General features: G+C 35.9%; 1 protein-coding gene and 1 pseudogene across 14 annotated transcripts; both read right to left on the bottom strand.

Moving 5' to 3' along the window:
- Positions 1-197,884: 197,884 nt before the first annotated feature.
- Positions 197,885-965,012, bottom strand: PCDH15 (protocadherin related 15). 14 transcript variants are annotated; one of them, XM_065919983.1, is made up of 37 exons: positions 964,922-965,012; positions 812,920-812,985; positions 673,721-673,881; positions 665,030-665,185; positions 641,349-641,468; positions 629,820-629,930; positions 610,461-610,631; positions 547,548-547,656; positions 545,167-545,279; positions 533,685-533,891; positions 521,819-521,953; positions 520,207-520,356; positions 505,135-505,328; positions 491,607-491,739; positions 468,276-468,355; positions 459,558-459,651; positions 452,323-452,455; positions 413,253-413,554; positions 408,615-408,839; positions 396,155-396,271; positions 369,828-369,968; positions 367,850-367,962; positions 332,328-332,437; positions 329,949-330,089; positions 295,362-295,489; positions 259,632-259,847; positions 248,313-248,401; positions 234,962-235,138; positions 224,456-224,674; positions 222,236-222,244; positions 220,775-220,927; positions 213,482-213,547; positions 211,142-211,160; positions 209,480-209,518; positions 203,233-203,303; positions 202,272-202,380; positions 197,885-198,616 (listed from the first exon to the last, which is right to left on the bottom strand). In XM_065919983.1, the coding sequence occupies exons 1-37, from the start codon at positions 965,010-965,012 to the stop codon at positions 198,065-198,067; spliced, it is 5,220 nt and encodes a 1,739-aa protein (XP_065776055.1). In that variant the 3' UTR covers positions 197,885-198,064. The 14 variants fall into 14 exon arrangements, with proteins under 14 accessions (XP_065776055.1, XP_065776056.1, XP_065776059.1 ...); XM_065919984.1 differs by lacking the exon at positions 213,482-213,547; XM_065919981.1 differs by lacking the exons at positions 197,885-198,616; positions 203,233-203,303; positions 209,480-209,518; positions 211,142-211,160; positions 213,482-213,547 and adding exons at positions 200,071-200,925; positions 218,552-218,557; positions 525,576-525,596; positions 813,505-813,519.
- Positions 275,165-278,484, bottom strand: LOC136159024 (quinone oxidoreductase-like; annotated as a pseudogene).
- Positions 965,013-1,153,433: the final 188,421 nt, after the last annotated feature.

Genomic DNA, 1,153,433 nt, shown 5'->3' with positions numbered 1-1,153,433 from the left:
CATTTTTGAGATTGTATCCAAGTACTGCATTTCAGACTCTTTTGTTGACTATGATGGCTGCTCCATTTCTTCTAAGGAATTCTTGTCCACAGTAGTAGATATAATGATCATCTGAATTAAATCTCCCATTCTGGTCCATTTAAGTTCACTGATTCCTTAAATGTTGATGTTCACTCCTGCCACCTCCTGTTTGACCGCTTCCAATTTGCCTTGATTCATGGACCTAACATTCCAGATTTCTATGCAATGTTGCTCTTTACAGCACTGGAGTTTACTTCCATCACCAGTCACATCCACAACTGGGTGTTGTTGTTGCTTTGACTCCATCTCTTTATTCTTTCTGGAGTTATTTCTCCACTGATCTCCAGTGGCATATTGGGCACCCACCGACCTTGGGAGTTCATCTTTCAGTGTCCTATTTTTTTTCCTTTTCATACTGTTCATGGGGTTTTCAAAGCAGGAATACTGAAGTGGATTGCCATTCCCTTTTCCAGTAGACCACATTTTATCAGAACTCTCCACCATGACTCGTACATCTTGGGTGACTCTATATGGCATGGCTCATAGTTACACTGAGTTAGACAAGGCTGTGGTCCATGTGATCAGTTTGGTTAGTTTTTGGTGATTTTGGTGTTCATTTTATCTGCTCTCTGATCGATAGGGATAAGAGACTTTGAGAAATAGCTTGGACCTATATTTGTCCCTGAGTTAAAAAAAAAAAATCAATTGAAAAGGTTGGTATGTACTGATAGGATAAAATTACAAAATCCCCTACAGGTAAACAAGAAGAAAGAGACAAAGTAATCACAAAGTTTCCAAGAGTTGTCTTGAGAACCCAATCCAATCTTTGCATGTAGAGTGTAGCAAACATATTTCTCAAATATCTCCTTTGTCCTAAAATTCCTGCCTAAATCAATTGAATATAAAATGGAATCTGATGATCAGAAATCTATGTAGAATTATAGAAAAGTTACAAAGATACTCTCTTGTCTTTTCTTGAAGTAACTCGGTCGTGTCCGACTCTTTGGGACCCCATGGACTGTAGCCTACCAGGCTCCTCCATCCATGGGATTCTCCAGACAAGAATACCGGAGTGGGTTGCCATTTCCTTCTTCAGGGGACCTTCCCGACCCAGGGATCGAACCCTGGTCTCCCGCATTGCAGGCAGACACTCTAAACTCTGGGCCACCAGGGAAGCTCCTACAAAGATACAACAGGGTTCCCATTTATTCTACACAGAATTTATCATGTAGCCTTATCTAGATCATGTAAATATTATCTATTATTTTCTTTTCAAAGTAATTTCCCACCTATTATTTTATTGCATTCTCACATCAATTCTGCTAATCTGATAATAGAACAATTATCATTTCTATCTTATCTACAAAGAGTCTGAGGTTGAACTATTAAAGAATAGTCTAACATCACTAAAATATGAAAAGATATGAATCTAAATTAAAACCTATGGATTTTCAGTTAAATACTCATAACATTCCCCTGTTTCTGAGGTATTGTAATTATGCTGTTTATTTTTCATATTTGTCCTTGCCCAAAAATATATGTTTTTCCATGAGGTCACTTGGAATTAAATTCCTGATGCAGTAATGAAAGGCTCTTAACTTTCAGTTAATTTTTTTAATAACAATAATGCACTCAAAATCTAGTAAATCATTGGATAAGTTTGAGGCGTAATGTGATGGGATGTGAGACTTCTGCTTTTATACTCTTCTATTTTATGTCTTTCAGTGTATTCTTATTTTTCAAATTTCTTCTTTGCAATATAAAATTGAATATATTTTCACATAATGTTTACTATCCTTTATTTACAAAATATCCTCACATAACATTTCATTTTTACTTCCAACCACCAACTGTAGGAGATGATTTTGATCACTTCACATAGCTTGCAGTGCTCATAAAGAAATTCCTTTCTAGCCTAATTAATGCTTCTATAGTTTTCATTTTTGTGATTTATTTTAAATCAGTCTTGGTTTTTATAAATAAAAATCACTCCTTTTAGTATATCTGCAATATTATCTCCCTTCTCAGTTCACTTACTCTTTTCATTTATTCCTTTCACTTACTCCTTTGTTTTCCATCTAAAATGACTTGTACTTACTTATCACATAGAAATTTTTTAAAAAATAAATAAAGCTTTGTGTGAATGACAGGGAATGGAGCATTACAAGTATATATATGTTTGAAATTTTATTCAAGTATCAAGACTAGATAAACTTGTACTATGGTATAATTTCCTTCTTAAAGGTTAACTTTAGGAAAAATTTACTTCTGTTTGCAATTTCTCACAGAAATCCTTTTGCCCATCACTGCTTTGAGCACTCTGGTTCAACGTCCAGTTTTATTATCCCAGTTCTGTTTGTGCAGTGTGTAGTGTAAAAGCCTCCATCAATAGACATTATAAGAAAGAAATTTACATTAATCAGTAGGCAGTTAAGATCAAACTAAGTTGGATCATCTAACACTTTTATTTAATAATAAAGAGTCCTTGCATGTCCTTTCCAATGGAATTGCAATTTAAACTTGTGCAATGATTTTGTTGATTCTCATAAAATAGCTTTAGACTGGGATTTTAAAAATGTTTTACAAATACTGATCCTTTTAACACTTCAACCGATAAGGGTTATGAATAGTAGTTTCTAAGAGGGACTCAGAGGTCATCCATTGGTACTGTAAATTGCCAGAACATAGAGCCAACATAAGAAATATATTTTCTGTGCTTGTCACTCTCTAGTACTCACTTTAATCATGGGATGTAAGATATTCAATAAATGCAAGCCACAAGTCTGTGATTCTAAGTAAAAAACAACTTTGAGAAATCAAAATTTCACAAAAGAAAAGTAGGTAACATAAACAGATAAGTAATGAATTATCCTCTCAAAGATACAGGAGTGCACTGTTGTGGATTATGTTGAAAAATGTTTACTTTGTAGAACACTTAACCAATCATTTAACCAAAAAAAATGTCTTCAGAATTCACAATTATTTTTACACTGTTTTATACTATTGTGTAATTATCATAAAAATTAGGTGAGTTAATTTCATTACTACTTCAAAGAAAGTTATTCAAAGACATGAAATATCTTCCCCAGTTTCTCTGTTAATCAGTAGTGGATCTAAGAATAAAATTCAGATCTGTTGATGCCAAGATATGGACTCATTAACACCTATAATTCTGGCTTTCTATGGGAATATCTATCCTTTATTAGTTTTTTGTTTGTTTGTTTTTACAAATCCCAAGCACACAATAAATTTATGTTTTCTATGCTCTCAAAATTGATAGTTTTAAGAGACAAAAGGAATCACAACTCCACTGTCAGAAACATTCCAGAATACAAAATTTAACGTGTATGATAGAATAGTACTGAATCATATATGTAGACATTCTCCCACAATATTATATAATCAGTTCAGTTCAGTTCAGTCACTCAGTCGTGTCCAACTCCTTGCGATCCCAAGAATCGCAGCATGCCAGGCCTCCCTGTCCATCACCAACTCCCAGAGTTTACTCAAACTCATGTCCATCTAGTCGGTTATGCCATCCAACCATCTCATCCTGTGTCGTCCTCTTCTCTTCCTGCCCCCAATACCTCCAAGCATCAGGGTCTTTTCCAATGAGTCAACTCTTTGCATGAGGTGGTCAAAGTATTGGAATTTCAGCTTCAGCATCAGTCCTTCCAATGAACACTCAGGACTGATCTCCTTTAGGATGGACTGGTTGGATCTCCTTGCAGTCCAAGGTTCTCTCAAGTCTTCTTTGAACAAAACAGTTCAAAAGCATCAATTTTGGGGGGCTCAGTTTTCTTCACAGTCCAACTCTCACATCCATACATGACCACTGGAAAAACCATAGCCTAGATGGACCTTTGTTGGCAAAGTAATGTCTCTGCTTTTTAATATGCTATCTAGGTTGGTCATAACTTTCTTTCCAAGGAGTAAGAATCTATTCATTTCATGACTGCAGTCACCATCTGCAGTGATTTTGGAGGCCCCCCCCCAAAAAAAATAATAAAATAAAGTCTGACACTGTTTCCACTGTCTCCCCATCTATTTCCATGAGGTGATGGGACCAGATGCTGTGATCTCAGTTTTCTGAATGTTGAGCTTTAAGCCAACTTTTTCACTCTCCTCTTTCACATTCATCAAGAGACTTTTTAGTTCCTCTTCACTTTCTGCCATAATGGTGGTGTCATCTGCATATCTGAGGTTATTAGTATTTCTCCCAGCAATCTTGATTCCAGCTTGTGCTTCTTCCAACCCAGCGTTTCTCAAGGTGGCTCTACTCAAATCTTTTCTCATTTTTCTGGCCAAAGTAGCTACACAAGGCAAGTTATTCTCAATGTGATGACAGAAGAACAAGAGAGCCAGCATATGTCCATATGTCCAGCATATGTCCATCTATGCTGAAATCACATCCACTAACCTTTCATTGACCAAATCATGTCCGATAGCCAAACCCAGCCTCAATAGAATATAGAAGCAGGCTATGTTCACAGTAAGAGGGAGAGGTAAACTAATGTTTACTAATAAATATTCAAACTATCTTGGTCACTAAGCCAGTTATACAAACTATTTGAAATTATGTAATTTGACTTTGTTGTTCAAATCAAGCACATGTAACACTGAAAAGGGTTGTTTTATGAAAACTTGCAATGTTTTGAGCTTACTCAATAAAGACAAATAGAAAAAAAAAATCTGTTCACTGAACTATGGCTGATTTTGTTGCAAAATATTAGAGGGTGGAGACAAGGAAACAAAGTTCTAGATGATATTTTCCCTCAGATTGCTTTGCAATAATCTTTTGTTTCTTACTGCATTAAAAAAATAATTTGTAAATGATGAGTGACACTAATTAATGTAAAATCATGTAGCATTCCAACTGGGGACTTAGTCCTAGAATGACTTTAGCAGTACATCAAATAGTATTTTTGTATTTGTGTATATCTGTATTTGTTTAAATTTAAAATAAAATATGTATTTATGTATTGAGATTTGTGATTTTCTAGATTAACTTTTTAGTTAACTGAAAAATTATCACCCTTGATCATATCAGAGATAAAAACCTTCTGGTACTAAAAAGGGAGATTTAATTATTCAAAGGAAAAAATAGACTTTAGCATAAGTTTACACCTTTAGCTAAGTACCAAATTTTCAGAAACTCACTTGACCCCTCTGCCCTTAAGAACAAGATGATTAAATTAAAATAGCAGTTGTAAGTGAATAGAATCTCCAATGAGATCTGTACCACTTTGATCTCTTTATTACTCTGGAAGCATTAGCAAAACAGCCTTTTCTAAATGTCTTCTTTCACTAGATAACCTTATAGTCAGTATGCTCAAACAAAGGTGCTGTTAAAAGGAACCTGGTGAGCTGCAGTTCATTGGGCCCCAAACATTTGGACACAACTGAGTCACTAACACACACACACACACACACACACACACACACACACACACACACACACACACACACACACACACACCCTGACTCAAGAAATCTTCACTTACAACTGAAGCTTAAGACAAGATTATCAGCTGTTTGAATCTCTTTTGCTTATTTGTCCTGAGTTCACTAAGAAACAAGTCTCAGCCCTGGGAAAGCTACTCCAAGAAGAGTATGCATGGTTTATGTTTCAAAGTAAATTTAAAATTAAAAAATTAATTATTCCAGATGTATATTCTTGACTTTATTTATTTATTTATTTTAACATTTTCCCATAGAACATATTCTGCAAGTCTTCTATTTTGATTTTCTCTATACTAAATAACTGAGGGCTTCCCTGGTGGCTCAGATGGTAAAGTGTCTGCCTGCAATGCAGGAGACCCGGGTTCAATCCCTGGGTTGGAAAGATCCCCTGGAGAAGGAAATGACAACCCACTCCAGTGCTCTTGCCTGGAAAATTCCATGGACGGAGGAGTCTGGTAGGCTACAGTCCATGGGCTTGCAAAGAGTCAGACATGACTGACTGACTTCACTTATGCAACAGACAAGCTTGGTTAGGGTCACTTTCTGCATGTTTTCAATGGCTTCTTGCTCTTTTTTAAAGAATGTGACTGCCACAGTTTTCTTTGTGTGGCTAACCTACTTTAGTAGAACTGATTCTTTTGAACAAAAATTGCAGTCTCTTTTCACAAGTTTTCATTCCATTATTTAATATTGAATTAAATATATGGTCTCTGCTTTTTCCCAAGTAACTTGTGTTTTCCTAGGAGACCAAGAATTATGCATCAATTCATTTCAGATTTGTCAGTTACTCTTCTTTGCTGATAGATAATATAATTGCATTGTTGGTGAATAACTTCTTATACATTGTCAGCTTCATCATTTTGAATGCAATCACACTCTCCATCTAGAAATTTTCTATTCCATTTTCCTGACATTGCTGATGAAATGCTTTGTAAACATACAAGCTTTACCACTGAAATAGATGTTCTTTTATAAAGAAAGCTTTTCATAGATCCAGATATCATGATGGAATTGAATATTTATGTTTACAAGTCTACTGTCTTATGTTGTCATAAAACCTGGGATGAGGAAAGGATATTTACAATAGAAAACATTTATTAACTGATTCATATACACATATATGTTCTTTATCCTAAAATGAGTCTTTCCTAATGATTCCAAGTAACTACCACAATACAAAGGAGGACTGGGGGGAGCGGAGGGGAACGCTGAAAAGTCTTTGATAGGATACCCTTTACTCTCTTACTGTAGTAAAGTTTTACTACCTTATTATTTCCAAGAACTGGTGAGGCATTTAAAATGGACCAGAAAAGAATGGTATTCATCATTTTGCCCTATGGGAAATCACTTTTATTTACTTTTTTTATAAGATATTTCTCAGATGTCAACATGTGCAACTAAAATTATTCTAAAAATTGATGGCAATTCTGATTTGAAGCTGAATTTCTTAGAAAATTGTGGGTGAAATTGGGCACTGAAATAGAGCAGTCCTTATAGTTTGAATTTTCTAAACTTACTGATCACTGGTTTTTCTTCCACATGCCCAAGTAGATGGGGTAACCACTAACAAAAATAGCCAGGCAGTTATGTAAAATATTTAGTTTGACCAAAAATCAATTGAGTAAATTTTATTATACAAACAAATGGCTCATGGGCATTATATTCAAAATTAGAATTATCCTAGCCTTTGAGTAAGAATACCCACAATATTTGAGTGTGTTAAATAATAAATGAGTCATGATTGTTGCAAGAGTTCTTTCTTTAAATGTTGAAAGTAAGCAAACTTTACGTCGAACAAATTAAAAATTCTAATAAATAATGGAAAGGGAGTGTGCAACAGTGGAACACCAACCCATGGGCCAGACATCAACCAGATTCTGTTACAAACTGGCTGTATGAACTTTAGCAAGTGCTTTCTTCTTTGATTTTTCCATGGGGAATAAGATCTTAAAAGAGTTAAACTACTAGGTCTCTTTTGAATATAAGAGCTTAGGAGTCTACTTGACAGGAAATATACTCAAGCATTCTTTCCGGGGGCGGGGAGGAAAGCCCTTCTTAAAAAAAAAAAAAATAATAAGCACTTTAGAAAAATAGCTGCTCAACATTTTCTTTCTTTTTTTTTTTTTTGTGAAAAATTTCAAAAAAAAAAAAGACTCCTTTTTTAATATTTAAAAAAATTTAACCAACTATATATATATATATATGCGTGTGTGTGTACTAAGTTGCTTCAGTTGTGTCTGACTCTGCAACCCTTTGGACTGTAGCCCACCAGGTTCTTCTGTCCATGGGATTCTCCAGGCAAGAATACTGGAGTGTGTTGCCATGCCTTTCTCCAGGGGAGTTTTCCCAACCCAGGGATCAAACCCATGTTTCATATATCTCCTGTATTGGCAACTGGGTTCTTTACCACTAGAGCCACCTGGGAAGCCCCAGCAAAATATATGTTACATGCTAAAAAAAGGGGATTTTTAAAAATTCATTTGAATCAGTTCTAATGAGATGGATGAAACTGGAGCCCATTATACAGAGTGAGGTAAGCCAGAAAGATAAAGAACATTACAGCATACTAACACATATATATGGAATTTAGAAAGATGGTAATGATAACCCTATATGCAAAACAGAAAAAGAGACACAGAAGTACAGAACAGACTTTTGAACTCTGTGGGAGAAGGTGAGGGTGGGATGTTTCGAAAGAACAGCATGTATATTATCTATGGTGAAACAGATCACCAGCCAAGGTGGGATGCATGAGTCAAGTGCGCGGGCCTGGTGCACTGGGAAGACCCAGAGGAGTCGGGTGGAGAGGGAGGTGGGAGGGGGGATCGGGATGGGGAATACGTGTAACTCTATGGCTGATTCATGTCAATGTATGACAATACCCACTGAAATGTTGTGAAGTAAGTAGCCTCCAACTAATAAAAAAAATTAAAGTATAGAAGACTACTAATTATCCCACGTATTAATCTTGGAGTTCAACTGTTTGGTTCTGTAAAATGGTATTGGCCCATGAATATTAGCTGCAGCTGCCACTTGACAGCAGGGGATGCTCTAATACTGTGGTACTTTATGTCTGTTGCCTATGGATTTAGAAAACACGTTCTTTTTTCTCCTTTTCATTTTTTAATTTGGTTGTGAAAATTAATATTTAAATGTGATAAGGCTTCAGATAGGATAATTATCAAAAAGAACATACTGGTTCAGAGTGCCATAATAATATTTTGTCAACCATCATTATAGTGAAACGTCAGTCATCTTCACTAAGGTCATCTTTGGAAAAATATGATATTCAAAACTTCCATGAACTATAGGAAAATAAGATATATATATGAACATCTGTGTATATATGTTCAATTTAAAGATGAATACATGAATTTTTCCACATGTTCATATCTTTTAAAGAGGTCACATAAGCAAATTTACTCTCCAGTTCAGTTCAGTTCAGTTGCGCAGTCCTGTCCAATTCTTTGCGACTATAGCATGCCAGGCCTCCCTGTCCGTCACCAACTCCCAGAGCTTGCTCAAACTCATGTCCATTGAGTCGGTGATGCCATCCAACCATCTCATCTTCTGTCCCCTACTTCTCCTCCCGCCTTCAATCTTTCCTAGCATCAGGGTCTTTTCCAATGAGTCAGTTTAAATCAGGTGGCCAAAGTATTGGAGCTTCAGCTTCAGCATCAGTCATTCCAATGAATATTCAGGACTGATTCCTTTAGGATGGACTGATTGGATCTCCTTGCTGTCCAAGGGACTCTCAAGAGTCAATCATACATGACTATTGGAAAAACCATAGGTTTGACTAGATGAACCTTTGTTGGCAAAGTAATGTCTTGCTTTCTTTTTTTTTTTTTAATTATTTTTTATTGAGGGATAATTGTTTTACAGAATTTTGCTGTTTCCTTTCAAACCTCAACATGAATCAGCCATAGGTATACATATATCTCCTTCCTTTTTAAACTCTTTCCCATCTCCCTCCCCATCCAACCCCTCTAAGTTGATACAGAACCTCTGTTTCAGTTTCCTGAGTCATACAGAAAATTCTTATTGGCTATCTATTTTACATGTGGTAATGTAAGATTCCTTGTTACTCTTGCTATACATTTCAGCCTCTCTTCCCCTCTCCCAATGTCCAAAATTCTATTCTCTATGTCTGTTTCTCTACTGTTGCCCTGTAAATAAATTATTCAGTACCATTTTTCTAGATTCTGTATATATGTTTGAGAATACAGCATTTATTTTTTCTCTTTCTGACTCACTTCACTCTATAGGTTTTAGGTTCATCAACCTGTCTCTGCTTTTTAATATGATGTCTAGGTTGGTCACAGCTTTTCTTCCAAGGAGCAAGTGTCTTTTAATTTCATGGCTGCAGTCATCATCTGAAGTGATTTTGGAGCCCCCCCCAAAACAAAGTCTGTCACTGTTTCCACTGTTTCCCCATCTATTTGTGATGAGGTGATGGGACCTGATGCCATGATCTTAGTTTTCTGAATGTTGAGCTTAAAGACAACTTTTTCACTCTCTTCTTTCACTTTCATCAAGAGGCTCTTTAGTTTTTCTTCTGTTTCTACCATAAGCGTGGTGTCATCTGCATATCTGAGGCTATTGACATTTCTCCCAGCAATCTTGATTCCAGCTTGTGCTTCATCCAGCCCAGCATTTCTCATGATGTACTCTGCATATAAGTTAAATAAGCAGGGTGACAATATACAGCCTTGACATACTCCTTTCCCAATTTGGAACCAGTCTGTTGCTCCATGTCCAGTTCTAACTGTTGTGTTCTGACCTGCATACAGATTTCTCAGGAGGCAGGTCAGGTGGTCTGGTATTCCCATTTTTGAATTTTCCACAGTTTGTTGTGATCCACATAGTCAAAGGTTTTGGCATAGTCAATAAAGCAGAAGTAGATGTTTTTCTGGAACTCTCTTGCTTTTTTGATGATCCAATGGATGTTGGAATTTGATCTCTGGCTCCTCTGCCTTTTCTAAATCCAAATTCTCTAATTAGATTATATTTTTCTGGAATACTTTTCATCATGTCTTAGCTTAATTCCACATACTGTATGTGCTCTGTGCTTAGTGACTTAGTCATTTCAGACTCTTTGTGACCCCATGGACTGTAACCTGCCAGGCTCTTCTGTCCATGGAATTCTTTAGGCAAGTATATTGGAGTGGGTTGCTATGCCTTCCTCCAGGGGATCTTCCCAGTCCAGGTATCGAAGACAGGTCTCCAGCATTGCAGGCAGATTCTTTACAATCAAGGCACCAGAGAAGCCCAATTTCACATAGAATTTGTCTAGTTTGTCTAATATTATTAAGTGGGAATATTTTTTTCCTTGGATATGATCTTCTGAAGTTGAACACAGAGAGATTAAATGTGAGTATCTCCATGAGCTATATATATCCAGATATACCACAGATTATTCTGTTATTAGGGATCAAGATGAATAGAAAGATGGCAAGATATTAATTTCTTTTACTTTTAAACAAAAACTTGTATATGAAAAAATAGCATGACCATTAAAACTGAAACAGAAAAAATAATTTTTGAAGTTCCCATTATCATTCTCCTTACATTAATTCCTATAGATATTAATCTTTTGTAGCATAGCAGGTCCTATTTGGCCAGCAACTTTGCCTATCCCTTATATAAATGATTGCTTCTCAAAAGTTAATATGAGTTGTTCATGTGCAATGTTATTATTGGGATCATATTAAAACACAGAATTTGATTCAGTAGTTCTGGAATGAAACTTTCACAATTGGATTTATACAAATCCTCAGGGGCAGTTACTGCTGCTGCATCATAGACATGCTTTGATATAATAGGAAGATACACCATATCTAAGCTTGGACAATATAAATAGCCTAAGCCCCAAATCTCCACACCTCCTTATTATTTTTCTGCAGCTGAAAATGGCCATTGAAGCCACATGTTTTAAGATCAGTTCAGTTCAGTTGCTCAGTAGTGTCTGCCTCTTTGAGACCCAATGGACAGAAGCATGCCAGGCTTCCCTGTCCATCACCAACTCCTGGAGCTTGCTCAAATTCATGTCCATTGAGTCAGCGATGCCATCCAGCCATCTCATCCTCTGTCATCCTCTTCTCCTGTCTTCAATCTTTCCCAGCATCAGGTTTTTGTTTTTCCAATGAGTCAGTTCTTTGAATCAGGTGACCAAAGTATTGGAGCTTCAGCTTCAGTAGCAGTCCTTCCAATGAATATTCAGGACTGATTTCCTTTAGGATCGACTGGTTTGATCTCCATGCAGGAGTATATCAAGGCCGTATGTTGTCATCCTGTTTACTTAATTTATATACTGATTATATCATGAGAAATGTCAGGCTGGATGAATTACAAGTTGGAATCAAGATTCCTGGGAGAAATATCAATAACCTTGGATATTCAGATGACACCACCTTTACAGCAGAATGCAAAGAGGAACTGAAGAGCTGCTTGAAGAAGATGAAGGAGTAGAGTGAAAAAGCCAGCTTAGAATCCAATATTTAAAAAAATAAGATCATGGCATCTGGTCCCATCACTTCATGGCAAATGGAAGGGGAAAAGGTGGAAGCAGTGATAGATTTCCTCTTCTTGGTGTCTAAGATCACTGTGGATGGCAACTGCAGGCTTGAAATTAGAAAACAATTGCTACTTGACAGAAAAGTTATGACAAACCTAGACAGTGTGTTAAAAATCAAAGACCTCACATTGCCAAAGAAATGTCCATATAGTTAAGGCTATGATCTTTGCAGTAGTCATGTACAGGTGTAACAACTGGACCATAAAGAAGGCAGAGCATTGAAGAATTGTTGTTTTTGAACTGTAGTGTTGGAGAAGACTCTTGAGAGTTCCTTGGACTGCAAGGATATCAAACCAGTCAACCCTAAATGAAATCAACCCTGAATACTCTTTGGAAGGACTGATGCTGAAGTTGAAGCTCCAATACTTTGGCCACCTGATGTGAAGAGCTGACTCATTAGAAAAGACCCTGGTGCCGGGAAAACTTGAAGGTAGAAGAAGAGGGCAACAGAAGTTCAGATGGTTGGATGCCATCAATGACTCAATGGACATGAACTTGGGCAAACTTCAGGAGTAGGTAAGGGACAGGGAAGCCTGGCATGCTGCAGTCCATGGGGTCTTGGAGTCAGGCACAACTTGGTGACTGAACAACAACAACAATATTAATCATGCTGAACATATTTTCATGTATTTTTTTTTTTTGGCCGTCTTCTATGGAGAAATATCTATTTAGGTCTTCACCCATTCTTTGATTTGGCTTTTTTCTTTTTTCTCTTGATATTGAGCTTCTTGAATATCTTGGAGACTAAACCTTTGTTAACATAGGCATTGCTTTGCTGACAAAGGTTCATATAGTCAAAGATGGATATGAGACTAGGACTATAAAGAAGGCTGAGCACTGAAGAATTGATGCTTTCAAATTGTGCTGCTGGAGAAGACTCTTGAAAGTCCCTTGGATAGCAAGGAGATGAAACCAGTCAATCCTAAAGGATATCGACTCTGAATATTCATTGGAAGGATTGATGCTGAAGTTCCAATACTTTGGCCATATGATGCAAAGAGTTGACTCATCAAAAAAACCCTGATGTTGGTAAAGATGGAAGACAAAAGGAGAAAGTACAAAGGCAAAAGGACAGCAGAGGGATCAGACCGTTATATAGCATCACTGACTCAAAGGGCATGGATTTGAGCAAACTCCAGGAAATAGTGAAGGACGGGGGAGCATGGTATGCTGCAGTCCATGGGGTTGCAGAGAATTGGACATGACTTAGTGACTGAACAACAGCAATGCCTCATTGGTCACTTTTTTTGCAAATATTTTCTCCCAAGCACATTTTAATATTATCCAAGAAATTTACCAATCTGTCAAGTAATTTACCTTTTTAATTGCAAATTTTTCTACTGGGTATTTTGTATTGATTATGTATTGAAACAAACTCATTGTTCATCATTGACTTTAGCCCTTTAGGTGTTATATATTTCCTTTCATCACCACTTCTGACAATATTTTTTCATATGTTTCTTTATTAGAAGACTTATTTATTTATTTTATTTTTTGGCTGTAGTGTTCACTGCACACAGGCTTTCTCTAGTTGTGGCAAGCAGGGGCTACTTTTCATTGTGGTCTTATTGTAGTGGCTTCTCTTGTGGAGCACAGGCTCTAGGCACAGGGCTTCAGTCATCGCACCAGTAGACCCAGTAATTGCAGCTTGTGGGCTCTAGAGCTGCATCTCACTAATTGTAGAGTATGGAGTTATTTGGTCCACTCCCTGCAGGATCTTCCTGGACCAGGGATAGAACCGGTGTTCCCTTGCATTGCAAGGTGGATTCTTAAACACTGGACAACCAGGGAAGCCCTCTCATACAGTTTCTAAAAAATAGTCTCCTTTGTTTTATCTACAGAAGATAATTTAGGCTCCATGATTTGATTTTCAAATAAGCACTGAAATTGAACATTGCATTATTGTGTCAAAAAAATCCGAAATACCTCTATTCCTTTCCCTAGTATAAAATTGAATAAATAGTAATGCAACAAACATGATTCATTAAAATTTGAACCAATGTAATATATCATGAACAATACTTAGAAAAATTCAGTAGCCCTTTCAGTCGGACACCCACACACATTTTCCTAAATACCAATTCTTGTTCATTTGCCTTGCCTTGAATGTAGGATTTCATTTAAATAAGGGTTTGCAGCAAAGGATTGCTTTTTTCTCTTTCTGTGAAGTTTCAGTGCAGTCATCTCTAAGAATAGCCTGGATGCTGATGATTTTCTGAGTGTGATTTTCTGAATCCCTCATGTTAGGCTTAAGCTTCCTTATCCTTGTTCTGTGCCTAAAGGGAAGAGGGGACATCTGGCCATCACCTTCCACATAATTAGCCTTCATATTAGAAGATTAGAAGATTGTGCCTTTGCCTTCTGCTTATGTTGAGTCATTAAAGTCCAATTCTGTTTCTTCTTAACATTAAATTTTAAAAAATGAGCAAAAAGCAAATTCTTCTTATGGTGGCTTGATATTTATAATAGTGGGAATAAGTTGTTAAGAATTAGGAAAGATCAAATCACAAGGGATTTTTTAAAGCTAACCATAAATTCAAAAGCAAGATATGAATTTCAGCCTCTGCCAAAAAGGCTTAGATTTATATATAACTGAAATTCCAAATAAAAAGAAATGTAAACTAAATTGGATTTGCAATATCTAAATTTTCTATAGGAGATAGATATAAATATTGTCTTTCCAAACCTCTCTATTATACAAACACCATATTTATTTCAAACCTCTCTGTGTTATGTGTGGCTGAGATCCAAAGTTAGAAATTATCAAGAAAACAATTTATGAAGAAAGTCAGATTATCTGGAATTTGCAAAAATTAGAAGCAGAAATAGCCTTCAGTGTACCAAGAAGTTAAAGGAGCATTATACTCCTTTAAGTCTAATGTTCTAAGTCAATTAAGCCAGTTTGACATATTAAAAAAAGAAAAGAAAACACTAAAAATCAAAATGAAACAACAAAAATAATATATTTCAGTGAAGTACTGCTCCAAATCTATGCCACTTAGCTCATGGCCTGTAAAATATTTGATAATAAAACTTGTTTGGTGAAAGGTTTGCTTAGAGAGAAAGTATACTCTACTAATAAGCTTGCTCTAGTCATCTTGGGATCTCTGGGAAATGAATTCTGAGATGAAGATTAGCATGCTAAAGATCTATTATCAATTTTTTACGATTAACATCTGCAGAAAGGAAATGAAGGAAAGAGTGGGCAGAGGATGAAGTAAAGCAGTGAGAATGTATCTGTGGGAAGTCTGAACTAATGCTACGAATGGATAATTGTTAAGATGAAATAAGCCTTCAAAGCTGTTCCAAATTGGGAAAAGACTCAAGCATTTGTATGCCCACATGGATCAATTACTGGATGCAGGCTGACACTTGAAGGGGGAATGAATTCAGTAAATTCCAAAAGGGGATGATGGCCAAGTTTCTATAAATAAAAAGCAAGTAATCTCTCTGAGAATAATAAGTAACCACAGTAATCCATCATTCAGATACACAACCTAATAATATTTTATTCTGAAACTTTCTTATTGATGTGTAATTTTTTTTTCAACAGGATTACCTGGATAATCTGACCTGCATTTTTCAACTAGATTTCCTTTTTTTATTTCTTTCAAAATTTATTCTGCTTCTTCACCCCAAGTATTTTGAAGTGATATCACTGAAGATAAATAGAGTAGAGATTTTTTTTTTAACCACCCTAGATTTACCTAGAAAATGCAGGGGTTCCAGACCAAGAGCTGGAAGGGTCCCTAGCATGAACTGGAACAGGCTTTCTCTGACTTTCCCAGCAGTTCTGGGATAACTTTTCATTATCTTCAAACTGAGTCTCAGGTTATCAGTAGCTGATCTTCTGGATTATCTAGACAATTTACAAATTATGCTGAGCTTGTTGACCTGTTCCTTAACAGTCATCTTTAAGGTGATTTAAATTTTTGAAGTTTCAATGTCTTTACCTAGAAAATGGAAGTAATTATGATTTTCTTACAAGATTGAATTTTAAAGTAAGTAACACATATGGAACATTCAGTAGTGTCTATTATTAACATAAATTAAATAATTATTAGCTATTTTATAAGGTGAGTTGAGTGAGAAACATGAGAGCAACAGATAATGATAGCTAGTATTTTTAAGGCCAAATATCAAATGTAATTTACATTTGACAGTCTGCATTTGGTATATTTCTTTCTTTAGCTCACTTGGATGGGAACCAATCCCATGACCTTTTTTAAGATCAAAGATGATGACAAACTGCTTTTAAAAAATGTAGAAGCTTTGTAACAATACCAAGAGCCAGCTATTATTATTCTCATTGTACACATATAAGACACATGGAAATAATTCCCTAACACTTACACTACTTCCTGATGGCAGACTAAGGGTTCAACCCAAGAAGTTTGACATCAGAGTGAAAGTGTTTAAGCACAATATCATTTTATCTCTACAATAGTAAATTCTCATTCCTTAGGAGTGGTGATTGACACTAGTCACTTGCTTGACACAAAAACTTAAAATTAGGCTAAAAAGATAGTGTTCAAGTAAACAAAAAGGGTATCATGAACTGATAATTATTTTTTTAATTTAATTAATTATTTGGTTAATTTATTCATTTTGGCTATGCTGAATCTCCTTTGGTGCACCAGGGCTTTCTCTTTTTGCAGGGACTATTCTCTTGTTGAGGGGCATGGGTTTCACATTGAAGTGGCTTCTCTTGTTGCAGAGCACAGGCTCTAGGGTGCGTGGGCTTCAGTAGTTGCGGCACGAGGCCTTAGTTGCCCTGAGACATATAAGATCTTCCCAGACCAGGATCAAACCCTTGTCCCCTTCGTTGGCAGGCAGATTCTTAATCACTGGACTGCCAGCGAAGTACTTGATAATTTCTAATATGGGAAAAAAGTATGGCTACAAGTACTGATTTGCCATAATTTAATGTTAGTCAGCAGCATGAAAGAAAAGTGAAGTCGCTCAGTAGTGTTCGACCCTTTGTGGCCACATGGACTGTAGCCTACCAGGCTCCTGCGTCTATGGGATTTTCCAGGCAAAGAGTACAGGAGTGGGTTGCCATTTCAAGCCACTTTATAATGAAGAAAATTGCCTCAGAAGGCATTCATACGATTGGGATTCATATTAAAATTCTAATTCTAGCATGATTTGTGCCAATCTTTTATCATCTAAGAAATGAACTGAAAGTCGCTCAGTTGTGTCCAAATCTTCATAACTCCATGGACTGTAGTCTGCCAGGTTCCACTGTCTATGGAACTCTCCAGGCGAGATTACTAGAGTGGGTAGCTGTTTCCTTCTCCAAGGGATCTTCCAAACCCAGGGATCGAATCCAGGTCTCCCACATTGCAGGCAGATTCTTTACCATCTGAGCCACCAGGGAAGCCCAAGAATACTGAAGTGGGTAGCCTATCCCTTCTCCAGGGGATCTTCCCAACCCAGGAATTGAACTGGGGTCCTGCATTGCAGGTGGATTCTTTTCAAGCTGAGCTACCAGGGAATATCTTTATCATCTAAGATACACTATAAAAAAATAAAAAAGAAAATCAACAAAGATAACTCTGAAATATGTGGACCAAAGAAAGGAAGATTCCTGAAGTCAATTCTTGTAAAGACATCTCAAAGGAAAGCAGGAGAGTAATTAAATACATTCCAGGCTCATCTGTCCCTGGAGTTCTTCATGCCAGAATACTGGAGTGGGTATCCTTCCCTTTCTTCAGGGATCTTCCCAACCTAGGGATTGAACCCAGGTCTCCGGCATTGCAGGCAGATTCTTTACCATCTGAGTCACCAGGGAAGCCTGAATACATGTATAACTGACTTGTAAAAAAATAAATAGTTCTCTATTGTGCTATTCCCATAATAATAGTTGAACTAGAGGTTAAAAGTTACATAGACATTGATTTCAACTTGACATAAGATATTTCCTAAGGAAAGAACTGTTTTTTTTTTTTCTTTTAGTTTCACACTTTGTTGGAAATGTAATCTTATGTTACAATTTCATAAACAAATGATATAAATGGCAAGCAGTGACTACCCAGAAGGTCTCTGAGGAAATGGTTCAAGAACATTAAACTAGTTGTAACACGACTTGAAGCTGCATTCAACTTGAGTCTCTTTGTGGAATAGTAATGATAATGATGATCAACCCATGGAATAATGCCTTTTTAGGAGTCATAAACAGAATAATTTTAATATAACAGAATAGGATTGAAAAATAAATTATACATTTTAAGGCAAAGTTTTGATTTGGGAAAATGTTTACTTTATTTGCATTTTTACATATGTGCAAATAGATAATGGTAGTTATATGTTTCTTTATAACAAATTATCCTCCAAAATAGTGACTTAAAATAAAATAGATGACCCACTCACAGTGAGTCACTCAGTCAGGAGTTTGGGAATGGTTTATGTGGTAGATTCAGTGCAGATTCCTTCATGAGGTTCGATCAGGATGATGGTCAGTGGCTTCCCTGGTGGCTTAATGGTAAAGAATCTGCCTGACAGTGCAGGAGACATGGTTTCCATCCCTGGTCCAGGAAGGTCCCATACGCTGGGGAACAAGCAGGCTTGTGCACCACAGCTATTGAGTCTGTGCTGTCGGGCCCAGGAACTGCATCTACTGAAGCCCTTGCTCTTAGAGCCTGTGATACTCAAAAAGAGAGATCGCCACAATGAGAAGCCCACACACTGCAACAGAGAGTAGCCCCTGCTCATCACAACTAGAGAAAAGCCTGTGCAGCAACAAAGGCCAGCACAGCCAATAAATATTTTTTTAAAAAAGATAATGGCCAGAGTTGGAGCCATTTGATGGCTTGACACTGACCAGATGATCTATTTCCAGGATGGCACACTCAAGCAGTTTTCACAGGAAGTTTTAGTTCCTTCTGACATAACAGCTGATCCTCCAGAGCTTGATGATCAAAAGAAAAAGCAAGATGGAATCCTTGATGTCATTTGTGAGTCACCTTTGACTGCACACTCCATCAATTAACATCATTTCCTTTCAGTTAGAAAAGTCATCCCTATTTAATGTGGAAAAGAACTATGAATGGTGAAAATGCCAGGAGTTAGTGATTCTGTTTCAAGCTTCATTGGAAACTTAATGTTGTGTCATAATTTCATTAATGAAAGAAATGTGTATCTTCTTGGAGACTGGCTACCACAGATTATTACAAGATAAAATGTTTTCCTTACTATAAGTCACAATCAAAATCAGTTTGAAAACATAAAATGGGCAGCCTTTAAGTGGAAAGATTTCAGTTGGAAAATCAACTATTCTTTCCCCATTTAATTTAATTTTTGAGCCTGATTTTTTTTATTTGAAAAATGAGAATAAAAGATTTTTCATTCTTTTTCTGAGTTGATGATGATACTGTTAATCAAGATTGTGAATAAATGTCTCATCATGGACTTAAATTTGTTTGTTCCATATAGTTACTAGAATATTACTAGTACTATAAATCTTTAAGAACAACTATCATGGAAGACATTTTGATTTCATTATAGTGATGAAGAGTCAATAAAATAAACTCTAACTTTAAGGATTGACATGTGAAAACTAATGCTGTTTTTCAAGATACATATTTCCTCTATTTTCTTCTTCATCTTACTATGCTTCTTATATTCTTTATATATCTGATGTTATGTCCCAAATTAAAAAAAAAAATCTGTTACTGAATTTGAACATATACTTTACATGGGTTCTGATTAACACAATGCCATCGATAGGTAAAGAGCTATTTACTTTTGCTCAGGTCATTGGTAAAATGGTGTCATCATATAAACATTTAATGCACTAAAATCTAACTATTGTTTATGGTAAGAAGCATTAAAATATAAAAAGAGAAGAGCAGGACAATCATAAAGAATTTACATTGTGTGCATAATTCACAATTATGCCTGCTGTTCTCATCAATGAACCCCTAAGTTAGCATCTACTATACTGTTTATAATGCAATTTAGATTTCCAGAGTATATAGCAAGAGTATATGACTTGACCTTACTCTGTCCCTAGGAAAGATAGATCAGTCTTTAATTGGTGTTTGAAATTCTCCAGGAAGAAATCCACTCTAATGAAAGACTACAGCAGCATCAAAGGGGTCTTTGATCAAGAGAAGATATGTCAGAAATTATTTTCTTTTGGTGAAATGAGTGATGATCAAGAAGATATGGCTGTCTAGAAAGAAGGTATAGTCCATAAGGCCTTTGCATGGATTGCTTCTTCTTCTTGGAATGCTCATCATGACTAAATCCATCACTTCAAATCTTGACTCAAAGATTTTCTCAACATGGTCACCTTTGATCACTGTTTTGAATTCTACTACCTTGTCTCCATGACAGTCTTGGTGCTCCTTACCCAGTTCCATTTTCTTCTCTTTCCCATTTTATTGCCTTTTTTTATTATCTGAATTTTTCCTGTAAGTGTCATAAGCACATAGCACTGTTTTTCTTTTTAATGCTGAACACCACTTTCTATAACACTGCCCTCAGTGGGAGGTTGATAAATATTTCTTGAATAAATGAATAAATAAGTACTACTTACTTTTGTTCTTCTCCCTTTAGTATTTATCTGTTTATATCTAATATATAAGTTGTCTATAATTTGTGGAGTTTTTTTTTTCCATCTGAAAGTTACCTTGTATTATCATTTTTATTATGAAATCTTGCTGATTTACAAATATGTCTGAATTGATGGAAACCAAATATTCAGTCTTTTATAAAACAGTAATTCTCAACTTCAGTGTGATAAGGAAAAGCAGTCTGCTGACAGTGCAGAATTTCAGTACATATCCCACACATTCTCATTTCATAAGTCTAGGAAGGAGTAAAAAACTCAACACAATAAATGAGCAAAGCAGATGCTTTTTGATACAAGTGGTAATCTGACAACAGTTTGAGAAATACTTAGGTCTGCCCATAAATTGAATATGATAAATGCTGCCTTTGAATGATAAGCATCCTGTAGATTTTTAACGAATAGAGTATAATGCATTTGCAGTTTGTTTTATATAGGGTGGATCAAAATGGTAAAATTTAAAAAAATTCTTTGTTTTCTGGTGCTTTTATTGATGCCTCACATTGATTTATGTTAAATGCTATGTGGTAATTAACAGAAGATTTCTAGTTCAGCTAGAAAAATTTCCCTGTCTTGACTGATTTTCATCTCTAAGTAAAATTTAAGATCTACTTTTATGAGCAAACCCTGTAGTTACTCCCAAATATTTTAGTTTAGACATGGTAATTAAAATGCAGTTATTTACTTTCCAGAGAATTCCAACGATTGCCACAATTTAAACATATTCATTTTAAGACTATTTTAGCTATATTACCAATTCAGACTTCTATCTCAATTTATATAACTGCTTGCAAAGTTATTATGTTTTATTTTTTAGGCCAAATTCCTCTTTATTTGCAGCAATAATTATTATAACCACTCTTGACAGCAAGATACAGATGAACTTCTCTGTTGCAAAAGATAATTTGCCATTCTTAGCAAAAATTAAATCTATACACCTGCCTGAAATTCAATAATGTATACTAAAAATAAATTTCCATAAAAAGACAAAATAAATAGCAAAACATGCCATAAAAGCAAGTCAGGGTGATAGAAGTAAGATATGGAGCAAATCACTTTCTATTTTTTACATCAAAATCACTATTAACTTTTTGACTGTTTCTTTAATAAGTCTTCCCTGGTGGCTCAGACCGTAGTCTCCCTGCAGTGTGGGAAACTGGGGTTCAATTCCTGGATCAAGATGATCCCTTGGAGAAGGAAATGGCAAACCACTCCAGTATTCTTGCCTGGAAAATTCCATGAATAGAGGAGTCTGGTAGGTTATAGTCCATGGGCCGCACAGAGTCGGACAAGATTGAGTGACTTCACTTCCCCTTTCTTTAATAAGGCTTCTTAAAAACATGAACACTATTGAATTCAAGGATTTCAAAGTGAAAAACAAAGGATGTATTTCTCCAAATTGCATAAAAAATGGGTGTGAACTGACTTTTCTAGATCTACGCATGAAGATATTTTCTTCAAAGTAAAAGAAAGAGCTGAAAAAAGTCCTTCTTAAATGAAAGACAGAAAAAAGTTCACTTCGACTGAGATATTGCAAATTGTTGCAAATTATGAATTATTCAGATTATCTCAAAAATATCCCATTTAACTCTGTGTTTAATCCAGCTTTGTATGAGACATTCTGAGGTTTCTGTCAGCCCCAGGTTTGATTCCTTTATCTCTCAGTGGAAGGGCCACAACATTAGTTTGTAATTTAATTTCATAAACATTTACTGAACACGTACACAGAAAATATGTACTTATTACTACAGGAAAGAATGAAAATGCAGATAAAAGAAAACACCCTCCAGTAACAGTGGCTATCAAGCTAAGTGATAGAACTAGAATCAAAAATGGTTTTGCAAGCTGTTGATTCCACGGTTAATTGTTATTATATAAAGTTTTAGTAGACCAAAACTCTTTTATAATGAAAATTAGCTGAGCAGACAAAGACTCCAAAAAATCCAGGGGTTTTTTTTTTGTTTGTTTTTTGTTTTCCCAGCCCATCAGAGAACTGAGGACATAACATCACCATCACACACTACTGTTTTTATCCCCTACTATTTGTAAAGTTTTGTGTTGAGAATCTGACACATGTTGCCGCGGATGTTCCTCACTGTTTGGTCTCCACTCCTTTTCAAAATGTTTCCTGTATGGAAGGGGTTGAATGCCTGGAAACCAAATGCTCTAATGAGAAAGGACTACTGAGACATTTGGAAGACAAAAGAGAGAAAGAAGTTATCTTTCTCTTTCTACAAGCCATGGGATATATGATAGAGTTTGGCAGATACAGAGTTTTAGAGTAGTCTCATGATTTTCGTGGGTTACAGTCACCTCTGACCATTGATATTCCCTCATCTTTAAGGCCAACTTGAGAGCTGGAGATGACTTTGCCTGAATTTTGTTCTTCCAGCTTTTGTAAGAGTTTGTGAGCACTTTATTTTTGTATAAAATTCCTTCATTCATGATTCCTAGAAGATACATCTTTTCCATTCCCTACTTTGACACTGAGTCTTATAAGCTTTTTCCTCCATACTGAGGTTAGGTGTATTTAAGTCATGCTCAGATGTAATCGTGTATGTACATGTGTGCATATATATATACATATTTTTTCTAGAGATCCACAACATAAGGGTTATCTCTAACTCAAAGAAAACATAGTTAAATGGGAATGTTGATAGTAAACATTCAAGTGACCATTAATATAGATAAAATACCTTGAAAAATGTAGTAAGTCAAAATAGAGAATGCGATTCATATTGACATCTTTATATTTAGGATATAATATAACAAGATTTGGTTTTATTTGACTAGTCTATAGAGAATTTTAGAAAGCAAGAAAGTATTTTTGAAGATAGTAAAATAAATAGATTTATCTTTAGATTAAATAAAAACAATTCTCAATAGTAAGTGTGTAGAATTTTACTGGCCTTTAAATATTATAATTTCTTTTTTTTTTTTATTGGTTCTGCCAACAAAATGCTCCAATGATGATGCTAATTACAAAGTAATTAGTAAATGAGTAAAATGATAGAGGATAATTATAGAGTATAGCATATGCACGTATCCTACACCAGAATATGATCCATTAGCTTTAGATACCCAACTTAAACTTAAATACCTACAATGTTCTTTGGATGGGCCTGCTGTTGTTTATTTATTGAACATGAATATGTACAACAGATAATATTGTCTGTAACCATAAGGAACTCAAAGATTATTTGCAACATTGCCATTTTCTTATTCTAGGATCTGACTCAGAAAAACTCAAAGAAGCACATTCCCTTAGATGCTGTAGTAGTTAGGACACAAATTATTTGACAACTTGGTCATGTAGCTTCCATAACATGAATAGGCTCTGTTTCAGCACATACCCAGGGATGTATAGCTCCATAAACTAAGAAATTGCAGTAATATAAGAACTTGTTTTGTAAATGGGGCAGTTTAGCAAAGCATTTAACAATAATTTTGCTGGAGATTGCAGTAAAAGAAACAAGATGTCCCCATATTAGGCCTGCAATACTTTTTCTTGTAAACATTTAAAATGAAGTAATCAAAGGATCATTTGTTCTTTATGTCTACCATTTCACCATTTGAGGCTTTGTACACTAAATTTTAGCAGCAATTATTATGTTTCAGAAAACAACTACCTTTTATTTATTGTAATGTATTTTTAAGGGAAGAACAGAGGATGATTTATCTACTGTAAATACAACAATTTTGAGATTATTTGTTGGCTGGGAAATCAGGTTAAAGCCACTAATCTGAGGTGTGCACAACAAATCAAATCTTCATCTTTAATGCAAAAGATTTTTCAGCAGGTGTATTAGAATCTATGAATATAGCTTTATTTGGGGAGGCTATATAACATCCTTTTTACATGAAAAATAGTGTGTGTTACAATGATGCCCAAACCCCAGATATTTGCAAACATGTCTTTTATTAATTGTCCACAGAATGGCATGCCCCACTTTATGAGTCTGGACTTTCTACTCAACCATGGAAATCTGGATCCCCATTCAGAAACAACTTCAGTTTCTGAGTTAAATATATCATTTGCAATCATTTTGAAGGCAAGGGTACAAAGCATATATGTATGAGTATAATTATTATAATTTCTAAATAACTCTGTTTATATGAGGTACAGGATACAAATTGTATTAAGTAGCTAAATCTATAAGATTTTAAAATTTAAAATGATCTTCATATGTGATGAATGCTTTCTTCTTATTTTCTGTAACGACAAACTTTAGAGTTGAAATTCTAAGGTATGTATTTATGTATATACACTCAAAGATTCTAAGTCATACCCCTATTCCAGGTAAACTCTCATAAAGACTATGCCCAGGTGGAGGCAGGTCACTGAAATCAGAGGTGGAGGGAGGGATGGAGATCCAGATTTCATGGTTGAGTAGAAAGTCCAGACTCATAAAGTGGGACATGCCATTCTGTGGACAATTAATAAAAGACATGTGTGCATAGATCTGGAGTTTGGGTACCATTGTAACACACAATATTTTTCATGTAAAAAGGATGTTATATAGCCTCCCCAGTTTCCAAATCCAAGGTAGATGTTCTACTGGACCTGACACTAACCAATATTTTGCAACACAGATTCATGTATTTCATTAAGAAGTAAAAAGTATAGAGTAGCACATCAGTGATGGTGGGGAAAAGAAATATGAAGTCCCCTTAGCTTAGAGTTCCTTTCTTTGAAAATATGTGACAAACATACTTTCTAGGATATTGCCTTTGAAGCAGAACCACAGTTCTGTTCATTTTCAATTTCAGTTCACTTATCTCAATATGTCTCTCCAAGTTGGCAACTGGTGTCTCTCTCCAGAAAGAGTTCTTTCTAAAATATTAAGAGTAATTAAGTAACCATGAACTATCTTTTTGAAACAGAAAAGTTTTATGAGACTTTAACTTTTTTGTGTGTTTTGTCCTCTAGTTCTTAAATTCTGTACTATATTTTAACTTCTGATATGTTCTGCTTTTTCTCTCCAAGTTCTTTTCTGGAAGCTGTTTTTGTAGAGCAGCTATGGTTTTCTGAAGGTGATGGTAGTTAAGCTTCCTACTTATGTTACAGGGTTGAACAGATGACATTCTTGAATTTTTTTGTCCTTGGGGTAGTTTCAGATAGGACTCTTTTTCCTCTGAAAGTTTAATAATACCCTACATAAAACTTGTGATATTTCCATTGACTTCCATCTTTCAATTATTTTTACACTATTTTCTTATCCCAAATATTTTCTTTGATTCCAAATTGACTTGGGGGTTTTGCTCTAGAATTTTTTTTTAAGCCTCTCTTGTTGCTGCTAGCATTTGCTTAAGCTTAGACACTTGTGTTTAAAAAAAAAAAAAAAAAGATATCACTTTGCTGACAAAGACATAGTCAAAGCTATAGTTTTTCCAATAGTCATGTGCAGATGTGTGAGTTGGACCTTTAAGATGGTTGAGCACAGAAGAATTGATGTTTTTGAAATGTGGTGCTGGAGAAGACTTGAGAGTCCCTTGGACTGCAAGGACATCAAAGCAGTCGATCTTAAAAGAAATAAATCCTAAAAGCTTATTGGAAGGACTGATGCTAAAATAGAAGCTCCAACACTTTGGCCACCTGATGTGAAGAGCTGACTTATTGGAAAAGACCCTGATGGTGAGAAAGAATGAAGGCAAAAGGAGAAGGGGGTGGCAGATTATAAGATGGTTACATAGCATCACTAACTCAACGGACACGAATTTGAGCAGACTCTGGAAGATAGTGAAAGACAGGAAGCATGGCAGCTGCAGTCCATTTGGTTGCAAAGAGTAGGACACAATTTAGCAACTGAACAACAGTAAGACAGTTCCTTAAGAGTGAGTGGTTTTGATCTGGCTTCTCCAAAAGCTGTCCTTACTCTTTGATCATCTATTCATAATCTAAAGTTAAACCATAAGTTTCTTTAATTTTTTGAGACATCTTGAAAAAATTTCTCCATTTATTCTCCATGCAGGTGATAAATTCTTATTACCAGGAGAGATTCCAATAAGAACAACAACAAAATAGTAATAATTACATCTCTGAGGAAATTCTGAAAAAACAGGATTCTGGTGCTCGGGGTTATATTTTATACTGATCATATATTTTGTTATATATTTTATTATATACTCTTAATTAAAAAGAATTGTATTTTAACATGTTATGAGGCTTTAATTTGTCATGGAGATTGAACCTGTGTCTTCTGCAATAGAAGCACAGAGTCCTAAACACTGGGCCATCAGGGAAGTCCCCTAAAAAATTATTTTTGAAGAACAGCTTTAGTCATGAGTATATTTAGGATATATTAACTCATTTAGTTAGCAGGAGATTGTGAGGTAAAATACAGGATACCCAGCTAAATGTGAATTTCTGATTATAAAGTGAACAGTTTTTAGGATAAATGTGTCTCACTAAACTTTTGAAACATATAGAAAATAAAGAAAACAAACACCCACATTAAGTACACTGGAGATTAAAGAAAATCCAATAAAGAACAAAGTTTTTCAGGAAGTATTTCGTTTTGCAATTTCAAGAAGCCCAAAATTTATATATTTCTGGAAAATGTTTTTCTTTAATAGATTAGACATAGGATAGAAGATAAAAAAGCTCTTTGAAACACTTCTTAGCTAATCTTAACATTAATGAGATTACCACCACACATAAATCAAATAAGAAAGAATAAAATTCTCAAAATCTGGAAGACAGCATCACTAAGTAAGAAAAATCACAAGCAGCCAAAACTTGTTACAAATCATTTTACAATATCTAGAAACAAATGACAGTATCTGAAACATATTGGCAGTGTCCCATACAGCTGGAGATATAGTCAAGGCAGTCTTTCATGTATTTTAACTGATTTATAAAAAGCTCTTCCCATTAGTTTCTAGCTCTTTAGATTACTCTCTATTTCCTAACTTCTATGCTACTAAAATGAAAGATTCTGAATATTAATTTGTTCTGAGGAAAAACAGTAAATCCTTAATAGCTTATGAACTCTATTTCTAGTTAGGTGCTATAGAACCTGAATTAAGTGAGTTCAAGTGTCACTGGCACACTCTATTCTTCTGTAAAATATCTGGGGTCCTGTTCATCCTGTATCTCTTAAATTGAGGCTTTAGCGTTCATGGGGATAGGAGATAACTTTCCAAGGTATCCAAAAAGCCATAGAACAAATGTATAGAAACTTATTAAAATACAGAATGAAATAAAAGACGGTCAGTACACCAGATCTTGATGTGTCGATTTATATGAATATTGAAGAATCTCAGGAACACCTTATGGCAAAAAATCAGACCTAAATTGAAGAAAGTAGGGAAAACCACTAGGCTATTCAGGTGTGACCTAAATAAAATTCCTTATGATTATACAATGGAAGTGACAAATATTTTCAAGGGATTAGATTTGATAGACAGAGTGCCTGAAGAGCTATGGACGGAGGTTTGTGACATTGTACAGGAGGCAGTGATCAAGAGCATCCCCAAGGAAAAGAAATGCAAAGAAGCAAAATGGTTGTCTAAGGCGGCCCTACAAATAGCTGTGAAAAGAAGAGAAGTGAAAGGCAAAGGAGAAAAGAAAAGAAATCCCCATTTTAATGCAGAGTTCCAAAGAATAGCAAGGAGAGATCAGAAAGCCTTCCTCAGTGATCAATGCAAAGAAATAGAGGAAAACAATAGAATGGGAAAGATTAGAGATTACTTCAAAAAAATGAGAGACACCAATTGAACATTTCATGCAAAGGTGGGCTCGATAAAGGACAGAAATGGTATGGACATAAAAGAAGTTGAAGCTATTAAGAAGAGATGGCAGGAATACATGGAAGAACTATACAAAAAAGATCATAATGTCCTGGATAACCACGATGATAACCAAAATTCTTAAAGAGATGGAAATATCAGATCACAATATCTACTTCCTGAGAAATCTGTATGCAGGTCAAGAAGCAACAGTTAGAACTGGACATGGAAAAACAGAATGATTCTAGATTGGGAAAGGAGTACATTAAGGCTGTATATTGTCACTCTGCTTACTTAACCTATACACAGAGTACATCATGAAAAATGCTGAGCTGGATGAAGCACAAGCTGGAATCAAGACTGCTTGGAGAAATATCAATAACCTCAGATATGCAGATGACATCACTTTTATGGCAGAAAGTGAAGAAGAGCTAAAGAGCCTCTTGACGAAGGTGAAAGAGGAGAATGAAAACCTGGCTACAAACTCAAGATTCAGAAAATGAAGATCACAGCATCTGGTCCCATCAGTTCAGTTCAGTAGCTCAGTCGTGTCCAACTCTTTGTGATGCCATGGACTGCAGCACATCAGGCCTCCCTGTCCATCACCAATTCCTGGAGTTTCCTGAAATTCATGTCCATTGAGTTGGTGATGCCATCCAACTCTGTCATCCCCTTCTCCTCCCACCTTCAATCTTTCCCAGCATCAGAGTATTTTCAAATGGGTCAGTTCTTTGCATCAGGTAGCTAAAGTATTGAAGTATTGCTTTTTAATATGCTGATCCCATCACTTCATTGCAAATAGATGGGGAAACAATGGAAATCAGTGACAGATTTTATTTTCCCAGGTTCCAGAATCACTGCAGATGGTGACTACAGGCTTGAAATTAAAAGACGCTTGCTCTTTTGAAGAAAAGCTATGACCAACCTAGACAGCATATTAAAAAGCAGAAACATTACTTTGCCAACAAAGGTCCGTCTAGTCAAGGCTATGTTTTTTCCAGTAGTCATATATGGATGTGAGAGTTGGGCCATAAAGAAAGCTGAATACTGAAGAATTGATGCTTTTGAACTGTACTATTGGAGAGGACTCTAGTGAGTCCCTTGGGCTGCAGGGAGATCAAACCAGTCAAACCTAAAGGCGGTCAATCCTGAGTGTTCACTGGAAGGACTGATGCTGAAGTTGAATCTCCCAGTACTTTGTCCCTTGATGCCAAGAATTGACTCATTGGAAAAGACCCTGATGCTGGGAAATTTTGAAGGCAGGGGGAGAAGGGGACGACAGGGGGTGAGATGGTTGGATGGCATCACCGACTCGATGGACATAAGTTTGAGCAAACTCCAGGAGTTGGGGATGGACAGGAAAGCCTGGTGTGTTGCAGTCCATGGGCTCATGAAGAGTCAGAAAGGAATGAACAACTAAAAAACAACAAGAGTAGTCTTTATCACTCCAAGAAACAGTTAGAAAATACTGTAATAGTATAATGTAATATTTCCCTTGTGGCATTTACTATAGTTGATTGTCATTGCTTTTTTAATTATATTTCTTTATCAATATTCTGAGCAAGAAAACAGAGTCTGTCTACCATGACTGACTTATACTTATCATGCCTTGTTCAATAAATATTTTCTCAAAAAATGAGCAAATGAATAAACATGAAGACTACTGATAGTCTGGTAAAACAATCAGAATGTTGTTACACTAATGAAAAACAATATCTGATTATTTAACTAGTGACGCATTTAACAAACATTATAAAGACATGAACTGGAAGTCACTAGGTTTTTAGTATCATATGTGTGTGACTTTAACAGGATGGCCTATAACTGAAGTCTTTAATGATTGTTGCAAGTTATTGCTAATACTGTAAGGCTCTCAATAGTTTGGTTTATATTTTTAAGTTTTCATCACTCTCTGAGTTTCCTCAAATCAAAAGAACCGATTCTAGAAATGCTTTTTTAAAAAGAGCTCTTATGAACTCTAACATATTTGACATTTTATGAACCCTTTTGAGAATTAATTACTGGATTCTAAAAAATGGTCATTTACATGGCATTTTGCTTTCAGAATATTAATACGTTACCTTATTCTGTATCATGTAATAGACATAGATTGCTAATTTCTTTTTTTATTTTATTTTATTTTTATTTTTTTGTTAATTTTAAAAAGTGAGATCAATCTTGAACTGAGGACATTTTAAATAATTATGGAACCAAACACCTTATCTTTATACCTTGACCCTATTAGCAAACCACTGGTCAAAGTAAGTCATTTTCCCAGTTAACTGACTATCAAAGTTATAAGAGAAAGAAGCCTTGTACTGTGTCTATAAGGACATTCTAATAAAAATTACAAATTATGTCTGCATGATTAGAATAAAGATGCTAATGATGATTATGATTTAATAGCAAAAACAATCATCTGGCACCAGACAAAGCACTGTACTCGATAGCTGGCCTACGTTGAAATTCAGATCATAAACCTTTATATCTACATTCAGGACAAGTTTTTTGAAACACTTTAACAAGACTTCATTTTTATATTTCCCAGAACTACTCCTCTGACTGACAAAAGAATGTTCTTGGGAAACAAATTTTCTATAATTTCAAATTCTTTAACTTATGGAATTACTAATAGGTACTTTATAACTATCATATATGTATGAGTTAAACTTGTTATATACATTCATATGCTGACATGTGGCACAGTATATGACATGTAAACAATGAATTCTATAAGTTTTTGCCATGGTGCAGTATCATCAAACTTCTTAAATTCACTACTTCTTCTCTTTACATTTGCTATTTTTAATTTAATTTGTCAAATAAGTATAGCATGCTGTGATTCTGTAAATTAACAAAGCAAATAAGCTATTATAAAGTTACCTAGCTGGAAGGGAACACAGTTTTTCTAGCTCCTTGACTGAGTGCCTCTAAGAGCAAAAGAGAATAAATTAGTATTTATCCTGAGTTCCTGAAGACAGAAGCTAAAACAGCTATGGGTGAAATCTCATTAAATACACATACTTTAACAAATTGTACATATGTAGCATTTACTGTAAGATCTATTGAAAAGTTTCAGACTGATCAAGAAAGATGAAATATCTAATAAACAAAAAAATTGTTTGAAGCACATAATTAATTTTATATTTTTAAAAACCAACATGTAATAACAACATTCAGCATATATTTAGAGGAGATACTGAATTCTTCTTGGGGTAAAAGTAAAGAAGGAGGGACTCTTGTACATGGATTCAGAATGAGGATTACTTTCTTTTATCCAGATATTTAATTCTGTATCCAATATTTAATATGTTCACTAGGTAAAGCAGAAACTGTGTAAGATAAAAAAATGCAGGCTCGCCATACTGGAAGACAATTTAGTTCACATCTCTTCTTAAACAAGCATACCCTTCAGTTCACGCAGGACTTCATATTTGTGGATTCTGAATCCATGTATTCCATTCACTGTGAATTAAAAACATTCAGAAAAAAAAATACACAAAGTTCAAAAAGAAAATCTGAATTTCTGCATGCCGGCAACTATTTATATTGTAATAGGTATTGCAGGTAATCTAGAGATGACAAAGTATATAGGACTTTATAGCAACATGGATGACCCTAGAGACTGTCATATTAGGTGAAGTGAGTCAGAGAAGGAAAAACATTGTATTGTATTGATTTTATATGCAATCTAAAAAATGTTACAAATGACCTTGTTTACAAACAGAATAAGACTTACAGATATACAAAACAACTTTATAGTTACGAGGCAGGTAAAGGGAAAGGGATAAACTGGGAGACTGAGATTAACATATGCACAGTAATACATATAATGAGAGAGTGTTCAGTTCAATTCAGTTCAGTTGGTCAGTTGTGTGCAACTCTTTGTGACACCATGGATTGCGGCACGTTAGGCCTCCCTGTCCATCACCAATTCCTGAAGTTTCCTCAAACTCATGTCCATTGAGTCAGTGATGCCATTCAACCATCTCATCCTCTGTCATCCCCTTCTCCTCCCACCTTCAATCATAACCAGCATCAAGGTCTTTTCCAATGAGTCAGTGCTTCGCATCAGGTGGCCAAAGTATTGGGGTTTCAGCTACAGCATCAGTCCTTCCAATGAATATTCAGGACTGATTTTCTTTAGGATGGACTGGTTGGATCTCCTTGCAGACCAAGGGACTCTCAAGAGTCTTCTCCAATACCACAGAGCAAAAGCATCAATTCTTCAGTGCTCAGCTTTCTTTATAATCCAACTCTCAAATCCATCCATGACTACTGGAAAAATCATAGCTTTGACTAGACAGACCTTTGTTGGCAAAGTAATGTCTCTGCTTTTTAAAATGCTGTCTAGTTTGGTCATACCATTTCTTCAAAGGAGCAAGCCTTTTTTAATTTCATGGCTGCAGTCACCATCTGCAGTGATTTTGGAGCCTCCCCCAAATAAAGTCTGCCACTATTACCACGGTTTCTCCATCTATTTGCCATGAAGTGATGGGACCGGATGCCTTGATCTTAGTTTTCTGAATGTTGAGTTTTAAGCCAATGTTTTCACTCTCCTCTTTCACTTGCATCAGGAGACTCTTTAGTTCTCTTCACTTTCTGCCATAAGGGTGGTGTTGCCTGCATATCTGAGGTTATTGATATTTCTCCCGGCAACCTTGATTCCAGCTTGTGCTTCTTCTAGCCCAGCATTTCTTGTGATGTACTCTACATATAAGTTAAATAAGCAGGGTGACAATATACAGCCTCAACATACTCCTTTTCTTATTTGGATCCAATCAGTTGTTCCATGTCCAGTTCTAACTGTTTCTTCCTGACCTTCATACAGATTTCTCAAGAGGCAGGTGAGATGGTCTGATATTCCCATCCCTTTTAGAATTTTCCACAGTATTTTGTGGTCCACACAGTCAAAGGCTTTGGCATAGTCAATAAAGCAAAAGTAGATATTTTTTTTCTGGAACTCTTTTGCTTTTTTGATGATCCAACAGATGTTAGAAATTTGATATCTGGTTCCTCTGCCTTTTCTAAATTCTGCTTGAACATCTTGAGCTTCATGGTTCACATACTGTTGAAGCCTGGCTTGGAGAATTTTGAGCATTACTTTACTAGCGTGTGAGATGAGTGCAAGCTTGTGGTAGTTTGAGCATTCTTTGGCATTCCCTTTCTTTGGGATTGGAATGAAAACTGACATTTTCCAGTCCTGTGGCCACTGCTGAGTTTTCCAAATTTGCTGACATGCTGAGTGCAGCACTTTCACAGTATCATTTTTTTTGGATTTTAAATAGCTCAACTGGAATTCTGTCACCTCCACTAGCTTTGTTCATGGTGATGTTTCCTAAGGCCCATTTGACTTTGCATTCCAAGATGTCTGGCTCTAAGTGAGTAATCATATCATCATGATTATCTGGGTCATGAAGATCTTTTTTGTACAGTTCTTCTGTATATTGTTGCTACCTCTTAATATCTTCTGCTTCTGTTAGGTCCATACCATTTCTGTCCTTTATTGTGCCCATCTTTACATGAAATGTTCCCTTGGTATCTCTAATTTTCTTGAAAAGATCTCTAGTCTTTCCCATTCTATTGTTTTCCTCTATTTCTTTGCACTGATCACTGAGGAAGGCTTTCTGATCTCTCCTTGCTATTCTTTGGAACTCTGCATGCAAATGGTATATCTTTTCTTTTCTCCTTTGCTCTTCACTTGTCTTCTTTTCTCAGTTATTTGTAAGCCCTCCTCAGACAATCATTTTCCCTTTATGCATTTTTTTTCCTTTGGGATTTTCTTGATTTCTGCCTCCTGTACAATGTCACAAACCTCCGACCATAGTTCTTCAGGCACTCTATCAGATCTAATCCCTTGAATCTATTTGTCACTTCAACTGTATAATTGTAAGGAATTTGATTTAAGTCATACTGACTGGTCTAGTGGTTTTCCCTACTTTCTTCAATTTAAGTCTGAATTTGGCAATAAGGAGTTCATGATCTGAGTCACAGTCCACTCCTGGTCTTGCTTTTGCTGACTGTATAGAGCTTCTCCATCTTTGGCTGTAAAGAATAGAATCAATGTGATTTCAGTATTGTCCATTTGGTGATGTCCATGTGTAGAGTCTTTTCTTTTGTTGTTGGACGAGGATGTTTGTTATGACCAGTGTGTTCTCTTGGCAAAACTCTATTAGCCTTTCTTTTGTTTCATCCTGTATTCCAAGGCCAAATTTGCCTGTTACTCCAGGTATTTCTTGACTTCCTACTTTTTCATTCCAGTCCCTTATAATGAAAAGGACATCTTTTTGGAGTGTTAGTTCTAGAAGGTCTTGTAGGTCTTCATGGAACCATTTAACTTCAGCTTCTTCAGCATTACTGGTCGGGGCATAGACTTGGATTACTGTGGTATTTAATGGTTTGCCTTGAAAAGGAACAGAGATCATTCTGTCATTTTTGAGATTGGATCCAAGTACTGTATTTCAGACTCTTTCAATGACTATGATGGCTACTCCATTTCTTCCAAGGGACTTTTGCCCACAGTAGTAGACATAATTGTCATCTGAGTTAAATTCACATATTCCAGTCCATTTTAGTTCGCTGATTCCCAAAATGTTGGTGTTCACTCTTGCCATCTCCTGTTTGACCACTTCCAATTTGCCTTGATTCATGGGCATAACATTCCAGGTTCCTATGCAATATTGCTCTTACAGCATGTTATTTACTTCTATCACCAGTCCCATCCACAGCTGGGTGTTGTTTTGCTTTCCATTCCATTTTTTCATTCTTTCTGGACTTATTTCTTCACTGATCTCCAGTAGCATATTGGGCACCTACCAACCTGGGAAGTTCATCTTTCAGTGTCCTATCTTTTTTTTTTCTTTTCATACTGTCCATGGTGTTCTCAAGGCAAGAATACTGAAGTGGTTTGCCATTCCCTTTACCAGTGGACCACGTTTTGTCAGAACTCTCCACCATGACCCATCCACTTTAGATGGTCCTACACAGCATGGCTCATAGTTTCATTGAGTTAGACAAGGCTGTGGTCCATGTGATCAGATTGGTTAGTTTTTTGTGACTGTGGTTTTCAGTCTGTCTGCCCTCTGATGGAGGAGGATAAGAGGCTTATGGAAGCTTCCTGATGGGAGAGACTGACTGAGGGGGAAACTGGGTCTTCTTCAGATAGGAGGGGCCATGCTCAGTAAATCTTTAATCCAACTTTCTCTTGATGGGAGGGGCTGTGTTCCCTCCATGTTGTTTGCCCTGAGACCAAACTATGGTGGAGGTAGTGAAAGTAATGGCAACTTCCTTCAAAAGGTCCCATGCATGAACTGCTGCACTCAGTACCCCCAAGCCTGCAGCAGACTACCGCCGACCCATGCCTCTGCCGGACACTCCCGGACACTCCTGGGCAAGGCTGGGTCAGTCTCTTGTGGGGTCACTGCTCCTTTCTTCTGGGTCCTGATGCACACGTGGTTCTGTTTGTGCCCTCCAAGAGTCTGTTTCCTCAGTCCTGTGTAAGTTCTGGCAGCTCTGTGGTGGAGTTAATGGGAAACTCCTCCAAGAGGGCTTGTGCCACACCCAGGTCTGCTGCACCCAGAGCCCCTGCCTCTGCGGCAGTCCACTGCTGACCCGTACCTCCTCAGGAGACACTCAAGCACAGTTCTTTCTCAGTCTCTGTGATGTCTCTGGGTCCTGGTTCACACAAGGTTTGTTTGAGCCATCTGAGTGTCTCTGGTGGGTATGGAATTTGATTCTAAGTGTGATTTTACTCCTCCTACCATCTTGCTGGGGCTTCTGCTTTGCCCTTGGACATGGGGTATCTCCTCAAAGTCACTCCAGTGCCTACCGTCTTGCTGGAGCTTCTCTGTCCTTGGACTGGGGTATCTCCTCACAGCTGCTCCAGCGCCATTCCACCACCACTCCAGTGTTAGCCACTTGAAAGTGTTAGTCACATCCAACTCTCTGTGATGCCTGGAGTGTACAGCTCACTAGGCCCCTCTGTCCATGGAATTCTCCAGGCAAGAATATTAGTGTGGGTAGTCATCCAGTTCTTCAGGTCATCTTCCTGATCCAGGGGTCGAACCCGGGTCTTTTGCATTGCTGGCAGATTTTTCAATTGTTGTTCAGTTGTTCAGTCATGCCTGACTCTTTTTGACCTCATGGACTGCAGCATGCCAGGTTTCTCTGTCTTTTATCATCTCCCAGAGCTTGCTCAAACTCATGTTCATTGAATCAGTGATGCCATCCAACCATCTCATCCTCTGTCATCCCCTTCTCCTCCTGCCTTCAAAATTTCCTAGCATCAGGATCTTTTCCAATGAGTCAGTTCTTGGCATCAGGTGGCCAATGTAGTTGGAGATTCACCTTCAGCATCAGTCCTTCCAATGAATATTCAGGATTGATCTCCGTTAGGATTGACAGGTTTGATCTCCCTGCAGTCCAAGGGACTCTCAGGAGTCTTCTCCAACACCACAGCTCAAAAGCATCAATTCTTCAGTACTCAGCTTTCTTTATGGTCCAACTCTCACATCCATACATGATTACTGGAAAAACCATAGTCTTGACTAGATGGACCTTTGTTGGCAAAGTAATGTCTCTGCTTTTTAATATGTTGTCTAGGTTGGTAACAGCTTTTCTTCCAAGGAGCAAGTGTCTTTTAATTTCAAGGCTGCAGTCATCATCTGCAGTGATTCTAGAGCCTGGGAAAACAAAATCTGTCAGTGGTTCCATTGTTTCCCCATCTATTGCAATGAAGTGATGGGACGAGATTCTATGATCTTCATTTTTTGAATGTTGAGTTTTAAGTCATATTTTCATCCTTCTATTTCACTAGGAATATATCAGTCTTTCCAATGAATATTCACAGTTCAAAAGCATCAGTTCTCCATCGCTCAGGCTTTTTTAGAACTATGTAAGAGAAATTATATTTTATTTGATACTTAAATGGTGTTGGACCAAGGGATAGGCTAGAAGAGGAAAATATTTCGGGTTAAGGAATAGAAATGTGTCAATAACATCTATTATTTGATAATTATTTGTTTATGCTAGTTTTATTTTATACTCAGTAAAATGCTGCTACTGCTGCTGCTAAGTTGCTTCAGTCATTCCCGACTCTGTGCAACCCCATAGACAGCAGTCCACCAGGCTCCCCCATCCTTGGGATTCTCCAGGCAAGAACACTGGAGTGGGTTGCCATTTCCTTCTCCAATGCAAGAAAGTGAAAAGTGAAAGTGAAGTTGCTCAGTTGTGTCCAACTCTTAGAGACCCCATGGACTGCAGCCCACCAGGCTCCTCCATCCATGGGATTTCACAGGCAAGAGTACTGGAGTGGGGTGCCATTGCCTTCTCCCTCAGTAAAATAGGAGAGGTTTAATTATTTTTCTAGTCATGCTTCAAATATATTTAAGCAATTTCCAGATAATATCAGGAATGTGGGTTAGAAGAGAGGTGTTTAATATCTAGAAGAAAACTATGTATATATTTATCTATCACCTATTGAGAGAGAGACAAAAAGAACAAGAGAGAGAAGGGTGGTAAATATTAACTCTACAAGATACAACAGAAAGCAAAATGAAAGAAACAGGTCTCTTAGGTGTAAGTTTGCATCAAGGTGAATCAAGGATGTTCTCTTTCCTATGGAATTTTGATCTGAGAATTCTGAAAAAAGACAGTTCTAGAGGAGAAAACCGGGCTGTTTCCTAGAAGACAGTCAAAAGACCTTCAGTGTTTATTATTTTTGTTTGTTTTGAGTAAAGTTTTCTGGTTTATTTTTGTCTATTAATTTTAAACAAAGATTTAATTAGAACTCATTAAAAGACATGTCAAAATCACACCTGAAAGATGATGATTTTATGCACTTTTTAAAAAAGATAAAGTGAACAACCCATGGAACATTGAGATAAATTTTGCATTTGCTGTAAGATGAATGGAAAAGAAGGATATTACATTTCATTGAATGTGTTTGCATATTTTATTCATATGGTTTCCCTGATTCTTTTTCTTCTCTCTGATTAGGGAATAACAAATTCTAAATATTAGATGTTTCTGTTCATCTTTGAATCTTTTAAATCAAATGTACTGCTCTGATTTATTTTATGCATGCAATTTTGGCTAAAGAAAACCAAGAGTATCTTTGCCTCTACTTTACAATTTATAGATTCAGTAGATGAAATCATTGAAATCAAAATTACTTTGATAAATTTTTTTATTGTAGGGAAAAATACCATCTTAAACTTCCTTAGAATTTAATTTCCATTTTCAATGCCTCTGGAGATCATTTTCAAAGCAACGGGAATTTCAAAGTAATTCACATTCGGGTTATCATTCCTTCCAACCTCAGTCTTTAGTGATGTATTATTTTCAGTATCAAAATGACTGATTTGTCATTTATTTATTTAATAATTTAAAGAGTGTGGTGTGTATGTGTGCCTTTGCCCATATGTTTACCTGGAATGCAAACGCACAATCTGAATCATATTCATGGAATGATAAAACATGGATAAACAGAAAGTAGCTTTGGGGTAGGGGTGCATCTTGACAGCAACGAATCAAAGAATCTAAATATTGAAAGGGCCCTTCAGCTATCATCTGGACCTGTTTCTTAACTCCAAACAGTTGAATACTCCAAACAACTAAAGTAGGTGGCTGTCGATTGCACTTATAATAATGGAGTCATCACAAAAAGTACTTGTTTCCACAACTCTAGGGAATCTGGTATTTTAATCTTCATCATGAATCCTGTTACTGAAGAGAGTAGTTTTGTGTGTACCCTGATTTTCAGACAGCATCTCTGCATACTATCAAATATATTCAGCAGAGCTATACATTTTATTAATAGCTTTATATCATTGTGTGCTCAGTCACTCAATCATTTCTGACTCTTTGTGACCCCATAGACTGCAGCCCGACAGACTCATCTGTTCATGTAATTTTCCAGGCAAGAATAGTAGAATGGGTTGCCTTTTCCTCCTCCAGGGGATCTGCCTGACCCAGGGATCAAACCCTCGGTCTCTTGCACCTCCTGCATTGGCAGGATTCTTAAACAGCAGAGCAACCTGGAAAGCCTTTTTATATCATTAGTGTCTGGCAGTGGTGCTAGTGGTAAAGAACGCCCCTGGCATGGCAATCCACTCCAGTATTCTTGCCTGAAGAATCCCATGAACAGAAGAGCCTGCGTGGACTACAATCCATAGGATCACAGTCAGACACGACAGAAAATGACTCAGCATTTGCATGCCTGGCACATAAGCAGCACACAGTTTTATTTTGTTTTGTTTTGTTTTTAATGTTGACAGGATCCACTTAATTTTAAAAATAATAGTTGGTGATGTACAAATGCATGGGAACTGTGAGGGAATTATCCCTGGTTTTTCATGTAATTTATAGGTTAACAGATTATCTAGCCCAGAAGTTCTTCTATAAATCAAGGAATAAAGAAAAAAATCACACCTTCTACTGGTGTAACAGAGAACAAACCTGACTCCATATTGTATTTATTCGTTTAGCTCCACCCATTGTGCTCTGTGCTTAGTCATGCTGGCTCTGAACCTTTGTAAAAGAGTGTTGCTTAGAACCTGCATTATACTTAGTAGCCCTTTCTAAGGCTTGGACCTTTAAAGATATAACTCTTTCCATTCATTCAGACATAAAAATCTCAGGACAGAGAATAATGTTTATCTTGGAGGTTTCCAGAAATGTCCCGACCAGATATAGTTGGATAGGAGTAAGAACAAAGGATTATCACATCCCTTCTGGGGTCTGGTCAGCACCAAGAAATTTGCAACAACCAGCTACAACTCCTCTCCTTTGAGTATAAAAGAAGTCTGAATTCCACATAACTTGGAGAAAATGGTAGTCTACCATCTTCATTTGCTGGCTTTCCTAATATAGGCACAATTTCTTACCCCAGCACCTCTCGATTTATTAGCCCATCATTCAAGGAACAGTAGAAACTTGAATTCTGTAACAATGGCATTAATTTCTTTGTAAAATACTTCAGGGCTTTGTTTAGTTTTCATTTTAATGACTGTTTAAAGGATGAAAAAACAACCTGAGAAACTGGCTGCTGAGAAATAAAAGCTTGAACTGCCTGTCTTTGGCCACTTATCAGGTACAAATGGCATTTTCAGTACCCTTTTCTCCTTTGTCTTTGGCTGCTGAGATACCTTGTAAAGGGAAGAATCACAAAGACAATTCAGTGAAATCACAGAACACAGAAAAGGCCAAAGATACACAGTTTAGTTTTATCTTTCAGGGGCCATATGAGGCCATAAAATTCTAACACCTAATTCCTGTAAGAACGCTTGTAAAAAGAAGAGAAAATAGTACATCATAAATCCAGCCCTCTGCCATTGACCGCAGCAAAAGAGAATCTGGTACAATTTAATTTGTTTTAGTTACAAGGTTAAGAATGTAATCTTGTGACAAACAGTTCTCTAATCAGGATTAAGCTTCAGTGTACTTCAGATAATAAGCTTTATGATAGAAAATTACAGAGGAATTTTCTCAACTAACCTTCATTCCACTATACTTATTTCTTTTAAGTATCTGCCAAGTTTTTAAAGAATGCCTAATATGTAATGCATTGAAATTCAGAAACTTAACATTTCTAATTATATGAGAGGCCATTATAGATATAATGACTATCATTTTATATATAACTATTCATTTATAACAGTGTTTTCCTAGTGGGCTTAGACAGTAATGAATCTGTCTACAATGCAGGAGACCCTGGTTCAAACCTTGGGCCAGGAAAATCCCTGGAAAAAAGGGGTGGCTATCCACTTCAGTATTCTTGCCTGAAGAATTCCATGGACAGAAGAACCTGGTGGGTTACAGTCCATGGGGTTGAAAAAGTTGGACATGACTAAGTGATTGACACTTTAAATCTGTTTATAATATACCTACCAATTTGAAAGTAGGTTTTTTTTTTCCCCTAATCAAGCTCACTTTTTGGGTCTTTGCAATTGCAAATGCTTTGAGAGAGAATGTATCAGTATATGCAAACATTTTGAATTATCTTTACTGTTAAATCAGAATTGGCTGAAACATTTGCTCTTGTAGATTTGTCTGTTTTCCTATTTTTGCTTCTAGTCTGAAAAGAACTCCAGTAAAATTTTCAGAAAAGTCATTTTTTTTCTTCCAAAGTTTTGAAATCCCTTGAGGTTCTTCCCATTTCAATTCATACAACTTACTTTATCTCAAAAGGGAATCTCATTGTAATTTGATCCATTTCCATGACTTTATTCGCCATTTATATCTCTCAAATATTTAGCCCCAGCTTGCATTACAGGCTTTCATTATGAAAAACAAAACAAACCTCATTATCTTATACCTGCATAATTCAATTTTCATGTATTCCATATCCGTGAAAGGCACTGTCCCCCACTCAGTTGAACCAGGAGAAGAGGACTAGAGCCATTCTTGATACATTTCTCTTCCTAACTTCCCTATCCAATTACTGACTTTTGTGGCACATACTTTGTAAACATTTGTTGATCAGTGTACTCCTTTCCACCACCATCACCTCTACCATCCATTTAGTCTGCCATTATCTTCCTGAAGAAATTACTGCAATGGACTCTTAATTGATCTCCTTGTACAATTCAGTTTCCATGCATAAATGGAGAATTATTTGTTCAAATATGAAAATGCTCAAATCATCAACATTTGCCATCTCTCCATCTCTCTCTTCCTCTCTCTCTTACACACACACATCAATATTTCAAGAAACAGATCTTCCTTAGGCTTTGAATTTTTCTCCCTGTTGCCTTTATCTTCTTTGCTAATTCCATCTACTAACTTCCCCCTGCCCCATGTCTTTCCCTTTGACCCCAATTCTGGGCTTACACCTCTCATTATTCATCTCCTGGCATCTTCTTAGTGCCTTGCTATTTCCCTTCCATAATACTGAAGTGAAAGTGAAAGCAATAGTTGATCAGTCGTGTTCGATTCTTTGCGACCGCTAGGCTTTTCTGTCCATGGGATTCTCCTGGCAAGAACACTGGAATGGGCTGCCATTTCCTTCTCCAGGGGATCTTCCCGGCCCATGGATTGAGTCCCAGTCTCCTGCATTACAGGCAGGTTCTTTACTATCTGAGCCTCCAGGGAAGCCCCCATGAGCAGGTTCTATTGTGATTGTGTGATTGCTTGCCTATATTCCTAAATACAATTCATTCGAGGGCAAAGATCATCTCCATCTACTTCACTAGAATATACTCAATGACTAGCACACAGTATTTAATACCTTATGACTTATTAGGTGCTCAATTAATAGCATTAGAATACATAAGTGAGTGGACAAATGAAAAGGATTACATTCAAAATAGCATTTGATTTTAATACAGGATAAAATAGTTTTGCCCTTCACTTTTAGATGTGGGATCTCATTTTAATTAAATTTCTAAGAATATGAGTTGGTCACTTCTTTATTTATAGAGCAGTTTAAAATTTCCAGAGAAATTGACCAAAAAGTTCACAGAGTTTCCATATACCTTCTCAGCCTCCTCACAGTTTCCCCTATTAGGAAAAATATTACATCAGTGTGGTATCTTTGCTGTAATTAATGAATCAATATTTATACATTATTATTAGCTAAAGTTAATAGCTTACATTAGAGTATATTCTGTGCTGTGCAGTTCTATGCATTTTGACAAGTATATAATGCCAGTATCCACTATTACATTATCAAACAGTTTCACCTCTCGAAAAACCTCCTGTGCTTCATTTATTTAGTCTTCCTTCCCTCCCTCTCCCTGAGCCCTTTGCCACCAGTTGTCTTTTTACCATTCCCTTAGCTTTTTCATTTACATAATTTTATTCAAGTCTTTAGTTTCAAAAAACTTTTGTATGCTAAAAATCATAGTTTTGAAACACAAAATGTAGCCCATTTCTTCCATGGAATAATATACAATACAATACATAGCATTTTCAGATTGACTTATGTCCCTTTGCAATATGCATTTATGATCCCGATCCTTAGATGTCTTTTCAAGGCCTGATAACTTATTGTTTTTAATGGTTGAATATTATTCCATTATATGTATGTAGGTCTGTTAGCTTATTCATTTGTATATTGAGGGGCATCTTTGTCGTTTCTAGATTTTAGTAATAATGAATAATACTGCTATAAATTGTGTGCAGATTTTTCTGTGGACGTAAGTTTGCAATTCACTTGATCAAATGCCAGGGAGTGCAATTCTGGATATTAAAGAAGTGTGTTTAATTTTGCAAGTAACTGTCACAAACTGTCTTAAAAAAGTGGTTGTACAATTTTGCATTCCTATCTGCAATGAATAATAATTCCTGCTGCTCCACATTCTCTTCAGCATTTGGTGTTGCTAAAGTTCTGTTTTAGCTATCCTGGTAGCTCAACCGGTAGCAAATCCACCTATAATATAGGATACCCCAGTTCGATTCCTGGGTCAGAAAGATCCCCTGGAGAAGGGATAAGCTACCCACTCTAGTATTCTTGGGCTTCCCTGGTGGCTCAGATGGTAAAGAATTTGCTTACAATGTAGGAGACCAAGGTTCAATCCCTGGGTTGAAAGATCCCCTGGAGGAGGGCATGGCAACCAACTCCAATATTCATGTCTGGAGAATCCCATGGACAGAGGAGCCTGGTGGACTATAGTCCATGGGGTTGCAAAGAGTCGGAAAGGACTGAGCAACTTTCACTTCATTTTTCTCAAAGATGTGTTGTAGTATCTTGTTTTTGCTTTAATTTGAAATTCCTTAATGGCATATGATATTAAGCACCTCTTCATATGCTCATTTGCCATCTTCTCTCTTCTTTGGTGAGGTGTCTATACAGATCTTTTGCCAAGTTTTAAATCAAAATTGTTTGTTGTTGAGCTGTAAGAGTCATTTGTGCATTTTGGATACAAGTCCTTTATCACATTCATGTTTTACAAAGACTTTCTCCCGATATTTGGCTTGTATTATCATCCTGTAAATAATGTATTTCACAGAAGAAAAGCTTTTAATTTTAGTGAAATTTAACTTATTTATTTCTTCTTTCATGTATCGAATCTTTGGTGCTGTATCTAGAAAGTCATTACCAAACCTAAAGTCACCTAGATTTTTAATCCTCTGTTATCTTCTAGGAATTGCAAAGGTTCACATTTTACATTTAGACCATGATCCATTTTGTTTTCATTTTGTGAAAGGTGTAAGATCTGAGTCTAGATTTCTTGAATGTGAATGTCAGTTCTTTCAGCACATTTTGTTAGAAAGACTATCCTTTCTCTATTGAATTCCTTTTGCTCCTTTGATAAAGATCAGTTGATTATATTTGTGTGAGTATATTTCTGGCTCTTCACTCTGTTCCACTGATATACTCTTTCTTTTCTTTCACCGATACCATATTGTCTTGATTACTGAAACTGCATGGTAAATCTTGAAGTTGGGTAGTGTCAGTCTTACAACTTTATTCTTCAAAATTGTGTTGGCTGTTCTGGATCTTTTGCCTTCTAAAGAGTAGAGTCATTTGTTACTATCCACAAAATAGCATGCTTGAATTCTGATTAGAATTGTGCTGAATCTATAGATCAGGTTGTAAAGGACTGACATCTTCCCAAGAAGTTGACTGATATCATGAATACAATCCCTCAATAGATTTCGGCCTTGCCTTCCCTTTGAGGAATAAAGTCATGTGTAAAGGAACTATAATATCTAGACAGAAAGTATTTTTAAAGATTTAATAGATTTGAATCTTTAGAACAATTTTAGATTTGTAGAGTAATTGGGATATAATATAGAGAGTTTTGAATAGTGAAATATAGATTTTAATATAATGATAAAAGGAATATGCCATTTGCTGAATACATATAATTATATGAGATCAATTGCTCTGTACTTGATTCAACCATTTTAAAGTGCTTTTTGACCTTTCAAATTATAATTGTGATGTCAATTATACTTAGCAGGGAACTTCATATCCTTCACCTATATACATTTTGTTAATTAGTAATGTTATTCATTTTGAGTTTTTAAAATAAAATTAAAGACAGACATCTAACCAGATTGCATACAAAAGACTTTCAATACTGATTTGTTGTAGAGCATATGCTGTAAGAGAGAAAAGATCAAATGGGAATGATCTAGGGGGGCCTTAGCCTGCAGCAACTTGAAATAATGCTTCAGTTCCTGGCCAGAGATTGAGGTCGATTTGTAGCAATGGGAGCACTGAATCCTAACCACTAGACTGGTGGTCAGTGACAAAGCCCTGAATCTTTGGCTTTGTAGAAAAACAATTCCTACAATGGTGGAAAATAGTAAAACAAGAATTTATTAGGAGGAAAAATAGTACAGTACATGTGTATAGAAATAGCTAGACTCGGAGAGAGAATCATGCTCTCATAGTACTTTGAATTACTTTTATGGGGCATTTCATCTGGGTTTGCTTTGACTAATCATCTTGCTTTGCTTGGCTCTCAGTCCATATTTGGTATGTCTCAGGGTCCTCCCATGTGTGCATGCCCATCTTTTAGCCAAGATGGATTCTAGCAAAGAGGCCTATGGGTAGTTACATCACTACTTATAAGGTGAGGCTTCCTTTTTTGACCCCCTAAGCAGACTTTCCTCTCATGTATAGTCAGGGCGGTCTTCTTAACTTCAAGAATGAGGAATATATGGCCTTTTATCTCTTATTTGAGCAGGGCACAGCCTCCTCCATTATCCTGCTATTATGGAGTTTCTTTCCAGAGGGAAGAAACTGTTCAGCCTAGGGCTCATGTATCTCCAGCTTCAGGAACATTCTCTTCTAATGAGGGATCTTTACAGTTAAAGATTCTTCTTTATAAAGAAGTCTATAAAATTTACAGCCTCCTAGGCATGAAAGTTATGATTTTTCCAGTAGTCATGTGAGGGTGTGAGAGTTGGACCATAAAGAAGGCTGAGTACCAAAGAATTAATGCTTTTGAATTGTGGTGCTGGACAAGACTCTTGAGAGCCCCGTGGACAGCAAGGAAATCAAATTAGTTAATCCTAAAGGAAATCAGACCTGAATATTCATTAGAAGGACTGATGCTGAAGCTGAAGCTCCAATACTTTGGCCACCTGATGCAAAGAGCCGACTCATTGGAAAAGACCCTGATGCTGGGAAAGAATGAAGGCCAAAGGAGAATGGGGTGGCAGAGGATTAGTGGGTTATATAGCATTACCGACTCAATGTGGGGGGGGGGGGTGGATTTCCCTGATAGCTCAGTTGGTAAAGAATTTGCCTGCAGTGCAGGAGACTCCAGTTTGATTTCTGAGTCTGGAAGATCCACTGGAAAAGGGATAGCTTACCCACTCCAGTATTCTTGGGTTTCCCTTGTGGCTCAGCTGACAAAGAATCTACCTGCAATGTGGGAAGCCTGGTTTTGATACCAGTGTTGCAAAGATCCTCTGGAGAAGAGAGTGCTACCCACTCCAGTATTCTGATCTGGAGAATTCCATGTATTGTATAATCCATGGGATCGCAAAGAGTTGGACACAACTGAGCGACTTTCACTTTCACTGATTCAATGGACATGAATTTGAGCAAATTCTGGAAAATAGTGAAGAACAGAGGAGCATGGTGTGCTACTGTCCAGGGGGTTGCAAAGAGTCAGACATGAATAACTGAACAATACCACCAAGATATAAAAATTTTTCTTCTAATATAGCCATGTCTACTTTTTATTTCCTAAAAATAATGCTGCCACTGGATGTGACTTACTTTTGCTATAAATCCTTTCCATGTTACATCCTACTCTAGGATCTCATCTTACCATGTTCTAGATTAATGTGACAAAACATATTTTTAAATATTAATTGATTTTTTCCTTGCATTGTGTGTGACTTTTGGACCCTTGCAGGGTTTTTTGTTTGTTTGTCTGTGTGTTTGTTTTGGCCCCAATGTGCAGCATGTGGGATCTTAGAACCCTGACTGGGGCCTGAAGTCCCTGAATTGGAAGAGTGAAGTCTTAACCACTGGGCCTCCAGGGAAGTTCCAAGACCCTTGGGTTTTGATTCAACACCTTTTCACCAATACCTACTCAGTTGTCAGCATTACTAATCTAAATATTTTACCTCTAGGGAAGGATATGAAAAAGAGCCCTCGCCCCCCAAAAATGTTTCAAGTTCTTTACATTTTCAAAGCTAGGTTCTACTGAAGAATGTAAGGATTCAGATCAAAGACAATAGATTTGGAAGTAGGGGAATGTTGGCAGATTATAGTTCTTCTCATTCCTGAGGCTAGAAAAGAGAAAAGAATTCCCTGAGGTGCAGGTAGATTGCTGGATGATGGGTCCCTTTTTCTCAGGCTAAATTCCAGAGGAAGAGGAAAAAAAAATCATTCAAAGAAAAAAACAGGCACAGTTAAGAATTTTAACGAAGTTATGGCTGGTTATTAGTGCTGCTTGCACTTGCTGCTAAGTCGCTTCAGTCGTGTCCGACTCTGTGCGACCCCATAGACAGCAGCCCACCAGGCTCCTCTCTCCCTGGGATTCTCCAGGCAAGAACACTGGAGTGGGTTGCCATTTCCTTCTCCAGTGCATGCCTGAATGCTAAGTCACTTCAGTTGTGTCTAACTCTGTGTGACCCCATGGATAGCTGCCCACCAGGCTTCTCTGTCCACAGGATTCTCCAGGCAAGAATACTGGAGTGAGTTGCCATTTCCTTCTCCCGTTTGCACTTGGGGAGAGTCCAAAGAAGTGAAGAACTGGGCTTTAGAAAGAGACCCTTTGTAGCTTGGTCCAAATCACTTATTTATTTCTAGAATAAATCATGAGCTCCTAGGATTGACACAGAATTGGGAAGAGTGGAACAGATTTAAAAGAGGCTGTAGAGGGGATATTTGATGTCAGTCTGAAAGGACTAATGCTTGGAGACTACTCTAGATAATATGCATGAAGGTGACAATATGAAGAGACATCTTTAAAGATCCTTCGGTTCCCATCATTCCCTCATGGCGTGTATACTGTGAGCCCCCTTTGGACGTTAGTTACAAACCTTGGAAATGGATGAGAATACAAACTTAAAGTGATGTGTTCATTCATTCACTCATTCATTCTACTTTAGTGAAATAAAATTTATAAAAATGTAAAATAATTACTGTGGAAATAAAATGAATTAAATGATTAAACGTAAAAGCAGTTACCTTCCAAACACACCCTATTGCTTGGCTGTATTCTTATCAACAGTTGGCATGATATTGTTCTTGACATTTTTGTAAACTGCTATGCTTTCTTTGTCCCTTCTCAGATACACTGCAACTTGATTACCTTATTCTATGTGTGACCGCCCATGCTTTTCTTTAACTTTGTGCTCCCTGACTACCCAATTGTGTTACAAATCAATTGGGCATGCTCCTAACTTTTCATTTGGAACACTGATCCAGAGAAATCAACCAACCTTATAAAAAAAAAAAAATAATAAAAACTTCAGTGAATGCAAGGGCCTAAGTGAACACAGAATGTATTATTTCAATTATGCTATTAATGAGTGCTTTCAGAAACAGACAAAGCATACAAATGCGTGTGGTTAAACATAAAGATGGAATGCTATCTAGCAGATGTGGGTTTGGAGAAGAATATATTACGTTATCATACATATTAATCTAATCATACGCACTCAGGTTGGCGTAGTCTTGCATGGTCTGGCCTAGGCTTCCTCTTTAGACCAAAGCAAATATGACTGTACTCTCTGGACCCTAGGAATACTAACCTTTTTCCTTTTACCTCAACCACACGAGTTAGTTTCTGCTTATACATTTTACATAAATGTTTTTTCCTGATACTAATGTTGCTCCCCAGATCTTCAAAAAGATGTCTCCCTCCTGTCTTTTGATCTGAGCTGTTATGACACTTTCTTAGGGATATTTCACACTTTTGGTATACCTCACATCAGTTAGGGCTTCCTAGATGGCATTACTGGTAAAGTATCTGCCTGCTAATGCAGGAGATGTAAGAGACACAGGTTCAATCCTTGGTTTGGGAAGATCCCCTGGAGGAGGACACGGCAATCCACTCCAGTTTTTTTGCCTGGAGAATTCCATGGACAGAGGAACCTGGCAGGCTATAGTCCATGGGGCTGCAGAGTCGGACATGATTAAAGCGACTTAGCATGCACACGCACACAGAAATTATCTGTGCGGCCTTTATAATCCTATTCTGATCTGACAGATAATCCCTTAACTCTGATCTTTTGATTTTCATAGCACTTATAAGCTTCTGTAATTTATTCATATGCTATGTAATTATTTCTAGAATGCAAGCTCTATAAGATAGATATTTTTATCTGCTTTTTTCAGTGATCTAACAGGGATTCAAATATTTCTTGAACTTTAATAAATGACTTGTTATGCTTTGTTATTGTTAATCTATTTATTAGTTTTTAATATGCATCCCACCATTAGAATTTACGGTCTATAAGGAGATCTATGTTTCCCACCATAAATTTTAACCCTATGGGACTTTGTCTGCCTTCTTCACCACATAGATCCAATGTTTATTTCACACCTAACACACATAGTAAGTATTCAATAAATATTTGTGAAATAAAGAGCTTAATTTTTGCTTTAGGGAGCAATTATTATTTCAATTCAATTTCAGAATTTGTAATAAGGCAACCTCATAAATATTCACAATATATCTGAGAAATTAAAAATTCATTTTGTTAGCTGTTTCTCAAATTTATTTATATTTAATAACTAGAGATTTAAATACTTCAGTAGGATATATTTATTAATATAATCACAAAACAAAAATTATCTAAGATTATCAAAACAAAGCTCTTAAATAGGATCCATGAATTTTAAGAAAATATTTTAGAATAACTCATAAATGCTTAGGAGAAGGATTGGCATTTAAATTGTTTCAGTTATCTGTATAATTCAATTACATGGAAAAGCAAATTTACTAATGATCCTACTTAATTAGTATATTACTGTCAATAATTTCCTGGATTTCTGTGCTCTGTCTTAAAAAAAGGGCATAGAATAATCTACTTTTACTAAAATTCTTCTGACATTTTAACAGTTGACCTAATCTTCTATTATGTTTTTATTGAAATAATAATGTTAAAGTAGATATACCTCATATTGACTCATTCCTTTTCTATTTTGTAGTAGTTCAAGAAGTATAGCTTTGTAATGTACCATTAAAATGTACTCCTGTTGCTTTAAGCAACAACCAATCAGAAAATAGAGAAGAAGACTAACTTCACATTGAAGGAGGATGCTGTTTTCCCAAAAAGGAGCCATGTAAACATTGCCTCAAGGTGACAACCACAAGGACCACAGAATCAAGAATTCTCCCTCTTGCCTCAGGGAAACTTTTCATTTATTTCTTGATATCATAAACTCTGACAGTTCTCTAGTGAGGAAAATGCCCAGTTGCAATAGTAATTGAAGGACTTCTCTGCTGGTCCAGTGCTTAAGACTTCACCCTCCATTGCAGGGAGTACAGGTTTGATCCCTAGTCTGGGAACTGAGATCTCACATACCTCGCCACTAAAAAACTAAAATATAAAATAGAAGCAATATTATAAAAAATTCAATATAAACTTTAAAAATAGTTCATACCAAAAAAAATCTTAAAAAAAAAAAAGAGAAATAGTAATTGACTTTCATTTATGCTTCTTAAGGACTCACTGTGTATGTGCCATCCCAGTAATGAAAAAATTACACTGTTTGATTTCAGGGTAAAATTGTTATTAAAGAAATCAAACTTGCCTATGCTTTACCTTCTGGGACAATATGAACACTGCATTTCATTTTTCTAAGTCTACTTACTATAAGTTTCATTGATAAAGCGTTTAGCATTCAATTTAGTAGTTTGTTTTCTGTATACATTATATATTACTTTGGCCACTTAATGGGAAGAACTGACTCATTGGAAAAGATCTTGATGCTGGGAAAGACTGAAGGCAAAAGAAGAAGGTGGCAGAGGGTGAGATGGTTAGGTAGCATCCCCGGCTCAATGGACATGAGTTTGAGAAAATCCCAGGAGATAGTGAAGGACAGGAAAGCCTGGCATGCTGCGGCCCACGGGGTCGCAAAGAGTCAATTAGTGACTGAACAACACGGAATGTGTGTGCTCAGTGGCTCAGTTGTGTCCAACTCTTTTTGACCCCATGGAGGGGGGTAGCCCACCAGACTCTGTCCATGGAGTTTTCCAGGCAAGAATACTGGAGTGGTTGTCACTTCCTACTCCAGGTGATCTTTCTGACCGAGGGATCGAACCAGAGTCTCTTGAGTCTTCTGCATTGGCAGATGGATTCTTTACCACTGGCGCCACCTGGGAAGTCCCATGTGTATGCATATGTACATGTAATCTATATATGTTTTGATAGATATATTCATTAAGTTCTGACTACATCTAAAGTAATTTAACATACGGTCTCTAAGCTCCAGTGATAAAGTATCCCCTGCCCACTAAGCTTATCCACTGAGGCTTTCTAAAGAATGTATTTTGTGGCAAGAGTAGAGGTCATTTATCTCATGTCAAACCAAGGCCACTTTTTATGGCTTTGCCATGGCTGCTTATGTCCTATTTGGGTTGTTGGTGTAGAATGTTTTCTTCCTTATCTCAGGCTAGCGTTCAGCCCATTCAGGGACGCTGCAAATCAGAGACTGTCTTTGGGAAGCATATTGTGAGTTTTACCTCAAACCTCTCTCCTTCTCTGACAGACATGCAAAACAGGGTCCAAGACACTGAGTTCATAAAACTACTGCATACTGTCTCGGGACAATTGAACCCCTCTGGTATCTAAGCTTTCGAGCTGAGTTTATTTGGTCATAGATTTTATCCCTGGTAGCTCAGCTGGTAATCTGCCTGCAATTCAGGAGACCTTAGTTTGATTCCTGGCTTGGGAAGATCCCCTGGAGAAGGGAATGGCTACCCACTCCAGTGTTCTTGCCTGGAGAATCCCATGGACAGAGGAGTCAGGCAGCCACAGTCCACGGGGTTGCAAAGAGTCAGACACGACTGAGCGACGTTCACTTTCCTGTTTACTGTGGGATTTTATTTCTTTTCTTAAGGCAATATTTTTTCCTCTTCTATATTCCGAATTCCCTTAGGGCTCCACTAAGTCCTGGTGCCTTACCTCTGACTTGATACTTTAAATCTATGCGCCAATGAAAAGCATGTTATAACAAGGCAGAGTTCTATAGCTTTTAAATAACAATTTAATGATATCATTTTTAATATAAAGATGAATTTGCTTTAAGGAAGCTCTCTAATGATTAAATCACCTAAAGTCAAATACTCCTTGTCATGATTTTCTGAAATAGTTTTTTTTTTTTTTTAAATTATGTGTGATTGTGGGAATATATATCATTCTGCAAAGTGATAATTTAATGCTGACATGAATAATAATGCTGACTGAAACTCCTAATTTTTACTCTTGTTGGCTTATTCTAAATGTTTTCAGCTTCAACTATTTTAAATGAAATGATGTCTTGTTGACACCATCTAGTAAGAAGTAGAATAGCACTCAAACCTGGTCTTTGTGATTTTATAATTAGCATGGTTTCTCTGAGCACACAGCACCTTCTTCTGTGACAGCATAAACTTGGAAGCAGAATTTGTTCCCTCACACCCTATGGTTTCTATCAGAGCTAGGAACTTAGAACTTTGCTTCTCTCTAAGATAGTCAACATTTACCAAGAACAAACTGTTATACCAAACAATGTAATTGAACACACTGCATTAGTATTTCAGTTAAGTTTAACTATTTATTGCTTTTGGGTGTACACATGCTGATTGAGTTTATACAACTTCTGAGTGATTGAACAAGGGTTTGAATTCAGGTAGTTTTATTCTAGATTTTTCATCCTTGTCCACTCTGCTTTTGTTTGGAGTATTGTAAGTACTGCATCAAGCAATACTTAACACGTGCAGGCGTGCTAAGTCACTTCAGTCATGTCTGATTCTTTGTGACTCTATGGGCCATATCTCACCAGTCTTCTCTGTCCATGGGATTCTACAGGCAAGAATATTGGAGTGGGTTGCCATGCCTGTCTCCAGAAGCTCTTCCCAACCCAGGGATCAAAGCCATATCTCTTATGTCTCCTGCATTGGTAGTCAGGTTCTATACCACTAGCGCCACCTGAGAAGCCCATATAGAGTCCCATACATTAAGATAAATTATTATCCAAAATGAGTGTCTTGATAGAAATTCACTGGTAATTTGGCCATCAATATTTCAATATCCTTTTTCTCTTCTAATTTTCTCCCCTTTGTGACTGATATAAGTGATACATTAACAGTGCCAATTCCTAGTCAATTAGACTCTAGTAAAAGATATTTAGTTTATCATAATCACTCTTCCTTTTATAATCTAGTTGCCCTTAACCAGATCTTGTCCTAACCCTCAACCTTAAATGATAAACTGCATCTCCCAATGTCATTTGATGTCTTGTTCCCACTATTTACAGTCCTAACTGGGTACTCGTGGTCTTTATAAAATTGATGTGAAAGTGAAAGTCGCTCAGTCTTGTCCAACTCTTTGTGACTCCATGGACTGTAGGCTGCCAGGCTCCTCTGTCTGTGGAATTCTCCAGACCAGAATACTGGAGTGGGTAGCCATTCCCTTCTCCAGGGGATTTTCCAAACCCAGGGAAGGAACCTAGGTCTCCTGCATTTCAGGTAGATTCTTTACTGTCTTAGCAAATAGGGAAGTCCAAGATTGATGTGAGATATTTTAAATAACAGACGTACACATGTGTAGCTAATTATTTTAAGAGGGTAGAAAAGAATGTTTGTGGACTTTGCAGAACCATGCCATAAATGGAGGTTCCTCTGTCATTGCTACAGATAGATTAAAAATGCTTAAGCTGTTGATTCTTTTGTTGAGTGACTGCCTGCACAATGTTTGACAAGAGGTCCTTAATAAGTGCATCTTTTGTAGGAAGTTTGTTCTTATTTACTTCTGTTTGTTTCCTAAAACCAGTAAGGGAAAGCTGAAAAAAAGTCTCCAAAAACTGAAAAAGACATATATTTACATACGAAAGAGTGAACACATTCTTTTTATTTACCAGTTAACAATATTCATTCAACTTCTTTTTTCCCCTTCTGCTTCATAATATGTCAGTAGCTTCTTAATCAATTCAGTTAGCTTTAGCTTTCCCTGAATATACTGGTCATACCCTGCAATGTCTAACAGTATGATGAAATGATTAGTAATCAGCACTTATTATATTACTGAATGCAATTTGAAAGCAAAACAGAAATACACAGGAAACCATATATTTATTTATATATAGAACTTAAAAATTGCTAACTTATACTCTTACAAATGAGAGTAAGAGGCCAGGTTTTCAGATCCTGCTGGTTTCCATCAAATTAATGAGCAGCCTCTAAAAGATTGCTGTGTTTCTTGAAATGTACATGTTTCTTTTTGCTATTTGAAAATAAATGTATAATATTGTGTTATAAATTGACATCCATCATTGATGAACCATTTAGGCACTCTGAAGTAACATAGTATAATATTTTATTTTGCCTTTGATGGAGTTGTTTCTCCATTAAAGTAAGCAAACTTATATGCGACATTTTGCAAACTCAGTAAAGATTTAAGGGAGTATTTTGCTACAATATTTGTTTTGTATTTTTGATTGTAAATGGATCCTTAATACACTAGAATTAACAATTCATCAGGGCAATCATATTAGATTTTTAATTATTTAATAAATGTATTATTTAATAAGCTTATCCTTAACAGAAAAAAATGTGAAAGGCAACCAGTATTAACTCTGGAACATTTATCAGGCTAAATATGTGAAGTGCCTCTGCATACATATTCTTGTAGCTGAGAAGGAAATTATGAAAATTTAGGAGGAAAATACTGTGCATTTAATGTATGCTTCTGCTCAACACAGGACACATCAAAAATTAAGTTCCTCATGAATCTGATGCTGCAATAATGATAATTTAGATATGCACACAGTACAAGATAAAAGTGAAGTAACACACTGGTAATACATTGCATCAGATTTTGGCACTGAGGAACATAAAACTGATAATCAAATTACCTCATACTGGAGAGGGAAAAGACAAGAGCAATGCTATCATTCTTTATGGTTGATGAAGCCTAGAGAGTTGTGTTGACATATGCAAGATCATATAGCAAGTGGCAGACCCTGGAATAGATCCATACTCTTATAACTCTTGGTCTCTTGATGCCATTCCAGCCCAGTGGAAATTGGTCAATTAAGCTGACCTCCCTGCATTAACTTTAGGGCACAAGACAATTAAAGAGCTAAGACTATAGTATGTACTTTTTCAACACTTTCTAACAAAAGGCTTTGCTTTAAAATAGATTATTTTTTCCAGTTATAACAAGAATAAAATACTCATTTAATCTTGAACCATGCTGATATTTGGCCCTATAACTTATTTGCTATGGAATTAAAGGGGATCAAGAAAAATAGTTTCTTGATCAAATAAGAGATTATCTTACCATTCACTGATAGACTCAAGCAGAAGTGTTTTTTCTTAGCATAATGTATACATGTGCTAGGTTTACTAGAATTACCTGTCCTGGAAAAATTATACAATCAGTTTTAAAAATCATTTGTCCATGATGTCAGTGCAGTTGAGTGTGTTAAGAATATGGGCAAGGAAGTCAGGCAGACCTGAATATAATCTTAGCACCACCTCTATTTAACGTAACACTTAAAGTCAATTTTTTTCAGATTTCATTCTTCATCATTAAAGTGGGGATCACTAATTCTACTTCCTGACTTGTGAGAATTCAAATGAAACTCTTTTATATATCACCCTCAGAACACTACCTTAGTAAATGGTAACAATTTTAGCATATTATATTGACACTGTCATTATTACTATAATTACATTTCTAAAACATAAGGTAAGACAGTATGCATGTTCATCCATGCTCCATCGTTTAGTTATGTTTGACTTTTTGCAACCCTATGGACTGTAGCCCGCCAAGCTCCTCTGTTCATGTGATTTTCCAGGCAAGAATACTGGAGCGGGTTGCCATGCCCTATTCCAAGGGGTAGTCCTGACCCAGGGAACAAACCCACGCCTTCAGCACTGCAGATGGACTCTTTACTGCTTGAGCCACTGGGGAAGCCTTCTCTCCCCATTAGGGAATCAAACCCTGGTCTCCCTCATGACAGGGGTGGATACCTACCACTATACTAATGATGAATCTTTTTAAATTTATCCCCAAACTCCAAATTGACAGAGCTGTACAGAATTTTAGGGATATTTATATACCTTGATTCTCACATGATATTTGTTCCTCTGTCTGGGAATAACACACTACCTTACCTGCATCCTGAGAAACCTGTATGCAGATCAAGAAGCAATAATCAGAACCAGACATGGATCAGTGGACTGTTCCAAATAGAGAAAGGAGTATGTCAAGGCTGTATTGCCACCCTGCTTATTTAACTTATATGCAGAGGCAGACAGTCAGTTCAGTTACTCAGTCATGCCCAACTCTTTGCAACCCCATTGACTGCGGCATGCCAGGCCTCCCTGTCCATCACCAACTCCCAGAGTTTATTCAAACTCAAGTCCATAGAGTTGGTAATGCCATCCAACCACCTCATCCTCTGTTGCCCCCTTCTTCTCTAACCTTCAATCTTTCCCAGCATCAGGGTCTTTTCAAATGAGTCTGCTCTTCACATCAAGTGGCCAAAGTATTGTAATTTCAGCTTCAATATCAGCCCTTCCAATGAATATTCAGGACTGATCTCCTTCAGGATGGACTGGTTGGATCTCCTAGCAGTCCAAGAGACTCAAGAGTTTTCTCCAACACCACAGTTCAAAAGCATCAATTCTTTTGCACTCAGCTTCCTTTATAGTCCAGCTCTCACATCCATACATGACTACTGGAAATACCATAGCCTTGACTAGATGGACCTTTGTTGACAAAGTAATGGTTCTGCTTTTTAATATGTTGTCTAGGTTCATCATAACTTTTCTTCCAAGGAGCAAGCATCTTTTAATTTCATGGCTGCAATCACCATTTGCAGTGATCTTGGAGCCCCAAAAAATAAAGTCTGTCACTGTTTTCACTGTTTCTCCATTTGCTATGAAGTGATGGGATCATCACTTTGCCATGATCTTTGTTTTCTGAATGCTGAGCTATAAGCCAACTTTTTCACTCTCCTCTTTCACTTTCATCAAGAGGCTCTTTAGTTCTTCTTCACTTTCTGCCATCAGGGTGGTGTCATCTGCATATTTGAGGTTATTGATATTTCTCCTGGCAATCTTGATTTCAGCTTGTGCTTCATCCAGCCCAGTGTTTCTCATGATGTGCTTTGCATATAAGTTAAATAAGCAGGGTGACAACATACAACCTTGATGTACGCCTTTTCTTATTTGGAACCAGTCCGTTGTTCCATGTCCAGTTCTAATTGTTCCTTCCTGAACTGCATACAGATTTCTCAAGAGGCAGGTTAGGTGGTCTGGTATTCCCATCTCTTGAAGAATTTTCCACAGTGCAGAGTACATCGTGCAAAATGCCAGACTGGATGAAGCACAAGCTGGAATCAAGATTACTGGGAGAAATATCGATAACCTCAGATAAGCAGATGACACCACCCTAAAGACATAAAGTGAAGAGAATGTAAAGAGATTTTTGATGAAGGTGAAAGAGGAGATTGAAAAAGTTGAGTTAAAACTCAGTATTCAAAAAAACTAAGATCATGGCATCAGGTCTCATTACTTCATGGCAAATAGATGGGGAAACAATGGAAACAGTGAAAGACTATTGTCTTGGACTCCAAAATCACTGCAGATAGTGACTGTAGCCATGAAATTAAAAAACACTTGCTCCTTGGAAGAAAAGTTATGACCAACCTAGACAGAATGTTAAAAAGCAGAGACATTACTTTGCTGACAAAGGTCCCTATAGTTAAAGCTGTGGTTTTTCCAGTGGTCATAAACAGATGTTAGAGTTGGACCGTAAAGGAGTCTGAGTGCTGAAGAAATTGATGCTTTCAAATTGTCGTGCTAGAGAAGACTCTTGAGAGTCCCTTGGACTCCAAGGAGATCAAACCAGTCAATCCTAAAGTTAATCAATCCTGAATATTCATTGGAAGGACTGATGCTGAAGCTGAAGCCCCAATACTTTGGCCACCTAATGTAAAGATCCAACTCATTAGAAAAGCCCCCGATGTTGGGAAAGATTGAAGGTAGGAGGAGAAGGCGATGACAGAGGATGAGATGTCTGGATGGCATCATTGACTCAGTGGACATGAGTTTGAGCAAGCTCCAGGAGAGGGTGAAGGACTGGGCAGCCTGGCGTGCTGCAGTCCATGGGGTTGCAAAGAGTCTGACTTGACTGAGTGACTGAACAACAACAAAATCAAGCCAAGATGCTTAATAAAAAAAAAAAAAATCCATATCAAAGACTATAACTTCAAAAATGACGGTTTCCTCTCATCCTGATTCCAGTGGAAAAAATGTCAGTGAGAAGTATTTTGCATATGCATTTCTGAAGTTTATTTATTTATTTTGAAGTTTATTTTTCTAATGTGTACACTGTAACTTGAAAAACAGAAATGGGGTCAAGCCACGTGCATTTCAACTGCTTGCCTGGCGTATGATTATTTAATTATGTTTAAACCTTATTTATATATATATATTTCTTTTCTCATGTATGAGTGTATATATTTGTGTGGTTTTTTACTGATTGAAAGTTTTTGTTTTTTATTTATATAATCATTATTATTTATGCATTTATATTTTGTTTCTGTTATGAAAGAATGCTACAGTAAAGAGCTTTATAAAATTTTGAGATTCCCTATTATTCAGGGTAAGTTCTTAGAACTATATTTTTTTATGTCAAATAATTGGGTCCCCTAGTAAATGAATGTGTCTAGCTTTCACTTATCACTTACTTTCAGAATCTGTGAGAGTTATCAACCGATTTAATCATTGGCATTCAAGTAGGGAGATGAAAAATGACATTTAATCATTGCTATACTTTGAATTAGTTTAATTATTACTGAGTTTTGCAGGGGAAACTACTTTTAATTCTAGCAGATTGTGTGTAAGGATCCTGTGTAACCTAATGCATACAATCTTACCATGATGTCAGAAGAAGAGCATTTCATGCTCATCTGGTACTGCGACTTTTAAAATTGATAATGTCATATTTAACTTCCCATATCTACAAAATTTTTGAGTGATTGGTGAATTTATCAGACTATATTAAAGAAATGTAAAAGTCACTAAATTTCCATTGAAAGATCCTGACAAAATCTTGATGTCACCCCAACAATTTGAAATCTAATTAAAAATAAGTTACATCTCCTCTAAAAAAACAAAGGATACAATTGAGTGCATTGAGAATGAATACAATCAGTATGAAATGCTATAGGTATATTAAAAACATAGCACTCCCAGGATGATCAAAGACAACTTGATTAGTACTTGAAGAATGAACTTTAAAATTTTCTCAAGTTCTGGCTAAAAATTCTCCCTCTTCTGTTCCCAAGACTCATATAAGGTTTATATATTTGCAATACAGGGATTATGAAAAGAAGTGTGGGAAAATCACTCATTTTTTTTACCTTATTTTCCTTCCTAAAATTGTGGGTGAAAATTTTTGCCTGACTCTTCTATGAGATTGTATGTAATGAATACAATTGTCTTCAGGAGAACTATTTACATTCAAAATGTTGCTAATATGATAAGCACTAGTATAGTCTAAACAGCAGAACTTTATTGGTGTCTCTGTAGAAGCACAGTTGTTTTATTAAAATGCTGCTGTATCATAACATTTTGTATCTTGTCTGATTTTATCTTTAATAACTAAATCTGGAATTCTGTCAAAGTTAACTTGATGTAAAGAATAAATAAACATATAGAATGGCATTACATGAAAAACAATTTCATTAGTCTGTATTAAAAGAAATCTTAAAGATTGTGCATGGGTTGACATGAAATTTTAATAATGCAATAAAAATTTCAAGCAACAGTATATGAACCATATGACGCATTTTAGATTTATTATGGCATGACTAATTATGATAAAAAACCTAGAGTTAATGAAATTTCTCTATGCCTTACTATGATAAATATTTATTGTAATAGTCACTAAAGCATTAACTTAAATTATTTTTAAATTTACTTAAGAAAACATTTCGTTATAAAGATCATGAGCTTATTGCTTATTTTTTAGATTTGTTTTAGTATCATCTAAAACACAGTACACTCTTACAGAAACATTTTTGGTTAATAATTTTAAAGCATAAAACATAGGATAAACATATTAAATGCACAATGGTATCCCCAGGAAATAATATTGACTATGTAAACAAAGGCAGCAGTACAGCTGATAAAAATACTTCAGTAAACCCAGCAGTGACTGTTGACACTATAATATAAATAGTTTATAATCTGTTGTTAAGATGCTGCAGGAAAAATAACGATACACCCATGCTGACTCAATGTGCTGAAAGCATAGATTTCCATCCAACAGAACAAGAGGCTAGAGTCTGAACGTCAGAAAGAATGAATTAAATAAAATAAGGAATGTTACTCTTAGAAGTGAGACAGTCCTGATCTACCGTCAAAACGGACACTGACATACTCCCTGATAATGTCAGCAGACAGCAGAAGGGTCAGCTTCCTCGATTACAGTCTAAATAAGATGATTTCAAAAGTAAAATTGGAAGATAGCAATAATTTACTTTAGAAACTATAGTTTCTATATATATGAGAGAAACTATTCTCAATTGCCGTGCACAGTAATTATATTGTATTAGAAGTGAGTTTTACAGGCTTAAAGATAGCATATGTGAAGTTTAAACATTTTAAGATACTCTTACCACTGCATTTTCCCTTTGTGTACTGACTCATATTTTCCTGTTGGATACTTTTGTGCTTTTGTGTGTGTGTGTGTGTGTGTGTGTGTGTGTGTGTGTGTGTGTGTGTGTGTGTGCGCGCGCGCGCGCTATGTTAAATGTATGTTAGGTTATAGAAGTTGCCGTTTACTAGATAAATCTTTTGTGTCATGCTTTTACATCCTATGCCATACTATCTGAGCAGGATATGAATGGTAAAAAAATAAACTGAGGCATATTAAAAAGATTGAGTAAAGACTGATTTGAACAAGGGAAGGCCACATGGCAAGCGGTTAGAAATGCTCCACTGATAGGAGCTGGGAGACACTTCTATAGAAAAAAGGCAGGAGGAAAGTAAGGAAAATATTAATTGTCTATAGCTTAAGCCAAAGTGGCTCTTTGTAATTGGTGATCTTTAGGTTTCAATTGCATAAACTTGAAGCAGTTACAAACCTAGATTTTTATTTGCATGCCTAGGCTACCACAGCAACTAGCAAGGATTAGAATTCCAGGCTTTGTCTGTGGGTTCAATGTGCAGAGACAAGAATCTGTGAGCTGAAAACGTTTGTTTTACAAAAACTGGTTTCCACAGTGGGATAGACATAATTAGGCAGATGAGTATATCTATTCAAAAATTATCCCCACTTTTCACTTGAAACATCAATATCAAACTAAATTTTAAAAACTTTTTGTGTGTATGTCTGTTCATGTACACACATACAGTATTTTAAGGGGATAGATTTTTGTTGTTGTTTTAACCCAGTTTATTAATCTGTAGGGAAATCTACCCAAGGAGAATACATTTGAACTCTGTGTATGAGAAAGTTCACCAGATTGGGAGAAAAGAACAATGTTTTCTATGAATACCTCTAAGGCATGTCACAATTTTGCATCCCACTTATTGAGGGAATAAAGATTATCACTAAACTTTACCATCCATCTGTCACTACCCCTTGGAACAGACTGGTTAAAGTTTGGGCCGTGTGAAATTGCTACACATCGATCTGTCTGTGAATTTATGTGTGAAGAATTGAAAAAAATAAGAGAGCTTATTATGGACTATGATGTGGTTGACATGATTTCTAGGGCTGTTTCAGCCATAGGGATAATCATGAAAAAGAAATTAGTTTATCTAGCAAGATACAAAAGTTGAAGGAAGCAGGAACAAAATGTATAATTGTTTACAAGATAGTTCACAGAGTCTACTATAATATGAAATTTTGATAGCGTTAAATCCTTGAAAAGCTATTGTATTACCTGAATAAACTAAGGTATCTCATTGTTGTTGTTCAGTTGCTCGGTCGTGTCTGACTCTGCTACTCCATGGACTGAAGCACGCTAGGTTTCCCTGTCCTTCACTATCTCCTGGAGTTGGCTCAAACTCATGCCCATTGAATTGATGATGCTATGCAACCATCTCATCCTCTGTCATCCCCTTCTCCTGCTCTCAGTCTTTCCCAGCATCAGGCTGTTTTCCAACTAAGATATATTTAGTGCTACTTAATGCACCTAGGCGGAGAAGGCGATGGCACCCCACTCCAGTACTCTTGCCTGGAAAATCCCATTGACGGAGGGGCCTGGTAGGCTTCAGTCCATGGGGTTGCACAGAGCCGGATATGACCGAAGTGGCTTAGCAGTAGCAATAGCAGCGCACCTAAGGAGGAAAGTTATCACACGGCATCAGAAAAGATATATTAAGTTTCTTGTGTTATAATCAATGTGCTAATAATATAAAATAGATATAGAGTGTTAAAAGCAAGCAAACAAGCAAACAAAGTGTTCTTAAAACACACACATACAGTCTGTGAAGTCTGAATCCAGTCTTGGATTCCCTCCCAGGTGGAGGAGTAGGACTTCATTCAGACCTCTGACACACCATGGGAGAAATAGAAAGTTACGGTCCAACCCACATATTTTAGACAAACCTGTCACTGGAAAAACTGCCATGAAGAAAACTCTAGGTATACTTTAACCACCTATCTTCCTTTTCCTGTTTCATTCCTCAAAGCCCTGTTCTTCTGTCTTCTCCTACCTCTTCTAATATCCGCAGTACGTTTCTGATCATATTCTCTGTTTCTTTCTCTCCCTCTAGATAAGTAAATCGTTCAGTGGAGCTCTCCCTATTACTGGGTGAGGCTTTTGCAAAACCACAAGTGGAAGAAACTTCAGGGTAGCTCACAGACATAATATTTCCCTGGGAAAGATATGGATATCTTAATGGAATATAACACATGAGTGTAATTTATACCATGAAGTACAGTTTTCTTTAGGAAAATTTAAATATTCTTGTCTAAAACTAATATTTTTAAAATGTTATATATTTGAAATAAATGGTCAAGGTAAATGAAAAATAAGTACATCTAGATGTAAATATAGTATTGTTTTAAAATATCTTTTTAAAAATTTGTATTGAAGTATAGTTGACTTACAATGTTGTATTAATTTCTGCTCTAAAAAAAATGTGATTCAGTTCTACATATATATATTCCTTTTTATATTCTTCTCTATTATGGTTTACCAGAGGAAAGTTCCCTGTGCTATACAGTAGGACCTTACTCTTTATCCATTCTATCTATACTAGCTTGCATCTGCTAATCCCAAACTCCCAATCTTTCCCTCCCCGACCTGCTACTCCATGGCAACCACAAGTCTCTTCTCTGACCTTGAGTCTGTTTCTGTTTTGCAGATAAGTTCCTTTGTTCAAATACAATATTGTTTTTATATGACTGACATGACTAAATTTATAAAAGGAAAACTATATTAAGATAAAGCATTTGTAGGAATTATAATAGAGAAAATATCACTATCCTTTATTTTTATCTCAAATTAAATAATCAAAATACTAACACATTGCATAGGTATATGATATAAAATGGGCTTCCCAGGTGGCACAGTGGTAAGGAATCTCCTGCCAATGCAGGAGATGCACGAGACTTGAGTTTGATCCATAGGTCAGGAAGATTCTTTAGAGTAGGAAATGGCAACCCATTCCACTATTCTTGTCTGTAGAATCCCATGGATAAGGAGCCTGGTGAGCTATAGTCCATGGGTGTCACAAAAAGTTGGACATGGCATGCAGGACATAAAATAACTGTTTCATAAGAACAGATACAGCTATTATCAAATACAGTAAAATATATTTAGCAACCAGAAATAAAATAAAGCAAAACAATATAAAAGAAAAATAAAGTTCTGATTAAACAAATTAAAATGTATGATAATACTATCTGCTTCCCAGTTTTCACAGAAAATTTTATACTCATATATAACTGTTGGTATATAAATAGTGATAATCTCCAGACTACTGTCTGGAAATATGCTTTAAGAACCGGGAAACTATTCTTTTTGATTATTTGGTTAAAGATGTGAACACATTATAAGGGGGAAATCTTATAAAAAATGTTTATTGCACTATTATTTAAAATTAGAAAAATGCCTTGAACTCTAATAATAAAGAATAGACATTAAGGTGATAGGATTCCTTGCAGCCTTTCAACTGCTAAATTTGTTAGCAACATAACAAGCCAGCCTCCTCAATTATCTCCTCCTTTCTCCAGTAACTAATGAAATCTTTGAAAGTCTGGGAGGCATGAATTTTAACAACAAACAAGACAGCAGAAAATTTTCAAAATAGTTTTCCATTTTATTCACACTTCTACTCCTTCAATTTTCTCTAATATTCAGCAGGCCTACTTTGTTTCACCTTGATCTTCCTTTCCTCTCGCAATTTATCACTGTTCTTTTCTTCTGCTCTAGCCCACACACTTTTTTTTTTTTTTTTGGAAGATAAATGCTTTACAATGTCAAGTTAGTTTCAGCTGCACAGCAGAGTAAATCAGCTAATCAGCTATATGTATACATATATCCCCTCTTTTTTTGAATTTCTTCCTATTTAGATTATCACAGAGCTTTAGTGAAGGTCGCTTAGTCGTGTCCGACTCTTTGCAATCCCATGGACTATATAGTCCATGGAATTTTCCAGGTCAGAATACTGGAGTGGGTAGCCTTTCCCTTCTCCAGGGGATCTTCCCAACCCAGGGATTGAACCCAGGTCTCCAGCATTGCAGGCGGATTCTTTACCAGCTGAGCCACAAGGGAAGCCCTAACAGAGCATTAGGTAGATGCTTTAGAGTAGGTTCTCGTTAGTTATCTATTTTATACATATAGCATATATATGGCAATCTCAATCCATCCCACCTCGCCTTCCCCTCTTGGTATTGTATGTTTGTTCTCTGTTTGTGTCTCTATTTCTACTTTGCAAATAAGTTCATCTATACCATTTTTCTAGATTCCCCATATGTATATTAATATAAAATATTTTTCTGTTTCTGATCACACTTCTTTAATAAAACTATTCTCCTATAAATTATTCAATCAGAACCTCACAAGCCTATCCATACAGACACAGAAAGGAGTGGGAGGTCTCAGAATTTATCTTTGAATATTTTCATTCCCATCACATAATTGTGGATAAACTTCATCTAAACCTGAAAACAAAGGTAACAAAACAGAAGTATGCTATGGTCTTATTTTACAAAGAAATAGGTTAAAAGTACTATTTTACTTCTAATATTAAAACTAAACTCATTCTTATATGTAAAGGGAAGTAGATATTACATGTAACTTTTCATAGATTGCCAGGATGTTTTGGTTTTAAAACATTAACAATAATAAGTTGAATATTTTGTGTATTTTACAGTAAAAAAAATCTAAGCTTATGGAATTAATTTGTTACAAATGGTTTTGGAAAATTAGTAGTTTGTGAAAAATATAAATTTAACTTTACTGCTAATAACATAGAAATAAATTTAGAATATATAAAACAAAAGAACTATTTTAAAACTGGAAGAAAAATAGTACAGTTAATAGTTTAGGTAGAGGAAAACTTCCTAAACAAGAAAAGGACTATTACCATTGATGAGTATATTAGGCCAGTAAGATAACAAGTTTAAGGATAATTATTAAAGCTAATAGATGAAAATTTTCTTTGGACCAATATCACTGGTAATGCTTTAATATGCTACATATGTAAAAATTCTCTCAGATTAATAGGAAACATCCTAATATCCCATGCACATAAAGAGAGTTTTTAGAAAGATTTCTGTGTGATTGTTTGTTCTCATGATATAAAAAATGGCTAAAGATACTTTTCCAGTTGTCTCTTATAGTTCATGAATATAATAAATAGATGACTATAAATCAATAATGAATAATGGATATTTTATATGTTCTTGAGATATTAAAAGTGAGTTTTTATGCAACAGCTTTAATGACTTGCAGTTTAAATAGTATTCCTAAACAGAAAATTTTACTGGAAGGTAGTATTTGAATATACAGTGTTAACTGTTAAGAGAAATATGGATCAAGAACAAAAATATTGTCCTTTAGACACTTTTTTTCCTAAAATAAGTTCTCATAGACTCACTTCTAGTTTAAATTTTAAGATTTGACTCTTTTCTTCTCATATAAACACAAGGAATGATGTACTTTAACTCAACTCTACCCAAAGTAAACCGCCAATTACATCATATGTAATAATCTTTAACAATCTTTATAAATCCCCTCTACTTGCTGTGTGTAATTTAGGTTTATCAGGTTATTAAAAATAATCTGCTAGTGAATTTATCTCTTTCTTACCCCATACTATTTTAATTAACACATTACTTGTTTATAAGCATATTCACATTCTAAGCTGATCTGCTGTTCTCTCACATGCCTGCACCTAATTCCTGAAAAAGGAGCCATTTGAAAAGTATTCACAGGGTGAACTGTATTCTGCCTGTCAAAAAAAGGAACTTAGAAATTTATAAAGAACAGCATAGCCTAGGAAAAGATCAAGGACTAAGATGCCTATACAGGCGTCTCTGCTTTGGTCTGATCATCCTACTCTGTTTACACATAGATAGTACTATGTCATTGAAAGCTTTCCTGAATGGTCTAACCAATTTCCCATTCAAAATCAACTGCTGAACCAAAAAAGTTTAATTTGTATTAGGACAAGAAGGTAAAGGAGAATGAGGACTCACACTCAAGTGATTTAGATACTTATTAGGAAAGAATCAGAATTATATTAAATTTAATAATGTCTGATATGTAAAAAATATTAGTAGAAAAATGTGAAAATAATTATTTTTTCAACACAGGAGAGAAGTAGGTAGGGTTGACTTTTCAGGCAAATGATTCAAATGTTCTTATATAAATACTAATAAGGGGCTCAGGGAGCAAAGTTGCAAGAACAATACCAAAAAGTAGTATAAAGTGTTTATATTCAATGAAAAGCTTAATTAATAACAGATAAAAATAGAACTATTATAGGATCCAGCAATTCTAATCCTGGGTATTTATCTGGAAAAAAAAAATTCAAAAGGATACATGCACCCTGATGTTCATCAGAGTCTTCTTTCACTTTCATTAAGAGGCTGTTTAGTTCCTCTTCACTTTTTGCATAAGGGTGGTGTCATCTGCATATTTGAGGTTATTGATATTTCTCCCAGAAATCTTGATTCCAGCTTGTGCTTCATCCAGCCCAGCATTTCTCATGATGTACTCTGCATATAAGTTAAATAAGCACGGTGACCATAGAGTAGCATCATTTACAATAGCTAAGATATGAAAGCAACCTAAATGCCTATTGACAGATGAATGGGTAAAGAAGAAGTGGTACATACTTATCTGCAATACCTCAGAGATATTACAGATCAGTTCCAGGTCAACACTATAAAGCAAATATAGCAATAAAGCAAGCCAAACTTTTTTTGTTTGTTTGTTTTCCCACTGCATATATGTTATGTTTACAGTATACTCTAGTCTATTATGTGTGCAATAGCATTATGTGTTAAAAATGTATAAACCTTTATTTAAGAAATGCTTTATTGCTAAATAATGTTAATCATCATATGAGCCTTCAGTTCAGTTCAGTTCAGTTCAGTTTAGTCACTCAGTCTTGTCCAACTCTTTGCAACCCCATGAACTGCAGCATGACAGGCCTCCCTGTTCATCACCAGCTCCTGGTGTTTACACAAACTCATATCCACAGAGTCAGTGATGCCATCCAACCATCTTGTCCCCTGTCCTCCCCTTCTCCTTCCACCTCAATCTTTCCCAGCATCAGGGTCTTTTCCAATGAGTCAGCTCTTCGAATCATGTGGCCAAAGTATTGGAGTTTCAGCTTCAACATCAGTCCTTCCAATGTACACCCATGGTTGATCTCCTTCAGGCTGGACTGGTTCAATCTCCTTGTAGTCCAAGGGACTCTCAAGAGTCTTCTCCAACACCACAGTTCAAAAGCATCAATTCTTCAGTGCTCAGCTTTCTTTATAATCCAACTCTCACATCCGTACATGACTACTGGAAAAATCAAGGCTTTGACTAGACGGACTTTAGTTGGCAAGGTAATGTCTCTGCTTTTGAATATGTTGTCTAGATTGGTCATAACTTTTCTTCCACGAGTAAGTGCCTTTTAATTTCATGACTGCAATCACTGTCTGCAGTGATTTTGGAACCCAAAAAAGTAAAGTCTGTCACTGTTTCCACTGTTTCCGCATCTTTTGGTCATGAAGTGATGGGACCAGATGCCATGATCTTAGTTTTCTGAATGTTAAGTTTGAAGCCAACTTTTTCACTCTCCTCTTTCACTTTCATCAAGAGGCTCTTTAGTTCTTCTTTGCTTTCTGTCATAAGGGTGGTATCATCTGCATATTTGAGGTTACTTATATTTCTCCCGGCAGTCTTGATTCTAGCTTGTGCTTCATCTAGCCCAGCGTTTCTCATGATGTAATTTGAATATAAGTTAAATAACCAGAGTGACTTAGGCAAGTTTAATCTTTTTGCTGGTGGAATGTTTTGCCTCTATGTTGATAGCTATTGACTTACCACAGTCATGGTTGCTGAAGGCGGGGGTGGCTGTAGAAATGTATTAAAATAAGAAAGCAATAAAGTTTGCTGTACTGATTGACTCCTTCTTTTAGGAATGATTTATCTGTAGCAAGCAGTGCTCTTTGATAACATCTTACCACAGTAGAATGTCTTTGAAAATTAGAGTCAATCCTCTCAAAACCTGACACTAATTTATCAACTAATTTTATGTAGTATTCTAAATCCTTTGTTGTCATTTCAACAGTATCACAGCACTTTACCAGAAGTAGGTTCTATCTCAAGAGATCACTTTCTTTGTTCATCCATAACAAGCAGCTCCTCATCCCTTAAAGTTTTAGGATGAGATTTTAGCAAATCAGTCACATCTTCATGCTTCACTTCTATTTCAGATTCTTTCATTAATTTCCACCACATCTGCAGTTACTTCCTCCATTTGAGTCATCCATGAGTGTCAGATCAAGTTCTTCTAAACTCCTCTTAACATCAGTAGTTTAACTTCTTCCATAAATCATTGGTATTCTTCATGGCATCTGGAATGGGAAATTCTTTCCACAAGGTTTTCAATTTACTTTGTTCAGACCCATCAGAGAAATCACTATTGTGGGCAGCAATAGTTTTGCAGTGCCATTCTTAAATAATAGACTTAAAAATGGAAACTACTTGATCCATGGGCTACACAATGGATGCTGTTTCATCAGGCATGAAAACAACAGCAATCTTGTTGTACACCTCCATCAGAACTTCAGTGAACAGGTATACTGTCATTAAACAGTAATATTTTGAAAGGGATTTTTTTTTTTCCTGAGCAGTGATTGTAAATAGGTTGAAATTTTCAGTAAGTCATATTGTCAACATATGGATTGTCCCCAAGGCTTCATTGTTCCATTGACACATTATAGGCAGAGTAAATTAGCATAATTATTAACAGCCCTGGGATTTTCCAAATGACAAATGAGCATTGATTTCAACTAAATGTCACCAGCTGTACTAGTCTATAATTAGAGAGTCAGTCTGTCCTTTGAAAGTTTGAAGCCAGGCATTGACTTGTTTCTAGCTATGAAAGTTCTGGGTGGCATCTTCTTCCAAAATAAAGCTATTTCATCTGAATTGAAAATCTGTTGCTTATTGAAGCCACCTTCATTAATTTTCTTTGCTAGATCTTCTGGATAACTTTCTGCAGCTTCTATATCCACTCTTGCTGCTTCATGTTACACATCTTATTATTCATGTGCTCATTGGAGGAACACTTTCCATTTCCTTCAAGAACTGTTTCTTTTGCATATATAACTCAGTAAGCTTAATTATGTCTGGCTTTTGATTGAAATTGAGAGACAGAGACTCTTCCTTTCACTTGAACATTTAGAGATTGTTGCAAAGTTATTAATTGGCCTAATTACAGTATCGTTGTGTCTTAGGGAATAGAGACGTCTGAGGAGAGAGACAAAGACAGGGGAATGGCTGGTCAGTAGAGCAGTGAGAAAACTCAAATTTATCAATTAAATTTGCCATTTGTATATGAATGTGGTTGGTGGTGTCCCCAAACAATTACAATAATAGCATCAAAGATACAGATCACAGATCACCATAACAATATAATAACGAAAAAATTGGAAATATTGCAAGAATTACCAAAATGTAACATAAAGACATGAAGTGAGCAAGTGCTATTGGAAAAATGGTGCCTATACACTTGATTGATGCAGATTTGCCATAAACTTTAAATTTCTTAAAAAAAAAAAAGTGCAATATCTGAGAAGCACAATAAAGTGAAGCATAGTAACTGAATCATGCCTGTAATAATTTTAATAAAAAGAAATAAGTTTCTACCATCATCTATTGTGTCAGTAAGTAATGATACAGTACATACAAAATTTTAATTATAATACTATACACTACTGTGTATTATGGAGCAAAGGCAGAAGGAGCAATAAAGGAAGGAGTAGATTAAACAGTAAGGAACAAGGAAAGCTTCAGAGAGAAAGTAATACCTGATACTTTGTATATGGCATATAGATGACCACAAACTATTCAACTCATCTTATCTGTCAACATGATAGGAATTACCTCACTATGAAAATCAGCAAATCACCACTACATTAATGCGGTGCAATGTGCTTGGTATAGTGAAGGATACACTAAAGACTGAACCAGGAGAACTTGTCTCCCAGTTATGCTTGATTACAACTGTAGCGCTTGAAAAAACATTTGAATAAAAATGAAGGTGTTATCCTGAGGGATTCTGTCTGCTTGACTATTCCTGATTATTCAAAAAGGAAAGAGCTCCTATCCTAACATATGTAAATATATTATAGGGTAAGAAACTGGGCTTACCCATGTTAGCCTTCTGCCTTTATATTTCTCAGAATATCTATTTTCCATAATTTTACCATGTAATTCAGACTTTTATATTTTCATCTGGAGTCGTAGTGGCATTCATATGATATTAAAGACACATCAGATGCTTTCTCTCTAAAGCACATGTTTCTTGTTCAGCCCTTTTGCTGAAATTGTGAAGCTACCTCCAAGCAATCCAGAGTAATTGGGCATTTAATTTGTCATTTTCTGGAACATTGGTTTTCAAAACCAAGGCTTTTCCAATTAAATTCAGTGGCATTTTTACCCAAAGAATTTTTCTAAGGGATTGGTTTCCTGCCCTGGATCTGTGTTTTGAACCAGGCAGTTGAAATTTATTATAGATCCAAGACACTTACTCCACGTGTAATTCAGGCCTCTCAGGTACTTTCTCCACGTAGAGTTGTGATTCTGTGTCATTCATCAATTCACATCATGCCTTCTCTCATAGAGAATAGTAGTCTGAAAAGAATCTCAAAATGTCAGTGTAGTAGGAAGAAAGTATATACACACACACACACACATATATATATAGCACAAATCAAAAGAAATGGTGAATATCTTTTTAAAAGGCCCTCTTTTAGACCTTTTCTTATCAAAGATAAAATTCTGTGCATTTTAAAAATTTTGATTATTGAGTGTACATAAGCTTGATGATTAAGCTAAAAGACTAAGTTATGTTCTGGTAGAGTTTAATTCTATTTTGTATGTGTGTGCTTGGTCACTCAGTATGTCTGACTCTTTAACCCTTTGGACTATTGCCCAACAGTCTCCTCTGTTCATGGGATTTTTAGCTTTTGTTTAAATCATTTAATAATGAAGTTCAGATTTAGGACTGCATTATTCTGGGTATTGCCTTTCTTTGGGATTGGAATGAAAACTGACCTTTTCCACTCCTGTGGCCACTGCTGAGTTTTCCAAATTTGCTGGCATATTGAGTGCAGCACTTTCACAGCATCATCTTTCGGGATTTAAAATAGCTCAACTGGAATTCCATCACCTCCACTAGCTTTGTTTGTAGTGATGCTCTCTAAGGCCCACTTGACTTCATATTCTAGGATGTCTGGCTCTAGGTGAGTGGTCACACCATCTTAATTATCTGGGTTGTGAAGATCTTTTTTGTACAGTTCTGTGTATTTTTGCCATTGCTTCTTAATATCTTCTGCTTCTGTAAGGTCCATACCATTTCTGTCCTTAATCAAATCCATTTTTGCATGAAATATTCCCTTACTATCTCTAATTTTCATGAAGAGATCTCTAGTCTTTCCCATTCTGTTGTTTTCCTCTATTTCTTTCCATTGATCACTGAGGAAGACTTTCTTATCTCTCCTAGGTATTCTTTGGAAATCTGCATTCAAATGGGACTATCTTTCCTTTTCTCTTTTGCTTTTCGCTTCTCGTCTTTTCACAGCTATTTGTAAGGCCTCCTCAGACAACCATTTTCCCTTTTTTCATTTCTTTTCCATGGGGATGGTCTTGATCCCTGTCTCCTGTACAATGTCATGAACCTCCGTCCATAGTTCATCAGGTACTCTGTCTATCAGATCTCATCCCTTAAATCTATTTCTCACTTCCACTGTGTAGTCACATACAAGTAAAGTAATGCTCAAAATTCCCCAAGCCAGCCTTTAGCAATACGTGACCATGAACTTCCAGATGTTCAAGCTGTTTTCAGGAAAGGCAGAGGAACCAGAGATCAAATTGCCAACATCTGCTGGATCATCGAAAAAGCAAGAGAGTCCCAGAAAAACATCTATTTCTGCTTTATTGACTATGCCAAAGTCTTCGACTGTGTGGATCACAATAAACTGTGGAAAATTCTGAAAGAGATGGGAATACCAGACCACCTGACCTGCCTCTTGAGAAACCTATATGCAGGTCAGGAAGCAACAGTTAGAACAGGACATGGAACAACAGACTGGTTCCAAATAGGAAAAGCAGTACATCAAGGCTGTATATTTTCACCCTGCTTATTTAACTTATATGCAGAGTACATCATGAGAAACCCTTGGCTGGAGGAAGCACAAGCTGGAATCAAGATTGCCAGGAGAAATATCAATAACTTCAGATATGCATATGACACCACCATTATGGCAGAAAGTGAAGATGAACTAAAAAGCCTCTTGATGAAAGTGAAAGAGGAGAGTGAAAAGTTGACTTAAAGCTCAACATTCAGAAAACTAAGATCATGGCATCTGGTCCCATCACTTCATGGCAAGTAGATGGGGAAACAGTGGAAACAGTGTCAGACTTTATTTTGGGGGGTTCCAAAATCACTGCAGATGGTGGTAGCAGCCAAGACATTAAAAGACGCTTACTCCCTGGAAGGAAAGTTATGACCAACCTAGACAGCATATTAAAAAGCAGAGACATTACTTTGCCAACAAAGGTCTGTCTAGTCAAGGCTATGGTTTTTCCAGTGGTCATGTATGGATGTGAGACTTGGACTGTGAAGAAAGCTGAGAGCCGAAAAATCGATGCTTTTGAACTGTGGTGTTGGAGAAGACTCTTGAGAGTCCCTTGGACTGCAAGGAGATCAAACCAGTTCATCCTAAAGGAGATCAGTCCTGGGTGTTCATTGGAAGGACTGATGCTGAAGCTGAAACTCCAATACTTTGGCCAGCTCATGCAAAGAGTTGACTCATTGGAAAAGACCCTGATGCTGGGAGGGATTGGAGGTGGGAGGAGAAGGGGATGACAGAGGATGAGATGGCTGGATGGCATCACCGACTCGATGGACATGAGTTTGAGTAAACCCTTCAAGTTGATTTTGGTCAGGGAGGCCTGGCGTGCTGCGATTCTTAGGGTCTCAAGGAGTTGGACACGACTGAGTGACTAAACTGAACTGAACTGAACTATTCTGGGTATATAGAGGACAATTACGGTATCCATTTAAGAAGTTATTTAATTTGATTATAATATATATTTTAACAGATTATAAGATATATTTAAATATATATTATATAATTATTATATATATTATAAGATATATTTGTTGATATGAAGATCTTTCTAGTTGCACAGGGAGTTTTTTCTAATGTCCTCTTATAATTTCAAAATCCACTCAGATCTCACTCTTTCTACACACACATAAACCTCACAATGTCTCAACATTTCACAAGGATGAAAAAAATGTGTATTAAAAAGATGACAGATAAATATAAGGAATCTAAGATATAAACTAAGAAATATAAAAAAAATCATAAATGTAAATTGTGAAGCAGAAGTCCCTTCATCTGTGTAATAATAGGTCAAACATTACATCGTTTTTATAGTTAAAGGGCATAGTTCATAGAATGGTCTCTTCTACTCTAAACTCCTCTATTACAATAACTTTCCAGCTCTGATATTAAATGAAACAATGAATTATGAAGGGTTTTGTGTTATGCTCTAGTTCTCTTCCTCCTTTCAATACTTACCAAATGGCATTTGGAATAAAATATTTTCCAAATATTTTATGTGATTTGTTTTGTATTTGCTATGTGTTTACCTCAGCATTGGTTATATCAGGCAAAGGAGTAAGATCGTAAAGGCACTGGTTGTATTTTTAACAGATGAGAGGTAAATGATTAAAGGTTCCTAAAATATTCTGTAAAAAGAAATTTTGAAAATTAATTTATGATAGAATATTGACACATGATATAAACAGATAATTCACAAAATAAAAGCTATACACCATTCTGTATATGTACCACATCTTCCTTATCCATCTATTGATGGATGTCTAGATTGCTTCCATGTCCTGGTTATTGTAAACAGTGGAGCAATAAACGTTGGGTACAGGTGTCTTTTTGAGTTATGGTTTTCTCAGGGTATATTCCTAGCAGTGGGTTACTGAGTAAGTCAGAAAGAGAAAAACAAGCATTGTGTATTAACATATATATGTGGAATCTAGAAAAATGGTTCTGATGAACCTATTTGCAGGCCAGGAATAAAGGCTTAGATGTAGAGAGGGAGGACTTGTGGATGTAGAGGGGGAAGGGGAGAGGGGTACAAATGCAGAGAGTATCACTGACTGTGTACCCTACCACGTGTAAAATAGCTAGCAGGAAGCTGTTGAGTAGCCCAGCGAACTCATCTCCCTGCTCTGTGAATAACCTAGATGGATGGGGAACAGGAGGGTGGAAAGGAGGCTCTCGAGGGAGGGGGATGTATACATATGGTTGATTCATGAGGTTGTACAACTGAAACTAACAGAGCGTTGTAAAGCAATTATATTCCAATAAAAAAGCTACATAAAAATATGGCAAAAATATGAAAGTTCATGAAATAAGGCATACATCATGTTGCTGGTGGAATAAAAATTAAATCTTCCAATGGCAATTTTTGGTAATATTCATTGAAATTCTTTGTAATAGTCACATATCTTGACCTGTCAATTCTAGTCTTAGGAAATAACTTAAGAAAATAACCAGAGAGGTACTCGGGGATTTATTTACAAAACTGAACACTACCACATTATTTATAATGGAGAAAGATTTCAAAACAATATTTATACAGTTAAAATATTAGTGTGCATTTATCCAGGGGAATAGTATGCTAAAATGGAGGCTAATGTTTTAAAATAAATATCCATCTGTGTCTGTGTCTTCATCTATCTATCTATCTATATTTAATGATGGAAGTGAAAGTCACTCGGTTGTGCCTGACTCTTTGTGACCAAAAGGACTGTACAGTCCACGGAAATCTTGAGGCCAGAAAATTGGAGTAGGTAGCTGTTCTCTTCTCCATGGGATCTTCCCGACTCAGGCATTGAACCCAGGTCTCCTGCATTATAGGTGGATTTTATGCCAGCTGAGCTACCAGGGAAGATATTGAATGCTATTATGTTAAACAAAAGGAAAGATAAATAACTGCATATGGAGTAGGAACTCAATTGTATAAACATAGAAAAAAGGTAAAATTAATTGTGTCAGCTGAGTTTTCCCAACTCCCTGCATAGAAAGTAAGTGCTAGAGAATGGGCTGTAGATTTGATTTCTTTTTGATAATTCAGTTCAGTTCAGTTCACTCACTCAGTCATGTCTGACTATTTGCAGCCCCATGGACTGCAGCATACCAGACTTCCTGGTACATCACCAACTCCTGGAGTTTACTCAAACTCATGTCCATTGAGTCAGTGATGCCATGCAACCATCTCATCCCCTGTCTTCCCCTTCTCCTCCCACCCTCAGTCTTTCCCATCATCAGGATATTTTCAAATGAGTCAGCTCTTCGAATCAGCTGGCCAAATATTGGAGTTTCAGCTTCGGCATCAGCCCTTCCAATGAATATTCAGCAATGATTTCCTTTAGGATGGACAGGTTCGACGTCCTTGCAGTCCAAGGAACCCTCAACAGTCTTCTCCAACACCACAGTTCAAATGCATCAATTATTCGGTGCTCAGCTTTCTTCATAGTCCAGCTATCACATTCATACATGACTGCTGGAAAACCATAGCTTTGACTAGATGGATCTTTTTTGGCAAAGTAATGTCTCTGCTTTTTAATATGCTGTCTAGGCTGGTCATACTTTCCTGCCAAGGAGTAAGTGTCTTCTAATTTCCAGGCTACAGTCACCATCTACAGTGATTTTGGACTCCCCAAAAATAAAGTCTGCCACTGTTTCCATTGTTTCTCCATCTACTTGTCATGAAGTGATGGAACAAGAGGCCATAATCTTAGTTTTCTGAATGTTGAGCTTTAAGCCAACTTTTTCACTCTCTTTCACTTTCATCAAGAGGATCTTTAGTTCTTCTTCATTTCTGCCATAAGGGTGGTGTCATCTACATTTCTGAGGTTACTGATGCTTCTCCCAGCAATCTTGATTCCAGCTTCTGCTTCATCCAGCCCAGTGTTTCTCATGATGTACTCTGCATATAAGTTAAATAAGCAGGGTGACAATACGCAGCCTTGACGTACTACTTTTCCTATTTTAAACCAGTCTGTTGTTCCAAGTCCAGTTCTAACTGTTGCTTCCTTACTTGTGTACAAATTTCTTTTTTTTTTTTTTAATTTTATTTTATTAGTTGGAGGCTAATTACTTCACATTTCAGTGGGTTTTGTCATACATTGACATGAATCAGCCATAGAGTTACATGTATTCCCCATCCCGATCCCCCCTCCCACCTCCCTCTCCACCCGACTCCTCTGGGTCCTCCCAGTGCACCAGGCCCGAGCACTTGACTCATGCATCTCACCTGGGCTAGTGATCTGTTTCACCATAGATAATATACATGCTGTTCTTTCAAAACAAATTTCTTAAGAGGCAGGTCAGGTGATCTGGTATTCCCATGGCTTGAAGAATTTTCCACAGTTTGCTGGGATCCACACAGTCAAAGGCTTTGGCAAAGTCAATAAACAGAAGTAAGTGTTTTTCTGGTACTCTTTTGCTTTTTTAATGATCCAACAGTTGTTGGCAATTTGATCTCTGGTTCCTCTGCCTTTTCTAAATCCAGTTTGTACATTTGGAAGTTCACAGTTCACATATTGTTGAAGCCTGCCTTGGAGAATTTTGAGCATTACTTTACTAGCATGTGAGATGAGTGCAATCATGTGGTAGTTTGAGCATTCTTTTGCATTGCCTTTCTTTGGGATTGTAATGAAAACTGACCTTTTCCACTCCTGTGGCCCCTGCCGAGTTTTCCAAATTTGCTGGCATATTGAGTGCAGCACTTTCACAGCATCATCTTTCAGGATTTGAAATACCTCAGTTGGAATTCCATCACCTTCACTAGCTTTGTTTGTAGTGATGCTTCCTAAGGCCCACTTGACTTCACATTCCTGTATGTCTGACTCTAGGTGAGTGATCATACCACGTCATTATCTGGGTCATGAAGATCTTTTTTGTATAGTTCTTCTGTGTGTTCTTGCCACCTCCTCTTAATATCTTCTCCTTCTGTTAGATGCATACCATTTCTGTCCTTTATTGTGCCCATCTTTGCATGAAATGTTCCCTTGGTATCTGTAATTTTCTTGAAGAGATCTCTAGTCTTTCCTTTCTATAGTTTTCCTCTATTTCTTTGCATTAATCCCTGAGGAAGGCTTTCTTATCTCTCCTGGCTATTCTTTGGAACTCTGCATTCAGATGGAAATATCTTTCCTTTTCTCCTTTGCTTTGTGCTTCTCTTCTATTCACAGCTTTCTTTAAGGCCTCCTCAGATAGCCATTTTGCTTTTTTGCATTTATTTTTCTTGGGGATTGTCTTGCTCCCTGTCTCCTATATAATGTCACAAACCTCCATCCATAGTTCATCAGGCACTCTATCAGATCTAATCCCCTGAATCTATTTCTCACTTCCACTGTATAACCATAAGGGATTTGATTTAGGTCATACTTGAATGGTCTAGTGATTTTCCCTACTTTCTTCAATTTAAGTCTGAATTTGGCAATAAGGAGTTTATGTTCTGAGCCACTGTCAGCTCCCAGACTTGTTTTTGCTGACTGTATTGAGATTCTCCATCTCTGGCTGCAAAAAATATCATCAATCTGCTTTTGTTATTTACTACCTGGTGATGTCCATGTGTAGTCTTCTCTTTTGTTGTTGGAAGAGGGTATTTGCTATGACCAGTGCGTTCTCTTGATAAAACTGTCTGAGTTTTTGCCCTGCTTCATCCTATACTCCTACACCAAATTTGCCTGTTACTATGAATAATTTAAAAGTAACTGTATTGGTGTTTTTCTTTCTGACTTATTTCTCTCACTAATGCCTATATATATATGTATGGAATTTAGAAAGATGGTAATGATGACCCCATATGTGAGACAGCAAAAAAGACACAGATGTATAGAACAGTCTTTTGGACTCTGTGGGACTAGGCAAGGGTGGAATGATTTGCGAGAATAGCATTGAAACATGTATATTATCATATGTGAAACAGATCACCAGTCCAGGATCGATGCATGAGACAGGGAGCTCAGGGCTGAGGCACTGGGATGACCCTGAGGGATGGGATGGGGAGGGATATGGGAGGGGCTTCAGGATGGGGAACGCATGTGCACCCATGGCTGATTCATGTCAGTGTATGGCAAAAACCACTACAATATTGTAAAGTAATTAACTTCCAATGAAAATAAATAAATTAATTTAAAAAATTAAAATAACACATTTTCAATTACTACATGCTCTGCCATTTTTCCTTAGATAGCTGCTTTGCTTTTCTAGCTAACTTCATATTTCTTATGTGCTGGAGAGAATGATAAAATTGACACGTTTTTAGGGGATCCGCTCTCTGCTAATGTTCAGCGTGTCTCTAAGTAATCTATACAAGCACTCTTATCTTTTGTTAATAAAATGCCCTAAGAACCATCTGACCCAATCCCAACTCAACAGACTTTGAGAATTGCATGAAATAATGGAACTGAAAAGAACAGCTATACAAACACTAATTTAATTTTTTGTTGTTGTTGGAGCATAATTATTTTAGCTGAAACTCCAATACTTTGGCCACCTCATGCGAAGAGCTGACTCATTGGAAAAGACTCTGATGCTGGGAGGGATTGGGGGCAGGAGGAGAAGGGGACGACAGAGGATGAGATGGCTGGATGGCATCACCGACTCGATGGACATATGTTTGAGCAAACTCTGGGAGTTTGTGATGGACAGGGAGGCCTGGCGTGCTGTGATTCATGGGGTCGCAAAGAGTCGGACAGGACTGAGTGACTGAACTGAACTGATAATTATTTTATAACATATCATTAATTTTTGATGTACAACAAAGTGAATCAGCTATATGTGTACATATATGCCATCCCTATTGAACCCCCTCCCCATTCCAGCCCCATTCCAGTGAAGACCCCACTTATGTCTTCAGAGAGCAGTTGGCTGAGCTCCCTCTGCTAACTGCAAGTTCCCACTAGCTATCTGTATTACATATGGTACTGTATATATGTCAATCGTAATTTCCGAATTTGTCTACCCCCTACTGTGTCCACATGGACTTTCCAGGTGGCTCAGTGGTAAATAATCCTCCTGCTAGTTCAGGAAATTTGGGTTCAATCCCTGGGAGGGGAAGATCCCCTGGAGAAGGAAATGGCAACCCACTTCAGTATTCTTGCCTGGGAAATTTCATGACTAGAAGAGCCTGGCGGGCTATAGTCCATGTGGTAGCAAGAGTCAGACACAACCTAGTGATTAAACAACAACTTCCCCCATGGTGACCATATGTCCAAACTCTATGTCTGCATCTCTATTCTTGCTCTGGAAAGAGTTTCATCTGTGCCATTTTCATAGATTCCACATAATTTTTTTAATATGTGATTTGTTTTTCTCCTTCTGACTTACTCCTTTCTGTACGACAGACTCTAGATTCATTAACATCCTTGCGCAGATGACCAAATTTTGTTACTTTATTTTTTATATTATTTGTCTCTCTCCTCTTTATATATCTCCATTGTTCACTTCATAATGCCAAAGTTGTAACCAAGAAAGATTAAATTAGAGAAACTAATACTTCCATTTCTCCTCTTCTGGAAAGAAGGGAAAAAATCAAAACTTACTTTTGAACTTACAACCTGCTGGAGAAAAAGAAAATCCCTCCACTTTTCCTCCTTCAATTTCTTATCTAAACTCCAGTATTAAGGAAGTAGATTGGAAGATCATTTATTTAGAATACAATATCTGTCATTGGCCCAGGTGCAAGAGAGGGTTTGTAAACATTTGCATATTGATGTGTGTTCCTAACTTTGAAGAAAATTTATCAAGTGTCAAAACTTATTCAATAAAATAACCATTTTGTATCAAGTAAAAGATACATAATCAGCAGGTAATGCTTATTGGCAAATTTGGACTTTGAAGTGCTTCTTCTCTAATATAGTTTTATTTTGTATTTTCTAAAAAAGCATACTGAACTGTATTTTCCTAAAACTGAATTGTTTGCTCGTCCTCTGAGACATGTTTCACAGATCCATAGCTTCACAAACAATTCAGATTGACTTTGCTTCTTTATTTTTTTACTACTCTAAAAACTAGAATAATATTTTATTTTGTTACTCCAGACACTGAGCTCAATAAAGCCTATAAAAACAAAGCACTTTATTTATCCCCCCAAATTTGCCATTTTAAAAAGTACTTTTAGAAAAGTCTGTAGATCCCTTTACGAGAAAAACATTTTTCAACATTACAAGGGTAATTATTTAGTAGTGAGATAAATGTCTAATATTTATTTTCCTTACTTAGTTTGCCTGGTTATCTATTTTAATTACATTAATAGCTTCTTCCAAGTCTCAAATTTTTCTTTTTCCCTTTTAAGAAAATGTTTGCAGCTAAAATAAATACACTGACCAGGAAGTCTCAAACCAATTAACTGCCCGTCTTAAGGAAATCAGCTTAGTTTTCACAGCTGAAACAACAGTAGAAACGATATTATGATGAAACAAAATGTAAACGGACAGATAGTACTATTTTAGTTCTTTTTCATGGTTTCTTGTGAGAATTGAGCACAGCAAGACTGTATTTAATTAGACTAAAAGGTAGCATAGCCCAGTGGGTTATATATGCATTAACTGAATCAAATATTACTCTTATCTTTATCTAAATTTGTTTTAATTCTAAGATTTTGCATATTCATCAAAATGTGTTGTGTCACAGAAAATATTGCAGTCTTGACACTTCATTATTGACAAGATAAAGCAGACTCTCAGAATATGTTGCACCATGTCTAAAGAAAAGGCACATATTAAGCTTAAATTTCAGTTTTAATTATAAAGGTTGGTTACCTACAGCCTGATTCACTATATAATTGTCACACTCTCAATTCATTCCTCTTATGAGAATCCAATTCAATGTTATTTCTTCTTTCCAGAGTTCTAAAACCACACGATTTATAATTATCCATATATCTATATTTTATCTGTGGTATTTAAATGTGAAAGAACATTTCTCTTTATATTTAAATATGTATTACAGGTTTAGCTGAGGTTTTCACATAAACTACATGAAGCATTTGTTTGACTACCCACTGTATATCAAGTGATGAATTCATGGTCCCCATTCTCTATCTAGTAAATTCTTGTGGACATAAGTAAAGCTGGATTATCTAGCTAAGTGACAGCTTAATTCTACCTTTAATTTCCTCAACTGAAGGCTTTGTGCTAAAAGAGGTGGTAAAACCTTGGATAACCCTAATCTTTGCATGCAATTCACAAATATTAAGGACCATAACGATAAACAAATATTCTTGATTTTTATCTTTTATTTGTCTTCCTTATTGTGTTAAACCACTGAACTGAGATCGACATACTTTTCCAAGATCACACTGAATCTCCGGTCTCTTGAGCTTCCTTGAGCATGCCTGCATGCTAAATTGCTTCAGTTGTGGCTGTCTCTGTACGACGCTATGGCATGTAGCCTGCTAGGTTCCTCTGTCCATGGGATTCTCCAGGCAAAGATACTGAAGTGGGTTGTCATTTCCTCTTCCAGGGGATCTTCCTGACCCAGGGATCCAACAAACATGTCCTACATTGGCTGGTGGGTTCTTTACCACTAGCACCACCTGGAAGTCCAAGAGCCTCCTTTGAGAACTGTGTCCTGTGTCCATAAAAGGGGGACTCCTCTTATCAAAGGTCTTAATCAAATTACTTACATTTACAAACAGTTCCCCCCCCCCCAATAAATTTAATAGAGGATATCTTACCTTGGGAGGTGGACAGGGCAGCCCACTCCAATATTCTTGCCTGGAGAATCCCATGGACAGAGGAACCTGGCAGGGTGCAGTTCACAGGGTCACAAAGAGTCAGCCATGACTCAAGTGACTGAGCATCTTGCTTTGGTGTATAAACCACCCATTATTTTTATTTAAAAATGTGTCACTTAAAAACTGAGAGGATTGTTGTAAGTCAGAGGCTCTACCAGGTAATTTTTTTGTATGCATTAAAGATTCATTTTTTTGAATTTAAAATCTGATGTCAGTTTGGTATATCTTTTAAGGTTTTACATATTAAATATTAGATCCACTTAATTGACAATATTGTATCAGTGGCAGAGTCAAAATCTACTTCATTCCATGAAAAAAAAGAATCTGTGTAATGTGTACTTTGTTTTGTTTCAATCTATTATACTCATAGTAGCTGTGGTTGTGGTAGCAGTGTTTTTTTTAATCTAATGGATATGTTGTCTCTTTGATGTAACAGTAAATCAGCCAGTTGTCAAAGTCCCTTACAGATTTTGATTTTATACTTTTGCTTCAATTACAATTGATTTCTGTACTGTAAATGGCAATTTTATGCTTTATCATATAGAAAATGGGTGACTGCAACATAGGGAAGACACTGAGGCAAACACTCAATCACAGTGGTGATGGTTGTAGAAATCTATCCTCTTGAATTGTCTATGCCGGATAATTCTCTTTTGAAGTATGCTCTTAATTCACCTCCTGATAAACCAAGAATAGGTTTTTCCTGTGGAAGTGGTTGTACTATGAAAGTATATGTACTACTTATTGCTATGGTCAGCAAACACATTGGCATGACTTTTGAACTCAATAGGTATTTTTGGGTTGTGAGGCTATGGCCTTAGAAAATCTGATTTTAGCAGACTACAGGACATTTATATATATATATATAAAACAGAAATACACTGTGATCTAGCCAGCTATGACATGTTCTCTCCACAATCAGTCACAGTTTGTGCCTTCGCATACAGTCTTGCAATGTCTTTCACAGGATTGGTTTTGTCCAAAAAAAAAAAAAAAAAAAAAAAAGGCATGTTTTCACAGAAGCTTTTCCCCTAGTCCTGAACTGCTATATATTTCTAACATACATGTCATAAAATTAATAGATATAAGTATACAATATATAAGAGCTTCCCACTCAGTCTCCTACTTGAATTGAATTAAGTATTTTCTTTTTATTTGTAATAACTACTGTGTCTTAGAATGAGTATATTAAGGCTTCTTCTGTGATTTCACTCTTCTGTCATAGAAGATAAAAATCAGAATCCCTGAGGTACAGGATCCATAGAAGTTAAGTTGAGTGTATTAAAATAAGATATTATAGGCTTGTAATCCATAGACCTTTTATAAATATGTCTTTAGAAGAATCTTCTCAGTTGATTTTCTTTTTTTTTTTTTTCCCAGTGGGTTTTGTCATACATTGACATGAATCAGCCATAGAGTTACACGTATTCCCCATCCCGATCCCCCCTCCCACCTCCCTCTCCACCCAATTCCTCTGGGTCCTCCCAGTGCACCAGGCCTGAGCACTTGTCTCATGCACCCCACCTGGGCTGGTGATCTGTTTCACCATAGATAATATACATGCTCACCATAGATAATATACATGCTGTTCTTTTGAAACATCCCACCCTCACCTTCTCCCACAGAGTTCAAAAGTCTGTTCTGATTTTCTGACATGCAACCTCTCTGAGAAACATAATACCATTGCACTTTTTAATAAAATTCCATAAATTGCCGACAGTCCAGTCCTCAAACAAGGAGATCAAACTGATACATCCCTGTATCAAAATGTTTTATGAAAAAATAAAACAAATGAATGTATGTAGCAAAAATTTCTATAAACTTGATAAACACATAGAGGATCTTGAGTGGAAAGCATGACCGTATAGTAAATATCTAAGAATATTTTTCAGAAGTATTTCCATTCTGACTCTTACCATGAATCCATAATATCTGAATTAAATTAAGTGTTAGCATCACTATTTAGTTCAAAAGGCAACACTGAATCCAGCTTCCAGCTGGGCAGGCTGAGGCACACCTTCCCAATTACTCTTCCATCCAGCACCTATAAGAGTTAATGGTAGCTAAATAATTTCCTTTAGGAAATATCCATTTGTGGATATCTTTAAACATTTTCTTTCTGCTGTGGATTTTAAGGCTCAGTTCTTGACAATGTTGTTCATTCGCTCATTTGTATCTGACTCTGCAACACCATGGACTGAAACACGCCAGTCTTGCCTGTCCTTCACTATCTCACAGAGTTGGCACCAACTCATGTCCATTGAATAAATGATGCCAATAAAAATCCCCCCAAAAGTTTATAAACTCAAAGTGAATTCTACATGTAAGGTTGTGAGGATGATTTTTGAGTCTCTAGTTGAAATATTTTATAGAAAACAAAAAATAGCCATAAGCATAGTCCCTATTTTGTATTCCCTTCAAAATGAAAATGACATTTTAAAAGCCTTTAAACTGTAGTCTGGAAAGAAAGGAGATTAAAAAAACGTTAAGGGCCCTTTTTTAAAAAGTTGAGTAAACAACATATGCAATTCCTTTGTAAGGAAATGTTACTAATTAAAATCCAAACCACTTTATTAGTATACACACCTGCAATTGCACAAAAGATCCATTTCTTACCTAAAAGCTTAATTCTGGAAGAAAGCTGAATCCCCAGTTCTTCTCCCTAAAGAATGTCCACTTTAAACTACTAGCTTAGTTTTGCCAATGTTGATCACTGATTTCCTGAGTAATCATATGGAGCACCAAAGTGAAAATATTGCTTTAATCATGGGAGTTGTCCCTGTAGATCTGTAGATGTTGTTGTACTGAATGGAAGAGGAACAAAATGGAAGAGAATAAAAAATCATATTCAAAACTCTATTATCCTTTATTCATTTATTGCAAAATTCAGACTTAAATTGAAGAAGGTAGGGGAAACCACTAGACCATTCAGGTATGACCTAAATCAAATCCCTTATGATTACACAGTGGAAGTGACAAATAGATTCAAAGGATTAGATCTGATAGAGCGCCTGCAGAACTATGGACAGAGGTCCCTGACATTGTAAGGAGGCAGTTTTCAAGACCATTCCCAAGACAAAGAAATGCAAAAGTAAAAACGGTTATCTGAGGAGGTCTTACAAATAGCTAGAAAAGACACAAAAGGCAGAGGAGAAAAGGAAAGATATGCCTATTTGAATGCAGAATTCAAAGAATAGCAAGGAGAAATCAGAAAGCCTTCCTCAGTGATCAATGCAAAGAAATAAAGGAGAACAATAGAATAGGAAAGACTAGATATCTCTTCAAGAAAATTAGAGATACCAAGGGAAAATTTCATGCAAAGATGATCACAATAAAGGACAGAAATGGTATGAAGCTAACAGATGCAGAAGATATTAAGAAGAGGTGGCAAGAATACACAAAAGAACTATACAAAAAAGATCTTCATGACCCAAATAACCACTATTGTATGATCACTTACCTAGAGCCAGACATCGTGGAGTGCAAAGTCAAGTGGGTTTCAGGAAGCATCCCAACAAACAAAGCTAGTGGAGTTGATAGAATTCCAGCTGAGCTATTTCAAATCCTAAAAGATGATGCTGTGAAAGTGCTGCACTCAATATGCCAGCAAATTTGAAAAACTCAGCAGTGGCCACAGGAGTGGAAAAAGTCAGTTTTCATTCCAATCCCAAAAAGGGAATGCCAAAGAATGTTGAAACTACAATTGCCACATTTCACACTCTAGCAAAGTAATATTCAAAATTCTCCAAGCCAGGATTCAACAGTACATGAACTGAGAACTTCCAGATGTTCAAGATGAATTTAGAAAAGACAGAGGAACCAGAGACCAAATTGTAGCATTTGTTGCATCATAGGAAAAGAAAGAGAGTTCCAGAAAAACATCTTTTTTTTTTCTTTTTTCCTGCATTGACTATGCTAAAGCCTTTGACTGTGTGGATCACAATAAACTGGAAAATTCTTAAAGAGATGGGATACCAGACTACCTTACCTGTCTCTTGAGAAGCATGTGTGCAGGTCAAGAAGCAACAGTTACAACTAGACATGGAACAATAGACTGGTTCCAAATAGGGAAAGGAGTAGGACAAACCTGTATATTGTCACCCTGCTTATTTAACTTATATGCAGAGTATACCATGACAAACGCTGGACTGGATGAAGTACAAGCTGTAATCAAGGTTGCTAGGAGAAAGATCAATAACCTCAGATATGCAGATGACACCACCCTTATGGCATAAAGTGAAGAAGAACTAAAGAGTCTCTTGATGAAAGTGAAAAAGGAGAGTGAAAAAGCAGGCTTAAAACTCAACATACAAAAAACAAAGATCATGGCTTCTGGTCCCATCACTTCATGACCGATAGATGGGGAAACAATGGAAACAATGTCAGACTTTATTTTCTTGGGCTCCAAAATCCCTGCAGATGGTGACTGCCACCATGAAATTAAAAGGAACATGTTCCTTGGAAGAAAAGCTATGACCAACTTAGACAGCATATTAAACAGCAGGGACATTACTTTGCCAACAAAGGTCCGTCTAGTCAAAGCTATGGTTTTTGCGGTAATTGTGTATGGATTTGAGAGTTGAACTATAAAGAAAACTGAGCACCAGAGAATTGATTCTTATGAACTGTAGTGTTGGAGAAGACTCTTGAGAGTCCCTTGGACAGCAAGGAGATCAAACCAGTCAATCTTAAAGAAATCAGTCCTGAATATTCTTTGGAAGGACTGATGCTGTAGCTGAAGCTTCAGTACTTTGGCCACCTGATATGAAGAACTGACTCGTTGGAAAAGACCCTGAAGCTGGGAAAGACTGAAGGCGAGAGGAGAAGGGGATGACAGAGGATGAGATGTTTGGATAGTATCACCAATTCAATGGAAATGAGTTTGAGCAAGCTCCAGGGGTTGGTGATGGACAGGGATGACTGGCATGCTGTAGTCCATGGGGTCACAAATAGTCAGACCCTACCTAACAACTGAACTGAACTCTTATTCTTGGTCTCAAGTCACAGAATTTTTCTTAAAGACCTCAAAGTACAGATTTAGTATTTTAATCAATGTAGGAACAGATGTTCCTACAATGTAGGAACAAAATCTCTTTCTTTTTGTTTGGAAGAGTAGTCTCTTGGCATTTTTAAAATTATATATTTTAAAGTTCACTTCTTTCTTGCAATCGTTATCATGTTAAATTAGGTATTTTTCCCACATTTGCCCAATATTTGCTTTAACTACCGGTATTCAAAAAACTGATACTTGCTCTCACTTAGTAACAGCAGTAATAACAACACAAACCCCCAAAAAGGTTAAAACCAACAGAACATTTATTCTATATCAAGCACCAGGCACAATAATTTGTTAATTGTCTGTGTGCATATTTTTTTTATTTTTGTAATATGATCATATTTGTTTTATTTCATTCATATAAATGTCAAAAACTCACAAAAGCATTTTTCAATTTATAGCCAGTTACTGGCATCTGTGCTATTAATAATCTATTCCCTTCCATGATATATAACTAGAATGCATATTGGATTTTTTATTGTATACTAAACTACAAATAAAATAAATGTTGCCTATAATTTCACTGCCAATATATCTCTTGCTCACTTAGCCATAATACTAAGTTATTTTATATGGTTAAACATCTCAAACTGAATGAAAAGTGAATGCCTCTCTCCCTGGTTCCTTAAGGTAGATAATCAAAATTCTGCTGTATCTTCCCATACTTAAATATATATATATATATATATAATTTTGAGTTTTTAAAATGTGATCATCTCTTTTTTAAATCAGCAAATAAAAATATGTGTCATTCATTTAATAATTGAGTAGTATTATGTAATTTTCATGGAATGCTATTTAAGTAGTTGCTTGCTGATGGGTACTTTGTCTCCAGGTTTTATTATCACAGTGGCCACATGTGTGAATGACTGTGCAGTAGGTTCCATTGCAATGCTCAATAAACTGAAGGAAAAGAAGATACAGAACATTTAGGTGGATTGCTAGGATCACTGGTTGCCTAGCGGAGTGAAAATCCAAATTAAGACAGTCAGACTGCAGATCTGGGCTCTGACTCCTGCATAGATTTCTAATAGGCAGAGGCACCTCTTCTAGTTGCTTCAATGTCAGGTGTTTCAAGATAAGCTCTGAGTTGAATAAGTTTCACTTTTTTCTAAATAAAAGTATATCTAATACATGCTTGTTTATAACTCAAGAAATAATACATATGTCTATCTACTTAGAGTGAAAAAACTGGATTTCTGTAATTTTACGCTGAAAAGTGAGATTCCAGATCAGGTACATGTTTTAGCAGAGACATTAGTGAGTTTTTGGAAATCCAAATGGTGGTAAAGACCTAAGAATTCACAGTTTAATGGATCTTTAAAATTGAATAGGAACACTTGAAGGAGGAGAAATCCAAGGGAAGAGGGGGCAAGCGATGTGAAAGGAACCTGGAGTCTATGGAAAAATATAATCAGTGAGCTATTCCTAATAGTGCATAATGTGACAACAGAAAATCTTTGTAAATGTGAGACGCCTCATGTTCATTTTACGTTGTCTTGTTTGGTACTGAGCATGAGCAAGATATCCTGGGAAGGAGGCTGGATTCCATATGCTGGCAAAGAGGAGAAGTATGGACACTATGGGAAAAGTAAATGGTACAAGGGAAATGAGTTTCCAAGCTGGGAACTTGTGTCAGGAGTGGTAATAAAAGTAACTACCCCCCACCCCCACCCCTATAGTCCTCTGCTAGAACTTGAAGAATTCTTATAGGCAATGTGAGATTTCCTATAGAACCTGAAAAAGGAAACTCTTGAAAATGTGTTTGGTTACCTATCAGCAGGTTGGAACCTCTTCCTGACACTGGAATTGCAAAATGATTTAAGGAGTCTAAGGAAAAGAGGTCTAGAGAAGAGACTGAGAAATATAATTAAAAAGGAGGGGCATTTGGAGAGAACAGAACAGGAGGTTCCATTTCAATTTCCTTTATTAATATTTTCAGAACTATGAAAAATTTGCATAAATAGTACAAAAAATTCTTGGACACCCTTGATCCAGATTCACCAAATGTTAACACTGAATTATAGCTTTAACTATAGGTATTTTTTCATCCGACTTTCTCTATCACTCTCATGATATCTAGCTATCTATTGATATATTTTTGATATATTTGATGTTTTTGTGGAAATATACTTTTCCTGAAGTGTTGAAGAGTAATTTGTAGATGGGATACTCCTTAACCTCCAAAAAACATCTGTATTTCCTAATGGTAAGAAACTATTTTACATAATTGCACCACAACCACCAACTCTTGATTCAATAACATTATCTAATTCTGTGGATGACAAATTTATTTTGTTAAGGGTCAGATAATAATTATTTTAAGGCTTGCAGACCATAGACCTTTTTCTCAACTATTAAACTCTGCTTTGGTAGATTAAAATTAGCTGGAGAAAATAATGTAAATGAAAGGAAGGGCATGACTGTGTTCAGTATAAATTCATTTTCCAAAACTGGTGGTAGGATGTCTTGGCTCATGGGTCCTGATTTTCTGATCTCTAATCTAATACACAGACCATATTCAGATATGCCTAATTGTCAATAGAGCGGCACTTACAGGAAAATAAAATTGTTTTATCCTTGCAAGCCCTAGAATTGGAATTGGCCATTTCTCTCAAGGATACTTTGTTCCTTTTAGGATATTAATATTTAGAAATCAAGATTTGTGAACAGGTTTTGCCATTGCTGCTGAGTTTTCATTGCTTCTAGCCCTTCTCAATGGGCATATCTGGGATATTTAACACTTATATATGAATGTATATACCCACATGCATATAATTCCCAAGAGTTCACACTGACACTAATGATAATCGAACTTGACAGGTTTTATTCAGTCCTTCCTTCTCCTTTCATATTATATTTCTCTGCTAAGTGAAACCTGGCTTTCATGATCCATGATGTATTTACTTATTTGCTCAATCCCCGGAATATAAAAAACTTGTTTTAAGATTGCTAACATACACTTTAAAAAAAAATAAAAGAACTACCAGTCAAAGCTTAACATTTGAAGATTTATTTATTTATGGCATGCTGGATCTTTGTTTCTGCACACGGGCCTTCTTTAGTTGGGGCAAGTGGGGGCTACTGTTCACTGCAGTGTGTGTGCTTCACATTACAGTGATTTCTCTTCTTGCAGAGCACAGGCTCTAGGTATATGGACTTCAGTTGTTGTGGCTTCTGAGTTCAGTAGTTGCAGGTCTCAAACTCTAGAGCATGGGCTCAGTAATTGTGATTCACACAATCTTGGCTGTCCAGCAGCATGTGAGATCTTCCCAGACCAGGGATCAAATCTGTGTCCCCTGCATTGGCAGGCAGATTCCTTACCACTCAGCTACCAGGGAAGACCTAAAGTTTAATATTTGATTAAAAGTATTTTTGTCTTTACCCTGCCAGCTTAGTTCAAAAATGAACTTGAAAGTTACCTGGGATAGATCTTCCCTCACACTGTCACTTTGGTGAATGGTTACATTCATTTGTTTCCATTGATATTCACTTTTGAATGTCCTGCTATATTTGTCGATTTTATTTACTTCTTTTAATGTATGTGAAATATTAGCATAATTCCAAAAATCAGTACAGTACCAGAAAGTAGAGTCTTCATCTCCTCTCTTCTATCCTTTCTACCATATTCTCATCCATGCTCTGTAGCTGACCAGTCTCATTATTCACTGATTTTATTCTTTTTTCATTTATTTTGTTCAAGTGAGCAAATACCTGTATATTTTTATTTTTAATTTCCTTTTTTTGCAATAAAGATAAAACAATTGAGATGATTTATGGTATTTTGATTCCTTCATTTAACAGGATAGCATGGAAATTATTTCACATAAGTTCATAGCTCTCTACATCATGCTTTCTAACTGCTGCTTAGGACTTTATTGTGAATGTATCAATTTATTTCCTTAGAAATGAGCATTTAGTTTCTACTATTTTAAAATTACACCCAGTTCCCAAATGAACAGCCTTCCACATATGTATTTTCATAGTGTCACAAGTTTAGCTTTAGGGGAAATTCCTAGAAGTGGGAGAATGGGGTCAAAAGACAAACATATATTGCACTTTATTTTTCTAGACAAAGATCTTTTTGTTTTTGTTTTCTTCCTTTTCAGTAGATATGGTACCAAATCCTCTTCTGCTTAATGTTCAGTACTGGACACATAATAAGACCATTATGCATATTTGCTAATAAATAAAGTTCTGCCAGGTATAGGACATTTGTTGAGACATAAAACTACTTTGCCTAAAATAGTGGGAAGATGAATTTAGTGTTGAGTGAAGCTCTGAAGGAGAAATAGAGTGTAGGCATCACAGAAACCTGCCAATAGAGACAGAATTTTGGAAGTGACTGGGCCACCTGCAACAGAGGCAGTTAAATAGCCTCTGAGTGGAAACTGAAAATGAGGCTTGGAGAAATCATTGCTTTCAGGCCTGGTGGCCTCCTTATGAGCAACATCAGCAACATAGGTTTTCAGATACAAAATATTCTACACAAAATCAGGTACTGAACTTAAATTCTCTGCAGAAATTGAACTTGGGCTTCAGAAAACACAATAGCCTGTACCCAGCTTTTAAAAAAATTTATTACAAGCTTTACTCTTTCATCACTTTTCATTGCTTAATTCAGATTCAGAAAAATGTGAATAATGCATAAACTCAGACACTTCCTCCATTATGGTAACATCACAGTGCTGAAGCCACTGCTTATTTCAGCAACTACATTTTGCTAAGAAATATCTTTCAGACTTTGCACCATTTCTCTTCAATAAGGTGTTTGCTGCCTTTTAAGTCCAATCATTAAGTGAAATCATTAGTAGTGAAATCACTTGTTTTATTTTCAAATATTTAAATTTTTCAATCAATCTCTATTAATTCTATGATTTTTCTTAATGTTTTTTATAAAAATTGTATTACAAGTGCTATTATTTATCCTAACTTTTTCATTTATAAATATTTGTTAAGCACTCATTGTATGGTATCTGCTTTAATTGCAGTATTTAAAATCCTCTTAAAATCCCTGACAAAGTTGTTATTACCTTCATTTTTGCAGATATAGAAATTGAGGCTCAGAGATGTTTAGTAGCTACTCGTAACAACAGAGTAAAAAGATGAATGGACAGGAGTTTCAATCTGACAGTATAGCCCACATTTGATTTCAACGTGTGTGTGTTTCAAATCGTCTCCGGTCACATGATACTGCTGGACTCACAGTGAGTTTAACTAAGCCAAACTGTGACAGAATAATATTAGGTTAAAACAACTTTTAAGCATCGTCTCCCTGTGGCCCTTATGGAAATTAAATAACAGTTGCATATAAGAGGTAAAAGAACCTCTGCATGCTGTTCACTATTAGAAGGTAGATTTAGAATATTAACAAATTAATTTCTGTGTGTATCATTTTTAAAATAGTCTCCATTTTATAAAACCTTACAGCTGTTGAGTCATAGCAGATACCAAGTACTGAGCTATGCGATAAAAACAATTTATGTCACTTCAGTTCAGTTCAGTCTCCCAGTCGTGTCCGACTCCTTGCGACACCATGCATCGCAGCATGCCAGGCCTCCCTGTCCATCACCAACTCCCGGAGTTTACCCAAACCCATGTCCATCGAGTCGGTGGTGCCATCCAGCCATTTCATCCTCTGTCGTCCCTTTCACCTCCAGCTGCCAATCCCTCCCAGCATCAGGGTCTTTTCCAATGAGTCAACTCTTCGCATGAGGTGGCCAAAGTATTGGAGTTTCAGCTTCAGCACCAGTCCTTCCAATGAACACCCAGGACTGATCTCCTTTAGGATGAACTGGTTGGATCTCCTTGCAGTCCAAGGGACTCTCAAAAGTCTTCTCCAACACCACAGTTCAAAAGCATCAATTCTTCGGCTCTCAGCTTTCTTCACAGTCCAACTCTCACATCCATACGTGACCACTGGAAAAACCATAGCCTTGACTAGATGAACCTTTGTTGGCAAAGTAATGTCTCTGCTTTTTAATATGCTATCTAGGTTGGTCATAACTTTCCTTCCAAGGAGTAGGTGTCTTTTAATTTCATGGCTGCAGTTATGTCACTTAGCCCTGATCAATCACCAAAGTCCACATGTATACATTTTGCTGCCTATTTGACAGTAACACTTAGATGCCACGTGGTTACTTCCAACTGCACTTATCCCTCATTTCAGAAAATCTGCTTATATCTACTCTTCTCCATCTCAGAACTGGGAACTAATGTTGCTTGACATCTCAAGTCAGTATCCTAAGGGTTAGATTTAAACATATCCTTTCCCCTATCTTCTACATCCAGTTTATTGTTCAGTTCAGTTCAGTCAGTCAGTCGTGTCCGACTCTTTGCGACCCCATGAATCGCAACATGCCAGGCCTCCCTGTCCATCACCAACTCCCAGAGCTTACTCAAACTCTAGTCCATCCAGTCAGTGATGCCATCCAGCCATCTCATCCTCTGTCATCCCCTTCTCCTCCTGCCCCCAATCCCTCCCAGCATCAGGGTCTTTTCCAATGAGTCAGTTCTTCATATAATGTGGCCAAAGTACTGGAGTTTCAACATCAGTCTTTCCAGTGAACACCCAGGACTGATCTCCTTTAGGATGGACTGGTTAGATCTCCTTGAAGTCCAAGGGACTCTCAGAGTCTTCTCCAACACCATAGTTCTTTTTTTTTTTCCATGTATTTTTATTAGTTGGAGGCTAATTACTTTACAATATTATAGTGGTTTTTGCCATACATTGACTTGAATCAGCTATGGATTTACATGTGTTCCCCTTTCCGATCCCCCTTCTCACCTCCCTCCCCATCCCATCCCTCTGGGTCTTCCCAGTGCACCAGCCGTGAGCACTTGTCTCATGCATCCAACCTGGGCTGGTGATCTGTTTCATCCTTGACAGTATACTTGTTTCAATGCTGTTCTCTCAGAACATCCCACCCTCACCTCCTCCCAGAGTCTAAAAGTCTGTTCTGTACATCTGTGTCTCTTTCTCTGTTTTGCATAAAAGGTTATCATTACCATCTTTTTTTTTTTCTTTTTTCTTTTATTTATTTATTTATTAAAAAAAATTTTTTTTTATTAGTTGGAGGCTAATTACTTCACAACATTTCAGTGGGCTTTGTCATACATTGACATGAATCAGCCATACAGTTACACGTATTCCCCATCCCGATCCCCCCTCCCACCTCCCTCTCCACCCGGCTCCTCTGGGTCTTCCCAGCCCACCAGGCCCGAGCACTTGTCTCATGCATCCCACCTGGGCTGGTGATCTGCTTCACCATAGATAATATACATGCTGTTCTTTCGAAACATCCCACCCTCACCTTCTCCCACAGAGTTCAAAAGTCTGTTCTGTACTTCTGTGTCTCTTTTTCTTTTTTGCATATAGGGTTATCGTTACCATCTTTCTAAATTCCATATATATGTGTTAGTATGCTGTAATGTTCTTTATCTTGCTGGCTTACCTCACCCTGTATAATGGGCTCCAGTTTCATCCATCTCATTAGAATTGATTCAAATGAATTCTTTTTAATGGCTGAGTAATATTCCATGGTGTATATGTACCACAGCTTCCTTATCCATTCATCTGCTGATGGGCATCTAGGTTGCTTCCATGTCCTGGCTATTATAAACAGTGCTGCGATAAACATTGGGGTGCATGTGTCTCTTTCAGATCTGGTTTCCTTGCTTCTCCAACACCATAGTTCAAAAGAATCAATTTTTTGGCGCTCAGGTTTCTTCACAGTCCAACTCTCACATCCATACATGACCACTGGAAAAACCATAGCCTTGAGTAGACAGACCTTTGTTGGCAAAGTAATGTCTCTGCTTTTTAATATACTGTCTAGGTTGGTCATAACTTTCCTTCCAAGGAGTAAGAGTCTTTCAATTTCATGGCTGCAGTCACCATCTGCAGTGATTTTGGAGCCCAAAAAAATAAAGTCTGACACTGTTTCCACTGTCTCCCCATCTATTTCCCATGAGGTGATGGGACCAGATGCCATGATCTTAGTTTTCTGAATGTTAAGCTTTAAGCCAACTTTTTCACTCTCCTCTTTCACTTTCATCAAGAGGCTTTTCAGTTCCTCTTCACTCTCTGCCATAAGGGTGGTGTCATCTGCATATCTGAGGTTATTGATATTTCTCCCGGCAATCTTAATTCCAGCTTTTGCTTCTTCCAGCCCGGCTTTTCTCATGATGTACTCTGCATAGAAGTTAAATAAGCAGGGTGACAATATACAGCCTTGACGTACTCCTTTTCCTATTTGAAACCAGTCTTTTGTTCCATGTCCAGTTCTAGCTGTTGCTTCCTGACCTGCATACAGGTTTCTCAAGGGGCAGGTCAGGTGATCTGGTATTCCCATCTCTTTCAGAATTTTCCACAGTTTATTGTGACCCACACAGTCGAAGGCTTTGGCGTAGTCAATAAAGCAGAAATATATGTTTTTCTGGAACTCTCTTGCTTTTTCGATGATCCAGAGGATATTGGCAATTTTATCTTTGGTTCCTCTGCCTTTTCTAAATCCAGCTTGAACATCTGGAAGTTCTTGGTTCACATATTGCTGAAGCCTGACTTGGAGAATTTTGAGCATTACTTTCCTAGCGTGTGAGATGAGTGCAATTGTTTGGTAGTCTGAGCATTCTTTGGGCTTGCCTTTCTTAGGGACTGAAATGAAAACTGACCTTTCCCAGTCTTGTGGCCACTGCTGAGTTTTCCAAATTTGCTTGCATATTGAGTGCAGCACTTTCATAGCATCATCTTTCAGGATTTGAAATAGCTCAACTGGAATTCCATCACCTCCACTAGCTTTGTTCGTAGTGATGCTTCCTAAGGCCCACTTGACTTCACATTCCTGTATGTCTGGCTCTAGGTGAGTGATCACACCATCGTTATTATCTGGGTTGTGAAGATCTTTTTTTGTACAGTTCTTCTGTGTATTCTTGCCACTTCTTCTTAATATCTTCTGCTTCTGTTAGGTCCATACCATTTCTGTCCTTTATTGAACCCATCTTTGCCTGAAATGTTCCCTTGGTATCTCTAATTTTCTTGAAGAGATCTCTAGTATTTCCCATTCTGTTGTTTTCCTCTATTTCTTTGCATTGATTGCTGAGGAAGGCTTTCTTATCTCTCCTGGGTATTCTTTGGAACTCTGCATTCAAATGGGAATATCTTTCCTTTTCCCCTTTGTTTTTCACTTCTCTTCTTTTCACAGCTATTTGTAAGGCCTCCTCAGACAACCATTTTGCCTTTTTGCATTTCTTTTCCATGGGGAAGGTCTTGATCCCTGTCTCCTGCACAATGTCACGCACCTCCATCCATAGTTCATCAGGCTCTCTGTCTATCAAATCTAGTCCCTCAAATCTATTTCTCTTCCACTGTATAGTCATAAGGGATTTGATTTAGGCCATACCTGAATGGTCTAGTGGTTTTTCCTACTTTCTTCAGTTTAAGTCTTATTTTGGCAATAAGGAGTTCATGATCTGACCCACAGTCAGCTCCCAGTCTTGTTTTTGCTGACTGTATAGAGCTTCTCCATCTATGGCTGCAGAGAATATAATCAATCTGATTTTGGTGTTGACCATCTGGTGATGTCCATGTGTAGAGTCTTCTCTTGTGTTGTTGGAAGAGGGTGTTTGCTAGTTTATTGTTAAGTCCTGTCAATTCAAATCTCCAGATATCTTTTAAATTCAATTACTTTTCTCTATATTCATTACTAACACACTAATCCATATAAAATCACTTACCTTACATACTGCTTTTCATCACCACCAGTTTCTCTGCCTCCAATCTTGCCTCCTTCTTCTCAAAGTAGTGTGAGCAGTCTTTTGGAAACATCTATCAGATCATATCCATTTCTTGGTTGACTATCTTCCTATTTCTCCTAAATTTAAACCACAGTCTTTAAGAAAATCCCTGCCTAAATTTTTCAAACCTGTTTTTTCCATAAATGTTTGCTTTGCTCAGATCCCTCTACCCATAATATTCATCTTTCAATTCCTTAAATATTCCAAGATTTTTCTCAGCATGAGGACTTTTAATTTGCTGATCTTTAGACTAGGAAACACTCCCACCTCCCTGCAAGTTTTTCACACAGAAGAAACTTTCTTGTTCATTTAAATGTCACTTTCTCAGAGGGCCTTTAATGATGACCTTGAATAAAATGACTCCCTTCGTTTTTAACATGTCAAGTCATAGTACATATAATAGGTATTAATAGCTGTTTAGTGAGTGAATAAATGGAAACTCAGAATTTTAATATGAGATGTAAGTTATTTAACCTCATTTGGAGGGGGCTAAGAAAAATCAAGGTTCATAACCTTACAGAAAATTTCTGAAGCTCATTAATCTAATGAGTGACAGTGTTTTGATTCAGACACAGGTCTGGTTGATTTCAGAGTCTAAGCTCTAATCATCTTAATCATATGTTCTGCTTAAAATTATCCTTTCCCTATAACAGAGAGAGTGGTATTTTTCATACCCCTTGAGTTGGGTTTTCACTTGGCCTGTAAATCAGTTTGGGAAGTAAAGACATTACGCTGACGTAGCTTAATAAGTTCCAATGATTTGAATTTGTTACTTTGAGCAGCAGCTAGAGTCTAGAGTGAGATGTGATGTCACAACCTCCCTTCTAGCTGAGTAGAAAGTTCTGGAATGGCCAATTTATTTTTCAGGTCATTACTAGTCTGAGCATTCTAGACCTGCAGGTAACTCTGATAGATTTGCTTGTCACAATAAAGGGTCATTCTCTTACAGTAGCACGTATTAGGAGGGAAGTGTTTACCACTAAATCTCTAGGGAAACAATCTTTAGAGGACAACCAATCTATCATTTCAGGTTATAATAAATCTTATAACAACATGAAATACCATAGAATTTGCCTAGTTATGGGACTGCATTTCTCCCTACTCCTACCAATGTTAGAATGTTTTGTCAACAAGGGCTCCATACAGAATGTCTATTAAAATGGTTACAAGTTCCAGGATCATCAGAACACTTTATAGCAAATCCAGAGAAATAATTTTTCTATTATAAGATATCCATTTGATTAATTTTCCCATATCTATCTTTAGATATTTATTGGATAGTGTTCTTGGAAATTTCAAGAAGTTTCTGTACATCTATCTATATAAATATGCAACAAAAGTAAATAAGACATTTTAGTAAATTTTTTTCCAGTTCCACTAATATTCACTAGTTCAAAAAGGAGGAATTCACAGAGACAGTTTAGGAGTCCTGGATTTATTTTCCATTCTGTTGGTACAGTTTTCTAATCTTGGATAAGCAATGACTAATGTAGGGATTGAATATGTGAGTTATACAGTGGTGGATGAGAACATGACTCTCTTTTATTGTAATATGCATTTAATGTTCTTTTTCCAGTCATGGTAATGACTCTTCTAAATTAGAAAAGTTTCCTGACTACTGTGGTCTCTTTTGTATGCATACTTTACTTAAACTTATAGTAAAACATGCTCAACTGAATGATAATGGCCTTTTTACTGGTATGTGTCATCCAGCAGATGCTTAGTTCATTAAGGAAGAAATGTGTCTTAGTCACTATTTATTTCAGCTGGCTTCCCTTGTAATATCTGGCACCAGCTCTGCAATCATTTGTAAATGAAAGGACGAACACTTTCTCACCTCTTCCAATTCTGATATGAATATACATTTGGAAGTCAGCAACCATTAATGGATTCAGGTTTTAAGTAACCAAGTAAAAAGAGTTATTGTTTAAAATTAACTGGGCTGACATAATCTCATTGATACTGAGTCTAAATCATAGGAATTATTTTATTAGATGCATGCTAGGTAGTGAACTATAACCTGCCAGGCTTCTCCATCCGTGGAATTTCCCAGGCAAGAATAATGGAATGGGTTGTCATTTCCTTCTCAAGGGGATCTTTCCAACCCAGGGATCAAACCTGCATCTCCTGCTTTGCAGGCTGAGTCTTTACTGCTTAGCCACTGGGAAACCAAATATGCCATACTTATGTTAAAGACTGAATGTAGAATCAAAGGGAACCAATGAAGTGAAGAGATCCAGGTTCTAACTATAGTCATAATCCTATTTTACCCAGTAAAAGAGAGTGTCAGATCAGATTTTATTAGGGCAATGCAAGGTATTTTCTCGCCATTTAAAGTAGAGTTCTCTGGAATACAATTTTTTAAATGAAGAAACTGTGTGCTTACTTCATTAAATCAGCCAGACTTAGAAAAGTATGATATGAAAATAAACATACTGTTTGAGTTTTTAAAGTTGGTTCCTTCAAAAACCAAATCTAGGAGAGCTGAAGTCTGCAACACAAGCAATGTCCCTTCATTTCACAAGGTAATGACTTTACAGAAAACTGAAGGGTGAAACTTGATAACTCAAAAGTGTTTCAAAATCATATCTGTAAGAGAAAGAACCTCTCATTTCTATAGGAAATAAAAGTCACAGTATTGAAATGACTAAGTTATTCACTAGCAAAAAGACACTGACAATTTCTCTTTTTACACTTCTGAAAACAAAAATAACAAAATATGCATTGAAGAGTCCTTATTATATTACATTGCTTTAGAAAAAGTATACATTTTTGAGATTTATGTATAAAAGAATGCTGTCAAAGCCTAATGTGTTTTACAACTGGGGAATGGAAATCAGAGCATAGCTAGTGAGTCTGAGAAGCAACCCTGTGTAGCTGAAAAATGTGAGTGGTTAGAGTTGACTTCTGAGCTCACATATTGATGCGTTTCATAGCTCATCAGCAGCATCCTGTTTCAGAGATAGGGAAACAAATATATGTGTGAAGCGTCTCCCTCCCAAACTCTCATCTCATTGTTGAAAGTGTCTTGTGTAGTTGATGGATCTGGCTGGCTTTCTGCAGGCTGCTGACCTGACAGGAAGTTGCTGGGAGGAACTAAGAAGGGATCTGCGTTACTTTCCAACTAGCCTCCGTCTCCAAGTCATGCTAATGTTGCTGAGTTTAGTTGAATAGGACACAACTCTTCTTCCCAACGCCTTGGTTAAGATTTTCTGCATATTACCTCATAATAAAGGGAGGTCTTTTACTTTTTCCCATATTCAGATGAGGAAACTATAGTACTGAAATGTCAATTATCCAAAAGTCTAACCACTGACAGACCCATCATTCAAACTCTGGCCCCAGAATCTGTGTGTGAAAAAACACAACTCCATGACAGTAAGACTCTTTTTATGGTTATAAAACTCAGTAGAGAAAATCTATATTGAATCCATCATTGACTTCAGAAGGTTTTTATGCTGACAAAACTCTGTAAGGACATGTAAGAAAATCTAGAGTTCTTCTCATTTTCTATTCACTTGAGCCAAATGAAGGAGCAAAACAAATAGGTAAGCTGAAAGGCATTAGGTGAACAAAACTACAACGAATAAACTCTTCATGCCTTGCCTTTCTTTTTTATTTTTCCCCTTTCTTACATAAACCAGGGTCTGCCATTAGATAACATCATTTATGTTCTGTAAGACAATCTATCTTTTGAGGGTAGGTTTTTAATTGGAGTAGAGCTGTGAATTAAATACACATTGAGAAGAGCTGGGAAAAGTTGTTAATGAAAAAAGTGTTTCTGTCCTGCAGTGTCCAAAATGAAAGTCTTTAAGGATACCTTAAGCAATATCCAACTCATCCTTAATAATGACACTGTGTAGGACTTCCTAGCTCTAAAAATAATTTCCCTTTAGTTACTTTTCCAGAACTACAAGGCACAAAGTTATTGTCACTTTAAATACATCAACTCTTCTCAGTATTTCTGTCAAGGCTTATTTAAGTGCTTTTTCTCTATTTTTTATTAAATGCCTTCACCTATTGGTAATAGCATCATTGTGTTGTTTATTTGAATTACTTTTATTTGAGCTGATTAATACCCCTGATACAACACCACACACACACAAAAACACACATACACACAGACTTCCCTTGTTCAATCCTTTAATTTTTCACATAAGCTTATTCCTAGCTTTTATATGTGTTGAAATTAATGGCTTTTGAAAACATTAATTATCAGTAATATCTTTTTCTGTAATAAGGTTTTTTATTACCTTAGTTTATCTATTCATAACTCTTCCATTTTAGTGCAAATAAATAGGCAATTAGGTCCAGAACTAAGTAGTGTACTTTACTGTAAATATTTTTCCTATTCTAAATTTGCATTGATGTTTTCTTTCATTTCATATTTTTTATCATTGCAGTTTGTGACCCTCTCTTTAACCTATTGACTTTTAGGGCAAGGAAAACACTGTCTTTCTTTCTGTACTCCATCATGGCTGGAAGCAAGAGCCCTTTCTATATTCCTTCTGAATATATATGGGGCTATGAAAAATCCTGGCTTTTCTCAGAGCCAGACATATATGAGGCTCTGTCTGTTCTGACAGACTTTATGTTTCAAATTACCATACTAGGTAAATTCTAACTGCAGAATATCACATAATCATATAATATCAAAATCATTCTGAAACACTGCTACAAGATGGAGTCAATGTGTAACTAGGGCTTAACTTAATTCAGTCATCAGTGGATAGTGTCCTCACTCTTCAGGCTCTGGATCCAGCAACCTACAATTTCTCTAGACTCTCCACACACATACAAACCATAAACATAATTTTCTCAGTCCTGGTTCTATGAGCTTACCTTCACTTCTACTCAATAGTTTATATTAAAGACAAATAAGTGAGAAGGATGATTATGTAGTATCAATATCGTAGAATTTCATAGACAGAGGAGCCTGGTGGGGTATACTACTAGTATCCATGGGATCATACTACTGAGTGATTAATACTTTCACTTTTCAATATTATAAACTGTTTTAGTCCAAAGGCTTTGAACTTAAATTGCCTGCCTCTGACTAACTTGTGACCTTAACCTACCTAGGTCTCTTCTTCAACTTGCAAAATAGGGATAATAATGTTAACTAATTAATAGTGTGTCTGTGATGATTATAATGAATACTAAATCTGAAAAATCTTAGTTCAGTGTCAGATAGGAAGTAAATATCTGTAGATATTATGCATAGCTTTATAGTTTTCCCCTTTAAAAATGTAATTATATAATATAAGCTCTAATATAGTTTTGATTTCTTATATTCTTTCATATACTCATTATGGGGAAAACACAATCATGAATAGCAGTGGAAAATCTCTGGTTTAGACAGTTTTATACATTTTAAAGGTTATACCTACATGATAGGAGGTCTTTTTATTTATTTAAAGTTATATCTTTGATCTTTAACATTTTTGTTAGGCTATTGGAACTGAATTGCAGAAACATTTGATTTATCTAGCTGGGTTTTTTAAGTGACTGATTATTTGTCTATTTAACTATTTACCATAATTATTTAAATGGTTGAATCAATTAATTCAGTCAATCAAACAGTTTACAGTTCCTAAGAGACAAGGAGTCAAGTGTCCGATTCTCAGATTTGACACTAACTGGCTATATGACTTTAGGTGAATTGTTTTTTTCAGTTTATTCTTTATTAGTAAATGAGATCATCTTGTTAGGTGTTCACTAGCTTAAATGAACTGATGGAAGCCTGACAGTTTTTATTATCAAGTCAGAATAAATAATTCAAAAAATTGCAGATCTGAAGGGATATTAACTTATCTAGTCCAAAGACACTAAATTGGACTGCCTATAGAGCCATGTAGGTAATTAAGGTGAAGAAAGAATAACAACTCAAACAAGATGATAAAAATGTGATTAATAATAAACATTGGAAATGTAGGAGAGAAGGCTTTTATCTTTTGCTTACAAAAGATAGAAACAGGATGTCTATCTAAAGTGGATAGTAACTCCTTGCTTCTCATTTCTTATTGCCACAAATAAAACAGCCCGATTTTGCCGGATTTTCTGATGTTCAAATGTCAAAAGATATTCCAAGAGGTGTCAGAGATCAAGATTTTCACATGAAACATTCTGAATTTTATATGTAAGCAACAAATTTGTTTCTTTTTAAATAATAGCTATAGCCAAACAAATAGACCATGGGACTGCAGTTTAGCCTAAGAAACACCCAATTGCCACTTTTCCATTCACTGCTTGAATTCCTCCAGAGCATAACAAAGAAGTGATTATTAAGTTTATGTCTGTACAGTCGACTTTGTATAATGGTCAAATATTACTACATTTGGGAAGGGTTTTTTTTTTATGTATTAAAAAACTAATAATACTTTTTTGGCTATGTCACATGGCATGTGGGATCTTAGTTCACTGACAAGGAATTGAACCCATGCCTCCTGTGTGGAGACTTAACCACTAGACTGCCAGTCCAATTTGGCCAGTTTTGAAAGAAAGTTATTTTATTGTGTTGCTTTTGCTTAAAAAAAAAAAAAAAAAAAAAGTAACCTCAGTACCTGTTATCTTTTTCTTCTTTTAAAACCATGATAAGAAATCTAATTCTGCCTATTCTTCTGTTGAAAAAAATTATCCCATTCCTGTCCCCTCAGTAACACCTAAGTTTTTCTGATTGAAACTGCAGAGTTGATAGACTTTCTCTGCCTAATCCCTCTAGTCCAGATGTGGTTCATCAGCATAGTATAGGGGGTTTACGTTTTTACCATATTGCAAATGAAATGCAAATGAAAATTTCTTTGTTCCTGGAATTACTTTGCTATTTAAATTAATTGTTAAAACTATTAACATTACTCTCATTTATGTTTTCTGAATTTCCTTCTTAACTTATGCTGCATAACCTTAAAATGAGATGTTTTTAGGCATCTACATTCAGTAAAACTTGTCAGGGTTTAAGCCCAAATAATGTATTCCCCCAAAGTTGGATAGTTGTTTAGTCATTGTTTATATTTTTATGATATTTTGCATTTAATTAGTGGTTTTGGTCATAGTTTTAAAAGGCTACAAGATTATTTTAAAAATTGAAAACAGTTTTTTACAAAACTATTTTCTGACTTTCCTTTAAAAATCAAAACCAATCATTGCAACTAGAAGAACTACACTTTTAGCTCATTAGAAGTTTGACATGTTTCCTGTTTATCTTAAGAAGTAGCAATAGAGTTTGTGAAATCCCATGTATGGAATTTGGGGTAATATTGAGTATTGTCACCCTCCTTATTTAACTTATATGCAGAGTACATCATGAAAAATGCCAGGCTGGATGAAGCACAAGCTGGAATCAAGATTGCCCAGAGAAAAATCAATAACCTCAGATAGCAGGTGACACCACCCTTATGGCCGAAAGCAAAGAAGAACTGAAGAGCCTCTTGATGAAGGTGAGGAGGAGAGTGAAAAGTTGGCTTGCAACTCAACATTCAGAAAACTAAGATCATGACATCTGGTCCCATCACTTCATGGCAAATAGACAAGGAAACAATGGAAACAGTGAGAGATTTTATTTTCTTGAGATCCAAAACCACTGCAGATGAAATTAAAAGACTCCAGCCACAAAATTAAAAGACACTTGCTCCTTGAAGAAAAGATATGACCAACCTAGACAGCATATTAAAAAGCAGAGACATTAGTTTGCCAACAAAGATTTGTCTAGTCAAAGCTATGGTTTTTCCAATGGTCATGTATGAATGTGAGAGTTGGACTATAAAGAAAGCTGAGAATCAAAGAATTGATGCTTTTGAATTGTGGTGTTGGAAAAAACTTTTGAGAGTCCTTTGGGCTGCAAGGAAATCCAACCAGTCAATCCTAAAGGAAATGAGCCCTGAATATTCATTGGAAGGACTGATGCTGAAGCTGAAACTCCAATACTTTGGCCACCTGATGTGAAGAACTGACTCCTTGGGAAAGACCCTGATTCTGGGAAAGATTGAAGGCAGGAGGAGAAGGGGACAACAGAGGATGAGATGGCTGGATGGTATCAGCAACTTGATGTACATGAGTCTGAGCAAGCCCCGGGATATGGTGAAGGACAGGGAAGCATAGGGAAGCATGAGGAAGCATGTGGTCCGTGGAGTCGCAGAGTTGGACACAACTGAGCTACTAAACTGAACTGGAGTGGCATATAGGAGTCAATGTCTCTTCCTGCTCTAAAGTGATTCCAATTTATGTACAAGAAAAGTACTTGATGATCAACTTTGTAACAGCTAATTACATCATTGTCTAGGTTCATCAATGTTCTCTTCCCAGTGGACTTTTATCTCACTCGAATGGTTTTATGTTTCTTCCTTATGTTCTGTATATTATTCCTTTGGGGAAATAATCTAGGAATCTCTAAGATCAATCTAGGCTTTCATTTTCTGATTTACTAACAAACCATTATATAAGAGACTATCACCCTGCAGAGGACAAAAGGGCTCTTTAATTTTAAGGTGGTGAGGTGATGTTACTCTGACTGAGTCATGCAATGTGACATTTTGAGTCCATAACAATGCATTATCCATATCTTCCCAACATTTCTTTCTAGTCTAGTCTAGTCTAGTGAAAGTTGCTCAGTCATATCCAACTCTTTGCAACCCCATGGACTACACAGTCCATGGAATTCTCCAGGCCAGGATACTGGAGTGGGTAATCTTTCCCTTCTCCAGGGGAGGGGATCTTCCCAACCCAGGGATCAAATCCAGGTCTCCTGCATTGCAGGCAGATTCTTTACCAGCTGAGCCACAAGGGAAGCCCAAGAAAGCTGGAGTGTGTGGTAAGTGCCTAATGAGGTCATTCAGAGACACATAGTTTTAGCCACAACTCTGAGAGCTATTTGTTACTCTTCAACCTCACATGGAAAAGTTTTCCTCATATGCTTCTGGAGGAAATATGTGGTATGCTGATGGTTATGCAAGTGATTTTTAATAGATTTGCTTAAATCCTATCATGTTGGCAGGGGGAGAGGCAATGAGACAGGGACACACATTTGAGGACCCCCTCCCTGAATTCCCAGATACCTGAGTTTGTACATTTTCCTCTACTATCCCTAAGAAGAACACATGTGTGATGGGAGTGTCCTTTTACCATCAAAGGAACCCCAAAGTTCAGTGGATCAGTACCTCAACTCTGTAGCTATTTACTTTTCCTTTAGTAATTTTCCATTTGAACTAGTACTGAAATCCAGTCCTTCAGGGTCTCTGTGTTTTCCTCATCACTCAGCACCTAAATATCTCAACTCATTTTCTTGTCTTTCTACCAAATTCTTGCTAAGTCACAGCTTGCAATTAACTTCTTTGTTCCTTTTCTTACTCTTTCTTCTGTCCTAACAAACATTTCAGGAGAAAGTTGACTCCTTTGGCTGACTAGCTTTACTCAAATATGTGAGGGAAATGGGGAGATGTTGGTCAGAGTTGAAGAGTTAGATAGAAGAATATAACCCTGGGGGTGAATAAGTTCTGGGATCTAATATACAGCATGGGGACTATATCTGTGTATTTGTTGTGATGGCGGGTGCTCAGTCGCTCAGTCGTGTCTGACCCTTTGTGGCCCCATGAACTGTAGCCCTCCAGGCTCCTCTGTCCATGAAATTTTCTGGGCAAGAATAGTGGAGTGAATTGCCATTTCCTTCTCCAAGGGATCTTCTGGGACCAGGGATCAAACCATTGTCTCTTGCCTCTCCTGCATTGGCAGGTGGATTCTTTACCACTGCCAAATCTACTCCCTCACTAACGTCCAGTTCTTTGCAATCCCATGGACTGTAGCCCATCAGTTTCCTCTGCCTATAGGACTTACCAGGCAAGAATGCTGGAGTGGGTTGCCATTTCCTCCTCTAGGGAATCTTCCCACCTAGGGATTGAACCCGTATCTCATGCATTGGCAGACAGATTCTTTATCACTGAGCTACCTGGGAAACCTCAACTATGTTTAATAAAAGTGTATTATATATTTGAAATTTGCTGAGAGAGTTAGACTTTAAGCATTCTCTCACATGCACATGCAAATGTGTGATCTTTCAATCTGTGAAAGATATTTGTGTTTATATATATGTGATTTTCTCATTCCTCTGGAACAGTATTCCCCGGTTATTTTGGAAGGTGCTGGGTCTAGTATTGATCATTGTTCCCAAATTCCCCAGTGGCTCAGATAGTAAAGAATCTTCCTGCAACGCAGGAGACCCAGGTTCAATCCCTGGGTCAGGAAGGGATGGTGCCCTGGAGAAGGAAATGGCTACCCACTCCAGTATTCTTGCCTGGAAAATTCCATGGAGAGAGGGTCCTGGCAGGCTACAGTCCAAGGGGTAGCAGAGAGCCAGACATGACTGAGTGACTAACAATAGTCTTTTTTCTAAAGTTTGTCACATTTCTCTTATTGTTTTGATTCATTCTGAGCCACAATTTATCTGTACTCTCCTGAATAGAATAAAATATATTTAAAAATCTGTGGCAAGTCTTTTGTTTACCCACAACTCTAGCTATTATAATAGTTAATTTTTTCAACAATAGACTCCTCTCAATATTTCTGTAAGTTCATTGGTGCACCCCATTACTCTTTATTCTTTTAGCACCTGTGCTTTTGCCTTACTGCCAATTTCTGGTATCTGTCTCTCTGACCAGCCCTTTGGATACGTGCTTCCTAATGGACTAACATCTATTTGGGGCATTGTTGTTTGGTAAAGTGGAATACTAACAGAATGGATGCTAATGGCATAGAACCTTGTCTTGCAAGCCCAGTTGGACTTGGGCAAGGCAAACTCAAACATCTTTCTTGATACCCCTAAATCTTAGTTTCCTTATCTGAAAAATTGAAATACATTTAATATATTAAGGTGTTTTGTTAGTTTTCTAATTTGAGTTAGCAATTTAAAACAACACAAACCCATTATCTCACAGTTTCTGTTTTCAGAAATGTGGGAAAAAGTTAATTGCCCACATAATATATGTGAGCTTATATTCAAAGGCTCACCAGACTAAAATCAAGAAGTTGACCAGGGCTACAGTTTAACCTGAGGCTTGCAGTCCTCTTCCAAGATAAATGGTTGTTAGCAGAGTTCTGATTTTGTGTGGTGGTTAAGACTGAGATCCTCACTTTATTGCCTTCTTGCTATTAATCAGGAGTCTGTCTTCACTCCCAAATTCCACCCACCACTCCCTCTACAACATGGCATTTTGTTCCTTCAAGGTCAGCAGAATAATCTATCATGCTTTGAATGCCTCTAGTTTCATTTAATGTCTCATCTAATTGGGCCAGGTCCACTTTGAATAGTCTCCCTTTTGATTAATTTAGAGTCAACTAGCTGGGAATATTAACTATGTGCGCAAAATCCCTCCTGCTATATAAAGTAATATAACCATGAGGGTTATATGGCATCCTATTACAAGTCCTGCTCATACTTAAGGGAGGGAATTACTCAGAGCATGGATAGACATCAGGGGATGGGGATCTTGGAGACCATCATAAAATTCTGCCTTCTAAGCAGACATTTAACTCATGATATTACTGTGAGAATTAAACTATGATGCATAGAAGTACTTGATATTGTGCCTGAATTTAAACTCTCACTATCAGAGTGATATCATCAGCTAATCATCATGAATCCTGATTCTTTTCCCAATATGACCTATGGGAAATCAGTACCCAACTCATTTTTCCAAATGTAGAAAACTTATTCTAGCTTGGTTTAAACATCCTGGGCTTCAGTAGTCAAAAGCATACTAAACAAATTACTGATTTTTGAGTTCTATGGTTTAGATTTTGATAGCATCTAACCTGTGTCATTAATAACAATTGATCTCTACATGTTCCTAAAATTTAAATAAAGCCAAATTTCTGTTATATATTCTACTGAAACAATAACCTGCTAAACAAATACAGCTTTATAATATTGATTACCACTTGGGCAACTGAAATTGATATCTGGAAAAGAAATAAGAAACTGTCTAAAAGTGTGGAACTTTGAGGAGGAGTAGGGCAAACTGGAAGATGGAAGAAGCAGGGAAGAGGCAGATAAAACTGATTTGCTAATGATTACTCTAAATGCTTCCTCTCTTTATTTGCCGAATAACCACTCCCTTGAATTATTTTTACTTAAAGATTAATGCAAACCTTAGTGGCTTGTGTTCCTCACTTCTATTTGTAGAAATACATGAAAATATTCTGGGTTTTAAGTGAAAATCATCTTGCCTCTTGTTATTCATATCAGGGCAGTGGTGAGTCACAACTGAATGCTTGGTGGGCCACCTTTTGGCCCCTCTAATGCTTTTTATTAATTAATTGCTACTTTAAAAACAACTAATATTATGTTCACTCTTCAAACAGTAAGTCCTGGGATCCAAAGAAAGGCCTGTAGTGGCTTCATTAGTCACATTCTGTCCTTGACAGTCTTCAAAAGGAAATTCCCAAAGAGAAAACAGGTATCTATCATACAATATTTACCCCATGCACCTAGTAACTTGCACTTTTCATGGTTGGTGATATAAATGACATGCTGAGCTTAAGCTAGTGAATTTCCATTTCAAACAGCACAGTAACATCTTTTTTAGTTGTATTAAGTTCTGAGCAGGTGGTGTTTTCTTTTTTCTTTTTTATTTTATTTTATTTTTTTTTTAATTTTATTTTATTAGTTGGAGGCCATTTACTTCACAACATTTCAGTGGATTTTGTCATACATTAACACGAATCAGCCATATAGTTACACGTATTCCCCATCCCGATCCCCCCTCCCACCTCCCTCTCCACCCGACTCCTCTGGGTCTTCCCAGTGCACCAGGCCCGAGCACTCGTCTCATGCATCTCACCCGGGCTGGTGATCTGTTTCACCATAGATAATATACATGCTGTTCTCTCGAAACATCCCACCCTCACCTTCTCCCACAGAGTTCAAAAGTCTGTTCTGTACTTCTGTGTCTCTTTTTCTGTTTTGCATATTGGGTTATCATTACCATCTTTCTAAATCCCATATATATGTGTTAGTGTTTTCTAATCATTTGTGCTCAGTTCATCTGCTGTCATGAGCAAGAGGGATTGGAGATGTGGGCTGTAGCTTGTGTGGTAAAATGATGATGAATAGATCAAGGTTGTGGATACTTTGATCAGGGAAACATTTAATTTGAGATCCATGGAAACAGAAGTGTGTGAGGTGGGGCTGGGCCCTGTCCTTGTCAAGAAGGAGTAATTCAACATCATCTAGCAATCCTCTGGCTTGGTTCCTGTCACTATTGAGAAATGATGAATTAGAGCAGAGAATCAGGAGCAGAAGTGGCAAGACATTGTCTCCGATTAGTAGAAAAAGTGTTTCTACAGCAATCGGAAATTAAACTGTCAAAACCGGGCTGAATGTTTGTCCTTTATGCTCTCAAAGCATCACATTTCAACCATTATCATAACCTTTATTTTCCTTATACTGATGATCTCTTCAACTATTTGTCTCCCTCATAAACTAGATCTTTGAAGGCCATAGTACTTCCATTTTGTTTTTCAGTTGCCTCGTCCAATACTTGAGGGCAGATGGGTAGTCAACAAATATGTGCTTTTAAATAGAATATACTCAAACACTGAGAGATTTTGAAGATATCTTTCAAATCTTATGATCCAAATCCTTTGACAGTAGCATTCTCAATCATTTCAATAACTGTTAATGTCTGACTTTACACTGACCAAGTCAATAAACTTGTAACATGTTCAATTACATCAAACTCCAATTTGATGTACATTAAATTAATAACAGAGCTGAGCAACTTTTCTTGGGACAGGTTTACAATTTTAGGTCTAAATTTGAGATTTGATGTACAACTGTGTTAGCAGTTGGAATGAGACATTAAGAGAATTAGATTTCAACTGGGAAGCCATTCAGGATGCAACAAGGGGGTCATTTGTATAACAGCAGTTTCCTGTAATGAAATTATTATTTACCAGCAACCTGTGGGATGTGTAAGTCACAATAAGTAGAGTTAATTGAAACCATGAGACCATGTTTTATTCAGAGTAATTTCTATCCTTTCATTTGTAAAGTGTAAATGAATGGATAGAGAGAAAAATAGACTTGGAAGGGAGAAAAACACAGTCTTTCCCATCGCTAGATAATAAGATGCTGGTATACAGGCCACCATATAGTTAATATAGAGGTACTTTCTGTGGTTTTTTTACCTTATCTGCAAAATAAGCATATAATAATCTTTAAAGTTTAAGAACTTTAGACTTCTTAAAGTTCAATGATTTGTTTGCATGGTTACTGTAGAGGGCATTAAATGATGCTAATGTTAACAGGGGTATTTAAGGATGTCATTTTCTAAAAGCAATTGTAACATCGAAAAAAGAACTTTGGGTATAATTCTCTACATGTTATTTTGTAAGATAAATCACTTAGGTACCTGTGTATGTAGCATTCTCTGTGTTTTTAATAGTTGGAAAAGAGTTTATGGGAGGTTATGAAAGCAAATGTTGCTTTTAATGACATGAAAAGTTATTTTGTTAACAGAAAGAGATGAAAAAAGAATTAATACATGTGTACCATTAGGTATAAATAAATACAGCTCAAAGATTGAGAGGATCTAAAGTTAAAGAACTTGTAATTCAAATGGAATCAGAAATTTCTTGAGAACCAAATTATTTTTAAGAATTTCAGAAAGGCAGAACCACATAGGAGGGAAGTGGGGTTTCAGAAATAAAGGCATTATGAAAAACAGGGGTAGCATGATAAATGGAGGTCAGTGAGACACTAGCAGAAGCCCACGGGTCACAGGAAAGAATTAAGGTGAAAATGAGATTAATGAACTGTAGCTGCTGAGGAGAACTTCACAGTAGCTATGCTACCCATAGGAAAGATGCTTTCTATTCTCAGGCAGGTAAGTGAAATACTAAAGGACTCCCCTTAAAATATAATAATAATGGCTAACATTTATTAATTGTTTACCATAAAATGCATGTCTTTACTCTTCATGACCAACAAATGAGGCAAGTACTATCATTATTTTCATTTTACAGAAGAAAAAATATATCAACAAAGAGCAATTCCATAGCTTCTCAAAAGACAGGGGTAATAAATGATTCAGTGGAGATACAAATCCAAACAGCCTGATCTGACACCCCTTAATAATCCCCATGCCACAGAGCTGCTCAAGGGTTAGTCTAGAAGCCAGCATAAAATGATAAGAATGGTCAAACCTCATTACAATGAAATCAACTTAAAGTTCAAGGCAATTAAATCTCCCCCATGAAGGAAGCAGCCTTTGAAGGGAAACAAACAAATCAAACAAAAAAATCTTTACCCTGCATGTACCACCATCTTCTCTACTAAATTGCTGCTACTTTTTCTCATGGTGGAGAAATATCCATTCATCCTCAGGAGCTACTAAATTGAAAATATAATATGGTTCAAGTCAAGAAAAAATTCAGGGTGCAAGTGCCAGTGTAAATTTTTCTCAATATAGTAGCATCAATTCTTTCTTCAGACATAGACATATGTAACCAGAAAGTAGAAGTGGCAATGAAGTATCACTGAGGAAGGGTAATCTCTAGAAGAAAACTTGGACATGGGTACAAAAGAGAACAAAAATTTAAATGGGGACAACTTTTCTGAGATGGAAGGTATTTCTTTTTCTTTCTTTTTTTCTTAACTCTCTGAAGTATAAATGAAAAAATAATAAGGGGTCTGTCTTCATCTGTATTTTTAGGAAGAAAATAAAATTATTTAATTACCAATTCCCCTCTAGGCCACACAAAACATTTAATTTCAAAGGAATAAGCATATAATTTGCCTGGTATATTTAGTCATGAGTTTCTCCCTGTATGAAAACCAATAAAACTTTAAAATGCTGTGTTCTTATTTTTATATTTAGAATTTTGCATTGAACTTTGATTTTAATGACTTTTAAAATAATCTGTCACTTGCTGTTTCCTCTTTTATGATATAATTCCCTGATAAAGGTTCTATTTTCCTCTGATTCTCAAATTGTAATGCAATTTTTTCAATTTTTTTTTTTTTTTTTTTTTGAGAATTAGCACCATCGACCCCTATAAGTATCATTGGTCAAGGGGAATTTATTTGGCCCAGAATCATCTTTAAAGTAAATCCCCTTGCCCCCTACCCTCACCAAAAATAATGTCTATCTGAAGAAGGGGTTCCAACTATAAGACTATGTGCTTTATTTTTGGTAGGAGTGGAGAGAGAAGAGGTGAAGAGCCAGAGCCAGACATGTATGGAGATGGATCCTTATGAGAGCATATTGTTCAATGTAAAAGCACCAAAGAGTTATACAAATACCCCATTAGAGGCTTAGCATTTTAATTACTGTTAGTCAGTTAGTGTTGTTTAAAAAAAATCAGTGACAACAGAGAGAAGATTGAGATAGCAGGAAGTTACATGAAGAAGCTCTTCCTTCAGCTGGACTTCCAATGCATTAGAAAACTCTTGAAAAACTTGGGAGAAGAGGTATTCCAAAACCACATCACCCTCTGCCTTATACAAATACAAGCTGGATGTACACACCCACTGACCACTGAATGTTCTAAGTTGTCCATAAGCTTTCTTAAACCTTCTCTCGATTGAAAGGGGAAAGGAAATAAGAAAAGTAAAATCAAATTTCTGTTCTCTTAAAACTTACATTCTAGTACTGAGACATGTAATACAAGTACATAAAAATAAATCAATAATATAATCTCAAATAGTTAAATATACAAAGAAAATTAAAATTTACAATAGGGTAAAAACTTGTGGGGTTTAAATATTTAAGAAAGATCTTTCGGAAAAGAGAACTTTGTAATGAGTCTGAGTAAGAAAACAGTTATCTTTGCAGAGCCTCTAGTTAGAGATCTTCCCATAAAAAATGACTGCAAGGGCAAAAGTCCTGAGGCAGGAATGAGTTTAGCTCATTCAAAATAGAACCAGAAAGAAGTTAGTATTCTGCTGAGTTAATCAAGGAAGAAAATATTAGGATATTAAAACAGAAAGGTAAGTTGATGTTATTCTAAGTGCTATGGGAAGACTTTGGGACAAAGAAAGAGAAGTATGACTGACTTGAATTCTTTGGATATCCTCTAAATTCCCAACATACTTCTGAGTGGCTTGAGTGATTTCTTTGCTCTAGGGATAAGATAGATTTCATGTCTTCATTGCACGGATATTTTATATAAAAGGGAATAGGTAGATTATAGAGAGCCTACAAGTAAAAGCAGAAAGATAGGTGGTTACTCTAGGAGTTGATGGCTTGACTTGGATTAGGATGGAAGATGTGGAGACTGAGAAGAGGGCCAGCCGACGATCTGTTTTAGAAGCATTGTTTAATATAGGGCTTCCCTCACAACTCAGTTGGTAAAGAATCTGCCTGTAATGCAGGAGACTTGCGTTTGATTCCTGGGTTGGGAAAATCCCCTGGAGGGGAAAATGGCAACCCACTCCAGTTTTCTTGTCTAGAAAATCCCACGGGCAGAGGAGCCTGGCAGGCTAGAGTCCACAGGGTCACAAGAGTCAGACACGACTTAGTGATTAAACCACCACCATTACCAAGTTTAATATAGATACAGAAGGCTGAAAGAAAGTGTAGAATCAAGGATAATATAATACCTCCTTTTGAGCATCAGGAAGAATGTTGATGCCCTTAGGTAGAACAGCAAAGATTGGGGAAGAAAGAGGATGAATATGAGGGGGAACGTGGTGGATAGGTATAATTGGTTCAGTTTGTTACATGTTACACTTCAGGTAAATATAATGCATTTAAGTACAAGTATAACAATGCATATTATGGATCATTAAAGCATTGGGATATCAATTTTGGGGATGTAACTGGGATTTTTTAGATGACTAGAGTAGAAAATGAAAGATTTTATCACATGTAAGAGAGAATAATTTTGTGTTTTTGTTTCGATTATGAATTCATATATATATGTACAACAGATCACAATGTAAAATGTGTTTCTTACCTTGGATCACAGTCAAAGAAAGTTTGAAAACTCCTGATCTGGGAAGAATTTAACATAATGAAGGTAAAAAAAGCCAAGCATAAAGTTCTAAGGCCCCTTGTCACTGAAAGTAGAAGTCAGCTGCAAATAAAGTAGGATGAAAACCAAGAGTCTGTAGTTCAGTTTCTGACATGCTGCATGTAAATAGGCTGAAGCTAAACAAGACCACCTAATATGAGCAAAATCACCATGCATGCACTAGTTTATTCTCACCTTACAGATAAAGATAACTTCTCAGATCCGTGGATTTATGCTAAGTCACTTCAGTCGTGTCTGAGTCTTTACAATCCTGTGGACTGTAGTCTGCCAGGTTCCTCTGTCCGTGGAATTCTCCAGGCAAGAATACTGGAGTGGGTTGTCATGACCTTCTCCAGGCAATCTTCTCAACCCAGCGATCAAACCCACATCTCTTATGTCTACCTGTCTACCTTCATTGGCAGGTGAGTTCTTTACCTCTAGTTCCACCTCAGATCCAAAAAAGAAGATTAAAAAATAGACTTTCATATTAAAATCCTCATTTATGCTTCATGCTTTTCTGTACTATGGCATCACTATGTGACTTTAGACCTTCTTGGGGGACATATATTTACAGTTTAAGAAAGAATCCCAAAGATAACTTTTATATAAAATATTGTAGTGTCAAGGACACATGCATTTATTAAGCATAAAAATATAGGTTAATTCGTAAAGAAATGTTTATTCTTTGAGCAGATGGAATGTTTCCACAACACAGAAGCACACTGGAGAATTTAGAGGGTACCTAGAAAGTGTCAGAATGCCAAGAACACATTATCTAGCTACCTATGGAACTTGTACAGTAATGGTGCTCATGGTTACTGTACAGTTTTTTACAAGTTCCTCTGGTTTTGATATTATTATGTGGGTGGAGGACTTGGGTTTGTTATCATATCCTAGCTACTATAGATGACAGAGACTGAGCTACTCAGCTTTCACTTTTGCTTTTGGATCAGAGGCAACCATATGCCATTTTTCAATGATGAAGTTTTCCAGTTCAGTGGAAGTGATTCTCTGAATTTATTTAAACTTCATGATATTTAAAAAGTAAAGAAATATAGTCAGTTTGAACTGTGGCCCATGTTAGAAAACAATGAATGCATAATCAATTTAATCGAAGATTGTCTCCAAACTTCTAAGACATTTCTTAATAAGCTATGGTTATTTCATGAGAACTTTCTCTAGTGCTCAGTTGATGAATTAGTGCTAAATAGATAAGTCAGATTCTAAATCAAATCTCTAGAATGAGATAGTATTCTGGCTAGTTTGCCATCCATCTGAATCATTCATCCAGTTAATGCCCAAATTATCAATTACCGTTCTTGTCGGAACAGGTTAATTCAACTTTAGCTTCTAGTTTAAACTTAAATGCTGGAACTTTCATCCAAAAACTTCAATTCAGCCACAGTTTTAACCTAATAATTCAACTTTGCAACAGTAAGTAATCTGAACAAAAAATACAATATCATATCAAGGAAATCATGGAAGAAATACCAGCTATCATGCTATTCCCTTCTCAATCTTTACTCAACCTTTAAACACATTGAAATATGAAGTAATTCTTTAATTTAAATCTATGTGTTTTTTTTACATGTGGTTAGTCCTATGCCTAGCACAGAAAAAAAAATCATTCAGTAAAACATTGCTGAATATGTGAGTAAATGAACAAATGAATGACTAAAAAAGTAAATTCTATGTTATCCATATACAATGATGTACTTCATAGGATTATAAAGTTTAAATGAAGACAGTTAATAATAAATTTGATCCCACTTCTGTAGATCCCAGACTCTTAAATCTGTGAAATGAGGGTAAGGTGGTGCATGCTTCACAATGCTTTTGCAATGATAATCACATTAAATGATTTTTATCTTTTGTTCTGTGTATCCGTATATCCATTTTTATTATTAAGCTTCTACACATGTGAGGAAACTTGCTAGCTATTTTTAAATACTTCATCATGTTCACTTCAGGGTGTCATAGCCTACTGAGACTTGTCTGAAATCATAGAGCTGGTGAGAAGTGTAGCTGGAACTCAAACTCAGGACTTGGATTCCCATGCCTAGGATTCTCTCAGGTCTACCATGTCACCATCCCACAGAGTTCAGTTAATCATATAGCTTCTTTTATGACTGCAAAAGGCATATTCAATAGCAATTTGAAAAGAAAGTATGGCAGATTGGGAATGCTTTCATTTATTAAACAAATATTGCATGTGTTACGTAAAATGCACTATAGATGTTGAGGATAAAACAGCAAAGAAAATAATATTTCTAGTCTTAAGGATATTTCATTCAAGAGTAATGTCCCTTTATATCTTTATGCTGCTGCTGCTGCTACTGTTACTAAGTCGCCTCAGTCGTGTTCGACTCTGTGCGACCACATAGACGGCAGCCCACCAGGCTCCCCCATCCCTGGGATTCTCCAGGCAAGAACACTGGAGTGGGTTGCCATTCCCTTCTCCGATGCATGAAAGTGAAAAGCGAAGGTGAAGTCGCTCAGTCGTGTCTGACTCTTCGAGACCCATGGACTGCAGCCTACCAGGCTGCTCCGTCCATGGGATTTTCCAGGCAAGAGTATTGGAGTGGGTTGCCATTGCCTTCTCTGATATCTTTAGGCTAGTTTCATGTGTATTTATGCAGGCTAATGGAACAGGTTCTACTTTAAGTAGGATTGTCAGGTGAGATCTCTTTGCGAATGTGGTGATCCACCACAGAGTTGGAAACCAGAAAGAAGCTAGTAGAACAATGCCTGCTCAGAGGGAATAACTAGATTGAGGAAAACATAGTTGACATACTTGAGAGCCAACAGCAGGTCCTTATCCCTGAAACACCTTGAGCAAATAGAAGACCGAAGAAACTGAAGCACCAGAGCCAAACCACACTGAACCTTGTACACCAACGTGAGGATCCGGGATTGTGTCAAATATAAAGAAAAATATTCAGGAGGTTGGAGAGAGACATGACATCCCCTCACACTCTCCTCTCTCTTCTGAACAACCTCAGGTATAACTTTCTCCCCAAAAGATGGGCCCTGCCTCTGAGTGAATCAAGAGAGAGAGACCCTAAAATCAACTCAAAGTGCATTTAGAACAACAATTAAACAACACCTTCTCTTGACTTGTATCTAATTATAGGAAGCCAGGAAAATCGATCTTCTCACCAAGCAGTATAGGATCCAACAGTGAATGGGACAGCATCCACAAGGCCTGGGAGATGTGGTGAGACGGCAAAATCTCACAAAACTCTGAAAGAGGATCCTCTCATTTTCAATCCACCAAGGCGCTTCCCTCCAGAGTTACTGGCTTTATCAAGCTTAGTAAGCACCAGTTTTCTCTCTCTCATCTATTTCTTTTATTATTCTTTGGATGTTTGCAGAATTTGTAATGTTCTTTATTATTTCTGATACTGGTGTTTCTGCAATTTGGTTGTTTTCTCAGTTGGTCTTACTAGAGGATTATCAAGTTTACTGATCTTTCCAAATAATCAATTTATGATGCCAATTTTTCCTTTTATTTCTATTATATTAATTTATGATCTTATCTATATAATTTATTTGTTATTTTAATGTGCTACAGTTTATAATTTTTGAGATGTGTACTTAGATTATGGATTTTAATCCTTTTTGAATATATTTGTATAAACCAAAATTTTCTTAAAGTATAGGTTTCCATACATTTAATTTTGTCATTTTAATTATAATTCAATTTAAAATGTAATATAATTGTTATTTAAATAATTATTTATTTTTTAAAGTGTATTAGATTTTCTAGATAAGGTTTTCTAGAATTACTTATAAAAATATGGGATTTTCTTCCTTATTACTGGTATTGTTTATTAATTGCACTTTGGAGGAAGAACGTACTCAGTTTTATCTCTATAACTTAAGATTTATTAACCTGTTCTTTATGTCCCAAATTATAATCAGTTCTTAAAATGTACCATGTGTCTAGAAAATAACACTTGCTCTGAAGTTAATTGGTTGAGATGTTCTATGTATATCAATTAGAGGCTGTTTGTTAAATTTCAGTTCAAAACTTCTCTATGTTTATAGACTTTTTGCCTATTTGAGGTATAGTTACTAAGTGAAATCCTTTATTCCAATCGTGACTTTGCTTTATTTCTCCTAACCCCATCAATTTCTTGCCTTATATATCAAGACCCACCTATGTATGTACTCACATAAAAGAAGTTAAATTTTACTGGTGGATATTTTTATCAATGTCAAGTAATGGTTTTGTTGGAAATTATACTTTGACATTATTGTTTCAGTTTTTCTTAGTGTTTTCGTGATATATCTGCTCAGTTTTTGCTGTCAGCGTCTCTATATCACTATGTATTTGGTCTTTTGTAGTCAAGACATGCATGACTTTTAAAGAGTCCAGACTGACAATCTCTGTCTTTTATTTGGAAATGTTAGTCTACTTAATATAATCATTGATGAATTTATGTTTAATATTTCTTTTACTATTTATTTTTCTTTTTCTGTCCTATGTTGTTCCTCTTTTCTTGAAAATTAATGATTGTTTTTATTATTTCTTTCCCCTCTCTGTTTGCCAGTGAATCCCATTGTTGTTGTTTTGCTCTTTACACTAGGTTTCCTTAGAACCTTTACCATTTAACCAGGAAATTCAGTGATTATAGACAACCTTAACTTTTTTCAAACTGCCAAATTATATATTATAGATATCATGTGTACGTTTGTGTAGATCCTACTACATATATTTATGTTTAAATACATATTTCACTCTTATTGTATATAGCCATTGTTTGTATGCTCAATATTATTGTTTCATAGAGTTAATTTATTCATTAGAATCCATTGACATACTCATCTTTTCAATTAATTTTTTTGTAGTTATGTAAGATCATTTCATTTTTGCCAAAACACCTTTCAATATTTCTTTAATGATACTCTCAGTGATTATTGGTTTTTGTTTGTCTTCATTACTTGACTTTTATTTTGATAAATTATTTCAGTATGTATAGAATTCTTGGTTGTCGTTTCCCCCAAGGCCACCCTCACTAGATTGCAAAGTCACTGGAAATAATCAGCAGATTAAGCACATAGTTTCCTCATGGCAAGATTTATCACAGTGACCTAGTAAGCCCATGTACCTAGGTAATAAAAGAATGATGAAGACAGAGTGTAGAGAAACCCATGTGCAAGTTTCCTTATGCTCTATCCATCCTGAGGATTAACGCAGAGCACACTCTTTCCCTTACAAACAGCAATGTGTGTATGATGCATCGGCCTAGGGAAGCTGATAGGAACTTAGTACCCATGGTTTTTATTAGGACTGGTTACATTGGCATGTGCTGCCTTGAACATACTAATTCCAGGCTCCCAGAAGGAAAGCAGGTGTTCAACATAAGCCATATTTTTTTCATTAAAAATTTAGGCAGAGTAAAACCATTCTTTTCAGTTAACTGCTTATGAGGAACATCCTAAAAGCCACATTTCAAAATGCCACCCAAGGGCAAATGTTAGAGGGAAGCCTTTCTATACATAGTTGTCTCAGGCCTCATATGTTAACTTTTTTCTGAACAGTGGGCAATTATTTTTAATAATTTTCATATATGATTCTTTTTTCTGCCTTCCATCATTACTGTTTATGTGAGTTATTAGTATCAGTGATCTTTTGAACATAATATGCTTTTTATTTACATTTAAGTTTTATCTCTAAGATCGATTATAATATACTTAGATTGGGTTCCTCTACATTCTCTTTTTGTGCTTTTTTTAAGTGCAGTACTTCAAATCTGTTTCTGGATATCTTCCATCAATTCTGAAAAATTTGTATGCATGACTCTTTATATATATTTTCTCCTTTTAATTTTCCTCTGTCTCTGGGGTTCTAATTACTTATATCTTTGATCTTTATGCCATATCTCACCCTATCATTAAGTGCCAAGGTAAAGAAACATCAGTGTAAACAAGTCACTATTCCTCTGTTAACCCCTCAGAACTGAAAAGTGAAAGTGAAAGTCACTCAGTCATGTCTGACTCTTTGCAACCCACTGGACTGTAGTCTATGGAATTCTCCAGCCCAGAATACTGGAGTGGGTAGACTTTCCCTTCTCCAGGGATTTTCCCAACCCAGGGATCAAACCCAGGTCTCCCACATTGCAGGCAGTCTTAACCAGCTGAGCTACAAGGGAAGCCCAATAACCCCTCAAGGCATTACCAATCTCTTAAAGATTATCTTAAAGATTATCTTAAAGTGATTATCTTAAAGATAATCACTCTCCTGATGCTTGCATGTGTGTGTGTGTGTGTGTGTGTGTGTGTGTGTGTGTGTGTGTGCTCGGTCACTCTGTGTCTGGCTCTTTGTGACCCCATGAACTGCTGCTACATCCATGGGATTGTCCAGGCAAGAATACTTGAGGTTGTTGCCATTTTCTATTCCAGACTATCTTCCCAACCCAGAGATTGAGCACAGGTCTCTCATGTCTCCTGCATTGGCAAGAAGATCTTTACACTGTGCCATCTGGGAAGCACTCTCCTGATTCTTCAGTTCAGTTCAGTCGCTTAGTCGAGGCCGACTCTTTGCAACCCCATGGACTGCATGCAGCACACCAGGCTCTCCTGTCCATCACTGACTCACAGAGCTTACTCAAACTCATGTCCATCAAGTTGGTGTTGCCATCCAATCGTCTCATTCTCTGTCCTCCCCTTCTCCTTCTGCCTTCAATCTTTCCCAGCATCAGGGTCTTTTCTGATGAGTCAGTTCTTTGCATCAGATGGCCGAAGTATTCGAGCTTCAGCTTCAGCACCAATCCTTCCAAAGAATGTTCAGGATTGATTTCATTTTGGATTGACTGTTTGGATCTCTTTGCAGTCCAAGGGAATCTCAAGAGTCTTCTCCAACAGCACACAGTTCAAAAGCATCAATTCTTCAGTGCTCAGCTTTCTTTATAGTCCAGCTTTCACATCCATACATGACTACTGGGAAAAAAACCATAGCTGTGACTAGATGGATCTTTGTTGGTAAAGTAATGTCTCTGCTTTTTAATATGCTGTCTAGGTTGGTCATGCCTCCTAAGCCCCACTTGACTTCGCATTCCAGGATGTCTGGCTCTAGGTGAGTGATCACACCATCATGGTTATCTGGGTCATCTTTTTTCTCTAGTTCTTCTGTGTTTCTTGCCACCTCTTCTTAATATTTTTTGCTTCTGCTAGGTCCATACCATTTCTGTCCTTTATTGTGCCTATTTTTGCATGAAATGTTCCCTTGGTATCTCTAATTTTCTTGAAGAGATCTCTAGTCTTTCCCATTCTATTGCTTTCCTCTATTTCTTTGCATTAAACACTGAGGAAGGCTTTCTAAACTCTCCTTGCTATTCTTTGGAACTCTGCATTCAAATGTGTTTATCTTTTCTTTTATCCTTTGTCTTTCTTTTCTCCTCTTTTCACAGCTCTTTATAAGACCTCCTCAGACAACCATTTTGCCTTTTTGCATTTCTTTATGTTGGGGTTGGTCTTGATTCCTGCCTCCTATAAAATGCCATGAACCTCTGTCCATAGTTTTTAAGGTACTCGGTCTATAAGATCTAATCCCTTAAATCTATTTGTCACTTCCACTGTATAATTGTTTACACTGACTGATGTTTACATTGACTTAATTATATAGTTTGCTATTGATAATTCTTTTAAAGTACTCAAATTGTGTTAACATAAATTAGCTTTTTTATGTTGAAATTAATGTCAAAATAGCCACACTAACAATGAAAATAATACTAATTTAATTCTTCCTTTTAAATGAGTAAAAAGAGGAATAATTTCTCTTCCCATATCCTGTTAGTTTATCCTATATTCACCTCTTTCTTGAATATACTCTATACCTATCAGCTAAATGGAATAGTATTTACAGCACTTATCAAATAATATGATTGACTCTTCAGTGTTAAGGAGTGTCACAACTTACTTCAAATTTTATCATCCTGGCACAACTTATTCTGTCAATTCCTTGATTAAAGACTTTTGACAGCTCCTCACAGGCTTCCTAGGTAGCTCAGATGGTAAACATTTGCCTGTGATGCAGGAGACCTGGGTTTGATTCCTGGGTCAGAAAGATCCCCTGGAGAAGGGAATGGCACCCCACTCCAGTATTCTTGCCTGGAGAATCCCATGGACAGAGAAGCCTAGCATGCTACAGTTCATGTGCTCGCAAAGAGTCAGACACAGTTGAGTGACTAACATACACACACTACTTTTAAAGTTCAAATTTCTTATACTGTACACACAAGACTAGTTTATGACTCTCCCAAAAATAATCCAGCCTTTTTTCTTGATGCCCAAATTCTCTGCTTCTGTATCTTGCAACCAGAGCTCAGGTTTATTGAAAGACGCTAAATCTTTTAACTGTAGTCTTACACTTTGGCAATGTAGCCACTAAATTGTGTCCTACTCTTGAGACCCCGTGGACTGTAGCCTGCAAGGCTCTTCTGTCCATGGAATTCTCCAGGCAAGAATACTGGAGTGGGTTGCCTTTCCCTTCTCTAGGGGATCTTCCTGACCTAGGAATTGAGCCCGGATCTCCTGAATTGAAGGCAAATTCTTTTTCTTTTTTTCTTTTATTTTCCTCTCTTTTTTTTTTTTTTTTTTTCTTATTTTCCATTTATTTTTATTAGTTGGAGGCTAATTATTTTACAATATTGTAGTGGTTTTTGTCATACACTGACATGAATCAGCCATGGATTTACACGTATTCCCCATCCCAATCCCCCCTCCCACCTCCCTCTCCACCCAATCCCTCTGGGTCTTCCCAGTGCACCAGGCCCAAGCACTTGTCTCATGCATCCAACCTGGGCTGGTGATCTGTTTCAGCCTAGACAACATACATGTTTTGATGCTGTTCTCTCAGAACATCCCACCCTTGCCTTCTCCCACAGAGTCCCAAAAGTATGTTCTGTATATCTGTGTCTCTTTTTCTGTTTTGCATATAGGGTTATCATTACCATATATATGTAAATTTCTAAATTCCATATATATGTGTTAGTATACTGTAATGGTGTTTATCTTTCTGGCTTACTTCACTCTGTATAATGAGCTCCAGTTTCATCCATCTCATTAGAACTGATTCAAATGAATTCTTTTTAATGGCTGAGTAATATTCCATGGTCTATATGTACCACAGCATCCTTATCCATTTGTCTGCTGATGGGCATCTAGGTTGCTTCCATGTCCTGGCTATTATAAACAGTGCTGCGATGAACATTGGGGTGCACGTGTCTCTTTCAGATCTGGTTTCCTCGGTGTGTATGCCCAGAAGTGGGATTGCTGGGTCATATGGTAGTTCTTACACTTTCTAACACCATACACAAAAATAAACTCAAAATGGATTTATGATCTAAATGTAAGGCCAGAAACTATAAAACTCCTAGAGGAGAACATAGGCAAAATACTCGCTGACATAAATCACAGCAAGATCCTCTATGACCCACCTCCCAGAATATTGGAAATAAAAGCAAAAATAAACAAATGGGACCTAATGAAACTTAAAAGTTTTTGCACAACAAAGGAAACTATAAGCAAGGTGAAAAGACAGCCCTCAGATTGGGAGAAAATAATAGCAAATGAAGCAACAGACTTAATCTCAAAAATATACAAGCAACTCCTGAAGCTCAATTCCAGAAAAATAAATGACCCAATCAAAAAATGGGCCAAAGAACTAAACAGACATTTCTCCAAAGAAGACATACAGATGGCTAACAAACACATGAAAAGATGCTCAACATCACTCATTATCAGAGAAATGCAAATCAAAACCACAATGAGGCACCATTACACCCCAGTAAGGATGGCTGCTATCCAAAAGTCTACAAGCAATAAATGCTGGAGAGGGTGTGGAGAAAAGGGAACCCTCTTACACTGTTGGTGGGAATGCAAACTAGTACAGCCACTATGGAGAACAGTGTGGAGATTTCTTAAAAAACTGAAGGCAGATTCTTTACTGACTGAGCTATGAGGGAAGCCCTAGTCTTACACTCTGCATCTAGTTATTTGATTAGATTGAATATTCTTTTTTGTTTTTATTTTGGTCATTTGCCAAGATATAATACTAAAATATTACAATAAAATTATGATTTAACTCTTTGAAAAGGAATATTATTTCTACCACATGTGAAAATGAAATATTTCTGAGTAGTCATTCTTTTATGTCTATATTGATATCTCTATTTTGATTAAAATGATATCTGCATCATATTAAGTACTCAATAAAGAAAAGCTTTTGTTATTTAAAATAGCTATTTTATTATTAGTGAAATTTACTTATAATCATAGAGCAAATTCTATTTAATTAATGAGTTCCTAGATCACCTCATCAAATGAGACTATAAGACTCTAGGCTAGAATTGTCTTAATAATTTTATTTAGAAACTTTAAATTATTTAATTGCTTTTTAATTTACCCTAATAACTTTTAAATTTTACCTTCTCCATGATTATCTTTGATGTATCTATTTGAGATAATAATCTCGGGAAGTTCATTGAATTTTTTTCTCAATTCATATGGTCAATGAGTCTGATTCCTACATTAACTTGTTATCCTCTGAGTTTTATACATAAAAGTAAATATTGGCAGAAGTCATTCTTTAATGATGTCTCAGAAAAAGAGAAAAAGGGCTGTGAATGGAGGGTTGTTAGTTACACTACTTCTTTCATTTATTCTTATCTAGTCACAGAATCCATGTAAGATCTTATTGAATACAGTGTAAATAAAATCAAAATTTGTTTTTGAATGGAAGAGTCAACCAACATTTGCAATAATATGTTAATGTCTTTTTATGGAAATAGGAAGAGGAATCTACGAGAACTGAGAAGATACATTAATGAAGTTTGATTTTGGAATATGTTTCTTTTCTTTTCTTTCATTACATTTATACCAAATTACAATAATCACAAAGAATGAATTAAAGATTCTAATGCAACTGCAGATTCTGTTGATTAAATAGGCTAATCATGCAGAAATTTAAGGTCGTGAAAGTGTAATTATATTTAAACCATATTAGTATCATTAGTATAATTAAATTCAAATTTTTATAGAAATTGTAAATACTTGATAATTCCAATTCCCCTTACCAACTGCATTAGTTGAAATTTTATTCTTTATGAGACATATCTATAAATTTGCATCCCAGAAGAAATAATTCTATGTGTATTTGAGAACAAATCCATTTTACAAGAGGTAAATAGCAAACTTCATGCTGGTGACTGATTGTTTTTAATTTGTTATGATGCCTCATGATTAAATCAGAAAGAGATGAGACTTTAGCTCACTTTTGCAGTGTATAGGGAAAAGATTCATAGCTATTGCTAAAATATGCCATCCATTGTAGTCAGGAAGAATAGTAAGGCCAAATTTTTGTCGATGAAACAAACTGACAGCTTTTTATGTATTTGTGTATGAATATACATTTATGTATTTATGAATACACGTTTATCATTTTAGGAAACTTTTAAACTTATTGGCATGGGAAAAGTGAACAATATTATTTATTTCAGATACAAATAAAGAAGAAAAAGATATGGAATATTTTTTGCGCTCCAAAATCACTGCAGCCATGAAATTAAAAGACACTTACTACTTACTCCTTGGAAGGAAAGTTATGACCAAACTAGATAGCATATTAAAAAACAGAGACATTACTTTGCCAACAAAGGTCAATCTGGTCAAGGCCATGGTTTTTCCAGTGGTCATGTATGGATGTGAGAGTTGGACTGTGAAGAAAGTTGAGCGTTGAAAAACTGATGCTTTTGAACTGTGGTGTTGGAGAAGACTCTTGAGAGTCCCTTGGACTACAAGGAGATCCAACCAGTCCATCCTAAAGGAGATCAGTCCTGGGTGTTCATTGGAAGGACTGATGCTGAAGCTGAAACTCCAGTACTTTGGCCACCCCATGCAAAGAGTTGACTCATTGGAAAAGACCCTGATGCTTGGAGGGATTGGGGGCAGGAGAAGGAGGAGACAACAGAGGATGAGCTGGCTGGATGGCATCACCGACTCGATGGGCATGAATTTGAGTAAACTCCTGGAGTTGGTGATGGACAGGGAGGCCTGGCGTGCTGCAATTCATGGGGTCGCAATGAGTCGGACACAACTGAGCAACTGAACTGAAATGAACTAAAGTATTAAAGCCAGAAGATATAACCTTAAAGGGACACTTACTCAGAGGTAATTAGTTACAAACAACAAACTACCTGAAAAAGTTCTTTTCATGGCATAAGATTTTATAGTTGAACTAGGTAGAAACATAGAAATTAGATTGAAATTAACATGATAAACTAAATCAAAGTTTAAAAAGAAATGAAACAGCAGAACAGTGAAATACAAAGGAAGATGTGAACCATAAGGTGTTGCAAATACTAATAATATGATTTATTCTCTTCTACTCAGAAACTTCTCCTTCCATTTCTTTTTCTGTTCTTTCCTTACTCTCTTTTTACCAACGGCAGTTGTTTTTGGTTTTTTTTTTTAAGAAACTTGGTGAAAATTCTCTGTTTAGTCTGAATACTTTCTTAAAATTATTCAGACTTGTGGTTAGCAAGTCAGATGGGTAGATAAATTATTCATGCTTAATTTGTCAAATGGTACACTTCTGTTTTGCCTCTCTTTATATTTACCATTTTTCACTTACTGCATTTGTGTTCTCAGAATGAAATAGTCTATGAAAGTGAAAGTTGGCTTATAATTGAACACTACATTTCTGATAATTTTTAGTTGGAAAATATTACTTTAACAGAACATTTCAAATAAAAATAAGCCTGAGAATTTTCCCTAAAACCTACAGTCGATAAATGTTTATATCTCTATGGTTTGGAGAGTATGTGTCATAATTATTATAAAGTAGATAGTCATGTGAAGTTATGCAATCATAGCCATTAAGACTTTACTGTCAACATCTCTATTGTCAAATAGTTGCAAGATCTTTTAGTAAAATAAGCAAACAGCCAATCAAAGAAATAAATTTATTTCAATAAAAACTTTAGCTAATGTACTAGGGTGCTTCAAGGAAACAAAACTAACACATGTACACCTTTTTGTGATAAATACAAAGTCGTGCTATAACTGAGACTGAAAGAGGAAGGAAGTTTTTATGGTTTCCATATAAACAGAAAAGCCAGTTGCTAGGGGGTACACTCAATTCCCTTCACTAGGCTCATTGAATTTGTGTTGACCCTAAAGGAAGAGGTTAGGACAGACACTGATGGGCCAATCTCTTGAAAGTTTTCATAAAATTATAGTACCAAAATCATTAGTTCCAGGATTAGAGGACAAAACAGGACATAAGCTTGGGGACAGCACCATCCCTCAGCAGCTCTGGTTTGAGGGCTTTTGGAATACCAGGAGGCAACACCACTGGCCTGGGTGGTATTGTTCAGTTCTGAAACACCATCAAGAGTATTGGTTACAGTGAGCCTGCCTTAAGCAGCACTCAGCCTTAGAAAAGCTACCAGATGGAAGTGAATCTAGAAGAGAAAAACAAACTAAAAATGAGGAAGGTGTCTTCTTGAAAGAAAGGGGGAAAAAATTATGTTTTGCCACTAATATAGCCATGTGAAATTCATCTCATCACCCTTTTCTGGGTCTGAAACTGCTGTCTCTAAAAGTGCCATCTCATTGAGCATTGGCTAGTGCTACAGAAATCTTGAAGCTTATGTACAAAATTTTTTTTCAATTTTGTGTCATTTGTGCTTGGGGCACGCTGGTCACCCCACTGGCTCTGAGAGGACATTATGGTCTGTGGGTTGGCTGTGTGCTGTATCTTATAAAGTTTCTTTCCCTACTCAATTCCCACCTTTTGATGAGGTTTCAGTGAGGGCTGTTACATCTGCATCCCATAGCTTAATTGGCTTAAAATGTATTCTCTTTGGTGTGGTTTTTTTGGGGGCTGATTAGGAGAAAGAAAAAACAACAGTGTAACTATTTTGACACTGAAAATTGATAAATGTCTTTTTGAAAAAAAGAACCAGTCTCTCAAAAAAAAAAAAAAAAAAAAACAACCAAGGAAGATACTGTATGATAATAGAAAAGTGAGCATGTAAGAGGTATGCCTGGAGAACTGTGAACAATATTTGGAGGCTTTGGTGAGAGAAGACCATTTGGAAGGGCTGGCGGTCCCTTAAACTTCATTTAAATGTATAGGTCTCTGAGGCTGAATACATGCTGGATAAGTCTTTGATAACCATTTATGGCACAAAAGCTGTTTAAAATGCGGAAGTGAAAGTCTTTACAACATTTAGCAAAGACAGAGTGCAAATTCCCTTGCAGATGCTAGAGCTATCAATTCTTATTTACTGAATTGTGAGGCTTCAGTAATATAATATGGTTGCTTTTTTCATTGTTGGCCATAAACTGAATTAACAAATCCTGGTGGAAAAATCCATCATTGTGAAATTATAATTATTCTTATTAACATATAACTTGCTTGCATATTAAGCAATTAAATATTGATCCAGGTTAAAAAATGGATCATATTCTTTTATTAAGAACAAAATGCATTTAATATTTCTCTTCCTAGAAAAATGTGTATATAGCCATGCCAATTAGTGAGCGGGTAGGAGGAGACTACAAATTTTTCTTTCTAAGCTTTGTTTTGTCTCTTTGATTGGCATGATGCAGTAAGTACATTTCTGAAGATAAATGTTCTAGAAAGGCTCTGGCATCTGTGCCAGAATGTTTAGGACAGCACCAGTTTTTCTGCCTCCACCTCCAATTAAAAAAGAAAGAAACAAAAAAATCAAAACAGAATCACAGGATACAGCTGCAATAACAACAAGGGGAGAAAGGAAAATTGAATTAATCTTGATACAATCATACCATTAATTACTATAGAGTTGACAAAAAAGGTTGTAAAATATGCAACTCTGAAAACTAAGGGTATATTTTATTTGGTTCCAAAGTAAAAAATAAAATTCCAGAGATATACCAGTTGTATGATGCTTCCTAAATAAAACCCATATGTTTATATATATATAAAGTTTATATATATATATATATATATATATAAAGTTTATATATATATATATATATATAAAGTTTTTATATATATATATATATATATATAAAGTTTTTATATATATAAATAAAATGTATTTAAGCTTGGGGAAAGCTGTGGATTGTATAGCCCAGGGTAACATCAATTACACTAGAAAGTGACAGACATAAATGAACTTGCTGCACAAAATTTAAAGTTTAATAGCTATTTTCAAAATTTTATTTTATTAACTTTTTGTCTCTTTCTAGCCAATTTGTATGATTCATTGTTAGTTATTTTGTTAATCAGGATTCTTAATTTTAAGCAATGCAAGCTGAGTAGAAATGGATTTTATAAAGTATTGGATTGTTCACTGGGTTATTGAGAGAGCTGAAGAATCTCATTTGGAAAAAAAAATAAAAAACTCCACATCATGATGTATAGTTGTTACCAGTAATGAAGCGTAGGTGATCACAGAATAAAACTAGCTTCTCTGTTTAATTTCCAAATGTTTGGTGACAAATTTTAATTACCAGAATGTTTAATGTGTAAGTGAATTTGATTTTCCTCTTCCTTCTTACAAAGCCCTTGTTTTCTGTATTAATAAAAATGTGTCTTTTCTATTAGTTCCCCACTGTCACCAAAACCTGTTAAAATTTGATTGAAATTTCACTGTGGAAAGTTAATATCTTTATATTCTTAAGTTTTCCACTTCAGCAGTTTGGCATCTCTCCATTTATTGTGAATATCTTCACATATTTATAGAATTTATGAACTTGCCCCATAATTATATTTGTGTATTTAAGTTGATTCCTGGGTATTTTAAAGTTTTTGTTGCTCTTGTGAAGTATAATATTTTCCGTTACATGTTTTTAATTAATTTTTGATGGTTTAGAGGAATTTCCTTGATTTATTGATTTTGCTTTTTACAATGTTGTGGAAATTTTCAAAAAGTTCTACTAAGTTTTTGGTTTTTGAGTGTACTCTGTCATCTTGGAATAATTATACCATTATATCCTCCTTTCCAAATGTCAAATATCATTACCATTTTTTTCTTATCATTTGTTTTTTTTTTCTTTTTCTTTTGACCATCTCTTATATAATTATTAAACAATAGTAGAGAGAATGGGTGTTCTTGGTTTGTTCTCTGTCTTAAATAAACTGTTTCTAAATATTCTTTCCATTGAATATGCTGTGTACTATTCCTTTTATTAGCTAATCTTCACATATTATGTAAATGCTCTTAAATTTTTGTTTCTCTAAAGTTTTTTGAAAGTAAACATGAAATTTTAGGCAGTATCTTTCTTAACTTATTACACTGAATTCAAATTAAGTGTGAAATTTTAAGCAGTGCTTTTCTGAATTATTTCACTTACATTGTAATACTTCTTTAGTCAAATAATTGAGTGCATCATAATAATAAACTTTCAGATACTAACCAGTCTTACATTTGAGTGATGTGAAAAGCTGTATGTGTGTGTGTGTGTAAATATATGTACGTAAAATGCACATTTAGAGTTGACTGTGTATGGTTTTAAGAGTTTTGTCTATAAAAATAAAATTAACCTGAACATTTATTTATTCTCCTATATTTATCTAGATTGATATAAAGGTTATAATAACCTTGAGAAATATATAATTGGAATTTCAGTATTCTCATATTTTTCCAGAATCTTTGTTCCCCATGATTTTCAAATTATGATTTTACATATATCTGGATGCTTCACAAGTCATGCCAAGAATCTAATATTCAATAGGGAAGCTTGGTTTCTTATTTAATAACAACATATACTTTTTAAAAATGTTTTAGGCCAGTTATTTATTACTGACCTTTTATTTTATTTATTTTTTGGCTGCACCACACAGCATGAGGGATCTTAGCTTCCCAGCCAGGGCTCAAACTCAGGTCCATGGCAATGAGAGCACAGAGTCTAAGGAAGTCCTGACAATGAGTAATTTTAACTTAGGACAGAGAATTAGAATCTCTTTCAAAAGTACAAGGTAGTTTATAGGAAAGAGAAGCACTTGTGCTTCAAAATGTGATTGAAATTTTAGACTGCCCAGTCCAGTGATGTATATTTGAAATTTGAAAACCAGACCAAATAAAATATATTTCACAATGTGAGAAATAAAGGGCTACTTCATGATAGTTAACAGGGTTTGTTCCACTCTAGGCAAAAATTTAACTTTGTCATTATCTTTCAATGCTTCATTCATGGCAGATAGTGTCATATATGAACAAATGTAAACTTCCACATGTTGTTCAGTCAGTCATGTAAGTATCAACATAAGTTTCTGTGATATAGGGTCCTCTTACTGCCCAATTGCAATGACATAAAGATGTAAGATAGAAGTGAAGCTGCAATTTAAATATTATGTAACAGGTAAGAAAATTGCTTACCTGCTTTTATCAAAATAATTGAATCACTCACAATAAGTGTTTGGAGCTGCATTTTAAGAAATAGAAGCTAAAAATATAGTGTTCTCACTTCTAATTATCGCAACTCTCCTCCTCGTGTTGACATCTTGAAACTAGTTTGTTTCAATTATTTTTTCCACTAATAACTAAGGAGGATTAGGTAAGTATTATAACCTAAGTAATACTAGGGCTTGGAAAGACAAATGTTATTAAGCAACACACCTCAGTTTCAATTGAGGTTTTTAACCATTTTTCTATTTGAGTACGATGGGTCTCTCTCTGTCTCACAGAGAAATACTTGATCTAGTGTTCAGAGAATTAGTTCTTTGGATCCAAGTTACACTGTTAAGATCAATGTTATAAAATGTTAAAGAAACAGATAAAAAATGGGCAGTTGAAGGTTTTCTGCATCAGCAATGTTACTGAACAAAAAAAAACTCTCAAAGGTAATAATTCTCAAACTTTCATAGTCCAAACTATGTCTGCTAATTTTTTGGCAAACTAAAATAATCTCAAAGGATTCCCTGGGTTTAGAAAATGTCAAAGTAATGAGAATTTAAATGAGACAGCCCAGTAATTTGCAATTAAACTATACAACAGTTATAATTTTAAGACTATAAGCTCCAAAATGCTATCAAGTAGCTTTATGAATTATAGAAAGTAAAAGAGGATAGAATACTACATAGGAGCTGAAGCTGATTATTTCTTATCTTGGTCTCTTTGTTAGACACAGGCAGCATATACTCGTTATAATATTTAATGAGTAATGCTGAGCTGTCGTAATCCCAGCTTCTATCTTTTCACAAAGCTGTTCATCTTATTATAAATTTAAATTCAATAGGTGTTCAACTGTGGGACCCAAGATGAATCAGTGCTGTGCATGTTAACTGAAGCTTACAGTGGGAGATTTAGCCTGTAGATTAACTGTGGTTACAAGGAAACTTTAAGGAAAAGAGACTTTTCACCTCTACAGCATACATTAGCACATTTTGGATAGCAACATGCCTTCGGAGGGGTGATGTAACATGATATTTTATAATTTTTTTAACTACATGTGATTGAAAATTCAAGGGTTTCCTATCCCTTACAGAGAAAATGTAAATATGCCACAAGTATGGCATAGGAAAAAAAAAATGAGTATGAACTTCACAGTCAATTCATTGTGTGTGTGTGTGTGTGTGTGTGTTTAGCTGCTAAATTGTGTCCAACTCTTGGGATCCCAAGGACTGTAGCCCATCAGGCTCCTCTGTCCATGGGATTTCCCAGGCAAGATTTCTGGAGTGGGTTACCATTTCCTACTCCAGGGGCTCTTCATTGGATCAAGGATTGAACCCATGTCTCCTGCATTGCAGGCAGAATCTTCACCACAGAGCCATAAGGGAAGCCCCAATGAGGCATAGTTTCCTTCTTTTACTTCTTTTTCCTCTCTTTTGTGCATATTATTTTCTTAAGTTTTTTTTTTAAATTTTTTTTTAATCTTTGGCTGTGCTGGATCTTCATTGATATGTGCAGGCTTTCTCTAATGGCAGTGAGCCAGGACTACTCTCTAGTTGCAGTTCATGGGCTTCTCATTGCAGTGTCTTGCTGTGGAGCGTTGGCTCCAGGGCTCACAAATTTCCATAGTTGTAGCATGTGGGCTTAGTTGCCCTATGGCATGTGGGGTCTTCCTGGACCGGGGATGGAACCCACGTATCCTACATTACAAGGCAGATTATTAACCCCTGGATCAACAGGAAAGCCCTGTATTTATTCTGTGGAACCCACAGTTTAGCAAGTATTTGTTGAGCATGTTCTGTGTGCCAGGTTGTAGGTGAGGCATTTGTATTTTCGGGCAATAGTTGAAGATCTATGAATAGATAACTACTCTGAGTCTCTCATTCTTAAAAAAAAAAAAAAAGGAATAATAGTTAATTAAGCCTGATATGCCAAAATGCCATAGCCTGGGTGGTTTATAAATAACGGAAATTCATTTCTAAGAGTTCTGGAGCTGGAAAGTCCAAGGTCAAGATGCAGATACATTCATTGCCTGCTGCTGCTGCTGCTAAGTCGCTTCAGTTGTGTCCAACTCTGTGCAACTCCATAGACAGCAGCCCACCAGACTCCCCAGTCCCTGGAATTTGTTGCCTAGTGAGAGGCAAAGTTCTTATTCAGAGACTACTGCCTTTTCCTTGCTTCACATGACAGAAAAGATGAATCTCTATGATGTCTCTCTTTTTACTTGGAGTATAGTTATTTTACAGTGCTATGTCAGATTCTGCTGTACCTCAATGTGAATCAGTTATAAATATACATATATCCTCTCTTTTTTGAATTTCTTTCCCATTTACATCACCACAGAGAATTAAATAGAGTTCCCTGTATTATACAGGAGGTTCTTATTAGTTACATTTATTGAACACATAGTAGTATATACATGTCAAACCCAATTCATCCCAATTCATCACCCCATTCCCACTTTGCCACTCGGTATGCATATGTTTGTTCTCTACATTTGTGCCTCAATTTCTGCTTTATAAATAAGATCATCTTTCCATTCTTTTAGATTCCATGTGTTACTATGTGATATTTTGTTTTTCTCTTTCTGACTTACTTCACTCTGTATGATAGTCTCTAGGTTCACCTACATCTCTGCAAATGACACAGTTGTGTTCCTTTTTATGGCTAAGTAATATTTCATTGTATATATGAACCACATCGTCTTTATTCTTTCCTCCATTGATAGACATTTAGATTGCTTCAGGGTCGCAAAGAGTCGGACACGACTGAGCAACTCACACAACACAACACAATGTAGTAAATAGTGCTGCAATGAACATTGGGATGCATGTACCTTTTTGAATTACGGTTTTCTCTGAGTGTATGCCCAGAATTGAGATTGTGGGGTCATATGGTAGCTTGATTTTTTGTTTTTTGAGAAACTTCCATACTGTTCTCCATAGTGTCTTATCGATTTACATCCCCACCAACAGTGTAAGAGGGTTCCTTTTCTCCACACCCTCTCTAGTGTGTTTGTAGATTTTATGATGATGGCCAATCTAACCTGTGTGAGCTGGTACTTCACTGTAGTTTTGATTTGCATTTCTCTAATAATTAGCGATGTTGAGCCTCTTTTCATGTGTTTTTGGCCAGCTGTATGTCTTCTTTGAGAAATGTCTATTTAGGTCTTCCACCCATTCTTTGATTGAAGTTTTCTTTTTAATATTGAGCTGTATGAGCTTTTGAATATTTTGGAGATTAATCCCTTGTCAGTTGCTTCATTTGAAACTATCTTCTCCCATTCTGAGGGTTGTCTTTTTGTCTTGTTTATGGTTTTCTTTGTTGCACAAGAGTTTTTAAGTTTAATTAGGCCCAAATTGTTTATTTTTGTTTTTATTTTCATTACTCTAGGAGGTGGTCAAAAACATCTTGCTGCAGTTTATGTCAGAGAGTGTTCTGCCTATGTGTTCCTCTAAGAATTATATAGTGTCTGGACTTAGATTTAGGTCTTTAATCCAATTTGAGTGTTTTTGTGCCTGTGTTGTGTGCTGTTCCTTTGTTGCTCAGTCGTGTCCAACTCTTTGCAACCCCACGGACTGTAGCCTGCCAGGCTCCTCTGTCCATGGGGATTTTCCAGGCAAGAATACTGGAGTGGGTTGCCATGCCTTCTTTCAGGGGAATTTTCCTGACCCAGGAATCGAAATGGGGTCTCCAGTATTGCAGGCAGATTCTTTACCAGCTGAGCTACCAGGAAAGACCATATTTTTGTATCTGGTGTTAGGGAATTTTTCTCATTTCATTCTATTATATGCAACTGTCCAGTTGTCCCAGCACTTCTTACTGAAGAGATTGTCTTTTCGCCACTGTATATTCTTGCCTTCTTTGTCATAGATTAGGTGACCATATCTGGGATCTCTTTTATAAGGGCTCTAATCCCATTCATGGGGACTCCACCCTCGTGATCTAATCACCTCCCCAAAGCCCTACTGCTAAATAATATCCCATAGGGATTAGGGTTGCAACATATGAATTTGGTGAGGGGATACAAACATTCAATCTATAGCAGATAATGTTATCAACTTCTTCAAGTTTTGCAAAGAATAAGTGAAATTGTGGCTGTGTTGATATAACATGGTGGCCACTGAATAAATAGTGGCCATTACTCTTGTACCTTAAAAATTATAGCTTTAAATCATTTTATTGTAGTATCTCCATTGTTTTTGCTTCCAGTAACTTTATAATTTTACTCAATTTTCTGTAGGTGTTTATGGGAAAAAAAATGCACAACCAAAAAGTTGAGAATTATGTTTTATTCATCAGACATACTGAGGACTTAAGCCGCAGATACAGCCTCTCAGATATCTCTAAGGAACTGTCAAAGAGATAAGGGGGGAGAAAAGATATATCGGTGGCTTCCCTGGTAGCTTAGCGGTAAAGTAGTGAAAGTGTTAGTCACTCAGTCGTGTCCAACTCTTTGTGACCCCATGGACTGTAGTCCGTCAGACTCCTCTGTCCATGGAAATCTCCAGGCAAGAATATTTGAATCGGTTGCCATTTCCTTCTCCAGGAAATCTTCCCAACACAGGAATCAAACCTGGATCTCCTGAACTGTAGACAGATTCTTTACCATCTGAGTCAACAGGGAAGCCCAGTGGTAAAGAACCCACTTGGCAATTAAGGAGACACAGGAGACACAGGCCCAATCCCTGGGTCAGGAAGTTCTTCTGGAGTGGGAAAAGGCAACCCACTCCAGGGCTCTTGCCTGGAAAATTCCATGGAGAGAGGAGCTGTCGGGCTATAGTCCATGGGGTCACAGAGTCAGACACGACTGAGTGACTACTGAGAAAGCACAAGGATATGTAGGATTTTTGCTAAAAAAAAAAAAGAAAAGAAAAAAGACATAACAAGTAGTAGAACATGAAAAGATTACTGCTAATTATTTGAAAAACTCAGAGATCTCAAGTTAATGAATTTAGTGCTAGTCTATTAATGGGAAGATGCAAGAGTCTGGGCTTATTGAAATTATTCTTTTCATATGCACCATAACTATCTAGGGCCGGTTTTCTATTTTTCTCCAAGTCCTTCAGTGTGCACATTCCTCAGAGTTAGGGAGGGAACTGTAGTGGCTGATGGCTTTATGTCCACAATGTCTATTTTTATTTTTTAACTGAAATGACAGGTGACATCCTTTGTCTACATAGGCATGCTTTTTGAAAGTAATTTGGCTCTAAATCTTTTGTAAATTTGAAAAAAGGAGAGAAGATTAATATGAATGTTTTCTCAGTTACTTGATGTGAACCAAAAAAATATATATATATATGGAAGGCTGTACATAAGAAAAGAGTTTGTTTGGCATCTGAGAATTGCAATTTGGGAGACAAAGATTCAGGTAGAACTGAATGAGTGATGCGGAAGAAAAAGAGTCAGGAAGTTCTAAAGGCAAAATAGTGAGGCTGTGCTGTGACACAAAAAAAGGGAATATTGTTCCTAAGAGATAGGCTGTCACCAGTTATTTAGAGTAAGGGTCCAATAAGTAGATGGGCTGTCATGAGTAATTTTAGACCAAGGGTTAGGAGAAGGGTCTGATAAGTATCTTGAATTTCTGAAACATGGGCAGGTGTTATAGGTACCTACATTAAGACAGTAAATGGTCAAAAATTTGGATTCTATCTAGGCTGAGATATATATAAGTCATACTAGCTCAGTGGCCTCCCAGCTCCATTATAGGTTGCTCTCTTAGCAATACCAACTCCATTTTTATTTTCCTTTCACACTGAGATGAAATTGTCATCATTTTTTTCTATCTTCTTACCTTAATTGTACCCTTCAAGTTTATGAGTTAGTTATATTGGATAATCAAATTATCTTTTATTGAAATTCCATGGGATACTTATTCTTTTAACTTTGATGTTTTGTATATAATGTATGTTTCTTTTATGTAAAAATAGGAAAAAACCTTAGAGACTTATGTTTTTCTTAAGAAGAGTTAACTCAGGAAAAAAAAAAAGTATCATTTACACATATATATGGAATCTAGAAAAATGGTACAGATGAACCTATTTGCAAGGCAGGAATAGAGACACAGATGTAGTGAATGAACTTGTGGACATAGCTGGGGAAGGAGAGGGTGGGACGAATTGAGAGAGTAGCATTGACAAATACATGCTACCATGTGTAAAATAGATAGCTAGTGGGAAGTTGCTCTATAACATAGGGAGCCCAGCTGGTGCTCTGTGATGTCCTAGAAGGGTGGGATAGGGGGTAGGGGTGGGAGGGAGGCTTAAAAAGGAGGGTGCATATACATACATACATACATATATACATATATATACATCAGTTCAGTTCAGTCGCTCAGTTGTGTGCAACTCTTTGTGATGCCATGGACAGCAGCATGCCAGGCTTCCCTGCCCATCACCTCTCCCAGAGTTTACTCAAACTCATGTCCATTGAGCTAATGATGCCATCCAACCGTCTCATCCTCTGTCCTCACCTTCTCCTCCTGCCCTCAATCTTTCCCAGCATCAGGGTCATTTCAAATGAGTCCGCTCTTTGCATGAGATGGCCAAAGTATTGGAGTGTCAGCTTCAACATCAGTCCTTCCAATGAATATTCAGGACTCATTTCCCCTGGGATGGACTGGTTGGATCTCCTTGCAGTCCAAGGGACTCTCAAGAGTCTTCTCCAACACCACAGTTCAAAAGCATCAATTCTTTGGCACTCAGCTTTCTTCACAGTCCAACTCTCACATCCATACATGACCACTGGAAAAACCATAGCCTTGACTAGATGGACCTTTGTTGGCAAGGTAATAATGTCTCTGCTTTCTAATATGCTGTCTAGGTTGGACATAACTTTTCATCCAAGGAGTGAGCATCTTTTAATTTCATGGCTGCAGTCAGCCATCTGCAGTGATTTTGGAGCCCCCCAAAATAGTTTGCCACTGTTTCCACTGTTTCCCCATCTATTTGCCAGGAAGTGATGGGGCCAGATGCCATGATCTTAGTTTTCTGAATATTGAGCTTTAAGGTAACTTTTTCACTCTCCTCTTTCACTTTATATATGACTGACTAGCTTTGTTTTACAGAGGAAACCAATGCAATATTGTAAAGTAATCATCCTCCAGTTAAAAATAAAAAGAGGAATTGAGAATGGGCTGAAGAAATAATATTTTCTATTATCGTTATTTTAAGTGGGAAAAAGCTTGGTCTCAATAGATTTACTTTTCTCATGTTAATATCAAAATTTAGGTAAACTTAAGTATGTGTGTATATTTTAATAGCAAGAAACATAGATACATTTTATTGACTATAATGAGTAATATATTTGTATTTCTGGGTAGACTCTGGAAGCAGCTATATTGACTTTAGTAATTTTGAGTAATTAAGGAGTTGATTTCTAATGTCAGTTAAAAATTTCTAGTGAATAGGACATGCAATTTTAAAATTTTTCTATCTATCCAAAGGACTTATATATTGTCTATGAAGGATTGAAGCTATACTCCAAACTCAAGCAATGAAATTTAATTTTTAAGAGACTTTTTAAAAATTTATTTAAAATACATAAAGAAGAGTTCACTGAGTGAAATTGGGAGCTGAGTATTCCAGAGCTCAGCTGATTTACATCATCACATCATTTCATTCTGGCCATTGACTTCCATTCATAACCTGCAAGCAGTTTGTAAACAACTGTTTTGGATTACTAAAATGACAATAGCAACTTGGAAAGGAACCTGCACATTTTTAGAACTTCCTCTGAAATATGTTTGCATTGCTGAGATACAGAGCCCATTCACTTATAGCTGACTGGACTGTCAGTGGATACCTGTCTCAACTGGAAGCAATTCATTTACTGGTCAGCAAACAATAAATAAATTGTTTTTCATTTCATACATGAAGGGGGATTTAACACATGAAGTTCATGTTGATAATGAGCACTATACCAGTAATGTCATTAGTATTAGTGCTGGTAAAATTACTGAACCATGTCCAAACAGAGGGTGCTAAGAGGATTTAAAGAAGTGTGAAATAAAAACTCTGCCCTTAAATGAGAAAAAAGAAGAAACCAGTTGTGTGTAAAACAACATTGTTTTTTAAATTTGATCATAATGGCTCTGTATTTGTCTCTGGATTTGCCTGAAAAAGTAGTATTCACCCTGGACCAAAACAAGAGCAAGAGCAGCTAAGAAGTGTTTTATTATTATTATTATACTATTTAACATTAAAAAATCTCCTAGAGGTACTCAAATTAGCTGTCTACATTACTTAGCAATGTATAGATTGATGGCTTTCCTTTCATTCAACTGGCTATAAAGCCTGACTTGAATATGTGACCCATTGGGGTATTAAAGGTCCTGCTGGAAAACTTTTGCCTGCTCACTGAAAACAAAATTCCTTGCACATAACTTGCTGTTTCACGATTCAGAGACAAACTGCATCTTGTGTGACCAAAACCTTAGTTAAGTCTCTCCTAGAAAGAAGGCCCTTGACCACTGATGTTTGCCTGTCTTTTCTTTGTCCTGCACTGTCATATCATTTATCTTTATTAAAGTCTCACATGAATATGTTCCATAAAGTCTGTGAATCTTTTTAATTATCTGAACCTATGTATGCATTGGATGCCTCCTTGGATCACAATAGATCCCTGGTTCTAGGGCAGTTTCATTGCCTGTCCTTGTCTTCCATTTCCAAATAACAAATTCACACATAACATAATGTGAGTAGATTGCCATTGTTGAAGCCAAAACCTTTACTAAAGCAAAAATCATTTAAAAAAAAAAAAGGTGCTATTGAATAGAGCCATAATATGCATTGCCCAGTAGAGTTACAAAGATTGGACAGTTACAAATTTTGTTATTTACCCTCTGGATGATTTTAAGATCTACAGACAGTACCTGTAGGGGAAATGGAGCTGTGATCACGGCATTGGAATCCAACTCAGTGTGAGTTCTGCTCAGGTGAAAAGATATTAAATCAGAGCTGAGGGGTAGACTGCCGAGTTTTTGACTATAAAGCTAGAGGCAGAAATAGCATTCATGCTTACCACAGTGCAGAGTCTTTTCTTTCTTTTAAATGAAACCTTGGCTTTGCTAATACTAAGCCTGATATTGAAAATATCAGATCTTGTTATGTGTAAGCTATCCCACTAAATGAAAGAATACTATTGTTTGTATATGATCTTCCTGAATGATAATGAAGGTTTTAAGAAAATCCTTGAGGAAGCAAGAGCTATTTCCACAGCTGTTAAGAGCCCCCCTTGCTCTGACAGTGACACCAGCAGAAGCAGATACAAGAGTTATTATGTGCTTATGTGTCTGCCTTCTGTGATCATGTCTTTTATGAAAATATTTTGCATTTTTGACTAATTCAGGTAGATTCGTGGAACGTTTGTGAGTGACTAGAAACTGACTTAAAATTCACAAAATTGCTGCAATGGGACAAAAGCTTCAGAAAGTATTATTTGAAAATTCTGTCTCATTAGATACCCTACCTCTTATCTTTCTAGCCCTTCTCTATGCCTTCCGTTATTTCCTGTAGCACACTGATGTTATTTAAACAGTGGCGGAATTAAAGGAAACCAAAAGGAACAAGAAAATTGTTTTAATAAAGTACATATTTGTGTGCCTGTGTGTTTTATTGTTGTTTTGAAATACCTTTATTCATCAGCTATTTCCAGGCCTGAAAAGGTTTCTAAATCTCCATGAGGAGACATATTTTGTTTTCTTTTCAAGCTATTGAGTTGTGATGTCTAAGGGGTAGTTTTGGCAGCCATCAATTGCCATTTTGGGATGGACCACATGAACCTCTGAGTGCTCTCCTCTGCCAACACTGAGAATCCCACAGGTATCTTGTCAGTCAGACCCCTTGCCTCTCTCTGTCAGGGCACCAGACTCCCTCTCCAGAGTTTGTGAGAACAAAATAAACCTCATCTATGGAACTTGTACTTTTGTGAATGTCATCTAAATGTAGTCGAATGTTCTGTGACTTTCCTGTCAAAGATTAGCTGATTTTATAAGCTAATTAAGTCTATAGATCTAAAATCATAATACACTCTTGGGAAAGAGAAAAGAAAGTATCATGAGAGTTTTGTGCATCCTCCCAGGTAAAATATATTTTCATATTTGCAACTTTACATGATGTTTCCAGGGTTTAAGTTTAATCCATTTTATGATTATTATGATGAACTATTCAGGGCAGTAAGAAAGAAAATGATGTAGGAATAAAGGAGATTACCTTTAGGTAATTTCTTTACAAGTGCCTAGATCACTACTGTTTTACAAACTTTAACATTAGGAGAGATCTAGCTGATCTGTTTCCAAAATATTAGAATTTAAAAATAAAGGATTGTATGAGTAATTTACCCAATGAATGAAGGTGATGAGAACTGAAAAAAATTTGTTAAATAATAGGTCTCTATTGTTTCTGTTGAAAATCAGCTCTCATTCTTATGGTTTTTACTTCTTTTCTCCATGAATACTTTTAAGATACTATCTTTGCCTTTGGATTTCAGCAATTTGACTCTGAAATGCCTAGGTTTAGTTTCTTTTTGAAATCATTATATTTAGATTCTATCGTGGTACTTGAGTTAGTAAGTTGACATTTTTAATCAAATTTGAAAAAAAATTATGACAATTTTGTTTTCAAAATTTTTTGGTTAATTATTTTTTTCCTCATTTCCTGAACACTAAATTTACATATGTTAGACCATATGATACTTTTCATTTTTAAAAATCTTTGCTGTCTGTAGGTTTCAGTGTGAATATTTTCTATTGTCATGCCTTAAAGTGGACTAATCTTTGTGTGCAGTACAATTTGCTCTTTAGATTATCACATGAGTTTTTATATCATGATTGTATTTTTCAGCCTAGTTTTACCATTTCCATTTGTTTTTCTGAATTTTGCTTTACTTCCTAATCCTTCATGTATATTCATCCATCATATCTATATTTTCCTACATGTTCTTAAACATATTTTTAAAGTTATTATATAGTTAATTTATGCTAACTTCAAAAAGTTTCTGTTTTTTTATTCTTTTATCTCAATTATGGTTCACATTCATGCTTATTTAAATGTGTAGTTATTTTTATTGTGTATATTGAACATTGTGGTGACAAACTTCGCAATCTGTTCTTTTTAGGAAATATGTTGAGTTTTTTTAGTAGTAGGCAGTGAAATTATTGTAGGACAACCACAAAGCTAGAGGCTTTGTCTCTGACTTTAGGGGGTTAATATTTAAACATATCCTTAAATTCTTTGATACTTCTTGCATTTTTAATTGTGATTCATGACTTCTCCCTTTTTGACTTGTTTGTATTGAAAAGATATCAGACTTGATTCTGGTTCACTTCTGAGGCTAGATCAGTAGCAATGATGGAGTTTCTCACTTGTTTGTTGGGATACTCTCATTTGCTTCCTCTTTGGAAAATTAGGTTTGGTAGGTCATAAAGAGGTCAGTTTCATCTCTTTCATTAGAATACTTGAAATCTGCAGCCCTCAATTTAGTAATCCAACAGCCCTGAGGCACTCTATGCTCTTAGAAAGCCCGGGTCACATCAAGAGGTCACAGTCAATGCTCCAGCCAAAGCCCCAGATTAGGTCCAGTAATGCTAGCATCAATCTCTAGACATGAGTAATTGCATGAATTCAACTACTTCCAACTCCTAGATTCCAAATCACTTTCTTGTAAATACAGGTCATATTCTATTTTTTTCTGTCAGATCACATCTTTTCTTTTAGAATTTTTTTCACAGAATCTATTGCTCAAAGTTACTGCGACTGAGACTATCTTTTATAGAATAAAGTTTAGTAAGTTTGATTATTTTGTACTTAAGGCTAGTGTTAGGTTCAGAAAGTAAATGAGGTTTTCAAAGTGCTAACACATTCATGAGTCACTGACTCAATGAATGTTAATATTGATTAACTATAGATTGGTTTATATGTAGTCAGTCTCTGTGTAATGTGACTACATGCTCTCTCATTTGCTTTTCCATTCTAGTTACCATCTGTCCTGTTACTGGGTTTCTTCTTGGAGTACTATATATAAGCCAGAATTAGGAGAAAAATATAGTATTATAAGATAATTTAAATAATTTAAAATTTAAAGAACACATATTTTGTAAAGAATTGCCTTTGCAATAAAAGAAATAACCTGATGGTCATGGGAGCTCATTGCCTCTTTTCTGGAGCAGTCAACATAAGCTGGTTTTGCTAGACTAACCAGGTCACAGAAAACAGAAGAGGGAGAGATGTTTTCTTCAATAATATAACTAAAATTTCTACGAAATACACCTGGTTATGTAACGAAGCTTCTGCAGTGTTGCTTCCCGGGCTAGGAACTCCCTTTAGTTATTTAGAAAGCCTGGTGCTCATATACTTAGATGATAAATACATAGTAGTGTGGGGATGCGTTTCTCTCTGCTGGAGTAAGAGTACTCCAAGCTTGTATGTTCAGACTTAGAGCCAAAGGAATAACTACAGAGGCTCAAGGAAAGCTGTGCTTTTAGAAACATCTTTGTTTATACATTGTTTTAATAAATTTATCATATGTCAGTAATGCATCTTGCCCCATGCACATCGCACAGCATTGTACTTGAAAGATGATCATATTTTACAAAAATCTGTTTTAATGAACAGTTTTCAGACATACTCTGAGAGTTTTTGTCTTCTTAAAAAAAAACAATAAAAACTGTATGAAATTGCCTTATAACTGAAATAATTTGCACTTCATTTTGTCTTTCCTGAAAGATGTAACTGGAAAATGCCTACAAACTGATGCTAGACTTTATATCACTGGCTCACAAACCAATTGTGGTAAGTACCACCTTGACTATTAAAACAAATTCATTTCCACTTATTTGGTTGTCTTATTTTTGAATCTGGGACATCTCTATTCAGTTCCGGAAGGAAAGTCACTCAAGTGAATTAAATTTGAAATGAAAATAATACACAATGTCATTTTCTGAAATATTTACCATGTCTTCTGACATTTAATGAATAATATATGCTAACAAAACATTTATCTACTTGGGAATCCCTGAAAGACTTGGCTGTGGAATACAAATCCTGGCTCTGATTCTTGATCTGCCACTTTTTATCTATATGATTGTTGGCAACTCATGTAGTAACTTTCAGAGCTTACAGTGTTTTGTTTTGTTTTTTTTCATTCTGTTAAATGTGTGTAGGTGAGACCTACCCCACGGGTAGTTCTAAGAGGTATATGAAATTATACGTAATTTACTAGTAGCATGATGGGGCTTCCCAGGTGGTGCTAGTGTTAAAGAACCCATCTGCCAACGCAGGTTGGATGTTAGAGACTTAAGTTCGATCCCTGGGTTTCGAAGATCCCCTGGAGGAGGGCATGGCAACCCACTCCAGTATTCTTACCTGGAGAATCCAAGGACAGAGGAGCCTGGTGGGCTACAGTCCATGGGGTTGCAAAGAGTCAGATATAACTAGCATGCTGTAAATGCTCAAAGTTAATTTTTAAATTATTATGGATAACTGCTAGAACAAAATTATGATTAGGTTTGTGGTCTCAAAAACTGTCTATACAGAAGATATAAGAAGTTGTATTTGATGTAGAAAGAATAGTTGGCTAGTTACCAATGAGTCTTCAGCTTTCATACCCCACTTTACTGTATAACTCTGCATAACTTAAAAGATCAGTTAAGACTGGCACTCACTCACTCTGCTGATAGGGTAATAAGACAAAAAAAAAAAAAAAAAGAAGTAAAAGAACTTCAAATGATGCAATTAAACATAATCTTTTTGTCATCCTTCTAACCAAGGCTGTCAGGAAAGAAAGCCTTAAAAACAATGGAAGTCACTTTGAAATAAATACTTCATAATACTTGTGAAATCATATATGAAGGAAACATCCCCAAGATGTAAGACTATCAAAGCTTAAATGTCCTTTCACTTTTTAAAACTTTTCCAGATTGTTATTTTTTGGGTAATATTTAGCCAGTGATTTATTAAAAATTAAATAGAGACTCCCCTGGTGGTCGAGCGGTTGGGAACCCACCTGCCAATGCAGAGGATATGGGTTCAATGCCCGGTCTGGAAAGATCCCACATGCTGTGGGGCAATAAAGCCTGCGCACCACATTCCTGAGCCCGTGCTCCAGAGCCTGTGACAAGCCACAACTACTAAAAGGAAAATTTAATGTGGTATCTGTACCAAAGTAAGAACCAAGCAAGCACAGAGAAGAAAAAGGCTTCTATAAAAGAAAGTCAAGGTGAACGAGAACATTGAGAAGGTTTCTGAATTCTGTCAAAGCCTTGTTTCTTCCTTTTTTTCATGTCAAATCAGTGTTGACTCTAGATCATTATTACATATGCACATTGTCTAACTGTCATACTTCTGGGCATCATTTTCTGAAATAATCATAGCCTGGGAAGAGGTAGGAGCTCTAATGAACACCTTATGAAGGTCAGCCTAAATTCACATCCACTAAGATGACTGTTGTTACTTGGATTACCCTCCTTTTTACTTCAGTTGAAAGAAGAGTGTAAGCAACAAAAATAATAAAAGATGTCTTATTGTTACAGGGCCACAATCTCTTATTTCAAATTGTTGGACAAAATGTGATTGAAGATCTAATAGTTTCAGATTTTAGAAAAAATATTATGTATAACACATTGTTGTTCTTCAGTCACTAAGTTGTGTCTGACTCTTTGTATCCTCTTGGACTGCAGAACACTAGGCTTCTCTGTCTTTCACTATCTCCTAGAGTTTGCTAAACTTCACGTCCGTTGAGTCAGTGATGCTATCTAACCATTTTATAAACGTAATGTATAGTATATTGCATATATTACATAAGTATAATATATAGCAAGTTTAATGCTGAAGCTAAGCCTGAACTCCATAACTAAATGAATATTTCCATATAATGTGTAGGGATATTTACAAAATAAAAAAATGTATATATGCATATTCTTCTCAGACACCACCTACCTAAATGTATATATATGTATGGATATATATATATATATATATATCTGATTTTGATGTTAAACATACCCTTCCAAACTATTAGTTTTCAAAAATTTCTGAATTTCACATGTTGAGACAGATATTTTAGTTTCACAATATAATTGTATTAGTATTATAATTATCATTGAATCTTCAAATAATTTAGTGAGTTAGTTATTATTATTCCCCTTTTATAGATGTAGGGATAAACCTCTGAGAGTTTATAAAACTTGCTTGTGGTCTATTGCTAATAAATTGTGTGGGAGAAAAAGTAAAAATGAGCTGGAAATCATAGCAATAAAAGTCAAATCTAAACACCAGCATGAAATTAGCCATTGGCTAAACGCATCATTCTCTTATAGGGACATTTCTGAAAGCATTTATTGTCTTGATTGGATGGTTTCAGAACCACTAAATTTCCACACTTGTTGGTTTCCAACACCTTCCTTTTTTGTAAAGGTTGTATTAACTTTTCTAAAATTCACTGCTTATAAATGTTATCCTTGAACAACTGCAAGATCCTTCTACCTTAAAGAAACAATGATCTTCACAGTATGTGCACTGTTCAAACCAGACTAGATCAACAAATATCATTAAAGTACATCAACATCTCCATTTTCTGTCTTCATATTATACTCTTTCCTACTTGAACCAATAAACAAAACCTAAATTAACTCCCTCAAATATCACCCTCTTCAAAATGTGATGATCCTCCAGGGTTCAGTATTTTAGTAAATGGTACTGCCGTTCTTCCTATTCCTCAGTCTAAAAACTCAGACATCAATCTTTAAAAGGTCATCTTCTAGTGATTTTTAAGACAGTAAGAAATTTGAAGTTTACGCTGATTTAAATGGGTCATTGAAGAGTTTTGAAAAAGAAGGTGTTATTACTTCTTTTTTAAACAAAATAACTTAATGACTTAAAAAAAAGACTTAGTGACTAAAAAACATATATATAAAACATATGGTGGTGGTTTAGTTGCTAAGTCATGTCCAACTCTTTGCGGCCCCATGAACTGAAGCCTGCCAGGCTTCTCTGTCCAAGAAATTTTCCAGGCAAGAATACTGGAGTGGATTGCCATTTCCTTCTCCTGGGGATCTTCCCCACCCAGGGATCAAACCCTGGTCTCCTGCGTTGAAGGAGGATTCTTGACTGACTGATCTCCAGGGAAGCCCATGTTCTAGTGCTTGATTGTGTCTCCAATCAATAGCATATGGTGATGTTCTGAGACTTAGAAGTTTAGGTCCTGTGAAGGCTACAAGATTCTGCTGAATCTCTTTCGATGGTCCTTCTTTGAACCAAGCTTCCATATTGTGAGAAAAGGCTATTAAATAGGTTATTGGAGGCCAGAGCTGTGGCCAGCCTTAATTGAAAGCCATGTGGCTGAGCTATCACAGAAGTCTAGCCCAACCAGTCATTCAGATGACTTTAGCTCCAGTAAAATATCTGACAGTGATTACACTTGTGACCCAAGCAAGATGTACCAAGTTACATTCAGTTAACCCAGAGAATGAGGGGAGATAATAATAAAGTTCGGTTGTTGAATTGTTTAGTGTTTTGTTAAACAACAATAGATAATAAGAAAAATATCCTTCACAGAGATTGAAATTGCTGGGCATTTTTCTTTCTTCATATTTATCTAGATAGTGTGATTGAATAATTACTTGTATATTCTCCTTACCTGTGTACAGACTTTTATAAATTCCATTAGTCACATTGCAAGGAGGGATTTAGTCTTCTACTGTGCAAACATATACTTCTTTTGAAAGATCTAGGCTTGCTCTCAACCTTAGTTTTTTTGAGCCATGGACCACCTACCTAGAGAAATTCCATGAGTCAAAGTTAGAGATGATAGGACACTACATGGCTTGAATCTGAAGATTCTCAAAGGCTCTTGCTAAATATATGGGCTTTTTCAATGTGAAAACCCACTTGTTACAAGTGTTATATAACTTTATGTTAAGGTTAAGAGATATGGTCCTAGAGACTGGACCTGAGATGGGTTTCATGTCAGTAAAATTAGGAAAAGCTAAACTATACAAGCATGTTTCAGAGACTTGAGACTAGAAGCCATATTGGGACATCAGCAGGAATGGAGGATCAAGAACTTTCAAAATGATACTGCTGCATGAAAACAATGAGAACACTGGAGGGGGGGGGGGGGAAATGTTCAAAATTAGCTTTTGAAATACTCGGGAAATAACCAAAAGCTTGTAACAATCAGAGATATCCTTGTTCAAGAAAAATATCCTGAATCTTGGTAAAAACATTATATTTCCATTCTCTCATCCCACCTCTGAAATAACCTTAAAAACCAACAAACAGCTCCTCAATCAGGGTGAAAAACAGGAGCCTAGCAGCCACTGGAAATAACAGAACAAGTCTGGAGTTCCCTAAAAAGCATCATTTTCAGAGAATTGTCATCATTTGGCCTGTCTGGCATTTACCTGAAAATCTTCCTCATGGTGGGCTGCTGTCCTTGGGGTCACACAGAGTCAAACACAACTGAAGCGATTTAGCATGCATGCATGAGTTGGAGAAGGAAATGGCAACCCACTCCAGTATTCTTGCCTGGAGAATCCCAGGGAGGGAGGAGCCTGGTGGGCTGCCGTCTATGTGGTCGCACAGAGTTGGACACGACTGAAGCGACTTAGCAGCAGCAGCAGCAGCAGCAGCAGAAGGCATTTACTAGAAAATCTTCCTCATAAGGCTTGTCTGTATTTGACCTAATTGAGAGATTAGTTACTGCATGCATCTTTGCTCTGAGTGTGTTTGTCTTAAAAAAAAAAAAAAAAAATGAGAGAGAGAGAGAGAGAGAAGCAGCAATCTCTTAATATTGCAACTGGCTGTAGCAGTTGGGTCTAACAAAAAACTGCCATAAGATATAAAAGGAAAACTCTGGGATTCAGATGCCCATTGAGAGTTTTGAAAAGTTCTAGTACATTCCAGCAAATCTAGAAGCCACACACATGGATAGGATTGTGCCTACATCCAAAACTATTTATATTCCCAAGAAAGAAGACATTCTAAACTTTCACTTCTGGTTGACCTTGAGGCTCTATACAAGCAGAAAGTGGCAACTGAAACAGAGTTGTAAACTACCTGTCTGAACATTGTACATGTACCAAAACATATGCACAGTCCCACAGCAAAGAATGTGGGATTTATTGATGTCAGTTATTTAGGGCAAAAGCCTAGGAATTAGACTTTGTCAAGATTCAAATTGTCTGCTGTTAAGAGCCTGGAAAATAAGTCACAGGCTAGGAGAAAATATTTGCAGATTACATATATGAGAAAGAATTTGCATCTGGAATATATAAGGAAAATTCAAAACTCAATAAGAAAAAAAATGGACAAAAATGTTGAATGCTTTACCAAAGAAGATATATGGATGGCAAGTAAGTGACTGATGAATAAACAAACAGTTATACATTCATGTAGTGGCATGTTGCTGCTGCTAAGTTGCTTCAGTCGTGTCCGACTCTGTGTGACCCCACAGACGGCAGCCCACCAGGCTCTCCCGTCCCTGGGGTTCTCCAGGCAAGAACACTGGAGTGGGTTGCCATTTCCTTCTCCAATGTAGTGGCATACATCTAAGCAAAAAATGAAATGAACTATCATTGTTACATGCTACAACATGAGTAAAGCTCAAACATGTTGTGCTGTGATGTAGAGTCAGAGTTTATGTATTGTAGAATTACATTTATAGGATGTTATTGCAAAGGTAAATAAAATAAAATAAAATACTGTAACGGAAAACAGGTTAAGCCGTTGCTGCCAAGGGTTGGACATAGAGGGAAATTGACTATAAAGATCCATGAGGGAGTTTTGAAGGGTGCTGCAACCAGTTTTTTGTTGTTGTTGTTATGCATTTGTCAAAACTCTCTGACCTATAAAATAAAAGGGTGTATTTTTACTGTATTTAAATTATACCATAATAAAAAATGGAGGAAGAAAATCCACTGTCCTCTGCATTTGAATAATTTCTATACAACATCTTTGGTATAGTGGAAGACAGATTGAATATTATTGAATTCAGTGTTTGTTCCATAATATTGAAAGATATTATTTTATTATAGTATATAAATTCAAAAAATTCTAATAAACTTTTTAGTGAACAGTGGATGCATCCCACAGATATAGAACTTTTAATAGGTGGTTTCATGCATTCCGTGATGAAACATTTGTTTTTCTGAAAGGCAGTACTTTCCAAAGCCAGTCAAATTAAATAGAATATTACACATTTGAGTTATTATCAGTGAATGAGAATACCTATGTTTTCCACAGCAGAGACAATGGTTGTTTATTAGATAATTTTGAAGTTTATCTCTTCTGCTACTTTTGGAATGCTTTATAATGATTTTTTAAGTAGTTCTATATTTTTCTAACTGCTCAGAGCTTAGTGTTTAATGATTTTTCAACCCACGTAGATCATTTTTCAAGTTCAAGAGCCATAGACATGGATATGCATAATTTTTACAGTTGAACTATTTAGTTCAATGTAAAAACTGTTTGTACTTTTCTTATACTGGGATCATTGAAATGGAAGCCCTTTCATCTCATGACTTTAGCAATAAGGAAAATCCTGTCCTTCAACTAGAAAGCTATGCACTGACTAATTCTTGTCATTTACCTGGAAATAAGACAGTATTGTTTTATGGTGCCTTTTCTTCTGTTTCATTTATCTATTCCTATTCCCCCCCAACTTATTTAATTTGTGGCTTAACAATAGCACTCGATTCCTGGATGAGTGTGTGGCAACCTACTCCAGTATTCTCGCCTGGAGAATTCCATGGACAGAGGAGCCTGGCAGGCTACAGTCCATGGGGTTGCAACGAGTTGGACACGACTGAAGCAGCTTGGCATGCACACAATAGCACTAGATTAAGAGATCACTTGGGGTCTTCCCAGGTGGCGCTGATGGTAAAAAACATCCTGCCAATGCAGGAGATGCAAGAAACTCAGGTTTGATCCCTGGTTGAGAAAGATCCCCTGGAGAAGGGCATGGCAACCCACTCCAGTATTCTTACCTGGAGAATCCCATGGACTAAGGAACCTAGCGGCTACATCCATAAGGTCAGGAAGAGTCGGACACAACTGAAGCGACTTAGCACATGCACCAGAGATCACCTGATTGTGTTTGTGTGTGCTACCACTTGACAGTGTGGCCCCGGTCTGTCAGTTTCTTTCGTCTATCCATGGCATCATGTAAACAAACAAACAAAAAAAATCACTTTATTTATAGGATTTTACTTAATTCTCACAAAACTTAATTGAAAATGTACTTTTATTGTCCACAATTTAACAAAATGGAAAATGAAACAGATATTGAGGACTGTCCAAATTCAGGCAGGTTGCAAATGATTACAGAGGTAAGCTTTACATTTTGCTTAATTTAAAAGAAATGCAAACACAAAATTATATTACTTTCTCTTTGATCAGTGAAAATTAGAAATGTCAAGTGGATCTCATACTAAGCAATCTTATCATACAGGCACATTCACAAGCAAATACGCATGGCAGAGAGAAGGAACTTTGGGGTGGTAGTCGGGAAGATCCCCTGGAGAAGGGAATGGAAACCCACTCTAGTATTCTTACCTGGGAAATTCCATAGACAGAGGAACATGGCAGGCTGCAGTCCATGAGGTTGCAAACGTGTGGAACATGACTTGGACTAAACAACAACAACAACATATTAACACTGTACACTGGCTGATTTCCACTCTCTGTGTCCCCTGTGTTTAAAGGATGGCATTTATTAAAGAGTTGTTCCATTTTGGGGGCTTCAACTTTTCTAAGCTAGTTTAACTATTTTTATTTTTTAAATCAGGTATTCTTGAACTTAATAAAAATAGAGTAAAACCACAGGGTTTTCAACTTGGTTGAAAATGTCCATAATGAACTCATATGATTCAGTGCTATGTAAACATGAAGTACAACTTGGATTATCAAATTAAAGCAATGTTTTTATATTTCAAATACTGCTTTGCAAAACTACTTACAAATCATCTGAAATTATTATATCATGAGGTAAAGAAATTATTTTAATTTCCCCAGAAGTAACTGTGCAGTTGTTCCTCCATATCCATTGAACATCTGGAGATTCAACCAATCACAGGTTACAAATATTTGGAATAAATTTCCAGAAATTTCCAAAAAAGCAAAACTTGAATTTTGCACTTACATTTTGCATTTAAATGGATCTGGCATTACTAATATATACACAAAAAAGTTTTTCAGACAGATAATTGAACTCATTTTTCTCAAAAAATTTAGAGTTTTTATTACAGAGAATGCAGAGCTTAAGTTATTATTTTAAGTTATTATTTTAAGTTATTATTTTAAGTTATTGCTGTTTGTTAAATTAGTTTTTTGTAAACTAATTATAAATTTATTATATTATTATTTTTTATAAACAGACAGCATTTTTTCAATTATTGAGAGAAGGACTTAGTCATTTCAAATGTTTTTTTATCTTTGCTAGTTCCTTAATAACTAGGGAAATAAATATTTAAGGCATGGATTAGCCATTAGAAAACTGGCAATTGGAACACTGGCATAGTATTCAGATATATCCTTATAATATTTTATAAAATGTGTAACACAGATTTAATGCAATTTAACTAAATTCTCATTAACTTTTACTGATAGTTTAATGCTGAGCTCTAATACAATAGAAAAACTCATGATAAATATACTAATTAAAATGTCATTTTCAAGGGTAGGTAATATTTTATTCTACTTCATTTTTCTATGCCAGATTTATTTTTTAGTCCTCAACAGTGAAGAAACCAAAGGCACAATGGTCAATATCATCATGTTCATAATCTATTTTTATCTACATTCTCAAGCTTAATTACTTTTGTCTCAGAATCACATTACCAAAGTATGTAGGTTATGAGAGGAAGCTCTTGGTCTTCGCATCTCGACTCTGAATCTTCCTGCCACATAAAATTTTTTAATAAAATGAGCTTGTGGTAAGTTCTTGTATAGGAAAAAATTGAAAATATCCTCCAATACTCTGAATTCTAACAAGCCAATTCGCTGAAAATGATGTTGTGGTTCTAATATTTAATTAACCAAGAAATTGGTTGTTTACATTTTAAAAATGGCATACATCTACATTCATTATACAAAGCACACGGTATATTTTCAGGTATGTTTATGTTATAATTCTTCTGTTACTATTTAACTCATTCAAGTCTGGTTGCATGTTGCCACTGTTGATTGCATTCCCATTCTCCTACCCAATCAGCCCCACAAGGACATTTTGAATTTTAAGTTGCTGGAACACAGGTGGGAAATCAGTTTAAAAGAAGAGATGGTATTCTGTTCCAGAAAATCCTGTTAAGCAAATGAATCTGCAGCTAGGATCTTTGATGTTCACATCTAAAGCCAACTGTGTGTTTTAAGCCAGCCTTTTAAAATAAGCATACTGTCTCTGCAGAACTAATTAATAACCCATTAATGTTAACTACATTTGCCAGGTTAATTTTCATTTAGAACAAAATTGCAGGAAAAGTTCAAATGTGATAAATATTCTGTCATTTGAAGAGTCACTTGTAAAACAAAGAGATAACTATAAGAATTTTGTGATGTTAATAACTTTTTCCAAGGCTTGGAGTCAACCTTGAGAATCTGACACTTTCTTGAGAAAATTGCTTACATAGGATTTGGTTCCAGTCTGCTCAATTTATCTTTTGTTTAAAAGGAGTGATTTTATTTACCTGATCTCTACTCCATAAATACTATTACTGGAGTTTAATCAATGTTTTAATATTTAAATTGTAAAATTTGCTAAATTTTTACACACATGTAAAACTTTTATAATAATGAATATAGTTGTCACACCCAAATCTGCTCCTTTATAATCTCTGCCTTTCACACTACCATGCTTCATTCCATCCCTGAATACTTATAGATTTCTTTGTGTTCTTAAAAACTATGTACTCTTTGGTCTTTTTTTTTTTTAATTTTTTTTATTAGTTGGAGGCTAATTACTTCACAACATTTCAGTGGGTTTTGTCATACATTGACATGAATCAGCCATAGTGTCACACATATTCCCCATCCCGATCCCCCCTCCCACCTCCATCTCCACCCGATTCCTCTGGGTCCTCCCAGTGCACCAGGCCCGAGCACTTGTCTCATGCATCCCACCTGGGCTGGTGATCTGTTTCACTATAGATAATATACATGCTGTTCTTTCGAAACATCCCACCCTCAGCTTCTCCCACAGAGTTCAAAAGTCTGTTCTGTACATCTGTGTCTCTTTTTCTGTTTTGCATATAGGGTTATCGCTACCATCTTTCTAAATTCCATATATATGTGTTAGTATGCTGTAATGTTCTTTATCTTTCTGGCTTACTTCACTCTGTATAATGGGCTCCAGTTTCATCCATCTCATTAGAACTGATTCAAATGAATTCTTTTCAATGGCTGAGTAATATTCCATGGTGTATATATACCACAGCTTCCTTATCCATTCATCTGCTGATGGGCATCCAGGTTGCTTCCATGTCCTGGCTATAATAAACAGTGCTGCAATGAACATTGGGGTGCACGTGTCTCTTTCAGATCTGGTTTCCTCGGTGTGTATGCCCAGAAGTGGGATTGCTGGGTCATATGGCAGTTCTATTTCCAGTTTTTTAAGAAATCTCCACACTGTTTTCCATAGTGGCTGTACTAGTTTGCATTCCCACCAACAGTGTAAGAGGGTTCCCTTTTCTCCACACCCTCTCCAGCATTTAAGAAAGAAGAATGGAACTGGAGGAAACAACCTGCCTGACTCCAGACTCTACTACAAAGCCACAGTCATCAAGACAGTATGGTACTGGCACAAAGACAGAAATATAGATCAATGGAACAGAATAGAAAGCCCAGAGATAAATCCACGAACCTACGGACACCTTATCTTTGACAAAAGAGGCAAGGATATACAATGGAAAAAAGACAACCTCTTTAACAAGTGGTGCTGGGAAAACTGGTCAACCACTTGTAAAGAATGAAACTCGAACACTTTCTAACACCATACACAAAAATAAACTCAAAATGGATTAAAGATCTAAATGTAAGACCAGAAACTATAAAACTCTTAGAGGAGAACATAGGCAAAACACTCTCCGACATAAATCTCAGCAAGATCCTCTATGACCCACCTCCCAGAATATTGGAAGTAAAAGCAAAACTAAACAAATGGAACCTAATGAAACTTAAAAACTTCTGCACTACAAAGGAAACTATAAGTAAGGTGAAAAGACAACACTCAGATTGGGAGAAAATAATAGCAAATGAAGAAACAGATAAAGGATTAATCTCAAAAATATACAAGCAACTCCTGAAGCTCAATTCCAGAAAAATAAACGACCCAATCAAAAAATGGGCCAAAGAACTAAACAGACATTTCTCCAAAGAAGACATACAGATGGCTAACAAACACATGAAAAGATGCTCAACATCACTCATTATTAGAGAAATGCAAATCAAAACCACAATGAGGTACCATTTCACGCCAGTCAGGATGGCTGCTATCCAAAAGTCTCTTTGGTCTTTTTATTGACTTAGCATAATCATTTTGAGAATCATAGATATTATGCTGTGTATCAATATTTTATTCTTTGTATTGCTAAGTAGTATTCAATTGTATAAATACAACAGTTAATTCATCTATTCACCTGATAGTGAATATTCAAGTTGTTTTTTGGTTTTGGCTATTACAGATGCAGTTGCTATGAATACTGGTGTAAAGACTTTTATGAACACGTGCTTTCAGATATCTGGGTAAACACTTCGAAGTGAAATGGCTGAAACATATGGTAAGTGTATGTTACTTTTTTCAAACAAATGCAAAATTTTCACCCAAAGTGTTTGTGTCATTTTACATTCCCACGAGAACTTGATGACAGTCCCAGTTGCTCCACATCCTAATTAATACCAGGTGTAGTAAAACTTAGCCTTTTTAAAATGTGTCGGTAGTATGCATTTGTGGTTTTAATATACATTTTTCTTAAGACTAACGGCATCAAGCATCTTGTCATGTGCTTATTTGTCATCATTATCTCTTTGTTGCTAAAGTGTGCTGCTTTTGTGAATATTTTTAAATTTCTATATCTGGTTGTTTATTGCTAGTATATACAAATAAAATTAGTTTCATAAATTAATATAATATCCTACAACCTTGCTAAACTCATATTAGTTCAAGTAGCTTTTTTTTTTATTCTCTCCAAAACATCATATTAAGGGAACATACTTTGTGATTTATTACTGATGATATTGTCTTTGTAGGATTTTTTTTTCTGTAAAGTTATCTTTCTATCTCTATTTCCACTATGTACACTTTGGTAGTGGTAAAGAGCCTGTCTGCCGATGCAGGAGACATAAGAGACATGGTTCAATCCCTGGATGGGGAAGATCCCCTGGAGGAGGGCATGGCAACCCACTCCAGTATTCTTGCCTGGAGAATCCCATGAACCAAGAAGCCTGGCAGGCTACAGTCCATAGCATTGCAGAGTCAGACATGACTGAAGTGACTTAGCACACGTGCCCGCACTCTTTGAAAAGAAGTCATAGGCACAGCTTACACTTAAGAAATGGGGATTATGAGCAAGATGGCAGAAGTTTTCCATCTTTGTCTCCCCATGCATGCATCCTAAGTCACTTCAGTCATGTTCAACTCTTCACAACCCTATGGACCATAGCCTGCCAGGTGCCTCTGTCCATGGGATTCTTCAGGCAAGAATACTGCAGTGGGTTGGTTGCCATGCCCTCCTCCAGGGGATTTTCCCAACCCAGGGATCCAACGACATCTCTTATGTATCCTGCATTGGCAGGTGGGTTCCTGACCACTAGTGCCACCTGGGAAGTCCCTCATTTCCACATAGTAACAACAGTTTTGACAAACACACGCAGACAAGAACACCTTTGTGGGAGTATAGAAGTACATCAGAGAGGTTCCAGCAGACCACTAGAGAAAAAAATATATATATATGTGTGTGCGTGTATATATATATATATATATATATATATATATATATATATATGATATTCAAGAAGGTAAGAAGAACAATTTCACTCTAACTACACATGGAGAGTAATGACAGAGGCAATGCTTGAACAAAGAGCTTCTGGCCTGTGCACCAGGGCTTCCTCTTGGACATCTCCAGGTGTCATTATATCTAAAAAAGTACAACTGAATTTTCAGTCATTTTCAATTTCTTGAACTGCTTATTTCAACAGCAAAGGTTTCAATAATCAGAAAATTTTATATAGTTGACCTGATGATTACATATAGTTGTACTTGCATTACGTGATTAACTTTAATGAAGACTTGTGGTAGAAGAAGGTGTTCTTATTTAGACTGGGCTACTCCTTACTGATAGTAATTATAACAACAACAACATCAACAACAACTAGCATTATGCTATTTTTATCTGCCCATGCTTTAATTCTTTTGGTAAGATCACCTCTATTTTGCTTTGAGAATCCATCCTTTTGCCCTCACATGCCTTGGCTTGTGAAAATACATAATTGAAACCCATTACTAGAAACATTAACTAATACAGTTTGTTCTTAGAACAACCCTATGGTTCATTTTCTGTCTATTTTGCTAAAGGAAGTTTATAGAGAGTTGAAACACTTTGCCCTGGTATCTTGCACCTAGTAACTGGTGGAGCAGATATGAAACTTGGGTAGTCAGAATAAAAATTGTCCCAGACAAGTTAAACAGCCAAGGGAGACTTGTTCAAAACCACTCCAATATGAGCAAGAGACTGAACTTCACCGAAGCAACAAGCAGGAGGGTTTTAAGCACTGAAAAGTGGAAAAGTACTGAAGATGTTGGGAAGACTCGGAAGGGGTTGATTATAAGGATGTATTGAGCACATTGCGTTTGCGAATTAGGCCATCGGGGCTTGTTAATTGTTATTTATTGATGTTAGGCTCCTACCCTCTTATGGAAACTGGAAGATAGGAGTATTTTCTCCTTCAGTGCTGACATTTCAAAGAAACAAGTCCTCAGGTTCTTGAGAAAGACATATCCTGGGTTGTAAAACTGGAGAAAAGCTGGGAGAATATTTACATATATTCTGAATAATCTGAGAAAGAATTTACAATTGCAAGATTTCTAAATAATTAATAAATGTCCTATAAAAAGGGAGTCAGGGGTCTATAGTCCAAAAAAAAAGTGTATCTAAGATGCAGGCACATTGAGGAGAATATTATGGAATGCAGGTCAAGGTTTACTGCACACTGAAGCCCATTCTGTTAACCACATTACTTTTTATCATTTTCAATGGTCCTCTGCTTGTGTTAGGAAAACAAATCTCTGCTCTGTTTGAAAGTAAGTTAGAAGAAGTAGTGTCCTCAGGACATATGTGAAGTTGAGTCAGGTAGATTGCTTCTCAAAAGTATGGAAAATCTTTTGCCTCGAATTCAGAGGAGATGACCTCTTTAAACACTTTTTATAGAAGAAAGATTGTTCACTTTTATTTTTAAGTAATAAATCATCCTATCTTTAAAAATATAAAAAAAGCTTTGTGTTATTTTAAGGATAAGATATAAAAATATTTAAAAAACATAGAAAAAAAATAAACAAAACCCTTGGAGACAGCATTGACAGCTATTCTAAAGGACTGTTAATTGAGGGAATCCTCATACCCTCAGAGGACTAGTTTTCAAATTTGGCCGCACATTGGACTCACTGGGGAACTTTAAAAAGTACCAATGTCTTGGTGCCATATGCAGAGATCGTTATGCAGAGATTGTTGTTTAATTGATTTAGTGTGAAGCCTGGGAATGGAATTTTAAAATCTCCCTATGTGATTCTAATGTGCAGTCAAAGTTGAGAACCACAGTCTGAGAGGGATAACCTCTAGAATCCTAGAAAAATTGTACTTGGAGCATTTTCTCTTGCATAAAAACATTTGGCAAAACCAATTTATCCCTGAAAAGTATTGTAAATTGTACTTTTTTCCTATTCCTCTGTGGTCCCAGCACTCATCTAATGAAGCAATTTAGCCCAACCAGCAAGCAATGTGTTTGACCCAACCTTATAATAATTCAAGTGGGGATCATATGACCTAGTTTTAGTTATTACATAACTTTTTATAACGCACATGTAGTAGGATCAACCCATGTAGTAGACATGGGTTTCGGTGGACTTCCAGGAATTGGTGATGGACAGGGAGGCCCGGCATGCTGTGGTTTATGGGTTCGCAAAGAGTCGGACAGGACTGAGCGGCTGAACTGAACTGTAGTGGGAGATTTTGCTACAGTTTGGTCCATGATGATTATTAATAAGATAACATATTTATTTTTCTCTGTATAAACAACTGATCTGTTATAGACAGAAATAAAATATCATCCAATAATTCAGAAAATTAGGTTCCAACTTTATATCTACTTTTCACTAAATAAAACTTTAGAAGATGATATTTCCTCATCTTAAATTTCTTAGAACCATAGCAAAATGAATATTTTCAAAGACCACTCTGTAGTATATTACATTTCGAGAACAAACTGATTTTCAACTAGTTCATGGTTAATTAATAGCATTTAATTGGAGATTTCTAATGCATGCAAGTACAGAGGAGTAGATTTCATGACATTAACTTAAGGCATTTTCCCCAAGGACTCAATTAAATATCAGCCAATGAAAAAAAGTTAATCGTATTTCAAGTATTTCTTTTTGTGATCATATTTTATATACTTAATATTTCAAAATCAATCAACTTTTCTTTTGAAGGAGACTAGATTTGCATTTTAAGTGAGAGTCAAACCAATTTCCCCAACGGATTGTCCTCTCAGTTTTTTCAGAACACTTTTTTCAGGGCTCAGCAGAAATCAAACTTGGGTGAAAAACTCCCAATTCCAGCTCAGCATCAACCTGCAAGTGCTCTTGTTGTTTGCCTCACCTTTTCAAATGGGATTATAAGCTTCTGTTTCTGGATGATGTCTTGATAGTTTTATTAACTACACTGTGCATAGAAGTAGGCACAGAAAAAAACATTTAAAAAAATCTTTTTTGATGAATTTTGCATATCTCCCTTACCAGACTAATAGATCTACTTCTCATATCATACTGCATTAGACATTCAGGGTCTAATTCTCACCCATCCTCCCCTTCGGAGTCTTATCTAATAAAATATACATTCAAAAAAACTGAAAAGGCATAGATAGGATACATAGTTGCTCAAATCTCAACATAGATTTTTTTTTTTTTTCCTGAAAAAGAGCTAACAAGTAGAACATGGTTTAGGCTTGAGTCCAAATTAAATTTGTATTTCTTCTGACCTTTATGGAAGATCAATTTGTACAAAAACTGCCTCGATTGCTTCCATTTAGGCAGGGAAGCTGAGAGGGAGTTAGGAAAGTAGGAAGGAGTAAGAGAAAGAGAAAGAGATGGAGAAGGAGAGGCAGAGAAAAATGCCGGAAATCTAGCTGCTGACAAGAACCAGAGGAGAATCTGAACATTGGGCAGATCAAAGACCAAGCCGCATTTTCTGCCACTGAGGTGTGATATCCTAGAGGACCATAAAGTAAGCAGCAACAGATGGCAGAATGTTACCAATCTAATTGGCTTTTCCTTTTTCCTTGTGCTTAAGAAGCAAACTAAAAGTGTTCAGTCATCTGCTCTCATCCAAAGGGCATGTGCGTGTATGCCCAGTCATATTTGACTCTTTGGACTATAGCCCACCAGGTTCCTCTGCCCATGCAATTTTCCCAGCAAGAATACTGAGTGGGCTGCCACTTCCCACTGCAGGGGATCTTCGAAACCCAGGGATCAAAATGGCATCTCCTGTGTCTCCAACATTAGCAACCGGATTCTTTTACCACTGAGCTACCCCTGGGAAGCCCTGAAAGGACATACAGAGGCCCATTAAATAAAACATATTTGTCCTTTTGGAATTATTATATGATAAGAAAAATACATAAGTTTCCAAAGAACCAGTTTGCTAATTGCTTACGAAAAAAGACATATTAAAGTAATTATTTGAAATACAAATAACAAACGCTTATATGTCAAGCTTACAAGGGTAAGATTATACTCAAATATGATGTGGATTAATTGAATTTTCTACAGTTAAATTTTCTACATAGTAAAAGTAATAAGGTTATTATAAATTAGGAAATGGAAAAATGGAGAAGACTTTATAAGCAATCTGATGTAGGGAAATTAAAGTTATTTTTTAAAACCAGCTCACACTCTAAAGTGACAGTCTGTTCTCAGTATAGTCCTTAAAATAAAATGTTACAAGTTACCAAGAAAGTAACTAAGCCAAAGAAAAGAAATAAAGAATTAGGGAAACATCATCTCACCAAGACTTCAATATGCCAAGTAGTAAATCTGACAGTGATCTTTCTTAAAACCCCCAAAATTTTAATTCAATACTATTAAGTATCCAGGTTAATTGTCTTATCCCTGAATATATTAAAAGTTAATAATAAGACATTTATCTTATCATGTCAGTGGTTTTCTAAAAATATTGATTTCATTGGAAATTTTACCTCTCAGTTTAGAGACCAAGCCTTTTGTGAAATAGTCCTTGAACCACCAAATCCTGTTTCATTTCTCTTCCTATGCTTCCAATCTTAGTTATTTGATTGAATGCTCCGCATTATTAGGCTTCTTCAGGAATGCCATGCTCATCATTGCATTCTTAATAGCTAGCATAATACCTGCTACAAAATATGTTTTAATCACTAAAATATAAATGGATTGCTCCACATCTATATGTTCCAAATGCTATACATCACATTTCTCCTTTTTTTCACCTACAAGTAAATAAATAACTCAAAAAATAGTGTAAATAATCAATATCAAGTTGGATAAAGAAGAGAGTAGGGCCTTTCTTTGTGGCTCAGGGGTTAAGATTCAGTGCAGATGGTGTAGGTTCAATCCCTGATTGAAGAACTGAGATCCCATATGCCACCACAGTGTAGTCAAAAGAAAAATAAAGCTCTGTTTCTTGATGAAACTGAAAAAAAATTAAAATTTAAAAAGAAATTAGATATTAAACATTTAATTAAAGATATAAAACTTTTGTTAACTTGAGTTTCCTAGAACAACTTCTGTCTGAACAAAGCTAGATGTATTAATAATAATCTTTTAATTATTGTTTTATTTTTAATAATAATAGCAATTACTATCTGGAGAAGGCAATGGCACCCCACTGCAGTACTCTTGCCCAGAAAATTCCATGGACTGAGGAGCTGGTAGACTGCAGTTCATGGGGTCGCGAAGAGTTGGAGACTGAGCAACTTCACTTTCACTTTTCACTTTCATGCATTGGAGAAGGAAACGGCAACACACTCCAGTGTTCTTGCCTGGAGAGTTCCAGGAACCAGAGAGCCTGGTGGGCTGCCATCTCTGGGGTCGCACAGAATTGGACATGACTGAAATGACTTAGCAGCAGCAGCAGCAGCAATTATTATCCTCAGGAATAAAATTAAGCTAGAATAAAACTTCATTATTTAGGTCAGTGTACATGAATTTCCAAAAAACTATTTTCAAAATTTAGGCTTATTTTAACGTAAAATCATTTTTAAAATAATTGTAACTCATTTCATAAACCAGAGGAAAAGATAATGTTTAGCCTAGGTGTTCCTGAGAACAAATCCAAGACAAAAGTTTATTCTTGAGAAATTATTAATAATTTGGGAATTTGAGGCCAAGAAGCAAGAGTGAGATTAGGGCAGTGAAATAGCCAATATAAGACTGTGTTTCTAAGTTGCCCATAGTGATAGTTAATTTGTTGCTTGATCACCAAGATCTTTGTAAATGGCTTATAAAATGTTCCTCAGAAATAGTTGTTCAAGGAAGAAAGGACATAGGTTTATCAATTGATTACTGTTCTCCATTGGTCTGATGTTGTCCTAGGGGCGTTAACTGTCTAACAATTCCAGCTTTTTCATGAGTGAAGGCTAAGCACATTCCCAGGATTCAGACTGGCTGGAACATCATAAAAGCCTCTGGTCAAAAAACACTGTACCTGCTCCAGACTAGTCAAGCCTAGTGAGCTAGTTGCCATAGCTACGAGTGGACTAAGAGGTGAAACCACAGAGATTTAAAGTGACACAAAAGGAATAATCAATGCTAGTAGCTGGCTTCTAATTCAAGTCTTATTTTTGTTTACTTTCTTTGTTTTCTGTCTCTACTGAATTTTCTGAACTCTGAAAATGATTTTCATTTTCTTTTATGTTTCTTGCTTGACCCTACATCAAACAATCTTTCCTATCTTGCTTCTTCTATGACTTTTTATATTTTGCTTTATTATTGTCATGGCTATGATTATATCATTTCCCATTCATAAACATCTCTTGAAGGTCTTTGTTGTTTAGTTGCTAAGTCACATCTAACTCTTTTGAGAGTCCATGGACTTGGACTATAGCCTGCCAGGTTCCTCCGTCCATGGGACTTCCCAAGCAATAATACTGTATTGGGTTGTCATTTCCTTCTCAAAGGGATCTTCCACACCCAGGGATCAAACCTGCATTTCCTTCATTCCTGGCTGATATTTTATCAACCCCCTTGGGAAGTTCGTCTTGAAAGTTGCCTTTGTGCAATTAGAAATATATGTATACTAGCAGAGTTAAAGACATACACACAAACCAAGAGAACAAAATGGAATATAATGTAATCACTTCAAAAGTATGTCCAAACAAATATGACACAACTTGAAAAGTGCTTTTATGCTAATGTATAGATCATAAATAATTCTAGCTCATTGATGAAAATGATTATTCATCCTATAACCTTCAATGGAAGAGGGTTTTTTTTTCCTAATCTTTTTGAACAGAAATATTGAAAGAAAATTACCTGAAGCTGATATATCAGTTATTTTGGTATTACCCACTTAATTGTAGTGCATTTAATAGTAGCCCTCAAAAAGACATGTCCAAGTCCTACCCCTATTACCTGCGAATGTAACCTCATTTGGGATAAGAGTTTTCAGGTATAATCAAGTTAAGGATCTCAAAAAGAGCTCATTGTGGATTAGTCAGGTGAGCCCTGAATTCAATGTGTCCCTACAAGCAAAGGAGAAGACACTATAGAAGAGGAGAAATACAGGGGAAAGGTATGTGAAGCTGGAGGTAGAGACTGACATTGTGCAACTATAAGCTACGGAACATCAGAGATTGCAGGCAGTCGCCAGAGGCTAGGATGGTAGAGGAGAGTATGGAGTATTGAATAACGTGGAGTATGGAGTAGTAGCATGGAGTATGCTCCTCAGAGCCCCCGGGAGGAATTACCTTACTGACACATTGATTTCAGACTGCCAGTTTCCACAGCTGGATGATAATAAATTTCTGTTGTTTTAAGCCACTCAGATTGCAGAAATTTGTCACAGGAATTCAATAGATTAATGGAGAGAAAATGGGTCACAAGTGTTCCAAAAATAATTACAATTTGCTATTAAATACATTAACAAATCCCCTTTAAAGTGAATTACCCTAGGTGCATCTTCAAAATAAAATTTGATTTGGCCAGTATAGAAATTTATGAGGATTTTTAATACAGTTTGACCGATGGCAAAATTGATTCCTGAAATGGCAAGAATGGAGATAACTTAAATAATATTCCACCTTACTGAATATATAAATTATTTTATTATCATAAATATATTTAGCTCTATTATAATATTTACTTTTGGTGATTAATATGTCTGAGATTAAATGTGGCATTCATCAACAGAAAAGATTTTGGTGTGGTTCTCAAAGTTTGACTTTAGAATCAGGAGTCCAGATTCAAATCTTCTCTTTGTCACCCATGTAAGGATGGAGGAAATTGCCTAAGTTCTTCATCCTCAGAAAGTAAACCTACTCCCTACGTCACAAGGTATGTCTTAAGGAGAAATTGGATAAACAGTATCAAATGCTTATGCTAAAGCCAAATGCATGACACATGCTGAGTAAATAGTAAGAATGGAAGTGTGGTTTGGCACTTTCTTTTTGGGTACTAGGGAACCAGAAGTAGGAGAAAAGATTATCGTTATTTTATTCAGGAAAAGAAGTTCAGTTCAATTCAGTCACTCAGTCATGTCCAAGTGGCCCCATTGGACTGCAGCATGCCAGGTTTTCCTGTCCATCACCAACTCACGGAGCTTACTCAAACTCGTCCATCAAATTGGTGATGCCATCTAACCATCTCATCCTCTGTCATCCCCTTCTCCTCCTGCCTTCAATCTTTTCCAGCATCAGGGTCTTTTCAAATGAGTCAGTTCTTCACATCAGGTAGCCAAAGTATTGGAGTTTCAGCTTCAGCATCAGTCCTCCCAGTGAATATTCAGGACTGATTTCCTTTAGGATGGACTGGTTGGATCTCCTTGCAGTCCAAGGGACTCTTAAGAGTCTTCTCCAACACTACAGTTCAAAATTATCAATTCTTCAGCGCCCAGCTTTCTTTATAGTCCAACTCTCACATCCATACATGACTACTGGAAAAATCATAGCTTTGACTAGATGGACTTCTGTTGGCAAAAATGCCTCTGTTTTTTAATATTCTGTATAGGTTGGACTAGAAAAAGAAAAAGAAATTTAATGTAAAAGAAAAAGAAACAATGTAAAATCAGATCATGCATTCCATCTCATTATGGATTTGATCTGTATTTCTCTAGGGAAATTGAGCATCTTTTCAGGTGCGTATTGGTCATTTTTATACCTTATTTAAATGTCTTTAAATGTCTATTCAAGTATTTTGCTCATTTTGTTTTGTTTTTGCTGTTGTTGAGTTGCACCCACAGATGATTCTGATGGAAGGCAAAGTGGATTGAGAAGATGAGCCCTTCATGGAGTGTTAAGGGTCCTCTGTGAGGTGGCCCTGACCACCTTCTGTCTCAATTTCTGCTTTTCCCAGCAAGAATAATCTAGCTATGTGTTTCCATCTTCTGGCCTTTGTTTCTACAATTCCAACAACTTGGACAGTTGAAGCAGAAAGAATTTTTCATGTCTTCTTAAGAACCACCCTCTTCTGTATCCTAAAGAGAGGATTCTGGTGTCTTTGTAGGTCAGAGTGTACCTTGCATTTCTGGTCGCACTGGTGGCACGTGATTGAGGATTGCCTGATCTTAGTGCTCTTGTCACTTCTGTATCAGGGTTGGCTCAAGTGATGGACATGAAATCCAAGCCATTCTGTATACTATTAAAGAAGCTCCTCTATCCGTTTGGCTTGGTTGGCTTCTTTCTTGACAATGTAGGCTATTTGAAAGAAGAGGGGGAAAAAAAGTTAGCACATAAATATAAGACAAGTTAAGACAAGGGAAGTGAAGAGAGAATGCTAGGAACATAGAGGATGATACTATTGTTTGGGTCTCTGAATCCAGCCACACTTGAAACTCAATTCCCCCACTGGATATTCCAGGTACTTAAGCCAAAACGGTCCCTTTTGCCAACACTGGCCAGAATTCCATCTTTATCACTGGAAACAGAGAAATTTCTCACTAATGCAAACTGCCCTTCACAGTTCTTGTATCTGTCCCTCCATGCATCAGCCCACTCACACTTAAGCCTTTTGCCCCATCCAACACAAAATTGATCTCTTTTCTTTCATGCCTGGCCCAAAGGACTCTTTCCTCTAGGGATCTCCAGTAGTCAGGGAGTAGGGAGATGACTTGCTGAGTGTTTTGATGCCCAAGCGCCTGCTTGCCCTGTCCCTTAAGACTGTATTATACACTGCCTGTCTATACCGTGTGTAACAGCGTGAGTCTCTATGAGAAAATAATCCTTGTGGTGGATGGGGTGGGCTTGACAGGGAGATACCCAGCATCTACACCTCCCTCCCACACCTTGGGGTGGTGTCCAGGCAGAAACTCAGCCCCAGCTAAGGAACACCAGGCCTGCAGAGACTTACAGAGGGAGGGAGTGCAAAGGTAAGGAATGGCAGAAAACATGACTTGGAGTTTCGTTGCAGGTTTTGAGAGTGTGGCTTTTTCCTTTTGGAGCTGTGCTCTCCCTAGAGCATTTCCTAGCCCCACCCCGGGAAATGGAAGCTGCCCACACTCCCCACTAACCCCCGCAGTGTTGGAAAGAGCCAGGCTGTCCCCATAAGGGAGCCACTGGCCTTTGTATTTCCATCCTGCCTGGTGTCTGGTGATGAGCTGGTATCACAGGATGTGCTCAGGTACAACTTGCTCATGGACAATTTTTCTTTAGAATTTTTATTTGAAAAATGAAGTATTTCTTTACCCTAGGCACAAGCTTTTATGTGCTACAAATTAATATATCCATCAATCGTATGGAGCCTGTATTGTTTTTGCTGGTGCCGTTTGGAAGTCTTGTTTTGCGCTTGCACTATTAATTCAGGGAAGTTCGGGTCCATTTCTCCAGTAGTGCTTCTACAGTCCTGCTTCTGCCTCTTGAATTACTCTCAGCATCTAGAGTACAGCCTGTGAGAAATGCTCGAAAGGCGTGAAACTGATGATAATGGCTAACATTTACAGAGGGCCTATAGTATGAATCGGGTACTAGTTTAAGTACTTTACAAGTGTTATTTCATTAAGAGTTGATATTGAGGCAGAACCCAATTTTGTGAGCTACAGTCATGTGTGGACTGTAACCTGCTCACCTAGTGCTCATCATTCCCTCAGAAAATACAGTGAGCTGCCTCTAGGAGCCTGTGGGTCTATTCCCAATTTTGTTTATTCCAGTTTCACTTGTTATAATAAGGATGCAATCTAATTAAATATGATGCAAGCTGATATGAAAGGATATGAAGGAAATAAGAATGAATCATTGTTTCTACAATATGTGAATCAAATGCTTTAGAAACTCTTGATAAAAGTGATGGGGGCTTCCCAGTTGGCATGAGTGGTAAAGAATTCGCCTGTCAATGCAGAAGACATTAGAAATGCAGGTTCTATCCCTGGGTCAGGAAGACCCCCCTGGAGGAGGGCATGGCAACCCACTCCAGTATTCTTGCCTGGGAAATCCCATGGACAGAGAAGCCTGGTGTGCTACAGTCCACAGGGTCGCAAAGAGTTGGAGATGACTGAAGCGACAGCATGCACAATAAAAGTGAGTCATTTTAATAAGCACAGCTATAGCTTTGTGTTATAGGATGAAGTCAGGGAACCTGATTCCTCCAGCTCCATTTTTTCTTTCTCAAGATCGCTTTGGCTACATGGAGTCTTTTGTGTTTCCATATAAATTGTACAATTTTTTGTTCTAATTCTGTGAAAAACGTCATTGGTAATTTGATAGGGATTACATTGAATCTATAGACTGCTTTGGGTAGTATAGCCATTTTCACAATATTGATTCATCCAATCCAAGAACATGGTATATCTCTCCATCTATGTTGTCTTTGATCTCTTTCATAAGTATTTTAGAGTTTTCTGGGCACAGATCTTTTGCCTCTTTAGGTAGGTTTGCACCTAGGTTTTTTATTCTTTTTGTTGCAATGGTAAATGGGATTGTTTCCCTAATCTCTCTTTCTAATCTTTAAACATTGCTTTCAAATTAGATGTGGGGAAAGCAGCTACCAAGGTCAAGAAAAACTTTCCATGGGATTTTGCTGAAAATGTGAGGACAATTTTAGCCCTTGAAATTGGCTTCTGGAGTGTTGGCCCTGTTTTGAATTCATTTTTGATTACTTACCACAGGGCAATTCTTGAGGCCAAGGGTCATTTGCAACCCCTCCGGCTTGTGGATATTAAATAGGTAGAGGAGATGGTTTTAAGCTTGTCGTTATGAGAAATGGCCACCGGGCAGCAGCATTTCTTCATTCCCCACTCTGGTCACTCCCAGAACTACAGCCTTAGAGAAAGTTGTGATTTGGGGTGGTAAATTAGAGTGAATAATAGCCTGAGCAAACACCCAGGCACTTGTATCTCATTCCATCTTCTCCCTTACCCTGCACCCCCACCCCCAGAGATTACAAGTCCTACAAAAGTGCCACACTAAATTCAAGATGTGTCACCATCCTAAATCACAGAGGACTGAATGCAATAGAATAGGTATTCCTGTTTTTCTTTCCTTTTTAATATAATTTTTCTAATGTAATGTAGTTCATATACATTGTTGTGTCTGTTTTCATTCTGCAGCAACTTGATTCACTCATACATATACCTGTACTTGTCTTATTCTTCAGATTCTATTCCCACATAGTTTGTTACAGATGTGCAGTAGAGTTCTCTGTGCTTATCCACTAGATTCTTATTGATTGTCTGTTCAATGAAATCTGTGGTTCTGTGTTCATCCCAACCTTCTAATTTCTTCTCTTCCCATCCTCAACTTTCTATTTTGGGAGCTAATTTATTTTCAAAGTCTGTGTGTCTGTTTTTGTTTGGCAATTAGTTCATTTGTATGAGTTTTCGAGTCCATTTGTAAGTGATAACACATGACATTTGTCTTCCTCTGTGTCACTATTTGAATTTAGTGTGGTGTTGCTGCAACACCATGTTTCTGCAAATGACGTAATTTTCTTCTGATTTCTGGCTGAGTCATAGTCCACTGAATATATGTAGCACATCTTTTATCTCTGTTCATCTGTGGATGGACAGTTCCATTGTTTCCATGCTTTGGCTATTATACACACTGCCCCAGTGACTACTGGGATACAAATGTCTTTTTGAAGGATAGTTTTCTTCAGATATATACCCAACCAGGAGTGGGATTGCTAGATCTTGATGTGGTTCTATGTTTCCTTTTTGAAGGAACTTCCCTACTGTTGTCCATAGTGGATGTTAGCATTCCCACCAGAGCATAGTAGGGTTCTTTTTCCTTTAAGCTCTCTTTATTATTTATTGTATGTAGTTTTGGATAACTGGTGCCAAGGGATACCTGGTCATCAATGTCATTTCTTTTTGATTTGCATTTCTCTAATCATTGGGCTTCCCTTGTGGTTCAGTGGTAAAGAATCCACCTGCCAATGCAGGAGATGTGGGTTCAATCCCTGGTCCAGGAACATCCCCTGGAGATGGAAATGGCAACCCACTCCAGTATTCTTGCCTGGGAAATCTGATGGACAGAGGAGCCTGGCAGACCAAAGTCCATGGGGTGCCAAAGAGTTGGACTCGACTGAGTGACTAAACAACAATAAGGCAACTATGAAAGTCAAAAAAAATCCAGTTGTGGATTTCCTTATGGTTACCCTGCCCTTAAGTTGCTTGTTTTCCAGGGTCTCCTGGTCTTAGCTTCACTCTAAGAGAAACCAAGTTGAAAATCAAAATCAAGAATATGCATTATAAATATGACTTATGCAAAAACACTGGTACAGAATTCCACCCAGTGGCTCACTCTCAAATGAAGGCCTGAAACCTACATCAAAGTGTGTTTACTAAGTGTGCTTTCAGCTAGAAGCTCTAGAGGATTCCCCGGTGGTCCAGTGGTTAGGACTCTGTGCTTCCATTGCAGGGGGCATGGGTTTGATCCGTTGTTAGGCAGTAAGATCCTGCAAGCCGTGAGGCACAGCCAAAAGGAAATATAAGAAGCTGTAAATTGTAAGACTTCACTGTTCCCCACATTAACTGCCTCTTTCAATTAATCCACCCATAGGCAGCCAGAAGGTTTCAGCCCTAGTTCTGTGCAAATTGAAGAGAGGCCAGGTGTCCAACTTTGTCTTTCTTAGGAAGGTTCCTGAGGAATTCTCTTGTTTAGTTTCTGTTCCCTTGTCAGGGACAGGGTGTTTCCTGCCCTTCCAGCCCCTCAAGGTGTTCAGGGCTGTCGGGCAACTTGTCACTTGCAGGCTCAGGTCATAGGAGTATCCCCCATCCACCTCCATCCTGTCCGCGGATGACTCCAGCTGACTCTTGCCACTCCCTTCCCTCTCAGAGCCTCTGCTCATACCCATCTGCCTTGCAGGCACTTATTCAAATCTCTATGCCCTGCTCTTGCACCTTATTTGAGACCTTTGTCAACCTAGAGGAGGGAACGGCTCCCAGGAAGTGTTGGAAGGGAGAAAAGTTAGCAGAAAACACTCATATTAAAAGCCAGGATTTGGATGGGTGGATAAACAAATGTGGTCTATTCGTTGTGAATACTGTCAGTGTGAATACTGACTTGTGGTCACCTCTTTATTGTGACTTGATAACAGTTCATAATGCAATATGGCCTGAGGAATAAGGGTTTCCTTTCTGGTTAGTGCTTATTTTATTTGTTTCCTGCTTGAGAAGCCTTCCTAATCTGAGGTCTCAACCCCATTTTACATAGGAATGGACAGTGGTTCAGATACTTAGGTAACTTGGTGCCCAGTTTCCAACCCAGTATGTGCCTCCTGATGATTTTTTGTTTGCTTTGGCTGTGCTGCCTGTGGGTTCCTTTTAAAGGCATCTTTTAGAATGTTTTCTTTCTTTATCTATTTTGTTCTGTACTGGGTTTTTGTTGTTGCACAAGCTTTCTCTAGTTACAGCAAGTGAGGGGCTACATTCTCTTCATGGTACCCAGGCTTCTCATTGCAGTGATTTTTCTTGTTGTAGAACATGGGCTCTAGAGTGCTCAGTAGTTGTGGCAATGTGTCCCCAGCAGTTGTGGCTCCTGGGCTCTAGAACGCAGGTTCACTAGTTGTAGCCAAAGAACCTAGTTTTTTCTGGTACATGTGGGATCTTCCCAGAACAGGAATGGAACCTGTGTCTTCTGCATCAGCAGTCAGAGTCTTTACCACTGAGCCACCAGGAGAGTCCCCTCCAGAGGATTTGTCTACATAAGCCAGGCCTCCCAGGGCCAGAGTGAGCCCAGATGATGTCTGCCTCTTCCCAATCCAGTCAGGAACAGGCTGGGCTCTGATGGCCCCTTAAATCCCCCTGGGCTCTGATTGTTGTGGTTATTTTATAACTAAGTCATGTCTGACTCTTTGTAGTCCCTTAAACTAAAGCACACTAGGCTTCCCTGCCCTTTACTATCTCCCAGAGTTTGCTCAAACTCATGTCCATTGAGTTGGTGATGGCATCCAACTATCTCATCCTCTGTTGTCCCCTTCTCCCTGCTCTCAATCTTTCTCAGCATCAGAGTCTTCTTCAAAGAGTCAGTTCTTCCAATCAGGTGGGTATAGTATTGGAGTTTCAGCTTCAGCATCAATCCTTCCAATGAATATTCAGAGTTGATTTCCTTTAGAATGGACTGGTTGGATCTCTTTGCAGTCCAAGGGACTCTCAAGAGCCTTCTCCAGCACCATAGTTCAAAAGCATCAATTCTTTGGCACTCAGCCTTCTTTAAGGTCCAGTTCTCACATCTGACCACTGGAAAAACCATAGCTTAGACTATACAGACCTTTGTTGGCAAAGTGATGTATGCTTTTTAATATGCTGTCTAGGTTTGTCAGAGCTTTTCTTCCAAGGAGCAAGTGCCTTTTAATTTCATGCCTGCAGTCATCATCTTCAGTGATTTTGGAGCCCCCCAAAATGAAGCCTGTCACTCTTTCCACTTTATACCCATTGATTTGCTATGAAGTGATGAGACCAGATGCCATGATCTTAGTTTTCTGAATGTTGAGCTTTAAGCCAGCTTTTTCATCTCCTCTTTCACCCTCACCAAGAGGCTCTTCAGTTCCTCTTCCCTTTCTGCCACTAATGTGGTATCATCTGCATATCTGAGATTGTCGATATTTCTCCTGGCAATCTTGATTCCAGCTAGTGCTTCATCTAGCCTGGCATTTCACATGATGTACTCTGCATATAAGTTAAATAAACAGGGTGACAATATACAGCCTTGACATACTCCTTTCCCAATTTTGAATCAGTGTGTTGTTCCATGTCCAGTTCTAACTATTGCTTCTTGACCTACATACAGGTTTCTCAGGAAGTAGATAAGGTGGTCGGGTATTCCCATCTCTTGAAGAATTTTCTACAGTTCGTTGTGATCCACAATGATCCACTGTGATCCACAGTTCGAAGACTTTAGCATAGTCAATGAAGCAGACAGATTTTTTTTTTAAATTCCTTTGCTTTTTCTATGATCCAGTGGATGTTGGCAACTTGATCTCCAGTTCTTCTACCTTTTCTAAATCCAGTTTGCACATCTGGAATTTCTCAGTTCACGTACTATTGAAGCCTAGCTTGGAGAATTTTGAGCATTACCTTGTTAGCATGTGAAATGAGTGCAATTGTACGGTAGTTTGAACATTCTTTGTCATTGCCCTTCTTTGAGATTGAAATGTAAACTGACCTTTTCCAGTCCCATGGCCACTGATAAATTTTTCAAATGTGCTGGCATATAGGGTGCAGCACTTTAACAACATCATCTTTCAGGATTAGAAATAGCTCAATTGGAGTTCCATCACCTCCACTAGCTCTGTTCATAGTGATACTTCCTAAGGCTCGCTTGACTTCACACTCTAGGATGTCTGGCTCTAGCTGAGTGACCACACCATCATGATCATCCAGGTCATTAAGTCTTTTTTTGTACAGTTCTTCTGTGTCTTCTTGCCACCTCTTCTTAATCTCTTCTGCTTCTTTTAGGTCCTTGCCATTTCTGTCCTTTATTGTGCCCATCTTTGCATGATATATTCCCTTACCATCTCTCATTTTCTTGAAGATATTTCTAGTATTTTCCATTCTAATATTTTCCTCTGTCTTTGTATTGTTCACTTAAGAAGGCTTTCTTATCTCTCCTTGCTATTCTCTGGAACTCTGCATTCATTTGAGTATGAATTTGAGTATTTCTCTCTCATTTGCCTTTGGATTCTCTTCTTTTCTCACCTATTTGTAGGGCCTCCTCAGACAATCACTTTGCCTTCTTGCATTTCTTTTTCTTGGGGATGGTTGATAACAACCCTCAAATACAATCATCAATGCCCCCTTTGGCCTTGGAATTTTATTTTTCTGTCTAACATGCTGCCCAGAATAAGACTGGCTGGTATGACTTGCGTCTGACTTGTGCTCTGGACATTAAGTCTCCAGGACACATCTGTGACGTGATTGTTTTGTGGCACCTTCTTGGGCAGATCTCTCTGGAGCTGTAGTCACTGGTCAGGGCCTTCTGGAAAATGTGGATTCATCAGAGAGGGTATTTAGCATGATTCTGGCTTTGATTACAATGATAATGGTGATGATGACTCTATTTAATTGCTGTTTGGATTCCACTTGAATTGAGAGGAAGAGCAAGGATGTGGATGCGATGGGAAAAAATAAGCAGTTGGAGGGCACTTCCTCCTCTTTCCTGGGGTCTCTATTTCCTGTCTCTTGAGGACAGAGAGTAAACCCAGTGGATTTGGTTAAAGGACTTGGTTTCCTTCTCGGGTTCAGGAAGATCCCCTGGAGAAGGGAATGGCTACCCACTCCAATACTCTTGCCTGGAGAATTCCATGGACAGAGGAGCCTGGTGGGTAGAAAAAAAAGTCAGACATGACTCAGTGACTAAACAACAACAAAAATACTTACAAGGTGCAAGTCCAAGTGATATTGGCCAGGCCCAAGTGTGCCCTGACATAGTGCTAGGATGGCCCGGCCCTGAGGGATGGCCCCCAGGGAAACAACAGGAGGGTTACAGAGAACAAATACGGAGGTGGCTCCACCCCCAGCTTTTCCCCTGGTGGCTGGACCCTCCCACTGGCAGACACGGACCCATGGCTCAGGGATGAAGGGAACGTGTCCCCACACTGGATGCACCACAGGCTCATAGATGACTTCCAGCAGAGATGGCTGGCCTTTTCACAGGTGCCAGTGGCTGAGTCCAGGCCTGTTCTTCTGGTCTCCTCTAAGGGAAGTCAAGATCTCAGCAGGGACTTGCCCTGGATGTGACCATGGGCAGGTTTACTTGCCCTAGGGAGCTGGCTGGGAGGCTCTGTAGGGATAGAGCTTGAGAGGACCTGGATCTGAACACACAGAACAAACCTCAGACAAAACCAAAACCACTTTTTGCAGTGGGAGTAGTGCTGGGGGCATAGGAGTCCTGCTTCCTACCCTCATGCTTGCCCCCTCTGAGGAAGACTTGTGGGGCGCCAAAACCTTCTCCCATTACTGCATCACCCATGCAGATTCATGGTCTCTTCCACCCACTCTGGCATCGTCACCATCAACAATAACAATAAACATAACAAAAGTGCTTCTCAAGTGCCAGTCGCTGTTCTAAGTGCTCTTCTCATCCCTGGAAACTAAATGTGGAAACTAAAGCACAGAGAGTTTAAGAAACTTGTCCTAGATCACACACCAGTGAGGAGTAGAATCGGGGATCAGACTGAGGCTGCCTGGCTCACTGCACTGTTCAGCTCTTCAGTACTATAAATGACAAACCCTCACACACCTGCTCTCCTAAGGAAACTCACAGGTACCAGCAACTGGGTCTGGGGGCAGAGCTGTGGCTCCAAACATTAACCTGGGATTGCATCCCAGCACCAGGGCTTTCCAGTCGAGCAACTCTGGCTAATGACTCGTTTCTCTTAGCCTCAGTTACTTTATCTGTAAAATGGGGGTATAACCCTTACTTCACAGGGGCCTGTGGGGATTAAAGGAGATCTCACCCATGAACATGCACAGCACTATAGACCTCTGGCTATGGTGGACACCTAGGAAATATGGGCTCCTGGCCCTGGTCCTCTTCCTTTTTGTGTGTCCTCTAGCTCTCCTGGGTGCAGGGCCAGCATTTAGAAACCAGAGATGAGTCTATGCATCCTGCCATACAAGACTCTTACAATGCACACAGTGTCTAAGACCCTATTGCTCAAGGCTGGTGCTCCATGGATGGCCTCTAAAAAACTGTGAGACTATAGGGAAAAACCACGCTTTCCTAGCACTTTCCTGACCATTGGAGGCATCTTTGGTTTAGCTGCCTGATGCCCTGCTCTCAATTTCATTCTTCCATCAGATGGCCCTTGGGGACTAGCCTGTCTGTAAGCCCAGGGCACATGTCCCCATTCAGTCATTAGATTCTCCTTCCAGGTTCACCTCTGAATCTCAAAAAGGCTCATCTGGGGACTTACTTATCTTCTTGACCTCCCTATTCAATGGGAAAGTCAGCCAACTAGCCAAAGCTAGAGGGAAATATTTATTAATACCATAAAAATTTAATGCTGATTTAGATTTCATTTTTATTTTTTGACACCACTTAAATAGATTGGGAGTTGGGAGAAATACAAGTGTATAGCTCATTGCACTGTGAATATCACTGATGGCTCTGTTCCTGCTCCAGATAATGGATGGTATTAGAAAATGCTTGGCACGGCCATTTACTTCACAAGGCTGCCCTCTTCCTTCCCCCATCTTCTTTTCTTCTATGTTTCCACAATGCTGTGTGCTCCTCTCCTAACACTCCCTGCCTTGATTCCTTGAGAGTGGGCTCCTGGCTGACTTTCTTGACCAGTTTATTCTCCCACCCATCACCACTTCACATTTCTCCTCTCTCTCCTAGCCTTCGACATCTCTCTGGCTCCCTCACACTAGTAAATGACATCTCTTTACACCACATAGTCACAAGGTGGTTGTTGCATCTCCAGTATCGCATCTCCTTTTCAGGCAAAAAGAGGAGGAAGGAGGGAGAGGCAAAGGAGCACAGGTGGGCTCTCTTCGGCAAAGCTTTGACCTTTTGTTTAGAAAGGGTTCCTCGCTCTGGAATTTTTGTTACCATTCAGGTCCTTGGACTCTTTAATCCCTAGAAATGCTAAGAGGCCAAATGAAGCATTCAGACAAGGCTTTCTTGGGACATGTGCTGTAGCACAAGGGAACAAAAGCAAATTCTCTTGTTGTTTGATGAAGGGGATGCGCAAACTGGTTCCTTAAATCCTATGAGTGTGGGGTATATCAGTGGGTTGGGCCAGAGGGGTGGTTTAAGTGGTCTGTTCACTGCCTTGGTGGTGCAATATGTAGGGATCATGTGTGGGACCCTGCTTTTGCTCTCAGCACCTCAGAAATGATAGTTGGTTTGTGGCCTTTTTGTGTCTTGTTCATAATTGCTCCAGCTGCACATGCATGCAGCTATATTAATCTCTTACAATGTCTTCGTATTTTGTTGTGGGAGTAAAGCCTCCCAAGTTCCAGCCTGTCTCATTTTCACTTACATTTCATTGACCAGACCTGGGTCACCTGTACCTGAGAAGATAAGCACTTTAGGAGGGCATGTATATACCCGCTCCCAAACCAGGTCACCTAGACCTGACCTACCTGGAAACCACTCCCCAGTCCAAAGAGCCTGAGCTGGGTGTCTGGGAGTACAGCCACTAGTCGGCCACAGCTGCCGGTGGGAACTGTTGAATCTCCAACCACTGGTGTCAGATCACTCTTCTGCACAATGAAATGTGCAACCTTTTGACAATACAGTGAGCACACTGGGAGCCAGATCCTGGGTTCTAAATCCTGCTCCCACACAGAGGACTGGAGGCTCTTTGGGAGACAGGTTGGTCCTAGGTTTGGGTCAGGGTCAGCATGAGGTGGGCCTGGGACATCTTGTGCCGGAAAGATGGATGTACTCAAAGATTTATTGAGCAATTGAAACATCAAAAAGCATAATGACTGTAATAGAGCACAAAGAACAGTATATGTGGCCCATTTTGATTATCAAAAATAGAAAATAGAAAGACAAGGAATAAAAAAAGGAAGTAAGTAAGGAAGAAAAAAGAAAGAAAAAAAAAAGAAACAGAGAGAGAAGCACATGTCCCACCATTTGAGGCAAGCATGACACCTTATAGATGTATCTGTTCATTCCAGGGGTCTCCCAGGTGGCACTACTGGTAAAGAAATAGCCTGATATGCAGGAGACTTGAGAGATGCAGTTCAGTCTCTGGGTTGGGACGATTTCCCTGGAAGAGGGCATGGCCACCCACTCCAGTATTTTTGCCTGGAAAATTCCATGGACAGAGGAGCCTGGCAATCTACAGTTCTTGCAGTCACAAAGATTTGGACATGACTGATGCGTTCATTCCAGGGGGTAAGGGAAGCTCTTTCTCAGAGAAGAACATCAGAGCAGAAAGAAAGAGAGAATCAGGTCGATGACCTGCACTTGTCAGTTATTGATTTAGGCCAGGATCATTGGTGGAGGCTAACACCATTCAGTGGGAGGCTCATGGGGACAGGGAAGCATCACCCTGCAGATGACATGGGAGTTGAAAAAGCACAAAAGCCCTTCAGGGAGAGATCTAGTTCTCTTTGCACCCCAGACTTTCATATCCCTCCCTTGCTTCTCAGGAGTGGAGGACAGTGAATCTAGTCACCCACGTGGCCTGAGGGGTAGGATTAGTCCGTGTTGATGGAGACTGGATCCCTGAGAAATGCCTTCTGACAGAGGTGTTTCCCTCGAGAGCTGCGGGCAGCACCCTAGGTGTCTGTCTCTGAATCTGAGGGGGGACCTTGGCTCGACCTCTGGACCTCTTGGTCCCCTCTCCAGGGAAAACATCCCTGTCAACTCTGAACAGCATATGAATGGTTTCCCAGCCCTTCTTTTTCTTGAGTGAGGTCTGAGATAATCCAAACACTGCTCAGCTGCTGAGGGTTCTGGGAAATTTGTCACTGCCCCCAGAAGGTTTTCTGATGGCCGTTGGGAATAAGAATGCCCACATCCTGGTGCTAAGTGGCAAAAACAAGTTGCATCAATACATGTACTAAAAAAACACTCACACACACAGGTACACACACACACACACACACACACTCCACTTGGGTGCTAAAGCATATGTGTGTCAAGCATAGAGGAATAGGAAGGCTCTAGCCCACTCTGCTACCACTCCTGGGGAGGTGGGAGGGGCCGGTGATGGTGATATTATCTTTGTGTGCCTGGCTTGGTCTGTCCTCCTATGGGACTTGTCCAGTTAGAAACATAAAAAGGGAAGTCTGGTCTGTTGTGTGTGTTGGGAGGGGAGGCACGTGGAGAGGCCAGGGTGTCTGATGGCTCTGTCCTAATCAGGCCCCATCTCAGGAAGCTGTGCAGGTGCAGGGAGGGATTGCCTCCCTTCCACACCAAACACTGCAAATGTAGTGACCTGGTTTACACAGCACATCCCGCGTTTGTGTTCCTTGATGCCCAGCAATCCTTGGAGCAGGCGGGCTTGTGACTCTTAGCTCATTTTACAGAGGAGAAAACAGACTGACAGTATTAGGTGCTGGCAGGGACATGGAGGAACTGGAACGCCCATAGATGAGTGGAAATATAAGACAGTAAACTATTTTAGAGAAATTTGACCATTTCTTATCCACACTGCCTGGTGTCAGCCAAGGCATCTCTCTCCAAATGCCCAGGCTTTGGTCTTTGTCCCTACAATCATTGCCCATAGGCACTGTTTGGGAGACCATGGCCCTGGGGTTCAGAAGAATGAGAGTGACAGTGACCTCCTCCTGAAAGATGTAGTTGGTAGTGATGAACTGTTTTTGGTAAAGGGACCAGGTCTGCATGTTCTGTGAGTATGTGAGATGCAGGGCTGTTTGGGGCTACTGGAAGAGAAAGGGCAGGTGACAACATGGAAACCCTCAGAACCCTGCCAGGGCAATGGGGACAGTGTCCCGTGGACGGTGGGAAGGAGCTGAGTTCCATTTGGCAACCTGGGATTGTCTGTGATACCCAGAAGACCTCATTCCAACCTCATGTTGATCTCTAACAATGGGGGCCTGGACATCAGGATCCAGACTGGAAAGCATTTTCATCAAATTCTGAAAGACTAGATTATAAGAAATATGATAGTTGACACTGATTTAAAAAGCATTTATTTATTTACTTTATTTGAGCGTGTTGGGTCTCAGTTGTGGCACATGGGGTCGTGGTTGTGTTCTGTGGGATCTTTTGTTTTGGCACACAGACTCTCTGGTTGCAACACATAGGCTCCAAAATGCATGACTCAGCAGTTGTGGCTCATGATTCCTGCTGCTCCAGGACATGTGGGATCTTAGTTCCCCGACCAGGGTTCGAACTCATGCCTTCTACACTGCAAGGTGGATCCTCAACCACTGGACTACCAGGGAACTCCCTAATAGTTGGTACTTAACGAGCACTTGCTGTTTGCTTGGCAATGATTGAAAGTTTTACCTGTATTTCCCAATTCATCTTTACTATTTTACCTGTTCAGAGAATTCTGAATTCTTCCTTTTCTAGGCCCCTGTGGTGGTTGCCCACCAGAAAGATAGGTTAGGGAGCATGTCTGGGCTGCAGTCCAGGCAACCCTTATAGATTCCTTTGACCACTTTTAACCCAAATGGCAGCATAGTATACATAACGATTTGTACTTTCTTTTTTTTCCATTACCATGTTAATACTATGGAGATTATTTTTTGTGCATATAGAGCTGCCTCTTTAATTTTCATGGTCACATTGCATTTCACTGTAGCAGTCAGCACTTTTGTTGCACAGTTCCAGGAAGTACCTTCCAGGAAGTACCACAGTATTCCATGTGGCTCTGGATAGACACTCAATAATTTATTCAATCAGTTCACTATTGATGGATGTTTAGCTTGGGTAGCCAGTTCAGGCTGCCATAACAAAATGCCAGATATTGGAGATGTTAAATGACAGATATGTACATTCTCACAGTTCTGGATGCTAGAAGTTCAAGATCAAGTTGCCCTTGGGTTGGTTTCTTGTGAGAGCTCTCTCCTGACTTGCCTTCTGGCCAAATTAGTCAAAATTGGGTTTTGGCATTCCAACAACTCTTTTGTTACTGATCAGGAGTTCTAGAGATCCTTAGTCAATAGAAATTTATAAGAGGCCAGACAAAAATTCAGGCAAGGCTTTATTGGAACCCATGCTGCAGTGTGAAGGAGCAAAAGCAAATAACAGGTTCCCCGGCTTGTTCTCTAAAAGGGTGATAAATGACTCCTTATATAGGGTGAGGGTAAGGGCGGGTGCAGGGGTCGGGCTGGAGGGATGGCTTAGGTGGTGTGCCAACCCCCGTGGTGGTGCTTTGTGAATGGTGCATGCACAGCACCCTGCTTTTGCTCCTGACTCCTCAGAAAGTGGAAGTTGGGCTTTTGGTCTTTTTGTATCTTGTTTGATTTGCCCCAACTGCTTGGGCATGTGCAGAGCTAGTTTTAGTCCCTTACAGTTTCTTTGTATTTTGTTGCAGAGGATCTCAAGTCCCAGGTTCCAGCCTGTCTCACTTTCTTCACCTGTTCTTCCATTTGCGGGTGCATTTTCTCTCTTTACCTGGAGGAGAGAATGGCAGTATTCTTGCCTGAAGAATCCCATGGGCAGAAGAGCCTGGTGAACTACAGTCTATAGGGTTGCAAAGAATGGGACATGACTGAATTGACATAGCATGCACACACACACACACACACACACCACACATTCTCTCTTTAAGCGACCATCACTTATGTGCCCAAGTCAACATGTTTTCACACTTAGTATTTGATCTTCTGTTACCCTTATCCAAATTCCTACCATACTACTGGGCATCAGAAGGAAATCAGTTTGATTAAAAAATCAGTACTGAGTTACCAAAAGCTCTGCCTTAATGTACTGATGTGCAATTCTAACATGAATAACAGATTACCCAAATGAGATTATATGGTCATACCTGTGAAGATCTTCAGGCATAGAAAATATTTTGAAAACTATAAAGACATTTATTTATTCAGATCCTTTAATCTTGACTGACTATAAGACTTGCTCTCTATTCCAGCTTTTTCATGCTATTTGTCTCTGAGAACCTCTGGCTCTTCTTCCTGTGCTGAACCCACTCCAACCCTTTTAGATGGATGGTGTGAAGAAACATGAGTTGCTAAAGTGGTCCACAAGGAAAGCATACAGAAAAAGGTAGCTTTCATTTCTCTGTTTCACATTGTTGAGTGAGTGTTCATTATTTTTTCTTGTGATGTCTGAGCAGCACTTAATATTGGAGGACAGACTTTTACTCCCATCGTACATTTAATAACTCTGCTTAGACAGGATTTTTCTTTAAGAATCAAAATGCATATTAGTGTGCTGTGCTTCTTGTTCAGAGGTCTTATAAAAATTATTTATTTTAGGTGAAATATATTTTAGAACAACTTAAGATGGAATAATAGTTAACCACTAAATCACATCTTGAAATAAAGGAGTCTATTTCACCTACAAAATTATAAAGCTACTTTGTAAACTCATATCAAGTGAATGAAAATGTTATCTGAAAATTACAAAAGTCCCTATCAAAACACTTTCCTAAATTTCGCAGAGAATTTCTTATTAGCTCAGTCATTCTTTCTGCAAAACATTTTCAGATCTTACTCTGTTTACAAAGTGAATATGACATAGTTCATTCCCTAAAAAAGCTTTCAGTCTGATAGCAGAAAATAGTACATAAAGGAATAATTATAAAATAAGAGTACATAGAGTCTGAGAGATTCCTTTTAAGTTTTATTTTATGTATTAATGTTTGTATTTATCTAGCTGGGGCTGCGCTGGGTCTTCATTGCTATGTTCAGACTTTCTCTGGTTGTGGTAAATAGGGGCTTCTCTCTAGTTGTGGGGCACGGGCTTCTCATTGTGGCAGCTTCTCTTGTGGCAGACCTCAGGCTCTAGAGTGTGGGCTCAGAGGCTGTGGTACATGGACCCAGTTGACCATGGCATGTGGAGTCTTCTCAGACCAGGGATTGAACTTGTGTCCCCTGCACCGGCAGATGAAGTCTTAACCTCTGGACCACCAGGGAAATCCTAAAAGACTCTAAAGGGAATACAAGTCTGTTTCTCTGAGAAAGCTTTCTATTAGATATGACACTATGAAGAACCAGTAGAAAGTTGCTAAAAGGACATTTTCATATACGGTAGAAACAGAAGCAAGCGCACTCATCAAACCTCCCATACAATATAATACATTATTGAGATGATTAGACCTATATAAAAATGCAAGCAAGGAGAGCATGGTAGGAATGAGACTTGCATCAACACTTGAAACTAGTGACTATAAGAACCTTCCAGAAATTTTGTTTAACGTCTTCAAGACTGAATGAGGAAATGTCTCAGGATGGCTGCCTGCAGAGAGGTATCTACATAGAAACAACTGTAAACAACAAAAGTATGCAATATAGATGCCTACCCCAGAGCACAAATGATAAGGTTGTGTTTCCTAAATTCTTTCTCTCTATACCAAGGGTTAGCAAAAGACTTTTTTGAAAGAGGGTTAAGGAGGGAACTATAATAATTATATTGAAGAAAAACTTCTCCTTATATATTGAAAATACCTGCATATAATAGAACAATAAATATTTACTGTGAGTCTTCTGATTTGCTGATGATTTTAGCCTCACTATCCAATTTGAAACCAAAAAGATTCAGATCAGCTTGTTGTTCAATCCCCAGGAGATATATAAGCTCTAAGCTTGTCAGAGGGTCAGTAACTGTTTCCTTGCCTGAGTTTGTTCCTGCCAGTTTGTGTGTGAATGCATAGTCTAACATTGTGAATCCCAGTTGTCACAAAACAATTTGCAAAATTGTTTCATCAAAGATTTGTATGTTGATTTCCTTAATCCCTCCTGACAGTGTGTGAAAAGATACATCTAGCAAATCTCATAATGGGTATAAATGTCTAAATGCAAAAAAGTTAACAGGCAAAAACAGTGCTTATTTACATTTCATGGAGTCAGCCTGAGCAAACCTAGCCTCTTTAAAGTAGGCTGTCCTTTTCACAGCCAGTCTAGGTGAAATTAGGTAAATCTCTGGACCAGAATATCCACAGTAATAGAGGTACTTTGGCTGACACACACGTTAATTAAATGGCACTGATATTGTCACCTTGCTTATTTAACTTCCATGCAGAGTACATTATGAGAAACACTGGGCTGGAAGAAGCACAAGCTGGAATCAAGATTGCTAGGAGAAATATAAGTAACCTCAGATATGCAAATGACACCACCCTTATGGCAGAAAGTGAAGAGGAACTAAAAAGCCTCTTGATGAAAGTGAAAGAGGAGAGGGAAAAAGTTGGCTTACAGCTCAGCTTTCAGAAAACTAAGATCATGGCATCTGGTTCCATCACTTCATGGGAAAAAGATGGGGAAACAGTGGAAACAGTGGCTGACTTTATTTTTGGGGGCTCCAAAATCACTGCAGATGGTGATTGCAGCCATGAAATTAAAAGATGCTTACTCTTTCGAAGGAAAATTATGACCAACCTAGATAGCATATTAAAGAGCAGAGACATTACTTTGCCAACAAAGGTCCATCTAGTCAAGGTCATGTATGGATGTGAGAGTTGGACGGTGAAGAAAGCTGAGCACCAAAGAATTGATGCTTTTGAACTGTGGTGTTGGAGAAGACTCTTGAGAGTCCCTTGGACTGCGAGGAGATCCAACCAGTCCATCCTAAAGGAGATCAGTCCTGGGTGTTCATTGGGGGGACTGATGCTGAAGCTGCAACTCCAATACTTTGGCCACCTGATGTGAAGAGTTGACTCATTGGGAAAGACCCTGATGCTGGGAGGGATTGGGGGCAGGAGGAGAAGGGGACGACAGAGGATGAGATGGCTGGATGGCATCACCGACTCTATTGGCATGAGTTTGAGTAAACTCTGGGAGTTTGTGACAGGAGATGGACAGGGAGGCCTGACATGCTGTGATTCATGGGGTTGCAAAGAGTCGGACACGACTGAGTGACTGAACTGACTGCCTGATGTTACAAGGAGTAGGCTTTTATGAGATTGTAATTCCTATAACCATGACAGTAAAAAACATGTTAAAGATAATGCAAGGATGGCAACAAACTAGTCTGAACTGTTATTCATCTAAATGTTTTCAATACATTGACTAATATTATTTTTTATGCATTAAAATTGTCATGACAATCTAAAATATTTTAGTCTCAACTGATTAATCAATTAATCACAGAAACTTTTGAAAAGGGTATGATAAAAATTCTCTTTCATGTAGATTATTTTTGTGTATGTTCTGAATAAATCTAAAGTAGAATTTGGTATATATCAGCGCACATGTCTGATGACCACAGTACATAAGACTGGTTCTATGTGTTATCTGATGTGGATCCCTAACTGAAAATCCATTTCTAGGCTGAAACTGCACTAAAACCCAGGTTCCCCTATGAATTAACATCACACACCTATAATTTTTCATTCCCAGATCTCCCTTCCCCATATCAACCCAGGTTAGTTTCCTCTGCTGGTAAATTGGTTAAGCCTCAGATTCTGGAGTCAGACCACCTGCTTCCAAATGCTTGTTGATGTGTACCACTGAGTAAAAATGCAACCTCTGCTTCTTCTTTTAGCGTACCTTAAGAAATAATAAAGATGGATTTTCCATAGAGTTGAAGTAAGTATTATGTATTTTAATATGCAGTAACTGGGAGTTCACTGTATGTCCAATAAGCGATAAATGTTGCTATTGGTGGTGTTTTGGTTTACTGAACAATGACCACAACAATTCATGGAACCTAGGGGTCAGACAGAGAGAGGTAGGACCTGGGAAACTCAATGAAGAGTAACAAAAAGGACCGATAAACGGAAGTACTAATTTAGTATGCCCTGAAATCTAGAACAGTCTGTGAATATACTTATCATAATGGAGGCAAAGTATTTCTGAGTGGAGAGGAAATGTACATCTGATGGAGAAGTCCACCAGAAGAGGGGAATCATGGAGTTAATAAAGTACTTTGATATTTGTTGGTAGGTAAATGATTTATCAAAAGAAATGGGATAATGCATTTGCAAGTGAGCTGTAATACTTCAGAAATTTCCTGGAATCTTTGCCCTTGGATTCTATTTGAAGGTTAGAGTATCAAGGAAGTCACCTGAAGAGCCACCCCAGCATCATAAGTGAGGCAGATACAAGTGCCAATTTCAGAGGCCACCTTTTCTCCACCAAATACTATGGGGAATATTTTCAAGGAAATCTGAAGGTTTTAAAGCTATTGTATTTGCTATTACAAGTGAGCTTATCACCAGCTATGGATTTATTCTTGCCCTGACAATAAAATGTATGGCTCAGAGGTTAGTGTGATTCTCTAAAAGACAGATCATTCAAAAGTCAATTGCTTACTTTTAATAAAAGATATATTCAATTGAATAGTTCTGAGCCAAGAAAGTCTGGTACTTCATCAAGCAGCCAGCATATTTATGCCACTTTACCCATAAATCTATCTATCTGCACCACATAAGTGATGGATCCCAGTTGATAAATAAGCACATTATGCACGTTGAGTGGATTTTGGAATAAGATTGGGAAGGTGAAAAGTACTCTGATTTAAATATATATATATATATCAAAAGGAACATAAATAGAATTAGTTCCTGAAAATGAAACAATTGGATAGAGGAAAAAAACAGGACAGAATGTGTTCCCTGTAAAAAAAAAAAAAAAAGTGATTTTTTTTTTTTTATTTTACAGGAAAGACTCTTAGTCACACCAAATCAATATTAAAAAGTTCACGTTTTTTTAAGTACAAGTTGTAGCTTTTTTTTTTTTTTTTTTTTTTTGGTGGGGAGTCAATTACTGTGGTTATAGGAATATATACCTAAGAATTTTAATTAGAGGAATTGAGTTCAGGGAGTGACTAGTTATGGGAGATCAAATAATTTATTTGGATACAGAGAGGGATGCAAAGACAAAGATACACAGCAAATCTCAGGCAGATGACCATGTTAGAAGATCCCTCAAAGTTAAGCAGAAGCCTTCCTTTAAATATGAAGGTCAAGTTAGAAGAACCTTTGTTTTTTCCTTTTATTTTTTAGAAAAACCTCTTAATACCATCTTTCCTTTCACCTCACTTCAGTGACCATTTTCAGAAACCCTCTAAGGTATACAAAGCAAATTCATTTTGTGAAATCATAAGCATCACCAACATTTTCTAGTGCAGATTCTTCCATTTAAGCCTTTGTAATTCCCTTCTGAGTCCCTATCACAAAGTCGCAAGTGCCTGATTGCTCTTTAACTGGCAGCATTTTCAGATTTACCAGATCTCTAGCTATCTTGCAGCACCAGCCAACACACCCAACTGAAATAAGCTTTCTTCTGAAGGGCAAACCCATACATGTTTCTTCCTACCACACCAGAAATTATACCCTGAACCCTAACCAGAGACTATGTATAATACTTCACTGTTACAAGGTTCAGTTCAACTCAGTTCAGTCACTCAGTCATGCACAACTCTTTGCGACCCCATGGACTACTGCATGCCAGGCTTCCCTGTCCATCACCAACTCCCGGAACTTGCTCAAACTCATGTCCATCAAGTCGGTGACAACCATCCAACCATTTCATCCTGTTGTCCTCTTCTCCCCCCATCTTCAATCTTTCCCAGCATCAGGTGGCCAAAGTATTGGAGCTTCAGCTTCAGCATCAGTCCTTTCAATGAATATTTAGGACTTATATCTGTTAGGATTGACTGGTTTGATCTCCTTGCAGTCAAGGGACTCCCAAGACTCCTCCAACACCACAGTTCAAAAGCAGCAATTCTTCGACACTCAGCTTTCTTTACAGTCCAACTCTCACATCCATACATGACTACTGGAAAAAAGTTTTGACTAGACGGACCTCTGTTGGCAAAGTAATGTCTCTACTTTTTAATATGCTGTCTAGGTTGGTCATAGCTTTTCTTTCAAGGAGCAAGTGTCTTTTCATTCCATGGTTACAGTCACCAACTGCAATGATTCTGGGGCCCAAGAAAATAAAGTCTGTCACTGTTGCCCCATCTATTTGCCATGAAGTGATGGGACTGAATGCCATGATTTCATTTTTTGAATGTTGAGTTTTAAGCCAGTTTTTTCACTCTCCTCTTTCACTTTCATCAAGAGGCTCTTTAGTTCCTCTTCCTTTCTGCCATAGGGGTGGTGTCATCTGCATATCTGAGGTTATTGACATTTTTCCTGGCAATCTGGATTCCAGTTTGTGCTTCATCCAGCCCAGCATTTCTCATGATGTACTCTGCATATAAGTTAAATAAGCAAGGTGACAATATACAGCCTGGCATACTCCTTTCCCAATTTGGAACCAGTTCATCATTCCATGTCCAGTTCTAGCTTTTGCTTTTTGACCTGCATACGGGTTTCTCAGGAGGCAGGTAAGATGATCTGGCATTTTCATCTCTTGAAGAATTTTCCACAGTTTGCTGGGATCCACACAGTCAAAGGCTTTAACATAGTCAATAAAGCAGAAGTAGATATTTTTCTGCAATTCTATTGCTTTTACTATGATCCAATGAATGTTGACAATTTGAGCTCTGGTTCTTCTGTCTTTTCTAAATCCAGCTTGAATATCTGGAAGTTCCTGGTTTAGGTACTGTTGAAGCCTAGGTTGGAGAATTTTGAGTTTTACTTTGCCAGCGAGTGAGATGAGTGCAATTGTGCAGTAGTTTGAACCATACTTGTTTGTTAAACTTTTAAGAATTTGCCAAGATGGAGATGACTGTGGTAGGAGCATTTATATCACAGAAATCTGAGAACACAACAAATCATTTTGAGCTTTATCATTTTTTTTCTAGAGAGCTGGTTTACCAGGACGTCACTGAAAATAACATCAACCATGCTCATCCTTGTCCAAATATATAAGTATGAAATGCTAATGTGCAGGATAATTAGGCTAAATTAGTCAAGCAATTAAGGTGACAGTATATTTTTCATATTTTGACCTCCCTTATAATAGCTGGATTAGTGTTCTAAAACAATGTTCCCTAAATTCAGGTTTAAACTCCAAGGGGGACAAAACCTATATTCTGAAGAAATAAAGAAATAGGTCTGTATTTACATATGCCATCATCAGTGAGCAGCACAGCTATAGAGCTTTGAAAATTGCAGACCTTTACAACCCGGCTTTTGATTAATGATTTAATTAAAGTGGGATTATTATAAATCTGTTTGCAAGAAAGAATGCTAGCGAAAGTAGAAAATATTCTGGCAATTTACTCTTCCAGCCTTCAACATAGGGAACGTTGATAACCCCGTGACAGTCAGTGACTTAAACACTTAAAGATCTCTTAGAAGGAAGGCTGATGTTTGCAAGCTTTGTAAGAGAAAATTGAGAGGCAAAGAAATAAAATATCCTTGACTACATCTAAGCCAATATATAATATAGTGTACTTTTTATAAGGACCTTTAGGAAAAATTTGTCTCTGGTCTCGGTAACAGGCAAAACTGACTTCTCTTCAATAATTGTTTTTTTATGTGTGCTATGAATCCTGTAACTACTTTCCTTTTTGATCTGACAGCTGGTGAAGATTAGGACTAAATTTGTGGCTGAAATAATTAATGTATAGAACCAAGGCATGCATAAGTCTGAGTGCTAATCTAAGCATTATATTTATTCCCTCCTTATCCTGATCTCCCTTTGTCTCATTCTTTCAACTTTATTTCACCTCTTGTAGTCTATGTATTTTTGTAAATCATCATGAGATCTTCTGTTCTGAAATGGGGTATTAGTAAATAACATAGGCAGGAGATGGGCACAGCAGCTGATTCTGTAAAGCACAGCTTACAGATTATATGGCTTGCTTCTCTCAAGCTAATATTTTGCTGGTTATTTCAGCTTCTACTCAAAACGGCCCTAGAAATCCTATATCCAAATTCATTTTGTAGTTATGGAAACTGAACCAGAGAGTTCGGGATGTGACCAGTGTAATATAGGAACAAAGAAATGACTGCAAACAAAATGTATTTGTCAAGCTCCCCCCAGGGACAAGCATTGGGAAATGACTACATAATGACATGTTGGTAGCTTAGGGCCCAAATTATTTCAGCCCTAAGGTCTTTGGATAAATTTGTCTCTCAGTAGAAAGAGCCTGATATAACTTAATAATGCTATTTAGATACTTATTTCAAGCCTATACTTAAATACTTATCAAGCAAGTTGTGAGATGCTATCTCAATTTTATATGTTAAATAAACCTTTAAAGCTTAATTTTAAAAGGTGTGCAGTATAAACGCTTCCCTTTTCAAAGGCATACATTTGTTGCGTAAGGAATATACATCCCGAGTTTCCACCTCTCCCCCACTTTTATGTCCCAGTTGGCTCAGTGGTAGAGAATCTGCCTGCCAGTGGAGGGGACACAGGTTTGATTCCTGGGTAAAGAAGATCTCCTGGAGAAGGAAATGGTAACCCACTCCAGTATTCTTGCTTGGAAAATCCCAAGAACAGAGAAGTTTGGCAGATTACAGTTCATGGGGTGGCAAAAAAGTTGGACATAGCAGTGACCAAACAATAGTCAACCTTACCTCCTCCCTGCCAAAAAATGTTTTATTTTATGAATATTACCTGTATCTCTGGAAAAAACATTTAATGATTGATACTGATGGTAATTCAGTAATATAAATAAAGTTATATGACAAATAAAAATCTATAAAAACAGCATTTTGATATGACTTTATATGAATTAAATGTCTATGTAACTAAAGTAAAAATTTAAATATGTGACTATTGGTTCACATATTTATTTATTTCACATACATATTTATTGGTTCACAAGCTTGCTAAAGTTTCATTTTCTCTTCATTGTACAATGATCGATATTTTTGTAGAGTTAGATAATTCAGTATCCTTTGTAGAAAATGGCAAAGTTAAAGAAATCTTCTGAGGAATAGATAGTAAAGAGAGTAAGAACACTGAGTCACAGATACTACATTTCCAAACTATCTTTTGTCAGTACTCTCATTTATGTAATCATGCTGTTAAGATTAAGAAAAAAGCCTAAATTTCCTAAGCTAACTTAAGGCTAGATTTTGATCAACATCTCTTTCACAAGAAATTCAGAAGCACTGTTGCTAATTTAGTGTTTACCACACATGAAATATATATTTAGGGGAAGTATTTAGAGTAAAACAGGACATATTTTAGATGAGATGGCTCACTCACATTCACACTCCTGAAGCCTCTCAACAGTCCTCTTGCAATTTAGGCTTTGCATGCTATTCATTAACAATGTTTATTTATTTATTTATTTATTTATTTATTGTTATTACACAAAAACCCAAGTCATAGGGGAAACATTCTATAGATTTATTTCTTTTTAAAAATACAAATATTTTTCAGTACTGCAGAGGAAAGATGTGTTTTCTAATAACTTAGAATATCTACTAAGTGTAATAGATCAACAAAATTTACACTGGTATTTAGCAAGTTAAATATTATAATCTAGCCATATTGTGAAGAATTAAAAAAAATCTTTCTAATCTATTATTCTCTTTTCCATCTCTGTATTCCATTTTAGAGATAGAAAACTATGTCCAGATCAAATATCTGATATTATCACTTAATTGAGGTGGACGTTATTATTGCCAATTCCTAATGGGTTACATTATCAAATGACATGCACAAGGTCACACAGTGACAGGGGTAGAATTAACTCATTCTATTTAATGTGATATTTTTCTGGTGTGAGCATCAGAAACACAGAGATAAATAAAATTCTGTTCCATGTTATGAAGAGCAGAAGGGCAAAAGGCCAAGAATTAACTTTATGTTCAAGATAGTTTATTTTTAGATAACTTATTCTTCCCAATCCTGACTGTTTGAGATAAAAGACAGTTAAAGTTATTATGTCATCAGCTGCATTATAAGTTAAAGTAAGCTGCATGTATACAGGGAAATAGCATAGCTAGACAGATGGGTGAATAGCTAGCTAGCTAGCTAGAGATAGAAATGCATAAATTATGAAGCTGAAACATCCAACTCATTCATGTTAAAGAGACATAATGTAACTTCATGTTGACTATAATTCTTGATATATTTATACTGTCGTTTAGCAGTTATAGGAACATGTTGACTGATTATATAAAAATATCAAAATCTTAGTGTTTATATAATTATAAAAATTGCTTTAAATTAAATGATAGGTACAATGTTAGGAAACACATTCACTCTTCTTGGAACTTGATAACACATATACATGATTGAAAAGCATAAGAAAGGAAGATAGTTTTAAAATACACATCATTTCTCTCCACTGTTTAAAGAGTTTGCAGAGCAGGACTTTCTTTGTATTATCAAACTGAAATGCTAACCATGTAAACAGGAAAATTGTCACTGATGTTTAGCCCCACCTGACAGAATAATGAGAGGTCATATTTTTTGAAATGGAAATTTATTTTTGAAACGTTGTGTAGTAGGTAACAATGCATTTTAAATTAAATTTTCTAATTCATATTCTTCATCCAGTAACATAATATTTGTTAAGAAAAAAATGGGTATTTGGATAAAGGAAATTGGGAAAGTATTGAATGTGCTGATAATTTTCCAAACTATAGACAATTTTCAAGTCTTCCATATATGTGCTTAACTTACCATAAATATAAAGTAGTCTGCAATGAAAAAATACCAATCTAAAAAGTAAAGGTTGTTATTATAAAGATCAAAGTCAATGAATGCAAAAATAAGAGAAGAGAAAAAATAGAATAAAGGAATCCATGTTATCATTTGAGAAGAGAAAGTAACTATCAATACAAAATAGAGGTCCTCAGTACTATTTGAACCCATCTCTCAGCCTTATCGCTGTGTTATTTGCAGGCACCAATGGGCATCTGCCCTGAGAATTGATTATTAGAACTTTCTGCCTATTTTCTATTTTACTAATGAACTGAAGTGGTATATAAGCCCCACTCATGGCAGAAAGTGCAGAAAGTGAAGCAGAGCAAGAGAAAAGGCAAAGCTTATGAAGTAAAAGAAAGCAAATGTCTTCCCTCAAGAACTGATAGTCAATTTTTTTCTGGCTCTATAATACACAAACTCAATTAACAATATTTTAATAGTAGCTACCATATCCCATTTGGAAGAACCACTTAGCAAATATAACATGTTTTAACATTCCTGTTAACAACATGGTTTAATAACACGAACAACATATCACACACAAAATTCAAGGCAAACTTTGAAACAAGTATACTATCAAGGGTGAAACAGATCACCAGCCCAGGTTGGATGCATGAGACAAGTGCTCAGGGCTAGGGCACTGGAAAGACCCAGAGGGATGGGATGGAGCGGGAGGTGGGAGGGGGGATCGGGATGGGGAACACATGTAAATCCATGGCTGATTCATGTCAATGTATGGCAAAAACCACTACAATATTGTAAAGTAATTAGCCTCCAACTAATAAAAATAAGTGGAAAAAAAAAAAAAAACAAAGGTGCTTTTGGCCAGCCTATAGTTATCATTCAGGGACAACTCTCACAGTTTGTAATTAATGAAAAAGAGAAGTTAAGAGAGAGATTAGCCTCTGTGATTTGATGATCTTTGAGTCACAAATGTCCTATGACACTGTGACTCATTTTTCGTTCTTTTCATTTTTTCATTCCTCCTCACCTTGCCCTTCATGCCCACAAGACCTTCTCATGAAATCAACAGGTTTAGCATACAGTCATATTAACCTGTTCTCACCTTAATCAGCCAAGATTTGCTGTTTCTTCTGCCTGATTGAAAGCTGGTACTGATTAAGAACAACCACAATAAATTGCTATGTCTATATAAGAAAAATAACTACCACTTTCTTTATAAACATTTGTATAGAAACATCATTTACATGAAATATTCTTAAGTTTAAACATGCTTGGTTATCTCCCCTGGTTTCCACAATTTTAATCCTGAGTAAAAGTTTTAAAGTCCTATCAAAGTTTCTATTCAATCAGTCCAGATTTATGTTGTTAGTTGGTAATGCTTTTGCTGCAATAAATACTTAACCTCAAAATACACTGATCAAATATTTGATTTGGTTGCTCTATGTACATACTGCTTATCTTTCTATATGTCCACTAATTTAGGGACATATTAACTTCATGATTGATTTTACTGAAATGGTCAACTTGAAATGGCTGAAATATGTCTGTTAAGTAGCTTGATTTTCTTGTAAAAACTGAACATTAAACTACAGTGATATCTCATATATCAGAGTATTAGTCTTCTGCCAATTTTAGATTTCAAGAACAATGATCAGATCCCAACAGTGACCTTGAAAAACTTCCTGGAATTACAAGGCTTTTGCTTGAATTCACATACATTATCCGTATCTTAGGTTAAATGATTTTTTTTTTTTTAACAACAAGCAAAAAAAGAAAGACAGAAACTTTCTCACCAGGAGATTCAAAGTAAGATGAAAGATGAATTTTGGAGAGAGGAACAGTGACAAAATTAGTTAAATATCACAGCCTGAAACTGGAGAACAACAACAACAAAAAAAATGTGTGTATAGTATACATAAGCTATATGCAGAGAGAATATCAGGATGCTAGTTGTGATGACTCTGGAATATCAGGAAATTATTAACGTATTTAGTGACTTCTGATTGAGCAAGTTGGAAAATATGATATGCTTAATATAACTTCTATCTGAAACATTTTATACTAAAAACAATTGCTTTGGTGTTTCAAAGAGTAAGCCCTAGAGTTCAGTGGTAGGTACTTACTTCTAAAATTTAACATGCATACAAGCCACCTTGGGATCTTGTGAGAACACGGATTCTTGTTTAGCAGACCTAGGGTTGTGAGCAAGATTCTGTATTTTTAATAAACTCTGAGATGATTGTGATATGAGATGTTACTATATTTGATCTCAAAAACTTTTTGAAATTAAACCATACTACTCATGTAAGTTGGTAAGTTTATGCTACATACAGTTTGTTCCCTTTGGAAATAAGGAAATTGTATTATAATAAACAAGTTTTAAAATATGAAACATACAGGAGGGAACTAGATAGTAATGCATTATTCAATCTTTCAACCATATAATAAGCATGCATGGGAAAATTTTATTGAAACCTGAACTTGGTCAATACTGTATAAAATTTGAAGTGAACTACATCTATAAAACACTAAATCATAGTCAATAAAATTCTGAATTTTCTTATATTGTTTCATCCTTTTTACATCTAGAAAGAAGGCAACACACAAGGCAAGTTTTGGGGCTTTTTCTGAAAGGATATTTTGTTTTCATTTATGTTAATGGTGAAACACTGTGCTTTGTTCAATGGTGAAAAATCAAGACTATGTTCTTTGATTAAAAAGAAAGGATCCAGGTGGTCATTTTCTGGTCTGTAATTTATGCACATAAGTATGTGCATTAAAATATTTTAAAAAGTAACTGGAGCTGGGAAAAGTGAAATCCTATATAATACATTTGAAGCTATGGATTTATAGCTTTTATTGACATTTCACATATTATATAAATTCATGACCCTGCCAAATTCCTTTACACTGAATTAATAAAACATTCATGTTCAGTAACATTAAGGCAAGACTTCTCTGTTCTTACTACATCTTCCATATTGAAATTGTGGTTCTAAATGTATTATTGCCTGTTTGACCCTTTCTAACCTCAGGGAATTTTGCTCTGATGCTTCAAATAATTATTTAATCTCAAAGGCCTTTGCTAACTTGCCTATTATGTTTGGTATGGCTAGATGGTTTATAGACTGTGTGTGTGCTAACCATGGAAAATTATAAATGCTATTTATAAGAAAGATATGACTTCAGGTGTTATTTAAAAGGTCAACATATACATATGTAAAAATTTGAAAACCTTTCTATTGGACAATAAGGAAAATAGGTTCATGATTCTATATAATTTATAGAAGATTCCCATTAAATATCACTTTGTAATTCAATCTTTCATTTAAAAAGTCAGGATGATATAGACAGCAACTGTATAAACCTGTTACCTCTAAAATCCTCTAATATAAATTTTTCCCATTTTTTATGAAAAGTAAAATTCCATGTACCAAAACAAGTTCCATGAAGCTAGAGATGAAAAGTGATCTATGTTAATCAACAAAATATAAATGATTATTTAGTAAATTATTTATTGTTTATTAAAATGAGAAAAAAAAAAGACCCAACACAACAGCAAAATGTTTAAATGACGTTATACAATGAATTGAGAATCTATCCAAAAAGATTTTTCTGGGAAGAACAGTTAATTGATACAAATGTGAGTGCAAATCTGTCTCTTTTTAAGCTTTAAAGCCTATTGTTCAAAGTTTTAGCTTGTGTGCATGATATAAACCCCATATGTTGTTTTGTCAGTGACAATAAAAAGTGCAGTTTATTAAAAACTGAAGTAAAAATTAAAATAACTTTTTAAAAAATCAGTCACAGTTTTGTCATTGGTATATGGAGATTGTTCCAGGGACCCATCCACAGCTCCTCTTCATCTGACTGCGTGTGGTCACTATGGAACTCCAGAGCCTCCTTGGTGTTCTTACTCTCAACCACGGATTCCTGTTCAGCTGTGCTTTTCAGCCTGTTCCCCAAAGACCTCACTGCCGTACCGTCCGTCCCCACGTGGCAAGGGGCAAATGTAACCAGAGTTGGTCTTGTGTTCACTTTCTCAGTAGAAAATGGCCCCTTTGATAATGTGTTCAGGGGGACGTTCTCCTCATGTGTCACGGCCAACTTGTCTAGTTTCTTAAAGTGTCTCCCCAGTCGAACAGGGGAAGTGACTTTTAAATTATCAGTGAGGCAGGCTCGGCGGGTTCTCACCACAGAACCATTCTGTGCAATGTATATATTGCCATTGACATTACTGTGGATATTAGGATTCTGAAGACGTGTTCTCTGACATTCAGGAGCACTGTCTTCTCCAGTTGAGCTAGTTTCATACTCTCGATCAACAACTAACTTGATCATTCTTTTTCTTGCCCACTGTCAAAAAAAAAAAACACATGAATCATTATCAAAGGAATTAAAAGGGTAAAGATTACAATGATTGAGAAATTCACAACCTTTGACAGAAAGGTATCAAAGGTAATAATTCAAGAGGTAAAGGGAAGAATCTTATTATCAATTACTTTTCCACAAATTCTTCATTGGTTTGAGAGCACAATAATTTCTGAAGAAGATTGCTAGATTAGAAAGTAGACATTTCAGGAAGTACTTTTATTTTTTTAAGTAAAATTACTGATCTATCATAAAAAAAAGTATATTGGTTATATTTAAGTATCTGATCCATTGTTTTACAGTTGCTATACTTTTCAGGAACATTAAGTTGAAAGGAACACCCCCCTTTATTAGTATATTCTGTTCATATTCATACTTCCATTCCTAATATTTGAAACATTTTTAAACTTACAATATTCTAATTCCTAATTAATCCTCCATTATTCGTCAAGCATTTTGTATAATTTAATGCATTTAATCACTCACATCCTGGTTTTCTGGTTCATCCCATTTAAATATATGTTAAAATATCTTCCCATCCTGTACAATTTGTCTTGTAATACACAAAATAGAAAATTAATGATTGTAAATTTGCCTTTAGTAAGCAGCTGGAACACAATGGAAATTTTCTCCATTTTTATTTTAACAGTCCATGTTAGAAATGACAAGGTGAAAAGGTTAAAAAGTACTTAGTTATTCTTAAAAGAGTATTACACTTTGGGGATATGTGAACTAACAACATGTTGCACTAAGTATGCCATAATTTTGGATTTCCAGATTTATATTTCAAAATTATGCTATCTACCCAGAAAAAAATGTATAGCTGTTAAAATTCATTTTTTTCTAAATCCATTTTAATTCCTATCCACAACAGAAAGGAAATAGTAATAACTTTTAGTTTTAAATTTATTTCACTTAAAATCTGGTATTTGGAAATGCGAGCTACCAACCTAATTGAATATGTTTATGACGTTTTTGATAATATGTTTGCCAGTTGAAATGTACATATACGCAAAAGTAGACTTGCAGAGATCTCATTTGTTGTAGCTTGTCCTAAGGATTTATGTTACAAAGATGGCATAAAGACCACTGCATATATTCATAAATTCATTCCAATAGCCAGAGCATCACTGGCAATACATAATTCCACATTGCATTAACAGGAATCACATTATGAAATATTAAATACTGAGTAACTGATTGTATGTCTTTTGAATTAGTAATATGGGAAAGATCAATCAGATTTACCCTAATATATTCTAATATACAAATCTATTTGGATAGCATATATAGCTGCTTCTCTGGCATGCTTCTAATCTTAAGTTAGATAAAAATCATATTCAATTTCCTCCCTTCAAATGTCGTTTCAGAGAATGCATAGAAAGCACTGCACACAAGAGCACTCATCACTGCAAAACTTTCACCTACTGTGGCCTCGTTTACAGAGCTGTGTTGTAACCTTCCGAGTTTGCTCCTGGAGACTTCTGGCTGGCATACTTGCTTGGGTCGTACGCTGGCACCTGAAAGCCCCAAGGACCTCCAGACTGACTTTCGCTACTACTGCTAACACTACTCGACTCTGACTCTTCCTCACTTTCAACACCTCCTTCCACTGAAGCTGATTCTGCACTGCCCTCCTCAGTGACGTCTCGAGATTCGAGGTCTGTTGGTTCTTCCACAGGGGCCAGCTCGCTTTTCTGTTCTTCTGCTGGGCGTTCCTCCTCTTCTTCCACCTGCAGTTCTTCTGGCTCTTCAGCTGGCTCCCCTTTTCTACCTTTGACTTCCTTGACCTCTTCAACAACGGGCCTTCTTCTTGCAAGAAAAATATTCTTCCTTGCCTTTTCCCCTTCTGACTCGGTGGATTCTGACTCTTCTGACTCAGGGGTAGAACTTTCTTCCTCCTCGGAGGGTGTCGCTGACTCAGACTCCTCTTCCGTAGTCTCAGACTCACTGAACTCGGATTCCTCTTCACTGTATTCAGTATAGTCACTTGAGGATTCCTCCTCTGATTCTACCGTGCTTTCTGTAGCTTCATCTTGGTCCAGAGTTAGTTTCAAATAATCTTTATCTTCTTCCTCAAGGCGTCGCTGCCTCTCTTCCTCCTCAAGGTCGATGATGCCTCTTCTATCAGCTAGTCCTCTAACTTTCTTAAAAATCATGGGGAATATCCTGGCTCTCTTCCATGTTGTGTATGTTGGTTCAGCTGGGGGTGGCTTTTCAATAGTGACAACTACTTCTTCCTCCTCACTAGGCTCTCTAATTTCAACTTTTGGTTTGACTTTCTTTGCCTTTTCCTGAAAATCATGAAAATGCAATTGAAGTGTCAGCTGGGAAAAGGTTAAGCTGTGACCTTGTCCCACATAAGGAGTGAATCTACAGGGTGATAGTTTCATGCAAATTATAAAACTGTTTTTAGAGAACAATCATACCATTTCCTACTGTTTATCCCACTGCATACAGCCAGAAGATGGTCAAGGAAATAACCACTATAGCTTATACCTTATAATACCAAAATTTAAGGTTTTCTCACTTTTTCTTATTCAAAATTTATTTCTCACCTTAGATCAAAAGAGAAAAAAAATAAATTAATCATTTTCTTTTCTCTCTCCCATCCTTAGAATTTGGTTAAATAGTGTTATGCATTTGCTTTAACAAAATTTTAACCCATCTGGAAATTATGATAGCTTATCTGAATAGCTAATGAAATATTTGACTATTTTTAAAATGTTGAAAAGGGTAAAACTACAGTGACATTAATTTTTGTTTGTTTGTTTTAAATATCTGAATAAGTATTCTAAGTGACGGCTTCCACGTTGGCAGTAGTGGTAAAGAATCTGCCTGCCAACGCAGGAGATGCAAGAGACTCTGGTTTGATCCCTGGGTTAGGAAGATCTCTTGGAGTAGGAGATAGTAACCTGTTTCAGTATTCTTGCCTGGAAAATGTCATGGAAAGAGGAGCTTAGCAGGCTACAGTGCATGGGACTGCAAGGAGTCAGACACGACTGAGTGATTGAGCACAGAACATTCCAAGTGAATATTTCAGGCAAAGTTTAAGGATTAGATATAAATGAAATTGTGGTAACTTAGACTTAAATGACATATTACCATTAAGCATACTGGTGGTGTTTTATTTTTCTCTTATAATTAAAAGATGGAGATTGTACTTTTTAATGATTTTTAGGTTTGCTAGACAAAGTGGAAGCAATTTGTTTAGCAAAATATTTTTTGACCTATTTGATTATAATATTACCATTATGGAATAACATTTAGAATTTTTTATTTTGGTTTTATTTCAAATTAATATTTTATATAAAGAAATTAAATTTATATATAAATTAATGTCCGTCTATAGACAAGACAATGGAATGGCTAGTGCTATTAAATTTCTATGGAAAACAGGTACTAAATGAATAGGATGTTTGATTTTTGAAATGTTTTGTAGGCTGCTATTCAAATAGAGCTAAAAGTATTCTTCTTGGAATGTTAAAATAATGTCACTTTTTGATGTCCAACTCTTTGTGACCCCATGGATTGTTGCCTGCCAGGCTCCTCAGTCCATGGGATTGTCCAGGCAAGAATACTGGAATGGGTTGCCATTTCCTTGGAATGTTAACATTACATAAAATATTATAGTAGTTACCTCTTCCTCCTCATATTCCTCTTCAGCTTCACCAACCACCTCACCGTATTCCTCTTGTCCAGCTGGTGGTAACAAACGACGACGACTTCCATATTGAGGCATTTCATACCTGTAACAGAAACTTAGAACTTTAAACATGTCTTCATGTGATCTGTATAACCATGACTGATCTCTGTTTTCTTCTTTTTCTTCACCATTCAATCAATAGATATTTATACAGCACCTATTTGGCTTCTGGTACACTAGTTACAAAATGATAGGGAAAGAACTACAATCTGATGACCAATGACTTTTGCCATAAGGTACCCTGGAATAACAAGAAAAGGAGATTAATCTTAAAATTTCATTTTTAAGTTTTAGGATAGATAAGAGTGAAGGAAAGGAATATTTTTCCTTGACTAGCTGAACAATTTAAGGCACCAGACAGGTTCTTTCTGAAAGATAACTTGTTCAGAATGCAAACTCTAAGTTTAAATTTCTGCTTCAAATATGATGTGGGATCATATTTATTTTGCTCTACTGTAGAAAACAGTTAACTTATGTCTGTAGAAATGACTTTTGAAATGCTCATTTCTGGATTCTAAACTGTTTTCTTCTTAATTTCTCTTGGGCAAATTTTGAGGCTGACTGGTTAGATAAAATATTAAATGTCTCATATGAAAGAAATGGTGAATTCAGGAATTGAGCAAATATGTTTGACTTCTATTCCTCATTTAAACAATTTGAATAATTTTATTGCATTTTTCAAATTGTATTCAATATCAATATAAACATCAAAACAGAATTCAATATAGAAAAAATGGTTAAACTTGATTGAAGCTAAAACTAGATACATAACTCATTTTCAAACATGAAATGGATGAAATGACACTCATAAAAATGCTAGTAATAATAACCCCTTAATAACACCTTATTATTCATAACAATATTAAGAAACTGGATAAAAAATCTGAAGATGTACCCATGCTCATAACTGTAATAATCTTGTCCATATTCCTGGCCAGGATCAATTCCAGACTCCATGGATAACTCCTATTATTCAAAAAGAGAAATCACATTTGAAAATAAATTCTTATCACATTTCAGCTCAAAGTTTGTTTTGACGACCTAGTGTTCAATGACTCTCAAAATGCTGCTGCCAAAATAACTTTGGTTACAAATGTTAGTTAAACTTACTCAAATATATATATATATATAGGTGTATATATATATATATATATATATAGTCTGTAGCTATTTTGCACAAAGTTAATTTATGTTATTAGAACTGGGGAAGGGGAAAGTAAAGTTTTTTGAATGGTAAATCTGTTAAAGATTACAGATAAGCGTATATTATTTGTTCTTAGATACTTTTTAAAACTATCAACACACAGTTAATATTTCAACCTATTTAACATATTATTAGTAGACTTTAGCCATGAAGAAAATTATAACATTATCTTCAGCACTATTTCATCATCCTAATAACATTTTTCTATTATGAAGAGTTCTTTGGTTCTTCAAAAGCTATTCTTAAGAAAGGATTTGAAAATAGTCATTTATATATTAATAAAAATGTGCTAATATGTGATATATCTTCAAGAATGTTAATTATGAATTTAATTATTTTTCCTAAAAAAAAAAAAAGAAAGAAATTTGTCAGACCATAGGCCCTTTCAGGTTTCCAATTCTAAATTCCAGACACTACTGATTTTCGTCATTCTACACTTAACGGAAAGATATTTTTCCTGAGACATACACATAAAATCAGCTTTAAATAACTATTAAATTCAGTTTCACTAAATTTCTCTCTTTATTTCTATGTTAACATTTAAATAAGTTGAACTGTCAAGGTTTTACCAAATTAATTGTCAGTGAAGTAAGAAAAGGGAAGAAGAGTTTAGGTATCCACATGAAAACCAGTGGAATATTATTTCTAATATCATTTACTATTTATAAGAACTAATTTTTTTTGATCCAGGTATAATATGTCAGGAAAACAAGTCCTCTGGGGATACTAATGTATCACTTAAAAAGTGTGGATATTCACAGCCTGCATGATGGAAAGGGAGCTAGCCTTCATTTGTTCTTTGTTTGGCAAACATTTTTAAACATTGATTAGTTACCCAATTTCTAATCAGAAAATGCCATTAAAAATCTGGATTTTGATTTCTTTCAAAAAATATAAAGATGGCAACACTGGGCTCATATTTTTATATGTCATGAATTTAGTTGCTGGTATTATTCCCTACAGAAATCATGTTCCTTCCTGGTTACTGCCGTGTTCTCAACCAGACTATTTTACAACTACACTCACAGTCCCAATAGGATGCCCCATTATTCTCTCTTTCTTTTACATTGAATAAACTACTTATTTACATTACCTTCTTAGATTTTTATGAGTTTGCAACCTCTCTACTAATTGTACTATCTGATGACTTTGCAGTTACAAATACTTTGTGAATTAATTGCAAAGGAAACCAGTTTTGATGTTAAAATGGATTCAGTTTCCTCATAAGACAAGTTAAAAGTAATGTGTTTGTGTAGATAAGCAATACCATATTGGGTAAGGGACGTGGCACAGTGGGAACTCTCATATTCTGGAGAGATTATGAATTAGCAAAATCATTTGGGAAAGGTTTGGGAATAATACTGAAGTCAAATATACATATCTCTTTTCACAGAAATTCAATTTAACTTAGTCTACGTGCCCAATATAAATATGTAAAATTGTGCACCAAAATACATCATTTACAACAGCCCCAAACTGCAACTGATACCAAAGGCCATGAGATAAACACACGGCTACATCACACAATAGAGATAAATCTCCCTTACAGAATGATAAGCAAAAGAAGTCAGGTACAAAATGAAGCATATGATTCTATATTATTCTATTTCTATAAATTTCAAAAACAGACAAACCAATCTGGGTGTTAGCAGCTAGGTGAAAAATTTTCTAGTAGCAATAATCATACTTTGGATAAACCTCATTTGGCTACAATGTTGCTACTGACAAATGGCTATATTTAGAGAAGGAACTCCTGCCATTTGTGATGACAACATAAAATGGATCTTGAGGGCATTATACTCAGTGAAACAAGTCAGACATACAAATACTATATTTATATTTGGAATCTAAAAACAATAGAAAACAAATTAAAAACTAAATTCACAGAAACAGTAGAAAAATGGTTACTGAGTAGAGGAAATGATGAAAGGTTTGTGAAAGTGCACAAACTTTCAGCTATAAGGTGTATAAGATCAAGCATCAAATGTAAACGATGGTGACTACAGTTGATAATGCTATACTATACGATTGACATTTGCTAAGGAGGTACAACTTAAAAGATCTCACAAAAAAATAATGAGTAAAAATATAGATAAATATGTGAGGGCAGATATGTTAGTCCTTTTACAGTGTATGCATGCTTGTGAGTCATGCCCTACTCTTTGAGACCCCATGGACTGTAGCCTGCCAGGCTCTTCTGTCCATTGGATTTTTCAGGCAAGAAATATTGGAGTGGGTTTCCATTTCCTCCTTCAGGGGATCTTCCCAACCCAGGGATCGAACCTGCATCTCTTGCAGCTCCTGCATTGGCAAGCAGATTGTCTACCACTGAGCCACCTGGGAAGCCCTTTCACAGTGTATACATATGTCAAAACACCGGAATGTACACTCGAAATATCTTACAATTTATATGTCACTTATATCTTGATAAAGCCAAAATTTACTATATGTATTAAATCCCCCTGCCAATGCAGCAGATGCGGGTTCGGTTCCTGGGTTGGGAAGATCCCCTGGAGAAGAAAATGACATCCAATTCTAGTATTCTTGCCTGGGAAATCCTATGGACAAAGAAGCCTGGTGGAATATGGTTCATGGGGTCACAAAGAGTTGGGCGCAACCTAGTGACTAAATAACAAAAACAGTTAAACATTTGTCTTGGAAACAAAAGCTAGGTGAGTGTGAGTGAAAGGAGAAACAATATCTAAGTGTTAATATGGAGGGGCTTCTGGAGAGCTAGTAGGGCATGAGTCCTCTGTAAAAATTCATTTCGTGGCGCCATATAATTTTATGTCAGTATTTTTATTTCAAAAAATGTTTATTACAGGAAAAAGGTGTGAAATGAAGTCAATTCAGACCAATAAGAAACTGGGACAAAGTTAAAATCTAAATTTGACTTATTAAAATTAAATACTTAAAAAAAACTTTCAGACTAATAGGCTTAGACTTTTGAGGCATTCAAAAATCCAATGTAATTATACTAGTTAAATGAAGCCAAAAGGTCTCAGAAGTAATACTTAACTTCTTGGCCAATGCACGTTTAATCTAATACATGCGAAGACTTGAGCAAAGACTGCCAAATGATTCTGAAGTTGAAACCTAAATGTCCATAAATGGAAGAATGTATTGATATCAAGAAAATGTGGTACATACATATAAGGGAGTATTATTCAGCCTTTAAAAAGAAAAAAAAGAAAGGAAGTCTTGTTGTTTGCTACCACATTGATGAAATAAGCCAGTCACAGAAGGACACATCCTACATGATTCCACTTACACAAGGTATCTAAAATGGTCTTATAGAAACAGAAAGGAAAATGATGGTTGCCAGGGGATGGTGAAAGTGTTAGTGGCTCAGCTGTGTCCTACTCTTTGCAACCCTATGGACTGTAGTCTGCCAGGCTCCTCTGTCCATGGAATTCTCAAGGCAAGAATACTGGATTGGGTTGCCATTTGCCTTCTCCAGGGGATCTTCCCAACTCAGGGATCAAATCCAAGTCTCCCTGGCATTGCAGGCAGATTCTTTACCATCTGAGTCACCAGGGAAGCCCCAGGCAGGAGATGGGGACGGGGGCAAATATGAAGTTGCTATTTAGCAGATATAAAGTTTCAATTAAGCACAATGAAAAAGTTTAGAAATTGCTATACAGCATTGAACTTACAGTTGACAATACTGCATTGTACACTTAGAAAGAGGAAAGATTTTGAAGTATGTGCTCTTATGACAATTAAAAACAATAACGTTTTTAAAGTTGAATTCTAATAGCTTTTAGCAATAATGAAAAATATCTATGGAAATATATGCTACTGAAGGGGCTTCCCAGGTAGCACTAGTGGTAAAAGAACCTGCCTGCCAATGCAGGAGCTGCAGGAGATCCAGGGGGTTGGATCCCTGGATTGGGAAGATCCCCTGGGGAAAGAAATTACAATTTATGTCTGTATTCTTGCCTCGCTAATCTTATATACAGAGGATCCTGGCTACAGTATATGAGGTCACAAAGAGTTGGCCATGACAAGCAACTGAGCACAAAGTGACGGAGTGGATTTAAAATTTAAAAAAAAAAAATCAATTTTCTTTACAGACACATACTTCTCTTTTTTCTTGACTGGTAAATGAAACTCAGGTCTTGTTAGCTAAATATCTTGCATCAAATGACTTAAAAAAATAACAGAAGGATGGAAGCAACTGGGGAGGAGCCCACATAATCATCAATTTAATCAATCACCTTATAGTCTATAGGGAGAGATGGGAGCTGGTGGAAGGCAATGCTCTGAAAGTTCCCTCCTGGATACTTATACTTATACCACCACTTATATCAGAGCATCATCTCTTCAGGAAAAAAAAAAGAAAATGGAGGAAGAACTCCACCATTAAGCCTGCCAGTCTCCTCTGTTCAAGGGGATTCTCCAGGCAAGAATACTAGAGTGGAATGCCGTGCCCTCCTCCAGGGGATCTTCCAACCTAGGGACTGAACCCAGGTCTCCCATATTGCAGTCAGATTCTTTATGGACTGAGCCACCAGGGAAGACCTGAGATCCTGAGTCAGACTGAAAAGAAAAGTGGAATGTTGATTTTTATTGCTGTTTCATATAGTCCCTGTTGACATTCCCTTAGCAGGTGAATCATGCCAAGCATCTTACTAAAAGGTGCTTTTATGGGCAGATAAACTGCTTAATGTTATTTTTAAAATTCATTTTTGCTGACCACACAGAGAAAGCATATAATCAACCTAGTATCTTATTGACTAAATTGTAAATGTTTGTATTGATGCAAACAAAAGAAAAATATAACTACCATTACTGAATTTCTTTCCCCTATGCCCCAGTTGCTGAGTTAGAAGTTTATATATTTAATATTACTGCCAACATCCTATAAAAGATGAAATTAATGAGCATAAGGAAGATGTGTAGTTTGACTAAGGCTTTATATACAGTAACTGGCATTTGGACTTCAACTCTGAGGTATCTGATTCAACAATCTATGGAGAAGTATTCACAGAAATTTTTAACTTATTACTTTTTAAAATTTATGGCGTGTGGGATTTTAGTTCCTTGACCAGGGATTTAACCCAAGTCCCCTGCATTAGAAGGAAGATTCTTAACCACTGGACCACCAGGGAAGTCCTTCCATGGACATTTTTTAATAAAATTTATACATTTGAATATTTCTGCCATCAACCTCTCAATTTGGGGGAGTAAATTCTAACCACAAAATGCCTGTCTTTAGCAAAGTTAAGATTCTGTTGTTGAGAAGTAGCAATAAACAGTACTTTTTTTAGGTGAAGATTATAAAATCTTACATTTTCTAAAGGAAGAAGGTATTTAAAATGTGCATTACTTTATTTCTTTCAATTTAGGAAGTATGTAAGATAATAAATAAATAAAAATGACATGCATTTATTATATAACTCTAAATATCTTTTCTCATTGCAGGAGAAAATGTCATAAGGCATTTTAAAATAGACTGCCCAAAGACAGTATTCTGAATCACATTTCAATGATTAAAGTCTGTTTATCACAACCAACTTTCTGCCTTTGTTATTTCAGCATGGATGTCACCATTACTTCTTGATTTTCCCTGACCTAAATCTGATCTCAAGAATAGTTCTGATGAGTCTAGATTCACTAAGACAAGTGACAGATCAGGTTCATGACTTGTCTCATTTAATGCTTGTTTGCTTTTAATATAAACAAAGGTCTTATTTACCTGATTTCTAGAGAATGAAGCTAAAAATTTGGAACTTCAGTCACCAGAAAGCAGAAGGGAGGTGAGTTGCTTGCTTATTTGCTTATTTGATCTAATTTAAAACCACCTCTTCTCTCCCTTGTAAAATTAAGTCATGCTTGTAGCCACACACTCTGCCCACATGTGAAACAGGCCTCAAAGTCACATTAAGTACATTGAAGACTCAGTGAAGGTAGAAAAGAAAAAGAAAATTGATACCTCTGGTTTAAGAAGAGAAGGCCTCAGCAGTTGTTGTTGCTGCCAAAGGAAATTAAAATAGAAAAAGGTTTAGGAAATAATTCAGGTGGAAAAAGTAGATTATGATTGAAAAGAGAGAAAAAAGGTCACACCTTAAAACTGGTTACCTTGGGATACAATTTGTTACTTATGTGATAGCTATTAACAGCATTAAGTGGTATTTTGACTATTTGTGTTGGAACATAATTAATGTGCTTTATTTTTATCATTGCTTCAATTAGCATCAAACTTAATAATATTAATAAATAAAAATCTATATATTTTTTTGTTGTTGTTTGTTTAAGCTACATAGCAAAAGAGTCATTTTTGGTTCTGAAGCACTTTAAGTATCACACAATTCATTTTAACAAATTTAACCTTGTTTTAAATTGCCCTTCTTTTTCTCCCCAGTCACATTTATATATAATCAGGTTCATTAGGAAGAAGAGTACGGCACACAAAAAAATGATATAGTTCTAATGAATTTATCATTATATTTAAGACATGCTCCCATTTTTCATTTTTACAAAATGTGGATTGCTTGAAGTCAAGATTTAAGCATGTTTTCAGAAATTCTTCTGTGATTAAAGAAATTGTTCTTCCTTAATTTTTGGAGACCACTTCTCATTGCCTCCCCATTTTACCCATATTTTTTTAAATACGCTTTCTACCAATCTGTAGATAATAATCTATGCTATAATTAGATGAAAGCATGCACAGATTCAAATTTTGACTTCTCAACTCTTGAAGGGAATGGTTATACAACATAAGTCTTAAAGTAAGCAATGGAAAAGTGAGCAGAGAAGTTCTAGGAAATAACCCTACCAGTAAGCCAACTGCTTAAAATGACCAATAGAACAACTATTTGACAAAGTGATAGATATTCCACAGTACAGATGTTAGTGAGATAGTACAGTTAAGGTATTCACTTAAAGGGGTAGGAAGTTGAAGTTAGAGATACTCTGATTCAATCTGTTGGCCGTAATAATTATCCCTGAAAATCATTTTTTCTTAAATGCATTCATTTTGATTTCTAAATAATCTAGCACTTATGCATTCTAAAGCATTAGCCAATTAGGGCATATGCTTATTTCATTCTCTTTACTGAAGAGCTATATGCTAACTCATACTAAATTTTCAGTAACTCATTGACAGTACCACTTACACTGTAGTTTACCAACTACTATTGGTCAGGATACCCAGTATCTTCTCTGCAGATCAAGAGTCAAATTAACACAAAAAGTCATACAATAGTCTGACTTGTTTTTAACTCTAAAATTTCAAAAGTTGTAAGAGTGAGCCTTGGATTGATATTTTTTAAAAAGTTTCTAAATTAGAAACAGTGTTCTAGATTAGATTTATAGCCTTAGAAAAAGGAATTTGGGGGAATGTCACAAGATGGAGTGATAATTCTAGAAAATAGAAATTTATCTTTGAAAAGGTAACAGTTGATCTGTGTTCCCTCATTGACTTAAAACCTAGAACAAAGAAGCAACAAACATACAAGAAAATAAATAGCAAAGCATATGTTTTGCTAAAATAAAGGGAAATACCCTAGTCTTGAAAGAATGTAAATCAGTCCTGCCTGTAACAGAAGTATTTTTCCAGTAACCTCGATGTAACATAGCATCATAAAGCCCTTACCTCTGATGTATAACCTCTCCTGCAAGGCAGAAATGAAGAAATCAGTATTAAACATTCTGGATTTACAGATAAAATAGAATTATAGATGAAGGTAATTTAAGAAAATCATAGAAAAATTGAGACGGTGACTTTTTCTAAAAAATTGTCTCAGGAGAAATATATTTTATGGCAGTATCAAAACAGGAAGATCAAGATTTTATGCCTGCATTATTAAAAACAATTGTCACTCCAGACCCTCATGCCGTCTGAAAACTAAACAGTACACAATCTGTTTTATCTCAATGGTGTACAATAACACACATTTACTCTGTTACGATCAGTTAGATTAAAAACATTCTACATCATGTCTGTCCTAGACAAGCTTGATGTATGTGATACTCATTTAGGGGAACGATATGCTTGATGAGTGAAAAACATATTGTTACAGGACAAAAAATATTATCTCCATGACTACAACATATTCTTCCAAATGTTTGTAAGGTTTTTTGTTTTGTTAAATTATTCTAAAAATAATAAATGCAAAATATTGACTAGTCTCTAAATGTCAATTATATTATTAGACATGACATGAAAAGGTTTTTAGAAATATAATAGCCAAGCATTCAATATTACATAAAGATTTATATAGTTAAATGGACTATAAGTTGTTGAAACATTTGACTGTATTTGAGAGGGAAAAAAGTATGGAATGTTTTCAATGTCATTAGTTATGAAGGCTTTTTATTTATTATTCATTAAACACTTGACCTAAAGTATTACACTGATGATGTTGACCATGCTATATGAAATTAATAAACAACTGCAATGAAGATTTACTATGAACACTTTCTAAAGTCCAGCAAAAGAATCTGTAGAAAATTTATTTAAAATATTCCAAGGACTTTATAAAATCTGCTTATTTGAATGCATCTTAAGCAATTATAAGGCATTAATGATTGAATAATGGTAATCTGGTTGATAATAATGATAATCTAATGCTTATACAAATATATTGCTGTCAGCAATTTATTACAATAGTCCTGTTTTATCCGTGATTATCTATCTGTGGTTTCAGTTACTCGTGGTCAACCATGGTCCAAAAACATTAAATGGAAAATACAAAAAAAAAAAAAAATTTGTATGTTTTAGATGGCATTCTGAGTAGCATTATGAAGCCTCTCTCCACTCTTCTGTATCCCTCCCGGAATATGAGTGGTCTCTTGGTCCAGTATTTGATCTTTCAGGCATCCATTAGGGGTCTTACAGGATGCTTATGTTTTATGGTTAAACAGGGGGATGATAATCTTAAAGCATTTAAAAGTTGAGACGTTTTCAACTTTTACTCAATTTGTATCTTTTAGAGATATAGAAACTTGAGAGCTCATACTTAGGTTTTAATAATGACTCTTGAGTCACGTACATAATATAAAATATCCAGTAAAACCTATATTTCATTTCCTAGGATATTTAAATTGCCTCTTTTCATTGGCATTGCATTCCATAAATGTAGGAAATAAAATATCAATAGATGAACTATACTATTTCCATTAACCTTTTTGTTGCCTTTTATTTGGTTATTTGTATTGTTTTGTCTTATCTCAAAGGCAAAACATAACTCAGAAAAAGTAAACAGCAGATCAATATGTATAGTTATCTGTGTGTTTTCAATTAACATGACTTCCTATTAATCCTTATAAAACCATTCATATGACACTGATGCACCTTTTTATGTAGTTTATATCTAATATGTATTAATTTTTCATTTTACACTCTTTGTATTTATTACTATTTATTTTTAACATTTAAGGGAAATGTATGTTAACCAGTTATGTCTTTTAATAAGGTACCTAATAATTTCTTCTGCACTAATTGAATCATAATAAATGCAGAAGAAAAAAAGATCTTTTTTGGGGGGTTTGCTGTCAGGTTGTGTGAGCTTATGGGTTGTGGTAAGAAATAATATTTTGAGTTGTATACCAAAATATTTTTAGATCTCAAATAAAAGATGCTTTAATTGACTTTATGATGAAGGAAACTTCTAAATATAATGTGTCAATGAAAGACTAGATTAAATATAAAACATGGGAATGGATGTTTCATTTGCAAAGTATGAAATACTAATAACAATTTAAAATAATAAAAAGGTTATGAAAAAGGACAAAGTAATTTAATAAGGCTATATGCCTACATAAAATTGTTATTTGGACTTCTTATATTTTTGGGTAATTATTTAAAGATTTAATTATCAAATAATTCTAAGGAATTATCAAGAAATTTATTTTACGTTTCCAAGAGGCTGATACAAAATAGCATAAAGACACACACACTCACATTAAAGGTTTATGCAGTTGTGAATAATACCTTGTCAGAGTCCGCCAAATAGCACAAGTTCTCATGCATATGACCAGCTGCCAACAAAAACTCCAACTGAAGTTTTTCAGTGAAAGAGAGAAAAAAATCATGTTCAAGAACCCCAGGAAAAAAATTGCTGTTGATTTGGATGAAAAGAATCTGAAGCAGAGGATCTAATGAAAATTGTTAACTTTATAGTCTTTTATTTGATATTGTTAACTGGGATGCTTGATCAAATTCTTGAAGAAATTTCACATGATATGAGTTAAACAAAAACCTATGAAATGATACATTCATTGTAGGGCTCTGGATTTATATTAATATACTTAAAATGGCAATTATCAAGTAAGACTTTGCCTATATTTTGGAGTTGTGTTTTCTCTGTGCAGACATATCTCCTAAAATATCAAAACTAATATCTCCTAAAATATAATAAACAATTACATTTGTATTCAAAGTGAAGATTTCCAGTAAATAAAATTTATTCCATGTCTGAGATGGAAAAAACAAAGTAATTACTTGATAGTCGAGGGTAGCATTCATTAGGATAGAGAAAGATGGTAGTTAGCTTAGTCGATGGATTTTAAGAATTTAACAAGTTGAGCTCTAAGATATAAAGACAACTATTGAAATTTTTTAGAGTATAAATTATTTTCTTTGCCTAAAATAAAGAGGAAAGACATAGATAAAGCTGGTGGCAGTTCACCAGATATATTTCTTCTTGATTTGTATTTAAAATTTTTAAATTTCATTCATGTTTATAGTCTAAATTTGGATGATTCATCCATAGCAATTAAAAGTTACTAGGAGGGGATATACATATATCTATAGCTGATTCACACTGTTATACAGCAGAAACTAACACAACACTAAAGCAATTATATCCTAATAAAAACTAACATTAAAAAAAGTACTAGGAATAAAACTGATAATGCACTTTAAAAAATTTTAATATACAATCATGTTTTATATTATTGATAGACAATGAAAAATATAATTTTCAACAATGAAATAGTAACTACATTCACACTAGATAAACTCTGTAGGTATTTACCTAACTTTGTTTTGATGAAACTGATTAGAATTTATTAAACTGGAGATAAAGGAAGGAAGGAAATTCTTATGATAAAATTATAATTAAGGAGATGATATAATAATGTGAACAAACAAAGCTAAGGAGCACTTTAGAAACATTTGTGGGAACAATGAAATGTCTTACAAAAGTCAACAATTCAAGATTTATTTCCATTATAAAGAAAGGAAGAGAAAGCACAATGAGAAATAAATAGAATAAGACAGCAATTGAAAAAAGTAAAAGATTTATCAAATGTATAAGCATACTAGTAAGATAAAAGCAAGCCAGAGTAAAGGATGTTCTTATAAGAAAACAGATGTCTACATCTATAGCACCTGAGATTTATTTTGGAATACCATAATGTCTGTCATCTCCTACAGTTTTAGATACATAACATTTTACTTTGGTAGTATTTCTTCTTACCAAATACAGAGGCTTCAAGGAAATAGCAGAACATATGATATCATTTTTTAGCTTATTTATAACAGTCTGCTGTCTTCCTGGAACACTCATGTAAAACTATGATCAAAAGTAAATGTAAAACTTAACATGATAAACAAGTCATTGGTTTAAGTTGGATATATAACTTTCATGCCCATATACACCCACTGAAAAATAGATTGAAATTACTTACTTTTAAATAAATGCAGACAAATAATGCTACTTCGTAGTTAAGAAAGTTAAGGGAACTCTATAATATGAGTTAGTAATGATGAGATTAATAATCTTTTAAATTAAAAATGAGGAAAAACCAGCATTGCATTGAATTTAGGGTAAAAGAATAGTATCTTCTTTAATGTTCAAATCTGCCTCCACTGGAAGGTTATGGTCAAGAAAAGAGCTGTCCATTTAAAACTGAAAAAGAAACATTACAGTGAAGTAGAATGACTGTGAGATTGTTTTTCAATTCCTTCAACAATATTGTGCAAATTCTCCTGGTTTTGTTCAGATGTCATTTCCATATTTGTTGTCTCTGAAGGACAACTCATTTGAAGTTTTGAGAGTTGTGCTGGTGGATTATTTTTTTCTATTTGACTGTACATGTTAGCTACTGACTTTTCCAGTTCTGCTAAGTTTTTTATATGCTTGAGAATGCCTTTTGGTTCCCTTTGAGGATTTGCATTGCACAGTGTTGTTGATGTTGACAACTGTATCATATTGGATTTCATTTCCTTGGCTGGTGTCACACTGACAGTATGTTCAATAGCTGGTGTAAACGCACACTTGGTGGATGGAACTGACATCGAAGGAGGCAGTAAAGAAGGAAGAGGGGAAGAGGCTGGAGGAAGAAAGGGAAGTGAAGGTAGGAAAGGTGGAGGAGAAGTAGACGCAGGAGGAGAGGGAAGAGAAAGTAGAAGACGTGGAGGAAGAGGAAGAGGAGGAGGATTAGAAGGAGGAGAAGGAGGAAGACTAGACACAGGAGTAAGGATATGAGGCGTAAGAGGAGGAGGAGAAGGAAGCGGAGGAGGAGGAGGGGGAGGGCAAGAAGGAGGAGGGGGAGGAGAGATTTTTAGTGGACAGGGAAGATTTTCAAAAATGTCCTTTTTGGTTTCAAAAGTCATCAAACAAGTAGGTGTCTCTCTGCTAAGGAACTCAGAATTTAAAATGCAAGGCATTGAAGGAGAAAGTTCCAAGGAACAATCAGCAGGAGAAACAACAACATTAGGTTCTGATTTGAGTTCCACAGTTCTTGAAACAGTTGGCAAAGTGGAGAAAGAGCAGTGAGACCAAGGAGAGGAAAGCGAAGAGTCTGAAGACCGAGATTGCAACGGCTCTGCTGCTTTTATAGTCAGTGATTGACTTTCCCTTGTTTCCTCTTTTTCTGTTACATTTACGTCTTCAGCTGTAAGCAAGGGGCTCCTGTTACCTCTTTTGTTTGGATTGGTCCCAGTGCTTTCATTTTCAGCTTTCTGCCTGTTGCTTTGCCACTGCTTTAGAGCTATGGTTTCTGATCTATCAGGAACTTCCCACAATGGTCTCCTAGGTAAGCAGGTTGGGCGATTCCACATCCTCTGAATCTTTTCTCTTGGGCCCCTCAGAAACTCATTCCTGGCTTGTGTTTTGGGTACAAATGACTTAACAAAATCTGTTCTTAGTAAAAAGTCTGAATTTGTTGATCTTTGATCTGTGTATTCCTTGTAAATGGTACTGTGGTCACTTAAGGCATCCTCATCAGACATCAGTGTGAATTCTCTTGCAGACCTGGGCCAGCTGTTCTTAAGAGATCCATCTACGTGAGTCTGCTTGTGAGACTCAACAGTGTTGGAAGAAAACTGCTGATGTTTCCTGTCTTCCGAGACTGATTTATTTTCCCTGCTTTGTTGGAAATGGTAGAGAAGGAAAAGACTTGAAAGAAAAGAAGATAATGAAATGTAAGGAAACAGGTTGTGAAATAGCTTTCATGAGAAAGATGTTTTTATGGTTCTCATTACTACTTCAAAATATAAAAAGCCAAATAACACTAATCTACTGAAGCAAGCCATTACTTTGATGTTTCTGTTCTCAAAAAGGCAGGCCAGGAAAAGCTAGAGAGCTGGGAGTAGCATGAAAAAGTTTCATTTAAAAAAAAAAATGTGTCAATCCACACACTGATTTTTTTTTTTTTTCTTTCTTTCTTTTTTTTAGTTAGTTTGATACAGTGGAGTTTCCATGACCACACATAACAGTTCTCTCAAGTATAAATCACAAGTTTCCAAGTTACAGAGCAACATGCTGGGCAGTGCTTTCAGACCCTTTGCCTTGGTTAAGGATGATCAGAGTTGACTGTTTTAAGGAATGGATCCTTAGCTGTATCTGATTCAGTACCTGCCCATTATCTCTCATCTTAGTAATTCTGCCCTGGAGTTAAAAGTACTCTCCTATATGAGATAAAGCTTGCAAGAGAATACAGAAAGATTTTCTGCACTCTAGATTAAGAGAATTAGTCTCCAAGGACGGATGGGTGGGTTTCTTTCATAGAGTTCTAGATCACAATTGAAAAATTGTATTTAAGAATCTTGACAGATTATTTTCTTCCATTTTAATTTTATGCTTAATGATTTTAAAAGCACTATAAATATTACAAATAAGAAAGGAGACTTTTGGATTTCTTTTGAACATGATACAGATCAAATTTTAGGCCACACTTTAATGAAAATATATACTATTATAGTAATAGTTTTGATATCACTGAAAAACTTGCTCAGACATGGTCACTGAATTACAGTGACTGAGAGTCATAAATAAAATGGAATAAGTCAAAGAGCAGAAATAAGTGCCTCCAGTGGAAGCACTGGGACCCTTCTCCCAGAAAGACAGGGAGACTTGGGGTTTTAAATAGTCTTTCATTTGACTTTGCTTCTCAAGCTCAGAGTCACAGATTCATTTTTATTATCATTTAATATTTACCCACATAGTATAGATGAAACAAAAGGATTTTTTAAATTAAAATTTAAAAGCTACATTGAAAAATCAGGATGAAAGGTGAGACAATATAATGATATATATTTTTTATGTCATTTGGCAAAAATGCAAACTGCAAGAGAGAATTCTCACAGGTGGTCAGGATCTCCTACATAATTCCAAAAGTGGAGACAACTTGGATTAAACAAATAGCAACTGCTTTTCAAAATCACAAAAAGCAGTCTTTTAAAATCTGGTTGACATATAGCAGTTGTTTCTGTGTAAATACATTCTTGGATTTATTTTTCTTGGAAAGAACTATCTATTCAATGATACCACATCATTTCTGATGGAACAATACCATAAATATTTTTAACAGAAACAAAGAGAATTTTGAAACTTCTCTTCATAAGCAGACATACTATCACTGGGAATACATTTAAACTCATGCAATTTCAAGTTATAAAGAAGGAATGCAGTATAGAAGACATAACTTTCTTTTTAAAAGTAAATGTACAGTAAAAGATGAAGATTACTGTATATAGAGCAAAACAGCACTTAGTCTATTCTATTGCATCTTTTTTTCCCTAATGTCCTTGTATTAGAATGATTTATTTACTTACTTATGCCTATGTATCCACAGGTGAGAAAGAGAAAACATGTGGTAGAAAAAAAAAGTTTTAACTATAGTTAAATTGAGATGGTTAGGAAAATATTAACAAGAATATGCTTTAAATATGTAATATTCATATCAAAAGAGAAAATATATATGCCATATTTTATTAATATGAATAATTTTAATAATGCTTTAGATAAAATCATATGACATTTATTTTGTTGTCTTATGACATAAAATTACATCTAGCTATCTATTGGGTTGCTTGAAAAGTTCATTTGTTTTTTTCCATAACCTCCTATGGAAAAATCCAAATGGATTTTTTGGCCAACCCAATATCTCCTATACATAATTAAATTCACCTCTATTAAACATGGGTGAGTTCAATTCTAAAACAGAATTTTTAAAATGAGATTCTAAGAATTGCTGCTATGTCTGAAGTGAACAATTAGTCCACATTGATTTATAAAGAAGACATAAGTCTCATTTAGAAGGAATATGACTTTTACAGAGTAATTATTGAGTCTACATTAAGTTGTTAATTATTTGTGAATTTTTTTTTTCAAAATACCCTTTGTCTTTTTAAAAACTAGTTGATTATAATTCATTTGAAGATAGCTTATTTTATAGCAATTTATGGCTAGAATTCTTGCAAAAAGTTTTTGAATAGATCATTTGTCAAAGATCATTAAATGTGTAAAACTTAAAACACTTCAATAAATACAAATAAGAATTGCAAAATCCTCTACTATCTACTGCAATTTTTCAAATAAAAATAGTCCTTAAGCATTGCTATATTAAAATTATCACCATCAAACTATACTGATTCCTGGTGATGTTATAGTATTCCTGCTTTTCTTAAATAGAAATTAGTATATACCCCTCACTAATTTCAAATAAAGCACATTCAACTTTACACATCAATCTTTTTTAGTTTTGAACATTTTTAGAATCAAATCTTATTGGCTCAATTCCAACATTCACCAATAATTGAAAAAGAAACCATCATTCCAACTTATATGAAAGGAAAAAAATATTTAAAACATCAATCCTATATTATTACTCCAGAAGTAGCATGTGAGGCATTAAGTTCTTTTAAATTCAACTTTAGCATTAAACTATATGTTAAATTCAGTTTTAGTATTTTAAAAACTATTTTCAATATAACCAATATAATAGTATGAATACAGTTCATAATATTGATACATAGGTTAGAATACCATTTTCCCATTAAAAGGTAAATTTCATAATTTTTGAGGCTTGCTTTATTCCTACTAGTAAATGCTACAAATGTAACACAGTAGAATGTGTCTTAGTCCCTCAATTCCACCAAATTTCAGTTAATAATAGTTTTCCTGGATTTAATTTAGTCATATTCAAAGTTTTATAATTTCCTTGGTTGTTTTGCACTTCATGTTGATATATCTTGAATTTTTTTTTTCCCATTTATGGGGGATCGGGAAGGGGAATACATGTAAATCCATGACTGATTCATGTCAATGAATTTTTTTTTTAATATGGCAGGTTAAATATCTCCAAAAGGAATCACGTTTGAGGTAGCATCATTAAAGACACTATAAAGCCATAAAATCTTTTAGGAATAATTTAAACTCTTTTTCAAAATGGTGATTTAGTATTGATTAGAGATTCCAAATAGTCCAGGAGAAATACTATTATAAGTGGTTATACATGTGATATTAATTATTTATTCTCATTCAGATTTTAATTCTGTTTTATAACATCTTAAAATAGTATCTTAGAAAAGTCTATTATTTTAGACCACAGAATGGACTTTTGATCACCCAACAGGAGCTGGCTTTTGGTACCAAACCAGGAATTACTATTTTATGACTGTGCTTTATTATCCTCATTTTTTATGAGAAAAATATTTTCAGAAGTTTTAATTTGGGAGAAAAATCCTTGATTCTGATGATTTAGAAATTAAATATAATACTCAAGCTACTCATCTGCAAATGTCTCCTCAAACTGAACACTTCTTTCTTGTTACTCAGTTTTTATTCTTATTATTAATGTTTTTTGTTAGTTTTTTGGTTATTACTCTCCAACTGAACTTTCTTAGGTCTTCATCTTAACAGTTTTATGTTTAAAAAATGTAAGAATCAAAATAGGCTGTAAGCAGTATTTCCACATCAAGTTGAAATTTAATACTCACCACACAGCATCCACCAAAACCCATTTATTTCTAAAAGTCCCCGGAAAGTCTACTTACATCGTGCTGTCCCCGAGTTCTTCGTAGAGATGAGCGCCGGGGGGTGGCGGGGGCGGCGGGGGCATGGCCGCCGGCGGCGGGGCGGGCGCTGCTGGTTTGGCCGCAGGCAGGGCGGACTGGATTCGAGCTGTCTTGGTGCACTCGGCTTGGCGTCTTTGGTAAAGTAAGGAGGCTTTGTAAAACTCATTTTAGAAATCATATACTTATCAATAGGCTACCTTTCAATAATAAAGTCCAATTATCAGAGGAACTCAAAAATTTTTGCACAAATATTTGAACTTAACTAATACAATTACAAAAGCATTCCCACAGAGTACCATTTACTTAAAACCGCTTCTCCTTGGTTCTTTAAAATGTTTAGTCCTTGGAAAAATGGTAAATTCAGTAGAAAAATTTGCAAATTAAGTTAAATGGTAATATTAAATGGAGAAGGAAAAGTATTTATAACATGTGATTGATAACTGGTGGTTGTTTAATGGATCTCTTTCATAATAAGGCATATAAAAGATACATGCACGTGCCAAGTTGCTTCGATGGTGTCCGACTCTGCGTCCCTATGGACAGTAGCCCGCCTGGCTCTTCTGTCCATGGGATTCTCCAGGCAAGAATACTGGAGTGGGTTGCCATGTCTTCTCCAGGGGATCTTCCTCACCAGGAAATGAACCCAGGTTTCTTATGTCTCCTTCATTGGCTGGTGGCTTCTTCACCACTAGCTCCACTTGGGAGCCCATAGAAGATACACAATTGGCTTTTATTATTGGCCTTCCATCTATTTAAAGAAAAATTATTTTGTTTAAAAATGATTCTAAACCCATCTTAGATACTACAGGAACTGTGTAGAAGTGCACGTGTAGGAGGGAGATTTGGTTAGCTTTTATTTCCTTTGGATTCCAAGGAATGCCTGTGATTCTTCCATTGGAGCAAGACTGCTCTTTTTGACTTTCTTGGATACTGATTGTTAATTCTTGCCTCAAAACCAAAATCCCAAAAGGTGGCGGCTATCAGGGCAAACTGTCTTTTTCACATTTCTTCCTCTTGTATCCATTTGTCTAAAACTAGTTCAATTCTATATACATAAACCACAAGGGCTTCCCTGGTGGCTCAGACGGTAAAGAATCTGCCTCAATGTGGGAGACCTGGGTTCAATCCCTGGGTTGGGAAGATCCCCTGGAGGTGAGCATGGCAACCAACTCGAGTATTCTTGCCTGGAGAATCCCATGGATGGAGGAATTTGGCAGGATACAGTCCACAGGATCACAGAGAGTAGGACATGACTGAGCAAATAAACACACACACACAAACCACAAAGGAAGTGCAACTAAAAACTAGTTCAAACACAAAATACAAAGTAGAGAAATAATACCTGCTTCTGGGCAGGCTGACTACTTTATTAGCATTATCTGTTTTTTTTCTTTTCATATCACATAAAATCATATGCATCATATTAGTAATTATACTTACACTTTAAACCTGTTTGGGAAAGCAAATGAATAAGAAAAAAAGAGAAAGTTACATGAGAAACACTGCATTCATAATATTTTAACATTTGAATTCATCAAAACTATGAATAATTTATGGGTTAAACTCATAATAACACAGACTTAATGACACTGTAGGAGAATTAAGTCTTTAAATTCAGAAAGTGAAAATGGTAAGCACTTTATTACTACTGTCGCCGTCCTACAAGCTGTTAAAACATTTATTGCAGGAAAACAAAGAAATTAACTAGCTGGAGTAGGAAACACTGGATTAAAACATGCATATGTGAGTTTTTCCTCTGATAGAGAAACGGAATATTAAAGATGCTCTGATCTTTATAACTGGCATTTTGGTTTGTTGCGCTTGAAGACTATTAAAGAAATGCAATCAGGCAACAAGCCCCAGTCATACACTTTGAAGCTGAAGCTAGAATTGGAAGGTGCCAATCCTGGAGACTAAATTTATGACACTTTCACATTTGCCTCCTAGTTTTCCATCCATAGCAAATTTCAAAGACACATCTTAAAATGAAAGAATAACCATTCATTCCAATCTATTTATAAGCAGAAAATGAAGGTACAAAAGTTAAATTTTAAAATAATAGAATTTTACTTTATAACATGTTTACTTTTGTTAATCTACAAAAAGAGAGTAACCAAAATTTACTCTTAGATTGTCAAGCTGATTACTGATTTAAAAAACAATAAAATAATTTATATTTAAAATACTTAAATATTAAGGATTTTAATATTTTGTTGAAATTCAGACCATTTAGCATAACATCCAGGATGCTTCAGTTTTGATCACTGCCTTGTATGCCAAGTAAAAGAAGTTTTCTCACTTATTTTAATGCTAGCAGGGTATAATAAATCTCCTTTCAGGAATAGTTGGATGAAAAAGTAACTGTGATACAGACATATTTAACATGAAAATTAATATTGGGTTGATAACTTAATAATCTAAAAATATGTCCATTATTATTTGTGTATAGGCTTTAGATTTGGCATATCAACTTATTTAAGCACACACTGAACTCTAATATGTCAACCTAAATGTTATATTTGCAACTTTTCATTCCTTTTGTGACAGAAAATATTCCTATACTATGTTCATGCACAGCACATTCTTCAACTTTCAAGTTGGAATTACCTTTCCTTATTTAATTCAATAGAAAATCCTCATTGCTGAGAGAACAAAGATAACAGTTTAAGATTATGTAAGGACTATTTTAGTCCTTTCCCTGTAGATATTTTAATTATCTTTAATTAATTTAATTAAATTAATCATTTAAAAAATGATGAGTAGCCATTCTACCATTATTTGTTATGTCAAGTGATTTGTATGATTTATTATTCCTGTTTGTTAATTATTTTCATTTTGTGGCACCCTCAGGGCTATCTCTCTTCTTAACCTATTCCATAGTTTTGTTTTTATTTTTTAGCACTTATCATCAATAGGGATATACTTAAAAAGTACAACCTTCTGTCACACAGTTCCCCATATCTAGTATCAAATAAAGAAAAGTTGCTTACTAGACTATTTTAAATATAGATGTTTAAATTAGCTAAAATTTACTGGACTACTGTAAAGAACCTTAAGAAGAAAAATATAGATATTTTAAATGAATGTATTTGTCTATAGGGACCAGAAAAATGTAAGACTTGTACAACCAAAATATAATGTTAGATGTTACAATATAGACTATCAAGGCAGCCCAAGAAAGAAGAAACCATATGGAAAATTATATATGGTGTGTTATGATTTTTAAATGATTTTTTCAAACTGTAATATCTGCATAGGGGCAAGTTTGACAATATGGATAAAAACCTAGCATGACAATGCATTGATATTTAGGTTACAGACCTTCCTTTGCCACCGTGGTACCTGTATATGACATTCCACTACCTTTCCTCCCAAAGTTCTTACCCTGATGAAGAGCATAAATGAAACTATAGGAGCTAACCTAATATTCCTGGCAGATAAGAATATTTTAGCACAGGAACACTGAGAAATCTGTGAAAAATGTATTGCACGTTTGTAGTTTTCCCTTAAAGGAAGGTTATTTACCACAAGAAAAATACCACACTCCCAGAATGTTTGCACCATGAATATTTTACAACTACAAAGCCATTTTACCAGAGGCAAGTTTTTGATATGCCTTCTTGAGGCACTGTCCATATTTCGGCAGGTATGAATACTTACTGTCTGTAGCTGACCAAAACCACCAAGATGGCAGGAATACAGCAGAGGATGATGATGAAGGCCAGAGCCAGCAGGGCCCCTTCGGTATAGCCGAGACTTTCTCCTCGCTTTTTAATGCTGGTCACTGCCTCTGGAGTCCGGATCTCCAGAATGCGTCCTCCTTCCCCATAATATGGCTGAAAGTCTTTATTGATATCAAGCAGTTTGCCATCTAAAAATCTTTATTGTTAGATAAACAGTAAAATCAATACTAACAGAGAAGGCCTTTTAGTAAACAAAATATTTTTGGTAATCTCTTTTAATATTTTGTTTAATTATAACATAAGCTGAGTCAGAAATCTTATTATGAATAAGAAAAGCATATATAAAAAGCAAGAGCAATAAAGAAGTGTAACAGTTCTATGCACCCATATCAAACATACTAATAACAACGATCCTTACTATGCTTATAGACTTGGCAAAAGTAAATAACGATGTTATCGAAATTTATATCGCTATGTTGAGATTATTTATAGTAAATTATTCAGGTGGGATAAAATATAATACTCTAAATTATATAGTACAATTTAAAAATATGTTCCTGCATTTTATATCTTTTGGTTCTCAAAATAATTCTGTAAAATCGAACCTTAGTACTGATTTACGGCAGACCACAAAGTTACAAAGTTACGAAAACAAATCTGAGATATCAACCCAAGTCTTCATAGTATTTAATTTGGTTTCACCAGACCACCCTAAATGTCGACACTCTCAAATCTCAAAGCAAAATATTTTTATGGGAAAGAATGAACAAATTAAAAGGTTTTCTTCTTCCTAGAAACAGAATACTAAATAAATGATGCAGGCAAAAATCAGCACACTCAGAATGATAAGAATTGGTGGTTGATTTATCTAGTGCGTGCCGGCAAAGTCGCTTCAGTCATGTCTGACTGTGGGACCCGGGCTCTTCCACCCTGGGATTCTCCAGGCCAGAATACTGGAGTGGGTTGCCATGCCCTCCTCCAGGGGATCTTCCTGACCCAGGGATCGAACCCTCATCTCTATGTCTCCTGCACTGGCAGGCAGGTTCTTTACCCACTAGCGCCACCTGGGAAACCCAATTTATCTAGTAGTTCTTGCAAACCCTTTCACTAAATAATTTCCAACTATGAGTATTGTGTTGGGAAGAATTAAGGAATAATTGTTACTTAATTTAATTAGACTGAACAATTTTGTCACATTTTTTGTGCTGTAATTAGCAGGCATTTTTTTTTAAAGATTCCTCAGGAACATTTAAACGGTCTTTTATAAATCCTATAATATTGATATAACAATTATGTTCTTAAAACCACAAAGTCACAAATGTCTTAGGCATTTGTATTTTGATTTCTTAAGATTTCTATCTATAAAAAATGAAATGTCCTACTATAAAAATTGAAAGCAAAATAGTTCAAAAAGCAAAATTACTCAAATGCCCATAATGCAAAGATAACAGTTGCTAATATTTTGGTGCACTAATCTTTTTTCTTTTGCTATTAATAAACATTTTTATATATTTGTAATTACACAGCACATACAAAGTGAAAATATAATTTTACAAACATGTTTTAATATAAAATACTGAAGTGAAAAATACAAAGAAATGTGAAAGAAAGATTGAAATGGCTCAAAATTTCACCATCAAATAGTAACTGAAGTAACTATCCTTGTGCATTTTACAGGTTATTTCTTCCCTTTTGATACCTTTTATTCTAATTTTCCAAGTGATCGTACTGACTTTAAATCTAGGTAAACATGCTGTTCATAGCTTCTATAAAGAAAAAAAAATAGATGCCTGATATCAGATATGAATTCCTTGGATAGTTTATTAATCTTCCAATTTAGGAAACCTAATGGCTCAAATAACTCATTTCAGTTTTAAAGCTACGCAGGTTTTTATTCAAGTTATCATACTATAATACAAGGCAGTTAGGATGCTTTTTTGTTTTTATTTTTTACAAATATGCTTTTGCAGATGAAAAATATACTTTTTATATCAATTTTTCCTAAACTATTTTTAGATATGTTTAGGAGTACTATAAAGGTTTTACCATTGTTCCAAGTGCAAGATTGGAATGGAATTGTACAACACTTTGTTTGAATGTTTATCAGATAAAATAAGAAATTCCAAATGAAATACAGATTAAGAATTACATCACAAGTACTATATCATTAGAAACTGGGAAGGATCAGAGGTAGACAAACAGCATAAATTGCAGGGAAAAATTATTCCTATCATGCGGACAACAGATCACTATTCTATTGGATTCTTACTGGATTCTCATTGATATCCAAAGTACATAAAGGAAGATTTATTAGTCTTTTTACACTACAATAATTCCATTATTTAGATATTTATTTTGGTTTATTTCTCAATTTAGGAAATCATAAGTATTTGCTTACTAGAAGAGAGCATCACATTTGAATCCATAACTGATTTAGAATAATTTTTTTGCTCTATATATGAGAAACAACTTGTCTAGGCAAAAATCCTTGAGGCATAACATTCTCCTTAAAATATTATGAATTTGATTCCATTGACTTTTGGCATTTATCATACAGATGGAATTTAAGGCATCAATTTTTGTTCCTTTATGATTAAGTCATTTTTATTTTTGTTTCAATAGTTCTAAAGCATGCTCAGTTGCTTTTAAAGGACATGTGACAACATTTTCATTGATTCTGCCTGTGATGTAATGAAATCTTTTAATTATATTTTCATGTTTTGTTTCTGTGATAACTACTACAATTTTTACCTCGATTCAGTTCAGTTCAGTCACTCAGTTGTGTCCAACTTTTTGTGACCCCAACGACTGTAGCACGCCAGGTTTCCCAGTCCATCGCCAACTCCTGGAGCTTGCTCAAACTCATGTACATCGAGTCGGTGATGCCATCCAACCATTTCATCCCCTTCTCCTCCTGCCTTCAATCTTTCCCAGCATCAGGGTTTTTCCTAATGAGTCAATACTTTGCATAAGGTGGCCAAAGTATTGGAGTTTCAGTTTCAGCATCAGTCCTTCCAATGGATATTCAGGACTGATTTCCTCTAGGGTTGACTGGTTTGATCTCCTTGCAGTCCAAGGGACTTCTCAAGAATCTTCTCCAACACCACAGTTCAAAAGCATCAATTCTTCAGTGCTCAGCTTTCTTTATAGTCCAACTCTCACATCCTTACATGACTACTGGAAAAATCATAGCTTTCACTAGACAGACTTTTGTTAGCAAAATAATGTCTCTGCTTTTTAATATGCTGTCTAGGTTGGTCATAACTTTTCTTCCAAGGAGAAAGCATCTTTTAATTTCATGGCTGCAGTCATCATCTGCAGTGATTCTGGAGCTGCCCAAAATAAAGTCTCTCACTGTTTCCAGAGATATATGCAATTATCAGGTTGTATCTTGATTGTCCTCTAAGTTTGTTTTTACCTCTTTTATCATTTTTTTCTTTCCCTTAATGTGCTGTAAGCTTCTTATATTTTTACTTCATTTTGCCAATTTATTTTTCAGATGCCTTTTCATTACAGGCAAGTCCAAGTTTGGATAGTCAATGGATTCTAGGAGATTTTCTCCCTAAAGATGGAAAATGTAGCCCAAAGAAACTTCAGGGTTTGTTTTCTTTTTTTTCCCATATTTTTTCTGATTTCAGGACTAAGAGCTCTATTGTCTCCTAACATCCATGCCAGTCCTTAAAGATGAAATCTAACTGACCTCTGGAATGTGCACTAATCTGCATGTAGTCAATGTGAACAGAGGAAAGGCATACTCCAAAGGGCCTGAGGGTTCCAGCCTGCTACCATGTGGAAGAAGGTCAACCACACTATTATTCTGTGGGACATTTTTTACCAGAAAAAGGTAAAGATTCAGGGCATGTAAAACACATATACCATTTGTCTTATATGGTCTTTTTCTATTGAAAATATTAAACTGCTTTCCAATGGTTTCTATAACAGAATTATTTCCAGAGATATAGTCTACCTCTAAGTCATCAGAATAGTATTTTTGTTTTTCAGCATTTATTACTGATCCCTGCTTACTTCCTACTTATCTCTTTTAGGAAGGAAATAAAACTGTCAGATTCAAGATAAATAAAAACATGATATTTGCTCTTTATTCTCATCCATAGTCTACTTAGCTGCTTGTTAAAATCCTTTTTAAGTCTAAGGGTGAAGTGAACAGATCCCTTACTAGCATTTCAGTTCAGTTCAGTTGCTCAGTCGTGCCTGATTCTTTGTGATCCCATGGACTGCAGCATGCCAGGTTTCCCTGTCCATCACCAACTCCCGGAGCTTGCTCAAACTCATGTCTAGGTTGGTCATAGCTTTCCTCCCAAGGAGTAAGCTACTTTTAATTTCATGGCTGCAGGTACCATCTGCAGTGATTTTGGAACCCAAAAAAATAAAGTCTGTCACTATTTCCACTGTTTCCCCATCTGTTTGCCATGAAGTGATGGGACTGGATGCCATGATCTTAGTTTTCTGAATGTTGAGTTTTAAGCCAACTTTTTCACTCTCCTCTTTCACTTTCATCAAGAGGATCTTTAGTTCTTCTTCACTTTCTGCTGTAAGGGTGGTGTCATCTGTGTACCTGAGGTTATTGATATTTTTCCCAGCAATCTTGATTCCAGGTTGTGTTTCATCCAACCTGGCATTCTGCATAATATACACTGCATATATGTTAAATAAGCATGGTGATAATATACAACCTTTAAGTAATCCTTTCCCTGTTTGGAACCAGTCTGTTGTTCCACACCCAGTTCTAACTGTTGCTTCTTGACCTGCATACAGATTTCTCAGGAGGCAGGTAAGGTATTCCCATCTCTTTAAGAATTTTCCACAGTTTGTTGTGATCCACACAGTCAAAGGCTTTGACATAGTCAGTAAAGCAGAAGTAGATGTTTTTCTTGAACTCTCTGGCTTTTCAAAGATCCAACGGATATTGGCAATTTGATATCTGGTTCCTCTGCCTTTTCTCAATCCAACTTGAACATCTGGAAGTTCACGGTTCAAGTACTGTTGAAGCCTGGCTTGGAGAATTTTGAGCATTACTTTTCTAGCGTGTGAGATGAGTGTATATGTCCTAGCATTTAGCCAACGTTAATCCATTATTGCTCTGTTTTCCCTAGATGAGGTAAATTCCTAACCCAATTTCATATCTTCTGATTCACTCAACTGATGAAGCACATGCAAACTTATATCCCTGTGTCCATTTACTTGTGTGGAACACCACTTTCAAAGAAGCGGGGCTGGCGGGGATGGGGGCCAAATTGAGAGAGTAGCACTGACATATACACATTGTGCTCAGTCTGTCAGTCACATTCAACTCTTTGTGAGCCCGTGGACTGTAACCTGCCAGGCTCCTCTGTCCATGTGATTTCCCAGGCAAGAATATTGGAGCGGATTGCTATTTCCTTCTCCAGGGGATCCTCCCAACCCAAGGACTGAACCCATGGCTCCTTTGACTCCTGAATTGGCAGGTGGATTCTTTTACCACTGATTCACCTGGGAAGCCCATTTACATTACCATGTGTAAAATAGATAGCTAGCAGGAATCTAGTGTATAGCACGGGGAGCTGAGCTAGGGGCTCTGTGATGAGCTAGAGGAGAGGAAAGGGGATTGGGAGGGATGCTTAAGAGGGAGGGGGCATACGCATACATATGGTTGATTCACAGTACTGTAAAGCAGAAAATAACATAGCATTGCAAAGTAATTATATTCCAATATTTAGCAAAAAAGAACAATGAATAACTCAGAAAAAAAAGTACAATATGTAACCACAGACCATCCTGCATTTTACCTTGATGACTCAGTGTCGCAGTGTACATACCAATGTATAATGAAGAGGAGGGTGAGCAGGAGAATGTATTTTGTATTTCAAAAGCCCACACCTAAATGGTGGAGGAACAACTGCCTATTTCCTCGGTCAGTAAACACTGTGGGTCTCTGAAATAGTTTCACAGAGTGGGCACTGGTTAACATATCTGCCCACATCCTTTCCACTTGGATGTGGAACCACTATTTTCTCTACACCAGTACACAATTCTTTTAACTCGGTTCTAGTATTTTGTTTTCCAATTATTTGAATTTTCAGTATTTTTACTCTTTTTCTTGGATTTAGGAAGTTGAAAGAAGTTTTATCAACTTCTTATCAACTTACCAACTTCGAACTTGGTAGTTAGATTCATTTAAAATTACGTATTTTTGAACATTGCAATTCTAAATGCAGTTTGTAAAATATACCAGCTCTTTCTACCTTCTTCTTTATCTCTTATTTACTATTTGAACAGGGTAATGTTAAGCAGCCTGGGCATATAAAAAATATGTACAAGCTAAAATTGTATTTGCTTATTTTCAAATTTAATTAAATTTTGTTTTAAAATCGAATTGTCTCTTTCTGCTCAGGAGGCAGAATGCCACAGGAGAATGTGGCACCCACCCTAATGACTGGAAAGTCTATAAAATTGAAATTATAAATTTTTTTTGCAAGCAAAAAAAAAAAACTGAATTGCAAAGGGTAACAGTTCCCTCCAACAGTGAGATGGGACCATGCATTGCTTCATCTTTCTTAGAATAAGGTAAAAATAGTGTTATAAATTTAAATAAAATAAATCAACTAAAATTTTAATAAATGCTTAAGAACTAAATGTGTATCAGCATATAGGTTAGAAAAAGTTACCCACAAACACACATGGGATTTGCACTCATTTGCAAACTCTTCCTTATGGACCACTATAAGATAGATTGGGTACAGGGCAGGGAACCAGAGAAAATCCTCTACATAGTGAAGGGATACAGGAAGTAATCAGCTAAGGCTGGGGTGCTCTGCTGTCTGCAATTCCCTGGACCTGTATCTCATACAAAGCAAGAGGTACATAGAGGGAGAGGAAGGAAAGCTTAAGTGAAGGCCCACTGCTTCTGGAAAAGAGTCATGAGCAAAGTTCCCCCCATTTGGGGGAGAAGAAGGCGATTTCTGTCCAAAGACCCTGCAAAATAGAGGTCTACTACCTGTGGGGGAGAGGCAGGGACTCTCTTACTCACATGACCTCCACAGTTATGAAGTAGATTGTGGATGCCACAAGAAGGAGCAAAAGAAAAGATGAGAAAGCTCTGTTCTAAGTCCTAGGCACACGGACTAGGCAAGGAAAATAGAACCTCCCAAACCCACCACTGTCCCATCCCCATCTTAAGAGTAGAACCAAGCAGCAAGCAAGGGCCGTTTACTGCATCAGGAGAGTAAGAGAATGGAGAGGAAGGCCTCTGTCACAGACATTCAGGGGCTGCGGAAAGATAAAGAGAGCAGTAGAACTAGACAGATAATTCAGGTATCGGAACTGTCACATAGGGACTCTAATACAACTCTGATTAATATTTTATGGGATCTAGTATAAGGTGGAAAACATGCCTGAAATGAGAAATTCAGTAAGGTGGTAGAAATTGTAAGAACCAAATGGAAAAGGAAAAAAACATTTTTTTGAAAGACATAAAAATAAAGAATTTCTTTAATGTGCTTAAGGAAAGGCTAACGCAGATGAATCAATGAACTTGAAAAAAGGGCAACAGAAATTATCCAAAGAAAACACAAAGAGACAAGAATGTTGGGGGAAGGGAGAAGAACAAGAATAAAGCACTCAAAAGCTATGAGGAAAAAACAAATTTTAATTGGAGTCTCAGAAAAGGAATACAGACAAAATAGGGTATAAGAAATATTTGAAGATATTTTGTCTGAGAATATTCCAGAAATGAAAACAATAAGAGCAAAAACTCCCCAGACAAAAATGCAGATTAAAGATACTCAAAGAATCTCAAGAATAAAAGCAAGATAAAAATGATATGCATAAACTGCAAAAAATCTAAGCAATTCAGATAACTCAAAATGAGAAAAATCAAAATACTCATAACCTCATGAAATAAGATATGTAATTAAAGAGTATTAATGTCATTCCAGTTTTCTATGCATTTATCTGTTTTTTTTTAATTTTTTGATATAGCTAAATCAGTTTTCAAAAATCAAAGTGAACGCCTTTGATCAAAGGAAGTACATTTTTTTTTTGTTTCTAATGCTTTTTCCAGAAAATTCTAACATTCTTAGCTTTTAGGATAAGGGGAAATTGAGAGGATAATCCTATTTCCATTGGTCTGGACACTAGGCAACAATCCTAATGTCCTAGTGTATTCATTCAGTGTTAAAAATAAATATACAAAACCTTTTATAACTTTAGAATAGATAATAATGTCTGATAACATCTTTGCATTATCAGCCTTGCATTATGTAATATGTCTATGCAATTTCATTACAAAACATGTCAAGAAATAATTCGAGGGTTTAAATTAGACCAGTGTTTCACAGCTGCTAGTTCAAGGTGAAGACTGCTAAGAAAAAATTTTTAATACTTCACAGATATTCTGTCTTCTCCTCAATATAATTTTTTAAAGTTTATAGTTACTATATATTTTTTGTTTTCTTCTTGGCTATACTAGTTACTGATTGAATTGAATTTAGAGATCTACTCTTCACAATATAATGTAGGTTTGGGAAAAGTTATTTAGAATGAAGAATGTGTATCTTATATTTCATCCTGTCAATTGAAATCAAATTGGCTTCAGTTTCCAAATCTTTTATCTCTAAAATATTTGTAAGTATAATTCAAATTATAATAAACATTATTTTACTCTCTAGAGACAGGTTGTCATCCTAAAGACAGAGATATTTTTAAATTTTGTAAAACAACTTAAATTCAATCTATCATCATATTTTGAAGTAAAACAAATATATACATAAAAGAATACAGATGAATTTAAATAAATGTTAATAATGAAAATTAATAGAACATATATAAATTACTTTTAAAGTGTATTCCTAAAGAACTTTTAAATTAATAAAGTAAGCAAATATTGACTTGGCAGACTTAAATGCTGCTTCATTTGGTTGGTGATTCTAAAGCCTGAGAGGAAGCCATTGCTTCATTCGTTTGTGTTTCCTCACAGTGATTGGTATATTATCTTGCAAATGGCCAAAATGTCTATTATATATACATTTATTTAATCTTAATTAGTAATATTTGGCAGCTATGTCTTTTAAAAAATTAAGTTGATATTAAATCAGTATTTTATTGTTGCTAAAATAATAGTTGAATGTTGATGAACAGATATAAAGTAAAACTAAATTCAGGATTCATGAGTTTTAATAAATAAATGAGTAAACACTTACTAAATAAAAACATGCACCCATATATGGACATACATGTAAATTTATATATGCACATATTTATTTATATGCTGTTTGTTATATAGAGAGACAAAGAAAAACTAAATTCTGAAATAATGGGTTTTGGAGATATATATGTAGCTTATACTTATATATACACACACATCTCTGAATATTTGGAATATACATATTTTATTATATAACAATATGTATTTTTACTATAATATGTGTTTTACTTTGGATAAGAACTACATGCCAAGAATTTTTTGAACACTAGGTGTCACTAAAGTAAAGGAGAAATTAACAACAACAAACGCTGTTCTAGAATAACTTCCGAAGGAGACTCTATAACAGCGTTTTGTTTATGATTCTGTTATTTTCCTTTTTTTTAGGATTTAAAACTCATATATTCAAATTCACACCAGGGTGCAATGTCACATGGACTTAGGTGGAAGTGACTATATCCTCTGCTTTCCACCAGCAAATCAGGGAAAAATCAGATACTAATTTTTGCCTATTCAGGAAGACCTTGAAGAAATTAGGCTTCTTCTTAAAATTCAAGCCTATTAATATCATTGCAGGCAAACTGCCACTTTAAGAATAAATCTGTGTTTTCCTCTCTAAGAGCCAGGTTTGTGGAGTAAGAGTGGAAAAAGATGAAAGGTGATCTCATTGAACTGCTCCTTGCTCTTAAGCATAATGGGTCTTCTGACATCTCAAGGAGAAGGAGAAATATTCTAGGCATGAGCACCCTAGGCATTCCTTCTTAGATTTTTTTTTTTTTTTTTTTTTTTTTTTGCTCACACTTCACTTTAAAAAACAATTTGGTGGGTTTTATACTTTCAAGTGAGGATTCCCTTGTAGCTCAGTTGGTAAAGAATCTGCCAGCAATGCAGGAGACCATTTGATTCCTAGGTCAGGGAGATCTCCTGGAGAAAGAAATGGCAACCCACTTCAGTATTTTTGCCTGGAGAATCCCATGGACAGAGAAGCCTGGTGGGCTACAGTCCATGGGGTCACAAGAGTTGGATGCGACTTAGTGATTAAACCATCAACCACCACCAATATTTAAGTACTTACAGCTTTAAATTAGGATTATCTATGGGTGATATTGAGAAGGCAATGGCAACCCAGTCCAGTACTCTTGCTTGGAAAATCCCAGAGATGGTGGAGCCTGGTGGGCTGCCGTCTACGGGGTCGCACAGAGTCGGACATGACTGAAGCGACTTAGCAGCAGCATGGGTGATATTGGAACCATAGTGCTGTTACAGATAAAAAAAAGTACTCACTTAAAAAGTTCATTTCTGTCGATGGCTCTGTTGGTTTGGGGGTCGATTGCATAGACAGTCAAGTCACACTTGGTATAATCTTCTAGAGAAAACGCATCACCATGCCGACGAGCACCAATGGACTCCACCACAACCTTGGCACCAGGAATTTGCTCCTGAACATAGCGATCCAAAATCCTATAAATCAAACAAAGCACAAACATGACATTCTGACAGATTAACTGGGGGGAAAAATCACCCTCATCTTGAAATGACATTTAGTAAATGAAAAATGATGACAGCCTGGTTTTTGCTAATGTTTAGTGAATGCTAACTCTTGAAAAAAATTCTCCATGTATTTAGAACATTTAACTCCCAATGATGCTAGACGCTGAATAAGGTAGAAAGAGGTCATCAACCATGTCCTCTTTAAGTCTAGACTTAAAATTTATGGTACCAACTGAGCTTTTACATGGCTCATGAGAAATACCAACTAGTGTTGTACAAATAAAGCTGTCTGTGCTTTATAGGAGCCATGGGGTCTTAGAACTCTTGAGTTCATATGGTTGGTGTTATAAATTACACCTTTCACCAGATTTTGTGATACATGCCATATAGCTATATACCAAGGTGCAAGAGTAGGATACCTGTTTCCCTCAGTGTATAAAGAACCTTAGAAAACTTTAGCAGTGGAAGAATGTAGATATTTTCCTTTGCCAGGTTTATCAGATTATGATAAAATCCTCAGAGGCTATTTAGGTGAATACAGATAACTACAGTGAAAGTGAAAGTGTTACTTACTAAGTCCTGTCCCATTCTTTGTGACCCCATGGACTGTATGTAGCCCACCAGGCTCCTCTGTCCATGGGATTCTCCAGGCAAGAATACTGGAGTGGGTTGCCATTTCCTTCTCCAGGGCATCTTCCCCACCCAGGGATTGAACCTGTGTCTCCTGCATTGCATAGCAGACTACCAACCCAGCCACTAAATAACTAAAAGATATATCATTTAGTACAGAATTAGTAATATTCAGTAGAAAAAAAAGAAATAACATTAACTTATAGGTAATTTTCTGTAAAGTACAATTTTTTTTCAAATTGGATAATGATTTTAATTGAAAGTATAAATTATAGTCAAATAAAGGCAATTTCCATAATGTTCTTTTTCTTATTAAAAACTTCATATTATTAATCCTTGAAGATTAACACTAGAATGCATATTATTAAATATAGGCATTTATATGTAAATGAATTAATTTTAATAGCTAAACATGACAAATAGAGTCCAAGCTGTGAAGCATTTGGGGGGAATGAGGAATAACATATTCTAAAGAATTTTGATACACCAGGAAATAACTTTTACTTCAGATGCCAAAGTTGACCTGTTTTCTCCTCTATTAAAAAAATATACTGCCTTCAGAGTCTGCTACGTGCTTGGTTTGCCCTGTTGAAAGAGAAGCAGGATATGAAGCTTTGGAGGAACTGGTTGTACCAATGAGCACAAGTCTATGGTGTGCACCCCAGAGGACATCGCCAGTGTCAATGAAGTGTCTTCTTGTTTACTTTAAACTGGTGTGGAAGAGCATAGTTGAAGTTTCTCTTACTGAAGTACTCCTCATTCTTTTCTTTTTCTCACGTTATCAAGATTTTTTTCCTTAAACATTTAGAGATATTTTGGGATAAAGCTAAATAAGTTCAGATCTGAAGACTTTTTTTTTAAACCTTTTTCTGATAAATATATTAAAACTAAATTTAACTATTTTAAAATATGAACATATTTTGTAAAAATCAATCTTTCTATTTATCATCTATGTCCATATATCTAAGCATTTCTACAATAGCTGCCTACTCTCTCTCTCTCTCTCTATATATATATTATTATATATACATATTACATTGCACATATACATATATATAAATATATATGTGTGACATTCATAAGAATGAATTTTTAGAACTTGGTCTTCTTATGTACATAGATAAAGGTTTGCTTCCAATTTTTTTAACCTCATTTTTTTAAAAAATGTAACTCTCTAAGTACTTTGAATTCGAAAATATAAATTAAAGCTAATGTTTACATTACCCGTATTTTATTTCACTCCAATTTTTTAAGCCAATTCACACATACATGTTGAAATAAAATGTCTTGTGGATTGATTCACAGTTCGTAATTTCATCAAAAAATTCTACCAGTATAAGTATTTGTGGAGAAGGCAATGGAGCTGAGCCACAAGGGAAGTCGAAGAATACTAGGTACCTATCTCTTCTCCAGGAGATCTTCCCAACCCAGAAGTTGAACTGGGGTCCGGCAGCTTCTTTACCAACTGAGCTATCAGGGAAGTCTAATTTTAATAAAATAAGTTCTACAATTTAGAATTTATATATATGTGTATGCATATGCACATTCAGGGAGAGAGTGAGAAGGATCTACAATGCTTTTTATTAGTCTGTAACATTTGTGTCATACACAAACACTGTATCAAGGGAGATGCCTGTGATGATGTTTATATAATGTTAATTATGCCCTGAATCTAAATTCTTGGGAGCGATACATCAATTGAAAATATAAGTAGCATAATCGAACATTTGGCAGTATGGTATTTAATCATGGCAACATTTTTCTAAACAACAAACTGTCTGATCTGTGAAGAATTAAATACAGTGTTAATGAATTGGTATAATAATTATAATACTTAAAGAAATTAAATTTACACTTAGGGTTTATTGTTCTACTTCGGTTTAAAAGATCAGTAGCATACTAATAATATTTAGTAATATGTTATTATGTGATCTTTAGACAAAGTTTCAAAGTTTCTATAAAGAAATATGTTAATACAATTATGTGTATTATATGTACACATATGTTTATATCTAAATATATGTATATATAACATTTTACTGTGCTACCACATGATAGCTAATTATTTAAAATTTAAACTAGCTTCTAATTTACTTTAAAAATTTCAATCTATATAGCCTTCTTATAATAAATGTTGAAAGAGAAAGTTTTTTAAGCAAAACACCTTTTTTAAATCACAGACTAAGAGAACTAATAAACAACCAGCTCAGTTAACTGTTTTATTATCAAAGATAGTTATTTTTGGTTTATTCCCTTAAACTTTAATTTACAGCATCACTTATCCAATTTCTTACATGTGCAATTCACCAGAAATTGTGTTACAAAAAAATAAGTGTAGCAGCTTTACTGAAACAGTTTTATAACTAAAACAAGTATTTACTTATGACTAACTTTTATTTTTTCACACTAAATTTGTTATACCAATCATCTTTTCAGTTACCTATTTATGTGAATGAGCCACAGTAAAATGACCATTTGAGGGGCATTTCTGGCCTCGTGTTAGAGCAGCTCACTCCTTCTCCACCCATCGCCCCCCAAAAATATATTGGGTTTTTAATTAACTCTGCCATCTAAGAAGAATTGTGCAGAGGGAGTGGTTAAGAACCCAACCTGCTGCTGTAGATTCTAATTAAATTTCCACCACTGGCATCTGTGTGTTTGTGAAAATTCCTGAGCCTCTCATAGTTTTAGGAAACTTTTCTCTGCAAAGAGGAAAATAATTTCTACCTCAAAGACCTCTATGAGACATTATTTAGATAACACTCAATTAAGTGCAGAAAGTCCAACAAATAAAAAACATGCCACAAATGTTAGCTATTTGTTGTGGTGGTTGTAAAAATCTCCTCAGATTTCATGACTGTAAACCCTACTTAGCCTTTTGTTGAAGTAAATATGTTTTATATTTAACTAGCAACATAGGGAGCTCCACTCCAGGTACCTGTCAATATTTTTTCAAAAGCCTGGCTAAAAGAATCGATAGGCACTGCAGATGGCCAGAGGGATATGCAGCACAGCACAGTTTCTAACATTCTAAACTCATTTCCTCTCATGAAACAGACTTGTAGAGCCTCTACCCAGACCATATCCTCAGCAACATTCCAGGTTCCATAGAACATTTTGTTAATGACATTAGGAGATACCTTTTCTAAGATGTCCCACAGGATAAAAACATTCCTCCAATCCTGCATTTCACTCAGAAATAGTTCTACATTTCCACTTGAAGTGATTGTTTTTTTTTTTCCTTAATTTTTTAACTGATTCACATTTTTTTCCAATTTTTTGTGTGCTTCTTTCACTTTGGCCTTAAAATGATGAAAACCAAGTTTGTTCTGTACTTTGTAGTGTCTCTGCAGGATTCTTTAGCCTCTTTATTACCAGTTTCATTTTCATTCTTTCCACAATGTCTTTCTATTCTGTTTGCAATATTCAGTTTCTGACTTACGCTAAATGTTTTTTATCTTGTTTCACTGTATGAATCATTATAAACTTCATTAATTCTCCTTGAATAAAGTTAAACATTAAAAAAAAACTAAAGGTAACCTCTATTACAGCTTAGACATAAGTGAAATTATTAATAAAATGGTTTGTGTTGCTGCTGATACAAATCGAATTTTCTTATATAAACATGTGGTTGAATTTATTCTACAAGCTAATAAAACAACAGCACAGAAAGGTAAATTATATAGAATTTGGAAAAAATTAAGAGAAGAACTACAAAGATGATTAAGAGAATAGAAGCACCAATCATTGCTAATCAGGTATCTGAATTGAGTGGCTGCACAAGAACACAATATATTTACCTCGTACCATGGCCTGGAAATAATTATAAGAGATAATAAGCTGTTCTATTTGGCAAAACTTCTGGACCATAAAACAAAAAAATGTGAGAGAAAGAAGTATTTTGAAAGGAAAAAAATGCCCACTATGTATCTTGGACATCTTTATAAAGCAGCTGTGATTCATGTTTTTAATGGAATCATAATATCAAGATATTATTTTCATCTTGCAACTGCTTTCTAGTTATTTTCTATTTGGTGCAAGCAAAAACTCTGAAAAATAAACTGAATGATATGATATTTGGGAAACGCAAACAGAGATTATAACACTTTACTTTTTTCCCCCTATTGTTTGCTTTAAAATATTTATTCAAATTATTCTAAAATATATAGCACAAGTAATAAGTTAAATAAAAATATTACAGTCAATATTATGGTACTGTCATTAAAATTGTCTCTTATGAATTAAATTTATTTTTATTTCCTACAATCTAGCTTAGCCTATTCTTTAAGCTTGCTCTTTTCTTAAGTAGAATACTTGCTCCAACGCTGCTTTATTTTTTAATGTTTGTATTCTTCTTTCAGGGCAAACAAAGACAATGCAAAACCATCTCTATCAGCCCTAAAACAAAAAACAGGTTTTTAAAATGAGTATTTCAATCCATTTTCAGTTTTTTCAGTTAAGAAGAGTCTACTTATCTCTTTTTGCAAACAATAGCAGTTGCTTGAATATATCAAACATTATTTTTAAATAAAAATAAAATTAAAATGTCCTCAGTGAAATTCTAAAAAGCATTATGTTTATTTGTGGGGTTTTTTGTTTGTTTGTTTGTTTTGCTTTGTTTTCATTGTTTCTGGGGGGAAAAAAGGAAAAAAAATAGGTGCAAATATATTGAATCTGACAAACATATACAATCTAACAGCTAAGCACCATTCTTTTATATGTGTGTGTGTGTGTGTGTTGCTAAGAAAAATGAAAGAGGGACACAATTATGTATTTACATTTTTCTGTATCATATAAATCAGATGGCAAATATAAATTTAGAACACTCATTTATTATCCTTCAATACTTTTTTCTTTCTCCTAAGAGAAACTGGTAGTTTTGACTATAAGCATTCAGAAATGTGTTAATCAATCAATGGTGAGTATGGCCATTAAAATATGAATAAACCTATTGAAAGCAAACACATCAACATAATTGACTCTACTGAATCAATATACAGTAGAATCTAAACAAAAAGTAAAATCTAGTTGACTCCATCGACTATAGCCCACCAGACTCCTCTGTCCATGTAATTCTCCAGGCAGGAATACTAGAGCAGGTTGCCATTCCCCTTTCCAGGGAATCTTCCCCACCCAGAGACGGAACCCTGTCTCCCACATTGCAGGCAGGCCCTTTACCATCTGAGCTACCAGAAAAGTCCGAAAAGTAATTTGCTTTGGTTATTTCTTCAAAGTACGTAAGTAACAACATCAGATACTGTTATGTACAAGTCAAATTGTATTCTGGGCTATCTTAATTTTGTAAAACTCTATGAGTTCTTGTAACATAATGAGTTGAAAAATGAGTATTTCCTCTAGGAAAGACAGGAAGTTACTTCTTTCTCTGTGAAAATAAAGCCCCAAACTAAGTATTTCAGAAAAATATTAGGTGAATACCTTTTGTGTCATAACAATGAATCACCTAGACTGAATAAAGTCAAATTACATTTATTTTTTTAAAGGAATCATGATATATACCTTGAATATTAAAAAGTTTGGATTTCATTTTATATTGAGTTTGTGCTTTATTTTTATGACTGGCTTCAATTTATTTTACAGCTATTAGATGCCTATGACAAAAAATAAATATTTTCAAAAGTTGTGCTATTGAAATGTCTATGCTTGATAATCTGATAAAATTAGATCATTTATAGTGATTCTCTGTTGATAACCTCAACTTCATCTATGTGTTAAGAATACTTGAACAAAATTGGCATGTGATTGGAGATATTTATAGCAATTCGATTTAGAACATAGTAGATGAGAAAAACTACACAAATATAAATTTTCAATACAATAAAATATTTCCTACATCCCAGCTGGGCTTATATTTTTTTTAACATATTTTCATTGGTTTGATTGGATAACACCATAACTGATATCTATAATGTACTCAGCTCACATGGAATAAATGAGATAAAAAAAAATCTCAATGTAGAGCTAAAAATGTGACTGTGGGGAACAGATAATGGAGCTTTAACCCATTACCAAGTTGGGAAATTAGTATCATGATGGTGAGAGAGGACTGATATCCAGGGATTTTATTGATATGAATCAAGTATTGCCATATAAAGTCAATCCTTTCCAAGAACAAAATACTATTACTTTCACATGTATAATTTTTATCAAATTTTTCAGTGTTCGAGTATGGCAAATATTATTTGGCTTTGTTTGCTCAGACCCAACACCTAGGAGTCATTATTGTATCTTACTTTTTCCCATATGTCCAATTTATAACAAATTCTATAGGTTGTAACTTCAAAAATTATATCCTTAACTCCTCCCTGTGTCCATACCTACCATTAGTTCCAAGCCACATTGATCCCTCTCCTGGACTACGGTTCTAGACTTTTAACTGGTCTCCTGATTTCCCACTCAACAACCTTTTAAAACTTAAGCTACAATGTTATTTCTCTGTGCAAAACATTTAAAACAAAATGCCCAAAAGAAATACAATGCAAGTTACACATATAAATTCAAATTTTCTGTAGCCACATTAAAAAATTAAAAATAAAAATGTGTTGAGGTGAGTTTAATATATTTATTTAACTATATATATCCAGTATATACAGTATTTTACTGTATTTTACTTTTTTTGGTATTAAGTCTTTGAAATCTGTTGTGTATTTTATACTTGCAGCACCTCTCACTTGGACTTTTCACTTTTCATGTCATTGAGAACCACATGTAACTAGTAGCTACTATGCATGTATGCATGCTAAATTTGCTTCAGTTATGTCTGACTCTTTGTGACCTTATGAACCATAGACCATCGGGCTCCTCTGTGCATAGGATTCTCCAGGCAAGAATACTGGAATGGGTTGCCATATCCTCCTCCAGGGGATCTTCCAGACCCAGGGATCAAACTCAAATTTCTTACCTCTCCTGCACTGGCAGGCAGGTTCTTTACCACTAGCTCCATCTGGGAAGCCCAGGACTTTCTATTTTACACAAAGTAAAATGTTAAAATCATCCAGGTGGCCTATCAGATCCTATATAACTCATTTCCTACATTGACATCTATACCTTGATATGACAAATATATTCCTAACTCTGGATTTTCATATATGTAGTGTCCTCTCTCTGGGATAACTTTCTCTACTCCTGCCTCCCCACATCACCACAGACAAATAACTTTCTCCCTCACTTCTCTTAGGTTTCTGCTAGATTTCTGCTTATTAGAAAGGTTTTCCTCAATCATCCTATATGAAATAATATGTCCGTTTCATAATATATATTGTTAGTTTTACTTGTTTTTATTATAGTTATTACTGCTTGACATCAAATTATGTATTATTTATTATTCTTATCCTATTGCTATTTTCCCCCAACAGAATGTGTTTCATGGGAACAAGGACTTTGCTTAAGTTCACTGTTAAATCTTCAGTGCTTACAACTAAGAATTACTCTTTTTTTAATGACTACATCGCCAGCTTCAGGATATGGATGCATACTCATTCACTAAGTCATGTCGGACATTTTTGCAACCACATGGACTGTAGCCCTCCAGGCTCCTCTGTCCATGGAATTTCCCAGGCAAGAATACTGAAGTGGGTTGTCATTTTCTTCTCCACAGGATCTTCCCAACCCAGGGACTGAACCAGCATCTCCTACATTGGCAGGCAGATTCTTTACCACTGGGCCACCAGGGAAGCCCCAAGATATGGATACTAGGGATCAAAAAGTTTAATATCCTGGTCCAAGATTTCCTAACCACTAGTGGGCCAGGCTTTAAGCCTAGATCCTATGAATTCAAAAGGAAAAGCCTTCCAAGGAAAAACTCCTAATATATCACTTGAGAATTTCACACAAGGTTTTCTTTAATGTGTTTTCTTATAGGAGTTAGAATAGAAAAAACAAGCATTGTAACTTTTTCTCTTTACAAAATATAATGCTCCAAATTAGCAATCGCTAATTTAGAGCCCACTAGTTAAATCAGCCTTACCTGTTCTTGAAAATAAAGTTTTATTTACAAAAGGATTTTGCTATGATGATTACTAATTATTTTCAACATTTAAATATTTTAATAACAAAATTAATTTAATGAAGCAGCAAATTTTAAATAATATTATTAAAAGTATAAATATTATTTTTAATTTATTATTAGTAAATTATTAACATATCCCTTTATAGAAAATCCCCTGAGCTTCCCAATTCTAGAGCAAAATGTAGATAAAAATGATCAATGATAATGTGTTTATTGATTTGCCTTTCAACTCCACCTTTCCTCTCAACACTAAGTCTTATGCAGATTTAAGACAATATAAGTGCTGGCTTTTATTTTTTATTGTTTCCTAGATTTTCTTCTGAAGTGATTTTATAATTCTTATCCCAGAAATACACATTTTGGCTAGATTTTTAAAGTATGTTTTGTAAGCTCTATTCCAGGAGCTATAGATTAATTACACTGACTCATTTCAGATGCTCTGTAAATTTTTCATGGAACTATTAGGCTCCTCCACACCAAAGCAATAACTACATCAATAAAGTCCTAATTTCACTGAATTTTCATATTATATTTAGAAAATAAGAAGCATTTGACCAACTCTGAGACCTAAGTTACCAATTTTTATTTATAACACAATATTTCTAAATTATTTTATCTATATTTTTGAAAATGCCATTTCCACAGATTCTTACCATTTAAATTTTAGAATCCCAAGCATCTTTTATTTATATGAGCTTCATGGTGAAGTGAAAAGAGCAAGGAGGAAACACAAAATGCAAACAATTCTTAGTTTCTTTAGACACTATTGCCAATCATTTGTATCTTATAATAAGATCTCTTTAACGTTACCCTCACAGCTATTTCTCCTACACCTTAATCTCAAGAATTTGTAACAGAAAAACAATGCTCACAAAGAGATAAATGCTAAGATCAATCTAAGATGCTTCAAAATGCAAACATGCAAGGCTACTCATAAGGGGCACATATTTCCATTAAGGGAGAATTTGCTGAATACATTAATATAATTAGAAAGATATGTGTTTCATTGCAAAAGGTCATTTGGTTACTTCTATAAGCATTAAAAAACAAAGTAATAAAAGAAAAAAAATTTAGTAGAGCTATTGAAGCCAGTTCCAAGAAAGTGGGAAGTAATTATTATCATTCCTATAGCAGCTAGCATTTACTCTTTGAGCATTCTATTTTCCAGGCATCATGCTCTTAGTTATCAAAGGACATTGACCTCTTTTGAAAAATCTTCCCAATTGTGAAATGAAATTATTAGATCATCACATTTTTCTTTGATCTGCTCTCCCAATTTGTGCTGACTTTGTGCTTATCAGGAACACTTTGGATTATGATCTGGCCACTTCCCTAGTGACTCAGCAGTAAAGAATCCACCTGCAATGCAGGAGATGCAGTAGAAGCGAGTTCGATCCCTGGGTCAGAAAGATCCATTGGAGCAGGAAATGGCAACCCTCCCGTATTCCTGCCTGGAAAAATCCCATGGAGAGGAGGAGCCTGGTGGGCTAAAGTCTGTGGGGTCTCAAGATCAGACACAGCTGAGCAACTGAACACACACACAAAGGAGAAACATAAAAATGTTGATCATATGGAGTTTGTTTTCCCATCTTAAGATAGTGATGTCTTAGGAAATACAGAAGATGACTTTGAAGGTGATATGACTTATCTAAGAATACCTACAGGAAATGTATATATTGGTTAGTCTGATCTTTGGAATAATAAATTCCTATTTTTAACTACCAAGTTGTCACTCTGCTGTCTACTTTGTCTATGTGTATGCTTTCATTATGCCCTCCATTCTCTCACCCCCAGCCCTGGGACATGGAGCATCTGGGGCTTCATGGTGCTGAATCAGATCTAACAGTCTTTATCACTACTTCCATCTTCTGTCTGCTAAAGTTGATTTCAAGAGTAATCATAATGACTAAAAACTATATGATTCCAAGGGCATGATCTGGAAAAGGTATAACTATGGAGAAAGTAAAATGATCACTGATTTCTGGGGGTTAGTGGGAAAGGTTTGAACAGTTGGAGCATGGAGGATTTTTTAGAGTAGTGAATTTATTCTGTATGATACTACAATGATAGATACAGTAGTCCAAACCACAGAATGTACAACACCAAGAGTGAACACTATGTAGACTACGGATTTGAGATGATTATGACGTGTCAACATAGGTTTATTGATCGTAACAAATGTACTATGGTGCAAGATATGGATAGTGAGGGAAGCTATGGGGGTTGAAGGATAAGTATATGAGCATTCTCTGTATCTTCTACTCTATTTTACAATGACATAAAACTTCCCTGGAAAAAATGTCTTTTTAAAAAGGGACCCAAAATTTTTGTCTTTAAAAATCTCTAATTTAACAGATTGTAAAAAAGAAACAAAAAAAGACATCCTGTAAAGGGGAATCTGGCATGCACCTGCTATGCTTACTGCACTAGCAAATTTAGGTTTACTTATGTGCTTAGTCAGTCATGCCAGACTCTTTGCGACCCTTTGGACTGTAGGCTGGCAGGCTCCTGTGTCCATGGGCTTTTTCAAGCACGAATACCGAAGCAGGTTTGCCATTTTCCTCCTCCAGGGTATCTTCCCAGTCCAGGGATCAAAACTGATGTCTCCTGCATTGCAGGTGGATTCTTTACCCACTGAGCCATCAGGGGATTCCTGCAAATGTATGTTTAATTCTATCTAAAGGAACACAAGATTGACATCAAACTAATTTGCTTGAATCCATAATCCATAATCTGACCTCCATTACTAAACTATAGTCTTTGACTAGAACATACCAAAACTCTGAGATCTCTCTGCCTTACCCTACTGACTTTGGGTCACTAACCTCATTTGCATATAATATCTATTGTTAATTGAATGTTCACAAATTTCATAGTCCTAGAAGAGTCCTAGATGGCTTATATTATTTAGTTCTCACAATATTCTATGAAAGGAGTTTTATCTTGTCAACAACTGGTGAAATTGAGTCTGGGGAAGATTAAACTATTTGCCCAAGCTGTGTTTCAAGCACAATATTATATGAAGTCCAAACTTCTTTCAAAGATGCCTGATTTTTCTTTTTCAAATCTTCATATCTATGTAGGGGGAATAAATCATATAATTTCTATGAAATAATACTTTTACATTCCCATTTTCAGTTTTTATAAATTTTGTCTCAATATGAAGAAAAGAACATCATGATTTTGCTTGCACAAAACTTTCATTCAGGAAAATGCATCAAAAGCTTACTATAAAACTGGAATTATAATAGTGAAAAGTAGATTTCCTATCTTTATAAATTTTATGTTAAATTGATATATAATATAAATATTAGATATGCTTTGAACAAAAGCAGGGGTTGAAAAGAGTGTCATCTCTTTTGGATGGTATAATCAGAAAAAGTCTGTTCCAATAGATGACATTAAAACAGCTAAGAGACAAACAAGATGCTAACTTTTTTCAGGTGTAATCAGCTACTATTTAATAAAAGTTAAGCATATATAAACCACTTTTACAGAAGTAAACAAGATACTCTCTGATCGCTATTCCATGCTTAAATGTTGATAATCACCTCTTTCATAGGATGTTTTATGTGACAAAAAAGGTTAAATTTTGTGAAGCACCAGGAAGTAATTTTGCAAAGCACGTATGCTCTTATTATAGGAGAGTCACTCATGCCTCAATCAGTGCCTATTGTATTTTATTTGACACATAGTTTGTAGCAGGTTAACTGTCTATCTGCAGTTTCTTCTGGCAACACAGAAGTATAAAGATGTTTTACTTGAAAAGGCAAATTAACAGTAATTGACATCTGTCAAGCTGAATTCAATAGAAGACAAGGAATAACTAGTAATTATCACTATAAAATTATTAAATGATGCAGGCTAGGTTAGCGCAGTTAAGGGTGAAATAGTAAAGACATGTTAATAATTCTTGACAATATTTAGAATGTTAGGAAATTGTGAATTCATAATCACAGCTTTGAGTCAACATATTCAGTCATGTAGAGTATACACTGTTCAAAAGGCAGAGGGATATGACATGTATTTTAGAATCAAGATATGAAAGAATTAACATTCTTTAAAAATTATAGAAGAATAAGCTTTAGCCATTTAGTCACATCACTCTGAGAAATACCATTTCTTGGACTAGCTGGATTGCTGAGATAATGAGCTTTTTGAAGACTCCGGGGCCACAAAATCAAGACTTATCCTCAAATAGTTATGCTTATTTCTTATGTGCAGTATTTTGAGTTTATGTTGACCCATCAATCAAAGCATTCTGAATAAAATCTCACATCTAATTTTCATTCTTATTTGAAGAATCTTAGAATCATCATAAACTTCAAATGAAGCTACCTATTTCAATGAGTGACCTAAATTTAATTTTAAGAAGGTATTTTTAAAAATGTGTGTTTAGTCTGAACATTATAATGATCAAAATGACCTAATTCAATAAAAAACTGTAGCCATATGAAAACAAATATATAAGTAAAGAAAAACCCTTACTCTGTAAGGTCTTCTATCTTTTTTTCCACTAGAGTAGGGGGCACATTAGAAACAATGACTTGCATATCCAGCTGATTGACCACGGAGACCTGAAAGACAAAAGCAGAATTCATTTGACTTTTACTCATTAACATTTCTATAATCAAAAATTAACATTTTTCTTTTCTACTATGCAAAGACATAGTGGTTTCCAATTTAAGCATCAATGGTATTTCTAACTACATAATCTCTGTTATATATGTCAGAACAGGTTGGGAATGACAGAATAGTTGCTTACTTAGATGTTATAGAAGCTTAAGTGACTTCTACTACCATTGGTTCTGCATTTGCTTTCTTGACTTTACAAAAGCATAAAACAAATGTGGTTTTGTACATTTTTTTTAAAAAAACTGACTTACTTAAGAACACTTAGGAAAATGGAAAACCAAGTTTTAGATTTTATAAATCCTAAGAGATCCTTTATTCATTGTCATTAAGAATCTGGGACATGGATAGTTAAGAATAATTCATTCCATGAGATCACCAAATACAGAATCATGTCTGCATTAGCCAACGTTGCGTAGATAAAGAGATATACACATACAAACTCGGGCTTCCCTGGTGGATCACTGGTAAAGGATACGCCTACCAATGCAGGAGACACAGATCTGATCTCTGGGTCTTAAAGACCCCCTGGAGGAGGAAATGGCAACCCACTCTAGTATTCTTGTCTGGAAAATCCCACAGACAGAGAAGCCTGGTGGACTATAGTCTGCTAGATCACAAACAGTTGGACACGACTTAGTGACTAAAACGATGACAATACATAAAAACTACAGAGGGGGCTGAGATAAGCTAGTCTAACACTGTTTATGAATCCATTTTTTCATGTAATATTTAGAGTTCCTTCTCTGTTCTCATTTAGAAAAATGGAAGAAAAATAATAGCATTTATTTTCTGCTTACAATACATGTTTTACTGAGTCACTCAAAAGTACAGGAATTAATGGGCTTCCCAGGTAAAGAATTCGCCTGCCAGCACAGGAGACTGAAGAGACTTGGGTTCGTTCCCTGGATCAGGAAGATCCCCCGAAGGAGGGCATGGCAACTCACTCTAGTATTCTTGCCAGGAGAGTTTCATGGACAGAGGAGCCCAGTGGGCTACAGTCCATAGGGCTGCAAAGAGCTGGACAGAACTGAAAGTACTTAACATACGCATACACACAGGAATTGACACTGATTTAATTCTATAAATCATTGTATCAGGTAGTTACAGTATCATTCCAATTTTTAAATATGAAAAAAATTTAAATATCCAATTTTAAAATATGCCTCTAATAGGACAAAGAGACATTCATATCTTGATCCCAATTAAACACAGGTTTCAGAACATGTAATCTTTTATTACCTAGACATTCAAAAAATATACTGTCCTGCGTGTATATTATACACAGTGTTGTTGTTCAGTCACCTGTTTGTGTTTGACTCTTTGTGACCCCATGGACTGCAGCACGCCAGGCCTACCTGTCCCTCACCATCTCCCTGAGTTTGCCCAAGTTCATGTTCATTGCATTGGTGATGCTATTCAGCCATCTCATCCTCTGATGCCCTCTTCTCCCCTTCTGCCCTCAATCTTTCTAAGCATCATGGTCTTTTCCAATGAGTTGTCAGTTTGCATCACATGACCAAAATACTGGAGCTTCAGCTTCAGCATCAGTCCTGCCAGTGAATATTTAGGGTTGATCTCCCTTAAGATTGACTAGTTTGATCTCCTTGCTGTCCAAGGGACTTTCAGGAGTCTTCTCCAGCACCACAGTTCAAAGGCATCAGTTATTTAGCATTCTGCCTTCTTTACAGTGCAACTCTCAGAACCGTGCATGACCACTGGGAAGACCATAGCCTTGACTATATAAACCTTTATCAGCAGAGTAATGTTTTTGCTTTTCAACATGCTGTCTAGGTTTGTCATTGCTTTCCTGCCAAAAAGCAACTGTCTTCTGATTTCTTGGCTGCAGTCACAGTCCGCTGTGATTTGGAGCCCAAGAAGAGGAAATTTGTCACTACTTCCATCTTTTCCCCTTCTATTTGCCATAAACTCCGGGAGTTGGTGATGGACAGGGAGGCCTGGCGTGCTGTTATTCATGGGGTCACAAAGAGTCAGACACAACTGAGCGACTGAACTGACTGACTGACTGACTGAATAGCAGTTTTTAATATTAAATTTTAAAATTAAAAATATGTATCTAATATTATACACAGTTAAAAATGTGTAAATGCACATACACCAGGATTATTTATTTAATAGTCTGGATTAGGCATATTTAGCACTATATATCTGAATGCTATTTTGCTAGGGAATAACTTCATGTTTTGGGCTTCCCTGATAGCTCAGTTGCAACCCACTCCAGTGTTCTTGCCTGGAGAATCCCAGGGACGGCGGAGCCTGGTGGGCTGCCGTCTATGAGGTCGCACAGAGTCAGACACGAGTGAAGCGACTTAGCAGCAGCAGCTGCAGATAGCTCAGTTGGTAAAGAATCCACCTGCAATGCAGGAGACCCTGTTCAATTCCTGGGTTGGGAAGATCCACTGGAGAAGGGATAGTCTACTCCAGTATTCTTGGGATTCCCTGGTGGCTCAGCTGGTAAAGAATCCATTTGCAATGAGGGAGACCTGGGTTTGATCCCGGGGTTGGGAAGATCCCCTGGGGTAGGGAAAGGCTACCCACTCCAGTGTTCTGGCCTGGAGAATTCCATAGACTATAGAGTTCATGGGGTTGCAAAGAGTCAGACACGACTGAGTGACTTTCACTTTCAACCTCATGTTTACATATATTTTTTATATAAGCTCCAAGTTCTCTGCATATAGTTGCCCACAGATGCCCTGTCAGAAGTCATAAGTTCAAACTTCTTCAGGAACTGGGCAGGTAACCTAAATGAGGAAAGCAGTCAAAACAGTATGAAATAATAGGGAGAATTGGCAGTCTCTCAAATCAGAAAGCACATGACTCCTCTGAAGAACTCAGCTATCGCTCATCTATACTGAATATTGTGATGTGGGTAAATAGGTCCAGATCTGCTGGAGTTTTCCATCTTTCAAGGAAAGAGATAAGATGTGAAGTATTTACAACTATTTTGAAATCTTTCAAACCGTAGTGTGGGCCTAATAATTCATATGTGCAGATAGACTATATTGAGCCAGGAGTCTATCTTATTACCATCTATGAGCATGTTGCTAACACTGGCAGTTCCAACCTTGTATCTCTAACTCATTATAGGTATCTGGGATCAAATGTTTAAATTTTCCTTAAACGTGTACATGAATCTTGACTGTCCTCACACACACACAAAATCTAAGTTCATTAGAAAAAGGGGATTATCACAGGTTTTTTTGTAACTCTATTTTATCTTTTTGCATCACTCCTGAATAAAAAAATAAAAAGGGCTAACATTACATATTACATATAACATTTTTTTGCTATTTGTTTTGCTTTCTGTTTTAGTTTTTAGTAGCAAAAATGCATGATAAAAAGTCTCTAGAAAAATCTACATGAGATTTGTGAAACTGTCCTTTATTCCTTCCTCCCCTCTCTTTCTTCTTTCCTTCCCTCTCTTCCTTCCCTCATTTCTTCCTCCCTTCCTTTTTTCTCTTTCAATATCGGGTGAGAGAATGCTAAGAAAAAAAAAAAATTGATCCAAAACAAACAGCATGAAACAAATACTCTTCATGGACTCTTTTCTAAATAAGAGCAGATTTTTCAGCTTCTTTTGGAGTTTGATGGAACCATCTGATGAAGTTCTGATCAATGGAAGTCAGTGTAAAAGAAGAAATAAATACTCTTTAATCTATCCCATGTGTGAACCTTCCCTTTCTTTGGCAGTATCTGTTTGAATAAAGAAGCCACAGAGCAGGACACAGGACATGATGGAAGGGAACTGAGCCACTGAATCTCAATTTGCAAGAGATGTCAAGAACATCACCCGACCATACATGCTCTCATTGTTGTGTCCTGCAAAAACAGACCTTGTTAGTTTAAACCACTGAAATTTTGGAGTTTTCTGTTACACAGCCAGCCTATCAAAACAAAACCCCAAGGATTAATTACACATAGCTAAGAGATTTCCACTAATTGTAGATCGATGAAACACTGGAATGTTAGTTTTATTTGATATAGGGTAAAGGTAAAACTTCCCTTTGTATAAATAAGTTCTGAGTTTTGAAGTTTGTTTTACAAGTAAAACAAATGCAGTCAATTCATGTGCTGGGGACTCTATTTAGAAACAATATTTGGCCTTGAAGTTACAAGTAACTCTATCATTTATGTTTAAAATACTGTCAGTATGTTCTCTTTATTCAGAAGGATAAATTACTTCAAAGAGAATTTTTAATTTGTTAAACAAACCGAATTAAGATTTAAAGTCCTCTGGAATATGTACATATTGATTTTTTGAAAATGATTTTGAAAATGATGATTTTGTACACTTAAAATAAAAAAGTAATGCATTTTTAATTCTGATAAAATAAAAAGTCAGACTGCATTTAACTCTAGAAGTAACTATCTCAGACTTACCTACAAACAGTTTTAAAATTTAAAATCTCCGTGAAGTATTGGCATATACATATTATTTATGTAGAACATATATACTTTGTGCATATGAAGATGACAAGCTATTATAGTTTAAATTTTGATCTTCCAAAAATTTCCATCTCCCTGAAACATTGGCATCTTCTATCATCTATAGCAAAGATATCTATGTTTAAGATTCTTAGATTTTATTTATATTACTTTTCCAGTAGAGCCTTTATGCAAATATTTTTACAAATGCACTTCAGTTTATTATAGTAAATTTTTTTAAATTCTCCTTTAAAATTGCTTCATTTAATTATTTATGCCTTAATTACTAAAAAAACTTTTTCTTAACATTTTTAAAAATTATTTTTGGGATTGATTTTTGTAATGGATTAAAATTACTAGGTACAATGAAAAGAAAAAAAGAAAAAAACTAATATTTGTGCAACACATAATTCCAAAAACAGATTCTAAATCTTTTAAATTATTTCTTATGAACCTCTTATAAATCATTTTTTCTCTATTCACTTTTTAAATAATTTAGAAAGTACAGTCCAATATAAACATAACGTGAGACAAAAAAAAAAAGCCAGATATATGTAATTTTCAATTTTCTGGTAATTGTAATAGAGAAAAAAATAATGAGATTAATTCGATAATACATTTAACCTAATATAATCAATATATTATGATTCTGATATGTAATCAGTCTAGAAAAAGTGAAAATGTTAGTGAGTCATTCCTGACCAACTCTTGTGACCCCATGGACAGAGGAACTGTCCATGGAATTCTGGATTTGGTCATGGAATACTGGATTTGGTTACCATTCCCTTTTTCATGTGATCTTTCTGACTCAGGGATCAAACCCATGTCTCCTGCATGGCAGGTAGATTCTTCACCGTCTGAGCCACCAGGAAGCTAAAAAACTTATTAAGGAGAATTTTTACATGATTGTCATACTAAGCCTTTGAAATCCAGTGTGTATTTTACACAGTATGTCTAAATGCAACCTAACCACATTTCAAATGCTCAGAAGCCACATCGAGCAAAGAGTTAACACAATGGACAGCACAATTCTAGAGGTTCACACAGTTTCTTGCTTGGTCTGATCACTGTTTCTTCCTAACTGGTCTCTGGTGCAATCTCACTTTTCTTGAAAAAGAAGAGGTATCTTAAGTACTTTTTTTTTTTTTTTTGCTTTCAAATGATTGTATATATTGTCTGCAAACTCAAGTAAAACTCAAGTGGTAGTTTCTTCAAGTTTAGTTTCAATGTAAAATCTAAAATCATGCTCAGTTACACTAAAATAACTTTATTTGTCTTGTACTTTGAATGGACCTATTGCCTATGAATTTTTTTAAACATCTTACATTGGTCATTTGGAAAATATTGGTTCACTGAATATTGCCAGTTTTTCAAATATTGACACATTACATTACACAATACCAAAAAACAAATCACATTCTTCAATATTACCACTGATCTCATCAGAAAAATTTCTCAGTAATGGCAAGCTGTCAAACTCACAGTGGTGAAAACATGCTTCCCAATATACTAATTTGTACTTGAAGGCTTGAATGTCATCGTTAACAACAAATACTGTCAGTTGTTTTCCTTGAATAGACAGTCTTACCTCATTCATTTTTGTGTAAATGCCCATCAAAAATTCAAGTCTGAATAACCATGCTTTATCTTCTAAGTTATTTTTTTTTCAAATAAAAAGCTATTCCTTGGAAAAAAGCAGATAATTCAACTTGCATAGAGCTTTTCTCTGAGACAGCCATGAAACTTTCATACACATCAGAAGTGCTTTATACCTACTTCTTATTTTATTACAGAAAATATTGGAAAAAGGTTTTAGTCAAGATATTTGTTAAAAGTAACAAGTTTTACCACCTAAATAAGGGCATTCTTAGTTGAAACTGGCTTTTTTTTTTTTTTTTTTTCCTGTTTATGTATGGCTATGAAGGATACAGTGGGAGCAGCAGGGCAAATGCAATGTGGTAAAAAGACAAATCATGTCCTAGTATCTTTATGAAAGGAGCTTTGATCTCATGGACCCTGAAATGATTTGGGGGACCCTCAGGTTTTCAAGGTGAAGAAGCAAATGGCAACCCACTCCAGTATCCTTGCCTGGAGAATCCCATGGACAGAGGAGCCCGGCAGGCTACAGTCCATAGCATTGCAGAGTCAGACATGACTGAAGTGACTTAGCACGCATACAGGTTTTCATAGACCACACTGTGAGAACTGCTAACTTACACTGCAGGAGACGGACCATTCATTCACTGAACACATAAGAATTTAGTACTCAATCTATGACAGGAATTATTCTAGGTGCTTGAGATACATTAGGGATTAAATTAAATAAATTTCTTAAAATGTCCTTATAGAGCTTTTCTGAGGAAAAAGCATGAATATGATAAGCTTATTATAAAAAGAAAAAAGAAAGCAACAGTGAAGTATACAGTGATGCAGTATGTTGCAGTGTTAACTAGGACGATGAGCCTATACTTCATTGTGAGATACATTGTTACAAATATTTAGAAGAGATAAGGGAGCTAGTCCTGAACAATGTGAGGAAAGAACATGGTAGGTAGTGAAAGTGAAAGTTGCTCAGTTGTGTCTGACTCTGCGACCCCATGGACTAGACAGTTCATAGAGTTCTCTAGATCAGAATACTGGAGTTGGTAGCCTTTTCCTTCTCCAGGGGATCTTCCCAACCCAGGGATCAAACCCAGGTCTCCCGCATTGCAGGTGGATTCTTTACCAGCTGAGTCACAAGGGAAGCCCATTGTAAAATTCTCTAAATTGAGAGCATTTTTGACTATTGGAGGAATAGCAAACTGGTCAATATAATTAGGCTTGAAGGAGTTACAGGGAGAAGAGTAGAAAATGGATCACTGGAGGTCAGATTACCAAGGGCCTCGTAGTCTTCTATAACCCAAGAATTTATCTGAAAGAATCAGGCTAATATTAGAAAGTTCTGAGCAGATAGATAACAGGACCTGAGTTACATTTTAAGATATCACTTTACTTGCTATATTAAAGCCAGACTTTAGCAGGGCAAAAAAAAGCATATGAGCAAGTTAGTGAGTTTGTGCAATGATGCAAGTGAGTCATGATGCTTGATCAACCAAACTATGACAGTAAAGTATTGAAAAATATGAAGATAGCACACATATGAAGTATATATATGTTATAGAGTATATATATACATATACTCAACAATACTTACTCAGGAATTAAATGTGTGGATAAGTAGAGAAAGGAATTAAGAGACTAAGGAAAATACGTGGACAGAGGAACCTGGTGGGATACAGGTCTGTGGGGTCACAAAGAGTTGGACATGACCAAGCACACTCACATACACACACACACACACACATGGAATTCAAAATTCATTTGGTCATCAAGCAAAAATTGTGAAGACTATAGGTGGAAGAGATATGATGAGGAAGAGGAGATTAGTTTAGCAAACATCAGATAGGTCTTTAGTAGACATTCAAGTATAATTCTGCATGTACATTTTGATACATGAATTTGCAATTCAAGAATGAGCTTCAGGGTGAAGATATAAATTTGAGATCTTTTTTTTTGAAATGTTTTAATATATATAGATGATCCTTTAATGTTGTGGGACTGAATGAGTTTATTGAGTCATAGAGTGAAGATGGAAAATAAAATTAATGTCTGAGTCCTAAGAAACATTGACTCAAAGGTCAGGGGAAGAAAATGACAGCAAAAAAGACTGAGAAGGACTGAACAGTGAGGGAAGAGGTAAAGAAGAGAGAATGGTGGCCTGGAATCCTAGTAAACATAATAATCAACCAAAGAAAGTTAATGGTTCAAATAAGAGAAGATTCAGATTACCAGTGCTTTTAATAAGTGAAAGTCATTGATGATGTTGGCATAGCAGTTTTGGATGAGTGGTGGGAGAGAGATTTTGATTTAAAAGGTGTTTAAGAGAGGGCTTCTCTGATGGCTCAGCAGGAAAGAATCTGCCTACAATGCAGGAGATTACAGATTTGATCCCTGAGTTGGGAAGATTCCCTGGAGAAGGAAGTGATGGTCAAAGAGTGGGTGGTTTGAAATTGAGGCTATAGAAGGAGTGTCATAAGTGGCAATGGCAAAAAATAACTCAGGTTTTAAGTGGTTGCAATAGGATGAAAAGTAAAGTCATTGGAGGAAAGGCATTCAAGGAATTGTGAGTTAAGGATATTGGAAGAATCCTCTCTGTGCATAATGAAATTGTGAAAATGTAGGAGGATTGTTGGAGAAAGTAACTTGGGAGTAATAATAACTTGGGAGCCAAACTCATTGAGATATATTGGGGATTGACTAAAGCTTGGGAGTCCCAGCAATGAAGTGAGGCAGTTAATGACCATCAGATGATGAAAATCAAGGCTGATTCTTAGGAAGGAAGGAGGGCCTAGAAGCCGTGATGTTGCACAGTGAGGATCCTACTCTGCAGGCAGGTAGTATGAAGACTGACAAAAACAGAAAAAAATACAAACAAAAGCTTCTGCTTGAGGAGGCAGCAGAAGAAGTAGTGTCCTCAGGGGAGAATCAGATTTGCTCTAAGCAAGAAAGTTTTATCAAAGTTAAAAACTGTGTCTTCATTCACTCCTACTTAATTTTTATCAATGTTTTCCCATTAATTTTAGGGGAAAAGTTTCAATGTTTTCAATATGGTCTACATCTTATATACTTCCATTTCCAGCCCTGTCTCATTCACTTTCCCTCCCTCACTCTGTCAAGCTGAGTAAATATCTGTCAGTTGTTGAGAATTGTCATGATTTCCCTTCCTTCTTGATTTTGGCACTTGTTTTCTTTGCATAAGTCATTTTTCTCCATGTCTTCCTTCTCTTTTCTGAAAGGATTTCAGATTTTATCATAAATGCATTATGACCTGATGTGAAGAGCCGACTCATTGGAAAAGACTCTGATGCTGGGAAAGACTAAGGGTAGGAGGAGAAGGTAGAGACAGAGGATGAGGTAGTTAGATGGCATCATTCACTCAATGGGCATGAATTTGAGCAAACTCTGGGAGATGGTGAAGGTCAGGGATGACTGGTATGCTGCAGTCCATGTGGTTGTAAAGAGTCAGACATGACTTAGTGACTGAAGAGAAACATATTTTGCTAGGATGATTTCCTTGTATAAATATTGTGATTTACAAATATATCACATTATGATTATTTTGAACTGAATCTTTCTAAATACGTTTTGGATAATTTTAGAGGTATATCTTAAATTTACACACTATAGTTTATAGAGTCCAAATAAGAAGCCCACAAACTTAACATTGCTTATGTACATATTATATAGATACCTATATAGTTATATTCTATTTATGTTCTTAAAATATTTTAGTTATACTTAGTGTAGCAGCCTTATTATTCAGCCTTAACAGGAAGAGAAATGGCAATATGACATTATATAAAGCTTACAGATCTTACTTTGATTTAAAAAATCTATGCCAACCTTAAAATTTTGTATATCAAAAGCTTTTTCGCTTACATTGGCCTTTGTTATAAATGAGAATGTTCTGGCCTTCATATCCATCATAATCATGGTGATTGGTCTTCACCATTATCTAAGAAGAAAAATATTTATGTTGCATCTGAGTGAGTGAAAGTCACTCAGTTGTGTCTAACTCTTGGTGACCCCATGGAGAGTAGTCCATGGAATTCACCAGACCAGAATACTGCAATGGATAGCCTTTCCCTTCTCCAGGGGATCTTCCCAACCTAGGTCTCCCACATTGCAGGTGGATTCTTTACCAGCTGAGCCACAAGGGAAGCCCAAGAATACTGGAGTGGGTAGGCTTTCCCTTCTCCAATGGTTCTTCCCAACCCAGGAGTGGAACCAGGGTCTCCTGCATTGCAGGTGGATTCTTTACCAACTGAGCTATTGCATCTATTTGATGTTTAATCTTGTTCTGATAACTAAATAAGGACAGTGAAAATTGAAGATTTAATAAAGTATAAATAGCAAAAGAAAATTATACTGGATTCAGTCTTTATGTGACAAATATTTCCAGTAACAATGATATTTATAACATTTATTAGTTTTATCAGAAAAAAAAAGTCTAAATAATCTGTACTTCTAAAGTAGCAATTTCATAGGATAGATGCTTTGTTGTTGACGATTTTGAATAAATGTCAATATCAGATTGTCCTTGATAATAACCTACCACTGAGCTTGTGTACAGCCTAAGAAACAGAAAGAAAAGTGATTGGTGACTGAAGCCAAATATATTGATAGCTTAGTCAAGGGTCGCCAATGTCATCAATAAGGAGTTGGGTAAAAGAAAATCACTTCTGCTGGAACATAAATTTGCTCTAATACATTTTTTGTTTCCCTAATTACAAAAGGCCTAAAAGTAATTTAAATAGTAATGAAAGTTTCATACATTTTCATTTCTACAGCACAACTCTGTGAAGCATTTAAAAATTGTAAGCAGCTCCAGCAAATTTTTATTAAAAAATGAGATCTGCAGACCAAACAGAAAACCAGTGCTTAAGACAATGCTGTCAGGGTCATACTCAAAAACAATATGATTAATTTCTGAAATGTCAAAAAATAAACCACCACAAAGCTCTAATTTTTTAATATTCTAAACTATATGTAGTAACAACCTGGATGAAAGTTAATCACATGGATGTTTTAGAAAATCTACTTCCAATATTTAAAAGTTCTAGGTGTTAAAACATTAACCCCTGGCTAGTACTGCACATACCCCCTTTATCTGAAGTTTTATCTACTCACCAGAACATCTGCTTTGCCACTTAGTCCCTTCCCATAGTCGTCAGTTGCGATGACTTGAAACTTAAAGTAAGACCGCCTCATGTTATGGAAGAGCATAGCCGTTTTGATAAGCCCTGTGTATGTCTCCACCACGAATCCTTCCTTTCCTTCTTTAATTGGTGGTATTATGAGTCTGTATGCCATGGCACTATAATTACCAGTATCTTTATCAGTCGCCTAGGAGGGAAAAAGTACAGGTTATAAATAAGTTGGAAAGAAATAACCTTTATGAAAGAGCTTATTTCTGTTTGCAAGACAGCTGTTTCTTGGGTAAGAATACCACAATAAAGTCCTCCTAAAGTTACATTTTTCTAGGTACCATTATATAGATGTATAGACTTTGTATACACAGGGTTGAACAACTGTTATGAGAAGGATAATGACTACTGAACTGTGAATACAAGGGACAGAGACACTAACTCAGTCCCACTGATGAACCGAGTGTTTTGATTGGCATGTTTAATGGGGTCAGCACTGGGCTGAGATCCAAATTGGTTTAAGGATGGGACTGTTTACCTAACCATTGTCTTGTGTAGTAGGCATAGCATGTAATTGTGTTTTTGATCTATTTCCTAAAAGGAAAAAAAAATAAAGTAATACACTAAAGTATTTCAGATGACACCAGGACAGTATTTAGAGCTTTTATAAGTTTAGAGTTATATAAAGAGATCCTGATTAGTAAATGCCATATCATAAGAGAGTGTTAGAATACTAATGCAGCTTCATTTTCCATCAGCTTGTATCTTGATTAACCAAATTTGTCCCTGATTGTAGGTACTTATGATCTACATGACGCGGTTTCTTCACACTTAGAAATTAAAAAGAAATAGTTGTTTAGAATATTTTTTTTTTTTGAAAAATAAAGCTGGGAGCATAGCAATATTAGCCTGGCTCTTTTGTTTCTACTTCAGGGAAATTTTTCAGACTGCCAATTTGTCACAGTGAAACATCTGATAGACGAATGGTGGATATGATAGTTTTAGTGAATTTATATAAGGCTATATAACTTTATTTGTGATACTAGATATGCAACATTTAGATTTTAATTATAATTACTATTATCTGATTATTCTTATTTTAAAATATTTTTATTAAATATCAGATATCAAGCATTTATGATTCATCATTACAATGCTAAGAATTTTATAAAAATATTTTTGTTTAACAAAAATAAAACTCTCCAAGGAATATATTATTCTAGTACTTATATTAGTGTTGTCCAACAGAACTTTTGCCAATGATGGAAGTGCTCTAAATGTCCTCAGTCCAAGGCAGTAGTCTCACGCCACTGAACACTTGAAATGAGGCTAATGTGACTAAGGAAGTAAAATGTGAATTTTGTATTAAATTTGAAAAGCCAAAGGCTACAAAGTAAGTGGCAAAGTTTGGCTATGAATAATTACAATAATAGTAAACAATAGAAAATGCATGTTGAGATTCAGCACAAAACTCAAAAATTTGAATCTCTAACTTTAAATTCTATATATGTGTTTAACTATTTAAAACATTTCAGGATAACTCTGCTAGACAAGGTAACTTGAAGTAAAAAAATCCAGATATTTTCCTTCGGGATAAAATATTTCTCAAAATTCAAAAGTTAAAATTTTCAGTGTTAGAATATGACAAGCTCGAACTACCAGTTCATCTTTTTAAATGCCCTGTATGTTTGACGTAATGGCAGAGCTTCATTTCTGTATTAGAGGAATAGGAATTAGATTCTAACATAGATCATATTATCACTATACAAAGAAAAAAAAAAGGAAGAAAAAATAGTTATCAAAGTGTTTATTTTTAAGCTTTAAACCCAAGTTTTTACTCATATAATAAAGTATAGAGTAAGAAATAAAAAGCACATTCCCAATTGAAATTAAAATGAGTTTGGATTAAGTAATTAAAGGTATTTCTTTCATATACTAGGAGCAAATTTAAGATGTACTGAATCATTCAAAAATATGACTGAATATTATTCTATCACTTATGATTAACATGAGTATTTTCTTTGAAATAAACTTTTTATCATTAATGAAACTTTATTGAGGTATAAGAAACTGGTACTGAACATGTACAAATCATAAATATGCAGTTCAATAAAAAATTACAGAATATACACATCCAATGAGCCAGCACCTACATCAAAAAATAAAACATTACCAGCATCCCAGAATGTTCATCATATCCTTCCAGTCATACTTTGTTCCCCAGAGAAACCACTACTCTGATTATCAACTCCATTCATCAGTTATGCTTATTTTTAAATGTTATATTAATGGGATCATAATTTATGGTCTATTTTTTGTCTAACTTCTACTCAGGTTTTTATTGTAAGATTCCAAACCTTAATATTTTAAAACAAACCCTGTAACACAGTAAAAAGAAAAGAAAAGGCAGTTAAAGCAAAATCATTTTCATTGTTTTGATTGTTTTGTATATTAAGCTTCTTTGCACTGTTCTTACTGATTACTTCCAATTTCAATAAACATGTAATTTTGGTTTGCTGTATTCCTAACTTACTAAATTATTATAGTGGCATATTTTGCCTTAACAGATTAAGGTGTTTTTAAACACAACTTTCCTGAAACAAATAATCACTTAATGCAAAAGTTTGGGTAACTCAGAAGTATCTTTTAAGCATAACTTTCCCTCATACATTAGGAGCAAATTACCGAAAGTGAGATACAGAATTTAAAAAAAAAAAAAATCATGTTTACTGGACTATATTTTTTTAATTGAATGAAAGATTTCTTAAATTCTACAAAAGTTTCACACATTATTTTCTATAATCCCATCAGTTCAATTCATTTCAGTTCAGCTCAGTCATGTCTGACTCTTTGTGACCCCATGGACTGCAACACACCAGGTTTCCCAGTCTGTCAACTCCTGGAGCTTGTTCAAACTCATGTCTGTTGAGTCAGTGATGTCATCCAGCCATCTCATCCTCTGTCATCCCCTTCTCCTTCTGCCTTCAGCCTCCCTCAGCATCAGGGTCTTTTCCAATGAGTCATTTCTTCACATCAGGTGGCCAAAGTATTGGAGTTTCAGCTTCAGCATCGGTTCTTCCAATGGATATTCAGGACTGACTTCCTTTAGGGTTGACTGATTTGATCTCCTTGCAGTCCATGGGATTCTCAAGAGTCTTCTCCAACACCACAGTTCAAAAGCATCAATTCTTCAGCGCTCAGCTTTCTTTATAGTCCAGCTCTCACATCCATACATGACTACTAGAAAAACCATAGCTCTGACTAGATGGCCCTTTGTTGGCAAAGTAATGTCTCTGCTTTTTAATATGCTGTCTAATCAAACTGATCACATGGACCACAGCCTTATCTAACTCAATGAAACTATGAGCCATGCCATATACGGTCACCCAAGATGGACAGGTCATGGTGGAGAGTTCTGATAAAACATGGTCCACTGGAGAAGGAAATGGCAAATCACTTCAATACTTTTGCCTTGAGAACCCCATGAACAGTATGAAAAGGCAAAAAAAAAAAAAAAAAAAGATATAATTCCATAATGACCCATTTTTTTCCCCTTCTACTGCTACATTATCCTTCTTTCCTTCCCCCTCTCCAGTGGTAACCACTAGATTGTTCTCTATATCTGTGAGTCTGCTTCTTTGGTGTTTTTTAGATTTTTTTTCAACTATATAAAACTACTGTCATATATATGCTATCTATAATGGCTCCACTTAAATTTTCTGATTCTTTTAATAGATTTGATCCTTTTTGGAATCTGAAAATGTCTCATTTCAGAATACAGTTATGAGGATAGTTGCCAGGATCATTAGCATTCTTTCAAATCTCTCCCCTCTCTCTCACATTCAGTTGAAACTAGCAAGTTAAAATATGAATGATAAAATTTCCATAGGTACTCTACTTATGACCAATTTAAAAGATTTTCAAGTTTAACTTTGTCTATTTAATTTACAACAAACACATGGTTTTAGACCAAAACTTATATACAGTTGACCCTTGCACAACATGGATTTGAACTACAAAGGGCTCAGTTAAAGCCAGTGACTGAGGCTGGGTTAGGCTTAGATTAGCAACAAGTAAAGTGCTCTTTAAAAGACAAGGTCTATTTATGTTACTTATATAATGGTATGTTATTGCTGCTTTGGTGAGCTAACATTTATCGACCAATTATGATTGTCCAGGGGCTGTGTAAATACTTTTCATACATAATCTTATGTCATCCTTTCTATGGAACAAGTTTTATTGCTATTAATTTATAGGTGCAGAGATGGAGGCTCAGAGAGATCAGTGATTGACTAACAATCATAAAGATGTGTGTTAGTTGTTCAGTTGTGTCTGACTCTGCAATCCCATGGACTGTAGCCCACCAGGCTCCTTCATCCATGGAATTTTCCAGGCAAGAATACTGGAGTGAGTTGCCATTTCCTTCTCCAGGGGATCTTCCTGACCCAGGGATAGAACCCAGGTATCTCACATTGCAGGCAGACGCTTTACTGTCTGAGCCACCAAGGAAGCCCTCACATCATAAAGATAGTTGAAAGCAAAGCTGGGTAGATATCATGCTAAAACCTATATTATAACCACTGCATTCAATATGTCAGATTAAGTATCAGAGCTAAAATTCTAGTGGAAACAACACTGAAATATAGATAATAGGGAAAAGAGTATATCAAGGCTGTATATTGTCACCCTACTTATTTAACTTATATGCAGAGTACATCATGAGAAAGGCTGGGCTGAAGGAAGCACAAGCTGGAATCAAGATTGCCGGGAGAAATATCAATAACCTCAGATATGCAGATGACACCACCCTTATGGCAGAAAGTGAAGAGGATCTAAAGAGCGTCTTGATGAAAGTGAAAGAGGAGAGTGAAAAGTTGGCTTAAAGCTCAACATTCAGAAAACTAATATCATGGCATCTGGTCCCATCACTTCATGGCAAATAGATGGGGAAACAGTGGAAATAGTGACAGACTTTATTTCTGGGGCTCCAAAATCAGTGCAGGTGGTTATTGCAGTCATGAAATTAAAAGACACTTGCTCCTTTGAAGAAAACTTATGAACAACTTAGCAGCACATTAAAAAGCAAAGACATTACTTTGCCAACAAAGGGCCATCTAGTCAGAGCTATGGTTTTTCCAGTTGTCATGCATGGGTGTGAGAACTGGACTATGATGAAAGTTGAGCACCAAAGTATTGATGCCTTTGAACTGTGGTGTTGGAGAAGACTCTTGAGAATCCCTTGGACTGCAAGGAGATCAAACCAGTCAACCCTAAAGGAAATCAGTCCTGAATATTCATTGGAAGAACTGATGCTGAAGCTGAAACTACAATACTTTGGCCACCTGATGTGAAGAACTCACTCATTGGAAAAGACCCTGATGTTGGGAAAGACTGAAGGCAGGAAGAGAAAGGGACAACAGAGGATGAGATGGCTGGATGGCATCACTGACTCAATGGACATGAGTTTGCATAATCTCTGGGAGTTGGCGATGGACAGGGAGGCCTGGCATGCTGCAGTCCATGGGATTGCAAAGAGTCGGACACTACTGCGTGACTGAACTGACTGACTGAACTGAAAAGATCTTAATAATTTTTCCTAAACATATCAAGGAGATAGGAAGAAACTAAGTATGAAGGTCAAAAACCAAATGAAAACAAGAATCTAGACAGCTTAGTACTGATAGTAAGTTCACTTACAGGCTTTCTGTTGATCCAAGTGAACTTAAAATTTAATTTATGAGGTCTTGAGTGTCTCAGAGAATAGGAGGCAAGATCCAAGGCCCACTCATAGATGTGAGTCTAATAAGACTCCACTCTGAAGAATGCTAAATTCTCATTTTAAAGGTGAATAAGAAATTCATCTCTCCTTTCCAGCCACTGCCCCTGCCACAAAATAAAACTGCCTGGTTTAAACCTTGATGTTGAATGAAATGGATTAAAAAACAGAAAGCAAAGAAACCCAAACTTTATTGAGACTCAATCTATAACCAACACAAGCCTTCATCAGAATTTTCAGACTTTATTCACACACAACTGATTTCCTCAACTCAAGGATAAATCATAATGTTATCAATTTGTAAATTCAGTGGTCCTGAACTCTACCTGAACAAATAGATGAACCACAACTGATAATTTGATTTTTAATGATAACAGCCTAGTTTTCTCACAGAAGCAACCACTTTTTCAAAAAAGTTACCTACAATCTACGCTTCAAGTAATTCTAACAAATAAACTCCAAGAAAGATGAAAAGTTAGAGTCAGATAATTCTCAAAAGGAACCAGAAACCAAGTATCATGAAAAGAGAGTCCAATGAGATAGAAAATCAAAGTCATACCCATAAAGGCTTTAAGTATCTGAATTAGGAAAACAGTATAATGTAAATGTTCAACATGTTTCATTAAATAATAGAGATTTTTAAAATATAAATAAAATGAGAATAGTTGAACATAAGTAAAATGTATCTTCTAGAAGCAAAAAAAAAATAACAAATAAAAAAATCATAGGTGAAGTTGTTAGAAGCTTATGCATAGGGCACAAGAGTGTTAGTGTACTGAATGAAGAGCAAAAATTAGGTTTCATGAATTCTAGAGAACTAAGAATCAGATTGGAAGGAAACACTTTGCCTAAGATATTGTTAGTGAAATAAAGTATAGATAGAGTAAAATAGCCAAGAGGTATGTTTTTAAGTAAATAAATTATTAGGAATACAATCTGCATTGTTTCCATAAAAACTGAAAAACATTCATAGAAATAGTCTATGAAAGGGAAAAAAATAAAAATTATAAATCTATTCCATCATTTTTTTAGATTGTAATAAGGGGGCCTCTAACAAATTTGGCTAAACTAACATTGAAAAATTAAATCTGATCTATTGTGAAAATTCTAAATGAATCAAATTTACTAAAGAATCAATGCCACTTTATTTATTCCATCAGCTCCTTTATAATAAAAAAATTATACTGGGTTCCTGACACAGCCATTATTATCTGGAAGAGGTGACACTGGAAGATTTGATTCACTAACTTTCCTGAGTTTCTTTTTATGAGCAAAATCAGGAAAGTTATGTCTAGAGTTGTTTTTAAAAATGAAAGTCAGAAATTAATATTATAATTATACTTGCTGTAATTATATTTTTAAATGAAAACTGGGACACAGAAAACCACTTAGGCATTTCTAAGACCTCATCTGGAAAGTTTAATGCACACAGGTGGCCAACATTAAGAGAAAATCACCAAATAATTGCTTCTATCATACAGGGGAGTAGGTGAGCACATTAATTTTCTCACAGCCTAAATAACTGTTCCCCTCTGTTGACTAAATGAATACTATGGATGCAGAAATATTAGTAGAATAATTAGTGATGTCCAGAGAACTTTGAAAGCCCATTAAAGTTCAATGATGCTAACTTTAACTTTTGCTTCTCAATTAGACCCCGTTTTAACATTTAACATTGAAGGCTTACTCTCCCTGGTATTAGAGTGTAAATATTTTATATTGTTGGGGTAAAAATGCTCAAATCTCACATTCCCACCAAGAATATCAGCACGTCAAGCTGTGTTTGCAAGGGACAAAAAGAACAGAGCTTTGACTTAGACTAGTTGAACTTGGCTTTTGTATTTTTAGGAACTATAAAGAAACCTTCACTTTAAAGCCCTTAAAATCTATATGCCCAACATATGCTAAATATAAACAAGGAAAATGTCAGATAGATTGATCTATTTAGAAGGCTATTTAAGACTTCTGTAAAAACAACAGCAAAAAAGAGATAATTTTTTTTAAGATTTTAAATAAGAAAGCTTAGTATTTGATTTTTTTATAAGAATGCCAGCCCAGGTGGGATACATGAGTCAGGTGCTCGGGCCTGGTGCACTGGGAGGACCCTGAGGAGTCGGGTGGGGAGGGAGGTGGGAGGGGGGATCGGGATGGGGAATACATGTAACTATATGGCTGATTCATGTCAATGTATGACAAAACCCACTGAAATGTTGTAAAGTGATTGGCCTCCAACTAATAAAATAATATTAAAAAAAAAAAAAAAAAAAAAAAAAAGAATGTCAAAAAAAGGACCACAGTCTAAAAAAATAATTCTTAATTTCAATAAGGGCATTGATCCTTTAAGTATAATGTAATTCAGAGACAGTCTAATGAGTAAATCACAACTCAATGTAGAAGCAACTGTCTAAATATGATTTGTCATATCATGCAACACAGTATTATAGAATTTTCAGGGGCTTATTATTATTTTATTATAGCTAGAAACTGCAAAAATTTTCACCTGAGTTAAAGAGTGGTACCAAATAACATACAATAATATCTATTTGAAAAATTAAATAAAGAAATTGAAGATTAGCAAACTATTCCTTTTATATTTTTTAAAGTTATACACTGAAACAATCTGTATTACAAGAAGCATGAGAGTACAAAATAATAATGTCTTGCATTTACATAATAATTGAAGCATTTTTTTCAGTTTTAGTTCCATTCCCTTGTAAAATATTTTGGAAAATAAATATTATCTCAAAAATAATTTGTTCTTTTCCTCATCATTGCTAATATAATGTGATCATATATTCCTCAACGATGCTTTGAAATGAACTCTGAAATCATTTTTTCTAACTTCTCACTCATGTGGAAAAGAAAGAAATTGCAGTTTACTCAATAGACATAGTATCAAAAGAAAATACATGCACAATTTGAGCCCTCTATTTAAGAGAGGAAACTAGCTTTAAAGTTGATTTTGGATAACAAAAAAAAAAAAATGTGGATTTTTACTGAAAACTAACATATTAAAATGTTAAGATATTTGTATTTTTGTAAGAATTCTATAGTTGCAAATCCTAAATCCTTCAGTACTCAAAGAAAATTTAACGACATACTCATTACCTCAAGCTTTCTGGTTCTTTCTTAGTTACATTACATTCAATCAATTCAAACCAAATTTAGTATCTTCTCAGCTCTCACCCCCTAGTCCTTCCTCTGGCTACCATACTTGTTCCTCCTCTGCCTTCTCTTTGCATGGTTAAGCGCATTAGCTCATGTGGATTGACTGAGCTAAAAATCTCAGTAGGGTCTTCACCTGTCTTATCCCGTCCCTTCCTTTTCTACTCCCAGTCCATCAGCAAGCCCAATGAGTTCTACTCTGAAATATTTCTCACTTCAGTGACTATCCATCAAGCTGACATTGCCCAATTTCAGGCTCTCCTGTTTCATTTTTAAATTCAACAATAGCTTAAAAATGAATGATAGCTCCCACCTCCTAGAAGATGAAATTTAAGACAAGTCCATGAAATATTCCCAGTCTAATCCCAGTTTAACATTCCATTTTCTTGCTCTATATTTACTCTGCTTATATTTCTCCAAAATCAACCACATTACCTACTTCTTTTTTTTCCTTCTGAACAATTTATGTTCTTTCATGATTCCAGTCCTTTGCACGCATAGCTTCTTATTGCTTAAAATGTCTCATGTCTGCTAGGCCATATTCACTCCTGAACTACACTGTTGCACTTGTGTGTGTAGGCATGTACATACACACACATATTGAATAAATGCAAAGTTGATTAATGTACTAAAACAGCTTTTTTTTGTACTAAGAATGCTTTTCTGAAGGCTATCTCCTAGGGAGTGCTGCATGTTTTCAGGAGTATATTTTATATATTTTTAGTATACTTTTTACCTTGGCATATTCTAATATTTACTTATGTCTTCATTACACATAAAATTTGTTTCCATTTATATCTCTTATTCTGGAATAATGTCCAGTAAATGGTCAAATAATATCTGGCTGAAATATCAGTAGAATATCAGAGATTCGTATTTAGAAGTGATGGATATGCTTGAGTCCACCACTTAATGGCTATATGAACCTGGGCAAACAACTCTCTAGGGCTTAGTTCCTCATTATAAATGAATAAAATAGGACATGCTGAATAGGGTGGCCGTGACTATTCACTGAGGTATAAAATGCAGGGTCTGGTACGAACAATCAAGTTTAGTTATGGTTCTTACTATATTCTTACCATCTTTGCTATGAATACTCTGGAGCTTTTCAGCTTCTCTCTTCTGTTTCTTATTACCTCTTGTACACTGAAAAACACATTACTTTCTATCTTTTGTACTTGGCTATATATTCATTGGGAACAGGTCTATTTTCTAATTCATCTTTGTATTTCATAATCCCCATTGGCCAATGCCACAACTTTAAAATTTTAAATTTAAAGTATATTTTTGCTCAATCCCTTTGAACATAATTTTTAAAGGTGTTTTTGTCCTCATCATGAGATGACTTAACACAGTATGTCCTTCATTTGTGAATTAATTTGGACCACTTGTTCCACAAAAAGATTTGAGTATCTTTTTGTTTAAACATCATGACATTTATTTTTACAATATTAAGGCAGAATTAATGTTAAAAGTTACATAACAGCACTTTTCATTAAAGCAAAAAGGTTTAGCATATGAATAATGTATAAGAAACCTACTTGTCCTTCAATTACTAACTCTAATATAAAGTCAGGGGATAGCCAAGCATTTCAAAATTAAATCTGAATGTTTAACTCTATTCATTCTATTTGACAATGTTTTATTGCCTATCTAATAAGAAATTAACAAGCACAAACAAAAAGCTTTACTATAAGAAAAACCTTGATTGTCACTTTACAGGAAAAAAAGTATATCAAGGGAAAATACAATTCAATTTATAAACCTTTTACTTTGGAAAATAAATTGAGAACTTTCAAAAAAATATTGAATTTAAAGTGCTGTGATAAAACTAATGGACACCAAAAGAAAAGCTTTTTGAATTGTTAGTGACACTAAAGTAAAGAAGAGTGTATTTACAGATTCCAATGGTGCTATTTGCACATGAGATGACAATAAAGCCTGTCTCCTTGGATATATATGTTGAAACATTTTAACATGAAAAACACATTCAACAAAAGAAGTTGGTCTCTGAAATGTTCTCCATTTAGTGTTCTTGGTAGTGGTTTAGAACTCTTTCTCTCCACACACACACATATATACACAGGTACATATATATGTATAGTTTTCTATTTTATAAAATGATGAATTTTTTTTTTTGGGGGGGAAGTCAAGTCATTTATTTGTTGTTTACATGAAAACAAAACTGGGGGAGGGAGAACAAGAGGGAAACTGGCCAGCTGCTCAGATTTTTCTGTAGTCGGAATGGGGCAGCCAGCCGTGAGACAGGAAATGGGTCCCCGCAGCAACGTGGCAATGGCGACTGAACCTAAAGCCGGTTACTGAAGCACCGTTTTCTACTCAATCTTTTATATCCATATCTCCCATATAACGTTTGCTAAGAAAAAAAAAAAAAAAAAAAACAGCTGCAATGCCAAACTAAAATTTCTATAAAATAGTCTTTGTCGAATGAAATTCTGAAGTGAATCGGCCCCCTAAAAATATATTATAAAACATAGTGGCCAACATTAAAATTTCATCTAGAGATTATACAGCAAAAGGTTAGTATTTCAAAAGTTTGTTTTTGTAACAGCTTTATTCTTTGAGAAACATGGATAGGATGGTGTAAATTTATCAACCTAATTTTGCAAAATTAGTAAAGTATCTTTATTTTCACTTCTATTTTCCTTTATAAAAACTCCTAAGTCATTTCTGTCTAATTAGTCTTACTCTGTGTTATTTGTAAATGTAAAAAGTAATAAATGGCCTATAATTATTTATAATGTGCCAAATATATAAAATATTTTATTACTTCTTGCTCATTAGAGAAATACCAGAAAATGCAAATTAATAAAGGAATATTAAAACTCTACAATGTCACCCACTTATTGTTATTATTAATATCTTTATATACGTCCTTTTGGGCTTCCCTGGTGTCTCAGAAGGTAAAGAAGCCATCTGCAATGTGGGAGACCTTGGTTCGATCCCTGAGTTGGGAAGATCCCCTGGAGCAGGGCATGGCAACCCGCTCCAGTGTTCTTGCCTGGAGAATCCCATGGACGGAGGAGCCTGGGGGGCTACAGTCCATGGGGTCGCACAGAGTGACATACGCCCTTTTATATTTACAATGTATATACAAAGTATATATCTATTTACACACACACATACACATATATACAGAATGTATATACAGACACATATATATACTTTCTGTAACCAAAGGCAAGCCATCTTTGTGACTTTATAACCTAGTATTCTCAGTCATTAATCAGACATTCAGAATTTTCTTTATTTCAAACAAAAGAGAAAATATCCAGATAAGCATAACATTAAGAGTAGGATAAAAGTTATGATAATCAAGTAAAATTATTAACAAACAGAAAAAAAATCTATAAACTGTTTTAAAACCACCACAGAGAACATCAAGGTTAAAGTTTGAAAGACATTGAAAGTGAAAGTGTTATTCCCTCAGTCAAGTTCGATTCTTTGTGAGCCCACGGACGGTAGCCCACCAGGCTCCTCTGTTCATGGAATTCTCCAGGCAACAATACTGGAGTGCATAGCCATTCCCTTCTCCAGAGGATCTTCCCAACCCAGGAATCGAACTCAGGTCTCCTGCACTGTAGGCAGATTCTTACTGAGCCACCAACAAAAACTAGATAGCACTTATTCGTAATAAAATTGCTAGCTTTTGTTTGTATGTTCATATGTTTGCTTTGGCCAAAAAATAGCACTGGCCTGCCTGTCTTTAACCTAATTGCCTTTGGCTAGCTTACTCTAATCTAAATAGTTATTTAGCCAATGAAGAACTGGCACTGGCAATGATTGAAGTCATTAAATGTAGGTTGACTGTCAGCACTGAAAAAGAGTAATGAATAGAAGATTATACTCAAGAAAGATCTAGGAAAACATGAAAAATAATCTGAAGGTTGTAACCAGTGTCCTTCTTTGGGCTAAGCACTTTATGAATAGAATATCATTTAATTTTCTTAACTCTGGTAGGCAGAAAGAAATAAATTCATTCTGTAAATGGCATTCCAAACTGTGGAGGACCTGGTTATTGCTCTTTGGTCACTAAGTCCTGTTCAATTCTTTGTGATCCCATGAACTATAGCCTTTCAGGCTCCTCTGTCCATGGGATTTCCCAGATGAGAAAAGTGGAGTGAGTTGCCATTTCCTTCTCCAAGGAATGTCCCTCACCCAAGGATTGAACCTGTGTCTCCTACATTGGCAGATGGATTCTTTACCGCTCAGCCATCAGGAAAGCCAGAGGACCTGCTAAATGACCTCAAATCAAACAGTTGATGAGCAAAACCTTTCATCTTTGACTCTATGTCTCATGTAGGATTTGCCATCAGACTTGTACCTAGAGAAGTATGTGGTGAAGATTATTCCTAGCTCCTTGCTACAGAGACAGATAGCCCCTGTACTAAACCAATAAATTTCATTAAAAATTGCACTTAACAGTTCTCATTTTTTTTCCCTTCTGTGAAGATACTACCAGGGTTCAGTAGGAATTAAATTAAGACAAGTAGCTTCATCTCAACATCTCTCTTTCAGAATAAAGCAGAACACAAACACTGGCAGGAAATGGAGTTGTTTATGCCCTTATCCTGGTCTTGCTGCTCCGTTAAGTGACATGCTGAAAGAGAATTCAATATTTTAATTGCATTTGGTGTTAATCAGACCCTTATAAATGTAGGTGAGATTACACATTTTCATTGTGTCCTTTTCCTTTTCTCATTAGTTATCCCTAATTTCCATGATTATTAACATAACATTGATATGCTCAGGAGGTGCTAGAAAAGATTATGTGTCATGTTGTGATTCATTAAAGTCAGAGAAATGACTGTTTCATTTTTCAACTTTTTAACAGATAGTTCATTTTATAATATTGAAAGATAAATTTTTGCTGTTCAGACTTTTCTATTAATACTTTTTCTTTGAAAAATAGTATTTTTTGACCACATCTATCTCTAAGGGGGGAATTTAAGGGATTTCTTTAAGACTCTGAAATTGATAGTCTTTTTGAATTTGGAATTTTTTTTTTTTAAGATGACTTTAGTGCCCTCTTACAGAAAAAGACTATTTTAAAAATTTTACAGATTTCTTGATTATACTTCTATTTTTTTCTATGAGAACTTCAAGACTCCTCCACTTCTCATACATATGCTAATTGCTGAAGATAAGCTCATCCAATTTTGTGGTTTGCTATCATACGGTATGACAAGGACAAGAACACAAAACAAAAAATCAGCATGGCCTTTTTAAAAAAAATACTCTTTTTTTAAAAAATAACCTAGAATTTATTGAAGCTACTATATTATAACAAAGATCACTCATTAATTTAAATAAAAATACATGATCCTCATCCTACAAAGAGATAATTTTAAGTCTAACTTGAAGGTGAATCTCAGCGACTAAGCAGCAGTAGCAACAGCAATCAATGAGTATCTACTTGGAAACTATGTACCTAATATCATATTATACCAAAGATAAGGTTACTGACCTCACAGAATATATGAGTCATTAGTAATCAACCAATAGCCTAGTGATTGTCATAAAATCTTGAGGAATACTGGAAAACTAACAAATTTCTATGTGCATTATTTATCTCGCCCTTCTGAGAGACTTGTAGAACTAGATGAGATTAGTTGGGAAAAGGGGTCACAGATTGTTCAGAAAATCTTTCAAATCCAACATAGTTCTGGGCTAATCAGAGACTACAGAAACCGTATAAGAAGTAGGTTTGGAAGTCAAGCAGTCTTATTTTTAAATTAGCATGTTTAAGTCAAAGTATGGAATTCATGATTAGCAGTCAGTTAGAAATTCCGGTCATGTCCTCTGATGCCAAATGACCACCAACATCCTATTTACTATTATGATGATTCCTTAATAAGAGGTAGAAGGCATATAGACTATTGACAGCTATAAAATAAATTGTAATCCAATGCCCATGATCTCTTAATCTTTTTTTCTTAACTATAAGAACTCACTGAATCAAATGAATGCTAATTAAAACAGATGTGGTATACAGAAAACTGAGGTAAGATACCTCTTCCAAGGGCTTCCCTTGTGGCTCAGCTGGTAAAGAATCCCTGTAATGCAGGAGACCCCAGTTTGATTCCTGAGTTGGGAAGATCCCCTGGAGAAGGAAACGGCAACCCACTCCAGTATTCTTGCCTGGAAAATTCTATGGATAAAGGAGAATGGTGGGCTATAGTCCAAAGAGTCACAAAGAATCAGACATGACCGAGTGACTTCACTTTCACTTTCACCTGAAATTTACACAGTATCTTAGGTTCAATTAGAAAAAAGAAAAAAAATTCAGCCAGCAACGAGCAAAATTTCTCTATGGGCTTCCCTTGTGGCTCAACTGGTAAAGAATCTGCCTGCAATGCGGGAGACCTGGGTTTGACCCTGGTTTGGGAAGATGCCCTGGAGAATGGAAAGGCTACCCACTCCAATAGTCTGGCCTGGAGAATTCCATGGCCTGCATAGTCCATGGATTCGCAAAAAGTCAGACATGACTAAGCGATTTTCACTCACTCACTCAAGATACCTCTAATTACATAGGAAATGTATAAAAGGATTGATTATTTAAAGAGAAGAATCATTTTCCCAGTAGCACCACTGAAGAATGATATCTTCATGAACCTGGGCCATCTTCTCCAATGAATACTGGGGACCTATTACTGGTCACAACCAACCAATTTCCATTCTGATTTGAAAGGCTGCTACAAACTGCTGAAATCCCTCCTTGAATAGGGAGCAACTCCTATTATGCTATTAATAGATTCCTTTCTCCTGGTGTCCTGTGGGTTTATTTCAATAGGATCTCTGCTGCCAACAACTGTTACTCATCCTCCATGTGACAAAAGATTCAAATTATAACTCAGATTCACATTAGCTAACATTTCAGTAATCATACCAATTTCTTTTTCACCAACAGATTTCTTAATTTTATCAATATAGTTAGCTTCTTTGTGACTAAACACTTTGTGGGCTCTATTTTGCAAAACAATCTCTGTCCTTCTTCAGTACCAGCTGTGCCCCAAACCTTTAAGCCATTAGCTCTAACAGTTTGGCATGCTGCTATTCCAACTCCTCCACTAGCCCCATGAACCAGAACACTTTCTCTAGCTTGCACATGGACACTGAGGAGCAGAGCTCAAAAAAGGAACAAAATATGGGCTACCAATGGCAGCTCCTTGTTTAAAACTCATTTTTCTGGCAGTTTGTAAACAGTGTGATCTGCTGCCGGAGCATAATCTGCAGAGTCCCCAGAGATCATGCTGGTAGTGAACATTCTGTCACCTTTCTTGAAAGCAGATGTAGTCTCTCCAACAGCTTCTATTATTCTAGCCACATCTAAGCCAGAATTATAGGGTAGAAATGGTTTTCTACTCTAAGTACCAAAGTGAATATATGTGTCCACTGGGTTTATACCACATACTTGAACTTAGAGTAGAATCTAGTGGTCTTTCAGAATTGGTATGGCAATATCTGAATAGAATTTTAGCACTTCTGGTCTACCAAATTAAAAAAACTCTAGTATCTCTCATCAACTTCTGTCCAGTCTCTATGGTGACCTAGATACTGGTTGTAGAGCAGGAAATAAAAATTTGCTCTTTTAATTTCCATGGGGAAAAAGGGGGTAAAAGATCTTTTTAGAAACTCTTCACTGGATAAGCTGATACTGGCACTACCTGAAGGCTGAAATTTCTCCTAGCTATGCTGTTGGCTTTGTTTCTCAGACTTCACATCTGTATATATATATATATATATATATATATATATATATATATATATATAGTTGTTTTTTTTTTTTTTTCTCTTAAATTTGCTATGGCCTCCTGAAGGGGAAGTATCAAGCCACTGACAATTACTGACAAATAAAACATACACAAAAATGCTTCATAATGCAGTGTGAAGATAATGTGTGCTCAGTTGCTCAGTTGTGTTCCACTCTTTGCGACTCCATGGACTGTAGTCCACCAGGCCCTCTGTCCATGGGATTCTCCAGGCAAGAATACTGGAGTGGGTTGCCATACCCTCCTCCAGGTATTGAACTTGTATCTAGTGGCAAGCAGGTTCTTTACTGCTAGTGAGATGTGATGCTTACAAATCCTCATAAATCCAGGTTGCTTTCTTCATTATGTTTTTGATAAATATATAGATTTCAATATTGAAACTTTATGTTTATGACTTTTCTTTTTTATTCATTTACATGGAATTTCATAATCTTGGGATTTATGAAATTCATATTCATAATATTTGATTAAACTTTAATCAATATCAATTTAAATGAAAAGTTCCCTAGTTCCCTTAGTCATTTCTGCTATCATAGAAGGAGCAGAGATATTTCTATTCTGTTCATTTCCTGCCTACAGATGTGATTTTTTTCTTCTTCTATTTTGTACTTTTGGTCTCAGTCTCATCCCACCCTCTAATTTTAGCTCTAACCAGGAATAATAAACCCACAAAAAATCCCTCCCTCAAAAGTGGTTGTCTCAGTATCGCCTGGCTTTGCCCCATTCAGAGTTAGTTACTGAACCCTGCAGTGAGTGTGTTCTGAGCTCACCTCTGGGGCTTTCTAGGCCTGGAGAGCATACTGTTTTTCCAGTGATGTTTGTTCTCTGTTAAGCACTTAAATCTTTCCTTCACCTGGTTCATCTAAGACTTCAGTCTGTTTCTCTCACTTATTCTTTCTACCCAGCTTGGATTCCTGATCAGTACCCTGTAATATAACATAGCAGTGAGAGTCAATTCCTGGGCAGGTTGATAAGAAGTCCAGGGTCCCCTAGGAGAAAATAGTGGTCTGAGACTCTGGAAGTGGAGATAGGGGTCTGGGATTCTCAAGGGGGAGGAAAGGACAAATATCGTTTTTTTTCCCCCTACATTCCTTAGTCTTAGTTACATAAAGCATTTTTTCTTTAAGCTCAGAACTGATGATTACACAACAAACAAACAACTCAGTTTAAACAACTGTGTACTAGGGATTATATAACAACAATCCTGCTTGAGGACAGTTTCTCCTTCCTGAAAACTTTCTGCCTAATCCTATTATCTTAAAATGTAAATTATGGGAGTGGGTCTAGTAAGATCTTGACAACCTTGAGACATTCTTTTGATTTACTGTAACAACTAAAGTATATAACTCCCTTGCTAACACTAGCAAGGGGGGCATTCTCTGTCCCCCTTCTGATGTCTATGTCAGAAGCTTTCTCTGTCCCTTTTCTTACTTAAATAAAACTCTGCTACACAAAAGCTCTTGAGTGATCAAGCCTGGTTCCTGGTCCTGAAGCTAAATCTTCTTTTTCAGAGATCACGAATCCGACATCGTTCACAGTAAGCTATCATCTTGGGGGCTCATCCGGGATCTTCAGGACAAGGTAAGAACACCCAGAGCTCTAGCCTCTCTGCTTTCTCAGAATGCACGCTTTCTGCTCTACCTTACTAACTCCATGGTGTGCTTGTGTGAATGAATGAACATGCCCTGTGCAAGCAAGTGATGAGATCTGCTCTGTGGTTTCTTGGTGCCTCGCAATGACTGAAGGCAGCCCCCAAAAGGGAAGCCTCATTGGAGTTTTAACCGACCTGTCAATGCCAAGCGACACCCAACGTCCCTGCGAGGGGAGCAGCCAGAAATGGGAGAAGCATGTGGACTGAACTTGCCTTTCTCAGTCACCTTTTCCTGGTCTCTTTGACCATTTCATAATTGTGTGGGGGACTAGAGCTACTAACAATCTGTCGGATCATAGACTTTCAACGGACTTGTGATCCATGCTGTTATTGTTTACTTTTACTTAGTTCCCGTGTATGGAAGCGCTTAGCCTGCTAGACTAGGCAAGCCTTGCTAGAAAGTTACTAGGAGCATGTACGGAGCGAGGTGGAACTCTAGCTCCAGCAGCATGTTTGGGAACTAGGCGGAACTCTAGCTCCTGGAGTGTCTCTCAGGCTAGATCACTCTCTTGGCTGCCTGCCTCAGGGACCAGCGACCTGAAAGTAGTCTTTGTCATGGCTGTGTCTCCCATCTATGTGGACAGAAGTACTGCGGGTGATCATGAGGCTTTTGAGGACATAGATCGGGAACTGCAGGATCTGGTCACATTGGAAATGCAATGGGCTTCTTCCTTTGGTAGCCTAGCTCTTAGTGGACCAGAGGAGGCTCTCTCATGACTTTTGTCTCACCTCCTTAGATATTTCTTTCTGTATAATCTGTGGAAATGAACTGAAAGGATTGGCGCTAGTAGCCTGAGGACAAAAGTCACTTTTTCCTCGCTGGCCAACCCTCCACCACAACTTTTGCTATACTGGTGTGGTGACACTCAACATCTTGGTTGTTGTTCATCCCTTTATGACTCACCATTTCTGCTGCAGTCAGGACTCAGGAAAGAGCATGGGCACATGTAAGATGGATGCTTCCCCTAGTAGTCATAGCTTGGGAAACTATTCTGGCAAATCAAACAAAGATCTTGGTGGTAAGAAACTAGAAATCAGTCTGGGATGCCATCAGGTCTACCCCTGGTGCATCTCCACCCCATCTCGTTGGTAGAACTGGAAGGAATAAGTAAGGTGCCTGTGTCAGTAAGGGACAGACTAACTCTGACCAGGGAAGGAAAGCTTCAGTGGAAGGTCTATCTATACCCCCATCTAGAGCAGGGAGGGATGCCTCTGGTGGAAAGAAGCCATGAGTGTGGATGCCACTTTTTCCTCTGTTACAGATAGGAGCTAGCAGTTCCAAAACCACTCCTTTAAAATGTATTTTAAAAAACAGCTGGGACAAGTTTGATCCCCAGAGTTTAGAAAGGCATGCCTGATCTTTTTCTGTGATACTAAATGACCACAGTATTGGAAGATGGGGAATGCTGGCCAGTTGAAGTCTCCCAATTACAATACTGTTTTACAACTAGACTGCTTCCATAGAAAACAAGAGAAATGGGTAGAAGTGACAAATGTGTTGCTCTTTTCCTCTCTGCAAGACACATGCCAGATTTGTGTCCTAAGGGTGCAGATTTGGGTGTGAAATCCTCAGTTGCCTCCTGTTTTCTTACTTTGCCCCTGTATCAGGGGCTCCCAACTGAACAGTCTGAGAATCAGGGCACCCTTCCAGGAGGGGTTGCCTCAGTCTCGGTAAAAATTCAAACAGTACCAATTGTGGTCGATACTATTGAGAGGATCCAAAAAGTACATAGAAGCCTTTACGGGACTAACTTTACTTTATGAGCTTACTTGGAGAGATATAATGCATGTCTTGGGACAGACACTGATTCCTGACTCAAAAACTTGAGTTTTGGGGGAGGCTACTACTTTTGGAGATGAATGGCTTGAATGTGAGACAAGGGAAAAGAGGGAACACGAAATAGCCTTCCTTCCTACTGGGAGTCAAACAGTTCCCATAACAGAGTTACTTTGCTGGATTTATTCTTGTAGGACTCAAGTGAGCACGTGCTAAGACTTTATGCTAAGTTGGCTGACATAGAACAGGGAGAGAAGGAAACTCCTGATAAACTCCTAGTATAAACTACAGGAGGCCCTCCACGAGTTTACTGACATTGATCTCAAAATTACAGAGGGAGAAATTATCTTAAAAGATAGATTTCTCACTTAGTTAACTCCAGATATCTGTTCTAAGTTACAAAAACAGATGTATGGACCAAACCAGTCTTTAGATAATCTGTTGCAACTGGCTCAGATGGTATATTATGGTAGAGAATATGAGGAGGAAAATAACAGGAAAAAAGAACCAAGTAAAAGACTGAAGCCCCAACAATGGCTGTTAGACCTGCTCTGAAACAGCCTGAGAAAAATGCCCAGAAGAACCTAGGTGAAAAGAGATGGACTTGTTATTTCTATGGAAAGGAGGGGCATCTCAAATAGAATTGCCCTCAGACATCTAAGCCGCCCCCAGCTCCAGGTCCAGTCTGCAAAGGATCTTACTGGAGAAGTGACTGCCCTCTGAGGTGTAGGGCCCAGGGGTCAGAGTCTCAAGACAATTGGGAATGGAAGTGCCCAGGGGTCCCCACACAAGTTCCCGTCCTAATTACACCTGAGGAAACCCAGGTATTAATAACTGTGGATTTCTTTCGGACACTGGGGCACATTTCTCCCTGCTCCCTAAAGCCCCTGGCCTCCTTTCCTCCAACCCACTACCATACCGTGGCTCTTTGGATGAGCCAAAGATCATTATATCAGTCATCATTTAAGCTACAACTGGGGCTCTGTGCTGTTTTCTCATGAGTTTCTAATCATGCCAGAGTCTCCCTCACCCCTTCTGGGGAGGGATATACTGAACAAGGTCCAGGCCTCTATTTTCACAAATATGGAACCCACTTTTTAATGGAACAAACTGTAAATCCTAGAATGTGGACTGATGGAAAAACTTTGGGTTGAGCACAAAATGCTGTTCATATCTTTATCAAGCTCAATGACCCTCACCTATTTTCACATCAAAAGCAGCATTCACTAAAGCTGGAGGTTAATGAATGAGCAAAATCTTACTATACTGACTTCTCATGATGTAAGTGAGATCTTAAACTCTATAAAGTTCAGAGCAACAATGTTCCACATTTAAAGCTGCTGTAACTCAAGGGGTGTCAAAAGTTCTAGGAAGAGAATATCACTTACACTGTTCCTGGAGATCCCAATCTTCAGAAAAAGTTGAAAAGGCTAATGGCATTATTTAAAGACAACCGTGTAAGCTAACTCAGGAAACACAAAACAGTTGGTTTACATTCTACCCATAGCTTTAATGAGGGCTCAAACTGCCCCTAGAAGAAGGGACTGTCTCTCTGACAGACTGTTTTTATGCACAGATATTGTCATAGATCCTGACGCCTTAAAATTTAGTATGTGACTCAGCTTTTAGCTTTTCAACAGACATTACCAGGAGATTAACTTCTTACCCAGCCTTTGGGTCAAACAAGCCAGTATTTGAACAGAAACTGAGATGGGCCTCAGAATCTATGTGGGCTTGCTTCTGCTGGCTCCAAAAGTCCCGAGTCTGCCATTTGACCCTCAAGACAATGCCTTCCTGTCCTGGGCATATTTCTATGCCTCATTCCACAGCTGGCCTAATTACTGGGTCTGAGGAGCACTCCCCTCCTCATCAACTGAAGACTTCCCATGGTGGGTTTCCCCACTTTAAGGAAAGGACTTTCTTCAACTCTGTGATGACATCTAACAATTCTAAGGTGGACTGATGTAACTACGGGCATAATGTGACTTTTAATTTTCATTTTAACTTGGTTTAATGACTATTTTGCCTTACATCGGTAACTGTTTAATGGGGTTTGTTTCTAACCATCTGAAAGGTTGAAGTTACAGATGGTTGTCCAGGCTCCTAAGAGTGCCACAACCTCCTCCAACTGTTACTTGGATCAGAGACCTTCAATATGAGGGTTAGCAGAATATGTTGCCTCAACAATTTAGGGACCACACCCCTCAACAACAGGAAGTAGTTATGGAGCAAAATCGACACCCCTTTCCCTTGGCAACACAACTCTCCTGAAAGAAAAGAGGGAAATGAGAGAGTCAATTCCTGGGCAGGTTGATAAGAAGTCCAGGGTCCCTGAGGAGGAGATAGGGATCTGGGACTCTCGAAGCAGAGATAGGGGTCTGGAATTCTCAAGGAGGAGGAAAGGACAAACATCTTTTTTTCCCTCTACCTTCCTTAGTCTTAGTCACATAAAACGTTTTTTTCTTTAAGCCTGGAACTGATGATTACACAACAAACAACTCAGTTTAAACTCTGTACTGGGGATTATGTAACAACAGTGTATTCTGCCTGAGGAGAGTTTCTCCTTCCTGAAAGTGAAGTCATGCAGTCATGTCTGACTCTTTGCAACACCATGGGCTGGAGCCTACCAGGCTCCTCCATCCATGGAATTTTCCAGGCAAGAGTACTAGAATGGGTTGCCATTTCCTTCTCCAGGGGATCTTACTGACCCAGGGATTGAACCCAGGTCTCCTGCATTGCAGGCAGATGCTTTACCTTCTGAACCACCATGGAAGCCTGGTGAAAACCTTCTGGCTAATCCTGTTATCTTAAAAGGTAAATTATGAAAGTGGGTTTAGTAAGATCTTTACAACCTTGAGACATTCTTTTGATTTATTGTAATAACTAATTAAAGTATATAACTCCCTTGCTAACACTAGCAAGGAAGGCATTCTCCGTCCCCCTTCTGATGTCTATATCAGAAGTTTTCTCTGTCCCATTCCTTACTTTAATAAAACTCTGCTACACAAAAGCTCTTGAGTGATCAAGCCTGGTTCCTGGTCCTGAAGCTAAATCTTCTTCAGAGATCACAAATCCAACATAGTTCACCATAAGCTATCATCAGCAAGGCTTTTGCCTGTGCTAATGTGTTTTGCAAGGACTTAGCAGTCTGTTTCTGGCCTGTAAATGTGATTGCATAATTTTAAGGTCCAAATTTTATCTCTCTGTCTTACAATTTTGAATTCTGAAACCAAGAACCAGATAATCTCATGCTATTTTTCAAACCAACTTGCATTGTCTTCACCAATCCCATCTTTGAGACCCAACCTACCATGTTTGATTACTGGCATTCCTCAAAGCCACCAATAACATGGTGTCCCATCTTCCCAAAATAAACTTTCCTGCTAAAAATCATGAGAAAACTACATGGCTTTGTTTCACTAAGAAATAAAGTTAGGTAATTCCTTATTATTAACTACACAGAGAAAAATATGAGCTCCTCCACTTTGGCCAGAATTATTTGTATCTTCCAAGAAAAATAGCTTGAATTACCAAAAAGATGAATAACTTTCTCTTTTTTTGCTTTTAAGAATTTAGAGCTTTTAAGCATTGAAAACTTTATTTTTTAAATTACATATCTAGATAGAATCAGAATCGAGATCAAGAAATAGAGCATTATCAGCCCTGTGGCCCCCTACCTCCTACCCCCCTGACAAGAATAATAACTCTTCTGATTAGTTTTTCCTATTTTTGAAGATTATATAAATGGACTTAAAGAAATAGTGTGGTTTTTGTTTTTTTTTTTTTTTTTGTATGACTTCATTTGCTCACATGTATTAATGTTTGTACTGTTGCTGGACATTGAATGGTTTGCAGATTTTTGATACTGCAAATAATTAATATATCTATAAATAGTGGATTTTTGTACATATCTCTTATGAGCATCTGTATGCAGTTTTACTGGGCAAAACCTTAGGAGTAGAAATAATGAATAGGGGATATATTTATGTTCACACTTAGGGAAGTAAAGTGAAGTGAAAGTCACTCAGTCTTGTCTGACTCTGCGACCCCACGGACTTTAGCCTGCCAGGCTCCTCTATACATGGAATTCTCCAGGCAAGGATACTGGAGTGGGTGGCCATTTACCTCTCCAGGTGGCCGTCCCAACCCAGGATCGATACTGTTTCTCCTGTGGCTCCTGCAATGCAGGTGAATTCTTTACCATCTGAGCCACCAGGGTAAGTGATGTCAAACCATTTCCCAAAACACTGTATTAACTTATATATCATCAGCAATATTTGAGAATTCTAGATGTTTTGAAATTTGTTTTTTTCTTTTTTATTTTAGCTATCATGATGAGCATGTGGTGATTTCATATTGTTTATTTTATAATTCCCTAGTAGTTAATAAAATCAGATGCCTCTTTATACAATTTTTGCCGATTTTTGTGTCTTTGCTGCTACTGCTAAGTCACGTCAGTTGTGTCCAACTCTCTGTGACTCTATGGACTGTAGCCTACCAGGCTCCTCCATCCATGGGACTTCCCAGGCAAGAGTACTGGAGTGGGTCTTTATTAAGTGTCTATTCCAGTCTGATTCCTATCATTTTTATCTTGAGCTCTTTGTTTTGCTTTCACTCCTCCATTTGATATTGACTTGTAAAAGCCTTTTGATGAAAGTGAAAGAGGAGAGTGAAAAAGTTGGCTTAAAGCTCAACATTCAGAAAACTAAAATCATGGCGTCTGGTCCCATCACTTCACAGGAAATAGATGGGGAAACAGTGGAAAGTGTCAGATTTTAATTTTGGGGGCTCTATTTTCACTGCAGATGGTGATTGCAGCCATGAAATTAAAAGACGCTTACTCCTTGGAAAGAAAGTTATGACCAATCTAGATGGCATATTAAAAAGCAGAGACATTACTTTGCCAACAAAGGTCCATCTAGTCAAGGCTGTGGTTTTCCAGTGGTTATGTATGGATGTGAGAGTTGGACTGTGAAGAAAGCTGAGCGCTGAAGAATTGATGCTTTTGAACTGTGGTGTTGGAGAAGACTCTTGAGAGTCCCTTGGACTGCAAGGAGATCCAACCAGTCCATCCTAAAGGAGATCAGTCCTCAATGTTCATTGGAAGGACTGATGTTGAAGCTGAAATTCCAATACTTTTTCTACCTCATCTGAAAGTTGACTCATGGGGAAAGGCCCTGATGCTGGGAGGGATAGGGGACAGGAGGAGAAGGGGATGACAGAGGATGAGATGGTTGGATGGCATCACCGACTCGATGGACATGAATTTGAGTAAACTCCAGGAGTTGGTGATGTACAGGGAGGCCTGGCGTCTGCGATTCATGGGGTCACAAACAGTCGGACATGACTGAGCGACTGAACTGAAAATAAACTATAGCATATCTTAGGGACTATTGGCCTCAGGCGATAATAAAGTCTTTCAAATTATTTTGAATCTCATTGATTGGATTACTGGGATTTTAAGAGGCCATGACTGCCATGGGGTGGGGCCAGGAGGGCAAGAATACTGGGAACGAATAAAATGAGGCACCATAAAAAAGAGATGTAAAAAAAAAATTAATACAGTAACCACATACATTTTCAGGGTCTACTTGATGAGAATATATAGAGTTATATATAGTTATATATAGTTATATAAAGTCTCTCTGTAATTCTCAGATATATAGTGATTTATATACTAACCAATGTAAACTATATTCTCTTTATGTCCATAGTCTTGCTCCAGGCCTGCTGGTTTTCATTAATGTAAATTCATCAGAATTATTAGGGAGAGTCATCCATTCTTTGTGACTTATTTGAAAATAAATTTCCTTCATAATACATTTTATGGTGATCTAGTACTTTACCCTTCTTATTGGCAGTACTAGTAGGTAATTCAAAATTAAAGTGTATTTAGAGAAGTATGAATAAAAACATTTTTTAAAGCTCATTTTTATCATTTTTTGCTAAGATTGGTTTTACAGGTCAGCTGTATCAGGTCAGTACAGCACAAAATCAAATGGAGGTTTAAAATTTTCCAGGAAAATATGACAAAAGTAACACTCATTTGTCTGAATTATCATTGGAATTATATTTGCAATGCAGTCCTCACTTTCAGAGAATTCTGATATTCCTACCAGGTGGTGGAAGATATGGTCCTTGAAACATAATATAGGATGTACATATAACCATCATACACAACTTCCTATGAAAAAATGAAAGCTTGATTCAAAAGATAATATTCCACACCCATATCTTGGATTGTTGGACATTTAATCATCTGAAATACATTTTTAATCTCACTAAAGTGCGATCAGGCTTTGAAATAGATAGGCCACCAACTAATTTAGGAAAGGCAAAATGGCCTGACTATTCACCAAATACACAATTTTTCTTCATATACATGCCTTTTACAACACATAAAAAGACCTCAAACTTTTTATTTTAAGGAAATTTCCAGTTATGAGAGCTATTTTACTCTACTTTTAAGGACTCAAACTTTTCTCATTCTTAAAACATTTATAACCTGAAAAAAATGGTCCCATTCCTATTTTAAGCAATAAAAAGTCAATTTTTAATTAAGCTAAATTTAAACCAACAAGTGTAAATTGAGTTATTATTATGTGAATAAGATGTCTTTAGATCTCTCTTCTGGACAATAAAAAGACTGTTTGTTGTTGTTGTTGTTGTTGTTGTTTGAAGAGAAGGGAAAGAGGAAAATAATAAAATATATATATATATTTTTTTAATACAGAATTATTTTATCTGGACAATCAATTTGTGGCTACAAAGATCAATGTGGCCCTGTTCATTTATATTACTAGCAACAAAACTATAATTTTGTACTTGTCCAGACCAAAGGGCACAAATGTTACACATCAGAAACTGGTGATAGTATTTCATTCACATCTCTCAACTTGTACAGGGGGAAAAAGCAGGTTTCCAATGTATAGACTTTTAGAGTAGTTAGTTTGCATGTAAATGCACATAGGTGCCTGAAAACTCATTTCCTTCTTGGTATATAACCCTATAACTGAATTTCTATATATATTAATGTACATAATTATATATTTACATAAGACCTTTTCTACTTATACATAAGATACTACAATATAAAAAGAGTTAAAGGGAAAGATGACCAAAAATAAAAGTGAAATCACTCAAGAAATCACATAAAACATTAGCACGCCACATTTGTATTATATCTATCTTCTAAAATTGCTAATGATGAACCCAACATTTAACTTTGAAACTGTAGCTGATAAATCAATAGGAAAACATTATTAACTGAACTGTAAATCATTACCATATAACAAAAATACACCTGTTAGGCAAAAATAGGAAAAAAATAATTGTCTTGATATTTGGTTTCTCCAGAGCAGTTAAATCAATGAAAAACTATGACAGACACATAATGTTCATACAGATATCACCAAATCTAAGCTCCAATTTTGGCAAGAAGGGAAATTACCAGAGAAATCATGTGTTATGTCACTCTCAGGGCTGCAATCAAGCCCAAAAGAGTTTAAAGTATATTTTTCTTATCTGAAAATAGAAAATGCATTCAAGTATTACATAGAAAGTCTTGATTAAACATGCTAAAAAGCATATATACATGTAAAAATAAATACAATTTCAAACAATTTAAGACGTTAAGCACAATGTTTCTATAATGTCATTAAGTTTGTGAGAAAGCATGATACCTGCTTAGATAAAATTTGAATTCTAGGAGAGAAAACAAGCACATAGATATAGGATAACAGTATAATGTCAAAATTATGTAAATATATAATTATGTATATTAATATATATAGAAATTCAGTTATAGGGTTATATACCAAGAAGGAAATGAGTTTTCAGGCACCTATGTGCATTTACTTTGTTCTAGGATCAAACCATAGAAGGTTAGAAGGTATGGTAATCATGAAGGAAACCAATGGTTAGTAAGATCTCCTAAGAAATACCACTCTCTTGAAACAATGAATAGTGTTTGTATAATGCTGGGTTTCCCAGTGTGGGCAAAGGGGAATCCAAATTCTATTTCATGGGACCTTAATTTGGACTGGTACTTGTTTACATCTCTATTATAGAGAGCAACCAGGGATAAAATTGTCATAAAATATTTGATCAGCTTCGTAAGATATAAATGTTTCTTTGGATTTCAGAATTAAGTCATCTAGACTAGTTGACCTTTAAAATGTAGTTCTTAAGTATAACAATTCTCTGAAAGTACTTGGCTATTTTTTTCCCCTGTGCCATTGTTTTGCTAAGTAAGTAACATACAAAGCATCAAAATCAGTTAAAGATGTTTAAGGGCACCAAATACTAAAGCAGAATTTGCATAAGAGAAGACAACCATGGCTGGAAGTGAAGTGATGAAATGCGGTGTTCCATAGAGTTAAGGGCAGATCTGGGACTGAATCCAAGTGACCTGAGTCCAGTCCAAGCCCTTCTACCCAGAAAGTGACAGAGTACTGTCTCTAGGCCAGACTGGCTTCACTAGCTGCACATATTACATATTATGTCTGTGGCTCTGTAGTCTTATCTTTAAATTGAAAAGAATAACAGTAGCTACCTCATGAGCTTTCTGAGGGGAATATCTGAGTTAATTTCTGACAAGTGTCTAGAGTGCTTAGCATAGTATAAGCATGGGGTAGTGGTTTATTGTTAGTACTATTTTTGACGTAAGCCAGTAAAAGATGCTACACTAGGGTAATACACACCAAACCCTCCTGGGTGTGTTGGAGTTGTTTTCTGTCATATCCCTATGAGCAGGCAGAGGCCTAAGGACCAGGATCCCTCAGAGACCCTTATCTTTGTCTAGAAACAAATTATATTGCTCTCTGCATTGCTGATCTTGCATATTTCTATACTTTCTGCCATTAAGGAAATCTGCATTCTCTAATCACAGCTGTGGGCTTCCTGGTGGCTCAGTGGTAAAGAGTCTGCCTACCAATGCAGGAGAAACACGGGTTCAACCCCTGGGTTGTGAAGATCCCCTGGAGAAGGAACTGGTGGATCGTAATTTTCTGGGGTCTCTTTAAACATGTAAAATAAAGTAAATTCTGACAAGCTGTCTTTAAAGACTGAGAAGTGGTGATATAGACCCGCAATGAGCATCCCTGCCAAACGATTGTAGCTTATACTGATGATCACTGATGATGTGTGGGGAATAAAATATTTTTAAAAACCACAGTTTATAGTCAAGAAAAATGAATATACTAACACCTATTTTTTTCTAAATTTATATTTGAGATTTACATTTAGATCAACATAAGAGGAATGAATATCAATGAAGGGTAGTAGCTTTGAAAATAAAAGTTTTCATATTCTATTAATATTGGTGATGCACCCTGCCCCAGTTTTAAGATTTTCTTTTACTTTGATAAAATATACATCACATACAATTTATGATTTTAAGCATTTTTTAGGGTAAAATCCAATAACATTAAATACATTTACATTGTTCTGCTACCATCACCACTACTCATGTCTAGAACTTTTTCATCTTCTTGAATTGAAACTCTGTAATCACTAAACAATAAGTCTCTAGTATCCCCTTCCCATAAATCCTGGCAACCACCACTTTATTTTCCTTTTTTATGAACTCCAGGAGCCTAATACAACTGAAATTTTATAGTATCTTTTCTTCTGTGTTGGGCTTATTTCACTTAACATAACATCTTCAAGGTGCAGCATATACTATAATTTCCTTCTTTTTTTAAGACAGATAATTTTCCAACTTTTTGTTTATTCACTTAACCATTAATACACACTATATAGATTGTTTCCACCTTTAGTTATTGTGAATAATGCGGCTATGAACATTGATGTACAAATTCCTATTTGAGTTCCTGCTTTAATTCTCTTGGGTATATGGGTGATACATCTAATGCACATTAATTCTTATATTAAAGACTGAAGAGAAAAAATACAATTTGATTTCCTTATTCTTCTCCATCTCCCTGCAATTAAAATTGGTGTGATCAATGAAAATCAATTTGGTAGTATCAATTGTGATAGAGATACCATCATTAAACTATGGTAATGTAGCAAATAGTCCCTAATTGACTCTTTTGCTCTGTGTCCTTTGACATAATCCAAGAGTTACTTTAACATGTTGTGAATTTGAATTTTTAAGCCAGAATCCAAATGCCTACATGTGTTCATAAATAAAACCTTTAATAATTACTTGCTTTTTTGGTCTGATTTATTGGAATGTTAACTCTATAAGGGCAGAGAGACAGTCTGTTTTGCCTGCCTCTGTATTTCCAGCACACACCAGGTACACAGTGTATATTTTCTAAAAAGAAATTTAAATAATTTGTCTGTAAGCAAATTAGGTATGACATTTCAGAGCACACATATATCTACATATACAATTTTCTTTCTTATATCACTTATATTTGATAATCAACTTCAATAATATTCTCACTGTGTTGCCTTTCTCCTAACATATTTTTAGCAATGTCTTTAATCCTTTGTCCATATTTGAAATTAGTAAGTATAGTTTAGGCTTGATATTTCAGTCATATTTTTTAGTCAATCCGTAATATGCTTCCTCATCTCTTCCTATACATAATATAACTTTTAAAATTTATTATTTATCTTTAGGCATTTCATGAGCAACTAAAACAAACTAAGTTGCATGTATGGTAAATACACCTAACATTACCAAATACTATACAATAAGTGGTAAAAAATAAAAAAATATTTTTCACAGTCATAGGCTACTTCCCTATATTTTTAAATCATATTTCTGTCAAGATCAGGGTTTGGCTGGCCCTGATCCAGGGTTATTTCTAATAACATTTTTCTGCTGCTCTAAGTATGAATTGAGAACTGCTCAACTTACTTTCATTCTGATTAAATTTAGAAAGGAGAAACTTCCAGTGTTCAAGGCTAAAGGCAGCATCTGCAAATGTTCACCACTGAAGATTTATTACCCTCATCACTTCCTAAGGTCCCGTCCTCCTATCACTGTTCCACTAACACACTCTGTACTTTGCTTCGTCTGGGTTTGACTTTGTGTTTCTGCTGCTTAGACTATCCTACTCATTTGTTTCACTTTGAGAAAGTCCAATGACTCTGTATTTGTGTGTGTTCAGTCCTGTCCAACTCTGTGCGACCCCATGGACTGTAGCCCACCAGGTTCCTCTGTCAATGGAATTTTCCAGGCAAGAATAGTGGAATGGTTCATCATTTCCTTCTCTAGGGGATCTTCCCAATCCAGGGATTGATCAAACTTGTGTCTCCTGTATTGACAGGCAGATTCTTTACCACTACACCACCTGGGAATCCCCAGTGACCCTCAAATTCTTCATGTCCCAGAAAACCTTTTATGTTCTTTCACCAATGAAAATGCCTCCTTCCCTTAAATTCACACTATTTGTGCTTCTTGACTGCATTGATTGTCACAACATACACCTGCATCACTATATTGGTACACTTTCTCATGATCTCTCTCTGTATCTCTGTCTGTGCATCCCCTCTTACATAGCATATTGTATTGCATGAAGTTGGTTTTCTAAAATGTACCCCTCTCCCTAGCCTGAATAATCCATGGATCAATTGAAGAAAGGAATGTCCTACAGAATTCTTGGCAGTCCTAAAGAAACAAACATTTACATCCCTTCAGTTCAGTTCAGTTCAGTCCCTCAGTCATGTCTGACTCTTTGAGGTCCCATGAACTGCAGCATGTCAGGCCTCCCTGTCCATCACCAACTCCCAGAGTCCACCCAAACGCATGTCCATTGAGTCCATGATGGCATCCAACCATCTCATCCTCTGTCAACCCCTTCGCCCTCAATCTTTCCCAGAATCAGGGTCTTTTCAAATGAGTCAGCTCTTCACATCAGGTGGCCAAAGTATTGGAGTTTCAGCTTCAACATCAGTTCTTCCAATGAACACCCAGGACTGATCTCCTTTAGGATGGACTGGTTGGATTTCCTTGCAGTCCAAGGGACTCTCAAGAGTCTTCTCCAACACCACAGTTCAAAAGCATCAATTCTTCGGCACTCAGCTTTCTTTATTGTCCACTTCTCACATCCATACATGATCACTGGCAAAACCATAGCCTTGACTAGATGGATCTTTGTTGACAAAGTAATGTCTCTGCTTTTCAATATGCTATCTAGGTTGGTCACAACTTTTCTTCCAAGGAGTAAGCGTCTTTTAATTTCATGGCTGCAGTCACCATCTGCAGTGATTTTGGAGCCCAACAAAAGAAAGTCAGTCATTGTTTCCAGTTTCCCCATCTATTTCCCATGAAGTGATCGAACCAGATGCCATGATCTTCGTTTTCTGAATGTTGAGCTTTAAGCCAACTTTTTCACTCTTCTCTTTCACTTTCATCAAGAGGCTCTTTAGTTCTTCACTTTCTACCATAAAGTGTTATCTGCATATCTGAGGTTATTGATATTTCTCCCAGCAATCTTGATTCCATCTTGTGCTTCCTCCAGCCCAGGTTTTCTCATGATGTACTCTGCATATAAGTTAAATAGGCAGGGTGACAATATACAGCCTTAGTGTACTCCTTTTCCTATTTGGAACCAGTCTGCTGTTCCATGTCCAGTTCTAACTGTTGATTCCTAACCTGCATGCAGGTTTCTCAAGAGGCAGGTCAGGTGATCTGCTATTCCCATCTCTTTCAGAATTTTCCACAGTTTATTGTGATCCACACAGTGAACGGCTTTGGTATAGTCAATAAAATAGAAATAGATGTTTTTTCTGGAACTCTCTTGCTTTTTTGATGATCCAGCAGATGTTGGCAATTTGATCTCTGGTTCCTCTGCCCTTTCTAAAACCAGCTTGAATGTCTAGAAGTTCACAGTTCACGTATTGCTGAAGCCTGGCTTGGAGAACTTTGAGCATTACTTTACTAGTGTATGAGATAAGTGCAATTGTTCGGTTTTTGAGCATTCTTTAGGACTGGAAAGAAAACTGACCTTTTCCAGTCCTGTGGCCACTGCTGAGTTTTCCAAATTTGCTGGCATATTGAGTGCAGCACTTTCACAGCATCATCTTTCAGGATTTGAAATAGCCCAACTGGAATTCCATCACCTCCACTAGCTTTGTTCATAGTGATGCTTCCTAAGGCCCACTTGACTTCACATTCCAGGATATCTGGCTCTAAGTGAGTGATCACACCATCGTGATTATCTGGGTTGTGAAGATCTTTTTTGTACAGTTCTCTGTGTATTCTGGCCACCTCTTCTTAATATCTTCTGCTTTTGTTAGGTCACTACCATATCTGTCCTTTATGGAGTCCATCTCTGCATGAATTGTTCCCTTGGTATCTCTAACTTTCTTGAAGAGATCTCTAGTCTTTCCCATTCTATTGTTTTCCTCTATTTCTTTGCATTAATCACTGAGGAAGGCTTTCTTATCTCTCCTTGCTATTCTTCAAAACTCTGCATTCAAATGGGTATATCTTTCCTTTCCTCCTTTGCTTTTCACTTCCCTTCTTTGGGGCTTCCCTTGTGGCTCAGCTGGTAAAGAATCCGCCTGCAGTGCGGGAGACCTGGGTTCGATCCCTGGGTTGGGAAGATCCCCTGCAGAAGGGAAAGGCTGCCCACTCCAGTATTCTGCCCTAGAGAATTCCATGGGCTGTGGAATTCCATGGAGTCGCAAAGAGTCAGACACGACTGAGCTGCTTTCACTTCACTTCACTTCTGAAGAAGCCTCCGAAACATACAATTTCCAAGAATGAACTCTTGATTTCTGTACCACAGTACCTGAGGGAGTAATGGGGACTGTGTGATGGGGATCTGTTCAGAACAAAACCCTCTGAGTCATCCTTTATTTTCTCTAATGCACCGCATATTAATATAACACATCAGCAAATCTTTTTGGCTTTCTTTTTATTTTCTTCTTATCATCTTCATATTCTACCACCATGGTTTAAGCCACTAGTAACTCTTGCCTGGACTAGTGATGCATTGGGCTCGGTTTCTACTCTTATCTAAAACACTGTGTACCTTTTCCCACTCCTCACCCTGCACAGCATTCAGAATAATCCCTTTGTATTGGATTATGTCACACTTCTAGACAGAACCATTAAAAGACTTTCTTTCAAAATACATCAAGGATAAATACCATATCCTAGTCCTGGGCTGCATCTCCAGTCTCATCCCCAGCCAGGCTTTTTAGTCACATTGAATTCCAAATTTCCTCCGGCTTTAGAGACTTTGTATCAGAATGCCCAGAATGCATCTTACCTAGAAATACACAAGTCTAGCTCTTAACATGACATTAGATCTATGATTTGTTTCTGTACCAGTTTGCATTATCAGGGTGGGGGATTTGGGGGTCTTTGTTTGATTATTTTTCAATTGCTCTATGTCCAGCTTCTAGAACAATGCAGACTATAAACATTCAGAAATTATTTACCAACTGAATGAATGAACTGAATCAATCCTTTATAATACTAAACTGTAAAATAAGATAAATATCATCAACAAAGGACTGTTATTTGTTAATCATAATACAAATTGAATATAATGTGTTGGCTTAAATTTGTAGACCAATTTTAGTTTTAACTGATGATTCAAATCAAGAGTCCAAATCTGGCACTGTGAAAGAGATATTTTGCAAGTACACACACATGCTTTATTTGCTTGATTTTTCTTTCTTATTAAGAATGTTTATAAGATGATAAAAATCACATGTAAGAAGAACTCAATCATGAAGATCCTGATAATAGGGAAAGAAAGGCAATTATCTACCCATGTGCCAAACTTGAAGCAATCAACAGCTGGATTTGCTTAGAGATATTTAAGTTTTATGCTTTTACATTAATAGCTATTTTAAAATTTGATCATTAAAATAGTTTCAGAAAAATAAATCTAATAAAGTCTTATAGCCTACAAAATTTCCCTCAGTGTAATGCAATATTTACAAATTTACTTCTTAGTTATAAAACATTCTTCAAATTTATGTACTGCTAACTATTGAACACATATTTGGTAATTAACTAAAGAAAAATTTCAAATTAGCAACTTTAATCTTAGATGTTGTATTTTTAAACTAGGTGAGCAAAATATTTCTGATCTATCAAGATTTTTAAAAATCTTTACTGAAGTACTGAAGTTAGTAGCATTATTTTTCACATTGATTCAACTAGCATTTTGAATTTTTAAAACTGATTGCTAAAAAAATTACAAAATTTATTTCATTACTTCTTCAATTAGAAAATAGCAATTTTATATTTGCTATAAGACTCCATTCTGAGAATCTTTGGAATTATTTTAAATCAGACCTTAATATAAAAGGCATACAAATCTACTAGGAAAACATACATCTTAATATTCTATTCTATGTAAAACATCATAAGAAATGTGTTTCTATTTTCATAGTGAAAATAAAGCACAAAAGTTACTCAGCATTCACCTCATAATTAATCTGTATTTAGTTTGACTAATTAAACTCATATATCTGTAAGGTTCAGACTTTCATTTAAACAATAGAAATATGCATTCAGTTAATATAGATTATATGGCTATAATTTATTTGCAAAATGTGAGCTATTTGTTTTCACTTTTAGTTCTGTATCTTAATAAATGTTCTCATACCTTAACTCTTAGCACAGAAGCAAACATCCTTGCATCTTCAGACACACCTCCAATGTAGAATTTTTTCTGAAACACTGGGGGATGATCATTTTCATCCTGAATCTCAATATACACTTTAGCTGTATTGCCTGGAAGATAACAAATAGTATATGTTTTATTGGTGGTTACTCACTGGAAAAAAATGGAGTGGAGTAGACACTTATACTTTTTTTTTTTCTTGAACAATGTAAATAACTTAATTCAGATAGTCATTCCTATTTGGCATGCTTAATACCCTATACCCACAGAGGACACTTATAATGATGTTTATGGCATCATGATGTTAAGTTACTGCTATTTCTTTTAATTATAATGTCTTCTTAATTTATTTTACTGGATTTAATAGGCAGTAAAGTATTGCATTTTGCTAATTTTAGTAAAACAACTCAACAATTTGTATTCACAATTACTTCACACACATTACCAAATTACATCAAAATGACACAAATATATTAAACAACTTATGAAACAATAAAGTCTGCTATAAATTTTAAAAATTTATTCTTAAGTAGGTAACTAGCAATGATATTTTCTTAGCTTAAAATGCAGCATATATATGTAGTATGTGTATGCATGCTCAGCCATATCCCACTCTGCAACCCTATGGACTATAGCCCACCAGCTCCTCTGCCCATGGAATTCTTCAGGCAAGAATGCTGCAGTAGGTTGCCATGCCCTTCTACGGGGGATCTTCCTGACCCAGGGATCAAACCCATGTCTCCTGTGTCTTCTGCATTGCAGGTGAATTCCTTACTGCTGAACCACCCAGGAAGCCTGTATATAGTATATGTACATATACAGTATATACATATGTAACATATATATAGCATGTATATATGTGTATGTATATATCTATCTATATCTATCTATCTATATAGTATACAATGGTTGGGTGAGGGACTTATTCCCACCAAGGGAAAAGAAGTTTTACTGTGTATCAGAGACTATGCTGCATTTATTGAAAAGGATATAAGTGGGGAGATGTGTATTATACGACTTATAAATACCGGGTTTTATAATTTAAACCACATTAAACATACAATAAGGGATACATTTCTTCATCACATGTTTAATCTCACTCCTTCAATCATCACACCTTTAAGGAAAAAAACTTTTTATTAGTCCACAAATGACCGTTTAACAAAGAATCTGATAAAAATAACTTACAAATTAGATAAAATGAGGAATACGTGATAAACATTTTGTAAAATGCAGATTTACATTACAAAAATATTCTGATGTACATAAGTAAACTTTTCTCATGCATTCCATGTAGGATCAAATATAGAACAACTGATCTACTATCAGGCACACCTGGATTTTATTCCTTTATTGTATTCTCAACCATAACTAATTAACATGAAGCTACTAGCACAGTGGGTAGATCATAGGTATATAATATTTCTGTGTTGACTGAATAAATGAATGAATAATCTTCATTATTCTTATGAGAATTTAGAAATGGGCACCTTTTTGCTTGACTTGGGAAAGATCAGTGAGACAATAGAATTAATTCCAAAGTTCTACCACTGTCTTGCTGCTACTCAGTTCAGTTCAGTTCAGTTGCTCAGTCATGTCTGACTCTTTGAGGTCCCATGAATCACAGCATGCCAGGCCCCCCTGTTCATCACCAACTCCCAGAGTCCACACAAACCCATGTCCATCGAGTCGGGGATGCCATCAAACCATCTCATCCTCTGCTGTCCCCTTCTCCTTCTGCCCCCAATCCTTCCCAGCATCAGGGTCTTTCCAAATTAGTCAGCTCTTCACATCAGGTGGCCAAAGTATTGGAGTTCAGCTTCAACATCAGTCCTTCCAATGAACACCCAGGACTGATCTCCTTTAGGATGGACTGGTTGGATCTCCTTGCAGTCCAAGGGACTCTCAAGAGTCTTCTCCAACACCACAGCTCAAAAGCATCAATTCTTCAGCACTCAGCTTTCTTTATAGTCCAATTCTCACATCCATACATGATCACTGGCAAAACCATAGCCTTGACTAGATGGATCTTTGTTGACAAAGTAATGTCTCTGCTTTTCAATATGCTGTCTAGGTTGGTCATAACTTTTCTTCCAAGGAGTAAGCGTCTTTTAATTTCATGGCTGCAGTCACCATCTGCAGTGATTTTGGAGCCCCCAAAAATAAGGTCAGCCACTGTTTCCACTATTTCCCCATTTCCCATGAAGTGATGGGACCAGATGCCGTGATCTCGGTTTTCTGAATGTTGAGTTATAAGTCAACTTTTTCACTCTCCTCTTTCACTTTCATCAAGAGGCTCTTTAGTTCTTCTTCACTTTCTTCCATCAGGGTGGTGTCATCTGCATATCTGAGGTTATTGATATTTCTCCCGGCAATCTTGATTCCAGCTTGTGCTTCCTCCAGCCAAGGGTTTCTCATGATATACTCGGCATATAAGTTAAATAAGCAGGGTGACAATATACAGCGTTGACATACTCCTTTTCCTATTTGGAATCAGTCTGTTGTTCCATGTCCAGTTATAACTGTTGATTCCAGACCTGAATACAGGTTTCTCTGGAGGCAAGTCAGGTGGTCTGGTATTCCCATCTCTCTCAGAATTTTCCACAGTTTATTGTGATCCACACAGTCAAAGGTTTTGGCATAGTCAATAAAGCAGAAATAGATATCTTTCCCACAATTCCTAAACTAGACAAACTGGAATCAAAGAGAAAAAAATGTGCTAGGCCAACAGGGAAGGGTACTAGCAAGGAAGTAAGGCTAATGGCAGACTGTGCTTTTCTATCCTGCAGCACCAGGGCTCTGAATTGCACCCTGGTCAGCCACCAACAGAGTTCATCCATTTTCATCTTAGTAGCAAACAATTTTAAAATTCTGGAATCAAAGCTAAGAGTTCTACATTTGATAGTTAAAAAAATAAGCGAATCTTAAAGTTTAAGTGAAGATCTAATGGTCAACATGGTGATGATACTTAATGATACTATGCTATGTACTCATATCGACTAAGAGAGAAGACTTAACATGTTACTACACACACACACACACACACACACACACACACACACAGAACACAAATGTTACCTTTGTGAGTTAATAGATGTGATAACTAACTTGTGGTATACATTTCACAGTATATATGTATGTGGTTCAGTGGTAAAGAATCCACCTGCCAATGCAGGAGGTTCGGGTTCAATATCTGGATTGGAAAGAATCCCTGGAGAAGGAGTGGCAACCCACTCCAGTATTCTTGCCGGGAAATCTCATGGACAGAGGAGCCTGGTGGGCTATAGTCCAAGAAGTCACAAAGATTGGACAAAATTTAATGACAAAGCAATAGCAATATATATCAAAACACTACATTTTACAATTTAAATATACACAGGTAAATTTGTCCATTATATCTGAAGAAAGCAGGGGGGTGGAAATTACGATGTATCTAATCAAAGAATGTAGGATAAATGGTGACAAGTCCAAAAATAATGAAATGTACCCCTACAGTTTAATCACTACAATAGCATTCACATACACTTTCTGATTAATTAGCACACAATAAACATGACATGGTAAATTTCTGAAGCTCGCACACTGACCGAGTGTGAGAACTAAGGACTGTGTCATGATCTTTCATCTAATTTGGTTTTTGATTTATTACTAAGGCAGAAATTTGGAAGCAACGCTAATTTAAATTCATTTAAGTCTACTATTTACCTTCATGAGTATTTTCAGAATCTTTTATTTTCTCCATATTATACCCTTTATTTAAGGTAGTTATGAAGCACATAACAAAAAAGAAAGATGCAGGAAGGGGTGCAGATGAGGACAGTAAAGTGGTATTGATAAAATGGATAAGAGAATGTTGTGAGAACAACACAAATGCACGATGACCCGATACCCTCTTATAGTCTCCCCTCTGGTTGGGTGAGACAATGAGACCCTCCCAATGAGAACCACAGGGGATGAAAAATCATAAGCTGGATGAAAGATTTACTTGGCAACAGTTTTGGTTAAAAGACATTGCAGCCCTCTATACATTTGGGTGCCCAGTGCCTCATTTCCCTTCCTTCACTGACACTCTTTTTCTCCGATTTTGTATGAGAGAACATTTTCTTTAGGCAGTACCTTTACATTCAGCAAGTCAAGAAGGTCCAGAAGTGATCCTTTATGCAAGGAAATGTGAGCTCCCTTCAAGGGACTTAGTTTAAAGAAAGAGAAAACAGAGCTACTAAGAAGTAAAGCTAAGAAAAAGAAGTACAAGTCAGAATAGAAAGCTCCTTGAATAGATCTTCTGTTCTATTTTAGACATCCTAAATAAGCTGAAAAAGGTTCAGAAGAGTAACTGATAGCAAAAATATTAATGCTGGGCTTCCCTTGTGGTCTAGTGGTGCAATTCAGAGGACACCCCTTCAATCCCTGGTCCAGGAAAATCCCATATGCCTGAGGGCAACTAAGCCTAATAGCCACATCTGCTGAGTCCACACACTGTAAATCCTGAAGCCTGTGTACCTAGCTAGAGCCTGTGCTCTGCAACAAGAGAAAGCCCTGAAATGAGAAACTACACAACGAAGAGTAGTCCCTGCTTGCCACAACTAGACTTTATGTTTTTCAAGACCAAATTTAGTGGATTTTTCCCTTTTCTTTCTAATAATTAATTTTGTGCTATTAGCTTTCTCTTGTTGTTATTTAAGTGCTAAGTTGTATCAGACTCTTTTGTGATCCATGGGCTGTAACTCACCAGGCTCCTCTGTCTATGGGATTCTCCAGACAAGAATACTAGAGTGGGTTGGTATGGCCCCCTCTTCAGAATTTTCCCAACTCAGGGATTGAATCAAGGTCTCCTGCATCTCCTTCATTGGCCGGCATTTTTTTGTTTGTTTGTTTTAACCATTAGTGCCACCTAGGACGCCCTGCTATCCACGTGACGAGCCTATCGCCTATGTTGCATCGGATTCTCATAAAATACTTTCTAAATAATGATTCAAGGAGTAAAAGCAAGGGTTCTTAACTCTGATTAATTTTGTCCATCCAGAGATGCTTTTGGTAGTGATATCTGCAGAGGATGAGGCAGCGGGGAGAGTGATACTAGAATTTAGTTGGTAATGGCCAACGATGCTGAGAAATACCTGGTGATGAATAGGACACTCTCTTACAACAGAAAATTATCTAGCCCAAAATGTGAATAGTGATGAGATTGAAAAACCCTAAGTAAAATGTGAGAGTGAGAGAGATTAGAGGAATAAAATAAAATGGAAAGTTTTTGCAAATATATAGCAAAACCCTCTTCTGAGGCCATGTGCATGCATATGCCTTCAACAAAGGACTCAATTAAAATGGGTAAAATGGACTGCGATTATTTGATAAAACATTGTTTATCACCATTTCCATTGAGTTTTTTTAAGTCGGAGATTCAATCCTGTTCATCTTCATTCCTATCATTGCGTATTGGCAGTGGCACTTGCTCCTGATATTCCCTCAGTTTGAATGCTCTAAACTTCAACCATATATCTAATTATTTCTAGCATATATACATCAAAGAGGTATTGATTATCATACTTGGGAATTAAAGAGCTTAGTCTGAAAGAAAACACACTAGACTAGACTGAATCCAAGGATGGTGTTTTTCTTATTGTTAAATACTCTGCAAAATGTAACACATTAAACTGATTTTTTGAACTGTATCAAATGTGATTCTATTGAAGAGACCTTTAAAAAATGCTTGGATTACAAGATTTATGTATTTCTTACTTTGTTGGTACCAAAAGGTCAAAGTTAGATCCTTATTAAATTGTGTACACAAAAACACACACACACCCCTAACTTTTATGCTATTTTTCCTGTAATGCTATTATTGTACTTTATTTACTGGCAAATTAAATTTTAGAAGCACATAGTAGATGTTTAATAAATGTGGAATTAACTAAAATTGCTACCAAATCCCTACCTGGTGTTTATTTAAATAAAATTAATCACCGTATTTCATCCCCATAAATGAGATGATACATATTCAAGCCCTGAAAAATAATAGTGCCAAACAACTGCATATTGTTTTATAATGAGTATCTCTCTTAAAGATAACAGTTGTTTTACGTTTAATATTAGGAAAATGCTAAATCTAAAGTTGGTGATTCCGTCAAGATATCTCATTCTCTGTCGCCTCTTCTTTGACCCTCAAACTTTCCCAGCATCAGAGTCTTTTCCAATGAGTCAGCTCTTTGCATCAGGTTGCCAAAGTATTGGAGCTTCAGCATTAGTCCTTCCAAAGAATATTCAGGACTGATTTCCTTTGGGATTGACTGGTTAGATCACCTTGCAGTCCAAGGGACTCTCAAGAGTCTTCAACACCACAGTTCAAAAGCGTCAATACTTCAGCGCTCAGCTTTCTTTATGATTCAGCTCTCACATCCATACATGACTACTGGAGAAACCATAACTTTGACTATATGGATCTTTGTCAACAAAGTGATGTCTTTGCTTTTCATATGCTGTCTAGGAAGCATTATTACCAACAAAGCTGGTGGAAGTGATAGAATTCCAGCTGAACTATTTCAAATACTAAAAAAATTATGTTGTTAAAGGGATGCACTCAATATGTTAGCAAATTTGGAAAATTGAGTAGTGGCCACAGGACTGGAAAAAGTCAGTTTTCATTTCAATCCCGAAGAAAGGCAATGCCAAAGAATGTTTGAACTAACACACATTTGAGCTCATTTCACATGCTAGCCAAAGTAATGTTCAAAAATCCTTCAAGGTAGGCTTCAGTAGTACATGAACCAAAAACCATCAGAAATACAAGCTGGGTTTTGAAAAGGCATAGGAACAAAATGTTAAATTGCCACTCTACATTGGATCATTAAAAAAATAAAAATAAAAATCAAGAGAATTCCAGAAAACGTCTTCTTCTGCTTCATTGACTATGCTAAACCTCTGACTGTGTGGATCATAACAAACTGTGGAAAATTCTTCAGGGACAGGAATATCAGACCACTTTACCTGTCTCCTAAGAAACCTGAATGCAAGTCAAGAAGCAATAGTTAGAATCAGTCATGGAACAACAGACTGGTTCCAAACTGGGAAAGAAGTACAAGGCTGTATATTGTCACCCTGCTTATTTGACTTTTATGCAGAGTACATCATGGGAAACAGTGGGTTGGATGACTCACAAGCTGGAATCAAGATTGATGGGAAAAATATCAATAACCTCAGGTATGCAGATGAATACCACTCTAATGGCAGAAAGTGAAAAGGAACTAAAGAGACTCCTGATGAATGTGATAGAGGAGAGTGAAAACATTGGCTTAAAACTCAACATTCAAGAAAACTAAGATCATGGCATCTGGTCCCATCACTTCATGGCAAATAGAAGATGAAAAAGTGGAAGCAGCCACAGATTTTTTTCTTGGACACCAAAAATCACTGCAGATGTGACTGCAACCATGAAATTAAAAGACACTTAACTCCTTGCATATTCATTGGAAGGACTGATGCTGAAGCTGAAGCTCCAATACTTTGGCCACCTGATGCAAAGAACTGACTCATTGGAAAAGACCCTGATGTTGGGAAAGATTGAAGGCAGGAGGAGAAGGGGATGACAGAGGATGAGATGTTGCATAGCATCACCGACTTGAAGGACATGAGTTTGAGCAAGCTCCGGGAGTTGGTGATGGACAGGGAAGCTTGGAGTGCTGCCGTCCATGGTGTTGCAAAGTGTCAGACATGATAGAGTGACTGAACAGAACCGAACTCCTTGGAAGGAAAGCTATGACAAACCTAAAGAGCACATTAAAAAGACATCACTTTGCCAAGAAAGGTCTGTGTAGTGAAAGTTCTGTTTATTCCAGTAGTCATGTACAGATGTGAGAGTTGGAGCATAAAGAAGGCTGAGTGCTTAAGAGTTGATCCTTTTGAATTGTGGTGCTGGAAAAGACTCTTAAGAGACCCTTTGACTGCAAGGATATCATACCAATCAACCCTAAAGGAAATCAACTCTCAATATTCACTGGAAGTTCTGATGCTGAAGCTTAAGGTTCAAAACTTTGGCCATCTGATGGGAACGGCTGACTCATTGGAAAAAACCTTGATGCTGGGGAAGATTGAAGGCAGAAGGATAAGGGGTCAACAGAGGATAAGATGGATGGATGGCATCACTGACTAATGGGCATGAGTTTGAGAAAACTCAGGGAGATAGTGAAGGGTAACAAAGTCTGGCGTGCTACAGTCCATGGGGTCACAAGGAGTCAGACACTACTTAGCATCTGAATAAGGAACAAACTTAAAATCATTCAAAATTTCATGGGCTATAGTAACTTCCTTTTTGTTCCTCTGCCCTAATTTATATTCCAGATAGATGACTGTGTCTAGAGATAAAGTAAGATATAAGAACAAAAGGATCATCTAAGGTAAGCATTTAATCTGACCCTACTAAGGGCTTTATGGTTATTCACTAAGGTAATAGAGTTTGAATAAAAAGTATATAGGAAATATGATATAGTATGTCTATTATATGGAACTAGTAGTAATATATTTACATGATTTTTTGAAAAATAAATTATTAAGTATGTTAGAATGAGAAAAGTCACTATTTCTTATTTCTCATCTTTTTTCTCTGCAGGAATTATTCTTAGTCATACTTATACACACTGTTTATTTTAAATAGCTAGGCAGCAAGAGAGACTGAGTACTTTGAGGCTCATTTTAATAGTACTTTAATTTAGTTTAATGTTAATTTGCTTTTGCATGATTTTAATTGCTTGTATCTAAAACATACGTTTTTGTGTATGTGTTTGTGAAAGGTTAATAGCTGAACTAAAGTAATAACAGTATGTTAACTACTGGCTTCAAAAGCTTATGCTTGGATTACTATAACATACACTTGATTTTTAGCTAAGTGTTTTAATGAAGAAAATGATGACATTGATGATTTTACTATAGTGATGTGATAACAGGAGAGTAATATTCTAAATATTAATTAAAGTTTGGCTTTGTTTCCATATTAACATAGTTTTCTCATTAGAAAAATTTAATAAATGTAGTTTCCCTATAAACAGTTACCATCAACATAGAAACTAAGAATGCAATATTATTTCTTTTCAGTGGTTTTGCTTACAATTTTGTACTAATCTCTGAAACCAAACTGATTCATTTTAAAGCATTTGCAAGGGAATGATGATGACTTTTAGCTCAGTGCTTTTCCATTGAAAATAAACAGGCACTATTTTAATTTATTTGTATCTATTAAACTCCAACTCTCTCCACAAAAGCAGCTTAATACAGAAGCCATAAGGACCAATAAAACTTCTGTAGTGGTGAACTGGGAAATAAACACATTTAAGCACAAGTTGTGGAGCCAGAGCTTGGGTGAGATGCCAGGAATACTCCATATATACAGTGTGACCTTACATGTGTTATTTACCCTTTACGAGCAAAGTTTCTCAGCAATAACAAGGTAGTAAAGTATATGTAAGGGCTTCCCTGGTGGCTCAGATGGTAAAGAATCTGACTGCAATGCAAGAGACCTGAGTTTGGGTTAGGAAGATGCTCTAGAGCAGGGAATGGCAATCAACTCTAGTGTTCTTGCCTGGAAAATTCCATGGATGGAGGAGCCCGGAGCACTTTACAGTCCATGGGGTTATAAAGAGTCAGATACAACTGAGTGACTTTCACATGCATACACACAATTATATTTAAGTAATTGAATTAAATAAACAAATATATGTAAAGCATTAAATACATTCTGGTCTCACTGTACCAAATATGTCTGAGATCCCTGACTCTCAAGTTAGGAGAGAGAAAGTATTGTTATTACTGTTATTTTCTGAATGAGGAAGAATACCAATTTCATGAAATTAAAAAATAATTCCTAGCATTGAATTACAAAGTAAAATTGTTTCTTGTGGGTTATTATATAAGAAATATCAAATAGTTTAGTGGAAAACTACTTTTACTGGGAGACAGTAAAAGTGCTATATTAATTATGCATAGTTTTGTTTATATGGCAAGACTATAGATTTGTGAAAAATTCATTTAAAAATGTCAACAGTCTTTGAGAAAGACATACACTACAATATTTGATGTAAAAGTACTTTGTGAACATACAAACTTAAAAATAATTATTTTACCCTGAAATGCAAAGTCATAACTGAGGAAAAAATTATTATGCTTGAATAGACCATTAAATGAACTTTGTATTTTAGACACATAGTCAAAAACAAAATTATATGTTTAATGTGTTTAAGCCCAAAGTTATTTTACTTAAATAGAAGCAATATTTGATGAATTTGGTAAATTATATAAACAAACACTTAGTATATAAGTAAACATTCTTATATAAACAATATATAAATAAATATTCTTATATAAATAAACATTCTTAGATGAACAATGAAAAGAAATAGAGGAAAACAATAGAATGGGAAAGACCAGAGGTCTCTTCAAGAAAATTGGAAATACCAAGGAAACATTTCATGCAAGGATGGGCATTATAAAGACAGAAACTGAAGGACCTAATAGAAGCAGAAGAGATAAATGGATAGAAGCAGAAGAAATAAATGGAAAAAATAAAAAATAAAAAAAAGAGAAAAAAAAGAAGCAGCAGAATAGATTAAGAAGTGACAAGAATATACAGACGAGCTATTAAAAAAAAGAAGAAGAAGTCTTAATGATCCGGATAACCATGATTGTGTGTTCATTCACCTAGAGCCAGACAACTTGGAGTATGGAGTTATGTGGGCCTTAGGTAACATTACTATAAGCAAAGTTAGTGGAGGTGATAGAACTTCCAGCTGAGCTATTTCAAATCCTAAAAGATGATGCTGTTGAAGTCCTGCATTCAATATGTTGACAAATTTGGAAAACTCAGCAGAGGTCACAGGGCTGGAAGTCAGTTTTCATTCCAGTCCCAAAGAAGAACAATGCCAAAGAATGTTCAAATTACCATACAATTGCACTCACTTCACATGCTAACAAGGTAATGCTCAAAATCCTTCAAGTTAGGCTTCAGTACTACATGAACCAAGAACTTCCAGATGTACAAGCTGGGTTTAGAAAAGTCAGAAGAACCAGAGAACAAATTGCCAGTATCCACTGGGTTATAGAGAAAGCAAGGAATTCCAGGGCGGCGGGGGGAAGCATCTACTTTTGCTTCATTGGCTACTCTAGAGACTTTGACTATGTGGATAACAAAAAAGCTGGAAAATTCTTAAGGAGAAGGGAATACCAGACCACCTTACCTGTCTTATGAGAAACCTGTATGCAAGTCAAGAAGCAACAGCTAGAACCAGGAATGAAACAACTGACTGGTTCTAAATTGTGAAAGCTTTATGATAAGTCTGTATATTGCCATCCTGCTCATTTAACTTATATGCAGAGTAAATCATGAGAAATGATGGACTTAATGAATTTGCAGGCTAGGATCAAGATTGTCAGGAGAAATATCAACAATCTCAGATATGCAGATGTATACCACTCTAAAGGCAAAGAGAAACTAAACAGCCTCTTGATGAAGGTGAAAAAGGAGAGTGAAAAAGCTGACTTGAAACTCAACATTAAAAAACTAAGATCATGACATCCAGTCCCTTCATGGCAAATAGAAGAGGAAAAAGTGGAAGCAGTGACAGATTTTCTTTCCTTGAAATCACTTGATGGTAACTGCAGCCATAAAATAAAGACACTTGCTCCTTGGGTGGCTGCTGCTGCTGCTACTAATTCGCTTCAGTCATGTCTGACTCTGTGCGACCCACAGACAGCAGCCCACCAGGCTCCGCCATCCCTGGGATTTTCTAGGCAAGATCGCTGGAGTGGGTTGCCATTGCCTTCTCCAATGCATGAAAGTGAAATCACTCAGTCATGTCCGACTCTTCGTGACCCCGTGGACTGCAGCCCACCAGGTTCCTCTGTCCATGAGATTCTCCAGGCAAGAATACTGGAGTGGGTTGCCATTGCCTTCTCCTCCTTGTGAGGAAAGCATATTAAAAAACAGTGACATCACTTTTCGACAAATATTCACATAGTCAAAGCTATGGTTTTTCCAGTAGTCATGTATGGATGACCATACATGAGTTGGACCATAAAGAAGAGTGAATGCTGAAGAATTGATGCTTTTGAATTTGGTGCTGGAGAAGACTCTTGAGAGTCCCTTGGACACCAAGGAGATCAAACCAGTCAATCCTAAAGGAAATAAACCCTGAATATTCACAGAAAAGTCTGTTGCTGAGGCTGAAGCTCCAATATTTTGGCCACCTGATTCAAACATCCAACTCTTTGGAAAAGACCCTGATTCTGGGAAAGACTGAAGGCGAAAGGAGAAAGGGGCAGCAGAAGATGAGAGGTTCAGATAGTGTTACTGACAAAATGTCATGAATTTGAGCAAACTCTGAGAGATAGGGGAGGACAGAGGAGCCTGACGTGCTGCAATTCATGGGTTGGCAGGGTCAAACACGTCTTAAAAACTGAACAGCAACAAAAACAAAGAAACAAGTCAACAGACAAAAAGATTGTATCTTGAAAGTGCAATGTACTAAGCACACCATACACAAAAATAAACTCAAAATGGATTAAAGATCTAAATGTAAGACCAGAAACTATAAAACTCCTAGAGGAGAACATAGGCAAAACACTCTCCGACATAAATCACAGCAAGATCTTCTATGACCCACCTCCCAGAATATTGGAAATAAAAGCAAAAATAAACAAATGGGACCTAATGAAAATTAAAAGCTTTTGCACAACAAAGGAAACTATAAGTAAGGTGAAAAGACAGCCCTCAGATTGGGAGAAAATCATAACAAATGAGGAAACAGACAAAGGATTAATCTCAAAAATATACAAGCAACTCCTGAAGCTCAATTCCAGAAAAATAAACGACCCAATCAAAAAATGGGCCAAAGAACTAAACAGACATTTCTCCAAAGAAGACATACAGATGGCTAACAAACACATGAAAAGATGCTCAACATCACTCATCATCAGAGAAATGCAAATCAAAACCACAATGAGGTACCATTACACGCCAGTCAGGATGGCTGCTATCCAAAAGTCTACAAGCAATAAATGCTGGAGAGGGTGTGGAGAAAAGGGAACCCTCTTACACTGTTGGTGGGAATGCAAACTAGTACAGCCACTATGGAAAACAGTGTGGAGATTTCTTAAAAAACTGGAAATAGAACTGCCTTATGACCCAGCAATCCCACTTCTGGGCATACACACTGAGGAATCCAGATCTGAAAGAGACACGTGCACCCCAATGTTCATTGCAGCACTGTTTATAATAGCCAGGACATGGAAGCAGCCTAGATGCCCATCCGCAGATGAATGGATAAGGAAGATGTGGTACATATACACCATGGAATATTACTCAGACATTAAAAAGAATTCATTTGAATCAATTCTAATGAGATGGACGAAACTGGAGCCCATTATACAGAGTGAAGTAAGCCAGAAAGATAAAGAACATTACAGCATACTAACACATATATATGGGATTTAGATAGATGGTAGCGATAACCCTATATGCAAAACAGAAAAAGAGACACAGAAGTACAGAACAGACTTTTGAACTCTGGGGGAGAACGTGAGGGTGGGATGTTTTGAAAGAACAGCATGTATATTATCTATGGTGAAACAGACCACCAGCCCAGGTGGGATGCATGAGACAAGTGCTCGGGCCTGGTGCACTGGGAGGACCCAGAGGAGTCGGGTGGAGAGGGAGGTGGGAGGGGGGATCGGGATGGGGAATACGTGTAACTATATGGCTGATTCATGTCAATGTATGACAAAACCCACTGAAATGTTGTGAAGTGATTGTGACTCAGTGTTGAGAACCACTGGCCTAACTCCCAGTTACCAGGCACACTTCACCCAGCGGACATTCCCTGAAATCTTTTTTGTTTTTACATAAATAAATTATTTTCATTTTTATTGGAAAAAAATATATATATATTGACTGTAATGACTAATGTTAAATAGGCAGTCTTGAATCATCATACATGTCCCTAAATACACCCAATAGCCCCTTCCTATACCCACAAACACTCAACAGAAAGCAACATTACATTTTTTCTTTTTGAGACTTTACAGCAGTTTTGTCAAAAAAGGTAGTATAAAATTCATTGAGAACAAATTAATAAGTCAACTCTGGCTTACCATATTTTGACAGAAAGAAAGGGAAATGCATTTTTCTTTTTTGTATATATTCTCTGTATTAGTCCTTGTGCTGGCTCTTTTGTTTACATGATCTCTTTAAAATCTTTTAAGTCATCCATGAAGTAGATTATCATTTCTGCTTTTCAAATAAATTAAAAGTTAATGCAATTAAGTCCCTGTAATAAGGAAGAGCCAGACTTCATACCCAGACTTGGCTAAAATTCATACTCCATTCTCTTTTCATAATAAAAATAAGATTTTTAATAAAAATAAGACAACTGTCCATTAGAGACCAGAGATCATTTCCCACCAGTTTCCAGAATACAGGCAAGCAGATGATAGAAACCAAATAAAATGTTTTTGAATAAACAGATAATTCTATTTCAAAGGGCAGGCTATCACAATCAACCCTTCTATGTCAGTCTGAATAATGAGTAATGATTTGAAGGATTTATAAATGTCTACAGTGCTGCTGAAGAAAGAGAAAAAAATAACATTTTGATGTTAAATCAGCACAGGGAGAAACTTCTTTTTAATTCAAAGAAAATATGAGCATCACATTATTTTTCTATTGCTTCTATAAATTAGTAGCTTAAAACAATATAAATGCATTATCTTAGTGTTCTATAGGCCAGAGTGGTATCATTAGGTTAAAGTTAATATGTGAACAGGTCTACACTGATTTCTGGAGGCTCTAGGAGTATATCTGTTTTGTTGCCTTTTCTAGCTTCTTGAATCTGCCTGCCTGCACTCCTTGGTTCATAGTCCCCTTCCATCTTCAAAGCTAGTGATGGCTAATTGAGTCCTTCTCATGCTGCATCACTCTGACCCTGACAGTACTGTCTTATGTCAATTATAAGGACTTTTGCAATTACATTGGCATCATCTAGATAACCCAAGATAACTCACCATCTCAAATCTTTAATCACACCTGGGAAGTCCTTTGGCTTTTAAAGGCAACATATTCAATTAATTCCAAGGATTAAGATATGGGCATGGTGAAGGGAACGTTTCTTCTGCCTACACCAGTCATATTATTGCTTTTGTTCAAAAATGTAAAATTCAGAGAAGACTATATTTATGAAACAGAAAAGTTTTAGGATGCTTAGAGATGATAAATTTAGGGAAAGCAAAATTCTGTGATATGGCAAACATGAGAGATTTTTGTAATTTTCTTTTATGCACAAACAACATTATTGACTCTGGTAACTAACGGTGGTTATGGACCAAATTGTGTCTTCCCCACATTCCTATGTGGGGACTTATTAGCTCCTAATATGATTTCGAGACAGGACCATTATGGAAGTAATTCAGGTTAAATGAGGTTGTGAGTGTGGAGCTCTGATCTAAAAAGACTAGTATCCTTTTAAGAAGAAACACCAGATAGCTTCCTCTCTCTCTTTATCCCTGTCTTTGTCTGTATTTCTATTCAACTCTCTCTGTGAGGACACAGAGAGAAGATGGTCATCCACCATCCAGGAAGAGAGGTGACACAAGAAACCAACCCTGATACACCTTGATCTTGAACTTCCAGCCTCCAGAAATGTGAGGAAAAAATTTCCTTTGCTTAAGCCATATAGTCTATGGTATTTCCTTAATGGCATTCCAAGCAGACTAGCACAATAATAATACTAGTTACTTAATAATTGAGAAGTTTCCGAGCTAAAAGTTTTCAGTGCATCATTTCACCTTATCCCCTTAATGCTCAGTCACTTCAGTTGTGTCCAACTCTTTGCAATCCCATGGATTGTAGCCTGCCAGGCTCCTCTGTCCATGGGATTTTCCCTCCAATAATACTGGAGTGGGTTGCCATGCCCTCCTCCAGGGGATCATCCTAGTCCAGCAATCAAAGCCACGTCATCTGCGTCTCTTGCATTGCAGGAGGATTCTTTACTGCTGAGCCAATGGGGAAACCCTTATCCCCATAATAATCCAGTGTTATTGATTATCCACATTTTATTGATGAAGAAACAGGAGTTGGAAGGATTAAATGATATGTCTAAGATTACACAGCTAGGAAAAGGCAGAAGACTCTCATCCAAACCTTGTCTTCTTAGCAGAGACAATACATATTCGTAACCATTTCACCTTGGCAAAAACATCACAATACTGTAATCATCCTTCAATTAAAATTAATTAATTAATTAAAAATAATTAATTGCAAAATGATACTGAGCATCTAAAAACGCAGGAGAGAAGCCATTTGAAAAAAAAAAAATCCAACATAATCCTGGGCTGTGCTGTGCTTTGTCACTCAGTCATGTCCAACTCTTTGTGACCCCATCAACTAGCCCATTAGGCTCCTCTGCCCATGGGGATTCTCCAGGCAAGAATACTAGAGTGGGTTGCTATGCCTTCCTCCAGGGCATCTTTCCAACCCAGGAATCAAACCCAAATAACATAATTCTAAACCTCTCTAAAGTTTGTGATTTGTGGGGAGTGGGTCAGGACTGTGTCAATTAGCATAAAACTTTTCTTTAGGTATTAGGTTTTTAGAAACTTCTATGTGTAAAACCATGAGAAACAAACATTTTACTAGGGAATTTCTACATTTTAATAAATTCCCCGGAGGCTGAGAATATAGGGTGATAGATGGGAACAGGGTAATCAAGCCTACTTTTTAACTGCATCCGGGAATTGTTGACAGACTGTAGATTAAAACTGCTCAGTATTTTTTCCCAAATACTTTAGTACTTTGGACTGATTTTGAACAGGGACAAAGGACTGCCTCCTTATCTATAATCTATAAAAAACAATATTATTATTTTGGTGATTAAATGTTAAAATGAACAGATTATGTGCTTATCATCACCACAAAAATGTAAAGCATTAGAGTTGTTGTCCATAAAAATTAAAAAGTGATTTGGCATTCATGCTATTTTCAAAACATTTGTATGGTGAGCAAACTATGTCAAAGTATACACAATAGTACCCATGTATACAACATATGTACATGTTAGGATAAGTATATGTGAGATAATAATACAGCTCCTAAGACCCCTGTAATTTTCTGAGTGATAGGAGTCTCTGACACTGAATTCCTAAATCCCTTGGAATTTTCTAGGCGATAAGTGATAGGAATCTCCATTGGTTTTAATGAGGTGACCTTGGTGGGCTCCTGGAAGGATGCTGGTCATCAGACAGACCAAGCCATGATTAGAAGCTTGGAACCTAAACCATCATGTACACAAAAATGTAGAAGAAAAAAAAAAGTTGAAATAAACTTCATTGCTTCCTTTCATCTCTTGTATCTAAAATATCTGGAGAAATACCATGTGAATCTACTTTTTCTGTATTAACAAACCCTGGATCATGCTTGTTAAGTCTATACTTTTCCCCCTAAAATCAAATGAATGTGCTTACTTGTTTGCTTGTTTATCTATGTATTTCTCTAGGCACTATGTGATTTAGTTGTGAAGACTTAACCAAAAAGGAAAGATCAAAAAGAAAAGTGATCTTTCAAAAGCAGAATCTAATTATTCTTTATCTGTATATCTTTGCTTAGTTTATTAGCCATTTGGTACAGAATATATTTAATAATTGGATTTTTTTCATAAATTGTAGAGGTAATATAAGGGGAAACAATTTAACTACAACTATTTAGTGCAATGAACAAGCTAAATTTAGCCCTTAGAAAATACTTGATAAATATGTGTCAAACAGAGGGTCATAGTTCTTGCAATATGTCACTAAATTCAAGCATTGTAATCTTCTCCAAAACATCTGATAAGAAAAGGTAATTTTTGATGCCACATACATTCGTGAACTTTCAAAGTTCAAGTAATCAAACACTTAAATTTTTAAGCAACGCTCATAGTAAAAAGCGAAAATAAATTTTCGTTATGACACAATGTGAAATCTTGCTCTATAAATTTCAAGTAATACGCTACTCCTCTATACCTGTCCTCACACTGCCCACCTTAGCATTTCATTTAACCACATTTGGGCCCAAATTGATTTTTTAAAAGGTTAGTAGAATTTTCTTGATTTGTCTGCCAAACACTCCCTTCCTCCCTTATTTGAACGTTGAACTCCATCTTTGTCCCCTTGGATTACTGTACCTCCATTTTCCATGTGCTGTTAGTGGAACTGTCAACCACAGTGCTCTGCACCCTAGTCTTGCCCTAGTCTCAACTCAGGTTAACTAGATTCTCCCCTGTAGACACTTAATCTTTGAACTTCAAAGTCCATGATCCCAGCTGTCTTGATGATACTGCTCAAAATGCAGTGTTTTGAGTTGCTAAGACTGCTGAAGCTTATCTTTTTTTGTCCTTTCTTAGATCTCATTCAGCTTTTCCTTTGATCGGCACAAGCCACCAAGTATTCTAATGAGAAGTCCTTTTTAGTATAAGTCAGTAAGAGGTGTTTCTGTTGTTTCTAACCAAGTAACCATTCCAAGTACTAAATTGGAAAGACCAATTTAGTCCATATCAGGGAATGGGGACCATACTTCCCTACCTACAGAAAAAGTTTGGATTTTCCATCCCAAGGTACCAAAACACATTATAAACTGTAAATTTTCCTTGCTACCTACAGAAACACTGTCAATCAAATTAATGGTACTCAAATCTAGAGTCCAAAAGAAGTCATGACTGTGATTCTAACAGTCAGGGCTACAACCATTGTTTATACGAAGAGCATAGAAATATGTGAACTCTGTGTATACAAGAATCTGTAGGAGGAAATGAAGTACTTTTAGTATGTGATTCCTGTATTTTGAAGTGTCACTCAAATATCAATGCTACTAATGATAAAATAATAATTGCAGCTTTTTGATTAGGTGTTTCTAGTGTTCTCATAAGCTAAGTACATTGCAGACATCATTTTGCTTAAAATTCTCAAAGAACCTAAGAGGCAGAGACATATTTATCTTCATATAATGTTGAAGATTCTAAAGCTTAGAAAAGTTATTAAAGATCAAAGATATGTCTGGAACCCAAGCCTGCCTTATACCAAAGTCAGGAATCATAAGCAATTTATTGTATTAGATTTTTAGGTATCTGCCTTTTTTTCTGCTGCTCTATTAAGGTTATTTTGAGATGTTTAATTGGTAAATATCTGATTTCTAATGTTTTTCTTACTAAATATTTTTTCAGAATTTCCATTTACCTCTTGTCTTTTAATTTCATGTACATCTTAACACTTATGGAGTATCACCTAATATGAATCTTCCACAAATGAAATTGAGCTGCTGGACTGATTAGAGTCTCTAACTGTCTTCTGCATTTTAACAGAATATAAACATAGCAATCTCTATCAGGAAATCTTGATGGCAAGCATACAACATAAATTAATAACTGGCAACAGACTTACAAAATTGAAAGTGACAGCACTTAAAATAATGATTTCCTTTAAATTGTTTGTCTGTAATTATTTTTAAGATATTACATAAGGGACTAATTAGGTACAATATACCAAGAGGGAGAAAAAACAGGAACCAGGATAGATTAATTGAACTTATAAATGTTCCTGGGGATAAAAAATAAATTAGCTTCAGGAGAAGAATTGACTACAAAACCTGTGTTTTGAACAATGATTAAAAAGAATGACAGGCTAAATTTATATTTCTTACATCTGAAACAAAATTCTCAGTTTCTGCTTTTAAATTTATATTCCATGTAAATTAAGCTGAAATGGATACCTCATAAAATATAAATATGAATAAAATCAGAAATATTTAAGAATACACTAAATTTTTAAGTTATGTTTATTGTGTAGATTTTATCAAGAAAGCCTTGATTTATTACAGTTTCATTTCATTCACATACAGGACTCCTCTACTTATTTGATATTAGCTATAGTCATTGTGTATCCCAAGTAAGTGTCATCCAATATACTTTTATTAGCCATGAATTTCCTTCAATATCTGTAACATTCACAGTTTTTGCCAGTTTTTACCTTTCTTGAAATGCTTTTCCCTTGAACAACATCATTATATAAATTTTGCTCCTTTCTCCACAACCTCTCCAAAGGCTCTTCCTTTCTCTCACTCACTAAATGAATGACCACCCTCAAATTCAGTCTTTTGGTCTTTTCTCTTGCAAGTGTCTCAGAGAGACAAGGACAGATGGCCCTGGAGCATAATTAACTCTCCTCTTTTGCCAGATTAAAAAATGATGAGGTCATTGGATCTGGATTAGCTTGACCTAGGATGGACCCAGCAGGATTGAGAATCCCACAGAACTTGAGACACTGAAAACACCTGATAGTTGAATCTATTTACAGTCTTTCTATGTGATACTCTCCTGCATATTTCTTTCTATTATTTAAAAATAATGCTGAAATTTACTTTTGTCCAAAAATAACTCCGCAAAGAATGAAGGGACGAAGAAAAGCAAAAACAACACCCAGTTGTGGATGTGACTGGTGATAGAAGCAAAGTCTGATGCTGTAAAGAGCAATATTGCATAGGAACCTGGAATGTTAGGTCCATGAATCAAGGCAAATTGGGAAGTGGTCAAACAGGAGATGGCAAGAGTGAACGGTGACATTCTATGAGTCAGCAAATTAAAATGGACTGGAATGGGTGAATTTAACTCAGATGACCATTATATCTACTATTGTGGGCAAGAAGTCCTTAGAAGAAATGGAGCAGCCATCATAGTCAACAAAAGTGTCCAAAGTGCAATACTGGGATGCAATCTCAAAAATGACAGAATGATCTCTGTTTGTTTCCAAGGCACACCATTTAATATCACAGTAATCCAAGTCTATGCCCCAACCAGTAACGCTGAAGGAGCTGAAGTTGAACAGATCTAGGAAGACCTACAAGACCTTTTAGAACTAACACCCCAAAAAGATGTCCTTTTCATTATAGGGTACTAGAATGCAAAAGTAGGAAGTCAAGAAGCACTTGGAGTAATAGGCAAATTTGGCCTTGGAGTACAGAATGGAGCCAGACAAAGGCTAATAAAGTTTTGCCAAGAGAATGCACTGGTCACAGAAAACACCCTCTTCCAACAACACAAGAGAAGACTCTACACATGGACATCACCAGATGGTCAACACCGAAATCAGATTGATTCTATTCTTTGCAGCCAAAGATGGAGAAGCTCTATACAGTCAGCAAAAACAAGACCAGGAACTGACTGTGGCCCAGATCATGAACCCCTTATTGCCAAATTTAGACTTAAATTGAAGAAAGTGAGGGAAACCACTAGACCATTCAGGTATGGCCTAAATCAAATCCCTTATGATTATACAGTGGAAGTGACAAATATATTTAAGGGACTAGATCTGATAGAGTGCCCGATGAACTATGGACAGAGGTTCGTGACTTTGTACAGGAGATAGGGATCAAGACCATCCCCAAGAAAAAGAAATGCAAAAAATGCAAAATGGCTGTCTGATGAGACTTTACAAATAGCTGTGAAAATAAGAGAAGCAAAAAGCAAAGGAGAGAAGGAAAGATATATCCATTTGAGTGCAGAGTTCCAGAGAATAGCAAGGAGAGATAAGAAAGACTTCCACAGTAATCAGTGGAAAGAAATAGAGAAAAATAATAGAATGGGAAAGACTAGAGATCTCTTCAATATGATTAGAAATACCAAGGGAACATTTCATGCAAAGATGGGCACAATAAAGGACAGAAATGGTACGGACCTAACAGAAGCAGAAGATAAGAAGAGCTGGCAAGAATACACAGAAGAATTGTAGAAAAAAGATCTTCAGGACCCAGATAATCACGATAGTGTGATCCCTCACCTAGAGTCAGACATCGTGGAATATGAAGTCAAGTGGGCCTTAGGGAGCATGACTATGAACAAATCTGATGGAATTCCAGTTGAGCTATTTCAAATCCTAAAAGTTGGTGTCATGAAAGTGATGCACTCAATACGTCAGCAAATTTGGAAAACTCAGCAGTGGCCAGAGGACTGGAAAAGGTGTTTTCATTCCAATCCCAAAGAAAGGCAATGCCAAAGTATGCTCAAACTACCACACAATGCACTCACCTCACACGCTAGTAAAGTAATGCTCAAAATTCTCCAAGCCAGGCTTCAGCAATAGATGAACCGTGAACTTCCAGATGTTCAAGATGGTTTTAGAAAAGGCAGAGGGATCCAGAGATCAAATTGCCAACATCTGTTGGATCATCGAAAAACCAACAGAGTTCCAGAAAAGAAATCTATTTCCACTTTATTGACTATGCCAAAGCCTTTGACTGTGTGGATCACAATAAACTGTGGGAAATTCTTAAAAAGATGGGAGTACCAGACAACGTAACCTGCCTCGAGAAATCCGTATGCAGGTCAGGAAGCAAGTGTTAGAACTGGACATAGAACAACAGACTGGTTCCAAATAGGAAAAGGAGTATGTCAAGGCTGTATACTGTCACCCTGCTTATTGAACTTCTATGCAGAGTACATTATGAGAAATGCTGGGCTGGGGGAAGCACAAGCTGAAACCAAGATTGCCAGGAGAATTATCAATAATCTCAGATATACAGATGATACCACTCTTATGGCATAAAGTGAAGAAGAATTAATGAGCCTCTTGATGAAAGTGAAAGAGGAGAGTGAAAAAGTTGGCTTATAGCTCAACATTCAGAAAACTAAGATCATGGCATCCGGTCCCATCACTTCATGGCAAATAGATGGGGAAGCAGTGGCTGACTTTATTTTTCTGGGCTCCAAAATCACTGCAGATGGTGAATGCAGCCATGAAATTAAAAGATGCATACTCCTTGAAAGGAAAGTTATGACTAACCCAGACAGCATATTAAAAAGCAGAGACATTACGTTGTCAACAAACGTCTGTCTAGTCAAGGCTATGGTTTTTCCAGTAGTCATGTATGGATGTGAGAGTTGGACTATAAAGAAAGCTGAGTGCCGAACAATTGATGCTTTTGGGCTGTGGTGTTGGAGAAGACTCTTGAGAGTCTGTTGGACTGCAAGGAGATCCAACCAGCCCATCCTAAAGGAGATCAGTCCTGGGTGTTCATTGGAAGGACTGATATTGAAGCTGAAACTACAATACTTTGGCCACCTGATGTGAAAAACTGACTCAATTGAAAAGACCCTGATGCTCGGAAAGACTGAGGGCAGAAAGAGAAAGGGACGACAGAGGATGAGATGGTTGGATGGCATCTCCAACTCGATGGACGTGGGTTTGGGTGGACTCCGGGAGTTGGTGATGAACAGGAAGGCCTGGTGTGCTGTGGTCCATGGGGTCGCAAATAGTCAGACATGACTGAGCAACTGAACTGAACTGAAGGATGAATCAAGTAGTATTGAGAATCCCACAGAATCTGAAACACTGAAAACATCTGATAGTTCAATCTATTTACAATATCTTCCTATGTGATACTCTCCTCCATATTTCTTTCTATTATTTAAACATAATGCTGAAATTAACTTTTTCTAGTTAATGGATGGGAAGTTTTACTTTTTCCTCTTCAAAGTAGTCAACCAATAAGTTTGTTTTTTTTTGTTAAAGCTGTCAGAATAGAACATGTCACGAAGAGAAAATAACATTTACATTTTTTGTAAGAGATATAAATAAGTAAAATCAATATAACAGCTATTTAAATCTTTAGCAAAATATTAAAAAGACTGTGCTGACTTAACCTACAGAGAAGACCTGATCTTGATTATATAACAACAGAACGTCAAGGGCCAATAACTGCACTCATAAACAAAATGAAGAAAATGTGTTTAGCTGCAAATTCTGACATTTTCCCACATTTTAAATTTTTGTTAAAGTATGGTGGATTTATAATGCTGTGTTATTTCCCATGTTTTAAATGACTAACATGGCCTTTATGCTTATGTTATATAGATAGTGGCTTCTTACTTACATCTATATAGATGTAAGTTAAGAAGAAATTTTCCAATTCTGGAAACATTGATATTTATATGATATATATATGATATATATGATATGATATGTATATGATATATATGATATTTATATGATATATGATATAAACTGTGCATAGTTTCATTTGTACTTTTATGGCTTAGATGCCTCTGTTGAAATGTGGGGTGTTTTGAAGCAAAAGGCATCGAGTTTCTGTTGCATAGTTTTGGAGCTTCCTTATTAATCAAATGAGAGCTGCTCCAAGAAATAGAATATAAGGTTGTAAAAGTATTTGTGGATGATCAAATGCAGATCAATTCCAATTAAAATTTAGACTTAAAAAGCAAAAAGAAAAAAAAAAAAAAAAAAAGGAACTATATTAATTCTCATGAAGAAAGGAAATTATATCTCCTGTCTTTAAGTTCTGGTACTCAGCCATAGATGTAAGTTAAGAAGAACAATTTTATGCACTCTCAGACTATTTAATTGATAATAAAAGCATTATAAATTGTTTTCCTCATGAAACATGACTTTTTATGCATAACACATGTGAAGAAAAAGATGTAATCTACATTTTAATTTAGAAAGCTTGACCACATATCTTTGTTATCATTTCAACAAGTCTCTTTTGGGATCAATGGAAGAACACAGCCCCAATGCACTTAGCTTCAGAAATGTACTAAAATTCTATATCCATTTTAAAATCACATTTCCAAACAAAGCTATTTTACACAATCCAATCTTTTCTTGAACAGCTAAATTTTTGTTTCTTTAAAAATATAATTGTTTCAACAGTGTATTTATATAAAATGCTTACAGTGTTTGAGACAAAATAACAAAGGATTTACGGCATTCATTTTCATATAGTAGTCACTAAATTTGAAGTAGGAAAGCATGAATACAGTTTCAAAACTCTGGTCATATATTTATAGCACAGATACAAGGCCTTGAACATACTGGGATTTTAGGACTGAAAAAATAACATGTGACATGCTTCAGTGTTGTTACCTAAATTATATGAGGAATGCTTTTGCAAGTCAGTCAATCATGAGTAAAGAGTCATTAACATTATTTGTCATAGACCTTCTGTTTGGAATCAGAAAACCAGGGAAATGAAACATATTACAAGCATGTACCCTAAAGCAAAATCATAAAATGAAATCAAGAGCATGTGAGTTGTTTTAATACTAGTTTAAGGTTTATATTAATTGTCCTGTCATGTATTCCTGATTAAAAGGATAGCTATTGCATAAAAACACAATGACATATTTATACAAAGCTACATTGCTTCTTTCACACTTAAGGATAATTACAATTTTACTATATAAGAAAAATTGTATTTAAATTGTGGCATTCAATATATCAAACTCAGCTATAATAAAATTGCATATTATGTATTATTGCTTTTGTTTTAATAAAGATAAAAATGGTAATCACTTCGTGGCAGAAATATTGACATAACATTCTGTTGCAGTTCTCCTGGACATAGGCTCCTGGAAATCTCCTTGGAACCAATAACTGTCATCCTGAAGACCCAGGAGAGATTGAGTTGGTCAAGGGAGATAGAGAGTTTATATAGTTCTATATGTCCTTATGGGCTTCTCACATGGCACTAGTGGTAAAGAATATGCCTGCCTATGCAGGAGACACAAGAGATGCAAGTTTGATTCCTGGGTTGGGAAGATCTTTTGCAGTAGGAAATGGTACCCTACTCTGATATTCTTGCCTGGAAAATTCCATGGACAGAGGAGCCTGGTGGGCTACAGTTCATGGGGCCACAAAGAGTCAGACATGACTGAGCGACTGAGCGCATATCAATTATATCTCAATAAATATAAAAGAAAAACATTTTTTCAGATACATTATGCTCTCCAAACTTACCTAAATGGTGAGTTTAAGAGGGACATATAGAATTTAGTTATAAAACCCTATTTTTTCTTTTCTGCTCTACCTTTCATACTGCTGATTTGAGGTGGTCTTTTTCCTGCTGTTGAATAAAACCTCAAGATAGCATAACTTTAAAAAGACACAAATTTAGTTAATAGAAAGAACTATTATCACACTGTTTTTTTTTTTTTAAGATTCTCTAGTTAAACATATTAATCAATACTTAAAAATTCCTTTAAAGATAAAACTTTTTCTTCCTTCCCAGCTAAGATCCTAGAAAGTGTCCTGCCTTTGGAGAAGAGATTTCTATATTAATTACCTCTTCTCCTATTCCTTTCTCCAGAGGATCTTCACAAGTCAGGGATTGAACTCAGGTCTCCTGCATTGCAGGCAGATACTCTACTGTCTGAGCTACCAGGGAAACCCCACCTATTTACTAGCAGTTGTTTTTTTTTAACATTATGAAACATATTGGAATAAATAATCCAAATTAACAGAAAGCATTTGTTAAGGAGCAAATTCAACCAACCCTAGACTGTATAGTACTGTAGTATTCATCACCTGTTATTGCAGATTGAGGAGGAAAGATTGGTAAGGTAGGCAGGAAAATTTTTACTTATTATTGATAAATGGTTTGAACACTTCTGGGTCAGACCTGTGTTTAAAACAGACTTTGTCAATGGGGCACTTTCAGCATCAGTGTGGTCTCCTGCTGTAACTTTAGTTTAGAAGTGTTTTTCAATTACAGTTGACCTTTGAACAACATGGGCCAGAACTGCAGGGGTCCACTTATTTTTCAATAATAGATATTTTGTAATAGGAAATACTACAGTACTATACAATCTAGGATTGGTTGAATTTGCTCCTTAACAAATGCTTTCTGTTAATTTGGATTATTTATTCATCTTGTATTCATTCATTTGATCATATATTTATTATATTGCCCACTACTTTCAGAGAAGATTAATGAAATGTAAAAGATAAAAGTTGGTAGGTAAGAGATGGGGAAAAATGTATCTAGAAGCCCTGGATGAAAAATCTAAAATACTTGAGGGAAAATTTAGTCCTAAACTTGATAAGAGTTAACACAATGCAAAGATCTGAAAGGGCTGCATCGTACCAGTTCTCTTACATTAATTGACTGTGAAAATGATTCCCCCGAGTCAACAAGTACTTCAATATCCTTGGATTAAGATATGCATTTATGGATTTGAGGAAGATGATTAAGGTGACAGTGTAATATTTGACTATTCCTGAATCCTACTCATTAATAAAAGACAGAGTTTTGCAGAGCCAAATACTGGGAGAAAGTATCTCATGCAATTGGCAATTTTAAAAAGTGACATAATGTTTTGCAAGAATGTCTTCCTTTTGAGAAAGGCTTGCTGCCACTTGCTTATAAAAGTGTCAGGCCTTCTAAGCAAAGTTCCCTCCAGTAATCCACTCATGTGCAGGTTTTACCTGGCCCTATACAGTGTAGCCTTGAGGCTTGAAACTTAGCGAGCTGCATTGCTTTACTTATTGCCATGCTGTTGTTTTGTTGTTGTTGAGTCACTAAGTCGTGTTCAACTGTTTGGGGCCCCATGAACTTCAGCATGTCAGGATCCTCTGTCCTTCACTATGTCCTGGAGTTTGCTGAAATTCATGTCCATTGAGCTGATGATGCTATCTAACCATCTATTCTCTGCTGACCCCTTCTCCTTCTGCCTTCATCCTTTCCAAGCATCAGGGTCTTTTACAATGAGTTGGGTCTTTTATAATGAGTTGGCTCTTCACATCAGGTGGCCAAAGTATTGGAACTTCAGCTTCAGCATCAGTCCTTCCAATGCACACTCAGGGCTGATTTCCTTTAGATAGACTGGTTTGATCTTCCAGGCCAAGGGACTCTAAAGAATCCTCCAGCACCACAATTTGAAGGCGTCAATTCTTCAGCACTCAGCCTTTTTTGTGATCCAGATCACACAACTGTACATGACTACTGGAAAAATCACAGCTTTGACTTTACAGACTTTTGTTGGCAAAGTGATGTCTCTGCTTTTGAACACACTGTCTAGGTTTGTCATAGCTTTTCTGGCAAGGAACAAGCATCTTTTAATTTCATGGCTGCAGTGATTTTGGAGACCAAGAATTTAAAATCTGTCACTGCTTGCACTTCTTCCCCTTCTATTTGCCTATGCTGATACTTCTGCTAATACTTCTGTTGTGGGTAACAGGGTCCTTGACTCTGACCCAGAAGTTTGTTTATTATCTTTTAAAAACATCCACAGAACTATGAACGTGAAAGTTGCTCAGTCATATCTGACTCTTTGCAACCCCGTGGACTATACAGCCCATGGAATCCTCTAGGCTAGAATACTGGAGTGGGTAGCCTTTCCCTTTTCCAGAGGATCTTCCCAACCCAGAGGTCAAACCCAGGTCTCTTGCATGCAGGTGGATTCTTTACCAGCTGAGCCACAAGGGAAGCCCAAGAATACTGGAGTGGGGAGTCTATCTGTTCTCCAGGGGATCTACCCAAGCCAGGAATCGAACTGGGGTCTCCTGCATTGCAGGTGGATTCTTTACCAACTGAGCTATCAGAGAAGCCCGACAGAACTATAGTGGGCTGAACTATTAACTCCTATAATTATTTTTGTGAGTATTCTCCTGCTTTAATATCTCTTCTCCATTATCAAGCTTAAGTAGGGTAATAGAACATCAAACCCAAAGTCCACAGATAGTATCTACAACTAAATAAGACAACAAGCCAACCCTCAGATCACAGAATATGAGCTGTTAGGAAAACAACTGACAGAAACAAGATCTCTGTACTAAGTGTGCATGATAAGTGTGCACATTAATTGTGCAAGTGTGGTAAAAAACTACTTTTAAGGGAGTTCAAAGAAGACTAAGGGTTTCTGTTGGCCCTGAGAGCTGTTGAAGCTCAAAGTTACCAGCATGCACTAAGTGGAGAAGTTAAATTCTATGAACACAGTAGCAGTACAAAACTTCACACTAGGGAGAAAGGGACAAAATGGCGAAAGCAGAATAAAAATTGAACAGAACAGGCAAAATAGGGGACAAGAAAACGGAATGTGTTCAAGTTCAATGGGAGTGCAGAAGAAAGCGAACTGACTTCCAAAACTGAAGGATAATTTTGAACATTTATGAAGATGACTGAAACAGGTATTCTAGATCTGGAAATTAGGAAAGCTATCCTGAAATTATTCTAAAAGTTGAAAAAGATAAAAGACAGAAAGATAGAAATTTCAAAGATTAGTAAAAGATCACGGTAACAAAAGCAAAATAAACACAGAAGAATAAGCAAATTAAAGTGAAGTAAAGTGAAGTCGCTCAGTCGTGTCCGACTCTTTGCGACCGCTTGGACTGTAGTCTACGAGGCTCCTCCGTTCATGGGATTTTCCAGGCAAGGGTACTGGAGTGGGTTGCCATTTCCTTCTCCAAGGGATCATCATGACCCAGGAATTGAACCCCGGTCTCCTGCATTGTGGGCAGGCGCTTTACACTCTAAGCCACCAGGGAAGTCAATTAATAGTTCTTAAAAGATAAAGGTATTTATTCAGTTCAGTTCAGTCTCACAGTCATGTCCAACCCTTTGCAATCGCAGGGACTGCAGCACACCAGGCCTCCCTGTCCACCACCAACTCGCAGGGCCTACCCAAACTCATGTCCATTGAGTCGGTGATGCCAGTCAACCATCTCATCCTCTGTTGTCGCCTTCTTCTCCCACCAGCAATCTTTCCCAGCACCAGAGTCTTTTCAAATGAGTCAGTTCTTTGCATCAGGTGACAAAATTATTGGAGTTTCAGCTTCAGCATCAGTCCTTCCAATGAACACCCAGGACTGATCTCCTTTAGGATGGACTGGTTGGATCTCCTTGTAGTCCAAGGGACTCTCAAGAGTCTTCTCCAACACCACAGTTCAAAAGCATCAATTCTTTGGCACTCAGAGTGCTTTAGTGTGCAACTCTCATATCCATACATGACTAGTGGAAAAGCCATAGCTATGACTAGATGGACCCTTTGTTGACAAATTAATGTCCCTGCTTTTTAATATGCTGTCCAGGTTTTTCATAACTTTTCTTCCAAGGAGCAAACATCTTTTAATTTCATGGCTGCAGTCATACTCTGTAGTGATTTTGGAGCCAAAAAAACTAAAGTCTGTCAGTGTTTCCACTGTTTCCCCAACTATCTGGCATGAAGTGATGGGACCAGATGCCATGATCTTAGTCTTCTGAATGTTTAGTTCTAAGTCAACTTTTTCATTCTCCTCTTTCACTTTCATCGGGAGGCTCTTTAGCTCTTTTTCACTTTCTACCATAAGGGTGGTGTCATCTGAATATCTGAAGTTACTGATATTTCTCCTAGCAATCATGATTCCAACTTGTGCTTCATCCAGGCCAGCATTTCTCATGATGTACTCTGTATATAAGTTAAATAAGCAGGGTGATAATATACAGCCTTGATGTACTCCTTTTCTGATTGGGAACCAATCTGCTATTCCATGAATAGTTCTAACTGTTGCTTCTTGACCTGCATACAGATTTCTCAGGAGGCAGGTCAGGTGGTCTGGTATTCCTCTCTCTTTCAGAATTTCCCATAGTTTGTTGTGATCCACCCAGTCAAAGGCTTTAGCCTAATCAATAAAGCAGAGATAGATGTTTTTCTTGAACTGTCTTGCTTTTTTGATGATTCAGCGGATGTTGGCAATTTGATGTCTGGTTCCTCTGCCTTTTCTAAATCCAGCTTGAACATCTGAAAATTCACAGTTCACATATTGTTGAAGTACAGCTTGGAGAATTTTGAGTATTACTTTGCTAGCATATGAGATGAGTGCAATTGTGTGGTAGTTTGAGCATTCTTTGGGACTGCCTTTCTTTAGGATGGGAATGAAAACACCTTTTCCAGTCCTGTGGCCACTGCTGAGTTTTCCAAATTTGTTGGCATATTGAGTGCAGCACTTTCACAGCATCATCTTTCAGGATTTGGAATAGCTCAACTGGAATTCTGTCACCTCCACTAGCTTTGTTCATAGTGATGCTTCCTAAGGCCCACTTGACTTCACATTCCAGGATGTCTGACTCTAGGTGAGTGATCACACCATCGTGGTTATCTGGGTCATGAAAATCTGTTTTGTATAGCTCTTTTGTGTATTTTTGCCACCTCTTCTTAATATCTTCTCCTTCTGTTAGGTCCATACCATTTCTGTCCTTTATTGAGCCCATCTTTCCATGAAATATCCCCTTGGTATCTCTAATTTTCTTGAACAGATCTCTAGTCTTTCCCACTCTATTGATTTCCTTTATTTCTTTGCACTGATCACTGAGGGAGGCTTTGTTATCTCTCCTTGCTTTTCCTTGGAACTCTGTGCTCAAATGGGTACATCTTTCCTTTTATCATTTGCCTTTGGCTTCTCTTCTTTTCATGGCTATTTGTAAGGCCTCCTCAGACAGTCATTTTACCTTTTTGCATTTCTTTTTCTTGGTGATGGTCTTGATCACTGCCTACTGTACAATGTCAGGAACCTCCATCCATAGTTCATCAGGCACTCTGTCTATCAGATCTAATCCCTTAAATTTTTTGTCACTTCCACTGTATAGTAAAGAAATTACAATAAAATACTTCTTTTGAAATTTAGTATTTCAAAATTAAATTTATTCTGTTTATTACCTTTATTCATAGTAGAGCTAAAGATAATAGAGTAGTTGATTCTAAAGAAGAGATGAACCTTTAAATGATTAATTAATTAACCTCAATTTACATAATGCCCTTATTATTTGCATAGTTAATGAGCAGAATTTGATTATAGGTCATTAACAGTTATTAATAAGCAAAACTGTGTTAGAAATACTACCTGGGTTTGTATTTCAGACTCAAGAAACAAAGGTCAGTCATGAAATGTTAATAACAATATTCAAAGCATTAGGCATCAAAGTAACATTTAGCTTTCAGGCTTCACACATTTCTGAGAGGATAATTCATGAATTTGCTAACTGGTCTCACTCTGCATGAATATAGGGCACATATAATTATACATGAGTATATAAGCTAGACTTTTATTCATCTCAGATTTCCATTTAAATTACAGTAGTGAGAACTAGTTTATTATACTCACATATAAGACATCAATATGTTTTTATTCCTATTTCTTGCAAAATGCTAGGTTCTACAACTTAAATTCTTTCAAAGAAAGATGACAGATGGTTTTCAATTAACTTTTACATTTATTTGTGTTTGCATAGGCAGCTTATGTTATGTAGTTTAGAACTATTCTAACCTTTCAACTTTTGATTTAGTCAATTCAATTTACAGTTTGAGGCATTCTCTATATTTTCTAAAAATGCAATTGCCTCCAGTTAAAGATTTTATTTATTTTTTTTTTAATTTATTTTTTTATTGAAGGATAATTGCTTTACAGAAATTTGTTGTTTTCTGTCAAACCTCAACATGAATCAGCCATAGGTATACAAATTTATTATGAGCTACTTTGTGATCTAGAATATGGCCAGTTTCCATGTGATCTTCAAAGAAAGATGCATTCCTGAATGAGCTAAATCAGTCAAGCTGATTAGTGGTATTATTCCAATATTCCCTATTCTTACTGAGGTTTTGATCTGTCTGATCTATCAGTGATTGAGTGGACTAAAATCTTCCATTGTTGGTGGTGGGTTTGTTGGTGTCTCCTTGTGTTCCTACCAATTTTGGTAACATTATTTTGAAGTTGTGAAATTGCGCTATTAGATGTTTACAGATTTTTTTTTTTTTACTTACTTTTTTTTTTTTTAATTAGTTGGAGGCTAATTACTTCACAACATTTCAGTGGGTTTAAGTTAAAGATTTTAAAAACTCAAATAACTGGACTGCTAAACAACTTACTTATCTAGTGATGAATAATCACTGAAGACCATTTAATGCCTTTAATTTCAAAGACCATACTATACGTAATCTGATTTTTCCAATGATTTGGTTGTGCTTTTACAAACAACTGCAGGCCTCTACATTAGACCAGTGAGTGAGATTTGAGATAATGAACAGATAAATGAATTATTTTATGATCATCTGTTCAATTACAAACTGAAACGCAACATTCTATAGTACATCTTTTGCTCTTACTCCCACTTTGTTCACTTTTCTCCTACACTGCTGGGGTGCTCTCTCTCTATCTGGCATTCATATGAGTACTCTTGCTCTGTCTCAGGGTCTCTTCTGTTTCCTCTTTCATCTTTTAAGATGCTAACTGATGGAATGCTGTGAGAGTATGTTCACAAGTGGGCTCAGAGTAAAATGTAAATATTTTATTACCTGTTTTGTACTTTATACCTTCTCTGGGCATGTATCTGCTAGTGGTTAAATTAGACATGGTTTTCTAGGCTTTTCTGACTTCTAAAAAAGTTTCCCATTCTTTATAATAGTTGATATATGACAATGTTAGTGACAAAAAGATGGATTGTTTAACTTGCAAAGATATATAATCTCAATCAATGGAAAAGAAAAGTGCTTATCCCAGTGCAGGAAACCCAGGTTTGATCCCTGGGTCTGGAAGATCCCCTGGAGAAGGAAACGGCAACCCACTCCAGTATTCTTGCCTGGAGAATTCCATGGACAGAGGAGCCCGGCAGACTACAACCCATGGGGTCACAAAGAGTTGGACATGACTGAGCAACTAACACTCCTCACTCACAGCTCTGGGCACAGAGTGAGCACTTAACAAAGGAGAGTTGTTGCTATAAATAAGCTTAATATTTGAGAAAAAAGTCCTTTGTCAAGCCATGTGTCTTGATTACAGTAATTACAGCACTTCACGTATTCTCTCCTCACCATCCTATTCCATTATCGGTAACATCTCTCAGAATCTATGCTGGTCCTCTTCATAAATTGGCTTTTACTCAGCTTTCTGTATACATAAACTATATTACACTGAAATGCTGAAGAAAGATTTGGGAGTCAAAAGATAGCTTAAATCTCCCACTTTTCATTTCCTGACAGTGACTTTTTTTAAAAAAATCACTTAACCTTTTCTTGTCTTTGTAAAATGGGAATAATAAATCTCATTTCCTAGAAATGGATGTGAATTAAATATAATGCTATGTATAAATTATAATAAATGTTAGTCATTCTTTTTGAGATGCATTTCCCTTTGCTCTCAGAAAATACAAAGTACCAGAAGCCACACAATTCAGGGAATATATAGTAATCCTGTGCCCATTAAAATTATACACTTCAAGGGGTTAAGTGTCACAATGTGATTAAGCTTTTTTTTTTAATGAACATATACTGACAATGATAGCATTTCAATAAGATTGTACAAAATTTGAAAATATTGTGTTATTACCTTGACATTTAAGGAGTATGAAATCATTTTCTGCATTGTCATCCTGTTGTTGTTTTATAGTGGCTAAGTCATACTCGACTCTTCACAACCCCATAGGCTATAGCCCACCACGCTCCTCTGCCCATGGGATTTTTCCAGGCAAGAATACTGGAGTGGCTTGCCATTTCCTTCTTCAGGGGCTCTTCCCAACCCAGTGATCAAACCTGTGTCCCCTGCATCAGTAGGTGAATTATTTACTTCTGAACCAGTGGGGAAGCCTGAATGGCCATGTATCGATACTTAAAGTGAATGAGCAATCATCTTCAAGTATTAATGAATGTTCTCCAATCTCCACTGAGGATTTTATTTTAGATATTTGCTATTTCATTAGAAAATAAGTAAAAACACCATAAAATTCATGTCAAATTCCTAAGTAATGCAACTTACTTTTTGAAGGAACTCGGAGGTTGGCGAGGACCACTTCCAGGGAATCAGCTTGAACTCGAAGTACATAACTTGTCCTTGTTTCATAATCCAGAGGGGCATTCACATAGATTACTCCTGTGATGTTATTGATTCCAAACTTATCTAGAATCAAGATACAATTCCTTGGTCACTCTCTTCATACTATAAGGGCAAATAATTCTCTTTAAAAATCACAGTGATTTCAAAAACACATATAATAAGAGTAACACATCAAAGTGACAAAATTAAGACTTTGGGAAACTCTGTTTCAGCTCTAGAAATTATCAACATTTAGTGTTTCCCTAAATGCATGATTGGAAATTCTAGGTTTTTTTGCGATTCTCCTGGAAACTGATGTTTCTCTGGTCAATTAAGTCTGTGAAAGAATATATACTGCATTCCTCACCATAGATACACATTATCTTCTACCATAGCAAATGCTTCTAGAAATCTTGTTTTAAAGAAATCCACTTAATTTTGTTTAAGCAAGTATTTTATGATGCTGTTGGATTATTATACTTTTTGTGATTTAATATATCTTATTATCCTTCAGATTTAGTGTTCTGTTAAGAATACAAGGGAACAAACATAATTTAATATGTTAGTTATTTTAAAAATATTATTTATTACTTTAAATATCTTAAAATATTTGACCCTGAAGTTTATTTTTTAGAATAAATTTGATCATACATATTTGAGTGATGAGCAGAGCACATTGGCAAACTTTATAATATCCTACCTCTTTCACTCTCTCTTTTCCTCACTTTGGTTTTCTCTACAGCATTTATAACTGCCTAAATACTAAATATTCACTAGCTTGATCATTGTTATTGTCTAGATCCTCTTACTGGATTGTTAAAATCTACAATGATGATAACGTGTGTACTCATTTGGGTCCAACTCTTTTGCAACCCCATGGACTACAGCTCACCAGGCTCTTCTGTCCATGGAATTTTCCAGGCAAGAATACTGGAGTGGGTTGCCATTTTCTTCTCCAGGGGATTTTCCCAACCCAGGGATCAAAACTGTGGCTCCTGCTGCATCTCCTGCATTGCAGACAGATTCTTTACCACTGAGACACTAGTTTGTTCACTTCTTTCTCCTTAATTCTGGAAGGTGCTGAGTACATGATAAATGCTCAATAGGATTAGTAGACTAAATTGACAAGCAAATGAATTGAATGTAAAAATAATCATTGTGGTGGAGTGAGGGTAATAAGTAGAACTACCTGTCTAAATTCAAGGATGAGAACAGATAAAATCACAGAGAAAAGTCATAAGAACAAATTGAGAAAACCATAGCTTCAGTCAGATGTAAGTTTAAGGCAAAAGGAAAGTCAGTAATATTTAGGGAGGAGGCATAATAGCCCAGGTGAAACAAAGAAAGTCAATAGGAAAAGTACAATATTTAGCACTTGCTTTAGGGGCAATAACTTTTAGTAATGGTTGGTCACTGAAATGGTTTTATTTATAAAAATTGAAAACAACTTTCATAATTTCCTTGCAAACTGCTTTACAATATTAACATCTCCTAATTTAATAGTGAAATGCATTTGTTTATGAAACGTATATTAACTTTTTTTTTTAACCATCTACAACCTTCCAGGCCATTTAACTCATAAAAGGGAAAACCAGAGGACAACTAACTGTGGGTAATAGGAAAAAAAAAAAAAGAATCAATATGCTAATATAAAACTGAGTCACAAACTTATTCCTATAGGCTAGCAAGCCAATCTGTTCCCTGTGAAAAGTGATTGGTAGACAAAATCAAGCTATTTGTTTACTTATAACTGTTGATTATATGTTTGCTTTACTGAGGAATCACACAAAATGCACATGAATTTTATGAGGCATGTGGCTCTTTGGTCATCCACAGTTATTTTTGTTCCTAAAATTTCTTCAGGATTAGCTAAGGTATGACACAGGTTAAGGGTTATAGATGGTACAGAACGGTGGTAAGAGATTACTTTAGGCAACGATTGTGATCAAAAGCTGAAAGTACATATGCATTAATTTTGAATAAATGTCATTAAATATCACTAAGTCAGAGAGAGGTGAAGGCTTTCAGAACTGGATATTGAGTATTCCCTAGTGGAAATTAATAGCCTTTGTCAATATAACTGGATTTTTAATCAGATTTAACACATAATTACATCTAAGTTAGACACATCTTATAGAAACATAAACAGTAATGAAATCTGAAATTTAATCCAAATCTAAGTTTATTGTTTTATGATGAAAAGTTTTAGTCATTAAACTCTGTGCAACCCCATGGACTGTAGCTTACCAGGCTTCTCTGTCCATGGAATTCTCTAGACAAGAATGCTGGAATGGGTTGCCATTTGACTAAACATATACTCACCCTCTTCATTTCCTGCAACAATGGAGTATACAATGCTCTGATTGATGGCTGCGGCAGAAATTACACCCACCATAGTCCCTCTGGTTGCAAGTTCACTTACTGGAGGAGGTCTGCAGGGTGCAAGAGAAGATAATTTATTTTTATTGTCCATTTCCTCATGGTGGACCTTTGTATTTAATAGTAGAATATGTTAATGTTGTATTTGTTATTATTTGAATAGTACTATTTTTGAACTTTTCAGCAAAATAATCACATTCAGACCCTAAATCTAACAAACCGTGTTCAAAATTATGCAAATGTTCTTCATTAAGAATGTCTTGTCATCTGTATATTACTGCTTCAGCATCTCCAAAATATTGTATAAAATTCATTTTGCTTGTCTCTGAAAAGACTTCTGAATAGAATGCAGTAGGTAGATACCATTTGCTATCTCAAGTTGCTGAAGAAAAATATGACTTTTACATTGGTAATATTAGCATATTTAAGCAAATGACCTTCAGTTTCTTTTTAGTCTAGTCCTTGTCCTTGCTCTACTATAAAACTTTAAGTGTCCTAAAAGTATTTGAATGGATGACATCATAAAATTAATATTTCTTTTGACTTTACTTATTTTACTGAACTTTAACCATATTATGCCCCCCATTCAGTGATACTTAATTTTATTTATTTAAAACATTTTATTGAACTATAGCTGATTTACAATGTTATGGTAACTTCTGCTACACGTAAAAGTAACTCATTATATGTATATAGTCTTTTTCATGTTATTCTCCATTAGAATTTATTACAGGATACGGAATATAATTCTTTGTTGTTATATAGTAGGACCTTGTTCTTTATTCATTCCATAGTTAGTAATTTGCATGATACTTAATTTTAAAAATATGTTTCAACAACATACTATCTCATATTCTAAATCTCCATTTTATTTTACAATATTGGTCACTGCAACTAGGCTATTAGAACTTTATCTTCATAAACCAGAGAAAATAATCCCACTCTTATAATTCACAGATACTGATAACATCCAGCTTCAACAGATTTAGAATATTCTTAAACATAAAGTTCTGAATCTTGTTATAGTCCAATCAATCTATCTAAGCCATCTGAATTCTATAAGATTTAGCCTCTTTTCTCAAACTGATAAGATAAATCCTACTGTCACTCTTTCATGTGGCCTTTTATCTTTTATCCTTCATTTTTATCACCATCTTCTGAGTTCTTCTAATCTAGATTACATTACACAATTATATATTGTACTTAATGAAGCCTTTTATAACAAATTCTGAGTTACCAATATAGTATGAAAAATTAATTACATACAATTCTTCATAAACATCTTGTCCAAAATATTATGCTATTTGCCACTGTACTCCATATACTGGACAGACTAAAATTACCTAAATGTAAAGTGACCTATCTTACAGATAACTACTATAGCACCTAATGGAGGTCCACATCTCCACTGCATGGTCAATAACTATTTCTTGATAAAGTATAAGAACTAATTTGTATAATTTTAATAAAATTAATTTTATCCATTTATTTACTTGTTTAATTTTACTTCTTTGCATATTTTCTGTCTTCTTTTTTAATAGCATCCAGGTATAGTTTTGGATAACCATATCTCCTTAATTATTAGTCTAACTCTTTTGGGTAGAACTGACTGACTCAATAGACATGAATTTGAGGAAGCTCCGGGAGTTGGTGATGGACAGGGAGGCCTGGTGTCCTGCAATCCATGAGGTCACAAAGAGTTGGACAGGACTGAGTGACTGAAATGAACTGACCAAATCCCCAGGGTATATGCACAGACACATTACCCAGCTCTGGCTAATGAAGGCATTTTACGTTTATTGCTCATACTCATGTGTGACAAATGTCTTATGCAAACTCAATGAAAGTCTTGACCAAGGATGTTACTGTAACCAATAAAGCATACACACAAAAAAAGTTTTTTGTTGGCTAGAATTTTAATGTTTTTCCCTCTAAGAAGGTTCTTGTTAATAATACCAACACAAATGAAATAACTAAAGGTTGAAAATATATCCACTACACTTTGATTAGTATTCTAAATGCTGTTATACTTGAAGCTGGGTAAACTCATCATTTCAGTTACTATTAGTAAAACAAAATTCTCCTGCATTTCTCTTTATATCTAGTATTTCAGTCCCTTGAAATCAGGAGTTCCAAGTAATTAAAAAAAAGTGTTTAGATAAAAAAAGGATACATTCACCTATGTAGGCACTTTTAAAGAAAGTTAGGTCTGAGATAACACAGTTTTGTTTTATAAGCAATTCATCTAGACATTGTCACAGTGTCACTTCAGTGAAATAGGGGTGACTTTTGTAACCTTGAACCTAAAATAACAGTTGTCTACCACAAAAAAGTAAGGCACTTAGAAAAGTGACACTAAGATTATTTTGATGGACTAATTTGATTATGAATAGAAATCTTTTGTATGATATTTTAGATTATAAACAGACATTGAGACTGATTGCTGTTTGCCACATTGGCTTGTGGTTGACCTCAGTGACTGTGAAATCATTAAACCTGGAAAGGATTAAAATTAGAGAGCTATGGAAACACATGATCCTCCATAATCTTCCACCTTAGTAGTCCTACTACCCTTGTGTATCCCTTTCTTTTTGTTGGAGGGTCAGACTGTGACTTGTCTCTAATGAACAGAATACAGCAAAGAAGATGGGATGCCACTTCAGTGATTATGTTACATAAAATTATAACTTTTCATTCTTGCTAGTAGACTCTGACTACCTCCCTTGCTGGATTTAATGAAGCATGTGACCATGTGAGATGGTGAGTTCTGATCAATAATCAGCAAGCAACTGAGACCCTCACTCCAACTTCCACGTGGAACTGAATCCAATCAACAAAAGCATGAACTTGGAGGTGGACCGTTCCCTTGTTAAGCCTCAGTGATAGTCTAGCCCCAGACAACATCCTGACTAAAACCTGGGTAAGAACGTGAAAGGTTCTTACAGATAACACATTCCTGATCTACAGAAACTTAAAGATGCTAAGTGTGTTGTTTTAATTCATTACATTTTTTTTCAAGAATTGAAAATCTTTTTTTATGTACAACAATAGCTCCAAATGATACCAACAGTCCACTTTATGGACACATCAGACTAGGAGGAACTCCCCCATATGTGCCCAAGAAGTAAAGATAAAAATATTTGTGCCAAATTCTACTAGCAAAACATTACATAAATATTTAATATCCATCACAAGAAAAATCAATACATTGTGGCATACTATCACAGTAGATCTTATAAGTGGAAATTAATAAAATGAAGCTACATACATGAACATGAATAAAGAAAAAAAAAAACTGTGTTGAGTATAAAAAATAAAAGTTCCAGTAGGTTATATATAGTATGATAATATTTATATAAAAGTTAAAACATGCTAGTAATATATATTGCCTATGGATTTATACATATGTTGTAGAAGTATAAAATTGTGATTGATTTTATAAATACCAAATCTAGTGCAGTAATTTTGAAAGGGACAACAGATCACAATAGCAAAATGTTAACAGTCTGCAAACATAGCATGGTAGGTAATTACATGAATATTTTTATATTATAAATTTCAGAATAGAAAAATGTTATTCAACTTAGTGATTTAAAATACATGTGTGTTAAAATGAAGTCACACTTGCAAAAGCTCTGGATGAAAGTAAAAAGTGCTCTGAAATTAAGTATTCATGATCAGGGGCACGATGGAAACCTGTTTTCTTTATCTACTTGATTCTCTTTGGGATGGAGGCAGGGTCAATTTGAAGCTCAGTGCATCAGGGCCCAGACATTCTGGATCAACATGATCAATGTCCATCCTTGACTCAATTCCAAAGGTCAGAGAAGGAACGTAGGAGGGAGTATGGAAGGGAGTGTGTTCATGATGGAGGTGGTGAAAGCAGAGTGAAGGGTGGGACATCTTGAGTCATCTCTAGTCCTTATAGCTTCTTTCCACTTGAGCCCCTTGCACAAGGAGGGAGGCAGTATATCACAGAGTATGCAGGACCTGTTACAGTTTCCACCACCTGTGGAGTAAGTGACTATGAGACTGATCACCAATACCATTTTGAAGCCCAGGAGGAAAGCCACAAAGATAAAGGCAGGCATTTCTGGACCTGTGCTCCCAGTGGGTTTGTATATGTCCTGCATTGCTGTGGACACTATGAGGCTGGCCTGGATGGGAGACTGGGTCTCATGCTGCATGCTGCACCTTACAGGTAAGTACACATTCAGACTCCTGCACTGAGACATTCAACAAATGCAAGCTATACAAGGTGTAGGTCCCATCACTATTCTGCTTGGACAGAGGTTGCACAGCTCCCTTGAACATATGGCAGTTCTCGAACCAGCTGAGATATACATTCTGTGGATAGAATCTCTGCACATGGCAGGTAACTGCCACTCCATCCAAGGAGTGTGAAGACTGGGACACAGTCACTATAGAGGGGATTGTCACAGCCCAGAGAAAGCAGAAAATTGCCATAGGAAGTTCACCATGGGAACCAGCAAGCTCCCTAAAGATAGGGGTCCTCTGCCCAGGGCCTGCCACAGAGGAGTTAGGTGTTGGTTAACAAATACATGCATAAGTAAGTGCTTGAGTGAATGCATGCTTGGATGGAAGCAAAGAATGATGAAGCCATCTTAATCTTTCCTTTCTTTTCTACTGTGGACATTCAATAGAAAAAGATGAACCTGAATTTCATTTAAGAACCTCTGAATCAGCTGACTTACTCTATAACTTGATACAACTTCCTAACTTCTAATCTTTTTTAAAAAATTTTTTATTGAAGGATAATTTCTTTACAGAATTTTTTTTTTGTTTTCTGTCAAATCTCAACATGAATCAGCCATAGTTACCCTCCGTTTAGAACCTCCCTCCCATCTCACTCCCCATCCACCCCTCTAGCTGATATAGAGTCCCTGTTTGAGTTTCCTGAGTCGTATATCAAATTACCATTGGCTATCTACTTTACATATGGTAATGTAAGTTTCCATGTTACTCTTTCCATACATCTCACCCTTTCCTCCTCTCTCCCCATTTTCATAAGTCTATTCTCTATGTCTGTTTCTCCACTGCTGCCCTGTAAATAAATTCTTCAGTACCATTTTTTCTAGATTCCATATATGTGTTAGAATATGATGTTTATCTTTCTCTTTCTGACTCACTTTACTCTGTATAATAGGTTCTAGGTTCAGCCACCTCATTAGAACTGACTCAAATGCATTCCTTTTTATGGCTGAGTTATATTCTATTGTGCATATGTACCAATGGAGTTGTATGAGCATATATGCAATGAGTTGTATGAGCTGCTTGTATATTTTGGAAATTAATCCTTTGTCACTTGTTTCATACACTATTTTCTCCCATTTTCTGAGGGTTTTCTTTTCACCTTGCTTATAGTTTCCTTTGCTGTACAAAAGCTTATAAGTTTAATCAGGTCCCACTTGTTTACTTTTATTTCCTTTATTCTAGGAGGTGGGCCAAAGAGGATCTTGCTTTGATTTATATCATCGAGTGTTCTGCCTATTATTTCCTCTAAGAGTTTTATAGTTTCTGGTTTTACATTTAGGTCTTTAATTCATTTTGAGTTTATCTTTGTGTGTGGTGTTAGGAAGTGTCCTAATTTCATTTTTTTACTCATAGCTGTCCAGTTTTCCCAGCACCATTTATTGAAGAGGCTGTCTTTGTCCCATTGTATATTCTTGCCTCTTTTGTCAACAATAAGGTACCCATAGGTGTATGGGTTTATTTCTGGGCTTTCTATCTTGTTCCATTGGTTTATATTTCTGTTTTTGTGCCAGTACCATACTATCTTGATGACTGTAGCTTTGTACTATAATCTGAAGTCAGGAAGGTTGATACCTCCAGCTCCATTCATCTATCTCAAGACTGTTTTGGCTATTTGGGGTCTTTTGTGTTTCCATATGAACTGTGATTTTGTTGTTGTTGTTGTTCTAGTTCTGTGGAAAATGCCCTTGGTAATTTAATAGAGATCACATTGAATCTGTAGATTGCATTTGGTAATATAGTAATTTTCACAATATTGATTCTTCCTACCCAGGAACATGGAATATCTCTCCATCTGTTTATGTTGTCTTTTTTTATTTCATTAGTGGCTTATAATTTTCTGTATACAGTTCTTTTGTCTTCTTAGGTAAGCTTATTCCTAGATATTTAATTTTTTTTTTTTTTGCAACGGTGAATAGGATTAATTCCTTAATTTCTCTTTCTGATTTTTCATTGTTCATATATAGAAATGCAAGTGATTTCTGTGTACTGATTTTGTATCCTGAAACTTTGTTAAATTCACTGATTACCTCCTGTAATTTTTCGATACTATCTTTAGGGTTTTCTATGTACAATATCATGTCAGCTACAAACAATGAGAGACTCATTTCTTCTTTTCTGATGTGGACTCCTTTTATTTCTTTTTTTTTTTTTTCCCCTCTGATTGCTGTGAGTTAGGAAATCCAGAATTATGTTGAAAAATAGTGATGAAAGTGGACACCCTTGTCTTGTTCCTGATCTTAGTGGGGATGCTTTCAGTTTTTCACCATTGAGAATGATGTTTGCTGTAGGCTTATCATATATGGCCTTTACTATGTTGAGGTAGGTTCCTTCTATCCCCATTTTGTGAAGAGTTTCAATCATAAATGGGTGTTGAATTTTGTCAAAGGCTTTTTCTGCATCTATTGAGATTATCATATGGTTTTATCTTTCAGTGTGTTAATATGGTGCATCACATGGATTGATTTGCATATATTGAAGAATACTTGCATTCTTGGAATAAACCCAACTTGATCATGGTGTATGAGCTTTTTGATGTGTTGCTGAATTCTGTTTGCTAACATTTTGTTGAGGATTTTTGCATCTATGTTCATCAGTGATATTGGCCTGTAGGTTTCTTTCTTTGTGTTGTCTTTGTCTAATTTTGGTATCAAGGTGGTGGCGGCCTGGTAGAATAAGTTTGGAAGTGTTCCTTCCTCTGCAATTTTTTGAAAGAATTTTAGAATGATAGGCATTAGCTCTTCTTTAAATGTTTGATAGAATTCTCCTGTGAAGTCATCTGGTCCTGGGCGTTTGTTTTTTGGGAGATTCTTGATCACAGTTTCAATTTCAGTGCTTGTAATTGGGTTGTTCATAATTTCTGTTTCTTCCTGCTTCAGTCTTGAAAGATTGAACTTTTCTAAGAATCTGTCCATTTCTTCCAGGTTATCCATTTTATTGCCATATAGTTATTCATAATAGTCTCTTACAATCCTTTGTATTTATGTATCATCTGTTGTAACCTTTTTTCATTTCGAATTTTGTTGATTTGATTCTACTCTCTTTTTTTCTTGATGAGTCTGGCTAAAGGTTTGTCAATTTTGTTTATCTTCTCAAAGAACCAGCTTTTAGTTTTATTAATCTTTACTATTGTTTCTTTCATTTCTTTTCATTTATTTCTTCTTGGTTCTTTATGATTTCTTTCCTTCTACTAATTTTGGTTTTTGTTTGTTTGTTTGTTCTTTTTTTTCCAGTTGCTTTAGGTGTAAAGATAGGTTGTCTGTGCGATGTTTTTCTTGTTTCTTGAGGTAGGATTGTATTGCTATAAACTTCCCTCTTAGAATTCCTTTTGCTGCATCCCCTAGGTTTTGAGTTGTCATGTTTTCACTGTCATTAATTTCTAGAATTTTTTTGATATCCCTTTTGATTTCTTCAGTAACTTGTTGGTTATTTAGAAATGTGTTGTTTAATCTCTATGTGTTTTTGTTTCTTACTTTTTTTTTTTATTCTTGCAATTGATATCTAGTCTCATAGCATTGTGGATGGAAAAGATGCTTGATATGATTTCCATTTTCTTAAATTTACTGAGGTTTGATTTGTGAACCAAGATGTGATCTATCCTGGAGAATGTTCCATGTGCACTTGGGAAGAAGGTGTATTCTTCTGCATTTGGATGGAATGTCCTGAAGATATTGAGATCTACCTCATCTAATGTATCACTTAAGGCTTGTGTTTCCTTATTAATTTTCTGTTTTGATGATCTGCCATTGGTGTGAGTGGGGTGTTAAAGTCTCCTGCTATTATTGTGTTGCTGTCAATTTCTCCTTTTATGTCTGTTAGTGTTTGTCTTATGTATCAAGGTTCTCCTTTGTTGGGTGCATAGACATTTACAATTGTTGTGTCTTCCTTTTGGATTGATCCCTTGACCATTATGTAGTGTCCATCCTTATCTCTTGTAATGTTCTTTATTTTAAGGTCTATTTTGTGTGATATGAGGATGGCTACTCCAACTTTCTTTTGTTTCTCATTTGCATGGAATATATTTTTCCATCCTCTCACTTTCAGTCTATATGTATCTTTAGGTCTGAGAGGGTTTCTTGTAGACAGCATACACATAGGTCTTGTTTTTTATATCCATTCAGCCAGTCTGTGTCTTTTGGTTGGCACACTTAATGTATTTACATTTAAATTGACTATTGATATATATGCTCCTATTGCCATTTTCTTAATTGTTGGGGGTTAATTTTGTATATCTTTTTTTCTTCTCTTGTATTTCTTGACTATGTAAATCCATTTAACGTTTGTTGTAAAGCTGGTTTGGTGGTACTGAATTCTCTTAACTTTTGCTTGTCTGAAAAGATTTTTATTTCTCTATCAATTTTGAATCCTTGCTGGGTACAGTAATCTTGGTTGTAGATTTTTCCCTTTCAGTACTTTCAATATATCCTGCCATTCCCTTATGGCCTGCAGAGTTTCTGCTGAAAGATCAACTGTTAAGTGTATGGGGGTTTACCTCTATGTTACTTGTTGCTTCTCCCTTGTGGCTTTTAATATTCTTTCTTCGTGTTTAGTCTTTGTTAGTTTGATTAGTATGTGTCTTGTTGTATTTTTCTCCTTGGGTTTATTCTGTATGGGACTCTTTGTACTTCTTGGACTTGATTATTTCCTTTTCCATGTTGGGGAAATTTTCAACTATAATCTCTTCAAATTTTTTCTCATGCCCTTTCTTTTTCTCTTATTCTGGGAACCCTATAATTCAAATGTTGGTGTGTTTGATATTGTCTCAGAAGTCTCTGAGACTATCCTCAGCTGTTTTCATTCTTTTTATTTTATTCTACTCTTCAGAAGCTATTTCCACCATTTTATCTTGCAGCTCATTGATTCATTCTTCTGCTTCAGACATTCTGCTATTGATTCTTTCTAGAGTATTTTTAATTTCAGTAATTGTGTTGTTTGTCTCTGTATGTTTTTTCTTTAATACTTCTAGGTCTTTGTTAATTGTTTCTTGTATTTTCTCCATTTTGTTTTCAAGGTTTTTGATCATCTTTACTATCATTATCCTGAATTCTTTATCAGGCAGTTTGCCTATTTCCTCTTCATTTATTTGGACTTCTGTGTTTCCTGTTTGTTTCTTCGTTTGTGTAGTATTTTCCTGCCTTTTCATTATTATCTTTTTTTAAAAAAAACTTATTGTGTTTGAGGTCTCCTTTTCCCAGGCTTCAAGTTTGAATTCTTTCTTCCTTTTGATTTCTGCCCTCCTAAGGTCGATTTCTGGGTCAGGAAGATCCCCTGGAGAAGGAAATGGCAATCCACTTCAGTACCCTTGCCTGGAAAATCCCATGGATGGAGAAGCCTGGTAGGCTACAGTCCATGGAACTGCAGACAGTCAGACACAACTGAGCTACTTCACTTCACTTCAAGATTGGTCCAGTGGTTTTTGTAAACTTCTTATAGGGTGGGATTTGTGCTGAGTTTTTGTTTGTTTGTTTTGTTTTTCCTCTGATGGGTAAGGCTGAGTGAGCTGGTAATCCTGTCTGCTAATGACTGGGTTGTATTTTTGTTTTGTTTGTTGTTTAACACACCTGCACAGGGTGCTACTGGTGGTTGGGTGATGCTGGGTCCTGTATCCAAGTGATTTCCTTTGTGTGAGTTCTTACTATTTGATATTCCCTAGGGTGGAAACAGTGTCAGGCTTTATTTTGGGGGGGCTCCAAAATCACTGTAGATGGTGACTGCAGCCATGAAATTAAAAGACGCTTACTCCTTGGAAGGAAAGTTATGACCAACCTAGATAGCATATTAAAAAGCAGAGACATTACTTTGCCAACAAAGGTCCATCTAGTCAAGGCTATGGTTTTTCCAGTGGTCATGTATGGATGTGAGAGTTGGACTGTGAAGAAAGCTGAGTGTCGAAAAATTGATGCTTTTGGACTGTGGTGTTGGAGAAGACTCTTGAGAGCCCCTTGAACTGCAAGGAGATCCAACCAGTCCATCCTAAAGGAGATCAGTCCTGGGTGTTCATTGGAAGGACTGATGCTGAAGCTGAAACTCCAATACTTTGCCCACCTCATGTGAAAGTTGACTCATTGGAAACGACCCTGATGTTGGGAGGGATTGGGGGCAGGAGGAAAAGGGGACGACAGAGGATGAGATGGCTGGATGGCATCACCGACTCGATGGACATGAGTCTGAGTACACTCCGGGAGTTTGTGATGGACAGGGAGGCCTGGCGTGCTGTGATTCATGGGGTCGCAAAGAGTAGGACACGACTGAGTGACTGAACTGACTGACTGACTGAGGATTAGTTCTCTGGTAGTCTAGGGTCTTGGACTCAATGCTCCCACTCCAAAGACTCAGGGCTTCATCTCGAGTTTTGTACAGTTCTATATATTCTTTTCCACTGGTAAGGTACTCCTGTCCGCTCTCAGCTGGTGTTCTGCATGCACTTCTGTCTGTTTTAATTCATTACATTTGTAGTAGCATTGTTATGGTGCAATAGAGAAGTAATACACGTGGTTTGAAGAAAAAAGCAATTATTGTTGACTTACTATAGATGAAATTTCATACAACTTGTTGATATAACATACATTTGTCACAGTGTGATCATTTTCAAATACTGAATTTTTTTCTGTGGAAATAGACACTGTTTACTTATCTACCTTGTTACTACATGAGGTAAGAACTAAACCTTATACTTTCCATAATTAATTTATAACTGGATCCTTATAAAGTACATAAATATAAAAAATCTACAGTTAATTTTCCCTTAGCTTTGACATTATAAAAAATACCATTTCTCATTACAAAGTCTAAATAGGAAATATTTTATGCATATTTTCATACAATCAGAATGAAAATAATTAATACTAGGAAAAAGCTACTGGCATAGTTTCAGAAGGAATTTAAATCTTATGTCCAACACTAAAATCATTTAAATTTCTATTTGTTAGTAAAGGTTTAAAACAGATTTACTTCTAGACAAAATATCTCATTAACCTTTGTCTTAATTGTGTCAACACACTTCTTTCTATCAGAATCAAACATATAAAAATTCAGTTTTCCCCTAGCTAGGATTAAAAGAACCTTTATAATAATGAGCATTAGATCACAAAATTTCAACTCTTCTATTTATTGCCAGACAGAGGCCATTTTATTTTTGTTTTATGCCGTAGTAACTACCAGTTGCACGATGGGGCAAATTATATATTCCCTTTGGAGTCACATATAACTTGAATATAAAATGTAGTATGTGTGTGTGCTTAGTCACTCAGTCCTGTCTGACCTTTTGCGATCTTGTGGACTGTACCCCACCAAGCTAATATGAAATGTAGAAATTGGTGTAAATCAGGATGCATAAAATCAGATGTCAGAAAGGATAAGAAAATAACAATATTGAATGAAATGGACATAAATTAAGGGGAGAAAGATGAGAACCTGAAATTCAAGAATTCTACTTTTTAAAACTAGATTTACTGCCAACATAATTGAAACAATGCCCTCTAACTCTAAAAGACACTTGAAACAGCTAGGGCTCAAAAGTGAAAATATACAGCTTACTGATGAAGCTTAAGAGTCAAAAGAGCAACTGGGCTCCTGTTCCTCAGAAAAATGATTGTTGAGAGGATGCTAAAGGAAATGGTTATACCTTAGATAAGCACACAAGTTGACCCTGGGGAGATTAATGGTTTTACATTTTTTAAATGCCTTAAGGAAGGGCCTTCAGTAAGTTTGTTCATTTGTTTGTTTTAACAAAGCTTGAGCTGAATCAGGCTTCATATCCACATGTCCTGACATTTTCCTGATGAGAACACTGGGTACTATTTTTCCCTCAAGTACAACACTTGGCCATAGTTTACATCAGGTTTCTTTCCTTTTTTCTTTTTTTTTTTCTTTCAGCCACTCTATACAACATGTGGTATCTTAGTTGCCAGGCCAGGGACTGAATCCCTGCCAGCCATAGTGAAGGCACAGAGGCTTAACCACTGGCCTGGACCACCAGGGAAGGGTTTCATTCTTTATGTTGCACAGTTCTGTGGGTTTGGACAGAGGTTAAAAGTCATATATTCACCATTATATTATCATACAGAATAGTTTCAATGACTGAAAATCTGTTCCCCATTTGTCTATCCCCATTGTTGATGTTGTTCAGTCGCTAAGTCATGTCCTACGTTTGCAACCCCATGGACTGCAGCACATCACGCTTCCCTGTCCTCTAACATTTCCTGAAGTTTGTTCAAATTCAGTCCATTGAATCGGTGATTCTATCTAACCATCTTATCCTCTGCCACCCTCTTCTCTTTTTGCCTTCAATCTTTCCTGGCATCAAGATCTTTTCCAATGAGCTGGTTCTTCGCATCAGGTAGCCAATGTATTGGAACTTCAGTACTGGAACTTCAGCTTCATTTGAAACACAGTGCTTCTAATGAATATTCAGGGTTGATTTCCTTTAGATTTGATGGTTTGATCTTCCTGCAGTTCCAGGGACTTTCAAGAGTCTTCTCTAGCACCACAATTTAAAAGCATCAATTCTTAAGCATGCAGCCTTCTTTATGGGCCAACTCTTACATCTGTATGTGACTACTGGAAAAATCATAGCTTTGACTATGTGGACCTTTGTCAGAAAAGTAATTTCTCTGTTTTTTAATGCACTGTCTAATTTCCTTCCAAGGAGCAAGCTCGTCTTTTAATTTCATGGCTACAGCCACAATTCACAGTGATTTTGGAGCCCAAGAAAACAAAATATGCCACTGTTTCCACTTTTTCCACTTCTACTTGCAGTGAAGTGATGGGACGGGATGACATGACCTTATTATTATTTTTTTTAATGTTGAATTTTAAGCCAGTTTTTTTCACTCTCCTCTTTCATCATCATAAACAGGCTCTTCAGTTCCTCTTCAATTTCTGTCATTAGTGTGGTATCATCTGTACATCTGAGGTTCTTGATATTTCTCCCAACAATCTTCATTCTAGCTAGTGATTCATCTGGCCTAGCATTTTACATGATGTACTCTGCAAATAAGTTAAATAAACAGGGTGACAATACACATCCTTGACGGACTCCTTTCCCAATTTTAAACTGGTCCATTGTTCCATATTCAGTTCTAACTGTTGCTTTTTGATCCATATACAGATGTCTAAGGAGACAGGTAAGGCGGTCTGGTATTCTCGTCTCTTTAAGAATTTTCCACACTTAGTTTTGATCTACACATTCAGAGGCTTTAGTGTAGTCAATGAAGCAGAGTAGATGCTTTTTTTTGAACTCCCTTGTTTTTTCCAAAATTCAACAAATGCTGGCTATATGATCTCTGTTTCCTCTGACTCTGAAAACCAGCTTATACATCTGGAAATTCTTGGTTCACAGATTCTTGAAGCCTTGCTTGAAAGATTTTGAGCATTACCCTGCTAGCATATGAAATGAGTGCAATCGTATGGTAGTTTGAACAGTCTTTGGCATTGCCCTTCTTTGGAATTAGAATGAAAACTGACCTTTTCCAGTCCTGAGACCAATGCTACGTATTCCAAACTTGCTCATAGGTTGAGTGCAGCACTTTAGCAACATCTTTTAAGATTTGAAATAGCTCAGCTGGAATTCCATCAGCTCCACTAGATTTGTTTATAGTAATGCTTCCTAAGGCCCATTAGACTTCACACCCCAGAATGCCTGGCTCTAGATGAGTGACTGAACCAGGCGGGCTACTGTCCATGGGGTCTTATGGTCAGACACAACTGAGCACACATGTATCCTTTAAGATACCTGCATCAGAAACTGGCTTAATTTGAAAAATATAGATTATAATAAATCTCTCAATTAAATATATTAAAATATCTGAGTCATCTGAATAACGAGAATACTAAAATAACAGAATGTATAGTTTCCAAATTTTAGCTCCAAATTTTACAGTAAAAATATAGATAAAACAATTATTCTACAATTTAAAATTTACTTTTATTGTCAGTTTCAAGAAGTGACAATAAAAGTAAATGTTATATGTGTTACATAAAGCTCCTAATTATTTTAAATGCTGTGCAGTTTAGGATATAAAAGTGTTTGTAAATAGATGCTATAAAATTTCACTGGGATTCAATCTGGTTCTATTGCTTTCTTTCTACTGAGAGACAAATTAATTTATTTTGACATGTTTGAATTCAATATATTTGCAAATCAGTACCAATTAAGGAACTGTTTTTATATCTTTTATAATGGAATTTAATGAAAATGGGAAGAAAAAAATTATCCACCAGAACTCCTATTATTTGTAACCTTGGAATAATTGTATCAGGGTAATCTAATTTCACATATTTAACTGAGAAAAACAGTTTAAAAAAGACATGCATCAAGAAAGAGATGTCAGCTTTCCCAGAGTTCTTAGGTTGGGCTGTAGATAAGAAAATGGATAAAAGACCAATGGTTAGAAGTTGTTTTTTAAATCTTTTCTGAAGTGTGCTTTCTATTGTTAGGAGTTTTGCTTCTATTCAGATCCACAAAGTGTCCCCATTTGAAAGACAAGAAAACTGAGGTCCTGAGTAGTAAACACTTTCATTTATAAAAGGCCCCCAGGGGATTCAGATAGGAGTGGTTTGAATATCATGTCTTTGGGGAAGAAAGGACTTTCTTCCTGCTACCTCCCTCTTTCTTTTTCTTCCCACACTCTACTCACCAGGCTTTAGTCTTCATCCTACAGCAGTGCATGTCCTTTCATGGACTAGAATTAAGCTGAGAAAACTCTCCTTTGATTCTAATAGCTCTGAATTTAAATTCTGACTCTCTTTACTAGTTACGTGACCCTGGGAAAATTCTTAGTTTCTCTAATCTTAGTTTTTATCTATGTAATGGGGACATTAACTGGATCAGAAGATTATTGAGTTTACTGAAGGATATAATATGTACAAAAAGTTTTCCTTACATTTTGCATATAATAGGTACTCCATAAATTATAGACATTGTTAGTATATTATTTTATAAGCTATGCTTCTGAAAGTTTACTTTCAATATTGTAATGATATATAGCTTTATCTCATAGACAGTAGAAACAATAAAAATAAAACTGGAATATGTGTAATTATTAATATCTATCTTGGCTAATATTGTAGATGATGTTTTATGCATTCTCACTTTCCCTTTTAAGTTCTCAATCACACACCAATTTTACATCTAAAATGGGGATAATATTTTTCTTTTTACTATTTTTACAGCTTTAAATTCATAGACATTTTGGTGTCATTCAAAAACAACAACTAGTATAGGGTGGGATTGGTATAGGCTGCCTCTGAAAGTTAAAAACAATGACAACAAAATCAAGTAACATGTAATGATTGTATGCAGAGACGTTTCTTCTTTCATTCAAGAAGTATTTATTGAACATGTACTATGTGCCTGACACTCACTAGGCAATAAAAACACAAAGGCAGGTTAGAGGAAGTGAATTGTGTGGTCATGGAGCTTATAGCTTCACAAACAAACCAGACAATTGTTTAAACGGTTATAGCTAAATGTAGTAGACACATTAATATCAGATCCCTAGTCAGAAATTAGTGGCAAACAAAGCATGCACCACTTATAGTTTCTATTACCCACATTCCTACAAAGTTACTGTACCTCGAATCAGGGGTCTGTGTGATTTGATAAAATGACTAGACCAAGAATATTCATTTCTGGTTAATTGATTTACTTACTAAAAATAGGTCATAATGTATTTACATACTTAGTAATGACCTCTGAGAAAATAGTTTTGTATTTTGGCTTATTTACCTACATAAGAATGTCTCCTTTCTTCTTTACAGAGGAAATTGTACATTTGGACTTTCATAAGGGTGTGACAGTATACTTTTGAAACTTTTAGAAGGGCATGACAGTAAACTTTTGAAGCATTCTCTAATACTTTTATTTTCTGTTGATTCCATTAGAGTCTATGCCATTAGGTATATATGAAATTGTCATATAAAGATGAGAAATCACCGTAGAATCTTGAAATATATTAGTGTAGTCATACACATAACATCAAAAAAGAGGAAAAGGTACTTTTGTAGAATATTTAACATTTCAATTCAAATTCTACATTTAACCACCTGCAATGCAGAAGACCTCAACTTGATTCTGGGTCGGGAGGATCCTCTGGAGAAGGGATAGGCTACCCACTCCAGTACTCTTGGGCTTCCCTGGTGGATCAACAAGTAAAGAATCCACCTGCAATGTGGGAGACCTGGGTTTGATCCCTGGATTGAAAAGATCCCCTGGAGAAGGGAAAGGCTACCTGCTCTAGCATTCTGGCCTGGAGAATTCCATGGACTGTATAACCTATGGGGTCACAAATAGACATGACTGAGTGACTCACTTCTACATCATTTTCTACGTTTAACAGTTGAATGAATGTACTACCTCAAAAGTAACAATAAAAGTAGACATTCAAATTTTGCTAGAATTTCTAAGAAAGAAGGAGATAATAAGTAATTTTTCATTGTGTCAATCACACCCTAGAAAGATAGTAAACATTTACAATCATGCCATCTAGGTAGGAAGATATAAAGTCAGTATTCACTACCATAAGATACATAAATTCATCATTATTTTAGGAAGTCGGGATATTTCATTTCCATTTAAAAATTTTGCCAAAGAAGTTTCAACTAATACATTAATTCTATATTTAGTTTTTATCATGATGCAACTGGAGAAGGAAATGGCAACCGACTCCAGTACTCTTGCCTGGAAAATCCCATGGTCGGAGGAGACTGGTAGGCTGCAGTCCATGAGTTCGCAAAGAGTCGGACACGACTGAGTGACTTCACAAATATGTATAATATTATTCAGTCATAAAAAAAGAAGAGAATCCTGCCATTGTGACAACATGGACAGACCATGAGGGCCTATGCTAAGTGAAATAGGTCAGTGAAGGCAAATACTGTATGATCTCACTAATATGTGAAATCTAAATAAAAAAAGAAAATTCACAGAAACAGAACAAGTTGATGGCTGCCAGAAATAGGAGGAGAGAGGTAGGGGGTGAGGAAACCAGGTAAAGGCAGTCAAAAGGTACAAGCTTCTAGTTATAAGACAAGCAAGTTCTGTGAACGAATGTACAGCATGCCAACTATAGTTAAAAATACTATATTGTGTGCTTGATTGCTAAAAGAGTAGATATTAAAAGTCCTCATCATGAGAACAAAAATAGCTACAAGAGGTGATGAATGTTAGCTAAATTTATCTCAGTAATTATTTTGTAATACATACATTTTCAAATTATTGTCTTGCATAGTTTTAAATGAATATAATGTTGCATGTCAATTATATCTCAATAAAGCTGGAAAAAAGGTTATAGTTAGATATCTTCTACCCAGTTTTTTTTTTTAATCTATATGGCATCTCTAGTTATTAAATTTTGAAAGAAGTTTAAAAAGCCAGAGAGGTTGTTCTGACAAGCCAGACTTAGCATCAACATTTTCCCTTAAATAGGGTAATTTATTATTTAGAATTCATTAGATAAAGATTTAAATATCCATTTTCTAGAAACTGAGTCACCAAGCTTACTACATCTGATTGGCAATTTTATTTTCCCCTCTTTTTTGTATAATGCCATATATTGAGAAATGAAACTATAGAAATAAAATATTCATGTAAACACCTCTTACTCCTGGATTAATTTTTGAGCTTGAGATGCAAATGTTATAAAATTAGAAATGATGCACAATAACATTTTTGAAGACTTTTTAAAATGTTAATTTGTTTAACTTTATTTTGATGTGGACAATTTTTAAAGTCTTCACTGACTTAAATATTATAATATTGTTCCATTTTCTATGTTTTGTTTTCTTTGGGATTCAAAGTCCAGCATACACCATAGAAATTACATGCTTACCAGGTTTTCAATGTCTTCCCAATACTCAATAGGACAAAACTCAAATCTTTAATATGCCAAATTTCTGCCTCATCTTATAGTAGCTTATTTTCATTCCTTCTTCCTCGGCCATACAGACCTTCTTTAAATCTTGGAATGTGTTTTATTCCTTTTCAATTTAGAAGTTTTATAGAACCTGTTTCTTTTTAACTCCTGAGCCCACTATATTCCTCCACCTACAAGTCTAATTATTACTTATTTTTATCTTAACTCCTGTTTTTACCAAAAAAAAAATTTGCTCTGATATCCCCCATGGCTGCGTTGTATAATTTAAGTGCTCATAAAACTGTTCCTTTCATCAATGTTACTTATAAATTTGTATTTAGGTCTGTTTCTTATGATCATTTCATTAATTTCTGTCTAATACTGATAAGATCTCTGAGGGTATAAATCATGCATACTTTGTTCAGTGTTACTATTTCTACTGCAGCTATGTGTTCAATCAATATACATTGATAGGATGAGAAAAGGAAGTAATGCAACTTGAATATGGCAGTACTTTTTACATCATTTTAAACATTTTCAGTGTTTGTGTTTTCCTATGATTTATACACTTTAGAGAGAGCATGAGTTCCCTATTAATCATTCTGTTTTATACTCTGTGCATAGCATTGTGCTGACATTTTAAAAAATCATTAAATTAGTGGACAACTATACTGGGTGAACTAGCAGAATTTAAGGTAAAATAGCTTTGATTTTCCTGCTTCATCCTTTTCATCCTACTCTGAACTGAAATTCACAGCTCAAAGAACATTCTGAGAACTTCTGTAAAAAGACAAGTAAAATATACCATCAGTGAGATAGAAATAGGCTTCACAAACAATTCTGTAAGGGACCTGGATATCTTAAACTTGACTCTAAACTGTGGGAATATATCTCCATACGACAATCGTTGAAGGAGTTATTTCATTTATAAAGATGATTAGAAGATGATAATAAGAATAACAAACCATATTTGGTAACAAGAACCATATATATTTAACTATCATATATATGTTGAAGGCATTATTATTTAAACATTCAAATTGAGTAGAAACCCACTCCCTACATTGCATCTGGAGTGATAATTCCCTAGAATTCTTTTTTTTTTATCAAAAACTGCTAATGATCTAATAACAAATGAGGGTAAAGATATTTAATTGTGACATTTTGGTTTACTTAGCATCCACTTTTTCTTCCTCATATCTTTATTTACTTTCAGGCAATTATTTATTTCCACTTCTCTTGCTTTGAATATATGGTAAATGTATTCTATTCCAGACACAGAAAGCTTTTAGTTGCGTCACCTGGGAGTAGACAGAAGTCAGGAAATTAGGATTGCTTCTTTCCTTTCTATGCATAAACTCTTGAAAACAAAACTATTAAAAAAAAAAAAAAAAAAAAACTTTGGATGGCCAACACCTGGCATAAGCCTATTAAATAATAATATCACAACTACTTTCTTAAGCATGTTTTCTGAACCTAGTACTGCATAAAGTTCTTTATCTCATATATAAAGTAATTATTGGATCCTCAGGGAACTTAGGTAACTTGTCCAAATTCAATGAACAGTATGATAAGTGTTGCAGCTAGGATTTAAACCTTAGGAGCCTATTAATTATGTTATTTTGTTTCTAAAAAAGTGTACATTTATTATCAACAAAGTAAAAGTAAGGTACCACATTATATGTTGTACTTGAACCAAAATTTCTCATAGGCAGAAATGCAATGAAAGAAGAGAATTTATTAAAAAAAAAAAGAAGAAGAAGAAGAGAATTTATAGTAACTCTTTTTATAGAGGAGCTTGCTTTAAATTCTAAACAGTGTATTTAAAATGAACTGTTAGAACTCGAGTCCTTTTTTGTTGGAAGACTTGCTTCACTCTGCTCTATGAGTAAATGTCAAACTATACATAACCTTGAAAATCTGAAGGAGAAATTGAATTCCAGGTGGATACAGAGAAAGCCTGTGAAACCTGAAATGAAGGATTGTCAGAGTTACTCTTTCAATAGTTAAAGAGGCAAAATCTATTATCTTTGAGGCACGATATTAGTAGTGCCATAAAAAGACAGGAAAGGTTATCTTCAAGTAAAGTCAGCTCTTATATTGAATGATAAATCTAAATTAAAATAGAAAACAATGTTAGTAATCAAATGATGCTCTCTGAATGTCAGTTTATTTTATATTTATAGTTTTCATGTAGCTTCCTTTTCCATTCTTTGAAGTCAAGACCAATAGTTTTCCCTAAACTACTGTATTTATTTTTTTTAATTTTTTTTACTGTATTTATTGAATAAAAATAATTTTTTCAAAACTCCCAAGTACAAATTTGTATGGTTTATATAAGAATAATGCAATGTTCCTCAATACATGGCAATTTTAATTATCTTGAATAATAAAATAACTAGAACTGCTCACTCACCATTTCCTTGACCATTATGATAGCATTGTTTTCATTTTTCATAGTATATAAATATGGATTTCTGGATTTTAAATTATGCCCTTTCTCTATTCTTTTTATATCAGGAAGTAGACTTTATTTTTTAGAGCTCTTTATAAAATCTACTCTGTCTTTATTCAGTATAAAACCATTTGAGAAACTTATCTTGTATAAAAATAGTACAAAATGTTTTGTATTTCATTTGTTATAAGATTAATTCACATTAATCTGCAAACTATCAATTTTTACTTTAATAGGAAAACTGATAAGATTATTTTCCTCCTTAAAGGGTATTTTAATTTTTTCTAAAAAAAGATAGGATATTTATATGTATGTTATTCTTAATTTGGATTTGATATATTACATTTGAATAATACTAAAAATTGAAAATGACTTATGATATTTTTTTAAGAGTTAGCAAAGTAACAGCTTGTTCAAGAGGTTAATAAAAAGACCTTAGGAATATTTGCTCCTTCTGTTTTCTATATATACAATATAAATTTTGAGTTTCTATTTTGTGGAAATTACATTTTAATATACATAAATCCCTAAAAATTAACATAAGTATGACATTAAATCATGCAAAGCTTAATAGTCAATGTTGATACACTTCCATTTTAAATAAATATCAAAATAAGTCTATATGGGTAACATATTTTTTCAGGAAATTTGTAAACAATTGTCTCTGGTAAAATCTTTGATAAGTGGTATAGAATACTGCATTTCCCATTCAAAATCAATATTCACATTTAGACTCTATGATCTATTCCAGACATGTTGACCTTTCCATGATATTTACCTCTAAAACTCATGACAAGTGAATCCCAGTGTGTTTAAGTCTTAGTTCATCATCTTGAGAAGGCCAAATGTCGTTCTGCTAAATGCTAACTCACTTGACCTACAGGAGTCAATCTATTCTCAGGTAATGCTGTGTGTCTGAACTACTATTGGGATTTTGATATTTCTGTTTGGATTAAATGAAAGGTGTATAAAATGTGTTTTCTGACTAGGACAGTAAAAGTATTTTGCAGAAGATCCAAGTAATAATTGGCTGAAAACCTCTTATCAGTCATGGAGACGTGTGGTAGCAATGAGAGTGTGCCTCAGATCTCCGACTATAGGAAGCACACTTAACCAAGCTTCGAGTTGCTGTGCTCCGCTCTATTTGTTGTTGTTCAGTCACTAAGTCAGGTCTGACTCTTTGTGATCCATGGACTACAGCACGTCAGGCTGCCTTGTCCTTCACTATCACCAGAGTAGCTCAAATTCATGACCACTGAGTCGAAGATGCCATCCAACCACCTCATCCTCTCTGTTCTCCCCTTCTCCTCTTGCCCTCAGTCTTTCCAGCATCAGGGTCTTGTTTAATGAGTTAGCTCTTTGCATCAGATGGCCAAAGTATTAGAGCTTAGCAATACTCCTTCCAATTAATACTCAGGGTTGATTTCCTTTAGGATTGACTGGTTTGATATTCTTCCTGCCCAAGGGACTCTCAAGAGTCTTCTCGAGCACCACAATTGAAAGCATCAATTCTTCAGTGCTCAGACTTTTTTACTGGCTAATACTTTCACATCTGTTAATGTCGATGGGAAAAACCATAGCTTTGACTATGTGCACCTTTGTCGGCAAAGGGATATCTTTGCTTTTTAAATATGCAGCCTATGTTTGTCATATTTTTTCTGTTTGTAAAAAGATCATTTTCCTAAGACCTGCTTACAGATAATGATAAAATCAGAGATGTTGAGGCAATTCCCTTTGTGGGAAACATAGGATATCTCTACTATGGTTTCACTCCCCAGATATCATGCAGAAACTTACTAAAATGATACGTTAGTCACTCAAATGACACAGTAGGCTAGGATGTTTATTTACGAGATTTTTCTCCCTGTTCTTCACTTGAGGTCAGAATGTATGTGCTTTATGTGTTCTTCTAGCCTTACTCTGCTTCCTTCTCATTTCTCTCCCACAGGCTTTTCCTCTAATAAAATGCTTGCTAAATCTCATCTTGATGTCTAATTGTTAGAAGACAAACCTGAACTAACACATGAGCTTAAGGGGATCAAAATTCAAAGGGAGCACTAGTATTTTGAAATATATAAATTAAAATCAAAATATTCATGAATATTTACAGAAAAAGTTCTAGAAACAAAGATGAAAAATTTTAAAGGATTTAATTTAAAAAGATTTAAAATTTAAAAGAATTTAATATACATATTAAAGTATTCATATGTTGGCATATTAAAATGAAGACGAATAAATTGAATGCTTAATATATATTAATATATGTGGGGACAAAAAAGAAAAAAGAAAGCCCTGACTGTGATAGTTAACCATTATTAAAAATAGCAATGTAGAAGAGTTTGCCATATGAATTTCTTTAACTAGTATGAGAAGCTGGAATTTATATTTCTTTCAGTTCAGCAACTACATGGTTACTATCATCTTTTTGTTGCTGTTGTTCCATATTAATGGCAGGTGTTACCATGTAGCAGAGTTCTCTTTCCCAATAAGTACAACCCTAATCAAGATACCTGCTCATAATTAAGAGGAGAGTATTATTTGTCAAAATTCTGAAAGAGATGGGAATACCAGACCACCTGACCTGCCTGTTGAGAAACCTGTATGCAGGTCGGGAAGCAACAGTTAGAACTGGACATGGAACAACAGACTGGTTCCAAATAGGAAAAGGAGTATGTCAAGGCTGTATATTGTCACCCTGCTTATTTAACTTATATGCAGAGTACCTCATGAGAAACCCTTGGCTGGAGGAAGCACAAGCTGGAATCAAGATTGCCCGGAGAAATATCAATAATCTCAGATATGCAGATGACACCACCCTTATGGCAGAAAGTGAAGAGGAACTGAAAAGCCTCCTGATGAAAGTGAAAGAGGAAAGTGAAAAAGTTGGCTTAAAGCTTAACATTCAGAAAACGAAGATCATGGCATCTGGTCCCATCACCTCATGGGAAATAGATGAGGAGACAGTAGAAACAGTGTCAGACTTTATTTTGGGGGGCTCCAAAATCACTGCAGATGGTGACTGCAGCCATGAAATTAAAAGATGCTTACTCCTTGGAAAGAAAGTTATGACCAACCTAGATAGCATATTAAAAAGCAGAGACATTACTTTGCCAATAAAGGCCTGTCTAGTCAAGGCTATGGTTTTTCCAGTGGTCATGTTTGGATGTGAGAGTTGGACTGTGAAGAAAGCTGAGCGCTGAAGAATTGATGCTTTTGGACTGTGGTGTTGGAGAAGACTCTTGAGAGCCCCTTGGACTGCAAGGAGATCCAACCAGTCCATCCTAAAGGAGATCAGTCCTGGGTGTTCATTAGAAGGACTGATGCTGAAGCTGAAACTCCAATACTTTGACTACCTCATGCGAAGAGTTGACTCATTGGAAAAGACCCTGATGCTGGGAGGGATTGGGGGCAGGAGGAGAAGGGGACGACAGAGGATGAGATGGCTGGATGGCATCACCGACTCGATGGGAATGAGTTTGAGTAAACTCCGGGAGTTGGTGATGGACAGGGAGGCCTGGTGTGCTGCGATTCATGGGGTCGCAAAGAGTCCGACACAACTGAGCGACTGAACTGAACTGAACTGATTATTTGTCACACCTCTCCTTAAGGAAGAAGTTTAGCTCAGTTTTATTTGAATCATAGCAAAATATGCCACCCCAAAATAGACTGCTTTAGTATATTGATTATTTTGGGCAGTAGATACTTAGAAAATGGCAAATGCAGTGAGAAGCTTTTTCTGAGTTCCCTTATCTATCTAAAGACAGATCTTCTAAAAGGAATTCAATCACCATGAATTCTTTTCAAGGAGTTTCACTGACCAGGAAAGATTGAATCTTTTCACAGGAGAGGAGACTAGGATTGGATGGCACATCCAGGCAAACTCTGCCTGAACTATTATACATTCCACCTGTTCTAAGGGTTCCTTTCATATTTCCTAAAATTATTTACTATCTCCCAAGAGGCCTGCACCTCCCTCCCCATTTCCTATTAAGATTGTATTTAATCCAGAATTCTAAAGCCACCTCTTCAAATTATCCATCTTCCTGTGTATATCTCATGCATGAGATACATGTGTTTATAAACTTGTTCACTTTTCTCTTGTTAATTTGTCTTTTATGACAAGAATCTCAGTTAATAAATCTGGGACACATGAAAAGATATTTTTCTTTCCCTATATAGTTACACTACTTGAAATGACTAAATTATAAAATTGATGGAAGTTCCGAAAAAATGCATTAAAATAATTTAAAGGAATAAATATACTGATAATAACCTCAGCATGAAGAATAACTTCCCAACATTCATAGCTATACAAAGATTGAAGAGGCAAATTTCTCACAACTGTAAGTTTCTTAGACGAACCCAGTCAACTTTGTGGCAAGGATATTGGAGGAAGCAAAAATTAAATTATTAGCCTGAATAAATGGTCTTTATGGTCTTGAAATTTCATTCATTTCATGGTATGACTTTGAGAATAGAATTTTTATGAGTAGGATTAACCTACCTTTCTGTCTTCCAATGAAAATCAAATGGTGAAAAATGGTTTAAATTATATAAGACTGAATATGTTTTAGAGCAACTTAATTGTCTGAATGGTAATAACTGAAAATTTATGATTATTTGTGTAAAGTAGTGGCTAATACTTCGACTTATTCATTGGGGAAAAATAAAATGAAGTTGCATGATTTTGAGAAGGGTGGGTTGTTTCAAAACCAAAGATAAAGAAATGCCATTAACTATAAGAAATTTATTTCAAGGGAAGGAAGGAGAGGAAGAATAAAGAAGGGTGATTTGTAAATCAAGTATATTCCAATAAAAATTAAAAAATAAAAACATATACAGGAAAAATATAGGATGAACAAAGATAGGCAATTGTGGAAAAGTAATTAAACAATGTGATGAGACTAAAAAGAAGATACACATTATTTTATCAAAGTCTGTTTTTATACAATTATATTAGATTTCATTTCCCATTATTATTATTATTATTTTCCCCTAGTACAGGGAAGGCATCTTTCACACTGGGAGTTTTTAATTTCCTGTTTTCAGGGGGAAAAGGTAAGATTAGAATGCCTTTCTTGCATCTACTATTTTTTTTTAAGTGCTTTCACCTCCAAATAACCCTATGTCAAGTAGCATATTCTGCCATTCTTTAGCTCTAACAAAAAGGATCATTAAGGATAAATCACATTGCTTAGCATCTCTGGAAATCTTGTGCATTCAACCAAGGCAGTAATTGAACCTGAAAAAAATAAATAAATAAATAAAAGAGGGAAGGGGGCATATGAGGTTTACACATGTCTGCCTTTATTTATTTCTCCTTCCCTTTCCTTCTCCCTTTCTCTTTTTCTTTCTTTCTCTCTCTCTCTTCCTCTCTCCTTCCCTCTCTCCCTCTTTTTCTTTCATGAAGGGAAACTGTGTCGGTCTTCACAGCAATTTGAAATATTGTAGGCATTTTGACAAAGATGCTGGTTGACCATATAAAAATAATATATCGTAAAAGAATAAAATACTCTCTCACAAATAGTAGCTTTAAGATGACAAACTGGAAAATATTGTAATATATAATTTTTAAAAAGCTTCTAAAATGATTAATATGCTATGGGATTAATCATAACTAGCTAATATGATAACAAATCTAAATTTCTTGCTCACATAACAGTTTATTGAGGGCTTCCTAAGCAGGCAACTCTTCTCTAAGCTGAGATTCAGAAACCTAGGTTCCTTTTATCTTGTATTTCTACAACTGTCAACATATGGATCCCAAAGTTCCCTGGGTATTGTTTCCATTTCACTCACCCAAGGGAAAAAGGTTAAGTCAGGACAAGAAATGGTGTAGATGATATTGTTCCACATTTTATTGGCCAGAACTCAGTCACAGGGATCCAACAGCAAGTGAGGCTAGGAAAAGTGCTCTAGCTGTATACCCAGGAGGGTGAGGAAAGGATTTAGGAAGTATCCAGGCACTTCTGCTGTGCAGTATTCCAAAAATCTTTAAAAGAATGGAGAGATAATTGACGAAGAAAATAATCATCACACTTAGGTTCCTTTTTAAAAATAGTTCATTCCACATTTTACATCAAATTTAAGCATATGTAATTATTTAAGTTCAAAGGAGAAGGGGGCCACAGAGGATAAGATGTTTGGATGGCATCATCAACTCAATGGACATGAGTTTGAGCAAACTACAGGATATAGTGAAGGACAGGAAAGCCTGGCATGCTGCAGTCCATGGGATTGCAGAGGTCAGACATGACTGAGAGATTGAATAACAACACAAAATTTACATTTATTCATAATGCAGCATTTTCTATCTGTATTTGACATGACTTTTGTATTATCCAAGTTTTCTGGCTTTCTGATAGAAAAGAAAACAATCCTGTTTAGTATCTAAGTACTATTAAATCCATTATGGCAATTGTACTGATTCTTATATAGAATTTTCTTTGTAAACTGTAGGATGCAGCAAGATTACCCAAATGCCTTTATGTGCCAGAATAACAAATGAAATTGATAGTCAAGGGCACTATTTGCAATTGTTAGAAATGTTCTTCTGGAAGGTCAAAGAATTCTTCCACATATACTAATGTGACTGCTTTTAATTTTAGCACCAAGTAATTGGCTAGATTTTCTTCTCAGTGAACAGCTTTATTAATGAAATCTATTTGCAGTTAGTAGTTCTATGCAGAGAAGATAAGAAATGGTAAATTATTCATTGAACAAAACATGCGTATTTTTAAGTGACATTAAACAAAGACACTTAAAAAAAGAAATTGTTGGAGCAATGCCCTGATGCAATCCATGATCTTGGCTTTAATGCACAATATTTTAGCTAAAAGAGTTAATGAACACTATAATGGAGAGGTCTGGAGGGAAATATCTATTACTAAGGAAGTGGTTCCAAGTGAAAGCACAGGGAAAAAAAGAAAAAAAGGACATCAATTACTGAGTTTATTTAAAGGTAAAGTGTTACACATGATTTTTTTTTTTTCCCCTTTGGGAACTTTCAAAGAAAGAGTAGACTTGAGGTGAGAAGCTTTAGAGAACAAGAGTGGGAATTTTGTTGAGCTGAAGCTGAGGGATATCTGAACTGATCTAAAATAATAGGTACAATTTTTGTAAGCATCTGATGTAGGTAAGTGCAGAAATAACTCCAGAAAGAATGAAGGGATGGAGCCAAAGCAAAACAACAACCAGTTGTGGATGGGACTAGTGATAGAAGCAAGGTCTGATGCTGTAAAGAGCAATGTTGCATAGGAATCTAGAATGCTAGGTCCATGAGTCAAGGCAAATTGGAAGTGGTCAAACAGGAGATGGCAAGAGCGAATGTTGACATTCTAGGAATCAGTGAACTAAGATGGAACGGAGTGGGTGAATGTAACTCAGATGACCATTATATCTACTACCCTGGGCAAGAATCCCTTAGAAGAAATGGAGTGGCCATCATAGTCAACAAAAGAGTCCAAAACACAGAACTTGGGTGCAATCTCAAAAATGACAGAATGAGCTCTGTTCATTTTCAAGGCAAACGATTCAGTATCACAGTAATCCAACTCTATGCCCCAGTCAGTAATGCTGAAGAAGCTGAAGTTCAACGGCTCTATGAAGACCTACAAGACCTTCTAGAACTAACACCCAAAAAAGATGTCCTTTTCATTATAGGAACTGGAATGCAAAAGTAGGAGTCAAGAAATACCCGGTGTAACAGGAAAATTTGGTCTTGGAGTGAGTACAGAATGGAGCAGGGCAAAGGCTAATAGAGTTTTGCCAAGAGAACACACTGGTCCTAGCAAACACCCTCTTCCAACAACACAAGAGAAGACTCTACACATGGACATCACCAGATGGTCAACACTGAAATCGAATTGATTCTATTCTTTGCAGATAAAGATGGAGAAGCTCTATACAGTCAGCAAAAACAAGACCAGGAGCTGACTGTGGCTCAGATCATTAACTCCTTATTGCCAAATTCAGACTGAAATTAAAGAAAGTGGAGAAAACCACTATACCATTCAGGTATGACCTAAATCAAATCCCTTATGGCTATACAATGGAAGTGAGAGATAGATTTAAGGGACTAGATCTGACAGACAGAATGCCTGATGAACTGTTGACAGAGGTTTGTGACATCGTACAGGAAACAGGAATCAAGACCAGCCCCAAGAAAAAGAAATGCAAAAAAGCAAAATGGCTGTCTGAGGAGGCCTTACAAATAGCTGTGAAAAGAGGGGAAGTGAAAAGCAAAGGATAAAAGGAAAGATATACCCATTTGAATGCAGAGAAAGTCTTCCTCAGGGATCAGTGCAAAGAAACAGAGGAAAACAATAGAATGGGAAAGACTAGAGACCTCTTCAAGAAAATTAGAGATACCAAGGGAACATTTCATGGAAATGTGGGCTCAATAAAGGACAGAAATGGTAAGGACCTAACAGAAGGAGAAGATATTAAGAGGAGGTGGCAAGAATACACAGAAGAACTGTACAAAAAAGATCATCATGACCCAGATAATCACGATTGTGTGATCACTCACCCAGAGCCAGACATCCTGGAATGTGAAGCCAATGGACCATAGGAAGCATCACTATAAACAAAGCTAGTGGAGGTGACGGAATTCCAGTTGAGCTATTTCAAATCCTGAAAGATAATGCTGTGAAAGTGCTGCACTCAATATGCCACCAATTTTGGAAAACTCAGCAGTGGCCACAGGACTGGAAAAGGTCAGTTTTCATTCCAATCCCAGAGAATGCTCAAACTACTGAACAATTGCACTCATCTCAGATGCTAGTAAAGTAATGCTCAAAATTCTCCAAGCCAGGCTTCAACAATATGTGAACCATGAACTTCCAGATGTTCAAGCTGGTTTTAGAAAAGGCAGAGGAACCAGAGATCAAATTGCCAACATCTGCTGGACAATTGAAAAAGCAAGAGAGTTCCAGAAATACATCTATTTCTGCTCTATTGGCTATGCCAAAGCCTTTGATTGTGTGGATCACAATAAACTGTGGAAAATTCTGTAAGTGATGGGAATATGAAATCACCTGACCTGCCTCTTGAGAAACTTGTATGCAGGTCAGGAACCAACAGTTAGAACTGAACATGGAACTACAGACTGGTTACAAATAGGAAAAAAAGTACGCCAAGGCTGTATATTGTCACCCTGCTTATTTAGTGTATATGCTGAGTACATCATGAGAAACGCTGGGCTGGAGGAAGCAAAGCTGGAATCAAGATTGCTGAGAAATATCAATAACCACAGATATGCATATAACACCACCCTCATGGCAGAAAGTGAAGAAGAACTAAAGAGCCTCTTGATGAAAGTGAAAGAGGAGAGTAAAAAGTTGACTTAAAGCGCAACATTCAGAAATCTAAGATTACGGCATCTGGTCCCATCACTTCATGGCAAATAGATGGAGAAACAGAGTAAACAGTGGCTGACTTTATTTTTCTGGGCTCTAAAATCACTGCAGATGGCGACTGCAGCCATGAATTTAAGACACTTACTCCTTAGATGGAAAGTTATGACTAACCTAGACAACATATTGAAAAGCAGAGACATTACTTTGTCAACAAAGGTCCATCTAGTCAAGGCTATGTTTTTTCCAGTGGTCATGTATGGATGCGAGAGTTGGGCTATAAAGAAAACTGAGCACCAAAGAATTGATGCTTTTGAACTGTGGTGTTAGAGAAGACTCTTGAGAGTCCCTTGGACTGCAAGGAGATCCAGTCAGTCCATCCTAAAGGAGATCAGTCCTGGGTGTTCATTGGTAGGACTGGTGTTGAAACTGAAACTCCAATATTTTGGCCACTTGATGTGAAGAGCTGACTCATTTGGAAAGACCCTGATGCTGGGGAAGATTGAGGGCAGGAGGAGAAGGGGACAACAGAGGATGAGATGGTTGGATGGCATCACTGACTCAGTGGACATGGGTTTGGGTGAACTCTGGAAATTGGTGATGGACAGGGAGGCCTGTTGCAGTTCTTGGGGTTGCAAAGTCAGACACGACTGAGCAACTGAACTGAACTGATCCAGGTAAGTTGGTGAGAGACACAAGTGAGTTTGCATCCACCTTGGTTCTTAAGAGGACCGAAATGAACACATTCAGTGGTGTTCTTAAAAAGCAGAAAACACAACAAAGTATTAGAGTCCATAGATTACCATATCAACACAAAAGGAAAGAAAATAGGTAATAAGCATAAGGAATAAAATGATCTTTAACACAGGATGAACAAGACTTATTGTTTTAAATTCATTTACGTTTCAATGGATTACATATGTGTCATTAAAACATTTTCTCATAATTATATTGCATAATTTAATTTAGTGCTTGAAAAACATCAAGACAGTTTTCATGGAAAGCAAAAACTACTTGGTATAATCTGGCAAATGTTCCCAGATACATCACCTAGTTCCTCCCTCAATAACTGATTCTCTGTTTCAGCTTAAAATTTTTAGGTAGTTCTTAAAAACATCATGAGAACAGTAAAACCCAAATTCTAGAATATAATAAAATTCTTTATTTTTCTTGAGCCTCAATTAATATAACTGTTTAACTTTAATTTTCTCTAGACAGATGGAACTGTTGCATTGTTAGAATAGGAAACAGGAGTCCAGAATGGCAGTGGCTAATAGACAAGGAAGGGAAAAGCCCGTGAAAATAGAACAAAGTAATGCCCGAAGACCGGAGTGAGGGCCCCAGGTAGAACAAACAGTACTTCTGGATAGCCCAATTTACATTAGGTAAGCCCAGGAGGAGGGAAAAAAAAAGACATATAAAAAGAGGAGCCAAAGGGCCAGGGGTCTCTCTCTTTCCCATGTGTGTGCCCTCATTTTCTCTCTGCCTCTCTCTCTCTTTTCTTTGCATATTTTGGGTCAGCATGCCCTCATGCCTCGAGGATGCATTTCCCCTTATTTTCTAAATAAAACTGATCTGTCCAAGAACTATAACATGGACTGTCCAAGAGCTGTGATTCTCCGAGGGCTTCATTGCTTCGGATCTTTGTTGTGACAAGACAGAGCCAAGGAGATTACATTCCCCTAACGGAACTAAAATAAACTATTAAATACCTTCCCCTATATCCCTTATTTATACTTCTGTATATACTGATTCTTTGTCACAGAAAATTCTTCCACATTTTGGGGGATGGCTAAATTCTACTCCTCTGATGGAGAAGGATAAGCTTCTGCAAGCTTCCTGATGGGAGAGACTGACTGAGGGAGAAACTGGGTCTTGTTCTGATGGGTGGGGCCATGGAAGTGATAAATAGATTCAAGGGATTAGATCTGATTGGCAGAGTGCCTGAAGAACTATGGACAGAGGTTCCTGACATTGTATAGGAGACAGGGATCAAGACCATCCCCAAGAAAAAGACATGCAAAAAGGCAAAATGGTTGTCTGAGGAGGCCTTACAAATAGCTATGAGTAGAAGAGAAGCCAAAGGGGAAGGTGAAAAGGAAAGATAAATCCACTTGAATGCAGAGCTCCAAAGAATAGCAAGGAGAGATAAGAAAGACATTCTCAGTGGTCAGTGCAAAGAAATAGAGGAAAATAATAGAATGGGAAAGACCAGAGAGCCCTTCAAGAAAATTAGAGATACCAAGGGACTTTTTCATGCATAGATGGGCACAATGAAGTACAGAATTGGTATGGACCTAACAGAAGCAGAAGATATTAAGAAGAGATGGCAAGAGTACACAGAAGTATTATACAAAAAAGATCTTCATGGCCCAGATAATCACAATGGTATGATCACTCACCTAGAGCCAGACACCCTGGAATGTGAAATCAACTGGGCCTTAAGAAGCATCACTACAAATAAAACTAGTGGAGGTGATGGGATTCAGGCTGAGCTGTTTCAAATCTTAAAAAATGATGCTGTGAAAGTTCTACACTCAATATGCCAGCACATTTGGAAAATTCAGCAGTGGCCATAGGACTGGAAAAGATCAGTTTTCATTCCAATCTTAAAGAAAGGCAATGCCAAAGAATGCTCAAACTACCACACAATTGCACTCATCTCATGTGCTAGTAAAGTAATGCTCAAAATTCTCCAAGCCAGGATTCAGCAGTACGTGAACTGTGAAATTCCAGATGTTCAAGCTGGATTTAGAAAAGGCAGAGGAACCAGAGATCAAATTGCCAACATCTGTTGCATCATCAAAAAAGGGAGACAGTTCCAGAAAAACATCTACTTCTGCTATATTGACTACACCAAAGCCTTTGACTGTGTGGATCACAACAAACTGTGGAAAATTCTTAAAGAGATGGGAATAGCAGATCACCTGACTTGCTTCCTGAGAAATCTGTATGCAGTAGAGAAGCAACAGTTAGAACTGAACATGGAACAACAGATTGGTTCCAAATCAGGAAAGGAGTACGTCAGGTTGTATATTGTCACCCTGTTTATTTAACTTATATGCTGAGTACATCATGTGAAATGCCTGGCTGGATGAAGCACAAGCTGGAATCAAGATTGCCAGGAGAAATATCAATAACTTCATATATGCAGATGACACCACACTTATGGCAGGAAGCAAAGAAGAACTAAAGAGCCTCTTGATGAAAGTGAAAGAGGATAGTGAAAAAGTGGGCTTAAAACTCAACATTCGGATAACTAAGATCGTGGCATCTGGTCCCATGGAAGTGGATGGGAAACAATGGAAACAGGACAGACTTTGCTTTCTTGGGCTCCAAAATCACTTCAGATGGTGACTGCGTCCATGAAATTAAAAGATGCTTGCTCCTTGGAAGAAAAATTATGACCAACCTAGACAGCATATTTAAAAGCAGAGACATCACTGTGCCAACAAAGGTCTGTCTAGCCAATGCTATGGTTTTTCCAGTAGTCATGTATGGATGTGAGAGTTGTACTATAAGAGGGGTGGAGGGGGTGAGATGTATGGAAAGATTAACATGGAAACTTACATTACTGTATGTAAAATAGATAGCCAAAGAGAAAGTGCCATATGGCTCAGGAAAAACTCAAACAGGGGCTCTGTATCAACCTAGAGTGGTGGGATGGGGAGGGAGACGGGAGGGAGATTCAAAGGGAAGGGAACATTTGTATACCTTTGCTTGATTCATGTTGAGGTTTGACAGAAAACAGCAAAATTCTGTAAAGCAATTATCCTTCAATAAAAAATAAATTAATAAAAAAAAACTGAAAAAAGAGAAAGAAAGCTAAGCACTGAAGAATTGATGCTTTTGAACTGTGGTGTTGAAGACTCTTGAGAGTCACTTGGACAGCAAGGAGATCCAACCAGTCCATCCTAAATGAAAGCAGTCCTGAATATTCATTGGAAGGACTGATGCTAAAGCTGAAACTCCAATACTTTGGCCACCTGATGTGAAGAACCGACTTATAGGAAAAGACTCTGATGCTGGGAAATATTGAAGGTAGGAGTAGAAGGGGAGGACAGAGGATGAGATAGACGGTTGGATGGCATCACCAATTCAATGGACATGAGTTTGAGTAAACTCCGGGAGTTGGTGATGGACAGGGAAGACTGGCATGCTGCAGTCCATGGGGTCGCAGAGTGGGACACAATGGAGCATCTGAACTGAACTGAAACTCTACTCTTTCTTCAAGAAGCAGCTAAAAATTACGGTCATCATATTCAGACACCATTAAGTGTGTCTCTAACATGCTTCCTTAGTATTTTGACCTTCTATTATTGTGTTTTTACAATGTATTATGCTTTCCATATACTCCTTTGTTTCCAACCCATATTGTGAGCCTCTGGAGTGTAACAACTAGCTATCTTTTAAGTCTATGTCCAGAATGAGTAAATAGAGAAATACAGTATATAGTAAGTCTCTTTCAAATGTTTTTGAGAAAACTATCTCCAACAGGTCCTAACACACTAATAAAGCACATTAATATTTTAACTTAATTGAATTTTGAAAAATCATGAAAGAAATGCTATATTTGCAGGTGAACATTACAGAATATCCTTTCACTTACATCCAATCATGAAGCAATCATGAACATATAGTGATTTTAGTTTCTTTATTTTTTCAATAAATTCTCTTTCTAACACACAAAATGAACTGAACTGTGTTCCCCTAAAATTCATATTTGACATCCTAACCTTCAGTGGGATGCTATTTGGAGATTGGGCCTTGGAAGGTATCTAGGTTTAGAAGAGATCATGAAGCGGGAGCACTTATCTTGGGGTTAGTGCCTTTGTAAGAAAAGACACCAGAGACCTGCTTTCTTTCACTTTCCTCTATGTCAGATTATAGCAACAAGGCAACAGTCTGCAAGCCAAGTAGATACCTTTCACCAGAACCCGATCATGCTGAATCCCTGATTTTGAACTTCTAGCCTCTAGAGGTGTGTGAAAATAATGTCTGTTGTTTAAGACACGAATCCTTGAAATTTGTTATGACAGCCTTGCCTGACTAAGAGTATATATACTGACTCTATAGCTGAAATATATACTATACATATAAATGTAAACACACACACATTCTCTCACTTACTGATTATATAAGAAATATCATCTCAGATATAACTCAGAATTAAATGATATAATGTAACTGGCAGCAACAAGAAACTAAATATCTAATTTTTACCACTGAGATAATTAATCAGTTGCAATTTAAACCACAAAACATAATACTGCATTTTTCAAAACTAACTTTAACTATTTTAAAGGATCCATTATTCATCAAAGCATTTCTAAAACTGATACTTATACTAGATTATCATTTAAGTATATTAACTTTTAAAATAAATATTATGTTAATTTAGGAAAGCTTAAAGTAAAATTAGGTCTGCTTCACTGATAAATTCACATCACATCAATTTTGAGAGCCTAAAAGAAAACAAAACAGAATAAAAAATCTTTGTATATTACAAAACCTGATAGTAATCAATACCTGTATTCCTCTTGTGTAAACCGTGGGATTTCTCCTGGATGTAAGACAAGAATCTTCACAGTGGCACTGCTGGACATCACAGGCTCACCATCATCAAAAGCAACAATGACCAACTTAAAAGGTAATAAAAACTCTAGTTAAAGATGATTTAAAAGAAGAAGACAAACGCATAATTTTTCCATTAATGTTTTAAATTATTGAACTGCCTGGTTCCAAAAGGGGGAGCAATATTCATTTTCTCATTGCCTACCAAGTAGAAGACACATGCTAGGATATGCACAGCAATCCCACCAGTAGATGTTATTATTCCCATTTTCCAGGTGAGAAAGCTCAAAGAAATTCAGTTAATAGTTTTATGATATAATGAAACAGGGCACTCAAAGACGGTGCACTGGGACAACCCTGAGGGATGGGATAGGGAAGGAGTTGGGAAGGGGGTTCAGGATGGGGGAACACATGTACACCCATGGCTGATTCATGTCAATGTATGGCGAAAAAACACTACAATATTGTAAAGTAATTAGCCTTCAAATAAAATAAATTTTTTTTAAAGCTAGCAGTAAAACAGGTATAAGATACTACACCTCTCAAAACCTATTCTCTCTTTCACAATTCCACTGGTGCCTACAGTAAAAACATGAAACCTTTATAAGTTTAAACACATTTTAAAAGTATTAAGCTCAGTATCGTCGATAGCAAAAAGCTAATTAGCTTGCTTATAAAAAGAAATTAATTTTTTCCAGTGAATCAATTGTCTGCAAGATTATACAGAAGAAATACTTCACTTTGGAAGATAAAATTGGAAATCTTCATAGTTTAACACACTTTGATATGCACTGTCTTAAAAACAATTAATTATAGAAAACCAAGTTCATACTGTAGAATAAAGAATGTTCAAATGATGTGAACTAAAGAAAAAGTTTTAGTCTTAAGATTAATATCTGTATATTATTTATTACTAAGATAGTTTTTATAATCAATCATTTTTTGACTAACTGTATTATGTCAAGAAGAACTTAAGTTTAAGAAATATTAAAGTTCAAAACTATGTATTTCTCTAGAATGTATATAATGTTGGATACTGCAGGTGACTAAACTAAATCAAACTAGATCATGGAACCACAATGAAGGGTCATCCTGAGAGTCACAATTTGCCTTCAGGTTAATACTTACAAACAGAATAATTATTTCAAATGGAGATAAAATTATGTGAGACAGAGCTCACTGATATTCACAAGGTTAACTGATGAAAGTATTTCCCCAATGTATGGTCAAAGGCTTTATTCTCAGAGACAAAATTTTTCTAGTAACTACAGAGAATGGAAACAGTCAAGCATTTAATATAATGGGTTATTTATGATAATAGGGAAGGATAATATTATTTCAAATTTTCTAAAAGTATAATGTATCAAGAAGATATAAACTTGAACCAACAATTGCCTCTAGGTACTGATCTTGAGGAAAAGAAATATCAAGCGGCAAATTATATCTGAACAAGGAGTTTTGCAACAGTAAATATTGTTGTAACAAAAATTGGAAACAGACTAATTATCCAACAACAAGTTATTGGACAAAAAAACTAAAAACAATATATATTCATACAATAGAATATTGTCTAACCATTTAAATATCATTAATAGTATTCATATATTTAAATTTTTTAAAGTATTATAAATCATAAAATCACACAGTCATTCTATTTTTAAAAATTTTGTATGCTTTCATTTGCAGGGAATTTTATCACAAAGATAGAGATAAGATGGTAAATTTTAATTTCCAAGAAGAGAAATATCAAGCATTTTTTTTCTTTTTACTTAACTGTAGTTTCTAAGTGCCTGTGCAGTAAAAATGTACTGCTTTATAACTTTAAAATATTAAAAAGGAGAAAAATGGGAAAGTGTATGGTTGTTTGTTAAACCAAACTCTAAAACAAAAGTTAAATATCAAATAGACACTATAGAGAAAACACTGAACTGACCTTAAAAATTGTTGTAGGTTCTTCATTAAGATTAACTCGAGTTATTACTCTTCCAGAATCTTCTTCTACATCAAAAATACTTGCAGGATAGGGAAATTGGACATCATCTACCCTATACCTCACACGGCTTGCAGGTAATCCCTAAAATAAAATTATATATTATTTCACAAAATGAAGACAAAATGTAGTGAAAATGCAAAATTGATTTGTAAAATAAATAGTCATTAGAAATAAAAAATGATATTTTAACTTTTCATATTTTCAGGTTTAAAATGTAGCAGAACTTTTATTTCTTTAGAATAACAATCTGAATCAGAGAAGTGTCTTTATTACATGTTATTTAAAATTATTTATGCAAAAGAATAAATCAAAGGTTTCCTTGGATGTCTTCCCTCCATATTTCTCTAATTATATGAACTTCACATTCTTTCTTGAACATTGTTTCTCTTTAATATTTCATCATCTGAGATCATTATAAGTTATTTTCCTTGTTAGAACTCTGTGATGCTCAGAGAAGATAAAGTGTGAAGGATTAAGGTAAACCGGACTAGTGGGTATGAAAGTAAAATAAATATTATTTGCCATCTGTTCTATGCTGTTTACTAGGCAAGGTTATTTTCATAAATCAATTCTCACAACAATCCTTTAGGATAACATTACTACAATGACGATAGTAATAATAGTAAAATAATGATAGCTAATATCTGTTGGAAGCTTATTACATGTGAGAATCACACTAAAATTTTTACATATATAGTCTACCAAACATTTTTTAAATGAACTTGGAGCTTATATGGTATTTAAAAATGCTGAAATGTCCCAGACACATATCAAGATAAGTTAGAATAGCAAACAAAAAAATTTATTTGTAAAGAAAAGCTAACATTTGATAATTTTGAAAAAGAGTCTGTAACTAGAACAGTCAAAAATACATTGAATGTCATCACTTATATTAGAATTAAGACTGGCTTTACTTTTAATTATAATGGGGTGGGCACTCTACTTTTTCTAAGTGCTTACAGCCAGTAAATCTCATCAGTCCTAGAAGGAAAACAAACACCTCAGACTCAGAGTTAATATGTGGTCAAGTTTGATTTCAAACCTTAACAAACACTGTGTTATATCACAAAACTCTTTAGAGAAGAACACCTCTATTCAGCATTATCCTGATGTGATATAAGGATGTAGCACCAATGTTACCTCATAGGCTCATTTGGCTAATGAGGCTTGTGGGATGATGGTTCTGAGAACATTGTTCTTGATATTGTTGACCTTCTTCATGACTATCCTTGAACAGAATGTATTGCTCATGTTGATTCCTGAGTCACATTGGGGTTACAGGACAAATATGTCAGCCTACAGAACTTGTATAATCCCCTAATTACTAGCTGTAAGTCCAATCCTTTCATTCATGCCATCTTGGTTTATCACTACCTCCTTGAACACCTGATGCAACTCTGTTCACTCTTTTGTTTTTCCTTCTTCCTATCTTGTGACTCCATCTCAGATTCTGCTTGTTCCCACTCTTCTTAGAGTGTCCCACGGCTCTGTGACAGGCACTTTTATCTTCTCTACCTCCACTCAAGTCCTGTATAACTTCTTCTAGATCATGATTTACATACCTCCCATTTGTTAATAATCCTAAATTTAAATTTTTGGCACTTTTGTTCCTAGAGAAAAATTACAGCAAAAACCACTTCAAAAACAAATTTTCAGTTTCTACTAACATCAATATCCATTCAGTCTATAGTACTGCGATTCTTTGGACTATCATGACTCGGTTATCAAGAAATGTACAATATGTCAGCTATACTTGGCATCTGTCTAATAATGCCAAGGTATTAGTGATACATTTGGAATTTATAGCTTAAACTGATAAAACAAACAAACAAACTTAAACCAAACAACTTTTAGTGTTACAGAGTGTTATCCTGAAGATGCCTACAATATTTTGCTATCCAGAATATCTTACAATCTTCCTGGAGTATTGCTACAAACAAGGTTGTATGTAGAAGAACATATATGTTATATATTAGCCATACCAGTAGGTTTGAATTCTGATGTCACAGATTACTATCACATAAAGAAAATGTGGCCCTAAGATGACATTTTAAGCCCATAAAAGACATTTCAATTGTTTCTCCCATCGCCCTGTTATCAAGGGACAACATTTCATTTCATAAAACATAATACAACTAAACATCTAAAATGATTTAGATGTTCTTTGAATATATTCATGTTTTTTCTCTTTCTTCCATTTTATTTCTTCCTCTCTTCTCACAACCTTCTTCTCTTCTTCACTCTATTTTCTCTTTCCTCTCCTTTTCTTCTCTGTTTCCTTCCCTCTCTTCCTAATTTTCCTTCTAAAATATATATATTTTTAAATAATAGCCTTGTTTCAGTTTGTTAATGTGAAGTATCACATAGATTGATTTGCCAATATTGAAGACTCCTTGTATCCCTGGGATAAGGCCCACTTGGTCATGATGTATGATCTTTTTAATATGTTGTTGGATTCTGTAAAAACCATATGATTATCTCAATAGATGCAGAGAAAGGCTTTGATAAAGTTAAACATCCATTTATGACAAAAAACCTTCCAGAAGTCAGGCATAGAAGGAACATACCTCAACATAATAAAAGCCATATATGATAAACCCACAGCAAACATTATCCTCAATGGTGAAAAATTGAAAACATTTCCCATAAAGTCAGGAAGGAGACAAGGGTGCCCACTCTCACCACTACTATTCAACATAGTTTTGGAAGTGTTAGCCACAGCAATTAGAGAAGAAAAAGAAATAAAAGGAATCCAGACTGGAAAAGAAGAAGTAAAACTCTCACTGTTTGCAGATTACATGATCCTCTACATAGAAAACCCTAAAAAAAAAAAAAAAAAAAAAAAAAAAAAACCCAGAAAATTACTAGAGTTAATCAATGAATATAGTAAAGTTGCAGGGTATAAAATTAACACAGAGAAATCCCTTGCATTCCTATACACTAACAATGAGAAAACAGAAAGAGAAATTAAGGAAACAATTACATTCACTGTTGCAATGAAAATAATAAAATAGGAATAAATCTACCTAAAGAAACAAAAAACCTGTACATAGAAAACTATAAAACACTGATGAAAGAAATCAAAGATGACACTGATAGATGAAGAAATACACCATGCTCATGGATTGGAAGAATCAATATAGTGAAAATGAGTATATAAGCCAAAGCAATCTATAGATTCAATTCAACCCCTATCAAGCTACCAATGGTATTTTTCAGAGAACTAAAACAAATAACTTCACAATTTGTATGGAAATACAAAAAACCTCAAACAGCCAAAGGAATCTTGAGAAAGAAGAATGGAACTGGAGGAATCAACCTGCCTGACTTCAGGCTATACTACAAAGCTATAGTCATCAAGACAGTATGGTACTGGCACAAAGACAGAAATATAGATCAATGGAAAAAAATAGAAAGCCTAGAAATAAATACACATACCTATGGACACCTTATATTTGACAAAGGATGCAAGAACATACACTGGAGAAAAGACAATCTCTTTAACAAGTGGTGCTGGGAAAACTGGTCAACCACTTGTAAAAGAATGAAAATAGAACACTTTGTAACACCATACACAAAAATAAACTCAAAATGGGTTAAAGATCTAAATATAAGACCAGAAATGACAAAACTCCTAGAGGAAAACATAGGCAAAACACTCTCTGACATAAATCACCACAGGATCCTCCACAACCCATCTCCCAGTGTAATGAAAATAATAGCAAAAATAAACAAATGGAACATAATTAAACTTAAAACCTTTTGCACAACGAAGGAAACTATAAACAAGGTGAAAAGACAGCGCTCAGAATGGGAGAAAATAATAGCAAATGAAGTACCTGACAAAGAATTAATCTCAAAAATATACAAACAGTTCCTGCAGCTCAATTCCAGAAAAATAAATGACCTAATCAAAAAATGGGCCAAAGAACTAAATAGACATGTATCTAAAGAAGACACACAGATGGCTAACAAACACATGAAAGATGCTTAACCATCACTCATTATCAGAGAAGTGCAAATCAAAACCACAGTGAGGTACCATCTCACACCGGTCTGAATGACTGCTATCAAAAAGTCTACTAACAATAAATGCTACTGAGGGTGCAGAGAAAAGAGAACCCTCTTACACTGTTGGTGGGAATGCAAACTGTTACAGTCACTATGGAGAACAGTGTGGAGACTCCTTAAAAAACTGGAAAGAGAGCTGCCTTATGACCCAGCAATCCAACTTCTGGGCATACACACTGAGGAAACCAGAATTGAAAGAGACACATGTACCCCAATGTTCATCACAGCACTGTTTACAATAGCTAGGACATGGGAGCAACCTAGATGTCCATCAGCAGACTAATGGATAAGAAAGCTGTGGTATATATACACAATGGAATATTACTCAGCTATTAAGAAGAATGCATTTGAATCAGTTATAGTGAGGTAGATGAAACTGGAGTCAATTATACAGAGTGAAGTAACTCAGAAAGAAAAATACCAATACAGTATATTAATGCATATATTTGGAATTTAGAAAAATGGTAATGATGACCCTATATGTGAGACAGCTAAAGAGACACAGAGATAAAGAACGGACATTTGAACTCTGTGGGAGAAGGCGAGCGTGGGATGATTTGAGAGAATAGCATTGAAACATGTATAGTACTGTATGTGAAATAGATTGCCAGTCCAGGTTCAATGCACGAGACAGGGTGCTCAGGGACAGTGCACTGGGATGACCCTGAAGGATGGGATGGGGAGGGAGGTGGGAGGGGGTTTCAGGATGGGGGACACATGTACACCCATGGCTGATTCATGTAAATGTATGGCAAAACCCACCACAATATTGCAACATAATTAGCCTCCAATTAAAATTAACTAATTAATTTTTTAAAAATTAGACAAGAAGGGAGATAAGACAAAAAATATTCAATCTATGGTCACTCTTTTAAGGCTAAGTTTTCAATTCTACTAATTATTAAAATGTGTTAGAGAATTTTTTTCTTTTTAGTGAAGCCTGTCCCTGAACTCATCACAGAAAAGAAGATCTTGCTGATACAGGCCAGTATTTCCTTTTGTGAATATATAACATGATTATATGGTCTGGGTGTCATATTTTTTAAACTACTTATAGAATAAATGTTAATAGGTAGTTTGGTTGCAACAAACTATAATTACTAGCTAGAACTATTTCCACACAAATTTTTAAGCAAATGAATGGCTCTCTTCTATATTTAAGAATAAAACTGAGATGAAATGTTAAAAAAAGAGCCTTGCTTTTATAGTTAAATAATTGAATTTTGTAATAAGTGAATGTAATTAGCTTGGGGAACAGCTTCAGTGAACTTGCCTAGAATTGCCCCAGGAGTATTTACAACATGAATCAGGTCAAATGCATGGTTTTTTAGAAATTAATAAAAATTAAAACTATTATGGCTTTAATCAGGGATTTCCTGGTTGCTCAACTGTTAAAGAACCTACCTGCAATACAGGACTCCCCGTTTCGATTCCTGGGTTGGGAAGATCCCCTGAAGAAGGCACACACTACCCATTCTAATAGTCTTGGGCTTCCCTGGTGGCTCAGATCTGGGTTTGATCCCTGGGCTGGGAAGATCCCCTGGAGAACGGCATGGCAACTTACTCCAGTATTCTTGCCTGGAGAATACCCATAGACAGAGGAGCCTGGTGAGTTACAGTTGATGGGGTCACAAAGAATCAGATATGACTGAGTGACTAAGCACAGCACGTGGCATTAATCTTAATAATGTGCAATTCAGAAGTACAAAACAACTAAAAAGAGATCATTATAAACTTTATCACTAAAAATTTTTATCATTTGGTTCAGTTCAATTCAGTCACTCAGTTGTGTCCAATACTTTGTGACCCCATGGACTGCAGCACTTCCAGGCTTCCCTGTCCATCACCAACTCCTGGAATTTGCTCAAACTCAAATCCATTGAGTCGGTGATGCCATCAAATCATCTCATCCTTGTCATCTCATTCTCCTCCTGCCTTCAATCTTTCCCAGCATCAGGGTCTTTTCCAATAAGTCAGTTCTTCGCAGCAGGTGGCCAAAGTATTGAAACTTCAGCATTGTCCTTCCAATGTATATTCAGGACTGATTTCCTCTAGGACTGACTGGTTTGATCTCCTTGCAGCCCAAGGGACTCTCAAGAGTCTTCACCAACACCACAGTTCAAAAGCATCAGTTCTTTGGCACTCGGTTTTTTTATGGTCCAACTATCACATCCAAACATGACTACTGGAAAAACCATAGCTCTGACTATATGGAACTTGCTGGCAAAGTAATGTCTCTGCTTTTCAATATTTATCATTTCAATTATTACATATTATTTAATACCTGATCATAGTAAAATTTAATACATATCACAGTATCATATTGTATAAAATTCACTAATTATATTTTTTAAAATGGTCCACTAAGTTTAGGAGTTACACATTTTTATAGCTGTGAGATAATGAGATATAAATATTCAAATTACCATTTATGCAATAAAAATTTACCAAATATTTATTCCTTTATTTTAAATTGCACTAGAAATAGAGTGATCTTTCTTTACTCTTACATATTTCCAATAAGTTGATATTTCTTTCAGTTGAATACATTAGTTAATCATATTTATTATTATTTTTTAAAGTAAATGAATCTATTAAAACACACTTAAATTGAAATAAATATTCTTCATCATTGTTTTCTATTTTGGTTTATGATAACATAGTATATAATTATACTTTATTTTTACATGTATGTATTTATAACTATAATAAGAGAGATATTTTTGGACCTTCAATATTGAAGAAAGTGCTCTTTTCACAAAAGAAATCTTAATCTTTAAAAATTTTAGTGCTATGCTTTTCTCTGTGCTCTTTTAACCTGCCATAGTTGTTTAGGAAATGTACTCAAATTGTGGGTTCAAGTGTATAAGATTAATTATCTTATTGTTTTAGGTCACCATCAAGAAAAAAAAATCTTAGATAGTTACTTGAAAGTGAAAGTTGCTCAGTTGTATCTGACTCTTTTATACCCCATGGGCTATACAGTCCATGGAATTTTCCAGGCCAGAATACTGGAATGGGTAGCCTTTCCCTTCTCCAGTAGATCTTCCCAACCCAGGGATTGAACTCAGGTCTCCCACATTGCGGGCAGATTCTTTACCAGCTGAGCCACAAGGGAAGCCCAAGAGTATTGGAGTGGGTAGCCTATCCCTTCTCCAGCGGATCTTCCTGACCCAGGAAATGAAGCCGGGTCTCCTGCATTGTAGGTGGATTTTTTAAGCAATTGGGATATGAGGGAAGCCCTCATAAGATATCCACTTAGTGGAATTTATTTAATTTTATTCTTTAATTCAATAGCTATATCTTTATATATCATCCCTAGAGTACAGATATTTTAATCTTGTGCAGTGAAATATATTTTGCTGTTTCAAGACATGTTTTGTCATTTACCAGGAGACTATAAAATGGACTTTGAAAGTGTTAGTCTTTCTGTCATGTCAAACTCTTTGCAACGCCATGGACTGTAACTCACAAGGTTCCTCTATCCATAGAATTCTCCAAGCAAGTATACTGGAGTGGGTAGTCATTCCTTTCTCCTGGGGATCTTCCCAACTCCAGGATCGAACTCAGATCCTCCCCCATTGCAAGCAGATTTTTACCACCTGAGCCATCAGGGAAGCTCTAAGAATACAAGAGTGGTCAGCCATCTCCTTCTCTAGGGAATCTTCCCAATGCAGGGATTGAACCCAGGTCTCTCACACTGTGGGCAAATTCTTTACCTTCTGAGTCACTAAGATACAACACAATCTATGAAACATTAGTGCATAATCTCATAGTATATGTAATATTACATAGAAAATAAGACTATTTAAGCAATTTTGGAATTTTTCCATATTTATCCAGCCATTTTGAAATGACATTAATAAAGGCAAGAAATTTAGACAGAACTAACCAAGACATAAACATTAATTTAACAGTAAAGTGATGAGATTTTCTGTGAAGATTCTCAACAGGCAGTGGTGACAAAGATAGAGTTTCCTATCATTATACCTCTTGGAATACTCTGAAGGGTAAATAAAATGAGTTTCTTTAAAAAATAATGGAAACTGAGGAAATGTAAGAAACATAGCAGAACAGCTTGTTTTAAATCTCTTCATTTAGCTTGGCAGCTATTTCTATAAATCCAGCAGACCTCATTATCTGAGCAAGCATTACTTCAGATAACCATAATTTTAAAAGACTAATGAGGTGCCTCTTGAGAAATCTGTATTCAGGTCAGGAAGCAACAGTTAGAACTGGACATGGAATAACCAACTGGTTCCAAATAGGGAAAGGAGTAAGTCAAGGCTGTATACTGTCACCCTGCTTATTTAATTTTTATGCAGAGTACATCATGAGAAACTCTGGGCTGGATGAAGCACAAGCTGGAATTAAGATTGCTGAAAGAAATATCAATAACCTCAGAGATGCAATTGACACCACCCTTATGGCAGAAAGCGAAGAAGAACTAAAGAGCCTCTTGATGAAAGTGAAAGAGGAGAGTGAAAAAGTTGGCTTAAAGCTCAACATTCAGAAAACTAAGATCATGGCATCTGGTTCCATCACTTCATCACAAATAGATGGGGAAACAGTGAAAACAGTGATAGACTTTTATATTTTGGGGGCTCCAAAATCACTGCAGATTGTGACTTCAGCCATGAAATTAAAAGATACTTGCTCCTTGGAAAAAAGTTATGACTAGCCTAGACAGCATGTTAAAAAGCAGAGACATTACTTTACCAACAAATATTCATTTAGTCATAGCTATGGTTTTTCCAGTAGTCATGTATGGATGTGAGAGTTGGACTATAAAGAAAGCTGAGCCCTGAAGAATTGATACTTTTGAACTGTGGTGTTGGAGAAGACTCTTGAGAGACCCTTGGACTGCAAGGAGATCCAACCAGTCCATCCTGAAGGAGATGAGTCCTGGGTGTTCACTGGAAGGACTGATGCTGAAGCTGAAACTCCAATACTTTAGCCACCTGATGTGAAGATCTGACTCATTGGAAAAGATCCTGATGCTGGAAAAGATTGGAGGCGGGAGGAGAAGGGGATGACAGAGGATGAGATGGCTGGATAACATCACCGACTCAATGGACATGAGTTTGAGTAAACTCTGGGAGTTGGTCATGGACAGGGAGGCCTGGTGTGTAGCAGTCCATGGGGACGCAAAGAGTCGGACATGACTGAGCCACTGAACTGAACTGAATGAAGTGCTAGCACAGCAACCCTTCTTAATCCCAACTCCATTCACCAAAATATCCTTTGATACTTCTATTGAATTTTCAAATGAATGAAACTCACTTTTAGAGAGATACATTTGCCTAAATAAAATGTTCAAAATAAGGATCATGATATGACTGGGAACTTAATCATTCAAGTGCTGAAAACCTTAACTTGGCATCAGGGAGATGACAGAAATCAACTGCAGTTTAGAACAAATCCCAAAGGACTTTTTATTTGCCATCAGATAAAAATTATTTAACACAATACAGGATAGAAATGGTAAAGACCTAACAGAAGTAGACTAGATTAAGAAGAAGTGGCAAGAATACACAGAAGAATTATACAAAAGGATCTTAATGACCTATATAACCACGAAGGTATGTATAGTCATTCACCTAGAGCTAGATGAGGGAATTCAAGTGTGGCTTAGGAAGCATTACTATGAACAAAGTTAGAGGAGGTGAAGGAATTCCATATGAGTTATTTCAAATCCTAAAAGATGATGCTATTAAAATATTGCATTCAATATGCCACTAAATTTGGGAAACTCAGCAGTGGCCACATGACTGGAAAAGATTGAGTATTCATTCCAATTCCAAAGAAAGAAAATGCCAAAGAATGCTCAAACTATTGCACGATTGCACTCATTTCACATGCTAGCAAGATAATGCTCAAAATCCATCAAGCTAGGTTTTAGCAGTACATGAATTGAGAAATTCCAGATGTACAAGCTGGGTTTAGAAAAGGCAGAGGAACCAGAGATAAAATTGCCAACATCTGTTGTATCATGGAGAAAGCAAGGAAATTCCAGAAAAACAGCTATTTCTGCCTCTTTGACTATGCCTTTGACTGTGTGGATCATAGCAAACTGTGGAAAATTCTTAAAGAGATGGAAATGCCAGACCATCTTACCTGACTCCTGAGAAACCTGTATGCAGGTCAAGAAGCAACAGTTAGAACCACACATGGAAAAATGGACTGGTTCAAAACTGGGAAACACGTACATCAAGACTGTATACTGTCACCCTTATTATTTAACTTTTATGCAGAGTACATCATGCAAAATGCCATGTTGGATGACTCACAAGTAGGAATCAAGACTAAAATAACAGATGATACCACTCTAATGACAGAAAGTGAAGAGGAACTGAAGAGTGTCTTATGACAGTGTAAGAGACAGTGAAAAAGCTAGCTTAAAACCAGCATTCAAAAGCCAAGATCTTGGCATCTGGTTCCATCACTTCATGGCAAATAGATGGGGAGAAAGCGGAAACAATGGCAGATTTTATTTTCTTTGACTCCAGAATCACTGTGGATGGTTGACTACAGCCATGAAATTAACAGACACTTGCTCCTTGGAAGAAAATCTATGAAAAACCTAGCAGGGTATTAAAAATCAGAGACATCAATTCCCCGACAAATGTCCATATAGTCAAATCTATATTTTTTCTAGTTTTGTATGAATGTGAGAATTGGACCATAAAGAAGCCTGAGCACCAAAGAATTGATGCTTTCAAGTTGTGGTGCTGGCAAAGACTCTTGAGAGTCTCTTGGACAGTGAGGAGATCAAACTTGTCAATCCTAAAGAAAATCAACTCTGAATATTCATTGGAAGAACCAAAGCTAAAGCTGAAACTCCAATACTTTGGCCACCTGATGCAAAGAGCCAACTCATTGGAAAAAATTCTGATACTGGGAAAGACTGAGATCAGGAGGAGGGGGTGACAGAGGATGAGATGGTTTGTTGACATCACCAACTCAATGGACATGAGTTCAAGCATACTCTGCGAGGTAGCAATGGAGAGGGAAGCTTGATGTGCTGCAGTCCATGGGGGTCGGTCACAAAAAGTTGGAGATGACTTAGTGACCAAACCAAGAACCTCCAGATATACAAGTTGGATTTAGAAAAGGCAGAGGAACGAGAGGTTAAATTGCCACTATACATTGGATCATAGAAAAAGCAAGAAAATTCCAGAAAAACATCAATCTTACTTCTCAGCCTCTGTCCTATTCTGTGTTACTTCCCTTAATTATATCTAATACAGCCTGTTGTTATATCAATCCTTTAAAATAAAGACACAATCCTCTGGATTTTCCTAATAAATTAATACTCATGTGATCTATATTAATATAGACATTTTCTTACATCAGCTATACTAAACAATGTGCTAAATCAGAGTTATACACTCAAACTAATGTTGAACAAGATTGATATTTCTGAGTATACTATGGGTAATTGCAAGAATCATAGCTACATGGGTAATTTTCTATATGGTTTAGAGGACCTCTAGGAATTTACTTACCTCAGCATATGGCTAAATTGTTGGCAAGTTTTTAGCTTAAGACCCACCAGTATCTGTCCATAGATACTTATCCATAACTACTCACATCCATCTCTCATGATCATAGACCAGTAATGAGAGAGACAGACAGGCTTTTGTACTCATGAGACTTATGTTCAGTCAGATGGGGGAGACAAAAGGTATGTATATAGATATAATTTATCTGCTAATGTTTCTGATAAGAGCTACAAAAGAGAAACATAAGCATTACCAAATGAAGGTTCTAGAACTAGAGCACAGACCTTCAGATTTATAGTCATGTGGATTTTATACTTCACTGTGTAGGTTCCTCATGTACCTTAAAATGTATTTTGATTTATAAACTGGCAATGACTTGTTGGAAAAGACCCTGATGCTGGGAGGGATTGGGGGCAGGAGGAAAAGGGGATGACAGAGGATGAGATGGCTGGATGGCATCACCAACTCGATGGACATGAGCTTGAGTAAACTCTGGGAGTTGGTGATGGACAGGGAGGCCTGGCGTGCTGCAATTCATGGGGTCGCAAAGAGTTGGACACGACTGAGCGGCTGAGCGACTGAACTGAACTGAACTGAGTGATTGTGTTATATATGGAGTCCAATCTGTCATGTAATTTGAGTATTAAAATGACAAACTAAAATTTATGTGTCAAGATCTTGGGCATTTTATCTTAAACTCCAAAAGATAAAAGTAGGCATGTATTGTTCTGAAGTGATCTAAATTAATGATGTCTATTTAAGCAAAATACCTTGCTAATTTGGAGTAAGAAACTTAAAATATGTACACATTTTTTGGTGGGGATTGTAAACACCCTGTTAGCATGGTGTTTTATGAAAACATTATTCTCAAATTTTACAGTGTCATTAGTGACACCATAATTACTTCATGAGTCCAGATACTGACATCCAAAAGTTTACCCATGATGAGTATGTAAGCACTGTATCAAACCAGAGAAAAAGTTAGGCATATCTGCATCACCCTGAAAGCAAGGATGAGGAGGAGGAAACAGTAACTAACATCTATGTGACTAGCATTGGCTAAGTGTTTTCATTCTTTATTAAATCTGGGTAATAATCCAGTGAAATGGTTTTATTATTCTAATGTGAAAATAAGTTAAAGAAGAAACTGCAGTATAATGTCATTTTTCCTAGTTGCACACAGATGCCAACACTAGTGACAGTATTCGATAGCTTTGAGGGACTCTGTGGATGTCTGCCAACCCTAACTGCCCTCAGGAAGGACTTGATTTGTGACATCTATGAATGAATGAATGAATGGATTTGTTTGCTCATGTATTAGGCTTCTTTCCAAATATGATTTGAGATAGTATGTGACTTATTTAAATATTGTATGACTTTCCAAATGTGAAAGGTATGATTTGAACTTTGTGATGCTATTTTATCTGACAAATTTGACATGTGTAGAAGTCAATAAATATTAATATGGGACTACACTACTGAAATAGTCATTTTATTCAGTACATACATAGTTATATGGTGCTACACTGATATTCTGATGAGGCAATTTTTTTAGATGATGGGAATATGACAGACAAAAATTCTGTTGTGATCATGCTTACATTATAATTTTTAAATTAAAAAGTAATGTATTTATGCAGATTGACAAAATTAATATATAAAATAAATATAAATTTATGTAAAAAATAAAACCTTAAGATATAAAATTTTTTTATCACTCAATACATTTTTATATTTTTATTTTTATTCTTTCAGTAAGTGCTAAACATAATGTCTTGACTTTATGAGCATAAGAAGGTAATTAATTATTACAGAAGGTAATTGCAGATCTGTACAAAAAATGTTCTAAACTTGCAAACATAAGGAATTTTAATAAGACTATAATGGACCAAACTAATTAAGTCCTCAATATCAGGGGATATCTTGAATCAGTCATTTTTCTTAAATACATAATTATCAAGCAATTACTTACTCAGATCCACATAATTTTCTCATAATAAAGGCAATCACATTATGTCAGGGAATACTAAACCTATTATTATCATTATACACAAATATTAAGTAATTTGTTTTCAAGTACATAAAGATTTTCCTCCCTGATGTGCTTTCCAAAGTTCTTTTTGCCAGTGTCTTTGAAAGAAACTAATCTGATTTATTTTGTAAGAGTGCAATTCACAAAATCTCCCAAGTATGATTTACCATGAGGGATTACTGTAAAATGGTTTATATTGTTTTTGCAGCAATAGAAAGTTAGGCTTTCTGTTGTTGTTGTTAAGTGAATCTTAACTGCGTCCTAAGGTATCTTTAAAGAGACTAATAAAAACTACAGGTCAAACTCCCCATATAATCACTGGAAAGATCATGTGCTTTTCTTTTTCCCTCTCCCCTTCCCTGATTTTTAACACCTGGAGTGATTATTATGTTTTGACAACATAGTGAGTCAACAATCTTTTAGGCAAATACCTTATGCCAGATGTCACTGATCTAATGTAAATGTCTATGCATAATTCAGTTCCTGAAGATATGGTATTTAACAGAGTCATTAAAGATCCCAAGAAATGTTTGCTACCAGATTATTTACCACTAACTCTTTTAGGAAACATGTTTTTCAAAGGTAAACAGATTAAATCCCTAAATACATCAATAATAGATAATAATTTTTAAAAAAACTTTGTAAAATTTCTTTGTATAGGTAAGTCTTTATAATTTTTTTAAAGATAATAGTGGGCACACGTTCAAATTTCCTTATAAAAATCAACTCACAAAACCAAAGGAGCATAAAAACAGGGGTAAACTCAAGATAGAGTTAGTAATTTGTGATACTGTATCCTCTGTTTTGAAACCATCTCACTTTTCTAATCATGATGTAAGAAATCTTGGAACTATTTTCATGCCTTCAGACTCCATAGGATCTGACTCAAATTTACCTCTTCAGCCTCCTGACAAAATTGCTCTTTTTTGTTTTTTGAAACCTATATTTCGTTTTTCTGCTTTGGGGCATAAATTTTCTTCCATGGTTCTTTGCCTTGGAAACACTTCATTATCTTTCAGACCTCAGGTCTGAACCATTTCCTCCAGAACTTTCCTTGATTTAGGTTTTACAGCACCCTAAAGATTTATTTCTTAGAACTTTTCTAAGTTTGTCATTTCTATATACTTGATTGATTTTTGATTAATTGCTGTCTAAGTTTGCAATTCTAAGGCTAGAAAACATTACAGTTTCAATCCTTAATACCTAATGTGACAGTTTTAAATAATACTGGATACACACACATATTGAAGAATATCTCTTTTGTTTGGACTACAGGGATAAAGATTTAAGTTTAACATAATGCATAGTTTATCCAACATTTTTATCAATGGATCTGCTGGTAATATTTACATCTCATTTCTTTATCTCATTTCATATTCACACTTAGATTCGACCTCTTTTTCTGTCAAAATCAACCAGTGTAAGTGGTTTAACTAGACTGTTGTGGTATCATTGCTCAGTAATATGCACTATTTTCTGCTCCATTGACTTTAGGCTTGGCCATGTGACTTGCTTTGGTCAGTAGAATGTGAGTTACTGTGACATACAACAGGAAGTTTTACCTGTGACCAGGGGCTTTGGTAAGTCCTCTTGTGGTCCTGTCCCTCACTGTGTGAAGAGCAGACATGCTTAGTCATGGATCCCTGAAGAGGGAGGCATGTCATGTCAAACTGACATGAATCCAACCCAATCATCAGCCCAAAGTCAAGGCCAGCCAGCCAATCCCTAAGTGTATCAAAACCTATTAATAAAATCCTAATTTTTAATGGTGAACTAGTGATATTTTAGTATTGTTAACTATGCATATTTTGATAGGAAAACCTAATTGATGCTATTGTATGCATTTTTGTCGTCTATTTTTTTTTTTTTTAACTGTATCATCTGCAGTGCAGGAGACACAGGAGATGAAAGTTTGATCCCTGGGTTGTAAAGACCATCTGTTAGAGAAGGGAAGGGCAACTCACTCTAGTATTCTTCAATATTCTTGCCTCAAAAATCCCATGAACAGGGGAGCCTGGTGGGTTATAGTCCATAGGGTTGCAGAGTTGGACATGACTAATAGTATCAGCATAATTTTCTTTTTCTACTTTCTTTGAGTATTAGGCTCTTACATTCCAATCTTGTTGTTATATGTTCATAAAATCCTGTCATGCTAGAAGTTCACAGGATAATTCCCACTTCAATGTACAAATCTAAAAACAATTGAAGTCAGAATCTTGAAAAGATATTTCCACTACCATGTTCATTGCAGCATTATTCTCAATAGCCAAGAAAAGGGAATAACCTAACTGTCCATCAGTGGATGAGTAGATAAAGAAAAAGTGGCAAACACATACAATGGAACATGAGGCAGCCTTAAAAAAGAAGAATGTTCTGCAGTTTGTGACAACATGGATGAACCCTCACAATATTCCTCTAAAATAAATAAGCCAGTCACAGAATGACCAATACTACATGATTCCACGTAGATGAGATATTCAAAATATCTAAGCTGGGAAAAGCAATGAACAAAATTATGGTTGCTTGGAGGAAGGGAGGAGTGAAGAGTTGCTGTTAAAAGTGTATAAAGTCTCAGTTACATTATTTCTTTCTCATTTTATAAATGTAAAAACTAGGGGACAGAGTGACTAACTGGACAAACTGTCCAGGACCACAAGAACAGTCAGTAGCTTCAGAAGTTGAAACCAACCAGAGGGTTCTTCCTCCAGCATCCATAATATTGCAGTCATGTAAATCTTTCTTGGACTACGTACATAAGTTTTCAGATTGAAAACAGCTATTATATACCAGAAATAATCAATATAGGGCAAGGAATATCTAAATATATACTAATGAAAAATTTTTAAGCTCTGGAATCAAGAGTCTCATAAACAGAAACAAAAAACCTTAAAAAATGTTTAAAACTTTAATATACCCACACACTGCTGAAATGTTAGAAGCCAGAAAATATTAGAAAAGATTATGTATGGTTTTTGTCGCTGCTCAGTCGCTCAGCTGTGTCCAACTCTTTGGGACCCCATGGACTGCAGCATGCCAGGCTTCCCTGTCCTTCAACAATTCCCAGAGCTCACTTAAACTCACGTCCATTGAGTTGGTGATGCAATCCAACCATCTTGTCCTCTGTCGTCCCCTTCTCCTCCTGCTTTCAACCTTTCCCAGCATCAGGGTCTTTTCCAATGGGTTAGTTCTTCACATCAGGTGGCCAGAGTATTGGAGCTTCAGCTTCAGCATCAGTCCTTCCAATGATTATTCGGGGGTTGATTTCCTTTAGGATTGACAGATTTGATCTCCTTGCAGTTCAAGGGACTCTCAAGAGTCTTCTCCAACACCACAGTTTGAAAGCATTGATTTTTTGGTGCGAAGCCTTCCTTATGGTCCAACGCTCACATCCATGGGGTCGCAAAGAGTCGGACATGGCTGAGCGACTTTCACTCACTCCCTCATTCACATCCATACATGACTACAGGAAAAACCATACCTTTGACTATACGGACCTTTGTTGGCAAAGTAATGACTCTGCTTTTTAATATGCTGCCTAGGTTTATCATAGTTTTTCTTCCAAGGAGTTAATGTCTTTTAATTTTGAAGTCTAATAATTTGTCAAGTTGTATGTTCTTTGTATAAGCAAAATACTTTTATACCTAGAAAAACTCACATAACATATATCTTTCTTAAAAAGCTAAAGACATATATGAGTAAACCAAGAGATGCAACAAAATGAAGAACTTAAAAATGATTAAGTCAGAGTATAAAAAATTGGCATATATCATATATAGGCTTAAATGCATAAATATGTATAAATATTTATAAGTATGTCCAGGAACTATAACATAAATTCCATAGATCATTTCTATGGAGAGTGCACATAAGAAATTCAAAGAAAAATATAAAAATAAACTATAAAAACTATAAAACTATATAACTAAAAATATCAAAAAATAAACTATAAAAATAAAGTTTTGATAGTCTCAAAAACAAACAGAAAAAATTGATCTCTATATAAATGTCACACTCCAATGTAACTCACACACATGAAAATTAAAATGTGAGCAAGTTGTAGGAGAGAAAGGCCAATTTACCATGAAGGTTACTCATGAGTTTCTAATCAAAAGAACTAAGGTCCTTCACTTAGCTTGACTGCATTTTCTTTGCCCTGTCTGAAAAACAAAAACAAACAAACAAAAACAAAACTCTTTACCATTTAATTTCCTTTTCTGCCTTGAAAATTTCTTCTTTTCATTGGCACCACACCACTGGCAGATTTCTCTTTTACCCTCTTAATTTTTTGTTTTGTTTTTGTTTTTTCCCCTCTGATTCTTTCCACACTTCAGCTCCCAGCCCATCCTCAAAAGGGTAGGAATAAAATCTGAGGATTTATTTCCAAGTTTCTCTTTCATGGGATTAAGCTTTGTCTCTTGAAGCATTTTATTTACTCTCATCGCTTCCGCTTCTATTTAGGTGTCTCCTCTTCCATAATTTTTTCCCTGTGCTTGTACTTGCTTGTTTTCTATCTGTTCCATTCTAGCATCAGATCAAAGCAGCTGCAGCAACCCGATATCTGCTGCAGGACTCTTCATGGTATTGTTTACCTGTGCAAAGAATTCTTGGCCTTATCCTGCCATCTACCTCCAGGCTCTTCTTAGCACTAGGTGCTGTGCTTTCTTTAGCTTAATGAACCTATAATTCTGATAAAGTGATGAGCCTCCTGCTGGCCCTGGCACTATGAGTCTTGGGTGAGTAATAGTATCCACTGCACCGCTAGTGGTGAGTAGGACTCCTTCACTAGCCATGCCCTGACTGAGTCCTCTCAGCTTCCTTGCTCGGGGAAGGAAATCAGACAATTTCTATCAGTAGATGACTGCATTTAGATATCTTGAAATTATTTTGAATCACTTTAATCTTTCCTAGTTCTATTTCATTATTTGCCATCTTAAATAGTTTTCTATCTGCCTCATTTATATTGACTAATATAACGAATATCTTTATCACTCCAGCTAAAAACTCATTGATTCACTTTTCATTGTGTTTTTATTCTGTCTGTGATCTTCAACCTCCTGACCAATCACTATTAATTCTTTCATTTCAATGACTTTTAAGTATTTCTATTTTCTAAATTTCCATTGTCCATCTTGTTTTTTTAATAATGAAATGAAAGCAATCGTTGCTAATTTATCTCCTGGTTTTCATTTATCATCTTATCCAATGAATACTACATAACACAGGAAATGCATTGTTTTAATATGTAGCTTTGCTTTCTCGTTACCCTGTTTGTAAGTCTTCTTAGTAAGTTTCCATTTTCTACATAATAAAATAAGTTTTGTAAAACCAAATCTGTCATATTTCCCAACTACAGATGAGTCTCTAAGATGATTCTAAGATGTTACTTTAAATAACTAATATTTATTGAATCAGACATAGTTCAAATCATGTTACACAAATTCAAGAACACATGAAAAATATTTTTAACTCAAATGTTTGGATCCATTTCCTCTGCCAACTTCTACTACCGTCACTTAAATGAATCTCCTACATTTTAAAAAAGTTGAGTTCCAGTTCAGAGCAGGCTCAGACCACCCCAGGTCACATCCACCTTCCTGTTTCTAGCATTTATTTTACATACTGTTGTTAGGAGAAGCACACTGACTGAGACCGCCCACCCTGGCCAGACACCATGGTAACAATTCATTTGCATGAGCTGTTTTATGACAGGTGGTCCTGGTAAGGAACATGGAACTCATAAGCCACCACCAACTGGAACAGTTCAGGAAAGGTCAAAAGGAGACACCACATGTCCTACCACCTCCCAGAATCCTCACTGGCATCCACCTAGGCTGAACAAGGTGTGCATCACCAGGAAGGACTCAGAGTTAGGATGATTGGTTAAAGACAACCCGGAAACTAACCCCATCACCATAAAACCGGAGGCTGCGAGCCACGTGGCAGAGCGGTTCTCCTGGGTTCCCTTGACCCCCTGCTCTCCGCCCGAGTGCCCTTTCCAATAAATCTCTTGCTTTGTCAGCACATGTGTCTCCTCGTACAATTCATTTCCAAGTGTTAGACAAGCGCCCAGTTTTGGGCCCTGGAAGGAGTCCCCCTTCCTTCAACACTGTAATGGCTCTACTTGTCATATTCTTATTTGTTAAGTTCACCATAAATGCCTTCTCATTGAGCAGATGATTCAACAGTACTATGAAGTACCTATGTTGTGCCAGGTGCATGTTTGACTGCAGGGCTACTGCTTACACATTCAAGGATGCAGAGGAATTGTAAAGTAGGTGATGAAAGGAAGTAAAAGCAGAATGGCTTTGAGGGTATTAAAGTCAAGAATTCAGATTATAAGAAGTTAAGATACTCTTTCAGAGCATCTCTCCCCATTTCCTCTGGCAAGTACTTCAAAGTAAAACACATTGTTTAAGTTATAAGGGAGACTTATGTGAGCCCAAGAACTTGTTGTGTGTGTGTGTGTGTGTGTGTGTGTGTGCAGTCATTCCCAACTCTGTGAACCCATAGACTGTAGCCTGCCAGGCATCTCTGTCCATGGAATTTTCCAAGCAAGAATACTGGAATGGGTTGCCATTTCTTACTCCAGGGGATCATGAGAGCTTGATATAGTTCAGTCAATTCCCTTGGGAACTTCCTTTGTTGCAGTGTATTGGGATCCTAATCCCCTGAGGTTTATTCTCACACACACACACACACACACACACACACACACACACAAAAGCAGATGACACTTTTGTATAGGTTAAAAAACCCTTAATTTTATAGATATTACTACTTATAACAAAAGAAAACTGTCTTGTTAGCCCTGGTATGCACGGCAGTTTTTTAATTAGAAGAAAAATACTTGCAATCAAAGCAGTTAAATTTAATATTGACCTCAAGTAAAGTTAAGAATATAATTGTTCTTAAAAAGAAACTAAAATGCACAAGGCAGAAGAAAATTACAGAGTCTTAACACACTTAAATAAGTCTTTTCTAGACATTAATGGATATGCAGATGATACCACTCTATTGAGAAATCAAAGAGGAACTAAAGAACCTTTTGATGAGGGTGAAAGAGGAAAATGAAAATGCTGGATTAAAACACAACATTCAAAAAATAAGATCATGGCAACCAGTCCCATCACTTCATGACAAATAGATGGGGAATAAATGGAAACAGTGGCAGATTTTATTTTCTTGGGCTCTAAAATCACTGTGGATGGTGACTGCAGTCACAAAATTAAAAGATTCTTGCTTCTTGGAAGAAAAGCTATGGCAGTATTAAACCTAGACAGTATTAAAAAAACGGAGACATCATTTTGCTAAGTCTATGTAGTCAAAGCTATGGTTTTTCCTGTAGTATTGTACTGATGTGAGAGTTGGATCATAAAGAAGGCTGAGTGCTGAAAAACTGATTATTTTGAACTGTGGTGCTGCTGGAGAAGACTTTTGAGAGTCCCTTGGACTGCAAAGAGATCAAACCAGTCAATTCTAAAGGAAATCAATCCTGCATATGCATTGGAAGGACTGATGCTGAAGCTCCAATACTTTGGTCACCTGATGCAAAGAGCCGATTCATTGAAAAAGACTCTGATGCTGGAAAATATTGAGGGCAGGATGACAAGGGGGCAACAGAGGATGAGATAGTTGAGTGACATCATTGACTCAATGGATATGAATTTGAGTAAGCTCCAGGAGATAGTGAAGGACAGGGAAGCCTTGCATGCTGCAGTCTATGGGGTCACAAAGTGTCGGACAAAACAGTAACTGAAGAACAACAGCAAGACTTTAATCATGTATAAACTGTCTCATAAATCTTTGCCTTTGTATTCACTTACAGCTTAAAATTTAATTATAACCCATTGTCATTCTAAAGATGAAGTCCCAACTGTTTCATTGTATGAGTTTTTTTTTCTAATTAAGTATGTGAGACCAAAGGGACTCAGGTTAGGCTACCTCATCTCAATTTTCACAAGCTGACATGCATTGTGAAAATAGTTCTTGATTATTTCCCTTACAGCTTTGCTGTGAAGGAAAAAATCCCACTGAGCTGTGTACATTCCCCTGACATGCTCCAGGGTCAGCAAGTGTGGTTAGCAAGCACTGATCTTTAAAACCAGAGTTTCCACTACATTGCTAGCAATAACCTAAATCAATAGAGCAAAACAACACCAACCAGTATGTGGTGAGTGATGACAAACAGATCTGTAGAGATACAAATGGAAAATGATACAGAATAGCCATATTATCTGGTGATAAAAAATACAATCTTATAACACTCCTAGCCTTGAATAGTTTTAACTATTGCACACAAAGCCAGCAAGCAGCAAATCATGGATAAAGACAGTTGCTGTTTTCATTTTACTGTTTGATTTCTGCTAATAGATTGCAACAGAATGATTATGTGGAGGGTTAAGCATTTGGAGAAGATCACCATAATTACCTGGCATTATTTGGTGACATGATGACATTCTAAGTCACACATCATAGAAAAGAAAAACTGACCTGACCATCTTTTTTTACTCTCTAGAGATCAACAAAAGTGTCCTCAGATGATTGAAAAGGATATTAAAGCCACCTGTGAAATCACTTTAAAGATAATTTCTCAGATAGGTTGTCTGAACTCTGAAAGGATAATATAGCTCTCAAAATCTCAGCAGAAGGGAAAAATTTGCCTCACAGATGCAATTATTATCCCTTTATAAAAATACCTTCTGAAAAAATAAAAGTGTAGTGAGAACACTCACTGATTAAAGCTGGTTACTATTGAGAGCTACAAGATTGTTTTTCATGAAGCATATTAACTTTGTATATTGATGTCAAAACTTAAAAAAGAAGTCTTCAATACATAAATATTTCTCACATGACTATATGCAAATAAGAAAGTTTGTCAAAATCGCTCCTATTAAACATGATCTAAATACTGATTTACTTTAAACAAGAATGTTATAAATTCCTCAGATGTATTAAAAGGGAAGAATTGACACAACAGTGAGAAGATGCTCCTCAGTGGGTTCCTCATAACTTCTTGGAAATGAACAAAATGTATGCATTCATATTTTTCTGTGTCCACTTGCTAATGAAGGACACTATACTGTGAAACATGTACCCTGTCCACAAAGAGACTCTTGTATCATGTGGTTTGGCCCACAGCTTCAGAAAGAATAAATATATGCAAATGAACACTACACTTGGAGTTTTGTCGCGTTGACAGTTTGGAATGAGAAATCTCTGGCGAGCAGAAAGAAAAGGTTAGCAATTTTTAATATTCAAAATGATCAGTCATTCACCATACACGTCTCTGGTGAACTACATGATGTCAATGCTGTCACAAAAGCAAGACAGAAAATAAAAGTCCTAACAATTTTAATTCAAGGGAAAAAAATTCCTAGAAGACTTTTTTTTCCTCTCTAGATCACTTTAGGCTTGCACAACACACATTTTATAATTCTTAATTTATATTCAGCAGCAATGCTCTCTCTGGCTTTAAGATCTTACCCATTTCTCCATCTGATACTTCAAAAGATTTTGCAGTTGCTATTTCTAGTTTAAAATGGGTGATTCTCATTTCATTCACAAGAAACATGATGCCTTGAAAAGCATGTTGCCAACCTCTAGAGATGCAAATTATCATTGCAGAATTGTAACAATACCTACTTATATGAGAGGGCAGAAGCAGCACTAAGCATTACATTTGCCTTTCTTCACTTAATTCTCACAGATCTCAAATGGCCATACTTGGGCCTGGAGACAAGAAGAAATTTGTCCAGGTTCACAAATAACTAAATTTCTGAAGGTCTGGCACATTTTGTCAATTCTGAAGAGCATAGAAATAACTGATTATTTACTCAACAAATGTTTCTACTAAGTACCAAACATGGTTAACTGTGGGAAAAAACAAATTGGATTAAGTTTTGATTCTTGCCCTCAAGGACCTTACCCTCTTGTTTGGAAGAGAGATCATTGAATAAACATAGTGTCACCTATAGCTAATCACAGCCCTAAGTAGTGAAACTGACTTAAGATCCCAGACAGATATGAAACTGAAACTATCTTCTTTTAATGAATAAATATTTATAATACTAACAGAACAGAAATAGTTGGCAAGTTCATCCAAAAAATACTTATTCTGTATTTATAGCACTGATATAAAATAATAAAAGTGAAAATCAATCATAGCATTTTGAAAGATATAGTTTTTATTGATATTTTCTAAAAAATTTCATGGAATTATCTTTTATTTCAGATTGTTGTAGATACAGCCAAATTGTAACTATGCTAATTTAAGGGACACCATTTGTAGCAATGATGGAAAATTCAATGCTGAATACTAGTTATGCCAATAGCTGAAACTGTTTCCAGGACCAAAACCAAGTCTCATAAAATATTTGCTAACTGAAAGATACATGCTCAGTATTCCGGTTGGACAACTGGCATCCATCTTTCATCTACTGAAAAGACAGCATTAGATATTAAAAGTTAAAAAATACTATTGGGAATACAAGCCTAAGAGCTTCTTTACTATGGCAGTTGAGTCTGGTAAATTTCCATAAATAGGTTTTAGGAAGTGAAAAGAACTTCTTTCTCTGTAAATACTTGATATAAGTAATATGACTTATTTAGAAAATAGACAACAGAACAAGACAGCTTCTTTCACATCAGCACAGTGACTGAAAGTCACTGCAAAGTCACAAGTGACAAAAGTGAAGTAGGGATTTTGCCACCCGCACTAAGACTTTGAGGTCTGTCCCACATAGGTGAGCAGCAGGTCTACTTTTAGAATCTCATCATTAATGTCAGGAAACTTAACTATCTTGAATTCTGTGCTAATGAAAATTTCTTAGAAATATAAGTATTTTAAGATGCTGTATTTGCTTAGGAGAGGGTTCAGGGCACTTTGCCCAAAATATGTCACTTGGGCATGTTGATTATTTTGAATTAAAGTTACTTAAGAGACAGTCAGTATAAGGAGGACACTTCTACTCTTTTGTCTCCCTGAAAGCAGGACATAAATCTCCCACGTGAAAGGTATCCTCTCTACACCAAGAGAATGAGAAATCCTTACTGCCAGAGACAGAGAATTCAAGGACGACAAGGCCATGTAAGCAAATCTCATAACTTCTTTACTAAATGACTACACCAAGTCCAAACGCATCATCTTGTCAGTTCTTCACAGATGTATTAGTACTTGGTCTAAAAGATAAAAGCTGTCTGCTCTAGTCACGTCTTCAAGCATTATATTTTTATGAGCTCCTGTATGTACAAATTTAAATTTGTTTTCCTCTTGCTAATCTGTCTTATGCCAATTTAATCATTAGATCAGCCAGAAAACTTAGAGGGGAAGAAAGGAAAATTATTCCTCCCCTACATTTACATAGTGCTTTACAGTTTCTATGTGCAGTTCTGTTTTCCCTGTGAGATTGTCAGTTTCTGGACAGCAAAACCTGGTTAGCACAGTGATCACTATGGAGCTGGTGCTCAAAACACATATCTTGAATAGAATTGAACTGTATTCCTAATTTTAAAATATTTTGTTCCTCTGACAGTTTACTTAAACAGACAAACCACAATTTCACATTCACCATCTCTATTGGTGTGTTCAAGGCTCTGAAGTTTTGCCTATTATATTTCCCAAGATTCAATAAATCAATTTCAAGGACATTTTAATACATTTGAGAAAAGGAACTTCTGAGTGAAAGGTCATTGCTTTCATGTTAACATTATTATTTCTTAAGACCTCACAGTCACAAAAGATGATATGGCTTGTCATAACTGAAGCTGAAAAATGTTATGACTGCCATTCATATGTTATTAAATAAATAGCATTACATAAATACTGCTTATATTAGCAACACAAAACAGAAATTTTAAGTCACTTATAAAATTGAGGTCTTTATCTATTTTCTTACTTTTCTAAAATGGTTTTATTTAATACTTTAATATTTTTCTAGTATTTATCAGCTACTGACTTATACTACAAGTTCACTCAAGATAAAAAATTCAAATCTTCATCATCCAACTATTATGAGAATAATTAATACCTAAAATACTGTTATTTCTAGAAAGCATTTTTATACAAGTACTATTAGTTTTATATGCTATCTTCAATACGTTAAGAGATGATATTAAGGAAAATTTACCTCACTTCTGCTATAATTTAATTAGAAACCCTCTTTCTTGAAGCCAATTTAGGACATCTAAGAGAATCTATGAAATATGTTCTAAAAGCAAGACAATTTTAGCTTACCAAAATTAACACATTCAATGTAATATTGTTATATGTTGATTTAGTGTTTGCTAATGAAATGTAAATAAGATGGAAAATACTTAAGGATAAAACTTATCTAGGCTAAACTAAACTTATGTTCCAAATAAAGAAACTGAATTATACTTATTGCAAATGTAGATAATTCTTTCTATATTACATATTCATCATTAGTATTAGATAAACTGACAAACACTAACTATTGAATTATAGTGATTATCTAAGTTCGATAATAATCATTTGAAATATGGTCTGTACCTGTGTGTGCAACAGGCAAGAGTGCATCAAATGGAAAAGAGTGGATAGACTGGAACACACAGATTCATTGTGCTGTCTTGGGAACTGGGTCATTTATGTGTTAAAATATTCTCCCTTTAGTTCAGAGTATTAATCAGTGTCTTCAACTTACAGGAGGGTCTGCATCTTCAGCATAAACAGTCGTTATCGGTGTACCCTTGACAGCATCGGGAGCAACCATTCCTTTGTAGATTCGTTTACTAAACACTGGAGGGTAATCATTCATATCCTGGAAGATAAAATGAGGAGTTTAGTGCTTCTGTTGAACCAGGTTACCTCTTCATATCACACAACCCATTTGCCACTGTCAGCCTTCTATCCTCTCAATTTCATTACCTTCACTTCAGAATGGCACACCAGAGGAAACTACTAGAATCCCTATACAATATTAAGGAGTATGATGCCTACCCCATTCTATCAAAGCTTATTCCACTCAAGTAAACAACCTGTCTTACAATCCATGTGCCTCCAGAAAAAGCTTTCAGATATTGTAATGACACTTGAAATTTTCTCTAAAGATGCTTCTAATGGTATGATGTAGTTTTGAACTTTGAAAAGTAGGAACACATTTCATAAAAATACCCTCTGTGAGACAGGTGTAGAAGATGGCATATATATACATATATACATATATGTATGTATATATATTGCTTTGTTGTTGCTTTTAAAGAAGGCTCTTTAATGTTTCCATTGCAATTGCAAATTCTTTATGTATTTAGCATAATAGGATGATTAGAGCATTTCAGATGCAAATTGTGAGATATCCTTTGATGCCATTTTACATTGTTACAAACATAAGATGATTAAAAGATGTTTTCCCTGTAGCACACTACAATGACACATAGGATTAGACGTTCTTAGTCAGAAATCATGTTAATTTATTTAAAGATTTTTTTCAAAGTGATTTATATGTATCTTTTAACTTTTCACAATTCAGTGATATGAGTTATTCATGTTTATTCATTAAATGACATTTATGATGTTCCTCCCATTTTTATGACCCAATGCTAACCACTGGGGTTACTAAGGTGACTCAAAACAAAAAAAAGATATTCTTAAAAAAAAAGACGTTCTTGAATTTGTCACCTAATTACCATTTGGCAGGTAAAATTACTGATTCTGAAGATAGCATAGTGACATCTGCCAAACTAATCTACTGGTTTGGCAAAGCCACAAATTAATCTGGTCTCTTGAGAGCCAGGTCACTTTTTTCTCAAAAATTTAAGGTTTTATGGAGAATTGCAAATCCTTTTTTCTTAAAAATAATGCTTATTAACCTGGAGGATTTATCTTTCTCAAATTTACTTTAAAAAAATTATTATTATACCCTGCATTGTTTTGGATACTCTGACTCAAGCATATTTGAGCTCAAAACTAAATTTGTTAGTTACTTTATTCCCCAGGTCATCCTTTTGTCACTTGATTTTTCTACGCAGTCTTTGGCATTTGTTCTGACACAAAATTTTTTTTGCACAATGTAAACTGGGAATACACAAATTAGCTGATTATAAACACCCTTTTTTGCAAAGAGGCCAGGATAATTGGATAATAAACAACTGCAATCAAATTGAGCTTGATTTTCACAGTAGAGCTAACATTTGAGTTGTATATCTGAAAAACCCTGCAGACTCATAAAAGTTGGAGATGTTGAACTATAAGCAAAATAGAAATTTTCAAAAAGTACACCATTTACCTGTTTTGACATGCAGTATTCACAACCTCTACAATGAAGAAGGCTTCCTTTATATATGATGAGCTTTGGAATCTGAACAAGTAAATAAACCTAGGAAGCTTTTTCTCTATAATGAGCACAGTGGAATGTATTGATCTTCAGGTTCCAGGCATGGGGTAAATGTATAAAACTTTTGCATGCACATTTCCTCCTGCTATTTTCAAGAGTGCTAACTATTTTAATGAGTGAATCTTATAAGCAAAGGGGTGGAACTCCTCTTGTGCCCCCTAAATCATAGTTTCTAAAGGTTAGGAAAGGAATCCAACTTTGTGATTTTTCTGTACGTGAGTTTCCCAAATCACATAAACTCAGTACGTTCCTATGAATTTTCTTCTCCTTTATTCTCCAAGGGGATATTAAAAATCTTAATGTTACAGGTATGTTTTGGATTAATTTGACTGTTACAGGGAGAAAAAAATGTTTTTTCTCAGTTATGTCAATACAGTTGCTAACAGTGCTGAGTACAGTAACATCTTTTTCTTTTTTGTTGTCTTGGAAAATAGTCACCAGGTCACTCACCTCCTAACTGAACACACAGTGGACATTTTTATAATCTGGCTTCATAAACTGATTATACAGAAACCTAAGTTTGTAAATTGGTATCCCTCCTTTATCTGCTTGCCATTGACAGGATGGAGAATAAATCAATGCTGTCACTGTAGCTCTATATCTTTTTTCTGGCACGCTGTACATGTTTTGAGGTTACAATCCTTCACCATGGCTAAACTGTGTAGCCAGTGCACAGTTCTTACAAAATGCATTATTTCAGATGAGAGAATTTATTGAAATGCACAATGCCAAATAGCATAATCAATAGTTCATTATATTTATGCTCTAGGGGATGTTTGAAGAAAAATGTATATAAATCTGCCTCTGTACAAATGCTCTACTATGCAGCAAATTAAGGATAAGCTCCACTCTCCAAAAGCAAGCTCTTTCCTGTTGTCAATCATTCCACTAGAGGGCATGATTGGCCAAAAGAAAATTTCCTTTTCTGTCCTCATTAGCAATTTTATCAAGACCTATAACAGTTTGCTTTCTGTGATTATAATTTTTGTTGTTCTGAACAAAAAATTTCTTTTCATGTTTTTAAAGAGTATTCTGAATGTTACCATGGTTCTCAACTGGAACGAAGCCTTGATCTTCTTAGGAAAAAAATAGTTGTATGAGTTAGCATAATTAGCTCCCACATATCAAGCAACTGAAACTGCACCTGAATGTACAGCTATCTAAGAGGAAGAAAATATGTTTATTTATTTTCTAAATTCAAGTTAGAATAGTCACAGAAGTCATTTCTGCTTTGGCAGACCACAGAGTAGATTTTAAGCAACCTTTTCTAATGAGTATAACAGGAGCATAAGAAATTGCTGGTGAACTTACAAATTAATGGCAGGTTCTCTTTTTAAAAACAAGAGAGATGATACAATTTTTGATGTCTGGAATCATGGGTTAAAAATTCTTCTAGATGAGAGGCTTGGACTTGATAGAAGAGTACTAACCAGTGATACTTCCATCATCTTTGTTAAATGATAATATAGAGAATGGCAGCCCTCATCTCAAACTCTTATGCACACTCTGTAATGAGATCAGGAGGTGAGGTGGTGTGTGCCAGCAGGTGGAACGGCTTCTGTTAGTCGTCCATTAGGGTCTAGCATTAGCCCTAGGGCCGTCAGCTACTTTGCCTCTGAAACACCTAAAGGCTTATGGAACTGATGCCTCCTCTTCCTTGGCAGAGGATACAGTCGATTTTTTCCCTTTGCCTGTTACTAGTTCTGTTTCCCAGTACCAGACACACTCTTTTTGTTGTTCCTGTTGCTGTTTCTTACATTGTATGCCTTCTGCATTTTCTTCCCCCTTGGTTTCTTTGTTTGTTTTTCTGACTCCTCTCCCTTCTCCTTTGATTCTGTCACATAAGGTCAAAAAGGCCCCATCTCCAAACAAACAAATCTTTCCTTTTCTACTTTGCATGGGGTTCTCTTAAACACAAGTCACAATCTTATCTCAACCATTTTTGGCGAGGTCGGGGGAGCGGGGATAAAAACCTGTACTGGAAGTTTCTTTGTTAGCTGTCTAAAATTGTTTTGTATTGCTTTTCAAGTTTAAAGCTTTTCTAGAATCTTAGGTGATAGTATTATTCCCAACATAAGGTAATCAATGGTACACTTGCCACAAGAAGCAAAGTGTACACTATAGTTCTCAGTATCACAAACATTGATGGAGCTCCCCTGTATTAGGTAGTACATTAGATGCTGGAGATATGGTTACCACCAAGAAAGATAAAGTGCCTGCTGGTAGCTTATAATTTAGTGCAGAAAGCAAATAAAAATATTATCAAGTGTGATGAATGTTATGAAGGAGGAAGTATAAGGATGTGATGGGAAAACATATGAAGGAGTTTAAGTTTCACATAGGATGTATCCCTGTTATCTGAGCAACTGCCTCATTACTTATGCACGTTGGCAGGTAAAACAGTCTTTCAAGATTGATGGTTAAATTAGAAGATACTAACACTATACAATATTGACAAGCCACTAATTTAATATAAAATTCCACTCCCATCTAATTTCTCTGAACTAGAATGATAATGTAGGAGGAAGCAGTGGATAAGTTTCTGGAATTTTTTCCAAGTCATGACGCTGGGCAATTGGGAGTTGTTTTTCGGTCACTAAGTTGTGTTCGACTCTTTGCGACCCCATGGACCACAGCATGCCAGGCTTCCCTGTTTTTCACTATCTCCCAGAGTTAGTTCAAACTCATGTCCACTGAGTCAATGCCATCCAACCATCTCATCTTCTGCCACCCTCTTCTCCACCTGCCCTCAATCTTTCCCAGCATTAGGGTCTTTCCCATCCAAGGTCTCTTTGCATCCAGCGGCCAAAGTATAAGCATGTATATTCAGTATTCTTGCCTTGCGAACCCCATGAACAGTATGAATAGGCAAAAAGATATGACACTAAAAGATGAACTTCCTAGGTCAGTAGGTGTCCAATATGCCACTGGGGAGGACTGGAGAAATAGCTTCAGAAGGAATGAAGAGGCTGAGCCAAAGCAGAAACAACACTCAGTTGTGGATGTGTCTGGTGGTGAAAGTAAAGTCCGATGCTGTAAAGAACAACATTGCATAGGAACCTGGAATGTTGGGTCCATGAATCAAGGTGAATTGGATGTGATCAAACAGGAGACAAGAAGAGTGAACATTGACATTTTAGGAATCAGTGAACTAAAATGGACGGGAATGGGTAAATTTGATTCAGATGACCATTATGTCTATTACTGTGGGCAAGGATTCCTTAGAAGAACTGGAGTAGCCCTCATGGTCAGCAAAAAATTCCAAAATGCAGTACTTGGGTACAATCTCAAAAACGACAGAATGATCTCAGTTCATTTCCAAGGCAAACCAATTGGGAGAATATGTATCTATTCTGAGCTTGAATCTATGAGAAGATTCTAATCATACCACCTTATCTCAGATTTTCTAAAAACTGCATCATAATTATATATGTGTATGCATGTATGTATGGTTTATTTTTCACTGTATATCAGACATTATGTTAAGTATGTTAAATTTTATCATTTCAATTAGTTTGTCTAAAATATATGTTAGTTATTATCATTATTTCTAATTTATAATAAGGAGCTGGAGCTTAGAGAAATTAAGTTGTTCATAATTATCCAGCTAATAAAAGATAGACCTAATAGTTAATTCCAGTATGCCAGATCCTGAGTTTCCCTGGCAGCTCAGATGGTAAAGAATTTGCCTGCAATGCAAGAGACCCAGGTTTGATACCCTGGGTTGGAAAGATCCCCTGGAGGAGGGGATGACAACCCACTCCAGTATTTGCCTGGGGAATCCCATGGACAGAGGAGCACAGTCAGACACGACTGAGCGACTAACACTTTCTCACATTTTTCTTCTCACATCAGATTCTGAAGACATCATTCTGATACTTGGAGGTGAGAAAAAGGGAAACTGGCAAAGTCATCAGAAAAGTATATATAAAATGACTTGAGTAGGATTTTCATTAAAATTCCACACATAAAATTTTAAATATCTCTTTCCAAAAATATTTTACAGTTTTAAGAACTCTTCTAACTAGTTACTATACTTTTATCTTGGCAATCTGACAAGCTTCTAAGCATTGCATAATTCGAATCTATCTCCCTGAAGATAATTTTTAAAAGTTTATTTATAAAGCCTTTTTTTAAAGAGAGTTGTAGCAGTTTTATTTGTATATTTTAAATAACAGCTTTTTCAGTATTTAACCCCACAAATAGTTGTTTTCACTAAAACCTAATAAATTTTTTCCTAAATTGCATTCTTTGGAAGATTAGTTCTATCAGAAACTTTACAAATTAAGAGAAATGCAGTGATAGATTGTGGGAAATTACATTTCTTTTTCTTGATATTCACAACATACGCTAGTATATTAATACTCAAGTCTCCTATACAAAGACCTACAGTACAGAAACATTTATTTTTATACATACTGGTGTTTCCCAAACTAATTTGTCCATGTTATTCTTTGTATATGAGACACCCAGACACCCCTCAAGACACCGTCTTAAGGGGCTAGTGCTCTATAAAATAGATCATGAAATGCTGTGAAGACAATATATTGAAGGCACAAATTATTAGTGTTTGGAGTACCATATGACTTTGGTGAATTAAAGTTTTCAGAGTAGTAATATGTGTTGAGGATTTCACATATCAGGAGTGTCCCTGCTCCCAGTATGTAGCAGCCAATTCATCAGGGTAGAGATAGCAGCTGATAGTAATGATGGAATTGGAAAATGGTGACATTGCTTAGCAGTAACTAGTATAGACAAGGCTTATCTGTTACACTGCACTGGGAGATGCGTGGCAATAGCAAGCCTGGTCTCATTTGCCTTGGCAGCCAGGGAAGAATGTGATAAGCACTGAAGGGTAAAATTACTAAATTGTGTATGTAAGTAAAGCATTTTCTCAGGAGTCCCAGAAATCAATGGGTGACTTTTGGGAAGCCATGAGAGTCATAGATATAGGAATTATTACTATTTAAGATACTATTTTTGTCTCCAGGCTTGTAGAATTTTTGTTTCCTCTGGTTTTGTTTTTTAGTAGAAATATATTACATCTTAGTTTTATTTCTGTACAACAGCAGAATAGACAGATGGTTTAAGAAATTATCTGATTCAGCCCCATGACACACCCTTTTTGATGTATTCACATTCTTTAAACATGGAGGTGCATATATATTAGAAAGAATATACTATTAAGAATCTGATAGTATGGAATAGAACAGAGGGTAACATTTGAAGGTAATGGTCCTTAATTGGGTATTTTCTCCAGGCTAACCAATCTCAAGAGGAACAGTAGAAAGTCATAAAAAATAATGACCAGTCAGGAAGCAGGAAGAAGGATAAATTAGAAGCATAAAATTAACAGATACACACCACTGTACATAAAACAGATAAACAACAAATATTTACTGTATAGTATAGGGACTATATTTGGTATCTTATAAAAATCTATAATGAATTTAGAAATTATAATTTAGAAAAAATATATATATATAATTGCAACCCAAAATTAACAATGCTGCAAATCAATTATGTGCTGTGCTGTGCTTGACTGTGTCTGATTCTGTGACACCCTGGACTGTAGCCTGCCAGACTCCTCTGTCCATGGAATTTTCCAGACAAGAATACGGGAGTAGGTTGTATTTCCTACTCCAAAAGATCGCCCCAAACCAGCACCTCTGCGTCTCCTGCATTGGCAGGCAGATTCCTTACCCTCGAGCCACCTGTCAGTTGGTTCAGTTGCTCATTCGTATCCTACACTTTGCGACCCCATGAACTGCAGCATGCCAGGCTTCCTTGTCCACCACCATCTCCAGGAGCTTGCTCAAACTCATGTCCATTGAGTCAGTGATGCCATCCAACCATTTCACCCTCTATCGTCCGCTTCTCCTGCCTTCAATCTTTCCCAGTATTAGGGTCTTTTTCAACGAGTCAGTTCTTCGCATGAGGTAGCCAAAGTACTGGAGCTTCAGCTTCAGCGTCAGTCCTTCCAGTGAATATTCAGGACTGATTTCCTTTAGGGTTGACTGATTTAATCTCCCTGAAGTCCAAGGGACGCTCAAGAGTCTTCTCCAACACTACAGTTCAACACTACAGTTCAATTCTTCAGTGCTCAGTTTTCTTTATAGTCCAACTCTCACATCCATACATGACTACTGGAAAAACCATAGCTTTGACTAGACAGACCTTTTTCAGCAAAGTAATGTCTCTACTTTTTAATATGCTGTCTAGTAGGTCATAGCTTTTCTTCCAAGGAGCAAGTGTCTTTTAATTTCATGGCTGAAGTCACCATCTGCAGTGATTTTGGAGCCCAAGAAAATAAAATCTGTCACTGTTCCCATTGTTTCTACATTTATTTGCCATGAAATGATGGGACCAGATGTCATGATATTAGTTTTTTGAATGTTGAGTTTTAAGCCAACTTTTTCACTCTGCTCTTTCACTTTCATCAGGGGGCTCTTTAGTTCCTCTTCACTTGCTGCCATGAGGGTGGTGTCATCTGTGTATCTGAGGTTATTGATATTTCTCCTGGCAATCTTGATTTCAGATTGTGTTTCATCCAACCTGGCATTTCACATGATGTATTCTACATGTAAATTAAATAAGCAGAGTGGTATATACAGCCTTGATGTACACCTTTCCCAGTTTTGATCCGGTCTGTTGTTCCATGTTCAGTTCTAACTGTTGCTTCTTAACAAGCATCCAGATTTCTCAGGAGGCAGGTAAGGTGGTGTGGTATTATTCCCATCTCTTTAAGAATTTTTCACAATTTGTTGTGATCCACACAGTCAAAGGCTTTAGCATAGTCATTGCAGCAGAAGTAGATGTTTTCCTGGAATTCGCCTGTTTTTTTCTGTGATCCAACAGATGTTGGCAATTTGATTTCTGGTTCCTCTGCCTTTTCTAAATCCAACTTGAACATCTGGAATTTCTCAGTTCACATACTGTTGAAGCCTAGCTTGGAGGATTTTGAGCATTACTTTGCTAGCATGTGAGATGAGTGCAGTTGTGTGGTGGTTTGAACATTCTTTGGCATTGCCTTTCTTTGAGATTGGCTTGAAAACTTACCTTTTCCAGTCCTGTGACCACTGCTGATTTTCCAAATTTGCTGGCATATGGAGTGCATCACTTTCACAGCATCATGTCTTGGGATTTGAAATAGCTCAGCGGGGATTCCATCACCTCCACTAGAATCACTATGAACAAAGCTTTGGAGCCATCTGAAAATCAATCTATTAGACAACGTTGGTCCATTGAAGTTGTCTTTTACTCAATCTCCTCACTCCAGAGCAACAGAAGGAAAGAGGTTGTAAACACTGGAATGTTTAGAGTTTCTGATTTGTTTGAATCCTGAACTACTTCCTGGTCCCTCATGTCACAGCTCTTTTGACCAAATCAAAACAAGGACTCTATTAATACTGTCACCATAGAATATCAGAGGCAATTCATTGCCTATCAGGTGTTCATGATTTAGCAAATGCCACCTTTGGACTGTGAAGAAGGCTGGGTGCCTAAAAATTGATGCTTTTGAACTGTGGTGTTGGAGAAGACTCTTGAGAGTCCCTTGAACTACAAGGAGATCCAATCAGTCCATCCTAAAGCAGATCAGTCCTAGGTGTTCATTGGAAGGACTGATGCTGAAGCTGAAACTCCAATACTTTGACTACCTCATGGGAAGAGATGACTCATTGGAAAAGACCCTGATGCTAGGAGGGATTGGGGGCAGGAGGAGAAGGGGACGACAGAGGATGAGATGGCTGGATGGCATCACCGACTTGATGGACATGAGTTTGAGTAAACTCTGGGAGTGGGTGATGGACAGGGAGGCCTGGCGTGCTGCGATTCATGGGGTCGCAAAGAGTCAGTCTCAACTGAGCAACTGAACTAAACTGACTGACTGACCTTTGTACTGGGCATTGGGTTTCTATCTATCCTCTTTCCTATATTATTTTGGGATAGGAACATTTCTTTCCTTCTCAGAGGAAGAAATCACTCTGAAACATGAACATTCTAGCTTTATATTCCAAGACTCACTGAATTTCCTAATAACTTCAGCCCTTGTAGATGGACATTCATTTCTGGTCCTTCCATCTGTTCCTGCCTACTTCCATACCTGTACCCTCCTTTATAGGCAAACACACCAGGGGTGAATACAGTCCCCTTCCTTCATAGGAGAATCTCCTTCACTCTCTCTTCTACTTGTGTGCAAGACAGTCTATCTAAAAGTACAATCAGTACATGACTTAAGTCATCTGTTTATCCTGGACAAGTTCTTTAAATTCCTTTTAATGCTATCCAGAATTGTATATACATTTAAGTATTTCAAACTTTATGGCTTGTATTCAGCTTTTGGCTTACTATAGAAAACAGATCTTTTATTTCTATGTATTTTCTATGTTATATTTTTATAATTCAGTTTGTAAGGGCATGCTTTTCTCTGGATTTTATATTTAAAACTATTTAGAATTTTCAGAGATTTACCCATATCCTGTAATTCACTATGATCACAGATTCAATTCTTATTCAATATATATACAACCAAAAGACCTTGTTTCATCAATATTCTGCAAAGCCTTTGTAACAAATATACATATTGTTCAAATGATCATGATTAGTTTTGTTTTGGATCCTTGAAATTTGACAGTAAGAAAGCTCTTTGCAGGTGTCTGTGATAAAATTCAATTTTCCTTCTATTGTGAAAATATTTTTCCTTTGAAATAAATATTTATTTTTTCCATTATCACTCCAATCTTAAACAAATTTGATGGATTAGATATTAAATACTGAATCTTTCTTTTTCCCCCCTCTTTTTACAAAAGAAATTATGTTTTTGCTCATTTTCAGAGATGTCTTCAAGATGGTTTCCCCATGGTAACTATTTTGTGTAGAAATATCTCTTGGCAAATACCATGCAATTATGTTATCAGCTAAATAGCTTGTCAGTACTGCAAGTAAACAGACTGATAGCAGAAAATTTGCAAGCTTGGGAAAGATTTATATTTGTTGAGAAATGAGAAATATACTTCACTCTTCCCTTCAAGACAAACAAGCATGATACTTTTATGGATCCCAATAGTATGCAATACAGTTTTAAAATTCTCTTTGTGATAATATTATCCTGAGTGATTAGGTGAAAGGAAACCACATGTCAGTCTGAATTTGGGTAAATGTTCAACAAAATTTATCATGCTTAAATAGCCTTGAATAAGAAAACAAAGTGTCACTGAAAAATGTCTAGAATTACATATTGTTTTGTTTTCAATGTACAATTATCCAGAAGTAACTCTGAATAAGTAAGGAAGTCTTAACCAATGAAATTGTTTGACTTCTCTAAATAAGAGAGCAACTGAGGCAATAAAAATTAGATCAATACTCTTCTGTTTCTGAAGAAAGAGCCCATCAATGAGCAACAATTCCCACCTTCTGATTTTGACTCCTTGAGTGAATCCCATGTATTAAAATAAAGGGGTGGTCAGAGAATGTGGAAGACATTTTAAGAGACATGAGTCCCAAATAGAGAATGAGGCTTATTGAGTGCACATCCTGCTTGCCCAGATGATAGTTTTGGACTCATTTTGACACCAAAGACTTCTATTTAAAAAAAAAAAAATCCAAGCAAATGTATCTAAACCGAAATTACAGCAACCAAGCTAGACTTTATGAGGGATTATAACTCTCCATTATCAATCACATCTAACTTGAGAGAGTTAACCAGAGAAAATAAGTGAAGATAGTAGTTTCAAATATGTACATTCTTCCCCAACCAAAAAAAGATACATAGCATGTTTATAAAAGCACGTTTTTATAGCATCAAAGATAAAAAAGTCATTTTTTTTTTTAACATTGAAGTCATTTTTAAGTACTAACACTTTTAGTAAAGCAATTTGAGGATCATTTGTGTGTATATTTGTAACTGAATTACGTTTTTCAACATCTAATACACAACCTATGTAAGAATCATCTATGTACTCTTCAAATATACTGATGCCTCAGATGCTCTTCTGGGAAAGGCGTTCTTCTGGGAAGGAGCAGAGGGACCTGAAAGTTTACTATTTAGATCAGATGACCTCTATATACACTAATATTTGAGAAATAATAAATCTTTCCTCATGTCTTATTTTAAACCCATACTTTAAAAATCACAAGAAACCCTAAAGGTTAAGGATGACGTACACTTCCAGGCAATCAGTTGGTACAGGGTATTTGATTAAATGAGATGGTAAACCCAGAGAGTCTAAGAGAGTTCCCAAGGTCATAGAACTTGAAAAGGATTGAGCCATAAATTAACCCCAGTTCCATCTGATTCCAAAGCTTATTTCACTGCAGAATCTTGGTTTCCAAACTAAACTAAACAAACTAGCTCTGAGAGCCTTAGACCTCTTACTCTTTTTATTTATTATTTTAAGTTGAAGGGTTTGGATGAAGTTATTACCTCTGGTGCTATGAGACTTGGACTATTGTGTAATCTAGAGAAATTATGACTTGATTGAAGTCACAGGGATAATGGTGGACCCAGGAAGCAACAGTATTTGAACTCTTATTTAGTGTTTTTTTTCAAATTTATCTTTTATAAATAGTTAACTAGTTCAGTTATTTCTCAAGTCTTTGTTAACACTTGACATTTAAAAATTTATATTCTGGCTTTGGTACCATTTATAATTATGGACTGCTGCCCCCAGATATTATACTACAGTATGGATTAAAAAAAAAAAAAACAAAAAACAGAAACTACAGATAGAGAAAACAAAGCAAGCAGCCAGAAGTCATCTATATTCCTTACCTTTACTATCACTGTGACAGTAGCAATACCAGGCGGCATTGTTCCATAAATATCAAAGGCCTCCACTAGAAAAGTGATACTTGCTTCCTGGTCTGGAAATGACTCATAGTCCAAACTCCTTAAAAGGGAGAGTTCTCCTGTAAATGGATGTAGTGCAAAAAAGTGCTTCACTTCTGGACTTCTTATCCGATAAGACACATTTGCTCCAAGGTCAACATCTTTGGCCTGTAACACGTTAAGAAGAAGAATGGTTATATCACTGCCATTTTCAAAACAAAGAAATGCAGGACTGATGGAGTTCATGTGTCAGTACCTAGAACAAGATGTTTCAGAGAGAAGTATTTCTTAAAGTAATTTACCAGATAGAGGGAGAGGGAGAAAAAGAAAGAGATCAAGTCAAAGACCGAGACTCAAGAGATTTTGTCATTGTTGCTCTTGTTACTATATCTGTTTTATTTGAACTATCACTGATGAAAAGAAACATACCACAGTAAAGAAATATTGTCATCCCTTATATGTGAAATCTAAACAGAAATGATACAAATGAATTCACAAAACAGAAAGAGACTCACAGACTTAGAAAGTGAACTTATGGTTGCTGTGGGGAAGGGGTAGTCAGGGACTTTGGGAAGGTCAAATACACAGTTATATTTAATATGGATAACCAACGAAGACCTATTGTATAGCACATGGAACTCTGCTCAGAGTTATGTGCCCAGCCTTGATGGAAGGGGGTTTTAGGGGAGGGTGGATGCATATATATTTATGGCTGAATCCTTGTGCTGTTCACCTGAATCTACTACAACATTGTTAATCAGCTATATCCCAATACAAAATAAAAAGTTTAAAGTTAAAAAAATTAAAATAAAAAGAGCAAAAAGGAAGTATTGTTGTAAATGACTGTTTATTATTTTCTGCTGATTGTATAACAATGAAAAATAATATCCTAAATATTCACAAGATGAATAAAGACAAAATACTTACCCTCCAGATAGGGGGTTCTCAAAGAAAATGCCAAAATAAAAGAGAAATGTTTGTGGACCTAGAGATTGTCATGCTGAGTGAAGTGAGTTAGAGAAAGACAAATATCATATATTTCTTATATGTGGAATTAAAAAAATGGTACAATTGAACTTGTTTACAAAACAGAGACAGAATCATGGATATAGAAAACAAACATACAGTTGCTACCGGTTGGCAAAGGATGGAAAGGGATAAATTGGGAGATTGGGGTTGACATATAAACACTACTATATGTAAAATAAATAACTAATAAGGACCTATTGTATACCACTGGGAATTCTTCTCAATATCTGTAATCACCTACATGGGGAAAGAATCAGAGAAGGAGTTGGATATAAATGTATGTATAACTGATTCACTTTATTGTATAGCAGAAACTAATACAACATTGTAAATCAACTATATGCCAATATATTTTTTTTTAATTCTCATTTCAAAAAAATAATTTCCCAGTCATAAAAACAACACACACACACACACACACATATATACACACACAAAGACAGAACAAACAAACAAAAACAACTGAAAAAGCAGGTTTCAAAGGAAACTTTATAGATGATTTTTTCATTCAGTAGTAGAGATTAGAAATTCCTACACTGGTAGGAAATGGAATGGAGCAAAGATGGAGTGGGGAAGGTCAGGTTTTGCTAGAATGTGTATGCAGTAAAGCAAACACCTCTGTAAATTTCAGTCTTGGCCCCCCTCCAAACAATTATCAACATCGCAATGGGAAAGATACTGTTAAAGCACAGATTTTATGATGTCACCTTCCTACCTAAAAACTCTTCTTTTCCATTTCATTTTGGATAAACTCCAATCTTCTTAACATGGTGAGGACACATATATTTTCTAGACCTTTAGCCCCTCAGTGAGGGGCTTTCCTCTCCTCCAGGATTTTAAGCGGGTTTTTCCACTGCCTTGAATATTCTTTTTCCCCCTTGAACAACTCTTATTTGTCCCTCAGTTAACAATTTAGAAATACACTTTCCCTAGGAAACATTCTCTTTGCTCTCAAGATTATGTTAAGAGTTCCACCTATGATCTCCCAGGCTCCTTGAATTGAGGACTTCTGTGTTAATTACCAGTTACTAGTCTGCTTGCTACACCAGACTGAAAATTCAATGAAGGCAAGAAATCTTGTTGATCTTTGAATCCTTGGGACTTGGAATCCAGTAAGTTTGTTGAATGAATGACTAGAGGAATAAATGGAGAAATAATAGCCTTCTCCCTGGTCAGCATCTGCCTTTTATACATTTAGTAATGTGTCTTCCCAGATGGCACTAGTGGTAGAGAACCCACCTGCCAATGTGGAAGACATAAGAAATGCAAGTTCAATCCCTGAGTTAGGAAGATCCCCTAGAGGAGGAAATGGAAACCCACTCCTGTATTCTTGCCTGGAGAATCCCATGAACTGCAGAGCCTGGCAAGCTACAGTTCATGGGGTTGCAAAGAGCCGGGCATGACTGAGCGACTGAACTGAACTGAACTAAGTAAACATATATCACATTGAATCATAGAAAACCACAAGCTCTTAAAATCCATGCTAACAAAATTCAAGTTGTAGATTGCAGGTTGGGAAACAGCTATATTTTCTTCTTCTAAAATATACTTTATAGAACACCTATGTCAGAATTAATGGGTTGGCAATTAAATGGAGATTTCTAGGCTAATCTAACTTACTGAATCTGAATATCCAGAGTTTCTGGTAATAATTTGAGAACTAAAAGAAAGAAGTTTAGATATAAAGACATTAATAAAAAGGAGAAATAGACTTCTGGAAGTATGCCAGTTATGTATAGAAAGTGAACAAATATTACAAAATAGTAAGTATAGCAATCTATTTCTGTAAGATACAGGGTGATTCTATACATTTGTATATGTGTACGAAAGAGATGGGCATACCAGACCATCTGACTTGACTCTTGAGAAACCTATATGCAGGTCAGGAAGCAACAGTTGAACTGGACATGGAACAACAGACTGGTTCCAAATAGGAAAAGGAGTATGTCAAGGCTGTATATTGTCACCCTGCTTATTTAACTTATATGCAGAGTACATCATGAGAAATGCTGGGCTGGAAGAAGCACAAGCTGGAATCAAGATTGCCGGGAGAAATATCAATAACCTCAAATATGCAGATGACACCACCCTTATGGCAGAAAGTGAAGAGGAACTAAAGAGCCTCTTGATGAAAGTAAAGAGGAGCGTTAAAAAGTTGGCTTAAAGCTTAACATTCAGAAAACTAAGATCATGGCATCCAGTCCCATCACTTCATGGCAAATAGATGGGGAAACAGTGGAAACAGGGGCAGACTTTATTTTTGGGGGACTCCAAAATCACTGCAGATGGTGATTGCAGACATGAAATTAAAAGACGCTTACTCCTTGGAAGGAAAGTTATGACCAACCTAGATAGCATATTAAAAAGCAGAGACATTACTTTGGCAACAAAGGTCTGTCTAGTCAAAGCTATGGTTTTTCCAGTGGTCATGTATGGATGTGAGAGTTGGACTGTGAAGAAAGCTGAGTGCCGAAGAATTGATGCTTTTGAACTGTGGTGTTGGAGAAGACTCTTGAGAGTCCCTTGGACTGCAAGGAGATCCAATCAGTCCATCTTAAAGCAGATCAGTACTGGGTGTTCATTGGAAGGACTGATGTTGAAGCTGAAACTCCAATACTTTGGCCACCTCATGCAAAGAGTTGACTCATTGGAAAAGATCCTGATGCTGGGAGGGATGGGGGCAGGAGGAGAAGGGGACGACAGAGGATGAGATGGTAGGATGGCATCAATGACTCGATGGACATGAGTTTGAGTAAACTCCGGGAGTTGGTGATGGGCAGGGAGCTCTGGAGTGCGACGATTCATGGGGTCATAAAGAGTCGGACACAACTGAGCAAATCAACTGAACTGAACTGAACTGATGCATGTATATGGGCTTCCCAGGTGGCTTAGTGTCAGTAAAGACACAAGGGTTCAATCCCTGGGTTGGGAAGAATTCCTGGAGAAGGAAATAGCAACCTACTCCAGTATTCTTGTGTGAGACATCTCATGAATAGAGGAGCCTGGCAGGCTACAGTCCATGGTGTCACAAAAAGTCAGACACGACTTAGTGACTAAACAGCAACAATACATGTGTATATATGTACATACCTGGATACATATATATTTAGACATGTGTGTAAATAGTTTATCTGATATTTGTGTGAGCAGAAACATAAAAGAAACATAAATGTAACATTTAATACTGAGTAACTTCGGAGATACAAGTTGAGAAATTATTAAGTTTTTAAAAATAGTCTAATGTATTGTCAATTGTTATAATAAATATTTGACATTCATTACTTTTGTAAATTTTATCTTGTAAATAAGTCTATTAAGAAGTGTTATTCAATTTCTTACAGTGGCAACTTTTCTCTCTTCTCTCTCTAAAATAAGCTAGTTAGGTAAAACAGAGTATGTAATATTTGAGTAATACATATATTAAAATTTACTTATCATTCATTTGAAATTTAACTGCATGTGTGCGTGTGTGCATTTTACTAAAGTCTGGCAGACCCATACAAATACCAAATTTTATACAGAATTCACGAAACAATTGCTTCTTCCACACACCTCTATTTGAAGGAAAGTGGTCCCAGCTGGCAGGTTCTCTTCAACGACGACAGTGTATGTTGAATTGGTGAAGACAGGGCTATTATCATCAATATCCAAAACCTTGATGGCCAGCGTAAGAGTTGAATGACGAGGGTGAACGGCTCCATCGGTTGCCACAACAACGAGCTCATAGGAGTCCCTGACTTCTCTGTTAAGCTTCACGGCTGTGTAAATGCTCCCATTGGATGTGATGCGAAAAAGATTGTTGAAGTTACCCAAGCTGTAGTGCACTTGGCCATTGATTCCAGCATCAGGATCTGCTGCCTAAACAAAATGAAAAACAGAGGAATTCACATAGTACTCTCTGTTATAATCTTTTAGAAGGGACAGTTAAAGAACGATGGCATATTTCTAACCAAATTTTTTTTTAGAGAGAGAAAAGTAAAAAGATAATGATAATGTAGTACAAAAGTCTAGAACATGAAAATAAATTTATAATAGTTTAATGATACTCTTAATTCTAAATGAGCATAAAATTAATTTGTATCAGTAGCAATAAGAATATTACATTCCTACAGAAAATTCACATTACATAAATACTGAATTTTTCCTGTATTATCATTTATTTAATAGATTTTGAACTCTAAAATTTAAAAAAGTTTTAATTAAACATAGAGTGATAGCTTAAGATCCTATATTTTTTAATTCAAGCTATATATTATATATCTATAACACATATAAAAGCACCATATATTGATAAATATAGATTACTGCATTTAATTCTCCTAATGTTCTTATGAATAAATATCATTGGTTCCATTCTACAAATGACAAAACTGTGGCTTATGGATTATAATTTGCTTAGAAATATGAAAGAAATAAAAATCTGTGCCTCAATTCTTAGTATAATGCCTACATAAAATTACTTAATAAATTTGAGAGATTAATTCATGTTAGAATAAATTAATGCAAGCAACTGAGGTTTAAAACTAAACATACTCCAAATCCCAAACAGAATGAAAGTTTAGTAACTCTAAAGCAACTGCAAAAGGCTCTTCAATATTAGAATACAATCTCTAAATGACAATAGAATTGATGCAATAATAAGCCTTTTGCAATTGGAAATTTTAAGTTATATTAAATAACTTTGCATTAAATAAAATAAGTAAATTTGAGTGGCTATTCTTCAAAGGAGTGTTATGAGAATTAATGTAATCTAAAACTCAATTGAAATAGAAATTATGACATCTCATTATCAAATACTGTGCATTTTGTACTACACAGCTTTATCTCATTGTTCCTCACACAAATTGGAGTAAATCTTAGAAACCATAAAATTTTATATAACTATGCACCAAATGGCTGCTAAGGAAAGGAAGGAAAACAAGAGACTTGGCTGCATTATGAGCAAGGGACACAATAATCAACTAATATTCACAAAGCCTGGGATGGAATATGATGTATTTTGAGCAGCATATAAGCAGATGTACATCCACCTTTACAAACACTGGGGAAGCAAGTGGGTTGGGTTTGCTGAACACTTTGCCTTGTTTGAAATGATAAAGCCCAAGATGTGAAAGTCAAGTTTATAACTATGCACCCTATGAATGCCAGACTTTCCAGCAGGATTCGTCCCTCTGACTCATTAAAACACAAATGTCCCTGGGAAGGCATTACTTCTGAAGTTTGAACCTGAGAAAAGATGAGGAACTGCAGGAATGTCTGAAGAGGAGAAAAGTACTGTAAAATAGTTGAAGAGCTTACATACACATATTTTCTTCTACTTTAAATCTTTCATAGAATTTGTCTTACAAATTATTGACAAATTAGTCAAGCTGGTCATCTTAATGAAAACAAACAAACAACAATATTGCCAACTCCCCCACAAAAAAACAACCTAACAAAAAATACTGTTTTGTCTTAAATCACTGCTTAAGTAAATAGAAAAATAAAATCTGGTAACATCAGTAGATCTTAGTTCATTAAATCAACACTATTAAACATTTCAGTGACTTTTTCTTCTGTGGGGATTTTTATGTAATTTAAATGATTCTCACTCAAGATGTGTTTTTATCTATCCCAATATTTGGAAGGTTTATTATGAAAGAATGATTCAATTTGATTAACGTGACTGTACATGTATATGTGTGGAGGGATAGGGGATATTAAGTATGTACTGTTCCATGTATGTCCAGCTACTGAACTGATATCTCTACTAGGACTTACACATCATAAGTTTATTATTTTATAGGTCTATAAAACAGAAGACAATAAGTGTGTCATCTGGCTAAAATCAAGGTATGCATAGGGCTGTGTTCCTTTCTGGAGGCTGTAGGCAAAGGTTCATTTCTTTGCTCATTCCAGTTATTGACAGATTACAGTTCCCTGAGGTTGTAGGATTGAGATCCCCACTTCCTTTTTACTTGTCATGCAAGGACTATTCCCAATTTCTAAGACCACCCACAAACCTTGGTTCTTGGCTCATGATACACTTTTTCTGTCTTCAAAGTTAGCAACAGTGGGTTAAGTCCCCCTCACACGTTCTGAATTTCTCCTTCTATTTTATCTCCCTGATCCACTCTGCTACCATCTTTGTTCACTATTAAACAGTTTTGATGACTACAGTGAGCCCACCTGGACATCTAGGATAATCCTCCCATCTCAAGTTACTAAACCTCATTACATCTGCAAAATTTCTTTTGCTGTGTAAGGTAACATATTCACACATGGGATGTGTTGGGAATCATAATTCTGTCTGCTCTAGAATCAGAAATTTAACATGTCCTTAACTAAACCCTTGATTATATTTGCCCAAATCTTTTTCATCTCTAATTCCCTTATTTCAGTAAATGATTCTTCCACTGACCCAATAGATTACATAAAAACAAAGAAGATATTCCTGAGATCTCCTTCTATCTTCTGTGATTCATTTATTCAATAATTTCAGAAAAGCATATTTAAAGTGATATATGAGGCTCAGCTTCAAGTTACAATGGTGTATTAGGTAATGAGGTCCAATATATCATGTAATTTACAGAGAAAATTCCTATTCTATTTGTAATATGCTGTTTACACCTGTATACAGTATCTCAATCCTAACCACTTTGGCCCAAATTATCATCAACTGTGGCTTAGATTACTAGATTACTTGTTAATTATTTTCTTTTTCAGTTATTTCATTTCAGAGAGGTCTTCTATAAAAGAAAAATGACATTATTTATCTTAATATCCTTTAATGATTTCAACTGTGTTCAGCAACATTCAAACAGTTAACATCGTCAAGACGTCGCCTATTGAACGCTACTTTCACTATGTTCTGGAATAACGCAAATCTCTCCAACCTCCAAATTTCTCTAAAGTCTCTGCCTAGTGGGGGCTTCTGCTATTATTTGCTAGGCTAATGCCTGCTCATTTTTCAAAAGTCAATTTAAACATCACTTTCTCAAAGGAGTCTTCTCTGAATTATGAAATATAAACGAGACCATTCTGTTATACATGCCAATAGCTCCATATAACTGTACTTTATATCATATTTAATAATTTTAAATTATATATTTATTTCTAAGATACACAAATGAATTGCATTTATTAACATATATAAATAAAGATATTACTGTTGTTCATTGTTCAGTCTGCCAGCCATGTCCAACTTTTTGCGACCCCATGGACTGCAGCACACCAGGCTTCCCTGTCCTTCACTATCTCCCAGAGTTTGCTCAAAGTCATGTCCATTGAGTCAATGATACCATCCAGCCATCTCTGTTGCTCCCTTCTCCTCCTGTCTTCAATCTTTCCCAGCATCACAGTCTTTTCCAATGAGTCTGCTCTTCGCATCAAGTAGCCAAAGTATTGGAACTTCAGCTTCAGCATCAGTCCTTCCAATGAATATTCAGGATTGATTTCCTCTAGGATTGACTGGTTGGATCTCCTTGCTATCCAAGGGATTCTCAAGAGTCTTCTCCAGCACCACAGTTCAAAAGTATCTATTCTTTGACTCTTAGTCTTCTTTATGGTCCAACTCTCACATCCACACATGACTACTGGAAAAACCATAGCTTCGACTATACAGACTTTGTTGGAAAAGTGATTTCTCTAATTTTTAATACACTGTCTAGGTTTGTGATAGCTTTTCTTCCAAGGAGCAAGTGTCTTTTAATTTTGTAGCTGCAGTCACCATCTGCAGTGATTTTGGAGCCCAAGAAAAAGAAGTCTGTCACTGTTGCCATTTTTTCCCCATCTATTTGCCATGAAGTGACAGGACTAGATGCCATGATCTTTGGATTTTGAATGTTGAGTTTTAAGCCAGCTTAATGAATATGCTACTACTGCTATTTATTAACATATAGCTATATAATTCTTAAAATATATATTTTATCATTATGCATCTATTGCTTGGTCCTATTTTGATTTATATCTCTTCCATTATCAGCCTCTATGCTTTTAATTAAGAATCCCAAAACAAACACTGTAGAATTATCAGAATTTCATCTGGGACTCTGATTACCTTGGTAGAACTACTGAATCCAGGTCTAAACTGGAAAATATCATTTTTAAAAACTGCAAAGTAGTATTTTGTTATGACTTGAATGAGTACGATGATAAGTAAATAGCTTTGTATTTTTAATATTTTGTAGAATGACAAAGAGGGCCTATGTAGTTTAAGACTGAGAACAACCTTGATACATAAAACGATAGCTACATTGTAGAAGTGCTGATTAGTTTCAGTGTTTCCACTATATATATTTTTGATATCATTAACTTTGGTGTGTTCCCTCTAGATATCAGATATCTCAACTATAAAATAAAAGATGTGAAATCGAATAGCAATTTTTAATCTCTTTTCCTACCATTATACATGTCAGAGATGAAATTCACAAATGTGGCACAGATCATCAATTATAATATGAATAAAATAGATGATAGTTATTGCATAATTCTCTGTAATCTAGTTGCAAAGTCATTTGTCTGTTTCACTGAATAAAATATATAAAAATTTAAGTGAATTGTCATTGCCATAGATAATATAAGTCAATAGCTAATATTAGAATAATGCAGATGTGTACCTACACTGGTAACAAATGACTCGGAAAAGACCTCACGTTTGATTATTCAACTCATGTTTGAAAACCACTGGGCTAGTGGATTGTTAAAGGAAACTTTCTCTAACAAGAGACAGGTTTAAAAAAAAAAAAAGTTTATTTCAGAATGAACCACCTACAGTGCTTGCATCATGTTAATATTTCCCAAGCCAGTGCATTAATCATATTTTCCCTTGTGAATTTTCCAATGTTCAGAGAAATGTTGCATTGAAAGTTCCTTTTTTATTAAGGATTGCGGAATGGTAACTTACTTTCCCCAGGATTCAACTAGCCAAAAGGAAGGACATTTTAGCAAGAAAATTGTCCTTTCTCTGTTCCCTTATTCAGTCATGAGTGGTGATTTGATAGAAAGAATTGGGTATACACACTGACTTCTTTTAACATAACATCTGATGTTTATAAGGACGTCATATGAGATGTTTGTTTTGCTATATGAGCTCTTTCCCTAAGAATAAGACCTACAATTTCAGTTCTGTCTGAGGCTGTGTAGTTACATTTAATTGTGGGGTAGCATTTACTAACCCATTTGGCTCTCATTACTAAACCTCTTTCCCCTCAATATCAATTTCACCTATTTGCCAGAATTTCATGTCTCTCTCTGAATTGTTTTGAACCTGGGGAAGGTATAGGATGTTATCAATTGATACTTCCAAATCCCAGGAAATATCAACACCACAGTTTCCAAACAAATTTAATCATAGATTTTTTTTTTTCATTGTTGTTTAGAAAAATATTTGCTAATATCTTGAGGGACACATAGTTTGTTAAATACTGTTGTAATACACTGAGCAACACTGGGAATAAGGCCTCTTTTAATAATCTGTCCATGATATTTTCACATAATACTTCCACTTTATACTGTTTGTTCCCCATGATCGATCACTTGAAAATAACCATCTTAAATTTATAGAACTAGTGGTTCCCACTTTCTACCACGTTGGGGTCCTTAACAGAGTCCACAGTAAGACAATAAATGGCAAGCAAAAGAAATCAGAAAAATATATTCTTTCAAAAGGTTCAATGAGAGATTTTTTAATGGCTTAAATTGATAGGAAAGGCCGTAGAGGGAGAAGCAAATATTGAATTTTTGTTATGACTTTGGTAAACTAACTCTAGGTGCTACATTTCATGGAATGTTAGCTTTGTGCCAGGAGTTTTCTAAAGGAAAAATTGAGGAGAGATGGAGAGAGCAAGGGAGATCTTTGTTAAAATAAATAAATTTGGGAAATTGGGATTAAAGAAAAATTTTTAAGCTTTCATTACTTCCGAACTTTTCATGTGCCATTATTTCAATGAGGAAGGCAAAGTTCTCAAGGACAGTAATGTATGCACCAGATTTAAAAATCCCAAGTAACAGAAATCTTTTCAACATGTTGACTGAACTACAGAAAGAAGTCCAGACTCCTATGCATGAGTTAATTTCAACCTACATTTTCAGCCTTCTCTTACTATTTACTGTCCTGTATAAACTTTCTGCTCAAGTCTAATCAATTTTCTACATTTCCTTACAACTCAGAATACACTTTTTGACATTTCCTTCAAGACTTGCCATGATGATTCTTTATTCACTTCTGAAATTCCAACCCTTAAGCCAGTCTTCAAATTCCAACCCCAGTTCAATCTCTCCTATGAAAATGTCTAGCATTTACAGAAAGATCATTTTATACATCAGAATTCTAGGCTTGACAAATACTTCTTCACATTACTTATTATTTACACCTTTTCCCCACAACCGTAAGTCCTCTGAGAAGGGAAGCAAATCTCATAACTCTTTATTTATTGAATTTTTCAAATTTCCAGAAATCCTTATTTTACAGTGGGATAATTTGTTGAGAGAAAATATCCAAACACATATTCAATAGGGATACTAAAAATAAATATTAGATGAAGCATTTTTATTAATAGGGTTTCATAATTTCATCAACTTATGTATAAAATGTTAATAATACATTCAAAGTCAAACACACACATACACACACATTCTGATACACATTTGCTGCTAATTCACTGAAGGACTAGTTTCCATAAAAGAAGTATATTTTATGCTCATGGAATTAAAGACCAACAATCAATAAGAAAATGTTCTAAAAAATTTAAAGTAACTGAGTAACACATCTAATAGAGACAAAGGAACTAGAACACTTATAAAATGCAGGATTATTTGCTTCCTTTTCTGACTCCTAATTAATTGAGAAGCATAAATAAAGTCATGTAAGTTGTAACTGAGTAACACATCTAATAGAGACAAAGAAACTAGAACACTTATAAAATGCAGGATTATTGGCTTCCTTTTCTGACTCCTAATTAATTGAGAAGCATAAATAAAGTCATGTAAGTTAAATAATATGGGATGGCTAAGCTAAGTAGTTTCATTTATCTACTATTATAGATGAGTATGTAGATGTTAGAAAAGGTAAGCAAACATAAAATTCCCTATTATCAGCAATACTGTCAAGAAGTGTGCATTGATGTTTAATATCTAACCAAGGAACTCAGTGTGTGATGATGCAATGAAACCATTCATCTTCCTAGAAATCAATTAAAAGTTAATTAAAATTGTTAATAAGAAAAATCACACATCTCTTTTCATCTTGTACTACATCAAAGAAATAAACAGTAATTGCTGCAACTTTATAATCATCTCTCCATGGTTAACACATTTTGTAATATACACCTTACTATGGGACCTGATTTGCAGCTACTTATTTGTGAATGCATATTGCTGGGACATCAGCTGATAGTCTGTAGTCAAATAAAGATTTCACTGGACAAAACTTTGAATATATGCTAGAAAAACTTTTGAATAGCCTTAATCACTGAAGTCAAAGTTAAGAGTCAGCCAGTTAACACTGCAGTCAGCCAAATAATTACTTAATAAGTACAACACATCATGCACAAGGGCTTTTATTTACTATACCATTTTATAGTACATCATTTAAAAAGGAAGCTGGGATTTCTTACACATTATATCTATGCCTTTTGCTGCTTCATTATATTTTAGAGAAGTCTTTTATATATGCTTTCTCATCGATAAAGGTGGAAACCCATTACTGGGATACCTACACTGGGAATTACAAATTCTATACAGATGTAAAAGCATGTCTTTATGGGTAGAATATACTGGGATAAGACCTTGAAGGAGAGCATGAGGCCTGCCCGCCTTCCATTGAAAACTCCCTGCTTAGATTATTTATGCATTTTCAATGATTCATTCATATTTAAAATGTTTTATATTCATACCCATTTGGATTATTTAGATATAAAATGATTTCTGTTTATTTTCATAAAAGTCAAGTCTATATAAAGAACTTTGAGGACAAACAGAAAATATAGCTATGAGAAAGGTGTGAACTGCCATGTAGCACCTAATCAGCCCAGTGCAAAACTCAGAGGGAGCTTAGCTCTAGTTTTTGCTTGTCCTTCACTGCAACTTTTGAGCCTGTGCGCTTCTCTCTCACCTTGAAGCCGGAGCCATAAAAGTTGTTGAGCAGGGAGGTCAAAAGAAGTTGGGCAGTGCATCCTTAATGACATTACTAATGGAAATACATTTTTTAAATTATCTATCAACTTCGAAGAGATATAAAATAGTTGTTATCTTTATTTCTTTAAAGAAGCTGAGTTATTTCAAGAGATGTGATTATCAGTGTAAAAGGGGAGAAGCAATTTACTGACTCATGATACTGGCAAATGTGTCCTCTCTCCCTACCTATTCATTATTGAACAATGGCAACCAGACTTACTGGCTAGAAGGTAACAAGTGTACTTAAGCTCAAATCACTAAAAATATAACAAGAGTAAATAGTTGTTGTTTTTTTTTTTAATCAAATACTGAAACTGTCACACATTTAATCCTTAGGAGTCTAGAAAACCCATATGTAAACTAGAGATTCCTTAAAGGCTTAAGCTCTAGGTTAAAAGCCCAGCTCTTTCCCATACTAATTATATGTCCTTGGGTGAGTCAGTCACTCTAAGCTTCCATAATTCATTTGTAAAAGTATGATGATAGTATTTATCTCACTACCTACTATGAGGATTGAACAAATTTAACAGCATGCTTAGATCGTTAGGTATGTTTATTGAGGTTTCCAACACCTACTTAGAAGTTATTATAAAGCTCAATTTTTGTCTAAAGTTCTTAATTTTTTTTTTAATTAGAATAAAGTAGTCTAACTTTATTCAGTTTTTATATACTTCATTTCGCTTAAGATCACATTTAACCCCAGTACAGTAAGTCTATTAGGATCTTTTGTGGCTCAACAGTAAAAAATCTGCCTACAAGGTTTAATGCAGGAGACCTGGGTTGGAGACATGGGTTGGAAAGATCCCCTGGAGAAAGAAATGGAAAGCTACTCCAGTATTCTTGCCTGGAGAATCCCACGGACAGAGAAGCCTGGTGGGTTACAGGCCATAGGGTCACACAGAGTTGGACACGACTGAAGTCACTAAGCTTCAGCAGCAGCAGGAACAGTGTGTCCATTAAGTTCCATTGCTTTGTTTTTGTCAAGATCTGAGAATTTGGGTGCCTGTATTAATTATAGAAATAATATGTGAAAAATCTTAAAACCTGTCCATGTTGTGTTTTTAGTGTAACAAATAAAAATATGAGGAAAATTTGTATGATGAAATTATATATAACAAAAAGGAAAGCACACTTTAACTATTACAAGAAACAATAATGAAGATTTAAGACACTTGAGGTGTAAATTCAGGTAGTATTGGACATATGATAGAGAAATTTCTATGAAAAATTACACCTGATCATTTTATGGATATTGTTACATTGAGAAATGTTTGCTACATCTCGCCTGAGAAAAATACTGTATTTTTGAAAAATCAAAAATGTATAACATTTGAAAGCAGAAAAGAAGGCAACTTCCAGTTGCATTTTAAAGTAATTTCATCATGGGTTGGGAAACAAATGTATGTCAACTGGTGAGTGGTCAGGAACTGATCATAAATTGTGAGGCTCTTAAGATCATTATAGTGAGAACTGAAAGGGATATAAGAATTATTTCACACTAAACATTTCTTAACTTGTCATAACTACTGCAGACCATCCTTCCAAATCTGAAAGATAAATTCTACCCAGAGAACTCAGTAAACAGTATTTCCCCACATAAAAGGTTAGACAGCTACCCATATTTTTCTCCAAAGCTATGTCTTTTTCTAGTGATCTTAAATTCTTTCTATTCTACCAAGGAGGAAACTTCTACTAAACTGTCTTTCAGGGCTTGGATGTTTTTCTAGGATGCCTCTCCTGGTTTCCCCAAATCAAGACTTTGTCCTTCCACTAACACTCCTTGCCATTTTGTTTTCATTTAGCTCAACAATATAATGTAGCTGCCTGCTCACCTGCTTGTCTTCTACACTACAATTCCTGCAAATTGAGGACAAGAAAAATGCATTGCTCATAGCTTAACTTCTAATGCCTTTTCTGTATTAAGGTTCAGTGAGTATTTGCTGAATAAATACTTCATTAAGGACTGCTTCTTCTGAAGCAGTAACTGCCTTAAATGAAAATTTTGTTGAATTTACTAATGATAGCCAAAATAATCATTTCTAGTTTACACAATAAATTACATTTTATTATAACATTCAAGGCTCTATGTGATCTTTTTCTAACATATCCTTATACACCCACCTCTCACAACTAACTCTCTGGCATAAACTCTAGGTTGTAGTCAAAGGAGTTTATTTATTATGTCAGACAGCTTTTAAATAACTCCAAAATCTCAGTGGTTTGCTCTCACTGATGTTTATTTCTCATTCGTGCAGTATCTACCATGGATTCCATGTAGCTCTTTACTTAAGGAAGGAGTCTGAAGGAGCAGGCTTTACTGGAACATGTCACTCATGTGACTGGGCTTCCCTGGTTGCAGTGGTAAGGAACAAGCCTGCCAATGCAGGAGATGCAGGTTTGATCCCTGGGTTGGGAAGATCCCCTGGTGAAGTAAACGGCAACCCACTCCAGCATTCTTGCCTGGAAATTTCCATGGACAGAGGAGCCTGATGGGCTACAGACCATGGGGTTGCAAGAGTCAGACATGACTGAGCATGCACACATACATATGTACATTCATGTGGCCAAGGGGGAAAAAAGAGATAATAAAGCCACAGCTCTTAATGCTTCTGCTTCAATGTGGAACATATCACCTACAGATCTTATATCATCATGGCTGATGTCATAAGGTGGGGAAGTAGCATCCTTTTGGAGTGTGGGGCAGCAAAAACCTGGAAACAATAAGAGTCTAGTAGTACAGTGGTTCGAAATCTACCGTTCAATGTAGGAGACACAGGTTCAATTCCTGGTTGGGGAGCTAAGATCCCATGTGCTATGGGGCAACTAGGCCCACGTATTGCAACTAGAGAGCCCATGTACCACAATTAGAGAGCCCACATGCTCTAGAGTCTGTGCTCCACAAGAGAACCCTGTGTGCCTCAACTAGAGAAACTCCCCCAAGCCACTATAGAAAGCCCATGGGCCATGAGTCACAACAGAAAGATCCAGGAGAGCCCAAAAAAAAAAAACAAAACAAAAACAAAAAACAGTCTACCTGCCTTGTTGTCCTTCAAACACACAACGCTCCCTCTTACTTTCACTTCTAGGCATCTGTATTTAAATTCTATCTAATTCTTCAAAACTTACCTCCAGTTTCACTCAATTTCTTCGTGGGAAACCTCTTCTTTCCATCTAGTCTTCTGATCCCTTTTGCACTCAGCACAAACTACTTTCTGTATCTTTATGTTGTGCAATTAAATATTAGGTCTAAAAGTCATGCTCATCCATTTTTACATAACAAGAGGCATTAATAGGGAAAAAAACCTGTGGAATATTTGGTAACAGAAATTGTGACAATGTATGAAAAGTGGGAAGTTGGAGCAAGGATAGAAATAAGGAAGGGAAGCAAAAGCTCTAGACAGCAAGTCCATGCAAATAACATGCCTTCCTTGATTGGGGTTATACTTAACGAAACAAATTGTCAAATTAAGCAAACCAGTTTAAGCAGTTACAACATAGTTTAAAGTTCTCTTAATGTGTGAATGTAAATTAACTCCAAGTGGTTTATTAAGTAAGTATTAGGAAGAAGCCTGTACTACAAGTTTTTACATACTCATTCATCATATATATATATATATATAATTTATATTCATTTATTTTACATATATATTATATCATATATATTATTATATATCCCCTAATATATATTTCTTATTATACTAGAAGAGATATATAGGTACCTTTGTATATATTATTTATATATAGAAAATATATAATTTATTTTATATATATTATATAATATATATTATTATATCCCCTATTATACTAGAAGGGCATGGGAAAATTTGGGAAGACTCATTCAATGATTTTTATTTTTTCCTAGCCTCCTTATTTGCATTGGATAAATTTGTACTATGGATTTGGTGTATATAACATCTTTTTGTTGATGGTGCAAGGTCACATTAAAAATTGTATTTTGTGTTTACTCAGCTCTTCTTACTTTACTCCTCCAACATCTTCAGTCCCATATCTTTTCTATGGACAAACATGTTCTAAATCCTAAATCTAAGTGTTTTCTGGCAAACTAACTATGCTGTCTGTTCCCTGCTTTTTCTAGCTTGAAGTCCTCCCCCTACTTCACAATCTGATTATTCTAAGCCCACCTGTCACTACGCTCAGAAACATCTAAGTTAAAAGTCTTAGCACTATGCTCCTATAGCTCACTGCTCCTTTACTGAAGGCATTATTACTTTTTTATAGCCCTCACGAAATTAAGAGTTTCTTCAAGCAGGCTGGCTTGTTCATATCTGAGCCATGCATGTTCTTTGCATTGACTGACAGTAAATAAACATTTTCTACAAGTATTTAATCTGAAGCTATTTCCATGATGCCACTGTTACATATCATTCCTACTCTAAGCACTCAATCACATGAACAAAATAAAATTTCATTTAGTATATATAATTTTTTTAAAAAGGAAAACACAGCTTTCCTTTTCATATGTGAATTAAGTGAGTAATCATGTCAACAATTATTTCAGAATTTTGTCCTTTTGCTTTTGTTTTATCGCTTTCTTTTACGTCAAGTCAGCTAGAATACCATAAGCAAATTTGTTTTTAGTTCAGTTTAAAAGTGTTGTAAGTATACCTTCAACTTTTTGTGGAGTTAAATACAGTAGTTTTATTTTCTAATACTCTGTTCCATTGTTTCTTAAACTTTTTTCACTATAATCCACTTAAAGAGGACTTTTAGATATTTTTTTCTTCCTAGTTGTACCTCAATGAAATTTTATTACCACAGATTTATTATATATCTGTTTATGTATGTGTGTATCTGTGTTTTATACATAAAGAATATATTTTTGCCTCTCAAAAACTGATTTTTTTTTCCATTTGGGGGACAATGTGTGCCAGTTAATATTGAATAGTCAAACAAAAGTCTTTTCTAACTTCCTAATATAGCATAAATAAACACTGTAGTGTAAACATTATCCCTCAACACTCACTATAATGGCATCCCTTTCTGAAACATTTGTCCAAACTCTCATGCAGGATAACTCTTTCAGGGCATCTCTAGAGCAAAAGTCAACAGTCATCAGTTTTTAAGTACGTAGTAAGAGAAAACTATCATTGTCATAGATTGCATTTTATATAGTCTGCTTGACTCAGGCATTTCTCGTATAGTTGTGCTCGCCTTGTCTGTGAAGTTCTGACACTATTGTTTTCTTTTTTGTAAATTTTAAACAGTTTCCTCTATGCTTATTAAAGATGTGCTATTTGCTTATCAGATGATCCTTCCTGCTAATCCCAAATTTTAATTTTATTTTTACGTAAAATTCTTTTATGTTAAATATAAGCATTCACATATATTTCTCTAAAGAGCTAAGAATAATCTATGCCCTAAGTATTGTCCTTCTATCTATCACAGAACATTTGCTGTTATAGGTCTCACAAATGATTTGCTTGTATCAAAGGCAGAAGAAAATTGTAACTGAAAAGTGGGGAAAAAATGTGATAGCCACGTTGAATTTTCTGTGAAATTCTCTATTATTGTATTTTATGGAGAGTATTCAAATATTAGATTATCAGATGCATATCTAAGGCAAAAGAAATGAACAAGGCCTTTGGCCAATATGACATCCATTTAATGAGAGAAAGTGTTAGTCACACAGTCATGTCTGACTCTTTGCGATCCCATGGCCTCTAGCCTGCGAGGCTCCTCTGTTCCTGGAATTATCCAGGCAAGAATACTGGAGTGGGTTGCCATTTCCTTCTCCAAAATAAGAGAAAAGTATCTCCTAGAGCTCAAATACTGTGAATAATACTTTAGGTTTGATAAAAGCACATACTGCTTCCCAAATGACAACCATAAAATTAAAAAGGCTTTCTCCATTTTAAACATATTATTGCAATATTATCATAGTCACAGACCCTGATAAAGTCACTGAGGTAGAGCAAGATACAGATTTTGAATTTTTGGTTTTATCCTATCAGCCCTCATCCCTTGAGGTGAGCTTAAAATGTAGCAGTTTTTAGTTACATTCTGTTCCCCCAATCTGAGATGTCATCAAATTGGTTGACCTGGAAATACATATTTTATATTCATTCCTGTGCCAGCAATGCACTGAAGTAACAGAAGATTACATTTCCTGTTTTGTCTAACATATTCCTTTAAATGAGTGAAATAAAATTAATTGGAAGAAGTTACTTAGCTTTCCTTATTTACTCCCAAGTTCTGATTCATGGGACTGGGAAAAGAACTGAGATGTACAAAATGCAGAATTTTCTTTCAAATCAGAAATTTTGGATTTATATTCTGCTTGCTCTTCCTTTTTTAGTTTATTTCCTTCCAATTCACTTTCAGAGTACATCCCTATGTGTGTCACTGACTGTGTAAACAGGTGATAGCTATTTTAGAATGATCATCACGTGGCAGGCACTCTGCAAGGTGCTTTTTATTTGTTTCCTTAAATTCTGGTGCAAAATGGCACTGCTATTCACCTTAATATTAGAAATATGCATAGATTTTTTAAAGTTATAGATTTATAAAAGATACAGATATTTTATCAACATTTTTAAGTTTTTCTGATTAAATGAGACAAAATAAGCCCAATGGGAAATAAAAAAAATATAGTGGGGAGAAAAACTTCAGTTCAGTTCAGTCACTCAGTTGTGTCCAACTCTTTGCGACCCCACGGACTGCAGCACACCAGGCTTCCCTGTCCATCCCCAACTCCCGGAGCTTACTCAAAACTTGTTTTGACAATACATTTTTTTTATTGTTAGCACATCCTCAAAAATAAGATTTTGATACTGCCCAGTCTAGCATACAATTTCCCTGAATACAGTGGCATTTATTCTATTGAATTCTGTTGATGGTTAGAAGTGGTCTAGTCAATAAAAGAAGTGGAGTCTGGCATTAAAAAAATAGATATAAATCAGGAGTTAAAATGAAGCATATTATTCTGAGAAATCAAAACTCTATATCTACCAAGAATCTTTGCAGATAATAAAGAAGAAAGTTATTGACTTATTTCAAACTTAAAATCTAAAGACTTGGAGACTGAAACTACCCTCCAACATGACAGGTGCAAACACTTTGATTTGGTTTGCCCAGAGGAAGCATTACTCTTGCTACTTTCATAAAGACTGATTGATTTTGACAGAAGTCTGTCTGTGAAGACTTGGATAAGTACAGTACTGAAGAGTCATAAAACCATTAGAGAAGACTGTAGGCTCAGAAAAACTCTCCATAAAAATGTTGAGGTAGAAGGAATATGATGGTGAAAAAGAGACTATATTTGCTGTATATCCACATCATGAGTTATGATACCCATAAGGAATATTTCCAGCCCTGGGTTTCAGAATCTCAATGAACTAATCCTTCTGAGATATCATAAACTGAATAGGGAGAAAACAAGCCAAAGAAATATTGCCTTCCTTTATTTATTTATTTTGCAGACTAAATCTAGATTGAAAAATTTTTAAAAAGCTTCCTATCTTTGATTCTTGCATGGCTTGAGGGAAAATATTGTGCTATATAAGGGTTTTTGTTTGCAAACTGGGCTCCCTGTGAAGGAGACGGTGAGACAGGAATCAGATCAGATCCATGCATGTGGAAAGCAGAGAAAGAAGCAGGATTGTATTAAGAGAAAAATCTAACTGCACAGGGTCAACAACAGTTTTGGCCAATTCCAGAAGGAGCTCTGGAATAAGAGAGCTGCATGTTTGAGTTGTTCCAGATTGGGTCAAAATGAGAAGGTCTTTGCACTTGGCCATCAGTCAGTGAGCTACAGTGAGAAAGGTATGACCCTTCTCTCTGCAAACAAATATTCTGGGAAGTATCTGGCAGCTGAAGGACATCTTCCTACATCACTGTCAGAAGTCAGAATGTCTTTTCTTGAAGGGGAACCTGAGTAGTACATCCCAGTCTCCGTCACAAGCCAATATCTCTACTGTCTTCATTAGATTAAAAACCCCTTGTTTAACAGAACATAATAAATCATATGTGTGTGTGTTAGTCACTCAGTCATGTCTGACTCTTTGCGACCCCATGAACTGTAGCCTGCCAGGCTCCCCTGCCCTTAGAATTCTCCAGGCAAGAGTACTGGAGTGGGTAGGCATTCTTTTCTCCATGGGATCTTCCCAACTCAGGTATTGAACCAATTGCAGGCAAATTGTTTACCATCTGAGCCACCAGAGATATGTGTATCTCTCTGGCTTAGAATCATTCCAAAGTAAATTGTTCATTGCCTCCAAATAAAATAATCAGTTCTAGAGCTATGATTGTCCTGATCCAAGCTAATAATGATCTATTTCTATCCTTATACTCAGAGATGCGGTTCATATTTTCATTTTTACATTTAATTCTCCTTTAAGAGAATTCTCCTGGATATGGTTAGCTTTACATTTTTTCTATCTTTTAGTTCTTACAAGCACACAACAAGACAGTTATTATTGTCCTATTTTACAGGTGAGAATACTGCAGAAAAGCTAGGCAACTTTTTCAGGTTCTTATACTTGGCATATGAGAGAATATAGATTTGAGTTTGGACATTAATATATTATCTGCTTGTGATCTTTGTTCAGGGAAGGAGGCTATTATAATTGGTGCAGCATCATAAATTATTCTAACGGTATGATAGATTAGAGTCCAGAGATAAGCAGTAAGATGACTTGGAAACATTTTAGAATTCACTCTGAAACAGTTTACTTATTTTAATTATGGAAATTAAGAGCCATATCACAGAAATCCATGCCTTGAAGATTAGTATTACATAGTAGCTCTGAATTTAAATACATTCAATGAGAAAATAAAAAACTAGGTTACAGAAAATTGTCAATGGTTCCCCTCACATTATTCCTTGCTCTGCCTCAATCTAATCTGGAGTGATACCAGAGGGGAAAAAAATTCCATGAAGGCAATGGAAGTTGCATGAAATCCTGGGAAATACAATATTCAATGTACCCATAGCTATTAATTTCACTGATTATTTTGAGACATGGAGGTAATCATTTCAAAATAAATCTATAAACCTCCCACATCTAGCCCTGTCTTTTCCATTCTCCTGGTACTGAAGCTGAGGAGAATTTCCATCAAAGTATTCAGTACCCTCCTACATTCCCAGGGGCTTTGTTGTTTCTTTTTTCAGCATCTTCCACATTCTTCTTATTGAGCCTATTTCCATCAGTCTCTCTTTTATCACTACCAAAGAAAAAAGTAAAGGAAGAAGTAAAACATAAGCATGTCCTACTGTATCTGTTCTCTTGCTACAATTCCTTCACATCCCAATCTTCTAGGGGAAAAAAGGTCAATATACATTATCTCCATTGCTACCCTCATTTCTTAGTGAGTTATTTAGTTAGCTAGCTATTCAGTTAAGCCAAGCTATTTTTTTTTCCATTTTAGATTTTGCATTTTCTTTTACTGAGGGAGTCTTCCACAGTAGTTTACTTATCTTTCAGTTCTCAGTTTACATAGCTTTCTCTCACAAGAAACTTTCCAGAGCATCCCAGCACATAGGAAGATACACTTAGAGTACTCACTCTCTCCCCTCACAGTGTGCATGACAATTTTTTATTTTCTTATCTAACGGCGTGTTTATGGATTTAATGGCAGGCACTTCACTGTGTTGTGAGATTCATGACAATGAGGACCTTCTGTTTCTTCCAGATCTGTGAGTCCGGCGCTCTGTGCATACCAGACACTTTATAAATATTCATTCAAGGATTGGATGAATGAAAGATAAAAGTGATCATAGCCATTCAACTAAATCTGGAAGTATATCAAGGCAACATATAATCAAGTAGAAAAACATATTGATAGATTTTCCTCCTTTTCAATGTGAGAGAGAATCTAACTCTTCAAGAAGAGACAGACATTATTATTTACTCTACCATCAGAAGCACTTGTAAATGTTGTCTTTGTGTTACTTGAGAAACAGTATCCTGATCATAACATTCTTACAAGCTTTAAATTTTTATCTTAGTATAGTACAGTTAAAAGAATATTAAACTTGTGGGACTTCTCTAGCAGTCCAGTTGCTAAGACTTCCTTCCAAAGCAGGGGACACAGGTTCTCTTCCTGGTCAAGAAGCTAAGGTTCCACATGCCTCAGGGCCAAAACCCCAAAACATAAAACAGAAGAAATATCGCAATAAATTAAATAAAGACTTTAAAATGGTTCATATCAAATTCTTAAAAAAAAGAATATTAAACGTTTAGTCTAAAAAATTCCCTTTTGTATTCTGTTATTTTATTCATTAGCTATGTTACATTCATCAGCTGTGTACTCATTTGCTTCTATCTGAGATGCCATGCCAGTGAAGTGGGGAAGTAATTTAGGCTTTAAAGTACTCTATAAACACTTAGCTGCTAAATCATTGTTGGCAATTAAACTCTAAATTTAGAAACGGCAACCCTTAACCTAATTGATGGGGACTGAAAGTTGCTACCTGCTCTTTGTTCTTAAAATCAGAACTGTTGTTTTAATTATTAACCTAACCGGCATGTACTAAAACATGTAATATTCTCCAGGTGCTATGTTTGATTCTAGATACACCCAAGCATTAGATATGTTCCCTGATACCAGTTACTTAGTTGCTCTTAAAAATGACACAGTTAGTTATTTAAAAAATAAAATTTTTAAAAATTGTCAAGTCTTTGCTATAGTCAGTTAGTAAATGAATAAAATTGGAATAAAATTGGATGTCGAGTGCAGTTGCTAGCAAAGGGCTTCATGTCGCTTAGATATAATCATTTATATGCGTGCAGTATATATACATAGAAACTGATAGTCGTTTGGTGCTTTCCAGTTTGAATGCTTTTATGTACATTATCTCTTTTTATAAAACTGTAATAAGTTATTATAGGGGAATTCCCTGGCTGTCCAGGGGTTAGGATTCTGTGCTTCTACTGTAGGGGGCACAGGATTGATCTCTGGCTGGGGAACAAGATCCCCCAAGCTGAGTGATGTGGCCAAAACAAGTGAAAATAAAAATGTTATAATCACTTTCATTTTACTGATGAGAGAACTGATGTTATATAAGCTTAAACACTGACCAATTTGTACAGCTAGTAAGTAGCAGAATTAAAATCTCAACCCAGATTTCCATTATAAATCTTTTGCTTTTCCTACTAAATCAACTTTCCTCCCCCTTGTTTTCTCTTTGTTCTCTCTATTCATTGCATTAATATATGCAAATCTACATGATAATTAATGCACTAAGAAATGTACATTACCGCATATTATACATGTCTCAAATCTTACACTTCATGTCAATCTACTTGCATTATTTAAATTTAACTTCATTAAAAAGTGATATAATCATCAAAATAATTATAAACTTTGCTTGTTTATAAAGTAATAAGCATTGTGTGCATTTTGTGCTTAGTTGTGTCCGACTCTCTACAGCCCAATGGACTGTAGCCTACCAAGCTTCCCTGTCCATGGAATTTTCCAGGCAAGAATACTGAAGCAGGTTGTTATTTCCTTATCCAGAGGATCTTCCCAACCCAGGGATCAAACCCATGTCTCTTCATCTCCTGCATTGGAAGGTGGATTTTTTTTACCACTAGTACTAACTATCAAATATAAAGTAAAATTAAGATTCATCTGTCTTCAAAAGAATACTACTGCATCTAAAATAAACCAAGGTAATCTTATCTTTTTTCTCATAATTGGTTTATGTATATAGCCCACAAAGCATGGCCTATCAGGCTCTACTACAGGGTAAAGAGAGATGCTGGACAAACATACCACGACACAAGCAGTCATATTTCAGATCTGGATTTTGAGTTCTATGTAAAATTCTTAACATTCCATACACAGCATGTAGGTTTGTCCAGTTATAATGGCAGACTTCATAAATGCTGAGTGTGTCAACATATGAAGATTTGGATGCAAGCTCTGAAACTTAAGCAGGGTCCTGTTGTTGCAGGTTAATTTTTAACTAGGCCTTCTGGGATTTCATACAAATTGAAACAGGCAGGAAATCTATTTAAAGGAGGCTTGAAGCAAAACTTTACACTTAATACTAAACTATGCTTGAGTATATAGAGAGGAGAAATAAAAAGTGCATATTTATATAATCATTTAAATGCTGACAGCTAAATTAGTCCCCACTTTTTGATCCTATAGCACTTTGTATATGCCTGTCTCAGCACTTTTCATATTGTATTGTATATAATTATTTGCATTTATACCTCTGCTATCTAATGTACATTCTAAAAGAGACAATGTGTTTTGTCCATATTAATGCTTTAGTGTAGAATTGAGGTTTCATCTCAATATATGTTAACTGAATTTTTTTGAATCATGTAATTTTTCTTACTCTTGTATTAGAAAAATATAACAATGAATAAAAATATAAAATACTCATTTTTAAGTTTAGTTTGAAATCAGTCATATATGTTTTCATGCATTTATTTATTCATGTATATTTACTGTCAAATTTGTGCTGAAAAGCATTTTAGGGGCTGGGCCTATAAAGAAGGGTAAGAGCAAAGTGCTCTTTGATGTTATATCACTTGAACTATACTGAAGAAAGTAGATTTTAAAATAATTGCCTTGAAAAATCACTAGAGCAATAACCTCAAGTAATAAAGATACACAGCAAAATCACACAATCTAGGAGAGCTTCTAGCCTGCTCTTCTGGAAATGACATTCTAGTAGGGAACATACAGGTTTAAAAAAAGTTACACAAATAAAAAATTTCAAATTTTAATGAGTATTGTGTAAAAAAAGTATAGAGAGTATGAGGGCATATATATCAGTTCAGTTCAGTTCAGTCGCTCACTCGTGTCCGACTCTTAGCGGCCCCATGAATCGTAGCATGCCAGGCCTCCCTGTCCATCACCAACTCCCGGAGTTTACTCAAACTCATGTCCATCGAGTCGGTGATGCCATCCAACCATCTCATCCTCTGTCGTCCCCTTCTCCTCCTGCCCCCAATCCCTCCCAGAATCAGCGTCTTTTCCAATGAGTCAACTCTTCGCATGAGGTGGCCAAAGGATTGGAGTTTCAGCTTCAGCGTCAGTCCTTCCAATGAACACCCAGGACTGATCTCCTTTAGGATGACTGGTTGGATCTCCTTGCAGTCCAAGGGACTTTCAAGAGTCTTCTTCAACAGCATAGTTCAAAAGCATCAATTTTTCGGCACTCAGCTTTCTTCACAGTCCAACTCTCACATCCATACATGACCACTGGAAAAACCATAGCCTTGACTAGACAGACCTTTGTTGGCAAAGTAATGTCTCTGGTTTTTAATATGCTATCTAGTTTGGTCATAACTTTCCTTCCAAGGAGTAAGCATCTTTTAATTTCATGGCTGCAATCACCATCTGCTCACTTAGAGTCAGATATCCTGGAATGTGAAGTCAAGTGGGCCTTAGAAAGCATCACTACAAACAAAGCTAGCGGAGGTGGTGGAATTCCAGTTGAGCATATATATATATAGAGGTGCTTAATCCAATCTTGTGAGGCCAAGAAAGCAAATGACATTCAGTTTACATCCGTCACTCCTAAACTATAGGTCTAATAAGGCCAGAAATCCTCATGATGACTTTCACTTGTACTAAGTATAAGTCATGACAAAATCATTATGCTTTTTTCCCCTTAGGAAAAATGGTAATAGATAAAGTACATCTTGATTTTAGTAAACTTCTTAAGATTTCTTTTCATTCCATTTTAGTTGTTAAAATAGGGGGAGAAATGCTTCCTAGATGATGACATAATGATTTAGATTTGCAACTAACTGAAGAACCATCCCCAAGTTGGACTTCAAGCTTGACAAGACTCTGATGGCAGCCTGCAAGCTTCTAAGTAACTAACAATTGGTTCCACATTCTCAGTCATTTTTTGAAGGCATAAAAGACATGATTTTGAAATGTATTCATGGTTAGGAAGTTTAGCAAAATGGGTCATACCATAGACCCATTTGTTGAATTAAAATTAAAATATATCTAAATGAAAGTCTCAAAATTCAAGAGCATAACATGTTACTGCTGCTGCCACTACTGTTACCATCACATTAGCTGTTAGAATTAGCTTGGACAATTGTGACTTCTCTCCTTCAAACCTTAAGGAAGTCTATAAACTAGACTTATTATCTCCATTTTGTAGACAAGAACACTGAGTTTCAAGTAGACTAGATAATTTGCCAAAGTCGCAGAGTTACTAAGTTGTAAAACTAGAATTCAAGAGACTGTCTGATGTCAGTATTAGTGTTCTTATCCAGAATTTTAGGCTGCTTCCAATGAAAGTAATTACGGATTCTTTAGGATTTCACAGCTTGATGTAACTGATTCTGCCACTTGCCAGTTACATAGTCCAGGCAAAGTAATTCACCTTCTAGAGTCTGCAGGTGTAGAGAAAATACTAGAGAAGGGAAGTGAATTGAAAGTTGCTCAGTCATGTCCAACTCTTTCTGACCCCATGCACTGTAGCCTGGCATGCTCCTCTGTCCATGGAATTCTCCAGGCCAGAATAATGGAGTGGGTAGCTGCTCCCTTCTCCAGGGGATCTGCCCAATCCAGGGATCGAACCCAGGTCTCCTGCATTACAGGAGGCTTCTTTACCATCTGAGCCACCAAGGAAACCCAAGAACACTGGAGTGGGTAGCCTATCCATTCTCCAGTGGATCTTCCTGACCCAGGAATCGAACCAGGGTCTCCTGCATTGCAGGCGGATTCTTTACCAGCTGAGCTACCATGGAAGCCTACTATATTAGAATCTGTGGCAATTGAAAGAGCTAATATACAGAAAGCACCTGGAACTGTATCTGGCATGTAGCAAACAATCGATATGTTAGTTAGTAACACTGCTACTATTTTTTTTTAATTTTATAATAAATATCTTACTAGATTTATAACCATGGCTAAATGCCTACAGATCTGAGTAGAACTGAGATAACCACTCAAAAATTTATCTAGCACTTATTCATTGCCATTTGCTTAATTTTCAATAAATTTTCGCAAGGTCCCAGACAGTCTTCTCACCTACTCTTATTTCAATAGTAAGCCAAATATAAAAAAAATAAAATAAAATAGTAAGCAATACATGGTACTACTGTCTTAAAATATTTTCTCTGAAGATTTTTATCTGTACCACCTATTTTGAAAATTTTATTTCTGTATGTCCTTGTGGTTACCTATTTTAAATATAGCAGCGTGTACATGTCAACCAGAATTGACATGCATCATCTCTTTAAAATAAAAATTGAAAATATTAAGTGATCCACATTAAGTCTGTGGAAGATGTTATGCACTTGTGAATTATTCTTTAGCCCATGGGATCTGTGATTTCCAGTTGAGTGACAATCAAACAGAAAAATCATAAAGGCAAATTTGCTTACAAAAGTCAACAATATTTACATAACTGATGAAACTTTGTTGAGCTGTGTTAATTCATTAGTTCTTCCTGTGAATGACATAATTTCAATGCAGTAATATTGACATGTAGTTTCTTCAGACCAAGAATACCTGCAATTTTTAGTGAGACCAAAAGTTGAATACAAAATTTTTTGGCATAAATATTTCTACTGAAATGTATGTCCCATTAATTAAAAGAAAGTATGTCAATAATCCAGAGTTTCAAGTTTGGAGGAGATAGCTTTTCTTACTTTTTTGGAATTAATAAAAATTCCTTATTTGAAGGGACAAAGTAGAATCTGCTCATTGACATTTTCTTACCTTTCTGTATTTCTATTTTACCTTGATTTCTCTACCACTACCTCCTCTGTTTCTCCTATCAGCATTAAAGTTTTCACTGCTCAAAAAAAAAAAAAAAGAAAAAAGAAAGTACTGTACCTAGAAATTGTTCTGTACCACAGAGTTTGATGAAGAGCTTATTAAATGAAAAGTGAAGCAATTCATAAGTAACCAATTTTGTAGTAATTTTATTCTACTGGTCTATGCTTTCTTTTTATCTATAATGAATGGTAAGAAGTATCTAGATTTGATACTTTCACATTTTCAATAAAGTTAATAATTACCCTCATACAGAAACTCAGACACATTCTCTGTGTACCAGGAGAAATCATATTAAAAAAAAAAAGTACAGCAGGATTGGTTATAATAGCCTTAAACTAGAAAACACTCAAACATTCATCGATAGTAGAATGCGAAAATGAATGTGGCACAGACTTACATAGAAAATAAAATATATGAATAAATAGGCAGAAATGTGGTTGAATCTTCAAAAGGACAAAGATGAATGAAAGAAGGTAGATACTATAACATGAATTCTGTTTATACACATTAAAAATAGAGAAAAGTAAACTATATTACTTGGATGCTTATTTAGCTGCTAAACCTGCAATAGAAAGCAAGAAACTGTCAGAGTGGTTCACTGCAGGTGGAAGAAAGTGATTAGGGCTAGGAAGAAGCACACAGGGTCTTTCCTGATGATGCATTATATGCTGGGGTTTTAGTTACACTTACATTTACTCTATAATAATTTATTAAATTTTGCATTCATGCTTAATCCCTGTCTATATATTACAGATTTTTTTTCTTAAAGTTTAAAGGACATAATTTGGTCTTAATAAAAGACTTCAGAAACATTTTCCCTTCTTGTGAAACCAAAAACTGATTGCCAAGCTTCTTTCTCAGTGAAGCAGTAAAGTAGTGTAAGTGATTGTAGTGAGCTATAACATTTGTAGAGAAGGATAACTAAATCCAACTAAAGTGAACAGGCCATGAATTCTCATCAGTCTATAAAACGTAAGTGCAATTTGTATAAAGTTGGATCTCATAAATAAGTAATGCAGCATTAAAAGGCAAAGCAAGATGAATAGAACAAGGGTTTGTGAAGCAAAAAATAGTTGGTATTTCTTCTTAGGCAAATATTAAATAATTTAAATAGGTATGTATTTTAAATGGGTGAGTGAAAAACACAACTTCAAATATATGACCCAACAAGCTGGGTATGTGTCTGCTACTGTTTTTCTCCTTGTAATTTTATACCTGGAAATGTCCCTCATTATCATTTCCTGGTCTCACAGGTGATAAATACTTTGTCCTTTTCTAAATATAAGTTTCCTTACCTTGGACGTTGGATGTAGGGTAGCTCCCCTCAGCCACCGCCCCTGACCTCAGAGGTGGGGTAACCCCTCTTGGTTGCTGCCACATCCAAGGTAAGGAGCAGTGGCTGCGCTTTGCTGGAGCAGCCATGAAGAGATATCCCACTTCCAAGGTAAGAGAAACCCAAGTAAGATGGTAGGCACTGAGAGAGGGCATCAGAAGGCAGACAGACTGAAACCACAATCACAGACAGCTAGCCAATCTGATCACACGGACCACGGCTTGTCTAACTCAATGAAACTAAGCCATGCTGTGTGGGGCCGCTCAAGACAGACGGGTCATGGTGGAGAGGTCTGACAGAATGTGGTCCACTGGAGAAGGGAATGGCAAACCACTTCAGTATTCTTGCCTTGAGAACCCCATGAACAGTATGAAAAGGCAAAAGGTAGGACACTGAAAGATGAACTCCCCAGGTCGGTAGGTGTCCAATATGCTACTGGAGATGAGTGGAGAAATAATTTCAGACAAAATGAAGGGATGGAGCCAAGGCAAAAAAACACCCAATTGTGGATGTGACTGGTGATAGAAGGAAGGTCCGATGCTGTAAAGAGCAATATTGCATAGGAACCTGGAATGCTATGTCCATGAATCAAGGCAAATTGGAAGTGGCCAAACAGGAGATGGCAAGAGTGAACATCAACATTCTAGGAATCAGCGAACTAAGATGGGCTGGAATGAGTGAATTTAACTCAGATGACCATTATATCTACTACTGTGGGCAGGAATCCCTTAGAAGAAATGGAGTAGCCATCATAGTCAACAAAAGAGTCGTAAATGCAGTACCTGTATGCAATCTCAGAGATCAAATTGCCAACATCCACTGGATCATTGAAAAAGCAAGAGAGTTCCAGAAAAACATATATTTCTGCTTTATTGACTATGTCAAAGCCTTTGACTGTGTGGATCACAATAAACTGCAGAAAATACTGAAAGAGATGGGAATACCAGACCACCTGACCTGCCTCTTGAGAAACCTGCAGGTCAGGAAGCAACAGTGAGAATTGGACATGAAACAGCAGACTGGTTCCAAATAGGAAAAGGAGTATATCAAGGCTGTATATTGTCACTCTGCTTACTTAACTTATATGCAGAGTACATCATGAGAAATGCTGGGCTGGAAAAAGCACAAGTTGGAATCAAGATTGCCAGGAGAAATATCAATAACCTCTGATATGCAGATGACATCACCCTTATGGCAGAAAGTGAAGAAGAACTAAAGAGCCTCTTGATGAAAGTGAAAGAGGAGAGTGAAACAGTTGGCTTAAAGCCTCAACATTCAGAAATCTAAGATCATGGCATCCAGTCCCATCACTTCATGGCAAATAGATGGGGAAATAGTGGAAACAGTGGCTAACCTTATTTTTTTGAGCTCCAAAATCACTGCAATGGTGATTGTAGCCATGAAATTAAAAGACACTTACTCCTTGAAAGAGAAGTTATGACCAACATAGACAGCATATTAAAAAGCAGAGACATTACTTTGTCAACAAAATTCCATCTACTCAAGGCTATGGTTTTTCCAGTAGTCATGTATGGATGTGAGAGTTGGACTATAAAGAAAGCTGAGCATAGAAGAATTGATGCTTTTGAACTGTGGTGTTGGAGAAGACTCTTGAGAGTCTGTTGGACTGCAAGGAGATCCAACCAGTCCATCCTAAAGGAGATCAGTCCTGGGTGTTCATTGGAAGGACTGATGCTGAAGCTGAAACTCCAATACTCTGGCCACCTGATGCAAAGAGCTGACGCATTGGAAAAGACCCTGATGCTGGGAAAGATTGAGGGCAGGAGGAGAAGGGGCGATAGAGAATGAGATGGTTGGATGACATCACCGACTCGATGGCATGGGTTTGGGTGGACTCTGGGAGCTGGTGATGAACAGGGAGACCTGGCATGTTGCAGTTCATGGGGTCGCATAGAGTCGGACACAACTGAGTGACTGAACTGACTGACTAAACATAAGTTTCAGTTGTTCTTTGCATTAATGCTGCTGCTGCTAAATCGCTTTAGTCGTGTCCGACTCTGTGCGACCACATAGACAGCAGCCCACCAGTCTCCCACGTCCCTGGGATTCTCCAGGCAAGAACACTGGAGTGGGTTGCCATTTCCTTCTCCAAAGCATGAAAGTGAAAAGTGAAAGTGAAGTCACTCAGTCTCGTCCCGACTCTTCGCGACCCCATGGACTGCAGCCTACCAGGCTCCTCCTTCCATGGGATTTTCCAGGCAAGAGTACTGGAGTGGGTTGCCATTGCCTTCTCCTCTTTGCATTAATACTGCTTTTTAAATCAGCCCTATACATATTATTTTACTTGTTGAAATTCTAAAAGTAGACAGATTTCCAGGATCAATGCTTTCTCTCTTTTTATCAGTACAACTTATTTAGTTGCAGGCATGTGTGTGAGGTTAACCAAATAGGTATTTTAGATTGTGACATATATCATACTTCTCTTTCTATAACATTCATGAATCTTCAGTGGAAAAATGTACTTTCAGCTCATTTTAATCCATTAGATCTAGTTTAATTTAGCACCTTCTAAGAGCCAAATATTGAGCTGGGTATTGTGATTTCTAAGATCAATACAACACAGTCTCTGCTTTCAAGAAATTTAAATAAGTGGAAAAAGTCAATATACTTTAGTAAGCACCACCAAAATGTTATGCACTGAATAAATGGACCATGAATATGAGATGTTTAGGACATAGAAAAGTTTAGAAAATACTTTTTCTGGAGGAGATTATTGTTGGCTAGAATTTTCAAGGATGAACTATCTAAATCAAGAATGAAAAAAGAAGAAACCAGGGCAGGGGGCATGAGCAGAGGCAAACAGACATGGGAGAGTTCTGAGAACATACATCAGTAATCACATGGAGGGCAGTATTCTTGGAGGTGAAGCTCTATGAGCAGTAATGGGAAGTGTGCCTTGTTTGCTGCATTGATAGACATTTACTATTGGACTATGCTTGTTAACACTGAACTAAATGCTTGTTAACAGACATCTCAGCAGCTACATTGAGGATAATTATGAGGGCTTTTAAGATTACTGTTAGGATAACATACTAAGAGGTTGTAACAAACAGTCAGGTGACAACTAATGACAGCCTGACTGTGATTATTCTGGAGAGAAGGGGAAATTTGAGAACTGCTTGCAGCATGCAAAATTATCAAGATTGGTAATTGACTGGATATGGACAGTGAGGGAGAAAGAGAAGTCTTGAGATGTCTCTCCAACTTGGTTGGGAATAATGAACTGAAACACAGAATTCAAGAGAAGAAAACCTTACTGAGGAAGGTAAAAATAAGGTTTCAATTTTAAGCATGTTGAATTTGAGGTACCCACAGGTCACTCAGTGGGTTTGTTTTACAGGCAAATGTCTATTTGAGGTGGTAGACTGAAGGAGTAGAAGAGGTTAAAGATAGCTGTGGAAGACATCAGCATCTAAGTGCAATTAAAATTGTGGGTTTTAATGTCAGTGGGATTTCCCTTCCAAAAAATGTGTAGGATTAAAACAAATGAGTAGACACCTCCAATACCCAAAGTTTCTTTTGGAGGTGATGGTTATGTTTATTACCTTGATTGTGGTGATGGTAACACAAGAGTACATGTATATTCCCCAACTCAAACTCACCAAATTGTATACATTAATTATCTGTCCCTTTTTGTATACCTCTTATACCTCAATAGAGATATGGGGGGGGGGAGGGCTAATACAGTATTTATTTTTAAAAAGTTTATGAAGAAACAGATAAAGAAAGGCAAAAAGAACCAGATATGCTTAAACATGAAAACCAGGAGCAAACTGGTAGTAGAAATCTCATGAAGGAGAATGCAAGATCCATCTCAAATGCAACAGTGAAGTTATTCAGATAAAGATGACATTTAGCTATAAGGAGGCTGTTGGTTACTGTGGGGTTGAGGATGGATATCATTCATTATACAACTGGTATTATACAACTGTGAATTTTTACATGCACACACATGTATGCATGCATAAATATATCTATTATAATAGTTGACAGTAAGACTAAAAACTGGTGAAAGGATAGATTCCAAGTAAACATTGTAGAAATATATGCATAACATTTTATAATCTATTTTTGAACTGCTAATTGAATACCTGAAAATTCACCAAGCTTCAAAAATATTCACAAGCAATAGGTAAATCTCTATGACAAATATTTTAGGTATCAGCATTAAAATGGACATCATTAAGTTTTCAGATTGTGTGGGTTTCTTTTCTTTACTTGACTGAGTATAGTGTTTGCATTATATAGTTTGACTTGACAAGAGAACCCATAAAAATCCCCACTTGTGGCCCACTTAAAAAAGAAGTATTATAGTTTTAGGCACTGCTGCACATCACGCTGAGCTACAAAAAATAAATAAAATACCATAAAGTTCCCACCTTTATTTCACTTTTAGATCACCACATTGAGATACAGCAAATACATTAATCAAAGGCAGACCACTGAGATTCAGATATATTTTGTTAAATATTAAATTGTATAGTTGAAGGAAAGATCAATTTCTTTTTAAAAATGACACTATTGCTACCCTTCTAAACACTGCAGTTTACTAATGATTTTAAAACTGCTTTAAGGGTTTAAAACTGAACCACTACCACTTCATCCCAGCTGAGATTTAGAATGCAAAGCTCACAATAGGAATACATTTATGTTTCAGGTTAAATAAATTCAGCCTCTTTTATTTTAGAACTGGAAGAACATTTTGTTGACTCAGAGCTCTATTTCTGTTACTTAGAGCTAAAAGAAATCAGTTCAACATAAGAATTTCTACAAGGCATTATTTGGAAGTTCACTGGGAAGAGGCACACTCCGTATTGTATACAGTGCTAAGAACCCTTTTTAACCTTAACAGGCAATGTTGTTTCCAAGGAAGCCTTCTTTGCTGCCTCTATGCAAGCATGCGTGCCCAGGGCTACTGTGAAAATGGACATGAAGAACTGAAAAATAATTCTAGCCCCTAAGAACTCAGTGAGATGCTATCACGAAGGCTAGACATCATTAATGTGAGCTCCAAAATTTCTTTCAGGTGCCATCCCCTCAGTCTCCAGTGACCCAAAATATGCACTCAGAGTGATGTGTTGAAGCACCGACAACAGCCAAGTGTTTCTAAGTGAAAATACCCTCTCATTTCCCCTTGATAAGCTAGAGTTTATCAGAAGGTATAAGCACCATGATCCCCTACTTCCTAAGACCCAGGGTTCATAATGGGACCAAGCTCTTCTGCCTGATTCTTACATGTTAAATCCTTCCATTTTAAGAATAAATAGGATTTGGTCAATGCACCTAAGCAGTTTACCAAACTTGTTTAAAATGACATAATCCCAACCACAGATCCAGCTTTATCCTCAAGTATTCACCCTATTTGGGCTTCCCTGGTGGCTCAGAGAGTAAAGAAACTACCTGCAATGTGGAAGACCTGTGTTCGATCCCTGTGTTGGGAAGATCCCCTGGAGGAGGGCATGGCAGCCCACTCCAGTATTCTCGCCTGGAGAATCCCATGGACAGAGGAGCCTGGTGGGCTACAGTTCATGGGGTCACAAAGAGTCAGACATGACTGAGCGACTAAGCACATACACATTTACACTATTTAACAATAATAAATACATGCATACATACATGCGTGTTCAGTCACTAAGTCGTTTGACTCTTTGAAACCCCATGGGCTGTAGCCTGCCAGGCTCCTCTGACCATGGGATTTTCCCAGGCAAGAATATTGGAGTGGATTGGCATATCTTTCTCCAAAATACATACAAACATATTTTTAATATTTCTTCTCTGTTGCATAATCTCTCTCTCTCTTATCTTCTGCTGGCTATCTGTACAGTCAAGGATTTGGGATCAACTGAGAATTCTTCAGGAGCTGGTGTGAGGCCTCTTATATCTCAGCCCCACTCTGAAGACGACCTGCTGGCATGCTTGCGGTCCAGATTCAGATCATACCTACAGATCTAGATTCTATCTCCACTGAAATATTACAAAGGGTACTAAGCAAAACATTACACTGACAAGTAAAGTCTTTTTATCGGTGGCTGTTTAATTAGGATTTCCTGATTTTCCTCAGCTGAACTCAACATGTGCTAACCAATTTTCTAGAATTTCTCTAAATAAATATTCCCTTATTGACAGACTATTGACTTATTCTCAGATTGCCTCCTCAGCTCAATTCTGTCTTGTATCACATCTACATGGTATATTTATTTCCTTTTTAGAATCTTACTAATTTGTTAAATTACCGCAGATGATACATAAATGCGGATGATTCCCGTGAATCCTGACAGAGTCCCCTAAGTCCTTTGTGGTGTTTTTCATTTCCTTGAATAAATAATCTGTATGGCACATTTGACATTTCACATAGAGACACATAGTGTAATCTTACTGTGCAGCTTAGTTGGTAAAGAATCTGCCTACCATGTAGGAGACCCAGGTTTGATCCCTGGGTTGAGAAGATTCCCCTTGAGAAGGCAATGGCTACCCACTCCAGTATTCTTGTCTGGAGAATTCCATGGACAGAGGAGCCCGGTAGGCTACAGTCCATGTGGTCACAAAGAATCAAACATGACTGACTAACAATTTTAGTCTTATATACATTTTTGCCACATCTTTACTGCTATCATATGCATTTGAGAATATGGAAAAGATTCTCAAATTTAAGTGTGGTGAACTCCATCTGTGTATGGTAAGTTCTACATTAAAAAAAATAATCTTAGGCAGACTATTACTCAGTCTGCCTAAGTGACTGAGTGAAAAAAATAGTGAAATAATGCATTTGCAGCAACCTGCATGGACCTAGAGTTCATCACACTAAGTGAAGTAAGGCAGACAAGAAAGACAAATATGTGTCACTTATATGTGGAATCTAAAAGAAAAAAAGAAATGATACAAATACACTTATTTACAAAAAGAAACAAAATATGGTTTCCAAAGAGAAAAGGTAAGAGGATAAATTAGGAGTATGGGATTAACATGCACATATTACTATATGTAAAATAGATAACCAATAAGGGCCTATTATATAGCACAGGGAACTATACTCAATATTTTGTAATAACCTATAAGGAAAAATATTAGCTAACCATGACCTCTGACCACCTCCTAGAGATAGACAACTGATCTAAGCTGTACCAAATTTTGGAACTTGAATGGCCTGACACCAGTTGAAGTTGCTACCTTAACGGAAGTGTCCGTAATCTCCAGTTGCTGAGGCCTCCATGGACTGTGAGCCATGGAGACCATTGTCACCATTAGGTCACAGAGGAGGGATGGGAGAGAGATTCACTGCTGCTTGAGGCCAGGATCTGGGCAGTGGGTGGCCATGGCTAGTGCTCTGGAGTTCTGAAGGACACAGCCCTCAGTCTGTTCCCATGAGGACCTCAGGGAGAAAGCAGTGACTTGCTTTCACCACACTCTCTGCCCCAGGACCACTGCCAGGCTGACAGAGCTGAGCAGGACCTAGCACTAAAGATTCCGCTAAGCATCACATGCTGATAGTCATGGACTAATGGCTGAGAGCACATTCTGCCCCGTTACAAACATAATCTGGAAAAAAAATGTGTATATATGTATAACTGAGTCACTTTGCTGCACAATTGAACCTAACACAGCATTGTAAATCAACTCTACTTCAATTTTTAAAGCTTTATTTTTAATACTCAGATAAAACTTTTGCTCTGTATAATCCATAAATATTGCTTCAGAAGTATTACCAATTAAATTAAGTTTGACACTACAATACTACCTTAACAAATAAAAGGTTCCTTCACTGGATTATTCATACATATGAAAACATTAGGGTTTCTCTGGTGGCTCAGATGGGAAAGAATCTGTCTACATTGCAGGGTTAGATCCTTGGGTCAGGAAGATCCCCTGGAGAAGGGAATGACTACCCACTCCAGTAAGCTTGCCTGGAGAATTCCATGGACAGAGCAGCCTGGCTGGTCACAATTTATGGGGTCACAAAAAGTAGGACTCAACTGAGCAACTCACAAAATATTAGAACAAAAACTGAAAGTTAGTAACTCAAATTGAATATAACTAAACATACAGATTTTGGGTCTGAGTGTGTCTTAATAATTTTGAATAACAGTTAAAACTAAATTTTATACAGGAGGGATTAGATCTGATAGAGTGCCTGAAGAACTATGGATATAGGTTCTTGAGGTGGCGAGTGATCTCCAAGAAAAAGAAATCAAAACAAGCAAAATGGTTGTCCGAAGAAGTCTTACAAATAGCTGAGAAAAGGAGATAAGCAAAAGGCAAAGGAGAAAAGAAAAGATATACCCATCTGAATGCAGAACTCCAAAGAATAGCAAAGAGAGATAAGAAAGGGTTCCTAAGTAATCAATGCAAAGAAATGTTCCCATTCTATGAAAAAATAGAGATGGGAAAGACTAGAGATCTCTTCAAGAAAATTAGAGATACCAAGGGAATATTTCATGCAAAAATGGGCACAATAAAGGACAGAAATGGTATGGACCTAACCAGAAATGGAAGGTATTAAGAAGAGATGGCAAGAATACAAAGAACTACACAAAAAAGATGTTAATGACCCAGATAACCATATGGGGGCTTCCCTTGCAACTCAGTCAGTAAATAATCTGCCTGCAATGCAGGACACCGGGTTCTATTCCTGGGTAAGGAAGATCCCCTGGCGAAGGAAATGGCAACCCACACCATTATTCTTGCCTGGAGAATCCCATGGGGTTGCAAGAGTCAAACATGAATTAGTGAGTAAACCAGCACCATCAGCCACGATGGTGGGACTCACTTAGAGCCAGACATCTGGAAGTGTGAAGTCAAGTGGGCCTTTGCAAGCATCACTACCAACAAAGCTAATGGAGCTGATGGAACTTCAGCTGAGTTATTTCAAATCCAAAAAGATGGAAAAAAAAAAAAGATGATGCTGTGAAAGTGCTGCACACAATATGCCAGCAAATTTGGAAAACTCAGCAGTGACCACAAGACTGGAAAAGGTCAGTTTTCATTCCAATCCCAAAACAAGGCAATGCCAAAGAATGTTTAAACTATAGAACAACTGAACTCATTTCACATGTTAGCAAAATAATGCTCAAAATTTTCCCAGCCAGTATTCAACAGTATGTGAATTGAGACATTCCAGATGTTCAAGCTGGATTTAGAGAAGGCAGAGGAATCAGAGATCAAATTTCCAGCATCTGCTGGATCATAGAAAAAGCAAGAGGATTCCTGAGAAGCATCTACTTCTGCTTCCTTGACTATGCTAAAATTTTTTATTCTGTGAATCACAACAGACTGTGGAATATTCTTAAAGCGATGGGAATACCAGACCCCCTTACCTGTGTCCTGCAAAACCTGTATGCAAGTCAAGAAGCAACAGTTAGAACCTGACAAGTAACAACAGATGGGTTCAAAAATGTGAAAGGAGTATGCCAAGGCTGTATATTGTCACCCTGCTTATTTAAATTCTATGCAGCGTATATCATGTGAAATGCCGGGCTGGTTGAAGCATAAAGTGGAATCAAGATTGCTAGGAGAAACATCAATAACCTCAGATATGCAGATGACACCACTTTTATGGCAGAAAGTCAAGAGGAACTAAAGAGCCTCTTAATGAAAGTGAAAGAGAGTGAAAAGCTGGCTTAAAACTCAACTTTCAAAAAACAAAGATCATGGCATCCAGTCCTGTCACTTCATGGCAAATAGATGGGGAAACAATGCAAACAGTGACAGACTTTATTTTCTTGGGCTCCAAAATCTGCACCCATGGAATTAAAAGACACTTGCTCCTTGAAAGGAATGCTATGACAAACCTAGACACCATATTAAAAAGCAGAGACCACTTTGCCAACAAAGGTCCATCTAGTTCAAAGCTATGGTTTTTCCAGTAGTCATGTATGGATGTGAGTTAAGCCATAAAGAAGTCTAAATGCCAAAGAATCGATGCTTTTGTGCTCTGGTGTTGGAGAAGATTCTTGAGAGTCCCTTGGACTGCAAGGAGATCAAACCAGTCAATCCTAAAGGAAATCAATCCTGAATATTCATTAGAAGAACTGATGCTGAAGCTGAAGCTCCAATACTTTGATCACTTGATGCAAAGAGCTGACTCATTAGAAAAGACCCTGACGCTGCAAAGATTGAAGGCTGGAGGAAGAGGGGATGACAGAAGATGAGATGGTTGTATGACATCACTGACTCAATGGACATGAGTTTGAGCAATTTTCGGGAGTTGGTGAAGAACAGGGAAGCCTGGCATGCTACAGTCAATGGGGATGCCAATAGTCAAACATGACTGAGTGACTGAACAACAACAAAAATAACAACTTGAGCCACTTAATGAAATTAATGTATTGTATAATTATCATTAGGTAACAACAGGAGACCATTACAAGGCATCAAAATCCCATTTTTTGAACATTACAACTTCTCTAGAACTGTGCTGAATCAGTTGGATGCACCTTGTTTGGTTGTCTTCCTTCTCCTTTGTACTTTCAAACTCATTTTAATCTTTATGAAAATATGCTATTGCCTAAAAATCAGGACAATTATTGCTTTATCAAATTGTGAGTGAAGTCTATATTTTAATTTTTAATGCTGAAAAGTTACAGAGATCATTTCATATCAAATTTAAGAACTAACAATAAAGAAAAATTAATGCTATAATTCTTTCAAGATAAAGAATCCCTAGGAAAAGTGGCAAGAAAAGTTAAAAGAAAGAAAAAAAAATAAAATTAAAAATCAATCAGCATGCTAAAGTTTATGTATGTGTTATGAGCTGTGGGCTCATATGTGTTATTCCGTATGGGCTTTACTTAGCTCTCCAGTGCTAATTAAATTAAAAGAAATGGAAAGATAATTTTCCTAAATTTCCAATATCTGTTTATTTTATCTGAATACTTGCTAGATATGATTAAAAGAATTTTCAGTTTTCCTCAAAGTGGCATCCTGGAGTGACAACTGCAATTTAATTTTCATTATGATTAGACACTTATATTAGTTCAAGCTTCAATGTCTGGATTATTATATTTGCCTTCCAATTCAGCTTTCTGGATTTATGATCTCCTATTACAATCTACTCAGGAGTAAGCATTATAAAATAATAATCTAGTGGTGCCCCATCTCAGACCTTCTAGAGGTTCTCTCAGCACCATCTGCAATATGGCATAGAGAAACACTTATGATATGGCATAATTTACTTACTGCAATTATGACATGTCACATGCTGCCATTTATCTGTGAGTTTATCCATTCTGTCACCTTTCTTTTGAAAGGAAACCCCTAACCCCTCCCATTTTCCTTCTCGCCAGTATGCATCTTTCATGAGTCAACTTCAACATCATCCTCTTTCTCTGTTTTTGGCACATGCCCCTCATAAATTTATTCATCTTGTTTGATTGGTGTAACAGAAGCTGTCAATGATCCACACATGTCCCTCACTCTGGTCAACTACCCTCTGCTAGTAACTGCAGTCTCACTGAAGAGCCGTATATCAGATTTGCAGAGAACTGGTTGCCTGGAGGCAGGAAGTGCAGAAAATACGCCCCCATCCACAGCATCACTGACCAAGAACTCTCAGGTTTTAGTGTGTGAAATTACCAGTCCCATCACTCTCAGGATCAGTAATTCTGGGGAATGTGTTTGTGTCATTTCCCAGAATCTGCCCTGTGGATTAAGCTCTAGTTCTCTTAATTGCAGCTGGTTAACTGCAGTTCCTTTATTGGCTTCCTTCTCTTCTCTGCATCACTTCCACTTCCTCACTTTCCTACTAGTAATACTTTAAGGTCTCAGAAAGAAACTATTTATACCTGAGACCTTGTCTCTAAGTTTGTTTGTTTGTTTGTTTGTTTTTTCTTTACTTTGTAGAATCCACAGTAAAACTTTCATACCAGAAGTATTGTGTGGGATTCTGGAGTTGAATGGCTTGTCGGTCACATGATATCAAGACCACCTGGCATGTTGTGACAAAAATTTACAGGACTCTCTCTTGTGGTGAAGTAGAAAGGCATAAGGGGATACATGCCTCTCATCAATTTCTCCAGGATTTGAGAAATATAGTGACACTCATAATGACAATGACTATTGAGGTGATGGTTGTTGCAAGTATTGTCAGTGCTCTCAGAAAAAAAAAAAAAAACAACAACAACTGATTAGCCCAAGTCTAAATAATAAGTTCTCCATGACAGTATTTAAAGACACCCTCCTCTTTTAAAGTTAGAGAGAAGATTGGACTGAAAAATGGACCTTTTGTTTGACTGTAATAGTAATTGAATTGTAGAGATATACTGCGAAGCACCAGCAAATCTCTTTTTTATAACTCCAGGGTCTGAGAGGAAAGAGGTAGGATCCTAAAACCTGAACTTGGGAAAGAAGGTGTACTCTTTCTTTGTACAGAGACCACATAGATCCTTATCTGAGGTCAACACTCCAAAATACATGTATGTTCCTTCAAAAATTTCCTTCATCTTATGGTTTCTGGACCACTATGTTCAAGACCAGGCATGCCCTAAATGAAAAAAGCATTGTCTCTGATTTAAGAAAAACAGGATTATTCATCAAAAGAGTAACAAAAACTGGCTAATATTTCCAGTTAGAAATTAAGAGAATATGTCTAGGAATGAGTGGTGAGTACACTGGACAGGAATGTGTCTGAAATATAACGTACTCTTGTTATTTAGTCACTAAGTCATATTTGACTCTTTTGCAACCCTATGGACTATAGGGTATAGCCCTATAGCCTGTAGCCCACCAGGCATCTCTGTCCATGGGATTTTCCAGACAAGAATACTTTGGTTTGCCATTTCCTTCTCCAGATTATCTTCCAGGAGGAGGGACTGAACCTGAATCTCCTGCATTGGCAGGTGGATTCTTTACCACTGAGCCACCAGGGAAACCCATAAGGTACACAGGAGATGCTAAAAATAAGTTTACACAAGCAAATGACTGTACATTTAAACATTTGTGTTGTGGGTATGCAATTCCAAATTTATACTTAATGGTACTACTAGTGCCACCTGGGAAGCCTGTGGATAATTACATACTTCTCTAAAAATAATTTCAGGAAATAAAAATATATATTAAATAAGAAAATAATACTCTCAAATAAATCAACATTTAACTTACACAATGGTCATAAAATATAAATCAACAAGCTTAAAAACTTAAACAGAAATGCACACAATATGATTAATAAAGAAAAAGTCTTGAAAGTTATTTAGCACAGTGATCAAGGATGAATGCCTTTATTACCATTTTGCCTTATACCCAAGTGATTTTGCTGATTGTTTTCAAATAATGAATGTCCATCTGATGTCCATCATTTAACACACAGCATTAGTTGAATCTCTTTTCAAATTAAAGTGTAAAAAATTTACTCACTTATAAATAATATATTTAAGATACATATACATACTCCACTTACCCTTACTTGACCCACAAAGGCATTGGCTTCTTCTTCTACCACTGACAGATTTCTGGGCAGATAGGGATCAAACACTGGTGCATTGTCATTAACATCTGTCACCACCACGTTTACTGTGGCAGTTGAGGTCTTAAAGAGAAAAAAAAAAAAAGTGATTAAATGTGAGAGGAGTTATTTTTATTTTGATGTCAGTTAATTGGTTATCCGGGCATTTGTCTATCTGAAAAGCATTTCATTACCATTCCTATTCCTTAGCTTTCAAAAAAAAGACAAGGAAAAAAAAGAAGCTGGCAATCTTCAAATACCTCAAAAAAAATAAATAAATAAAAATCAGATGTGGAAAACAAATGATGACATTAAAGGGCAAGCATCTTCTTGAAAATGTCAAGTATTTCCCGGAGGCTTACTTTCAGAAAGTGCTTTTACCTTTATCTTGTTCACATTTTATGGATGGTAAGCTTTTGTTTATATACACATGCACCTTTTTTTCTCTGAAATATAACATTTATGCAGTTTTTACCATGTACATGTTGCACTGTTCAAAAATATAACTAGTACATTATAAGGTAGCATGGTATATCAAATGGGCATTTTCAGGTCAGAAAATACTACAGTAGTAATTTTCTAGATACACATCTAAACTAAAAGTTTGAGTATCATACACCACTATTTTTTTTAAGAAAAGAAAACCTTATAGTTATGCAGCCTAAGGAAACGGTAAGTGGGCAACCTACCAGTGGTATGTGCTTCCTGGTAAAAAGGTGAAATCCCTGGCCTGATGCAACCTGAGAATATAACTTAGGTCAATGACTTTTGCACAATCAAGGAACATCTTCATATGTGATGCAAATTGGAAACTGCTCTTTCTAATCAAAGCCTGAGTATAGTGTATGCGCTCCACCCATCTCTGTCACATGGTGGGGAAGATCACAGAAGGCTGAGACCAAAATTAGAGAAAGTAAGGATGCTAAGCTGGAAAATGAAAAACCCATTATGCTATGATGTTAAATATCTAATAACATGCAAATAAAAAGTAGGAGGAAAAAGCAGGATGAAACTATCATGGGTGAATTATTTACATTTCTTTTTAAAAAATACAAAAAAATAAATTATCCTAATCTGTTTAAGTGAGGTGGAGTGAAAGACTAGAGAGCTGAACATAAAGAAATGACTTAAAGGAAGTGAATCTGAAGAAATTTTGCAGTGGTGATGGGACTGTGGATGGGTCAAAAAACTGGATTTCCTAACTGCTAAGACCTAGATAACAACGATGGTGTGATAACTCACCTAGAACCAGATGTCTTGGAGTGTGAAATCAAGTGGGCCTTAGGAAGCATCCCTATGAACCAAGTTAGTGGAGGTGATGGAATTCAAGCTGAGCAATATCAACTCTTAAAAGATGATGCTGTGCAAGTGCTGTATTCAATATTGCAGCAAATTTGGAAAACTCAGCAGTGGCCAAAAACTAGAAAAAGTCAATTTTCATTTCAATCTCAAAGAAAGGCAATGCCAAAAAATGTGTAAACTACTGCACAACTGTACTCATTTAACACCCGAACAAAGAAATAATCAAAACTCTCTAAGCTAGACTTCAACAGTTTGTAAACTGAGAACTTCCAGATGTTCAACCTGGATTTAGAAAAAGCAGAGGAACCAGAGATCAAATTGCCAACATCTGCTGGATCATAGAAAAAGCAAGAGAATTCCAGAACATCTACTTCTGCTTCATTGACTATGTTAAAGCCTTTGACTGTGTATATCACAACAAACTGTGGAAAATTCTTTAAGAGATGGGAATACCAGACCACCTTATTTACCTCCCATGAAACATGTATGCAGGTCAAGAAGCAACAGTTAGAACTGTCATGGAAAAATGGACTGGCTCAAAATTGGGCAAGGAGTACGTCAAGGCTGTTTATTGTCACCCTGCTTATTTAACTTTTATGCACAATACATCATGTGAAATGCTGGGCTGGATGAAGCACAAGCTGGAATCAAGCTTGCTCGGAGAAATATCAACAAATTCAGATATACAGATGACACCACTAATAGCAGAAAGTGAAGAGGAACCAACGAGCCTCTTGATGAAAAGAAGAGATTGAAAAAACTGGCTTAAAACTCAATATTCAGAAACAAAGATTATGGCATTTGGTCTCATCATTTCATGGCAAAGTGATGGGGAAACAATGGAAACAGTGACAGATCTCATTTTTGGAGGCCCCCAAATCACTGCAGATGGTGACTCCAACCATAAAATTAAAAGACACTTGCTCCTTGGGAGTAAAGCTGTGACAAACCTAGATGGCATACTAAAAAGCAGAGACATTGTTTTGCTGACAAAGGTCTGTCTAGTCAAAGCTATGTTTTCCAGTAGTCTTGTATGGATATGAAATTTGGTCTGTAAAGAAGGCTGAGTGTCAAAGGATTGGTGTTTTTGAGCTCTGGTGTTGGAGAATACTCTTGAGAGTCCCTTGGACTTCAAGGAGATCCAATCAGTCAATTCTAAAGGAAATCAAATGAATATCCATTGGAAGGACTTATGCTGAAGCCGAATACTTTGGCCACCTGATGCAAAGAGCCAGCTCATTAGAAAGCACTCTGATGCTTGAAAAAATTGATGGCAGTAAGAGAAGGGGACAACAGAGGATAAGATGGTTGGATGGCATCACTGACTCAATGGATATGAATTTGAGCAGGCTCTGGGAGATGGTGAAGAACAGGGAAGCCTGGTGTGCTACAGTCTTCAGGGCCAGAAGGAACTGGACATGATTGAGTGACTGAGCAACAACAAAGGAGGAGAGGTCCTAGTAAATTCCCCATCCTTCCTATTGGGATAATTGAAGTTCTATCCTCTATGAGTAAACAATCAGTCTTGTGTCTCTGATATTAAAGAATCTGCCTACATGCAGGAGACCCAGGTTTGATCCTTGGGTCTGGAAGATCCCTTTGAGAAGTGACTGGCAACCCACTCCAGTATCCTTGCCTAGAGAATTCCATGGACAGAGGAGCCTGGAGATGGACTCACAAAGAGTGGGATATGACTGGTCGATAATACTGCATAAGTTTTAGACCAGGCCTTACTCAGATCAAAATCCAATAGTCAAATTTTGGTTGGATTTATCTGATCTGTCCTTATTTTAAGAGATGCATAATAAATCTTCTTTTGAGCAATATAATTTTATTCTCTCTATAAATTTTCATATATTATGTCCAGCAGTCATTAAAAATTTACCATGCATAGGAAGGAATTCTTGGGTATTAATAATAGTTTACTTGTGTACTAGCTACATCGATAGGTTTATTTTGTGAAAATTTATACAGTTATTCAGTATGCTTTGAATACATTTCTATATTTAAAACTCCAATAAAAGTTTTCCTAAATAAATGTCAGAGACAAGGATAGGGCTTAGGGGAACGAAGAAGGGACTTGGGGGATGAGAAGCCAGCAGGCAAAGACATTGATGGAAGAGGGACAGAGCATCACCTCATCCAGTGCCCTGGGTAGAACAGGAACAGCAATAATAAAAATGTCTTTCAATAAGAAAAAAAGAAAGAAATATCGAAGACAAGCAGAACAGTGTTGTAAAGCCAAAGCCAGGAAGCAAACTAAACACCCACCAACCATTATATAATATATTGTGTTTTTTGCTAAAATTAAATAACAAGTCATAGTAAAAATGTATAAACTACTATTATAAGTAGTCACATCAATGAATTTCATGAACATAAGGTTGAGTGTATGAGGTCAGACACAATACATACTACATAATTCCAAATATATAAATTTCAAAGGTTGGCACAAATTCTCCAATGTGATAGAAGTCAGGATAGGGATCATTTTTGTGAAGAAGATAGAGCTGGGCTAGTATAACTGTAAGGTTGGGCTCCTGGGGTGTTAATTTCAGTTTCTCTCTCTGAATGGTGACTATACAAGTGTTTTCACTGTGTTAAAATTCACTCAGTTGCACAGTTATGGTCTGTTCACTCTCCATGAAATCATTTAATTTAAAGGATGCATGCACACCAACTTACACTGGTGCGTAGATATATATGCATATGTATAAATTCAGATGTTACATGATTAGGTGAAATACAGATCCTGTTATTTTCTCCTTTTGACTTTTATCGATTTATTAATATATTCTCCAAAATTTCTCTAAAAGAACTACATTGCTTTAAAAACAAAAATCAGTTTAACAAATATTATATCTTGTTTAAAAGTTGTGTTACTGTTAAAGCCAGTAAAAAGATGTGTCTTTATGGTAGCAGTAGCTCTCAGTTTGCCTGAGAGTGAATGAGACATTAAAATGGACAGCCTGGACCTGAAATTCAAGAGTTGCCACATTAGAGTTTGCTAACCTTCTTTCTAACTAATTGCATAAAGTGCCAAACTATCTGTATTTCCCTGTCAATCTACTGTACTGATGTCCATCTTATTCTTTAAACTTCTGATTATTAACACTATGGAGTGGTATGATTTTAGATTATACTGGGTCTTGAAAGGCTGTGGTCTGTAACTGAGCGAGATGAGAAATGATCACTAGGTGAGGTAAAAACTTAAATAACAAGTCTACCATTTCTGTGCTGATTCGGGCTGCAGTTTATGGACCATATAGATCTATTTAATCATATCTTAGAGGCTGTATATGAAATAAAAAGATAGTCATTTACCTGGCAGAAATGTAATCAACACATATAGAATAACTTCCAGCTTATGTATTTCTCAGAAAGTGGTCTGAAGATTACTTGAATCATCATTAAAAATATATTTCTGGGCTACGCATTAGAATCATTGACTCTATTCTGCAATATGCAAATTATATCTTTGCAATTTATCTTACATACATTGCTGTTGATTCTTTTGACTTAAGAAAATTCAATTTACCAGGGTTCCGTGCTCATTAAATATCCTTCTTAAGAACAATCATTATTAAAGTTAAAATATTAATTTTACTATAAGTCTACAAAGGACATACATTTAAATACTTACATAAGGAAAGTGCTCTCAAAAATAAGACTATTATATTTTGCAATTATTTTATTCTTCAACCACCCACTATAAGTGCACATGTATAAGTCAATTTCTAAAGTTATATAAATAATAAAGCTGACTGAAGAAGCTTTTGTTCAAAATTTAAATTTTTTTTTCTCTACTGATACAAACTTCTGTAAATAAAACAAATTTGCTTAAAAGAATCAGAATTTTAAAATGTATTCATTCTTATAGAAAAAAAAAATTGGGGGAATTAGAAATGCTCAGTGTCCTGGCCAAGGAGAATTGAAATTAACAAGCAAATAAATGAAAAAAAAAAAAAAAGTTCTAGAAAGAACTAAACCGCTAATGTTAGCCAGAACTTATTTTCAGTTTTTGATGTGGGCAAAGTCATAATTAGTAGACTGATATGATGACAGATAGTTTAATAAATTTCTCTTCCATCTTTATTCTTGTCTAGGAAATCTTCCTTTTAAAGCCAGTGGCGAAGGTCTTAGTGTTAATGGTATTATTTCCATTAATTTATGATTCATAACATGACATATATCAAATGGTTAAGCTAAAACCTCCTTATTATGCTTACTTCACTTTAACTATACCCCTTACTCTATGCTGAATAATTCCTTCCTTTCCATAGAATTTTCCCCCTCAGTTATTTCCCAGCCAATTTGTCCATCAATCTTTTGTCATTAAGTCAAGTTTCCAATCATTTTCTTCTTAAGACTCTCACTGACTTCTTTACATATGTCTTACAAAGACACACTATATTAATTAAGGGAATTGAATATGTAAAAATTAATCTTATACTTTATTTTTACTCACTTGTCTAATCTCTAAGTGCTTACACTTGGATTTACTATTTACTAAAAGTGTTGTGCATATTTTATATTTCACATACAATTGTTATCTAATGTTTGAAAAATAACTTATTATGGGCAGACTGCAATTACCAAATTTAAATAATTATCATTATCTATTTTTGTTATTTTTAATTAAGATGATAAAACTGCCTAGTATCAATTTGTATGTTCTGACCATGATAAACTTTCGACAATGATTCTCTACAAACATATGTGAGGAGAGTATTATATGCTCCCTCAGTCTATTTTTTGATCAAAGAAGTTATGTCAAGTAAACTGGAGATATGCTGCTATTTGGGTTGGATGAGTATTGCCTAGACACTTACACTGAGTTTGAAATTATTTCCAGAGGACAGCGCTGAGTTGACCCATGAGTGAAAGTAAAAGTCGCTCGGTTGTGTCTCTTTGCAACTCCATGGGCTTTAGCCTGCCAGGCTCCTCTGTCCATGGAATTCTCCAGACCAGAATACTGGAGTGGGTAACTGTTCCCTTCTCCAGGGGATCTTCCCAACCCAGGGGTCAAACCCAGGTCTCCCACATTGCAGGTGGATTCTTTACTATCTGAGCCACCAGGGAAGCCCATAAGCATTTGACTAAAGAAAAAAACCACTTTGTAACACCAAAATGGTGGGAGAAAAGATTAATAAATCATTGCCAACAAATGCATTATCATATTACTTAAAAATCAGAATGATAGTAGTTCTGGATAGGTGGATTGAATGCAACCAAATGATTTTAAAATATCCCTGCATAAGCAAACAATTTATTTATTTTTAATATTGATTTTCAAATGCAAAAGGAAATGAAGTTTATCTTCTCTAGAATTATGGTCCCTTTTAAACCACTTCAATCATCAAGGGTTAGTCAATATTCTGCAATATTAGTCATTATGCCACAATAACCTGTGGAAACAGTCAACGTGATTTCCTAAGTGCTTCACCATACTTATACACAAATTACCTTCCACCCACTGTCCCCTGCCCTCAAAAAAGTGACACCAAGGAATTTGACTCCTACATGGTCAAACTGCCAGACCTGCCAGGCTAAGCTGGTGATGGACACAATGAAATACTTCTTATATTAAGTTAGATTTCACTTTCCCCATTAATTGGGCAAGAAAGCTAATCCCAAGTGTCTATTATTCTATCAAGTCAAAAGTTTCAGCTCCAGAACAAGTTCAGAGTATAGTTTCATCGATTAAAAGAGCTCATTCAAGAGGAAAAACACTTCGAGTAATTCTAAGTAGCTTTTCCAAGTGAAAAAAAGATTAATTCACGAATTAGTGGTTGTAACAAAGCATTTCAGAGGGTAGAACTATACGGTTTTCTCAATTTCTTTAGTACTATTTTTAAAACCCTTTCCCCAAGAGGGTACTCACCCCATCTGGCCTGCCATCAGAAGCAGTGATGATCAGAATGTAGCGGTCAGTGCTTTCCCTGTCCAGGGCTTTCCCTAAGGTTAGAATTCCAGTACTAGTGACAGAGAAAACAAACAAACAGATGAGGCACAAAAAGATATTAAATCACTGGGCGTCTTCCTACTATTGTGAGCTACCCTTGATAGTTTCTTTTCTTCCCCCTTCCACAAACATAGCTTGAGTATTTAGGACGTTTGTTTCTAGAATTCATGCTGAAAATTGAAAAAGGCTTTTAAAGCTGTTGAGTTTCTTAGCAATAATAATGAAAAATTGCCAAACTAAATGAGGTAACTGGGTTGATTCTCTAGCCTCCAAGGTGGGGGGGAGCAGAATATTGCCTAATTCATCCCAGGAAGAAAGATATTATCTTGTTTGTGATTATTTCCAGGGTAAAAGAGTCCATTAATCTTTAGCTGTTCCAAAATCCTATGAGTAAAGAAGTGATTTCTTTAATCTAGCAATAGCTCACCACTCCAATTCATTGTCATATATGTGACCACTATGGAAATGCAAACATCTACATTTCACCTTTGATAAAACTTAGAGATTAAAATTTATTTTTCCTTTTTTTTTTTTTTTTGCAAATTTCAATATGACTGAGGCTTATTGTATAAATTGGAAAATATACAGTGGAATTATCAAAAATTTCACAGATATTGTGGTTATTTATTAGTATTCCTTTTTATTTTCTATTATAACTATATTTAAATACATTACAATTGCTTTCAAAAGAGCACTTAGGCTTCATATTTACATTTTTTTCAAGATAAGATAATTTTATGAGCATTCATCCTCTCATTTTATGTTTTATAAAAACAAATGCTTAAAAAAAAACAAATGCTTTTGTTGATATACTAACAATTTAACCATTTTGTTATTCTCTTGAGGTTTAGACATTTCTTAAGCATTATGTATAATGGGACATGAGCAGCCTTTGGGAAAATTCTCATACTTAGAGTATTTTTAAATCAACCTTTTCACTGTTTAGAACACATATTTTGAAATATTTAAGATTTTATCCTCCCAAGTAATTTGTTTTATAACAGTTTGTCGCATATAATGTTCTTTAAAACAAATTCTACATTTATGTCTTAGATATTCCAGTGTAATATTGTGTATGACATTTTAATTAAGGCCTAATAAGCATCTACTTTGAGGAGAGGTTACATTGGTTTAACAAAACATTGCAATATTTATCAAGATAAAAGCACATTATTTCTGATAGATAAAAAGCTTTCATTTAACGCAAGTGTTTTGCCCCTACAGTGGAATTTAAACAATTCACACCACATATGCTAGTTGAGTACAGAGAGTCAATGTCAAGGAATCAAGATCAGAGTTGCTGTTATTCTATTTGTTTTATTTTTGTTATTGATATGGACTAAAAGAAAAGTTTTAAACATATGGTATGACTATAAAAAACTGACTTTGCTTCTGGTACATTTTAAAATGTTTTGCTAAATAACTGAAAACCAATTCCCAGATTAGTTCATAACAATCAGGTTTGGATCAACTTCCCACACTGTAAATGGTTTGAATAATCTCATTCCAAAATGACATTCAAAGAGAAAAGTAAGACATTTATTACTTCTGAGACTTATTCACAAGTTAACTTAAAAAATAGAAAACCTGAAAACTTATCCACAGTACAATGAGAGGAAGAAAAAAATTGAGTTATTGTTTTCCATTTTCCTCCTCAGTTTAAAGTTCAAGACTATATCATTCCTTGTATATTAAATTAGAAAATCACTAGAAATTTATATTTTATAAGAACTTAGAGCCATATTATACCTAAATAGCTTACTTTTCATGGTCTCATGATTATTATGGAAGTAGTCCTTTGCTTAAGATAATATGTGCCTTGTGTTACAGTATAATAGAGAGACAGGATACTTGCAAGATGGGAAAACAGAGAAAGAATAGGTAATTGTCTTTTGGTATTTATAGCTGAAAGACTAGCTTATGAGTCCACACAAGCATCCTTTCGTGAAATTCCAGAAATAACTGGATAGGAGGACTCTGCTATCTGCTGGATGGAAGCTATAGGGCACAATACATTAGGCTGCATTTAGGAATGGCACAAATCCTATCAGTAACATACTAAAAATATGTGAGACTCCCTCCTGGCAAAACATCAATAATAGTGCTAATTGAATTTTACATAATTTAAAATCTATTGCACAGTACTGAATTCAGTAAAAGTGGTGACCCAGACAGCTTGAAGAGGTGATCTCTCCAAAGCAGTGTCAAAAAATGAAGCAACTTTGATAGGACTCTGGAAAACAGTCAAAGGTTGACAGCGCGCAAATGGAGGTAGATTTAAGAAAAAGGCGACTTTAAAAATTGCTGATAATAAAGATTTGTTCCTTTTTTCTTGTCTTTGCCCCATCTCTTCCTGACTTAGAATAGTCTTAAAAATGGTGATCAACATTCCCAGTGTGATACTCTAGTCCTGTGTCTGAGGCAGCAAAACTACCCTTATTCACAAAGTATTGGGTTTGTCTATTCCAGCTGGTCTCAAAGGCTGCCTGAAGGAATAACATAGCTTTGTCTTTGTTTTGTCTAAAAAACAGAATTCACTCAAGGTGAAAAAGCAGTGGGTATTCCTGGAAAACAGTATGTCAGGGAGCAATCTGCAGTCACCTAAGGCAGCAGATTGTGTTTGAAGCATAAAGTGGAAAACCAAAAGCCTGAAAGGGAAAACTAAGTAGAGACTTTCTTGGAAATTTAAGGCACTCAAAAATGCCTAAGTATACGTAGGTGAGTGGAATTGAGAGTCTGTAAATGAACCTATATGTCTGTGACTAACTGATTTTCAAAAGAATTCTAAGATCATTCAATGGTGAAAGAAAAGTCTCTTCAACAAATGGTTGCTGGGGCAACAGGAGATCTACATGCAAAAGAATGTATTAAAAAAACTCAAAATGGATCAACAATCCATATGTAAGTACTGAAACCAGAAAACTCTTAGACAAAAACATAGAGATAAATCTTCATGATTTGGAGTTTGACAATGGAATCTTAAATACGATAACAAAAGCATGAATAGAAAGAGGAAAAAATACTTATTGGATTTCCTCAAAATTAATTTTTTGTATATGAAACTACAATATCAATAAAGTGAAAAAATCCTACAAAATGGGAGAAAATATTTACAAATCATATATCTGATAAGAGTCGGTTCTCCAAATACATAAAGGACTTGGTACAACTCAAAAACAAAAGAAACAAACAATTCAATTAAAAAATAGGCAAAGGATTTGAATAGACATTTCTCCAAAGAAGATACACAAACAGCAGATAAGTACATGAAAACATGCTCAACATCATTAGTCATCAGGGAAATAGCAAATCAAAATTACAATGAAATACTGCTTCACATTCACTAGGATGACTATAATTAATAAAACAGGTGAGGAAAATAACGTGTTGATGAAAACATGGAGGCATCGAAACCCTTCTACATTGCTGGTGGGAATGTAAAAAGTCAGTCACTATGGAAAACAGTTTGACAGCTCCTCAAAAAGTAAATACAATATTATGACCCAGAAGTTACAATTCTGGGTATATATTCAAAAGAACTGAAGAAAAGTGCTTAGTATTGCAAAGTACACACACATACACGCACACACACACATATATACAGTCTCGACAATAGCCAAAACAGAAAAGCAGTCCAAATTTCCATCAATGTATGGATGGATAAACAAATTGCTATGTATACATGTAACAGAATATTATGCAGTTATAAAAAGGAATGAAGTACAGAGATACACTTCAACATGGAAGAACTCTGAAATCCTTAGGCCTAGTGAAAAAAGTAAGACACAAAACGTCACCTATTGTATCATTCTGTTTATAGGAAGTATCCAAAATAAATAAATCCACAGAAGTTGAACATAATTAGGTGATTGCCGGTGGCTGAGGAGAAGGGCAAGTAGGGAGTAACTGCTTAATGGGTTTGTGCTTCCTTTTGGGATGATGACCATGTTATGGAATTAGACAGAACTGATAGTTGTAGAACATCGTGAGTCTACTAAATGCTGCTGAATTTTTTACTTCAAGATAGTTAATTATATACTATATGAATTTAACCTCAATTATCTTAACTATGTTGCACAGAATTCCCTCACCAAACACTAAGGCTATAGTCCTAAAATGTTCTGTGTTTGAGAAAACCAAGCTCTTTTAGACAATGAATTGGTTTGCTAAACCATAAAAATAGTGTTCAAAAGTTGTTTATACAATGTAGATTAAAAATAGTAGAGGGTATCCACTGCCAAACCAACCAACCTGCTATTTAAGTGTTCATTTTCTCCAAATGCATCATTTATCAGGAACTACCGCAGCAGCATAATTATGCATTGAAAGAGATTGTCTCACAGGTTTCATGCTTTGTGTTCTATTCTTCCTTTAATCTTTTTCAATGCATTCCACAAGTTGTGATTAATATTATTTACACTTACAAGTGTCTGTCTTTCATAGACTTATCATGCAGATATGGGCATCATTTTTTCAGGCCTTAAAATGATAGAGAGGTTAGTGTGTACTTCAAAATGTGTGATTGTTTCTAGCTTGATATGGCATTCCATGTTAAGCAGTAATTAGTGATTAACAAACACAGACCAATAGAAAGAGTCAGATACTGGTAGTAGTTTAGGGAGAAGATGATGGAGACATGAACTAGTAGTGTGAAAAGGATTACTGAATATGTATTTTGAGAGTACAGCTGACAGAAAAAAATGCATATCATGTTTTTTATATATTAATCTTCGGTGTAGTTTAAACTGACATGAAAAACATAATCAAGCTTTAAATTTAGTGTCAAAATTCATTAGTCACAAAGAAAGAAATAAAAATGCCACTGAAGATATAAAATCTTCAAAGAAAATTCTAACAAGGGGCAGAAATCACTCTGAGTTTTTCTATTTAGCACTTAGCCTTTAAGTGTTACATCACATGCCTTATGCTACAATGATGATAATCAATAAGAATTCCTCAATCTCCTGCAATAAATAACTTATATATTGGTCATAATAGTTACAAAGGAAGTTTCTTTACATCTGGCTTAAATGTTTACTTAATAGTGAAAGCTTACTGAACAAATATTTGATGAATAATATACAACTATTAGAACAGACATAAAGTTATTAATGCATTATGCTAGAGAACCATAAAGATCTAACCATTTAATACACGGTGCTAAATGATCTGCATAATGGATGATTGTTCTCTTTAAGGAAGAAGCATTTTTCTGTAAAGAAGAAGTTTTTTCCCTGGTCATACAACTAATCCAGTAATCTAAATAAAATGCATATAACAATTCAACACTTAGTCAATCCATATTAGCCATCTAAATGATTATTCATTACTACTAACATTTTTTAAAAATTATAAAAATGTTTTAGTATATTTTTATTTAAATGGAGAAAAGGTAAAGTAATGATATCATAATGATGATTATTGCTAACTCTGGCATTATAGAATAAAATAATATAATGTTTAATATAAACAATAAGCATGTACTTTTTTTGTTTTAAGAAGGAAAATGTAACCAAGATCACTACTTAGATGAATTGAAGCATCTGATAAGAGAGAACATCAATTGTTTTCTATTATTTTTGGAGAGAGCACCCGAATTACTCAAATCCTTAAAACGTACACAGAAGTGGTGATGCAAATTTGCAAAAGGATCGAAGGAAGCAGGAATTAAAGTATCAATTTTCTTCTATTTCAAGTGTGTTGAAATATACTGCTAAGGATCTAGGCCAGCCTATACATATCAGTGGGAACAAGAGCAATGTGTTGGCTGAAATAAAATCACCATAAGATAAAAGGCAATGTGCTCAGTGTACAGACCCTGAATCAAGAATGATCATTGAAAGAGACCATGCAATCATCACAGAGACCTGACCTATTCTAGCTGTCTGGAAGCAGTTTGCATTCAAGGATATTTCTGTCTGATTAGCTCAATTCAGACAAGGAGGATGCTGCATTGGTATCTTTCACACCTTAAAGAACCTCTGATTCCCAGTTAGGTTTTTGTCTGTTTGGCTTCAAAATCATAAATGAGAAAGTAGAAAAGAACCACTTGCTAGGGTAGCAGCACGAATGAGAGTGTCTTTGACAAAACTGGTAGCTCATTAGATTTCACATCCAGCAGTTGTAAAATCCTTCATCATCAAGAGAAAAACAGATAAACACAGGAATGGAAATCCTTAACAGAGAATAATGGTGAAAGTTTCATTATTTTCTTATTTTTATCGCCTTTATTAACATATAATTCACATATCATTGAATTCACCCATTTGAAGTGTAAATTCAATAAATTTAGTAGTTTAAGTATCACCAGAATCAATTTTAGAATATTTTCACCACTGTATCCATTAATATCCACTCCCTATTCTCTGCCATCTCCAAGCCTCAGGAAACATGTAGTCTACTTTTTGTCTCTATAGATTTACCTATTTTGGACATTTAATACAAACGGAATCATACAAAATGTGTTCTTTTATGTTTCTTTCATTCAGTATCTTATTTCAAGGTTCATGCATGTTTCAGTACTTAATTCTCTTTACTGATGAATAATATTCCACCACATGAATACACATTTTGCTAAATTATTTCATCTATAGACAAACATTTGAGTTGTTTTCCACATCTTGCCATTTTAAATAATTCTGTTATAAATATTTTTTGTACAACTTTTTAAGTGGACATGTGTTTTCATTTGTCTTGAATAGACACAAATGGAATTGCTGAGTTATATGGTAACTCTAGGTTTAACTTTTAGAGAAAATGAGAAATAGTTTTACAGAATGTACATATTACATTCCCACCAGAAATACATGAGAATTTTGATTTTTCTACATCCTCACCCATATATGCTATTTCCTTTGTTTGTCATTATAGCCATTCTGAATGGATGTGAAGTGGTATTTCATGATTCTAATTTGTGTTTCCCTAGTGACTAGTGATTATGAGCGTATTTCATGTGCTTATTGACTATATACATATCTTTGGATAAATGTCTATTTAAATTCTTGTTCATCTTTACTTAGGTTATTAATCTGTTTATTTTTGAGATATAGTTCTTTACATATTCCATATATGTCCCTTGTCACATATGTATCTAAAATATTTTCTTTCATTCTGAGGGGCTGTCTTTCAAATTCATGATCATGCCATTTGAATCATTTTTTTTTCTTCAAATTTTGATAAGAGCAACTTATTGGTTTTCTCATTAATCACTTTTGCTTTTAGCATCATATATAAAAAAAGCATTGCCTAATCTAAACTATAATTTACTTCTGTATTTTCTTCTACATTACATAGTTTAATCTTTTTTATTTAGGTCTATGATTCACTTTGAGTTAATTTCTACAAATCGTGTGAGGTAAAGGTCCAACTTCATTCCTTTGTGTGCTGTCCCAACTTTATTTATTGAAAAGATTATTCTTTTCTAATTGGATTGTCTTGGCCCTTTCTTTTGAAAATCAATGGACTATAAATATTAGGGATTATTTTTGGACTCTTAAGCTTATCCTTGTTATCCAGACATATTCTTATGCCAGTACTATGCAGTCTCAATTACTGTCAAAATGTCTCTTTTACACAGATTTCTTTCTTTAAGGATGATTGCAAATTATAACTAATTTATGATTTGTATGTACCTATCAGGGAAAATTCAAAATATCTGTCTTTCCATTTTTTAAATGGAAGCTTATTCATCTGTGAAGTCTAAAACTCTGGGAAATACTGTTTGCAGGCATACAAATTCATGGCTGTACCATCCTTGTCAATGCAAAATTCCGGGTGTTTCTTAAAAGATCAAGTGACCATCCACAGCTCTCTTGATAACGTCATTGTGCACAACGTACTCCTGAGACTGAAGCAGAGTTTGACTAATTTGCCAAATTTTTCACTTTACACTCATCAGCTACATTTAGATTTCCATCCCTTTCAGGGAGTAAAACCACTCAGGACCACAGAGAAAACATCAGAGAGATAACAAGAACATCTCTTTGACAACCAGCCACATGTGACAGCAGAACGGCCACTTTGCTATCGCAGAAGAGAAACAAAGCCAACTTCAATGACTTCTTTAATGCCTGCTGTCAGTTTCCTCAATGGTTATGGCTGAAATTACCTCTGATATGTTCAGAAAGGGGAGTAGAATGACATGAACACAGACCTAAAAGAGGCTTAGAATGGACATGAAATATTTTTACCTTCGCTTTTCTAGAATATACCTGTTACTCAAAAATTGAAGGATAGACTTTGGTGACACCTTAAATATATCTGAATTATACTTTGTCTTACAAAATTCCCTTTGAATGAACAATTTAGTGCCAAGTTACTTTTTGTAATATCTGACAACTTTAAAGGAATCTAATTAATCCCAGGTTATAACTGCAAATGAAATGTTTCCACTTCAGTGGATTTTACCTAGTAAAAGCATTTAAAATAAATAAATAGTCTCTTGGGTATGATCTGGATTCAGAATTATCCACCCCCCCTCACCCCCAGCTCTCACTAATATATGTAGGAAAAAAAGTAAAAAAAAAAAAACTACAGACAGCTGAAAGTCTTTGATTAAAAGTCTGTTCTCTTGCTACCAGTATATTTTTTAACACTTTAAAAATTAAAAAAGTAAATATTTAGAAATGATTAGCTTACGTTTCTGAAAGATTGAAAACTCGCTGTGGATCTCCATTCTCAATGGCGTATGTTATTGGGTCTCCCTCTCGATCAGTCGCCTTCAGAGAGAAAACAGGAATTTAATTATCAAGTACTTGATATGGCTTTTATTTAGTACAGTATAATACAGATACTAGAAACTTAAAACTAATAGCACAGAAGATTCATGATACTTTATAGAATAAAGATTAAAATATGTGCAAATGACTGCATGTAAATACCAGATCCCAGCATTTCTATCATTCTTTTTCATCTGAAAGCTGCAACAGTGAATAAGAATAATATGCCCTGAATGTATGCATAATCTTATCAGGGCGGGGGAATATTGTAATGATTTTCATAGTTTATTTAATTTTATATGAATAATTCAAAGAAATATGTTAGACTCCACACATTGTCAAAATAATTTAATGCACTTTTTTTCCCTCTTTTTCTGCTCAAAATATATTGTCTATAAAACTTTATGGTTAAGACTTCTGAAACTGGAGCCAGAAAGCCTGAAATTGGGCTCCAGTTACTAATTGTGTGATCATTTCTCAATTTCTTCATTTGTAAAGTGAAAACTATACAAAAGTTAATAGATGTTGAGAGGGTTAAGTGAAATAATCTGTGTTAAAACACATAGACTAACCTCTGGCACATTGTTTCAGTAAATATTAACCTTTTTTTCCCCCTCCTTAAGTCATAGAAAATAAAATCTACAGCTTCTGCCTTTGAGTTCTGAGTTTCTCTTACCCAAAATAAAGATATACATTCTATATTGTGGCACTAGATTCTGAGAGTTTGCCATCTAAAATATCCAATAATTTCCTTTTCAATAATCCATTACATTCCCTTATGGAAGAGGGGTGAATAAAGAAATCAGGATGATATAAAAGGAATATAAGAGGGATCTGCCTAAGTATGACCCCAAGAGGAGGGGACCTACTATTTATTTATGTTAGTTGGTTGGCAGAGATCCCAACCTCTCTGACTGGTAGGCACTTCTCTGGAGTTGGCAGGATCTGAGAAAGTGGGGTTGTATGGGGTCCTTTCAAAGACCGGACAACAACTCTCCCGGCCATGAGAGGCTGAGTATGAAATCCCATTACTAGACCAACAGGGAGCACTGTTTCTGCGGGGAGATCAGGTGGCTTAGACATGGATTTCAAGGTCCTGGTCATGGGACAGCCCCATCAGCTATCACAACAGATGGGTGGCCAGAAATCTCCGGGACCACACACATTCCAGAGTCCCAGGGCAACTGAATAATAATGTGGGTGTATGTGTGTGTCAGTAGCTCAGTTGTGTTGAACTCTTTGTGATCCCATGGACTGTAGCCTGCCAGGTTCCTCTGTTCATTGGATTTTCCAGGCAAGAATAATGGTGTGGGTTGTCATTTCCTCCTCCAGAGGATCTTCCTGACCCAGGGATAGAACTATGTCTCTAGTATTTACTGAACACAGGGCTTTGTGGACAAAGTTTTGCAGAAAGAAAGAAAGTGAAGCCACTCAGTCATGTCCGACTTTTAGTGACCCCATGGCTCCTCCATGGAGCCCCATGGCTTGACCATGGGATTTTCCAGGCAAGAGTACTGGAGTAGGCTGCCATTTCCTTCTCCAAGGGATCTCCCCAACCCAGGGATCAAACCCCGGGTCTCCCACACTGCAGACAGCCACCATATGGTGGCTCAGATGGTGACTCAGAGCTTTGTAGAATTAGTTAAAAATGTCACCTTGATAGAACACTTCCTTTACATGACTTTCATAACTTCATATTCTCCTGCTTTTAATTCTATCTTATCAGCTACTACCTATTTTCTTTGACTGGTTTTTCCTCATCTATAAGAGATGCTTACATTGGATGCTCCACAGGTTTGTTCTTGGACCTTACTTAGTCACTTCATCCAACTGTAGGGCTTTAAAACTATCTCTATGCAGAAGGCTCTCATATCTCTAAACCAGTCCTGTCTTCTGAATTTTAGACCTATTTCCAGTACCCTGTTTGGATCCCAACAGATGAACTATCAGTTAAGTTCAGTTCAGTTGTTCAGTCATGTCTGACTCTTTGTGACCCCATGGACTGCAGCATGCCAGGCTTCACTGTCCATAGCCAACTACCAGAGTTTACTCTAACTCATGTCCATTGAGTCGGTGATGCCATCCAACCATCTCATCCTCTATCATCCCCTTCTCCTCTCACCTTCAATCTTTCCCAGCATTAGGGTCTTTTCAAATGAGTCAGCTCTTCGCATCAGGTGGCCAAAATATTTTAGTTTCAGCTTCAGCATCAGTCCTTCCAATGAATATTCAGGACTGATTTCCTTCAGGATGGACTGGTTGGATCTCCTTGCAGTCCAAGGGACTCTCAAGAATCTTCTCCAACACCACAGTTCAGAGGCATCAATTCTTCGGCACTCAACTTTCTTTGGAATCCAACTCTCACATCCATACATGACTACTGGAAAAACCATAGCTTTGACTAGATGGACCTTTGTTGGCAAAGTAATGTCCCTGGTTTTAATATGCTGTCAAGGTTGGTCATAACTTTTCTTCCAAGGAGCAAGCATCTTTTAATGTCAGGCTGCAGGTCACTATCTGCAGTGATTTTGGAGCCCCCCAAAATAGTCTGTCACTGTTTCCACTGTTTCTGCATCTATTTGCCATGAAGTGATGGGACCAGATGCCATAATCTTTGTTTTCTGAACGTTAAGCTTTAAGCCAACGTTTTTACTCTCCTCTTTCACTTTCATCAGGAGGCTCTTTGGTTTCTCTTCGTTTTCCGCCATAAGGATGGTGTCATCTGCATTTCTGAGATTATTGATATTTCTCCCGGCAATCTTGATTCCATCTTATGCTTCATCTAGTCCAGCATTCCTCATGATGTTCTCTACATATAAGTTGAATAAGCACAGTGACAATATACTCTTGACGTGCTCCTTTCCCGATTTGGAACCAGGCTGTTGTTCCATGTCCAGTTCTTACTGTTGCTTCCTGACCTACATACAGATTTCTCAGGAGGCAGGCCAGGTGGTCTGGTATTCCCATCTCTTGAAGAATTTTCCTCAGTTTGCTGTGATCCACACAGTCAAAGGGTTTGGCATAGTCAATAAAGCAGAAATAGATGGTAGGTACTGGAGTGGTGCTGGAAGGACTGTGAAGAGATACCCCATGCCCAGGGGCAAAGGAGAAGCCCCAGCAAGACAGTATGAGGGACAAAATTGCCTTTAGAATCAAACCTGATAACCGCCAGAGACGCTCACACATACATTGTGCACACCATCACCCACAGACCCCACAGAGACTGAGACAGAACTCTGTTTGGGTGTCTCCTGAGGAGGTGCGGGTCAGCAGTGGACTGCCGCAGGGGCAGGGCTCTGCGTGCAGCAGACCTGGGTGTGGCTCAAGCCCTCTTGGAGGAGGCCGCCATTAACCCCACCATAGAGCGGCCAGACCTTACACAGGACTAGGGAAACAGACTCTGGGAGGGCATACAGACTCTTGGAACCTTGTGCCCCAGGACCCAGGAGAAAGGAGCAGTGACCCCACAAGAGACTGTCCCGGACTTGCCCGTGAGTGTCCAGGAGTCTCTGGCAGGGGCCTGGGTTGGCAGTGGCCTGCTGCAGGTTCGGGGCACTGAGTGTAGCCGTGTGCTGCTGGGACCTTCTGAAGGAGGTCGCCATTATCTTCATTACCTCCACCATAGTTTGCTCTCAGGTCAAATAACAGGGAGGGGACACAGCCCCACCCATCAACAGAAAATTGTATTAAAGATTTACTGAGCATGGCCCCACCCATCGGAACAAGACCCAGTTTCCCCTCAGTCAGTCTCTCCCATCAGGAAGCTTCCATAAGCCTCTTATCGTTCTCTGTCAGAGGGCAGACAGAATGAAAACCACAGTCACAGAAAACTACCCAATACAATCACATGGACCACAGCCTTGTCTAACTCAATGAAACTATGAGCCATGCTGTGTAGGGTCACCCAACATGGACAGGTCATGGTGGAGAGTTCTGACAAAACGTGGTCCATTGGAGAAGGGAATGGCAAACCACTTTAGTATTCTTGCTTTGAGAACCCACTGGACATGAACTATAGACACTCCCAATTTAGAATGTTAAAATCCCCAATCCTGATCTCTTTGCTACTCTCCCACTGCTGCTTTCAGTCTTCATTATCTCAGTAAATATCAGTAACTACAACTTTCTACCACTTGACCTTAACTGAACATTCTTAATCCCTAATGTAACCCATCAGCAAATCCCACTGGGTCTATATTTAAAATATCTGCAGTATCTGGTTGTCTCTGAACTCCAAATATCACCTCCCTCATGGATTTAAGGAATAATCATCTGACTAGTACTTCTGTCTTCTCCCTTGTACCTTCACCATAGCCCATTTTAATTAAGCAGACAATGTGATCATTTTTCCCAGGTCAAGATTCTAGTTTATTTTTTAATAAGGTTATTGCATTATTATGCATTATTACATACACACACTCATAGACACACACAAAATGGAATATAATAAAATAGCAAAATACAATGAAACAACAAGCTACTTATGATATCTTTGAAATATTCCAGTTAAATCTAAAATTTTAAAATTCATTAAATTAATTATAATGCAAGTGCAAGTGTAGAGGCTAAGAAAGGAAATAAACACATACACACAGTCAATTGAATTGACAGCATTGTCAATTGATATGTCCCCTTTGTTTTTGATTTTTCCCAGATACATATTAGTGAGAAAGATAAAATGGAACTACAAATGATACTTCCTCAAGAAACACAGAATTAAGCTATATCTGGAGATATATTTTAGCACTAAAAAGTTCACACTAAATGTTTTCTGTTGTTTTTCCTCTTTCAGTCAGTCATTTTTACCTATCATATTGTTACAGATTTATCGATGTCTCTTTGTTTTTGGCATGTGGTTGTTATTGTTTTTGAGAGAAAATTTATTATATTGTATTTTCATAAAAGCCAGAACAAACAGATTCTGAAGTAAGATAACTTTGTGCAAACAATTTTAAATCCAGATGAATGTTAAACCTTGCTTCTAATGTATCAGCTCTACTCTAATATTTAATATTATTTTCATCAGATTAGAGCACTGAGAATGCTGTGTTACTTTATTTATATAAGCCATTATTTTGTTAAGTTACTAAAGTAACAGAGGAATTCCTACAGAATTCTCAGTGTTGTTTTCAGCCAAATTAATTACTTTCAATCCTTGAGGTACTGTGGAATATTTCTTCAGTTTTGTTTGACTATGAGCCAGTTGTTTGCCTATTTCATTCATATGTGAGGTTGTGCCTTTATTGGAAACTTTGAAAACCCAGGATTTATAAGAAAATCCTTATTTGATTGTTTTCTTCTCCTTATCCTCTTAGCCAATCCTTTGCTATTGTTTTAGGATCGGTGGCAAACAGAATAGTAATTAGGGAGGAGTCATAAATTCTTGGTCAACTAAACAAGGGGGAGTGGTGCTATCTGGATTTGAATTGTGAAATATATCCATTACTTCTGTTAACATTTTTTAAAGTATCATGTAGTTTACCATGTTAAACTACCATGGTGTTAGTATCTATGTACCAACATCAAAGTGGAGAAATAATGAATAATAATTCAAAAACTCAGCAGAAACAATTATTCTGGGAGGATTAAGATTTGATAATATACATATATGTGACCTAACATATATTTCTAAAAACATTTTTAAATATATGAGTCTAACCAGCCTTCTCTGGACTTCCCTGGTGGCTCAGAAGGTAATCTGCCTCCAATGCAGCAGACCCAAGTTCCATCTCTGGGTCAAGAAGACCCCCTGGACCCACTTCCAACATTCTTGCCTGGAGAATTCCATGAACAGAGGAGCCTGGTGGGCTACAGTCCAGAGGGTCATAAAGAGTCAGACAGGACTAAATGACTAACACACATCACATCACACAGCCAGCCTTCTCTACATGATGAACAAAAATTTATATATGATAGAGAATAGTGAATCCTTACATTAAAAGTTACTGACTACTTACTATAATATCAGAAATTATATTTGCATGCCTTATTTCATTTAAGCCATGCAATAATCTTATAGGCAAATGGGAAATGCAAAAGACTTCAATTATATTACTCTTTCTCTCATCACTCCAATTGGATTTCTTTATAATTCATTGGAAGATATTTCTTATTTATTTAGAGATAATAGTGACTGTTTCATCTTTAAAAAGGAGATTCTACTATTAGTTAATATTTTCGGTAATATAACAGATAGGAATTAGCCTTAGCACAAAAACATTTCCTATGCTTTTATTTTTGATCAGTCAATTCCAACACGAGTCCTTTATTCAAGATCTAAGAGAAGTATGATAGCAGTCATCTTCCCTGGGTTGATTCATAGAGTTTTTGGGTAGGCTCTGGAGCCAGGAACCTAGGTTTCAGCACTCACTATACTATTGTCTCTTAGGCAAGACACCTAACTTCAAAACAAAGCTAATGACAACATTAACAATATGCTTGCTAACTCATTTTGGTTTTGTCTGACTCTTTGTGATTCCATGGACTGTAGCCCACTAGGCTCCTCTGTCCATGGGATTCTCCAGGCAAAACTACTGGAGGAGGTTGCCATGCCCTCCTCCAGGGCATTGTCCAAACCCAGGGATCTAACACATGTCTCTTATGTCTCCTGCACTGCAGGTGGGTTCTTTGCCATTAGCACCACTTGGTAAGCCCCAACATTAACAATATTCTCTTATTAATTCAGCAAATATTTATTGAACATCTATACTGTATTCAGCATTGAAACTTCAAGAACCACACAAAAATGCTTCCTTTGTGCAGTTTACAGATAGTGAGGGAGATAGAGAAAAAAAAAATAACCACCATGTATAGGTACTTAAATACAATATGTTATATAATTACATATTTACATATGCAATATATCAGATTGTAATACATAATTTATATATAAAATTATATATATAATTAACATATATTTATATAATACAGTTTTCAAATTCATATGAGTACTATAAAAATATAAAACAATTCAGGAAGGATATATGGGAAGGCAGAGTGAAAATTTACTTACACTGTGGTTTTCAGGAAAGCCATCAGAAAAAATGTGAAAATTTGGCAACACTTGTAAAAGGTGAGAGAGCTATTCATGTGGGGAAGGTCCCTCCAGGAATAGAGTCGAGCAAGTTAGAAGACCCCAGGTGGATACGCGCTTAATGAGTTTGTGAAAGAGCAAGTAAGTGGACAGCTTGCTCCTGTTCTGTTGGCCTCGGGTAAGCAACCTGAGTTATTTAACCTGGATAGCTAGCAAGTATCGGAGTTCAGTCAGAGGTTCACTGATATGCATTTAACACCATGTAAATTAAAATAAAGCTAGCTTTTCTTTATTTTTCCTTGACAAAGAATATCTTTAAAGATCGAAGCAAATTTTCTTTCTAGTCTTCTCAATAGATTACTCACTGCATGTAAATTCAAGTCACCCATTTTTCAGAAGCACCAACAGAAACCCAACAAGATTTATCTAAATAAGCAATGTGCTTAGACACAGGAAAATAGGAATTTTGAAAAAGAAAGCATATCTCTAAACTCCTGTTCATATTAAGATGAACAGAGCCCTCAATACCATTTGACAGAGTGCACTTTATGCTCACAGAGTGATTTTACACATTTCACAGGGCATTAAGGCAAAGTACCTGCCCTTAGGGTTTTTAAAATAAATAAAATCAACAGATTTAAATGGTCTTTTCTTTTCATATTTAGGCAAACAAGTCCTGATTTATGTTATTAAAATGTTTGAGAGCAGGAACTGAAGCTTTCAGTTCAGGGCAGCAGTGTTTCCAAAAATGTATGTGCACTCTTGGGATTAAATTATTGGTCCTTTAACAAAGTAACAGTGTTTATGAATATATTTCAATATGACTTAATCTTCACATTTTTAAGTCGAGTTTTATCATTTATGATTCTGATAAAAATTTCCTTTTTGAGATAAGTTCATTTATGTAAAACAGTTTATTCAATTTTAAAAAATTAAATAATATGACAAATTATATGCAATATAGCATATCTGAAACTTAAAAATGCAGCAAATCTAGGATGACACTCTGAGCGTGATCATACCTTAAGAGTGTTCACCCTGTCCAGCTATTGTACTGTATTTAGCTACTTCAATCACTCTCCCTCTTTCCTATATGATTATTAATACTTTCTCCTCAGGTCTCCAGCCTATCCTACCACATCTTTATTCTCATTTGATGACTCTGATTATAGTTTCACTGAGAAAATTGAAGAAATTTTCTGCAAATTCTTCTAATTTCATATATGTACACTATATATGTTTCATATTTATCATCTTGTAACCACGCACTATATCTTTCCTCCTATTACTGAAAATGTTCTATCTGATCAGGTTTCCCTAGTGGCTCAGTGGTAAAGAATGTTCCTGCCAATGCAGGAGACGCGGGATCAATCCCTGGGTCAAGACGATCCCCTAGAGAAGGAAATGGCAACCAAATCCAGCATTATTGCCCAGTAACAGAGGGATCCAACCAAAGACAGAGGAGCCTGGCAGGCTACAGTTCCATGGGGTCACAAAGATTTGGACATGATTGAGTGATTAACTCTTTCACACATTTTCCCTAAAACCACTTCAATTATACCTTTAACCCTCCCTCAATAACTGCACTGAAAATGCTCTTTTCAACATCACCAAATAAATTCATTATTAGTAAATTCACAATCCTTGATTTGCTTGTTTCTTAGTTTTCATTTTATCTGGCAGTAGCATTAGACACAACTGATTTCTCACTTCTTGATACACTTTTTTTCCTTAATTCCCAGACACATGTTCCTCTGGATCTCCATTCTTGGTCCTCTTATCCTCAGCAACTTAAAATTAATCTTTGAATGTCTTATACATTCACTCCCTTAAGAACCTCATGCAATCTCAAAGTTTAACATGGTATTTAAAAAGCTCAAGACTTCAAATGTATATTTGTAGTCCATATCTTTTCTCTAAAATCACACCCAATTACCTACTCAATAGCTTTAATTAGATGTCAAAGACATTTCAAATTTAACATGACCAAACTTCTTGGACATTCTTTTGATTCTGGTTAATGGAAAATCAACCCTTCTATTAATAGTTCCTCAAGCTATATATTAACATCCATTGTTAAGTCTTCTTTCTACATCCAGTCATCAATGAATCCTGCAGTTTCTACCAGACAAAATATAACAAGGTTGAAAGCTCATTTCACTATTTCCAGAAATAACACATATATGTGTATCATGTCTGTAGTTTATGTGTGAATATATAAACATACACATACACACATTTGTGCTTCAATTATATATGACCATGATATGACTCCCTTGGTGGCTCAAATGGTAAAGCATCTGCCTACAATGCGGGAGACCCGGGTTCAATCCCTGAGTCGGGAAGATCTCCTGGAGAAGGAAATGGCAACCCACTCCAGTATTCTTTCCTGGAAAATCCCTTGGACGTTGGAACCTGGTAGGCTACAGTCCATGGGGTCGCAAAGAGTTGGACTGACTGAACGACTTCACTTTCACTTTCTCTTTTCATGATATGATGGAAAAAAATATCAAGACACAGATCAGTTAAAATGAGTTATATGATGAGGAAGTGCCAAAGAGCTAATTGGGGTAAAGAAAACAGAGACTGAGAAATAAAGCCAAAATAGAAAAAAAAAATTTTTTTTAAAGCTGCATAAAAAAGAAACTAATATAATGTGTAGATATGATTGCACTTATGAATATATGCATATTAATTATATAAATCAATCAAAACAAAGAAAAAGGAAGCATAAACATCTTGGGCTTTTCCACTTGCTGTTTTTATCACATATTTTTACTCACAAAGGTGACCTCTGATTTAAAATCACCCAGCATGTGCTGTTTAAGTTAGGGGAATTATAGTGGCAATCAAATTTTGCTGGTCTAACTATTTGGTTATCAAAAAGAAAACTGAACTACTTTTATATTGTATTGTATAGATGGTAGGGAATAAGGCTGTTTCAAAGCTAATTTTTATTGTTAAATAATTCTGCCTTTATCTTTGAAAGATGTTTCTTTTTTAATTAATTAATTATGTTTTGACTGTGCTGGGTCTTTGTTTCTGCATAGACTTTTCTCTAGTTGCAGCAAGCAGGGGCTACTCTCTAGTTGCAGTGTGTGGGTTTCTCCTTGTGGTGGCCTCTCTTGTGGAGCACAGGCTCTAGGGCTTGGCCTTCAGTAGTTTCGGCATACAGGCTCAATAGTTGCAGTGGACAGTCTTAGATGCTCTGTGGCATGTGGGATCTTCGCAGATCCAGGATCGAATCTGTGCATTGATAGGTGGATTCTTTACCACTGAGTCACCAGGGAAGCCTTGAAAGACATTTCTTAATGTGAACTTTTTTAAACTTTTTTTTTCTTCTTCTTTCATATGTGTGAGGCAGGTGTGTGAGTGGAGAACATAGAAAAATGTAAACTGTTTTTCTTTATTTTTTTTTAAACTGTTATGGGATTTTGTGAATCCATGTGAATTAGAAAGTATTCAAAACTAGAACAAAAGATATTGAATTCTTCAGTTTTCTTAGGTAACTATTCTAATGCAAATGTTCTTTTTTTTTTAACCTAAAATAAATTATTCTCTTAGCTCCAAATCAACCAGTCCTGGTAGTTAAGCATAGAATCACTATCAATACTTCTCAACATGAATCGGGTCTCCTGTTGTTCCTTCTAGAAGACATGCAATAAACTCTGAGGTTTATTTAAGAAATAGCACAGTGAATCATTTATTGCCAAGCCACTAAAGGTAGTATTGATTACTGCTATTAAAATACCAGTAGCTTTCAAATATTTGCCCAAACCAGTATTCCACATTCATTCCCAGATTTCAAAGTAGTCTTTTTTTAAATTTAACTTTTAGGAAGAGCAGATTGGTTACTTCTGGTTAATTAAAAGGAAAAATAAGAAGCCAACAAACAAACAAACAAAACCTGCTTTATCAAGCAGATTTAGAAATTGAAAACTTTTCTTTGGATCATACAATAGTCTTCTGGCATGAAGTAAATGAAAATCACTTTCTACTATAGCCTTAAACTATTGTTAAAAAATTGTCTATAAAAACAAGTTGATAAATATAGGTCTTCACCATTTCCACAAATTCAATTAAAAGAGACCAGTCGACTATTATCTAGATAGTCCTCCATGGCTTTAAGAAGAGACATGATAGAAATAAGTGTAAAGATTAGAAATACAGTTGTAAATAGGGACTAAATGTTAACTTGAAATGTCTCTTGACCAGACCTGGCTTTATAACTACCACACAATGGTTTTATGGTTGTCCATAAAATTCCATTAAAGATAAAGATCTCATATTCTACCTTATTGCTTTGGTGACCATATTCCTCTAAGTCAGGGTTTCTCAGTTTCAACACTACTAAGATCTTAGGCTGGTTAATTCTGCATTACTCTACCACTCACATCTTAGTTTAGAAAACCACAGCAGTAAACCATTTGTAAAGGCATAAAATTATTGCACCACCTCCCCCCCCCAAAAAAAAATCTCTAGAGGAAATGCTAAAATTAGTCTTCATGAAATATACAAACAGTTTAAAAAAAATACGTTTTAATATTTTTGGAATTTCTAGGGGATGTGTATGTATTACATTTCATCACGTCATCCTATTTTCTTTCAGAAGACTCTATCCATTTGTTTATTTCCCTTTAATTCATCTTAAGACTGTATTACCCCAAGTCTTCATTTCAGATTTAATCAAGAATAAAATGATTTTTTTGTCACTTCTCTGTCCTAATAACAGACTGTTTGAAAATAAAATCTATACAGAGGTAACCAACAGAAAGAGGGGCAAAAATACTGATGACATTTGTCTGAAATCTTGGTTCAGGCCTTCCTTGAAATCAGATCCACCTGGCATTCAACAGATCTTTATGGATTGCATGGTATATATTCCAAGCACTGTTCTAGCTACTGAGGATACAGTAGTGAGTAAAATAGAGTCTGTCATTGTGAACCTAATGTAACATTTGACACAGTAACAAAATAAATGAGTGCACATAGGACAAAAGCAAGCAGGGTAAAGTTGGTATGAAGCACAGGAAGATAATTATTCTTATTTTCTATAATTAGATCAAGGAAGACCATTTTGCTAAGGAAGAAGCAAGCAGAAACATACAGGAAGTGGAAAAATGTGAATGTCTGGGATAAGAGAACTTCAGACAATAGAAATGTTAAGTGAATGGACCCTGAGGCAGGAGTCAGGCTGTGTGCAAAGAGGTCGATAGGGCCAGGTTAGAATTGCTGAGATGATGAGAAGTAGGAGATCAGGTCATGCAGGTGTCACAGGGACACTGTCTTTTATTCTGGGTGACTTGGGAATCCACTGGAGGATGTTCACAAAGAGGCGAAGCTCTTTTATGTAGTTTTTCAAATAATTACTCTGTCTTTTGCATGAGTAATAGACCAAAGAGGAGTGAGATCAAAATCCAAAAAAAAAAAAAATCTGCTGCAATAATCTGGGCAGAAGTTGTTAGTGACTAGTATCGGGAAGAAAGTTGTAGGAGTAGAAAGAAATAGTGAAACTCTGGAGATATTTTAGTTTTGACTGGAAATAAGAGACGGATATGGAAAAAGAGAAAAGTCAGAGATGAATTGAAGGGTTTTGACCTGAAGTTTTGGACAACTGCGATTGCAGTTTACTAAGAAGGGAAAAAATGAAAGAGGATCAGTTATTTCCTTGGAATTAGGGGGAGTAAGTACCAGATGTTAAGTACAGAATGCATTAATTTTGAGATGCTGTGATAGCAGTATGATATGCCTCCCAACTTTCCATTCAAAGAAAATATTCCACTATCTGTTGGAAATGTTGCCTACTGAGAGGCTTTAGCTATTGGTACTATTCAGAGAATGCCTTTTTTTCTTTATTTTTAATTAAAGTGTATGTGATTTACAATGCTGTGTTAATTTCTGCTGACAGCAAAATGATTGTTACACACACACACACACATACACATGAAAAAAGTATATAAATACATACATATATCTGTGTATATATATATATGACTTCCCTTGTGGTTCAGTGGTAAGAAATCTTCCAGCTAATATAGGAGATGTGGGTTTTATCCCTGGATCAGAAAGATCCCCTGGAGAAGGGAATAGCTACCCACTCCCAGTACTCTTGTCTGGGAAATACTATGGATAGAGGAGCCTGGTGGGCTACAGTCCATGGGGTCACAAAAGAGTTGAACACGACATAGTAACTAAACAATAACAACAGAAAAAGTGTATGTACATATATGTGTGTCTTTTTTTGTATTATTTTCCAAGAATGCCTTTTCTGAAGAGAGCTTCCTTGCCAAGGTCAAGTTGCTTTCTGAGGCAAACTGCATCTGACTCATGCAAGTACATAAAAGACCTCCTTTAATGTAAAGGACTGTCTCAGTTCTAGAGTTTTGCAGGCGGTCAGTTATTGGTACTTCATTGAAGCTCAAAATCTCCCTAAACTTCAGTCTGCTTTCTTTCTCCCCTTTCATTTATATATATATATATATATATATATATATATATATATATATATATATTGACCTCACAGTTGGACATGTGTCTAGAGTTTTAGAGCAGTGAGCTAAACTAGAGATATGAGTTAGAATTTATGAGCATATAACAATTTAAACCCACTAGAACACATGAGATCATCTTAGATATGTCTATAAATAGAAAAAGAAGAGGTGAAAAGCTTGAGCCTTCATGCATGCCATCTTTTAAGAGTCAGGGAAATGAAAAGGAACCATTAAAATAGACTGGGATACAGAAGTTAGGAAAGTTGAGGGAAAATCCCAGGAGACTGGTATAATGGAAATCAAAATAAGTTTTTACATAATAAAGGAAATATTAATTCTATCACATTTTACTGATGGATAGAGTAAGATGATTTACATGAGGCTAAGTTATTCTTTGGGAAGAGGAAGATACATATGTGAATACAGAATACATAAAGAAATACATTTTCCTCACTTTTGGCAGCTTTGCATGCCTAGAGATGAAAAATCATCCCTAGATAATAAACATAGCATAGTGTCAAGAACAGCAAACTTTTTTTGAAACATAGACATATCAGAACATCTGCTTTAAAGGAGAAAAATTTGCACTACAAATTATATTTAATTTTTGCAAAAGCTGATTGCTTGGCATTGAGACATCTCTCTCTCTCTCTAAAATATATATCTTACCATCTTCTAACTATCTATGTATCTTCAGTATAAAATATATAAATTATACTTGAAATCAGGTAATCAATATCAGTGTTCAGTGTATTTAAACTTCTGTGACACTCTTCTTTTGAGATAATGTTAATGGTGAAAGAGTTATCTGAAATCCATTAATATTAGGAGGAAAGATGAAGCAATGTATTTTCTACTATATGAAGTAAAAATATAGAGGAAAATGAATGATTTTTATTCCTCACACTTAGCAAAATCAGAACAACCTACTAAATAGAATGTCTTTCAATACAATCTGCAATGTCAATCTATATACTAACATGCTAATGTTTAAAAAAAAAAAGCTTCTTTGATGACAGAAGAGCAAATCTCCAGATGACATATCCAAAATGATCCCCATAATACAAATGAAACTGCATAGAGTCTATGATTCACACACATTTGGCTGTAAAACATTCATGAATCATAAAACCCTGCGTCATCTTCAGGGGAAAATATATCCTATTTTATAAGAAATATTCATCAATAAAAGGAAAAAAAAGAAAAAAACTCTTAAAACTTCTAGAACAGCTTAAAGATATCAGAAAAACAAATAAATACTTCTCATATGATGGATTAATTAATATGAATAATAATATGAAAATTAATATGAAAAATGATGACATTAACATGGTGTATTAATGTAGTCATTGTGGTGTTTACTTGCTAAATCATGTCTGATTCTTTGCAACCTCATGTTCTATAGACCTCCAGGCTCCTCTGTCCATGGAATTTCCCAGGCAAGAATACTGGAGTGGTTTCCACTTCCTTCTCCAGGGGATCTTCCTGACCCAGGGATTGAACTCCATCTCTCCTGCACTGGTAGGTGGATCCTTTACCACTGAGTCACCAGGGAAGCCCCACTGTATGATGGCTTGAATTTCATTCAAATTGTTCCAGAAATGGAACAATTCTACAGTGAGATTAAGGCAGAGGGAATTTTCCTTCAGAATGAAAAATACTAATTCCTCAAGGCACAGAGTTTAAGTTCTACAGCTTTTTGAAACTATTTTAAAAGAGAGTAAAATGAAAAAAAGATGGCAAGTAAATAAATGCATGCTGCAGGCTGTCCAAAGCACCATCTTGCTTATAACCAAGCAGTTTTATTAGTAAAGTGTGTATATATATTTTTTCTCAGATGATCAGAGATGTCAGGATCTTGTTTCTAATGTACTTCACACCACTTTCTAGTTTTTTTCCTGCTAAGTATGTCTGAGCTGTTTTACCTGCTTTACAGTCTTCAGGAAAGAGAAGCCAGGGGTGAAAAACAATGGCTCAACCTGCCAGAGGCCATCAGAGATCACTGATAAGTGGAACCAGAAGTTTAAAGCAGTGGCTAAATTAAGTTTTCCTAGTGTCAATAGACATTACATATTTTCCTTCACTTTTGTAAAGAATCATGAAGCAACTGCAAGAAAATAAAATTGAGGCTGATCAAGCACACCTTAGAACAAAAAGAGTGATTAGCCTTGTGAGTAGATTTACTCTGCTCTTAAGGGGATTGTGTGCAAGGCTGAGTACAACTGAAAGAAATAAATGAACTTCAGTCTCTAGGAAAGGCAGAGTAGAATAATGAATAATAGCACACAGCATTTAGATCAGAAGAGATGGAATGCCCACTCTGCAACAGGGTTGTGCTTGACATTGGAAATGTCATTACTTTGCTGAGACTATAAAAGATGAGGAAGCTTTCAAGTGATTGGTGTAGTTCCTGCCTGATAATAGCATTCAATTAAAATTAGATGCTGATGCTATTACTATTAATGTTGATCTCTTAACCACATATCTCTTGGGCTTTCTAAGTATCACTTTGTTCTCTAAAACACAAGTGATCATTCTTTCTCAATGGAAGAACAAACAAAATAATAAAGTAATTGAATATATTCTTTGGATTACATCTGTTGCTAAGGCTGTTTCCCTACAACCCCCTTGAATGGAAACCAATTTCTCTTATCTAAGTTTCAGGAGGAAGCTGCAAAGAGAAAAGCCAGAACTGTTCAGAATCAGTTAGCCCCAAAATGCAGGAAGGCTCACCTTCAGTAGACTTTGAGTCTCATTATATGCTCACATAATACATTAGTGTGGTAAATGACACTTCCATTAGTGCCAGGACAGTTGTCAACTGCCATGACAAATGGAAAAGCCATACAAGGACTGAAAAGGATTACTGCCTCAGTTCCAGGTCCAAACCACACTCCTGTTCTTGGATAAATTGGGAATATTCCTCCCACTCTTTCCAGTTCCCTCCCTTTTACCTTGACCCTTCAATATATATGGTGGCTCTGCTCAAATTGGCTTGAGAAGTTGATTTAAAAACTAATTTCCCCTTCTCCATTCTTTGGCCATTGAAAAACTTGTGATGTTCCAACCTCAGCTTTGTTTTCTTTATTGGTTATGTCAATTTAATTGGAAAAATAATCTCCTTGGCCAAGACAAGGGGTCTAGGCTGGGCTAAGCATGGATCCAGCATTGATCCAGAAGACAAGTTGGGTAACATATACATTCCTGCACATTTGATATTTCACTTTTCTATCCATTATTCCAAGTGCTCATTACCATTTTGTTCACCTTTAAAGTCTTAAAACTAGTTAACTGAAAAACAAAAAAGGGCAGTGTTCATTCTTCTGGAGATTAAGAATAAAAATAAAAAGAACTACTTTTTTCTTTTCTTTTCTTTACTTTTTCATTTTAGACACTGATCTATTCAATCAACACGTTTATATACTGCCTCATTTAATCTCCGCTTCACTATCCAAAAGACAACAACTTCCCTCCTGTTTCCCAAGCTCTTAAAATTCTGTCTTTTGATTATATCAAAGGATAAGTTAATCCTTATTTTATGATGCCTTTGAACTGTGGTGCTGGAGAAGACTCCTGAGAGTCACTTGGACAGCAAGGAGATCAAACCAGTCTATCTTAAGGGAAATCAACCCTGAATACTCATTGGAAGGACTGATGCTGAAACTGAAACTCCAGTATTTTGGTGGCCTGATGTAAACAGTTGACTCAATGGAAAAGTTCCTGATGCTAGGAAAGGTTGAGGGTAGAAGGAGAAGAGGGCATCAGAGAATGAGATGGCTGGATGGCATCACCAATACAATGAACGTGAACTTGGGCAAACTCCAGGAAATGGTGAGGGGCAGGCAGGCCTGGAATGCTGCAGTTCATGGGGTTGCAAAGAGTTGGACACAACTGGTTAACTGAACAACAACAGCAATGTATTGACCTAATACATACATATATATGAACTATACTTTAATAACTAATGTGGTTCCTGTTTTCAACTAACTAATGTGAGACTCAGAACAGATAACAGAGAATTTTGACATAGCTTAATTGATTCCTTATTTCAATTTAATATACTTAATGTTAAGAGTGCAAAATATTTTTTACTTCTTTTTTTATTTTTTAGATATTCACATTTACTTTATTTAAACATAATGGACTTTGTGTTACTTTGCTTGCCTGTTTCATTTGTTTTTAAATGGTACTCGATTGTATATTATAAGGGTCAGAACCCTTTTTTCCCCCTTAAAAAGTAATTAAAATATTCATAAGGCTACGTGTGACTTCTTTGTATATTTATTTTTGTTTTCTAATTTCATTTTCATTTATATTTTCGGAAAAAAAAACTTTTAAAATATAAAAATCATTTTCAGTTTACCAGCCATAGAGGCTACTTTGCCCAGAGGCTGTTTTGTCAGTCTGTGCTCCATTATATCTGTTCTTTATTTTTTAAAAAATCAGCACTGACACTGGCATCACTTCAAGTCACTTATTTTTCTACCACCATTCATTTTCAGAAATAAGTCCATGTGTAAATAAGAGAATTAGTAGCAAAAAAAAAAAAGATGACAGGGATAAAGATATTTTATGTCAATGAACAATTGTCAGCACTTATTTTCCTCTAATTTCAAAACTTCACCCTTACAGGGACACATTGTAAGGGGTTATATCTTTACTGTGTTTCCCATATATGCGTTTGCTATCTATTTTGCAAAGGGTAGTTGAACTTTCCTTAAGAATATCCTTACTAACAATAGGTAAATGGATCATTTGATTCAAAATTTGTTCATAACTAACATTTGTTCTCTACAGGCAGGTGTAAACTTACTGCTAATAATGGATATTTTGACTATTGTAGAAGTATGAAAGGAACTGGGTTTTCCATCTTGAATAACACATGTTAGAAACAATGTCAAGGCCTTGAGAATAATATACTTTATCACTTTCAGTTCAGTTCAGTTCAGTCGCTCAGCCGTGTCCGACTCTGTGACCTCATGAATCGCAGCACGCTAGGCCTCCCTGTCCATCACCAACTCCCGGAGTTTACTCAAACTAATGCCCATCAAATCGGTGATGCCATCCAGCCATCTCATCCTCTGTCATCCCCTTCTCCTCCTGCCCCCAATCCCTCCCAGCATCAGGGTCTTTTCCAATGAGTCAACTGTTCACATGAGGTGGCCAAAGTACTGGAGTTTCAGCTTCAACATCAGTCCTTCCAATGAACACCCAGGACTCATCTCCTTTAGGATGGACTGGTTGGATCTTGCAGTCCAAGGGACTCTCAAGAGTCTTCTCCAACACCACAGTTCAAAAGCATCAATTTTTAGGTGCTCAGCTTTCTTCATAGTCCAACTCTCACATCTATACATGACCACTGGAAAAACCATAGCCATCTTCCAACAACAAGAGAAGACTCTACACATGGACATCACCAGATGGTCAACACTGAAATCATATTAATTATATTCTTTGCAGCCAAAGGTGGAGAAGCTCTATACAGTCAGCAAAAACAAGACCGGGAGCTGACTGTGGCTCAGATCATGAACTCCTTTTGCCAAATTCAGACTTAAACTGAAGAAAGTAGGGATAACCACCAGACCATTCAGGTATGACCTAAATCAAATCCCTTATGACTATAAAGTGGAAGTGAGAAATAGATTTAAGGGGCTAGATCTGACAGAGTGCCTGATGAACTATGGATGGAGGTTCATGACATTGTACAGGGGACAGGAATCAAGACCATCCCCAAGAAAAAGAAATGTAAAAAAGCAAAATGGCTGTCTGAGGAGGCCTTACAAATAGCTGTGAAAAGAAGGGAAGCAAAAAGCAAAGGAGAAAAGGAAAGATATACCCATTTGAATGCAGAGTTTGCTCAAACTCATGTCCATTGAGTCAGTGATGCCATCCAGTCATCTCAGCCTCTGTCATCCCCTACTCCTTCTGCCTGCAGTCTTTCCCAGCATCAGAGTCTTTTCGAATGAGTCGGCTCTTCTCATCAGCTGGCCAAGGTATTGGAGTTTCAGCTTCAGCATCCAATGAATGTTCAGGGTTGATATCCTTTAGGATTGACTGGTTTGATCTCCTTGCAGTCCAAGGGACTCTCAAGAATCTTCTCCAGCACCACAATTCAAAGGTACCGATTCTTCAGTTCTCAGACTTGTTTATAGTCCAGCTCTCACATCTGTACATGATTATTGGAAGCAGTCATGCCTCACTAAGTTCCACATAAGTGTTATTATATAGCTATTATTATTAAATGAGTATGAGGATGATGGCGATGGTACAAGGAGAATCCATGTGTAAGAAAGGATTATACTAGTGGTAACAGGGATGTGTCAAACAGTCAATGAGAATGTGAGCCATAAATTATAAGGGTAATTTGAAAGCAAAAAAAAAATGCTTTTATATGCATTTAAAAAAGCTGAGACCTATTGTATTTGAGTATAATATAGAGTCACATTTGGAAGCATGGCTCTCATCTTTAAAGTGATGGAAGTAGATCAAAATTTCAGAGAGACAAAGATGCAGAAACCTGCTAGAGTCAACACATTTTAGTGATCTGAATCTTGAGAAATTTGCTCCAAATACAGTGGTGTGTAAGCAAAAGTTGAACAACTTATCTGGACTGGAGAGTACTGACTCATTGCATTTGCTAATTTTGATGGCATAAAAACACCCACCATAGCCCATTTCAAGCTAGCAATGTGACATAACCAAACACAAAATCAGGGAGAGAGGCACAGAGCCTGCTTTCAGGATCCCAGTGTATGCTCTTGCACCAGCACACCAGTCTCACAGGCTTCACTGGTAGTTCAGAATTACAAAGAAGGAACATGCTTTAGATCAAGATCTGGCCAATTCTGGAAGAAAATGTCCCACCTAATACTAATGCTGATCAGCACAACAAGTTTGAAAAATAAAAGCTCCCGGTAACATTTTCCTCCACGAAATGCCATCAAAACAGCAGCTAAGCAAAATATTGGTATTTTGACGAAAATCACAACCTCCCAAACAACTTTTAGAAAGAGTGAAAGGAAAAATACTTACAAGAGGAAAGGAAAGGGACTGGGGAGGGAAACAGAGTTGTTGTCTGAAAAGAAACCACTTTGATCTCAGTCAAAACAGATTATTTTGAAGTCAGTCTCCTGTTATCTTTGAAAATATATTTCCCCATAAATCCTGCCTTTCTAAATTGAGCTGTGAGTCAGCAGTGGGCAGTGCTGTGTGTGAAAAAGACAAGAATGTATCCAGAAGTACCTCTAATACATTCTGTTATTAGAAGTCTTTGCGAGAGTAATTTGACAGAGCTTTTCAACTTTTAGGTCACTAGTTTAAATTCAGTCTCAGTTGATCATGAGCAAAAGTGTATGGTTGGTGGCTTATGAAAAATGCCTTGATGGTGTCACCCTAGTTCTTGCTAATAGAGACTGCCACTGCAATTGGCATCCTTTCTTTCACTTCTACCAGAAGTACAAAGGGTGAATAGAAATGTCACTTCAAGTATTTTCTCAGCTTTTGTACTAGAGAAATTTGAGATATGAAAAAGGCCAACTCCTTTTCATCTTTAACTCACAGGTAGAATTATTCTCCTGTACTATGGTTCCCAGATATTTCTGGAATTTGAAATGAAACTGGAGCCATTTTAGAAGTAAAATTATATCTAACTTACAAAAAGTTCAATTATACAAAGGCACATTCTTAAGAAATATTTAAATGTTAAACATGTACAATTACTTGGCCTGAACTTACAAATCTAAGATTTATTTTTCTTTAGTTTTTGTTTAAACAAAATAAATTCCCATTATAGGTAAACAAAAATTTTCATTATTCTATAAATATAACTATTTAATATTTGGTTTTCCATATTTTATCATTTACATGACTCAACTAAATGTTTTATTTTTCCTAAAGAAACTACAGGATTTTTTTTTCTTTTGTCATTGCTATTGTTATTGTTCAGTTACTCAGTCATGTCCGACTTTTTGGGATCCCATGGACTATACAGCACGCCAGGCTTCCTTGTCCCTCATTATCTCCCAGAGTGTGCTCAAATTCATGCCCATCGAGTCAGTGATGCCATCCAACCATTTCATCCTCTGCCGCCTGCTTCTCCTCCTGCCCTCAATCTTTCCCAGCATCAAGGTCTTTTTGTATCAGGTGGCCAAAGTATTGTAGCTTCAGCTTCACCATCAGTCCTTCCAATGAATATTCAGAGTTGATTTCCTTTAGGATTGACTGATTTGATCTCCTTGCAGTCCAAGGGACTCAGGCAAGAATACTGGAGTGGAGAGACTTTTCATTCTCCAGGGGATCTTCTAGGACCAGGGATCGAATCTGGTTCTCCTGCACTGCAGGCAGATTCTCTATTGTTTGAGCCACAAAGGAAGTCTATTTTATCCATTAAAATCCCCCAAATTTCCTTATTACTAATATACCTACTTTCATATAATTTTATTTCCCTATGTTTTAGTAGTAAATGAACAACAAAAGTAAATTCTCTCTAGTTACTTAGAGAAAAAGCAACAAATAGAGACAAGAGCAGAGGTAAAAAGAAGTATCTGGTAATGCCAGCCAAAATTTTAGCAGTCTCAGAAAATGAGTGGGATATAACAGAAGGAGCCTTGTTTTGGACATGTTCATAATTTCATCAACTGATTTAGGCTCCATTTGCTTTCTATAAGATTCATTTCCCACATTTAGATAATGAGGTTGATATGTTTCATTATTTTTAGCATTCCTTCTAGTGTAAACATTCTATGGAACCTTTACTTTTATATCATCAGGGTTTGAGAGGGAGGGTGTTTGTATTCAAATAGGATTGCAAAATGCCTCATGTCATCTCATTTGATGACAAAGATCAATACTGTGATTTTCCTAAATTATCCATTTGAAACAACAACAACAACAAACCTCTCCTAACCTTCAAGACCAGCTTCCTGAATTCTCATGTCAGCAACTCCTGCTATTCCCATGTAACACCAGGAGATGATAAATTCTCTGTCCTCTGAACATTCATAGATAAAATAATGTCATGTACTTATGATTTTTATAGCAAGTGACAGTTATCATCAACACCACAAGTAGCCCAACTCAAAACTGTAAGTTCAGTTGAAAATATAGCATTTTCTGGACAAATATGCTTTAGCTAGGAATATATAAATTGTGAAAATCAAGCTATCATTCTGCAAGTAACTTGCAGAATGCCCAAGTATCAAGAGTTGTGAATGGAAATATAACCTAAATCTACCCCCTTTATCTAAACAAATAAACTGAGGCACAGCAATTACAAGGTTTTCCCATGGCCACAAAATTGTCAGCCTCTGAATTAGAATGCCTACCATCAGTTGGTGAATCTAAAGTCATTTTCTATACTGAACACTGCAGCAAAAATAAATCCTGTCGGGGCAAAGGAATCCAAGACAGAATACAAGAGTCAGCTGCAAACTCTTTGGATGCAAAGTACAAGATATTCAAGTGCATGCTTCCAATCCTTTCATTCTCCCTTGTAATGATTGCAGCTAATCCCTGCCAGCTAACGCTGGTGTTTCAATAGTGGCAATCAATAGAATAGATTTGCTGTGGAAACCCTCCATCCATATTATCCCTGCTTTCCTTTCCAGATGGAATTGTCATTCATCAGAGTGTAAGTGACATGTGAAGCTTTCTCCCCTCTTGCATGGATATGAACCCATTAGCCTTCAAGGTTGTTGCTAGAATTTTATATGTAAACTAAGGAGCATACCTGTAGATTTAATAAAACCGCACCGATCCTCATGGCCTCGCTGATTTCAAGGCTATACATCAGTTGTGGGAAGCGAGGAGGGCTTTGATTATTTGGAGGAAGCACTTCAATGTACACAGTACAGATGGAATGCCTGCAGAGAAAGAGAGGCAAACAAGATGGGTAAAAATCTGCATCACATTTAATGACAGCCTGCATTTGATACTCTGTTGTTGGGTTTACAGCAGAGAGAAATTCTGAATTTTTATGGGAAATAATAAAGCAATTCAGAATAAAAGGGTGGAAACATAAAAGCTACCACCAAAAGATGATGTTTTTATGAAATTATCTTAGTGAAAGGAAAAAAAGAAAATCTCAAGTACAGATTTTTCCTACTTAGATTAATAGTGTGAATTAAGAAGAAATAGCTGTGCAAATAGAGGTAATGAATTAAATCGCCTTGACTTTTGACTTTATTTTGTAATGCTTCTCTAGTAGCAAAAAAATACTCTGTAAATATTTGGTAATAAGAGCTGTCCTTGGGGATTTCTTCCTATTAAACCAGCAGAGGGAGTATTGATTAAAATAACACAGAAAACAAAATATGGGTTGTGTTTTATTAGCTTTTTTGCTGACATCAATGGCTTAATGAAATGCATGTCAAGAGTCAGGGTCATAAAGTAAGAGTTGTGTAAAATAGTTGCAAACAATACCAAATCTGTTTTTTTAAGTCTTTTTTAAAGAGTATAATATAAAAATTTGGAAGTCAGATTTAACCGAAACCTTAGATTGATGGGCATTTTTTTTGAGGGACAAAATGCATTCTACTATTAGAAGGACAAAATCATTAGCATTGATATAATTACCTTTATTGATATATCTAAACTCTGAAATTTCCTTAAGTAGCAAAACCCGAAGAAGCAAGATATTCAAGACTGGTACAGAAGAAACATTGACTAGAATATATTAATGAGACCTGGGGTTTACAAAGTTACTATTCTATCTTGAAGAACATAACACTACTGCCTGAGTTGTATGCTTTAACTTATTTTAACAAAATCATGCCTTTTTATTCAAAGCACATTTCTTATCATTTCTATGTGGGGGCTAGAATTTTTTTAAAAATAGCCCAAAGTTCTTTACATTAAGTGCATCAGTTAAAGACATGTTACCGAAAACATTTTTCTGAGATTATTATTCTATAGTTGTTTACTTTGAAAATCTCTTAAGAGAAATACAGATCATAGGCACTGAAAATGCTTTCTTTAGCTTATCACCTTATAATATGCCTTAGTCCAAATTGTTTCTGAACATATTCTCAGTAGACTAGATACTTATAGAATACTAAGCACCTCTAAAAGTTTGCAGTGACTTAAAAATATTTCATACTTAAATTTACCACAATATTATTCTAAAGCAATCTCAATCTAAATTAAAATTTCTTATACATCATAATTAGTTAATGCATCTGCATTATTTCTTGTTCTGATATTATCTCATTATTAAAATTCAACAATAAAATTAATCAAAATATAATTGCTTTTCTTTTCAATTTTATTTTTTTTTTACAACTCGTGTTTTAAGGGTAAGATGTTTAAAGTAGGTTAAAATGGATGATGAAATGTTGCTTATAAACTTAGAGGTATCAAGTTTACCCTTATCAGTACTGTAACAGCAGGCTTCCCTGGTGGCTCAGTGGTATGGAACCCACCCGCCATGCAGGAGACACAAATTCGATCCCTGAGTCGGGAGGATTCCCTAGAGAAGGAAATGGTAATCCACACCAGTATTCTTGCCTGGGCAATTCCATGGAGAGAGGAGCCTGGCAGGTTATATATAGCCCACGGGATTGCAGAAGAGTCAGACATGACTTAGAGACTAAACAGCAAGTCTAATGGCTAGATGAAAAAGAGCCCCACTTTTCATACTGTGGGAGTAAAGTAATTGTCACTATGAGTGGGCATATTAGTCTCCCAGGTGATGATCTCGTTCCAACAGCCATCCCAAGATAAACATTACTGCTAATATTACCCTTCATCATTCTGAGTTTTTGTTTGTTTTCTTTTTTTTTAGTGTTTGTTACATATAAAGTGATTCACACATTTTACTATCTTTTCCTTTTTGCTGCCAGCACATCCTTTGTGCATAATAAGTCCAATAACATTTACCCTACACCATATTGATAATAATCCTAGCTGAGCAATGTTGAGCACTGGGTTTTTAACCACACATTCTTGGGTTAAAATTTTGATGCTATCAGATGTGATCATAGGAAACTGACTTCTTTCAGTTTCACTATCTTCATCTAATAACTAAATATAATAATAACATTAAGATTAGCATAAGGATTAAATATGTGTGTGGGTGTGTGTGTGTATACGTGTATGGGTATGTGCAAATGTGTATGTATGTATGTATGTATAAATATATGAAGTCAAGTGAAAATGTTAGTCGCTCAGGTGTGTCTGACTCTGGGATCTCATGGACTGTAGCCCATCAGGTTCTTCTGTCCATGGAATTCTCCAGGCAAGAACACTGTAGTGGGTAGCCAATCCTTTTTTCATGGGATCTCCATGACCAAGGGATAAAACCCAGGTCTCCAGCATCACAGGGAGATTCTTTACCATCTGATCCTCCAGGGAAGTACATACTGAAAAACATACATATGTCAGTTATTATTGATAACTATTCAAAATAAGGTTTCTTATTCTATTCTTTGGAATGGAATTAATAAGCTTGCATTTATCTTATTCACATCTCTTTAAATATTTTAGACATTTTAATTGCATTTTTTCACTTTTCTATGCTAAAATCTACAGGCGCAGTATCCTCTCTTCCTTCCCCAGACTGGACTATGGTGGTGTTAGGGTTTGGACATACTGGATCCTAATCTTTTGGTGTGGGACTGGAAATCTACATTTTCCATGAATATACAAGGTTTTTCTTACACAAATTTGATTTAGAAGACACGGTCCCAGAAGTTCGTGGGGATTCACCTGCTTTTTAAGTTAGGAGTCCAGGGGATTCCTCTACAAGCTGACCTAAAGCTCTCCTTAATAACCCTGGAGGCAAGAGAGTCCCTCACTTTTTCGACCTAGAAAACATCTGTACCCTAAATTCAAAGTTTCCTTTAAAAAATCTAGAACCTTCCTGTTTTTTTATATTCATTAGAGCTTCAAATTACTGGTGTGGAATACTTTATAAAAGTTTCACCTGAACATGGGTCTCTTTCTGCTCTTAAAAGTATAATTTATACTAAACTTATTGTACTTTGCATATTTCCTTATTCTTCCCCCTTTGACTAAACTGTTTACATCCACAACACTACAGTAATGACTTCTAATTCATAAGAAGCCTGTGTATTTGGCACAGAGAAAAAAATTAATTGCAAAACAAAAAAGACTCTATTTCTCAAGGCAGGAGACAGTGAACACCAAGGTCCAACATGACTGTCTCCTTCAACTGCACTTACTCCTTGCTTCTTTTGCTCCTCTCCAATGATTCAAGTGCTAGAATTGCTAATCATTCCCAACCCCTTCCCCTCACACACACACTTGGATTTTAGAGTTATTTGAATACGATCATATTTCAAGGTCTTAAGTTCTTCATCTTTAACATCCTGGCACCCCCCCTACAATAAGTTGAAATAAGCGCCAACATTCTTGATGGTTATGGCCTTCTAAAACACCATCCTCCTTTTAGCCTTGATGCCAGTCGAGTGTCAGAGTTGGCTTTCTAAAATTGAGTCCCGATAGTAATAACAATAAAATATATCATTAATGCTGTCCCAGTCCAGTTCAGTCACTCAGTCGTGTCCGACTCTTTGTGACCCCATGAATCACAGCATGCCAGGCCTCAATGTCCATCACAAACTCCTGGAGTTTACTCAAATTCATCTCCATCGAGTCGGTGATGCCATCCAGCCATCTCATCCTCTGTCATCCCCTTCTCCTCCTGCTCCCAATCCCCTCAAGCATCAGGGTTTTTCCAATAAGTCAGCTCTTCACATGAGGTGGCCAAAGTATTGGAGTTTCAGCTTCAGCATCAGTCCTTCCAATGAACACCCAGGACTGATCTCCTTTAGGATGGACTGGTTGGATCTCCTTGCAGTCCAAGGGACACTCAAGAGTGTTCTCCAACACCACAGTCCAAAAGCATCAATTCTTCGGCACTCAGCTTTCTTCACAGTCCAACTCTCACATCCATACATGACCACTGGGAAAACCACAGCCTTGGCTAGATGAGTCTTTGTTGGCAAAGTAATGTCTCTGCTTTTTAATATGCTGTCTATGTTGGTCATAACTTTCTTTCCAAGGAATAAGTGTCTTTTAATTTCATGGCTGCAATCACCATCTGCAGTAATTTTGGAGCCCAGAAAAATAAAGTCAGCCACTGTTTCCACTGTTTCCCCATCTATTTCCCATGAAGTGATGGGACCAGATGCCATGATCTTAGTTTTCTGAAAGTTTTGTTTTAAGCACTTTTTCACTCTCCTCTTTCACTTTCATCAAGAGGCTCTTTAGTTCCTCTTCGCTTTCTGCCATAAGGATAGTGTCATCTGCATATCTGAGGTTATTTATATTTCTCCTGGCAATCTTGATTCCAGCTTGTGCTTCTTCCAGTCCAGCATTTCTCATGATATAAAGATTAGTAATTCAATATCATTAATTAAGCACATAACAAAACAGGACAGTCACAAGGTAAATAATAGCATTCTACGTGAACACTTTGTATTACATTTTACAGCTAGTCTTAAGTGCATACAACTGAGAATCTATATGATATAAATTTTATTTTTATAATATAGTCAGTATAAGGTAGATAAATCTATAAACACAAAAATCATAAAGTTTTTATTTTTCATTTGGTAATGAGTTAAAAGTAGAACAAGAAAGGTGATGTAACTTCTCAGATAATCATACAATTTTAAAAGACCCTGGAAACCATCTAGTTTAACTCTCATTTTATGAAAGGATATTAGAAACTCAGAAAGATTAAGTGATAAGAGTCAAGGTTGTGAAGATAATTAGCAACAGTAGACAAACTCAAAGGCACAATTTATGAATTTAAACTTTGCCTGCCTTTTCTCCCCACATTCTACAAGAACAAAACTGGGAAGAAAACTGAAGACTTTTTAATTATCTGATGTGTGTGTATGTTTCTGTGTGAGAGCATAAAACATCTGTGGTTTGCAAGGAAGGATACTTTCTCACAGAAAATCACAGATTTCAAGTATTTGGATCAGACTATAATATCACAATCAATTTTAATTGCTTATATTATGAATAAAACTTCATCCATAGCATTTTGTTTTTAAGAACAAAATAAAATATGAATAAAAATAGGTTGTGAAGAGAGGCCTAAGAAGCTTTAACTTCAGAAATGGTATAATTTTTAAGAAGATAAAAAGCCAAATTTTTTGGATATGACAATAGTACTCAGTGGTACGGAGATAATGTTCTTGACATTTAGAAGACTGCACAGTCTGTATAGTAATTTTGTTTTAAATGTGTCAACACATGCTACATGGTATCTATTTGCAACTCTATATTTCTACCTTATTTCTAATTTTCTTATTTTATTTCATCAAAATAAAACTTATCTTTTATTTTTCCTTTGTCTTTACCAATATCACACTAAAAAAGCTGTATTTACATTTCAGTGTTCATAGATTCTATTTCATTGTTTTGGAAATACATACAGGGATCCATAGGAGTAACACTTCCAGATTTACAACTAACATAAGACTTCAGAGAAATTTTTCAGTGAAAGTTACAGGGACAAGATGCATGTAGGTGTAAAAACCACAGGGCATTACAGACAGGGAAAAACACATGTGCAAATTCAGAGACCAATAAATAAGAAAATAATACCTTTTGTACAATTAAAGAAAAAGGTATAATTATGACAATGGTAGGAATTAAGACTAGAGAGATGAGCAAGAGTCATAGCATTCAGGTACTCGTGTGCTCTACTTACTGATTTAAACTTCAGCTTAACAACAGTGGGGATTGGTTGATAGATTTTAACAATTCCCACAGCAGACAATACTTTGCTGTGTCTCTGTATCTTTGCTTTTATTGTTTCTTCTGCTAGGGTACCTCATTATCCTTCCTGTCCAAGTTAACCTGCACTTGTAATTATACTACGCTATATCCAGATTTACCTGTACCTTTATACGAATGCTGTGAGGGCAAAAAAACTCATCTTGTCTTATATTTTTAGTGCTTCCCAAGAGGACAGGAATTGTGGAAACTCAGTAAAATTTTGCTAAAATGAATACTTCCATAATTTTTTTATTATTAATGTTAAACATGTCATGTGAAGTTATTTTAAAATATATATGTTCATAATTGAAAAATAATTTTATGTGAGAATGGGTGACTTAATATTGTGTTAATTAGATACAACCTTGAATTCAATGAAAATAGATTATCAAAAAAGTATGCCATGCCAGGCATCAGTTGTTCAATCATGATTTGTTTATATTTGGGGGAAAGGACTCAATTTTATCTTTACATTTTGATAAATACTTAATAGTAGTACTTCAACTCATATTAAGATGAAATATTTACTTAATTTAATGCAGTTACATATGAGAAGACTTACAGACAAAAAAATAAATACTATCTAACATATCTTACTGCTTTTTAAAAATTGTTTGTTTTTATCCTCTTCTGTTTATCAACGACTTAAAAAAAAAAAGATTCCCCCAGACAAAACCACTATAGACTATGGTTCCTTTTACTCTCTAATTCTTTGGCAAGTTTAATCAATTAGAATAACAAGTATAAAAACAGTTAGTTCTTCTGCTAGTTAATTCATAAATCCTCATTTTGAGAGTCAGTGTTATTGACATTTAGAATTGAGGTTGCTTATTAGAAAAGAATAAGACAGAAAATCATCATTGCTCCCAGTGTGATCATTTAATTAGGTTTACATGTCACTACTGTCATCTGGGTCAGCTTGTAAAATATGTCACAATCTATATTTTTATGTTCATAATTTTCTAAGAGCATCTTTTTCCGAAAGAAATACTGAAAGCAAAGCCTCACAACTCTTCGGGTCAATCATCAACACAATTTGAAAGACTAATTTTCCTCCAGAAAATAGAAAGTGTCATTACTCTAGGGAAACATGACATTATTGTGGCAGGTAGGATGGAGGTATATAGATTTTACTCGCTGCAGGTCCCACTTGATATTTAATCAACCATCATAAGGTGGTCTTTTAGCACCCAAACCGTTGTCTATAAAGAAAACAGTGAGACTAAGTCAAATAAATGCCTCATATCACTGAAAAGACCTGTATATTCAAATTCTGAAAATGCCACTTTGTTTCCAGGGGTAGAATACAATTTGACTTAAGTAAAAACCAGTTGGACTACAAATTCTTGTAAACAAAGGCTTATCAAGGCAAATCAGTGATATGACTTGCAAACTGGAACTTCAAAGCAAATTTAAAATCTCACTCATTAAATAATAAAGTTGTCTAAAATATATCAATGCAATCCAGACCACCTGACCTGCCTCTTGAGAAACCTGTAGGCAGGTCAGGAAGCAACAGTTAGAACTGGACATGGAACAACAGATTGGTTCCAAATAGGAAAAGGAGTACGTCAAGACTGTATATTGTTACCCTGCTTATTTAACTTATATGCAGAGTACATCATGAGAAACGCTGGGCTGGGAGAAGCACAAGCTGGAATCAAGATTGCCTGGAGAAATATCAATAACCTCAGATATCCAGATGACACCACCCTTATGGCAGAAAGTGAAGAGGAACTGAAGAGCCTCTTGATGAAAGTGAAACAGTTGGCTTAAAGCTAAACATTCAGAAAACTAAGATCTTGGAATTTGGTTCCATCACTTCATGGCAGATAGATGGGGGAACAGTGGAAACAGTGGCTAACTTTATTTTTCTGAGCTCCAAAATTACTGCAGATGGTGACTGCAGTCATGAAATTAAAAAATGCTCACTCCTTGAAAGGAAAGTTATGACCAACATAGACAGCATATTAAAAAGTAGAGACATTACTTTGGCAACAAAGGTCCATCTGGTCAAGGCTATGGTTCTTACAGTGGTCATGTATGGATGTGAGAGTTGGACTGTGAAGAAAGCTGAGCGCCGAAGAATTGATGCTTTTGAACTGTGGTGGTGGAGAAGACTCTTGAGAGTCCCTTGGACTGCAAGGAGATCCAACCAGTCCATCCTAAAGGAGATGAGTCCTGGGTGTTCATTGGAAGGACTGATGCTGAAGCTGAAACTCCAATTCTTTGGCCACCTGATGGGAAGACCTGACTCATTGGAAAAGACCCTGATGTTGGGGAAGATTGCGGGCAGGAGGAGAAGGGGACGACAGAGGATAAGATGGTTGGATGGCATCAGCGACTCGATGGACACAAGTTTGGGTGGACTCCGGGAGTTGGTGATGGACAGGGAGGCCTGGCATGCTGCGGTTCATGGGATTGCAAAGAGTCGGACATGACTGAGTGACAGAACTGAACTGAACTGAACTGAATATATATGCACATATAGATTAGACATCTATTTAGCACAGCAGTATTTCCAATGAAAAGAAGTTACAAAATAAATAGATGATTACTATTGTGTTTTAGTCACAGTTTAAAATAATAATTACAAGATATATTTATGTTAATAATTAGCATTAATATTTTTACTATCTTATCATTTTTTCCCCAGAATAATAACTACTAAGGGTTATGGATATGGAACAGAATGAAAGGGAAGATTTTAGAATCTAAGAGTCCTGAGTTCAAGTTATGTTTCTACCTCTTATTTACTATGGTTATCAACACTTTTTTTATGAAAGTGGGCAAGGGGTCATGTACCCAAATAAGTTATCATTTTCAGTTTCTATTTTTGGTTTGTAAAAATAAATAGAGCTATGCAAGAGTTACAATTTTGTTGTTAAGATTAAATATATATATATAGGTCACTAGCATGATGTCTAGCCCTGGTATATTAATTAAATAGTATCAGTCATCTTCAACTTCCCTTCAGAATAACCTAGCATGAATGACACTATTATTTAAAATTCATTCAATCTCAGACTCTCATTTTGGATTCTGTAACTATTCACTGTATAAATGAATTCTATTTGTTTCTACACAAGATATAGCCCTTGAATGTCTTCTCACATTCAGGCACATATATCCATTTTCTTTGTGAATATATTAACATATTTATTCCAAGTAAATCCAAGTAAATGTGTATGAAGTTGAGCTCTTCCCTTTCACTCAGGTATGTGTGCCTTATTGACATTGCTACCAGTTGGTCAGCTTAGATAAAACCCTGGAGGGTCTTTCAATTTTTAATAATTCCTTCTCTCCATTTTCCCTTACTGATGGCGCAGTTCAAACCATCAGCAATGGTTTTTTTAGTGGAGGTGTTCTGCCTCACTTCCCTACCTACAGCTTTTGCTGTTTGTTGTTGTTGTTCAGTTGCTAAGGCAAATCTGACTCTTTGTGACTCCATGGACTATACAGCCCGCCAAGTTCCTCTTTCCATGGAATTCTCCAAGCAAGAATACTGGAGTGGGTTGCCATTCCCTTTTCCAGGGGACCTTTCTGACCCAAGGATCAAACACGAGGCTCCTACTGGCACGCAGATTCCTTACCATTGAGATATTGGGGAAGTTTGACTACAGTTTCATCCTTCCTCAAATCTATCTTCTGTAGGGGCACCAGAGTGATTTTCCTGAAACCAAACTATCTCAGATGAATTTCTGTTTTAAAGCCCTTCCATTTCTTCCACTGACTAGCTAACTCCAAGCTTCTTAAGAAAACAAATTAAATTTTCCATGATATGACCCTTAACTACTGACCCTCCTTGAATCATAGTTAATATACCAATTCGCTGACTGACTTGCAATTATCCAAAATACCACGTTATTTCAGACCTCTCCAGCTGTATAAATAATGTGATGGGCTTTATTATTATTATGTTTTTAATGTAGCCAACCTCTGCTCATTCTCCTAAACTCATCTTGTTTAGTAGATCTTCTAAATACTGCCCTGTTATGAAAAGTGCCCTCATCAATGTCCCAGAAAGTTGAGAATTTCCCTCAATGTCAACTTCACCATGGTAAATTGACTTATTTATAGTTCTACTTTCTATAATTTACTGTAATTTTTCTTTTGAACTGCAAATGACAATTACTATGTTTATTCTCTTTGTATTTCATAAATGGCAGTTACGTAATAAACGGTGTGCTGGACTGGATAGAAAATCTTACTGTCACAGACACCAATATATATATTTTTTAATTTAATAGGGACTAAGAGAATTGGTGTATACTTTCTGGGAAGGCAGAATTTCAAATCTAACTCTTTGTTTGGGAAACTCTAAAAAAACTGAGTTTTGTATCATATCATCTCTTATTCTAACTCATCTATTTTAAAACCCAAAATGACATTGTTAAAACAAAAAACAAAAAAGATGCTTGTTTCGAACTTAGGGGATTCAGAAATTATTTTGACTTCTGGGAAAAAGAGAAAACCAAACCACAGTGATTCTTATCCTTTTGAACTAGCTCTCTCGTGGAGAAGAAGCAAGGCAGACAAATGAAATTCATTCTCTAAACAAAAATGCATATAGTGCATTTCATGGTGATAACTTCAGTGCATCAAATAATACCAGGAAAGGCGTATAAAAGCATTGAGAACTTCCTGTAATTGCAAACAGGCTGTTAGAAAAGGATTCACAGACAAAGTGATGATTGAGTAATGACCTTGAAGGAATTAGGCCACAAAGAAATCTGAGGGTAAAACCACTGCAGGCTGAAAGGAGATGGAAGTCAAGTTCAAAGGTTTGCAAGTGGCTGCAAGCCTCAGGGACAGAGAGGAGACCAGTGTGATAACTGGAGTGGACTAAGAGAAACAACACAGAGTAGAAGGCTAGGCAAGTGTGAAGAGGTGACATGAGGAAGTGTTCTGTGGCTGCTACCAGGACAAACTGGGCTGGGCTCCACTGGCCCTTTTAATGATGTTGCCTTTCACACAGGTGAGATGTGAAGACTCTAGAAATCTATGCAAAAGGAAGAGATGTGTTCTTTGTTATCAGAATCACTCAGACTACTGTATTGAGAGGAGACTCTGAAGGGGGCTCAGGCCGAAGTCTAATTAGACTTCTCATTAGAAGAGATTTTCAACACTATAGAGAGAACAACGGCTTAGACTGTGATGTTATTAATGAAAGTAGTGGGATTTTTTGTTTTCTGAATATTTTTAGATTAGAGCTTAGATTTGTTGCTCAAGATTATATTTGGAGTTTGAAAAATAAGCATCGAGGAGGGCTCCAGAGATCCTGGCCAAAACAACTGCAAATTTGGAGATGCTTTCGACCACACTGGACAATGAAGTCACTCTGCATTTTGACAAACATACTGTTGAAGTGAATGCCAAGCAGACAAGAACTAAACTCTTACAGAGTGACCTGCAGGTCTATAAATAACAGTGGGAGAAAATGGAGGAGGGATCTGTCACCTGCAGATAAGAGTAGCAAGGAGTACGGGATAGTACATCCATTCTTATGCAATGAAATTAAAAGAGAAAATATTGAGAAACAAGAGAAAGAACTGTCTAGACACATCACTGAGGAAATACAGGGTCCTGTGAAATGTCTATGATTAATGATAAGAGAGATGTGAAGAGAAACTCTCACGGGGTTATACTACAGGGAAAATAATGTCCTATTCTCTGCTCTGGAGGGGTTTTAATGGTCAATGGTTTTGTTACAGATCTATCAAACTTCCTTGCCTTGCTATAGCTTGGGGTAGTATTTTCCTCTACAGAATTGATCTCTTAAGAATTCTTAATCTTTGCAATTGATTTTGGTAAATTATACCTTCTTGAAAAACTATTCGTTTTATCCATGTTTTCAAGTTTTTGCATCTATTTAAGGCAAAGTGGTCTCTTAATGATTCTTCCAATTTCTTCTGTTTCTATGTCATTTCCCTCTCAGAATTTATTAGGCAAAGTTCTACTTTCTCCCACTTTTTGTCTGGGCTAACTGATAGTTATCAATTTATCTATGTTTTTATTTATTTTTCAGAGAATTGAATTTGGATTTATTGACTTTAGAGATACAACTAATTCATATTGTTGTTGAACTTGATTCATTTTGTGTTCCTTTGTATTTTTATTTCATCTATGAAGTATCATAAAAATATATAAAGCCTTCACAAAAACTTCTCAAAGAGAAGCATGGATGGATTTCACTAAATAAGATACGAACAAACAAAATCCAGAGGTTTATTTCAAGATTAAAACACCAAAGCCTAGTGGGATTTATATCAGGAATGAAAAATAGATATATTTGAGAACGGTATTAAGATCAGTCATCCTAGCATTAGGTCAAAAAGAAAAGTCATTACTGCTTTCATAGTTGATGGATTGTTTATTTGACTTGAATAAATGACCACTCTTATTTTTAAAAAGTCAATAAAATAAAAATAGATAAATGCTTTATTAACACAGTAAAATGTTTTTTAACCATAAACCAATATAATAGGGAAACATGGGAGGTCCTCCTACTTAAAATCAAGACAAACATTTTTATTGGAAGTACTATCAAATGAAATTAAAGGGAACAAAATAAACAAAAAGAAGGACATCAAAGTAGCACTACTTGTAAAATATATTATTAGATAATATAAAAATATGAACTGGAAAACTATAAAAACATAAGAGAATTAAGATAGTGTGTTAAAATTAATACAGGTTAATAACTTTTGTATGTGTAAATGTCAGCTAATTAGAATAACAAGAAAGAAGGAATCCATTTACAATAACAAAAAATGAGAAACATCCTAACAAAAAAAATGTATAGGACATTTGTAAAAAAATTTTGAAAACATGGGCAAATGAAGAGACATAAAGTTCCTAGAAAGATTCAACAATGTATTAATATTAAATTCATATTTTCTTAAAATGCATCCTGAAATCTGGAACAAACAAGAAATAAATAAAAGGAATATCTCAGGTGGGAAAACAAAAAAGTGTAGTTGTAATAATTGAAAGTCTTTTTACTTTGCTTTCTCTTAATGTTTCTCTCTTATATATATATGTATACATATATTTGAGGTTATATTATATATAGATAGTATAGATATAGATATATAATTTAAAAATAATTATCCAGACACTGAGGGATGGCTTCAAATCCCTCAGGCATCACGTTTTGCATGTTATCTATGAGCTCTCAGTAGCAACCTTACTTTTCACTAATATATTGGACACAGGCCTCTGATATTTCCTAGTTCCCACTCCCCCTCCCAACAGAGAATTGCATCCTTCACATCTGTGGAATCATAGTTAATTATTTTGTGGTTTAATCTTGACTTTCTCATACTTTTTCCACAGTTTGACAAAAGAAGAATATGCAGTTCCTAAGAAACTAGTCTCTCTGATTTTCTGATCTAATTTAGATGTTTATAAGATAAAAGAATGCTCGCTGCGCTTCTTAAATTTAATTATGGGGTTAAACTGGAGCGATGAAAAGACTGCATTGGTTTGATATAAATTACCTTCTCTCTGCTGGAGGAGCATTATCCGCTGCTTGGACGGTGAGCGCGTAAGTCCGTCCAACCATTAATTCCACCCCTGGAGCGATGGTGATAAGCCCTGTTGTTTTATTGACGATGAAGTCTCCCTGAGCCCCAACCAGGATTTCATATGTGATCTCCCCGTTTGACCCTTCGTCTGCGTCGACTGCAGTGAGCTGGAATTGAAAATCACAACATAAATCCTCTGGGACTCAACTTTTCACCATCACATCATTTTCCCCCCCAACAAAAGAAGCTTGCTTTCAAACACACACACAGTGAGCAAAGAAAGTTCTCTCGTCATATACACTCTTGTTTTCTTGAATTTCGGCTACTGTGTTCAAATACTGAAGCAATCTCATCAGAAAAGTTTTTGTTGTTGTTGTTCTTATGAGAGTGATAAAAGGCTTTGAATCTTGAAAGCTATCTTTATTTTAACTTACTAAACCAAAAAAGAAAGAAAGCGCTAACAGCAAATCTAATGTCACTATAGGATTTTTTTTTTCCTATCTCATCACCTGCTTTTAACACATAAATACACATTACTAAGGACTGCTGCCGCTGCTAAGTCGCTTCAGTCGTGTCCAGCTGACTCTCTGCGACCCCATAGACGGCAGCCCACCAGGCTTCTCTGTCCCTGGGATTCTCTAGGCAAGAACACTGGAGTGGGTTGCCATTTCCTTCTCCAATGCATGCATTCATGCTAAGTCGCTTCAGTCGTGTCCGACTCTTTGCGACCCTATGGACAGCAGTCCACCAGGCTCCTCTGTGCACGGGGTTCTCCAGGCAAGAATACTGGAGTGGGTTGCCATTTCCTTCTACTTAATAAGGACAGAGGCCTGGAAAAAATGAAATGGCTGAAGTTTGCCTTTATTGCTACCATCCTTCCTTTCGCTCTGATTTTTTTTCTTGTCATATTGTTTTCCTTCCCATCTTCCAGAGACTCTATAGTATTACCTTTTGAAAAGCAAACAAACGCATCTCCAATTGCAGAATATCTAATTAGAAAATTAGAATATCAAGCTCAATAAATTTTTTTTTTCTTTTTGGAGAAAAAGGATTCAATTCAGAGTCCCTGAAATAATACCACATGAACATTTGTAAGGCTAATTTGGACATATTCATAATCATTTTGGAACAAATGGCATCCAGCAGTTAAAGACTACTTTGAATCATTATATACGAAAAGAGAAAACCATTATTAACTTTACAAACCAAAATTAATGTAATCATGATTTAATATGTTAAATAAGGCTCCTTGACTTCCTGATAAGTATCAATTCGCTTAAGGAAACCAAATGTAAGATTCTACTGGGAAATCTTATACATTTTATAGTCACAGAATTTATTGTTTTCATCCTTTGACAGATGAAGAAAGAAAATATGGCCTCAGTTTCCTAAGAGGAAAACATGTTTTTCCTATTAACAAAGAAAACACACAGGGTTGTAATAAATATGTTGTAGGAAAAAAATTCCTTATTTACTGACATTTTCTTATGTATCTCTAATCCATGAGTTTCATGTCTTTAAAGTAGCAGTTCTTGGTCATCCACAGAATCCTTTAGGTGGCTATTGGACATTCTGGTGCATTTTCTTGGAAAAAATGTGAGTATACACAATTACCTTGAAATAAATTCAATTTCAGGAACACTGTGTTAATTAATGGCCATTTCAAAGTATCATATTAACCATTTTAATGAAATGTAAACAAAATTCTTTACCCACCACATCATGCTTAAGAGGGTATACTGGGCAGTCTATTTCTATTTTTATTATCCTTCCACTACATTTAGAATGATTTTGGGCATGGAAATAGCAGGAACAAAAATAATTGAGAAGAAAAAAAGGAAATTTGAAACAGGGGTATAAATTCAGCTAAGTCTGAGAGTGGGTATTTGGGAGTGAACAGATGTTGTTGCCAGAAGGAAAGTCTTTCCATGAAATGATTCTGGGACTTATGTGAGAATGACAGACCAAGTCCTAAAGGCAAAGAGAAGGAAACAATTTGTAGAAACAGTCAGAATGAATGATATATATTTATGGAGAATTATTCATGCCAGACAAGCTCATTTTCTTTTGTGTGTGGATAAAATTAGAAAATTAGAGGACAGGGGTAGCAGAGGAGATATCAATTTTGATTATAGTAAATCACTTAACACAATGTCTCAGGAAATCTTAATTAAAATTTAGCTCAAATTGGATTCAATATTAACATTCTTCCTGGGACTTAAATTGGCTAAAGGAATTTAATGATAAATGGCAATGAATCAAGTTAAGAAGTGTTGAGGAATGTGCTTTAGGGATACAGGTATTATGGTTGCTCTTATTTAACATTTTCATAAATAATATTGGAAGACAGGATAAGCTCAATGATAATTAAATTGAAAAAGGCATCCATCTGGGAGGTGCTATAAATATCAAATAGTACTACAAAGCATAGGTGATACAAACAATTCTCAAACTGCACAGCCAGCCAATCACAGATGAGATAATATATTCAGGGACTACAACTAGCACCACAGAAACCATTAGCAAGTCGGAAGTTTAATAAATAAGCTAAAAATGAATTCAACATTTGTTATCTAAGTAACTTAATACAAATTTTCAGTCTTTCAGCAGTAAGTAATAAAATAGTTGATCAAGAATTCACATAATTGTGTCCTTAGACATGGAAACAAAAATATTTTAAAGGAATTATTAGTGGTTCAAGATTAGAAAAGAGAGCTGAGACACTGACTCTGAGAACCCTGAAAATGATAGCACTTCATAAAAAAAAAAATCCTGAAACTAAACTGTGGTGGAGATTAACAAATCAATGGTCTTGTGATCAGTGGTCTAGGAAAGTGGTTTCCAACCTTTTTGGCACCAGGGACTGGTTTCATGAAAGACAATTTTTCCACAAACCAGAAGGAGAGGGATGGTTTCAAAATGATTGAAGTACATTCCATTTATTGTGTACTTTATTTCTATTATTATTACATCAGCTCCACCTCAGATCATCAGGCATTAGATCTCGGAGATTGGGGACCCCGGTCTAGGATATTAAAGGTATATGAAGCCAATCCTAATTTAGTGGGAAAATCTACCTCCTAAACAAAAATGGGTTAGTTTACATGGGGAAAGCAAAATGTCACTCACATGTTATCAGATGAAAGTAAACTAAAATATGTGACTTTTAATTGTTTTACCAAAATGTAATGATATCTAAATGGTAAGGAACACTAAATTGTTTAATATATTTCTTTTTCTAATGTATTACAGTCCTCTTCAGGAAGTTTAACCCTACCCTGACAAAATTCCTTCCTCTCAGTATTCCAGTATGTACATATTACAAATATCCTTGTCCTCAGACACCCTAACATTCCACAAAAAAAAAAAAAAAAAAAAAAAAGGATTTGCCTATTAAGGACCCTGAGATTAAGAAAATAAATAGCACTCTCACAGAGGTCAAACATGATGAAAAAGGCAAATAGAAGCAAGATGATGAAGGTTTTATGGGCGATAATAAAAAGTTTGAGAATCATTGTGTGACTCAAGTAAATAATGACAAGATTAACATATATCTGATATTGAATATGTAGAGTAGTTCCTGAATTCTTTTCTCTCTCTCTCTTTTTTTCCCTCTGTTTGTTTTGAGGGCACGAAAAACCAGGGAGAATGATGCAGTTTTAGATAAGATTTTAAGGGAATGGCATTAAATTATCTTAATGGTTCCCATTTATAATAAAAATTATAATAGAACTGTGATGGACTCTAAAACATGGACAGAAACATTCCATACCTGATACATAAAACAAAATAATTTTTTAATGTTTTTACTAAGAGTGTAAATAATAATCAAATAATAAAGAATAAAGCTACATTGCTTTCTTTGGTACATGTAGGCTACATTTATAGCATAGTCTTCTGCTGTTATAAAAAGGGTTTTTTTAATTTACACAGACATAAATTTGGCATTCTTAATAATAAAAAGTGCTCTGGAAACCTCACCAGAGGTTTTGTTCAATGTTTTTTGTTTTTTTGTTTGTTTCCTATTGCTAAGGGAAATATTATATTAGTAAGGTATTTCTCTGTATTGTAACTTTATAGTTAAAACTTTCAAATTTCACTTAGAGAATGTAAAGTGTGAGAAGTTTGCTGTGGTGAGGATTTTCTTAAGAAATATTCACTGAGGAGAGTTTCCAGAATCTCAGTTGTTATCTGAGGCTAGGTTTATTTTGATTTTTGGTTAAAGTAGAAAAGAGATTTCACTCGTTCTAGACATTCACTTCTATTTTCTAGTGTGTCATCCTCATTCCTTTTATTTTGTATTTTGCATTTAATAAGCTAGATTTGTTCCGTTTCTTTCTTGGTCTGTTTGTGAAAATATAAGAAGCACACATTTCTTATTGTTCAGTTGCTAAGTTGTGTGTGACTCTTGGCGACCCCATGGACTGCAGCATCCCAGGCTTCCCTGCCACTCACTGTTTCCCAGAGTTTGCTCAAATCATATCCTTTGAGTAAGTGATGCCATCTAACCATCTTATCCTTTGTTGCCCTCTTCTCTTCCAGCCCTCAATCTTTCCGAGCATCAGGGTCTTTTTTAAGGAGACTGCTCTTCACATCAGAGGTCTAAGTATCAGAGCTTAGGCTTCAGCATCAGTCCTTTCAATGAATATTCAGGGTTGATTTCCCTTAGGATTGACTGGTTTGATCTCCTTTAGTTCAAGGGACTCTCAAGAGTCTTCTCCAGTAACACAGTTCAAAAAAACAAATTCCTCAGTGCTCAACCTTCTTTATGATCCCACTCTCATATCCATACATGACTACTGGAAAAACCATAGCTTTGCCCAGACAAACCCTTGTTAGCAAGGTATTGTCTCTGCTTTTTAATATTCTGTCTATGTTGGTATTAGCTTTTCTTCCAAGGAGCAAGTATCTTTTAATTTCATGACTGGGGTCACCATCTGCAGTGATTTTGGAGCCCAAGAAAATAAAGTCTCTCACTGTTTCCATGTTTTCCCATCTCTTTGCCATGAAGTGATGGGCCTGGATACCATGATCTTAACTTTTTGAATGTTTAGTTTTATACCAGCTTTTTTGCTCTTTTTCTCGCTTTCATCAAGAGGCCCTTTAGTTCCTCTTCACCATAAGGGTGGTGTCCTCCGCATATCTGAGGTTATTGATATTCCTCCCTGAAATCTTGACTCCAGCTTGTGCTTCATCCAACCTGGCATTTCTCATGATGTACTCTGCATATAAGTTACATAAGCAGGGTGACAATATACAGCCTTGACGTACTCCTTTCTCAATTTGGAACCAGTCTGTTGGTCCATGTCTTGTTCTAACTGTTGCATCTTGACCTGAATACAGGTTTCTCAGGAGGCAGGTAAGGTGGTCTGGTGTTCCCCTCTTTTTAAGAATTTTCCAAATTTGAGGTGGTCCACACAGTCAGAGGCTTTAGTATAGTCAATGAAGCAGAAGTAGATGTTTTCTGGAATTCTCTAGCTTTTTCTATGATCCAGCGGATGTTGGCAATTTGATCTCTGGTTCCTCTGCCTTTTCTAAATCCAGCTTGAACATCTGGAAGTTCTTGGTTCACGTGCTGTTGAAGCCTAGCTTGGAGAATTTTGAGCATTACTTTGCTAGCCTGTGAAATGTGTGCAATTGTGCAGTAGTTTGAAAGTTCTTTGATATACTTTTCTTTGGGATTGGAAGGAAAACTGAATCTTTTCCAGTCTTGTGGCCACTGCTGAGTTTTGCAAACCTGCTGGTATATTGATTGCAGCCCACTTGACTTCAACTTCCAGGATGTTTGGCTCTAGGTGAGTGATCACACCATCGTGATTATCTGGGTCATTAAGATCTTTTTTGTATAGTTCTGTGTATTTTTGCCCCCTCTTCTTAGTATCTTCTGCTTCTGTCAGATCCATACCGATTCTGTCCTTTATTGTATCCATCTTTGCATGAAATGTTCCCTTGGTATCTCTGATTTTCTTGAAGAGTTCTCTAGTTTTTCCCATCCTATATTGTTTTCCTCTATTTCTTTGCATTGGTCACTTAGGAAGGTTTTCTAATCTCTCCTTGCTATTCTTTGGAACTCTGCATTCAGATGGATATATCTTTCCTTTTCTTCTTTGCCTTTTACTTCTCTTTTCTCAGCTATTTGTAAGACCTCCTCAGATAACCATTTTCCCTTTTTGCATTTCTTTTTCTTGGGAATGGTTTTGATCACCATCTCCTGTACAGTGTTAGGAACCTCTGTCCAAAGATCTTTAGAACTCTGTCTGTCAGATCTAATCCCTTTAATCTACTTGTCACTTACACTGTATAATCATAAGGGATTTGATTTATCTGGTCTCATCATTACTATCTGATTGAAATTGCTTTACTAAAATGCAAATAATTGGAGCTAGGAGGCAGGATTTCTGGTTCCAATGAAGTAAGTAAATCAGATAGCTTGTTTTCCCCAAAAGGTAAGTAAAAATCTAAGCAAAAGTGTCAAGAAACATTTAGGGCTCTAAAGATTCATGAGAGCAGACAAATCAGGAATAAAATCCATGAAGAATTGCTGTGACTTTAGGTAGGAAAAGCAGGAGCTAGTGACCTTGTTATTTCAGCGGCACCTTATCATCCTTACCATTCTCAACCCCAAATATAGTGGGCATATGGGTGTTATAAGGATGGGGCTCACCCTGAAAAGCAGCAGATGTTCTTCAAGAGGTGCCATAGTAAATTTGATGTAGAGTTAATAAAAGAATCAATTTCGTGAGAATTGAATGAGCAACAGCCTCAGGTCTGTCAGTGCAAGTTGTGATCCCAGTTGGTAAGCTGAGAACAAGCCATAAATTTAGAAGAAATAAACAGAAAATGAGAGTCCAACAGAAAGGCTAGATAAGCTTTCCACACATCTCTGACACTACACGTGTGCATAGAGAAGACATGAAAAGGCCTCAAGGAATGCAAATGCCAAAGAAAATCCTGAGAACTGCATGAACTTTCAATGCTCTCCCGAACAACCTCGACTCAGATCAACTGGCAAAGGTGAAGGCTTTACAGGACTTTTGAGAAAGGGTTATGGGGGATAACACTTTGTGTGTGGTGGAGAGAATTCTTAGGCCAAAGAGAGTGTGTCTCTAGAATGAGACTTTTTCTAAATATCGAGAGCAAATTAATTGAGGGGATAAATTCAGTGAATATTTGGTAAACCTGTACTGTGTGGAAGTCACTGTGCCAATCATGGGTGGTTACAGATCACTAAAAGAAATTTATGGTTCAGTAGAATAGAAAGAGATGTAAAATCTAACTTTAATGCAAGGTACAATAAAATGCTTTGCAGATACATTTGCCTGATGAATGTATGGAAGCATGATGGAAAGAACAATGAATTTTCTGATTTGCTATGAAAATAAAGACTTTATCTAAAAGATAACATTTGAATTATGTGTAAAAAAGAATGGAAAGGGCATAATTTGGATTAAATCTTAAAACATGAGAGAGATGTCAGTAAGTGTAGAATGGGAAGGGTATCCTACACTGGAGTTAAACAAAACAAACCCTCTGTATAATATCAAAGTTGGTTACATGGGAAGATGTAGCATGTGGTGAACAAAAGAACTTGAAGTATTTCACAGCTGTTCTTGACTGCATGTGTGGAGATTAAGCTCTTCCTTCAGTAGTATAATGATCTGTTCTGATTCATGTCTGTGTTTTAGAATAATCATTGTATCAGTGTTGTGGGGAATCTGCAGAAGTAGGGTTGTCGATCAGAGTCTACTGTAGCAACCTAATTTATGGCAATGTACAGGCATGGAAAAGGAAATGGTGACAGATGTATACATTTTGAAATAACAATTTCAGAAACCAGACAATCATCTCTATGTATGCAGGTGAAGGAGGAAGAAAATAAACGTGACTGTGGTTGCTGATCTGAAGCCTATGTAATCCAAGATTAATTGGGCTCTGCAAAGTATAATTGCCTCAAAAGATGACAGGTTATGTATATTCGACTTTTCTTACTGTAGACATACAGGCATGAAACAAAAAGACACTTGCTCCTTGGAAGAAAAGCTATGACAAACCTGGACAGCGTATTAAAAAGCCGAGACATTACTTTGCTGACAAAGATCCATATAGTCAAAGTTATGGCTTTGACTGACAAATCCATATAGTCGAAGCTATGGCTTTTCCACTAATCATTTATGGGTCTGAGAGTTGGACCATAAAGAAGGTTGAGCCCTGAAGAACTGATGCTTTTGAACTGTGGTGCTGGAGAATACTCTTGAGAGTCCCTTGAGATTCAGGGAGATCGAACCAATCAATCCTAAAGGAAAAAACCCTGAATATTCCTTGGAAGGACTGGTGCTAAAACTGAAGCACCAAAAAAAAAAAAAAAAAAAAAACTGAAGCGCCACTACTTTGGCCACCCAATGCCAAGAACTGACTCATTGGAAAAGACCCTGATGCTAGGACAGATTGAGGGCAGGAAGAGAAGGGAGTGATAGAGGGATGAGATAGTTGGATGGCATCATTGACTGTATGGAAATGAGTTTGAGCAAACTCAGGGAGATAGTAACAGACAAGAAACCCTGGCACGCTACAGTTCATCGGGTTGCAAGGAACGGTACATGACTTGAAAGAAAGTGAAAGTGAAAGTCTCTCAGTCATGCCCAACTCTTTGCAACCCCATGACCTATACAGTCCATGGAATGCTCTAGGCCAGAATACTGGAGTGGCCTTTCTCTTCTCCAGGGGATTGCCCCATCCCTGTGATTGAATCAACTTCTCCCACATTGCAGGTGGATTCTTTGCCACCTGAGCCACAGTGGAAACCCAAAAATTATGGAATGGGTAGCCTATCCCTTCTCCAGTGGATATTCCTGATTTAGGAATCAAACCAGGGTCTCCTGCCTTGCAGGTGGATTCTTTACCAACTGAGCTATCAGGGAAGCCCATACATGACTTAGTGACTGAATAACAGCAACATGTATATTTGAGTCTGTATGTGTGTTCATGTTTCTGTATTGGAAGAAGGATAATATAGTGTCAGTTTGTCTTGGAATATGTTAAATTTCTGCTGCCTGTCAAAAGTCTACCTTGCCTTGTCCAAAAATTTGGGTAACATGAGTACCTGAGCTTCTCATAGAAATAATGACTGAAAACTTGGGAATAGGTAAAAGAGAGGAAAGCTATACATTGACTTTTGCAAATGCTAATACTGAAAGACTGAGGATTGAATAAGAAGCCAGCAAGAAAATCCCTCAGTTACCAGAGAACTAGGATGAGAATCAGAAGTTCCTGTAAGAGAGTAAAGAGTTTTACATAGTTAAGTACTGAGTAATGCATGCTATTTTATTTATATACTATTAGAGATACATACTATTAGAGATAGATGAGTTAGATTTATGATTTTGTATGATTTTAGTAGTATGATGTGAGTGAAGATCGGATTTATAACTATGCATTAATTATGTATAAATAAATAAATAATAAATTATCTAAATTGATCAATTAATCCGGATGTCTAAATACATCAGAGCTGGAAATTCAGTTTTATAGTAGGCTTATCTGGTGGCTCAGTGGTAAAGAACTAGCCTGTCAATGCAGGAGACGCAAGTTTGATCCCTGGATCAGAAAGAATCACTTGGAGAAGGAAATGCAACCCATTCCAGTATTCTTGCCTGGAGAATTCCCAGGACAGAGGAGCCTGGCGGGCTACAGTCCAAGGGGTCACAAAGAGTCAGACAGGACTAAGTGACTAAACAACAGCAAAAATAGTAGCATGAAGTCTTATCTGGGAAAACTGTTTATAGACTAGAGCATGGGAGGATTATAGCCCAAAGGGAATAATCAGTAGAGAGAAAGAGATTATTGTAGTAAAACACAATAGGAAGAAATGGAATAATTAGTTGAGCGCTGGTAAAGGTGAGGGAAAGGATGGCCTTTAAAGCAGTGAAGAGTAAGAAACATGACAGAAGCAAAGAAGAACTGAAGAAAAAGAAAATAAGTGGGGTGAGAATCAAAGGACTCAGCTACCTACAGGATTCCATCTTAATACATTTAGACTCCATTTTTCAGAGGGTATAAAATATTGTTAAGTTCTCAGGCAGTTTTTCTCAAGACTGCCTGCATATTATAACTGCTTTGTTTTATTGGATAAGATCTCTCTGAGTGACTCTACTACGTGTTGCAATATCATTCAAATAAAAATATCTCAGGGTGTAGTCCAGGCATCAGTATTTTTAAAAGTTTCTCAGGTAAACTTCTAATACTCAGATAGGATTAAAAACCCATTGATTGAAGAGAACTGCAAAAGTCTAGGAATAACATCTTTGAAGTACAGACTAGATAGCTAACTACAGAAATTAAAATCTATATCTTATATATCCAAATCTGTATCTCTAATACAGAGCAATTGGCTTTTCAAAAAAACTAGCAATGTGTGAAATGAGACTTTAAGACAAGAGAGTGTGATATCCATTAGCATCAACCTGGAAGATTTAATTGATGGTTGATAAAATTGTCTTTTGTCGACATAAAATATACTCCCTGACCTAAAGAAAGAATCATACTCCCTCATGCTAGTAATTTCTCTCTAAACATAAGATGTGCTCGTAATCTGATTATCCTGCCAGTTGTGAAAGATGCACCTGCTGTTTTGTGGCAGTGTTCCTGTAAGTGTATTTCATGAACCATACATTGCAGAATCACCCTGCTCCTTTTTACAGTGATCAAGCATAATAGATATAAAGTCAGAAAGCTAGTTTATAGTTGAGAACTTGAAATAAGAACCTGGATAATACATTTTTATGACTGATCCATGCATGTGGACAAGAATAGCTACCTTATAATAAGAAGATAGTGGACTCAAATAATTATGTACTTATATCAGGCCAAGATAGTCCCATGTCTACACTGAAAATGATCTGATTATAATACTTAAAAATCTGTTATCCAAGGCCCTCTTTGCTAGACAATTGTGTCCTTTATTTCTAATATTTTCCCTCTCTTGGACAACAGATTATTAACCAAGTGAAGTGCAAGTTGTTCAGTCATGTCTGACTCTTTGCAACCCCATGGACTATATAGTCCAAGGAATCCTCTAGGCCAGAATACTGGAGTGGGTAACCTTTCCCTTCTCCAGGGATCTTCCCAACACAGGGATCAAACCCAGGTCTCCCTCATTGTAGGCAGATTCTTTACCAGCTGAGCCACAAGGGAAGTCCAAGAATACTGGAGTGGGTAGTCTATCCCTTCTGCAGCAGATCTTCCCAACCCAGGAATTGAACTGGGATCTCCTGCATTGCAGGTGGATTAGCAAAGAGGAAACTAATCAATCTTCTGTTGAGTTACTTAGGAACGGGAGGGTTATGGAAGGGTTAGTGGTGAATGGAGTAAAAAAAAAAAAAAAAAATTTTATGACCCTTAAAAGGTGGTTGCAAATCACAGTTCTGAATTATTTTACTCCGTTTTAAACTTTTTCTCTCAATGGGAAATCTATTTTTTTAAAATTTCTAAGACCCTTGGAGGATGTATTATAGCCACACCACTCTTTTTATAATACCCTGAACTATATCTTGAGATATTTTCATTTAAATAATATGGCAATACACAGTATAGTCACCCAGAGAGATCTTATTTAATAAAACAAAGAAGCTCTAATATGCATGCCAGGAATAACATTAAAAATACTAATTAAAAAAATACTAATTAAAAAGCTTCATTTTTGGCATTTAAATAAATTAAAAATTAGAAGCATGTAGACACAAATAACAATCTATGTTCAAATAGATTTTCAAAGGGAAATATCTAAAATATGAATTTTAAAGGCAGGGTAAATGTGTTTTAAAAAGAGATACATAAGGGAAATTAATTTTTGTAGTCTGCAAATGCCAGAAGTAAGCTTTTGATCCCCCTGGGCAAACAATTTTGAGATACGGTTCCATCACATAATTGCTATCTTTTTCTTAGTTACACTTTCCAGTTCCCTGCAGGCTGTTTTTCTGTATAAACTTACTTTTATTTCCAATTATGTTATTATAGAGATGGGAATCAGATCTAATTAAATAAGAACATGACAGTAATTGTCATTTCTTTATCTCTGCAAACCATAATTTTACTCCCTATGAAAGAATGCCTCAGTAAAGATAAATGTAGATCTGTAGGTCCATCAACTGACTAGAAATAAAGGCCAATATCCTTATTCTTCTCCATTCATTGAAATCTTCTTGTTTACAGATTTTTCCTTTCTTTCATCCTCAAATAAACATTTACTATGCATCCATTAGTTTAGGCATCTACTATATGGATACAGAGTTTGTGGATATAGAAATAAACACATTTCAGTTGTGCCCTCAAGAAAAATGGATTAAAAAGATAGATTTCATCAATATGACAATTGTCATTCCAAGATATGAATAAGATGTACTGTGGCTATTTGAAACCTTTTCCCCACTACCATATACACAGCAGAAGACATTGACATAACATGCATTTTCAGTGCTCAGTCTACAATGTTACCCTTTTCTCTATCACTGAAGAAAGCACATCTTAACCCAATAAATAAAATAGAGATGGCATTGCATTATTTCTAACTTATGTTAACAATTAGTTCATGGTAAAGAATCCACCTGCAATGTGGGAGACCTGGGTTCAATCCCTGGGTTGGGAAGATCCCCTGGAAAAGAGCTTTCACTTTAGTTCATGCAAAATAGATAATAATTTATCCTTTGAATAAATATTTACCGCGTGGCTAGTATATCTGGCATGTGCTGGTGTCAGAGTGGCAAACAAGAAAGATGGTCGCTAATGGGGTTTTTAGTTTGGCGGGGGACAAGAAGAAAAGATAATTTTAGGTGGCCCTAGTGGTTCTAAAAGTAATTAGAGAAAGCAAGTTATAGAATAAGAGCTGTGATGGGGGTTGTATGTGTATAGTGTATATTGGAAGGCTATTGACACTAAGCTATTAGGAAAGCTTTCTCTGAGGAGGTGATATTTTGAGCTGGGTCCTGTATGATGAGAGTGGGTTAGCCTTATAAAAGATCAGATAAGAAGAGTTCTTGGTTAATAGAAAATAGTGTACAAAGGCCATGAGACATACAGTTAACTATTTCTTCCCAGACATTTCACACCAAGGAAGACATGCTGTTGTATTATTATAGTATATTGGCTGCAAACTGGTGTGCTTTTGGTGGGTTGCAAGATCAGGAATTATTAATGAAGAAAAATTTACTAGTAATTATCTACAGAAAACTACTAAGGAATGCTTCTTCAGAAAGAAAACCAGTCTAAAGAACAAAGAAAGTAATCAATTTATAAATAGAAGGGAAAGAGATCAAGGTAAAGGAAAAAATTGGAGAAAATGGGAATGAGCAAGACACATTCAGGTAACTGGAAGTGGTGGTTGAGTAGGACTGAAGCATACATATATGACTAGCAGGCCAAAGATGAAGCTGGGAGGAAAGCATTCAGACCATGAAGACTTAGGTACATTGTTAAGGCATTTGGACTGCTGTTTTTTTACTCCTCTGAAATACATAATACTAAAATATATGGATACATAAATTCATTTATTAGCATTCTTTATATACTATACTATAATAGACTATATTCTATATAAACATATTATATCTCATATATTGTTACATAACATATATTGTATATAAATTTTACTAATAATTTGGAGCCATCACAATACTCTAAAAAGTATATAGAATCATGACCTTCCTGGCTTGAGAGCAATTTCAAATTATTAAGTCTGACTCTCAGGTGTAGAGTAAAATAGAGATCAGTAGTCTTTATGTTACTGGGCAACAGAAACCTTTTGGGTTTTATTTATTTATTTTTTTATTGATTACCTAAGTATCACACAGGGAGCTTCAGATCCATGAAAACCGAAGTGAATCTTGCTCATCTGTATTTCTCAGTGGCTACCTAGATGATTCTGATGTGAAATGGCAACCCACTCCACTCTTCCTGCCTGGAGAATCCCATGGACAAAGGAGCCTGGTGGGCTGCAGTCCATGGGGTTGCAAAGAGTCGGACACGACTGAGCGACTCACACACATACACAGTCACTCTGAGAAGTACTAGGGTTAACTATTCTCCAGAGTTCTAAAAACCTTCAAGGAAGAATATTACTACTTCTTTACAATTTATATACAGAATATTTAAAAAGCAATCTGAGATAACCTGCAATTCACTTAAATGTAATAAGTATAGCTAATGATAAAAATAAGACAAATCAAGGATAAAGATTTTGCCAGATTTCTGTCTTTTCAAAGATACCATTTATTATAGAATCTTAATGTTTCCTGTTGTAGTGATTCCATTTTAGGTCCAAGTAATCAATGTCTAAGAGTATTGTCCAATAATTAAGTTCTTTGTGTTTACCACTAAGGGAAATTTGGGCTTCCCTCGTAGCTCAGCTGGTAGACCTCAGTTGGATTCCTGTATTGGAAAGAGCCCCTGGAGAAGGGATAGGCTACCCTCTGCAGTATTCATGGGCTTCCCTGGTGGCTCAGATGGTCAAGAATCCACCTGCAATGCAGGCGACATGGATTCGATCCCTGGGTTGGGAAGATCCCATGGAGCAGGGCATGGCAACCCACTCCAGTGTTCTTGCCTGGAGAATCCCCATGGACAGAGGAGCCTGGCAGGCTACAGTCCATGAAGTCACAAAGATTTAACCCATTTTCACAATAGTTTAAAATAATTTAAAGTTTTAAACTACATGTTTAGTGCTTGAAACTTCAGTATAAAAAAAAGAAAAAGAAACTTCAGTATATTACTGTATTCACTTTATTATGTTCAACATATAATGTTAAATTTTAAAAATCAATTTATAAATAGGTCAAATTGCTATTTGTGTATCTAGTTAATTCTACTTTTAAGTGCATATGGGTACACTTTCATTCAAGAAGTAAACATAAGTGCAAATCTTTTTAAGCTAAATTATGCCATAGGATAACCCTGAAATTTACTTTCATTTTTTAAGCAGTTTCTTAACCAATGCATTGTAAAATATCTAAGGAAATGATTGTTTCAAATATATCCTTATATTATATGGGTAGTTACCTGTATGACACTGTCCCCGGCATTCATGTCTGTATAAACATAGACATCATAGGATATTTCAGGGAAGGTTGGAGTGTTGTCATTTGCATCCATCACCCGAATATTGACAATAACTGGCTCACTTTCTTGAACACCATCAAATGCTGTTATCTTTTGGGTAGAAAAATAAATTTAATAGAGAAGTCATGCAAACATAAGCAGTACAGAATTCACTCCTACAATTTGAAAATTTTCTCATATATAATTTACAGTTTCAAAAGGATGCTAAAATGTTTGCTGATAAAAGGAAGTAATAAAATCATAATAGTACATATAATCAAAGTGTTTTAATGTGTTAGGAAGCAATTATGGAGGATTCTGCTTGATTTTTATATATTGAATTCCAATCACACTTTTAATAACCTGATATATAAAATGTTCTAGAGGCTTGAAATGGGCCAATAACATTGCTAATTCTTAGGAATTAACTACTGTTTAACCTTTAAAAAAATGAATAGGGAAATACTCTTACATATTTTGTATATAATGCAATAGTTGCTTTTACAACAACATGCTTATATTATGAAGTAGGTGCCCTAAACATGTAATATCACTTTCTAATAATTCACGAAAATCACAAATTTTAAAGGACCCATTGGCATTCATTAAGAGTGACATCTTAGCTATATTATTAACTTTTAAAGAAAGTCTCACAAAAAGTCAGGTCTCTAACAATACCATTGTGGTCCTGAATGACTTCTGAAGTCTACTCTGTATCTAAGTTTTAACTGTAGATTTTAGGTCTCCTGGAAGCTCTGAGTCTGCTGTATAAGTTTCTCCAGAAAAAACAAACAAAATTCTTACATAAATTCCATTTCCTATATTTTTCTATCAACTCATTTTTTTCCCTATATCTGAATAAAATCTAGCTCAGAAATTTGGATGATAAATAGAACTCCCTTTTTACCTCTATTCAGCCATCAATCTCTGTTTCTTTCTCTTTCTCCTCCAGGTTAATCTAACCTAAGAATTCTTGTTGTGGGGGGCTGTCCTGTGTATTATGTCTCAGTACTGAAACTGTCTACCCCCCAGATGCCAGTAGCACTTTTTCATAAGAGTAATAACCAAAAATCTCTCCAGAAATTGCAAAATGGTTCTGGGCAGGGTGGTGGGAGCAGGAATCTTCCCTAGTGTGAACCACTGAACTAACCCTAAGACAAACCTAAAAATGCAATAACAATAAATATATGAATAAATGTTAGAAAATAATTTTTATTTTGTTGATTCTACTTTATAATACCTCAATCGTGAGTGGATGGTGAAGAGAGAGACCCCCATTTTTTTGTTTTCATCTCAAAATTTATCTTTCTTCCATTGGAAAGAATAGTAATAAAACAAAATAACTGAGGAAAAAGAAATACTTTTGAGGAAAATTTTATTATTTATATTCTCTGTTATTAATTGAACATACTGATTTTTTCTTTTCCAATCACTGACCTTTTCAGTTTTAAGCAAACATCTCTTTATCTTGCATACATATACATTTATATGTGTATATATAGATATATGTGTGTGTATACATACATATATACATATATACATATGTACAAATATATATATGAAATCTCTTTACCGAAAAGGTGTAAGTTTGCTGTTCTTCCCTGTCCACCGGTTGAAGTAAGGTGAGGTAGCGAGTGATTCCAGTCTGTGTGACAGTGAAGACTGAAGTGTAATCATTCAAAAAAAGATGAAGCTCTGGGTCTTTCGTCTTAAAAAAAAAAAAGTCAATATTTAAAATGTTAATAAACAATATAGTTATTAGTTCATTACCTGGAAATCCATTTTTCAAATTTATTACAAGTATAACTGCATTAAGAATTTTCTAAAGAAAAGAGAGATCCAACTAGAAATTTGTTCAGAGTTGAATAAAACTACCCAAAGATAATTACTCATTTGTGGAAAATAGTTAAATAACTAAGTACTGGTATTATCAATGTGAATAAAAGCAAAAATAATAGGAAGAAGAATAAGACATAAAACAGTCTAATTGAATACATTCTTACTGATTATTTGATAGCAATATTTTCCAGAACTTCACTGGACTTGAGAAATAAGAAATAAATGCAAGAAAAGGAAATTAGAGCCCAGAATTTTAGCTATATAATTTTATAATTACTTCATTTGTAGAAATAGACTGCACACAAGCATATTATTATTCTGTTCTCATGTTTAATGTAAATTAGAAATAAAATTGGCTATATATAATTCATTATAAATATTATGCTTGTTCTTTATTATTTTAATGTAATATTTATTTTGATTAAAATATTTCTGATGATTAAATTCAAATATTTGAACTGACACATTTTTGATAAAATGGTTTAGTAAAACATGATATATACATAAAATGAAAGTGATTGCAAAAGTTCAAAACACAGGTAATTAACTAGGCATTGGAAATCCTTTGCAATTTTATTGCCATCTCTGAAAGATAAAGTATTAATATCTGCAATTCAGAGAGAGAACAAAGACATACAATGGGAATGCTTGGACTGGTGTCTGCATGGTGGATAAGAAAGGAAGGTGTAGTGAACAAAAGGGGATTATTGAGAGAGTGTGGACTATCAGGAAGGCTATAAAAAATAAGAACATACAGGGAGGTAAGGTGTTTCATAAATTATGGCAACTTTTAAAATATTATGGTGTAAAATGTGATTTAAAATCACAGGTTACTTTTCTATCAGATATCATCAAAGGCTGAGGGCAGAGTAGACAGTCCAGAATTGTTAAACATTGTTGATTAAAAAAAATTAGAAACTCCCATTTAAAAAAAATTTCTATGTAGAAGTGAGAGAGTTGAAATGCATGCTGCTATATTAAAAGGTGTGCATAACTGGACCCACAGACACTTTACATCTACCTAAAGTTTCAATATGTGTATATTTCAAATAACCTTGGAGAGAATAGTTTCATTTGAACCAGATATGTTATGTATTTATAGTATCTCATTAGGAGATATTACTTAGCCATATCATGGCAGCTTTCCTGTTCACAATTTTGACATGAAGTCAGTGTGCTATATTTATCTTGGAATATTAAAAAATGCTATAGATAATAATTTTCCATTGATCCATTTATTATAAAATAATCAAGCTTTTTAAGAGTTAGAAAAAAGTCAAGAGACTTCACACTGACATTATATTCTAGTGGACACTTCAGTTGTTTTCATTTCAATGTCATAATCTCAGCAACTCAGCATGGATAGCAAGCATGGTTGGGGTATTTGGTTAAATCAAGTATGTTATTTAATAAAAGACTAAATTATTTTAAAAGGTAACTTGTAAAATACACATGAAAATATACTTTAAACCACATTTTGGGGATTCTTATTGTATTTTAGAGCCAGTTTTAATAAATTCAATTATTATTTTTAAATGATCACAAATTTTAGTTAGCATGCATCTTCAGTTAAAAGAAAACTCAATAAATATAAGTAACTGCTCTTTTTTTCGTGTTTACCTATCAAGGTAAAATCACTAGACTTTTAAATTCATATAGTCTTTTCTGTTCTCTGTACCAACAATGACGCCTACAAATATAGCTTCTTTAACTCATATATTTACACTATGAGTAATCTAAGTAGGGCAAGTTTTGCGACATGATTAGATTGCCAAATGTTTACTTCTTTTTCTTCATTCAAATCCATCAGTCATTCTCTATTTCCTTTATAACCAATCCTCTCTCACTGTCTCTTCTTCCTTTCAACTGTAACCTCTGTTAGTAAATTTGTTAGATATATTCATTCACATACTCACCACATTTTAAGCATTTTTTATGTCAGGTGCTATGATAATGCAATACTGTAATGAGTGCTGGGTTGTAAACTAGTGCACGTATGTGTGACTGTGGTATGATTGTGTCACAAACCACACTATTTTGTGTATTTATGAAAAACAACAAGATTTTCATCATCAAGTGCTTCCCATTTGAAGATGATATAGATACCAGGACTTCATAAACAGGCTCTCTCATATTTGATAACAAGAAATACTAAAGAATTTTTGATAATTTAATTGTCTCTATTTCAAGTCCTTTTATAATAACTAGCTAGAATACTAAAATAACATTTCCCAGAACTACAGACTGTTTTATGTAAATATATACATATAACATAATGCATAATGTTAGCACTGTACATGGTATGTTACAGCTCATTCCAATCAGCCTTGCATAGTGAAATTTTGGTTAAAATATAACTTTTGAAGCTAATTAATATTCATAATAGTAATCTTTTAAAATTGATATATGTATGAAGCATGCATAGATGCTATGGGTGAATGTCTGAGCATTTAGCTGACAATCATCCAGTTGTCATTCAGAGTTTAACACCTTAGATTCATTTGTAATGATAACACTAGTTTCAGGTGTGGTGTACAATGAATGTAAATGGAAGAGAATACTCTGGTTTATTACTCTGATAGGGACAGTGTATTCTATGTAGTCCTTGTGTCTATTAATTTATTTAAAGTAAATAGTAGTTTTCTAGATCCAAATATACACAGAAGGTTGATTATGACAACTTTTTCCCAATAAACAGTAATATTATTTTACTCTAAAGTATACATTCCATAGATAGCAAAAGCACAATATATTAGTTTGTTGATTTGTGTATTATTTTCTGGGAGGCTAAAATAAACTCCAATATTTATTCACAGCACAAATAAAATTAATGCAAAAGTAAGCACATACACAAACACAAAGGTAAACTAACACATGAATGTAAAATTTAAAAATTCCACCACATAGAAGAAATATGTTCAAATATGACAGTCTATTGGATTTAAAACTAATTTTGGGTTTCCAATGAGACTCAAAATATGATATAACAAATTCATGCACACACAAGATAATATGCATCCTCATATATATGCACACACAACACAGAGATGTATATGTACATATATATATGTACATATATATATAACTGCATACTTATGTGCATACATATAAATTATAAAGCATAACAAGAAAATGCCAAAAATTTAATCTCATCTGTCAAATTGAATTAGTTGATAGTAGTTTTCTGAAGTACCTTGTTTAAAGGGTTCAACCCTCACATTAGGATCTTTGAAAGAATATGATGAATTATTAATAGTTCATGAATTTAAAAAATTAATAGTTTACATGCAGTTTGAATTCTACACGATTTCATACTACTATTACCAATAATATGTAAATAAGTTTAGATTGCATATATATCTTAAAAATTTTTAATAAATGATAATGAAGTAATTGTCTAGTTTTTTTTTTTAGTAGAACAAAAAAGAACAAAGAAGTGAACCACAGCAATTAACATTAAAACAAACACAAAATTAACAACTAGTACCTACAGGAACACCACCCGGCAGAACCTATATGCAAATTAAACATTAAATGACAAAATGTAAATGTAAATGACCACAAATATATATATGGCATACAAGTATAACTAGTAAAAAGCCAATAAACCTCCAAACAAACAAACAAAAACCATTTTCCAGTTCATCTAAACTAACAACTTTTTTGAAGGTGTATTTTTTCCCTAATATTTTGATACATCATAACATATGTATGATAGTATAGCAATATTTATAAAGTATATATGCACATTATACCATTGAATGTATTAAATTTCAGGGATATCTTTATTTTGAAACAGTAACACTATATAGAGATGCAAATTGATTTGGGATAATAAATGGATCACTGCTTTTCTGAAAGCTAAAGCATAACCTCTATTGATTATTATTGTGCTTTTTTTATATCTAGAATTCAATGAGCAATTTCAGTGGTTCTGCCAAAGATAACCTGGTGGTTCCAGACATGCCTCTTGTACAGTACTCGCTCTATGTATATTCTGGACCATTACAAAACTATGAGGTAAGAATGGTTAAAAAGAATCATAAATGTAATTCATATATATATTTCATATGTATATTACATACACACATATATTTACACATCTATGTATATGTTGATATCTATATATCTATAAGAAGGAACATTAGCACAAGTATTGTTGTCTATGTTTTTTACTTTTCATATGACTTAAGATTCCTTCTGACTCAACATCTACATGCTAACACTACAAATCACCAATCTCTGCTACTAGATCATAAAATTTTGTCTTTTTTTCTACTGAATTGAACAGATAAAACAACTTAATTTTTGGAAAAACAGACCTAAGTCTGTCTCCTTCTTGGCATCTGCCCTGTGGCATAGCTGTGCTCAAGAAAACCAGTTCCTGCAAGGACCACTTCTCTTCATGCCTGATGCATTATCTCCATTCTGTTTGGCAATACCTGTATGAGGTGACACATCTTTGTTTTTATTCTTAAATCCTTTATCCCTATGCTGATTCATTTCACTAATATTGACATTCAAAAATTGCTAGAATTTACCATATAGTATGATTCTTGCCTGCAAACTAAAAGGGCCTTTAAGCTTTCTTTTGTTACAGATCTTAAAATAGCCTAACAATAAATGTATTTTACTTCTGAGAAACAAAGAACACTTGGCTTGAGGGAAAACTGATTCAGAAGCAGGTAAATTCATCTTCAAACATATCAATGACTAGTCTAAAGATTTATACTGTGTACGGGCAAATGGAAGATATAAAGAACAATGACTGAGTTACAAGAATGCTGGCTTCAACTTAATGTGATTAAGAGTTTTCTAGGAATTAGTTGTCTAACCATGGAATGAGCCATACTCTGAAACAGTTAATTCAACATCATTAGAATTGTTGATACATATATCAAGATATTATCATTCCTTTACCCATGCCTGGACTTACTAGTTCATTAAACAGCTACTAGAACATACTAGCGGAGAAGGCAATGGTACCCCACTCCAGCACTCTCGCCTGGGGAACCCCATGGATGGAGGAGCCTGGTAGGCTGCAGTCCATGGGGTCTCGAAGAGTCGGACACAACTGAGCGACTTCACTTTCACTTTTCACTTTCATGCACTGGAGAAGGAAATGGCAACCCACTCCAATATTCTTGCCTGGACAATCGCAGGGACAGGAGCCTGGTGGGTTGCGGTCTATGGGGTCGCACAGAGTAGGACACGGCTGATGTGACTTAGCAGCAGCAGAACATCCTAGGGCTTCCCCGGTGGCTCAGATGGTAAAGCGTCTGCCTGCAATGCGGGAGACCCGGGTTCATTCCCTTGGGAAGATCCCCTGGAGAAGGAAATGGCACCCCACTCCAGTACTCTTGCCTGGAAAATTCCATGGACAGAGGAGCCTGATAGGCTAAAGTCCATGGGGTCGCAAAAAGTTGGACACGACTGAGTGACTTCACTTCACAGAACATACTAAATTCTGGGAACAGTGAAAGATCTTTAGGATACAAAAGTTATTCAGATTTAGGATCTATCCTCAAGGGATTTAAATTCAATGAGGGAAAAAGACACATGCAATGATGTAAATAGAACTTCAGAGAAATTCACCAAAAAGAGACATGCAACTCAACAGAGAATCATAATCTAGAAAAGATTCTTAAATGAGAGGATGTGTGCATGCTAAGTTGCTTCAGTCATGTCTGACTCATGACAGTCATGTCTGGCGACCCTATGGACTGTAACCCACCAGGCTTTTTTCTGCTCATGGGATTCTCCAGCCAAGGATATTGGAGTGGGTTGCAATGCCCTCCTCCAGGGGATCTTCCCAACCCAGGAGTCAAACCCGCATCTCTTAAGTCTCCTGCACTGGCAGGCAGGGTCTTCACCACTAGTGCTACCTGGGAAATCCCAAATGAGAGGATGTCTGACCTAAATTCCAAACACTGAGCATAAGTTATCCAAACTAATTTGTGTAATGGAAGATGAAAGATTTCCAAAAAGTAAAAGTAACAAACAAGAGGTAATTAGATACACAGCAGTTTGGTGTAACTCAAGAAGCTACAAGCAGTACTTCCCCAGTGGTCCAGTGGCTAAGAATCCACCTGCTAATGCAGAGGACACAGGCTTGATCCCTCGTGCAGCAAGATCCCACGTGTGAATCGTGCAGCAAGATCCCACGTGTGAAGAGGCAACTAAACCCGTGTGCCACAACTACAGATCCCGCCCTTGAGCCTAAATTTCTGAGCCTGCGTGTTGTAACCACCGAAGCCCGCATGCCTGAGAGCCTGGCCCCACAGCAAGATAAACTACCTTAATGCGACGTTCATGTACGACAACTAGAGACTAGCCCTTGCTTGCTGCAACTAGAGAAAGCCCAAGGGCAGCAAGTAAGACCCAGTGCAGCCATAAATAAATGAAAATTTTAAAAATAAATAAATAAAGGAAACTACAAATATTTGCTAAATGTAAATAGATGGAAGTTTTAGAAAATGTTCAGATATCAAGTAACAGAAAGCCATGCACATGAGCTTGAAATTTCTTCTGCAAAGAACTTCATAAAGCAAAGTCATGAAAGCATACTACACAGAGGTCTGATATAGTCAGATCTGAACTTTGAATAAATAACTCTAGTAGCTGAGTGAAAGATGGGTCTGAGTAAGAATAAAAAAAAAATAGAAGCAAGAGGATGAGGAGGCAATTGTAATAAAAGACAAATAGGTTGTAAGAGTGGAGAGAAAGAGGACATATGTCCTCAGGAAATATTCAGAGGACAAAACAGGAAGATTTTAAAGATTTCTTAATTGTCTCAAAGTGAAAGTGAAAGTCGCTCAGTCATGTCTGACTCTCCATGGAATTCTCCAGGCCAGAATACTGGAAGGGTAATTGTTCCCTTCTCCAGGGGATCTTCCAACCTAGGGATGGAACCCAGGTCTCCTGCATTGCAGGCAGATTTTTTACCATCTGAACCACCAAGGAAGCCCAGGAATACTGAAGTGGATAGCCTATCCCTTCTCCAGCAGATCTTCCCAACCCAGGAATCGAACCAGGGTCTCCTGCATTGCAGGCAGATTCTTTATCAGCTGAGCTAGCAGAGAAGCCCATGAGGTGATATATTTGCCTCTAAAAAGTAATTGAATTCACTCTAGAAGTTAAATCTTTTCATATAATATTTTAGATGAAAATAATTGTTTATATTCATTTAGTATTTTGTCTCAAGTAAACAAAAATCAAAGACAGCTCCTACATTTCAAGCTGGAGTGGCACAATAAAGTGTAAAATCAATTTCTAAAGAAGGGACTTTAATAGAACATTTCACATAGTATAGGAAGTGGGTTTAAACTATGTTTAATATTCTGTGGACCTAATAGGATGGATCTAAATAATAAATATGACCAGATAGACATTGTTTAAGTACTTGACATTTCTATGAAACATATTAGTTATGTCTCTCTCCATGTACGTGGCTTCATCTCAGGGAAATTTCCTCTCCCTCTCCATCATAGCCAGCTCCAAGTGAAGGAGCTGGCCAAGGTAGTAGTGATTGATATCTTTTTGGGTCATTGGTGTTTGAACAAAAGGCAGCAACTAGTGAATATAAGGCTCACAGTATTATACCAGCTATCACACGGAGGAACTACGAGTCATGCCTGTTTATATAACTCCAGAGCACAGACTCTAAAGAACTACAATGTGCAGTCTCAACCCTTGGAAACGTTCAAGAGTATTTAGCAGGCTAACTGAATTGCAAGTCTCCAGAGCAGAATTCTAAGCAGTGTTTGCCAAAGGTTTCAGAGTCAGGAGCTCTCTCTACCCTAACTCAGTAATAACTTGAAATCCCACTATCCTTTTCAAAGTCACTTTAACTCAATTTTTATTTTATTTTATTTTATTTTTATTAGTTGGAGGCTAATTACTTCACAACATTTCAGTGGGTTTTGTCAAACATTGACATGAATCAGCCATAGATTTACACGTATTCCCCATCCCGATCCCCCCTCCCACCTCCCTCTCCACCCGATCCCTTTGGGTCCTCCCAGTGCACCAGGCCCGAGCACTTGTCTCATGCATCCCACCTGGGCTGGTGATCTGTTTCACCATAGATAATATACATGCTGTTCTTTCGAAACATCCCACCCTCACCTTCTCCCAAAGATAAAGATAAAGAACATTACAGCATACTAACACATATATATGGAATTTAGAAAGATGGTAACAATAACCCTATATGCAAAACAGAAAAAGAGACGCAGAAGTACAGAACTTTAACTCAATTTTAGCATTTTTAATTTTAAAGTGAATGACAATCCTGGAAAGAATGTGTGCAAGCAAGCATAGGGCTTAGTACCCAACCATTAAATAATATAAACACACCAAGAAATTACAAGCACATAAATTTTGCTATTTAGGGAAAAACTAAAGCTACAATTTTTTCAGGATTTAACTTGTGTTCATGTGTTCATGAAAGTGCGTCTTAAACTATTATGTTTCCAAACTGACTTGTCACTGCTTAAAATGATTTTGCATTCAAAATAAAAAGAAAACAAGGAAAAAAAAAATCCACACCAAAAGCTGTGGGACATCACCAGACCTAAAAATATATATTAGCTTAGCCTGGATAACACTTCTTAAGTTGGCTTTGTGAATTTTCTAGTGAGTATTCACTAAATGACATGAGACTCATGAAACACATTAAACTTTAGGAGATCCCTAAACCCTCTCTGAACTGGGATGTGAAACTGTGTATGTATAAGCACTTTAACAGGAAGAGTTGAAAGCATTGATAGCTGTTAACATAGTCAGACTACAGTCAGAATGTATAAAACCGAAAAGGCTACTGATTTTAATCAGTAACTTTCTTTCCCATAGACCTTGACTCAAGGTCTAACTCCACCATTTACTAACACTGTGATCAGAGTAAAGGCATTATTTAAAATTACTTTAATTTCCCCTTCTGCAATATGTAAAATTGCACTATCATGTTTGCTGTGAGATTTAAGGGAATTAATGCAAGATAAAGCACTTATTAAATTGTCTGGCAGGTATTGCCCTTTCATGAGGCAGAGGAACTAAAGAGCCTTCTGATGAGGGTGAAAGAAAATAGTGAAAAAAAGTGTTTAAAAAACTAAGATCATGGCATCCAGGCACATCACTTCATGGCAAATAGAAGGAGAAAAGGTGTAAGCAGTGACATTTTCTCTTCTTAGGCTCTAAAATCACTGCAGATGGTGATGGCGGGCATGAAATTAGAAGACAATTGTTCCTGGAAGGAAAGCTATGACAAACCTAGACTATCTATTAAAAAACAAAGATCACTTTGATGACAAAGGTCCATATAGCTAAAGCTACGGTCTTTCCAGTAGTCATGTACAGATGTGAGAGCTGAACCATGAAGAAGGCAGAGCACAGAAGAATTGAGGCTTTTGAACTGTGATATTGGAAAAGAGTCAAGAGTCCCTTGGACTGCAAGGAGATCACACCAGTCAATCCTAAAGGAAATCAACCCTGAATATTCATTGAAAGCACTGATGCTGAAGCTCCAATACTTTGGCCACCTGATGAGAACAGCTGACACTGGAAAAGATCCTGATGCTGGGAAAGATCAAAGGCAGAAGGAGAAGAGGGAGACAGAGGAGTAGATGATTGGATGACATCACTGATTCAATGGACATAAACTTGGGGAAACTCCAGATGGTGAAAGACAGGGAGCCCTGGCATATTGCAGTTCATGGGGTGGCATAGAGTTGTACATGACTTAGTGACTGAACAACCACTGGTGGGTATTAAGAACTCAATGTGAGTTAGCTATTGTTAAAATAACAAATGAGGGAGATTGAGAAGGACAAGAAAGCTAGGATGAGAATAAAGAAAGCGGAGAAAGACATAAAAAGTAAAATAAAACACTTACTGAGAAGTGGAGTGCATGCAAGAGTTGTCAAAGACATTGCTAAGGGTTACAATTTTTTTCCAGAAAGAGAAAAGAAATCTGGAAGTACTCTTGTAATTTACTAAACTGTTGACAAAACTCCATGTTATGAGATTTTAGGGACATTCTAGAGCTATGCTGTCCAGTGAGCAGCATGTGGTTATCCACATTAAAAATAATTCAAATTAAACAAAATGCTATAATTACATTTCAGTCTAGTTACATTTCCAGTGCTCCATAGCAACACAGGGTTAGTGGCTACTGTGGTGGGCAGCATAGCTATGGAATATTTCCACCATCACAAAGTTTTATTGGATGCTATTGAAATGGGACAGTCCCTTGGACTGCAAGGAGATCCAACCAGTCCATCCCAAAGGAGATCAGTCCTGGGTGTTCTGTCCTGGGTGTTCATTGGAAGGACTGATGCTGAGGCTGAAACTCCAATACTTTGGCCACCCCATGCAAAGAGTTGACTCACTGGAAAAGACCCTGATGCTGGGAGGAATTGGGGGCAGGAGGAGAAGGGGACTATGGAGGATGAGATGGTAGGATGGCATCACCGACTCAATGGACATGACTCTGAGTAAACTCCGGGAGTTGGTGATGGACAGGGAGGCCTGGTGTGCTGTGATTCATGGGGTCGCAGAGTCGTAAACGACTGAGCGACTGAACTGAACTGAACTGAAATGGGAGAAATTGCTAAATTGGAATATTTTAAGCCACAAGTGACAGAAATGTATGTTAAAAAGGAGAAAGATATGTTGAGAAATAATGTGGTAGGTTAGAAAATAAAAGGAAAATCTTTAAGAATTAGTGTAAATCTGGGGACATTGTAACCTAAAAAATGGGGACTCTGGAAGGACTCCTTTTCGTGTGTCTCTGTCAGACTTCATTTTCTCCCACTGACCATGAGCTTTCTCCACGATGTCAGCAAACTGGGCTACAAAGAGTTCAGATTCATTTCCACTTTAATACATGATGCCACAGTCCTCCAATTCTTTTTTTTTTTTTTTCTTTCAATCCCTGGATGGACTCAGATTGGACTGGTAAAGATTTTCTGTCCATTCTTTGTAGCAGTCACTGTTGCTAAGGAGGTAAAATACTCTGATCTGTTCAGTTTGGATAATTTCCCACTGCCTTAGCAAGTGTCAGTACCAGAAAAACAGAGGACAATGATACATGGAGTGGAACAGTGTTAGCATCACAACAGTCATTGGCAGAAGTGTGGGGGGGTCAGCTGCCCTAAAATGTGTTTTCTTTGGTAACATAAATCTCAGAAAAGTCTCCCAAATCGCATCCCAGAGCTGCTTGCATGATTTTTTATTCTTATTGTGTAATGCCATTATTTTTCCCTATCAGTAATAATGTAGTTTTCAACACATGTTAATTAAAAAGATTGCTCTGGTATTTTAGCAAACTGCAAGTGAAACATTCATTTCCTTCTTTCTACTGAATATCTATAAACTGAAAAAGAACAGTTGTTGAGTCAAACAGTATTTTTTAAAATCATAACCTTGATTAATCATAATCTTGATAGGGAATTGAATTACAACACTAAAATTTTCATTTATGCTGACTTTTTTCTCTGTTCTATAACTCATGCAATTATATCTTTATTATACCTTCAACTGGTGTACATATATCAAGAGACGTGTTAACAAAATAAGAGCAAAAATCATGTTTAACTTACATCTTCTATATCCTTGTCCAGAGCTACAATTCTTAGAGGGGTGGTCAAATTCAGACTGTCTGAAATAGTTGCTCCCACTGGAGCAGATTCCAGAATATAGCCTTGATAACTGGGCATTGTGAAATATGGACTCTGATTGTTTTCATCCAGTATTTCAATATGTAGACTGGCAAAAGCGGGAAGAGGATGACCATTGTCCTGTTCAGCCTAAAACAAAGTAAAAAAAAAAAAAAAAAAGATTAAAACACATGTTACAGAATCCTTTTAGAGTGCCATTTTTCATACTATATATAAGGATTCTCTTTTTAATTGGTATCATTACAGAAAGAACCACTTTAAAGTTAAAGAACCATTGGAAAACACAGGAAAATAGAAGTCCAGAGAGGCTTCATCAGTTTTTGCTTTCCTGTCGTCCAACCCAGTGTATATTTCAAAAAAGAAAAAAGAAATCACTGCAATGAACTTTCATTATCTGTCATTGCTTACTACTAGGAGAAATAATAGTACTTAAATAGTTAGAAAACCACAAAGTGAACACATTAACTGAATTGCTGATAAAATATTTAAATAAAAGACAAAGATTCATAACTCATAAAAACTATTGCTTTTATTTTTGTCTTTTTCATGTCTTCTTATTCCTCACTAATAATTAAATCCCCAAATAATTCAAAATTCTACAGAAATTTAATAGATTAAGTCTATATTTTTTGCCCATAGAAAGTCCTCAGAAAACCCTTATAGAGGACAGGGACAATTTAAATAAAATATTTACTTTTAGTAGCAGTAGAAATTTAAATATTAGTTAACCATAAATATGTTATTCAGGTAAAATAAATGTTCCTGCATTGGGAACATTTTTATTTTTTTCACTTTTCTTCTATTAAGTTTAAGAAATTGATGACAATTTATGGTTCCAATAAATATTCCTAGGTAATCTCCACACACATGTTATAAATGGGTAAACATCAACCTTTAACATCAACTCTTGACATCCTGTGTTTTTTTTTTGTTTGTTTTTAAGCATCTTACTATAAATCTATACACATATTTTATAAGGGAAAATTTTATCACAACTGACCTCTATAAAATCTTCTCCAAACTTTAGAAGTAATCATTGACATAATTTAGTGGCATATATATACCAAGAGATGTGTTTTATATAAATATTTCAAAATAGATTCAAATTCTGTTATAATTTTTATTGATATGTTCCCCCCATTTTTGCAGTAGTTGTATTTTGAAACCAAATAAGAGTTAAAGTTAAATCCTTTCTTTTAAATCTCAGAGTGCTTTCCTATGTGATACAGTGACATTTGGCCATGAAAGTTTATAAGCAGTTTGATGCATATCTCTGTTTAATATCAGGTCTCTTTTTGTCTTTGTTCAGTTGCTCAGTTGTGTCCTCTTTGCAACTCCATGGACTTCAGCATGCCAGGCTTCTCTGTCCTCACTCTTATCCTTACCATTGAAGATAATTTTCTCTTTTTTCTCTTGTAATGTACCAATTTTATTCGTTGGAGGGCAGGTGACAAATCACAGTGATGTTTGGTAGTATCAGTGAGTTTGCACCAGGAAAAATCAATTCACATTATTATTATTATTAAAAATATTTAAAACACATTTATGCTAATTTTAACAATGAAATTATGATAATTAATAAGCCCATTGTTAATCTTATATAAAGGACTGATTTAGAAGAAAAATTTCTTTGTTTTTTACCATTTTCATAACAATTTCAGTATATTAGATTTCCTTTATAATATTATGCAATTTATTTTCTGTATTTAAATTTTCATCTGAGAGTGGATTGTCAGAATGCTTCTGGGCATAAAATGTTTATGAGTCCCTGCTCTGCATTAAAGACAATAGTACTGGAAATAATGTGTAACCTTTTATGTAACATTGTATCCTTCTCTCATAACCATATGTGTTCCTGACACCACCAGCCTGGATAAATTCTTTTTGTATCCAGCTGTTGTGATTAATTTGTGCTGAGACTTGGATGTTCTAGAAATCCCCCCTGTGACTTAGAGCAGGCTTTCTGGACACAGCTGACCAGGGTAAAAGGTATAATCCCTGACTAGAAAGTATCACCTTTCACTGTAGGAAACTAATTGGTCCATATGGGGTTCCAACCCAATGACCTTGATCTGATTGAAGCAGGAACAGTTCATACACAGAAGTCATTTCTGAACAAGACATTTGAAGAGACATTTTCTCTCTCCCTTTATATTGTTTCTAATTGTTCTGAATGTCATTATGTTATATCCTGGACACACTAGTAATGCTATGAAAAGTAACACATTTCATACACATACACAATTTATGGATGGTGAGGGGAAAAGAAAAAGCAAACTATATAATAATGAAAGATTTTATTTTACATTCAACTCATATGCTGCTAATTTTTACTGCCAGCTGTGAAGGCAGGAAAACATGTATTATTTGCATAATGGAAACAAAATGATCCAACAGAAAAAGGAAAAAAAAAACTAAATTAGATCTCTGGAGACAATTGATTTCCCCATATCTTTAAAAATAACGTGTAAAGGCTCTTTCTGTTATCTCTCTATGTTTAGTTTGCTGTTAATATGACTACTATCTTTGGATTGCTACTATATATTTTGCCCTCTTTGGGGTATTTCAGATGCGCCAACTAGGTTTCTGTCTCCAAAGTCCACATTCTTAATCTCTATATTATTTTGCCTCTCTAAATTGAAAACATATACTTTTATGTTGATGAAAAAACAAAAAGGTTAGTTTTATGTTAAAGGTCACACCACATCTAAGTCCCATACAGAGTAGGGCCCAGACTCAGGTCTCCTGATTTATGAGAGGCTAGGCAGGAACATTTACCACATGATTCTCTTAATATAGAGAATGTAAATGATTATCCAAATGTAAGATTACTGGAAGGAGAGAAAATTAATAGATACTTCAGATAGAATTACAGTTAAAATATGTCACTTAATACTATTATGCTTTTCTCTTTAGAGGGCTCATGCATGAAACCTTTCATCCAATCATCTCTTCTTCTATATAAAAAAAAATAGGAATTCTCAGAAGTCTGACATAGTCTGCTCCTCTGTAGTTGCTAGTGAATGAGATGAGAGGCATGAAAAAGCAGGGTATGGTAGTATTTAAAAAATCACCTAATCCCATAAGATAACCTTATTTATATCTACAAAGTCTGTAATTACAAGTTAAACATTATATTTAAAAGCTAAGTTTTACTTGGCAAATTTCTGGCCATGAGTCCCATTTTCAGTAATTAAAACCAACGTAAAACTAAAGCAAAAACAGAAGTATAAAAAAGAGTATTTAGTTACTTTGAAGAGCAAACCATCAAGAGATGCAAGCTACCTAATTTTCATTATCAAAACAAGCAAACATTGATAACCTCCTAGCTACCTGAACCAGAGGACTGAGAATGCAGAAGAACGATTTTCCCTGCTGGTTGGTGGCAAGCAAGGTAAAATTCCATGATCTCTATTATGCATGCATGCTAAGTTACTTCAGTTGTGTCTGACTCTGCAACCCTATGGACTGTAGTGTGCCAGGCTCCTCTGTTGGTGGGATTCTCAAGGTAAGAATATTGGAGTAGGTTGCCATGACCTCCTCCAGGGGATCTTCCTGACCCAGGAATTGAACCCGTATCTCTTACATCTCATTGGCAAGTGGACTCTTTACCACTAGCACCACCTGAGAAGCCCTTGGATCAAAGATCATATTAATATTGCCAACTAATTAATAGTTAAAAACAAGTGCATACTGTTGCTTCTTGGCCTTTCTTATGCAATTATATTGCTTTAAAACCTAAGATATTACTTTTATTTAGACTTCACTACTCTAAAAATTACAGAATTGAAATATAGAATGCTGTATTACACAAACAGCCTATTTATAACAATTATTAAAAATATTTGAGAACTTACAAAGCCATGAAATATGTTATCAGATAAAACACAAAGTGTTGTTCTGTATATTATATGACTGATTTGCTTGTAATGTCACAAATGTAAAGGAGTGCATTCTTGTTTGGAAATAAATACATTTCCTATTTGACAAAAAAGAAAAGATATCTTTACCAGGAAGACTGTGAATAACACACTCTCAGAGGAGTTTATAATATGACAGCAAAATCATATTGACACCTTTTCCATCTAGGAAATATTTTTAAAGTGAGGTATATTTTATCTTCATTTGATGTGAGAATTTGCCCACCGTGTTTATAATTTATCGCAATGAAAACACAAATTCTTGGAGCTTCTGTATAACTTTCAGTAATAAAATCTTTCTCTTTGCTTAGATTTTGAGATATAAACTGATACTAAAATGACTAAAGCAATTTTGATTGATTTAAAAAAGAAAACCCTGTTGCTCTTGGGAAGATCACAGATTCAGAAAACTCCCACTAAAGCACAAATATATCAGACTATTTCCCTGATAGCTGAACATGAGAATCATCTTGGCCATAAATAGCAAGGCCGGTAGAGACAAAATTATGATCATCATTGTGTAGTAACATTTTTCTGGAGTGCTTTTAACTCATGCTGTATTCGCCTTATTTTGCCCTGCATTCCGCGTCCCCATTCAGTGAAAGTCTAGGCTGGATTCATCCCCACAGACTATTCTCTCCACTAGGAGAAACCTCTCCTGGGTGTTTCTGTGAAGTGGTTGACTGGAATAGACCATCTGGAATATTTGAATTTTAAAAAGTCATCAATATCAAAACATCTATCTCTATGTGGGTTATTTCTCAGAATCTAGAAAGTAATGAGTGAGAGTTTCTTATATGTACTAGTCCATTCTTGAGGGGAAAAAACAAAGACAAAAAAAAAAAAAAAACCGGTGAGAAAAATTGTTTAGCTTTCGAGTTTTTAGATATACCTTTTTAGTTTCATTTTCTACACAGCAACCAACAACTATGAGGAAAGGTTACTTGTGGATTACCATGTAGGAGGGTTAAGGTAGTTTCTGTGTGTGAAGGGCTGTGTCGTGGGGAGATATGGAAAGGACTGCTCAGAAAGCGGCTTTCATGTGAACATTTTTACAATATTTAGACTTGCTGTTGTACTCGGTGACCTTTGCAGACAAGAGGGCCTTGCCAAATTCAAGGGACTGTGACGAGAATGGATAAATTGCTTTTCTTTTTCCAAGCAGTTGCAGGTCACCTTCTGAAGAAAGAAAAAGGCCAAGTGAAATATAACCTCTGTGTGTCTTTTGTCAGCTTGAACATTTGGACAGCCACTATCTTCAAAAGCAATATTCTGTTTCTGTTCTAACCTACCCAGCTGAATGAATAACAACGTGACAAAGAGGACATCATATACTCTTTCCTTGTGGTGATTTTCATAATTGATATAATAGTTAATTGATTTAGCTTAGTACTTAGAATTTGTAGAAATGTGAACAACCAGTAGTAAATAAAAGGATATTGTGTTCTTTATTAGGAAGCAAAAATAATGTGTTATGTGATAATCTACTAGATTGAAAAAAGTAGAACATAAAATTTAAAGATCAATATCTGGCAAATGTATCAAATATGTCAGTGGATTTCTGAAAGTGTATTATTCCTAGAGACATCCATGGAGGGGTTGCTATTTCATTACTGATAAGAACTAATACTTGAAATTTCTTTGGGGTAAGTTTCCTAAAATGTATATAGGGCTTTCACTCTTAATGGCCTTAAATTTCCTTACCTTACAGATTTTGCTATTGGGCGGAGAAAGAGAGCTTACTTTTTACTTAACTGTTAAACTAAGATGTAGGATATGTGTGTATTTTATTTGTTCAACAGGAATCTGTAAAAAATAGGGAGTGGCATGTATAGCTAGAATATTTCTAGAATTATGAAAGTATGTCATTCATAGAATTTGTCTTTTATTCTTATGGCTGGACATCAGCTCTGATTTTTTTTTCTTTTCATAATCCTGGCTCATTGAAAGTCCCTATTCAATCTTTCCCAAAGATAGCATCTAAGGCTTTCTTCTCTCCTCTTAATTTCTATCTCTCTTTTGATAAACTGACAATACATACACCATAGCAGAAAGACAGCGACTTATATTTCACAATCTCTGTAACAGATTTAATGAATTTTGGTAAGTCTCTCATGTTCATAGGAGATATCATCCTTTTGATTTTGAGAAGTGATGACTAATGATCTGTGACTTCATACTCTGTCTGCCTCTCATACCTGATCTTTAAAAACAACGAAGTTTTTCTGTTGGAAATTCATGTAGTAGGCAATGTTTCAATTGGCTTGAAGGCAATATGGAGCAGCCTGATCTAATTTTTACTTTAGCAATACCTATTGGCAATATGGGGAGATAGGCGGGATGTATGAAAAGGAGACTAAAACCTTAGAGATCACGTGTGTGAGGCTGTGGGCCATGAGGATGAAATGCAGAGAACGGCAGGGGGCATGGAAAGTGGGGGAGACATTTAAGAGAAATTTTGGATAGGACTTGAAAAGTGACTGGATAGGTCCATGTGGGATCTGGTGTCTCAGAAGTACTGTGAACTCCTAGCTTGGGTGACGGGTTGATTGTCATATTATTAATTGAAAGAGAGAAGATAAGGTTTCAAAAAGATAGGCAGTTTACTACATTCTTAATTTGATTCAACTACAAAACACTCGGGGCAGTTGTCCAGCCAGCAACTGGACATATGGATGTAGAAATCAGAAGGGAAAAACGTCTAAAAGCATAATTTTCTTACTTGTGACTTCCTTGAGGCAGTGCTTTCATACATTTCTGTCTCCTCAATGCCAAGCAAAATGTCAGGCCCCTAATGAGCACTCAAAAAGGATTTAGCAAACTGAAAAACTAGCAAATGTCAGATGGCTTAAAGACAGTGAATCCTAACTTCCCACTGAACTCCTGTGAAGTAAAGTATAATCGACATCATTAGTCAAATAGAGGCCAAATATTTTCTAGAGTTGTACTATTAGACATTCATGAGCAGGATCAAGAGTTGTAGTGGCTGTTCTTTTAGGCCTCAGTCATCTCTTGCATGCTATTTCCCTTGACTCTCAAATTACTAAATCAATGTAACTCATCAGAAGAACTAGCACATTAACTCTACTATTTAAGCTTATCAGTTTCAATTCGTGGCTCATTTTCTATATTTTATATATATATATATATATGTCTGTGTAATATATATATATATGTATGTATAATATTTTTAGAAGGGGGATTGTTTGTTTATTTAAGTACAGTTTTAAATATCTTTTAAGTGTTAGTCACTCAGTCATGTCTGACTCAGCAAACCCATGGAGTGTAGCCTGCCAGACTCCTCTGTGCATGGGATTCTCCAGGCAAGCATATTGGAGTGGGTAGCCATGCCCTTTCCAGGGGATCTTCCCAACCCAGGAATCAAACCCAAGTATCCCACATTTCAAGCAGATTCTTTACGATCTGAGCCACCAAACTATCTTAATACAGATATAGCTCCCTGCCCCCCCACCCCCCGGGATTTAATTTATTGGAGAACTTCATTGCACTTCTATTCTGGACAGAGACAGGATAAAATCTGTCAAATACATACACTTTCAAATGTATGTATTTAAATGCAGTAAAGATGCAGTACCTATATCCAGCAGCCTTATTTATGTGCCAGGGAGAAAACCATTATAAGAAATATTTATTGAGTACTTTCTATATGCTGTACATGGACAGGGGTATGCCTTGGGCCATAGTGTTGAGGAAATATATTATTTAATACCCTCTCCCTCCTATAAAGTTTTGCCCTCCCTCCTATAAAGTTCAAGAGAAAATAAACAGATAGATCTTGTATAGACTGATCAAAGTTACCACATGGAGGGATTTCCAATCAGAGGCCATGCCTTTCTAGAGGGACTGACTGTCTTTTTAGCATCTGAAGCATCAATGAGTTATTAATGAGTTATCAATTTGAATTAGACTGTTAATTTTTATAGAGAGAGAGAAATGACTTAGGAGGAACGGCAAATTCCTGGAAGTTAGAAAGAACATGAAGAATTTAGGACAGTGCAAGTAGCTTAGTATGGTTGGCATAGAAAATATACATGCTGACTGATGAGAGCTTAGTATTAACTATGTCCATTATGTGGAGAGAAAGGGAGTTAAAGGTCAGCCTGCTATGCAGTATAAGCTGGTCAATGAACAACAATATGAAAATCAGAAGGACCATGATACAATATTTGTGGTAGCATCATGACCCTTGTTATTAGATGTTAATTAAAAAGATTTAATTCAAATTATGTTTGAAAAACTGAGAGAGTGAATTATTAATAATTTATTCATTTGATCCTCAGATGCCCAGAGTATAAATATATGAAGTATAAAAATATAAATATATTTAATATTTTTTAAAAAACACTGCATTTATAAAGTGAAACTGAATGCTCTGGATTCTGCTAAGACACTCCATGCAAGAATTAATTCATTTTCATCTAGAGTCTAAAATATGTTTTCATGTTTCTATTGCATAGTTGTTTTTTTGCTGTATAACAATGGTGATCACATAACCTTTCATCCAAACTGGGACACTTCTGAAGATGAAAGAAGTGTTATGAATAATTATACAAGAACAATAGGCATAAATATGAACTGTCCTGGGAAAATCCAGGACTGGCTATGATTCTTGTTCGAAATGTGTATTTTACTTTAAAGCATACATAAATTATTGGAGTTATGTAAAATTTGAAATAGGATGTTCATTTTGGAAAGAAACATCTTTGTCTCTTTGAATTAGATGTGTTTTAATCTTTTAATATTTTATAGTTGGTGAACTACTCCATCTTTTCTTCCTAGTTTCACCTTTCACTGTTATTTACCACTATACTGAATAAGTCATTGGCAGAAATAGATAAAATGAAGATGACAAATCTCTTATTTGTGACATTTACTGGCTGTTAAATGCACATACAGCTTTTTAAAGTAGAATTCTTCTTCAAAATCTAGAAGAGGATATTTCATTTTATTTTTCTTTAGCCTCAAAAACAGAAATTGGGATCAAGTCCAATAAAAATATTTATGACCAATGAAAAATGAAGCATTATTAAAATAAGAAAAAGGGAAGAAATTGAAAGACTTACTACAGAGAAATACCAAATTGTAGCATTTCAATGGATCTTTATACAAAGACACAATACTCAGCTATTATTCAAGCAGGTGGCATATTATTATTCTTACAGATTGATACCTTTGCTTATTATCCCCTTGGTTGCACACAGGACAATAATTTGAATCTAATAATGTCTGTAGAAATTTCCATTAATAATATAAAATGTTATTAAAACATAAAAAAAATTATCTGTGGTCTGTTCCAATTGATTTTGTTTCTATAATTGATGGACTGAATTTCACTATACCTGGGTACACCAGGACAACTGACTTTGATAATAAAGAAAAATAATTGATTTCAGGTTTCAAGTGAGGCAGTTTGGAAACAGTGCTTTGTCAAATTTCTTAACTCCCACAGAGTACTGCACCACAGGGCTCCAGGTAGATGCAGAGGAGACAAGGGAAACACATTCTGTAGTTTTACATAGTCCAATGATAATTAAAATAAAATTGTGCAAGGTGAATCTCATCCATGACTATTTCACACAAATGGTAGAAGAAGTCTTTCTTTGTTGAATGGCTCCCAAACTCCTACTGAATGAAATCGAAGGAAATTGCAGTTGAACATAAGGTTCTCTCCATGGTCTTGCTCTATGCCTCATTCCCTGTTAACTGCTTGTAGCCTGGTGTGTCATGCCTCCAAGATTTCACTTCTGTTCTTCCTTATGTTCAAACACATTTCCCAGTTTTATTCATTAGCCAAATCTGTCCAATACAGCAAAACTTAGCTTGGGGTAATCTCCAGAAAATCTTCCCTGAGTCCCCAGATTAATTTAAATGTCCTTAATCTGTGCTTTGTTAGTGAGTTTTACACTTCCTGCCTGTTGGCAGTTGATGTGTTATATTTGATTTATCAGCTTATATGATTTCTCCCCCTTCTAGATACACGGTTCCTCGCGGACAAAGAAACACTAAACAAATACAGAATCTGGAGTGTGTAATATAATTGGGCCAACAAAATATGTCCTAATTTGAGCTAAAATCAAATGTATCTCTGTATTACTGTTTGCAGTTGCACTCACAGATAATTAAACCCAGACAACCATTTCTAAGCAGCTGCATTTTTGTGAAGTAAAATAAGTATGGCTTTAGCTTAGATAGACTTAAATTTGAATTTCAATCCTGCTGCTTATTAATGATTCAGTCACTTGCCAGTTGAAATTTAGTTTTCATATTTGTACCAATAAGCAAAGTACTAAGGTTGTGACTATAAATCAATGAAAAATATACATAAAACATATATGACACACATGCTCAGTAAGCTTCCTTACCTTACTTTCTTTTAACACTTTAAAAACATTTTTAATGTCACAGGGCTGCATGTCTATTTTTTGTATGTGTGGCCATGAAAAAGTCAGACAACACATACTAGATTTACTGTGTGTCCTTGCTTATATTTGTTCTTTTACTTAGAATGCTCTTCTCCCAGCCCCTATCACTACTTGGTAAATTCATATTCTTCCTTTGTTAGGCAGCTCAAATCTTACCTTCTCAGTAAAGTCTTTAAAAATTAACTAACACATCATGTGGGTTTCCATAGTACCTTTTTAATGATTTTATTATAATATAGTAGATATTAAACCAAAACTGTAAACCAAATAGATTCCCTTAGCTTTGAAAATTTTTGTGATCCAGGATCCTCTTTCAAATTAAAGAAATAATGAGACATATATTAAAATAATTTCTGGACAAACAAGATAAAGCATAACACATTGTCTTTCAGTTGTGTCCAACTCTTTACCACCACATAGACTGTACTGTACCAAGCTCCTCTGTCCATGGAATTCTCCAGGCAAGACTACTAGAGTGGGTTGCTATTCCCTTCTCTAGGGGATCTTCCCAACCCAGGGATTGAACCCAGGTCTCCTGCACTGCAGCCTGATTCTTTCCCATCTGAGTTGCCAGGGGAGCCCCCATTAAAATAAAATAATATGTATATATAAATCCAGGTACTTTTAAAATATATTCATTGGTTAAGCTTTTGTAGTCAAAAGCTAAATCCACTTGGTGAAACAAACAGACAAACCAAAAACCAAAACCTAAACTAAATATTAGAAGATGTGACAAATTATAGTATGTAAATCATATACCTTTGATCAGGGTATTTATTACATAAAAAAATATTCAGTTTTTGAATAGCAGTTTAATATATAAAGTTATGTTAAAGAAAAGCACCACCATGTATTTATTCTATCTGTTGCACTTCACCATTTTAAAGAAAAATTGGCTAATTGCAGTTCAAATTAATTTTCATTTTTATAGTATAAAAACCTCTACAGTAGTCTCTACAGAATTTGTTAAAAAACACAAGAACATTAGAACATTAGTTATATTTATAAACACAAGAACATTAAGCAATTAGCTAAATTTACCTTAATAACCAAATCAAACTTCTGGTGAAAGTCTCTATTTACTGGCTCCAGGAGGCTAAGTTCTGCAGTCCTAGGATGCATGTGAAAAAACCGTGGGTAATCCTCAGGAGTCCCTGAAAGACATGGACATTTCAGCACATAATTGAGAACAATAAGTAATATGCATACCTGCTTTATCTATTTCTTTTCATTAACTGAGGAACAAATTCACAAAATCATTAGTAAATTAAGTTTCAAAATAGTCTAGGGAAAGCAGATGAAAATGTGATTTATCTCTAATTACTTTATGAATAAGAGGATGGCATTACTTCTTGTTTGGATGATTTTCCAAATATCTTTTGTTAAGTGAAATCTTTAATTAATTTGAAGCTTCATTACATAAAAGAGATATTAAGCTCATTGATAATAAATTTTGAATTATAAAATTGTAATTTAATGGTACATACATCTTAATTATAACCTGCATGGTCTTTCAACATATAGCAAAAGATGACTAGTAATTTGTACCAAATATCAAGTTGCTTGGATATTAAAATGAGAATATTCTGTTACAGTGGGACAAACATTTTTCTTAAAATAAGTATTCATCTAATTATATCAATCACTTTAAATAAAAACAGTAAAATATTAAATAAAATATTTTTATTTAGTTACTAGAGAGGATATTTCTAAAATTCAGATTTTAGTGAACTGAATTTTTCTTAAATTGTATCATCTTCCTTTGTATAGTACAACATTCTTTTTCTCAAAATGAAGACAAAGTGAAAAGTCAAACCATATAACTGGAATATATGCATTTGGCTTAATGATAATGATAAGAATAAAATATAACATGACTGCCAGTTATTGAACCCGTCATTGTGCTAAGTGATTTATGTGTGTTTGTTAGTTTCTCAGTCATATCCATCTCTTTGCAGCCCCATGGACTGTACCCAGCATGTTCCTCTGTCCATGGAATTTCCCAGGCAAGAACACTGGAGTGGGTAACCATTTCCTTCTCCAAGGGATCTTCCCAAGCCTGGGATCAAACCTGGGTCTCCTGCATTGCAAGCTGATTCTTTACCATCTAACCAACCAGGGAAGCCCTTAAATGCTTTATATAAGTAATCATCAATACTACTGTAAATTGTTCTCATTGTACCCAGGAAAACTTAGGAGGAGATTTGCAATATTAAGTAATCTGTCCAAGGTCAAAGAGACAATGTCAGAGAGAGCTTGTATTCAAATCCAGGTTTAAAGATGTAAATTATATTTAAAAATGTGTTAATTGCTATAGTCCTCTGCTTCAACAAGAAAGAAAATTTTCCTGGGCTTATGTAAGGGGAGAAAAATGATGCCAGTTGAATAAACTTAAAAATTCAGAAAGAGTCAAAATTGCACATGAAAATTAAGTATATGATAAAGGAATCATCTGCAAAATTAGGGGAAAATAAATTTTTGGTTAGGAGCATTTACCTAATAGGAGAGTCATGCATAAAATGATAAAAATTTATCTATTTTTCATACAGTATACGAAAGTAAACCACAAATGGAGAAGGTACTTATGTACAATAAGCAATAAAGCAACAGAAGTGCTAGTAATAGATGAAAATGTGGATGGATTCTATTCTAATGTGAGAGTGGGCATATCTTTTCTACCTGTGGCTCATAATAAAGTATGAGTAAGAGAAAACAGCTATAAATTTAATGGCTTTACAAAACTGCACGGCAAGACACAATAAACAGCCACACCCACATTTTAGCAAAAACAGTTTAAGAAAAGTGACACGAGATTCTTATCAGTTTTGCTTTTGGTATGACTAACAAATATACACAAGAATGGGTTAAAATGACTTCTCTGAAATTCTTCAAGGAAAATTTAGCCAAAGGGTATAATGTGTTATGTTTTCTCGGGGTAATCATAATCTTTCTTCTTGTTGGCTCCAATAGGCCTTATATAATTGTCATATACTTTTTAGAATTATGTAATGGAATCACTATTTTTAGAATTATTTAACGGTAATGGTATCCAACCAATGATAAAATACTAGTAGATCAAATAGTATAAGCTTTTAAATTGATTTTTTAAATTTTTTCTTAGAGAATTCTTTATGAGTTGATACAGAGAAAACTACCAACAGCAGAATACATACTATTTTGAAGTTGTTTTGCCTCCTCAATCAAAGTGTTTCTACTTATTGTTCACATTTCACTGAGACTAATACTGAGGGAAAAAATATTTTTAAATGGTTATTTTTACAATTTATTTATATATAAAATAATTTCAATAAAATTTCTAAAAATAAAATCTTTGTTATTAAACTTTAAAAAAAATTGAAACTTTTTTTCCTACACAATTTTAAAGCTATAGTTGAGAATGTGAAATGTTAGAAGATACAAACCAACAAGGATGGAATAGAGGATGCCCGGCCTGTCTGATGGTGGCTGGATATTCCGGTCCTGATCAATGGCCTGGATGGGTGGTGTAACAATGATGGGGTTCAGTTCTTCCTGGAAAAAAAAAAATCAGAGAGCTTAGTTCAGTTTTATTACCTCAGAGAGAATTGACACTCACATATTGTTGTCTAGACAGCCAGATAACACCTGAATGAGTAAAGTTAAATTTCAAAATGTGTAATTTAACACCACAAATTAGTTAAATTTTGAATCTGAAAGGGGAGCAAGATGTCCTCAAAGTCAAATGAAAAGACTTAGTAACTTTGTACATAGAGCTTTATATCACAAATTTCTCTTAAAAGGAGAGCAAGGAAGAAGTATATTAATAAATTTTGAATATTTCCTAAATAATTTAATCAAACATATAAGGTTATCAAGTATAGTATTTGTTTTTGGCTTTAGACAAGATTTGTAAGTATATTTGTATTCTTTTCTCCTTAAATGATGACTTAAAGTTTCACATAAGTTATATTAATATAAATGTTTTAAAATTTTATGTTTTAAGTCAATATAAATCAATTGTATGTTTCATATAGTTAAACTTAATATATATCATGTATATATATATATACATATATATACATGTGACTTATATACATATTATATATAATATACATATTATATATAACTATATATATTATACTCTTATCTGCAAGAATATTCTGTTTAAAGATATAATGCATTTCTGATGTCCAGTGGCATCAAGTTTTGCTATCAGGACCAGATAATAAATATGCTTAGGCTTTGCTGGCCATGCAGTCTCTGCTATAGCTACTCAAGTCTGCCATTGTAACACAAAAGCAGCCAGTAGACATGACTATGTTGCAATAATACTTTATTTACAAAAATAGATGGCAAATAGGATGTAGTTTGCTAACCCTGTGCTAGATTATAATAGGTACGCTGGAAGGACAAACATTTACTCTGCAGAGATAAGTTTGGGAAACACCATATTAAATAACATTTTAAAAATGTTAATTCATTCTACTACTTGTTTCAGAGATTTAAGTGTATTAGTTTGCCTAACAACTGCCTAAGAAAGGGGCATTATTTGTACCATTTCTAGAATCACTTATTAACATCTTCTTGAACTAACACCCTTAGAACATAGTTTAGAAAATACTGCCTTAAGTTTGTGGAACTCTCAGTTCAAATATACAAGTGGTAATTCTGAATGGAAATAGAGTGTGTTTCAGTATCTCATACACATTCTAAGGAATCACTGCAATGTTTTTATATGTTATTTCTTCTCAACTAACATAACCTTGACATGTATCATGCACTCTTTTACAAAATCTGTAGTTTCTAATCTTGGCAGAAATGTAAGTTGTGGCATTCTAAGTGAAAACAAAAAAGCCATGATATTAATTGTTATGCACAAAACTTAATGTTATGCTATTAAGTTACATTAGGTTTACAGGCATTTTAATAATGGAAGGTAACCATTGACCAATAATTTAGAGCTCATATACTTCTTAGAGGCTCTGTCCAAATCATTTTCTCTAATGGGCTCTCAGTGGTCTAAATACTATCAATATTTTCCTAAAAATAAAGAGCTCTTTGTGGGGATAACTCATGTGTATGTTTGCACATGCCCAGTCATGTCTGACTCTCTGTGACTGCATGGACTGTAGCCTACCAGGCTCTTCTGTCCATGGGATTCTCCAGGCAAGAATACTAGAGTGGGTTGTCATTTTTTTCTCCAGGGAATCTTCCTGACCCAAGGATCAAGCCTACCTCTCTTAAATTTCCTACATAGCCAGGTGGATTCTTTATCACTGTGCCTTCTGGGAAGCCAGGGATAACTTACATTCCATTCATTTTTTTAATGTGGATTTAGAACCATGAAAATGCTAAATCAATATCAAAATTACTACATTAAATCCATTTGACCACTGCTGTTCTCACCCAGTGTGCTGGGTGTCATGCTGTGCTTAGCCGCTCAGTCATGTCCGACTCTTTGTGACCCCATAAACTGCGACCTACCCAGCTCCTCTGTCCTTGGAGATTCTCCAGGAAAGAATCCTGGAGTGGGTTGCCATTGCCCTGCTCCAGGGTATCTACCCAACCCAGGGATTGAATTCAAGTCTCTGTGTTGCAGGCAGAGCCTTTACCAACTGAGTCACCAGGAAAGGCCCACAATTTTTCTTTCACTCCCTACTTAGTAAAATCTTCAGACTTGAGATACAGATAACAGACTCTGTTTAAAATTTAAATATCCTTCAACTCAGCATTTGAGTGATATATTCACATGAGTAACATACATATAATATTATACTGAAATAGCTTAAGTGTTTAAAATTAAATCAAGGTATTATAAAAATCTCCAAGAATGATCTATAGACAGTTTTCCCTAGTATGGTAGAAAAAATAAAAACAAATATATTCAGAGACAACTTTGGAAAGGTAAACTGAGCTCATAGAATGACTAGTATCTCTGGCTTATTATCTTTAATTATTATAATTCTTAATTTTGACTGATTCTAACATTTACCCTTCTATGTATGTGATACTGGACTCATCATTGCTTAGATTTGTGGTCTGTATTTTAATTGAATAATTTTATAGCATTTAGAAAGAGAATAGTTATGTTAAATAGTAAAAACTTCACCATCAACTATAAATATATTCTAGCACTGATAATTAACTGATTTTAAATTTTAATAAATTATATCCTTTAATACCTAAATAATTGAACTTATTTATTATTAAATTATGTTCATTAAATTTGATATGCTCTTTGCACTTAGAAACTTCTCTTTTCATTACCTTTCATAAAAATCTACTTAAATATCCAACTGAAATTTAAATTTTTTATACTCTTCCTTTAACAAAAAAGTAAGATATAGACTACATGAAAGAAAATTCATTACACAAATATTAACATCAATGACAAAGTCAATTTGTGGACATTGTTATTCTCATCTCATTATATTTAAGTACACCATTTTCTCAGAAGTTTTTGAAAATATTTAGCTAGTTTCCAGAGCCTCTTGATGAAAGTGAAAGAGGAGAGTGAAAAAGTTGGCTTAAAGCTCAACATTCAGAAAACTAAGATCATGGCATCCGGTTCCATCACATCATGGCAAATAGGTGGGGAAACAGTGGCAGACTTTATTTTGGGGGGCTCTTAAATCACTGCAGATGGTGACTGAAGCTATGAAATTGAAACATGCTTACTCCTTGGAAGAAAAGTTATGACCAACCTAGACAGCATATTAAAAAAGCAGAGACATTACTTTGCCAACAAAGGTCTGTCTAGTCAAGGCTATGGTTTCTCCAGTGGTCATGTATGGATGTGAGAGTTGGACTATAAAGAAAGCTGAGCACCGGAGAATTGATGCCTTTGAACTACGGTGTTGGAGAAGACTCTTGAGAGTCCCTTGGACTGCAAGGAGATCCAACCAGTCCATCCTAAAGGAAATCAGTCCTGAATATTCATTGTAAGGACTGATGTTGAAGCTGAAACTCCAATACTTTGGCCACCTGATGTGAAGAGCTGACTCATTGGAAAAGAGCCTGATACTGGGAAAGATTGAAGGTAGAAGGAGAAGGGGACAACAGAGGATGAGATGGTTGGATGGCATCACCGACTCGATGGACATGAGTTTGAGTAAACTCTGGGAGTTGGTGATGGACAGGGAGGCCTGGCGTGCTGCTGTCTATGGGGTTGCAAAAAGTTGGACACGACTGAGTGACTGAACTTAACTGAACTGAGCCAGATTCTTGTCTGTTTACTATATGTTAGCTAACATAGAAAGGACAAACAAATCTAAGGTGTCCACAATACTCTCATATAGATATATATATACTCAGTGTCTTCCTTAAGAACCTAAACCACCGTTTCTGTTTTTCTTTAATTAGTTTTGCTCTTTTCAAATGTCAGAAATATCAAATTGTTTGAAAAAGTGTCATATATTTTTAAATATTCTCCTCCTTGTGAATATTTTTAAAATGTATTAAGGTGGGAGGCATGGGCCAAGTCGATTACTTTCAACTTTTTATGTTATCACAGAAATAAATAATATTTAAAACTCTACAATCCACTAATAACTACTGTTACTGGTTTGAGGTATTTTCTATCAGAATTATCTATATATCTAGCATCTATCTATCTGTCTATTTCCACAGTGATATTTCACCACTTTGCATATCTAAAGTTTGTTGATTATTTTTACCCCACATTATACCACTGTTCTAAACCAATACATTTGCTTTTCAAAAACACAATTTGCAATGATGCAACCTCCACTAATGCTATAATTATGCTGTATAGTTGTACATCGAAGTTGCTTATATTACTTCGCATGTTAAGTCACTTCAGTCATGTCTGACTATGTGAAACCCTATGGACTGTAGCCTACCAGGCTTTTCTGTCCATGGGATTCTCCAGGCAAGAATATTGTAGTGGTTTGCCATGCTTTTCTCCAGAGAATATTCCTGAGCCAGGCATCAAACCCACATCTTTTATGTCTCCTGCGTTGACAAGCAGGTTTGTGACAAATCTCTAATTTGTCACAAATCTACTTCCTAGTCCTAAACACACACACACACACACACACACACACACACACACTACAAAAATGCTACACTTTTTAATAAAATTTGAGAATTGAGAACTACACTATAATTTTTTTCATTTTTCATTTCCTTTAAAAATTATTTTATATTCCTACATTCAGTTGCATAATATATTTATAAATATTAAATTGAATTTTCATTGATTTATATTTTATTTTAATACACATAAATAAATACTTATATCATGATTTACTTATTTTTAAAATCTTTACTTTTATTGACCAGTCAACTAACTAACATATGTCCTTGAATATTTTTTTCAGTGAGAAAATGTGAATGCTTGTATGTATGAGAATGTTAATGGCCGAATGAAAAGTATTGACTGAATATTAGGGTCTCCATTTCACAAACTTTCTCTGTTCACAAACTTGACTCCATTGTTATCCAGTTTTGTTTCTATGGATCAGAAATCTGAGCTCTATCTAGTGTTTGGTTCCTTTACAGTTTTTCTTTATTGGTCTTACTGAAATTTGCTTGTATCTTGAAATAAAATAGTAAATCAGAAATTTTCTGGGTACAGGCATATCTCATTTTATGGCACTTTGCCTCACTGTACTTCACAGACACTGCATCTTTTACAAATTGGAACTTTGAAGCAAACCCGTGTCAAACAAGTCTATCAGAAACATTTTTCCAAAATCATTTGTTCACTTTTTGTCTCTGTATCATATTTTGGTAACCCTCTCAGTAATTCAGACATTTTCATTATCACTATGTTTGTTATAGTGATCCACAGTCAATAATCTTTAATGTTACTATTGCAGCTGTTTTGGAGCACCAGGAACTGTGCCCATATAGTAGATGGTGCAACTTAATTAATTAATGGTGTAAGTGTTCTGATTGCTCCACAACTCTTTGTTCCCTGATCCTTCTCACTCATTTTGGGCCTCCTAATTCTGTGATACACAACATTGTTGAGCTTAGGCCATTTAATAACCCTACAATGGACTCTAAGTGTTCAAGCAGCAGGAAGAATGGCAGTCTCTCACTTTAGAACAAAAGGTAGAAATGATTACACTTAGTGAAGGTGAAAAGCCAAGATAGGATGGAAGCAAGGTTTCCTCGGCCAAACAGCTAGGCATGTAGTGAATGCAAAGGAAAAGTTCTTGAAGGAAATTCAAAATGTTAATTTTGTGAACACATGAATGATTAGAAAGCAAAACATTCTTATTGCTAATATGAGGAAAGTTTTAGTGGTCTGGATAGAAGATTAAACCAGCTACAACAACTGAAGAGTTGCTTCTTATGGATAAGCAAAGAAAGTGGTTTCTTAAGGTGGAATCTATCCCTGGTGAAGATGGTATGAAAATTGTTGAAATGACAACAAAGGATTTAGAACATTCCATAAATTAGTTGAAAAGCAGCAGCATAGTTTGGGAGGATTGGCTCTGATTCTGAAAGAAGATGTGCCATGGTTAAAATATTCTCAAACCCCATTACTTGTGACAGAGAAATGGTTCCTGAAATTAGTTAGTTTTATTATTCCAGTTCTACTTTCTACTCTATCAGTAGCTTTATTTCACCTTTAATCTCATGATTTATATATTTTATTTTTTATTTTTATTTGAAATTCAAAGCTTTAAAATAGATAACATGTTTCTTTTAATATCTGTTCTTAATAACATTTTTTTCCTTTTTATCTTGAATATAAAATATTCTTCTCCTTCAATGCTCCAGAATATTTCTTGGGATTCACATGTATCTCAACCAGTGTTTTGATTGCTTGGTGCCTTTATGACTGTGAAGTTCCCATTTCTGTGGTGGGAACCTGAATTTCTAATTTTATGTCTGTGGAGTTTTTCATTCTTTATTTCAAAACAGCAGCAATCTTATAGCTGTTGTTGCACAAATCTGACTTAGATTTTTTGTTTCCAGTGCTGGTGTCACTTCTTATCTCTTTTTATGTCTTTACAAATATTTCAGCATGGTCATGGGTAAAGATAAATCCAGTACCTAAAGCTACCTGCCATTTCAATCCAGACCTTCCCACTATAGGTTTATGAGCAGGAAAATAAGAGGATAAAAGAGGTGTTAGATAAAACTATGTTTTCACTTATGAATAAGATTAACACGCCAAGAGAAAACCTCTTTTCTAACTTTTCCAAATAGAAACATAATTGTTCTTTCCTCACTATGGTCCTGGCTATAGCTTTAACCTTCAGCAGTCTATTGTTCAGAAGTCTTACTTCACTGTACATTATAGAGCAGTGAAGTGCAGAGGAAAGCACGCTGCCATCACAGCTGGAAAGACCAAAGTCTGAAATTGTGCTCCAAAATGTAATATGAATACTAATTCAGCCTTCTAAGTGTATAATAGCAACATTGATTTACATTTAAATTGTATCAATTAATTTCATATCAATTCAATCTTAAGACCATTTCTTGGCTTAAAAATGTAACTTTTGCAGTCCTTTGCAGTGACTATCTCAGGTTAATACTAAATATTAGTTTTTAAATGTCTTACTTATGCATAATTTTCTTTCTAATAGTAGTAACATAAATTAAACAGAAGGATCATTATTATTTCTTTCACTGTTAGTGCCTTACTTTATGTCTTATACATTGCAGATACTCAAATGCCATTTACTCAATGAGAAAACTGTGGCTATTGAATGAATTTTGTGAGTAAAATGATTATAGCAAAATAAATCTGATAGGAACATCCAAAGAAAGAGACAAATTTTAGAAAAATAATGACTGGTGATAAGTTTTACTGGGAGTTGGGCATACCAGAGAAAAACAAATTTTTAATTCAGAATTAGAAAAAAATAAGATTTAAAAAATAAATGGAATTAATTCAGTGTTTTTATATTAATTTCAGATATTGATTAGACCTTTATTCTACATAAATATTTAAAAATAATTATTGCATTTTCCTTCATTTTTGAATATGTCTTATAAAACTAAACTATACACTTTATCCTTTACAGTTAGCATATTAATATACTATTATATTATGGGGCTTCCCCAATGGCTCAGTTGTAAAGAATCTGTCTATAATGTGGGAGTCGCAGTAGACGTGGGTTTGATCCCTGGATTGGGAAGATCCCCTGAAGGAGGGCACAGCAACCCACTTCAGTATTCTTGTCTGGAGAATCCCACGGACAGAGGAGCCTGGCACGCTACAGTCCATAGGGTCACAAAGAGTCCGACACGACTGAGGCAATTTAGCATGGCATATAATAGTTACTACTAATAGTAACTGGCTTCTCTGGTGGCTTAGATGATAAAGAATTCACCTGCAGTGCAGGAGATCCAGATTCAATCCTTGGGTTGGGAAGATGCCCTGGAAAAGGGAATGACCACCCACACTACTATTCTTGCCTGGAGAATTGCATCGACAGGAATTGATAAGGCTGAACTTATCCTATTGGATATTGGTTTGGAAAACAAAATACCATATACTTTTGATCTGTTTCTTGTCATTAAAAGTTGGGTGAAGAAAAAGAAGCATCTCTTGTTGCCAAAAATGCCCATCGTCTCATCCCAAGGTCATTCTGTGTTACTTAACCAGTAATGAGAGGAACTTATAAAGATTAGGTGGGTCTCTTCTTGACATATAGAACATTTATAAAAAGAAATTTGGACAAAAAATGGAAATGTTCATCAGGATACACTAATATTAATACAATAAGGTTCTAATGCTTTATAAAGTTTTATTTTTTGATAGATAGGCTTGGTGGGCTTATGTCTGCCTCACTAAATAGTATATGACACTTGGCAATGCATACATAGCAACAGCCTAGATCATAGTTTCCCATGCATTCTTACCCAACTCATACAGGTAGTGCCTGAGTCACAAATAAAATGGGAGCTTCCCCACAAACTAAACCATTAGTGACATTTAAACCCCAGCATAAGAAGGACTCCAGAAGAATTTAGCTCTTTTTGTGGAAGCACGAAGTGAGACATTTAGTTTTAATGCTTGAAAAAGTATGACCCAGCCTGTTTTCAGACATCTATTTTGTCCCTGCAGTAAAGACTACTACTTTAAACCACAACAGGGGAGCTGTTGATAACTCCGGATGCGGATGCCTGCAGCGCACTGATAGATGCTTCATAAATCTTTCCCAAATGGTATTCTTGATATTTGCCCACAGGGTCTCTGGAAGCATTCACAGAACTTTTCAATTTTTCTTCAGAAGTTCAATGTAATAGTTTTTTCTCTCCCATTCCTGCTTTAGTAACAGGTATGTCTTCTACATAGAATGTACTTATTTTCCACTACTAACATTTTTCAAAATGTGGATACCATTATACTTGCACAAGAAACATTTGATTAAAAAAAAAAAGAAAACAGTTGCAGTTGTTGGGTCTGATCTCAGAAAACAAATATAATCATGATACATGTGAGGATAGTTTTAGGTAATCTTCATTTTGAAAAAAAAAAACAGGATTTTTTTTAATGTATAATAAAGATTTATGCAAAAAAATAATAATAACACTCTTCCAACCCTCTCTGGCAATTTACCCCACTTCCTGACCTGTATTTCTTTCTCCATATTTTAACAGAGACATGGGCAATGTCTCAATGGATGTAGCAATCTCATATTACTTGCTTTGTAACTTTACTAAGACAACTCTTTGTATTGCATTTGAACCTACAATGCACTGGTCAACTCATGAAATAGGGCATCCTTAGGTGTTCTTTTGATTCTTATTGTTGAAAACTATGATTGTACTTTTGTGAAAAAATATTTCCAAATATCAAAACTCGAATGACTGAGCAGCTCACTTTCAGAATCCTTTGTTGTTGTTTAGTCACTAAGTTGTGTCTGACTTTGCGACCCCATGAATTGTAGCCCACCAGACTCCTCTATTTACAGCATTTCCCAGGTAAGAATCCTGGAGAAGGTTGCCATTTCCTTCTTGAAGGGAACGTCCAGACCCAGGGATGGAATCTGTCTCCTGCTTGGCAGGCAGATTCATTACCACTGAGCCACCTAGGAAGCCCTTTAGAATCCTATTGCTGTTTATATCCAAAAATACCAGTCAAAAGTAAAGTATTCAAACTAGAAAGGAAGTGTATGACATTAACGACCACACAACTTAACTAAATATATATGTTACTTTTCTACTGAATTCAATTAGCTAATGAACCAGCACAGCACAAGTAGACTTGTAGCTAAATATGGGGGAAAAGTGGAGTTTCAATTAGAAAAACATTAGAACTCTACAACAATGCTCTAATAGAGAACAAGGAAATTGATAATTAAATACTTTTTTTTTTTTAAGAAATGGGGAATCAGATGGTCAGCTGTTTACTTAGAAAATATTTGAACTGGTTATCCTAATCAATTAATTCACAGGTACTTACTGAAAGGAAACAGAAAAATAAAAAGACATAGGAAGTAGAATAATGTTCATTAATATTTTACTTGTCCCTGATTCTATATATTTAATTCAGAACACCACTTCTGTGAAACTCTGGGGACTTTCCCAGTGGTCTAGAAGCTAAGATTCTATGTTCCCAGTGTCGGGGGCCTGGGTTCAATCCCTGGTTGGGCAACTAGGTCCTGCATGCCTCAACTAATACCTGGCATAGCCAAATAGATGACTATTCGGCTACCACAAGTGGTGCAGTGGTAAAGAATCCTTTTGCCAGTGCAGGAGATATGGATTTTACTCCTGGGTTGGGAAGATCCCCTGGATAGGAAATGACAACCCACTCCAATATTCTTACTTGAAAAATTCCATGGACAGAGAAGCTTGGAGCCCGGTGGGTTACAGTCCATGGGGTTGCAAAGAGTCAGACATGTCTGAGCATTTCCACTTCCAACTATTATAAAATCTGTCAAAAACCTTGAGCAACAAGTGGTACAGTTGCAATAAAAATCTAACTCTAGCTCCTTGCCTTTTGGAGTTCTTTAATTTTATATCATTATGGATGAGTAAGGCCACTTTTTCTCACTTCCTTGTCTGACTGTCCCTTCCATCACTATTTTTCTCATTCCCTGAACTCTAGAACATCTGGCTTTATTCTTCTGATTTTTTTTAACATTTTTTCTTGACAAAATTTAATATATAATAATAAGAGTACTTTTGGTAATATGACTCTAAGGAGAATAATGGAATGCTCTTTAGGGAGAAGATAAGATTTTACTTAATTGGGGTTCAAAATGAGTGTTCTTTATCGTCAGATAGATTGCAATTGTTTATCTGCTTGGAAAAAAAAATCTTTTCTCATGAGCCTAACGAAAACAAACATCAGTCCAGATTTGATCTGTGGGTCATGGTTTGCAACCCATGGCTTGATTTCTGAAGTCTATATTCTGAAGCTTGGAATGCAAAGGTTTTTCAAGATTTGGCTATAGTTTACTGTCTCTCCCTTCTGTTTCCCAATACTTCCATTATATACTGCTCTAGCCAAACTAAAATGCTTATCATTCACTGTTAAACACCTATATCTCCCCAGATCCAGCCCTTTATCCATGCTGTTCCCAACATGAGCGCTCCATATCAAAATAGTTTAAGATTCTGCTCAAATGTCACCTTCTATTTTAAGTTTATTCCTGAATCTCCAACTGGAATTGACCCTTTATTTCTTTGAAAACCCACAGGACAAGTGTTCCTATTTCAGATCACTTGTATGTTTTATGACTCAGATTCTAGAGCATAAGTGCCATGGTTCATTCATTTTGGTGTTTCTCTCAGCATATAGCATGAACAGATGTTCAACAGATAATTGTAGAATTCAAGACTGAACACAGAGGGAGAATTATTCATGTTAGAAGTTTCTTGATGTTTTCTCCATTCTGAGTTGCATCCCCTTCCCTTGTTTCACTTCCAATCCATTTGTGACTAGCTCCCTGTATTAAATTCCTTTAATTTAACCACAACATGAGCTCTGTTTCTCTGGCTGCACCTTGACAGAAATAATTAATATAAGTGCATAAAATATATAATCTATCTATACACCATGAGAATTGGGCTACCTTGGCATTTCAGATGGTAAAGAATTCACCTGCAGTGCAGGAGATCTAGGTATTATCTCTGAGTCAGAAAGGTCCCTGGAGAAGAAAATAGTAACCCACTCCAGTATTCTTGCCTGGGAAATCTCCTAGATAGAGGAGCCTGGTGGGCTACAGTCCACGGGATTGCAAAGAGTTGGACATGTCTTAGGGACTAAGCCACCACCAAACTGTGAGAATTAACTCCAAAGCTCCATCAAAGTACACTTGAAGGAGAATACTGAAACTAAAATGTTCCTGAAGCAGTAAGTTAGACAGAGGTTTTCCACAGTGCTTCTTTTATAAAAATGTGCCGAACTTTTCTGTTTTCAGCTTTTTTATATTTGCAATTTCTTTAGCCTTCCATTTTATTACTCAGGTCTCAATTCAAATGACCTTCTTCAAAGAAGCCTTCCTTTGACTAACCAACAAACCCCTTCATTCATTTTCACTCATATTACTCACTGTATGCTGTCTTCAGCATGTATGTATTAGTGCCTGAAATTATCTTATTTATGGAAATTTTAATTTTCTGTCTCGCTACACTAAAATGTATGTTCCTGGAAGATATATGATCCCAATGCTTATATTCCTAGTACCCAAAACACTGTTGTAAAAATATCCCTTTCAGTCTTTGTTTATTTTTCTCTCTCTCATTCTGATGACAGATAGATTGATAGAATGTTCTTATTTATAATTAATGAAATGAATCTTTTTGGTGATGAAAAATAAGACATGATTTTCCTTGTTAAGCAGCCTAAATTGCAATTGCAAGAAAAGATCAGTTACTATATGACTCGACTAATAATTAAAAGCAGTGCATACTTTGTGGAGCTTTCCACTAAACTGTTTGCAGAAAGCAAAGGTTGGGTGATATCTATAAACCTGAGGAATTTGAATGTTACTTCTTGTTTTTTGCAGAAACACCCTATCATATATTTTATTTTATTTAAGTTATACAGGAGCAGTGTGATGTACAGAAAATTATCCAAGTTTTTTTGCAAAGCAATTAAAGGATATTAAAAGTACAAATTCAGTGGTAAAATAAGGTTCCCTAAAGAAGATAGAAGGTCTTGTAGGTCATCATGAAACCATTCAACTTCAGCTTCTTCAGCATCACTGGTTCGGGCATAGACTTGGATTACTGTGATATTGAATGGTGTGCCTTGGAAACAAACAGAGATCATTCTGTCATTTTTGAGACTGTATCCAAGTACTGCATTTTGGACTCTTTGGTTGACTATGATGGCTACTGCATTTCTTTTAAGGGATTCTTGCCCACAGTAGTAGATATAATACTCATCTGAGTTAAATTCACCCATCTCAGTCCATTTTGGTTCACTGATTCCTAAAATGTCAATGTTGAATCTTCCCATATCCGGTTTGACCTGTATACAGGTCAAGAAGCAACTGAACATGGAACTACAGACTGGTTCCAAATAAGGAAAGGAGTACATCAAGGCTGCATATCACTACCCTGCTTATTTAATTTATATGCAGAGTACATCATGCAAAATGCCAGGCTAGATGAAGCACAAGCTGGAATCAAGATTGCCGGGAGAAATATCAATAACTTCAGATATGCAGATGATACCACCCTTATAGCAGAAAGCAAAGAAGAACTAAAGAGCCTCTTGATGAAAGTGAAACAGGAGAGTGAAAAAGTTGGCTTAAAACTCAACATTCAGAAAACTAAGATCATGGCATCTGGTCCCATTATTTCATGGAAAATAGATGGGGAAAATGGAAACAGTGAGAAACTTTTTCTTGGGCTCCAAGGTCACTGCAGATGGTGACTGCAGCCATGAAATTAAAAGACCCTTTCTCCTTGGTAGAGAAGTTATGACAAACCTACACAGCATACTAAAATGCAGAGACATTACTTTGCCAACAAAGGTCCATCTAGTCAAAGCTATGGTTTTTCCAATAGTCATGTATGGATGTGAGTTGGACTATAAAGAAAGCTGAGTGCCAAAGAATGGATGATTTTGAACTATAGTGTTGGAGAAGACTCTTGAGAGTGCCTTGGACAGCAAGGGGAGCCAACCAGTCCATCCTAAAGGAAATCAGTCCTCAATATTCATTGGAAAGATTGATGCTGAAGCTGAAACTCCAATACTCTGGACACCTGATGCAAAGAAGTGACTGATTTGAAAACACTCTGATGCTGGGAAAGATTGAAGGCAGGAGGAGAAGGGGATGACAGAGGATGAGATGGTTAGATGGCATCACTGGCTCGGTGGACATGAATTTGAGTGGCCTCTGAGAGTTGGTGATGGACAGGAAAGCCTGGCATGCTTCAGTCCATGGTGTTGCAAAGAGTTGGACATGACTGAGTAACTGAACTGAACTGAAAGAAGATAGAACTTGTGGAAAATACTACTTTCTATTGTGTGTTTTTCAGAAATATGGAAGTACTCTTAATTGGAGAAAGTAAGTCAAATGAGGAGTTAAAATAAAACACTGGTTACTATTAGAACATGTATGAATTTTTTGATATATAGGTTGCTGAAAATATTATAGATTTATTTCCTAAAATAATAAATTTGTGGATTTATATTGTAGGGGTTTATAGACGTACTCTCAGTATATCCCAGTAAATCAATGGAGTTAGAATAAAATGCCATACAAATATATTCACCCACTGGTTTCAAGTAACATCATACAGTGAAAACATTTCTTTTTAAGCATCATACTTGTGAAGTTGACATTACATGGAAGGCATTCACTTTTGCTCCTTTTATATGTACAAATAATCAGTTAAAAGGTGTTGAAGAACAAACAACTTCTGTAAATATATGCACTGTTCTGTGCATGAGACCTGGCCCAGAACTGAATTATCAGATGACATCTGTTCAGTATTATAAGAGCCTAGAAATAAAAACAATCTCAGATATTTCACATATAAAAGATAATTGGTAAATTGGTAAATTCACAACCTCTCAGTGATTCTTTTCCTTTTTGAGGGACATCCTCCTGTGGTCTGATTTTTACCCATTATTCCAGAGCCATCTCTGCCAGTGATGAAAAACTAGAGATGGGGTTGCTTAGATACAGTAAACCCTGCATAGCCAAGGGGAATCTGAAGGTCAAAGTGTGAATTAAATTGATATCTTGTTCTTGTTTGAAAATGGAATTTATTTGTTTGCTGACCAAGTAGGAAAATATGGACAGCAAAGAAAATATGGACTGTATTTTTCTATGGAATTAAATTCACCAAGAAATAATAGATATCAGGAAAAGACATAGTGAATATCACTGTAGTAACCCACTCAGAATCGAGAGGCTATGAACCAAAACCTGCAGTGTTTCTTCTGCCAAAATGGGTCGAGTAATAGTTTCAACTGAGGAAAAATCCCACACTAACATTAAATATAAATAGCTGCTAAAGGGCAAACAGAATGACAACCTAACACTGGCTTAGGGGCAAAGCTAGAAATGCAATGGAGCTAAACCCTGAGTTGACTACATAAAAACAACTTTGATATTAAAATGTCTCCTTAAATCTAATTTTGAAACACCTGCTTATGTACTTAATTTTTTTCTAACAAAAACTAAAATAATTTGATAATAAGAAATAAATATAATACAATAATAACCAATCTGAATAAATTCTCATATAGAAAATATCTTTCAATAACTCTGACAGCCATACTTCTTCAAAATCTTTTCTAGAAAATACCATTATGAGGCACTAACTATAATATGATAATTCACAATACAAAATCTTGATATAAAATTAAAACTTTTCTTATTTTCTATTTAGCATTTAAGTGTGTGTGTGTGTGTTTTTAATTTCTACTTGAAATAAGAAATGTGGGAAGCCTTACAGGAGCAAATTAAAATGACACTTTTTCTTTTGGCATGCATTCCATAAAACTTTCTTATTCACTCTCAATCTTATAAAATGTATGTAATATAGAAAAGCTTCTTGAAAAAAATTATACAACTCCAACATCTGAGGAGACAGTGACCTAGAATTACTTTAAAAGTAATCTTCACCATAATGGAATGCTGCAGGAGGGCTGAAAGTTTCACTTTTAGAAAATAACAAATTGCATGGCATTTAATAGGCCTTGACTAAATAGGCCAGAGCCTTGGAAAGAAAATCAGTTTCAGCATTGGCCTTCTTGCCGATGTATTGAATTCTTCTATAATACTTGTCCCTGTCCAGAGGTTGCCTAAGGTTTAGCTGGAGCTGTGTCCTGAGGGTCTGGAATGAGTTCAGAATCATAATGTACCTTGTTTTTGGTGGCAGCATAGGGAAATGAAAAGAAATATCATGAATGGTTTAGCAGAGTCAAATCAAAGTAAGGGTATAGTGAATGGAAGCAATTTGAACCAGGCTAGACTGGAAGAATAGTAGTCAAAGTCAGATGACATAGAGACAGAGAGGAGATGAGAAGGGACATAATAGTAAGAAAGCAGAGTAGAAAGTAGAAAGCTGCATAGTAGAAAGCAGCAGTGTGGAGTAATCCCTGAGTAAATTTCAGGAATGTTTAATTGTAATTCTTATAACTTTCCATTACTGGGTGGGGGGGCGGGTTTAAATAAGCCAAAGTGAACTGGACAAGGACATTACTGAAGATTATTTCTTCTTTGGGTGTTTCTTGAAACCTAGAGAAATCTGTAGGAAATACTCTTTTAGTCCTGGAAACTCACTCTGTATGTTGTATTCTTGAAATCCCTGGGCCACAGGGCAATGACCATGACCACACACATACAAAAAGCCTCAGCCATTTCAAAGAGAAAACAAGAAAATGGAAATGATGATTATTTTTAGACTTCAATATAGATTAAATTAAAAAAAAAAAAACCTGTCCTAAGAATTGCAAGGGTTAAGATAGATCTTTTTATGATAGTATCAGGAACATGGCTGCTCATTTCATGCATTAGAAGCAAGGAAAATCATAGGAAAGAAAGATGAACTTGAATTCATTTTGAAGAATCATTACTATGTAGTGACGGTAATGATAATTATAAGTAAAAAATCACAATATACTTTTAAACAAATACTGATGATTATCAGATTATCATATATCATATTAATTTTGTTAAAATTAATTATAGTTTGTGATTATTATGCTCTATATACATCTCCCTTCCTGAGAGAGACAGTTGTTGTTTAGTTGCTAAGTAATGTCCATCTCTTTTTGTGATCCCATAGACTACAGCCCGCCAGGCTCTTGTGTCCATGGGATTTCCCAGGCAAGAATATTAGAGTGGGTTGCCATTTTATTCTCCAGGGGATCCTCGCCATTCAGGAATCAAACCCACATCTCTTGCATTGACAGGCAGATTCTTTACCACTTAGCCAACAGAGAAGCCTGGGAAAGAGAGTACAAAGCACATTCAGTTCAGTTCAGTTGCTCAGTCGTGTCCAACTCTTTGCAACCCCATGAACTGCAGCACGCCAGGCTGATCTCCTTTAGGATGGACTGGTTGGATTTCCTTGCAGTTCAAAGGACTCTCAGTAGTCTTCTCTAACACCACAGTTCAAAAGCGTCAATTCTTTGGCACTCAGCTTTCTTTATAGTCCAACTCTCACATCCATACATGACCACTGGAAAAACCATAGCCTTGACTAGACAGACCTTTGTAGGCAAAGTAATGTCTCTGCATTTTCATATCTTGTCTAGTTTGGTCATAACTTTCCAAGGAGTAAGCATCTTTTAATTTCATGGCTGCAATCACTATCTGCAGTGATTTTGGAGCCCCAAAAAATAAAGTCAGCTACTGTTTCCCCATCTATTTGCCATGAAGTGATGGGATCAGATGCCATGCTCTTAGTTTTCTGAATGTCAAGCTTTAAGCCAACTTTTTCACTCTCCTCTTTCACTTTCATCAAGAGGCTCTTTAGTTCTTCTTTACTTTCTTCCATAAGGGTGGTATCATCTGCATATCTGAGGTTATTGATATTTCTCCCTGCATATTAAGTTTTTATTATTTAATTTTTATGCAGTGAAGGGTTATGAAAATAAAATTGATACACTCATCAATTTGACAGTTTTTTAATTTAATATAATCTTTTGCATATTCAAATATATCACCAAAGCATTGGCGAGATTTGTCTCTCTATCCTCAATGTTTAGAAGAATTATTTTGATTTTTTTATCTTAGAAGATTCATAGGAACTTCTGAAACATTCTTAACAATTTTTTTAATGGGCATCTTTGTGTTGATTATCATGTTCTTGTCTTTTTAAGTGATCTCAGGTTTTATTGTTTACAATGATTTCTACTATTGATTTAGACAGATAACTCTTAATATTTAAATTGCTACTTTACTTATGAGCATGTTCTCTATCTAAATGTTGACTGCTAATATGGTCTTAAGCTTTTAGAGACAAAACAGCTACAAAATATTTGTGACCCATTTAGAAAAACTATCTAAAAATGCAACATTATAAAGGAATGTAGATCACTGTATATAGAATATAAAATCTTTGAGGTCTTACTTATATTAGGATAACCATTAGCTATCAAAATGGTAGAGAGATTTTTAATTACATAACATTTAAGCATCTGTATAAAAAGTATATCATTAATACAATCAGTGAATAATTTATAGATCATGGAACTTTACTGCCATCTATCAAAATAAAGGCTGATACATAAAATAATACTAATGTAATCTTAATAATATTTCTTCAAATAGATAAGAAAAAGAAAAGATTCAAATTGAAAAAATTAACAAAATTAGGAATAGACAAATCACAGATGAGTTAGCCACATAAACTAAAACATTCGAAAAAATTTTCAGGTTCATTAGATTTTGGGATATAATGAATGAAAATATTTTTAAAATGGCTTTAGATCTACACCTGAGGATCTTTAAATATTTCCATCAAGTATTTTTTAAAATGAAAAAGCAAAGTACCTAAAAATGTGTATATAACATTTCTATTCTGAAGAAACACATACATACACATAATAAGCTTTCTATTATATGAGGGTATTGAGAACTGAATGTTAGAGTGCATATCAGTTAGTGTTGGGTGAAGACAAGAAAGAAGAAAGAAAGAAAGAAAAGAGTGAAAATAAGCATGATGAAAGATTTCCACAGATTAAACAGGTGTGAGTATGTGAGAATTCATTTAACTTTATATGAATAAATAAATTTAAAAATAGCTATCACTCTGTTGTATGATGTGAAGAAATTTTCATTTTCTTCCTTATAACTGAATAAATTACATTACAGTAACTATAGTTAATAACAAATAATACAATATTGAAATAGTTTCCAACCAAAAGAAGGATAAATTACTTCATATATCTTCTAATTTAAGCTAGTTTCTCAAATAAATCAAAGTAATTTACCTACTGTCCTCTTCATGGATCTTAAGAACCCATATGCCAATGATGATTAAACATGTCACCCCCTTTTCATTATCCTGCCCTTTATCTAGCATTGTTAGGTGGGGGGCGGGTGAAAAGGTGATTCTTCTCTTATGGGCAAAATAGGACGATGGGTACTTTGCACAGTCTGAGTCTTAGAAACAGACTAAGACCTTTCACATTGTTTTTTGATGTATTTAGCATGGTATTCAACTGATCAGAATGTTAATACTGACTCAGGAACAGTTCCTCCACTTATCCTGCCAGGATGTTAGGTGTTGAGAATAAACCCCACTCAACCGAGGTACACGCCAGGGAGTCCACTAACTTATATTTTTCAATGCTGTCAAGCTGGTGAAAATCAAAGATGGTGCATGTGACACGGGAAAATAGTGTCATTGATTTTTTTTTTTCTTTTCTATCAATCTAATGAATATCCCTTATCGGTTAAGTTTATGTTCACTGCTGTAAAAGATTAATATCCAAATTCCTGCGGTCCAGAAAGGCTAACTTCTTACTCAGAGAACGTGTAATTTCTCATTCACTGACTCAGGCAGATAGAGGATCTCTCATTTTCTATTCGTGGTTTCCCAGATTATGCTAGGGAGAGAGTGGAATATTTTATAGGAGATTGTACACAAGAGAGAGAATTTAGTTCCTAACACTGAGTTTCTGATTCACTCACTGAATAAACATTTTGTTGGAATCCAGCATACTAATTACTGACCTGGATGTTAGCCTACAAGAAAAATCTATAGCATATGTCCAAGCTGCTCATCACTCAGTTTTATTGATGAAAGAGTTAGGAGCACACTGATTTTGTCTTGTGGTCAAGGAACTCTTTAACTGATTAAGCTACTCTTTGATCAATAGGATTTTCCAAAAACTAGCAGGAGTTTCCATGGTGGCGCAGACAGTAAAGAATCCTCCTTCAATGAAGCAGATCTGTGTTCAGTGCCTGGGATGGGAAGATCCTCTGGAGAAGGGAAAGGCTATCCACTCCAGTATTCTTCCCTGGAGACTTCCCTGGACAGAGGAGCCTGGCAGGCATGGGGTCCCAAAGAGCTGGACACAAATAAGCAACTTTTGCTTTCACTTTCAGCAGGGGAAGAACATTTATACTTATTTTTAAAGACTATTTCCCTACTTGCTTTGGGAGCAATAGTTACGTTTTTTCTATTCCCAAGATCCTTAGAACATATCCTGCACTAAATTTGAGTACCTTTCAGTAATTTTTCTTGTTCTAGCAAGTGTAGCTGCATTCCCTCAATACCATAATGATGAAAAGGTGAGCAACTTTTGGAGTATATGTAGGAAACATTCAATTAGTTCAAGTTACTGTTACACAGCATATGTTAAGCTTTCAGTGAAGGTGAACAAATGAAGATAAATGAGAAACTGAAAGAAAACAATCCAATATGTGTTCTTAAGAAACAGTATTATTAAAGAGCATGTGTTTTCTCATGAACAAAAGCAACCAATCTTTTTCTCAAATTGATAGTTAGTGAAGTGTACCAAAACAACTTTGTAAAGAACAATGAATACAGTTTAATGAATCCGAGTGAAGAGGGAGTAACATACTTTATTCTGGCAATGACATTCTAAGCACTGAAAGTCGTTTAAAAAAGATGAAAAGAATTGCATATGTACCTGATTATGGTGGTTGTTAAATTGTTTTCTTTATATATGTCAAGCTTTACAGAATTGTCTCCAACAGAATAACTTTGGTGAAAACCATATGAAATGCATTATGAAATATTATTCTTCACTTGGTATTCAAGTATAATCTCATGTGCAATTCCAGCAAAAGTGAGGGATTCAATTGAAAGTTCCATTTGTTACAATTTGATGATTATGATTAAAGAACCATAAAAATTTTCTTTTTGACATTCCATGTTTCTTTTACAAAAGCAGACAACTGCAATTTATATAATTTTCTTTCCTCTTAACTATGGGGTTACCTATCAATTATTTTTTCCTTAGGAATAAGAAACCTGCAATCAACTATTTCTGGAGAACCACTTAATCTTATCAACAGGGCCCAGCAATATATTAAAAATTTAATATGCTATATAGGGATTTTTAAATTATATATATATACACACAAAAGTTGGGAATGATCATTATTATGATTATGAATATAATTCTAAAATACTTACCTAAAGAGAATTATTGTACATTTTGTATTAGAGGAATTCATTCTATCTTTGAATTCTTTTAACACATTGTATTGTGAGATTATAAAATTACCTGGTCTATTTGATAGTCATTTACCTTTGGTCTTTTATTTACTTACAAGATTATTATTCTGTTGAGAGAGGGAGGGCTTTCTCTCTATTACTGTATTCACCCAACCAGCACATTGCCCAGAGCATAACAGGTGTTTGGTTATCGTGTACTGAATAAATGAACAGGTTCAAAATTTTGACAGTCATCACTCTTGATATCCTTTTTCAAAACGCACTTCTTGAGCATGGAAATTATTTTCAGAGTAGCCCCAGGAATTCATTGGAAGAGGGTGAGGATCAATGAGGGGCTGAAGCTATAAAGGCACTGTTTTCTCTCTCAGAACTTTGGAATACCTTCGTTGCTGTTTGTTTTTAAAGGAGTCATAGCTATTGTATAACAAGAAATGTATCAATTTGATTTTCCACAATGATTCTAACTTATGTAGTACATAAAAATAATAATAGATTTCATTCTATTGCTTTGTAAGTAAAACAGACACTATAAAGGATATGACTTTGTTTTCTCCTTTCCCGCTAATAATCATCACTCAATAAAGAATTATCTGGTGACTATTTAGTGCCAGGAAAAGTCGCAGGCACTTGGGCTATACTAATGAACAAGGTAGGCCCTGCACTAATAAAAAGGTCATTTCAATGGATTTTATAGGCAAAGTCAGAAAATAGCAAACAAACAAACAAACAAAATAAACATATTATGCAATGTTAATGAGTGCTGTAGAAAAAAAAAAAAAGGAAGAAGAAGAAGTGAAGGGCATCCTGGAGAGTGAAGGATTGTTATTTTATACAGGTTGATCATAAAAAGACTTTTCATAAAGTTAACATTTCAGAAAGTTCTGAAGAAAGTGTGAGGACCACCATGGGGAATCCTGGGCAAGAGAGTACCAAATATCAGACAAAGGGCATGGAAGAAAGAAAACATACAAGCTATGCTGGGAGAACAGCAAGGGGTGTGGCTTGAATAGAAAGAACATCAGGAGAATCATAGGAGATGAGGTCAGAAGTGAGGAGCCAGGGGCAAACTCATGGAGGATCCGAGTTTAAGAACAGAGAGCAAGCCTTCTTGTGTAGAAAAAAATGATTTTTCCTAGTCAAGCAGAATTGCACTTCCTCTAGAAATGATTATAGTCTCCAACTGGTGGGCTCTTCAGTGACCCTTGTTTCCATGAAAATGAGCTAATACATAAAACCTGCATACATATCACCAAGCATTAGCTAGCCGATGTTTTGACAAAAAACACAACAGCATCAACTACTTCCACAGTGTAATCACTATGTATTGACGATTATATACATCATGATATTTAATTCTCACCTAAAACCTATATGGGGATTTCCTGGTTGCTCAGATGGTAAAGAATCCACCTGAGGTGCAGGAGACCTGGGTTCAATCCCTGGGTCAGGAAGATCCCCTGGAGAAGGGAATAGCAACCCACTTCACTATTCTTGCCTGGAGAAATATATGGACAGAGAAGTTTGACAGGTTCAGTAGTATAATTTTAACAATATAGATGATAAATCAGTGAATTAGAATGGTTTTAAAAATTGCCTACATTTACAGCTAAAAAGTAGAATAAGAATACAAATTAAGTTTGTCTGAAAAGTGAAAGAGAGAGAGATGACGAGAGGAAGGAGAGATTATGGACATATCATTTACTGATGACATCCTATATGTCAGATACCATGATAGGATTTTATACATATTATCTCACCCACCTAGGCTTGAATCTTTGAGGACTGAATTGTTCAGTTGCTCAGTCATATCCAACTCTTTGTGACTCCATGGACTGCAGGATGCCAGGATTCCCTCTCCATCACCATTTCATGAGGCCTGCTCAAACTCATGTCCATTGAGTTGGTGATGCCATACAATCCTCCTGTCCTCTGTTGTCCCCTTCTCCTCCTCCCTTCAATCTTTCCCAGAAACAGGGTCTTTTCTAATGAGTCGGCTCCTCACATCAGGTAGCCAAAGTATTGGAGCTTCAGTTTAAGCATCAGTAATTCCAATGAATATTCAGGATTGATTTCCTATTGGATTGATTGGTCTGATCTCCTTGCACTCCAAGGGACTCTCAAGAGTCTTCTCCAACACCACAGGTCAAAAGCATCAGTTCTTCAGCACCCAGCCTTCTATGTGGTTCAACATCCACATCCATACATGACTACTGGAAAAACCATAGCTTTGACTAAACAGATCTTTGTGGACAAAGCAATGTCTCTGCTTTTTCATATGCTGTCTAGGTTTGTCACAGCTTTTCTTCCAAAAAGGAAGAATGTTTTCATTGCATGGTAGCAGTCACCATCTACAGAGATTTTGGAACCCAAGAAAATAAAGTTTCCCACTGTTTGCATTGTTTCTGCATCTGTTTGTTATGAAGTGATGGGAACCAGATGCCATGATCTTCATTTTTTGAACGTTGAGTTTTAAGCCAGCTTTTTCACTCTCCTCATTCACCTTCATCTAGAGGTTCTTTAGTTTCTCTTCACTTTCTGCCATAAGTGTGGTATCACTGGCATATCTGAGGTTATAGATATTTCTCTCAGAAATCTTGATTCCAATTTGTGCTTCATCCAGCCCAGCATTTCACATGATGTACTCTGTAGATAAGTTAAATAAGCACAGTGACAATGTACAACCTTGACATACTCCTTTCCCAATTTGGAACCAATCCATTGTTCCATGCCTGGTTCTAACTGTTGCTTCTTGACATGCATAAAGATTGCTCAGAAGGCATGTAAGATGGTCTGACATTCCCATCTTTTTAAGAATTTTCCACATTTTTTTTGTGATCCACACAGTCAACACCTTTAGCAAAGTCAATGAAGTTGAAGTAGATGTTCTTCCATAATTCTCTTGCTTTTTATGTGATCCAACCGATGTTGGCAATTTGATCTCTGGTTCCTCTGCCTTTCTAAATCCAGCTCGAACATCTGGAACTTCTCGGTTCACATACTGTTGAAGCTGAGCTTAGAGAATTTTGAGCACTATTTTGCTAGCATGTGAAATGAATGCAATTGTGCAGTAGTTTGAACATTCTTTGGCATTGCCCTACTTTGGGATTGAGGAGTGAGAGTGTTAGTCTAAAGACCCGATCAGAAGCTACACACTAAATTTCCTATTAGCTGTCAGCCACTTAAGATTATTGGCCTACAATAGTGGTTTTCTAACTGTTCTCTGAGAAGTAATAAGATCTTTGCCAGTAGCCATGATGGTTGGAAAGAGGAGTAGTCCCAATAACATAGGCCACTTCTACTGCATCTACAGTAGTTTCATTTAATTCTGCTTTACATCCAGGGGTTCTTCAAAAGATTTAATTATCAATATTTAAAAATACCTGGCTTATAGATTTTTCAAGATCTTATAGAGTATCATGTATACCCACATGACTAAGGCTTCTCTCTTGTGATGAACCTGGATGGAGTCCTCGATGCAAAAATTTCCACTCAAAGATGTGCATTTTGTCAACACAGGCTGCTATATACAAACACCATACAATGAGTGGTTTAAAATACAGATATTGATTTCTCACAATTTGAGAGGTTGGAAAGCCCAAGATCAAGGTGCCAGATTTGGTTCCTGGTGTAGGCCTTTTTTCTGGCTTATAGATGGCCACCTTCTCATCGTGTCCTCACATAGCATAAGAGAGAAAGACCTTTTGTCTTTCTTTTTCCTCAATGGATAAGGAAGCTGTGGTACATATACACCATGGAATATTACTCAGCTGTTAAAAAGAATTCATTTGAATCAGTTCTAATGAGATGGATGAAACTGGAGCCCATTATACAGAGTGAAGTAAGTCAGAAAGATAAAGAACATTACAGTATACTAACACATATATACGGAATTTAGATAGATGGTGGCGATAACCCTATATGCAAAACAGAAAAAGAGACACAGAAATACAGAACAGACTTTTGAACTCTGGGGGAGAACGTGAGGGTGGGATGTTTTGAAAGAACAGCATGTATATTATCTATGGTGAAACGGACCACCAGCCCAGGTGGGATACATGAGTCAGGTGCTCGGGCCTGGTGCACTGGGAGGACCCTGAGGAGTCGGGTGGGGAGGGAGGTGGGAGGGGGGATCGGGATGGGGAATACATGTAACTATATGGCTGATTCATGTCAATGTATGACAAAACCCACTGAAATGTTGTAAAGTGATTGGCCTCCAACTAATAAAATAATATTAAAAAAAAAAAAAAAAAAAAAAAAAAAAAAAACTCTTAGTGCATCATACGGCCCCTATCCTCATGACCACATTCAAACCTGAGTACCCTCCAAAGGCCCCATCTCCAAATGCTATCACCTTGGAGGTTAGGATTTCAAGGTATGGATTTTGTGGGTGGACATGATTTGGTCTATAGTACATTTAAGCGAGTGCATGCCCTTTAAGATTATTAACAGCTTCTGTGCATATTTCCTTTTTATAACATTTCCATTGAATAATTGAATTTTCAATTTTTTTTTCTAGCATTTTATTTCATAGTCTGCAATCTTTTTGGTTCATTTGAATATTCAAGTTGAATATAAATTCATTTTCAATGATCCCTAAAAATTAATAGATGATACTAAAAGGAACACCATTTAGATATAGTGTTTTTTTTTTTTTTTTCTTGTTTGTTAATAAAACTACAGGCATGCTAAGTTGCTTTAGTGGTATTCAACTTTTTGCAACCCCATGGACTGTAGCCTTCCAGGCTCCTCTGTCCATGGGATTCTCCAGGAAAGAATCCTGGAGTGGATTGCTATGCCCTCCTCCATGGGATCTTCCTGACCCAGGGATTGAACCCTTGTCTCTTATGTCTCGTGCACTGGCAGATGGGTTCTTTACCAATACTGCCACCTGGAAAGCCCAAATAGAACTATAATTTGATACAATTTATTTTATACTCATATTTTATTGATAATGCTAGTGCATATTTTTGGTTTTAATTACACTGGCAATGAATATATCAATTGGTTGACAACTGTATATTTGGTTCTAGATCATTATATATGATTAAAATGCCCTCTATATTAGGGGAAGAAATAAGAGTTTATGATATTTAACACTGAAGTCCATGCAAACAGCTAAGTATTTCCAAAAAGTGACATTTTGAGAAGAAAATAGTCAGACAATGGATTTTAATTTGATCCTCTCTTAAAACTAGCTATTTATTTAATGAAGAAATTTTAATCATTTATATTTCATTCAAATTAATATGTGGTGTTTTTATATACAAATATAAGATATTGATCAGATTCGCCTCTCCCCACCATCAGCATGTATATTTTCCCATGGGTGCACGTCTTTATTTTTAGTCAAGTATTAGACTTAGCAAGCATTATTTAGCAGTTCCTTGTCATTACCTACTTAACCAATAGAGGAAGCTGATCAGATATAAATAAATCAAATGTAATGCTTCTCACACTCTTTTCTCACATCTCAAATCACATGCATCATGCATCTTTATTGTAGAATACTATTTTAGGGTCACATGCCAACAAAAATAAAAATCCTTTTCTCTGACAGATGCCCACCACACTATCTGATTATCATTCTTAGGGCCAGATTGTACCATTCTCATTCCAATGTAAAAAAGAAAACCTGCTAACATACTTCCTACCCAGTAGCAAAACAATGTGAATCATCATTTAAAATCATGCCTGGTGATCATCACAGCATTTAAAGCCCATGGAACACTGAGAATATAATTCTAATTTTGTTTACAGATATCTACAGGTATATTTTCTATTTATAGCTCACTCAGACTCAATTAAGTAATCTATTATTTGATTAATTATATAGCTATCAAATCATTCAGGGCTCTCACTGTTTCAACAACAGTGAGAAAGTATCTTCTTTCATCACATATATATGCTACTGTTTGTAGTCTAATTTAATATTCTAGCAATTGATATTGTATCAGATGTGATAATTTTATGATAATAATACATTCTTAAAGTAAAATCAATAGATAACTGCTACTGTAAAAGTGTTTTAAAATATAATCCTTTAACTCTAAAAATATCATTGTGGATGAAAGTGGGATTTTGTTGAATATTTTAAGACAACTCCCCATTTCCATGCAATTGGATTACCAATGCTTACAGAAATCAATTAAAGACATACAATATTTTTCTTGGAAGTTATTCTGCAGTATATTTCTTGGAAAATATTTTGGGGTATGTACAATGAACCTGGTATGATTTCAAGTAACTTTCATTGACAGTGGACAAAGGTATGGGAGGGGAATATTTTGAGGAAAAGGAGACAGGTTTTTGTTAACTTAATGATTACTCAAGGATGTTATCAAGTAAACACAATGTAGACCTCTACAGGAGATAGAATCTAAAATTAAGTAAATACAGTAGTGTAATACTGTAATTAAGTAATGCAGTACTATAAATTATATCAGTTTAGTATTAAGAACATTATCCATACAACAAATGATAGATACAGATCAGAAAGAAAATATAAAACATCACTATTTATAGGCAATGATGTTGTCAACATAGAGATTACAAAGCAATTACAAAGTATTGCAGTCAAGAAGAGACATTAGCAAGTTTGGTGAAAACAAAATAGATGTTAAAATTGTCAGCATTTCTGACTCTGTAGTAACCATCAAAAATTAACATTAAAAAATTAACATTAATTAACATTAACGTTAACATGATAAAGAGTAGACTTGTGGACACAGTAGGGGAAGGAGAAGGTGGGACCAATTGAGAAAACAGCATGGAAACATATGCATCACCATATGTTACCATATATAAAACAGATAGCAAGTGGGAAACTGCTGTGCGTCACAGGGAGATCAATCCAGTGTCTGTGACAACCTAGAGGGGCGGGATAGGGTGGGAGATGGGAGGGAGGTTCGAGAGAGAGGCTGTCTGCAGATGTGGCTGATTCGTGTTGAGGTATGACAGGAACCAGCACAACACTATAAAGTCATTATCCTCTAAGAAAATATTTTTAAAAAACAAAATTGAAAACTAATAAGAGCTTACTGTAAGGAACAGGGAACTCTACCCAATACTCTGTAATGAAGAACATGGGGAAAGATTCTAAAAAGGAGAAGATATACGGATGTGTATAACTGATTCACTTTGCTGTATAGAAGAAAGTGATGCAACACTGTAAATCAACTATACTCCAATAAACATTTTTTTAAAAAGGAAAAAAAATTAATATTGAGAAAAACATATTTTTTTAACTGAAAACACACAAGGTAACATCAATAAGGTAAGCAGAGCAAGAGATGAGATACTAGCCGTCATCTCCCCCACAAACCTCAATAGCCAGCCACAAATGAAGACTACTCTGGGAGAACTCACGAGAACAGTTTAGAGCCCACAGCAACACGGTGGTGCAAAACATCAAGAATAATCTATGGAAAATACGGCAGGGGAACTGGCACGGCTGAGTCGTCGGTGACAGCAAGGAAAAGTGAAGAGGAGTGGGGGCTGTGGGGGTCAGCCATGCAGTGGGCCATCCCAGTCCCCGGTGGCCCATTCTGTGGAGGATCCTGGTAGCCTTTGCTGCTGAGGACCTCCGCAGCCTCCATGACAGTTGTGGATATTTAACACTCAATATACAAAGGCAGCTTTCACAGAGAGCTCCCTAGCGTTTATCCATAATATTCATCAGCAGGGACTCAGGGCGTGCTCTCCAAAAGACACCAAGAGCTTTGCCACTGAAGTAACCAAAGGCCAAAGCTGCTGAAGCCCCTGGGAAGGAGACATCGCTGCCTCTCCCTCAGAGGGAGCTGCTGCGGTGGTGCATCACAGGACCCAGCGTAAGGACCAGGGCTGCTGAGGCCAGAAGGACAGGGCTGGCCTCAAGGACTGCCACCTCGGGTACAGGCGTTAGGCAGAAGGCAGAACTGCCTCCTTGTTCTGCACTTAATGAGGCCATGACACATGGAGGAATGGCGTCTAAAACAGAAACTTTGTCTGTGAGTCACACCACCACCCTGAACCACACTGTGATCTCACCTAACATAGAAACTTTGTCTGTGGTCACACCACCACCCTGAACCACACTGTGATCTCACCTAACATAGAAACTTTGTCTGTGGTCACTCCACCACCCTGAACCACACTGTGATCTCACCTAAAATAGAAACTTTGTCTGTGGTCACACCACCACCCTGAACCACACTGTGATCTCACCTAACATAGAAACTTTGTCTGTGGTCACACCACCACCCTGAACCACACTGTGATCTCACCTAACATAGAAGCTTTGTAGCATCTGAACAAGTAACTCTGATCATGAAAACTGTGGAAGATGCACAATAAAACAGGCACAGAGACCAGTGGAACAGAATGAGAGCCTGGATACAAACCCACACACACATGGTCAATCTTTGACAAGAGAGTTAAGAATACTCATTGAGGAAATGATAGAATCTTCAATGAATGGTGTTGGAAAAACTGAATGGCCACACATAAAAGAATGAAACTGGACCCATATCTCACACCACTCCCAAAAATTAACTCAAATGCATATAAAAACTTAAATATAAGGCCTGAAACTGTAAAACTCCTAAAAGTAAAACCTAAAAGAAGATAACATAAGACACTCCTTCACGCTGAATGTCACAGTGATTTTTTAATATGACACTAAAACATAGATAACAAAAGCAAAATTAGTTAACTGAGGCATCAAACTAAAGTGCTTCCGCAAAGTAAAGGAAACAATCCACAACATAGAAAGACAACCTATAAAATGGGAGAATATACTTTCAAACCATATGCCTTATATGAGATTAACATCTAAAGTGGACTCCTAGAAATTAAGAGCAAAAATTCATAACTAAAAAAAAATGGGTGAAGGATATGAATAGACTTTTTTTTTTTCAAATAAGATCTACAAATGAACATCAGCTACATGAAAAGCTGTTCATATGAGAATATGAACAAAAGTGAACCCTTGTGCACTGTTGGTAGGAATGTAAGTTGGTACAGTTGCTATGGAAAATACTTGGAATATATAGGAAATACTATGCTATACTTGGAGGTTCCCCAAAATTTAAAAGTAAAACTATCTTATGATCCACTAACCCCACTTCTGGGATTACATCCAAAGTTAAGTGAAATCAGAAACTAGAAGGGATATGCACATTCCCGAGATGTCACATTCCATGCCAAGCTCAGCCCCTCAGTCATGTGCAACTATTTGAGACCCCATGGACTGTAGCCTGCAAAGCTCTTCTGTCCATGGGATTTTCCTAGCAAGAATACTAGAGTGGGTTGTCATTTCCTCCTCCAGGGGATCTTCCTAACCCAAGGATCAAAACTGCCTCTCTTACCTCTCCTGCAATGCAGATTCTTTACCACTGAGCCACCAAAGGTACAAACAATAAGCACTTATTAATAGTTAGCTATTATTACTGTTATTCCCAATGGAAACTATGATCACTATTACAGTTTTATAATACTACAACTATGCTGATTAGGAGGGATTACATTCCCATTGCTTAGTCGCTCAGCCACGTTTGACGCTGAGCTCCTGTGAACTATAGCCCACCAGGCTTCTCTATCCATGGGATTTTTCAGGTGAGATAACTGGAATCGGTTGCCATTTTCTCCTCCAGGGGATCTTCCTGACCCAGGGATCAAACCTGGGTCTCCTGACTCTCCTGCATTTCAGGAAGATTCTTAACCCACTGAGCCATTGGGGAAGCCCCACTGTCATATTATTACAGCATTATTTACATAAATTATGATATGTAAGCAACCTGTCACATCTGCCGATGGTTGCATAGATTACAAATTTTAACTCTAATTATTAATATATATATATTCAGGACTTCCATGGTGGCTCACACGGTAAAGTGTCTGCCTACAATGTGGGAGACCCGGGTTCGATCCCTGGGTCCGGAAGATCTCCTGGAGAAGGAAATGGCAACCCACTCCAGTGTTCTTGCCTAGAAAATCCCATGGACGGAGGAACCTGTACAGTCCATTGGGTCGCAAAGAGTCAGACAGGACTGAGCGATTTCACTTTCACTAATATATTCTATTAAATGTAATAGGATCACATTGATGTCTGTTTGAAAATAAAGAGGTTTCTGAATTTTCAAGGCTATGGAAATAACACAGATGAGGATGATGGCTTAGCTCTAGGTAACTTTTCTCATATTATTCTATTTGTTTAGAATGCTACAAGCTCTCTTTTCTACTTCAAAAATTTTACACTAAATTCTTTGTAGTTTTAGACTCATTTCAACATACCTCATACATAGTTCTCTGCATTTATCTATTATATCTCAAGTATTGTAATACAGTAAGACATGACTTTGAATTTACTTCTAAGACCTTCTGTTTAAATATGTTCCTAGACTTTCTCTGCTAATGAAAGTTAGTGGATGGCAAAATAAATGAAAATAAAAATTTATATTAATAAAATATGATATTAGACACTAGGTTCACAATAAATATAATAAGTATAAATAGTACAAAATAAATGCATGTTAAAAAGAGCCAGGTATCCAAAGTTGGGCAGCTTTTTGTGGACGAACTCTTATAATCTCAACTTTAAATTCCATAACACAGTAGCATGTTCCATTGTTAAAACCATTCCTTTTGTTTGCATGACAAAATCAAGTATATTGGTAAAAAGGTGATTCTAACTTCTAAATATGTTTTAAAAGTATTTAAATTATTTCGTCTCCACCAATAAAGGTATGTAGTTTTATGCTATATTAAATAACTTTGGAAAATTACAACTTTAAAAAAAGGCTATAGTTGTGAGAAAATTCTGCAGTGGAGAAGAGTATTGAATACTATTAGTTTTAAATAATAAAATTATTTTACTATTTTAAATCAATATTCTACTTATTTGCTATCCCAATATGGTACAGCATGAAAGACAGCTTTCATTTTTATTTCCATATAAAGCACAAATTTTTTAAAGAGAATGTGGTACTGTCTATCTTCTCAAATCTCACTTAATTTCCCATTATAATTAGCAGTAGTTTCTTTTAATTATCACTGCCCTTCTTAGAACAGTCTCAGATATATAAAAATTAATTACCTGGAACTCACATCTTTATAATTTTAACCTTTTTATGCTTCACTTGTTTACACTGACATTTATTTAAAACAGTTATCAGGCAACTGCATATAGTAGACATGTGATTAATCAAAAAAGGAGAGGAGAGAAAAAAGAAATATAGAACATTAAGCTTTCAATGGTATTTTGAGATTTTTCTAGAAATTATTAGCTCATCAAAACTTATTTTGACATGACTGAAAGACATATGTCATTACAATGATATTAATGCAAGATCACTGTTTCATTAAGCCGTCACATCACTTACCACACATTTACATTGAAAATGTGTTCAAAGTTCCCATTCCCATACCTTTTAATCGTGACAAGGAACTTTGCAGATTACAGGCATTTAAAATTCAAAATAATAAAATCAAGGTCATCTACCTGATCACAAGATTTGATATAATCCTAAATTTGACTTCATTCTAAATAGCTTTACAGAATGAATTAAGAGTATCTATTTATGTGGATTCTATATTTTTGTTAGAAATTAATTAGCATGCTCCTAGCTTTTTTTTCCTTTTTTTTTAACTTCTACAGCAGCTCAGTGAAATAGAAACCCTTTTCTAAGCTATGCGTTTAACCATAACTAGGCATCTTAAAAGACAGTTATCAGGTCTCTATTCCACATATCCTTCTTTCCTTTATTTCTACTGTCCTTACCAAGCCCTTATTTCTGACCTATGATCTCAACCCTTGACCCTTGATTTTCAAATTTCTTTCTTTTACTGCTAAATGTTGGGGTGAGTGGTCTAATATAATGCTGTTATCATTTCCACCTCTTGCTCTTTAGCATCAAACCTATCTTTGCTTTGAAGCCATACATTACCATCATACGTATGATATTTTTCTTCTTTTCTTACATTCCTTTTCAACTTCTATATTCATATTTTATCTAGTATTCAACTCTATTGATCGCTCCCTTAGCCTCCTCAAGGAAGTGTCATTGTCTGTTTTTACAGATGCTCCTGAAGGAAAGGGGTCTTGTACCTCAGTACCTTAAGCTAAGTAATTGTCCTGTTTCTCAATTTTTGCTGGCCTATAGGCATAACAAATATAAAAGTAATCATGGGATGTACAGTGCATATTCTGTGTATAAAAGCATAGTGTTTGCCTAACTGAATCTTAATATGACCCCCAAAGTTAAGCGAAGTATTAAAAAGTTTAAAAAGGCCTTTGCTTAAAACAAGAATGGATGGTTTTCTAACTTTTAAAATATATGTTTACAAATTATTGAATGTTTCATGTAGATTTTTACCTTGTTTCTATGTCAGGTTTCCCAAAACTTAATTTACAATTAATTACGTGTAGGAACACAAACTTGTCTTTAGTTGGGTAGAGAAAGTCTTGGCCTACTTAAATAAATTGCTTTCAGTTTGTGAAATAAGGCTAAATTTCTTATATTAACAACAGGTTTGTAACTTTCTTAAAGAAATTCATTATAACATCACCTTTAATATTTTCCACAGCGTGAAAAGTAAAACAACAAAAACTCCAGAAACACCCACACTTAAAAACTACCACCTGGAATCATGACTAAAAATATATAAAAGAAATGGTTTATGAATAAGGCAGTTATTCTGTTTCCCAAACTTAATTTATACTCTTCATTTTAGCAAAACTTAACTAAATGAAAACATAAAAATTGATTCTATGAATATCCTTTCTTGAACATTTAACATGCTATTTTAAAGTAAAATTATTATCTTTGAAATATTCTCTAGGAATGAACTCCATGTTGTTGATAACAACACTAAGTCATAACTAAATGCATTTAGGGTACAAAATGGGAATGGAATCTGCCTCTAGGAGAAGTTGACCTTCTGTTTTACAATTTATTTTATAATATTCTTCAGTGTAGTATTTTAAAATTGTAGTTAGCTATAACAAGGGCCAAGAAAACTGTATATTAGGAAGGATAATTTTAGTACTACAGTCTATAAAAGAGACCAATAAATCTGGAAGGATGTTGCTCTATAATTTAACTCTTGCCAGTGCCAACACACAACTATTATGTAATTGCAGGTAACTATCAGTTCCTTAATCAAAAGTAATATTGCAAGTGTTAAAGAAATAAATTACATAGTAACACACCAGAAATATTCTCTTATCAAGGTAATAAAAGCAATAGCATATTCCCATGTCAGTCAAAATAGAGTATAATTCAGTTTTTCAAAGGGGTTAAATTCACATTGTCTTAACCCAGAATTAAATAAGCCTATGTATTTATGGCCAATTAATCTACAACAAAGGAGGCAGGGATATACAGTGGAGAAGACAGTCTCTTCAATAAGTGATGCTGAGAAAACAAAAGAGTTACTTGTAAAAGTGTGAATTTAGAACATTCTCTAACACCATATTCAAAAGTAAACTCAAAATTGATTAAAGACCTAAATGTAAGACTGGATACTATAAAGCTCTTAGAAGAAAACATAGGCAGAACACTCTGATGTAAATTGCAGAAATATTTGAGGGAATCTATCTCCTAAAGTAAAGGAAATAAAAGACAAAATAAACAAATGAGACTGAATTAAACTTAAACTCTTTTGCACAGTGAAGGAAACTGTTGACAAAACAGAGGCAACCTATAGATGGGAGAAAATATTTGCAAATGATATGATTGATAAAGAATTAATATCCATACATATAAACAGCTCATATTACTCAGTGTAAAAAAAATGTTCAGAAGAACTGAATAGACATTTTTCCAAAGAGGAAATGCATATGTGTAAAAGGCACATGAAAATATGCTTACTAATCTTTAGGGAAATGAAAATCAAAACCACACTGAGACATCATCTCACATCAGTCAGAATGACTATTATCAAGAAGAAAACTAATAAATACCAGCAAGGATGTGGAGAAAAGGCAACTCTTGTATATTCTTGGTGGGAGTGTAAATTCATGCAGCCACTAACAATATGGAGGTTTCTCAAAAAACTAAAAATGAAACTACTATACAAGTCAGCAATTCCACTCCTGGGCCTATATCTGAAAGAAGCAAAAATACTAATTTGAAAAATATATGCATCCTGATGTTCCTTAGCAGCATTATTTACAATTACCAAGACATGGAAGCAACCTAAATGTCCATCAGCAGATGAATGAATAAAGATGTGGTATATTAATACAATGGAATAATGCTCAGTGATAAAAAAATAACATAATATTTCCATTTGTAGCAACATCAGTGGACTTAGAGGGTATTAGGCTAAATGAAATAAGTCAAACAGAAAAAGCCAAATACTAAATGGTATCACTTATATTTAGAATTAACAGAATAGTGAACAGAAGAAAAAAGCAGATTCAGAGATATAGAGAACAAACTAGGGGTTATAGTGGAAAGGGGAAATACAGAGATATGGCAGTGAGTGCTATAAATTACTGGGTTTAGATTAGACTCAAGGTTGTATTGCACAACGCAGGGAACATAGTCAATATTTTGTAATGACTGTAAATGGAAAATAATTCTTCAAATGACATAATTTTTTTAAATACCCAACTTTAATTTCTTTTATAGCATCCTTATATTACCTATCATTTCAAGATATACATAATAACATATTTAGATAAAATGATGTAATATCTGAGATGCACTTCAGATAATGTGAACAAACATGAGAAGAGACACAATTGAACCAAGAATGCTCATGAATGTATAACTGAGTCATGAGTTCATGGGCATTCATGATACTCTTCTACTTTTTTTATATTTTTGAAAATTCCTGTATAAAACAAAATAAATACAAATTGTTAGGCCTCATCCTGGACATATGAATCAAAAATCCCTAGGGTTGATACCTCAAGTTCCCAGGTCTCATTCAAAGTATATGGGGTCATAATTGTAGGGCTGGAAATGCATATTAACAATCTCATTGCTGCTGCTGCTGCTAAGTCACTTCAGTCATGTCTGACTCTGTGCGACCCTATAGATGGCAGTCCACCAGGCTCCCCCATCCCTGAGATTCTCCAGGCAAAAACACTGGAGTGGGTTGTCATTTCCTTCTCCAATGCATGACATGAGTCTTAATCTGAAAGTCTTATTACACATGCTTTATAAGTAAGATATTTTGCAGTGTACACAACAAAACACAATTTATAAGGACCTAATGTGAGTTGTCAATCTGATATACACTCTTTTAACACTCTGCAATATAAAATTGTTTCTGAACACAAAAATATTTATAAATTTAGTGCATAATCCATGATGTTCCTTCTTTCTGACACATCAGATCAAAGTAAACAGACTGGAAAATAAGCATTCTGATTAGAAACTAACATTTAAAATAATTCTTGAACACGACACATGCATACCATGCTGATAAATACAAACTCTTTTATATGACCCTCAAACCACATTAAAGAGAAATTTCATGACAGAGACATACTTAAATCACTCTGTTATTTCCTCCTTTTTCTCTCATGTGAAAATGTCACCTTAAGAGTAATATTTTAACGAGTGTTTTTTTCATTCTATACACCTTCAGATAAGTTGACGGTCAAGATTTTTACTGATTGGGGTTTAGTGTTCTTTGGATGTTTAATACAACCCTTGGGCAATATAATATAAATGTTTTAAATACCTGTAATAATTGCTTTTTTATTAACTTAATATAATAGCTTTTTCAGTTTCATTGAAATGAAAAGTTATTTTGTGTATTATTTACTAACCTACATTATTGCCTCACCTTAAATCATCAACATTGCCATAAATTAGCTTTAAGTTTTAAGGAAATATCACTGAAAAAATAACAGAGCTATTACCAATTTTATTTGTCTTTCTATAGCAACTGAAGAAATAAAATCCATCTATTAATCTATATGAATTTCTCATTGCTGTTTTTTGAAGATCAACCTTAGGAAGGGTTGTCAGGAAAAGTCTCTTTGAGGACATACTATTTTTGCTGAAATTTGGATTTGGTTGATAAAAACGTGCCAGCCATTTGAAGAACTGAGTCAAGTGTTTATAACAGAGTAAATAGCAAAAACTTGGACTTGAGAAGTTCCAAGGAACAAGATCAAAGTCCTGACAATACAGAAGCAAACAGGCAAGAATTAAATCATGAGTGGCCTTGTAAGCTATATTTTGCTATTGGGATTTTATTCTCACCATAATCAGAAGCCACTGGAGTATTTTAAGAAAGAAGCTAATTTGAACTGATTTATGCTTTTAAAAGAGTATTCTGACTACTGCATGAAGAATGGACTGTAGAAAGCCAAAGCAGAAGCAGGGGCAGGAGTTGACCTTGGCTTATATAAGATTTCCTCCAAGGGTCTTGAAGGTATCTTGAACTAACATCATCTGGAAAGTAAATAAATCAGCTGTTTTGTCCATGGTCTATTTCTTTCTCTACTTCGTGTATCTTTGCAAATGATGCTAATAAACAAACTAAAAATCACAGAGATTGTAACAGACTTTCTATAAATCAAATTGGTATAAAGCTATTGTAGAGAAATAATATGCTTTCAGAAAAAACTTCACCAAAAAGCCAACTCCATATACTTATAGTTTCTAAAAAATAAAGCTATTTGTCAATAATCTTACAAGCTGTCTTGATTGCTTTTCCTACTATTATTTACTCAGTTATTGGTATTTTTGTGGTGAACTCACTGAGTTGCACTATCCATTTTATTACTACCATTTGGCTACACATAAGTCTCAATATTGTTTAAAACTTTAAAATGTGTTGTTATATACTTAATTATTCATTTCAATCAAGAGAAACAAACCTAATAAATAAATGATATAAAGTTGATTTTGCTAACAAGAAAACATATCAGATGAAAATATATTTCTTACAGAAAAACAAATTTGATGTAGATCTGTTTTTAAACATAAGAACACTTTTCAAGTAATACTTTACACAGTATTCCAAGATGTAAAATAAATTAAAAAATTAAGTACTTTTCTACAAAGACATACTATGCAGCTAATATTTCTAGGCAGCTATTCATAAAGTAAGATACATAATCATAAAAAGGAAAATTTCAATTTACTTTAAATAAGTAAATATTTACTGGCTATCCTACCTATGAGGAATTGTTCAAGGAGTTTGAGATAAGGAAGAAGAAAAGAGAGGCAAGGTTCCTATTCATATGGTATCTACATTTCTGAGGAACTAGACACATATTAATCAATTAAACAAACTCATGTACAAGAAATTTTTAGGTAGCAAACCTGCCTGCAGAAAATAAAACAATTTCATTTATTATCAAATTCATGGGGAAAACAGGCTATATTCTTACTGACTGTGTGATCAGGGAAGGCTTCTCTGAAAAGGTAACACTTGAACCGAAACCAAATAACTAGAATAACTAGTCCGGAAGCTACCAAAAGAGAACATTCCCCAAAGAAACAGACGAGGCATAGAGTCTTGGCTGAAAGAAAGCGAAGTCGCCCAGTCGTCTCTGACTCTTTGCGACCCCATGGACTGTAGCCTACCAGGATCCTCCGTCCATGGGATTTTCCAGGCAAGAGTACTGGAGTGGGGTGCCATTTCCTTCTCCAGGGGATCTTACCAACCTAGGGATCAAACCCGGGTCTCCCGCATCATAGGGAGATGCTTTACTGTCTGAGCTACCAGGGAAGTCCATGCCCTAGGCTGAAAGGGCATGTCATATAAAGGACAGGAAATAGAGCTGGAAAGCTTACAGATATCAGAAATTCATTTCTTACAGTTCTGGAGGCTGGGATGCTTAAGAACAAGGTACTGGCCAAATTATTGTCTGGTGAGAGACTACTTCCTCATTCCTAGGCGCCTCTTCCCACTGTGTTCTCACTTGTAGAAAGGAAGATGGGTCTCTCTGTGGTCTCTTTATTTAAGGGCACTAATCACATTCAGGCTTCTGCAATATATGAACCATGAACTTCCAGATGTTCAAGCTGGTTTTAGAAAAGGCAAAGGAACCAGAGATCAAATTGCCAACATCCACTGGATCATCAAAAAAGCAACAGAGTTCCAGAAAAACATCTATTTCTGCTTTATTGACTATGCCAAAGCCTTTGACTGTGTGGATCACAACAAACTGTGGAAAATTCTGAAAGAGATGGGAATACCAGACCACCTGATCTACCTCTTGAGAAACCTATATGCAGGTCAGGAAGCAACAGTTAGAACTGGACATGGAACAACAGACTGGTTCCAAATAGGAAAAGGAGTAAGTCAAGGCTGTATATTGTCACCCTGCTTATTTTACTTATATGCAGAGTACATCATGAGAAACGCTGGGCTGGAAGAAGCACAAGCTGGAATCAAGATTGCCAGGAGAAATATAAATAACCTCAGATATGCAGATGACACCACCCTTATTGAAGAAAGTGAAGAGGAACTAAAAAGCCTCTTGATGAAAGTGAAAGAGGACAGTGAAAAAGTTGGCTTAACTTTTTCTGAATGTTAAAGCTTAACATTCAGAAAACTAAGATCATGGCATCTGGTCCCATCACTTCATGGGAAATAGATGGGGAGACAGTGGAAACGGTGTCAGACTTTATTTTTGGGGGCACCAAAATCACTGCAGATGGTGACTGCAGTCATGAAATTAAAAGATGCTTACTCATTGGTAGGAAAGCTATGACTAACCTAGATAGCATATTAAAAAACAGAGACATTACTTTGCCAACAAAGGTCCGTCTGGTCAAGGTTTTGGTTTTTCCAGTGGTCATGTATGGATGTGAGAGTTGGACTGTGACGCAAGCTGAGCGGGGAAAAATTGATGCCTTAGAACTGTGGTGTTGGAGAAGACTCTTGAGAGTCCCTTGGACTGCAAGGAGATCCAACCAATCCATCCTGAAGGAGATCAGTCTTGGGTGTTCATTGGAAGGACTGATGCTGAAGCTGAAACTCCAATACTTTGGCCACCTGACGCGAAGAGTTGACTCTTTGGAAAAGACCCTGATGCTGGGAGGGATTGGGGGCAGGAGGAGAAGGGGACGACAGAAGATGAGATTGCTGGATGGCATCACCGACTCAATGGACATGACTCTGAATAAACTCCGGGAGTTGGTGATGGACAGGGAGGTCTGGTGTGCTGCGATTCATGGGGTCGCAAAGAGTCGGACATATCTGAGTGACTGAACTGAACTGAACTGAACTGAATCCCATTCAGGTGCCTCTTCTCTCATGACATAATCACCTCCCAAAGACTCCACACTTCCACATACCATCACACTGGGCATTAGGTTTCCTCATATTAATGGGGGGTAGGGAATTGTGGAACGAGCATTCAAACTATAGCAGTGGGTATAGAAAGAACCATGTAAAAATGGATAAGGCATTCTAGGAAGACACTTAAGGAAATGGCAACCCACTCCAGTACTCTTGCCTAGAAAAATCCCATGGACGGAGGAGCCTGGTGTAGGCTACTGTCCATGGGGTCGCAAAGAGTCAGATACGACTGAGCGACTTCACTTTCACTTTAGATAAAATCATTTAATGAGATGCTATCAGAGCATCGAAGCAGATAAACTGGATGATCTGGTATCTTCTTTTCAACACCATTTTGACTCAGTTTCAGGTAGACCCGATAGACAGCTATAGTAGGTCTCTAGATAAGAATTAGTGATGGCTTGATTATATATTTGCCTTACATCTTTGGGTTTTCATTTGCCCAGAATACATTTCCCATTCTTAACAATATATCTGCTTTCTTAGAAAAATTATTTTGCCAATTAAACACAGTTTCATCAGGGACCCGGTATTAGGGTTATCCTAAATAACAATGTCAATATGATATGTGTGTATATTATCACATATACTGAAAGTAAGAGAAAGACAGAGATTGGGGGATTATACAGTTTTGTTTATCTACCTATCTATCTCTTCATCTATAGTGACACACAAAGATTGAGAGAGAGATCTATTTTCAGGAATTGCCTCAGGCTGCAATAGTGGAGGCTGGCAAATCCAAAATCGGCTGGACAGGTCATCAAACTGGAGACCGAGGGAAGAAATGATATTAGAGTTTGAATCCAAAGGCCATCTGCTGGCAGGATTTCCTCTTTTTGTGGGGAAATCAGTCTTTTTTCTTAAGACTTTCAACTGATAGAATGAGGACACCTCCTCCCATATTATGGAGAGTAAACTGTTTTATTCATAGTCTAATTAAAATGTAAGTGTGCTCAGTTATGTCCAACTCTTTGTGACTCTGTGGACTGTGACCCTGTGACCCACCAGGTTACTCTGCCCATGGAACTTTCCAGGCAAAAATACTGGAGTGATTTGCCATTTCCTACTCCAGGGGATCTTTCCGACCCAGGGATCAAACCTATAAAGAAGGCCTGCAAATGCAAGAGATCCAGAGATATGGGTTCAATCCCTGTGTACCATGGCCTAGACAAGGCACCACATATAATTAATCATCACAGGTTCTATTCAACTTAGTTAAACAGTAAGCATGTGACTCAAGAATACATCCTATCCCCATAGTCACTTCTGGACGACATTATCTGTACCTCCATCCACAACATGTAGGGATTTGTGTTTCCCAATTATGGATCCCTTTAAACAAGTCACCAGTAGATTCTGTGAGGCCCAGTGAACAACTAATTCTTCAGTTTTACATAGGACAGAGTCATTTGGTTTGTTTTAAATTTTAAAAAAACGTGATTGCCTCAAACAGGATCCAGATATTGGAAAAGCATGCATCAAATTAATAATATAATAATTGCTTTCTTTGGGGACTTCCCTGGTGGTTCGAGGTTAAGAATTCACCTTTCATGCAAGGATGCAGGTTCTGTCCCTGGTTCAAAAAGCAAGATCCCACATGATGCAGATCAACTAAACCCAAACACAACAACTATGAGTCCCCAACAAGCAACTAAGACCCAATGCAGTCAAATAAATATTAAAGAAATAATAATAATAACTTTTCCTGGAAATTGGACTTTGAGGATTGAAGGGTTTCAAATTTTAGTGTGCATAATTAAAAATTAATTCACTGTCTAATTTATGATTAGTAGCTAATCCTTTTTTAAAATCAGAGTAAATAATTTTTTTCTAAATTAGTAAGTACAAAAAAAGCAGAATTTTAAATATTATACAAAGCAGAGGTCCTGTCTTTAACTGTAGAAGAAGTCCAAGAGTTGCCTCTGTATAGCTACAGGTTTTATGGCACAATCTGAAAAATTTTATTGAAATTATTGTTTTTTTAATTAATTAATTTCTTTTAATTAGAGGTTAATTACTTTACAATATTGTAGTGGTTTTTGCCATACACTGACATGAATTAGCCATGGGTGTACATGTGTCTCCCATCCTGAACCCTCCTCCCACCTCCCTCCCCTTCCCACCCCACAGGGTCATCCCAGTGCACCAGCCCTGAGCACCCTGTCTCATGCATCGAAACTGGACTGGCAATCATTTTCACATATGGCACTATACATGTTTCAATGCTATTCTCTCAAATCATCCCACTCTCACCTTCTCCCACAGAGTCCAAAAGTCTGTTCTTTACATCTGTGTCTCTTTTGCTGCCTCACATATAGGGTCATTATTACTATTGTTCTAAATTCCATATATATGCATTAATATACTGTATTGGTGTTTTTCTTTCTGACTAATTTCACTCTGTATAATAGGCTCCAGCTTCATCCACCTCATTAGAACTGGTTCAAATGCATTATTTTTAATAGCTGAGTAATATTTCATTGTGTATATGTTCCACAGCTTTCTTATCCATTTGTCTGCTGATGGACATCTAGGTTGCTTCCATATCCTGGCTATTGTAAATAGTGTTGCAATGAACATTGGGGTGCACATGTGTCTCATTCAATTTTAGTTTCCTCAGTGTGTATGACCAGCAGTGGGATTGCTGGGTTGTATCACAGTTCTATTTCCAGTTTATTAAGGATTCTCCACACTGTTCTCCATAGTGGCTGTACTAGTTTGCATTCCCACCAACAGTGTAAGAGGGTTCCCTTTTCTCCACACCCACTCCAGCATTTATTGCTTGTAGACTTTTGGATATCAGCCATCCTGACTGGTGTGTAATGGTACCTCATTGTGGCTGTGATTTGCATTTCTCTGATAATGAGTGATGTTGAGCATCTTTTCAGGTGTTTGTTAGCCATCTCTATGTCTTCTTGGAGAAATGTCTGTTTAGTCCTTTGGCCCATCTTTTGATCAAGTCATTTATTTTTCTGGAATTGAGCTGCATGAGCTGCTTGTATATTTTTAGATTAATTCTTTGTCAGTTGCTTCATTTTCTATTATTTTCTCCCATTCTGAAGGTTGTCTTTTCACCTCACTTATAGTTTCTTTAATTGTGAAAAAGCTTTTAAGTTTAACTAGGTCCCATTTGTTTATTTTTGCATTTATTTCCATTACTCTGGAAAGTGGATTACAGAGGATCCTGCTGTTATATATGTCAGAGAGTGTTCTACATATGTTTTCCCCTAGGAGTTTTATAGTTTCTGGTCTTACATTTAGACCTTTAATTCATTTTGAGTTTATTTTTGTGTATGGTGTTAGAAAGTGGTCTAGCTTCGTTCTTTTACAAGTGGTTGACCAGTTTTCCCAGCACCACTTGTTAAAGAGATTGTCTTTTCTCCATTGTATGTTCTTGCCTCCTTTGTCAAAGATAAGGTGTCCATAGGTGCGTGAATTTATCTCTGGGCTTTCTATTTTGTTCCATTGATCTATATTTCTGTCTTTGTGCCAGTACCATACTGTCTTGATGACTATAGCTTTGTAGTATAGCCTGAAGTCAGGCAGGTTGATTCCTCCAGTTCCATTCTTCTTTCTCAAGATTGCTTTGGCTATTCGTGGGTTTTTTGTTGTTGTTTTTTTTTTTTTTTTGTATTTCCATACAAATTGTGAAATTATTTGTCCTAGTTCTCTGAAAAATACTGTTGGTAGCTTTATAGGGATTGCATTGAATCTATAAATTGCTTTGGGTAGTATATTCATTTTCACTATATTGATTTTTTTGATCCCTGAACATGGTATATTTCTCCATCTATTTGTGTCATCTTTTATTTCTTTCATCAGTATTTTATAGGTCTTTTGTTTCTTTAGGTGGATTTATTCCTAAGTATTTTATTCTTTTTGTTGCAATGGTAAAGGGAATTGTTTCTTTAATTTCTCTTTCTGTTTTCTCATTGTTAGTGTATAGGAATGCAAGGGATTTCTGTGTGTTAATTTTATATCTTACAACTTTACTATATTCATTTATTAGCTCTAGTAATTTTCTAGTGGTGTCTTTAGGGTTTTCTAGGTAGAGGATTATGTCATCTGTAAACAGTGAGAGTTTTACATCTGCTTTTCCAATATGGATTCCTTTTATTACTTTTTCTTTTCTGATTGCTATGGCTAAAATTTCCAAAACTATGTTGAATAGTAGCAATGAGAGTGGGCACCCTTGTCTTTTTCCTGACTTGAGGGGAAATGCTTTCAATTTTTCATCATTGAGTATAATGTTTGCTGTGTGTTTATCACATATGGCTTTTATTATTTTGAGGTTTGCTCCTTCTACACCTGTTTTCTGTAGGGTTTTTATCATAAATTGATGTTGAATTTTGTCAAAGGCTTTCTCCACATCTATTGAGATAATCATATTTTTTTTTATCTTTCAATTTGTTAATGTGGTGTATCACATGGATTGATTTGTGAATATCAAAGAATCCTTGCATCCCTGGGATAAAGCCCACTGGTCACAATGTAACATCTTTTTAATATGTTGCTGGATTCTGTTTGCTAGACTTTTGCTAAGGATTTTTGCAACTATGTTCATCAGTGAAATTGGCCTGTAGTTTTCTTTCTTTTCTTTTTTTTGGTGGGATCTTTGTCTGATTTTGGTATTAGGGTGATGGTGGCCTCATAGAATGAGCTTGGCAGTTTACCTTCCTCTGCAATTTTCTGGAAGAGTTTGAGTAGGATAGGTATTAGCTCTTCTCTAAATTTTTGGTAGAATTCACCTGTGAAGCCATCTGGTCCTGGGCTTTTGCTTGTTGGAATACTTTTTATTACAGTTTTGATTTCTGTGTTTGTGATGGGTCTGTTATGATTTTCTATTTCTTCCTGGTTCAGTATTGGAAGGTCATATTTTTCTACTAATTCATTCATTTCTTCCAAGTTGTCCATTTTATTGGCATACAGTTGCTGATGTAGTCTCTTATGATCCTTTGTATTTCTGTGTTGTCTGTTGTGATTTTTTCCATTTTCATTCCTAGCTTTGTTGATTTGTTTCTTCTTTCATTTTTTCTTGATGAGTCTGGCTAATAGTTTGTCTATTTTATTTATCTTCTCAAAGAACCAGCTTTTAGCTTTGTCTATTTTTGATATGGTCTCCTTTGCTTCTTTTGCATTTATTTTTACCCTAATTTTTATGATTTCTTTCCTTCTACTAACCCTGGGGTTCTTCACTTCTTCTTTTACTAGTTGCTTTAGGTGTAAAGTTAGGTTATTTATTTGATTTTTCTCTTGTTTCTTGAGGTAAGCTTGTATTGCTATGAACTTTCTCCTCAGCACTGCTTTTACTGGATCCCATAGGTTTGGGGTTATCACATTTTCGTTTTCATTGTTTCTATGCATATTTTGATTTCTTTTTTTTTATTTCTTCTGTGATTCATTGGTTGTTCACAAGCGTGTTGTTTAGCCTCCATATGTTTGTATTTTTAACAGTCTGTGTCCTGTAGTTGAAGTCTAATCTTACTACATTGTGATCAGAAAAGATGCTTAAAATGATTTCAATTTTTTTTTTTTTTTAAATTTCCCAAGGCTAGATTTATGGTTCAGGATGTGATCTATTCTGAAGAATGTTCCATGTGCACTTCAGAAAAAGGTGAAGTTCATTGTTTTCGGATGAAATGTCCTATAGATATCAGTTAGGTCTAACTGGTCCATTTCGTCATTTAAAGTTTGTGTTTCCTTGCTAATTTTCTGTTTAGTTGATCTATCCATAGGTGTGAGTGGGGTATTAAAGTCTCCCACTGTAATTGTGTTACTGTTAATTTCCCCTTTCATACTTGATAGCATTTGCCTTACATATTGTGGTGTTCCTATGTTGGGTGCATATATATTTATAAGTATTATATCTTCTTCTTGGGTTGATCCTTTGATCATTATGTAGTGTCCTTCTTTGTCTCTTTCCATGGCTTTTACTTCAAAGTCTATTTTATCTGATATGAGTATTGCTACTCCTGCTTTCTTTTGGTCTCCATTTGCATGAAATATCTTTTTCCAGCCCTTCACTTTCAGTCTGTATATGTCCCTTGTTTTGAGGTGGGTCTCTTGTAGATAGCATATATAGGGATCTTGTTTTTGTATCCATTCAGCCAGTCTTTGTCTTTTGGTTGGGGCATTCAGCCCATTTACAGTTAAGGTAATTACTGATAAGCATGATCCCATTGCCATTTACTTTGTTGTTTTGGGTTCGAGTTTATAAACCTTTTCTATGTTTCCTGTCTAGAGAAGATCCTTTAGCATTTATTGAAGAGCTGGATTAGTGCTGCTGAATTCTCTCAGCTTTTGCTTCTCTGTAAAGGTTTTGATTTCTCTTTCATATTTGAATGAGATCCTTGTTGGGTATAGTAATCTGGGTTGTAGGGTTTTCTCTTTCATCACTTTAAGTATGTCCTGCCATTCTCTTCTGAACTGAAGAGTTTCTATTGAAAGATCAGCTGTTATCCTTATGGGAATCCCCTTGTGTGTTATTTGTTACTTTTCCCTTGCTGCTTTTAACATTTGCTCTTTGTATTTGATCTTTGTTAATTTGATTAATATGTGTCTTGGGGTATTTCACCTTGGGTTTATCCTGTTTGGGACTCTCTGGACTTGGACTTGGGTGGCTATTTCCATCCCCATTTTAAGGAAGTTTTCAAATATTACCTCCTCAAGTATTTTCTCATGGCCTTTCTTTTTGTCTTCTTCTTCTGGGACTCCTACGACTTGATGTTGGGGTGTTTGACATTGCCCCAGAGGTCTCTGAGGTTGTCTTCATTTATTTTAATTCTTTTTTCCTCTCTGCTTCATTTATTTCCACCATTCTATCTGCCACCTCACTTATCCTGTCTTCTGCCTCAGTTATTCTACTTTTGGTTCCCTCCAGAGTGCTTTTGATCTCATTTATTGCATTACTCATTATTTATTGACACTCTTTTATTTCTTCTAGGTCCTTGTTAAACATTTCTTGCATCTTCTCAGTCCTGTCTCTAGTCTATCTATAACTCCATTTCATTTTCAAGATTTTGGATCATCTTTACTATCATTATTCTGAATTCTTTTTCAGGTTAACTCCCTATCTCCTCCTCTTTTGTTTGGTTTGGCGGGCATTTATCATGTTCCTTTACCTGCTGAATATTTCTCTGCCTTTTCATTGGGGTACCCTTTCTGTATGCTGGAAGTTTGTGGTTCCTATTTAATATGGAGGTTCCTCCCTGTGGGTGGTGTTGGACGAGTGGCTTGTCAAGGTTTCCTGGTTAGGGAAGCTTTTGTCGGTGTTCTGGTGGATGGATTTGGATCTCTTCTCTCTGGAGTGCAATGAAGTGTCCAATAGTGAGTTTTGAGATGTCTATGGCTTTGGTTTGACTTTGGGCAGCCTGTATTTTAATACTCAGAGCTATGTTCCTGACCTGCTGGAGAATTAGTGTGGTATGTCTTGCTCTGAAACTTATTGGCTCTTGGATGGAACTTGGTTTCAGTGTAGGTATGGAGGTTTTGGATGAGCTTTTGTCGATTAATGTTCCCTAGAGTCAGGAGTCCTCCAGTGTCCTCAAGTTTTGGATTTAATCCTCCTGCCTCTGGCTTTCAGTCTTATTCTTACAGTAGCCTCAAGTCTTCTTGAGGGAAGGGTAGGGAAGGGAAGGGAGATAGAGTCAAAAGGGGAGAGAGCAATCAAGACAGTAATCACACCCCTAAGTAAACTGGGTACTGAAGATTAGATTCTTAAAGGTACAACATTGATAACAAATACTAAAAAACAAAGATTAAAAATCTAGAGTAGAGACTAGACTCAAAAACACAATATTAAAAATACAAAACAAAATCAATCACAAAAATTATTTTAAAATATACTATAAAATTTGCTTTAAAAATAGGGGTTTTTTTTGCAAGGTAATAGTAGGTTATTAAAATGAAAATTAAAGGAATAATAAAGAACTTGAAAATAAAAAATTAAAAAATGATAGTAGTAAAAATATATCTAGGAATTTCACTGGAGCTGTTGAGGGTAGTGTGAGATCAGCTCAATTTCAGATAGTTCCTTGTTCCAGTTTATACTTCTTCTCAAGGTCTATAGGCACCTTCCAATGCTTAGTCAATGCTAGTTACAGGGTTTTAATCTGTTGCACCTGTCATTTCTAAAGGAATCCCCTCTTTGGCTTCCTCTGATTGCAAGTCTCTTCAGTGTCTGATTTCTCCCCTGACACAAGGGGGCAAAGGTGGTCACTTCACTTGTTCAGTGGTGCTGTGGGGAGGGAGAAACCCTGCAAACAAATATCACTGGCGTGCGTGGGGAGTGCTCACAGTGCATGAACCTCACTGGGTTTGCCCCAGCTCACGGCGCGTGTGCTTTCCCGGTCTACACTGCTCAGGCGCCAGGTTGCTCTGAGGGGGAACGGTCCATGGGCCCTGGGTTGTGTGCACTTCCCAGGTCTAAGCTGCTCAGGTTCAGGTTCTCAGGCACTCCACAAAGGCACAGGCGCAGTTGGGCTTGAGTTTTGTGCCCTTCTCAGGTCTGAGGAGCTCAGGCGACCAGGTGCTTGGCAAGCGCACTGTCCCAGGTGAGCTGTGCCTTTCAATCACCTCCCTGGTCCCAGGCTCTCAGTTTCCTGGGTGTGCTGCAAAAGTGCCATCTCAGGTGTGCCATGTGTCTCCTCTAGGGAGCTGATCTCAGGCTGCGACCCTCCTGGCAGATGTCAACCATCCAGGATCCCAGGAAGACTTGGCTAACAACTGGAAGCCCACTCACAGTTTGGTGGAGGATGCCATCTCTGGGGTTGAGATTGCCTCTAGTCTTCCAGCTCTGACTGTTGCCCGCCTGCCTCTCTGCCTCTGGTGGGGGGAATGGGCCGGTCCACAGCCGGCTAGCTCCCCCTTGGAATTCACTCAATCCTTTGTTCTGTGAGTTGGCCAGGCTGTGCTTTAGGTTAGAGCTTTCGCGGGAAAATTCTCTCTCTCCTTTTTTTTCTCTCTCTCTCTGGCTATCCCACAGTTTGGGTTGCTGGCTCACGTTAGCTCCTTCAGATTGTCCTCAGGGCATTCAGGCCCAGTCCTTACCCTAAGCACGCAACCTGCACCTCCCTGTTCAGCCCCCACTTGCTGGTGGCAGGCGCGAGCTTCTGGGCTATTTCTCCACTGGGAGTTGCAGTTAAGGCATGTATTCTGTGGGGTTTTGTTTGTTTGTTTGTTTCCCTCTGGGTTATGTTGCCCTCTGAGATTCCAAAACTCCCCACAGACCCGCTGGTGAGAGGGTTTCCTGGTGTTTGGAAACTTCTTCTCCTTCACGACTCCCTCCCCAGAATAGTCTCCATCCCTAACTCTGTTGTCTCTCCTTTCATCTTTTAAATTTTGTCCTACCTCCTTTTGAAGAGAATGGGCTGCCTTTCTGGGTGTTTGGTGTCCTCCGCCAGTGTTCAAAACTTGTTATGTGCAAGTTGCTCAGCATTCAAATGATCTTTTGATGAACTTGTGGGGGAGAAAGCAGTCTCCCTGTCTTACTCCTCTGCCATCTTAAGACCGATCCTGAAACCATTGTTTTTATATTTATAAAAAGAAAACATGAGAGAGAGAGGGAACTGGAGCAGGACACTTATCTCCCCACAAACATTTAAAATTTAATGCATTGATATATTTTTGGCTCACGGTATTAGTTGTGGCATTTTGCATCAGCTGCTGTCTCTTCCCAAAGCAATAATACATTGCATAATTAATTCAACACAAGAAGCGAGTGTGCCAAATCTGCTTTTGTTTGTTTGTTTTGTCTTGTTTTTAATGATTCTATCTTTCTTCTCAGTAAAGGTATCACATTTTTGGCTTTGTTTTGTCAGCAGTGCTGCACAGCTTATGGGATCTTAGTCCCCAACCAGAGATTGAATCCAAGACCACAGCAGTGAAAGTTGCTGTTGTTTAGTTACTCAGTTGTGTCCAACTCTTTACGACCCCATGAACTGAAGCAAGTCAGTGCTTCCTTGTCCTTCACTATCTCTTGGAGTTTTCTCAAACTCATGTCCATTCAGTAAGTGATACCATCCAACCATCTCACCCTCTGTCATCCCCTTCTCCTCCTGCCTTCACTCTTTACCACCATCAGGGTCTTTTCCAATGAGTTGGTTCTTCGCATCAGGTGGCCAAAGTATTGGAAGTTCAGCTTCAGCATCAGTCCTTCCAATGAATATTCAGGATCAGATCTCCTTTAGGGTTGACTGTTTTGATCTTCTTGCAGTCTAAGGGACTCTCAGGAGTCTTCTCCAGCTCCATAGTTCACAAGTATCAATTCTTTGGCACTCAGTCTTCTTTTTGCTCCAACTCTCACATCCATACATGACTGCTGGAAAAACCATAGCTTTAGCTAAATGGACATCTATCAGCAAAGTGATGTCTCTGCTTTTAAATACACTGTCTAGCCTTGTAATAGCTTTTCTCCCAACGAGCAAGCATCTTTTAATTTTTTTGGCTGAAGTCACCATCTGCAGTGATTTTGAAGCCCTAGGAAATAAAGTCTGTCACTCTTTCCATTTTTTCTCCATCTATTTGCCATGAAGTGATGGGACTGGATGCCATGATCTTAGTTTTTTTAACTAAGCCAGCTTTTTCACTCTCCTCTTTCACCTTCATCAAGAAGCCCTTTAGTTCCTCTTCACTTTCTGCCATAAGGGTGGTGTCATCTGCATATCTAAGGTGATTGATATTTCTCTTGGCAATCTTGATTTCAGCTTATGCTTCATCCAGCCCAGCATTTCATATGATGTACTCTGTATATACATTAAATTATCAGGGTGACAAATTATAACCTTGATGTACTCCTTTCCCAACTTGGAACCAGTCCATAGTTCCATGTCCAATTCTAAGTGTTGCCTCTTGCCCTCCATACAGACTTCTCAGGAGGTAGGTAATGCGGTCTGGTATTCCCATCTCTTTAAAAATTTTCCACAGTTTGTTGTGATCTGCACAGTCAAAGGCTTTCTGCTGAGTCCTAACCAGTGGGCCACCAGGGAATTCCAGGTATTACATTTTTTTTTTAAAGAACCAAAGTCATGCTGAATTAATTAGGAGTAGCACAATAAGAATAAATTAGTACTATCAATGTATATAAATTGTATATAAATGTATAAAAAATGTATATCATTTTTTAAAGCTGGAATTGCAGTTAAAAAGTAATTCAATTAAAAGCGAATTTGAAACAGCCACTTCCTCCCATGAGTTTCTGAGTAAATACTCAGCCAGATGATGAAGTTCCACAGGAAATGACAATAATAATAGAAATAGCTAAATATTATTAAGTCCTTAGTATTTACTAGGAACAATTTAAGTGTGCTTCACAAATCTTTAGTAGTGTTCACAAAAATCCCATATATTAGATAGTATGATCCCCACTTTATAGATGAGAAATCTAAACTGTTTTGAGACAGTAAGCAACATTCCCATCACACAGGCTTCAAGATGTACCTTGAGTTCTTACAAATTCCCTTATATTGTTATAAGAAACAACTTTGCAAAATATTTCTACATAATTTAGTAAGCCACCAGATAGTTCAAGAATAAATGCTTATGTAGTTATCAACATCAAGTCCAAGTCAAATGACTTTGTGTCTTTTCTCTTTTACAGTGTTTCATAGGAAAACATATCTCCTATGCTAATTTGAAATAATATTTTACACAAATTCTTCAACAAGAAAAGTTAGATTTCTGTCTTATTATTGCGAAGAATCATGACTTTGTCCCTTTAATATTAATAAACATTAATTCCCCTAATTATTTCTTATTTGTTAACTGCTCCACAATTAAACATATTTTCACATTGTCTATAAATGGAGTTATATACAGTTGAGTCTATTCAAATGTGAAGTTTGACCAAAGAGGAAAAAAGTGAATTCCTTTTCTCTCTTATAATTGCACATAACCTTTCAGAATTACCATAATACAATAATACACTTTCACTCTAGAATTCCAGTTTTTATTTGTTTGGTGTTTAGCTATTGTTTCCCCAAGTTAATTCTGAAGTTTCTTTGATAATTTGCTACTAGTGGCCTATAGGTGTGACTGTTGATGGGAGGAAATAAATTGGCAGAAAATGCAATATTTTGACCAAGATATATTATTTATCATTTTTGCCTTCAATCTACTTTGACAGTCTTCTCATTAAAAGATTATAGGTAGTTTGAGAGTTGCCAATTGTTTCCTTATTTTTTCATCATTTTGCTGGCACTAAAAGAGCTCTGTAGGACTCAGTTTGAGAATAATTGGCCTAAAGGCTAAGAAGGATATAATTTAATATTTGAAACATTACTGAAATGAGAAGGAAGCATTGCAAACAATGTGCTGGGACAACGGCTGTAAACAACTGTAATACCTCTCTATTGGGACATTGGGACATATGCTTACTTTATCCAGACTACCTATTAGATTCCTACTTGATTAGACAATGGTCAAATATAATATGCTTGCAATTCTAATTGGAAAACATTAAAAGTGTATTAAAAGGTTTTTTTATATATATATATATATATATATATATATGCACATACACACACACACATATATACATACCATGGTTAATAAGCTAATATTTGGATAAAACATATTTATATTAAATAATTATATATTCTTTACATATGCATGCTTATGATAAACTCTCATTGTGAGTGAGAAGGCAGAAGCCATGTTTATTCCTATTTACATCCAGTATCTTCTCAGTGTACAATATGTATTCCTTGAAATTTTCAGTTCAGTTCAGTTCAGCCGCTCAGTCGTGTCCAACTCTTTGCAACCCCATGAATCACAGCATGTCAGGCCTCCCTGTCCATCACTAACTCCCAGAGATTACTCAAACTCATGTCCATCAAGTCAGTGATGCCATCAAGCCATCTCATTCTCTGTCATCCTCTTCTCCTCTGGCCCCCAATCCCTCCCAGTATCAGGGTCTTTTCCAATGAGTCAGCTCTTCACATGAGGTGGCCAAAGTATTGGAGTTTCAGCTTCAGCATCAATCCTTCCAATGAACACCCAGGACTGATCTCCTTTAGGATGGACTGGTTGGATCTCCTTGCAGTTCAAGGGACTCTCAAGAAGACTTGAAATTTTAATTCAATTCAAATAATTTCTGAACATTTACTATGTGAAAAGAATTGGTTATGCTTAAGATATAATAATAAGTAGGAAATTGAAGAGCTAATATACTAGTGAAAGAGAAGAGGGTGAATGACTGCAACACAATGGGGAACTCAGTGCTTATGGTAGAAACACATGCAGATAAAAGAGAAAAACAATTTTAAGGACCTATTTTTGCATATTATTGATGAAGCTTGAATAAAAGCTATAAGTTTAATATATGAAACAGTGGAGAACAGGGAGGTTAATTCTCAGAGAAATCCAGGTTATATGCAGAACTCTGTTTCTGGAGAAATTGCTTTATGCTATTTAGAAGAGAATGAAAATGGTCAGATGTAAAGTTTTAAAGACTATACTCAAAAGTTTTGAAACTCATTTGGCATATGATGGAAAATATTGAAACTTTATTTAAAGAGTGAAAGAACATATCAGAATGGTATTCTAATTTTATGGGTTCAGAATTGAGGGTACGACTTTAAGGGGTATTTTGGCAATAAGCAGCAGTGGAACAGTGTTAGTTGCTCAGTCGTGTCTGACTCTTTGTGACCCTATGAACTGTAGCCCGCCAGGCTCCTCTGTCCATGGAATTCTCCAGGTAAGAGTACTGGAGTGGATTGTCATTCCCTTCTCCAGAGGATCTTCCTGACCCAGGGATCGAACCCAGGTCTCCTGGATTGCAGGCAGATTCTTTAACATCTGAGCTCCAGGGAAGATCTTCTTGGTAGTAAACTAGGCATCAAACATAATGAAGTAACATTTCATAGATAACACAGAGAACGTCTTTGGAGATTGAGCTGAGATGCAGGGGTCATTGAAGTCTAGGTCCAAATCAACCAAGACCTCATAAGTAACATGAGAGTAGATGTGTATGCATCAGAATGTACTAGAGAGGATAACGAGGCATCTGTCAGGTGTATAGGAAAACTATCCAGAAAAACTGAGAAATCTAAGCTTGGAAGTCAGGAGAGATTTCAAGTCAGAAAACGCTTCTACAACATCCGATCAGAGAAAAAAGAACACATTCTTTGATCAGAGAGTAAAGAACACAATGGTGTAGGCTTAATGAATCTCAGTGAAAACTACAGTAAAAAGGGGGGGCAAAAAGCTTCAAAAGATGGAAATCTGGAATATTCCAAAGATTTAAGAATAAATAAATAAATCCAAGCACAGAGATACTTTTTAGGGGAAAAAAAAAATTCAAAGATTTGAGAGGAGAAATCTATGGCCATCAAGAGGAGAAGAACCAGTAGTTTCATAAAAGACAAGAGAGGAGAGACTTTGCAGATTGTAACACATTTAATGAGTAGGAGCCAACAGGAAATTATAAGTGTCATACATCACTGGAAATCACCGCTACTCTTGTAATAATTGAGAAAGCTTCCCTGGAAGGGGAGAGCAGCATAAATAAAGTAGTAGAGCTCTCCTTGACAGTTACATGAAAAGTAGAGTTCTTTATGACAGAGATTATAATGGAAGCATTTGTGGTAAGATAGTCTTGGGACATAACCCAAGACTTTAAACAAGGATGGGGAAGAATTCATTAAAGTATGGATTCTAGCTAGTAGATGACTAAATCTGGTAAGCAACTAATGCCAAAATGCTGAACACTGCATGACTCAATACATAAAAGAAAATATATATACTAAACACATAGTCTTTTTTTTCCTAAACACATAGTTAATATGTCAATATTATTACATTAATATTATGGTATTTCTAACCATTTGGTATTTTTAAACCATATGGTATTTCTAAACCTTATAGTATTTCTAACCATTTCTGACAAAACATGGGGAAGGGAAAGGCAAACCACCTCAGTATTCTTGCCTTGAGAACCCCATGAACAGTATAAAAAAAGGCAAAAAGATAGGACACTGAAAGATGAACTCCCCTGGTCAGTAGGTACCCAATATGCTACTAGAAATAAGTGGAGTAATAATTCCAGAAAGAATGAAGAGACAGAGCCAAAGCAAAAACAACATGCAGTGGTGATGGAAGTAAAGTCTGATGCTATAAATAGCAATATTGCATAGGAACTTGGAATGTTAGGTCCATGAATCTAGGCAAATTGAAAGTGGTCAAAAAGGAGATGACAAGAGTGAACATCGATATATTAGGAATCAGTGAACTAAAATGGACTGGAATGGGTGAATTTAACTCAGATGACCATTACATCTACTACAGTAGCAAGAATCCCTTAGAAGAAATGGAGTAGCCATCATGGTCAACAAGAGTCCAAAATGCAGTAGTTGGATGCAGTTTCAAAAAGGACAGAATGATCTCTGTTTGTTTCCAAGGCAAATCATTCAGTATCACAGTAATCCAAGTCTATGCCCCAGCCAGCAGTGCTGAAGAAGCTAAAGTTGAACAGTTCTATGAAGATCTACAAGACCTTCTAGAACTAACACTCAAAAAAAGATGTCCTTTTCATTATAAAGGACTGGAATGCAAAAGTAGGAAGTCAAGAAATACCTGGAGTAAGAGGCAAATTTGGCCTTGGAGTACAGAATGAAGTAGGGCAAAGACTAAAAGAGTATTGCCAAGAGAACACATTGCTCATAGCAAATACCCTCTTCCCACAACACAAGAGAAGACTCTATACATGGACATCATCAGATGGTCAATACTGAAATCAGATTGATTCTATTCTTTGCAACCAAAGCTGGAGAATGTCTATACAGTCAGCAAAAGCAAGACCAGAATAGAACTGTGGCTCAGATCATGAACACCTTATTACCAAATTCAGACTTAAATTGAAGAAAGTAGGGAAAACCACTAGACCATTCAGGTATGATCTAAATCAAATTCCTAATGATTATACAGTAGAAGTCACTAATAGATTCAAGAGATTAGATCTGATAAAGTGCCTAAAGAACTAAGAACAGAGGTTCATGACATTTCACAGGAGGCAGGGATCAAGACCTTCCCCAAAAAGGAAATGCAAAAAGGGAAAATGGCTTTCTGAGGAGGCCTTACAAATAGCTATTAAAAGAAAATAAACATTAGTATATTGTATTGGTCTTTATGTTTCTGGCTTACTTCACTCTGTATAATGGGGGAAGACCCAGAGGGATGGGATGGAGAGGGAGGTGGGAGCGGGGATTGGGATGGGGAACCCATGTAAATCCATGGCTGACTCATGTCAATGTATGGCAAAAACCACTACAATATTGTAAAGTAATTAGCCTCCAACTAATAAAAATAAATGGGAAGGAAAAAAATAAATAAAATAAGGGAAAAAAAAGAAAGAAAAGAAGCGAAAGGGAAAGGAGAAAAGGAAAAATATACCCATTTGAATGCAGAGTTCCAAAGAATAGCAAGGAGAGATAAGAAAGCCTTCCTCATTGATTAATGCAAAGAAATAAGGGGACACAATAGAATAGGAAAGACTATAGATCTCTTCAAGAAAATTAGAGATACCAAGGGAATAGTTCATGCAAAGGTGGGCACAATAAAGGACAGAAATGATATGGAACTAACAGAAGCAGAAGATATTAAGAAGAGGTGGCAAGAATACACAGAACTATACAAAAAAGCTCTTCATAATCCAGATAATCATGATAGTGTGATCACTCACCTAGAGCCAGACAACCTGGAATGAGAAGTTAAGTGGACCTTAGGAAGCATAACTACAAATTAGTGGAGGTGATGGAATTCCAGTTGACCTATTTCAAATCCTAAAAGATGATACTGTGAAAGAGTTACATTCAATATGCCAGCAAATTTGGAAAACTCAGCAGTGGCCACAGGACTGGAAAAAGTCAGTTTTCATTCCAGTCCCAAAGAAAGGCAATGCCAAAGAATGCTCAACTACTGCACAACTGCATTCATCTCACATGCTAGCAAAACAATGCTCAAAATTCTTCAAGCCAGCCTTCAACATTACATGAACCATGAACTTATGTATGTTCAAGATGGATTTAGAACAGGCAGAGGAACCAGAGATCAAATTGCCAACATCCATTGGATCATCGAAAAAGCAAAAGAGTTCCAGAAAAACATCTACTTCTGCTTTATTGACTACACCAAAACCTTTGACTGTGTGTATCACAACAAACTGTGGAAAATTCTGAAACAGATGGGAATACCAGACCACCTGACCTGCCTCTTGAGAAATCGTATGCAGGTCAGAAAGCAACAGTTAGAACAACAGACTGGTTCCAAATCGGGAAAGGAGTATGTCAAGACTGTATATTGTCACCCTGCTTATTTAACTTATATGCAGAGTACAGAAATGCTGGAATGGATAAAGCACAGGCTGGAATCAAGATTGCTGGGAGAAATATCAATAACCTCAGATATGCAGATGACACAGCATAAAGCAAAGAGGAACTAAAGAGACTCCTGATGAAAGTGAAAGAGGAGAGTGAAAAAGTTGGCTTAAAACTCAACATTCAGAAAACTAAGATCATGGCATCTGGTCCTATCCCTTCATGGCAAATAGATGGAGAAACAATGGAAACAGTGACAGATTTTATTTTGGGGGACTCCAAAATCACTGCAGATGGTTACTGCAGTCATGAAATTAAAAGATGCTTGCTCCTTGTTAGAAATGTTATGATCAACCTAGACAGCATATTAAAAAGCAGAGACATTACTTTGCCAACAAAGGTCTGTCTAGTCAAAGCTATCATTTTTGCAGTGGTCATATGTGGATGTGAGAGTTGGAGTTGAAAGAAATGTGAGTGCCAAAAAATTTATGCTTCTGAACTGTGGTATTGAAGAAGACTCTTCAGAGTCCCTTGGACTGCAAGGAGATCCAACCAGTTCATCCTAAAGGAAATCAGTCCTGAATATTCATTGGAAGGACTGAGGCTGCAGCTGAAACTCCAATACTTTGACCACCTGATGCAAAGAACTGACTCATTTGAAAAGACTTGATGCTGGAAAAGATTGAAGGTGGGAGAAGGGGACAACAGAGGATGAGATGGTTGGATGGCATCACCGACTCAACAGCCATGAATTTGAGTAAACTCCAGGAGTTGGTGATGGACAGGGAGGCCTGGCGAGCTGCAGTCCACGGGGTCGCAAAGAGTAGCACACGACTGAGAGACCGAACTGAATGAACTGAACTGAACCAGGGACAATCTCCTCAGCAATAAATCCAACTAGCCAAAGTATATGCAACTGTTCACCACTGAAAAAAATTATGTAAGGATTTACTGTCTTTGTCTTTAATAGAAAATCGAGACATTGAGCCATGACCCTACACTCTACAAATTCTGCAGTTTTCCATAATACTAGAAATCTTCAACCACATAGGCATAACAACTTTAAGAGAGTCAGAAAATAAGAATAAATGTATACTATCAGAAGAATTTTATCTCATCCAAATTTACGTCTTCTCTATTAAAATAGAGTTTAGCATATACTAGGTTACTGTCATAAAGCATCTGCTTGCCTGTGCAGGCAACATGGGTTCAATCCCTGGGTCAGGAAGATCCTCTGGAGAAGGAAATGGCAACTCACTCCAGTATTCTTACCTGGGAAGTCCCATAGACTGAGGAGCCTGGCAGGCTATCGTCCATGGAGTACCAAAAGAGTTGGACACAACTTGGTGACTAAACAGAACAGGGTTCAGTGGCTATTTACCTAATTGATAAATACACCATAACTAACTCAGGGTTACAAATTGCTTTAGTGCCCCTGAGACATCAAATTCTTATTAGTTTTTATTATATCTTTGCTCATGGGCTAAACACTGTACTAGACTACCTTTTAAATTTTTTCTGAGCTGATAAAATCTGCATGCATGGTGGTAGAACTAAGGATGGTTTCTCAAGTCAGGAATACCACTGAGAAAATTAGAAAATTTCACTCAACTCAGAAGGTAAGCAGGTGTCAAAGCTTTCAAAATTTGAAGAATTAGTTCAGGAAAGGAACAGCAAGCATGTAATTAGAGTCATCATGTCCTGTTTAGCTGACATAAATAGTTAGTTCTTGCAAGATCTTATTTATTGAAATTCCAGAAATTTTAGCACAGCATGGAAACAGCAAAGAAAAATAGGAAAAAAAAAATGAATAAGAAAGAAAAAAGAAAAAATACAGACGTAAACTTAGCAGTTTGAATGTGAAGCTTAAAAACTAGTTACACGTCTTGACCCTAGGGATCCAGAGTGGATCTAAAATGGCATATAAAAGAGCACATGAAACCTGATGCCACTACTAGCTTATTTTGTTTTCCTATGATGGTGACAGTAAAATGCCCTTTCCCTTATGCTCTTTGTACAGGATGACTTCTACAGTCTTCCCATGAGAACATAGCATATACTTCTACTATCTGAATCTGGCAGAGCTTTGACTACAGCAGAAGCGATACTGCAAATTGCAAGTCTAGTTCATAAACATTCTGTCTAATTGTTTTGGGAAGCTTCTTCTTAGAAGCCAGCACCTTGATGTGAGGAAGCTCAAATAGCCCAGGAAAAACCTATATGGAGTAGAAATAAAGCCCCAGCTCACAGCCCTCACTGAGCTGGAGCCCACAGTTAGAATCAACTTGCTAAGTTTACTATTTGGAAAGTGGTACCCAGCCCTTGGCCTTCCCAGATGGTGCTAGCAGTGAAGAGCCCGACTATCAATGTAGGAGACATAAGCGATGTGGGTTCAATTCCTAGCTCAGGAAGATCCCCTTGAGGATGGCAATGATAACCCACTTCAGCAAACTTGCCTGGAGAATCCCATGGACAGATGAGCCTGGTGGCCTACAGTCCATAGTATTTCAAAGAATAAGACATGACTAAAATGATTGAACACACACACATACACACACACACACACACACACACACACACACAGCCCTTAGCCAAAATGTCCTAGCTGATGCTATGAGAGCAGGAATGAGGTGTTCCCTCAGGTCTGCCAGAATTGTGGTTTTATGAACAAATTTAAAGATTGCAATTTGCAGCCACTAAATTTTGGTGCTTTGTTATGCAGTGATTGATAACCAGAATAAGTGCCTAATTTTGCAAGTAAACATATCTAATTTTTTCTACATGCCAATAAAAATATAATGTTTGATGAATAAATATTTGCTGTAAGTATTTAAATTTGTAAAACTAAAATTCTTGTTTCACAGGATGTTCAAGAATGGATTGATTTGTTAAAAATGATGAAGAATAAAGTTTGGTCATTCTGTGATTTATAGAATATCCTTTAATTCAAGATATATGATTTCAAAAGAAAATACTGTTTATTTATTAGCTATATAAGGCTAAGTCACTTAAATTCTGTATCCCAGAGATCTCATTTATAAAATGACCATTACAGTGGTAACTATCTGAAAGGATTTAAGTTCATATGTTTGCAAAATTTAGCACGGTTCATGACAAACTGAACAATCTAAATAGTCATTAGTCATTATTATCATTTACCACAAATCTGGAACATGGCTTTATCTCTAGCATGAAATGGCATAGGCATTAGAGATGCCTAGTCTATAAGCTGGAGCAAAGAGGAAATGATGCTCAAAGATCCTTAGAAAGTCAACACACTTTGCTTCTCAAGCAGTAACCTCTGTCTTTACTTCTCTCATTACATCAAGTACTGTTAAACATTCATCACACTGGTTCATTGATTTTAGTCTTATTAGGTCAGTATTCCCCTTCTCTTGGGATCTCATTGATACACCAGCTACTTAAATTAGCCCAGAAAAATAGATTAATACTAAAAATATTTTTGTCATGATTTCAATTAAGCCTTTCAGAGAAAAGTTCAATGTTCACATCATTAAGTCTTCTCACTAATATTCAACAAAATAATATCATGACCTACAACTTTAGGTAACCTATAAATGCTTGTCTACACAAACTTTCCATTAGCCTTTCTGACTGCAAAGTTCCTCCATTCAGCTTAAAAATAATGTCATTTTCTTCACTCAGTGCACATCATAAGGTTTATCCATTTTTTAGGTTTTTTTTCTCTTCATGTAAACCAACTAGACCAGTAATCAATCATTTATTCCAGTAAACACAAAAGTGGTTTTCAACCATTTAAGAGCTATTGCTAGTAAAGCAAGTGGGTAAAATATTGGATAAAGTAATTGGTAAAATATTTGGTAAGAACTATTTAAAGTGACTGGAATGTAATCTAATTTACACTTAGGAGTAATCTGTGTTCTATATTTTAAAAAAAAGAAAAAAAGTTAAACTACAGAGAAGATCCTCCAAGCTGCACTTCTCAAATGTCAGGAAAAAAATCAAATATCTCACAACAAATTCTGACATCACTAGCCATATTACTAACCCAGAAGCCTAAATACTTTTCATAGGAACAGCAAAAACTAATTGAATAGTTGACTCCTAGGAATTTGACTGCTCTAAAAGAGATTTTTTTTTTTTTTTTAACATTTAAGGAAGAAGCTGATATTTTAGCCTAAGTGGGATATCTATTGGGCTTACCAGGTGGCACAGTGGTAAAAAATCTGCCTGCCAAGGCAGGAGACACAAGAGACAAAGGTCCAATCCCTGGATTGGGAAGATCCTATGGAGTAGGAAATGGCAACCCACTCCAGTATTCATGACTAGAGAATTCTATGGACAGAGGAGCCTGGCAGGCTACAGTTCATGGAGTCCAAAGAGTGGGACATGACTGAGCATACATGTGTACACACACAGAATATCTATTAGCCTTAAAACTTTTATTCTTAGATATGTACACTTATCACCCAGGCAGGTCTATGGTGTGAATTTTAGGCTGATGCCAATTTATAGATTTATTAGAATTTTTTTTTTTAAATGAAGAATTGAATATAGAAAATATGTACACATGACTTAACTTTTTATTTCTTTAAAATACATCTTTAATGAATAAATATTTACATTCAGGATTCATTAGCTCCCCCTCCAAACAGCCAAGCATAATCTCCAATAATATATCAGGATTCTAAAAGACAAAAGGGCATGCTGTTAATATATGTGTCCTCTGACTTAGGGCTGAATGTTGACAAGTGAATTTAAGAAAATGCTAGAGTTATTTCTTGGTGTTTCCAAGTATATGATGTCAACTGATCTTTGTTATGCTTTATACATGGGAAAAAAAAATCAGAGTCAAATGGGCTGCTACTTCAGGTTGTTGTTGATCACTCGCTAAATTGTGTCTATTTGTGACCCAATGGACTGAAGCATACTAGACTTCCCTGTCCTTCACTATTTCCTGGAGTCTGCACAAATTCATGTCCATTAAGTTGGTGATGATATCCAACCATTTCTTCCTCTGCCATGTTGCTTCATGACATTCCTTCAATGATATAATTAGACATTATGACCAAAAATTTACCCATACTGTCTCAAAATGGTTTTGGACATAAACTATTTTCCCATATCCATCTAGAAAAGCATACTGTTTTCAGCACATATGTGTTCAAAATATTTGAACAGGATCTCATTGGGGTCACAGAGGTGGAAGTGAAGAGGAAAAGATGAGAGTATGCTTACTGGAGTTCTCAGCTCAGGTATGGCAGCTTGATAGGTGAGTGGGCGACAGTCACGAGTGTTTGGCACGAGGACACATGGAAGAAACATTGGACCCAGGTCATCTCCATCCAGAACGTCCACTGTGAGGGTGGTGGTGGTGGTTCGCCGTTCATTTAGGTTCTGTGCACGGTCCTGTGAGAGCAGGAAAAGAGAAAAAGAACATAAGATGTACTCAATGTTCCCTCCAGTCTGATGACACAATAGACACATTTGCTCCTGACTGTAGGCATCTGACCTCCGTTTTCATAGAGCATTTACTTTAGAAAATTTGCATTTGTAAATACTTTCTCTGACCCTTTGAGACGTCAACCTTCTTCCAGCTCCAACTTTTACCAGTTTTATACCCAGGACTCTTTCCAGGATTTAAGAAGTATCCCTTTGAAATGTAATAATCAAGGAAGATAGAGCTTCTATTCATATCTCCCAGTCCCTGTAGGAGGGTAGGAGCCTAACTTCCATGAAGGTTTTCTCCAAGTTGTGAAACCATCTTCCATCATGAAGATACATAAATGTTTACTTCTCTTGGAGAAAACAGTTAACAAACAAGTTAGCAATCAAGATGACTCTCGATTCCTTCACTCCTGCCCCCACCCCAGTATTTTATTTTATTTTTTATGATGCTTCAAGAAATTTAAGTTTATGAAATAAATGTTGCTTATTAAAAAAAAAAGTGGGGGAGAGAGAGAAGAAGAAGAAGAAAAATTAAATGAAGAGGTGAATAAAATAAAGGAAAGAAGACCCACCAGATCTGCTATACACTCATTGGAAAAAATGTATTTGTATGTTTCACATAAGATTGCCTGTCACAAAGTATAATATTTTGAGAGCCTTCCTTCTCTCCATGTAGCCTTCTGGCATCACTAAAATAACTTGTTTCCAAGTTTATAAATGACAGTTGTTTCATTTCTTTATTCTTTGAGACACTAAAAGTACAATTTCTGAGAAGAGTATCCTTGTATCAGTAATGGGAATTACATTTCCATTTTTTCTCTTTTCTACTAACCACAATATTGCCAGAGAACATGGATTCTATTTTATTTTATTGTCTGTTTTGTTTTTCCAATTTTTATGGGTTGCAAAATGTTCTTTGGTAAGATCTTGGGAAGTAGAAGTTCTATTGATGCAATTTTGCAAGTGCAACCTTTCTGGAATGCAATAACTTTATGACTCTGACACCAACTAGGACCTTGTGGGGCCCTACCAGGTACAAATCCTGTTCGTGTTCCCAATTTCTTATTTGTAGGAAATAGATTTCATTCAGCTTCTTTGACCTTCCCTGAGTTCCAAAGGGAGATTCAAACAATTGCTAATTAGAAGAGTGAGGGAACTAAAGAAACAAAGGAAGAGCAATCAAGAAATAATAGTGCAGTGATAAAGTAAAACCTGGTTCCTCCACAAGTAATATATATATAACAATATCTTTGAGTTCTTCTGCAGAAACTATGGCCCCACCGGGTGGAGAATTGTAACTTCAGGTGAGCACAAGATTCCTGGAATACCACCCTGTTACCTCACCACCAATCAATCAGAAAGAAGACTGCACAGAGTGGACAATAGCAAAGACTCTGATCCCCACCCCAAAGGATTCTTTGTGATAAACTCCCCCTTTCTCCCTTTAAAAACTTTCATGGTAGAGCAGAATCTTTAGCACTGGTTCCTGGACACAACTCTGCCTTCTTCCAGCTTGCCAGGCTCCTGAATAAAGCAACCTTTCTTTTCCTACCAACAACCATCTCTTGAGCATTAGCTTTCAAGTGGCAAGCAACAGAACATGAGTTTGGTAAAAACTCTTGTGTTCTTTGATGTTTAATTTATCAAATTATTATTTACAAATTATTTTAAATTAAAGACATTAGAGATCGATCACACACAGAAAGAAGCCTTTTCAGAGTTTCCCTTAACTTATTAAAAGCAGAAACATTTGCAAGTGAAGCTTCCATAAAACTGTTCTCTGGGAGAGTTTTATAGCCATGAGTGTAGAAACAAAGAGAAGAAAAACACTAGAATCTATATAAACAAATGTCATCACAAACTTTCTTTCAGTTCAGTTCAGTCGCTCAGTCATGTCCGACTCTTTGTGACCCCATGAAGCACAGCACACCAGGCCTCCCTGTCCATCATCAACTCCCGGAGTTTACTCAAACTCATGTCCATGGAGTCAGTGATGCCATCCAGCCATCTCATCCTCTCTCATTCCCTTCTCCTCCTGCCCTGGAAACCTACGCATTCTTTAGCTACTTAGGAAGCAACTTCATTTGCTTGCTATCTTACACATATAAAAATATTTTATTCTTTTCACTTGTTAATCTGTTTGGGGGTTTTAAATACATATATTTATTTATTTATGGCTGTGATGGGTCTTCCTTGCAGAAGGGGGCTTTCTCTAGTTGTGGAGAGTGGGAGCTACTCTCTAGTTGTAGTGTGTGGCCTTCTGGCTGTGGTGGCTTCTCTAGTTGTGAAGCATGGGCTCTAGGGCACTCAGCCTTCAGTAGTTGCTGCATGTGGTCTCAGTAGTTGTGGTTCCCAGGCTCTAGAGCACAGACTCATTAATTGTGGTGAGGTAGGTGTCTAACACTTTGGCCACCTAATGCAAAGAACTGACTCACTGGAAAAGACCCTGATGCTGAGAAAGATTGAAGGAAGGAGGAGAAGGGCATGACAGAGGATGAGAAGGTTGGATGGCATCATCGCTTCAATGGACACGAGTTTGAGCAAGCCCCAGGAGTTGTTGATAGACAGGGAAGCCTGGTGTGTTGCAGTTCATGGGGTCGAAGAGTCAAATATGAGTGAGCGACTGACATAATTCACTGAGAAACTGCTAGGCTGTCATGGTAGGGATGAGACTCCAATTCTTTTTTAATTCCAACTCTTTCTCTCATACAAACATCTCACTCCATTAACCTAAAACTATACCCTTTGTTCCAATTTCCTGACTTTTTTTCTTTAAGAATTTTCCACAGTTTGTTTTGATCCACACAGTCAAACTCTTTGGTGTAGTCAATAAAGCACAAGTAGCTGTTTTTCGGGAATTCTCTTGCTTTTTGGATGATCCAATCAATTCAGTTCAATTCAGTTGCTCAGTCATGTCTGACTCTTTGCGACCCCATGGACTGCAGTTCACCAAGCTTTCCTGTCCATCACCAACTCCCAGAGTTTACTCAAACTCATGTCCATTGATTTGGTGATTCCATCCAACCATCTCATCCTCTGTCCTCCCCTTCTCCTCCTGCCTTCAATCTTTCCCAGCATCAGGATCTTTTCCAATGAGTCGGTTCTTCATATCCAGTGACCAGAATATTGGAGTTTCAGCTTTAGCCTCAGTCCTTCCAGTGACTATTCAGGACTGATTTCCTTTAGGATGGACTAGTTGGATCTCCTTGCTGTCCAAGAGACTCTTGAGAGTCTCAGAATTATTCCACAGTTCAGAAGCATCAGTTCATTGGCACTCAGCTTTCTTTATAGTCCAACTCTCACATTCATACATGACTACTGGAAAATCCATTAGATCACCCAATGGATTTTGGCAATTTTATCTCTGGTTCATAAACCCATACATTTGGTCTATGGTAAAATGGCCAGAGGGTATGAAAAAGGGTGGTGACTTAATCCAAGGATCAAGAGAAGGCATAAAGATGTTAAGTATCTTTTTCTTTTCTTTTTTTTTTTTTTTTTGAGCCTTTTATTTTTTAATTTTTTTTTAATTTAAAAAAAAATTTTTTTTATTATTTGGAGGCTAATTACTTCACAACATTTCAGTGGGTTTTGTAATACATTGATATGAATCAGCCATAGAGTTACACGTATTCCCCATCTTTAAATTAACTGGTTAGAAATACTGCGTTTTAAGGAAGGATGTAAAAACTGCTGTAAGTCCCACTTTGTGGGGACTCTATCCCCTCTCAGTATCTATGCTGAGAGCTTTGTACTTTCCTCTGCTTTAATAAATCCTATTTGCTTGCTACTGTGAATGTTGCCTGTTTATGGATTCCATTCTCCAGACAAGAACTCAGATTCCCATATTAGTTTGGCATGGCTTTTCTTCCAAGGAGCAAGTGTCTTTTAATTTCATGACTGCAGTCACCATCTGCAGTTATTTTGGAGCCCAGAAAAATAAAGTCTGTCACTATTTCCATTGTTCCCCCATCTATTTGCTATGAAGTGATGGGATGCCATGATCTTTTTTTCTGAATGTTCAGTTTTAAGCCACCTTTTTGGGGTCATGTCACCTCTTCTCAGTGTCTGTGCTGGGAGCTTTATACTACTCTGTCCTTTAATATAAACTCTGCTTGGGTGAGGGTTTGCATGTTCATGAACTTCTCCATGAACAAGAACTCAGATTCCCCTTTCAGTGGTGCACAGGTTTAGTTGCTCTGAAACATATGAGATCTTCCTGGATCAGGGATTGAACCTATGTCCCCTGCATTGCAAGGCAGTGTTTTTTCTTTTCTTTTCTTTTTTTTTTTGCAAGGCAGTTTTTTAACCACTGGACCACCAGGAAAGCCCTTGGGTTTTGTTTTATTTTGCTTGTGGTCAATCTAATACAAAAGTCTCTGATTAGTAAATCTAAGAGAACAGAGAAAAACATTTTTCTTTCTCAAGAAGAGAATAAATATATTGAGATTGTACTGATAATTATGATTGGTTAAATTTTTATTTACTTTTAAAAATTTATTATTAACTTTTGGCCTCACTGCATGTCTTGTGGGATCTTAGTTCCCCAACTAGAGGTTGATCAGAGGCCCTTGGCAGTGAGGGAGCAGATTCCTAACCACTGGCTTGCCAGGGAATTCCCCTGATTGGTTAAATAAATAAAGTATATAATCTTATATAATTTTTTAAAATCCTCCATTAACTGCTTTAAATTTTCCATGTCTGTTTATTATATCAAGTACAGCTGAAAGCATATTAGGGGTAGCAAATGACATGTGAGATAATTTTGATCTACAAATAAGAACTTTAAATTATACTTTAAACCTAAGAACTTAGTATAAATAGAAAAGTCGTAATTTAACGTTTTTGTTTTTTTTTTAAAACACATCAAACCTACTATTTTAAATTATGATTATGATATAGGGGAGTAGAATTCGCCACCCCCAAATATGTCTCTTTGGCATAAAGATTATTTTAGGCTGATTATTTTTAAGAAATTGAAGGCACAGAGGAAGCTTTGAAAACTGGGAAATAGTCAGCCTTTTGTAAGGGACATTTACATATATATACAAGGGAAATCTCCTTTTGTAAAGGTGTCTCCTAGGCTATACCAGGAAGAGGGAGATGATCTTATCACTAGCAACTTACATATGCATATCAACTTTTGTTGTTGTTTACTCACTAAGTTCTATCTGATTCTTTTGCAAGCCTATGGGATTAGGCCTCCAGGATCCATGAAATTTTACAGGCAAGAATGGAGTGGGTTGCCATTTCCCTCTCCAGGGGATTGACCCAGGGATCAAACCCATGTCTCTTGAATGGTAGGCAGATTCTTTACCACTCTGCCACCTAACTTCCCTTAACTAAACTTCTACCCTCAATGTCTTCTGTGTTTAGCTAAAGATGATACTTAAGGTGAGGGCTTCTGCCATGCTGGGGAGGAGTCACCCTGTTTTCCTGAGTCTTCCCCATGTATACAAAAGGTATGTGTATATATTAGTTGCATCTGACTCTTTGAGGCCCATAGACTGAAAAGACCCCAGGCTTCTCTGTCCATGGAATTCTCCAGGCAAGAATACTGGAGTGGGCAGCCATTCCCTTCTCCAAGGTTATCTTCATAAACCAGGGATTGAAACCAGGTCTTCTGCATTAGAGACAGATTCTTTACCATCCAGGCCACTGGGGAAGTCATATATGTGATACAACTTGGTGTTTTTTCCATTAATCTGTCTTATAGCAATGTGATTATTAAACCTACCAAAGAACCTAGAAGGGTAGAATGGAAACATTTCCCACCTATACAATTGTGTAGAATGTAGTTTGCAAAAAAAGACAGTGTCAATTAAAGTTTAAGAAAGATATTGAATTAATACCATTTTATGTGATACTGGATGTGCCACATTCCAATGGTGATTTCCTTGGTTCTTATCTTTCTCAAGGGTAAGAATTCAGTCTAGAGGCATGGTGTTGTTGTTCAGTTGTTAAGTCATGTCCAACTCTTTGCAATACATGGAATGTAACAGGCCAGGCTTCCCTGACCTTCACTATCTCTTGAGTTTTCTCAAGTTCATGTCCACTGAGTCAGTGATGCTATCTCATCATCTTGTTGAAGGCAGTCAGTGTAGTACCTTGAGACCTTGTTTTCAATAAATATCTCCCTGCATTAACCTAAAGTTATACCCTTTGTTCCAAATTCCTGGAATATATCCTTAGTCTGATAAACTATTAGCACTCAGATCCAGGGAGGGCAGTAATTAACTTCTGTTCCATATGCCTGAGGGAAAGGCAACTGTTGGTCATTAATCTTTTAGCCCATACATCTGGTCCATTTCAAAATGGCTAGGGGGCATGAAAAAGGGTGATGCCTTAATCCGAGGATCAAGAGAAGCCATAAAGATTTTAAGCTAAACATTTTGACCTTCAAAATGATAGGTTAGAAATGATGTATTTTAAGGACAGGAGCCAATCAAAACTGTACAGATTAATACTGGCAAGGATATAAACTGCTGTAAGCCCCACTTTGGGGGACTCTTTATCCCCTCTCAGTGTCTATGCTGAGAGCTTTGTACATTCCTTCTCTTTAATAAATCCTATTCACTTGTTACTGTGAGTGTTTTTTCTTTACTGTGAAGTTCTTTCTTAGGCTCTGTGAACCAAACTTTTGATTCCCATTTCATCATCCTCTGCCAACTTCTTTTCCTTTTGCCTTCATTCTTTCCAAGCATCAGGGTCTTCTCCAATGAGTCAGCTCTTTGAGTCAGGTGGCCAAAGTATTGGAGTTTCAGCATCAGTCCTTCCAATGAATATTCAGAGTTAATTTCCTTTAGGACTGACTGGTTTTGAAACTGTTTACCTCCGTTTGGGATTTGAACCCATGAGTCAGGACTCAAACCTAACCAAAACCTAGTTTGGTACTCAAACCCCCGTGGCTTGGACTTCAACTCAGACAATACCCACAGTCTTCCAACTAAGATCACAAACCTGGTTTCAGGACCTAGTGAAGCTTAGGTTCTTGATGTTTCATTATGGAAATGGAAACAAAGGGGTAGGTAAGAAGTGGATTTATTCAGAGAGAAGCACACTTCATAGACAGAGTGTGGGCCATCACATAGGGTGAGTGCAGCTGCTTTGAGATATGGCATAATTAGTTTTTATGAGCCAGGTAATTTCATAGGCTAATGAGTGGGAGGATTATTCCAACCATTTGGGGGAAAGGGTATAGAAAATTGGACCACCACCTGTATTTTGGTCTTTTGGTGCCTTGATCTGTCATGGCTCCTCTGGGTATATCATTTAGCTTGCTGATTGAAGATCAAGGTCTAGTTGAAGGTGACTTGTATGCCATTTTGGGCCCATTTGATTCTAATAGATTTATGCTTTGTCTTGGGGTATGAAATTCTTTCAAATGCTGTGCCCTGCCCCCTTCCCTCCTATTTCAGTTGAACTCCTTGCAATCTGCTGGACTCTTGAGAGTCTTCTCCAGAACAATTCAAAAGCATCAATATTTCAGCACTCAGCCTTCTTTATGGTCCAACTTTTACATCCATACATAACCATGGAAAAACCATAGCTTTGATTAAACAGACCTTTGTTGGCAAAGTGATGTCTCTGTTCTTAATACACTGTCAAGATTTGCTATATCTGTCAAGGCAAGGAGCAAGCATCTTTCAGTTTCATGGCTGCAGTCACAGTTCCCAGTGATTTTTGAAACTAAGAAAATAAAATCTGTCGCTGCTTCTACGATTTCCCCTTCTATTTGCCATGAAGTTATGGAACAGGATGCCATGATCTTACTTTTTTTTGAATGTTGAGTTTTAAGTCACCTTGTTCACTCTCATCTTTCACTTTCAAGAGACTCCTTAGTTCCTCTTCATTTTCTGCCATTAGAGTGGTACCATCTGCCTATCTGAGGTTTTTTATATTTTTCCTAGCAATCTTGATTCCAGCCTTTGATTCATCCAGTCTGGGATTTCACATGATGTACTCTGCTTATAAGTTAAATGAGCACGGTGACAAGATACAGCCTTGATATACTGCTTTCCCAATTTTGAATCTGTCCATTTTTCCATGTCCAGTTCTCACTGTTGCTTCTTGTCAGGAGGCAGGCAAGGTGGTCTGGTATTCCCATCTCTTTAAAAATTTTCTACAGTTTGTTGTGATCCACACAGTAAAAGGCTTTAGTGTAGTCAATGAAGAATAAGTAGATATTCTTCTGGAATTTCTTTGCTTTCTTTATGATCCAGTGAATGCTGGCAATTTGATCTCTGGTTCCTGCGCCTTTTCTAATTCCAGCTGTATATCTTGAAGTTCTCCGTTTACGTACGGTCAAAGCCTAGCTTGAAGCATTAGCCTGCTAGCTTGTGAAATGAACACAACTGTATGGTAGTTTGAACATTCTTTGGCACTGCCCTTCTTTTGAATTGGAATGAAAACTGACCTTTTCCAATCCTGTGGCCACTGCTGAGTTTCTCAAATTTGTTTGCATATTGGGTGCAGCACTTTCACAGCATCATCTTTTAGGATTTTAAATAGCTCAGTTGGAATTCCATTACCTCCACTAGCTTTATTCAGAAAAATGCTTCGTAAGGTTCACTTAACTTCACACTCCAGGATGTCTGGCTCTATGTGAGTGACCGCATCATAGTGAGTATCCTGGGCATTAGCACCTTTTTTGTACAGTTCTGTGTATTCTTGCATCTCTTTTTAATCTCTTCTGCTTTTGTTAGGTCCTTGCCATTTCTGTCCTTTACTGTGTCTAAATTTGCATGAGATGTTCCCTTGGTATCTCCAATTTTATTGAAGAGATCTCTAGTCTTTTCAATCCTATTGTTTTCCCATATTCTTTGCATTGTTCATTGAAAAAGGCCTTCCATATCTTCCCTTGCTATTCGTTGGAACTCTGCATTCATATGGGTATATCTTTCCTTTTTCCTTTGCCTTTTGCTTCCCTTCTTTTCTCAACTTTTTGCAAGTCTCCCTCAGACAACTACTTTGCCTTCTTGAATTTCCTTTTTTTTGGGATAGTTTTGGTCACTACCTCTTGTACAATGTTATGAATCTGTGTCCATAGTTCTTCAGGTACTCTGTCTATCAAATCTAATCCATTGAATCTATTTTTCACTTCCACTGTATAATCATAAGAGATTTGATTTATCTCATACCTGGATGGCCCAGTAGTTTCCCCTACTATCTTCAATTTAAGTCTTAATTTTGCAATAAAGAGTTCATGATCTGAGCCACAGTCAGCTCCTGGCCTTATTTTTGCTGACTGTATAGAGTTGCTTCATCTTTGGCTGCAAAGAATATAATCAGTCTGATTTTGGTATATCCATCTGATGATGTCTATGTATAGAGTTGTCTCTTGTGTTTTTGGAAGAGGGTGTTTGCTATGACCAGTGCGTTCTCTTGTCAAAACTGTTAACCTTTGACCAGCTTCATTTTGTACCCCAAGGCCAAACTTGCATGTCATTCCAGGTATAGATTGATTTCCTAGTTTTGAATTCCATTCCCCTATGATGAAAAGGACATCTTTTTCTAGTGCAAGCTCTAGAAATTCTGTGAAGATGTCACAGAACTGTTTGACTTCAGCTTCTTAGACATTAGTGGTTGGGACATAGACTTGGATTACTCTGATATTGAAAGATTTGCCTTGGAAAGGAATTGAGACATTTATGAAGTTTTTAAGATAGCACCCATATACTGCACTTCAGACTCTTCTGTATGTTTATTATACAGACTTAAATGCAAGCCTTCTCCATTAAGTTTCTAGAGATTTAGAACCATCCTTTCCTTCTTGATACAGATAGAAAGACACCCTTTACAACTGGAGTTTTTACTTGTAAATGAAAATTCTTTTATTAGTTTTTAGAGCTTCTTTTCTGTCTGCTGTGATTTTTGTTTATTACTCAGCCTAAAATAATTCTTATGCTTGCTGAATAAAATTAATAATTTAAGCAAATGAGAAAATTTCTTCCCCTTTAGTGTGTACTGTACATGTACATTAACCATACCTCCTTAGGAAATAATATTCTTTCTAATCTCATCAAGGGTCAAAACTCCTTAGGAGATAACCCTCTTTCTTAATCATGTAAGGAATCACGAGGATCAACGATCAATTACTCTTTGTACATGTAGATTGTGTAAATTGTCTATAATACATCATTTAATACACAGCCCTTTGTCCTTGACCTCTGATGGGCAGAATAGCTCTTCATGCTTTCTGAGAGGCTGTCCTTGGGTTATAACCCTCACTTTGGTAAATAAAATTTTCCATAACTTTCTTAGATTGATTAATATTTTGTATACATGCTAAAGATACACATTTTGGGCTGACACATTCTGCTCCTTTTCACTATTACAGGTGAAATACACTAAGAAAAAAATACCAACCTGATTAATATATACATAGACATTTTCCAGAATTTGTCATCAATAAATACAATATAAATAGAGATATGAAAATAGGTCTCGAGCACATTCCTAACTTGCAAGTCTCTGGAAGGTGCTTTTAATCCATTATGCTCTTTTCACAGTTCAGAACCAAATTTGATCTTAAAATATTGCCTAAAACAAAGCCCCCAACAATTATAATAAAAGCCAAAAAGACAGGAGTATTTTGCTCTTCTAGTAAAATGCTTGCTTTTTATGACTCTTCTGAATAAAGGAAATAGCATTGTAAATTGGGAGTGGTGTAAAAAAAAGAAAATTTATTTCCAGAAATATTTTATGTGAGTTTATTAAGTTTACATTTTCATTTATTGCTATGTGAAAATCCAATACATATGAAAAACTACCCCCTTCAAGTCCTTCCTTCTATTCTATTCTCCTTCCTTCTTTGTCTTTCTATCATTTTAAAAATAAGACAATACTTTAAAAGTTTAAACATTTAAAAATATCATTAGTTTAGAAAACTGTGACTCTAACTGGCAAGCAAGGATGCATCTTCTTTAAGAGTTAATCAAGTTTGACTGTCTAATTTGTATTTTCTCAGTGTGCATTATTTCACATATCACTTATATAGTTGCTAACATTCAACATTTAATTATATGAAACTGTTACCAATTCCAAGATCGATCTGCTCACTACACTACAGGCCAGTGAATCTGAGAGATGAGGTGTTGAGGCAAGGAAGAGACTTTAATTGGAGTGCCAGCAGACTGAGAAGATAGCAGGCTAGTGCCTAAAAATAACCATCTTATTGGGGTCTGGATGCCAGGTTCTTTTATAGATGAGAGATGAGGGGAGGTGAGGAAGCAAAGTAAAAAGGCCATTAATCTTGTAAAACATTTTCTAGAATGACCGTGGCACAGACCATGAACTCCTTATTGCCAAATTCAGACTCAAATTGAAGAAAGCAGGGAAAACCACTAGACCATTCAGGTATGACCTAAATCAAATCCCTTATGATTATACTGTGGAAGTGACTAATACATTCAAGGGATTAGATCTGATAGACAGAGTACCTGAAGAACTATGTATAGAGGTTTGTGACTTTGTCCAGGAGGCAGGGATCAAGACCATCTCCAAGAAAAAGAAATGCAAAAAGGCAAAATGGTTGTCTGAGGAGGCCTTACAAATAGCTGTAAATAGAACAGAAGCAAAAGGCAAAGGAAAGATATACGGATCTGAACGCAGAGTTCCAAAGAACAGCAAGGAAAAGATAAGAAAGACTTCCTCAGTGATCAATGCAAAGAAATAGAGGAAAACAATAGAATGGGAAAGACTAGAGATCTCTTCAAAAAATACCAAGGGAACACTTCATGCAAAGATGGGCACAATAAAGGACAGAAATGGTATGGACCTAACAGAAGCAGAAGATATTAAGAAGAGGTGGCAAGAATACACAGAACTATACAAAAATGATCTTCATGACCCAGATGACCATGATGGCATGATCACTCACCTAGAGTCAGACATCCTGGAATATGAAGTCAAGTGGATCTTAGGAAGCATCACTATGAACAAAGCTAATGGACGTGATGGAATTCCAATTGAGCTATATTAAATCCTAAAAGATGATGGTGAAAGTGCTACACTCAATATGCCAGTAAATTTGGAAAACTCAGCAGTGGTCACAGGACTGGAAAAGGTCAGTTTTCATTCCAATTCCAAAGAAAGGCAATGCCAAGGAATGCTCAAACTACTTAATTCAAAATTGCACTCATCTCACACGCTAGTAAAGTAATGCTCAAAATTCTCCAAGCCAGGCTTCAACAGTACGTGAACCATGAACTTCCAGATGTTCAAGCTGGATTTAGAAAAGGCAGAGGAACCAGAGATCAAATTGCCAACATCTGTTGGATCATAGAAAAAGCGAAAGAGTTCCAGAAAAGTATCTACTTCTGCCTTATTGACTATGCCAAAGCCTTTGACTGTGTGGACCATAACAAACTGGAAAATTCTTAAAGAGATGGGAATACCAGACCACCTGACCTGCCTCCTGAGAAATCTGTATGGTCAGCAAATCTGTAGGTCAAGAAGCAACAGTTAGAACTGGATGTGGAACAACAGACTGGTTCCAAATAGGTAAAGCTATGGTTTTTCCAGTAGTCATGTACGGATGTGAGAGTTGGACTATAGAGCAAGGTGAGCACTGAAGAATTGATGCTTTTGAACTGTGGTGTTGAAGAAGATTCTTGAGAGTCCCTTGGACTGCAAGGAGATCCAACCTGTCCATCTTAATGGAAATCAGTTCTGAATATTCATTGGAAGGAATGATGCTGAAGTTGAAACTCCAATACTTTGGCCTCCTGATGTGAAGAACTGACTCATTGGAAAAGACTGAAGGAAAGACTGACGGCAGGAGGAGAAGGGGACAACAGAGGATGAGATGACTGGATGGCATCACCGACTCAATAGACATGATCTGAGCAAGCTCTGGGATTTGGCGATGGACAGGGAGGCCTGGTGTGCTGCAGTCCGTGGGGTCGCAAGGAGTCAGACACGACCGAGCGACTGAACTGAACTAGAATGGCAAGCTTCAGGCAGGGTATGTGTTAATTTCTTCCTTCCTGTCATCCACAAGGGGACAGAGTTCTGAAGAAACATACTTTAACAGTCAGGCAGAGGGACATGATTCTGTGAGGCAAACAGTTCTGTTTGATTATAGTAACAAAAGCAATGAAAGGCAAGTCAAAGAATCAGTTCCTACTTTGGGTCAGATTTGCTTCCTCCCTACAACAAAACCTTTAGTTAGCTTCCACAACTCTTGTGAGTGCAGTTATGCAAGGAATTGCAGGGGATACAAAGAATAATCCAGCATAAAAACTGAGATGGAAGAATTTAAAAGCATACAGATGACTACAACATAGAATCAAGAGAGCCACAAGTAATATTCACCAGAGTATGATGATTATTGACCTAGCTGCAACTTTCTGCCAGTGCCTCGTAAGGAAGTTGTATTGACCCTGTCACTGAATACTTAGTGACAATCTTTATTCAAAGCCTCCAGTTCTCTGCTCCCACATGATCATAACACAACTTATTATATCCTGATACCCGGCATATCAAAGCCCCTCATTGTTTTTTAATTAATTATTTATTAAATAAGTAGAAATTTTTATCAATGCATTGCCAGGAAAACTGGTTTTTGTGTTTGTCTGACTCAAAAATAAGATATATATGCCTAGTAGAACTTCAAAATAAATTTTATGTTATAAATAGCTCAGAGACAACTAACTCAGTCATAATCCATTCTTTTTTACAAAACACAATTTTATAAAACTGCAAATATTTCAACTATGAAAATGTTCAGGCAATAAACACCTCTAACCATCAAATGATAAGTAAGACTTCAGTTCCTTCAACTCAATTGAAAGGCTTTCTTGCTGTAAAATAGTTTAATTGCCCACTATTCTTTGATCAAACTAGAGATAAATGCTAATTTCTAATTCATTCAGTATCTGCTCTATATTTAGAACTGTATTAAGTTAAATATTGGTTATGTGAAGTGGAGCCAGGAAAAATGTGAACTCTAACAAATCCTATGAAATTATATGAAACCCAGTTTTCTAAAGACTATGAGACAAAAATGCTAACGTTCAAGACAGAGGAGAAATATTGCATGACATCCCCTGTATGTGGACTCAAAAAAAAAAAAAGGATACAAATGAACTTACTTACATTACAAAACAAAAAGAGACTCACAGACTTAGAAAATGAACTATGTTGCCAGGGGAAGGGATAGTTAGGGAGCTTGAGGTGGTCATGTACACACTAGTGTATTTAAAATGGATAACCAACAAGGAGCTATTGTATAGTACAATATTATGTGGTAGCCAGGATGGGGAGGAGTTTAGTGGAGAATGGATACATGCATATGTATGGTTGAGTCCCTCTGCTCTTCACCTGAAACTAGCACATTTAATCGGCTATGCCCCAATACAGAATAAAAAGTTCAAAAGAAAAAAAAATGCTGATGTTAAGCATCTTTGGCAATATCATAGGAGCCTTGGAATAAAGAGACTTTTAACACTTACATATTTAGTATTCAAGTAGTTTGAAGTTAACAAAAGGACTAGAGGCATCCACCAGACTCACTCATAGATACATATATTACACACTCTTTCATTACTTTATCAGGTATTTGCAGTAGAGTAAGAAAATTTTAAAAAAGCAAAATAATTAGAGTTGTCCTGAGTCTTTCGACCCTAACTCAGTTTTGTAAGACCTTGGAGGTGTCTGTCTTGCTTCCCTTCACTATTGAAAGATGGACTATCACCAATTGGAATTGTAAAACATTGACTCTGGATGTAACTTGACTCAGCTGGATTTCTTTATTCAAAAATGAAAACAGCAGCAACAAGTTTGACTTGGTCTAAATCACTTTAGAAGTGTGTTCTTTCTTTTCTTTTTTGAAACATTTTTTTTTCTTTTTTGAGACATTTACCTAAATTTCCTTAAATTTTATGTGTACTAGTAAACAGAAATAGTATCATTACATGCCTTCATTACTTGAAAATTTTGCAAATAGTTCTTAAACCAACAACCTCTATCTTCCTCCACGTCAGTCCTACTCTCCAGAATATGCCCAAGAAACTGGCAGAAATAAAAACAATGGTTGTAAAATTAGCACTTATTCCACATATCAGTGTGAGGTAGACATGAGGAAAGGTCAGGATAAGGATTATTCTGAAATGTAATTTTTATATCCAAATCTATACAGTTGAAATGTTTTGAAGAAGAGAAGGATATGTCACCTCATAATATGTCACATTGGCATACTGAGTATTTTCTGTTAAAGTTTCTTAAGAAATAGCCAGTGCAAGGAGGACATTCTGACAACACTTGTCTCCCTGAAAGCAAAGCAGGACATGAATCTTCCATGTGAAAAGAACTCTCCCTGTCCCAGGAGGATAGAAACCATCATTATCACCAGAAATAGAGAATTTAGGGGCCAAGAGGCTATGTAACACTACCACATTACTTACTCACTAATTTGATATTCTCGGCCCATACCTCTTTGCTTTGCAAATTCTTCACAGATTTGTAGTTTTCTTGTCTAAATGACAGCTCACTTTGGTCATTTCTTTCAGTCTCTCTCTTTTTTTTAATGAGACTGCTTCACATGCATTATTAAATTTGTTTTTTTCTTCTGTTAAGATGTGTTGTGTTCATTTAATTTTTAGGCCAGCCAAAGAACTGCAAAATTAAATAGTGAGACCAGAAGAGGGAGTTCTCACAGTCTGCACGAACAGCATAGCTCATCACCTCTTCTATTCTGGCAATAACTCAACCAATGAAAAGCCATGGTCTCTTTATTTACTATAACTCTCTCAACTTTTTTTTTTTTTTTCCCCTTCTCTCTTGCTTCCCTTGCTTTGTGGGGACTTGCATATGGCTTATCATGGGTTGTAGACCCAAACAAATTTATTTTTGTTGGAGAAGTATTTGGCAGTCTATTTATTTTGGTTCAACAAATATGTATAATATAATATCTTGTTACGAAAGATAGCTAATGTCCCTTCTCAAGATTTTTTAATGTGAAAATGTGGAATAGCACTGCTATTGATAGAATAATTCAAAACAATATTCTTGCTATGAGTCTTAATTAAATGTAAACCTTTTCTTTCTGACAATTATTTACAGACTGTTGAGTAAAAAAAAAGAAAGGAGAAAAAGAGTTGGCTTAAAACTATCTATATATAGCAATGAGTCTGCTTTTTTTATTTGTTTGTTTTAGGATAACATCAAAATTCTAATACAGAGTGTATCAGAAGTTTCAACAAAAGGAAACCCCTGATTTTTGTACTTCTCTGAACTTCCTTTGCTAGATTTTTTTCTCCTTTTCTCTAGAATTTATCATTGCCTCATTGTCTATTCATATTTAAAATAAATGGTGTGGGTACCAATGTTGCAAAATTTCTTTTTTTTTTTTTTTTTTGCAAAATTTCTGAATAAAATAAGTGACAAGTTTTTTTAATGTAGGTCTCTCAAAACTCTTCCAATTTATTTAAGAATAATAACATGTTCATATGCATAAAAAGAAACCTCACAACTACATGAAATTTGAATGATTCCTTTTGCAAATCAATCAAATCTTTGTACTTTAGACAAAGCCAGGCCAATGCTGAGTAATGTTTAGTAATTTATCATTAGACATCTAGCCTCTTAGAAACCATCTATTTTGAAGTCCAAATTGATGGTTCATATTTCAATTCTCCTTATGACTCTAAGAGAATATGTAGGATTTTAATGGACACAGTTTACATTGTACATTAGTTAATATCAATACAATAATAAAAAAGACTATAAAAGGATAATTTTAAATATATAAATATCATTATTCTACATAAATATAAGAATATAAATTGTATACATATAGATAGATAGATCTATGATGTTGTCTTTGATTTAGTTGCAAAGTCATGTTCAACTCTGACTCTTTTGCAACCCCGTGAACTATAGCCCACCAGGCCCCTCTGTCCATGGGATTGCCCAGGCAAGAATACTGGAGTGGGTAGCCATTTCCTTCTCCAGGAGATCTTCCCAACCCAGGGATCAAACCCATGTATCCTGCATTGGCAGGCAGATTCTTTACCACTGAGTCACTAGGAAAGCAGAATTAGGATTTGAATCTGGACAATGTGGTTCTGAAGTTTATGGTTTTACCAGTATACTACACTCCTTGCCTCTCATGAGAATTCTGAAATTAGCTATCAATTCTATGGCAAAAAACAAACAAAAAAACTTAAGTACAGTTGAATAAATCATAACATACCTAAATTTTGATATATTATATATTTTTGAAAGGATACAATCTGAAAACACAAAAAATCATATAATTTCCTGTGTTTAATATTCACATTTTGTATTGCATAATTTAAATTTATATAAACAGTGCTGTTACAGATAAAGGGCTTCCCTGGTGGCTCAGATAGTAAAGAATTTGCCTGCAATGTGGGAGACCTGGGTTCGATCCTTGGGTTAGAGAGATCCTCTGGAGAAGGAAATGTCAACCCACTCCAGTATTCTTGCCTGGAGATTTCCTATGGACAGAGGAGCCTGCTAAGGGATGCACTGACAGGACTAAGTGACTAACACTTTCACTTTCATTACAGATAAAATCAAAACTTCATTCAACTTCTCACCAATTCCATTCCTTCCTTTCAAGGTTCCATGTATATCCTGTTATTTCATAAGTTTATCCTTGAAATGCCAAAAATTTCTCAGTCTTTCCCATTTATGGGTAGTCTAGCAAATTGGATTGGATTCAAATTGTCCCAGATGTCTTCATAAATAGTTTAAAGTAGACAGCATGTCAGATGATTTATTTTATTTTATATTTCTTTTAAAAACTCATTTTAAATAACACAATAACAATTAGTTTTCAAATACATTCCTTAGCAAACTGACTTTTCTATAAACTTTAGTAGAGATTTTGAGTCAGAAAGGAAAATCGTATCTTTTCTTCACATTTTCCTTTACATAGAAAAAAAAAAGTTTCAATATTTTCGAGGAATTCTGAGGGGTTCTCTTTAATAGATTTTACTTTTTCCTATATCTGCAGTTTCTACTCTATTCTCTGCTACTGAGCCCTAAGACAAACCACACTGAATGGTGGAAAACAAAGCAAAGCAAAGCAAAACATTTTGAATGAAAGTCTACAAAACTGTCATCAAGAACTAGATCTCTATAACTACCACCACAAGTATTCTACACACACACACACACACACACACACACACACACACACATTTATGTTCTTTCTACTGAAATATCTCTAAAAAAGAGAAAACATGGCCACGTAGTGACACTTGGTTGCTCATAAGCTTGTTAAGAACAACTGGTGGAGGATATGTTTTCTTTTCTTTCTTTTCTAAAACAGTGTTGGAAAAACAACCAAGTGTCAGGCAAGGAGAGATTTTAAGGACAGAAGGAATCTGAGTCTTTGGTGATGTACTTGAACTGGCAACTCAACCCTTGAATCACGTAATGTTAAGAATTTTATTAAAATAATGATGATAATAATGATAATAACATTATACAAGAACCTCTCTTTAGGTTTTATTATTGCTGCCCACATATGAAGATCATGTTCATAGTAACTTATACATCATGAGCAACTAGTAATAAAAGATAAATGAATCAATAAGTGATTCAATAAATGATTCAACAGTTCTCTACTTTTAGTGTACTTTGAAGCTCCCTGGGGAGCTAATAAAAATGCAAGTTTTCCACTTCTACCTTCTGAAATTTTTATTCAGAGGGTCTAGGAATCTGCAGTTTTAATGCACTCCCAAGGTGACTCTGGAGAAGGAAGTGGAAACCCACATGATTATTCTTGCCTGGAGAATTCCATGAACAGAGGACCCTGGTGGCTAAAGTCCATGGGGTCACAAAAAAAAAGCCAGACACGACTGAGTGACTAACACTGAAGGTGATTCTGCTGCCGTTGTTCAGTCAATCATGCTTTGAGAAATACTTCAGTATGAGCTAAAAACAAATCATTGAAGTGTTTGAGTGAGTCCAAGACTGAAGAATACATAAGTGGGAATAATCTTCCCATTCTATCCCACCCCATACCTCATCCAGAAGAATATAATATACAAATTACACTGAGGGTGGGGCTATCTTGTTGAGTCTGTAAATTTATAGTGAGCACACACATTCTAGGTGAGTTCTGCATTTCATAAATTCAGAGGAGAGAAATAAGAGAAATTGATAACTCACATTAGCTTGGATGATGATAAAGTAGCGAGTCTTATCTTCATAGTTGAGCCTCTTCCTTAACACTACATTTCCAGTCAACATGAGTGGAATTTCGAAAGTGTCGTTGGAAGTCTGCAAATAAGATACACACCTGAGATCATTTGAAGCTAAGGTAGATTAGAGAATCTGATATTTCAGCTTAGTCCCCTTGAAAGTTATAGACAACATGTTTATCATCTAAAAACAGAATGTGAATGTCAGCTTCAGGTTTAATGTTCTTATTTCTGAAAACTTGTCATTCTAATCAGTAGGCCTTACTTTGATAATGATATCTAGGAACCTTACTTCTTGTGATAGAGTTACATATTATTAGAGTTACACATAAACAGCCCTGGGATATATCTAAATCTAAGCCCAGATGTCTGAAGATCTTTCCTATTACCATATTATCTTTTCACAATATTTTAATCACCAAAGAGTTCAGTTATTACAATTTATGATTTATCATAATATCCCTTTATGACATTGGGGTCCATCCTATATTCTCACATTTTCAAGTCTTGTATTAGAGATATATAACTATTAACTTGAAACATTGTGTTTTTGTGAAAAAGAATGTGGTATAGGTTGTTTTTGTTTGTTTTTCCAAGCCTCATATCTGCTGCCCTTACCCTAGAGGGTAACATGTCACTCTTCTTGGTAACACGCAGTTCATAAGGGCAACCTCCAAAATGCCTCCAACCAGTGCTGCTCTGGTATTAGCAAGCCTCACTGTAAGACAATACAGTCATTCTTCAAGAGGATATAATTTATAAGACCTGTCTCTTATCCTTAAAGAGATTTTACAACACTTTTGTGTTTTAGTGTCATTTTGAAGACTGATAAAATAGTCTATCATTTATGACACCAAATCAGTTTTACTTTTAGCACTGGAACTTTTTTGGTTCACTGTTTTGTGTAGTGGTAGGTGGGTGTGAGACTGTGGTTCCAGATGAAATACTCAGATACATATTTTAGAAAAAGGAGTGGTGGGAGGAGGCGAGACAAAGCAGGAGAAAGAAAGTATAAGAAAGGAAGGAAGGAAAGAAAGAGAGAGAAAGAAAGTATATGCATGTGTGTGGGGAGGGAGGTGTTGGTGTGTCTGTGTGTCTTTACATCCTCAGCTGGCACAAGGGGAGTTACTTAGGAACTGAAATTTAATGTGAGAACTGTTGACTCAAATCTAATCTCCCATCTCAAGTTTATTCAGGGGAATGTAGGCAAATTATCCTTCAATATCTAGAGTCATGCTCTCTCCCTTTCCATCTTTACCTCCCTCCCTCCCTGACTTCCTCTCTTTCTGGTACATATACACACTCAGCACTCAATTCATACATATTTTTTAATGATTTACTCTTGTGCTCATGCGATTGACTTTACAAGTCTTCTTGGATACAGTCATTTAAAGAAGTAACACTTTAAAATACAAATATAAAAAAAATGTACCAACTAGGATATTCACAACTAAAAACAGACATTTGACATTTTCCCTACACTTTTGCCTATTTAAACATTGTGTGTGTGTGCTCAGTTGTGTCTGACTTTTGCCACTCCATGACTGTAGGACAGCAGGCTCCTCTGTACATGGAATTTTCCAGGCAAGAATATTGGAGTGGGTAGTCATTTCCTACTCCAGAGGGTCTTTCCAACCCAGGAATCAAACTCACATCTCTTGCATCCTGCATTGGCAGGTGGATTCTTTACCACAGTGCCACCTGGGAAGCCCTGTAGGACTCTAAACTAAGCCAGGGAGTGTAAAAATGGCTTAATCTAAATATCTAATTTAGTTATAGGGGACACTTCAGTTAATAATTGCCATATAGACTCTAAAACACAACTCAATGTGCTGTTACAAGGCTATCAACTGTCTAAGACAATTACTACAGAGCCATGTACCAATTTTTAGTATAGTTATGAAATATGTGGTGGGTTTCTTGCCAAAAAGCCACCTCATTCTTGGTGTCAGAACTCCATGAGTCCAGGTAACTGGTAGCTTTGTGCTTTAGGGGAGGCTATGCCTCTAAGCAGGGATTTCCAGGTGGCTCAGTGGTAAAGAATCCATCTGTCAATGCAGGAGACACGGGTTGGATCCCTGGGTCAGGAAGATTGCCTGGAGAAGGAAATGGCAATCCACTCCAGTATTCTTGCCTGGGAAATCTCATGGACAGAGGAGCCTGGTGGGCTACAGTCCATGGGGTTGCAAAGAGTCGGACATGACTGAGTGACTGAGCACAGAGACATATGCCCCTAGGTAGAGTGAGATTTGACAAATCTACTCCAACCACAGAAATTCCACACCTTGCCAGTGACTGTTTTGGAAATGTACATGAGATCTAATTCTAGATAATCTGAAGAACTTTTCTTAATTGTAAAGAGAGAGAGAGACAGACAGGGGAATTTTTCCCCCCCTTTTTCTGCTTCTAGATGCTTCTATAAGGATATAAAACCTGGAAATGTCAGCAGTCATTTTGGAACTCCTGATACAGTTAATCTAGAAGTAAACAAAATGCTGAAAATGGAAGAGCAGAAAATAGAAAAAAGTCATTTCTGTGCTATCTCTGAGTTGCTTAACAAATCCTGATGCCACCCCTTCTCTGAACAACGTGTTATGAGAGATAATCCATGACTTTGTTGGCAAAGTCACTTTAAATTGTTTTCTACTATTTGCAGCTGAAAGCACTTTGATACATGACTATCTCCTGTCTATGTGTCCTCATCTTGTATTCCCCTCTCTTTTCCATTTGTGCCATGACTCTTTACAGGTGACATTTGCTTTTAATTTTCTCTTGCCTAAACATCCTATCCCTCATTTCTCTGAGTTATAAATTCTATAAATCCTACTCAGTAAAGTCTTCTTTGTCATCCAATTTAGGATTAAGTCTTTGATCTTATGATATATTGTTTTTTCCAAACAACATTTGTCATCTGTGTATTTTCTGTTTTCCCTTACAGATTTCTCAAGGATCTCAGTCTATGATCTGGAGATACTTACCTTGATGTTTCCAGTCAAGTAACATAATGGATGTTCGTGACTCTGTTTTAGTTGACAATCGTTATTTGTAGAATTATTATTAACATTACAGTTAGTAATTAGGGATTTTATTGCTAATTAGGGATTGTTGTTATTGTTCTGAAGAGCACTTTTTGGATGGAACATCCATCTTCACTGCAGCACACAAAATCTTCTCAGTTGTGGTAGATGGGCTCTAGTTCTCTGACCAGGGATCAAACTTGGGCCCCCTCCATTGGGAGTGTGAGTCTTAGTCACTGGGCCACCAGGGAAGTTCTTATGCTCCTAGAGGATGCTTTTGATTAAACCTAATTCTTATTTTCTAAATCATTCTTTTATAGATATCTGAGATTTTCCATGTGCTAGGAGTTCCATCAATACTTATGTTCCAAGAAACACAAGGAGACTATCGGCTTTAAAATCAATGGTGTTTATAAATTATTGCATATGAAAAGCCTTTGTGTTAAAATTAGCTAACATATTAATAAGCAATTATTTATGAAGTGTGCATTCTGTCTTGAAAAAATAGAATAATAATCATGAGAAAAAGCAGAAGCAAAATGTAGATAAATGCTTGGGATGCTCTTTATTTTTCCTCTAACAAAAAGAATATTGGAAAAAAAAAAAAAGAATATTGGATTAGATCAACTCAAATAAATGCCCGACTCTAATGACATTTCTAGAGTTCTACCTAAGGAGGAAAAAAACAGAGCAAAATTTAGTAAGAAAATATAGTTGCTTTTTTTTTCAGTTGCTACATGATAAGGCAATGTGACAATGTTTTTCAAAGTTTAGAGTATATAAGGGTCATAGAAATGTATCACTTAGATTCAGATTCCAAGCATCTATTATTCCAAATTCCAGAATACTCAAACATTCTGTATTTCTAACAAAATCTTGGATAATTCTCAAATAGAAGGTTTAGATTTTATTTTGAGAACAATAAAATAGAAGATAAAAAGGATCAAGTTAAGTATATATGAGTTTTAGCATTTAATTGTGAACTCAACTCAATAGTGAGCTCTTGTAATACATTTTTAAAATATTTATTTATTTGACCACACGAGGTCTTCGTTGAGGTATGTAGAATCGTTTTAGTTGTAGCACATGGGCTCTAGTTCTCTGATCAGGAATCAGACTTGGGCCCCTTGCATTGGGAATGTGTCATGGGCACTGGACCACCAGGGAAGTTCCTAAGCTCCTATAACACATTTTTAAGACGGACAATTCTTTCATTTTTCTTTATATTGGAGTTAGTTATGTTAAATTGGGATGGACTTTTAAATATACTTTGAGTGAAGACTGTCAAAAGTAATAACATGTTGAGCATTTAAAGTTTCACATTTTTAATAATTATTAACACTGGTTTAGTCCTGATTCAATCTATTCCTATAATAATAAATAATATTATTTATTATTACTTAAAGTTTTTCTTTGTGTTAAATTTTGAACCCAGGTCTTTTCACTGAGTCTGTGACATTTTAAATTTACAACATATATGTACTTTTGAAGTCAAACAGACACTTCTAAATACAATTTCATAGGAAATTGGTTAGAACAAGGTGAAACAAACTACATTATGTTTCCTGTATCTCTAAATATGCATATGCATATTCGTGTGTGTTTCTGTAGCAGGTAGGAATGAGTTTGTAGGAAACAGAAAAACAATGATTAGAGTGCTGGTATTTTACTAGGAGCAACTTAGTGTTGCTGTACTTCCCAGTGAAACATATTTGTGCCTTGTTCCTGTCATTAGATCACCAGGAAATAAGATTCTATAATTTTTCAATAACTCTGATATAGATATATGTGTGTGTGAGCAAGCATACCAATAGTAACTCAATCTTAGACTTCTGTCAAAGTACTGTTTGAGTTGGGAGGGGAAGAAAAGTCTATACCCTCCTTCCCTCTACCATTCGTTTTCCTCCCCTTTCATCCTTAGTGATTCGCTTCATCAACAAAGGAGAGGAGTGTAGGAGCACTGCTGCTGCTGCTGCTGCTAAGTCGCTTCAGTCGTGTCCGACTCTGTGTGTCCCCATAGACGGCAGCCCACCAGGCTCCCCCGTCCCTGGGATCCTCCAGGCAAGAACACTGGAGTGGGTTGCCATTTCCTTCTCCAATGCATGACAGTGAAACTGAAAGTGAAGCCGCTCAGTTGTGTCCGACTCTCAGCGACCCCGTGGACTGCAGCCCAGCAGGCTCCTCCACCCACGGGATTTTCCAGGCAAGATACTGGAGTGGGTCGCCAGTGCCTTCTCCGGTGTAGGAGCACAGTCTTATCCTTTTTCTTAAGCCACCTACATTTTTTGGAAGTAAGTCCCTGACCCACTTCCTGTTAATTTTGGACACTACTCTGTAAAGCACAAACTAGCCAGGTTTCCTTGGGTGATGAGAATTTAGATGCTGACCTCTACCTGCCTAGTGCTATTCCAATAGGGATTCCAATGATGACGAAGCCTCTTAATATCCACAGGCCCCAAGCATCTGGTCTCCATTAGGAAAGGTCCACGCACAACTTCCTGGCTGTTTAGTATCTCAGTAACTGCCAGACAAGTGGCAATTCTCCATTGAGTAAATGGGCATATATGGCAGTTTAAATGATTTTATCACTGCTGGAAGAATGAGAAAAAGTGTAGGAGGCATATATAATGTCCACCCTCAACACACATACTCACACTGACTTAAGCAAATAAGGAGACAGAATGTTGACTCTATCAATTCCATGTTTCTCCAGAGTGCACTCCATTCCCCTACGACCCTCTTTATTAACCTGTGGGAAGCTGAATAGGTACCAACAGAGATAAAATAACACCTCTCCCCTGGCCATTTAAGGAGGTGTTGAGCTCCAGAGATGTGGATGATCTGGAAACAGAGAATGATATACTTTGCATTATCTGTTTTCAGCTGAGAAATCTGGTCATCCATCATTTTTTAATAATCAGGAAAGATTCTGTTTGGCTTCTCAAATTCATGCTACATTTACAAATATTGTTTTTGATATTCTTCATTCAACTGTAAGGACTAGAAATTCAATTTGAAAGCAGAGAGATTTGGTTTTGAGACCTGCACACACACACACACACACACACACACACACACATGTAAATATATATTTCCTGGTGATCTAATGACAGGACCAAGGCACAAGTAAGTTTCACTAGGAAGTACAGCAACACTAATTCGCTCCTAGTAAAATACCAGCACTCTGATGATTGTTTCTCTGTTTCCTACAAACTCATTCCTCCCTGCTATAGAAACACATACAAATATCCATATGCATAGTTAGTGATACAGGAAAAATTACAATATACTTTATTTCCTTGTCTTGGGAAATTGTATTTAGAGGTTTCTAACTTCAAAAGCACATATATATTATAAATTTAAAATTTCACAGACTCACAGTGAAAAGACCTGGGTTCAAAGCTTAACACAAAGATTTTAGGCAATAACCTAATTAAACATGAATGTTCATTATTAAAAAAATTAACATGACTATGGGGCCATGAGACTATTTAATATAATATATTCTGTAAAAAAAAATGTATCAAAGTGTAAGGTAATATTTTTAGTAAACTATCTAAAAGTAAGCAATATTGCTTTTGCTTAGCCCAGATATTTTAGTAATATCTAAAATTTGGACTTTGACCTATATGCAAAACTACTTCAAGATAATGATTTGTTAAACATCTTTTGCATTTAAAATGTGACTTTATCTTCCTGATTCAGGAAATTCAAAAGAATTACACCCCTTTACATTACAGAATAAATAATGGCTTTTTTTTTTCCCTATTCAGTTCCTTCAAAATTTAAAGAGAATCAAGCATATTACAAAAGAAGGACAATCTCCTGAGGAGGAGATAATGAAAGATGTTATAACCCTCTTAAAGACCACTCTGCTACCTCCAAGAAAGAAGTAGCCCAAGCATTTTACTTAAATGTCCTAAGTGTTTTTCTGAGTGGCAGTGGGATTTAATAAAAATGCTGTGCTGCTTTCAGTCCACTGGACACTGCCGTAAGGGATATGTCATCAGATCTCTCCTTACTACTTTCGGGAAAAGCATTTGAAATGCAGAATAAAGGCCACTTAAGTCTGGCATAAAATAATAAAAGATCAAGATAAGAAAACTGATATGATAATCTATTGTATGAACAGTCTTATCAATCTGTTAACAATAAGATTTATCAATAAACTATCAGAATGATACCTAACATAATTGCATTTTTCCAAGTAAGATAAACTCTCTAAAATTAAAAATTCCATAGATCATTTGAAGACAAATTCTTTTTTCTTTTTCTGAATTTTTCTTTTCACTTTTAAAAATACAATTAGTTCAGTAAGGTATCACTTCACATCACTCAGAATAGTCATCATCAAAAAATCTACAAACAGTAAGTGCTGGAGAGAGTATGGGAAAAAAGGAACCCTCCTACACTGTTGGGGATGTAAATTGGTGCAGGCGCTATGGAGAACAGTATGGAGGTTCCTTAAAAAACTAAAATAAATATGATCCAACAATCCCACTCCTGGGCATATATATGGAGAAAACCATACTTTGTAAAGATACATGCACCCCAATATTCATTGCAGTACTATTTACAACAGCCAGGACATGGAAGCAGCCTAAATGTCCATCAGCAGAGGAATGGATAAAGAAGATATGGTACCTATATACAATGGAATATTATTCAACCACAAAAAGGAACCAAATTGTGTCATTTGCAGAGACATGGATCGACCTATAGACTGTTATATAGTGTGAAGTAAGTCATAAAGAGAAAAACAAATAATGTGTATTAATGCATATATGCGGAATCTATAAAAGTGGTATGTGCTGTGCTTAGTCATGTCTCACTCTTTGCAACCCCATGGATTGTAGCTTGCCAGGTTCCTATGTCCATGGAGATTCTCCAGGCAAGAATAATGGAGTGAGTTGCCATGCCCTCATCCAGGGGATCTTCCCAACCCAGGGATCAAACCCAGAGTTCGAACCCAGGTCTCCCACGTTGCAGGCAGATTGTTTACCATCTGAGCCACCATGGAAGCCCAAGAATACTGGAGTGGGTAGTGTATCCCTTCTCCAGAGGATCTTCCTCACCCAGCTGAGCTACCAGGGAAGCCCAGAAAATGGTATAGACGATCCTATTTACAAAGCAGAAATAGAAATATAGACGGAGAGAACAAACATATGGATACCAAGGGGGGTGGAATGAATTAAGAGATTGGGGTTGACGTAAATACACTACTAAGTATTAAATGGATAACTAATAAGGAACCTACTCTACAGCAAAGTGAACCCCACTCGATGCTCTGTGGTGAACTAACGGGGAAGGAAATCCCAAAGAGAAGGGATGTATATGTACATCTGGCTGGGTCACTTTGCTATAAAGCACAAACTGACATAGCAGTGTAGAGCAAATATGCCAACAAAAATTAAAAAAAATACTTTGCATTACAGTAGAGCAGAAATTACATTTGTAAATTTCTACAAGGATGACTTGGATAATGTAAATGAGTGACACGATAGAGGTAAAGTGGATATACATATATTGTCTGTATGATAGATGTTTGTTTATGGGAAAACAATTCAACTCTAGCTGATTGTTGGCCTATTGGAAATCAGGACCAGGGTTGTCATATATATATATATATATTTTTTTTTTTTTTTTTTTCTTAAGAGAGAAGAGAAAGCTAAATTTGAATGTGAAACTGGGCTTCCCTGGTGGCTTAGACAGTAAAGAATATGCCTGCAATGTAGGAGACTCAGGTTCTATCCCTGGAGAAGGGAATGACAACCCACTCCAATATTTTTGCCTAGAGAATCCCATGGACAGAGGAGCCTGAAGGGCTAGAGTCCACAGGGTCGCAAAGAGTCGGACACTACTGAGCAACTAACATCTTCAATTTTAAATAGACTAATTTTAATTATATAAAATTTATTAAAAAACTATATTGTGTTTGCAAAAGCCAGAAGGGTCCACATTTTGAGGTTACATATTTTCCCAGGTGGAACCAGTGTTAAAGAATCTACCTCCAATGCAGGAGACATAACAGACGTGGGTTCGATCCCTGGGTCGGTAAGATCCCCTGGAGAAGAGCATGGCAACCCACTCCAGCAATCTTGCCAGGAGAATCCCTTGGACAGAGGAGCCTGGTGGGCCACAGTCCATTGACTTGCAGAGTCTGACATGACCAAAGTGACTTAGCATGCACACGTTTGTAATACATACAAGTTTGGTTTGATACTAAGAAATAAGCTGGATAATATAATTATGCTCCTAATTATAAGCAGAATTTCTAGAGATTTAATAATTTAATAATATGAATATCATAAGAGAGTGCTCAAGAGATTTTACACAAGAAGAAACTGGTGTTGATCATTAAGTCTCCATGATGATTAAAGTTGGATTCACTCTATAAGAATGTGATTTGGTTAATGCTTACTCTTTCAACACACACACTCTCTGTTAAGTACTGTCATGACGTCTTAATCTTTTGCCTCATCAATTAACCATGACCAGAGAATTTCTTTCTTTATTCCATAGTAGTGCTAGCTTGCTAAAGTACATTTTTTTTCTTTTTTGCAATTTGGAAACTGCATGTGACTGACTTATTCTATCTGTAGGTAGTAAAAGTACATGATATTATATTCCATGCTGAGCCCACAAATCCTTGAAAAGAGGAAGCATTCAGAAGGAATTATTGGACAGCTAACAAGGAATTTCAGCTTCACAAAAATTCTAAGAGATATCTTCCAAGTAATACATTTTTTCTCCTCACACTATATCAAACCTTGGATAAGTTTCTTTCTTTTATGCAACATAATAAATATTTCCTTAAAATACATGACCTGACCATCCTCTAATTTGTAGGAGTTTCATTTTTACAAACTGAGGAGTAAAGATTAGAAAATGACCCTCATAAAATATAAGCTAAAAACATGACACATGCATACAATTGATTATTCTAAAAATCTAAATAGTAAGAAAATAAACGGTTTAGAAATAGTCTATATAGTCAGCTCCATGTTTCTGTCTTTTAAAAAAAAGTTTCTCTTGCCCTCTTCTCTTCTGTTTCTTTTATCTTTTCCACTCTTCTTCTATGCAACACCTTATATCATTACTGTCCTTTTCTGTCACATTCTCATTATCTCTCCATCTCTTGGTTTCATTGTGTCTGCCTATAAACATGTGGAGGCATAGCTTTTAGGGGAAAAACAAAAACAAAATCCCCCTAAATCCTCCCTTGTCCCTGCTTTACTCATGGTCTTTTTGTGTTTTGCTTTTGCTCTCTAATTTTTTTTTTTTTTTTTTTTGAAAATTTTAACATGAGTGCTGCAACTATTTTATTAGAGCAAAACAGAGGAAGAGTGGAGCACACACCACTCAGAAAGCAAGTCCTGACTCTCCAGCTTAGAAAGAGTTGCGTGTTAGACGGCATCACCGATTCAATGGACATGAACCTGGGCAAATTCCAGGAGATAGTGAGGGACAAGCGGGCCTGGGGCGCTGCACTCCATGAGGTTACAGGGAGGTGGACATGGCTTGATGATTGAACAACAGCAGCAACAAACAGGCGAGTCACTTCACCTGTGAGCCAGTGTTCTCTCCTATACGACAGAAATACTCTTACTAACTGATTTGTGATGGTAAAATGAGAAATTGCATTCATAATTGACAATCGATTTGTGAGGCAGATCTTACTGAGAGTTCTTAGTATCTGTAAGCTCAACAGTTTTTTTGTTTAGAGCTCTTATAAGAGATATATAATTTAAAAACAAAGACATGTTAATGTCACCACTTTTTATATTCCTAATATTAAACATAAAGGAGAAAGATTAATTAAACATCACTTAAGTGATTGTAAAACCACTTTGAGGAGCTCTTTGTGTTCTGAGGAGCTGCCTTGGGGAAAAGAGGAAGAGAAAGATAGCAGGCAGGACTTTCAGGTCTAGTGTCAAGAAAACAATTATTTTTTTTGTATTATATATCCTATGTCTTAGAAAGAACTTAGCCTAGAGCACAAAATAGAAGCCCCATTGTCTAAAGCAAAAAAAAAAAAAAAAAAATCACAAAAAACAAAAAAAGCTCTCTTAGAGGCTTTGTCCTCTTTTCTGTCTCAGGTTTCACTGATGGAGAAGGGGTAGTGGTGGTATTAATTTGCAAGTTCCATAAAACATATGCATTGCATTGGTAATAACACATGAAGTGATTTATTTAGAATGCTTAGGAGTCAACTAACATAACAGAGATTTAATAAAAATGACTTATTATACCTATGAAGACATTTTAAAACTTTTACCGACAAAACCCATCCAAAACTAGCCTATAAGTATAGCAAAAATATATCATAAAATGTAATTTGGGATAGTTATTAATAATAGTACAATTACTAACATGGTTCTAGCAACTGAGCAATAGAAAAATATAACAAATATCAGCTTAAATAAATATTAATTTTACTCCTTATAGTGAAGTTATATTGCAAGTAGATATTTACATACTGGATCATCTGGATTATATTGAATAACATATTCTATCTGTCCGTTTGGGCCATCATCGATGTCTGTAGCTCCATTGTCTCCTGAAAATCCTGTGAAGATTGTGGTGCCAACTGGAGTGAGCTGGAAAGAACACAAAAGACAAGCTGGGTCACTTCTCATTTGATCAAGGGCATACCAGAAATGTTCCAGCACAAAAACACAATCATTAATCACACAGAGGAAAAAAGCAGGCGGCAGCCCACAAACAGAGACTCGAAGTTTTTCAAAAGAATCCTTGGAAACGTTACTCAGGAGTTTCTACAAAGTCTGAAACTTTCCAACATCAGAGTCCTTGCTTTGCATAAAGAAACAGAAGCCCCTGATTCAGTGTGAGGCACATTTGGACCAGTTTACAAAGATTAATGTCTTAAACTTGTGGAGAAAATGCATCTGTTGTTCCTACTTAAAAACACTTTGATGCATTAGATTATCTATAAGCTAGGATTTAAATTGTATGAAGGAATTATCAACAATCACTTTATTTTAATATTAAAAAAAATCAGAGATCAATGAAATCCAGATTGGTAATTGCATGCAGGATGCAAATTTGAGGAAGAAAGTTGGAGACTATGGATTCCTTGTCTGTTAGAGGAGAGAGAAAGCTGGGATTTTCTTTAGTGATTGTTAGCACCGGTTGAGTAGAAAGCCATTGTCAGATAGAATTGGAGAGATAGTAGTATCTTTTCATCTTGAATTAAAACAACAATGAAACACAATGTGTCATATAAAACCATGATTTCACAGTTGGCATGAACATCTAGCTTTACTTCTCATTAATCATCATTAATTAATCATCATTAATCATCAGAGAATCACCATTGTTTTCTCTTACTTGTAAGCCTTTTCACAGTGTATTTCTACATCCAGAGTCTCCAGTTCTCAAGTTTTAGGTGGAATCCTTCTCATTAGTTATATTTCAACTTAATTAGGTATCATCTTCTTCTAAAACATTCCTGACATAGCATTTCCCTACTCCGTGTCAGTACATGGCACCTTTTTCAATACCCTTGCATTTTACACTTTACCTTTCTAATTATTGCAGTGTCAGTGAATAAATGAACTTAGTCAATAAACACAAGACCTGTGCCTCTACAGAAAATAGACTTTTACATTTTGTTCTGAGATATGTTTTGTTAGCTTTTAAATAGGATTCTTTCATGGAGAAATAGCTTCATAGAGGGAGAGGAAAGAAAAGTCATCTAATTTACTTCCACTTTCAGGGATTACAGACCTAGATATCTGTAGGGATCCATCAGGCAATGTCAAGGAGTGAAGCACATCTCATGGGAATGTGGCGACTAAAGAATACGTCCTTCTCTGAAAGGGTATCTGCTACTCGGCCTCAGGAAATTCTCATAATGGAATATGGAGCCAGTGCTATTGGGTTGGTCAAAAAGTTCACTCAGATTTTTCCAATGATGTTGTGGATGTTGTGGAAAAGACGTTGTAGAAAAACCCTAATGAACTTTATGGCCAACCCAATACTACATCTTTTAATATTCCAATTTTATAAGAAATCTCTTGGTTCTAGAGTTGACAATAGCTTTTAAAGAATTATATTATGAATTTAATGCCCCCCACACGCCCAGTACATCGAGTGGCACAGCAACCACAGTAGTTTGCAATCTCTGACTTAGAAAAAGGATACAATTTCAATTAAAAGTGATTTTAAAACTCTGCTTTGGGGAGCCCAGGGTTTGGGGAACTGTAAGTATGAAATAGTGTATTTACAAAGTCAGTCCTCCAGGCAAGTAGCTTTTAAAGGTAAACGTTGACTTTCTGCAGCTCAAAGAGAACTGAGGAAAAAGTGAGAGGAGATGGTTCAAATAGCATATATATGGACACCGACACACCATTGGAAATAGTTAACTAAAAGGCTTCCAAGCCAACATTTTAATATTTTCAATGTAGTCCCTGTCCCCAAATATGTCACTCTTTTGTAAAAATTCACCCACTCTAGTGTAGTTGTGCCTTGATTTCTCTTAAAAAAATTCATCCACTCTTAATATTTTTAATTATGAAAATTTAAAATTGAATGGCAAAAATTTGTTTCTTGATATCTAATAAAACAGAATATTTAAAGATCTTTGTTGCCAAAGTAGATAACTGTGCCACAGAGTTGAATTAAAAAATTCACCCCCCCCAAAAAAAACACACACAAAAAAGGAAAAAGCCGGAAAACTTGAAGAGTAGGTGTCTGAAACTTTTGAGAATAGACTTCTGACCCAACTTTGGAAATGTGATATTTAGTTGTTGACTGTAAATGACTGAAGTAGTATGTCAAATTGTTAGCTCAACATTTGCATAAGCTGTGAGTTTTACTTCCTTCCATAGTTGCACATTTATACCAAACATATTAGCATAGATTGTACATTTTCATTACTGGAATAAGTTAACATCCACACACAGACATACACATGTAAAATGTAATGTTAAAATGTATCAGTAATTGAGCTACACACATTTATTCATGATCTACCAATCAGATATGGACCTGTTCAGATATAAGCTAGGGTTTGGAATGTTTAAAGCTAATATAAGAGAAACAGCTAGGATAAAAAGAGGATAAACATTTTGTTTTAATATGGAAGGTCTGGCAAAAGTCAAAGGGCTCCAATGAAATGGCCTATACTAGATGCAAACAAGCAAAAGAGAGTTAAAATATGCAATATGTTTTGCAAACAAGCAAAAGAGAGTTAAAACATGCAATATATGAATACTTATAATGAATAAGTATATTATAGAATACATCAATTTATATACCCCAACAAAAATATGTACATATCTATGTACACACATATATTAACATTATATAAATACACACATATTTCTAAATATTATGTGGGGAGTGAAAATCTTCACATGATAGGTTGTTTGTTAAAATGTATTTCCCTATACATCATTAAACAGAATTTTCAGGGCACATATGCCATACAGATGGTCGTTTTCCATGTCCTTTAACACTTCAACAGGTCTCAGAAATATAAATTTGGTTTTCTGAAGGGCATTCTATGCGTGGGATGATTATCACCTTGGGCAGCTGCCTGAGGGTGTTACTTGTTTATTTAGTTTGTGTCTTTTTCCACAAGTGATTTTATACAACTATTAGGAATATACAGAAAATGCACAAATGCACATGTAACAATTAAAGAAAATAAAGCAAGAAAATCCAATATTTCATGAAGATGTGTAACAGAAACTTGAATGTAAAATGTGAGTGGTTAACTGCTCAATTATCTCCTTGAACCAACCTAAAAATCAGGAACAATGCTTCAAAAAGAAAAATTCTCTTACTAATCTCTCTTGCAATATTCTTCACTGAAGCACTGTACCCATGTTTTATATAAATATAGTTGATTCTCATCACCCTTGGTAGTTCTATACTATGAAGCCACCATGAACACTGAATTAACAAATACTTAACCATTGCTTCTAGGGGGATTACAGGGTTATTACATTGCTGAGGGGAATACAGGATTAAGTTTTTGCAAGGCTCTGGTTACAACATTTTTCATCAACAAATCAATACATAACCTTGTTTTATGTGTGTTTCTATTTAAAAACACTTTATTTAATATGTTTGGTCTGTTCTAGAGTAGATGCTCTATATTTCACTTTCCATTTTATTCACTAAATTACTCAGCTCCAGAATTTATTTGGTTCTTATGATTTCCATCTCTGCTAAATGTCTCACTTTATTCACATCTTATTTTTCTGATTTCACTGAATTGTGTTTCTGTGTTTTCTTGTAGTTCATTTAGTTTTTTCAAAACCGTTATTTTGAATTATTTATCAGGTAAATTACCAAATTCCATATTTTGGTGTTTGATTACTGTAGGGTAATTGTTCTTTCGGGGATGACACGTTCTTTGATTGTTCACATTCCTTGGAGTTTTGCATTGGCTGCTTTTGCATTTATTGCAGCAGGGCATGCCTGTGTGCTAAATCACTTCAGTCATGTCTCTGATTCTTTGTAACCCTATGCACTATAGCCCGCCAGGCTCCACTGTCTATAGGATTCCCCAGGTGAGAATACTGGAGTGGGTTGCCGGGCCCTACTCCAGGGGATCTTCCCAACCCAGGGATCGAACCCACATCGCTTGTATATGAATATACTTGCCCCACACTTGTCGCTCTCTGGTGGTTTAGTCACTAAGTCGTGTCCAACTCTTAGAACCCTATGGGCTGTAGCCTGCCAGGCTCTTCTGTCCAGGGGGCTCTCCAGGCAAGAATACTGGAGTGGGTTGCCATTTCCTTCTCCAGGGAATCTTCCCAACCCAGGGATCAAACCCGGGCCTCCTGCATTGCAGACAGATTCTTTACTGACTGAGCTATGACGGAAGGCCCTGGTCTGGCTGAGTTCTTAAGGCTGTCTTTTTTTTTTTGGTTTTAAAAACACACTGGGTTGGCTTCTGGAAACTTTTCTTTTGTTTTCCAAAAGGTGGCACTGTAGTTAAACTTGTGGTTTCTCCTTTGCCCACAGTCCCTAGTCTGATTTTCTGAGAACCTTCACTATTTATCCAAGTTCATTCTCAGCATCTCACTTGAGAATGTCCACAGAGTAGGGAATTTTACAGGTTTAGCATTTGGAGTGTTGGGGATGACCACAGGCCAAATGAAGAGATCCTTGTATGAGGTTATCTTACCTCATACTTAGAAGTAGCCTGTGGGCTGACTTCTAACTGAAGTTCTGAGCAAAGTCAGGAGGAACCTCAGTCTTTTAAAACCTTTTGATATTCTTATCTGTCTCCTTCCCAATCTCCTCCCTCCCCAGAGTCAGGGAGGCCCTCAATAATCGGGCGGCCACTGTGTCTGACCCAGCTAGGGATGTCACGCAGTCACCAACTGTTCTCCCTCCCTTTTTATACAAGGAGATCTTCCACCAGGCGAGTTTAGCCTCACACTGTGTTACCTTAGACGGAGGGGTAACACTGGAAAGGCACTTCTCCCCTTTCTAATTCAATCAAACATTATTTTTTGCTCCAAGAGAGGGCTGGAATGTCTCCTTGGGAGGGCTGGACTTTCACAAAATCTGTCTCATCCATGGGTATCTGCTTAAATCAGCATTACCCAGGTTTCTCCAGGCTATGGCCCTGAGAAGTTAGGGTCAGTTCCTTGCTCAGCAGGTTCAATGGGTTTTCCTAACTTGAATTCCACACTAAGGTCTGTATACCTATTACCTAACACACAGGCTTCTACTTCCAGGTCTCTACGGTGTTGTATCCCACAACTAATATAGAGGTATTTTTGTTCATAATTGCTGCTAGGTTTTATTTGTTCAAAGTGAGGACTTAAAGAAGGAGCATCTTACAACATCATAATTTGTTGATATCACTATAGGCCAAATTTATACTTAGTGAAGAAATATCTTGCTCATTTTGAAGTACATATTGAGAAGGATGAATCTTGGAAAGCACTTCACAAATCATGATATTGTGCTAAATATACATAATTAGTGATAGAATAATGCCACTGGAGCCAATGCCCTCTACAGATGGGTAACAATAATCTACTGATATTTTTGTTGTTGTTGTAGTTGCTAAGTTGTATCTGACTCTTCTGCGACCCCCATAGACTGTAACCTGCCAAGCTCCTCTGTCCATAGAATTCTCCAGGTGAGAATACTGGAGTGGGTTGCCATTTCCTTCTCCAGGGGATCTTCCCAACCCAGGGATTGAACCTGTGTCTCCTGAATTGGCAGGCGGATTCTTTACCACTGAGCCACCAGGGAAACCGCCTAACATTAATACCTACTGAATATTTCTTGAAGTTTCATGTAATATATTTACATGAAAATAGACAATTTGGTAAAAACAAAATGTGAAAATAAACAATTGCTGAATATTGGATATCTAAAAATTTTGATACATATTTTAAAAACAATACCTTATGATAGAATTTAATGGTTTTAACGATTAAAGAGAAAATGTATAAGGATAGAGAAGAATACAGTATTTTTTATAATAAGCACAACTAAAATAATACCACTTGAACTGGGAAATAATTCACACAAATGATGATATTATCAAGTTGGAAATATTCTAAAAAAAACTCATCCCAAAGGAATGATTTAAAATGCAATTGTAAGATATTACTTTCTCACACTTTCTTACACTTCATCAGGAATCCACCTGTTTAGTTTCCTACCCCCACTCTCTAAAAAAAGGATGGAATATCAGAAGGGTCATGTAAATTAGATTAGCTGAATTAGAATTCTCTAGACAATGACTGACATGTAATGATGATTTAATGACAGAACACTAACAATGGTAGTGGGTGCTATATTTCAACTCAAAGACAGTCTCAAAACAGAAACATTTTAGTGGAGCAAGATTATGCATTAGTTTGAATTGGACTAACGCTCATTTATTTCTCAGCTACAAATACTGTAATCTGATTTACTATGTACTAGACATCCAATTCAGTTCAGTTCTGTCACTCAGTCACGTCCGACTCTTTGCAACCCCATGGACTGCAGCATGCCAGGCCTCCCTGTCCATCACCAACTCCTAGAGTTTACTCAAACTCATATCCATTGAGTCAGTTATGCCATCCAACCATCTCATCCTCTGTCGTTCTCTTCTCTTTGTTCTCTTCCTGCCTTCAATCTTTCCCAGCATAAGGGTCTTTTCAAATGAGTCAGTTATTCACATCAGGGGTCCAAAGTATTGGCGTTTCAGCTTCAGCATCAGTCCTTCCAATGAATATTCAGGACTGATTTGCTTTAGAATGGACAGGATGGATCTCCTTGCTGTCCAAGGGACTCTGAAGAGTCTTCCCCAACACCAGAGTTCAAAGGCATCAATTCTTTGGCCCTCAGCTTTCTTTATAGTCCAGTTCTCACATCCATACATGGTTACTGGAAACACCATAGCTTTGACTAGTCAGACCTTTGTTAGCAAAGTAATGTCTCTGCTTTTTAATATGCATCTAGGTTGGTCATAGCTTTTCTTCCAAGAAGTAAGCATCTTTTAATTTCATGGCTGCAGTCATCATCTGCAGTGATTTTGGAGCCCAAGAAAATAAAGTCTGTCACCGTTTTCATTGTTTCCCCATCTATTTGCCATAAAGTGATGGGACCAGATGCCATGATCTTAGCTTTCTGTATTCTGAGTTTTAAGCCAACATTTTCACTCTCCTCTTTCACTTTCATCAAGAGGCACTTTAAGTTCTTTGCTTTCTGCCATAAGGGTGGTATCATCTGCCTATCTAGATTATTGATATTTCTCCCAGCAATCTTGATTCCAACTTGTGCTTCATCCAGTCCAGCATTTCTCATCATGTACTTTGCATATAAGTTAAATAAGCAGGGTGACAATATACAGTCTTGATGTACTCCTTTCCTGATTTGGAATCAATCTGTTGGTCCATGTCCAGTTCTAACTGTTGCTTCCTGACCTGCATACAGATTTCTCAGGAGGCAGGTCACATTGTCTGGTATTTTCATCTCTTTAAGAATTTTCCACAGTTTGTTGTGAACTAGACTTCACACCAAATTTCTCTTAAGAACAAATGCCCAACAGAAGGTGACATCCTGTATAAATTATCACTACTAGTGAAACTGGAGCCTCCACCTCCATATTTTATTAAAAATAAGATATCAATTCCATAACTTTTTCTTACATTTTTGTAGCATAAAATTAGCAGTCACAGGGAGGTTGCATTCATATGTCAACTTGACTGAGCCATGAAGTACCCAGATATTTGGTTAAACATTATTCTAGTTGAGTCTGAGAGGGTGTTTCTGAATGAGATTAACATGTGAATTGGTAGACCTAATAAAACAGATTGCTCTACCCCCTAAACGTGGGTGAAAGTGAAAGTCACTCAGTCCTGTCTGACACGTTGCAACCCCATGGACTATACAGTTCATGGAATTCTCTAGGTCGGAATATTGGAGTTGGTAGCCTTTCACTTCTCCAGGGGATCTTCCCAACCCAAGGATCGAACCCAGGTCTCCTGCATAGCAGGCGGATTCTTTACCAGCTGAGCCACCAGCAAGCTCCCTAAACATGGGTGAACCTCATCTAATCCATTGAAGACCTAAATAGGACAAAAAGCTCAGTAAGGAAGAATTCACTCTCTGTGCCCGACTGTATTCAAGTTAGGACATCTGTCTTCTCTTTCCTCTAGACTTGGATTCAAATTGGAATTTACACAATCAATCTCTTGGTTCTCAGACTTTGGTCTTTGGCTAGATTTACATCAGTTGGGTTTCTAGCTTGACAACTCAAATCTTAGAACGTCTTAGCCTCCAGAATCTTGTGAGCCAATTCCTTATAATAAATCTCCCTCACTCAGTCTATTTACCTATCTATCATGTATCCCTCAGTTCTGTTTGACTAATATGTCCCTGGTGCAGTTTCTCAGTAGTGAAAAAGTAAAGCTGAGTATTTGATTTTGCAGACATAAAAACTGGTCTCACATGTTCTAACTCACAAGGTCTGTATAGCTGCTATGTGGAACTCTAAGGAACAATTGCTGATTTAACTGCAGCAGGGGCCATGCGATCTTTTGGTATTTTGATTATACTCTACAATCCTTTGAGGGTTTTCCCAGCCGGTGCAGTGGCAAATAATCTGCCTGTCAATGCAGGAGACACAAGAGACTTGGGTTCACTCCTTGGGTCAGGAAGATCCTTTGGAGGAGGAAATAGCAACCCACTTCAGTATTCTTGCCTGAAAAACACCATGGATAGAGAAGCCTGGTGGGCTACAGTTCATGGGGTCACAGAGTCAGACATGACTGAGCGACTGAGCATACACACACATGATCCTTTGAAGATTGTCTACAGGGCTTCCATAGTCATCTATGTAACATATTGTAAACTTCTAATGTTGTAGTTCTAGAAAACAGACCCAGTTTAAAATGATTAATTACTGTCTTCTTCCCTCCTTACTTATTTTCAGGGTCTTTTCGATTGCACTGTATAGTCCGAAGATCATTTGCCATAAAAATAATTTTTCCACCTCCAAGTCATTCATGCTTTGGCTATAATTCAGCCTTTAACCTCCTCTTCTGATAAAGTAATTTTATAAATCTTTCTTGCAGATCATCCCTACCTTACATATATGCCTCAGAAATAATGACATGTTTAAAAACCAGTGCGGTCTCCACAAATGAAATGGAGTTATGTATTTGCAAGGAGGTGGACATTAGTGAGAACTTCAACTTTTTCTCACTATGATAACATTACACTATCTCTGAATCTGTGATTATCTATTGAAGCTTATTATGTGCCAAAACACTGTTTCTATGACCATTATTTTGGTTTTATATTAACTCATTGATATAACATTTGTTTTGCTAAAACGTTCATTCAAATCAAATGTTTATTTGAGGCTTATCTTAAAACTTTTAGAAATGTTATCAAATGGTACACATTTTGAATTCACATTCAGCAGATGTTATCTTGCTGTGATTTATTGAATAAAAAGAAAAATATAAGAAAGGAATTACATATGTTCTTCAAGTTCTCTTTAACATAATATAGCTTTCACACCTGTGCATAAAATCTTTACTCCATTCTTTATCATGAAACTAGATAATTAATATTGAAAATAATTTCCTCAATAGATTATTAAAATCTAATTCATGTAGACAAGTATTTTCTAAACAAGAGAAAGGATTATTATTAAAGTAATAACTAGCCTAATCATTTTTCTAAAAACTGAAGAGCAATCACACTGAAACTGAATTAAGCTTAAATCGAATATATATGTGTGCATATATATTGACAGATAAAATATAGAGAGACTATATATATATATATACATATATACATATGTATATGAAAGATCCTATTTAAAGTTTTTGAATAGTAGCATATTTGAATATTTTAAAACAGGTAGAAGATTGATTTCCATTTATATGCTTAAATTAAAAAATGTATTTTTATGTTATTTTTTTCTTTCCCTTAATATCATTTTTTTTCTCTCTCACCTGTCTCTTATTTCCCAAAATATACTTAATTCCTCGGAGGAGGAAAATAGACAAGAAAAAGGAATTAGGGCTTAGTCTTATTTCTTTCTTCAGAAGCTTTTGTGTGCTGTAGATTAAATGTTAGCATTCTCTATCCAAAGAAACTCTGTGAATGGAAATGGCTGTATAAGTCCAGTGATTTTTATTCCTTGAGTAAATGCATCAAGTTTTCAATACCATGGACCATATTCTTTTTCTTTCTTTCTTTTTTAAAATAATTAATTTGGCTATGCTTGGTCGTAGTTGTGGCACTTAGAATCTTCAATCTTCGTTGTGACATGCTAACACTTAGTTATAACAGGTGGTATCTAATTCCCTGTCCAGGGATTGAACCCAAGTGTCCTGCATTGGGACCACAGACTCTTAACCACTGGACCACCACCATGGAAGTCCCATCATAGACCATATTTCTTCAAAAAAACAAAAAGACTTAATTTACCTGTATAAAAGAAATCACCTTATTTTACTGGACACTTTTTAAAAATTAAAAATAAATGACCAAACCAAACAAAAACAAACACATAGATATAGAGGCTAGAGTAATGATAACTAAAGGAAAAGGGGACAGAGAGAAAAAAATTGGTAAAGGAGGTCACTGGTATGGTGATGGTTTTCCACTAAACTTTAGGTGGTAGGCACACTATAGTGTATACAAAAATCAAAATATCATACACATGGAATATATAATGTTATAAACCAAAAAAATAGATTGTAAACTACTAATATACTCAACTCCTTGAGGGCAAGGACAATGTCTTCATAGAATTTGAATTTAATAAATGTTTATAATTAATGCACTATGGAAAAGAGAAAGATATTATCTGGATAATTGATGGAACTGGAATGGTGACGATGGATTAGAAATAGTAATGTATCAGTGTTCATTTTCTGATTTTTGATGGCTGTATTGTTATGTGGAGAATATTCTTATCTATCAGAAATAAACATTAAAGTATTGATATTTGGGGATAAGCAGGACTCTTTTCAGTAACACCACAAATGGTTTAGAGAAAAAGCTTGTATAATTTTTATATTTTTGTATTTGAAATTATTTATGTGTCAAAATAAACCTTCCCTGGTTAAAAAAATACATAAGAAACTGTAAAGAAAACATAGAGAATGTGCAGAAAATATTCTTAACTACATATGGAATCTCTCTTGTTATGCTTCATCGTGAAGACCATCTGTGCCTTTAGATCTACCAAAATGATTCTGAGAAGAACAGATGTTCAAAAATGCATATATTAAATGGAAAGAGATGATATAGTCACAACGAAATTTTAAAAAATAGCACAGAGCTAAAAATTTAATCAGGAAAGCAAAAACTAAAATTGAATAGATTCAGATATTTCACCATTGTGAGAAAAAATTCTCAACATGTTGCTTAGTCACTCAGTCATGTTCCACTCTTTTAGGACCCCATGGACTGTAGCCCGTCAGGCTCCTGTGTCCTTGGAATTTCGCAGGCAAGAATGTCTCATTAATTACTACTTGTTTATAGATTTATTTTGCTTTTGGTTTTTTAAGATCAGCTTCATTTTAAAAAATGGTTATAAATTATAACTATTTCTAAAAAAACATATATTCAGGGCAGAGTTGACTGGCAATTAAAGACGGCCAGAACCTGTACTACATATTTTAAAAGCATTATCTCTTATAATCCTCAACACAACTTTGTAGCATTATTATTTTGTCCTATATTTATTTTATAGTTAATAATAGGCTAAGAGAGCTGTTATCTCCTATCATATTTCTAATAGCTGGTATGTAAAGACTACGACACAGATTACCTGGCTTCAAAGTGTTAATTTGCAAGCACTGTGACATACGTTGTTTCAGAAATTTCATAATTTGCTATTAAGAAACTTTTGAGAAAAAAAGGAAATGAAAGAGGAAAGTAAAAGTCATTCAGTCATGTCTGTGCCTTTACGACCCCATGGTCTATACAGTATTCTCCAGGCCAGAGTACTGGAGTGGGTAGCCTTTCCCTTCTCCAGGGTATCTTCCCAACCCAGGGATCCAACCCAGGTCTCCCGCATTGCAGGTGGATTCTTTACCAGCTGAGCCACAAGGGAAGCCCAAGAACAGTGGAGTGGGTAGCCTATCCCTTCTCCAATGGATCTTCTGGACCCAGGAATCGAACCAGGGTCTCCTGCATTGCAGGTGGATTGTTTACCAAATGTGATATGAGGGAAGTCCAATGAAAGAGGAACTAAATATAATTTGGCACATAACAGAACCAAGATATACACTAAACTGAAATGATACAATTTGGATGATGCATTCCATCAAATATAATTTATGTTTAGCCCAAAGGAAAAATAACTTTGAGATATTTTACATAAAGACAAAAAATTCAATTTAGTTCATGCCTGCATTTTAGAAAATTTGTTCTCAGCAAGCAAGCAAATTATTTGATAAATTCCTAAATTCCCCATCTCAGCATGCTAATGTTTTCATTAGTAATCAAATATGTATTACTAGTGTATTCCATAAAGTCTAAAAAAAGCACATCAGTATATGACCAAGGGGCAAAGAGAAGAAGGAAGAAAATATATCCAATCATTGAAATTTGTATTTTCATCAATGGTTTTTTAACAAATCAGTGTTTTATAAATCACTAATAAAAATGCTGAGTCCAGGTTTGATGAGGAATAGGATATTTAAAAGTTTTAAGCTTTTAATTACTTGTTAACTATTAAGTACAAAGAAAGAATAAATATAGAAGAAAAACCTTCTTACCAAAATGATAAAAGCTACCATTACCAGTAATGGGACACATTGACATTGTTAAGTCTCTTTTGTTATGTGCTCTGAAGAAAACATTATCACTTTTGTGGTATTCCTGAATAAAATCTATGATCATGAGGAAATACCAGCTAATTCTAAATTTAAAAATATTCTGTAAACTATCACACTGCTGGAAATTATTAAGGTCATTAAAGTTAAGGACATATCAAGGAACTAAGATTGAGACTAAAAAAGACACAGCAAATAAATGTAATGTGTGATCTTAGGTTGAATCTTTGGACTATAAAGGAATTTATTGGGAGAAAAAAAACAGCAAAATTTGTGGTCTGAAGATTATAGATTAATACTGCATGAATGTAATTTCCTGAGATCGATGGTTATATCATATAGAAGAGTGTCTTTGTTTTTCAGAAATAAACACAATGAAATGTTACATGCTTAAGAGGTTTCATATGTACAACTTGCTCTTCATTGATATAGAAAAAAATAGCTATATGTGATATATATATATATAACTATATGGTACATATACACATAAGCAATATAATGCATGTCATTTATATTTATGTGTATATACATCTCTGTGTGTATGCATGTATATGCACATCTCTATTTATCTGTTTATTTATCTATTAGAAAGAGACATTATCTGGCCAGTACTCTTCAAGACTTTCAAGGTATTGAAAACAAAGACAGTAAAAAACAGATATAGTGTAGAAGAGACTAAAGATTCATGATGATTGAAAGTAATATGTTATCATAGATGGGGTCCTGGGACAAGAAAAAACACATTAGGTAAAATTAAGGAAAGCTAGATAAAATATGGATTTGAGTTAACACTAATGTTTCACTGTTTGTTCACTAGTTGTTAAAATATGTACTATACCAATGAAACACATTAAGAATAGAGGAAAATGGATGTGGGTTATATGGAACTTCACTACTTCTATTAAAATGCTACTTAGGTCTAAATATTTTTTATGTTGCTTATGTAAATGGTAGAAAATATTAACATAAACAGACCATTTCCATAATCATTTTCATTATAACTAAGTCCAAGACTTAAACGTATCATTTATTATAAAAAATATTTTAAAGATAAAATTTTATACTACATGTAGTTCTTATAAATATATAACATACATTTGAACCAACTGTTAGCCAAAATATAAGATAGAAAAAGAGTGAGAAAAGAGAAAAAGAACAAAATAGAGAGAGAGGTTCCCACTCTTTTCTATGATTTAATTTGGCTGGAGTTCAGCTTTTAGTTTCTGCTGATGGGTTTGATCACTAAAATGTTTTTAACCATACACATAAACCTTAAGGGAAAAAAGTCATTTCAGAGTCCATTTTCCAAAAAATTTAGTGAGTTCATTAACCTAACGGGTATTGTTGAAAGGCACAATCATGCTGTGTTAGAAAGAGATATAAGAGCATTTAAAGTAAAATTTCTACCAGTTACCATGAAATACTCTTCACATGATATGTCTACTAATCTAGAAGTAGTTGGTATGTGCTCATCACTACATTACTTTTTGCAATTCATCATGAATTATAAGTGCTCTATGCAAAAGCTATATATATATATATATATATATTCCTCTTTTGACAGTTCAAATCTGACACCACATCACCATCCTATAATCCATTTTATATTCTATAGTTACTATGTTACAAATAAGATACTTTACAGTGCCCATCATGGTGCATTAAAGGGGGTTTTCAAGATTATTAATCTCACAAAGTTTGGAGAAAATATAAGAGAAAATCTTTGGTGATGTGAAGTTGAAAAAATATACCTTAAGAAAGTGCCCATCAGTGAACAGAATGAAGTTTAGAACTATGTTGGTTAGTCTCAGTGTTACATGGGATTCAGTCCTATTCATAATTTTTTATTTTTCTGCTACACTATTTTTTCCTTAGTTCAAAAAATATTGAGTACTAGCAATATAATTAGAATGAATATGAGATGTATAATTATTATCCCAAACAGATGGTAAAAACAAAAATAAAATTTTACAAAATATTCCAACTAAAATACATCACATAATGAAAATATTCAAGTTTATTCTACTTTTAGAATTAAACTGTGGGAAGCATGAATGGATAAAAGCAGAGATTGTTGGATTTAATTAGAAAGTTCCTGCCATTGCCATTCTTACCATTCAGTGAGTGCCTAGAACATACCTAGAACCATTGGTTTCACTTTACATCTCTCTAGCCTTTCATCTTCAATAAATGAATCAATAAATGAAATTAACACTATGTTTTTCCATTGAGTAAATTAAGTGTATTAGAAATTAATCAATTTTCTGTGATTGTGCAGAGAGGAAGTAGTCACACTGTATCAGAGCCTAGGATATAGTGAATCCAAAGGCTTTGTGCCTTTCTCCTAGAACTCTACCTAGGACTTCCCTGATGGTCCAGTATTTAATAATCTGCCTGACAGTGTGGGGGACACAGGTTCGATCCTCATCTGGGAAGATTCCACATACTGCAGGTCAACTAGCCCCTGTGCCACAACTATGAGCCTGCATGCCTTGGAACCCATGCTCTGAAACAAGAAAAGCAACTTCAATGAGGTGTAAACACCACAACTAGAGAATAGCCCTAGCTTGTGGCAACTAGACAAAGCCTGTGCACAGTGGTGAAGATCCAGTGCAGCCAAAAATAAAAATAATAAATTAGTAATAATATTATTCAGATTAATGGTTGTATTTATCCTTTATTCTTTATGTCTCTGAGCACTATCATTCTTTTGCTTGATGCATTTGTACAATATAGTGATCAAACACTCAGTTTTAGAGCAAAGCTGCCTGTGTTTCTCACTTAGATCTGCCACTTATTAGCAGTGAAATCTTAGGCAAATTAATAAATGCTTCTCTGTCCCAGTATTTTCTCATCTTATTGTGCAAAATGAAAAAAAATATACAAATAATTTGAGTGTGTGTGTAGGTTTAAGTAAGTTTTAAACAAGATGTTTCATGGAAAACTTAGCACTCATAAATGATAATTGTTAGAATGAATCTATCTTTATCATTGTAATCTGACCTAATTCCAGTCAATATCAGGAGATACGATGCCACTAAATTAGCAAGAAGGTCTATGCAGAAACCTGTGAACAAATCTTAGATAAGAACAAGTTTTAATGTGTCAAGTTACTTACTAATGAGTATAGCTAAAATTCAAAGAAGAAAAATAAATACTAAAATTACTCAAAACTTAAAGCTTATAGACATTTAAACTGTTAACCAGGACATACTTTGTGATATAATTGTAATGTCAATAGTTATGAAAAAACTCGATTGCTCCTGAAAACCAAGATTATTTCCACTGCTCACCTTTACTTTCCGAAATTATAAATAGCATTTTATATTTAGATTTATGAAGTGTCCTTTAAAGTTTCCTGTTCTTAAGAACTTAGAGACCTTGACCAAACACAATTTATTAAATTGTGATTCTCTTAGGATCCTTTACATTTGAACTTCATAACCCTGTGCATGTAGGAAAACCTTGTTGAGGAAAATAAAGACATTTGGTTAAAGGGGAGTCATATTAATATTATTCAATATAACTTTAGCTTTGCTGGGACACGAAAGTGAAAGAGAAAGTGAAGTCACTCAGTCGTGTCTGACTCTTTGCAACCCCATGGACTGTAGCCTATCAGGCTCCTCCATCCATGGGATTTTCCAGGCAAGAGTACTGGAGTGTGTTGCCATTTCCTTCTCCAAGAGATCTTCCCAGCCCAGGGATTGAACCCTGGTCTCCCCCATTGTAGGCAGACTCTTTACCGTCTGAGCCACCATGGAAGTCTGCTGGGACACGAAAACTAAGGTAAATGTTAAGTGGTGTAATAGTCATATACAAATTAAAACATAATTTCTCCCTAGAGTTATGAAAAAAGGGACTATAAGTCACATAAATATGTAACTTCCCCCTAGGGCTATGTAAAATATACTGTAATTCACAAAGCTCATATTTACCAAGTTAAAAAAAAAATCTGGGCTTCTTTTCTGTTATCACTGTTTTGTCAGCCTATATAATTTATCACAATAATCTGGAAAACTTTTACTCCTTCCTTAAAACACTTTAATCATGTATAAGCTTCTTCTCAAATTTAACTCAAAACAAACACACACACACGCATACACACACACATATATGAGTGTCCCCGGTGACTCACTCAGTAAAGAATCCACCCCACAATGCAGGAGATGCAGGTTTGATCCCTGATCAAGAAGTTCCCCTGGAGAAGGAAATGGCAACCCATTCTAGTATTCTTGCCTGGAAAATCCCATGGACAGAGGAGCCTGGCAGGCTACAGTCTGTGGGGTCACAAAGAGTCAGACACAGCTTACAGACTAAACCACCACCACCACACATGTATCTGCACACTTTAAATCTTTATATCACTTATTTAAGCCTGATGCTATACACACACATAAACACACATAAATATAATATCAGGTTTAAATAAGTGAGATAAAGATAACCCTTTTCAGATTGTATTTTAAAATTAGTTATAAAATATACAAGTAAAACCCTGGAGAAGCAAACGGCAACTCCAGTATTGGGCTATAGTCCAGGGGGTCACAAAGTGTCAGACGTGACTTCGTGACTAAACAACAGCATACACGTAACACGTTGTACACTAAAATCTGTGGGCTTTTTTTTTTTCCTACTTTAAGATTTATTACATGTATTCATTAAACCCCATGAGGTAGGTGTCCTAATATTTTCACTTCTAGTTTTCACATGAGGAAACTGAAACACAGAGAAATTTTTATTTTTACAAGATCAATGCAATTAAAAATGGTAAGCCAGCTCTAACATAGTTGGACATTTGAGTTGTCTCCAGGTTTTGACTATTATGGAAATATTGTCAATGAATATTCTCCTACATGTTACTTGGTGAACATACATACCACAAGAGCAGAATTGTTGAGTCATAAGGTATCTTTTTGTTTATCTTTTGTAGAAACTACAAACACATCTCCAAAGTAATTGCTCCAATTTACTCCTCTACCAACAATGTATAGAGGTTGTGTTTACTCTGTAGCTTTATCAAGACGTGGAATTGTACTTCCTTTCAATTAAAAGTTTAATTTAATTTAGAGTAAACTAATATAACTGAAACCTTCATATTGAAGGCGCGATGATCAGGGAATGACTTGTTAAAATTTGTTTCTTGTTTGTTACAATTTGTTTCTTGTTTGTTACTGTTTTATTAAAACAAAATTAATATTGACTTTGTCTTCAAATTTGCTTAACTCGTTTATTAATTATAATAATCTACATGTAAATACTGTTGGGTTTCTACATATGCAATAATACTAGTTAGGAATAATGAGGGTTTTATATGTCATTTTCAGAATAAGGGTGAAGTTTCTAATTTAATTCTGTGTTTTTATTGATTGTAAGCTCAATTGCATTGTGATTAGAAAACATACTCTGCTTAATTTCAGTCATTTGGAATATGTTGACACTTCCTTTACAGCCTAACATTTGGTAAATTCTTGCAAATGCTTCATGTGACTGGAAAGAATGAATTCTGCAGCTGTTAGGTATAGTGTTCCTTCCATCAGAACTTACCAGGTCATGGTGCTAATTTCATAGCTCAAGTCTATTTTCTTACTGCTATTTTTCCCTTACCTATTTTGTCAATTACTGGGAGTGCTTTTACATTAATTATCTATTGCTACCAAAATAAATTAAGGTAAATTTAGTAGCTTAAATTAGTATTCATTTGTTATTTCACAAGTAAGTTAGAAGCTGAAGGTAGGTCTCACCAAGTTAAAATCAAAGTATTGGTAGGGCTGGATTCTTTTCTGGAGACTCTGGGAATAAGTTCAATTCTCAGCTCTTTTTTATTGGAGGGCTTCATTCATCATTAAAACCAGCAAAGTTGGCTTAATTTCATCTTACTCTTTGATTCTCTTTGATCTCAACTCTCCTTTCAGTTTCATATTTTTCACTACTTCCTCTTCCTTTGACACTCCAGTCACAGAAATTTCTCTCCTTTTAAGAGCTTGTGTGATTAGATTAGGCCCACGGGGATAATCCAGCATAATCTATTGATTAGCATCCATAATCTTAACCATGTCTGTAAAGTTCTTTTGCCTGAGATTAGGATATGGACATCTTTGAGTGACTAATGTTCTACCTAATACAGGTTTTAAATGTGGTTTTAAGTTATTTCTATGATAATAGATTTTTCTTTTCTCCTTTAAGTGTTTCAATATCCACTTGATTATTGCTGAGGCCATGTTATTAAGTGAAATTGCATTCACAATTGCTACAACTGTCTGGCAGATTGAACTCTCATCATTGTGAAAAGTTCCTTTTATTCTCTATTTACATATTCAAATTTTTATTTATCTTTCCTTGTTAGTTCTTTAATGCCTTTTTGTAGATATATTTATTTATTTAATGATTTATTTTCCTTTTATTTATTAATGTGTCTCTATTATTAGTTATTAATATCTCCATGCCTCTTCTGGTTATCTTCAAGAGAATAATTAGTCCCAAATACCTAGTCTACCTCAATCAAAACCAGAGGATTTATATTTTGTATGACTGGAAATAATAGAGATTATGTGAATCTAAACCTGCTCAATCAGCCATGTAGTACCACCTCTGTATATAGGGTGACAAGAATCCGAAAGCAATATTACAGAAACATATTGAAGAATGTTAAGTAAGAAAAGAGAGTAAATATGCAATTTCTTTATACATTTTATGTGTTATCTTTAAATTACACATAATAATATATGTTTAGATATCTTGTTGGGGGGAAATTTTATTTTTGCTACTCATGGTCAATAATTCTCACAAATTAGCTATCCACATCATGTTTTTTTCTTTTTCATCACAGAACTGAATAGGCATGATGGTGCCTTTCAGGATCTGACCCAAAGTGTGTTGTTCAGTTTCATGTCCTTCCATTCTGTCCTTTCTTAACTTAAGCTTGTTGTGCAGAACTCCTTATAGCTAATTTAGTGGCAATCCAGAAATCAGGACTACTACTTTAAACAAAAATTGACAGAAACAGTTCACTAAATAAATTTAAAACACCATCAAGAGACAATAGTACTGATAATAGACATGAAGTGTGCATTTTTGACTAGTATAAGACCACAATATCAATACTGCAATAATATAGCAGTATGAATTTTTACTTAAAACAGTTTTTTTTAAAATTTATAGAATATGAATTGCCATTTTTCTAGGTAAAAAATAGTTGAACACTGGCAAATTCCTTGAGTCCAACCTTTCAGTTATATCTGAACTATATTTCTCTGAGTTCCTAGACACTTAAAGAAATCCAGTTCAGAAGCTTTATATATATAGTTGATCCATGAACAATATGGTTTGAATGGTATGGGTCCACTTATATGCAGATTTTTTCAACAGTAAATACTATAGTACTACATAATGCATGCTTCCTTTCTTCCTTTCTCCTTTTCTTTCTCTTTTTTTCTTTCTTAACTGTATACCATCTACCTGTCAAGAGAAACGCAAGAGAACATTCTTCCAGAAAGTGCCAACAAATTATCTGCAATAAATCACAGCATGTCACAGATGCAAAGTACCTTTAGGGTGATATCCAAGGTGATAGAGAGAACAAATTAATATTGACTAAAAAAATTGCCCTGTCTGTAAAGAGATCATTAAAGACCAGGACAGATATAACCTTTTTATTACCCTGAGATTAATTCTTCACAAGCATAAGAAAACATGTTTGCCTTGATTTGTCCTTGTTTACTTTCTATTATGTCAAAAGGAATGTTTTGAAATGGGATGCATATGTTATCAAAGACATCACTGCCAGAAAATATTTATCTTCAGAAATTACTTAAGAATGATCAGCAGCAATTAGACTGTACATCTTGTTCTTCAAACCATCCAGACTAATTACTAAATAATACAATTGTCCAAAATTAATTGAGAGTCTCCAATTACCCAGAGAGAAAAAAAAAATACTTGCAATATCTTATGTCTGACAAAAAAATAATTTTAAACCTTTGTAGGCAATTCACGTGCTGTTCCAGATCTCAGTTTTCTCACAGTGAATAAGGAGAGTGACCAATCAGGACTTTAAGATGCTTTTATAAATCTGTGATGATGATTTTATAACTGTCTTTTGAACTTCAATGAAGTGTAAAATATTTTGACACCAACAGTCTCTTAAACCTCACATGGCTTTACATTTATTTTTAGGAAAACATTTAGATCATTCTAGTCATAACTACCTTAATTATATGTTTTGTATTGAAAGGAGAAAGAGCATGGAAAATATCTTGCAATCTTTCACAGAGTAGAATACATTTTATTTAATTTTATTTTACAGGTAGCACTGTAGTTGCAGTATATATATATATAGTTGCAGTGTATATATATATATATATATATATATATACACACATACATATATATATAGGTATATATAAAATTACAATATATTTGCCCTGATGGAGAGATAAATACATAGATAAAGATATATAGATAAACTCATTCAAGGCAATTAAACTACAAATTATTCAAAAATAGGATGAGAAAAATAGCTAAATTTCATTTTTTCTTATAATTATGCTTTGGTGTTTAAATAAACTTTGTATTCTTTACAAGAAAATTGATATGAGAGAGTACAAACAAAATCAGTGAAGGAAAATATCAATTACACATGTTCCACAGAATCAAACCATAGAAAATCCGACCATAGTATCAGTGGGATAGGATTGACTCAATTGACTTTGGGAAACACATAAGAGAAAAACATAATTAGGCAGTTTTGCATAGAAATCTTGCCTCTCCAAATAATATTTAAGATAAAATGTTTAATGTTTCTACAAATTGTATCATTCTAATTGCATTTAACCAGATGACATAGGAATTTAGAGTTTGGAGAAACTGAAGATCAATGACTGGGTATAGCTCGGGATGAGTATAGAAATAGGAAATGGAAATGGGTCATGAGTTAAACTTTAAAAAATGAGTAAAACTTGGAGACTTGCAATGTATGGAGGATTCCCTTCTAAGTAAATTGAACAGTGTGAGTAAAGCCAAAGAAATGAGTATATTTGTAAGACATAAGGAAGTTAATCTGAACAGCATGTGTATTGTCAGAGAGAAACTGAATTTAAGAATACATTGACAAAAGATCAGATAATAGAAGACCTTGAAAGTCAGCTGGTGGAGTAGATGATCTTTATCTTGATAATAATGAGAAATCATACAATTTTGGAAGAGGAGAATGACACAATTAAAATAGTATTGGAAAAGTTAGTTATCAGCAAGGTGCTGAAAAACATTGGAGTAGGGGTAGAAGTAGTCAAATTACATAGACTACTTTGAATGCAAATTGAACTTTATAAATTTTGTTTTAGAAAATAAAGACATGTATCCAAGAACAGTTAAACATGGTTCAAGACTGGATTTTAAAATTAGGTCTGTTGCCTAAGATCATTTATCTTTCAGTTTATATTCAAATAAAGCTAGCACTCAAAGTAAAACTCATTCAAAAAGTATAGTTTAGATGCTAAAATAAAATGCTACATAATTATTATGTAACATGGTTAATTACATTAATTAGCATTTGTCTGTTTTAGCAGAAATCTGTTAAGTAAAAGGTAGCTCAAAATGGTTGAGCATTGACTGACAAGTAGCTTTGCCTGTTAAACTTTAAAAAGCTTATTTTTTTTATGTAATAGAATCTAGAAAGTCTCAGATTATGAGAAATATCATTTCTTTTAATTGTAGTGAACAGAAGAATATTGAAGTAAATAAGACACATTTTAAATAATTTCAAAAATAATATAGAAGTTACAGGTACAATGCTGTTTTAATGCTCAAAGTGTACCAATTTCCTCTTATAAAGTAGATATGTATTTTTAAGATAAAAAAAGACATCATAGCAGGAATATGATTTGCTAAAGTAGAGGCTATTAAAAATGCGGTTCATTTTTTTGTGTCTAAATTACACATAATAGATATCAGAGATACTTTATATTTTATAATTTAATGGAATGCCCCAAAATTAATATAATAGTCACCATTAAAAAAAAATAAGATTAAAAGGATTCTTGGCTTATGGATTTTGGCTCAAAAGGAAAACAAAAGCAAACAACAAACAACAAAAAGCATGTTCTAATGGTAAAGAACCTGCTTGCCAATGCAGGAGACATAAGAGATGTGGATCTGATCCCAGAGTTGGGAAGATACCATGGAGATGGGCACGGCAACCCATTCCAGTATTCTTGCCTGGAGAACCCCAAGGACATAGGAGGCTGGTGGGCTACAATATATGGGGTCACAGAAAGTCGGACATGACTGAGATGACTTAGCACAGCACAATAAAATCAGTAATACTACTTTTAAAATATTTTTTAGACAATCTGATGAGCATTTTTATAATAATTTAGTTTTTATTTATATTTAATTATTTTCAATGTGCCAAAACTTGATTTCAAAATTGAGGAAATAACTTTAAATTAATAAAATCTTAAATATGTGTTTTCTTCTAATACTTAATTACAGCTACCACCTCAAAGATACAAAAGAAAAAAATTAGTCTGTCTTATTTTACAATAAGAATAGCTGCTGATAAACCTTAGCAACCATGTATGTATATAGCTTCAGACATTAAATTGTCCAAGATGATACAAATATCAATATTTTGGTCATTATTATAAATAATTATTTTTTTCTGTAGCAAAGTGAATTCCTGAAATCGTATTAGAAGTCACTCAGACCTTACTCTTCTAAAGTACTACTTTTGAAAGGTTTTCTTGGTATTTCTAAACAGTTTATTATTTTATTATTACAGAGGGATGATTTCAAAATATTTATAATATGCAGTCAGTTACATATATCGATAAAAAGGAAACAGAGAAAGGCAGAGAGAAACTGACCTCATTTACTGTGGCATAGTAGCTTTCATGCTTGAATGTGGGTGAGTTGTCATTTCTGTCTCTCACCACAATTCGGACTTCATGGTAGATAACAGTGCCCACTTTTTTGTTGATGCACTGAACTTGCACCACAATAGAGTGTATATTCATTGGAGGCTGCAACACAGAAATTGCATCTTTAAAAAAAAACAAACAATTGAAACTGAAGTCCCTCATTATTGTCAAAGTACTTATTTAATAAAACCTTCTATACTTATTTACTTTTAAATTATAGTAATCTATAAAAATTGATCCATTTTGTACTACTTTATGGATGAGAAGACAATCGTGATTACTTCAATGCTCAATTTTTAAAAAATAGAATCTCAGGTAGCATTCTGTTCACAATTAGAGGACTACCAATGAACACAATCACAAAAGTAATGGCCAAGATTTGCTGGGATGCCACAAATTTTGGCCTTTAAAAAAGTCAAAGAAGCAATGACATAAGCGTCTAATTTATAAAAGTAATGTAGAAATGATAATATACATAGGGTAGAGAGATTGTATAACATTTGTATTTATTTATATTTTTCTAAAATATTAAATGTTCATATCTTATATAAACCAAAATATAAGATAACCAGAAGAGAATCTATTCATAACCCAAATTTATTAAATCTATACATTTAAAGTTTATTTTGCTAATCTTTTCTTCTCTCCAAAAATAATATGTCTTATACACACACACACATATGAGATTATCACCCCAGGTTCATGTTTGTAAATATAGATTTACTACAGCAGTTTGATGTATACTACTATGAATCTGCACTATGTACTCCATTATATAAATCTATAGCTCACTTGGTTTAAGTAAAAACTTATAATGATATGTTTACTGTTGTTATTTTTTGTCATTTTAAGCAAGATTTCAATATACATTTCATACATAAATAGGTGCTAATTTGCCTAATTATTTTATGATACAGTTGTACAAAGAGAGAATTTTCATCAAGAAGGCACTTATTACTCAGGTGCTATGACAAAGGGCTTGCAGGAGTATGATACACACCTGCATCTCTGACTCTAGATACACAAAGTATTGACACAAAATATTTCTTTGTAATTTTTCAAATCTTCTTTGAGTTTATAAAATTATCTTTGCATATAATTTTATCAGTGTGATCTATTCTGACCACCTTGTTTAGAATGCCATGCCTCCAATCTGCTCTTTCCTTTCAACTTCCCCTCTATTTATTTACTGTTTTTACTGTTTTTTTCATGCACCACATGGCATATTATACATTTTATATATTCATTGCATTTTGCCTCCCTTTACTGTATTGGAAGTTTCATAAAGCTGGGGATGCTATTTTGGTCATGACTTAATCTCTCCACACAGTAACTAGCACTGTGCCTAGAACACGTGGCTGAGTACCATCAGAGCTGTACCACTTTGCTTGTAGTCGTGGTCCCATAACCTACGGATATATGATCTAGATGCAAAGTCTCTCTGGGCTCAGTCTGTTCATCTCTAAAAATGAGGATAACAATAAACGCTGATATGACAGAACTGTCATAATAATTATATCAATAAGTCTTATATGAACTTATCCTGTGCTAGGACTATAGTAACACATAAAATGCAAATCAGGCTTTACTTATAAAATGCTAAATTTCCAAAAATGAAAAAAAAATCTATAAAACACAAACAGATCATCCTGGATTATAAAACAAAATATTAAATATTTGGGTTAAAACCAATCTGAAGATATAGCAGGCTTCCTAGGTGGCACTAGTGGTCAAGAACCAACTGCCAATGCAGGAGACTTAGAGATGCAAGTTTGATCCCTGGGTCGGGAAGATGCCCTGGAAAAAGGCATGGCAACCCATTCCAGTATTCTTGCCAAGAGAACAATGGAGAGAGGAGCCTGGCGGGCTACAGTCCATAGGATCACAAGAGCTGGACTGACTGAATCAACTTAGCATGTATGCACAGAAAGATATAGCAATAATTACCAGAAGCTAGAATTGGTTCATTAAAAGTGTCACATTTCTAATGAGAAGAACATTGTAGAAACTATATCTAACCTGAAAAAAAACATTGTTTAATATTAGGATTTTATTATGGCCAATAAAGAGAAAGGCAATTGAATTGTACTGTACTTGGTTGAATCATTACATCTAGAAAGAGTAACTAGAAGCATCATTATCATATGTAGGAAGGTCTTAGCTGTGTGAAGTGCCACACAGCCCTGGGTTCTAACCTAATGTCTTCTCTAATTCACTGTTTAGAAAGATTTTTGGCTGTACCATACATCATATGGGATGTGAATTTCCCAACCAGAGACGGAATACACGCCCCCTGCACTGGAAGTGCAGAGTCTAACCTCTGACCACCAGGGAAGTCCCTTCAAATCACTTTAAATCACTAACATATAAAAAGGTATTAAAGTCATGTGTATAAAAATCTGTGAATACCATGAATACCACAAGCCCAGAAGGATACATAACACATTTAATGATACAAAACAAGGTTCAAAATCATTTTAATGAGTCAATAATAAGTTTCAAAACCCTAAATGTTTATAATAATTAATTGAAATCACCTTATTTGTATTAGGAAAAAAACTTAATTACCCAAATATAATAATAAATATCTACAAACATTAATATGAAACTATAATTATAAAATTTGGATGAGTAAAAGAAGAGTTTACATGCCAACACTAAATAATACAATGCTGAATAATAATACAAATTACTTCATATGCATTAATAGATGAAGAAATAGGTGGATTACAATAAGTACCATTTTTAGGACAAATCAGATGTGAAGTTAGTTACACTGAGAATGTGTGATAAAATTCGAAATGTCTAAACTAAAGATCACAAGATTAGTCAGACATCTGAATGGTTGTTATGAAAAGATCAATTAGTTTATTCATTGTAGTGTCAGTGGGCAGAAATAAGAATAATAAATTAAAAGTATTACAAAGCATATGTTTCCAATGTAAGCAGAGATTTTCTAATAATCCAAAGTGGGACAGAAAAGAATGAACTATCCAAAAAGTCAAGCCACATCACTGAAAATCAGCATGCTTGAGGCTAAAACATAACTTAAAAGACTAGTTCTGAGAAATTTTCTGGAAAGAATTTGAATTAGATGATCTCCATCTTTACAGTGGAGTATTGGTTTTATACTATTTATCTTAATAGACTTTTAAAAAAAATCCTCTCTACTTCAATTGTAAAGTAAATAACAGAATAAATAGTTGTACTATTAGCCTCTCTGACACACCTCTAGAAGACAATCAGGTGACAATTTATGTTCTGAAGTTATTTATCTTATAAACATTGCAGAAGAGACCTATAAAACCAATCCATATCAGAAAGGTCAAAATCTTTGCAAGTAGAGAATCCAATGTAGTGTGCTGAGCCCCCACTTAGTTCTGCTAAGTGCCCATAAATTAGATATAATCAGGTCACCTGGAACTCTTGTCGTTAACAACTTTAGGTCCCTATGCAACTGCTAGTAGCATGGATAGAACTTGGCTTGCAATAAATTCCAACCATAATGGATCATGCTGAAGGCAAGAATTCCCTGTGGCTAATATATAACACTCCTTGTGATCTCACGTTGGAATAGATTCTATTCTGCAATATAAGATGGTCATAAAAAAATACCAAGTACATTTCCACCAAGCCTATTAGTGAGAGTGAAGGGACTCCAACAAACAGGAATGTTAGGAATATTCTGGTTTTTTTTTTAATAACTGGTGGCAAAAATAAGTCATGGCAATTCTATCTTCTCTGATTCTCTTAATTTGCTTCATTCATGAAACAAATCAGAAAAAATAATGCTGTATATAAATTATTTGAGGGTAATTATTTAGAGTGATTACCATCATATTTCCCTAGACATGCAAACTATTTTTCAAGTTTAAAGACAATTGTTTAGTATGGTGTGAAAGTGAAAGGCACTCAGTCATGTCCTACTCTTTGTGAACCTATGGATTAGATAGTTTACGGAATTCTCTTAGCCAGAGTGGGTAGCCATTCCCTTCTCCAGGGGATCTTCCCAACCCAGGGATTGAACCCAGGTCTACTTTAAATGTATACTTGCATATCCATATGTTAGTATACATGTGTGAATACATTTTGACCCACACAGATAAAGTTCAGGAATGATATGTACCAACAGTTCATGAAAATGATCTTTGCAAAGTAAGGTTGAGAGTAAAACATAAAGGAAGAATTTTTCCAATAAATATGTAAGATTTTTTTTTTAATTTGAAAAACATTGTTGCACAATCACTTAGTTGCAACATGCAAGGTGAAGCATTTATAAATAATGTATTGATGTGAACAGTGTTGATTATAGAATACATATTCAGTCTAAGGAGAACTGAGATTTTTCTGGAAACAACAATATTTGGATTATTTAATAATTTAAATGGAAAATAAGTATTTAGCCAACTTGAATAGAATAGATTTTATTTTCCATAAAAAAAGGCAAAAGTTATTCACTCGTCATCGTAATGAAAAGTTTTTATCATGATTTTTCTTCCTACATACATACTATTTTTACAAAATTAAAAAAAAATAATTACTTCAAAAATTAAACTGGAAGATAGTGAAAAGAAAAAAGATGTAATGTGCTATAGAAATGTTTTTTAAATGATGAAGCAAAACTTGACATAAATGGCTGGTCAGAGTTAAAAATGTACTTTACAAATTAAACTTTCATAATTAATGGCATATTTAAAGAAGTTGCCTTAAATAAAAAGTACCTACTTGAAAATATTATTAGGCATATATAATATATAGAAACTTGTAGGTTTTTCACAATCAACTATTAAGGACATTACATTTATTTAATTATACTCATTTATGCAAAGTTCAACATGTGTTGAGATTAATCTGACATAGTCCTTGTACCTTAAGCAAATTCTGTAAAACTGACATGAGATAAATATAGATAACTATAATGTGAGTCAAAAAATAATTTTGAAGGAGTTCCATGACAGTCCAGTAGTTAGGACTCAGTGCTTTTACTGCTGTGATCCAAGTTCAATCCCTGGTTGTTTCCAGGGAACTAAAATCCTGAAAGCCACATGGTGTGGCCAAAAAAAAAAAAAAAAAGAAAGAAAAAGAGAGAGAGAGTTTCAAATGCTCTGGAGTTTACAATAAGAAATTATATATTGGTGTTACTATTAGGAAATACTTTTTTGTAGAGAGTAGCATTTTGAGACATGTCTTGGTAGTAGATAACATTCAACTGATGGTAATAGATAAAGGTCATTTCAAAGCATAGGTTCAAAAAGAGTATCAGGGAAGGCATGATAAAAAATTAGATCATGTTGAAAGTGAAAAAGTGAAAGTTTTTCAGTAATGTCCGACTGTTTGCAACCCTATAGACTATACAGCCCATAGAATTCTCCAGGCCAGAATACTGGAGTGGGTAGCCTTTCCCTTCTCCAGGGGATCTTCCCAACCCAGGGGTCCAACCCAGGTCTCCCTCATTGCAGGCAGATTCTTTACCAGCTGAGCCACAAGGGAAGACCAAGAATAGTGGAGTGGGTAGCCTATCCCTTCTCCAGTGGATCTTTCTGACTCAGGAAGACTATGTTGAGAGAACAATAGTTAGTTTAGTTTTCCTGGATTTGAGAATATATGTTTCTAAATAAAAGGAATAGATTGATAGAATTTAGGAAATCTCAAGGGCCAAATAAAGCAGTTTGCAATGAAAATTCATCTACTGAAAAGGCCAGAACTCTGCTTTGAGACACTAAAACTGAATCAATTTGAATTGTGAAATATAGTAAGGAGAACTACTAGGATATGGTTCCAAAGTCAAATGAGAATTAAGAGGGCTTGTACTGGAGTTATGCCGTTGGTAAATGCAGAACATACTATGGAAATAAAAGTTAAAAACTTAGTAGTTAAATGCATATTGACTGGGAATAGAAGTCAAAGCTCTTTGTGTACCTACCAACTTTGGATCTAAAAGAAAGGATGTTAAGATGTTTGGATTGTTTCATGCTCTTAGATTGGAAGAATTAATATAGTTAAAATGGCCATAATACCCAAAGCAACCTATAGATTTAATGTGATCTCTATAAAATTACCCAAGACATTTTTCACAGAACAAAAATAAATAATCCTAAAATTAACATGAAACCACTGAAAGACCCAAAGCAATTAATAGGAAAAGGAACAAAGTAGGATTCATAACCCTCACAGACTTCAAACAATACTAAAAAGCTATAGTAATCAAAAAGCATGGTATTGGCACAAAAACAGATATATGGATCAATGGAACATAATAGAGAGAGCAGAAACAAACCCACACAACTATGGATAATTATCTTTGGAAAAGAAGGGAAGAATATACAATGGGGGAGGCAGTCTCTTCAGCAAGCAATGTTAAGAAAGTTGAACAGGCACAAATAAATCAATGGAATTAGAATACATGCTTACACCATATACAAAAATAAACTCAAAATGGCTTAGACTTAAATATTCTTAAGACACAACACTATACAGCTCCTAGAATAGAACACAGGCAAAATATTCTCTGACATAAATCTTACCAATTTTTTTTTTAGGTCAGTCTCCCAAGGCAATAGAAATAAAAGCAAAAACAAATAAATGTGACCTAGTTAAACTTGCAAGCTTCTTTACAGCAAGAAAAACCATAAACAAAAGGAAAAAGCCTAAAGACTAGGAGAAAATATTTGTGAATGACGTGACTAATAAGAACTTAATTTCCAAAATATACAAACAGTTCATACAACTCAACAACAAAATACAAGCAACTCAACCAGAAAATGGACAGATGACTTACATAGACATTTCTCCAAAAAGACATCCAGATGGCCAATAGATGCATAAAAGGATGCCTATCATCACTAACTATTAGAGAAAGGCAAATCAAAGGTACAATGAGGTACCACCTCACACTGGTAGGCAAGGGCATCATTAAAAAGTCTACAAACAACAAACAAAGTGATTCCAAAAAGAAAGTAATTTACCAGTAAATAAACCAATTATTATAATTATAGGTGATTTTAAAAAAGGGAACAAAATACAAAATGACAGTGGCTTAAATTAGATAAATATATTCTATAATTCTACAAACATGCTACATTATAAAATTCATATGACTTGGATATGAGTGTTCCCAATTAAAGCTAGTAAAAGATGCATTGTGGGAATGGGCAAACTAAATAGAGGGGGTCAATTGTATGGTGAAGGATGGACACTTAGACTTGTGGTGGCGACCACCATGTGGTGTAAACAGATGCTGAACTCTAATGCTATACACCTGAAACCAGATATAATATAAAAAAGAAGGGTGTCTGTGAGTAACACAGCTTGGGGAGACTCTTGCAGCCTGCCAATTTGTGCCATTATTCAAACTGTTTTCAAAAAAGAAAGACTGAATATAAGATAAGACAAGGCAAGATAAATTCTAAGATAACAGTTGTCCTTATTCCATTTTACACAGTCTTAGCAACCCACGCAAAGCTCTGATTTGTGGGGTGCAAAGAATGTCGCTATGATTAAAGGACACAATTAGTGAGGGCAATGGTAGAAATGAGAACAGCATCAGAGATGACTTTGCTCTTCTAAGTTGAACACAACAGATTCATTCCTATTCTCGCTTTGTCACCCCCTTTCACATCTGCCCCAACTGCTCAGTCACTGAATTATGGGCCTGCCCCACTGTACAAGGGCAGCCCATTTTGGTGGGAGAGCTCTATTACCACCCACCTCATCACAAAGGTCTTAAAAAGTTTGAATTTAGGTGTGAAATAGATTAGGGAGTCATATACTCCATACCATATTTGATGTGGATCATAAATCCCAAACACTGGAGGGAGATGATTCAGGTTCACTAGGTTGAGGATCTGACATTTGAGTTTTATAAAATGGAAATTTGGGAGTAGGCAATGTGATGTACTTCCTGAGTTTCCACAAGGTCTTGTACAATTACTGCTTGACACCCCCATATGCACATATTCACACATGCTTTACTCTGCACTCAAGACTAGAATGCAAATGAGTGAAAATAAAGTTGCTTTAGAGAGCTACTTAAGTCTACTCAAGTTTTTCAACTTTTTCAGAAAGAAGACATTTAACTTCGGTTATGTAGGTGTTCTTAATATCGAAATACTTAGGTCTTAGGTCGTGCCGGAGAATGACTGGGATGGGACATTGCCGGGAAACTTGTGCTCAGCTTCTTTTAATTTTTGTCAGCTTTTTAAGCACATTGCCACTCATCTCTCAAGCAACACTTACTACTTGTAAGAGCAGCCTCTTGTTAGCAATCCAAATAAACTTTCTGTCCTCAAGTCAACACCTAGCTGTACTCAAACTTTGCCATGAATTAGGCTGTGCTTATCCTACTTTTCCAAGGTTACCACCCATTTATTCTGAGCACTATGTTCTCTCCTTATTCAGATATTTGATAAGCTTCCAGGATTTCAGAAGGACAAACAATGGTTCTCTCAGACACAGATGGTCCTTCTTCCTTTCTTACTCTTCTTTCAAGGAGTTTTTAAACAAATGTTTTTGTTGATGAACACTGAAAATAAACTCAATTTATACAATGAAAATTTGATATATTAACGAACACATACAAATATTTAAGTTATAATAGAGTTGTGATAGAGGGGCAAAGGGGAAAAAAAAAGTACTAACGTCTCTATCCAAAACTCTGCCTGTGCTGTTCAGGAAAAGCATTTGTTTGACAGGATCCAACAATACCCAGTAATCCACGTTGTCCTTTAAAGAGAGTTCTATGGTTGGGTCTGGTCCTCCAGCAGTCCCTTTGATCAGCATGTTATCCACCAGAATTGTACCTGCAAACCAAAGAAAGTCATTTGAAAATACATTCTACATGTATGCATTCTTCAATAAGGTTCATAAACTCACACCCTGGCTGACTTGCAAATCTGTTTCAAAGCAGAAGATATTCAATTTTTTATCTGGCATGATATAGAAAATGCTCTGTTTCAAAAAGGCAAAAAAAAAAAAAAATCTTTGTAATGCTATTTGTAAAAGATATTTTGAGAAGATGAGGTGCAAGGCAGAGATTCAAACACTTGGTGAGTTTCACCATCTATTTCTTGTTTCCTTTTAAGAGCATCCGTGTGTTCCCCTCCCTGTCCATCACTTCTCATAGGAGTTATCACTGAATTTTATCCTGAACAAAAGAAAAAGCCTATAATAACAGAGGCTGATACTTCAGTTCACTCAGTAAGACTTCTGATATGAAAAAAGATATCCTGAAAGTAAGAGAAAGGAAGAAAAAGGAAAAGATAAAGAAGTAGCAGAGACTCCCATGGGGAGAACTACTTCTTTTCTCTTTTATCTTACAGCAAATCCATGAAACATAAATCTTAATGTGAGAGACAAAACTAATGTGCAGATACACAAGAGAAGCTGTTCTTCTTTAAGGCATATCTGGAGTACTCAACTAGAACAACATACTATTTTAATGTCACATTTCAATGCTTGCTTTCTTATTATTCTTTCAGGGGGCTGACTTTTAGACATTTGGTGAATAAGAGAGTAGATTTCTAGTCTCTCCTACTCTTGTAAAAGAGTCCATATATTTTATAAGTTGAACACAAACAGCACTGATGCAGTTCAAAACCCCCTTTTGCCCTCAAACAGCAATGATCCCTTCGACAAACAATAATGCAATATAACTTATAGCAATCATTTTCAGCTGATCCACTTTATTAAACTTACAGCATAAAGAAGAGTTGTGACTATGCAAATAAAAATGTACCCTCCTAAGGGCATTTGAATAAATGGGCTTTATTTAGAGAATTCACTGCTTTAGGATAGTATACAAGAATACATAGATAATCTATAAATTTGAATCTAGCTCAAAGAATAATAATACAAAATGTATTTGCTGCATTTCCTTAAGGCACAAAATTGGTCTAAATGTTATATCATTGCATAATTATAAACAAAAGGGAGAGTCTCTTAAAGATTTTTCTTAGAAAGTTAATGATAGAAATAATAATAATAATCTATAATGTTTATCATGTTATTACCAATGAGCTTTATTTCACTAAGGAATGCTGAAAGGTACCATTCTTCTTTTACAATGATATATCTAAATAATAGTTAAATATTCCAATACTCAGGCCACCTGATGAGAAGAGTTGACTCATTGGAAAAGACCCTGATGCTGGGAAAGATTGAAGGTGGGAGGAAAAGGAGACAGAGGATGAGATGGTTGGATGGCATCACCAACGCAATGGACATGAGTTTGAGTAGGCTCTGGGAGTTGGTGATGGACAGGGAAGCCTGGAGTGCTGAAGTCCATGAGGTTGCAGAGTTGGACACCACTGAGTGACTGAACTGAACTGAATTGAACTGAATATTTAAATACACACACACACTTTTCTAAATGGCATATTATTTACTTTTACTTTTGCACGTATTAGTGCACATACATTTAAATACATGAGTGAAACTGATCATTCTTTTTTTTCTAAATTGAACTGGCAAATATATTATCTACAGATAGTCAAAAGCACAGATCAGAAAATGGTGGCATTTTCTTGTCTACAAATATGTTCTGTGCCTGAGTATATACTCTTTTACAAATGCTTCATATCACTAACCTTTGAAAAATTATTCAGTCTGTGTTTTCAATATGTAATTAACAAATTAAATAGGATTCTATTTTCTGACTAGAAAAATAAATGTATAATAAGTACATCAATTAAATATTAACATTTATGCCTTGATTCAATAACACATAATAGAGCATTAACAGTTCTTTCTCTAGTATACATATATACTATGAGGGACACAAAGAGAGGGCATAATAAAGTATGGTTAAAATCATAAGAAAGGAATTAACTTAGTTTGACACTCATATCATAGAGGTGAAGAAAGCAGACCTTGGAACTGATAGAGATAGAATCCAATCTTGGATTCACCATATACTAGCCATGTGAAAGTAGATAGATTACTTAACTCCACTCACCTTCAGTTTCCCTCCTCTACAAAACCAAAATGGGTAAAATAGAAGAGGTAGTTTTTTATTACGACACCACATGCATGTACTTGGAAAAAAAAATTGTGTACTAATATTGAAAGCACTAACAAAAGCTAAAACAACCCCAACAAAAATACTAACATGGGTAAATATTTAATGATACTTTCTCCAAGCACCATAGTCAATCTTTCAGCCTTAAATACTGGGGTTTATGCTTCTTCCTTCAAGAAGTAGTTATTGAGAGTCATTTGCTTCTAAATGGACTTCTTGGTGGCTTGGTGATAGAAAATCTGCCTGCCAATGCAGGAGACCGGGGTTTGATCCCTGGGTCAGGAAGATCCCCTGGAGAAGGAATTAGCAACCCACTCCAGTATTCTTGCCTGGGAAATCCTGTGGATGGAAAATCCTGGTAAGCTGTAGTCCATGGGATTGCAAAAGAGTCAGACACGATTTAATAACTAAACAATAACAAAATGCTTCCAACTACAAACTTTCTTCAACAAAATTGAAAAATCTGACCCAGCACTTCAGCTTTCTTCATTAATCTACTGTTTTAAACTTGGAAAAATAATTTCACAGCTTCTTCATCTGTACCCATACCTTCTTCCATATTAGCATGGTATCAATCATAGCCACCAATGTAAACCCTAGTTGCATTAAATAAAGGTGCTGCAGTAGATTTTCAGCTTTTGTATTAAGAGCCTCTTAAATAGCTATTTGTTTTTAACTATGATAAAATTGTGCCCAGAATATATAAAAACAGAAATATACTGTAAAATAACTTATGAATCAATAAAACTGCCTCCTTATACCAGCTCCATTCCCCTACTTACAAGGTATATAAGGTAATTTGCATCAAAGAGGAGGCTGTGGCCTGGGGAAGAAGTGAGATAATGCATGTGAAGGACTGATTGCAGTCCTTGATACAGAAAAAAAAAACAAAAACCTGAAAAATGTGAATTATGGTTATTGCTGTTAATGTTATTAACTCCATCTTGGAAGAGAAAGCATTTGAAACTAAAGCAAAATGACTTATTTTATGTTCCAGAAGTTTTTATAAACCAAATCTTCATTTCATGCTACAAAGCTAAGATAGGTGTGGCAAGCTGTCTGGAGAATTTACATGGGCTCAAAAGATTTGAATGCAAAATATCCACTCTGGGAAGTTAGAAGGAAGGGAGAAAATGCTCACTGTAGAGAAAATTATAGAGATAACTCCTTGTCTCCGGTGAATGGCAGTACATCCAGGGATTGACAGGTGAGCCATCCAGGCCTGCTCACTTGGGAGTGACTCACTCTTTCCATTTAGTAACACTAGACAGTTTTGATTTTTCTCAAAGAAGCTAAAATTAGATTTCATGGCAAGAAAATGATCCTATTCAACAAATTCATACTCATAGTGATCTTTCGATTGAATACATTTTACTCATCCCCAGCATATGTTTGCTTCTACTAGGGACTAAACACACACAAATACACATATACATTATATATTATAGGGACTTAAGTCATAATTGGATATTTAATATTTTCCTAAAAATTGTGTTTGCTTCTTGAACTAGGCAGTTATAACACAAGTGTGTTAGTCTATAAAAATGTTGTGGCGGTGGCAGTGGCGAGAGGGGCTTGTTGCCTTTCTAATTAACCTAATTCAAAGATGCTGAAAGAGAAAGTTCTACAGGGAGAGAAAGTAATTGACTGTTTGGGCTCATTCCAAACATTAAAATAAGAAAATCACTCTGTGCACAGAATACAGTACTTGCCATAAAACAGTTAATTATGCAAAGGTGTATAATAATATGAACTGCATAAAATCTCTCACAACCATCTTTCTCCAGTTAAAGTCAGCTGGAAAGATGTTCAACTGCAACATTCAGTCAGGAGCAGTGGATGCTTTTCCTTGCATTTACCCCTTGTAAATGAAACCATAAACAAAGTTCCCAAGTGCATTGTTTAATTAAAATAAATTTTTAAAAAGTTGAAATTGTAGCTAATACATAGTTTTTCAGTTAGATTAATCAGTAGGCATGACCACTGTATAGTTGTTTATTGAGTAAAATCTAGATTCCAAGATTACCCAGCTAAACAAAACGCTTCTCATGCTCAAATCCTCATCTTTGCCAAAAATTTCCTGGACTTTCCTAGACTATTTTCCTACTTTGATTTTTCATACTTCTTAGTTTACAATTATATAAATTGTAAACACATTTATAATATGTAAACACATTTTAGTTAAGCATATGTTCATAGCATATCTAGATAGCTAATTGGTAAAAGGAAGGAAATATATGTGTACCCTGCAACTTCATAAAAAAACTGTCAACATTGATTGGACTGTGTTTCAATGTAGGAATATATTAATTACACACAATATTTGCTAGCAATGGAAAATGATATCAATTAAATCAACAGTGATTAAAACAGAAAAAAAAAAAAGACTAAACATATACTGCTTTGCAAAACTGTGTTGGTTTTTAAAAATTATTTTATTTACTTCAAAAGAACAAACCTTTACAAAATGGACAGCTTTGTTCAAGTGTACTTCACTCTTGTTACTTAAGTAATAATACCTTTTCTTTACTTATATTTCACTTCATGATACATGGTAGGTGATATATCAAGTATGACATAGACATACAACTGTAACACTTTAAGAATAAAGAGATTGTTTCCGTCCTATTCTTTACTTTGCTTTTAGAAATTGACATAAATATCTTGACATTTAGACAATTGCTAGTATTTCTATTCTGTTGTAAATAAGGTAATAAGTAAATGCATACATGTTATGCACTTTGATGTAGAATGTGTGCTTATTTACTCAACTAAAAATAGGATGATAGAATTTTAGAACTTGAAGAAAACCTACAATCTCTTCTATAAATATATATTATATATTTATGATATATATGATGTATATGTACACACACACACACACACACACACACATAAATGACAAATGAAGCAAATCATCTGGTATCTCCAAATTTCCCCAAGCACTAAAATTACCTGACCAAGGTGGTGTGGATAATAAACGCATTGTTGTTGTTGTTCAGTCACTAAGCTGTGTCTGACTCTTTGAGACCCCATGGACTACAGCACACCAGGCTTCCCTGTCCTTCACTATCTCCCGAAGTTTGCTCAAACTCATGTCCACTGAGTCAGTGATGCCATCCAAACATCACATCCTCTTTCACCCCCTTCTCCTCCTACCCTCAATCTTTCCTTGCATCAGGGTCTTTTCCAATGATTTGGCTCTTCACATCAGGTGACCAAAGTACTGAAGTATATCTAAGACCAAATTCCAGGTTACTAATTCATAGTTTAGATCTTCTCTCCCTATATCTTGCTATCATCTTGGAAATACACAAATATTTTAATTTAAATATGAAAGTATAGAAACTTTGTTAGCTTTGAGTTCACTGGAAACACAGACAACAATCCAGTTTAGTTATAACTTCATTATTTGGAGTTTTGTGCCCTATAATTTGTTGACAACATTTAAAGGGGAAAAGTGGAAACAACTCTAAAGTAAGAGAATAGTATAAATTATACTATAAATAGCATAAAGTATAGGGAGAATTGTACAATATAATTATCAACTACCTGACCTTAGAACTAATTTTCCCCAAATTATTTCTGTAAGGATAGAGGAGCCTGGCAAGCTTCAGTCCATGGAGTTGCAAAGAGTTGGACACAACTGAGTGACTAACACTTCACCTTCCTAGATATAAGTATAGTCTCTGACCTTATAGCTAACAACTCATAAAAGAGGATAGTTGACATTAAGGATAGTTCAATAAAACTTCAGGTCAGACTCGGAGTACCAGTTTAAGAAATGAACATACTAACCCAGCATCCCTTGGGACAGGGACTACTATTGTGCCTCTCCTTTCCACTGTGGCAGAGGAAGCATTCTGAACAAACAAGCTGGATTCTGAGCTTAGAGAAGCTAAAATGGCTCCATGGTAGACAGACTCTTAAGGCACGCCGGTGATACTTGTCTCCTGGTGAAATGGAGAAGGACCCTATGGTCCTTCCCCTCCTGTCCTCTGCCTGCCTTTTGTCTGTGGGAAAACTTTAGCCAAAGAATAAGCTTAATCAGAGAAATAAGAGCACACAGAAACAAAGGAAAACAGTTAAAGGAATCAAATATTAATAATGTCATTATTAAGCATAGTCAAGGAGCTCTGGCTCCTTCTCACAGGCTACAGATAATATTCTGAGCCACATCCTATGACTTGTCTTATAGATACTGAGACCCCCCACCAGGTGAAAGAAGTTAACTATATGATGACCAGACTGTAGCCAAGACATAAGCCACTGTGATTTCAAGAACTGGCATCAAGAAATGGAAACAAAATGACCCTGAAACTGTACCTACAACAATCAAGATGATGCTGGCCAGACCACTGAAGACCAGTTTTTAAGATGACTGTCAGAGTTGACTGTGCTGTTTCTGCTTGTAGCCCCTTCCCTTCATCTACAGAAACCTTTGCCCACTTATTGTCAGTGGAGGGAGTCAGCCTTTGGACAGGCATCCACTCTCCCCTATACCACTACTCCCCTGCCCCCAATTCCCAGAATCTAAAATAAAGCAAACTTTCCTCCTTTCCATCAACCTGGCCTCTTTTTTTTGGCTTTTCAGCAGTGAGCAGACAGATCCTACCCTCATTAACACTGGATTTATGTGATTCCCTTCTCGTGAGTGTGGGTGTGACCTGTGACTTGCTTCTAACTGAAAGAATATGGTACAAGTTATGGGAAGTCATATTTACACGTATAATATGTGGCTACGTTACATGAGATTCTAGTGACTATCTTGTTGAGCCTTTCTCTCTTTCCCTTGCTGGCTTTGATAAAATAGCTATCATGTTGGGAAGTCCACATGGTAAGGAGCTATGACAGCCTTTAGGAGCTGTGGGTAGTCAGCTGACAGGCAGTCAGATACAGAAGACTTCAGTCCTACAACCACAGGAAGGAGACTTTTTCAAGCCTGAGTTACCTCGGAAGCAAACACTTCCCTAGCTAATCAAGTCTTAATTGAGCCTACAGCCTTGGCAACAGCTTGATTATAGTCTTGTGAGGCCATGAGTAGAGGACTGGACTATGCTATGCCTGGACTCCAGGCCTAAAGAAACTGTGAAATGATAGATGTATGCTGTTGTAAAACTCTGTTTCAATACAGCTAACACAGCCCTAAAGGGAAAAGATCTAACTTCAAAATCTTGGACTCACTACTTACTACATCTATGATCTTAGGTAAGTCCCTCAGATTCTTGTAATCAGCAATACGCATTGCTATGAAAAATAAAGTAACGGATGTAAGTAAAGCACCTAGTTACTCAATAAATATTACTTTTCATCTCACTCTCACTGGGATGGGAGTTTGTATAGATTGTAGTATATAAAGTTATTATTCATCTTATTTCATTAAATTAGAAACATTAGCCACATATTTTATAATTTAATATCACTTTTTAAAAACTGAGATAGAAGAAGCACATAACATACACAAAAGCCAACAGAAAAATAGGATAATTCTGTGCATACACAAAACAGAAAATAAAAGGGGGGGGGCAATAATTTATTCACACTATCACTGAAAATTTATCATAAATCAAAGACCACTTCTTCCTGGTGTAAATAAGAGTGAAGAAGAGAGCACATAAGGGAGTTCATATTACTGATGTCAAAGTGTTTATCAATATGTGTTTACTCTATCAGCTGAGCTAACTGATAAAATACAAACTTTTAGTGAATTATACTATATCCAATTCACAAATATATGAAAATAATGAAGGTTACTACTCTCAAAATACAGCAAGATCCTATTTTCAAACAATCAAAATGATACAGTTGAAATAAAGAAACAGGTCATATTGTATATATGTATATTTATTAAATATGATTATAAAAATTAGATTAAAAAAAATGAACCAGACCACATATATGTCTCACCATTGGGAAGATTACAGACTCTAAAAGGGAAGTTGCTGTTCTCTCCACCTTAAGAAATCTTTTCTCCCAGGCTTAAACCAATCCCCAAACAACTTTATTGAGTGACCCCATAAAGGTCCCCTGCTCTCAAAGCTGATGAAAAATGACATTTATCTAATAAAAGCACATTCAAGACAGAATGTCCATTATATGACATGGCTGTGTCAGTAAATGAAAAATAACATGCTTCACAGAAAAATTATCAAAAGAGTAGCTCATAATCCTTTTGCCACACCTCACCTTACATATTTTTGATAAATATTACTCAATATTAAATTTATCCTATTGCTAAATTCTACATTCCAATCAGAAAAAGCTATCTATGCATATAAATATGTGAGTGAGTATGTGCACAATCATTTTTTCCTCAAATCTCAGAGATATATTGTTTTCCCTCCATGTTTGGCTCTCTTTGTTTTATACACAAACACATATACACACATGCCTTCTGATACGAATGAGCAAGAATTTCTCTACTATCTGAAACCTAAGAATAAAACTATTGGGTGAAAGAAAGAGATGATAAAATTTAGTAACTCTTTCTGGTGCACATAGAGCCCATAGTAGGAGGATATTTCTAACAGAGACTCCTGGACAGATACAAAATGCATGTTGCTATAGTAAGTACTAATTCTTAGAGTAGGTCTACTCTACTCATTAATGCTTGTTTCTAGGACTTTAATCTTTGTATAACCTTTTTTTATTTTTTTGATGGTCTCATCCAGTCCCATCTAAACTCTTGAGCCATGACTCCCAAATTTAAATCTCCAGTCCCAGAAAGACACAAGACCTGCTCTTTTATCACGTTCTGCTCTGTACTCTAATATCACTTTTTCAATGAAGGCTTCTCCAACCACTCTATTTAATGATCTAACATATCATATACAGTCATATAATTTATATTTTCCCACTCCCTCCAGCACACATTTCTCCCCTCCCCCGCAGATTAATTCCTGTGTAATCCATTAGGAATTGTAGTTCTCATCAGTGATGGATTTATTTTAAGCTTGTAGATATTTTGAAAATTGTGGAAGGACACAAGGCAATGGTACTGTTTGGAATGTACTCGGTGTCTATTGCAGAAACAGTTTGTAGGCTAGTGACTAAAAAGTCAAAGCAGGAATTTTAGGATAATATGTCTTTTATTTTCAGGGAGATAGGGAGCCACGAGAAAGTTTTAAGCTGACATATTTTAGAAGAGTAACTTTAGCCATTGTGTTGAATATGGACTGTGGCAGAGGAAGGTCTGAAACAGGAAGAATATTTGTAATTTTATTGCAGTATTCTGTTCAAGTGATAACGGTGACATAGAACAAGTTGATAACAATAAAGGTAGTAAAGAATAAAGGTCCAATGTGGGTATATTCTATATATAATAGTGTTTCCTCATAAACTGGATACTGAATATGAGAGACTGTGAGTCAACAATGACTAACAAAAATTTGTCCTGGAAAAATTGTAAAGATGGAGTTTCCTTTATCTTAGGTGAGAAAGACCCCATGAGGAACAGGCACAGAAGTGTGTGGAAAGATCCAGAACTCATTTTGATCAGATCTGTTTCATTTGCTTATTAGCCATATGAGTGGAAATGTGGAAGAGGCAGTTAGGATGTATGTTTTTGGTCCAGAAAAGAGGAAAAAGAGATCAGGACTGAAGATTTGAATATGAGAGTCATGAGTCAAGAGTTTAGATGGGACTGGGGGAGATTAAAAAAAGAAGTTAAACAAAGATGAATATTTCTCCCCCATGTCTTTATAGTTGTACACGAGCAGCTGTTTTACATAGTCTAGTCCAATAGTCATGGGCTCATCTGGGCATCTACCATAGAGTTAGCAATCAGAGATCTGTCCTAGACTTTCCATCCTAAAGGAAATTAGTTCTGAATATTCATTGGAAGGACTGAGGCTGAAGGTGAAACTCCAATACTTGGACCACCTGATGTGAAGAACTGACTCATTTGAAAAGACCTTGAAGCTGGGAAAGATTGAAGGTGGGAGGAAAAGGGAACAACAGAGGATGAGACGGTTGGATAGCATCACTGACTCAATAGACATGAGTTTGAGTGAGCTCTGGGTGTTGGTGATGGACAGGGAAGCCTGGTGTGTTGCAGTCCATAGGGTTGACATGACTGAGTGACTGAACTGAACTGAACTGTCTTAGACTTGTGAATTTTAGTTCTAGAAAGAAAGGTCTGTTCGTTTTAATGTGGTTTCAGCTTAAATATAAACCTCAGGTTTCCTCCTTTCAAAAAACAAACAAGCAAACAAACTTGTACTTTAGGGAAAGGAAAAAAAAAATTTATATGCACAAAATGGTGTGATGGCAATATTTAACAGTATTAGTCAAGGCTATCGTTTTTCCAGTGGTCATGTATGGATGTGAGAGTTGGACTGTGAAGAAAGCTGAGCACTGAAAAATTGATGCTCTTGAATTGTGGTGTTGGAGTAGACTCTTGAGAGTCCCTTGGATTGCAAGGAGATCCAACCAGTCCATCCTAAAGGAGATCAGTCCTGGGTGTTCACTGAAAGGACTGATGCTGAAGCTGAAACTCCAATACTTTAGCCACCTCATGTGAAGAATTGACTTATTGGAAAAGATTCTGATGCTGGGAGGGATTGAGGGCAGGAGGAGAAGGGGACAACAGAAGATGAGATGACTGGATGGCATTACCGACTCGATGGGCATGAGTTTGAGTAAACTCTGGGAGTTGGTGATGGACAGGGAGGCCTGGCGTGCTGATTCATGGAGTCGCAAAGAGTCGGACATGACTGAGTGACTGAACTGAACTGAACTGAACTGAAGGAATGCTGACGAGAAAGAAGGACCTAAGAGTGTTTGAGACTATACTTTGTGCTATTCCTTCTCAGTGCTAGGTTATTTCAAGGATACTTCTGTATCTTTTCACCAGACTTATTATAACTTAGGCATATGTGTGCTTATATTGGGCTTCTCTGATAGCTCAGTTGGTAAACAATCCCCTTGCAATGCAGGAGTCCCCAGGTCGATTCCTGGGTTGGGAAGATGCCCTGGAGAAGGGATAGGCTACCAAGATCCCTGGATTGGGAAGATCCCCTGGAGAACAGAAAGGCTACCCACTCCAGTATTCTGGCCTGAAGAATTTCATGGACTGTATAGTCCATGAGATCCCAAAGAGTTGGACATGACTGAGTGACTTTAAATGTAAATGTAATGTGCTTATATACTCCTGAGGAAATATTTTAAGATTTATGAAATAATTTAAAAAATACTTTTGTTGTACACTAAGCTAGAGGCTGTCTCTTTGATTATTTAAATAATTTTATTTGAAAATTTATTTAGATAATGCTATATGCAGGGGGTGATCACAAAGGGTTGGACATGACTGAGCGTGCACACACACACACAAACACACAGATACACACATAAGCCCACTACTAGTTAGGTGAGGAAAATAGCAGTAAAATGAATGGAAAAAGTACATACTGAGTCACACTTGAATTTGTTAGCTTATTAACAGGAGGAACACACAGGAATCAAGAATAGCAGGTAAAAGATGCTACTAAACACTATTCATATTATAAATAATCTATGTCTCTTACCCTTAGGCTAAGCATTGTTTGCTGGAACAATAATTCCAATAGAGTAAAGAACTAGAAGTCCATTAACAGATGTTAGGAAATAATTCTACATGGTAAGTGAGTTTCATTTGCTTTGGGATGTTCAGTGATAATCAGTCCTCTACTGCTCTTAAATTTCACACATTTTCCTCATCTCCTATCTCTGCTTAACATCTGAGGTATGGATGAACATCACTGCTTATCATTGCAGTTTCAAAGTCCATCACTAGAACTCTGGACCCAGTGAACCCCTTCTCTTTTACCTTCAAGCTAAAGAACTCATCAAGTAAAGAAAAACTAATAATAACAGTACAAAATTCCCTCTATCTAAGCCTTAAATCTATACCTGAACATGAAATGCTTTAAGTATATCAGATTATGAGGATACATGTGTCACAGCTGAAATATATATACAAACATACATATGCATATGGGAAGAGAGAGAGAGTGGGAGAGAGAGTGCTGACAAATGAAGAAAGCTAAACTTCTTTTCATTACAAAGAAAATGCCTGAAAATGTCGTGAATGCCAACATGGATGGCAATGTGACTAAGCATGAAAAGACATGAATGGAATTCTCACTTCTTCAACATAACAGTGAAGACTCAGGGTATGTTTCTAATCTTGCTGTTATCTTAAAAGTTTTGACTAGGCAGAAATGGTATCTTACTGTGTGAAGGAGGAAACATCAGAAGGTGGAAATTAAGATATCTTTTCTTTTTCCTATATGAACTTAACAATTTTATAAAGATATCAATCTTCTGCAGTTCTGTAATCTCACATGTTCTCCAAACTGACTTTTTTTAAATATAAAAATAATGACATCATACTAAGTTATTTCTCTTGTCCCAGTGTCCATATAAGATGCAATGAGATACCTATCAAAAAATTGTGGTTTTGCAAAGTGAAAAAGATTCTGATCCAGCCAGAGTACAGCTAAGACAAGTATATCATAACTTTTTATCATCAATATATGATTGAAATTCTTAACATAAGTTTTAAGTTCTGAGAGTAATTTCATTAAAAATTTAAGATGTTTGGCTCATTTCCTTTTGAATTTAGGTTCAGGCACTCTGAAAGCCTGATTTATTCTGTATATTTAAAATCTATATAATATCAGCTTCACTGCATGCAAACTGAGAGTCAACTCTCTGCTCTAATTACACTAGAACAATGAAGTGAGAACAAGTAACCAAGCACTAGGTAAAAGTAGACAACTTATTTAACTATTGAATGGGGTAATAGAGCAGTCTCCTTAATTGTTACACTAAAAAATTGAAATACCTATCTTTTGAACAACTGTGTTAAGTGATAAAATTTTCTTTCTCAGGAATATTTCTAGTAAAATACAGATAATATCACTAGGACATGCTGTCAAGTTCTTAGCATTTAACACATTATTTGCAGAATGAGTGACTCAGAAAACTGAATGAAAAGTAGTGAAACGGTACAAACTGAACAAAATGGAGCACAGAAAAATAATATCAGATTCGGAGGTGAATTTCAGGAGACAATGATATAGGAAAAGCTGTCACTCAGAACATGCACCGTCAATCTATTTTTCAAGTTTTTTTCTTTCACATAAATTCTACAAACTTTATAAATAAAACCTTAGATTCTTCCTTTTGTTTTAAAACATAACCTGTATTTTCTTATTTCAATACATTAGAACAATAGCCATCATTTGTGATCCACACATGCTCCTTTCTCCATCAAGCTTAGCATCATATATTCAGTATAAAGAGCTCTCTCGCTTTGGAGACACAAATAACCCATAAAAGCAATTCTTAATGCTCTTATTATTTATATATACAAAAATACACCTATCAATATGCATGAGATTTCGGTTTCTAGGTTGCACAATTTTGATGGGAAGAACTATTCTAAAATATGCTGCATTCCTCTAGTATTACATTTGTACAGTATGGTTTAATGCATGTTCTAGAATGGGAGAAAAGTAGAGAAAAAGGAAGAAAATAAGGATGGAATAAGTAGGTAGAAGAAAGAAAGAGGGATTTTAAAAAATAAAATAAAAATATGGGTAAGAAAGTCTAGAGCCTAGATATACTGTCAGTACAAGTCAGCAATAGAAAACAGTTGGAGCAAAAAAGGATAACAAATAAACAGATTATAAAGAAAAAAATTTAAAAATATATATAATAATTTTGCATTAATTTTAGCCTGTGTAGAAACTAAAGTCTAGTGTTAATACACAGAATTACTATTGTAAATTACATTAATCTTTATATTATTATTTCAATATATGATATTATATATTATATTATATGAAATGCATAATTCTTAGTAGATACACATAAATAGCAGGGAAAATATTGCTTTTAAATATTTTGTGACTATCACACAGATATTCTTGAGAATCAGTCCAGTTCAGTCGCTCAGTCGTGTCTGACTATTTGCGACCCCAAGGACTGCAGCATGCCACGCTTCCCTGTCCATCACCAACTCCCGGAACTTGCTCAAACTCATGCCCATCAAGTCAGCGATGCCATCTAACCATTTGATCCTGTCATCCCCTTCTCGTCCTGTCTTTAATCTTTCCCAGCATTAGGTTTTATTCCAAGGAGTCAGTTCTCACATCAGGTAGTATTGGAGTTTCAGCCTCAGCATCAGTCCTCCCATGAATAGTCAGGACTAATTTCCTTCAAGATGGACTGGTTGGATCTCCATGCTGTCCAAGGGACTCTCAAGATTTTTCTCCAACATTACAGTTCAAAAGCATCAATTCTTTGATGCTCAGCTTTCTTTACAGTTCAACTCTCACATCCATATGTGACTATAGAAAAACCATAGCTTGGACTAGAAGTCCTGCTTTTTAATATGCTGTCTAGGTTGCTCACAGCTTTTCTTCCAAGGAGCAAGTGTCTTAATTTCATGGCTGCATTCACCATATGCAGTGATTTTGGAGCCCCCCAAAATAAAGTCTATCACTGTTTCCTCATCTACTTTTGTCATGAAGTGATGGGACCAGATGCCATGATCTTAGTTGTTTGAATGTTAAGTTTTAAGTCAGCTTTCTCATTCTCCTCTCTTAGTTTCAAGAGGCTTTTTAATTCTTCTTCACTTTCTGCCATAAGGGTGGTGTCATATGCATATCTGAGGTCATTGATATTTCTCCCAGCAATCTTGATTCCAGCTTGGGTTCAATACTTGAGAATATGGTTATATAAAATATATTGTCTTATATTTTCTGTCTTTTAATGACGTATGAATATTCCTTTCCATCCATGTAATTATGGTTATGATGATTTATTAAGACAGATAATATGTTTTAGCATACAAATGTTCAACACATGAGTGTAGATGGATATGACATTGTGTGTGTTTGTATAGAGAGGAGTCATTTTTAAAATGGTTCTCACTGAACCAATATATATATTTAGTATTTTCCTCCTGGAAGAGCAATGGTATTTACATAGACTTTACAGTTCATTCTCTTTTTAGCAATGTTCTTTTGGTGCATTTGATTATCATTCTTAAAATAAGTTTCCTTTTTAGAATTTGACATGAAATATATGGGGAAAGTCACTTTTTAGATTCTTGTTATTAATGTACAAATACAAAGTAGGAAAAAGGAGGATTATATCTTGAAATATTTTTTATGCAAACACAGACTCATTCTAAAAAAAAAAAATTAAGGAATCCTTAGACTGATAAAGGTGTTGTTCAGGGTTCAATGTATAGTTCTAATTAAAAGACAATCTAAATCAAGTATGGTTCTGTGAAGCCTCTTTTCCAATATGTTCTTTTCAGATATGCCTATAGTGGAAGAGCTTCACACATATAAAAGAGTAAGGAGAAGAATTTATGTACTAGGGTTTTTTTTTTCATATTTTTCTTACATATTTTTACATAATTTTATTCTGCAATGTGGGCTTCCCTGTTGGCTCAGACATTAAAGAATCTGCCTGCAATTTGGGAAACCTGGGTTTGATCCTCAGGTTGGAAAGATCCCCTCGAGGAGGGCAGGGCAACCCACTCCAGTATTCTTGCCTGGAGAATCCCAGTGAACAGAGGAGCCAGGTGGGCTACAGTCCAAGGGGTCGGTCACAAAGAGTCAGACACAGCTGAGCGACTAAGCACATTCTGCATTTGTGTGTCTCTTTACATTACTCAATAATTGCTTCTGAAGCTCAAACAAAAGTCAAACTGACCAATACAACTCAATATTCTCATTTCCCTCAGGTTGAGTAAACCATAGACAAGTTTCTTCCTAATTGCACACCCCTAGATCTCCCTTTTTTTAACATTTACTTCAGAAACTTTCCTTCATACATTCTTTCTCTGTCTCTTTGCCAGGTAAGTTTTATCTCAGAACCTCTTGACAGTTTTTCAACCCAGGAAATTCTTTCTCAAAGAACTAGTAGCCATTTTAGTCTTGTGGGAAGGGAGGAACCTAACCCCCAAAGTCAAGAATTAGCTAACACAGTGACCTAATCACATGGAACACTGTCCATCTTTCTTCAGCAATTTCCCATTAATTTAATCTCAGAATGTAAAAACAAAACAAAAACTCATCTTTTGCTTCAAAACAGTTGAGTTATATGCAACTATATAAACATAATTTTATTTTTAAGGTTTTTCCTTATGCATATATATTCACTATGTGAAAATATTTCACTATTTTCACTATGTGATATGTATCAAAAAAGATGACTTTATAAGTGATCCTTGGTTCAAATCAAAATTTTGGTCAATATACCAGTTGGGCTATGGTTATATATCAGATGTTAATATCTGGTAAAATTTATGCTTCCAGCTCCCTCAGTAAGGCTGCAGTGAGAATATAGTACAATTTGTTATTCTTACAGAGTAAAAAAAAAGTTATTTATTCATCATCAAAGTATTGCTCCCATGACAAAGACTGCATAAAAACAAACAAAATTGAATTTTTGTTCATGTTTTCTCTAGGTATCTGCCAAAAAAAATCACCAAAATAAAATGAGAGTATGAGAGAGAGAAAATACGTTCCACACAACTAAAAGTGAGTTAAATTCCTCCACCTATTCTTACAGAGGTCATGTATTTATTTTCCACGGTTTGTAGAAAATGGGTATACATAGTAAACTCTTGTTAATTATATTTTGGTCTTAAAAGTATTCAGTCATTTTCAGTGCAAGACATGTATATCTGAAACAATTGATGATTAAGTAGTTAACAACATTTAGTCATCATTGTGAAAAATAAAATGTCTTTAGTTCTCAGAGATATTTTCTGGCTTTTACAGATTCTTTCCATCTCTGGTCTATGCTAAAGTTTTACATTTTATAAAACATGAACTCTAAATGGTCATTCTCCTTGAAGGACTTTCTGTACCCATGGCACAGAATTACAGAATAACAGCTTTAACATCATCTTGCAAGAAAATTTTTATATGAACTTTGGGGTGGGGGGATGACAGATTTGAAGCAAGAAAAATGAGAAAGCTGTATATTTGGGGCAAAAAGGCATTTTAGGCTAACTGCATTTTCAATATTTCAATAAGAATTATAAAAATCATAAATATGAGTATTAAGCACCTCATAAAAATAACTCCTTATTCTAACAGCAAAAAGAAAAACTAAATGTTAACACTGATACTACTAAAAATAGCTTCAAAAAATATCAAACTGGAAAACTTTTAAAAATATGCTTAATGCCTCCAAATAAAGTACAAATAATAATCAATAAAACGTGTATAGGAGAAATTAAAGAAATCTTAAAAATTGGAGGGGTATGTAATATTAATGTGTTGGAGAACTGAATATTTTAAGATGTTAAAATTGACTCAAATTAACTAATACATTTGATGCAGTACCAATAAACATATTAGTGCTTTTGATGAAACTGATGATTTCATCCTAAAATTTTTATAAAACTTCAAAATGCCAAGTAGATCTAAGATGTACTTAGATGAAAGTACAAGCTTGAAGAAAGCAAATTACTTTGGAAGGCTACACTATTAGATATCAATATTTATTCTAAAGCTACAGTAATCAAGGCAACATGGCATTGACGCAGTCCTGACAAATAGTCGAGGGGAACAAAATATAGTCTAGAAAGAGATTCAATCATAAAAAATTCACGATGCTGAGACAACTGAATATGGATATTTAAGATAAGTGAAACGACTGTTACCTCACAAAAGCACAAAGCAGTGTTACATTGTAGGCATATAAAATAATGACACTTCTAGGTGATAATTTAAGAGAATATTTTCAGCATTTTGGGAGAGGTAAGAGTTTGCTAAGCAGAAAAGGCACTAAATTGAAAGTCTGTCAGTCAGTTCAGTCGCTTAGTCGTGTCCGACTCTTTGCGACTCCACGAACCGCAGCACGACAGGCCTCCCTGTCCATCACCAACTCCCAGAGTCCAACCAAGGCCAGGTCAATCTAGTTGTGATGCCATCCAACCATCTCATCCTCTGTCGTCCCCTTCTCCTGCCCGCAATCATTCCCAGCATCAGGATCTTTTGCAATGAGTCAGTTCATGGCATCAGGTGGCCAAAGTATTGGAGTTTCAGTTTCAATATCAGTCCTTCCAATGAACACCCAGGACTGATCTCCTTTGGGATGGACTGGTTGGATCTCCTTGCAGTCCAAGGGACTCTCAAGAGTCTTCTCCAACACCACAGTTCAAAAGCATCACTTCTTTGGCGCTCAGCTTTCTTTATAGTCCAACTCTCAAATCCATACATGACTACCGGAAAAAACATAACCTTGACTAGACAGACCTTTGTTGACAAAGTAATGTCTCTGCTTTTTAATATGCTGTCTAGGTTGGTCATAACTTTCCTTCCAAGCAGTAAGAATCTTTTAACTTCATGGCTGCAGCCACCATCTGCAGTGATTTTGGAGCCCAGAAAAATATAAAGATAGGTAAATTACACTGCATTAAAATAAAATATTTATCAAAATAATAATAGTATCAAAATATAGCACTATAAAATTAAAAATAAATCAAGCTACAGAGTATAGGATGATACATATATCTTACAAAAGTCTTATGTCCAGAGCATAGAAAGAATTAAATTCAATCAGAAAAATAAAGCAAACCCCAGACGTTTTTTAAAATGTCATTTTAATAGACACTTGCAAAAGAGAATATCTACATTGTCAATAAACATATACAAGGTTTGCCCTGTTTTTCACAGAAATGCAAATTAAATTCACAATAATATACTTACAGACACCTATCAGAATAGCTAGCCTTAAAAAGACTGATTATAGCAAGCAGGGATAAGAATGATCTGTTTATATAATACTAAAGAGAGGGTAAATTTGGAAAATTATTCTGAGAAACAGTTTGGCTTTAAATACTAAATTTGTGCACAGACAAATCTAGTGATACATGTGTGTTATTGTTAGTTATATACCCAACTGGCATGTACAACAGGTCATGCAGAATTGGATATAACTGAACTGGGCACGTGCGCGCGTGTGCGCGCACACACACAAACACACACAAATCATATACAAGAATGTTCCTTGCATGATTACTTATATTTGTTCTAAACTGGGAACAATTTTAACATTAGTAGCAGAAAGAATATTTTCATTTTGAAAATCATATAGTGGGGATTTTTTACAACAAATAAATGAATGCAGTTCTATACATTATCATATATAAATCTCACAACATAATTTGAGTAAAAGAAGCCAGACACAATATGACTCCATTTAAGTAATATAACTGTGATTAGAAATCAGGACAGTTATTATTGTTGACACAGAAAGAGTGGACATTTGGGGAAGAACAAGAGCAGGGCTTTTATCTACTTCCTGATATGAATGAAGTTATGTACATTTTCTAAAAAATCATTGATTTTTTGCATTTGTTCACATGTAAGCTAAAATTCAGTATTTTTTAAAAAATAAAACAAGGTTTAGGAAAGAAGAAAAATGCATGTTTTGTATTTGTTATTGCCAAGTTACAATAAATTTTGTGATTTAAGTCTATAAATGATGATATGGTGATATTTGAAATAACAATGACCTGAATAATAAGTCACAGATTTTTTGACCATAATTATAGGACAGAAAAGTAAGTTATATGGGTGTACTGGTTACAAAGCTAAGAATGGATTTGTATATGCATTGGAAAAGAAATAAGGAGAAAACAGGTAAAACACATAGAATAAAGCAAATTTATTTTATATCACTCAATTTTTATATGATAGATTATTGCCAACAATCATGTAACTATGCATTTATTTCCTATTTACATCCTCTCAGAAAATCTTGCACAGGATAGGTGTTCAATAAATATTTGCTGAATGAATCTTCTAAGCAACATGTTTCAATTCAACCTGATTCCTCTCTTACAAATAACATCTGGAGGTTGAGAATATCTAAATATTTCACCTATATCTATAATCCTTGCCTATTTGGCATATACATATAATATAAGCAGTCTAGAGAGTAGAAAAGACAATTTCAAAGGATGTTCAAACTACCTTACAATTGCATTCATTTCATATGCTAGAAATATTATGCTCAAAATCCTTTAAGCTAAGCTTCAGCAATACCTGAACTGAGAACTTCCAGATGTGCAAGTTGGATTTAGAAAAGGCAGAAGAACCAGAGATCAAATTTCCAACATCTGTTGGATAAGAGAAAAAGCAAGGGAATTCCAAAAAAAGCATCTAATTCTGCTTTATTGACTACTTTAAAGCCTTTTACTATATGGGTCACAACAAACTGTGGAAAATTCTTAAAGAGGTGGGAATACAAGACCACCTTACTTGTCTCCTGAGAAACCTGTATGCAGGATGAGAAGCATCAGAACATGGAACAATGGACTGATTCCAAATTGGGAAAAGAGTATGTCAAGGCTGTCACCCTGTTTATTTATCTTATATACAGTGTACAACATGTGAAATGCCAGGCTAGATGACTCACAAGCTGGAATCAAGATTCCTGGGAGAAATATCAATAACCTCAGATATGCAGATGATATCACTTTAATGGCAGAAAGTGAAGAGGAACTAAAGAGCCTTTTGATGAAGGTGAAAGAGGAGAGTGAAACACCTGGCTTAAAACATACATTCAAAAAACTAAGATGGGCATTCAGTCCCATCACTTCATGGCAAATCGATGGGAAAAAGAGGAAACAGTGACAGATTTTATTTTCTTGGGCTCCAAAATCACTGTGAATCATGAATGTATCCATGCAATTAAAAGACGTTTGCTCCTTGGAAGAATAGCTATGACAAACCTAGTTGTCATTCAGTTGCTCAGTCATGTCAGACTCTTTGTGACCCCATGGACTGCAGCACGCCAGGCTTCATGTCTTTCACTATTTCCCGGAGTTCGCTCAGAGTCATTTCCATTGAGTTGATGATGCCAACCAACCATCTCAAAAGCAGAGACATCACTCTGCTGACAAAGGTCCATATAGTCAAACCTATGGGTTTTCTAGTAGTCATGTAAAGATGTGAGAGTTGGACCATAAAGAAAGCTGAACCCCAGAGAATTGATGCCTTTAGACTGTGATGCTGGAGAAGACCCTTGAGAGCCCCTTGCACAGAAAGGAGATCAAATTAATTAATTCTAAAGGAAATAAACACTAAATATTCATTGGAAGGACTGATGCTGAAGCTGAAGCTTCAATACTTTGGCCACCAGATGTAAGGAGCTGACTCATTGGAAAAGACTTTGATGCTAGGAAAGACTGATGGCAAAAGGAGAAGGAGGTGACAGAGGATGAGATGGTGGGATGGTGTCACTGACCCAATGGACCTGAGTTTGAGCAAACTCCGGGAGATGATGAAGGACAAGGAAGCCTGGTGTGCTGCAGTTCACGGGGTTACAGAGTCAGACATGACTTAGAGACTGAACAACAACAAAGACACTGGTATATGTAAGCTGTCTTTTAAGTGAAAATCGACACTCCAGAGTTACATGTCTGAAGCACGTAACCTTAATGAATTCTATAATTCCTGTATATTCACAAGTACCAGCCTGGAATTTTCAACTACAAGAGTCCACCTACAAGGTAAGAGGAGGTTTAGGAAACCCGTTGCAGGGAGTGACAGGGTGGGAAGGAGGGTAGGGCTTCTCAAGACCATGGGAGAAGTTAAATCTTAAGTAGAAAATGAAAGTCATTGGGAAACAAAGAACAGCCAAGTGGTCTCTACTTTCAGTCTTGAGTTTATTGGTCAAGGCAAAGCCTTTGATATAATCCTACTACCAAAAGAGATACTTTGTAGTGTTTCTCAGAGAACAATGAACACTCAAGATCAACCTTAATAGCAGGGCTCTAGTATTTTAATTTATTTCAGCTCAAAGTCTTAGCAACCAGTTCTTTTCATTCATATGCAAAGATTTCTCAGTGCACACGTGCTGCCTATGAGTATTGATCTACAAAGATCTAAATGATGGTATAATGAGTGCTCAGAAATACTTTTACCTAAGAACAGAAATCACTGTGATATAAAATAAACAGTTATGACAAAAAACAAAAGCAAAATTTGATCAGTTAAAATAATATTGATAAACCACTAGTAAGACAGATAAAAAAAATGCAAAGTACTTATATTAGGAATGAAAAAGACAACATTACTAGAGCTCCTATAAATATTAAAAGATGAACAAGAGACTGTTGTGAAAATTTTTCCACCAATATATCTGACTCAGACAACAAAATTTACTGAAAAACACAAGTCAAAACAGGAGATCTGAATAATTCTATATCTTTCAAGGAAATTGAATTCTTTATCTGAAATTATTCCACAAAGAAAACTCCAGCCTGGATGACTTTACTAGTTAATTCTATCAAACATAAGAATAGAATTCTTGACTTATAAGAAGAAATAATAAACTTAAACAAATTCTTTCTAAAAATGAAGGGAAATGAAACATATCCCTTCTTGCTTTATGATACCAACCTGATAAAGATACATCAAGAAATGATAAATATAGAGTAGCATCCTCATTAACTAGGGACAACTCTATTTAATAATAAAATTGTTACAAAAACATTAGCATATCACACCCAGCTGTATATAAAATGGATAATACCTCTTGATGTAGTTGGTTTTATATCAGAAATGCAAGGTTAGTTTAAAATTACAATAAACTAAATCTTATTAATGGAATAAAGGAGGAAAAAAAGAATTCAAGCAACATAGAAAATATATTTATTAAAATGACACTGATTCAATATTAAAAACCCAACAAACCAGAAATAAAAGGTAACTTCCTCAATCTGATAAGTAACATCTAAAACAACAATGACAACTAACACCTGCAAGACGGCAAGAGTATCCAGTTTTATCATTTCTATTCAGCATGGTGGTGAGAAATCCCAGCTAGTACAATACAAGAATAAATAAACATAAGATTAAAAAGTAAGAAACAAACTATTCCTCTTTATAGACACATACAACATGTTAAATCATCATCAGAATAACTACAGACAGGTTGGGGAGATGAAAGAAACAGATTTAAAAGTACAGACTTTCAGTTGCAAACTGAACAAGTCACAGGTTTGAAATATGCAGTATAGGAAATATATTCTATAATTATGCAATATCCTTATATAGTGATAGATGGCAATAAGACTTACCATAAAAAGTATAAAAATATCAAATCACCATGTTGTGTAACAGAAACTAACGTAGTATTGTAAGACAATCATACACCAAAAACAAACACACTCATAGAAAAAGAGATTATATATGTGGTTACCAGATGCACGGGATTGGGAGAGGGAAAATGGATGCAGGCAGTTGAAAGGTACAAACTCCCAGTTATAAGATAAATAAATACTAGGGATAAAATGTACATATAATAAGTATAATTAACACTGCTGTATTTTACATGTGAAAGCTGTTGAGAGTAAATACAAGGAGTTCACAAAGCAAGAAAAAAATTGTTTTTCTATTTCTTTAAACTTTGTATCCATATGAAATGATGGATGTCCACTAGCTTATGTGATGATTATTTCATGGTGTATGTAAATCATATCAGTAAACTGCACACTTTTAATTTATGTGTGCCAAGTACATTTCAATAACACTGGGAGAAAAAATGAAATTAGAAGAAAATAATAATTACAGATATACCTTGTTCTACTGTGCTTTACTTTATTGAACTTCACAGACACTATGTTTTAACAGAAGGAAGCTTGTGGCAACCCTGCACTGAACAAGTCTGTTGGTGCCATTTTGACATTTTTGATAACTTTTACAATATTTCAAAGCCTCCACCAGCAAAGCAGGTTATAACATTTTACAAAGAAAGGCTCAGAAAACTGTTAGTATTTTTTAGCAATAAAATATTTTTAAGGAACATATAATGCTATTGACACTTAAAAGACAACTGTATAATGTAAACATATCTTTGAAAGATACTGGGAAACCAAAAGATGTGAGTGACTGGTTTTACTGGGATATTCACTTTATTGTGGTGATCTGGAACCAAACCCTCATGATCTGGAGTATGCCTATACTAGAATTTATAAACAATTTTATCATGATTTCAGGACACAAGGTAAATACTGAAATGTGAAAGATAAGGAAAGGTTAAAAATAAAATGAAATGAAAATTAAAGTATAAAGTATTTCATTTATAGTGACATCAAGATCACTTAATACTTAGAAATACATTTAATCTCAATATTGAAAATTACAAAATATTGCTGAAATAAACTAAAGATCCACATAAATAGGGAGATATGCCAAGTTTATGGTTTGGAATACTTAATATTGTTAAAATGGCAATTTATTCCATGTATTTAGACATTCAATGAAATGTTAATTGTAATCTCAGCAATATTTTATAGAAATTATTAAACTGACTCAAAAATTTATATGGATATGCAAATAACCTAGAATAGATAAAACAATCTTGAAAAGGAAGATTAAAGCTATAGGCTTTACACTATCTGACTTTAATACGTACCATAAAGCAACAAAAATAGAGAGAGATGGGCAAAGGAGTAAATGTAAATCAGTGGGATAGACTAACTCAAGGATTGGCCAAGTTAGTCTGTAAAGGAACCAACAGTAAATATTTGAGCCTTTGTGGGGTGCATGTGGGATATCTGTTGCTGCTTCATTTGACAATATTTTAAATATGCATTAACCATTATCAGTTTGTGGGTCATACATAAATAAGCCATGAGTCATAGTTTGGCAACTGCTGGATTAGAGACAAGAAATAGACCCAGAGTTGCTTTATGACAAACACTTTAAAAGAATTCAGTGGAGCAAGGAAAATCTTTTAAGCAGATGGTATTAGAACAACTTGGTATCTGTAGGAAAAACAAAATTTAGCCTCCACCAGTGCCTCTTTCAAACACAAGAATTAATTTGAGAAGGGCCAAAGTAAAACTACAAAGCATTTAGAAGAAAACAGAAGAGGGTATCTTTTCATCCTGAGACAACAATTTATAGGCAGGACACAATAGAAACAAGCATAAAAGAAAACATTGATAAATTTAGACTTCCATCAACATTTAAAACTTACATTTTTTAAAAGACATCTCTATATAAACCACATACGACTAGGTAATATTTGCAAAACACATCCAGCAAAGAACTTATACAATAATATGAAACTCAATTCAGTTATGTCCAGCTCTCTGCAACCCCTTGGATGTAGCCCACCAGGCTTCTCTGTCCATGGAATTCTCCAGCGAAGAAAACTGGAGTGAGTAGCCATTTCCTTCGCCAGGGCATCTTTCTGATCTAAATCGAATCTGAGTCTCCCTAGTTGCAAGCAGATTCTTTCCAATCTGAGCCATCAGGGAAGCCCATTAAATTCAACTCAACAGTACAAAACTTTTTAAATGGAGTAAAGAATTGATAGAAATTTCATGAGTAGAGATGTATGAATGGCTAATAACCACATGCATTGCTCAATATCCATTAATATGAAATTCTTAAAGAAGTAAAGCTAATCTATATTAAAAGCCAATCAGCGGTTCCTTGGGGAAGGAGGTGGGAAGGAATGGCTGCACATGGGAATTCTTCATAGTAATTTAAATGCTCTGTGTCTTGATTGGGGTGGTAGTTATAGATGTACATATTTGTCAAAATCACATAAGTAATGTTTCTACATTTCAATGGAATAAATTTAACATCAAATTGCCACAACAATAATCACATGATGGATGAGGAATAGGTGAAGGTATAGTTGAAAAAATAGCAGAATGCTGATCATTGTTGAAGCCAGATACTGGGTAGTTGAGGGTTCATTATGACATTCAATTTACATTATTTATATTTGAAGTTTTAAAACTCTGCATTTGAGAAGTATTGGTTATGCAGATTTGCTGGAATACTAGATCCTTCTGGATTTTACTCAAAAAATCTCCACAAAGGTGATATATCTTTCGTCCAGAAAATGGTACTACAATTATTCACTTGCATCACTAAGAAAAACAAATGATCCAGGATTATTTTTTTTCTTCCCTGAATATGAAATTAACTTCCAATTTATTTTGCTAAAGAAGACAAGGAGCCAAAGAGCAAAGAAAACAGAAAACTTACTTTCTGGAAGATAACTCTAAATAGTGCCCTTCACTGTGTTTAGGAACACAACTAGCTGTGTTTAAAACTAACTCATACAGGCATATTCTCTTTGTGTATGGGGATACATGATGTAGAAATTGTAATGATGTTTACAACATGATAATATTTACCCACAATAGTATAATTTCCTCTTTTAAAACTGCTGTCATAAGGATGAGCATCACATAATGTCTAAATATATAGTGACAAACATATAATCTCATTACAAATCATAAAAATGATTACTCCATTTCTGTAAAATAGGCACCAGCATGATTTTGTGTGAAAACAAAGACTGTAAATTTAATGTTAATAAATGTCCTAATATTTTTCACAATCCAAAATGATTTTGAAAAGGAAATCTGTAATTTCCATGAGCGTTAACATATTGTTTCATGTTATTTGGACTCCAGTTGTATCACCATGTATGAGACAGATGACAAAATGCCAGTCTGTGACAGACTTCGCTAATGCACATAGCCACATCACACAGTATTTATTTTGACCACTTTCTTTGCACATGTTTCTAAAATGCATAATCTGGGAAACTAAAAACTACACTTAAAATTGCAGATAGAAATCTATGTATGATTGGATTACTTCAACATGATATATTTTGGATCAGACATCACTTGGAATAAATACTATCGGGAAAAGTAGATGTTAGACATTTGTTTTTGTAGGTATGGACTAAAGCAGAAATGAGTTAGTAACTGTGGCAGCAGCTTTCTGACTCCACTTTTCTGGATCAGAGCAAAGACAGAATATTCCATAGTGGTCCAGTTTTGCTATAGTTTTGCAACTTGTTCCTAAAAGGCCAAAACAGATTCTACCTTTCCTGTCTTTTCAATGATCATATGTGAGCTATTTCTAGTACTGAAGAAATTCCTTCTGCTTAAAGAAACTAGAGTGCATTCTATTTTCGCTTTTCTGTGTGTGTGTGTGTGTGTGTGTGTGTGTGTTTACAACAAAGGTCCCTGACCAATATTATAGACTTCACACAAAACCATTTCATTGAAGATTAAGTAGAGGTAGAAAATTCTTTCCTAGGAACATATGATATGAACCAAAGCCAACAATCTTGGCAAAGTACTGTCGGAGCACTAGGAGTAGTTGGCCCTGCCTTATACATACCAACCTCATACTCAAAATTCTGTAGTACTGTTTGCTACTACCACCACTTGTAATATGTTCAACTAATTTCTTAGTCATAGTGAAGCCATCTTCCATTTCCTATCTCATACTCAAGTTTTGTTCACACCTTGTGGGAATCCCACAACTATAATTCTCCTATGTAAAAAATTAAAATAGAATTTAGACAAAATTTCAGCTATTAATTAGGAGAACAGGCCTGGGTTAATAATGAGGCCATAGTTTCTGCTACTCTGAGAATGTGAAAAGCAATGAGTTTGAAGAAGAGTTTTCTGCATGCATATCTAGTTCATGCTAATATACACACAAACCTGAGGGGTTTGGGCATACCTTTCCTTTTTGATTGCTTAAAATTACATCACAGTTCTCTAACTTACATTTCTTAACAAAACAAGTCAGGATGCAGAATGATCATGGCTTTGAATTTGGCCATAACGTTTCATTTATTTCTTTTAGACTTTCCTTGACTGTGAGGCTCTGGCAGCTAGAGTTCAAAGGCAATCATGTGTTCAAAGAAATTACTTAGCTGGGAATATTCGAACAGAACTCGATGGGTTTAATAATTCTTGTAGATATTATAAAAGCTTTGAAATGCTAGCATTTATGTAAATAATTGCACAGAAACATGGTTCTTTTGCAATAAATTATTCAGAGTCCTGTTTTTATCTATTTCCAAGTAGTCTTGTTCAGATTTTGATGAAACTCACAATATACACATTTTCTAAGGAAAATGGAAACAGGAAGCCTTCTGAAGATACAATAATATGATTACCTTTACTTTGAAACCCTGAAGGTAGGCTCCTGCAAGTTAGGCTAGAATGTAAATTTTAGTGAGGATTCTATTAGAAATGCAAAGGCAACAGTCACTTTCAAAATGACAGACCCACGGTGAGTAAAGAGAGAAGATAATGAGTCTGGCTGAGTTGGCATTGTTGAAACAGGGCTCTGATTTGCTGCTCAACAGTTGGCTCTGCAGGCTTCAATTATTGGAATAGTTGGTGTAGTGTCGCTTTGCAATACAACTAGTAGAACTTGAAAAGAAATTATATATAGAGTCTAAGTGTGTGTATTTCTGTGTGCACACATGGGCATGCATGTACTATGAGAAACTCTGAAAGTCTATCAAAGGAAAATTTCCTGGCCTTATCATGAAATGGATGATCCAGAATGAACAATGCTAATGCACAGGTTGTGGGTCATTAATTATAGACTATTTAACCATAAACATGCTTGCATTCCAATTACAGATAGGACCTACTATGCTTCTGAATTAATGTACTGGAGTCTCTCTTTGGACAGATTTTAGACACCAGTTTCTGATATATATTCAGATCACATTTAGTCAGAAAATCAAAATCGAAAGAAATATAAATGACTACCATAGCCTAATTCATTTTTTAAGATAAAAACAGACTAATGAAACTATAGAGTATAGTTGAGAAAATATTGTTTAAGTCTATAAGATCTAGATTCAAACTGCTGGGCTTGAATCTCAACCCTATTAATCACTAGCAATGTGATCCTTGGTAGGTTACTTAATTTCTGTGTCCATGGTGTTTATATTTGCAAACTGAAAATCATAACTTCATGCATAGAGATCCTTCTCTTGGCACTATATCTGGCACAGTACTTAATAAATGTTGGCTGTTATTATCATAATAAAATATCAGTGTATTTCTGAATAGCTACCAAAAGCTTTCACATAAGACTAGACTGTAAGTTTCTCAATTATAAGAACTGCTGTGATTTTTTTTCACTTCTGGATCCTCAGTAACCAAGAAAATGTCTCTTATAGCAGTCACACAAAAAGCTTAGCTGAATTGATATGACTCATTAGAGAAACCGATACTGAGTCCACTATGGCCATAGCTTCAGTTTACTTTGATTAGACCATTTATTTTATTCTCTTTTACTGTCTTCTGCTTCTACTTTAGCTAATGGTAACAAGAGAGTGTGCTACATTGACCTTTCTCCTCCTTGGAGCTCAATCTGTTGTTTATTTTCTGCTTCTGCTTAAGTTAGTGATAGTAGAGTTATTCTCCTGAATTGACCATTCAGTTTCTTGGGGCCAAAGCTTTCATTTATTCAGGTCTAATGGTGGCCAAGGGGCATGACTGAAATGGTCAAACAAAAAAAGCTCTAAGGCAGTAAGCTGAAAAGTGTTTGCTGGGGATAGAAGGCATGTGATTGGAAAAAGAAAAAAAGACTGAGAAACTCAGAAGAGATAAAGGTTAGTAACTGGAGAACAAAAGTAAGTGAAAGTATTTGATAAAATTCAAAATAAATCTCTAATTTAAATATATATGTGTGTACATCTTATATGGGTGCTTCCTTGGTGGCTCAGTGGAAAAGAATCTGCCTGCAATTCAGGAAACTGGGGTTTGATCTCTGGATCAGGAAGATACCCGGGAGAAGGAAATGGCAACCTATTCCAGTATTTTTGCTTAGGAAATCTGATGGATAGAGGAGACTGGTGGGCTACAGTCCATGGGGTCACAAAGAATTAGACACGCCTGAGAAGCTGAGCACAAATAAAACGTACATAGGATATATGCATCTCTTTAGTGAAATAGGAGTTACTACTAAACGAACTTTGGGGCTTCTCTGGTAGCTCAGCTGGTAAAGAATCTGCCAGTAATGCAGGACTTCCTGGTTTGATTCCTGGGTTGGGAAGATACCCTGGAGAAGGGCATGGCAGCCCACTCCAGTATTCTTGCCTGGAGAATCCCCATGGACAGAAGAAACTGGCAGGCTACAATCCACAGGGTCACAAAGAATTGGACATGACTAAGTGATCAAGCCCAAATGAACTTCCACCCTTGTGGGTCTGCTTTAAAGTCATATCTTTAAAATGATCTTCACCAGAGTTGTTTCATAGAAAAATGGATCTGTGCTATTAGAGATTTCTATAAAATTCCCAAAATTTAGCAAAGTATTCCAGGCAAATTCAACCTGAGAGAGTTGGGTTAGCAAGACATCGCAGTTCTCCCCAACTCCTCAGGGGACATATACTGAAGTCAGTTTTGATAAATGGTGTTTATCAAACCCAGGGTGGGTTCCTTTTAGTTCTCAGATTACCTATCCTCTGATACCCCCAAACATCAATCTGTAAAACTACTATTAGTGCCTATTACTCAGAAAACTGCCTTTATCAAGCCACTTCTCCTACCTTATCCAGGTTCCAGCTACCAACATTATTGTGTTACATTGTCTGGATGAAGCACAAGCTGGAATCAAGATTGCCAGGAGAAATATCAATAACCTCAGATATGCAGATGACACCACACTAATGACAGAAAGTGAAGAAGAACTAAAGACCCTCTTGATGAGAGTGAAAAAGGAGAGTGAAAAAGTTGGCTTAAAGTCAACATTCAGAAAACTAAGATCCTGGCACCCAGTCCCATCAATTCATGGCAAATAGATGGGGAAACAATGGAAATAGTGGCTGACTTTATTTTGGGGGGCTCCAAAATCACTGCAGATGGTGACTGCAGCCATGAAATTAAAAGATGTTTGCTCGTTGGAAGAAAAGTTATAACCAAACTAGACAGCATATTCAAAAGCAGAGACATTACTTTGCCAACAGAGGTCCATCTAGTCAAAGCTATGGCTTTCCTAGTAGTCATGTATGGATGTGAGTGTTGGACAATAAAGAAAGCTAAGTGCCAAAGAATTGATGCCTTTGAACTGTGGTGTTGGAGAAGACTCTTGTTAGTCCCTTGGACTGCAGGGAGATCCAGCCAGTCTATCCTGAAGGAAATCAGTCCTGAATATTCATTAGAAGGACTGATGCTGAAGCTGAAACTCTAATACTTTGACCATCTGATGCGAAGAACTGACTCATTTGAAAAAACCCTGATGCTGAGAAAGATTGAAGGTGGGATGAGAAGGGGATGACAGAGGATGGGATGGTTGGATGGCATCACCGACACAATGGACATGAGTTTGAGTAAATTCCGGGAGTTGGTGATGGACAGGGAGGCCTGACATGCTGCAGTCCGTGGGGTTGCAAAGAGTTGGACATGACTGAGTGGCTGAACCTAATCGAACTGTCCACAACTTATAAAGACATTATAAAGATTAGGTCATACTTATGTGCCAGCATATTACATACACATAAGAATGCACAACCCATTGATATGCACCATATGCCCCAGGCCAAGGAAGAAATAAATTCAGACCTGGTCATGATCTGCTTACTTACATGTACTTGCTTACTGACTGTGGATTCCATGAGAGCAGGGACTTTCAGCATAAAATCCCTAGGAATCTTGAAGCTTAACGCATTGCCTAAAATACGAAATGTATTCTGATTACTTGCTGGATGAATGGTTTTAATACAATACAGCATACCTCTCTAAGCCAAAAACAAACAGCATTGTTAGTAGGGGAAGAAAAAAAAAACAAACCTAGGGGTCTTCCAATTCAAATGAGACATAATACATAATGACTGACTATTGAGGCTCTATATATCTATTTTTATGCAAGTTTGAAGCCAGTGTTTCTCAAAGTGAAGCCCAAGAACAGTTTGGTTAAAGGTTATCCAGGTTGCTATTTAAAATTTCAGATTTCTGAGACTCTTTGCCCACCCCTGATTTCTAGAACACACATACATGTCAGATCAGTTCAGTTGCTCAGTCGTGTCCGACTCTTTGCAACCCCATGAACCGCAACACGCCAGGCCTCCTTATCCATAACCAACAGCCAGAGTCTACCCGAACCCATGTCCAATGAGTCGGTGATGCCACCTAACCGTCTAATCCTCTGTCGACCCCTTCTCCTCCTGCCCGCAATCTTTCCCAGCATCACGGTCTTTTCAAATGAGTCAGCTCTTCCATTCAAGTGGCCAAAGTATTGGAGTTTCAGCTTCAACATCAGTCCTTCCAATGAACACCCAGGACTGATCTCCCTTAGGATGGACTGGTTGGATCTCCTTGCAGTCCAAGGGACTCTCAAGAAGCTTCTCCAACACCACAGTTCAAAAGGCATCAATTCTTCTGCACTCAGCTTTCCCTATAGTCCAACTCTCACATCCATACATGACTACTGGAAAAACCATAGCCTTGACTAGACAGACCTTTGTTGACAAAGTAATGTCTCTGCTTTTGAATATGCTGTCTAGGTTGGTCATAACTTTCCTTCCAAGGATTAAGCTTCTTTTAATTTCATGGCTGCAGTCACCATCTGCAGTGATTTTGGAGCCCCCCCAAAATAAAGTCAGCCACTGTTTCCACTGTTTCCCCATTTAGCCATGAAGTGATGGATCCGGATGCCATGATTTTAGTTTTCTGAATGTTGAGCTTTAAGCCAACTGTTTCACTCTCCTCTTTCACTTTCATCAAGGGGTTCTTTATTCATCTTCACTTTCTGCCATAAGGGTGGTGTCATCTGCATATCTGATGTTATTGATGTTTCTCCCATACACATACATTTGCATATATATGCATAAAATATATACATATACACACATTAACAACTCAATTTCAACCCAAATCCTTTCAGAAGTAATACTGTATGCAGTACACATATTTCTCTCAAATCTTCTTGACTTTTCTCCAATATTGAGTCAGCACTTGTACATGTAGCTCTACCTTTAAGTCCTTCAATTGTACTTGTTTTTGCTTTTGAACATTTAGATGGAGCAAGTAGGATTTGATGCTTTAACTATCTTAACCAGACTTCTTGTTTTACTTGTTCAAATTTTATTTACTTTGCATAATTCAATATTGTTTTTTCAAAAATTTAAATGTGAATTCTTGTTCCATATTATGAAAGTGTTTCCCAAAACCTTAGTAAATTCCTGACTCAAGATATTCTACTTAGTAATGTGCTTCTCTCCTTTAATACGATGGATTTGCATTCTGATAAACACTATCAACACTGCAGTTATTTCTCTCCAACCATCAATTTCCCTTAAGCAGAATTTTACTAAAAACAGCTTTATCCTGCTGGGGATAATCAGAAAAAGTGGCGACAGGGGAATGAACAAAGAAAAGAATAGTAAAAGCAGATGGTAGAGCAGGAGTGCAGATTTTTACCCTACATCCTCAGAACAGAAAAAGGTGTTTGGGTTACAGCTAGTATGGACAGGCCTTACTGTGGCTGTAAGGAGGAGGAAAGTAGAGGTGTGTTCAGGGTGTTTAAAGAATGTCTCTCTTTGCAGCTATTTCTCTAGGACCCGAGGGAATAGCAGGTGTAACTCAACCATTGTGAGACATAAAATTAAAGGTTTGAACAGAATTACCAGGAGGAGTAAACTCAATATGCATGTTGTTTACATGGAAATTTTGAGAAGCTTCTAGAAAATGATAAGTGGTAGGTACACAGAAAATAATTATAAGAAAGGTGTAAAATTAAAACATGTATAATTTTCTTTTCATATATTAATCATGTAATATTTTGCCCCAAATGCTTTATTTCAGGAAATAGCAATCTTTAAAAAAAAAAAAAAAGTTTCTACTTTCTGAGAGCTATCAAGAAGATTTCATTTAAGCTCAAACCTCAGGGGAAGTTAGCCAAAGGATTTGGAAAAACAATGTTTCTGGTGGAAGAAAGAGCTGGAGCTGGTTCAATGTCCTAAACCAAGACTGAGCCCAAGATGTTTGAGGAAGAATAAAAAAGACCACTTTGCTGGAGAAAAGTAAATCAGGAGTAGAGATTGAGTAATGGGATCTGAAAAGGGTTCCTGGGGCAGATCACAATAGGGAGTTTGAGTGATATTCTAAGTAAATGAGTAGCTTGAAATGTTTTTAAGTAGAAAACTGGTATGATGTAACTTATGGTTCAGCGGTAAAGAATCTGCCTGCAATGCAGGAGATGTAGGAGACAGGGGTTTGATCCCTGGGTGGGGAAGATCCCCTGGAGTGGGGGATGGCAACCCACTCCAGGCAGCTTAGTATTTTTGCTGGAGAATCTCATGGACAGAGGAGCCTAGTGATCTGCAGTCCATGGGACCACGAAGAGTCAGACATGACTGAAGAGATAAGCACAATAGAACAAATATTCTTAATAGATCTTTTGCTCTACAGAGAACAGAGTACAGAGGAGCAGCAATGGAACCTAAGAGAGATAGTAACAGACTCATACATTTATAAGCAAGAAACAATATTGGCCTGGATTTTCCTGATAATAGCAGATGGAGGCAGGAGGTAGTGCTGGGAAGAGTTAACAGGATTCGCTAAAATTCTCAGTATAAGTGGAAAACCAGCACTTTTTTCCCCTAAGAAACATTGCCTCTATAAATATTTTAAATTAGCACTGTTCATATACCATCAGTGCGACACTGACACACTTCAGAAAGGCTGCCAATATAAAGCTGTATGAATGTGGTATATTAAGCATTTGAATCTTGAAATATCACATATAAAGGAAAAGCATGTTGTTTCTCATGCTGCATTATTATTGTAGCCCTTCCATTTACTTGACTTTATGTTTTGCCTCACTAATTAAGTATTATCAATTATGAAACAGTATCTGTACTAATTATTATTGAAGCTATGAACACCAATATGCCATGCAAAGGGAGGTAAAATTCTTGGTTTTTTTTTTACATTAAAAAAGTGAGATTCTTGCTAACAAAAAAAGTTAAAATGACTTACATTGGATGAAACTATAAGTAAAGTATTTAGAAGTAGTTTCTGACTGACTATAGTTTTTAAGTGCCACAACATATGAAATCAATATTTGGATGCTGGTCAGAATTTGCATCTAAAAATTATAAAACAAAATAAATAACTTAATATCATTTAGGCATTCTTTTAAATTAAAACTTTAGACTATAAAAATAAATTCTATTAAGTTACTATTTAATTTTTACATACAAATATTATAAAGCAAATATAGTAGCAAATGTTATAATAAAATTTAAAAAAAGTAAATATTAGATTATTAGTTTAAAATGTCCAAAATACACATCCCTACATTTTTGATCTGTGAAACTTAAACTTTAATTATATGAGCTAGAGGTTATATTTTCTTTTTTAATCATATTATTCAAAATCTAAATTAATCTGGATTGAGGAACCAGGAAATGAATCAGTTATCTTTCAATTAAAAAAAAAATAAGTTCAGTAAAAGTTTAATACAACTATGGTGGAACACGGCATACTGCATAAAACTCTTTTTCTGAGACCTGGAATTAGGCATTGTTTTGTAGCTTGAGATTCACAAAGGTCCTCTTCAAGCTACAAGATCATGGAAAGAAGTGAAGGTCATAAGAAGCAGAATGTGATTCCTTTTACCACAGTAGCTAAGAGTGGGATTCTGCCCGGTTTGAATCCCAAGTCTCTCACTTACTACCTATGCAATTGTCACCAAGTTACATCTTTTGTATCTCAGTTTTCTCATCTGTAAAATGGGGATTATAGCATGACTTATTTTATAATGAAGAGAGGATAAACTGAGTTAATGCATGTAAAGTACTTAGAATGAGATAATAAATGCTCAGTATTGTTTGCTATTAGTTATGTGATAGACATTTCACATATAATATTGATTGAATAATGAAGTAAGACTCTTTAGAGAATTTCTCAAAACTGGCACTAGCAACAATTTGAGGCCAGATAATTCTTTACTGCAGGGAGTTGTCCAATGAATTACAGGATGTTTAGCAGCACTTTGGGCTTTTACCTATTAGATGTGAGTATTGTCCCCCTGAAATATGTGACAATCACAAATGTCTCTAAACATTGACAAATATCCCCTGGCAATATCTCCCTCATTAAGAACTACTGAATTTAAAGTAACCATTCAGAGATCACATCTGAGTGACTTTGCCTAGTATTATTGATAAGCAGAAGCAGAAGCTTTTAGAGTTGGTTTTGCTGCTTCCACTTAGGGAAGAACAGATTTCCAGTTTAGCAAAAACCTGCACATATGTCAATAATCAACATTATTATCAAAACACTGATATTTTGCATTCACTATCTTTAAAAACTAGGAAAAAAATAGTTGAAATTATTGGTAGTATCCTATTTACTTGGTGGCATTTGTAAATTTAGGGTCTGACTCACTCAGGCCAGATGCTGCCCTGCCACCAGATTATTGAGACATTATACACATTTCCCTTGGTTATTGAATTAACCAAAGATTCTCAGCTATAAAAGGAGGAAAAGAAGGACAGCCTAGTTCAGTATTTATCTAATAATGGGCTTATTCTTTACTATTTTCCTGTTTTGAATGAATTAGGAATCTGACATTAGCATAACTTGCTAAATTAAGGAGGTAAAAGGAGACTGAGGGCAGAATAAAGAGAAGTAAATACATTTGAGAAGAAGATGGGAAAAGGCCTGGGGCTTCCCAAGTGGTGCTAACAGTAAAGAACCCACCTGCCAATGCAGGAGACATAAGAGATGTGAGTTTGCTCCTTTGGTTGGGAAGATCCCCTGGAGGAGGGCATGGCAACCCACTCCAGTATTTTTGCCTGGAGAATATCTTGGACAGAGGGGCCTGGCAGGCTATGGTGTATAGGGTCTCAAAGAGTTGGACACGACTGAAATGACTTAGCACACAGCACACACATAGGAAAAGGTCTACAGAAAAGGAAGTGAGAAGAAAATGAATCATTCCCAAAGACTTTGTCTCTAGTGAGATGGTCACAGGGAGTCTGAGCTTCTTAGAACCTCAGTCATAGCACAAGGAATGAATCAGTTTGTACTCTGATCTCTGCCCAAGAAAGCAACCCCACCCTACCTCTGGGGAAGGAAATAGCTACAGATCTTTGATAGTAGAGGGATGATCTTTTGTTGTTGTTGGAACCCACCAAAAAAAGATACCTCACATCCAAGCACAAAGTTCTCCTTTGCGCAAAAAGATGGTAGGACAGGCACAATCACTTTTAAAATCAGTCCTCATACCTATCAGAGAGTCTGGGAGGCCCAGTGTGTGGCCTAAGTCCTATTGGAGGAGGTTGCCATTAGCCCCACCACAGAACCTCCAGGCGAGTGACCCATCAACTGGAGAACAATTATACAATAGAAGTTCTTGCACTGTTGCAAAATTTCTTGGCTCCATACCAGACCTCCCAAAGTGGGGATCCAGCAAAGGGACTGGGAATCCTCAGGGATCCGACTTTGCAGGTCAGTGGAATTTGATGACAAAACTTTCATAGGGATGCAGAAGCAGAGACTCTTGGAGGGCACAAATAAACCTTGTGGGCACCAGGATCCAGGGGAAAGGAGCAATGATCCCACCAGAGAATGAGCTAGACTTGCCCGTGTGTGCCTGGGAGTCTCTGGTGCAGGCGGGGTCCACAGTGGACTGCCGCGGGCTCAGGGGTACCGGCAGCAGCGGTCCTAGGAGGCGCAGTGTGCTGGCTTAAGTCCTCGTGGAGGAGGTTGCCGTTACCCCACAGTAGAGTCTATAAGCCTACTATAGAGATTGCAGACTTTAGGGCCAGGCTGCCTCAGACCAAACTACAGGGAAGGAGCACCACTGTACCCATCGGTAGAAAATTGGACTAAAGATTTATGCAGCAAGGCCTTGCCCACCAGAACAAGAGCCAGTTTTCCCCACAGCCAGTCATTCTCATCAGGAAGCTCTCACAAGCCTCTTATCCTCATCCATCAGAAGGCAGACAGAATGATAATGGCAATCACAGAAAACTAAACAAATTGATCACATGGATCACAGCCTTGTCTAATTCAACGAAATTATGAGCCATGCCATGTAGGGCCACCAGAGATGGATGGGTCATGGTAGACAGTTCTGACAAAACATGATCCACTGGAGAAGGGAATGGCAAGCCACTTTGGCATTCTTTCCTTGAGAAATCATGAACAGTATGAAAAGGCAAAAATATATGACACTGAAAGATGAACTCCCCACATTGGTAGGTGTCCCATATGCTACTGGAAAAGAGCAGAGAAATAGACCCAGAAGGTATGAAGAGGCTGAGCCAAAGCAGAAATGAGGCCCAGTTGTCTTATGTGTCTAGTGGTAAAAGTAAAATGCAATGCTGAATGCTGTAAAGAACACTACTGCATATGAACCTAGAATATTAGGTGAATCAAGGTAAATTGAAAGTGGTCAAACAGGAGATGAGCAGAGACTCCTCTGTCCATGGAATCCTCCAGGCAAGAATACTGGAGTGGGTAGCCATTCCCTTTCCAGGTTATCTTCCTGACCCAGGAATAAAACCTAGGTCTCCGGCACTGCAGGTAGATTCTTTACCATCGGAGCCACCAGAATTGGACATGACTGAGACTAACATTTTCACTTTTTTCAATAGCATAAGCTATTCTACAAATACTGATGCTCTAGGTTTAACTCATAAAATATTATTTCCATTTTCCTAAAAATGAATTAGATTAATAAAGACAATGCTGAATTTGGTTGTATACATACATACATACATCTACATCTAATGCATGTGTATCAAACCATCTTATTTATCCAAGACCAGTCTTCTGACAAATTTACCTTATGGAACAAAGTTCTGAAGTTATAAATATGCTAAAAGGATCTCTTTATATAAACATTATATCACAGTTCCCTTTCATGTTTTACTCTTTTAGGTCAAATACAGAAAAGATATATCTTCTTGTTAACTATTAAAGTCAATTCATATTGCTTATGATGCTATGTGTAGGATACCTGAGAACATATCAGTTTTTAGTAGGAAGAAATCTATGCAAACAATTAAAAATATCTGCAATAGGAGTATTGCATTTAGAAACGGGCTTTAGGAAGAGAAAATAGATTTATTTATTTGCAGCCCCTATGCTTTTTAAAATGTAGAGGTTATTCTTTCTCTTTTTAAAACTCTAAAATTTCTCAATGATTCTAAGATTAAATGTAAATCTTTTCCACAGACTAAAAACTGAGTAACTTATATAATTTTTCTCCTTTCTTACTATACATCTTACTATACATACATTTCTTACTATACATCTCTATCCCATACTATACATCTCTTAGCCCTCAACGTTCAGTCATGCTAGCCTACTTAGAGGCTAAGATGCGAAGAACTGACTATTGGATAAGACCCTGATGCTGGAAAAGATTGAAACCAGGAGGAGAAGGGGATGACAGAGGATGAGATGGTCGGATGGCATCACCGACTCAATGGACATAAGTTTGAATAAGTTCCGGGAGTTGGTGATGGACAGAGAATCCTGGTGTGCTGCAGTCCATGGGTCACAAAGAGTTGGACACAACCGAGCAACTGAACTATAAAGTCAATCAAAAAATGATTCGGAAAACAAACTCAAAAAGAATACAAAACCTAATTTAATGAGTATTTTGTAGTTGTTGAAGCTTTTTATTTAAAATTTAATCGAAGAAAGTCACCCTGATTTATAATAAAGTTAGATATTAAAATGAAGGACACGGCAATCACCTTTATATACAATACGCTTTGCTTTAGTAGTCAGATAAGGCATTTTCTTAATGTACAAAATAAAAAACTATTAAAAAAAGAGAGAGAGAGAATGTATAGGAAAAACCTAGTAAAGCTTAACAGCATGGTTCTCTGAAATTTTAATAAGTTAAGACATATATACCAATAAGAAATGTTTTGAGACACTTTAGGCCAAGGGCCATTACAGCTCCAGAAATTCTTAAAGGATTCATTAAAATGTTAAGCACACAAAGCAGTTCATTCAATTGATTTTTTTTTTTTTTTTACCATTTATGCTAGTTCTAACTTTTCTTAACCTATACACCAAACAGGCTACAATGGAAAAGGAAAAAAAAAAAAAAATATATATATATATATATATCTCTTCCCTAATATAAAGGAAATAAACATATTAAGACCCCAAAACCATTTTTGGTACTTACTACATCTGTCTTTATTAATAAATAGATAATCTTTATGAATAATAGATTACAAACTCATAATTCAAAATCTCTTATCTGTGGAACAAAGTATGGTAGTCTAACAATTTAAGATATTAAACAGTGCATACCTCTGTCTCTGCTGCAACTACTCCCAATCCTGGTTTGTTGGGATTGCCCCTAATCAACAGAGAATAGTTATTCAAAGTGGATCAGAGAATAATGATTTCAAACACCCAGAAAGTCTTGATTTAAGACATTAGAAATTTGTAAAAGATGTCTTTTCTCCTTCCTGGCTAGATAATGGGTTCTAAACTGAGGATGGAAGCCTCAAACAGAATTTTGTTGGTTTTGTAAAAATTCAAGGCCTTTGTCAGCAATCATAAAAATGTATAATCTTCACTTGGAACAAGATTCCTTCCCTTTTACTGGGAGACTAAGTACAATATCCTGCAGAGTTGACAGGCAACCAAAGCAAAGGATATAGGAATTGCTAGCTAGGAGAATGACACAAATCATTAAACATCAAACCAAGAATATTCAGCCAAGATGACAAACAAAATCATCTGTAGGTTATGTCATGAATGCACATATTATTTCTCAGACCAGACAAAGGGGGAAATGCTATGACACGAACCATTGCTTTAATGTATAATATCCTAATCCAGTCATCCTAATACAACTCGTTGTTTGCTTTCAGCAAATTCCTCACTGGTCCATAAAATAACCTTACTGTCCTTTGCCTTGAACAAAAAACAATTTTCAATTGTTTTTTCAAAATGCATGACATTGAAAACAAAAATAACAATAACAACAACAACAAAAAAAAAACCTCACACACACACAAAAAAAAAACACCCTCTAAAGTTTGACAATATCTCTCTGCTCTAGCATGCCTTTTTAATTATAAGTTGCTTCTTGTTCAAGTTTCCGTGCATACAGCTTACATGGCTCTGCTCTCAAAAGACATATTGAAAAGGGTCTGAAGTAATGACCATGAAATAAGGGACCTGACAGAATAAGGTTGTGGTATGAGTAAACAGTAAAAGGAAAAATGAATATATTTGTGTAACAATTTTCAATTTGCAAAATCCTATACACATATGCCAATTAAATGTTCTAGGAACTTTGACAGCCTGGTAAGCAATATCTTCTCACTGAATAATTAAAGAAATACAGGTATGCCTAATTCCCAGGTGCCATTAATGGTAAAGAACCTGCCTCCCAGTGCAGGAGACTTAAGAAGTCACAGAGTCAGATATTGAGACAACTTAGCATGCACTCACAGGTGGTGCTAGTAGTAAAAAAAAAAAAAAAAAAAAAAATCTGCCTGCCAATGCAAGAACATGAAAGACACCAGTTTGAGACCTGGGTCAGGAAGATCTCCTGGAGGAGGAAATGGCACCCCACTCCAGAATTCTTGCTGGGAGAATCCTATGGAGAGAAGTGCCTGGTGGGTCCTCTGTCCCTGGGGGTCTCAAAGTAGTCAGACACATCTGAGCATCTGAGTGCAATAAGTTCAATGAATTTAACTTGGGTAAATGTATTTTCAGGTTTTCAAAGGTCTGGTTGAATGTGCATCAAAAAAAATGCACTCTTACAACCAAATCAAAAACCTCCTCACTCTTCTTCCTATAGCTCAGAACTGATATGCAATAGGAAGAGAAGTGGTCAATTTTGCCACATTTCCTTGCTTATCCAGCACTTTTTCTTATTATTTATGGATTCCTCAGGATTATAGCAGGAATAACAGGAAGATTACAGCAGAAAGAGCAAAAAGTTGGAAGGCTTGTTAAGTAATATGATCTTTGCTTTCTTAAGAGGCAGACTCCCAATGCTGGATTTGTTAGAGCACATTTGTGCATTCTTTGGAACTCAGGGCTTATTTATTCTCTAACCTAGACAATTTGTTCTCCAGCTGGCTTCTTGCAACCACCTGTCACTGGATACAAGCAGAGGACACAAGCTTCTTACATCTACAGCATCTACTTGACCTACACGATATTCACTCATTCAAAATGCACAAGAGCTATCTGACAGCTTTTATCTTTCTTGGCCCTGCCATCACAAACTATTTCAATAGCCTTCAGAATTTTGAAAGCAAGAATAAGTTACCAGAACTGATCTGAGAAAAGAGAAAACATTTTGCATATCTCTTCTGAAAATTATAAACTATAGATAGAAAGAAACAGATCAACTATAAAAGGAGTTAATATCAATCTTCAGATGACATTAAATTATTAGGAATGATAGACAATAGAATAAATATGTATAAAAATTCAACATAGCCTCACTTTAAAACAAAAGCCTAACCAAACTTGAGGAAGTTTAACAACGAAATGGGAAGGACTCAAGTGGAAGACTAGGGACAAAGGTATACATGTGCTATTAAGTTACAAATATTAATACAACTGGGGTCAACAGTTTGAAATAACTGCTAAAAAAAAACTTCCATATCGTGATGTTCTACTAATATAAGGAAATCAATAATGAGAACAATCTTATTATATTTTATAGTTGCATCCAGTCTCGTGAAACATTTTAATGAAGTACTGCTATGGATTTCATTACAAAAAGTTTTGTTGATCCCTGCTCTAATGAATTCTCTTGTAGCCACCCTGAAAGATAATTCCATAGATCTGTGGCTGGTAAATATTTATAGGCACTGCTTTGAAAGTTTAAGCTAGGGCAGTATGGAAGCAGTGGAGAAAAAAAGCTAATGCTGGGCTTTGAATTTTATGGATGCTATATTCTTTATTTTTTAATTAAATTTACTTTTTAAATGCCATATTTTTAGCTGTTGTATTTAAACAGCCTTCTCATCCTTTTTGTCTAGTGGAAAGCCATTAAGATTTTACTCAGGTTGTTTTTAGATTCTTCATAAAATTGATAACTTTACAGTAAGTGTCTCAAAAAGAAGTAGAATTTACTTTTAGATACAAATGTTAGTTCTAATACTGTAAAAATATTCTGGCTGTAGTAACTATTTTACTTTTTATGGGTAATAGGACATTGGGAAAGATTTAATATATGAACTACAAATAGACTTGTTCTTACATTATGTTAAAAAAAAGAAAAAAAAAAATGTTTTCTACTCTGCACCATAAAACCTGAACTGTTTTTAAAGTCTTGGTTGTTCTCAAAGATGAGATGCAATTATAGTAAAGGGCAATTTAGGGAGAAAACAACTCTGAATTTTTAAAGAATGGATGCTGGCAATTGAATGTCTACTGTTTATTCAAAGCTTATAGATCAGCAGCAAGATGTGGCAGAAAGTCGGCTGATTCTTCTTCATTTACAACAAAAACGATGCTGTAGTTCATGAACAGAGGTTTGTTATACCAGTAATAAGAAAAAGGAAGATAAACGCCTTTGCATTTTATCTTCATGCAAATAAGCTATTTGCAGGTGGCTTTCAGACAGGAGGTAAAATATCATTAAAAAAAACTAGGTCAAGTTTTTCTATGCTTAAAAATTAACAGCCAGGAAAACCTCCTTAAAGTTTATTATGCTATTTACCAAGCAAACTGAACATCAAGTTGCTTACCCTTGAAGACTTCAGTTGCTATGAACATTCTTCCCCTCTTGATTTGATCAATATTTTAGGAAATTCCAGGTGATTCTAGATATATTTCTCTAATGTGTCAAATAGCATCCACTTTCTTTAATTTAGAGAATCAAATTCTTAAAATGGCATTGAGTTTTTAATTTGAAATACCCTTCTTGAACCATACCTTGTCCCACCTATATTCCCATTATATGGGTTATCCATTTTTTAAAAATTCCATCTTTATAAATATTTATAAACACTGCTTATCATTTTAGCCCATATATTTGTTTATTAATCTATTCAATAAACAGAAATAGCACACTTTGAAAAATAAATGCCTAATCATAACATTGTTCTACACCAGAAAAGAATAATTAAGGGAAGTTTATATTGAAAGAAAACAAAAACACACATACAGGGACCAGCATCACAAGAGTTTTGCCAAATATCCAGCTGTGACATCTACTCTCCTTGTGGCCTTAGGTATATCTCACCTCAGTTTTTTAACCTCTCTATCATTACTTGTAAAAAGAATTTGCTAACTAAGAGGCATTCTAGCTCTAAACACTCTGACTATAAAATTAAACATGCAACTTATGAAATGTGCTTCAATTTTATTTGAAACATTGTTTTGAAATATCAGTTAATCATTTAACAATACACAATTGTCTAATCATATTCTGAGGCCATGTTGCATTCTATCTCTTCACTTCCCTCTCTTCCCCAGGGCTCACGTAAGCATGGAGGCTGTCAAAGGATATCAGTGTGTATTAATTCAAATTTTCTCATTCATGAATCACTTCAGCAGGGAAACGGACATTAAAGATATTTTTTATTGCATTGCTTCTTCCACTATACCCTGATTAACAATAAATTCAACTAAATCATGACAGCACTGCTATTTTTAAGAAACTGAAGACATAGAACTACTATTAAACTCACTGTGTCTTTTATCTCCAATGAAAATGGTAATGAGCCACTTCCCCCGACCCTCTGGCCAGCCTTCTACAGGCTTAGATTGTCAACCTTTTAACTGAGTTCTAGCATGATATGTGAGAAATAGCTGTGGATGAGTCATTGGAGCATTCTTTAATTATTGGCATTGCAATTAACAATTCAGCAAGTTACTAACACAGAATTCCGACCACAGAATTCAGTGAGATAAAGTAAAAAAAAAAAAAAAAAAAAAAAAGATGTTTATCAATAAACATTTGCTAAATTGAAACTTATAATTTTAGAATTCTATGTCTTTACAAATTTGAGAGTCCTTTTCTACTCAGAAGTATTTATTGAGTTTGCAGGATATTTTTATAATGCAAAGATAAGAAATAATAAGCAACAGTGATTGACAGACAGGGAACACTAAGATACAGAAGCAAGAGCAGATTTACTGATTAAAGAAATAAGATTGAGGTGGAAGGTGATTAAAGCTTAAAAGAGAGCATAGAGGGGGAATTCAAGAAAAAGAAATATGTATTTTCCTCCACTTGTTTTCACCAGCAAGGGAATTAATAGCATATTCAATGATAAATATATTAATCTATCATTGAAAATTTATTAAAATGGTGGCTTCTCAGGTTGCAACAAAAATATCTAAAATAAAAACAAGAGGGGCTGCCTTAAAATGTGGTATCAAATTTCCTGCATGTTTGTCGGTCTCAACACTACAACAGATTTCATGGCAATGTGATTAGGTAAATCAATCTTCTAGCAGAAACTTCTGGGGTGTGGTATTTGGTGGAGTGTGGAAATCAAAGGTTCAGGTAAGGAGGACAACCAGGTTCTTTGATTTAAGTGTAGACTATATTGGACTTGGGATCTTTGAAATCTTGGAAAGAAATAGATCATTCAATACTTCAAAAAAAATTCTTGATTATACAAAAGGAAGAAGCTGCAACTGACTTTTGTAGGGACAATATTCTTTTTAAAAAGTACTTTACAGATCATTTGCTTATGAAAAGGAATAGCAAAAAACCAATTCTGGGCTAGGGAATTTCTTCATAGTTATATATATGGTTGTGTGCCTTCAGAATGGAGCTGCATCTCTGCAGATTGTTTCATTTTAGATAAGCAAGATCTTGTTGTTTTTTTTTTCTTTTGGTCCTATGACTAACTAAAGTGTTGGAGACCTAAACAATAATGAAAAATGCACAGCTTGTCTCTGTCCTCATAGAGTTTAAATGTCTAGTAAGAGATTTGGACATTAAGCAAAGAATTGCATGATTAAATATTTAACTATTCCTGGGGTAAATAGCAAAAGAGAAAACCCAGTTTATTAGCTTTTGTTTTGATTTTACTTTTTTAACCAAATTTGTAGTAGGGAAATAGTGTTCATTTCAGTTCAGTCGCTCAGTTATGTCCGACTCTGTGACCCATGAACCGCAGCAGGCCAGACCTCCCTGTCCACCACCAACTCCCACTATCCAACTTTTATTGTACACCAGGTTGCCTGTTACCCACTATCTCTTCTACCATTTAAAGTATTCTTGAACTGTAAAGGAGAAACTTGGCCACTCCATCTTTCAGAATTTCCTGGCAACAGTTCCAGGAGAAATGATGCTAATGAGGAGCTCTCATCTGAGATGAGTAAGGCATAGATAAGAAGGTTAAGGCATTTTTCTAGTGGTTTCCTGTTTGGCTTGACAGGCACCTAAAATCATTGGTAGTAACTTCCCTTCAGTTCTTGCATATCTGGTTTTATGAAAATGACAATTTTTTTTTCCTTTCTTCACTCACACAGATCTTCCATTCATTAGTTAAGATTCCAAGTCCCTATATTAAACACCCTATTTACTTGAAATATTTACAATGAGATATTTTTCTGATGTAACCTTGCCTATCTGATACATACACTTAGCTGTAAATGATTTCATACTCATATCTAAAGTACCTTGGAAAATGAGATTTTTTTTCTAGATTCAATGATAGAGAAAACAGAGCACTATAATTTAAAGAACATCTCTGTGCCAGGATGAGCTTCCCAGGTGGTACAGTTGTAAAGAACCTACCTGCTAATGCAGGAAATATAAGAGACATGGGTTCGATTCCTGGGTCGGGAAGACACCCTGGAGGAGGGCATGGCAACCCACTCCAGGATTCTTGCCCCGAGAATCCCTTGGACAGAGGAGCCTGGCAGGCTACAGTCCATAGAGTTGCATAGAATCATACATGACTGAAGCAACTTAGCACGCATGCATGCGCATGCCAGGATATTTACATATGCTATTCATGTAACCCACACAGACGCACTAACAACACAGCAATAAAGCCTACATTAAATAATTCTCATTAAACTGAGATTCAGAAAGGAAGATAAACTAAGCTTACCAACAGAGAACTCAAGAATTAAACTTCCATCTGTTCAACCACAAAACTCTTTTTCTTTTCCATAAGAGGCTCTTTTCTCTCCTGCTTCTAATATTCATATCAAAATCTGTCAATTTTGCTATAGGTAGTGACTTCTTGGTTTCTATTTAGTAATCCCCTGGATTACAGTTTCATTTATTTTTGTTCGTGTTTGTTGACAGTCCAAATTTTACTGGCTGTACTGATTTCTTTCAGTTCACCACTCTCTCTTGCCCCCAGCTTGAGATTTTCTCTTATGGATCTCTAAGTTATGTTACACCTTTACTGTGTGCCTCTCATCTCATCAGATACAAGTGGCTCATGTCTGCTAAATATACACGCCCATCTTAAAAATCCTCTCATTGAACCTATACACAAAGTCCTCATGTGTCTTCCTCCTTGAAATAATAGCATTCTGGGAATAAAATCTTTATATGTTTTAACAACTGCTTCAGCCTGTCTAGGTAACTGATTCACAGTTTGCAACAAGGATAAAGTAGGAAAATATTTGCCGGGTAATTCTCTCAAAATCATCTTCACTCATAAAAGTTTACATGAATGAAAGCATATAATATAAATGATGCAGTTAAAAAGGCTGCCTTTTTCATTTGAATCAATTCTAATGAGATGGATGAAACTGGAGCCCATTATACAGAGTGAAGTAAGCCAGAAAGATAAAGACCATTACAGTATACTAACACATATATATGGAATTTAGAAAGATGGTAATGATAACCCTATATGCAAAACAGAAAAAGAGACAGAGATGTACCGAACAGACTTTTGGACTCTGTGGGAGAAGGCGACGGTGGGATGTTTCGAGAGAACAGCATCGAAACATGTATATTATCTAGGGTGAAACAGATCACCAGTCCAGGTTGGATGCATGAGTCAAGTGCTCGGGCCTGATGCACTGGGAAGACCCAGAGGGATCGGGTGGGGAGGGAGGCGGGAGGGGGGATCGGGATGGGGAATACATGTAAATCCATGGCTGATTCATGTCAATATATGACAAAAACCACTACAATATTGTAAAGTAATTAGCCTCCAACTAATAAAAATAAATGAAAAAAAAAATAAAATGGCTGCCTTCACATCTTAATCATTACCCACTGCACCTCCAAAAAGGCAGATTATACATTGTGTAATTCCAAGGAACACCAGCCCCACAGACTAAGATATGAATAGCACAAGCAAAAATTGTGCATTCCGGCATCATATCTGCCTTGCCCTCTTTGTCATTATATATACAGTTGGTCCCTGCTCCCTTACCAGTAACCAAATGAAAAGTATACTATTAATTTAATATTTTCCTTTACAGCCTTATTTTCCAGGCATTTCCATTTTATATTCCTTTTCAGATAGAAGGATTTTATTCTATAGTATCACACTATATGTATTTCTCTGAAATTTTATTTTAATTTAATACAACTTCAATTTTGGGAAGCACCTGACAGACTGATCTAACTCTTTCTCCCTAAGCTTAAAGAGACTCTAAAACTAGGCACAGAAGCTTGTCATATCACTAAAATGTTAGCCATTCATCTGTCATATATTCATCCCCTCCTGAAACGTTATGCATCTTTTATTTATTTGAGATGTGTGTGAACTTAACTTGTGCCAGTGATAACTTGAGGGCCTTGATTTAGTGTAGTGGTTGGCATTTAATAGAATCATTTGATTTTCTTTCCTAAATTTAGGAAGCAAGTTTGGCATATTTTTGATTAGCAAACTTTTCCATGTTTAGCCATTTGCAAGGAGCATTCTTTTTCATATTGCATTATATGTCTTCACATGGATATAGGAATCTATATTTAATGTGTCAGAATGTATGTAGCTTTCTTTTTCTTAGGTCAATGAAAGACTCCTTCTCTGCTGTTTCCTTGGAGAATTTTCTCATTTGGCAATTGTCTACTCTGTGACCTGGGTTCCATCTTTTCATATCTCATGGGGATTTTCACTTCAGTATTCATTTTCTCTGAGTCAAGGACCTTGATCTTTCACTTGTCAATTGTCATGTGTGTGTGTGTGTGTGTGTGTGTGTGTGTGTGGTGTTCTGTTTCATTTGTTTTTATTGTCTTTAACCTTATACATCTACAACAGTACAACTAAAAATTTACTCATCTTTTATCTTTTATTTACTCTTCATATGCCAAGGGCTTCCCTGATAGCTCAGTTGGTAAAGAAGCTACCTGCAATGTGGGAGACTGGGTTTGATCCCTGGGTTAGGAAGATCCCCTGGAGTAGGAAAAGGCCACCCACTCTAGTATTCTGGCCTGGAGAATTGACTATATAGTCCATGGGGTTGCAAAGAGTTGGACACGACTGAGCAACTTTCAGTTTCACTTCACTTTCATACACCAAACCATGCAGGAACTGTATATAAGCAAATTTTCCCTTGTAGGTGGTAGGACTAAAATTCTGTTTAGATTTCTCTTTGTAGGCAGTAGTCCTAAAATTTTGTTAACAGTAAAAAACAGGAAATCTATTCATGAGTCTGACAGCATTATTTACTCCTGAATGCCCAAAGTCTTAGGGGTAAACTATGTTTCTATTTAGTGAGCTTGCATGTGTATACAACTAGAGATTTTTTTAAGGCAATTTAAGAGATAGTGGTGGATGAAATACTTTAAGCTAGATTACTTTCATAAAAGTATCATTATTATTTCTGTCATTAAAATATCTCTTTTGTAATCCAATGTACCATAATTATTAAAGTTGAGTAAAGCTAAAGCTTCTCTTTATTTTCTGATTTTCCTTATAAACATATTCTTAACACATATCTAATACATTTCCTATGAAATTAAACCATGAAATATTGCTGCATGTCTGTATGCTTCTTACTTGTATGGAATATTAATCTTAATTACCTCCCTACACTTTTCCTTCACCTAAGTCTTAAAACCCATGTACTTTGTGTCCATTATTTGACTTCCGGGATGGTTTTATCTAACCTTACTTTCTTAGCCTTTCCTTAAAATCCTTTCATGTGTTTCCTCGCTCCATCTAACAAATGTAAATTTCATATCTCTTCATGTGCCTACCTTCATTATCAAGAAGTTGAATTCCAGTTTCTTTAGTGGTTTTTACAAAAAGATCTGTTACTACTTTAAGCTTTCATACCGCATATAATCTGAAAACCACACATCTTTCCTCTTTTGCAAATCTGTTTCCTTGCGACCTGTAATAAAGAAAGTGTTTTCTTACCTGGATTAAATGAAGAGCCTTCATTTGTTTTTCTCTGATTCTTCTTAGGCTCTTCCTCTGCTTCTTTTTTTTTATTATTTCCATAAATAAACTAGGACATAAAGTACTAGGTATAATGGTACAAGTATCAGTTTTCAGCTCTTTTCTAGCTATACTTTTCTAAAATTGCCTGTTGTTAAGGGTTTGACTGTAACATGGCAGGGTGAGTGTGCGGCCACTGGACCGAGACTGTTGGTGCGCAACCCAGGTTTGCGCTGGGTCATTACCCTGAGACCATTAGCCGCCTGCAGATGGAGGTTCCCCTGGCGAATAGCTGGGCTCGCAGTGGTCCTCATGGCGAAGAGTGCGGTGAAAGGTTGATCACAGGTTCTCTTTAGGGCCTTCTAAGCCCCACACACTCCGGCTGCCCAGGTGAGCTGGGCTCGGGGACAGACTGAGGGCTGGTCCTGCAGAGCTCCAGAAGCCTCCCCCGGCTGCCCCACCGGTCAGGGCCAGGCCTTGAGGTAGCAGCAGCCTTCTCCCCCATGCCTGCCTTTGGGACCTAATGGTGGCGGCAATCTCGTGGGTCGCAGTCTGTGGGACCAGGCTCCTGCTTAGGCGGCCTGAGGAATCTGAGAGCTCGCTGGGTCCTAGTGCCTGGCTCCCTCGGTGATGACGTCTGGGCAAGGGCTAGGCAATCTGGCCCTGGGGATGCCACCTGCTGAGATCTACCTCCTTAGCTGGACCTGGGCACTGGTGGGAGGACCCGGACTGGGTACCGGATCAGTGCTCCCTAGCAGTGCAACCGGCACTTTCAGGGATTCCCTCCTCTCAGCAGGGGCCTGAACCTTGGAGAATGAAAGTTGAGACTTGGGACCTTTTTTTCTTGTTCAGGCAAGAGTGCATGTTTAGTCATATTTAACCCTTTGCAACCCCATGGACTGAAGCCCACCAGTCTCCTCTGGCCATGGAATTTCCCAGGCAAGAATACTGGAGTGAGCTGCCATTTCCTCTTCCAGAAGATCAGAGTAGCATCTGTTTTGGTGTTGGTTATAGGAACATCCTGAGCTGACCTCAACAACCAACCACACGCCTCCCTCAACTTTCCCATGAAAGGGTTTTGTGGAAAGCTTTTGAAGAGTTTGGAGCTTTTAAGGCATAAGTCACCTGTCTCCTTCGTGACCCTGTGACCTTTGCTCCAGACTCCAGCATTTTGGTATTATTTGGCCTTAGTGTCCTTCAGGTACACAGGCAGACACCATTCAGTAACATGACTATTAACTACATGTCAGTACTTCAAAATCCAGTTTGTTAACTAATATTGTTACATTCTTTTATATCCAAATATATTCTGAACTCATTCTTGTATGTCTAGGTCAATATTTATAAAACCAGCGAAGTAATTTTCTTCTAAACTTTTTTATTTAGTGAACTTTCAAGATCCTTCAAAAGATATCATTATTTATTGTTATTTATATTTGTTTTAAACCATATTTGACTCTTTTCTTTAGTCACCATTTCCTGTTATTTCAGCTTTTTAATTCTTCCCATTAGCCTTTTATAAAGCTGTTACTAAGATAATCATTGGACAGTTAAATGCCATCTGAATGAGTTGGAAATGTGACAGCTTGTAACGGGTCAAATAATAGTATTAGTCTAGGAAATAGGTTCATCATAAATATTAATTATTTCTTAGCATTACACATACAGATAATATCAGTCAAAGTCTTCTAGGCTTGAACTTTTGGTTACTCAGATTTCATCAAATCATAGCTGAATAGTCAGTAAATATTCCACATGAATTTTTGAGTGATTTTTAATTTGACAAAAAAAAGTAAGGACAAAACCACTATTATGCATGAACTACCTGATATCGAAAGATAATTAAATTAAAGCTTTAAGAAAAGAACATTATTCAATTTTTCTCTACAGTTATTCAGCTTCTCTATTAGTTACTATTAACATGGTAACTAATAATATTTGAATACAAAATCTTTCTCCTTGTGAAATTAGAGTTCATTCAGTCTAGTATTCTTAAAGGATCTCTTCTTTAATATATACAAAATTAATCTAAACTTCAAATACTCTCTTCTACTACTCATAATTGGTCTATGTGGAAAAATATGCATAATCAAAACATATTTATTATGTCTCCTTTAAGAGACATCATCAACCTAAACTCAAACTATAGACTGAACAGCTAATAAAGTGTTTTGAAATATTGATTATGCATGTGTGTTCAGTTGTGTCCAACTCTTTGTGACCCCATGGTTTGTAGCCCACCAGGCTCCTCTGTCCATGGACTTTTCTAGGCAAGAGTACTGGAATGAGTTGCCATTTCCTACTAAAGGGAATCTTTCAGACTCAGTGGTTGAACCCATGTGTCTCTCATCTCCTGCATGGGCAGGCAGACTCTTTACCACTGTACCACCTGTGGGTTAATTGTGTATCTATGCTCTAAGTCAATTATGAGATGTGATATCAGAGAGGAAGGAAATAGAAGAGGGCAGAGAAGAAGCCATGTTCTGGAGTGTCCATTAATCTTGATTTAATGGTTAATCACTTTATTACTTTATAAGCAACTTGTAGTGTTGTCAATATTAGAGTTATTTACCTGCCAGTAATTAAACATTCAATTTTTAAATAGGGGGATGGGGGACAAATACATTTTAGAGCAGCTCGATAGAGTCACCTCCAGTCCTTCCTACTCTCCATAATTAAGAAGACTCTAAGGGAAAACATAAGCTTTTACAATTCTTATGTTAAACAAGAATCAAAATCTTAGGAACACTGTTACATTAAAAAAAAGAGAGAGAGAGAGGGAGAGGAAGTTTTAACCACAGAATTTTTGTTAAAACTGAGTTACAACACGATTATCTCTGCATGTTCATGGTAATCCTCTTTAATCTTCAAAGCAAACAGAGATAGTAACAGTCTTTTTATGTACTCTTAACATTTTTCTCAAAAAGGCTAGCAACTGTCTTATATGTAATGATCATACTGTCAGTTAACTAAACTAAACTCAATTTCTTTCTTCCCTTTTTTTTTTTTTCTCAAAAGGAATCATTTTATTTTTGTTTAAGAGACATGAAGAAGAAAAGATATATACATATGTTCAGGCCAAGCCCTGGTTTGATGAAAGGAAGGTGTCTGCAAAGCAAAGGGATAAGAACATCACTAGGACAAAGATAATCAACATAGAAAGGTCCACCACACCTCAACAGAAAATCCAAACCTAGGCCAGTTATTTGGCAAACTCAATTTTTGTACCTCTTTAACTGATCATTAAATGGATGTTTAGTTTCTCTGAAACAATGCAAAATTCTTCAGCATCTGGAGACGCATGTCTTATTAATATTTTTCCTCTCAGGGCTTTACTCACACCATGAAAAGAGTCTTAGTCATTCATGATTTGACTGATAACAACTTTAAACCCTCCCCTCCCCTTTCCTCTCTGTTCATATCTCCCTCAGATCAGTTCAATCACTCAGTTGTGTCCCACTTTGCAACCCCATGGACTGCAGCACGCCAGGCTTTCCTGTCCATCACCAACTCCCAGAGCTTGCTCAAACTCATGTCTATTGAGTTGGTGACACCATCCAACCATCTTCTCCTCTTCCGTCCCCTTCTCCTCCTGCCTTCAATCTTTCCCATCAGAGTAGTCAGTGAGCCAGTTCTTCGTATGAGGTGGCCAAACTATTGGAGCTTCAGCTTTAGCATCAGTCCTTCCAATGAAAATTCAGGACTGATTTCCCTTAGGATTGACTGGTTGGATCTCCTTGCAGTCCAAAGGACTCTCAAGAATCTTCTCCAACACCAAAGTTCAAAATCATCAATTCTTTACCACTCAGCTTTCCTTATGGTCCAGCTCTCATATCCATACACGACTATTGGAAAAACCACAGCTTTAACTAGACAGACCTTTGTCAGCAAAGTGATGTCTCTGCTTTTTAATATTCTGTTTAGGTTAGTGATTGTTTTTCTTCCAAGGAGCAAGTGTCTTTTAATTTCATGGCTTCACTCACCATCTGCAGTGATTTTGGAGCCCCCCAAAATAAAGTTTTTCACTGTTTCCATTTTTCCCCATCTCTTTGCCATGAAGTGATGTGAACAGATGCCATGATCTTAGTTTTTTGAAATTTGAGTTTTAAGCCAGCTTTTTCACTCTCCCCTTTCACTTTCATCAAGAGGCTCTTAGTTCCTTTTCTCTTTCTACCATAAGGATGGTGTTATCTATATATCTGAGGTTACTGATATTCTTCCTGGCAATTTTGATTCCAGCTTGTGCTTCATCCAGCCCAACACGTCACATGATATACTCTGCATATAAGTTAAATAAGCAGGGTGACAATATACAGCCTTGATGTATTCCTTTCCCAATTTGGAACCAGTTCGTTGTTCCATGTCCCGTTCTAACTGTTGCTTCTTGATCTGCATACAGATTTCTCAAGAGGCAGGTAGGATGATCTGTTATTTCCATCTCTTGAAGAATTTTCCACAGTTTGTTGTGCTACACACAGTCAAAGGCTTTGGCATAGTCAATAAAGTAGAAGTAGATATTTTTATGGAATTCTCTTGCTTTTTTGATGATCCAACAGATGTTGGCAATTTGATCTCTTGTTCCTCTGCCTTTTCTAAATCCAGCCTGAACATCTGGAAGTTCTCAGTTCACATACTGTTGAAGCCTCACTTGGAGAGTTTTGAGCATTACTTCGTTAGTGTGTGAGATGAGTGCAATTGTGCGGTAGTTTGAACATTCTTTGCCATTGCTTTTCTTTGGGACTGGAATGAAAACTGACCTTTTCCAGTCCTGTGGCCACTGCTGAGTTTTCCAAATTTGCTGACATTTGAGTGCAGCACTTTCACAGCATCATCTTTTAGGACTTGAAATAGCTCAGCTGGAATTCCATCACCTTCACTAGTTTTGTTCATAGTGATGCTTTCTAAGGCCCACTTGACTCGGACTCCAGGATGTCTGGCTCTAGGTGAGTGATCATACCATCGTGGTTATCTTGGTCATGAAGATCTTTTTGTATAGTTCTTCTGTGTATTCTTGCCACCTCTTCTTAATATCTTCTGCTTCTGTTAGGTCCATACCATTCCTGTCCTTTATTGAGCCCATCTTTCCAAGGCATATTCCCTTGATATCTCCAATTTTCTTGAAGAGATCTCTAGTCTTTTTCTGTCTATTGTTTTCCTCTATTTCTTTGCATTGATCAGTTAGGAAGGCTTTCTTTTCTCTCCTTGCTATACTTTGGAACTCTGCATTCAGATTGGTATATCTTTCCTTTTCTCCTTTGCCTTTTGCTTCTCTTCTTTTCTTAGCTATTTTAAGGCCTCCTCAGACAACTGTTTTGCTTGTTTGCATTTCTTTTTCTTGGACATGATCTTGATCACTGCCTCCTTGGTGAGTGATAAGAAGACCCAGTATTTCCCTCTCTTGGCTGTGATAGGGACGCTCAGGTCGTGCAAACCCAGCTCACTGTCGGGGAAAGGTATAGGCAGAGGGAGTAACTCAGTTCATCCTTAGCTACATGGAATACCAGAACAGTACAACCTGTTTTGTTTCACTCTTTGTAGGACCTGAGCCCTTTTCATTGAAAAATCATTTTGCTGTTTACTGTGTAATACAATGTGAGTAATGCATTCATTTCAGATCCATTGTTTCCTTTGAGCCATGCAGTTTAACATTCATAAATTCTAAGGCATAGTGAGGAGGGTGGAGCTGCCCAACATCCAGCAAATAAAATAAATGAAACACTTAAGCACCCATATACACAGAGAAGCCTAGGGAAATATTTCCATGTGGTCACACAAAGAGCTCTTGCTTTTAGGGAGGAGGAACAATACTATGTAGAGTTCACAAAATTGTATTACTTATTTGATCTATTGTTTAATAGATCTATTGTTTAATACACCTGATTAATGACAGTGAAAGTGTTAGTCACTCAGTCATGCCTGATTCTTTGTGACCGCATGGACTGTAGACCACCAGGCACCCCTGTCCTTGGAATTTTATAGGCAAGAATACTGGAGTGGGTTGCCATTTCCTTCTCCAGGGGATCTTCCCAACCCAGGGATCGAACCCACATCCTTTACATTTCCTGCATTGGCAGGTGGGTTCTTTATCACCAGTGCCACCTGGGAAGCCACTATGTAGACTTTACAAAATTGTAAGATGAATAATCAGCTTTTGATTAGATATAATGTGATGGGGAAATTCCTAATGATCTATTGTTGTTAATTTAAGGGAGATGAAGTTCTATTTCCTGCATATTCAGAGTCTTAAGATGCCTAGATCCTCCCAAGATTTGAAAAGGTGCTGAAGAAAACGACGCAAAGAGATCAATTGGAGAAAAAAGAAGAAACCTTCTAGGGACAAATATTCTCATGTTATTGAAATTAATTTATGTCATTTAGGTCATGTGCAGAATGCGGGATCTTAGTTTCCCAACAAAGGATCAAACTCATGCCCCCTGCACTGGACCACCAAGGAAGTCCCCAACTATTCTCATTTTAGAAGCAAGTTTGAAGTGACAGATGACTGCTCCTTTCTCTACTGAAAAATTTCCTTGACATCCTGTCAAGGTAATGTGTCATTGCAGGGAGGTACTATGAAATGTGTTACTTTAAGATTTATTTTTGGTTTGTTTGTTTCTGTTTTGTTTTAACCTATATAAATGATATACTAAAGAAAGACACAACTGGGCGACTGAGCATAAAGAAAGTCAGTCATTCAGATAACTAGACACTTGTAGGTCACCATAACCAACTTACAAAGTTATGAATAAAGTTAGAGAATAACTTTGTTCAGATCTATAGAGATATCTCTAAAAATAGACCTTGTGGTTGTTGTCGCTGCTGTTATTGTTTAGACATTAAGTTGTCTCCAATTTTTTGCAACCTCATGAACTTTAGCCCAGCATGCTCCTCTATCCAAAGGATTTCCCAGGCAAGAATACTGGAGTGGGTTGCCATTTGCTTCTCCCGAGGATCTTCCCGACCCAGGGTTGAAGCCATTTCTCCTGCATTGGCAGGTGGATGTTCTACCACTGAGTCACCAGGAAAGCCCAACAGGTCTTGCTGACTTCAAGAAAAGAACAAACCCTATGGAGTCAATGATATTTGCTTCCATCTTCTCCACATTCAAAGGAAAATAAACTCAATTATTGATATATTCAAAAACATATTTTATTTTTCTGTTTCTCTGTAAACAAAATACCTTTGGGACCTCTTCAGTACAATTTAACAATTATAATACATGTCCGACAAAATGTGCATGCCAAAGTTCTCAGTTGGATTGACTAACTAATGAAGAAACATGAGCAATCCAATGTGATGTTTTCCTCGGGTAAATATACAAAATCTTGTCAATAATCTGAAAATTACTCAAAAGATATCTAAATTTACCTAATAACTCAAAAACCTAGAATTCTTATACTCATGTACAATGCTCACATATACACAAATATAATTTAAATATTACTTCTAACAATGTAGAATTTCTTCCTATCTATCTTTTCCATTGTCAAGATCCCACTGGCTCTGTAGAAGTGTAAAAGAAAAACAGCATTAAATCAGCTGTGATAAAATCACCTTTTTCTATTTATTTTCACCATTGGCATTTATTGGCACTTAGGAACTATTTATAGCCTCATACTCTTACTGCTGACATCAATTATTATGTAAATAGTTGAAAATTTTACTGACTTTATAAATAATGCATGAAAGTATAGAATTCAGCAACTAGTGTGCATTATCATTTGTGGTTTATAAATACAGAATACAGAATAAGGTATAGCTTGGATGAGTCTGAACAACAGATGTTTCTGTTTTACAAATTCTGGTCAAATGATTTGGAAAGAATTTTACTTATACAATTAACACCTGTGTTTTACAAAGTTAAACCAGAAATTATTTTGCCCCTTTTCCCAATAGGTTGGGAACTAGATAACTCTATTAAGTTGACCCTAAATAGCAAATGGGGGACACTAGAGATTTAAAAATAAATGTGGATAGATCTTTCCTATAGATTTTAAAGCTATCCTCGCCAATGCTTAACAGTTAAGAAGAATTAGTGGAAAATATAGTTATAACTACTCCACAATTCTATGATACAAATACAAGTATATAATTTAGATATATCTTTACATGTATTTTTTTTAATCTACTCTAGCCTTTGGAATGGATTAAAATAGGAATTTCCCCATCACATTATATCTAATCAAAAGCTGATTATTCATCGTATTCATAGGTCCAGAGTAAGTCAAAACAATGTAATTCATGACAGTCAGTCTGATATTTAAGAATAGCTATCGTGTGCCTTTAAATAATGTTCCTGTCCAGTCTAGATACATTTATTTCCTTTAAGCAAGTGTTAGACTGCACAATGTCAAGCAATCTAAATTACATAGAACTCATTTTAGTAATGTCCATTATAATATATAACATGTATATATCATTATTTTTCCTCAAAACCTCAGTTTGGTTTTTGGCCCCCAACTTTGAGGCATATTCTAACTTAGCAGGAGTAGTCAAGTTTAATACTTCTCACATTAAAATAACCAAGCCATATTTTTTTCATGGGCATACATTGTTGGCTGTTTATCTTTCAGCCAAATAAAATATCTATTAATAGGTAATTTTCAAAGATGCCCCTGTAAAATGATTATTCTTCACACTCTATTTGAACTATCCAAATTTTGAGTTTATATGAAGAATTTCACATTTACTTTTTACCTCTTACTAGGTTCAACAGTTTCCCCATTGAGACCTTGGCGTTCTTTGTTTCTTTTTGCTATGATTAATAGAATTTAGCTCAAATTTTATCACAATAAATGATTTAACTGGTTATATTTTAAAGAATTTATATATCCTTCTAAGACCACATCATCAATAAACTCCTAGGAACTATGGTGGTTGCTCCAAATTCCTTAACTTCCTATTTTTCCTTTTTATCTCCCCCTCTCGGGTTGATGCATAGGCATTCTTTGAACGGTTGAATAGATTTTCTGGGAGTCTTCCCAAAAGCTCTTGTTTATAGAAGCACTGAAAATATGAAAGGCTCAGGAATTTTCAAGGGTTCAATTCTTTTCTAGATACCCAAAGTAGAAATAAGCAGACTAGAATGCAGACTGGGAGTAGATCTTTGAGTCATGAGTACATAATAACATATCCCACATGCACACATTTAGATGGTGTACCGGGTTGAATTTTGACCCCCCCCCCCCACTCAAATTCATGTTCATGCAGAACCTCAGAATGTGACATTGTTTGGAAATACAAAACTGCAAATGTAGTTGGCTAAGAGGGCATTATGTTTAACTAGTGTCATTCTTAGTTGCTCAGTCATGTCCGTCTAAAACTTTGCAACCCCAGAACTGAACTGTAGCCTGCCAGATTCCTCTGTCCATGGAGATTCTCCCAGCAAGAATACTGGAGTGGGTTGCTATGCCCTCCTCCAGGGGACTTTCCCAACCCAGGGATTGAGCCAGATCGCCTTCACTGCAGGCAGATTCTTTACCATCTGAGCCACCAAGGAAGCCCATATTTAACTAGGGTGGGTTCTAAATCCAATGACAGGTGTTTTCATAATAGGAAGGAGAAAGAAATTCAGATAAGGACACAGAGTTCTCCAGTTCTGAAGCAAGAATTGCAAAGGAGAAAATAGCACACTGTAACATTTAAAAATAATAACGGTGATGAATCACATTTAAAATGATATATTCAGAATTTAATTCAACCAAGATTTAAGGAATATGTTTGCATACAGTATTTCTTTGAGGTATTTTTAAAAGTGTCCATGTGTAGACATGAATGTACGTATGTGGTTCAGTATGGCTTTATTCTTAGCCTATCACTGCAAGGTAAAAAGAGAATATATTTGTGTTACAATGAAATCCTTTTGCTTTCTGAAAAGAAAACCAAACAAACACAATTCTAGGTGCAAAGAGAACTATTATAACACATTTACACTCTTCTGTTGTCTGACTCTTTCAAATAATACCTTGTAAGAATATATTGGCTACATTTCAGTAGTTTTAAAATATTTTAGTATGTTTTGACAATTTTTGTCCTTATCCTTCTCAGCTTTTATTTCTGAGGAATGCAATTAAAGTCAAGGTAAAAATAATGAAGTATAAATCACTCTTGCAAAGACTTAAATAAATCTTGAATTCAGCAGCTAATTCAGACCACAGTATTATGCATGGTTGAAAACAATCAACTGCAGTTGACTGATTTCAATACCAACTGTCAAAGTGACAAGAAAATGAGCTATCAAAGTCACCCAAATGCATGCACGATTTTACTGGCAAACAGAAACAACTAAACAATGAGCAATATTAGGAAGACTGAAACCCATTATGTAATGTAATTGGTGACAGTCAAGGATTAATGACATCTTCTCTCTAGGTTACCTCTACATACTTTCTTCTTCAGCTAACTTGTCTGTCTTCTTTTGTTTTCAAAAGGAGATGAACTTGTGTTGAACCACTAAGGTCTCCTTAGCCTTCATACCCCATTCCTATATTGCACCATTTCAGTATTTCCTATCTTACAGTTGGAATGCTATCAGATTATTCCCCAGTGTATGGACCACCTGCTGTTGCTCTCGGCTCATGTTTAGAGAAAACTGGTTTATCTAAAATTTTATTTTTTTCTTCTGGTAACTAAAAGCTAATTTGCAATATGTTTCAATGGAAAAATTCTAAGCATAAAAATTATACAACCACATCTAAAATTGATAAACATTTTAGAAATACTTAAAGTTTAATGATAAATTATAGCTGTAAGCATATAAAATGAAATAGCATCAAAATGATAATTATGAACACAAAAGTGTGTGCTACAGGGAAAAATGTAATATAAAAGTTCTCAAACATTCTACAAAGTCTATAAAACCTATATATAAAAATCTACTATGTATTCAGCACAGTTTTATGCATGAGCTTAATGCAATATTCCTGCCTCAAAGTGAGTAGTTTGGGTGTATATGGGATAGTGTTACCACATATCAATGGCCACAGAATAAAACTGAAACTCACATTCTGTTTTTATGAAGGCGTACTTGTAACAGGTACTGCCAATTGAGATGCTAGTTTGACAACAGTATGTGTGCTTCTGATGTGTGTTTTATGTACTTCTCTTATTTAAAGGAGGTGTCTTCCCATAAGCTTGTCTCTTATTATAATTATAAATTCTGTTCTCCTTTAGTTTTGGACAACCATATTTTATTTTAACTGTGTTGACTTTTTGCATCTGTTTGTTACCAGTCAGTGTTAGACATTAAGGTAGGTCTAACAATAGCCCTTAGTCCATGGACAATTGCTTACTTCCATATTACCATAAAGTTACTGTCTTGAAAAATCCCAAATATGTGAGTATAGCGGTTAGAAAACTTTAACAATCACAGACTATTAGAAGCCTCTAACATTAAGATTAAATATGTGGTCTGATAAACAAAGTCCTGCTCAGTCTACCCAAACACAAATTTTTTTCTTCCTATACTATTCACTCAACCTCAAAACATGTTTTTCAATGCAAACTATTATATGTGTGTATAATTGAATTACCTTCTACATCAGAAACTATCAATGTGAATCAACTATTCTTCAATAAAATAAATTAAACAAGCAAAAAGCTCCTAATATTTCATATCCTTTAATGGCTCCTTGATTTCTCAAGACTTTTCCTCTGTCAGGGTTTTTCTAACTTGAACTTAGTATTTGATAATTGGTTCAAATGTCATCTCTTTGATAACATGCTATCTGATGCTTGCAGAGTGAATCTTTTCTCCTTATTAATTAGTACTTTACCATATCTTACTTTATATAATATATACTTTATACATTTTCCCATGGATTATCTTATGCTTTTAATTATTTATGCACATGAAGGACTTGCTCCTGGTGTCAGGCATCCACCATTCATGCCTCCCTTCAAGACATACCTTAATTCGTGACCTCAACAGAGAGTTTGCCTAGTGGTTAGAACAACGCATTCTCAAGTCAATGGAATTGACTTTTTTAGGTTATTATGAAGAATAAATGACTTAAAATATGTAACAATGTTAAAACTGAGACTGACAGGGAGTCACTGTTTCATGAGGATTATTTCTGAGAATAAGGAGTGAGGGGCAGAATAGAAATAAGGGAAAGAACTGCGGTAAACATTATTTCTAGGAGAACATAATCCTTTTGTACATAATTACAGAAAGATAACATTAGAGAGATTTCATGCAAAATCTTTTTTCAATTCATTGATAAAGAAACTTAAGCATTCTAATGTCCTACAAGAAGTTTAGAAGCTGATTTAGGACTAAGTCCCTATTTCAGTGGTCTCTTCACCCAGACTTGACTAAGGTAAGTAGTATTATCCTTGATTAAAATATGAAGTATATTTTATTTATGGAAAATCTTACTATCAATATGTTTGGCATTTTATGACCTTTCCTTGGCTACATGGTTTAGCTATCTCCATTCAGCCCTTATTTTACATATATATTTCAAGCCCACATTGAAATCTTCCAAAATTAAACACTGAAGAACAGTTGCTTTTCCACAGTTGATTTGGGCAATAACAGGGGTAGAATAACACAGTTGAATCTCAGTATTGAGGGAGACATTGATTGAACTAAAACAGAGGAATAAAATGGTGTACGAGGCAGCCTAGTAAGACATTAATGAGTCCATATTGAACTGTCTGGATATTGTGACTAGTTTCATTCTTTCATTTGTTTAATAAATTTTTCCTGAACACTTGGTTATGCCCAGCCCTGGTGTTTATAAAAACATGGCGCTTGAATCCTGGTTGTGGCAGAAGATAAAGAAAGCATTGAACAATACATAGTAAGAATAATAGACAAGATGCCCCAAGCATTTAATGTGGGAGATGGGATAATAGCAGGCATCAGGAATGACTTTCATCTTTCTGGCCCGAGGAACTAGATGGGGGTGGTATTCATGAAATAGGGAAACTGAAGGGAATTCTCTTTTGTGTGTATTTTTCAGGGTGGGATGTTAAAGAATTATGTGACTTTTGAACAAATGAGTTTGAAGTTAACTGGAGAAATCGGAGGAGGTTGTTTAGAAGTTTTATACACACATCTAATCAAATATAATCAGGAACATTCACCGAAAAACATATTTCTATGAAAATGTGTGAAGTTAAATCATAGAAAGAACATATTTTGAATCAATACGAGGTATACTAGTGCCTGGTAAACAGATGTAAGGTGCCTAAATGATTCCTTTTTATAAATTAATTCATTAGTTAAATGATATCACAATGTAGAATTGCTACTTAATGTTACCTATTATAAGAATGACAAAATAATCGCCACTGGCATTTATGCTCAACTATGCAGTCCAGAAGCATTACTGAAAAAAATTTTTCATTGTATTTCCTAAACAACTAAATAAAAAATAAAATGCAATGCCTGGCAGAGTTTCTAGCAATTATTCTTCTACAAAGAATGAGTACACATTTGGATTATTTTAGCATGAGATGCAACATAATTAAACTCAGAAAAATGTTTATGTGTAATAGCTTGTGTTTCATGTATAGCAGATCACATCTATTTTCTTTACCTTTTGCAGACTATTCACACTGATAAGAATTTTTTTTTTCTTAGCACTGGTGCTAATTACAGTAATGTGAGTATCTCCATGTATAACTTAACTGTCAGGTCCTAATACCTTGAAATTAGACAATCTCTTGAGTATATAACTCTGTGCCTATAATATTCAAACTATCTAAGATTTTTATTCATATATATGGGAAGGCATGTTAACAACAACTCTTTACATGTCACATAAGTGTGGACTTCTAGAATTAGACTCACCTTGGGCAAATGTTAAATACTGATCAAGGTCTTGGATAAGTTTTTTCAGTTGTCTGTGTATCTGTTTCCTGCTCCATAAATGAAATAGGTTCTCTATTTTTCACAGTCTCTCAAAGCAAGTATAGCTAGTAGTTAATCTTCAGAATCTGAGAAATCTCCAAATCTGTTATAATTGTTATCAATGTTAGCAAGCTCTAGGACTTTCTGTGAAGTTGGTTTTTAAATGAACTTAACTACTATATTTAACATTTATACTTTAATTTCTGGAAAAAATATTATGAGGTCACATTTTATCCAAACTGAAACTACACATTGGATGCTATTTTGTCTGTGTTTATTTTGCCTTGCTAATGCCATTTATTTTCATCTAAATAATCTGTCACAAAACTCCTCATGCCTAGGTTCTTCTTTTCCCATTTGTAAACCGTGATGTTACATTTCCACTGTTTGGGTTGACATAATTTTCACATCCTGATGCTGCATCTTGTGCTGATCTTTAAAATAAAAGATCAAAATTTTTTAGAGCATTTTAAAACTTATATTAAATATAATAACAATATTCTAGGTAGCTTAACAGTAGTTTCCACACAAACTTGATATCAAAAGAAAGCAAATTTGGACTTTCCAATGCAGAGGATATGGGTTTGATCCCTCATTCATGAAGATTCCACATGCTGCAGATCAACCAAGCCTGCGCGCCTGGGTTCACACACCACAACCGCTGGAGCCCGTGCATCTTGCTCCGTAACAATAGAAGCCACCGCAACGAGAAGCCTGCACACCACGAAGAAAGGTAGCTTCTGCTTGACGCAATTAGAGAAAGTTCATGGAAAGCAACGATGACTCATTGCAGCCAAACATAAATAAATAAATACATCTTTAAAAAAAAATAAAACAAATCTATCAAAAGATCATCTGGTTATATCAGAATCTAAAAGTAACCGAGAATCAAGCCCAGCTCTTCTCATGCATTAAAGAAGCTCATATATAAAATATATTCCAAGCATAGGAAGTTTTTTTATAAAAGAAAAGTTGTAAGCTGAATATAAATAAATCAGTAAATTTTAATGTACACATTTTTTCAAAATGTTGCTTTGATCTATTATTCCTTTTATATGTTGTAGTGAATTCAGTTTATTCATAGGGTAAACTTTAAAATATGTAAGCTAACATTCAATTTTAAAATCTGAACCTAACAATTAATAATTATTTTGTATCAACTATAATAATAACAAGAAAAAGAATAGCTACTGTTTATCAATGATAACATTGAAACATAGTGAGGGTGATTAACCAAATACACAGAGTTAAATAAGCAGAAAGCCAAGAGCTGGACTCAGGTAGTCTGACTTCAGGATCTTTGCTCTATGTGTCTGGAAACTATTTTCTAACATATGCCAAATCCTTCAAGGAAAAATTCACTATCTTATTTCGAGTGGAATGCCAAGTAACCATAGGCTTTTAATAAAACTGCCTTAAGTATTGTAAGAGAGAAATAAACTCTCCAAGCAGGCAGCAACCTTTCCAACATACTATAAAATCCTCAAGGGCAGGGATTATGTTTTATTTGACTTTTTATTCCCAGAGCCTCCAACAGTGCCCACCCCACAGAAGACCTCATTAAAGGCGTGTTGTTGTTTTATGGCAAAGTGCTAACAAAGAATTGGCGGAGTAGAGAAAGAAGGCTTTATATATGAAGTAACATTTGAACTCGTCTTGAAATATAAATACAGGTATTCAAGGAACAGATTCAGGGGCAAAGGACATTTGAGACGGAGAAAATATGTGTGGCTAGAGGCTTGAGAATGAAAAAACATTTGATAAATCTAGGGGATGGGTGTTTGGATGTGGGACAAGTCTGAGAGTGTGGAAAAAGATTCTGAACCAGCAGTCCTGCTGGTTTAGAAAGGAGAGCCTTATGCCAGGAGCAGGGTTCCATCCGCAGAGCCACATACAGAACTGGGGCATTCAGATTAGTAGAGGGAACAGGGGAAGTTTCAGGAAGCTCTTCAAGAACTGGGCACAGCTCAGTTAGTTTTATTTGTGCCTCAGTGTTGTTGAAATTTAGTCTCTCCACAGACAAACACTACAAACTAGCATAAGGTGTAGCAAGGGTGCTATGTGGGGAGGTTGAGAATGACTACATAAGAAGGTAAGACTGAAATATCAAAGAGTATCTAATTAAGTTCAAAACAGAGTGCTACTATATATGCATACATACTGAATGAATGAATGTGTCAATGATTTACTCATTTATTAATATTGGAACTTGTAAGATGATAAATCTGGTTATTAGAATTTAAGAGCATTCAGAACTGGGCATTTTTATGCCTTTTGAGGAAAAACACATTTGAATAAGATTTCTGTCTGAAATACAAAATGGTAATAGTTTATACACAGTAAAATAATAAGCTTTAGGGTTATTGCCTCTATTGAACAGAAATCTACAGATAAACACACACTCTTACACTTTCTGGACTCTATGTGTTTAATTACTCGTCGTGTCTGACTCTGTGACGCCACAGATTGTAGCTGGCCAGTCTCCTCTATCGGAGCGGGGGGCCATTTCCTTCTCCAGGGGACCTTCCTAACCCAGGGGCTGAACCCAAGTCTCTTGCATCTCCTGCATTGGCAAGCTGATTCTTTACCACTAGCGTCACCTGGGAAAACACTAAACGGTAAAATAAAGCACAGGTACATATTACGTTACAATAATCCTTCCACAGGCTTTTTAAAAGTGTTCCAGGACATGGAAGCAACCCAGATGCCCATCAACAGATGAATGGATAAGGAAGCTGTGGTACATATACACCATGGAATATTACTCAGCCGTTAAAAAGAATTCATTTGAATCAGTTCTAATGAGATGGATGAAACTGGAGCCCATTATACAGAGTGAAGTAAGCCAGAAAGATAAAGAACATTACAGCATACTAACACATATATACGGAATTTAGATAGATGGTGGCGATAACCCTATATGCAAAACAGAAAAAGAGACACAGAAGTACAGAACAGACTTTTGAACTCTGGGGGAGAACGTGAGGGTGGGATGTTTTGAAAGAACAGCATGTATACTATCTATGGTGAAACGGACCACCAGCCCAGGTGGGATGCATGAATCAGGTGCTCGGGCCTGGTGCACTGGGAGGACCCTGAGGAGTCGGGTGGGGAGGGAGGTGGGAGGGGGGATCGGGATGGGGAATACGTGTAACTATATGGCTGATTCATGTCAATGTATGACAAAACCCACTGAAATGTTGTGAAGTGATTGGCCTCCAACTAATAAAATAATATTTAAAAAAATAAAAAAAAAAAAAAAAAAAAAAAAAAAAGTGTTCCAGTATGATATGAAAAGACCATGCCATCTCTGCTCATGTAACCTTTTTTTTCCAAGGTTGACTATCTATTCTAGAACTGGCTTAACTCCGTTTTTTAACATAAAACAGAGAGAGTGAAGAGTTAAATAGCTTCTTCACTAAACTAAGTGAGGAATGAGGTCTAAGTTTAGCTTTAGGGATCAAATTATCATGCAAGGGTTGAAGATTAACATGCCCTGACTTCTACCACGAGTGCTAGTCTTTTGTTTTGCTTTCTTGCTCTGACCTCTTGGATGCCAACCACATTGCTACTTTTCCCCACAATATTCTTCTATTACCTTTTTACTCATCAATCACATATTCCATACCTCCTAAAAACAATTTCCAGGCTTTCCAAATTTGATTTACTCTTTCTTTCGAGTGACTGAATGAAAGTCCATCAGTCATGTCTGACTCTTTGCAACCCCATAGAACATAGAGTCCACGGAACTCTCCAGGCCAGAATACTGGAGTGGGTAGTTTTTTCCTTCTTCAGGGAATCTTCCCAACCCATCAAACCCAGGTCTCCCTCACTGCAGGCAGATTCTTTACCAGCTGAGCCACAAGGGAAGCCCAAGAATACTGGAGTGGGTAGCCCATTCCTCCTCCAGCGGATCTTCCCGACCCTGGAATCGAACCGGGGTATTCTGCATTGCAGGCGATTCTTTACCAACTGTGCTATCAGGGAAGCCCTTCTTTCTTTTAATCAGTCACAATTATTGTCTACACAGTTATTTAGCAGTTACTCACTTGAGATCTTATAACAGTTTCTCTTTTTATGTGAGCAGCTATTAAATCTGCTGTTATTTAATCTTCTAAAACTATTTGATGGAAAATTTTAAAATTTTGACACATAGTAAGCATTTAACAAATGGCTGATGTATTGAAACAAGAGTAGAAACTGAAGATTTAAAATTTAATTTTTTAGAACTGGATTTTTTTCTATATAGAATATGGTTTCTCACATCTTGATGAGAAACATGACATATGATAAAAATAGAGGGCTATGTTCATAAGCAATCTGAAATAATGAAGCATAGTCCAATATTTCTTTAAATCAGAAATTTAAAAGATTTAATTATATGAATGTCAAAGATATATTTTGATAAATATTATGTTATTTTGTTTTAAATTAGGGGTGTTATTTATTTTTAAACATTTCCTTTTGCTATGATGTTGCTTGATAAATAATACTCATCCATGGCACAGAAAACAAGCGTGAATTTTAATAGGACTATCTGATTTATGACAGAGCAAATGGCTTTTCAGTATTAAGCCAGTGAAGGTATGCTGATCACAAATATAAAGACAATGACAGAAATGTTAAAAACTTGGTAGGGTCTGAAAAAATGTGACCTTATAGTTATTTTATAAAAATAGTACTTAAATATTTTGAAAATGATTTTTACAAATATGAAATGTATTTTAATAGATTCTACATGTTCCATTGCTGCAAAATATTTTATTTATTTTCTAATGTTTTAAATTCTGAAATGTATAAACACGCTTTCCCTAAACAATAACTTCTAACAACAGAAAAAAGTATTTGGTTGCCCAAATATGAAAAATACCATTTTGATGGGAAAACCAGTCAAATTGGTTACTTGGTATTAGGTTTCTAAGAGTGTTCATCTAATTTTTGTCATCTTCAGTAGCTACAGTTTTAGTAAGTGTAAAGAAATTTACCAAGGTGTCATAAGTCACATATTTTTTGAATTCATAACTCTAGCCAAAAATCCACTGTGTTATCAAATAAATAAAATGACTTGTATATGAGATACAAGAACTTTCTTTAAGAAATACTATCATCACAAATGATGTGTTACTCAATATTCTAGGCCTCAGAATTCAAAAGCCCTTCACAATCTAGAGAGATGACAAGACAGAAACAAAACCAGAAAAATAAAATTTTTTTAAATGTGCATTTCAAGCACAGTCATAGGAACAGTAGATTGTTGTCAGGAAGGACATGTGATCAAAAGAAGCTTCTAGGAGGAGGTAATGACTGACCACGACTGGAGGATGAGGAGGAAAGTAAAAAGGAATGAACAGGCATTCTCACAAAGGACCCTAGAAACAGATACCTGAAGAGGGAACCAAGACCAGATGAGGAAATGTATCATATATCATATTTATATAAGATTGTACAACTTCTCTGTTCTCTTTAAAAGAGTAATTTTTTAAAAAAGATAAACTCCCACATAACTACCCATCACCACACTTAGGGGGAAGAAAATTATTGATAAAGATATATGGGAAATCCAGACTACTGTATCATTGTGTACTGTAGTCTATTGGAATGCAGAGGACAGGTAAATGTGAGTAAGATAACTTTGTTTATGTTACACAAAAATCGTATGGATTATTTTAAGTATTGGCCAAAGGAATGCTTAAGAGCAGAAAATGTTAAGAAATACTAGTTTAAATGAAAAAAAAAATGTATGCAAATACTGATTGGGATTTGACCATCAGATAAATGTCAATTAAATTTTTTGAGGGTGGGCAGTTCTAAGAAAGTAAAATCATAATCTTAGTAAGCAAAGTTGTTTTTTTTTTTTAAGGGTTCTTTGGAATCATAGTTAGTAAAAGATTGCTAACTAAAATGTACAAAATATATGTTCTTGAGAAGAGAGATATTTTAAAAACTTGTTTTAAAATGTATTATAGAAACGTGAGTTTAAGCAATTAAAAAAAAAAACAAGGTGAAAAGCTAGAATAGTCATTCCATTTAAGATAAGAATAAATTCTTAACTTTTTTTTTGAGCATAATATTACTTGGATGCAAGTTTTACTTCTATTTCATTTTTAACCTTCAATTCTCACTCAGATATTTGGTAAAACAGACACTGTAATTATTTGCCTGCTTATTCAACATTCAAACAGCATGCCCTTCTCCAGTTGGAACACTTAGAATTATCAAGATACTTAGAAAATAATGTAACAATCCACTGAAAAGACATTTTTCAATACCTTGTAATTACTGTATTGTTTTGTCATCTCCAAGTAAATAAGGTACTCATATATAAACCTTGAAACATATTAAACTCTGCCTCTAAATTTATAGGAAATTTGTAAACACAGAATTCTAATTAATCATGTTTCTGTATAATGGGTATGACTGTTTGAAATCTTGTTTGATTTTCTGAGGCATTGTATATTTAGTTAAGTCTCCATGTTGGTGATGAATGTACAGCACAGTGGTTACAGTTAATAATTGTTGTTTAGTTGCTATGTCGTGTCCGGCTCTCTGTGACCCCTTGGACTGTACCCCACCAGATTCCAATGCCAATCGAATTTCCAGTCAAGAATACTGGAGCGGGTTATGTATTTGAAAGCTACTAAGACAGTCAATCTTACGAGTTCTCATCACAAGAAAAAAAAAGTGTAATTATGTAGTGATGGATGTTATCTAAGACCAGAGGTCCCCAACCTCCAGGATCTAATGCCTAATGGTCTGTGTTGAGCTGATATAATAATGATAGAAATAAAGTGCACAATAAATGTAATGCAATTGAATCATCCAAACAGTCCTTGGAAAAATTGCCTTCCACAAAATTGGTCCCTGTTGCTAAAAAGGTTGGGGACCGCTGATCTAGACTTATGGTAATCATTTCACATACATACATTTATCAAATCATTATATTGTACTCCTGAAACTAACATAATATTACATGTCAATTATCCCTCAATAATAAAAGTCTCTATAAACATAATTGTAAAGCTGACTTGATCGAATAGTCACAATAATTTGCAAGCCAGTAAGACAATACATTAAATACATCTTTCAAATTACTAAAAGCTCAAAAGAGATTCTTGCCAAAGTAAATATACTGTAAATAGAAATATAAAGAAATGAAGCTTTCATTTCTATTTTCAAACTGTAAGGAATTTGGCAAAAACATATAAATTATTTGTATTGCTTATGAAATATGCACAGAAAACATCTGCTGACCATCTCTCTCACAGTGGTATCCTGATTTTTCAAACAGAAGAAATCTTGGGAATAAAATTTAAGTTTAGAGAGAAACCAAAACTTAGATTCTTAGAAGTGAATAGAAAAAGTAGTCTCAAATCAATGTTTCACAGATGAGGAAAAATTGGATTAAAAAGATTAAGTGATTTGCCCGAGGGTGCCTAGGAGGTAATTTCAGGGTCAGAACAAGAATTGGAGTTTCTTGTCTCAAACCCCATACTAAAGCCCTAGAGTAAGCTTTACCCAGGTCACTGAGTCATGTATATGAAAATATTTACCTTAATTTTTGATACAATCACCATGCCTGTTAAATCAAACCAATCTTTTGAGATAGTCCCTTTTAAGGGCAGGGCTGAACATACAACAGCTTCTCAGGACAGGCTGCTGATGAATAGATTGAGAGTTAAATGCAGGCAAGAAGGAAGAACATTTTAAGATTGAGTGATCTAATGAATCACATATTGTCCACAGGTATTTCTTCTAGAAATAAATCATTTATTGACAAAAACACAAAACAAAGCATAAACACCTCTCAGGCTACAAATGATAGATAACTGAAATTCTGACAAACTTTATAAAATAGATTGCAAAACAGTTAACACTGATTTTTATAGTGTCCTCAATTTTCCCATCAGTGAAATAAATTATTTAAAGTGCAATAATGAATTTAATTTCTTTTTTTCCGGTATGCCAAACCTCCTTATATGGAAGACACTATGAAATTAATCTTATTCTGGTATGTTTTCACAACTTTTAATAACTTCTAGAATGTTTTAAATATGTCATATTTATGTTTTGAATTAAAGTACAATGTGGAACACAATGTTTTATTGTATTTTATTTTTCAACTATTTGGTATATATATTATTTAGCTTCATCATGTAGACTTAATGTATATTTTAGCAATTAAATCAGCTTGGAACCATTGATACTATCTATTTAATATTTCAATTACGATTAATCCCAATGACTGTATAGAAGTTATAAAAAATAAGTTATTGAAATATGCATAATTTCTTTTTGCTGGAACCTAAACTTTATCTAGAGATGTTACCAGCTATCTAAATTTACCTCATAACTATAATTGTTTTATTCATATATTTAGACAATTTAATATCATTTAATTATAATATTTTTATCTTTACAATTCTGAGAATTCCTATTTGCAGGATTCTTACATCCATTACAGGTAACACATGTAAACTACCTACTATGGTATTTGGTACATAATAGATACCCTCTTGAGAAACCTATATGCAGGTCAGGAAGCAACAGTTAGAACTGGACATGAACAACAGAGTAGTTTCAAATAGGAAAAGGAGTACATCAAGGTTGTATACTGTCACCCTGCTTATTTAACTTATATGCAGAGTACATCATGAGAAACGCTGGGCTGGAAGAAGCACGAGCTGGAATCAAGATTGCTGGGAGAAATATGAATAACCTCAGATATGCAGATGACACCACCCTTATGGCAGAAAGTGAAGAGGAACTAAACAGCCTCTTGATGAAAGCAAAAGAGGAGAATGAAAAAGTTGACTTAAAGCTCAACATTCAGAAAACTAAGATCATGGCATCTGGTCCCATCATTTCATGGGAAATAGATGGGGAAACAGTGGAAACAGTGGCTGACTTTATTTTTTAGGTTACAAAATCACTGCAGATGGTGATTGTAACCATGAAATTAAAAGACACTTACTCCTTGGAAGGAAAGTTATGACTAACCTAGATAGCATATTAAAAAACAGAGACATTACTTTGCCAACAAAGGTCCATCTGGTCAGGACTATAGTTTTTCCAGTGGCCATGTATGGATGTGAGAGTTGGACTGTGAAGAAAACTGAGCGCCGAAAAATTGATGCTTTTGAACTGTGGTGTTGGAGAAGACTCTTGAGAGTCCCTTGGACTGCAAGGAGATCCAACTAGTCCATCTTAAAGGATATCAGTCCTGGGTGTTGGAAGGACTGATGTTGAAGCTGAAACTCCAATACTTTGACCACCTCATGAGAAGAGTTGACTCGTTGGAAAAGACCCTAATGCTGGGAGGGATTGGGGGCAGGAGGAGAAGGGGATGACAGAGGAACTCGATGGACATGAGTTTGTGTAAACTCCGGGAGTTGGTGATGGACAGGGAGGTCTGGCGTGCTGCAATTCATGGGGTTGCAAAGAGTCGGACATGAATGAGCGACTGAACTGAACTGAACCAAAATCTTAACTCTCTTGCAGTTTAAATCGTCATAGCAATTGCCTAATTTTTTCCTGAAATATATATATAAAATGTGCTTCCCTGGTGGCTCAGACAGCAGAGAAACTACCTGCATTGCAGGAGACCTAGGGTTAGATCCTTGGGTTGGTTACATCCCCGGAGAGGAGAATGGCTACCCACTCCAGTATTCCTGCCTGGAGAACCCCATGGACAGAGAAACCTTGTGGGCTACAGCCCATGGGACTAAGCACCTTAGTGCTATTTGAGCCTTCAAATCCATGAATAAGGTCATGCTGATACCTGCTAAACCTTTTGCCTACTTTCATAACAAGGTGGGGCCCTTCATGACTCAATTCTAATTTATTACTCTATTAGTAATTACTCTTATTACTCTAATAATTCTAACTCATTACTCTATTAATGCTCTTATCTTCACAGATTATTCACCTAAATACTACATTACAGTCTACAATTTTCTCAAAGCATGTTGCTGCATATGAAAACCTTCCTCCTTTGCCCCTTCCTCACATATCCCCTCTTTGGCAAACTCCTATATGACCTGCAATTCTCAGGTGACAAACCACTTCTCTCAGGAAGCTTTCCAAGTCTGGGTCAGTTGCTTCTATTAGGTGTCCCTTTTATTTTTATTATTACTATTCTTGTAATACCACTTATTACAATGTGCTATAATTGACTCTTAACGCATGTGTCTATCCTTAAACATAGGTTTTTAAGAAGAGTGGTATAAGTTTTGCCCATAGAGTATATATAGCCTAGAGCCAGTTGCATGCTAGATGCTTATAAAGTACTGAATGAATGAACAAATAAAATACAGGGAAAAAGTTAAATGCTCACTTAGCAAAGATCACTGCTTTTAAACAGTCATATCTTCCTTAAAAACTAAGACCAGTTTTGGATACTGTTCATTATCATAGATTTCTGTATTTTTATTTCTGTAAGGGACCTTAGGGGTGGTCAGGTTCAAAAGGCCTAAGTATCTATTCACCATTAAAATATATCCATGGAAATTCCCTCTCAGTCCAGTGGTTAAGACTCCATGCTTTCACTGCTGAGGGCCAAAGTTCAATCCCTGGTGAGGGTACTAAGATCCTCTCTCTATGTATACATATAGTTAAAAACTATTTCCAGAATTTTATAAAATTCTAAGGATATTGACCATTTATTTTACAACCACTCTCCACTGCTTACCCAAAGCTACACAGGATCTTCCAAACCTAGGGATCAAACCCAGATCTCCTGTATTGCAGGCAGATTCTTCAGTATCTGAGCCACTAGGGAAGTGAAGATATTGATCATTTATTTACCAACCACTCCCCACTGCTCACCCAAAACTACACAGACCAATAAAAATATCCAGCTTCTTTGCTTTGGTGATGCTCCTGATTGTCTCATTTTGATCAATTCTGATTGACAGGCATATGCAAAATTTAAAATTTTTCAAAAAATAACATAAAACATTTTATAGTAACATTAGATCTTCAGAAAGAAAGCAAAATATGTTCTAAGGACAAAAACATGGAAACTAGTAAGCTAGTAAATTCTAAAAGTTAAATGCCCACAAGTTTTAAGTAATAAAAGTTACTAGCACCAAAATCATCTGCTATTTACATTTATTTTTCTAGAAAGGAAAAATATGTATGCTTTGCCAAGTTTGAGATATAGAAGTGCTAACTCATTCCTTTTAGCCAAATGGTCAGAAGAAAAAGAATTTCATCTTCAAAAGGAAGTGACACTGTTGGAATCCAGAGTCACAAAAGACACCTCGAAGGACACTCAGAACAGTAGAGTGCAGTTTACTACACCAGCGGGTCCAAGGGGAATCAGTTCCCCACAAGGACTCTGATGGTTCTGAGAGGCCCAAGTTTTATAACCGCCCCCCCCCCCGCCGCCCCGCCCCCCACCATGACTGGTTACATGTTACCAACCTCTTTGTTGTATGTGATTGAGTTTTACAACAAGTAGGCGCTAGGAGAACAAACAGTTAAGGTTAAAGGACAGGGGTGGGGGGCGGGGACACAACGGTTGTACATCAAGGGGTGTGTCTCCAAGGGTAATCTAACAGGGGCAGCCTGACCTCAACTACAATCTCTGTCATTTACAGGGAGGGAAGTCTCCAAGAGACGTGGTTTTTTACTAATAATGGTTTCTTTACTCTTGGGCAGGGTTCAGGCCCCGTTCACATCCTATGTTTAAGATGGATGACAGACTTCAAGATGGCGTCTCTCTTGCTTTTCTCACACTGGCCCCAACAATACAAAGCCCATATTTAACATAAAAATGAACATTAGTTACATTTCAGGATTACATTAAGTGATTAGTGTAAGTGATGTGTCACTCCACACTCTTTTCCCATCATTTCATCTGTTTCTACCTAGAAGCAAACCTAACAAGCACTTTTTAAATAATTGAAGAATTAAATTCTCATTGGTGTGTCATTTTCATTTTTCTGCCTGTCTTTGACTTATTCTAACAGATCCATTAATATAACTGTTGCAAAAAAAAAAAAAAAAAAGGAAAAAGTTGTGCAAATGGCTTATTATAAAATTAAATGGTAACATATTGTGTTGCTTGGGATCACAGTCAAGTCTAGAGGCAAAATGGAAATAACAGATGTAATATAAATTCAGAGTTATCATCTGTGTCACACTGAAAACCAACCTCACAAAATCTGCACAATGTGTTCTACCTAAAGAAAGACCAGGGTAAAAACAGAGACAGAGAGAAAAGGAAAATAGTGCCAGCAATGTAAATGGAGAAACAGCAGCATTTTAATCTTGATTTGGTAATAAATTTTGAAAAGACATTGCATACTAATTGGATTTCTCTTTAAAATTTCAATCAAAGAAAACTTTCTTCTACATATATATGGCCCTATAGAATGGTGTTCTTTTTTTTTTTTTTTTGGTTGTTGTTGATTGTGAGATTTCTTAATGATCCATTTTAATATAGTGAATTTACTAGTTTGAATAGACCTAGTTAAATTCTACCCTCAAGATATTCATAAATGAGCTTCCTTATTTTATCAGTGCATTAGTATTTTTGCTGGTCTGGATTGTGGAGCAACCTAAGACAAATGTATTACACTTGTGACTTAAAATTACATCTGTATATACAATTTACTAAATTAATAATTCAGTGTAATGTCTCTAGAGATATACTTTATTAATCACCTAATTTGGATGTGATTCATATATCATTACATAACCCACTAAACTCCTGAGTTTGTTTTGGGTCATAATCCAGAAGAAATTATCTCTATAATAACTCCTTTTGCACATGAAAGAGTAAAAGATGCACCTCTTCCTATTAAAAAAAAAAGAAGAAGAAGAAGAAGTGAAAAAATACATTTAAACTATATTTTTTGGTGAAATTACTGACTATTCATTCTCTTCTACTCATGCCCTTTGACATGCAACTTTATATTCTTTCACTAAAATTTCCAGCTTCATGAACAAAAGCAAAAAATACCTCACTTCATCAGAAAAAAGAATTTGAAAAAAAGCAAAAACAGCAACAACATAAAAATCTCCTAAATTATTTGAACACATAGTAATAAGTATTTTCTTCCAACTATGGATATAAATAATATCACAGTATACTTCCTAACCACAATTTACTCTCTCAGCAACTTACAGAATCAGTACCAGTCTCCAAAAAACTTTGAATCGCTTTTAGTGAGTTGGTTTAGGTAAACACTGTGGACTAATTATTTGCATTTCTCCAACATCTATATGCTAAGTTACCCAGTCCCCAGTATAATGATATTTGGAAGTTGGGAGTTTGAGAGGTTATTAATTTAAGGTGACACCCTCATTATATGCCTCTTATAAGGGAATGGGCTCAGTCCCTTATAAGAAGAGACATGGGGGCTTCCCTCATTGCTCAGTTGGTAAAGAATCTGCCTGCAATGCAGGAGACCCAGGTTTGACCCCTGGGCCATAAGATCCCCTGGAGAAGGAAATGGCAACCCACTTCAGTATTCTTGCCTGGAGAATCCCATGGACAGGGGATCCTGGCATGCTACAGCCAACGGGTCGAAAGAGTTGGACACAATTTAGCGAGTAAACCACCAAGAAGAGACATGGGCTTTCCAGGTGACTCAGTGGTAAAGAATCTGCCTGCCAGTGCAGGAGATATAGGAGATGTGGGTTTGATCCCTGGGTTGGGAAGAACCCCTGGAAAAGGAAATGTCAACCTACTCCAGTTTTCTTGCCTGGAAAATTCAGTGCAACAGAAAACAGAAAAACCTGGCAGGCTACAGTCCATGGGGTCACAAAGAGTTGAATACAACTGAGCACACACGCACGCATGCAAGAAGAGACATAAAAGAAATAGTCGCTCTCAGCCATGAGGACGCTGAGAGAAGGTGGCTGTCTACAAGCCAGGGGCTCCTCTTGGTTACAATGTGTGAGCTTCTCATTGCAGTGTCTTCTCTTGTTACAGAACACAGGCTGTAGCGCACGGGAGTCTTAGTAGTTGTGGCACACAGCCTCAATAGCTGCGATTCTTGGATCCTAGAGCAGGTGGACCCAGTATTTGTGGCCCATGGGCTTAGTTGCTCCATGGCATGGGGAATCTTCCTGGACTAAGATTCAAACTCATGTCCCCTGCATTGACAGGCTGATTCTTATCCACTGAGCCATCAGGGAAGTCCCATAGTTGGTAATTTTCATACAAGCTTTGTTAACTGAGTAACGGCACTTCCAAAGAGTTCTTAAGATTTAAATGCACAAAATGAGTTAGTCTATATTACACATATAAAAAATTTCATCAATTGGAATTTAATGCGGAGGCATATGTTAATAAGGAAAGAAAACAAAACATCTTATTTAGGACCAGAGTTCAAATCTTATTTGGTATCAGAAAGATCACCACTGTAGTGCAGAAACAAAGAGCAAAATAGCTGTTTTTCAGAGTATAGCTCATTGAGAATAAACCTATTTTTGGCAACATGATGGAAACACACTTTAAAAATATGACAATCAATTGAACTTTTAATACTTGTTAAAGAAAAGAAATGCTATTTAAAAATTTTTGGAACTTTTAGTTGTAAATCTAACATTATGCTTTTTCAAGGTTATTCAGAAATCATTCCCAGAAGAGTTTTGCAAGGTTGGAATTCTCTCTTCAGTAACAAAAGAATATAGAAAGAGGGGAGAAGTGCAATGTTGAGAATGTCCTGAGAACAGATGTTATATTCTAAACATATAAATGCAGTTTTAAAAGATAAAGATTGATACCCCAATTAAATTACAAGATTGTCCTGAAAATTAGCATAATTTCCAATAAGAAAGGATATTTCCCGAAGCTTATTATAAGTAGATAAGCAGAGAGTATATTTATTCAGATGCATCCCACTGGTGTCCCTGTAGCTATTCATGCCAGTTAATATTCTCTATGACTCCAAAATTATAATAAGAATACAAACCACACACCAGGAAAAAAATTCAACATTACACAATTTTAATAACCAGTTTGAGACTATTTTTCTGGGGCACAAAGCAAATTTCAGTTTGGTAGAAATGTACACAGTGTACTTTACCGTGCATCTTCAAATTTTTCTTTGCTTATATAACAGCAACAACAAAAAAATTAATGATACATTTATGATAACTGTTCTCTCCCTAAAAGTACAAGTAGATAATAAAAATAATCAGAAAACTGAAGTGAAGCACTTTCTATTGAATTTCCAAAGCAATGACATGTTTTCAGTAGGTACATGTTATGCTATTTAATTAATATCTGATAAATTAAACATGGATCAAGATTCTGAAAATATAGTACCTATATTAGGGAATTTCCTGGAAGTCCTGTGCTTTCGATGCTTCCACTGCTGTGGCTAGGGTTCAATCCCTGGTTGGCTAACTAAGATACTGCAAGCCACACATCAAAAAAATGTACCTAATAATAAAATCACAGAATGCAAATTTTATGATAGATTCAGATGCAAAATGTTGAAACAATTATCTCCTTGGAGTTCCAGATAATATATAGATGTGAACTTACAGAATTCCTTCCAGATGTTCTATCTAAAGTAATAAAAAAGATCTAACTCAGAATAACAAAAGGACCAGAAAAGAGATATTCAATATTAGAAATATTGGGAAATAAAAAGTTTAAATGATTTGCAGAGCTGAAAGAACTGAAACCAAAGTAACAACTTAGAGTCAATAAGAAGAAATGCTAGTTGCATCTCAATTTGTCAGAAAAAATTCTCGAGAACAGAAGGCATTAAACGCTTTAGCAGGCATTTTAGCTAAGGTTAGGATTAACAACAAAAAAAGATTAACTGAAACACTTGCAAGAAGATTTATAACTAAATTGTCTTCCCTAAACTCACAGATTTCCTCCTGTCTGTATATCCCACATCACACAAAAATTAGAAGCAAGTATGTAAGATGGAGAGAAGAGAAATAAAATGGAGAGGTAATGAAGGGAAGGTAGTAAAGTGTGGCAAAAGATGTCAGCTGTAGGCACTTCAAATCAGCAAAGAAAGTGAAAGTGAAGTCGCTCAGTCGTGTCTGACTCTTTGCGACCCCATGGACTGTAGTCTACCAGGCTCCTCCGTCCATGGGATTTCCAGGAAAGAGTACTGGAGTGGGTTGCCATTTCCTTCTCCAGGGGTTCTTCCTGAACCAGGGATCGAACCCGGGTCTTCCTCATTGTTGGTAGACGCTTTATCATATGAGCTACCTTTAATACGCAACGAAAGGCAGAGGCTTTCTCTGAACTCCCCTCATCTGCCTAAAGGAACTCTGAAAGGAGTTATTTCTTCTTATCATCGCCAAAGGAAACTCAATTGTCATGGATCACTTCCCAGGGAATTTCCTCCACCAGGGAAGATAGACTCATCATGTGAGAGGAGACTACAAGTCCAAACTGCACCCAGACAAAACTTATCACAAACTACCACATCTCCCATGTATTCTTCTGGGGCCCCAGTCATCTTTCCTAAAAACCATCTACCCTCACAAAGAAGGGCAATGCCAAAGAATGTTCAAACTACTATACAATTGCTCTCATTTCACATGCTAGCAAGGTAATGCTCATAATCCTTCAAGCTAGGCTTCAACAGTACATGAACTGAGAACTTCCAGATATATAATTCAGTTAGAACCAGACTTGGAAAAACAGACTGATTCAAAGTTAAGAAAGGAATATGTCAAGTCTGTGTGTTGTCACCCTGCTCATTTAACTTATATGCAGAGTACATCATACAAAATGCCAGACTGGATGAATCACAAGTTGAATCAAAATTGCTGGGGGAAATATCAACAATCTCAAATATGCAGATGATACCACCCTAATGGCAGAGAGCAAAAAGGAATTAAAGAGTCTTTTGATGAAAGTGAAAGAGGAGAGTGAAAAAGCTGGCCTAAAGCTCAACATTCAAAAAACTAAGATCATGGCATCCAATCTCATCACATCATGGCAAACAGATGTGGGAAAATGGAAATAGTGACAGACTTTATTTCCATGGTCTCCAAAATAACTGTGGATGGTGACTGCAGCCATGAAATTAAAAGATGCTTGCTCCTTGGAAGAAAAGCTATGACACACCTAGACAGCACATTAAAAAGCAGAGACATTGCTTTGCCAACAAAGGTCCATCTAGTCAAAACTCTGGTTTTTCCAGTAGTCATATATGGGTGTGAGTGCTGAGCACTGAAGAATTGGTACACAGTGCTAACTGTGGTGCTGGAGAAGACTTTTGAGAGTTCCTTGGACTGCAAGGAGTTCCAACTAGTCAATTCTAAAGGAGATCAATCCTGAATATTCATTAGAAGGACTGATGCTAAAGCTGAAGCTCCAATACCTTGGCCACCTGATGCAAAAAACTGACTCACTGGAAAAGACCCTGAAGCTGGAATATTTGAAGGCAGGAGGAGAAGGGGACGACAGAGGATGAGATGGCTGGATGGCAAAGCTGATTCAATGGACATGCTGCTGCTGCTAAGTCACTTCAGTCGTGTCCGACTCTGTGCGACCCCATACACGGCAGCCCACCAGGCTCCCTCGTCCCTGGGATTCTCCAGGCAAGAACACTGGAGTGGGTTGACATTTCCTTCTTCAACGCATGAAAGTGAAAAGGGAAAGTGAAGTCGCTCAGTCGTGTCCGACTCTTAGCAACCCCATGGACTTCAGCCTACCAGGCTCCTCCATCCATGGGATTTTCCAGGCAAGAGTACTGGAGTGGGGTGCCATTGCCTTCTCCATCAATGGACATGAGTTTGAGCAAACTCCAGGAGATAGTGAAGGACAGGAAAGCCTGGCATGCTGCAGTCCATTGGGGCAAAAAGAGCTGGACGTGGGCGTGACTTACCAACTGAACAACAAAAACAACAAAGAGAAGCTCATTAACATTAGGAGACTGCCTGAGATGAGATGAAAGGGGTTCAGACTCTGCACACACGCCTAATCTTGTCAGCAACCCTACTGTTTAACTTTAGTATTAAATTCCTCAAATCCTCCCAGGTGGGCTACATAGTTATTGAGGAGCATGAGCCTGCTGTGCCCTCCTCTGCCTGGCAAAGCAATGAAGCTATTCTTTTCTACTTCACCCAAAATTCTGTCTCCAAGATTTCATTCAGCATCAGTGAACAGAGACTGAGATTTCAGCATCATTATGAGGTTATAACAAGAAATTTGTATGGTTACTCATGATTCACAGATGAGAAAAGAAAAGTTCAGGAAGTTAAAAGAAAAGCTTACTTGAGATTACCTAGCTAGTTTGTCAGAACCCCAGACTGTGTTTCTTTTCAAAACTATATCATTTTCTGCTCTGCTATCTTTCATGCACATGCTTTAGGACATGCCACATATTTGAATAAAGCAGAAACAAAATGGTGGAGTTCATCAAGGCACTTAGAATATATGAACACAATGACTATCTGGAAACAGAAAATCTGGGCTCATTGGAACAGCCTGTGTTTGTGATAGAACTTCACATTGATTCACCTGGATCTCCTAATATTTGTGCTCCAGAGTCACAAATGTATGAAATGGACCAGAGAATAATGGACCAGTTGGTTACTGGCTGACATGGGTAGTGCCTAAAAGAATAAAATATGACTTGCTAGTCAGGTTCCAGTATCAAAAAAATTATAAGCTGCTGTATATTTACTAGTTCTCAGAAACATATATGAGATTCAAGGTGGCAAGGCAGGTGAATTAATAAAAGCATTAGCAGTCAAATACCATAAAGAGAATCCAATAATAAGAAATGGTCCTATGTCTTCCAGAATCATTTTTCAGATTCCCACCTGTGAAAGAAAGTCTGAATAAAAAGTAACTTAAAATTATAATATGTGATTTTGGGGAAGGGAGATCAAACCCTTTTAGTGAGGGGTTTTGGGGAGGTTTGAAAGGCTGGGAGGACAGAGAAATCTGACATCCTTCTCCTGGCCATCGTCCCTGCTTCTCAGCTGCTGAAAGCTACATGATTCTTGACTCTATAAAATAATCAATAGGAACACAGAGGTATAAGAAAGAGCAAGCTTAGAGAATGTTATCCATAGAATCTGTTTGGGGTCAGATAAATTTTTAATTGAAATGTGGAGGGTCAAATGCCTGGAGATTAAGTTAGATGGACAAAGAACAAGTTACACTGATGTGAGATTTACAGCAACACTTTTCCAAAGAGAGAGGACTTAATGTTAAATTTCAGTTCAATCTTCCCATTTGCAGGAATTTATGAGTTTTACTTTTGAGTTTTACTTTACTTGTTATTTTTTAGTTGCCCAGTCATGTCTGACTCTTTGTGACCCCATGGATTGCAGCATGACAGGCCTCATTTTGGCTCAACATCTCCCGAAGTTTGCCCAAGTTCACGTCCATTGCATTGGTGATGCCATATAACCACCTCATCTTGTGATGTCCTCTTCTCCTTCTGCCCTCAGTCTTTCTCAGGATCAGGGATTGTTCCAATGAGTTAGTTGTTTGCATCAGATGACCAACTGGTTCACTACAGTTTTTCTATTTTTTCCCCACTTTTCCTCTTGAAAGTTACCCTTCTAATTCCAAAAATGTGCGGAAGAGAAGAAACTATTATTTTAGTTTTTGTTTTATGCCAGGGACTCAAAAACATTTTAAATTTAATCCTAATATCCACACTATCAACTATATATCGTGAATCTCTTTTGATAGATAAGGAAATTAGCATTCAATTGTTCAGTGATGTAGCTAGTAAGTAGCAGAGCTAGTATACAAACTTAAAGTCTGACTCATTTGTAAAACTATGTTCTCTCTACTGTACCATGTTAGACTTTAGATGGTTCTCCTTACTATCCAAAACTTGTTTGTTTTTACTTTTTATGTTTTCCACAGTCTTTAGAAATGTTCCCTCACCCCTTTAAAGGAGAAAAATAGCTTAGACAATCCAATATTGCAACTTTGCTGTTGCAAGTGATTCTTGCCCTTAGAATTGAACAGAAAGGCAGTGATGATTTTTTTTTTTTTTTTTTTTTTGGGGGGGGGAGAGACAGAAACAAAACAATCAAGCAACAATAACAACAACTAAAATCTACAAAAACTCACACGTCTAGCAGGTGAACAGAGCATAATAAGGGACAGTTCTGCAAATTGGCTCTTTGACAGTACCTGTGTAGAGAGGCACTGAAGTGTCCTTTTTTGAGAAGAAAGCAAGAAGATTGCTTTTCCTTCTCACTCTCTCAGGAGACTCACTCAAAGATCTAATAGTGCTTTTCAACCTTTAATACATTCCTAATGGAATTCCCCAGTCAGAGTGCTTCTACTTGCCTGGTTAGAGGCTTCAGCAGCAGTTTCTATAAATACATGTTGTTTTTTTTTTTTAATACAGTTCACATGAATTGGAAGAATCTTTAAAGAAAATCTGGAGTATCTTGAATGAAAAATCCACAAGTACTAGCCTTCAAGAAGGCACTTAGCAGAAGAGTTAACAGTCATAAATCAGAAAAATGTCACATTAATAAACTGAGATGAGATGTGTAAGATAAAATCAATTCCAGCTCCTCAGGAGAGAGAGAGGTTTCTTTGAATTTTGGGATAAATTTAAAATCAATAAAAGTAGATAGATTCATGACCAGAAATTATATGACAGTGTAGGGAATTAGAAAAACAAAGATAAAATCAAAGAGAAAAATATATATCTCTATACTGCAACAATCTCTAAGTTCCAACAAGTATTCACTGATGGTACTAACTGATGATCAACACTTCCGTAAAGCTTTTACCAGTATCCCGTAGAGCACTGGAGTTGTATTCAGCCCCTCAAACAGTACTTGATGATAGTAAAAATGAAAGTGTGTAAATAGTGATTCTCAGGCCAAATTTCTTGAACATAAAAACCAAGACCACAGGAAAAACAAGACTCCAACTATGAAGAGACCTTTAATTGTAATAATTATCAGATGAAGTTGAATCAGGGCTGGGGTTATGTGATTTCACAATAGGAGACCTTTAATTCTTTAATAAATTTTGCTCAGAATAGCCATTTTTGGAGGGAGTAGAAGTTATTTCTGCCAATAATGCTCATGACAGAATTTTGAAATAATAAAATTGTACGTTTCTGTATGCCAGAATCTTTCATTTTCCTTGTTACCTTAGGAAACTAAAGGACACCATTAACTGAAAATGTGTCCCTAGAAAGGGTTTACAAAATTGCTACATGGGAATCCAATTCCTCAGCTAAGAAACTGAACCTCTTTACATTTTAAAAGCACCATATTGCAGTAAGGTCAAAATCGAATATTGAAAATAATGATGGAGTCTATATCTAATATTTTGGGGAGAGGAAAGTAAAATTTCATACCTCTTGCTATACTTTATATGTATCTCTTTCTAGGAGAGAGAAACTTTGTTCCCTGAAAAATAGAAATGGAAAGCCACTTGGTTCTATTTCTTATGTAGTTAGATGTTAGCCAGTTGCTAGACTTCAGTTGTGATATATTCATGAGAAGAAACAAGCTGGAGACTTTTAGCCTGAAGTAAAAAACAGATGGAGTTGCCTTTTTACCTTTTTACAGAACATGAGTTTTTAGCCATTTATTTTTCAAAAGTCCAGTTCTCAGCAGGGAGCATCCATATGTGTGACTACAATTTACATTCAGTTCTGAAACAAGAATGTTTCTCCATAAATTTGGCAAAACATGTTCATAAAGTATGCCCTAGCATCCAAGAGGTTGAAATAACTCTTAAAACTCTCTTGTAGTTCAATGACATTAAAGGTTGGAACAAAGACAAAGCTATGAGAGAAACAAATCTTTATTGGTTCTATGAGAAGGTATTTAAATATCTTATCAGTCACACCAACTGTAAAGTTTAGTCATTGATTAACACATTGGGTGGAATTAGCTGACTTTCAACTTCCATGAGTGTCAGACCAATCAGGTAGTTAGTAACTTGAATCTAAGCAACACAGAATGTGAAGCCACAATAACACTGGGACAATAAATAGTCCTCAGTGAGTCCCACTGGTGGGAGACAAGAATCTGGTCTGCGCTCTGGTCAGGTTCTTGTCTGTTATTAAGATTCCATCAAGCAAGAAGACAACTGCAAACATAGCCTTGAGAGATCATTGAAAGCACATGACACAAAAAGGTTCCCTTAATGAGTATATGTTCTTTATGATAGTGAGATTTAGGGCCATGCTTGTAGATATTGAAAAAAGAACCATATTGGAGTATTAATGAAACAGGAGGGAAGAAGGCAGGGCCCAACCTTTGAAAGAATGACATAGCCCAAAGACACAACATAAGTTGATTAGAATCAAATGGGCCCAAGGTGGCAGACCAGTCAACTTCCACTAACCTTGATCCTCATCTAAGGATCATACTTGATCCTCAGTATGCATTCACTGTAATCAGCAAGTAATCACTGTAATCACGCATCAGCAAGCTAAATGACACACCCAGAGGTGCCATGGTAGTTCCAAGGTCTGCCATCAAAAGTGGGAGGTGACCCAATTCCTGGAAATCTCTGCCCCTTCCCTAAAATGGTTGGAATAATCCTCCTACCCATTGGTCTATAATTTACCAATCCATAAAAGCTTGGACTTTCCAGGTGGCGCTAGTGACAAAGAACCTGCCTGCCAATACAGGAGATGTCAGAGATGTGGGTTCCATCTCGGGGTCGGGAGTGTCCGCTGGAGGAGGGCATGGCCACCCACTCCAGTATTCTTGCTTGGAGAATCCTATGAACACAGCAACCTGGTAGGCTACAGTCCATAGGTTTGCGCAGAGTCAGACACAACTGAAGCAACTTAGAACAAACACATAAAAGCTAATCATACCACATTTCAAGGCCACACTTGCCCTCAGTGATGGCCCACACTGGGCCTGTGGAATGTGTTTCTCTATGGATAACCCACTTCTTATCTATCACTTTGTCTCTAGCTGATTCTTTCTTAGATGAAACATCAAGAACCTGAGCTTCATTAGGTCCCGAAACCTGGTCTGTGATCTCAGTTGGAAGACTGTGGGCCTTGGCTGGGTTCAAGTCCCAGGCACATAGTTTCAAGTCCTAAGCAGGATTTTGGCTGAGTTTCCGTTCTCACCACTTGAGCTCAAGATGCAATCTGAGGTAAATAGTTTCATTAATGTTTGGAATCTATTAATACTTTCTATTTTATGTTCTTAAAATTAAGAAAATTTGGCCTTTTAGAATGACATTTCTAATTTGTAATTTTTTAAAGTGTATAATTAAGTAATTGGCTTACATTCATGGTGTTAAACTTAGATTTAGCATAGATAATTTCACATGTTAGAGGTCACGCAGTACCACCAAATGACCATTACTCCCTTTTTCTTTAGCTGTAAAACCTCTTGGCTTTATACATCTAAAAGCCCATATAACCCTCCAGTCCCTGTTCGGTGTTGGTGACTTTGGGGTCAAGTTTTAACTATTTAAATATAAGTGCTGTAGTGTGTAAAGCTTGCAGAAAGGGTCTTTGGAGACATGGGGGATTTGTCACTTATCTTCTTTCCTCCATTCTCTTTCCTGGAACGTAGGTGTGGTGACGGGTTCAAGCAGCCACTGAAGATCAGGTGAACAAGGGCCAGATGGTAGCAGTGGAGAGGGGCTCAGAGAACTGTAGGGCTACTTGCTTGCTTACCAAATCCATTTCCTTTATAGAAAGCCAACTGCCATACTTACTTATTATTTTGGGATTTTCTATCCCACAAAGATAAGCTACATGCTAAATTGGTTTATATTACAAGTCAGAGCATTTCAAAGGTCTTAAGAAATCACTTAACATTTAGAAAACTAAGATCATGGCATCTGGTCCCATCGCTTCATGGCAAACAGATGGGGAAACGACGGAAACAGTGAGATAGTTTATTTGTGGGGGCTCCAAAATCACTGCAGATGGTGACTGCAGCAATGAAATTAAAAGATGCTAGCTCCTTGGAAGAAAGGTTGTGACCAACCTAGACAGTATATTAAAAAGCAGAAATATTACTTTGCCGACAGAGGTGTGTCTAGTCAAACTATTGTTTTTCCAGTAGTCATGTATGGGTGTGAGAGTTGGACTAGAAAGAAAGCTGAGTGCTAAAGAATTGATGCTTTTAAATTGTGGTGGTGGAGAAGACTCTTGAGAGTCCCTTGGACAGCAAGGACATCCAACCAGTTCATCCGAAAGGAAATCAGTTCTGAATATTCATTAGAAGGACTGATGCTGAAGCTGAAACTCCAATACTTTGGCCACCTGATGCGAAGAACCGACTCATTGGAAAAGACCTTGATGTTGGGAAAGATTGAGGGCTGGAAGAGAAGGGGACAACAGAGGATGAGATGGTTAGATGGCATCACCGACTCAATGGACATGAGTTTGAGTAAACTCCAGGAATTGGTGATGCGCAGGGAGGCCCGGTGTGCTGCAGTCCATGGGGTCACGAAGAGTCGGACATGACTGAGCAACTGAACTGAGCTGAAGAAATCACTACAGTGACAACTTTTACTTTATTAGCCTTCTAAGGGTTATTTAAATACATATGAAGTAGTGTCTTTTAGTAAAAATAATTACAAAAGAAAGTATTTGTATTATTGTTAAAGGTAACTGACTAGTCAAATTTATAAAAGGATCCACATATTAATTCAAAGTCTCCATCTTTTCTTAAAACCATGGTCAAAAGTTGCTAGAAGGTGTTAGGTATATAAGTATATAACATGGTTTTGTAGACTGAATCCAGAAAAGAAACTGAACTTCTTGACCTGTTACCCTTTTTGGGAAAGCAACAACAATTAAAATGTATATAATACCCAAAAAAACTTTTCTTACTGAAAATTTTAGCTGATAAGAATTTTCTAAAATAAACCAAGGTCATGTTATTAAAGTGAATTCTTAAACAAGCCAGGCTATTTTGATAATTTAGGTTTTTATGCAGCTATTTTTCTTGATTTTAAAGAGTACAACATAATATTGTATACTTTATTTTATTTTTAAATAAAATCTGTACTTTTATCCCTAAAATATTAGTTAATATAAAATTCCTACACTTTTTATACTGTTTCCTAATAAATTAGGCTAACATTACTTCCACACAGAGTTAAAAAAATGAAAGTTTGTGTTCAATTAGATAAAATTGTATTTCTAACAACCATTTCTATATTAATAGAATATAATTTTTAACTAATATTAAGTTAATTATTTTGGTTAGTTGGAGGAGGAAATGGCAACCCTTGCCTGGAGAATTCCATGGACAGAGGAGCCTGGTGGACTACATAGTTCATGGGTTTGCAGAGTTGGACAGGACTGAGTGACTAACACACACATCTTAGCTAATTGGATTATTTTTAACTAAGGTAGGTACTAAAATATGTTTATCAAATATAGCTTTAATGCACATTCCTTTGATTCTTACTTTTGTAAGTTACAGAGTAACTAGCTATTTCTTTGGGCCATTCTCTCAAATGTCTTCATTTTTGCCTTTTTAAGAAGTTGTAAAAACAGTGTGTAAGGCCATTAGGCATTGTATTATTTGCTTTGCTGGTGTGTCAGGATTAATTCCCATTTCACTCTGTAAAGTAGAAGTTAGTTAACAAAACTCATGTTCATATGACTAAAATATATTTAAAATATTTAAAATATATTCGAATCAGTATTGACAGAAAAGAATAATTTTGTATGCAAAAGAAAAGGATGTAGTTTTCTTAAAGAGTGAAAAAGAATAATTTTATCCTAAAGTGTCTGTTGTGTTCAAAATGTAAAATTGAGTCATAAAATGATGAAATAGAAAGTTGTAGGTTTGTAAAAAGAAAGTTTAACTACCTAAAATTATAATCCCATCAAAAAAAGAATCCAAGAAAAAATCAAAAACAGTGAAATTGTTAAAATTGTTGCCAAGATTGGGTCAGGTTTGGTGGTTGGTCTGTTAAGATCAAAAATATTAAAGAAGCTTGTGACTCTTTCACTGCCAAATACTAACAACACAAAACTGACTTTTTTTTCTATTAGAACAATAAGTTATGTTTGGGCTGAACTTAACAAGAAATAAGAAGAGTTTATTCTTTACTTTCCAAGTCATTTAAATAGCAGTCAATATTCCAAGTCTTTCAAATAGCAGAGATTCTATAGCTCACCAGAATAATTGTTATGTATTGCACTGACTTTATCATTCCCTGCATTATTCTTTCACTTCTGAAAGAGCTACGATACTTTAAACTGCATTTCTATTTTCTATGCTTATTTATCATGTCATATTGTCTCTTGATCAACAGGTTGTCAAGCTACAATCTTCCGTTGTTCTCAAATAATGACATTCCTATGTTAATCAAGTGAATAAATCTTCAAATAACTCTTTTGACATTGTCTTCTCAAGATTAGGTCCTAACATTTAGAAAATACAATTTTTAGTGTGTCTTTTATACCTAATACTATTTTTACGATATCTCAGATGGCTACAGAAAAATCACAAATATTTGCTCTTTTACTCTATAAAAAATGACTGCTAAAAATAATTATACTTGTTTGCAATGCTCCATATTTCTTACACAATTCAACACTATTCTGACAGATGGTTTATCAAAGAAGCATTTCATATGATAATTTTCTTCAAATAAAATGTACGTTTATAAATTCCTAGAGTATGTAATTTTGATATGCATATATTACACATACATATACACACAGGACAGATATATAAATGTATGGAAATATGCATATTTCAGAGATTGTATACTATGGAGATTTATAAGTACCACTACTGTATGCTTCTAGCTCAGAGAAACTTTACTACAAGTTCTTATAAATAGTTACAAGTTATAGTGTAACAGATTTTATTATACATCATTTTGATACATTTTGTCCTCTAAATAAATGTACCACAGCTATTTAATTCTATCCCCAACAGGTAAGTTTAACTTTCTTTTCATGATTGTCTAAAAGCTCTGTTATAAGTAATAGGCTAGAAATTGGACCTTCAATAAAGAACGAGAGTTTCAGGACCCTAGTGGAAAGAACAGAAAAGAAGAATGCTGGAAATTAGGCAGAAAAGAGAGTCAAAAGTTAGATTTAGTTTTTGCTTGACCCCTGAAGAGGATGACACGTTCAGAAGAGGGAGATGAAGATTTGTAATTGACTGGAATCAGACTGATACTATTTTTATGCACCTTGTTAATAAATATGAATTTGGACATTCTGTCAACAATCCTCAACTAACCCCACTAGCATCACTTCCCTTAGTTATCTGATAGGGACAATTAACATCCCAGGTAATCTTTGCCAAATGTTAAGTTTGATAGCTGACATATGCTAAGAAGTAATTATAAATCTTACCCTAAAAAGGAAATTCAAAATGGGAGAGCATTAGGATTATATCTCAGCTACTCTGACACAGTTAATACTATTTACACTTAATTATAGAGAAATATGGAATGGTCAAGAGCCAAGGAACAAACCTGACTGTTAGTATTAAAGTATTAATATTTGGAAATCTTTGTAGTTGTGCATCTCTATTTTCTAATTCCTTTAAGAAGCCAGCATATGTCTTCAGTTTCATGTTGAAGATGTAATAACAAGAGCTTTTAAATTTTGATGAATACCAAAATCAGTCATGGCATTTTAAAAGCAGATATAAGCCATGCCATCCTAGATCAGGTGAATCAGAATATCTGAAGTAGAGTAGTTTTACAAATCTCCACCAGTATTGAAAGAGCAGTAAAAGCTGAAAGACTGATCACATATACTGAAGATTTTATAGAAAGAGTCTTTTTCAACTTACATGTTTTCTGGCATTACTAAACAAATGAGTTTGTGAACACATAAAATCAGGAGAAAATATTTTACCCAGATGCTCCACAGAGCATATTTCTCAAAGACAAAAAGTGAAATGAAGGCTGCAGAATTCAAAAATTGCATGAGACTCCAGATGGTTCACCTCCAGCAGCATTGGGTGGTGGCTTCATTTTTAGCGCATCCTGGCCAGGATATATTTCCTTAGTGACAACAGTATGGCCTTCATCAAAGTGGGAGCTTTAGGAAATACAGGTACATATAAAAGAACACAGCTTGCAGCAGTCTCTTCTTTGGAGGTACATATAGCAAATTCAGTTAGCCACAATCAAATTCCAAAGTGGAACACAGATACAGAGATCAGACTTATATTACCAAGGGAGGGTGGTGGTAGAAGGAGAGGGATAGACTGGGGTTTTGAAGTTGGTAGAGGCAAACTATTACATTTAGAATGGGTAAACAAATTTCTACAGTATAGCACAGGGAACTATATCCAATCTCCTGGGATAAAACATAATGGAAAATAATATATATATATATATAAAAAGATATATATATATATATATATATATATGCATAACTGAATCACTACTTTACTGAACAGCAGAGATTAGCACAACATTGTAAACGAACTACATTTCAGTTTAAGTAAATAAAATAAAATTCCAAACGGTAGCAGAGATCACTTCAAAGTTATTTTTAAAAAAATGAGGGACACTGTAGGAAAAGTTCAAAACTTAAGATGGAATTTTAATGCTTACCAAATAACTATTAGACTACCATGCCAGGTTATTTGTATATTTTAAAATTCTTAAAATCCGCATGGTATCTCAAAAATAAAACAAAACAAAACAAAGCAAGAATAAACAAAAATAACCTAAAAAAATTAGGCAAGTTCACATATCAACTGGTAAATTCAGGATTTAAACTTATTTTTTTTCAGGTTTTGAGCCATTTCTTCAACAATCTACATAGTTTTTTAAAAAATCTAAACTATCATCTAATAATCCTGCCATACATTATGTCTATAGAATAGGTGCTTACCAAGTAAAATGCTCTTAATAAGTAAAGAAAGTTATCACATTCCTATAATATTGTGAGGGGAAAATTATGGGAAGCATTGGTGACAATTACCTATAGTTAGGAGCAGGTATAACTTTCTTATTTTTACTTTTCAGTACCAAAATAAATGCAGAAAAGATTCAACAAGTACATTTTTACTAGTGACTAGTTTTTAGTACTTTAGGACGCACCTTGATAAAACATAAAAATAACAACAACAACAAAACCCCCCCCAAAAAAAACCCTTTCTTAAAGATTCCAAGTCTCCAAATGCTTCAAAATCCAGTTCAGTGAATTAGATGTTCACCTGTAAAAATCAAAGTGACCCTGGTATAATGTTTCCTGAAAAGGCAGAATTCTGGGTTTTGCTTTCACTTTTAGGGATCTATTTTTAAAGCGCTCCCTTTCACCCATTACTAATTTCTCTGCAAAGTGGGAATGAAAAATCTCATTGAGAATTCTCTTGTAAACACTTGAGCATCTAATTTTACATTTTTGAAAAACATTAGTTATGAAAGTACATAATATAAACCATTCTTATGTTACACATGCCTGATTGATGATATGCCGTTTATTATTCTCATATATAGTATTGTAGTTCTTCAAGAATAACTGTTTCTGTTTTCTCATTAGGCACAGGGTAGCTATAATAACAACAAGCTATATGTCTTAAATGTAATATAAGACTTCAGACTGAACCCTATTTCATGGACTAGTTTAAAGTGTCAGTATCACACAGAGCCCCTTTGAATAATGGAAGAGGCAGGCTGAGGCAACGTGATCAGACATTCATCTTTGTGCACAGTGAAGTGAGTACAGCTCTGCCACTACAATGGAGAGATGTGTGGAGGCATTCAAATATCAGAGATCCTTAGCTGTTGAGGCAGATACTATGTGTCTTCAGGTTTCAGTAAATCATTTCCCAGTTGTACATGATTCAAAATAAAATTTACAAAATAATCATAAAGAAACAAAGTATCATGGACTTTAGTAGCTGTTGTCTTTGGTTGCTCAGAATAATTTATTATCTGACCAGCTCTAATTGTGTTTTCTCCTCTCGAGGAAGATGAATACTCATACAGATGAAGGATGAATTATGATACTTCCTACTTCTACCCAACCACTTCTACCCAAATGCTGTGGAGTGACATTTTACATCATAGCTTCTTATCATCACTGAGCACAGATATTGGCATTTGGCATCTTGGAATCCCTGCCTAGAATTTTCCAAATTAGAAAAGAATGCTATATCTCTTTTGCCCTTAGAAGCTAACTTTAAAAGCGTGTGCCTGGGGAGAACAGCTACAAAGAGAAAACTTGTCTGGAATAGGGGACAACATTGAACTTTACCTAAGCACTGTGTTTAGAAGGTTAAGAAACCTATTCATCCCCTTTGTGTTCCTGGGAATGACTTACTGCAATGAACCACCCTTCTGCATGACTTAGGAATCTTGGGCAACCCCTTGCTTTCCTATGCCAAGACCAGCCCTCCATATTCATATTTGCTGTCTCTCACATAAATTAGCTGAGCTTTTATCCCCACTGATCATCTGAAGCAAAACGCTTGGTAACAAAAATTTGACTAAATTTCTCTCCCCTACCCAGACCCCTCAACTCTGACCCATCTTCAACCTGTTCCAGCACACAACCCCTCCTGCGAATAGGCAGGACTCAGGGCAAAACTTCCTCTGATCCACTATCCAGTCATGCCACTCTTTCAATCCACTTCCAACAGAGTTTAGGTAGAAATCCCTTTTATTTAGTGAAACTTGCAGAGCATTCTCCCTGTTGCAATAGTTCCATTCTTTTCTTTCTTTTATTTTAGTTCCATTCTTTTCTTTGCAAACTCTATCTGAATAAAGTTTCTCCTTATGAAGTTCTGATTTCTCCTTTATTTGCCAGACAGAATGAAGGCCACAGTTGAGGACAAGCAGAGGCCAGAAACAATGAGAAGTAAAAGAAAGGTATGTCTTGACTGTCCTAAATTCAAGATTTGATTCCTGAAGCTAATTACATAATCAGCAAACCTTTGACCTAAGCCATGGGTTATAAGTCCAATAGCTTTTACCTCCACCAAACACTCATTTTCTCAACTCTCTGCTTACTCTTAAAGTACTGATCATATTTTTTTTTATTTGAGGTCTGAAACATTCTATAATTTTAATGTCATGGATTGAAATTCCTTTTGTTCTAGCACAGAAAGCATGAGAGTGGAGAGTAAGGAGTGAGGGGTGGGTGGGTAGGATAAATGAAGATAGTAGTTAAAGTTCCCTAGAAAGGAATTTCTCTTCCAATATACTTTCCACATCCATATTAAAATTTAGAGATGCTTCTATGTTTAAAAGCTCATCTACAAAAAATGCAAATATATGTGGATATGAATGATAATGTATGTGAGGCAGTATAAAAGAGAAAGAACATGTCCTTTGTAGCAATGCAAATTTGTTTCAATCCCAGCTGTGTGATCTTTACTAAGATAACTTCTGCATCTATAAGAAGAAAATACACATTTTTTCCTATTAGATTGTTCTGATGATTAAATGAGATAATACTGCAGTCATTTGCAAGGAACTTGGCCCATAATAAACCCTGAATAAATAATATTTATTATTACAAAAATCCTTTGTAAACTGAAGAATAGCATTTAGAAATAAGAGAGTATATTATTGTTTCCTTGAGAAGAATGCTTTTTATAATCTGTTCCTTTCTCAGAGATAACATAAATTATAGAGGAGAAAAATGGAGAGCTTCCTTTTACCTGTTCCTAGCATATTTAAACCTAGGCATCACCTTTGATTCTCTCTTTAATTGCCTGATCTCCTGCCATCCACTCAGTATTTATCAGATCTAGTGAGTCTCTATCCAAAAATTTTCTTTAACATTCCACTTTTTTGGTTAAGTCTCACATTATCTGTCTGTCATTGGGATTTTTCAATATCCTGCAACTTGGTTTTTAATAGATCAAATTTTTCTTCCAGGCACTCCTCTGAATGTGCTCTCCTGTTAGGAATCTGTGAGCATTTCCTGTTATCTTAACTAAATTATTGCAGAAATCTTAAAATTGGATTTTGTTTCAGATAAAGGTAAAAGTCTGGACTTTGGTGAGGTACAAAAACAAGATTCGAGTTCAGGCCCTTGTCTCTCATAAGAGAGGTGAGAAGGAGGAATTATGCTGTAAATTTGGGAAGAAGTTTGCTTAAGGATGCTGTACAGACAGAGAGGTAGACTCTGGCAGGCATTGCTACCTTCCCAGCCGGTGTACATTCTCTTTAACCTCCACTGCTATTACTTTGGTTTGGGATGGAAAGTAGTGTTTCCAGCTTAAAATTAAATTTCTTATGTCCCCTTGCAGTTTTTATATGACAAAATTCTGGGCAATGGAATGGAAATTTGCTAGGGAGAGTTTTATTTTTCATATGTGGCCAATACTCTTCTTTTTGTTACCTTCTTCTTCCTTCTCTTGGGGTTGCCAGGTGGCCCAGTGGTAAAGAATCCACCTGCCAATGCAGGAGGTGCAAGAGACACAGGTTCAATCCCTAGGTTGGGAAAATCCCTTGGAGTAGGAAATAGCAACCCACTCCAGTATTTCTGCCTGAAAAATTCCGTGGACAGAGGAACCTGGCAGGCTACAGGTCATGGGATTGCAAAGAGTCGGACACAACTGAGCGTGCACGCACACACACACACACACACACACACACACACACACTTTCCATCATAATGCCTTAAATGTGGTGTTTTGAGATATAGGAACTGACCATGAGGACAGCATTAACATGTGTGAAGACACACATTAAGGACAGCAGAATAGAAACAGGGAAGCAAGATAAAGACCGATACAGTATACTAATGCATATATATGGTATTTAGAAAGATGGTAACGATAACCCTATATGCAAAACAGAAAAAGAGACACAGATGTACAGAACAGACTTTTGGACTCTGTGGGAGATTGTGAGGGTGGGATGTTTCGAGAGAACAGTATCGAAACATGTATATTATCTATGGTGAAACAGATCACCAGCCCAGGTGGGATGCATGAGGCAAGTGCTCGGGCCTGGTGCACTGGGAAGACCCAGAGGGATCGGGTGGAGAGGGAGGTGGGAGGGGGGATCGGGATCGGGATGGGGAATACGTGTAAATCCGTGGCTGATTCATGTCAATGTATGACAAAAACCACTACAATATTGTAAAGTAATTAGCCTCCAACTAATAAAAATAAATGGAAAAAAAAAAAAAAGAAACAGGGAAGCAGCCTAAGACACTGTGGTGTCATGGGGCCACTGCTTCGGCCTTCACCTGCCCCCCTTCCAGACTTTTTTCACCAGCTAAAAGATAATCCACCCCCCCCTTTTTTTTTTGGTTCAGTCATTACTTCTAGAAGTTTTCTGTTCATGTATTTTATCAGAACACCAAGGGACACTCTGAGAATTCTTTTCAGTTTTTCTGTAACATTTCTAGTAAGCTCTGCCCTGAACACCATGATAATGGAAGGTTTAAATTTTTAAGGTTTTATCTCAGTATTTTAATATTCTGCCTCTTTCTATAAAATATCAGACATATACAAAAGCAGCAAATACTGTAATGTGTTCCCTTTTATCCATTAGCTAGCTTCAAGATGATCAACTCATTCTCATTTTTGCCATAACTTCACCTACTCTGTTTCCACTCTCACTACTAGTTTTATTTTCTAAGTAAATCTAAAATGACTCATTTTAAAAGTATGAAATGGAATATAGTATCATTTTACTTAGAGAAATGTATGCATTAGCAATAAACACATTAGCAAATTACTCAAATCAATTAGCCCAAAAGTCCTTTATTGTCACCAAGGAGAGGACTGAGTCTAAGATAAGATGATGACCCTTCCCACCCTTTTGCACCCAGAGAAACTTCCATATGGTACTTGCAAAAATCAAAGCAAAGAGATAAATAATGGAAGAACTACACATTGGTTATCCAAGGACGTAGGGATGATAAGGACTGATGATAAGGACTGTAGTGGGAAATAATGAAAGAACTGATGCTCAGAATGGATTAAAAACACCTCCCTAATTTTCCTGCAGTAATCTGCAGATTAACAGTGTTTTCTTAATAATTACGACAACTAATAAAGTAAATGCCACACTATTCCATCTAAAACGATAATTAATTTGCACAATGTTTAACCTACAACCTTGAAAAGAGTCTCATCATCCAGTCTGATGCCAAAATCCTTATGCTTTTATTTTTGGATATGCCATATATTTTATAAACATACCCACTGACAGATGAAAAGAAAGGTTACTTGTACTTACATTCTCTCTTCCACTTTTCCATTTTTCTCTTTCTAGTTTCTTTATCAGTATGGTGTATTTTAATGCCTTCTTTAAAGATATCCAGTGTTATTAAATTTAATGTGTACATATATCCATGATTATATCTTTTCATGTATAAAATATATAAAAGCACAACTCTATATATGTGTTTTTAACTTAAAAAATCATTCTATACACATTTGTCTATGACTTAATTTTTAAAAATATGTTATGGTCATCTCAAGGTAAGCGAATGTTTATATTCTCTGATTTCTGCATGTATACATGTCTACATATAATTCTGCATGAATTAGAGTACATGATACATGCTAGATAGTCTTTTAACTGTTTTCTTTCCTTCCTCCTCTCTTCATTCTCCTTCTCCACATCCTCCTACCCTTTCTTCTCTCTCCTCCTCCTTGTCATCTTTACCTTAATTTTCTATAATTGGATTACTCCTTCCTCAAGTTCACATCAAGTTTGGAGCTAAAATGTTTGAGTTACAATCTTGAGTCCACCAGATATGGAAGTACTGTAGAGCAAGATGCCACTTCCTTACTTGTAAAATAAGAATAATACTAATCTCAATATTTTAAAGTTATTATATTAAGAGTATTCATATATAAAAGGTGCTTGATACATTATCTGGTAAAAAGAAAATTTAAGCAACATGAGCTGATGTTAGCTGTATACTGCTCACCTTTTCCAACTTTCTTCTCACATTTTTCATCTGGGTCACAGCATTCCAGCCACACAGGGTTTCTCTCTGTGCCTTCAATAGGCCATGATTTTTCTTCTTAGGGCCTTAACACTCCTGGTCTCACTCTTTTGAATTTTACCATCTATTTACTTATGCACCTTTTCTTCCCCTTCACCTCACCCACTAAAGTATAAACTCTGAGAAAGTGGAAATCCAGATTTTCCTTTTCTAATTCCTATCCCCTAATACCTTGTATGAAACAGAGTCTCCTGTTTAACATGTACTTGTTAAATGAATGAATGATTTCATTTTATATTCAGTCTCAAAGGGCCCTATAAAAATACATATTACTTTCTCCATTTTAAAAATAATAAAAGTGAGGCTGAATTCTTTCTCGAAGGTTATAAAATTGTTGAACTGGGCTTGAATCCAATTTTTCTTGCTGTGTCTAGTGTTCTTACCTCTGTTTCTCAAATGTTATTTTTTTTTTATTATGCACACATTCAGCCTGTTCAACAAAGTTGTAAATCTCTTCAAATCATACATTTTACTGTCTTTAGTTTATATAACAACACTTAGCTCACAATAAATACACAATAGGCATTTGCTGTTAGCAACGATTCTCCTTCATGTATTTATGCTTTTACCTCCAGTATGATATACATAAAAATTACTCTTTCTAAGCTTACAATAAAATATTGTTTGTGTAGGGGCTCCTAATTAAAGTTCATTTGCAACATGTGTGCAAAGACTGTTGATGGCACTCCTAGGAGACCATGATGGTTCTTGAATCTCAATCTGCACAGCAGATCAGGCAAAGAAATGAGAGCCAGAAGACAATGTGAAGAGAGAGCAGGTAATCCTCTGGCAGTTTAGAGAGAGGAGACAGTTGTAGTTTGTGAAGAAGGGTAAATTATGGCAGGTGCTGTGCTGGGCCTGTGATGACCAAGGAAACCTAAATGAGATACTGCAGACAGAATAGACACTGATAGAAATAGAAGAGTGATTTTTGAAAAATCTAGAAAGTTAGTGCTTGTAATGATTGACTCTCCCAATACGTAAAAGAATGTTCCTAACATGGACTCTTAAGTGATCAGTATGACAAAACTATGTATTATATAATACATGATATGGAATGATAACTATTTCTTATATTTAAAACTAGAGAGAAATGAAGGAGGGACATGTAAAATGTGAGGCAAGAAGAATGTTTTGCAACACTCTTCAATCATTTATTTAATATGAAAAAATCTGACATGTCTATCCTCTTCTCTCTGTTCCTACAGCAGTGGACATAGTCCAATTCCTCTCATGTATCCCCTGGATCAAAACAGAATCCTCTTGACTCCAGTGGCCAAGCCACAGTCTCTGGAAGAATCCTATGAATTGCAAGCTGACCATGAATGTCACTGCTAAGTAACACTACAGGTTCCTGGTCAGAGTAGTCAGTTCTTTAACACTCATCACATTTATTCTGGGCCACTCATGTATTCATAGTTGTCCTCCAACTCTCAAATACATAGTACCACTCAGGAAGCCTGCAAAATGCACATCTTTGGGCCTCAAAGATTTGAATTATATTTTGTTGTATAGTCACTCAGTCGTGTCTACTTTGTGTGACCCCATGGACTGCAGCATGCCAGGCATTCTTGTCTTTTACTATCTACCAGAGTTTGTTCAAATTCATGTCCATTGTTTCGACGATGCCATCCAGTAAGCTCATTCTCTGTCATTCCCTTCTCCTCCTGCCCTCAATCTTTCCAGAGACAGGGTCTTTTCCAATGAGTTGGCTCTTCACATCAGGTGGCCAAAGTATTGGAGCTTCATCTTCTGCCTTAGTCTTTCCAATGAATAGTCAAGGTTGATTTCCTTTAGGACTGACTAGTTTAATCTCTTTGCTGTCCAAGGGACTCGCAAGACTCTTCTCCAGCACTACAGTTTGAAACCATCAATTCTTTGATACTCAGCCTTCTTTATGGTCCAACTTTCATATCTGTACATGACTACTGTAAAAACCATAGCTTTGACTAGACAGATCTTTAACAGCAAAGTGATGTTTCTGCTTTTAAATACTCTGTCCAGGTTTGTCATAGGTTTTCTTCCAAGGAGCAAGTGTCTTTTAATTTAATGGCTGCAGTCACCATCCACAGTGATTTTGGAGCCCAAGAATATAAAAAGTCTGTCACTCTTTCCATTTCCACCCTACGCATTTGCCATGAAGTGATGGGATCAGATGCCATGATCTTAGTTTTTTGAATGTTGAGTTTTAAATCAGCTTTTTCACTCTCCTCTTTCACCTTCATTAAGAGGCTCTTCAGTTTCTCTTTGCTTTCTGTCATTAGGATGGTGTCATTTGCATATCTGAGGTTATTGATATTTCTCCCAGAAATCTTGATTCCAACTTGAGCTTCTTCCAGCCCAGCATTTCCCATGATGTACTCTGCATAGAAGTTAAATAAGCATGATAACAATATACAGCTTTGACATACTCTTTTCCCAATTTTGTACCAGTTTGTTGTTTTAGGTCAAGTTCTAACTATTGCTTCTTGACCTGTATATAGGTTTCTCAGGAGGCAGGCAAGGTGGTCTAGTATTCCCAGCTCTTAAAGACATTTCTACAGTTTGTTTTGATCCACATAGACAAAGGTTTTTAAGCATAGTCAATGAAGCAGAAGTAGATGTTTTTTCTGGAATTCCCTTGCTTTTTCTGTGATCCAGTGGATATTTGCAAATTGATCTCTGATTCCTCTGTCTTTTCTAAATCCAGCTTGTATATCTGGAAGTTCTCAGTTCATGTATTATTGAGGCCTAGCTTGAAGGATTTTGAGCATTACCTTGCTAGCATGTGAAATGTGTGTAATGTGTGGTAATTTGAAATTATTTGGCATTGCCCTTCTTTGGGATTGGAATGAAAACTAACCTTTTCCATAGTTCTCTATTTAAGGTTGATATCAGCAAGATCATGGAGTCATAAATGATACCCAAGTACCCTCCAATTAAGTACCCGTGAGTGCTCACTTGTTCAGTCGTGTCCAACTCTTGGCAACCCCATGGACTACAGCCCACAAGGCTCCTCCATCCATGTGACTTTCCAGGCAAGATTATTGGAGTGGCTTGCCATTTCCTCCTCCAGGGGTATCTTCCTGATCCAGGGATTGAACTCACATCTCCTATGTCTCCTGCATTGGCAGGTGGATTTTTTTTTTTACCACTGAGCCACCTGGGAAACCCTGAGTATTTGTAGTAACATCTTAAAATGGGTTGTTTAAAACAAACAAACAAACAAACAAACAACAACAACAACAAAATAACTTATCTTTCTTCCTATCCAAGGTCATATACCCTTTATAAAAGAATCTATGCATATATTCCAAACTTCCCTTTGGTTCTCTCTCTCTTACTCTGTCTCTCTCTCTACATATATATTAAAAGGTATGGATATTTCCCTTGGTCATATGTATAAAATCCATTTAGGCATGTATCACATGCAAATCTTTATATACTATACAGATAACTTTTCATCATATGACAATACGTTTCTCTTCTAAGTCCTAAATAGTTTAAGCTATACAAACATAATTTAAATAATTTGAAAATGCTTTTAAGCATACTAAAAAGAGAAATTGCAATTTGTGCTTTTAAATTATTTTTTAAGGAGGTACAGAATAAAATTGTGAAAGTTGATGTAATAAAACCACAATTAAAATAGAATTCTCAGTGATATGGGAGGTCTTCCTTCTCCTATAGTAGTGATATTATTTAACACAATCATTGTCTAGTAATAATAGCAGTTAGTTATAAAGCATATTTGGACTACTATTTGGAAGAAGTATACTGATGCTAAATACCAATGAATAGACATTGTCCACATTATTCCATTCATCACATTATTTGCTGTGTCCAATGCACAGTGCATGACTTAAATCTGCTCTTTTAAATAGTCAAAAAATCAGTATTTATGAAACCTAAGACCCATGAATAAGAGAATCACATTTAAGCCACTTGGGGATTTGAGGGAATAGTTGGACTATAAGATGCTAATTACTTCTTTTCAGTCTAAATAAAGCACATTGGAAACATGCAAGGTGGCTTTAAAAAAATGTTTCCATAAAGTTAGTGCTTTGATGAGTTACTCAATGGGACCACACCCTATAAAATATGAATATTAAGGACTACATTAGGAAGAAAATATGATTACATTTGGTATCTCAAGTTCAGAATTTTAGATGAGCTGTTTTTTGAGATACTAAAAAGAAATCAAATGAAGTCCATGTTCTATGAAAATGTATGTGAGAGTGTATTGATGTTTAAGTTAAAAAAATTGAATCATACACCACAAAATGTAAAGAATGCTGTCCTTATACCTAATATGTAATTTTTAACATAGAGCTGTAATCCTGTAATGAATAACCATTTGCCTGCCCTAAGACTTAAAATTTAAAGGCTGGAGGTTAATACCTTTGAGTTTAGTAGAATAACAAAGTAGAAACATTCATTTTTCAATCTATTATATTAAAATGTGAGTTGATATTAATTTACCTACAAAAGCTGGACTATAAAAGCAATTTTTGCAAGTAAATAAAATGGGTGTAAAAATTATATCCAATTATTCAATCAGCAGTGTTCTACAACAATTACTCAGCCATTAAAAAGAAATCATGCCATTTGCAGCAACATGGATGAGCCTGAAGACTGTCATACTGAATGAAGTAAGTCAGTCAGAGAAAGAGAAATATCATGTGATAGCCCTTATATGCAGAATCGAAAAAGAAATAGTACAAATGAACTTATTTACAAAATAGAAACAGACTCACAGACTTAGAGAATGAACTTATGGTTACCAGGGAGGAAGGAAGGGAGAAAGAGATAGTTAGGGAATTTGAGATTAACATGTACATACTGCTATATTTAAAATGGATAACCAACAAGGAGCTATCGCATAGTACAGGAAATTCTGCTCAATGTTATGTTGCAGACTGGATGGGAGAGAAGTTTGGGAGAGAATGATACAGATATACGTTTGGCTGAGTCCTTTTCTGTTCAACTCAAACTATCATAATATTGTTAATCAGCTGTATTTCAATGTAAAATAAAAAGCTTAAAAAAACCAATTTTTGCATTTAAGTAAAGTGGGTGTAAAATTATACCCAATTATTAAATCATCAGTATTCTTCAGCAATACTTTCCAATGGTAGGAGGAAACCTTTTTAAATGAATAAAGTACATATAATTTCCCATTCTTTATTCTAATGATTCTGTATAGGCCCTAGGACATCACGACCTTTGGAAATTAATAAATATATGGACCATATCAATAAACAGATTTTTAAAGTCCAATCTATGTTTTTATTAACTGACCTAAAGAAAAAAAAAAAAGAAAGAAAGAAATGGTTATTTCTGAACAAACTGAAGGCTTTTTCTTAACAGGGACCTAATTATATGCATACTTTTAGGATACCTTTATAATTATATGACTTATAAACTATTGTATATCTTAATGTATATATAACAAAATATACCTAGTTGTTCCTATGAGAACATTTCAGGATAATATTGGATGCACTTTTTTTTTTTTTTTTTTGCATTTTACACTTAAAAAGCACTTTAATAAGCACATAGTGCTAGGGATCCCAATGGGTTTTTGAGGTAAGTTTCTTGCTTTTTCACTTCACAGAGTTCCATTTAAGTAAGGATTAAAAAATTCATTGTTTCTTGACTTAAACACACATTAATGCCTATGATGAGGTGTATGTATGTATGTACATATAATTTAATAATTTTATATTTATTCTTATTAGAATTTTATTTTATAATCACTACTTTGTCAAAGATACATAGAATGAAGAAATGAGAAGCTGATAATAATCATAGCTAATATTTGCTATGCTTCATAAAGTATAAAATGGGCTTCCCAGGTGACACTAGTGATAAAGAATCTGCCAACTCAGTATTCTTGTCTGGAGAATTCCATGGCCAGAGGAGCCCGACAGGCTACATTTCATGGGGTCACAAAGAGTTAGACATGATTGTAGTGACTTAGTACACACACACATGCAGTATGTAATACTTTTGCATGCATTTACTCTTCTGATCCTTAAGATCAACTCTTTCAGGTGAGTATATATATATTTTCCCATTTTACAGATAAGGACATTGAGGCACAAAAAGTAGAGAAAGTTTCCCAGGAAAGTAATCAAGAGCCAAGATTTGAACTGTGTCAATATGCTTCCAGAGTCTGGTTGTTTAAACAATGGATTAACTCCCTATTGTGCTTATTTGGCAATTAATTATCATTTTCACCTGTAAAAGTTACTGAGCCTCAGGTTCTTCATAAGAACAATTATGTAGGAGCGTTGCAATTTTTAGCACACAACACATTCTATTGCATCGTTGTATAGTCAGGCCACTAAAGATGGCTATTCTCTTACTATTTGGATATCCCCTGCTCAACCAGTGCCTTGCTTCATCTACACCCTGTTCACATGAACATGCCTGCCCCAGAACCTTAGGCCAGAACGGCTCCACCTGCTAAGCTATTAAAAAGAAACACCTTCCCTCCTGGCGGACCTTAACCTGAGAGGCTGAGAGCAACGTGCCCCACAAGTGGGTTTCCCTGGGAGCTGATGAGCCAAGCTGATATCAATTCTCCCTCTAAAGCAGACCTTCCTTCTCCCCTGAGCAGAAGACTCCTGCCACATCCTTCTCACTGTTCATCACACTTGGTGGGATGTCGCTCTGGGGCCTTGCTTCAGATGTAAGATACCCCGTCTACTGAACCACTGATGTCTCTGCCACTGTCTATGGGGTCTTCTGTCTTGAGGTTGGGCATCTACAAGGTTTGCAGGCCTGTGGGTGCAACCCAAGAACTCTTGAGCCAGTCAGGAGGCTGAGGAAATGCCTGTGAGTGCTGAGATGTGGGCAAGTAAGGATGAGAAGAGAAAGCTGTGGTGGTAATCCCAAGGTGGTCATCCCCCGGCCTGTGGGGATTTATGGCAGCTATCTACTATGAGAGATATATTTTTCTTTCCATGACATTGAGAATATCCTGTTAACCTCAGAGCCTCTTTATAGTTTAAAAGTAGCAGTCCTGTGCCCATGGCTCATCTGATTGCATAGGAATGGCTGGTGAATACAGACAAAATGTAAGGACCTGGATTATCTACAAAATACAAATATACCCCAGACCCAGCACCCCTAAACAATTGTAGATGCACACTTTTGGGATATTAACTCTGGGACAGACTTGTGAATTGGATATGGTCAGTTACCCAGAAGAATTTGGTTGAAGACTGTGGCAATAGCAAAACTTTGAGATTATTCTGGGGCTGCTGTTCCCAGCTTTGGAAGGAGACAGAACAAGGATTTAGTGCAATGAAACAACAGCTATTTTCAGTCTATGATGCATTACAACAGTGAAGACATTATAAAAGACCTACCCAAGGCTTTGAGTAGTGCAAAAATCCACTACACAGGATCCAGAACAGCTGTGTGTGACATATAGGACCCCCATGGTCATTGATAGTGACCAAAGAACCCACTTTATGGGCCATGAAGTTCAGAAATGTACTGGTAAAAAAGATATATGCTGCCATTCCCACTTGCCTTACAATATCACTGCTGCTTGGCTATTTAAACAGTAACTGAGATGGGAAACCTGTCCTCTCAAAATATGGACAGAGCCCAGAAGCAACTGACCCAGTGCTTATGCCATCTTAACCCAGAGGCCACTAGTCAACATCGTCCAAGTTCAACTGCTGACCATGAAAGGACTATTGCCCTTGCCACAGGATCTACCCCCAGGAGAAGACAGAAGAAAGTAGGCCTGGAACTGACAGGTGAGTCCATTTGTTTGAGTTTGTGGGGAATAGGATTAGAAAGGGCCTTATAGATTTCACCTATATTCTACCAAACTCACCTAAAATTAATTCCTCCTGGTCCCCATACTAGAGAAAAGCACCGTTATATTAACTTCGTGGTTTGTTGCGACACTGCTGCTCCAGTATTTGTCACCTGCCATTAAGATCAGTCCTGGGTGTTCACTGGAAGGACTGATGCTGAAGCTGAAACTGAAGATACTTTGGCCACCTCATGCGAAGAGTTGATTCATTGGAAAAGACCCTGATGCTGGGAGGGATTGGGGGCAGGAGGAGAAGGGGACGACAGAGGATGAGATGGCTGGATGGCATCACCGACTCAATGGACATGGGTTTGGGTAGACTGCGGGAGTTGGTGATGGACAGGGAGGCCTGGCGTGCTGCGATTCATGGGGTCATAAAGAGTCAGACACGACTGAGCGACTGAACTGAACTGAACTTATTGCAACTGAGGGTGGACACACAGTATGGTACTGCAGGCAGGACAAAAACTACTGGCAGGAGTAGTGTTAATTCAGAATGCTCTTACTGCTTGCATTTTGCTTAACGGTCATGATATACCCAGTATTGTGCCTGATAAACAGCTCATATTTTGTCTCTAGTCTGAGCAGAAGGAGTCTGTTCATGGTCTGGGTGATAACAGTAGGCTCACTGTGAAATGTTTGGTTGCTGGTTCTACAGTAAGATGCTTTTGTTGTTGACTTCTGGACTTCCATATATTGACCCAAAAAGTGCCTGACTCCAAAGTGTGCCTTCTTTTTGGATTCTCAATATTCATTAGCTGCTGTCATCTGTATTATATTTGTGGTACTTGGTTGTAGTCTACCTCTACATGCCTGACCTTAGGGATATCAAGGAAAGGGGGAGGACTAAGATGTAAGGCTTGTGCAGGGTATGTTGGGTGGAGTGTTTGGTTAGGCCCCTCAAAATAGCTGTTCTCTTGCTCTTTGTATATCCCTTACTTGACCAGTCCCTGCTTTGCTTACACCCTGCTCACATGAATGCACTTGCCCTTTGCTGCTTATGTCAGAATGGCTTCACCTGCTAGTTTATTAAAAGAAAACATCTACCCAACTGATGGTCATTAACCTTAGAGGCCACGAGCAACGTAGCCCATAGGCTGGTTTCCCAGGTAGCTGATGAGCCAAGCTGACATCAGTTCTCCTTCTAAACCAGAACCTCCCTCTCCCCTGATCAGAGAAGATGGATGCTGTGTCCTGCTCATCGTCTATTGAACACAGTGCAGTGTAGTTCCAGGACTGCTTCACATGTAACATACCCCATCTACTGAACCACTAATGCCTGTCACTGTCATTGAGCTCTTTCTTCAGTCTCAAGGTTGGTCCACTACAAGGCTTTCAGACCTTCCAGGTGCTGTCCAACAACTCTTGAGCCAGCCAGGGGGCTGAGAAAATGCCTGTGAGTGCCAAGATGTGGGCAAGTAAGGATGGGAACAGAAAGCTGTGGGGGTAATCCCAAGGTGGCCTTCCTCCAGCCTGTGGGGACTTGTGGCAACTGTCCATTGTCAGAGATGTCTTTCTCTTTCCATGGCATTGAGGATATCCTGCTAACCTCGGAGCCTCTTTCCAATTTAAAAGTAGCTGTCCTATGCTTATGGTTCATCTGATTGCAAGAGGGTGGCTGGTGAATACAGACAAAATGCAAGGAGCTGGATTATCTACAAAATACACACCCCAGACTCATCACCCCTAAGCAATTATAGATGCAGGCTTTAGGGTTATTAACTCACCGAGAGGCCTGTGAATTGGCCACAACCATTTACCTAGAAGGGTTTGGTCAGGGACTGTGATGACAGCAAAATAATCAAAGAGTATATTGGGGCTGCTGGTCCCAGCTATGGAAGGAGGCAGAGTAATGATATATTGTGATGAGACAGCAGCTGTTTGCAGTCTATAATGCATTACAACAGTGAAAGACATAAAAAAGCTACCTAAGGCCTTGAGTCACACAAAAAACCACTATGCAGGATCTAGAACAGCTGTGTGTGACATAGAGAACCCGTTTGGACATTGATAGCTACCAAGGAATCCACTTTATTGGCCACAAAGTTCAGGAATGAATCAATAAAAGTGACAAATGACCAAATACTGCTTCTGTTTATGGCTGAGTAATACTCCCCTGTATATATGTAACACATCTTTAGCCATTCACCTGTTGATGGACATTTAGGCTGCTTCCATGTCCTGGCTAGTGTGACTAGTACTGCAGTGAACATTTGGGTGCATCTGTCTTCTTGAAATATGGTTTGTTTTCAGGATAGATAATATACATGTTTCGATGCTGTTCTCTCGAAACATCCCACCCTCGCCTTCTCCCACAGAGTCCAAAAGTCTGTTCTGTACGTCTGTGTCTCTTTTTCTGTTTTGCATATAGGGTTATCATTACCATCTTTCTAAATTCCATATATATGTGTTAATATGCTGCTGTTCTTTATCTTTCTGGCTTACTTACTCTGTATAATGGGCTCCAGTTTCATCCATCTCATTAGAACTGATTCAAATGAATTCTTTTTAATGGCTGAGTAATATTCCATGGTGTATATGTACCACAGCTTCCTTATCCATTCGTCTGCTGATGGGCATCTAGGTTGCTTCCATGTCCTGGCTATTATAAACAGTGCTGCGATGAACATTGGGGTGCACGTGTCTCTTTCAGATCTGATTTCCTCAGTGTGTATGCCCAGAAGTGGTACATACCCATTAGTGGGATTGCTGGGTTATATGGTAGTTCTATTTTTAGTTTTTTAAGGAACTTGAATACTGTTTTCCATAGTGGCTATACCAATTTACATTTCATCAACAGTGCAAAAGCATTCCCTTTTCTCCATACCCTCTCCAGAATTTATCATTTATAGATTTTTTTAATGATGGCCATTCTGACTGGTGTGAGGTGATACCTCACTGTGGATTTGATGTGCATTTCTTTAATAATTAGTGATGTTGAACAGCTTATCATGTGTTTCTTGACCATCTGCATGTAGACAGTCATACAGGGTGAAATTAGAAAAATAAAAATATTGTATATTAATGCATATGTGTGGAATCTAGGAAAATGGTACAGATGAACCGATTTGCAAGGCAGGGATAGAGATGTAGACATAAAGAATGGACATGTGGGCACAGAGAAAGGGGGATGAATTGGGAGACCGGAATTGATGAATATGCACTGCCACGTGTATAATGGAGAGCTAGTGGGAATCTGATGCAGGGAGCTCAGCTGGGTGCTCTGTGATGACCTAGATGGGTGGGAGGTGGGCATAGGAGGGAGACTCAAGAGGGAAGGGATATATGTGTACGTATAGCTAATTTGCTTTGCTGTAGAGCAGAAAATAACACAATATTGTAAAGCGACTATAATAAAAAAAAAAGTGGCATACATTGCCATTTCTACCTACCTTATAATCCACTGCTGCCAGGATACTTCAACAACAATTGAGATGGGAAACCTGCTCTCTCAGAATATGGACACATCCCTGGAGCAATAGTCCCAGTGCTCATGCCATGTTAACTCAGAGGCAACTAGTCAACACCATCCAAGTTCAACTCTTGACCTCCAAAGGACCATTGCCAACTATAGGTCAGAACAATAGCTTTTGTCCTTGCCGCAGGATCTACCCCCATAGGAAGAGAGTAGAAAATGGTCCTGGAACTGGCAGTTGAGTCCCCAGGTGGCTTGAGTTTGCTGTCTTGTGGGGAATAGGATTAGAAAGGGCCATACAGATTTTTCCTGTCTTCTACCAAATCCACCTAAAATTAATTCCTCTAGGTCTCCATGCTAGAGAAAGGCATCATTATATTAACTTTGCGGTTTGTTGTTTATACTGTGGTCCAGTATTTGTCACCTATCATGGGGACTGGTGGGTGAACTGGCAGTATGCTACTGTAGGCCGGGAGCCAAACCACTGGCAAAGCTGCTGTTACTGCTTGTATTTTGCTTACTGGTCATAATTTTCCCTGCATTATGTCTAAACGTAATAAACAGCTCACATTTCCTCTCTGGTTTGAGCAGAAGGAATATATTCATGGGCCAAGCAACAATAGTAGACTCACTGTGAAATGAGTTTGATTTCTGGGTCCTCAGTGAGATGCCTTTGTCATCCTCTCCTGAATTTCCATTAAAAATTAAGCCCACCCTGGGCTCCCCTTTTATTCTTGATCTTCTTTACCCATTGTTGTTTGTGTTGCCTTTGTGGTATTTGGTTGCAGTCCACCTCTATACGGAAGTAGGGGAAAACAAAATTGTAAAGGTTGTGCAGGGTACGTTGGGGTGAGGTCAAGTCTCTCCAAATGGCTATTCTCTTGCTCTCTCTGTATGTCTGCTGCTCAACCAGTCTCTGCTTCCCCTACACCTGCTTCACCTACAACTTGCTCACATCAATGCGCTCGCCCCCTACCCCTTAAGTCAGAATGGCTCCATCTCCTGGATTATTAAAAGGAAACACCTTCCCTGGTGATAGGTCACTAACTTGAGAGGCTGGGAATGTGTTTTGGGAGCTTCTTTCCCTGGTAGTTGATGAGCTAAGCTAATATAAATTCCTTCAAAAAAGCATAACCTCCTTCTCCCATAGATAGTGAGAACAGCTGCGTCCTGCTTGCTCCCTGAAATGTACACTGGGGTATAGCTCCAGGACTTGCTTCTGATGTGTAAGATCCCCCATCCACTAAACCATGGATGTTTGTCACTGAACCCGAGCTTTCTCTTTGTCTTGAGGCTGGGCAGCCATAAAACCTGCAGGGTTCAACCCAACAGTAGTGGTCTTAGTAGAGGGGGTAGTGGTGGTAATAGGTTTCCATTTACTGATCACCCACTGTGATCAGAAGCACTGTGAATACTGGAGGTATACTTTCTTTTATTGCACTATACTTTATTATGCTTCACAGAGAGTGCATTTTTACAAATTTAAGACTTGTGTCTACCCTGCATGGTCAGATTGTATTGCATTTTGGCAATAATTTACCTAAAATAAATTTAATTTAGGTATGTATGCTTTCTTTAGACAAAATGCTATTGCACACTTTAATAGACTACAGTGTAATGTAAACATAGTTTTCATATGCACTGGGAAATCAAAAATTGTGTGACTCACTTTATTACAATACTCAGTTTGTGGCAGAGGTCTAGAAGCAAACCTTATATCTGAGGTATGTCTGTAGTTCCTCTAATCCTCATAATAATTCTCCAAAGCAAATATCATATTTAATTACTTAATTGGGAAAATTAAGTATCAGAAAGATGAAGTAACTTTCCTGAGATCACACAACTAGGAAATAGGACATCTGGGATTAAAATCCTCTTATCAGAACCATTTCATTTATAATCACTGTATTATGTATTAGCTGTGAAGGACTTATTTACCTGCAAGTTATAAGCATATATCCTTAAACATTTTTTCCCTTTTCCCATTCTCCCACCCTGCCCCCACCCCCAACCCCAGCTCCTGGTAACCACCATTCCACTTTTTGGGCTAAGTTTTTTTTGTTTTTTTAGATTCTACATATGAGATACATTATAGTATTTGTCTTTCTCTGTCTGACTTATCTCACTTATCATGTCATATTATCAGTGTCCTTAGGGTCCACCTATGTTGTGGCAAATAGCATGCTGTTCTTTATTGTTATGGATGACTAGTGTTGAGTAATGTATACAGAGCATGTTTTTATCCACTTACCCACTGATAGACAATTAGGTTCTTTCCACATCTAGCTATTGTGAATAATGCTGCAATCAACATAGGAGTATACATGTATCCTGATCTATTTTATTTTCCTTAGGGTACATATATTCAGAAGTAAGATTGCTGGGTAGTGTAGTAATCCTGTTTTTTTTGTTGTTGTTGCTGTTTTCAATTTTTTTGAGTGACCTTCATACTGTTCTCCCTAGTGGTAAACCAGTTTACAGTCCCACCAAGAGTGTACAAAGATTCCCTTTTCTCACATCCTTGCCAAACTTATTAACAATTACTAAAGTTTTGAGATAATATCTCACTGTGGCTTTTATTGATATTTGTGTTTCCTTGGTTAGTGATATTGAGTACCTTTTTTATGTACCTATTGGCTGTTTAGATGTCTTATTTGGAAAATGTTCAGTTCCTTTGCCCACTTTTTAATTTATTTTTTTAAATTAAGTTGTATGAGCTCTTCAAAAATTTTGTACATTACCACCTTATCTGATACATTGTTTACAGCTCTCTTCTCCCATTTGGAAGGTTGCCTTTTCATTTTGTTGATTGCTTCTTGTGCTTTCTGTAGGTATGGGAAGTTCTCAGCTATTTCTTTAAATAAACTGCCCCATCCTTTATGCTTTTAACATATCAATTCTGATACTTGTTTCTTCTGGTGGATTTCAATAGCTCTCATGGGCTTTATTAGCTCTTTAAAATTCTTAAATCCCTTTTACCTTCTGTGTTCAGAATTCCTATCCTCCAAGGCATTTATCCTTTTTTCCACCTGGTTTGCTCTGCTACTAAAATCTTGTTACAATCTTTGCCATGTTCACTTAATTTTTCAGCTTCATCATTTGTTTTTTTTTTTTTTTTTAATTTTTTTAATCTCTGTGGTAAAGAACTCAGTTTGTTCAATAAAGTTTTGGTGCTCATTTTATATGTAGTGGTTTGTGTCTCACTCTCATATACTGACTTCCCCTCTCCCCCCTTCCCTCCCCTTGTTGGTAACCACTAGTTTTTTCTCTACGTCTGAGTCCATTTGTTATATGTATGTTTTATTATTATATTAATGTTTTATTTACTTATTTTTAGATTTCACATATAAGTGATAGTGCACCTATCTCTCTGTCAGAAATTTAATTGAACACAACCTTTTGTTCATCCACACTGTTGCAAATGACAAACTTATTCTTTATGGCTGAGTAAAATTCCATTGTATATATACCACATCTTTATTCATTCATCTGTTGATGATCACTTAGGTTGTTTCCATATCTTGGCTATTATAAATAAACTATGAACATTAGGGAGAATGTGTATTGGGGTGCATGTATCTTTTCATTTAGTGTTTTGGATATATACCCAGGAGTGCAAGTGTTGGATTCTATGGTAGCTTTTTTTTAGTTTTTGTCAGGAAATCCCATACTATTTTCTACAGTGGCTATACTAAATCTTTGTTGTGTTTTGGTCTGGTTTTGATACCAAAGTAGTAATGGGCCTCATAGGATAAACTTGAGAGTGTTCTGTCTTCTTCAGTTTTTAGATTGGTATAAAAAGGATAGGTGTCAACTCTTTACACGTTTGGTAGAATTCTCCCATGAAGTCATATGGTCTTGAATTTTTGTTTGCTGGGCTTTTTAATTACAACATCAATTTCACTACTACTGATCAGTCTATTCAGATAGTCCATTTCTTCCTGATTCAGTTTTGTAAGGTTGCATGTCTTTAGAAATTTGTCCATTTTCTTCTAAGTATTCCAATTTTTTGGCATATAACTGTTCACAGAATCTCTTATGGATTTTCCCCCCTCTATCTCTGAATTATAAGTGGTGGTTTCTCCTTGAATTTTTTTCCCTCATATCACTGAATTATCAGTGGTGGCTTCTTCTCTTTAATGTCCTATTCTGTTTGACCTCTCTCTTCTTGATGAACTTGACTAAAGGTTTATCAATTCTATTTGTCTTTTTTTATTTAAATGGCTCTTGGTTTTATCTGTATTTATTTTGGGGTATACCTATCTCTAGCCTTTATTTCCCTTATTTTGTTGACTTTTGGTTTCTTATTCTCTATTTCCTTTAGTTGGAACATTAGGATACTTTGAGATTTTTCTTGTTTCTTGAAGTAGATCTATGTTGCTATAAACTCTCCTCTTGGTACTGCTTTTGCTGTATCACAGTCCACTGCCATCTTTTCTCCAAATACTTTCCAATTTCCTCCTTGATTTCTTCATTTTATCCATTTCTGGTTTGTGTCTAATTTTATTTGCATATAATAGATTTACAATGTTGTGTTGCTTTCTGCTGTACAGCAGAGTGAATCAATTTTACAAATACACATATCCACTCTTTTTTTTTTTTTTAATTCTCTCCCCTGAAAGTCATTGGAGTATTGAGTAGAGTTCCCTGTGCTATACATAGCACAGGTCCCTATTAGTTATCTATTTTATATATAATAGAGTGCATATGTCAATTCCAATTTCCCAATTTATCCCTTTCCTACTTCTTCCCTCATGGCAGAAAGTGAGAAGAACTAAGGAGCCTCTTGATGAAAGTAAAAGAGGAGAGTGAAAAAGTTGGCTTAAAGTTCAAGATTCAGAAAACTAAGGTCATAGTATACACTCCTATCACTTCATGGCAAATAGATGGGGAAAGAGTGAAAGACTTTATTTTGGGGGGCTCCAAAATCACTGCAGATGGTGACTGCAGCCATGAAATCAAAAGATGCTTGTTCCTTGGAAGAAAAGCTATTATCAACCTAGACAGCATATTAAAAAGCAGAGACATTACTTTACCAACAAAGGTCTGTCTAGTCAAAGCTATGGTTTTTCCAGCAGTCATGTATGGATGTGAGAGTTGGGCTATAAAGAAAGCTGAGTGCCAAAGAATCGATGCTTTTTGCACTGTGGTGTTGGAGAAGACTCTTGAGAGTCACTTGGACTGCAAGGAGATCCAACCTGTCAATCCTCAAGGAAATCAGCTGTGAATATTAATTGGAAGGACTGATGCTAAAGCTGAAACTCCAATAGTTTGGACCCCTGATGTGAAGAACTGACTCATTGGAAAAGACCCTGATGCTTGGAAAGATTAAAGGTGGTAGAAGAAGATGACGACAGAGTATGAGATGGTTGGATGACATCACTGACACAATGGACGTGAGTTTGAGTAAACCCTGGGAGTTGGTAACGGACAGGGAGGCCTGGCATGCTGCAGTCTATGGGGTCACAAAGAGTCGGACATGACTGAGTGAACTGAACTGAACTGAAGACCAACTGTGACCTGTTTACTTAGCACTTCAAGCTTCCTCAGGTGGTGCCAGTGGTAAAGAACCTGCCTGCCAATGCAGGAGACACAAGAGACAGGGGTTCAATCACTGGGTCTGGAAAGTACCCTGGAGCAGGGTGTGGCAGCCTACTCCAGTGTTCTTGCCTGGAGAATCCCATAGACAGAGGAGCCTGGTGGGCTGCAGTCCATGGTGTCGCAAAGAGTCAGATACGACTAGATTAAAGTAACTTAGCATTCACTCACTTAGGTGTCAAAGGAGGGTGGGGGAGAGGGGCACGGGGTGGGGGTGGGGGGCTGGTAGGTAGGTATACGTTTAGTATTCAGTACATTGGGGTTCCATGGACCAGAAGGGAGATCTCTGGGTATGTTACCCATACAGGCATGTGGGTGGACGTCTCTGCTTAGGGTAGCCTCTTTAATACTGTTTGAAATTTCTCATCTGCATCATTCCCAATATCTCTCTCCCTCCAAAAATAGAACTCCCACTTTAGTACTATGGTGTTGCTGGGGAAAATTGGGTTTCTCCAGTCCTCACATCCAACTGAGGAAGCTGGGTTATCCCTCACTACTTCCTTTCCCTTCCTATAGAAGAAGTTGCCTCTGTTGGATAAATCAGCTCTATTCAGGGTTTCCTCAAGGGAAGGGCAGTGCTGGGAATGTTTCTCTTAAGTTGTGACCGGGTTCACACTTTTCTTTTCTTTAAATGGTGTGCTGGAGTCTTCCTTTGGGAAGGCTGGATCTCTGCAGGTTCTCACTCATGGGTGTGTGCCTGCCTGGGACAGCGCTGCCCGAGTTTGGCCTGATTGTGCCAAGAGGAGTCCAGGAGTAACACTGGCTCCACCCATTCTGCAGCTCACACAGACGCTTGTTTGTATCCTATTGGTTGCACAAAGTTAGTGAGATTCTTCTTTGGTTTGTTGGTAAAGACCTAGGTCTAAAAACACCCACAAGGTGCCTTTGTTTATATATGGATATCTAATTCATTGATTAAAAAGTAAGATAGAAAGGAAGACCATCTTAAATCACCATGTTGCTGACAGCATTCCTGCCTTCATATTTCAGATAGCAATAGACGCCTCAGTGGATCTCTCCTGGAAATCTGGTGTGACTGGTGATGTCTTCCAAGTGTTTACAGGCAGAATTTTTTTTTTCCAATTCTTTTTGTTTCCATAACGCTTTGTCCATATCTGCTATTTTTAATGCCACATTGTAAGATGCTCTCTGATTCTTCTATCCATCTGAGGGAACCATTTTTTAAATGATTTTGTTCATTGTTTCTAATATAGTACTTGAGTCAAACAGACTAAATATTTATTGAAGAATGAATAAAGAATTCTAAGAGACATTAGGAACATCCTATGACTTATGCTATCCTCTCATAGAAATACATATTACATTTCAGGGAGGAAAAATTATCTGTGACTAAAGATATACATAAACTACCAGAACTCAACCAAAAGTGTTCAAGTATGTTTTTGAGGAGTATTGTTTTTCTAAAGACCCAGGATATTACACTCACTAGAGAACAGAGGGGGATATATTTTCCAAATTTGTCTATGACAATTAAATGAGTGAAACTTTTCTTAGGAAACAGCAAAAGTTAAAAATCTAAGGTACAATATAGGAGGGTAATTTTCCAAACAGGCTTCCCAGGTGGCACTGTGGGTAAAGAACCTGCCTGCCAATGCAGGAGATGTAAGAGATGTCGGTTTGATCCCTGGGTCAGGAAGATCCCCTGGAGGAGGGCATGGCAATCCACTCCAGTATTCTTGCCTGGAGAATCCCATGGACAGAGGATCCTGGTGAGCTACAGTCCATAGGGTTGCACAAAGTTGGACACATTTGAAGTGGCTTAGCAGGCACTCAAATTAATAGCCTCTAAAATGAGTAGGATTAATTCAGCCACCCAGATTGAAAACGGATTAGTACTTAAACTATTGATTTGTAAATTTGTAAATATAACTACAGGTGGAAACTTGAAACACAGGTACCCTATACATATAGTGCATATGAATTGCTAGTTTTTAGATTACTTTTTGTTCACTTTTATTGCCTTTCTATAGATCCTTCATAACCATAAAATCTATAGAAATATACAGTATACATTTACTATGACTTTCAATGAATTTTACAAAATATAGTTATGGGTGCTGGAAAATTGTATTATTGGATGGATGCTAATTGAAGAGTGTTATCATCAGATAGGCAAGATGATCATTTCTGGGGATATGAGTCAACCATTTCCCTAGCTACTCTTTGCCTGAATAGTAGGACATCCCTTGGGGGGTCCTGTTAGTACTCTCTTATCCTGTGATCAAAATTAATGGAAAGCTACAACTATCTGCATATGGGCAGAATCTCTAACAGCCCCAATTCTTCAGGAATGAAGTTTTGGGTTATTCTACCAGGCAAGGAGCCATGACCAACTATGGTTGTTGCAAGTGAAGGAGACAATAGAAGGGGTAGAATAATGAGGAAGCTATAAACCAGCTCTGACCATGTGACTGGCTGTAGAAACAAGGATTGTAATAGCTATGAGTATTTCTTCCTTATTTTGGTATGAATATATCTGAAATAGATTACTCCAAATTTTTTATTTTCCCATTTCTCTACTAACATGAGATGTGCTAACAGCCGTTAAACTTTATATCTCTGTAATTAAGTTACAAGCTACTTAAGTGGCTAAGAATGTCTCAGAAGAGGAATGAACACCTCTCAACGGTGAATAAAGTGAGCTAGGTGAGTTTGTCTACTCTGGAGAAAGGGTTCATGTACTTTGCTAGAGAAAAATATGTGTTGTTAGGCTTTTATTTGGGATATAGACATAAAAAGGAATGTACTGATGTCGATTTGAAGGGTAGACTGTGCTTGATCTGAATGTCAAAAGAATACTTTTTCATATTAAGGTTGACAGTAAGAAAAACTTGGAAGCTAAAAATGAAACAGCAGCTAGCCTACCTGAATGTTGGTGTAGGCTACCATTCCTGCTGTCCCTTCTGTGTGCAGTTAACAATATGTTGATTTGCCTTGGTAGGTTGAGGGAGTTGTTAGACATGCAGTCCCTCTGCTTCTGCTAAGTCGCTTCAGTCGTATCTGACTCTGTGTGACCCCATAGACAACAGCCCACCAGGCTCCTCTGTCCCTGGGATTCTCCAGGCAAGAATACTGGAGTGGATTGCCATTTCCTTCTCTATGCAGTCCCTCTAGGTCCCACTGTATTTCATGTTCTTTCAGCTTGAGTCCTGGGCCAAATGTATGTGGAGCACTGTGGCAAAGCACATCAGTTTCTTCTATAGGTCACTTGAATTGTTAAATGTGGTGACGGACTGGGTTTCCACTCTTGTTCTTATTGAATTTCACTTATCCACCAGTTTCTCCAAGCTTTCCTCTGCTTCATTCCAGTTTTGTTTTTTTTTCACATGATGAGCCTAGATACCTGCAGATTCTTCATGCCTAACACTAGATGCAGAGTTGGCATACTTTCACAGATTTCCACACCAGATCCTACAATTTTATTGTGTATTTCCTGTAAGAAATCTTATTCCATATTGGCTATTATGGTTTGGCTTCCCATATCGAACTCCAATTGATGCTTTCAGTTTGTATATTAAAAGTCATTTAATATATAATCTGTGTCAGACAACCACATGAAATTAGAAAGGGACTTTAAATTTCTTGGTTTGTGGTTAAGAGTTAAATATCCAAGTACATGTTTAGCCTCACTTTTTAAGATATGATTGAAATACACATATTATCTCATGTGCAAATTTTTTTTTCATTTTCATCAAAGTGATTTACTTTCTAGGAAAAAAAATACTTATAAATAGTTTGCATCAAACACCTTTTTCAAGAAAAGGAACTTAACAATGCAGGGTAGCTAGAATTATCCTCTGTGCTGGGACTTAGGGATCTGAGAACACCTTTCACTTTCTTAGTACCCAGGATTGATGCAGTTAATCCCTTTAACTGAATTGTGCTTCTCTTCCTTCCTCACCACACTACCGAACCATAGGTGTGACCATCAGCCATTTTTTATAGTATATTTTTGAAAAATTGCCAGAAATAATTATTAATTCCAGACCATGAACTAAGTGCTAGAATCTCCATAGCTTTTCATCACTACACTGAACAAGGTAAGGTCAGATGCCCATCTTGCTATTCTATTACTCTCCACTAAACAGATGATGTGGAAAATTCTGCTTAAAAAGCCTTCTTTTTCAAAAAGAATTGCTGATTAAAGAATGTCCATTAAATACCTGAGACTATTGACCTTAACAAAAAGATCTATTGTTGACAGGCTGCCTCTAAGCAGTTAAGCTTAATGGTCTCTGTCTACAAAGTCCCGTGATATAGCTTTCATTTTCATATCTACATAAGCTGTGCAGTTTAAAATCTGCTAAGGTATACTAACTACCATTAGTTATTTTTGTGGGTACATTTAGCAATATTTTATTTTATTTTTTAATTAATTTTATTGGAATATAAGTTGCTTTACAATGTTATATTAGCTTCTACTGTACAGCAAAGTGAATAAGCTGTACACACATAAATCCCTTCTTTTTTGGATTTCCTTCCCGTTTAGGTCACCACAGAGCACTGAATGCCCTGAGCAATATAGTAGGTTCTCATTAGTTATTTATTTTATACATAGTAGTGTGTATATGTCAATCCCAACCTCCCAGTTCATCCCACACACCCATCCCTACCCTGGTGTCTACATTTTATTCTATACATCTGTCTCTATTTCTGCTTTGCAAATAAGATCTGTACCATTTTTCTAGATTCCACATATATGCATTAAAATATGATATTTGTTTTTCTCTTTCTGACTTATTTCACTTTGTATACACTTGGACGGACCTAGAGACTGTCAAACAAATGACCTAATACTGTTTCTTTTTATTGCTGAGCAATATTCCATTGTATATGTATATTATATCTTTTTAATCCATTCCTCTGTTGATAGACATTTAAGTTGCTTGCATGTCCTAGCTATTATAAATAGTGCTGCAATGAATATTCCAGTACATGTGTCTTTTTGAAATGTTTTTCTTTGGGTATATGCCCAGGAGTGGGATTGCTGGGCCATATGGTAGTTCCATTTTTAGTTTTTTAAGGACCCTCCATATTGGTCTGTGTGTGTGTGTGCTTAGTCACTCAGTCATGTCTGACTTTGTGAGCCCATGGACTGTGGCCCACCAGGCACTCTGTCCATGGGGATTCTCCAGGCAAGAATCCTGGAGGGGGTCGCCACGCCCTCCTCCAGGGGATCTTCCCAACCCAGGGATCAAATTCAGGTCTCCTGCATTCAAGGCAGATTCTCTACCATCTGAACCACCTGGGACACCCAAGTATACTGGAGTGGGTAGCCTATCCCTTCTTCAGGGTATCTTCCTGACCCAGGAATCAAACCTGCACTGTAAGTAGATTTTTTACCAGCTGAGCTACCTGGGAAGCCCATTGGTCTCCACAATGATTGCATTAATTTACAGTCCTACAAACATTGGAGGAGGGTTCTCTTTCTCCAAGCCCTCTCTAGTATTTATTGTTTGTCAGTTTTTATAATGGTGGCCATTCTCACGTGTGTGAGGTGATTCCTCATTATAGTTTTGATTTGTGTTTTTTTAGTAATTAATGATGTTGAACACCTTTTTATGTGTTTGTTGGCCATCTATATGTCTTTTTTGGAGAAATGTCTATTTAGGTCTTCTACCCATTTTTTTGATTATATTGTTTGTTTTTTTTGAGATTGAGCCCCATAAGCTGATTGTGCATTTTGGGGATAAATCCTTTGTCACTTGCTTTGTTTGCAAATACGTCCTCTCATTCTGAGGGTTGTCTTTTCATCTTATATATGGGCTCCTTCACTATGTAAAAGTTTTCAAGCTTAATTAGGTTCAATGTGTTAATTGTCTCACAAATGATCTTTTTAATAGCAATATTTAACACAAGCATATATATTTATTTACTATGATCCCAAAATGTTATGAAAGTATGAAGCATGGGAAGGTTTTACTTTCTTCCTTTTGGAGAATGTTACTAAATGAATTTCTTGAAGATAGCTGATGTTCAATATTACATGTTATAGGAACACAATATAGTGATAATTTTTAAAGATTATATTCCATGTATAGTTACTATAAAATACTGGCTATATTCCTTGTGTTGTACAACATATCACTGTGGCTTATTTTTTTACCAGATAATTTGTACGTCTTAATCTCTTAAACTTACAATGCCCTCTCCTCCCTTCTCCCTACTGGTCACTACTACTTCTCTACTTGTGAGACAACTTCCTCATCATGTTTACTATTTTGTTGTATTTTTGTCAGATTTCACATACAAATGATATCATAGAGTATTTGTCTTTCTCTGACTTACTTCACTTAACATAATACCCTCTAAGTCCATTTATATTGCTGAAAATGGGAAAATATTTTTTTATGACTTAGAATATCATTTGTGTATGTATACACATATTTATTATCCATTTGTCTGTTGATGGACACTCAGGTTGCTTCCATATCTTGGCAATTGTAAGCAATGCTGTTACGAACATCAGTGTGCATGTACCTTCTGGAACTAGTATATCTGTTTTGGATTTATCCCTAGGAATGAAATTTATGGGTCATATAGTAGTTCTATTTTTAGCTTTTTGAGAACCTCCATATTATTTTCCACAGTGACAACACCAATTTACATTTCCATCAACAGTGCAAGAGGATTCCCTTTTCCTCACATTCTCACCAACACTTGTTATATGTATTCTTTGGTGATAGCCATTCTGACTGATAGCCATTCACACATTCTGACGTGATTATCTCATTGTGGTTTTGATTTTCATTTCCCTCATAATTGGTGATGTTTAGTGTCTTTTTGTGTGCCTGTTGACAATCTGTCTAGCTTCTTTAGAGAAAATTCAGTTCAGGTCTTCTGCCCATTTTTAATTTTTTTGATGAATTATATGAGCTGTTCATATACTTTGGGTAATAACTCTTTATTGGTCATATAATTTGCATATATTTTCTTATTCAGAAGGTCATCTTTTTGTTAATGACAAATATTTTTTGCTATACAAAAGATATAAATTTAATTATGTCCCATTTGTTTACTATTGTTTTTGCTTCCTTTGTTCGAGGAAAAGTTTCCCCCAAAATTCTCCTGTGACTTATGAGAAAGATTGTGCTGCCTTGTTTTCCTCTAGGAGTTTTATAGTATCTGGTCTGGCATTTAGGTCTTTAATCCATTTGGAGCTTATTTTTGTATGTGATGTTAGAGGCTGTTCTGATTTCATTATGTGTAGCTGTCCAGCTTTCCCAACACCACTTATTGAAGAGACTATCTTGCTTCCATTGTACGTTCTTGACTCCTTTGTCATAGATAACTTGACTGTAAGTGTGCGGTTGTATTTCTGGGAAGTCTACTCTGCTTCATGGTCTATGTGTATCTGTGCCAGTATCATACTGCTTTGATTACTGTAGCTTTACAGTATATTCTGTAGTCACAGTGTGATTCCTCCAGTTCTGTCCTTTAAGATTGTTTTGGATATTGGATGTCTTTTGGTTTATCTACAAGTCTTAAAATTATTCTAGTTCTGTGAAAAATGTCATTGGTATTTTGATAGGGATTGCATTGAATCTGTAGTCTTGGGTTGTTGGCTTGGGTCACACAATACTTTTTTTTCCTGTACCAATAATTCTTTATTCATTGATTTTCCCAGGGAAAAACAGGGAGAGGAAAAAGGGTCAGTATGTGTGTTACAAAATGATACTAAATGGGAAAGGATGTACCTTGGTACAGTAAAACCGACCATCAAATTAACTTTCCCCCAGAAGGGGTCGCCAAGCCCAAGGGTGCTCAGTCTCCAGCAATTCAGGAATGAAGGGAAGAAATAAAGGAAAGAACAAATAGATACAATCTTTCTTACCTTCTCTCTCATCACATAAATTCAAAATTTCACACAAAGCTTTGGTTCCTAGCAATAAACACGGTTATATTTTTCCATCTCCTGTTTAAACAGTCTTGTGGCCACTTTGACATGTTTCTTGCACACCCATTAAAGTTCTTGAGTGATTTGGATATACATTCATCCTTCCTTGATTGGTCTTCCAACCCTATTTTCTACATGGAAGGTCCCTCATTGCTTCTCTCTACCCTAGGGTTAGAGATTAAAGTAGATTTTAATCTATCCAAAGACAGAAGTCTGTCTGACATGAATCATATTAAGGAAAGGTCTTGACTCAAGAGATTGGGAACAAGAGGTGGAGAGTTCATAATTTTTCAGGACTTTGACACAAATTATTTTAAGAATTGCAGACACCTTGCAAATTAAATGTATAAGTATATGGGCCATATTTTAGGATTGTAGAGAAGGGGGAACTAGAAGAGAGAATAAGAATCTAGTTTTTAAGATGGAAGATCTTGTTCAAAATTAGAAATAAAGGGAGCACAAAAGAAAGTGTGGTTCAAGACTCCTCATTTCAAGCTTACCTTTCAGATCTCTTTGCCTGGTGCAGGAACTTTTGTCAAACATGCTTTGGCTACTTTTATCAATATAAAAAGAAAAAAAAAACTTACTAAAAAAAAACCCTAAAGAATATGGAGAAGAGAAACACATTATATTTACACAAACTAGGCTACCTAGGAATCACCAGATTAATTACTTGTGAAATCCTACAAAGCCCAGACAAATACAGTAACCAGAGGCAGGGAGCTATGGGAGACAAGAACCTAAGATCAGACACACATCACCCAATGGATGTGTTCTATTGCATTTGCCCCATTAAAACACAGTGAGGTAGGTTTGCAGTGACTTCACAGCATTGTAAAACAAACCAACAAAACTAAACTTTTCTCCTTTAGCCACCAAGACACTAATGACTGCTGTAACAGGGCAGGCCACTAGCTCTGGAAACCACAAAGAAGCCACCACTAATGGACTCTCTGAAAGCCAAGGAAGAAAAGCCCATAATTGGTAGAGGTTAACTATTTTATCCTTGATTTATATATCCATCCCTGGATAGCTCAAGATGGGTACAGAGGCATCATTCTTAAAACCCATACTTACCAACACACTTTTTTTTTTTTTTTTTTTTTTTAAACAAAACCACATATACACATTGTTGTCCACGGCAGGCCTAGCCCAATCCAGTGAAGGATTGATCTGGTCTATAAAGTGAATCCTGTGCCCTGGAATTGGAAGTCTGGTACAGGAATACTCTATCTATCACACATACAGGTGACCTTTGCCTAATCTTGGCTTCACCTCTCTGTACATTTTACGTGATCCAGCCTCTCCTAATCTCTTTGTACCTCCTTTACCTGTTAAGACCAATTTCTAGTCTTTCAGTAGGAGATGAAGTCATGGGGAAACCCACTTAAATTCTAGACTCTCATAAAACATTGAATATGAAGGGGTTTCAAGAGGACACTATGGCAGGAAAGCCAACGCTTATGGACAGAAATGAGGTAGCTCAACTCCAAATAGTTGTTCTCTCTGGTGATACAGTGATAGATAAAAAGAATTCCTACTATGTAACCTGAACCTGCTGCTGACTTATACTTACAATTGTTTAGTATTCCTTTACTACTGATTGTGGATATATATTTTAGTTTTTTCTTTTAACCTTCCTACTAGCTTTGTGCATGGATGGCTTCCTGTCTTTATGTTTACCTCTATCAGTGAGCTTTTGCATTTCATAATACTTACTTGCATTATGCATTTGCATTGCTTAACACTTACTAGCTTTGTCTCTTTTGCCTACATGAGTTCCTTTAAAATTTGTTGTAAAGCTGGTTTCAGTCAGTTCAGTCACTCGGTTGTGTTCAACTTTTTGCGACCCCATGGACTGCAGCACGCCAGGCTTCCCTGTCCATCACCAACTCCCAGAGTTTGCTCAAACCTCAATGAGTGAAACTTCAGAGGTCTATGTCATTTTTCTAATTACAGGTGGACCTCTAAAATTGTTTTTAAATCTTCAAATGTTTTAAAATGAGGAATTTCTTTCTAGGCTTTTTGTTCTCTGAATTTCTCTTCACCAGTAAGGCAGAGTTTCCATAATGTGCTTTTAAGGAAGATTGCTAAAACTTTAAGTGATCTATTAGAATTTAGGGTACTTTTCTTTCACTGGTAGATATGCAGGGATTCAGGAGACTTGTTGTTTTGTTTAGTTGTTCAGTCATGTCCAACTCTTTGAAACCCCATGGATTACAGCATACCAGGCTTCCCTATCCTTCACTATCTCTTTGGAGTTTGCTCAAACGCATGTCCATTGTGTCAATGATGCCATTCAACCATCCTATCCTCTGTCACCCTTCTCCTGCCCTCAATATTCCCAGCATCAGGTCTTTGCCAATGAGTTGGCTCTTCACATCAGGTGGCCAAAGTACTGGAGCTTCAGCATCAGTCCTTCCAATGAATATTCAGAGTTGATTTGCTTTAGGAATGACTGGTTTTATCTTGCTGTCCAAGGGACTCTCAAGAGTTTTCTCCAGCAACACAGTTTGAAAGCATCAGTTCTTCAATGCTCAGCTTTCTTTATGGTCCAAGTCATATCTATACATAACTACTGGAAAAACGATAGCTTTGACAATACAGACCTTTGTTAGCAAGGTGATGTCTCTCCTTGTATACACTGCTTTTAATACACTGTCTAGGTTTGTCATAGTTTTTTTTCTTCCAAGGAGCAAACAAACATCTTTTAATTTCATGGTGGCAATCACCATCTGCAGTGATTTCAGAACCCAAGAAAATAAAGTCTGTCACTGTTTTCATTTCTTTCCTATCTATTTGCCATGAAGTGATGGGACTGAATGCCATGGTCTTAGTTTCTTGAATGCTGAGTTTTAAACCAGCTTTTTCACTCTCCTCTTTCAACTTCATTAAGAGGTTCTATATTTTCTCTTTGCTTTCTTTCACAAGGGTGGTGCTCTGCATACCTGTGGTCATTGATATTTCTCCCCAAAATCTTGACTCCAGCTTGTGCTTCATCCAGTCCAGCATTTCACACGAGGTACTCTGCATGCAAGTTAAATAAACAGTATGACAATATAGAGCCTGATGTACTCCTTTCTCAATTTTGCACCAATTTGTTGTTCCATGACTAGTTCTGTTACTTCTTGGCCTGCATACATATACTTCTTGACTTGTTTCACATGAGGTAGGTAATGTGATCTGGTATTTCCATGTCTTTAAGAATTTTCCACAGTGTGTTGTGATCCACCCAGTCAAAGACTTTAGCATATTCAAGAAGCTGAAGTAGATGATTTTCTGGAATTCCCTTTCTCTTTCTATGATCTAGCAGATGTGGGCAATTTGATCTCTGGTTTTTCTGCCTTTTCTAAATCCAGCTTGTACATCTGGAAATTCTGAGTTTATGTATTTTTGAAGCCCAGCTTGAAGGATTTTGAGCATTTCACAATGCTATCATGTGAAACAAGTGCAATTGTGTGGTAGTTTTAAATTATTTGGCACTGACCTTCTTTGAGATTGAAATGACAACTGACCTTTTCCAGTCCTGTAACTACACAGGAGTTTTCCAAGTTTGCTGGCATACTGAGTGCAGCGCTTTAACAGCATCATCTTTTAAGATTTGAAATAACTCAGTTGGAATTCCATCACTTCCACTGGTTTTGTTCTTAGTGATGCTTCCTAAGGCCCACTTGACTTCACATTCCAGGATGCCTGTCTCTAGGTGAGTGATCACACCATTGTGGTTATCTGGTCATTAGGATTTTTTGTACAGTTCTGTGTATTCTTGCCACCTTTTCTTAATATCTTCTGCTTCTGTTAGGTCCATACTGTTTCTGTCCTTTATTGAGCCCATCTTTGAATGAAATATTCCTTTCATAACTCTAATTTTCTTGAAGAGCTCTTACCTCCTTACTTCTGGGTTCTGAATACATGAACTGTGTTTCTACTTTAAGATGCCATTATAGGCCTTTTAAAATGTTTAAAATTATGTTTATTTTTTCTTAGATTTAAAGTAATAATATGGTTATATTTATGGCATATGTATTAGCATTCCCTATTTCAATAATATCATAAATATTACCATTTTAAAAAGTCTTCTAGGACAAAAATTACGTGATCATTGCAGACATTGTCATGCAGGCTGAAAACACTTGAAGTTTATAAATTATTCTATGTGCACAATGAATTTTAACTAAAGGTTTGTTATATTGAGAAATATAAATAATAACACTTCAAACTATTCTAAACAGAGAGGTATGTGCCATTTAACTCAGATTTTAGTTGTGTTTGTGGAATTTGTCTTTATTATTTACTTGAATCAACCATCAACCAAGTTTTTTGAATGTGTACAATACACCTGGTATTTCACTTTCTTCTGGGATTACAACAATGACTTGAAGCAGATAGCCTTTGCTTTTATGAACCTTGTAACTTAATATAATAATTCCACTTTGAGAAAAAAGGTACCATCAATTGTTGGCAGAAAAAATACTAGCCCACAGACTTACATGTTTGCCTCCCATCTTTCCTTTGCCCTAAAGCATGTATCTATATTTATAGGTCAACTGAACTCTGCATATTTGCAATGAGTTCTCCTTTTCTCAACTACTATTAATATATATACAGCTATATGTGTCACACATGTAATATGGCTTACAGAAGATATTTGTCACATGTCAGGAATATTTGTGCCATTTCTAAATAACTGTCATAGAATAAAGGTCCATCTTCCTAAAGCCTTAATTTTAACTAATAGTCAAAGTTTAAAAATTTATAGAGAAGCATGTTGAATTCACAGTGATATTTAAAATATACTTCAAAGATATAAATTTAAATAGCATGCTTTTATAAAACCAAAGCACAAAAGATAATCCTCTGAAGCTTTCTAAAATATAAAATCATAGAGTGTTTATGTAATGTCCTATCAATGTCTACAATGATAAAAGTGTTTATATACAAAATAGAAATTTCCAACAAAAAATTCACAAGAATAGCCGTTTAATCAGGATTATATGGGAAGGTAGTTTATTCAATTCCAATTGCTATTAGTCTACTCAAAGTTAAATGTTAGTTTTTAGTTGCTTTGTTTCAACTGAATGAATAAAGCAAGATATAGCCTATGGTGGAGAATGAGAAAGTACAGAGAAAATATTTTGTGAGACTTAGCTGACATTTTGAAACAAACTAAAATCAAACTAACTAATTTTATTTAAGGATATATAATAGGTTTCAAAAAAACAAACAACTGACAAGAATCTATTTATTGTAGAACATTCAAGAGACTTCAAGATTCAAAGTGTTGAAGGAATATGCAAATAATATAAATGAAATGTTCATTTTCATACTTGCTAGTTATTGTATAACGGAAATGTAGAGATATTAACTGGTCATTAGTGATGTGAAATTAGAAGGAAAAGCTTTGTTTTGAACAATGTTCTCAAAGCTTATTCACTACAAATAGTAAACACTTAGGACAAATTTTTTTGGGACTTAGGACAAATTTCCAAATTATCCACTCTGTTAATTTAATCACTCTCTTAATTCATGTATAATCTTTAGTCTGGCTCTTTGTCGAGACCTCACATCCTCCTGCCCCCCTCCCCCCAAAAAAACACTTAAAAATAGTAAATTAACCCTGTATAGATTGATGGGATGCTAGTCCCTTACTAATAATGTCCACATCTGCCTGTCCTAAATTATTAAGATAAAACAAAGTAAAATTAATCATTTTCACCAAAGCATGCTTCTATAAAGATGATCATGTTATCAAGTGAAGTGACACATTTATAAATATTACGAGTTACAAATATTTTTTCTGAAATGTGGATTAGCACTGAATCTTCCCTTTTAAAAAAAATCAATGTTGTTTTGAAGACAGTGTAATATAACAAAGATCATTGGTTATAATTTTGATGGTGTCACACTATTAAACTTTCAGATTTTCAATATTTACAATAACTATCATGTTCACACTGACCTTTGGAATGATTGCAGTAATCCGTTACTCTGTGTTAAATGAGGCAGTGATACCACCAAGCCAAACTGAGTGAATCAATATGTTTTCTAGTATTTTAGCAGAGAGATCTTTTAAAGGGTAACATTTTCTGAGATTGTACATGTATGCAGATACAATTACCTATTTAAATTATGAAATGTGCAAACTAGAATATTGAGTGAGACAGGAAGAAGAATTATCCTTAGTAGTTTCATCTAGCCACTTGCATTTTACAATCAAGTGGTTTTGATTGAAGAGTGTCCTTATATTCAATCAACATCCATCTCCTCTACTTCAACTACATTTGTTATCATTTTCTCCAGGCATTTTTTTTTTTAACCCTACCTTAAACTGACCAGACCATTTCCATCTGGTGAAGGAAATGGCAACCCACTCCAGTATTCTTGCCTGGAGAATTCCATAGACAGACCACGGGGTTGCAAAGAATTGGACACAACTAAATGATGAATACACACAAACTGACCAGCAATATTCATCCTCATAGTCTTTGGATTTGAATTTTCCATCTGAAATGTAAACTTCCTAGCTAAGTGCATGGCTCACATCTTTAGTCAGTTTTGTTCAGGGCTCTTTGCTCAAATGTGAGCTCTTTAAATAAATACCTGCAATAGCAACACTGCCTCCCCACTTGACTAACATTCTGTGTTCTCTTGCTCTGCTCTTTTTTTTTTTTCCCCCTAGAGGTCTTGCCTCTGCCACCTGGAGGGGATTGATTTTGCTTGCTTTCTAGTTTTCTAGTGTACCCAGATAAGTAGTTATCCCTTTTCTACTCAAAACCATTTTAAGAAGAAACCTCAATGAAACACAGGTTTAACAATTCAAATTCCCAGTTTGTAGACTTGTAAACTTTCAGAAGCAAGCAAGCAAGGAGAAAAATACCTGTAGAAGCAAGAACAAGCAAAAGGAGATTGTTTAATGTTCTTATTATGAAAAGCAAAACTTTGTTTCTGAGGTGCCCTGAGTGAATAGGAGAGTTCTGTGCTAAGCAGCCAGTACTTGAGACTTGAACTAAGAGTTACTGTCAAACAAAACTCAGAATCTAGAAAACAAAAATGAGGACTGATTAAAAAACAAACAAACAAACAAACACCGTGCCTTTGGTAACCAGTGGCAAGTGATTTGGATAGGCTAAAAGGAACGCTTTAATATATTATATCTCTACATTGTATCTAAGTAAACCCATTAGTATTTTAACCAAGCTGAATTTACTTTAATGGTGCATAGCTTTGATTCTCCAAACCTTTTATTACTGAGTACAATTAGGAGATTAACTTTTATTCTAAGGAATAAGTATTAATTTATATTAATATATTTTGTATTTTTGCTTAAATTGTACCATCTGATATGAATATAAAATCTAGTTTTAGTGCATCCTTCAGTTTCATGAAATAGCAATAGGTGAAGAGATACTAAGTATTTTTATATTCATTAATCCACATGACATTCTTAAGCATATTTAATTGAATTTTGTTACATTTCCAGGTGTAAATATGTGGCATTTGAACATTTGTTTGAAAACTGCTGTAGGAGGTATTTTAACTCCAAGGATGTTTCAAATCATCTGGGGGTGACAGTTCTCATCCAGCAATTGCTAAGAACCTTTATATTGTTGATTACTATAGTCAAAAGTAACAGAAGTGATCCTTTTCATATTTCCAGTGCCCTAACAGAAGAGTCATACCCCATTGAGCCACAACAAAGATCAATAATCTAGTGGCCAACATTTGATCATGAGAAACAGAAGTGAAAGAACCATGCATGACAAACAGGAATTTGAAAAATTCTTTGGGAGCAAGGTAATGGTGGAATCTGAAAGACTGCATGAGGAAGACAAGTTGTAGACAGAACTTCCGGGAGCTTGATGCTAAAACCAGTAACCGAACTTAGGTGCCTCTCAATCCCCAAGTTCCTAGGTCTCCATCAGAGACTCACTCCCCAGCTAAATTCAAATCACACAGCCTAAGCGCCAACAGTGTGCTAGTTATGCATAGAAAGCTCAAAACCAAGTCCCTTCACTCCCTTCCATAAAAAATATCTCGTTGATGTCCCTTCCCCCGGCACCTCTGTCATCTTAGTTGCCTAATTTAGGAGTCAAAATACAGGTGATATGAACCACACAGATGTGTTTTGTTTGGCTAATAAAAAATCAAAATTTAAATTAGAATGACATCTTTAATACACACAACTTCCAATTTTGAAAAAAACTGAAGGTTTTTCTACATGGGTACAAGTGGAGAGAACTTAGTAGATCTTCCCTCCTTGTGTCATACAGTCCCATTCTTGTTGCCAGCAAGACCCATGGCCATCTTCCAACAGTCTAAGCAAAGTAAATCAATGCTAGCTTCAATTGTTTGCCCTAGTGACTTAGGATTTAGATATTCTCTCTATAGAAAAGTGGTCCATTATAACAGCATCATTTGGGACTGTATATGTATGTGTGATGTAATTTAATTCTATATAATTCAAATTTATTTGTTAAGACATGAGATTAAAATAAAGAATTCAAAGAAAATGCAAAAATATTAGAATGCTTTTTTTCTAAAATGTTTATCTTAGAAACCAGGGGTTACCTCACATAACTTAATTTTTCCATCATCTTTAACATTAGCATTCTGAAACTTAAACATAACTGAGGGTCACTAACTTGAATAGACTTGTTTTCCTTGTATAAAACACTAGCTTGCCAGCCTTTTTGACTTCTGTCTGTTTTGTGGACTTCCCTGTCCCTTGTTTTAGTGTCATTTCACTAGGTCCAGCAATAGCATTGTATACTGGGTGCTACAGAATCAACAAATGAGAAAAGAAATATCATAAAAAAATATAATTAAATGCTAATGTGTGTTAGCTTGTTACTTATCTCAAGCTATCTATTTCCTTAATGCTTAGAACGTTTTCAATTTCTTTCACAGTTATATATTCAGAAGTCTGCAGCTGCTGACCTTTTAGAAAATAATACTTTAGCACAAATGAACAAAAGCAGAATGCATTGTTGTGTGTGTAGCTCCAGCAGTAATGAGCAGAGCCAAATTGTTTTCTACTAGGACAATTGTCTTAGTCACTGTAACAACAGGATTAAAATAAGTGAGGAATGACATGATTTTTTACATCATTTTTGTCTAATATTTACAAATGTATATAGGATAGTTTCATTTAACTCCTTCATAATTTATAAAAAATACATTTCCTCATCATTGTGTAGTCATTTCACTAGAAAGAACTCAGAATGACTTGATGATGACTGGGAGAAATAAATAATAGAATAACAAAGACATTTGTAATCATGATTTTGAGGCTATGCAATATCCACAGCAATCTAGCCAGAAGAACATTAATGTCTTATAAAAAGATTTAATATTTTGGCAGTTAAGGAGCAAGTTTGGATGTTATAGAATTACAGAACAATAGGAAAACATTTTTCTCTGTTTCTCCAGAAAAACAAAACTGTCATGTTGTGCTAAAGATCATTTGCTTGATGTCAACACCGATGATCCTGTATAACCCCATACACAATATTAGTCTTAATACTTCAAAAGTTTTTACAGTCATCTATTAATTTACCTTCATATAATGTGTATAATTTCTATTGTTAGAGTTGTTATGTTTCATAAAGATTTATGAAGCAGAATACATATTTTTAACTTCTCCATATTTCAAATAGAATTCTAGGATTTGTTGGTGAAAACCATCAAGTAAACTAATGCTGTTTACTGTAGCTATAAGACAACAACACAGAATAGAAGTAGGATAAAAGTGCCTTTACAAGCTGCTTAAAACCAAACCCTTAAAACAATCCCTCCCATAGGACATATGTACTAGATCCCTCTCTCCCTTTTATTTTCATGAGTAAAACTCTATACAATTTTTCAAAAGCTTAATGTCTAAGAATGTATATGTCAGGTTTTATTTAATATATAACTTATGTTGGCAACACTTTGTTATATTTCATATTTGAAATAACTAAAATAGTTATAGAACAGAGAGGAAATTAAATCCAGAAACATCTTAAGCTGTATCCTTGTCTTGGCACATCAAAAGAAACATGAACTAAGGACAGACCCAGATAAGTATTTCAATCTTTACTAACAAGTCTCCAAAACATTTATTATGAGCCAAGGATTCTGTCTGTGGCAACTATATTGAAACATTTTTTCACTTACTGTATAATTTCTAGCACCTTTAACCTCTTGGTGGCATCTTCAACCTCTTTCACTTTATCCCAATAGAACACTGTCATCCAGACTGCCTGACAACTTGCTATGTTGGTTCCTCCGTTTCCTATCTTCCCAACATCTTGTGTCATCTCTCATCTGGGGTTCTCGTCATTTTCTACTCTGAGTTACTTCATACAGTTCAGTATCTTTCCACTCTAGTTGTGATTTTTTTTCTGCCAGTTTAGACGGTGCTCTCTTTAGAGAATAGAAGAGTGAAGATAACATCGGCAAAAAGAGAGGGTTCTGAACACACACACACACACATGCACACACACATATATAAATGACATCACACTTTGTTTAAACCTTGGGGATATTCATAAACAAATATTGGTTCTTCAAAACTTATCTTTCCATGAGTGCAAGATCTATTTTACTAGGAATATGTGAAACTCTACTTGCAGCCCTTTGGAGGTATGTAAGGCAGAGTTTGGCAAACTCCTTTGCTATAACCCTAAGATATGAAATTGGTAACTATAAGGAAAGAAGAACATCGGCATAAACATTTAATCTTCCGCTCTTCCAAGCTTAGTGATTTTTGTCAATGGAAAGGAAAGGACGACACCAAGCAACTTGCAAATGCCCCTCAATAACATAATTGTTTCTAATGAAGAACCAACCTCCTTTCCCTCCCCAAGCTACATGCTTGGGCCAGAGAATCTCCACAGAAGGAGTGAGCAACTGAATTCATTGTTCCTTTCTATAACCTCCCCTACCTCCCTAGAAGCACAGGAAGGTCTGTAATACTCAACCCAGCTCATACTTGGTTCTGAAATGCACCCTGACAAGGACCAGGAAACACTCTCATTAAATCAGCTGCGGCATCCTCTGTTGATGGCTCCCTTCATAATGTGAAGACACTCCATTATCTTTCATTTCCCAAATTAGCTGTGAGCCCACAATATCTTAACTGCAAATCCATAAAGGACACTTATGGATTTGCCTCCTAAATCTCTCACTTACTTAGGATCCTTTTGCTTCTGAACCTGTCTACTTTTGTACAGTCATACTGTTGTATTCAAACCATGATTTCAAATTGTTGTCTTATCCCCTTGACTCAGCACTGCTTATGGATATTTATCCAGTTTCTGAGAGTTAGCCTGAGCCAGTTGTTCCAAAGTCTGTTTGAATGTCATTCCATAGTTGTTGTAAAGCATCCAAGACCCTGACTTGGCTGGCACCCAAAGGCAAATTTAAATAGTTCTAGTGTAACTGTTCCTGGCCTTTCTCCTTCCAGTAAGGACTCAATGCCATTAGGCAATTCAGAGTCCAGTGAACCTAAAAATGTATTTCTAGAAATATTTTTTAAGTTTCTTTTTTAGAGCAGTGTTCTAATTTCACAATGGAAAGTACAGAGAGAGCGTGTTTTTCCATATACCCTTTACCCTGCACATGTGTAGTGTTCTGCTTTTTCAACATCACTCACTAGAATGGTACAATGTTTTTTAACCAAGGATGAACCTACATTAGCACATCATACTCACCCAAAGTCCACAATTTACCTTTGATTTCCTTTTGGTGTTGTGCATTCTATTGGTTTGGACAAATATGTAATGACATATATCCTTCATTAAAATATAATGCAGTGTTTTCACTGCCCTAAAATTCCTCTTTGCTCTGCCTATCTTTCTCCTACTTACTTTTAGAAACTAGTAATCTTTTTATTTGCCTCATTTTTATTTTTAACCTTTTCCAAAATGCCATAGTTGAAATCATACAATCTCTTCTCTTTTTTTGGATTGGCTTCTTTCACTTAGTAATATGCACTTAAATCTCCTCCATGTCTTTTCATGGCTTGATAGCTCATTTCATTTTAGTCTGAATTTGTCTGGATGCACCATAGTTTACTTGCTAGGACATCATGTTTGCTTCTAAGTTTGGGGAATTATGAATTAAACTGCTGTACATGTCCATGTGCAGGTTTTTCTGTATACATAAACTTTTCTGGAAAAAAAATTTAGATATTTTCAAATAATATAGTCTAAGTCTGTTTCCCACTATACATTCTCCCCTCTAAATGCAATTGCTCATTAAATACATGCTATATACTAGTTCTAGAGGTTTCTGGCGGTGATCAAGGGGCAATATGATTTCTTAATGGGCTGACTTTGGGTCCTTACCACATAAGCTTGATTTTCTGGTAGCTCTGATGAAAATAAACTTTTCAGATTGAGGGTGAGAAAATGAATCTGTTATCAACATACAGCTGAGCACAAGGACCAAGGAAGGGAACAATCTAACAGGTCCCAGGGTAAGAAAGAGGTTTATGAGTCTCTATCTATTAAATTTTTAATTATTTCAAACATATACATGTGCAAATTTAGCATACATATTCATAAAAAAAGAAATATTTCCATCACACAGTATAAAAATTTTGAAATATTCAGATGTATATAACAAATAATGGACATTCTTTATATGTATCTTAGTGACTTGTATCACTCCAGTACTCTTGCCTGGAAAATCCCATGGGTGGAGGAGCCTGGTGGGCTGCAGCCCATGGGATCACTAAAGGTCAGACACGACTGAGCGACTTCACTTTCACTTCTCACTTTTCACTTTCATGCACTGGAGAAGGAAATGACAACCCACTCCAGTGTTCTTGCCTGGAGAATCCGAGGGACGGGGAAGCCTGGTGGGCTGCCGTCTATGGGGTCGCACAGAGTCAGACACGACTGAAGTGACTTAGCAGCAGCAGCAGCAGTGACTTATATAAGAAAATTAAATATATATTTTAAAAAGCCTGAATTGTTTAAAAGCTATACTCGAGGATGTATTTAGCAATGGAGATTGTTTAGCAGTGACATCAATAAAGTAAACAAAAGACAAATTGACACATAAACTTACTGGTCTGACTTTATAAAGGATTTGCTATGCATTACTTTTAAGAGGCCCAGAACCTTTAAAAATAGGTGCTTATTACACTAGTAAAATAGGATACCCACATGTTTTGTTACTGCCAATTAAAAGGTTTCATGAAAAAACAAACAAACAAACAAAAATAAGAATTTAAGAGCAGAACTAGAATTAACTGTCCTTTTGGGAAATTTCTCAGATTTGTCTAAAGAAAAATATGAAAACACTTTAATGCATTGTTTCCTTTAGACTTTTAAGGCAAGTATGATTACACATTACATTATAATATCTGGCAGAGTTTCATTTGATCACCATATTTTTAGAAATTTAATGTGAAACAAAAATGTAATACATTTAATCTCTAGATTGGTATTTATACTCCTTGTGATGACACTCAAAAAACTTTGGCAGCTTTCTGAGTAGTTGGCAGGTTCTACAAAATATGCCAATTAAAGAGCAAAACATTACACCACTACATCATGTCACATTCTTCTCAAATATAAATATTGAACTTTCACCACAGGCTGCCATGCAGCACTGCTATGACAACATCTTTGCAGAGTTCCTAAGCTCCTTCTAAAAGTGGCATCTAATCAGCACAAGGAGAGGTAAAATATTACTGTGGCTATAATTATCTGGTTGGCAAAATAAGCTCTGCGTAGAATTATGTTGAAACAGGCATTTAGTAAAATTAATGCTTTAGTTCAGCTCAGCTTATATGTTTAAGGGAACTGGTGAACAATGAGAAAATACAGGTTAGTTTTCTATTACATTAATTTTTTGTCTCAGTTTAAAAAGTAAACTTTTTTTTTCTTACTATAGTACATTTAGAAAGCAGATTTGCTCATAGAAAAACAGTTAAGGATAAACCATAATTCTACATGTGAAATATACATTTTCTGGTATAGTAATTTTATATATACTTTTTTTCTTAGGACACATATAGAACTTATTTCTAATTTATTTAAATGCATCTTAGTAATACATTAACTTTGCATGTTTTCAAGGTCAATAAGTATTGAATTTTTAAAAATAAACTATCAAACCTGTGTAATTTTAAAAATAATTCTAAAATGTAGTATAAACACTTAAATTTGTTTAAACAGAGGTCAGGAGTATTGTGGACATTTTTTGGCTGATTCCAAAGGATGTGAAAGATGTTTAAGAATTTAAAAAGTTTATACAGATTCTACTAAGAAAGAAAAGAAATATTTCTAATACAGCATAATAAACCTATGATTAAGTACACCAATACAGGTATTATGCATATGATAGAAATTTTCAAGATACATATAGGTTGAATTGCAGTGAAAAGTCATTTTCTAATAAGCCAATTGCCATTGTTTTTTAAAAAGACATCAACCTGGTAAAATAAAAATACAAATTAAACATAGTGGAAGGTCTGTTGCAGAATCAATAGACAAAATGCTCTACAAAACATTCTCATATTTAGAAGAGCTTGCAATAGAAACCAAGACTCAAGAGATTTCCATTTTACTTTTACCTAATAGAGGAGTAGCATCTTTAACTATTTGTAAAGTTTAGAGAGACCAAGAGAGTGTTGGGAACAAAAGTGCTAATTTTTGTTTTGATAAAGAAAATTATATTGCTGGAGGGCTTAATATAGATTAAGAATTAGATGTTTCTTATGGCAGACAGACTGAGTGAAAAATCAGACTTTCTCCTCTGTTCTAGACCTTTTGTTGGGTTCTCTGTTATCAAGAACTTTTTCAGTTTTCCCAGTAACTGCTTAAATCACCGTGCCTAATGATAGGCTATGGATCTTAATCCTAACCAGATTGTAGCAAATTGAAATTAACAGTGCAGAGTTTCCCTTGTGGGTCACTTTTGGAGGAATGACTAGGTAACAGTATATGTGATAGTTGAATCTACCTATTGACAAAGAAAAGCTCTAGCCAGTATCTAGATGTATTCTTGGACTGATCCTGAATCAAGTGACTTCTCTGCAATCAAAACTAAACGTCTCTATTCACTGAGCCTCTCATAATATAATCCAAGTATTTCCAGGGAATGGTGTAAATTAAAGTCATATAGGGAAGAAATCAAAAAAGAACTGTTAGTGAATTTGCTTTGAGGCTTTCATTTAGTGCTTCCACATATATCAAAAATATGTTTGAAATGAGAAATCCCTGTTAGATTTGGTCACTTTTAAAAGAGAAATCTCACTCACCATTCCGACTCTCTTCGTCAATGGCAACTATGGTGGCTGGTGGTCCTCCTCGAGCTAGTTTGCAATCTAAAGAGAAAATAAGACAAAGTAAGAAGTAGCTATTGCAGGGACATAAACCCTGAGATTAAATTCACACTGATATGTACTGACATTTAAAAAGAAATATCCTATAATCAAATTAATATGCATCATTACTGTTAATAATTTTTTTATTTAAAAAAGAAAAAGTGTTCATAAGAACTACACAGATTCCTTACCACATTGCAACAAAGACACTTTATAGACCATGACATGGTTCAAACCATACTGAGAAAATACCAGCAGAGACCACTGGAGAGTGGAAGTCCTTCAGGACAGAGATAATGGGATGGTAATTTAACCCAAAGAAATAACATAAAAGGATGATTAACAAGGATAAATTGTAATTAAAGCTTCACAACAGAAACAAACATAATTGGACTTTAATTGTGATAAAAGGTCCAATTAAAAAGAGTGAATAGAATTTTAATAATATTCTAAAGAGGGTGAAACAGAGACAGACAAGCAATGTTTGTGGGGTTTGAGATTTTATTTTTGTCATCTTACCCTCATATTGCCAGTCTGGAGTCAAAAGTATAGAGTCATCAATGGAAGCAGATCAGAAAAATAAAAGAAAGAAAGGAAGAAAGAATATATGTGTATATTTAGTGAGAATTGAAAGATATAAATAGCATTGTACAATAACAGATATATCACGCCTAATGATTTCTGGAAATGAAATATGTAAAATCCTTACTTTTATAATTCAAACACAGTATGAGCAAGTTAACTTGATAATGTATGTCACTCACATCTTAAAAATTGCAGATCAATTTGAATATAACATACAATACACCTATGTGTCCTATGAAAAGGTAAATAAAATTACATATCAATTGTCTATTATCTCTGTGTTGAACAAACCTTAAGAATACTGCCTATCAATCAGTAGTGATTAATTTGTTATCTCAAGAACTGTTAATGCGTGGATAATAAACACATAAATAGTATCATGAACTATAATATCCATGATAATTAAAATGTGAAGGCTTTGCCTGCAAGATGTCAAAAGTATACTTCTGAGACATAAAGTGCTCTCTCAGGAGTTACTTGGCCAGCCTGACAGGGTTGTGTCATATGGTTAAAAGTACATGGCATGTTCCAGTGATTGAAACATATATTGGCTTAAGCCTTCCAAGCAGGTGTGCTATTTGGAAGATGATTTCAAGAGTTCAGTTCAGTTCAGTCACTCAGTAGTGTCCAACTCTTTGCGACCTCATGAACTGCAACATGCCAGACCTCCCTGTCCATCACCAACTCCCGGAGTACACCCAAACCCATGTCCATGGAGTCAGTGATGCCATCCAACCATCTCATCCTCTGTCATCCCCTTCTCCTGCCCTCAGTCTTTCCCAGCATCAGGGTCTTTCCAATGAGTCAGCTCTTCGCATCAGGTGGTCAAAGTGTTGAAGTTTCAACTTTAACATTCGCCCTTCCAATGAACACCCAGGACTGATCTCCTTTAGGATGGACTGGTTGAAGCCCAGGAACTCTCAGAGCAGCCCTTGCTGCTTGAGATCTCCTTGCAGCCCAAGGAACTCTCAAGAGTCTTCTCCAAAACCACAGTTCAAAAGCATCAATTCTTCAGCACTCAGCTTTCTTCACAGTCCAACTCTCACATCCATACATGACCACTGGAAAAACCATAGCCTTGACTAGATGGAACTTTGTTGGCAAAGTAATGTCTCTGCTTTTTAATATGCTGTCTAGGTTGGTCATAACTTTCTTTCCAAAGAACCAGTGTCTTTTAATTTCATGGCTGCAGTCACCATCTGTGGTGATTTTGGAGCCCAGAAAAATAAAGTCAGCCACTGTTTCCCCATCTATTTGCCATGAAGTGATGGGACCAGATGCCATGTATTAAAATTCTGCCATTATGTACAAGGGTGAGAATACTAAGGGCTTTGGCAAGCACTGTTCTATATTGTAAGATGTGTGTTCTCTCATGTAAAGCTTACAATATCTGAAATCTCCAGTTTTTCTCTCTTTGTCCTTGTCAATATTCAAGGAGTTTCAGGTCACAGCGGTTTTATATCTAAAATACCTCATCACACTCCATCCTTTCCTTCTTACACCCCCTGACATAGCGCAGCTCCTCACTGTTTGCAACCTCTACACTTACAGTGGTTCCCTCATTAATCTCCTGGAAACTTTGTTCTCATCCTGCATTCATTCATTCATTTCATGAGAATAATTTTTGTGCACCCAAATCAAAGGTAAATTAATGGCACTTCTCTGCACAAAAACACATGTTTCTTTTGGAGTGAAGAAAAATGTTTTAGGATACCATTCAGAGGGTGTCATGGTCTCAACATTGTTACTTATTACACACTATGCCCTTTAGTCACCTTAGAGCCCTTACTCTTGCTAGGATTACATCTTGTATTATTAAGGCAGCTTTGTTACCTAAAGTCATTTCTGCCTCTATTGCCTGGCAAGTCTGTATTCTTGATAAAATTTGACTTCACCTGTTCCACCAAAACTTTCTTATATCCCAGTGAAAATTTAAATTTTATTCCTGAGTTCTCATATCTGTTCATGTAGCTTTTTATTCATCTGTAAATACAAAAATTATACAGTAAAATTGGTAGATAGCTTACTATGTGCTGAAGATGGGAATTAAAAATCAACAACTCCTTTCTTCACAGATCTCAGGTGGGGAACGGGTCAGATAAAGGAAAGACTCATAAACAACCACAAAAGTATGGTACAATGTGATCTGTGTAAGTCAGTTGTTTAATATGATCATCAACAACGTAAATGATTAAAATAGAGACAATGCCTGCTGTGAGTAGAAATGGGATACACAAAAAGGCAGAGGCGATTTGTGGAAAGAATAAATGAAACATGACCAGTTCTTACAAGAAGCAATTCTTGGATTATGAATCATGCCTTCCATTTGTATTTCAAAGAGTAGTTACTTTTCAATACTATTTTACTTCTTCCCACTCTCCTTCTTTCCCTCTCTCTTCCTCCCTCTCCCTCCCTCCCTCACTTACACGCACGCGCACACACACACACACACACACACACACACACACACACATGGTGACTCAGTGGTAAAGAATCTGCCTGCCAATGTAGGAGACACAGGTTCAATCCTTGAGTCAGGAAGATCCATGGAGAAGGAAATGGCAACCTACTCCAGTATTCTTTCCTGGAGAACCCCATGGATGGAAGAGCATGGTAAGCCCAGTGTCACAAAAGAGTTGGACATGACTTAGCAACTAAACAACAATCTAAATGTACATATAATATTTATATATAGGGTTACTGCCTCAGTTAAAATCCTCATAGCTGCAAAGTAGAGAAAAAGTGCGGTGAATTTTAATGTAAGTATTGGTAGAGGAATAGATATTTAATCAATAACTTTATAGGCAGGCAGGATAAAGGGAAATGAATGATGGAGAAAATTGGGTATACATATAAGACAACTGCTCATCATTTGGTTGCTATTGTATGGGCTTCCCAGGTGGCACTAGTGGTAAAGAACCTGACTACCAGTGCAGAAGAATGTAAGAGACCTAGGTTCAATCCCTGGGTTGGGAAGGTCCCCTGGAGGAGGGTATGGCAACCCACTCCAGTATCCTTGCCTGGAGAATCCCATGGACAGAGGAGCCTGGTGGGCTATGGTCCATGGGGTCACAAAGAGTCGGACACGACTGAGTGACTAACACACACTTTCATATTTATGATAGCTTTTTCTGCTCAGCTAAGTCAAGTACAATTCTCCATATTCCAGCCGTACCTATCTCCCTTACCCTTTCCACTCTTCTTGGTTCATTTTGTAGCCATAGCAAACCAAATTTATGTTTGTTGTGACATCTGCTGAAATTCCCTTCCTCCTCTTCTTCCCTTGGTTAACTTTTATTTCTCTTCCAAGAGCCTGGCAAGGCATCACCTCTTCTAGAAAATCTTCCTTGTTGGTCTAAACTAAATACCTCTTCTTTGCATTTCTTCAATATACACTGTGTAAGCATGTCAAATCGTTTCAGCAGTGTCTGACTCTTTGTGAACCCATGGATTGTAGCCCACCAAGCTTCTCTGTCCATGGGATTCTCTAGGTAAGAAAACTGGAGTAGGTCACCATGCCATCCTCCAGGGGATCTTCCCAACCCAGGGATCGAACCCATATATCTTACATCTCTTGCATTAGCAGGTGGGTTCTTTACCACTAATGCCACTTGGGAAGCCCTCAGTATGCACTGGGCTGTGCTTAGTTACTCAGTTGTGTTCAACTCTTCATGACCCCAAGGACTGTAACCCACCAGGCTCCTCTGTCCATGGGATTCTCCAGGCAAGAATACTGGAGTGGGCTGCCATGCCCTCCTCCAGGGGATCTTCCCACCCCAGGGGTCAAACCCAGGTCTCCCACATTGCAGGTGGGTTCTTTATTGTTTGAGCCACCACAGATGCTTAAGAATACTGGAGTGAGTAGCCTGTCCCTTCTCCAGGGATCTTCCCAACTGAGGAATCAAACTGGGGTCTCCTGCATTGCAGGTGGTTACTTTACCAGCTGAGCTACCAATATACACTGTAGTCCATTGGAAATATTACTTCATAAAAATATGTTAGTGATTTTTTCCTTTAATGAGAGCTCCTTCAGACCAAGTCTGTGTCATATTTATCTTAGTAACCACAGAATTCAACCAGAGTGGATCGTTAAAGAATGTCTGTTGAATTTGTCTGAACTACAGTCAGCCCAGCTGCAATCTCTCATTGACCATCTCTCCAGGAGTGCACTCAGAAGTCTCTGTTCTCATTATGTCCTTAGCAACAGAAACAGCCCAGGAGTAAAGGTGCAGGTACAGTTCCTCCCAGTCAGACCCCTTTAAAGGATGACTTTAACTCAGCTTTATTCTTTTAGCAGGTTCCAAAACCCCACAATAAGATATTTTCATGCCCAGATAAATGAATAAATTTTATTTATTCTGAATCAAAACAAAAGTGGTTAAAAAAATTTACACTCACAACACTAATGTAGAGAGGTTAGTCAGATACATAAAATAATCTATTAATAACATTGTTCACAAGAGTGTTTGCTTTGAAATGATGTCCTTGTGAAACTGTAATTAGTTTTGAAATGCACAAAATATTTTTAATTGCAAGTATATTCAGAAAAAAAGTAAATTTGGATGAAACAGCCAGGATGATTTAGGTATGCACATATACACGTGGAGATCAAAGTGAAAACTAGAAAGCAATTTGGGGGCTAGGTGATCCTATTCTCTACGGTCTATGGATAATCTGTCTGCCACAGGAAAGACAGGTTAACTGATGATGACTGTACCTTGGAAATGCACTTCTGTAATCTATTTAATTTCACCCTTGACTGTCCAGGCTAAATCACAAATTCATTGTTTTTCGTGCCTCAAATTTCTAACCTCTCAGGCCCCTACCTGATTCCCATATCCAGTTTGTTGTAAAGTGCAGGATATGAATATAAATACCTGAATGCCCAGTGTGATTTATTTCTGCAAATTTGTCTTCAAGCTAAAAATAAGTCATATTTTTTCTGTATGTTTTTAAATAATTTTATGCAACAGGTAGGATCTCACACTTAAAAACTATTAGCAGATATGTAAAGACTCGTTTCAAAGGTGGTAGGCCTGTGATATGCTAGTCTTACTGCATCCAGAAGCTTAAGAGCATGTTACTCTGCAAAGAGAATATCCAGAATTGTCCAAATATATTCATTTATTACTAGGAATTTTCCACAGTTTATTGTGATCTACACAGTCAAAGGCTTTGGTATAGTCAATAAAGCAGAAGTAGATGTTTTTCTGGAACTCTTTTTCTTTTTCGATGATCCATCGGATGTTGGCAATTTGATCTCTGGTTCCTCTGCCTTTTCTAAAACCAGTTTGAACATCTGGAAGCTCACAGTTCACATATTGCTGAAGCCTGGCTCAGGAAGCAACAGTTAGAACTGGACATGGAACAACAGACTGGTTCCAAATAGGAAAAGGAGTATGTCAAGGCTGTATATTGTCACCCTGCTTATTTACCTTATGTGCAGAGTATATCATGAGAAATGCTAGGCTTCAGGAAGCAGAAGCTGGAATCAACATTGCCGGGAGAAATATCAATAACCTCAGATATGCAGATGACACCACCCTTATGGCAGAAAGTGAAGAAGAGCTAAGGAGCCTCTTGATGAAATTGTAAGAGGAGACTGAAAAAGTTGACTTAAAACTCAACATTCAGAAAACTAAGATCATGGCATCTGGTCCCATCACTTCATGGCAGATAGATGGGGAAACAGTGGAAACAGTGGTTGATGTTATTTTTCGGGGCTCCAAAATCACTGAAGATGGTGATTGCAGCCATGAAATTAAAAGATGTTTTTTCCTTGGGAGGAAAGTTATGACCAACCTAGACAGCATATGAAAAAGCAGAGACATTATTTTGCCAACAAAGGTCCATCTAGTCAAGGCTATGGTTTTTCCAGTAGTCATGTATGGATGTGAGAGTTGGACTATAAAGAAAGCTGAGTGCTGAAGAATTGATGCTTTTGAACTGTGGTTTTGGAGAAGACTCTTGAGAGTCCCTTGGACTGCAAGGAGATCCAACCAATCCATCCTAAAAGAGATCAGCCCTGGGTGTTCACTGGAAGAACTGATGTTGAAGCTGAAACTCCAATACTTTGGCCACCTGATGCGAAGAGCTGACTCATTGGAAAAGACCCAGATGCTAGGAAAGATTGAGGGCGGGAGGAGAAGGGGACGACAGAGGATGAGGTGGTTGGATGGCATCATTGACTCGATGGACATGGGTTTGGGTGGACTCCGGGAGTTGGTGATGGACAGGGAGACCCGGTGTGCTGTGGTTCATGGGGTCACAAAGAGTTGGACACGACTGAGAGACTGACTGAACTGAACTGATTACTAGGAAGTGTGAATAGCAGGAAAACCCTATTTCCATCTTAGCCTATTCTCAAAACTTCTCTTTAAGTTCAAACAACATCTCTCAAAAAATTGGAGTATGCTTGTCTTACAATGTTGTGTTAGATTCTGCTGTACAATGAAGGGAATCAGCTATATTTATACATATATCCCCTCCATATTGGACCGCCCTCGCCACCTAATCATAAATCCACCCATCGGTCATCACAGAGCCCTGAGCTGAATCATCTGTTTCATACAGAAGTTTCCCAATATCTGTCTATTTTACACATAGTGGTGAACATTTATGAATCCTAATCTCTAATTCACCCTACACTTCCTTTCCCCCACTGCATCTACATGCATGACCATTCTCTATTATTGTGCTTCTGATTCCTGCCCTGCAAATGCAAATAGGCTCCTTAGTATCTCATTTTTAGATTCCACATATATGTGTTAATATACAATATTTTTCTCTTTCTGACTTACTTCACTCTGAATGGCAGTGTCTAGGTCCATCTACATCTCTATAGAAGATCCAATTTTGTTCCTTTTAGTGACTTGACATCACCGGATGGTCAACACCGAAATCAGATTGATTATATTCTTTGCAGCCAAAGATGGAAAAGCTCTATGCAGTCAGCAAAAACAAGACCGGGAGCTGATTGTGGCTCAGATCATGAGCTCCTTATTGCCAAATTCAGACTTAAACTGAAGAAAGTAGGGATAACCACTAGACCATTCAGGTATGACCTAAATCAAATCCCTTATGACTATACAATGGAAGTGAGAAAGAGATTTAAGGGACTAGATCTGATAGACAGAGAGCCTGATGAACTATGGACGGAGGTCCGTGACATTGTACAGGAGACAGGGATCAAGACCATCCCCGAGAAAAAGAAATGCAAAAAGGCAAAATGGTTGTCTGAGGAGGCCTTACAAATAGCTGTGAAAAGAACAGAAGCAAAAAGCAAAGGCGAAAAGGAAAGATATTCCCATTTGAATGCAGAGCTCCAAAGAATAGCCAGGAGAGATAAGAAAGCCTTCCTCTGAAATCAATGCAAAGAAATAGAGGAAAGCAATAGAATGAGAAAAACTAGAGATCTCTTCCAGAAAATTAGAGATACCAAGGGAACATTCCATGCAAAAATGGGCTCAATAAAGGACAGAAATGGGATGGACCTAACAGCAGAAGATATTAAGAAGAGGTGGCAAGAATACAGAAGAGCTGTACAAAAAAGATCTTCACAACCCAGATAATCACAATGGTGTGATCATTCACCTAGAGCCAGACATCCTGGAATGTGAAGTTAAGTAAGCCTTAGAAAGCACCACTATGAACAAAGCTAGTGGAGGTGATGGAATTCCAGTTGAGCTATTTCAAATCTTGAAAAATGATGCTGTTCAAGTGCTGCACTCAATATGCCAGCAAATTTGGAAAACTCAGCAGTGGCCACAGGACTGGAAAACATCAGTTTTCTTTCCAATCCCAAAGAAAGGCAATCCCCAAAATGCTCAAACTACCGCACAATTGCACTCATCTCACATACTAGTAAAGTCATGCTCACAATTCTCCAATCCAGGCTTCAGCAATACGTGAACCAAGAACTTCCAGATGTTCAAGCTGGTTTTACAAAAGGTAGAGGAACCAGAAATCAAATTGCCAATATCTGCTGGATCATCAAAAAAGCAAGAGAGTTCCAGAAAAACATCTATTTCTGCTTTATTGACTATGCCAAAGCCTTCGACTGTGTGGATCACAATAAACTGTGGCAAATTCTGAAAGAGATGAGAATACCACACTACCTGACCTGCCTCTTGAGAAACCTGTATGCAAGTCAGGAAGCAACAGTTAGAACTGGACGTGGAACAACAGACTGGTTCCAAATAGGAAAAGGAGTATGTCAAGGCTGTATATTGTCACCCTGCTTATTTAACTTATATGCAGAGTACATCATGAGAAATGCTGGGCTGGAAGAAGCACAAGCTGGAATCAAGATTGCTGGGAGAAATATCGATAACCTCAGATATGCAGATACCACCCTTATGGCAGAAAGTGAAGAGGAACTAAAAAAGCCTCTTGATGAAACTGAAAGAGGAGAGTGAAAAAGTTGGCTTAAAGCTTAACATTCAGAAAAGTAAGATCATGGCATCTGTCCCATTACCTCATGGGAAATAGATGGAGAGACAGTGGAAACAGTGTCAGACTTAATTTTTTTGGGCTCCAAGGTCACTGCAGATGGTGACTGCAGCCATGAAATCAAAAGACCCTTACTCCTTGAAAGAAATGTGAGGACCAACCTAGATAGCATGTTAAAAAACAGAGACATTATTTTGCCAACAAAGGTCCATCTAGTCAAGACTGTGGTTTTTCCAGTGGTCATGTATGGATGTGAGAGTTGGACTGTGAAGAAAGCTGAGTGCCGAAAAATTGATGCTTTTGAACTATGGTGTTGGAGAAGACTCTTGAGAGTCCCTTGGACTGCAAGGAGATTCAACCATTCTATCCTAAAGGAGATCAGTCCTGGGTGTTCATTGGAAGGACTGATGCTGAAGCTGAAACTCCAATACTTTGTCCACCTCATGCGAAGAGTTGACTCATTGGAACAGACCCTGATGCTGGGAGGGATTGGGGGCAGGAGGAGAAGGGGATGACAGAGGACGAGATGGGTGGAGGGCATCACCGACTTGATGGACATGAGTTTGAGTAAACTCAGGAGTTGGTGATGGACAGGGAGGCCTGGCGTGCTGCGATTCATGGGGTCGCAAAGAGTTGGACATGAGTGAGTGACTGAACTGAACTGAATACTCCATTGTATATATGTGCACATAATCTCTATTTGTCCTTTGATGGATATTTAGGTTGTTTCCATATCCTGGCTATTGTAAGTAGTGCACAATGAACATTGGGGTACATGTGTCTTCTTGAACTATGTTTTTCTTAGTGTGTATATATATATATATACATATATGTATATATATATATATACCCAATAGTGGAATTGATGAGTTGATTGTAGTTCTATTTTTTAAGAAAACTCCATGCTGTTTTCCATAGTGGCTGTATCAATTTACATTCCCATAAACAGTGGAAGAGGGTTTCCATTTCTCCACACTGTCTCCAGTATTTATTGTTTTTTGGATGATGGCAACATTCAGAAAACTAAGATCATGGCATCTGGTCCCATGACTTCATGGAAAATAAATGGGGAAACAGTGGAATCAGTGGCTGCCTTTATTTTGGGGGGCTCTAAAATCACCAAAGATGGTGACTGCAGCCATGAAATTAAAAGACAATTGTTCCTTGGAAGGAAAGTTATGACCAACATAGACAGCATATTAAAAAGCAAAGACAATACTTTGCCAACAAAGGTCCGTCTAGTCAAGGCTATGGCTTTTCCAGTACTCATGTATGGATTTGAGAGTTGGACTATAAGGAAAACTGAGCACCGAAGAACTGATGCTTTTGAACTGTGGTGTTGGAGAAGACTCTTGAGATTCCCTTGGACTACAAGGAGATCCAACCAGCCCATCCTAAAGGAGATCAGTCCTGAATATTCATTGGAAGAACTGATATTGAAACTGAAACTCCAATATTTTGGCCACCTGATGCGAAGAGCTGACTCATTGGAAAAGACTCTGATGCTGGGAAAGACTGAAGGCGGGAGGAGAAGCGGACGGCAGAGGATGAGATTGTTGGATGGCATCACCTACTCAGTGGGCATGAGTTTGTGTAAACTCCAGGAGTTGGTGATGGACAGGGAGGCCTAGAGTGCTGCAGTCCATTGGGTCTCAAAGACTCAGACACAACTGAGTGACTGAACTGAACTGTTCTGATATTGAGATGACAGTTGTATTTTAATTTTGTTTACAGTTTCCTTTGCTCTGTAGACACTTTTAAATTGTTTTAGGCCCTACTTGTTTATTTTTATTTTCATTTCTGTAGGAGGTAGGTCAGAAAACATCTTGCTGTGATTTATATCAAAAAGTGTTTTTCCTATGGTTTCCTCTAAGCTTCAATAGTGTCCATGCTTACATTTAGGTCTTTAATCCATTTTGAGTTTATTTTTGTTTATAGTGTTTAGTAGTGTCCCAAATTCATTCTTTTACATGTAGCTGTCCAATTTTCCCAGAACCAGTTATTGGGAGAAATATTTGCAAATGAAGCAACTGAGAAACAATGTCTTTTTAATATAATTTCAAATATATTGGCTATTGTCATATGTTAACACGTCAGTTGCCATCATTATGTCCAATGGCTAGTATATTGTATTTCCTGCCCAGATTTCTTTCCTGAGTGTGTGTCCTACTGCTCAGACAACATTTGTACTTGCAATTTTAAAAGTGTCCTAAATGTAACATTCCAAAATGGAATTCTAGTTGCAGCCCCTGGCCCATACCTGGCCTTTTCCTGTATATAATTCCAGGGAATAGCACAATTTTGCACCACGTTTCATAACACAGAAACTAGGGGGTCACCTTTGAGCCTGCCCATCTTCCTTGCCTTTCTGTGTTTAATACCTCAAAAAAATCTTGAATTTAATTCCTACAGAAAACTTCTCATATCCACCTAAAGTTTTCAATCTCTGATGTCAATGTGCTATTACTGTCTCCTACGTAATGTAATAGGTTTCCTGAGATTCACCCTACAGGCAATCTTGGTTCACTCTTTTATTTTCTATCTTTAACCACAGTGATCTTTTAACAGATTAAAATGTGCTTACCTGTTAATAATGTGCCATTGCTTTTATTTAACAACAAAATTTTCATGGCCAACAACCCCCTATATAGTAAGATTTTAGATTGAAAACCAAAATGTATGGCCTAAAAATCCTGCATGATACAGCCTTCTCCTTCCTCTCCAATCTCATCTACTTCCATGTTTTTGCATGCCCTCTACATTCCAGACAGAATTTTCTTTTCTTTAATCATGCTTTGGTTTATCTTGAGCTACCTCAAGACCTTTCCAGATTACATTATTTCTTATTTCTAAATCTTCACACTTAACCCATCCTTCACACATATTTTCTTTAGATTTTAACTTAATGCTTCACTTTTCAAAGAAATTATTTCTAATCCCCAGGCTCATATACTGTTAACTCTGCCTTCTAATATCAATTTATCAATATTAACTGAGTTAATACTCAGTTAACTCTGCCTTCTAATATCAACTGACTCCTCACTGACAGAAAACTCAGTGATACCTAGATCTTATTTCTGTTTCTGAGTTAGTGTTCCCAGGGCAAAGTTATTGCCACATAATTGACTCTAAGCAAATATTTCTTGAATGCATAAATGAATAGCCTCAACCAAATTTGCAACAGCAATTTTTAAAAAGCCTTCCATAAGTTAATACTTTTTCTTAATATTTGAAGTATCATTCTCATATAAAAATAATTTGGAAAGAATGAGCAACAAATTAGTTATTAAAAGGCAAGACCATTGATACTACCTCAGCAGAAATGTGAAGGTAGCAGAATGTATCACCTGAAAATATGCCACTGTGGCATGTGGAACTAAGGCCAATGAAGACCCAGGAAGCTCAGGAAAAGTTTTTTTTTTTTTTTTTTTTTTTTTTTTTTTTAACTTTTCTATTAAGAGCCTAAAAGGGGGGCCTGTACCAGGAAGAGAGCTGTTACCAGAGAAAAATTTTTCATCACAGAGAGGTATGTGCATGGCAGGACAAGCATTTGTTAACCAAATATATATATATATATATATATATATATATATATTTTTTTTTTTTTTTTTTTTTTTTCCTCCCTCTCATATTCCTGTGAGCTCCTTTCATTCCCTTTGAAGCCTCAGACCCTTATCCTTTTCTGAGCTCAAGATGATATTTAAGACTTCATTGCCTGGTTGTGTTTGAGCCTCATACTTGGGTATACTTGTGTATATAATTAAATTTGTTTTACTCCTGTTAATTGTTCTATTATGTGGAGTTCTCAGCCAAGAACCTAGACATTCCTATAATTTTTACTCACCTGTTTCCTTACCATTTCCCTATCATTACCAGTGAATTATTCTGGCGCCTAGCATAGTATTTGATATAATCATTCAAAATATTTTTTGAATTATGGAATATCCTCTTCCAAGGTAAATGAATAAAACAAATAACTAAATCATTACTATTCATCATTTCAAATATTTTTGGGAATGTTTAAATTGTTAAAGGAATTGATTTCTAGTTTAGTATAGAGGTTAAGAACTCTTGAGAGTCCCTTAGACAGCAAGGAGACCAAACCAGTCAATCCTAAAAGAAATCAGTCCTGAATATTCGTTGGAAGGACTGATGCTGAATCTCCATAACTTTGGCCACCTGATGAGAAGAACTGACTAATTGGAAAAGACCTTGATGCTGGGGAAGATTGAAGGCAAATGGAGAAGGGGATGACAGAGGATGAAATGGTTGGATGGCATTCCTGACTCAATGGACATGAGTTTGAGCCAGTCAGTTAGTGATGGACAAGGATGCCTGGAGTGCTGTAGTACAGAGGTCACAAAGAGTCAGACATGACTGAGAGACTGAACTGACTGATTACAAGTATATATGAAATAATCTATGATAATTTTATTTTGTCTGGCAAGATGTACAGGCAAAATAAAGACACCTAATTTTTACAGTATTTACTGTGGAATGTATTTGGAGAATCACTGCTACTGGTCCCTTTGATCAAAAGATAGTAGAGAATCCCTTGGATATCTCCAAATTTTCAGTAAGAGTTGGTATTGCAACATTTATGGTTGTGAAGTACATTCTCATGAAGAATAAAAGCACTCACATGACTTGCCACTGAATGTCTGTTGGAATGTTGGAACTCTCATTTCAGATGCCAATCTAAATACACTATACTGAACTGAATTTACTAGATGCAAATAGAATCCTTGAACTCTAGGTTTAAGAAAATAAAGTGCTTAGAGTCACTCACAATAGTCTCAGGGTTTAACAATAGTCTGGTAATGCACTGGTGTCAAAATGATCAAGCAGAAAGATCATGAAAGAGTTAGAGATTTTCTGAAACGTCTACCCTTCTCTATATTCCTGTGAATATCACTTTGCTTATTTAAAGTCATCTGGTCTTTCTTATTTAGAAGAATTTGTCTTCATGCCCATGTGCACGCATGCGCGCGCACACACACACACACTTTCTCTCTCTTTGAATCAGTTCCTTAGTTCAAAACAATTTGACCTCTCAATCAAAGAAGCACTTTGCTCTCTTGGAATTTCATGCTGTACAAACATTTTACTTTCAATGTGCTTGTCACAAGCAGCAGAAGAGGGACTCTTCTCATTTTTTTATGTTGATCCTCAGAATATTCATTTTCAGGAAAACGCACATGGTGACATTTTAACACAAAAACTTCTTCTTCTACATTTTGACTCTCATGGAAAAGAAAAAGAATTTGACCATGACATTTGTAATATCAGTAGAACCATACACTAATTTGTATTGTCTAAAATTGTAGTCACTAAAGACATGAAGTTAGACTATGACTGAAAAAGCAAAATGAATTTAGTAAACCACAGGACGTTACAAGTAAGTCTGATTCAAGAATGAGACATTAGCATTAATATATTTCAAATTTTACCATAGAGGGAGGAAGGTATATTTTATGACGCCTTCAGTCAGTCAGTCAGTTCAGTCGCTTAGTCTTGTCAGACTCTTTGTGACCCCATGAATCGCACCACGCCAGGCCTCCCTGTCCATCACAAACTCCTGGAGTTTACCCAAATTCATGCCCATCGAGTCGGTGATGCTATCCAGCCATCTCATCCTCTGTCGTCCTCTTCTCCTCCTGCCCCCAATCCCTCCCAGCATCAGGGTCTTTTCCAATGAGTCAACTCTTCACATGAGGTGGACAAAGTATTGGAGTTTCAACTTCAGCATCAATCCTTCCAATGAACACCCAGGACTGATCTGCTTTAGGATGGACTGGTTGGATCTCCTTGCAGTCCAAGGGACTCTCAAGAGTCTTCTCCAACACCACAGTTCAAAAGCATCAATTTTTCGGCACTCAGCTTTCTTCACAGTCCAACTCTCACATCCATACATGACCACTGGAAAAACCATAGCCTTGACTAGATGGACCTTTGTTGGCAAAGTAATGTCTCTGCTTTTTAATATGCTATCTAGGTTGGTCATAACTTTCCTTCCAAGGAGTAAACGTCTTTGAATTTAATGGCTGCAGTCACCATCTGCAGTGATTTTGAAGCCCAAAAAAATAACATCTGACACTGTTTCCACTGTCTCCCCATCTATTTCCCTATGACACCTTAGTGCCATCATTAATTGGATTCTATAATTTGTTTATGATGTTCCAACAATATGGTCTAATAAAGCTCACTAAAGTCACTAATAATTATTGCTCTGCATCACTTGCTTTCATTAGCACGATCTATCACATAGGCCATGACACCCTCAGTCTCCACATTATTTTTCAAATATTACTATTTATTTCATATTATTCTATTTGATAAATCAACAACAGTAGATTTGTACATGACATTTCATGAGAGAAACCCATATCCATTCTTAAAAAGTTAATAAATCTAAGCACTAAAATGAAAGATAAATCAAGGACTGCAGGAAGAAGGCGGAACAGAATTGCTAGTTGAAATCTGCTCAAAAAACCAAGTAATATTTTAAGTTATTTTTGTTTACTGGGACTACTATAATTTATTATTTTACAATTTCATGTAAATTCAAAGTCGAATATGTTAGTATTTGTACCCAGATGTAATTTTCTTACTTAATGCACAGTGCATGAGTTAGAAGCATTTTGAGTTTCTTTTTTGTTTCCATTGATAGTGATAGTTTTCTCTTACTTGTCTAAACTTCCATCTCAGGATTATAACTACAGTTGAGGGATTTGAGATGGATGAAATAGTTCTTGGTCCAAGTTAAACTGACAAACTCTCTAGGTCAGTTGAATTAGCTGTAAAACTGAAATTATTGTATAAAATAATAACTGGCATATGAAAGTGCCTGATAAGTTATTGTTAGGTAAATTGTATTCTAACCAAATGAGCTAATTACATATAAAGTTTATATACCTCTACATTTTAAATGCAGTGACTTTTATGTATTTTTAATTAATTAAGTAGTAGTTTCTTACCTTTTAAGACATTTGAAGGAAAGCTATATTTTATTAGCAGATCAAAATAGGCTTCAGATATGTTACTATTTTTCGTGTGCATTTGATATACTGAAATAGTGACAGTTCATTTCATTATATGACCACAGCTTGCTAAGTTTACATAGTTATGACTGAATCATGCAAAAGATCTCATTTCTAAAATTATCAGAGGAATGCCTATAACTAGAATAAAAATAAAAATATCTTTTGAAAATATAAAGTCGATTGTGTCCCTCTTCTAAAAGCTGTTTGCAAGACCTTGCTTTCTATTACTTTAAAATCTTTCTAAAAGGCTTTTTCCATTGGTTAGCTTGTTTTACCATATTATCCAATTTGTCCTTATGATTTATAATTAGCACACAAAGAAGAAAGGGAGGGATAAGGGTTTGTGTCAATGAGAAAAGCTAAATTATATGAAAAAACTTTATGAATAGCAGTTAAAGAATTTACATTCATATTTCTGAAAGCTAATTTATTTTCTAGTTACTCTTAATGGGGTAACTCAGAGTTCTCAAAATTCTCAATCACAATTTTTATTAAGAAGCTCAATGAGGTCAAAGCTAAAAGCTGCAGAATTATCACTGTTTAAAACTATATTCTTCAGAGTTTTTAAATAATTATTTGTATACAGTCTGCTTTGTCTATTTAAACAAATTCTTTACTGTAGTCCAATTATGTGTACCTAAGCTGTCATTTTAAAAAAGCAAACTGTATGGATTAAATCATAAGGAAAAATGTTAAGCATTTTATTACTCATAATCTTAAAGACTATATCTGTGTAAACATCACATCTGTTTTCTTAAATCTTTTTCCAATTCTAAGATTTTATTGATATATATATGTAAGTTTAAAGCATGCAATGTAAAGACTTTATACACACACACACACACATACATATATATAAGTAATTACCACCATAAGGTTAGTTAACACTGCCATACTCTTGTATAATTACTTTTTTGTGTATGGTGATAACATGCAAGATCTACTCTTTAAGCAATTCTCAAGTATATAACAATGTTAATTATCATCACTGTTGTTCATGTCACCCAGTCCTGTCTGACTCTTAAAGACACCATGGACAGCAGCATTCCAGGCTTCTCTGTACCTCATCAACTCCTGAAGTTTACCCAAGTTCATGTCTATTGCATCAGTAAAACCATCCAGAAGTCTCATCCTCTGATGCCCTCTTTTTCATCTGCCCTCAATCTTTTTGGGTATCAAGGACTTTTCCAATGAGTCAGCTGTTCATATCAGATGACCAAAATACTGAAGTTTCAGCTTTAGCATCAGTCCTTCCAATGAGTATTCAGGGTTGATTTCTCTTAAGATTGATTGGTTTGATCTTGCTATCCAAAGGACTCTCAGGAGTCTTCTCCAGCACCAGTTTGAAGGCATCAATTCTTTGGTGCACAGCCTTCTTTATGCTCTAGTTCTCACTACTATACGTAACCACTGGGAAGACCATAGTGGTGATTATACAGACCTTTCTTTGTTGGCAGAGTAATGTCTCTGCTTTTCAACACACTGTCTAAGTTTGTCATAGCTTTCCTGCCAAGAATCAATTATCTTCTGGTTTCAAGGCTGCAGTCACCATCCTCAGTGATTTTAAAGCCCAAGAAGAGGAAATTTATCACTACTTCACCTTTCCCCCCTCTATCTGTGCATAGATTAAGCAAACAGGGTAAGAGCAGACAGCGCTTTGTACTCCCTTCTCAATCTTGAACCAATCAGTTGTTACATACACAGTTCTAACAGTTGCTTCTTGACATGCATATAGGTTTCTCAGAAGATAGGTAAGATGGTCTGGTATTCCCATCTCGTTAAGAGCTTTCCCTAGTTTATTATGATCCACACAGTCATAGACTTTGGTATAGTCAATGAAACAGAGGTAAATGTTTTTCTGGATCTCCCTAGCTTTCTGTATGATCCAAGAATGTTGGCAATTTGATCTCTGGTTCCTTTTCCATTTCTAAGCCCAGCTTGGGCATCTGGAAGTTCTTGATTCTTTTCATGCTGAAGCCTAGTGTGCACGATTTTGAGCATGATCTTACTAGCATGGGATATAAGCAGAATTGTCCAATGGTAAGCACATTCTTTAGTACTACCCTTCTTGGGAATTGGGATGAGGATTGACCTTTTCCAGTCCCCTGGCCACTGCTGGGTCTTCCAGATTTGCTGATATATTGAATGCAACATCTTGATGATGTCATCCTTTATAGTTTTGAATAGTCCTACTGGAATTCCATCACATCTACTGACTTTATTAACAGCAATGCTTCCTAAAGTTCACATGACTTCGCTCTCCAGAATGCCTGGCTCTGGGTGGCTGACTGCACCATCACAGTAATCTGGTTCATTTGGATGTTTTTTTAACAGTCACTGTGATGTACACTAAATCCTTAGAATTTACTTATCTTAGAGCTGGAATATTGTACCCTTTGGCCAACATCTTTCCATTTTCCCCATTGTCTAGCCACTGACAACCACAAATTTCTATAAATTAAGGTTTGTTTTTTTTTTTTTTTTTTTGAGAAGCGTGTGACAATTCACTCCAGGATTCTTGCATGGAGTATCCCTTGGACACAGCAACCTGGTGACTACAGTCCCTGGGGTCACAAAGAGTCAGACATGACTGAATGACTAACACTTTCACTTTCAGCTTTTTTAGATTCCATCTATAAGTGAAAGCATACAGTATTTAACTCAGACTTATTTCACTTATCATAAGGCTCTCAGAAACTAAGATGCTGCAAAAAACAAGATTTCCTTCATTTTTATATTTTCTCGGGCTCCAAAATCATTGTATATGCTGACCGTAGCCACGGAATTAAAAGATGCTTACTCCTTGGAAGAAAAGCCATGAGAAACATAGACAGCATATTAAAAAGCAGAGGCATTATTTTGCCAACAAAGGTCTGCATAGTCAAAGCTATGGTTTTTCCAGTGGTCATGAATGAATGTGAGAGTTAGACCACGAAAAAGGCTAAACGCAGAAGAATTAATGCTTTTGAGCTGTGGTGTTGGACCCTTGGACTGCAATGAGATCAAACCAGTCAATCCTAAAGGAACTCAATCATGACTATTCCTTAGAAGGACTGAAGCTGAAGCTCCAATACTTTGGCCGCCTGATGTAAACAGCCGACTCATTAGAAAAGATCCTGATGCTGGGAAAGATTGAAGACAGGAGGAGAAAGGGACGACAAAGGACAAGATGGTTGGATGGCATCACTGACTCATTGGACATGAGTTTGAGCAAGCTCTGGGAGATGGTGAAGGATGGGGAAGCCTGGCATGCTGACGTCTATGGGGTCACAAAGAGTTGAACACAACTGAACAGCAACAATATTCCATTGTGTACATATATTACATTGTCTTCATTTATTTCTCATTGGACATATAGATCATCTCCATGTCTTAAGTATTATGAATAATGCTGCAGTGACCTTGGGGGTACTGATATCTCTTCAACATTGATATAATTTCTTTAGGAAATATATACCCAGAAGTGGGATGGCTGAATCATATAGTAGTTGATTTTTAATATTTTTGAAACTTTATGCTGTTTTCCAGTCTTACCAATGAGATATAAGTGTTCACTTTCTTCACATCCTCACCAAAACTTGCTATCTCTTGTCTTTTTGATAAATCACTCTACCAAGTGTGAGGTGATATCTCACTATGGTTTTGATCTGCATTTCCCTGATGTTTGGTGATGCTGAACATCTTTCCATGTACTTATTGGTCATTTGTATGTTGTATGTCCCTTGAAAAAATGTCTCATGTCCTTTGTCCATTTTATTTTTTTTTGAACATGTAGCTCATGTTTATTAATCCTTTCATGGGGGAATCAATATCTACTCTTAAAATTTTTTTCTTTATACAATTTTTAAAAGTTAATTTCCACTTAAAGTTTGTATAAAATATTGGCTGTATTCCTATGTTGTACAATACATCCTTGAACATATCTTACACCCAGTGGTTTGTATCTTCCACGTCCCCATTCATATATTATTCCTTCCCTCTCAACCCCCACACTGGTAACCACTAGTTTGTCTTCTGTTCGTAAGTCTGTTCACAGATATAGTCACTATTTTCTTGTATTTTTTCAGATTCCATATATAAGTAATATCATAAAGTATTTGTCTTTCATATATAATAGTATCATATAGTATTTGTCTTTCTCTCTCTGGCTTAAGTCACTTAGCTTAATTATAAGCCCATCCATGTTGTTGCAAATGTCAAATTTTTGTTCTTTTTTGCTTCTGAGTGTAATGTCATGGTGTGTGTATATCACATCTTCATTATCCATTTATTTGCTGATAGGCACTTAGGTTGCTTCCATACCTTAGCAACTGTAAATAATGCTGCTCTGAACATTGGGATGCAGTATTTTTTTGTATTAGTGTCTTTGTTGTTTGGTTCTATATCCAGGAGTAGAATTACTAGGTCTTATGGTAGTTCAGGGGCCTTCCCTGATGGTTCAGCAGTAAACAATCTGCCTACAACGAAGGAGACTCAGAAAATGCAGCTTGTATCTCTGTTGGGAAGATCCCCTGAAGGAGGAAATGGCAACCCACTCCAGTATTCTTGCCTGAAAAATATCATGGACAGAGGAACCTTTGCATCCAAAGGATCACAAAGAGTTGGACATGACTGAGAGTCTAAGCAGAGCACAGAGCATATGATAGTTCTAGTTTTGTTGTTTTTAAGAAACAGTATAACCATACTGTTTTCCACAGATGTTGCACAAATTTACATTCTCATCAACAGTTGTATAAAGGTTCCGTTTTCCCTACTTCTTCACCAACATTTGCCATTTGTGCTTTTTTTTTTTTTTTTGATGACAGCCATGAGAGGTATGAGATAACATCTCGTTGTGGTTTTGATTTGCATTTCCCTTGTGATTAACAATGTTAGGTAAGCATCATTTCATGTTCTTATGGGCTATCTACATTTCCTCTTGGGAAAAACATTTATTCAGTTCTTCTGCTCATTTTAATTTTTTTTTTTTTTTGGATGTTGAGTTGCATGGGCTATTTATCTATGTTAGATGTTAATCCCTTATCAGTCATATAATATGTTAATGCATTTTTTCCATGCAGTGCATTGTCTTTTCGTTTTGTTAGTGTCTTTATTTAGGACTTTCATATACAAAATGAGTAAATGTCTTACTCCTGATCTTAGAGAAAATGCTTTTAGCTTTTCACCTTTGAGTATGACATTAGTTGTGGGCATATTGTATATGGAATTTTTTTTTTTTTTTTTTTTTTTTTTACTATGTTAGGATACATTCCTTTTATGCTCATTATATTGAGACTTTTGGTCATGAATGAATGCTGAATTCTATCACATGCTTTTTCTGCATCTTTTGAGATGATGATATATTTTTATTTTTTCATTAATGTTGTATGTCACATTTTAATTTGCATTAATGTTGAACCGTGCTGCATCCCAGGAATAAATGCCACTTGATGATGGTGTATGATCTTTTTAATTTGCTGCTGCTTCTAATTTGCTAGTATTTTCTTGAGAATTTTGCATCTATACTCATCAGGGATATTGGTCTGTAGTTTTCTTCCTGTGTAGTGTCCTGTTCTGACTTTGATAACAGAATAATGATGCCCTCATATAATGAATTGGGGATATTCGTTCCTCTTCAACTTTTTTTGGACAAGTTTGAGAAGGACTGACCTTAATTCTTAAATATTTGACAGAATTCAGTGAAACTATCTGGTTGGTGCAGGGCTTTTCCTTATTGGGAGGTTGTGGTGACTAATTTAGTTACCTTGCTCATTATTGATATGTTCACATTTCATATTTCTTCTTGACTCAATCTTAGTAGACTGTATCGCTAAGAGGTATTTACTTCTTCCAGGTTATCCATTTTCTTGGTGTATAATTGTTCAGAGTGATCTCCTGTGCTCCTTTTTATCTCTGTGGTGTCAGTAATAATGTGTTCCCTTTCATTTTTGATTTATTTGAATTGTCTCTCTTTCTTCTTAGTCTAGAAAAATGTTTTTCAATTTTATTTATCTTGAAAAAATAGCTGTTAGTTGCATTGATTCTTTCTACTGTTTTTCCTGTTCTCTGTATCATCTATTTATTTTTTAAATTTTATTGATATATTTATTACTTTTATTTTTGGCTATATTGGGTCTTGGTTGCTTCATGTGGGCTTTCTCTAGTTGCAGTGAGCTGCTGCTGCTGCTGCTGCTGCTGCTGCTGCTGCCAAGTCACTTCAGTTGTGTCTGACTCTGTGCGACCCCATAGATGGCAGCCCAGCAGGCTCCGAGTCCCTGGGATTCTCCAGGCAAGAACACTGGAGTGGGTTGCCATTTCCTTCTCCAATGCATGAAAGTGAAAAGTGAAACTGAAGTCGCTCAGTCGTGTCCGACTCTTAGCGATCCCATGGTCTGTGGCCTACCAGGCTCCTCCGTCCATGGGATTTTCCAGGCAAGAGTACTGGAGTGGGGTGCCATTGCCTTCTCCAGTTGCAATAAGCAGGGGCTACTGTTCTAGTTGTCCCACAGGCATCTCACTGTGATGGCTTCTCTTCTTAGAGCACCAGCGCTAGGGCATGCAGGCTCAGTTGTGGCTCATGGGCTCTAGAGCACAGTCTCAATAGTTATGGAGCACAGGCTTAGCTTCCCTGCTGCATGTGGGATTTTCCAAGACCAGAGATTGAACTTGTGTCTCCTGTATTGGTAGGTGAAATTTTAGCCACTGGACCAGGAGGGAAGTTCATGTATTTATGCTCTGCTCTTGTTTCCTTCCTTCTGCTAACTGTGGGCTTCATTTAGTCCTTTGAAATGTACAATAATGTTGTATAGTTGTGATTTGTAATCTTTCCTTTTTCTTAATGTAATTTTCTTCTTCTTCTTCTTTTTTTTTTTTTGCTATTACCTTGTTTCTTGTAACACTGTTTTACTGCATCCCATAAGTTCTGGTATATTGTGTTCCCATTTATTTCAATATACTTTTTAAAATATCTCCTTTGATTTATTCTTTGAGCAATTGATGTTCTGTCAGTTAATTTCCACACATCTGTTATTTTTCCAGCTTATTCCTGTTACTGATTTCTTATTTTATAACACTGTGGTCAGGAAAGAGACTTGGTATGATTTCTGCTTCTTAACGCTTGGTTAACATTTGTTTTGTAATTTAATGAATAAACTACCCTGGGGAACGTTCTGGGTGCACTTGAAAAAAATGTATATTCTGCTTCTGTTAAGTGGAATGTATGTATATTAGGACCAATTTGTGTAAGGCATATTCAAATTCAATATTACCTTATTAATATTTTGGTTGGATGAGATATCTGTTGTTGCTAGTAGAATACTGGAATCCCCTACTATTATTGTGTTGTTATCTATTTCTCCCTTCCAGATCTGGAACTATTTTCTTAATATATTTAGTGCTCCAATGTTGGGTACATATACACATATATATATATTTAGAGTTGTTATATCTTCTTGTTGAATCCCCCCCATTTTAATTATGTAGTAATCTCTTTTGTCTCTTGTTAAAGTTTTCTACTTCAATTTAATTTCATTTAACATAAGTATAGCTACACATGCTCTCAAGCTACACGTGCTATCCATGCTCCTTTTTGGTTCCCATTTAGATGGAAACCCCTTATTTCTGAGCTTCTATATGTCCTTAAGGCTGAACTGAGTCTTTTGTAGGTAACATACAGTTGGGCCTTGTTTTCTAAATCATTTAGCTACTCTATGCTTTATGATTTGATAATTTAGTTCATTTAGATTTACAGTGACTATTGATGCATATGGACTTGCTTATTCTATCTTATTGTTTTTGGCTCTTCTGTAGTTTCTTGTTCCCTTTTTAAACCTCTTTGTTGCCTTTCTTATGAATTGTTGGCTTTCTGTAATGATGATTTTTGGTTCTCTTCTCTTTGCCTTTTGTTTGTCTACTGAAAGTTTTTACTTTTCAGTTATCATGGGGCTTACAGAGTGCAATTTATAGATAAAGCAGTATATTTTAAGCTGATAACAATTTATCTTCAACTGCATACAAACATTATACTCTCCCAATTTTACATTTTTGTGTTAGGATTTTCCTCATTTTTCACTGTGTACCTATTAACTAATTATCTATAGTTATGTTTAATACTTTTGTCCTTTAACATTTATACTAGAGGTAAGTGATTGTGATACCACCATATTACAACATTAAAATAATCTTAATTGGACTATATATTTACCTTTACCAGCATGTTTTAAAATATTTGTTTTATTATTATTAAATATCATCCTTTTAGTTCAGCTCAAATAATTCCTTTTAGCATTTCATGTAAAGTAGGTATAGTAGCCACTCCTTCATTCCTGAAAGACAGTTTGCTATGTCAAGTATTCTTGATTGGCACATTTTTTCTTCAAGTACTTTGAATATATCATCCCATTCTCTCCTGCCCTATAAATTTTCTGCTGAGAAAACTATAGTTTTCTATAGTCTTAAGGGATTTCCCTTATATGTGAGAATTACTATTATTATTTTTCTTTTTCTTTTTTTTGTTTTAATTCTCTTGGTCTTTGATTTTAGATAGTTTTATTATAATGTGTCTTTTGACGATTGTTTTGGGTTGAAATTTTGGGAGTGATCTATTAAATTCTTGGACATCAATATATAAACCTCCCCCCATATTTGGAGTATTCTTAGCCCTTATTTCTTTTTTTCTTTATGTTTTATTTTTTTTTATTTTTATTTAAAAAATTTTTTTGATTAGTTGGAGGCTAATTACTTCACAATATTTCAGTGGGTTTTGTCATACATTGACATGAATCAGCCATAGAGTTACACGTATTCCCCATCCCAATCCCCCTCCCACCTCCCTCTCCACCAGACTCCTCTGGGTCCTCCCAGTGCACCAGGCCCGAGCACTTGTCTCATGCATCCCACCTGGGCTGGTGATCTGTTTCACCATAGATAATATACATGCTGTTCTTTCAAAACATCCCACCCTCACCTTCTCCCACAGAGTTCAAAAGTCTGTTCTGTACTTCTGTTGTCTCTTTTGCCAGTCAGGATGGCTGCTATCCAAAAGTCTACAAACAATAAATGCTGGAGAGGGTGTGGAGAAAAGGGAACCCTCTTACACTGTTGGTGGGAATGCAAACTAGTACAGCCACTATGGAAAACAGTGTGGAGATTTCTTAAAAAACTGGAAATAGAACTGCCATATGACCCAGCAATCCCACTTCTGGGCATACACACTGAGGAATCCAGATCTGAAAGAGACACGTGCACCCCAATGTTCATTGCAGCACTGTTTGTAATAGCCAGGACATGGAAGCAACTTAGCCCTTATTTCTTAAAATAGCTTTGTGCCATCTTCTCCTTCTCCTCCTTCCAGGGACTCTAATAATGTATAGATTTTTTTTTAATGGTATTCCATAATTCATTTAGGCTCTTTTCACTCTATTTAATACTTTGTTGTTGTTTTTGTTGTTGTTGTTCTCCTCTGACTGAATAATTTCAAATGATCTGTCTTCCAATTCACAAATTATCTTGTCTGCATGGCTGAGTATACTTTTCAAGATCCCTATTGAATGTTTTCAGTTCGGTCATTACATTCTTCAGCTCTAGGATTTCTTCTTTTTAAAAATGACATATTTCTTGAATTTCTTATTTTTCTAATTTACTTGCCTGTGTGTGTTTCCTTATAGCTCACTGAATTTCTTTAAGAGAGTTATTCCAAATTCTTTGTCAGATAATTCATAGACTTCCATTTATTTAGGGTAGGTCAAATAAATAGGGTTTTATTACTTTCCTTTGGTAGGGTCATGTTTTCTTGGTATTCATGATCCCAGTGATCTTAGTTTGGTGTCTGAGCATTTGGGAAGTAAGCACTTCTATTTGTTGCCTATTGGCTTTGGCAGAAAGCCCTTCACTAATCAGCCCATCCAGAGGTTCTGACCAGTCTGTCTTGGCAGTGTCTATAGGAAAAGTTAATGTTAGAATCCCTAAGTAGGCAGGACTGGTACCCGGGTCAGTAGGTGGGAAGGCCTGGCATTTGGGTTCATGGGGACCAGTCTGGTGCTTCTTCCTGTGGGAGCAATCTGGAGCTTAGGTCTGCTGGGGTAAGCCTGATACTTCTGTCTTTAATAATAGCCTGGGACTTGGGTCTATGTGGGTGGCCTTGGGTCTATGTGGGTGGCCCTGAATTCTGGGTCCACAGGGGTCTCATGTGCTAATTGCCACTGGTGTGGACATATTATTTGATTTAACAGGGTCCAGTTCAGTATTGGGATGGGCTAGGAACATAATTTTATGGGCACTAACCTAGAGGCTGAAGCTATGGGAGATCAGTGTTAGGGTGGGCTAGGAGCTTGGGTTTGCTGAATTTGATCTGTATTCTAGATCCTTGGAGGCTGACCTGGCACTGGACTAGATCAAAAATATGGATCTGTAATAGTTGGCCTGGTGCTGAACCTGAGCAGGAGCCATGGTTTGTGGGTTACCACCCAGTTCCCAGGTTTGTAGAAGCTAGAGTTGCAGTTTTGACCATATCCATACCAATATATATATATATATATATAATTGAAAACCTGATTTTTTTTTGTTCCAGAAGTTTTCTTAGTATTCTCAAAAATGGAAAATAATATAGTACTGAGCCAAGTATTTTACCACCCTTGGCATTTAGAGATGATGTTTTTGACAGTTTGCTATCCATATGTATAACATATGATGATGAAAACTTTATGTCCTGCAGAGTTAACCCACATAGGTTCATTTTTAGATAATCTTCTATATAGATGTCTGCAATTTTGAAGATCTGCTGTCATTGAAAAGAACTCAAGGGTAGGATTCCATATTTTATTTCTTTGTGTTTGCTTATATGACACAGTTTGCCAATACTGAGTCCAAAGAATATCTTATTGTTATAAGTTCTTTCCTAGTTGTTTTCCAAGCTACATGGTTTTTTATTTTACATTCTTCCATTACCAGTGCCTAATGGTACACACATAACAGTTTTTTATATAATAGTCAAAAAAAGGAATGATGCTGCAAATAGTAGAAAGCAATCTTCTTAGAATTTCTGTTACTTTAAGAGCATCTTATTATATCTTTCCTCAAATTAGAGTACCTGAATATGATAATAGACTTCTTAATTCTGTTGTTAGATTTTTACTCCCATAAACTGGTAATAATCCTATTATCATGAGATCATTTTTAAAAATTCCAGTTATCCTAGTCAAGAACCAGAAAAAGAGATAAGCATAGTCCATTATATCCCAAACTGTCTATACACTAATGCTCATAAACTTGACACTTAAAGAAAGCTCTAGATAGTCACTCACAAGGAATCGGGTGGAGAGGGAGGTGGGGTGGGAGACCGGGATGGGGAATTCGTGTAACTCTATGGCTGATTCATATCAATGTATGACAAAACCCACTGAAAAATTAAAAAATAAAAAAAAAAAGAATCAAAACTACTTTGCTTTTCTACACTATTATTATAAAATTTGTTTTCCTTTTTCCTAACCCAAAATGGATTATAAAATACTAATAAAGTAGGGAATGTATGGGGGAAAAGAGATATGTCTAAAGAAATGCACAAGTTCAGTTGGAGAGGAAAGGCAGAGTGAGTAAAAGTTATTGACAGTAAGTACAAGAGCCTACCACACATAGTTGTTTAGAACAAATGATGTCCTTCTGTACCAAAATAGCTCCATCATGGCTTTTATAAAACATTGTGCTAATTAATAATGTTAATAATCTTAACTTGGCACCATACTATTTTATTTATGCAAAATATTTAAATACTATAAAAGCATAAAATATATAATTTAGAAATATTTGCATCCATGTGACTTATAATAAAAACAAACACTAAAATGAAGAGATATTTTTGTTCTGTCTAATTGTCAATAATTTTATTAAAAGGATAATAACCAGATTCAGTTAGAAAGTAAGAAAACATAAATTAATAGGTGATTTTGGTGGGGCTATAAATTGTGTATGTGTGTTTATGAAAGAAAAAATTAAAGGCAATTTGGCAAGAATTTTAAGAAAATTCCTTTTGACAAAGATATTTTACTTTGGGGATAAACTAATACAGAAATAATCAGACAAGTACACATTGCTACTAAAAGTGCATATATCACTAAGACATTATATAATTTTGTTAAACTATTATTACTTGAGCTTACTCCACAAACATGGCAGGTATTGTAGACTGGTCCACCGACTCCAACTCCTTTTTTAGCATTTTTTTTTTTTTTTAATGCCACAGAGGCATTAAAACAGAGGTTGTGAAGCTTAAAACTGCCTTCCCAGACTTATTTGCAGAAAGGCTTTTCTCATAACCTGCTAAACAGTACACATTCTCATGACATTTGAGGACTGAGAGAGTCAAAGGGAACAAAGGACTGAGTGAGCCAAAGTATAGTACAAGAAGTTTGTAATCCTTTGGGGTCAACTGTGATACATAAATCAGTGGCAGGCTCAGGTTATCCTAGGTGCTATTCTGGGTGGTGTGCCACTGAGGTTTCACTAGAAAGTTCATTAACAGTTGAATGTGTCTCTTGCTTTCTTGATCTTGCTTTCGAGTATAGGTTTCTGATCATTCTAAGTCACTTGATTGTTGTTGTCCAGTCAGTAAGTTGTGTTCAACTCTTTATGACACTATGGACTATAGCCCGCCAGGCTCTCCTGTCCTCCACTATCTCCTGGAGTTTGCTGAAATTCATGTCTATTGGGTCAGTGATTCAGTCAAACCATCTCGTCCTCTGATGCCCCCTTCTCCCATTGCCTTCGGTCTTTCCCAGCATCAGGGTCTTTTCCAATGACTTGGTTCTTTGCATCAGGTGGCCAAAACACTAGAGCTTCAACATCAGTCTTTCCAATAAAATTCAGGGTTGATTTCCTTTAGTATTGACTGATTTGATATCCTTGCAGTCTGATGGATTTTCAAGAGTCTTCCTTCTCCAGCACCACAATTCAAAGTTTGTCAGTGCTCAGCCTTCATTATGATCCAACTCTCACATCCATAAATGATTGCTGGAAAAACCATAACTTTGACCTTTGTCAAAGCAAAGTAATGTGGACCTTACCCAGGAAAGTAATGTCTCTGCTTTTTAATATACTCCCTAGGTTTGTCATAACTTTCCTTCCAAGGAGCAAGTGCCTTTTAATTTCATGGCTACAGTCATCATCTGCAGTGATTTTGGAGCCCAAGAAAATAAAATTTATAACTGCGTTCACATTTCACCCTTCTGTTTGCCATGAAGTGATAGGACTAGATCACCCTGCTTATTTAACACATATGCAGACTATATCATGCAAAATGCTGGGCTGGATGAAGCATAAGCTGGAATCAAGATTTCCAGGAGAAATATCAATAACCTCAGATATGCAGATGGCACCACCCTTATGGCAGAAAGTGAAGAAGAACTAAAGAGCCTCTCAATGAAGGTGAAAGAGGAGAGTGAAAAAGCTGGCTTAAAACTCAACATTCAAAAAACTAAGATCATGGCATCCGGTCCCATCACTCTATGCAAATAGACGGAGAAACAATGGAAACAGTGACAGAATTTATTTTCTTGGGCTCCAAAATCACTGCAGATGGTGACTGCATCCATGAAATTAAAAGACACTTGCTCCTTGGAAGAAGAGCTATGAACAGCCTAGACAGTATATTAAAAAGCAGAGACAATATTTTTACAACAAAGGTCTGTCTAGTCAAAGCTGTGGTTTTCTAGTAGTCATGTATGAATGTGAGAGTTGTACCATAAAGAAAGCTGAGTGCTGACAAATTGTTGCTTTTGAACTATGGTGTTGGAGAAGACTTTTGAGATTCCCTTGGACTGCAAGATCAAACCAGTCAATCCTAAAGGAAATCAGTCCTGAATAGTCATTGGAAGCACTGATGATAAGGGTGAAATTCCAATACTTTGGCCACCTGCTGCAAAGAACAGACTCATTGAAAAAGACCCTGAGGCTGAGAAAGATTGAAGGTAGTAGGAGAAGGGAATGACAGGATGAGATGGTTGCATGTCACCACCAACTCAATGGACACGAGTTTGAGCAAGCTCCAGGAGTTGGTTATGGACTGGGAAGCCTGGCTTCCTGCAGTCCATGGGGTCACAAAAGTCTGACATGACTGAGTGACTGAACTGAACTGAATTGACAGGATCAGATACCATGATCTTAGTTTTCTGAATGTTGAAATTCAAGACAGCTATTTTAGTCTCTTCTTTCACCCTTATCAAGAGGTTCTTTAGTTCCTCTTTGATTTCTGCCATTAGAGTGTCATCATCTGCATATTTGAGTTGTTAATGTTTTTCCAGACAATCTTGATTCCAGCTTGTAATTCATCCAGCACAGCATTTTGTGTGATGTACTCCACATAGAGACTGAGACAAAATCAGACAAGAGTCTGAGCCAGACCTGCCTTTGAGTGTCTTCTGTAGAAGCACTTGTCAACAGTGTCTGATGCAGGGACAGGGGATCTGGCTGCAGCAGACCTGGGATGTGCTGCATGTGGCATAAGTCCTTTTGAAGGAGGTGACCATTAGCTCCACTGTTGAGCAGATGGCCCACAAACTGGAGAAAAATTATACCAAAGAAGTTCTAGCATTGTTGCAAAGGTTCTAGGGCCCATAGCAGATTTCCCAAACTGGGGATCCAGCTAAGGGACTGAGAAACCCCAGGGAATTTGACTTTGAAGGCCAGTGGGATTTGATTACAGAACTTTCACAGCCTGGGGAAGTAGCAGTCTCTTGGTGGGCAAAACAAAATCTTGTATGCACCAGGACCCAGGAGAAAGAAAGAGAGACCTCACAAGAGCATGAGTCAGACTTCCCTGTGAGTGTCTGAAGTCTCTGGCAGAAGTGTGCCTGCAGTGGGGTCAGGGGCACTGACTAAAATAGTCCTGGGAGCCATGGCATGCTGGCAAAAGTCCTTTTCAAGGAAGTCATCCTTACTCTAATTACTCCTACTTGAGCAGTGAGTAATCTCATTACTCCTGAGGCTTGACCTCAGGCCAAACTACAGGCAGGGAACACAGCTCCACCCATCAGCAGAAAATTGGGTTAGAGATTTACTGAGTATGGCCTTGACCACCAGAGCTAGACTCAGTGTTCCACACAGCCAGTCCCTCCCATCAGGAAGTTTCCACAAGCTTCTTATCCTCATCTATCAGAGGACAGACAGAATGAAAAGTATAGTTTATGAAAATTAAACAAACTGATGACATGGATCACAGCCTTGCCTATCTCAATGAAACTGTGAGCCATGCCATGTAGGGCCATTCAAGATGGACAGGTCATGGTAGAGAGTTCTGACAAAACATGGTTCACTGGAGAAGGGAATGACAAACCACTTCAGCATTCCTCCCTTGAGAACCGCATGAAGAGCATGAAAACGCAAAAGATATAACACTAAAAGATGAACTCCCTAGGTCAGTAGGAGCCCAATATGCTACTGGAGGAAAGCAGAAAAATAGCTCCAGAAGGAATGAAGAGGCTGAGCCAAAGCAGAAACAACATCCAGTTTTGAATGTGTCTGGTGGTGAAAGTAAAGTCTGATGTTATAAAGAACAATATTGCATAGGAACCTGGAATGTCAGATCCATGAATCAAGGCAAATTGGAAGTGGTCAAACAGGAGATGGCAAGAGTAAACATCAACATTTTAGGAATCAGTGAACTAAAATGGACTGGAATGGGTGAATTTAATTCAGATGATCATTATATCTACTACTACAAGCAAGAATCCCTTAGAAGAAAAGACTTAATGGTCAGGAAAAGAGTCTGACATGCAGTACTTGGGTGCAATCTTAAAGATGACAGAAAGATCTCTGTTCATTCCCAAGGCAAACTGTTCATGAGTACATCATGCAAAATGCTGAAATGCCTAGTTGGATGAAACACAACCTGAAATCAAGATTGCCAGGAGAAATAACGATAACCTCAGATATGCAGATGACACCACCTTTATGGCAGAAAGCAAAGAGGAACTATAGAGCCTCTTGATGAAGGTGAAAGAGGAGAGTGAAAAAGCTGGCTTAAAACTCAACATTCAAAAAACTAAGATCATGACATCCAGTCTCATCACTCCATGGCAAATAGATGGAGAAACAATGGAAACAGTGACAGACTTTATTTTCTTGGACTCCAAAATCACTGTAGATGGTGACTGCAGCCATGAAATTAAAAGACGCTTGCTCATTGGAAGAAAAGCTATGACCAACCTAGGAGCATAGTAAAAAGCAGAGACATTACTTTGCCAACAAATGTCCATCTAGTCAAAGCTATGGTTTTTCCAGTAGTCATGTATGGATGTGAGAGTTGGATCATAAAGAAGGTTGAGCATAGAACTGATGTCATGTTGGAGAAGATTCTTGAGAGTTCCTTGCACTGCCAGGAGATCAAACCAATCAATTCTAAAGAAAAGCTATCATCAATTTTCATTGGAAGGGTGATGCTGAAGCTTCAATACTTTGGCCAGCTGATATGTAGAGCTGATTCTTTAGGAAAGAACCTGATGCTGGGAAAGATTGAAGGCAGGCAGAGAAGGGGATGACAGAGTACAAGATGGTTGGGTGGCATAACTTACTCAATGGACATGAATTTGAGTAAGCTCCAGGAGATAGTGAAGAATACAGAAACCTGTCATGCTGCAGTCCATGGGGTCACAAAGAGTTGGACAAGGCTGAGCAACTGAATAACAACTCTGCATAGAAGTTAAATAAGCAGGGTGACATTATACAACCTTGCCGTACTCCTCTCTCAGTTGTGAACATGCCAGTTGTTTCATGTAAAGTTCTAACTATTGCTTCTTGTCCTGCAAACAGGTTTCTCAGGAGACAGATAAGATGGTCTGGTATTTCCATCTCTTTAAGAATTTTCCACAGTTTGTTGTGATCTACACAGTTAAAGGCTTTACTATAGTCAATGGAGCAGAAGTAGATGTTTTTCTGGAACTTCCTTGCCTTCTGCATAATCCACTAAATGGCAATTTATCTCTGACTACTCTGCCTCTTCAAAGCCCAGCTTGTATGTCTGGAAGTTCTCATTTCACATATTTTTGAAATCACTTAATACATGTCAGTAAATCAAGTCCAGATGAAAGTGGCTGTGCAGATTCTACCAATAAAATCTATCAATTTGAAATTGGCCATCATATATATATACACACATATTGTTTAGGAAATTATGATATCTTGAGCAATGATCATAAGAAGTTAAAATTACAAAACAGGTTTTAGAGCTGTATGTAATTTTTTTGAGTATGTATAAATAGTCAATATGATAAACTAATATATGACGATTTTTATTATTGTTAATAGTGCTTTCTCATTCTTAAAATTTCTACATTTGTTCACGTGTTGTTTTTCTAATAAGAAAACATTCATAAGTACAATTTGGAAAGTAAGATAAGGAGCTTCACTTATCTAGAAAAACAGGGTATATTACACAAATTCTAAATAGAATAAATAATCTTATAAACAATATAAAATGAAGAATATTAGAATGTGGTAAAACCTATTGTGTTAGAACACATTTAAATTTAAAATTCATTAAGGCATGAAAGATGCCTTCTTGTCACTTTGCCACTCTGAAGTACTTTGGAAGTTGCCACTTCACCTGCTATAAGTGGAGTGATAGTCCTTCATTAATGCTTCCTTTAACTCAGAGTCATCCTCATCAGTTCAAGTTTTGAAATTTGGCACATGGCATTAATGGCAACATGACAGATAGTATCTCAAAGAGTCAACAATTTGCGATCAGTTAGGGAACCAAGCTAGTATTCCGCACTCCAAGAAGATTGTCATGGTGTAGTAAGAAAGCCACTTAAGTAAGGGCTTCCCATGTGGCACTCTGGTAAAGAATTTGCCTGCCAATGCAGGAAAACACTGGTTTAATCCCTGGGTAGCAAGATCCCTTGGAGTAGGAAATGGCAACCCACTCCAGTATTCTTGCCTGGGAAGTTACATGGACAGAGTAGCCTAGCAGGCTACAGTACATGGGGTCACAAAGAGTGGACATGACTGAGCACGCACCCAGACCCAATAGGACATCCATAGGCAGGAGATTCACATTCAGATCAAAGCAAGTGCAAGGCAGGGAAGAGCCGTCATCCATTCAGTGCATGTTGGCATCCACTCTGTTCAAAACGCGTCAACTCTCCTTCCTTTGCTCCTACTCTATTTCCCTCTATTTATTGTGTAGTGAGATATGCACATTGTGAACAGAGTGAGCTAGTAATATTTTAGAAAGAGAAAATAAAATTGTTGAGCATGCAGTTTAACATGACATTTAACACTACTTAATGCTTCTCAAGCAAAATGTTTTATTTACACAGGAAATGATCTTGCATCCATCTTCTTTCTCTATTCTCTTTGTTTACTATTTTGGTTTTCCTTTTTAAAAAATGTATCATAAACCAGACACACAATAAAGGGTATGTAATATATTTTTTGGAATTTAAAAATCAATAGCATTATAATAAAATGAATATTTATGTCCCCACCACCCACAATAAGAAATAAAACAGTACTAGCATCTCATAAATCTTCTTTAAGCCTTAGGGTAGAATTTTGTGAGTCTTTGTGCTTGGCATAATAGAATTACATTGCAGGTATCCTGAAACTTGTCTCTTTCCCTGAAATTCTGTTTTGAGATGAATCCATACTAATGCATATACTTTCATAGACTTGATGGTATTGACTATTCCATTGTGCAACTGGACTGTGCTTCATTTGCCTGTTATCCTTTAGGCAGAATTATTATTGTGATTAATATTTTTATTTGCATGTTACAAACAAAGTCCCAATGCATATTACAAGCCATTTCTCTTGGTGTGCAATTGGAATAGGATTTGGGAGCATATTCTTAGGTGTGCTGGGTCATAAATATGGTGCATATTTAAATATACTAAGTTATCTCTAATTATTTTCCTATTCTGCTGTACCTTTCCTCAGTTACCAGAAATTTTAGAGTTCCTCTTTCTCCTCAGTGTCCACAATACTTGATATTTGATCTCTGTCATTTTGACTGTTGTGATGGAGTATTTCATATGCTTACACTTTTAACTACTAGGCAACTTATCATGTTTAGTGAACAAGTCTTACCTATGAAATGCATATTCAATTTCATATTGCATTTCTAGCCTTACTTTTTTAATTAATGTATTCTGGTAACTAGATAATTAATAGTTACATGTGTTGAAAATATCTTTTATTCACTATGTTATATAATACCATACTCTTGGGTCTTTTGACAAGGAGAACTCTTTAATTTTCTTTATTTTTAAATTTCATATTTATATTTAAATTGGAGTATACTTGATTTACAATGGTGTTAGTTACAGATGTACAGGAAAGTGATTCAGTTCTTTACACACATATATAATAGCTATTATTTTTTCAGATTATTTTCCCATTTAGGTTACTATAGAATGTGAGTAGAGTTCCTTGTGCTATATAGCAGGTCATTGTTGATTATCTCTTTTATAAAGAATAGTGTGTATGTGTTAATCCCAAATTTCTAATTTAGCCCCCTGACTTGTCCCCTTGGTAAATATGTTTGTTTTCTAATGCTTTCTAATGTTTTCTAAGCAGACTCATAGTCTGCTTCTGTTTTATAAATAAGTTCATTGTATCATTTAAAAAATGATTCCACATATAAGTAGCATTATATGATATTTGTCTTTCTGTTTGACTTAATTCCCTTAGTATGATAATCACCAAATTCATCCATGCTGCTGAAAATGACATCATTTCATTCTTCTTTTATGGCTGAGTATTATTCCATTGGATACATATACCACATCTTTATCCATTCATCTGTCATTGGGCACATAGGTTGCTTCCAAGTCTTAACTATTGTTAATAGTGCTGCAATGAACACTGGAGTGCATGTATCTTTCCAAAGAGTTTTCTCTGGACACACGCCCAGGAGTGGGATTGCTGAATCATGACACCTCTACTTTCAGGTTTTTTTAAGGAAACTCTGTATGTTCTCCATAGTGGCTGTATCAACTTGCATTCCCCCCAATAGTGTAAAAGGGTTCCCTTTTCTCCAAACCCTCTCCAGCTTTTATTGTTTGTATATTTTTGATGATGGACATTCTGACCAGTGTGAGGTGATACCTCATTGGAGTTTTCATTTGCATTTCTCTAATAATTAGCAATGTTGAGCATCTTTTCACATGTTTGTTGGCCAGCTGTATGTCTTCTTTGGAGAAACGTCTGCTTAGATCTGTCAATTTTTTGAGGGGTCATTTTGTTTTCTTGTTATTGAGCTGCATGAGCTGCTTCCATATTTTACAGATTAATCCTTTGTCAGTCATTTCATTTGCAAATATCTTCTCCCATTCTCTGGGTTGTTTTTTCATTGTGTTTAAGATTTCCTTTGCTGTAGGGAATGTTTGACGGGAGGATTCCTACGTGCTGTCTCTCTGAGTCCTTTGTCCCTCTTCAAGCGGAACAGCACGCTGCTCCCAGGGACTGAGGTCACTGTGTGAGGCAGGCTTGGGTCTCCTTTAGCAAACATTCTCTTTAGGACAAAACTGCTTAGCCTCGCTCCCCTTCCTTGAGATATGGATTGTCTCCTGACCTTGTGACTGACATTACCCCTTGTTCCCTAGGTAACGGTTGCTGTACGCTTGGTTTTCTGATCTATCTTTCCTGAAAGAAGTTTCTTGTACCACAGCCTATATATACTCATAGGAAACTCATTAAAGCACCTTTGCTCCATCAGAGCTTAGGTCCCCGGGTCTTTTTTGTCTCTCTCTCCCTCTCTCTTTCTCTCTTTTACTTTCTTATCTTCGACTCCATACCACCAGGTTCCGGTCCATTAAAGGACCCCAACACTTTGCTGTGCAAAGACTTTTGAGTTTGATTAAGTTCTTTTCAAATTTGTTTTATTTTATTTAATTTATTTTCATGACTCTAGGAGGTAGATGGATCAAATAAGATATTGCTGCAATTTATGTCAGAGAGTGTTCTGCCTATCTTTCCCTCTAAGGGATTTATAGTATCTCATTTTACATTTAGGTATGTAATCCATTTAGAATTAATTTTTGTATATAGGTTTAGAGAATGTTATGATTTCATTATTTTACATATAGCTGTCCACTTTTCCCATCACCATTGTTTGAAAAGATTGTTTATTTTCATTATATATTCTTTCCTCATTTGTCATGGATTAATTGACCATAAGTGCATGGGTTTATTTTTGGGCTTTCTATCCTGTTCCATTGATCTAGATTTCTGTTTCTGTGCTTATATCATAATATTTTGATTACTATAGCTTTGTAGTGTGATCCAAAGTCAGGGCACCTGATTCCTCCAGCTCCATTTTTCTTTCAAGATTGCTTTGGCTATTTGGAGTCTTTTGTGTTTCCATACAAATTAAACATTTTTTTTTCTTTACTAATTCTGTTAAAAATGCCATTGGTAATTTGATAGGTAATGTATTGAATCTGTAGATTGATTTGTGTAGTATATTGTCATTAAAACAATATCAATTCTTCTCATCCAAGAATATGGTATATCTTTCCATCTATGTATCATCTTTGATTTATTTCATCAAACCTTACAGCTTTCTGAGTACAGTTCTTTTGTCTCCTTTGGTAAGATTATTCCCATGCAATTTATTCTTTTTGATGTAATGGTAAATGGCATTTTTTTTTCTTGACTTCTCTTTCAGATATTTAGTTAGTGTATAGAAATGCCACAATACACAGGATGCAAGAATACACAGAACTATACAAAAAAGATCTCCTGACCAGATAATCACGATGGTGTGATCACTCACCTAGAGCCAGACATCCTGGAATGTGAAGTCAAGTGGGCCTTAGGAAGCATCATTACGAACAAAGCTAGTGGAGGTGATGGAATTCTGGTTAAGCTATTTCAAATCCTAAAAGATGATGCTGTGAAAGTGCTGCACTCACTATGCCAGCAAATTTGCAAAACTCTGCAGTGGCCACAGGACTGGAAAATTCAGTTTTCATTTCAACTCCAAAGAAAGACAATGCCAAAGAATGCTCAAACTACTGCACAATTGCACTCATCTCATATGCTAGCAAAGTAATGCTCAAAATTCTCCAAGCCAAGCTTTAACAGTATGTGAACCATGAACTTCCAGATGTTCAAGCTGGATTTAGAAAAGGCAGAGGAACCAGAGATCAAATTACCAATATCCGTTGGATCATCAAAAAAGCAAGAGAGTTCCAGAAAAACATCAATTTCTCTTTTTTAGACTATGCCAAAGACTTTGAACGTTGGATCACAACAAACTGTGGAAAATTCTGAAAGAGATGGGAATAAAAGACCACTTAACCTGTCTCCTGAAATATCTGTATTCTGGTCAGGAAGCACTAGTTAGAACTGGACATGGAACAACAGACTGGTTCCAAACTGGGAAAGGAGTACTTCAAGGCTGTATATTGTCACCATGCTTATTTAACTCATATGCGGAGCACATCGTGAGAAATGTTGGCCTGGATGAAGCACAGGATGGAATAAAGATTGCCAGGAGAAATATCAATAACCTCAGATATGCAGATGACACCACCCTTATGACAGAAAGCGAAGAAGAATTAAAGAGCCTCTTGAAGAAAGTGAAAGAGAGTGAAACAGTTGGCTTAAAGCTCAATATTCAGAAAACTAAGATCAAAGCATCTGATCCCATCACTTCATGGCAAATAGATGTGGAAACAGTGAAAGACTTTATTTTGATGGACTCCCAAAATCACTGCAGATGGTGACTGCAGCCATGAAATTAAATGATGCTTGCTCCTTGGAAGAAAATTTATGACCAAACTAGACAGCATATTAAAAAGCAGAGACACTACTTTGCCAACAAAGGTACGTGTAGTCTAAGCTTTGGTTTTTTCAGTCGTCATGTATGGATGTGAGAGTTGAACCATATAGATGCTGAGCACCGAAGAATTGATGCTTTTGAACTGTGGTGCTGGAGAAGACTTTTGAGAGTCCCTTAGACAACAAAGAGATCCAATCAGTCCATCCTAAAGGAAATCAGTCCTGAACATTCATTGGAAGGACTGATGCTGAAGCCGAAGCCCCAATACTTTTGCCACCTGAGGCGAAGGACTGACTCATTTGAAAAGACCCTGATGCTGAGAAAGATTGAAGGCGGTAGGAGAAGGGGATGACAAAGGATGAGATAGTTGGATTGCATCATTGACACAATGGACATTAGTTTGACTAAACTCCAGGATTTTGTGATGTACAGGGAAGCCTGGGGTGCTTCAGTCCATGGGGTCACAAAGAGTTGGACACAACTGAGCGACTGAACTGAACTGAGAAATGCAACACGTTTCTGTTTGTTAATTTTGTATGCTGCAATTTTACTGAATTCATTAGTAAGCTCTAATAGTTTTCTGGTAGTATCTTTAGGATTTTTCCATGTATACTTTCATGTCACCTGCAAACAGTGGCAATTTTACTTCTTCCTCTCTGATTTGAATGCCTTTTACTTCTTTTTGATGTCTGATTGCTGTGGCTAAGACCTGCAAAACTATATTGAATACAAGTGGTGAGAGTGCTTTTTCTTGTTCCTGATCTTAGATGAAATGCTTTCAGCTTTTCACTGTTGAATATGATGTTAGCTGTGAGTTTGTCATATATGGCCTTTATTATGTAAAAGTAGGTTCCCTTTGTGCCTACTTTCTGGAGAACTTTTTTTTAAAAATCATAAATGGGTGTTGAATTTTGTCAAAAGTATTCTTGCATCTATTAAGATGATCACATGTCTTTTACTCTCATTTCTAATTTATCATATACTTGTACACTTTCCTTTATGTAGCTTAAGAAAACCTGCCTGATCATAAGAAGACAGCTATATTTTTCTTAAATTTTTTGACTGTTTTAGATGTTTATCTGTCACATATAAATAGCTGATGATTTTGGAAAACTGTCTGCTATTATTGCTTAGCTAAAGTTGAGCAATTTTCATTTTCCCTGTGAGAAATCAATTAATAGGAACAATTTAGGAAAGAGTCAATTACATCCCCATTGATATGCAAATACTACTTCTACTTATGCATTCATTTATTCAGGGTGTATGTGTGGTTTAGTTTCTATACTTTTCATTTGGTTTCCTTGGTCTGTTTGGTGTTAGCCAGAACTAAGATCACATTGATTTACTACAGCTTTAAAAATTAATCTCCATGAATAGTAAGTAAAATGTACCCATCTTATTCTTCTTTCTTAGGAGTTTCTTGATGGACCTTGATTGCTTTCCCCCTCTATCCAATATATTTAAGAATCAGATTGTCAAGTTCCAGAGAGACTAGCAAATGGAATTTCAATTATAATTGTAACTTATTTATAGTTTAGTTTCAACACTGATAGCCATTGATTTTTGTTAAACAGTGTAAATGATGTTTATCTTTTCATTCTAGGTATAAGTCCTCCTTAATGTCTTTCACTGGATGTAATACATTTCCAAATAATGATGGTGCTTATATATTTCTTAGATTATACTTTAGTAGTGCATACCAAAATACCTTGGTATTGTAAATTAAATCCTTGTTATTACATTTTATGTTAGTTGCTGTTGCAAAAAGAAACACACATGATAGAATTTATCATACTGATTTCCCAAGCACCTTGCTTCACACCTTTGTTAATTTTTATAGTGTGTAAATTAACTGTTTGTTTATTTTTTAATTATAGAGATTGATACCTGCAAAGGTCAGTAGTTACTCTTCCTTTCTAAACCAAATTATTATATTTATCTTGCTTTAATGTTCTAGCTTAGCTGGTAATAAAATGTTGAATGAAAGTAATGAGCTGCCATCCTAGTCATCCTGATTTTGAAGATTATTCTTACGTTGATTTAGATTATTTTGTTATCAATTTAAGAAAGTTCCTTTCTTAAGAGGTTTTTCTTTGTCTGCTTGCTTGTTTCTATTGTGTTTTTGAATAGTGGATAAATTATTTACAGTACATTCACTATAGCTTTTGACCAAGTCAGGCACATTCAGGGTGGTATATCCATAGATGATACTATAGATTTTGAGATATTATAAATAGTGCAAGTGTGAACATCAGTGTGCATGGACCTTTTTAGTTATGGTTTCCTCTAAATATACACCCAGGGATGGGATTGCTGGATCATATGGTAGCTTTATTTTTAGTTTTCTTTGCTTTTGTTTTAAAGGAACTCCTATACTGTTTTCCATAGTAGCTCTACCAATTTACATTCCCACCAACAGTGCAAGAAGTTTCCCTTTTCTCCACACTCTCTCAGGCATTCACTATTTGTAGACTGTTCAATGATATCCATCTTGCCTGGTGTGAGGTGATACCTAATTGTGGTTTTGATTTGCATTTCTCTAATGATTAGCGATGTTGAGTGTTTTTTTTTTTTTCTTTTCCCATTTGTCTGATTTCCATCCATATATCTTCTTTGGAGAGATGTCTATTTAGGTCTTATTGAGTTGTATGAGCTCTTTGTATATTTTGCCTATTAACCCCTGTTGGTTGCATAGTTGGCAAATACTTTCTCCTCTTCCATAAGTTGACTTTTGTCAGTGATTCCCTTTGTTATGTAAAAACTTAAGTTTGATTAGGTCCCATTTGTTTATTTTTGCTTTTATTTCTTTTGCCTTGGGAGACTGATCTGAGAAAATATTGCTACAATTTATGTCAGTGAATATTTTGCCTGCACTCTCTTTTAAGAGTTTTATGATGTCTTGTCTTCTATTTATGCCTGTAAACCATTTTGAGTTTATTTTTTGTATATGGTATATGAAAGTATTATAATTTCAGTGCTTTGCATGAAGTTGTCCAGCTTTCCCATACCACTTGATGAAGAGATTTTCTCTTCTTCATTGTATTTTCTTTTCTCCTCTGTCAAGTATTAATTGACTGTAGGTACATGGGCTTATTTCTGAGATCTCTATTCTATTCCATTAATCTGCATATCTGTTTTTTGCCAATATCATGCAATTTTGATTACCATAGCTCTGTGATATTTTCTGAAGTGTGAAAGAGATATGCCTCCTGGTTTTTTTTTTTTTTTTTTTTTTTTTCCCTCAGGAATGATTTGGCAATTCTAGACCTTTTGTGGTTCCATTTAAATTTTAGGACTCTGTTCTAGTTTTGTGAAAAATGTCATGGATATCTTGATAGGGATCATGTTAAATTTGTAGGTTGCATTAAGTAGTATGGCAATTTTAACAATATTCTTCCCACGTAAAAGCATGGGATATCTTTCTACTTCTTTGAATAATCTTTAGTTTCCTTTATCAATGTTTTATAGTTCTATGTGGATAAGTATTTTACCACCTAGGTTAAGTTTATTCCCAAGTATTAATGTTTTATATTAGGGGATGCAATTTTAAAAGGTTTTTTTTTGTTGTTGTTGATTTTTAAATGCCCTTTCTGTTATTTCACTGTTAGTGTATAAGAAATGCAACACATTTCTGTATAGTAATCTTATATCTGGCTACCTTGTCGAATTCATTTATTCTAATGGATTTTATATGGAGACTTTAGGGCTCTCTACAGAGAGTATTATGCCATCTGCAAATTGTGACTTTCCAATTTAAACAATTTTTCTTTTGTGTTATTGTTGTGTCTAGAATTTTTTTGTGTATGTGTGTGTCTATTTTTATTTATTTATAATACATATAAATATTATTGAAGTATAGTTGACTACAGTGTTTCAGGTGCACAACAAGGTGACTCAGGTATACATATCAGTTCAATTCAGTTCAGTCGCTCAGTCATGTCCGACTCTTTGAGACCCCATGAACCGCAGCACGCCAGGCCTCCCTGTCCATCACCAACTCCTAGAGTCCACCCAAAGCCATGTCCATTGAGTCGGTGATGCCATCCAACCATCTCATCCTCTGTTGTCCCTTTCTCCTCCTGCCCTAAATCTTTCGCAGCATCAGGGTCTTTTCCAACGAGTCAGGTCTTTGCATCAGGTACCAAAGTATTGGAGTTTCAGCTTCAACATATACATATATGATTTTTGAAATTATTTTACATTATAGGTTTTTACAAGATATTTACTGTATTTCCCTGTGCTATACAGTAAACTTGTTGCTTGTTGCATATCTATTTTTTTAAATTAATAATGTAGCATTCTATTCATCCTAAGTCAAACAAGTGGAGTCAAAATGTCAAATTTTTCAGTTAGGTAAAATTCATAAGTTGTCTAAAATACATATATTATAAATATTATTTATATTTATATAAAAAAACATTTTCTACTATGCTTGATAAAGGCATGAGAAGAACATTTAGAAAAAAAAAGATGAAAAAGAAGAGACGGAGAAACTGGAAAACATGAACTAAATAAAATGAGAGGAATGAAAATAAAATAGAAAAAGAGAAACAAACTAGATAAAAGTAAAAAATCATCATATACTCCAGTTTTTTTTAAATCATGCCTGCTCATTAGAAACATATCTGGAGCTCTGGAGAAAAAAAAGCAATAACTGAGAAAGTGTGATTTTCAAAAAAATAATTCTGATATGCCTCAGGATTTTAAAAATAGATAACAGGTTTTCCTATTAAATGGTAATTTTGGTGATATAGAGTTCTAGTTTTTTTGTTCACCAATCATGATACAATAGTATTAAGTGAGTAATAGTTACATAATAATACTAGTAAAACATATTTACCAGTTTTCACAATCAATAGCCAGACCCCCTGACAAAAAAAATATTTATATTTGCAAGTCATAATAACATAGTTTATATAACAATATAAAATAATCAGATAAAATTTGGGGGGTCAAGCAGAGTGATATGGTAAGTGGAAGTGCATACAAGCACATATTTTCATCAAATCAGACAGTCTATCTCTTTCTATTGGTGCATTTAACCCATTTATATTTAAGGCAGTTATCAATATGTCTGATCCTATTTGTTGCTGTTCAGTCACTCAGTTGTGTCTGACTCTGCAACGCCTTGGACTGCATGACGCCAGGCTTCCCTGTCCTTCACCATCTCTTGGAGTTTGCTCAAACAGATGTCTATTGAGTGATGATGCCATCCAACCATCTCATCCTCTGTCACCCCCTTCTTCTCCTGCCCTCAATCTTTCCCAGCATGAAAATCTTTTCCATTGAGTTGGCACTTTGCATCAGGTGACCAAAGTATTGGAGCTTCAGCTTCAGTGCCAGTTCTCCCAATGGACATTCAGGGTTGATTCCTTTAGGGTTGACTGCTTTGATCTCCTTGCTATCCAAGACTCCCAAGAGTCCTCTCCAGCACCACAGTTTGGAATCATCAAATCTTCAGTGCTCAGCCTTCTTTATGGTCCAACTTTCACATCTGTGCATGACTATTGGAAAAACCACAGCTTTGACTATATAGACCTTTGTTGGCAAAGTGATGTCTCTACTTTTTAATACACTGTCTAGGTTTGTCATAGCTTTTCTCCCAAGGAGCAAGCTTCTTTTAATTCATGGCTGCCATCACCATCTGCAGTGATTTTGGAGCTCCCCAAAATAAAATCTGTCACTGTTTCCATTTTTTCCTCAACTATTTTCCATGAGGTGATGGGACAATATGCCATGATCTTAAGTTTTTTTAATGTTAAGTTTTAAGCCAGTTTTTTCACTCTCCTCTTTCACCTTCAAGAGGCTCTTTAGTTCCTCTTCATTTTGTGCCATTAGGGTGGTATCACCTGCATATCTGAAGCTATTGATATTTCTCCCAGCACTCTCTATTCCAGCTTGAGTTTCATCCAGTCTAGTATTTCACATGATGTACTCTGTATATACTAATAAGCAAGGTGAGAGTATACTACCTTGATATACTCCTTTCCCAATTTTGAACCAGTTCATTGTTCAATGTAAGATACTATTGATTCTTGACTTGTATACAGCTTTTTCAGAATGCAGGTAATGTGGGCTGGTATATTCCAATGTCTTTAAGAATCTGTTGTAATCATTTTAGTTCAGTCGCTCAGTGGTGTCCGACTTTCTGTGACCCAATGGACGGCAGCACACCAGGCTTCCCTGTCCATCACCAAATTCCGGAGCCTGCTCAAACTCATGTCCTTTAGTTGGTGATGCCATCCAACCATTTCATCCTCTGTTGTCTCTCCTCCTGCCTTCAGTCTTTACCAGCATCAGGGTTTTTTCCAATGACTCAGTTCTTCACATCAGGTGGCCAAAGTATTGGAGTTTCAACTTCAGTATCAGTCCTTCCAAGGAATCAGTTCATTGATTTCCTTCAGGATTGACTGGTTGGATCTCCTGGCAGTCCAAGGTACTCAGGAGTCTTCTCCAGCACCATAGTTCAAAAGCATCAATTCTTCCATGGTCGCCCTTCTCTATGGTCCAACTCTCATATCCACACATGACTACTGGAAAAACCATAGCTTTGACTAGATGGACCTTTGTTGGCAAAGTAATGTCTCTGCTTTTTAATATGCTATCTAGGTTGGTCGTGGCTATTCTTCCAAGGAACAAGTGTCTTTTAATTTCATGGCCTCGGTCACCATCTGCAGTGATTTTGGAGCCCAAGAAAATAAAGGCTGTCATTTTTTTAATTGTTTCACCATCTATTTGCCATGAAGTGATAGGACTGGATGCCATGATCTTAGTTTTTTGAATATTGAGTTTTAAGCCAGCTTTTTCACTCTTCTCTTTCACTTCCATCAGGGTGGTATCATCTACATATCTTAGGTTATTTATATATCTCTTGGCAATCTTAAATCTAGCTTGTTCTTCATCCACCCTGGCATTTTGCCTGATGTATTCTGCATATAAGTTAAATAAGCAGGGTGACAATATGCAGCCTGAACATATTCCTTTCCCAATTTGGAACCAGTCTGTTGTTCCAGACTGGTTGTTGAACCAGACTGTTGAACCAGTCTGGTTTTAATTGTTCCTTCTTGACCTGCATGCAGTTTTTTCAGAAGGCAGGTCAGATGGTCTGGTATTCCCATCTCTTGAAGAATTTTCCACAGTTTGTTGTGATCCACATAAACAAAGGCTTTGGCATAGTAAGTAAAGCAGTAGTAGATGTTTTTCTGGAACACTCTTGCTTTTTCTATGATCCAATGGATGTTGACAATTTGATCTCTGGTTCCTCTGCCTTTTCTAAATCCAGCTTGAACGTCTGGAAATGCTCGGTTCACATACTGTTGAAGTTTTACTTGGAGAATTTTGAACATTACTTTGCTAAAGTGTTAGATGAGGGTAATTGTGTGGTAGTTAGAACATTTTTTGGCATTGCCTTTCTTTGGGATTGGAATGAAAACTGACATTTTACAGTCCTGTGGCTACTGCGGAGTTTTCCAAATTTATTGGCATATTGAGTGCAGCACTTTCACAGCATCATCTTTTAGGACTTGAAATAGCTCAGCTGGAATTCCATTACCTCCACTTACTTTGTTTGTAGTGCTGTGTTCTAAGGCCCACTTGACTTTGGACTCCAGGATGTCTGGTTCTAGGTTAGTGATCACACCACTGTAGCTATCTGGGTCATTAAGATCTTTTTTATATAGCTCTTCTCTGTATTCTTGCCACCCCGTCTTAATCTGTTCTGCTTCTGTTAGGTCCATAACGTTTCTGTCCTTTATTGTGCCCATCTTTGCATGAAATATTCCCTTGGTATTTCTAAGTTTCTTAAAGAGATCTCTGGTCTTTCCCATTCAATTGTTTCCCTCTATTGCTTTCCATTGATCACTGGGGAAGGCTTTCTTATCTCTCCTTGCTAGTCTTTGCAACTCTGGATTCAGATGGGTATATCTTTCCTTTTCTCCTTTTCCTTTAGCTTCTCTTCTTTTCTCAGTTATTTGTAAGACCTCCTCAGATGACTATTTTGCCTTCTTTCCTTTATTTTTCTTGAAGATAGTTTTGATAACTACCTCCTGTGCAATGTTACAAACCTCTGTTCATTGTTCTTCAGGCACTCTGTCTATCAGACCTAATCCCTTGAATCTGTTTGTCACTTCCTCTGTACAATCATAAGGGACTTGACTTAGGTCATACCTTAATGGCCTGGTGGTTTTCCCTACTAAATTCAATTTAAGTCTGAATTTTACAATAAGGAGTTAGTGATCTGAACCACAGTCAGCTCCTGGTCTTGTTTTTGCTCACTGTATAGAGCAAAACTATTTTTAGTTTTGCAAAAAATAGAGCTTCTCTATTTGGGCTGCAAAAAAATATAATCAATCTGATTTTGGTATTCACCAACCTGTGATGTCCATGTGTAGAGTTATCTCTTGTGTTGTTGGAAGAGGGTATTTGCTGTAACCAGTGCATTCTCTTGGCAAAACTCTGTTAGCCTCGTGCCCTGTTTATTTTGTACTACAAGGTCAAACCTGCCTGTTATTCCAGGTATCTTGACTTGACTTCCTACTTTTGCATTCCAGTCCCCTATGATAAAAATGGATATTTTCTTGATAATTCTATTACCATTTTCTTAATTGTTTTGGGTTCGGGAGGAGAAGGGGACAACAGAGGATGAGATGGTTGGATGCCATCGCTGACTCAGTGAATATGAGTCTGAGCAAGCTCCAGGAGTTTGTGAAGGACAGGGAAGCCTAGCATGATGAAGTCCTGGGTATTGCAAAGAGACACCTCTGAGTGAGTAAACTGAACTATTTTCTGTAGGCCTTTCCCTTCTTTTGCGTTTTTTGCCTAGAAAAGTTCCGTTGGCATTTGTAAAGCTGGTTGGATGGTGCTGTATTCTCTTTACTTTTGCTTGTCTGGAAAGCTTTTGATTTCTTCATCAAATCTGAACGAGTCTTGCTGGGTAGAGTATTCTTGGTTATAGGTCCATCCCTTTCATCACTTTAAATATATTGTGCCATTCCCTTCTTGCTTGTAAAATTTCTGTTGAGAAACTAGCTAATAGCCTGATGGGAGTTCACTTGTTGTATGTTGTCATTTTCCCTTGTTGATTTTAATATTTTATATTTTTCTTTAATTTTGTCAGCTCGGCTGCTCTGCATCTTGGTGTATTTCTCCTTGGGTTTATCCTACATGGGACTATCTGTGCTTCCTAGACTTGGTTGACTATTCCTTTCCCATGTCAGGGAAGTTTTCAGCTATTATTTCTTCAAATGTTCTCTCAGGTCCTTTCTCTCTCTCTTCTCTTTCTGGGACCCCAATAATGCAAATGTTGCTGCATTTAATATTGTCCCTGAGGTCTCTTAGGCTCTCTTCATTTTTTTTTTTCTCATTCTTTTGTCTATATTCTGTTGTGTGGCAGTGATTTCCACCATTCTGTCCTCCAAGTCATTTATTCATTATTCTGCCTCTGTTTTTCTGCTGTTGATTCCTTCTAGTATATTATTCTTCTGTTTGTTTATTCTTTAGTTCTTATAGGTCTTTGGTAGACATTTCTTGCATCTTCTCCATTGTTTTCCTGAAATCCTGGGTCATCTTCAGTGTCATTATTCTGAATTCTCTTTCTGGAAGGTTGCTTATTTCAACTTCATCGAGTTGTTTTTCTGGGGTTTTATCTTGTCCCTTCGCCTAGGACATAACTTTCTGTAAAGTGGATTTGGTTTTAGCCACTGCTCTACCGTGCTTCTTCTTGCTGCTTCTCCCTGTCCTCTCTGTCCTCTGATGGAGGAGGCTAAGAGGCTTGTGTAAGCTTCCTGATGGGAGGGACTGGTGGTGAGAAAAACTGGGTCTTGCTCTTGTGGACAGGACCTTGCTCAATAAAGCTTTAATCCAATTGTCTGCTGATGACTGGGTTCCCTCCCTGGTAGTTGTTTGGCCTGAGGTAATCCAGCTCTGGGATCTAAGGGCTCTATGGTACCATTAATGGGAATTCCAAGTGGGCTTATGCCAACAGGGACCTTTCGGGACTGCTTCTCCCAGTGCTCCCACCCCTGTGGAAAGCCCCTGTTGACCTAAGGAAGCTCTCCAATACTAGCAGGTATCTTTGGTTAGTCTCCTGTTGGGTCACTGCTCCTTCCCTCTGGATCTTGGTATGAGCAAAATTTTGGTTGTGCCCTCCAAGACTGGAGTCTCTGTTTTTCCCAGTCCTGTGAAAGTCCTGTAATCCCACGGGCCTTCAAGATCAGATTCTTTTGGGATTCCTAGACTCTTTGTTGGATTCCCAGGCTGGGAAGCCTAAAAATGGGGTTCAGGATGTTCACAATGGTGGGAGAAATTCCTTGATATTCTCCAGTTTGTGGGTCACTCACCCGCAGGATATGGGATTTGATTTCATCTTGATTGTACCCTTCATACCATATCGTTGCAGCAGCTTCTTTTTCTTTGGATGTGGGGTATCTTCTTTGGGGACACTCCAGCTTCCACTTGTCAATGGTTGTTCGACATCTAGTTGTGATTTTGGTGCTCTTGTAGGAGGAGCTGAGTGCACATCTTTCTACTCCCATCTTGAAGCAGAAGCTCGAGAACTTCTGATACTGTATTAAATATAAGTTTTGAGAGTGAACATCTTATTCCTATTCCTGAATGTATTGGGAAGGCATGTCCTGACTCTTGTGAATAGTGCTGCAATGAAATTGGGTTGCATATATCTTCTGTAATTATGTTTTTCTCTAGGTATATGCTCCAGAGTGGGATTGCTGGGTCATATGTTGTTGTTTAGGCACTAAATTGTGTTCAACTCTTTGCAACCCCGTGGACTGCAGCATCCCAGTATTCCCTGTCCTTCACTGTATCCCAGAGTTTGGTGGGTCATGTAGTAATTTTAGTTTTTTAAGAAATTCTGTACTGTTCTTTGTAGTGCCTGTATCAATTTACATTCCCACCAACAGTGTAAAAGTGTTCTGTTTTCTCCACAGCCTCTCCAGTATTTATTGTTCATAGATTTTTTGATGATGGCCATTCTGACCATGTGACATGATACCTCATTGCAGTTTTGATTTGCATTTCTCTAATAATTAATGATGCTGAGCATATTTTCAAACGTCTCTTGATCATTCATATGTATTCTTTGGAGAAATGTCCTTTTACATCTTTTGCCCATTTTTTAAATTGGGTTATTTGCTTGTTTAATATTGAGCTTCACGAACTATTTGTATAATTTGGGGATTAATACGTCATCAGTTGCTTCGTTTGCAAATATTTTCTTCCATTTGAGGGTTATCTTTTCATCTTTTTTTTTTATCATTTCCTTTGCTGTGAAAAAGCTTTTAAGTTTAATTAGGCCCCATTTGTTTATTTTTGCTTTTTATTTTCATTACTATAGGAGGTGGATCAAAGAAGATCTTGCTGCAATTTATGTCAGATAGTGTTCTGCCTATGTTTTCCACTAAGTTTTATAGCATCTAGCCTTACATTTAGGTCTTTAATCTATTTTGAGTTTATTTTTGTGTATGTTATAAGGGAGTGTTCTAAGGCCATGTAAGGATTCAGCAAGAGGTAAATCATCTGCAACCCAAGAAACACCACTTCTTCTGGGAGAGTTGGTGGTTTAAACAACTGAATTTATTCTTTCAAACTGCTGGAGACTGTAAGTGCAAGATCAGGGTGCCTGCAGGATCAGCGTTTGATAAGAGTGCTCTTCTTAGGTTGCACATGACTCCCTTTTGCTGCATCCTCACATGGGTTGTCCTCTGTGATCTCACAGGGAGAGTGAGAGAGGGAGAGGAAACAAACTTTTTAGTGTTTATTATAAGAGATGCTAATCCTATCTTTGGGGACTGACTCTATTCTTTGTGGCCCAACTGACCTCATGGGAACCTATTACCTCTCAAAGACCCTATCGCCAAATACCATCATGTAAAGAGTGATAGCCTCAACATATGAATATAGACATAACAAAATTCAGTTCATGGCTCATAATAACTGAAATTTGCATTTATAGCAACCGTGTGAAGTAAGGACTACCTACAGTTAGGAGATCATGCTAGAGTCAAATATGGTTCAAATGTTTAGCATTTATCACTTATGAGACATTAGAAAGAAACTTTAGTCTTTGTAAGCCTTAGTTTACACAACTGTAACATAGGAAAAATATCTTTATTATAAGACAGTTGAAAGATTATATAAGGTGTTGCATATAGGGCAAGCTCTTAACAGGCACAGAATAAATATCTAACATATGTCAGTTCTTTGGTCTACTACATACTCATTATCTAGCACAAGGCTTAAAACATACTTGGTATTCAATTAAGCTATTTAAATGAATAAAACAGTTTCTTCACTCTTGGAACAATACTATCAATAAATGAAACTATGTGACACTTTTTCTTCTCATCATGTCAAAAGTTATTTTTGGGAAAATTTCAAAACATATTGCACTTTCTTTCCTCCTCCACATTCAATATGTAATGGAACAGCAATAAGTGTTCTTTTTAAAATGAAAATTATATGGCATGTGTGAGCATAATAAATACTAGAAAACTGGGTCAATTTTCCTGAAAATTAGCTTTAAAGGAAAAATTGAGAGTAATTTTGTTTATGACTGAATTTAGCAGTTTTATTAATCCTGCTCTCCCTTTTCGGTACAGGACTATCTTTGATCTACTGGGCTTTTCTAGATACCATCAGATTAACTCATTTGTGCCTTAGAGGCAGAGATAAAGTAACAATTTTTCATATCTCGTGTTCTACCTTACAGGAAAGAAATATTATTTTTTATTTAATGAACATTAGCATATGAACAATTAAGCCATAATTGAATGAAGCTAGTCAGCAAAAGGCAAGAGCTTGCCTCTGGGAAGCTGCTGAAGTTGACTTCATTCATATCTGTGGTATTATCTATTAAGCTGACAGTACCAAAGAGTAGAAATGTACTGACAGTAATTGTACAGTTTTGGTACCCCCATGTTTTAAAATTGCTTTCTAATAGTAAGCATGCTAGGAGAAATGATGGTGCTGATAATAAGAGAATGAAACTACTGATTAACCTGTAACTATCAAGTTACTATTAAAAAAGGCAAATTAAAAATAAAATCTTTATCTGGTTATTAACAACCGCTCTAAGGGTTAGCTTTAATTACTGTTAGAAGACTTTACTTATTCTAAGGTAGGGGTAAGTCATTTAATAAAGTATAGGTTGATTAGAACTTTTATTGAAAACATTAAATAAAGGCTGAGTTTTAAAATACCTAGCTCCCTAAAGTGAAAGTGAAAATGTTAGTCACTCAGTCATGTTAAACTCTTTTGTCTCTGTGACCCCATGGACTGTAGCCTACCAGAATCTTCTGTCCATGGAATTCTCCAGGCAAGAATACTAGAGTGGGTAGCCATTCCCTTCTCCAGGGGATCTTCGCGACCTGGGAATTGAACCCAGGTCTCCTGCATTCCAGGTAGATTCTTTTCCATCTGAGCCACCAGGGAAGCCCTTAGCTCCCTAAACAAACTAAGAATTTCTATGAAATACATGGTATTTTATAGAGAATTGCTATATTGAGAGTATGAAAATGAAAAACTGGGAAACCTTACAGGATACGCTGAGCTCCCAGCTGGGGTGTACACTGGGAGGTTTATGTAAAGTAAACCTTTATGGCAGCCAATTTCTTTGGGTCATTTATAGTTTTTAAGAGACTTAGAGAAAGTATATATTTCTCTCCTGAAAAGTGTCGTTCTTCAGTCAGGTCTTAGATTAAAATATGTACATGTCCTTTTTGAGATATTTTTTCAGTTTGTTATATTCTGATGCTATAAAAATACTCATTAAATTTTCATATAAAGAAGGAAAAACTGCCACTTTATCAATTCATTCTTCTATTTGTAACTGCTCCTGACATTTCCCTTTTTGTGTTTTTTTCTTTTTGTTTTGCTTTTTTGTTTGAAAATAAAATGGTTAATTGATAAAAGAGATAAAAGGTTACAAAACTATATTATTGAGATAATATATTTATATCCCATGATAATAGTTTAGGAATAATTTTGTCAAAATTGTAGCATTTTTTAATACTTTTTCCACATATCCCAATTTGAGAAAACACTATTAAGGTGTCTGCAACCTTTTTAACAGGAACACTTCTGTTTCTAAAGTCGTTTCTAATGTAATAATGATAAGGTGATATGTTATACAATTAAAAGTAGAAGCCTTTTTTCTATTCTAAAAGTTGTGCATCTTTGTGTCTATTAGTCTATCTTTACATCCTAAATAAAAGCACATACACACACACACACACACACACTAACATCTTAAGATCAAATAGGTTCCTATTGACAGTTTAGTTGTCTTAATTTAAAATAATAAAATTGGTAATTATATTTAGACAATAGTTTGTGTCTTCCATTTTAATTTCAAGTAAATAGTTGTAGTTAAATAGATCTACCTTTGAATAGGTATTGCGCAGGTGCTGAATATATTTGGAGTATCTGTTTTCACATATCCCTTATGATATCAGAAATAAAATGTTTCTTTTTCTTTTAGACTTGGATATGAGGTTTGTAATATAAATACTTGATATGTTTAATTAGCATACATAATTATTTCTTTAGATAGTATTTGATAGTTGACAATCTTTCCTAACATACGTGTTGAAGTTTCTGTTTGGATACTATTACATCTGTAGTTTTACAGTCCCTTTCTCATTTATAGGTCAGATGATTAAATATTTGCCAATTGTAATATCCCTTTTTAGTATAACTTTCCCTGTGTTCATTTTAGTGTTAGGTACATTCTTATACCCACACTGTAACTGTGAAATATATATTTTTTTGAAATATCTTTAATTTTGATCTGACTGTGAAAAGGTAACATAAAACATTATTCCAATTAACAAAGTAAAATGGAGGAAAAGATCAACTAGCCACAAAACATAGTAATAATAAAAAAATTCTAGAAAATATTTTAATTCTTCAATTGTTTGATATACCTTCCATATCAACCATTGGGTCAAATTTTTTAATTGTTGTAGATCAAATATTTAATATCTGAGTATTTGGTCTGTTCAGTCTACAAAAAACATGATTTTTTTTATATAAAGTCCAAAAAAGCAATAGCACACATATTGTTTGGGGATGTATACCTTAGAGTATATCTATCAACTGATATAATCTAAGTAACAAGTTAATATTATTATATATTTTAATTGTTTGTAGTTCATCAAATGCATTGCATATATTTATATTATTAATGCTGAGATCAATACAGTTTATTTTGTATAGACAAATCTTTTAATTTCCATTGCACAGATTATAAAACTGAGGTAAACACCCTGCAATACGTTGAAGGTAAATGGCATAATGTGAATGTAAAAAGGTATTTCTGACTTCAAATATGTTAGTCTTTAGAATACAGTGATAAAATATAATTATCAAGTCATCTTTCAGTAACAGAATAAATGTTTACTAGACTTGTTTATCTCCTTATATCTAAAATGAAGATCCCATACTTTAAAATAATATAGAAATAAAATTTGAAATTGCATGTTTTCATCTCACAGACCAAATCTCATTTATTTAACGTCACCTATCCCAAAACAGACACTAGATTTCACAAGGTTGTCTTAGTTCTAGTTGTTGTTGTTGTTTTTTACAATTGGAGTATAATTGAGCTACAATCTTGTGTTACTTTCTGTTGTGTAACAAAGTGAATAAGCTATCTGTATACATATAGCCCCTCCCTCTAGAGCCTCCCTCCCACCCCAGCCCCTCTAGGTCATCACAGAGCACCGAACTGAACTTCCCATGTTATATAGAAACTCCCCACAAAGTATCTTATTTTATCCATGTTAGTGTCTTCACATCAATGCTACCTCTCAATCCATCCAACCCTCCGCTTTCCCCTCTCCTATGTCCACAAATCCATTCTCTACCTCTGATTCTCTATTTTTGCCATGCAAAAAAGTTCACCAGTACATTTTTCTATATTTCATGCATTAATATACAATATTTGCTTTTCTAACTTCACTCTGTATGACAAGCTGTAGATTCTTCCACATCACTATAAATTACCCAATTTCATCCCTTTTATGGTTAAGCAATATTCCTTTATATATATGTACCACATCTTGTTTATCAGTTCATCTATTGATAAACAGTTAAGTTGCCTCTGTGTCCTGGCTATTGTAAAGAGTGCTGCCAAGAACAGTGGAGTACATGCGTCCTTCTGAATTATAGTTTTCTCAGGGTATATGCCCAGTAGTAGAATTGCTGGGTCATATAGTAGTTCTACTTTTATTTTTTTAAGGAACCTCTATACTGTTCTTCATAGTGGCTGTATCAATTTACATTCCTAGCAACAGTACAAGAGGGTTCTCTTTTCTCCACACTCTCTCCAGCATTTATTTTTGTAGTTTTTTTTTTTTTTTTATGATGGCCATTTTGACAGATATGAGGGGATATCTCAATGCAGTTTTAATTTGCTTTTCTCTAATAATTAGAGATGTTGCACATTTTTTTCATGTGTCTCTTGGCCTTCTTTATAACATCTTTGGAGAAATATCTATCTAGATCTTCTGCCCACATTTTGATTGGGTTGTTTGTTTTGATACTGAGCTGTATGAGTTGCTTGTATATTTTGGAGATTATTCTTTTGCCAGCTGTTTCACTTGCAAACATTTTCTCCCATTTTGAGAGTTGTCTTTTCATGGTTTTCTTGGCTGTGCAAAAGCTTTTAAGTTTAATCAGGGTTCTATTTGTGTATTTTTGTTTTTGTTGTCATTAGTCTAGGAAGTGGGTCAAAAAAGGATCTTGTTGCAATTTATGTCAAAGAGTGTTCTATCTATGTTTTCCTCTAAGAGTTTTATAGTGTCTGGCCTTTTACGTCTTTAATCCATTTGAGCTTATTTTTGTGTATGGTGTTAAGAAGTGTTCTAATTTCATTCTTTTACATGTAGCTGTCCAGTTTACACAGAATCATTTATTGAGAGGGTTTCTTATCTCCATTGAGTATTCTTGACTACTTTGCCAAAGATAAATTGACTATAGGTGTGTTATTTTATCTCTGGGCTTTTTATCCTGTTTGATCAATCTGTATTTTTGTTTTTGTGCCAGTACCATACTGTCTTGATAACTGTAGCTTTGTATTATAATCTAAAGTCAGGGAGCTGCTACCTCCAGCCCTGATTTCTTTCTCCAAGTTGTTTTGGTTCTTCAGGGTCTTTTGTGTTTCCATACAAATTGTAAAATTTTTGTTTTATTTCTGTGAAAAATTCCATTGGTAATTTGATAAAGATTACATTGAATCTGTAGATTGTTTTGGGTAGTATAGTCATTTTATTACTCAAAGCAATCTATAAATTCCAGTTGTTATAAGACACATATTTTCCCTTACAAACCCCCTGACCTTCAGAGATGTAAATTGACCTTGCTATGCTTTTTGGAGATATTTCCATTATAGTTTCAGTCATGATTGTTTTATTCTGACAACTCTAGATAGAAAAATTTTTAATACTGAATTATGGGTCTTTTGTTACCACCTTTTCAAAGATTAATTTATTCCCTTCTAAGATGACTTATGTGCACAGCTTAAGGATATTGTGGTCTTCTGGAGTTTGCTTTAGTTACATGTTTATTTTATTAACTCATTTTCAAAACTATGGACAGAATGGGAAAATATAAAAAGATTAAATTGTGGCAATAGAGATGACTTCTAAACTGTTTAAGTCTCAAGATAAAGCAAGAATGTCAATTCTGTAAAGGCAAGGATTGTTCCTCCACAACTTCCCCCATAAGGGCTAGAATAGCAGGCATGCAATAAAAGTGTATTGACAAATGAATGAATGTATAAAGTAGATTACATTATTCCTGAAAATACAGTTAACTTTAGGTTTTCAAGAATTCATAAAAATTGATGAATTCATAATGACATCTTGTTTAAAAGGGTGATTTTTTTTTTTGTACTCATTCACCAAGGTCAGACCTGAAAAAAGTGAATTGAAGTTGTAGAGAGAAACAAGGCCTGTTGAGAACAAGAACTTGGCAATTGGAAGAAATCAGTTTATTTCTCACATTTCATAATGTATCTTCAATTATTAGACCTTTTTTTTTTTTTTTTGGTCTTCAAAGGCCCAAACAAAAATGAGAAACATCTACTCAGTTTCTTTTAAATAGAAAGTTCAGAAATTACTTTTTAGCAACTCTCTTTGTGAGAAGACAGTAGCTAAAAATAATATAATATTGCATCTGTTTTTCAAATATGTTGTTTTCTGTATCATGATCAGTGTTCTATAAATGTCACTTTCCTCCAGTTTTTTTTTTCTATTTTAGTTCTTCATAATTCACTTAGAAGAAAGAATAGTAAGATATATCTGTGCATTGTTCACAACTGCATTCATATTTGAAGGGTGTTGATCTACTAATAAATGGTGAATTTGATCCATATATCAAGTCTTAGTTGAGTCATCTCGTATGGAACCTTCTACAGCTACCACTTTCAATCTCAATGCCTCTTGAATAGTCATTACCACTATTATTTACAATGAGGGAGTTTATATTTAAGTTTTCCTACTATTTACACTGTATTATTTAGTTACTTGTCTTTCTCCTTCAGTAAAATTCAAGTTCGTCAAGGATTATGCTAGTGTCTGCCTAGGTCGTCTATAATCTAACCAATGTAGTGTCTAGCACATAGTGTCAGTTGTTAAATGTGTGTGTGTGTGTGTGTGTTTTCTATTTGAGTGTGATTTATTTCATTTTTTAAGTTTATTTTTAAATTGTATTTATGTATTTTGTGGCATGTGGGAATTTTTTTTCCCTGACCAGGGATAGAACTCATGCTCTTTGCATTGGAAGTGCAGAGTCTTAACCACTGGACCATCAGGAAAGTCTCTTGTTAAATGTTTGCTGACTGACAAATGTATGAAAAATTAATAAATATTAGTAATAAGGTATCTGCTTTAAAGGCACTGCTTTCAAGACAAAAACTCACTTCATCTTTGATTAGGACTCTAGTCAACAGAAGGCGAATCACAGTGTCAGAAATATTTTCCAAAATCGGAATGGGATTTACTACAATAATGGATTTACTACAATAATGGATTTATTATGGTCAAAACCTTTTAATCAGCACTTACTATTCTCACTTTGGTATTTTCAAGTCAATTATGCCATTCTAATCTTCTATATGGGAGGGAAGAATAAATAGAATTTTTAATGGTCTAAGTGAAGTTATGGAAGAGTTTAACTGTTTCTCTTTAATATTCAACAGTTGAAGGAACTACATAATCCTATTATATTCATATTTCTTACTAGAAAACAAAAGCCAACTAACTGGTTTGGAGGAACAAAATAAAACTGTGTCTTGGTTTATTATTAATATTTTAACCATGCAAGTTATCTCTTAAAACTCAGGTGACTATCTAATTTTTCAAATATCAGTATCAGTTCAGTCACTCAGTTGTGTCTGACTCTTTGCGACCCCATGAACTGCACCAAACCAGGCCTGCCTATCTATCACCAACTCCCAGAGTTTACCCAAAATAATGTCCATTGATTCGGTGATGCCATCCAATAATCTCATCCTCTGTTGTCCCCTTTTCCTCCTGCCTTCAATCTTTTCCAGCATTAGGGTTTTGTTTTTTTTTTTTTTTTCAAATGAGTCAGTTCTTCACATCAGGTGGCCAAAGTATTGGAGTTTAACCTTCAACATCAGTCCTTCCAATGAACACCCAGGACTGATCTCCTTTAGGATGGACTGGGTGGATCTCCTTGCAGTCCAAGGGGCTCTCAAGAGTCTTCTCCAACACTACAGTTCAAAAGCATCAATTCTTCAGCTCTCAGCTTTCTTCACAGTCCAACTCTCACATCCATATATGACCACTGGAAAAACCATAGCCTTGACTGGACAGACCTTTGTTGAACAGGGAGGCCTGGTGTGCTGCTATTCATGGGGTCGCAAAGAGTCAGACATGACTGAACTGAACTGAACTGAAAAATTATGGCAACTGTACCCTCATTCTTATTTAGCCATACTCGTGTCCTCCTGAGGTGATTCAAAACTCCACTTTTCCTTTAAATAGAATATTATAGTTCTTTCAGATATCAATGTATAACTCAATTTAATATGTTAGAAATATTTTCTGATATATATTTAATATGAATAGAAACAAATAGTCAGTTTTAAGATTTTGGTGATAATTTTGGTGGATTCAAGAGCATAGGGGTAAGTAATAAGTCTATACAAGTTACTGTTAGTGTTTTCTTGTGGGTAACTCAGCATTAATTAGTTTGGTATTAGGCAACAACACTCTTGTCCTCTCTATATAAATAGCTTATTATATACCCAGTCTCAGCACTTGTATTATTTTTACTAGAATTTATGCAAAAGTCTAGAAAAATAAAGGATATATATTTACACATGTATACATATATTTGTCTTCTAGAAAAATAAAGGAGTCCGTGGGGTTGCAAGGAATCCAACATAACAGCAACTATATATATATAAAAAATATATATATGGCATTTAAAAAATATACAAACTAATGCTACAATTTCTTAAATTTGGACTTTCTGGGGAAGTACTTAGGGTGTATGATTTAGCAAGAATATGGATCAGGCTCTTCATTTTTCCTCTCTTCCTAAAATCGGGGGAAAATTATGTGTCTCTTGATACACAGATATAAAATTATAACCTACACACATACATGTGTGTATACAAATATATAAATATTTCCAGCAGAATCAAAGTATGGTATAATTTGAAGAAAATGTGAAAAACTAAAATATTGATGTATAAATATCAATATACATAAATATAGTCAGGTAGAATGTAAGATTGTAATTACAGTCTTTGATTTTTAGACAAAGAATTTCAATGAAGAATTAAAACTTGAAAATGTGTGTAATTTCCTCAAGGATACAAAATTAGTATAAGTGTTTAGCCTTTACTTGCTTTTCTAACTTTGTTGGGTTTAATCCCATGTGCTGGAAACGCAGAAAGTAGACAGGCAATAAATCACATTAAATTATTAAATAGTAAAGGAACTAGAACCCATCATAATGATATTTGGATCAGTTTTATAATGGATTCCATTATGAAGTGTCTGCTAAGATCACTGTCATTACCATCAAAACATGTTTAATATGCTTCCTTAAGCAGTGGTGACCTCCACGCGTCTACCTCTACTCATATTTAAAGAGAATTTGACAAGATTTATTAAATATTTGCACAGGAAAGGACCTCTTTTTTTTGCTTCTCTCTATTTCTTCCCTTTCATATGAGTTTTCAAACATAGCAATTCTCTCAATTGAGAATGAGAATAGTAAAAAGAGTAGATTTTTAAATATTGTTGGTAAGTTTTCTTTCATGAAAGTCAAGAAGTAAGATTATAATATATCCTGACTTTGGTATAAGTCAAATATTTAAACTTGAATATAATATTGTATGTTCTGCTTTCAATTTTTCACTATTTTTTCCAACTATTTTAATGTTTTAAAGCAGCATTAAAAAACACTTATGGCATTTGTATTACAATACTTATGGAAAACATATATAAGGCAGCACTTTTCTTCTTCTACCTCTGGCTCTGATATGTTTATAAATGGTACCACCAGTTACCACTTTTAGTTGCTTCATCATGTCTATGGATTTCTATCTATTGAAAATCCATTGCCCACTCATGAGATAGTGAGACACATATAAACACAAGAAACCCTTGTTGGATGGCAAAGAAATTCTATTATCTGTGAAAGATTAGCTAAGCCTGGGCCTTCATCTTCATGTAGTAGTCTGAATTACTATTCTTGAATTCTAGATCTGATCTAAAAACCCTGATGTCTGAACCAGTATAATTTCCAACTTCTAGTATGTATTGAGGTCACAAACTACAAAAAATCTTATAGGAAAATTTTATGTGTCTTCTTGGGCAAAAATATCTGAAAGAACCTGTTATGTGACAAAGTATTCCATGGTGTAACTCTCATTTCCTCTGATGGGTTCTTTATTTCACTGTTTCCAGCATATTAGAGTTCCAAGAAAGTAGAAATTATTCCAATCAGAACTCTTGTCCACACTTTTGGCTTCTAACATGGTCTGGAAATCCCCAAAATCTAACTCTGAGCTAGAACATGTACTCTATTTCCTTTTATAAAAACTTCATCAAAAATTTATTTGGCACAATTATCTATCTCCTTTTTAACTTTCTTAACATTTGCTTACTGGAATGGAACACTTTTCAAAGTTTATTTATTTTTTAATTTTTGATTGTTTACTGGGATATTGCTTTACAATGTTGTGGTAGTTTCTGCTGTACAGTGAACTGAGTCAGCTGTATGTATACATACATCTCCTCTCTCTCCAACCTCCCTCCCATCCCACACCTCCCCACCCCACCCATTTGGTCATCACAGAGTGCCTGAGCTTCCTGCGCTTTAGAGCAGGCTCCTACTAGCTGTGTTAGTCCTAATCTCACAATTCATCTTATTCTCCCCTTTCTCCTGTGTCCACATGACTATTCTCTATATCGGTGTCTCGCTTCCTGTCCTGCAAATAGGTGCATCTGTACCATTTTTATAGATTCCACATATATGCATTAATGAACAGTATTTTTTTTCTCTTTCCAACTTACTTCATTTTATATGGCAGAGTCTAGGCATATCTATGTCTCTACAAAAGACTGTAGTTTGTTCCTTTTAGTGGCTGAGTAACACTCCTTTGTATATATGTACCACATCTTTTTTATCCATTAATCTGTCAGACATTTAGGTTGCTTTCAGGTCCTGGCACATTGGGGTACATATCTCTTTTTGAATTATGGTTTTCTAAGGATAGATGCAAAGAGTTGACTCAATGGAAAAGACCCTGATGCTGGGAGGATTGGGGGCAGGACGAGAAGGGGACGACAGAGGATGAGATGGCTGGATGGCATCACCGACTCGATGGACATGAGTTTGAGTAAACTCCGGGAGTTGGTGATGGACAGGGAGGCCTGGCGTGCTGCGATTCATGAGGTCGCAGAGTCGGACACAACTGAGCGACTGAACTGAACTGAACTGAAGGCTATATGACCAGTAGTGGAATTTCTAGTCATATGGTAGTTCTATTTTTAGTCTTTTAAGGAACCTCTATTGTTCTCTGCAGTGGTTGTATTAATTAACATTTCCATCAACAGTGCAAAAGAGTTCCCTTTTCTCCACACCCTCTTCAGCATTTATTTATATACTTTTTGAAAATGGCTATTCTAATGGGTGTGAGGTGATAACTCATTGAAGTTTTGATTTGTATTTCTCTAAAACTCAGTGACGACCATCTTCTCACATGCCCCTTGGCCATCCATGTGTCTACTTTATAGAGATGTCCATTTACGTCTTCTGCCCTTTTATTGATTGGATTGTTTGGTTTTTTTTTTTATGATATTGAGCAGCATGGGCTGCTTGTGTGTTTCAATGATTAATCCTTTGTCAGTTGTTTCATTTGCAAATATTTTCTCCCATCCTGAGGTTGTCTTTTTGTCTTGTATAAATCACTTTTGCTGTGCAAAAGTGTTTAAGTTTAATTAGTTTTTGTTTATAATTTGCTTATTTTTGCTTTTATTTTCATTACTCCAGTGGGTAAGTCAAAAAAGACCCTGCTGTGGCTTATGTCAGAGTGCTTTCCCTATGTTTTCTTCTACTAGTTTTATAGTGTCTGGCCTTAAATTTTGGTCTTTAATTAATTTTGAGTTTGTTTTTGTATATAGTGTTAGGTAGTATTCTAATTTCTTTATTTTTTTTCAAATATTTGTTTGGCTGTGTAAAGTCTTAGTTGCTGAACATGAGTTCTCTGGTTGTGGTTTGTGGGCTTAATTGCTCTGCAGCATGTAGGGCTTAATTCACCAACCAGGGATTGAAACCATGTTCCCTGCATTGCAAGGCACATTCTTAACCACTGGACCACCAAGCAAGTCCCCTAATTTCATTATTTTACAGGCAGCTGTCCAGTTTCCTTCCCCAGAATCATTTATTGAAGAGGCTGTCTTTTCTCCATAGTATATTATTGCCTCCTATGTCACAGATTAGGGACTAGAGGCCTGTGTTTTATCTCTTGGCTTTCCATCCTCTACCATGGGTTTATATTTCTTTTTTCTTTCTCTCTCTCTCTCTCTCTTTTTTTTTTTTCCTGTACGTGTGCTATACTGTCTTAATTACTGTGCCTTTGTATTATAGTTTGAAGTCAGGAAGACTGATTGCTCCAGGTCTTTTTCTTTTCAAGATTATCTTGGCTATTCGGGGCCTTTTGTGTTTCCATACAAATTGTAAATTTTTTTGTTCTAATTCTGTAAGGAAGGCCATTGATATTTTGATAAAGATTGCATTGAATCTGTAAATTGCTTTGGGTAATATATTCATTTTTATAATATTCTTCCAATCCAAGAACATGGTGTATTTCTCCATCTGTTCATGTAATCTTTGATTTCTTTCATCAGTGTTTCATAGTTTTCTGAGTATAGAAATTTTGCCTCCTTAGGTAGTTTTATTCCTAAGTACTTTATTCTTTTAATAATAAGTATCTTGTGTGCTATCAGTATTAATGTTTTGGAACAATAAATCTTTTTTTTTTCTTAAAAATAGCAAGAAATGCAGATTTTAGGAGTTTTGTGCCACAAAATTTTCCTATGAATTTGATAGATGAAAATTTCTATGACAATCAAGATCAAATAAAACAGATTATAAATCACAGACAATTGAATGGACTACTGTGCATGAATATTACTGGCAGGGGGAGGGAAAGTTTTCAGCGTCCATAGGCTTCCCTTGTCTTCACTCTTTGGCCTGTGATAACATGAGGTCTTAGGGCAGGGCAGATCAAGGCATCCAGGGGCAGAGGGACCCTGAAACAGACAGCACAGCAGGCCCCTCTAACATGCCACCTTCCCACAGTGGAAGCCTCCAAGGGAATTTATATCAAGTCAGATCCAGGAAGGAGGTAATAGGAATGTAATTGTGACTGAGAGGAGAGTCAACTATCTTTCCTCAGTATATATGTATAGATTTTCTTCACAATGTAATTTTTAGTGTGTTTACTGGTATTACACACATACATACACACACACATTGAATGTAATTTTTTCAATACTATACCAAATTATTCAACTCTACCTCAACACATATAGTTTTTTCCTGTTCTTTTTTTTTTTTTTAATTTTAGGAATAAAACATGCTAAAATTCCATTTTTTTTTTTTAGAAACATCACAATTGTTCCAATACAAAAAGCAATTTAGAACTATTATAGGGCAAAATGTTTACAGAGATCATTCTTTGAAACCCAAATTTAAAATCTGAGCCCTGAATGAAGAAAAGAAAATATGCACTGAGAAATATAAAATTTCTACAGACACATTTAGAATGATTTATGAAGTTTACTAAGATTAAACTTGCATTTGATGATTGAGTTCCATAGGTTAGTATAATAAAGATGACTTTTAGACATTTGCCTTTTAGATCTTTTATTAAAATAGAAAATAGCATTAAAATAGAAAATAAAAGATATACATGTAGCAGAAACAGAAGACACTGAACAAACCATAAAATTCCATTTATGTGAAGCTATACATAGGCAAAAAGACTCTGCAGTGGAACAAATCAGACTAGTGGTATGATTCTATGCGTAGAGGAGATATTGACTGGGGAGGAGCAAGAGTGACACTTTGGGGATGAGGGATGTGCTCTGTGTCTTCCTAGTGGAGTGAGTTACTCATCTATACTCATTTGCAGAATTGCTGAACTGTAATATTTAAGATCAATATACTGTTTTGTGTATTAGTTCTAATGTACAATGAAAATTAAACAAGACAAACTCTTAATTGAAGACTTTTACTGATAATTTTAGGTCTAAAAGTCCAAATTTGATTAATCAAACTAACATAATATTCAGGAAGTTATATATAATATTAAGCAAAACAGGAGGAGGATATACCCTGAAAGAATGGGTAGTGGGCTATATTAGACAGGGTGGTGAAAAAGGCTTCTTTGAGAAAGTGACACTTAAGTAGAGACAGGAAGTAAATGAGGCCCTAAGGCAGGAAAGTACCTGGAAGAAAAGCATTTTGGGCAAAGATCATACTTAAATGATAGCAAAATAGCTGAATCCAGGGGAGGGAGAGGGAAAAAAAAAAAAAAGAGCTAAGTTTTGAAAATATGTTTTTAAATGTAACACAGTATGTTATGAACCAAGCTCTACAGATTAGCTATTAGATTTAAATTAGCTTTCTAAATGGACAAAAGACTCTATTTCTTATAAGTATAGTTATGTATTCAGATAACTCTGTGTAACAGTGATAGCTTTAATAACATAGAATCACTGCAAGTAGTTGCAGCAGATGCTAGAAACTATGCAGGATGAACACTTCTCTCTCTCTCTCTTTTTTTATTTTACAACTTTCATTTATTTTTGTCATTTTTCTCTTTTTAATTTGTTTTTTCTATTGAAGGATAATTGCTTTACAGAATTTGTTGTTTTCTGTCAAACTTCAACATGAATCAGCCATAGGTATACACATACCGGCTGCCTTTTGAACCTCCTTCCCATCCCATCCCACTAAGTTGATACAGAGCCCCTGTTTGAGTTTCCTGAGCCATGCAGCAAATTCTCGTTGGCTATCTATTTTATGTATGGTAATGTAAGCTTCCATGTTACTCTTTCCACACATCTCACCCTCTTCTCCCCTCTCCCCATGTCCATAAGTCTATTCTCTATGTCTATATCTCCATTGCTGCCCTATAAATAAATTCTTCAGTACCATTTTTCTAGATTCTGTATATGTGTATTAGAATATGATATTTATCTTTCTCTTTCTGACTTACTTCATACTGTGTAATAGGTTCTAGGTTCATCCACCTCATCAGAACTGACTCAAATGGATTTCTCTGTATGGCTGAGTAGTATTCCATTGTGTATATGTACCACAACTTCTTTATCCATTCATCTGTCAATGGACATCTAGGTTGCTTCCATGTTCTAAATATTGTAAATAGTGCTGCAATGAACAATGGGATACTTGTGTCCTTTTCAATTTTATTTTCCTGAGGGTATATGCCTAGGAGTGGGATCAAAGGGGCATATGATGGTTTTATTCCTAGTTTCTTAAGGAATCTCCATATCATATTCCATAGTGGATGAATCAAGTTACATTCCCACCAACAGTCCCCTTTTCTTCACACCCTCTCCAGTATTTATTGTTTGCAGACTTTTTGATGATGGCCATTCTGACTGGTGTGAGGTGATATCTTATTGTGGTTTTGATTTTCATTTCTCTAATAATGAGCAATATTGAACATCTTTTCATGTGTTTGTTAGCAATCTGTATATCTTCTTTGGAGAAATGTCTGTTTAGGTCTTTTTCCCACTTTTTGATTGTGTTTGTTTTTCTGGCATTGAGTTGTATGAACTGCTTGTATGTTTTGGAAATAATCCTTTGTCAGTTATTTTCTCTTCTGATTGCACAGTAGCATAGCAGGACTAGCTTTCATGATGTAGATACAGCTTCATTTTATATGGGTTGTCACTTTATGGCTTACTAAAATGACTTCTATATCTTTTTCTATGTTATCTTACTTATTATTGCCTTTAGAAATCTATGTAAGTAAACTATGAAAAATCTTTTTGGAATAATTAGAAAATTATGCAGACAATACAATAGCAGCTTTGACATGACAATGCTTAATTTTACTGTACAAAGTCCTTGAGCTATTAAAATAGATACAAAATGTTATGCTACTTTACTGTAAGATTTTTTTTTTAAGCCTTGCCATTTGAAAAGATAAGTCATCATTTGATTTTATTAACACAATAGAAATATGACCACTTCAAAATGATTTGGAAGAATTAAAAACATCAACAGAAAATGAGAAATTATACAGTGCATTTAATTATATTTCTTTGTCAAAGCTTATTAAAAATAATTTTGCTGCAAATTGCATAGTTTACCCTAGATCTTCACAAACCATTTCAGTTATGCACAAGAAATGCTTTAGCTTTCTCCGCTGAATGAATCTATTGAGGTATAATTTAAATAAAATGTAAGATTTTTTTTTTATTTTATGTGTTTTAATAGCTGCATGCACCTGTGTAAATACTATGCCAAAGAAGGATTCAACATTTTCACATTCCAAAAAGTAACATCATGCCCCTACCCAACCAATTTTCTCTTCTATTGTTATCATTACTATCACCATTATCATCATTGAGAAATCTGTTACACAGCCATACTGATACTCAATTTCTGTTGCAGAAACTTTTCAAATTATAGACATAGAGCTGCAATTAGAAAGACTGGCTACGGATGCTCTCCAAAGAGGCTAGATGACTGGTCAGTCAGTCAGTCAGTTCAGTCGCTCAGTTGTGTCCAACTCTTTGTGACCCCATGAATCGCAGCAGACCAGGCCTCCCTGTCCATCACCAACTTCAGGCTGGGCCTTAATGAAGGAGGCCCCTAGGCGGGGAAACTAAGAGCTGAACCACATATTTAGAAATACAATTTTGGTCTGAATACCTAATCACGTTTGGACTCAGAGGAAGGATCACATTATCCAAACCCATTCCAGACTTGTCTATGTGATAAACTGACAATTTGTTGATCACAATGAGATATAACTGATAGAGACTTTCTTGGTGATCTACTGGAAAGACTCTGCATTCGAATGCAAGAGGTATGGGTTTGATCCCTGGTCAGGGAAGTAAGGTCCCACATGCTGCACAGTTTGAGGTTAAAATAAATAAATAAATAAAATTTAATTTTAAAAATAGAGATATAACTGACAAAGGGGCTGGGATGTTTGAATATATTAGATAGTACACTTTCTCCCTTTAGAAATTTAGAAATGGGAGGCAAAATTTCAATCCCCAAACTGCTATTTGATAGCAGGGATATGAGTTTAATGCTGATGATGGCTTGGGTTCATCAAAATTTGCTACCTCAATGAATGTATCAATTTCTGTTTGAAATAGACATCTCAAGTTTTTTCTTTAAAGCATCCTTTTTCTTGACAGTGATAAAGAAGGAGTAAAATATTCTCTGTTATATCATTATAGTTTTTTTAATACATGTCATTTCCATTAATATAGTCACATTTTAAAAATGCATAGTAATGACACTTTGAATAACATATAAACAATGATGCGTAGCATTTTTTTTGGTACTAGGTTCTACACTAAAGACTTTCCATACACTGTTTTAAATTAATGTTCATAACAACAAGAGATAGAAATATATTCCCATGTGATGCATAAGGTAACTAATGCAATATTTGCCATTCTTGCCCTGAGACACTAAATATTCAGTTTTCTAGGTTTTATTGTCATCTAACTTTAATGCTAAAAAATAAAAATGTAAATAAATATTAGTTCCCTAAATCCATATTGGGAGTCAAAATCTCAATATGCAAGTGAGACTGGGAAATACATTTGGCAAGCTGGACAATAGCTTCTATAAAAAATATTATAAAGTTTGCTATCATTTTAGAACATTTTTTAAAAACAGACTCTATTATACTGAAGGTAAATTTGGTAATAGCTTTCAAAGATCGTCCTGCTATTTTTAACATGGCACAATTTTAATACAATTGTGTTAATGTAAAGATTATGCCAAGGGTACCCTCATCCTTACTTAGCCATACTCTTGTGTCCTCCTGAGGTGATTCAAAACTCCACTTTTGCCTTAAATAGAATATTATAGTTCTTTCAGATATCAATGTATAACTCAATTTAATATGTTAGAAATATTTTCTGATATATATTTGACATGACTAGATAAAACTAGTCAGCTTTAAGTTTTTGGTGATAATTTTGATGGATTCAAGAGCATGGGGCTAAGTATTAACTTTATACAAGTTGCTGTTGGTGTTTTCTTGTGGGTAACTCAGCATTGATTAATTTGCTATTAGGCAACAACACTCTTGTCCTCTCTATTGTTTACTCTCTGTGTTCTTGAAAGCAAGTCAATTAGCCTCTTGGGGTTTTCATTTGTTTTGTTTTGCTTTTATGTATTTGTTTTTCTTGTAAAGTAACCAGCTGAATATTTGTTTCTCTCAACACTGACCAGAGGAAAAAGGTCTCTTACACATGTAATTTCTTAGGGTGACAGTCGCATTTTTTAAAGTATTTTGCTTTGGTAGGACTGTGTTGCTTGTTGCAGTACACACAACCAGAAGAGGAGGTGGATCTTACAACTGCCACATCACCAACTCTCAAGCTGGAGCCCCAGTTTGACAGATGACTCTCTTTTGGAGCAAGGTGATACCCTATCTCTTCGAAGGTATTGCTGATTGAGATGCATCCCACTGATGTGAGGACACCATCCTACAATTATGTTAGAGAACTTTTGTCTGAGATTTTTATCTTCACTTATTCAATTAACCAGTTACTCTGGCCAACTGAGTGGAAAACTTGGAATCTAGCAGGCAGCCTGGTATTTCATTGACCTAAGTAGTATCTTTGGCTGAAAAAGTAGTACTGTGCTTTGAGTAGATTTTCATTTGAATTTGTTGTCACTCACACTTGGCAACTTCAGATCTTAATGCAATTACAAAAAGAAATCCATGGTTTTGTTATACTGAAAGCAGAAACACATCAGAACAAATTGCTACAAAACTAAAATTACTCCAGGTCAAGAATTGGAGGTCTGTGACTTTATGTTCATAATAGGCCCAGACTTAAGCTGGTGACATTAATGGTGCCTAGGCTTACTTCAAAATATGGGCAACAACATGTGTTAAAAAATAATTTTTAAAGGAAATGTACAGATGATAGGAAAGGGGTCACAATGGTTACCAATATGTAAACTGTTATAAAATCCATTTTAGTAGTATATTTTTGTGTTCATATCATTTGTCATTGTTAATAAATACCTTTTAGCTCAAAAGTGAGCTTCTAAACCCACTGAGACCTAATTCATTAATCCTTTCTCTTGGACACAGGTTTCCCTGGTGGCTCAGGTGGTAAAGAATCCACCTGCAATGCAGGAGACCTGGATTCGCTCTCTGGGTTGGGAAGATCCCCTCTAGAAGGGAACAGCTACCCGCTCCAGTATTTTGGCCTGGAGAATTCCATGGACCTTACAGTCCATGGGATCGCAAAGAGTTGGACATGACTGAGTGACTTTCACTCACTTGGATACAGGAGTAAATAACACCTATTAAGAAGGATGCTGGTCAATATTGCATGACCTTGCACACCATGAAAAACTTCATGTAAAAGTAATCATTATCTTCAATGTATAGTATTGCATTTTTCTTTCTCATTTTTTGACATAAAATGAAGAATCCCTGGGTTCCATTCTATTTACAATTTTACAAGATTAGATGAGAAGACACAATCTTTATATGATGCAATAAAAATTATCATTAGTATCAAATAGATTTTTTTAAATCAAAATATGTATTTGGAAAATGGATCAATGGCTAAAAATTGACAAATACTTGATAAAAAATACCTAACACTTTATTCATGTATTTGTTTTACTACATAAAATGAGAATAAAATTTTAATTTAAATTGTCTTTATAGAGATGACAAAACCTAGGAAGTGAAATAATACTCATTTTGAAGAAACTTTCCTTCCACCCACTCTTTTTATCAAAGTTATCACCACAACCACTGTTCATTGGTGCATGTATCTGGGAATGTAAAGCAAAAAAAAAAAAAAAAACAAAAAAAAAAAAAACAAAAACAAAACCACTGTTAGATTCCCATGGATCTGATTTAATCTGACCAGTTGCTTTTTTTAAGCCAGACGTCTCTGCTTAGCTAAAGTAGTCTTTCCCACCAGATCACTTTGTTTCATTGGTAAAAGTTACATATTCTGTTTGTTTCAGGTCTTGTTTTTTTATTTTTGGTCTTTATTTGATTGCATTTCTACAATTGACATTTTATAATATATAAATATTTTCAAGTTGCAAGCCCTCATGTGGAAAATCTTTTTTCAAATGATGGCATGCAAATTGCATTAGTAATTGGGACAGTAAACTTCCTGGTGACTTGATGTTACAAGTGACCTCACTGATTATTCTCTGGATTGTTTCTGTAATGACACATGTATGCATGTGTGCTCAGTTGCTCAGGCATGTCCAACTCTTTGAGGCCCCATGGACTATAGCCTGCCAGGCTCTTCTGTCCATGGAATTCTTCAGGCAAGAATACTGGAGTGGGTTGTCATTTCCCTCTCCAGGAGGTCTTCCCAATTCAGGGATCAAACCTAAGTCTCTTGTGTCTCCTGCATTGGCATGTGATTTCTTTACCACTGCATTACCTGGGAAGCCTCCATAAAGAAACATGATGAGCAGCTAAAATAGGACTGTTGGAAATGTAGTTAAGGTTTTTGGACATCTTTTAATCTTTTTCATCAAACTTGGCCTGTCATTTTATTTTCAATAGATCAGTGCAGTTTAGTCGCTCAGTCGTGTCTGACTCTTTGAGACCCCATGGACTGAATCATGCCAAGCCTCCCTGTCTATCACCAACTCCCGGAGTTTACTCAAACTCATGTCCCTTGAATCAGCGATGCCATTCAACTATCTCATCCTCTGTTGCCCCCTTCTCCTCCCACATTCAATCTTTCCGAGCATCAGGGTCTTTTCAAATGAGTCAGCTCTTTGCATCAGGTGGCCAAGGTTGTTTAATATTTTTATCTTACATTTTACTATTTCTTTAGTTTCAGTTACTGGCTCACATTGTTAGTTTCTAAACCAGTGAGGGAGAAAATGATTCCAATGGCAGCTTATTCAAAAGCATTGTGTGGAAGGTAATGGGTTTAGAAATTTTCTAATACATTTACTAGTTGGCAGGAACAGATAGTAAGCCATCCAATGTCTTAATGCACGTTCATGTGAATCAGTTTTTTTTTTGTTTTGTTTTGTTTTTTGTTTTTTTTTGTGAATCAGTTTTAAAAGTACAACATCCCTTGCTAATTTGGGAAATAAGAGAGAAGAGTGATTTTTTTTTTATAAGTATCCTAACATTTAAATTTTAATCTAATATTCAAAGCATATTCTTTCTAGCAACAAGTTAATTTTTTTATAGCATGAAAGAGTGAAAACTGTTTCAAAAAGAGTGAAAACAAGTGACTTTTCATTTAAATGGTTATAAAAATATAGGTAGCTCTTTCATACATGTTTTGTGAACAATTAAATATGTCCATCATTTTGGGAGGCAATTTGGAAGATTTTAATAGCTTAAATTCTAGGAGTCTTTGAGAGAGGCAATTCCTAGGCAGCTTGATAAGAAGTCCAGGGGTCCCCAAGGAGAGAGGGGTCTGGGATTCTCAAGGAGGAGGAGAGGACAAACTTTTTTTTTTCTTTTCCTCTACATTCTTTAGTCTTAGTCACATAAAACATTTTTATCTTTAAGCCTCAAACTGATGCTTAGACAACAAACTCAGTTTAAACTCTGTACTAAGGATTATGTAACAACAATGGATCCTGCTTGAGGCTAATCCTGTTATTTTAAAATGTAAATTACAGGAGTGGGTCTAGTGAGGTCTTTACAACCTCCAGACATTATTTTGATTCATTGTAATAACTAATTAAAAAGTATATAACTCCCTTGCTAACACTATTGAGGGGGCACTCTTTCTGCCCCCTTCTGATGTCTATGTCAGAAGCTTTCTCTATTTCTTTTATACTTTAATAAAACTTTATTACACAAAAGCTCTGAGTGATCAAGACTCATCTTTGACCCTGGATTGAATTCTTCTCCTCTGGAGGCCAAGAATCCCAGCATTTTTCATGGTTCAGCAACAACCTTTCATCTTTATTATAGAAAGGTTTTCATATGATCATAAAGTATTATACATAATAGATACTCCTTACAACATTGCTTTAGTGAATAATTGGAAATAAATATCCATCAATAGGAAACTAGTTCAACATTATGCAATGATTTTATAGGGCTAGCTTTATACCTATGTACTTTTCAAAGTATCATCCTGAACACTCAAGAACACTCACTTTTAGAAATCTGCATCTAAGCCAAGAAATGGAAATAACATCAATCATGCTTCAGACTTTGGATAGAAAATTGTGATAGCAACTGTTTCCTTATGTAGATTAATCCTCAGGTCATCTTGTGCAAAAAATACTTCATGAGCAGAATTGGGACTATTTGCAGAGAAACTTGAGAAGAGGCCCAAGAAGGTCACAATAAGTTACATGATAAGTCAGCCCAAATTCTAAAAGTTCAAGGTCACAGATTTCTAGCTTGAATGCCATAATACGCTCAATTAAAAGTGACAAATTATTTCACCTAAATATGTTTCTTCAATGGACATTATGCTATAAATAATAACTTACATGCCATTTTGTGTAAAGGGACAAACATTACTTATGGAATTAATTTAACTTGCCTTAACACCATGCTATGTTAGAGTAAATATTTTTTACTCTAAGACAAAAAAAAAAAAAAATGTTGAGTAACAGCAGGGACATAATCCTCATTTAAGCTGATCAGCTCTAATTCTGTCATTTGGCATTAGCACACACATTCTTTTTTATATTCTTTTCATTCATAGTTTAACAAGCATTTTTCATACTTGTTTTCAGGAAGAGATCATTGTTAAAGTGTGCAGTACAAAGTGGTACTTCTCTTTGGTGGTCCTGAAGGACATTCATTGTTGGACCAAATCCATATTATTTTAGTCACTGAGGGCTTTTGGTGGAAAAGAAAAATTTTCCAATCTTATACTTCATTCTCTGAAAAGGATTCAGAAAATACAAGCCCTATACTTTATCTTCAGAGTAATAGTCAGACCACATATGCAAACACATAAGCAATGCCTTTCACTTGGTATTTTAAGAGCTAGGACTTGTTCTTACTGAAGATGTATAATTTAATTAATGTGAAATATTTTAAAATCTGACCTCTGTAGGTGGTTTTATTTATATAGAGATTGTTTATCCACATGGGCTCATGAGTGTATTAATATCAATAACAAGATAAATAGCGATGTTTAAGGGAATACCTATTAGGAACTGTAAGTACATTATTCTTTGGCATTAGAGGAGTATTATGAAGTATCATAAGAAGGAAATAGCAACCCACTCCAGTTTTCTTGCTTGGTCTATCCCATGGAAGGTGCCTGATATCCATGAGACTGCAAAGAGTTGGGCATGACTTAGTGACAAAACAATAGCAATAAAGTAATGAAGATTATTCTTAAGCTCATAAAATGTGTCAGGTCCTGTGCTAAGCTCTATCCCTGTAACATTTTACATTTCACATTTAATCTGTATAGTAGATATTAAAAATTTAAAGAACAAGTGGACTAAATAGGCAGGTAAAATATATATCTAAAAATCATATAAAAATATAATCAAAAAGAAAATTTAAAAATATAGGAAAAGTCTTTAGAAGTGTATGTAAGTGAGACAAACACTAGGTTTAGTGAATAAAATAAATAGTTTTTTTCACATTTTTCCAAAATAGTAAATTATGGTGAAATACCATAATGCTAGTAATAAAAATAATAGAAATAATAACAACTATCTGTATTTAGTCTGAGACAGATACTATGCTAAGAAAATTTAAATTTATTGGAACTTTAACAGGTGTAAACACTGCAAAAACTTACCAATGTCTCAGAAATTCAGAAGTGAGATACTTGTGAGCTTTGAAGATTGGGCTAAAGTCAGTCAATTGAGTCAGAGAGCTAATTGGGTTTGGACAAAATTCATGATGTAATACTTTAAGATTGATGGGTATTTGATGGATAAGCTAACTATTTAGATTAGCAGACTGTTGTCTACAGGGAAATAATCTCTGAGAATATCCTAAAGCAAATAGCAAAGCAAAAAATAAAGTAATAGCAAAGTAGATTATGCTCTTATCTTTCTATGGGATAGTATTTTGATGAATCAAAACAAAGTTAACATAGATGATCTCTTGTTTTTCACTTTTACTGTGGTCCAGTCTAAGTTGAAGGATAAGACAGTTTATCATCTAAACAATCCATCAAGATCCAAGCTGCTGTTTGAAGGATCATGATTACATATCAGGTTTTGCACAGGGACTATTTCAACTGTGATATACATCTGACATTTCTGTTGTTTTGTTTGATGATCATTTGTTGTATCATATATGGCTATGGTTACCAAGAACATTAACACCATGAAGATCACACATGTGAATGCTGAATTATATTAATAGATATCAACAGAAGGGTTATAAACAGAGTATTTTATACTTCTTAACCAAGAGTGTCCAACTTAAAATAAGAGATGTGAGGATACTAGCCAAATTATCTAATCGTATTGTTTCAATTTTTTTTTTGTAGTTGATTTACAATGTGTTTACACACACACATTCTTTTTTATATTCTTTTTCATTATGGTTTATCACACGATATTGAATACGGTTCCCTGTGCTATACAGTAGGACCTTCTTGCTTATTTCACTTTTTATTACTCATATGTTAGTAACATAAAAGATGACAGAAAGATCTTTGGGATATGAGTACAATATTCTTCCCCTGAAATGCCTCACATTTCATACTGACAGGCTGATGTTTCTGGGACTGCTCTGCTTTGAAGCGTCACCTGCCCCAAATTATGAAATTCTTACATTATGTGTCCTATGTCTTTAGTAATATTGTCCAGTGCCCTTGAAAAAAAATATGAGCCATGGCATGGTTTAAAGACAGAAGGAAACTATTCAGAATTACATATGAACTTTTTAATGAATTTCTACCTTTATGATACTCATCTTAAGATATTTATTAAGTTGTTGTTTACTTTTAGTTTTTCTGTTAAAGCCAACAGCCTGACTTTTTCCATAGCATGTCAATATCATGGACTATTCCCAAAATAACACTGTATACTCTCTTAGCAGTTGATAATTGACAAGCTCAGGTTAGTAGAATAAGTGTTGCACCCGAGGTGATTTTTTTGTTTGTTTGTTTCTAATTATCTAAGGCAAAGTTAGCTTTTAGACAGATGTGGACAACCATGGAAATCCCCTTCTTAAAACTGAAGAGAGGAAGTATCAGGTTGCTCAATATAAGTGATGACTAGAAAAATTCATAAAATTTCATAGATGGTAAACCTGCACAGTGAAAAATTTACAGTTGCAAAAAAGAAAAAAAAGTATTGCAGAGAAAGAGAAATCAGGTCAGTAGAAGTCTCTGGTAGATGGTTGCCAGTACTGCTGCTCTTAAACAAGGTGAGTAGACTTTTGCCACTTAGTCTAGGGAAAGGCTGTGGTAAATAATTGGTCTTTAAAGATCCCAATAAGATTAAATCAGAATAGCTATGGCTTGTCCAGAGAGCCCATGTACAAACTGGTTAAAAAAAAAAAAAATCAAGGTATTTAGGAAAGCCAAAGAGCTAATTTAAAATTTGACTTGCACATGTGTGCACATGCACAGATGCATGTCATGTGAGAAATCTATGGAAGAAAGTTACCAAAGACTAAGTTAAACCTTAAGGTGTGGCAATTCTAAAAATGTTGAGAATCTATTGCATGCAATCTATGAGGAAAAAACAAACAAACAAACAAACAAACTCTTAGAAAATAAATTAACAGTCCTAGGGATAAATTATTTCTTACACATTCCATTTTATTCTGAAAAAAATATATACTTTGGAAACTTTATATGCTTTCTGGGCTATACAAAGTAGTTGGAGTTGGCCTCAAAGCTCATGTCATCCTTGCTGCTGCTGCTGCTAAGTCACTTCAGTCGTGTCCGACTCTGTGTGACCCCATAGACGGCAGCCCACCAGGCTCTCCCCAATCCCTGGGATTCTCCAGGCAAAAACACTGGAGTGGGTTGCCACTTCCTTCCCCAATGTGTGAAAGTGAAAAGTGAAAGTGAAGTCGCTCCTTAGAACACAGCAAATGTTTACCTGCATATTACATAAGGGTAGAATTAAAGACAGAGTCAGAGTCCTTTAGATTTTGGCTGAGGACTTGTGAAAAATAGAAGGGTGCTCCAGTATATCCCCAGACAAAACCTGTCTAGGTGCATTATTTATTTTCCCAGGAAAAGACAATTACATAACCTCAGGAGACATGAAAATCAAAATAATAATAGGGATTTATTGTCAACAGAGAAATAGGAACAAATATTTTATTCACAATCCCAAGGTCCTAAATGAATGGATACAGTCCATTAGGTTTCTTAAATGGGAAAAGAGAACTGCTACAAGGTATGCTGAATTCCTTCTCTGTTAGATTTTTTTTTTTTTTTTTTTTTTTTTTTAATATTATTTTATTAGTTGGAGGCCAATCACTTCACAACATTTCAGTGGGTTTTGTCATACATTGACACGAATCAGCCATATAGCCACACGTATTCCCCATCCCGATCCCCCCTCCCACCTCCCTCCCCACCCGACTCCTCAGGGTCCTCCCAGTGCACCAGGCCCGAGCACTTGACTCATGCATCCCACCTGGGCTGGTGGTCCGTTTCACCATAGATAATATACATGCTGTTCTTTCAAAACATCCCACCCTCACGTTCTCCCCCAGAGTTCAAAAGTCTGTTCTGTATTTCTGTGTCTCTTTTTCTGTTTTGCATATAGGGTTGTCGCCACCATCTATCTAAATTCCGTATATATGTGTTAGTATACTGTAATGTTCTTTATCTTTCTGACTTACTTCACTCTGTATAATGGGCTCCAGTTTCATCCATCTCATTAGAACTGATTCAAATGAATTCTTTTTAACGGCTGAGTAATATTCCATGGTGTATATGTACCACAGCTTCCTTATCCATTCATCTGCTGATGGGCATCTAGGTTGCTTCCATGTCCTGGCTCTGTTAGATTTTTAACTGCTGCGCTTTGTCTTCCTTTTGCTTTTCATTTTAGGGAGCAAATGTATATGAATGGGTCATTTAAATGTGATGGGTTCTTCCTCAATTATTCTCCCAATGTGAGTAGATTTTTCTTTGCCCACAAACAATTGGAACCTCCTGGAGGAATTCAGTTTGGGCTTGATTTAAATACAAGGCTACTGGTAAGCCATTGTTGAAATTCTGTATGTTCTATGACTAGGTGATTATCTGGGCTCTAAAGAGCAAAGTCCCCTGAAAAGCATTTAAGTTGATAATTCCGTTTAAATAGTGCATTCCTACCTATTAAAAACTAACTGTGCTAAGAGGAGGAAATGATGTTGTAAGGCTGAGGGTAAAGGGTATAGGTTGACAAGGGGTAGTGGTTGTGGATATTTGGAGATGCCCTTCTATGCAACTTACTGACTAAGGGAGAGATTGTGAAACTAGCTGTTTGTGGATTCTATTACTGAGCATGAATCGATCGACAATCTAAAGAAATTTGTTCTTTTGACTTTAAGAACAAGATGGGAAATCAGGCACATGATTTCCCCTCAGATCAGCATCAATTTCCTTGAAAACAACATTTTTGTTCATTTTATTTTCATAGTTAGTACAAAATAACTTTGTTTACAATGCTCTTCCTATGTATACGGTTTACAAATATCTTTATTCAAGAGGCTTCCTCCTCTGGTGCTTGATGAATTGGGTGGAAATATCTATTTGTTTTATCTGTAAGAGTATTAATTTATTCTGAGTCAAATTCTGCTTTTGTTTATGCATTTTCAAAACATCATTGAGAAACTGGAGTTCTGTCAGTGGGACTATTCCATTCTAGTTTTTCTTATTACATATCTGAATTTTGGTTTAGATCTCTTTACAAAAATTAAGGAGAGAAATGAGTTCTCATCTCTTTCAAGAAACACTCCTATTTTTCTGGTGATATTAAAGAAAGAACCTACTCCTAAAATTTCAAATGGACTTGTCCTCTCTTTCTTAGGACTAAATTAGAATGCAATCTATTTTTCACAGGAAGTCTTAGAAAAGAAAGCCTTTTGGAGTTTTCCTCCATTTATAGAAGTCCTACATACTTCTAGTTCTATAAAATTTAGGGTCTTTTATCATCTTGGGGTTATCCTAACTCCATTTTTTTCACCCAATACTTTTTAACATCTAATTTTCCTACTGACTTAGTAAGCATTTATATAGAACTGGGAGTTGTAGAGTATATCTTATTAGAACTATTCTAAATTCCTCTGGAAATTTTTATGCATCTTGTCTAGTCTTTTACAATGATTCTTAGTTCAGGCTGACATGAAAGCTAAAAATAAATTGTCATGGGTTTGCCCATTTCTGAAGACAATTCAACTTTCATACACAATTATTATTTATGAATTTCATTGTGACCAGATGTAAGGGAATAGGTTAGAAAAGGGAGTAAAGGCAGAGGATGAGGAGGAACAAAAAATAATAAAGATAGGCAGCTCAGATGGTAAAGAATCTGCCTGCAATGCAGGAGACCTGGGTGAGGAATATCCCCTGGAGAAGGGAATGGCAACTCATTCCAGTATTCTTGCCTGGAAAATATCATGGTCAGAGGAGCCTGGTGGCTACAGTCCATAGGGTAACAAAGAGTCGGACACTACTGAGCGACTAGCACACACACAAAGACCATTGAGTTCAAGTTGTGATCAGAATTTTCACTCCTTTCTATTCTAAGACAACTCTCAAATGAACAGTCTTGTTATATCAGTTTGCAGAGTGACTTCTATAATTTAAAACTATCCTTGGTGAAATTATGCCTTTTAAAATATAGTTTGGGGAGACTTCCCTGGAAGTCCATGCTTCCACTTCAGGGGGTACATGTTTGATAACTGGCCAACAAACTAAGATCCCGCATGCTATGTGGTGACTTTATTTTTCTGCACTCCAAAATCACTGCAGATGGTGATTGCAGCCATGAAATTAAAAGACGCTTACTCCTTGGAAGGAAAGTTATGACCAACCTAGACAGCATATTAAAAAGCAGAGACTCTGTACTCTTGTCAACAAAGGTATGTCCAGTCAAGGCTATGGTTTTTCCAGTGGTCATGTATGGATGTGACAGCTGGACTATAAAGAAAGCTGAGTGCTGAAGAACTGATGCTTTTGAACTGTGGCATTGGAGAAGACTCTTGAGAGTCCCTTGGACTGCAAGGAGATCCAACCAGTCCATCTTAAGGGAGATCAGTCCTGGGTGTTCATTGGTAGGACTGATGGTGAAGCTGAAACTCCAATACTTTGGCCACCTGATGCAAAGAGCTGACTCATTTGAAAAGACCCTGATGCTGGGAAAGTTTGAGGGCAGAAGGAGAAGGGGATGACAGAGGACGAGATGGTTGGATGGCATCACCAACCCAATGGACATGGGTTTGGATGGACTCCGGGAGTTGGTGATGGACAGGGAGGCCTGCCATGCTGCGGTTCACGGGGTCACAAAGAGTCGGACATGACTGAGCGACTGAACTGAACTGAAAAGGAAAAAGTCTTGGAGATTAGATTTACCATATGAATACATACAAGAAGGGTCCAGCATGAAGCAGGCAAAGTGTTTAGATTTAGAAAGAGACAAAGCCATGAGAAGTTGGCAACCATTTGTTTAAAATTCCATTTTGCACATTATTTCAAAGATGCCCAAGTTAATGGGTGACTTTTTAAAAATCCCAGGCCCAATGATTTGAATTCTTGATGAACAGAAACTTTTTACAAGAGATCTCACATTGAACAAGACTCTCAGGCCGTAAATGAGATTTAGGAATGTTCACGTAGGTTTTGAAAAGTAACCTCAGGCAAAGTGTGTCCAAAAGATATCAGTCTAAGAAAGAATCTTCTGAATTTGTCTGCTGTGGGGCTAGCTCTAGGAATCAATTTATCAGGGTAAACGTCTGGCTGAAACTTCCTCTTTTAAAAGTGATGAAGACAGAAATGTATGACTAATGTTGGTAATAAGGCAGATTTGCATTAAGCATGAACATTTTTAAACCTGATCAGATTAGATGAAATGTCCTAAAATAGATACTATTTTCTAACAGACAAAATAAATCTATCATTAAGAAACTTGATGAAAACAAATCAAAGTTCAGACTTAATATTAGCATTTATACGCCACTGTCACAATTGAAGAGACTTCTCCAAGGATTCCCCAAAGGAGCATGGTATTTCCAGGTCAGGGGCCACAATAGAGAGGGGATCTCAACTGCATCACAGTTTCACAGTCGTGCATCCAGGTTATTGATTTCAAAACATCAGCAGATAATCTGTTTGTTGGTAAAGCCAAATATAAATTTATTAGAATTTACATTAATTAGAAAGAACATCACCTTGAAGGAATCTTAGCAATGTCTCAGAAGGGTAACACATAGTAAGATATTAATAGAAGCTTTGGGGTAAGGGCTGAAATGATTTCACCAAAGTATTTCAAGGTAAGGAGCTCCAATTGCTCTTGCAAAAAGTGGATATAACAGCCTAAGATTGTTGGACATGATGCATAAAGCATGAATAGTTTGCTTAGATGAACAGACTTCTTTATTGGGTTGGCCCAAAAAGTTCATTTGGGTTTTTCTGTACAATATTATAGAAAAACCTGAATGAAATTTTGGGCCAACCCAATACAATAAACTGATCTGTTGGAATGTCATGAAAAAATAAGCAATGAAGTTATTTATTGGTTTACAATAAGTTTGTGGAGAATGGTTTCCTAATTACAACTAAACCACTGTCACCCACACCTGAGTAATGTCAACATAACTGATCAGATGACCTCAACCTTTATGGTCTAAAAAATAGATATGAATAGTTAATCTTTAGGCTTCCCAGGTGACTCATTGATCAAGAATCTGCCTGTCAAGCAGGAGATGCAGGCTTGATCCTTGGTTGGAAAAATCCCATAGAGAAGGAAATGGCAATCTATTCCAGTATTCTTTTGGGAAATCCCATGGACAGAACAGCCTGGCAGGCTGCAGTCCATTAGGCTGCAAAAAATCAGACATGACTTAGTGAGTAAACAGAAGTAGTAGTTAATCTTAAATGGCAACTACATTGTACCAGGTTTAATTCTCCCTGCTTCACAGTTACATGCTTAACACTTGAAACAATGCTATGAGATAGTTACGTTTTTTTTTAATTGGAGTATATTTGATTTACAATGCTGTGTTAATTTCTGCTGTTCAACAAAGCGATTCAGTTATATAAGTATATGTATATACAATCTTTTTTAATATATTCTTTTCCATTACAGTTTATCACAGGATTTAAATATAGTTCACTGTGCTATGTATAGAAAGACTTTTTCTTCTATGTATGATTTCTTACCTCTGCTAATCCCAATGTCCCTTTCCATCACTCCTTCCCCATCCTTGGCAACAAGAAGTCTTTTCTTTATGTTTGTGAGTCTGATTCTGTATTGTAGAGAGTTTCATTTCTGTCATATTTTATAGTCCACAGTAAGTGATATCGAGTAGTATTTGTCTTTCTCTTTCTGATTTATTTCATTTAGTATGATAATCTCTAATTCATAAGTATTGCTGCAAATGGCATTATTTCACTCTTTCTTATGACTGAGTAATATTGCACTATATATACATAGGATTTTCCTAGTGGCTCAGATGGTAAAGAATCTGCCTGCAATGCAGGAGACCTGGGTTGGGAAAATCCACTGGAGAAGGAAACTTCGGTATTCTTGCCTGGAGAATTCCATGGACAGAGGAACCTGGCAGGCTACAGTTCATGGGGTTGCAAAGAGTCAGACATGACTGAGTGACTAACACTTTCACTTTTATATATATATATATACACACACACACACACACACACACACACATACATATTACAAACCACATCTTCTTAATCCATTCATTTCCTGATGGACAATTAGGTTGTTACCAAGTCTTCAGTTCAGTTCAGTTCATTTGCTCAGTCGTGTCCTACTCTGTGACCCCATGAACTGCAGCAAGCCAGGCCTCCCTGTCCATCACCAACTCCCAGAGTTTACTCAAACTCATGCTCCTTGAGTCGGTGATGCCATCCAACCATCTCATCCTCTGTTGTCCCCTTCTCCTCCTGCCCTCAATCTTTCCCAGCATCAGGGTCTTTTAAAATGAGTTAGCTCTTTGCATCAGGGGGCCAAAGTACTGGAGTTTCAGCTTCACCATCAGTCCTACCAATGAACACCTAGGACTGATCTCCCTTAGGATGGATTGGTTGGATCTCCTTGCAGTCCAAGGGACTCTCAAGAGTCTTCTCCAACACCACAGTTCAAAAGCATCAATTCTTCAGTGCTCAGCTTTCTTTATAGTCTAACTCTCACATCCATACATGACTACTGGAAAAATCATAGCCTTGACTAGGCGGACCTTTGTTGACAAAGTAAATCTTGGCTATTGTAAATAGTGCTACTATAAACAAATGGTTGCATGTATTTTTTAAATTATAGTTTTGTCTGCATATATGCCCTGGAGTGCTGGATCACATGGTAATTCTATTTTTAGATTTTTAAACCACTTCCATACTGTTTTCTACAGTGGCTGCACCAACTTACATTCCCACCAAGAGTGTAGGATGGTTCTTTTTTCTCCACACCCTTTCCAGCACTCATTTTTGTGTACTTTTTATTATGACTATTCAGACTACCTCATTGTATCAATCATTGTGATTTTCATTTCTCTAATGATTAGCAATATTGAGATAGTCTGTGAGTTTAGGAGAGACAACTATCCTCTGTGGTCTTGGAGGACTGTTTATTTGTGGGGTATCCCTGCGTAGTTTCTGTGAGGGATGTCTGTAGCATGAGTACCCACTGCAGCTATCCTAGCATGTATTCATTATCCCCTTGATGGGGCTAGGGCAGATACACCCTCTCTGGTGCCCGCTCTCTGAGATGGCAGCTTATGACTGTTCCCAGAGCTTGTGGAGGTGGTGTTGTGTCCCCTGAAAGTGCACACGGCTAGAGAGATTGCTTCCATGGGTCCCAACCCCCCTCATGTGTTATCTCCAACGATGTCACCCCCCCTTTCAGACAGGCCTGCGATTCATCCACAGAAACCATCAGTTGTGGTCATGCCATACTCCAGCCCCTTAGGCTGTATCCCTGTAGCCAACCCCTAGATCTGATCTCCAAAGTCTCAGCTTCAGCCACCAGCCCTGGCCCACACTGACAGATACATGTCTCAGGCTGGGGAGCTACCATCTGCGGAGCTCGCTCCTTTCTGTCCACTGCAGACCTGTTGTTCTCTTCTGTGGCTCCACAGCCCCACCTCTGTCCCAGCTGATCTCCTCAAGGGCAAGGGAACTTCCCAGGGGGCAGGAACTTTTCTTTCTTTTAGAGGTCCCTCACCAGGGTAGGTCCCCAGGCCCAACTTCTTTCTTTCTTTTTTCTTTTACCCTACCTAGTTACATAGAGATTTACTTGCTCTTTCAGAAACCTGAGGTCTTCTTCCAGCATTCAGTATGTATTCTGTGAGAATCATTCCACACGTTAACATATTTTTAATGTCTTTGTGGGAGGAGGTGTGCTCCACATCCTACTACTCTGCTATCTTGATTGCTCCCCTTGAGGGAGATACTCATATTATCCCCTTTTTACAAGATGGAAGCTGAGACCCAGACCACATAACTATCTTGCCCAAAGCAAAGCAAGGAGTAAGTCATCAGCTGGACTTCAAGTCCAAGCAAAATAGTATAGATCCTGCATTCTTTATTAATGTGTTTAATGCCTCTAATATGTTACTAATTAGATAAAAGTTTTAGAAACAGAAAATTGATAATGTCATTAAAGGGTTTCATGTAAAAGAGAACGTAGACGTATGTCAGATAGAGGCTTTACTTCTCAATCCATCATGTACAATTGGTGTAGCGATGGAAAACTTGTTTCTTGAGTATGAGCTGTCCTTTCTTGAACTATAAGTTAAGAATGATACTGTTTACTTTTCTTCAATTGTGCAAAATTTTTAAATGGAGCTAGAGCATGAGAAATAGATAAAGTTTAGTCTTATAAAGAATAGAAAACATTCTAGAAGGAGAGAGTTTAATCAAATACCCAGAACTGTATACAAGGTACAATCTTCAAAGATTCTAAAATATATATAACTTGAATAAAATATTTGTTCTGGGGAATATGGGAGAATAGTAGTTCATGTCAAACTAGTCAAGTTACGTGAGTCTGGAAATGTTTTATTGGAAGCTCTAATTGATGTGGCTGAAAGGGAAGTACAAATGACATTTTGTAACATTTTCTTCTGTCAAATCATATTAGCATACTCTATCTTTTCTTTAATAATATGCTGTGTGCAGGATTTGACAGAAATTTACAAGCATTAAAATAAGTGCGTTTCTAATTTCTGTTTGTGGGTGGTAGGTCAGCTCAGACTATTCTGAGGTACAAAATACATTTGTACTATATTCTTCTAGGAAACATACTGTTTTTGAAGTGTCTGTAAGTGAGGAAAATTGAAAGAAAAGATTTTCCTAACAATAGGGATGAAATATTTTTAAAAATCTGATTGATGTACACACAGTAGTGAAAATGACAGCCCGCTGTGCTTTAAAGTCAATCAGCATGTGCATATTTTCTAAGCAAGAGAAATGGATATGTGTTACTCAAGATGTTGCAGCATTACAGTAAACCAAAGTAAAAATTCAGGAGTTGGAGGTGGTGTTAGTGGTAAACAACCCACTTACTAATGCAGGAGACATAAGAGATGCAGGTTTGATGCCTGGGTTGGGAAGATCCCCTGGAAGAGGGCAAAGCAACCCATTCCAGTATTCTTGCTGGAGAATTTCATGGACAAAGGAGCCTGGTGGGATACAGTCCATAGGGTCACAAAGAGTCAGAGATGACTAAAGCGACTTAGCATACATATGAAGTAAAAATTGAATTTTGGTGACAAAATTTTCTAATAGCTCGGCTTTTACTTTCCCCCAAATTATTCTTTTAAATCATCCTCTAATTGTTATAATTAATTTTATGTGCTTCTTTACGATTATAATTCATAAACATCAGCTTTCTGCAATCATACACAAAGCAACAATATATGAAAAGTAGCTGTTATGCTATTGTATTTCTAGAATTATGTCCAATTTGTTTGATTTAATACATCTTTTTTTTTTTCCTTGCAAAATGCAAATCTGTTGATTTAACGTGGATTCAAATGCATTCTTGCACTTCCTGCTTATACTTTTGTGTGCATATGTTGCTTGTTTTCTTTAGAGGTTTTTGATGTTTACTATCTCTGTGATACTAGGAACATTTTTCAGGACTAACACTACCTTGTTCTAAATAGAGAAACTGAATTTTCTCTTAAAATGTGAGTTTAGTTGTACCATCCAACACAAATTAGAGGCCTCAGATTTGCGTTGTATTTAAAGACCATAAATAGCATTACACTCATTAAAAAATCATACACTTGGGAAATGCTTTTTTTTTTCCTTAAACATTTCATGGGTAATTCAGTGATTCTGTATTTTTAGATGCAATCATTAGAAAATTGATGTACTGAGCAATCTTTGCATTACAACATTAAGTTTACAGCTCGACAGAATACAGCACTGAATATTGGCGCCCCTCTGCACACACAAGGTAGGCTGAGATGGGGCCAAGAGCAGTACCAACTGCTCTTGGCACAACAGTGTACTTTAGGAACCCACAAAATGGGTATAAGGTGACGTAGCAGAGCACATGCACAGGTGAAGAGCTCCAGGGGAGGAATATTGTTGGCTGCTCTCCGAGTGGGGATGCTCCAAGCCCAGCAACCTCCCAACCCCAGGACATACACACAGTTCAGAAGCGGAGCAGGGAGTGGCTTCTGCTCCAACTGAGGAGCTGACCCTGCCCTGGAGGGGCACAGTGACAACCATGGAGCAAAGAGGGGGCCCTCCTCAATATCCAGTGCAGGCTGTGGTCACCACAGCATCAGTCACACCTCCTCTCAAGGGGATAATAGTCAGCATATACAAAGAAAAGAGACAGTAGAGTAAATGTAAATGTTTTCCAGAATGTGTGTGTGCCTCTATGACTACCAGTCCAGAGCAAGTGGACATAGGAAGGAGTTAACGTACTTGAAAATTAAGGCAACTACAAACCAAAAACATACAATAGTTTCACCGAAATCAAAAAGAAGATATAAACATAATATAATCGAAAATCATCAAGCCACTTTTTGTGAACCTATTTGCAAAGCAGAAATAGAGACACATATATAGAGAACAAACATATGGATGCAAAGGAGAGAAGAGGGGTGGGAAGAATTGGGGGATTTGGATTGACACATATACAGTACTATAAACCCAGGTCTCCCACATTGCAGGTGGATTCTTTACCAGCTGAGCCACAAGGGAAGCCCTAGAATGCTGGAGTGGGTAGCCTATCCCTTCTCCAGTGAATCTACCCAACCCAGAAATCGAACTGGGGTCTCCTGCATTGCAGGTGGATTCTTTACCGACTGAGCTATGAGAAGCCCATTATATATATAAAATAAAAAATTAATGAGAACCTACTGTATATCACACAGGGAACTTGACTCAATGCTTTGATGTGACAAAGAGGGGATATATGTATACATGTGGCTGATTCACTTTGCTATATAACAAACTAACAACATTGTAAAGCAGCTAAACTCCAATTAAAAAAATAAACCACCAAATTTATGATACTTTGATAAGGCAGCTCAGGCTGAATAATGCATTATGATTTAGTGTGATTACACTAGTTCTCCAGGAACAAAGTTCAAATTTCTGTTATTACAGTATATTAACTGTGATTAATTACAGAAAGTACAACATTTTCCTTTTGGTCTTTAGCCCAAACTCACCATGAAAACAAGAGAAGTGCCTCACTATCAGTGACTAATCATGGCATTTCTTTCAAAATCAGACTGTGATTGATCATTGTACATTTATTATTCAGTTCATGCTCAGATAGAGAAATGTGCAGTTATGTTGTCTTATTGTCTTCCACTGATAAGCCAAATTAACAATGTTCAAAAATGAATAATTATGATAATTAGCTAGAGATGATGAAAGTACATCAAAGACAAAAAATGATAATGAAGCAGGTAGAAGTTGAATAAATGAACACAGAATTATAGGAGAATCACTTGACATGGGAATACTGACACTGCTGCCAATCTAGAGACTCTAGATTTGCAGGGGGAGAAACTTAGTGAAGACAAACTTATCAGCATAAATGAAAAATGAGGTTGTGGTAAAAGGATGATGATGTACCAGATAAAGGTTGCCAGTTAGCAAAAAAAAAAAAAAAGACAAAAATCAATAACTTTACATGAAATCACAGAGTTACTTCATAACATTGAAAGAACAAAAAGTAAGTTGAGAAAGCTGATCCAAACTCATTTTTGTGGTCTTTGAACTACTACCCAAAATGAAAACTGCCCAAATTAATTTCTATCTATTTACAGTGAAAGACACACTGTTTAGTATCAGTAGGAAAATATCACTTAAGACTAATAATTCAAAATTAATTTTAAGATTTTTGATATGTTTTTTCTATCATCTTGCTATAAATATTCATGGAACAGGCATCCCAGCAGGTGGTACAATTACTGTCTGTAAAATTAATGACTCAGTGTAATTATTTGTAGATTTAAACATCACTAAAATTTATGTTAGGGCTACATTGTTCATGTACATGAATAAAGTCATCTTACCAGTGTTTTTGTTGTAATCATGCTCTAAAATGCATATTTCATATTAATTTGCACATTATGTAAGATTTTCTATAACATAGAAATTTAAAAGTGTACAGGAACTTTGAAGGCCATATATGACTAGGTCTTTAAGAATCAGCAATTTCTTAAAACTGTGAATGACTGCTTGCTTGTGGGAGAAAATGGTGATATTTAAACCTGGGACTATTTTCAGATGCATTTTAGAGTTTGAGAAAGTAGTAGAATCTTGATCTGTTTTGTTCACTGGTATATGTACTTAATACATATTTTTGAGTGAACAATTTGAAGGGAACTGGGATATGATATACCCCATTTATCTCAAAAGACCCTAATTCTCTCTGATCTCATCTCCTAGCGGTATACCTTTCACTCCCTCTACTTTAGTCATCTTTATTTCTTTGCTCTTCATCAAACACATCAAACACTATAAAACCTTTACATTGCTGGTCTCTCTCCCTGGAACAACTTTCCTCAAGAAATCAAATTGGTTAATTTCTCCAGTTCCTCCAAACCAGCACTTAAACATCTCATTCTCAAAGAGGGTTATCTAATAATCCTTAAAATTCCAGTTTACCCCTTCTCAATTCCTATTGTCCATTCCTTTTTGTTTCATCCATAGCATTTATCACCTCTCAGCATAACATATAAGCTCTTTTTTTTAAATCTCACCTTTTATCCTTACTGTTTATGATCTAGGTTTCTCAACAGAATGCAGACTCCAACATGACAGATTATTTCTGTTTTTCATTGACATTCCAAGATTACAGATGTGTGTCCCACAAATAGCAAATAGTCAGTAGTATAAATGAAGGAATAAAGTAGAATGCCTTTGAGGTGAAATTCTGCATATTAGAATAAGATATATATCATGCCAATGACCATTTTTTATATTATCTCAGTTGCCAGCAGGTATACATTCTTAGATAATGAGAAGAGTCCTAAAACAGCAATGGCTGCTTTTCACTTTCCATATTTGGTTTGGTTATTATTCATTTTTAGATTAAAAACATCATTAAGTATTGGCTTCCCAGTTGGCTCAGATGGTAAAGAATCCGCCTGCAATAAAGGAGACCCTGGTTCGATCCCTGGGTCAGGAAGATTCCCTGGAGCAGGGAAAGGTTATTCACTCCAGTAATCCTGCCTGGAGAATTCCATGGACAGAGGAGCCTGACAGGCTACAGTTCGTGGGGTTGCAAAGAGTCAGACATGACTGAGTGCCTAACACTCTTTTTTTTTCCTTTTCCCCAAGCAATATTTCAATGATTTTTGCTATTTAGAGTACACTTTTAAAATAATTTTTTTTAAATTTATTTTTTACTGTACCGAGTCTTTGTTTCTGCACAAGCCTTTTTCGAGTTGTGACACAAGAGCTTCTCATTGTGGAGCAGGGGCTCTAGGGCATGCAGACTTCAGTAGTTGCAGCTCCCAGGATCTAGGGCATGGGCTCAATAATTCTGACACATGGTTCTTAGCTGCTCCACGGCATGTGGCATCTTCCTGGATCAGGGATGAAACCCGTATCTCTTGCATTGGCAGGTAGATTCTTCACCACTGAGCCACCAGGGAAGCCCAGGGATATATCTTCTTAAATCAAATGTCTTTACTTATGATATTTTGTACCCTTCAGTTCAGTGGCTCAATCGTGTCCAATTCTTTGTGACCCCATGGACTGAAGCACACCAGCCTCCCAGTCCATCACCAACTCCCGACATTTTCTCAAACTCATGTCCATTGAGTTGGTGATGCAATCAACCATCTCATCCTCTGTCATCCCCTTCTCCTCCCCCTTCAATCTTTCCCAGCATCAGAGTCTTTTCAAATGATTAAGTTCTTCACATCAGGTGGCCAATGTACTGGAGCTTCAGCTTCAGCATCAATCCTTCCAATGAATATTCAGGACTGATTTCCTTTAGGATGGACTGGTTGGATCTCCTTGCAGTCCAAGGGAATCTCAAGAGTCTTCTTCAACACCACAGTTCAAAAGCATCATTTCTTTGGTGCTCAGCTTTCTTTATAGTCCAACTCTCACATCCATGCATGACTACTGGAAAAACCACAGCTTTGACTAGATGGACATTTGTTGGCAAAGTAATGTCTCTGTTTTTAAATATGCTGTCTAGGTTGGTCATAACTTTTCTTCCAAGGAGCAAGTGTCTTTTCATGTTTGCAGTCACCATCTGCAGTGATTTTGGAACCCCATAAAATAAAGTCTGTCACTGTTTCCATTGTTTCCCCATCTATTTGCCATGAAGTGATGGGATCGGATGCCACCATCTTAGTTTTCTGAATGTTGAGTTTTAAGTTAACTTTTCTCTACTCCTTCACTTTCATCAAGAGGTTCTTGAGTTCTTCTTCACTTTCTGCCATAAGGGTGGTGTCATCTGCATTTCTGATGCTATTGATATTTCTCCCAGCAATCTTGATTCCAGCTTGTGCTTCATCCAGCCCAGTGTTCCTCATGATGTACTCTGCATATAAGCTAAATAAGCAGGGGGGCAATATACAGCTTTGACATACTCCTTTCCCAATTTGGAACCAGTCTGTTGTTCCATGTCCAGTTCTAACTGTTGCTTCCTGACCTGCATACAGATTTCTCAGGAGGCAGGTCAGGTGGTCTGGTATTCCCATCTCTTTAAGAATTTTTCACAGTTTGTTGTGATCTACACAGTCAAAGGTTTTGATGTAGCCAATAAAGAAGAAGTAGATGTTTTTTGTATCCTTAACCAAGATTTATCGTTTCCTACTCATTAACAAGAAATTCTGTTAGAATATAGCTGACTTGCACAAATTCAAATAAGTAAGAAGTTATAGAATCACAGTAGAAATACATTTGTCTGGCTCAAATTTGGACTGATTCCAATGTCTCAATATCTATTAGATCTGCTATATTGATCCAAAAATTACCTTCTGCTTAAATTAGGTATCTTGGGTGACTTTGGTAATTTTGTAGCTTCCATCATTATTAGCTCTGATACACAAAGGATTATTTATAGAGACAAGTATTCAGAGTGAACATTATAAAAATGACTTCAATATTTCCGGTGGCCAAATACCTGTGGAAAATTGTCTTTCCAAGAAAACTATTTAGATATGTTATAATGATAACAGTGAAAAGTCCCAGAACATTATTTGCTATGTGCCTCTAAGTTATATTTCCCAAACTGTCGCAGATCCACTGAGGATCCTGACTGGATAAAGACAGAGAGGGGAACACAAAATTTTAAAATTTACTTTGCCTACCCCAAGGTCTCACTGTAAGAATATGATGAGCTGATTTATATGAAAGCACTTTGCACATGGTACAACCATATATTTCCATGTGACTACACAATGTGTGCACAGTAAGTTGCTTCAGTCATGTCTGACTCTTTGCAACCCCATGGACTGTAGCCCACCAGACTCCTCTGTCCCTAGGATTCACTCCAGGCAAGAATACTGGAGTGGGGTGCCACTCCCTTCTCCAGGGGATCCTCCCGATTCAGGGACTGAACTCACTTCTCTTATGTCTCCTGCACTGGCCAGCAGGTCCTTTACACCATAGTCACCTGGGAAGCCCAAACTATGCCTGGGAAGATAGGTAAAAACTCAGAAAGAATAATATTTATCAATATACATAGTCAGTAAATATTCAATGGCATTACCAATGGATATTTTTAAATCCCATTATATATACACACACACACACACACACACACACACACACACACACACACACACATATATATATGTTTACACACACATGCTTACAGACTATATTTGTATCTATTTCAGCCCTCGGAGCCAGCTACTAGGTAGTTGCCTAAATGCTCAGGAATCCATAAGTCTAACATGGTAGGCAGAATAATGGTCTCAGATGTTGATGCCTTAATCCCTGGAGACTATGAATATTTTTACCTTACATGGCAAAAGGGGGGCCTGGGTCAAGAAATGTGGGAAGCATCTTGAAACTGGAAAAGCCAAAAACACAAATTACTTTTAGAGGCTCCAGAAAGGAATGCATCCTGGCTAACACCTGGATGTTAGCCCCCTGAAACCTGTGAGGGATAGATCTGACAGAGATCTGTGATGTTTAAATCATTAAATTTGTGGTAATTTATCAAAGCAACAATAGATAATTAAACTAGGGAATAATTTTTATATAAATTTTAAAAAGCACACAACATACTAAATCTGATGTAATAACCAAAAAATTTTAAAAAATGAAATTAAAAGTTTTCCTATTAAATATTTGGGAAATTTGAACTATTTTTAAAATGCAGTGAAGAAAGTATTCTACCCAAATATGAAGAAATAAATAACTTGTCATCATTCACCTGAAAGTAACATTTTTAACCTACCATTATATCCTTATAAAAAGTAATATCAATATGACTCAGTCCCAACTCTGCTCAACAGAACCCAGGCTCATCAGAACCCAATTTAAATCTTACAGCATATGCTTCACAGAATGCATGAAGACAATTTATGTTCAAACGAGAGACATAATCTGAACTTGTGTCCACAATAAAGAGAATAAAATCCTCAAGCCAGCATCTTAATATTTCTAAATATAGTAGGAAATATATATCATGCATAGAATGCATAGATATTATCTTCTATTGTTGATAAGATGGAATGATGAATAAATATCAAAAGTTATATTTAAGATGGTAGTTAAATACACAACAGCATTGAAAAAAGTGTATGCACTTCATTTTACAGACCATGTTTCTTTGAGGATTTATTCTCAAGGTGGTTGTTGTTATTCAGTTGCTAAATCATATTCAACTGTTTAGACCCCATAAACTGTAGCATGCTAGGCTTCTCTGTCCTTCACTATCTCCCAGAGTTTGCTCAAGTTCTTGCCCATTGAGTCAGTGAGGCCATCCAACCATCTCATCCTCTGTCACCCCCTTCTCTTCTTGTCCTCAAGCTTTCCCAACCTCAGGGTCTTTTCTAATGAGTCTGCTTTTCACATCAGGTGGCCAAAGTAGTGGAGCTTCAGCTTTAGCATCAGTCCTTCTGATGAATATTCAGGGTTGATTTCCTAAGATTGACTGGTTTGATCTCTTTACTGTTCAAGGGACTCTAAAGAGTCTTATCCAGCACTGCAGTTTGAAAACATCAATTCTTTGATGCACAGCCTTCTTTATGGTCCAGCTCTCACATCAATCATGACTACTGGAAAATCATGACTACTATACCTTTGACTATACAGATCTTTGACAGCAAGGTGATGTCTCTGCTTTTCAAAATACTGTCTAGGTGTGTCATAGCTCTTCTTCCAAGGAACAAGCATCTTTTAATTTTGTGGCTGCAGTCACTGCCCACAGTGATCTTAGAGCCCAAGGGGGGAAAAAAATATGTCACTTTTCCCACTTTTGCCCCATTTATTTGCCATGAAGTGATGAAACCAGTCAAAGGCGTTGGCATAGTCAATAAAGCAAAAGTAGATGCTTTTCTGGAACTCTCTTGCTTTTTCAAAGATCCAGCGAATGTTGACAATTTGATATCTGGTTCCTCTGCCTTTCCTAAATCTAGCTTGAACATCTGGAAGTTCATGGTTCACATACTGTATAAGCCTGGCTTGGAAAATTTTGAGCATTATTTTGTTAGAGTGTGAGATGAGTGCCATCATGCACTAGTTGAACATTCTTTGGCCTTGCCTTCCTTTGGGATTGGGATGAAAACTGACCTTTCCCAGTCCTGTGGCCACTGCTGAGTTTTCCAAATTTGCTGGCATATTTAGTGCAATACTTTCACAGCATCATCTTTTAGGATTTGAAATAGCTCAGCTGGGATTCTATCACCTCTACTAGCTTTGTTCATAGTGATGCTTCCTAAGGCCCACTTGACTTCACATTCCAGGATGTCTGGCTTTAGGTGAGTGATCACACCATCCTGGTTATCTGTAGTCTGATATTTGTATTTTCCATGAACTATGAACAATTCTTAAAGAGATGGGAATACCAGACCACCTAACCTGCCTCCTGAGAGATCTGTATGCAGGTTAAGAAGCAACAGTTAGAACTGGACATTTAACAATAGACTGGTTACAAATTGGGAAAGGAGTACGTCAAGGCTGTATATTGTCACTCTGCTTAGTTAACTTATATGCAGAGTACCTCATGTGAAATGCTGGGCATAATGAAGCACAAGCTGAAATCAATATTGCCAGAAGAATTATCAATAACCTCATGCAGAAATGCAGATGACACCACCCTTATGGCAGAAAACGAAGAAGAACTAAAGAGCCTCTTGATGAAAGTGAATGAGGAGAGTGAAAAAGTTAGCTTAAAACTCAACATTCAGAAAACTAAGATCATGGCATCATGGCATCTGGTCCCATCACTTCATGGCAAATAGGAAACAGTGAGAGACTTTATTTTTGGGGGAGGAGGGAGGTGCTCCAAAATCACTGCATATGGTGACTGCAGCCATGAAATTAAAAGATGCTTGCTACTTGAAGTCAAGCTATGACCAACCTAGACAGCATATTAAAATGCAGAGACATTATTACATTACCAACAAAGGTCCGTCTAGTCAAAGCTGTGGTTTTTCCAGTGTCATGTATGGATGTGAGAGTTGGACCATAAAGAAAGCTGAGTGCTAAAGAATTGATACTTTTGAACTGTGGTGTTGGAGAAGAATCTTGAGATTCCCTTGGACTGCAAGAAGATCCAACCAATCCATCCTAAAGGAAGTCAGTTCTGAATATTCATTGGAAGGACTGATGCTGAAGCTGAAATACCAATACTTTGGCCTCCTAATGCTTAGAGATGATTCACTGGAAATGACCCTAATGCTTGGAATGATTGAAGGCGGGAGCAGAAGGGGACGACAGAGGGTGAGATGGTTGGATGGCATCACCTGATGCGGTGGACATGAGTTTGAGTAGGTTCTGGGAGTTGGTGATGGACAGGGCCCCTGGCATGCTGCAGTCCACGGGGTTGCAAAGAGTCAGACATGACTGAGTGACTGAACTGAACTGAACTGAACTGATGGAACCAGATAACATGAAATCTGTTTTTTGAACATGGAGTTTTAAGCCAGCTTTTTTAAGGTACGCCAGCTTATTTGCACAGGGACTGATCACATGTATGATTTTTTAAAATTCCTGATAGACAGAAACTGCTGGCAGAGAATACATGTCGTGAATTGAAAGGTAAAGACAAATAGAACTCTAGAAGCCACTATCAGAAAACCTTCACAGAGGACAGGAATCATCTTCAATTTTGACACGCGTGAGAATATGTATAGTTAGAGAATGCAAGGAATTACAACTCTCTTGGACATCATTCATATACTGCCTGGAGATGCTTCTTTAGTTGTTGTAGCTATCAGGAAAACCCAAGAAGCCAAAGAAACCGAAGAAACTAAGAAATTTCATTGTACCTCTATGCTGCCTTAAACACACAAGCAATGCACAGGATCAAGATTATGAGAAGAGACCAGATTCAGATCTCAGAGGTGAAAATCAGAGAGGGCGTCAAACAGAACCAGCAACTAAGAGCCTAAGATAAGGAGAAAGGATCCAAAATCAAGCATATAGAGGTCAGGTTAGACTTCTTCTTGCTCAGAAAGTATGGAGTGGGGAATAAAAATAGATTGGGAAAGGATGTTCAAAACTCAAGAAAAAGTAACATCACAGTCATTTAAAAACCAGGAGTACAAAAGGATTCTTAAAGAAAGGATGAGAGAGGAATGTGAGGAAAGTCTTTAAAAGTTCTGTCTTCTGTTACAGTCTACTAGTCTAAAACTTTTAATTCACAATTCTCAGGGGTCATCATACTTATGCTGAATGGTGGATAGTTGCAAATCTATAAAAAACAGTAAATTAAAATAGATAGAGATGATACCAATCATCTCTCAGTTAGGAGTGAGTTGATATTAATAAATTTTTCTATCTGTCAGAATGACTATTGTCAAAAAGAACAAATGCTGGAGAGGATGTGGAGAAAAGGGAACATTTCTACACTATTGGTGGGAATATAAATTGTTATCGCCACTATGGAGAACAGTTCAGAGGTTACTTAAAAAACTAGAGCTACCATGATCCAGCCATCCCACTTTGGGTAATATCCAAAAGATGCAAATACCCAAAAGGTGCAAAAAGACTAACTTGAAAAGTTACATGCACTCCAATATTCACATTAGCATTGCTGACAATTTCTAAGATATGGAAGCAACCTAAATTGCCCATCAACAGATGATAGGATAAAGAAGACACTATATATATATGTAATACATGCAACAGAGCACCACTCAGCCATAAAAGAAGAGCACAATTTTACCATTTGCCACAACATGGGTGGACTTGGTATTATACTAACTGAAATAAATCAGAGTAAATCAAAAATAAGCTACAGGGATATATTGTACAGCACAGAGAATATTGCCAATATTTTATAAGCATAAATGGAGTATAACTTTAAAAATTGTGATTCATTATAATGTATGCCTATAATTTATATAATGTTATATGTCATATACATGACAAAAAAAGAAAAATCAGTAATACCGTATTTCAGCTGTGGTGTTATTTATATTTTTAAGATTCAGTACAATTTTTAAAAAAGAAAACTTTGCTGAAAATATTTGTGAAAATGTTATGTGTATGACATATGACATGCTAATGATAAGGGGATATAACTATATAATTTATCTAAACTTATTGATGTTTTTCAGCTGAGGATCCTGGGGCAAATTTTCTGATTCTCCCTGCCCCCCACCTAACATGTAATAGTGTGTGGAATTATTAAACATGGAAAATGTGTAAGTACATGGCACAGGTGAGAGGGGGAGAAAAAAAACTGGAAAACATACATAAAATGCAGGTTCCTATCTTCAGGGACCTCTCAATTCCTAGCATATGCTTACATTTTGCGCATCTTGCCAATTTGTCTGTGTGCTTAATTTACTCTACTTTCAGGCTCAGAATAAAAACAAGACAAAACAAAACAAAACAGAACAAAAAAAACAAGACAAAACAAACCTCTGATCCTTAGCATCAGAATTGGCTTAGCATATAAACACTTCATTTAGTAAGGAAATACAATAGACTAGAGAGTAACGGAGATCACCCTCTCCATTACTGTATTAACATATAAATATTTTCAAGTTTATATTAATATATACTAGAATTAATACTGATTATGTCAATAATTCAATAGTTACCTTAAAAATCTTTTCCCATCTAGGATGGGGAACACATGTAAATCCATGGCCGATTCATGTCAATGTATGGCAAAAACCACTGCAATATTGTAAAGTAATTAGCCTCCAACTAGTAAAAATAAATGGGAATAAAAAAACACACACACACACAATGAGGAAAAAAAAAAAAAGAATCCTTTCAGATACTTAGGAGTGATGGCGGAGAAAAAACTGCATTGCCATAAGGATTAAGTGAGGCAAGACACTGTTAACCACATCACTTCGGCATCCCATATATCTCTTTGGAAAGGCTTTGCCTATATTCTATTTGCTTTTTGTGAAAAGACTGCAAAATCTTTGCCATTTTCAAAATAAAGTCGTTAAGTTGAAATATTTTTCTTTGACAAATAGGGCAAAAATGATAGAGTTAAAAAGAGGAACAAGCACAGCTCTGCTCTATGAGGAACTCCATGTAAAATGTCATTCAGGATAAAAGGAGGAAGTCATCAAGTAAAATGATGTCATCTAGTCAAAGGACATGCTTTAGGAAGCCAGGCATTTAAATTCTCTTAAAAAACCAAACTGCTACATTGAATCATTTAGTGTAGTTCAGTCAAATACAACTATTTGTTTCTACAGGTATTGTTTCAATAAAGAAAAAAAAAAAAAAAACCCAGTAACAACAACAAATGAACAAAAGAACACTAAATCCCCAGATAGAGGTTTCTTGGCAAATAAAAATATATTCTGAAGTAGCATAATCATGCCAAAACTTTTAGACTCTGCACTCAATCCATAAGACTTATGTGAGCAAAATATTATTAGAACCAAGATGAACAATAATCATGTATTACAAGCATGTGAATAATGCTACCCTCAAAGGTACAATAAACAATTATTCTCTGTAAAACAAAACATTTCGACAATTATTAAAACTCTTACCACTGCACTCAATATATCTGGTATTATTAAAACATTTCGGAAATGTAAATGGGCACTTCTGTTTTTGTTCACTTTTAAAAAATGAAAATTGTTAGTAATGTCTGACCTGAAGGCATATATTCATTATAATAGTCAAACATCATAAAGTAAACTTCAAATGTTATGTATTCCACATAAATTACTCTGGAGCAACAACAAGTAGCCTCATAAACTTGCACACAAGCAGATAAATATTTCTTAAGGAAAAATTGTATGTTTGAGACATTTTACACTAGCATCTCAGGAAAAGGCATTTTTAGCATAGTGCTTCATTACCTATGCTTCATACAGAATGCAGCTATTTAATTTAATTTAGCAGTGAACAGATTTCTCAGCAGTGTAATTTGTATTTTGAGAACATCTCTTAAGAATCATAGCTTGCAATGTATGGCGGTTCAATGAAGAATAATCTGTAAACAATATCTCCATTTATCAACAAAGGCCATTAAAGACCATAAAATAACCCATCCTTGACTGATTAATGCTGCTCCTGAAAGGAATTTCAAGCTATTAACATCCAGAAAATATACTGCCACTGTGCTTGTGTTTATTATATAAATCACATAGTTATATGTGCTGGTATAAAGCAGTGTGTTTTCTTAACCACCTCTCCCTCACCCCCGCATAATTAATTTAACATTTTTATAAGAAAGACACTTTGAAGAATACTGAATATCTATAGAATGTAAATAACTCTCTGCTCCCTAGGGAAAATGTGTGTTAAGGAAAATCTATTTTATATTAGATGGCTAAATGTCAGTTTAACACTTATATAGTTTGATAATTTTCATAAACATGTCATTAAAATAATTTCTCTAAATATTGCTTTACAAACTTTATTTTCATCTGTATTTATTGATAATTTCATCAGTGAAACTAATGGTATGTTGTAGATAAAATCGCCACAGGAAACAGTTAGTTACCATCTTCCTGTTTATCTTATTCTATCAGTTTTGTTACCAACATAACCATCACTGTCACTGCTCCTCCTTCCAGGGAATGTACACATAACCTGGTGAGATCATAGCCTAGAAGCTGACAGGGCTGTGTCCACTAGGACAGATCCTAGTTTTTCCAAAGTATCTCTCTAGAAATGCTATGCAGTAGTTTTTATGCCTTGAAAACTATGGGCTTGGTGTTTTTCCAAGGCTTTAATTTTTGAGCTTTCTTTTTAAAACCTTGGTATCTCAAAAATATTTTCTTATGTTAAGTGTTTCATACAAGGCACTGTCAACATTTTACTCACACTGTCTCCTTCCATCTCTATACCAACCCCATGAGATAGGTACATTTTAGCCATTTTACAATTTTAAAAAATTAGATGTCAGAGATTAATGTTTCCAAGTCAAATAGCTAGTTGCAAGGTATGATTCAAATGTTGCAAGGTATGATTCAAACTCAGGTCTGTGTTGATTAAGAATTTATATTATTGCCTGTATACTTGTCTTATCTCCTTAGCCAAGAACACCCCCAGGTTTTCCTCCCCCTCTTTCCGTAAAATAGTCTTAGCTTACCCACCTTAATCTTTCCATTGTTTTGCCCTCTGAGTAGAGCTATGCTTTGTTATATTGGTATCTTTGGGCTTTTGTAATAATACACATATAGTATGAAAAGGAGAGTATAAGAAAAATGAGAGGCAGTTAAGATTTGGGATCTGGGAGACCTTCTGAAAGTCAATTGGATTGAAGAAAATGGGTTAAAAGAGCAGCCAGTAAATGACAAATAAATTAAAAAGGCATATTCTAGGACCAGGTATCCTCCTGGTAATAATACAAGCAAAATACATAATATTATTTGCTTTTTATTTTTTTTTCTGCTTTTTATGATAGCTTTTTACTTCACCCATGCAACATGGGTGCATGACTTCTATAGATCTTTGCTAATATTTCAGTAAAATATCTAAATGGGTTAAACAACCATAGATATAAGACAAGGACACTGCACAAAATTCAAAGGAAAACAAACACAATATAGCATTCTTTTCTGACAATTAAGGGGTGAAAATTTGATTTTGAATATTTGTGATTCTCACTTTGAATGTTTTGTAATTCTCTGTGCTATTCTCATTTTATCCTCAAGTCACATGTCTTTAGACACTAGGGGGGACCCTTTGCAAATATTAGCAAGGAAGTTGTGGTGTTACAGGAATATTGATGTTTTCATGTTTTTTTTTAATGTTCTAGATAATTTAAGTGGAAGAAAAGAGAGTGACTGAAATAGGAACAAAGGATGTGCATGCGTGCTCAGTCATGTCCGAATCTTTGTGACCACATGGACCTTAGACTACTAGGCTCCTCTGTCCCCGGAATTTCCCAGGCAAGAATACTGGAGTGGGTTGCCACTTCCTCCTCTAGGAGGAGCAAAGGATACAGCAGTAGTTATCCTCAGCATTATCATCTCTGATTCCTTTAGAATTCTGTTAGCACGTACTTTAAAGTCATCTTTAAAATAAATATTCCCATTATACATTTAAGCCTATTCATACCTTGGGACAGTTGTTTTGCCCAATAATTAGGTTAACAGCTGACTCCGTAAGCTGAGATGATGGTACACTAGCCAAAGTGGAAGGTGTATGTTAATGAGAAAGAGTTTGAGGGGTCTAGACTTTTTGCACAGTAATAGAATACAGAAGGAGCTACACATCTGAAGAGACAATGAGTTGACTGGAGGAGAGCAACCATATAGCTTTAATTATGCTGCATTTAATCCAAGCACTTCAGTAGCAATCCAGACTATGCTCAAAGCAGATTTGTGACTAGTCTGCAGAGTTTTAGCCTTGCATATTTGCCATCAGTCCCCCAAAGTAGCCACATTCCTACTCCTCTTGTCCTTAAACTTTCTGCAACTAGAAAGAAGAGGATAAGAAGAAAAATGACCAGAAAAAGTACAATATGAATAATAATCCCACTTCTTAATGTCCCTCTTCCACAGTATTTTACTCTTCTTAAAGGTATAAACAACCACAAAGACTAAAATAAATAAAAATAAACTCCATCTTCCTTTATTAAATTTATTTTCTTAATGTACCCAGGTCTTAAAATCCTTTGGCTGTTTCTATTCAGTGGCTCTAGTGGTTTTAGAAGAGTAGGGACCTCATCCTGTTTTATTTATTTATTTTTTCATTTATTTTTTTAGTTGGAGGCTAACTACTTCACAATATTGTAGTGGTTTTTGTCATACATTGACATGAATCAGCCATGGATTTACATGTATTTAAAACAATCACTTTTTAAACAGAGATGAACTATATAATCCCTAAAGCAGAAGAGACCAAAAAATGAAATAAAATGAACAAATGAAATAAAGTAAAAAATCCTCAGTTTAACAACCAAAAAGTCATATGTGAAGGCCTTTTGTGTATAATAAAATGAGATAAATTTCTAAAGCTCTATTAAAATATATTGATTGAAAAAGTATTACACAGAGTGGCATGGGAAAATGAAGTACTAAACTCAACTATTCGCTAACAAAACAAATGCAACTCTTTGCATGGTTAAGCTTCTTTCTTCAAATAAAGCAATTGACTTTATTTACCTAGAATGACTTTAGAACAAGTTGGGTTGGGAGGATAAATGATACTGTCTGATAGTAACCTGCAGAGAAAATAATAATATAAAATTTTGGAAAGCAAACAGCAGAATATATATGTATGGTTCTTTTTATGTTCTAAACTATTAGATATTTTTTGCCTTTGACTTAAATTCTGTGAAGTAAATAAAACTAGTTTTAGAAAAACACTTTAATGCTGTGTATGTATGACCTAAGAGTTGGGCAAAAGTCATACTGAAATGAACTATAAAGTATTAATTTATACAGCATAAAAACCTATTATGAACTCCAAGCAAGTTTCTTATCAATTTGCAATGTCCATCTTGATATGTGTGTTTCAATATTTCTATTTAGCAATAACACCCTGGTCCTCAAAGTCAATTACATGAATGGACCAACACATTATAGAATAATAAATGAAATTTCCTTTCTTCACTCCAAAAAGGGAGATTTTGTCAGATTGTATCCCTAAAACCTAGACTAATACTAGTCACACAAATTAATAAGTCAATGAGGAACATATATTTATTTATTTTTTAACTAGAGTATCTGTTCTATGTAAAATGATCAGATTTCAACATTAAGGATTTAATCCCCTCTGGATATAATATGTATTTACTTACTCTTAGTTGCTTTCTTTAAAATGGCAAAAAATAAAATAAAATAAAATAAAATAAATCTATTTAAATATGTTTTAGCTTCTTATATGTTTCTCAGTTGCATAAAAAAACCACTTTTAGACAAAATGTGTATATTTTCATTTAATTACATTTTTAACACATAAGAGGTGTGGTATTACTTTACATTTTTATTTGAAGCAGTCAAAAATATTTGGAACAGCAAAGGAAATATAGATGATCAGATTCAAATACTGATTTAAGGCTAGAAATGATGCTTATACTCTGTATTGCTTGTTTTAGGTAAACATGGAATTGCTGTGCACTTAAAGCACATTCAGTTTGAGAAGAAGAAACTTGACCACCTCCTAAAGGTAAGGTTTAAAATCTGTCAAGTGTGTGAACAAGAGAAAAGAAAGACTGTTTTTTGAAGAGTCTGTTTCTGTTGTATAACAATGATTTCAAGCAAACGTGCTTCACTTTGTCGCATGTACCATCACGCCACATGCAACATCACAGTTTCAAGAGGAAATATGAAGTTCTAGTCAGTCTCTCTCTGTCTCTCTCTTAGTCTCTGTCCCTCGTGCACACACAGACAAGGTAATTGAGGCTGGAAGAAATGGGACATACTAGAGATGGGGATCTCTGTGTATGATGCTTTCTGGAACAATCTGAGAAAATACCTAATTAGGCAAAGTTGCGATGATTTTAAAATATATTTCTGCTGATTAACAGTTTAACTAGGATTAAAAGGAAAGAAGACACACAGAGGAGTTTTATTCTGTTCATTCACCCTTCCCACCCCCGCCTCCTCCCCCCACCAAAAAAAACAGGAGAGGAAAATGGTTTGATTGATTACTGGGAACTGTCCCACAGAAACATGTCAACATCCAGATCAACAAGTGAGTTTGTGTCTCTCAACCTCAAATGATTTCCATGAATATTGCAGAAATTAGTCCTGCTATGGGGAAGGTAAGCAATTCCAAGACCACTCCCAACTTTAAAGTTATATGGCTTTTCAACAAAGAGTTATCAGCTTATTATTTTTTTAATAAGCACGACTTTTTCTTGATAAAGATAACTACGCTACTGATAATAGAAGACAAAGTGAGTAACAAGATATAGGCATGAGGATTAGTAAGTAATGTATATCAACATATTTGCACATGTGTACACACACATATAACAACTCTGTGTATATTATTAAAACTCTATGTTAGTATAACAGAAAACAATTCTTGACATATCTCAAATGTCACACACACAAGAAATACTCAGCCATTATTAGCCTGTGGGGCTGTGAGTTCATAAGAGATCTTGAGTTTTACCATCTGTTGGGTCATTCAAGCATTTCACGACTACCTGCCAGTAGCAAATCTATCCTACTTTGCTTCTTTTCAGAATTTTAAAAATATATGTGAAAGCTGTAGAAAATGTAGAAAGTTTTATTCATCTTTAAGGGATTTTTATTAAGGCATTGTGGCTCTTTTAAGAAATTTTAATAGCTTAACTTTAATTTTATATTAAAATTATATATATATATATATTAGTCAAAATTTTATATTTTTGGAAATTTTAAACAATTTAAACTTCCATACTTTTCATAAACAACCACAAAGCAATGATTTTACATTACGATTTTACTTGTTGTATCTGATCTAAGTCTCAAAGCTTTAAACAGAATGAGCACTGATGAAGTGCTCAGTCTCTGCAATGAATACCCCCTTAAGGATTCTTCTCATCCCTCCATCTTCTCCTGGTGTTTCCTGACCTCCTCCGTGCTTCCCCACCGACATTGGCACCAGGAGGCCAAGTCACGATGCAGAGCCCTCTGGGCTCGAACAACTGTTCGGGATCTGAGAGTCTGCCATTCCATTCTGGACTCTGACCATCATTACCTCTTCCTTGAATCTGTTTCTTTTTTGTATTTTTTTTTAATCCTCAGTAAAGGAGAAATAAACATGTCAAAGAGTTGAAGTAAGGATCAAATGAGATATTTTGCAAAAAAATTTTTCATGCCTAACATATAATAAGTACTCAGAAAATGGTGATAATTTTTCTATTGCTCACTTGGGCTTGGATTTTAATTAATTTATTTTTATTGGGTGCTAGACATATATTTATCCACAATGTTTTCTCAATGTTCACCTTGCTTGCTAAAGGTATGGATAAAAGTACATGGGAAGGTGGCCATTACCTAAAAATATAGACCATGCATTCAGTGAGTAATTAGATAATATGAATGAAGTTAAAATGAGCTTGTATTTAAAAATAGGTAAGTGGTAAAATACTACGGATTGAGTACATAAAGTTAAAACTGGAAGGTAGGTGATTTCTTTTTGTGGGCATTAGGCTAACATATGTGGAACATGAGAAAAATTACCAGGAGTGGTAGGGATCATGGTAAACTAGATATATCACACTGTATTAAAAGCAAGTGAGTTCTACTCACAAATTATTACCATTTACAACCCTCAGGCTCAACATTATCAAATTATCTCAAATTTTTAACACGGGAAATCAAACTAGAATTCTTGTGTATGTGCAAAGGTTTTAATGGTTGGTTCAATTTAAACACAAACACTGAAACAACAGACAGTTTAAAAATACAATTTTAAAATTTCCAGTTATGTCTATGGATGAAATTAACTTTTAGGCTTCCAGTATTTATTTGATCCTGAGTTAAAGGAATTATAATACAAAAGGGAAGTGTGAAAGAGAGCTCTTCAGAAACTAGAGAAAATTTGAAAGGACAGACAGGACACTAAGAAAGAGTAACTCTCCTTAAATTGTCTATGCAAAATTAGATCAGTAATAAAAGAAATATTCGTAGATACACAAGTAACTTTTAAGTAAGTGAAATCACAGATGCTTCTTCTTGGGGAGTCCTTTAATTTTACTCTGTTTGAGGTTATTTGAGTAAAGTCTGAATGGGAAGCTTGGCCCCTATGTAAAGCATTATGAAGACCTGATGGTTACAGAAATTATGAAAATACTTGTAGTTTAGGGAAGAGGAATCTTCTGTTTACCTTTCTGTCCTTCTTTCTCTTAACTCTAATGTGCCTGTGTGCTAAGTAATTCAGTCATGTCTGACTCTCTGCGACCCCATGGACTGTAGCCTGCCAGGCTTCTCTGTCCATGGGATTCTTCAGGTAGGAATACTGGAGTGGGTTGCCATTTCCTTCTCCATGTGATCTTCCTGATCAGGGATCAAACCCTAGTCTTTTATGTCTGCTGCATTGGCAGATTGGTTCTTTACTACTAGCACCACCTGGGAAGCTCTAAATTTTACTCTGTTTGAGGTTATTTGAGTAAAATCTGTCCAAGTGTGTTCTGATGAATAAGTCAGGTTTCCAGAGTATGCCTATGGATTGCCAATACTGGAATTTCCTGGTGCATTTGTTAAAATGTATGTTCCTAAATACCATGCCAGCTCTACAGAATTGAATCATTTTACTTGGGCACAGAAATATGGATTTTTAAAAAATTACTGTGAATTAATTCTAAAACAGAGTAAGAGTTTGGAATTACACAGCTGGACTTAGCCTCTTCAACACTGATCCACAGACTGGCCACCAAAGACACTTGCTCAATTAGAGATTCCAAGTCCCATGTAAACTCACTGGAATCTCCAAGGGACTGAGACCTAAGAGATTTATATTTATGGCAAGCTTAACCAGATGACCTTGCTGTATGTTCAGATGCATGAAGACTACATTTTATTGCATTATAGTCATTACTCTTATTTTTAATGCTTCTTGGATTCTCCTTTTCATGAATAAAGTTGATAATTTGAAAGTATATAACTTACATGAAAAATTACATTCTAGACCTATAGTTTGTTTAAATTCAGCATAAAAAGAAAACCTAGTTCTTAAGAATGTTGCATTATTGCAAGTTCAATTTCACTGTAACTTTAAAATCATGATAGTGACAGTGAAAGTTGCTCAGTTGTATCTGACTCTTGGTGACCCCATGAATTATACAGCCCATGGAATTCTCCAGACAAGAATACTGGAATGGGTTACCATGGGTTACCTTCTCCAGGGGATCTTCCCAACCCAGGGATTGAATCCAGATCTCCAACATTGCAGGCAGATTCTTTACCAGCTGAGCCACTAGGGAAGCCCAAGAATACTGGGGTGGGTAAACTATCCTTTCTCCAGCAGACATGAACACTTGATAAAAGTTATGAATGGTTTAAGAGTATTACCAAGACTATCTCTAGTGGCATAAGTAGTCACTGAGCAAATCATAGATACAATTTTTATCCTCAAAGTGTCATATTTAGCAGTTTCTCAGTTATCTAACCTACTTGTGAACCTATCTTTGAATAATGGTGAATTTGTGTTTTAGGCAATCTTACTCAGAAACTAATCAAATTAATATAAGATAAAAAACATCTACTCTTGACTATATGGAAAATGACTACATTATGGGTTCATATGGCTAAAATTTTGTGATCCGGAGTCTGGTACCACTTTCACTGGTACATTTCTGTGAGCAAAACAGGATTATAAACCTATACCACTGATAAGAAATGGACTATACAATGTATCTTGCATTATTATTTGTAATAAAACAAAATGGAAGTAAAGGAGAAGAATAAGAAGATGAGAAAGAAAAGGAATGGAGCTAAAAACAAAGGTTATTGACCATCTAAAAAAGCATCTGAAACAAGAGTTTTCACTCCCAACTCTTTCAGTTTTCAGGACATATTGAGAAATAAAGGGTTTATCTATATAAGCTATTTCCCAGTATAAATATATTCTAAAGTCCTATCATTTTAGTATAATATGAGGAGAGGTAATATACACCTTGAGATCTCTGATTTAACTGTAGGCAGATGATGTATATTAACAAAATATATGAGTCTTTGAGGTTGAAATATTTATCAAAATAAGAGTATTTGTTTGGCTGGGGCAATGAACATACCCATCCATCATAAAGTGATATTTAGAATATAAAAAATAGCCAACTGAGTTCAGTTTTCTCTTCATTTGGTACATTTTCCATATGCAGATATTCATGGCTAACTAGGCTCATGCTAGAACATATATCGTGAGGCAGGAGCAGGGAAATATTTCAGGTAAAGTCATTCTTAATGGCAATGACAATGATTATGAAATTATGTTTCATCACCAAGATTATTGGGAGTTTCAAAGAAGAAAATGCAAATAGGATGCATAACATAATGTCTGGCACAGAGAAAGAATTCAACAAATGTATTACTGTAATTATGATTATTATTGTTAATATTATTTCGCTGGCTATTCCTCTTTGTAAATAAATATATACATTCTAATAACATAAATTATCCACTTGAGCATAAGTATGTACATACACACAGATGTGGGCATGGCAAAATTGTGAGTTGCTGCATGTTATCTATTTCTACATTTACAATGGTTATGCTGAATTAGTGTTATAAAAGTATGTGTCTTAACAAAATGTAAAAAAGTACCCTAAGCTATTACATGCAAGAAAAACCTCATTTTAAAGGAATTGTACATGAAGATACACTGAGGTATCTTTATATGGAGATAACAGTAGCATCTTAGTCTATATGAAAAAATAAAATCTGTAGGAAAAAAGGCACTCCAGGAAGATATCTAAGTATCAAATGAATATGTTCATTAAAAGGATATATTCCATATGAAATTTTAAAAATTGAATTTTGGTCTATGCTATCAGTTATTACTATTTTTTAAAATTTCTTACTGAATTATTTATTATTATTATTATTTTTCCCATGCCATGTGGCATGTGAAATCCTAGGTCCCTGACCAGGGATTGAACTCAGGCCTTCGGCAGTGTATGCCCAAAGTCCTAACCACTAGACTGCCAGGAAATTCCTTATTACTACTATTTTTAAGGAAATGTTCCCTTTTGCATAGCAAAAAGAAATCCAAGCCCAGATAGTCAATAGTTAAGAGGCTGAAAAAATTTTACATTTTATCTTACAGGTTTAAGTCAATTAAAAAATAAAATGATTCAGTAACAGAATGAAAAGTGACAACCTCTCCTGGAGAAACTAGTGAGGATATCAAGAAGGGTCCTATCTCCTCAGAACCTATAGCTTCAAAGAGATTTAAAATAAGAAATCCTCAACTCTCTTGCATGTCAGACTACTGATGAGCATCTGTTAATAAGGGCCAAAAACTTGTATTAAATATTTAAAGGAAGGAGGGTTGATAATTTACGGGTTGGGTTAAGAGAAGAAATGAAAGAGAAACAGAGATGATTTCATGTTGGCAATGAAATTAACATGATTATTACACATAATGAAACTGATGAAAAATACACAGTTTTTCCCTTAGTTTTTGTTGTGTACTCTGTAACAGATTGATCATGTTTAAGTAAGTACTTGGAGTTGGGAATGATGGGGGCCAAGGCTGGTGAGGAAGAGAGACTGTCTCCCACCAAAGACACCTTAAAGAAACGTAGAATGTAAATAAATAGGAATGTTTGCTTTGTAAAAGTGGCTCAAAAAAAAAAAAAAAAAAAAAAAACTAGCTGCAATCATTACCATTATATTCCATTTCTAAGTAGATTCCCATTTTCTATACTATCACAATTAAGGCTCTCCCCTTCATGGAAATTCTAGAATCATTGCTGTGTGGAACAAGGTTACAGTATTCTCCAACTTCACCTTTGTATCCTTTTACATTTCTAAATCTGTATCCTTCTAATCTTGTGACTATACTTCTAAGAGTAGGTTTGCCAATTGTGCCATCTATGACAGGAGTGAACAGCCTAATGCCCAGTGGACAAATCTAGATTACTACCTGATTTTTGCAAAAACAATAGGATAAGAATGATTTTTACAATTTTCAAATGGAAAAAAGTCAAAGAACATTATTTATTGACATGTAAAAAATATATAAACTTCAAATTTCAATGTTCACAGTTTTGTCCATTTCTTTACATATCTGTGATGTTTTTCATGCTACCATGGCAGAGTGGAGTAGTTGCAACAGAGAGAACCTGAGCCACAAAACAAATGATTTATTCTCTGGTGTTTATGGAAAATGTTTGCTGACACTTGATCTAGGACATTATTTTAGATATGCACAGATTTGTATATATTGAGGGGAAAGTCATATTGTGAACCTATAATATAATTATAGAATAATAGAAAAGTTATAGAGGAGAAGTTTGATCAGATATCCATCTTGTTACATTACAATGGCACATCATGTAGGAAAAATCTGATATAATATTCTATTAGATGGGAATTACTAATAAAAAGAATTCTGATATTTCTAGTCTTATAAATGAAACCGGACCAAAATAAAGCTTTTGAAAAAATGATAACATAATACAACTACTAGCTCCTCAGGTGGCACTAGGGGTATAGAATCTGCTTGCCAATGCAGGAGACTCAAGAGATGAGGGTTTGATCCCTGGGTTAGGAAGATCACCTGGAGAAGGAAATGGTAACCCACTCCAGTATTCTTGCCTGGAAAGTCACATGGGCAGAGGAGCCTGATGGGCTGCATACAAATAATACAAATAATATGGGCTGCATTCTAATATTGATTCTTTTAGCTCATCTGTGAAAATCAAGGACAATGAATATGTAAAAAAGAAAACTTCAGAAAGAGGCCTGCATCATTACATTTAAATTTCTGACTGTCACCACTGTCTGCTTTCTTGGGAAAGCTGAAAACCACATTTTATGATAGATTCAACTGAGAAATTAAAGCAGAAACTGATCTTAATGTAGAATTAGGTTCATCATAAAAGAGTAGCTTTCATTATAAAATTATATTTATAATTTTATAATTTCAATTTTACACAAATCTATATGTACAAGTTGAATTTAGAAAAGGCAAAGGAACCAGAGATCAAATTGCCAACTTCCATTGGATCATAGAAAAAGCAAGAGAATTCCAGAAAAACATCTACTTCTGGTTCATTGACTATGCCAATGTCTTTGACTGTGTGGATCATACAAACTGTGGAAAATTCTTAAAGAGATGGGAATACCAGACCACCTGACCTGCCTCCTCAGCATCCTGTATGCAGGTCAATAAGCAACAGTTAGAACCAGACATGGAACAATGGGTTGATTCAAAAATGGGAAAGGAGTATGTCAAGGCTGGATATTATCATCCTGCTTATTTAACTTGTATGTAGAGTATGTCATGTGAAATGCTGCACTGGATGAAGCACAAGCTGGAATCAAGATTGCCAGGAGAAGTATCAGCAACCTCAGACATGCAGATGATACCACCCTTACAGTAGAAAGCAAAGAGGAACTAAACAGTCTCTTGATGAAGGTGAAAGAGGAGAGTGAAAAAGCTGGCTTAGAACTCAACATTCAAAAAATTAAGATCATGGCACCAGTCCCATCATTTCATGGCAAATAGATGGGAAAACAATGGAAACAGTAAGAGACTTTATTTTTTTGGGCTCCAGAATCACTGGAGCCATGAAATTAAAAGATGCCTCATCCTTGGAAGAAAAGCTATAACAAACTGAGACTGTATTTAAAACCAGAGACATTCCTTTGCCGACAAAGTTCTGTATAGTCAAAACTATGGTTTTCCCAGTAGTCACGTATGGATGTGAGAGTTAAATCATAGAGAAGGCTTAGCACCAAAGAATTGATTTTTTTGAACTGTGGTGCTAGAGAAGACTCTTGAGAGTCCCTTGGACTGCAAGGAGATCCAACTAGTCAATCCTAAAGGAAATAAACGAACTGAACTGATTCACTGGAAGGACTGATGCTGAAGCTGAAGCCCCAATACTTTGGCCACCTGATGAGAAGAGCTGGCTCACTGGAAAAGACCCTGATGCTGGGAAAGATTGAAGGCAGGAGACGGGGACAACAGAAGGATGAGATGATTGGATGGTATCACCGACTCAATGGACATGATTTTCAGCAAGCTCTGAGAGATGATGTAGGACAGGGAAGCCTGATGTCCTGCTGTCCATGGGGTTACAAAGAGTTGGACGAAACCGAGTGACTGAACAAACTGTACAATTTATAAATATATATGTTTACATAATCTGTAGAATTGTCTGTATTTAAAATAAAATTCTGTTTGCAAAAGAGGAAGCAGCAGTCTACACTAATAACTAACATTGCCATTCCAAGGGAGATATTATCCATATGATGCTTTTGTTATTCCCTGCTATTGGAAGACTGTTCATAAAACACACTACCATGATTTCCTAAAAATATACAATAATATAAAAGATCTAATACTAATTTTTTGAACACGTAAGAAAAAAATCCAATCTTTTATATTTTAATAGAAAATACATTCCTTTTGGACATGGCAGATTTAAGTATAACCTGTTCCCTAAGGTGTACTGTGTAAGTAGAGAAAACTATTATTTAAATAGTAGAGTTGCTGTTCATTTTAAATAAACCTTGTGGACACAAATCTGATTCATTCATAAAAGCTAAATTTATCTGTAATTATTTATGTAACAAGAGCAACATTCATCTTAAAATGGATTAAGTCTAAGATTCTTTTATTTCAAGTAAATGAACATCTATTGATTACAGACCTTCGAAACCTGTACTAGCAGCAATAATTACTACTATTAATAAAATATTCTCTTGAGCACATATTAAATGTTTCAATTTATTAAATATGCTGAGCTCTGCATCTCTCTCTAAGATAATTTTATAAGAAAAGTTTACTTTGTATGAGAATATTAATAAGATATATGCAAACAATGTTTACTTGAACTTCACAAAATATGAGGTTCATAGAAATAGAAGCTCATTTCTCAGAATACTTTATCTACCTAAAGTCAGAATTTTAACTGGTTAATTTAACTGGTTAATTTTAAACCCACCTACCTTTTTCATAAATGAAAAAAATAATCACTATCTGCTATTTTTCACTACTTGTGAAAACTCAGCCCCCATTTTTCTTATTTTAACCTAAGGAGAAACTTAATTTTCTTTCTTTTTAAGAGTACAACTTTCAGCATTGTTTTTATTTTAAAACTCCTTATCTTTTCCCCCTCAAATTCCAATCTTCTCTGAGCAATCTCATCCTTAGTTGGAATCACCTATCCTACAAGAAAGACTGGTTTATCAATAAATGAAGAGACATGTAGAAAACTTAATGAAAGCTAAAATGTAGGTGGAAGAAAGAGAAAGGAAGGAATATTCTTCAGGAAAGGAAAGAAAGGGTATTTGACATGGGTGCATCAAGGAGAAGTGAAACTGGAGAAACTGATGGCATCAAATGCTGTAAGAGAAAGATAAAGAAGGTGGAAATTTTCATTTGCATAAGGGGAATTCATTTTAACTCTGAAAGTTAGATTTATTAGCAACAAATGAGGATTTAAATGTTCTATGTGATCATTTGTTTATGAATCACCAGTCCTTCCTATAAGGTAGATAATTTGGACTAAGTAAGGATAAGATTTTGTGCAGAGGCATGGGGAACATATGTAGATGAAAAAGGAGAATATCATGAAATAAACTTGCTGTTGAAAAGCAACAGATTATTTTCTACATTTGTAAGGGTGTATATGGGGGTAAGGGTCAATGCTGTGCATTTCTACTAAAGGAGGTATGCTGTGTGCTGTGCTTACTTTCTTGGCTGTGTCCTGTGACCCCATGGACTGTAGCCCACCAGGCTCCTCTGTCCATGGGGATTCTCCAGGCAAGAATACTGGCTCAGGTTGCCATGCCTTCCTCCAGGGGATCTTCTCAACACAGGGATTGAAGCCAGGTCTCCCACATTGCAGGCTGATTCTTTACTGTCTGAGTCACCATGGAAGCCCAAGGATACTGGAGTGGGCAGCCTGTCCCTTCTCCAGGGGAACTTCTCCACCCAAAATTGAACTGGGCTCTCATGCATTGCAGGTGCATTCTTTACCAGCTGAGCTACCAGGGAAGCCAAAAGGAAGTATAAAAAGTGAAAGTGAAGTCGCTGAGTCGTGTCTGAATCTTTGCAACCCCATGGACTGTAGCCTACAAGGCTTTTCCATCCGTGGGATTTTCCAGGCAAGAATACTGAAGTGGGTTACCGTGTCCTTCTCCAGGAGATCTTCGTGACCCAGAGATTGAATCCGGGTCTCCCGCATTGTAGGCAGCCGCTTTACTGTCTGTGCCACCAGGGAAGTCTAATGTATATATGTTTAAATATATGTGTGTATATATATACACACACACACATATATATATATATTATATATATAAAAGGAAGAATATATGTTTATAAACATGTGTGTGTGTGTGTGTGTGTGTGTGTGTGTGTGTGAGTATATGGTCAGGTATGTGAAACAGGCAACTTAGGCAAAAGATGTCCCTGGCTTTTCCTGTCTCTGAAGAGAGGCACTGTAGCTCCAGGGAAAGTGAGTGTTAGAATTTGTTCATACCTTTGACTCTGAAAACTACAATTGTCCATGACAAAACTTTAATCTTCATATTCTATAGGTCCTGAATAATGAGACACTATGGCTACTTTAGTATCATCTGTCCTAATGCTTTAACCTAGTCTGCAAAACTGTTTTAAATGTTTCCTTTCATTATTGTAAATCCTATTGTTAAACATCACTGCAATCTTGCTTTTTTTTTTTCTTGCTAATCCATGAGTTAACCCAGTGGCCACATCCTCTATAATGTCTCACATGTCTGTAATTTCTTTCCATTCCTTTCCCACAAGTGTTTTCCATAATCTCTTTCATTGTGGTTTCTTTCAAAGTAGTTTGCTTAACTCTCCAAAGATCTGATGAACCTTATTACTTTCAGATACAATTTTCTTCAAACTTCACATTTCTCTTGGTTAGTTCTTTGATTCAATGCCTATTTGATTCCCATTACCTCAAAACAAAATGCAATCTTACCAGTCTAATTATTCACAGTTTGGTTCCATTGATTTTACTTTCCCTGCCTGCCTTTCCATGAATCTATTCTAAGTGTACTAGTTTCCACTTTCTGTTGACTTCTTTCCTAGAATTGTCATATTTTCAGTCTTATCCATTTAAGCAAATAACATCAACTACTAAAGTGAAACATGGGTCACAGCCTTGTCTAACTCAGTGAACCTATGAGCTATGCTGTATAGGGCCACCCAAGATAGTTGGGTCATGGTGGAGAGTTGTGACTAAACGTGGTCCACTGGAGAAGGGAGTGACAGGCCACTTTGTATTCTTGCCTTGAGAACTCCATGAACAGTATGAAAAGGCAAAAAAATATGACATTAAAAGAGGAACTCCCCAGGTTGTTAGGAGCCCAATATGCTACTGGAGAAAAGCAGGGAAATAGCTCCAAAAAGAATGAAGAGGCTGAGCCAAAGTGGAAACAACACACAGTTGTGGATGTGTCTGGTAGGGCAAGTAAAGTCCGATGCTGTAAAGAACAATACTGCATAGGAAACTGGAATGTTAGGTCTGTGAATCAAGGTTAATTGGGAGTGGTCAAACAGGAGATGGCAAGTGAACATCCACATTTTATGAATCAGTGAGCTAAAATGGACTGGAATGGGCAAATTTAATTCAGATGATGATTATATCTATGACTGTGGGCAAGAATCTCATAGAAGAAATGGAGTAGCCCTCATAGTAAACAAAAGATGGAGAAGAATATACAGTCATCAAAAACAAGACTGGGAGATGACTGTGGCTCAGATCATGATCTACTTATTGCAAAATTCAGAATTAAATTGAGAAAATAGAGAAAACTTCTAGGTCATTGAGGGGTGACCTAAATCAATCCCTTACAATTATACAATGGAAATGACAAACAGATTCAAGAGATTAACTCTGATAGACAAAGTGCCTGAAGAACTGTAGACAGAGGTTCATAACATTGTACAAGAGGTGGTGATCAAAACTATCCCCAAGAAAAGGAAATTCAAAAAGGCAAAATGGTTGTCTGAGGAGGCCTTACAAATGGCTGAGCAAAGAAGAGAAGTGAAAGGCAAAGGAGAAAAGAAAAGATATACCCATCTGAATGCAGAGATCTAAAGAATAGCAAGGAGAGATAGAAAGCCTTCCTAAGTAAATAATGCATAGAAATAGAGAAAAACAATAGAATGGGAAAGACCAGAGGTCTCTTCAAGAAAATTATAGATACTAAGGGGACATTTCACGCAAAGATGGGCACAATAAAGGACAGAAATGGCATGAACCTAACGGAAGCACAGATATTAAGAAGAGGTGGCAAGAATACACAGAAGAACTATACAAATAAGATCTTCATGACCCTGATAACCATGGTGGTGTGATCACTCACCTAGAGCTAGACATCCTAGAATGCAAAGTCAAATGGGCCTTAGGAATCCTCACTACAAATAAAGTTAGTGGAGGTGATGGAATTCCAGCTGAGCTATTTCAAATCCCAAAAGATGATGCTGTGAAAGTGCTGCAATCAATAAGCCAGCAAATTTGGAAAACTCAGCACTGGCCACAGGACTAGAAGAGGTCAGTTTTCATTCCCACCCCAAAGAAAGGCAATGCCAAAAAATGTTCAAACTACTGCACAACTGCACTCATTTCACCTGATAGCAAAGTGATTCTTAAAATTCTCCAAGCTAGGTTTCAACAGTACATTTACTGAGAACTTCCAGATGTTCAAGCTGGATTTAGAAAAGTCAGAGGAACCAGATATCAAATTGCAAATATCCATTGGATCATTGTAAAAGGAAGAGAGTTCCAGAAAAATATCTACTTCTACTTCATTGACTTTGCTAAAGCCTTTGACTCTGTGGATCGCACAAACTGTGGAAAATTCTTAAAGAGAATGGAATATTGGACCATCTTACCTGTCTTCTGAGAAATCTGTATGCAGGTCAAGAATCAACAACTAGAATTGGACATGGAAAAACTATCTGGTTCAAAATAGGGGAAAAACTACATCAAGGCTATATATTGTTACCCTGTTTATTTAACTTATACTCAGAGTACATCACGTGAAATGCCAGGCTAGATGAAGCACAAGCTGGAGTCAGGATTGCTGGGAGAAATATTAATAACCTCAGATATGCAGATGACACCACCCTAACAGCAAAAAGTGAAGAGGAACTAAAGAGCCTCTTGAAGAAGATGAAAGAGGAGAGTGAAGAAGCTGGCTTAAAACTCAACATTCAAAAAACTAAGATCATGGCATCCAGTTTCATCACTTTAAAGCAAATAGATGGGGAAATAATGGAAACAGTAATAGACTTTATTTTCTTGGGCTACAAAGTCACTACAGATGGTGATTGCAGCCATGAAATTAAAAGACATTTACTCCTTGGAAGAAAAGCTATAACTAAACTATATAGCATATTAAAAAGCAGAGACATTACTTTGCCAACAGAAGTCCGTGTAGTCAAACCTATGGTTTTTCCAGTAGTCATGTATGGATGTGAGAGTTGGACCATAAAGAAGGCTGAGCACCAAAGAATTGATGCTTTTGAACTGTGCTGTTGGAGAAGACTTTTGAGAGTCCCTTGGACTGCCAGGAGATAAAACTAGTAAATCCTGAAGGAAATCAATCCTGAATATGCATTGGAAGGACTGATGCTGAAGCTGAAGCTCCAAAACTTTAGCCACTTGATGCAAAAAGCTGACTCATTGGAAAAGACACTGAGGCTGGGAAAGATAGAAGGCAGAAGGAGAAGGGTATGACCGAGGATGAGGTGGTTGGATGGAATCACTGACTCATTGTATATGAGTTTTAGCAATCTTTGGGATATGGTTAAGGATAGGGAAGCTTTGGTGCCTCGGTAATGGGCTAGCAAAGAGTCGGACATGACTGAATGACCAAGCAACAATAGTCGCAAGAACTAAAGTGAAAATCAAGTTGTAAGTTGTCCATTGTCTTTGAACCTTCAGATGTGTTATTGGCAGAAATTCTGTATACATCCATCATGCCTCTGGTTTCACATGTTGTCTCATATATAATTTTTGGTAGTATTTTTATGTTTATTTTTAAACTATATATTGTATTATCTTAGGAGATGATTTACTTCACTTATACTGATATTTTAGTGGGAAGCAACTGAAATCTAAATAAGCACAATGAAAATTATGTCCCTTTAACTGAATATTATTGAATATATTTATAAATGCAGAGAAAAATCTGAATACTAGAAAATTTGTTACAAACTGAAAAAAATATTTTACTGAAGAAAGATGATAGTTAGAAATCATAATAAAATGTTAAAAATAAAATGTTAAAATTCAATATTGAATTTTAGTTGTAAAACTGTAATAGATTCCAAATTATATTTGAATAGATATACAAGAAGTTCTTTTAGAATTAAAATAGAAATTTAAAAATCTTCTATTACATTGGTCAGAATGGCCATCATCAAATGTCTACAGATAATAAATGCTGGAAATGATATAGAGAAAAGAGAACCCTCCGGTTGGTGTGAATGTAAGTTGGTACAGACACAATGTAGAACAGTAAGAATATTCCTTAAAGAACTAAAAATAGAACTACCATATAAGCCAGCATACACACTCCTAGGTATACATGGAAAAGACAAAAACTCTAATTTTTAAAATATACATGCATCTCAGTGTTCATAGTAGCACTATTTACAATAGCCAAGGCATGAAAGCTACCTAAATGACATAATGATCATATTTGGAAAGCAGAATTAGGGACACAGATGTAGAAACGAATGTATGGACATCAAGAGGGGAAAGGGCAGGGGTAGGATGGATTGGGAAACTGGGATTGCCATATATATACTATAGATACTCTGTATAAAATAGTTAACTAATGAGAACCTACTGTGTAGCTCAGAGAACTCTACTCAGGGCTCTGTGGTGACTTATATATGAAGGAAATTCAAAAAAGAGAGGATATCTGTTCACATATAGCTGATTCACTTTGCTCCACAGTAGAAACTAACACAACATTGTAGTTATACTCCAAATAAATTAACTTAAAAAACAGAAGGAATAAAAGGTTAAATGGAAATATAAAAAACCCAAAGAGTTGTTTAAAAGTCAATAGACATTTTTTAGGGAAAATCTGTCAGGACTTGGCAAATAAGTCAACAGATATAAAAGATCAAAACATGTGAGAGGAAACTCTCTCACATATCTTTTGTTTTATTATTTTATATATTTCAGTGGCTTATAGAAACACATTTTTATGAGAACATTTGCTATGCCATTTTCCTTAGAGATAGTGTTTCAGGCAACTAAAATCAACTTTGATTAATTATTATTGCTTGTTAATTGTACTCGATGTTTGAATGTCATAAGACATGTCTAAAAATTAGAACCAGAGATTTGATATCTGTGAAGTTTTCTCCCCAAGTGAAAACGTAAATTCAGTGTTTACATGATTTGTACTTCTTGTCTTTCATGTATTGAATAGGAAGAGTTCTTAAATAATGAAAAATAACATTTTTTTTCTATAATTAAGGAAAATATCAGGCATTATGACATTTTAAATACACATGTTTTCCTCTAACCATTTATTTAATACATATTTACTCATATACCTATGGATGTACTATGTATTCACCTAGTGATGTGATGGAACTGAAGCTGCATTTTATTTAGGAGCAAAAGTGAATGTAGGTGGCCATATTGGCAAGAATCAACACTGGAAGACTCAAGTAAAAGGGACTGTCTAAATAGTCATGTTCAAGAGGGCATACCAGGACTAAGAGTTGAATTCAAGCTGAAGGAACTGATATAGAGGATGGTACAAAACATAAGCCATTCATGATTCCAATCATGGAGATGTTGGGTGAAATAGATGAAAGGAATCTTTAACTGAGGGCCAACAGCTAAGTCCACAAGCAAAATAAAGTAATCCTTAAAAGCAATCTACCACTTGAAAGATGCATTTCATCTAAAATACCCATGTCAGCGTGTTAGTTGCTCAGTCATGTCTGACTCTTTGCGATGCCACTGACTGTAGCTCACCAGGCTTCTCTATCTATGGGATTCTCCAGGCAAGAATACTGGTGTGGATTGCCACTCCTTTCTCCAGGGAATCTTCCCAATCCAGGGATTGAACCCAGGGATTGAACACTGCATTGAAGGCCGATTCTTTACTGTTTGAACTACAGGGAAGTCATACATAAAGACAAATATTACCAAGTTATTACCTTTGAGATTTTGATTATCTTGTTGGGAAGAAAGCGAAAGTGAAGTCTCTCTGTCGTGTCCGACTCTTTGTGACCCCATGAACTGTAGCCTACCAGGCTCCTCAGTCCATGGAATTTTACAGGCAAAAGTACTGGAGTGGGTTGCCATTTCTTTCTCCAGGGGATCTTCCCAACCCAGGGATCAAACCTGGGTCTCCTGCATTGCAGGCAGATTTACCGTCTGAGAACCAGTGTTATGCTGTGTGCAAGGCCTGTTGACCTGAGAGCTGGACTCAGATAGTAAGAGGCTCTTTATCCCCTCTTCTGTCCTTGGAATGTATGTTCTGCCACCAGTCTCCCAGTGGGAGCTGTTCTAAGTGAATAATCTCTAGAGAGTATGGTTGTTGAGACCATCTGGACAGTATTCTTGATTGAGCTGCGTTAAAGTTCTACCTAAACATTAAGATTTTTATGGACAGATATGGAGATCTACTTGTCTTATAGCCACCCAAGATAGGCCTCATATATAAACTCCCTTGCTTATTAAACCTATCACCTACCAATCTGGAGTGGCCTGTCTCTTTCTCTGATCTCTCTCTGCCCTGCTTGTATGGAGGCCAGTTTGTGAACTAGGAGCACATATAATAGAGTGTGAATGACTCTGTATGGGATGAAGTTGGAAGGAAGCTTATAGAGAAAAATGTCCCAGCTTACTCTTCAAGGATAAGGAGAAGCTTTCCAGGTAAGATGCTGAACAGACTCCGTGAAAGACACTGAGACATAAGATGTATGCTTTGCTTGAGCAAATCTAAGGTAAGAGTTGAGTAGATGAGCTTGAATAAGAATGCAGGATGAATTATGGAGCACTTTGTGGACTGGGCTAAAAGATTTAATCCTTTTGAAATTAGAACATTCTCTAAAACCATACACAAAAATAAACTCAAATGGATTAGAGAGCTAAATGTAAGGCTAGATACTATAAAACTCTTAGAGGCAGAACACTCTGATGTGAATCATAGCAAGATCTTTTTTGATTTACCTCATAGAGTAATGAAAACAAAAACAAAAATGAATAAATGGGACCTAATTAAAACCTTTTGCACAGCAAAGGAAAACACACAACAAAAGACAACTCACAAAATAGGAGAAAATATTTGCAAATAAAGTGACTGACTGGGATGAACTTCCAAAATATATAAACACCTCATGTAACTCAATATAAACAACCCAATCAAAAAGGAGCAGAATATCTAAATAGATATTTCTGCAAAGAAGACATACAGGTGACAAAGAGGCATGTGAAAGATGCTCAACATCACTAATCATTAGAGAAATGCAAATCAAAACTGCAATGAGGTATCATCTCACACTGGTCAGAAAAGCCAGTATCAAAAAATCTATTAAACAATAAATGCTGGGGAAGATGTGGAGAAAAGGGAACCCTCCTATGCTATTGATGGAAAAGTAAATTGGTACAGCTACTATGAAGAACAGTATGGAGGTTCCTTACATGGGCACTAAGTCACTTCAGCCATGTCCAACTCTTTGCGACCGTATGGACTGTAGCCCACCAAGCTCCTCTGTTCATTCTTCTCCAGGCAAGAGTACTGGAGTGGGTGGCCATGGCCTCTTGCAGGGGATTTTCCCAACCCAAGGGTTAAACCCAGATCTCTTATGTCTCCTGCATTGGCAGGTGGGTTCTTTACAACTAGCACCACCTGGGAAGCCCACAGAGGTACATTATAAAACATGTATATTATCTATGGTGAAACAGATCATCAGCCCAGGTTGGATGCATGAGACAAGTGCTCGGACCTGGTGCACTGGGAGGACCCAGAGGGATCAGGTGGAGAGGGAGATGGGAGGGGGGATTGGGATGGGGAACACATGTAAATCCATGGCTGATTCATGTCAATATATGACAAAAACCACTACAATATTGTAAAGTAATTAGCCTCCAACTAATAAAAATAAATGGAAAAAAAAAAACAACTAAAAATAGAACTACCACATGATATGATTCAGCAATCCCACTCTTGGGCATATATCCATAGAAAGCCATGATTCAAAAACATACATGTACTCCATTGTTCATTTCAGCACTGTTTACAATAGCTAGGACATGGAAGCAACTTAAATGTCCACCAACATAAGAATGTTTAAAGAAGATGTGGTACATGTATATAATGGAATACTACTCAAACATAAAAAGAAGTGAAGTTGGGTCATTTGTAGTGATGTAGATGGACCTAAAGACTGTCTTACACAGTGAAGTAAGCCAGATACAGACAAATATATCACTTACATATAGCTTCCCTGGTGGCTCAGTGGTAAACAATCCTGCCAATGCAGGAGACCTGGGTTTGATCCCTGGGTTGGGAAGATCCTCTGGAGAAGAAAATGACAACCCACTTCAGTATTCTTGCCTGGGAAATCCCATGGACAGAGAAGCCTACAGTCCATAGGGTCACAAGAGTTGGACATGGCTGAACAACAACAACATATTTTATATGTGGAATCTAAAAAAGAAAAAAAAGGCACAAATGAACCTATTTACAAACAGAAATAGAGTAACAGATATAAAAAGCAAACATAGTTACCAAGGTGGGGAGAAAGGGGTGAGGGATAAATTGTGAGATTGGGATCGACATATAGACACTACTATATATAAAATAGGTTAACTAAAAAGCATCTATTGTATAGCACAGGGACCTCTACTCAGTGCTGTATAAAGACCCATATGCATTTAAAAAAGAGTAGATGTGTGTATAGGTATAACTGACTCATTTTGCTGTTCAGTAGAAACTAAAAAACATGAAAATTAACTTAAAAAATGAAATTATTTTTGTAGGGTTTCCTTGTTTTTCAGAAATAATTCTCTAAGAAAAAAGGTGGAAGTTTAATGAGGCAGTGAGATCATTCAGGGGACCACTGTCAGCTGACACTTGGACAACATGTATTTAAACTACATGCGTCCACTTCTATGCTGATTTTTTTCAATAAATACATTTAGTGCTACATAATTCAAGGTTGATTGAATCCTTGAGTGTGGAACTGTTGAAGAGTCAACTATTGGACTTGGGTATCTGTGGATTTTAGTATATGTGGGGGTTCCTTGAACCAATTTCCTTGTAGGTACTGAGAGACTACTGTAGTTGTCATATTAATAGAAAATGAGAATATTGCCAAGTAAACTATCAAGATATATAGAGAAAGGAACTAATGAGTAGACTCAATAGAATTAATATTCAGAATGGGTATAAATATATGAGAGTGGGTAAAGAAAGGAAATGTAGGCAGCTTATCAAAATTTGCCTTGAGCAGTTAGATAGAAGGTGGATAGATAAGGGTATTTGGGGAACATTGATTATTTAATTTTATAGATTAGATTGAAAATCATAGGATAAATAATTTCAAATAGTAAAAAATAAGCATAAATAATTTTACATTAAAAATGTCTAATCCACTTAACAAACTGTTCAGTGGATTGTCTATTAATATTGATTGTAATCTTTAATTTTCACTGTATTTCTTCAATGTTTATTATATTCTATAACTTACATCAACTTCAGTTTTCATTCCAATCCCAAAGAAAGGCAATGCCAAAGAATGCTCAAAATACAACAAAATTGCACTCATTTCACACACTAGTAAAGCAATGCTCAAAATTCTCCAAGCCAGGCTTCAGCAACACGTGAACCATGAACTTCCAGATGTTCAAGATGGTTTTAGAAAAGGCAGAGGAACCAGAGATCAAATTGCCAACATCCACCGGATCATCAAAAAAGCAAGAGAGTTCCAGAAAAACATCTATTTCTGCATATTGACTATGCCAAAGTCTTTGACTCTGTGGATCAAAATAAACTGTGGAAAATTCTTAAAGAGATGGGAACACCAGACCTGCCTCTTGAGAAACCTGTATGCAGGTCAGGAAGCAACAGTTAGAACTAGAGATGGAACAACAGACTGGTTCCAAATAGGAAAAGGAGTATGTCAAGGCTATATATTGTCACCCTGCTTATTTAACTTATATGCAGAATACATCATGAAAAAAGCTGGGCTGGATGCAGCACAAGCTGGAATCAAGATTACCAGGAAAATTATCAATAACCTCAGAAATGCAGATGACACCACCCGTATGACAGAAAGTGAAGAAGAACTAAAGAGCCTCTTGATGAAAGTAAAAGAGGAGAGTGAGAAAGTTGGCTTAAAGTCAACATTCAGAAAACTAAGATGATGGCATCCAGTCCCATCATGGCAAATAGATGGGGAAACAGTGGAAACAGTGTCAGACTTTATTTTTGGGGGGCTCCAAAATCACTGCAGATTTTGGTGATTGCAGCCATGGAATTAAAAGATGCTTACTCCTTGGAAGGAAAATTTTGACCAACCTAGATAGCATATTAAAAAGCAGAGACATTACTTTGCCAACAAAGGTCTGTCTAGTCAAGGCTACGGTATTTCCAGTAGTCATGTATGGATGTGAGAGTTGGACTATAAAGAAAGCTGAGTGCTGAAGAATTGATGCTTTTGAACTGTGGTGTTGGAGAAGACTCTTGAGAGTCCCTTGGACTGCAAGGAGTTCCAACCAGTCCATCCTAAAGGAGATCAGTCCTGGGTGTTCATTGGAAGGATTGATGTTGAAGCTAAAACTCCAATACTTTGGCCACTTCATGTGAAGAGCTGACTCTTTTGAAAATACCCTGATGCTGGGAAAGCTTGAGGGCAGGAGGAGAAGGGGAAGACAGAGGATGAGGTGGTTGGATGGCATCACTGACTCAATGGACATGAGTTTGGGTAGGCTCCAGGAGTTGCTGATGGACAGGAAGGCCTGGTGTGCTTCAGTTCAAGGGGTCACAAAGTCGGACATGACTGAGTGACTGAACTGAACTGAACTTTAGGACTTGGCTTCTCATATGGCTCAATGGTATAGAATCTACTTACCAATGCAGGAGACACAAGAGATGCAGATTTGATCCCTGAGTAAGGAGGATCCCCTGGAGGAGGAAAACACAGCCCACTCTAGTATTCTTGCCTGGAAAGTCCCATGGACAGAGGAGCAGGGCAGGCTGTAGTCTATGGGGTTGCCGAATCAGATATGACTTAGCGACTGAGCAGGCACTCAAGGGAACGAAACTATCACTAGAGTGGACATGTACTGCCATTTTACCAGTTCTAAGAAAACAACTAAAAATGTAACATTTCGTATTACTTTATCTTTTATATGTGCATTCAATCAAAGAAAAATTATATAGTGAGTCAATAGTTATTCATACAACATTCAGTATAACTAAATTTTAACATCCTTAAATAATTAGAAAAGGTGTACTCATGATATTATTGTGGGAATTCAAGCTAAAATAGCCATGAAATTATGTCCATTTTTGCTAATAGCTGTCACACAATTATTACTGGGTTGACCCATCTATCACAGCATTATGTATGAGCTATGAACAATAGGGAATGAATACTGCTGAACTCAATAATTGAGCATCAGCACACCAACCTTTCAAACCCAGGCTTTAAACCTGTATATTTATAATTGATAAAGAGGAAATACTAAGGGGAAGTTCCTTTTGAAGATGCACATGTATTTTCTTCTTGCACACCTATAAATTCATGACATGAATTCTTCCATTATTCATTTCTTCAATTATTAATTTATCATCTACCTTAAAGAAGCAGGTTAAAAGTAAAATCAAAATTTTACTATGTATTCATTGAGACTATATCTAATTGGGTATGCAATACAGTCTTAGATAATAGTGTATAAGTTATTATAATTAAATTTTGTTTAACATCAGTCTTAATGTTGACTCACCTATATCTTTAGTTAGAAACAAACAGTGCCACACTTTGTACTTTTAAAACTAAGCTTCTATTCTCTAAAACACTAAAATGCATGAGTTGACTCTCATTAGTTAAAATGCGAACTACATTAAAAATCCATTTTCTTAATCAGGATGCAGCTGAATTATTTTAGATTCTAAACCATTAAAAGTATCATGAACAATTCTCTATGAAAGCATTTATTGTTGGTATAGTTTATTCACAGTTATACATTGGGTTCCACTAGCCACCCATTCTGATATTCGCTGTCATAAACACAAGAAAATTTAGAAACGATCATTCCTTTATACACTAATTGTACAAAGTAGCATCTTGTGAAATTAAGTAATTTAAAAAATAATTTGCTAGAATCTATTACAGTGATTGCAAAGCCAAAAAGGTGAGTTCATGTTTAGGGCATTTTAAAATCTTTGTAAAAGCTTAATTAAAATTAAAATATTTAGAATATACAGAGCCATAAAGTAATAAAGCTTTTTTTGCTTTGCTGGAAATATGTTAATTTTATAATACTGTTTCTCTGCAGAGGTATTTGTATAGGTGTTTGGCCACATAAAACAGGGAAGATTAATTATAATTCTCTAAATGTAATTTGGCATAAGCAAACTTGCAGTTTACTGTGGAGGAACAGAAGAGAAGAGAAATATGGGGAAAAGATTTAGAAAAATCATCTAAAGTTTTACTTGATATTTTAAAATTAGAAGTGTTAAATATATTACAGAACACAAACTGCTGGAGATTTTGAGTTTGTTGTTCAAAGACACCTTACAGACATCAAGCTGTCAAAGGAAACAAAGCTGGCTAGGTTAAAAAGCCCCAGAGACAGTTTATTCAGAGTACTGCAATATGGGAGAAAGACTTCAGAAACTGGACTCAACTCTGCTGAAACAAAAGGCAGGAGGCTTTCCCAATGCTGATATATGCTAAAGGAAAAATGCCAAAGGACTTTAAAGATGTTGCCAATGTGTCTAGGCTGCTTGCTTGTTAACTAGCACTTATCAAAGTCAGGTTCCTATCTTCCAGCAGAGCCTAGGAGACAGGGACCCTCTCTTTCTTTCTTTCTTTATTGGTAAGTTTTACAGTGCTGTGGTGGTCTATGCCGTACATCAATTCAAATCAGTGGATATATATCCCCCTCCTTCTGAGCCTCCTTCCCACTCCCCCCATTCTACCCCTCTGGGTCATCACACGGTGCCAGGCTGTACATTCTGTGTTATACAGCTTCTGCTAGTTTATTTATTTTATATTTTTGGCCCTATATTCTTGATGATTAAATTTCAAAGGACCACGAAGAATGATATTCCTAGGTTGCATAAAATGTATCTCAAAGGGATAGAGAAGTATTTGCCATTGCATGTTTTCTGAAGGAAATGTTCTAAGAGATGGGTCAGGCACCTTTACTCAGGTTTTGGCTGGAACAAAGAGTAAATTCTTTCAGCAGTGTTGAGTCTTATAGACAGATATTTAAGGGGCTTCCCCAAAACTAGATGGAAAGAGAGTAGTCACAGGTTTATTAATCACTTATCCAAAACTTCCAAATCCAAAAATATGCCACAGACGCTAAATCAGACCTGGGTCCTGCCTCAAAAGGATTTGTTCTGTTAAGTTCTGAGGAAAGAACATTAGTATTGTTTTGCAGGGGAGATGTGTAAACACTATAGGTTAACTAGAATAGGAAGTAGATAGCCTATACCCTTTCTCATGGTAATATTGAAAAGGAAGCAGGGAATGATAAGTATATTCTCACTTGTAGAGAAAAAAAAATTAAAATACCACGAGAATCTCTGGTTAATGGACTGAAGTCTGAATTTTCACTCCAAATTATACTTGGTATAACACCATGATGGAGTATAAAGATCAAAGAAAATCCCAGTAAATGGGAAAATTTCCTGTGGAAGTCCTTAGGTAATTCTTAAGGAAAAAAAAAAAAAAAACCTAAAAAACATAGAGTAACCTGAGCATACATAAATCTGAAGATCAGTGTGAGCCAAGTTAGGAGTGAAAGGGAATCAGGTATTTCCTCCTAAATGCTTTAGATTTTAGGTATGCTCTTTTGTGAGAAGTTAAGATACTGCAGCACCCACACTCATTTCCTTCTGAAATTCTGGTGCTTTGCTCTAATCATTCACTAACATTTACATGATCCTGAAGTTTGATGAGGTTTTGTTTTACTAAACAGGAAACAGTGACGTCAAAGGACAATGCTGGAAATTTAACATATTATTTTTCTAGATCCGGCAGTAAAGTAAAATAATGTATGGGTAAGGAATGTCTGAATCCAAGGACTAGACTGTAGAAAACACAGAGTGACTTACAGTCGAGAACATCTTGACCATGGAGAAAAGTGTTTATGAGAGGATAGATGCAAAAGGCAAAATTACAAAGCAGTATAAACCCTCATTCCCCACACAATACTCACACACTGAGGGAAATGGGAATCTCTGATCTCCAAGATTTTAGAAAGTAAGAATTACATATAAATCAATGATGGCTTTAACCCAATGCTAATGAATATATTCACTGTGAAGAGACCTCTCAACAATAAAGAAAACCTGAATTTAAGTCATAAAAAGTGCTTAGGCACACAGAGAGAGCTTATGAAAATTTAAAAGCAAACAACCAGAGTATAGATGGGCCCATGCATTCTCTGATACTACAAGACACTCACACACCATCCATACATCTGTATCCCACTCTGAGAGCCATTTCTCAGAATCACAGATCCCTTCCACACTTTGACTATCCTGATGTGCACAGCCAAATTACTAAGATTAATTCATAAGGGCTCCTCACTCTCAGATACTTGTGTCAGGAGCAACTTCTGTTATTAAGCATGAAAACAATACTACATTTCAAAAGAATGGGATGTTTTATGACGGAAACCATGAGAACTGGATACTGTCTTCTATACTCTGAAATGGAATTTACATATCTGTCAAATAGCAACTTAAAAAATAATAATAATAATTACAATCTCAAAATATCCCTTCACAGATGTCAATAGCAATTCTACTTTGTTGTACCTATGGAAAATAAAGAATATTTTTCTAATTTTCCTTCTTGAAGTTTATATACATTCTTGTACTTATTGGACTTTATCTAAAAATATATAACTTCATTTAGAAAATGGAGAATTATTTATCTATTAATATAAGAGATGGCTGTTTTCTTACTGTACAAGTCAGGACTCTATAAAGTTTCTTAAAAGAAGATGAGAATGGAAATCATAATGAAGAACAGGAAAAGAGACTAAGAAGAAAGTTTATATATTTGGTTTTAACTTTGGTAATTAAGAGAGTTAATTTGAAAGATGCTTTTGTATCTATGACAGCTTCCAATTTCTTCAGCTGCGGATATACTAACCAAAAATTTGAACTTCAGTGAAATAGAAAAGACACATGATTAGACTTTACAATCATAAAACTATAGTTCATTCTTCTCTATACTCCTAAAATGCCATGTAATACCTTGCATCACTACTTTAGATAGCAAGCAAAAGATAGAGAAATGAGGAGCCCTATACCAAGGTCACAGGTGTGGAGCCCTGTACAAAGGTCACAAAATAAAAATCTTGGAAACTGACCAAGCCCCATAGCAACTGTCACCATGAGCCTCTGCATCTAAACTGGCCAGTTCCCTGATCCCATATTAGGATTCAGCTCTCCCTTGAGCTGGCTTGCTGTTCTAATAGCATCTCCCACTCTAATAAATTTCATTCTCCTTTCATTCTGCCTCATGTCTGGAAATTCTTCTCCAACCTATGTATGGACCTTGACAAGATGTTTTTCTTTTTTTTTAAAGCGGATTCGTCAGTGTATATTCCTCTTTAAGCAGATAAAGATTTCCAGCCATGAATGCATTGTCAAACTCATGGGTAGATGTAATCATTCACGAGAATATTATGGACTTCCCTGGTGGCTCAGATGGTAAAGTGTCTGCCTACAATGTGGGCATCCTGGGTTCAATCCCTGGGTTGGGAAGATCCTCTGGAGAAGGAAATGGCAACCCAATTGAGTACTCTTGACTGGGAAATCCCACGGACAGAGGTGCATGGTAGCTTACAGTCCATGATGTCGCAAAGACTCAGACACAACTGAGCGACTTCACTTTCACTTTCCTTATAAAACGTATCAATCACAAAAGTGTGCCTAAACAATAAACTGCATAGCTTTTCCTGTTATTAAAACATATAAAAATGATCTTACAAAGATGTATATCACTCCAGTACTTGTTTCCCTGATTCATAGGGAAGGGAAAGCTAGAATAAAAACAATTACTTAATAAATTCATATAAAACACAGACTTATTTAAATGACCTATCCTTTAACAATTCAAATAATAAGAAACATTTCCAGGACAAAAAAACAAAAAAGAAGAAAAATGGAACTATACGTTACCATATACTAGGAAATTTTCTAATCTTCTACTCACCAAAATTTACCCATTCTATGTGGTATTCTGTCAGACCTCTGTTACATAAGTGGAATTCATATAAATATAAGTACTATTATTTGAAATCATCTATTTCATTTAATAAAAGTTTTATTGATTAGGATAGGAAAAATGTATGCTGTGATAACAAAAAATGAAAGAGGCTTAAGACAACAAAATGTATATACTTTTGGTCATTCTCCATGTCCAAATATTTTTCTTTTTTGTATCATAGCTGCTCAGGAAAGCAGGTTGATGGTGGTGAGTAACACACATGACAGAGAGAAGAACATGTAGTAATTATACACTGACTTTTAAAGTTTTCATTCAGAGTTGGCCTGCATACCTTCACTTTAAATCACACATGATATAGTTGTGCATAACTTCGAAAGCGAAACCTCACAGAAGTGCAATCCTGTATTGTACCCCTAAGAATCAGAAATATTTGGTAACAGATCTAATGATTAACTTCTCTGAGAAAAAGATTTTGAGAGAGTCATTACTAACTTTTGTGAAACAAAGAAATTGAAGCTCAAAGAGATAAAGTTAATTGACCTAAATTTGTTAGGTAGTTAGGATAGGAAAAAGGAGTCCAGAATGGCTAAATGACAAAGAAGGGAAAAGCCCATGAAAATAGAACAAAGGAAGGTCTGAGTGAGAACCTCAGGTAAAACAAACAGCCCTCCTATCTAGCCCAATTTACATAGGGAAGGCTCAGGAGGAGGAGAAAAAACATATAAAAAGAGGAGCCAAAATTGGGAAGGGGGCTTCTCTTCTCTTTGCCTCTTTTGGGGGCATCTGTTCTCTTGGTCTTCTCACACCTTGAGGATATATTTTCCTTTGGTTGCCAATAAAACTGAGCTATAACACTGGTCCATCCATCACCTCAAATTTTTGCTGCGCTGAGATGGAACCAAGGAAATTACAAACTTCCCCAACATATACATTAATCCAGTAATTCTAAGAATCAAATACTGATCTAATTCCAAAGACTTTTATTCCCCTTTGTTAACATTTTAAATATTTTAAAGATACTTTATTAAACTAGCTTCTCCTCTATCATCATTAGCACATGAACAATGTTTTTCTTAAAAGGTATTTATATATTGTAAATAAACATTATCAATTTGCCTATTCAAGAACTGCAATGTTACCGATTCAGCTGCATCTGTACATGCCTCTCTAGTCTTTCATCCCCCTGTCTCTCCACCCCCGAGGTGAACGCTCTCTCAAATGCCAGACAAGGGTCATCCTTGTAAGCAGATCTTTCCAAGGACAGCAGTCTCAGGTTTCTTTTTTGTACACTGTATAACTAAATCGCATTTAATTTGGTATATCACATTTTCCCTCTGCATCTGAAATTTATGTTATGACTAATGTTGGCAAATCATGAAGTTATCTTAAACTCATATGTTAAGTAGTTAGAACAGGAAAAAGGAGTCCAAAATGGTGGTGGCTAAAATATAAAGAAATAGAAAAGACCATGAAAACGGAACAAAAGAAAATCCACAGTGAAAACTTCAGGTGAACAAACACACCCCCTTCTTGGCTAGCCCAATTTGCACAGGGCAGGCTCAACAGGGAGGAGATAAATGTAGAAAAGGAGGAAGCCAAGAAGGATTGGGGCCTCTCCTTTGGGGTCAGCTTGCCTTCATGCCTTGAGGGTATACTATCCTTTGTTTGCAGAATAAAACTCTGAGCTGTAACTGAGCTGTAACGCTGGTTTCAAGAAGTCACAAGTTAATAAATAAATAAATAAATAAGCAGTATGCTTAAAGACTTTTGCACGCTGAAATGTTTTGAAATGTACAAAACAGAAAGAAAAAGAAAACGAGCAGATCTGACAGATGAACCTAGGTGAGGTTGTCAGGTTACAGCTCAGCATTGCTGCTATTCGGCTTTTTAGAATTAATAACTGAAATGATTAAAAAAAAATACAAAGAAGCCCAAATCTGTATGACATAATATTTTTAAAGTCCTCAGTTGTATAACTTGTTAATAAAGAACTTAAGACACCAAACATTATAATAAGTCCCATTGTTTTCTAATACTAGAAAACGGCCAAGTTTTTGGTTGCTTCATCCAAAATCATGTAAAAATCTCCATGGCTATATTGAGACAAACTGAGAGTAAAATATGAGTCAAGACTACTTCATTAAGCTTTGACTCTCCCAAGTATTTAAAAGCCATCCAAAACTTAATTTCATAGCATATCCTATTTCCTTTGTTTGTGCTATTTTTAATTCCCTCTGAATATTCCCTCTGAATACTGTAACACAAATATGTTACAGTTCTTTGTGTTCTTTTCCTAAGGTCTGATGGATAACCAATATTCTTATCTTTACCTTTTAGAAACTGCTTGGTTTCCTTGGCTCACTGTCTTTCCTCCACCTTTAAAGTTAGTAGCAGCCAAATGAGTCCTTCTCATTGCACATCACTCCTACTTCTTCCATAATCACATTTCCTTCTGACTCTAAATTAATCTGCTTTAGGTTTCCATTTTTAAGGATTTTAGATAATCTGGATAACCCAGGATAGTCTCTTTATCTTAAAGTCAGCTGATGAGCTATTTTATTTGAAATATTAATTTTCATGTCCATTGTCATGTAATATATTCATTGATTCTGAGAATTGAGATGTGGGAATCTTTTGAGAGCTATTCTTCTGTTTATCCCAAGGGGTATACTAAATTATCTGGTATGTGTTATGATCTCAATAAACATGGTAATGAAACAATCAAGATTCAGGACATATTTAACTGGTTTTATTCAGCATCACAGACAGGGCAGGGAATATTAAATTTATTGAATATTTAGAGCAGATGAAGACCCTGTATGTGGACAATGCCCAGTTTTACTTGATAATTGGTTTAGCACAAGAGTATCTTTTTAAAGAATTCCTTACAAGTTTTTCTTTTTATGTAACATATAGGGAAACTGTTACCAGATAGTAGGGGTGAGCTTCTCTTCAGCTTGGTAGAATAGCTGAAATGTATGTCCTCTCAAATGTTAGTCCTGCCATTCCTGAGATACCCTTTTGACAAAATAATCTTATATAATGGTCTGTCTCACTTATTGATCCGCTGCACTCAATCACTTGAAGGTAGCATCGCATTCCTACCGTTGTCAGGAAATACAATGTATCATTTATACTCTTGCCAAATTTCTATCTCTCAGTGCTCCCACATTTGAAAACTCAAGGAACAAAATAGCGCTTCATTCACTAAAGTGCTTAAAATGCTGAAATCATTCTACATTCTTTATAAAAATAAGGAAACTATTCCATTTCTTTTATTCTGTGGCACATGTTGTTATTTACACAACAAAAAATAGCTACTTAGACTCTTTGTTGGTTCAGGATCTTTCATAAAAAAGTTATTATTATTATTATTTGTAGGGATTTCTTATGACCTTTCTATTGTAAACAAGTTTTTGTTAGACTGGGCAATGGTTCCAATTTTGGGGAGAAACCCTGTGCATTAAATCTTTACATTTTTATTGTAATCTAATGAATGCACTAAGAAAAGGAAGAAGTAATTTACCAAATAGTTTACAGATTTATCAAGATTATTCTTACAAAATTCAAGTTTAGATTATGGGGGAAGAAAGCTCCCTCAGCAGTCTCCCCACAGGGTTAAGGTATGTAAAGTATATTTGGTTGCACTCAGCTAAGTCATTTAATCCTAAAATAATGTTCTTAGGCAAAAATTTATCTAGATAGGAATAATGAAGGAAAAGAAAAAAATGAGATAGCTAATGGGATTAGGATAGTGCCTAGCTTCTATTGTTTATACTGACACCTACCTTGGAATAAAAAGCATACTGCCCTTTTATTTCCTATGTTCCTTGAGAAGGTCAAAAACTCTCAAGTGAGTGTTACTCTTAATCTTCCAAAATAAATAGCTGTGTTTGATATTTTCAGGTTGAATTACAAGTGGGTAATAGGAAATATGATCATTTTCTTTAAATTTCTTTTCAAAAGTTTATGTATATATGTTTATGAATAAATTATAAATTCATTTTGTTGTATAGTGTAGCCATCGCAAACCTTAACATTAGTTTCAATTTCTGTAGTTTATAAAATGATGTATAGAGACTCACACAAACATGACCTCTTCTAGTCCATGAGGAAGAATACATATTCCTTGGCCTTAGATTTGTAAAATCTTATTTGATCAAAAGGTTAAGAGTTAAAAGGTATTTCATGAAGTAGAGTCTATATTCATTCACTTATAATATTGAAAGGGGAAAAGAGGTCTGAAAACTAAATTTTTTAGAGAAATATTCTGCATTCTAGAATGCTAGACTGACATTCTTTTATTTCTCTATCATTTTGGCTTCAAATTATTACTTGAACAAGTTAATTAAATATAAAATATTAATGTCTTTTTTTCTTAAAGGAAAATTATAATTAATTAGCATTCATTGTAGGACTGTCCAATATATAACTTAACTCTCACCAGTTTTATATGTGACATGCCTAAAAAGAAATGAATTGGACTATAAAGAAAGCTGAGCGCTGAAGAATTGATGCTTTTGAACTGTGGTGTTGGAGAAGACTCTTAAGAGTCCCTTGGACAGCAAGGAGATCCAGCCAGTCCATCCTAAAGGAGATCAGTCCTAGGTGTTCATTGGAAGGATTGATGCTGAAGCTGAAACTCCAATACTTTGGCCACCTCATGTGAAAAGCTGACTCTTTTGAAAAGACCCTGACACTAGGAAAGATTGAAGGCGGGAGGAGAAGGGGACAACAGAAGATGAGATGGTTGGATGGCATCACCGACTCAAGGAGCATGAGTTTGACTAAACTCCGGGAATTGGTGATGGACAGGGAGGCCTGGCTGTGATTCATGGGGCCGCAAAGAGTCGGACACGACTGAGCAACTGAACTGAACTGAAAAAGAAATGAAACTCGCTGAATTATATACATTAAGTAACATATCCAGAGAATTATCATATTTTTACCTTACTATTGTTATTACTATTTTTAAAAAATTGGGGCAAAACACTGATTCCTTAATATTGTTGCAAAAATTTCACATCATTCTGAACAAACTACTTACTATTTCAAACTCAATCTGTCTACATCTAAATTCATGATCTCCCCTAAAATTGTGGTCTTTTCTATCTCAGCTAAGGTCTTACTAAGGTTTTACTCTGTAACCATTTATCTCCATCTTTGCCTAGTTTTACTACTTTTACTCCCTGCTGATTTCCAAATAAATCATGCATTATACATATATGTATGTGCACATATGGGTTATCTAGGTGGCACTAGTGGCAGATAACCCACCTGCCAATGCAAAAGAGACAAAAGACATGAGTTCAGTCCCTAGATTGGGAAGATCCCCCGGAGGAGGAATCGTGTATATGTACATAAAATTTCCTTTAAAAAAATCTTTCCACTGGTCTCTAGATCCAATTTCATTTTCTAACCACCCCTCACTTAAACTACCATCACCTCTTGTTTGTACTGTGTCTTAGGTATTTATCTTGTCTATAATGTTATCTTTCTCCATCAGTCCTTATACAAATCTATTCTACTCACTGTAGATAGTATCTGTTTTAGAATAAACAGGATTATATCATCATAACTTTCTCCTTCTCTTGTCTCTACTTTTAGAACTCTAATGGATTCACTTACAATTATGAGTAAAATTATTATCCATGCTAGTAAGCCTTGTTCCCTACACACCTCCTCAGTTTCATTAGCATTTGATTTATACTGGCTTTCATGCAAACTCTTGATCGTGCTTGATATGTACTTATCATGAAAACTTCATCTGCTCCCTCCATTTGGAATAATTCCCTTGCCTCAACATTGTTCATAGTCCCTGGCATAGTCCCTATAAAAGTGTATTGAGTAAATAAATGGATGGATGAATAATGACTAAAGCAATTAGTACTTCAGACATATTACATATGCATTACAGATATCCATTATAGAATTATAGAAAAATTAATTCATTAGCAGAGGTACAGTGATTTATAGAAAAATAGGTGTCTCTGACTGATTAAAGCAATTACAATTAAATTATAAACCAGAATAACCATGATGGGTCAGTTTAGAGGTGGCAGTTCATTTTACATTGCTCTTATTGCCTTACATTTTACAGCAAAATCCAAAGCAAATAAATGTACCTAATGCATTTTATATAAAAATATTAATCTTTACTGGTGCTTCTCCCATGGCTCAACAGGTAAAGAATTTGCCTGTAATACAGGAGACACAAGAGACATGGGTTTGATCCCTGGGTCAGGAAGATCGCCTGGAGAAAGAAATGGTAACCCATTCCAGCATTCTTGCTCAAAAAAATCCTGTGGACAGAGGAGCCTGGTGGACGCCAGTCCAAAGGGTTACAGAAAGTTGGACAAGACTGAGAGACTGAGCACACATTAATCTTTACTAAAGTGACTTTGACCCAAGTTTGTTTGTTTGTTTGCTTATTTTAATAAGTGTCTGTTGTAACTTTCTGCTGTGGAGAATAAGAATGAGGTGATAAAATTTGATAAACCTATTCTGACATACATTTTTTCATTTATGTTAGAAGCATCTCTTCAAATAACTCTTTATATTAAACCTGTTCAAAGTGATTTTGAATCTCAAATCTGAAAGAATGTTCACAAAATACTTAAGAAATGCATTTTAGAAGTCCCAGTGAGGATATTTTAATTTTTTCTTGTGCAATTTTGCAATAGAATTCAATTGATTAATATGCTTAGTATAATTAAATTGATTAGTACAATATATTCAAGTGCATATGCTGCAAAACTTAGTGTGCATAATTGTTATGAGAAAAGGGTCTATTTTGAGATTCTCTGAGGTTACAATATCATTTTGCCTTTGTACATACATTTGAAATCTACTTGCTCCTATACATCTTTCAAGAAAGTATGTCACATTTTTTAAAATACATACTTGTGTTCTTTGCTAGAGCAATATATAAATTTGCAATTTGGTATAGATCCAAAAAGAAATTTCATTTGAAATATGGGTATAATAATCACAAAACCATATAATTCTGAAGCAGATTCAGTTATTTTCAAAATGTATTATTTTTTATATTCTGTCATTGATTTAAAAATATCTATTATTTGTTTACTCTGGAAAACACATCAGCAATCTTAAATTGCAGCATTTCATATCACAATGTATTTGTTTAAGGTCAAGAAGGAGAACTACTAGTTGACATAACTCTGGGGGAATGTGATTGAATCTTATCTGTTTTCAAAGGGCTTTCTCATAAGTTTCTAGTTATTCATATTAGCAATTCCATTATTGACCAGTTGTTACTACAGTTAATCTTCTCTAGTAATGAGAAAGGGTTAGTAGAAAATCTAGAATTACAGAGTTCCTTTGTAAGGATATTGGCATAATCTAACTTTTAACTTTAGCATGGGCATTGCATTGAAATTTTTTTCCTAGTAAATAGAAGCTGATTTTCTTACTGTTTTTAGAATGTATTGGCCCAAAAAGTTTATTCAGATTTCTTTAAGATGTTACAAAAACCCAAATGTACTTTTTGGCCAACCCAATAAATTAGCCTCTGTGTAATTTTGGTTCATGCTATGGAGTGAAGCAGTTAGTTTTATGTATCAGATGAAGACTCCTGAAAGTCCGTTGGACAGCAAGGAGATCAAACAAATCAATATTAAAGGAAATAAATTCTGAATAGTCACTGGAAAGACTGATGCTGAAACTCCAGTATTTTGGTCATTTAATTCAAATAGATGACTTATTGGAAAAGTCTATGATGATGGGAAAGGTCGAGGACAGAAGGAGAAGAGGGTGTCAGATGATGAGATGTATGGACAGTGTTACTGATGCAATAAACGTGAACTCGGGTAAACTGGGAGATGCTGAAGGACAGGGAAGCCTGGCGTGCTGCAGTTCATGGGGTTGCAAAGAGCCAGACACAGCTGAGTGACTGAACAACAAAAAACTAAAACACATTACAAATGCTTTCAAATGTCACTTCTGGGGATCTGCTTTCAAAAAACACATCTAAATGGGCTAGAGAAAAGGACTATTGGGTTAAATGGATCCAGGGAGCTCTCAGTGATAAACACACATTGCCTATACTGGCTTGGGTCCAGTGTCAGTAATTCATTGGACAATATTCCTTCTAGTTTTCTTTTTCTGGGAAAATATTTCACTTTGTATTGTCAAATGAACACCCATGAAATTAATATTTAATATATTATATTTGACAAAGATCTTAGTTTGAATTTAAATCTTGGAAATTTAGAGCATAAATTGAATTTTTTCCCAAGTTCAGTATCACTGAGAAGGAAATTGCATGGCATCTCCTTTAAAGTGTTCCTCATCTAATAATAGACAGAAGCTTTAGAAGTTTTAAAATATGTGTGTGCATTCTGGTTATTTTTATATCATGAGAATGAAAATACATGCTGGGAATTTTTTTTTCCTTTGGTCTCAAATACTACCCAATTCTTTCTGTAACCAGAGAGGCTAAAAGTTCAGTTAAGATTATTTTATAAAAGTAGACCTAGCAGTTAGAAATATGAAGCACCTCTAGCCAAGGAAATGCTTACTGTGCTTTCTAGAACTTAAATTAGCTAAAGTGAGGCAGAAAGATAACAAAAGTTGAGACAGGGAGAATACTATCTCAAAGAAACAGGAGAGAGGTACAATTAGAATGAAAGAGTTGAGTGAAACATAGATAAAAAATGAGAATAAACTAATTGATAAATAGATATGAGTGAAGAAAGATAAAAAGAAGGATCTAAAAGAAGCTTCTTTTTTAAAAAAATGAAACTAATAAAAATTGAGAAAAATTTGAAGGAGGTAAATAAAACATAGAAAAAAAAAAAATGGAAAAGGTGGGGCTTCCCCAGCTGCTCAGTGGTAAAGAATCCACCGACCGGTGCAGAGTCATGCATTAGGATCCCTGACCCTGAAGATCCCAAATGCTGTGAAGCAATTAAGCCCGTTTACCACATCTACTGAGCCTGTGCTCTAAATCCCAGGAGCCACAACTACTAAGCCCTTGAGCTGCAGTTACTGAAACCTCACTCCCCAGAGCCTTTCTCTACAACAGGAGAGGCCACTTCAATGAGAATCCTGTGCACTGCAATGAAGATTAGCCCTTGCCCGCTGCAACTAGAGAAAGCCCTTGTGTAGCAACAAAGATCCAGCACAGCCAAAAATAGATGAATAAATAAATAAAATTACTAAAAAGTTGAAATGTTATAAATTGCATGCCTGACACTTTAATAAATGCAGCTGAAAATTTTCACAGGATAGAAATCATTCAAAGAATTGTAGTATGCAGAAATAAGTATATAGAAAGCATAGTGATTGTTATAAGAAGTTGTCGATTTAATATAGTGTGTGATTGTATGTGTGGTCTGTGTGTTTGTAGAAATGTTTTCAGATAAAAGAAACCAAAATAGATATTGATTAATGAATATAAATCCAAAATATATTTTATCATTTCCTATATGCTAGAAAACATGCTAAACAACTTACATACATACCATCAGTTAATCCTAACAACAATCAAATCAGAGTTGCTGTTATCCTGCTTAACAGATGGAGATCTAAGTCGTAGAGAGATTATATAATTTATCAAAAATCACATATTGATTTTGCCAGGATTTGAACAAAGTCTGTTTGATTCCAAAGCTCAGGCTTTAACTACTGTGCCATAGATGATCTTTCATATCCCACATACCAATGCTTCATCATTAATCCTCTCAAGTTTCCCTTTGCTTTGACTACTGCACATATGAATTTATATGTATCAGATTTAAATCTAAAGTAGCTCCTTATCCATTTTCCATGTAGTTCAAAAGTGTCTCATCCTATAAGTCTTTCTTCCACTAACTACATCTGATACAGACTGTAGCATACCTCCAGGCAGGCAGCATAAATGTCATCTTTTTAACTTCAGCCTCTCAAAATCTATATACAGTATATTGATTTATACTTTTAATCCCTTTTGCTGATATTTCATATAATGTAGGCATTAACATACATGAGGTCAAGAAGTGTATCTCATTCATATTTGCAACCCCAAATGTAGCACAAAACTGATATATACTAACAAACATATATCAAATAATAGAATATATAGTAGAAACTGATAATAATTTTTATCATTCTCTTAAGATTCCATGCATTAGTGTTCATATTAATATACTTTAATGACTACTGTAGCAGTTTATACTCAGGCTGTAAAATCCAGGCTATCTAAGCTAGGACTGTGACTCTTAGATGTAGGAGCTGTGTGACTTTAAGTGAGATAGCTTGATATCTTTAAAGCTTCAGTTTCCTCATCTGGAAAATGGGAGCAACAATAAAATTTATCTTATGGTGTTTTAGTGAACATGAGATAGATTAAATTTTATATATATACATATATATATCTGAACATTCCTTTCTTCTTGCTCTACTAGAAATCTGGCTATTCCCAGAAGATGCTATTTTTCTGTAGCTCTCTCAGTGCCTCATTGGGATGGTGGTTGCTTTATTATATCCTTACATCACTAGGACTTGAGGTGGGGTGTGTATTCTTAAGCATACTCTTCTTTCCCTATTAGTACTGCCACCATATTAGAAAGAAAAGAAAGATTAAAAAAAAGAAGAAAGGAAAAAAGAAAAAAAAAACTTTTTATATCTTCAAATACCCTGCATTTCCTCTTCCTCCACTCTCTCTCGAAACCACTGCAAATTTTCATTCTCAAAATTACCTCAAACCATTCCTATCAATGCCACAAATGAGTGCCATGTTGCTAATTCAATATTAAGTTCTCATATTTCATCTTACTTGATAAAACTTGACGTAGCTGATCACTTTCTCCTAAACATGTCTTCTTCCTATGACTTTCAGTAAACCACTCTCTTCTAGTTTTCCTCTCATTAATTATCTTCACATATTAATGTTCCTTTTGATTCTTTCTCATCTTCCTGGACTATATGATCACTGTGTTTATGGTTCATTTCTAGCCACATTTGTTCCTTTGATGATCGTTGACCATGTTGATCATTCAGACTCTCCTGATGCTTAGACCAAATATACTAATATCAAAAATACTTAAATGCTATACTTTTTGTTTTCTCTGTATCCAACACACCAGCTAACTCTATTGATGTACCTCAAAAACGCATTGACAGTCAACCATTTTTACCACCTCTGTCATGAAAACCTGGTCTAAGCTATCTTTATTTTCTGCCGGGAATATCGTTAATACATTTCTCACTGGTCACCTTGATCTTAACTGATGATTCACAATACAAGGGTCAAAGCAATTTTGTTAAAACTTGTGTGAAATCATTTCACTCCTCAGCTTGAAACACTCCAGTAGCTTTCCGTCTCACTGAGAGAAAAAGATAGTGTCCTCCACTGCCTGAAAGGCCTGGGCAATCTGCCTCCATCCATGCCAGCTCTTTGATCTCATCTCTTTCCCCTTCACCTCACTCTGCCCCACATTTCACCCACCACAGTTTGCTTGCAATTGTGTTCTACAAACAGAATAGGCATGTCCCCATCTCAATTCCCTTTCACTCATTGTGATCTCTGTGTTTAATGCTCTTTTAGCAACCTCCATAATTTTCCCATAATCCTCTCTGAAATTTATACCAAGGGTACTTCTTAGTAAGTTCTTCCCACACTTTCCTATTTAAAATTATGTTCCCCAAAATATCTCCTTCCCTGCTTAATTTTTTGACATAACCTCTTTCATATACTAATATACTACATAACTCTTTTAGTGGTTGGATTATTTTCTGTCTCCCTCCAACATCAAGCAAACCTCACCTCACAAAAATAAGGATTTTTTCAGGTCTATTTTGCGGTTTGCTACATTGGGGCTTCCTTGGGGGCTCAGCGGTAAAGAATCTGCCTGCCATGTAGGAGCCACAGGAGATGGGGGTTTGTTCCCTGGGTGGGGAAGATCGCTTTGAGGAGGCCATGGCAATCCACTCCAGTATTCTTGCCTGGAAAATCCCATGGGCAGAGGAGCCTGGCAGGCTCCAGTTCATGGAGTCACAAAGAGTTGGACATCTAAATGACTAAGCACACATATATCTGCAAATCGTAGAACAAGGCTTGACATCTAGTAGCAACTTAAAAGCATTTGTATAAAACTATATAAGCTTCTATAACTGAAATGTAATGACATAGCATGCGCACTACACATGAGCAGACATCGTCTGTATCAAATATAAATGTATCAATATAATGCTAGTAGAGTGTGTATTATGTCTAAGCTGTTTGTCACATAGAAATCACCCAATAAATATTAGTTATAATTGGTAGAAAATTTATATGTGCACAGTAGACATTACATATGCTTGCTATACCTGAAGAATGAATGAATAAAAAAAACCAGCATAATGTATTATTCATGTTACATTAAAATACTGTAGCTTTTCCTCTATGAGGATACCAGCAGAATTGCATTCTGTGCATTCAACAGACCAACTGTGGCCAAATTCTGGATATAACCACATAAAATATTGATGACTGAGTTAATATTGTCCTTTTCATACATGATCTAAGAAGCCTGAACAACTGTCATCAGTATTCCAACTATTCAATAAAGCCACTTAATAAACTCAGGGTAGCTGAACATTTATCACTGAGCAGGCTGATTGAGCAGCCCTGAGGAGCAGTATAAGATCTTATAAGAGCAGGGAAAATTGGTATCTGGAACTAAGAGGCTGATGTCAGAAACAATCGGCGCAGTGTGATCCACCAACATTATGAACAAAATGCCCAGAACAGCTGCTAATAATCAGAAAAAGACAGAAAACACACTGAAGAAAGGATAGATTCACTGTGAGTTTTATACAAAGACTTTTCTAAATGATGCACTCTCAAGGGATAAAAACCAAGTCTCTAAAAAAATTATATAATTTACCTAAGCTCTGTTTTCATATAGAATCCTAAAAAGGATGCTATGTGTAATATCTCCATAGCAGAGATAATTATTGACTGCTTTGGTTCCTATGTCAATACTGAGCAGTGTCATATAAATAAAACCCTCACTAAATGTGTCTTTGAATTACTGTTTGAACTCCAAGTACTATCGGAAAGGTTACCTACTTGCTCCTATATTAGTAAAAGACACTTCATCTCTCAGTTCTGTTTTTCTTTATGGAAGGCATACTAATTTAAATAATCACTAACTGGGTCATTCTGCCAGGTACGGAAGGAAACAAAAAGTAAATGAGAATTTCTGTGTTCAGAAACTTATAATCTAAACATAGAAACAAACATTATTTGACTTAATATAAAGGGAAAGAGGGACATTAATTATACCAGTTTCCTTGAGGTGTAATTGACAAACAAAATTGTATATATTTAAGGTGCACAATATATGGCTTGATACTGATACACTGTAAAATGAATGATTACCAGAACCAAATTAATTAGCATAACCTAACACAACCATCACTTCACAGAGTTCTTTTTTTTTTTTTTTTTAGTGTGGTAAGACTTAAAATCTACTCTATTAGCAAGTTTCCAGTATATAATACTACAGTATTATTAGCTATAGTCACCATGTTGTACATTAGATTCACCAAACTTATCCATCTTATAACTAACTGTTTGCACCATTTAACCAACCTCTCACTTAATATCATTAGTAACAACATCAAGGAGTAATGAGCAATTTGGTTTCAAGGTATAATTAGAATTGAGAAAAATCTCTGAACAAAGTCATAAAATAGCATAAATAATCCTCAATTCTAAGATGTATACATCTTAAATCAGAGCACCAGTATTCAGGATTCTCCAGGTTTTCCAAAATTTCCAATTCTTTACCTTGAAAAATAAAAATTTATTCTGCAAACATTTTCTGACTACTTCATCCCAAAATCTTCAGCAGATTTTGCATTTGTATTCTCCTAAAACACATGCACCTATTATTATATAAACCATTGTATTGATTATATACCTCATTGTTATACTTGAATGAAATAACTGCCTCATTTTTGTTTCCCTAATATCTTTCATGGAGTTGATATTCAATAAAATGCAAACTAAATAAATGTTCTATATAGAAGTGAAAATGTGGACTAGAGAAAAAGTGAGAATATGTACAGTGGACATGTAATAATTTGAAAGCACTGTGAAAGGGAAGTTAGAGAAAGCAGAACATGACCAAGGAGAGGACCTTTATAATTGTTAGAAAATATTCAAACTGGCTCATTATAAAATATGACTCTTTATGGAAATACAAACAAAAGTGGGGCAATTACAAAATCATGGACTAGAGAAAGGTAGAATATTCACCAGGAAAATCATGTCTGATATACAGACAATCAGAAAAAGTCAGTTTGAAGAATCACTGAGGAAAAGAAAGTTGCAAGAAAAGTAGATCAATAATGTTGTTTGCTGAAATACTACAAAATTATAGGATTTGTCCAAGAAAGTAGTCATTGGGGACTTTAGAGAGTGCAGTTTCAGTAGAGATGTGAGAAAACCCAAATTGCAGAGCTTAAGGGAATTGGTGCAGAAGTCGTGGTAACAAGTACAGAGATTTAATCGGAAAAGATTCAACTAAGAAAAGCCACTCTATTATGAGTTGTATCAGAGCCAAGCAAGATTATAATTACACTTTTGCTCAATTTCGATTTTTATTAAGAACAGTTAAAATGGATTCCACCTTCTCACACAATTTGGATGTGAGTATTTTATGTTTCAATGGGTTCATATTTTTAAGGTTGTTAGAACCAGAGAGGAAACCATCTACCTTCCTGGTGATCGTTAATTTTATTGTATTACTTATATACTGAATTAGATCTATTTCTTTCCCTTTCTCAATAGGACAAATGAAAGTATCTGAAATGTCAGTACTTAAGCTATTCTAAGTTACTTTGGAAATAACATTCTTGGGGTATGGGTGTGTGTATGTATTAGCACAGAGAAAGTCTTTTTTTTTTCATTTATTTTTATTAGTTGGAGGCTAATTACTTTACAATATTTAGTGGTTTTCTAAAGTACAATAATTGTTCTTATGTTTCTCAGAGTTTATTTATGTATTTACTTTTTGGACTCTTTAGCTCTCTGGCTCCCAGGATGTACAGATGGGCTTTAACCGAGGCTATTATCAGTGTTCAGAGAAACTACTGAAGCAATCCTTCTAGACAAAGGGTCATAATATAGAGAAGTTACAAAGTTAACATTTTTGAACTTGCTTACTGAGAAATTATTGTGGAAACAAGAAAAGATATATGCCTTTTCAAACCTCTGCCCTAAAACAAAATCCAATTTGGAGATAAAGAATTTATAAGATTGCTCACCTTCAAAAAAGAGGAAATAAGAAATGCGAATGTGGGTACAAACTAAAGCAGAAGACACAGTCAAGCTTTTATCTGGAAATGAAATTTAGACATTTAGAAATGATATTTAGAAAATTTTACTGGAGTAAGTATGTGTGTGAGAGTCAGACCATAAAGAAGGCTGTGTATCGAAGAATTGATGCTTTTGAACTGTGGTGTTGGAGAAGACTCTTGAGAATCCTTGGACTGCAAGGGGATTAAACCAGTCAATTCTAAAGAAAATCAGTCCTGAAGGTTCATTGGAAAGACTGATGCTGAAGCTCCAATACTTTGGCCAATTGATGCGAAAAGGTGACTCATTGGAAAAGACCCTGATGCTGGGAAAGATTGAAGGCAGGAAGAGAAGGGAACAACAGAAGATGAGATGGTTGGATGGCATCACTGACTCGATGGACATGAGGTTGAACAGTTTCCAGGAGATGGTGAAGGACAAGGAAGCCTGGTGCACTGCAGTCCATAGGGTCAAAAAGAGTCAAACATGACTCAGTGACTGAACAACAGCAAAGCACTGGAAGTGCTGTTTTTGGCATATTATTCTAAATATCCTATAATAACATAATCTAGATGGCATATACATATATATCCAAAAGTTTATAAAGCTTCAAGAAAAAATGACACTCAGAATTTAAAAACTCAGCCTATAGAAAAAACAACAAAGTTACTCTGAAAGCTTGAACTTAATATCTCTGAATAAAAATACACTCTGTAAGATGGAAAAAGTGAAAGGGGTAGATAAGAAAATATGCCTATATTATACTAAGATTAAAATTTGCACAAAAGATATGCTATGTGTGGTTTCAAAATGTGTTATCTATTACGTATGAGTGCATATATATTGTTCAATTTCTTTCGATGTGTGCTGCTTTAAGAAATCATATTTAAATGAAAGATGTTTCAGAGACAATCAAGTTCATTGAAAATTACTTAGGTATGGTCTCCAATAATCATCTTTAGTTATAACTGAAACAGACTCAAAAGAAACTATTGCATTGTACTATGTTCAGAGAAATAAAATCAGTCATGATTTTATTGGAAGACAAAACTCCAATACTTTGGCCATCTGATGTGAAGAGCCAACTCATTGGAAAAGACCCTGATGCTGGGAAAGATTGAAGGCGAGACAAGAGGACAACAGGATGAGATGGTTGGATGGCATCACTGATGTGATAGACATAAGTTTGAGTAGACTCTGGGAGTTGGTGATGGACAGGGAAGCCTGGAGTGCTACAGTCCATGGGGTTGCAGAGTCAGATATAACTGAGCGACTGAACTGAACTGATGTTCAGAGAAATATAATGTTAACAAGAGGAAGATGACCTGAACTAAACTTGGAAATAGCAAACTGAAAAAAAAAGAAACTTTACAAACATTTCCAGAATAATACTAGGGGGACCATGTGTATCTCACAAATAGACCAGTACAGTTTATGAGGCAAGGATATTGCTATAACAGTGCCCTATGTGATAATCTGTAATAGTCTGGAAACAAGAACAATTAAGGTTTTTTAATTTTTCTTGCAGAAGAGTTAAGCTTATGTAGTCATTTCTTCTTAAGGTATCTAAAGAGGGGAAACATCATTCTAAGAAACATAAGTGTTTCAGCTCTTTGGGTGGTTTTGTTTTCCTTATAATGCTATTATTAGCATTGCAATTTGTATGCCATTCTCTTTTAAGTTTATTAGTATAAACCATTGTCACTCTACTTTTTGACGTCTAGACATAACTTGATAAAAATGAATTTTCCGGGCTTAAATGTCAGATCTTAGAAGATTTTAGTCTCAGACATTAAAACATGGCTATACCTTTAATGATAACGTATCTATCTCATCACTGACGTTCCATGGATTAATGAATTACCTCACAAGCATAACAATACACCTGGAAATGTTCCTCAATTTTCATTGCAGGGTTTATTTGAATTAGTAAGCCCTCCAAGGAAAAAATAGAGTCATTAATACTTTGAAAAATGAAATGGGACTTCCCAGTTGGTCCAGTGGTTAAGGATCCACCTTTCAATGCAGGTAAAGTGGGTTCTATCCCTGGTTAGAAAACTAAAATCTCACATACCATGGGACACCTAATCCCTTGTGCTGCAACTACTGAGCCTGCACGCTCTATAATCAGTGCTCTGCAACCAGAGTAAGTCCGTGAGCCACAATGAACAGTGCTCATGCCGCAAGGAAGACCCAATATAGCCAAAATAATAACAATAAAATAAAATGCAATTTAACAAAGTTAAGTCTTCAAAGAAATAAAAATGTTAGTTGCTCAGTCATGTCCAACTCTTTACAACCCCATGGGCTATAGCCTGCCAGGCTCCTTTGTCCATGGAATTTTCCAGGCAAGAATACTGAAATGAGTTGCCATTCCCTTCTCCAGGGGACCTTCCTAACGCAGGGATTGAACTCAGGTCTCTTGCATTGCAGGCAGGTTCTTTACCATCTGAGCCACCAAGGAAGTCTTCAAGGTGTCCAGTAAATATGAAGAGATATAAGGAAAGTATATATAAATTGTGCACAGTAGCCAAAGTACTCATTTTAAAAATATATATAAATATAAAAAGAAACAATTATTTATACATAATTAGAAGTAACAATAGAAATAAAGATATATCGAAAATATTTTAGTGAACACTGGTGATATGTCAGATAGTGTATTAAACTGCATAAAAATGAGTTTCAGAGAGTTATTTTTAATAAGGAAACAGCCTTAGGAAATATTAATATGTGACTTTTTGAGATTGTAAACAGCATCTCTTCAGACAGTTGCTCTGGTTGTGCAGAATATAAGGGTTTCATTCACATCATAGATATATGCTAAGTTACATAATAGTTCAAGGGCAGGATGGATGATTTTTGGTTCCAGGCTGAATGCCTGAGCAGTCAGGGAGAACCCTTTCCTTAAAAAACAAAAAGAAAAACTTATGTTGACTTTCGTGGTCTACACACACTTAGGGAATCTCTTTCTCTCTCTCTCTCTCTCACACACACACACTCACACACTCATTGGCACATATATTCTTTTAAAACTCCTCTAATACTCTAACACTTTGATTCAAAGTTAGTTATAATGTTATGATATATGATTCTTTTTAAAGAAATACTTTTCCTATCTGATCATGGTAGTATTATCTAGTCAATATGGACAATCTGAAAATGCAAATAAAGTAATAAAAAATGAAAATAAAACTTACTCCTTATATACCATTTTCCTTCCTTCATTTCCTTCTTTCCCTCCCTTTCATAATTCACTAATTCATTCAAAATCAAAACAAAATAAAAAACACAAACCCCATGGACAACTTGCTTTTTTTTACCTCACTGTGAATAATATGGTAGAATAAGGAATATGGTCTTAATATCTTTTATCCCACATAATACATAATTTAGCAGATAGCCCTGCCTCCTTTGCTTCCAATGGCATTTTTTTTTCTATTTCTTTTTTTTTCCATTTATTTTTATTAGTTGGAGGCTAATTACTTTACAATATTCTAGTGATTCTTGTCATACATTGACATGAATCAGCCATGGATTTACATGTATTTCCCATCCCGATCTCCTGTGCAGGCTCCCCACACTCAATTTGGGATCATAGCACATGTTCCCATTTCAAGAAAACTGTCAGGACTGATAATGAATTAAACTGTATGCTAAAATAACAATCCCAATACTTTCATATCGGGCTAGAGTAGCTACTAAAACTATAAATCAATTATGTTTTCCAATATTCTACTGGCTAGCTAAGTTCTGACTTTTAAAATTTAATTTGATACTATCAATCTCAATTATGTATTTATTCCTTCTTAAATCTGCAGTTATCAAACAAATGAAATGTTCATTAAAAATAGGTCATCTGCAAATTTTATTACTGAATCTAAAAACTTGCAATTTGAGAAATATTGAAAGACTCAAATTTAGCCCAATTTCTGAAGTAAAAAATTTTGAAAATAACTATTATGCAGTAAACTTTTCTTAAAAGCTGATTCACACATGTGGGTAATACTAGAATATTCCATTACATGATAAAATATTTCTTGAATAAACAGTATTTTTTTTCTTCCAACTCCATGTGCCTAAGTAAGGAAATACACAGAATAAACACAGGAAACCTTTAATTTGAAAATCCAGAAGAATTCTTTAACATAAGAAAAATATAAACTGCTATACTAATAGCCTTAGAGTAATTAAAATTTTTCCACCTTCATATTTCTCTATCTTAGATCCTAACTATGTATAGAAGTCAGGTATGAACTATCAGATGGGCTACTCCAACCAGTAAATCCAACCAGTAAACCTCTTAAACTTTTTTTCACACATTTCTGTCATGATTAGAATTATCACTACATCTTCCTTCAGTCTAATCATACCTGCATCCTCAAGCATTTGGATAAGAAAAAATGGCTCAAGAAATCCATATCACATGTTTCAGTTGTGTTATTTTGTGCATTAGACATGCTTTGTTTACTTCTGATTTCATTCCTGCATAATATGGGCGCAGACTTTAATAGGGATTTTAAATAATAGTAGCTGTGAAAACCATTTTCATGAAAAATAAAATATAAATGATGCCAGAGTCCCTTACTGAGGGAGACCAGAGAGAAGTAGGCGACCTACAGGAATGTTTTATTACTTCTGGGGGGGCATCAGAGGATGCAAGTATGGAAGGAATGCTGAAAAGCATCAAGTTCAGAAACCTCTATAAAAAAACTACACAAAATTTTTATTTCTTTGCCGCAGTTCATTGGAAGAACTGATGCTGAAGCTGAAACTCCAGTACTTTGGCCTCCTGATGCAAAGAGCTGACTCACTTGAAAAGACCCTGATGCTGGGAAAGACTGAAGGCAGGAAGAGAAGGGGATGACAGAGAATGAGATGGTTGGATGGCATCACCGACTCAATGGACATGGGTTTGGGTGGACTCTGGGAGTTGGTGATGGACAGGGAGGCCTGGCGTGCTGCAGTTCATGGGGTTGCGAAAAATTGGACACGACTGAGTGACTGAACTGAACTGAACTGAACAGATCCTTTCAGTCTTCCTAGATGTTGAGCAACTTAACTCCAGGAGGAAAGAACTAAAGAGGCTTTCTAACTGTGGCTGGAAGGCTTCCCATGAGTGCAGTGAGGGGGCATCCTTACTGTGAAATGTAACTTGGCAAGTGTGAAGTTATACCCTGCTTCAGAAAGTTACTTCACGGTCAGTGGTGACCTGATGATCTTATTTTGGAGGCTATCAATACAAGCACATTTGGAAAGACCAAGAGCTGAAATCAACTTATTAAAGAAGCTAATTTATAGCATTACAGGTTAAACCAGGGATTATTTCCTCTGATAACCGAAATTATATTGCTAAAAAGTACAGGGTTTGTGAAAGTCTAATATGAGTAATGACAGTCCTTCCATCTCAGTGTAAACACTAAATATGAATAAAAATAGAATGCCTTATGGCATGAAGAAATATTAACACTGATTTGTCATCTATTCTTGGGGCATAAATTAAAATCTATGACAGAACATCTTCTGTCATGCATTTTTAAGTTCATTTGATTTTTATTTTTGCTTTAAAGTAGCCATTACATTATTTATTTCTTACTACACTTTTAACTTTGTCGTTAGACCGGAGACTCACAATCCTTATAAACGGCGATGACAGGGACATTAAATTCAGATGTACTTGGAGTAAACACTGTGCTAATTAGCTGAACTTTCCAAGGGATTAGACTGTTGACTTTATAAAAAATAGTTGATATTGTGAATTATTTTGCAAATCCCTAAAGAGGCATGATTTTTTAACATGGAGAACCGAGAATGCTTTAATATGTATACAATTTCAACACTGTATGGGGGATAAAATAAAATTCTTTCATCTATCATCAGATTATTTAATTTAGCCAAGCAAATCTAACAAAAAAATACAAAATTCACAATCTTGATGTCTCTAAGAGCAAATAGGTAATGTGACAACAAATGACTAGTGAAAGTAATAAGCATATTAATAATAATAGAACAAAGCAGTTTTCTTGAATAGTGAACTTCTAGGGTGGGAAAATTTATCCATTTTTCTTCTGTTAGATAGAGAGATCCACATTCCCATTAAGTAGTATTCAAAGACAGATGCCTTCAATATTGAAATATCTAAGACTGTCACATTTGGGCCATTGCAGATATAACATGTTAAACGGTTCCATAGAGCTTGATGACTAATGTATCTATGATGACTAAGTGAGTTACTGTTATGGAATGACTCAAAATCTAATGCCAAGTCTTTTACACTTTTTCACTCTTTTCAAATAATATAGTGAGGGCATGAAACCCCCCCAATTGAAGTGCTAACACTAAAATCACTTATGACATCCACCTTTGACCCCTTCAGAGATCTCTTCTCATAGGGAATTTTGGTATTTTTCATATTCCTAATTTTATCCAAGGCCACTGTTTGTGTTTGTCTAATGGTTAGCAAATATAACTTCATGTTGTTTATAACAGTTAAGCATTATTTTAGTGAGAACATGTAAGTGTTCAAATAGAAGCTGAACACTGGGTTTTCTACCATATTGCAATCCTTATTAAGAAACAGAGTGCATCAGATGTTACTTCTGTAAGATTATTTTAATTAAAGTAGATTGTTGCAAGGAGTCGCCAACTTTTAAAAATGAACTGCAAATTAGCATTATTCATTTCTATGATGTGCGGCATTTTCCATAAAAATCCTGGCTAACGCTAAAGGTCAGAGTAAGAGCACGCTTACCGTCATCATATTGGCCCAGGCAGACTGTGAAGAAACAACCGAGGATAATCCCTGAAGCGAACCATTTCCAGAGAGAAAGCTGTTGGAACATCTTCTGTCAAATTCCACTCAAGGCTGATCTGAAATAGAAAGAGGGAAAAAGAAATGTTTGACAAGTTCATTAATCTGTTATAGGTAAACACACCTGTCATAGCACAGAAAAGCCTTAATGACTTCATAGTTAATTATCTGTGCCACACTATCCATTATCAAAGTAGCATAATTGTTTAATGTACTAGAACTCATCTACATGAGTTTGCAGATGAGCAATCTCTAAGAAAAGACATCCATTCTGTTATTTACTTTGTAAGCAAGTAAGTTGAGATGTTAACATACTGATGACATTAGAACATCTTTAAAATTGAGACCCTGTGAGTGAATCAAATGCCAATCAGTTTAAGTCACTGAATTTATCTTCGATACAGAACAATTCAACTATAAAATGCAAGTTTTTGCAATAACTTAAGATGTTAAGCTGTTGGTGTCCTACATAAAATTTCAATAGCCATTTGTCTTATGGAATTACGTAGAAAAACCCACCATTAAAACAGAAATTCATTTTTAGTAGAGTGACAAGAGATTGACTTAACCATGTCATATAAGACCAAGAGTAAGCCATCAGTTTTTACCACATCTGTCTTTGGAAACATTTGCATTAATTTCAATTCTTTTGTTTTTCTTTGCAATCTGCCAGTAAATAAAGAAATTGAATGAGGTGTTAGTGGCCTGTGAGCAGATGGGCCAGTTTTCTATCTCCATCAGAAAAGAAAAAGTGAATTAGCCTAAAGGGGCAAGAGAGACCATGAAGGCTGTGATAAATTGTAAAGTGCAGGGTTTGTCTGGAGAAACATGTGGGAATGTAAACCAGTGTTACTGAGTATTCTGACTTTCCAGAACATGATAAAATTCTGTTTTCCATGGTAAATTTCAAATTTCCAAGTGAGACTGCTGAGTGTTTAGATGGTGGCCCAAAACTTTTTATAGATTAAAAGCTTCTGGCAGGTCATACTGTCTTCTAAGATCCTTCAGTTTACAACTCCTGCCAGGGATTCTCTCTACTAAACTACTCATGGTTAAGGTCCTTCAGAATGCACAAAGGAAATAATTTTAATTTTACTTTTGCATGTATTTTGCTAAATTTGTATTTCTGCTTTATTTTTGTGCATTTTATAAGGTTTATTTGCACAATAGCATGCAAAATATGTAATTTATTTAAAATTATATTAAAATTACAAGCTCAAACAATTTTTATTCATGGAATGGAAGTGAAAGTGAAGGCTCCTCCATCAATGGGATTCTCCAGGCAAGAGTACTGGAATGGGCTGCAATTTCCTTCTCCAAGGGATCTTCCCAACTCAGGGACCAAACCCGGGTCTCCCGTATTGAAGACAGATGCTTTACCGTTTGAGCCACCAGTGAAGCTCATAATCATGGAATCCGTGGTCCACAAATTTAAAGCCACAGAACTAGATCATAGACCTTCTAAAATGGAATCTATTCTTCTTGTGTTTTTTCATCTTAATAAAAAGTGTCCTTTTCATCTAACCCTCACATATTTTCCCCCTCTAACTGGTAAAGAACTCAGCTTCTACTTTTATAACTTCTAGGCAAAGATAGAGCCCATCATTAAATATCATGCAACTATAACAATACATGTTTATTTTAGGAAAGGAAAAAAATAAAATTGACAAATGCTAGTCATTTTAAGAGCAGTTGATTAGAGTGGGGCTTCTTTTTAAATTCGAGCTCTTCAACTTCGCAGTTATGACTGAGCAAATGAAATAGCATCTCTGTCCCACTTACCTCATCACCAACATGGAGATACAATCGCGCCTACCTCATAAATTTATTTGGAGGATTAGATAAATGGCTATAAATACAAGCTTAGAAAAACACCTCAAAGAGAGCACTCCACAAAGCTTAACGTAAGTGTTTTTGACTCATCATCTATGAAGTCTTCAAAGTGGTTAAACATACATTTTCTCAACTCATCTTGAGTGAAACCTCTAAGGTAGGTATTACTGTCTCTACTCTGTGGAGGAAAGGATATGCCCACAGGCTCAAGGTTACAAACTCATGAGTGGCTGAAGTGGTGGTGAAGTTTGAAATTTCTGCTCATTCCATTACAAAAAAGGACAAAACAAATTTCAAGAGAGCACATGGTTCTGGTTTCAAACTACATGGAGGCCCAGAATAGCTTGCTGCTTTTCTTTTCTGTATACTAAGGAGAAATACTGCATACTTCTTCCCTAACCTGAAGTATATATAAGATTTGTGCAAATAATGGCTTCAATTCCTTTTTCTTTTTCTAAAGAAATGTTACAACATTAAGAAACAGAAAATAGTGTTTAAATTTTAAAAATAAAGGAAAAACACTTAAAGGATATTAGAAAAAAACAAAAAAAGCAATATCCATTTTCTTTACTAGTTTTACGCTCTCTAGAATTGCAGGCAAAGTACTTACAGGTACCTTCAAACAACACTCTAACATGGTATTGTACTTTTATTATCAATTCCATATTAAACACTGCCTTATTCCTTGAACACAAAATTTCCCTCCAGATGTCCGTGGTCAGTAATGCTATGCTCTATCAACCTAGACCATGCTCGATTCTAAAAAGAAATGTAGGTGACCTATAAATAATGTCATTGTACTTGCTTGTTTGGAGATGATTGACTATACCATATTCAACACTGTTATAGTTAATAAGACATGGTTTTGCAATTGTGATTTGAAAACACAGTTGATCCCTGAACAACTCAGGGGTTAAGGACACGAATCATCCCCCTTCCTCCAGCCAAAAATCCAAATATATCTGCATCAAATGACTTATCCAAAAGCAGGAAGTTAAAACAGTTTGGATAGGATCAAGACTCTAGGTTGCTCTCAGTCCATGTATTGTGATTCTTGGACTTCCCAGATGGTGCTGGTGGTAAAGAACCTGCCTGCCAATGCAGGAGACATAAAAGACGTGGGTTCAATCCCTGGATTGGGAAGATACCCTTGAGGAGGGCATGGCAAAGCACCCTAGTATTCTTGCCTGGAGAATCCCATGGACAGAAGAGCCTGGTGGGCTACAGTCCACAGGATCACAAGGAGTCGGACATGAGTAAAGCAACTTAGCACACACACACACATTGTGATTCTCTATCAAACACAAATTTTTCCCCACACTTGAAGATTTGTAAAAGAAAATTATAGGTGCTAATTTTATTGAAAAAAAAAAAAAACACATAAAAGTGAACCTGTGCTGTACAAACCCACATTGTTTGAGAGTTATCTGTAACATTCTACTGTCAATAATATTGGGGGGGAAAGCAGGTTTTCTGATTATGTTATAATCTTACACATAAGTGGTTTCAGTTTCATTGTATTTACTATATATTTTCTGTAGTCTTTGGAATATTTTACTATTATTAATAAAGACACAATATATTAATTTTGAGTTTCACATCATTTGTATGATAAAGCTACCAGACTAAAATTCATATTGATTTCACTGGCATTGAATATTCTCAGAAATTCAATTATTCAACAACCATTTATGGAGGGTCTATGAGGTCCCACCCATTCTTATAGACAGGTGGAACTTATCAATTAAAAAAATGCATATCCCTGTTTCTATGAATCCTACATTCAGAAAATGGAGTAAGGTTATATGAAACAAATAATTGCATTCTGGTAACACACCTGCTTATTTAAGTTATATGCAGAGTACATCATGAGAAATGCTGGGCTGAAGGAAGCACAAGCTGGAATCAAGATTGCCGGGAGAAATATCAATAACCTCAGATATGCAGATGACACCACCCTTATGGCAGAAAGTGAAGAGGAACTAAAGAGCCTCTTGATGAAAGTAAAAGAGGATAATGAAACTGTTGGCTTAAAGCTTAACGTTCAGAAAACTAAGATCATGGCATCTGGTCCCATCACTTCATGGCAAATAGATGGGGAAACAGTGGAAATATTGGCTGACCTTATTTTGGGGGGCTCCAAAATCACTGCAAATGGTGATTGCAGCCATGAAATTAAAAGACTCTTACTTCTTGGAAGGAAAGTTATGACCAAACTAGACAGCATATTACAAAGCAGAGACATTACTTTGCCAACAAAGTTTCATCTAGTCAAGGCTATCGTTTTCCCAGTAGTCATGTATGGATGTGAGATTTGGACTATAAAAAAGCTGAGCACCGAAGAATTGATGCTTTTGAGCTGTGGTGTTGGAGAAGACTCTTGAGAGTCCCTTGGACTGCAAAGAGATCCAGCCAGTCCATCCTAAAGGAGATCAGTCCTAGGTGTTCATTGGAAGGACTGATGCTGAAGCTGAAACTCCAATACATTGACTACCTCATGCGAAGAGTTGACTCATTGGAAAAGACCCTGATGCTGGGAGGGATTGGGGGTAGGAGGAGAAGGGGATGACAGAGGATGTGATGGCTGGATGGCAGCACCGACTCAATGGACATGAGTTTGGGTGAACTCCGGGAGTTGGTGATGGACACGGAGGCCCGGCGTGCTGCGGTTCATGGGGTCGCAAAGAGTCAGACATGACTGAGTGACTGAACTGAACTGAACTGAACTGAACACACCTGCAGAAACACTTGACAAGGAAAGCACAACTATTTCAGTCATCCTTGCTGAAAGCACCCTTGATGGTATCTAGTATCTGGAGGGTAGATTACTGTTCATCTCTTGGAGGGAAACTACATAAAAGGCCTTTCACTTTAAAGTATAAATGCAAAATCTGTCAGTACACAGTGCTCTACTCTTTACCTGATGATCCCTGCCTTCTGGAGTCTGGGTTGGTTGTGGTGACACATGGCAAAACAGCCAAGGATAACAGCAGTTTTCCCTCTGGTACATTTTTGAAAATGCTTACTCTTTTATTTAAGGCTCTGCCCTGACTACTACATGAAAGCCACTAATTTCTTTGATGTATCAAAGTGTGGATACCAACACCATGATGAGAAATCCCACATAAGCATTGTGTCAGGAAGCGAGCTGAAATCTCCCAGGGAGCTGAGGGTGGAACATGAGCATTTTGCCCTTCAACAGTCTGTTCAGTCAAACTTTGGTACTTTGCTATCACTGACAACATCTAGATACAGTTGTAATAACAAAACTTGTCCCTTCTATACTGCTTATACGAAATTTATACTATTTACTTCCTAGAATATGCAAAATCTTTCAAAGCAGTCTTAACTATGAAATTTAAAAGATAAGCCTTTCCAAAGTCACCACATCTCACTATACCATATATGAATTTCCTTAACTGATTGGTTGAAAATCTTTTTTCTACTTCACTGCTGTGGGAATAAACAAGAAGGTTTTCATTGCTACAGAAAACAGTTGTCACTCATAAGCATGACCTGATGAATCAGTCTTTATCTTTTTTCTTTGTAATATGCACTTTCAAAAAATAATATTCCAGAGGCTTTATGATCTATTCTCTTTTTCTATTTATCTCTTACAATAATTTTTATATATTTTATTAAATATATATTAATATATTTATGTTTAGGACTACCCTGGTGGCTCAGACAGTAAAGAATCTGCCTGCAGGGCAAGAGACCTGGGTTCGATCTCTGCGTTGGGAAGACCCCTGAGGAAGGAAATGGCTAACTACTCTTGCATCTTTGCCTGGAGAATCCAATGGACAGAGGAGGCTGGTGCAGACTATATACACTTTTATAAGGATAGCATATTTTATAAATGTGACATGCATGTGTGCATGCTTAGTTGCTCAACTGTGTCTGACTCTTTGAGACCCCAAAGAGCAACTAAGCACGCACACATGCATGTCACATTTATAAAATATACTATCCTTATAAAAGTATATATGTGAAGAAGAAAATATATTTTATTTTTGAAGAATAAAATGTATTGAAAATTTTATATTCATATTACAACTTTATTCATAAAAACTATGTAAATAAATATTTATTTTATTTAACATTATGCTACATTTATATTTATACTACATATAGATAAATATTAATCCTATATATATCTTTTTATTCATTAGCTTAATTCTGTTGCAAGGACAGAAATGGCCAGATTGCCCCTGACAGCAAAGTTACCTTTGTTTTCATCAGGCACCGTGAGAGCTGAGGTACCTCTCCAACCTGGCCCAAACTAACTAGACTTACCTAATCTTTGATGGAGCTTACAGTCTGACATGCCACAGTGTCTGAGCTTACCTTTATTGCTGTTCACTTTAAAATGTATATTTGTTCATGTTCACTCTCTATGTGTGTGTTCATAATATATAAATATATATGTGTATATATATCTACACATATGTGCATTCATAATACATGTGTGTGTGCGTGCACACGTGAGCATGTACACACATGCTGACACTTCAGTCTGACTCTTTGCAACTCCATGGACTGTAGCTCACCAGGCTCCTCTGTCTGTGGGATTTTCCAGGCGAAAATACTGGAGTGTGTTGCCATTTCTTACTCCAGGGGATCTTCCTAACCCATGGATTCAATCTGCGTCTCCTTTGTCTCCTGCATTGCATTGGAGTTCTTTTCTCTACTTTATATATATATATATTATATATAAACATATATAATATAATATATAATATATATATATATATAAATGCTGTCTTCCTGTTTTCACTTTTAAATGTATATTTGTGTGTACTCTTTCTGTGTGCATTCATAATATACATATATGTGCATTTATTTCATATATATATATATATATATGTACTCCCTCCCTTCCTCCCTTCCTCCCTTCCTCCCTTCATCTCCCTCATCTTACACAATTCAATATGTATACATACACTCTCAATATAATGGAATCAAAGTTGATAAAAAATAGTTTAAAAAGTAAGGAAGAGAAGAAAGCCATAAGAACTTATTTCACTAACAGTGTAACTGTTCACAGGACATGTGCTGCATTAGAGTTTTAACATATTTAATATAACTCAACAGTTGTAAATATTAAGTGAGAATAGTTTAACTCAAAATACATTTCCTAAAACCATATGATACAAGCAAGAAAACTCTAAGTTTACATATTCTTCTTCTACAAACTTTGATGGATCTTAACAATAAACAAGGCTTCAGCCCTAACAATAAACATAGTTCCGCTGATAAAGAATGGGCCTGAAGTTCAGGAGACCTGAGTTTTTCACTTTGTTGGGAAAATTCCATGGAGTAATGACCTAAATAAAATTCCTAACAATGACACAGTGGAAGTGATAGATACATCTAGGGAATCGATCTGATAGGCCTGAAGGACTATGGACAAATATTCACAACATTGTACAGGAGGTGGTGATCGAAACTTTCCCCCCAGAAAAGAAATTCAAAAAGGCAAAATGGTTGTCTGAGGAGGCCTTACAAATAGCAGAGAAAAGATGAAAAGTGAAAGGCATAGGAAGAAAGGGAAAATATACCCATCTGAATGCAGGATTCCAAAGACTACCAAGGAGCAATAAGAAAGCCTTCCTCAGTGATCAATGCAAAGAAATAGAGGAAAACAGTAGAATGGGAAAGACTCAAGATCTCTTCAGGAAAATTAGAGATACCAATGGAATATTTCATGTAAATATGGGCACAATAAAGGACAGTCCACCTGACCTGCCTCTTGAGAAACCTGTATGCAGGTCAGGATGCAACAGTTAGAACTGGACATGGAAAAACAGACTGGTTCCAAATAGAAAAAGGAGCACAACAAGGCTGTATATAAGCATTACCCTGCTTATTTAACTTATATGCAGAGTACATCATGAGAAACACTGGGCTGGAGGAAGCAGAAGCTGGAATTAAGATTTCCAGGAGAAATATCAATAACCTCAGATATGCAGATGTTATCACCCTTATGGCAGAAAGTGAAGAACTAAAAAGCCTCTTGATGAAAGGGAAAGAGGAGAGTGAAAAAGTTGGCTTAAGGCTCAACATTCAGAAAACTAAGATCATGGCATCTGGTCTCATCACTTCATGGCAAACAGGTGGGGAAACAGTGGAAACATTGGCTGACTTTATTTTGGGGGGCTCCAAAATCACTGCAGATGGTGATTGCAGCCATGAAATTAAAAGACGCTTACTTCTTGGAAGGAAAGTTATGACCAACCTAGACAGCATATTAAAAAGCAGAGACATTATTTTGCCAACAAAAGTCTGTCTAGTCAGGGCTATGGTTTTTCCAGTGGTCATGTATGGATGTGAGAGTTGGACTATAAAGAAAGCTGAGTGCTGAAAAATTGATGCTTTTGAATTATGGTGTTGGAGAAGACTCTTGAGAATCTCTTGGACTGCAAGGAGATCCAACCAGTCCATCCTAAAGGAGATCAGTCCTGGGTGTTCATTGGAAGGACTGATGCTGAAGCTGAAACTCCAATACTTTGGCCACCTGATGCGAAGAGCTGACTCATTTGAAAAGATCCTGATGCTGGGGAAGATTGAGAAGGGGATGATAGAGGATGAGATGGTTGGATGGCATCACCGATTTGATGGACATGGGTTTGGGTGGACTCCAGGAGTTGGTGATGGACAGAGAGGCCTGGCGTGCTGTGGTTCATGGGGTCACAAAGAGTCAGACATGACTGAGTGACAGAACTGAACTGAACTGAAAGGACAGAAATGGTATGGACCTAACAGATGCAGAAGATATCAAGAAGGGATGGCAAGAATACACAGAAGAGCTATACAAATAAGCTCTTCATGACCCAAATAACCACAATGGTGTGATCACTCACCTAGAGCCAAACATTCTAGAGTATGAAGTCAAGTTGGCCTTAGGAAGCACTCCTACATACAAAGCTAGTGCAGGTGATGGAATTCCACTGAGCTATTTCAAAGTCTAAAAGATGATGCTGTGAAAGTGCTGCACTCAATATGTCAGCAAATTTGGAAAACTCAGCAGTGGCCATAGGACTGGAAAAGGTCAGTTTTCATTTCAATCCCAAAGAAAGGCAACACCAAAGAATATTCAAGCTACCATGCAATTGCACTCATTTCACACACTAGCAAAGTAATGCTCAAAATTCTCCAAGTGAGGCTTCAACAGTATGTGAAACATGAACTTCCAGATGTTCAAGCTGGATTTAGAAAAGGCATAGGAACCAGAGATCAAATTGCCAACATCCGTTGTATCCTAGAAAAAAGCAAGAAATTCCAGAAAAAAACATCTACTTCTGCTTCACTGACTACACCAAAGCCTTTGATGTGTGAATCATAACAAACTGTGGGAAAATTCTGAAATGATGGGACTACCAGACCATCTGACCTGCCTCCTGAGAAATCTGGTTGCTGGTCAAGATGCAACAGTTAGAACTGGCCATGGAACAATGGACTGGTTCCAAATTGGGAAAGGAGTAAGTCAATGTTATATATTGGCACCCTGCTTATTTAACATATATGCAGAGTACATCATGTGAAATGCTAGGCTGGATGAAGCACAAGCTGGGACTTAGGAAGCATCCCATCTCAGCAATGAATATTGCTGAGAGAAATATCAATAACCTCAGATATGCAGATTACACCATCCTTATGACGGAAACCAAAGAAGGACTAAAGAGTCTCTTGATGAAAGGGAAAGAGTAGAGTGAAAAAGAAAGAGTAAAAGAGGAAAGTGAAAGAGAAAGTGAAAAAAAAGAGAAAGTGAAAAAGAGGAGAGTGCCAAAGAATTGGTACTTTTGAATGAATGGTGGTGTTGGAGAAGATTCTTGAGAGTCCCTTGGACTGCAAGGAGATCCAACCAGTCCATCCTAAAGGAAATCAGTTCTGAATATTCATTGGAAAGACTGATGCTGAAGCTGAAACTCCAATATTTTGACCACTTGATGAGAAGAACTGACTCATTGGAAAAGACCCCAATGCTGGGAAAGATTGAAGGCAGGAGGAGAAGGGGACGACAAAGGATAAGATGGTTGGATGGCATCACTGACTCAATGGACATGAGTTTGAGTAAACTCCGAGAGTTGGTGATGGACAGGGAAGCCTGGCGTGCTGCAGTCCATGGGATCACAAGGAGTCAGACACAGCTGAGTGACAGAGCTGAATTGAAGGCAGATGACACCACCCTTATGGTAGAAAGCAAAGAGGAACTAAAGGACCTCTTATTGAAAGTGAAAGAGCAGAGTGAAAAAGCTGGCTCAAAACTCAACATTCAGAAAACTAAGATCATGACATCCAGTCCCATCACTTCATGGCCAATAGATGGGGAAACAATGGAAACAATGACAGACTTTATTTTCTTGGGCTCCAAAATCACTGTAAATGGTGACTGCAGCCCTGAAATTAAAAGACATTTGCTCCTTGGAAGAAACGCTGTGAAAACCTAGACAGAATATTAAAAGGCAGAGACATTACTTTGCCAACAAAGGTCCATATAGTCAAAGCTATGTTTTTTCCCAGTAGTCACGTGTGGATGAGAAAGCTGGACCATTGAGTCAGCTGATCACTGAAGAATTGATGGTTTCTAACTGCAGTGCTGGTTAAGACTCTTGAGAGTCCCTTGAGCAGCAAAGAGATCAAACCAGTCAATGCTAAAGGAAATCAACCCTGAATAATCATTTGAAGGCCTGATGTTGACGCTGAAGCTCCAATACTTTGGCCACCTGATTTTAACAGCTGACTCATCCGAAATGACCCTGATGCTGGGAAAGATTGAAAGCTGCAGGAGAATGGGTCAACAGAGGACAAGATGGTTGGATGGCATTACCCATCAATAGACATGAGTTTGAGCAAGCTCTGGAAAATGGTGAAGACAGGGAAACCTGGCATGCTTCAGTCCAATGGGTACCAAAGAATCAGCCATGACAGAGAAACTGAACAACGATAACAACCATTAAGAACTTAACATGTCCATAGGGGTTTTTCCTTTTCAAATGGCAGCTTTAATCATAAAACTCTAAATGATGGAAGAAATGACCCTGGGTTTTCTTTTTGGATACTACTACTCATCAAGGATACAAACTACTGATAAACATAGCTAGCCTATTTAATTTACATATAAAGTTTATATCCTATTACAAAAAGCCAATATTCAATATAACCAATAACAAGTATAAGATATATGTTATAATAATATATTCATACTAGTTGGCTTAATAAAATATGAATAAATTAAATATTGAAAAGGAACTAGATTTCAATACCTATGTCCATTATGACTGAATATTCTTTTTAGTGTTTATACATGCATTTACTCAATAAGAATTTATTGTATATTTATTGCATGTGAGATACTCTTCTTCTACTGAAGAAATAAATCAATTTAGTTTCCTCACAATGATTTGCTATTGACCAAGCAACATTTTCATATTTTTGTTCAGTATATAATTCAAAGTGCATTAGTAGTGATTCTACATTAAAGGAATTTTAAATTTTAGTTTCCAGTTTTAAGAGATTAGTTTTCAATCTGTGCTTTCTGAATTAGCATCTAAATACTAGTCCTAGACATAAATATATTTACCATAATCTTAGAAAAATAATAATAAAAAAAAGCTTAGCTTGACAAGATTGAACACCAAGAAATGGAAAAAGTCCAAGCATTTTTTTATCTGTGGAATGTTTGACTTAAGAACATAACCAAATAAGTCTGAAACTGAATAAAGCGCAGGCAAGTCCATGCATGATTTTCAAAGGAAACTTGAAGGAGAGTTCTGTGTAAAGTCATTCTCGGGCATAGGAAACAAATGACTAATACTGTTGTTTGATGCAAGTTAAACATCCTGAGAAACACAAATAAATTAATAAACAGATTATTTTTCTCTTAACATATGTCCATTAACAAAAATAAAGGTATTAAGCCAGTGAAGAGAGATTACAGTTGAAACTGTAAAAATTACAGTGCCTTTTCTTGAGACATTATAATGAAGTCCTAGTTTGGGATGAGACTTATGATACATTCCTAGCTCTGTCACCTCTGTGTCATATGAATGGTTAACTTGTGAGACTTGTGAGATTCTGCTTAAATTTAGGATAATAAAATTCATTTCATTCTGCTATAGTCAACAGATGACAATTTTAACAACAACAACAAAAATAGGAGTACTAAAGAGTATTTACTTTTAAAATTCACTGCCTAAGTGGTTTATTGAGTGCTGATTCTGGAAAGTGTATTTTATAAGGTATAGAAAATATGATAGCATGAGAAAAAAAAATGAAGGGATGAAAAATGAAGGGAAAAAAAGGAAGAAAGTTTAGAAGGAAGGGAGAGATGCAGGGAGAAAGGTTTATGTGAATTTTTAGTCTTTAACAGGATGTGTGAGTCACACCCTAAGGTGTCCCACAATAAATCATGCACTTCTATGATCCCCCACCTCACCCCATAGAGTGCAGATGAAGTCTGTGACTTTGCTTTTAGCTCATAGAATATTGCAAAGATAATGCAAAACTATCCCCCTGATTCAGTTAAATTATATAAGACTCACTCTTAGCACGGTGGAGAGAGAATTTTCCATCTGAGATTTAAGAAGCAACTATTAACATTGTAAACTGCCTATGAAGAGGAACATAAGCCACGAATCTTGTACCTGAAAGTGGCCTCCATACAACAGACTTCAGTTATACCACCAAAAGGAAAAGAATTCTGCCAATAAACTAAATGAGTCTAGGAGTCTTTCCTAATCAGTCCTAGAGATAAAAATGCAGGTTGGCAGGCAATTGATTGCAGCCTTGTAAGACACTTAGCAGAGGACCCAGCTAACTGGTAGTGGGACTCCTGACTCAGGGAAACTGTGAGGTAATCATTGTGGATTGTCTTGAGCCGTCAAGTTTGTGTTAATTTGTATGTAACAGGAGACAATTAATGCATAGGAGGATCTGATGTAAACATGGTATTTGTAAAACATTGATCAGTTTAGTGTTTGTTCTGAATTTTAGATAACAGCTACTTATGGGATTGAGGGTGGAATCAGACATATTAAACAAAACTAAAGGGGGAAACACACATTCAGCAAAGAAGAGAGTTGTCTTGCACAAACTAATGGCTATAGTTTCAATGAAAGGAAGTGTATGGGGAGCACAATTTTCAGTGCTGTGGCGCAACAATTGAGACTGAGCGACTGAACTGAACTGATAAGAGTTGCCTGCCTTATATTCATGGAAGTCTTCTGTACAAACATGATTTTCCTGGAGTTGCATACTGTATGAGTGCATATATAGAAACTAAACACATAATATTTTGTATTATCTTTGCAGGAATTTTCAAATAAGGTACTCAACAAACTGAACTAAAAATATGTCATTTATCATAATTTAAAAAAACAGAATATTTTGTTAAGGACTAAATCTGTAAGTTTACTGTTAATGAAAATGTTGATAAAGATCACTATTTTGGGTGTAATAGATATTACTGCTACTAAAAGCATTAAAATATTATACTAGTTTAAGTAAATATAGGTAAACAAATAATACACTGTTCTGTTTAATTTCACTTTGTGCTCTTCTTATTTGTCCTAAAAAAGTATAAGTAAAATTTGTAGTTTGGGGTATTTTCAGAAATATCATCTCAAATATAATATGTCAATTAATTGTTGAAATAGGGGAAGAAATACAGTTAAGAAAGTATTTTTAAATATCTCTAAGTTTGTTTTGATGTAATTATTTTAAGCTGTTACTATTTATGTTATAAATTTATATGATTAAAGAAGTGTTTGATGTTCTCAACTGGCGTAAGTACCAAGATGAATGATTTGACTTAGAAAATTAACTGAATATACAAGAGTCATGTAAACCCTTTATTTATGCTACAGATTCACCGAGGTCAATATGACCTTTCCTAAATGGGTGTTCACTGGCAGGACTGAAGCTGAAACTGAAATTCCAGTACTTTGGCCACCTCATGAGACAAGTTGACTCACTGGAAAAGACCCTGATGCTGGGATGGATTGGGGGCAGGAGGAGAAGGGGTTGGCTTCTGAGCAGGTCTCAAGGGCCCGAAAAGGTAGCTCCTGAGTTGCAGTCCCTGCCCGCTGGCAGGGGAGCACCCCCGGCACCCCTGTGGCTCAGCTCAGCAAGGTCAAACCGTTGACCAGCAGTGTATGACTGGAGCCAAATGTGGACAGAGGGGGACAAGTGCTAAGGAAAAAAAAAAAATCTACATATGGAGTTTCAGGTGATACACTGAAAGCATACCTCTCTAATCAAATCACATGATACTGAAAACCTAGCTAACAATTTTTTGTGTGTTTTTTGTTTTTTAATAGTACTAGTGATGTACTGATATGTTTAAAAAGAAGATGCATGAAGAGGATAGGTATATTCACCTGGTAGAAGTATGTAGCATGGATTTGAGGGGAATAATGAGTGACAGACTAAGTGCTTTTGACAGCTTTAATTACTTCAGTTTTATTCTGTTTAAATACACCTAGCAAGTTGCTCAATAATTGCAGGACAGCTAAAATAAGAACACCATTAGCTGGTTTTAGAGCATTCTTTATAAAAGATAGTGTTATAATTGTAAAATTCTGTCCTATTTATCAAAGGTAACTCAATACAATTATTATTCTTTATGTTTAAGAGGAAAACACAGTTTAAATAATTTTATTTTTTTCATAGAGATTATACTTTATGAGTAATGAAATAAGTCAATATACATGATGTATAAGTACACTGATATGAGCAAAGCATTCAATAACCTATCATAATGTCTATTTTTGATGAGTTTTCATAGAAAAATCTCTAAAAGGATGTGAACATAAGCCATATAACACTATTTCTCCTGAAATGGCAAAAGCAATGAAAAGTGATAAAGATTCCTTTAAGAAGAATTTTCAGAAAATAAAAACAAAGAACAAATAGTTTTTTCTACTTAATTAGCATTCTTGTCCAATTAAACAATAATTATAAAATAACATTTTTTGCCTTTAGAATTATTGCTGAAGTTCAAAGGTTCAAATTTTTAATTGCTGCTCATAAAGGATGCAGTGAAACTTTCAAAACTATGAAAAGTCTCCTATTTTACATGATTCAGCAAGATGTTTCTCTTAGAAAAATATCATTAAAGAGTTCTAACTTTTATGTAAATTAATGACTAAGAACTTTTTTTGTTTCTACTTTCCAGTTTCAGACCTGGGTGAATAAATCAGAATCAGGCATCTTTTGTGGATGAAAGGAAGTAGAAATCTTAAGATTAAAAACTTATTAGTGTGATGCCCATGGGCAAAGATGAAATCAGATACTATAGATGATTTTGGAGCTGCAGTTTCAATAATGATAAGGGTAGAGTGAAATGAATAGCTGAAGAAGAAACAAATTTCATCCCTCTGTCCAAACCCATTAATCTGTCAGCATGTCAAAAGTATATTTTACTAATAGTTCATAATAGTGGGTACACGAAGATTAAAAGATAATCAGGTATAAAGGTGGTGGGATGAAAATTAGTGTTAAGTTGTAGAAAAGAGAAATTGGAGAGAAATGATGTGTCTAGTGAGTTTTAGGCTACACACATTATGGGTAAGTAGCCACAGTTCTTTAGAGAAAAGATCACAAATAAGTAAGATTCAGCAGTTCAGTTCTGTCGCTCAGTTGTGTCCGACTCTGTGACCCCATGGAATACAGCATGACAGGCCTCCTTGTCCGTCACCAACTTCCGGAGTTTACTCACACTAATGTCCATTGAGTGGGTGATGCCATCCAACCCTCTCATTCTCTGTCATCACCTTCTCTGACCTTCACTTTCCCAGCATCAGGGTCTTTTCAAATGAATCAGCTCTTTGCATCAGGTGGCCATAGTATTGGAGTTTCAGCTTCAGCATCAGTCCTTCCAATGAACACCCAGGACTGATCTCCTTTAGGATGGACTGGTTGGATCTCCTTGCTGTCCAAGGGACTCTCAAGAGTCTTCGCCAACATCACAATTCAAAAGTAACAATTCTTCAGTGCTGAGCTTTCTTTATAGTCCAACTCTCACATCCATACATGACTACTGGGAAAACCAAAGCCTTAACTAGATGGACCTTTGTTGGCAAAGCAGTGTCTCTGCCTTTTAATATGTTGCTAGCTTGGTCATAACTTTTCTTCCAAGAAGCAAGCATCTTTTAATTTCATGGTTGCAGTCACCATCTGCAGTGATTTTGGAGCCCCCCAAAATAAAGTCTGTCACTGTTTCTACTGTTTCCCCATCTATTTGCCATGAAATGATGGGATCAAATGCCATCATCTTCGTTTTCTGTATGTTGAGTTTTAAACCAACTTTCTCACTCTCTTTCACTTTCATCAAGAGGCTCTTTAGTTCTTTGCTTTCTACCATAAGGTTGGTGTCATCTGCATATCTCAGGTTATTGATATTTCTCACAGCATTCTTGATTCTAGCTTATGCTTCATCCAGTCCAGCATCTCTCATGATGTTTTCTGCACATATGTTAAATAAGTAGGGTGACAATATACAGCCTTGACATAATCCTTTCCTGATTTGTAATCAATCTGTTGCTTCATGTCTAGTTCTAACTCTTGCTTCCTGACCTGAATGCAGATTTCTAAGAAGGCAGGTCAGGTGATCTGGTACTCCTGTCTCTTGAAGAATTTTCTACAGTTTGTTGTGATCCACACATCAAAGACTTTGACATAGTCAATAAAGCAGAAGTAGATGATTTTCTGGAGCTCTCTTGCTTTTTTGATGATCCAACAGATGTTGGCAATTTGAACTCTGGTTCCTCTGCCTGTTGTAGATCCAGATTGAATATCTGGAAATTCATGGCTCACATACTGTAGAAGTCTGGCTTGGAGAATCTTGAGCATCATTTTGCTAGCACCTGAGATGAATGCAATTGTGTGGTAACTAGAGGATTCTTTGGCATTGTCTTTCTTTGAGATTGGAATGATAACTGACATTTTCGAGTCCTGTGGCCACTGCTGAGCTTTCCAAATTTGCTGGCGTATTGAGTGCAGCACTTTCATAGCATCATCTTTTAGGACTTGAAACAGCTCAGCTGGCATTCCATCACCTCCACTAGCCTTGTTCATAGTGATGCTTCCTAAGGCCCACTTGACTTCACAATCCAGGATGTCTGGCTCTAGGTGAGTGATCACACCATCATGATTATCTGGGTTGTGAAGACCTTTTTTGTATAGTTCTTCTGTGTATTCTTGCCACCTCTTCTTAATATCTTCTGCTCCTGTTAGATCCATACCATTTCTGTCTTTATTATGATCATCTTATTCAGGTATGACCTAAATCAAATCCCTTATGATTATTCAGTGTAAGTGAGAAATAGATTCAAGGGGTTAGATCTGATAGTGCCTGAAGAACTATGGATGGAGGTTCGTGACATTGTACAGGAGGCAGTGATCAAGATCAATCCCAAGAAAAATAAATGCAAAAAGGCAAATAGTTATCTGAGGAGGCCTTACAAATAGATGTGAAAAGGAGAGAAGGGAAAGGCAAAGGAGAAAAGGAAAGATATGCCCATTTGAATGAAGAGTTGCAAGGAATAGCAAGGGGAGATAAGACAGCCTTCCTCAGTGAACAATGCAAAGAAATAGAGGAAAATAATAGACTGTGAAATGCTAGAGATCTCTTCAAGAAAATTAGAGATACCAAGGGAATATTTCCTGCAAAGATGGGCACAATAAAGGAGAGAAATGGTATGGATTTGGAGATTATTTGTTGAAATTTCCCTTAGCTCAGGTATGCCTGTGTGTGCAATGTATACATCAAAGACACAAGAACACACATGATATATATGTTATATTATTATGTGTACCTAGATAGATATAGTGGATGAATATATATGTGTATGTATGAGAAAACCGGGAAAAATACATAATAATATCAGAAGATATGTTTCTTCAGGAATCAGATTGCCACAGACAAAATTGGGTAATTTATGTTGCAGAAATTGTAAAGAAACTGGCACTATCGCATACATTTCTGTGAATGTAAGTGCTACAAATTCTATTGGAAATAATTTGGAAGTTATTTTTTGGCATTTATTATTTGGAAACTATCAAATAATAAAATATATATGTTTGATAGTAATTTTATATTAAAAATTATCCTACAAATATATTCACATATATTTCCAGATAACTTTATTTGAGGTATATGGATATTTACTGATGTATCATTTACAATACTAAGAGACTGGGAATAACTAAAATGCACTAAGACAATAGCTAGATAAATAATTGAAATTCTATAATATGGATTGAGTATATGATATATACCAATTTTTACAAGAATCATATTTATAACCCAATTAGAAAGATTTTCAAACACATACTGTTAGAGAGGTAAATAATTTGCCTAGCCTAATAAAGCCTGAATGTTTATATTGAATTGACCAAGTTTTTTCCCTTTCTTAATAGAAAGTCTAAAAACAGTCATATGTTCCACTTGATAAAATATATATAAATATGTCTTTTCATAATTATTTTATATAATCTCATGAGATATTCTATTTAAAATCACAAAAAAATGTATTTTTTTTCTTATAGGCATTGATTAGTTAAAAAAAAAATGCTTTTATACTCCACTGGCTGATACATGTATATTCTCAGGAGAGAAGCCATTTAATATCTCAACATAAAGGAAGTTAGTTTTATTTCTTCCTTTTATCTGTGCAACATAGAATATATAAGAAGAAAAAGTCAAACATGTCAAACATTTTTAAATGAATTCGTAATAAAGATACTTCAAGTTTCATTTTCTACACTTAAGAAATACTCGGGAGGTAAGGAAATTATTTAGGTCAATACCACCTGGATATTTAAATTAGATTGTCCAAATTTGCATTTTTTTTTTATAGAAAATCTAATAGTAACAATAATATGCACCTTATCCTCAAGTCAAATACTTATCACACTGCACTCCCTCAGATAACAGAAGTTTGTATGGGGCTTCCTAGATGGCGCTAGTTGTAAAGAACCCACCTGCCAATGCAGGAGACCTAAGAGACAAGAGTTTGATCCTTGGATCTAGAAGATTCCCTGGAGGAAAGCATGGCAGCCCACCTCAGCATTCTCGCCTGGAGAATCCCATGGATAGAGAAGCCTGGCGGGTTACAGTCCATAGAGTCACAAAGAGTTGGACAAGACTGAAGCAGCTTAGTAGGAGCATGAGCATGAGAATACTATCTCAAGATACGTTTACAGAGAAATAGGAAAAAAAAAAATATCTCTATAAGAAGTAGCAGCATAAACAATTCAGCAATTCCCTTAGTGTGTTCTTATGCTTAAAATTATATAGCACTTTTTAATTGTAAAATGTTAATGTTAATTGTTCAACATGAAACAATAGAACTGACAGGAAAACTAAATTTGTGTTATTCAAAATGTAGTTGCCTTGATACAGTGGCAGGATGTAAATTCACGCCTCACTATTTGGTGCTCTTTTCTCCCTATTTCCTTGCATCCATCTTTCCATCTTTTCCCTCTATTCATGTAATCCTGTGGTTTCTACACCAGAAGTATATCTTGACCTCTTCTATTTCAATCTACTTTACTCCATTTCCAAACAAGTCACTGTGAATATATGTGTATGTGTACATATATTTCATATACAAATGCTATATTGTCCCTCCTTATTAAATTCTTGAATGAAAATCCAAATCTGAGAGGTGGAATCCGATCTTAATAATGCCCCAGGTTGATGTATTTTGAAAATTAAAACTATCTACTACTATTAGTAATTGGACTATTATATCACATTTTTTACTGTTGTTATAAATCTCTGCCTCTATGTTGGGCTTCTACAGTTTTGTGGAGTTTTCCATTTTGTTGTTGTTGTTGTTGTTGTTCTCTTTTTATTTTCATTTTTATTTTCTAAACCTATTATTATTTTTTCTACATGTATTCTTTGTTAGCTTATCCTATTGTTCCTTTCCCCTTGCAGTTAATCTTTAATATGTATAAATCTTCTTTATCTACCTCTATTTAACTTTGCATATCTATTCTTTCTTTCTTTTCTTTTATTCCTTTCTGCTCAACATATTTGTTAGTTTTATTTTCATTGCTTTATTCCCCAATTGGCAACTTGCTTTAGTTTTGTTTTCCTGTTTGTGCTTTAGCTAGTTTTATTCTTAACTGGTAGATATAATTTTGGTTTTGTTTGTTCACCTGGTCAATCCATTGAACTTTATTTTTGTTGGACTGTTTTCATTTTGCTTATGGGTGTATATGTATATGTGTATATTCAGTCATACTTTTTATTGTTGTTATAAACCTCTGCCTTTACATTGGGCTTTTGCAATTCTGTGGAGTTTTCCTTTTTTTCTTTTCTTTTTCCTTTGTCTACTTCTTCATCATCTTCTTCTTTTTTTTTTATTTCTCTATTTGATAATTTTAATTTTTACTTTTTTAAACCTATTATATTTTTTTCTACATTTAGTCCTCTGTTTGACCCTTGCTTCTCTGCAGGAAAGCAATGACAAACCTGGGCAGTATATTAAAAATCAAAGTCATCACTTTCCTGACAAAGGTCCATATAGTCAAGGCTATGGTCTCTTTAGTATTCATGTATGGTTGTGAGAGTTGGACTATCAAGAAGGCTGGCTGCCGAAGAATTGATACCTTCAAACTGTGGTGCTGGAGAAGACCTTTGAGAGTCCCTTGGACAGCAAAAGAGATCAAACCAGTCAACCCTAAAGGAAATCAACCTTGAATATTCATTGGAAGGACTATTGCTAAAGTTGAAGCTCCAATACTTTGGGCACCTGATGCGAACAGCTGACTCATTGGAAAAGACCTTGATCCTGGGAAAGATTGAAGGTGGGAGGTGAAAGGAATGACAGAGGATGAAATGATTGGATGGCATCACTGACTCAATAGACATGAGTTTGAGTAAACTCTGGGAGTTGGTGATGGACAGGGAGGTCTGGGGTGCTGCAGTCCATGGGGTCTTGAAGAGCCAGACATTACAAGGCAACTAAACAGCAACAACAATCAAATCTCTATGATGTGCACATGAGACAAAAATGATACTTTATGTCAATTATATTTCAATAAAATAACACTTTAGCAGGTTTTTTGAATGAGTATTTTAATGCAATGTTTTGCTTTAGATTGTTATTTTTAAAAATAATAGGGAATGGTTTACTGAGTTACTTTAAATCTTTTTTTTTTAAGCAAAAAAAGTCTTCATTGTATTAAAAATAATTAATTTGAACTATTTCTGAGGTTTCTAATTAAACTAAAAAAGAAAATTTTCAGTGCAATGAAAGCATAGCTTAAAAAATGAGGACAAGCATTGAAGAGTGAAATAATGAAAGTGTTGGAATTTAAAGTTATATAATGTATGTTTCAGCCTCAAAACTGCATTTTTCAGTTAGGTAGCCCTTTCCTTCTCCAGGGGATCTTCCCAAACCAGGGATCAAATCCAGGTCTTCTGTATTGCAGGCAGATTCTTTACCAGCTGAGCACAAGGGAAGCCCTTCAGTTAGGTAGGATTAGATAAATTGCTTACTCCTTTAAGCCTCAATTTTATTCCTTCAGAATTGGACTAATCATATTAAACCAAGAGGACTGTGACAGTGTTAAAGCATAGTTACTAACAAATAGCAGTTCAATGTAATTTTGGCTAAACATTGAACAAATATTTAATACAATTTCCTTGTTCTCACACAAGTAAAATTATAGCACAAACTTAACATTTCAGAATCCAAAGCTTGATAAATCCAGATGTTAAAAATATAATTTTGTAAGAAGAATATATGCTTATGAAAAGCACACAGAGATCCCATTAAATGTGTCAGGATGTCCTTAGATAAGTATGCTTATATTGTTTTCTCCTTCCATCTTAGTTTTGCAAAGCTAGCTAAGCCTATGAATTTAGAGTTGCTATTTAGTGATAATGCAGAGATAAACTAACTCTTATTAAAATTAAAATGCTCAAAAACTTCACAGAAGTTAACTCCAAAAGCAACATCTGTAAATCAACTATGAAAAGCAATTGCTTTTTTGATAAGAAAAATTCATGAGAAAATTTCAACAAAGCAGTAGCAAGTTGTCTTTCTATAGAAAAAAGAACCAAGACTTGCATTTATATTTGGCCATTGTGAATGAGAAAATACAGAGAAATTCATTCAATACTTATACAAAGAATATTTCTAAAGTCACAGTAGAGTTAATGATTTTTTAAAAGATTAGATGATTTGATAAAGAGATCTTAGACTGCTTAAAAATTTCAGTGCTCAAAAAGTAATTTAATATTCTTATATTTACTATGTTGAGTTCCTTCTTTCTCAAATAATATTTTCAAAATATTTTTCTAAAAACAGTTAGTCTTTTTAAAATACAATTGTGTATTCAAAGTTACCAAAACTTTAATAGAAGAATTCCTGCTAAGATTAGTATTTATATTGCTTTACCTACATAAATGATAGATTTGCATAGATATAAAATAGGTAATGTTTAAGCAGGAGCAAAATGATGGTAATATAAAGCAATTCTACAAATACATATGGGAAATGCATTATTCATTTAAAACATTCCAATACAAAGCACTCTCTTTTGGAAATTGTAATTACAAATTCTCAGAAGAAAGGAGTTTATGTATTATGTAAGATGTTCATAGAAATTGTTGGTCTCTCAACCAATAATTCATCATCAATTCATGAGTGTTCATATACAATAGGAGAAAAATTCTATTCAAACTTATGTGTTGCTATTAACCCCTTTTCTTATTAACTTATCAGACATAGAAAATCCTTTACATAAGCTAGCAATTAGGGAATGAAGAGCGCATTGGGAAAATAAATATATTGGTAATATCTCTGATATTTTCATCATCGTTCATCCATTCACTAAATAATGACATTAAATAATGATGTCTATCCTAAAAAGCAAATATCATATACTAGTTGCATGACTATGGTAGATACAAAGCAGAGAGAGTGAAGATATATTTGTGGCTTTGAGTTGTTCTTCACTTCTATAGAGACAAACAAACACATAAATAGTAATATATAGATGGACCTTGAACAACATGGGTTTGAACTGCACAGGTTCACTTATATGTGGATTTTTTTTCAGTAAATATGGCATACCTATATCTTCATTTTACAGATCTTTAAGTGTGGCAAGCAGTTTGTGTTTGATAGAGATCACAATATGTGGAATGAAAAGAACTAAAATCTGAGCCTGATTCTATCTATCCAAACTATTTCAGCTTCTTACCTTTAGGTTTGTTATTTATCAATTCCTTTCTTTTTTTGAGGCAGAGATAGCAGTATGCAGATTTTAACTGCATGCAGGTAGGAACCTTAAACCTCATAATCTTTGTTCAAGGGTCAACTGTGATGGAGTGTGTATAACAATACAAACAAAATCTCTTGGGTACTACTAAAAAAAAAAAAAGTAAGCAACTATTCTGGATGGGGAAGGCAGTAGGTGATATTGGAGCATATTTTTGAAGGATGATTGAGAAGTTATCATATAAAGAACATTCCTAGCACAGGTCAAAGTCATGCAAAAATACAGAAATATGAAGAACACAGTATGATCACAAAATAGTAAGTTTCAATGGACTTTAGTATATTTGGGTGTGACAAAGTTGGAGAAACAGGTTGAGGTCAGATCATAATATGTGTAAATGAGAATATAGTTATTGAGAAATTTCTCAAAACACAAAATTCACTTTTAAAACTATGTTCTAGCCAGCTGCCATGTCACAGACAGCCTTGTGGAAAGGCCCGCATAGCAATGAACTAAGGCATTCCATAAAAACTCATGAAGGAGTACAGAAGCAGATTTCTGAGGCATGCCAAAAGTCACCTGAGCGAACTTGGAAGCAGATTTTACCTGAATGACACAATTAAAAGATTGATTGCAACATTATCAGAAACCTTGAGCCAGAACTAGCTAGTTAGGCCACTCCCAGAATTCCTGCCCATGGCAAGTTTGAGGGAGTATGGATTTGCTTTTTAGGCTGCTATTTTGGTGTAACTTAGAATAGCCAATATACAGTTAAAGTGAAATAAACTGTTAAAAGCAGTCCTAAAACGGCTTGTTCATCCATTGCACAGAAAGCTCTGTGTGTGTGATTGTGCATGGCTGGAGCTGTGGGGGGATAATTTGGGGAGATTGTGGTAGAGTATAATATCCAGTGTCAGGTCCTAACAGAGTATCAGAATTTTGTATTTTAAGCTATAAGAAGTTTCTAAACCATTAATAATAATAATAGAATAATACTTATAAAGATAGAAAAATTTCAGTTCTTCAGATTTGTTAACATCATTCACTAACTTTTAAAATCACCTATTATGTTTGAAGCTCTGCTCAATACCTCAGTTTCCCTAGAAAAGCAAGTACCATAATGGTTTTACCTCAAGATCCTATCCTGAGACAAAGGTCTGCTAAGATGGAATGGAGTCTCTACTCGTGGCTTTCAATGGTACCAAGAGAGATGGCATATGGAATGGTGAAAATAGAAGAACAAGATAATTCATGACTGTGTCCAACAGATTCAAAATAGTGCATAGAAGAGAAGGAAGTCTGTTTTTCTAATCAATTTTTACTGACAACATAATCTTAGTAGAAATTTCAGACATAAGAATGCACAAAGAAATTACCTCCTTGTTGAAAAGGCAGTCACTTCAGTGTTTAGATTTTTAGATCTGTCTCTGAAAACACACAATTCCATGTTTTTACGTTTTATTTTATCTGTATTTAGGAGCAGCCTACAGGAAATTATGTTCACTAAAAATAGTTATTTAAAATAGTTACACAGGTAACTAAGTGATCTACTATACAATCCCTTGCTGTATGATGTTTTAGATGGGGTTGTTTTAGCCCACAGGCACTAGAAGCTTTCAGACCATGAAATTATCCCAGTGTAACTTTTCCCACCATAACACCCCTTAACTGGGAACCCATTGTGTTCCTACAATTCTACTTCAGTACACAGCCTCAGTTTAAGTTATTATGAACTCCATGACTGACAAATTTTGAGTTAAGAATGATCTTTTGAAACAGTCTATTAATTGTGATAGCTCTTTGTTGTAGGAGCTGGGAAAGAACTCTTTTAGGCTTGGCGGTGACAGCACTGAAATAACAATGCTAATGACAAAACTAAGCTTTTCAACCACACTGTCATCTAAATTTTTGTATTTTACAAACACTGTAGCTATAATCATCATTCTTCAAGGAACTGGATTCCTGAATAAGAACTATCTTTACACCTTGTCTGTAATTCTTACATATGACTTAGAGAAACACTTTGACAGCTTTGGAGAGAATATCTTATGCCTTCTGTAGGTTTTCTACTTAGTCATACTGAATTTAGCTTTACTGACTTTATAATCTCTCTCTCTCCCTTTTTTTGGGGGGTTGGAAGGGGTGGAGAGAGGGTAGGGAACAAAGATACCACCAAATTTTAGAAATAGACATCACAGGTTCTTTCACATAATTAGAGCACAGTAGCAATTCTTCAGCCATTTTACAGAAAAAAGAGGGATCTATATTAAAATTCTTGACAGTCAAGGTAATATTTAATTATAACTATATTTCAGATCTGATAATTTAAAATGTATCTAATAACTTTTATTTGTTCTCAAATTATCTGCCTCTGTGAGAAAAATAATATATATTATAAAACATGGTTCATAGTATGATTTAGCTTTATTTATTATATTTATTTGCTTACACTGGACAGAACTTACAGAATACTTTTTTCATTTAGATAAAGCTCACATAATATGCCACTTTTAAATAGATATATTTCCAATTCTTACCTGCACATCCTCATAAAGCTAAATACATTCACTGTATATTTACTATTCAAACCCTTCAAAGGCAAGATAATGTCTACACTGATATGTTGTCTATGTCTATATAGTCATATCACATATGTATTATATATGGTAAAAAGTAATCATACATTCAATCAATCTATAGAACTCGTCAATGCTTTTTAACTCTTAAACTAGCATATATTTGATTACAGCAGGGTTTTAATTCAGAGATTTAAATGATCTCTTATTGTTTAAACTCTCAAAAGCAAAATCATTTCTCATGCATTTAAATTTTGATTTCCTCTCAAGTCAGATGCTTTGTAGATGAAATCTAATTGGGTTAAACATTCTTATTCTCTGATTTAGCCTTCCCTAAACCAGCCCATGCATAGAAAATGGCCCACACATTTTAAAAATGGTTAAAGCTTGTGATTTCAGATATGTAAAATTTAGAAATGTTAATTCCATAGTTTTCTGAACTAATTCATATGCCTAAACTGCTGTTAAACCTAAAAGAAAGTAACTCCAAACACCTCTGATGAAGAGCTCAGAATCATAAGCTTATCAGCCCGCTGAGAACTCCAATCTCAGGTACTACACTACCAAAAAGAATATGGCTATGGTAGAGATGACATGAGATAATTGAGCCACACTCTCACCATAAATACAGGCATGGACTAAGTACCCAGATAAATGACAGTCATTCTAATCATGACATTTCTTCTTATCTCTGCACTAGAATGATAATGAGACTCTTTTTATATGTTTTTCCTTACAGGTAGCAAGCAAACAGTCGAACATGACCAAGTGACTTTACACACGATCACAGTTACACTTTATACAAGTACATGATCTTTTCATATGAAGCATGCAATTGAAATTCTAAAAGATTAGTGGTATGTAATACCACTGTATGTTAATTCTACTTTAAGAAGCAATGATCACATCCTAAATTGGCAGTATTTTCTGAGATCTGGATTTCTTTTTCTTTTGAGTAAAACAAATAAATACTTTTCCCTGACCCTATCATATTAAACGAGTAGTGAAAATGTCAGAGCTGCGTTGGGTTGCGTGCTTGTGTGCAAACTCAGTCGTGTCACACTCTGCGACCTCTGTCCATGGGATTTTCCTGGCAAGCATATTGAAGTGTGTTGCCATTTCCTTCTCCAGGGGATCTTCCCAACTCAGGGGTCAAGCCCACAGTTCCAGAGACTCCTGCATCGGCAGATGGGTCTTTATCACCGCACTGTCTGGGAGCCCCTCTGTTGGGTTACTAGGTCTCTCATTTGATTCCTGAAGGAAAAATTGGTTGCAAAAGTAGATTGCTTTTCCAGTAACTTAATTCTCGATGAAATACATGATTTTTATATCACTCGCCTTTTCCTAAAGAAGTATTTTCAAATGGATAGAGAAAGACTGTGCACACTTTAAATCTAGAATTGACTGGATTAGAGTTGATTAGAATTGACTGGATTAGATTGAAGAGGAGCCATGTTCGTGAGAACAGAAGTTAATGCTAAAATAATTACAAGGGGAGAAGATCTAACACTTCAATGATTATTAGTCAGCTTATACCATTTATGGAATGAAATTCTATGATTATCAGAGATTGACAAGAGAGACAAGAAAGAAAAAAAGGGGTTTTTTTGTTTTTTTTTTCTTCAAGAAACATGTTTAAGAGCTTCAGGCTAGGACTCTCCATTGTGAATAACATAATCACTCCTATTCTCAGATGTTTCACCTATAAAATCATGAATAACTCTAATAGTTAAAAGATTTAAACAAAATGATACATATAAATCCTTTAGCACATAAGTTCTCAATAAGTGTTAACTTCTGTGTTATTATCATTATTATGATAGGCTTTAATACTACAACTAAAAATGATTTGAATAGAAATAAATACAGTGTGGTCAATTTTGGAAAGAATTAGTCTGTTTTGAATAAGGTATAGTCACAGTCAAATGTCAAGATGCTTTATAAGGATGTCAAATAATAACTTCAAATTATGAAACATGATTAATGTCAATAGTGAATGGGACAAGATAATAATCAACATTTCACTCAAGTTCTAAAAACAATTCTTTCATTTATAAAACCTGAGAAATCAACAAGCAAACACTTAAACTAATTGTCAAAATAAATTAGTATACTGCTGTATTATATGTGGTAAACATTATAAGAGAACATGATTTCTGTCCCAAAGTGAGGAAAATGACCTAAAGAAAAATGTGTCAAAATCTAGCTAACTAAAAATAAGTGAACAGAACTTATAATAAACTAACTTAAAATAGTAAACCCTCATTAAGAGAAACATGTTAATACTAGCAATAAATGCTATAAATTATTTTTAAGATTAAGTTATAGGAACATATAATTTTTATTAATTAGCTACAAAATATTACATATTTACAATAATTTTATTTTAAATCTGGTGTGGGCATCATGAAAAAGAAAAAAGAGAAATAACATTGGCAGCTGAAAGCTAAAACCTTCCCATTACTCATTTATAACATATTATTTCTCATAAATAACTACTAAGGTATTTTAATTTCAACACTAAATTTCTACTTTAAATTCTATTTCAGCACAATCACTCCTTATATTTGTATTTTGTTTTGATTTTTCCCTCTATAACTATTCCATAATTGCAATTTTCAACCCTTTTAGAAATGTTTCTGTTTAATTTTGCTCATTCCTTTTCTAACCTCGAAGATATATCAAAAAAGTAAAGAAGGAAGGCAGAGAGAGAGAAAAGTTTTTTTAACATAAAAATCCTCTTTAACTTATTGGTCATTTTTTACTCTGTAAGACACTGAGATACAATTTAGTCACTTGCCCATTTCTCTATTGAGTGGCATTCTGCACCTCTCATTACAATTGGCAGAGAGACTTAAATCAATACTTACCTGGAGAGAAAGCCTTGATATATGGGTGATGCTTATAAGTGATGATGCAATCAGGAGGAAAAACAGGTTCATGTTTATCTGAAACAATCATCCTATAATTCAACCTAGTCACAGTCATCTAAAGAAAGGGTAAGTCATCCAAACAGAAATGTAAGAAAACCAAGTTTGCATTCTTTTGGCTAAAAATCACTCCCAAATAGATTGATTTCATGGGCTAGAAGAAAATTTAACAAATTTGGGAACTAGGAAGGGATAGAAAATAATATATGTAAATGAGTTTCTTGAAACAGTTATAAGATCACTCATAGATACAGTAACATGGGGCTACCCAAGGAAAATCAGAAGAGACTACTTGGTGCATTTTAGTGGAATGTTTCCTTTGGCTTTATTTTGGTGTCAAATCTCCTCAATAGGTAAGAACTACATAGATTCTGTGTTTAGAAGGATTTTAAGGGTGTGCATTGTTGAGAAGAAATAAAAGCTATGAATCAGTTGCTACCTCTGCCAGGGAAAAGGGATGGAAATGAGATATTTGTCATCCAAGCCATCTTTGTCATCCAAAAGTCCTCAACTGTGATGCCTACCAAACCTGATTCAAATGCCTCTAAGTCATTTAAACATAGAAAATACCCTCTGGTCATAACAAACACCCTCTTGCAACAGCACAAGAGAAGACTCTATACATGGACATTATCAGATGGTCAATACTGAAATCAGATTGATTATATTTTTTGTAGCCAAAGGTGGAGATGCTCTATACAGTCAGCAAAAACAAGACCAGAAGCTGACTGTGGCTCAGATTATGAACTCCTTATTGCCATATTCAAACTTAAACTAAAGAAAGTAGGGAAAAATACTACAACATTCAGGTATGACCTAAATCAAATCACTTATGATTATACAGTGTAAGTCAGAAATAGAATTAAGGGAATAGATCTGATAGACAGAGTGCCTGATGAACTATGGCCAGAGGTCCGTGGCACTGTGCAGGAGACAGGGATCAAGACCATCCTTAAGAAAAAGAAATGCAAAAAAACAAAATGGCTGTCTAACGAGGCCTTACAAATAGTTGTGAAAAGAAGAGAAGTGAAAAGGAAAGGAGAAAGGAAAGATATACCCATTTGAATACAGAGTTCCAAAGAATAGCAAGGAGAGACAAGAAAGCCTTTCTAGTGATCAGTGCAAACATATAGAGGAAACCAGTAGAATGGGAAAGACTAGAGATGTCTTCAAGAAAATTAGAGATATCAAGGGAACATTTCATGCAAATATGGGCTCAATAAAGGACAGAAATAATATGAACCCAACAGAAGCAGAAGATACTAAGAAGAGGTGGCAAGGATACACAGAAGAACTGTACAAAAAAGCTGAGTGTTGAAGAATTGAAGTTTTGAACTGTGGTGTTGGAGAAGACTCTTGAGAGTCCCTTGGACTCCAAGGAGATTTAACCAGTCCATCCTAAAGGAGATCAGTCCTGAGTGTTCATTGGAAGGACTGATGTTGAAGCTAAAACTCCAATACTTGGCCACCTCATGGGAAAAACTGAATAATTTGAAAAGACCCTGATGCTGGGAAAAATTGAATGCGGGAGGAGAGGAAACAACAGGGGTAGATATGGCTGGATGGCATCACACACTCAATGGACATGAGTTTGAGTAAATTCTGGGAGTTAGTGATGGCCAGGGAGGCCTGTTAGCCACAGTCCATGGGTTTGCAAAGAGTCAGACACAGCTGAGCCACTGAACTGACTGACTGAAGTCATTTAAAAGTTTTGTAACTCTGATCAATTACCTAACCTCTCTAATTCTTTACTTTCAGTTTTACCGCTTGAAAAATGATGATAATAATAGATACTCTGATTATATACAGTAAATTCAGAACTTACTGATAAACAAATATGCTAACATGATGCCTGACACATCATGGCAAACATTTACAGAATATGTTGTCTTATTTTTTCCATAACATTTGAGCCATCTTATCTTTTGTTTACAGAGAGCAGTCATTCTTTAACTTATGCTACTGTCATTTATATACAGATATTTTATTGAAGCCACCTTTGGTAATTACGGTGATTTGTCCATATTCTCAAGAAAGGACTCTTGAATGTTCCTTGGCTAAAGAACTAAACAGAAAAAATCCCTCTCCCTCTTTCATATTTAAAAGGGAAAGTCAATGTTAATCAAGTGAGTATGTTTATGAAAGTTATATCTTCCTCCTCAGGAAGGGAAAAAAATATGCCTAAGCTTGCCCAACATTGGTTTCTCTTCAGAGTACAATTACTGATACCTGAAGTGGTAACTGCATCTTGACAAATGATTTAAAAAATAAGTTTCAGACAATATATAACATGGATACGATATTTCAAAGTCTTTATCCATGATGCTATCTTCTTTAAAAAGTGGGGGTTTTGTAACAGATTTGAAAATTATGAATACATGTAATATAAAATATATAATATAAAAATATAATAAATAAATAATATATATATATATAAAAACATATATATAATATAAAAAGACATGTAAAAGAAAAATTAGTACAATGTATCTCCATCAAATTATGTCACCAAAGAAAGCATTTGTCATGTTTTGAAATAAAAACCATCTGTATGTTGTAAACATAATGACATGTAAACATCTTTATTAAGGCCCTATCTTAAGTGAATATAGATAGCAGTAATGAAGAGTTCTGAAGAAAAGGATTTCTACATGGTTTCCATGTGGTTAGCAAAAGTTTTACTAAGTTATGATAATGATAAAACTTTGCAATCCTATTTCGCCTTTGAAGTTACAAGCCTGGAGTTCTCTGCATCCTCTAAAGTGTAACTAACAGCAAAAATGTTAGTCTTAGAAATAAAAGCAGTAGGCTTTAATTCTCAGTATACTATAATTTTATCTGTCATTCCATGTATTGAAATTTAGGGGGGAAATACATATATATGTATTTTTTTAATATAGTCTAATAATATACTTGGAATGCTATACAATTTAGCATCTTCATGGAGATAAATGTGCCTTAATTTCTTTGTTTTTTTTCAATATGTCATAAAAGTATTCTGCTGGTAAATTAGTCATATAGCTAAAAACAAATGGACATCATGAATGTATAAAAATCCTGTCTGCCTTAATAATTATTTTGTATGTATTTTTACTTTTAAGGTTACTTCTCAAACATTCTTTCAACTGATGCTCAGTAAATGCCTTAAATAATTAAATTTTCATCTTGTTTTACAGAGGAAAATAAGACTTTGAATCATTTTCTATATGAAGAAATGTTCATCTTTAATATTTTAATGGTTATATAATACTTGAAACAGTATATATGGAAATTCAGATTTGTTCAATAGTCATTATAATCTTTTCCCTCTATTGCACTGGTATTATTCTTTTCTCATGGAGCTTCTGCTCTATTGCAGAAATAGAAAATAAAAGTCTAGATAGCAATAATCCCTATACAAGAAATAAGGACATTATGATTGAGAGTGTCTAGAAGATTATTTTATATTATTGCCCCCTCCTTTTGCTCAAAGGAATATATGCAGAAAAGTGATATAAACTAACACATCTTTTTGAAGACCATTCTTTTGAAGCAGAGAAGTTTGAATGAGAGACTGGAGTAGCGAACTAGTAGTAGTGGTAGTGCAATAAAAAATGATTAACTCTAAGATTGAATCAGATATGAGATTAATAGAAGGAAGGAGATATAGAAAAAGTCATAGATATAGAGCTTGAGTGGTTTCCCAGGTAACTTAGTAGAAAGAAAACCTTTCAACATAAGAGATGGAGGAGAACCAGTTTCAATCCCTGGGTCAGAAAGATCCGCTGGAGGAGGAAATGACAATCCACTGCAGTGCTCTTTGCCTAAAACATCCTATGGACATAGGAACCTAGTAAGCTACAGTCCATGAGATTGCAAAGAGTTAGACATGACAGAGTGACTGAGCACAGGCACATACAGCTTGAAATTCAGGTGGACAATGGTGTCATTTTTAAAGATGGGAATGATGACCTCTAACAACTAATACTGTGGTGTACATTCTTAGTCATAATAGGTGTAGCAATAATCATTTACTTAGAAGTAGAATTCATTTACTATTTATATACTCACTATACTAGTTTCCTTTCATGAATATTCTTACCAATCTAAATTCATAATAATTACATGTAATAATATTGGTTTTGCTAGACCCTAAAATATTTGAAATATTATATATTTGAAGTATGGTACATGTGATGGCTAATTTTATGTTAATTTGAATAGAGTAAAGGATGCTTATAAAGTTAGTTGGTAAAACATTTTCTCTGGGTATGTTTGTGAGAGTGTTTCTGGAAGAGATTAGTATTTGAGTCAGTAGACTAAGTAAAGTCTATGATGGAAATGCAGTGAGCATCATCCAACCCTTTGAAGGCCCAAATAGAAGAAACAGATGGAGTAAGGGCCAGTCATCTCATTTTGCATGCTAGCAAAGTAATGCTCAAAATTCTTCATCAGTATGTGAACCTTGAACTTGAAGATGTCCAAGATGGATTTAGAAAAGGCAGAGGAACCAGAGATCAAGTTGCCAACACCCACTGGATCATCAAAAAAGCAAGAGAATTCCAGAAAAACACCTACTTCTGCTTTTTGGACTACACCAAAACCTTTGACTGTGTGAGTCACAACTAACTGGAAAATTCTTTAAGAGATGGGAATACCAGACCACCTTACCTGCCTCCTAAGGAATCTGTATGCAGGTCAAGAAGCAATAGTTACAGCTCAACATTTAACAACTGGTTCCAAGTTGGGAAAGGAGTATATCACGGCTGTGTATTATCACCCTGCTTATTTAACTTATATGCAGAGTACATCATGAGAAACGCTGGGCTGAATGAAGCACAAGCTGGAATCAAGATTGCTGGGAGAAATAACAATAACCTCAGATATGCAGATGACACCACCCTTATGGTAGAAAGTGAAGAAGAATTAAAGAGCCTCTTGATGAAAGTGAAAAAAGAGAGTGAAAAAGTTGGCTTAAAACTCAACATTCAGAAAACTAAGATCGTAGTATACAGTCCCATCTCTTAATGGCAAATAGATGGGGAAACAGTGACAGACCATTTTCTTGGGCTCCAAAATCACTGCAGATGGTGACTCTAGCCATGAAATCAAAAGAAGCTTGCTCCTTGGAAGAAAAACTATGACCAACATAGACAGCGTATTAAAAAGCACGGAGACACTACTTTGCTAACAGTGGTCTGTCTAGACAAAACTATGGTTTTTCCATTAGTCACATATGGATGTGAGAGTTGGACTACAAAGAAAGCTGAGTGCTGAAGAACTGATGCTTGTGCACTGTGGTGTTGGAGAAGACTCTTGAGAGTCGCTTGGACTGTAAGGAGATCCAGTGAGTCCATCCTCCAGAAGACCAGTCATGAATGTTCATTGGAAGGACTGATATTGAAGCTGAAACTCCAATACTTTGGCTACCTGAGTCTAATTGACTCATTAGAAAAGACCCTGATGCTGGGAAAGATTGAAAGTGGGAGAAGGGGTGACAGAAAATGAGATTGTTGGGTTGCATTACCGACTGCAGGGGCATGAGTTTGATTAAGTTCTGGGAGTTGGTGATGGACAGGGAAGCCTGGTGTGTTGCAGTCCATGGGATCACAAAGAGTCAGACAGGGTTGAGCAAGTGAACTGAACTGAAGGGCCAGTTTACTTTCTGCTTGGGCTGGGACATCCAACTTCTTCTGCCTTTGGTTACTGTCACTCCTGGTTCTTGGGCCTTTAGAGTCAGACTGGAGCTTCTACCATTGCCTCATCAATTCCCAGATCTTTGGACTCTGACTGAATTATACCACTGACTTTCCTATTCACCAGTTTGCAGACAGTAGATTATTGGATTTCTTGACCTCCATATGCTTATGAATAAATCCCTATCATAAATCTTTTATATCATTAGGGAGAGAGAAAATTTTTGTTAAATCTAAAAATCAGAATGATTTTTTGTGTGTGTGTAAAGTGTGAGGAAGCCACTGAAGTCAAGAAATACTCTATACTGGTTTGTGACAAAATTCTGATTCTGATTTCATTAAAAATGTTGACGACTTCACTTCAATGGGCTTCCCTGTTGGCTCAAATGGTAGGAAATCTGCCTTCAATGCAGAAGACCCGGATTCAGCCCCTAGGTCTGGAAAATCCACTGGAGAAGGCAACCCACTCTAGTATTCTTGCCTGGAGAATTTCATTGACAGAGGAGCCTGATGCAGTACAGTCCATGGAGTCACAAAGAGTCTGACAGGACTTTTCACTTTCACTTTTCATTTCAGTAACTATGCCTTACCCCCAAGTCTGCCAGAAATAATGCTCAGTAACAAGCATTCAAAGATGAAAAACACATATGCTCTAACATCAGGGAATTTGCTATCTAATTGAATAAAGAAACACATAAACAAATCATTTTGAGAAAGGTAAGGACTAACAGTGGAGAAGGAAATGGCAACCCACTCCAGTATTTTTGCCTGGAGAATCCCATGGACAGAGGAGCCTGGTGGGCTACAGTCCAGGGTGTTTGCAGAGTCAGAAATGACTGAGCAACAAAACGCACCCAGCAAGCACTAACAGGATACAAACTCAGAGCAAGGGCACTTATCCTAGTCCAGCGGATCAAGAATATCTTTTTGGAGAACACACTGTCTAATATAAATCTTAAATGTAGGTAATGAGTTAGATAAGTAAATATTAGGAGCTATGATGTTTTAGGCAAGAGAAAAGTATGAGCAAATGTAGGCAATTGTAAAAGACATAGATGTGTTTGAGGAACCAATAACATATCTATTGTATTATACTTGAATATCAAATTGGAACAGGCTGGATTATAAGGCCAGGGAAGCAAGCCAGGACTGTGATTTAAGTGACAGGTTGTATGCCAAGTAGATGATCACAATAAAGCCATAGGATGCTAAAATAGAAAGGTCAGTTTCAAATTGTAGATAAATCACTATGGCAACAATGGAGACTGGATTTTAGGGATGCAAGATAGAAAGCCAAGGGACATGGCTTTTCTTTGCATCCAATAAAGGAAATAAGTCCAGGTTAAAATGTGACAAATGTGCTGAACCTTATACTGTTGAATAGTTTTCATTGAGATGCTATGATATATAAATTATTAAATAGTATAAATATCTATATAAATATATAGAAAGGCAGAAAAGTTTCAGTTCTGATGGCATAAAGAACTTACAAGGAGTTTACACAGAAAAAAAGATTGCTGAAATCATGACTATTTTCAACCAAATTTCTAGTTGTCTCTTTTCCACTTAATTTCTTAGGAAAGAGTACATGCGTGTATATGTATTTCTTTGATGCATCACCTTCATTCTCAGAGCAGAATTTCCTTGGACAAGGAAAGAATTTTGTATGCATCCAAGAGAACTTCTTATTATGTACTAAACACCTAAAAATTTCAGCGAGAATTAATCAAAACTGTAAAAATTAACTTTTCTCTGCAAGTAAATTAAAACATAATAAACCAAGGTAATAAGATATGAGTGTAGAAATGTCAGTAGCTTTGGAATAAAGTAGTTTGGTAATATTTCTGAGAAATGACTGTCTACTTAATTAATTTTATTAGTATAATAAAATAATGGTGATCATTTAAAACATTCAGATGTAAAATATTTTGAAGAAGGTTTCAGATGTAAAACTAATTTTCCTTCTCACAATTAATCCATTTGCTACTGTTTCTTATTGCCTCTGCTTTCTGATATCCTGCCAAGCCTGTGAATTTTGCTGCTATTGTTTTACTCTTCTTTTTCTTTTTTCATCATCAGTATTTTACTACAGTATCTAGATGGTTTCTTAGCTCTAATTTTGCTAACTCTTACAGTTATGGCTTCCTCCTGGATACTAAGCTGGACTACTTCAAATATTTAACCCCTGATTACATCCCTTTTCAAGATAGCCAGGATCACCCCTACAGAGGCCAGAATAAGGCATTAGTATGAGAGTTTGTGTGTGTGAGTGTGTATGAAGTTAACATCATTCTTAGAGTGCTTGAATGGAAATTCATCAGTGTTCTCTCAGATAATGAACTGTAATAATTCAAAAGATCACTGAAAAAATAACAAAATCTCTGCAATAAACACCTGTTTTTACAATTTCCTGAGTTTTAAAATTTCATCTCTTGAGATAGACATCCCGGTGTGAAGTGCCCTAGTTTTGGGGAAAAATAACTTGGCGATGACTGTGGAGACATGGCTATAGATTTTTGTCTTAAATCTTCACAGTCACTGAGTATCTTTTTTTACTCCAGAGAAGAAGAAAGGCAGACAATTCACTAAGGGGAAGTTATCTTTTTCTACAATTAGAAACCAATGCTTAACCAGTGAAACAAAAGCTTTGCAAATATACTCCTTATAGTGCTAGAAATTTAATATCATGCTATAGAAACAGCTTACTGTTTATTTATTTATAGTAAATAATGTTATGTTTTATTCCAGTATTTTGCACTTATTCTTGAATGGATTGAGGAGAGTTGGAAATAAGCCTACTCCACACACTATTATCAACTAGGAAATAAATATTCATTTCCTTTAAAAGGTCCATTGCTTGATCTCTTTCAGTCTCAATTTTATTTTCTGTAAAATGCATATAAGGATAATTATAATAATTATGATAAAAATAATAGTATCTACCTTCTATTGTTATGAGGAATGAATGAGAAAGAATTGTTATTGATATGTCTTTCACAAGGAAATATTTAAGAAGTTCTAGCAGTTACTAACAACCCTAATTGAATACTACATCTTGCATAAGATAGCAGTTCACAAAGATGTTAGCATGATCCCACCAAGCAAAAGTCTGAGTAATCCTTCTTCCTCTGGTTGCACTGATTTCAATCAATGTTGTCAGTCCCCACTGTGAAGAAGGATCAAGAGATGATTCTTTTTAAAATCAGTAAGCCAAACATCAGTTGTCTAGTGACAGGAGCTTGCCTCTGAGGGTTACAAACACTGAGAAATCAATAAATAGCATTGGAAAAGTATTGTGATGGATACTGCTAGCTTCAAAATTAATCATATTTAATGTTATTTAATAACACTGATGATTTGAATCTCACTGTGGGTTAAATTTCTTCGTGAAATATAGTCTCTCTCAAGACTATATTACCTACCACTTAAAGATTTGAATTAGCAATATATTATGTTATTATTAAGTTCAGTTCAGTTCAGCCACTCAGTCGTGTCCGACTCTTTGCAACCTCATGAACCGCAGCACACCAGGCCTCCCTGTCCATCACCAACTCCTGGAGTTCACCCAAACCCATGTCCATTGAGTCAGTGATGCCATCTTATCCTCTGTGACCCCCTTCTCCTCCTGCCCTCAATCTTTCCCAGGATAGGGGTCTTTTCAAATGAGTCAGCTGTTCACATCAGATGGCCAAAGTATTGGAGTTTCAGCTTCAACATAAGTCGTTCCAATGAACACCCAGGACTGATCTCCTTTAGGATGGACTGGGTGGATCACCTTACAGTCCAAGTGACTCTCAAGAGTCTTCTCCAACACCACAGTTCAAAAGCATCATATCTTCAGCACTCAGCTTTCTTTATGGTCCAACTCTCACATCCATACATGACCACTGGAAAAACCACAGCCTTGACTAGATGGACCTTTGTTGGCAAAGTAATATCTCTCATTTTTAATATGTTGTTTAGGTTGGTCATAACTTTTCTTCCAAGGAGTAAGCATCTTTTAATTTCATGGCTGCAATCACCATCTGCAGTGATTTTGGAGCCCCCCAAAATATAAAGTCAGCACTGTTTCCACCGTTTCTCCATCTATTTGCCGTGAATTGATAGGACTGGATGCCATGATCTTAGTGTTCTGAATGTTGAGCTTTAAGCCAACTTTTGACTCTCCTCTTTCACTTTCATCAAGAGTCTCTAGTTCTTCACTTTCTGCCATAAGGGTGGTTGCATATGCATATCTGAGGTTATTGATATTTCTCCCAACACTCTTGATTCCAGCTTGTGCTTCCTCCAGGCCAGCATTTCTCATGATGTATTCTGCATGTTATTATTAGCCTATTCATTATCTATTGGCTGCTATAGAAAATAAGAGCCTCCATAATGGCCATAGACTAAGTTCAGCTTGTTTGTGTCAAAAGAATCTTGAATTATACCTCCCCTCTAGCTTTTGTTCCTACCCTGTCATAACTTACTGCCACAAAGTGGAAGAGGCAGAGAAGTGTTTTTCCTAACTTGCATTGAAAGATATACATAGTCTAGAACAAAATGAAATTTTGAGTAATGTGAGCTAAAAAAATAAGCAATAAAAAACACAAAGCAAAAAGTTTCAATCTAATTTCTTTTACTTCTTTACTTAATGACCTGGTTTATCAGTTTTCTTTTAATCTACCACCTAATTATTTTCATTTCAGATTTTATGATTAGTAGTAGGAGGAAAGTAGAAGTATTAGTGTAGTCATGTCTTACTTTTGCCAATTCTTGCGACCCCATGAACTGTAGCCCGTCAGGCTCCTCTGTCCACAGAATTCTCCAGGCAGGAATACTGGAGTGGGTAGTCATTTCCTTTTCCAGGGGATCTGCCTGACTCAGGGACTGAACCCAGGTCTTCTGCATTGCAGGCAGATTCTTTACTGCCTGAACCACCAGAACTGTTCAACTTTGTTTTTTTCCAAATGAGAATACTTTTGAGAGTGTAATGGGGTGCTATGAATAAGTGTAGAACAGGTATAACTGTGTCTGCTGTGGGGAAACCAGGACATTGGACCACTTGTACCTAAGAAGCTACATTCCAGTGTTTGACATTGTGTACCTACTGTATTCAGAAGAGCCTTCGATTTATTTTGAAGTCTACTTTCTTGACTCATCTACTTATTATATCCGCTAAACAGTTAAGAGTCTGCCTGTTATTATAACTCAGGCTGAAACTGAAAGACTAGTCAAGAGGAGTTCAGTATCATTGATTAACCTACTTACCACTCAAAGGAAAAAAAAAAACACTTTTCCTTTGATAATTCATTGCAATATATTATCATAGCAGCATTAAGAGCAACCTACTATCATTTCTTTCCAGTAGTAACAGTAAGACTAGATCTAGTGACAGTCCCTTTCAGACATTTAATCTGATAAATATGCACCTTTAAAACTTGAAAACAAGTTACCTTCATTACTGAAATAGAATACACTATCACTATGAATTACTTGAACTCATATGACCTTCTACAAGCCAAAGCTACCTATTTCTAGGGCAATACAATAAAGAAAACACAGAACTAACACTTCTCAGCTATTATATGTATGGAAACTAAAGGACCAAATAATGGTGGGTAGGTATAAAACCTGAATATCTATTATACAATCAACATTACAATAAATAAAAAAATCACATCTACAATATCACTGATTTCTAGTAAGCTTTTCTCTGCTTACAAATGTCCAGAAATATTAGATCATTTCCATAAAACTTGCAATTAGAATATACATATTTATTAATTATGCAGCTTAATCTTCAGTTCAGTTCAGTTCAGTTGCTCAGTCGTATCTGACTCTTTGCATCCCCATGGAGTGCAGTATATCAGGCCTCCCTGTCTATCACCAACTCTCGGAGTTTACTCAAACTCATGTCCATTGAGTCAGTGATGCCATCCAACTGCCTCATCCTCTGTCATCCCCTTCTCCTCCTGCCCTCAATCTTTCCTAGCATCTGGGTCTTTTCAAATGACTCAGTTCTTTGCAACAGGTGGCCAAAGTATTGGAGTTTCAGCTTCAGAATCAATCCTTCAAAGGAATATTCAGGACTTATTCCCCTTAGGATGGACTGGTTGGATCTCCTTGCAGTCCAAGGGACTCAAGAGTCTTCTCCAACACCACAGTTCAAAACCATCAATACTTCAGTGCTCAGATTTCTTTATAGTCCAACTTTCACATCCATACATGACTACTAGAAAAGCCATATCCTTGCCTAGATGGACCTTGGTTGGCAAAGTAATGTCTCTGCTTTTTAGTATGCTGTCTAGGCTGGTCATAACTTTCCTTCCAAGGAAAGTAGGAGGGGTGAATTCAAGTTTAGAATCAAATCCATTCCCACCAGAGATGCTCAGAAGGCTCAAACAAACCTTGTGTGCACCAGGACCCAGGGACCCCACAGAGACTGAGAGAGAACTGTTGGAGCATCTCCTGTGGAGGTGCGGGTCAGCAGGGGGCTGCCGCAGGGGCAGGGGCTCTGGGTGCAGCAGACCTGGGTATGGCATAAGCCCTCCTGGAGGAGGTCACCATTAACCCCACCATAGAGTCAGAATTTACACAGGACTGGGAAATACTCTCTTGGAGGGCACAAACAGAATGTTCTATGCACCAGAGCCCAGGAGAAAGGAGCAGTAACCCCACACGAGACTGACCCAGACTTGCCCAGGAGTGTCCAGGAGTCTCCAGCAGAGGCGTGGGTCAGTGGTGGCCTGCTGAGGGGTTGAGGCCAGTGAGTATAGCACTTCATGCATGAGAGCTTTTGAAGGAGGTCACCATTATCTTCATTACCTCCACCACAGTTTGGCCCCAGGTAAACAGCAGGGAACAGAAAATTGGATTAAAGATGTACTGAGCATGGCCCAGCCCATCAGAACAAGACCCAGTTTCCCCTCGGTCAGTCTGTCTCATCAGGATGCTTCCATAAGCCTCTTATCCTTCTCCATCAGAGGGCAGACAGACTGAAAACCATAATCACAGAAAACTAACCAATCTGATCACATGGACCACAGATTTGTCTAACTCAATGAAACTATGAGCCATGTAGGTTCACCCAAGATGGATAGGTCATGGTGAAGAGTTCTGACAAAATGTAGTCCACTGGGGAAGGGAATGGTAAACCACTTCAGTATTCTTGCCTTGAGAACCCCATGAATAGAATGAAAAGTTTAACCTTATTGAAGCCCAAATATATGCTGTTTTTTTCAACATCAGTATCACTAGTTCTGTAGTTATGCTGTAAAAGTAAATTTAAAAAATTAACCTTCAAGAATTGGAAACAACTAAGTTTCCAATAAGTATCTTTTTTCATGTACAGTATCCTTTTTCTATAATTGTTTTGCATAGTTTAATTTCCAGATCTTTTCTCATTAATGCTATTTAGATTTGTATGATGTTTAATTGGTTCTGGTTTTTCTGTCGCTGACTATGAAAGAATCTGTTAAACATTGTTGAATTTTGAAATTCCTGCAGAAATATCCTTTGTGTACTGTCAGGATAATTAGGTCTTCTGAGGCATTTCTAAATTAGAATGTTAAGAGAATAGAAATTAGGTGTTTTTCTTTATATGAGTTTATGAAATCATCTGATATATTTTTCACTCATTCTTCAATTTGTTGAACAGGTTTTATAAGAGATAAGGAAAATAAGAAAATATTTCTGCATAATTCAGAACCTACCAGAAAAGAGAAAAAGAGCTAAAATCTTTGTCAAATATTCAGGCTTAGATTAAAAAAAAAAAAAAAAAAACTGTCCTCTAGGTTCAAATAAACATTTTCAAATTATTGTTCTAACCAGCAATTCAGGATTGTTAAAGAAAATTATAATAAAAAATTGTAACAATGGAGACACAGCAGACAGTGGTAGGATTGAAAATGGCATATACACACTGCTATATATAAAATCCTGGAGTACGAAATGGCAACCCCCTCCAATATTCTTGTCTGGAGAATCCCAGGAACAGAGGAGCCTGGCGGATTACAGTCCATGGGGTTGCAAAGAGTCAGACACAATTGAGCAGGCACACATATATAAAACAGGTAACTAATAAGAACCTACTGCATACACAGGCAACTCTACTAAATACTGTGTAATGGCCTATATGGAAAATGAGTCTAAGAAAGAGTGGATATATGTGTAACTGATTCACTTTGCTGGATAGTGGAAACTAACACAAGATTGTAAATCAACTGTACTCCAATAATTTTTTTTTAATCAAATAAATATTATACTGATGGAAAAGACACTGATGGGGAAAAGAGACATTTTAAGAAGGCTTGTGATAAAAATGCAGGGATGTTTTGAAATACTTCAAGTAATATAGACAATCTCATGGAGTTTGCTCAAATTCATGTCCATTGAGTGAGTGATGCTATCTAACTATTTCATCCAGACTCTGGGAGATAGTGAAGGACAGGGAATCCTGGTATGCTGCAGTCCACGGGATTACAAAGAGTCAGAAACAACTTAGCCACTAAACAACAACAACAACTATAGACAGTATCCCAGAAAATACCTCATATTTATAGTAGAAGAGAGAAGGACTTCACTATATCAGTGCAAATAAGAAAGAACAAGATTGATGGGCGGCGCTTGTTCTGTGACTGGGATAGCTTTCACCGGGGGGAAAAAACCAAGGGAGCAGTGATTTAGTAAATAAATTAGTAAGTTATTTCTCATCAATAAAATGGTAAGAATAGAGATAGCTAAGCAAATGGTTTGGGGATAAATATAGGTCTAAACTGAAACACTACACAGTATTAATTATTTTCTGAGTCATACTGTATCATAATACACATCTTTAAATTTACTTATCATAATAACTATAAAATAAATGAGAAGTTTAGGTGAACTTGAACTTCACTATAGTAAAACAGATTTTAGCATTCTATGCTTAAAATATATAATGGGTGTACGATAGAAGAAATTAACATAGATAAGCTGTATAAAGATAATTTTCAGTCCCTACCTCTTTATGTGCCTAAGTTAGCAGGGAATATAAACTGCTGGCAGTAAAACAAATACGTTTGAACATTCCTTCAATGCACTGGAGTACCTTTAGAACAAGTGTTTGTTTAGATTTTGTTTTATGAATTTATTCAATTTGAAATGTGTGCTTGGACATAGTCATTTGTGACTGAATAAACTTTCAAAACAACAAAGGGAATAAAGTTGCTTGCATTTAATAGTCCACATCAAACAAAAAATTTCAACATGGTTAAATTTAAAAATTAGTCACACATGTCATTTTGCAGCTTAAAACTATGGGCAAAATCAGAAAACTAGATAAATAAGACTGGAATTGGGTGGAAAACTGTTTCTTTTTTTATACTAGCACATTAAGTATTGCTCAAATTCCTACTGTATACTAATTCTTTCCATCTGCTTTATTGTGGCCTTCCTAAAATTGAGGAAGCCACAGTTTAAATAAATATACTCTGGGTTGATTAACTTCAGAATTCTACTGACAAGGGATTTAAAAACCCAGTATATATTTTAGTTCATGAATACAGTCAGTCTCTGTGCAAAGTATCAACATGCCTAAAGACTATATTATGAAACATTGATAAAGCTCTAAGAACATTTGACTTTATCTGGCCATATATCTATTAAGTTGTGTTCTATTTTATAACTGTCTTCTTTATTTAGATTAGGAAATTAACTTAAAAATGGCCAAATAAATTTATCTCCCTAGACTCAGAGAAGCAAAACTAAATTTATCAAAAATATTCAACTCATTTCCAATCAACTCTAATTTGCCTTTTGATTTGAGGAACACTGGAACAATATTGCTTCCCCAAAAGAATGAAGCAGTCATCTTAATTCAGTGTCTGATTCTTGTCAAGAAATTAATATATTGTGGGGAACAGAATAGAGACTATGGCTGGAGCTACTCAATCCCTCTGAGTTTCAATGCTTGCATCAGACACTGACCACTTAGAGTCTTTTCATTCTTTGCTTATACTTCTTTTGCAACTTCACAGCCATAGACTGTTTAGAAAGAATAAGGTCAGACAGTAAAGTGGGACACAGCACCGTAATCAGAGAAGATCTCTTTTTGAGAAAGGTGTTAGGTATCCTGTGAGGTGAAGTGTCTATCGCAAACATCACCAGTGTCTGTAAATAGCTTCTCCAGTCACAACCAGAAGGCAGCCTTTTTCAGTAGTGGAGAGGCAAGCAGAGAGACAGGTACAGGAAACAGCCGCATTTTACAGAGTACACTCAGACTGTGTTTGCATTCAAAGTGCTATGTTTAGGTTCAGCTGTGTATAAACTATGCATCCTATAAAATACTAAATTTTGTCCTCAGTAGGACTCAACAAATTATTTCTTAAGAGCCTTCATTACTGTACTTAATAACATCATGATTTAACTCCAGTATAGAAACCATAACTTTTAAAACAGTGAATTTGACTGAGAAGTTTTTTTCCCAAGCATGTAATAAAAAGATCTTGGGGGTTTTTCAAATGACAAGAAACTCATCATTACATTTCCTAGGAAAGGCAAGTGAAGTCGCTCAGTCGTGTCCGACTTTGTGACCTCATGGACTGTAGCCTCCCAGGCTCCTCCATCCATGGGATTTTCCAGGCAAGAGTACTGGAGTGGGTTGCCATTGCCTTCTCCAGGGGATCTTCCCAACTCAGGGATTGAACCCGGGTCTCCCACATTGCAGGTAGATGCTTTACCCTCTAAGCCACCAATTATTTAAGTCCATGTCAAACAGGGTTAATTTTCAAGCCAATCGTTTGACACCCCTTCAAACTTCTTAGGAGTCCTCCTATCATTTGCAAACCATAAGCTTTCTAGGTCAAATGCATAACTTTTTATGCATGTTCATATTTTCTGTGCACTTAATGTTACATTTTTGTAACTTCTACATTTGTGATGTCAGCAAACACACTCAAGTATAAAAAATGTTAAAATCATTTGTGTAGTGCATTATTTTATGTTCAATTTTTAGGGAGGTCATTTTCTTAAAATGTTAAAACCCTGATATTTTTAAGAGAAATTATTAAGCATATTTTTTTAAATGTTACAATTAGTAATTCCCATCATTTTTTTCTAAGTCTGTCCCAAACTAAAAATATATAGGGAAACTATAATGAATCTCTCAAGATTAGGGCATGTATATATTTTAATTCACTACTTTATCACCAGTACTATATTTGATCTGAATCCTAATTAAAATAATTATATTTTCAAATGGTGACTATATACATTATTTGAATAGATTTGATTTTTCTGTACATTAATAAATTACTGTTGGCTGTAGATAGTAGTATACCTTCACTGAAAGATAGTAGGTAAAATTTATATGACCTAAAAACTATAAAAGAAAAAAAGGAAGAATGGAGATGCAGAAAAAAAAACTTTCTCTCTCTGTCTGTCTCTCCCTAGTAGCTATAAAAGCAAAAATAAATTTTGTATGTATTGACTGTCAAAATAAGACACATCACATGAACTGCAGAACGTTCCAGCTCTCAGGCTTCATTTTGAAAACCAGGTTATAACAATAATGGATATTACTACTTTGATTGTTATTAATAAAATTCTCTGTAAATGAGAATTACTTATTTATAAACATGTTTACAGAAGTGCAAGAAGATACTTCTAAGATGAAAAATGTTGAAGAGAATATGTATGTTCTGAGATAATGAATAAAAGTTTAAATTATAAAGTGACAAGCTAGATGACTATGACAAAGCAGTAGATTTAAGTTTGATTGACTCAAAGTTATAATTTAGTAGCTTATTTCTGTGATATAAGTGGAAATGTAATTAAGGCAATGCAGCTGTATTGTTCATAAAGAAATACTCTAAAGTCTGTACTTTAAGTCAGTTAAGGTATTTACAAACTTGAAAATTGTATTTTGTATAGCTTTTACTTTTTGTAAGCTCAAAAGAGCAGCCTTAAGTCAAAGCTGAGAAAAGTAAGAGAGAAAATAGCATCCATGTGAGAGGCTGAAATTAATAATGCTGCTGCTACTGCTGCTAAGTCGCTTCAGTCGTGTCTGACCCCGTGCGACCACATAGACGGCAGCCCACTAGACTCCACAGTCCCTGGGATTCTCCAGGCAAGAATGATGGAATGGGTTGCCATTTCCTTCTCCAATGCATGAAAGTGAAAAGTGAAAGTGAAGTCGCTCAGCCGTGGCCGACTCCTAGCGACCCCATGGATTGCAGCCTATCAGACTCCTCTGTCCACAGGATTTTCCAGGCAAGAGTACTGGAGAGGGTTGCCATTGCCTTCTCCAGAGATTAATAATAATTTGCAGTAAACACAAACACAAAGAGCTTGGACTAGAATACTGGGGCTACTGTTTTCAGTGGAGGAGTCACATGTCAGAATTCACTTTTGGTAATAAATACCGTTGATATGCCCTGACTTTGTTGTCACAGGTCAGCATGTGAACTAAAGAACTAAATAGAACTAAAGAACTAAATAGAAATATTTCTGAACTCATGTAGGCAACAGTAACAAATACAATCATGCAAACCACAGGACATCACTATAACTTTTTAAATGCACTTACCCAAGATCAGGCTACAGAGTAAGAGCTTTCTAGCTTTTCAGTCTTTGAACTCTTTTTTATTCTTTTGCAAGGGCAGAGGTAAATGGCAGTATTAAAAGTCTTTTGCATCCTTTTTTTTTAAGAGAGGAAAAAATGGACTATAAAGCTCAGAAACATATAATGGGAAAGTAGATTCCACAGAACAACTTAGCTTAATCTCTGAAGAAAATAAGTAGTCTTAGAGACAAGCACTTATGAAAAAAGATAATTATATGATATGTTTATAAAATAATGAAGTTGATTCTACAGACCTTGCCTCAAAATCAATCTCATTATTGCTATACTATTATTACCATGTAGATAATAATACACAGGTGTGTTTGAATACAATGAACAGCTACAGAAAGAAATTGATGTAAAAATAGATAAGAGAAAATGCTAGAGAAAGTATATGGGTTTCAGAATTTATATTTAAAGTAAAGCAATTGACATGTAAAGGAGCAGCACAGTATACTATCCAGCACAGCATGGATTAAGAAACAGACAAACCTAACTTCAAATTCCAATCAGCTATTGGAAATTGAAATCTATATAAATGGTCTGGAACTTTAAACAAAAATGATTAACGTTCAGGTAGACTGATGAGAGAGAGAGGAAAAGAAAGAAAGAAGTGAATATCATGATGAAATGGAGGATATAATGAATGAACCAACGAATATATAAAGCATGATAAGGAAATACTAAGAAAAACCTTTATCTTTACAAATTCACCAAAAATTTAGACGAATTTCTTGAAAACCACTAAAGCACTCAAGAAGGAAATAGATAACTTTAGACATATCCTACATTCAGTCATCAAATTAAATTTATATTTAAAACATCTTCACAAATCAATTTGAGGCTGGATGGATTCACTGGGGAATTCTGCCAAATATTTAAAGAAGAACTACCAATTCTGTACAATTTCTTCCAGAAAATCAAAGAGGAAGAAATACTCCTATTTGAGTTTTCACAATGAACTTTTATTGGAGCACAGTTGCTTTACACTGCTGTGTTAGTTTCTGATGTTCAGCAAAATGAATCAGCTATCGGTTCAGTTCAGTTCAGTTCAGTGACTCGGTCATTCCCGACTCTTTGTGACCCCGTGAACTGCAACATGGCAGGCCTCCCTGTCCATCACAGACTCATGGAGACTACTCAAACTCATGTCCATTGCGTCGGTGATGCCATCCAACCATCTCATCCTCTGTGGTCCCCTTCTCTTCCCACCTTCAATCTTTCCCAGCATCAGGGTCTTTTCCAGTGAGTCAGTTCTTCACATCAGGTGGCCAAAGTATTGGAGCTTCAGCTTCAGCATCAGTCCTTCCAATGAATATTCAGGACTGATTTCCTTTAGGATTGATTGGTTGGATCCCCTTACAGTTGTGCATATACCTATTTTGGCTTTCCTTCCCAGTTAGGTTATCATAGAGTACTGGGTGACTTCCCTGTGCTACACAGTAGGTTCTCACTAGTTATCTAGTTTATACATAGTAGTGTATATATGTCAATCTCAACCTTTCACTCGATTTTATAAGGTCAGTGTTGTTATAGCAAAGTCAGAAAAATACTCTGGGAAGCAAGAAAATATCTAATCAAAACTCCTTGTGAACATAGATGCAAAATTTCTTAACAAGATATTAGCCAATTGAGCTCAGCAACATATATGAAGCTTGATAAATCAGAGCCAGGTGAAGTTCATTCCAGCAATGTAAACTTGCTTAACACTAGAAGTTCAGTCTACATAATTATTGATGTTATCAGAATAAGAACCATCAATAGATCTACACAAACACATTGGATAAAATTCAACATTAATTTACAAGGAAAACTTTCAGCAAAAAAGGATACTTCCTTAGCCTGATAAAAAGTCACCTATTAAAAACTGAGAGCTAATATCATAATGGTATTCATAAAGACTAAAAAACTAAGAATGCATTTACTTACTAATACTACCTAACTTTGTATTGGAAGTCCTAACAAGTAAAATAAGGCAAGAGAAATCAATAAAATACTCCCAGGTCAGAAAGTGAGAAATCTCTACTCAAAAAATACACAGCTGTCCATAAAGAAAATCACATGGAATCTACAAAAATAAATACATTAGAAAAAGTAGAGTAATAAAGAAGTATAGTAAGTCACAAGATAGAAGAAGAATACACAAAGTTCAATTGTAAACGTCCAATGAATTCTATAAATTAAAATTTTTAAATGATTTCATGTAGAATAACAAAAATGAATTATTTAGACTTAAATCTAACAAAATATGTACATGGTAAGTATGCTAGAAAGAAACACACAAAAAAAGAAAAGAATTCCTAAGTAATGGGTATATATATTGTGTTCCTGGTCTGGAAGACTCCTCTTTATTAAACAGTTCTTCCTAAATTAATCTATACATTCTACACATTCCTAATTGAACCCATAGAAATGAAAAAAAGAATAACCAAAGCATTTTGAAATGGTTATATTTCAAGGCCTCATAATATCTGATTTTAAGACAGCATAAAGTTATAACAATCAGAAAAATGTTTTGTTGCGAAACTATAGGTACCCAAAGAAATAGCACAGAAACAGACTTACAAAAAATATGTTTATTTTTTAAGATAATTTTAAGGGAATTGATAGCAAAATAATTGATTTTCAATAAATGATACCAGAAATACTGAACATCCTTATGAAAAAATATCCTTGATCTATTCTTCTGATTTATACAAAATTTAACTTAATTTATTCTTATTTTTATTTTTTTTACAAAATTTAAATTTAAATGAATGCTAGGCCTAAATATAAAATTTAAAACTATACAGTATTTAGAAGAAATCATCAAAGAAAACCTTTTTTTTTTAATGAATGAGAAAAGATTTCATAGATATACACTAAAAGAAAAAATATACTTAATGCTAAAAATGCCATCAACATTCTCCTATCCACAGTCTTATGGAATCATTGGTAGTCTGAGAAAAAAATTAAATAATTTGATTTATTTAAATGTATATATATGAAATATATGTATGAAACATATATGAAATAACATATATGAAATATATATGTTGGGTGGGTTGGAAACAATGGATAGAAGGTAGAGGTTTTGGATAAATAAAATAAATTGATAATATGCTATTATTCTTATCTTGTTCATAAAGCTATAATGTGAAATGGAATTTGCCCATGACAACATACAAGAAGCCTATAAAGTTAACGCTTTCTCATCCATCAACAGATTTCCAATCTTAATACTCTCAATTAATAGAGCGAGACTTTGACAAGGAGAATGCTAAGAGGGGCATGCTGTAAGAAATGTAATTTAAATATCCCAGATCTGATTTTGAAAAAAATGTATGAACTTCAAGACAATTTTAAACATAGTTAATAGATGTATGTAACTACTGGTAGCGTTTTAAAACCTTACTTTGGGCAACCATTCTGATTCTTGCCTGTTTTTATTAGAATATTCAAATAGATTAAATAACATGGAATGAAATATCTCCTCAGATTTTTTCCCACAAATTATTCATTCTTCCAATTTAGATTCAAACTTTAAAATTCAAAGTGAAATTTTAGGAAGTCTGTGAGGTAATATTCATTTAAATAAAAATGTGACATAGTCACTTTAACATTAAATAGAGTTAAAATAAGACATTGATGAGAAAAAATATAAAATTAGAAAGTAATCTTAATTTTCAATGATCTACAAAAACAATGTAAATCAGAAGTGAGAATCAAGACAGCAATGTAGATTTCTCTTAAAAATACCTATAGTTTTTACCAATCATATTTAATTAAGAAAATCTACTTCCATCTCTAAGCAAAGTATTCATTCATCAGACCTCAGAGTCATTAAAATCAATTTGGTTTTGTTAACCACTAAAAGATATGAGGATGGCAATCAGCTTAATTTGATTGGAGTTCATTAAAGGGCTTTTCTGACTCATTGGCTGTTGTTTGCTTATTTTTGCTTTTCTTTTTAAAAAATTCTACTTGAAGTACTGAATATACAATTGAATATTGTAACAGAAATAAATAGAAACATGATTTCTGAATGTCAGGATCTTGACTGTCCAAGTCAAGCTTCAATTTAAGATTATCTCTTTCGAGTCTATAGAATTCACAAACATTCCTGGATATTGGCACCCTGATGACTGCTTTTAGCTCTGTAGTGTGTAAACGTGTTCAATGGTATCACTGAATTATTTCTCTAAAGCGTGGTCACTTGTCTTCTTGATAAAAGCTGTAATGCTTAATTTAGTAGAGGATAAAATGCACATTTCAAGAGTCAGGGTTTAACTTTGTTTTATCAGTCTGAAATTTCAAATGATTGATATTCATTAGAATTTTCTACAGATAGATTTTGGAAGATGATTTCAACATATTTCACACACGCACATACACACATACATACATGCTCACAGAAACACACCTTTCTGTATTTAGAAATGTAATCAGAATTAACTCCTTTTAACCTGTGCACTCATATCTCATATGCTGGATATGTTATGACCATCACTGGCATTATATATTGCGTTACACTCATCATTCTTTTTCTAGCAAGAGTAGTTTAATATCTAATGGATTTTACTTTCTTAACAAACATCCTTCAACATGAAAAAAGGCTCCCGTTTCTCTGAACTTGCATACTGTTTAAAGTGTTTCGTAAGATATATCAGGAATGGTAATGGTCAGTTTTCATTCCAATACCAAAGAAATGCAATGCCAAAGAATGCTCAAATAATCGTACAAATGCACTCATTTCAGATGCCAGCAAGATTATGCTTAAAATCCTTCAAGCTGGGTTTCAACAGTACATGAATTGAGAACTTCCAGATGTACAAGCTGAATTTAGAAAAGGCAGAGGAACCAGAGATCAAATTGTAAACATAGACTGGATCATAGAAAAAGCAAGGGAATTCCAAAAAAGCATCTACTGCTTTGTTTACTATTCTAAAGCATTCGACTGTGTGGATCACAACAAATTGTGGAATATTCTTATAAAGATAGGAATACCAGACCACACCTCCTGCCTTCTGAGAAACCTATATGAAGAAAAAGAAGCAACAGTTAGAATTGGACAAGGAACAATGGGCTAACTTAAAATTGGGAAAGGAGTATGATAAGGCTGTATATTATTACCCTGCTTATTTAACTGATATGCATAGTGCATCATGTGAAATGCCAGGCTGGATGAATCACAAGCTGGAATCAAGAATACCAGGAAAAATATCAACAACCTCAAATGCAGATGATATCAGTTTAATGGCAGAAAGTGAAGAAAAACTATAGAGCCTCTTGATTACGTTGAAAGAGGAGAGTGAAAAATCTGTCTTAAAACTCAGCATTCAAAAAACTAAGATCATGGCATCTTGTCCCATCACTTCATGGCAAATTGACTGGGATAATGTGGAAACAGTGTTACATTTAATTTTCTTGGGCTCCAAAATCAATGTGGATGGTGACTGCAGCCAGGAAATTAGAAGCTTGCTCCTTGGAAGAAAAGCTATGACAAACTGAGACAGTATATTAAAATGCAGAGACTTGGCTTTGCTGACAAATATCCATATAGTCAAAGCTATACCTTTACCAGTAGTCATGTATGGATGGTTTTACCAGTAGTCAAGCCAGTACATTGTTCCATGTATCATGTGAGAGTTGGACAATAGAGAAGGCTGAGCATAGCAGAATTGATGCTTTCGAGCTGTGGTGTTGGAGAAGACTCTTGAGAGTCCTTTGGACAGCAAGGAGATCAAACCAGTTCAACCCAAATGAAATCAACCCTGAATATTATTGGAAGAGCTGGTGCCAAGCTGAAGCTTTGGCCATCTGATACAAAGAGCTGACTCATTGGAAAAGACCCTGATGATGGGGAAGATTGAAGGCAAGAGGAGAATGGGGTGACAGAGGATGAGATGATTGGGTGGTATCACTGATTCAATGGACTTGGATTTTGAACAAGCTCTGGGAGATAGTGAAGGGCAGGGAAGCCAGGTGTGCTGTAGTTCATGGGGTCTCAAAGAGTCGGACACAACTGAGTGACTGAACAACAGCAACAACAACAGCAACAAAGATATATCACATGGTGCTTTATAGTAGTGATGTAGGTCTGAATATACCTTCTCTTTCTAGGTTACAGGATCCTTAAAGGTAGTGTCTGAGCCTTTCCCAAAAAGAGGAGCCTGAAGTGAATGCTAGCGTGCCACAGTTTTGTTAGGAGTGCAGCCCCAGAGAGTCAGGAGTGAGGGAAAAGGGGAGTGAAGCAGAGAAGAGCAGAGCCAATATTACAGCCTGTTACTGAACTAATCACTGCTGGTAACACAGGTTATGTAACACTTTGTTTTGAAAAACTGTCTTCCAGGAGGTCAACAGACTTTCTAGGAGGACAGAAATCACAGGCTAGCTACTGTTTCCCTCTGATCAATCCCATGGAGCATCTATACCCTATGCAAATAAGTTGGATACATATGGGTGCTAAGAGGATCCCAAAGCATCACATGCTTCAGTGGAAACACTGGCACCCTTGAAGGGGAGGCGAGGGAAGCACAGGAAGGACAGGAGATGTCCTTTTTGAGATTGAACCCAAGCACTGCATTTCAGACTCTTTTGTTGGCTGTGATGGCTACTCCATTTCTTCTAAGGGGTTCTTGGCCACAGTAGTAGATATAATGGTCATCTGAATTAAATTCACCCATTCTGGTCCATTTTAGTTCACTGATTGCTAAAATGTCAATGTTCACTCTTGCCATCTCCTGTTTGACCACATCCAATTTACCTTGATTCATGGACCTAACATTCCAGGTTCCTATGCAATATTGCTCTTCACAGCATCAGGCTTTACTTCCACCACCAGTCACATCCACAACTGAATGTTTTCTTTTTTTGCTTTTGGCCCAGTCTCTTCATTCTTTCCTGAGTTATTGCTATAGTCTTCTCCAGTAGCATATTTTGGGCACCTACCAACCTGGGGAGTTCATTTTTCAGTGTAATATCTTTTTGCTTTTTCACACTGTTCATGGGATTCTCAAGGCAAGAATACTGAAGTGGTCTGCCATTCCCTTTTCCAGTGGACCACGTTTTGTCAGAACTCTCCACCATGACCCATCCATCTTGGGTGGCCCTAAATGGCATGGCTCATAGTTTCATTGAGTTAGACAAACTGTGGTCCATGTGATCAGTTTGCTTAGTTTTCTGTGATTTTGTTTTTCATCCTGTCTTCCCTCTGATGGATAAGAGGCTTAGGGAAGCTTCCTGATGGGAGGGACTGGCTGTGGGGGAATCTGGGTCCTGTTCTGATGGGCAGGGCCATGCTCAGTAAATCTTTAATCAAATTGTCTATTGATGGGTGGGGCTATGTTCCCTCCCAGTAGTTTGGCCTCAGGCCAAACTATGGTAGGGGTAATGTTGGTAGTTACCTCTTCAAAAGGTCTTATGCCAGCACCATTCCTCTCAGGACTGTTGTATTCAGGGCCCCTGACCCCACAGCAGACACTTACAGGCAAGTCTAGCTCAGTCTCTTGTGGGGTCACTGTTCCTCTCTCCTCGTTCCTGTTGTGCACGAGGTTTTGTCTGTGCCCTCTAAGAGTCTGTTCCCCAGTCTTGTGGAAGTTCCGTAGTAAAATCCCACTGGCCTTCAAAGTCAAATCCTTGGGGCTTCCTCGTCCCTTTGCCAGATCCCCAGTCTGGGGAATCTGTTGTGGGCCCTAGAACTTTTGCAACAGTGCAAGAACTTCTTTGATATAATTGTTCTCCAATTTGTGGGTCATCTCCTTGGTGGCTCTATGGTGGTGGCTAATGGCAACCTTCCCCAAGAAGATTTATGCCACATGCAGCAACTCCAAGGTCTGTTGAAGCCAGAGTCCCTGTCCCCACGGCAGCCACTGGTGATCTGTGCCTCCACAGGAGACACTCAAACACAAAAATACTTACTGAATAAATAATATTGTTAACAAAGTGTATTGAAAGATAAGAGTGAATGTCATATTTAAAGTGAATAGTTCCATCAAGAATAAAATAAAATACAATGAACACAATAGGTTGGTCTTTTCTAAACGTTTAAGATTGGAAGGAGTTATAGCTTGCTACTATAAGTACAAAGTTATGTAAATGAGTTGTACCAGTTTTGTTAAGTAGTTAAGAAAATCAGGGCAGCTCTCTAATTCTATTTTTGGTGAAAATAGCTGTGTGATCTCTCTGGGCTCATTTACTCCATCTGAGAAGTCAAATGAATGAATTTGATGACATCTAAGTTTTTTTTCAAAACTTTGAAGCTGATATGCTTAAAATTTTGAATCTATGGCAAATAATAATTAAAAGTTAATTTAATAAAGATTACTAAGCATGAGCTAGGCATCTGTCTTATTGCTAACAAGACACAGCCATGAAAAAAGACTTCTAAACTGCCACACTCGTGTATAAATCCTAGAGTAAGGGATCACAAAGCAAAATAAATAAGTGAACAGTATGATAGAAGGTAATCAGCTACAGAGGAAAAAAGAAATGGCAGTGTCTAGTGAGGCCAGAGCATTGGGTTAAAATATTCAATAAGGTGTCCAGAGTAGGCCCCTCTGAAAAGCCGAGGTGAGCGATCCACCCACACGGATAATGAAAGAGGGGCATCCAAGGCAGAAAAAACAGTGCAAGTGTCCTGAGAAGGGTGAGATAATAACAGGCTCTGTGACCTGAGCCAAGTGATGGAAATAGAGATAATTATGGGGACGATGTCAGATAGTTAAGAGGAGATCAGACATGTAGCACTCATACAACATTTAAGTATTTTGGCTTTTATTCAGAATGAAATGGAATCACTGATGACTTTTGAGCAGAGAACTGATGTGGCTTAACATAGACTTTTAAAAATATCATTTTGGCTGCTGTGTTAGAAGAGATTATCACTGAGCAAGGAGGTAAACAGAATATGGAAACACAAGTTTCTAAAAGATACATCTGAAAATAATATCTATAAAATTAATAACCTGGCTGAAATGAATGGCAATGATACCACATATTTTAATTGAGTTTTTTATTTATTTATTTTATTTTTTTATAATGCTGTGACTATCAGATTGAGTGAAAAAATTCTACTCACCTAATGTAGACTAGATTCCCACACCAATTTGTCGAGAGGTCCAGAATTAAAATGTCACTTACCATAGACAAGTGACATTTGCCTCTAAGTAATATGATAAAAAAAACAAAAGAAAGATAAGCAGGTCTATATATATTTTTGTATTATTTACTAAAAAATATTCTCCAAATATTTTACATTCTTCACAATGTAATGATGAATGATCATGAGATCATTCATGTCTCCATTAACAGAGGAGCCACCTCATCAAAGTCATATAGAAATTGAAAGTGGAGATTTACATACTGGAGGAGGTATAACCATTGGTAGCAGAGAAATTTGAAGGATAGTATATCAGTTGCCTGTTGCTGCTGCTATAATAAGTTGCAACAAAACCAAGGGTGTAAAACAGCATACATTATCTTTTTGTTTGGGGGTAAGAAATGAAAAACATTAATATATTTCTCTCAGCTAAAATAAAAATGCTGGCAGAGCTGTGTTTCTTCGGTAGACACAAAGGGAGAAACTATCCCCTTGGTTTTTTACCTTATAGAGGCTGGCAATCTTCCTTGGCTTTTGGCACCTCTCTATCATGAAAACCAGCAGTAACCAGTTTAGTCTTTTTCAGTATGTGCTTCTCTGGCACTGACTTCTGCCTCTTTTTTACACTTTAAAGGACACTTGTGGTTACATTGGGCCTACCTTGACAATCCAAGATAATCTCCCCATTTCAGAGTCATCTTATTAACAACCTCAATTTCCAGTCGTCATATACCTTAACATATTTACATATTTGGGTGATTAGGACAGTAACATCTTTGGGGGTCTGCCCATTAATTTGTCTAACACAGGGTGAGATAGATTTAAGGTGATGGATTCCAAATACATCTTTTCTTTTCATCATAAATTGTAAGAATAAATCTGAATGCATATATCAGGATATCTGTGACCATTTAAAATTATTGCAAATAATCATTTTAAATTTTTTAATTTATGTTTTGTAAAGTCATTGAATCTTTATAGAAAACAATTGAGATTCTAACAGTTTGCCTTTATCAGTGTATTTCTCTTTAAGATCATGAAAAAAGTTGCCTATGCAGTAGACTTCCCAAATGATGAACCTAGAATATTGAATACTTATTGATTATTGCTTATCTTTATGTGAGTGTGTGCGTGTGTATGTTACTTTTCAGAAGGTGACTATGTTCTTGAAATCAATAACATAAAGATAGGATGCATGCAAGCCTAGTTGTCGCCACTCATTAGATGATAAACTGGAAATCTCTACTTAAATGGAATGATGATGCTGCTCAAGATAGACTTGAAAAATATTCTATTATACTAAGCATTGAATGCTGAAGACTGTGCCATGTTGAGAGACACAGCAACAGGATATTCACCCATGGCCCTGGAACACAGGTTTTTCTCCTGAAGAGATTATAAATGTCTGCTGTAGATGTCCTTATTAGGCTGTGGAGACTAGCATTATGCTCAGGAGGTTTAAACATTTTCTTTCCTCAAAGACCCGTATTTAAGGCCTGCTTTCAGTAGAGGGGATAAATGTCCAAGAGCATTTTCAAAGTAGAGTGTTACACTAGTTCCTGTTTTAGGGTGGCAGCCTGGGCTTAGGTAAGAAGTCTACCATTTTTACAGATTATACATTACCTACTTAAAAAATTATAGAAATTATGGATTTATATTCTTTGACAACAACCATATTGCATACTAAATTTTAAATGTCTTTGTGTCATAATTTTCATCACTATCATACATCTTCAGCATCATTTTATTAAAAGGTACAAACTTGCCTTACCTCTCACTGTTTTTGCAGAAATATTGAAAAAGGTTTCAAAATTGAAAAATATTGAAAAATACGGATAGGTGTCCACAGCTCAGTTAAGTGTTTAGAAAAGAGCTACTTGGCTGTGACAAAACTCAAAAATGGGTAACTTGCAGAAAAGTGGTTAGATATTCTGACCTGGAACCAAATGGTAAATAGAGGAAAGTTAAAGCAAGAAAAGATTTCGGAACAGATATATGTCCCTGGAAATCTCTAGACACTTGGTAAGTGGATAATTCCTACATAAAATGAAGTAATATTGGGATCAGGCTATTTATTCAAGCATTTATGATCCCAGGTACTGAAACCTGAGACACATGTGCTGGATATGAGGAAAATGTATACTGCCTTTTTAAGAAAGACTTAAATCTATTTAGGGCTTGTCTTGCAATCAAATCCTCCTCCCTAAATGTTGCTATATGACTTTTTTATACTGGCAAGCTACTATTGATTTGTTTTTTATCCAAAAGATTCTATTTCAAAAGCCACATTTGGTTCACACAAATACAAAAAGATACACAATAGGGGGAAAAAAATTTAAAGATTATGAAAATACACACAGGACCACTTAGTCACACTTTAATAAGCTTATACAAATACCCCAAAGAATAATCCTTAATTTGGCTTCTAAGTATCCTTTAATTTAGTCATTATAAATCACTAGCACTTCAGAGAAAAAGGAGAGAGAGGTGAATATATCCTTTCCAAGATAATATATGGGCAAAAGGAGCATATTTAACATAATACACTTTATGCTGTACTCCTAAATATTACAGGTGACAAAGTATATGCTAAAATTTCTTTTTCCTCATGTGTTGGGTTCTAAAATATTTGGTGTATTGGAGAAGTAAAGAAAGTAAGCTCAAATTGCTTTAAGAGAAGAAATTTTCATTTCCTAAAACACACATACATTGTGGTAGGCAGTCTCTGAAACCTCCTTCAATAACCTCTTCCTCCTGATTTCATGTCCTACCTCTTGCCTTGATAGTTGGTTTGAGATTAATTATACTGGAGATTAATAGCTTCCCTTAGGAAGCATTATTATGAACAAAGCTAGCGGAGGTGATGAAATTCCAGCTGAGCTATTTCTAATCCTTAAAGACAAAGCTGTTCTAACTCCTTCAAGCTAGGCTGGTTCAAAATTTGGAAAGGGGTATGTGAGGGCTGTATATTGTGACTCTGCTTATTTAACTTATATGCAGGGTACATCATGCAATTTGCTGGGCTGGATGAAGCACAAGCTGGAATCAAGATTGCTGGGAGAAATATCAATAATCTCAGATATGGAGATGATACCACCCTTATGGCAGAAAGCAAAGAGGCACTAAAGAGCCTCTTGATGAAAGTGAAACAAGAGAGTGAAAAAGCTGGCTTCAAACTCAATATTCAAGAAACTAAGATCATGGAATCTAGCCCCATCACTTCACGGCAAAGAGCTGGGGAAACAATGGAAACAGTGACAGACTTTATATTCTTGGGCTCCAAAATCACTGTGGATGGTGACTGCAGACATAAAATTAAAAGACACTTGCTCCTGGGAAGAAAAGCTATGACAAACCTAGAAAGTGTATTAAAAAGAAGAGATAACACTTTGCTGACAAAGGTCCATATAGTCAAAGTGATTTTTTTCTTCCAGTGGTAATGTACAGATGTGAGTGTTGGACTGTCAAGATGGCCAAGTGCCAAGTAATTGACACTTTTGAACTGTGGTATTGGAAAAGACTCTTGAGAGTCCTTTGGACAGCAAGGAGATCAAGCCAGTCAATCCTAAAGGATACAACCCTGAATATTCATTGGAAGGACTGATGCTGAAGCTCCAATATTTGGCCACCTGATGCAAACAGCCTACTCATTGGATATGACCCTGATGCTGGGTAAGACTGAGGGCAAGAGGAGAAGGGAGCTACCAAGGATGAGATGGTTGGATGGCATCACTGACTCAAAGGACATGAGTCAGAGTTATAGCAAACTCTGGCAGATAGTGAAGGACAGGGAAGCCTGGCCTATTCCAGTCCATGAGGTCACATAGAATCAGACAAGACTGAACAACAACAAAGATTAGATAATAAAGGACTGTGACTTTTTTCTTGCTCATTCTTTCTTTCTCTCTTGTTTCCTCTGTTGAAGCCAATTTTCATGTTGCAATCTGCTAAATAAAGATTCATGTGACAGGATAGTGGGGGAAGCTTCTGGCCAATAGCCATAAAGGAACAGAGCTCCTTCTTCCAGTAGGCTTGGATGAACTGAATTGTGGATGGACTTGGATGAATTGTGGATGAACAGGATGAACTCAAGAATCAATTGAGTGACTGTGGGAGAGGATCCACTCACTCTGTCAAGGACTCTTGGGATGACTAAAGCCTCAATGAGACCCTGAGAGTAGCTTTGTGAGGTATTTACAGCCAAAGGTCTTAGTTTAAGCATTTCCTGGATTTGTGATCTACAGAAACTGTGAGATCATAAATGGCTGTTGTTTAGTAACTAAGATTTGTGATAATATGTTAAACAGCAATACATAACTAGTGTACAAGAGCATATACATAAGAAAAGACACAATTTTTGAGGGAAAAACCTAGATGCAGTAAACATAAACTGTCAAAGTTCAACAAATTATTTGATTACAGTGTGCAAAAATCATAAATTATCTTTTCTTTATAATTTATTAAACCCTTAAATAGGAAACTAGAATGTTCCAGAAATCTGTATTCTATGAGATTAAAAAAAAAAAGAAAACAACAATAGAGATGTGATGAAAGGTAATTATAAACATTTTTAAATTTTTAAAATTCAGAGTCAGATTTTATGTCTTAAATAAAATATAAACGATTCCAAAAATATCTATCTCCTATCTCAGTAATGATTGTTCTAATGATACATTATAACAAATAAAGTTCTGGGGAGTAAACTGGGGGCAAGTAAGCAACACTCGAGTTAAACAGACACCTACTTCTAACGAGGGACAGGAAATGGATAATCGCATACTTCAGTAAAAACATTTGTGTTTGCTTACAAATGTTTATTCTGTGAATATTCCCAACAAATTGTAAAGACCCCTATTCCTAACAAAGTTGTTTTTAATTTGATCACTAACTTCTATAAGTAAAATTTCCTTTGTGATATGAAATTACGTTAATTTTAAAATAAACTTTTGTTTTCATTTTGTTAATAGAGACTTCAGGAGAAGAGGGGAAATCAAAAGGCTTTCAAAAGCAATCATACCTCAATGATTTAAATTGACTCACTGGGGTTATAAGTGTGTCAGATAATAAAAAGTCAAACTGTCCTTTCAAAAGTAAGTTGATTACTACTTAGTACCTGCCTGTGTTCTTCTAAGATTTTATAAATTGCATGTGATTGGAGCTTAGATGAAACTTAGATTGCTGATTGCCTTTAACCATAGGAAATTCTATTCAAACAATAATGAAACAAAAACCAAATCCTCTTATATATGGATTGTGAAAAAACATAAAAAAAGAAAGTGATCTGATCAGAAGCATTGCACAAAGTAAACAAAAAGAATCAATAAGTATGTAATATATCTCATAAGGTAAACAAGTTCTCTAAGGAGACAAGTATCTATTGACACAAGCTGGATGGATACTTGGCTTTCACAATTGAGTGAATCTGGCATTCAACTTGAAATCAGTAAGATTCACAAGATGGTTCTGACTGGATTCTACATGGTGCTATTACTTCATGGGATTTCCATGCTCTTGGCAGGTTTAGAAACATTTTTTTATCAGTTAATACCGGACTGCTTGTGTTTAAGAAAAAAAAAATGGGGGTTGTGAGCACAACCCACTGATTTAAAAACTAGCTAATATATAAAACAGAATATAAAAATAAAATGTAAAATTAATCAGGGAAGCTCCAAGTGGTTTCAATAAAGTTTCAATAAAGTTTCAAATATGGGCCAGCACTTTTCTTTAACAGTTTCCAGATGCCTGGAGGGCTTCTCAGGTGACTCAGTGGTTAAAGAATATGCCTGCAATTCAGGAGACTCGGGTTCAATTTTTTTGTGAAAAGTGTGAAAAGGAATACTCTATACTGGTTTGTAACAAAATTGTGATTCTGATTTCACGAAAAATATTGGCTACTTCACTTCACTGGACTTTCCTGCTGGCTCAAATGGTAGGAAATCTGCCTGCAATGCCGGAGACCCGGATTCAACCCCTAGGTCTGGAAGATCCCCTGGAGGAAGGTGTGGCAACCCACTCTACTATTCTTGCCTTGAGAATCCCATGGACAGAGGAGCCTGGTGGGCTATTGTCCATAGAGTTGCAAAGAGTTGGACATGACTGAAGCGACTGAGCATGCATACAAGCTGCACATGTCTGGAGAGCATAATCACTAGTTACAATACTGTTGAGTGAACCAGACATTATAGATAAGTAGTTACTTTTGTGGAATGCTTTCTTGAAGCTGTGGTAGTCTATCAAGGGATTTGTTTAGGTAAACAGAATATAAGTAACTGAAATAGTTGTCAGAATATCCTTTCCTCTGAACAGTGAGGTAAAACAGCTCCCCATATACTAAATCTTTCTCTTTAAACCCTTCTATAAAGTCACTAAACATTTTCAAAACATGTTCCAGCTACCAAGTTTCATATTCTTTTACATTTTGGGCTCCAAACTGGGCTTTCAGCACTTTAACCTCGTACCTTAAACTAGTTAGCTTTATATAACATGAGAGAAAATAATTTTGGCATAATTCATGAGGTCCTCAGTTTCCAGCTGTGGAAAGGACTGTGCTGCTTTTAACTTCTGAAAGCAGTGATTACGGAAACAAGTGTCTCCATCCTATTTTTGACTATTTAAACACATCACTTATTCTAGGTGACGAATCTACCTACCAGAGTGACTGGGGTGACCACACATTTCTGTCTTTGTCAGCTACTGGTGTTTAGTTGCTAAGTTCTATTAGACTCTTTCACAAACCCATGGACTGTAACCCACCAGGTTCCTCTGTCAATGTGATTACCCAGACTAGAACACTGAAATGGGCTGCCATTTCCTTCCAGGGGATCTTCCCAACCCAGGGATCAAGCCTATATTGCCTGCACTGGCAGGCGGATTCTTTATCACTGAACCACCAGGGAGGCCTGTCAGCTCCTATTACCCTCATGTCATGGTATACGACATCCTCACCTTCCATGTGGCCACAAAGGTTAATGGTCTAACTCAGTTTGCCAGGAGTGTTGGATATATTCAATACTTTGTTTCATTCCAACGTATCATTTAGGAGGAAAAAAATCATCATGAGGACAACAGCTAAATAAAAAATTAAGCACTTCCTTTTAGCTCCCATCATGCCCTCATAATTGCACCACACTTTTCCAAATTAAAATTCAAAATATAATGAAGATTCAATAAAGTCAAACAAGTTACTTCAAGTCACACAATCAGTAAGTTGGATCATTGGAATTTGACTTCAGATATGTCTGATTGCAAAATGCCTAATTCACTGTGAACTAGCACCAAATGTACATAATGTTGCTCTCCCATGCCCTGGATGGATCCCAAGGTTAACTGGGAACAATTTCATTTTGCTCATAGGGTGGAGAAACATAATTACCTAAATGCTCATATATATTATATATGAACAGTTAATTGAGAATAAACATGGCTGACCTTTGGCTTCCTATTCCCTATTTACTTAAGATTTGCCTGTCATCTGCGTATTTAGCTTAACAATGAAGATCAAGTTCTTAACTGAACTGGAAGTACTGAAAGCCTTAGCTTACTTTCTTATTTCTCTAAACTAACCAAATTGATATACTGAGAATAATCTCAGTTTGTGGGCTCATGTGAAGTTTAAATGACTCTATTTATTTATTTATTTATTTAACCCAAAGGGCTGCAATTATCACTTGTATTGCTATTTCTATAGAATGTAAGGTTTATTTTAAGAAATACCAATATAAAGTAATCTTTTTATTGCCCATTTCATGTTAATACTAGGAGTATAATTTATAGAACCACTGCCAGAATCCCAGCAGAGATAATAGATATTTGAAATTCTCTGTTCCAAATCCATTTCCTGGTAGTAATAATAGGATATATGCATAATATTTACATATTATACATTTAAAGTAGTGGAGTTGTACACATCTTGCAAGAAAGGAATTCTGATGCTGTTCTTATTGAAAACAATATTCTGTATTACAAACAATCTGTTCATTCAACACTGGGGATGATGTAGATATACAAACTATTGGAGAGATATATGAGTCTTAAAGTTTCCATGAGTTTCATAAGCATTCTAAAGAGTTTACTCTTAGTAGCAACTTCAATTCAGATTAAATCATTTTCTCTTTGGGACATTCTGCCTTAATATTTATTTTCTACATTCTTTGTTTTGATATTACATTTTATTTAATATAATCTTTTACATTTGTATAGGATTTCTTAAGCATAGAACTGTTGACCTTTGAGGCCAGATAATTCACTATACTATGGGATGTCCTATGCATTAGAGAATGTTCAACAGCATCCCTGACCTCTCTCTAAACCACTGGATGACTCCTCTTGCCCCATGATAACCAAAACTATCTCTGAACATTGCTAGACAGTCTCCTTTGGGCAAAATCACTGTTGGTTGAAAACCACTGATTTAATAGTCTTTCATGTACAAATTTATCTCATATACAAACAAGATTATAATCTTAGATTCCAATTTGTACACACATACACACACACACACGTGTGTGTGTGTGTGTATTCCTCTCCCTGAGTTTAGTCAGGGGTCCCCAAGATTACTCTTAGGTTTAATGATTCTCTATAAGTACTCACAGTACTCAGCATATAGACATATTCACAGCTATGATTTATTACAGTAGAAGGATACAAAATAAGATTAGTAAAGAAGAAAAGTCACTTAGGACAAAGTCCAGGGGAAACTAGGTGCCAGCTTCCAGAAGCCCTTTCCCATTAGAATCACAAAGATACAAGTAACTCCTCCAGCAATGAGGTGTGACAAAAGGTATAAAGTGTTGTGCATCAGAGAAGTTCCTTAGAAACTTAATGCCTAGCATGTGTGAAAATCCCAGACTCTGAGAAAGGAAGCAGGTACCTAGCCAAAATCATGGTTTTTGTACAAATAAATTATGTAGCAGGAGCCACACACAGTAATGATAGAAAACCTTGGGAAATCTATGTTTCCAAATGTCAGCCAGAGGGCAACCTTGAAAGGAGGAGTTTCCAAGGAGTTGTTTCAGACCTACAAGACTAACACTTTCTGGATACTTGCCTACACAAGGTTTTGTGAAGGGTCAATCACATTTTAGGCACCTAAAGAATTATAGAATGAATAAGTGAGTGAAGTAAGCAATCAATCTTGTTTTCCATAAGAATTGATTAAATGGTCCTATTTAGATTATTGTTCCTAGGGGTTCTTAGCCCTAAGTAGACTGAAATGTTTCTGGCAATGAAGCATAATCACAAGTTTTAAAATTAAAAGATTTAAGTTAATTATGTCAGACTTGAGATGCTTTTCCAGAAAATCTTCAAACAATTCAATATGGCACAGAGCCCATTGACAGTCAAAAGGAAATGGCATATGGTAATATTCTGGTCATACAATTTCCAAATGCAACCACTGAGAATGAGGAATTTACATTGACTCTAAGACTACTGGATCAACTGTTTTCTACTAAGAAACCTATGCCATTTTTAAAAATAAAATTCCTCAATGGTTAAACTCTTTTGGAAATAACTGAACCATCTACTGTTCTTCAGTTCAGATAAGCTATTCTAGATTAATAGGACAGTTTAAGAAATTACCTTTATCTAATTAAGAAAATAGAATTCACTGTTCTTTTCATGATAATGAATGGCAAAACACTTCCTATCATCATATAACTCTTGTCCAAACGGTTAGCTTTTATTTTTGAATTATTGTCTGCTCATCACCCCCCTCCACTGTGAATGCAATATTTAGTAACAGCAACGTTCTTTTGTTGTTGCTGTTTTCCCTCGGTGTTTTCCCAACACCTTGCACAGTATGTGGCAAATACTGTTTAAAAGACACTTGATGAAATAAAATTTAAAAATAAAAATACATAAGGATCACGATCCAAAGTCCATGTGTTCCTAGGGTGTTTCTGGTATTTAGTTTCAAAGCAAACAGAAGTTTTAAAAAATAAAATAAAAAACAACAGCAAAAGGAAAAATACGTAGTAAAGACAAAGCAGAATAATTTGTTTCCTTGATTATAAGGTGTGCTATAAATGGGTTCAGGTGGACCTTAATACCATTCAGAAGATGCTAAATAGGAATTGGGAAGGCCTTGAAACATTCTACAACACACAGCTGGCATAAACAGGCACAAACATTTTTCACCATGTGCTGGGAAAATACTATAATTTTCTGTGTTTGAAATTTTTGAGAACAGAGTTGAAAAACATTAATTACATAGAGTATTTTAATTGCATCTGGAAAAGTACCTTGACTGAGATCATGGAGTTAACATAACATACTTGACAGTGCTCCGTGAAGTAAGGACTAGTTAGTTGTGCCAATAAAAACCAACCGTCTAATTACCAAAGCTTTTCTTCCATATGCAAATATGCTTCAGTAACAATGTTTTATACAAGACATTTAAAATAAAAGCATTACTTTTGTGGCAATATAAACATATATTTAATAATGATGACAATTTTTAGAAACTGTTACTTTCAGAACTAAGAAGTAATACATTATAAAGTAGTTGGTTTTAAATAAACTGTTTTATAGATCCTGAATGATGATAAGCATTTAGCCCATTAGCACTGAGGAACATATTAGAAGAATCCAAAATTCTAGCTAAACTTTGGCCTGATTACAAGTAGATAATTTATATTGGAAATATTTTAATATTACAGCATCTCAGTTCCTTTTATAAAATCTAGAGTTCCATTTACTCACTTTTATGGTGCACTTTATTGGAAGCTCTTCAAATTAACTTCATACATTCTTGTTAGATATAAACAGAAATCAGCCAGTTACTTCCTTCCAAGTACTTTTCCTTATTATTCAATTTTATTGTACCTTTAAGCAAAGGTCACAAAGGTCAATGTAATTGAAAAGTCAAATGTTTGGTTGAGTTTGAAGTTAAAATGTAGACATTCACTTGGGTTTTTGTTTCTCTTGATTAAATGATACTACCCAGCTTGCACTGTACAGTTGAGAATATGGCTCTGGGATAACAGATCTGGATTTATCACTACCATTACATAGGACTAATGACTTTGAACATCTTTTTAAAATTTCGCTGATCTCAGTTTCCTCATATGTTAGAAAGAGCTTGTGTGTGTGTGTTGGGAAGCAGGGAGTGTTAGCTGCTTTCAGTAACAAATATTAATATTATTACCTCAATGTCAAGGATTCTATTACCCAGATAGATGCAATGACCTCCATACATCCCTTTCTACCTTCCTTCCTTCCATTTTTTGATCTTCTTTATTTGAGAATAATTTAAAATAGAGCTGGAAAAATTAAGGTTACTGATCTCAGTCAATTTAATCATATTTCTTTTCACGATGATTCATTTTCACTTTTTAAAAAATGATTTTATTCAAAATGAGTTTTGAATAAACTGGGAAATTTTAAGAGATGGGTCAATTAGTGAATTTGAGAGAGATAGTTTATATAGTTAACGTGAAATTCTTAACTCATCCACAGGTTTAAAAAAAAAAAAAAGAAGAAGGAAAAGAAAGGTAGGGTAAATAAATAACCACCATAGCTATAGTTTTTTCTTCTTTAAACATTTCAGTAAAGCAATAAAAGGAAACAGTCTCCTCAATTAATACATGCCACTTAGGGCAAAGATTTAGTAGTAAGAGTGCTAACAGTCAATTTCTACTGTGATGAATCCAATAAAAATTTACTTCACTGTGTCATATAATCCAGCTTCAAATTTTTAATGGTTTTATATTATAATTTAAATTTCTTTGAAAATAGTTTTATCAGACAATCAAACAATGTTTTATATGCATTATCATATTTCTAATGATATTTTATGGTGTGATCACTCACTAGAGCCAGACTCACCTATAGTGAATCACCTATGGTGATAAAACTCAACTTTGCTGTTATTAATGATGGGGTCACTCAACTAGAGCCACACATCCTAGAGTGTGAAGACAAGCTGACCTTAGGAAGCAGCACTATGAACAAATCTAGTGGAGGTGATGGAATTCCAGCTGAGCTATTTCAAACCCTAAAGGATGATGGTGTTAAAGTGCTGCACTAATATACCAGCAAATTTGGAAAAATCAGCAGCTGCCACAGGACTGAAAAAGATAAGTTTTCATTCCAATTCCAAAGCAGGGCAATGCCAAGAAATACTCAACTACCACACAATTACATGCATTTCGCACACTAGCAAAGTAATGGGCAAAATTCATCAAGCTAGGCTTCAATAGTATATGAACTGAGAACTTCCAAATGTACAAGCTGGGTTTAGAAAAGGCAGAGGAACCATAAATCAAATTGCTAACATACACTGGATCATAGAAAAAGCAAGAGAATTCCAGAAAAATATCTACTTCAATGACTATGCTAAAGCCTTTGACTGTGTGAATCACAATAAACTGTGGAAAACTTTTAAAGAGATGGGAATACCAGACCACCTTATCTGCATCCTACAAAACCCATATGCAGGTGAAGAAGCAACAGTTAAAAATGGACATGTAACAATGGCCCAGTTTCAAATTGAGAAAGGAGTGTGTCAAGGCTGTATATTGTCACCCTGCTTATTTAACTCAGATGAACAGTACATCAAGTGAAATGCCTGGCTAGATTAAAACAAGTTGGAATCAAAATTGCTCAGAGAATTAGCAATAACCTCAGATATGCAGATGACACCACGCTAATGGCAGAAAGCCAAGAGGAATTAAAGAGCCTCTTGATGAAAGTGAAAGAGTAGAGTGAAAAAACTGGCTTAAAACTCAACATTCAAAAAATGAAGATCATATCATCTGATTCTATCACTTCAAGGCAAATAGGGAAACAATGAAAACAAGAACATATATTATTTTCAAGGACTCCAAAATCACTGTAAATGGTGACTAAAGCCATGAAATTAAAAGATGCCTGCTCCTTGGAATAAAAGCTATGGCAAACCTAAATAGTGTATTAAAAAGCAGAGACATTACTTTGTTGACCAAGGTCCATCTAGTCAAAGCTTTGGTTTTTTCCAATAGTCATGTACAGATGTGAGAGCTGGACAATAAAAAAGGCTGAGGGCCAAAGAATTGATGCATTTGAACCATGGTGTTGGAGAAGACTCTAGAGAGTCCCTTGAACACCAAGGAGATCAAATGAGTCGATCTTGAAGGAAATCAACCCTGAATATTCATTGGAAGGACTGATGTTTTAGCTGAAGCTCCAATACTTTGGCTATTTGATGTGATGAGCAGACTCATTGAAAAAGACCCTGTTGCTGGGAAAGATTGAAGTCAGGAGGAGAAGGGGACGACAGAGGATGAGATGATTGGATGGAATCACCAATTCAATGGACATGAGCTTGATCAAACTCTGGGAAAAGCTGCAGTCCATGGGGTTGCAAATAGTCAGACATGACTAAGCGACTGAATATTTTAAATAAATGATACACATTTTTCTACACTTAATGTAGATCGTGTATTTTTGTACTCAGAATACAGTGCAAATAGACAATGCAATTTTTGGTAAAAATCTTCAGAGATATTTGTTTCACAGATAAAAATGTATATGTAAATTTTGTCAGTTTACAGAACCAAAGACTTTTTAAGAATTGTCAGCTGCAAATTCATTCATACCTAAAATTGAAAATGTTCTTCCTAACTCTGACATCATCACCAGCAATAAAAATTTAGTAATTTCACAATTTTATTGATTGTAGTTATATCTAGCTCATATTTGTTAAGTAATACTAGTTATACACATGATGGCAATAGTAGAAAAAAAGGTGTCTCTATAATAAACAAATATGAGTTTAAAGCACTTTGAAGAGAAAGGCCAAGAAAGTTAATAAGGTTTAGTGGACACACATTCTCTATACATTAAGTACTTTTGAAATCATGAATATTAATAATACTAAAATACATTAAATTTATATTAGATATATGGTTTTCAAAGTATCATTCAGAATTAGTAGCAAGTATTATAGGTATAAACACTAAATACAGTAGCTCTTAATTCTTTACAACTTTGCCAGATGAGAATTATTATTTCTACCACTCTGAAGAATTAAAACAGGCTAAAGGTTTTTAAAATTTGCCTGATTTATTCAACTACTTGGTAGGAGGGCCAAGATTCATAATTAGGTTTGTGTTACTCTAAGTTCATGATTTTTCCAGCATATCTTGCTGTTGTTCAAACAGGTGTGCTTTTAACATTGCTTATAAAATATGCAGAAACAGATGGCACCTGCTAAACATATAACTGACAATAATATTCTGATATTTTCAAATACTCAAGGGTATCCAGAACAAAGAGCCTGGAAATTTGTAACATAATATATCACATCTAGTGTGAAACTTAAAAATAAGTTTAGTCCAACATTCTATGTTATAAAAAACTTGGGCAAAATGTGTTAAATGACTTAGCCCGATTGCTATCCAGAAATTTTCAATGGACTCATAAATTCTTTTCTAGGGTTTTCCATATTATTTCCAGAAGGTAGTTTTAGTTACAATATTTACATTTTTTCCCCCAATTTAAAAGTTGAAACAGGCTAATTCTTAATTAAAAAAAGAAAAAAATTCAAAACTATTCAATACCATTATCTCCCCTCATTTTAAGAAAAACTTTTAAAAAGTGGTAACATTCAGTTATATATAAAACTTTTTGCTTAAAAGTCTTTCCCAATATTTTAAAAAGGATATCATATTTATAGTTAGTACTAGTTTTTAAAAAAATCTAGTATCAGTGATTCTCAGGATCCTCATTCAAAATCTATAATTAATAAAATGGCTAGAAAAAGCTTGTTTTATATTGAAACTTATTTAAAATATTTTATCCAGAGTAATGGAAATTAAAGAACTTTTCTTTTACTTCTAATTTGCTTTGCAAGCTACATCTGTATTGCCAGGAGTATGTATAAGCACTAGCAATCATTGCAGAAGCTGAATATAGCTAAGGCCACTTTAAATACTTCAAAGAATAAAATGGTCTTTTTCATGTGTCATGCAAATTTGTTTTGCGTTTCGTTATGGGGTATATAAATCCCTGAATGAATACATTGAACTGGCCAATTCTACTATATTCTTTGGTGTTTTCTATGCTTCTATAAATTAATGCCAATGTATCTTTAGGATTTGTAAAAAATGAAATGCTATGTAGCTAACTGACAGGAAAGTGTGGTCCTGCTGATTTATCAGCAGTCAGGAGGGATTTGTATTCATTCAGATTCTCCTGGCTATCATCCCTTGTAATCAGTGGTGTACACAGTTGAAATACATAAAGGAGGGTGCATAGTCTGAACATGAGGAACAGAGTGAAACTCAGTGATTTGTATCAAAATAAGCCCACAATTTGGGTTCAAATAAGTTAGCAACAGAGATACCTGAATAGAGAAATAAAGAAGTATCTTTAAAAATCTATCATATAAATACGCTTTTAATTCCTTGTTTCTAATTCACCAGTCATATGCTGACTAATATTAACAGTAGAGATACTGATACATAAGGGGTTGGTCACTCACATATAAATATTTTATCCATGTCTATTAAATATACAGGTTACACATTACACAGATACATCTAACACCAGAGGACGTTCGTTGGTGTAAATTAAAAAAACAGAGGCATGGATTCAAATATTACTTGAGTTGCATTATTATTCCAGCTACTTATTTGATTTTAGCAAGTCACTTAATCTCTGTGCCTTCAGATTACTTTTTAAACCACGATTTAAGAACAGTATTTGTCTTTCTTTCCTACTGAGCTATTTTAAGGATTAAACGTAAACTATGTAAAAGCTCTCTGAAAAGCTGGAAACAATAAACTAATACTCTCCAGACTCAGAAGGTAAAATGCTCTCTCTTTTTCCCTGAGTAGAGAAAGGTGACCTGGGCACTCTGGAGCACTGGCTCACTTCCCTAAATTGTTGTACTTGAACTTTATTATGTGGATCTTCACAGACAATCAAAGTGGCAGATAGAGTAATTCAGAGTGGTTTTAGACAAGACTGGTCATCAGACTTCATTAAGATACTCTTTGGATTAAATTCTTTAGGTTAAAATTACCATAAATTGCTAGCTCTTTATAAAATTTTATTTTATTTTTTTCATTTATTTTTATTAGTTGGAGGCTAATTACTTTACAATATTGTAGTGGTTTTTGCTATACATTGACATGAATCAGCCATGGATTTACATGTGTTCCCCATCCCGATCCCCCCTCCCACCTCCCTCCCCATCCCATCCCTCTGGGTCTTCCCAGTGCACCAGCCCTGAGCACTTGTCTCATGCATCCAACCTGGGCTGGTGATCTGTTTCACCCTAGATAATATACATGTTTTGATGCTATTCTCTAAAACATCCCTCACCCTCTCTCACAGAGTTCAAAAGTCTGTTCTGTACATCTGTGTCTCTTTTTCTGTTTTGCATATAGGGTTATCATTACCATCTTTCTAAATTCCATATATATGCATTAATATACTGTATTGGTCTTTATATTTCTGGCTTACTTCACTCTGTATAATGGGCTCCAGTTTCATCCATCTCATTAGAACTGATTCAAATGAATTCTTTTTAATGGCTGAGTAATATTCCATGGTGTATATGTACCACAGCTTCCTTATCCATTTGTCTGATGATGGGCATCTAGGTTGCTTCCATGTCCTGGCTATTATAAACAGTGCTGCAATGAACATTGGGGTGCACGTGTCTCTTTCAGATCTATAAACTTTTAAAAGTCTGGTTTAAGAGTGATATTCTAGTGAACTGAGATAGTACAATCAACAAATAATGAACCAAGGATGCATTACTGTAATTCTTAATAAATATTGTTTGGCAAATAATGGATGGAATTTATTCTCATGGCTTACAATTTAAATTAAATATATACAATACCACATCAAACTAAATATAATCTGAGCCAAGGATGCTCAAAATTCAATCAGTCTTAAATGTTAGTTAATGATTTAATCAAAATTAAATTATTATTAAATATTGATAGACTAAAATAATATTCCCCATTAATATGATAAACATCAAATTATTTCAATTTAGAAGAGCTGTATTTTAATTTTTGCTTGATGATACAGAGATAGATACACACTAGAAAATATCTAAATAAGAAATCTTGACATTTGTATATAGTATATCATTTAATTATTATCAATTTATCAAATTTTAAGCAGCTGTATTTAGCAGATTTGATTAATTTAGATTTCAATTCAAAAATAGTAATCCATATGGATATTTTAGTCCTTTTCAAAATTCTTTAAAGAAACAAAAATATTGATGAAATTAACCAATTATAGTGTGCTGTTTTGTGTGTGTGTGTGTGTGTTTGTATGTGTATGTGTGTTAGTTGCTCAGTCATGTCCGACTCTTTGTGACCCCATGGACTGTAGCTTCCAGGGTTCTCTGTCCATAGGATTCTCTAGACAAGAATATTGGAATGGGTTGACATTCCCTTTCTCCAGGCAATCTTCCTGACCCAGGGATCGAACCCAGGTCTCCCACATTGCAGGCAGATTCTTTACCATCTGAGTCACCAGGGAAGTCAATAAATGGATTATTATAAATACACCAGGAAAAAAATTACAGTCAGTTCATATATGTATGTTCTTTCCAAATAAAAGTTAGTCTTCAATATTTTAGGTAGATTAAGGTAAAATTATTTGTCACATTCATGCTTCTAGTTTCCCTTTATGTAGAAAGTAATGTCAATGTTGATTGAATTTTCTCATGAGGTATCAAGTACAGAAAACCATTAGCAGAATTTTTTGATAAGAACACAATAGTAAATACATTTGTCTAAAGAGTGAAATAAATCAAGTTATTCAAATAAAAATATGTATAAATTTACTTCGGTTAATATATTTCACTCTTAAAATGCTTAAGGCTCCATCTAGCTCCAGTTATATCCATTAATTAGTCATGCTATTGTTGTTGCTTTTTGTGTGTCTGACTCTTTTGCAACCTCATGGACTGTAGCCTGACAGGCTCTTCTGTCCATGGAATTTCACAGGCAAGAATATTGAAGTGGCTTGCCATTCCCTTCTCCAAGGAATCTTCCCAACCCAGGGATTGAATCCAAGTCTTCTGCATTAGCAGGTGGATTCTTTACCACTAAGCCATCAGGGAAGACCCTTAGTTACTCATACTTCAGTGCAAAGTATAATAATTGCTGGATAAAATTACTTAAGACTTCAGAAATGTTTTATAAAATGAAATATGGATTTAGAAAAAAAAAAAAACAGAAAAAACAAAAGACAGAAGAGATATGTGATCTTAAGATACAAATACAGTAAGATATTAGAGGCCTGACTGACACCATATTAAACACATACATGATTTATGATTCAGTACAAACACAGTCCTGTATATAAAGATCCAACTGTGTATTTTTTTTTCATTTTAAGTCATTTAAGTTATTAATATAGCCTATTGAACAAGATTAGGAAGAATTAAGTAAATATGTCTATTGGTTCATCAGGATAATGCAGTGCCTTCTTTATTGCGTTATCATGGATACTATTCACAGTAACAAATGCATATAAAGTGTTTACTTAGTATAGAAAATAGTGGACGCTAAATTAATGTTACTTGCTCTCTCCTGTTTTGTAAACTCCACATGAGTGCAAGAACAAAATCTGCCTTGTTACTTATAAGGACCTATCTCTTACATCCTTACATAGTGTTGAGTACATAATCAGAGACAAGCAACAGTCATTTTCAAATATGGAGATACAGAGAAAGATCTTGACAGCAGCACTGACTTTTGTGTTTGTCTGGCTCTGTGGTCCAATATTCCTTTAGTACCATAAGCTGAGAACAAACCATGGGCATTAAAAAAAAGAAAGAAAGAAAAACTACAGCATAAAGGGACACATGAACTCACACAGATCTTGGGGGGGGGGGGCGAGGGGTGGCTGGGAACAGACATAATTTAAAGAACATGGTGAAAGAGTAAAGATTATACAGAGCTCCAATGCAACACACTTGACAAACCAATGATTTGCTAAACAAAACACTCACATTTGCATGTGTGAAATTTTTTGGATTTTGTCTTTATAAATTCCAGCTTTCCCTTTGATGGGTCAAAAGACTTCACAGTCAGTTTTCATATGCATATATAAGAAAATATTCAGCATTTTAACTAATTGTCTGCATCGCAAAATTTAAGTTACCAAAAAATAAAATCAACAAACAAGAGGGAGGGAGTTTCAATGTGTTGAGTATTTGGACTTTCTTTTATTTCATGTAGATAGAGAATGCTTTGGCAAGTATTGGCTTTATCAAGCAACTCTCTTTTCTTTTTTCTTTTACTGATAATTGATGAATAAACATGGTGTGTGTAAAAGGAGAGATGGCTGAACATATTAAGAAGGGCAGATTTAAGATAGGAGAAGGAAAAGGAAGCTTGCTAACAGTTGGAATGCTTTTCTAATTGGAATTTCAGAACCCAGAAGTAAGGAGGTAAGAACTCTTCAAGAAAATTGGAGATATGAAGGATACATTTCATGCAAAGATGGTCACAATAAAGGACAGAAATGACAAGGATATAACAGAAGAAGAGATTCAGAAGAGGTGGCAAGAATACACAGAAAAACTGTACAAAGAAGGTCTTAATGATCCAGATAACCATCAATAACTTAATGGCGCCATCAGTAATGATGGTGTGGTCACTCACCTGAGCCAGATATCCTAGAGTGTGAAGTCAAGTAGGCCTTAGGAAGCAAATCCTAAAAGATGATGCTGTGAAAATGCTGCACTCAATATGTCAGCAAATTTGAAAAATTCAGCAGTGATCACAGGATTGGAAAAGGTCAGTTTTCATTTCAATGCCAAAGAAAGGCAATAGCAAAAATGTTCAAATTAATGCACAATTGCACTTATTTCACATGCTAGTATGGTAATGCTCAAAATCCTTCAAGCTAGGCTTCAGAACAGAATGGGAATTGAGAACTTTCAGATGTACAAGCTGCATTTAGAAAAGACAGAGGAATGAGGGATCAAATTGCTAACATCTATTGGATCATAGAAAATGCAGGGGAATTCCAAAAAAATACATACATTTCTGCTTCAATGAATACACTAAAGCCTTTGACTATGTGGATCACAAAAAACTGGAAAATTCTTAAAGAGATGGGAATATCAAGTCAACCTTAACAGTCTCCTGAGAAACCTGTTGAAGTTGATCTGAGAAACCCATATGCAGATCAAGAAGCAAGTTAGAATCAGACAAGGAACAATGCATTGATTCAAAACTGGGAAAGGAGTACATCTAACCTGTTTATTGTCACACTGCCTATTTAACTTACATGCAGAGTACAACATGTGAAATGCTGGACTTGATGAATCACAAGTTGAAATCAAGATTGTTGGGAGAATTATCAACAACCTTAGATATGCAGATGATATATCTCTAATAGCAGAAAGTGAAGAGGAACTAAAGAGCCTCTTGATGAATGTGTAAGAGGAGAGTGAAAAGTCTGGCTTAAAATTCAACATTCAAAAGTTAAGATCATGGCATCTGGTCTCATAACTTCATGGCAAATAGATGGGCAATAGTCCTTTAGACTGCAAGGAGATCCAATCAGTCCATCCTAAAGATCAGTCCTGAGTGTTCATTGGAATGACTGATGTTGAAGCTGAAACTCCAATACTTTGGCCACATGATGTGAAGAACTGACTCATTTGAAAAGACCCTGATGCTGCGAAAGATTGAAGGCAGGAAGAGAAGGGGACAACAGAGGATGAGATGGTTGGATGGCATTACCGACTCAATGGACATGAGTTTGGGTAAACTCTGGGAGTTGGTGATGGACAGGGAGGCCTGGTGTGCTGCAGTCCATGGGATCACAAAGAGTTGGACACGGCTGAGTGACTGAACTGAACTGAACTTAACTGAAGTGAAAGCAGTGGCAGACTTTATTTTCTTGTTCTTCAAAATCAGTGTGGACAGTGACTGCAGCCACGAAATTAAAAGCTGCTTATTCCTTGGGAGAAAAGCTATGACAAATCTAGACAATGTATTAAAAAGTAGAGACATGACTTTTCTGACAAAGATCAGTATAGTCAAAGATATGGTTTTTCCAGTATTCATGTATGGATGTGAGAGTTGGACCATAAAGAAGGATGAGCACCAAAGAATTAGTTTGTTAGAACTGTGGTACTGGAGAAGACTCTTGAAAGTCCTTGGACTCAAGGAGATCCAACCAGTCAATCCTAAAGGAAACCAATGAGCTGAACTGATTCATTGGAAGGACTGATGCTGAAGCTGAATTGCTAATACTTTGGCCACCTGATGGGATGAGACAACTCATTGGAAAAGACCCTGATGCTGGGAAAGATTGAGCGCAGGAAGAGAAGGGGGCTACAGAGGATGATATAGTTGGATGGCATCACTAACTCAATGAACATGAGTTCGAACAAACTCTGGGAGATAGTGAAAGACAGGGAAGCCTAGCATGCTCCAGGTCATGGAGTTGCAAAGAGTCAGACACAACTTTGTGACTGAACAACAAGACATCAATCTTTCCTCAATTCTCTTCTGATTCTTCATACCTTTCATTCAATAGGATGACTTTAATTCTCAATCAACATAATGGCAAATATCTTTTAGGTAATATGAGAGAGAAATGAGAAGTATAAACCACAAATTTAAATGTTCCCCTCCTGACAAAGATAATTACAGTCATAGCTGGGAGAATTTTATTATATTAGGTCTGGCAGGGGGGCAATTTGAAATTGTGTCTGTTAGAATTGAGAGAGTAGTACTGACATACTTCCACTCAGTTCAGTTGCTCAGTCGTGTCCGACTGCAGCACACCAGGCCTCCCTGTCCATCACCAACTCCCGGAGGTTACTCAAACTCATGTCCATCGCATCGGTGATGCCATCCAACCATCTCATCCTCTGTCATCCCCTTCTTCTGCCTTCAATCTTTATATATATAGATACTCTACAATGTGTAAAATATATAACTAGTGGGAAGCTTCTCTCTAACACAGGGAGCTCAGCTCAGTGCTTTGTGATTACCTAGTGGGCTGGAATGGGGGAAAGAGAAGGCTCAGGAGGGAGGTGGTATTTGTATATTTATAGCTGATTCATATTGTTGTACAATAGAAAGTAACACAACATTGTAAAGCAATTATCCTCCAATTAAAAATAATTTTAAAAATATATAGCTAGGCTGTCAAGAATTGAGATATGTGTATTATCTGTTGTTTTTTCCTTGTCTTGCATCCATTCTTTTCTTAGTTGATTGGGGAGGGTGGCAGCCACTTCCTTGTCTTCTTTGTGGCAGTCACTACCATGCCTATTACCAATGACAACAAAAGACCTGAACAGGATGAATTAGAAAATCCCCTGAAGTTTTATTTATGCATGAGTCATGAGACACCTGAAAAAATTACACCAAAGAAAGAAATCTACTTGAGAACCTGGATGTAGCCATGGATGAAGAGCTCCCTCTTTATTGCTTAAGCTTATTTCAGCTGGTTTTCATTCTCTTACAACCAAAGGAGTGCTAATGAATACTAGTGAGTAAAATATTGGTGAGGATATATGTGAAAAATAAAAACATGAATATGTTTTTGATATAAATGTACTTAATTGAAATATTTAAATTATAAAATGTAAAGTCTATTGAGGTAATTAATAATTCTTAAAAAATTTCTTAGTGTATATTAAATTATTCAATTATGAATATCTGCATATAAATATGTGAACCTTTCTTTTATACTTAATTGTGAGTGCTTTTATTCTTTACAAAGGAAACAGAATCAGTAGATTCAAATTGTAGTGAATCTTGGATAATATCATTACAAAGGAAATTCAAATAAAAACCTAACTTTTGGCTTGAGTTTTGAACTTTTCAATAAAGTAATGCATTTGTGTGTGTGTGTATGCACATATATATATATGCATATATTTTAATCTGGTAAATATTAGATTATATTCTTTAAGTCTTTTCTTCAGCTGAGGCTTTCCTAGTTATATTATTTCTCTGTGTGATTTATCCTCCCAAGTTTCCTGACTTGTGCCTGAATTTTCTTTCATCCTTGCCTCCTCTAGGTCTGGCATCCTCTGCCCTCTCATTTTCTAATCTCCCACTGACTCTCCTCTTCTCTTATCTCTATGGCATGTACCCTCAGGCATGTCTTTCACTGCCTAGCATTTTCCTTTTACTTGTGTTCCTGATCCATCTTTCCCTCTCCCTTCATCTATCTTGCTTCTTATCAGTACTTTTAGATAAATAGGAAGAAAAAAAATCACTTGATATCATAAATTAGATTTTAAGTAGGCATTTGAAAGCTATTACAATTATTTTCTTTATAATGAAGAATATAATACAGGATATTCAAAGCAAATTATTTCTAAAAGTGTTCAATTCCACTCAAATCCTATCAAGTAAATATCTGGATTTTCCTGTGTTCAGATTGCAGAAAGGGAGTTTTCACAATTTGTTGTCAATTTAGCAATAGAACACAATTTTCAAAATAAGAATACTTTAAAAGGAACTAATATGAATCGGTTTAATAAAATTGATGTATTAAATAAATATCCAATCCTTTAGTAAAATATATGAATCCTTAAAGGAGTTTCCATTTCCAAACTTCCTTTTAAGATTTCTGATTTCTATGTATAGAGACAAGTTGCATGTGCACCTTTAAATTCCTTAACCTATAATCTCGTTTTCTCTGTCTTAACATAGAAAACACTAAGGTCATGCCCATGACTAGGGACATAATTAGGACATCATATGTCTCCTGGCAGTGTATTTTTTTTTAGTGTTACAAATTAAGAAATAGACAACATTCTAAGATGTGTGCTCACCTTCAAGCAATAATACAAACAACTACGACATAAAACCTCCCCCAACTTTTTGAAAACCCCTGACAAATTCAGAGAAGAGATTTATGCTTAGTTTTTCTTTATCTCTCCTTCTCTTATCTCATTTTGGACTTGAATATGGTTGGAATATGGATGCCTCTGTGTAGCTGTGTCCCAGAATGATTTCAAACTATGCTCCAAGCAAAGATATCCCTGGGTTATAGAAATAAATAAATGTCTTCTCTTCAACTTCCACTTTGAAAAGAGATCCTCCTTTTTTCATGACCTCCTTGCATGTGTGGGGCAAGTAAGGGTAGTCAGTTCATATTGAGCACAGGGGTGAGGGGGACAAATAGATACTTGGCTTTCAGAGCATAATTTATATTTACTAAAAAAATGCTATAAAAATCCAGTGAAATTTGCCTGCATTTACTTTCAGGAGGTGTCATGAGAACATACTCAGAACGTTTTGAAAACCTTGATCATAATTTGCGAAGTGGTACATGCTAATATAAGCAGTGTATCAAGGGAACAATACCTTGATCTGTTTTCCCAGAGTATCCTTTAAAAATTATAAGTAGATAACTAACCACATTTCTCTGTGAGTTTACCTTGCTAGTTCTTTCAAGTTCTATTTATCATTATCTCTTTGAAAAACTCTTTTAAAAACAAGTTGGATGAACATAGGAATAATTTTTGTAAGCATACATATGTATTTATAGTCAATCAATAACCTTGTTGATGTGAAGAACAACTCTTTTCACACATACCATTTCCTGCTTCATCTAATGTGTTAACTTTACTGCATAGTGAGAAGAGCGGAGGCGAAGGGAAGAGTAGAAGTGACTACTAAATATCTTATTAAAATTAACTCAGAATGGCGTGTAAATGTGGAAGCATCCATGCAGTTCACAAACTTCTGCCTGAGCCTGTGTTTTTAATATCAATCTTTGATGATAGTGGCAGTTTTGATCATTTTCTTTGAAGTTACTGAATTCAGTGATCCATCCTTTGTGTTTAGTTATCAGGACTGTGAACATCATAAACAATTTAAGATGTTTAGTATTAAATGTTATATTTAGATGGCAGAAAAATGCAAAGTCACATAAAATTGCTAAGTATTATTCTCATATATCTATTCTCTCTTTGTTACTAGAAGCTCTCTTTCCCAGACAAAATGGAAGTGGTAGGGGAAGTCAGGAAACTAAGTTCAAATTTATGAATGCTAAGATACACCAAGTATGTCTTTTCTGTGTGTAGGAATCCAAAATCAATACAGTTCATAAAATGCAGTGAAGTTATAGACTTAAATAAGTGGCAGTTCAAAACAAGAGAAATTGTAATATGAGCTTCAAACAGCATTAGAAACTTGTTAGAAATTTGGGCTTCTTCCGTGATGGCTTAATTTCCAGCTCAGCTTCCCCAGTAATGGTGACAAAGATGATCATCATAAAGTGACATCCTTCACCTCCTGTCCTTCTTCCCATAGCTTTCCAAAATAAGTAATTTCTAGGCTTTTCCAGTAAAAATCTTAAGATTGATTCATTTTTCCTTACCTGGGCCATGTTTATGATAAAAACTAGTCACAGTTATCAGAGAATGAACTGATATATCTAACTCTGGAACTAGGGAGTAAAGTTCTGAAACCACTGGACTAAGAATAGGTGATAGATAATTCTCCAAAGGAAAGTTAGCATTCTTATACAAAACCAATGAAGGAAGGGTTCTGGTTAGTCAGAGTCAACTGATTTCTATAATCAAAAAGCAAGCATTACAGAGAAATCTTTAACACAGAACTAAGGCATTCTTCATAAGCCATTGTAGCACCCCAGGAACAAGATAGCAGTACACATCAAAGAGATGGAAATCTAGGCAGTGATGGCAAAATGTATATTCCAACTCTGGTCCAAACAATGTTCGCATCACTGACGGCAGGCCTTGACCGTGGTTCAGTTCAGTTCAGTTCAGTTCAGTTACTCAGTCGTGTCCAACTCTTTGTGTCCCCATGAACCACAGCAAGCCAGGCCTTCCTGTCCATCACCAACTCCCAGAGTCCACCCAAACCCACGTCCATCGAGTCGGTGATGCCATCCAGCAATCTCATCCTCTGTCGTCCCCTTCTCCTCCTGCCCCCAATCCCTCCCAGCATCTTTTCCAATGAGTCAACTCTTCACATGAGGTGGCCAAAGTATTGGAGTTTCAGCTTCAGCATCAGTCCTTCCAATGAACACCCAAGACTGATCTCCTTTAGGTTGGGCTGGTTGGATCTCCTTGCAGTTCAAGGGACTCTAAAGAGTCTTCTCCGACACCACAGTTCAAAAGCATCAATTTTTTGACTCTCAGCTTTCTTTACAGTCCAACTCTCACGTTCATACATGACCACTGGAAAAACCATAGCCTTGACTAGACGGACCTTTGTTGCCAAAATAATGTCTCTGCTTTTTAATATGCTATCTAGGTTGGTCATAACTTTCCTTCCAAGGAGTAAGCATCTACCATGGTTAGGAGACCAATTTTTAATAGCTCATTGTTTTTTAGCTTGCTGCAATGCTAACTGGAGTGAAATATATTTTGAAAATGTATTTGCGTGTCAACTAACTTTAAGAAAAAACACTGCTGGAAATATTAGCAGAACATAATACCCTCTTAGTCTCTCCCCCAGAGGAGAGGTGAAACAGTGCAAGAATTTGGTCCCGGTTCAGGTGAATATGGTTATGTGTTCGGGAGATTTTTGAAAGAAAAGTCAAGTTATAATCTCTTGAGAGTGGTTATCTGATGGTAGTGAAGATATTAAAATGTTCTTATAGACAAGGAACATTCTAACCCAAAATATAGTTCCTTGGCATATTGAATATTTCTAGCTGAAGGAGCAGGGATAAACAGCAAAAGCAATAAGATCACTCTATCTTTCCCCCACTGCTGTTCTCTCCTGAAACAGTTAGTAAAACACTAATACGAAAAGAAAGGGGAGGGGGGGGGAAACCCTAATATGAGTGGTACCTTTTACATACCCAGAGTCCTTATCTCTGAAGACAAAAGATGCTAAGAAGAATCCTAACAAGCTGTGCTAATTTCTTCCAGTTTACTACACTTACCTCCATACTCCTTGACCTGTGTCATATTTCTTCAAGACTATCTGCTTTTCATCAAACCTATCATTAAAATATTCAGTCTCTTTCTTCAAGTCTTCATTTCCTCATGAAGACTCTCATGTCACATAAAACATATTAAACATGTTTGTATGCCTTTTTCCTATTAATCAGTATTTGTCAGTTTAATTTTCAGATTCAGCCAGGAACCCCAGGAGAGTCAAGGAAAACTTTCCTTCCTTATAACACAAATTCAACAGTTGATATTTCTATTTATTTTGACACAGTTGATGGATCATTCATTAAAACAAAAATAAAAACTTTCATAACTCTCTCAAAATAAACACTATACTACTGAGATCTTAGCTATGTTTGGTTTTTTTTAAAAGTCCTTTGAAAACTATTATATTTATCTACCATTTATGTCTATCTATCTATCTTAAACCATCCTAATAGTTCATATGTTCCTCTTAGAGTAAGCATTTATGAAAGCCTTAAGCATTGCAACTAGCATTTTAAAAAGTACAATCCTGCAAACTAATGTTTTATAATGGAACAGGAATATGTGAATTGCATTTCACATATTTGAGCTGTTTAGACATGTTGCAATGAAATGAAATGCAATTGCCAAACACACATTTTAAATAGAGTATAGTTGCCAACATTGTTGTCATCTTGAAATAATCTCTCATTTTTTCGAAGGCTTTTAGAGTATAGATCTGTGTCACAATTTAAGTTAATGCTAGCAAACCTGCCATTAATCCTTGACTACTTGTCATGCTTAGATACTCAACTAAGGTATATCCGGCAGACCATCTGTGAGAGGGCATTATTTCACTGTCTCTCGGGGAATAGGGAGACTCATTTTGAAAAAGGGCTCACCCTGGCTTTTTGTGAAAGCTGGAGAGTGACAGGTGGTTGGTACAGACAAACACAAAGAATGATACTGGAGGAAAAAAACAAAAACAAAAAACCTACTACTCTGCCAGCAAACCTTTACAGTATTGCTGTCACTATGACAGGTGGCAACCACTGAGATCCCTATGTCATGTACGTGTACAAAGCCAGACTATGATTCACATTTCGTAGCTCAGATTCCATGAGGTACTCAAAACACAGATGTTAGGAGGTTTCAAAGTTTAATAAAGACAGAATCTAATACTACCATGAAATCTTTCCTTTCTACAAGTACCTGTGCTTATATTGCTAACTGCAGGAAAGAGCTCTTGGCAGTAATTAAGTGAATGGAAGGCACTTTAATTTAAATGTTAATACAGAATATTTAGCATTTTTGTAAGTTTCGAGAGGAACTGTAGATTTCCTTGGGAAACTGGAGGGTGGCCTATTGACTTTTAAAAGTGAAAGTTGGGATTTTTTAATCAACTTGAAGAAAGAGAACCTCTAACTGTATTTCCTCTATCAGTATGCCCTACACAAAACGTCAAGGTTATTTATTGTCACCGTGCTTATTTAACTTATTTGCAGACTACATCATGCAAAATGCTGGATGGATGAAGAACAAGCTGGAATCAAGATTGTCAGGGGAAATATCAATAACCTCAGGTACGCAGATGACACCACCCTCACAGCAGAAAGTGTTGAAGAACTAAAGAACCTCTTGATAAAAGTTAAAAAGGACAGTGAAAAAGTTGGTTTAAAACTCAATATTCAGAAAATTAAGTTCATGGCATTTAGTCCCATCACTTCATGGCAAATGCATGGGGAAACAAAGGGAACAGTGAGAGACTTTATATTTTGGAGGCCTCTAAAATCACTGCAGATGTTTACTGCAGCCATGAAATTAAAAGATGCTTGCTCCTTGAAAGAAGAGCTATGACCAACCTAGACAGCATATTAAAAAGCAGAGACATTATTTTGCCAGCAAAAGTCCATCTAGTCAAACTATGGTTTTTCCAGTAGTCACGTATGGATGTGAGAGTTGGACTATAAAGAAAGCTGAGAGCTGAAGAATTGATGCTTTTGAACTGTGGTGTTGGAGAAGACTCTTGAGAGTCCCTTGGACTGCAAGGAGATCAAGCCAGTCAATCCTAAAGGAAATCAGCCCTGAATTTTCATTGGAAGGACTGATGCTGCAGCTCCAATACTTTGGCCACCTGATGAGAAGAACTGACTGATTGGAAAAGACCCTGATGTTGGGAAAGATTGAAGGCGGGAGGGGAAGGGGATGACAGAGAATGAGATGGTTGTATGGCATCACTGACTCAATGGACATCAATTTGAGCAAGCTCCCAGAGTTGGTGATGGACAGGGAAGCCTGGCATGCTACAGTCCACGGGGTCGCAAAAGTCAGACAAGACTGAGTGACTGAACTGACTGACTTCCCAACACAGAATTATTAAAGCAAACTGAACTGGAAAATAAGGCAAAGGAAAATAAATATTATTGTTTTCAAAGCATTTCATGGACTTTGTTATCCACATCTAGCTTTGTTCCAGGTATAGACCAAAAAAAAAAAAAAAAAAAAAAAGATTCACTGAGCTTGCCATGACAAATACAGAACTTTTGAGAACTGCTAATGCAAAAGAGAATAAAGAGAAGATGCAACTATATTAAATCCACTGGCAAACTTTGATTTTTTTTTTTTCATCTACTTTCCTTCAGAATTTGCTACACACCCCTAAGTAATAATGACTTCTATGAACCACTGTCAACTCTGTTTAGAAAGAAAGGACTTAAAAGATTAAAAATTAAAAGAATAGGAGACAATAATCACAAATAGAACAGAAACAAGGGCAAATTTAATATGATATAAAGATAAGAACTGGAATATATGCTCCATGAAAGCAGAAATTATTTTTCAACTGCTGTATCCCCACTACTCAAAATTGTGTTTCCATACACTTAAGTAGTCAATAGATGTATCAAATGATGGAACAATTTTTTTAAAAGATTGAATATAATTTGTATTAGAGTGAATACATTACCTAATGACATTTTACTACTTACTTTTTCTGTACAAAGCATTTTATACAGATTAGTTTGTGTAATTACTATGAAAATGTCTGAGAAAGGTAGTTTTATGCTCATTTTATAGAAGAGAAGTGGTTTCAGATATATTAAGTAATTAGTCCAAAATCATGCTGACTTCAAAGTACAGATCCTGTCTTTTAGAAAGTACAGACTCTTTGCATTATTCAGATAGTAATGCTACCAAGAAAACAGTGCCAATGGAATGGCATACTTTCACAGAAGACAGGAGAAGGCCACATTCTCATCAGGAAATTCTGATCTTCATTTTCAGGATTCATAATTTGTTTCTCAGTATTTTATGTTCAGTTATCTAAATACTAAAACAAGAATCATTACTTTTTCTCTGCAATGATATCTGTTGTTGTGTGAAATATAGACTGTGCATCTTGTAATATCTTCTAGTTGAAGGAAAATAATCATGCAATATACCTGAAATAATAAAAATTATATCAACATTAAAAAAATGAGGGAATAAAAATGAGCAGTATATTAAAGTTTCCATTGCCAGAAAAAAAAATGTACAAAATAGAGCAGGTAGAGTAAGAAAAAATAAGGGAAAAGAATAAGGAAAGTAAGGAAGAGATATAATATAGTCAAAGATGTGTGTGTAGGAACATTATGATCTCTCTCTATATATATCCGTTTATCTGTATATTTATCTCTTTACCTATCATATACCTTTTGAGAGACATCTCAGTGAAATGAAATAAAGAAAGAACTTCATTTTGAGAACACTGCATTCAATGAAATAGTTTTATTTATTTATTTACTTTTACACTAAAGAGTTTAGGAGTATACTGAATTGAATTATTTTTTGACTTGATTTTGCTTTTAATGATTTTGAGACTTCACTACCTTTTGAAACATATGACTAGTTAATTTGTAAATTGTTGACAGTGCTAGTATCTTGTCAAACATAAAAGCTAAATATAAGTTTCTATTACCCAGATTAATGTGATTAATGCAAGCTATGACAATGCTAATCAAGAAAAAGATGTCTCTTTCTACAAAAAAATCACACAACCATAAAATCTTTTCACACATTATAAAAGACTTAGTCAAAACTCTTAAAAGTTATTTTGCTATATATTTTGGGGAAAAATTCCAAATTGATTTTTTATTAAGAAATGCAAAAAGCTGGATTTATTCAAATTGAGAAGACTAAAATGAATCAAAATATTTGTTCATTACATTTACAGTGAACAAAAATTGGCAAAAAGTGATAGGAGGTTTCCTGGTCTTTTATCAATTTATATGAAGTTAATCTAAATGATCTAACAACTAACACCACTTTCATCTATTCAAAGATACTACTGCAGCAATTATTCCTCTCTCTCAGCATCATAATATGTCCCCTCTCTATTCTCTTTGTTGACATTCAGTCTATTTTATCTTTATTCCCATGAAAACCTCATAGTATTTATTTATAGCAAACTCTACAACTTACCTATATTTTTTTCAAGAGCTCTCTATACTATATTTCTCAACTCATTCACACTTGAAACCATTCTAATCAGTCTCTTATCTCATCATACTCCTGAAGCTGCACAATCAATGACCTGATTACTAAATGCAATGGTCATTTCTCCATACTCATCTTGCTCAAAGTATCAGAACCATTTGCTATAGTTGATTATCCTGTCTTCAGTGAAAAAAATATTTTCATTGTACCTCCAGATCTCAACATTCTCCAGAATTTCCTTGTACCTAACTTCTCAGTCTTTTTTTCCTGGTATTTTGTCCTGTTTCTGCTCTCTTAACATTGGGGTACAAAAGGTTCAGTGCTTATATTTAGTCTTTCCTCTTTTTATACTCACTCCCTCTTTTTATAATATCATCCTGTCCTATGACTTTAAAGATTGCCAAAGTTATATTTCCAATCTGAACATCTTCTGTGAACTCAACACTCATGTGTACTCCTCATTTTCATTTGGCTATCCAAAGAGATCTCAAGCATAATATCTGAAACCAAGTTCCTCAGCATCTCCTTCAAATCAGATCCTTCATCCTCCTCTTCATTTTACTCAAAGGCAACACAGTCCTTCACATTGCTAAGGCTAAAATTCATGGAGTCATCCTTGACTTCTCACATTCTCTTATACTATATCCTATCCACAATGATATACTATTGATTTTCTCTTTATTGAGATGAATCTCTATTTAATCACAATGAATTGACCACATCTCATCACTTCCATCACCACCACCATGACCCTGGTTCCAGTCATATGCCCCATTCTGACCTCTTCTTTGGATTAGCCTTTTTCCAGATATCCTACAACCTTTGCCATCCACAGACATTTTTTACTGCTATTGTTGTTTGTTTTGCTTTTAACAACATAGTATTCATAGTAATTCTGCCAAAACAAGTCAGATGACACTCTGATCCAACCACACGTTCTTTTTGATATTACATCAAACAATCCAAGTATACTCAGACTTCAGGACCTTTCCACCCCTTTCCTTCTTAAAAAGTTCTTACAACAGGTACTCCAGACATCAACATGGCTTAATTCCTTACCTTCATCAAGTATCTGATCAAATGTCCCCTCACTATTAAAGTCTTACCTGACTTCAGCATTTTAAATGGTACCCTATTCACAAGCTTTATTTATCTGTTTTGCTTTTCTCTATACCACCTGCTGCTATATGACCTACTATACAATTTACTTTTTTTTTCTATCCAATTTACTTTTTAATTTGTTTATCTACTGCTTCATACCAGACCTGGAGTTGAATATAAAATCTGTGTGGGCTATTTTTTGCTTATTCTTTAAATTTCATGTATTCAGACTTAATACCTGTCACTTAAGTATACAGAAAAAAAGAGGTTTCTGTATAAAATATGAATACTTTGCCATAGAATGTATACAAAACTGGAAATATTTTTGATTTTATCAATATTATTTAGAACAGGTTGCTTTATAGCATTTAAATAAAACATTGGGTTTCACTTTTCTATTATTTAGGAGATTGAGAAATCACCAAGCTCCATGCCCAAATTGGCTGTTTAGTTTGATATAGCCCCACTTGTTAATTTTTGCCTTTGTTTCATTTGCTTTTGTTGCTAAATCCAATAAATTATCAACAGAACTAACATCAAGGAGTTTATCAGCTGTATTTTATTCTAGTAGTTTTATGGTTTCAGCTCTTACATCCATATATTCAGTCTATTCTGAGTTGCTGTCTGTATGGTATAAGAAAATTTTCTGTTTCATCGTTTTGCTGGAGGTTGTCCAGTTTAACCAACATCACTTATTGAAGAGACTGTTGTTTCCTCATTGTATGTTCTTGGCTCTTGGTCATAATCAATTTATTGGTCATAAATCAATTAATCTCTATGTCTGTTTTATGTTGATGCTGTTGTTCAGTCACTGAGTTGTGTCTGACCCCATGGATTGCAGCACGCCAGACTCCTCTGTCCTCTGCAGCTCTTGTAGTTTGCTCAAATTTACGTCCATTGAGTCAGTGATGCTATCTAACCATCTCATCCTCTGCCACCCCCTTCTCCTTTTGTCTTCAAATTTTGCCAGCATCAAGGTCTTTTCCAATGAATCAGCACTTTGCATCAGGTGACCATAGTATTGAAGTTTCAACTTCAGCAACAGTCCTTCCAATAAATATTCAGGGATGACTGTGTTGAAGATTGACTATTTCATATTTATTTGATAACTACAGCTCTGTGATATAGTTTGAAGTCAAGGAGCATAATGCTCCCATCTTTGTTCTTCTTTCTCAAGAGTTATTTGGATATGTAGGGTAATTTGTGGTTCTATGCAAATTTTAGTATTATATATTCTATTTTTTTGAAGAACATCTTGGAATTTTGATACTGATTGCATTGAATCTGTAGACTGCTTTGAGTAGTAAGTACAACTGACATGTACTTGAGTATGCAATTTGGATAGTATGGACAATGGGTTATGTAATTTTTATTTAGGAATTTTAAGTTTGAATTTTGAAAAAAAATATATTTTTTTTTGGCACAATAACTCAAGTGTTCTCTTCTCTATTCCATATAATAATGAAATAGTCCACAGTATATATTTATTTGGAATTACTTGAATGGAACATTTGAAAAGAGTAACAATCACCTCACTGATTTAATGGAGATGAATAGGTGTTACCTCCATTAAAGCAGTTTGCTATCTTCTTTATCATTGTTTAACAAATTACTAAGCACTTAGTGGCTTCAACACATTTTATATTATATCACAGTTCTGAAGGTCAAATGTTTGGGTTGGATTTGCCTTTTTTTCTTCTCTAGGTTTCACAAGGCTGCCACTAAGGTGTTGGCCAGTAGGGCTCCCACCAGGAGGCACTGGGGAGAATCCGCTTTCAAGCTCATTCAGGTTGTTGGTAGAATTCAGCTTCTTGTTGTAGATCTGAGGTCTGTGTTTTCAAGCTGGCTGTCCCCAGGGACTGCCCTTGGTTTTTAGAGGCTTCTTTTTTGGTCCCTACATGTGTTCTGTATTTCTGAACAAGCGTGGTGAATTCTCTTGATGCTCGGAAACTCTGACTTCTTTTTCTGCCACAGCTCTCTTGCTCCCAGCCAGAGAAATTCATCCGCTCTTAACACATGTGATCAGCTTGAGGTAACCCAGATAATACAGAATAATCTCCCTAATTTGAGGTCTGTAATTTGAAATATATCTGTAAAATTTATTTTCTCATATAAGCTAATGTGTTCAAAATTTCTGGGATTTAACATGTGGATATCTTAGAGGGGTCTTGATTCCACATATCACATTGCTCTATCCAATTCTGGGAATTTCAAAATCTCCCTAATAGTGATAGATTTTATAATAATTTCAAAATATTAAAATAAAATTAATAATGAGCACTGACTGATTAATTCTATCATGCAACTATTAATCTTGTTGTTCTTTGTGTGCTTATCAATCAAAAATATATTACAAATAATTTTCTCTAAATGATTTCTGGCTAATGACTTTAGGGATATGCACACCTGTGTTGACAGTTCTATTAAATTAAGAGTAAATCCAAGCACTGAAGATTGATATTCGACATATATATTAATATTCTGGTATTGTTCACTTCAAAGAATATAAATCACATTAAGCAACTTTGAGAATTTTTGCCTGTAGAATCTGTTCTTTTCTCAATAATTAAATACAATTCTACATTGCTCTGAAGGGATCATGTAATGCAAATCGTGAAAATATGAGTTTAAAAGAAGTAAAATGTATTAAGTAGATGAGGAAATTATATGATAAATTTAAAATAATATTAGTTACTATAAACCATTATTTTACAAACATAAAATATAAACTAGCAGTATGACACGAGTTAATTTTCCTTAAAGATAAAGATCATATAATTTATCTATCAATCTACTACAGTAGTTTTACTTTTTAGTTTTTACTAAACACACATTGCAGTTTGTTGTAATATATGCAAGCAAGCAATGATTAGAAAAACATTCCCACTGAAGTGATAGCTCATCAAGTCTTTTAGAGAGCACATACTTTCTAAAGTAACCTAAAAATATTTCATTCAGCTACTACTGTGAAACAGTGGAAACAGTGACAAAATTTATTTTCTTGGGCTCCAAAATCACTGTGGATAGTGACTATAGCCGTGAAATTAAAAGATACTTGCTCCTTGGAAGAAAAGCTATGACAAACCTACACAGTGCTTTAAAAACCAGAGATATCACTTTGCTGACAAAGGTCTATATAGTCAAAGCTATGGCTTTTCCAGTATTCATATATGGATGTGAGAGTTGGACCACAAAAAAGGCTGAGCACCAAAGAATCGATGCTTTTGAATTGTGGTTGGAGAAGACTTTTGAGAGTCCCTTGGAGAGCAAGGAGACCAAACCAGTCGATCCTAAAGGAAATAAACCCGGGATATTCATTGGAAGGACTAATGCTGAAGCTGAAGCTCCAATGCTTCGGTCACCTGATGTGAAGAACTGACTCATTGGAAGGGACCCTGATGCTGGGAAAGATTAAAGGCAGGAGAAAAAAGGGGCGACAGAGGATTACATGGTTGGATGACATCACCAACTCAATGGACAAGAGTTTGCGCAAACTCCAGGAGACAATGAAGGACAGGGAAGCCTGATGTGCTGCAGTTCATGAGGTTGCCAAGAGTCAACCTTAGTGAACGTCAACCTGCCGTGACTTAGTGACTGAACAGTAACAAAAACTACTGTGAAATGCCACAATGTCCATAAAAAAAAATGATAGCTTAAAATGTTTTCTTTTAAAATCTTAATTTAAATATTTTATTACAGAACAATTTATTGTATTTTTCTTTATGTTAAACTTCCCAGAGTTTCTCTGTTTTGTCAAGTAGCAAGTTTAAACTAGAAAAACAAGTCTTAACCTCAATTCCAACACCTGTTTATGACATTCTCCTTTTAAACTTGATCTCTGTATTTGAGTCCTTTGGATTTAACTTTGGTTCTAGACCAATACATATGTTCAAATCTTAACCCTGACACTTAATAGCCATGCAATCTTAGACAAGTTGTTTGTCATCTCTGAGCTTCAGTTTTCTCATTTTTCCCTCAGTTTAGAGTTCAGAAAGCTGAGAAAATCATAGCCCACTCTGACAGGCCAAACAAAACTCAAATATTCAAATCCACCATTATAGGAGTAATACACCTCATTTATCAGGGTTGTTTGGAGCTAAGATAATGCATGAGGCAATCTTATCACACTGCTTTAATAAATCTTAATAAAAATAAGCATCTGATATATAATAATTTCTTCTTACATACTAGCTCTTATCATTAAGTTTTGACAATGGCTATTATACCAAAACAATTGTAATAATATCATATCTCCATTATTGAAACTTAGACTATGAATCTGGCATGACTGGCCTTTCCAGTTGAGTTTTGGCCCTTGCATTGCCACCTTTAGCTCTAGGCAACTGTTCCAGTGCCCAGTGCATTTCTGTGATACCCAGGTGAGAGAAGGGAGCCTGGAGTGATGTTTGTATGAAGCAAAGAAACATTTCTCACTTAATCAGAAAATAGGAAATTATTTTGGCCTTCATAACAATAATCCCAACATCATATCACAAGTTTTAAAAGAAGGACAATAGAAATCAGGTACCCACACATTATTGAGATTAAACATCTTCCTTATACTTCAAACTAAAGTTAATCCCATAATCATATGGGGGAAAACCCATAATGTCAGATATCAAGGTAATTGGGATGGAATCACCTTGCTATTTTTAAAGGAATTTCACCAAGTACATAAACCTATATATGATCTGCAGTGGTAGGTCCGAAAGTATGAATAAGAGCAAGTGTTTGTTTTATATCTAGAAAGAGGGAATTTTGCTTAAATTGATATGGTGAAATGCCTAACTTTATATATTGTTCAAAATATTGTGTATGCACATTTGTTAAATATATATGGGAATCAATCTTTGTATAATGGTCATTCTCTGTGTTATTTTGGTTAAAATGTAATTTTAAAAAGTTTTTTTAGAGCTTAAGACCATATGAATGTAATAAATTATCATGCTTTATTATCTGAAACAGTCAATTCTGTGAGATAGGAGCCCTACTCAGCTGTTATATGGTCTGTGATACAAGATAAAATTATAAATTCCTTTGCACTCACTTGTTCTCTCAATTTATCCTGTGTTATCATTTATATACATGGTTGTAATTAAAGTTAAAAATTATGACACAGTATGATATCTCCTTGCAATTTTTTATTTTAATGAGAACTACAAAGATTAGATCCTCTTGTGTGTGTGAGAGAGTTTGAAGGATTAACGAAGAGTGCTTTAATTAAGTTGTCTAGAGGAAAATGTTTTAAAATGGCAAAAGAACTGAGCTAAGTAAGTTAGATTTAAACAAACAACTTGAGAAAACTATTATATAAGCACTTAAGGTGCTCTTCAGTCAATTGCCTTTTATATCTGACCTTCGATTTTAAACTATTAATATATTTGAAATACAGCATGCAATTGTATGAAGACCTGTCAATCCACTAATTCATTGATTAAACAAATATCAAATATCTAAAACAATCTGTGTTCTAGTTAGAAGAAAAAAAAGTAACAACACTTTTTCTGTTTAAAATAATTATCAGACATTTATGTCATTTCATTTTCTTAATGTATTTTCTGTACCTAGTTTAGAGAAATTTGAATATTTTTAGCAGAGATTCTGAATAATCTTTATATTAAAGCATTTATCACACTATAAAAAGTTATTTTAGATCTCTCTATACTTATACTTTTCAAGAGCAAGTATCATACTGAGCATTTAATGAGTATTTGCTCGATCAGTAGTATGGTTTAAATTGATACAAATCAGTTAATTTTAAGGTAGTAAAAATATATTTAAAAGTTTATCTATTCCACAACATTTTGTTCTTAATATAAACCTTCTGTTCAACACGCAGTTATATGTACTGCTTTTGTGAAGATAAATGCTATTTTTTTTTAGCATTTTAGGTTAAATAGCATTGCTACTTAAGCAAGACATGCCATGTTGACATAATGTTCTCTGATCTGCAGACATCTCTTCATGCTTTTAAAAAGATGTAATTAATTGGCTCCAAAGTTATTAAAAATGCTAAAATATTTTAAATATTAAATAATACTCATAAAGTTGAAAATAATCATTTTAGATATTAAAAAATACTAAGGGGGAAAGCCTAGGGGGAATTCCTTTAATTCTAATAATAAAATAAAAGAGAATCTATTAATATTAAATGATAATTCAAAGTATAAAATGAACATCCTTTTTTCATACAAGCTCATATTGATATTTTTATATCAGTCTATACTGGTTGAAAATATAAATGGGGAGAAGAGAAATTTCTGACTAAGAAGAATTCTAAATATTTATGCAGATGATCCATGCTAGAAGGAAAGCATAACTCTCCAATTCTTATGTGTAATTCTATGGTGACTTCCTTCCAGAGTACAGTAAGAAAAGGGGGAAAAATGAGAGTTTACAGTGGGGAACTCTTACAAACACCACTTCAGTCAAATGATGAAATAACATCATTCAATAACAACCATTATAAATCATGCTGATGGTACACAGCCTGATATGATGTAACTCTGAATGTGAGTGTGGTTAACTCATAACAACATGGGGGCATGTTACAACAAGCCACATGAAAAGAGTACAAATACAAGGTCTAGAGAACTTGACAGGCAGTCATTCTCTTTTTGCTCTGTCACAAGCTGCTTGTATACTTTTAGATAAGTCATTTAAACCCTCAGGCTGCCAGTGCTCTGAAATGAATGAACCAAATTAAAAGAGTTCTAGGATTCTGCTGGGTTATGGTCCATAGGATCACAAAGAGTCAGACATGACTTAGCACAAGCAAGCACAAGACCCACCTAAGCTCTATTATTCTATTAATGTATCTATAAAATGATATAACTCCCAGAGAGATTAAAATCCCCATGAAAGAAGGACACTTGTTAAAACTGAAACAAAACAAATCAAATTTAGAATAGAGCTAAAGTTTGAGATCATATGCTGTGTGTTTATACTCTACAGACCAGAAAAAATAACTTCATGAAAGAATTAAGAAGCGGGTGACACTGAAGAACCACTTTGAAATATTGATGGATATGGATGAAGTGAAGGGCACCCTTTATCCAAAATAATTGGAATCTGACTCACACGTTAATTTTTCATTATACTTCAGAATTTCAGGTTTCGACAGGGATAAATCATTCCTTCAAATCTCTCAATGCTTTATTATCACCCAGAGTACCAAATCAAAATGCCTTGAATGATATATCCAACCTTTCCCAACTCTGCCCTTGTCAGCAACACAAACCTATGTCATGTCACCAGGGGACTGATTTACATTAGTGCAACTGTGAGTTCCTTTAAGTATCCTGAATAAATATACTGTTAGATACCCCTGTCTTTCAGAAAATTCCTTTCTTTTAGAATGTCCTTCCATCAAGAGCACAGAATACCTTCATTTAGCCTTTCAAGGTGGTCAGGCACTGCATCTATCATTGCTAATTGGCTAACTTTCTTCTCCCCTTCAATGAAAGATGCCTTATGATATTAATCTTTACATCCAAATCAACACCTAGCAAAGGACAATGATGATGATAATAGTGAGGATGATGGTAAGGAAGACTGAGAATAACTTTTCTTCTTGGATGCCTGTTTTCCTATCAAGGACCACATTTGAGTCATGGATTAAAACAAGGTAGTCTGATCTTACATTTATTTTATACTTGTCTGTTGAACACATACATGTGCATAATCAATATTTGTTATGGTTTAACTCAAGGAGTTTATCCTACAAAATTTAGTTTTCAAAAAATTAATGGAGGTACAAAGGAGAAGTCACAATGACTAGGATGTAATTGTTCAGTAGAGTGAAAGTTGCTCAGTCTTATCTGACTCTTTGCAACCCCCCTGAAATTCTCCAGGCCAGGATACTGAAGTGGGTAGCCTTTCTCTTCTCCAGGGGATCTTCCTAACCCAGGGATCAAACCCAGGTCTCCTGCATTGCAGGCAGATTCTTTACCAGCTGAGCCACAAGGGAAGCCCAAAAGTATTGGAGTGGGTAGCCTATCCCTTCTCCAGCAGATCTTCCCGACACAGGGATCGAATCAGGGTCTCCTACATTGCAGGAGGATTTTTTTTACCAACAGAGCTATCAGGGAAGTTCAACTGTTCAGTAGAATACCCTAGATAAATAAGAAGATTCTCCCTCTCCATCATACTGTGATATATTCATATTATTTTCTAAATCTTTGCATCTTTCAAGTATCTACATCATGTAGCCTCTCTGGTACCTCACCAAACAGAAATCAACAAATACCAGAGGGGTTAAATGAGCACCTTTTCTGTTTAATTCTCTGTCTTTTTCTCCCTCAAAGATTATACTTTCATCAACCTTTTATTTTCCATGACCTACAAGTCAAATATAACATTCTTTGGTTTATATATCAAATTCCTTTTTAATGGTGGTATTTAGAGAATTAGGTAAGACATTAGTTGAAAGCAAAAACTTGTCCTTAAATAAGCAAAGCATTTTTTCTTTATGTACCACAGAAAAATGGAAATGCCACTGATATATTTCCTGTATTGATTTTACAGAGACAACACTTAGTTTAATCCAGGGAGGAAAACATATTATTAGGGAAAAAAAACCTAGAGGCTGAAAGGATGAAATGAGAGATTAGATTAAATTAGAGTGATGGCTGCTTACTAGCTCTTTTTATTAATTGCCTTTTGCTTCATCAACATTCCTTCCAATTCCTCGAAAGCAATTCAGTTTTCTAAAACAAACTTTAGCTATATCATAGCTATCTCACATACATGTAAGACGTGTGTTTCACAAAAAGTATTTTTTTCTGATTGGATGATTGTTAAACATATGTATATGATTATTAGACATATGTGCATACAATATTCCAGGACAAGCTATACTATTTACAGTACTGATTGTAATCTTTGGAATTTACAAGTCTTCACATCTGTACTGTGGCATTTTAGTGTTTATGTAACAAACACAAAGCATTTTCAGCTAAAAATTCTTAAGGTTAGTATCTATAAGATCAGTTACCAGGTAAATATACTTTGAAAGATATTAACTTGGACTGTTGTTAGTGGTGTATTAAATAATTTGCACATGCCTATCTTCTGAGAATTATTTAAAAAGCTTGACAAAACATTTTAAAAATCTGCTTGAAAAAATCATTGAACTGATAACATAGTGAAGTTCTTTCCAAGGATATGTGAACCAGGAAGTAGGATGGACGTCCAAGAGATGAACTGAGAATGAGGGAGAGTCCTCAACTCTTGAGGACATCTCCTGATTCCACAGGGGACCACTGAGAGGTTGAAAGGATGAAATGAGAGATTTACAATCCTTAAGGATCTAGGGAGAGAAAATTACAGCCCATGGTCTGATAAATAGGAACTGATGAACTGTGTACTTCCAGCTGGGAATCTGAATGTTCCCATTCATGAAGTAGAGTGAATTGGACAAAAAGAGCACTGCACACTTTGCAGTTCAGCTATTAATTCTGTGAATTCCAGAAACTGGATTGATGTGATCCTCAAGTGCCGTTGTCTCATTTTGCTACAAGAAGCAAATGTAAATCCTCTCTGGAGGCAAGTATCATCTTTCTAAGCCTCAAATTCTCTCTACAACACTTTCACAATTATTATGCCATACACACAACACAACACATCAGGCACACAAGGAGAAACAACATAACAAAAACAAAGATAGTCAAATATAGACCAACAAATATAAATATTGGTCCTGGAAGCACTTCCTAATACACATCCTCTAAGATAACCTCCATTATAGCATATTCTTTACAGGAACCCAAGTAAGCATTATTGAGGGAACAAATGGTGTGGGAAAAGTGACAGGAAGATGACATTCTAGACTTGGGTTACTTGCTGCCTGGCAAGTAGTGAGGACCCAATGCCTGGAGTGTAGTAGATTATAGAGAACCCATGAAACAAGGGAGTTTATGATAGTAAAATTTTCACTGGTGGTAGTAAACTTTGATAAGCTACTAGTGGAAGGACACACTCTCAGAGGTGGTATGAATCAGATGTTTGAGAATCATGTCAGAGTAGCAATTATGTATGTAACAATGAAACTGGATGGATCTTGCTGGGGGTGACTAGAGCTTGGAGAAATACAATGACAAGTTGAAGATGATTAATTATTCAAAGACTATGCTTAGTAATCTCTTGGAAGCATATCGAGTTCATCTCCTGTAGCCAGAAAGCAGAGAAAGTTAACTCCCAGTACTAGGATTTAATCTTGAAACTCCAGAGAAGCCAAAATTTGAATCCTAGATTGCCTCTCTCCCAAGAATAGAATTCTGGCTGGGAAAAGATGAAACTTGGAGACTTAGTATAGAAATATTTGTTAGTTTTAATTCCCCAGATTTCCTGTATCATTTCAGCCTGGAGAAATGAAAAAAGTCATCATTTCTCTCAATAAACCAAACGATTTGAAGACAAATGAAATCTGTGTGAGTAGTTATATCCTGTATAGGAGGTAAGTGGAATTGTTAGATAGATAACACTAGTCATAAACAAAGCTAGTAGAGGTGATGGAATTCCAGTTGAGCTATTTCAAATCCTAAAAGATGATGCTGTGAAAGTGCTGCACTCAATATGTCAGCAAATTTGGAAAACTCAGCAGTGGCCACAGGACTGGAAAAGGTCAGTTTTCATTCCAGTCCCAAAGAAAGGCAATGCCAAAGAACATCCAAACTACTGCACAATTGCCTCATTTCACATGCTAGTAAGAAATGCTCAAAATCCTTCAAACTATACTTCAACAGTATGTGAACCAAGAACTTCCAGATGTACAAACTGGATTTAGAAAAGGCAGAGGAACCAAAGATCAAATTTTCAACATTTATTATATCATAGAAAAAGCAAGGGATTCTAGAAATACATCTATTTCTGTTTCACTGACTACTCTAAAGCCTTTGACTGTGTGGATCAAGACAAACTAGAAAATCCTTAAAGAAATGGAAATACTGGGCCACCTTGCTTCACTCATAGCTCAGTTGGTAAAGAATTCACCTGCAATGCAGGAGACCCTGGTTCAATTCCTGGGTTGGGAAGATCTCATGGAGCAGGGAAAGGCTACACACTCTAGTATTCTGGCCCGGAGAATTCCATGGATTGTATAGTCCATGGGGTCACAAAGAGTCAGTCATGACTGAGTGACTCACTTTCATCACTATTCCTTGCCATAGTGAGGTGTTATCTGTTCTTATCTGTTCAGACCACCTTACCTGCCTGCTCAGCAACCTGTACACAGGGTAAGAAGCAACAGTTTGACACGGAACAGCAGACTGTTTCCAAATTGGGAAAGGAGTACCTCAAGGCTGTACGTTGTCACTGCTTATTTAACTTATATGCAGAGTAAATCCTGTGCAATGCTGGATTGGATGACTCACAAGCTGGAATCAAAATTGCCAGGAGAAATATCAATTACCACAGATATCCAGATGATACTCCTCTAATGGCAGAAAGAGAAGAGGGACTAAGAGTCTCCTGATGAAGGTGAAAGAGGAGAGTGAAAAATCTGGCTTAAAACTCAACATTCAAAAAACTAAGATCATGGCATCAGTTCCCATCATGTCATGACAAATAGATGGGGAAAAGTAGAAACAGTGACTTATTTTATTTTCTTGAGCTACAAAATCTTTTCTAATGATGACTGCAGCCATGAAATTAAAAGGCAATTGCTCCTTGGAAGAAAACTGTGACTAACCTAGACAGCATATTAAAAAGCAGAAACATCACTTTGCTGATAAAGGTCCATATGGTCAAAGCTATGTTTTTTCCAATAATCATGTATGGATGTGAGAGATGGATGATAAAGAATGCTGGACACTAAAAAACTGATGCTTTTGAATTGCGACGCTGGAGAACATTCTTGTGAGTCCTGTGGACTGCAAGGAGATCCAACTAGTCAACCCTAAAGGAAATCAATCCTGAATATTTATTGGAAAGACTGATGCTGAAGCTGAAAGTCCAATATTTTGGCCACCGGATATGAAGAGCTGACTCACTGGAAAAGATCCTGATGCTGGGAGAGATTGAAGGGCATAAGAAGAGGGCGACAGAGGATTAGATGGCTGGATTGTCATCACCAACTCAATGGATATGAACTTGAGTAAACTCCAGGAGATAGTGAAGGACAGGGAGTCCTGGCATGCTGCAATCCATGGAGTCACAGAGTCAGACGCAACTTAGCCACTGATAAACAGTAAGTCACAAACAAATTTGTAAGAAACTTTACATTGAGAACTATAGGAAACAGTGACAGATAAAGATAATAGTGGATTCATATTGCCAGTCACTCCTGGGCATAGCACATACACTTTTGAATAGAATAACAGGCACATTTGACAACAAAATATGTTGTCACACACACACACATACATATATCCGTCTACTTTTTTCTTTTTTACCAAGCACATTTAATTGAACTTCTTTTTTTTTTTTTTTTGTAAGTTAAAAGTTGCTTATAGCATGTGTAGGAATGTTTCTTGGAATATGATGACTATATAATGAAAACTATAATGAAGTTTTACTCATTGTTATTCTTGTGAATATTAATGAGTTTGAGGAACCCAGCACCCTCTGTAAATGCATGTTATGAGTCTGTGTACCCTGAAGCAGCAGGGTATTGCCTAGATTTCCTTATCAATGGGATGTTAGCATGCAACCTGGGATCCACAAATGTGGCATATTCAGAAGATAGCAATACAAAATTGCATGAGAAAACATGTTCTGTACAGAATTCATTCTGGTGAAAGTAACAGTAGAAGCATGCCCTTTCCAAAGCAGTTGTGACATAGTTTCTGGAATCCAGTGTTCAAGATAACAGTCAAGCTATGGTATCTGTACCCCTCAGTACTTTTTCCTGTATAATTTGAAAAAGTGAAAGTCTCTTAGTCATATCTGATTCTTTGCAACCCCATGAAATATAGGGTTCATGGAATTCTCCAGGCCATTATAGTGGGGTGGGTAGTCATTCCCTTCTCCCAGGGATCTTCCTAACCCAGGATCGAATACAGGTCTCCCGCATTGCAGGCAGATTCTTTATGAGCTGAGCCGCCAGGGAAGCCCAAGAATACTGGAGTGGGGAGCCTACCCCTTCTTCAGGGGACCTTCCCAACCCAAGAATCAAACTGGAGCCTCCTGCTCTGCAGGTGGATTATTTACCAGCTGATCTACCAGGGAAGAATGAAATCTATTGTGTGCAACTCAGAATACTGATAGATATAGTCCTCTTATTCCCCATGATATATTTCTTGAATTCCTTAGTAAACATATTCTTTTCTTGTTTTTTTCTCTTTTGGTTTGCTTGCCCAATGGAAGTAAATACTCAAGGTTTGTCTTGTCCAATACTATAGGGAATATACATAGGTAGCTATTTAAATTAATTAAAATTAAAGAAAATCAAAAATTAATTTCTTCAGTAACATTAGTCACATTTTAAGAGCTTAATAACCACAAATCTCTAGTGGCTATCATATTTGACAACAGAGATATAGAAATAATCTTTCTATTGTTGAAGAAACTTCTATTGTCAGCACTGCTCTGAAGCATAGACAACTTGACTGAGGCATATGTGACTGCATTCAGATTAGAGAAGACTTTGTTATTGCATTGATTGATTTTGTTAACACTTTCAAGTTATGACCTTGATAACATGTGATATTATATTCATCCTTCACTCCATTATTCTATTTGATTTTGCTAGCAAGGTTACAAGTGATCAAATTAGATACAGGGCTCACTTCATTTTAGAGTAACAAAATCAAATCTCATTAGCACTCATTACCAAACACTGAAGGCTTCCTCCTCAGGAATGATATTAAACTCTATTAGTAAAATTTAAAGGCTAACACTAACAGACTCATCCTTTTAGAAAAATATGTTAAGCTTACATTTGAGTATTCGTTTTGCTTCCATGAGGTGGTTATTTACTGTCTGCACTTGCCTTGCACACACTTCTTTTTGCTAATTACACTCCATTTCTTGTCCACCCCCTCCTTGGTTTTGCAACCTTAGTTCTTCTGTCAACCAAGGTGCTTACCTACCCTCCCCTGGCCTAGTGCTTGACTTCAGAAGCAAGTTAGCCGACTGGATTGTGCTGCAGGAATTTACTGCAAGGAGCAAAATTAAATGTAATTAGTTCATTACAACTGCAGCTACCAGAAACAAAATCTCATTTGTTCTTCCTTTTGAGCCCCACCCCTAGACCTGTTCTCACTTTGTCCTTCCTAAAATTTGATTCTTTAAACTTCTTTTTCAATGTATGTCTTCCTGTAAGTTTCTTTCTTTCTTTCTTTTTTCTAAGATAGTCAATTGATTAATGAGAAAGTACTTATGGCTAGTAGGAGCCCTAAACACTGATGAGCCCATAGTGTTAGCCACTCAGTTATGTCAAATACTTTGTGACCCCATGGACAGTAGCCTGTCAGGCTTCTCTGTCCATGGAGTTCTCCAGGCAAGAATACTGGGGTGGGTAGCCATTCCCTTCTCCAGGGGATCTTTCTGACTCAGGAATCAAACCCAGGTCTTCTGCATTGCAAGAGAATCCTTTACCACCTAAGCCACCAGATGAGCCCACACTGAAATCTATTTGGGCTTGAGTTTGAAATGTCATTCCTGCTTCCCTGCCCTTCGCCATTATAGCTTCACACACTGTTTACACCAACGATTGCCAGACAGGAACTTTGAATTCAGCTGCCCAGGAATGATTTAACCGTCCTAGTACTGCCTGCTTCTGCCAAAACATCGCTTTCATCTCCCCAAAATTGTTAACTCTTTGAAGCTAAAAGTCCATCTGTTTGTGCTATGAGCGATGTTGGCAAAGAGAAAAGAGGAAAAGAAACTACTGTTTTAGATATATATAACTTCATCAAATCTGTTGGATATTTTAAGAAATCATGTTGCAAAAGTGGTCAATTTGGAGGAAACACATATTTAAGTCTTATTTTCTATATCAGCAAGCAATCCAATAACTTTGTTAGACTTTTGATAATATATTTTCCTGAATTATCTTTTCAGGATTATGATCATAAAGCATATAAATCATTCTAAAACCTAATGGTTTATATTAATCAGGATTGACTGATGAAATTATAGGGCTTATTTTGTAAGTAAATTTTTCCAATAGGCTTCAATCAGTTCACACATTATGAAAAATTTGGTATGCTAACAATAATCTCACAAACTCAAAAGGACTTAGAGCTTAATAAAATTGTCAGTGTGAACTAACACCAAGCAGGTTGACATTTACTTTGATAGATACAAGTTAGGCATAATTATAAATGATCGCTATACTGGCAGTTAAAACTGAGGATACAGAAGACAGGTTGAGGTTTGCTTTAAATTCACACATCCAGCCTACAAGGTTTACAAAAGACATCTTCTCTTTACTTACACACATGGACTGATATATGTCACCATTTGAATGTAAGTTAATAAGTGAAAAATACTGGTACACATAAATTCAGGCAAAATCACATCTAAAAATCTGCCCTATTATACCACTCTGCAAAAGAGAAGGGGTTTGAATTCTGTATATTAAGTATCTGGTGGAATACAGTGTCACAGTACAAAACATGCTATGAATGTCAGCTCTTAAATATAAAACATCTAACAGGAAAAGCCACCATTAGTCTATTCAAATAGTGTATTCTCCTCTTCATTGTTTTACATTTGAGCAATGCTACAAAAAACAGAAGTTTAAGAACTTGAAACAATGAGAAATACAGCATGTTTTTTATAGCTATACATTATATAAATTTAAGTAGTAACTTTTAATTTACCAGTTTTTCAGCTACATTCCACAACTTAAATTTCAGAAGAGACATTAAATGCACATTCTCAAGCACAGTTTACTCTTTATAATGTTCCTGCTCCAGCCTATCTTCCAATAATTAAAATTTACTTTTTGAAATAAATAATTTAAAGCTTTCTTGTATTTATAACTACATTTGGAATTATAGCTTAGAATGAACATATTGGCTCACTTCTCCTGCAGTTTTTTCCTCATAGATTAGAATGGTGCTAATCAACACACGTAGGTCTCCAAAAAATTATAAAGGAAAGATCTTAACTTTCCATCTCCCCAAAGCATGTACAGCTAAGTATCCATGTCCCTAACACCTGGCAGCTAGCACCGCAGTGGACTTTGTCTTTAATCACCCACATCTGTAGTTGCAGTGTCAACCCTCAATGATTTTCAGTGTCATATCGGGACAAGAGCACTGTAATTAAATCTTTTAATTATGAGTGTTTTGGGATAATTGTCATATTGTCACATGAAAACATGTTGCTTCTAGCCCTTCTCAATTCTTCTATAAATATGTTAGATAATTATTAATAGGTCAATAACTTGCTCTTCTCAGCTCTGGTTTGAAATTATATTTTGCAAAGTTATTTGCTGATTCTTTCTAGCTGTTTATATTTTTATCACTTTCAAAAAATGCCAAGAATATGTCATATAATTCTGGCAAAAATGTCTATGCAGAAAAAAAATATTCTAAGACTATTCATACAATAAGAATAAGCTGATTTCTTATGGAGTCAGATTTGTAACTGTGTAAGACCCTCTTCTTATTTCTGGCAATCTGTTAACACCTGCTACTTAACACTTCATAGAAGCCAAGTCTAGATGAACTGGCATTCTTCATAGTCTTACATATACATTACTGTCATGAAGGATAGTAAAAACAATCAGTGTTTACTATAAACTGACAGATTGAAATCTAGAATGAATAAGTTTATCTGCTTCTATCATACCATGAAACTAAAAACAAAGGATAAACAAGCATCAACATTTTAAATACACATTTCTCTGAAAATAGCACAACCGCCTGCCTTCACAGGCATATTTATGTATACACACATATAAATTAATGTTAATGAAACTTCTGCTTAGCAGATCTTATACACCTAAATTCACCGATAGTTAGATATTCCACACAGTATTATTTACAAGCCTCTGAGACCATTATTTTCATTTAAATTCCACTAGTAGGCAAAATCTAAATGTCAAAACTTACCATGATGTTTATGAGTGGATAAATATTAGAAATCACAGCTCCTGAAATAAATCTTAGGTAAGTCATTATTAGGGGCTTACTACTTTCAGTATCTGACATTTACTGCTTTTATGTATTAGTTTTATTTCTTATTAAATATCCTTCTGCTTTGAAGAAAAAAGTGATCTTTTTTCCCTCTGAGGTTTACTTAAACACATCACCTTTGTAATGATGACTTAATATATAATATGTAGCAGTAATTGGGCTGTATCATTAATGTATTATTAAAACCTGAATTCTGGGAAAGACTGAAGGAAAAGGAGGGGGCAACAGAGGATGAGATGACTAGATAGCATCACCGACTCAATGGATGTGAAACTGAGCAAACTCTGGGAGATAATGGAGGACAGAGGAGCTGGTGTGATGCAGTCCTTGGAGTTGCAAAAAATTTGACATAACTCAGCAACTGAACAATATAAACAATAAAATCTGAATGAAATTCAACAGGACAAAAATATAATTTAATTATGTGGAAAATATACAGGTGTATCATTTAACCTATGAGAATCCAAAGGAAACTGATGCCTCAAAAACTTGAAAGTAAATAGCTGACAAAGTCTTGGGCAGAAGGATAATCCTGGAAATAATTTAATTTACTCTATTATACTTTTATCCTAACAAGATTAAGAACTTTATATTATTTATATTTATATAAATTCCTGTAGACTGGAATTTCAGTCTACAGGATCTCAACACAATGAAATTATTTCATCAACTGAGATTTTACCTCAAGATGACTTGTCAAACTGGTTGATTAAATTGACTATTCCCAGCTTAAGTTATCTGGATGAAGAAGCATAGTTCATGTATATGTTGGATGAGACTCTGATCATTCTATCTGAAAAGAAAGAAAGGCCCAGTCATCGCTCAAGTCATAGACTTCAGCATGTGTTCGTCCTAAGTTGCTTCAGTCATGTCCACCTCCTTTGAACCCCATGGGCTGTAGCCCACCAGGCTCCTCTGTCCATGGGATTCTCCAGGCAAGAGTACTGGAGTGGGCAGCCATTCCCTTCTCCAGGGGATCTTCCTGACTCAGGAATCAAACCGGCATCTCTTAAATCTCCTTTATTGACAGGTAGATTTTTTTTTTTAAACCACTAGTGCCATCTGGTAAGCCCCAGACTTCAATATAGCCTCTAGTTAAATATTAGGACAGTGGTTTTCTACCAATATGTTATGAAGCATCTATATGGAGATAAAAACTGAGGGAAGAGTACATGTGGGGAAGAAAAACAGACTCTGGTGGAGAGAATTTATGAGAGAATACTTCATGAAGTTTCAGTTTTCAGTTCAGGCTAAACCAAAGGCCAATAAAAAGGGAAGGGAGTCCAAAATATTCCTACAAGCAGAATTTTCTCCTAAAAGAAGGCTTCACTTTATTTGATTTTAAGCTTATTTACTAGGTTCTGTTGTTTCTTTTACATCTTTTGCAGATATGGGTAGGTAATGCTACACCAGACATGAGGAGGAGCAGAAGATAGTCCCATTATAACAGTAGAGGGAGTTTTGAGACAGTGCTAGAGATACAGAAGTCAAAGGGGGATCTATAGGGAGAAAGAAAAAAGAAAATTGGAAGCAGAAATATTTTAAAATAAATTTTTTTTCTTTTAAAAAGTTTATGCAGTATAATATAAATTGCCATCTCAATCTTCTTGCTTAACTTCATTAAAATATCATTTTCTATTTGATGCATTAAATTTGTTTTGGAAGATATTAAAAGGATGACTTAGGCTGATTACCTCTCAAGCAAACTTTAAGACGGCTATTTGACTGCAATCATTTCACAATTAACACTTAAGAGTTGTCTTAACTTGTGGCAACTGTTGCTGATCTTTATATAACACCTTCTACTTCACCTCAACAGGACCATCAGACCACTCCTTGAGAGTGGTCAGCTCCAGCTGGGATGGACCACACCCAGCAGGAATGGGTGTGGTCTTAAGCACAGCAGCTGTCATAATCTGAAGACAGTTTCTAGGCTAGGAATAAGTTGAAAGCTGTTAGAAGTCAACACTGTGGACAGTTTAGGAGAAAGAGCAATCTTGCTGATATTTTTTCTTTTGCTATGCAGAAGCTTTAAAGGTTGATATAGGTCCACTGATTGACTTTTGTTTTTGTTTTTTGTGCTTTTATTGTCATATCCAAAATATCATTGCCAAGACCAATGCTAGAAAGCTTTTTTCCTGTTTTCTTCTAGGAGTTTAATGACATCAGGTCTTATGTTTAAATCTTGGATTTGTTTTGAGTCAATCTTTGTGAGTGGTGTAAGATAGCAATTGAATTTAATTTTTCTACATTTTGTCATCCTGTTTTTTCAATACCAATCATTGAAGACATCATCATTTCTCCAGTGGGTATTCTTGGCTACATTGTAAATATTAGTTGATCGTGTGTGTGTGTGTGTGTGTGTGTGTGTGTGTGTGTGTGAGAGTGTGTGTGTGTTTGGCGGGAAAGGGTGGGGGCGGGGCTTGTTAATTCTGGGCTCTCTAGTCTGTTCCACTGGTCTATGTATCCATTAAAAAACCTGTTTACCAGTGGATAAATGGATCAGAAAGAGGGAATATTATTCAGTAATCAGAAATAAGTCAATCCTGCCATTTTTGACAACATGGATGCACCTTGAGGACATTTTTTAAGTGAGGTAAGTCAGACAAAGGAGGACAGACGCTGTATGATATGACTTCTATGTGCAATCTAAAAGAGCCAAACTCATGAAAACAGAGAGTAGAAAGGAAGTTACCAGGGGCAGGGGTGTCAGGAATGGAAGAGATTTTGTTTAAGGCTATACATTTGCAACTATTAGATAAATCCTGAAGATCTAATGCATAGTATAAACAACAATAGTGTATGGTCAACATCAAACTTGCTAAAAGGCTAGATCTCAATTAACACTACAAAAAAATGATAAACTTGTGATGTGATACAGGTGTTAGTTAATACAGTGATGGCGATTATAGTGCAATATATCAATGTATCAAATCAACATGTTGTATATATACCTTAGGCTTACATGATGATATACATCAAATATATCTCAATTAACAAAATAGCAATTTTGGAGGTATTTGGGTTTCCCTGTTGGCTCAGTAGTAAAGAATCATCTGCCACTGCGGGAAAGTGGGTTCAATCCCTAGGTCCGGAAGATCCCCTGGAGAAGCATATGGTAACCTCTCCAGTATTCTTGCCTGGGAAATCCTATGGATAGAGGAGCCTGGCAAGCTCAGTCCATGGGATCCCAAAAGAGTCAAATACCACTTAGAGCTGAGCATGCACTGAGGTATCCACTACAAAAGTTCAAGCAGAACCTCAAGGTGGTGTTTAAGCAAGCGCCAAGACTGTCTACATGAGGGTCACCTCATCTAAATGAGAGGAGACTTTCAAGGATAATGGGCACCTTCTTCATGATAGAGCAGACATAGGGATGGTAGCTGAGCTGTTTCAGTTTAAGCATTCATCCAATTTCAGTCTATTTACCCTTTTGCACTTTCAAACTGCTTGGTTTCCTCTAATATTGCTCATTTCTACATAAGCTCTCATTCAGAATTTCTAATTTTAAATAACTTCTGTAACTTTTTTATACTTACTTGAAGAATAATTGAAAAGGAAAATGAGAAAATTAAAACAGATCTATTTCTGCCAACATAAAATATAGATATTTATAGCAAAGCTGGAAATGAGGGTTTCTTAAAAGAGTTTTCCACTTAAGAGCTTAAGAGTTAGTAGCATGGGGTTTTAGATCTTTTCTTTCCTGCAATCAATCTTCCTGGAAATAAGGAGTCAGTTCAGGAGATCAGTAGAATTGAACTAGCGGAAGAACGGAAGAACAGAAACCTTGAAAAGGGTTAGTAATTAGGTGCATACTGACAAGATCAGAAGATACTGATAAGTCACTGTGAAACAGGGGTGGAGTCATTAGAAGCACCTCAGTCACAGTATGCAAGATCCCATACCCTTCAATAAATTTTGGCAGTGATCTATTGACACCAGGCAAAGCAGACAAACGTGTAGCTAATACAAATGCTATGTATTTGCCTGGGTAAGTTCAACATGAGGGTTTGATCTCAGGATGATACATTGATGAATTCCCTTGTTTTCACTAGAATAAATTTCTAGTGTAGAGACACAGGCATTTTCTACAGATTCCCTATTTATACTACATTAGCCAAGTATTTTGAAGATATTATGCTTCCATTAAATGGCAGTCTCCAAATTCTTTAATAATTTCATGGAGATTTACCAGCTACTATTTCCCTGGATAAGTATCATTAAAATTTTTCCAATATATGGAAGCATGATGGAATAAAGAAATCTCAAGGTATGTGAATAGTTTAGGTTTGTTTATCTTGTAAAATTTGTAAGGTCAGGTTTTATTTCCTTCATGCTTTTGGTTTTGACTGGTATTTTTACCCTAACTATGAAATAATATATAATCTTACTTAAAATTAGGATAGGTATAAAGATAATCATTATTTCAAGTTTCCTTAAATATAATTGTAAAAGGATTTCTCTACCCTTGATTGGTTAGATTCAATTTCCTATTATACTGACAAAAGAGTAAAGGTATTTAATAATTGCAGACCAAGTCACAATATAGTCACAATTAGCTCAGTTTTAAAGACGTCAAAGATTCTAGCATTTCACTCGTGTTGAGACATCAGAATGAAAGATTGCACGTAAAGGGTATACTGCCAACGGCAGTGGTATGACCCAGAAGTAGATGGGCTTCATCTTTTTACCCCCAGTGCACTGAATGGTTTTAAGGGTCTTATATGCTGCTGTTATGGGACGAAATGTCCCCTATTACTTACATATTCATAACTACTAATTCAGGAGATAGAGAAAATCTAACGCTCTTTTAAGTGGCAGGACTATAAAAATAAAACAGACCTTATTTTAGCTTCCTAAAACCACATTTAGAGCACACAATACCTGTGCTCTAGAGCCAAAATACACAGTGAAAAAACAAGGAGCCTCGGCTGGTGAGTAGAACTCTGTATCAAGGATAAGGCTAAATACTATATACTCTTAACTGTGCCAAGCTTGGTAGCAACGAGGACCAGTCCTAAGCACAGTCACATTTTTTTGCTACCCCAGCATTTCTTCTGCTTTCCATTGATAATAGCACCCTGATTCTCCTCTGCTCTGTCATACTCTGACTACAAGATAAATCCAGAGGCCTGCCCTTACCTAGACAAAAATGAACACAGTAGAGAATTAGCAGAGCTTATGTAGATCCTATTCTTATTCCCAGTAATTTAAATTAGAAGGGCAATGACACAGGAACAGAAAAATGAATGGACTTCATTCACTGAATCAGTGGTACTCTTTCACCATTGTCAATGTGTTTTTTTATTTAGAGTCTTGTGGATTTATTGCAGCACTTTCAGATAATAGTTTTCGTCTCAAACATTCCTATCAATTCCATGGGCTAATATCTTCCAAATAAGTTCCCCTTATGATTAAACTGGCTAGTGTTACCTTTGGTTAGTGCTGCCAAAAATCATAATTAACAGAATAAACCAAGAGTATGAGGAACATTTGCAATTATTCTTATATGTAACAGTGGGAAAAACTAAATTGTTTAGACTTTTTTTGCATTTTGCTTCCTTTCAATAATAAACTTATGATATGTTTACCAAAGTAGCTCTCAAATATGCTGTGATCTCTGTGATAAGAAAGATCTTAGTTTCAGGTGCCACAAGCTAGTTCTAAAAAATACTTGATCGTTTTGTAACAAGATCAACAAAAAAGCCCTTATTACAAACTGAACACACTTAAGATAGAGGAAATGTAATTCAGTTGTTATAACTTGAATATAATGGAGAGTTTAATCTGATCTCCAATGTAAGTACTGAAATACTTAAGATATATTGAAATCTCACCAGTAGCTGACTGTAGGCATATTATCTACTGCAAAATCTGTAAGCCCTGTGAACCAGGGGATGTGAAACTGAAAAAACATCTCCCTTGAGAATTGTGTGTGTGTGTGTGTGTGTGTGTGCACATTATTCTTTATACTATTTACTAATAAACTCATGTCATACCATAGTTATGTCATAATCATGACAAAAGTGAGCTCTTCTTATATCATGTATTCTTGGAAATATTTTGAGGAGGAAAACCTATGAAAAACATTATGAAGTTTTTAGACAAGGAGAGGGACTTGAGGAACTAGAATTTTTATGTAAATAAAATCTAGTCTCTTTTCCATGTCTTTGCTATTGTTAATAATGCTGCAGTGAACATGGAAGTACAGATATTTCTTACGTCCATCAGTGAATGAATTAAAAAGATTATATATATATATACATATATATATAATATTTATACAGAATGGAATAGTATTCAGCCATGGGAAAGAAGGAAATCCTGCTGTTTACAACTTGGATGAATCTTGAAGTCATTATGCTAAGTGAGATATAAATACCGCATCAGATAATTGGTGATTATAGCTAATGACACTATATTATAAACTTAAAAGTTGCTAAGAGAATAGATCTTACATGTTCTAACCACAAAAGAGAAATGGTAATCATGTGAAAGAATGAAGGAATTAGCTAATATCCCTTGTGGCTCAGACAGTAAAGAGTCAGGCTGCAATGCAGGAGACTCGGGTTTGATCCCTGGGCTGGGAAGATCTCCTGGAGAAGGAAATGGCAACCCACTCCAGTAATCTTGCCTGGAAAATCCCATGGATGGAGGAGCCTTGCAGGTACAGTTCAGGAGGTTGCAGAGTCTGAAACGACTGAGTGACTTCACTTTCACTTTCATGGCAATAATCATTTTGCAACATACATTGTATGTAAATCAACACATTGTATACCTTACATTTGAACACAATGAATAAAGAATCTGCCTGCAAGGTAGGAGACCCAGATTTGAAGCTGGATAAGGAAGATCCATGGAGAAGGGAATGACTATCTGCTCAAGTATTCTTGCCTGGAGAATTCCATGGACTGAGGAGCCTGGTGGGTTACAGTCCATGGGGTGGCAAAGGGTTGGACACGACTGAGTGACTAATACTTTCACACTTTCAACACTATGTGTCAGTTAGATCTCAACAAAGCTAGAAAGAAAGTGGTCTCATTTGTATTTATGAGTTGATAGGCAAGTGCAAAAACACATTCTGAAGTGTCAGTTATCTTTTAACAAACAAGAATGAACTATTTGGAGAGATTTGGTAGCTAATTAATCAAAGTAGCACTGAAAGATATAGATGTTTGATTGACAACAAAGGTCAAAGCCAGTGTAGAAACCCAAAATGCTACAGCAAAATGGAACACTCCTTAGAAAAGCAGCACTGCCATAATGGTCCAAATATAGAAATATAGAAGGAGAGGACTCAACAGGCCTCCCTATGGTAAAGGATAATGACAGCTGCAATGTGGAAAAGTCACCTCAGATCCTAATTTATTCCTCACTTCGAGGCCTCTTTTTTAAAGTAAGTGCCATCAGTAGTTTAGAACATAATACATTCGGCATCTAGGCCATACAGGAAGTGCCAAACATATTTTACATGACATGTGCATCATTCACAAAACTTAACACATCTATGTAGATAGTTTTCAACTATAGGAAAAATCTAACCATAATTCTTTGAAAATAAAATGTGACCTTTTCATATTTTAATATATTTGTAATAATGACATGCTTATCATAGTACATTTACATCAAATATGTTTATCTTTCCCTGTAATGATAATGTATTTTACAACTAATGAAAAGTTATTCACTGAAATGAAGCAATCTTTATGGAGCAATCACACTAACATACTTTTCTAACAAATGGAGTATGAATTATTGATCCTGCAATGGAACATATTTATAAACAAAAATTATTAGTTGTTTCAAATAAACTTTGTCTATATTTGAACTACTCGATGTCAGTTCTCTAAATCTTTATACTTCCCACTGGATTTAAATATGATAGCTCACTAAGCAACTTTACCATCTGCTTCCTCAAGACATATACTTTCTTCTAGAAGGAAGATAGTGCTTTGAAAGAATATTACCGGTAAGAAGAAATGTTTCAAACACAAGGTTCATTGTTCCAATTATCTCAACAGCTGGTGTTGTGTGTTTACATTTATACAGAAGAAATCTTACAAAGACATATTGTGCAACTCCAACTAATTTAGATTTGTCACAGTCCTGGGAAAACATAGTGGCAACTAATTCAAACAAGCTCGAGAGTCTCAGAGACAAGTGATTTTTAAAAACAAAATTCAGTCTTTAACCAGTGAAGTTACGGAACAAATCTATGACAGGATGGGCCAGCCTTTGGAAGCACTATGTATAGGACAGGTGATTTCGTTACCTGCTGTGAAAAGAACTGGATACTCACTCAATATTAGTGATTATGCACTCACTTGAAGGGTCAGTTTTGAGGATGTCATATGATTGCATAGTTTAGTAGTATGACACTGTGAAAAAGTATGAACTTTGTAGCCAGATAGATGAGTTATAGTTCTGACTTCACAATTTATGGTCACTGTATGTCACTTTCTTAAATGTGTGAGTCTCAGGCACTACATACTTAGTATTAGGCTAATAATGCCTATTTAAGCATTTTGTGAAATGCTACAAAATGCTCACCATTTTCCCCATCATCTAGCAAAGATCATTGTCAAAATAATGTAAGTCAAAGCAAGATGAAAGAGTACTAAACCATCAAATTGTAACAGGGAAGACTCAAATTTTACTCTTCCAGGCTAGATCTGTTTCTTTGGCTGCTTTTGTGACTATAATCACACATAATGGCCTGCCTCAGAGAATCCTGCCCCTCAGCCTGACTGTTAAGCTAAAGTGCCTTTGTTTAGAACCCTGTCCACGAATAGAAGACAAGAAGTAAGAAATGAACACATCCTCCTTCCTAAGGCTTGCCATTCTAGGAGATACTTGCAAGATTAGATGGACTTTTTACTTTGTTTCTTCACCCTCAGCTCCAATCCATAAAAGAACCTGCCATCCAGACCCCCAAAAGACGGTTAGTTTTAGACACAGTCTGCTATTTATGTCAGCTGACTTTCCATATAAAGTCATATTTTCATCTCAACACCTCATCTCTCAGGTTCACTAGCCTTTCACACAGTGAGCAGAGTGAGCTTGGACTCAGTAATAATCTCTTCTATTTCCAAGTGGTTACAGAAGAATTCATCAAGACTAGTAGTAAAGAAGTCTGGTATCCCTCAGTTGGTTTCCCCCTTCCTGTTGGATTTTTCCCCAATCACTAGGAAGCTCAGGTAATGCAAAGGAGAATTTGTCTAACTCCCATACCCAAGCAGACCTGAGCCCCATGGTCTAATAAGATGATGCTGGCATATTCAAGGAAGATGCTTCAGTTGCCCAGTTTTCTGAAAGGAGCCCCAGTTTTCTCTAAAGGACAAAAGTCTATTTTCTTAATTCCATTAATATTTTCTAAGAATATCCCATGATGGAGTCCACAATTACAATTGTTAGTGCCTCTATTTCAGACCTATACTTACCCAACCCTAAGGACAAAGGCAGCCTCAGAAGGCCTGGGATATATATAGTTTTGTTGGGTGGTTTAGAATAGGAAAAAGGAGTCCAGAATGGCTGTGGCTAAAAGAAAAAGAAGGGAAAAGCCCACAGAAAACAGAACAAAAGAAGGTCCAAGGACCAGAATGAGGACCTCAGGTAAAAAACAACAACAACAACAACAAAAAAACAGCCCTCCTGACTAGCCAAATTTACATAGGACAGGATCAGGGGAGGGAAAAAAGTCATATAAAAAGAGGGGCCAAAATTAAGCAGAGGCAGGGGTGGGTGGGCATCTCTTCCCTTCATATCTTTTGAGTCGACCCGCCCTCACATGTGGAGGATGTATTTTCCTTTGCTTTCTAAGTAAAACTTAGCTGTAACACTGGTCCATCTGTTGCTTCAAATTTTTACTGTGGTGAGACAGAACCGAGGAAATTACACATTCCCCCAACAGTTTCAGGTTTATGACATAAGATCCATGTTGTCTTTAAGATTAGGCAAAGAAAAAGTAAACTTAACTGGACGCATATAGGGAACACATGCTGAGGTTATAACACTGACCTTGGTTACTCTGTATCTAACCAACAAACAAATTTAATGGCGCTTTGGCACATTTTTAATGAACTCTAGCAAATACACTCAATATTTTTTTAAAACATGGTACATGCAAGTATATATGTGTATATATTCCAGCAGAAGTAGACACATAGAGCAAAATTCCCAGGTGTGATATACACTGACTCTATTTAGCCTGAATTAGGACATGTCCTATACTGATGAATCACTGTGCTTCTGATTCATCATGCCTATTCCTGTGTTTACATGGAATGGTTGCAGGGTGGACATCACTAATCAAATAATATCAATTATAATTAATCATGGGAGAGGGGTATCTCCCAAGGAAAATCAGAGTGCTATTATCAGAAGGAAAAAAATGGATATAGGACAAAAAGCAGTAGGAATGTATGTATATAAACATATATAAACAAACACTAGAACATCACATTGCTTTTTGCTTTCCTTATAGTCTTATACCAAACTGGTTCTGGTCTTGAATAATTAGAATCTGATAATAGATGAACGAATGAATTTTTATATGTTATTTTAATTTGTTTGCCTCTGACCTCTTCTAGTTCTTTGCAGTCCCATGCTAATTCACTAATGAATTCACACCTGTTTCATCAGTCCTTCTCTAAACACTGAAACAATTCTGATCTGATTAAGAAAAAAGTATGTGTGCATTTTAGAACAGAACAAACCTTCAGATACCCAAATGTGACCCAAAAATCAGGTCAGAGAAAGACAGAGAGAAGGGAAAACAATAAAAGAAGGAAAGATAACATAAAGATATTTCCACTGTACAAAACTGTATTTTTCTCTTATTTATTCCCTCTGTCAAGCAATGGCTTATTCTACAACCTTTCACGCTAGTAAAAAGTAACTGTTTAGCCTTTTCTGACGTACAGGAACCTGCCTCAGTCTCTTCATTCTTCACGTGCTACCTAACCCTATGCCTCAGAATTAATATATGAATAAAAAGTGTTTTGCTTTTCTCCCTGACTCCCTTCCCCTTTCTGACCTTCATTTCCTAGTCCTTTAATAAGTTCCCAGACATGGCAATGCTTATTAAGCATCCTATACCCTTCTTGAGAGGCTATTTAAGAAACAACTGACAGGGTTAATATTCTGCACACTTGTGATAAGTGAAACTGGATCCCCTGTGGGTCAGAACAAATGTTCCTAAGAAGTGCAGGTTTCCCACCATTCTTTTAGCCCTCAAAACAGAATCTCACCAGTTCCCCTGTGTAATGAGCTTGGGTGTCAACCGAAATGTAAATGGCTGCATATCTTTCAAGTCTCTCTATTCCAATCCTGCCTAAATTCAGGTGATGCCAAAAAAAAAAAAAAAAAAAGGCACATTGTTCTCTGGAGAAATCTTCATTTTAATTTTTCCATTTCAATCTCAAGGGGAGACATTAGACATTTTCCTCCTATAATTAGAGACCTATAGCTGAAACAGAAACATGGGGACAGAACTTTAAAAAATAACTCTTACATGTCCTAGCTATAAATTTAAATCTACCACACTCCCCTCCCAATTCTTCTTGTGAGTTAGAAAAAGGGTCCTCTGTGCTTCACCATTTTTCTAGACTAGAATCACCACAACAGAAAGCAATAGCCTTGGGTCCCCTCTCCCCAGGGTTTTAGGTTTCAATTTCTCATTCCATTCCAGAATCTGGTGGCAGAGTCACAACTGACAAGATGGTAAATTTCCCCTCAATTTTTCTTGCTGAAATTGTATCTCATGGCACCAGCAGTATGAGTGGTCTCTGGCAATCCACATCTTCTTTTCCATGGTCTTCGGTGCCTGGTGGCCTACTCTGGCGCACCAGAATGCTACTTTGCCCCTCATTTCTAATCTACTATCTAGTGACCACATAGTATATGCCAGCCTTCCTTTAACACAGGATCCTGAACTTTGTTAATTCCAATAACTTCAATTATTGTGGTCCTTCCACTCACAGAGAAATTTCTCAGACATTTTATGCACCTGACTTCCAAGTGTGACCCACCACTTGAATTTCCTGCTTCTTTGCTCCACGAATTAAAATAATGCCATATAAGCCCCTAAAACAATTTTATAATATTTTTCTAATAGAAATATTTTGAGGTAGCCAGAGCTATATGTTTTGTTAAGACATAAACTGCCCAAAAGGCCCTTATTCTTCACCATTCTCAATGTCCTCTCCTTTTGCTGTGTAACTTTGCAGTATCCTTCCAGTTCAACTCTACATTCAGCCATGTGACTTGCTTTAACTGATGAAAATGTTGAAAAGCGCTCAAGTATTTGAACTTGCCCTATTTTTCATATCTGCCTTTTTTTTTTAAACAACCCAATAACATTCCATCATAGCCTAGAGGATAAGACAGATGTGAAGCATAGCCATTAGCCCCAGTATTTTCAGCTAAGTCCAATCTATATCAGCCAACACACTCAGATATGAGTGAGCCCAGTCTTAACAGAGTTGCCATGTTGACTATCTCACAAGCATAAGCAACAGTGGATTATTCTTTCATGACACTGAGGTTTTCAGGTCATCTGTTACATGGCATTATTTTAGCAACAGATGATTGGTACATGATTCATACACTGATTTTTAATATCTGATCACCCATCCCACTTCAGTGTCCACATCCTTAAAAATGACAATTGATTACTATATTAAGTCAAAATCTCTAAAAACTTTTTGAAAATATAAAGAACCAACTACTGTGTGCAATTATGCATTTAAATACATGGATATACTTAAAGAGGAAAACAGCAATATAATGAAAAAAATATGAAAAAATGAAAAAAGTCAGAAGTGATTATAACTGAAACCATTACTTGTTAAGTTTGTGGTTATTAAGTCTATATGCTATTCAGGGTAAACAAATCAAGTTGGGGAATATTAATGCAAAGTTTGTTTATTTTACTCTTCAACACAGAGTCATATGATGATACTAATAACCAAAACACTAATAGATATTTTAAAATAATCAGTCTTCAGCAAATATATTTATCTCCACTCATGTACAGATGCACATTATTCATACTTATTTTTCTCATATCTATAAATTATTAATAGAATATACAGAGAAAGTTTAGTTTTATCTTTGAGAATTTTTACCAGCCAAGTCTGATCTAGGCTTGGGTGAATTTTCTCAGGTAAAGGAGTATAATATAGATAAACAGATCATATTATTCTCATTTAAATAGACTGCCCATGTTTTTGAAGGTTAGAAAAGATTAGATTCACTGTTATCATTCACAGGAGACTCAGAAAAAAAAAAATGTATATATTTTTGGCAGAAAATGAAGAGGAACTAAAGAGTCTCTTGATGAAAGTGAAAGGCAAGAGTGAAAAACCTGGTTTAAAACTCAATATTCAAAAACTAAGGTCATGGCATCTGGTCCCATCACTTCATGGCAAATAGATGGGGAAACAGTGCTGACAGACTTTATTTCTTTATTTTCTCAGGCTCCAAAATCACTGCAGATGATGACTGCAGCCATGAAATTAAAAGATGCTTGTTCCTTGGAAGAAAAGCTATGACAAACTTAGCATATTAAAAAGCAGCGATATTATTTGCCAACAAATGTCCGTCTAGTCAAATCTATGTTTTTTCCAGTAGTCATATAGGGATGTGAGAGTTGGAACATAATGAAAGCTGAGCACTGAAAAATTGATGCTTTTGAACTGTGGTGTTGGAGAAAACTCTTGAGAGTTCCTTGGACTGCAAGGAGATCAAATCAGTCAATCCTAAAGGAAATCAGTCCTGAATATTCATTGGAAGGACTGATGCTAAAGCTGAAACTCCAATACTTTGGCCACCTGATGTGAAGAACTGACTCATTGGAAAAGACCCTGATGCTGGGAATGATTGAAGGGGATGACAGAGAATGATATGTTTGGATGGCATCACTGACTTGTCGGACATGAGTTCGAGCAAGCTCCGGGAGTTGGTGATGGACAGGGAAGCCTAGTGTGCTGCAGTCTATGGGATTGCAAAGAGTTAGACATGGCTGAGTTACTGAATTGAACTGATAATTCTTGTTAATGAGGATCCTTGTTTAAGTACTACTACATGATAAGGACATCTTACCTTAGATTCTTACATCTATTCAATATTTCTAAAGACATCAAAAAGGCAAGTAAATTTTTCAAATTTTTTACAGGCATTTATAGAATTTCTTAAATATTTTTGGTTCAGTTATACAAAATATGATATTTTAATACTACTAAATACTGGCTATAAATAATACTAAGATTATATAATCTCAAACTTCAATTTATGTGAAAAAATAAATAATATTGAAATATATTTAAGAAGCAGATAAGACAGTGTTAAAGAGTTCTTTCCTCATCTATTTACTTTTTTGTTCTTGAATTCTTGGAGATGTAGACTGAAGTGCTTATTGTAGAGTCTACAATTATTCATATATTCACTCAACAAATGTCCTGAGTAGTCACCCTTATGACATAATATTCTCCTTCACTTCTCCAAGTACATTAACATGAAAAAAAATGACTGATTTCTGGGATTACAGGAAGCAAAAGTCTCATCATCACCATCAGTCATCATTCTGAGATTTTAAAATGTATGAAGCAAAATTGGCAACAAAATGAGAATATGACTCTCATGAATTCATCAGTATATCACCGTTAGAAAATATTTTAAGAGGATCACATCATTGGGGAGTCCACAGTTAAACCCTCTAATGTAGCTTTGGAATGAATCACATATGACATGTATAATCACTAAGAATAGGCACTTGATTATGATATTGCTTCACTATCTGCTACTAATTAAAGTAAGAGCTTTTAGAAAAGTATCTTCCTAATGGAAGACTCTAACAAGACTCTTTCAAAAGCCCAAATAAAAACATGGGCAAAATATTGTCAGCACTATTTTCTAAAAAATTTAGGCAAGTTAGATTTCAAATGTGTACAGTACTGTTCTCATTTATAGAAATCAAAGACACAGAGTCCAAATGAGACACAGAAAAAGGTTATCTTGAAAAACAATTCTAATTTATTCATTTAACAAACATTTGTTGGCACCGTACAAGTCACTGATGCTGGGAATATAAGTATGAAAAATATAATTAGAGTAGCAGAATTTCTAATTAGGAGGATGCTCTAAGAATATGATAAGTTATAAATCACTGAATCTATGTCAAAACAATGAAATGACAAACTGTAATTTCTTATCATTTATTCTTCACTAGGTGACTGGTATTTTCTTCCTCTCAGCATATATGTTACTAAAATAACAATTGTTTTAAAACAATGATGACATGTCCTGATACTACCATATCAACACAACTGTGCTTTTATAGTCTGCACCCATTGAAATTATCTTTGCTAATTCCTTTCAAGGTTAACTATGAAAAGATATTAACATTGTTATGTTACATCACTGAGGTTATTAGTTCTAGATTTTGCTTGTCTAGCTTAGAAGAGTAACATCAAAAACTGGTACACTTAAACTATTTGCCTGTGAAGAGTTCACCTTCAGACAGAATGTCAATTTTGATGTAAAAACGTGATGCTTAAGTTCCCCTTTACAAGTGAATCACACCATGCTGTGTCTATGTGCTGTGCTCAGTCTCCCAGTTGTGTCTAACTCTTTGTGACCTCATGGACTGCAGCCTGCCAGGCTCCTCTGTCCAGGGGGATTCTCCAGGCAAATAGAGAGCATGACAATAGACCCTTGTGAATCTAGTCAAGTGACTTGTCAATGGAACAGAGTTTAATAGAGGAAGGAAGTGTGTAATGGAGGAAGGAAATGGAGGAAGGAGGAGGAAGGCCACAAAAAATTCACTCAATAGTCCACAAACATAATTTTTAAAATGCAAAATCATACCTATTAAAGAATAAAATCTATATAACCTTGAGTTTGGTATAAGTTTTTTTTTTTTGTTTTTTTTTTTAAAGGATACTAGAGTGGGTTGCCATACCTTCCTCCAGGGGATCTTTCCAACCCAGGGATTGAACACAGGTCTCCTGCATTGCAGGCAGGTTCTTTACTGTCTGAGCCACCAGGGAAACTCAAATCACATCATGCTAATTGTTTAATTAAGCTATTTTTTAAAATGTGAAAACTTCCGTAGACGGAAATGATGACAAATATGTGTTGGAAGTAGCTTATATCGTATGCCGAAGTATAAAATATTTCAAAAAATATTCTACATAATGATTAAAACAGAAAATTCATTTCATAAGAATCTAAATGATCAAACATGACAGTCTATATTTATTAACGTATACCATTTGTGACTGTTATATAGATAAGCCTACTTGATATGTAGTACAGTCCTTTGCCTAAAAACTATATATAGTTTTAAATTTTTACCTTTGAAATTTTAGAAAACATATCTAAAGACTTACACATAATTATATGTTAGCAAATATAGTATTAAAAAACTAAATATTTTGGTTTAATGTAAGGAGTGATTATAATGTTTACCAGTTCAATTATTTTCAAGTATTCTCTTTTGCAAACCAATCCATATTATTTCTATACTATCTAGAACTGACCCTTTTTCAGAAACCAAGAGTGTAGTCATGAGTTAGCATGAGCCAGCCAATATTTTTCACTCTCACCTCATAAGGTACATGAATCAATTCAGGTATACCAGAGCCAAGTAGATCCTATATAGACATATAGGGTTCAATTATCAGAGCATGAACTTTATTTTCTCTTGTACTACATGCTGAATCATATGAGCTCAAAGCTACCAATAGCCAAAATATGGATTTTGAAAACAGCTTCAACTAGCCAAAAAAGCAAATTAAAAGATGTATCTCGGAGTCATTTGAGCTTAAATCCTTATGGCATTTTAGATCTACATATCTGGACTTTTAATTGCACAGAACAGTGCACTGCCTTTACTTTCTTTTGAAGAAAATTGATTAGGCAGAGAGAGAACCTAAGGGAGAGCATGGATAAATAGACTGAAAAAACACTGAAATATATTTGCAAAGTAGTGATATCATGAGACTAGCAGTTTTCAGAAGAAAAAAAGAAGCCAAGAGAAGGAAGAGAGTGACATAGGAAATGGAGAAAGGGAAAACAGATGAGTTGGGCAATAAGTGAGAAATGATAAGGACTTTAAGAAAAGGATGGAAGGGAAGTTTGATTCTAAAACTATTACGGAGGTAGACTTGAGAGAAGAATTGTGGCTGTTCATGAAACAGGAGCAGAAAGGAAGAGGGAAAAATCAAGGGCTGATATACAAGGTTTTAAGCCAGTACAGTTTCCTGCTGGTTGTCATTAGTCACTGAAACAAGTACGTGGGAAAGTAAAAGGAAAGGTTAGGAAGCGGAGGTGGACTAGTATCATGAATTTAGTTTCACACTTAATGAATTTTAATTACTCATGGAATATCCAAATGGAAGTTCCAGTTCAGTTTTGCAAATCTGCACTCTAGAATGAAATTTGGAGATATTAGAGTTACATTTTAGCTGCCATCTGCACACAGAAAATAGTTAAGAATTTAATAGTGGATGGAATAAATCAGATGTATCAATAATGTGAAATAAGAGAAGAGAAAAAATGTAAAGACATATGTCTGAGCACATTAACATCTAAGACCTACATAGAAAAAGAATTGCCTGAAAATGAATTTGGAATATTTCTTGAGAAATAAGATTTAAAAAATAAATAAAAACAACAATAGAACAAAAGTGTTGGGAAACAAAATAAGGAGAGAAATTCAAAGATCAAGGAATGGTCAGCAAAATTGAATAATGCAAATAAATGAGTATGAGGCAATTGAAATCTTTCATTTAATTTAGCAAATAGGAGGTTGCTGCTGATACTGGTATTAGGCATTACTGCTGAGTAGGTGGAGTGGGAGCCTGATTGAAATGAGAATAGTGAAACTGCTTTAATAATTCACTTAATGGGTCAATGAATTTGGAGTTGAATTCATACTTCCAATTATAATTTTTTAAAGAATCAAAGACCCCTGGGAACTCAGTCATTTCCTATATGAGACTCTCAGTCAAAACGATCACTTCCCATAAGGAGAATCCTAACTACACAGGATAGAAGGCAATATTGACTGTTTCAGAACTTGTGGCTGTCTTTTCCTAAAGGACAAAACAAGGACTTTTAACATAGTATGTGGCTTCAAAAACATTTGTAACTTAAAATTGATTTGACAACTAAGACATTTTATAACAATTGTAAGAATTTATTTGCTATGACCCCACAAAAAGTAAAACATAAAAACACACCCAAAGATGTACTTTTTCTGTGAAAGCTGCACTTTATCTAAAACTCTTGTTTCTCTTTTGTCCCTTGTTAAATTCCTACGCTGTCACATGTTGAAAAGCTGCAGGAGAGAGAATTTCCTGATGAGCTGTTGTAACAGCTTATTCCTTCTTCCTGCTATGTCACCAACATCCACGTTCAACATTAAATTACTCCAGCAGAAATAAGTATGGTAGTAAGTCTGGCCCAGTGTGTGTGTGCATACATTCACACACACGCACACTTTAAGCAAAAGACAGAGACTTGAGGTGACTTAATAACTGCAAATATAATTTACTGGCAAGGAATTAATATATATTTAATAGGATCAAAATTATTTAAATCTGCAAATGGAAGACGAGTAACTTATTTAGCTGAGGACACAAAATTACATTGCAAATGGCAAAAGTGGAGAGATATAATAATAAAAAGAGTCAACTGACTCTACAGAATATATGAAAAGCTCAGTATATTGGAACAATATGAAAAGCAGAGGAGGGTATTGGTGTCAGCAGAGATACCTTGTATAAAGGTTCTGGTTAAATAATTAGGTTCTGAGCAGTCTTTCCCAAATCTTCTCTTGTCCCATAGCTTAGAGATTAGAGACTTTGCTGAAGGCATTGTCACAGAGCCCCACACTGCGAGTCATCAAACACAAGGCCATCTCTTTGTTTCATTGCATCACAGTAAAGCCTACCTGTTGACAAGCCCTGAGCTTGTCATACACAGAGGGATGTGAAGGAACATATCTGTGCCATGTCATCAGTGACACAGACAACTGTCTTTCAAAAAATCCATTCCCCTCAGGATACACATCAAAATTTCCTGTCTCAATCTCTCTTGTAGTTAAAAGTGGCCATGTGACTGAGTTCTAGTTCTATAAGAGAAGTCCCATGAGCCTTGTTCAGACCAATCGTGACCCATAATCCCCACTTTACAGGCTGATGGTTTTCCACAATATATTGTTGTCTGGATAGCAGAGCTTCAAAAGAGAATTTGGAAGTCATGTGATGAATATCATTCCTCAGACTCCCTACATACTATTGACATAAAACCACCTGCACAAAGTTACATAAACAAAATATAAACATGGAACAATTACATGTGAGAGTACATTTATTTCTATGACATATATAACCTAATAAATTTTAAAATGTGAGTAGGGAGGCATGAATAATCAATCAATCTGTCTCTCTGAGGAAAACTTGGAAGCTGAAAAAGGAAGAACAAAGCAGTACATATAATGAAAGGTAGGGATGAGGAAAGAAAACATAACAAAAGGAGTCAACACGTGCACCCCAATGTTCATCGCAGCACTGTTTATAATAGCCAGGACATGGAAGCAACCTAGATGCCCATCAGCAGATGAATGGATAAGGAAGCTGTGGTACATATACACCATGGAATATTACTCAGCCATTAAAAAGAATTCATTTGAATCAGTTCTAATGAGATGGATGAAACTGGAGCCCATTATAGAGTGAGGTGAGCCAGAAAGATAAAGAACATTACAGTATACTAACACATATATATGGAATTTACAAAGATGGTAACAATGGCCCTATATGCAGGGCAGAAGAAGAGACGCAGAAGAACAGAACAGACTTTTGAACTCTGTGGGAGAAGGGGAGGGTGGGATGTTTCGAAAGAACAGCATGTATATTATCTGTGGTGAAACAGACCACGAGCCCAGGTGGGAGGCATGAGTCAAGTGCTCGGGCCTGTTGGGCTGGGAGGACCCAGAGGAATCGGGTGGAGAGGGAGGTGGGATGGGAGACCGGGATGGGGAATATGTGTAGCTCTATGGCTGATTCACATCAATGTATGACAAAACCCACTGAAAAATAAAAAAAATAAAAAAAAAACAAAAAAACAAACAAACAAACAAAAAAAAGGGAGTCAAACAAAATTTAAATAAACATATAATTAATATTCTCACAGGGATAAGAGAATGTGTTCCTAAAAAAGCAACTGAAGTAACAGAGAACAAGAAGGAGCTTATAAATATGTGAAATATTAAAAATACAGAGGAAAAAAATAGTAATAACAATAATCAAAATACTTCCAGGCCAATTGTCTTTTAACCAAATACCATAGCATCTGGACTCCCTCTCATGATTACTAAAGACTGGCACTTTTTGAAACCAATTTCTTTCTCAATTCTTATCTTCCTGGAACCAGCAATGGTCTTTAATACACGAATTCTTCTAAACTTCCCAAGACTCCAGAGCACAATCCTCAGACTTTTTTTCTTACACATTCATATCCAGGCCCAATCTTTCCTCTAAGCTTGCAGAGTCATCTAACCTGAATATATTATTTTCATCTCAAATATGATGTGATGAAAAGTCAAATATTGATTTGCCTTTCTAATATCTTTCAGGATTCATCTCAGGGACAACTCCAAAAATCTGAGACTCATCCAAGAAGTCCCCTCTCTTTTTTTCATACACCACATTCAAGTCAGCAATACATTTATGTTGGTTCTATCTTAAAAATATATCCAAATAAAACTATTTTTGTCCATTCATAATGCTAATACCTTAGTCTGAGCCCCTATTTCCTCTTGCCTAGATTATGGCTTTGACACCTTAACCAGGCTTCTGCTCTTGCCTGCCTACAAGCTATTTCCACTCAGCATCCTCAAGGCAAATAAATTGAATTATTTCAACAAGACAGTGAGCCCTCTGGATTTTCTTACTGTGTTCCACATATCTGGGAGAAGCCTCCAACATGGAACTGCCAAGAGACAGACCCCAAAACTCCAAGAAAAGTCTCATCCTCCAGCTAAAGAACTGGGAAAAGGCTGGCTGTACAACAGATAAATTTCACGGCCACACCTACCCTATTCCAAGCAAACACCAGGGGAAAACCGCATTCCTTTTTTCTCCCCAGGGGTTTCAGTGGGGTAAATTAGGAAGTTGATTTCCTACCACCAGCAATCCTTTCCTCTCCCAGAGAATAAGGTAGCCACCATCCAATTTCCCTGCCAGCGTAGTCATGATGGTTAATTTTGTGTGTTAACCTGGTTGGGCGCTGGAGCATCCAGATATTTGGTCAAACATTATTCTGAGCGTATCTGTTAGGGTGCTTCCTGATGAGACTAGCATTCAAATTTGTAGTCTGGGTAAAGTAGATTGTTCTTGCTAATTTGGGTGAGCCTCATCCAACTCACTGAAGGTCTGAGGAACAACAACAACAACAAAATACAAGGGAATTTGCTTTCTCTGCCTTACTATCTTCCAACTAGGTATTGGTCTTATCTGCCTTTAGACTCATACTAGAACTGCTTATCATTTGGTCTCCTGGGCCTCCAGCTTGTACACTGCAGATCTTGGGATTTCTCAGGCTTCAAAATTGTACTGGCTTCCCAGTGGCTCAGCAGTAAGGAATGCACCTGCAATGCAGGAGATATGGGTTCAAACCCTGGGTTAGGAAGATCCCTGGAGGAGGATCTTCAGTATTCTTGCCTGAAAAATCCCATGAACAGAGGAGCCTGGCAGGCTACAGCTTATGGGCTCACAAAGAGTTGGACACCACTCAAGTGACTGAGCGTAATGATTGCATGAACTAATTCCTTTGTATATATAAGTAGATATGTGTATAAATATGCATGTGTATATACATATTATCTTTCTAAATGGAAGATACATATAACTTTCATTGGTTCTGCTTCTCTGGAGAATCTTGACTAATACAGTAGTGTTGGCCTGTATGGAGTGCGTACAGTCCTGGTGGAGTGGGGAGCTATTCTCTTCACCATTGGACAGAAGCTGGAGGTGCTCTGATTCCCGTAGTTTCATGCTGAGCATGCTACCAGAGGGATCTTCCACCACGTAATGCAGGTAAGCCTCCACTCTGACCCAGAACCAGGCAGACTTAATTAGGGAGGAAGCACTAGGCTGAGCTTGTAATTTGTGGACTTCACTCTCCCACCTCCCTGTCCAACCCAAGCAGGACTCAGTGGAAGTCAACTTCCATCCCAATCCTGCAGCAACAGTTCAGTAGACAGTAGACCCCCAGTCCCAATCTGAGTGGCTGTGGGATCCCAGTGTAATCTTACACCCCACTCAGAGGCAAAGAGGCCATGCCAGTCTGCGTCAAAATATAACTGAAAGGAGGGCTGCCATTTTGGGGAAAAAAATGGAACCAAGGCATCAATCTTTTTGAGGATTTGGAAAGATTTATTGCATGGAATGATCTGTATAATGTTGCACAACATATTAAAGATACATATTTAGAAAAATAAGCACAAAAAAAGCAACGTGCTTACAATAGAAAAACAAAAATTAGAAAATCAAAGCACAACCCATTGTTGTTATATGATTAGCATATTAAAATAACTAGAATTTATAATACGCTTTTCTATTTGGAACTTGGGAAGGGATAAAAAGTGGTGATGGCATAAAGCAGCCAAATGTTTAAGTACTATTGTAGGAGATAATCAATGAAGAGAAAGAATCATAAGTGTATTATGATGGAGAAATGTAGACAAAAATAAAGATACTACACTGCTAGAATAGATGGTTGAACAAATAAGGAGACTTCACTAGAAAAGTAAAATTCATATTTAACTACATGCACCAAGTGGATTTTTTTAAACAATGCACACCTACAACTTTTATTAAAATAAAATGGGCTCTAAGAAAGCACTTTGTTTGCATATAAACGTACACACAGACATGTGTGTATGTTAATGTATAAAAAAAGTGAGAAAGAAAAAGTAATCTATATCCAAATGGCAACTGTTTACAAAATATGTATTATCCTCAATAAATACTAGAAATGCTTTTTGCTTTAGCTTTTTCTCATTCACACAATATTTTCCACTGAAGTCACCATCATTTGAAAAAACTATTTGCAACAGCAATAAAGTGAAGCCTTTTTATCTGAAGCTCTGTTGAATTTTATTCTATTCTTAAACCTCATTTATATTAAAGTATAAGAATTTATATAATATATACTAGTCAGAACTCAGTATATCCTGAGTGGAAGTTTCACAATAAACCTTACAAAGATGTTTTAAAGCCTTGCTGTCATTCTATAAAATATTAGCACGTTGATGTAGCTAAGGCTCCAAAGAGAGCATTCTAGTTCATGCTCACAGTATCAGAGAGCAGGTTGTTTAGCAGACTGTCAAGGCTTTTTACGTGAAGGACTCAGGCAGAGATATTCAAAAATAAAAGTAAACCGGGAGGGAACATTTGTACCATATCACCTACCTTGAAGAGGTTAAATGGACGGCATAAGCACCAGGAATAGTTCCTGGTACACAGCAGGCACTCAGTTAATATCCTCATGGAGATAAGGGAATATGTTCATAAAAAAGCAACTTAAGTAACAGAGAAGAAGAAGGAACTCTTAAAAGTGTGAACCATTAAAACAATCAAGAAACAATAATAAAACAATGACCAAAATACTTCCAGGCCAATTATCTTTTAACCAGTATCATAGCACCTGGACTGCTTGTCATGGTCAGTAATGACCTCTAATTTTTGAAACCAACATTCGTTTCTTAGTTCTTAGCTTCTTGACATCAGCAATGACCTTTAAAACCTTTAATGGCCTTTAAATCCCTCTTCGAAGCTTCCCAAGACCCCCTTCTCTTGTCCCTCATACATCTTTACTCTTCTTAATCTAAACATTCACTCATTGTTTTCTAAATTCCTATCACTTTTCTACAAATAGTCTTTGTAGTAAATAAATAAATAAGTAGGACCAAAAGTCGTTACCAGGATAAGACAAATGTTCACGGTCACAACTACTATTTCAGTTGTTCTTAAGAAAGTAGAATGGACTCAGGGAGACCACTACTATACCAACTGTGCAAACTAATACCATCATTCTCTGCAAAGAATAGAGGAAACTTTTTATTGCAGTGTTTCACACTGAAACTCTGAAACATCATTTCAGCTTTCCTTTACTCTGTAGAAACTAATATTTAGAGCAAATATGTATTCATTGATTAAATATGAATTGACTACATACTAAATTCTGGACACTGAGCTAGTTAGTGGAACTGCTAAAATACATCATGCAAAGCAAAACCCTGGGTGAAATATGCTCTCATTTAATTTGCAGAGCAAGACTATGAGGTAGAAAATAATATCAGAGTTTCACAGGTAAAGCAACTATAGTTTATCAATGCTAAATTATTTACTTGTAGAATAAGGGGTGAAGCAAGACTTGACCTGAGTTCTGACTCTAAAGTCTTTACTGTCCAAATTCTACTTAAAGGGTGATGATGATGATAAATATCAATCTCTGTTTACTAAGACATTCCTTGGTTTTATCTCCTATTCCAGGATGCTTTATGCCTGTGAATTGCATCCTTTGGCCACCATTTTAGAGATAGAAGCCCAGGCTGAGAAGTGAGAAAAATAAGCTCACCATTAGTAAGAGACTAGGGCAGATTTAAACTCAGTTCCATCTGCTCTCCTCACCTTTATGTTTGTCTCAATTTTCCATCTTTGTATCAAAAAGCCTCTTTGTTCTTCTTTTGGTTTTTCTCTATTGCTATCTGGTCTGTTTCCTTTTCTCTGTCTGCCTGCCTCAATCTCCCTTTTTGTCTCTGCTTTTAGAATTTTTGTTTCTATTCCCCTTTCCTTATCTTTTTTCCCCCTTTTAAACCATTTATTTTTCAATCAGTCTGTGTCTTTCTGTCCATTTCTCTCTGCCTCTTTGACTGTTTTGCTCCTTCACTGTCTCTACCTTTCTCTTCACTCTGTTCCTTTCTCACTGTGTATTTCTGTTTCTCTCTCAGCTCCCATTCTCTTGCATTCCATCTTTCATTCTGTGTGTCTAATTTACTTATCTCTCTTCTTGTGAGTCTCTCTGGGTCTCTTCTTCATGTAGCTACCTCTGTGAGTATCTCTTTAGGACATCTCCAGTCTCTGTCCACAGTCAGTGACTTAAAAGTTCTAAAGAAATAACCTCTCATCCAGTTTAATGAACCTTCTCTGGATTCTAGAGATGTGCTGCAAAGTTGACAAAATCAGTCCCTTAAATGATAAAGCAAAAAGGAAAGTCACTGTCCTTGGATAAACAATTTGCATTTCCATAAGGATTCAGTGATGCAGAATCAGAAAAGGCTCATTCTGACACCTCCATGAAAACAACAGGGAGAGCATTCATTAGCTGGGCTCCCGACTGAATGATGCACTTCATCGCACACACCGCTGTCCTCCCCGATTCAGGAAACAGTGCTTAATTCTGTCTGAAACCCGCCTTTTCACTAAGCATTAGAATGAATGACTTTTCAAAGTAATAGGAACTACACATCTGCCATAGCCTGAGACGGCTTACCCTTGCTATGCCATAAAGAAAGTTACACCTCCTGTCAATTTCTTATCCATCAAGGAGCACAATAAACAAGCTTGGAAATTTTCTGTTTACCAGTCAGAAGAAAAGAAATGCTTTCGTTTCTTGAAATAATGACTACTTTTGCCTTTTACCTTTATAGCTTCAATAGCCATGATCTGATATTGAAGGTTGAGTGCAACTTTTAAACTACTCATGAGTTAAAAGGAACTCTGTCCATTACATTGTTCAGCTAGAAACTTTTTTTCTTTAGAGTGGAAATTATGTCTCTGCTGTTATTACTTGTTGATAGATATACATACCCAGAGACACAATCATCTTGAGGAATTGGCAGACAATCATAATGATGAATTGTTAATTGATTACTATTTAGGAACATACAGGTTTCTTATTCATTAACTTGGCTGATCTTTACAAAAACTCTGGTAGGCTGTTTTAGAGATATTTAGGGACTGCGCCAAGGCTTACAAGGAAAATTATTGCTGTCTTTATACCAGAATCTGAGATTTCTTTGCTCCTTATATCAATTAATAAAGAGAAAGTGTGTGTGTGTGTGTGTGTGTGTGTGTGTGTGTGTGTGTGTGTGTATCTTGCTCATTAGTGTCTCATTTATTTGCAGGCTGAGACAAAATAATATTCATTTAGTGATCCTTAAAATCTGGCACTATGGCTTATATATCACAGGTGGTGATTCTGCTTCAAGGCCATACTATTCATACTCACATTCAAAATTACCTCCTCATTCTGCCTCCCCTTATCCACTCACATGTTCAGGGAGGTAATGGTTACATTTGGAATTTCCATGTATATTTTCTGGTCCTGTCACCATTTCAAACTAAGTGGCTCTAGTATTCAATTTGAAAAAAAGGGTGCATATTAATTCAGTTTCTGAGTGCTTTGAACCTTTGGAATTTATACAGAGATTCTACCAAGAGAACATAATTTTGCCATAAATTACTCACAGTAGCTCTTTTTCGCACTCAAAATTGACTGTGAGCCCTAATGAATTCCCACAGTTCCTTCCAATATTTCCTCATGCAACCAGTGATATTTGAGCATGAAACTAATATAGGAAGCCCCATATGTCATCATTAGTTTGGAATCAATGATCTGCCATATTACAAGCTAATAACAAATAAAAATCCCAGTGCAAAAGAAAATATATCTATATCCAAGCAAAATTTTAGTTTAAATAAAAATAGTAATAAAAATAGAAATTCCCCCAGGTTGAGTAACACTATTTTTTTCAATATTACATAATTCTATAGCCTCCCCCATGGACACATATGTAATCTACAGAGACAGAGAAAAACAAAATGGTTCACAGACACAAGTGATGACAAGAGTAAAAATAACTCTTCAAAAGTGGGAAAAAAATGACTATAACCAACTCTTAGAATTCAAGTAAAATTACACTTTTAGTTGATAAACACATCCACACCATAAAGTATCCTGTCTTCCATTGAGATTATTTTTTCTGCCATCTTGAATTTATTCATAGGTTGGGATCCTGAGTAAAACTTAAGGCTCTATCTTCCCCTCAATGTTAAAGCTACAATGAAATGTAAATGTATACATTCTAGAAAAAAATTGAGATAACAGCTGGGAGAAGTTTGTATTATTTTACACATGGAAGTAGGGGTGAAAGTTCCTATTGCTTGATATTATATCTCTACATTTACAACAGGAGGAATATACTTACCTATCCTTTAGAAAATTCACATTTAGGGGATTACCTTATTGTTTTTAAACTTTACTTTGTACTATTATTATACAAGATCTCATTATTTATTCAGTATCAAAAACCCACATGATCAAGTGACTACAGAAAAGATTAATTACTCAATACACATTTGCTTGACACACATTTTTTGATCAAAGAAAAATAATAATTACCTTTTGAGTTTAACTTCAAACTTGAGCTTTGAATCAAAATTCTGCAGAATTTTTACAAAGGGCTTCAGTTTATGTTTGCCTTTAAAGTTGGATGGTGAAAAGACACAATCCAGATTATGCAAAATTTAAATGTGGAAAGACTAAGAAACAAAAGTCTGTAACAAACGTTTAACTTAAATTCTTTCTTCTTAGAATTATAATTATTACTGTTAATTTTAAACTACTTTTCTAGCTCAGTGAGTTCAAATACTCTCATAAATGGATATATTATAATTTAAAAAGTCTCTTAGAAAGCAAGAGTTTTTAAACCTCTTTCTAAAGAATACTCAAAACTTTACCCCATAATATTCCACACAAGCAGCTAATAGTAAGATAGCACACATGCTCATCTGTTCAAGTCCCTGAATGGTTAACGTTTAAGGGTCATCTTTGTGGCAAAATGATGGAAATCACATTCCTTGTTTCACATGCATATGATCGCGCCATCCGAGAGATGAGGGTGTCCCTGCTCAGTGTAACTGGGCACACATTAAATTGAACTTCTATTTCATAGGAGAATGAGTCCACAGTCAAGGGGATCGAGTTGCTGAAATTTGAAGACTTGCACATACAGATCAATGCACCAACTTGCACTTAGCCACAACTAAAAAAAACTAAAGAAACTAACAGAGGAGCCATTTGCAGTGAAAAATAAGTTCCCATGAGCATGCATGAAAAGTTTCAAACAAGGTGTGCAAACTACAGGAAGCATTCTATGCTTAAAATGTGCCTCTTTCACAAAGTATTTGCTTCCCTGACTTGAAGCAATGCAATAACCCTGTGCTTTAAGTATTTGGTTACCAGATTTGACAATTAGCTCTACTTGTGACAGCGAATGAGTATGGACTTGGAGTTAACCTTACAGGAGGCCGTCACATTATACCAAGTTCACAGTGGGTCTCTGCATCCATGCATGTTACAACTCCATCACACTGATGGCCATCTCTGCATGCTAGAGACACATTAGTATGTGTTTAATGTAAAGGTCATACCACAAAGCAGGAAAGCAGTTAGTACCATCTAGCATTTATTTTGTTTTACAAGGATAAAGTCCTCCTGGATTCAAATTCTAAATGGTTAAAGCTCCCAATAATTTTGGAAAGGAGCCGATACTCTAATACACTGAAAGATCTGTATGTAAATATCAGGATACTCTAGATGACTACAAATCACAAAATATAATTCTGTTAATTGTGAAACAGAGCTAGCCACTGTAACTTACCTACTAACTCTAACCACCTTCAGCTATCACACACAAAACAAAACCTCATGCACGTGTACATGAATACACAAAAACCAAATATACCATGTCAATGCTGACACCATTTTCCTATATTTTGTCAGGGAGACAGAAACAAACAAATAAAAAAAGAAAAACAGTTGAAGATTACATTTTTTTAAAACGACAAGCCACAGAGTCATAATTCAAAAGCACGTGTCTTTCCAAATATTGCATTGACTTCTCAACAAAATTACAATACCACACAATAATCCAGAAGGTTGAGGGGACAAGGGGTTGTGCTCATTCTTCCAGCAGATAATTACATGTACATCATTACTGCTCAAGTCTTTGAACAGGCTTGACAGAAAGTGATCTCATGACAGAGATCTATTATGCTGAAACAAAGTCTCAACTTTCTCCACACTTCACTCTTGCCTTAAATTTGAAAGACCAATAAAAGGGAGGGGGAAAAAAAGAACTTACTTGCCGGTTTAAAGTTTCATCCTTAGCCCATGTAAGGTTATGCAGCAAGTTTTCTTGCAAAGGCTGTCTCCTGCACATTCCTTTCAAAACAACCAATGTTCATAATCTAGGTCCAAGACGGCTTGTTCTCACGTCACACTTCTCGTTTCTGGGAGACATTGTTATCCAGTTTCACATCATCAAGAAAAACGTAGCTAGAGATTTAAAAAAATAAAAAAAAAAAACCTCAACGTATTAATCCAGAAGGCATACTATCCTTCTCCGGGTTCTGAGATATATGCCAACTGCCTTAGTTATCACAAGCGACTAACTCTAAGCTGCTAGCAGGGATCTGTCTGCCCTCTATCTGTTGCTATTAGCTCAGCACGTTGATTCACTGGCACGGAAGCAACAGCAATTAGCTGTCCTGCTTCAGCCCTTGCAGGGGAGAGCTGAAGGCTCTAAACCACACAGCGACCAGGGAGGGATCTCTTTGCGCCAATTAGTAACAGGGGTACAACCTGATGGACAAATTGATGCCCCGCTGATCATCAGTGCTGGCTGCTTTATTGTACTGCGTCCTCTCAGCCTGTCTGGTGGTTCTCTGTTTTCTTTTGTGTGGTTGTTTTTACTGTTTTACCTCATCAGCATTAAGAAGTTTAGCTGCTTACATTTCGTGACAGCATTACTGACAAGTCCAAATAGTCTCTTAATCTCCTTTCAGCATTCTCTCGCACTCTCTCTCTCTTTTAAAACTACCCTTTTATATCAAGTCCTCCACATCCTCATATCTTTAGGGCATAAGGAAACTTCACACATTCTATAGAAGCTAAAAATATATTTTCTAGGTTCTTACAGGCACACATGACTCATTAACAGTGTTATACAGAAACATACTAAAAAATAGTGTATATTTCTTCAATAATGTGATATATGAGATGCCTACAACAATATTTTGAAATGGACATGAAAACTGGTGAAAAAGCATAGTAATTTTTAACTATGAAAAATATAGCTATTAAATCAGGTATACCATTTCTTGTTTAGGATTTATGCAAGTTCATATCAAATTTTACCCACATGTTCATCTGAGGCTCTCAGAAGGAAGAAGCTAAAAATAAAAGCAATTTTGGAAGTGTGGTTGTGCCAGAGCAAATATCTTGAAGTTGGTTAAAAGTGACAAGATGAAAAGTACACAGACAAAATCCCCACAGCACATGTTTTCTTCGTAGATAAGGGAGATTTATATCATGATCATATATTCATCCTCTTTAAGAAAAAAAAATTCACAGTGCCTCTAGAGTGTTAGAGTGTTGCCATATTTATGCACATTCATTCTTAGAGAGTAACACCTCATTTAATACAAAATTCACTTTTCTTGCAATTTCAGTTTTCCAGAGAGAGAAACATTTAGGAGAATGTGTAAATAATCCAGGGTCAGTCTAACGTGTCACAAATGCCAAGCAGTAAAATGTGCACAGGTGAGTCATAGATAACTAACAGGTGAACTCAGACTCTTCAGACAGAACCTGATTGCCCTTATACACAACTCAAAGAAATGAAAGCATTTGCCTCCTTCAAAACAAAGGCTGGAGGACAGTAGTGAGAGCTTACAGGAGACACATTCATTTTATAGTTGTAAGAACTGATGTTTTAAAAATTCAAACATTGATAATTTAATAAAGATCTTTTGATCAATAAACATTTACACAAAGTTGTGCATATTTAGCTTGAGGGGATTTTTTTCACTTTGGGAAATAGTACATATATGGAATAATCCATACACTGATATGGTTGGTTAGATAAAGCAACTGGCATTATGAAAACTGTTCCAGTAACAATAAGAGTTATTAAATGTAATTTTTTTTAAAAGACAAAGTCAGCTTCATTTCTGGTGACATCCAATTATATATAATTTTGATGACACATCAGAAAGATAGCTAGAATGCAGAAAATTTCATCTCTTCCTCATGTCCTATGAGAAATCAGATCATTAGAAATTGAACTCTTGTAGATGACAATAGCTAATTTTTTTGCTTTAAAAAAAACCTCTATATTGATATTTTGGGAAAATATATGTTTATAAAATGCAATATCCTAAAGGATAAGTATAGGTGAATTTTAGGAGACCAATTAAAAAATATAATAAACAAAACAGAAAAAGTCACTAACAGATCCTGAGATAATTTCTGTTAAAAAATAAGGCATATAATATTATAGACTAGACTTCTTTAAGTTTCTCCCACCCACATATATTTTAAAGCCAAATTAAATTCTGTTCTGTACTTCAATTTCCTTTTTTCCTTTGACAAAATAACTGGGATGTTCTTTTAATCAATAAAACTATATTTTAATGATTGCTATTGTTTCATCATATATCCATATATACAATTTATTTATCAAAATAGCTACATTTTGACATTTATGTTGTTTCTAATTTTAATGTTTGTAGAAATGCCTTTCATTCTATTCTTATTATCAGCATAACTTTCTAGGAATGGAAATAATTGGTCTAAGGAAGTTGATCATTCATTATTGTCAAATAAACTCATGGATGACATTTGATGATTTTTGTTTTATCTTAGCATCCCTAGTAATATGTTATTATATAAAGAAGGGCATGATTTAATTTATTTTTAGCTTCCCACATAGCTCAGTTGTAAAGAACGTGCCTGCCAATGCAGGAAACGCAGTTTCAATCCCTGGATAGGTTTAATGCAAGAGACACAGATTCAATTCCTTCGTCAGGAAGATCCCCTGGAGAAGGGAAGTCATTCCAGTGTTTTTTCCTGGGAAACCCCATGGACAGAGGAGCCTGGCAGGCTATAGTCCATGGGGTTGCAAAGTGTCTACATCAGTGAATGACTGAGCACACATACTCACATGCCTTACTACATCTAGCCAAAAGTCTCACATATGAAGCAAATGTTTAATGAAATGTTCTATTGATAAAGTACATGCATACAGCTCTAATATCTTATTTGCCTAATATACACTTGAAACAAATGATTTTAAGCCTATAAAATACTCCTTCCATAATACAGAATATGAAACTTCACCTTTCATTACAAATATTTAAAATAATGGTCAAAAAAAAAAAGAAAAGAAAAGAAGAGCAAAGTTCATGGTGGATACAGATTGAAGAAAGCATATTTAAAGTGGCCAGAAACAATAATCCAGGATGGACCAGACAGAGCTCTCAAATTAGACTAAAGAGAATCTGTGAAAATTAAGACTGAGTGAAAGATATACATGGAAACAAGAATCACTATGGACTAGGTACAAGATACTATTACGAGAATCCAAAAAGAATAAAGAAAGTACTTATAATTCAGATAAACATACTTTACAGTTTAACTGTGATTTAGGATGAACTTCAGGGTTAGAACACAACCATGGAAACATGCAACTAATTCAAAAGAGTGGATTCCAGCAAAGTGGATTGAGTGGCACCATGCTGGCTCAAGAACCTAAATCTGAGAGCCTGGGGACTATGGGTTTGATTTCTGACTCTGCATGCTCTAGCTAGGAAATAATCTGACTTGTTTAAGTCTCAGTCAGGTTTCTTATTTACACTGAGCAAAAAATTTCAGAGAATTATGTCACCAAAGAGCCTGCTATTCTTCTAAACACATTATGCTTTCTCATGCCTCTACAGCTATGTCTATAATTCAGGAGACATATAAGTACCCACGTTAAGAGGGCTAGAGCTGGCATGTAAGTGCCTGAGAGCTAACGGTTATATGATCTGAACTAATTCTTTAACCCCTATGACAGTCTAATTCTTCATCTGCATATTAGTATAGTAACTACCAACACTTAGTAAAATATTTAAATGTGACATATTTTACAAATACTTAAAACAGTAAAGGAATATTACAAATATTTGGTATTTTTTAGGCATTAGTATTATTATTTTAACATAAAGTTTGCTGCGATTAGTTTACAGGTGCAAGTAAGAAAGAGCCAGTACTTGTAATGCAGTGCTTTAAAGTTTGATTTTGGGGAAGAGGGGTTTGGGAGAGAATGGATACATGTATTTGTATAGCTCAGTCTCTTTGCTGGCCCCCTGAAACTATCACAACACTGTTAATTGGCTATACTTCAATATAAAATAAAAAGTTCAAAATATGATAAAGTTTGATTTTTGTCACGCCACTATAGAATTTCAGGCAAGGAGGTCCTGTAATCAGTTATGTTATGTGTTCCTTGTTTTTACTTGCCTAAGGGTCATCAGATTATTGTTAAAATAAAAAATCCTGGGGACTATAAATCAGAAGATCTGGAGTGGGCCTGCGAGTGGACAAGTCAAGTTAAGCTTATGTCCACTCACTGTCATGGTAGTATATACAGCAAGAACCCTGGTTCACAGCCCCAGGTCACAAGGTTCACAATAATGCAACACAAGGCCTAGGTCAAGCACCTGTGCATTGGGACTGGCTGTAGAAATTCAAACTCTGTTCTGACATTTAAGTCAGTTGATCTTCCTCAAGCTGTTCAATGTCTAAGGTTCAATTTTCTCATAATATTCAAGCTGGATTTAGAAAAGGCAGAGGAACAAGAGATCAAATTGGCAAAATCTGTTGGATCATAGAAAAAGCAAGAGAATTCCAGAAAAACATCTATTTCTGCTTTATTGATTATGCCAAAACCTTTGACTGTGTGGATCACAACACACTGTGGAGAATTATTCAAGAGATGGGAATGCCAGACCATCTTACTTGCCTCCTGAGACACCTATATTCAGGTCAAGAAGCAACAGTTAGAACTGGACATTGAATAATAGACTGGTTCAAAATTGGGAAAGGAGTATGTCTAGGTTGGATATTGTCACCCTGCTTATTTAAATTGTATACAGAGTACATCATGCAAAATATTGGGCTTGATGAGCACAAACTGGAATCAAGATTGCCAGGAGAAATATCTATAATCTCAGATATGCAGATAACACCACCCTTATGGCAGAAAGCAAAATGGAACTAAACAGCCTCTTGATGAAGATGAAAGAGAGTGAAAAAGCTGGCTTAAAATTCAACAGGCAAAAAACTAGGATCATGGCATTTGGTCACATCACTTCCTGGCAGACAGATGGGGAAACAATGGAACCAGTGACAGACTTTATTTTCTTGGGCTCCAAAACCACTGCAGATGATGATAGCAGCCATAAGGTTAAAAGACACTTGCTTTTTGGAAGAAAAGCTATGACAAATCAAGACAGTGGTTTAAAAAGCAGAAATATTACTTTGCTGACAAAGGTGAAAGTTAAAGTCACTCATCCATGTCTAGCTCTATGTGACCCCATGGACTATACAGTCCATGGAATTCTCTAAGCCAGAATACTGGAGTGGGTAGCCTATCCCTTCTCCAGCAGATCTTCCTGACCCAGGCATCAAACCAGGGTCTCCTGCATTGCAGACAGATTCTTTACCAATTGAGCTATCAGGGAGGTCTGTATAGTCAATGCTATAGTTTTTCCAGTAGTCATGTTTGGTGTGAGAATTGGACCATAAAGAAGACCGAGCACTGAAAAATAGATGCTTTTGAACTGTGGTGTTAGAGAAGACTCTTGAGAGTCCCTTGGACTGCAAGGAGATCAAACCACTCAATCCTAAAGGAGATCAATCCTGAATATTCATTGGAAAGGCTGATGCTGAAGCTGAAGCTCTAGTACTTTGGAGACCTGATGTGAAGAGTGGACTCATTGGAAAAGACCCTGATGTTGGGAAAGATTGCAGGCAGGAGGAGAAGGGGATGACAGAGGATGAGATGATTAGATGGCATCACTGACTCAATGGACATGAGTTTGAGTAAACTCTGGGAGTTGGTGATGGACAGAGAGGCCTTGCGTGCTGCAGTCCATGGGGTCACAAAGAGTCAGACACGACTGAGCGACTTAACTGAACTGAACACTATATAAACTGCATAGCATGAAGTTAACAAAAGTTTTGTATTATTTAAAGTACAGCAGTCAATGACACACATGTGGAACTAGTTTACTTTGAAGAATAAATTGGCTACATTAGAATCTTTAGAAACATTTTAAACACTGAAAGCATTTTAACATTTAATCTTTAAAGCTTAGAATTTCACTTACTTTATAATAGGAAAAATATTATATATATAGTTAAGAAATGAATCATTAAATATAAAAGTTCATAAAAATGAACTTTTATGGAGGTTCATAAGAAATGCATTATTAAATATAAAAATGATAGCAAAGTGGATATGCATATTAAATAACTTTAAGGATAATTATTCAGGCATTACAGTACTAATCACAAAATTATTTTTTTAAATGGCAAAATAAAAGGTCAAATATTTAAATTTAAAGAAAACTTATGCTCATCCTCTCTTAAAAACTGCATTAAAATGTATAAATAAACATACGTACTGGCAACATCATGGTCAATATAGCTTTGGTGACTACCACAGGAGAGACAGTGGTGGATTCCCCCCACCCCCAGGTCTCTTTTAATGCATTTTTATTTCTTAAATTAATTTTTTAGCAGCTCTTATTCTCAAATCCCCTTCCCTTTCATAGAAAACCATTTGAATATGTTTAGCATGGATTTTTGTTTGTCCTTGTTCAGAAACGCATATTTTATGTTATTCTAAAAATTCATAAAGCCAATTGTATTAATATTTTGTGAGACCTTTTTGTAAAAATGAATTTTACAGGGAAATTGAATAGAAACACATAATGTTTCAGCTGTATGCCAAAAATCAGCTACATCCTACATACAGCTGTGAAGAGTACTATAAACTTTTGTATTCAAGCCAGTTCATCTGTGCACTGGTGTTTAATGAACAATAAAAAGCAAATAGCTAGCCAAAATTACAAATTTCATTTTCTGTAGTTAATTTTTGAAATCTTGACTTGTTTTCATGATAGGTTTATATTATACCTACCAACAGTAGGCTGATAATACAAAGCTACTTTTCTTGTTATCAAGAGACTTAAAATACTGCCTATTCCATTCACTATCTCTGGCAAATTTATATGCTAACTAAATAGAATTTTTTTTTTTTTTTATGGGCTTTAGACTTCAGTCTGCTGGTAGGAAGAATTTCAGAGTGCCTGATTTAAGTTAAGCAAACCAGTACTAACTCAAACATTACTCGCAAATATATCTCACTGAGAAAGTGAGACACAAGAGGATTTTGTCTATCCTTTCAGAATGAGGACTGAGTCCTTGAGTCAATAGGAACTGCAAAGCAAAAAAGTAGAGAAGGCATTTTTTTTTAACCCAGATTAAAGCTTTAGTGAACAAAAGCTTTCTCGATATATCAAAATAGCTTTGCTCATTACAGACAGGGTCTCACCAAGTTGCCAGGAATCAAGTCATTCTGGGCTTGTTATTGTCTGTGGTCACTTAGAGTTGAAATTCAAAGCTGTTGGGAATAACTATACAATAAAATCTCAACCAGGGACCTGGGGCCGGAGAGTTATCTATATTCACATCAGTAAATCTTTGTTGTGATTTCATGTCTTTATTTTTGATTTTGACAATTCTTTATTGTCTGGATTCAAGACAGCTATAATTAACATAACTTTGTTTTTTGGGGGTTTTTTTGCCAGCAATATATATATATTGCTGGCAAATATGTATGTGTGTATATGTATGTGTATACATGCATACATATATATGTGTGTGTGTGTGTATGTGTATCTCCCAGCATTTGCCTGTTTTATAGCAACAGCTTGAGGGATAAAGTGATAGTATAATCTTCATTTAATACTCGGCTGTGCTGAAGTATCAAACAGACAGGCTATTACTTTAGAAGAATGGTTTAGGCATATAATACAGTAGTTCAAGGGCAATGTGAAAGAACCAATTTCATAAATATATAGTTGCATATGTACATATACAATGTAACTAAGTAAAATATGTGAAGACGCTGAACCATTCACACTATTTTTCAAAGTTTAATTCTTAAAGAGTAGTGAATTTACAATGAGAAATGTATCTGATAGATTTTTAAATATAGGAACTATTTTTAAGCTTGGATGAGATTAAACATTAAAAAGTGAAATTACTTATCTCTTTCATGTAGTCTAAAATCTTTTGACCTAGGAAAATAAAGCTAAGAAGAAATGTAAAAATAATTGCTATAAAATATGTTCTAAATGCCATGTTTAATCTTTAGCTATTTTATTTCATAGTTGCCTTAGAGATACTTTTTTCTCCCTAAAGTAAAACATTTATACATTACAAAATAGTTGAATTAGTCTAAATACTATATATATATATACTATATATATAGTATATATATACTATATTTTATATATATATATAGTATATATATATAGTGTATATAGTATATATATTTTATATATACTATATATATATAGTATATATAAAATATATATAAAATGCTACCTCTTCTTAATTCCAGTTCATATCTGCTGGATATATTACCTGCTTTGAAAGTAAAAGTGTTAGCTGCTCAGTCATGTCCGACTCTGTGAGACTCAACTCCATGGACTGAGCCTGCAAGGCTCCTCTGTCCATGGAATTCTCCAGGCAAGAATACTGGAGTGGGTTGCCATTTACTTCTCCAAGGGATTTTCCCAACCCAGGGGTCAAATGCTGCTCTCCTGCACTGCAGGCAGATTCTTTAACTGTCTGAGCCACCAGGGAAACCCCATTAGCTGCATTATTGTACAACAAATGACCACGAATTTAGCAGCTTAAAATAACACACATTTATTATGTCATAGTTTTTGTGGGTCATAGGTTCAGGTCAGGATTCCACAAAGCTTTAATCAAGGTTGTGACAACAGGGCTGAGTTCCCTTCAGGAGGCTTGATGAGGAAAGCTTCCTTCCATTTATAAGCTGATTCGAGTGATCTGACTGACTGCCTTGGTTGTGACTATATATATGACTGAGGGCCCAGGGCCTGGCGTTACCTCTCACTGACCACTGGCTGGTGGCTTCCCTCAGGTGCTAGAGGCTGCTCATTGCTTCCCCTACCTCATGGCCTTCCTTTCAGTCAGTTTACAACATGACTGTTTGCTTCTTCAAGGCCAGCAGAAGCAGCTCTCCATGTGTACTAGGAAAACAAAACCTTACGTCTCTCTTGTGACGTAATCACAAACTCAGTATCCCAGAAGTTTTGCCTCATTCCATTGGTTATAGTAAGCTACAGGTTCCTTCCATATCCAAGGGGAAAGGATAATGCAGGACCTCATACCAGGTGATGAAATTGGGGGTGGTTTTAGAAATCTGTCTACCACACTGGATAAACTCTTGATGTATTTAATATATTCAGTCAGATAGCAAATTTCTCTATGTACGCATATATAGGAATTTAATAAAATAAAGAATTTGAAGTGTCTAAACAATAAAAGTATGTTTTCAATATGTTTGAAAACTTTATAGAACTTTTTATATATAAATAAATTTATATGTATGTAAATTACACATTGTTTTAGCACATGAAAATAATGATATAACTCTAAGATACAAACAGATTAATTAGTTGATATAATTAAAAACAGAGCAGTTGAGGAAACTATTTCCAAAAATACACAAGATAAAGTAAAAATATATCTCAATATAACTTTAACCTGCATCCACCAGAGGTACTTAGGGATCACATGTTGTAGGACAGTGTTTACTATGAGCTATACTTTTATAGACATTTCTAAAGACTGAGGACATTATTAGTGTGTAAAATAAAATTTGATTCAGCTTTATTTTGTCTTCTGACTTTAATTAAAAAAAATCTGAAGATAGATTACCAAGATAATATACTAGATTTCTTGAGCCTAAGACTTATTACTAAACACAGGTTTTAGATACAAGACTTCCCTGGTAGCTCAGCTGGTAAAGAAGCAGCCTACAATGCAGGAGACCTGGGTTCGATTCCTGGGTCAGGAAGACCCCCTGGAGAAGGAAATGGCAACCCACTCCAGTATTCTTGGAGGGAGAATCCCATGGACAGAGAAGCCTGATGGGCTATAGTCTGTGGGGTCACAAATAGTTGGACATAACTGAGAGACTAGCTTTCATGTGTGTGTATGTGTGTGTGTGTGTGTGTGTGTGTGTTTGTGTGTATATATATATATATATATACACACACAGAGAAAGAGAGAGAGGATACATATATGTATAACTATCTATATATATATAAAATATATAAACATATTAGTATTTATTTAAATATATTTTTAAATGTATTTATTTATATAAACACACACGGATACTTAACAGGTAAATAATGGAATTACTTTGCTCATTTAAAGCTTTCATAATTAGAATTTAGGTGATGGGGGAAAAAAAAAGTTTTATGAATTACCTTCACCACCCTGCTACACTGAGGACTTATGAAGAAATACTCAGCATAGTACTTTGGTGGCTTTAAAGTGGTCTCATTATCTATAATTCTAAAGCCATCATTTTGAATTGTATACAAATTTTACAGTCCTCCTAGAGCCCTAGTTTCAGCAAATATTAGTTGGCACTTTGTATACCCCTCTAGATGCATTTATATATATTTTATTTTCAGATGAAATAAGACAAAGCACAAATGTCTACCTTAAATGACTTATATTTCTGGGCATTTTTATTTATACTGTTTTTTCTTGACTCAGTAATCACCATTATAGCTCATTCCAAAGAGCAGAATGTGGGGAGACAAACTTGCCCCCAAATTTGTAAATAAATTTATTCTGTCATTCTGTCCTTCTCTGCCTCTTCCCTTCACCTCCAAAGGTAGTCATGGACAAGAGTGTTGAAGGAAACCTGCCATTCATTCAAAGCATAAAGTATATTTGCTAAGCCTTTCCAAACAAAACACCACAGACAGAATGAACATGGGGCCTGAGTTATTTCAGAGCTGAGCAGGTTTCTTCTTCATGTGGCAGAGCAGACTGACATGAATTAAAAGGTAGGGAAGGGAGGCAGGCGTTTTGTTCACTTGCACTGCATTAAGCAGTTCACGAATTCAGGCAGTCTCATCCTGTAGCGCCAACTGCCTCCTCTTGGAGCCACCACCAGCTCCTGGGTCTTAAAGAATGATGGGCAGTTGATTTATTCCTTTGCAATTATTCAGATCTCTCCAAAATACATGATCTTCTTTCAAATCCATATCCTGCTGGACTGAAGGACTTTATACCTGCTTAATAGATTCATGTAGAAGAGCCTCCATAATTTCCGTAGCCAGAGATTATCATGTCACATATTTTGGAACAAGACCAAGCCCCACTTCAGATAAAAAGTGATATGACAGGATAATTCTGCAGTTAATGGAAACATGTAGAAATATGGAAGCAGGGATATTTTCCACTATACATATGCCATTGACATGCTCATGTCCATTTTTATATTGATTCATCCTTTAAAATAATTTAAGGGACTGGAAAACAAATAAATTATTTTTTTTTAAATACTAACACTGACAGCCTAAGAAACAACATTTTTCTTCCTGATCTAGATGATAAAAACTGATACAAGTATGGCTATAGTAAGAGAGCATAAATTACACTGAGAACAACTCTGCACCTTAAGTGTTATGGTGTGAATATTATTTGTAAGTTATTTACCCACAAAATCTCTTGCTCTAGCATGTTTGGCAAGCTTTTAGATTTTAGAACAGTCAGAGATTGCTGCAATCTTAATTGAGTTTTTATCAACATTCTCTGTTAGTAACATCTTCCTAGATTTCTCTTTATGTATACTGATGGGGGCAACAAAAGAAATATAAAATCTAATCTACTAACATCATCTATTCCTTCTGTAATTCTGAATGAATTAATGAAAGATAGTTCTGGGGAAGTTTCTACAGGACTTTCAAGCAATGAAAATATGTAAATTCTGCAATACTTAGCATTGAATTCATATGCAAAGTAAATGAATTAATCACTGCTCACTAATTACCACATTGCTAGAATCTGATCCCCACACTGCCCCTTCCAATATCTAAACTGCAACTCAACTTGTCCCAATTACCCAACACTCCTGCTTATTTCAGGTCTACACTGTCCCCTCTTTTCTCCCATAATCCTAGAGAACAAATGGTTCTCCCGTTTTGTGCTATGATAAATGCCAGTATAGTCAATAAGAAATGTTAAGCTCAGCAAATACACTTCAATGAATCATAGTGAGAATCCAGCCTTCTGTATAGAGGTATGTTTATTATACACTATATTTACATATTATTTCATTTTCAAAACTCTCATCTCTTAATCCAGAGATACTTTATCTGAAGAAGTGCTGCACATTTATTCGCTCAGGATTGAGTGCCAACAATGTGACAGGAAAAGCTACTGGCAGCATGGTGGTAACTAAGGCTGGCATACAAAAAACATAAATGAGCAGATATTTCTAAAAATGTGTCTGAGTCACAGAAAGAAGAAAAGAAAGGAAAGGAATATGGTAGACAAAGACATTGATGATATCATCAGTTTGTTCAAGCCAGAATTCTTCATGTGAATAGTTAGAACAACTTGGACAATTTTTTAGTCAGTCACTTCTGCTGTTAGAAATGTTAGCTCCAGTCACTAGTAGTTGTAACTTGAAAACACAGATCAAGGGAAACAACTCTTATATTCAGAGCAGATCTCTTAGCTTCAATTTGATCAAATACTTAATAATTTTTTTCTACTGAAAAATAATAATTTGTTGAATATTTTTCTCAGTCTGTATACTTTTAAATAACCTCTGAATGACCCTCCCCCACAAAATGGGCACTTAGGAAACTCTCATCAATTTTCAAAAATTAATGGTTAACATGCCAGGCTTGATGAAGCACAAGCTGGAATCAAGATGGCCAGGAGAAATATAAGTAACCTCAGATATACAGATACTACCCTTATGGCAACAAGCAAAGAAGAACTAAAGAGCCTTTTAAAGAAAGTGAAAGAGGAGAGTGAAAAATCTGGCTTAAAACATTCAAAAAACCAAGATCATGGCATCCAGTCCCATCACTTCATGTCAAATAGATGGGGAAGCAATAGAAACAATGACAGACTATTTTCTTGGGTTCCAAAATTACTGCAGATGGTGACTGAAGCCACAAAATTAAAAGATGCTTGCTCCTTGGAAGAAAAGCAATGATCAAACTAGACAGCAAATTAAAAAGCAGAGATATTAATTTGCTGACAAAAGTTTATCTAGTTAAAGCTATGGTTTTTCCAGTAGTCAGTATGGTTGTGAGAGTTTGACCATAAAAAGGCTGAGCACTGAAGAACTGATGGTTTTGAACTGTGTTGTTGGAGAGGACTCTTGAGAGTCCCTTGAACTGTAAGGAGACCAAATCAGTCAGTCCTAAAGAAAATCAATCCTAACTATCTATTGGAAGGACTAATGCTGAAGCTCCAATACTTTGGCTACCTGATGCAAAGAACTGACTCACTGGAAAAGACCCTGATGCTGGGAAAGATTGAAGGCAGAAGGAGAAGGGGAAGACAGAGAATGAGATTGTTGGATGTCATCACCGACTCAATGGACATAAGTTTGAGCAAGCTCTGGGAGTTGGTGATCGACAGGGAAGCCTGGTGTGCTGCAGTCCATGGGGTCACAAAGAGTCGGACATGACTGAGCAACTGAACTGAACTGCACAGATCTGAATTCCCTTCACTGTTACTTTGGGGACTTCCTGTGACAAAAAGACCTGTGCACACCTGAGGAATAATGTCTCAGATCATCATTCTTCATCTCAGAAGCATTATTGGTACTTTTTTTCCTCACTTCACATACCTGAGAAAAATTTAATCTATTATCACAACCTAGGTGCATGATACAGACTCCAATTCTGGCATGAGTTAAAATATATATTTGGTCAACATTTGCTCATTATTAAAAGAGGCTTATTAACATGGAAATGTGGAAATGGCAACTCACTCCAGTATTCATGCCTGGAGAACTCCATGGGCAGAGGAGCCTGACAGGCTACAGTTCATGGGGTAGCAAAGAACTGGTCATGACTGAGTGACTAACACTATTGATATATAGTCCACCAATCCCTCCTTCTGAATGATCAAATACATAATATATCACATGATTCATAAATTAAAATATGTCATAATAAATCACACAATTTGATTAACTTTGTTGTTATCCAAATCTCTTGAATAGAGTCTAACATTTCCTACTCTAAATTTTACCCCCAATGAAGTCAAACAACCTAAAGAAAGGTAATAAGTGTCAGCCCCAGAATGACAGTGAATATGTTTTGGGAACCTGTATTAATAAGGGACCCTAATATGAGCATGCGTATGAGAGTTGGTTTTCTTTTTACACTGTTAACAGAGATTCAGTTCAGTTCAGTTCAGTCGCTCAGTCGTTTCCAACTCTTTGCAACCCCATGAACCACGTCACACCAGGCCTCCCTGTCCATCACTAACTCCTGGAGTACACCCATACCCATGTCCATTGAATCGGTGATGCCATCCAACCATCTCATCATCTGTCATCCCCTTCTCCTCCTGCCGTCAATTTTTCCCAGCATCAGGGTCTTTTCAAATGAGTCAGCTCTTTGCATCAGGTTGCCAAAGTTCAACTTCAGCATCAGTCCTTCCAATGAACACCCAGGACTGATCTTCTTTAGGATGGACTGGTTGTAACTCCTTGCAGTCCAAGGGACTCTCAAGAGTCTTCTCCAACACCACAGATCAAAAGCATCAATTTTTCGGCTCTCAGCTTTCTTCACAGTCCAACTCTCACATCCATACATGACCACTGAAAAAATCATAGCCTTGACTAGATGGACCTTTGTTGGCAAAGTAATGTCTCTGCTTTTCAATATGCTATCTAGGTTGGTCATAACTTTCCTTCCAAGGAGTAAGTGTCTTTTAATTTCATGGCTGCAATCACCATCTGCAATGATTTTTGGAGCCCCAAAAATAAAGTCTGACACTACATCCACTGTTTCCCCATCTATTCCCCATGAAGTGATGGGACCAGATGCCATGATCTTAGTTTTCTGAATGTTGAGCTTTAAGCCAACTTTTTCACTCTCCTCTTTCACTTTCATCAAGGGGCTTTTTAGTTCCTCTTCACTTTCTACCATAAGGGTGGTATTCTCTGCATATCTGAGGTTATTGATATTTCTCCCGGCAATCTTGATTCCAGCTTGTTCTTCTTCCAGCCCAGCGTTTCTCATGATGACCTCTGCATATAAGTTAAATAAGCAGGGTGACAATATACAGCCTTGATGTACTCCTTTTCCTATTTGGAACCAGTCTGTTGTTCCATGTCCAGTTCTAACTGTTGCTTCCTGACCTGCAAATAGGTTTCTCAAGAAGTGGGTCAGGTGGTCTGGTGTTCCCATCTCTTTCAGAATTTTCCACAGTTTATTGTGATACACACAGTCAAAGGCTTTGGCATAGTCAATAAAGCAGAAATAGATATTTTTCTGGAACTCGCGTTTTCGATGATCCAGCAGCTTTCGGTAATTTGATCTCTGGTTCCTCTGCCTTTTCTAAAACCAGCTTGAACATCTGGAAGTTCACAGTTCACGTACTGCTGAAGCCAGGCTTGGAGGATTTTGAGCATTACTTTACTAGCATGTGAGATGAGTGCAATTGTGTGGTAATTTGAGCATTCTTTGGCATTGCCTTTCTTTGGGATTGGAATGAAAACTGACCTTTTCCGGTCCTGTGACCACTGCTGAGTTTTCCAAATTTGCTGACATTGAATGGAGCACTTTCACAGCATCATCTTTCATTATTTGAAATAGCTCAACTGGAATTCCATCACTTCCTCTAGCCTGGTTAGTAGTGATGCTTTCTAAGGCCCACCTGACTCCACATTCCAAGATGTCTGACTCTAGGTGAGTGATTATACCATTGTGATTATCTGGGTCATGAAGATCTTTTTTGTATAGTTCTTCTGTGTATTCTTGCCACCTCTTCTTAATATCTTCTGCTTCTGTTAGGCCCATACCATTTCTGTCCTTTATCGAGCCCATCTTTGCATGAAATGTTCCCTTGGTATCTCTAATTTTCTTGAAGAGCTCTCTAGTCTTTCCCATTCTGTTGTTTCTTTCTATTTCTTTGCATTGATCACTGAGGAAGGCTTTCTTATCTCTCCTGGCTATTCTTTGGAACTCTGCATTCAAATGGGTATATCTTTCATTTTCTCCTTTGCTTTTCACTTCTCTTATTTTCACAGCTATTTGTAAGGCCTCCTGAGAGGCAAAATGCCTTTTTGCATTTCTTTTCCATGGGTATTGTCTTGATCCCTGTCTCCTGTACAAAGTCACAAACCTCCGTCCATAGTTCATCAGGCACTCTGTCTATCAGATTTAGTCCCTTAAATCTATTTCTCACTTCCACTGTATAGTTTTAATCCTAAGGAAAATATAAATGTATCCTGACCATTCTTAATAAGATTATAACTTTGTAGTGTAAGGCAATAAGGAATAGAGTATCAAAAAGTATCTGTAATAATAAGCAGGGTCACTCCACTATGTAACTATAATTGTCTATGAAAGCTACTTTTTTCTATAATTTTCCTCATAGTTGTTTCATATCTTTTTTATAAGTGGAATTTCAAAAATACACTGGAACTGTCCAACATGAAAACATATACAGAATAATGCAACATAATCTTGGCAACATAAATCTGAACATTTTCTCTAGTGATTTGTTTCTAATAACATTTTATTAATTTAATGTTCTATTTAATTTGAGGATAATTACTTTACAATATTGTAATGGTTTGTGCCATACATTAACATGAAGCAGTCATAGGAATACATATGTACTCTCCGTCTTAAACCTCCCCCCCCACCTCCCTCCTCATCCCACCCCTCTAGGTCGTCATAGAGCACCTGCATTGGGTTCCTTATGTCAAAAAGGAAATTTCCACTAGCTATCTATTTTACACGCTGCTGCTGCTGCTAAGTTGCTTCTGTTGTGTCCGACTCTGTGCGACCCTAGAGATGGCAGCCCACCAGGCTCCCCCATTCCTGGGATTCTCCAGGCAATAATACTGGAGTGGGTTGCCATTTCCTTCACCAATGCATGAAAGTGAAAAGTGAAAGTGAAGTTGCCCAGCCGTGTCTGACTCTTACACATCCCATGGACTGCAGCCTACCAGGCTCCTCTGTCCATGGGTTTTTCCAGGCAAGAGTACTGGAGTGGGGTGCCATTGCCGTCTCTGATCTATTTTACATATGATAATATATATTTTTCAATGCTATTCTGTCAAGTCATCCCACCCTCTCCTTCTCACATTGTGACCCGAAGTTTGTTCTTTATGTCTGCATCTCCATTGTTGCCCTGCAAATAGGATCATCAGTACCATCTGTCTAGATTCCATATATATGCATTAACACATGGTATTTGTCTTGTTGTGACTTACTCTCATAACATTTAACTTAATTAAATTAAATTATTATTATTATTATTTTTTACCTGAGAAACACTTACGGGGAGAAGAAAACATACATAGATTGCCCAGGACCCAAACATTGATGGAGTGTTTGATTTAACTAATTTCATGGAATATTTCGCAAGTGCAGCCGAGAGGAGCTACCCCGGCCAGAGGTCAGGGGCCCAGCAGAGAGGAGCTACCCTGCACCTGAGGTCAGGGATGGTGGCTGCGCTTTTCTGGAGCAGCCGTGAAGAGAGACACCGCATCCAATGTAAGAAAAACCCAGGTAAGACGGTAGGCACTGAGAGAGGGGGTTGGGGGCAGACAGACTGAAACTATAGTCAGGAACAACTAGCCAATCTGATCACATGGACTACAGCCTTGTCTAACTCAATGAAATTAAGCAATGCCGTATGGGGCCACCCAAGATAGAAGGGTCATGGTGGATGGGTCTGACAGAATGTGGTCCATTGGAGAAGGGAGTATCAAACCACTTCGTTATTCTTGCCTTGAGAACCCCATGAACAGTATGAAAAGGCAAAAAGATAGGGCACTGAAAAATGAACTCCCCAGGTCAGCAGGTGCCCAACATGCTACTGGAGATCAGTGGAGAAATCACTCCAGAAAGAATGAAGGGATGGAGCCAAAGCAAAAACAATACCCAGTTGTGGATGTGACTGGTAATAGAAGCAAGGTCCGATGCTGTAAAGAGCAATATTGCATAGGAACCTGGAATATTAGTCCATGAATCAAGGCAACTTGGAAGTGGTCAAACAGGAGATGACAAGAGTGAACATCGACATTCTAAGAATCAGTGAACTAAGATGAACTGGAATGGGTGAATTTAACTCAGATGATCATTATATTACTACTGTGGGCAGGAATCCCTTAGAAGAAATGGAGTAGCCATCATAGTCAACAAAAGAGTCTGAAATGCCAACATGGATGCAATCTCAAAAACAACAGAATGATCTATGTTTGTTTCCATGGCAAACCATTCAATATCACAGTAATCCAAATCTATGCCCCAACCAGTAATGTGGAAGAAGCTGAACAGTTGTACGAAGATCTACAAGACCTTCTAGAACTAACACCCAAAAACGATGTCCTCTTCATTATAGGGAACAGGAATGCAAAAGTAGGAAGTCAAGAAACACCTGGAGTAACAGGCAAATTTAGCCTTGGAGTACAGAATGAAGCAGCGCAAAGGCACATAGAGTTAAGCCAAGAGAACACACTGGTCATAGCAAACAGCCTCTTCCAACAACACAAGAGAGGACTCTACACATGGACATCACCAGATGGTCAACAAAATCAGACTGATTATATTCTTTGAAACCAAAGATGGAGAAGCTCTATACAGTCAGCAAAAACAAGACCGGGAGCTGACTGTGATTTAGATCATGAACTCCTCATTGACAAATTCAGACTTAAATTGAAGAAAGTGAAGAAAACCACTAGACCATTCAGGTATGACCTAAATCAAATCCCTTATGATTATACAGCGGAAGTGAGAAATAGATTTAAGGGACTAGATCTGATAGACAGAGTGCCTGATGAACTATGGACAGAGGTTCCTGATATTGCACAGGAGACAAGAATCAGAACCATCCCCAAGAAAAAGAAATGCAAAAAAGCAAAACGGCTGTCTAACGAGGCCTTACAAATAGCTGTAAAAAAAGAGAAGTGAAAAGCAAAGGAGAAAAGGAAAGATATACCCATTTGAATACATAGTTCCAAAGAATAGCCAGGAGAGATAAGAAAGCCTTCCTCAGCGATCAATGCAAAGAAATAGAGGAATACAATAGAATGGGAAAGACTAGAGATCTCTTTAAGAAAATTAGAGATACCAAGGGAACATTTCATGCAAAGATGAGCTCGATAAAAGACAGAAATGGTATGGAACTAAGAGAAGCAGAAGATATTAAGAAGAGGTAGCAGGGATATGCAGAAGAAGTCTACAAAAAAGATTTTCATGACCGAGATAATCACTGGGTCATGATGGTGTGAACACTCACCTAGAGCCAGACATCCTGGAATGTGAAGTCAGGTGAGCCTTAGGAAGGATCACTGCGAACAAAGCTACTGGAGGTGATGGAATTCCAGTTGAGCTATTTCAAATCCTAAAAGACGATGCTGTGAAAGTGCTGCACTCAGTATGCCAGCAAATTTGGAAATCCCAGCAGTGGTCACAGGAGTGGAAAAGATCAGTTTTCATTCCAATCCGAAAGAAAGGCAATGCCAAAGAATGCTTAACTGCTGCACAATTGCACTCATCTCACATGCTAATAAAGTAATGCTTAAAATTCTCCAAGCCAGGCTTCAGCAATGCATGAACCGTGAACTTCCAGATGTTCAAGCTGGTTTTAGAAAAGGCAGAGGAACCAGAGATCAAATTGCCAACATCTGCTGGATCATCAAAAGAGCAAGCAAGTTCCAGAAAAATATCTATTTCTGCTTTATTGACTGTGACAAAGCCTTTGACTCTGTGTATCACAATAAACTGTGGAAAATTCTGAAAGAGATGGGAATACCAGACCACCTGATCTGCCTCTGTTGAAACCCGTATTCAGGTCAGGAAGTAATAGTTAGAACTGGACATGGACCAACGGACTGGTTCCTAATAGGAAAAGGAGTACGTCAAGGCTGTACATTGTCACCCTGTTCATTTAACTTATATGCAGAGTACATCATGAGAAATGCTGGGCTGGATGAAGCCCAAGCTGGAATCAAGATTGCCTGGATAAATATCAATAACCTCAGATATGCAGATGACACCACCCTTTTGGTAGAAATTGAAAAAGAACTAAAGAGCCTCTTGCTGCAAGTGAAAGAGGAGAGTGAAAAAGTTGTCTTAAAGCTCAACATTCAGAAAACTAAGATCATGGTCCCATCACTTCATGGCAGATAGATAGGGAAACAGTGGAAACAGTGACTGACTTTATATTTCTGGGCTCCAAAATCACGCGGATGATGATTGCAGCAATGACATTAAAAGATGTTTACTCCTTTGAAGGAAAGTTATGACCAACCTGGACAGCATATTAAAAAGCAGAGACATTACTTCGCCAACAAAGGTCTGTCTAGTCAAGGTTATGGTTTTTCCAGTGGTTATATATGGATGCTAGAATTGGACTATACAGAAGGCTGAGTGCTGAAGAATTGATGCTTTTGAACTGTGGTGTTGGAGAAGACTCTTGAGAGTCCCTTGGACTGCAAGGAGATCCAACCAGTCCATCCTAAAGGAGATCAGTCCTGGGTGTTTATTAGAAGGACTGATGTTGAAGCTGAAACTACAGTACTTTGGCATCCTGATGCGAAGAGCTGACTCATTTGAAAAGACCCCGATGCTGGGAAAGACAGGGCAGGAGGAGAAGGGGACAACGGAGGATGAGATGGCTGGATGGCATCATCGACTCGATGGATGTGGGTTTGGGTGGACTCCGGGAGTTGGTGATGGACAGGGAGGCCTTGTGCCTGTGGTTCATGGGATTGCTAAGATTTGGACATGACTGAGTGAATGAACTGAACTGAACTGATGGACCATTCCAATTCTGAGATTCTTTAACTGTGCAGTTCTATTCTAACATTTGCTAGTTTTTCAATTTTTTTTTTCTTTGAAACTGTGTATTCAGTGATAGCCACATGATTGAATTTCAAAAATTATTTATATGCTTAGAGTTTTCTCAGTAAAAAAAATAACTAATCTTGATAGTCCTATGAGTTGAAAGCAATGAACACAAGTTATTTTCAAAATGGCAGTTTTAGAAACCATGATCTCTTCAGAACAGGATATTTTTTCCGTTTTAAAAAACTTCATCTCCAATGCTATCTGGCATTTATAAACATACTTTAGCAGACTCCAAATTGCTAAGGAAACTTAACTATAAATGCTTTTCCAAGATTAGGTACATCTCAACTTTTAATTCATTAGTGCTGTCAGGTAGGTAACTAAGGGAAATGAAGAAAATGTTTTGAGAGTATCAGTTATAAAATGTGTTCATAACATAATCCTGAATACCAATAGTTACATTCAGTCAAGAATAATATGTTTTCTCTCTCAGATCTGTGTATTCTCTCCCAATACCCAAATACCCAAAACAAACACAAATATATGATCAAAACTTAAAATAACTGATTTTATCAGCTATCATTCTCCTCCCCCTCTTTAAAACCTTTCAAGAAGTTTACCCTTACTTCCCACTTACAGCTCAAATACTTGGATGTGGATTCTATGACCAATCATACATCTCACTGTCTCTCAGAGGGGCCATCGTCTTCCATCTCCCCTTCCCTTACCCTTTCAATACTTTTCAGAAACTTTCAAAATCTCTCTTACTAGAATCTATTTCCTTGAATTGCTAGGAAAAAGCACTCTCTTGGTTTTCTCCTCTACCTGTGTCTGTTGCTTTTTTGTCTCTTTTAGTGACTCTTCTTTCTCTAGTTTCTTTAAATTTTGAAAACATTTAGATTCTATCCTAGGCACTCCTATCAATGTTTTAAAGCTCACCTCTCCTCACAGGCTTCTGTTCCATTCCAGTAAATACATTTACCAGTGAAGCAAATGAGCCACAATTTTCCATCTCTAGAGCAGAAGACCATTTCCACACACCAACTGTTTGTTAGATATTGGGGTTCCCAGGTGGCACAGTGGTTTAGATTTGCCAAAAACACAAAAGAAATGTGAAATTTCTCTTCCATTATACCTTACAATTTTCTCTGTGGTTCAGTGTTCTTCCTTTCCACAGAGGATAATTCTATTTACACATTTATTGAGCTGAAAATCTGAGAGTCACTCTTGATTCTTAATACTCTCTCACCTCACTTCAGATCAATCACACAAGAGTCATCAATTGTAACTGCTAGCTCTGTTCAGTTCCATCTCTCAGTCATGTCAGACTCTATGCGATCCCATGGACTGTAGTACCCCAGGCTTCCCTGTCCAACACCAGCTTCCGGAGCTTGTTCAACTTATGTCCATCGAATCGGTGATGCCATCCAACCATCTCATCCTCTGTCTTCCCCTTCTCCTCCCACCTTCAATCTTTCCCAGCATCAGGGTCTTTTCCAGTGAGTCAGTTCTTCACATCATGCGGCCAAACTATTGGAGCTCTAGCTTCAGCATCAGTTCTTCCAATGAATAGTCAGGACTGATTTCCTTAGGATTGACTGATTTGGTCTCCTTGCAGTCCTAGGGCCTCTCAAGAGTCTTCTGCAACACCACAGTTCAAAAGCATCAATTCTTCAGCACTCAGCTTTCTTTATAGTCCAACTTTCACATCCATACACGACTATTGAAAAAACCCAATTTTCCAATACCCTAGGGTTTTCCAAAAACCCTAGTTTTGATTAGATGGACCTCTGTTGGCAAAGTAATATCTCTGCTTTTTAATATGCTGTCTAGGCTGGTCATAACTTTTCTTCCAAGGAGCAAGTGTCTTTTAATTTCATGGCTGCAATCATTACCTGCAGTGATTTTGAAGCCCAAGAAAAGTCTGTCACTGTTTTTATTGCTTCCCCATCTACTTCACATGAAGTAATGGGACCAGACGCCATGATCTTGGTATTCTCAATGTTGAGTTTTAAGCAAATATTTTCACTCTCCTCTTTCATCTTCATCAAGAGGCTCTTTAGTTCTTCTTTGCTTTCTGCCATAAGGGTGGTGTCATCTGCATATCTAAGGTTATTGATATTTCTCTTGGCAATCTTGACTCCAGCTTGTGCTTCATCTAGCCCAGCATTTCTCATGATGCTTTCTGCATATAAGTTAAATAAGCAGGGTAACAATATGCAGCCTTGATAGTACTCCTTTCCCTATTTGGAACCAGTCTGCTCTTCCATGTCCAGTTCTAACTGTTGCTTCTTGACCTGCATACAGATTTCTCAGGAGGCAGGTCAGGTGCTCTGGTATTTTCATCTCTTTAAGAGTTTTCCACAGCTTGTTGTGATCCACACAGTCAAAGGCTTTATCTTACTCAATAAAGCAGAAGTAGATGTTTTTTTGGAAATCTCTTGTTTTTTTTTTTTTTTCATGATTCAGCAGATGTTGCCAATTTCATCTCTTGTTCCTCTGCCTTTTCTAAATCCAGCTTGAACATCTGGAAGTTCATGGTTCACATATTGCTGAAGCCTGGCTGGGACAATTTTGAGCATTACTTTGCTATTGTGAGATGAATACAATTGTGCGGTAGTTTGAACAATCTTTGGCATTGCCTTTCTTTCAGATTGGAATGAAAACTGACCTTTTCCAGTCCTGTGGACACTGCTGAGTTTTCCAAATTTGCTGGCATATTGAGTGCAATGCTTTCACAGCATCATCTTTTAGGATTTGAAATAGCTCAGCTGGAATTCCATCACCTCCACTAGCTTGGTTCGTAGTGATGCTTCCTAAAGCCCACTTGACTTTGCATTTCCGGGTGTCTGCCTCTAGGTGAGTGATCGCACCATTGTGGTTATCTGGGTCATGAAGACCTTTCTGTACAGTTCTTCTGTGTATTCTTGCCACCTCTTCTTAATACCTTCTGCTTCTGTTAGGTCCATACCATTTCTGTCCTTTATTGTGCCCATCTTTGCAAGAAATGTTCCCCTCAGTATCTCTAAGTTTCTTGAAGATATTTCTTATCTTTCCCATTCTATTGTTTTCCTCTATTTCTTTCCACTGATCACTGAGGAAGGCTTTCTTATCTCTCATCACTGTTCTTTGGAACTCTGCATTCAAATGGGTATACCTTTCCTTTTCCTCTTTCCCTTTCACTTCTTTTCCCAGTTATTTCTATCTTCTATTCTCCCTCTGAGCTATGGTACACACTGGGACAGTTTCATTTTCCTCCTGTGAATCTTTGCAAATCAATGCTCACTTTTATCCTAATCGATAGCACTGCATAGTAAATGCTTACTTGTCTCTTCCATGAACTGAAAGCTCCTAGAGGCCAGAGACTACATGTTCCTCAGCATTATGTTCCTGGCCCGAAAGAAATGCCTAATAAATAGAAGATGCTATATATATAACTTGAATAAATGGATATAGGTGCTAGTATTTAAATTTAGATCAGTGTCTTTCACTACTCATACCTGCTAAATGCAGAATAATTGGTAATGACTATGACAAAAATCAAGTAGCTCATTTGAGCTCATCATTCTACACGATGCTGCATAAGGAAGAAAGATACAATTACTAAATCAGAAGCATTTCAAGGCATGTTATTACTTGTTTAGGAAGCCACTGCTCACAGTATCAGAAGGCTTATAGAAGCTTTGTGTCAAAACACCAGCCATGTTTATGGACATAGTGTTTTTTTGAAGGGAAATGAGAAACTCTGGTGTTTTTCTACTCTTTATGTGAGCAGAAGAAAAAAATGTTTTTAACTCAACAACCTACATGGTCATCCATAAGAAACTTTAAAAAACCAAAGTAATTAACTTTTATTAGTCCAATTTTAATGAAATGAAAAATAAAAATAAAATATGAACATGATTATAAATAAATCTGAATACCTTCCCACAGGGTAGACTTAAACAGATCCACTTTAGGACCAATGCTGGAATAAAAAATAGAATCAGAAATACACAGCAAATGTCTAGAGATATTCCTTATATTTTTACAGAAGGGAATCTTAAGTAATGATGTCCTTGCCTCTACATGGTGTTACTATAATCAAATGATAGAAAATGTAGCAATTTGACAGTTCTGAGCTATCTTGACCTTATGGGTCCCTCTCCTACTTCTTGAAATTCAGTGTTTCTCAGAGGAAGATCATACATTTACTTTAATCTTAATATAAGTAAGTCAATCCTTCTGTGTATTCTTCCAATTAGCTTGTTGCCTCCTCTATACTTAACTGAAGGGAAAGCAACCTAACCCTTGACTATCTTTCAGTCTTACCTTTGAGCCAGCCTTTGTTGTGATCTACCTCATTAAAACATTATTTAATATACTATGAACTTATATTAACATCTTATTAATATTTGGAATATATTAAAAGGAAGTTCCAGAAAGAAATGAACTAAGAATAAGATGTAACACAACTTTGCTATGTGAAAATACTCATAGTATACTACATTTGAAGAGTAGTCTTAGAGTTATAAAGATAATGACAGAGTTACCATGCATAGAACAATTACCACAAATCCTTTTAAGTAAATTATCATCATCATTCTAAGAATGAAGAAACTGAGACTTAATTATGCTAAGGAAACTTCCTGGGATCAGATGACCACTAAAAGGCAGCATGAGATAATAACTCTTGCTTGTCTCCCTAGCCCACATTCTTAAACATCTCTGTCAACTGCCTCAATGTTAAAGAAATCCAAAGTGAGCATCAATTTGTCAAAATGGGAAAGATAAATCCTGTGGTTTACCACATCAGCTTCAACATTGCTGTCTTGGATCTTTACCAGGAGAATTTTGTCAGTAAATTTATAAATGAAAGAATGCTAACAAGAGAGAATTTTGGCATTTTCAATCAATTCATTTGCATTCAGTCCATCTTAGAATGAATTACACAGTATGCATTTGAGATTACTATGAGGCACATATATATCACTATCACAGTGTATGTTAATAAATATGCTTATCATCCCATTTTCATACATAAAATGCTAAAGTTCCCAAGTGTTAAAATATCAATACAGTGACACTAACAACTGAAAGGTCTTTTCATTTTACCAGTCTTATTTATAATATTACTAATATTACAGTCCATCTTGTATTCAAATATATATAAGTATGCATTAAAAATGTACAGTTCATCCTCTCTTGAATTATAATGATTTATGTGCCTCAGAGGATGATAAACTATATTAAGAAAAGGACCATGCTTCCTTCTTATTTTTATCATATCATTTCCTATCATACAGCTTAGTATATAGTTGCTACTCCAAAGTGTGGCTTATCAAAATCTTTAATTCACATCACATAGTTCTTTTTCCTCTTCTTCATTTTTTCATCCAGCCGTCTATCCATGTAGTCTATATTATTTCTGTTTAATCTACTCATCTATCATAATTAATTGATCAATATCTAGCTTAAAAGTTAATATGTCAAAGTCTCCATTTAGAATGAAACATTTTTAAAGGAATGACTTTTATTTAATTAGAAAGAGAATACAAATGACTGATTATTAGGATATTCTCAGTAAAAAAAAGATTAATGATTACTAATTGCGGCAAATCAATAATATCCACATCAGTATCTCTCACCACATATGTTTCTCTTACAATAGGTCTCTGGAGCTCTTTCTACTAAGTGATAGAATGAATGATCTCTCCTCTTGAATCTATGTTGGTTTGTTACTTTGACTCCAGTGGAAGGGACACTCTGTGAGTTCTGAAACTGTCAGGGGAAGCACACTAACTGAAACCACCCTCCCTGGCCAGGCTCTCTGGTAACCATCTGCATGAGTTGTTCTACAACAGGAGGTCCTGGTAAGGAACATGGAACTAATAAGCCACCACCAGCCAGAAGAGTTCGGGAAAAGTCAAAAGGAGACACCATGTGTCTATCCACCTCCCAGAATCCCTCTCACTAGCATCCATCTTGGCTGAGGGATGCGTGCGCCACCAGGAAGGACTCTGAATCAAACTGATTGGCCAAAGACAACCTGGAAACTAATCCCATCAACATAAAACCCAAGACTGCAAGCCACGTAGCAGAGCAGTTCTCCTGGATCCCCTTACCCTCCTGCTCTTCGCCCCGGTGCCCTCTTCCGATAAAGTCTCTTGCTTTGTCAGCACATGTCTCCTTGGACAATTATTTACTGAATGTTAGACAAGAGCCCACTCTTGGGGCCCTGTGGGGGGGAACCCCCTTCTTACAACAAAACTAGGTGATAAAAGGCTATACAAATTCACTTGAGACACTCAGAATTCTGAACAGTCAGTTTGTGAGGAAGCCCAAATTAGGCCGGGAAAACAGACTATATGAAGAGTCTGTGAAATGACTTGAAGAAAAATATACAGGTGGAAGTCTCACTTGCTGCATTCTTCCAGTATTTTATCTCCATTTACCATCTGAATACAACTGCTGGGAGACCTTGAGGTAAAACTTCCAGTTGAGAACTTCTCAAATTCCTTTATTCACAGAAACCATGAGAGAGAACTATTTGCTTTGTTGTTGCTTTAAGCCCATATGTTTTCAGGTGATTTGTTACACTAGAGTGACTACAGCCCTGCATTTTAATCTATACTTTCTTTCAGAACAGTATATAGGGACACAATTAAGTACCTGCATGTACTAAAAAATAAAACAAAACAAAACAAACTTGCTTGATGGTTTGACCATATGCATTTCATTTACGATATGCAGTATCTTTGATATTACATTTCAAAAATTCACAATAAGAAATAGCAACTCTCAAATTGCATATGCAAAAAATATTCAATTATTCAATTAGTGTAATGTATCTCCCTTGATCTGTTATTAATGTTCAATCATGTTCTATTAGTTTAAATTAAAAAAAAAAAAAACACCTTTTTTTTTATTCTTACAAGTGATAGCCGAATTTCATTTAAAATAATTCATTGAAAACCACCAAAGCTTATATATTCTCTTGGTTTACAAGACTTCTAGATATCACAATGTCTATGATTTTAGAACATGTTTTCTTATTGATGTTCAGTAATAATACAGAATTCATAAAGTAAAGGTTTTGTAAAAAGTCTTTTTGCATATTTCTTAGTTTCACTATTGTATGCCTGAATTTTTTACTCTTAGTACAGCATACAATAATATGGAATAAAAGCCACCGATATTAAGAAGACTATATACCATAAGATAACTATCCTAAGACATTTCCTCCTGCACGAGAGGAATCACCTCCCTTTACTATGTGAATTGTAAGTTCAGTACAGCACCTGCTGTGTAACTAAGATCAGTTTTTCTTTTTCTTCACAGAGAAGGAAATACTACAAGTTTTTCTAGAATGCTTATATAATTGTCTTTATTCTATGCCTTTGTAATGCAAATGAATGCCCTGTGGCTCAGAAGGTAAAGAATTCACCTGCATTGTGGGAGACCTGGGTTTGATCCCTGGGTTGGGAAGATCCCCTGGAGAAAGGAAAGGCTACATACTCCAGTATTCTGGCCTGAGAATCCCATGAACTATATAATCCATGGGGTAGCAAAGAGTTCAAAAGGACTGAGCAACTTTCACTCTCTTTCACAACCTTGTGAGAAAGCATAAGTTTTCCTCAAAATTTTTCAGTGATGGCAAAGAAATCATCACCAATGCCTGTGATTGTGCTAAATTTGTGAAAAGTTTTGCTAACTTCTCCACAGAAACTATTCCAACAAGGATAGGGAAAATAATCTTATCAGGGCAAGTGAAATTTACTCAGTGGATCCATCTGATGCGATGAGAGGTATGACAGTTCCAAAGTAAAAATGTTCCTAAATATGCATTCACATTCTGAAACTCATTTTGGCTTTTCCAAAGCTACTTTTTCCAATCACCACGTTCTTCATGAAATGATTCACTCATTGGCCTGAAGAAAAGTTTTGTTTCTTAGAGTATAATGGCATTCTCTTTGCAATCATCTGTACTCCAAACCCATGTTCTCACTCAGTCTTTTTAAATGCAAGAACATGACAGGTTTTCATTCTTTTCCTTGATTCTTTTTTGTTTTAGAAATTGTTCTGAAAGCTGAAAGAAATCATGTTGCTTAAAATTGGTGCTGCCAAGTTAAAACATTTTTAAAGTGTTTGAAACAATAATTAGATTTGAATATTTCCCTTATTGACCTTATAAACTAACTTTTTATTACATCGCTGGAAAAATAAACCATATATTTTCTTTCTAGTGTTACTTAAGTATTCTGCTATTCTATTATTTTCTTAGTTCCTGTAAGTACCATAAGACTTTATATAGTTTAGGTGACTACAATTTGTTGAATCTGAAGTTTACAGAGGATCATTATATCATAGTGTTCAAATAGATAGGTTTATAGTTAAAGCCCTATATGATCAATTCAGTTACCCTTTTCAATTAATAATATTTACCAATTTTATGTGTGCTCAAAAAACAAAAATAAAAATATGATTAATTCATGGCCCCAAAAGTGTTTTAAACGCATCTAGCTTAATTTTTTAAAAAGAAATAGCAGCTGAATACTTACATGGAAAATGCTACAATGGACCATAAAACATATCACAAATATATACCTTCTACCATGAAACTTTTTAGAAATGTTTTAGAAAAGGCAGAGGAACCAGAGATCAAATTACCAACATCCTCTTGATCATCAAAAAAGCAAGAGAGTTCCAGAAAATCATCTAGTTCTGCTGTATCGACTATGCCAAAGCCTTTGACTGTGTGGATCACAATAAACTGTGGGAAATTCTGAAAGAGATGGGCATACCAGACCACCTGACCTGCCTCTTGAGAAAGCTGTATACAGGTCAGGAAGCAACAGTTAGAACTGGACATGGAGCAGTTACTGAACATGGAACTGAATACTGAACCAGCATCTGGAACATACTGGTTCCAAATTGGGAAAGGAGTACGTCAAGGCTGTATATTGTCACCCTGATTATTTAACTTATATGCAGAGGACATCATGAGAAACGCTGGGCTGGAAAAAGTGCAAGCTGGAATCGAGACTGCCAGGAGAAAAATCAATAACCTCAGATATGCAGATGACACCACCCTTATGGCAGAAAGTAAAGAACCTCTTGATGAAAGTGAAAGAGGAGAGTGAAAAAGTTGGCTTACAGCTCAACATTTAGAAAACTAAGATCATGGTATCCAGTCCCATCACTTCATGGCAGATAGATGGGGAAACAGTGGATGACTTTATTTTTCTGGGCTCCAAAATCACTGCGGATTGTGATTGCAGACATGAAATTAAGATTCTTCTTCCTTGGAAGAAAAGTTATGACCAACTAGACAGCATATTAAAAAGCAGAGACATTACTTTGTCAACAAAGGTCCATCTAGTCAAGGCTATGATTTTTCCAGTGGTCATGTATGGATGTTAGAGGTGGACTATAAAGAAAGCTGAGCGCTGAAGAATTGATGCTTTTGAACTGTGGTGTTGGAGAAGACTTGAGGGTCCCTTGGACTGCAAGGAGATCCAACCAGTCCATCCTAAAGGAAACCAGTCCTGGGTGTTCATTGGAGGCACTGATGTTGAAGCTGAAACTCCAATACTTTGGCCACCTGATGTGAAGAGCTGACTCATTTGAAAAGACCCTGATGCTGGGAAAGATTGATGGCAGGAGGAGAAGGGGACGACGGAGGATGAGATGGCTAGATGGCATCACGGACACAATGGACGTGGGTTTGGTTGGACTCCGGGAGTTGGTGATGGACAGGGAGGCCTGGCGTGCTGCGGGTTAATGGAGTTGCAAAGTCAGACACGACTGAGCAACTGAACTGAACTGACTGAACCACGAAACTACTATAATTTATTTGTACTTCTTATTCAATCTTACTTAATTCCAGAAAAAAAATTAACAATGAAAAACTATATAATTATCAAATGCTTTCCAATTGGAAATGGATTTACATGCCTTTTTCATGGGATTGATAAAATCCATATTCAGCATGTTCAAATTCTTCTACCCATATTTTGAAAGTGGATTTTTAGACTAAACATCAAAGTTACTGTTGAATATCAAAATATGTTGTCTGCTGAGCACAAACTTACATCAAACATTGTCTTAATTAGGTATGTTAGAACCTCAATGTGGTACTTTCATTTTTGTAGGGCCTAAATCTTGTACAATTTTATGATTCTCTTTAAGAAAAATAACACAAGTTTACAAATGTAAAATCAAAAGCAACAGTGAACATTTTGTTCATATTGGAAATAAAACATAACAAAAAAACTCAGATGTTTTAATAGTTGATATACACTACTAACTTCACAAGATCAAGAAAAATCTTTTCTTTTCAACATAAAGAGCAAACATGATGCAGATCTATATTGTTTGTTTCTCATATGCTTTAGCTTTCATCATTTTGCTTAATTAGTCAGTTCAGTTCAGTCACACAGTCGTGTCCGACTCTTTGCGACCCCATGAATTGCAGCATGCCAGGCCTCCCTGTCCATCACCAACTCCCGGAGTCTACCCAAACCCATGCCCATCGAGTTGGTGATGCCATCCAGCCATCTCATCCTCGGTTGTCCCCTTCTTCTCCTGCCCCCAATCCCTCCCAGCATCAGGGTCTTTTCCAATGATAGTATAGCAATTTTGTAATATTAATATCTCAAGTGATAATTGAAAGATAAAAATAAAGTTAAATATAATTTATCTTTTTGGAGTTATTACTGATAGTTTAGAAGCTTCCTTTTGTTGGATTTTTTTTTTCAGTTCATTTCAGTTGCTCAGTCATGTCTGACTCTTTTTGACCCCATGAACTGCAGCACCAGGCCTCCCTGTCCATCACCAACTCCCAGAGTTTACCCAAACACATGTCCATTGAATCGGTGATGCCATTCAACCATCTCATCATCTGTTGTCCCCTTCTCCTCCTGCTGTCAATCTTTCCCAGCATCAGGGTGTTTTCAAATGAGTCAGCTCTTCACATCAGGTGGCCAAAGTACTGGAGTTTCAGCTTCAACACCAGTTCTTCCAAAGAACACCCAAGACTGGTCTCCTTTAGGATGGACTGGTTGGATCTCCTTGCAGTCCAAGGGACCCTCAAGAGCTTTGTCCAACACCACAGTACAAAAGCATCAATTCTTCAGCACTCAGCTTTCTTTATAGTCCAACTCTCACATCCATACATGACTACTGGAAAAACCATAGCCTTGACTGGATGGACCTTTGTTGACAAAGTAATGTCTCTGCTTTTTAATATGCTGTTTAGGTTTGTATAATTTTCCTTCCAAGGTGTAAGCATCTTTTAATTTCATGGCTGCAATCACCATCTGCAGTGATTTTGGAGCCCCCAAAATTAAAGTGAGCCACTGTTTCCCCATCTATTTGCCATGAAGTGATGGGACAGGATGCCACGATCTTAGTTTATTGAATGTTGAGCTTTAAGCCAACTTTTTCACTCTCTTATTTCACTCTCATCAAGAGGATCTTTAGTTCTTCTTCACTTTCTGCCACAAGGATGGTATCCTCTGCATATCTGAGGGTATTGATATTTCTCTCGGCAATCTTGATTCCAGCTTGTGATTCTTCCAGTCCAGCATTTCTCATGATGTACTCTGGTAAATTCTCTATGAAGTATTTATTTTGGTGGTATTTTAAAATTTTAGGGCATTTAAAGTGAATTTTAGACTGGTGTCCTTATAAAAAGGAAGGATAAAAAAATGAAATAATTATAAAGTAGATTTGAGTCCGGTTTTCATTAATCTTAAAACCAGAGGGACTAACTACTCTAATATCATTTTGTCTTAATAATCATCTTTGCAGTGAAAATTAAGTTACATAATAACAAATTGTGTACCAAATTTTCTATTCTACCTCATTTAATGCAATGGAAACTTGCTCCTGCATGTAATTTTAAAATTAGAAAAAGCTAACACAAATTGTTTATTTTTCAGAAAGAAAGATACTTATTTTTTTCTTGAAAAATCTTCATACAACTGAAGAAATGATGATTTAGATTTTGTAGAATCTTTTTTGAACAGTCTATGTAATTTCTCTTCCTTGCATTCCCAGGATTATAACAGAAAATGCAATCTGCAGTTGGACTAGCATACTGTCAAAGCCTGCCATATACCTACTATCAAAATATATTAGTGCTATCTCTTTATTGTTCCCAGGTTTCCCAAGAAAGTCTTACATCTTTTGTCTAAGTGCCTGTAGAAAAGTTTCCACAGGGGTGCCATCCTAAAACTCAAGAGGTTTTATTTCCTTTTTTCAATTTCCAAACCCATGTAAAAATTTATCATTTGTTTATGAAATCCAAAGTGTTACTGCAGGATTTAGATGTGTGAAATGGGTATATGGAGGAAAGTCCACTATTGCAGGGATTATTAAATTGTAATTGATATCATGAGCAAGAAACCAGAAGGAAAAATCCTTGCATGATCCCAGTTACTATTGTTTTTCAAGGTCCATCAAAGCAAAAAAGAATAGCAGCAATAACTGTGGCAAAGAGGGCAGGTAGCTAAGTGCCTTTCATGGCTAACTGGGCTTTTCCCCACCTGTACCTTGAAGAAAGAACCAGAACAATGTGGCCTCACATATACCTCAGGAGGCACTCTCCACTGATTACTGTGATCTCAGGTCTAGATCAAAGGCCCCCATTATTTCCTATCACATGGGTCAATTGATAGTTCGCAGGACAGAAAGAAATGGGAAAGAGAAGGTGTGGAAGGCAAGAAGGTAGCAAATGTGGTTCTCCCTTCCTTACTTGACCTTATGGAGACAACCGAACACGTTCTAGCAGCTTGGATGTGCTCTCACTTCTCTCCATCAGAGACGAACATAGATCATCACTTAACTACAAATCTCAAGAAAATCCATAGGGTGGGTGGAAATATTTTCCCTTCAAAGCTTCAAAAATGTTATTGTTTAATTTTTAATGCACTATCTATATAATGAAATGTTCTTCCTGTTCTGTGACATACTAGTCCCATTTACTTGATTATCACGTAATATGTTCTTTTTTGTACTCAAATATAGAATAAACCAATGTTATTGTAGACATTATACACAGGGCACTGAGCTTATCAAACCTCAGGAAACACCATATTATCCATAATATATTCACTAAGCACAGAGATTATTCTTATAACCTCTAATCTTGAGTGATTTCCACGTGTTAAGTCCATCATGGCATCATTTTAAGATGTTTCAGTGAGTACACAGCCCTTAAATAAAAACTCCATTCCATGCAGAGCAGCCCTCTCCAGTAAAACACTGTCTAATGCCTTCAGTTGGAATGATTCTTTCTGCTATGATAATCTGTGTTACTGTATGAAATCTTTAGCTTCACAGGATAGAGATCTTATCTTTTAACTGATATCACAGGAACCTAGCAAAGGGCCCAATTTAATTAATAGGGACACTATTAATGTTTTTTGACTGAATAAGGTAATCAATCAATTGGTAAATCTGGCATTTAGTAACTTTTACTCAACCTAGACTGCTTTGTGGAATTCTCCCTAACATTCAGATAGTTTAATGAAAGTATGGTTTATCACATCAAAGTTAATTAATTTCAGCATAGATATAGACTTAAATGGTAGATTTGTGGAGTAAAAGCCATTCAGTTGTGTCTGACTGTGACCCCACTGACTGTAGCCTGCCAGGTACCTCTCCAGGAATTCTCCAGCAAGAATACTGGAATGGGTTACCATGCACCTCTCCAGGGCATCTTCCCAACCCAGGGATCAAACTGGGGTCTTCTGCATTGCAGGCAGACTCTTTATCATCTGAGCTGCCAGGGAAACCCCTATATAGATATGTGAGGAGAATATAAAATGGGAAGACAGCTGAAACAAAATCTGAGATTAGTCCACATCCCCAAAATAATCTGTAGGCCTATTCAAGCACTATGCCAAATTATGAAGCATATACAAGGAAAATAGAAAAAAAAAAGACTTGTAAAATAAAATTTTATTTACATTTAAAAGCAAAATTGCTATGTTGGAGTGCAGACTGTTAAACAATGTGTTATGATTTTCAATTGTATTATACAAATACCCTCCAAGATTTTAAGTACACGAAGACACATTAAAAAAATCCACACTAAAATCATAAAAGTGAGTCATTACTAGATGATAAGTTTTATCCCTTGTGTTGTTCTCCATAGTGTTTGCATCATTTTACAATCCTACTGCCAGCACACAAGGATTTCCACACCCTTTCCAGTATCTATCTCTTGTCTTCTGTTGATGACTCTTCTCATAAGCATCAAATGATACATCACCGTGGCTTTAATTTGCTCTGGTAATTTCACTTACCCCAGATATTTTCCTACCACACTCAAAAGAAACAAAAATACTAACTCAAAAAATATTTTCACCCTTATGTGTATAGCAGCATTATTTATAATAGCCAATAGCTAAGTGTCTATTAATGGTTAAAGAAATCACAGCATATATATTCAACCATAAAAATTGAAAACAGCCCTACCATTTGCTACGACATGGATGGACTTTGAAAATATTGTGTTAAGTGAAATCAGAGAAAGAGAAGACAAATACTGGAAGATCTCAGATATACATAAAATCTATTTTTAAAAAACTCATAGAAAAATAAATCAGACTTGTGGTTACCAAAGACAGAGGGTTGGGGGAGGAGGATTTGGAGAAAGGTGGTAAAAAGGTACAAAATTCCACTAGGAAGGTAAAAAAGTACTAGGGATGTAATGTACAGCATAACAACAGTTAACATTATGATATATGGGAAAGTTAGAATAAAACCCTAAAAGTTCTCATCAAAAGAACTATTTTTCTTTTTTCTCCTTTTTTCTTTCTTTACTTTGTATTGTAGCTATATGAGAAGATGAATGTTAGCTAAACCTATTGTGGTAATCATGTCACGGCATAAGCAAATCAATCCATCATGCTGTATATCTCAAACTTATAAGTGAAGTACGGCAACCATTTCCCAATAAGAGTGGAAAAATGACAATTAAACAGAGGCAAAGAGGAAAAATTTGACTACTGAATAAAAGCAAAATCAGTTAAAAAAAAAAAGGACATGTTACAATGTCCATATTTTCCCCATTTGCTAAATCCTAAAAGATAGGATAACCTATAACAGAAGGCAGATATAAAGCAGGTATACAACCACTCTTCTCTCTCTGGAAAATGTAACTAATTGCAAGCATTCTTTTCTACTGAGTTTAGCTGCATACTCAGGATTTTGCATAAAACATTCTACACAAAACACTAGAACTCATCTCCTGAGATGAAAGCTATTTGCTTTTCCTACTGAAAACAAACTGAGAAGACAGTGGTTGGATTTTCAGGCACAATAGGAGCTGGGTTCCAAGCACACATATGGGAATTCATGTGTTTTAAGGAATGTAAGCCAGGAAATGTCTGATGAAAACAGATGGTCAGATAGCCACTTCACCTCTGAATGACAGTGGTTTCTCTAGTAGGACAGTGATTTCTACAACTAACAATGTCATTAAAAGAGCACAAATGCTCTCTGAAAAAAACAGCTACTCAGTATGACAGTCTCTCTTGAGGTCCACTAACCAGAATACAAATATTTATAATGGTTTCAAATGTTTATTCAAGAAACACTAAAGCAAACACTTCTTTTTTTCAAAAACTGTCAAACAACAGATGGTATCATCCAATGAACCAGTGACTAGAAGATGACCCATTTTAAAACCCTATTAATTTTCTAAGTTGTATTTTAAAATGCCTTCATTCTGCTATATTTGCAATAGTGTACTTTTTCATTTCAGTTCATTCACTCAGTTGTGTCTGACTCTTTGCGATCCCACAAACCACAACATGCCAGGCCTCCCTGTCCATCACCAACTCCTGGAGTTTACCCAAACTCATGTCCATTGAATCGGTGATGCCATCTAGCCATGTCATCCTCTGTCATCCCCTTCTCCTCCTGCCCTCAATCTTTCCCAACATCAGGGTCTTTTCAAATGAGTCACCTCTTCACATCAGGTGGCCAAAGTTAGGAGTTTCAGCTTCAACATCAGTCCTTCCAATGAACACCCAGGACTGCTCTTCTTCAGGATGGACTGGTTGGATCTCCTTGCAGTCCAAGGAATCTCATGAGTCTTCTCCAACACCACAGTTCAAAAGCATCAATTCTTTGGCACTCAGCTTCTTTTATAGTCCAAATCTCACATCCATACATGACTACTGGAAAAACCATAGCCTTGACTAGATGGACCTTTGTTGACAAAGTAATGTCTCTGCTTTTTACTATGCTGTCTAGGTTGATCACAACTTTCCATCCAAGGAGTAAGTGTGTTAATTTCATGGCTGCAATCACCATCTGCAGTGATGTTGGAGCCCCCCAAAATAAAGTGAACCACTGTTTCCCCATCTATTTGCCATGAAGTGATGTGACAGGATGCCATGACCTTAGTTTTCTGAATGTTGAGTTTTAAGCCAACTTTTTCACTCTCCTCTTTCACTCTCATCAAGAGGCTCTTTAGTTCTTCTTCACTTTCTGCCATAGGGTGTTTTCATCTGCATATCTGAGGTTATTGATATTTATCCTGGCAATTTTGATTCCAGCTTGTGCTTCATCCATCCCAGCATTTCTCATGTTATATTCTGCATATAAGTTAAATAAGCAGGGTGACAATATACAGCCTTGATGTACTCCGTGTCTTATTTGGAACCAATCTGTTGTTCCATGTCCAGTTCTAACTGTTGCTTCCTGACCAGAATACAGGTTTCTCAAGACGCAGGTCAGGTGGTCTGGTATTCCCATCTCTTTCAGAATTTTCCACAGTTTATTGTGATCCACCCAGTCAAAGTCTTTGGCATAGTCAACAAACCAGAAATAGATGTTTTTCTGGAACTCTCTTACTTTTTTGATTATCCAGCAGATGTTGGCAACTTGATCTCTGGTTCCTCTCCCTTTTCTAAAACCAGCTTGAACATTTGGAAGTTCATGGTTCATGTATTGCTGAAGCCTGACTTGGAGAATTTCCATAGGACACTGAAAGAAGAACCCTCCAGGTTGGTAGATGTCCAATATGCTACTGGAAATCAGTGGAGAAATAACTCCAGAAAGAATGAAGGGATGGAGCCAAAGCAAAAACAACACCCAGTTGTGGACGTGACTGATGATAGAAGCAAGGTCTGATGCTGTAAACAGCAGTATTGCATAGGAACCTGGAATGTTAGGTCCATGAATTATAGCAAATTGGAACTGGTCAAACAGGAGATGACAAGAGTGAACATCAACATTCTAGGAATCACCGAACTAAGATGGACTGGAATGGGTGAACTTAACTCAGATGACCATTACATTACTACTGTGGGCAGGAAGCCCTTAGAAGAAATGGAGTAGCCATCATGGTCAACAAAAGAGTCCAAAATGCAGTACTTAGATGGAATCTCACAAACGACAGAATGATCTCTGTTCGTTTCCAAGGCAAACCATTCAACATCATGGTAGTCCAAGTCTATGCCCCGACCAGTAATGTTGAAGAAGCTGAAGTTGAATGGTTCTATGAAGACCTACAAGACCTTTTAGAAATAACACCCCAAAAAGATGTCCTTTTCATTATAGGGGCCTGGAATGCAAAAGTAGGAAATCAAGAAATACCTGGAGTAACAGGCAAATTTTGCCTTGGAATACAGAATGAAGCAGGGCAAAGGCTAATAAAGTCTTGCCAAGAGAACACACTGGTCATAGCAAACACCCTCTTCCAACAACACAAGAGAAGACTCTACACATGGACATCACCAGAAGGTCAACACCAAAATCTGATTGATTATATTCTTTGCAGCCAAAGGTGGAGCAGCTCTATACAGTGAGCAAAAACAAGACCAAGGGCTGACTGTGGCTCAGATCATGAACACTTCATTGCCAAATTCAGACAGAAATTGAAGAGAGTGAAGAAAATCACTAGACCATTCAGGTATGACCAAAATCAAATCCCTTATGATTATACAGTGGAAGTGAGAAATAGAGTTAAGGGACTAGATCTGATAGACAGAGTGCCTGATGAAATATGGACGGAGGTTCGTGACATTGACATTGTATAGGAGACAGGGATCAAGACCATCCTCAAGAAAAAGAAATGACAGAAAGCAAAATGGCTGTGTGAGGAGGCCTTACAAATAGCTGTGAAAAGAAGAGAAGCAAAAAGCAAAGGAGAAAAGGAAAGATATTCCCATTTGAATGCAGAGTTCCAAAGAATAGCAAGGAGAGATAAGAAATCCTTTTTCAGCAATCAATGCAATGAAATAGAGCAAAACAATAGAATGGGAAAGACTAGAAATCTCTTCAAGAAAATTAGAGATACCAAGGGAACACTTCATGCAAACATGGGGTCAGTAAAGGACAGAAATGGTATGGACCTAAGAGAAGCAGAAGATATTAAGAAGAGGTCACAAGAATACACAGAAGAACTGTACAAAAAAGGTCTTCTTGACCCAGATAATCACGATGGTGTGACCACTCACCTAGAGCCAGACATCCTGGAATGTGAAGTCAAGTGGGCCTTAGGAAGTATCACTATGAACAAAGCTAGTGGAGCTGATGGAATTCCAGTTGAGCTATTTCAAACCCTAAAAGCTGATGCTGTGAAAGTGCTGCACTCAATATGTCAGCAAATTTGGAAAACTCAGCAGTGGTCACAGGACTGGAAGATATCAGTTTTCATTCCAATCCCAAAGAAAGGCAATGCCAAAAAATGCTCAAATGTACTTTTTAGTTTTAATTATTTTTTCCTGAAATCTGCAACATAGTGAGAAGAAAACCAGTTTTCAGTGCATAGATATTTAAATCTACTGCATTTCAGTCCCTTTCTCTCCACTGGGAGCAGAGTACTGATTTTTAGCCTGAAAGACCTGGCAAAAAAGAACTGCCTCTTATTAAATTGCCTGCTGGGCTTATTGAAACCTTTAAATTTTTTATAGAACTAATCACAGTTTTCATTTAGTTGGCAAAGACAACTGTTATTTATAGCTAGTTTCTACCATGTTCCAAGTTCTCTGAACATTAATACTCAATAATATGTAAGAAAGCAGATTTTCCTTATAGGTTATTTGGGATGTGGATTCACACAACTTTGCTGCAGGTGATGAAAGAAACTTATGAATTATTAATGTATGTCCCTCAATAAGCTACTTTTTAAAGAATATATATATTTTTATGTATATGTATATATACATACATACATATATATGTGTATATATACATACATACATATACATACATACATTCTATATGTATATGTATATACATATGTGGGTGTGTGTACATATATATATTCTTTAAAAAGTAGCTTATATATATATACATACATATATGCACACTTATGTGTATGTTTGTGTGTGGTGTGTGTGTGTGTATTTGCAAAACTGAATAACTTATTTAGATAACTAAACTAACTCTATTGTATTCTGGATATTTTATAAATGTTATGGCTTATATGATCAACTAACTTTGGTAATGATGCCTTGGATTAAATATCAATAAGTTTTCAGAAACATGCAGGTTTTAGATAGATATAGTTCTCAGTAAAATATTTAGTCTATTTGAAGCACTAACATACCTTGGCTTGGATCAATATTATCTATCTATAGGCAATGTGAAGGAAAGCAGAAAGTTCAAAAATAATATTCTACTGATATGACCTGGAGAAAGTCAAGATAGGCTTCCCTGGGGCACACAGAACAAGTAAAGGCAGAACTATGACTAAAGTTTAGGATCCCGATGATCTGAGCTGCCAAGCTTATAAAACCATTATAATTCAGTTTATGTGTTCTATAGATTTATTGCATTTGATCTACTTTCTGACTTTTTTTTTTTTAGCATATACTTAACTTCTATTTACTTATAGTTATAGATTTCAGTTGAAAAACATTTTTAAGTAAGAATCTACTCAATAAAATATTCCTACTGATGTTGCACAAAATGTGCATTTATATAAAAAAATATAATTGTATATTACTTCCTGAAAAGCATCTAGTCATTAATGGAACTTCTGGTGATAATGTATTTTCTATCCTTTTCATCTGTGTATCCAACTTTAAACATGAGTTCTATGAATGCATTCATTCATTCAAGTCTTTAATTCATTATTCATCCAGACATTCATTACTCAGTTCCTTTTAGTAACTCTTAGGTACCAGATACAGTTCTTTGTATTGGGATACAGCATTAAAACATATGTGACATATTAAAACTTTTATTCTCATGGTAGAAACATAAAATAGACAGACATAACATTGGATAGTGGTATGTGCTACAAAGAAAAATAAAGAAAGGTAAAGAAGCAGAGGGTGATCAGAAGGGAGTCAAGGAAGCTGTTTCTCAGATGAGGATTTAAATAGAGACTTGAATGTAGTGACCAGTTTGGAGATTTGATGAAGACAATCCCAGTCTGAGGAAACTTCAAATGCAATGGCCCTGAAGGTCTCTGAATATATCATGCTTAAAAAAAAACAAAAAACAAAACAGCAAGAAGACAGGGTATTATGTGCAGAGATGGCCAACAGAAAGAGGGAAAGGTAATTAGATTTCCAAGGATAACTTTTGTCCACTGGCTTTGTAGGTAAAAATAGGTTCTACTTCAAATATGATGGACAGGCATTGAAAGGTTTTAAGAAAATTATTTTGGCTGTTTTATAGTGAAGAGAAAGTCCTAGTGAATAATAGTGGGACAGAGAGTGTGGTAAAAGTAAAAGTGGAGAGACTTAGGTCAGTTTCAAACCAAGATTCTCATTTTAAAGCTTGAATTACACAACTGCAACCAGTAATAATAAAACCACCAAAACACTGTTCTAGGAAAAGGAAATATAGTTGCTCAAATAGCTGATGCTTTGCACTCAGTGTTTTATGTGTTAAATCTCAATGAAATTACCTCATAATACTGGGACATGGGTACTATTCTTATCCCTAAGATTCAATGAGAAGTTTGATATACAAAGACATTAATAATTTGTCCAGAGATGAACATCTAATAAATGGTGGAGCCAGGAATTTAACTTAGTCAATTCAAGTTAAATTTCTGTGATAAACTCAAAATTGAACATTTAGTCTCTGATATAAGATGGTTCCTGAGCATCTCATCGCCAAGCTTCCAAATGTCCATGCTTCCTAATTGTCTAAAGCAAGAAGATAATACTGACAAGTTGAGCATTCCTGATTTATTTCTATTTGTTAACAAAGCATCCCCTTCTCAGAAATGTCCAGCTTGATTCTAAGTTATAGAGCCACCATAACCAAAGCTGCCAGATGCTTTTTTTTTTTTCAGTTGCACATTGTTCCATCAAAAGATGAAGTACACCTATCAGTGTGCCTTCAATAAGTGGAGAAATCTCTCCATTTATCTGCAAACATTTACATTTCTTTGCTACTTTGCTCCAGCACCTGCAGTGCCTCATAGATAGAGGCTCTCAGCAATACACTTTTATCAGTTTCATTCAGGTCATCCAATTCTGTAATCTCCACATTGAAACACTGAAATCTATTTTGCTTCTAAATTATAATAGTGCTTATTACCTCAGAAAAAAATATGTTCAAAGGAAACAGCGAGCTCTGTTGTACATATCAACACACACCTAAAAATGCTCTCTAATAATAGGAATAAATCCAGCAAACAGACTGCCTGCTTTTTCTCAATTTCTAATACCTCACAAAATGAATAGGCAAGGGCCAAGTAATGGAGCAGCTACCCACAAAATCAATACAATTATGCTCAAATATGAAAAAATCTATGCACATTTCCAGAGGGTGACTATCCTTATGGAAAGTTAATTTATTCTTGGCAGAAGTAAGTTATCACTATGCATATGTACCTGTTGCTTAATATAATAAATCCTAATAAATATAATCCTTCACATAAGCACTTTTATTTGAATTCCTGAAAATAGAGATTTGTGGTAAAAGATTCCTGCAATGATTTTTTTTTTAATTCCTGATCTAGTATAAATTATTTATGTTGACTTTCTTCATGTCCTTAAAATTTTACTGTTTGTGAGATTTATGGGAACATGAAATAAAAGAACAAGGTAGTAAAATGATAGCAAAGATATTTTCAACATTGGAAATAATTCATACAGTTCAAATAGCAAATGCATTTTATAGAAACACCAACATCTTGATAATTTCAATAAGGTACAGCTTAGGATGATTTTTAAACAATCTTTTTTTTTTTTTTTTGGTCATCTTTTTTTACAGTGTGATATCTGTTAACTTGTGAGAGTGCTTTTACAACTTAGTCTGAGTGAAGATTTGGCCTGTTCACAACCAAAATTGTCATTGTTTGTGTAAACCATATGCTAGAGCTTTAGGAAGATAATTGCTGGTTAAGAAATAAACTGGCATTCTGTGAACACAATGTCTAATCAAAAACTAAAGAACACAAGAGGGAGATGATCTTGAACTCCATGTGTCAATGGATATTCTGGGGACATAATACATTTGAAAGAATAGTGTAATTAAATGCTCTTTAGTTTGAAGAGTTTGGGTGTACTATCACCATAAAACAATTATTTTATTAGGTGATCAACCAGGCATAGTACTTCACTACATCCCATTAGCAGAGAAAAGACCAAATATAAAGATTCTCCCAGAGAACTTCAAAGCTAAGACAGATACACTGACTTAGATTGATTTTGGGGGGAAACTCCAAAACAGCTACATAATCCACTGACTGAAGCATAGATATTTATATGCTCAATTTAGGTGTATTTTCCTCAGGATTTAAATACTCATAATTCAGGAAATTTGAACATGTTTACAGATTTTATTGCTACTGAAGTATGCATATTTCTATAGCTTCCTTTATGTTTCCTTTCTCTAACTTGATGCCAAAGTGGGCTCACAAAAACCTATTTGCACAGCTGATGTCCCTTTTGGCTGTGAACATAAAGAGATTGATTTGGAACAGACTGAGTAGCCCCAGGAGAAGCTTTGGCAATGATATTCCATTACCGCCTATCTGAATCAGTCACAGTACACTAGTCAGACCTGAATTAACTCTGAGCACAAATAATCAATGGAGTATGCAAATTAGACATCAGTTGACATTTTTTGGTAACATTTATTTTCAATGCCAATTTTATTTATATATCTAAATTGGGAGGAATTGTGTGGATATGTTTTCAATCAGCAAAACAAAAACACTAGATGTGGTAAACAACTGCATTTGCAGTAGAAGTCTGTTATGAAAAATTTAGCTTATTTTCCTGTTATGTATATATTCCCATGCCCAGGTCCAAGGGTTAATATACCACTCAGTTCCAATCCTGGAAAGTAAATTTGCATTGAAATTAAAAAAAAAAAAGTGTGTTCCCTGGGTATGACCACTTTTACTACAAATGTATGACTTTGGTCATCGGGGCAACCAGATAAGAAAATGTCAGTGGTCCAGCTCAAGACTATTCTCACTAAGATAAACAAGGACCTTCTTTTGTTTGATCCTTAGTGTCATATGATGGCAGTATTCCTTGTGTCAATGGATTCAGAGATCAGTTAAGAGTTTTATGAATGAAGAGATAAGCAAATGTCACTGAAGTGGTGACATCATAGGCTGATTAAACATTACAGTTGCAAGGGAACTTAAGAACTTCAATCCCATGTGCTGAATTTTAGAGGTGAGAAAACTGAAGATTAATAAATGAAAATTACTAGGATTGCCCAGCTAATGAGTGGAAGCTCTATATCTATTCAATAAAAATGGAATAATAAGCAAACTACACATATACACACACATATACATAAAGTATATATGCTATATGTGTAATTAGCCATATGTCACTGATAGGAATCAGAGTTTCAGAAATTGATAAAGAACTACAAAATAAAATCAAATGATGAAGAACTATCTCAAGCTTGCAATCACATCATTATTAAATTGCAGATATTGCAAAGTATTACTGTTCATGTGTCAGTGTGACTTGGCTATCCTGCCCAGTTTCTCTTCTGGATATTGCTGTGAATGTATGTTTTTAGATGCTGGAAACTGAAAGTCACTCAGTCATGTCCAACTATTTGCTACCCCCTATGGACTGTATAGTCCATGGAATTCTCTAGGCCAGAATACTGGAGTGAGTAGCCTTTCCCTTCTCCAGGGTATTTTCCCAACCCAGCGATTGAACCCAGGTCTCCTGCATTTCAGGCGGATTCTTTACGAGCTGAGCTACAAGGGAAGCCCAAGAATACTGGGCTGATTGGAATACTGGAAAGATTGAAGGCAGGAGGAAAAAGGGACACCAGAGGATAAGATGGCTTGATGGCATCACTGACTCAATGGACATGAGTTTCAGTAAACTCTGGGAGTTGACAATAATTAGGGAGGCCTGGCATGCTGCAGTCCATGGAGCTGCAAAGATTTGGACATGACTGAATGACTGAACTGGACTGAGCTGAACTGAAGAATATGAAAGAGGGTAGCCTATCCCTTCTCTACCAGATCTTTCCAACCCAGGAATTGAACTGGGCTCTCCTGCATTGCAGGTGGATTCTTCACCAACTGAACTATCAGGGAAGCCCAACATCTATAATCAGTAGACTGAGCAAAGCAGATTTCCATCCACAATGTGAGTGGCTTTATCCAAGCAGCTGAAAGCCTTAAGAACACAGTCTAAGGTTTACCAAAGGAGAAGCTATTCTGCCTCAAGACTACAACAGAGAAAACCTTCCTGAGTTTCTAACCTGCTGGCCTGTGGTGTGGTTTTCAGACTCAGGGCTGCAACGTCAACTCATCTGAATTTCCAACCTACAGACGTGCCCTTTATTTTTTGGATTTGCCAGCCCCCACAATCACTTAAGCCAATTCCTTTAACTCAGTCCATCCCTCTCTCTCCCTCCCTCTCCCTCCCTCCAAGGAGGAGATGTTAATAAGACTCATATATTAGGTACAGTAATGGATATCCAGTGCTTAACATACTACCTACTCTCTGTCTAAAACTTAAGAACTCAGATTGTTAATAATTTCCCAAACTCATATCCTTTATAATATGCATGGTAGCTCTTGAAAGAAAGGAAAGGAAAAACAAGGAAGTAAGGAAGGAAAAAATAAAGGAAGAAAGTCAATTTAGGAAAAATCTGAATACTAAACTGGATTTTCGGTCCTTATATGTTCTTTGAGGATATTTGTTATTTTTAAGGTGTTATGTTGAAGCAATGGCTAATATACAATAAGTAGTATGAGTCTGTAAAATGACTTAGCTTATATACTTTGTTTAGACAGTATTTAGTGATCAATAATAATTGAAACATTGAAAATATACTACAGCCTTTGTCGTATTTGTGAAAATGAACTCTTCAAAAGCTGTAATGTTAGTTTGACAAGTGGTTTTTTTTTTTTTTTTCCTATGCTAGCATGTATTATGTTAACCTCTGGCCATTTTAGGTTCACAGTGATACAGCTCTCATTATATTTTCAACTTTTAAAAATTTGGCTGAGGAACTTTATTTCATGTAGCCCATGAAGTGAGAGTTGAAGGTCAATTAACTGCATTGTTCATGGCTGGTGGCTTCTTACTGAAGAATGCTAAGATACAACTGGGAGAGAATAACTATCTTGGTGACATTCAGTGCTATTACAGGCTAAAGAGCAAAAAGAATGATAGCTTAATCAGCTACTAAGCTATAATATAATGTTAAACAGGGACAATAAGAATTTCAAAGGTCACTGTAGTAGACCTACATTGCAAAAGGGAAACGGAGATATCTTTGCGGTCAAAATTAATTATCTCTAGAGCTAATACTAGCATTGCTAAAGGTGTCAACACTTGTCTCTAAACCTGTAAATTCAACACATATGACATAAAACTTACCTGTCAATTTTCTAATGGTTTTACCTATATTAGAAGTTTCCGTTCACACAGAAATTCTCTCTCTCTTTCTCAGGTACACAGGCGCACACACACACACACACATAGTCTTCCACACACACATATCTGTGTATGCAGATGCATGCATAATTTCCATACAAATCCTCCCACACATGTAGATATTATCCCCAGACATATTCCCAAAATACATGTAACACTGGCAACACACACATGTTACCAACATGAACACGCATCATGCACATATGCACACATACACCCATGCTGACATAGACCCAACTTATTACAAAAAGAAGCAATCATAAAGAAATACAACATTTCAGTATTCACACAAAACTCATTAAGACATTGTTATCATAAAAAGCACATGTATATTTTTTAATCACATGGAAGAAAATTTTGAGTAAAGATATTTGCATGTAGATAGGTCACAGAATCTTATTCCTGTATATACAATGACATAAACCTCTTTAAAATCCATCAGGAACAGCCTATGAAGGCAAGATAATAAACTAATGTGATAATATTCAAAAAACAGAGGAATCAATTGGTACAAGAAATGAATGATTTTGGGGTAGCACAAGAAGTTCCAAATTCTATTCATACTACTCAGAAATAATTCTGGGAGATTCAAAAACTTTCTGACATTCATCACCCATGTCCTCAGGTCCTGAGGGATAGAAATTAGAGTTCATGGAGAGGGATAATTAAAGTAAAAATTTGACTCTGGCACATTAAAAAATTCCAAGGCTTCAAACTCAGCTGACCAAATGGTCAGAAATGGAGGGTATTTCCAACCTGGGTAGAATAAATGTCAAGGCCTTATAGTATATAATGAAATCTTCAAAGGAACAACAGAAACCTGATCCTTCTCTCTTTTCCATCCCCACCCAAAACTATAGTTTCAGGTGAACTTTATCTGCAAAATACAAAAAGCATTATTCATATTCATTGAACAGGAAACTTAATTCACCCTATATCAAAGGAGTTAGACACTGGTCATAAATAAGCAATGAAATAAAATAAAAACCTTCAAAATTATACATCTCAAGAGAGATGTGAGCAATTCAGGACAGAATAAAACATTATCCTTGGATAAAAGAAATTATCTCACCAGTATTTTTCACACTGCCCAAGTTAGTAATATCATTAACAAATGATATTATCACTTACTATACTAAATGATAATATAATAAATTTATTAAATAAATAAACTGAAAATAATAAAAATAGATTGAATAAAGGGAGCTAATGAATGGTTTAAAATGATATTAATGCAGAACTAGTAATTAACTACCAGTATGGCAAACTGAAAATTAAATTACTGATAGAGAAAGTATTTGAGATAATCAATATAATGTAAAATAGAATGTCAAACAGAGGGAAGATAATAAAAGATATAGGACAGCGATATTCCAATATAAGAATAATTGCTATCACTTAGGTTAAATTTTTTTAAAAAATGGATCCAAAAGATAATCCAAATATTTTAGGGAAATTTTTCTGAAAATAATGAATATTCGGTTTGAAAAGACAACTCATATTCTGGACAAAGTAGATATAAATGATAAGTAAAATAATATATCCACATTGTTATTAAATATTAAGGATAAAATATAATTTTTCATCAGTTATCTAGGCTGAAAAATCAAATTCCCTAAAAAATGAAATTTAACCAGATTTTAAATTTTCCAATGTGACAATCAAGACTAGATGTTAGGAGAAAATGTCTACAAATGTATAAATGAAAGACAATATGCCCTAAAGATATACTCAGTCAAGGTACTATTTATGTATAAACAAAACAAAAACAATGAAAACATTCTTAAAAGTAAAAAAAACAAAACAAAACATATTGGATAATAATACAACCGTAAGTCTTTCACACATACATACATACACAGACATACACACACGCAAATACACACTAAATCAATTAGCAATTAAGAAAAACAAGGAACTCAGGAAGTAGTGGAAGAACCGTATTTAAAGAATGAAAAGTGAAAATTGAATGAAATTAAACAAGAATGAAAACTGTGGGAATGTGATTGAGAAAAATGAATGTAATTACAGCAAATTGTTACAAGGCTTAAAAAATATAGTGTGACTCACAAAATTAGGAAAAACAATAATTGACTATCCTTCTCAAATTTTCATATCAAGTAGCCAATCTATACTATGTAATATGAAAGTGTAGTTTAAAACACAATGGCTTTAACGTAATGATAATTTTGCAATTTTCTTATCAATATTAAATTCATCTTAACTATTATTGCAAGTTTGTCACTGCTTGAATTTTCAGTTAACTTATTTTCTTTTCTTAAACACAACAGAATTAAATTTACTATTTTAATGAAATATAGCATGTATATTATAATCCATTTTCATAAGCATATTTGTCACTCTAATTAGACAGCTAACTTTTTATTTTCTCTAACAGTTATTTATTAACAACCCCAAATTTTCTCTCTCATATGATAAAATATTGTTTGCAAATTAAACATACGTATTAGGAATCTGATTCCTGGTCAGGGAACTAAGATTCCACATGCTGAGCATGGTGGCCAAATAAAAGGTTAAGAATAGTTTAAAGAACTCTCATACATCCCCTCACCTGAATATCCACTTTCTCCAAGTATCCAGCTAATCTTGCAGTCATCTCTTTTTCTACCTGTGTATGTACCTATAGAGATGTCTAGACCCAAAATTATCTGATGCAAACCATGTTTATTTTGATATGACACAGTACATTGGTTCTGCACTGCTTAACCTCATTTTAATGAGCATATATAATTTTTACCACAGGGAGTAGGTGAGAATTGAGAGAATAAATCATGTTACAAGTGAAGAGTTTTAATTATACCAAGGAACTTGGATTTGGTCTCTTTATGTTACTACAAAATTCATGAACTTTCTTTGTAATTTCAAATTGTAAGGCAGCTGAAAGGGGAACAGAGAACTCTGTGTGCATTTAAGTATGGGAGAAAGACAGACAAGTGAGGCAAGTGAGGAAAGACAGAAAGAAAGAGACGCAAATAGAGGCAAAAAGAATGAGAATGAACAAATGAGAATTATTTAATATTACAGTTTCACCCCATCCAGAACTGTTCTTAGCATCCTCTGCTTCCATAAGATCTTTTCTTCAGGTATCTTTCTGAACATCATTGTCTTTGATTCTAGTAACTCATGTTTAGTAATTTGCCTTTTATTTTCACTTCTCAAAGCAATGAAGTTTTGCTAATGAATTGCAGTTCAAACCCCAGGAGAAAATTTAGTCATTAAATCCTATAAGGACTCATCCAAGGTTCTATTTTGAAAATATATGTTATGGAATTCAACTAAGGTATCTCTTTCTAGATTTTTGATGTCAGCAAAGATTAGGAATAATGTGAAATGTTCTAACTAGATACAAAACCAAACTGATCTTAATATGTATGCGAACTTTACAGTTGTGAACCTGTTTATAATTCCTGACCCAGTTTCTATAATTTCATCTAAAGAACCTCTTGTTTATTTCTGCATATAATCAGTGAAATTAAACTTTATATGATGTTATCTCACATAAACAAATATATTTAAAGTACTAAAGCATCATTTGGATAGACTCAACTATTTTACTTTTCATAGCATAGAATTTGACCAGAAGAGAGAGTATTTTAGCTATTTTTACAGCCAGTAGTTGTCATCCAGAAACTTCAGAGTAAATTAGGTTTGATATTGCTCAAGAAGTAGGAAGGCAGACACTATTGAGAAACAAACAAAAAACAAGTACAATGGCTTGACATATAAATTTAATGAAAGTTGACGATTGGAAAGAGGAACACAGATACCATAGCTGAAAGGCAGTTCATTACCAGTTTTATAATCCTTACTGAGCCAGGGAAATCTAACTTGCATTTCAAATAGTTTTTGAAATGTAATACTGGAGCCTATCTCCTCAGCAATATCCAGAAAACCCTTAAAAGTAATATAAGTAAAGCTTTCCTTTCATTGTTTTTGCATCATTTAGTTTCATGAACTTCAGGAAGAGCTGAGCAAGTAGAGATGTGCCCTGCCCATTGAAAAAATAGCTAGGAAAATAATTGGCATCGTGCTTCAAGGGAGACAGATTTGAGCCAAACAAAGGTACATCCTATATTAATATGTGAGCTTAGAAACCAGGCAAGCCTAACGCTGCCAGACCTCTGGGTCAGAATATTAACATTTCTTTCTGGCGTGGTACAGCTGGAGTTGAATGCAAATGAATGTATTTATAATTAGAAAACAACTTAATTATGATTTGTAGGTGTCTGACAGGCTGACATCTGATCTCTACTTACTCTTTCACTGGCTTAACATTATTTTTATGTCCTGAGATATATAACTCAGATGGAAGGTTTTTGCTTATCGACTTTCCACTATTCTAAGGGTTATTAGGCTTTTCTGTATCTATACACTTACTAACTTAACCCCTATATTTCAGAACTTCTGTAACAGAGTGAATTTCATTAAACTATTGTGAAGATTGTTGAAAGAACAAAACTTGTTAAACAAATTTGCTTTAATAAATGCCATAAAATTACCTGACAAACAATTGAAGTTTCAAAATATTCCCTGATGCATCACAAAGGATTAACACAAGAGGATCAAGATTACGAGTCCCCAATTTGAAAATACACGTAAAGTGAGGATAAGCCAAAAAAAAAAAAAAAGTATTTTTATGTCTTGTGAGTATGAAGACAAGAAAATAGTTTTAGTACAGAATATAGTATACTTATTCCAGAATATTATACTGGGGTCACCATTCATACACATTTCAATGTTATATTACCAAGATAAGAAAAGTACAATTTAAAGGAAATAAAAGTAAGTCTATTTATTCAACCATTTGTCGCTAAGAAGAGCTGATTCAAGATGAAGCATGATGTTATCTAAAGGACAATTCCATCTGGCATCCATATATAACGAACTTAGAAGTGTTATATTATTTAGAAGACTTAAAATGTTACAATAATATTAGCAGAAATCTGAATTTTTATGAAGTGTGTGTATGTATAGGGGGAGACAATGTGGTAGAGAACACAAACTGCTTTTGTTGAAGTAAAGATATTAAAATATAATTTGAGGAGATAATGGAACTCAGGAACAACACCTCTGGTGAACCAGAGCCATGCCACTTATATACTCTCATTTGTAAAATGAGAAATTCAGACATGTGTCTCCATAATGCCTACATACCTTTGCTTTCATAGACTCTCCCTCTGGTGGAAGCATCAGAAGTTAGACAAAGACTTCCCTATGATTTTTTTTTTGAGGAATGTGTGAAACCCCTACACACCTCCAGCAATAGTGGTAACACTATTAACATTAGGAAGTTGAGAAACAAATTTCAATCTTATTCCATCAGAGTAAATTATTAAAACTCTCAGTTCAATTCAGTTCAGTTGCTCAGTCGAGTCCCACTCTTTGAGACCCCATGGACAGCAGCATGCGAGGCCTCCCTGTCCATCACCAACTCCTGGAGCTTAACCAAACTGATGTCCATAGAGTCGGTGATGCCATCAAACCGTCACATCTTCTGTTGTCCCCTTCTCCTCTTGCCTTCAATCTTTCCCAGCATCAGGGTCTTTTCCAATGAGTCAGTTCTTCCCATCAGGTGGCAAAAGTATTGGGAGTTTCAGCTTTAGCACCAGTCCTTCCAATGAATATTCAGGGTTGATTTCCTTTAGGATGGACTGATTGAATCTCTTTGCAGTCCAAGGGACTCTCAAGAGTCTTTCTTCATCACACAGTTCAAAAACATCAATTCTTCAGCACTCAGCTTTCTTTATAGTCCAACTCTCACATCCATACATGACTACTGAAAAAAACATAGCTTTGATTAGACAGACTTGTTGGCAAAGTAATGACTCTGTTTTTTAATATCCTGTCTAGGTTGGCCATAGCTTTTCTTTCAAGGAGCAAGCATCTTTTAATTTCATGACTGCAGTCACCATCTGCAGTGATTTTGGAGCACCAAAAAATAAAGTCTGTCACTGTTGTTATTGTTTCCCCATCTATTTGACATGAAATGATGGGACTGGATGCCATTATCTTAGTTTTTTGAATGTTGAGTTTTAAGCCAACTTTTTCACTCTCCTCTTTCAATTTCATCAAGAGGCTCTTTAGTTCTTTGCTTTCTGCCATAAGGGTGGTATCATCTGCATATCTCAGGTTATTGATATTTCCCCCACCAATCTTGACACCAGTTTGTGCTTCATCCAGCCCAGCATTTCTCATTTTGTCCTCTGCATGTAAATTAAATAAGCAGGGTGACAATATGCAGCCTTGACATACTCATTTCCTGATTTGGAAACAGTTTGTTGCTCCATGTCCAATTCTAACTGTTGCTTCCTGACCTGCATATAGATTTCTCAGGAGGCAGGTCAGGTGGTCTGGTATTCCCATCTCTAGAAGACGTTTCCACAGTTTGTTGTGATCCACACAGTCAAAGGCTTTGGTGTAGTCAGTAAAGCAGGAGTAGATGTTTTTCTGGAACTCTCTTGCTTTTTCAATGATACAGCGAATATTGGCAATTTGATTTTTGGTTCCTCTGCCTTTTCTAAATCCAGCTTGAATATCTGGAAATTCATAGTTCACATACTGTTGAAGCCTGGTTTAGAGAATTTTGAGCATTACTTTGCTAGCGTGTGAGATGAATGCAATTGTGTGGTAGTTTGACCATTCTTTGGCATTGCCTTTCTTTGGGATTCTAATGAAAACAAAACTTTTAAATCCTGCAACCACTGCTGAGTTTTCCAAATTTGCTGGCACGTTGAGTGCAGCACTTTCACAGCATCATCTTTTAGGATTTGAAATAGCTCAACTGGAATTCCATCACCTCCACTAGCTTTGTCTGTAGTGATGCTTCCTAAGTCCCACTTGACTTTGCATTCCAGGATGTCTGGCTCTAGCTAAGTATTCACACCATCATGGTTATCTAGGTCATGAAGATCTTTTTTGTATAGTTCTTCTGTGTATCTTGCTACCTCTTCTTAATATCTTCTGCTTCTGTTAGGTCCATACCATTTATGTCCTTTATTGTGGTTTGGTATTCCCATCTCTTTAAGAATTTTCCACTGTTGTTTGTGATCCACACATCCAA

The sequence above is a fragment of the Muntiacus reevesi genome, chromosome 2, assembly GCF_963930625.1.
Source record: "Muntiacus reevesi chromosome 2, mMunRee1.1, whole genome shotgun sequence".
Lineage (NCBI taxonomy): Eukaryota > Metazoa > Chordata > Mammalia > Artiodactyla > Cervidae > Muntiacus > Muntiacus reevesi.
This window is presented reverse-complemented; position numbering and strand designations above follow the sequence as displayed.

Coding starts and splice junctions, on each gene's coding strand:
- PCDH15 (XM_065919977.1), bottom strand. CDS start 965,012: ATGTTCCAACAGCTTTCTCTCTGGAAATGGTTCGCTTCAGGGATTATC. Junction 533,892..545,166: donor AGTTTGATTTGGTTATTAAG/GTAAATTTAGCT, acceptor ACTTTGTTTTAG/GCTGAACAGGACAATGGTCA. Junction 235,139..248,312: donor AAGATAGAAGACCTTACAGA/GTAAGGGTTTTT, acceptor TTTGATTTATAG/GATTTTGGATCGCTATGTTC.